At 42.2% G+C, this 1,153,433-nt stretch overlaps 6 protein-coding genes and 1 long non-coding RNA gene across 13 annotated transcripts; 4 read left to right on the forward strand and 3 right to left on the reverse strand.

Moving 5' to 3' along the window:
• Positions 1–11,613: 11,613 nt before the first annotated feature.
• Positions 11,614–31,612, forward strand: LOC134337148 (zinc finger protein 367-like). The gene is made up of 5 exons (XM_063031993.1): positions 11,614–11,907; positions 15,884–16,034; positions 21,827–21,946; positions 23,270–23,411; positions 27,949–31,612. The coding sequence occupies exons 1-5, from the start codon at positions 11,677–11,679 to the stop codon at positions 28,163–28,165; spliced, it is 861 nt and encodes a 286-aa protein (XP_062888063.1). The 5' UTR covers positions 11,614–11,676; the 3' UTR covers positions 28,166–31,612.
• Positions 31,613–68,835: 37,223 nt separating this feature from the next.
• Positions 68,836–77,026, forward strand: s1pr4 (sphingosine-1-phosphate receptor 4). The gene is made up of 2 exons (XM_063032599.1): positions 68,836–68,954; positions 75,797–77,026. The coding sequence occupies exon 2, from the start codon at positions 75,890–75,892 to the stop codon at positions 77,024–77,026; it is 1,137 nt and encodes a 378-aa protein (XP_062888669.1). The 5' UTR covers positions 68,836–68,954; positions 75,797–75,889.
• A 4,829-nt stretch (positions 77,027–81,855) lies between these two features.
• Positions 81,856–135,162, reverse strand: LOC134337514 (uncharacterized). 2 transcript variants are annotated; one of them, XR_010016013.1, is made up of 8 exons: positions 135,009–135,162; positions 111,592–111,864; positions 108,555–108,704; positions 96,911–96,970; positions 92,922–93,010; positions 88,324–88,474; positions 84,620–84,703; positions 81,856–81,993 (listed from the first exon to the last, which is right to left on the reverse strand). It is a non-coding gene; the product is annotated as an uncharacterized LOC134337514 (long non-coding RNA). The 2 variants fall into 2 exon arrangements; XR_010016012.1 differs by lacking the exons at positions 108,555–108,704; positions 111,592–111,864; positions 135,009–135,162 and adding an exon at positions 108,997–109,193.
• Positions 135,163–167,701: 32,539 nt separating this feature from the next.
• ncln (nicalin) lies at positions 167,702–219,249 on the reverse strand. 2 transcript variants are annotated; one of them, XM_063032212.1, is made up of 15 exons: positions 218,940–219,249; positions 206,996–207,186; positions 205,602–205,746; positions 195,487–195,581; positions 192,558–192,638; positions 189,642–189,745; positions 185,608–185,696; positions 183,216–183,358; positions 181,797–181,975; positions 177,504–177,591; positions 176,144–176,182; positions 174,567–174,730; positions 171,263–171,316; positions 169,931–170,009; positions 167,702–169,666 (listed from the first exon to the last, which is right to left on the reverse strand). In XM_063032212.1, exons 1-15 carry the CDS (start codon positions 219,112–219,114, stop codon positions 169,607–169,609), a joined length of 1,686 nt encoding a protein of 561 aa, XP_062888282.1. In that variant the 5' UTR covers positions 219,115–219,249; the 3' UTR covers positions 167,702–169,606. The 2 variants fall into 2 exon arrangements, with proteins under 2 accessions (XP_062888282.1, XP_062888281.1); XM_063032211.1 differs by having other exon boundaries at positions 205,602–205,749.
• A 462-nt stretch (positions 219,250–219,711) lies between these two features.
• On the forward strand, positions 219,712–294,452 carry haus8 (HAUS augmin like complex subunit 8). Its single transcript, XM_063032042.1, has 15 exons — positions 219,712–219,750; positions 227,406–227,593; positions 238,853–238,883; positions 239,753–239,937; positions 241,372–241,402; positions 249,996–250,033; positions 250,785–250,849; positions 252,356–252,389; positions 254,478–254,576; positions 255,303–255,358; positions 263,114–263,209; positions 266,280–266,438; positions 273,269–273,410; positions 285,905–286,046; positions 294,088–294,452. The coding sequence occupies exons 1-15, from the start codon at positions 219,731–219,733 to the stop codon at positions 294,206–294,208; spliced, it is 1,407 nt and encodes a 468-aa protein (XP_062888112.1). The 5' UTR covers positions 219,712–219,730; the 3' UTR covers positions 294,209–294,452.
• A 61,260-nt stretch (positions 294,453–355,712) lies between these two features.
• On the forward strand, positions 355,713–944,622 carry LOC134337532 (CUGBP Elav-like family member 4). Of its 5 annotated transcripts, XM_063032624.1 has the most exons (14): positions 355,713–356,013; positions 400,891–400,973; positions 671,115–671,163; positions 750,402–750,464; positions 869,441–869,566; positions 870,544–870,623; positions 881,625–881,771; positions 925,453–925,600; positions 926,489–926,638; positions 927,531–927,593; positions 931,751–931,828; positions 935,395–935,538; positions 938,047–938,212; positions 941,687–944,622. In XM_063032624.1, the coding sequence occupies exons 1-13, from the start codon at positions 355,737–355,739 to the stop codon at positions 938,172–938,174; spliced, it is 1,536 nt and encodes a 511-aa protein (XP_062888694.1). In that variant the 5' UTR covers positions 355,713–355,736; the 3' UTR covers positions 938,175–938,212; positions 941,687–944,622. The 5 variants fall into 5 exon arrangements, with proteins under 5 accessions (XP_062888694.1, XP_062888695.1, XP_062888696.1 ...); XM_063032625.1 differs by lacking the exon at positions 750,402–750,464 and having other exon boundaries at positions 671,115–671,166; positions 869,438–869,566; XM_063032626.1 differs by lacking the exon at positions 750,402–750,464 and having other exon boundaries at positions 869,438–869,566.
• A 48,648-nt stretch (positions 944,623–993,270) lies between these two features.
• Positions 993,271–1,141,610, reverse strand: rgmd (RGM domain family, member D). Its single transcript, XM_063032033.1, has 5 exons — positions 1,141,554–1,141,610; positions 1,065,361–1,065,401; positions 1,019,029–1,019,177; positions 1,018,242–1,018,771; positions 993,271–994,178 (listed from the first exon to the last, which is right to left on the reverse strand). Exons 2-5 carry the CDS (start codon positions 1,065,396–1,065,398, stop codon positions 993,519–993,521), a joined length of 1,377 nt encoding a protein of 458 aa, XP_062888103.1. The 5' UTR covers positions 1,065,399–1,065,401; positions 1,141,554–1,141,610; the 3' UTR covers positions 993,271–993,518.
• Positions 1,141,611–1,153,433: the final 11,823 nt, after the last annotated feature.

The following is a 1,153,433-nucleotide window of genomic DNA, read 5'->3' on the forward strand; positions in this document are numbered from 1 at the left end:
GTCTCCACACCTCTTTTCCTAAAATAAGTCTCATTCTTTTTTTCAGCAGAGCAAGGTTATATAATGATAAAGGGTATTTTCTGTCAATTTGTTCTTGTGTTGTACTGAATACTGCTTGGATTCTGGACATTTAACCCTAAGATTATTTGCAATATTTTCTTACTGGTTAGTAAGTACATCAATGTCAATCCAAGATCTGATGAGATCTTCCAGCTAATGTACTGCAGCTTAAACCCCTGAGCTGCTGGGGCTTCCAGTACAAAGGGGTATGAATAATCATTTGGCAGAATGGAGCACCAGTACTGTGAAAATTCATGAAAAGGGTTTCTTGTGTAAGGTGGAGATAAAGCAGGAATTTATTTTCGTCAATAAATTGACATGTGACTTTTATCAATGAAAGTCTGTCAATGTCAAACGGATTATTGCCTAATATTTGACAAAAATATAACATTGGACATAATTGCCCCTTGTTTTGAAAGTGGCGCAGCCTTCAGTTTCAACATTTGTAATTGCAAACACTGTCTTGGACCATCATGGCTATTGTTTGGTGGAGGAATTTAGATCTGATGCTCTGATTTTCTGTACTTTCAGTAGTATCTATGGTCAAAAGTTGATTTCTTTACTTCATGTCAAGGGTGCTCTTGAGTGACTTCACCACCCATTCTGGCCAAATCCTTATCTCAAAAGACCGTATCTTTTATTCTCTTACTTGCATTATCAAACTAAATTATAACATTATCCTTTAACCCTGCAATTTTTAAGCATTGCTAATGATATCAGTAAGAAAAGAGTTGGCAGTTAAGTATGATCACAACAAAATAATTGTTACAAAGGCATTTCTTAAATCTAGAAAATTTATACTAAATGAAGGGAGTTGCAGTGATATGGAGTTGATGTAATTTGTCATGTGTTAAAAGGTGAATTCATGACCTGTAAAGAAAGGAAGTTGTACAACTCAGTAATTTAAGCAAGCTTTCTCATAAAGAATATGTTTATATTGTTGATTGTGTGTTTTAAGCAGAGACCCATTAGCTCTTATGTGACACTGGTGCTGTTGGGAAATTGCCCATTTGGGTCCCACAATTTAGTATAGTTTACTTCAATACAGTGACATGATAGAACACTATGAATAGGAGTCTAATTATGTACTAAGGGAAGTACATGATGTAAAGAACGCTACCGTGTAATAAATACACTTGTGTCCCTTTATGATATGGCTGGAGTTGTGCAATTTTTTTTGAGAGAATAACCTTAAGTGAAATGCAATATGCTAAAGTTTTACTGCTAGTGTGTAGAATAATGTAATGACTACTCCCAGAAGTTATTAGTATATTTTTGGAATTTGGTTTGATAAACTTAGATAAGTCTTTGTTTCTGCAATTGCTTTTTTTTAACTTGTGCTCTGTGGAAGTCACTTGCGAGGCTAAATTTTATTGCCTTTGTCCTTGAAAATAAGGCAGTGAGCTGCCTTTCTGAACCACTCTTCATTTTGGTGAAAGTATGTACTCCCATTTCATTGCATTAAGATCTGGAATCCTTTAGCACAATAATTATGATACATTTCTAAGTTAGGATGTTGTGTGAAATAGACAATTTGTAGATAGCAGTATCTGTTGCTTTGTTCCTACATGATAGTGTTTATGTATTGAAGAGTTACCGTGGATGTATTTAGTGAGTTATATGTGTGGTATCTAGAAGTTAACCGGATTGGCGAATGAAATCCTGCCTCAGCAAGGATCTGGGCCCATTGCAATTTGCCTATCGCCGTAATAGGTCAACGGCAGACGCAATCTCAATGGCTCTCCACACGACTTTAGACCACCTAGACAACACAAACACCTCCGTCAGGATGCTGTTCATCGACTATAGCTCAGCATTTAATACCATCATTCCAACAATCCTGATTGAGAAGCTGCAGAACCTCGGCCTCCGTACCACTCTCTGCAAATGGATCCTCGACTTTCTAACCAGAAGACCACAGTCTGTGTGGATTGGTGATAACATATCCTCCTCACTGACAATCAACACTGGTGCACCTCAGGGGTGTGTGCTTCACCCACTGCTCTACACTCTGTGTATACACATGACTATGTGGCTAGGCATAGCTCAAATACCATCTATAAATTTGCTGACGATGCAACCATTGTTGGTAGAATCTCAGGTGGTGACGAGAGGGTGTATAGGAGTGAGATATGCCAACTAGTGAAATGATGCCACAGGAACAACCTGGCATTCAACATCAGTAAGACGAAAGAGCTGATTGTGGATTTCAGGAAGGGTAAGACGAAGGAACACATACCAATCCTCATAGAGAGATCAGAAGTGGAGGGAGTGAGCAGCTTCAAGTTCCTGGGCATGAAGATCTCTGAGGATCTAACCTGGTCCCAACATATTGATATAGTCATAAAGAAGGCAAGACAGCAGCTATGCTTTATTGGGAGTTTGAAGAGATTTGGCGTGTCAACAAATACACTCAAAAGCTTCTATAGTTGTACCGTGGAGAGCATTCTGACAGGCTGCATCACTACCTGGTATGGAGGGGCTACTGCACAGGACGGAAAGAAGCTGCAGAAGGTTGTAAATCTAGTCAGCTCCATCTTAGGCACCAGCCTACAAAGTACCCAGGACATCTTTAGGGAGCGGTGTCTCAGAAAGGAAGCGTCCATTATTAAGGACCTCCAGCACCCAAGGCATGCCCTTTTCTCACTGTTACCATCAAGAAGGAGGTACAGAAGCCTGAAGGCACATTCTCAGCGATTCAGGAACAGCTTCTTCCCCTCTGCCATATAATTCCTAAATGGACATTGAAGCTTTGGACATTACCTCACTTTTTTTCATATTGTTTTCGCACATTTTTAAAAAATCTATTCAATATACGTAATTGATTTACTTATTTATTTATTATGTTTTATTTTTTTTTCTTTCTCTGCTAGATTATATATTGCATTGAACTGCTGCTGCTGAGCTAACAAATTTCATGTCACATGCTGGTGATAGTAAACCTGATTCTGATCTGAATGTTCAGGGTGATGGATCATAGCCATTTAAATTGGTTGCTTTGTCATGGTGACAACTGGGATTGGGCTCTTCCAGGCAAGTGCTAAGCATTCTATCATCTGTCTGTGACTTCTGTGATACAAGATGCTGGAATGATTTGGGGAATCAGGAATACCCTGTCTCTGAGCTAACTTGTAGCCATGGTACTTGCATAGCTACAAGTTACTGCTCATCAGTACTTTCCAGAATATTCTCTATGGGTGGACTGACTATGGTAATGTAAAATTTCGTTACCTTGTATGGAGATTGAGGTTGAAGGAAAGAGAAATTACCTCTGAAAATGTTATTTGGTGGTATATAATAACTGTTGAGTACTATACTTGGCTTCTGAAATTTGGTTCTATTAAAGTACATAGAACTGAATTTCAGCAGCAATGTTACTTGTGTCAGTTTTTATTCTGAATTCACAACAGCTTCACTTTTTGTCTTTTATGCCAAATATAAATTAGTTATTTTGTATTTTTCGCTTGTTGCTGATTGCTCTGCACAACACTCCTCTGAACTCCATTGAATATACAGTTCTGTGGGTAGTGGCATCCTTTTTAACAACTTCACTGGACCAGCCATGTGAATGCAGGTTGGCATCAGCAGGTTATTCAAACACGGGTACCATCCCAATTGAGCTTTATTTCTTCCTTATCAGAGATGCATGCTTTGCAATAGAACTCAATAAATTGTACCCTCAAGAAGAAATTGGGTTCAATAGCTTCTTCCCATTCTGAGAGCCAATGGAAGTGTAACAACACAGTGCAGTCCTGCTGTTGCTGTGGCCTCATCTTTAGACCTTCAGATAGGAGAACTTGCGACAAACCCTCCTTGCTACCTTGTGCAGGTCAATGAGAACAGGCTGAATAACAATTTGGCATGGACTAGTTGGATTGAAGGGCCTGTTTCTGTGCTATACTGCTCTGACTTTTGGTGAGGTCCCCCTGTGCCAAAGTAATAAAAAGATTAAGGTAAGTTGACGAACTGATGTCCTGAGACTTCAGTTCTTTCAGAAATGGGACCCTCTCTCGGGGCCTCATGACCAGCCACTTTTTGATATGACAAGGATGCCGCCTGGAAGACTAGCGGGCCTTCAAGGTGTCGGATTTTCGTGGCTCTGGAGGTGGGCAGATTCGGGGCCGATGCTGCCACCTGATGCGTCGTTGGAGATGGAAAATCTGTGCCCAGGGAGATGAGTTCTTTGGACACAGAGCTCAAAAAAAGCGATGCCACAGACTTTTAACACCATAAATCAGCAAATTGCTTTATGTCTCCTCTCTCACTGTAAAACGGGGATACTTCTCCTTCACTGGGGGAGGGAGAGAGAGAGCCTATGGTATGTCAAATACCAGGTGAACGCGTAGACTGGGCTATTGCAAGTCTGTCTTTCTTGATGTTTTGCTTCACGTTTGAATTCTTAGTGGGCGGTTGCTGATGCTTGTTTTTGCTGGTGGGGGAGGGAGGTTGTTGCTTTGCTGCTGCTTATGTGTGGGAGGGGGTAGCTGGGGGGGCTTTTAGGTTCTTACATTTAACTGCCGTTCATTCTCTGGGGCAAACCTCTTCATGGATGTTTGCGAAGAAGAATAATTTTGGGATATGTATTGTATACATTTCTCTGATATTAAATGTACCGACAAAACTTCAATTTATTGATGTAATAGAGTGAGCTTTTTGGCCATAAAGGGGGAACAGAGAGCTCTTTGCTATGAGAACATGTCATTCTTCACACTGGATTGCAGGAAGATGCAATAATTGTCAAAAGTAATTGACTTTATTTTGCTGTTAAGGCTGAGTTAAAATGTTCACAACTTTAGTGTCCTATTTAACTCTACCTTGGCTCACATGTTTGAGCCATCACTAATACTACTTGCATCCCTTTGCTGAACTCCATCCAGCCTCAATTTATACGCTGCTGTGAACTCGTGTCAATCATTCCAATGGATTCCTGGCCAGTCGTCTTTGTTTAGGGTTCAGCAAACTTGGAAGTCATTGAAATCTCTGCCGATGTATCCTAACTTGCACCATCCCTTTCATACCACCTCCATAGTACCCACCCCCTTCCACCAAATTCTCATCTAATCCCAAAACTAGTCTCATCAGTGATGGTGCCTGATCATCCCCAAGGTCAACTTCTGACGTGAATATAAACCCCTATATAAAGACCTTAAGATATAGGAGCGGAATTAGACCATTTGGCCCATTGAGTCTGCTTCGCCATTCAATCATGGCTGATATGTTTTTTCCTCTCCTCAACCCCACTCCTCGGCCTTTTTCCCCATAACCTTTGATACAGTGCCTAATCAAGAACCTTTCAAGCTCTGCCTTAAACACACCAACGACATGGTCTCCACAGTTTCCCGTGGTAACACATTCCATAAATTCACCATCCTCTGGCTAAAGAAATTTCTTCGTATCTCTGTTTTAAATGGACAGGTCTCTATCCTGAGGCTGTGCCCTCTTGTCCTAGACTCCCCCATCATGGGACACATCCTTTCCACATCTACTCTGTCTAGGCCTTTCAACATTCGAAAGGTTTGAATGAGATCCTCCTCATCCTTCTAAATTCCAGTGAGTACAGGCCCAGAGCTATCAAACATTCCTCATGATGAGCCTTTCATTCCTGGAGCCTCATCCTTGTGAACCTCTGAACCCTCTCTAATGCCAGCACATATTTTAGATGAGAAGCCCTAAACTATTATTAATACTCAAGCCTCACCAGTGCCTTATAAAGCCTCAGCATCATGTTCCTGCCTTTGTACTCTAGACTTTTTGAAATGAGTATTAACATTACATTTACCTTCCTCGCCACTGACTCTACCTGCAAGTTAACCTTTAGAGTGTTCTACACAAGGATTCCCAAGTCCCTATGCATCTCAGATTTTTGTATTTTTCCCCACCCCATTTAGAAAATATTCTGCACATTTACTTCTACCAAGGTGCACGAGCATGCATTTTTCAACATTGTATTTCATTTGCCACTTTCTTGCCCATTCTCCTAATCTGTCTAAGTCCTTCTGCAGCCTACCTGTTTTCTCAACACTATCTTCCCCTCCACCAATCTTCGTTTCATCTGCAAACTTGGCAACAAAACCATCTATTCCATTATCTGAATCATTGATATACAGCATAAAAAGCAGTCCTAAAGCCAACCCCTGTGAAACAGCACGAGTCACTGGCAGCCAGACAGAAAATGATCCTTTTTTTCCCTGCCCCCTACTAATCAGCCAATGCTGTAATCTTGGCAGTAACTTTCCTGTAATACCATGGGCTCTTAACTTGGTAAGCAGCCTCATGTGGCACCTTGTCAAAGGCTTTCTGAAAGTCCAAATATACAACATACACTGCATCCCCTTTATCTATCCTACTTGTAATCTCAAAGAATTCCAACAGGTTCATCAGGAACGATTTTCCCTTAAGGAAACCATTTTGACTTTGTCCTATCTTGTCCTGCGTCACCAAGTACACCATAAGCTAATCCTTGCATTGACTCCAACATCTTCCTGACCACTGAAGTCAGGCTAGCTGGTCTATAATTTCCTATCTGTTGCTTCCTCCTTTCTTAAAGAGCAGTGTGACATTTGCAATTTTTCAGTCATCTGGCACTATGCCAGAGTCCAATAATTTTTGAAAGATCACTACTAATGCCTCCATAATCTCTACCTCTGCCTCTTTTAGAACCTTGTGGTGCAGTTCAACTGGTCCAGGTGACTTACATACCCTTAGGTCTTTCAACTTTTTGAGCATCTTCTCCCTTGTAAAAGCAACTGTATTCACTTATCTTCCCTAGCATCTTTCAACATATGGCATACTGTTATTGTCTTCTACAGTAAAGAGTGATACAAAATACATACCTACCGTCTCCTTGTGTAAAGTAATGTATGCCTTAGAAGAATAATGTGAGCTGCCTTAATGACTCACATCTACGGTGAACCAGTAGCACTCACATCTACAGTGATGAAATGTTTTGAGAGGTTGGACATGACTAGACTGAATCCTGCCTCGGAAAGGGCCTGGACCCACTGCAATTTACCTATTGCCACAATAGGTCAACGGCAGGTACACTATGTCAATGGCTCTTCACACGGCCTTAGACCACTTGGGCAATACAAATACCCATGTCAGGATGCTGTTCATAAACTATAGCTCACATTTAACACCATCATTCCCACAATCCTGATTGAGAAGTTGCAGAACCTGGCCCTCTGTACCTCCCTCTGCAGTTGGATCCTTGACTTCCTAACCAGAAGACCACAATCTGTGCAGATTGGTGATAACATATCCTCCTCGCTGACAATCAATGCTGGTATACCTCTGGTTTACTCATAGATCACTGCTCTACTCTCTATACCCGTGACTGCATAGCTAGGCATAGCTCAAATACCATCTATAAATTTGCTGATGCTACAACCATTGTTGGTAGAATCTCAGATGGAGATGAGGAGGCATACAGGAGTGAGATGTAGCAACTGGTGGAGTGGTGTCGCAGCAACAACCTTGCTCTCAATGTCAGTAAGACAAAAGAGCTGATTGTGGACTTCAGGAAGGGTAAGATGAAGAAACACATACCAATCCTCTTAGAGGGATCAGAACTGGAGAGAGTGAGTAGTTTCAAGTTCCTGGGTGTCAAGATCTCTGAGGGCCTAACCTGGTCCCAACATAGTGATGCAGCTATAAAGAAGGCAAGACAGTGACTATACTTCATTAGGAGTTTGAAGAGATTTGGTATGTCAACAGAAGCACTCAAAAACTTCTGTAGATGTACCATGGAGAGCATTCTAACAGGCTGCATCACTGTCTGGTATGAGGGTTGGTGGGGGCGGGGGGGAGTGGTGACTGCACAGGACTGAAAGAAGCTGCAGGAGTTCATAAATCTAGTCAGATCCATCTGGGTACTAGCCTGCAAAGTACCCAAGACATCTTCAAGGAACGGTATGCCAGAAAGGCAGCACTCAGGGCATGCCCTTTTCTCACTGTTACCATCAGGTAGGAGGTGCAGAAGTCTGAAGGCACACACTCAGCGATTCAGGAACAGCTTCTTCCCCTCTGCCATCCGATTCCTAAATTGACATTAAACCCGTGAACACTATCTCATTTTTTAAATATATATTATTTCTGTTTTTGTATGATATTTAATCTAATATATGTATACTGTAATTGATTACTTTATTCATTTATTTTTTTCTATGTATTGCATTGAACTGCTGCTGCTAAGTTAACAAATATCAAGTCACATGCTGGTGGTGATAAACCTGATTCTGATTCAACATCTCTTTAAATTCATCTTTTTGACCAAACATAATCATAATCATGTCACTTTCCCTGCCCCAGATTTTCCTTGTTTCAAATTACAACAGTGTGAAGAATCTAGGGGTAATTTTCTACATTAAATATGCCATATAAATGTAGATTATTGTTGATGTTCTATGTTGGTGTAATACCCGAGTCTTTTCAGCAGAGGGTGTCAAGTTATAAATTTAGATTAATGTTAAAGCCTATCACCTGTCTAGCTCTTGGCTCTATCCCTCCCCCTCCTGTCTTCTCCTATCATTTTGGATCTCCCCCTCCCCCTCCAACTTTCAAATCCCTTACTCACTCTTCCTTCAGTTAGTCCTGACGAAGGGTCTCAGCCTGAAACGTCGACTGCACCTCTTCCTAGAGATGCTGCCTGGCCTGCTGCGTTCACCAGCAACTTTTGTGTGTGTTGCTTGAATTTCCAGCATCTGCAGAACTCCTGTTGTTAGCGCAGCAGGTTAGCCCAGTTCTGTGGAAAGAGATTTAAAGGAACGAGGAGCAGTATTTTAGCCTGCACCTGCTGGGCAGGGTTGTCAGTGGTGGTTTGTGGAGGAAGTCTGGATACAGAAACATCCATAAATGGTTTGACAACCACCAAGACCATCACCCAGCTTTGCCAGCTGTCAATTGTTAGAATTATATTTAAATAATTTCAGTTAATAATTTTTAAAATTAGGTTTTTTTAAAATTTAAATCAATATGATTGGAACTTTGTTTTTGATATCTACAGCCTTATAATGTCCATCGAAATGAAAGCAACTTGGTTCCAGCATTAGATTAATAGTGCAGGATTTGAGAACGGCTTTCACAATGATCCTGTGGAATCTTGGCTATTAGATTCCATGTAGGGAGCATTGCCTGTTTCAGTATTCCATATCTCAGTAAATCCAAGATTTTCAGGATTGATAATATCGTGGAGAAATCATGGCCTTGTATCCATTTACTCACAAGATCCACACCAGCAGTTCAGGACAATGCTCTACTGTCAAAACTTGGGTGGCGGTGGTGGGGGGAGTATGTAACAATGTTTAAGATACAGAGAAACTGATGATTTGTTGCATTATTTCCTTCTACCTTGTGTAGTTGCCCCTGGCTCCCATTCCGTCAAAGAGCTTAAACGCAAACAACAGGAATTCTGCAGATGCTGGAAATTCAAGCAACACACATAAAAGTTGCTGGTGAACGCTTCAACCAGCAACTTTTATATGTGTTCCGTCAAAGAGCTTTTCACTTTTTCCTCTTCCTGTTGTCTGTATACATTTTTAAGTGTCTAATGAATAGTCATCAATATGAAATACTAACTCTATTTCACTCTGCAGGTGCTCTGCAATGTGTTGAGTGTTGTTAACATTTTTTAAAAAAAAATCATATTTACAGCATCCGCATTATTTTGCTTTCGAGGTGTGGTGTACTGCCATAACTTGTTATTCACCCCACTTCTATTAAAAAAAATGCCCCGAATCACTACATCTTATCTTGATTCACCTTGACAGGAAAAGAAGAACAGGAGTTTCTGTTTATTTTTTGGGTTCCGCGATCAACACCAAGAAATGCAAACTTACGGACACAGTCCAAGAATAGAGAACAATAAATATTTTTCCCTCCACGAATGTTGCTCGACTTGCTGAGTTCCTTCAGCATCTGCAGATTTTCGTTTCTCCAGTAGGACAATAAATTACATGCATTACACTCATGCAGAAAGAATGAATATTTTCTGGAGGGATTTAAGTAGCCAACATGAATCAGGGATGATTAGTGATAGCCGCCTTGTTACGTGAAAAAAATAGTAATGAGTCAGAAGAACAAGTTAGGCTGGACCTTTTATGGGCTGGTTGACTCACTCGCTCTGAATCAGGTTTACTGACGTGTGCTGTGAAATGAGTCGTTTTGCAGCAGCAGAACACTATTTTTTAAAAAATCTAAATTACGATAAGAAATGTTAAGTAGTGTAAAAAGAGCAAATAAAAACCAAAAATAGTGAGGTATTGTACAGGGGTTCATTGCACATTAAGAGATCTGATGGCGGTGTGGAACAAACAATGAGGAGAGGGCATGTCCACTGTGATGGGATCCTTAATGATGGATGCTGCCTTTTTGAGGCATCGCCTTTTGAAGATGTTATCGATGCTGGGGCGGCTGGTGTCCTTGATGGAACTGGCCGAGTTTGCAATTTCCTGCAGCTTTTTCCGATCCTGTACAATGGCCTCTCCATGCCAGGCGGTGATGCAACAAGATAGACTGCTTTCCACGGCATATCTATAAAAATATGCGACTGTCGTTGGTGCAATACCAAGTCTCCAATTTAGAATCCATATCACTAATCTGAGGAGACTGAATGCAGTGTATCCAGTTTGCAGGTAGGATAGTGAGCTGAGGATTCCAAAGCTGCGAGCGGGAATTCAGGAGTAATGCAAGGAGTCTGGACATAAAACTCTTTAGGAGTGATTGTAGTAGATGGGATAGAAACATTTTAGAAGAAACTGCACACTGCTGTGAGATAGAATTAATAAATCTAGGCTTAGGAAAAGGGAAAGTTAAGGTGCACCATAAACTAGTTAAATGAAATGCCCTCTTTCTGTACCAGAAATCCTTTGTAATCATCTGAAACTAAAATGTCACAAGTAGCAGATGGAGTATGGAGATTACTTACATTATTAGAAAAACAGTTTATTTAGAAGGTGAGTGAGTATATGGTTTTCAGAAGGGAAAGTGCGTCCTACGTGATCAGAAAGGTGCATCAAAGAATTCGGACGGCAAACAATTTGTTAGTTTTTATTACAAGGGGATTAAAGTGAAAGAAAATGTTTTATTGCAATTATAGATATTTTATCGTGCATATTAAAATCTAAAGTCAACACGCTTTTGGATGCTAACGGATTGATTTTAGTGAATGGGATAAGAGGGAAAAGCCATGTGACCTATTCCTGCCCCTAATTCTTAATATTGCTCTAGGTTACATAAGGATTATGTCGACAAAAGAATTGCCCCTTTAAACTTTAATTTGTTCGATGTTACTGTACGTTAACAGTAAAGGAAGCGCTTTTTAAAAGCATACTTTTCTTATTGCTAACACAGGATAATGCGCAGTCCCGCATTAGCCTTGCCAGCACTTGAGTCATTTGGAGAGTTTTTAAAGGCGCTCACAGCTTTAAAGATCAGTTTAAATGCCAGCTTTGACACACAACCTCAGCAGCTGATTGGGCGAAAAGCGCGGGTGCTCCCTCGTGTCTCTGGTCTGATTGGTCAATGAAATTTCCCAGAAGCCAAAAATACGCGGGAGAGACACGGAGGATAAGAGACTTTACAAGAACTATACTTTTCTGTTTTTGAAACGAAAAATCAATGTATATCATTATGTCTGGCGCTGCAGGTTGCGATTCACCCAAACGGATGATCGTCTCTGTAATTAAATCTACATGCAATGCAGAGGAGGTAAATCTGGGTCACTTGTCAATGTATTTACCATGCCAATGGCCGGAAAGCTCCAACAGCATGAGCCCCAGTCCGACTCCCAGCATCGGATCGGCAGGATCTATTTCACCCGGGCAGAGTCCTGACCTCCCCGCCTACAAGGTAAATGAAAGTTGCCTTTCTGGCAATAATTTCTGTCTATTGAATGAATCTCGAAGGGGAGTTCTGCAGAGATAAGGGGATGTCAAACAGGATTTTAATACCTTATCTGCGAAAAAGTGAGAACGACATTTAACAAAGACTTTCTTTGCATTTAACCAAAATCAGTTTGTATTTGTATTTTAAATCGTTATTAATGTTAAGTTACTTAAAAGTGTTTCTGTAGTTCAGTTGCAGATGTGCGTTTGGTCTATTGCCAAGCAAGTTTGCTGGAAATCTTAGTTTCATTTCCTCCCCTCAGAGCAATGTGCTTTTCATATGTTTTTAAATTTAAGAAAACACATAATTGTGGTTTCTAAACAGAACGGTACTTTTACAGATATTATATTTCAATTAAACGTAAGCAAACCCACAGCTTGCAAAGTCTCCTCTTTTCTGATCATCGTTGTGATTGTTAAACGTAGTTTACATAGATTTTAAAAATAAAATTAATATTGTTGCTGAATATGTTGGGGGGGGGGGGTCGTTTCGCTTTTGTTATTGAATGATCTTATGTTGCAAAATATCCGCATAGAACCCGCCAAAACTGTGCGGGCGCCAACATTCTATCGCCATGGAGACGCGTGGCCCCGTCCCGAACGGAAGCGTATTTGATTGGCTATCGTGGGAGCGCCAATTTAAAGTGACTGTCAACCAAGAGGAAATTCAGGGACTTTCTGCCGTGTTCATCTGAAACAAAACTGCTGCCTTTTGAATTTGATAATTTTGTTTCTTTTAAATTAAAACTTACTTTGTATTCATAATCTGATCCCTCTCAGTCACTCAGTGCTTTGAAATAACTTCTCAAAACTCCCTGAGATTTCCACCAGACACACAATCCCGACTGTAATGGCATTAGTTTAAAAAAAACTAGCATTTATTTAACATCCTCAGCCTGTATTTTTAATCAAAAGATATTCATTAGTTTGTGTCACAGAAATTTGGGCTTTTATTTCCCTTCCTATTCGCTTTTACACAGCAAATGATTTGGGGTCGTGGAGGCACGTTCATAATGCACTCTGAAGGGAGTGGGATAATCTGAGACGGAAGGGCTTACAAGTTTATTGGGAGCGAGCAGGGGAGTGAATTAGTTGGATTGCTCTTATTTAGACTTGGTACCTAGATGGTTAAATTGTCTCCTGGCATTCTGTGATCACAAGGAGGCGGTAGTGAGCCGCCTTTCAGTTCAGTATGTCGCCTTTTCAGGTTACTGTATCTGATTTATAATGTCTATCTAATGTTTGAATGCAACAAGGTTCTGCCTCTGGCATCGTTTTCCACCCTCTGAGAGGTCTTTTCTAATTTTGGACTCTTGTTCATCCCCATATGTAAGGGGTTCACTGCCACTGTTCACTGTTACATAAAAAAAACCCTGTCATTGTCCTTGCTTCATTAACAAATTCTTTAAAAGCCTACAAGTTTTTGATGATTTGCCCAAATAATCTTTTGGGAATTTGGGGTCAGTTTTTAAAGTCACTGGTGTGTCACGCCTGAGCATTCTGCTTCGTTTGAAAATATAGTCGAACCAAATAGAAGTGGTTATTTTCGTGACCTGATGCCTGTATGTTTCAGATAAATTTGTTAAGCAGAGTGAAAGGATTGGGACCCTGATGGGCAATTTGCATCTTTTTTTATCAGTGGTTCAGTGGTGTTCAAGCACATTGAAATATGCAATGCTATTCACCTAGTACATTATCTCTTTTGCCTCTTTCATATCTCCAATTTGCTTCAAAGATTTACACTTAGCATGGGCAACAGAAATATCCTCCATCTAAATACGGGGAAGTCTAAAGCTAGTGTCTGAGAACTTAGCAACAAATAATTTTGTTCCCTGGATATTGATACCATTCCTCTCTGGAAATTGTTTGAAACTGATCTGACTATTTACAACATACATAATGTGTTGACCTTGAATTAAGCTCTGGACCACCTGTGCCTTTTGCCAACTCCTGCTTTCCTGGTCAGTCTTCCTGATATCTACATACTTGTTACCCAATGTTCTGGCATCTTTTAAGCACAAGAGGTTCTGTGCATGCCGGAAATCCCGAGTGACACCTACAAAATGCCGGAGGAACTCAGCAGGTCAGTCGGCATCTATGGAGAGGAATAAAAAGCCAGTGTTTCGGATTGAGACCTGTCACTCAGGGATGAAGGGTCTTGGCCCAGAATGTTGACCATTTGTTCCTTTCCATTGACGCTGCCTGACCTGAGTTCCATCAGCATTTTGTGTGTGTCATTCTGGTGTCTCTGTTCTAATTCAAGGTAAGTCCTGTTCACCTATCTCTCCAATGTTCAAAACGTTTAAATTCTCCTTGATTCTGTGTTTTTCCACAGACTTGTCTCTCTGTATATAGAAACATAGAAACATAGAAAATAGGTGCAGGAGTAGGCCATTCGGCCCTTCGAGCCTGCACCGCCATTTATTATGATCATGGCTGATCAACCAACTCAGAACCCCGCCCCGACCTTCCCTCCATACCCCCTGATCCCCGTAGCCACAAGGGCCATATCTAACTCCCTCTTAAATATAGCCAATGAACTGGCCTCAACTGTTTCCTGTGGCAGAGAATTCCACAGATTCACCACTCTCTTTGTGAAGAAGCTTTTCCTAATCTCGGTCCTAAAAGGCTTCCCCTTTATCCTCAAACTGTGACCCCTTGTTCTGGACTTCCCCAACATCGGGAACAATCTTCCTGCATCTAGCCTGTCCAATCCCTTTAGGATTTTATACGTTTCAATCAGATCCCCCCTCAATCTTCTAAATTCCAACGAGTACAAGCCCAGTTCATCCAGTCTTTCTTCATATGAAAGTCCTGCCATCCCAGGAATCAATCTGGTGAACCTTCTTTGTACTCCCTCTATGGCAAGGATGTCTTTCCTCAGATGAGGGGACCAAATCTGCACACAATACTCCAGGTGTGGTCTCACCAAGGCCTTGTACAATTGCAGTAGTACCTCCCTGCTCCTGTACTTGAATCCTCTCGCTATAAATGCCAGCATACCATTCGCCTTTTTCACCGCCTGCTGTACCTGCATGCCCACTTTCAATGACTGGTGTATAATGACACCCAGGTCTCGTTGCACCTCCCCTTTTCCTAATCGGCCACCATTCAGATAATAATCTGTTTTCCTATTTTTGCCACCAAAGCGGATAACTTCACATTTATCCACATTAAATTGCATCTGCCATGAATTTGCCCACTCACCCAACCTATCCAAGTCACCCTGCATCCTCTTAGCATCCTCCTCACAGCTAACACTGCCACCCAGCTTCGTGTCATCCGCAAACTTGGAGATGCTGCATTTAATTCCCTCATTGAAGTCATTAATATATATTGTAAACAACTGGGGTCCCAGCACTGATCCTTGCGGTACCCCACTAGTCACCGCCTGCCATTCTGAAAAGGCCCCGTTTATTCCCACTCTTTGCTTCCTGTCTGCTAACCAATTCTCCACCCACACCAATACCTTACCCCCAATACCGTGTGCTTTAAGTTTGCACACTAATCTCCTGTGTGGGACCTTGTCAAAAGCCTTTTGAAAATCCAAATATACCACATCCACTGGTTCTCCCCTGTCCACTCTACTAGTTACATCCTCAAAAAATTCTATGTCTGTAACCTTTTCTAAACTTTTCAGCTTCCCAAGATATCTGTGCTCTTTACAGTCATGCCAGACTCAGAATTAGTGGCTTTGCCTTCAACCGTCGGAGTTCCCCAATTCCCTCTGTCTCTTGTACTCTGTCCCCTTTTGGTCATTTTCTTTAAACACCTATCTGTGTTGATTTTTGTTTAGTGTTTCTCTTGAGTATTACTTTGGGGCAGTAAAGTTTCTGCATAAATAGAGATTAGTGCGATAACCCTCACTTTTTATTCAGGGAGGTTTTCAACTTAACAATGTCAGGATTTCACTGCTGATGCCCTCGGCTTGTGTGTTTCAGGATGGCATGCGGCGTGGCCGTCCAAGAGCGGAGATCGTCCGTGATTTGATCACCGAAGGTAATTTGTCCACCAGCCGGATCCGCTGTCACGTCTGCAATCGAGTATTCCCACGGGAAAAATCACTACAAGCTCACAAAAGGACACACACTGGTAAGCAAGTGAGGAGAGCACAGACAACTGATTGGTCCCTTTTAATAAACTTTCAAAATGTCTATTATGACTGCAGTTACCCCAAAACATTGCCACCTTCTCAGCTTCCATTGCAAGGCCCGAGTTATGGATCTCTTTCAATGTTGATCTTGCCCTCTTTTTGTGATCTGAAAAGTCCCGACAATGTAATTGAATTTGTATCAGATTGTTCCCTATGAATTAGAAGCACTGATCTTTCCAGTGAATTTCATTCCAGTAGTTCCATGCTAAAAGAAGGGAGATATCTGGCTTACTCCCACATTTCAGCTCCTGTAGGTTATATTACTTCAGTTGCTTATCATTGGACTTAAGGTTAAATACGATAAAGGTTCCTGCCTCCACGACCACTTCCAAAAGCGGCTTCCAGCTCATCACCACCCTCAATGAAATGTATTTTTCTCACTTCCCATCTAATCCTTTTCCCACACATGGTAAATCTAAGTTCCCTAGTTATTGACCCATCTTTTCTAGCCACCATTGTTTAGACCACTCATTATTTTATACACGGTAGATACAATTTGCCCATCAGGGTCACATTCCGTTCACGCTGTTTCAGAACTTTATCTTGATAAAGTTCTAGCCTTTGTTCTGAAGAAACCAATGCCAGCATAGCCAATATTTCTTAAACCAGGCTGTTAATTACTTTTTGAGGTTAGTTTTTGTTTCATCTACAGACCTTAAAATTTGGTATCACTCAACACTGAAACCTCTCTTGGTGCCTAAGTCTTGAACTTTAGGCTCTCTTTCTCTCTCTCTCTCTCTCTCTCTCTCTCTCTCTCTCTACTTCCTCAAGACCCCATTCCTCCTAATTTGAAAGCAGGCAAGATCAGGCTGAAACTTCTCAGTGAGCCAGACAACTTCTGCAGTATAGAAACAAAGTTAATATTTCAGGTCATTTCTGCTGGGAAGTTACTGATCTGGAGGAATCAATTTCTGTCTCCATAGAATGATAACTTCCACTTCCGATTTCCAGAACTTTCTCGTTTAAAGTAAGTATAGTGGTTAAATTGCTGGGCCAGCAGCCAGAAATTCAGGCTGTTGATCTAGACAGGAGTTTAAGTTTCACCTTAGCAGAGGTGGATATTAATTAAATAATTAAATAAACCAGTATTTTAAAATCTAGTAACATTAAGCACAATACTGGATTTTAGTGAAGGGCTATCTAGGTCGCTGATGTTCTTTGCGGAAGGAAATTTGCTGTCCTTTGTCACGTGATCGGCAACAATCGAGTCAGGTTTTATAAAAACAATCAAACATTTATTAAAGCAACATACATCAAAGTTGCTGGTGAACGCAGCAGGCCAAGCAGCATCTATAGGAAGAGGCGCAGTCGACGTTTCAGGCCGAGACCCTTCGTCAGGACTAACTGAAGGAAGATTTATTAAATTCTGCTCAATATATAAAAAAACACACGGAAATCTTAACCGGAAGTAAACTGCTATGCGGCCATTTAACAAACTGTTACTCAATACTAGTTCTTAAAGCGATAAATGTGAAAACGGTTCTTAAAGTGGTAAATTCAAACACAGTTCTTAGAATGGTAAATTCTAAAGTCCAAGGAATTTATACAGTCAATTAGGAGAGACTTTCCTGAAGTAAAGAATTCCTTGAAGACATGACATCACTGCCGATCCCAGCCAGAACCTGCCTTGTCCGCAGGATTCACGATGACGGAAATAAAACAGTTCAAAGGCACTGACCTTTCTCTCTGGATACTAGATACTGCACAGCCTTTTCTGCTGCTTTTGGTAGAGGCTATCTCATGCAGATCACTCTTTCTTGAATGAATTCAATAATGGTCGATTCTATCCAAAACTGCCGAACGACTCCTTCAGGTTCCCGTCTTCACTCTCCAATACTACTGAAAAGGTGCATCAACAAACCTGGCAGCAATTGGTTAAACTGCCGGCCCAACACTTTTGTACCTTACAATAGAATGTAAAACTCCGTTTAAAATCAAAACTGCGTCATAAGGCAAATACGCAGCGGAGCGGAGTATCTGGCTGACGTTCTAACTGGAAAAACTAACTGCATCACCAGGGGTCTACACTTATATACCCGAGGTGAACATGTCATCACGTGACCTCACATCGGCAGGAAAATTACATCATGTGACCTCCGCAAGACCATTACATCATGGTCATAAGACTGTCACAAGATATCTATGGGGTATTTAACACCTTGCTCAGTATTGTTGATAGATTCTTAATTAGTAAGCGTATGAGATGGAAAATAAATCAGCAATAATGGAGCAGACTTGACAGGCTGAATGGCCTAATTCTGCTCCTATATTTTATGGTTTGGTTTGCATGTGTCTCCAGATGCACCATTGGGGTTGACTACTAACTACCTTCTCAAAAAATGCTGGAAATGAAAACTAAGTTCAAATCCAACTAGCGGATAAATGTAGGAAGTTGCCAAATTAGCAAATCATGCCCACCTTAGCCTGATCTGTGCTGTTAACAGATTTAACTAGGAATTGGCTTTGCTGATCTTGGAACAGCAGAGTTAAAAATATAAATCCATTCCTTCTGGTTGTGCAGCAATCTTCTCATAAGTATGTAGTCCTGATCTGCTCTTGAAGTTTCTGTTTTTGTCCAAACCTCTTGGGTACGAATGAAATGAGGATTGATTTTCACTGCTTCTGCCTGGTGTTGTGGGTAAGGGCTGAAGGACAGTTGCTTCATATGAGGGAGAGAGGGGTCAGTATTCATGGTCCCTTTAATATGGTTGATGAAACCAACAGTTTTATCTTTTAAAGGGATGGAGATTTACACTTGACCTTTCTACCAGGTCTCCTTGCCCATCTTTATTTGTGTACCATGACTTACGGTATTCTGGGATCCAGCAGGTTCTGGACAATCACTTCTGATCAGAACTACACCTGTGTTCAATCCAGAAGTTGAACACAGGAGGTTAAATCCAAGGGAGGTGCAGAATTGTCGGTTCCTTTAGATATAATATAAATAAGTGAATAACTCCTCCTGACTTCAATTCGCTGCTGTTGGCCTTGTATCTATATTTCCAGATCTTGGAGTAGAATCGTGGAATTCACAATGGAGCAGGAGGCAATCTGGCCAATCCCGATTGTGCTGCAGCTTGGGAAGAGCATCATCCTTGTTCTCCACTCTGCTCCGGACCCCCTTCTTCTCCCATTCCTTAAGATTCAGATTCATGTTTATTTATCACATGTACATTGAAACATGCAGCGAAAAGTGTCGTTTGCATTAACTACCAACCCACCTAAGGATGTGGTGGGAGCAGCCTATAAGTGGTTCCGGTGCCAATGTAGCACACTCACAGTGCTTGGCGGAACGCAACAAAGCAAACCTTCTTCCTCTCTTCCACCTTCACACCTGGACAGTCCTCCAACTCCAGCGCAGGCCTCTGGGCCTCCTGGCTTTGGCCATTGGGTTATGACTTCCAATCAGCCTTTGGTATCAACCCCCTTACTAGCCGAGGATGGGAGCCCATGGCTCTAACTCTGAGTGTGCTGACTGGCCAGCGCTCTTGCCTCCTGATCTCACAGATGTGTACTGATCCGGGACAGCCAACGACCACGGATGTCCTTTGTTTCTATGTCCATGTTTCTGGCCTTTCGAGCGTGGATTGGACGTCTGGATTCTGAATGTCCTTCACCCCGCATCCATGTTACTGACCTTTTGAGCGTGGCGTGGACGTCTGGACTCCAATGTCCTTTGTCCCAATTCCACATTGCTGCCCTTTCAAGCAGAGAGCAGAGGCCTTGACTAAGTTTTTGACTCACTGCCATTTTTATCATAATTTTGGATTGTTGCAGATTCTGCATATTTAAAAAAAAATCTCTGTAGATCTTTTTTCTCCCCCAGTGACTTTGATTATGGAAAACCATGGTCAGCAATGTCCACATCGGATATGGTACCTAGACAGACAGTGATTTTAACTGTTTGTAATTGGGATCTAGTTATTGACCAACTTGCACAGGGAGTGGGTTTTTATTTGCTTTTCTATTAATTAGACTACCCTTAAAAATATAAGCTACCTGTTATAGGTGTGATGAAATTCTCTCCTTTTGCTTGGATTGGAACAACCCAACAACAGTGAAGATCTTTGCAACCATACTGAACAAAGCTGCCCATCTGTCTGGCACTTCATCCACCACATTAACCACCCATTCCTTCTATCGCTGTGGCTACAATGTGCCTAATCTACTAAAAGTACTGCAGTAACCAAGGCTTCTTCCCTAGTGCTTCACAAGTCCATGACTGTTGTCTCCTCTAAAGAACAGAGGCAGGAAGCACGTTGGGGAAAGTCACAGTGAACAAATTCTCTAGAACTCTCACTCCATACTGATTGACTATACACCCAGTGGCCACTTTATTAGGTAACTCCTGTATCTAATAAAGAGGCCACTGACTGTGTGTTTGTAGCCCACCCATTTCGAGGTTCGATGTGTTGTGCGTTCCGAGATGCTCCTGCACACCACTGTTGTCACACTTGACTACTTGAATTACTGTCGCATTCCTGTCAGTTTAAACCAGTCTGGCCATTTCTCCTCTGACCGCTCTCATTAACAAGGCATTTTCGCCCACGGAACTGCCACCCTCTGGGTGTTTTTTGTTACTTGCATCATTCTCTGTAAACTCTGGAGGGAGGTTGGTAGTTTTTGAGTTACTCAAATCACCTCTCCTGGCACTAGCACTTATTCCACAGTCAAAGTCACCTGGGTCCCATTTTTTTCCCATTCTGATGTTGGGTCTGATCAACAACGAAGCCTCCTGACCATGTCTGCATGCTTTTATGCATTGAATTGCTGTCATATGATTGGCTGATTAGTTATTTTCATTAATGAGCAGGTGTACACAATAAAGTGGTCACTGAATATATATGCAAACAACAGGAATTCTGCAGATGCTGGAAATTCAAGCAACATACATCAAAATTGCTGGTGAACGCAGCAGGCCAAGCAGCATCTATAGGAAGAGGCGCAGTCGACGTTTCAGGCCGAGACCCTTCGTCAGGACTGAATATATATGACAGTTTCGTTATTGTTGCTGGAGTTTCTTCCCCACCACCACTGTCACACCTTCGCAACTGCCATGGACCAAGAAAGCACTTTCCACCGCCGTCTCAAATGCTATTAAGAATGGGCACTAAATGCCTCATCCCAGGAAAGAATTAATAAAAGCAAGTTGCTTTCAATTTGAGTATTTTTTTGCTTTCCATTTCCCAAGCAGAACTGTGGAGTGGTTTTTTAAAACCCCTCTAACTGATCTCTTGTTGCCCTGAAAACGTTATCCATCAGGAAGGGTAGGGACATGATTAATATAAGCAGGTGTTTTCCATGGAGGTTGGGTGAGACTAGAAATAAGGTAATAGGTTAAGAGTGAAAGGTGAAAGTTATAACAGAAACCTGAGAGGAAACTTCTTCACTCGGAGGGTGATGTGAGAGTGGAACGAGCTGCCAGCAGAAGCGGAGGATGCAGATTCAACTGCAACCTTTAATAGAAATATGGATGAGTGGGGCATGGAGGGCTATGATCCAGGTGAGGGCCGAGAAGACTAGGCAAAAGGGTAGTTTGGCATGGACTAGATGGGCTGAATGGCCTATTTCTGAGCTGTGGTTCTCCATGACTGTGTGATAGCTACAATACGTTTAGAATTTTGATGTTTGTGATGTCTGTATCATGTGCCGAAGTGATTTCTTTTTAAATTGTGTGATTTTACCTTGACATTCTTTCCCCTACCTTTGCTCCCTTTCTGTGTGGCATTAGGTGAGCGTCCGTACGTGTGTGACTACCCCAGCTGCGGGAAAGCATTCGTGCAGAGTGGGCAGCTCAAGACCCACCAGCGCCTACACACTGGTGAGAAGCCCTTCATCTGTTCCGAGCCAGGTGAGTGAGTGAGATGCCGAGGACTGGTGGGGTGGATGTGAATTACCTGGCAACCTGACAGTTAGGTGCAGGAGTAGATCACAGAGTTACTCGGCACTGCTCCACCATTCAGTTAGATCATATCGATCTGACCTTGGCCTTGGCTTCATTTTCCTCCCTGATCATGAAAACCCTTGAAGACAGACTTTTGGATTAAATGGATGTCTGTTCGTTGTAAGAAATGGAAGCAGGAATAGGATGTTTGTCTCTCTGTCATTTACGCAACAACCTCCTGTATTAATCTAACGTCTCTTCATTCATGTAAGATCTAAAAGATGATCGATCTGAAATACTTTAGCTAAGTGTTTACCCTTCAGTGTTGCTGGATTTATGAACTCTGTGGCATTTGGTGGGAACCACTTAGAATGAAGGCTTGAGAGAAGGACCACCTTATGTGATCGAATAGCCAGTGCATTCTCCAGGAATGTTCTGCCCTATTCTTGTATTTGTATCCAAAATTCGTCCTCAATCTTATTGCTCCTTTCTCTATAACCCTCTGCAGCGTGCAGATATCCAGAAACCCAGTCCCAACCATAGCTGGTCATCCATTGTACCCACAAAGCTTTTGCTCACCTATGCTAATATATCCATTTATTCATGGATGCATATATGGTGCCAGTGCTCGGGATGTTCCGGTGTTGTGCTTCCTTCTGCTGGCTGTGACAGTCTGAGAGGCTGCATAGGAAGAGAAGACAACGCTCTGTCTCTTTTGGGTCTGTGTAATACCCTGTATGTGTTTTGCTGTTGATCGGGATGGCCACTATTGGTGACTGTTGAGCTTAATACACTCAGTCACACACAGGATGTGGACGTCACTGGCAGTGTTTTCGTTTATTGTCCATCCTAACTGAGGACTCATAAAAGGTAGATCTGGATAGTCAGAAGGGTATGGATGACAGATTTCCTTCTCTGAGGGATGTTAGTGAACCAGATAGGGTTTATAAATAGCAGTCTTGTTCTCTTCTGTTATGTTGGGCGCCATGGTAGCATAGCCGTTACCACGGCGCTATTACAGCTCGGGGCATCGGAGTTCAAAGTTCAGTCCCAGGGTCTGTAAGGAGCCTCTGTACGTTCTCCCCTCGGAATGCGTGGTTTCTTCCCGGTTCTCTGGTTTCCTCCCACAGCCCAAAGATGTACTGGCAGGTTAACTGGCCATATCTCTAAATCAAAAAAATAAATAACGTACTTTCATTCATTCAGATCCAAGTACATTATTTATAATTTATTTATTTTAATTAAAATAAAATTAAGTGACATTGAAACTTTTCCTTCTACCATCGCCAGGCTGTGCCACGAAGTTTGCTCATGCCAATCGACACTGTGCCAAGCATCCATATGCCAGGCTAAGGCGGCAGGAGGGTGCATCGGACCAGGACCGTGTCGCGACCATTGAAGAGGACAAGGCAGTGGCAGCGTGGCTTGCAAGGTAAAGGGCTAAGTACCTGATCAAAACCTGGCATCGTACAGGTATCAAGGAGTGGGGGGCCACTCAGAACCTTGGTGCCTGCTCGTGCTGCCCTGTAGTTGCCTCCACCCCACCACCCCTAAAGTTCACCACAGTGATCCCCCTTCTGCTTATGAAAGTTGGTGAGTCTCATGATGGTGGAAGGGTCGGTGATAATCGGTCTGCCAACCAGATGCACCTGATGGGGACTGAATATGGAATCTTTGTGGGTGATTATTGAAATACCACCAACACATCACACGACCAGAGGAACAAAGTCCATGGTGAAGAGAAAGGAAATTATGTAAACGAAGTGATGTTTAAACCTCAGTGATTGTGCAAGCCCCAGTTCCTCAGAGCTGAACAAAGTCTACAGTGCAGTAATAGGCCACTCAGCCCATCTGGTTCTTGTTGTGCCTGTGCTTGTTTCTCCCTACTGTATCCATCTCCATTGGGAGAAACTTCTAATCCTTTCTGCTTTCTCCCTGCTTTTCTCCTTAAATATCTTCATGCTGCTTCCTCAACTCCTGACCACAATACATGAGAGTATTCCGTGTGCAGGGACAATATCCACTTGCGAGTAGTAATCATGTTAAAGGTGGGCAGGTGTGAGTAATATGCATAACCATTTCACCCCTCCGGAAAAGCTGATTTTACATTCCTCTACGTAGCCCTCTTGGAGTGAGTTCATGTTCTCAGGGGAACATGATTCCTTCGCAAACTTCTCTCCTTTTTGGAGGCCCAGTCATTGGGTAGATTTAAAGATGAGGTTTATAGATTCTTGATTTGTGAGGGTGTCAAAGGTTATGAGGGGAAGGTGGGTGAATGGGGTTGAGAGGGACAATAAATCAGCCACAATGAAATAGTGGAGCAAACTCAATGGGCCAAATGGCCTAATTCTGCTCCTGTGACTTACGGTCTTTTTATAGGATTCCTTAAAGCCCAGCCTTTTGCATTTGTCCATATGTTTTTGGGTGATTTTCCTCGTTAAAGTTGTTATATGACTTCAACTGTAGCAGAAATACGACCTGCTGGAATAGGCTGAGTCAGTGGGGAGCAGAGTGAAGTCCAGGAGTGATCCAGTTGAAAACAAGTGCTGTCAGACTTAACTTTGTAGAATATTTCCAATACAGAGGAAACCCTTTTGACCCATCACGTTATTGCCAGTTCTCTATTAATACTTCGTGGGTTATCATTTAAATACCACTTCCATGCCTCTCCCAACCAGAATGGAGTGAATTCCATGGATATTTATCCAATCAAGTGATGGGTTAAATGTCAGTGATTTTACCACCACATGCTTGGCCCTTCTATGCAGCTCAGCAAATTTTTAACCGGCATAACTTTTCCCTCTTGCCGTTCTTAATTCTGTTCCATTTTTATCTTATATCTGTGATTTCCAGTCCTTGAATCCTGTACCATTGGAAGCAGCCTTCCCTCCCCACCACCATCTACTCTGCCCAGACTCCTCATCATTGTATTTACTTTTATCAAATCTCCCTTCAACTGTTTAAGGCAGTCTTCACATCTACAGTTGCATAATTCCTTGAAAGTGGAATCACAGGAAGATAAGGTAGTAAAGAGAGCTTTTGAAAACTGTATTGAACAAATCACTGACTGGATGAGCCAAAATTTCCTCCAGTTAAACAAAGGGAAAACTGAAATAATTGTGTAACTCTCGGTTTGGCCAGCGGCTTAATCTAGGGGAAAAGAAGACAGCCCTTGGCCCAGCCAAACTTAAGAAATCTTGTTTGGGTGGGTGCTGCGTGATGTGTCCCCTGTTACAAATCAGTACTATGAAATAACAAACAGTCCATAATATGCGATTAAAATATTGAGCTTTATAATTCTTAATTTGACTATATGGCTAGTAGAGAAACAAAGAAAAGGGCCCATTTTCATGAAACAGTCTAATGTGCAATGTTGGAGCTCGTGGTTCCGTTCATTTGTTCCCCGACTACCTCCTCAGAGTGTAGCCGACCCTTGGACCCTTGCTCAAAGTTCATTGCGTCCAGCCGTCTACCAACTCTCTCCATTCACGTCTTCTCTCCTCATCTCTCCCCAACAAAAGACCGCAAAATTCCTGCTCCCAGACCCACAGGAAAGAACAGCATCCCTCTCATTGGCTAACATACATTCCAAAGCCCGTTATCTCTAGTCATAACCCAAACATTGCTGCTACAGTGAAACCATTACCTTAGCAGTGAAACATTACAGAGAGGCCATTACATTAGCAGTGAAACCTGACATGTGTTACAATTGTTTTTGGTGTCAAAAATGAACAATTAAAAGTCAGTGCTCACTTAGAATCCCTGTCGTTACAGACCACAAACCAAGCCAGAAGCTTTGGTGTTGTGATGGACTCCAACTTAAATTTTAACTGCCACATTAAGACAATTACAAAGCCAGCCTTACTACTGTCTTAAAAATATAGTGAGAGTTTAAGTGCTTATGTCTCAGCAAAATCTAGAATGACTCATCCGTGCATTTATTTTTAGTAAGCTTGATTACTGTAATAGTATTTTCACAAGTCTGTTAAAAAAAATCCCACCGGCAGCCGCAGTTCATTCAGAGCAGTGCTGCTGGAGTCCTCACTAAGACCAAGAAAGTAGAACACATCACCCCAGTTCTCAGAACGCTACACTGGCTTCATGTCCATCAGAGGATTGACTTTAAAATATTACTACTGAATGGTCTTGGCCCAAAATATATCTCTGATCTCTTGCTGCATTATGAACCTTCCCGATCTCTCAGGTCATCTGGGGCGGGTCTGCTTACCGTCCCCAGGGTCAAAACTAAACATGGTGAAGCAGCTCTTGGTTACTATGCTCCGCATATCTGGAATAACCTTCCAGAGCATCTGAAGTCTGCCCCAACTTTAAGTTCTTTTAAATTGAGGATTAAAACTTTTCTTTTCGCTCTATCTTTAATTAGAACCTCCTGCACTGTAACTTACATTTATTATATCTACTTTTGTGTGATTTTATTCTCCTATATATCTTCTGAAATTTGATGTTTGATTTTTATATCGTGTTCTATGTAAAGCAGTTTGAACTGCCTTGTGTTTGAAAAGTGCTAAACAAATAAACTTGCTTGCTTGCTTTTAGTACACTGGCCTTCATAAATCTAGATGTTGAGTTAAGGATGTTATGTTGATGATGTAGAAGACGTTGATCAGGCTAAATTTATAGTAATGTGTGCAATTCTGGTCACCTACCTACTTGAAAGATTAGATTAGATTATGAGGACACGCAGTCCTCTTTTATTGTCATTTAGTAATGCATGCCAATAAGCTTGAAAGAGTGCAGACAAAATTTGCAAGGATGTTGCTGGGACTTGAGGATCTGAGTTAGTTATAGGGAAAAGTTGAATAGGTTAGGACTTACTGGAATTTATAGCAGTGTAGGAGAATAAGAGGAGTTTTCATAAAGGTATAGAAAATTATGAGAGAGATAGTGTGAATGCATGTGGACTTGGGTTAGGTGAGACTAGATCTAGAGGTCCTAGGTCTAGGGTGAAAGGTGAAATATTTAAGGGGAATCCAAGGGTGGTGTGAGAGTATAATGAGCTGCCAGAGGAATTAGCAGATGTGGGTTCAATTATAACATTTACAAGAAGTTTGGATAAGTACTTGGATGGGAGGGGTTTGTAGGGATGTGGTCTGGGTGCAGGTAAATTTGATTAGGCTGAAGATCGGGTCTGCATAGATTGGATAGGGTGAAGATGGGGTCTGCATGGATTGGATAGGCTGAGGATCAGGTCTGCATGGATTGGATAGGGTGAAGATGAGGTCTGCATGGATTGGATAGGCTGAGGATCGGGTCTGCATGGATTGGATAGGCTGAGGATCGGGTCTGCATGGATTGGATAGGCTGAGGATCAGGTCTGCATGGATTGGATAGACTGAAGATGGGGTCTGCATGGATTGGATAGGCTGAGGATCGGGTCTGCATGGATTGGATAGGCTGAGGATCGGGTCTGCATGGATTGGATAGGCTGAGGATTGAGTCTGCATGGATTGGATAGGCTGAGGATCGGGTCTGCATGGATTGGATAGGCTGAGGATCGGGTCTGCATGGATTGGATAGGCTGAGGATTGAGTCTGCATGGATTGGATAGGCTGAGGATCGGGTCTGCATGGATTGGATAGGCTGAGGATCGGGTCTGCATGGATTGGATAGGCTGAGGATCGGGTCTGCATGGATTGGATAGGCTGAAGATGGGGTCTGCATGGATTGGATAGCTAAGCTAAGGATCGGGTCTGCATGGATTGAAGAAGCCAAAGGGCTTCTTTCTGTGCTGTAGTGCTCTACGACATGCAAATTTTTCTTTGCAAATGTGTTCTTTCATCCCAGAAAGCATTCTTGTAATTCTTTTGTGGACCCCTCTGATGTCTTCATATCTTTCTGGTTATAGGTGACAGAAATGAACACAGTTTAATAAAAGATCAGCCCAACTTCCTTTCTTTAATACTGTTTGCCTCAGCTTGACATTCTTCTTCAATTTGTGACTCTCTCAGGTATTGGCAGAGCCGGGAGCAGAGGCAGACCCCTACGAAGGAGGGGACAGGTTTCCAGAAATCTGACCAGGAGCAGAAGAACTCAACATACAGCCATCCGGAGAAGGAAGTGTTGGCCCCCTATTCTGGCCACCAACTGCAAGAGCAGAATGAGCGCTGGCACGGAGCCCTGGCACTTATCCAACTGGCAAACCTCTGCTCGGCTGAGCCGCTCTGAATCACATACTCCCTCCCTCCTATATTTGCTCGTCCGCCCTTTGCAATTCTGCCCTCAACTTTCCCCAGCTCTTCATACAGAACCACAATCCTTTTCTTGCCCACCTCATTCCCACTCTCCCTCCTGGCCATTCTTCTGCCTCTTCTGCCCCACTTTGCCTGAGAATCCGCAAGGAGAGAGAGTGGGGTAGGAGTCTATAGGGGAACCAGCACAAAACTCTGCACACTGTTTGATGTGGTTTTCCCGGTGGATCAGTCCCATAATTATTCTGAATTACCAAATCCCTTATAATCTGTAACTTTTCCTTGACCTGAACTGATTTTAGTCAATTTTGTGTTATCCTTTGTGTGACAAAAATGAGGGCTTTAACAGATCCCACTTTTTTGATCCTTTACTGAGTCTTAATTAAGGTTGCATTGACTCTGAATGCATGGCTATTTTAATTTTAAAATAGAACATTTAATAATATATATAATTATTAATTCTTTGTAACTACTCTCATTGATTCCTTAAACTGTGAAGCTCATGCTGAGTTACTATGTTATCTGTTCATCTCTCCTCTCCGCTGAGGCTTCCATTTATAAAGCACTTTCATGTCTTCAGGTCCTCCCAAAGCATTTTGCATCAAATTAATTCTTTTCGAGATGGACTCACTGAGAGTGATGAGAGAGTTTCAATGCAGCAGGGAGATAATCGCCAGATATTCCATCTTTGTTGTTTATGAGGGGTGAACATTAGCTGAAGCATATTTTTCAAAATAGTGCGGCAGATCATTTCCATTTTCCAGAAAGAACAAATGCACCTGAAAATGGGATCAGCATATGCTCACTTGGCCCCTCAAGCCTGTCCACCATTTAATATTATCATGGCTGACCTATACTAGTATTAGTAGCAAAAACATTTCACTCTCTACCATGTCAAGCCCCTTGTATGTTTGAATAAGGCTAATTTTGGCCTTGGATTTAAAACAACATTTTGTCTGCAATATCTGCACATTATTCAGGGCGCTAGAGTGTTAACTGGGGTTATTTGCTGGAGGGCTGCTTGAACACACAATCTTTGGCTTGAGATCAGAGAACAAACCATTGAAAGTTAATGGTTAAATCACTGATCTCTAATTCCAAGAAAATGGTTAAATGAAACTAGTTAATGTAGGGGTTGAAAAAGTTGGGCAGAGCCATCAGAGGTGGATATACTTAACATTGTCACTTCTGTGTGGTTCTGACCACAGTGACGATAACCGTCAGGGTATACTGCCACCATCTGCTGTGTTCAGAAACTGCAGCTCATAACCCCTTCCACATTACACTTATTTTTTACAACTTTTCTTGCTCTTCATTCGACTAACTGTCACCTTTATCGCTTTGCTCACGTGTTCAAGGTTTTAACCATAAAGTTTGACCTTGTGCTGTTGTGTTGTGGATCGAAGGTTTCGTGGTAGCTCAACCCTCTTGGACTACAGTGGTGGGAGGGTTTCGGATCTGTCCGGGATCTGGGGTGTTGCAAAATGACAGATTTTGTAACTGTTTGAAATTACAGAACGTTGGAGGAGTCTGGTACAATTTGTTGCACATTGCTTGCATGTTTTTTTTTGCTGACTGGTAAGGGCAAGCTGAGAAGGTAGTGTAGCAACAAGAAAATGGGGAAATGCCAGAGGAGGGAATAGAATTAAGGGGTAATGGAGCAATAATATTACAAGCCACGTCAAAATGCCCCAGGACTCTTCAAGCACTTCAAATAGTCTCTGCTACATTATTTGCTTGATCTGTACATTTCTCTGACAGAATATAGTGAAATTCTATATGACTGCTTTCTTATAACAGAAACAAGTAAGGTTTTAGTGATGGGATTAAATGCATGTTAAAAAGTATGCAAGGGGTTGTGGAAGAGATGATAGTGATGAGTCAATGAAAATTTTCATTCCAGTGATATCTAATGCAGCCAATGAAGTACTTTTGCAAGTGATAATCTGGCAAGCAAGATTCAAGGACAAGATAATGACTGTTTTAGTGATGTTAGTTGGTTGATAACCATTGCCCAGGGTACTGGAGAGACCTTTTGTATAGCATTATTAATCACCACTTGGAAAAAAATTTGGGATGAACTTTCAGCACTCCCCATCTCCCTGGCTTACCTTTTGTGCCTTTTAAACTAAAACTCAAATCTGAAATCAGACTTGGTCTTGAGAGAGCCATGAACTAGTTACAACTCTGAAGGATATGAGCTTATTACGGGTGGGTGAGAGCAGAGGTTGATAGACAGGGGGCTGAGGGGAAGTGAGGCAAGAAAAAGGAGTAGTAGAGGAGGGGAAGGGAGAATGGAGTTTGGATCTGAAATGTAAAGTGGGAGAGAGCAAGGGAGAAGGGCAGAAGCTGTGGAGTAACAAAGAGGAGGACAAGGGAATGTTCTGTAGAATTAAAACAGGTTTTGAGCATTGCAGGTCATACCCCTGCAGATTTGTTCACAATTATGGTGAGACCTATGTTTTTTTTATTTTTAGAACAGCAAAAATAGCACTTTTTAAATGAGAAATTAAGCTAGTACATCCTGATGAATTAGTGACAAACCCAGGAAGAGCAGTGGGGTTATTCACAATTTAATCGTAATTACATCCAAGCTCCTGTTTGTGATTTGCACAGAAAATCACACTTACTAGAACAGCAGTGGGATTTTTAAGTTCCAACTTTTGCACTACAGGGTAAAACCACTGCTGTCTGTGCAAGGTGGGGTGAAAGGTACTGAATAGGGTCCTGTGAGGAGAATGGAAAACAAAATGGTGGTTGTGGCAACTTTTTGAATGCACTCTACCGCTGCATTATTTTGTTTGCTGAGTGGTACATGTTAAAATGTATCCAAGGAGCAAGTTCCTTCTTCATTCGTTGAAACAGAGTGGAACCAAGATTTAAGTCCTTGTGTTCCGTGGGGAGCAAGAGGCCAGTGCAGTAGTTCAGTGTGACTGAAGGCTGCAGGTCTGGCAATTCAGATTTTGTGTACAAAACTTGGTTTTTGAGAAAGGTTGTTTTATAAATTAGGAGAAAGATTAAATTTATTCTGAATCCCTTTAAACTGTACATAAACATTCAGGAAGGGGAATACTGATCCACATAATGATTTTCTGAAATTAAGCTCTTTAAAATTTGTAGGGTTTAAAGAACCTTCAGTTCCATGACAATTTGAAAATCAAAGGGTTTAATTCTTGGACAGATTTTACTGCACCAGGTTCTGGAATAAAACATTTAGAGTGAGTGGAGCTGACAGTAATTGGGAGAAGCTTCCAAAGCATTAATATCCTGGATCTAACTCATTCCTTTATGTACTAAAGAGATGTGAGCTGGGGTGACTGAAACACCAGAGTTTGGGACTTGGCTTCTGTGAATGTGTAATTAGTTCGTTAAAGTTTTTTTGCAAAGACGACTGTAATTTGATTGCACTGTATATAAACTATTTAATGAATGGCGAAAGAAATTTAATAAAATATCTCTTTAGTTTAAGACACCTGGCCTGTTTTTTTTTTCCTTTTCAGAGATCCGGTTTTTTAGTATGTAAGCTCTTCCAGCAGTGTTCACCTTGTAGGAGCACAGAAAGGTTACAGCATGGCAAGAGACCATTTGGCCCTTCAAGACTGGACCAGACTGGCATACGAGCAATCCAGCTGATTCACTCCCAGTAGTCCTGGAGACTCCTTCTCCTCTTGAATATTACAATGGAATCTGCCTCCACTAAAATTCCTCGTCTTGTTCTTATCCTGAGACTATGCGCCTTAGTTTCAATCTTCCCTCACCCAAACACACTCTCAGTATTTACCTTTAAAGCTTCCGCAAAGTCTTGCATATGATAACCATCTCTTGTCCTTCCAAACCCTGGAGAGAAAAGAGCCAGCCTGCTTAATTTTTCCTCATAAGATAATCCTTTCTTGCTTGAAATTGACCAAGTGAACCTGTCTGTGTGTTTCCATCAAAGCTAGTATACCTTTTCCTGAAATAGAATAGAACTCCAGCTGTAGCCTCGCTAAAGTTTGTCATACAGTAACTAAGCTTCCTTCACGTGGATTCCAACAGAAATAATATTTTTATGTTTTGGATCCACCTATGATTACAACATTCTTAATGCAAGTTGTCTTCTATTAAGAATCATCAGTCTGAACTTTCCCTGTCCTTGAATGTTGTGTACCATCCCGCGCATATCTGGCATTTTCCATTTTGATTTTTGAATGTGCCTACATTAGAAAACTAGGCGTACCATTGTTAACGAATCTCACCGTATCCAAAATTCATTATTCTCCTGCCCCACAAATAGAATGCAGTAATGAAGGGATTATTATTTTCTCTGCTGGATTATGTATTGCATTGAACTGCTGCTGCTAAGTTAACAAATTTCACGCCACATGCTGGTGATAATAAACCTGATTCTGACCACTGAATGATCCATTCAAGTTCCATGTTGAGTGGTCTTTCTGTACGTCTCTGCATTTTTTCAAATTGTTAATCTCTGATGTCGTTCTGAAAGTTATTGAATTACCAGTTGACCTTTCAACCTTAGTAATCCATTGAATTTATAGAATTGTTTGAGTGTTGAGAGAAGCTCTTGCACCCAAGGAAGATGTGACTGCTTTATCCAGGGATATAACCTTAGTCCTACTTCCTGGTTCTTTGTAGTTATGAATTTTTATTCACTTTCAAGAACTTTACTGAATTATTTTTGGAATTTATGATTGAATCTACCTCTACCTGCATTAAGGTATCACAACTACTCATTTGTCAGAAGATTTTTTTCTTTGAAGATTTGTCAATGACCACTTTGTACCATCAGGTTCAATTCCCTTCTGCCAATGGTAAAAGTTTTATTATATTTAACCCTTCATCATGTTGAATACCTTTATTATAATTACAGTACTTTGACGTTTTTTTTTCTGCTCTGAGGAATATTCCCACTCTCCCCATTCCCTCATGTAACTGAAGTCCATCTCAGAAACCACTCCAGAACCATTCCATGGAATCTGTCGACTATCAAAAGAAGTGCAGGCGGAGGCTTGTGTGATAACATACGTGTCAACTTGGACCTTCAGGACTCAATGGCCTTTCAATTGCTCTAAATAATATGGAACTTCTCCAGGTCCTTGAAGCTCTCTGTAAATCATTATCAACGCTGATCAAAGGCCCAGGCTGAGTAATAGTTCAAGTTGTTGTCACTGATTTCAGCACCTCACCACTCTCTGTGCACCAGACAGAGGAGGCAGGGGGATATATTAAGTCCCATCTCTTTTCCCCTTTGCACAACGTAGATTTCCCTGGGTCATTAAGTCTTTATCCAAATGAAGTAGTCCCCAATCTGTGGATTCTGCCTCTATCCTCTTCTTTGTCAGCAAGGCAACTATTGCAAGTGTCCCCGACTGTTGCCTCATAGACCTAGTTGACAGGAATGCACACAAAATCCTGGAGGAACTCAGCAAAGAGACAAATGATTGTGCTTTTTTTTAAAAAAAAGGAGAAATAAAATACTGATTAAGTTTGCAGGTTATCACCCAAAACCTTGAACAATTGATCTGGAGAGAGGAGTTTGAATTTCATCATGGATTAAAAACTTAAGTAAACAGAAATTAAAAAAAAAACTAGTCCCAGCAACTGTTGCCATGAAACAGACTTAAAAATCACTAGTGCACTAATGCCTTTTAGAGAATATTCTTCGTCTGGCTGGTCTAGTTGCGACTTCAGTAGTGTAACTGATTCTTAATGGCCTCCTGTGATCAGTGATAATTAGGAACGAACATGGACATTGCTTTATCCTGCTGTGATCAGACTCTGAAACAGACCACCTTTACACTAAAAGGGTCCTGCTGAAGGGTCTCGGCCCAACACGTCAACTGTTCTCTTTACCATAGATGCTGCCCGGCCTGCTGAGTTCCTCCAGCATTTTGCCTGTGTTGCTTTACACAAACGATGAACTCTTGATCTCTGTCTACATTGTTGTGGCCTTTGCACTTTTTTCCATCTTCATGGTACTTCCTCTGTAACTGTAACGCTATATTCTGCAATTTATTGTATTACCTCGATGTCCTTATGAAAGGAAGTATCTGTCCGGATGGCACACAAACAAACACATTTCACTGTATCTCACTACATGTAACAATAATAAACCAATTACATTTATGTCTGGGTAAAGTATCATTAGTCCTCAGCGGACCATGATCTGGGCATTTTAAGTGTTCATCTGAATGCTTCATGCCTGTTCTTACCCCTTCCAAAAACTGCAAATCTGATCTGTATTGTGTTTGTAGCGATCCAACCAAAACAAAACAATTGCTGCCCCTGGCAACCCTACGGATTTGCTATAGTTGCAGCGCGTGCCCCCAGCTCCAATAATGATCGCTTCAAAAGTTGAATCCATTATTAGTCATCAGCAAACATACAATCGTGAAGCGATGAAACTTAAAGTGCACCCAAGTGTAAGCTAAGCGTTCTTGAGCAGACAGCCAGAGATATGACATCCATCGGCTCCTAGCTACTACAAACTCCGATGAACAAAACATGAAGTCGTAACTTATTCCCCCTGTTTTTAGCACGCCCCCCCCATGAGACGAGTTCCCATAATCAATGCACAATACAGAATGCAATGTCGATAGAGAGCAGATGCGTGGCTCCCTCAGCACTGTTGCCAACCATCCAGAACTCTCCACAAATTTAAGACCAGTCTCCAAGACAGAATGGAAAATGCATTTAGCAAACTGGATTTTTTTTTTATAAATTCCCCCTCCCCTCCTTTTCATTTCCTTTGGTTCACTTTTGTTTATTTGCAGTATGTTTTGCAGTTGGAAACTTCTGTTTCTGGGTGGGTAAGGCGGCTCGTGAATCTGATTTCCAGAATTAGTGTTATGTCACGTACCAAGATACAGCAAAAAACCTTGTGTGCCATCCAGATACATCATTCCATACCTGAGTACATTGAGGTAGTACCAAAAGGAAAGCATGCAGAATAACACACACAAAATCTAGCAGAATATAGTGTTACAATAACAGAGAAAGTGAGGTGCAGATAGACAGAAAAGAAAGACTCAGCATTACTAATTAACAGTGGAGCTGAGAAGCTTAGAAATAAGGGCTTACTGACACATCTCACAAGCCTGCTGCATAAGATTATCATTGATCACATGTTATCATCTCCCTGCAATAGATAGATAACTTCTGACTGAAGTGAGCGAATAAACAAATTTGGCTTCTCTAGATGCCTTCCACTTAAAGGGAGGGAACTTCATGACAAGACACCAGTATGATGTAACTGTCTGTAGCAGTGATCACCACCCTGATATCCAGGGAGTAGTTATCGCTAACACGAGGAATTCTGCAGATGCTGGAAATTCAAGCAACACACATCAAAGTTGCTGGTGAACGCAGCAGGCCAGGCAGCATCTCTAGGAAGAGGTACAGTCGATGTTTCAGGCTGAGATCCTTCGTCCAGGACTGTGTCCTGACGAAGGGTCTCGGTCTGAAACATCGACTGTACCTCTTCCTAGAGATTCTTCCTGATCTGATGTGTTCATCAGCAACTTTGATGTGTGTTGCAGTAGTCAATGCTGCCAGTTCAAGAGAGGCAGAATTGGGGAGAGTGGGGTGGGGGTGGAGGGTGGTTGTTGAGCTTTGTTGCTGGATAGTGAGGAACATTACATGTAAGGAAGACTGACTCAGCTATAACATGACACAAACTTTCAATTCACAAATGAGCGATGACAAAAATCCAGGTATTTATTGATTCCAATGTTTGTTTCTTTAAAAAAGACAGATTATTTAATTATATTTCAATTCTAAATCCCTTTGTTTGTGTGTGTGTGTGTGTGTGTGTGTGTTTTTTTTAAAAAGAGACACAACACAGTAACAGGCCATTCTGGCCCAAAGCTCCGTAACCAATTAACCTGCTAGCCCTTACGGCTTTGCAATGCGGGAGGAAACTGGAGCACCCAGATGAAACCCACATGGTCACAGGGAGAACATACAAGATCCTTACAGACAGCAGCAGTACTGAAACCTGGGTCGCTAGCTCCGTGACAACAACATGCTAACCACTAGGCTACTGTGCCATACATATTAAAAGTCTTTTCTGAGGATTGCTGGACCAGCCCTTTGGATCACTAGATGGGCAGTTTGACAACTGCACCACTGCCATAAGGAGTATAAGTTAAATATAAAGTTCTTTTATCTGGAATCATGAGAAGTGGTTGACATGTCTCTCTCAAAGGACAATGAGTGATGATCATCATCACAAGCCTGGGGAGAATGTATGGAGATCCTGAGATGCCCAGTCATCAAGATCTCCCTCTTGGACCCACCAGTGTTGTCCAAAGGAAAGCTTATGAAGCAATACGTTTGGTACCAGCTTGGCTGCAGGAGCTGCTGGGATAATGTTCAGTGACGTCTAGCCACCTCAGGGGCTCCACTCTGGATTTGCTGTCTGGGTTTACTCCTGTAGCTTTCGCCTCTCCTGAGACTGCCCACTGGGTAGTGGGCCTATTTACCCAAAGCTGGGGATCTGGTTCACGAGCAGCAGGGCGTGTCCACACACCGGTGGGCCTGCGTGCTACATGTGGAGGGGCCAGACCTCCTCCCCGTCCTCTGTAGCTCAGCCTGAGTCCAAAAGGAGTTCAATTTCTGTGAGGAGGCACTGTATGAGGCTTGCCTTTGGCGAGTCTATGTACTGGCAGGGAGAGACTTACACATTCAGCTCTCCTTTTTGCAAGACTGCTAGCCAGTGGTGGTAGCTGAAAGTGAGAGCGACAAGCACTCCCCACTACATTATCACACTAGACGCATCACAACAACCATTTTGACAGCATGAGCAGTAAAATGTTGGTAATGGGTGATGCTGTTCGGATTTTAAAAAATAAAAGCAAAAAGTCATGAACTTTCAGACCAGGTAAGGGATGACGAGATAGATGACAAGAGATTCTGCAGATGCTGGAAATTCAGCATAACATTCACTAAATTCTGCAGGAACTCAGCAGGTCAGGCAGCGTCTACAGAAAGGAATAAGGAGAAGACATTTAGGCCTGAGATCCTTCATCAGGACAGTCCAATCTCATTGAAATTTTGATTATGATGAAAGATTTCAACAGAGTAGATGTGGCAAAGATAACTTCTAGGTGGTAAGATAAGCGCAAATAAAACCAAGGGAAACATATAAACACGAAGAGTGGTTAAAATACGGACGTCACTATAGCGTGATGTAGTTGAAGCAATTACTACTGATGCACTCAAGGGGAAGTGAGACAAATACACAAGGGAGAAAGGAATAGCAAAGAATTTGGATACTAAATTGCTGTTAGGGTGGAGAGTCTAGAATTAGAAGCCACAGTATCCAAATGACGGGTAAATTCTAATTCACTGAGGACTGAGTTGTGGAATGACAAATAATTATCAATGGGCACAAGTGGTCTCTTCCTCCCATTCCTTATGTTCTTAAGGTATATCACTCGATGAAGGTACGTGGCAGTAAGCTTGGGCAGAGCTTAAACACCCAGATCAGTTGGACCATTCTACTGTAGTAATTCCTAAAAAAGCTGAACTACCAAATAAAACAAACTGTGTGCAGGAAGAACAGGGTCCTGATGTCCAACACTAGCAGATTCAGGAACAGATATTACTCTACAACCACCAGACTCCGAAACCAGCATGCCAGACTAAACTGACTCTTCAAACCCATAGACTCACTTTCAAGAACTCTCCAAATCATGTTCTCAGCATTATTTATTCACTTTTCTTTACTATTATTTGCTCAATTTGTTCTTTTGCAGATTGGTTTGTCAGTCTATTGTTTATGTATGTTTTTCATAAATTCTATTGTATTTCTTTGTTTTTTTGTGTAGATGCCTACAGTATAAATGGTAACTTAGACATACTTTAATAATAAATTTACTTAGACCTTGCCCGTGGGAGGAAACCCTAGATCACTTTTAGAAAAGAAAAGAAAGCCTTCTCCAACTCCTGCACGAGAGGAAGGAAATCCCAGTAACTCAGAGATAATTACCTTCCATTTCCCATTACATTTCCACAGTTAAAACAAGGTCAAAAAGTTATTGCAATTAGGTGGAACCTTTAGCAGAGCAGAATATTTATGGACATAAGACAATAAGACAAAGGAGCAGAAGCAGGCCATTCGGCCCATCGAAATCTGCTCCACCATTTTATCATGAGCTGATCCATTCTCCTATTTAGTCCCACTCCCCCGCCTTCTCACCATAACCTTTGATGCCCTGGCTACTCAGATACCTATCAATCTCTGCCTTAAATACACCCAATGACTTGGCCTCCACTGCTGCCCGTGGCAACAAATTCCATAGATCCACCACCCTCTGACTAAAAAAATTTCTTTGCATTTCTGTTCTGAATGGGCGCCCTTCAATCCTTAAGTCATGCCCTCTTGTACCAGACTCCCCCATCATGGGAAACAACTTTGCCACATCCACTCTGTCCATGCCTTTCAACATTCGAAATGTTTCTATGAGGTCTCCCCTCATTCTTCAAAACTCCAAGGAATACAGTCCAAGAGCGGACAAATGTTCCTCCTATGTTAACCCTCTCATTCCTGGAATCATTCTAGTGAATCTTCTCTGTACCCTCTCCTGGACACTGGACACTTTTACTTCACAAACCAAATTTGATGCTGTGTCAGAGAGAGAGGTGCTGGGACTCGGTGGTCCAGTTGGTAGGTTATAAGAAGGGAAAGGAAAGGTGGAGAGGTAAAAATTGCATTCTGAAGCTGTGACCTCTAGTCCTAGACTCCGCCCCTATAGAAAACATCCTCTCCATGTCCACTCTATCTGGGCCTTTCAATATTCAATTGGTTTCAATGAGATTACACCTCCCCCCCCCCCATTCTTATGTAGCTATCTATCCTCTCCATCCTCCTCACTCCCTAATGTAGCCATCTGTGGTAATGATCTCCACAGGTTCACCACCTTCTGCCTAAAGAAATTCCAAATATAATAAGGTAAGATTTAGGGAAGGAACTCCAGACCTTGGAAGGATGGCAGCTGAGGCCACAGTGGCCTATGGTGGAACATTTAAATCTAGGGAGGTGCAGGAGGTAGAACTGGACGTGCGCCAAGGTCCCAGAGGAGTAGTGACTTCACAAGGGTACGAACATCATGAGAACGTACGAATAACGAGCAGGAGTAGGCCGCTTGGTACTTTGACTGTTCTATATTTTGTAAGAACGTGCTAACCTGATCTTCAACTCTACCTATGTACCTACGGTGAGCTTTCAAAAATATTTAACTACCTCTGCCTTAAAGTTATTGAAGGATCTTGCTTCCACTTCCCTTTGAGAAAGAGATATCCAAAAATTTAAGAGCTTCTGAAAGAAAAAGAAAATCACCTCATAAGTGTCTTAAATGACAACCTGTTAATTTTTAAATGAGTCTCCTCTTCTGGGTCCATACATAGGAGGGAACATATCTTCCAAATCCACCTTCTCAAGACACTGAGGCCAAATGGCCAAAACTGCTTGCAATTCTTATGCTCTTATGTTTAGTCAACATCACAGAGCAAAGCTACCCATGCCTAGCCTTGCTTCCCAACCCCACCCTAACCGCCTCTTCCTGTGTGAGTAGCTGTGTTTCTGTTCAGAGTGAGCTATTTATATCACCAAGAGAATATTTCATTTACAAATCCTATTTTGAGAATTCTACTCCATCTAAGCTATTGAAAGTGAAGGAACGTCCTCTTCCAAATGTTTTTGTTAAGTGCTTTCTATGCCCTTTGCTCCATAAAGGAATTTAGTCTACAAGCACCCACTGGCCACTCAGAAAGCTGCAGCTGGAGTTGCAAAATCCCCCGATTGCCTGAACTCTCTTGAAATGAAACATTATTTTCCACATTTAGAACATAGAACAGTATAGCACAGGAACGTGCCCTTCTACAAGGACAAAACCCAGGAACATTAACAACATATTTTTCATTTAATGTTGTCTAAGAGTCATATAGTCATAGAGCACTCCAGAACAGAAAAAGTCCCTTTGACCTCTCCAGTCCCTGCCTAACTGTTATTCTGCCTGGACCTATCAAACCGCACCTTGACCATAGCCCTCCATACCCTTCCTATCCCCATATATGTATCCAAACTTCTCTTAAATAATGCAATCAAACCCAGATGCACCACTTCCTCTGGCAGCTCATTCCACACTCGCACTTTCCTCTGAGTAAAGAAGTTTTCCCTCAGGTTCCCTTTAAATATCTCACCTTTCATCTTTAACCTATGACCTCTGTTCTAGTCTCACCCAACCTCGGTTCTAGTCTCACCCAACCTCTGCTTGTATTTGTCGTATCTATACCCCCTCATCATTTTGTATACCTCTATCAAATTCCCCTTCCTACTGCTGCACTCCAGGGAGTAAAGTCCTAACTAATTCAACCTTTCCCTAGAACTAAGGTCCTCAGACCCCAGCAACAACCTTGCAAATTTTCTCTGAACTCTTTCAATCTTATTGCTATCTCTCCTGTAGGTGGGTGATCAGAAATGCACACAATACTCCAAATTTGGCCTCACCAACATCCTATACAACTTCAATATAACATCACAGCTGCTATACCTCAATGCTCTGATTTATGAAAGTCAATGTACATAAAGCTCTTTTACAACCTTATCTACCTGTGACTCATGACCCTATCTTTTTGTTTTCCTTAGCTGTCTTAATATTGAAGGTGTGGAAAAGAAAAAAGGTAATTTGACCAAAAGTCAATGGTTGTTCAATAAGATAAGACAGTGAGATTCTGTTTTCTGATTGGGAGTTAGTAGATGACATACCATGTACAACACTCATTGACCAACTGCTGGCATGCACAGTGGAGCTTGACACGTTGAGGTCAAAAAGACCTGTGATGAAACTTCTGGAATATTTCCTCCTTCTTAGGCAATTCCTTGAGATCAGGGATGATTTGATCCTACTCAGTTCCATGGGTTTTGATGTGCCTGAAACCTTAGGTGGGATCTTCAGACAGGTGGGGCAGTGGGTTCTTAAAAGGGTGAATAACATGAGAGCTGGTGTCTTCTCCCTCTGTTCTGCTTGCACTTCTCATAGTCGTCATGAAGAAATTCAAGATTCTCAGGGCTATCCTGGATGTTCCTTCTCTGTCTTGAGTGGTCCTGACTCATGATTTCCCATGAGTCAGTACAGATGCTACTATTTTTTTGAAAGAGACTCTGAAAACATCCTTAAATTATGCTGCTGTCCCCAATAACACTGGACAATAAAAATTTTGCTTCCTGAATACTTTTGGGCGTAGCTTATGGATTTGGGGCTGCTGGTTATGAAACTCACCATGATATTTCCCTATTACATAACAGTTTTTGGAATTTGCCTATATTTGTTATTTCAATTCATAATTCAAGTCAATTAAAATGTTGCCCACAACGTAAGCTGAGAGGTTTTCTATCTTATCCAGGCATACTTAGGCAGAGTAGATGCTGCACGGCAGGACAGGTTTTAGAAAGGCTGCTACTAGGAATCCTGCTCAGATACACCAAGTACTGCTTCATTTGTGAATGGGACAGCCATGCTACAGAATCTCATTACATCAAAAAGGATTGGCCACTCCACTCCATAAGCAGTTGGTCCCTGGGCAGAAAACTGTGGCACATAAGCCACTTGTAGACCCAACAAAGATAATTTTACTCCTCTTCCTAAAAATCTGGGGCTTATGTAAAATTTTGTGAAAGGTGAAGGATTTCGATATTTCATACAGATGTTTCCCAAAATAACTGATGCTAAGATGAAGGAAGACATTTTTCTTGGTCCACAAATCAAACAGGTCATCAATGACAGGCAATTTGAAGAACTTTAAGTGGGAACGGAGAAAATCACATGGAAGGCATTCAAGAATGTTGCTGAAAATTTTCTTGGCATCTACAAAGCACCAAACTACGTGCAGCTGGATGACAACATGCTTCAAGAATACAAAACCATGAAGTACAACATGTCACTAAAGATTCATTTTCTGCATTCCCCCCTGGAAATCCTGGCGTTGTCAGTGACGAGCATGGTGAAAGGTTTCACCAGGACATTGTAGTCATGAAGAGATAAAGAGATGGTATCAGGGAAACTGGAATCCATTAATGCTGGCTGATTATTTTTGGACACTTAGGTGAGAAGCCTCAGACACTGAGTAGGAACAAAAATCATCAACAAAACATTTTAAACTTAGTTAACTATTGCAAAGCATCAGCACCGTAAATACAATTAAATATGTTATATTCAATAAAAGTTAGTTTCTTGTTTCTTGTTACAAATAGTCTGAAATTAAATTTGCATTCAGCTTCAAGTAGCTTATCATAAACAAAAAATAATTCTGAAGTAACAACACTTCTGAAAAAATTAGCTATCCAGTGTAATTTATGAATCTGATGGAGTTCAGAAGAGTACCTGTTCTAGAAGTTTGGTTTTGAGCAGTGAACAATAGGTATAGAGTAAGGTGTAGGCCATTTGCTTCTTCATTCCTGTTCTCCCATCATGTTTAATCTTTCACCTCAGAGGAATATCCACATGAAACTATATGGTATTTAATGTCTGCATCAAATATTCATTACCACAGATGGCTTAGCAACTAAGTCCCCACAGCCTTCTTGGATCAAGAATGTCAAAGGTTCACCATCTTCTGGAGAAAGACATTTCTGTTAATTTTCTCTCTGGCCCTGGTTTCAGACAGACAACCAGCCAGCCAAATTATGGTCCCATCTCCATAATCATTTTGTAAGCTTCAATGACATCACCTCTTAATCTAAGCTAAATAAATTATTCTTTGACTGCTTGTGGATGGTCAGGGAAAACTAGTGGGTGTGTGTATTGGTATGTAGTTGTGTAAATACACATGCTTGTTAATTGAACCAATGAAGCTATTTTCCAGTTAATATAAATTCTCTCTGTGTCTAACTGATCATTATTGTTGCGGGTTGGTACCTGTAAAAAGAGAGCATCCACTTAGAACAGAGGTTCAGGGAATTTCTTTAGCCAGTGGAATTCATTACAACAGACAGCTGTAGAGGCTAAATCATTGGGTATATTTGAAGTGGAGGTGGATAGGTTCTTGATTAGTAAGGGCATCAAAAGTTACAGGGAGGAGGTAGGAGAATAGGATATGAAGGGGAAAATAAATCAGCCATGACTGAATGGCACGGCAGAGTTGATGAGCCAAATGGCCTAATTTTGCTCATATGTCATATGGTCTTATGGTAAGATAGTTTAAACATAATTGTCTTGTTTTTAACCTTTCCCAAATCTGATGGAAGAACATTGCCATGAAACTTTAACTCTCCCCAGATGTTGCGGCAGCTGCTGATTAACTTTCGGTCTCTTTAATTTCTCAGTGCTAATTATTTATTATTGCTAATTTATTTGAGCTCTTCACTAACTCTAAACCTCCATTATTTCTGGGAGTTTTTTTTTTGTATCTTCTATGAAGACAGACACAAAGTATTCGTTCAATTCTATCCTTGCCAACAAATGGGAGCATCTCCACACATACCTTATCTACTGTACCAAACTCTATTATCTAAAACAATCTATCGGGCAATCTCCTTGTCTTCTCTCTCCTGGAGAAAAGAGGCTGAATTCAATTCAATGTTTCATGACAGGTATAACCTCTGTATAAAAGTTTAGTTAGGCTACATCTGGAGTAATGTATGAAGTTCTGATTGCCACACAACAGGAGGATCTAGAGGCTTTGGGAGAGTATAGAAAAGGCTCAGCAGGATGTTGTCTGGACTAGAGAGTATTATCCATAAGAAAAGACTGTACAAAATTGTATTGCTTTCTCTAGTGTGGCTAAAGAGCAACTTAATGAAGTGTAACACACACACAAAATGCTGGAGGATCTCAGCAGGTCAGACAGCATCAGTGAAAATGAACAGAGCCTGGAAAGGAAAGGGGAAAACACCAGAATAAAAAGGTTTGGGGAAGGGAAGGAGGACAAGTTAGGTGATAGGTGATGCCAGGCAGGAGGAAAAAGTAAAGGGTTGAAGAGGAAGGAATCTGATATGAGAGGAGAGTGGACCAAGGGAGAAAAGTAATAAGGAAGGCACTAGGGGGAGGTGATAGGCAGGTGAAGAGAAGAGGTAAGAGGCCAAAGTGGGGAATAGAAGAAGAGGGAAGGGGGAGGGAAAAAGAAAAAAAGAGAAAAAAAATACCAGAAGGAGAAGAGTAGATGGTTGGGGAGTAGAAATGTCCAACATTAGAGGGCATCCTTTTAAGGTGAGAAGAGGACAATTTCAAGGAGATTTGTGAGAGAGCAAATAGGTACGTGAAATGAAACACCATTGCCAGGGAAGTGGTAGAAGCAGATACAATAATTGCATTTAGGAGACATTTAGCCAGACACCTGAAGAGGCAGGAAACAGAGGGATATGGACCATGTGCTGGCACAGAATTGACCAGTTGAAGGATCTGTCTCTGTGCTGTACTGCTCTCTGTTCTATGTATGTTCTGTTCTATAAGTTGTGTGTCGTTCAACAAAATCTTTTGGAAACTTTTGAAAGCATGTTTGTAGGAGCCATGCATCTGTTTTCTACCTGCATTGTATTCTGTGTTGTGAGTTTATTATACTTCTTATGGCAGTTAGTCACATGGGTAGTGGGGTGTGGTAAAAGTGAAGAGAAGTTATATATTCATGCTTGATTCTTGGCAGTTTTAGAGACAGGGCCAATGGATGTCATATCTTTTGTTGACCGCTTAGTTACACTTAACTTTGCTTAATTACGTTTGAAATCAATTAACTCTGCTTAACTTCGATTAAGTCCGCTAAAGTACGTTTTATATCGCTAGTTTAGTTTCATAAGCTTCATTGCTTCAAGATTGTATGTTTTGCTAGTTGCTGATAAAAGATAAAATGCATTTCTTTGACTATATGGAACATTATTATTGGATGGATCAGAGGACGTGTCATACAAGGATAACAATCCATTGGTTTGCTAGCAGTGGCACTGGTTTGTTCGAGTTGCCGCTACAATGTTTATAAAATGGCAGTGCTTCAATCATGGTCCAACTAGGTTTTTATCTGTTTAATATAATTTCTCTGCGATTCAGTTCAAATCGTCTGGGTACGAACACAGCATCTGTGAAAAGATGAACAGTTTTTAACATTTCTGGTTGAAAATCCTCCATCGAAACAACATGAGACAGTTTATCAGATATTGATCATGGGTAAGTGATACTGATGGAGCATCCAGTCATATTGCCTGAAAAATCCTGAACCAGTTCCACTGTCCATCTCTCATTCCCCCAGCCTGGTATCCTCCCTTGCAGTCAGCTTTCTGTTGTTGTCCTTCATTCTTACAAAAGAGGAAATACCTGTTTATCACAAAATACTGATAGAGCTGTACAAGAAGAGTTCGCTTTCCTTATTCTTAGAATTTTAACTTGTTACTAAGAAACATTTGACCACATCAAGATTAAATGCTCCACATTATTTGTTAAAGTGACCAATTCTAAGAAAAATGAAAAGCCTACTTTTATGTATTTATGTAACACACCAAAAAGTTATCTGTTTAACTTCTCTATTATTCAATTCTAATCCACTAAAACTGAATGCTCGAGTTCAAAGTGAGCTGCAGGCTTACAGTTCAACAACTTTAACATCAAGCCCCATGAAGATGTTAGGGCAGTGTATCTGCAGATGTTAAACAACCGCAAAAGTATTATCAGGAGCAAAGTCACTTCTTTAATAGAGGAAAATATGGCTGTCAATATTGGCACTGCAAGATCCCAACAAATAGCCAGGTCATCTGATTTTAAGTTATTAGTTTAGGGAGAGAATCAGTCAGGTTATTAGAGATAACATGCCTGCTTTTCACTTATCCATGAGTCCATGAGACATAGGAGCAGAATCAGGCCATTCAGTCCATCAAGTCTGCTCCACCATTCGATCATGTCTGATTTATAGTCCCTCTCAACCCCATTTTCCTGCTTTCTTCCCATAATCTTTGACACCCTTACTAATTAAGAACCTATCAACTTTTTAAAATATATCCAAGGACTTGGCCTGCACAGCCATCTGTGTTGATGAATTCTATAGATTCACTACTCTCTGGCTAAAGAAACTCATCCCCATCCCTGTTCCAAAAAGACGTCCTTCTATTCTGAAGCTGTGCTTTCTGCTCTTCATATTGAGTTACAGGATTGTCTTACATACTGTGATGGGATCCTGAATTACCCCTATGAACTGTGCTTAATTTGGAGGCTGTGCCCTCTAGTTCTGGATACTCCCACCATAAGAAACAGCCTCTCCACATCTACCCTATCTAGACCTTTTAACATTTGGTAGGTTTTTGATCGAAGATGGAATAAAAGGAGGAAAGAGAGAAGGATGGGAAAGGTTTAGATGCCAATTTAGGAGAAAATTGTCAGGGTAGATTCTTTGAGAAGCAGGCCTTGAGGTAATTCATCACAGTCTCCCACCACCCCCTCCCCCCAACAAACCCAGACCTATCTTCTGAGAATTCCCTGGGCACTCTTTACCATTTGGTCCTATACTTTGCTTTTTGAGTCTAAGGTCAGCATTTATTGGTGATTACAACTCTCCTTGAGAAAGTGGTGCTGAGATGCCTTCTTTGAACTACTGCAGTCCTTCTGGTGAAGGTGTCACTGGGTATTGAGCTTCAAGACTAAGAAGAGTGGAGATGAAGGACTTGAGATATATTTCAATGTCAGGATGATGTGTGACTTAGAAGAACTCCTTCCCCTCTCCCACTAACTTATTCAGGCTTCTTGCCCCTTCTGTTCCAGTCCTCATGAAGGGTCTCGACTCTTTATTCCTCTCCATTGACGTTGCCTGACCCTCTGAGTTCCTCCAGCATTTTGTGTGTGTTACTCTGGATTTCCAGCATCTGCAGAATTTCTTGTGCTTATGACGTATATTTAATGGTGGTCCCTTGTATCTGAAGCCATTGTGTAGAACTCAGGAGCTACTTTATTTGTGGTCTTCTGCTGCTGTAGCCCATCCACTTCAAGGTTCAATGTGTTGTGCGTTCAGAGATGCTCTTCTGCACACCACTGTTGTAATGTGTGGGTATTTGAGTTACTGTCGCCTTCCTGTCAGCTTGAACCAGACTGCCCATTGTCTTCTGATCTCTCTCATTAACAAGGCATTTTCACCCACAGAACTGCCGCTCACTGGATTTTAAAAAAATTTCATACCAAAAATCCCAGGAGGTCAGCAGTTTCTGAGATACTCAAACCACTCCATCTGGCTCCAACGATCAGTCCACAGTCAAAGCAAATTAGGTCACATTTCTTTCTCATTCTGATGTCTGATCTGAACAACAACTGAACCTCTTGATCGTGTCTGCATGCTTTTATGCGTTGACTTTCTGCCACATGATTGGCTGATTAGATATTTGTATTAGTTTATTGCAAACCGTGCCATCTTCTACTGCAGCCACCCAGGAAGAAAGCTATTGGAAGCAGAGTACAGTCCAACAACTGGTGTAAATGTTTGTCTTAGGAGTTTGCAGGACTCTGTTGGCAGCCTGAAAAGAACCTCTGGCCAATATCTGCAAGTATTGAGTTACTGCTGCATGATTCACTGATTAGATACTTGCATTGGCAAGCAGGTGTACAGCTGTACCTAATGAAGTGACCACTAGGTGTATTTTTCAATGTCAGGGTGATGTGTGCCCTAGAGGAGAATATGCTATTGATGTTGGTCCTTTGTATACAAGATTATGAGGTGCTTACTGTAGATACGATGTAGATCCCATGGTAAGGATATCAAAACAAGAGGGTAAGGGCTAAGACGAGAGGAAGTAATTTTTTAAAAGATGTAAGGGGCATGTTTTTTTACATGGTGTGTGGTTGATGTCAGGAATGGAAGGTTTGGGAGGGGTGGTCAGAGGAGAGTGGCAGTGTTACCACAGAGCCTTTTGCTGAGCGTGTTACAGTAGTCATTGTGCATTAGTAACGAAGGGGTCAATATTTAAGGCAAAGGGTAGAATTCCAGACCAGCTGCCTGCTTTGTCGTGGTTTTGACCTTCTTGAGAGTTGGTGCTGCGGTCATCCAGGCAAGTAGGAGTACAGAATCATATTTCTGATTTTTACCTTGGAGATAGTGGAAAGGCTTTGGGGGGGGGGCGCGGGTGTCAGGAGATGAGTTACTTTTCATGGGATCCTAGCCTCTGACTGTTCTTGTATTTAAATGACAGATCCACAGTTTCTCATCAATCTTCCAGAGTGTTGATAGTGGTGAACTTTATGACTGTGATTCCACTAGTAGGTTGTTAGACACTCTTTTTTGTTGGATGAAATCATTGCCCAACACTTTGTGGTGCAAATGTGACTTGCCACTTTATCAGCCCATGCTTAAATGTTGTCCAGTACTCATGAAATTAGGAGCGGAGGTAGGCCACTCAGCCTCTCAGTCCTGCACTCCATTCAAAATCAATATGAGGTCTAGGGCACTTGACCTGTCCTCCACCTTATCATCTCTTCTGTGCCTATTCCCCAGAGTCCACAATCCCCCAAACCTATGTTCTCCCTGTGACCGCGTGAGTTTCCTCCCACAGACCAAAGATGTCCGGGTTCATAGGTTAAACGGTCATTGTAAATTATCCAGTGATTAGGAGGTTTGCTGGGCTGTGTGGCTCATTGGGCTGGAAGGGTCTCTAAATAAATAAATACAAATAGATCACAAAGAAGAGAAAATCTGCAGATGCTAGAAATCCAAGCAACACACACAAAATGCTGGAGGAACTCAGCAGGCCAGGCAACATCTATGGAAAAGAGTAAAACAGTCGATTTTTCGGGCCGAGTCCCTTCATCAGAACTGAGAAGGAAGGGGGAATATGATGGAATAAAAAGGTGGGGGTGGGGAATGGCTAGCTGCAAAGTGATAGGCGAAGCTAGGTGGGCAAGATCAAGAGCTGCAGAGGACAGAATCTGATACTTCGCCTTAACCATCCTCAATGACTTAGCTTTTGCAACCCTCTAAGAAAGAGAATTCCAGAGATTTATTATTAGGTCTAGGTCTTCCTACATGCAGGCGTGGACTACTTAATTTTTTTCATGAGCTGTGAATGGAATTGACTCCTGTGTAATCAGTAGTGAATATCCCCAGCCCTCTCCTTATAATGAAGCAGCTGCAGAACCTCCTGAAGGGTTGTCCTGGGACTGGGTTGGTCGACCTTCAACAGCAGCAATCAGCCACCCCCACCCCTGTTTGTGTGGAGAAGGATGCCAATTACTGGAGTGCTTTCCCCTTGATGCTCATTCACTTTTTACTAAAGCATCTAGGTCAAATGTTATCCTAATATTCAGGGGAGTCACTTATCGCATCGCTGGACTTCAGCTATTTGGCCAATATTTGGACCTACACTTTGATGTAGCCCTGGTGAAACCCAGACTGAGCATCTGATGTCAAGCGAGGATTCCAAAAGGCGCCCAATATCTTAAAACCCGATTAGCACTATTCACTAACATACATGTTTCTGCCTTCCCATTTTTAATATAATGGGTTCATCTGCTCCAAGAGTTTTGGTTCAAGTAATGAAAATCTGCAGTATGTGAACTATTCAATATCCGATACATTTTATAGCCCAAGTCATGAAGGAAAACTAGCAACACACACAAAAAATGCCGGTGAACGCAGCAGGCTAGGCAGCATCTATAGGAAGAAGTACAGTCGACGTTTCGGGGTGAGACCCTTTGTCAGGACTCAGGGTCTCGGCCTGAAACGTCGACTGTACCTCTCCCTATAGATGCCGCCTGGCCTGCTGCGTTCACCAGCACTTTTTCTGTGCGTTGCTTGAAATTCCAGCATCCGCGGATTTCCTCGTCTTTGCGAAGGAAAACTAAATGTTTTGTGTATAGAAAGCTCCCCTGCAAAAATGCATTTGAAATAATCTTTGGGCAGTGGTTTTGACATTCTACAAAATAGTAAAATATGATCTAAGTATGCCTTATCTAAAAATAGCACCACAGATAGTGCAGTGCTCCTTCAGAATTTGAAAGTGTTTAATTTCCTGGAGATAGGATTCAAACCCACTATCATTTGACTCAGACACATAGACACCAACTAACGCTCAAAACTTGACTCAAATATTGGGTGGATCCTGACTATTCAGGTACTCCTGTGCATGGGAGTAGAGGGACAATAGAGTGTTCCCATTTCCCTGCTGCATAACAAGTGGATCATCTTGGAGCATTGACAACAAACAATAATTCTTGGAAGCATGTCCAGAATAAATTAATAGTTTTATCGAGAACCTTGGCAGATAAATGCTTGCAAGAAGGTAGTTAGTTGTTGCGATACTTACTTGTAAAACTGTGTGCAATCTGTTAAAGGGAAATTTATGTTGAAATGTTTCAGCCAAGTCGGCAATACTGTTTACCGACTAAAAGTGCAATTTCACCCATGGAGTTATTGTGAAAAGTTCTGGGCAAGTACATGAAAAGATAGAACATAGTACACATTATTACTCATAGTACTCTTGCTTTTCCAATTTTATTTCCTCTTCTATGTTGGATGAGCTGTTTGCCAGAAAACATTTCTTCTGCATTGACAGTAATTGATGAGAACAAGCACATTCATAGTCAGTGACAAATTATGCAATTTGTTTTCTATTAAGATTCATGCAGACTAAATAGAGAATAATGATTGCAATTATATAATACCTGCTCTAAATGGAAAGAAAGTTCAGGAAACAATTCTGAAGTGATCTAAGATTACGTTTTTGTCATCTGAGGGTAAAACAATAAGAACCAGGAACAGGAATAGAATATTTGGCCCCTCAAGCTTGATCCACCATTCAATGGTTGATTCATTTTTCCTCAGGTCCCTATCCCTTGACTCCCTTATTAATTAAAAATCAATTTAGCTTAGCTTTCAACGTATTCAACAATTAAGTCTCCATTATTTTCTGAAACATAAAGGTATGGGACAAGGTTGGTTAATGTTGTTTGGAAGCCATAGCCTCCAAAGATTACATTGCATGGAAAGACTAGCCAAGCCAGTGGTGTTATAAGGTAACCTAGTGGTTTGATATGATTTCATGATATGGAGTTGTGAAGATAAGGAGAAATTATTACTGGTGGCTGGGAAGTCTAGGGAAAAGGAACAAGGTCTAAAAATGAAAGGCAAGAGAAAATTGGGGATCATTCCTATGAATAGAATGTGGTGGAACTTCCAAAATTCTCTTCTGCAAACAGCTGTTGGTACTTGGTTAATTTTTGAGGATTTTTAAAGATTTAAATATCAACTTTATTTGCAACACATACATTGAAACATACAGTGAAATGTGCATTTGCACCAAGTCAAATCAACAAGGATTCTGCTGAACAGTCCGCCAAGTGTCACCACAATTTCAGTGCCAACGTAACGTGCCCATGGTTCGCTAACCTGAACTATACGTCTTTGGAATGTGGGAGGAAACTGGAGCTCCTGGAGGAAACCCACATGGTGACGGGGAGAAGATACAAACCCCTCACAGACAGCAGCGGGAACCAAACACATATCGGCGATTGCTGGCACTGTAAAGTGATTACACTAACCACTACGCTACCATACTGCCTATTCCTCAATGTGAATGTGGTGAATGTTGGTTAATACAGGGTAAAGCTGTATATGAACAGTTAGATCAGAGATAACTGAAATGGTGTAATGTGTAATTGCTCATTGATTCGTGTTCTATTACAGCTAACAACCTATTAACCTTTTACCCAGAAAGCAATAAGGACATGGAGAGGGCAGAGAGCATCTGGAGGACATGCTGAGTAGGCTGATCTCCATGGTAACAACTGGCCTTCCAGAAATTAGCTTCACTAGTCTGAGATTAGGAAGAAGAAAGAGAACTGTCTATGCATTAAGTTCTATAGATAGCAGATAAGTTCCACGACAGTGTTACACATACATAACCAGTAGCACTTACTGTCTGACCTCACATATAAACAAAAAGTGGATCATGACCAGGGAGTATCAACAGATATCTACAGTGAGGTTATAGGAACATCGGAAACAATTTAATGCATTCAGACTCTCAAACCTATTCTCCCAATCAATGAAAAAATAGGTACAGGAAGAAATCATTTACCTCCCCCACTCCTGCCTGGGGTGTTTAAGAACATAACCAATGAATTGGGATGTCAGGTCCTTCGAGCCTGTTCCTCCATTCATGGGGATGATAGTGCAGTGTAAAGAGCTTTTCAGGCTTGCGTGGGCAGCAAGAGAGTATTAGACTCTGAGGTTTTTAAGAGCACCTGAATTGGTTAATTATTATTTAATGATAGTTGTTAATTATTTAGAGTTACTTGTGTTTTTTCTCAAGCGAATTGCTCTTTGTAATGCAGTCTCCTGGTGCTTTCTGTTTAAACCTGCTCAGTTTATTTGGTAGGTTTGGGGACTCCATATTATTTGCATTATTTAAGTGGATGCCTGAGAAGTGCTAACCACTGGGACCTAGTTTTAAGAATGTTACGTCTCGTGATGTCACTCAGGCGAAGCACTAATGTTCTGTAGGAATTCTGATGAATAAACTCCGGCCGCCATCTGGGAATCTGTCTTTCCTCCGCACTTGGGCTCCGACATTACCAGCGTACACAGTGACAGCTTAGTGTAACACTCTTACAGCGACCTGGGTTCAATTCAACCACTATGTATAAAGAGTTTATTTATTCTCCTCATGACCAAATGGGTGTCCCCCAGGTGCTCCAGTTTCCTCCAAGTTCCAAACTTGTATGGGCTAGTAGGTTAAAATGGTCACCTAGGTATAATTGGGAGGCATGGCTGGAAGGGCCTGTTACCATCCTATATATCTAAATAAAATAAAGTAAAACTATCATGGGTGATTTTTTACTTCAGTGCCATTTTCCCAGCACAATCCTCACACCACCTGATTCTCTTAATGTCCAGAAGTCTCTGGATTTGTGCTTAATGGTGAATGGTGTCATGTTAGGAAAAGGGGAAGTACAACGGGATCTGGGTGTCCTTGTTCATCAGTCACTGAAAGTAAGCATACAGGTACAGCAAGCAGTGAAGAAAGCTAATGGCATGTTGGCCTTCATAACAAGGGGATTTGAGAACAGGAGCAAAGAGGTCCTTCTGCAGTTATACAAGGCCCTAGTGAGACCCCACCTGGAGTATTGTGTGCAGTTTTGGTCTCCAAATTTGAGGAAGGACATTCTTGCTTTGGAGGGAGTGCAGCGCAGGTTCACTGGGTTAATTCCCGGGATGGCAGGACTGTCATAAGTTGAAAGATTGGAGTGACTGGGCTTCTATACACTGGAATTTAGAAGGATGAGAGGGGATCTGATTGAAACATATAAGATTATTAAGGGATTGGACACACTAGAGGCATGAAACATGTTCCCGATGTTGGGGGAGTCCAGAACCAGAGGCCACAGTTTAAGAATAAGGGGTAGACCATTTAGAACGGAGTTGAGGAAAAACTTTTTCACCCAGAGAGTTGTGGATCTGTGGAATGCTCTGCCTCAGAAGGAAGTGGAGGCCAATTCTCTGGATTCTTTCAAAAAAGAGTTAGATAGAGCTCTTAAAGATAGCGGAGTCAAGGGATGTGGGGAGAAGGCAGGAAAAGGGTACTGATTGTGGATGTTCGGCCATGATCACAGTGAATGGCGGTGCTGGCTCGAAGGGCCAAGTGGCCTAATCCTGCACCTATTGTCTATTGTCTATTGATAAGCTCTGTGGCCGAGTCCCCACAGCCACCTGGACCAGAAACTCCCAAAGACTCAGCAGCCACTCAGAGAAGAAACTTGTCATCTCAGTCCTGTACGTTAGTCCTTGGTCCTTAATCTGAAACTGTGCTCTGATCCTGGACCTCAGGTGGGGGACATGTCTTTCCTCCATTGACCACTAGGCTCATTACGTATTTTGTATGTTTCAACAGGATCTTTGTTCCTCACTCCAAACTTAAAAGAATGCTGTAGTAATCTACTCAATCTGTGCTCACACGGCCAATCCGCCAATCTACACTGGCAAAATGTTAATACCGGGGGCATAACTTTAATATTTGGAAAAACAGCGGCCAGCACAATGCTTTACAGTCCCAGCAACCCGAGTTCAAGTCCCGCCACTACCTGAAAGGAGTTTGTATGTTCTCTCCGTGAACCTGTGGGTTTCCTCCGAGTGCTTTGGTTTCCTCTCACAGTCCAAGGATGTGCTGGTTGGTAGGCTAATTGGTCATTGTAAATTGCCCCATGATTAGGTGAGGATTAAATCGGTGATTGCAGGGCTGTGCAGCTCCAAGTGCTGGAAGGGCCTATTTTGTGCTGTACATCAATAAAAAAATAAAATAATAAACAATTGGACTGAGCAAATCCTACATGTATTTATGAAAGCACAAATATGGTCTAGAATAGATACGGAAGGGAACCAGTGAACGTGGGGTATTTTTGGAAGGTATTGTATAACAACCCGTATATGGAGTTATCAGCAATGTTAAAGGACTTGCAATTGGAGGTAACATATTAGCATAGATTTTGAATGAGTTATCAAGCAGAAAGCAATGGGTTTGGCCAGCTATGAGCAAGACGCACAAAATGCTGGAGGAACTCAACAAGTCAGGCAGCATCTATGGAGGGAATAAACGGTTGCCTTTTTTGGGCAAGACTCTTCATCAGGACTGGAAAGGGAGGGGGAAGAAGCCAGAATTAGAAGCTGGGATGAGGAAAAAGAGTTCAAACTAGCAGGTAATAGGTAAGACCAGGTGAAGGGGAAGATGGGTGGGTGGAGGAGGGGGGCTTGAAGTAAGAACCCGGGTAATGATAGGTGGATGAGGTTAAGGGCCACAGAGGAAGGAATCTACAAACATAGAAACATAGAAACATAGAAAATAGGTGCAGGAGTAGGCCATTCGGCCCTTTGAGCCTGCATCACCATTTATTATGATCATGGCTGATCATCCAACTCAGAACCCCGCCCCAGCCTTCCCTCCATACCCCCTGACCCCCGTAGCCACAAGGGCCATATCTAACTCCCTCTTAAATATAGCCAATGAACTGGCCTCAACTGTTTCCTGTGGCAGAGAATTCCACAGATTCACCACTCTCTGTGTGAAGAAGTTTTTCCTAATCTCGGTCCTAAAAGGCTTCCCCTCTATCCTCAAACTGTGGCCCCTCGTTTTGGACTTCCCCAACATCGGGAACAATCTTCCTGCATCTAGCCTGTCCAATCCCTTTAGGATCTTATACGTTTCAATCAGATCCCCCCTCAATCTTCTAAATTCCAACGAGTACAAGCCTAGTTCATCCAGTCTTTCTTCATATGAAAGTCCTGCCATCCCAGGAATCAATCTGGTGAACCTTCTTTGTACTCCTTCTATGGCAAGAATGTCTTTCCTCAGATTAGGGGACCAAAACTGCACACAATACTCCAGGTGTGGTCTCACCAAGGCCTTGTACAACTGCAGTAGTACCTCCCTGCTCCTGTACTCGAATCCTCTCGCTATAAATGCCAGCATACCATTCGCCTTTTTCACCGCCTGCTGTACCTGCATGCCCACTTTCAATGACTGGTGTATAATGACACCCAGGTCTCGTTGCACCTCCCCTTTTCCTAATCGGCCACCATTCAGATAATAATCTGTTTTCCTATTTTTGCCACCAAAGTGGATAACTTCACATTTATCCACATTAAATTGCATCTGCCATGAATTTGCCCACTCACCCAACCTATCCAAGTCACCCTGCATCCTCTTAGCATCCTCCTAACAGCTAACACTGCCACCCAGCTTCGTGTCATCCGCAAACTTGGAGATGCTGCATTTAATTCCCTCATCCAAGTCATTAATATATATTGTAAACAACTGGGGTCCCAGCACTGAGCCTTGCGGTACCCCACTAGTCACCGCCTGCCATTCTGAAAAGGTCCCGTTTATTCCCACTCTTTGCTTCCTGTCTGCTAACCAATTCTCCACCCACACCAATACCTTACCCCCAATACCGTGTGCTTTAAGTTTGCACACTAATCTCCTGTGTGGGACCTTGTCAAAAGCCTTTTGAAAATCCAAATATACCACATCCACTGGTTCTCCCCTATCCACTCTACTAGTTACATCCTCAAAAAATTCTATGAGATTCGTCAGACATGATTTTCCTTTCACAAATCCATGCTGACTTTGTCCGATCATTTCACCGCTTTCCAAATGTGCTGTTATCACATCTTTGATAACTGACTCCAGCAGTTTCCCCACCACCGACATTAGGCTAACCGGTCTATAATTCCCCGGTTTCTCTCTCCCTCCTTTTTTAAAAAGTGGAGTTACATTAGCCACCCTCCAATCCTCAGGAACTAGTCCAGAATCTAACGAGTTTTGAAAAATTATCACTAATGCATCCACTATTTCTTGGGCTACTTCCTTAAGCACTCTAGGATGCAGACCATCTGGCCCTGGGGATTTATCTGCCTTCAATCCCTTCAATTTACCTAACACCACTTCCCTACTAACATGTATTTCGCTCAGTTCCTCCATCTCACTGGACCCTCTGTCCCCTACTATTTCTGGAAGATTATTTATGTCCTCCTTAGTGAAGACAGAACCAAAGTAATTATTCAATTGTTCTGCCATGTCCTTGCTCCCCATAATCAATTCACCTGTTTCTGTCTGCAGGGGACCTACATTTGTCTTTACCAGTCTTTTCCTTTTTACCTATCTATAAAAGCTTTTACAGTCCATTTTTATGTTCCCTGCCAGTTTTCTCTCATAATCTTTTTTCCCCTTCCTAATTAAGCCCTTTGTCCTCCTCTGCTGAACTCTGAATTTCTCCCAATCCTCAGGTGAGCCACTTTCTCTGGCTAATTTGTATGCTTCTTCTTTGGAATTGATACTATCCCTAATTTCCCTTGTCAGCCACAGGTGCACTACCTTCCTTGATTTATTCTTTTGCCAAACTGGGATGAACAATTGTTGTAGTTCATCCATGCAACCTTTAAATGCTTGCCATTGCATATCCACTGTCAATCCTTTAAGTGTCATTTGCCAGTCTATCTTAGCTAATTCACGCCTCATACCTTCAAAGTTACCCCTCTTTAAGTTCAGAACCTTTGTTTCTGAATTAACTATGTCACTCTCCATCTTAATGAAGAATTCCACCATATTATGGTCACTCTTACCCAAGGGGCCTCTCACGACAAGATTGCTAATTAACCCTTCCTCATTGCTCAAATCCCAGTCCAGAATAGCCTGCTCTCTAGTTGGTTCCTCGACATGTTGGTTCAAAAAACCATCCCGCATACATTCCAAGAAATCCTCTTCCTCAGCACCTTTACCAATTTGGTTCACCCAATCTACATGTAGATTGAAGTCACCCATTATAACTGCTGTTCCTTTATTGCACACATTTCTAATTTCCTGTTTAATACCATCTCCAACCTCACTACTACTGTTAGGTGGCCTGTACACAACTCCCACCAGTGTCTTCTGCCCCTTAGTGTTACGCAGCTCTACCCATATCGATTCCACATCTTCCCGGCTTATGTCCTTCCTTTCTATTGCGTTAATCTCTTCTTTAACCAGCAACACCACCCCACCTCCCCTTCCTTCATGTCTATCCCTCCTGAATATTGAATATCCCTGAACGTTAAGCTCCCATCCCTGGTCAGCCTGGAGCCATGTCTCTGTGATCCCAACTATATCATAATCATTAATAACAATCTGCACTTTCAATTCATCCACCTTATTATGAATGCTCCTTGCATTGACACACTAAGCTTTCAGGCACTCTTTTACAACTCTCTTAGCCCTTATACAATTATGTTGAAAAGTGGCCCTTTTTAATGCTTGCCCTGGATTTGTCGGCCTGCCACTTTTACTTTTTTCCTTACTACTTTTTGCTTCTACCCTCACTTTACACCCCTCTGTCTCTCTGCACTGGTTCCCATCCCCCTGTTGTGAACTAACCTCCTCACGCCTAGCCTCTTTAATTTGATTCCCACCCTCCAACCATTCTAGTTTATGTTAGTCACCTCAGTAGCCCCCGCTAATCTCTCTGCCAGGATATTGGTTCCCCCTAGGATTCAAGTGTAACCCGTCCTTTTTGTACAGGTCACGCCTGTGCCAAAAGAGGTCCCAATGATCCAAAAACTCGAATCCCTGCCCCCTGCTCCAATCCCTCAGCCATGCATTTATCCTCCACCTCATCGCATTCCTACTCTCACTGTCGCGTGGCACAGGCAGTAATCCCGAGATTACTACCTTTGCGGTCCTTTTTCTCAACTCCCTTCCTAGCTCCCTATATTCTCCTTTCAGGACCTCATCCCTTTTCCTACCTATGTCATTGGTACCTATATGTACCACGACCTCTGGCTCCTCACCCTCCCACTTCAGGATATCTTGGACACGATCAGAAATATCCCGGACCCTGGCACCAGGGAGGCAAACTACCATCCGGGTCTCTGGACTGCGTCCACAGAATCGCCTATCTGACCCCCTTACTATTGAGGAGGATACTACAGACCCCCTTACTACAGAGGATAGTAGACCATGGAAGAAAAGGAAGGGGAAGGGGAACCAGAGGGAAGTGATGGACAGGTGAGGAGAAGAGAAGGGGTAACCAGAATGAGGAATGGAAAAAGAGAGAAGAGGAAGAAATTACTGGAAATTAGAGAAATTGATGGTCATGCCATCAGGTTGGAGGCTACCCAGATGGAAAATGAGGTGTTGCTCCTTCAACCTAAGTTTGGCCACTTCATGGCAGTAGAGGAGGCCATGGACAGACATGTCAGAATGGGAATGAAAAGTCAAATTGTAATGAGTAGTCACCAGAAGATCACCTGGTAAGCTATGAGCAGTTGAGTATTCCTTTGATCTTTGGCCACCAAAGATCAATGGTTTGGCCCAGGCGGAATATGTCAGATTCTCAAGTTTAGCAATGATACAAAGCTAGGTGGTAATGTGAGTAGGACAGAGGTTGTTTGGAGGCTTTCATGGATTATGGGCACTGAGTGAGGGGTGAGAACATGCTCAGTGAAATCTAATATAAACAAATGTGAGGTCATTCTCCTTGGCGCATGTAACAAAGTAGAGCATTTGTTAAATAGTGAGAGACTGGGAGGTGTTAAGGTTCAAAGAGACACGTGTACTTGTACGCATGTCACTAAAGACAAACATGCAAGTGTCATTTTAACGTTTATTATAAGAAGATTTGACTTCAAGATTAAAGAAATATAGGCTTTAGTGAGACCACTGCTGAAGTATTGCATTCAGTTTTGTGTTCCTTACCTAGGGATGAATACGTTTGGGAATTGTCAGATATGGGACACCTCTTAGTAGTTACAGAAAAGGGATAACAAACAAGAAACCACCAGTGATAATCATGAACCTTTTGAAATGTAAGAGCAGTAATCAGTTTTGAAATCAGAAGATGTTTACAGAGCACTGGCTGCTGGCTGCTCGAGATATGGTTTTTAAACGGACAAAAGCACAAGACATTCCTGTCTGACAAGCATAAGACAATGGATCTATGTTAATTGACCTATATCAAACAAGGCACTTACAGCATAAATTATTTTGCACCCTTTTTCCAGAGGTGAAGTGGGGATGCCAGACAAGACTAAATGTTGTAACTTAGCATATCAAACATGGTCATAGGTATGCATGTTCTACTAGGAGTTGGAACACAAAATTCAATGCCATTGTACCTATTGAAAGTGTATTGAATCACCTTCTGTTACTATTGTCCTTAAGAGTGTAATATTTTGATGTACTATGAGTTTGTGAGACTCTACCGACAGGGTCTCCAAGAGGATGTCTGCTTGTCATGATGAATAAAGAGTTCAGATCCACTGGTTTCATAGAACAGTGTAGCATGATAGGACCTTTCAACCCTCAATGTCCAAGACAAATCTAACCCTTCTTTACCACAGAGCCCTCCATTTTTCTTTTATCCATGTGCCTTGCTAGGAGTCTCTTATTGTCCCTAATGTATCTCCCTTGGCCACCACCCCAGTAGCACATTCCAGGTACCTGTCACTCTCTGTGTTAAAAAAATCATACCTCTGGCATCTCCTCTATACTTTCCTTCAAACACCTTTAAAACTATGCCTCACGTGCTTTCTTCTGTGAAGGTCTCAGAATGGCTCAGCCATTCAGGACCATGAAGACATTTCCTTACAAAGAAGCTAGTGGCTTTTTGGAATTCTGTGGAGGCTCAGTTGCTGAGTATATCCAAGGCAAAGATGGATGGAGTTTCGTATATTAAGAAAATGAAGGAATATGGAGTTAATTCAGAAAAATGGTGCCAAGGTTAAACGGCAGACTCCCTGTCCAACAGATTTTTCTCTTCATCTTTGCAAACAGCTCCCCTTAATATCTCAAGAAAATCTAAATTGCAGTGGATATTTCAGTTTATGTAACTTATCCTTGGGGGTGAATGCTAATGAATTCAGACCCCACAGGTTCTTAGCCATCAAAAGTCTATTACTCTGTCATTTGAAATTGCAGAGTGCCTTCTGACATTTAGATATACAAAAATAATTCCAGGCATTTTGCTCATGACCGATAACGCCATGACTGTTTAATAGCGAGTAACTTGGTGACACCGTAGTGTAGTAGTTATTGTAATGCTTTACAGCACCAGCTGTAAGATTGCGATACAATTCCCACTGCTGTTTGTAAGATGTTTGTGTGTGAGCACGTGGGTTTCCTCCGAATGCTCTGGTTTCCACCCCACATTCCAAAGACATGCAGGGTAAGGCTAATCAATTGCGGGCCTGCTACGTTAGCCCAGAAGCATGACAGTGCCTGTGAGCTGTCCCCAGCACACCCTTGATGCAAACGTTGCATTTTGCTGTGTGATTTGATGTTTCAATGGACAAGTGACAAAATAAACTTATCTTTGTTTCATGCCTGACACACTACTGGGTTTACAGCACACTGTCAATCATACTCCAAAGTTAATTTACTTAGAAAAAGGTATTGTCTAAAAAATTAATTGAAACGCATTTTCCTGTGCCACGGAAAGGAGAAGCTCTTTATTTTTCTAGAGTGAAGCATGATAATGACCATTTTTCGGGCATTTTCTTTCACTGTAAAAATTTAACAAGAATCACATATTATCCTAACATAATTTTTACAGCAGGCTTTTGTTCCCTATGCAATACTCTGATTTTACCAGGTGCTCTTCTGTAATTAGTGGAGCTCTTACTTTCCATCCTTCTGACATCCAGATTCAGATTCAGATTTACTGTATTTATCACATGTACATTGAAGCAAACAGTGAAATGTGTTGTTTGCGTTAACAACTAACACACCCAAGGATGTGCTGGGGGCAGCCCGCAAGTGTTGCCACATGTTCCTGTGCCAACATAGCCTGCCCTCAATTCTCAGCAGAACAACACAGGACACAACAAGCATCAAAACAGCAACAACAGCAAAGGAAGCCCTGTTCCTCCCCAGGACAGGCTGTCTTAGGCCTCCTCCAGACTCCAGTGGATTCATGGCTTTGACTTCTCCAGTGGCCTTGCGAAGATTTGCAGACTTGGTGTCCGGCGATCAGGCCTTCACTTCTGGATTTTAATTGACCTTCAGGCTTCAGTCTTTGGTACCGACCTGGGATTCACCGATGATGATGAATGAGGGCCCTGGATGCAGACCTGAACTCCAGGCCTCGAGCATCAGACTTGCCAGCGATGGGACTCGAAGCACTAGGCCTCAAACTCTGGTTTCATTGATTTGCATAGCCAGAGGCTCACCATTGCTCCTGCCTCTTGCCCGTAAGGAACTCTGATCCTGGAACCCGCCGGCAATTTGCTGCCCTGGTGGGGTTGGGGGCATGAGGTGAGGGCCCAAACCTCATTCATGCCGATAAAAAAAACAATTGTCTGAGCCATAGTCTCCCAGTACTAACTTGATCTGATGTCCCAATTCTTTGATCTACTATCAGCACACCTGTCTCTAAGCAAAAGGCATTGGTCCATGGCATAAAAAAGGTTTGTAATCCTTGCTCTAAGCCATCCATTAACATTGTCATCCTGATTCCGCCTGTACACAGACCTGTGATTGTCAACCTTTCTGAACCCAGCTTTGGGGTATCAGGCACTATAATTTCAAACTCAAAGTTGTGCAGTTCCTGGTTAGTGTCGTCCAAAACCCTTTGTTTATACAGTACTAGAATTTCTAGATCAGTTTGTTGTAGTGGTGGAAACAGAAGTTATGAAGACATTTCATAGCATGACCAAATCCAAGTCTGCTGGAGGTTGGAGGCTGAAGAAGTTGGCTTGCCTTGGGGTTAGAGGATTGTGTATGTGCATGCTTTGCTGTTGATATTTTTTATTTTGTTTGCCGTTGTTCTGTTTGGTTGTGTTCTGTGTTGCTCTGCCAAGCATCTTGGCCATGCTATGCTGACGATCGAATGTATGGTGACATATTTGGGCTGCCCCCAGCACACCTTCGAGTGCGTTGCATGTCAAGGCAAATGATGCATTTCACTGTATGCATGCATGCGTGATAAACTTGGATCTTGATCTTGATCTTGAATTTTGAAACTGCGCAACCTTCTTCCATTGGAAGTGTGGTAACTTCTACAGAAAAATGCAATGAATGAAGCATGGTTACATGTAGTATTTCTATCAAAGTATCCAGAGACCTTGACCAGCAGGGAACTATCTAATCATTCCTCTCTGACTGGGAATAGTATCATCATTGGCAACCTTAGAGTTACTAAATGAGCTGACATCTAATGTTGTTTGTGGCAATATGTTTTCTGAAGGGAGATGTGTTGGAGGAGGGGGTGCATGAGGGGGAAAGGTAGACCGAGGGAGTAGGGTAGTTCCCTAGACATTATGGATTAATATCCTGTACCTCATCACAGACAGACTATGAAGAGAGTAAACAGGAAGACCTTGTATGTTTTTTCTTTTTGCACAAGACGAGTGACGTTGGGAGCTGGTGCAATAAGGGTGTTGTTTGCTAGAAGCATTCTCAGAGTGTCAGCTGTTCCTCACACTCACTATTCAATACTATTCTTTAACACCCCCCCCACCCCCTCCCCTTCATTTTCTTCGGTTCCCCATCTCAGTTAAATTAATCTTTGCACAGGGCTGAGGTGCAGACTGAATATTTGTCTGGTTGCACTTTGTCTGTAACTCGCTGATGTAAACGAAAATCAGCCCACGAAATCGAATGACAGAGAGGCACAATGTGGAGCAGACCCTTCAGCCCATCAGGTCCACACTGACCTTCAAACAGCCACTTACATTAATCCTGCACTAATCCCACTTTACCCTCCCTACATTCCCGTCAGCTCCCCTCGGATTCTACCAGCCACCACAGACAATTTACAGTGGCCTATTAACCTAAATTCTCGTATGTCTTTGGCACGTTCAAGGAAATTGGAGCATTCAGGAAAAAACCTGCACGGTCACAGGGAGAATGTGCGAGCAGCGTGTATTCAGCACCAGAGATCAGGATCGAACCCAGCTCACTGGACTTCTGAGGCGGCAACTCAAGTGATGCCACTGCAAGTAAGGTTTTCATTACACCTGTGCATGCGTGTACTTGACAATGAACTCAATGCGATTTGACCTTTAACTCAGTGAACACTCTTTGCATAGACAGGTTACATGAGCACATTATACACAAATTGTAGTATCACATACAGACTATAATGTAGATTCTCATCACAGACACCCAAATATTTGCATTTCCCACATATACTTCATCTCATCCACTTTCACTGCTCTCTATCATGGTTTTGGGTTGCTGTACTTGCACCCAGAAACCCAGACTGTTCTGAGATTAAAGTTTAGTATTATTTGCCACAATGAAATGTACAGCAAAATGCGTCATTTGTGTCAGCAACCAACACAGTTCGAGTATGTTCTGGGGGCAGCCTGCAAGTTTTGCCATGCCTCTGGTGCCAATGTAGCATGCCCACAGCTTACTACCCATACGCTATTTGAATATGAGATGAAACCAGAGCATCTGGAGGAAACCCACGCGATCACAAGGAGAACATACAAAACTCCTTACAGACTGCGGTGTGAATTGAACCCCAGTTGCTTGCACTGTGAAGCGTTTTGCTAACTGCTACGCTACCATGCTACCATTTCATGATGTGCGCTGGCAACAGCTGAACCCAGGGGCAAAGGAACGACAGATTCACATGTAGTGTCACGGTATACGCTGGCAACGACTGAGCCCAGATGCAGAGGAATGACAGACTCCCACGTAGAGACCGAAACAAGAGTTTATTCACAGGAATTCCAACATCGGTGGAACGTTCCAATCCAGAACATTGGTGGCTCAACTGAGCAACACTGCAAGACAAATTATTCTAGAAACATAAGGACCCCATGATAAGCACTAATTGGGAGTCCACTTTAAATAATCATAATACATGGAAAACCTGTGCCAGTCAAAGTAAACTTGACAAGATTACAAAGAAAGCACATGGGCTTAATGACTCTACCAAAGGTAATAATTAACAAATATAGGCGTACAAGCCTTGCAGGGCTCAAGACACACCATCCTTGTTGATCCATGGACAATGAAATGAAGGACAATGGACAATGATCCAAGTTCAATGAAATTCATAGTGTCTCAGGAATCCATGAAACTTCTGAGTTGCTGTTAAAACCCACCAGTTTAGAGAATGAAATCTGCCATCCTCACCAGATATGTTCCGTGCAGACTCTAGATTCACTCCCATGACAGTGCCTCAATGTCAGGGGCAATTAGGGATGGACAATAAGTGCCAGCATTTTCAGCAACCGCCATATTAAATGAACAGATAAAGACAAGAATATGATGGCCAGAGTTTCTGCCTTAGCTTTGGGTCCCTGAAACAGAATAGATCAGCATTTAAAAATAGTCCATACTAAATCCCTATGACTGGGGTTGGAGTTTCCTGGACCAACAACTTTTGTTCTGCACATCTCTGTCCTATATCAACCCCTGACGAAGCTGAATCTCCCTAACCAAAGAGAAAAGTCTTTCTTCTCCATTCACAAACAAGAAAAAATTCTGCAGGTGCAAGAAACCCGAGCAACACACACAAAATGATGGAGGAACTCGGCAGGCCAGGCAGCACCTACGGAAAGGAGTATGGTCGACGTTCTGGGCCGAGACTCTTCATCAGAACTGGAGGAAAAAATACGAGGAGTCAGAGAAAGAAGGTGGTGGGATGGGAGGAAAAACACAAGGTGATAGGTGAAACCAGGAGGGGCGGAGTGGTGTAGGAAAGAGCTGGGAAGTTGATTGGTGAAAGAGATACAGGGCTGGAGAAGGGGGAATCTGATAAGAGAGGACAAGGCCATGGAAAAAAGAAAAAGGGGAGGAGAACCAGAGGGAGGTGATGGGCAGGTAAGGAGATAAGGTGAGAGAGTGAAATAGGAATGGGCAATGGTGAATAGAGTGGGCCATTACTGGAAGTTCGAGAAATCAATGTTCATGCCATCATTCCATGGCCTCCTCTACTGTCACAATGAGGCCATACTCAGGTTGGAGGAGCAATACCTTATATTCTGTCTGGGTAGCTTCCAACCTGATGACATGAACATCACCTCCCTCTGGCGCTCCTCCTCCTTCAGTAAATGTAGTTATGTTCTGGATCAGCAAACACAAAATGGAGGAACTCAGCAGATCAGGCAGCATCCGTGGAAAGGAATAAAGAGTTGACTTTTCAGGCTAAGGTCCTTCATCAGGACACAAGCAAGAGAAAATCTGCAGATGCTGTAAGTCCGAGCATCACACACTGAATGCTGGAGGAACTCAGCAGGCCAGGCAGCATCTATGGAAAAAGGCACAGTCAACCCTTTGGCAGAGCTGGAGAAAAAAAGCTGAGGAGTAGATTTGAAAGGTGGGGGGAGGGAGGGAGAAATGTCATCGGTGAAGCTTGGAGGGGGAGGGATGAAGCAAAGAAGTTGATTGGCGAAAGAGACAGAAGGCCATGGAAGAAAGAAGTGGGGAGGGAGGAGCACTAGAGGGAGGCGATGGGCGGGCAAGGAGATAACATGAGAGAGGGACAAGAGGATGGGAAATGGTGAAGGGTGAGGGATTGTGGAAGCATTACTGGAAGTTTGAGAAATCGACGTTCATGCCATCAGGTTGGAGGCTATCCAAACGGAATGTAAGGTGTTGTATCTCCAACCTAAGTGTGGCCTTATCCCGACAGTGGAGGAGGCCATGGATGGACATATTGGAATGGGAATGGGAAGTGAAATTAAAATAAGTGGCCACTGAGTGACCCCACTTGTTCTGGTGGACAGAGTGTAGATGCTCGGTGAAGCGGTCTCCCAATCTATGTCAGGTCTCACCAATATACAAGAGTCCACACCACTCATTCCATCAGGACCTCTTTTGTTTATTATTTCTTCCTCAGAGCACACTTGACAATTCTACAGCCAATGAAGTGCTTCAGAAATACAGTTATAAACTACAGCAACATACGCAAAATGTTGGAGGAACTTAACTTCAATGGTTGGGAAGTTGATGGAGAAGATCTTGAGAGGCAGGATTTATGAACATTTGGAGAGGCATAGTATGATTAGGAATTGTCAGTATGGCTTTGTCAAAGGCAGGTCGTGCATTACAAGCCTGATTGAATTTTTTGAGGATGTGGTTAAACACATTGATGAAGGTAGAGTAGTAGATGTAGTGTATATGGATTTCAGCAAGGCATTTGATAAGGTACCCCATGCAAGGCTTATTGAGAAAGTAAGGAGGCATGGGATCCAAGGGGACCTTGCTTTGTGGATCCAGAATTGGCTTGCACACAGAAGGCAAAGAGTGGTTGTAGATGGGTCGTATTCTGCATGGTGGTCAGTGACCAATGGTGTGCCTCAGAGATCTGTTCTGGGACCCTTTCTCTTTGTGACTTTTATAAATGACCTGGATGAGAAAGTGGAGGGATGGGTTAGTAAATTTGCTGATGACACAAAGATGGGGGGTGTTGTGGATAGTGAGGAGGGCTGTCAGAAGTTACAGCAGGACATTGATAGGATGCAAAACTGGGCTGAGAAGTGACAGATGGAGTTCAACCCAGATAAGTGTGAGGTGGTCCATTTTGATAGACCAAATATGATGGCAGAATATCCAGTTATTGGTAAGACTCTTGGCAGTCTGGAGGATCAGAGGGATCTTGGAGTCCGAGTCCATAGGACACTCAAAGCTGCTGCGTAGGTTGACGCTGTGGTTAAGAAGGCATACAGAGTATTAGTCTTCATCAACCATGGGACTGAGTTCAAGAGCCGAGAGGTAATGTTGCAGCTATATACAATCCTGGTCAGACCCCACTGTGCTCATTTCTGGTCACCTCACTACAGGAAGGATGTGGAAACTATAGAAAAGTTTCAGAGGAGATTTACAAGGATGTTGCTTGGATTGGGGAGCATACCTTATGAGAATAGGTTGAGCGAACTTGGCCTTTTCTCCTTGGAGCGGTGGAAGATGAGAAGTGACCTGATAGAGGTGTATAAGATGATGAAGGGCATTGATCATGTGGATAGTCAGAGGCTTTTCCCAGGGCTGAAATGGCTAGCCTGAGAGGGCACAGTGTTAAGGTGCTTGGAAGTAGGTATAGAGGATATGTCAGGGGTAAGTTTTTTACGCAGAGAGTGGTGAGTGCGTGGAGGCGGATACAATAGGGACTTTTAAGAGGCTCCTGGATAAGTACATGGAGCTTAGAAAAATAGAGGGCTATGGGTAACCCCAGGTAATTTCTAAGGTAGGGACATGTTCAGCACAGCATTGTGGGACAAAGGGCCTCTATTGTGCTGTAGGTTTTCTATGTTTCTATGTTTCTAATGGGTCAAGCAGCATCTAGGGAGAGGAATAAACAGTCAACATTTTGGCCTGGAAGAGCTTTACTGTTTATTCCTCTCTATAGATGCTGCCTGACTTGTTGACTTCCTCAAGCATTTTTTGTGTGTTGCTCAACATTTTCAGCATCTGAATATTGTGTTCTAGTATAAGAAGCAAAGATGTTAATATCTGTGCAGCAAGAACCCATTTACAGGAATGTGATGAAGTCCGGATAAACTAGTTTTGCATTTGGGGAATACATATTGACCAGATGATGATCAACAATTTTCTTCTATATAGTTGCATCTGATCTTTTACATTCATCCGAGAGCGCTGTCGACGGTTTCAGGTCGATATTGCTCTGAAAGGTGGCACCGCTGCCAGTTACGTCTTTCCACAGTACTGCCCTGAAGCACCAGGCCTGCGTTTCTGCCGAGCCCCGGGAGTGGGATTCGAACTCATTCCGGTTAGTCAATAGAGTGTTGAGCCTGGCATCCGGTGCAAAAGGCAAACCGCTGGAGGAACATCGCGAGTCAGGCAACATCTATGAAGGGAAATGGACAGCTGACATTTCAGGTCTCGACGGTTCTTGGGTTCCTTCCACAGATTCTGTCCGACCTTCTGAGCTCCCCCAGCAGTTAGTTTTTATTTTCACTTTTGAATTCATTTCCAACTCAGGTAGGAGTGCTAACATTAAGCCTCAAAGTGCAGCTGCAGTACCTAAGTGGATCACTGCACTGTATATTTAATGGCACCTTGGAAAAATCCCTTCAGGATAGAAATATCTTTCCAGAGAAATCCAGCAGCTAACAGGTTAAGCTGGACAGGGGGTTGTTTCTATCCTGAACCGTGCAGCTGCATGAAGTTCACATGCAAGGACCACGAGTCTTATCAGTCCTTTCGGTCTGTCTTGTCATCCTGGGTGGAGTAGACCGATCACAACAAGTCTGCTTGCAACTTCTGTAATTTGAAGAGACCATGTGTGCAGTCAGAGCAGCTGTGGTGAGTGGAGGCTGTTGAAGACTGCGTCGCAGCTCAAATAATGAACAAACAAGTTGTCAATATTACTGTGGTAAGTTCAACTTTCCCTATGATTGTACTAAATAACTACAAGTAAAACTATTGTTGCCTTAACTTCATAGCATTTCACTTGAAAGAAAGAACTTAAATTGATCTAAGCTCTGTTACCTGTGGATCCAAACTCTTTGTACTGATAGGCACCAGTGACATCATTAAGTCTGTATCCAAGTTTTAAGAAAAAAAGTATGTATAGTTTAGTTTTTTTTAAATTTTAGACTTTCAATGCATATACTGAAAAAAATCCATGTTAGTATCATGAATATACAGTATGAGCTGTAAAAACGTGGTTTTGCTATGTGGAAATATGTCAGAATGGAGAAATAGTGCTAAAAAGGAAAGGTCTTGCAGTTGCAAAGCATCTTTTACAGACCTGAGACAGCTCAAAGCACTTTACAGCCAATGAAGTATACACGGAGCTGGAACGGCTCCAGGTGATTAGTGCACACCGAGCCCCAGTAAAGTCTGCTGCAGCCAGTGCCATGTCATCTGTGTCAGAGATTTGATTGAGAGACATTTAATGCCCAGGGCATATTGGGGATAGCTTCCCTGGTCTACTTTTAAAATCTTGTCATGGATCTGACCCATCCATCTGAGAGTGCAGGCATGCTCTTAGCTTAGGGCAAGTTCTTTTGGCCACTGTGGGAATCTTTAGCACTGGACTGAAGCACTAATGTAAGATTTCGAGTGTGACAATGTCATTCAAAGGTAAGGGTTCTGCGTAGGTGCTCTTCTACTTTCCCCAGCATCTTATACTCTACCTCCTTTACTTTTCACCTCTGGATTCGCCATCATCCCTCCTTCATCCCTTCCTCACTTTTTCAAACTCTATTTTCCTCTCTTTCCCTTCTGTGCCTCTTCTTTCTTTTCTCTGCTTCTGTCCTATCCCTTTCATTTCTCCAGTCCATCTCTCTAGTTTTCTTGTTTCTCCGATCTCCTTCGACCACTCCCCCCACATCATTAACCCACTCTAGACACTCTCCCTTCTTCCGACCCATTCTCTCCACGTGTCTCTCTCTCACACACACACCCACACACAGACACACATATGAATGTACGTATCCTCCTATTCTGTGCATAATGTCCAGGGCAATCTCCCTGAACAGGGCATTTCAATATTCGTTACTGAGACCTAAAGGGCGTAGTGTGAAATGGAGGAGGGAGAATGAACTTGTCAACAAGTAGAGGTGCGATAAGTGATAAGTGCAGAGGTTAAGTAAGTGAGTCAGAGGTGAACATAAAACCGTTCACACCCAAGAGCATAGACAGTCTGAGAAAGAGTCATCTAGTCTAATCACTCTGCTGAACTGTAGGCTATATGGTTGTTTGCAACGTCGGCTAGATACGTTTTATTCCATTGCCATGATCTAAAATAAAATAAAACCAAAATAAAATAGGTATGTGGTCCTGGGGTTATGGCATTTCATGTGCTCATCCCACTTTTTTCAACTATGGTGCAAGCTCCTGTCTCCACCATCCTTTCAGACCGTGAGCACAAATCCCACCAGCTCTTGGAAGGGCCATTTTTGCTCAGCTACTCTCCAATCCTAATCCCTACTGTAAAGTGCTATCGCTGCTGTTAGTGGAATCAGGTAGCTCCACCACTATCTCTGTAAATGTAAGGATCCACTCTATCTGCTCACTCTGCTGACAGATTTCCGTACAGTACCACAAATGCTGGTGGCTCGCGAAGCAACTGCTGCTTTGGCTGTGAGTGCTTGGGAGTGCTCAGTGCTGCATTAGTACAGGGCCAGCGACTGAACAATGACAATTCTTGCGCTGGAATGTAAGACAAACAAGAGGGAGAAAGAAAGAAAGCTGAGAGGGGACCTCCCTTCCCTTGCCTGTTTTGTATAGGCCGACAAAGGATGCATATATGAGGGGGCAATGTGTTCCTCTGACACCCGGCACACAGCAGAAATTCTGATGCAAGAAGTGTAAAGCGTACAAATGAAGTGACCAAGCAAATTCACCAAGTTACAGCTATTGTTAAAGAGGAAGTTGAATTGTGCAAGGAAATCTGACTGGTTGTGCCTGCAATCTGCCAGCCATGAAGCAGCATACACAATAGAGTGCCGTCCTCGTTTTTGTCAGAGCTTATAGTTGAAAAGTGCAGAAATAGAGCCCTTAAAGCATTGCCAGTCAGTCACCCAGCCATTGCAACATTTTGATCCTGGCCGTTTTCGGATGGAACAATATCGGGATTATACCTAGATGCCTCAGTGGGAGACACACTAATCCGAAGGTAGTGGGTTCAAATCCCACTCCAGGAACAAGAGCGCAGATCTACACTGACAGTGATGGAGAGAGCTGTAGATGCTCAGATACTGTTAAGGGACTTCATACTTTGCACACAGAAGGAATTAGAGATAGAGGGATCAGAGAGACAAGTGGTATCTAAGTCAAAAGTCAAACATAATCGAACTGGATGTTTGATGTCTTTATTTATGTGTAGTTTTTCAGAAATATTTCTTTACTTTCCTCTAAATGCCTGCAAGAAAAACACCTTGATAATACATTTACTTTGACTTTGAATAATGGGGTGGTTTTGAGAGGCAAAGTAACTACTGCTCTTACTTTATTATATTGGCTGTATTATGTATTAGAACCAATGCTGGGAAACATATTGTATAAATTCAAATAATTTCTTTCTTTAAGTTTGCATGTCTCCCATGTATTTTGTTTTGTATCTTTCTCTGCTACAAGAATCAGCCTCAAGACACCACTTCACTGGGTCAAGATGATTCCCTTGAGTGCCATGCAGTAACCTATATTTACAATATCTTAAAACACACATGTGCTTGTTCCTTCATGTTCTTGTTGCTTTCGTGGTTTATATACAGCACAATGTATAACAGGGTTTGAAAGCAAATTCAGTTTTCTTGCAATAAGTCTGTGTTCAAAAGTATGGATGATATCGTCAACAAAAAGACCAAAGAGGCTTTGTTTAAAAGAGCAGTAAGTGATATTTTGAGCGGTCCAAACATAATGAGGTCACTCTAACAATGGTGCCACTGAGGAATAGGTATTGATTGCCTATGTAGGAAAGATTCTGCATTTCTGTAGCCACTTTTATAATATTCCAAAGCAGTTTGCAGCCAGAGATGTACAGTTGAACTATCATAACCGCTGCAATGCAGGAAGGTAGGCAGGCAGTTCGTGTATAGCTAGTTTCCACAAACAGCATCATAATAGTGACCAGGTTATCTGTGATGTTGAGTGGGGGGAGGGGAAAATATTGGCCAAGGGTCTGGGCAAAACTCTGAACCTGTGCGATGGGACTGATCAGTGGGCAGAAAGGCCTTGCGTTAGCACTTCGTACACGTGGATGGCATCTCTGTCGGTGCAGCATTCCCTCAGGACTGCCCTGGAGCTTCTTTGTCATCGTTGTTAGCGCTCAGCAGGTCAGGCAGTGTCTGTGGAGAGAGAGAACGACCAATTTATTCTTTCACTTCAATTAACTTATACCAGGTGTTGTTGCATGAATGAAGTCACTGGAGAAGTCTCGGGTCAGAGAACAACACCTTATATTCCGTCTGGGTAGCCTCCAACCTGATGGCATGAACATTGACTTCTCTAACTACCGCTAATGTCCCACCTCCCCCTCGTACCCCATCCGTTATTTATTTATATACACACATTCTTTTTCTCTCTCTCCTTTTTCTCCCTCTGACCCTCTTACTATACCCCTTGCCCATCCTCTGGGTTCCCCCCTCTCCCCCTTTTCCTTCTCCTTGGGCCTCCCGTCCCATGATCCTCTCATATCCCTTTTGCCAATCACCTGTCCAGCTCTTGGCTCCATCCCTCCCCCTCCTGTCTTCTCCTATCATTTTGGATCTCCCCCTCCCCCAACCACTGTCAAATCTCTTACTAACTCTTCCTTCAGTTAGTCCTGACGAAGGGTCTCGGCCCAAAACGTCGACTGTACCTCTTCCCAGAGACGCTGCCTGGCCTGCTGCGTTCACCGGCAACTTTGATGTGTGTTGCTTGAATTTCCAGCATCTACAGAATTCCTCGTGTTTGGAGAAGTCTAGTGTAGTTTTGTGTTTCAGGTAGTCTGGTGTAGTTTTGCGTTGTTTCATGTAGTCTAGTGTAGTTTTGTGTTGTTTCAGTTAGTCTAGTGTAGTTTTGTGTTGTTTCACATAGTCAAGTGTAGTTTTGTGTTGTTTCAGGTAGTCTAGTGTAGTTTTGTGTTGTTTCATGTAGCACCATGGTCCTGGAGGAATGTTGTTCTGTTTTTACTGTGTACTGTACCAGCAGTTATGGTTGAATGACAATAAAAGTGACTTGACTTGACTTGAAAAGTTCTGGTAGACATGACACAGCCTCTTTACTTGACAAAACAAGATACAGCAGGTATCATATGGAGATGTTTTCAAAGGGAAGGTCTGCCTGTGCCCAGCTCTACACACATCTTATGTGCTAAAGAATGAAGAAAATTCAGGACAACTCAAACAAATCCATGTTTACAATCTTCCCACCACCAAGCCCACAACAAGTGTTTATCACTCTCACATCCATGCGGTGGAATGTTGATTGGACTCATGCATATGTAGTCAATGAGCTATTTCCTCGTCTGCTTGGTCTGCGAATCTATTCAGAGTTGCATTAAAATCAAATCCACAATCCATATTCAGATGTGAAGATTGGGAGCTGAAGTCATTTGCTAAATGTAAATGTGCCGAACCCAAAAATCGCTCTAGAAGATCAGCCGTTTTACATCAGGTGTAACAACAGGAAATTGTGGGGTTGAAGAGGGTGGAGTACTGTGAAGTACTAGAGTGATGATAATGATAAGAAATGAAATGATATCCAGTGGCAGGCAGGTTGAGAGTGGCGCCACACGATTACAGTGCTAGTGCTTCGGGTTTAGTTTGTTCCAACATTCTCCCCATGATTGTATGGGTTTCCTCAGGGAGCTCTGCTTTCCTCACATATTCCAAAGACGTGTGCGTTAGTAGGCCACACGGGTGTAATTGTGCAGCATCTGCTCATTGGGCTAGAAGGGCCTCTTACTGTGCTGTAGCTCTAAAATAAGAAACAAAAGGGAGGAGGGAAAATTTTCCATTTATGTCTTAGAGAGTTTTTGTTAAAGTAAATTAAGTTAGGTTTCCTGGAACGCTCATGAATTTTAGAGTAATCCAGGACAAAGTAGGCTGCTTGATTGGCACCCATCCTCTCCATCACCTGCATGGACCAACTCCACGTATGCACAGCAGTTACTCATCCTGGCTACTCTGGAAGCACTTCCTAAACTTTCACTTGCTACCATCGAGGCCAAGGGCAGCAGGTGAACAGGAACACCATCACCTGGAGGGCTCTCAGACCACCCTGACTTGGGAACATATTGCTGGTCCTTCATTGCTGTTGTATCTAAATCCCAGAACTTCCCACTCAACAGCCCCGTGGGAGTACCTTCTCTAGAGGGGCTGCTGACTCGCTACCACCTTCTCAGGGTGATATATGCAGGTCTCTCCAGTGATGTCCAGATCACATAAATGGAAAAGTATAAAATGGAGGCTTGAATGTGAGTGAAAATTCACAATGATGGGAATCTTTCCACAGAATGATGGTAATCTCTCCATAAGACAGAAGGAGAATTGGGTCCATCGCGTTTGCTCCACCATTCAATCATGGTTTATTTATTTTCTCTCTCAATCTCATTCTCCTGGCTTCACCCCACAACCTTACTAATCAAGAATCTATCACTCTCCATAACCTTTGACACCCTTACTAATCAAGAACATATTAACCTTCACTTTAGATATACCCAATGTCTTGGCCTCCACAGCCACCTGTGACAATGAATTCCCCTGATTAACCACCCTCTGGCTAAAGAAATTCCTCCTCATCTTTGTTCTAAAAGGACATCCTTCTATTCTGAGGCTGTGTCCTCCAGGCCTAAATTTTCCCACTATTGGAAACAGCCTCTCCACATCCATTCTATCTTTCAAAATTCAATGGGTTTCAAAAAGATCTCCCTACCATTCTTCTAAACTCCTGCGAGTACAGTATCAGAGCCATCAACCATTACTCACATATTAACCCTTTCATTCCCAGGATCGTGCTTGTAAATTCCCTCTGGACCCTCTCCAATGCCAACACATCCTTTCTTAGATAAAGGGTCCAAAACTTCTCATAATACTCCAAATGTGGTCTGACCAATGCCTTATGACCAGCATTATCAACTGACCCCAGCCTCCCCTGAACCAACCATCCTCCATCAACTTGACACCTTTACAATTCCAACAACGTATGCAGGCCAAAATTGAATTGTTCTACTGTTGCCAGTTGTACTTTCACTCCCCGTGCCCCAGGCTGTACAGTCCCAACCCTAAATCCCCCCGCCCTACTTCCTTTTAACAGATTCTTAAAACTTGCATCTTTAACCCAATGTTTGGCCTCTGATGCCTTCTTATCGGACTCAGTTTGAAATGTCACCTTAGGAAATACCATGGACTGTTATATGCCATTAAATTTTATACATAAATAGCTGCCTCGCTGCAACAGTGTTTGCACTTTAAGAACTCTCCAGCCACAGGTTTCTTCTGTTATCGTTGGGTAACCAATCAATCATACATATATATAAAAAATCTATTAGGTGCTGTGTACCCTGAGACAGAGCATCAACATTCTGGATGGTGAGATTATCAACAGCTAAACAATGAATAGCACAACCAACATATCAGAACAAAAGTTCAATGTTAGACCACAATCATGTGAACACTTTAGTTTCTAGTACCAGCACTTGATAACAATTGCATTGACTTTATCTATACAGATATGAGATAATGTTCTCAATGAAGCTGGTGATAATATCCCTCACTTTGCTTGCAGGTTCTTTGAAGTTTGACGCCGTGGGTCAAAAGTCTACAGGCTCTGTTGATCAACTGCATTCACTGTTCCTCAGCACCATCGCCCTTCAACAAGATGAAGAACACCAGTGAATGCATGGCTTCATTTGTCAGGCAGGAAGCAAGCATCATTCTCCAGCATTATAACCACACCGGGAAGCTGGAGAAAAGGCGACTTTCCAGTGAGGGCATGGACGTCATCAGAATCATTTTCGTGATAGTCAGTTGCTTCGTTGTTATAGAGAACCTGCTGGTCTTCTTCGCCATCCTGAATAACAGACGCTTCCGGAGCTGGGTTTACTACTGCATTGCCAACATTACCCTCTGCGACCTGTTGACTGGCACCGCCTACATCGTGAACTTGTGCCTATCCGGCGAAAGGACCTTTTACCTCTCACCTACGCTCTGGTTCCTCAGGGAAGGGGTCCTGTTCTTCGCCCTGGCCGCCTCAACGTTCAGTCTGCTTATCACAGCCATAGAGAGATACGCGACCATGATCAGACCTGTACCCTACGCTTCGGCAAACAAAACGTACCGTGTCTACTGCCTGATTGGCTTGTGCTGGCTGCTGGCTTCCCTCATCGGTCTTCTGCCGCTGCTGGGCTGGAACTGCGTGTGCAACTTTGATGAGTGCTCCACCTTGCTGCCTCTGTACTCCAAGAGCTACATCCTCTTCTGTATTGTGATGTTCATCATCATCATCATCGGGATTGTGGCCCTCTACAGCGGCATCTACCACCTGGTCCGCAACAGCGCCAAGTCTGCGTGCAGTAGCAAGAGCAGGCAGAAGTCAGTGCGGTTGCTCAAGACCGTGTTCATGATCGTGGCTGCCTTCGTGGTCTGTTGGAGCCCTCTGTTTGTGCTCCTTCTTCTGGACGTCTTCTGCGACTCACCGATTTGCCTTAAGCTACACACCATGGAGTGGACTATTACCTTGGCGGTGGTCAACTCGGCCATCAACCCCATCATTTACTCCTTTGGCAGCAAGGACGTGAGGCGGGCCATCCTCAGGCTTCTGTGCTTCTGCTTTATCAAGGCCGGCACGCCCTTGCCCAACTTCCTGAGCCGCAGCGAGTCGATGCTTGGGGCCTCCACCGACAGTTCCTACAGACTGAGGGAGAGCTTCCGGAATTCAAAACTGATGAGCCCAAAGAAGACCTTGCCCAATTCAGAAGGGAAGCAAATGATTCCAAATGACGTTCCCCCGCATTAACTTCACCACTAGAATTGGTGACATTATGGCAGCAGAAGCCAATGAGAGGATTTTCCCAGCCTACCTAATGGCTGCACAGCCACAAACCATTGGATTCAAGCTTCATTCCTGAATTTTTGGCTTGTGGTCCTGGTGACATTATTGAAGGAGCTGTGCCTGAAGGGAGGAACTGTTTTTCAAATCAGGCATTGACTGGAAGGTTGGCTGCTCTTTCAGGTTACAGGTACTGAACTTTATCTGTTAGTACTCCTGTAAAGAGTCTCGAGATTTTCTTTTCATGACTCCAGTTTTGTTGTTGGGATAACCCTGTGAAGAATGAGACAGTTCTCTCTGTAAACAAATAAAAAGGTGGAAACAAAAACGGGAAATGCTGGAAGAACTCAGCTACTGAAGTGGCGTCAGGGAAGCTATGTCCGCATTCTTGTTGGCTACGTGGAACAGTTCATGCTCCAAGCCGACTCTGGTAACGATCCTCGATTCTCCTTACACTGGAGACTGCATTAGTGCTGCTTCCTACAACCATGCTGAGCTCATCAGTTTCATCAGCTTTGCCTCCAAATTTATGCCCTGCCCTCAAATTTACTTGGTTCATTTCTTGCATCTCTCTCCCCGTTCTCGATCTCTCTGTATCCTTCTCTGGAGGCAGACTATCCAGTGGCACCTTTTACTGACTCTCACAGTTATCTTGACCATAATTCTTCTCGCAGTGTTACTTGTGAAGACTTTACTGCCTTTTCTCAGCAACTCCATCCCCACTGTACCTGTTCTTAGGGTGAGGCTTTCCTAGAAGATCTGAGGTAAACTTTTTCAAAGAGTAAGGATTCCCTTCCACCACCATCAATGCTGCCCTCACTTCCATTACCCGAACATCGTCATAATGGGGAGAGAGTTCCACTTGACCTTGCCTCCCACCCCACGATCCTCTATATCCAGCACATCATTCGTCGCAACTTCCATCATCTACAATGGAATCTTACCACAAAGCACATCTCCTCCCCTCACCACGCTCTCCATTACTTTTTCCATATCCAGCACGCCATCTTTAATGAGATCTTACGTCTGAACGCTTCTTTACCTCCCCTGCCCCACTCTTCACTTTCTGTGGTGATTACTCTCTCTATGATCCCCTTGTCCATTTGTCCTTCCCCACTGATCTCCCTCTTAGCGCTTCTCCCTGCAAGTGGCAGCAGTGCTATACCTGCCCCAAGCTGCTCATCTCTCACCACCACTCCGGGCCCCAGTCCTTCCAGGTGTGGTGACACTTCACCTGCGGGATCGCTGGGGGGGGGGGTCTACCGTATCCAGTTCTCCCAGCGCGGCCTCCTCCACATCGATGAGACCCGATGTGGTTTGGGAGATCTGCTTCTTCAAGCACCTTTACTCCATTCGCCACAAAAGGCAGGATCTCACGGTGGCCACCCATTTCAAATCGACTTCTCATTCTCATGCTGACATGTCAGCTCATGGCCCCTTTACTGGCACGATGAGGCCACACTCAGGGTGTAGCAGCTATGCCTCATATACCGACTGGGTAGACTCCCACCTGATCACATGAATATCGGCTTCTCGAAGTTCCGGTAATTTCTCTCCCCTCCACATTCTTTCTTTTCCCATTCCTCATTCTGGCTTTCCTCTCACATCTTCGCTTCATCTCACCTGTCCATCACCACCCTTGGGTGCTTCTTCCCTTTTCTTCCATCTCCCACTATCCTCTAATAATTCAGCCCTTTATCCCCTACACCTGTCACCTCCCAGTACCTTGCTTCACTCCCCTTCCTCACCCACTCTTCCTCCACCTCACCTGCCAGCTTGTACTTCTTCCCCCCACCCCTGCATCTTATTCTGGCTTCTGACCTCTTCCTTTCCAGTCCTGATGAGGTGTCTCGGTCCAAAATGTCAGCTATTTATTCCTCTGCATAGATGCTACCTGACTTGTTCAATTCCTCCAGCATTTTGCGGGTTTTTTCCTGCAGAATCTTTTGTGCTTAGAAGCCCATTAATGTTTCAGTTGGGTACCCTTCCTCAGATCTCATGCTGAGGCTTTAATCTGTTAATCTCATTGCTTTGCAGAATTCTGCTGCATATCAATTAACCAACTTTTTCCCCAGCACGACAGCAACAATTTTACTTTAGTGGAGTGACTGAAGATCTGACTGGTGCTGCACACTCTTGGTACCTCAGAATGCACTGCTAATATAATTTTTTTGATAAAATTTTACCGCCAGTGTTCTCCATTTATCAAAACCAAAAGATGGGAATAAGTTTTAAACTGATTGTATCTAAAAAGATTATGGAAGAATAGTGCCTCTGTAAACCAACATAACCACAGTAGAGTATCCTCACTGGACATTGCAAATAATTGTACTGGGATACATTACAGCAGCATTAAAAAAGATTGGCAGTAGATATTGAGCAATCACATCATGGAAAACTCTTATTCTTGTAAACAAAAATCTTATTTGTATGTAATAGCAGTTGCTCTTGGAGATGAAAGGTGTACAGTGGACATATTCATTGTAATGGAGCAACACAAGAGGCTGTTCAGCCCTCGAGGCCCTTCTACCACCTACAGCTGAACCTTTTCCCTGACTTTGTACGATGACTCTCGCTACCCAGCCGATTGGTGTCTCAGAAGCTCTAACTGCGGAGCAGCACCCCTGGACTTTTCATCATCACTGCTGTGGATGTTGCAACTCTGCTCTTGTTTCAAAATGTGTTTTGACATGAAATGTATGACTGCACATGGCCACTTGGTAGAGAGTTGAGAAGCACTTTCAAAGGGGAATTGGTTAAGAAGCTAAATGGAAGAAATTTGCCTAGGTGGGAAGTAGGGGGGAATTACTGGAGGGCTTATTCAAAATAGTTAGCATTGAGGGCTAAGTGACTTCTTATACTTAATGATGCCCCTTTACCATATAACATCTAAAGGGGAAAATTAGTCTCTGCTCATGACTGCAAAGCAGGTGTAATATAATGTGTGGGTGGTTGTATCACTTCCCCCATTGAACCTTCACCCAGATTAAACACATGGGAGGTGAACACAACTGACAGCTGATACTGGAACATATACTTTGCATTCACCCTAAGACATTTTTTCAAACTCTTGCTTTATAGGTGGGATGCTGAAATGTCTGAACCACCTTCAGGCTCTTTACATAGGTGGTCTTTACAATAAATGATATATTGGTCATATAGGAGCCTGGGTTGTATTTATGGGAAAGCTAAACAACCCTTGGTAGTTTAAGGGTTTTAGCTCTTGAAAGAACCAGGCTGGAAACTTGAGTTCCATGTTCCCCAAGGCATAAAGATTTAACATCCATGGGGAAAACTCCTAAACCAAAATGGGAGGAATAGAAAGCCAAAGAGGGTGAGCTAAGGTGGGTGGGGTGATAGTGTGGAGCATGAAGCTCGGATAGGCTAAGAGCAAATTGCATATTATAAATTGAGTTATTATTGAGTCTCTAGATTTATTTTGCATTAAGACTGTCAACAGTCATTTTCCTAATTTTGGATGTACAAGTTTAAATGCCTTGATGTAGCATATTTATCTATAAGTGGCACAGATATTAAAATCCAGATTATGTATCATTCTGAGTAGCATGGTATGGATACGACTCCACCGCATAGGAAATTTTGCCAGGTTAAAATTTAGTTTAACAACACAGCATCAGCACACATAACAGTTCACGGGGGCAAGTGGTTGGACAGCAAAATTTCAGCTTTCTACGTCCAAAGTGCGAATCATTTTAAGAAGACTCTGATTTAAGATTTCATAATTTCCACATTGATCCATTCGCCTCAGGATGTGCCAATATTGTATTGTACACAGATACAGTAAAGTAGCCAAATGCTGCTGAAGGGTTCATTTATTATATGCAACAATGCAGTTTGATGTCACTTGACACTGGTGTGCAAACATCTCCCTCGTATGGACAGCTTCCTTCAAGTGCCAGAGTGATCGCTTGTGATATTAACAAGATGGATGGGTTGCTTATGGCTTAAGTGTGATGGTATGGTGTTAAAGGATTATGGCAATTCTGTATTTTCTCCATTAAATGCCATCAGATTGTATTAAAACATCTCAATTTTTGTCACAATTGTTATCTATGTAGTTTTTAAACTGTGAAAAATTATTTTTGAACAATAAAAAAAACACTATTGTGTATTCAACCTTGCTTTGTGTGGGTCACTGCAGACATAATCTGTATATTCTAATTGTTGGTTGAAATTCACAGACGATTGGAACATGTGTTGGGTTTCAGCGGGAAAGGATAGTGCACTAAGGAGAGCTGTATGGTGGATGATGCCATAATCGATCCCAAGTCTTACCTGAGCAGGAAAAGAGTCGTTATCAAGTCATGGTCAGCAGGAACTACATTTCTCTGTTCTCCTGCGAGCCATTGTTAATCAGGAACTAATTCTAAAATAAAGATATTCCAAACAACTCAGCATAAAAATCTACACCGACTCTGCATTCCGATACAGAGAGCATTGTAGCATTGTAGGTGTGACCTTTCGGGTGAGATGTTAAACAGAAGGATCATCTTACTATGCTTACTGGCTGGACACAGAAGATCCTGCAGCACCGTTACAAAGCAGAGCAGGGAAACCATTTCTAGCAATTTAAGCAATTGTTATCATTAAAATTAACATTTGAGAAACAGATTAGATTATCAGATTGCTCTTTGTGGGAAATTGCTGCGAATACATAGGCTGTATTGTTTCTCACGCTACCACAATGGGGATGTTGCAAAAACACTTCAAAACAACCTGGGGCTGTGGTAGACAATATATAGACGCAAGTCTTTTTCTCAGTAATGTCTGAAAGTGTATCTTATTTGTGCTGGAGAGTTCAGGAACTAATTTTTCAACTCCATTCATTATGAAAATATTGGAGAATCAAATTGTCCAATTATCAATGAAGAGTCTGTTCTCCATTTGCTGCTGGGTCTTATGGATGGTTGTGCCTAGGAACCAATGACAGGAGAGGGTGAGAGGTAGATGGTCAAGTAATGAAAGATTTTGATAACTCCAACCAGATTTAGAACTCTAGATCACTGGTTCTACAGAACTCACCTTTCAAAGACAGAAATTCATCCAAACCTTTGGACATAATGCCTCTAAACTCTTGTGACAGCTTTTACATAAATCTCCGTCAAAAAATAGTCATCTGTATAATGCATTCCCCAAGACATCCTAAGGAAGACCTTATAATATTAAGTTTAGATGCTGAGAAAGCATTCAACCAAGTAGAATGGCAATACCTCTATGAGGTTTTGAAAAAATTTGGAATGGGAGACAAATTTATAACTTGGATTAAGCTACTGTACGGTAACCCTAGAGCTAAAATACTAACTAATCAGACCCTCTCTGAACCATTCAGTTTGCACAGGGGCACAGGACAGGGCTGTGCATTAAGTCCCTTATTGTTTGCGTTGACCCTGGAACCACTGGTGGAGACTATACGTTCCCACCCCAAAACTTATGGGTACAGTCCAGAGTATACTATCAACAAAATTTCCTTTTATGCAGATGATGTTTTGTTGTTTGTAACAAAACCATACATTACTGTTCCAGTTTTGCTGGAAATAGTCAATTTATTTGGCACTTTCTCGGGGTATAACACTAATTTGGGGAAAAGTGAATTATTCCCGGTCTAAGTCGAAGAACAGGAGGGGCTTAAACAATTTCCATTCAAAATAACCCTTGAGAAGTTTACTTACCTTGGAACTACAATAACCAAAAGGTATAGTTCTCTATTTGAAGCAAATTTTATCCCTCTAATTGAAAAGATTAAAAAGAAAATAGAATTTTGGAAGACACTCCCAATTTCTTTAGTGGGTAGAGTAAATGCAGTCAAGATGATCTTTCTTCCCCAACTGCTCTATCTATTTCAGAATCTTCCCCTCTATCTTACCAAAACCTTTTTTAAAGGATTAGATTTGATAATTCTACCTTTTATATGGAATTATAAAGCCCATCGAATTAGGAAAGAACATCTCTGCAAGAATAAGACTAGTGGGGAGCTGGCACTACCCAACTTTATTTTTTATTACTGGGCTACTAACGTCAGCCATATAGCATACTGGATAGATGATACAGTTGTACTTCCCGGATGGTTGGAGATGGAGCGTGAGGATTGCCGACCATATTCCATAGGGGCAATCATTATGTCCCCTGTTCGGTTAAATAAAGCCTGTTATAGAGGCAATCTCATTATCCATAGCATCATACAGATGTGGAGACAAATGGGGAAGCATTTGAAACTCAGAGCTTTATCTTTTCTTGTACCTATATCAGCGAACCCCTCTTTTATCCCCTCATGTATAGATGGGGCCTTTGATGCATGGCGAGAATTAGGGATACGCAGCATTGGAGACTTTTACATGCAAGGGATTTTTGCATCATTTCAGCGGCTCTAGGACAAATTCGGATTGCAAAAGAGTCAGTTTTTCTGGTACCTCCAGCTAAGACACTATATAAGATCATATCTTTCTGGTTTTGAGATGGCAGAACCTGATAAATTAGATAATCATTTAAGATCATGTTTAGGGACGGAACACATCATCGCCTATCTGTAGGATGCCATACAAAACAAGTGTCATACAACAATGGATAATATTAAAAGAGAGTGGGAAAAGGAGTTGGGTACAGAGATAGAGGAGGTTATATGGAATGAGGCTTTTTAACTCCTGTTCCATCAATGCCAGGCATTGCTTCATACAATTTAAAATCCTACATAGACTACATTACTCAAAAGTAAAGATTCATAAAATATTCCCAGAGATGTCCCCAGTGTGTGAGAAATCCAACTCCTCGGAGGCAAATTTGTTACATAGTAATGCTTTATGTTCCGGGATACAAGAGTATTGGAAGCAAATATCTGAGGTCCTATCGAAGGTACTAAAGCTTCAGATAATATCAGACCCCATTTTAATAATTGTTGGAACTTCTGCTAGGTCAAATAAATTCCAGGCTACAACACCTGACCTATGACATACTTAATGGAAAGAAACTGATACTGATGTTCTGGAAAAAGAAGGAAACTCCATCACTCAGATAATGGCTGGCTGCATTAATGGATACTCTGCATCTAGAGGGGATAAGATACGTTATCAAGGAATTTGAAAAAATCTGGCAACCATTATTGTTGTATTTAGAAGAGACCGACAGCTGAACTAAGTGTGGGGGGCGGTAGGACCTAAACAGCACATACGGGAGGGGTGAGGGGAGGGTAGGACTGGGTAGGGGAAAGGAGACGGGGTGGTAGGGTTTCCCTTGCATTTTGCTTGTTTACTATACATACACTCATTTGATTTTCATTATGTTGTTATAAGAAAGAAAAGGGAAAAGAAGCATTGTACTTTAGGACATTGCCGGTTGTGGTTAAGCTGATGTTGCTTCACAATAAAAACATTTGAAACTCAAAGATAGTCATCTGTTTTACTTCAAGATTTTCCCTTCAGTTCTCTGAAATATCCAGGGATAACCAGTAGAGGGACCTAATCACAGCAGTGGGATTAATGGGTGCTTGGAGATTTATTCCACTTACTGTCCTTTTATTGCATAGAAGAATAGCTTCATCTGACTTACTTTCTTGATTAAGCATTTTATCCATGTGGTTCATCTTCACAACCAAGATTTAACAGAAACTTCAAATTTACGTCTCAGATAATCCTTTGGGATCAGAATGAAAATTGGGATTATTATCACTGAAATTATCACGTGAAATTTATTGTTTAGTAGTAGCGGGGCAGTGCAAAGACATAAATTACAAAATAAATATTATGAGAAAAGGAATAACGAGATAGCCTTCATGGCTTCAGGAACTGTTTCGAAATCTGATGATGGAGGAGAAGAAGCTGCTTCTGGATCGTTGAGTGTGGGTCATCAGGATACGGTATGACCTACTATCATTCCGGTCATGTGGGTAATGATGTGGCCAATGAAGCCAAAGTGGAAATGATGGGTTTTATTGTGACGAGTGGTGTCCCACAAGGATCTGTTCTGGGACCTCTACTTTTCGTGATTTTTATTAACGACCTGGATGTGGGGGTAGGGGGGTGGGTTGGCAAGTTTGCAGACGACACAAAGGTTGGTGGTGTTGTAGATAGTGTAGAGGATCGTCGAAGATTGCAGAGAGACATTGATAGGATGCAGAAGTGGGCTGAGAAGTGGCAGATAGAGTTCATCCCAGAGAAGTGTGAGGTGGTACAAGGCAGAGTACAAAGTAAATGGCAGGATACTTGGTAGTGTGGAGGAGCAGAGGGATCTGGGGGTACATGTCCAAAGATCCCTGAAAGTTGCCTCACAGGTAGATAGGGTAGTTAAGAAAGCTTATGGGGAGTTAGCTTTCATAAGTTGAGGGATAGAGTTTAAGAGTCGCGATGTAATGATGCAGCTCTATAAAACTCTGGTTAGGTCACACTTGGAGTACTGTGTCCAGTTCTGGTTGCCTCACTATAGGAAGGATGTGGAAGCATTGGAAAGGGTACAGAGGAGATTTTCCAGGATGCTGTCTGGTTTAGAGGGTATGCATTATGATCAGAGATTAAGGGAGCTAGGGCTTTACTCTTTGGAGAGAAGGAGGATGAGAGGAGACATGATAGCGGTGTATGAGATAATAAGAGGAATAGATAGAGTGGATAGCCAGCGCCTCCTCCCTAGGGCACCATTGCTCAATACAAGAGGACATGGCTTTAAGGTAAGGGGTGGGAAGTTCAAGGGGGATATTAGAGGAAGGTTTTTTACTCAGAGAGTGATTGGTGCGTAGAATGCACTGCCTAAGTCAGTGGTGGAGGCAGATACAGTAGTGAAGTTTAAGAGACCACTGGACAGGTATATGGAGGAATTTAAGTTGGGGGGTTATATGGGAGGCAGGGTTTGAGGGTTGGCACAACATTGTGGGCTGAAGGGCCTGTACTGTGCTGTACTATTCTATGTTCTATGTTTTTCCACTGTTGAGGCTGGTGTAGCTGATGGGGAAGGTAGGTAGGTAGATAGGTTGTGATTTTATACTAACGTGGGGCTTCTACAGTACTGTGCAAAAGTCTTAGGCACATGTAAAAAATTCTTTAAAGTGAAGATGCTTTAAAAATATTGAAAAGTTTCTAAATATCAAAAAAAGACTATGAAGAGCAGTAAACAGTAAAAAACTAAATGAAATCAATATTTAAACGCAAACAACAGGAATTCTGCAGATGCTGGAAATTCAAGCAACATACATCAAAGTTGCTGGTGAACGCAGCAGGCCAGGCAGCATCTATAGGAAGAGGCGCAGTCGACGTTTCAGGCCGAGACCCTTCGTCAGACGAAGGGTCTCGGCCTGAAACGTCGACTGTGCCTCTTCCTATAGATGCTGCCTGGCCTGCTGCGTTCACCAGCAACTTTGATGTATGTTGCTTGAAATCAATATTTGGTGTGACTGCCCTTTGCCTTTAAAACTCCATCAATTCTCTCAGGTACACTGTTGTGCAGTTTTATAAGAAAATTGGTTGGTAGGTTGCTCCAAGCATCTTGGAGAACTTGCCGCAGTTCTTCTGCAGACTTTGGCTGGCTGGCTTGCTTCTGTCTCTCCAGGCAATCGCAAGCAGCCTCGATGAGGTTGAGATCAGGGATCTGTGGAGGCCAGACCATCTGAAACCATATAAAAATGTGGTGTTTCTGAGATTTTCCCTCAGTACTGTTTATGTTCTTGAAGCATGGCCTCACTTTCTCAACAACTATCCACTTTGAGTTGACATGGGCTGGGGTTTCAGTGGGGCTGGGGCGTTCCTTAAGGGAGGCTTTGAGACATCCTGGAAGCCTTTCCTCTGACTACCTGTTTACCTCTGCTTATGAATGAGTTTGGAACAGGGTGCCTGTCTTAGAAGTCTGCTGTTGGGTCTGCAAAAGAGTGTGGCCCCCCAGTGTGGGCAAATAAGTGTAACCAGGAACTTAATACTGGGGATGTTAACTTGGGAGAGGTACTAATTAACACACACACACAAAAATACTGGAGAAACTCAACAAGTCAGGCAACATCTATGGAAGGGAATAAACAGTCATCATTACAGACCTTCATCAGGGACTGGAAAGGAAGGGGCAGAAGGTTGGGTGGGAGGAGAGAAACCCGGCAGATGAAAACTGAGACCAAGTGAAAGGGAAGCTGGGTGGGTAGAGGCTAGGATGGGTGGAAGAGGTAAAAGTCTGAAGAATAAGGAATCTAATAGGAGAGGACAGTGGATCATGGAAGATGGGAAGGAAGTGAACCAAAGGGAGGTGATGAACAGGTGGCAAGAAAGGAGGAGTGAGAAGGGTTTATTGGCCCTCCACAGATGCTGCCTGACCTGAAATTCCTCCAGCATTTGGTGTGTGTGGAATCTCTTGCATTCATGAGGGAATATTGATGTTGGTCTGCTTATCCCTCCAGTGAATTGAGAGGATTTTGCATCAACTACATTACTGATATTTTTCCAGCACCTTGAGGTGTCCGCGATGGGACTGCAGGTTCTGAACCCAGCAAAGCTTTGTGCCAAGTGTGAGGTTTGGATTTTCAAATGCTTTTTTTTTCCCCTCAGAGGGCCAGCAGTTGTGCTGGCACATCAAAGACAGTAGTATTAACATTTACCTTTGCCCCTAGCTAGGTCTTACCACATGGGAAGTGGTCTGCGTTTTTCAGGGTCTGTCTGCGAAGCTTTCTGTCAAAGGACATCATGACACTGACAGAGGACGTTTGTCTGCCTCAGTGAATTTGCCTGAGATGTCTCGGACAATAGACAATAGACAATAGGTGCAGGAGTAGGCCATTCAGCCCTTCGAGCCAGCACCACCATTCACTGTGATCATGGCTGATCATCCACAATCAGTACCCGGTTCCTGCCTTCTCCCCATATCCCTTCACTCCACTATCTTTAAGAGCTCTATCTATCTCTTTTTTGAAAGAATCCAGAGAATTGGCCTCCACTGCCTTCTGAGGCAGAGCATTCCACAGAACCACAGCCCTCTGTGTGAAGAAGTTTTTCCTTAACTCTGTTCTAAATTGTCTACTCCTTATTCTTAAGCTGTGAACACGAGCAAGCACACACATCATCTGTATACGAAGGCTCAGCTGCTTAGGTGAGTGTTGTAGAGGCCACAACATTGTCTGATAACCTGAGGCTGGGTATTAAGATGAGGTAAAATCCCACCACAACAACAGGAAAATTTAATTTCTGTAACCCAAACCAATTCTGAATCAGACTGTAAACTGTTTAAGGATTTGTGTTTCAAAAACTTTATATTCAAGTTGTAGTTTTTAAATATTCTTTATACTTAACTTTTTCTGTCATCTCAGCAACTCCAAAAAGTCACTCGGGCAAGTTGGTGTTCCAGTGGTATCGAGTATTTTGAAGTCCTACATTGCTCGAATTGTATGCTCTGAACATGAAAAATCTAGGAGAATATTAAACCGATGCCCGGAAATGACACCTGCAGTAAAAAAAAAGGATGAGCAAGAAGTGATGGCTGCATCTTCTAAAAGAATATTCAACACAGGGACAAAAATCACAGTTAAACAGACTGGGAGATGCAAGGTATTTGACTGGCTGCCATATTACAGCCTCATGATGCCTTTTAGACAAGCTTCAGATATTGACCATCATTTGTGCACGACAGGCTGGACTCCCGATTTCTCCCATAAATATCTTGGTAATGTTTTTTTTTCCATCAAAGAAAGGAATAATTCCTTTGTATGTGCTATGCACATCCTGACACAGGAATTTACTGGTGACTGGGCCAATGGAAATGTTCCCAGTGGTACCACAAGGGATCTCCTTCCATTGTCTTGGTTAAGTATGGTCCAGCAAACCAGGAGGGGGAGTTAAGTGTCCCAGCAGTGGTGCTCTTCCAGTGTCCCAGTAGGAAATTGTGTGTGTGTGTGTATCCTGGCAAGAAACTTTCTCAATCAACACTGCAGGTGCCAAAATATCTGACCATCTTTTTCTCGCTTATCATAAAAAACACTGCCGCATTTGTTATAATTGTTGATTCCACTTCACGGGTGTCAAAACAGTTAACTGGCTGGAGCAGATTTCTTATTGAAACGTAGGTCCTTCTGGTCACCTGCTTACCTCCATGGATATTGTTAGGCCCGACTCCAGTTCCTGCTGAACTGAGCCAGCACTTCACAGATTCACTGTTATCAGCTCAGTAGGCACAGGAGATCATGGCCTGTTTCAGTGACATCACCCGCCGCTATCACCTGGACCTGGTTCAGTCTGCAGGCCTCCGTGAAGAGTTTGCAATACCTGGAAAGTATCCTTGTAGTTCTTCAAAATGAGGCCATTCAGCCCCTTTAGTCTTAAGCTGCCTTACTTGAAAGCCTATATGTGGCACCCTCTCCATCGTTAGCATCCAACACATCAATCTAGTTAGGTTCAGTCAACCAACATCAATCCCCATCAGCTTCTAGGGTTTCTCAAACTAAAGTGTTGAAAGGAAGTTTAAAGAACAGGTATTGGACTCATCTTGGGACATTTCCCTTGAATGGATCTCTGTCATACCCAAGGGTTGAATTTCCAGTCCCCTAAACCTGCAAAATAATCCTGAGGGGTCAGCAACCCAAAATCCAATTTGAATATAATCTTTAGTACTCCGTAAATGTCTTGAGGAGAGCCCCAGGAGCATCACCAAACATATACTGTTCCTTCCTTCATTTGGTTATATCTTAGAAATATAATGGGTAGAAAGAGTATTTGTCAAATCAAGTCAATGTGAAGTTTCTACAGAAAAATTCATTCATTTCCCTTGTTCCCTTTGTTCCTTCTTCATAGCCCTGCAAAGTACTTAAATGTCCTTTGAAAGTCCAGATGTCCTCCTAAATATTCCTTCTGAAAGTTCCAGTTGTTCTCTTTGACTCTTATATGGCTTATTGTCATGCTTTTAAATGTTCCTGCAAAGAACTTTGGGAATTTTTTGCTGCATTTACGGATGCTGTTTCCCAATCTCTGCAAACAAACTCTGGTGTGGGAACAGTTAACGGAAGGGGAAAGGCTTTTTCTTCGACGGAACTGAACTTAGCCACTGTGAACAGGGTTTTAGACAAGGCTCTGCTCTCCAAATAGCTCAGTTCTGTGCCAGTCTGAAGAACACATTCTTTGGATATCAGAAGATGGAGGAACAGAGAGAGGAATCTCTGCTTCATGAAGTAATTGGGGGTCACCAACAATTGTTGCACCAGAAGACCACACATGTTAAGTAGAAACAGATGCAAATAAATCTATCCAATTCTGCCCAAAAAGCAGAAGGCCAGTTGCATGTCCATCATGGTACACAACACCATTTTGCTATCCCCAAGTCTCAATGCATTTGTCCAATGACTCAATAGAACAAAACTATGGTTTACAGCCTTCTAATGGAGGAGATTTAAATCTCATTATCCCAAGGCTTGATTTACAACCCCAATCTTTCTAACCATTAATGCAGAATACAGCATTAATGGCAAGACTCTTGGCAGTGTGGAGGATCAGAGGGATCTTGGTGTCCGAGTCCATAGGACACATAAAGCTGCTACGAGGTTGACTCTGTGGTTAAGAAGGCATATGGTGCATTGGCCTTCATCAACCGTAGGATTGAGTTCAAGAGCCGAGAGGTAATGTTGCAGCTATATAGGACCCTGGTCAGACCCCACTTGGAGTACTGTGCTCAATTCTGGTCTCCTCACTACAGGAAGGATGTGGAAACCATAGAAAGGGTGTGGAGGAGATTTACAAGGATGTTGCCTGGATTGGGGATCATGCCTTATGAGAGTAGGTTGAGTGAACTCGACCTTTTCTCCTTGGAGCAACGGAGGATGAGAGGTGACCTGATAGAGGTGTACAAATTAATGAGAGGGATTGATTGTGTGGATAGACAGGGGCTTTTTCCCAGGGCTGAAGTAGCAAGCACGAGAGGGCATAGTTTTAAGGTGCTTGGAAGTAGGTACAGAGGAGATGTCGGGGTAAGTATTTTACACAGAGAGTGGTGAGTGCGTTGAATGGGCTGCCGGCGGCGGTGGTGGAGGCGGAAATGATAGGGTCTTTTAAGAGACTCCTGGATAGGTACATGGAGCTTAGAAAAATAGAGGGCTATGGGTAAGCCCAGGTAGTTCTAAAGTAAGTACATATTTGGCACAGCTGTAGATTTTCTATGTGTCTCTGTTTTTATGCAACTAGACAGCCACTTGGTGGTCAACTATCCAGAAGTGGGCACAATTCAGATATGTTGGATGAATCTATATTCCAGCATATCCATAATACAGGTTTTAAACTCATAGATACAAGAGATTCTGCAGATGCTAGAAATACAGAATAACACACACAAAATGCTGGAGGAACTCAGGAATAAAGAGTCAACATTTTGGGCCAAGGCCCTTCATCAGGACTCAGGTCTTAAGCCCACACCTTTTATCACATAAAACTACTACATTCACATCTGTGCCCCACTTACTCATTACGTCAGCTATGGCTAAGTAGGGAGCAGCCTTAAGACCATCTCCTGCTGGAGTGCACCCATGCATGGAAGGTATTGCCTTCTACTGGTATGTGCATTCCGTCATCAGAAGCTTGACAGCATGGAATTGTGTGGACTGCTCCCAGGACAGATATTAATTACTGCTGCAAGATCATCAGCTCTGAGAAAGGGTCTTGAGGTCCAGCTGGACCCTAAGTTCCTCGGCCGCAGTGCGTTACTATCCAGCAGAGTCCACGGTCCAAGGGAATGTGCTCCAGAACACACTCAGACAGGTTCTACAGTAGGGGATAGTAAATTCACAGTGAATTTTTGGTTCTGTAGCACAGCACAGAGAGATGGGAGGGCGTGAGCATGTTGCAGAAAGATAAAAGGGCTAGTACTAGGCAATGAAACTCTGTAGCAGGCTCAACAGTCCTAAACTACAAACTGTAGTCTAAAGTGAACTATAGTGAACTCATGCTTGGTTAGTAGCCTAGCAAGAGCTTTATAAGACTCCAAAATGGGAGCTTGCAATTGTACACATACTGTAAGGCAAAAGAGGAACTGCTCACAGCTCACATAGGAGGTAGGTACTGAAATTTGACACTGCCTCACTGTGTGTATAAATAGCACATGCAGGGTAGAGATAGTGGGGATGCAGGCAGATAAGAAATAATATAAGATTAATCAAAACTTTGGATGGGGAGCTTTTACTCTAGGACGAGTAACTCCCCTGTTGATGTCAGCTTGTAATAAAGAGAATGTTCGTACTGACGGTAAAGCCCAGACTCTGTGTGAACATTTCTCATGTACTGGGTCCAGACAACACAACTAGCATAGTGGTTAACACAACACTTCACAGTGTTAGCGACCTGGGTTCAATTCTCGCCGCTGTCTGTAAGGAGTTTCTACGTTCTCCCTGCGACTGTGCGGGTTTCCTCCGGGTGCCCTAGTTTCCTCTCCAGTCCAATGACGTACCTGTTGAAAGGTTAATTAGTGGTTGTAAATTGTCCCATGATTAGGCCAGGGTTTTTTTTTATTTATTGAGATACAAAGTGGAATAAGCCTTTTGAATCACACCACCCAGCTATCACCCAATTTAATCCTAGTCTAGTCATGGGACAACTTGCAGTGTCCAATTAACCAACTGGTACATCTTTGGACTGTGGGAGGAAACCAGAGCACCCGGAGGAAATGCATGCAGTTACGGGGAGAGCATTACAGGCAGTGGGAGGAATTGAACCTGGGTCGCTGGAGCTGTAGAGCATCGTGCTTACCACTATGCTCCTGTGTTATATCAGGGTTTGCTGAGCAGCGCACCTCGAGAAGCTGGAAAGGCCTATTTTGCTCTGTATCCCAATAAATAAATTTGGGGTAAAGCCACTGTGCAATCCTTCTCTCACCAAACATTCTCTACATTCAATTGAAATGTTAAACTGAGACCTACCTGATCTCTACAGTGGACTTTGGGCTTTAATTCAAAAATGACTAGGAGTCTTTGTCCCAGTATCCAGGCCAGTGTTTCCATCTCACCCACTATCAGTGAAAAAAAATTTGAAGTCAAAAACAAACATCTACACATGCTGGACATCTGAAGCAAAATCAGAAAATGCTGGAAGTTTTTGCATCCCAGAAAGCACCCGTGGGAAGAGAAACAGTTAATGTTTCAGGCTGAAGACATCCTATCAGACCTGCAGACATGGCAAAAAGAGAAAAATAGTTATCTTGAAGTTGCAGGGAGCTTGGGGAAGGATGGATAGGACAAAGAAGGCCAGTGATGAGGACATGGGATAACGATGGCAGAGGGCGACCTTTTGAGTCGAGCATGATACTCAACCAAGGGGTTGTCTAATGGTGGATCTTCAGGGGGCAGTGCAGACTGAGACAGGATCTACATATTCTGAATTGAAGGACTTCTAGACCTCACAAAGCTGCCTCCTTTGCTACTTGCTGGTTGCCACAGTACTTAATCCGGGCTGCTAGGGTGGATTCTCTTAATGGAGTACGCCACTGCGTTCCTTTGTTTAACATGGGGAAGCTGATGTACAGGAAGTGACCACACTGTCCTTGACAGATTGAGGTCAGGGTCTTGTGGCATGGAATGAAAAATGACCGGGGACCCTTCACTGCTTTGGAATGTGTTGTCATCTTTTGCCAACTTCACCATTGAGGTCTTGGTTGGATTGCTCTTGGCCCGGAACCTCCCCCTTGACCTTTACTGTGATGGGTGACTCTACCAGGAGCTCAATGTCAGATGGCTGAGCTCCAGGTGGCGTCACTCTCTGGACCCCAGGAGCTCACAAGCATCTCCACCACGATAAGGTGGCGATCCTCGGAGAATGAAGGACATCCTTGGGGATACCCTTTAAACGACGTCATCTGGTTAATGGGTGAATGGAGCTAGTTAGAGATCTGCACAGAGGTCCATAAAAGTGTAAGAGCAAGGGCACAAATACTGCTGCACTAGCAGGGAGAGAAAATACAGATCAGTTATCATCGTGTTGGTGTGTGGTCAAGTGGTTAAGGCGTTCGTCTAGTGATCTGAAGGTCGCTAGTTCGAGCCTTGGCTGAGGCAGCGTGTTGTGTCCTTGAGCAAGGCACTTAACCACACATTGCTCTGTGATGACACTGGCGCCAAGCTGTGTGGGTCCTAATGCCCTTCCCTTGGACAACATCGGTGGTGTGGAGAGGGGAGACTTGCAGCATGGGCAACTGCTGGTTTTCCATACAACCTTGCCCAGGCCTGCGTCCTGGAAGCCTTCCAAGGCGCAAATCCATGGTCTCTCGAGACTAATGGATGCCTATTTTTTTTCAATCATTGATGGACTGGTCACTTCTGGATATAGATAAGAGGAAGTATGTTAAATAAAGCTGATGGTCGACTGAGTCCAGAGAGGCTGAAACTTGCCCAGATTGAAGCTGAGGGCTGTTCAAGTTCATGTTGGGACTCTTTATAACAATGCAAGAGGTTACAGGGTGGTACGGTAGTGTAGTGGTTAGCACGATGCTCTATGGTGCCAGTGACCCAGGTTCAATTCCCGTTGCTGCCTGTCAGTCCTGCCTGTGGCTATCAAACTTTACAACTCCTCCCTTTGAGGGTCAGACACCCTGAGCCAATAGGCTGGTCTTATTTCCATCTGGCATAATTTACATATTATTATTTAATTATTTATGGTTTTATATTGCCATATTTATACTCTATTCTTGGTTGGTGCAAATGTAACAAAACCCAATTTCCCTCGGGATCAATAAAGTATGTCTATCTATCTATCTATAAGGAGTTTGTACATTCTCCCCATGACTGCGAGGGTTTCCTCCCACATTCCAAAGGTGTACCAGTTGGTAGTTTAATTGGTCATTGTAAATTGTCCCGTGATTAGGCTAAGGTCAAATCAGGGGTTGCTGGGCAGCATGCCTCGAAGGACCAGTGTTCTGCACTGTATCTCAATAAATAAACGGATAACATGATAGGGTGGAGAATTAAAGTGACAGACAACAGGAAACTCAGCATTGCTTACTACAGACTGTACCCAGATGATCAGTTAACCTGCACTTGGGTTTGCCATTGTAGAGACACTCAGTGAGTGGAGGAAGTGCCAGTGAATCTTTGCTTCAGCAGGAGGCACTATTGAGTACCTGATGCAAGTAAGATTAGCTTTATTTGTCAAACGTACATCGAAGCATCGAAACATACAGTGAAATGCATTGACTGATATAGTCCAAGATGTGCTTGGTAGCCCACAAAAATCACTGCTTTCAGCACCAATATTGCATGCTCTGAACTTAATAATCGTAACTCGTAGGCCTTTAGAATGTAGGAGGAACCTGGGGAACCTGGATGAAACCCAGGCAGTCATGGAGAGAATGCACAAACTTCTTACAGACAGTGGCGGAAATTGAAGCCCGCTGTAAAGCGTTACGCTAGCAATCTCCTGCAGTTGCATGGAAAACTGCTACAAAAAGGGGAGAAGTTGGCAGAGAAGGAAGTAATATAGGGAATGTTTTCTTCGCAATGTAGAAAGGGGAGGAGAGAGGGAAGTCCACTTGGTGGCAGAATTTCATAGAAGGTGTGTGACATTGTGAAGAATGATCAGTTGATTTCAGAAGCTGGTACGAAGGAAGGTGATGACAGGAGATCTCTGTCTTTGCTCTATCCAGGAAAGAGGGCAAGAACAGTGGGTGGAAAATGGATGAGGTGCAGTCAAGGCCACTGTCAGTGATGGTGGTTCAAGAAGGAGGAAACTATCTTGTAGAAACACACTTGTACAGTGGGTTGACGTTTGTCCTGTGTGATAGTTTGCCAAACCATAACTGCACTGTCACTGATAGTTTGATGGTGTTATCAGGGGTGGTTGTGAGTGAACCAATTTATTTGGCCATTGCCTCAGTTTTCTGATTATAATCTACCATTCTATTTTGCACAATATGACAGTAAGTACACTTCCAAAGTACTTTTTTTGACAGTGAAGCCCTTTGGGAGCCAAGGAAGGAACTAAAGAAATGTGTGCATTTCCTAAACACAACAGATTCTGCAGGTACATGCACGAAAGGATCTTGGCCCAAAATGTCGGCTCTTTATTCCTCTCCATACATGCTGCCTGACATGCCGAGTTCCTCCAGCATTTTGTGCGTGTTACTCTGCAAGCATTTCTGTTCCTTCAGTGTTGTCAGAGCTCATCCATAGCCAGGAAATAAACTCCAACTCCAAACAGATTCCGCTCCAGTTGTGTGCGCTATAGAGCTACCCATTTAAGCACAGATCTCAGGCCTGACCAGTTGTGTGGGCTGTTTCTGTTCTGAGCTGATGAACATTTTACTACTCTCTGCAGAGCAATACAGTTGTGCGCACACATTTAAGAGCAAATTTAACTAAAATCTTTTCTAATTCAAAACCTCCTTCTTCATGAACCTAGGATGAAGATGACATGAAGGATAACGATCTCCTGCTTCCAGTCTAAGGGCAAAACTTTCATCTCAGTCACATTATTTATCTTGTTTCTTTTAAGAAAAAGTCATTGGGAGTTGGACTAAAAAAACAAGCTAATGACCTCACACCCTGTGACTCACTTTAACAGGAAAACATTACTTTGCAAGCTTTAAGTTTTGCTGCTAGGTCTGTTTGCTACAGCTGGTCATTTCTGCAACTGTGTGGTAATCCCTGGCAATGTGATTTCCCATATTCCTTTAATTACTAAATCACGATGCCAGGAACCCCCACAATCACAGCGAGTGAAGGAGTAGACACGTCTTCCACGCTGAGTAGCGAGAGCTTTTCAACTTCCATCCAAGATGAGCAAGTGGGCGAACTTGATCTTTGTGAGATTGAGAAAGGGAGAGCAAAAGACATCTTAATATAGATAATCACAGATCACTTTAAATAATCGTAACACAAGAAATAATAGTTTAACCTACAATTTCACTATGGATACCTCTTACCCAATCACGCACTGTTCTGCAGCAAGTTTCAGTCCTCACACCGCGTGAAGCATGCAGACACTAAAAAGAGAGTGAAACAAATATTCACTACGGTGAGATGATGGATTTCAGACACAGGGTGTGACTGGAGAAGCTGGATCAATCTGCCCTTGAAGCAAAGAAGGTTGAAAAGAGATTTGACACTGGTTACAGGCTCAAGGCTACTTAAGATGGAATGGCTAAAGCTGATCCCATGAATGAGGGTGCAAGCACCAGGGAACACAGACTCAGAATATGGGGCAAATAATACCAAATTGGATAGGACAACACACATAAAAGTTCCTGGTGAACGCAGCAGGCCAGGCAGCATCTCTAGGAAGAGGTGCAGTCGACGTTTCAGGCCGAGACCCTTCGTCAGGACTAACTGAAGGAAGAGTGAGTAAGGGATTTGAAAGTTGGAGGGGGAGGGGGAGATCCAAAATGATAGGAGAAGACAGGAGGGGGAGGGATGGAGCCAAGAGCTGGACAGGTGATTGGCAAAAGGGATACGAGAGGATCATGGGACAGGAGGTCCAGGAAGAAAGACAAGTGGGGGGGGAACCCAGAGGATGGGCAAGGGGTATATTCAGAGGGACAGAGGGAGAAAAAAGAGAGTGAGAGAAAGAATGTGTGTATAAAAATAAGTAACAGATGGGGTACGATGGGGAGGTGGGGCATTAGCGGAAGTTAGAGAAGTCGATGTTCATGCCATCAGGTTGGAGGCTACCCAGACGAAATATAAGGTGTTGTTCCTCCAACCTGAGTGTGGCTTCATCTTTACAGTAGAGGAGGCCGTGGATAGACATGTCAGAATGGGAATGGGGTATGGAATTAAAATGTGTGGCCACTGGGAGATCCTGCTTTCTCTGGCAGACAGAGCGTAGGTGTTCAGCAAAGCGGTCTCCCAGTCTGCGTCGGGTCTCGTCAATATATAAAAGGCCACATCAGGAGCACCGGATGCAGTATATCACCCCAGCTGACTCACAGGTGAAGTGTTGCCTCACCTGGAAGGACTGTTTGGGGCCCTGAATGGTTGTAAGGGAGGAAGTGTAAGGGCATGTGTAGCACTTGTTCCGCTTACACGGATAAGTGCCAGGAGGGAGATCAGTGGGGAGGGATGAGGGGGACGAATGGACAAGGGAGTTGCGTAGGGAGCAATCCCTGCAGAATGCAGAGGGGGGGGGAGGGAAAGACTTGCTTAGTGGTGGGATCCCGTTGGAGGTGGCGGAAGTTGGAGAGGACCTTCCCTTTGTTACGATCTGAAATTCACTGCCTATTGGGTTTGGGAAAACAGAATCATTCAGGGCTTTGAAGAGGAATTAGAGAAGGGTTTGAGAGAAAATAATTTGTAGGGCTATAGGGAACAGGATTGACTGGATTGCTAACACAGAATCAGTGGGCTGAGTGGCCTTTGTCACATAATGATTCCATGATTCTATAGGACATTGAAAACATATCTGCTTTAATTTATTCTGTTTACAATTCAATAGAATTCTTGTTACCTAAAGTGTCTCATTTCACATAGAGTTTCACTTCTGCGTATATCACTACCTTCTTCCAAGAGCAGTCATTTTGTACTACAGTGTGTCTCTAGACTAGGAGTTCCCAACCTTTTCTATGTCACGGACCCCTACCATTAACTGGGGGGTCTGTTGCCCCCGGTTTGGGAACCCCTGCTCTAGAGGGAAGTGCCAAGTCTGTCAGTCCAAGCTGCAGAACCACAAGAGAACAATGCACACCTGCACATGTTCCAGCAGGGTCATTCAACACAGAGATCAGGAACAGAAACCTTTTGGACCTACTTCCTCATCTCCAGCACACTGAGTTAAAATAATTGACAAAAGAGGCATCAGAGGAAGATAAATGAAGTGACTTTAATCTGTGGGCAACACATGTATTACCTGAGAGGATTATGGATACAAATTCAATTATAATGGATCTGTTTTTCCCAAGTTCACTAATATTGTTTCGAACCCTGAAAGCCAATCCATTTCTAAATAATGAGGTCCTGCATTGTGTTAGGGTTTCCTGGGGTACACAGGGAATCTTTGCAAAAGTTCCAGTGTCCCAGGTCTTCAGCTGCTACTTCAGTCACTTTCCTGCCATCCAGCATGTGGTCAGTAGTGGGGTGTTTTCCATTGATTGCAAAATTTTCAGTTGCGTTCACAAGCAATGGTAGCCGTGCGTGCTTGCAGTACGACCCAGGCAACATTCAGGCATGCGATGTGGCAAGCAACATTTGCTCTACAGAGGTGTCAGACAATAGTTATCTCCAGCAAGAGAGAGTGTATCTGCCTGTCTTTAGTATTCAATGCACTACCATTATTGGGTACTTATTCATTAACATCCTGTGACGTCCTTTGGCCAGAAGCTCAGTTGGACCCACCAATGGCAACAAGAGTGGTCAGTGGCTGGGTGTCCTGTGGTAAGTGAGTAATCTCCTGACATAAGACCATAAAACATAGGCCATTCAGCCCATCGAATCTACTCCACTTTCCCTTCATGGCTGATGTTTTTTCCCTCTCAACCCCATTCTCCTGCCTTCTCTCTTCTTTGAGTGCTTTACTAATCAAGAACCTATCAACCTTTGCTTTAGATATTCCTAATGGCTTGGCCTCCACAGACATCTGTGGCAATTAATTCTACAGATTCCCTACCTTCTGGCTAAATAAATTCCTCCTCATCTCTGTTCTAAGGGGACATCTTTGCATTCTGAGGCTGTGCCCTCATGGTTAAACTCTTCCGTTATTGGAAACATCCTTTCCATATCAACTCTGTCCAAGCCTTCCAATATTCAGTAGGTTTCAAGACATTCCCCCCCTCATTCTTATAAACACCAGAGAGTACAGGCCCAGAGCCATCAAATGCTCGTCATATGTTAACACTTTCATTGCCAGGATCATTCTTGTAAACCTCCTCTGGAACCTCTCCAATGCTGGCAATCCTTCCTTTAATACGGGGACATCGCAAGGCCTTTCTGCCATCTGCAAGGCACAAGTCATGACAGATTACTGCCCACTCTTCAGTGGTACTCCACCAACCACCTCAACTGTTCCTTCTCTTGGCTGTTAGCAAATAATGGTTGCCGTGTCGATGCTCCATAAAATGCATTGCGGTTGTTCAGGACATTTGAACGATTCCTCCCAAATTCATGACTTCTACCACCAAGAAGGAAAAGAGCAGCACATGCCTGGGAAAGCCACTGCCTACAGGTCACACATCACCCATACTTGGAAATATATTACAGTACTGATCCTTCACAGTCACTGGGTCTAAATCTTAGCAGCACCATGAGGCTCCTTTCATTGGAAAGATTCTAGTCATTAATTTTCTGGTTCACCATTACTTTTTCAAGGGCAATTAGAAACAGTAATAAAAAGATAGTAACATGTCCAGATCCCCAAAATGAATACAAAAACAAGAAACACACATCAAAGTTGCTGGTGAACGCAGCAGGCCAAGCAGCATCTCTAGGAAGAGGTACGGTCGACGTTTCAAGCTGAGACCCTTTGTCAGGACTAACTGAAGGGAGAGTTAGTAAGAGATTTGAAAGTGGGAGGGGGAGGGGGAGATCCAAAATGATAGGAGAAGACAGGAGGGGGAGGGATGGAGCCGAGAGCTGGACAGGTGATTGGCAAAAGGGATATGAGAGGATCATGGGACAGGAGACCCAGGGAGAAAGACAAGGGGGGGGGTACCAGAGGATGGGCAAGGGGTATAGTCAGAGGGACAGAGGGAGAAAAAGGAGAGTGAGAGAAAGAATGTGTGTATAAAAATAAATAACAGATGGGGTACGAGGGGGAGGTGGGGCATTAGCGGAAGTTAGAGAAGTCAATGTTCATGCCATCAGCTTGGAGGCTACCCAGACGGAATATAAGGTGTTGTTCCTCCAACCTGAGTGTGGCTTCATCTTTACAGTAGAGGAGGCCGTGGATAGACATGTCAGAATGGGAATGGGATGTGGAATTAAAATGTGTGACCACTGGGAGATCCTGCTTTCTCTGGCGGACAGAGCATAGATGTTCAGCAGAGCGGTCTCGCAGTCTGCGTCGGGTCTCGCCAATATATAGAAGGCCACATCGGGAGCACCGGATGCAGTATATCACCCCAGCCGACTCGCAGGTGAAGTGTCGCCTCACCTGGAAGGACTGTTTGGGGCCCTGAATGGTGGTAAAGGAGGAAGTGTAAGGGCATGTGTAGCACTTGTTCCGCTTACAAGGATAAGTGCCAGGAGGGAGATCAGTGGGGAGGGATGGGGGGGACGAATGGACAAGGGAGTTGTGTAGGAAGCAATCCCTGCGGAATGCAGAGAGAGGCGGGGGAGGGAAATATGTGCTTAGTGGTTGGATCTCGTTGGAGGTGGCGGAAGTTACGGAGAATAATATGTTGGACCCGGAGGCTGGTGGGGTGGTAGGTGAGGACCAGGGGAACCCTATTCCTAGTGGGGTGGCGGGAGGATGGAGTGAGAGCAGATGTGCGTGAAATGGGGGAGATGCGTTTGAGAGCAGAGTTGATGGTGGAGAAAGGGAAGCCCCTTTCTTTAAAAAAGGAGGACATCTCCCTCGTCTTGGAATGAAAAGCCTCATCCTGAGAGCAGATGCGGCGGAGACGGAGGAATTGCGAGAAGGGGATGGCATTTTTGCAAGAGACAGGGTGAGAAGAGGAATAGTCCAGATAGCTGTGAGAGTCAGTAGGCTTATAGTAGACATCAGTGCATAAGCCGTCTCCAGAGATAGAGACAGAAAGATCTAGAAAGTGGAGGGAGGTGTCGGAAATGGACCAGGTAAACTTGAGGGCAGGGTGAAAGTTGGAGGCAAAGTTAATAAAGTCAACGAGCTCAGCATGCGTGCAGGAAGTAGCGCCAATGCAGTCGTCGATGTAGTGAAGGAAAAGTGGGGGACTGATACCAGAAAAGGCATGGAACATAGATTGTTCCACAAAGCCGACAAAAAGGCAGGCATAGCTAGGACCCATATGGGTGCCCATAGCTACACCTTTAGTTTGGAGGAAATGGGAGGAGCAAAAGGAGAAATTATTAAGAGTAAGGACTAATTCCGCTAGACGGAGCAGAGTGGTGGTAGAGGGGAACTGATTAGGTCTAAAATCCAAAAAGAAGCGGAGAGCTTTGAGACCTTCCTGATGGGGGATGGAAGTATATAGGGACTGGACATCCATGGTGAAAATAAAGCGCTGGGGGACAGGGAACTTAAAATCATCGAAAAGTTTAAGAGCGTGAGAAGTGTCACGAACATAGGTAGGAAGGGATTGAACAAGGGGGGATAAAACCGTGTCGAGGTATGCAGAAACGAGTTCGGTGGGGCAGAAGCAAACTGAGACAATAGGTCTGAGAGCTGGGATCAGAGGGGGGAAGGGGGAGGCTGGGGGTGTCAGTGGAGAGGGGATGGTTGGGGTGAGAGGAAGATGGAGCCTCTGAGGGCCCAGGAGCTGACGGTGGGATCTGAGGGAGACGGAATTGCAGAGTATTGGTGGGGGAAGGGGAGACGGGAGTCACAATAGCAGCACATAAAGACCCGGCCTGGAGTTCAAGGCTGGAGTCGCAATTGGTGGTTGCGCAATCACTTCGAATGTGTCAATGGTCGTTGCTGCAGTCCAGGTTTTGAATATGCCCTGAGGTGTTGGAGCCGGTGAGATCAATGGCAGAGGCCGCAATCTGAAGTTCATGCCTGCTAGCGTCGGGACCGGCAGGCTCTGGAGTCCGCAGATGTAGGATCTTGCGATCTTTGCCTAACATGACAAAGTCAAAAAAATGGCGATTGCAAGCATGGATCCGACAGAGGATGAAATAACGGGAAGGACCATTACAGACGGCGAAAAAAGTGTCCCGAAGGTGTGGAAGGGTCTGGGATAGGGACACCAAGTACCTCCTCATGGCGGAGAGGGTCGTCTTCAGAGCTTGACGGGAGAAGCGGCGAGAGGCAGAGTCAATAAAATGTGAGTACCTGGGATCCTCAGAAGGTCCAAATTGAGAGGCTCGGAAACAAATCCTAAAGCCAACTGGAGTAAGTTGGTGACGGAGGCACGTTCCAAGAAAGGATATATGGCTGTGATAGCGAGTCTGAGTCAAAGTGTGGTCGAAAAGTTGAAGAGCCGGAGAAATTACAGATGGGGAGCAGTGAGAGATGGTTTTACTGAACTCCCGTCGAAGAGAGGATCTAAACATCTTCGGTGTAGGCATCACCGGAAGAGACTTCGCAGTAGTGAATTTTAAAACACAAACAACAGGAATTCTGCAGATGCTGGAAATTCAAGCAACACACATCAAAGTTGCTGGTGAACGCAGCAGGCCAGGCAGCATCTCTAGGAAGAGGTACAGTCGACGTTTCAGGCTGAGACCCTTCATCAGGACTAACTGAAGGAAGAGTTAGTAAGAGATTTGAAAGTGGGAGGGTCATGTGGACGACATTAGGACACTTCCAGCCCTCCAATGAAAGAAAAAGTTTCAAGCCCTTAATGGAACACTGGACTTTGTCAGTTTCTTATGAAATGAACTCAAAGTTTCTAAGAAGCATTCAAAAATTATTATCAAGCATATATACAATTAAAATGTGTTAAAATTAAATTAATAGATGGCTTTTAAAAATAATAAAGCAAATTCACTGATTCAAAGAAGTAAGTTACAGTATGCTTCCACTTGTACTGCACAGCCTCCTCTCAGAATCAGATTTAATATCACTGGCATATAGTACAGTGCAAAACTGTAAGCTACACACACACACACACACACACACACACACGCATATATAAGACCCTAAGACCATAAGACAAAGGAGCTGAAGTCGGCCATTCGGCCCATCGAGTCTGCTCCACCATTTTATCATGAGTTGATCCATTCTCCCATTTAGTCCCACTGCCCCGCCTTCTCACCATAACCTTTGATGCCCTGGCTACTCAGATACCTATCAATCTCTGCCTTAAATACACCCAATGACTTGGCCTCCACTGCTGCCTGTGGCAACAAATTCCATAGATTCACCACCCTCTGACTAAAAAAATTTCTTCGCATTTCTGTTCTGAATGGGCGCCCTTCAATCCTTAAGTCATGCCCTCTCGTACTAGACTCCCCCATCATCGGAAACAACTTTGCCACATCCACTCTGTCCATGCCTTTCAACATTCGAAATGTTTCTATAAGGTCTCCCCTCATTCTTCTAAACTCCGAGGAATACAGTCCAAGAGCGGACAAACATTCATCATATGTTAACCCTCTCATTCCCGGGGTCATTCTTGTGAATCTTCTCTATTACCTCTCCAACGTCAGCACATCCTTTTTTAAATAAGGAGACCAAAACTGCCCACAGTACTTCAAGTGCGGTCTCACCAGTGCCTTATAGAGCCTCAACATCACATCCCTGCTCCTATACTCTATTCCTCTAGAAATGAATGCCAACATTGCATTCGCCTTCTTCACTACCGACTTAACCTGGAGGTTAACCCTAAGGGTATCCTGTACGAGGACTCCCAAGTCCCGTTGCATCTCAGAACTTTGAATTTTTTCCCCATTTGAATAATAGTCTGCCAAAGTGCATAACCATACACTTTCCAACATTGTACTTCATTTGCTACTTCTTTGCCCATTCTTCCAATCTATCCAAGTCTCTCTGCAGACTCTTCATTTCCTCAGCACTACCGGCCCCTCCACCTATCTTCGTATCGTCAGCAAACTTAGCCACAAAGCCATCTGTTCCATAATCCAAATAGTTGATGTACAATGTAAAAAGAAGCGGCCCCAACACTGATCCCTGTGGAAGACCACTGGTAACCGGCAGCCAACCAGAACAGGATCCCCTTATTCCCACTCTCTGTTTCCTGCCAATCAGCCAACGCTCTATCCACATATGTAACTTTCCTGTAATTCCATGGGCTCTTATCTTGTTAAGTAGCCTCATGTGTGGCACCTTGTCAAATGCCTTCTGAAAATCCAAATATACAACATCCACTGCATCTCCCTTGTCTAGCTTACTGGTAATTTCCTCAAAAAATTGTAATAGGGTTGTCAGGCAGGATTTTCCTTTAAGGAATCCATGCTGAGTTCTGCCTATCTTGTCATATGCCTCCAGGTACTCTGTAACCTCATCTTTGACAATCGACTCCAACAACTTCCCAGCCACCGATGTCAAGCTAACAGGTCTATAATTTCCTTTTTTGCTTCCTTGCCCCCTTCTTAAATAGCGGAGTGACATTTGCTTATACAGCTATAAACGGTTTGACATATACGGCTAGGGTGCCTAAGAATTTTGCACAGTACTGTAGTAATTTTATATATTGCACTGTAAAAGGGAAGGGAGAGGGGAGGGAGCGGGAAGCACCAGAGAGATATTCTGTAATGATCAATAAACCAATTGTTTGGAATCAAATAACCTCGCCTGGTGCCTCAAGGCTGTGTGTGTCTGCAACCGTTTCCCCCCCCCCCACGACCTTTATACTCCTTCTCTGCTACCTGCCTCACACCCTTCTCGTGGCGCTCCACCTTTGCCATTCCCAACATACTTCGCTCCCATCAGATTTACAAGCTCGTTCTCCGGTCCACGTTGACAAATACAGAACTGTGCAAGTCTTAAACCCCGTAGCTACATACATGTGCCTAAGACTTTGCAAAGTACTGTACGCCATGAAATATGTTTTGTGGCAACAGTGCATTGCAATACATAACTTGAAAAACTATAAAGTACAATAAGAAATATACTATATACACACAAATTAAATAAGTAGTGTTCATTTGTGTGCACACATCTAACCTTGCATGGGTTCAGTAGATAGATTCCCTAAAATAAGCAATTAAGTTCATGCTTTGTGCCATGATGGAGCATGGTCAGGAAAATGCCAAGACATTTGGAAGGGAATCTTACGCTGGAAATTTCTACCAGTCCCCAATGGAACTACTACCTTTCCCCCAGAAGTTCTAGCAAGGCAATTTTCTCAAGGAACTGGATGTCTACTGAAAGGGAAATTTGTAGAACTATGGAACTAACACTTTTAAAAGACACAAAGTCCTAATGGGTCAATTATCTTTCTTGGCTAGCTGTATCAATTGATGATCACTCAACCTTTCAAGAATAGCTTCTTCCCCTCTGCCATCAGATTTCTGAATGGACAATGAACCCATGAACACTACCTCAGTAAGACTTCTCTCTTTTTGCACTACTTATCTAATTTTTATATATCCCTCCTATTGCAATTTATAGTTTTTATTATTATATATTGTAATGCACTGATGCCACAAAACATATTTCATGACATACAGTACTTTGCAAAAGTCTTAGGCACATATACATATGTAGCTAGGGTGCTTAAGACTTTTGTACAGTGCTGTGGATCAAAGAGCGAGGTTGTAAATCTGGTGGTAGTTTAATGTGTATCGTAGGTAAGATAATGGAAAAATCAATAAAGAATGAGTTGGAAAAACAGCTGATAAGAACAGGCACGTTAGCAGAAAGCCATCATGAGTTCAGAAAGGGGAAATCATGCTTTACTAGTATGCTGGAGCTCTGTGAAGAGGCGACTAATATTTATAACAACAACAGAGCAGTTGATACCATTTATTTGGACTTTCAGAAAGCTTTTGACAGGGTACCCCCATAAGAAGTTACTGGAGGTAGGGACTCAGGGTAAGGTGTGCGAACGGGTGCAGAACTGGCTCAAAAACAGAAAACGACGAGTTATAACCGTATAACCATATAACAATTACAGTATGGAAACAGGTCATCTTGGCCCTTCTAGTCCATGCCGAACTCTTACTCTCACCTAGTCCCACCGACCTGCACTCAGCCCATAATCCTCCATTCCTTTCCTGTCCATATATCTATCCAATTTAACTTTAAATGACAACATCGAATCTGCCTCAACCACTTCTGCTGGAAGCTCGTTCCACACAGCTACCACCCTCTGAATAAAGAAGTTCCCCCTCATCTTACCCCTAAACTTTTGCCCTTTAACTCTCAACTCATGTCCTCTTGTTTGAATCTCCCCCATTCTCAATGGAAAAAACCTATCCACGTCAACTCTATCTATCCCCCTTGTATTTTTAAACACCTCTATCAAGTCCCCCCTCAACCTTCTACGCCCCAAAGAATAAAGACCTAACTTGTTCAACGTTCCTCTGTAACTTAGGAGATGAAACCCAGGCAACATTTTAGTAAACCTCCTCTGTACTCTCTCAATTTTATTGACATCTTTCCCATAATTCGGTGACCAGAACTGCACACAATACTCCAGATTTGGCCTTACCAATGACTTATACAATTTCAACATTACATCCCAACTCCTATACTCAATGCTCTGATTTATAAAGGCCAGCATACCAAAAGCTTTTGTCACCACTCTATCCACATGAGACTCCACCTTCAGGGAACTATGCACCATTATTCTTAGACCCTTATGGTGAGAGGATCATTTTCATACCTAGAGATATTTAAAGCGGGGTTCTGCAGGCATCAGTTTTGGGGCCGCTGCTGTTTGTAAATTACATTAATGATTTAGATAAGCACATAATAAATAAACCAGTAAACTTTGCTGATGACGCAAAATTAGGGAGGTGGGCTGATAACATTCAGGCAGTAGAATCAATACAGTTAGATCTAAACAAATCCAGATGTGGACAGATAGATGGAAAATGTAATTTAATGGAAGTAAATGTAAAATGTCACATACAGGAAGTAGAAATATTAGATATAAATATACAATGGAGGGTCTCGAGTTAGAAGGTGCACTGAATGAGAAGGATTTGGGTAACCTGGTAGACTCGTCACTGTCAACTTCTAGACAATGCACAGAAGCAATTAGGAAGGCTAATAGAATATTGGGCTATATAATGCACTCAGTGGAGTTCAAGTCAAGAGACATTCTCCTTAAGCTGTGCAATGCAATTGCGAGGCCACACCTTGAGTACTGAGTGCAATTTTGGTCTCCATATTTTGTGAGGGATGTGAAGGCACTGGGGAGTTCAGAGAGAGGCGATCAGACTCATTCCTGGTCTGCAGGGAATGAACTATGAAGAAAGATTGAAAGAATTAAATTATTTTAGCCTAAGTAGGCGTAGAATGAGAGGAGACGTGATGGAAGTGTTCAAGATCATGAAGAGTATAAGCAAGGTGGATGCCAGCTGCTAATTCAAAATTAATCCATCATCAAGGACACAGGGCCATGGGTGGGGACTGGCTAAAGGGAGATTTCAGACTAACATCAGGAAGCATTTCTTTACACAGCAAGTTGAGGACACATGGAACAAACTACATAGTGTGTAGTTGAGAGTATTACCTTAGAGGCTTTCAAATCTAAACTCAATAGTTATTTCAACACACTATGTGAATAGGAATTTGACGAGCTTTGTTGGGCTGAATGGTCTGTTCTTGTCAAAAGCTTTCTATTGTTCTAATGTTCTCAAAACAACACATTTCATGACCTATGTCAGTGATATTAAACCTGATTTTGATTCTGTACAGAATGATTGGCAACGATTAATATTCAGGTTACAGCCAAGGTTTGGAAACCAGTACTTGCAGCTGGGACAAGCTGACACACATGATGTAGATAATATAAAATACATTAAAAGGCTCAACAAACTAATAAATCTATTTACTCCAGAAGTCAGCTCAAGGTTGCATCTTACCCAACCTCACGGAGCAGGCAACTAATCATAAGCAAACTGTCCATGAAGTTGAATAGCTGTGAAATTTGTTCCCGAACTTCAATCTTCAGGACTTGCTGCAACTTTTGCAAGCAGAATTTCAGCCCTTCTCTCTACAATTTCTCCACTTACCTGAAAGAAAAGTAAAATGTCTATGAGGCATTTGATTGTTCCTTGCACACAGTTCCACAGACTGCAAATAAACATTCAAAATATCTCTCATCCAGCTTAAATCAACACAGTTTAGCTTTTTGAAAAGTTGGTAACTTGTGAATCACAGTGACCAAAGTCAACAGATCATTCAGTTTCAAGGAAGTATGCAGCTTTGCATACCCTCCTGGGTTTAATATGACATTTTTTTGGTGTTAGCTATGGCTAGACTAGTCAGCTTCAGAAAGAACTTAACACCAAAATTTAGGCTGACCTTCCAAAGCAGTGGTGCGGGAGTTCTGCACAGTCAGAAGTGACATCTTCTAGATGAGATAATGAACTAAACTTTGACTGCAATGAGCCAAGTCTTTGACTGTCGTCGTGCCGATATTAAAGGTGCAACTGTGCCAATTCAGTAAGGAGCACGCAAAATTTTACTGGTTTGCTGAAGAAGGGGAGTGGTGAGAACAGAGTCTGAGGTGATCGGTGGACTGGTGGGTGGTGGGGGAGGGGGAATGACAAGAAGGGTGTATCAGGTAGGGAGTGGAAGCAGAGGTAGAGTTAGGAGACAGTGTCAGGTGAATAAAATTCAAAGTTCAAAATACGTTTATTATCAAAGTATGAAGTGAAAGCCAGCATATTCTTTTTTTATAAAGCAAATAATATCCAGTGAAGTATCAAAGTTCAAAGTTCTTTGATAGATGATTAAAGAGAAGGAGGGAGAGCAAAGAGGAAAATGGAAGAAGTACACAAGAACAAACCTTGCTTCGTCCATTTTGTTTCTAACCCCTCACCATCTTCTCTCTATCCTGGCCACCTTGCCTCAACACTGTCAGTTCGGATGCAGGTTTTTGACCCAATTAGAAGAAAGGAAACAATTCTTTTCTTCCCAGAGATGCTGCTAGACCTGCTGAATTCCTTCAGCAAATTGTTTGGGTTGGTGTGGGAGTGGGAAGGAGAGTTACACTGAGATACAACCAGAAGCTCAAGAAGGCCTTTGCAGACTACGCCACAGTGTTGCTTGGCTTCAAGTGTTTCACTATTGAAGAGGGGGCCACATTATGACCATGGAATGGAGTAGATAAGGATGGAAGAGGCACAAGTGAATTTGTGCCCTATCTAGAAGGGCTATTTGGCTCTTGTATGGAAGTGAGGAAGGGGACAAAGGAACAAGTGTTGCATCTTCGAAAGGTGCAGAAGAGCATGCCAGTGGAAAGGGAGGAGTAGGTGGGGAAGGATGAGCAGACCAAGGGGTCACGAAGACTCCTGAAAGAGGGCAAAGGGGAAAGATGTGATTGAAGGTGGGATCATGTTGGAGCTGTGGCAGGAATGATTGATGGTGGATGCAGAAGCTGGTGGATGAAAGGTGAGGAACAAGGAACTCTATTACTGGGCAAGATTGGATGAAAAGTGAGATGGCAGGAGGATAGTGAGGAGAAGGAAGGGCTGGGATAGTGTCTCTCCTCTCGTATAGTCCATCAGGACAGGGAACTGCAACACATATAAAAGTTGCTGGTGAACGCAGCAGGCCAGGCAGCATCTCTAGGAAGAAGTACAGTCGACATTTTGGGCTGTGACCCTTCGTCAGGACTAACTGAAAGAAGAGCTAGTAAGAGATTTGAAAGTGGAAGGGGGAGGGGGAGATCCGAAATGATAGGAGAAGACAGGAGGGGGAGGGATGGAGCCAAGAGCTGGACAGGTGATTGGCAAAAGGGATACGAGAGGATCATGGGACAGGAGGCCTAGGGAGAAAGGAAGGGGGAGGGGTGAAGCCCAGAGGGTGGGCAAGGAGTATAGTGAGAGGGACAGAGGGAGAAAAAGGAGAGAGAGAGAATATATATATAGTGTGTGTGTGTGTGTGTGTATATATAAAAGTAAATAAATAAATAAATATAAATATATATATATATATAAATAAATAAATAACGGATGGGGTATGAGGAGGAGGAGAGGCATTAACGGAAGTTAGAGAAGTTAATGTTCATGCCATCAGGTTGGAGGCTACCCAGACGGAATATAGGGCGTTGTTCCTCCAACCTGAGCGTGGCTTCATCTTGACAGTAGAGGAGGCCATGGATAGACATACCAGAATGGGAATGGGATGTGGAATTAAAATGTGTGGTCACTGGGAGATTCTGGTTTCTCTGGCGGACAGAGCGTTGGTGTTCAGTGAAACGGTCTCCCAGTCTGCGCCGGGTCTCGCTAATATATAGAAGGCCACATTGGGAGCACTGGACGCAGTATATCACCCCAGCCGACTCACAGGTGAAGTGTCGCCTCACCTGGAAGGACTGTCTGGGGCCTTGAATGGTAGTGAACGGGGAACTGTTCATTTCCACTCCATTTTTGTGAGTTATAAAGCGACCGATCCACAGATGGGGAGCCTATGTGGTGCTGTTTCTCCCACTGTTTACACGCTAATTCAGTGTGCCTTTGGTTCCCAATATTCTCGCTAATCCTCCTTATCCACTGAGGTTTTTAAAATGTGGCCACAACTGGACTGCAGTAATCAATTTACATGTAGTAAAACTAGCAATGTGATAAACTGTTCTCAGAGTTGACGACTGAGGGATTAAAAAAAAAGGGAAAATAACACCATTAGTGCACCAGCTTTAAGACCCTGGTTCGATTCCCACCACTGCCTGTTAGGCGTTTGTACATTCCTTGCACGACCACACGGTGGATTTCCTCTGGGTGTTCTAGTTTCATCTCACAGTCCAAAGATAAATGGTTGGTGTCAGTGAACATGCCATCCTGGTGCTAGAAGCATGGTGACACTTGTGGGATGCCCAGCACCTCACCGGTTCGAAGCAAGCGACGTTTTTCACTATATGTTTTGATGTTCATGCAACAAAAAAGTAAAGCTCACCTTACCTCATCTGAAGTATTGAGCAGGACACAAGAAGAACTCCTCTACCCTCTACTCTTCAAAGAAGAGTCTTGGGATCTTGAACATTAAATTCAAGAGGGCATATGGGCCAGACCTTAACATCCCATTCAAAAGGCTCTGATGCCAACAACACAGCACTGCCTGGGTACGAGTTACAGCCAAGATTTTTCTGCATTGATGTCTCTGAATTCATGCTTCTGGTTCCAAAGTGGGTACATTACTAACTGCGCCCCGGTTGATGCACAGGTGTGACTAAACAGGCAGAGAAACAGAGCTATGTTATCTTTACACTCCATACAATGCCAAAGCAAAAAGAAATCTTATATGACACAAACAGACAGGAAGCAAAATAATGCATTTATGGACTCCAATTCAATTACTGGGAAGGTGGTCTGAGTACTTGGTCGATTTGCTGAGCTGTAGTTTCATATTTAATGAGATTCTCTGGCTGAGAGGCATCAATTTATATGAATATTGTGAAGACGGTATTGATGGATTGGAAACAAAACCAGATTGCACTTACAATCCATTTCCTTACACAAAAGCAAAAAATGAAACAACCACAAATAATCAACAGGAATTGCCACGAGGCTGGTTTACTGCACTGTATAATATAGTGGATTTCATGTTTCCCTCCAATGTTTTCTTTCTCCTGCCATCAGAAGGTGCTAGCAGATGTCAAAGGATTTTCGAAAGGTATCTGGTCATCCAGATATGCACGCATGGTACATTTCTCACTTTGATTTCACTAAGTTCTCACAGACACATCCATATTTCATCACAGGACACTGGATTAGAAACAGGGACTATTTTATTGATTTTTCACTTTCCATTTCAACATTCCCATTAAATTGGGTTTATGGAAACAGAATTCAATCTCTCAGTGTTGACACAATTTGATTGGACCATTGGATCAAAGGCTAACATCATTTGAAGTCTATCTATTTGCCTTGGTTCAATCATCTCGATTACCCCTGGAATACCTTTCATCTGTTCACTGCATGAACAGAGTTTAGGGTTATAGAGATGCCAAATCAAAGCATGCAGTCGGCCTGCCATTGGGACAATGTACTATAATTTTGATGGACGGACAAACAGTAGTGGCTATGCTGTCATTCGCAGTTTTGAAAATTGTTTTGCTGACTGCTAGCATCAAGGTTTCATGGAGAAATTAGTTCCTAATTTCTGTTCTTTTGATGTGAAGCAGTGCTCTTGACATCATCCATGAAAGAATTTGCTCCCTTGTTCTGAAATGGCCTAGAAGATGAAAGGGCTTATCGTTACCAAACTTGTCAATTCTTCATTAGAAGTCCTGCAAGTCTCCTGTGTTGTTTGGACCAGTCTAAGCAACTTATCTTCACCTCTATCCAAACACAAGATGCAGGAAATCTAGAGTGACACACCCACACAAAAAAAGCTGTAGGAACTCGGCAGGTCTGGCAGTATCTATGTTTTGGGCCAAGACTCTTCATCCAATGTTGATCTGGCCGGCTCCTTGCACGCTTTCCATCCTGAAGCACCTACAATTACTCCAAAAGACTGAGGTTTGGTAAAATACTGAAAGGCTTTTATTCGCTGTACAATACGACCTCCACAGTGAGTGTCTGCCCCCGGACTGAGGGGGAGGGGCAAGGCGAACACCTTTATACAGGACTCTGTGGGAGGAGACACGGGGACAGTCAGCAGAGGGGTGTGTCCAGACAGGTAACCGAGTTACAACATATATACATGGTTTACCACACATTCGTGCTGGGTTGAGCGTCAAGCTTTCCATTACAGCAAACAAAAGCACACAAGCTCATTGAGGTGTACTATACACTCCCTCATTGGGAATGATTGCCTTGATATTTATCACAGCTCACTAGAGAAGAAGAAATGGAGGGAAATGCAAAAGGAGCAGTGGATGGGAAATCAAGCAGTTCTACAAACCACAGAGAAAATCTCTTTATAGAACTTCTCCCGTATTTAGATATAACAAACACTCAAAGAGACTGAACAACACAAGCAAAATGCTGATGTAAGGTCTCAGTCCAAAATGTCAACTGTTTATTCCCTTCTATAGATGCTGCTTGACGTGCTGAGTCCCTACAGCATTTTATCTGAGTTACTTAAGATTTCCAGCATCTGCAGAATCTCTTGTGGTTACTGAGAGGGACTGGCTCATGTATTCATGGACTTTCATACTAGTGCTCATTGTGTGGGTATAATTTTTAGGTGATTGGAGGAAAGAATAGGGGGCATGTTAAATTTAAATTCTTTTACATGGAGAGTAGTGAGTGTGTGGAATACCCTGGCAAGGATGACCATTAAGCCATAAGACAGAGAACAGATTTAGGCCATTCAACCCATCGAGTGTGGTCCATCATTCCATCATGGCTGATTTATTAACCCTCTCAGCTCCAGTCTCCTGCCTTCACCTGTAATCTTTGACACCCTTACTAATTAAGAATCTATCAACCTCCGCTTTAAATGTATCCAATGACATGGCTTCCACAGCTGCCTGTGGCAATGAATTCCACAGATTCACCACCCTCTGGCTAAAGAAATTCCTCCTCACCTCCGTTCAGAAGGTGGTGGTAGAGCCAAATACATTATGGCATTGAAGGCACATGGATGATAGAGAACTGGAGGGCAATGCAGGAGGGAAGGGGGCAGATTGATCTTATAGTAGGCTAAAAGGTCAGCTCAACATCGTGGTCCGAAGGGCCTCCACTGTTCTGCAGTGTTCTATAAAAGTCTGAAATGTAAATTAGCCCAATGCATTCTTGACTCTGACTGAGAAGATTGTTGGACTAAGGTTCAGGACAGAGGCAATATTAAGAGAGTGCCGTGTGCTTTCTTTCGGAGAAGATGTTAAACCGAGGCCCTGCCTGTTTTTCCTGGTGAGTGGACGCAGAATATCCCATTGCACTGATTCTGAAGTACCAGGCAGCATATCCAATAACTATCCTCCAAGCAGTGAGATTAAAATAGATTATTTGACCATTGTCACAATGGAGTTTGTTAAAGCTTGCTATGTACAAATTGGCTGCCAAGTTTTGTACAAGACAACAATGAGTACACGTCTACATTACTTCATTGGCTGAAAGGAGCTTTGAGAATTCAAAGCGATAGAAATCCAAATCATTCATCCCCCTTACACATCACAATATGATCACCCCATTTCCAAGAGATTCACAGAACAAAATAATCTTAGCTGATACAAATAATAAATGCCTTGCCGAAAGATAAGACAAGGAGTAGGAGGTTCTTTAAGGTATTTGATTTCCCCTGAAACAATGGTGCTGGCCTGCAGGTATCCTGGCTTAGATATCAGACTCAGTTGCCTTTTACAATCCTCACTTCTTTTTTGGCTTTTATCCCTAGGCTGCGACGTCGTGAGCCTTCTTTTGTTGTTGCAGTGGGCTTGGTATCAACACAAAGCCTCAGTCATCTACACTGCTCAGTCAGGATTTACTATTCACCACCCCCGCTCCACAATTATTCGCCCCCCACACCCCAATTTCTGTATTGGCCTCCATTCTTGCAATCGTCCAGAATTTGAGCTGCTCCCAATTTAGCTCCTGCCTCTTTCCCAAATTCTTAAAGAGTTTTAACATCAGTAGCAAATCACAAGAGGTTCTGCGGATGCTGGAAATCATGAGGAAGTGCAAGGGGAAATCAACAGGGCAAGCGGCATGCACAGAGAGGAATAAACGGTTGACATTTCAGGCTGAGACCCTTCATCGGGCCTGGAAAGGTAGAGGGAAGAAGCCAGAATAAAAAAGATGGGGGGGGGTGGAGGGTAGGAAGTACAATCTGGCAAGTGATAATTGAAACCAGGTGAGGGGGAAGGTGGGTGGCCTGGGGAGGGGCGGGGGAGGAGCTGGGATGTGCAGGTGGAAGAGGTGAAGGACTGAAGAAAAAGCAATCTCACAGGAGGGATAGAAAACCACAGAAGAAAGTGAAGGAGAAGGTGTACCGGACGGATTGTGGTGGGCAGGCAAGGAGAAGAGGTGAGAGAGGAACCAGATTGGGAATGGAAAAAAAGAGAAGGGGAGGGGGAGAAAGTCGCCATAATTTAGAGAAATCAATGTTTATGCCATCAGATTGGAGGTTACCCAGATGGAAAATGAGGTGTTTCCCCTCCAACATGAATATGGCCCCATTGTGTCATTAGAGGAGGTCAGGGACCAGCACATCGCAATGGGAATGGGAAGTCGAATTGAAATGGGTGGCCAGGAAATTAAGCCTATTGTAGCAGGCGAGCAAAGGTGCTGTGCCTTCAGGCGTCTAGGTCCCAAGCTCTGGAATTTCCTCTGTCCTCCTTTAAAACGCTCCCTAAAGTCTGTTTCAGAATATGTTTTTGCTTGCCTGTTTTTAATATATCCTTTTATGGCTGTAGGTGAAAATTTATATGATAGATAAAGCACTAGGCTGGGGGATATTTGGAAAGAAATTTGCTTTGTCCTTTGCAGAACATGCCTAAGTACTCTTCAAAATGACTGCACTTCATTACCTGTAATGCAGGAAATGCAATATCCATCTATTACATTGCAAGATCCCATAAACTGCAATCTTTTAAGCCTCTGCTACTGTCAGATTTGGTGTGCTATACAGTGTTTCCTGGTACCCAATGGCAGCATGTTACTTTCATGGTAACATAGACAAATGATTCAGGGTTATGGGTTCATATTCCGGAGAAAATAAATCATAAATAAAAACAAACTGCCATCAGTAATGCTGACCGGATACTGCAGAAATGTTGCGAAAATTTGGTTGACTAATGTCTTTCAGGAAGAGGTATTTATTTTCCATCCGCACCTGACCTATGGGGCAATGCTTATTTGTTAACTCAACATCAACAGGAAGGAAAATGCTGGCATCTATTACTAAGGAAGTGGTAGTTGTGAACTTAGAAAACAGTATCATCAGAGAGATTCAACATGGATTTATGAAATGGGAAATAATGTTTGACATATCAATTAAGTGGTTTTTTTAGATGATAATGAGCAGAAGATGGAGCTGATGATCTATTTAGACTAACATAGGGCGTTTAGTTTCAAATTAAACAAGAATTTAGTAAAGAAAATTAGACCATGTGGGATTGGGGATAACACATTGGTAAAGGTTAAGGAATGGATAGAAAAACAGCCAAAATAAACATTCGTTTTTAAAAAAAAGTAGGCTTTCACAATAGACAATGCGCAATTAGCACTGCTTGACAGCATTGGGTAACAGAGGAACGTTAATAGTAATGATGTCATCACTTGAGTCGGGTATGACGTCCTCCTAAGGGGTTGTCTATTGGTGGGTCCTCAGGTGGAGTAGAGGCCAATCTGGATGTCACATATCCTGATGCAGTGTGGGCACGTGTAAGTGGTGGCTGTGGTTAGTGGTTGGGTTTTTTGATTGCTCAGTCTTTCCTCTTGCAGCTGCCACTTGCCCTCTGAGGCACGGTACAGGCTGCTCTCCTATAGTGCTGCTCTCACATGAACAGATTTTCTCCAGCTGCATCCATTGTGCGCAATGTCTTCCCAGTTTTTTTGGTGTCATGTTCAATTTCTCCGGACTGAAGCATTTCCTTTGGCCTACGTGGGCTTGCTGATCTTCCTTCAACCAGGAGTAAAGGATCTGTTTGGGGAGACGCAAGCTCGGCATCCGAATGACATGACCTATCCATCAGAGTTGATGTTGCTTTATTGTAGTGGAGACGCTGTTCATGTTGGCCTCCTCCAGCATGCTGGTGTCAGTGTGTCTGTCCTTTCAGCTGATCCTCAAAATCTTTCCTTAGGTTCTTTGGTGGTATTGTTCCAGTGCTTTTAGTTGTCTACTGTAGGAATACTAACCTTAGACAACAGAACACCCTTCTCTTCTTGGACTAGTGCCAAGGGAGGGCCACCTGAAAGCACCAAAGCCTTTCTGCTCAAAGACTAATGTAAAACATAATATTGTACATCCTCAAATTATCATCGACTGGGTTATGATTGAATGCCTGTAAGTCAGAATCCCATCTAAATATAATAGGCTGCACAAAGCAAGACCCTAGGGTGACACAATGACAAAGCCACTGCCTCACATTTCCAGTATCCCAGGTTCGATTCTGACCTCAGGCGCAGTTCGTTTACACATTCTCCTTGTGACCACATGCTCTGGGTTCCTCCCACATCCCAAAGACATCAGCAATCACAACCAGGTGTAATATCACCAGTGGATGTTGCTGTCTTTGTGGCAGCAGTACATTGCAATACAGGACAATAGAAAAAAAAATCTGTAAGTTACAGTAAATATATATAACTTATTCAACTTGGCTCGTGCAAAGATAGAGAAAAAAAAAGTGGTGAGGTAGTGTTCATGGGTTCAATATCCATTCAGAAATTGGATGGCAGAGAGGAAGAAGCTGTTTCTGAATGGCTGAGTGTGTGCCTTCGAGCGTCAGTACCTTCTCCTTGATGGTAGCAAGAGAACAAGGCATGAACTGAGTCCTTGATGACGGATGTCACCTTTTTTTGAGGCATCGCTTCTCGAAGATATCCTGGATACAGTGGTTTACAACTCTCTGCAGCTTATTTTGATCCTGTGCAGTGGCAGTAGCCTCACGCCCCCACCACACCAGACGGTGATGCAGCCGGGCAGGATACTCTCCACAGTATAATTGTAGAAATTTGCGAGTGTCTTTGGTGACATATCAAATCTCCTCAATCTAAAATGAAATATAGCCACTGTTGTGCCTTCTTTGTGGCTGTATTGATATCTTGTGTCTAGGTTAGATCCTCAGAGATATTGACGCCCAGGAACTTGAAATTGTTAGCATTGGGTTAGGTAGATTAATGGGTCACTGTAAATTTGTCCATATTTATGGGCGAGTGTCAGAATCTGGGAGTCATATGCGGAGTTGATCGGAATGCGCAGATGATGAAATGAAATACACTCAGCGGCCACTTTATTCTGTCCATCCTGTACAAAAAGGCCATTGAGTGTACGTTCGAGATCTGCTGCTGGAGCCCACCCACTTCAAGGTTCAACATGTTGTGCATTCAGAGATGCTCTTCACTACTGTTGTAACGCATGGTTATTTGAGTTCATGTCACCTTGAAACAGTCTGGTCATTCTTCTCTGACCTCTCTCGTTAACAAGGTGTTCTCGTCTACAGAACTGCCATTCACTAGATGCTTTTTGTATATCGCATCATCCTCTGTAAACTCTACAGGCTGTTGTGCATGAAAATCCCAAAGAGATCAGCCATTTCTGAGATACTCAAACCACCCTGTCTGGCACCAGCAAACACTCCACGGACAAAGACTCTTAGATCACATTTCTTCCCTAGTCTGATGTTTGCTCTGAACAACGACTGAACCTCTTGACCATGCCTGCATGCTTTTATGCATTGAGTTGCTGCTACATGATTGGCTGTTTAGATAATTGCATTAACAAGCAGGTGTACAGGTTATTCAATAAAGTAGCCACTGAGTGTAGATTTTGTCCACTTTGTTTTCAAGGGGGTCAGACAGCAATAAAAATTATAACATTAGGAAATTAGCATTCTAGGATAAGTCATCTACCAATATTGCCAGGTAGTAAATTTAAAATGTGACTCAATTAACAAGATATATCTATGGACAGATCCCACCAAGGCTTTCACTGTCAGCAAGTTTTCCTATTCATATATAATTCATCATTTTTAATTGGGAGGCCATTTACCAAGCTGTGTGAATACTAATAGGCCAATGGGTAATGGCTGGCAGCCTAATGCTTAGTGCTGAGACATTGATGGAAAATACATCTCAACAGCACTTAACATCTATTGCCTTGTATAGTCAATGTCTGTGGTGACTGCTGGGCTGTATAAATAAACCATGATACATATTACTTCACTAATCCTGTAAAAGTTCTTCAGTGAGAAGCAAGAGACTGACACATGGGCAGCTTCTAGCTGAAAAATCGCCTCGAGATCACAAAGAACTGTGCATGCAAATGGAAGATTAAATATAAAACAAGATGTCATGCACTGGGTCTCAATGCTCGAATACAGACACCTCCCACCCCCCCAATAGAATTCAACGGGTACAAATGTGAAAGAAATTTGAAATGCCCTGAAAATCTGAAAATGTTATGAACAGGAATTTTATTGAAATATTTAAACTATTAGGCGAACTCCCATTGACGGGGCTGATAATAATGGAGAGGAGGTATTTCCACGGGTTCAGGGCTCATGGCTGCAGCTGGCTGTGGAGGTAGGTGAGGTCATTGGGTATATTCAAAGTGGATGTCACTTGGTTCTTGATTAGTAAGGATGTCAAATATTATGGGGAGATGGCAGCAGAATGAGGTTGAGGGGGAAAATAAATCAGACGATTGATTGGCAGAGCAGACTAATTTTGTTCCAGTGTCTCATGGTCTTGTGGTCTTTTTTAACAGGAGCTGCTGAACAGCAGTTGGATGGGGGGGGGGGGGGAGGGAATGGAAATTGAAGCGCAAAAACAGATGTTTTGGTATTTCCTATCCAGAATTTCATTATCACCAGGTACTGGCAAGATGTTGTTCGTTTAAAGCTGCGTGTGTGTCCTCTCCTCAGCCTCCTGTACCTCCTCTCTGTCAGTAGCAATAAGAAGAGAACACGTCCTGTGTGATGGAGGTCCTTGATGATGTCTATTGTGTACAGTTCTGGCTGCCCCACTATAAGAAGGATGTTGAAGCTTTGGAGAGGGTACAGAAGAGGTTTACCAGGATGCTGCCTGGTTTAGACGGCACGTGTTATCATGAGAGGCTGGATAAATTTGGGTTGTTTTCTCTGGAGTGTTGGGGGCTGAAGGGAGATCTGATAGAGTATTTACAAGATCATGAGAGGCATAGATAGAGTGGACAAAGAGTATCTGTTTCCCAGGGTTGAAATGTTTAATACCAGAGGGCTTGAAGGTGAGAGACAGTAGGTTCAAGGAGGATGTGAGGGGCAAGTTTTTACCCAGAGAGTTATGGATGCCTGGAATGTGCTGCCTGGTATGGTGGCTGAGGCAAATACATTAGAGGCTTTTACGAGATGTAAGGATGATGGACATGGCGTAGGTTGGAGGGATTAGCGTTTGGGTGTTTTTGATTTGCTTCTTAGCTGGTTCGGTACAACATTGTGGGGCGAATGGCCTGTTCCTGAGCTGTGCTGTTCTACGTTCTATGACAGATGCCACCTTTCTGAGGCATCGCCATTTGAAGATGTTCTCAATGCCTGGGAGGCTAGTGCCCATGGTGGAGTCCACTGCAGCCCTCTGCAGCTTTTACCAGTCACATGCAGTGGCTCTTGTATGTAGTTTCTCAGACCAGTATTTGTGGGAACTTTCTGTGTACAAGGTGGTTTCTGTATCTCTTGCATTTTAAACTGACTATGTTTCAAGAGAGCATGATTAAACGGCATTATGAAAGCACACACAAATTCAGTCTTAGACTGTGTAAGTGAATACCTCCGTGGCCCCTCTCGGAGATGTGTCCTTCACAAATTGGTACAGAACTACTACTACCACTACGTCGACTCAGGCCTAGGGGGCCAGCCTCGGGCACGATAACAGACTGTCCACTTCTCCCTCTCCCTCGTCAGTGTGTTCAGTTCATCTACATTAGCCACGCCGCCATCTTCTAGGAGCGTGTTGACCACAGTCTTGGGAGGGCGCCCAGGGTTCATCCTCCCATGCTTGGGCTCCCATATGATGACCAGGCTGGTAGGTAGCTCGGGGTGGTGTAGACAGTGCCCTGCTAGTTGCAGCCTTCTCGCCTCGATTTTAGTGGTGAGCATCGGTAGGTCGTTATAGAGCTCAACATTCGTCGTGTGCTGTTGCCAACTCACGTCAAGAGCCATCCGGAGCATTCATGTATAGCAACCATCTAGAGACTTTTGCATAGTCTTGGTGAGTGTCCACGTCTCGCATCCATACGTGAGAATGGACTCTATGACTGCTGTGAAGATCCTCTTTTTAAGCCCTCTGGTCAGGTTTGACTTCCAGATTTCCTTCATGTCATTCAGAAACCCGCTCAGAACTAATTGCAGTGCAATCTCCTCAAACAACAAGGAATCAGGTTTTGAAAATAATGGAAGAATAAAAAAAAATACTAAAGATCTGGGGCAGGACTTTGTTTCTTTAAGTTAAAAAAAACATCCTTATTCCTTCTTCAAAAACAAACAGAAAGCTTGCCAGTGTTCTAGGAGGAAACATCCGGAATAAGAATCAATGTTGTTTTTTTGCACCGTAATCCAAACAGGAACTCAAATTTCTGATTCAGAAATCCATTAAACCCAAACCCTTCCAGGCATTACTTAAAAAAAAAATTCCTTCCTGTTTTATTTAAACATTTAAATCTTGCAAGATATTGTCAATGCCAAGCAGTACCAAATGGATATCATTTAGAATAGGAAAGATAATCAGCCTCATAAACACAAGAGATTCTGGAGGTGCTGGGAATCCAGTGCAACATTTACAAAATGCTGGAGGAACTCAGCAGGTCAGGCAGCGTCTATGTAAAGGAAAAATGAATCAACATTTTTGGCCGAGACTCTTCATCAGGACTGGAAAGGAAGGGGGAAGAAGCCAGAATAAAAAGACAAGGGGAGGGGAAGAAGTACGAGCTAGAAGGTGATAGGGGAAGCGACATGAGGGGGAAGGTAGGTGAGCGGAGGAGGGTAGGTGAATGGAGGAAGGTAGGTGAGGGGGAGGGTTTGTGAGCAGAGGAAGGTAGGTGAGCGGGGAGGATAGGTGAGGGGGGAAGGTAGGTGAGTGGGAGAAGGTAGGTGAGTGGGGGAAGGTAGGTGAGTAGGGGAGGGTAGGTGAGCGGGGGAAGGGAGGAGAGCAGGGGAGGGTAGGTGAGGGGGAAGGTAGGTGAGTGGGGAAGGTAGGTGAGCGGGGAGCGTAGGTGAGGGGAGGAAGGTAGGTGAGCAGGGGAAGGTAGCTGAGTGGGGGAGGGTAGGTGAGCGGGGGAAGGGAGGAGAGCGGAGGGTAGGTGAGGGAGGGAAGGTAGGTGAGCGGGGGAGGGTAGGTGAGCGGGGGAAGGTAGCTGAGTGGGGGAAGGGAGAGAGCAGGGGAGGGTAGGTGAGGGGGGAAGATAGGTGAGGGGGGAAGGTAGGTGAGTGGGGGAAGGTAGGGGAGCGGGGAGGGTAGGTGAGCGGAGGGTGGGTGAGTGGGGGAAGGTAGGGGAGCGGGGGAGGTAGGTGAGGGTGGGAGAGTAGGTGAGGGTGCGGGGGGAGGGTAGGTGAGCAGGGGAAGGTAGGGGAGCGGGGGAGGGTAGGTGAGGGGAGGAAGGTAGGTGGGGGGAGATAGGTGAGGGGGAAGGTAGGTGAGGGAGAAGGTAGGGGAGCGGGGGAGTAGGTGAGGGGGGAGAGTAGGTGAGGGAGCGGGGGAGGGTAGGTGAGAGGGGGAGGGTAGGTGATCGGAGGAAGGTGGGGAGCGGGGGGAGGTAGGTGGGGAGGAGGGTAGGTGATCGGAGGAAGGTAGGTGAGCAGGGAGAGTAGGTGAGCGGGGGAAGATAGGTGAGCGGCGGAGGGTAGGTGAGCGTGGGAAGGTAGGTGAGGGGGGAGATAGGTGAGCGGGGGAAGGTAGGTGAGCGGGGGAAGGTCAGTGAGCAGAGGAAGGTAGGTGAGTGGGGGAGGGTAGATGAGGGGGGAATGTAGGCGAGCGGGGAGGGTAGGTGAGTGGGGGATGGTAGGTGAGCGTGGGAAGGTAGGTGAGTGGCGGAGGGTAGGCGAGCAGGGAGGGTAGGTGAGCGGGGGAGGGTAGGTGAGGGGGGAGATAGGTGAGCGGGGGAAGGTAGGTGAGCGGGGGAAGGTAGGTGAGCGGCGGAGGGTAGGTGAGCGTGGGAAGGTAGGTGAGCGGGGGAAGGTCAGTGAGCAGAGGAAGGTAGGTGAGTGGAGGAGGGTAGGTGAGGGGGGAAGGTAGGCGAGTGGGGGAGGGTAGGCGAGCGGGGAGGGTAGGTGAGCGGGGAAGGTGGGCGAGCGGGGGAGGGTAGGCGAGCGGGGAGGGTAGGTGAGTGGGGAAGGTGGGCGAGCGGGGGAGAGTAGGCGAGCATGGGAGGGGGATGAAGTGAGAATTGGGAGGTGATGTGTGGAGAAGTTAAAGGGTTGAAGAAGAAGGAATCTGATAGGAGAGGAGAGTGGACCATGGGAGAAAGGGTGGGAGGAGGGGCATAAGGGGGAGGTGATAGGCAGGTGAGGAGAGCCAGAATGGGGAATGGAAGAAGGGGAGGGGAACTAAAGGAAGTTAGAGAAAGTTAGATGCTACCTGACCTGCTGAGTTCCTCCAGCGTTTTGTATGCGTTACTTAAGATAATCAACCTCTTCTATTTTGTTGTGCTAGATCCAGGTTGAAAACAATGTCCTCCTCCTCCCACAGCTCCTGAATTTATCTCTTTGGTCCCCTGAAGATGCTCTCAGTCTGGCATGTGGACCTGCAAGTGTTCAAGTTGTTGGAGGCAATTATCTGGTTGGTCAGCGAGATGGCAGTACATTCTACAGAGAAAGGTCAGAGGAGATGTTTTGTTTATGCCAAGCCCTGTGACTGTGACAACAGCAAAAATGTCTAATCCCGTACGTGGACAGGAGTGAGATCCATGATAGGTTTAAAAGGGAAAGGTTAACATCTGAACATGGATGTATTTACAGTGCTGTGCAATAGTCTTAGGCACATATATATAGCTGGCGTGCCTAGGACTTTTAAACACCAGAAAATCTGCAGATGCTGGAAATCCAAGACAGCGCACAGAAAATGCCAGAGGAACTTAGCAGATCAGGCAGCGTCAATGGAAGTCAATAAACAGTTAATGTTTCAGGCTGAGACCCTTCATCAGGACTGTCCAGGAGACCTGACGAAGGCCCTCGGCCCAAAATGTCACCTATTTATCAATTTCCATAGATGCTGCCTGACCTGCTGAGTTCCTCCAGCATTTTGTGTGTGCAGCCCAAGAGGTTTGTGCAGTACTCCAGTAATTTTATGTACTGCACTGTAGTGCTGCCACAATAAAATACAAATTTCATGACATATGTGAGTGATGATAAAGCTGATTCTGATAAGGGTCTTCATAGGGACTGAAAATGGGAAGGGGGCAGGGAGAGGGGAATTATGGTAGGGAAAGGGGGAAGAGAGAGGGGAGGGAGTGGGAAGCACCAGATAGACATTCTGCAATGATCAATAAACCAGTTGTTTGGAATCAAATGTCATTGCCTGGTGTCTCAGGGCTGGGTGTGTCTGTACACATGCCACCCCGTGCCCCTGGCATTCCTCCTCTGCCATCTGTGTGTATGGTATATATAATTTATAATTTATTTATTTAGCAATACAGTGTGAAATAGGCCCTTCTGTCCCTTCGAGCAGCGCCAGCCCAGCAAATACAATTAACCCCAACCAATCACGGGACAATTTACAATGCCCAATTAACCTGCAAACTGGTACAGTATGTCTTTGGACTGTGGGAGTAAACTGGAGCACTTGGGGAAAACCCACGCATTCTATGGGGAGAATGTACGCACACCTTACAGAACGACGTCAGGACTGAACTCCAAAATACAGAACAAGCTGAGCAGTAATAGCATTGTAACACACATCAAAGTTGCTGGTGAACACAGCAGGCCGGGCAGCATCTCTAGGAAGCGGTACAGTCGATGTTTCGGGCCGAGACCCTTCGTCAGGACTAACTGGAGGAAGAGCTAGTAAGAGATTTGAAAGTGGGCGGGGGAGGGGGAGATCCGAATTGATAGGAGAAGACAGGAGGGGGAGGGATGGAGCCAAGAGCTGGACAGGTGATTGGCAAAAGGGATACGAGAGGATCATGGGACGGGAATCCTAGGGAGAAAAGCATCTTCCTAGAGATGCTGCCTGGCCTGCTGCGTTCACCAGCAACTTTTATGTGTGTTGCTTGGAATTCCAGCATCTGCAGATTTCCTCGTGTATGCGTAATAGCATTGTGCTAATCACTGGGTTACCATGGCACCCATTCAAACTTCTTTTGACCCTATATTGATCAGCTGGAGCAAATTTAATGGGTAAATATAATCTTTTTGTGCCATGATATCATTGGAGAGGCTGCAGATGAAATTTCCAAGAATTATTTGAGGGCTGGAGAGTTATATGTTTGTAGTTATGAGGAGTGATTGTTCAAACTGAAGAAGTTTAATTTGCAACAATGCAAACTAAGTGAATATTTAACTGAAGTGTATTAAATGATAAGAAGTGTAACAGAGGTAAACAGAAGGGATGTATTTACTTTAGTAGACAGATCAGTTACTGGGGGACATAAAAGTGTAGGACAGATATTGAGAAAAAGATCTTTCATTCAGTGAGTGGTGGGAATCTGTAATTTATCACCTAATGTGTTGTGGAGGCGGAGGTGTTGGTCACATTTAAAGATGAAAAGGGTAATGGCTTCCAAATGATCTGGCTGGGCACCAGAAGAGTCAACCAGGACTGTAGGAACTGGAAAGTGGAACCAATTTTATTGCTGGCTTCAACATAATTGACGGGCACTGTCGGGGGGGGGGGCGCGGCACAAAGGCTGGTGTAACACTTTTCAACACTTTACAATACCAGCGACCGGGGTTCAATTCCTGTTGCTCTCTGTAAGGAGTTTGCACGTTCTGCCCCTGAATGTGTGGGTTTCCTCCGGGTGTTCTGGTTTCCTCCTACATTCCAAAGACATACATGTTCGTGAATTCTGGGCATGTTTGGTTGGCGTCGGAAGCGTGGCGACACTTGCAGGCAGCCTCCAGCATGTCCACCGACTGTGTGTTTCAATGTACATGTGACAAATAATACTAATCCTTATAATCTGTTCAATGGACTGTTTCTGTTAGTTACTTATGATTTCAACATTAGATATTGTCCAGTATTGTTTCCTAAATTATGAACTTAGACAACAAGCTTTAGTGAAATATTTGAATGCAGAAAGCATCACACCAAGATAAATTCAAATGTCACCCAAATACAACGGTTTCTCTGTAGGGAATCATTAGATCATGATCTGAAGTTTCAGAAACCGCCGTTCTCAGTAATATTTGGATGTAGATCGATGGAATAGGTTTTATTTAGGATATTTTACAGCAGGAATTCCAGCGGGCTGTGTAGTCATGAATAGGTTCCCCAAGTTTTCGTAAGTATCTTAATTAGTAGACGTCAGCAAATGAGAACATCTCTCTGTGTTAACAGTATCAATGTCAATAGAAAACTTTCTCATTACATTTCCATTATTTTCATTGTAGAAACTGCGAGCTATTAAATTGGGCAGGACTCACAATAAGTAAAATTAGATCAGCTGCTTGTCGAAACTCCCACTGCATCTGACTCTCCTTTTCAACAAAGTCTCAGAAGCAAATAATTACACCAAAAATGTAGTGGGATAGGAATGCAGTGGAAGTTGATGTAAAGCATAATCTTCCTTCAGTCTGAGGAATGAAAGGGATTGAAAGGTTGAAGTGAAGGAAGAAATATATGGTGCAGATTTATTTCTCGAGCTTCCACAATAGATTCTTCTGCTGTTTTCACCCAGCTCCTTCTCCCCATGGTCGAAACATCTTGTTTCCTTTTGATGCCTTGCAAGTTATATGCCTACATCACTTTATGCTCAGGGTACCATTCCTAAATTAAAATGCAAAAGAAAACTACGGTGCTCTCTAATTACTCTCCACTACTATCAGATTCCTTCTTCGTCACCCTTTTGCCTTTTCTGCCATCACCTCCCGACTTCCACTGCATCCCCTCTCCCCCACTCACCAATCTGCCCCCCACCTGGTTTCACCCATCACCTGCCAGATTGCACCCCTTTCCCCTTCCCCACTTCCTTATTCTGAGTTCCCCCCTCTTCCTTTCAAGTTTGGTGAGGGTTCTTGGATTGAAACATCAACTCTTTATTCCTCTCCACAGATGCTGCCTGACTTGCTGAGTTCCTCCAGCTTTTTGTGTTTGTTACCAATGCCAGAAACCCAGAGTAAAAGACCAAAACTGCTGGAAACGCTCAGCAAGTCGAGGAACAAATGTGGAAATAGGAACCAAGGTAACTGAAAATTAATACTGTCCCTTTTTCCACAGATGCTGCCTGATCTTCTGAGCATTTCCAAAATTTTCTGTTAATAAACTGTTCTTGATTCACCCCTGGCTGAATGAAAGCATTGTACACCAAACAGGCACTACCAATCTTGCTAATCCTCTCACTCACGACATCTTAGCTCTGTAGAGACGTAATGGGAGCATCGAGTTGTGATCAGCTTTTGGGAACGCTACCAGTCAGTTCAGATTGGCAAAAACATCTCCTCCACAATCCCCATCAGCAAGGAGCACTGCAGGGATGTGTACTTAGCCCCTGCTCTACTCGCTTTACACCTATGACTCTGTGGCCGAGTACAGCTCCAACACCATATACAAGTTTGCTGATGACACCGTCGTTGTGGGCTGTATCAACGGGGGTTCTGAATCAGTGTACAGGAGGGAGACTGAAAAGTTGGCTGAGTGGTGTAATAACAACAACCTCTCCACCATGTCAATATGACCAAGGACTTTGTAGATTTCAGGGGAGGGAAACCAGTAATAATTGGAGGATCAAAAGTAGAGAGGGTCAGTAACTTTAAATTCTTGGGTGTTAGTGTCTCAGAGGACCTGTCCTGGACCTATCGTATAAATATTATTGCGAAGAAAGCACGACAGCTCCTCTACATTACTCAGGAGTCTGTGGAGATTCAGCATGTCATCAAAAACCTTGGCAAAATTCTATAGGTGTGTGGTGGAGAGTGTGCTGACTGGCTGCATTACAGCCTGGAATGGAAACACTAATGCCTTTGAGCGAAAAATCATACAAAAGGTACTGGATTCGGCCAGTACATCAGGGGTAAAACCCTCCCAGCCGCTGAAGACATTGATGTAAAAGGTTGCCATAGAAAAGCAGCATCCGTCATGAAAGATCCTCACCACCCAGGCCATGCTCTTTTCTCACTGCTGCCGTCAGGCAGAAGGTACAAGAGCCTCAGGACTCACACCACCAATCTCAAGAACAGCTACCACCCCTCAATCCTCAGGCTCTCGAACAAAAGGGAATATCTACACTCATTCTACTTCTGGTGTTCCCACAAACGATGGTCTCATTTTATGGAATCTATAACCCGTTATTTCATACTCATTATTTATTGCTATTTAATTATATTTGCAGTTGCACAGTTTGCGTCCATTGATCCTGTTTACAGTTACTGTTCTATAGAATTGCTAAGTATGCCTGCAGAAAAAGTATCTTGAGGTCGTATGTGAAGACATGTATGTAATCTGATAATAAATTTTACTTTGAACTTTGGTATTGGCACTGAAACTCCTAAATTAACTGTGTCAAAGCCTCTGTTGTGATGACTGTTTTTGTCAAATGCAAACGCTTAATAATTAAATTCTCACTTCTTCTCGCAAGGATCTGGTATGCAGATATAAAGGCATTTCTTATGACGACACACAGGGCAAAATCTCACTAATAACATTGAAATAAGTGAGCTGTTATTCAGTGTTTGATGTCTGTTCTCTGTTTTCCACAGTCTACTGCTATAACCTGCACTTTTGCCCTGCACTCACTGATCTCAGGGTCAACTATCCAGCAACATCATATTTTAAAAATTCTCAGCCTCCAGTTTGGATCTCCTCATAACCTTGTCCTTCCTATCTCTGTATTGTCCTCCAGTCCTACTCCTCTCCAGGGATTTCTGCTTTCAAATCATACAGAATATCTGTAAATCTCTGGAATCCTGCCAGTAAACTTCTCGCTTCTCCTCTCAGACTCTTCCTAGAAACCATTTTTGGACCAAACTCCTATAAAAACAAATGCTGATGAGGCATCGTGTCGGGTTTTGTTTAGATGAATCATAATGTTTTTCACAGGAGAGGAACAGCCTCTTTCAGCCCTTCTCATCCATGCTGAATGTGAAACCTATCTACACTAATCCCATTTGCCCACATTAGGCCCTGGATGCCTTCCCATTGGCATCTATCCAAACGCATTTTAAACATTGCGATTGTATCTGCCTCCACCACATCCTACGCAGCTTGTTCCAGACATTCACCACGCTCTGTGTACAAAGCCTGCTCCTCAGATCTACCCTCTCACCTTAACACTGTGCCGTTTAGTTCTAGATTCCCTTACCCTGGGAAAAAAAGGATTCTGATTATTTATCCTATCCATGTCCTCAGGAATTCTGTAAACATCAAATGGGCCACACTTCATATTCCTATGTTCGAGTTAGAGAAACCCCAGCCTATCCAATCTCCCCTTACAGCCCTCCATTCCGAGCCAACATCCTGCACTCTCTCTATTCCACCACATCCTTCCTGACGCCCTGACGAAGGGTCCCGGCCTGAAACGGCGACTGTACCTCTTCCTAGAGATGCTGCCTGACCTGCTGCGTTCACCAGCAACTTTGATGTGTGTTGCTTGAATTTTCAGCATCTGCAGAATTCCTTGTGTTTACATCCTTCCTGTAATGTGGCAACCAGAACTGCACATTCTGCTCAAAGTGCTATCTAAGCAATGAACTGGGCAGATGCAACATGACACCTCGACTCTTATACACAGTGACTTGACCTATGAAGGCAAGCACGCCAAATCTAAGCTATACTGCGAGGGTAGCCTACAGCCCAATGGGATGAACGTTGAATTTTCCAATCTTACACTGTGTTGCATTCTCACCGCATCAGTCCACCCAGGAAATGTCTACCTTTGTTCAACATTTCTACACCTCCTCTCTTGTTACCTGAACATCATCTTCCCCCTTCTGGCTCCATCTGTCCATCACTCACATACCCATCTAGCTGTTTTTCTTCTCCCTTGATTCACCTTTCCTAACCCCTCTCCCCACCTGGTTCCATCAGCACATCACTCCTCACGTATCTGGTTCCACATAACATCCTCTGTCTCAGCACCCCCTCTCTCTTTTATATACTGCCCATCATCCTTCTACACGCAGTCTGGATGCAGGGTCTCGGCCCCCAAAACATCAGCCATCCCTTCACCTCCACAGATGCTGCTTGCCCTGTTTAGTTTAGATTTGCCACTGATTCTAGCATCTGCAGCCTCTTGTGTATCCAAGAATACCAAATGCCTTTTTCATTATCTTATTTGCCTGTGTCGCCACTTTCAGGGTCCTCTTCACTTGCTCCCCAAAGTCTCTCAACATTCCTAAGGTCCCTGATATTTACTCTATATGTCCTTCCAGAAATTAGCTTTCCAGAGTGCATTACTCATTCTTTTCTGGATTAAATTCCTCCAGCGACTACTCCACCCAATCTTCCAGCTGTTCTATGTCCCACTCTGCTTCACTATCTACAACTCCACATCTGCAAACAAGCTAATCAGATCACCGACATTCTTAGCCAAGTCATTTACATATATTATAATAACAAGGATCCCAGCATCGATCTACTGGTCCTTCGTACACATTTCCAGTCTGAGAGGCTCAGAGCCAAAGTCAAAGAATTGTTCAGGATAGAAATGGGCCCTTCAGCCCTTCACATCAATTCCAATCCTTTTGCCCATCTACTGCAATCCATTTGCCTGTTTTAGGAAAGTATCTGTCCTTGTTTTGCCTGAAGTATCAGTCTGGATCAGCGGTTCCCAACCTTTTGTTTTACCATGGACACCCTACAATTAACCAAGGGGTCTGTGGACCACAGATTGGGAACTGCTGGTCTAGATGTTTCTTAAACATTATAATTGTATCTGATTTCACTATCTCCTCGAGCACCAAGTTCCAGATATAAACTTTCCCTCATATTTTCTTTAAAACTCGTCTTAAATCTATGCTTCTTGTCTTTGGTACTCATTTCATGGGAAAAAAAATTCTGACCATCTACTCTATCTATCGATCTTTTGATTTTATAATCCTCCATCAGGTCACCCCTCAGATTCTTTCACTCCAGGGAACCCACAACCTATCCAGTCTTTCCCCAAAAATATAGTCCTCCAGTCCACGCAACATCCTGGTAAATCTCCTCCGCTCTCCTTTCAGAGCAATCATGCACTTTGTATTGTGTGGTGACTTGAAATGCACACAATTCTTCAGTGGCAAGTTGCAACACAATGTTCCAGCTTTTATATTCTATTCCCAGGCCTATGATCATAAGCATGCCATATCCTATCTACTGTGCTGCTGGAAAGTTCGTGAACCTGTAGAATTTTCTCTATTTCTGCATAAATATGACCTCAAATGTGATCAGATCTTTACTCAAGTCCTAAAACTAGATAAAGAGCACCCAATTAAAGAAATAACCCAAAAAACGTTATATTTGTTCATTTATTTTGTGAGAAAAATTATCCAATATAGCATGTATTTGTTGGAAAATGTATGCGAACCTTTGCTTTCAATGGCCCCATTGTACAGCAATAACTTCAACAAAAAGTTCCCGGTACCTGTTGATCAGTCCTGCACATCAGCTTGGAGGTATTTTAGGCCATTCCTCTTTACAAAGCTGTTTCAACTCTGGGATGTTGGTGGGCTTCCTTGAATGAACTGCTTATTTCAGGTCCTTCAACAACATTTCTATACGATTAAGGTCAGGACTTTGACTCGGCCATTCCAAAACACAACTTTATTTTGTTTTTAAATCATTCTGTTGTTGATTTACTCGACTTTCAGATCATTGTCTTGTTGTATTATCCAACTTCTATTAAGCTTCAGGTGACAGACTGCTACCCTGAAATTCTCCTGTCAAATGTCTTGGTACACTTTTGAACCCATCGTTCCCTCAATGATTGCAAGCTGTCCCGGTCCTGTGGCAGCAAAGCAGCCCCAAACCATGATGCTCCTTCCACCAAGCTTCACAGTTGGGAGAGGTTTTGGTGTTGCTGTGCAGTGCCCTTTTCCCTCCAAACATAGCAATGTGCATTTCTGCCAAAAACTTCAACTTTTGCCTCATCTGTCCACAGAATATTGTCCCAGAAGCATTGTGGAACATCCAGGTGGTCTTCTGCAAACTTGAGAAATGCAGTAATGGTTTATTTGGAGAGCTGTGGTTTCTTCCCTGATGTCCTATGAACACAATTTTTGTTCAGTGTTTTTCTTATAGAGGACACATGAACAGAGACTTTAGCAAGTTCTAGAGATTTCTGCAGGTCTTTTGCTGTTACCCTTGGGTTCTTTCGCACCTCCTTCAGCATTGCATGTTGTGCTCTTGGTGTGATCTTTGCAGGATGCCTACTCCTAGGGAGAGTAGCTGTACTGAATTTCCTCCATTTGTAAACAATTTCACCTACTGTGGACTGATGAACACTCGGGTCTTTAGAAATGCTTTTGTAACCTTTTCCAGCTTCATTCATCCCTAAGGTCCTCTGAAAGCTGGTTTGATCAAGACATGGTGCACTTAAACAAATCTTTCTTAAGAGCAGGCTCTGTCAGTAACCTGAATTTGTGTGTCTTTCTTATGGGGCAGGGCACCTCTACAACCCACACCTCCAATCTCATCTTACTGATTGGAACACTTGACTCCAAATAGCTTTTGTAGAAGGCAGAGGTTCGCATACTTTTTCCAACAAATACATGTAATATTGGATCATTTTCTCAATAAATAAATGAACAAGCATAAGGTTTTTTTGTGTTATTTATTTCATTTGGTTCTCTTTATCTAGTTTTAGGACTTACATGAAGATCTGAGCACATTTTAGGTCATATTTATGAGAAAATTCTATGGGGTTCACGAACTTTCTAGCACTAGTGTATCAGTGTAACTGCTTTCAGAGAGCTATAGACGTGAAAGCAAAGTATCTCTGTTCATAAGCATTCCTTATCACCCCACCTTTTACTATACATGTCCTGCTCCTATCTGACTTCACCAAAAGCATCACCTTACACTTGTCAGCAGGTGGAACACAACCCCAACGCTCTGCCTAACCTTGTATCTGATGGAGGTCTTGCTGTAGCCTTGGTTGATCTTCCTCAACCTCGCCAATTTTTTGTGTCTTATGCAAACACTTTATTCTGCAAAAAGGTTAATCTGACGTTCACATCCAAGATACTTTACAACTTCTTTAAAGGCTGCCATATAAATGCAGGTCGTTATTGCATATGCTAAAAGATAGAATTTACTCTATTTTGAACAGTGCCATGAACTTTAAGGTCCGTGTGAACACCTTCCTCAAATTCCAGCAGGGCCTGACTGAGACTAGTTATGTTAACTCTGTTGTCCAGCTTGCTGTACATCCCGTTTCTGCTCGCTGTCTCTCCCAAGATGAATGATTTGAAGAGGGCAGTGTAAACTGGTTGGCTAATCTTTATTATAATGGATCAAATTACCTCATCCCTACCTACAATGTATCCGGCTGCTTAATACAGACTGAAACAGAAGCATCCTTAACGTTGCCTTACTTGGTCAAATAACCAGTTTACATTTACTACCAAGTTAAAAATTTTGGAATCAACATTAAGAGAAAGGAGAAGCGAGAGATGGGAGCGTCGGTCACGGTTAACAGCTCAAGGATTGAGCTACACAGATTTAAAGTTTGGGGCCAGATACGAAAGGGGCATTGAGGAATACATTTTCTTTTTAAAATTCGCAGGGTGGTTCTGTTATTGGACTCACTGTCTGTCACAGTGGCGGTAACGATTAATCAACGTTTCCCAAAAGTGGATGGGCGCGGGGAGATGAACTCGCCGAGATACGGCGAAAAGGAGCGGTGTTGGGGTGAGAGAAACGAGGGCACGATTTGCCCGCTTTAAGGAGCACTCTGTGATTGGCAGGAGTACCCCGGAGGGAGAACCATGAATTCATTTAGCCATCTAACAGTACATCCAGGCATCTGAATTTGAGCCATTTGAAGAAGCCAGTGAAATCCAGATATTCTCGAGAAGTAGAGGGGGGACGGTGCCGGGAATAAGTTCATTGGAAGCCGGAGACAAAATAAGCGCGTCAACAAACACGAGCTTTGCAAAGTTGACTTGCTTTCTTGAGAACGCAGGACCTGTTTAGTTGCAGTACTCGGACAAGTTTTATGACACAGTTTCAGCCTGACCCATAAAATGCAGGCGCACGTTACAGGCAATTATATCCGTTTATATCGCCAGCTTTATCACCAGAACGCACTTACGAGGCCTCTTTTGGGGAGGAGAAGAGTACAGACAACGTTTACAATTATCCATGCCCCATTTCTCCCATCCACTAAGATAACTCTCACACACATAGAGCAACTTTAACAACCAACTCAACATTCCCTCTGCAGCCGATAGATTTAATCCGAAATCTATTTACCTGCACAATTCCGAGATTAAAAACAACGAAAGTGCGGAGGAATGGACATTTTCGATCAAAATTGCAGTCAATTACTGACAACCTCTACTAGGAAGATGTTCCGTTCCCACGGAGCTGATACTCCGTGGCTTTTTAAATCGTTCATTTTTTCGCAAATTAGTATAAATTTCGTCTGAAGCGTGACATGCCACTTACTGACGACTCGATCTCGTTAATGCAACTTGTTATAGGTTGCCGATCCCCGCGGGAAAACAGAGGCTCCAACCCAGCGGTCCGGTGCGTCCGATCGACCCCTCTCTCAGCCCATTTAGCAGCGCAGCGCTCGGCTCCTCAGAGACTCGCGATCTCGTGGTTCGCTGCAATCAAATTAGCTTGCAATTTGAGAGACAGAGAGCGAGTCCAGCACGGTTATATGATGCACCCGGGACGCTGAATCATTGTGTTCTCTCTCTTTGAAAAGCCATTAGGATTTCTTTCAGGGAATAGGTCATAGTTGCGACAAATATTCATATTTATACAGCATCTAGAACGTGATAAAATATCCTAAAGAATGAACAAAAGGATGAAACCAATCTCGCTTTTCCCATTTCGGTTTATTACAGTCCCTGACCTATCCCCCTCTTGACGGTTGTTGGCACATACTGTCGTTGCCAATCTCTTGGTCATCGAGTGTCCAAAGATTCACCTCCCTTTAAGTGAGGAAAATTTCCCTCATTTCTGCCATAAATAGCCTTCCCCTTATTCTGATATGATGACCGGTGGATCGGGATTGGGCAATCAGAAGAGACAACCCTTCCTGATTCCACACAAAATGCTGGTGAACGCAGCAGGCCAGGCAGCATCTATAGGAAGAGGTACAGTCGACGTTTCGGCCTGAGACCCTTCGTCATGACTAACTGATACTATCTCTTCTTTCAGTTAGTCCTGACAAGGGGTCTCGGCCCGAAACGTCGACTGTACCTCTTCCTATAGATGCTGCCTGACCTGCTGCGTTCCACCAGCATTTTGTGTGTGTTGCTTGAATTTCCAGCATCTGCAGATTTCCTCGTGTTTGCCTTCCTGATTGCAGTTTGTCAAGCCCGGTCAGAATGTTTTGAGTTTCAATGGGATCTCCTCTCATTTTTCCAAAATCTAGTGCGGCACCGTTAGAGACCTGGGTTCGATCCCGATGCTGGCGCTGTAAGAGTTTTACGCTATTACATAGCATATGGAACTCATTGGAGAAGGAGGAGAGTGTGTACGTTCTCCCCGAGATCGTGAGGGTTTCCTCTGGGTGCAACCGTTCCTCTCGCATCCCAAAGATGAACGTTACGGACATGCTATATTGGCGCCGGAACAGTGGCGAAACTTGCAGGCTGTCCCCAGTACATTCTTGGACTGTGTTGATCGTTGACACAAACGACGCATTTCACAGGATGTTTCGATATACCTGTGACAAACAAAGCTGAACTATAATCTCTGTCACAGGCCCAGCCAGCTCAATCATTGCTGGTGTAGCAAACCTGAAAACAGTGTAGTGGAACTTTACCACATTTCCTTTAAGGCAACATATTCTTTGAAGACCAATATTACAAATATAGGCTCACCAGAGTCCTGTGCAATTGCATTAAAACATATTTATTCCTGTATTTTAATCCCCTTGTGATAAAGGTCAATATTGCATTTGGTCTCCTCAGTGTTCATTGGTTTCAAGGACATCTAGTTCAGTTGTAACCACACCAAAGTCTGCAGATGCTGCAAATTGAAAGCAGCACATACAAAATGCTGGTGGAACTCAGCATATCAAGCAGCATCTATGGAAATGAATCGATAGTCGACGTTTTGAGCCAAGACCCTTCTTCAGGACTGAGAAGGAGGAAGATGCCAGAATAATAAGGAGGGGGGAAGGGAAGGAAGCTAGCTGGAAGGTGACAGATGAAGCCAGATGGATGGGAAAAGGCAAGGGCTGGAGCAGAAGGAATCTGATAGGAGATCCAACCTAGTTCAGTTGGATGACATTACCTAATCTCCCACCATATAAAATATACTTTGCATTTCCGTTTCATGCACCGAAGTGGAGACATTACAGTGCCCCAGAATCAGACAGCCCAGTCCTTTAGCCCATCATGTTCATGTTGACCATTGTAATTCATCACATTTATTGCATCTGCCAAGTTCTTGCCATTTACTCAGCTTGTCTACGTCCTCCTACCTACTTATGATCCCAGATAGTTTTGTATCACCAGCAGCCTTGCAAATACTACATCTGGTCTTCCAAGGAAATCATTAATCAGGACTAGAAACTAACAATTTGGCTACAATAAGATTAGGAACATTGTGGTGAATATTCAACTCACCTCAACTCACCGAAATCTGCCCACCATCTACAAAGCTCCAGTCAGGAGCTTGTGGAATACTTTTCAATTGCTTGGGGGAATGCAGCTTCAACAGCACTCAAGAAGCTTGATGTCATAGTAGCCCTCTTGATAGGCAACCCATCCAGAACCATTCACTCACTCTACCAATGACATGGTTTATGCCATCTACAGGATATACTGCAGCAGCTTGATAAGATCCCTTAGACATCTCCTTCTAAACCCATGACCTCTGCCAGCCGGAAGGACAATGGCAGCAACACATGGGAACACCTCCAGCTCAAAGTTGGTGTCTAAACTGATCATGCTGACTTGGAAATACTGCATATTGCTGTTCTTTCACCATCACTGGGTCAAAATCCTGAAACTCTCTCCCTAACCGCGTTATGGGTATACTGTATTCACACCTCAAGGACTTAATGGTTGAAGAAATCTCACTACCATCTTCTCAAGAGCAATTAAGGGCGGGAAATTAAATGCTGGCCCAGCCTGTAAAGTCCACATCCATTTAATGAATGAAACAGAAGTGAGTTTCAAGCACTGATCCCTGTGGTACCCTATGTCAAATTAAGAAAATTCCACTTCTTTCCACTCTTTGCTTTCTGACTGATGAGCGTATGTATTTTTTTCTGACCACCTACACTGGATTTCATCTGAAGTTTTTGCAAACCCAACTACTGTATATCATATCCATAGGTTCCACTTTAATAGTCATGTCCACAGAATACTTGAATAGATTAATCCAACATGATTTTCCTTTCCATAGATCTGTGCTGACTCTGCTCAACCCTACTATCCTTTTCAGTTGAAAAGAAACCTGCAATTTAGCAGTATGAACCCCAATTTAGCATTATGAACCCAACATGGATGTGAGTTTTCTTGTGTAGATACTTACCCACCAACTTCTGTGACAAGTAGATACTTCCAGATGGCTGCAAGTCCAGAACGTGAGCCATCAAATGTGGGAGCATCAAAAAATCATGAGAACAGTGAAAGTCAAGCATTAGCAATTAGTTGGGGTGGCAGGGCAAAGTTCAGGCTTGAATTCTGAACAGACAAGGCAGGTCTACAAACTAATCAGAAGAGATGTCCATTCTGAGGAACTGATAAACCAGATCTGGAACCTTATTTTCCATCTTCATAAATGTTCATAGAGTCTTCCCATTATTTCTACAGTAGTTTTTTTTTCAGGAGTTTGGTTTAAATTACTATTCAAGGAAAAAAACAATACTTTGTGGAATCTTTTCCTCAATAGAAAGAAAATTAAGATAGGTTTATTTTTCTATAGTAACTTTTATTCATTCCTAAGTGCTTCACAGTCTTTGAGGTACTTTTGAAGTGCAGTCACTGATGTAAAGTGGCAAGGTTAAATGAGTGTGGATGGATCATACTATTAAATCTTTAAGTGCAGGGAATGGAACTATTGGGCTGAATGGTGGTTTAGTGTTCAGTTTGTTGTCTCCGTCTTCACAAGGCTATCCCAATGAGAACTACTTCTTGGACAAATATCTCATTGCTTTTACAATTAGCTCAAGAGAAGTACCAGCCTAAGTGGGTTCATCATTTCAAAGCACTGAGCAATAAAACGGTATTTACAACTGGGCAACGTAAATAAGACACTAACTTACTGTTGTTTCCTTCAGAAAGAGCATTGCCAGTTGACATACACAGAGCGAACTGTTCTCAGCGTAATTAATCTGGAACGAATGACTCAAATTTCTTACTCTTCATCTGGCTGAGTAAAAGAATGCATTCATGTTGTCTTTCTGATCAAGAGCTACTAGTGGGAGGTCAGCTGCTACCCATTATCAGAACCTTGCTTGTCCCATCAAGCATCCTGCTCTGGTTGGCCTGTGTGTTGGAACAGAGGACAACATTTAGAACTGTGCCATGCCTGCTTAGATTCTCTGGGACCTGTGGAGAATATGCATTTTCAGCAACAGTGGCTTCTCGGTGCTTTTCATATATTTATTCCATTTCCCTCCACAGAGTTTGCTGACATGTTCTGTTCATGATGTTGACAGACTGCCCACCTCATTCAGGTGCAGATGACGTATTAGTACAGCAGTGAGTTTCCCGGACCAGTATCTGCAGAGTGGGACTGCTGATCTGGAGATTCTCTCAGAGTGACCAGGGAATAAATTGCAATTTTATGATCAAAAATAATGATTATGAGCCTACCAGATTTTTATAAAGACATGCCTGGTTCATGAATGCACTTTTGGAAAGGTGACCTGACACTCTTACCTGCCATAGTCCAAGTGTGATCCCAGATTTAGCAACATCGTTGATCCGTATCTGATTCTTGAGGATTTTTAATGGCCCTCTGAAACTGCTCAGTGAGCCATTATATTGAGTGGGGAACTGGAGGGGGCAGTCAATTTAGTTATTTTTTTTATGTAGAGTTCCAGACCAATGAGCCCGCACTGACTACTCTCATGTGACTAATTAGCCTACTAACTTGTACATGTTTGGAATGTGGGAAGAAGCTGCAGCACCCAGAGAAAATCCATATGATCATGGGACGAATGCACAAACTCCTTACCAATAGCAGCAGAACGGAACCTGAGATATAAACACAATAAATTTCACAGATAGTGCAAATCCAGAGTAACACACACAAAATTCCGGTGGAATTCAACAGGTCAAGCAGCATCTACCTTTATTCCTTTCTACAAATGCTGCTTGGCCTATTGCGTTCCTCCAGCATTTGGACTGACCCTGTGTCGCTGGTGCTAATCATGCTAACTGTTACGTGACCGTGCCACCCACAAGTCTTGCCCTTGGTAGCAATATTCATGCTCTGTGAGGAAATGATTGAAAAAAAATCAGAGAACACAGTCGCAGAACTACTGGAATTGCTGCCTCACAATTTCAGTAACCCAGGTTCAATCCTCACCTCCGCTGCTGTTTGTGTGAAGGTTGCACATTCTTCCCATAACCATGTTGGTGTCCTTTAAAAGCTCTGGTTTTTTCCAGTATCCCACAGCAGATTGGTGAGGTAATTGGTTACTGTAAATTGACCCTGGTGTGTTGGTGTGTGCTGGAATCTGTGAGGAGTTGCTGTAACAGTGGGAAGAATAGGTTATAGGGAAAAATAGTGGTGAATAAGGTTACATGGAGCCAGAATTGACTCAGAGTCTTTGTATGGACAAAGAACTATATATGAGCATGTGAAAGCATAGTATTGTATTTGCTGGAAATATGAAATAACAAATTTTAAAACGCAGGAATTAAAGTAATTGCTGAACTGTTAACTCCATTCCTGTGCTGTTTGAATTGTTGAGTATTTAACAACATTTATTTGCAGTATATATATTTTATTTGAAAGAGAGAGCTTACTGTTGGACAGTGTGGAGCATTAGAGTACACTCTGCTCCAGGTTTTGGGAACATGAAGCCAATTTTTTCCCATAATGTTTACTGGATAACGAGCCCTAGCTGAATATATTTCTGCCTTGAGATATTGAACATAAAACATAGCATAGTACAGGCTATTCAGCCCACAATGTTGTGCTGACCCTTTAACCTACTCTAAGATCAATCTAACACTTCGCTCCTGCATAGTTCCCCATTTTTCTTTTATCCACGTGCATATTTAAAAGATTCTTAAATATCCCTAATGTGTCAGCCTCTACCACCAGCCCCAGCAGTGCAATCCGTGCACCTACCACACTCTGTGTAACAGATCTACTTCTGACACCACCCCACTCCCCCACACTTTCCTCCAATCACCTTAAGGTTTGACGTTAATTGTTTTACTCCTTATGGAAATATGGGACAGCATGGGTGAACAAGTATCATGTGAACTCGATAGCTCAACTAAATGACTTACACGGAATGTCACTTAGCACCTCTCTAAAGTAATAATGTTTTGTAGTTCGGGCTAGAAATCGTGTTGCAAAGATAGGAAATGAACCACATGACTCTAACTGTGGGTAACAACAGTGCCCACCCCCATATCCTCTGGGTATTATGGCCATAGACTGTGCCCCCATGTCAGGCTCTGTATGGTGGCGTAGGTGGCATGCTGGTTCAGTTAGTGACCAGCAGCAGAAGTTCTAACAATTGATCTAGAAAGATGAGCTTCAAATCCCAACACAGCAGCATGAAAGGTGAATACTTAAGTAAACAGATCTGAAATAAAGGTTGAATATTGTTAATGATGATTATGATATTACGCCTGTCTTTAAAACCCCTCTAGTCCAGTAATCTCTTTTTGGAAATGTGCAGGCCATTACCTGATTTGGCATTTGTGTTGGACTCCTAACTACCCTCTAAAATTGCCCGATAAACCAATTATAAATGCCACCCTTCCAAATGATAACCATCATCTATTACTGAATAGCAAAATCATCCTGGTGACCGCTGTCAGAGATGGTTACCCATCGAAGAAGCTCTGACTGAATTTGTATGCAAGTTGCTCTATAACTTTCCCAAGTGGGATGCATCCTAATCTGAGGTGTAACAACACGCGGCAAGAATAAACACACGAGCTTCAGCAGATGCTGGAAATCTTGAGCAACACACTCAAAATGATGGAGGAACTCAGTAAGTCAGGAGGCATCTATGGCGGACAATAACCAGGTGGCATTTCGGGCCGAGAATCGTCATTAGGGGGAATAATATAGAGGGTTTAAGGTAAAATAACTAGAGGCATCATGAAGAGAAAAAGTTAAACCAAAGCTGACTGTACCACTCACAACAGAAAGCTTCAAAGGACGAATGGATAATGCATGAAAGAGAAAGCATATTTTTTTCAGGGCTTGATAGAAGGAGTAATCATCTGCCAACTCTTTCAGAGAACTGGCACAGACATAATGGGCCAAATATCTTCCTCCCTGTTGTGTGGTTCTACAGTTATCCAAGATTCTATATTTGTTTCTGGTTAAACATGATCAAATAATTGAGAATTAGATCCCAAACTTTGCAGCCATTTAATGGTTCCCAGCCAAACTGATCCAAAAGTAGGGAGAAGAAAAGGCGTGAAATAGATGTGAATGGGACAGTGGAAAGCGGATGATAAACACAAAATGTAGGAGGAACTCAGCAGACCAGGCGGTATCTAGGGAGAGGAATAAACAGTCGATATTTCAGGCGGAGACCCTTCATCAGCACCAAAATGTCGACTGTTTATCCCTCTCCTTAGACGCTGACTGACCTGCTGAGTTCCTCCACTATTTTGTGTGTGTTCTGGATTTCCAGCATCTCTTGCATTAATAAAATTGACAGAGACGAATGTTCGCAATATGCATATTTATTTACTGAATATTAAACAACTTAATGGAAGTTGGGGTTATACTGAAGAAATCAAAGAGGAATTTTGCAGGTTTACAAGGTGAATGCACAATAGAATGTGTCAGCCTTGGAATATAATGGGGTTAATTCAGGAACAATCTCTGTTAAAAATACAAAGAAAACCCTGGAATATTACTTCATATCAGTAGTGATTGAGGACATAGGTTCAAAGTAAGACAAGGGAACTAATGCCATTCAATCATGAATAGCTTGGAAGGTTTCTGAATCTTTGGGATCCTTCAAACTCAGATAGGAACAAAGGAGATATTAAAGCAACAAAGGCTGGAATTTCTTAGCAGGTCATGCAGCATCCGTGGAGAGAGAAGTAGAGAATACTTTGGGCTGACTGATATCAGAACTGTAATTAACAGCTGGAACAGATTTTCTAAATGGTTGGACAGCCAAATACTCCAATGAATCATTTACAGTAAAAGACAGCAAATGTTTTGATGAGGTTGTTGTGGTTTATAGTCAATAGATAAACTTAAATACAATGCTTGCCAGTTACTCTCACAGGAATTAATTAAATAAGTAAATCTAGAGCATATGATTTCTACTTATCTTGTTTAGTGAGGCAACTGTGCCACTGTGATCAGATATGCCCTGTCCTTTTCCTGCATCTGCGCTCTATCAAGATGTTCTGACATAGTCAAGGATCACTTCAAAACTATATTGCGACATCCAGCCCCACTTTACAATCCAATATCTGTTCTCAGAGCCACTACTTTCCTGGGGGCATGATTCCACTCTGCAAATGCAACTCAATCTCTGCTTTTAGACTTAAGTGTTGATGAGAATTCAGTTCATTGGTTTGGACTCTTACCATACATGAGTATAGAACAACAACAACTGCACTTGAAACATTAATTACTGATAGTGAGTCATGGGAAAGTCACTACATAAGTGCAAGTTCTATCTTTTGTCTTGTAAACATAAGAAATAGCAGGAGTAGATTCTATTCCTATATGTCAAAATAACCTTCTTCCTTTTCGCTGACATCATGAAGAAGGTACAGGAGCCTCAGATTCAGGAACAGTTACTACCCCTCAACCATCAGGCTGTTCAACCAGATGGGATAACCTCTCTCAACTTCACTTGCCCCATCATTGAAATGTTCCCACAACTAATGGACTCATTTTCAAGACTCTTCATCTAATCTTCTCAATATTTATTTATATTATTGTTTCTTCTTTTTGCATTTGCACAGCTTGTTATCTTCTGCACTCTGATTCAATGCCCTAGTTGGGCACTCTTTTATTGATTCTGTTATAATTATTATTCTATAGATTTGTTGAGTACGCCCAGAAGGAAATGAATCTCAGGGTTGTATGTGGTGACATACATGTACTCAGATAAATAAAATTTACTTTGGACTTTGAACTTAAACTTTATCCATAATAAAATATATTTACATGAATAAACCTTTCATTCTTACATTCATAGTCAATGTTCAACTACATTCCTTAAAACCAGTAGGACTGCTGCCTCACATGTGGCTCTCTGGGATGGTACACTACTACTATAATTAAGGGGCTTTCCTCACTCAACCTAGTCCCTCCCTTTTCAGTGGCAGGAGAACTTTATACTGTGGTCCTCTCACTGAGACCTGCAGCAGGGGTAGATTCATTCAACCTCTGGTAAGGCATGAAAATGCCCGACGCAGGCCTCTCATGGTCTGAGTCGACGTTCCCTCCCCTCCCTCTGGTATGTTGGATCCAGATGTTCTTGCGATCCAAGGTTCTTCGGAATTCAGAAATGATGCATAAAATTTGTTGCTTATGATCATCTTATTAAGCTCTGCAAGAATGAAGGAAGGGAAGGCAGTGAAGATCAAAAGCAAAGCAGGGGGAAGAACAGAGACAAAAGAGAGAAGAAGAGACAAGGAGAACGAATTGAGGTGGTCTGGTCTTCGTATACCAGAACACACGGTCCATTCAAATTCCATTGCTTAAATTAACCAATAAAATGGCCCCTATTCAAGTAATGCAATACCCGCCACTAAAACTATGAAGTTTCCAAATAGATACAAAGGGAATTGCAACCACACTGAACAATTACGACTATATACTGTAGATAAATATATAAAAATACAGACAAGCTAAACTACACAGAAATGAGCAATTATTAAGTCCAGTCCCACAGGTGCCTACCTCAGCATTCAATAAGAAAATCACTAATTCTTTGCCTACTTGGCCTACTTGGCCTATCCCCCATTGTACAAGGCAGAGTAACAGTTTAGCATGGCTTAGACGGGCCAAAGTGCCTGTTTCAGTGCTTTGGTGTTTTATGATTCCATGATGTGGACTTTCATTTTCAGATTTATCTATACTCTCAACTGTTAGACCCCAGAAACACTCAAGTTTGGAAACACAAAACTTACAATTATTGAGAAAACATTGGATAGCCTAGCTTGCATGTCTTGGAACAATGAAAGACTTATTGGAGGTGTGAAAGTTTAGTAAAGATTTAGGAAGCACTGCCAAATGCTACAGGAGATCTTTCTACCCTGTGGCTATAAGAATCTACAACCCCTCCTCCTTTAAGTACATGAGTATATGGTTTCACTGCACATCTGTATTTTGCATTATTACTTTTTAATACACATTTTGTATTTATTTTTGTACCTCATTTTGTTTTTTTAAAGTACATATTTCTGCCTGAGCAACCTTGCAACAATAATTTCCTTCTGGATAAATAAAGTTTTATCTTATCTTACCGTGAGTCAAAAAATAATTGTTGGGAAGGTGAGGGTGGAGATAAGGAAATTTTTTTTATCGAGAAGGTGGAAGGCATTGGGGGTTCACTTCCTAAAAGAGTGGTTTTTGGCAGAAACTATCTCATCTTTAAACAGAACTTAAATGTGTGCTTGAGAAGCTATGATCGACAGGGCAGAGGACTGGAAGCTTGGGTTAGTTTGGACAGGTCCTTTTTGACCAACGGGGGATATGATAAGACAGATATCTTCTTTTTGGGTCAGAAATGTTCTCAGCTTCCCTGTGTTACTGAACCTTTTCACGTTGTGAGTGGATGCAAAATGAGGGGTGCCTGTTACTGATAACATGAGTGATAGTGGTGTGAGTGAAAGAGTGTTACAAATCAAAACTGTACAAATGAGCAATGCTCACTTTCGACCTTTGGTGGCTGATAGTGAATCCACAAGCATATAGAGAGTATTTCACATGATGGGAACTGTTCAGTGTCATTATCACTTGAGACTTTCCTAGTGTGACAAAATCACTTCTCAGTTCAACTGAAAGTGACGGCAAGAAAATTAAAGAACAAAGGATGGGTAAGGAGAAGGAGGGGGCTGCAGTATCATGAATCGTGAGCTGATGCTCCCAGTTTAAAAAAATCAAAAAGACTGAAATGCTCCCTGCATCTCCACTGGTGTCAACACAACTCTCTTTCACTGCTGCCAGTAGCTTCCGTCAGCACATTGTGGCTGGTTTCATGTGTTCAACTGGTAACTGATTTCAAAACTTACATCATTTGTTCTGAAAAGCAATAGGGATAAATATCAAGTTCTAGGATAACTTAGGCAGCATCAGTGGATGCAAATCAATAGGTGACATTTTGTGTTCATATCTTTCCATAGATGCTACCTCCTGACCGATTGATTTCCCCCAGCAGTTTGTTTTGTGCTCTGGATTCCAGCATCTGCAGTATATTATATCTCAATTTGCGGAATAATTATATTTCCAGTAGGATATTGTGAGATTATAGGCTTTTTATTGTGCTCTTTATGCTTATTTTTTTGAGCTCCCAAAATTTCTGGCTCTCAGGAGACCATCATCAAGGACCCCCACCACTCAGGACATGCTGCTGCCACCAGGAAGAAGGTATAGGAGCCTCAGGTCTCACAACACCAGGTTCAAGAGCAGCAACAACCCCTCAACCATCTTGCTCTGAACCGACTTCACTCAACTTCACTTGTCCAATCAATGAAATGTTCCCATAACCGATGAACTCCCTTTCAAGGACCCTTCATCTCATGTTCTCGATATTTATTGCTTATTTATTTATTTATTATTATTATTTCTTTCCTTTTGTATTTGCGCAGTTTGTTGTCTTTTGCACACTGGTTGAATACCCAAGTTGGTGCGGTCTGTCATTGATTCTATTATGGTAATTATTCTATAGATTTATTGAGTATGCCCGCAAAGGAATGAATTTCAAGGTTGTATATGGTCACATATATGTACTTAGGTAATAAATTCACTTTGAACTATTTTTTATGCTGCATCAGATCCGGAGTAACAATCGGTTTGTTTGTCTTTACACTTGTGTGCTGAAGAACGATAATAAACAATCTTGAATCTTGAATTCTTTTAGATAGAAACAACATTAAGCATCATTGGAATGACAATATTTAATCCTCAACCAATATCACTGAAGCAAATAATCTAGCTATTATCATAAAGATCTTTATGACATCTTCCTAAATGAACACCAGCAACAATGTTTTCTACATTATCGCAGTGACAATGCTCAATCCACTATGTTGGCTGTAAAGTGAGTTGCGATCTCTTGTAGAAAGAAGCAAAAGATTTAAGGAACATACATCAAAGTTGCTGGTGAACGCAGCAGGCCAAGCAGCATCTATAGGAAGAGGTGCAGTCGACGTTTCAGGCCGAGACCCTTCGTCAGGACTAACTGAAGGAAGAGTGAGTAAGGGATTTGAAAGCTGGAGGGGGAGGGGGAGATGCAAAATGATAGGAGAAGACAGGAGGGGGAGGGATAGAGCCGAGAGCTGGACAGGTGATAGGCAAAAGGGGATACGAGAGGATCATGGGACAGGAGGTCCGGGAAGAAAGACAGGGGGGGGGTGACCCAGAGGATGGGCAAGAGGTATATTCAGAGGGACAGAGGGAGAAAAAGGAGAGTGAGAGAAAGAATGTGTGCATAAAAATGAGTAACAGATGGGGAACGAGGGGAAGGTGGGGCCTAGCGGAAGTTAGAGAAGTCAATGTTCATGCCATCAGGTTGGAGGCTACCCAGACGGAATATAAAGTGTTGTTCCTCCAACCTGAGTGTGGCTTCATCTTTACAGTAGAGGAGGCCGTGGATAGACATGTCAGAATGGGAATGGGATGTGGAATTAAAATGTGTGGCCACTGGGAGATCCTGCTTTCTCTGGCGGACAGAGCGTAGATGTTCAGCAAAGCGGTCTCCCAGTCTGTGTCGGGTCTCACCAATATATAAAAGGCCACATCGGGAGCACCGGACGCAGTATATCACCCCAGTCGACTCACAGGTGAAGTGATGCCTCACCTGGAAGGATTGTTTGGGGCCCTGAATGGTGGTAAGGGAGGAAGTGTAAGGGCATGTGTAGCACTTGTTCCGCTTACACGGATAAGTGTAAAAAAAAGATTTAAGGACTTCTTTGTCTTATATTACTCTATATAACAATGTTACTTCTGACACTGGTAATGTAAGTAGTTCAAAGTTCAAAGTACATTTATTATCAAAGCATGTATGCAATATTCGACCTTGAGATTTGTCTCCTTACAGGGAATCACAGAACAAAAAAATCTAATAGAACCCATTAAAAAAAGAAGACATTCAAACGTCCAATGTGTAGGAAAAAAAAACAAATCGTGCAAACAATAAATGTAAGCAGATAACATTCGTAGCTGAAATTCACAAAAGTAAGTCCACAGCCATGAAGCCAATCACAACCGATCCAGGAACCAATTACTTGCAGGCCACAGGCTCAGTTCAGCACAGAGCTGAGTAAACCTTGCCAAGCAGTGAGCTGAACAACAGACCGTCCCTTGCATCTGGTCCCAACACCCTGATCTTTTCAATCTACCTTGGCACTTAAAATGGCCGAAGAGCAGGTTGTTCCTCAGTCTTGGACCTGGGCCCTGCCTCTTTGATACGCTCTCGGACCTGGGATCCACTGCCTTGATTTGGCTCATACCCGACCTTTCCAATCTGGCCTGGCACTTAATTCAGTCAAGCATCGGCTTGTTCCGCACTCTCAGGCTCGGGCCTCACCACCTCGATTCTGCTTCCACTTTGAATCGGCTCCAGGTCCATTCCAGCAATGGCCATACCTTGGCTCATTCCTCGCTCTCAGGACCCAGCCCTGCTGCCTTGATTCAGCCCATGCACACCACACCACAACAGCCCTGCACCTTTGAGACCTCAGCTCATCACAAAAATGCCAGGTTGTACAGGCAATTCAAAAGCTCAACTCAGAAAACAAAGTTAAAAGCTATTGATTGCAGCAATCATTTCTGAGAAAAAGTGAGAAGAATAAAGCAGATAGGAGTTTTGTTTGCTACCAGTATGTCATCGCTGTGTTTCACCAGCGCCATCTTAAACCATAATTTGATTGAAATCTGTGCCTTAGTGGATACGAAGACTGCCTGTGAATGAATTTATAAGTAGGTACGGCTGTCATTAATGGCCACTGTGAATAGTGGCGATCACCATTGCCTCACTGGATTTGGCAAGATAGGGGTTGAATGAAGATCCTCTGAAACTTAATGACCTAATCAACAAAATTACAGTGCAGTTGTGTTTCCAAATGCATTTCCTGAAAGTCACACCTACAGGCACAGAAAGAATGGACTTGTGAATATTTCACTGACGTGCGGAGCTGGTTGGAGATGAGTTTTGGAATGAAGAGTTAATCCTCTGCAGTGGAAATGCTCAATCTGTGGCAGTGAGGAAAAAAGTGTTCTCCACCATGTCCTGGACAAAACTTCTCCCTCCTTCACGCATAAGTGGGCTTTTTCACATTGCTGTTTAAAATTGGTTAATACACTTCCTGCTTTATTGCATGTTAAAAGTACAGTACATCATTGTCTGTAACATGCCTGGGGACATTGTGAAAGAAGCACAACTTTCATTTTCTTACTAATTGCTCTGCAGTGTGATTGGGATATTAATAGGAAAATAGCAAGTGAAATGATCCTTGAGCAACCTGGCAACCCGTAAGTTCCTCTCAGCCAGAACAGAACTGATTCAAGGACTAAGTATGTTTACTAAGTTAACTTTAGTGCTAGAGAGATTCTGCAATTATGCTCTAAAGTGCAGGACCCAAGATAAAATATCATTAAGAATAGGAACAGGATTAGACTGTGTGGCTCTCTGGACTGCTTCAGTATTTTTAAAGAAAATGATGACTGATCTTCTCTCAGTACTCTCTTGTTATCAGCCTGCATTTTAAATTTCCAATCTCTGCCCTGTTGTCCTCACCTCCCCATTTACTGACAAACATGACTTGGAGGATATTTCTTAGAAGTTACAAATTGAGGGTTTCAATCCAATACGAACTCAGACTGACACCTGGTTGTTTAGATTTTTATGTTTTGTTTCGAAATACAGCAAGATAACAGGCCCTTCTGACCCAATGAGCCCGCTGCTGCCCATTTACACCAGTGTGAACAATTAACCTACTAATTCCCTTTGTAATGTGGGAGGAAACCAGGGCACCCCGAGGAAACTTACACGGTCACGGGGAGAACGTACAAACTCCACGCAGACAGCGGCGGGAATTAAACCCGGGTAGCTGGCACTGCAAAAACGTTACACTAACACAAAATAATCTGCAGATGCTGGGGTCAAAGCAACACTCACAACACGCTGGAGGAACTCAGCAGGTCGGGCAGCATCCATGGAAACGATCAGTCAATGCTTCATGAAGGGTTCCGGCCCGAAACGTTGACTGATCGTTTCCACGGATGCTGCCCGACCTGCTGAGTTCCTCCAGCGTGTTGTGAAAAACGTTACGCTACAGTGCTGCCCTAGTGTTGTATAAGGAGGTGCTGGCTTTCAGTAAAAGAATAAACTGAAGCCTTGTTCACTCTCTCGGGTGGATGGCAATGGTGCAAACTGATCTCGAACACAGTAAGGTGGAGTATCTAGTCATTATTATGGTGCTGTTTGTGGGTCCTTGCATATTTCGGAACCTGGTGTTATTGCGACCCGAAAGTTCTTTGGAAGTCAAGAATGAGGCATAAAACCTGTTGCTTAGGGCCGTTTTATTAAGTGTTACAAGAACACATAAATGGACAAAGGAGAAAAGCGAACAGATTATAGAAACTGTGGTCGTCTTCGACAAAAATTAGCTTCCACTAAAAAATAACAACATTCTAGTGATAAGAATTAGCCTATAGATTCAAGTGGTGTGAAACCCACTGCAGAAAATCTGAGAAGCTTCTAGAAAAAATACAGAAGCAGCCATACCACAATTGCTAGAAAATTCACTGAACAATTACACGTATACAGATGATGAAGTAAAAATATAAGCAAGCATAGGAAAGTTAAGCTGCAAGAAAATACGAGAAAGATAACAATTCTTCACCCTAACCCAACACATAAAAAAAACTGTCTGACACATCTCTTGCATTACAACTTCAAGAAGTGTTTCATTAATTGTGAAGTGCGTCAGAACATGCTGAGGTTCTGAAAGATGCTGAAGAAATAGAAGTCTTTCTTTGCTGGAATACACATATCATTAGGATGGATATAAGCGGAGGGGTGTATCCTATTCCTTGTGCTTCAAAGTTTGGCTGACATCTCAAACCCAGATGATATAAGGGGCATGTTCCATGATGACGTGACTCATATCATAGTTTAGTGGCCTATCTTCAAGAGGTCCGTTATTATTTCTGCAGATGGTGGCGTTGGGAGGAAATCAGTCACTGGTTCTCACCCCTATTCCAGATCACAGACAGTGAATCACTGGACTCTGGGCACAGCAGAATCTATCCCGTAATTCCCATCAAAGTGGAATTGCCCCTCAGCTAAGACTGTGGAGGTGCATGGGTGAAGAAGCATTTCTTGCTTGGGGTAATGTTCTGGGAGGACCGAAGAGGAGAAAGGAGAAAAGAGGGGCTGGGGGTCATTTTTCACAAATTTGCATAGAGGCTTTGATAAGCACGAATCTTCTCAGCTTCTGTTTGAAATAGAATTCACTTTTTTATGTTTTCCATCAAGTGAATTCTTTTTTTTATGCACAAGACAAGACAAAGCATGGAAACAATTGAAGCCAAGTTCCATTAAGTCAGAATATCCAACATCACCCATCCATTATTCATCCATTTATATCATTATAAACAGTTCATTATTTTTCTTTCAGTATCACAGACCTTTCATTCCAGCAAGCCAGTCAAAGAGGCTCTTATTGTGTTTTTACAGCCAGAAAGCCCTTTTAAGCACATTAATTCCCTGTAGGTGTATTGCGTGACTGGTGGAGAGCTTTAGCTGTTGGAAAATAAGGTCTCCTTCATCCAGTTTGACTTGGCATTTGTACAGGACAAGCGAGCTAAAGAAGGAAATTGATCTTTGAATTGAGCAGCTGTCTGTGTACTGGCACAGTTATGGGAAGGATCTACTGTTTTCTACTGAATTAAAAAAAATCTACAGAAAGAAACTGCACTGAGTGGAATTTTAACCTCTGAACGGATGTAGCTAATCTTCTGTAACCTGCTTCCTCGTGTCTTTGAGAAGACGAGGTGCTATTTGATAGCCAGCTTTTGTTGAAAATTATGGAATCACATAATCTGACGTTGTTCGAAGTTCAAAGTTCAAAGTAACTTTATTATGTAGATGTCACCATATACTACCCTGAGATTGATTTTTGCAGCCATTCAGAGTAGAATATAAAAATACAACAATGTCAATGAAAAACTACACACAAAGACTGACAAACAATTAATATGCAAAGGAAGATAATTTGTGGAAATACAAAATAAAACGAACAAACAAATAAATAAATGAACAATACTGTACTGAGAAAATGAGTCATAGAGTCCGTGAAAGTGAGTTTGTAGGTTGTTGAATCGGCTTAGTGTTGAGTGAAGTTATCCACACTGGCTTAGGAGATGCTTTAATATGAAAACCTCAGTCTTTAGGTTTGATTGGTGTTAGTTGGTATGGACTGAGGCATAAACTTTGTCTTTGTTTTTTTTAATTTACAAACAACATCTTGCCTTAGCATTCAGCTGATTGATGCAGGAGCTGTCTAGTTCATTAATCTGAAATGTTAACTCTGTTTCTCTCTTCACAGATGTTGTTTGATCTGCTGATATTTTCTGGTCTCTGGGATGTTGCTAGAGAACAGGCCCCCGGATTGTATTGGTGTTTCCTTTCCAAATGTTATCTTTTCTGGATGATTGTGAGCTAATTAATTTTAACCACGGCAGGCATTATAACTGTACGGCCAATTTCAGTGACTGTTGATGTAATCCAGGGATCTCTTTCTGCTGCCAAGGCCACAAGCACTGGAAAAGAAAATACCGTAGGTATTAGCAGTTCAAAAAAAAGCAAGAAGTGCACAAGATCTTCAGCAGCCAGGCAGCATATGAGGAACAAAGAACATTCCACCTGAAACTGACATGAAATGTATTGTTTCTCTCTTCATAGACACGACCTGTTCTGCTGATCATTTCTCGCATTTCTTTTCTATGACCCAAGGTTTAAAAATCCTCTCCATCTCTCTTTCCTTAAAACACATCCCACAACTAACTCCTTTGGCCAAGTTTTTTACCGCCATGTGAGATTACTGTGAGATTTAATGTCAAATTTTGTTTAGTATGTATTTTGCAAAGTATCTTCAAATGTTTTGCTATATTAAAGGCTGTATTTAAATTCAGGCTTTTCTTTTTGCACTGCGAATATGGATATTGTGTTTGCTGTTAGGAAGGAGCTCATTTGTAAAATCTGATTTGTACAAGGGAGTACTGATGACTTGGATGAAGAAGGGGCACAGAAAGTGGGAAACTTATAGGTATCTTAACCTAATATCTGTCATTGAGAAAGTGCTGCAGTTTATTATTAAGGATAATTAGATAATTAAATAACTAGAAGATCAAAAGACACTCCAGCAGAGTTGATATGGTGACAAGAAAGTGAAATCCTGTTTGACAAATATATTTGAAGATGAAACTAAAGAGGGTGGATAAAGGAGGACCAGTAGATGCTGCATACTTGGCTTTCTAGAAGCTGTTTGGTAAGATGCAACATGAAAGATTACAGCACAGACTAAGAGCATACAGATTGGGGATATTTGAATGGATAACAGATTGACTAACTAAAAGAAAGTCAGAATAAATGGGTCACTTTCATATTGGCCATTAGTGCATATTGTGCTGCTACTATTCAAAATCTACATTAATGGCTTGGATGAAAGGATGAAATGTAATTCCACAGGTGCAAGGATAGGAGAGTCAGTATCAGTATAGATGGGCTAACTGAGTGGGTAGGAAGTTGACCAATAAAGTATATCCACTTTTGGAAGGAAGCTTGAGAAAGAAATTTGTTACTTAAATGAAGAGAATTATACCATGTTGTAACACCATTGTCTGAGTACATGATTTATAGAAAGGGTTGGCATGCAGGTACAGCAAGTAATTAGGAAGGCTATCAGAATGTTGACATTTATTGCAAGGGTGGGGTTAAGACAGGGACATTTTGATGCAATTTTAAAGGCTGCTGGTGTAATCTCATTTGGAAAGATGTACTTGCTTTTGCAGAAGGTTCAACAGGTTGGCTCCTGGGTTCAAGTTCAAGTTTATTGCCATCTGACTGTATGTATATATGCAACCAAATGAAACAATGTTCCTTCTGACCATGGTGCATCCACAAAACATATATCAGACACAGCACATAGAGCAAAATATTACCATAAATAAGTTAATACAGTATTATTCAAAATGTGTGTAGAGTGCAGCACAGATAAACAGTAAACGGCTTGCTGTCCTCGTGACGAGACCTCGCTGGTGGCAGGGTATTCATTACTCTCAACAGCTTGAGGAAATAAGCTGTTAACCAGTCTGCTTTCCTAGTCCTGACACTCCCGCACTTCCTTTCTGATGGTAGTGGGTCAAAGTGATTGTGGGACAGGTTGGAGGGATCCTCAACCTTCTTGCCTTTCATCTACAACACTCTCAGTAAATGTCACAAAGAGTTGGAGTGAAGCTCTCAGTGGTATTTATTATCTTCTATTGGGTCTTGTTGGTCCAGAGCCTTGCAGCTCCTGGAACACACAATGATGTAGCCAGCCAGGACACTCGATGGTGCTCCTGTAGCAAGTTGTTAGAATGGGGCCGTGGAGCCTTGCATGCCTTCATCTCCTCATAAAATGTAAATGCTGTTGTAGCTTCTTGACTAGTATGGAGTTGTGGGTCTAGATTAGATTGTCAATAATGTGGACATCAAGGAACTTTGTGCTCTTCTATGGAGAGCGGTCGACCTGCATCTTCTTGAAGTTCACAGTCATCTCTTCTGTCTTGTCCACTTTGAGACTCAGTTTGTTGTTCTGGCACCTTTTGACAAGCCTCTCTAGCTCCTCTCTGTATGCTGGCTCATCATTGTTACTGATGAGGCCAACCACTGTTGGTTCATCAGTGAACCTGATGATGTGGTTTGAGCTGGATCTGGCAGTGCAGTTGTGAGTCAGCAGCCTGAACCCCAGAGGCTGAGGGGACAGCCCTGGGGGTGGGAACCTGTGTTCATTGTGAAGGAGCTTGAGATACAGTATTGCTGCCAACTCAGGCTGGCTGGATCTTTTGGTCAAGAAGACAAAGATCGGGTTACTGATAGGAGTGTTGAGTCCCAATGATGACAGTTTACTCACCAGCCTCTGAGGGATGACCATGGTAAATATCAATGAAGTCGATGAACAACATCCTGGAGTATGAGGCCTTGTTTCCTAGGTGGGATAGGATAGAGAGGAGGGCCGAGGCTATGGCATCTTCAGTGTCTAATGTAGCTGGAAGCTGGAATTTTATATGAACCATTAGCAGCTACTCAAGGCACTTCATGATTGCTGAAGACAGTGCCACTGGCTGGCAATTGTTTAGGCCAGTCGTCATCACTCACTTGGGCACCACAATGATGAGTTGAAGCCTACAGGGAGAGTGGATATTTCAAAAAGATATTAAAGACTTCCATTAAGAACTCTTGTTAATTAGGCTGCACAGGCCTTCAGCTCATGACCAGGTATGTAATGACAACTTTACATCTGAAAGGTTGAGCAATTTTGGCCTGTATTCATTGGCGTACAGAAGAGGAGGAGAATCTATTTAAAAATTTAAATACTGTATCTGAAGGGATTGACATTTATGATGCAGAGAGTATGTTACCCCTGGCAGGAATATCTAGAATTATTTCAGAATAAAGGGTTTTACATCTCAGAAACAGATGAGGAGGTATTTCTTCTCTCAGAAGATTATGTGTCTTTGAAATTCTCTAGCCCAGGAAGCTGTGGAGGACGAGTCACTGAATATACTCAAGACAGAGACTGACAGACATTTGGACTGCAAGGGAGTGGAAAAATGATGTTGAAGCCATAACTGGATTAGCCATGGTTTTATTGAGGAGTATATTGGCTGATGCAACATTCCAAAGATCAGTATGGAGTCTCTAAGAATTGAAGGGAATTTCTTACTATGGATAAGCTGCAGGAGAAGCAAAATAATCATGGACCGTGTTTCTTATTTTTTGTGACAACATTTATCTTATTAAAAATAAACCAAAGAGTCCCGGACGCACAGTTGTTCTATATCCCTTTGCACATTTGTGATAGAGGAAGAACAGAACACTTCAGATATCTTTTGAAACTATTTCACTTATGCTTGTTGGTAGCAATTGATACCAATTGATAGTAACTGAAATTAATGTTTACTGTTATTATTATTTTCTTTTTTGTATGTTCACAGTTTGATGTCTTTTGCACACTGGTTATTTGTCTGTCTTTGTTGTGTGTGGTTTTTCATTGATTTAATTATGTTTCTTGTATTTACTGCAAATGCCCATAAGAAAATGAATCTCAGAGCAGTACAGTATATGGTGATATATATATATATGTACTTAGATAATAAACTTACTTTGAAATTTGAACTTTGAACTTATGCAACAGCTTTTGAAGGCTTAGCTGGTAGTATTCTTATCTCTTTGTCTGAAGATTAAAATTACAAGCCACTCTAGAGACTTGAGCACAAATGATAGTCTGTCGCACTCGAGCATTGTTCTGAAGAGGTTCTGTATATCTGAAGTCTTTCAGATAAGACATAAGCTGTGATTCATAAAAAGTCAAATAGACGTGTAGCTGCCTGTTATAGGAACACACCGGAGTTGGTGAGTAAAGGTGGTGCGCAGTCTAACTGCAAATGATTTTCTTGGATGTTTCTCTTGCAATTGCAAAACACTGTTGGACATTGATAATGCAAAATACTGCAAGTCTGTTTCCCTTGTTTATTGACAAGAAAGATGGCGAGGGTGCTGTGTCGCCTCGGTGGTAGCAAGGACTAGGCCTCAAGCCGTGGGTTTACCTGTTGCAGCAATCCAGGAGAGGACATGCCAAAGGCAGAGTAGTGTGACACCCATGCTGGGTTGGGGGCTGGCCCCTCCCATCAGTGCTGCCCTCCAGTGTTCTATCAGTGGAATGACAGGCTCTACCGTGTGCGTGCATGTGTGCATATGTTCATCTGTGGATTGCTGATAACAACCATGCTGTTTTGTTTGGCTGTATTTGCGGGTATTCATGTATAGTTGACTGTTAATTGAACTTGTCTTACTTATGGCACCATTTCTTGATAACTATTCCCAGCAAATCACAAACACTGGCAGCTCTTGAATTCCAGTACCCCTCCAAATCTTCTTTGCCTCCTTAATGTTCCTCTTATTCCATCCCCCTTGTTCGACCATATCATGCTTTCACCATCCCTTCTGACTTTCCCTTCTCTAATCCCAAATGGTTCCTCAGAGATGTCACTTCCATCCCCATCTAAATGAATTGCAATGATTTCCCTCTCAGTTACAAACTATCCCACGATATTTCTTCCTCACCAACGCTTCAAGATGAGCGGTCTACAACCTGAATGATTAACACTGTTTCTTTGCCCACGCTTGCTACCTGGCCTGCTGAGAGTTTCCAGACTTTTTGTTTATTTTTAAAATTTCCAGTCAGTTTTCAATTTTGTATTTCTTACCAAAATGTGAAGTAAAGTGAACTTGATTGACTATCTTTTTTGTTGCTTGTTGTGCATGAGGTAATTGTGGTGTTTGTTGCATTGCAACATTGACTATGTTACCCAGATTCTTCAATAGTTTGGGATATATTGAAGCCTTGAAAAATGAAATGGAAAAGCCTTTGTTTATAGTCTTACATCCATCAAATCCACTCCAACCATGCCACACTAATTTATTCCTCCTCACAATCCCCTTAACTTCCCTCAATCCTACCACTCACCTGCACACTAGGAACAGTTACTGGGCCAATTAACCTACGTTTAACCCACATGTGTTTGGGATGCGGGAGGAGGCCAGGACACCTATAGGGAGAACATGCAAACCCCGCACAGACATTCCACGAGGTCAAGATTGAACCTGGGTTGAGAGCTGAGAGATAGTAGCTCTGCTGACTGCATCACCGAGCTACTTGAGTTCTCCGATGTGATTTGTTTTCACTCTGAAAGGAATACTATTGGGTTGTGAACTACTAAGTATTGCACAGCCTACGATACTTTATAACAACTAAATAACTAAATTATTACTTTAATGATCAGTCACATCTAATACATTTATTCCAGAGATTTTTTTTTTCCCTGATAGCTGCCTCTCTTGTGGTTCTTTCACCGGTGCTGACTGAATTGTTTTTGATTCACTTGCAGAACAGAAGCAGGAAAATAACTGATGGGATTGCTTTAGTTGAAGATGGCACAGGTTCAATGGGCCTAATAGTCTCCCTTGTGCCATGACAGTTCAACGATACTTCTGTTCAGAGACGACATTTTCGAACTTAATTGGTGTAAAGTGCTTTGAGACACACTGAGGTGATATAAGGCACTATATAAATGTAAGATTAATCACTGCTCTGATATAACTGTTAGGATAACCTAATTACCATGATTTTATCTGCTCTGTAAAATATCTTTGTAGTGAAATACCATGTTAACATTAAGGTAGAAATGCATAACACCACAGATGCTGGAAATATTCAGAAGGTCAGGCAGAATTTGTGGAGTGGGAAACAGAGTCGACATTCCATACATTCGATTCCTAATGATCAAAGGGTCATTTTCTGCCAGAAGCATTAACTTTGTCTAAACTAACAGAGCTGAAACTACTTGGGTTAACACTTGGCTTATTAAACATCAGCAGTTGTAGAGAAATACAGTATGGAAAAAGGTCCTTTAGTCCAATACACCCATGCCAACCATGGTGTCCACTAAGGTAGTCCTATTCGCCTCATTAGATCCATGTTTCCGTAAACCTTTCCTATCAATGAACCTATCCAAATGCCTTTAAAAAGGAAAATGCCTTCAAAAACTTTAAAAAGGGAAAATACAGCTCAAAAGTGGGTCAGTTAACTTCATTTCAAGCTTTCAGAACAATCCCCTGACAAAAGAGAGATGAGGCCCAGGTAAGATCAGCCATGATCATATCGAATGGCAGTGCAGGTCTGACGGGCCGAACGGCCCACTTAGTCCTCTAATCATCTGGCACCAGTCTTCCAGCTGAAGAAGACTGAAAGTTCAGAGCCTTCACAGTTTCCTCTTTCGGTTCTTTAACAGCCTGGAAAATATTCCATTTGGGTTTGTTTATACATCTACTAAGAAGTTAAAACTCTGAATACTACTTTATTATATTTATGCAAGCCATTGATATAATATTTGTACTACACAGTTGGAGACACAATGCGGGGTATCGATCCCAACCTTCAACAATTACTTCCCCTCTGTCCGCCGTCCTCCAGCTGATGTTGCTAAGTCCGCTGAGTTACTCCAGCAGATGGTTTTTAGCTATAGTGTTTTACGGTTGTCTACCTAACTCCAACAATGACAAAACCTCTTCCTCTGAAGGCAGCCACAGAGTATTCATGAAGAATCTTGCCCACAACTTAAACCTCCCCACATAAGTTACCATTTTGATCTGTTATAGGGCCTACTGTTTCCTCAGTTATCATCTTGTCTGTTATGTACTTACAAAACGTCTTTAAATTTTCTTTGATTTTAATTGCTAATATTTTTCATACCCTCTTTTTACTTTTCCTTTGAAATGTTACTCTTTCTTTACTCTTCCATGTATTCTGCTGTATTAAGCTTTCAGTGTCTCACAAACGCTTTTCACTTTTGCCCCCTTGTATATAGTAGGCTCTAGTTTGGTAGACGCATCGTATCTGCTTGTTAGTAGAAAGTTTGATTTTGGACTTATCATTCATTGTACCTCTGGTATTTATGAGAGTGGCAGAGCCTTTGTATCTGTTACAGTGACTCTTTCAATGGATTCCCAACTATCTCCCAAGCTTCTCATGTCCACTCAACAATTTTCAAGCTCTTTCCAGTGTCCATCTTATTGATATCCCTGTGTTAGAATGACTGCCACCTGAAGTTCAAGTCCAATCCAACTCCAATGACTCTTTGTAATAATGGTAGTCATATCTTCCAGATTGCATTAAGTTGGTTATGGCTTGAAATTATCATGGGACAAACGATTCATAGAACTTTCTGAGGCAGGTTATATGAAGAGTTTGGATAGAGTCTGTCACTCCCCAGCACTTTGCACTACAGCACTGAGAATAGACAGCCCAGATACATCTTGCAAAGTTTAGCTTAGCGATGTATTTTGATTTCCAGCTTCCATGGAGGTTCCCAATGGTGTTGTTTGTTCCAGAGGGAAGAGCAATGAAGATGATTTTTATTCAGTACAGCTCAGCATCCCATACTATCATCTCCTTGAAACTTATCACTAAACACCAAGACCTGGGCCTCAATACCTTTCTGTGCAACTGCATCCTTGAGTTGCTAACTAGCAGACCTAGTTAGTAAGGATTAGCAACATTTCGTCCACACTCATCATCAGCCCAGGTGTGCTACAAGGCTGTTTGCTTAGCCCCCTGCTTTACTCACTTTATACCTATGATTGTGTGGCTAAGTACAACTCCAATGCTGTATTTTAGATTGCCGATGACACCACTGCTGTAGGCCAGATCGGAGGTGGTGAAGAATCTGCATATAGGAGGGAGATTGAAAATCTGCTTGAGTGGTGCCACAGCTAACTCTTACTCAATGTCAGCAAAACCAAGGAGATAATTATCGACTACTGGAGGAAGAACATGAAGGTCCATGAGCCTGTTATCATCAGGGGATCAGAGGTGGAGAGTCTCAGTAGCTTTAAATTCCTTAGAATTACCATATCAGATGATCTGTCCTGCATCCAGCACGTAACCATCACAAAGAATGCAGAATGTGTCTCTACTTCGAGAATTGCATAGATATGGCAAGACACCAAATTATCGATACAGAGTAAAGAGTATCCCAAACGGTTGCATCATGGCCTGGAAGGGAACAGAAAAAAGCTACAGAAAGTGGTGGATATTGCCTAGTCCATCACAGGCAAGTCTACTCCACCACTGAGTATATTTACATGAAGCATTGCCACAAAAAAGCAGCATCCACTGTCAAAGACTCCCATCATCCAGGCCACACTCTCTTCTCACTACCACTATTGAGATGGAGGTACAAAAATTAATCAAACTGGTTCTCACTTTCAAGGACTCTTTTACAACTCATGTTCTCAATATTTTTACAATTATTTCCATGGGTTTTCTTATTTTACACGTTCTTTTGTCAGTCTTTGTTTATGTATTTTTCATGGATTCTGTTGAATTTCTTTATTTTTCCTGTAAATGCCTGCAAGAAAATGGATCTCTAGGTCATATATGGTAACGTACACATACTCCAACTGAGAGTACATTTGTAGTATTCCACTACCGTACCCATCCACTTCGAGATGCTATGAGTTGATATTTAGAGATGATTTTCTGCACACCACTGTTGTAATGTGTGGCTATTTGGATTACTGTCACCTTCCTGTTAGCTCGAATCAGTCTGGCCACTCTCACCTGACCTGACTCATTAACCGGTATTTTCACCCACAGAACTGCCGCTCACTGGATTTCCTTTTTGTTTTTCGTACCATTCTCTAGAAACTCTAGAGACTGTTGTGTGTAAAAATCCCAGGAAATCAAACCACCCCACCTAGTACCAACAGCTTCAATACTTCCTTGTGCAATTGGATTGTTGATTTCCTCACTTGCAGACCCAAGTCAGTTTGGATTGGCAACAACATCTTCCTGCTCTGTTCGCCTTATACTTATGACTGTGAGGCCAAGTTCAGTTCCATTGTCACATCTTAAGTTTGCTGATGACACCACTGTCGTTGGCTGAATAAAAAGGTAATGATGAGTCAGCATATTGGAGGAAGAATGAAATCTGGTTGAGTGGTGCTACGATAACGTCTCACTCAATGTCACGTGGGCATGTGGCCAAGTGGTTAAGGCACTGGACTAGCGACCTGAAGGTCGTGAGTTTGAGCCCCAGCCGAGGGAACGTGTTGTGTCCTTGAGCAAGGCACTTAATCACACATTGCTCTGCGACGACACTGGTGCCAAGCTGTATGGGTCCTAATGCCCTTCCCTTGAACAACATTGGTGTCGTGGAGAGGGAAGACTTGCAGCATGGGCAACTGCTGCTCTTTCATACAACCTTGCCCAGGCCTGCGCCCTGGAGAGTGAAGACTTTCCAGGTGCAGATCCATGGTCTCGCAAGACTAACGGATGCCTTAAATAAATGTCAGCAGGACTAAGGAGCTGATTATTGATTACAGGAGGAGGAAACTGGAGGTCCCCGAGTCAGTCTTCATCGGGGATCAGAGGTGGAGAGGGTCAGTAATTTTAAATTTCTCAGTTTCTCATTTCAGAGGACCTGATCTGGGCCCAGTACATAAATGCAATTACAAAGAAAGCACAGCAGCACCTCTACTTCCTTAGAAGTTTGTAAAAATTTAGCATGATATATAAAACTTCCACAATCTTCTATAGATGTGTGGTGGAGAGTTTATAGACTGGTTGCATCACAGCCTGGTATGGGAACATCAATACCCTTGAATGGGAAATCCTACAAAAGGTAGTGGATATGGCTGAGTCCATCATGGGTAAAGCCACCCCACCAATGAGCACATCTTCAAGGAGTGCTGTCACAGGAAAGCAGCATCCATCATCAAGGACCCACCACACAGGCAGTTTTCTTCTCACACTGCTGCCATCAGGAAGACAAGTACAGGAGCCTCAGGAACCACACCACCAGGTTCAGGAAGTTATTAAACCTCAACCATCAAGTTCTTGAACAATTGGGGATAACTTCACTCACCCCATCACTGAACTCTTCCCACAACCTATGGAACACACATCAAATTTGCTGGTGAATGCAGCAGGCCAGGCAACATCTCTAGGAAGAGGTACAGTCGACGTTTTGGGCCGAGACCCTTCGTCGGGACTCCCCTCTCCACTGACTCCCCCTCCCCCCTCTGATCCCAGCTCTCATCCGTGCCGGGTCTTTACCATCCCCTCCGACCTTCAACTGTCTGAGGCAGAACGCTCTGTCCTCAGTAAGGGCCTCACCTTTGTCCCCCTTCGCCCACACCTCAGCGAGTTCCGCGTTTGCCATGATGCGGAACTCTTCTTCCGTCATCTCCGTCCCCGAGCCTACTTCTTCGGCAAGGACTCTTCCACCCCCACCGATAACCCCTTCTCCCACCTTCAACCCTCCTCCTCTTCATGGACACCCCGCTCTGGATCTCTTTATTTCTAACTGCTGACAGGACATCAACCATCTCGACTTCACCGCACCTTGTTCCCATTCCAAAAAAGTCCTGACGAAGGGTCTTGGCCCGAAACGTCGACTGTACCTCTTCTTAGTGATGCTGCCTGGCCTGCTGCATTCACCAGCAAATTTGATGTGTGTTGCTTGAATTTCCAGCATCTGCAGAATTCCTCGTGTTTACCCACAACCTATAGACTTACTTTCAAGACACTTCATCTCATGTTTTCTATTTATTTATTACTATTATTTTTTCTCTTTTGTATTTGCAGTTTGGCTGTCCTTTGCACATTGGTTGTTCATCCTTTTGGGTGTGGTCTTTCATTGACTCTATTGTTTCTTGGATTTACAGTGTATGCCCGCAAGAAAACAAATCTCAGTTTGTGAAATGTATTATCAAAGTGCACATTTGCTTTGAAGATTAAACAATCATTTCACGATCAAAATCACTTGGATCATATTTCTTCCCCATTCTGACATTTGTTCTGAACAACAACTGAACCTCTTGACCACGTCTGTATACTCTTATGCATTGAATTGCTGCCACATTATTGGCTGATTAGATATTTGCAGTAATGAGCGGGTGTACCCGATAAAATGACCTCTGAGTGATTTGGATAATAAATTTACTTTGAACTTTGGTGCTGCTGGAGTATGTAATTCTATATCTGTATTGGTAATGGAGACAGATTATTTGCTTTGTTAGTTAATTTTCAGCCTGTTGCTCTGGCTGTATTCTAAATGTATTGAGGCAGATCGTGGTGTTTGATCTGAAACAGGAGCATGAGATTATTTGCAAACGAAGGCCTTCAAAGGATCTTAAGGCTATCCATCTGATTTACCTGTTATGCCTTGTGCTTTACACAGCATTATCCAATTGTGTCAATACAGAGGAGAATTGCTGGTGTAGCATATCCCTGAAATGGTCCTATTTCAGTTCAGAGCTGAGCTTACCAAGACTAACAATGCGTATAAAATTGACGTACAAGACCATAAGATATAGGAGCAGAATTAGGCCATTCAGTCATGGCTGAATTATCTTCACTCTTCATAAACTTTGATATCTTTATTAATGAAGAAGCTATTAACTTCCGTTTAAATATACTCAATGGCTTGACCTCCATAGCTGTCAATGGCAATGAATTCCACAGATTCACCAACCTTTGGCTAAAGAAATTCCTCCTCATTTGTTCTAAAGGGACATCCTACTATTCTGATGCTGTATCCTCTGGTCCTAGACTACCCACAAAGGAAACATACTCTCCACATCCACTCTTTATCTAGGATTTTCAACATTTGATAGGTCTCAATGAGATTCTGCCCCCCACCCCCCCACCACTCATTCTTCGAAACTGCAGTGAGTACAGGCCCAGATCCATCAAATGCTCCTCAGATGTTAACCCTTTTATTCCAGGGATCATTCTGGCTAACCTTCTCTGCGCCCTCTCCAGTGCCAGCTCATGCTTTCTTTGATACGAGGCCCAAAAATGTGGAACCACCTCATGTTGATAATACCAGGGGGGATTCTGTTCACCTGTTGGATGTGCAACAGGCTGGTTCAATAATTAACAACAAATATTTTTTTCTAAATCTATCTATTTATATTTATTTAGAAATATAGTGCAGAACAAGCCCTCCTGGCCCTTTGAGCTACACCACTCAGCAACTGACAGATTTAATCCTAATCATAGACAATGACCTAATGACCAATTAACTTATTAAACAGTTCATCTTTGGACTGTAGGAAGAAACCAGAGCACCCAGATGAAATCCATGTGCACACATGAAGAAATGTATAAGTTTGCTTACAGAGGATGTCAAAAGTGAAATCAGAACACTAATGCCCCACAAGTGTTGCACTAACTGATATGCTACTGTGGCAACCATATTAAGCTAATTTGCCAGAAGAAAAATTGCTCTACTATGGAGAGAAATGGATAGTTGATATTTTGGGTCGAGACCCTTCATCAGGACCCAAAGATAGAGGGGAGATAGCCAGTATGAAAAGTTGAAGAGGTGAAACAAGAGTTATTGAGCAATAGGCAGATTCAGGTAAGAAGGAGTAATGAGCAAATGGAGAAGGGGAGAGTGGAATTAGCAACAGAAGCTGGGAAGTGATAGGTGGAGGTGACACAGGGTTAAAGATGTTGAATCTGATAACAGAGGACAGTGGAGCATGAAATCAAGTGAAGGAGACGGGGAGGGGAGGAAGTAGTAAAAGGTGGTAGGTGATAGGTGAAACCTGGGGAGGGGGAGGGGTGAAGTAAAGAGCTGGGAAGCAGATAGGTGAAGGAGATAAAGGGCTAGAGAAGGGAGGAATCTGATAGGAGAGGGTAGAAGACCATGGAAGAAAGGGAAGGAGAGGAGCACCAGAAAGAGGTGATGGGCAGGTAAGGAGATGAGGTGAGAGGGGTAAAATAGGAATGAGAATGGTGAAAGGGGAGCGCAATTGATGGAAGTTCAAGAAATCGATGTTCATGCCATCAGGTTGGAGGCTACCCAGACGGAGTATAAGGTGTTGCTTCTCCAGCTGTGTGTGGCCTCATCGCGGCAGTAGAGGCGGCTATGGATGAATAGTGTGGGTTTGAGTTGGTATTACTAAGAAGAGTATCCAATGTGACTAGAAAGAATGTTCAATCAAAAATCCATTGACTTTTGGACATTCAAGGGAGTCAGGGCCATATGGAGTTTGTACAAATTAATGGCATTGAGGCTGATGATTAGCCATGATTTTATTGAATGGTAAAGTAGATGACAGGTCTAATCCTGGGTCTGATTATCTTCTTATCTAATCCATATAATTAATTAGTGACTAATTAATCAGTAAATTCCAGTAAAAGTTTCAATTTACCACTCACTCTAAAATCTTCAAAGGAAAATGTAACTCTACACACAATTTGTGAAAACATGAAAGCAGATAATTCGGCACAAGTCTTATGTAGTTATTGCCACATAGTACATAGGTCAATGGATGGGAATACTGCACCCTCTCCTGGCTGTACTGTGGTACTTTAACTTTACAAGCTGAGAGTCAGAAATGATCAACATTCATTCACATTGAGCTTTTTATTCCTCAGCAGCCCCCAGATGTAGACTTCTGTAAGCATACAGCACCCGTACACTGCCCTGTCAACCGCCCATTCCACAGCAAAACTCCAATAATGTGTCAGGAGTTCAGTCATACTGGATCTGCAGATTACTAGATGCTATTAATACCCAACATTTTAAAAATTTACTTTACGGGCTAGCTGGTGGCTCAACGACATCGGTGCCGGACCCAGGGGTGGAGGTTCCCGGGTTCGAAACTGGTTGGGTCCGGCCCCTGAGTACGCCTTCCATCCGTGCCGGGTTGAGTGTCGAGACCGCAACTCGACCTCGTAAAACAAAGGGAAAATACTGTGAAATGTCTGTGTGAGGAGTGGCGCGTTACCTGTTAAACTTAAGGACCGCGTGGGAAGAAAGGAGGCACGATAGCGTAAAGGTTAACACGTTTTACAGCACCAGTGACCCGCGTTCAATTCCTGCCACTGTCTGTAAGTTCATGTGTTCCTCCTGTTAATGCATGGATTTCCTCCGGATGCTCTGGTTTCCTCCTACATTCCAGACGTTCACTTTGCAGGTTAATTGGCTACAGAGGTGCAATTGGGTGGCACATACTTGTTTGGCCAGAAAGGCCTGTAACCCTGCTGCATCTCTAAATAAAATTTTAAAAAATAAGGGCCCATGTGATTTAGGAGAGAGTATGGCATAGATTACCCAGTGAGCCAGACTTTGAACTGTCAGGAATTCCAAATGGTGGAATAACGGATTATCAGCATTTTACTCAACAATCATCATATAGACTGATTCTCTACGCACGCACATTCTTGTAGCCCCATGATATGTCTTGAGTTGTTTTTCCTCTCTTGCCAAGTCTTAAAGACACCCACTCTTATGGTGGTGATGGCTCTACCAATTAGTGCAGAAACACACAAACATGCTGTTGAGTAGAGGTCCACTTGGTATGATCAGGAGCGGACACTTTTCTTTGGGTCAGTTATGTCGGCTGGCTCAAGTCATTAAAGACTAAGCACTACTTTGGAGACTGGAAGTGAAGTTATCCCAAGTGATATGCTTATATTTACCCTTACACATAGAGTTTATTTTCATATTCAAACAAAATACCTAGCAGGAAAATTCTTATGGACATCTTATTGTGAGAAGGCAAGAGACTGGGGGTGAGAGGAAAATTGGATCAGCCATGATGGAATGGCCTAATTCTGCTCCTATATCTTATGAAGGTCGTAATATTCAAGATTGTTTAATGTCATATCCATTAAACAAGTGTAAAGAAAAACAAAAAATATCACAATAATTAAAAAAACACATTAGATATAAACACATAAGATAGCTTGTGCATTACTGCATGAAGGGGGATAGTAAGGTTTATTCAAGACAAGTTAGCAATGAGTGGGCTGGAATGGAAGAGGTGAGTGAGAGGTTTAGAGAGAACGTAGGGATGTCAGAGAATTCAATGGGCACAGACATCCTTACTGACTGTAGATGACAAAGACAGGTGGTAGAACTGGAGCGGAAAAAAACAGAATTCAATAAAAATGATCACACATCAAATGCTGAGTCCATTTTCCCATCAATTTATTGTTTCCCTTCTATGTATAGAAGTCATGATGAATGTCGGTGTTCAATACAACTCCACTGTTATCCCATAATTCTTTTCATTACAAATTAGAAAAAAACATCAATGCCAATAATTTTCAACAAATAACCAATGCAGACATAAATAACAGTTTAGAAGATGCAGCAATTCATATGGAAAGAAAAGGCCCATCAAGTTCCTACAAAATATGCTTTGCACTGACTGCAATATACAACTGAGAATGAAGTAATATACTGGACACTTGGGTTAAAAGCTGCCATTTCTTACAGGTTAAAAAAAGGTAGGTGGATACTTTAGAGGTTTTGTTCTTAATAGCACATTTATTATTCCATATCACTTCACAGAAACTGGGTCTGTATGAGGGGGGTCAGGACATGATCTCAGGCATGTCAATTGACCTAGCTGTCAATGGCCTGGCAGATGAATGCAGATTCAGATTCAAAACCTGGTCAGTGCAGAACTAACATGTGTAGCTAATGCTAACGACTTCATTCTGCCCATACGACACCTGTCCCATTGAGTTAACTTGAATTTCTAATATCCACAAGATTTTGGGTAATGTGGCTATTATATGTCGTGGGTGAGGCTGTAGAAGTCAGCTAGATTTTCCACCTGATTCTCAACTATTCAGACATGTTGTGTTACCAATGCACCTGGACCATTTTAAACCTTTGAACAGCTTTGCACAGTCACTTGTAATTCACTGAAGAATAAAACTTTATATTGCGCCCCAAGCGGTTGCAATCTGAGCATAGAAGGGCTTTTAAACAAATTTATTATTGAAATTAACTAATTTCAATGATCTTTATCAAGAAGTTAGAAGAAAAAATAATGCCAAAAGATTAAATCCTGAGTGTTTTGGTGTGCTCATAAAAAAGATGAGACCTGGAAATGCTGGGAAATGGAGCACTCTTCCCTTTGGGCAGCCGCCTATACCAGGCACATTTAGGTTAGGGTCAGCTTTACCCAATATAGAATAGTTTCCACTTTTGTACACAGCAGTAAGCTATAATGTACCCTCCAGTGCAAAGAGTGTAATTTGCATGCAAGGATTGCACACAGAGAAAAGGCAAACTGTCTCTCTTTAAACCCAAACAACTTCAGTAATCAGACTTCTTCCACCACTACTTTTTCCCATTGCAAGCTTTTGGTCTCGCATATTCTGTAAGAACACTTCCTCAAATAGGCTCACACCATAAACTTAGAAAACAAAAATTAACAAGAGTGTGGATTTATCTATTATGGAATTCCATGGCACTCAAAGTTCTTCATCCAAGTGCACATGGCAATGCAAATTTATACAGTTCAAGATGAAAAAAAGTTCCATATCATGAGACAACTTCTGTACAAGCATCTCTCCACTTGTACAGAAGTTGTCTCTCTGAAAGTTCTGTAGAGACTTCTCTGTACAGAACTTGTGCAGTACAAACTTCTACACAAGTTTTTTTAAATTAACAAGTGTACCAACGTTGTATAGCTTTGTGCTCACAATTCAATTTACTTGGGAGCTTTAAAAGTGGCAGCTGAACAGATTACAACCAAACATACCTTCATGCATTCAAGCCATGACTGCTTTCATTCTACAGGAAACCTTTAAATCTATGTATTATATCAGAGGGCAAGTGGCCCTGTTTGGGTAGTGCTTAATGTGGATTGTATCTGGATTAACATAGAAGAGAATTTTGTGGTACATCAAACAGTAACAGTGCTGTTATTTATGGAACATCTTCCAACACTTAAGTTGCTGATGCTGCATAATCAGAGTTTTGGCTCAGTGCTGTAGGTCAGACCCAGCCACATCAACAGAACGATGTTGCACTGGAAGAATCCAACCACTGCGTGAAGGTGCTAACACAGGGTAACGTCGTTAATGCTGCTTCTGCTTCAGAGTGATTCTTCGAACCATATTGTAAATGAAGCCAAAATTCTGCAAAAGAAGTACGTATCTGACATTAACCATGAGTGATATCTCCAGTCAGTGGGAACATCTGAATTAAACCAAATTCAGCCCTTGATGGATTCCCACTTTCTTGATTTTTGAGAGGTGCATAGCAATCTTATAATTATGTGGATAAATATATCAATAATTAGCAATACTTTTCCTACCCTGTTCTTATGCTGGACAGCTTCACCTCACTGAAGCTGAACACTATACCCCCCCATTTATTGTCTACTTGCAGATATTTCTTACCTGAGCAACTAAATAGGTAAGTCCAAGATATGCTGCTATACATAACGCCAACAGCAGATCAAAAATGGCAGGTTTAACCCTGTAAAAGAAAAAAAAATAGTGGTAGTATACAAGGAAAATCTAAGATAAAAGGAGACAAAATTGTTTTCTGGTGCTCATTATCAGTGTTTGAAGTGCGGTACAACAACCACCAGGACAGTATTCAGAGTAAGGATCTTATATGGACCCTTCAATGTAATAAAATAACTGAAACTGTGGCTAGAGGAGGGCAGGATTGGGGGAGAGCTTTGAGGACAAAACAAATGAAAGATCAGTCATGAAGGTGACTAGTCATCTTCATAGAAAATGTAGCAGTCTGATGCTTTATAAATGCAAAGACTAGTATGAAGTAAGATGACATAACTTGAGAAAGACAGCAAACTATCAATGCAAAGGGTGTGCCACAAAAATTAAAACAAAGTGAAAAGTACATAATCTGTGGTTATACCAGTAAGAATGAGGGAACTGGAACCCAGGGGTAAATAGAGGTTTGAGAAATTAGGGAACTTAATAACCATATATACCTTCTTTATAGGACAATATGTGGAGGCGTCTGTATATTTTATCTATAGCGAAAACCATACACCTGTTGTAACTGGTTAAATGTCTGGCTGTATTTAATAAATATTTAAAATCCTACAACCTGTTCATTGCCCTATGCTTAACAGGTGTGTACTGAAGCCATTCTATTGATCACCATATTTATCCTTTCCTTGAAATTATTACAGGGATTTTGGCATTGTTACCCTAGTTTGAATGTCCAATTTTGTCTTGATTATACTGCAAAATAAAAACTACACAAGGAAATGGTACTGGGAGAGAAAGAATGTAAGATCAGAAAATATGAAAACAATCACTGGCATCTGTGACCATCAATCAAGTACTATTGGTAAATAGTCTGTTTTTTTGTGGATGTGTCACAATATGCCATGTTCCTCTAATCGGGCAGCTGGTGGCACACTCCCAAGATAATGACATTTCCCATCTTCCAGTAACTCACCAATTTCTAGTTTTGGAAACCTATTCAACTGTGGATGACGTCATAGCTGAACCTGATTTAGTATTCACGTGATATCCACACAGATGCCTTTAGCAATAATTATTAGTTCTGACTTAATAATCAGCACTGATAATTCATACAGACTTTTCCAACCCAAACACACAAGCCCACTTCTTTCCACTAGTCATCCCAACTTGCTATGATGGGAGTTTCTAAACCTGGGTACCATGTTTTCAGTATGGTCATGCACTGGACCAAAGTAGAAACGGTCTCTTCTGGACTGTATTCTGTACCTGTATGCGTTCATGGTTTGCTTCAGTTGATCATAGAAGAGAAATTCTGGATCTCTGCAAATCAACATAAAATAATTTAATCAACCATTCCAACTGAACTTTAAAAAAACTTGGCTGACTTATAAGTTAACATCCAGCTTCAAAAGGAAAAAAAAAACACACACAGATTTTTAGACCCATTAGGATTGATCCAAACCATCTACATATACTGTTACCTGTATTTAGCTGAATTTTGTGGAACAATTTAATTTTGAGATGGAGGTAGGTGTAAGTAAATTCAGTCTGCTGCCATGGTTACCCCATTTGCTTGAAGGCATCTTTTAAAGAAAGTAGCTCAATTTATGTGGCAACTTCTTTCAACCATCTTAATCAACAGCATCCAGGACACAGAACAACAAGGTCTTTTAAGAGACATAGAGCTTAGAAAAATAGAGAGTTATGGGTAACCCTAGGTAATTTCTAAAGTAAGTACGTTTGGCACAGCATTGTGGGCCAAAGGGCCTGTATTGTGTTGTAGGTTTTCTATGTTTCTAACAGCTTTAGTAGTGCCGAGAAATCTTTAACACTCATGTTGAGGGAGCACATGACTACTTTACTGCATCAATGAAAAAAATATATCCATGTTTTTAGAATCTGGGCAGTTTTTTGCAAAAACTAATATTTATTACTCATTCTTAATAGGCTTTGAGAAACTGACAGTGAATCATTTTCTTGAATATTTATAATCCTTTTGGTGAAGATAAATGCACTGTGCTGCTGGGTAGCCAATTCCAAGATTTACTGTAGATCCTGCACCAGTGAAGCAATGAGATACATTTCTAAGTTACAATGGTGCGTGAATTAGAGAGGAGTCCGCAAGTGCTAGCATTCTCATATGTCCTGAGGAAGAGTCTCCTCCTGAAACGGCAACTGTTTATTCCCCTCCATAGATACTGAGATCCTCCAGCATTTTGTGTGTGAATCTCATCTGAAGTCTTTCCCCTTCCCAGTGATAGGGATCACAAGGCTGGGAAGCACTGCCAAAGTGAGAATCAGTAGTACATTTTGTAGATGGTCCAGACTTTAGTAACCTGGACTAGTGACAAGTCCAAAGGAAATTCACATGCTAATTCCTGTGATGAAAGAGCTGTCCTGTCAAGATAAGCTAAACCATTCGGGTCGGTATTTCTTGGGAGTTAAGAATGAGAGATTTTATTCAAACATACAAGATCCTAAGAGCAATGCAAGAGTCACAAACAAGGGGATGGGACCAGTCATATAAAAGTGAGATGAATAGAAATTTCTTCTCAGCAAGAAAAAATGAATCTGGGAATTATGCTCTTCAGAGGGTAGAGTCCAGATTATTAGACATAATTCATAGTACATTTATTATTAAATTATGTATACATTATACAACTGAGATTTGTCTCCTTATCGGTGACCACAAAACAAAGAAACTCAATAGAATCCATTATAAAAAGATTGTCAAACACCCAATGTACCAAAAAAAAGAACACATTGTGCAAACAATAAAAAGTAAGCAAATAACATTCAGTTCACGAAAGTGAGTTCACAGCTACAACGCCAATCATCACTGAAGCAGGTCCAGGAACCCGTTATTGCAGGCTACGGTCTCAGTTCAGCGCAGATACCATCCTGTCACTCGCTTCCAGCCCGGATACCCTGACCTTTCTGATCTGGCCCAGCGCTTAAATTGGCCAAACATCAGCTCATTCTTCGCTACTGGGCCCGGGACCTGCTGCCTTGACTCTGCCTTGTCTCCGATCTGCTGCTTCGAATTGGTATCAAGTCCACTCCAGCAATGGCCAAACATCGGCTTGTTCGTTGCTTTTGTGCCTGGGCACCACTGCCTCAATTCGACCCACATGTCATACTGCAATCGCCCTGCACCTTCAAAACCTCAGTTCACACCGCAAAAATGCCAGGTCATGCAGGCGGTTCAAAAGCTCAGCTCCAAAAGGAAAGTCATAGGCTATTGATTGCAGTGATCCCTGTTCAGAAAAACTATGATTAAGAGTAATTCGTAGTTTTGTATGCTGCCAGTAAGGTGTCGCTGTGTTTCACCAGTGCCACCTTAAAACTGTCATGTCACATTGTCTGTTAAGGTGGAGACAGATAAATCTTTGAAAGATCGAGGAGTTGAGGGTTATGGGGAACAGGCACAGAAGGTTTGTTGAGCCCAGCATAGATTAGCCATTCTATGATCATATTGACTGGTGGGACAACTTTGAAGAGTTTGAGGCAACCTACTCTATTCTCTCATGTTCCTGTGTAATGATTCAGAAGTGGTAGTTCAAATTTCACAACTGCTTGAGAATCTAAACTGCAAATGAAATATACCTGAAATTGCATAAGTAATGCTCATCAGAAACAAAGCTAGTGAATTGTTGCAAACAGTCATCTGATTATCCAATGCCCTTTAAAAAGGCAAACTGTTGTCCTTAATCAGATTGTTGTTAACCTTAGAGCCAGGTAGCAATACTGGAGAACTGTCCTTCATACTGGCATAATAAACTGCTCAGTCCCAGAGCAACAGGGGTTATGCAAGAGAAGTTTAAAATTCATCCACAACTGAGAGTAAAAAAAACTTCATCTGGCAGTTAAGGCCTTGGTGCATCAATAAAAGTGTGGTCACTTAGCAAAGTACTATTGTGCCAACCTTGGTGATACACTTGGGTCAAGGATTGTGGAGGACAAATCCAAACACACACACACACAAAATGTTGGAGGAACCTAGCAGGCAGCAGCTATGGTAATGAACAGATGGTCGATGTTTCAGGCTGAGAAGGAAAGGGGGAAAGATGCCATAATAAAGAGGTGTGGGGGCGGGGGGAGGGAAAGGAGGCTAGCTGAAAGGTGCTAGGTGAAGACAGGTGGGTGGGAAAGGTCAAGGGCTGGAGAAGAAGGAATCTGATAGGAGAGGAGAGTGGACCATAGAAGAAAGGAAAAAGGAGGGGACTGGAGGAAGTAATAGGCAGGTGAGAAGTGGTAAAAAGTCAGAGTGGGGGAAGGAATGGGGGGGGCGGCTAATTGCTTGCTGGAAGGAGAAATCGATATTTATGCCATCAGGTTGGAGGCTACCCAGGCAGAATATGAGGTGTTGTCCCTCCACCCTCAAGGTGGCCTCATCTTGGCACAAAATGAGGCCATGGACCAACATGTTGGAATGGGAATGGGAATCAGAATCAAAATGTTTGGCCACTGGGAAGTCCTGCTTGTGGTGGATGGTGCAGAGGTGCTCAACATCTCGACTACTTGGAACCTGTCCTACTGATATGGTAACTTAATAAAAACTAGAGAGTACCTTTTGTCTGCCTTCACATAATGACGCTTGACATCCTTCAAGTATCGATTCATGTAATACTCCAATGTGGAGATCAGGGTGCTATCCTTATCGATGAGCTGTGCTGCTCTGGGCTGTGCTGTTAGCCAGTCAAGTACTGATGATAGCTGGTCCTCTTGTAGTTGCTGAGTTAGGGAAAAAAAAACAATGAGTTGCAGGAACTTTTGGAGCATGTCCTTTCTTTTTTGTGTTTGGTTTTAAGTTGTTGAGCATGCTAGAATTTGAATTGTGAACTACTGCTTGTTAGGAGTAATATTTTTAAACAGGTCAAGGCTCGCAAACATCAGGAAAAGAGTTGGAAAACAGATTCAACTCAATCCCTTCATTTTAACTTCTAAAGATGAGCTAATTCTAACTCTGACAAAACAATATTCACACTTTACTCTTGTCCTGCACTGTTCAGACAAAGCCTCCATTTTAAAATGATCACTCTTTTCAGACTCAGTTCTGGCCTTGCCACCTTTCCTTCCAAAATCCCTTCCAGCGCTACAATCATTCCTCATGCTTCTCTAGTTTTGGCATTTGACTGCTCTGAAATGACTAACTTCAGCAATGTCATTTACTGTTTTGGTTTCTCCAGCTCAGAGCTCTGGTAGAGACAGAGGGTTTCAGAAATGTTTCCACTCTTTCTTCTTTGAGACTGCTCCTAAAAATGATCCCCTTTCAAGGAGGCTGCTTGGGTAGCTAGTTCAAACCTGACCACAGCCATTCTGAACCAGATCACTTTTTATGCCTGACTTTACATGAATCCAGCAAGTGTAGTGGGCTCCATTGAATCTAGAGGCAGCCAGGCTTTAATCCCATTGACCAAGGTTATCAAATTGATCTAGGTTATATCCTTCAGTGTCGATACCATTACATAACAAACCATGGTCAAATTAGTGGCAAATAAAATTTAATAGTGAGAAGTATAAAGCATTATATCTTAGGATAAATAAAAAGCCCTGATGGATTAAAAAATAATTTAGGGCTGTTCAGTGAGAGAGTTTAGAGAGCAGCTGCCTTGGCACCAGAGTGCCAGGTTCAATCCAGGAGCCTGCATATTCTCCAGGTTGCCTAGGTACTCCAGTTTCTACCCACATCCCCAATGCACACAGATTGGCAGATTAAATGGCTACTGTTAAAATGCCCCTAGAGTGCAGGCAAGTGATAGGATCTACAGGGGGTGGGGCAGAATTCGAACAGATGCGGATTTGGGAAAAATAAAAGTTGGGTTAGCGTAGATGGATGCTCGATGGTCATCACAGGATCAGGGGGCTGTTTGTGTGCCCTATGACTCAGTAAAAGCTCAAAGACAATGGGAGAAAGTTTCAAATAATATCTATGGTTGGTTACTTTTCACAAAAGCTGACACTAATGGTTTGGGACATCAACACCAACCTCATTCTCTTCTTGCACATTAATATAGAACATTATTTCTATTCCCTTGGTATAGACTCATTGTAGCTACCAAGCAATTCAACAGTGAGAAGCAGTAACTGGGATTTTTTTTCTGAAGAGAGAGAAATGTGAATGTTACAGAAATGCTTTCTGCTTACCATTTGTTCTGTGAAGATTTGCAGGTCCTCTGGGGCACCCTACAAAATGGAAACAAACAGAAAGCTCTGTACAAATTAATTAGGAAAACAAGACACCTCTGGAACTACACAAGCCTGCACTCTTCACTAATGATTATCTCCTCATTCAACTTGTGTCTTCAGTGGCTTAATCACTCAAGCTGCGAAGTGTATCTGGGGCTGAAAACCAGTACAAGTTCTTTGCACTTCAGAGTGAATGCATTTAAGAAAGCAGTTAATAGGTGCAGGAACAGGCTTTCTGGACCCTTGATCCTGCTTCACCGTTCAATGGCTGATTTTTAAAATTAACAGTTTCTCACTTTATCCTCATCTACATCGATTCCTCAAACATCCAAAAATCTATCCAATGCCTCCATTGCCTCCCAAAGGAAAAGACAGGGTAAAATTCAGTTAGAGCACTTCATGCTTTTCCCAATTATTTATTTATTTAGTGATAAAGTGCACAGTAAGCTCTTCCAGCCCTTTGAGTCATATTCCCCCAGCAACACCACAACCCTGAGTAACCTTAACTTCATCACAGGACAATTTACAACGACCAATTAACCTACCCTTATGTCTTTGGACTGTGGGAGGGAGCCCAAGCACCCGGGGAAAGCCCCAGAATTCTATGGGGAGGATGTAGAGACTTCTTACAGAACAGCATCGGAATAACTTTCAAATGGATAGGTACTGGTTGAATTTTGCCTCCTTTTCATTAAAAACGCTTCCACTTGTGCCCATACCATCTCCATGTTTACATGCTCTTTGGAGTTTTCAGAAACATCCCAGAGATGAGCCTGGAAATTATTCTGATTCTGAACACATGCATCAAGCCATTAAGTGGAGAGACAGAAGCAACAGCAGCAATTTGACTAATTTAAATCACAGACCTTCATCCAAGGGAGGTGAAACAGATAATAATCAAAAGATGAAAGCATTATTAAAAGGAACAAAGAAGAAAGAAGGGGGTGGGGTGGGTAGGAGGTCCAGTAAGTAGCTTTATAAGAGGGTTTGGAAGGAAACCTAGAGTAGCAGCAAAGCATTTCTGACACCTCTTTTCCCTTTAGGGGAATGCATTTCCCTGATGTTCGACTGAAGTAGGATACACATTGGGGTAAAATTATAGGTAGGAAGTTGTATACTAGTACATCACTGCAGAATATAGGGGAGCTTCATATCAAAGGACACCTTTTATTTCAAGCATCCATGAATGGGTGCATAACCCAATGGAAAAACAAAACCTCCCAACCAAGGAGTATGTCATGTCATTTCATTAAAAGAAATACATTTTTCTGCAATTAATTGCAAAAAATAAAAATTAAAGAAATTAAAACACCTGTACCTTCTCTGTTAAGTTGTAAATTACTCGTGCCAGTGCCTCAGCAATTACTTTGGTATTGCGACACAGCTTCTGAATATTGATTTGTGACCTAAATTCGAGAGGACAAAGAACACTTTACATTCGTTACAAGACACAGAGAGAATGCCTGCTGCCAGCATTTGAGGGGCAAATCCCTATTTATTTTTGGATAGGTCAGCACTGTGTTCTAATACCTTTTCTCTAGTCCTCTCTTTCATCCGTCTCAAATTCATTTAAGATATGTTTCAATAATCTTCCTCGAATTTTTCATTTTTCCCTCCCTCCAGTACCACACTTAACATTTGGGAGCAAAAGTCCACAAAGATGCACATAAATTGACTATTTTGTTCATACAAGGTATGATTTGAATCATTCACTTCCACTCAGTAATTTGTTTTCATTTCTTTCCCCCATTGCAATCTTATAAGTTTCAGTTTTATATCCCACTCTCCTCTCCGGCTTCTCCCCCAGTGCAACAATGCCATAATAGACAGGAAAGGGCATCCTTTCTAGATAAGAACAGGTTTCCTTATTTAAGGAAACTATGAACCGATTGCTTTCAAACAATTATACAAGCTTTTGGTTAGCAGGGTCTCCAGGATTTTGCTTGGATTTCCTTATTAAACCAGCAACCAATTCCAAAAAGGAAGTTCCATTAGTTTAGAATGGGAAATTTGCACATTCAGTTGGATATTCAAACAATTTGACAGTGATTAACCCTCTATGACCTTTCCCTGCTCCCTTGCAAGTTTGCTATTTGACTAATCAGCGAGTCACACTGCACAGCATTCCCCTAATTTACTCGGACAACCAGAGAAGCAGGGTCACTTTAAATTAAAACAAAATTCAAGCACAATTTGACAAATTGCAGAGAAATTAAAATTATATTAACTTGATGGCCAAACGTGGTGTGGCCACAGAGTGACTGCTGCACAGAAAGGCAGGGAAAGAACTGGAACAGGGGATTCTGTGATACGCAGGAGAGATGGTTGCTTCTGTGGCCACTCTGGTGCCAGGGTCAGGGATGTTTGGAGCAACTGCAGGCCTTTCTGAAGGAATAAGGTGCTGCATGTTAGTACTAATGATAAAGGTAGGGGAAGGGATGATATCTTACAACAAGAGTTCAGGAAGCTAAGTAATCATTTTAGGAACAGTTCCTTCCCTTCTGTCATCAGATTTCTGAACAATCCATGAACACCATCTTATAATTCCTCTTTGCACTAATTAATTTATTTCTTTTTGTAATTTAAAATAATTTTTGATGTCATGCACTGCAGCCACAAAACTAATTTCATGACATACGTCAAGGATAATAACGCTAATTCTGATTTTCTTTAAAGAGTTTAAAGATTGGAATTCCTGGATTGCCTCCAGTGCGAGGAACTCATGAGAACAGGAATAGGATAGGTGAAGTGAATGTATGGATGAAGGGATGGTGCAATAGGATAGGCTTTTGGTTACTGGATCACTGGGACCATTTCTGGGAAAGACGAAATCTGTACACGAGAGATGGGTTACACCTTAACTGGAATGTTGCAATATTTTTGCAGAGTGGTTTACAAGCAGTATTGTATAGCTTTAAGCAACACACATAAAAGTTGCTGGTGAACGCAGCAGGCCAGGCAGCATCTCTAGGAAGAGGTACAGTGGACATTTTTCAGGCCAAGAACCTTCGTTAGGACTAACTGAAAGAAGAGCTAGTAATTTTTGGTTTAATGACCATGAAGTCTTGCGCGGGTACCTGTGTGCGCATGTGCTTACGTGCCGATTTTTTTCCTACAAATTGGTTTTGCCGTATCTTCCCAACTATACTATACATACATTATTTCTACTAGGCTGTATATTTATCATATCATTCCTGCTTTTACTATATGTTAGTGTTATTTTCAGTTTTGTGTTATTTGGTATGACAGTAATCTTTCAGTTAATCCTGACGAAGGGTCTCGGCCCGAAATGTCGACTGTACCTCTTCCTAGAGATGCTGCCTAGCCTGCTGCGTTCACCAGCAACTTTTATATGTGTTGCTTGAAATTCTAGCATCTGCAGATTTCCTCATGTTTGTATAGCTTCAATCTAAGTTGGCAGGGTGTGAGGCTTAGAGCAAATGCTTGGATGGAGAAGTAGAATCACCTAGAAGTGAAACAATTTTAAGCTCAGTTGTCAGCAAGCAAATGCACAACAAGGGAATTGCAAGCTAAGTTACATCAACTTTAATGCAAGGAGTCTAACAAGTTAAAGAGTCATACAACATGGAAATAGGCTCTTTGGTCCAATTCAGGGGTCCCCAACCTTTTTTGCACCGCGGACCAGTTTAATATTGACAATATTCTTGCGGACCGGCCAACCGGGGGGCGGGGAGGGGGTGTTCAAGTAGGGTTAAACTCACCTCAACATGTCTCTTACAGTTAGGGTTGCCAACTTTCTCACTCCCAAATAAGGGACAAAAGTAGCAGTCAAATCCCGGGACACTTTACCCCATGAAGCCTTGTGCGGGTACCTGTGTGCGCATGTGTGAATTGTGCATGCGCGTACGTGCCGATTTTTTCCCCACAAATTGGTTTTGCCTTCATCTTCCCAACTATACTATACATACATTAAGGCTGTGTACTTATCATATCATTCCTGCTTTTACTATATGTTAGTGTTATTTTCGGTTTTATGTGTTATTTGGTATGATTTGGTATGTTATTTTTAGGGTCTAGGAACGCTCAAAAATTTTTCCCATATAAATTAATGGTAATTACTTCTTTGCTTCATGCCATTTCAGCACGAAAGGTTTCATACCTTAGCGGGGGAAATACGGGACAAGGGCAGTCCCATATGGGACAAACCAATTTAGCCCAATATACGGGATGTCCTGGCTAATATGGGACAGTTGGCAACCCTATGTTCAAGTTCAACAGTGCGTGAGAGGGAATGAGGAAAGGTGCAGCTGACTCATATCGTTTCCTCACGGCCCGGTAGCACATGCTTTGCGGCCTGGTGGTTGGTGATCGCTGGTCTAATTGGTCCAAGCCAACCACAATTCCCATCTAAGCTGGTCCCATTTGCCTGCATTTGACCCTTAATTTTCTGTACCTGCCCAAGTACCTTTTAAATGGATACTTATGATAGATTAACTTAAAGCTTCAATCAATGCAGGGAATTAATACTGTTGTATCACTAAGACCTGGTGGTGTGGAGTGGGGGAGGGAAGGACTGAAAACTCAACATTCCATGTGGGCATTGATTCACATTACAGTGATGTGCAAAAGCCTTACGTGCACATATATATAGCTAGGGTGCTGAAGACTTTTGAATTGTTGTGTGGTAATTTTATGTATTGCACTGTACTGCTGCAGGAAAAAGAACAGGTTTCATGACTTAAGTGAATGATGATAAACCTGATTCTGATATGGGTCTCTATTGTGGACTGAGAATGGGAAGGGGGCAGGGAGAGAGGAATCAAGGTTGGGAAAAGGGGAAGGGAGAGGGCAGGACGCAGGAAGCACCAGAGAGATATTCTGTAATAATCAATAAACCAATTGTTCGGAATCAAATGAACTTGCCCAGTATCTCAGGGCTGGGTGTGTGCCTGCACCTACGCTATCCCCCCGTTCCTGGCACTCCTCTGCCACATGTCCAATGCTCCACCCTTGCCATTTCCAACATCATAGTCATACTTCATTGATCCCGGGGGAAATTGGTTTTTGTTACAGTTGCACCATAAATAATAAATAGTAATAAAACCATAAATAGTTAAATAATCCTTTGCTCCTGCCAGATTTACAAGCTTGCTCTCTGTTCCATGTTGACAAATACAGTACTATGCAAAAGTCTTAGTCACACTAGATATACATATATACGACTGGTTGACCTTTGCTTCTTAATTATTTTTACTTCAGATTTCCAGCATCCACAGCAATTTGCTTCTGCCCCATTTATTTGCTGGCTTGAATTTTATGGGATTTGAGATAATATTGATTGATGAGGAATAAACTGGAAGTCGAAGTAATATTGAGATCTATTGAAGTGGCTTGGGACAAGTTCAGCACGAGGATGCTCTTGTAAAACTTCTTCGACAACTTGGCTAATTTAATTTTTTCAAATAATAGCAAGTTGTTGTAAGAAGCTGGGAGTGGAAAAATTAATCTACCTATTACTTTACAGCCAACAAGCGCAAATAGTTAGGACTTTGTTGTGTTTCTGGTTGTTTTGGAAACATACAATGGACCCTTAAACATTCTAATAAAACACACCAAGCAAAATAACCAAAGCAGCAGTTATGAATCTCACCTCATGTCCATAATACTGGTTCGCAAGCTGTTTCTATGGCTTTCTAGGCGGGATACTGTGAATGCTGGTAATCGGCGAATCCCAAATCGCTCATGCTCCCAGGCCAACATGTCCTCTGCCAAGTTGATTTTTTTATGGATCATAGAGAACTTGACTTCTGGAAACCTGTTGGAGGTCACCTGCATTTTAAGATTCAAAATGGTTCATATTTTCAACAAGTAATTAGGCTTATAGTTCAGATACTTAACTATGCAACCAAATCTCTTTCCTGGACACACAAGGGCTAGCTCCAACTTCCATGTTAACCCACATGCTCCATACACACCAACCCAACTTAGAATCACAATATCTTGTGGTTAGGTGGAGGTGAAGAACTAATAAATGGTAATCAAGAACATTAATTTAGGGTTCTGTAACCCAAAGATATAGAGATTGATTCATTTGGTACATGCCACACAGCAGTGCTCCTCAGTCTGAGTTTTAATAGGTGCAGATTTTTTTTTCCTTTTAATTATGGGCAATTAATTGTTGCTTCACCCGAAAGGTGTATTAGATTCCAGGATTCCAGGATGGTGTGAAGGATGAGTTAAAAGAGAAAATGCTGCAACTTGTGACCCAGCAATTCACTTGGACTTTTTTCAGAACACTGCATTATATCTGATGTGGTCTCCTCACTGCAGATACAAAATGTAATTTGGACAACTGCTTTGCAGAATTCCTTTGTACAGACCACTAGTAAGACCCTGAACTTCTAGACCCCTTTCATTTTAATTCTTCATCCTATTCTCACTCTGATCCATCCTTTTAAGGTCTTCTGAACTGTTTCAACAAATTCCAACACAAGCATGATTAACAGCACCTCACCTACTTTCTGGTTCACTGCAGCCTTTGTGACTCAATATCAAATTAAACTATTTCAGTTAACTGTCTTTGTTGTTTCAGAACTGGCCAGTTTTTCTACAAAGTTATCCCTTTGTAACATTATCCCAGGTTTCCTCTGTCTACAGATAATACTTAAATCTGCTGGGCATTTTAAATATTTTCTTTTTGGGTTTGATATCTGAAACAGTTTTGACCTACATTTGGCTACTTCTATGTTCCTCTGTTTTCACTCTTGCTAACTTTTTCATTAATCTATCAACTAGATGGCATTATAAATAGTGCATCACCATGACAATTCTGGCAGCCGATCAGATACTCTCTTTGTCCCACCCATCTCTCTCTAACCTATAATCAACTCACTTTATCACTTTTCCAGTTCTAGCAAAGAATGTTCAATCTGAAATGTTAGCTCCACTTTCTTTCGATAGATCTGTCAAGTGTTTCCAGCATTTTTAATTTGATCTTCTGCTACGTGTTACAATTTGTTAGAACTTCAAATTCTCTGGGAACCTTGACAATGAGGTAATATGTACTTACTGTTTCTAGCTCCTTCAAGAATGCATGTTGGGGCGTGGCTTCTTTAGGTGGCTTTGAAACATGGAGATAGAGGCTATCATCGCTGCCACCCAATGTATCAAGGCACAAGACAAAAGCAACATTATCCTGAAGAAGGCTCGAATCTGGAAAACATGGTGCCCAATCACAAGTTTACAGCCAAATTTAAATACCGGTAAACACCTTTATCGTCTCCCAAAAGGCAAATCCAAGTCATTTTAACTGGTACCTGGTATCACATAATTGTACAATGCAGAAAACATTGGGTTAGGTCCCCAGGTGTGCTTACAGACATTTTTAATCTCTCCCTCTCCCAGTGTAGAGTGTCCTCCTGCTTCAAAACATCCACCATTGTTCCTGTACCTAAAAAGACTAAGGTAATATGTCTGAACGACTGGTGTCCTGTCGCACTCACCTCAATAATAAGCAAATGCTTTGAGAGGCTGGTCAAGGACTACATTTGCAGCTTGCTATCACCCACACTGGACCCCCTACAATTCGCCTACCAACACAATTGATCGACAGATCACGCAATAGCCACAGGTCTACACAACGTCCTTACATATCTGGAGCTTATGTGAGAATGCTGTTCTTGGATTACAGTTCAGCATTCAACACTATAATTCGCTCCAGGCTCATTAAGCTCAGAGACCTCAGCCTTCACCTTGCCTTGTGTAGCTGGATCCTAGACTGCCTGTCAGATCACTGGCAGATGGTAAGAGTGGGCTCCCTCACCTCTGCCCCTCAACACAGGTGCCCCTCAGGGCTGTGTACTAAGCTCCCTCCTTTACTCTCTGTACACCCATGATTGTGTCGCCACCCACAAGTCCAATCTGCTAATTAAATTTACTGACAACACTACACTGATTGGTCTAATATCAAATAATGAGGCAGCCTACAGAGAGGAAGTCATCACCCTGACACGGTGGTGTCAAGAAAACAAACTCTCCCTCAATATCGCAAAAACAAAGGAGCTGGTTGTGGATTACAGGAGGAATGGAAACAGACTAGGTCCTATTCACATCTATGGATCTGGGGTTGAGAAGGTGAACAGCTTTAAGTTCCTCGGCATAAACATCACCGAGGATCTCATGTGGTCACGTGGTCTGTACATACTGGATGTATGGTGAAAAAGGCACAACAGCACCTCTATCACCTCAGATGGCTGAAGAAGTTTGGTGTGGGCCCCCAAATCCTAAGAACTTTCTACAGGGGGCACAACTGAGAGCATCCTAACTGGCTGCATCACTGCCTGGCGTGGGAACAGTACCTTCCTCAATCGCAAGACTCTGCAGAGAGTGGTGTGGACAGCCCAGTGCATCTGTAGATGTGAACTTCCCAACTATTCAGGACATTTACAAAGACAGGTATGTAAAAAGGGCCCAAAGGATCATTGGGGACCCAAATCACCCCAACCACAAACCGTTCCAGCTGCTACCATCCAGGAAACGGTACCGCAGCACAAAAGCCAGGACCAACAGACAGTTTCTTCCACCAGGCCACCAGACTGCTTATCTCATGCTGACACAAATGTATTTCTATGTTATACTGACTATCCTGTCGTACGTACTATTTATTATAAATTACTATAAATTGCACATTGCACATTTGGACAGAGACATAACATAAAGATTTTTACTCCTTGTGTGTATGAAGGATGTAAGTAATGAAGTCAGTTCAGTGGGTTTATGTAATCATTTTTCATCTAACCCCATTTTACATCTTATTCGAGTTTTTTTTAAAACTTCTTCAAGACACCCACGCTGCCTACCTCAAACTCCCCATGAGGATTGAACCCCACTTTCTCAGTACATCTGAAAAGTTTCTCAAGGAATTTTCTTTTTTTAAATATGGGGCTTTATTGCAAGTCCACATCATAAAAGGCACAACTATTTGCATTATTTAAATGACAGCCTGCATCACTAGCAGAATTAACAGGGTTCTGTTATAAGCAATGGAATTTGTTGATTACAGTATGCAAACCTCCCACATCCTTACCAATGCAGGAAGGTACTGACAGCTCAATTTAAAAAAATTCAATCCAAGCAATTCTCAGTTTGATATGAGATCACAACTAACCACAAGAAACTCAACAACACTTTGTAGTTATATAGTTTCTTTACAGCAGCTGAATGCCCCAAGGTCTATAATGTTGAACATCAGTTTATGGCCAAAACAACCCATGTTATAAGCAGCAATAGTGTTGATTGCAAACTGTTTGTAGTATTTGTTAGATTTAAGTGTGGATAACTAGTATGAGAAGGATTGTAATTTCACCTCTGAAACACAAACTCCATTTTCAGCGGGATTTGCAGCTTTTCTGGAGAACATTGACACCCCGCACAATTCACAAACGTACAGCCTTACACTTTACCTGTATGATCTAGGTTATCCTCCAGCCAGCGTTTTGTGCCCTGATAATTGAATTTTCCACCACCCGATACAAAGAACATTATATTATACCTATATTGAAGAGAAAGTAATATTTTAGCAAATATTTCACCAAATCACATTTATAAATACCCAAATGCTTGACCAAGAATAGAAATAAAAATTTTATCATAAATTCTATTTCCAGAAGTCCAAACGTTCTCTTAATGTTTTGCTGATGGACTGAAATTCAGCTCTATCTTCGTTCCCATCCCTTAATGGAAACAGCAAACAACACTTGTGTGCCTATTCACTTGTGGGCCAACAACATGATATTCTCTATAACCACGCATTGACAAAGAGAACATGATGCCAATTAGATATTTTCTTAGCATAAATGAATAGTAGAAGCATAAACCTACTCAGTAACTTGGTAACCGCAAGACCTAAGTGCTAATATAGCCCTACTACTGTCATGGATAAGATCAGCTCTGAATGGGAAGCAAAACACACAAAATGCCGGAGGAACCTAGCACATCAAGCAGCATCTATGGAAATAAATAAACAGTCGACATTTCGGCCCGAGACCCTTCTTCAGAACTGGAAAGGAAGGGGGAAGACATACGAATAAAAAGGTGTGTGAAGTCTAATCAGAGCAGCTGAATGTGGACAAAGGAAGCTTCAGGTAAAGATCTGCTAAACCTGAGACCATTCTCAAACAAGCAGTTATTTGTTATGCAAAGGGCATGGGCTCTGAGTTGATTCTTGACTCTGGAACAATCTAATCAGAGCAATAAATCTGAGACCATTCTCAGAGGAGTAGCTACTTGTTATGTAAAATGCCAGACCTACCATAGAAGCAATCTAATCTCGTTAGACTCTGTCTGGGTTGCCTCATTTAACTGATTTGGACCAATCTGAGTGTAAAAACACAATTATCAAACTGAACCATGAAACAATGTTGGTTGAAGCCCAGTACAATGACCAGTAAGAAGGTGACCCAGGTAGGTCAGGTGACCTTGAGCCAATGGGATGGAGATCCAATACCTTTTCTCTTTATTGACTGTTCATGGAATGTCAGAGAATTCTAGTAGGATGCACACAGGGAGATACTTTATGAACCTACATGCTTTTTAGTTGAAACGATAAAAGTTACTTGTTAACAGTAGCCTAACATCCAAGGATACACCTTGTATCGAAAGGACCGGCAATTATGCGGAGGAGCTGGTGTTGCTCCGCTGGTAAAAAAAATGAAATCAAATCCTTAGAAAGAGGAGACACAGGACTGGAAGATGTAGAATCCTTGTGGGTAGAGTTAAGAAAATGCAAGGGTAAAAAAAACCCCAACGGGAGTCTTATACGGGTCTCTGAACAGCAGCCGGGATGTGGGGTACAAACTTCAACAGGAAACAGAAAAGGCATGAAAAAAGGGCAATATTATGATAGTCATAGGGTATTTCAATATGCAGGTAGATTGGGAAAATCAGGTTGGTGCTGGATCCCAAAAGAGGGAATTTGTAGAATGCCTATGAGATGGCTTTTTAGAGCAGCTTTTAGTTCAGCCTACTAGGGGAAATGTAATTCTGGATTGGATGTTGTGTAATGAACTAAATTTGATTAGGGAGCTTAAGGTAAAGGACCCTTAGGTCGCAGTGATCATAATAAATAGAATTCACCCTGCAGCTTGAGGGGGAAAATCAGATGTATCAGTATTGCAGAGGAGTAAAGGGAATTACAGAGACACGAGAGAGAAGCTGGCCACAATTGATTGTAAGGGGACACTAGCAGGGATAATGGCAGAACAAAACGGCTGCAATTTCTGGGGGCAATTTGGAAGGTGTAGGATAAGATACATCCCAAAGAGGAAGAAGTATTCTCAAGGGAGGATGAGGCAACCGTGGCTGACAAGGGAAGTCAAAGACAGCATAAAACCAAAGGAGAGGGCATTACAATATAGCAAAATTTTTGGGAAGTTAGTGGATTGGGAATCTTTTAAAAATCAGCAGGTGGCAGCAGGAAAAAAAATATAAGGAGAGGGAAAAAAATGAAATACAAAGGGAAGCGTGCCAATAATATAAAAGAGGACATCAAAAGATTTTTCAAATATATAAAGAGGAGCGTGGATATCGGACTGCTGGAAATTGATACTGGAGAGGTAATGATGGAAAACAAAGAAATGGTGGAGAAACTTGATAAATATTTTGTGTCAGTTTTCGCTATGGAAGACACTAGCAGTATGCCAGAAATTTGAGTGTGTCAGGGAGCAGAAATGGATGTTTTTGTTATTACTCAGGAGAAGATGCTTGGGAAGATGAAAGGCCTGAAGATAGATAAATCACATGGACCAGCTGAACTACACCTCAGGGTTCTGAAAGAGATAGTGGAGGCATTTGTAATGATCTTTCAAGAATCACTAGATTCTAAGATGGTTCTGGAGGACTGGAAATTTGCAATGTCACTCCACTCTAAGAAGGGAGAGAGGCAGAAGAGAGGAATTTATAGGCCAGTTAGCCTGACATCAGTGATTGGGAAAATGTTAACGACTCCATTATTAAGGATGAAATTTCAGGGTACTTTGGAGGCACGTAACAAAATAGGCAAAAATCAGTATAGTTTCCCTAGGGAGAAATCTATCCCAAAAAACTCTGTTGGAATTCTTTGAGGAAACAACAGGCAGGATAGACAAAGGAGAACCAGTGGATGTTATTTACTTGGATTTTCAGAAGGCCTTTGAAAGGTGCCGCAAAGGAGCTGCTTAACAAGATCAGAGCCCTTACAGCCCATGGTATTACAGCATAGATAGAAGACTGGCTGACTGGCAGGAGGCAAAGAGTGAGAATAAAGGAGGCCTTTCCTGGTTGGCTGCGAATGACTAGTGGTGTTCCGCAAGGGTTGGTGTTAGAACTGCTTCTTTTCATGTTTTCGGTGAATGATTTGGATGACGGAATTGACAACTTTTTGGTCAAGTTTGCAGACAACACGAAAATAGGTGGAAGGGAAAGTAGTGTTGAGGAAGCAGGAGTTGTGCAGAAGGACTTAGATTGGGAGAATGGATAAAGAAGTGGCAGACGAATATAGTGCAGGGAAGTATAAAGTCATGCACTTTGGTAGAAGGAATAAAGGTGTATATTATTTTCTAAACATGAAGAAAATATAAAAATCAGAGGTGCAAAGGGATTTGGGATTCCCTAAAGGTTAACTTGCAAGTTTAGTCGGTTGTAAGGAAGGCAAATGAAATATTAGCATTCATTCCGAGAGGACTAGAGTACAAGAGCAAGGATGGAATGCTGAAGCTTTACAAGGCATTGGTCAGACCACACTCGGGAATATTGGAAGCAGTTTTCCGCCCCTTATCTAAGAAAAGACATGCTGGTATTGGAGAGGGTCTGGAGGTTCATGAGGAAGATTTCAGGAATGTTTAAGTGTGAGCACATCAGGAGCTTTTGATGGCTCTGGGCCTGTACTTGCTGGAGTTTGGAAGAATGGGGGGGGAGGGAATCTCATTGAAATCAAATATTGAAATGTCTGGATAGAGTGGATGTAGGGCATATGTTTCCTAAAGTGGGCGAGTCTATAGCTAGAGGGCTTCAGATTAGAGGGGCATCCAGTCAGGACAGAGGTGAGGATAGTCAAAGGATAGTGAATCTGTGGAACTCATTGCCACAGGCAGCTGTGGAGGCCAAGTCACTGAGTATATTTAAAGCAGAGGTTGACAGGTTCTTGTTAGTCAGAATGTTAAAGGATACAGGGAGAAGGCAGGATAAAAGTATTGAGAAGTACTGTATATAAAAAAAAAATCAGCCATGTTGGAATGGCTGAGCAGTCTTGATGGGCCAAATGGTCTAATCCTGCTCCTATGTTTTATGGTCTATACAGTAATTAATTTAAATAAATTGTACTTGGGTGGAGTAGAAGTAAAAAGAAAACCTGTCAGTTTTTGATTTCCATTCAGCTGAACATGACAAATTAATATAAATTGAGAACATAAATGAGTCAAAAATTTTAAAAAGTTAATTCTGTTGACATTTTTGCACTTACCCAGCATGTGTCCTCTTGTAAGTATAGAGTTTGGAAAATAGCCTAGCCAGTTCCAGTAAAGCTGCAACACCACTACCATTGGAATCAGCACCATAAGACAACCACTGTTAGGGTTAGAGCAAGGGATGGAGAAGAATGCAAAAAATAAATTCCATACCCTAGTTTTAAGATATACTGTAAAAAGCGAGAACAACAAATCCCAACCCCATCTACCCAATGACCCAACTTATCCAGTCTGGGTGTTAACTTGCCCTTAGGACGCCTCAATGCTAATGATTTAAATATCCTGAGTGATACATTGTTCTTATGTGTTATTAATTTTTGTCTGAGTAATAATTTACTCAGGCTGTCCACATGGAATAGAGTTGACTAAGGCTGAGACACACAGTGAAATTCAGTAGCTCTTTTCAATATACAATTGTCCTGCACATCTGATTTAGTATTTTGGCATTATCAGGCTTGCTGATTGAACAGATTCATTAATATTCACTTATACTGCAGTTTGCAGAGGCCTCCTCTAACTCTGACCCTGAGAATATTCTGTTAGTACAGTTATACTAATACAATTAGCATGTGTGAGAAGGTAGTCAATATTCCTACTGAAGTCCTGATGAAAAGCCTTGGCCTGAAAACTCAACCGTTTATTCATTTCCATAGATGCTGCCAGATCCGCCAAGTTCCTGAAACATATTGTGTGTGTTACACTGGATTCACAGCATCTGCAGAAACTGTTGTGTTTACTCAGAATTCCTGACTAATTTTACTTAATAGTTTATGCAGACAGTCTTAGGTGCAGTCTGCAGAAGTGACATGTCACTGATTCTCATTCCTATTCCCATTCTGTCTTCTTCCACTGCTCTAATGAAGCCCACTATCAGATTAAGGCATAGCATCTCACTTCCTGACCGGGCACATTTTAGTTCTCAGTGAACTTAACACGTCAGATATCGGACATCCCAGTCTGCATCAGAAATGGTTAGTTTTCATGAAAATTCATCAACCTGTACCATTCACCACCTTGAATCACTCTACAGATACTACCTGACCTGTTGAATGGTTCTAGCATTCTATTTAATTTCAGATTTTGTTTCCCTTCTCCTCTGTTTTCATTTAGATTCTGTTTAAATTCCCTGCAGACAGATCAGCTTTGGTGGTTGTGATTGAGATAGCAAAGTTCACAAGCAACACTGTGGCCTAGCGGTTAGTGTAATGCTTTACATCACCAGTGATTAGGGTTCAGCTCCTGCCACTGCCTGTCAGGAATCTGTTTGTTTGTGACATTGTGGGTTTCCCCAGATGCTCTGGTTTCCTCCCAAATTCAAAGGTGTACGGATTAGAGTTAGTAAATTGTGGTCATGCTATGTTGGTGCTGTAAGCATGGCAACACTTGCAGGCTGCACCCCCCCCCCTCCAAAAGCATGCCTTCAGACTGTGTTGGTCACTTACACTAATGACACATTTCACTGTACGTTTCGACGTACATGTGACAAACTAATCTTTAATTCTTAAAACAACACACATCAAAGTTGCTGGTGAACGCAGCAGGCCAGGCAGCATCTCTAGGAAGAGGTACAGGCAACGCTTCGGGCTGAGACCCTTCATCAGGACTAACTGAAAGAGCAAGTAAGAGATTTGAAAGTGGGAGGGAGAGGGTTTCTTAGCTATCTTAGTCATTACCACTACCTGGGTCTCTCTGTCTCGACCTTCTCATAGAAATTGCCTGTGTTTTCTTTCTTTCTAGGCAACATGAAATGTTTCATTTCTAACTTTTTCCACTACTAATTCTGATAAAAAGCCATTGATCTGAAATATTGTTTATCTCTCTACAAATGATGCATAACCTATTGTGAACTTCAACATTTTTCATTTTTATTTCAAAATTTTAGCCCCCATAGTTCATTGTTTTTCTGTTTTAGGAACTACTTATTTATTTACATACCGCATGGAGTAGGGCCTTCCAATCCTTTGAACTGTGCCACCCAGTAATCCTGGGATTTAATCCTGGCCTAATCATGGGACAATTTACAATGACCAATTAACCTACCAACCGGTACGTCTCTGGAATGCGGGAGAAATCCGGAGAGCCCAGAAGAAACCCATGCGTTCACAGGGAGAACATACAGACTCCTTACAGGCAACGATGGGAACTGTACCTCGGACGCTGGTACTGTAAAGCGTTGTGCTAACCACTATGCTAAAATGCTACCCCTTGTTTGAAGTGATCCACAATTAGACATGATTATATACAATACAGTTTAAACAGTAGAAATGCTCATCCTTCCCATGACTGAGAAGCTCAGCTGATTAAGCAATATACTTATTATAGAAGCAAAAGCTTAAAATAACAAGCAACATAGTAATGTCCAAGTCATGAGAGATAAAAAGCTAATGTTTTTTTTAAGCTCTCCACATGCTCTGCAGAGCTATTATACCTTGCTGGGTAATGGTTCTGTAGCAAATGTCTGGAAGTTTTCACATACAGATCTAGACTAACTGTCAACATGGTATTTGAGTATAGGAAAACATATAATTAAGTGCAAATGCAATCACGTTCATGTATTTTTCTGCCAATACATAATTTGGGACTGAAACAAACCTTAATCCCTCAACCCAAGATAATTAATGCCAGTTTAGTCATATTGCTATAGATGCACCAGTTCAGATCACAATCCACGTGACATGGCTTAATACTACAACATTTAGTTCCATTATCTGCCAGAGAGTTGTCTTGATACTCTAGGTACTTACAGTAAAGACCTCAGTGTTGGCTTTTGAATACAGGGTAAAGTTCACATACAATTAACTGTAGACTTCACGGAAACCCTTTTGTCAGTGAAAAGCTTCAGAAAACAGATTTAAAATACACTATTAACAGCAATAATTATCCACTGAAGTGATAAAGAGAGTGGTACTTACAGGAGCCACTCCAAAGGAGTCATAGTGTGCGACAATTACAATAGTGGGAAGGTCCTCTCCACCCAGACCAGTCAATCTGCCCTACATGAAGAACAGAGGTATAGATTATCAGGACATACACTGCTTATAGTTTTAGGAGTTACATTTGTTTAATTAGCTTAAAAAGGAATCACAAAGGGCAGAGCAAAAAAGACTAAAATAAGAGATGCTAAATTAATAACAAACAGCTGTATTTCTGTGAATATATTGTAAATGAGAACATAATTCTGTAACTGTAGAAGTCAAGTAAACATGAAGAAATATGAGCAAATGCCTACAGCATTAGTCAAGTGGAAGCCAACATAAGAAAGTAGAGAGAACCAAAAACAGAAATGTGAGACAATTTCATGCTGCAGTTTTAAAATCATTCAGACTCAGTTCATGCTATGGTATTCGACCCTTACTGTCACTATACATTTATATATCCCAAGTTCACTCAATAATGTTACTCTTTCAGCTGGTGCTACTTTAAAAGCTGCTCAATATCTAGCTCTTCACCACATTTAGCCACTCCTCCTACTCCCTCTGTACTCATCAGGATTTTTCCCTGTTTCAATGGAATTATAACAAAAGCTGGGCAATGTTGCAAGAAAATTAACTATTTTTGATTCTGACTCTCAAGATATTTTAAAAGAAGCACTTCATCTTACTGAAACAAATGTCCCTTCACTACACAGCCAATCTCCTCTCTGACATTTATTTATCCCAATAAATAAAACTAAATATTTACATTCTGATTATTGGACGTGGAAGGGTTGTAGAGAATGAAACCTTCATGTTGCTGATTTAGATTTCAACGTAAAATTTCTGATATTGTCCACCTGTCAGATCTTCCTGTCTTCCGGCAGGTGGTAAGAGTGGGCTCCCTCACCTCTGCCCCTCAACACAGGTTCCTCAGGGCCGTGTCCTAAGCCCTCTCCTTTACCCTCTGTATATCCATGACTGTGTTGCACCCACAGCTCCAATCTGCTAATTAAATTTGCTGACGATACTACATTGATTGGCTTAATCTCAAATAATAACGAGGCAAGCCTACACCCTGACACAGTGATGTCAAGAAAACAACCTCTCACACAATGTTGCAAAAATAAAGCAGCTGGTTGTGGACTACAGGAGGAATGGAGACAGGCTAACTCCTATAGACATAAATGGATCTGGAGTTGAGAGGGTGAACAGCTTTAAGTTCCTTGGCATACACATCACCGAGGATCTCACTTGGTCTGTACATACTGGCTGTGTGGTGAAAAAAGTACAACAGCATCTCTTTCACCTCAGACGGTTGAAGAAGTTTGGTATGGGCCCCCAGATCCTAAGGACTTTCTACAGGGGCACAATTGAGAGCATCCTGATTGGCTGTATCACTGCCTGGTATGGGAACTGTACTTCCCTCAATTGCAGGACTCTGCAGAGAGTGGTGCGGGCAGCCCAGCACATCTGTAGATGTGAACTTCCCACTATTCAGGATGTAAAAAGGGCCTGAGGGATCACTGGGGACCTGAGTCACCCCAATCACAAACTGTTCCAGCTACTAACATCTGGGAAACAGTACCACAGCATAAAAGCCAGGACCAACAGGCTCTGGGACAGCTTCTTCCACCAGGCCATCAGACTGATTAATTCAATTGTATTTCTGTGTTATATTGACTGCCCTGTTGTACGTACTATTTATTATAAATTACTATAAATTGCAAATTGCACATATAGATGCAGATGTAAAGATTTTTACTCATGTATATGAAAGATGTAAGTAATAAAGTCAGTTCAATTCAATCAAGTTTCAGCAATGGTGAGAAAGAGTTGATTCTTTCAGTTAGTCCTGACGAAGGGTCTCGGCCCGAAACGTCAACTGTACCTCTTCTTAGAGATGCTGCCTGACCTGCTGCGTTCACCAGCAACTTTTACGTGTGTGACTTCAGTTCTTTGCAGGAATGGGACCCGTTCTTGGGGTTTCAGGACTGGCTGTTGTTTGGCACACCAAGGGTTCGGCCCGAAAGTCTGGCTCGGATTTGGAAGCCTAAGATCTCGGGGCTCTGGAGACGGGCGGATTGAGGGTCGGGGTCATGGTAGGAGACCTATGTGTTGTCGGGGGAGTCGGAAAATCTACTGCTGTGTGCCCAAAGACCCTGGATCTTTGAGAACAGATGCTTTTTTTTTGCTGGTGGGGGAGGAGGGGATCATTGCTAGCTGCCACTTACGTACGTGAGGGAGGGGAGCTGGGGGGGACTTTGGGGTTTTTACATTTAACTGTCATTCATTCTTTGGGACTCTCCTCTGTTTATTGTGGATGTTTGCAAAGAAAAAGCATTTCAGGATGTACATTGTATACATTTCTCTGACATTAAATTGGACCTTTGAACTTTGCTGTGTTATGATGGAATGCCATTGGTCTGAAATATTAACTGCTTCTCCATAGATCCTGCCTGATTATTTCCAAAACTTGTTTTTATTTAGGATTTCCACCAATTTTAGTATTTTGCTGACCTATCATTAGATTCTTATTGGGCAAGTATATAAAAGGATTAGGGGAACATGTTAAGTAAAATGGAGCTGAAGAAATCAGTCATAACCGAATTTCAATGGCTGGACAGAATGCAGTTCAATCTCCATATTCTTGTGCCTAATAGTTATGGAAGGTGCCATATGTTCAGTGAGGGAAAACATCTTTGAACACCAGCTGAAGTCTGTGATGAGGAAAAATATCCAATTTAAGCCGTAAGAACACAACACTATGGGATTAGATTTCACAGCCTAGCTTTTTGGTCTGTTTTATTTTAAATAACTTCAGACCAGCCAAGTGCTTGGTGATGGTACTATTTGGCAGTATATATTTCACTTGTAGCATCATCACCAATTATTCAGAAATGCAATGAGTAGAGTAATTCCAATTTACCTCAAGGCTGGTTATTGACCAGTCGTTAATGGCTTTGCTCTGGGCTCCACTTGTAACCATCTGAAAGCCATTAGCTGTCGCTGTATGCAAGAGAACTGAGGGAGAAACAAATTGAATTTTATTCATTGTATCACGGTACTGGTAGAGTCAAGAAACACAAAATGCACAGAACAGTAAACCTTCAATATTTCACTTTCTGACTATTCAAAAGTTTCAATGATTCAGCATCTGCTCACAATGTGATGCCTCCCGTGCTCCCCAGAACTTGCTGGCGGCCTAGCTCCTGCACTCCACAGAAATTCACTGGGGTGACTGAAATGTTTATCATACTATTTAAAACAAAGTGCATTGGGATATTATCAAGAATAATATCCAATAGTCTGGAAAATCTGTGAATCCTGATCATGCCAAATTAACCTATTAGTATTAATGCATTATGGGCATAAAATTACTCAAACACTTCAAACTGTGCCACCACTAGCATCTGCAGAATGATGAACACAGCTCAGAATGCCTCAGACAGGAATAAAGTCTGCCAATACAGTGCTTTATTTTAATAAAATGGACAAGTTATGGCAATTTTGGAAGCAATTTATCCCAGGGGACAGGACATATAAGTATTTGTATAGGAGGGTCTGATAAGGGATAGTCAACATTGTTTTGTGTGTGACTAATCTTAACAGTTTTTCCAGGAGGTTACCAGGAAAGTCGATGAAGAAAAGGCAGTGGACATTGTCTACGTGAACTTTAGTAAGGCCTCTGACGAAATCCCACATGGGTGGCTGGTCCAAAAGGATCAGTCGCTTGGCATTCTGGATGAAGTAGTAAACTGGATTCAATATTGGCTCCGTGGGAGAAGCCAGAGGGTGGTTGTAGATGGTTGCTTATCTGACTAGAAGCCTGTGGCTAGTGGTGTGTTGCAGGGATCAATGCTGGTCTGATGTTGTTTCTTATCTATATTATGGTTGTGGATGATAATGTTATAAACTGGATCAACAAATCTGCAGATGACACCAAGGCTGGGGGCATAGCGGACAGCAAGGAAGGCTATCAAAGCTTGCAGCGTAATCTGGACTAGCTGGAAACAACATGCTGAAAAATGGCAGATGGAATTCAATGCAGACAAGTGTGAGGTGTTGCTCTTTGGAAGGACAAACCAGGGTAGGGTTTACACAGTGAATGATAGGGCACTGAGGAGTGTGGTAGAACAAAGGGACCTGGGAATACAGGTCCATAATCCCTTGAAAGCAACATTACAGGTAGATAGGCTAGTGAAGAGAGTTTTTGGCACATGGCATTCAAATATCGAAGTATTGAGTACAGGGGTTGAGATGTTATGTTGAGGTTGTTGAGGCTGAATTTGGAGTATTGTGTATAGTTCTGGTCACCTACTTACAGGAAAGATGTCAATAAGATTGAAAGAGTACAGAGAAAATTTACTGGGATGTGCTGAGACCTGAGGATCTGAGTTATAGGGAAAGGTATAATAGGTTAGGACTTTATTCCCTGGAATTTAAGAGAATAAGAGGGGATTTGATAGAGGCATACAACTTGATGAAGGGTATAGATAGGGTAAATGCAAGCAGGCTTTTCCCACTAATGTTGGGTGAGACTAGAACTGGTGGTCATAGGTTAAAGGGTGAAAAGTGAAGTATTTTAGACGGGACTTCTTCACTCAGAGGGAATGAGCTGCCACCAGAAGTAGCGGATGCAGGTTTCATTGCAACATTGAAGAAGAATTTGGATAAGCACATGGATAAGAGGGATATGGAGGACTATGGTCCAGGTGCAGACTATGCAGAATAACAGTTCAGCATGAACTAGATGGGCCAAAGGGCTTGCTTCTGTGCTTTAGTGCTCTATGACTCTAATTTATGCACGTTACAAACAATTGATATTATGGATTGCTATTAAAACCAAAATCACATCTAAGTATTCAGAATCCTATGAGCACCTAAAAGGTGGTACAGATTAATGTTTCAAGTAGAAATTAGTCCAACTTTGCAGCTACTTTCAGTCACTGCGAGAATTGGTTGACTATTGCCGGAAGCTTCTGATTTTATTTCAGGGTATTTTCTGCAGTCTTAGATGAACAGCTTGATGTGAAAAGCTGGTAAAGGCATGGCTCTGTGTATATAACTGATTAAGATAACAACATCATGTTCAATTCCGCTTTATGCCATTTTCAGTAACCTTGGCTGGCAAAAAAAAAGGAATTTACTTTGGGTGTAAAAAAGCGTGAAACAAAAGATCCTTGTGACTGACTGCCATCCAATGAACACTGCTATGCCTATGTGGACAGTGGACACAGAAAAAGAGTAGAATCGGCTATGGGCATTCCACAGTCAAATGTGAGACACCAGAACTCGTTATCTGTGAATTGTACCAAGATACAAAACAAAGCTTCTAGGAGAAAAGGAGAATGACAGCATGGCATTTTCACTAGATATGTACTTGATACATGTTTGCCCTTTTTAGGGTCATAGACCACTACGGCACAGAAATAGATCTTTTGGCCCATCTAGACAGTGCTGAACTGTTTTCTGCCTAATATTATCGACTTGCACCTGGACCATACCCCTCCAATCCATGTACATTTCCAAGCTTCTCTTAAATGTTGCAATCGAACCCGCAGCCACTACTTCCACTGGCAACTCGTTCTACACTTGCATCACCCTGAGTGAAGAAGTTCCCCTCCGGTTCCCCTTAAATTCTCTTTTGATAGTACTATACACAGCTCACAATGTTGTGTTGAACTAATTACATCATGATACTTTCTCTATGCACATGGTCCAAACCCCTCCATCTTAGGCATATTCAAGTTCCTATCTAGGAGCCCCTTACCACCACTAACTCTGGCAGTACAGACCAGGGATGATTTTACTCTATGTTAATAAAAATCTTGCCTGTATACTCTTTTGAGCTCCATCACTTCACCTAAAATGCATGTTTTCTGGTATGAGATATTTTGACCATGGAAAAAAAGGAGCTGGCTGTCTATAGGCTGGCATGCCTATGCTTCTCTTAAGAATACCAGCTGCCATTAGATCTCCCCCTTAGTCTCTGCCACTTAAACCACAGTTTAATCTAATCTACTCCTTACAGCACACGACCTCTAACACAGGCACTATTTTGGTCAACCTTTACTGAACCCTCTCCACTGCCTCCAAATCCTTCTTACAATGGGGAGGTCAGAATGCAGAGTAACCAGAGTTCTATACAGCTGCAACACAACTCCTTGATTCTTGAACTCAGAGCTTTGCTTAATAAAGGCAAACATGCTGTATACTTCCTCTATTACCCTGTTGAATTGTACAGCCACTTTCAGCAAGCTATGAACTTGAACTTCAAGAACCCTCTGAGCATCAATGTTGCTAAAGGTCCTGCCACTAACTGTGCACTTTCCTATTACATTTGATCTCCCAAAGTGCAACACCTCACCAGGATTAGACTCCTTCTGTGACCTCACTGTCTATATCTGCAACTCATCCATATCCTGCTGTACCTTTTGCAAATTGACAGAGTCACACCCACGAGGACATACGATGATTTGCCAAAAATTATTTTACATAGAAATTCATGACTCAGGCAGAATTATATCTAAAATGGTTACCAGTAAAGAAGGAAGACCTAACCCGGTAGTCAACAGTACAATTATTGTATGTTAAAATATTAACAGAACTTTTTCCAATTGTGCTGCAGCACATTTTCACTGATTTATTCAACAATTAAAAGTAGTAACATGAACAAAGTAATCATTTGGCATACACTTCAAAGTACCTTTTACTGTTAGCCTTTAAATGATACATTTCCTGTTGTGTTCTTTTCCCTGCAACAGTGCCACGTATTTCATTTAAGTATAATAAACTATCCCCCCAAATTGTACCATATTAATCCCAAACTCAAACAGCTGCATTTTCATCACATTTCCAACACCATCTACTGTCCTTTGTTGCTGGGGTTTCAGAAGAGATGCTATCGAAATGGCAGCGATTGTTATGTTCTACACATTTTTTGTGTCCTTTATACCCTTCCATTCAGGAGCCCTACAATAGACAGTTCAGCTGTCACAAGAACAGCCAAATACATTTGCTTGAACCAGAATTACACAAATAGCAAAAGAACAGTACAATCACAACCTGAATCACTCATTCCTCTTACTACCTCTTGCAAAGTGAAGGGCATAATTGGGTGGAAAGTGAAAATTCTGCCAATCACCAAATTTTACTCCTACCTTAACAGTGTTGTTGGGCTTTTTTTGTTGAAGTTTATATTTTAGGCCATAACATTGCAGTTTTCCCACTTTTAGAAGGCTAGAATAAGGGATATAGCAGCAGTTTAGTATTTACTGGAAGCAAGCATCCTTAAGTGCATGGATAATTAACAAGAAAAAAAACTGTCTATTATCCATATTCAATGTGTGATGAAAAACCAAGTTATCAGAAGATTGATGCTAATGAGAGAGATAAGTGAGACAATGGAGAAACATTCAAAAATGTTAGTGAGAGAGGAGAAAGAGATAACGGAAAGAGACACCAGTCCGAGTATTGACAGACCAATTGCTTTGAACCTGAACTGTTTTGAAGTTTGATGGACAGGCGATACCCCAGCAGGGGGATAAAAAGAACAGGTTCGCTAAGGCAAGACACACCACGAGATCACGAGATAACGAGACCCTGGAAAAGCGGTGTGCCCCCACAAGTTGGTGAGAGCTTGGAGGTCTGGTCGTGGGAACCGACCATAGACGCACAGGGTGAAAAGGTATGATCGGCGGTAACCTGGTGTGTTTGTCCGCCCTTGCCTGGGTGTCGGGTTCACCGCGGAAGAACGGTCGTATCCGGAACGGAGGGGTCACAGTCGGTGACCACAGAAGACATAAAAGGGTTCGCCCGAAAGCTAACTGCAAAGAACAAAGGTCTGTTTGAATCAGAATTTGCATATCTCCCTCTCTCTCTCTCCAACAGCGATTACCGCGAACTGTACTAAGCTGAACTGAACTCTGCGTCACTTGAGACTGACCATTTTACCCCTAGGCTGCGATAGAGCTTGTTTGATTCCTATTACCCTAGTTCTGTGTACATGTGTGTTTTATCATTGCTAACCTGTTGCATTTATATCCTTACGATTAGAGTACTGTGTTACTTATGTCTTTAATAAAACTTTCTTAGTTCCAGTAATCCAGACTCCAACTAAGTGGTCCACTTCTGCTGGTTTGGCCACCCAGTTATGGGGTACGTAACAAATGTTAATGATAATACTGAGCACATCATTCTTAGAGTGCAGTAAGATGGACTGAAGACTTTAGTCAGCAAGGTTATATTTTCAGTTTTACAATTTGCTTAATTTAGTTTTAAATTCTTAACTTTGTGGTTTTAAAATGGAGTGGAAGGTAAGAAAATCTCCCACCGACCTATGAACAATTAAGAGCAGAAGTGAACCCACAAAAAGCATCCAGCCTAGATGGGGTACCTGGCCAATTATTAAAGACCTGTGCTGATCAGCTGGCTGGACTGTTCACTGAGATCTTTAATCCCTCACTTTGGCAGTGTGTGGTACCTACCTGTTTCAAGGAGGCTTCAATTATATCCGAGAAGAACATAGTGACCAGTCTCAATGGCTATTGCTCAGTAGCAGTTACAGCCAAAATGATGAAGTGCTTTGAGAGGTTAGTGATGAAACTTCTGCCTGAGAAGCAACTTAGATCCATTCCAATTGGCCTACGCAGCAACAGGTCCACAGTAGACGTCATCTCATTGGCTCTTCTTTCAACCCTGGATCACCTGGACAGCAAAGAGCTCAGCATTCAAGGCCATCATCCCTTCAAGACTCATCAATAAGTTCCAAGACCTTGGCCTCAATACATCCTTGTGCAACTGGATTCTCGATTTCCTCTGTTGTAGACCACAGTCGGTTCAGATTGGCAACAAAATCTCCTCCACAATCACCATCAGCACAGGTGCTTAGTCCCCTATTTCACCCACTTTACACTTATGACTGTGTGGCTATGCACAGCACCAATGCCATACTCAAGTTTGCTGATGACACCACTGTCATAGGTCGAATCAATGGCGGTGATGAGTCAGCATTTAGGAGGGAGATTGTAAAATCTAGCTGAGTGGTATCATAACAACCACCTCTTACTCAATATCAGCAAGACCAAGTAGCCAATTATAGACTTCAGGAGGAGGAAACTTGAGGTCCATGAGCCAGTCCTCAACGGAGGATCAGAGGTAGAGATGGTTAGCAATTTTAAAATCTTCGGTGTTCTATAGATGCACTGTGGAGAGTGAATTGACTGACTGCATCACAGCCAGGTATGGAAACACCAATGCCCTTGCAAAAAAAATCCTATAAAAAGTAATGGTCTAGTCCATCACGGGTAGAGTCCTCCCAACCTCTCAGCACATCAATATGAAATGCTGTTGCAGGAAAGCAGCATCTATCAAGAGGGACCCCCACCACCCAGGACGTGCTGCCATCAGGCAGAAGGTACAGGAGCCTCAGGACTCATACCACGTCCAGGAACAGTTACCACCCCTCACCCATCAGGCTCTGGAACCAAATGGGAAAACTTCCCCCAACTTCAACTGCCCCATCGTTGAAATGTTCCCCACAATCAATGGACTCACTTTCAAGGACTCATCTCATTGCTTATTTATTTATTATTATTATTATTTCTTCTTTTTGTATTTGCCCAGTTTGTTGTCTTCTACACTCAGGTTGAATGGCCTAGTTCGGTGGTCTGTCATTGATTCTGCCATGGTTATTATTCTGTAAATTTATTGAATATGCCCACAAGAAAATGAATTTCAGGGTTGTATGTAGTGACATATATATATACATACACACACACACACACACACTTTGATAACAAATTTACTTTGAACTTTGAAGAAATGAATTGACAAAGTATGCCACTGTGTTTCTCAATATTCATGGAAGCATGATCGGCTCAGCTCTGAATATAAACTCAGAGCAGGAGTACAATTTGCTCTGCTGTTAAGATCCCAGTTAATCTGACTGTAACCACAACTCCACATTCCAGTCTACCCCAGTAACCTTTTAACCCCTCCCTTATCAAGTAGCTATCTACCTTTATTTTAAACATATCCAAAGAAATTTCCAATGAGGAAGGCAGCTCCAAAGATTGGATCTTCAGAAAAAAAAATGACTGTTTCATTCATCTTAAATAGCAGCCTCTTTTTGAAACAGTGAATTCCATTTATGAACTCCCCTTTAAGAGGAAGTTTCCTCTCTTCACAGCCTGTCAAGATACATTTCAATCTAGTCCTGCTGCACTTTTCTAAATACCAGACACAAGCTTAACCTGTCTATCCTTCCTAATAAGACAACCTGCCCATTCCAGATACTGCTGTAATAAATGTCTGGATTGCTTCCAATACATTAAAATAGAAAATGCTGGAAACACTCAAGGTCAAGCAGCACTTGTGGAAAAAGAAACAGAATTAATGATTCAGGCCTTAAGACCCATTGCCAGTTCCACAGTTAAGGATGTTGCTTCAGGGTGATCCTGGAGTGGGAGGGGAACTATCCATTTGTCAGTTCCCAGAGAGATCATCTGACAATTGCATCAGACAAAGGAAAGTCTGCTGCAAGAATACAAACACAAACCAGTCACATGCAAATTAACACTGCATGAATACGATCAGATAATTAAATGTATGGCTTAGAGGTTGGACCAGGAGAAAAGGGTTTTATTTTCTGGCACAAATATACTAATTCAGGGGAAATTCACCCATCTTATGACAGATACTGCATGCATTCAGAAAAAGGAACACTCAATTTTGTCTCTGTACTTTTTTTTTCCAAAACCATGAATCTAATTATAATTATATTTGTGTGTACTGCCCTTTCTTGACAGACTTCAGTTATTATTATCCATTTCAATATCATGCATAAGATAGAGCTTGTACTGGGTTGGAGCAGGTGTCCTTGTATTACAAGGCAAGGCATAAACCAAATGGGGTGACATGGTGGGTAACAGCTTCCGATAAGGGAAAATTTAGAACAGATAAAGATAAAACAAAGTGATAGTGGAGAACACAAATAGAAAAAGATATTTGAGACATATTCAGTGACTTTGTTTCCAAGTTTTCTATGGTACAGAATTATTTAAATTCATCACCTTCTAAGTGATGAAATTTCTCATCTCAGTTCCAGTCACTTCACCTTGAGACTGTGGTGCCCGATTCTAGACTTTCCAGCCAGCAGAAAGATTCCCCCAGCACCCAGCCAAGTCAGATTGTTGTTTTGTTTCTCTGAGGTGAATCTCATATTTTTTAGAACCCAAGTTTTTCCAAACTTTTTCTGAACCCAATACTGAGCAATTCCATCTCTCATCAAACAACAGCCCTAACAGTTTGCTGAACCTTCACTAATCAGTATATGTCTTAGGAAGAATATCAAAGTGGAGGTTTTAATGGGATATAGACTGGCTAAGTGAATGGGCAAGGGCACAGATAATGGCACATAATGTCGAAACAATACATGGCGGTCCACTTTTAAGATTGAAAAGTGTTGGTCAAATAGAGACAAAAGTCTTACTTTCTAGAGTTAAATTTATAACTTTACATAAGGAATCTAATGATGTTCGGGCATGACGAGATATTTTATTAAATGACAGCCCTGTGAATGATGGTCCTACAGTTAGTAATAGAAGAGCATTCATACAATAGACACCAGGACTACTGACGTATTTGGCACATCACAAGTCTAATTCTACTCCACCGGGTTCCCACTCAGTCACTCTCTTTTACCTCAATACCTTTTTGTGCAATTGGATCTTGGATTTCCTAACTTGTAGACCCCAGTCAGATTATATTGAAAACAACATCTCCTCCATGATCTCTAACCAGCACAGGTGCACCACAGGGCTGTGTGCTTAGCCCCTTGCTCTACTCACTTTACACCTAACTGTGTGGCTAAGCACAGCTGCAATGCCATATTCAAGTTTGCTGATGACACCACTGTTGTGGGCTGAATCAAAGGTGGTGATGAACAACCATACAGAAGGGAGACTGAAAATGTGGCTGCGTAGTGTCATAACAACACTCAATGTCAGCAAGACCAAGGAACTGATTATAAATTTCAGGAGAGGGAAACCAGAGGTCCATCAGCCAGTACTCATTAGAGGATTACAGGTGGAGAGGGTTAGCAGCTTTAAATTCCTGTGTGTCACTATTTCAGTAGACCTGTCCAGGACCCAGCATGTAAGTGCATTTGCGAAGAAAGCACGGCAGCACCTCTGCTTCCTAAGAGACTGCAGATATTTGGCACAACATCTAAGATGCTGATAAACTTTTATAGATATATAGTAGAGAGTGTATTGACTGGCTGCATCACAGACTGGTACGGAAACACTAAAGGTTTTGATGGGGAAAATCCTACGAAAGGTAGTGGATTTGGCCCAGTATGTCATGGGTAAAGCCCTCCCAACCATTGAGCATCTCTACATGAAACACTGTTGTAGGAAAGCAAGTATCCATCATCAGAGATCACCACCACCCAGATCATGCTCTTTTCTTGCTGCTGCCATTAGGTAGAAGGTACAAGAGCCTTAAGACTCACACCACCAGGTTCAAAAACAGTTACTACCCCTCATCCATTAAGCTCTTGAATAGAAGGGGATAACTACACTCAATGGTCCTATCATTGAAATGTTCCCACAACCAATGATCTCACTATTAAGGACTGCTTGTCTTCTGCCCTCTGGTTGATCTTTCTTTGATCCCGTTATAGTTACTATTCTATAGACTTGCTGAGTATGCCCACAAGAAAATTAATCTCATAGTTGTATATGACTTATATGTACTTTGACAATAAAATTTACTTTGAACTGTGGTACAACCAAGATATATTAATGGCAGCCAGTTCCAGAATGGAGGCAACTCACTTGCTGTCCATTCTCTCACAGTAAGACTAAAACAAAGACTTCAACAGAATCCACCCAATGAAGCAAAATTTGAACCTTTAAAAGGCAGCCTCAAAGCAGGATCTACTTGCAGAGGGAAAGCAATCAGGTAATAGAACACAGGTTGTTGAAACTCTGCCTGCCTTGTCTTACTTGAAACTCAGATGAAATAGGTTCAACTTACCTTCTGCAGCTGAAGCAGTACCCTGCGAGACAGAAGCCGAATGTGTTTGTTCATGTATAGATAAGAGCTCATCATCCTCCAAGGCGAAGTACACTGGTACAATTGTCTCTGTCGCCAGAAGTTCTGGCTCGATTTCCATAAACTGCTGCTAATTTAAAAAAATGTCAGTCTAGTAATTATTATTAAATTAGGGAAGTGCCAAATTCCATCAATTTAAAATTACCCAAAGTGCTGCTTTCCTGAAGATTATCACTAAATAAGGAATATGTAGGGAATCACTCAATAGTAACGTGCTTTAGTAAAATGTCTTTATTTTTAACTCCATTCAACTCAGGCAAAACCAAAGGTAACATTACATTGTACAACTCAGAAGAGGAGCTATCATAGAAGATGATGTCCACAACTTGTCACCATATCAAATTCTATTATTTACTTATTGAGCCAGAGGGCCCAGATGTCAAAGATTTTGAATTAAAAAATTAGGCCAAGTAAGATTTGACATTACAAATATTCAAGGTTCAAATCTTTTTATATATTTTAAAATATTTAATTGTGGAAAGTATGACATGCATTTAGCTTCATTTACTGTTATTCCTTAAGCTTCATTTCACAGTTTAAAAAAAAAAGAACTTTATGTTCAAAAGTGGGGAATGTCAGTACAGGTGAGAACAGAAAACACTTATTTTAGATGTTCACCATTAGAATCATGCCTAGCAGACACTTACAACATTGTTTCATTAGATACAGATTAAAATAACTTCTCTTCCTGCCACAGAAACTTCCTCACCTCCAACTTCAGAAGGACCAGTATAATATTTCTCCAATTCATACATTTACTTCTCTAAGTAAAATGCCAATTTTTGTAAAATGAGGGACCATTTTATGCCGTTGGACCCATTTTATATTGATTGGAAGCTGACAGTAGATGGACACTGCCTCACGATACATGTCTTATTGCCTCTCAAAAGTTCAACTTTATGTCCTTGTTGTGAGAGGTGGAAATGGGTAAGGCTGGCCAACAGGGCTCTGGTGAAACTGTATAGGCCAATCCCCTGTACAGTAGATATAATGGATTCCAGAAACATTGATGAACTCTAACCATACCATCAACTCTAGACAATGGAGATAGGAGGTCACCAATGGCCTTTGGTTCACTGGGAGCTACAAGGCCAAGAAGAAGACATATCCCATTAACAACACAAATTCACTGTGCTACCCACCATCTACTTACGTGTATATAAAACACAAATAAATTTACTGCTGTAATGCTAACCAAGCAAATCAACAAAAACTGTAAGACTTGTAATTACTCCAAGGTATCTCTTAATCCTTTCGTACTTCTATGTGATAGTTTTCTATAGAACAAATGATAAAATTAAAGAAAGCTGCATTACCTGAATAATATCCTGAGGCATCATTGACATGTTCTGGGGCAGAATTATCACCACTGCCCCAGCACTTTGTCGTATGGCTTCCTGAAATTTGTCAAATGAAAATTCTGCTAATCTCATGAGCACACACCTGCGGCTCAGCACGTCAGCTTCAATTGTTCGCGCTTCTGTATTCAGCACAGCATTCCTTGTACCTGAAAATGAACAGCTTTTTAAGTAGCCATCAACAAACATCATGTCTGCAGTTGTCCACCTAGCAACGTGAAAGTAATTAGAATAAATTGGATGTGGGGTCAGTCACCCAATTCCTTTATACAGGAGACGAAAAATATTCTGTACACAAAATGATCTCCCAGCAAGAGATCTTGATGCACATTGCTCTTTGCCCTACGGCGGTTGTGTGCACTTATGGTAAGTCATTTGCTGCTGCAAACAACAGTAAGCAAACGAAGGGCCTTTTAGGCAGTAGATTAGACCTCCTAACTTCTGCGACTGCAGTTATGCACTATTCAGGGCATCAAATTTACCATCAGTAATGGTTGTGAAGTGTTAATAACCAATGATTATGGAATTGTAGCAGAGTGGTTACGTTATGATACTGGCAGTTGGAATTCTGAAGCATCAATCCAGAGGCACTAACCAGGGCAGCTGTTGATGTTAATTTCAAACAACAAAATCAAGTTCGGAATTTTAAAAAGCTCCCCCACAATGACTGTGAAACTTCATTGTGAAAAAGGAGATCAGCCATTCTTTACCCAGTCCAGCCTGTATAAAAGTACAGATCCATCACTATGGCGGATCTTGAATCATCTCATGGGTAATGGGCAATAAACACTGGTATTATCAATAACGCTCACACTCAGTGAGTTAATAAATAAATAGTGTGAAGTATATGCAAGTTATAGATAACCCAAAGACAGGAAAAAAGTAACTAGCACAGACTGGAGTTGGGTTGCAACATTTACTGCATTTTAAGTTAGTTATTACTTTTTTGTAACTTGCTCTTTCTCTCAAGTTCCACTCTTTGTTTTGCACTTTTATCTTTTTTGTCATACATCTAGCAAGCCTCTGGCATTGAAATTAAAAATACACTCTAGATGCTGTAAATCTGAAATAAAACAGAAAATGTTGGAACCACTCAGCAGGTCAGGCCACATTTGTGAGAAGAGAAACAGATATTTCATGTCAAAGATTCTTCATTAGATCCGGATATTAGAGCCAAGCCTCTTACATTGCCTTTTATAGCAATTTATTAATCTTCAGGATCGCAAGAGAATGAAACTGTACCTGTCGCTGGCATCTCCTACCCACTAATTTCCACAACTTTGAACTAGTGGTTGGCATTATCTTCAAGATGACTTAATCAACATCTTTGACACTCTTTACAGCCCATTATGGTACTCTCATATAAAATACAGCTTAAAATTAAAAAGTCAGCCATTTTATTGTATTTGTTTCAGGTGTTCAGTCATTCATTTTTTATTCCCTTCACACTGATTGAGTGATCTATAATAATAACTATGATGAATTAGCAGAAATACAAATTAAGCAACTCACAAAGGGATTTTTTCACTCAATCACTTGGGATTACATTTCCAGGATTAATGTGTTTCATGATATCAAGACTGTTGAAACACTTGCTCACTTGCAAAGAGGAGTTAAGAATGATAGTCTATTACGTAGTTGCATTCAGGAAAATAGAACAATAGCAACTTGCAGTATCGTATGGCATCTGTTTAAATATTTGCTTTGATACTCAAGTGAGGAAAGTAATAACATTTAATGCACATTGACACTGAGTAGTACATTTCAAACTGCTGCCTATATCAACGACAGTGAGTGGTCTGTTGCAATACATTTTAAGTTTGGATCAGATTGTTCAAGACCTTATGCCCATTTCCCTTTGACTTAATTTAGTAATGGTTTTGTTGCATAGATGATACTTGGAAGTAATATAATGAAAAGGAAGTTATTTCTGTGGCTATTACTAATGATATTGTCATAATATTGTTGGAGTCTCTTACCAATAATAAAAATGATAGATATGGCTGCCATTAGGAGTAGCAGCCTGCTGCACCATTCAGTAAGATGACGATTGATCTGACTGCAACTTCACTGCAAACAAAGCTGATTGTAACTTTACATAAACACAAATGGAACAATGAAATGCCATTTCCTCCAGTTACCTCCGACTCCAACAAAAGTCTGAAGATCATATGGACCTGCATTCCTAAATCTGAATTGCGGACATTCAGATTTTTCAGCACACAGAAAACCTACGTACATTCAAACAATGAATGTCATTTGCGGTACTACATTCTGTGCTGTCTACATCCACACTACGCCGGATAATTTTGAAAACGAAGCTTTTTCTCTTCGTTTTGACCTCCCATCCACACTGAGCCGGTGTTTTCAGCCCCCGAAAACGGAGATTTTCAGCAACGGTCTCCAGAGTGAATAAATCTGAAAACGCCGAATATCTGTTGTAGTGTGTACGGGGTAACCAGCGAGATTTTAAAATGCTGTCATGACAACACCACAACAACAATGCTTTTCTGCTTCTGCTTGGTACTGCGCAAGCACTGCTGTACGGCTGTTATAACGCGCAGTCGGTGTGAACGGCGTGAGAGTTAAATTGTAAAGTGAGCTTTTTTGACTTAATACAACACAGTTAGTCAGTTTTTCCAATGTTCGTCATCAGCCGGGTCATACTGTCCGTGAACTCCCTGTCGGTTGCTTCCATACGCTCCAGTATTTGTTTTTTTTTAGTTTTAAGTCCTCCTGCGCGAGATCCAAGAGCAATTCCTTTTAAGTTTTTCTAGTCTGTAACTGGACAAACGCGCACCAAGTATATCATTTTCTCTTCGCTTGTTTTCTGTGTGTCCTGCGCAAGCCCAGTAGGAGGAGATTCGCCCAAATATCCGCCTAATGTGGACGGAGATATTTTGAAAAATGCTTAGTGTGGACGCCTGTCGTTTTAACTCGAAACCGGCGTTTTCAAAATTATCCGGCGTAGTGTGGACGTAGCCTAAATGACACGCTGCATTTCATTCCACTTTCTAATTATAGGGCCTATAGTTATATCACTGTCTGATAGAAATATCTAACATCTCTTTAACCGACACCTTCAGCCATGTAATTAGGACAAAAAAGGATATTGAATGAAAGGCACTAAATAAATGCATTTTAATATCCGTTGAACACTTTGTGTCCCCAACAGAGGTTCAATTAAATACAAATTGCAAGTTCAAGATTCACTGGCAATCCAACCAACCCACTACTGCAACATACTTCACAATTATGACCATTCAGGTATTAGTGTAAGGTAACAGTAGCATTGCAGCCTATATGTCAGATATCCTTACTCCAGAGAACTTGAATCGGAGTCAGTAATGTAATACTAGTGATATCACCCAAGGAATGTGACATGAAACCATGAGCCACTGCTTATACACTATACTGGCAAATCACCATTGCTAAACCTTGATTCTCTTTGCCTACCTTAGCTACCAGGTGTGCATCTATAATATGTTGCAAAATCTTGACTGGATTACTGTGACCTGTATGATGCAGTACAGAAGTATAATAATATATTTCCAAATCGGGGTGGGCCCATATTGGAAGGGAACTGTCTGCAAGTTTTCATCCAAAATGCACTCACCCCAATTTGTAAATATATTATTCCTTCACTGCCACTGGTCTAAATCCTGGAATTCCCTACCCAATAGCATTGCAGGAGTACTTTCATTAGAAAACAACAATGATTCAAAAAGGTTTCTCACCACTCTCTTTTCAAGGGGATTAGGGATGAGCAATGCTTCCCTTATATTAATGTTTGGATCCTAGAAAATGAATGAATTATTTGGAAGATCCAAATGGCTGCATTTAAAGAAAGCAATAGCATTCTCTCAATATCCCAGCCAACATTCATCCCTCACCAGTACTGAAGATAACTAAATTACTTCTAAGGGTACGTCCACACTACACCGGATAATTCTGAAAACGAAGCTTTTTCTCTTCGTTTTGACCCTCTGTCCACACTAAAATGGCGTTTTCATCCCCCGAAAACGGATATTTTCAGAAACGATCTCCAGAGTGAATAAATCTGAAAACACCTAATATCCATTGTAGTGTGTACGGAGTAACCGGAGAGATTTAAAAACGCTGTCAAAACAACACAACAACATTGCTTTTTCTGCTTCTGCTTGGTACTGTGCAAGCACTGCCGAGCGGCTGTTATAGCGCACAGTTGGTGTAAACGGTGTGAGAGTTAAATTGTAAAGTGAACTTTTTTGACTATTTAAAAACACTGTCGTGACGTGCCGGAACAGATCGCCGCAGCGTGGCATTTCGTTGTTTTCTTGAACGCAACCACTTAACAATTTCAGAACAGACGGCAATGAGACTGAAGGGTTAGAAATGTACTCACCAAATACTTTGACCCATAGCTTACTGAATAAATAAGTATACTCACTTTGCCCTGTTTTCTGTCCTTGCTTGTATGAAGGTGGTTCACCTGTTTATGCAAGTACTTCTCTGACAATAGATGTGTACAGCCTAATGTAACATTGTATGGAAATACAAGATAACACCGATGCAGACGTTTTATACATTTAACAAGGTGCTTTATTAATGCAACAGACTTAGTCAGTTTTTCAATATTCGTCGTCAGCTGGGTCATACTGTCCGTGAACTCCCTGTCAGTTGCCTCCATATGCTCCAGTATTTGTTTTTTTTAAGTTTTAAGTCCTCCTGCGCGACAGCCAAGAGCAGTTCCTTTTAAGTTTTTCTACTCTGTAACTGGACAAACGCGCACCAAGTATACCGTTTCCTCTTCGCTTGTTTTCTGTGTGTCCTGCGCATGCCCAGTGGGAGGAGATTCACCCAAATATCCGTCTAATGTGGACGGAGATACTTTGAAAAATGCTTAGTGTGGACGCCTGTCGTTTTTACTCGAAACCGGCGTTTTCAAAATTATCCAGCATAGTGTGGACGTAGCCTAAGATATACATGGGCATTGCAGAAAGTGTGCTGTTGCATTTACCCACAAGTCAGTGACAACATCTTGAATTCAACTAATTGTATATTTATTTCATGCCTTTCATTCAATCTTTTTTTTTGTCAGTTCTAATTATATAACTGAAGGTATCTGTTAAAAGGATGTACGACATTTCCAACAGACAGAAATTTAACTATAGGTCTTATAATTACAGGGCAGAATGAAGTGGAGTATGTCACTTCATTTACAAAAGAGAGCACAGAATGAACAGAAGAACTTCAGCAATATTCCATTTATAATACAGAACCCATGGTGCTTGATGCGAAATCCAGCAAAGTCAGACTTTGCAAAAGCAGGGTAATTTTGAAAGTGGAATGGCAAACAGATTTATTTTACCGAGACCAACTTTCAAGCTTTCCCTAAAGCATGACAGAATGGGTCTCACATTCAACATTTACAAGACAAAGTTCTTCTACCAAACTGCCCCTGCTGTATAATATTGTCCTTCAATAAAGATTCATAGTGACACCCTTGGAAATGCCAAGCCATTACGAAATCTCAAGAGCCATCACAATCTTGCAAAGGCAGACAGAGACAAGGACTTTTAATGCTGTATGCAAACTTGCCAGGACAGCCTTTAGCCAGTGGAGTTAGAAGGTCCTTGAGGATCCAAACCTTAAACCTGGCACAAATGTCATGGTCTACCAGGCAGCATTGATCCCTATCCACAGTGGGCATCTCATGGGGCTGGGAAAATGACAGTAACACCATTTCATCAAAATCCTCCAAAACACTGGAGGACCAAGAGAATCAACGTTAATGTCTCGTTCCAGGACAACATCCCCAGTAATGATGTTCTGGGCTTCTTTGGCAGTGAAATCCAGCTCCGAAGTGAATTGCTTGGCATTGTATTCTAGGCCTGGAGCGTTTTGCCACAGTGAGGGCTGGGTCCTAATGCGACGTACAACCTGCCTGGACAATCTAAACGCCAGCCTGTATAGACTGGAAGGGCAGGGTGTCGAGAGTTGGGGCGAGGTCAGATCACTTTGGGCACCGAGCTGAGTTGGAGAGGCCAAGAACGGTTTCTTTGGCAGTGAAATCTGTATCTAGAGCGATTCGCTGCTCCGGGTCCAAGTCCTAGTGAGAAGTGTGATCTGCTGTTCGGACAATTTAAACTTTGGTCCAAATACACTGGGGCTTCCTCTCTCTGCAATGCTAAGGCTGTGAGACTGCCTGTGGCTGCCAACTCTGCGGAGATTTGCCCCACTAATGTCATGAACTGAATACTGAGGCTTTGGGCCTACTCCAGGGATTTGGATCTAAGGACTCAATTTGATTCAGAATGCTGTTGTTGTTGCCCGCTTCTATCATTTACATGATTTACTTCCCTCCCCACCCCCCAGCACCAAGATTTGCAGGGAAGAAGTCTAAATGGGAATGCAGAAAATGAATCTTTAGTGACATGTTGCATTTTATGGTTTTATATGCTTGAAGCATGCTTTCAACCAGCTGCTTGTAGTTTGGTGCTCTGTAGATGCCGAGAAAAAATTACAACAACTTCCTTGAACGCCTTCCATGTCATTTTCTCTGGTCCCACTAGAAATTCTTCAAATTGCCTGTCATTGATGACTTGCTTGATTTGTGGACCAACAAAAATGCTTTCCTTAATCTTGGCATCAGTTATTCTAGGAAGCATCTGTCTCAAATATCAAAATCCTTCATAGAAATTTTTGTGCCTGCTGATAGCAAATTCCATCCTTACAGTCCTGAACCCAGTAATTATTACTAAAACCTGTCCTGCCATGCAGCAGCCACGCCACCTAAGCATGCCTGGACAAGATAGGGAACTTTCCAGCTTACATTGTAGGCAACATTTTAATTGACTTGAATTATGAATTGAAATAATAAACATATGTGATTTCAAAAAATGGTGCATGATAGGGATGACTTTCATGATCATACACCTAAAGGTATTCAGGAAGCAAAATCTTTGTTGTCTAGTGTAATCTTCTCAAAATTATCAAGCAAAAAAACTTATTCTTAGGAAAGTCAGTCTACTCTGGGTATCTATTGATTGACAACAAATGCAGTTTTATCAGTCAGCTACAACCTGATGATATTAAAATGGTTGTGCAAAATTTCACTTTTCTCTCTATTGGGGCCCAACCCACCCATGTCAGGAGTACTGAAACTCTTGCAGGCTTGCCAACAGAAGTAAGATGATGCCAGCAATATCCATTCCCTTTCAGCAGCACTAGCAAGATCACTAAAACCTGAAAATGGAATTCTAAATATCATTAATGCTAGGTGTAACATGTTGCTGGGCTGACACAGCAAATTCTGGGTATTTTTAATTCCAGGCTCAGCTAACTTTCCACAGATCAGCAGGCTGTGGATGGAGACCATGAGGCAAACAGCATAGAAGTGACAGTGAAAATGGCACCAATTCTAAATGCCTCTTCCTGCAAAGCCTTTTGTGGTCATCCAAATTTACTATTACTAGTTTTCCAGATGCACTGTTTCTGCCTTTCTTGCAACTTCTAGCTTTTCAAATTTAATTAAATTTCCTTTTAGTTGTTCTCCGAATAAAAGTTTTAATAGCTTTTCTTAATTATCTATAGGTAGATTTAAATTGTCAAAGTTTAAACACAAATTTTATTTTAAAAATCATTAGCCAGTATTATATAGTCAGCAAGTTACTCTTCACCCATCCCAGTCCAATACAGGTATCCCCCGCTTTTCGAACGTTCGCTTTACGAAACCTCGCTGTTACGAAAAACCTACATTAGTTACTTGTTTTCACTGTTATAAAAAAAGGCAGCGTGCGACCCGAGCAGCCAAGCTCCTCTCCTGGAACTGCATTCTAGCCGGCGTTGCTTAAACACGTGCCTGTGATCAGCCATTAGCAGGATGAGTTCTAAGGTATCAGAAAAGCCTAAAAGAGCTCATAAGGGTGTTACATTTAGCATAAAACTAGACATAATTAAGTATTTCGATTGTGGTGAACGAAATAAGGACAAACAACAGGAATTCTGCAGATGCTGGAAATTCAAGCAACACACTTAAAAGTTGCTGGTGAAGTAAGGACAAAGTGAGTTTGGCTTGTGGAAGTTGACGAAGATGATGTTGAAGAGGTTTTGGCATCCCATGACCAAGAACTGACAGATGAAGAGCTGATGCAATCGGAAGAGGAAAGGATAACAATCGAAACCAAATGCAGTAGTGAACGGACTGAAAGTGAAGTCGTCCAGGAACTGAACGTGAAGCAACTGCGTGAGATTTTCGCTGCAATTGACAACAATGATTGTAGAAAAGTACAACCTTAATTTTGAAAGGGTACGTAGCTTTAGGGCATATTTGCAGGATAGTTTGAGTGCTTACAAAGAACTGTATGATAGAAAAATGCATGAGGCTAAGCAGTCAAGCATACTGTCGTTTTTCAAGCCTTCCACATCAGCCACAGCAGACAACGAACCTCGACCTTCAACATCGACGCAGGCAGACATAGAAGAAGATGACCTGCCTGCCCTGATGGAAACAGACAACGATGAGATGACACCCCAGTGTCCCACCACCCCAACCCCTGGGCTGCGGATCGATACATTGCCGCAGAGAATGCAGCAGTAGCCGGGATGCACCCATCACATCTTGAAGAAAAAAGCCAAAACAAACAAGCTAATTAATTAGGTGCTGCCCGGCACGTACATGTTGGCCCAGATCAGAGGTGATTGCCGATTCCGTCGCCTCTGATCTGGGCCGACATTTACATGCTGGGCAGCACCTAATTAATTAGCTTGTTTATTTCGGCTTTTTTCTTAAACATGTGCTGGATATGTCCCAGCCACCACTGTACCACTGCATTCTTCATGGATCGGTATCGGTCGGCGACCTGGAGGTTGGGGACCACTGTGCCACCCCAACCTCCAACAACTCAGCCTAACACACCATCATCAGTGTGCTCAGCGCTGTCTTCCCGATTCCGGTAAGTGATACTACACTGTACATACATTATTTCTACTTTATATAGGCTGTGTATTTTTATGTGTTATTTGGTATGATTTGGCAGCTTCATAGCTTAAAGGTTACTGGAGAGAGTGTTTCTGCTGAGAGTGCTTGCACCGTGTTTCTGTCGAGAGCATTTGCGTGAGAGTTTTGCTACGGAGAACAGCGCGGCAATGATTGTAGTAAAGTATTTCTACTTTATATAGGCTGTGTATTTATCATATCATTCCTGCTTTTACTATATGTTACTGTTATTTTCGGTTTTATGTGTTATTTGGCATGATTTGGTAGGTTATTTTTTGGGTCTGCGAACACTCACAAATTTTCCCCATATAAATAAATGGTAATTGTTTCTTCACTTTACGACATTCCGGCTTACGAACCGTTTCGTAGGAACGCTCTACCTTCAGATGGCGGGGGAAACCTGTATTTGTATTAGAAGAAAAACCAACCCACTCAATGTGTCAATGCTCAGTCAAGCGTTTGAATGTGGTTACTTATTCTCTCCCTTCAACATAGTTTACATGGAAACCTGGAAAAAAAAAGTATTAAAACTGACAAAGTTTCACAACACTTGGCTAGCAGTCTAATAATCTAGACTGGCCTAGCCACTTAGGCTTGATTTCTTAGATTGTGGATTACCCATTAGATGTTTATTGTGGCCACCTGATATACTAGTACTCTACTATTTAGCCAAGGCATTAAGTTATGAAATACTTTGCGTTCCCCAATCTTTCTATTAACAAAATCCTGACAACTTGAGTTTCTTTAAATCTCTAATCTTTTACACATGAATCTCCTTATCTATTTAATAGTCTTCTCAAAGTAGCAAAATACTCATCTTCCCAACCCCAACCACCACTGATATAATTGTACAGACAGAATAGCTGAATTTACACTTAAATGACCCAAAGTTTCCTTAGACTAGAATAAATCACAATATTTGGTTTGATCGACCAATGTACACAGAAAATATCACCACTGCCATTTCTACTTGTTCCAGGTAGGAAAAGTGAAGTTTTACTATACTGTAAACCAACAACATGATTTTTAAAACCAACTTCTTTATATTTACTTACATGTCATAGGATTTGAAAGCATCAATTACTATAGCTGTTGGCACCATAAATAAATTTATTTTCAGCATGTCTGCCCTCTGCACTTGGTCAAAATGGACATTGACCATCCACTTATCACAGTGCCTATTTAGCACAAAGGAATAGAAAGAAACTTGCACCAAGACATTTTTAATGAAAAACTCAAATCTGTCATCTCATTTGCTTACTCTACTAGAAACAAATGTAGACCTGTATCAGATCCACAGTTACAACTAGTAGAATACTAGTAACAGATGACGAGGTAATATTTCACCTGAGTATTACACAAATCAGGACTCTGTCATAATATTTATTTGGGAAACCAAAAAAATTAATAACACTTAATTTATGTGTTATTTATTAGATTACAATATTGCAAGGCTGTACAAGATAAATTGCTGATGCACTGCAGTGATTGTTATGCAATCAGATGCAGCAGCCATCCTGTGCTAGAACTGCCCTATGAAAAAACAATGACATGTATTCCCATAGCTGTGGTGATACTGGTTCAGATTCTGTAACCTACCCCCTATTCTTTATCAAATAGTGCCAGTTTTTAAATATACAACCAGTCCAACTAAGAAATCAAAATTCAGTTTACATCTTGGCTTGGAGTTTTCATGGTCTGAACCTGAAATTCAAATACATTTCGCCAGTATTATATTCAAATTTCCTGCAAATCCCATGAGAAAAGATGGAATATGAAAGGAATATAAATGATTGCTGACCAAGCAAGTGCCAAATTCACTCCATAGTTCTTTGTGAACAAAAATTAAGTTTCAGCTCTTAACCATTATTCATGCACATTCAGGTACAGCACGTTTGAGAAATTGCAATCAGAAAAATGTCTCAATATTTAATATGACCTTCAACATTAATGTGACTAAAGGGTACTCACTGAAAGAGGAAATATGAATATCTGAGATGAAAATTTATTTTGAATGCTTATAACATTAAACAATAGAATAACTCACTTCAGAACAATTATTTCATAAAATTGCTTCATCTGATTATTTTCACATTGCTGATTGCTATGACAAACTGGTTGCCTATTTCCAACCTTACAAAATAACAGCTCCACTTCATAATAAGCAAATTGTCAGTAAAGTCCATTCACCATGTTAATGTCATATTGTAATTTTTCCCTGTCACACCACCTATATCTGACTGTATCTAAAACTTAAAATTTAATCTATGCTTCAGTTTTGCCCTAAACTATTCCAATACTAGCCTTTCAATTAACATCGTTTAAAGCGAGTTGATGCAAACTTTTGCGAGACATACCCTCACCCCAAATCCCATTCACCAATTTCTCATGCTGCTGACCAATACTGGCCCTGGTCTAGCAATGACTTGCAATTAATTGTTACCATGGGCTCAGATCCCTTTACTGCTTTACGTCCCTTGATCTCTATGACCAAGATCAGTCAACAAACTTAAAATTCTGTTATGCCTTCAGTTATGGTCTCTTATGCCGCTCCTACCCCTCCAATCTAAAACCCAACACATTCTCCACCGTCCAGCGAATACGGTAATTCTCTCTCTCGTGCCTATCCAATGCCTACTTCAGACTCCCGACGGATTCCATTCCACCACTCATGTAGGCAATGAGTTTGAGATTGCACCACTCCCTACGTGACAAGTTCTTCCTCACGCATCCCAAGACATCTCTACTCCTCCCACTCCTCCGCACCTACACAATGCACGCCTGGGAAGGGAAATAAGTAACCTTTCAGCCCGGTGATCAGAGGCTGCGTGAGGCGCTGAGCGTTTTCTGTGCGCGCCGCGGGGCTTGTGTTTTCGCTCTGAATTTTAAAACGGGGTGGAAGGAAGCGGGTGAGGTACTCACCGTAAGCCTGTCCCTGTAGATCGTACTGCTGCATTCTGTACACCGTAAACTCGTGGGCCGCCTCTATGGGCAGCGGTGAGACCAGGATCAACACGGCAGGGATGAAGACTATGAAAGTCAACGGGAATGAACCCTTGAACATGTTGTCAAACACTTCGCTTGCTTCCTCGAACATTCTCGGTCCCTTCTCTAACTAATCACTACTGTACCTAAGTATTTATATAATATTCCAAATACTATCATTTACAGAAACGTATCCCTCCGGTCCTAACCCACCCCTTCACACACACGTTGCCACACTACCTCAACGTCAGAGGACTTACAGGCGTGACACGGACAACCCACTCGTATGGGGGGCGGATCTGACATCAACCCCACCTCCTGCGGTTTGATAGGCTGGTCTGGATAAAATTAGCATAACAGGACCTCGGCATTCGTGCTTCCATTTGTCCGATGAAGTGCCAATCCCACACAACCCCGCCCAACCCTAAATAATCTTGTTTTATTTGTTTTGCGTTTATCGCAATAACAGCCCTGTTTTGACTGAGAAACAAATATAGCTTTTGAGGACAGAAATTTGCCCCAGCGGACTCGCATGCGTACAAAGAGTCGCTATTAGAAAGATTGACGTCTCGCCTGTCCAATAAAAATTGAAACGTCTGAGGGACGGCCTTGAATTGGCATGAACACCAGTCAATAGTAAGCAACAGCTCGGCGGAACCTGGCCCTCGCGGCGAACAGGAGGCGGGATTTCCGGCGTGAGGGGGAAGGCGGCAGTTTTGGAAGTAAAAATGGCGGAGCGGAATAATCTGTGAGTGGAATCATAGGTCGATGTCTGTCACCAGATACCTAATAATTCGAAGGGCCTTGCTGTAGAAATTAGGGGGTGCATTGTTTGGGAATGTATGTCCTAAAGTTGATGAGGAAGTTTCTTAGTCCGAAACGCGACTCTATTCTTGCTCTGTCCCTCAAGTATTTTGTATGTGCTACACAGGATTGCCAGCATTTACAGAATTTCTTGTGTTTGCCAGTGCCAGGATTGTATTATGGCATTAGACGAAATTCTAAACAGGAGCTTAGTGAATAAAGTTAGAAAGGGGATAGGATTTTTTGGCGAACTGAGTAGGGAGTAGATAACGGAAATGACCAGTCCTTTTTCGGAGTAGTAAGGCTTTGATTAGCATCGTACGGCTGAGATATGTACTTGGACTTCGGTGATTCGAAAGCTGTCATTGGTTTTGCTAATAATGGCCAAAACATTTGCAGTCTTACTGTTGAGCTAGCCGTGAAATGTAAGGAGCATATGGATAGAAAAAAAAAATAGCTTTAAGGGTATATAGTACAAAGTAGTCTGGGCAACAACCTGTCAGATGGAGTACAGTATCGGGTATTTCTAATGTGGTCTCTGCATTGGAGAGAGCCGACGTAGATTGGGGGACCGCTTGGTCGAGCACTTCTGTTCCATTCGCAAAAAATGGGATTTTCCGGCGGCCAACCATTTCAACCCTATCCCAATTCCCGTTCTGACATGCCAGTCTAAGGCCTCTTCTTCTGCCACAGGTTGGAGGAACACCTCATACTTCATCTTGGTAGCCTTCATTGCTTTCTTCAACTTTTGGTAATATTCCCCCTCTTTCCTCATCCTATGCCCACTCAGGTCTCTTGACTCTTCCTCACCTGCCTATCACCTAACCCTGGTGCCACTCCTCCTTCCCTTTCTCCAATGTCCACTCCCCTATCCGATCCCCCCCCCCCCCCCGTCTTCAGCCCTTTAACTTTTCCACCTATCACCTCCCAGCTTCTGACTTCACCCCCATCCCCCAGCCATCTGGCTTGACATCACTTTCTAACTTGTCCTCCTTCCCCTCCTCGCCCTTGATTCTGACATCGTCCCCCTTTCTTTCCAGCTCTGATGAAGGATTTCAGCCCAAAACATTGACTGTTTATTCATTCCCATAGATGCTGCCTCACTTGATTTCCTCCAGCACTTTGTGTTGCAGATGAAGTACAGTATTAAAAATTAGAAATACTGAGTATTTTAAATAGAAACAGAATGGAAAATTTAATTTTAGTGTGATATTAATTCAAATGTTTAAAGCTATCATGCAGATGCAGTAGTAAGTTAGGCAACTGATGTGTTAGAATCTTTTGGTACAAGAATAAAGCTATATCCTTGTATATGTTTTCAATGAGAGTATACCTGGAATGTTGTATAAAATTTTGGTGTCCTTGCCCAGAAAAGATATATTTACTTGTATGCAAAGATTCATCCATGAGGCTCTCCGTTGTTCGGGGTTGAAGATGGATATTGTGTGTAGCTGTCTTATGATGTGCAAGCCAGGGCAGTATGATATAGAGAGCAAGTTGTTGCCCGTGGAGAAGGCTCCCCTTCTCTATGCAGCTGATGTATCCAAAGGAACAGCAGTGTGGTAGCAGTGGCATTGCTGGAGTTGCCAGTCAACATTGAACTCAACTTGGGCTGCCTTAGGGACTCCAGCTCCAGATTTTTCCTCGGGGTTTACTTTCGAAGATTTTCCCCACGAGTGGGTATAGCCGCAAGTCAGTGGAGGTTTGAGAAGAGAGTTTCTCTTCTAGATGTGCTGCCAGCCGTGGCTAATCTTGAAGAAGGGTTTTGGTCTGAAATGTTGACTATCTGTTCATAGATTCAATAGATGCTGCCTGACCTGCTGAGTTCCTCCAGCAGTTTGTGTGTTGCTTTGGATTTCTAGCATCTGCAGACTTTCTCATGTTCATGGTTGATGAGCCCCATTTGCTTGAAGCAACTTGTTCTGAAGTGCCAGTAACCCACCTTTCCCCATTCTGCCAGGCTTAGTAGCTAAGCCACACATAAAGGCTAGGAGCTGGACCTGATTGTCAGAGGTCATTTGAGAGACACACCATTGGGAGCATTTAATAGGCAGTGGGAGCTTATCTCCACTACCTCCCCCGGCTATGACAACCTTAAGGAATCTTAACCACTCTTTCTTATAATGGAAGGTCTGTCATTTGAGTAGTTTAGGCCTCTATTCTTTGGCAGTTAGAAACATAAGCAGTAATCCAATTGGAAAAAAAGAAGGTTTGTTTTGACATTTTTGAGCCCTCCTCTGGCTGAGCAGTGTGAAGTTAAGAATCTGTGAATTAAAATTACAAGTCCAGCCTCTGCGTCAACGACAGCGGTGCCTCATTTCCTGATAAACCAAATGCTTTCTATGTGCGATTTGATACAATGAATGATGTGACATCAAAGAAAGCCCTGTCACCCCGTGGGAAACAAGTACCCTCTCTGGCCACAGCTGAGTTGAGGAGAACCCTAGCCAGGGTAAACTCATGCAAAGCTGCAAGGTTAGACAACATACCTGGTCAGGTGCTGACGGATTGTGTGGCCCAGCTAGTAGAGGTGTTAATGGACATCTGTCATATCTCTTTGAAACAGTCCACTGTCCCTGCTGTCCTCAAGACAGCCATCATCATTCCCGTGCTCAGAAAGCGACAGTAACTGGCCTCAACAATTACCACCCAATGGCACTGACTTCAACAATCATGAAGTGCTTTGAACGGCTTGTAATGGATTGCATAAAGTTCCACCTTCTGGCTGCACTGGACCTTTTATGGTTTGCCTACCACTCAAACTGATCCATTGATGATGCCATAGCCTCGGCCCTCCACCTTGTCGTATCCTACCTAGAAAACGATGCCTCATATGCCAGGATGTTGTTCACTGACTTTAGCTCACTGTTTAATGCGATCAGCCCTCAGATGTTGGTGGGTAAACTGGCCTTGTTGGGACTCAGCACCCCTCTCTGAAACTGGATCTTGGACTTCTTGACAGAAAGACCCCAGTTGGCAGCAACATCTCAGGCTCCAACAAACTGAGCATGGATGCCCCACCCCTGAGGCTGTGTGCTCACCCTGCTGCTGACTCACGACTGCAGATTCAACTGAAAGTGCATCTTTAGGTTCGCCGATGGTATAACAGTGCTTGGCCTCATTAGCGACCATGATGAATCGGCATATAGAGGATTGTCAAATGTGAGAATAATGACTTGAGTCTCAACGTGGACAAGGCGAAAGAGATGATTCACGAAGGCACAAACTGGCCACTCTGTTTCACATCAATGTCTCTGCCGTGGAGAGAATAAAGAGCACAGAGTTCCTTGGTGTGTACAGAACAGGCAATCTAATCTGGGCCCTCAACACCACCTCATTAGTCAAGAGGGCACAACAGCGCCTACACTTTCTAGGGAGATTAAGACATGCAAGGCTCCCTGCCCCGATTCTAACAAACATTATGCAGGAGCACCATTGAGAATGTCCTGTCTGGCTGCATCATTGTGCGATACAGAAGCTGCAAGGTATCCAAATACAGAGGATAGTAAAAACCATTGAGAGGACAACCAACGTCTCCATCCCACTATTTGTGACATTTACTCGGAGCATTATAGATGAAGAGACTGAAGCATTGTTGAGAATCCCTACCACCCATCCCACAATCTCTTTGACCCGCTACCATCAGGAAGGAGGTGCAGGAGCATCAGGACTAGGACTGCCGGACTGTGTAACAGCTTCTTCCCCCAGGCTGTGAGACTAATGAATATTCTGCCCCCACCGAGGTCTTGTCTCTAGGACAGTGAGCTGTTTAGCAGTGCTGCACACTAGATGCATTTTATTAACTTGTAATATTTTTATGTGCTGTGTGTGATATGATTTGTGGTCTGGAGGAACATTGTTTCATTTAGTTGTACATCTAGTCAGATGACAATGAACTTGAACTTGAAACTAAGTGTGTGCCATTTAGGACTATAATGAGCAAAATCTTTAGAATTCATCATTTTGGACTGCTTGGTCTTGGTTATTGATTGCATTCAAAGCTGACGTCAATAGATTTTTGGATTTTGAGGGAAATAAAGAAAAGGTATAGGTTAGGAGAATGGTGTAAAGGTAATAGAACTCATGATCATATTAAGGTAATAAATGGATGATTCCTCTTTCTGGCAAAAGTTTGCATTGAAATATTCAGGGCAAATCAAAAGTGCCCTTTGCCATACTGACAATTGTTCTAATCCATATTTCCTAACTAAGGCATTTATCTCTGTATTCATAATGTATAAAGTATCATGAGACAGGAAGATGAATTTTGTACTTTCGATATTTCAAGTCTCCAAAACTGAATTAATTTCAAACCTAATCAAGATTTCCCGTGTTTGTCTTGTTTGTCAAATTAATTTGAAGGCTTAATTAGTTAATTTATGTTGTTATAAATGTACAATATATTATGTAATTCATGTGTAACTATAATAATTACTGCAGAATAGAAGATGCAATTAATCTATGCCTATTTCCTCTGGACAAGAGTAATTCATTCTGCCCTGTTTTGCTGTCTTGTGTGAATTATTTTCCCTGGAGTTCATTCCAAATTCTGTTTTGAAAGAGAAATTATTTTCACTGGTTCAGTCAGTAATTCTAGGTGTTGAATTAAAGACAGGAGTGGTTTATATTAGTATATTCAGTCTCAAACCTTTCAGTGTATTTCATTGACCATCGTGCAGGAAATAAGTATGCCAATTGTCATAAGAATGGGGGGGCGGGGGAGATTAGATGACTAACTTGAGTGTTTCTGGGAAGAGGTGTGGATAGATTTCGAGGAAAATTTTAAAACATGCTAAAAAGGGTAGGATGAAATTTGGAAAGCAAGCATAGGTGATCCTTATCTCATTTAAAAAAATATTATTATCATTAAACTGCTACGTGTACTTAAATTTCATTGTAAAATTGAAGGATAAAATTTGGATCCATGGATGTTTCATTTTTAGTAGAACTAAATGAGCATATGTATATCGGACTTTTGAATTTGCCAGTATAATGGGAGCTAATTCATATCTAGGTCATGTCTGTAAGCCAGGGAAGGCCTGTATTGTTACAGAATGCAGTATTAATGGTAGAATTGATTCAAGAATGTTCATGGAGTATGTATGGATGTTTCTTGCTTGATAAATGTAAAAACTTGAAATTGAGTTCTGTGACATTGGAGGTAAATATCCAGTTATGCACTGATGCCTGGGCTACAGTATTTTTTTGTCAGTAGTCGAGTGTTGCATTGTGCTTCACAGTGCAATAATCAAACTTAACCATCAATGCTTCATGTATTAGAAGGTGACCTTAATTCTGCAGATGCTGGAAATCCAGAGCAAAACACATATAATACTGGAGGAACTCAGCAGGTCAGGCAGCCTCTATGGAAGTGATTAGACAGTTGACGTTTTGTGCCAAGCCCCTTCTACTGAAAAAAGGTCTTGGCCTGAAATGTTGACTGTTAAAGGTGATGACGAATGAGATTTAGTTCCAATTAAGGTATTGCCAGAGGAATTTTGAGTAAGCTCCACTTTACTATTTTAAGTAGGCATATTATCTACTAATGTGATCATGACAGATGTACAGTAAGTGTGATGGCAACTGTGAACATGAGGTTCAGCGGATGCCAGATATCTTGAGCAACACACTAAATACTGGAGATACTCTGCAAGTTGGGCAGCATTTATGCAGGGGTATAAACAGTTTACGTCAGGGGTCCCCAATCTTTTTTGCACCGCGGACCGGTTTAATATTGACAATATTCTTGCGGATCGGCCGACTGGGGGCCGGGGGGAGTGGGGGTGTTCAAGTAGGGTTAAACTGACCTCAACATGTCTTTTACAGTTAGGGTTGCCAACTTTCTCACTCCCAAATAAGGGACAAAAGTAGCAGTCAAATCCCGGGACACATGTTTACCCCAGGAAAGACTACCATGACAATGAAGCCTTGCATGGGCACCTGTGTGCACATGCCTGAGGTGCGCATGTGTGACGTGTGCATGCGAGTACGTGCCAATATTTTTTCCACAAATCGGTTTTGGCTTAATCTTTCCGACTATACTGTTACATACATTATTTCTACTTTATATAGGCTGTGTATTTATCATATTGTTTCTGCTTTTACTATATGTTAGTGTTATTTTCGGTTTAATGTATTATTTGGTATGATTTGGTAGGTTATTTTTTGGGTCTGGGGACGCTCACAAATTTTTCCCATATAAATTAATGGTAATTGCTTCTTCGCTTCATGCCATTTTGGCACGAAAGGTTTCATAGGAACTCTCTACTTTAGTGGGGGAAATACAGGACAAGGGCCGTCCCGTATAGGACAAACCAATTTAGCCCAATATACAGGATGTCCTGGCAAATATGGGACAGTTGGCAACCCTATGTTCAAGTTCAACAGTACGTGACACGGAATGGGGAAAGGTGCAGCTGACTCATCATTTCCTCGTGGCCCGGTAGTGTATGCTTTGCGGCCCGGTACCGGTCCACGACCCGGTGGTTGGGGACTGCTGGTTTACGTCACTGAACTTTGTTGCTAATATCTGTGGAAATGACAGTATTGCATCTTTTATCTAAACTGAGAGGTGATAGAACTCTGAGATGCAGAGGAACAGTAGAGGAAACTGTGTTCAAGTGCATGATTAGCAGAGGTTAGTATGCAGAGGCTGCAAGCAAACAGGAAAGCTGGCAGTGTTAGAAGGTGGAACTGAGCATATAATCTGATAAACCATGATTATTATCAGTGGTGGAGCATGCTTGTGGGTATGAGTGTCCTGCTCCTCGTTTGTATGTTCAATGCCCAGCATGCTTTGGGCATGTGAACTATTCAGTTGTGTACGTTACAGTGCTGCAGTTTGTAAATCTGTGGTGTAAACAGCAGTGCCTTTTTATAGTTTATATAGTTCGTGTTAGATTACTGGTGGCAACAAAGGTAATGAAGTAAGGTATTTGTCCTTTAACATCTCTTTGGTCAAATTCTTTTGTTTTTGCTATAGAATTTAAAATTTCTATCACTGGATATACTTAATAAATTGACACATGGCTTAAGCTTTGGAAATCTTTTTTTGGGAGTTTAGTATAGAAATTATTTTCTTTGCTGTAGGATTGTTAATTTTTTTTTAATGCCTGGTGACGTGTATCATGTGGCCAAATAAGGCACAACTGCTACAGAGCATGTCTAAAACCATGTTCAGTGTTCATTTGATCAACTGGAAAGCTTTTCAATAAACATGATATCATTAAAACTCAATATATTTTCATCATCTTTGGCTGGTAATCTCTCAAAACTGATGGTTGTTCACTGTAAATATGATTGCCCACTAATTGAATGTGAAATTTTAAATTTAAAGTCTTCTGTCACCATGTGGTGTCAACTGCTAATGAATGAGTTATTAGCTTGAGAGTAGCCTCTACCAGTCTTGCAGTATGCTATGTAATTGCAATCCTTCGCAGTACTCTGGGCAGATGTTGCACAGGTTATCTTCTGTACCTCCCCGCAAAAGTAAAACAAGTGTTTTAAGATTAGAGCAGTTGGGGTTCTTGTATAACTTTTATACTCTGCATGCAAAACTATGAAATCAAGTGTGTTTGAATTTTGTGACTTTATTTTAAGGAGAACGAACAGATCTGCAAACCTGACCGCAAGTAAACAGCTGAAGGCTGAGAATGAGCCGAAAACAGACCATAGATCTTCAAAACAATCTTCCCAAAAAATGACCATGCAGGCTGCTTCAAAGCAGTTGACCAACAAGCCTAGCACACCAAATCCAAGGCAGAAAAGCTCTTTGGGACAAGACAAGAGTAAGTAATGAAATACTCCTTCCAGGTTTTTTTTTCTCCTTTTGAGTCATTGATTTCTGCTTTGAAGCAAATGATTGAATTCCTGTAGTTTATTGTTGTGCAACCAAAGTAGGACATCTTGGAAGTCCGCCAGGAATGGCAATTATGTCAGTGACGCCTCTGACAGCGAAGCCAAACTGGGAAGCACAGATGTGCCTGCAGGTCGGGCTGGTTTTGGCCATTGAAGGGTCGGGTCATTTCTCTTGTGGTCCTGGCATTTTTGATTGAGGTCCTTCAGCCGCTGCTCTTCAAATGTGCAGGTGCCTTTGTAGACTGCCAGGCGCCAGGCACGGCGGTCTTTGGCCAAGGCCTCCCAATCAGACAAGGGGATTTTGCACGCCTTCAAGGATGCTTTCACGTAGACATTTGTTTTCTGGTGTCATGTGCCAGCTCGGAAAAAATACCATCTTTGGAAGCCGAGTGTCTTCCATCCAGACCACATGTCCAACCCATCGAAGATGAGCCTTCATGATTAGTGTCTCTGTGCCAGAGCTCTTGGCCTTTCATAGCATTTCTGTGGTGGGGACTCTGTCTTGCCATAAGATGCCCATGATCTTGCGAGGGCATTGCAGGTGGAACTGGTCAAGCATCTTGACGTGCCTGCGGTATGGGGTACATATTTCACAGCCATACAGCAGAGAAGTCAGGACGACTGCTCCGTAGACTGTCACCTTGGTCTTCCGACGGACGCTACTTTCTCCCCACATGTCCATAGCCTGCCAAAAGATGCCCGGGCTTTTGCAAGTCTGTTTGAGACCTCTCGATCGAGACTGCAGGAGTAGGTGAGGCAGCTTCCCAGGTGGGTGAAGGCATCAACATTGAGCTGTGTGCCTTCAATCTTATTCATATTCCACAGGGTTGGCATGGGGTGCGGACTGAAGTAGAACTTCTGTTTTCAGCAGGCTGATGGTTAAGCTGAATTTTCTTGCTGTCACAGCAAGGCAGTCAGTGAGCTCCTGCGGGTCCCCCTCACTGTACGCTGCAAGAGCACAGTCATCTACAAAGAGGAAGCCTCGTACTATTGCTTCCAGCACTTTGACTTTGGCCTTGAGGCGTCACAGATCAAAGAAGCGTCCATCAGTCCTGTAGTGAATTGTTATTCCCACATCAGTCTGTGAGAGCAGAGAACAGCATCGTGGCAAACAGCTGCTGAACAGAGTAGGTGCGAAGACACAGCCCTGCTTGGCACAGTTAGTTACTAGGAAGGGGTTAGAGGTGCAGCCGGTTTTGATGACCCTGGCCATTATGCTGTTGTGGAATGACCTGACCATACTGACCAGCTTTTGGGGGGGGGCAGCCTAACTTGGTAAGGATGCGCCACAGGCCTGTGCAACTGACGGTATCAGATGCTTTTGTCAGGTCCACAAAGAGGATGTAGAGATTCTGGTTCTGTTCCTGGCACTTCTCCAGGATCTGTCTGACAGCAAAGATCATGTCCACTGTCCCTCTGTTAGTTCTGAAACCACATTGACTCTCTGAGACAATGTCATCAAGGTGGTGAGGGGGTAATCCTGTTGAGTGTGATACAGGCCATGATCTTCCCGACTATGCTCAGGAGAGATGTGACTCGATGGTTGTCACAGGATGCCCTATCCCCCTTGTTCTTGTACAGTTGATGATGTTTGCATCCCTAAAGTCCAGTGGTACACAGGCTTTCTCCCAGAACTGCTGCATGAACTCTGTCAGCCTCTGAAGCAGGGTTTTGCCACCCTCCTTGGTGGGATCCCATCTGGGCCAGGGGCCTTGCCGGGCTGCAGCTGGTTGACTGCCTTCCTAGCTTCTACCAATGTGGGGGATCATCAAGGGCCTCCAACACTGGCACTGAGGCAAGTCTTCTATGACCTGGTTGTCTCTCTGGATGGCCTGTTCAGCAGCTGGTTGAAATGGTCTGCCCAGTGTTGTACAATGTCGCCTTTGTCAGTGAGGAGTGCTCCATTCAAGGAGCCGTCTGGTACCATGACGTTGGAGGAAGGTCCGTACACTGTCTTTAGACCATCAAAAAGCTTCTTTGTGTTGTTCTGGTCAGTGTAGTGCTGAAGCGCTGCCGCTTTGGCCTCCCGCCACTGATTTTTCACCTACCGCAGTTAAGCCTGGACCTTACAGCGGAGGTGCTTCAAGTGGTCACGTTTGGCGGTTGACTACTTGTCACTGAGCCAGCTTGCAAAGGCTTCCTGTTTCTGCCTGAGAAGGGTGACAATATCAGAGCTGTTCTCATCAAACCAATCCTGATGCTTCCTCTTAGGGTGCCCAAAAACAGCACTTGCAGCACTGTGCAAGGTGTCTCTGAAGACGGCCCATGCTGTTTCTGGGTCTGTTTTCTCAGGCAGTTGCTTATGTTGTTCCTCCAGTTTGCTGACCAGATCTTTTTTGATGCTGCTTAGTGTCAGCCTGCTGACGCCTGTGCACCCTGGCGATCTGAAATGACAGCTTGCTTCTCAGCAAGATATGGTCAGTCCAGTTGTCTGCGCCCCTCATCGCTCTGGTGATGATCACATCCCTGTTGTCCCGGGGCCTTGTGATCACGTAATCAATCAGGTGCCAGTTCTTGGTGTGCGGGTGCATCCAGGTTGCCTAGTGGGTGTCTGGAAGCTGAAAGAAAGTGTTGGTGATTGTCAGCCTAGTTTCTGCACAGAAGCTGAGTAGCAGCTGCCAATTTCAATTGTCCCTTCCAAGGCCAAGCTTGCCAGTGACTTCCGGCCAAGGCTGATGGTCAGTGCCTGCTCAGGCATTAAAGTCGCCAAGGAGCAGGATCTTGTCGTCTTTGCTGACAGAGCGTAGTAGCTGGCTGAGTTCCCAGTAGAACAGTTCCTTATTGTTCAGAGGTGTAGGTTATGGTAGGTGCATAGGCACTGATCAGAGTCAGATGAGTCTGGGCTTCCAGAGGCAGCCTCATTACCATGAGGTGATTGTAGATGCCTCTGGGGAGGGACTCCAGGCTCCTGACGATTGTGGTCCGGATGGCAAAGCCAACTCCGACTTCTCTAGCTTTGTCCTTGCCCGTGCCACTCCAGAAAAACATGTAGCCAACTCCTACTTCTGCGATTTCAGCGGTCTCGGCCAGGCGTGTCTCACTGAGTACCGCAATGTCGACGTTGCACTTCTGAAGCATGTTCTATAAGTTCAGTTCACCTCTGATCTGCTACAGTTCTTGTTGCCCGTGAGTGTCCTGGTGTTTCAGGCTCCACAACAGAATTTGTTCCGCTTTCTGCTGGTACATTCTTTTGTGGTTTTTGAGATAGTTTGACTGCATATAGATGTCCAGTCAGTTGCGGTATGCCTACAGGATAGGGTGAGGCAAGCTTTCTTTGGGTCACTTTTTCCAGGCCCTTTCCCATGAGGGGCGAGCAGTGCAGTCCCTGAAGAGGGCTGCTCCATTGCCAAGATGGCTGCCAAACACTGCCCTTGCCTTGTGAGAAGAGAGTGACCATCCTGCCTTGGCTGCCTGAGTGCAGGTCCTTGACTAGTGGCTCCCAGCACCATCTTGTGTCTGCCGCCATGCCACTTGCCCATCGCCCCAGGTCTTGAGTTGGTTGTGGAAATTGGCGTCACCAAATCCTGGGCAGGGGATGTATGAAGACCATGAGTTGCCCAAGTGTCACAGTCCCCCTCTCGGTCCATACGCTGATGTCAAAAGGGATGCCAGGCATAATATTTTGATGGTGGCTGAACTTCAGGAGCTGCCAGAATGATGTTGAATAAACATCAGACTGTCTTAGGGGCTCTGACTCCAGATTTCTTCCTCTGGTTTTACTCCTGAAGCCTTTCCCATGAACGGATATAGCCGCAAGGCAGCGGTAGTTTTAAATCAAGAGTTTTCTTCCAGGTGTGCTGCCTTCCCAGATTAACGAGCCCTATCTGCCCAAAGCAGCTTTTAAGGCGCCAGTGACCTGCCTTTGGCCCTTCTCCTGTCAGTGTAAACAGTTCTGCCACGTGATGGCCAGGAGTTAGACTTGGTTATCAGAGGTTAATTTGAGATGCACACCTTTGGGAGCACTTTATAGGTAGTGGGAGCTTATCCCCACTACCACCCTGGCTATGACAACTGTTTGGAACCCAGATTGGGTATTATTTATGTGTAAACTATAGAGCGAGTAATATCTGTTTTTTTTGTCAAGTACATTAGTCTTGGTTTAATTAAGGTTATTATAGCCAGGGATTAGCTCCCACTACCTAATTAAATACATTTAATGGCGTGCGCCTGAAAAGTAAATTGAGCTCAGGGCCTTCATGTGTGTCTTAGCTTTAAACCCAGCAGAACAGTTTCTACTGATAGAAGTGGTAAAGGTAGGTTACTGGTGCCTTAAAACAAGTCACTTTGGGGAGATGGGACTCATCAGCTGTGGTTGGCAGCTTATCTAGAAGGAAAACTATGATCTCAAACCTCAGCTGCCATGTAGCTATACCCACTTGTGGCGAAAGCTTTGGGTGTAAGCCCCGTGAGGGGGTGGAATCTGGAGCTGGAATTCTTAAGGCTGTCCTATGTTGAGTTCAACACTGGCAATTCCGGTGCTGCCAAACTGTATCGGTCTTTACCGTTTCTTTGGATTCATCAGCATCGTGGCGAGGGAGAGCCTGCTACATGGGCAACTCTTTGTTCTCTATATCATACTGCCTTGGCTTGCCTATCGCGTAGACAGCTGGGACACAACATACATGGTCGACCCTGACCAACAGAACACCTCAGCATTACAGTGAAAGTGCGAAATATCTTGAGACAATGTTTTCCTTTCTCAGAAAATAATATTTAGTGTTTTAATGCATCTCTGTATCTCTTGCATCTTAAGTTAAATTCTCTCCCATGAACGAGACTCACAAGGATGTTGCTTGGATAGGAGAACTCTCAAAAGTTCAAAGTATGTATACTATCCTGAGACTCATTTGCTTGCAGGCATTTACAGGATAATAAAAAATATGTATAGTTTTTCATAAATTCTAATATAACAGACTGACAAATATCCAATGTACAAAAAATTTAAAAAACTGAGAATACCTTGGTTGAATCAAGAGACTGGATAACTCAGCTTGTTTTCCCTGGAATGAAGGAGGCTGTGTAAGTATATAAGAATATGAGAGGTACAGATAAGGTAGATAGAATCTTTTCTTAAGGTAGTATCAGGAAAAAAAAGGATACATGCTTTGTGCTTGAAAATCTGGAATGTGCTGCCAGAGGAGGAGGTGCAATTAGATACATTACTATTAAAAATGCATTTAAACAAACACATGGGCAAGGCATAGAAGAATGCAGGCAAATGGTATTAGTGTAGATGGGCAGGGCTGCACAGTAGCGTAGTGGTTAACACAGCGCTATTACCGCTTGGGGCATTTTGGAGTTTTTTTTAATTAAATGCAATTATGAACAATAGCTAGGTCAGAAATGCTGATCAAGTCAACTAGTTCCCAAAGGGAACTCTGATAGGCCAATCAGAAGGTTCACTGCTGCTCAGTGAAAGAGCAACAGGCACAATAGTCGCTAGCCCCTGTACCCCAGAAACACACCTGAGCAGTGCGGCGGAGGTATGTGCTATGCATGACCTGATCTGAAAGCATCATGTTGACTCAGAACAGATGGTGTTCATGGTTGTACAGCTTAGTCAAAGATAGGGTGATCAGCACAGATGGTGAAATTATAGCTCCACTACCTCATGTTCAATTCTGATACACTGTAAGTATGTCTTCTCTGTGGAATGCTTGGGTTTCCCCGGGTGCTCAGGTTCCCTTCCACAGTCCAAAAGCCTGCTGGGTAGGCTAATTGGTTATTGTAAATTATCCTGTGATTAGGTTAGGGTTGATCAGGTTTCGGGGTTGCTGGGATGCTGTAGCTCAAAAGGCTGCAAGAGCCCACCTCGCACTATATTGCTAAAATAAAATATAAAAAATAAAAGGTCAGCATGAGCTTCGTTGGCTGAAGGGCTCATTTCTGTTGTGTATTACTCTACAGCTCTGTGTTAATTTCATAAAACCGAGCATGGTGCTTTAAGTGCTATAGTTGTGTAATATCACATTTGTCTATGTTTAGCTATGCACAGCTAGTCTAACTAATTTTTTTGTCTATAGGATACTGCTTTATGCTGTTGGTGCACTTGCTCATTAGTTTCCATCTACCTGTTTAGTGTTTTCTCTAATACCTGTTTGCCTCGTCTGCTCCTCTAATATCAGATATTTGTCATGTCTTAGCTGGGTATGTTAAATGGCTGCTGTCAGCCTGATGGGTGAGTGGATTTAATTCTCAGAATTTGTGCAATAAAGATTAGTGAGTGGTGTTTTAAAATTTTAAGCTTGGAATGTAATCTGTGTGGCTGCCTGGTCTGCTAACTTGATGCCAAAATTGAAAATTTAATCTTTAAGCAGCAGGCGGCATTGTGACTAATCATCGTTGCTTCAATCCTAAAAGATGTGCAGGGTAAATTGTGAGAATTTTCGTGGATTCGTTTATGAAAGATGCTTCATCTTGGTAGCAGCAATGTGGCTGACTACCATCCATTCAAGCTTTTCCTTTGCTCCAGTGCTATTTGAAAAGCATTTTGTTGGTTATATTTTGCCAGGGTAGTAATTGGATTTTAGTGGTCTTCTTGAGTTAGGAAAGATGGCTGATTTGCTTGATAGTTGTAGCTTGTCTTGTATGAGAAGATCAGCTACATTGACAAGTCACCAGTATACTCCCTGTATTGTAATTAGTTGACCACTAGATTCTTCAGTGAAGGATAGTTAGAAATTTGATGTCAAATTAAAGTCACACATCATAGATGCAGCCATTTGGCCAACTGAGTCCTCACTGACCATTAAGAACCTTCCTATGCTAATCTCATTTTAATTTTTTCACGTGCCAATCAGCTCCCCTCAGATCTTAATACTTGTCAATGCATTGAGTAACTTGTAATGACCAATCAAACTACCACTCAGCATGTCACTGAATGTGGGATGAAATTGGAGAACTTGCAGGATATCCATGTGGTCACAGGAAGCAAATGTGAACTGCACATGGACAGCACCAGAGTCTGGGTCGCTGGAGCGGCGAGGCATCAGCTCTACTTACTGTGCCGTTTCTAAAGTTGTGAGCTGAGAGTTACTATAGTATATTTTTAAATGTATTCTTACTTTCTTCTGTGTTGGCACTGGCGATGTTTTAAGTAATCTGTCCAATGGATGTAGTTCATTTGTTCCTGACAATTGAACTGCAACTGCGACTGATAATGACATACAAGGGGTGATTGATAAGGTAGAAGGAGCCAATTTTAGAAAACCTAGCACATTTATTTTTCAACATAGTCCCTTCCTGCATTTACACACTTAGTCCAGCAGTCGTGGAGCATACTAATCCCTTCTTTGTAGAAGTCGGCGTCTTGGACCTCCAGAAAGTGGTCCACAGCAGGGGTGATTGATAAGTTCGTGGCCTAAGGTAGCAGGAGGTGAGTTATACAGCTCTCGTTACATGCACGTGCAGTTCAACTCTTTGAGTGATTATGCAGAAAGTTTGAAGTTAATAACTCATCTCCTTCTACCTTAGGCCACGAACTTATCAATCACCCCTGCTGTGGACCACTTTCTGGAGGTCCAAGACGCCGACTTCTACAAAGAAGGGATCCGTATGCTCCACGACCACTGGACTAAGTGTGTAATTGTAGGAGGTGACTATGTCGAAAAATAAATGTGCTAGGATTTCTAAAATTGACTCCTGTTACCCCTCGTATTATTGGAAATCTGCAACAGAACTCTAATTTATAATTACAACAAGCTGTCGATACCAGATCATTCAGCTGGTAACTCAGCACTGAAGAAGAAAGTTGTGACTTCATGGAAATGTTGTTTGTAATGTAAGCAGTTTTTTGTTCTCCCTGTGACACTGTGGGTTTCCTCTTGGTGCTCTGGTCCCCTCCCACATTCCAAAGATATACAGGTTAATCGGTCACGTGGATGTAATTAGGCAGCATGAGCTCATTGGACCGAGGGACCTGTTACAGTGCTGAGTTTTTAAAAAAAAAACATAAAATAAAAACTAATTCTCTCTGTATGTTACACTCCAGCTGACTTGAGGCTAGAGAACATCAGTTGGGGAGATAAGCATGACTGTTCACTTTACAAATTATGTAGTTTGAAAATATATTTATCTTGCATTTACAGACATCCCACCTCTCCTGGAAGTTCCGGGAGTCTCCCGCATATTAATAGTGGCTCCCTGATGCCCGCAAATTATATACAATATCACGGAAATCAATTTTTTTGAGAGCGAGCGAGAGAAAGCAAGAGAGAGCGCGACAGAGAGCGCACGAGCGACAGCGCGCCATGGCAGAGTGTTCCAAAAAAAAATAAAACGTACGTCACCCCAGACTACACTAAAGTGTACCCCTGCCTAATAGGGGTCAACATAATGACAGTGTTGCTCGCTGCACTGTTTGCAACAGTGACTTTTCTATTGCCCATGGTGGGTTAAGACTGTAAAAGACATGTTGAGGTGAGTTTAACAGGTGTCATTCGTTCATTAGCATAGCTAACGTTATTTAAACTAGCTGGCTAGCTGCTAAGGAGCTACTCTATTGCAGGCATCCCACCTCTCCCGGAAGTCTCCCGCAAATTGATGGTGCTACCTCCCTGAAATGAGTTTTTGCGGAGTGGGATGTCTGCATTTAAAACAACTAAAAGATGTTAACTGTATCGTGGGTCTTTGGAAAATAACATTTTATTTTAGGCTGATGTTTACTTTCTGTCAATGGAATAATTGAGCAAGTGAGATTTTTACATCAAAAAGATACTCTGGGCTATTAATCCTGTCAGGTATCCATTTGATCATTTGTAGAGCCGCAAATTTGAACTGTCCAGCAAACCAATCCCAGTCTGCTGCTGCTTGACTTGCGACTGCAATCAGTGGAAGTGTCCCTATGTTTAGCGATATTGCAGACTGTTATGGAAATTGGTAGGGGAATTATCTGAAACTTGGTATGAAGTAACCATTGGATATGATTACTTGTCCGGCTGCATTGTTTAAACTCCCTAAGGCTTTTCATGACCTTTTTAAATGTCTCTTAGGATTTAAGTGATAGACTTCATAATTTGGAAAAAATGCAACTGTGTAAAACTCTGCTGTGTTATTCAGTGGTGATTTAAACTAAAATGGCTTTTGTTTTTCTTTAATCAAACCTGATCTCTGCAGTAACTTGTACAATAATACTTTGAACCGGTTCATTTTCTTGTATCAAGACAGGTAATGTTGGGAATTCTTAACAAGTGGGTGGGGTCCTAGATTTCGTTTTTTTTAAGGTTTTAAAGGAAGATCTGTCTGATAACTTTTTCATTTGCAAACATGTCCTTTTGGTACTTGAGTCTTGTTTAGAGATTACTGGTTATAGAGCTAAGTGAGCCTGTAGGCGATACATATTTTAATAAAGGCAAGGCTGGATTTATGTTGATTGAGTCCCTGGTCTTTAGAACTTTTTGATTTTTAAAAAAATGTAGCATATTGTGCCTCTTTACATTCTTGAGGATATAGATAGTGAGCTAGAAAGGAGCACCTGAGCATGTGGTCAATATAATTCCCCTGGCATGTTGAGTAACAAAACAGATGTTTGCAGGATATAAAACTTTAGTTTTAGTTACTGCTAGCAATCCCTTGAAATCTTTTAAACAAAATATCTGCATTTTATAGATCACACTCCCTCTCTTGAGGTTGCTTTTTTAACCTGTTTCTTTCAAGTAAGTAATTGTGATAAAGCAAAATCAAAAGTCACTGCTTGGGTCGATGCAGGTGGGCAGTTGGCATCTGAAAGAAAGTGGGTTAGTTTTGAACTGATTGTGTGGGGATATGAAACAGTAAGTGAGCATCTCTGCATTTATTTGACCAGTATCGGCTTGCAGTTAACTCATTTTATCATGGTTGTCATCAAAGATCAAAGTAAATTTATAATCAAAGTACATATGTTACTATAATAAAACCCTGAGATTCATTTTCTTGTAAGCATACTCAATAAATCCATAACAGATTAACAACCATAACTGCTTCAATGAAAGCCTGCACAAACTTGGGCGTTCAACCAATGTGCAAAAGACCACAAACTGCCAATACAAAGGAAGTAATAATAAATGTTGAGAACATGAGATGAAGAATCCTTGAAAGGGAGTCCATTGATTGTGGGAACAGTTCACTGACGGTGCAAGTGAAGTTGAGGGAAGTTATCCTGTTTGGTTCAAGAGCCTGATGGCTGAGGGGTAATAACTGTTCTTGAGCTTGGTGGTGTGAGTCCTGAGGCGCCTATATCTTCCTGATCGCAGCAGCAAGAAGCAAGCATGACCTGGGTGGTGGGGGCTGTTTTCCTGAGTGGTGGGGGCAGCATGATTAATGCTGCTTTCTTGTGACAGCGTTCTGTATAGATGTGCTCAATGGTGGGGAGGGCTTTGCCTGTGATGGACTGGGCTGTATCCACTACTTTTTGGAGGATTTTCTATTCAAGGGCATTGATGTTTCCAAACCAAGCTGTGATACAGCCAGTCAATGTACTCTCTACCACACATCTTTCGAAGTTTGTAACAGTCTTGGATGTCATGCCAAATCTTTGCAAGCTCCTAAGGAAGTAGCAATGCTGCTGTGCTGCTTTTTTTTTTTGAGATTGCACTTGCGTGCTGTGCTCAGGACAGATCCTCTGAAATGATAACACTGAAGAATTTAAAGTTGCTGATCCTCTCCACCTCTGTTGCCACGATGAGGACTGGCTCATGGACCTCTGATTTCTTCCTCCTCCTGAAGTCAATTATCAGCTCCTTGGTCTTGCTGACGTTGAGTGAAAGGTTGTTGTCATAGTGGCACCGCTCAGTCAGATTTTCAATGCTGATTCATCACTACCTTTGATTCTGCCTGTGATGGTGGTGTCATTAGCAAACTTGAATATGACATTTGCCTCACAGTCATAAGTGTAAAGCATCAGGAAGCTTGAGGCTCGTTCACTGATGTCAACTTTTTTGTTTGCTATTCTAACTCATTTAGTCTGTATTTTATGAAATGATGTTTGATAACTTAGTTTAAATGATTAAATTGTAAACTGGCATTAACTGGTTGCTTATTCAACAGTGACCAACAATGGCAATTTTCTAGTAATGCAGAAAAAGCTCTAATTCTGTATTGTTGAAATGTCTAGTTTTGTGTCCTTCTCAAATTTGTTTTTATCAAACTGTTTCTGTTCATAGTTGGCCAAAAATGCATGTGCCAGTGTAATTGTGGTTATCTTTGATTTGCAGCTTTAAAGGATGAATTAAGTGGGTCTGGCAGGTGAGTATACAGTTGTTTTCTTTGAATGGATATATGCACGAGCTTGCAAAAAATGTGTGTTTCTATTAAAAAGATAATGGTGGCATAATGTAAAGCTATCATTGCTGAGGAATAAAAGAAAAATCACTGCAGTTTATTTTATTAACTCTTCCATGTATTGTCTTGTAAAATATTTGACAGGTTGAGGTAATTTTTCAGTATTTGGATTTCAGACCACTGTGAATATATCATATTTGACAATGACCATATGTGCAATTATGTTCTCTTGTTCAAATAAGGACTTTGGTTATTCTGGAGCAAGCATTTAAGCTCTACATTGATGGTAGTTAGTGTGAGTATTGTGGTAGATTGAAATGTGCAGGTTTTCCATGGAAATTTTCTGTAACATGGGCCCCATTTTTTTAAATAGAACTTCCTGTAAGCCAAACAGTGTCTTCCAATGTGTTGCAAAGAGATACCCCATTTAACTACTTGAGAATTAATTGTAATCTGTTTGTAGTAGAAACATTTCTATAGTAGAGCACTTTATTTCAAAGACATTAAAACCAAACATAGTGAGGGGAAAAATCATCTAAGATTTTTCTTTTATGATATTATTTAAAATCTCTAGATTGAACTTGCTAGATCTTGCATCTCAGCATTAGGTGAGTGTACTCTAGGGCTCTTGAGGGTCACTAATATTGTGCAACAGAATTGCAAGAATAGTGCCAACTGGAGGATAGTGTGGGAGGAAAACGATACTTGTTGCTTCAGTTATGACCGATTTCTATTTTGCAACCTATTAAGCGTGCTGAATATTTGCAATATTTGGTAGAAGTAAGTTTTTTGGTACGCTCTTGCTGAGATCCATCTTTTTGATTCCCTCCTAGAAAGATTAGAAGTTCAGTAAGTGTGCCAGATTTAAGTGAATCAAAGAACTTGCCCACTGCACAAAGATCATCCTCGACAGCAATGAGGCCGACTACGATACCAACTCCAACAAGGCTAAGCTTGAGTCAGTGCAGTTCTACACAAAAAAAGCATGGCACTTCTCAAAACAAAACAATCAAAAAATGTAAGTGTTGTAGTTCTGCTCTAATCTAATCTTTTCTCATAGAGCTTCTGTGGATTGTGCTGTGAATGCTGAGTTTGTGTACAATTCCCCTCCTTAGTTGCAAGTTTAAGCTTTACCAGGAGACATAAATGTCTTTTGGAATGCTAATGAAATAGCATATTTGTTTGTGTCTTATTATTGCTGTACATAACAGGACTGCTATAGTTTCCTGCGATAAAGCAATATTTTAAGTACTTTAGCTTTGAGATTTGCTATGGACGGCATCAAAGAAGTGTAAGTTCATTGGTTTGATCTTTTAATCCTCATATCTCTCTCAAGATAGGGAAGTTTTGATTTTTCATTTTGTCTTTTCATCACTGGTCTATGTTGTCTTTATTTCTTCAGAAAAGATGCTGATACATGAGCAAAACTTGAACTAGTACAATGGCAAGGAGTCAAGATGCTGATCTTTATTTGTTCCTCTTGCAGCAAAATAAATTTAAATATAGCAGTAAAATGTAATGAATTAAAAAAATAGTTCTTGCATCTCATGAATCTCGTTATAACTATCAGGCAATCCTAGAATCATCATTGCTTTTGAGTCTCATTTCTCCTGATGCCCAGTTTTCCATTTTTCTCTTGGTTTATTGTATTGTTTCCTCTTTACACTGATGATAAAGATTTGAGTAATGTTCCTGCTGTTGCAACTGCTGGATAAGTAATGAGAAACTTCGAATATACTCAGAATTCCTAAAATGTTTTGCTGGTGCTTGGTAGCCTTGTATTCATGCAATATTGATTTATAGAACTAACTAGCATTGTAGCAATTGCCTTCAAAACCAATCATGGGAAGTTATGAAATAGAATTCAATACATTTATTGGTAAGTGCCAAAAAAATCTTGAACAGTAAATTCTTTTTTTTTCAAAAAGAAAATTCTCTGGTTCAAGGAAACTACCGATATTTTAATACTGCATCAAAATGCTTAACTAATAAACAACATTATTTTTTAATATTTGTTAATAATGTGCTTAATCATCTCCAAAGATTCTGGTGATAACACTAAGTCTGATAATGTTTATTGTATTATGAACAAATATTTAAAAAATGTGGGCCAGGAGATTCAGGATCTTTAAAGTCAAAGGAAGTATAGTTCTTCAGCCATTATGTAATTATGCTTGGCAAAGTCATTTGCCCTCTTCAGCATTTCAGAGTAGTTCCTTTCTAATACAGAAATTACTGTCTGAATTTTATTGAATGTTTGTCAGAATTTTATAATTTACTTAGAGGACAGCAGATTAAACTCCATATAATTGAAGTACTCAAATGTTTATATAAGTGTGACAATTTTATTGGAGTGGTCTGCATGTCATATTTCAGATATACTGATGCAATCTTTGTAGTTAGAATCTATTACTATGTTTTACAGTAATTTTTGGATTATTTTGTTTTGCAGCAACTAAAGAAGAAAATGAAGGGTCAGACTTGTAAGTGTTAAAAATGCTTATCTGGATTCTTTGCTGCTGTTGAAGTGGGATGTTAAGAATGCTCCTTGACTGCTTAATGAGTGTTTTACTTTACGAAACGATTGCATCAATATTTGATATTAAGGGTGTGTACCCCTCTCAGCGGGGCTTGCATACCAACTTGGCTCGTTGGCTAACTCCTAACAGCCACAGGACTTAGCGGTGAGAAGGCTGCCTTTCATAAGCAATATACGTCTAGGGTTGGTGTGTTTTGGGGTTCAACCAAAAAGGAATGATGTGAACCTCTATTGAATGAATGCTGTGTAAATACTGCTGATACAGTTATCGCTAGGCCAGAAATGACAGATCGTACACCAGCATAAAATTATAAAGTGTATTTGCCAATTTTACATTTACAGGAAAAAAGGACCTATTACAGTTAAACCAGTCCACTGTGCACATAAACATCAGAGCTTATTTCTGGAGTAGTTGGGGTGTATCTCTTTACTCGTGCACTGGACCCACGGTCTATGTGAAAGCATCTGCCATAGTCTTAATTTCCCTTGAAGACTATCTTGAACAAACTGGCTCTCTCAGGAGTATTGGCCCTTCCTCCCTAGAGCCATTCATTTGCACAAAGCTCTCCTTGCACTGGGGGCTTGACAGCTTTTTGCAGCATTTTCTCTTGTGCCCCACTCCATAACTCCTGCCAAAAGGACTCCAAACCAGACTGCTGTCCTTCAGAAACCTCTTTCTGCTCAGCTCTCTAGAAACTTCACTACATCCCAAATTCCTGATTGGTTGACACAACATTCTGAAGTTGGACAACATTGCTCCTTGTCTTTAGCTGAAGCCAAAACACTCTTATTAACAGGGCACACTGCTTTTACAGAAAACTGCCAAAATAAAATGCCTCACAGCACAGCAGTGGAAATCTTAACCAAGGTGTTACAGGTGTATTCAGTTGCAATAAGAATTTGGACTATGTAGGGTAGTAGGATGATAAAAAGTTGTCTGGAAGTACACTGATCAATGCATATCAAGTCAGCAGCTGATATTTTCAGTTATCAGATATAATAGATTTTTATTTTATAGCAGTTACATTTCTGTGGAGCTAGGCAGCATACTTGCTGAAAAAGGACAAGAGGCAAATGGATCCCATGATGTGATCCTAAGTGATAACACATCATGTAATATTGTTTGAGGATCGCGAACAGGAATTGTCAGACTAAATGTCCTCTTAATAAATATGGGGAAGGTCCAAGGGCATTCAGAGGCAGATCTAGGCAGCCTCCAAATGTCTAGTTGAATTAGCCTTGGAGAAAAGACTACATTGAGGTTAATGATGTTGAAAATTACTTTAACCTGATTGGCTCAGTGCTGATAGGAGGATAACTGCATTGGATGAAGATGCCATCACTCGACATAATGTATTTTAGAATGTTGTGAATCAAAATGTGTGGTACATACTTTGTAAGATGAATGGGCATATCTCCTTCTTGCAGGTGCAACAGCAGAGAAAATAAGTGTGTTTGTGCTTGGCTTAAGGATGGATTGTGTGAGTGATTAGTATCTCAGACTTAGCCAAAAAAAAAACTGTCTACTTGACAGCAGAGATTCCTGCTTTTCTGACCTTGACACTCTATTTATAAGCATCACAAGGCACTGGAAAAATGCACCTAATGCTGTTTCTGTAAAACACTCCAATTTATTTATTTTTTCGTTTGTCCTCTCCCAGACCAACAGTCTCCAACTGGAGGCTCCAGTTGCACATGGTTGGCTTTGTTTTGGTAGCTTGTATTTCTCTAACACCTGATTCCTGAAACAGGCAGTTTGTTTGGAGCTCTGTCATGGGAAGATATTACCAGATGGACAGGAAAGGATTCAAATGTGTTCCTAAAGCCTCAAAGACATCCCACATCCCCATATACTCGTGTGAAGCTATCTTCAGGATGGTATTGAGAACCTTGCATCCACGCATTTGGAACATAGCAAGGGCCGTGCCTAAGTGGCAGAAACCATTGCACTTTCCCAACTGGACAAGCAAGGACTTAGTTTGCCGTCTCTAGTTCCACCTGTGGAAGAGTCTGCTTCCACATTTGGTCTCATCAGCCATCTTGGTACCCACAAAATTAGATAATTTATTCTGAGGAACTACTAAATGAGGAAGATTCCTCCTTTAGTTTCCCCATGAATTTGGTGTTTGAAATTGAATTTGAGGGTGTAAATTAATTTGTGGATAGAACAGGATGAGCTTTTGGGAAATGAAATATTATAAAGAGAAGTGATAGCAAAATTTAGAAGTCCTCTTGAACTTTGGTTAGAGTATGAAAAACACTACCTGCAGATTTGGTGGAGTCAGATGCGGACTAGAGAGAGCTGGAGCGTGGGACTAGCTTGTTGCACTGCCAGAGAGTCAGCACTAACAGGATGGACTGAATGGTGGGCTTACAAGTTCAAATATATTGTCATTTCAACCGTATACATGTATACCACTACACAAAGCAACGTTTTTCTGGACCAATGTGCACAACACAGTACATGCTGTCACACAAAATATAAAGGAATATCGTCACAAATTAACAAGTAAGATGCCTTTGTGTCACAAGTTTAAAAAGTGAACAGTACGATGCTACTGAAACTTCATGTGTGGTGAGAGCTGGGTGGTGGCTGGGGATTCTTTTGTCTTTCTGCTTGGGAGAAGAGCTGTTTCCCATCCCAACAGTTCTTATCCTAATGCTGTGGTGCCTCCTGCCTGATGGTAGGGGTTCAAAGACTGTTGGATGGATGATATAGATTATTGACAATGCTAAGGGCTCTGCGTAGGCAATGCTTACTCATTCAATGATTCTATCAACTCATAAGTGCTTTAATTGGCTTTAAGTGTTGCAAAGGCAGCTTGCTGATGTGTGCAATAAAATTTGCAACTGTCCCATTAATTTCACACATGGGTATACAGGCTGGAAACTTGGAGGTCTTGACTTTATTTTAACATTGACTATAAACAGTTTAATCAACATGAGTTCCTCTTGTACAACTTTTTTTTTTGAAATTTCCACTTGGCTTTGTATTCTGCTACCTCTACGGTCCTCTGAATCCACACCAGACAGTCTTAAATGATATTTTGAGACCCCTAAGTAAGAAAAACAATTCATAAATCATTCTTTCAATGATAAATTTCGAACGTAAATGTTATCCCTTTCAAGCAGAGTTAATGTTACTGCGAATAGAACTTCCCATCCATTGTTTAATCCAGTATGACCACTGAATATTCAGAATCAGGTTTTAATATCATTGACATATGTTGTGAAATTTGTTGATTTTGTGGCATCAGTACATTACAATGCATTATAGAAAAAAGTTACAGTAAGTATGTATACAGGTTTCCCCCGCCATCCGAAGGTAGAGTGTTCCTATGAAACGGTTCATAAGCCGAAATGTCGTAAAGCAAAGAAGCAATTACCATTTATTTACATGGGAAAATTTTGTGAGCGTTCGCAGACCCAAAAATAACCTACCAAATCATGCCAAATAACACATAAAACCTAAAATAACTGTAACATATAGTAAAAGCAGGAATGATATGATAAATACACAGCCTATATAAAGTAGAAATACCTTTCCACAATCATTACTGCACTGTTCTCCGTAGCGAAAATCTCACGCAAGCGCCGTCGGCAGAAAATCTCACGCAAGCGTTGTTGGCAAAAACACAGCGCAAGTGCTCTCCAGTAACCTTTAAGCTATGAAGCTTCCAAATCATACCAAATAACACATAAAAATACACAGCCTATATAAAGTAGAAATAATGTATGTACAGTGTAGTATCACTTACTGGAATCGGGAAGACAGCGCCGAGCACACTGATGATGGTGTGTTAGGCTGAGTCGGAGTTTGGGTGGTGCAGTGACCCCCACCCTCCAGGCCGCAGAGCGATATATTGCCGTGAAGCATGCAGGGGTGTAGCGGTAGCTGGGAGGCACACAGCACATCTTTAAGAAAAAAGCCGAAGCAAACATGCTAATTAATTAGGTGCCGCCCGACACGTAATTGTCGGCCCAGATAAGTGCCGATTTCCGATTGCGTCGTCTCTGATCTGGTCCGACAATTATGTGTCGGCGGCACCTAATTAATTAGCATGTTTATTTCGGCTTTTTTCTTAAAGATGTGCTGTGTGCCTCCCGGCTACCGTTGCATTCTCCGCGAATCGGTATCTGGGGTGGTGGGACACTGGGGTGTCATCTCGTCATCGTCTGTTTCCATTAGGGCAGGCAGGTCATCTTCTATCTCTGCCCGCCTCGATGTCGAAGGTCGAGGTTCATCGTCTGCTGTGGCTGATGTGGAAGGCTTGCTTGACCGCTGAGCCTCATGCATTTTTCTATCACACAGTTCTTTGTAAGGACTCAAACCATCCTGCAAGTATCCCCTAAACCTACGTACCCTTTCAAAATTAAAGTCGTACTTTATCATTACCCATTCGGTTTCGATTGTTATCCTTTTTTCTTCCAATTGCATCAGCTCTTCATCTATCAGTTCTTGACCATGGGATGCCAAAACCTCTTCAACATCATGTTCTTCAGCTTCTACAAGCCAAATTCACGTTCTCCTTACTTCATTCACCACGATCGAAATGCTTAATTATGTCTAGTTTTATGCTAAGTGTAACACCCTTTTCCGATACCTTAGAGCTCATCTTGCAAATGACTGCTCACAGGCACGTGTTTAAGCAATGCCGCCGAGAATGCAGTTCCGAATCCGGGGGAGAGCAGCTGCTCGGGGCGCGCGCTGCCTTTTATCGCACGCTGATTTTTTTTGTAACAGTGAAAACACCTTCTGAAAGCGAAAACAGGGTACTAATGTAGGTATTTCGTAACAGTGAGGTTTTGTAAAGCGAACGTTCGAAAAGCGGGGGACACCTGTATATTAAATAGTGTAAAAATAGAAATAAAAAGTAATGAGGTGGTGTTCATGGGTTTAATTGGATAGCAGAGGAGAAGAAGCTGTTGCAGAACAGTGTGAACGTTTAGTGTGCCTTCAGGCTTCAGTGTTTCCGCCCTGATGGGAACAAAGGGAACCAGGAATGACATGGGTATTCAGGGTCCTTAGTGATGGGCGCTGCCTTTTGGCATCATTGCTCCCTGAAGATGTCCTGGATACTACAGAGGTTAGTGCTTATGATGGAAATGACTAAGTTTACAAATCTCTGCAGCTTACATCAATCCTGTGCAGTAGTGCCCCCCCCCCCCCATGCCTAACAGTGATGCAGCCACTTGGAATGCTCTCCATGGCTCATCTGTAGAAATTTTCAGGTGTTTTTGGTGACATACCAAATCTCCTCAAAATCCGAATGAAATCTAGTAGTTGTTGTGCCTTCTTTATAGCTGCATTGATATATGAGGTCCAGGTTACAGCCTCAGAGAAATGACACCCTGGAACTTGGAATTGCTCACTTTCTCTATTTCTGATCGCTCTGAGGACTGCCCGTTTTGAAGTCCACAATCAGTTCTTTGGTCTTACAAATGCTGAGTGCAATATTGTTGCTACGACGCCATTCAGCTAGCTGAGGTATTTTGCCTCTGTACGTCCTCTCATTACCATTTGAAATTCTGCCTATGATGCCATCGATGCCATCAGCAAAGGTATAGACTGCATTTGTGCTGTGCCTAGCCACACAATCATGAGTGAGAGGGAGAGAGTAGTGCAGTGGGCTCAGCACGCATCTCTGAGATCTGCTAGTGTTGATTGTCAGCAAGGTGGAGATGTTTCTGATCCACATAGATTGAAGTCTACTGTTTAGGTAGGCAAGGATCGAGTTGCAGAGGGAGGTACAGATGCCCAGGTTCTGGAGCTTCTCGATTAGAACTGTAGGAATGATTGTGTAGTCAATAAACAGCATCCTGACAAAGGTTTTGTATTCAACTGCTATGATGCAATGTCCAGATATTTTGGTAGATATCTTCCCACCCCACCCTTGGTGTAACTGTATGATATGTATCCTTCCATCAGTGGCTTACTTTGTTATTGATTAAGGTTCATAAGCAATCTTATTTGCTGTCAGTATTTGCACCTTATCTCTCCTGTTTTTAATGTTTTCTATTTAATTGTAACTAAGTTTTGACAGGTTGAGCTGATTAATAGAATTAGAATTTTGTTCAGTTGACTCCAAAAACCAGAAGTAAAAAGCATATTGTACAATTCTTTCAGGTAGTGTAATGGCTGAAATTAAATTTCAGATTTTCAGCATTGCTAGGAATGTCATAGTAGGGTCAGGCCAACAAGCCTCAATATTTTGCAATTCTGTTGGACTGTACCTTGCTTTTACCTCCATCGTATTCATCATTTCTTCATATACCTGTTCAGCTATGCTTGATAGTTTTAGATTTCCACTTGTTTTTGGTTTGGTGGGGGGGTGGACAGTTTTTGTTCCTAAATGGTCTGACTCTGATTTTAAAGTTATGTCCCATAATTTTTAATTTCACTGCATTGGAAAATTTTACTTATTCTTTTACATTGCTTAATTCACATCATCCAACATTTGGAGAGGCTGACTTGAATGTTTTTTAAAAAAAGAAAGAAAAGGCAAGTCTGGTGAGAAGAGCAGATAGAGATAGGGCAGGAAGCATGAAAGAGCCACTAAGTTTAACTGCATTTATTTTAATGCAAAGTTCCTTGTACAGTGGTGCTAGAAAATTTGTGAACCCTTTAGAATTTTCTCTATATCTGCATAAATATGACCTAAAATGTGATCAAATCTTCATGTGAGTCCTAAAACTAGATAGAGAACCCAATTAAATAAATAATGCAGTTATACTTGTTCATTTATTTATTGAGAGGAATGATCCAATATTACATGCCAGCATTTTGTGTTTGTGTTGCTTGAATTTCCAGCATCTGCAGATTGTCTCGTGTTTCCAATATTACATGTATTTGTTGGAAAAAGTATGTGAACCTTTGCTTCCAGTAGCTATTGATCTGTCCTGCACATCAGCTTGGAGGAATTTTAGACCATTCCTCCATACAAAACTGTTTTAGTTCATGATTATTTCTGGGATACCTTGCATGAACAGCTCTCTTCTGGTCATGCCATAGCATCTCAATTGAACTAAGATCTGGACTCTGACTTGGCCATTTCAAAACACAAATTTTCTTATTTTTAAACCATTCTGTTGTTGATTTACCCTTGTTTCGGTTCATTGTCTTCTTGCATCATCCAACTTCTATTAAGCTTCAGATGACGGACCACTACCCTAACATTCTCCTGTAAAATGCTTTGATGCAATTTTGAATTCATTGTTCCCTCAACGAATGCAAGCTGTCCAGGCCCTGAAGCAGCAAAGCATGATGCTTCTTCCACCATGTTTCATGGTTGTTATGAGGTGTTGGTGTGCAGTGCCCCTTTTCCTCCAAACATAGCAGTGTGCATTTCTGCCAAAAAGTTCAACTTGTGTCTCATCTGTCTACAGAATATTGTCCCACAAGTGTTGTGGAACATCCACGTGATGCAAACTTGAGATGTGTAGCAATGTTTGTTTGTTTGTTTTTATTTGGAGAGCAGTGGTTTCCACCATGGTGTCCTACCATGAACATCATTCTTGTTCAGTGCTTTTCTTGTTGTGGACACATAAACAGAAACTTCAAGTTTTAGAAATTTCTACACGTCTTTTGCTGTTCCCCTCTGGTTCTTTTTCACCTCCTTCAGCATTGCTTTTGGTGTGATCTTTGCAGGATGCCCTCTCTTGGGGAGAGTGGTAATAGTACTTAATTTCCTCCATTTGGAGACAATTTCTCTTACTGTGGACTGATGAACTCAGCTCTTTTGAAATATTTTAATAGTCTTTTCCAGCTTCATACATATCTACAATTCTTCTTCTAAGGTTCTCTAAAAGTTGATTTGATTGAGGCGTGGTGCACATAAACAGATCTTTCTTGAGAAGAGCAGAATGTCCGTAACCTGACTGTGTGTGCCTTCCTTTATGGGGCAGGGCACCTCTACAACCCGCACCTCCAATCTCATCTCAATGATTGGAACACCTGACCCCAAATATATTTCATAGAAGGCATTGCCCCAGAGGTTCACATTTTTTTTGAACCTAGATTGTAATTGTTTAAATGGTGTACTCGGTATTGACGAGAAGAAATACAATTCTTTGTGTGTTATTAGCTTAGGCAGATTGTGTTTGTCTATTGTTGTGACTTGGATGAAGATCAGACCACAGACCATGAGTAACCAATGCAGAAAACCAGGTAGCTGAAAATGGTTCTGAAACTTTTTATTGCAACTGTAGGTATGACATGTATAAGGTTTTTGAAAACTTGCTACTTGGATTGCTGCTAATAATGGAACAACTATTGTATTTACACTCTAACTTGGTGTAATGCCATTGCATATATTCAGGAGACAAATCTGAAGTTGAGAAGAGGAAAATATGTGATTTTATGGCTGGTTGTTTTTATAGCTGTAGTTGGGATAATATGATTTATCATGTACACTGGCATTAATTTTATTGTACAGTATTGCATTTCTTCACTAGGTTTTACTACTATTTGAACCATAAATGAATTTTTTCAGTCATCAGGTTAATGCTTTAATGCCTTATCTTATTTTCTTTTCCAGAGCATCCTCAATGGAAGTGTATAATAAAAAATTAAAAGGTGAGTGTTAGTTGTAATTGCGTTCCAAGGACATTTTTCAGTGATCATTAATAAAAAAAAGATGGTTATTAATAATTTCACCTATTATCAATGTTTGAGGCAATGTGTTGAAATTATATAGGTTAGTTGGGTAAAGTTAGCTACTTTTTATTGGAAGACAAAGAAATGAAGGCTAGACAGCTTGGGTCTATATTCCTTAAAGTTTAGAATAGTGAGGGGTGATTTGTTCAAATATAGTTGATCTTATTTGGAAGCCAGGGTAGAAGTTTGTTTTTAACTAATGGGCAAATTGCATACAAGGGCATATAGTTACAAAATGAGGTGCTGGTCATTTATAATTGAGTTCTGGAGCAATTTCTTGGAGAATGTTGAATCTCTAGAAATCTCTACTTCAAGGAGAGTTGGAGAACCGATCATTAAATGCTTTGAAAGCCACAATGGGGAAATATTAGAACACTTCAAGAATTGAGGGTTGTAGGAACTGGCGTAGAGAAGTTGAGGCTGATATATGATCATGCTTGATCATATTGAAGGGTGGAGCAGGCTTGAGGGGCCTGGTGGCCTACTGCTATTTTCTTGTGTGTAAGATTTGGTTTGAAGTTACTTATTGGTACTCAATTGCGTTCCACCCATTCAGGCTATATAGTTGTGACCTTCATCTGTTGCAACATTTGTATTTCTTTTTAGAAAAAAAATATATCTTTTCCTGCATCTTAATTTGTGAATCATTTCCCCACACATTTCCTTATAGGAGCCCGAGTTGTTTCATCTCGATTTCGAGAAGCTGCAGCCACAAGGAAGAAAGTGGTCAATAAGGTAAGAGGTGAACATGAATTTACATTATCTCCCAGCTTAAATCTATGTATTTGTATCAAATTGGATAAAGAAAAGGTTCCCAACCCAGGGTCCATGGACCCCTCAGTTAATGGTAAGGCTTCATGGCATTAAAAAAAGGTTGGGATCCCCTGGGATAAAGAATGAATAACAGGTTTAAAAAGGCATTTTCATAATTTTACTTTCTTCATGATGTGATGATTTGATTCAGCAGATGCTCCTTTCGGTGTTAATTTCGCTGAGCTTAAGAATGCTCAGTAGATTTTTCTTTTGTATTGTTTCCATGAGACTTGGCACGAAGGATCCCATGTTTATCCCCATCCTTGATATTTCTATTAATATTACGTATTTGTCAGATTATTTCTAAAGTTAATTTGTTGCAAGGTCTAGAGATGAAAAAGAATCTTAAGCAAAGTATATTTTGGGTTCGAGTTCTCATCCTTGGAGATTTTGGATCTTAACTGTGGCCTCTATACATAATGAGGATTGGTAGTAAAAATTTGTTTGGATTGATAACAGACCAAGATATATTTTCTTTGAAGTAGCCAATAGCAATCTCAGGTTCATTATTTAGAACTTATGATAAAGTTTTCCTCATTGAATTTGAGTATTGCTGGGCATTGTGTCAATAGTACTGTACAGAAATAATTTAAGGCATCCTGAACTCTTTGTTAATGCAGAAGTTAATTTGCAACCACCAAGTGATTAACATGGGTCGCAAATGTACCAGAAATTAATTTGGAAGCAAATAGATATGTTACTTAACAATTACCACATCTTAACTTCACAGTTGTATAAATGGAATTTGAGTAAAGCACAAATTAAATATGACCAGATATGTCAATGTTTAGCCAAAATGTATTGACATATACTTAAGATGGATGAGTTGCTTAGAACTGGATTGGGGAGAAATGTCATCACTCAGTGAACATTTGAAATTCTCTGCCTTGATGTCTTGGCCATTGTACTCAATTGATGGATTTCAGGACATTTAGATAATCAAGATTGGTGCTGAGGTAGATGATCAGCTATGATCTTAATTGTGGAACTGATTCAAAGGGATGAATGGCTTATTCCTCTTATGACTCTTGGAAATCCATGGCCCATAACTACTTGGCAGAAAGGGAGCATTTGGGATGGCACTGATAACCATCAAATATTGGTTGGGAGCATACAGAAAGAAGTCCTGTTGAAATGGCAGAAGGAGCACGTCATCTGAAAATATCCATCCACTCATCCTATCAAGCACATCTTCCCCATCTGCAAGTCCTACATTTTCCTTGGAACTTGCAGAGCTGGAGTCAAAGCATGTAACTTTCAAGCTTGAGGGACTGCCTAAAGAAGGAGCCTCAGCACTGAGTGAAACCATTTGGTAAAGAGGAATTATTGAGAAGGGGTTAAAGTTGATTTCAAATTTGTCATATTAGAATGCTAAAGACCTGATTGTTTTCCTGTTGGAAATCTGATTTTGTTGTGTGTATTTAATAGGGTCATGAGAAAAATTCTGGACCTGAATTGAAACGTAAGTAGCTATAACCATTGGATAATTTGACCAGTAATACAGCCAAAGGCTTTTGCAAGTCAGTGAAGCTGCTCAGAACTAGGTTTTCCTTTTTAACTTGTAGTGAATAATATTTATGGTTTCCATAAGAGATGAACAATGCTTGATCTTAATAAATTAAAAAAAAAAATGGCTGAAGCTTTTTCACTTGTACAGTGACTTAATTCTTTTAAAGTAGCTTTTAATGTGGTTGCTCTCCTGGCTTCAATTTGAGGTCAGTTATTCAAATGTTTTTTTCTTTTCCTTTCCTGAAGAGAGGCTTTACCAAGGCTTTGTTCATGGGTATTGCTTCACTTCACTCTAGTGTTCAACTGAGTTGATGGGTAGGGATGAGAAGCTTTAATGCTCTTGATGGATTTTTATTACTACTGTAACCAAGATATGTTGGCTGTGAGTCCCAGATCTGTGGCTCGATTACTTGTTGCCTTAATTCATGAATTATTTCAATAATACCAATTCATGAATCTTTTGTTATTTGTCTCTTCTGAGGTTTTTGGTAAACGTAGCTAATTCCTAACGTCAGTGCAATACTATTTGCCTGACATTCTTCATTTAAAGAAAAATTTATCAACAATTATTGCAATTTTTCCAAACTAGCATTTTAAATTATGCTATCAGCTGTGTTCTGTCTATTTAAATTTTTATAACATTGCACTTAAACAAACTAACCTTGCATTCTCCATTATCAGCTCTTCAGAAAAAGGTAGGGGAGGGATGGAATCAGTCTCTTTTCCCCATAAATATTCCCTTTAAATCAGGGATTCCCAACTTGGGTCTATGGACCCCTTGCTTAATGGTATTGGTCCATGGCACAAAGGTTGAGAACCCCTGCTTGTAAGTGGAAGACAGGTTAGTATCCATGAAGTCTACTCATCAGACCTCAGCTGACATGAGAGGGTGGTGTTCCAGAATTCTTTCTAAATACAACCATTTCATTGACATCTAAACTAGGACCTTCAGCCTATCATACAGTATATCGAATACCAGTAAATAATTACTGATTATTAGATGTTGTACAAACCTCTTAATGATGATTTGGTTCAAATGTTTAGTTATTGACATTTTGACATAGTGGCGTTGATAATTGCTTCCCAAATAACTCCCATCCTATGTAATCTTAAAGGAGGAAAAAGTAGCAAAGGCAATATTTTTTAAATGGAGCATGTTGAAATGATGGCAATATTGCTAACATGATTTGAGAGGAGAAAATAAATTGTCGTACTACATTTTATGTAATTTGGTTTGGGGGAATGAATGGTTTAATTGACTGTTTCTTTTAACGCACCATTTCTGCTTTAAAGTATTTTCCATAAAACGTTAGAAGCTTTGTACCTTTGTAACTACAGTAAAATTCTGTTAATCCAGTGTGCTTGGGACTCTGGTGCTGGATTGACAAATTTGCTGTCTACATTGTTTGTTGATGTGAACATTTTAATTCTCTGTTTAAAAATGTGTAACATTTCAGAAATTCAGTGAAGTTTAAAGTGAACACAGGAATCAAGACCCTGACTATGGGAACATTGCCTGATGAGCTAGTTACTGAATCATTCAGATTTCTGAATGATTACTTACTGCCCATTACGCCACTGACGTTTAGGTCAGCAGTGAAGGTCCTCCATCTCCTGCAGTGTTCAGTGTTTCCTTCATCGTGTCAGTAGCTTCCTCTCAGTTTTCACTATTGTCAGTCATGCAAAATCCCGGATAGAGACTCAGGAATACCATTGCACTCAGTTGTAGAAGGATTCTTCATTGCTGTTTCTGTAACAATTTTATCTTGCCAGTCAGTTGTTGGCCCTGAGTTGAACCCCCGAGCCTGGAGGACCAGTGGAGTACTCTTGGTTTGGCTTCTACCCTATGACTGGTTTGGCATGAGTGGTCGTACCAAGAGCCAAAGCATAAACCTCTGACTCCAGCCAACATGGGGTCAAACCCAATAACAAGATTGTGGGACTGAATGGACACTTGGTGAGCTATCAGAGTTTTGCTGGATGTGAGGTGTTGTGTTGAATAAATTTAACAATGGGGTGTTTGTGTGATTTATTTTAACAGGACTAAATGCAGCAAAAAAGAACATAGCCCTCCACTCTACAGGTATTGAAGAAAGCATGCTTATGCCTTCTCTAGACTGGGATTTATCAGTAATGAAACGTAAGTACCCCTCTGCAGAAAAGGAACTTTTCCAGATCATATTCCTTTCTCTTAAGCATCTTTGAGTTGAGTTTCATTTAAAAACAACTGATATAATAACCTTTTAAGATGTTAGGAATTGGTGCAGAAGTGCTTCTTGGGATGAGGGTGTGCTTGAAAGTTTGAGCGGAATGGAAATAAGCTTTTTAGAGTAGTTTACAATGAAGGAGAGGTAATGATTGAACTATAAAATTCAGTGACTCTTGTAGAGTAGATGCTGAGCAGATTTTACTTTATAAAAAAAACTAGAACCAGGGGTTATAGTATTGAGATGGAGGAGATGCATGCATTAGACTAAAAATGGAAAGAAATTTTTCTCTTAAACGTTGTAGATACTTAGAATTCACTATTCCAGAGCTGATGATGCTGAGTCATAAGTACATTGAGGTCTGAAAGAAGTTTTTGGACTGGAAGGGTATGCAGAATTATGGGCTTCAGGTAAAAAATCAGTTGAGACAAAAGTCCAGATGAGCCTGTCATTCAATGAAATAATAGCTCGTGTACAGCTTTCACATCAAAGAAAAGGAGCTAACATGAAGTTGTTGTGTTATATGTACATGTGTTTTTGGTGTGCCAATATGACCTGTGGGCTTTTACTGTTTATTGAAATGTAAATAATCTTTTTTGAAAATTTGTGATTTATGCTTGCTGAGGTGATGATGAAAATAATTACCCACTGTATTTCAGCTGAAATTTCTCCAGTTGAAGTCCCAGAATGTACAGGCAATATGGAATCTGCTTTGGTAAGGATCTGCTTATCTTATGTAACAGGAACAGTTCTGTTTTGGGACTTGCTTAGGCTATTATTGTCTCTATTTCGTCTGGGTTGGGCTCCTTAGTGCCTCCTTAGGTGAAGAACCCGGAAGGAAGACTTAAGACTTTGATTTCTACTGCAAGCTCAAGAATTTTCCCTATTTATGTGAGCTTCCATTCCCATTAAGCAGAATTTTGTTATTGGCCAAAGCTCTATGAAATACATTATGGATATTTTAGTAGCACACAACAAGCTGGAAAAATTTGACGTCAGATGGCATCTATGGTGGGGAGTAAAAGGTTGACATTTCAGGCCTAGACCCTTCATCAGGACTCATCTATGGAACAAGACCTTTTGTGAGGACCAGCATCTGAAGAATCTCTTGTGTTTATGGATATTTCAGTACAGTATATTCCTGGGTTTAATGAGGTGTGTGATCCATCAGAATGGAAAAATAACTTTATTGTATAAATTCTTAAATTAAATGATTGGATTGCAATGAGAGTATTTTAGTTCTCTGATTTACAATAACCCTCATTAACATGGCAGTATAACCCACATTAACATGGCAGTATATCGAGTCATAGTCAAAGAACATGGAAGCAGACTCTCCAGCCCACCTTGTCCATGCAGCCGTGCTGTCCAGAAAGCTAGTTCCATCAGCCTGTGTTTGGCCCATAAACCTCTAAACCTCTTCTACTTAGATGGCCTTTAAATGTTGATAATATGCCTACCTCAACCACTATTTCTGGCAGCTCATTATAAGTACTCACCATCCTTTGCTTGAGGGAGCTTCCCATGATGTTTCTTCTTAAATCTCTCAACTCTGATTCTAAAGCAATGTTTTGGTTTTGGGTCCCTTTCCATGCACCCAAGGAAAAGGTGTTCAAGCACCCTTTCCTTGGAGAAAAGAATGTATCTGATTTCACCCTGTCTATGCCATCTATCAGGTCACACCCAACCATTGTGCAAAGGAAGACAAATTGTTCAAATATGAATACTGAGAAGATGAGTTGTAAAGCGTCCTTGAAAGTGAGTCTATTGGTTGTAGAATCCGTTGAGTTGGTGGTGAATTAAGTTGTCCACACCAGTTCAGGAGCTTGATGGTTTTAGGGTAATAACTGTTCTTGATCTTGGTGGTGTGGGGCCTTTGGCTTCATGCCTCCTGCCCAGTAGTAGTGGGAAGAGCTATAGCAGTTATGTATTAATGGGCCTTCTTCAAGAGACCTTGATTAAGAATGTGCCTGGCAGTAGTGATGAGCAATCTGAGCAGCTCAGAGTTGTGTAATTGCAAGTTGTTGATCAAACTTTAATTTCATAGCTAAATTGTAAAGTAAATGTAAGCATGATGTTTTCAGCATTGGTTAAAATATGGATTTTCTATGAATATTCTCCCACCACTAGTTTTATTTTTCTTCTCTTCCTAGAGCTATATGATTAATTCTTGGGCTATTTTTTTATATAGGAAAGTATCGCGGTTGTGCTTTGCTATGGACAAGACAAGGTGCTGACATAGGCCTGCTGTTGAAATACAATGATCAGGTGCTTGGTTGAGTGACAGGGATGCAGTTCCTTGGGTGGTCAGATATTTCATCCGTGTGAACATTGATGCAGATGCCAGTAAAATCAACCTGCAATGGCAGAAATGATTTGCATATAACCGACCTAATGTTTGCATGTCAGTTTTCAAAGATTTATGCCTAAGCAGACAAACCTTTCCTGTTTTTCTTTTGTCCTTGTCAGTCAGCTTCAGCGATCAATTGTCCACGCCAGCAACTCCTTTCTTCTGTGGAAAGTGGGCTCGAAGGCAGTAGAGATGGACAGGGGCAGTTCATTTGTGTATAAAACTGGTAATTGGGCAATTGATTGGGGGAATTTATTGCCAATTTAGACGTGGGAGCTTGCAGTGACAATCTAGCCCTGCATCTTTCTGTACATTTTATGTTTGGGACTGAGATGTGGAAAACTGTGTGATGAATCGAATTTTGTGGAAGATGTACAGGTTTCCCCTGCTATCCGAAAGTAGAGCGTTCCTATGAAAGTAAGGCGAAATGGCGGAAAGCGCAGAAGCAATTACCATTAACTTATATGTGAAAAATTTTTGACCGTTCCCAGACCCAAAAAATAATCTACCAAATCATACCAAATAACACATAAAGCCTAAAATAACACTGGATGCCGACTGAAAGAGACCATATTGCTGCTAGCAGAACCAATAGTAACATCGGCAGCTTTCAAGATTCTTTCTCTCTGTGTGTAAATAGTACGAATGGTGGACGCATGCAAGTTCAATGCACGCACAATGTCTTTATTTCGTTCAACACGATCGAAACGCTTAATTACGTCCAGTTTTACACTAAGCATAACACCCTTACGAGCGCGCTCAGGCTTTTCTGATAACTTAGGCCACATCTTGCTAACAGATGCACAAAATGAATCGAGATAAAGCACAGATGCTCACAGACACAGTTCAAAGCTATGGCGGCTTGATGCTGAGTGTAGTTCCCGGGGAAGGAGCTTGGCGGTGCCACTCTCGCTGCTCAGGGTGCGTGCTGCCTCTATAACGGCTCGCTGCAAAACAAACACAACGCTATTTTCGCTTTTTGCCTTTTTTCATAAAAGCAAAAATCCTCTTGGGATTTCTTTCAGTTAGTGAAAATAGGTGATAATGTAGGTCTTTCGTAAAAGTGAAGTGGCGTAAAGCGAACTTTCGAAAAGCGGAGGATACCTGTATATCATTTAATTTATTTGAAGCAGACTTTAGCGTAATAACAAAGTCTGGGAATATTGGGATGGGGCAGGGAGTTATGATGCTGAGATAGAAGATCAGCTATCATCTTTATGAATGGTAGAACAGGCTCAAAGGGTGGTGTCCTTGTTGTGCTATTTCTTGTATCCTTCTATTAGTCTAGGATTGCTATTTACTAACCTCTGAGATGTTAATGTGTATCGTCCTTTTAAATCCCAATAGTTAAAATGCAACATCTGCCTTTTTAAATTGTTTAGCAATTCTGCTTTTCATTCGTGTGACCTTGATGAAATTATGGTTGACGGTAAGGCCCATTAAACAATTAATCTTAATTTGCATGATGTAGGAATGCAGGATCTGGTAGAAATAAATTTTGTTGGGCTGTGCATTTTTTAGTTTGCTCTTACACTTGACGATGCTGGAACTTGAACAAGTGCCAGTAACCCTCATGAGAAAATTAAGTTCTGTCTCAATTTACCTGATCCCTCAAAAGGACGTAGAAGTGAATTGGACGTTTTTCTTTATCCTCTTTTCAAGATCTTGGTATTGCTGGCTAGGTCAGCATGTATAACTATCCGTACTTAATTGCCCTTGAGAAGGAAGTAGTGAACTACAGTGTGAATTGTGGCAGTCTCCTGTTAAAGATACCCCTAGCAGTGCCACTGGGGAGGAAGCAATAAATGATTGGCAATACATTTCCAAGTCAGGAGAGTGGGCAGCTTGAAGGGGAACATGCAGGTCATGATTTTGTAAGATGGGAGATGCTATCAGAAGAGCTAATGCATAATTTCAGTGCATTTTGTAGATGGCACACACTGCTACCCTTGAGTATCAGTGGAGGAGAAAATGCATATGTGGTAGATGGAGAGTTTATCTTTTGTCCTTGATCATGTCAGCTTTATAAAGGTGTTGGAACTACATTCAAAGTAAATGCAATGTATTTGTTCATTCTCCTGACTTTTTCTTGCTGATACTGGAAAGGGTTTGGGCTGTCAGTATGAATCACTTGCTACAGGTTACCAAATCTCTCAACTGGTCTTGTTGTCATATTATTTATGTGGAAAGTCCATTTGAGGTTTTGTTCTCCAGTGATTCTCCATGCCATTGATAGTGGGATAGCTCGGTGTTAAAGGATATAGTGCTTTCCCAGCATATATGATGAATAAACTCTTCTTGGGCTTCCATCCAGGTACAGGTATTGATTATAACTGACGTTTTGATGACAAATTCTGCCATATTCATCAGGGATGATGCCTGATCATGTCTAGACCGGTGGTGTTTATACCCCCATAGTCCGTCCCTCCTGATTGGTTAGTCCTCACCCAATCAGGTTTCCACTCTCCCATCTTGTTTACAATCAAATTCCAGTTCTTTTTTTAGAGCGAGACCTTTGTCTTTGTTGAAATTCTTATTCTCTAGTCTTATTTCAATGGCTTCCTTCACCAGGCAGTCTGAAAAACCATGCTCATACATAATCCCTGATGAAGATGGCAGAGTTTGTGATCAAAACGTTGGTTATAATTGATATCTGTACCCAGATGGAAGATGGAAGCCAGAGAAGTGTTTATTTGTCACTCCTGATGTTTATACCACTGAGTGTCAAGGGCGGTGGTTAGACTCTCTTGGTGTGATCACTGCTTGGCACTTTAGTGTGAATGTTAATTGCTGCTTACAACCTGAATGCAGCAAGATCTGGACAGCCTGCTGCAATCATCTGCTGAGTAGCCAATGAAATAAACATCTGAAATGTTGTCAAACCTGAGTTGTGATACATATCTTGAATGTCTATCTTAACTGATCTTACATTTGGATGTCATCTGTGCACACTCTTCTAGGAGAAGCAGGCTTTGAGTACATCACACTTAAGTGTGGAATTCAGGCTAGCACTCTGTCATTTATATGAAACATTAGTGAAAATGAGTGTTGGATAGAAATAGCAATCCCAGGGGGTTGTTGCAAGTACAGATATATATGTAGATATTTTTTTTTGGTCTAACAAATCTTTCACCTAAACCACTGGATTTGGTGATGTGGTGGGAGGTGAGGATGGTGGGGGTTGGGGGGGGGGATAAAATCTTATCAGGTTGTCATCTGTTATTGTTTAGAACTACTGTGTATGGATTGGCTACCATGTTATCCAATATTGCAGCAATAAAATGTAATTGATTGGCTCTCATTAATTCAGTTCTTCCTTCAGTTAGTCCTGACGAAGGGCCTCGGCCTGAAACGTCGACTGTACCTCTTCCTAGAGATGCTGCCTGGCCTGCTGCATTCACCAGCAACTTTGATGTGTGTTGCTTGAATTTCCAGCATCTGCAGAATTCCTGTTGCAAACTGTACTCCCACTACTATTTGCTTTGACAGTGCAATCTGTATTCAGTACCCACCTCAAAGGTTAAAAACTTGTCCCTCAGGTCCCCCTTAAATATTTCTTTCTCACCTTGAACCTATGTTCTTTAGCTGTAGACTTTTCTACCCTAAAAAAAAATTTAATCATTACCTTATCAATGCTCTGTGTGATTTTTTTTTTGTGTACCTCTAAAGTCACCTCTTGGCTTCCTATGTTCCAACCTACCCAGGATTTCCTTGTAACTCAAGCCAAGCAGTTTTGGAAACATATGAGACTTTTATGTACCCTTTCCAGTTTGACAACATTCTTCCTTTATTTAGGCAACCAGAGCTATATACTATACTTGAAGTGTCTTGTACAGCTGTAACATGATATCACAACTTGTACTCAATTTCCTGACCAATGAAGGCATGTGTACCAAATGCTGCCTTCTCCACTGTCTGCCTGTACCACATTTAGTTAACTAGGTAGTTGTTCCCCTATATCTCTCTGTTTGACAACACTTTGCAGGAAGGCCCCTGTCATTTACTGTACAAGTCAGCTTTAGGTGTAATTTCCCAAGTGCAACACTTTGCATTTGTCTGAGCTGAATCCCATCTGCCACTCCTTGGCCTATTTGCTCAATTGATCTAGATTCGGCACTGATCTTGGGTAACCACCTTCACTGTTGAATATGCCATCAATTTTGGTATCATCAAACTTTCTAATCATATCATCTGCCTTCTCACCTAAATCATTAATATAGATGACAAACAGAGGACCCAACACAGATCATTGGTCACAGGCCTTCAATCTGGAAAATAAACTGGTAGGGGAGGAGAAGATGGCGGCGCAATGCAGCGCGCGCGGCCGCTCCGAAATGATATCGTATTTGTTAAATAGGGGCCGTGCACAATCCTGATTTGATGGAGATGGACGTGAGAGGCACGGAGGAACATCTGGAGAAACTTATGAAATGCCCGCTTCGCTGCTGCTGCTGCTGCTATTGTGTGATCGAGAATCTCCGGAGGGGAAGGCCCCAAATCCTTGGCTTTGCCTATTGCCTGTTGCCGGGGCTGGGGTCGAAGCACTCGGCAGAGATGGTGCTGGGTGTCGGAGGCTCGAAGTTTTCGGACGGACTCGAGTCGGCTGTGGTCGGCTGCTTCCAGGGTGCTGCATCGGCAAGTTTGCGGTGCTGGAAGCTCATGGCAGGGAGAGTTTCTCCCTTTTACCATCTGCATGAGATGATGGGACTTTCGAGAGATTTTGAGATTTATTTTTTACCGTGCCCATGGTCTGTTCTTATCAAATTACGGTATTGCTTTGCACTGTTGTAACTATATGTTATAATTATGTGGCTTTTGTCAGTTTTTTTAGTCTTGGTTTGTCTTGTGTTTCTGTGATATCATTCTGGAGGAACATTGTATCATTTCTTAATGCATGCATTACTAAATGACAATAAAAGAGGACTGCGTGTCCTCATAATCTAATCTAATCTAAACCTCCTCTACTACCGTCTGACTCCTACCATCACGCCAACTTTATATCCAGTTGGGTAGATTGGCCTGATCTAACCTCCAGGACCTGCCACCATGATGAATATTGACAAAGGTCTTGTTAAAGTCTATTTAGACAGCATCTGCCCTACCTGCCCTCGTAAGTCCTCTTGGTCATGTCTTTAAAAATCTCTGTCTGTGAGGCATGATTTCCCATATGCAAAGTCATGCTGACTATCGCTTATCAGTTCTTGTTTTTCCAAATGTAGATAGATCCTGTCTCTCAGAATCACCTCCAGTGACCTCTCATAATAAATCTTAGGTTCATTGACTTGTTTTTTTAACTTTTCCATGCAGCCTTTGTAAACAAAGGCACAGTATTAGCCATCCTCCAGTCCTTTGGGGGAGAGGGAGGAGGCGAAAGCATTTGTTTGTAACGATGATATGAATAGGTGTGCCAGGGCTCCTGCCTTTTCTTCCCTTGACTTCCACAATGTTCATGGATGCACTTGTTCAAGCCACGGATTTGTCCACCTCATGTGCCGGCACTTCTGATTTTAGGGAAGAGAATAATGATGTTACTGAAATGTACTCTGCAAGTGTATTTCAGGGCAGCATTATTCTCTGTGTAACCTTCATGGCCACCTCCATGGTAAATATAGATGAAATGTATTCATCTCAGACCTCACCTGTCTCCTGTTGCTCCACATGTAGATGACAATTTTGATCCCAAAGGAAATTTATTCTCTCCCAGTCACCTTTTTCTCCTAATATAGAGAATTTCTTAGGATTTATCTTTATCTTGCTGCCAAAGTTATCTCGTGTCCTCTTTTTGTCCTTCAATTTCTCAAAGTACATTTCTAAATTCCTTGTAATACTCAAGGAGTTCACTTGATCTCAGCTCCTATACCTGACATGTACCTTACTGTCTCTGACTAGAGCTTCAGTATCACTGGTTTCCCTGGTTCTGCCAGTCCTACCCGTTGCTCTAGCAGGAATGTGTTGGTCATGAAATGTGTAGGATTGTCTTGCAGATTTGCTGTTTTTGAACTTGTATTGAAACGTTTTAAAATCTGAAGCTTCAATGATCACATTTTTGAATAATGCTTTATTCATGAAAATTTTTATTTGTCTTAATCCTCCTTTTTCCACCCCACCCCCCTCCCAAAGAACATCACTTCTCAGATGGCTCCTCACTTGTCTGAAGAAGAAAACATTGAACAAATGGATTTTGATGAATTACTGTTCTCCTATATGACCATTAAGGTGAGATAAAATGCTTGACCTAATGTTTGTTTTCTCAGATGTCCCACACTCTTGCAAAAGAAAATGATTAGAAATGTGTAGGTATACCTGTTTGATAAAGAATGTTGAGTGTTTGAAAACAAGCCACATCAGAAAACCCAATGTAGCTTTTTCTTGCATGCCTTGAACTCTTTAGCACGTGCCTCATTCAGAATTTATAATTTTAAAAAAAACTTTATTTTTTTAACATGGGAGACCATGGCTATGATTCATCTTGTCCATTTCCTTCTGACTTCATATATTGTCTTCAGCACAGACCTCACTTTAATTTCCGTGCAACTGCAGCTAAATTAGCTTCGAGCTATTCTGTCATCTTCCTAACTGATGACTTGGTTGTCTTTCCACCTCACTGCACAGAAGAGTCTTTGATTTATTTATTTTATTTTAAGAATGAAAATCCTATCCCCAGTCCCACTCTCTCTGCAACTTTCAAACTTCTTTGTCCCCTTACCAGTTTTGATGAAAGGTCTTCAGCCCAAAATGTTACATCCGATTCTCTTCCAAAGGTATATTGTGACCTCGGGCTGTTTCCAGCATTTTCTGCTATTACTTCAATGCTTGTGGTGCTTGAGGCCATACCTGGCATATTTTCAAACCAAGTATTAACCTTATTACTTTTATTATTTAGTTTTTAACTATGCGCTAAAATTGGGAAAATCCTTTCTTTACTCTCCCCTTCCCTATTTTCATGATCTTGCATTAGCTTTTAAGCTACTTATTTATAATGTTTTTTTTCCAATTCTGATTAATTGGCATAGAGTTCAAATGAAAAGACCTAGCTTCCTCTTTATCTGACCTGAGCATTTCTATTTTTCATTATTTCCTCAAGTCCTCTCTTTAGCTACTAATTTATCTTTTACACTCACCCCTCGGGTTTTCTTGGAACTTTTGGTTTGTATATAGTTTTGGATGAGAACTGTAGGTAACTACAAATCTAAAATGTTCCATTTGTTATTGCCTTGGTCAGTGCGATTAGTAGTGTGAATGTTGGTCATTCCTCAGTGGTGCCAGTTTGTGAAGTGTTGGGCATTGTGTGTGAATAGTGGGGAGATGATGTTTCCATCCTCTATGTACAGTTTGTCCTTTGTGGAAGGGAAGCAGGTTAGTGGACCCTGGGGTAGCAAACATCTGGATGCAAATACTGCTATGAAGGCATTTGTTCTCTATCATAATATCCCCCCTAGCTTGTCTTCAGCTACTGGGTTTCCCAAAGATCTGCTATCTAACAAGCAGCTGTTAAAACTGAATAGCTTAAGTCAGTGACTTCAGGCCTTGCCAAAATATTCAAATCACAATTACCATATGGGAGCACATTGGATGTCTGCTCTAGTTGGTTCACTTAAGACTTGAAAATGAGCGGATTGGAGCTGGATATCTGATGTTTAAAAGTCTAATGACTTGGCTAATTCCAGTTCAGTGGTTTCTAAAGTTGTTGCCAAAAATCAGCGGTTCAATCAAGGCAAGGCTGAAATGCCACTGAAAATTTAGGCCAGTTTATGAATTGGTAATTTTTCAAGCAACTATTGTGGTAAATATGATTTGTATTATTTTCATAATCTATTACTAATGGCATTTCACAAGAAATATGTTGGCCCCTAGTGACTGGAAAAAGACTGATTTAGGTTTGTATGGTGAAGTGAATCTGCACTCTTGCCATATACTGGGTTTTATGTACATAACTACTGCTAGTCTTAATGAGGTGAGTTGTAGTAAAATGATTCCCTACAGATTGATGTCCTGAGAGAAATCTATCCAAAGCATTCCAGCAACTCTAGTCTGTTGCTTCTTTGATATTCCCACCAGGATATTACAGGATGATTGCATCAAAAAAGAGAAATTGCTGTTTTGATACAATATCCACAGTTTGAGCTGAATGTATAAAAATATTTATTTTGTAGCCAAATGTAGAGTCTTCTCTGATATTAGATCTGGAAATAAAAATGTTCCGTTGTTTAGACTTGACATCTTATCAGTTTCAGAAGCTCAATTTTATTGTGGTCTTTGAAATTGTAGTGGAGGAAGCAGATGTTTAGATGTAGAGAGTGTTCAGTGTCTGAGAATTCTGTTGGGAAATGGAAAAGAATAACATGGTTAACTTCATTTGTCCCTACCCTCAGTTAGCTTTGTTTTCTGTAGAATGTTAATTTGAATAAATAATACTCAATTAATATTCCAAGATTTGAAGGCTTCTTTGGGTGAATCAATTGTTGAGTTCTCAACTTCCTGAGTGGAAAGGTTAGTTTGAAATTTTATTCATATCCCTTGCCAAATTTCATTTCCCTCTCTCCTTGTTTCTGTTTCAATTCGAGACATTTGAAAATGGCAGTGAACTCCCTTGGGCACTGCTGCTGCTATCACAATGGTCTATAAATTGGTGCTGAGTATTCCTGTCTTAAGAACTTCCCTACATAGAACCTCATTTGTTGTTTTACACCAGTTTTTTTTTCTGTATGTAGTGTATAGTCTACTCAGTAGTCCATAGATGGATGAAGGTTAAATAAAAATGAATCATTTTTAGGAAGAATGCCAACTGGCAGCCTACTGTTTTTTTTTCATTTTACCGGCAGTTTATCTTAATTGTGGATTATGCTGTTCATACTGAGGAAGATTATATCTAAGCCTGATCATTGTCCTTGTCCAGTGATTTGGAGCAGGATATTCCATTATGTAGCCCAAAGGAAGTGAGACCAATTGTAGTACCCAATAAATCAGGGTTTTGAGCTTGGGATCTTCTGGCCTGTGGTTACTGATTAAGGCTGATCTGGTTGTTCCTTTTCTCAAAAATATTCTAAAAATATTTGAAGGCTTATATCAATCAGAAGTAGCTACTTGGAGCTATGAGCTAATAATCCAGTAACTTTATTGGCATATTTTCTTCTGTTCACCTTGTATCATTGTCAGTGAGTAACTGACCACTGCTCTTTGTTGATGCTATTTTTTTTAATCTTAAGCTCCTGAATATCTATTGTAGTGCACATTAGTATGATGAAGGTCACAGTAATGAACATTTTTTTTTCTCTCCATTTCCTAGAGGGAAAACTCTTTGGAAAAATACCAAGATGATGCAGAACGGAACTTGCTGCTGCTTGAAGAGCAAAACCAGCGTTTGCGCAGAGAGATATTTGAATACAAACAAGAGTATATTATGCGGGAAAAGAAAAAGCAGTTGAGTTTGATAATAGAGCAGCAGGTGAGTTAGCATTAACCGGCCGCAGTAAGATTGTGATAGGTTTTAGAGATCCTATCCACTGTGTAACATCTCTTCACTATTCTGCCATGATAGACTGACATTTAAAGGTGTCTTCAGTTCTGCTTGTACATAATTTGCAGCAGATTAAAAACTTTAAATACAGCAGAAGCTAAAAATCTAAACAAAAGGCTAGAGACATTCAGCAGATCAATCAGTGACTTTGCAGAACGTAATTGTTTGTATTCTAGACTTTGTTTAGAACTAGGGAGAAGTTAGTTTGAAACCAAACAGTGACTAATTTGCATATTGTTTTGTTCAGTCCTTGAAGGTGAACTTGAGCTTTCAGTTGCTTGTTACTTTAATTTTCTTCTCCATCCTTGCTCCAGTTTGTCCTCCTGTTCTATACCAGTGAAGCTCAAAATTAAAAGTGGAGTTCATTGTCATATGCACAAGTACATGTACAGTGGAAAATTTACACAGGTGTATAGCAATATTTACAAGAAAAACATGGATTAAACTTAAATTGTATATAATTTTTATAAGAAATTAAAACAAACTGTCTATTTTAGTGCAAAGTGATCAGTGGTCATAAAGTGATTGTAGTTGGAAAAACAATTGTACCATTTGTTGGTTCAAGAACCAGATGGTTGAAAAGCTGTTCTTCAACCTAGTGGTGTGGAATTTTCATCTTCTGAGCCTCTTGACTGATGGTAGCTGAGAGAATATTGCATAGCCTGCATGATGGAGATCTTTGGTGGACATTGTCTCCCGTAGATGGGAAGGGATGTTCTCAGTGTAAACTGAAAGAGCAAGTACTTTGAACATCTTGCATTAAAATGGACTTTTTGTTCTAATTGTTCCTTTTTGTAAAGACTATGTAATTTAATTTGTTTTTCTTGTGAATGCAGCTTATGATGGTATATGACTGATGCTGTTGTAAGTATTTCTGTGCATACGTGAGCTTATGTAATAAACTCAACTTTGACTACAATCTTTGAGAGGTGCATTACAACCTTCACTCTACTGTAATTAGCCACTCTCTAAACATCTTTTTTGTTTCGCCACCAGTTTTGTCGTTAAGATTCTTGATTTCACTCCTATCACCCTACCTTTAATTTTGTCTATATGTAAATGAAGAATTTGTTTTTTTTAATTTCTGGTAGAGGGTTATTGACTTAAAATGTTAGCTTCTTTGGCTGTGGATAGTATAACCTCTGCAGAATGCATCCAGCATTCTACTTTAGGGTGATATAATTTGCCATTCTTTGAAATGTATCCTTATCCACCACCTCACTTCTGTCTCCCAGAACTGCTTTGGGTATATGGGCTGTCTTTTATAATCCTAACGATCTGACTAGTTCTAAGTGCAAATGTGGATAAACTATCTTGACTAAATATTCTAATATCAATTATAAGCCCTCTGACTCTCGTTACTATTTGACTATATCCTCCCCCACATGCTCTTGTAAGAGCAGTATTCCATTTAGTTTCTCTAAATCCATTGTATGTTGATCTGGTGATGTGACTTTTCCAACTATTGAATTCTTCCTTAATCATTGGTTCTCCTTCTTCACATTTGACAGTGCTGTCATGCTTTTGCTCCATTTCTTGCACTTCTGCTGTCTCCTCCCATCCAGAGAAGGATTATGTTCCTTTTATCCTTGCTTTCTACCCAATTATCCAGTTTAATTTCTGCTACCTTCAGCAACATATTACCAACAGACAAATAATTTCTTTCTCTTCCCATTTCAGGGTTCCAAAGGCCATTATACTTCAAGCCTCTTCCATCTCTACTGTCCAAGGACCCAAACAGTCTTTCAGGGTGATGTAGGAAGGAGCAGTTCTCAGTTTAATGAATTGCATTTAGTGCCTAGGATGTAATTTCTATATATGAGGCAACAAAACTACCTTGTTTTGCTAGTCAGTAGAATACATTTTCAGTCTGCATGGGTGATGATATTCCAGTTGCCTTTTACTTAAATTGAACCATTTCAGTTAATTGGCCTTTCCTGTATGTCACACTTTGCCAGTTCTGAGTCAAGGCCCTCTACTTGTAGCATCAACTCAGGTCAGGTAGCATCTGTGGAGAAACTGCTAAATGTTTCTAGTGGTTTTTTGTTTTTTTTAAAATTTCCTTTATAACGTTGAAGGAAGCCAATTGCATTCGAGGTAATTTAAGGTAGCTGGTTAATTTACCAAATAGCAGGTCTTTGTGGGAAGAAAGCAGAGCACCCAGGGGAAATCTATACAGTCATAGGGAAGGTGTGCAACTTTAATACAGATGGCTCTGGAGCTGAGCCCAGGTCTCTGGAGTTGTGAGACAGCTGCACTATAATAGGTTGCCTGGTCTTCAGCAGCTGCTGTGTTCTACAATTTACAAACCCAGCATCATCTTTCCCTCTGCTCCTTTATCCATTTAAACAGATGGAATAGCTACAGTTGACAAGCATGCTGTTTCTCACTGACTTCTTGGCCTCCACCTTATCTGAAACTTTTTCTGTTTCCCATTTTGCTCTCTTCTCTGTAGTTTAAATATCTTCACTTTTTTGAATCTGATAAAGGGTCACCATCCTGAAACATTAATGGTTTTTCTTCGGTGTCTGATCTGAGCTTTTCCTTAATTTTCTATCATTTATTTGTTTTTAAATTTATAAATGGGGTGTGGGTGTCTCTGCGATTTTTGTCCATCCCTAATGGCTCCTAGACCAAAGAAGCAGTTTGGGAAGAACCACAATGGGTCTAGAGCTGAATATAGTCCAGACAGGGCAATTGAACAGACAAACCACAAGCCAGGTGAGGTTTTATGACAATAAAATAGCTTCTTGTTTACATGTTATATGTTGGCATTGGAATGTGATGACACTTGCTGGCTGCCCCAACACACCTTTAGGTGTGTTGGTTGTTAATGCAAATGACTCATTTCACTGTATGTTTAGATGTACAAGTGATGAATCTAATTCTGAAGCCAACACCATTTTTTCTTGTACTTTAGTTAAAACCTTAAAGTAGCTATTCTCTTTAATTGTGTGACTATAGAGAGATACAGCAATAATTTTATCTATAAAGTTTTACCAATTTCTGTCAAGGGAATCTTTCATTTTAATTCTATTTAAAACTACTGGCCATTCTATATCCAGAATCATTCATTCCATTTGTGCAACCTTTAGAGTGCAGAGATGGGTTATTCTAATATCAGAGCACAACTATACAATTTGAATATCTGTCTGATGTGGATAGAGAATTGGTTAGCAGACAGGAAGCAAACAGTGGGAATAAACGGGACCTTTTCAGAATGGCGGACAGTGACTAGTGGGGTACCGCAAGGCTCAGTGCTGGGATCCCAGTTGTTTACAATATATATTAATGACTTAGATGAGGGAATTAAATGCAGCATCTCCAAGTTTGCGGATGACACGAAGCTGGGCGGCAGTGTTAGCTGTGAGGAGGATGCAGGGTGACTTGGATAGGTTAGATGAGTGGGCAAATTCATGGCAGATGCAAATTAATGTGGATAAATGTGAGGTTATCCACTTTGGTGGCAAAAACAAGAAAACAGATTATTATCTGCATGGTGGCCGATTAGGAAAAGGGGAGGTGCAACAAGACCTGGGTGTCATTATACACCAGTCATTGAAAGTGGGCATGCAGGTACAGCAGGCGGTGAAAAAGGCGAATGGTATGCTGGCATTCATAGCAAGAGGATTCGAGTACAGGAGCAGGGAGGTAATACTTCAGTTGTACAAGGCCTTGGTGAGACCAAACCTGGAGTATTGTGTGCAGTTTTGGTCCCCTAATCTGAGGAAAGACATTCTTGCCACAGAGGGAGTACAAAGAAGGTTCACCAGATTGATTCCTGGGATGGTAGGACTTTCATATGATGAAAGACTGGATCGACTAGGCTTATACTCGTTGGAATTTAGAAGATTGAGGGGGGATCTTATTGAAACGTATAAAATCCTAAGGGGATTGGACAGGCTAGATGCAGGAAGATTGTTCCCGATGTTGGGGAAGTCCAGAACGAGGGGTCACAGTTTGAGGATAAAGGGGAAGCCTTTTAGGACCGAGATGAGGAAAAACTTCTTCACACAGAGAGTGGTGAATCTGTGGAATTCTCTGCTACAGGAAACAGTTGAGGCCAGTTCATTGGCTATATTTAAGAGGGAGTTAGATATAGGGATTGGAGGTATGGAGGGAAGGCTGGTACAGGGTTCTGAGTTGGATGATCAGCCATGATTATACTGAATGGCGGTGCAGGCTCGAAGGGCCGAATGGCCTACTCCTGCACCTATTTTCTATGTTTCCATGTTTCTAAACAACAAAATTGCTGTTTTTTTTAATCCAGTCTGCCACATGAGGCTTGCTGGTATATCATCGTTACCTAGCAGTTGGATGTCTTACTATTTATTTATGCAGAAATAGCTGAGACAGCATAGCAGGATATAATTCTGAAATGGGTGCACAGACTCAGTCTGGACTTTTTCAGAATGTGCATATCCAATCATTTTACAGTAAACCATTTAAATTTTACATTGATCAAGATTGTCTGCAGTGGAGACTTAGAACAGTCGTTCACAATGTCTTCAAGACTGGATTTTAGATGAACTATGCGACTTCTAGAAATTTTGCACGCTGGCCAATTATGAGAAAGCTGGACGATTTGGTTTCAATATTTAGTTTGTCAAAAACAAGAAATGAAAATGCTGATGACACCACCACTGACATGAAGGTGCCTGATGCAACAGTTTTGTGTTTATTTTTCTCAAGTTGACAAGAATTTTATTGTCTTTAGTGATTTTTCATTTCAGGCAGATTGAGGTTAAGCATGTGAGATCACACTGCAGCAGAGCATGCAGCTGAGGAGCCAAGATTGATTTTTGCCATACTGTAGATGAAAAGTTAGTTTTTGAAAACTTTGAAATTCAAGTGTTAAATGTTCATTTTCTTCTATACCATCTAGTCACTAATGATGAGGCCAAGAAGTTTGTTTGTTTTCTTGCGGTAGCCTTGAAGATGTGTGAGTTTCCCATGAATCATTTGTTAAATTTGCTATATAATTGTGCAGTACCATGTTCTACCACAACTTTCACCTGGTAATTTGTTGACGCTCTGAAGGTGCTGAAGTTTTATACAGCCTAGCCAGAGGGATTTGAGTGACAGCAGTTGAAATGAAGACAAAATCTCAATTCGTATCCTTACTTTGGAAGTAGACAAAGAAAAGCCATTCAGTCAATGAATGGGAGAAAGTATGAAGGCTGAGCAAATGTGACATGCAGAAGTGAGATATTGGTGAGTGTACTTCTGCAATGATAGACAATCTCTGATGAGCATTGTAGGTAAAGTGAAAAGTATCCATCACTGTATTAATGAAAATACCAAAATATGGACAAGGAATGTGAAGTTAATTTATACCATGGCTAGTTTTCAGGGAACCTATTTTTGAAGAAGAGGCACAAGCCAATGGTTAGCTGAGTCAGGATGTCATATGTTCTTCAGATCAAGAAATAATTACAATCCCAGAGTCCAAGCACTCAGTGAGATCTAAGTGCTTGAAAAAGCTAGTTAATAGACTGAAGATATAATTGCTAAGTTTAATTGAAACACTTTATGGAAAAGTTATCTGGTATTTGTATCCAAATACAAGTTGTGCAGATAATGTCATGTATGTTGTTGTCATGTATATAATGCTGCTGGTCTGCAATAAAGTACTTGCCCATGTTTTAAAATTTTCTGCTGTCTCCTGGAGATTATTATCATTAGAATTTACCAGCATGCAGGACCTGTTCAGACCATCTCCACATTTTCAATGCAACACTGTAAACAGGATGTCAAATCTTATTTATGACACACTTGTCACCTGGCAAAGGATTTGTTCTGCAATGTAATTGAAAAGGAACTTGTAAAGATAAATCATATTACCATTTCAGTGTACTTCACAAATTTCTGTTTTTGTTCCTTGCGTAGTAAACATTCAATTTGCGATCCTGCCAGTAATGGTAAACAGAATTACTGAACCATAGATCATAAGTGTGTAAATATTTATCATAAGGGACTTCCATTTTAATTGGATTTGTGAATGGTCATTGTGTGCTATGTGTGAACATAGAACATAGTACAGTACAGGCCTGTCAGCCCACGATGTTGTGCCAACCTTTAAAGTGCAGCATCTGCATTCCTTTGCTGCAAGGAAAGCATTTGAATTTAATGATTACCTGTTTGTTAAATATCAGTGTTCTACGCTGGCTGCAACTGTACTGATTAACTTCATCGTCAGCTCTTATTTGTTCCACCTTTCATCCTCCTACTTCTGATGAATAGACCCACTCTCCCCTCCACCTGCATCTCTGCTTTCCTCACGTGGATCCACCATTGCTCGCTAGCTATTGTTCCACCCCTACCCTCCACTTTTTTTATATACTGGTTATCTACTCCATAGCTTCCAATCCAGATGAAGGGGCTCGACTTGAACCATTGACTTTCTGTAGATGCTGCCTAATCTGCTGAGTTCCTCTAGTGTGTTGCCTATTGTAACAGAATTGACATTTACTGGTCCTGTGGAAACAAGGGTCCTATTTTGACTGTATCCGTGAGCTGAGATTGCAGATCACGACTTTGGCACTCCTGTCTATAGTCAAAATGAATTCTTAAAACAAAGCTGTGGCACCTGTATTTGTTCAGCTGTGCTGAATATCCATTTTTTTTGAGGAAGATGAATTATGGAGAACAATTAATTTTTATTTTGTAATTTCATAACTGGTATGCATTTTCACTTACTATATTTGATCTTATTGTAGTCAATGTTTTTGTAATAACTGAATTCATTTTACTTGCAGATGGAACTTTTAAAACAAGTGGTGCCATGTCTCAAACAATTCAAAGTTCAGTACAAATCTTTGGGTCAAGCTCTTGATGCAACAAGGCACAGTCTTCCGGTGGAGAACATATATATGTCAGAAGACCCAAGAGAGGACTTGGGTAGGTTAACCTACTTGGCCACATTCAGCTGGACGATGGGGAATATTCAATAGTTTTACATTTTGTTTTCCTGAAGGCCAAGCAGGTCAGAGCAAAGAGCAATAATACAGTGCAAAGCTGAAGATGTCAGTATCATTTCCAACTTGTGCTAAAAGGGCTGACCTTTGGTTGGCAGTTCAAGTTTATCACTCAACCATACATGTATATAGCCAAACGAAGCATCGTGCCTCTGGGGCCAAAGTGCAAAACAGTACATACAGTCAGATGGCACATATAATTATGGTATATACAGACACAAAATAATATTTAGTGGAAGTCCCTGCTTGAGTAGCATAGCCTGTAGATTGATGGTGCATGGGATGTTGTCCTGGAGCCACGTTTCTGCAAGAACAAGCATGCAGCAGTTCCCCATCTCATGCTGGTTCAGCCACAGACAAAGGCAATCCAGCTTGTCTTCCAAGGAGTGAACACTGGAGAGCAGTGCCGACGGGAGAGCTGGCCTGCAGGGCCAGCCCCCAACACAGCATGGATTCCAGAGCACCACTGCACCTGTCCTGTCCCCCACGGTCTCCTTTTGGTGGCTGCAACAGGCAGCGGTCTGGTCCACGCAGCGATTTGAGGCAGCGCAGTTCCTTTGTCATTAGTCTCACCAATGAAATAATGAAACAATTTTATAGTTTTTTTTATTATCTATGTCAAACAGGGTCTTGTGGTCACAAGAAAAACATTTAAGACAAATATTTGCATTACTATATTTGTTAGTGTGGTGAGGCCGCTGTGACTAAGCATGCTGCCATCTTACCAGAAGATACAAATTGATTGTAGAACATTTGCATCTTGCTCTCACTTTCCCCAACCTCTTATGCTAATCACTAATCGATAATCTTTAATAGAAAATGGATATTCAATGAAAGGAAATGAGATTTAGAAGTGATATCTTCCGTAGTAAAATCTTACTGGTCATTGGGTCTCAACATTTGTCTTTGTACTGGAAAATACCTGTGAATACTGATGATCAGTGATGAATCAGGAAGTCGTTTAAATGGAAAACATGTAAATTCCCTGTTCTGAAATGAACTTTAATTTGGATTTTTCAACGCCTGTCTCCTGTAAATTAAAAAAAAAATAATCATGGCTCTGTTCTGCTTGGCTGACTCGACCTTTGCTGAAATCACATCATTGCATTTCACAAAAGGGAAAACGAAGTCAGGCATGAGCATAAAATGTTAGAAACATAGACTGGCTTTGTAATGTGGATGTCCTTGCATTTTTCAGCATAATATTTCATTTGGCTTTTCTTTGGTAATTCACTTAGCTTCATTGTGTCTGCTGCAAGTCTCTCCATCTCATTCTCACAGCTCTCACTTTGGCTCTCTTTGTTGTCATAGCACATCTGGATATTATACTTGATTATTTGCATTCAAATCTCAATGCACATTTGGAACAGGTGGGTCCCCAGCACATCAATTTGGCATCCTAGTCGTCATGAAATCCCCAAATGATCTATTTATTACTCCCCTTTTTTTAAAAAAAAACACAAACCTGAATTTCAAAAAGATCAGTGGCTTGCAGGCCTGTAGAAAACTCTTGTCGTCGAACTCTCGTGATTACCCATGAAATATAACGGGAGGATTTGAGTGTGAGTTATGATTGTGCCAATGTCAAAAGGTGGTTCTGGATTCACCTGTGAGTTGTAACTCATGGCGTGAGATTTGCTGGTCTGAACTCCAAGATCTAAGTAACTTGTCTGAGTTACCTAGCTTCTGACATTAATGGGGCTATAGCTTAGCAAAAGAATGCATCATTAGGAAGAAGTAAGAGAATATGGAAATGGAAAATAAGATCCCTTGATAGCTTCATATAAATACATTATCTGGAAAATGTCATGCACCATGATTATTATTTGGAATATGGAAATCATTGACAAGGCAAGCATTTATTGCCCTTCCTTAATAGCTGTTGAGATGAGCTATCGCCCTGAACTAGTTTAAGCAGTTTTGGTGAAGCTTCTTTCACAATACTTTGGGATAGACAATTCAAGGGTTTAGACACAGTAGTGAAAGATGAACAACAGGTTTCCAAATCAGAATGATGTACAGCTTGAAGGCAGACCTGTAAGTGTAGTGCTACTGCTTTTTACTGTCTTGGTGGTGGAGATCATAGGTTTACGAGGGGCAATTGGACTTGCCTGGGTGAATGATCACAGTAGATATTGTCAATGTTGCCTGACTGTGTGGGTGGCATAAGAAAGCCAGAGGTACCATTCAGTTTGACTTCTGTTTTCTGGATGGTATTGAGCTGCTTGACTTGTTGGAGCTCTGGTTATCCATGTAAGTGGAGAGTATCTCTTTACATTCCTGATTTATACCTTGTAGGAGTGGTAACTCAGGGGGTGAGTTACTGAATGCAGGTAAGCCAGCCTCTGACCTGCTCTTCTAGCCATAGTATTTGCGACTGGTCCATTTTCTGGTCATTTAGTAACACCCTGTGATGCTGATGCCAAGGTACTTGGCAAGGGCAATGCCATTGAATTCAAGGGTAGGTGGTTAATCTCCCTTGCTGAAAGTTATTATTGCCTGACAGTTTAGTGGAGTCCATGTTACTTCCCACTTATCAGCCCATTCCAGAGTATGTTGAGATCTTACTATTTGTAGGCATCAACTATTTTGTATATTGTGTTAAGTTGTAACGGAGATTAAGCATTATGTATAATCAAGGAACATGCCTTTAGATGAAAGAAGGGTCATTGATGGAAACAGCTGAAGATGCGTTGGCCTAGCACACTGCCTTAAGGAACTTTTGCAGTAATTGTACTTTGGTTGAATGATTCACCTTCACCAACCATATCTTTTGTGCAAAGAATAGCTTCAATCAATTTCGTGGATGACATTGACTTCATTATGACCAGGGCTTTTTGATACTACACGTTGTCAAATGTTGGTTTGATATCAAAGGCAATCATGCTTCTGTTACCTCTAGAATTTAAGTCTAGCACAAGGCAGTGATGAAATGTGGAGTAAACGGGTCTTGGAAAATCACAAACCCAGGTATTAGTGAGTAATTTATTGGTCAATGAGTAATGGTTGATGGCAGTGTTGATATCACCTTCCATCACATTATGGTTGATTGAAAGTAGACTTGCTGTATATCATGATGGATTAATCCTGATTTTTTTTTTATACATAGAACATGTCTGAGCAATTTGCAACATTGTTTTAGTGGATGGTGTTGTAATTGTGCTGACATAACTTGGCTGGCTGCAATACTAGTTCTAGAGCAATAATGAGGGATCTTGTTTAGTCTCAAAGCTTTTGCTGTATTTGGTACTCCTGAGTGCATCATGACACTAGAAGGAGTTAATATTAAACCTTTGCAATTTATATCATTGTGTGTTGATAGCATTAACTTATCTGCATTTTATTCTTGGTTTCCTTAATCTCTATTACACCCATGTCTCTCAGTATTTTCGTGCATTGTATTCATCATGGTGATCCAATTATATAATAGTTGAATAATAGTCACATACTTGCTAGAATTTGCAAAAGCTACCTGATTACTGTGCTATGGTAGTACTTTGAATCTTCCCCTTTGGTTACTATTTGCTTAATTCTGGAATTCTGTTCAAGATCTTTCATTTGCTATTTGTGAATGCTGAGAAATTATTCAACTGATGGCATTACACCCTAAACGAGTATATTATACTTGTCCTAGAGACTGATTTTTTTTCCCTCTCTCTCCTCTTCCAGCCTGGAGAGTTAGACGGTCATTAGAGCAACTGGGCAATGATCTAGGGAAGGCTGCTGCCCAGTGATTGGCTGTATGGGTATTTTATTTAATCACCTCATTGAAAGAGTCTTGTAATTTGCAAATTTTCCATTAAATGTAGTTCCATACTTCTGCCATTTCAACAAATTAATGTGGTTGTCATGAATGGATTTGGCTTGGGGAAACATTGATTTAATTTCACACCGGTCGAAATTTATTTTGCAAAGCAATATTCCATTCCTGCAAGATCATCTTTTTTTTAATACTTTATTTTCAAAATTTTCAAAAAACAATGAAATCAACAAGAACATGTAAGCTCAGACATGTGTAAAAATAAAATAAGAAAAAAAAGGGACGTAACATTAGAGGGATGCCTATTGTGCAAAGTACTCAAAAGTGCTAAACGTTAAGTTTGAAATGAGGGCTGTGAGAAATCAGCTGGGGGGGAATTATTCATCTGTCCCCGGCCTCGTCTAGGTAGGCAAGAAATGGATCCCAGGTAGCCGAAAATTTTATAATTGAATTGGTTCTCAAGAACCTGAGTCTTTCCATCTGTGTGACTGAGATCATGTCAGCCATCCGTCTCCAAAAAGAAGGGGGAGAGGGTGATTTCCATTCCCTCAAGATAAGTCTTGGCAACAGTCGTCCCCAGCATCAGATACTGTCGTATGACTGTAGGGAAGCATAGAGTGGATTGCGAACAGCCAAAGATGGCGAGACCAGCTTCCAAGGGGAAGGATCTTTTATAGGCCTGTAAGTACCAGTCAAATATTTTGGACCAAAATCCAGTCAGTGATGGGCAAAACCAAAAGGTGTGTGACAACGTGCCCTCCGTCCCTTAGCATCTATCACACATTGGCGAGACAGAAGGGTAAACCCTGTGCAACGTGAGTTTAGAATAGTGAAGACAGTGGACAACTTTAAACTGGATCATTTGGTGTCTGCTGTTAACAGAGCAAGCCTGTATCATAGACAAACTCTTGTCCCAGGCAGCTTCAGGTAGTTCAATGCCCAATTCCTCTCTCCAGGCCTCCCTGATCTTCATAGTAGAGGCTACAGTACAACCATTGAACAAACGTACAAACTTAGAAACTAAATGCTTGGAGTCAGGAGGGCTCTTTAAGATATCAAAAAATATATGCTTCCCTGGAAAGATATCAAAATTACAAATCTTAGATTGAATGTAGTGTCTAATTTGTAAGTAACAAAAAAAGTGAATGAGGCAGCTCAAATTTCTCTTTCAGCAGACTAAATAGAAACATAGAAACATAGAAAATAGGTGCAGGAGTAGGCCATTCGGCCCTTCGAGCCTGCACCGCCATTTATTATGATCATGGCTGATCATCCAACTCAGAACCCAGCCTTCCCTCCATACCCCCTGACCCCTGTAGCCACAAGGGCCATATCTAACTTCCTTTTAAACATAGCTAATGAACTGGCCTCAACAGTTTGCTGTGGCAGAGAATTCCACAGATTCACCACTCTCTGTGTGAAGAAGTTTTTCCTAACCTCGGTCCTAAAAGGCTTCCCCTCCATCCTCAAACTGTGACCCCTCGTTCTAGACCTCCCCAACATCGGGAACAATCTTCCTGCATCTAGCCTGTCCAATCCCTTTAGGATCTTATACGTTTCAATCAGATCCCCCCTCAATCTTCTAAATTCCAACGAGTACAAGCCCAGTTCATCCAGTCTTTCTTCATATGAAAGACCTGCCATCCCAGGAATCAATCTGGTGAACCTTCTTTGTACTCCCTCTATGGCAAAGATGTCTTTCCTCAGATTAGGGGACCAAAACTGCACACAATACTCCAGGTGTGGTCTCACCAAGGCCTTGTACAACTGCAGTAGTACCTCCCTGCTCCTGTACTCGAATCCTCTCGCTATAAATGCCAGCATACCGTTCGCCTTTTTCACCGCCTGCTGTACCTGCATGCCCACTTTCAATGACTGGTGTATAATGACACCCAGGTCTCGTTGCACCTCCCCTTTTCCTAATCGGCCACCATTCAGATAATAATCTGTTTTCCTATTTTTGCCACCAAAGTGGATAACTTCACATTTATCCACATTAAATTGCATCTGCCATGAGTTTGCCCACTCACCCAACCTATCCAAGTCACCCTGCATCCTCTTAGCATCCTCCTCACTGCTAACACTGCCACCCAGCTTCGTGTCATCCGCAAACTTGGAGATGCTGCATTTAATTCCCTCATCCAAGTCATTAATATATATTGTAAACAACTGGGGTCCCAGCACTGAGCCTTGCGGTACCCCACTAGTCACCGCCTGCCATTCTGAAAAGGTCCCGTTTATTCCCACTCTTTGCTTCCTGTCTGCTAACCAATTCTCCACCCACACCAATACCTTACCCCCAATACCGTGTGCTTTAAGTTTGCACACTAATCTCCTATGTGGGACCTTGTCAAAAGCCTTTTGAAAATCCAAATATACCACATCCACTGGTTCTCCCCTATCCACTCTACTAGTTACATCCTCAAAAAATTCTATGAGATTCGTCAGACATGATTTTCCTTTCACAAATCCATGCTGACTTTGTCCGATCATTTCACCGCTTTCCAAATGTGCTGTTATCACATCCTTGATAACTGACTCCAGCAGTTTCCCCACCACCGACGTTAGGCTAACCGGCCTATAATTCCCCGGTTTCTCTCTCCCTCCTTTTTTAAAAAGTGGGGTTACATTAGCCACCCTCCAATCCTCAGGAACTAGTCCAGAATCTAACGAGTTTTGAAAAATTATCACTAATGCATCCACTATTTCTTGGGCCACTTCCTTAAGCACTCTGGGATGCAGACCATCTGGCCCTGGGGATTTATCTGCCTTCAATCCCTTCAATTTACCTAACACCACTTCCCTATTAACATGTATTTCGCTCAGTTCCTCCATCTCACTGGACCCTCTGTCCCTTACTATTTCTGGAAGATTATTTATGTCCTCCTTAGTGAAGACAGAACCAAAGTAATTATTCAATTGGTCTGCCATGTCCTTGCTCCCCATAATCAATTCACCTGTTTCTGTTTGCAGGGGACCTACATTTGTCTTTATCAGTCTTTTCCTTTTTACATATCTATAAAAGCTTTTACAGTCCGTTTTTATGTTCTCTGCCAGTTTTCTCTCATAATCTTTTCTCCCCTTCCTAATTAAGCCCTTTGTCCTCCTCTGCTGAACTCTGAATTTCTCCCAGTCCTCAGGTGAGCCACTTTCTCTGGCTAATTTGTATGCTACTTCTTTGGAATTGATACTATCCCTAATTTCTCTTGTCAGCCACGGGTGCACTACCTTCCTTGATTTATTCTTTTGCCAAACTGGGATGAACAATTGTTGTAGTTCATCCATGCAACCTTTAAATGCCTGCCATTGCATATCCACCGTCAATCCTTGAAGTGTCATTTGCCAGTCTATCTTAGCTAATTCATGTCTCATACCTTCAAAGTTACCCCTCTTTAAGTTCAGAACCTTTGTTTCTGAATTAACTACGTCACTCTCCATGTTAATGAAGAATTCCACCATATTATGGTCACTCTTACCCAAGGGGCCTCTCACGACAAGATTGCTAATTAACCCTTCCTCATTGCTCAAAACCCAGTCCAGAATAGCCTGCTCTCTAGTCGGTTCCTCGACATGTTGGTTCAAAAAAACCATCCCGCATACATTCCAAGAAATCCTCTTCCTCAGCACCTTTACCAATTTGGTTCACCCAGTCTACATGTAGATTGAAGTCACCCATTATAACTGCTGTTCCTTTATTGCACACATTTCTAATTTCCTGTTTAATACCATCTCCGACCTCACTACTACTGTTAGGTGGCCTGTACACAACTCCCACCAGCGTCTTCTGCCCCTTAGTGTTACGCAGCTCTACCCATATCGATTCCACATCTTCCCGGCTTATGTCCTTCCTTTCTATTGCGTTAATCTCTTTTTTAACCAGCAACGCCACCCCACCTCCCCTTCCTTCGTGTCTATCCCTCCTGAATATTGAATATCCCTGAACGTTGAGCTCCCATCCCTGGTCACCCTGGAGCCATGTCTCTGTGATCCCAACTATATCATAATCATTAATAACAATCTGCACTTTCAATTCATCCACCTTATTACGAATGCTCCTTGCATTGACACATAAAGCCTTCAGGCACTCTTTTACAACTCTCTTAGCCCTTTTTAATGCTTGCCCTGGATTTGTCGGCCTGCCACTTTTACTTTTCCCCTTTGTACTTTTTGCTTCTACGCTCACTTTACACCCCTCTGTCTCTCTGCACTGGTTCCCATCCCTCTGTTGTGAACTAACCTCCTCACACCTAGCCGCTTTAATTTGATTCCCCCCCCCCAACCATTCTAGTTTAAAGTCACCTCAGTAGCCCCCGCTAATCTCCCTGCCAGGATATTGGTCCCCCGAGGATTTAAGTGTAACCCGTCCTTTTTGTACAGGTCACACCTGCGCCAAAAGAGGTCCCAATGATCCAAAAACTTGAATCCCTGCCCCCTGCTCCAATCCCTCAGCCACGCATTTATCCTCCACCTCATCGCATTCCTACTCTCACTGTCGCGTGGCACAGGCAGTAATCCCGAGATTACTACCTTTGCGGTCCTTTTTCTCAACTCCCTTCCTAGCTCCCTATATTCTTCTTTCAGGACCTCATCCCTTTTCCTACCTATGTCATTGGTACCTATATGTACCAGGACCTCTGGCTCTTCACCCTCCCACTTCAGGATATCTTGGATAAATGTTGCAAACAGGTCTTCAATAGAAACCAAACCCTTCTCCCTCCAAGCATGGTAGGTTTTATCTGACCATGAGGGTAGAAAGGAGTGATTGAACAGATTGGTGTTTGTACAGAGGTTTCTGGTAAATTCAGAACACTCCTAATGTGATTTAGAATTCTGATGGAATTTTTCAAAACAAAACTTAAACTTTTTGAAATCCCAGGCTTTTTTAACTTAGAGAACGGCATGGCTGGCAAGGAGGAATTGACAACAGAGTTAGACTCCATATATAGCCACAAGGGGGCCCCAGGGACTAAGCTATCTGGAGCCCCCTGTTGCCAAAACATTAGAGCCCTAACATTGACAGCCCAATGATAATGTCTGAATACAGGTAATCCCAGCCATCCTTCAGACTAGTGCTTTTGCAAATGGATTTTTGAAATCCTGTGATTCTTATAATTCCAGATGTAAGACAAAATTATGGAGTCCTACTCTAAAAAGACTGATGTCAGAAAAATGGGTAGATTTTGACAAAGATAGAGAAACTTATTTTAATTGAATTTAAACGACCAATCATGAACAGAGGAGGTAGGGTTTTCCAACTTTCTATATTCTGTTTAAGTTTTGAAATAAACTCCGCAAAGTTTAATTTAAATATTAATTTAGGATCTTTGGGTATTGCCAAACCAAGATAAGTAAAGTGATCTTTAACTACTTTAAACGGGACTCATGCCAAAAAACCCAGTGTGTAGACATCAGAGAGGGGCATGAAGTCACTTTTTGTCCAATTAATTGAGTATCCTGATAATCACTTCTTTTGGCAGACTAAATCTAGAAGAAGGGGGACTGACTTTTCTGTGTTTTGTAAGTACAGTATCTCATCGTTGGCATATAAACTGATAAGTGTTTCATTACCTCCCACTTTCAAACCCACAACACTTGGATGACTTCTTATTTTTAGGGCGAGAGGCTGTACCGCGACGGCAAAGAGGGCCGGCGAGAGAGGACAACCCTGCTGAACTGAACAGTGTAGAAGAAACATAGTTGAATTGTCACCATTGGTTATAATAGAACACATTGAGCTGGCGTATATCAGTTTTACCCAGGGTATAAGTGACTCGCCAAACCTGTACAGTGATTCAAACATGTAAGGCCATTCAATCTGGTCAAAAGCCTTCTGTGCATCAAAGGATAAAATTGCCTGCCCCACTAGCTTTCCCATGATCAGCATACATAGTATTAAGGAGGCATCTGACATTGGAAAAAGAAAACCTGCCCAGGATGAATCCTGTTTAATTAGGATGAATGATAGATGACAAATACTTATTTAGCCAGTTAGCCAGCATTTTAGTGATTACCTTTCTATCGAAGTTCTGGAGTGCAATGGGCCTATAGCTGGCCAGGTCTGTTTCCTCTTTACCTTTCTTTAGAATGGGGGAAATGTTAGCCTAGTACAATGTTTTAGGCAAGGCTTTGTCTCTCTTAGATCGAGATATCATTCTGAGGAGAAGTGGGGCAAGGATATCACAAAATTTCTTATAAACTTTGAAACAAATCCATCTGGCCCGGCTGCCTTGCCCTGCAAGATAATCTTTGTTATCTTTTATTGTCCAACTGTTTTGATTATTGACCTTGGGCATTTCATCATAACCAGTTTTATTAAGTGTTTATTTTATTTTATGGGGTGTTTATTATACTTCAGTGCCAAACTGAAACTCTTGGGCTAGTTATGAGCCCTTGATAGTGATGCTGAAGGACAAGCACATGAAGGCTCACTTTCTAAGGCTTTCTCTTCATGATGGTTCATGGCGTGTTTTGGGAAATCTGCACTTCCTTTCATCCTCCTTCAGGTGCTGGCTTCTGTAGAGATATATCATGCATTAGTGGCTGATTTAGTGTCAACCATGTGTTGTAGCAAAACACTTAATACTGCTCTGGAGTTATACATTGCTAAGATTGCTAATTAAGTGCTCAGTGGGGATTGCTTTGAGCTGTGGGCTTGTTTCCAGTATTGTCTGGATCACAACTGCCCAAACTTTTATGTAGGATCTTCGCATTTAGAGGCCTTTTTTGTGTCACCTTATTATGATTTAAACACAAGAATTGTATATTTCAAACAAAAATCTAACCATACTGTAAAACCATAACAAATGCAATTCTGGTATTTTAATATGGAATTGATTTGAGGCTGTCTGGGGAGGCTGAATCAGTTGCTTATGGGAATGGCTGTGCATTGTACTTTTTGTTTATACAGGTGTCCCCCGCTTTTCGAATGTTCGCTTTACGAAACCTCACTGTTACGAAAGACCTACAATTAGTACCCTGTTTTTGCTTTCAGAAGGTGTTTTCACTGTTACGAAAAAAAAGCAGCGCTCGATAAAAAATCAGCACGCGATAAAAGGCAGTGTACGCCCCAAGCAGCAGCTCTCCCCTGGATTTGGAACGGCTTTGCTTAAACACGTGCCTGTGAGCAGCCGTTTGCAGGATGAGTTCTAAGGTATCGGAAAAGCCTGAAAGAGCTTGTAAGGGTGTTGCAGTTAGCATAAAATTAGACATAATTAAGCGTTTTGATCGTGGTGAACGAAGTAAGGACAACATGAGTTTGGCTTGTGGAAACTGACGAACATGATGTTGAAGAGGTTTTGGCATCCCATGACCAAGAACTGACAGATGAAGAGCTGATGCAATTGGAAGAAAAAAGGATAACAATGGAAACCGAATGAGTAATGATAAAGTACGACTTTAATTTCAAAAGGGTACGTCAGTTTAGGAGATATTTGCAGGATGGTTTGAGTCCTTACAAAGAACTGTGTGATAGAAAAATGCGCGAGGCTCAGCTGTCAAGCAAGCCTTCTACATCAGCCACAGCAGATGACAAACCTTGACCTTCGACATTGAGGCGAGCAGTCATAGGAGAAGGTGAGCTGCCTGCTCTTATGGAAACAGACGATGAGATGACACCCCAGTGTCCCACCACCCCAACCCCCAGGCCACGGACAGATACCGATTCGCGGAGAGTGCAACCATAGCCGGGAGGCACACAGCACATCTTTAAGAAAAGAGCCGAAATAAACAAGCTAATTAATTAGGTGCCGCCGACACGTAATTGTCGGCCCAGATCAGAGGCGATGCAATCGGAAATCGGCACTGATCTGGGCCGACAATTACGTGTCGGGCGGCACCTAATTAATTAGCTTGTTTATTTCGGCTTTTTTCTTAAAGATGTGCTGTGTGCCTCCTGGCTACCGCTGCATTCCTGCATGCTTCGTGGCAATGTGTCGCTCGGCGACCTGGAGGGTGGGGGCCACTGCACCATCCCAACCTGCGACGACTCAGTCTAACACACCATCATCAATGTGCTCGGCAAGCTATCTTCCCGATTCCCGTAAGTGATACGACACTGTACATACATTATTTCTACTTTATATTGGCTGTGTATTTTTACGTGTTATTTGGTATGATTTGGCAGCTTCATAGCTTAAAGGTTACTGGAGAGCGCTTGCGTGAGATTTTCTGCCAACAGTGCTTGCGTGAGATTTTCTGCCAACAGCATTTGCGTGAGATTTTCTGCCGACGGCACTTGCGTGAGATTTTCGCTGCAGGGAACAGTTCAGTAATGATTGTGGAAAAGTATTTCTACTTTATATAGGCTGTATATTTTTCACATCATTCCTGCTTTGTTACTGTTATTTTAGGTTTTATGTGTTATTTGGCATGATTTGGTAGGTTATTTTTGGGTCTGCGAACGCTCACAAAATTTTCCCATATAAATAAATGGTAATTGCTTCTTCGCTTTATGACATTTTGGCTTACAAACCGTTTCATAGGAACGCTCTACCTTCGGATGGCAGGGGAAACCTGTATGTGCGTAGTTTGCACAGGATGGCCAAGTGTGGCTTACATTCATCTAATTCCCATTTAGAAGGGAAAAAACTGATATTTTTTAGCTGTCCTATGGTAGTTGTATCATTGTAGAGACTTGTAATGTTGTTCTCCTTTTGTAGCAAAGTTGAAAATTGACCTGGAAACAACACAACAGCTTCTAAAGGGACTTAGACTTGGAGTGGACAAAGAAAATTCCAATGCTTTGGCTGTATTTAAGGAGCTCGGGGTGACTGCTGAAAATACAGTTAAAGAGATGAAAAGGTACTGGTTTCTGAAATTTGTTTTGAGTTAATCTGTATCATTGACTGATCTATTTTGCTGTAATCTGACTCAATTTGCTAACTGTAAAGCTGTTAAATTTAACTGATGAATTTTAAAATTATGGTTGTTTGTTCCTTTTCCATTTCAAATTACTCTGCCTCTTCAATGTTTCATCTAGTTTTATCTCTGTAACAAAACAACAGAGGGAATATACAACTACTGATCTAATTAATTGGAAAAGTTCAGCTTTGGATCATATTGCTAATGGATTAGCACAGCCCAGTTAAGTCAGCCAGGTTTCAGTTATGGTAATGCATAAAATGGGGTAAGTTTTGCCCATATTTGTTTTTGAGGCATAGGAGTGAATTGCAAAATGGATACTCCAACTTCTGACACTTCACTTCATAGGCAACATGATTTTGTGTTTTCTGTATAAATGATTTGCCACATGTAAGATGTTCACGGTTAAAGTCTAAGGTGGCAAATTCTATGCAATAGGAAAGTTAAGTGCAGCACACAAAATGCAGGAGCAACTCGGCAATTCAGGCAGCATTTTGGAAATGAATAAGTAGTCAACATTTCGGGCTGAGACCATTCTTCGGGACTGGCAGAAATTTACGTGACATTTTATGATGAGTAATTATACCTGATGGTACTTCACTTAAGTGGATGGTGGAGCAGAGGAGTTATATTTAGGAGAAAAGTTGGATTTCAGTCTCAAACACCTTGTTAAGTATAGAATAACATTAATGGGTTGAAACATCCAGGAAAATTGACATAATGAACATGACCACAGGGAAGTGAAGATTATTTATGGAGTTGTTAAAAGCTCTAAATTATTGTCAGCGATTATTGTTAAATGACCTCCATACAGAAATTCCTCTTTCTGGCAGGCAATCTAAGTAGATATTTCTCTTGATCACTATACCTCTTGTTTACAGAAAGCAAAGACCATTAATTTGAAACTCACTTTTCAATTTTGACAGGGAATGTGAACGATTACAACCTTTTTTTGTTTAAGTGGTTATATCAGAAGCTGAGTCAAAGCTATTTGTGCTACCTTTTTAAAGTAGTGAACAGGAGTGAAAGCAAAACCCTGAATGTGCTGGACTCAGTAAGTAATGAACAGAAGGTCATGTGTCTCCACTACAGCACAGTTAATTTGAGTGATCTAGACCACAAAGGAACAATTAAACTGGAGTGCTCTGGTTCTATCTCCAATACCTACTTCTGCTTTAGCAGTCAACACAACAAAATGCTGGAGGATCTTAGCAGGCCAGGCAGCATCTATGGAAAAGAGTATAGTCAACGTTTCAGGTGAAAACCCTTCAGTAGGACTGGATGAGGGGGGGAAAATCAGAATCAGGTTTATTATCATTGGCATGTGACGTGGAGTTTGTTAACTTGGCAGTAGCAGTTCAATGCAATACATAATATAGAAGAGAAAAAAATATAGTAAATAAATTACAGTATGCATGTATTGAATAGATTAAAAAATGTGCAAAACACAGAAATACTATATTAAAAAAAGTGAGGTAGTATCCAAGGGTTCAATGTCCATTTAGGAATTGGATGGTAGAGGGGAAGAAGCTGTTCCTGAATCGCTGAGTGTGTGCCTTTGGGCTTCTGTACCTCCTTCCTGATGGTAACAGTGAGAAAAGGGCATGCCCTGGGTGCTAGAGGCCCTTAATAATGGACACTGCCTTTCTGAGACAATGCTTCCTGAAGAAATCTTGGGTACTTTGTAGGCTAGTACCCAAGATGGAGCTGACTAAATTTACAACCCTCTGCAGCTGCTTTCAGTCCTGTACAGTAGCCCTCACCCCCCCCATACCAGACAGTGATGCAGCCTGTCAGAATGCTCTCCATGGTACATCTGTAGAAGTTTTTGAGTGTATTTGTTGACATGCCAAATTTCTTCAAACTCCTAATGAAGTATAGCTGCTGTCTTGCCTTCCTTATAATTACGTTGATATGTTGGGACCAGGTTAGATTCTCAGAGATCGTGACATCCAGGAACTTGAAGCTGCTCACTCTCTCCATTTCTGATTCCTGTATGAAGATTGGTATGTGTTTCTTCATCTTACCTTTCCGGACGTCCACAATCAGTTCTTTCGTCTTACTGATGTTGAGTGCCAGGTTGTTGCTGCGGCACCATTCCACTAGTTGGCATATCTCACTCCTGTACACCCGCTCATCACCACTTGAGACTCTACCAACAATGGTTGTATCGTCAGCAAATTTATAGATGGTATTTGAGCTATGCCTAGCTGCACAGTCATGTGTATATAGAGAGTAGAGCAGTGGGCTAAGCACACACCCCTGAGGTGCACCAGTGTTGATAGTCAGCGGGGAGGATATGTTATCACCAATCCACACGGATTGTGGTCTTCCAGTTAGGAAGTTGAGGATCCAGTTGCAGAGGGAGGTGCCGAGGCCCAGGTTCTGCAATTTCTCAATCAGGATTGTAGGAATGATGGTATTAAGTGCTGAGCTATTGTCAATGAACAGCATCCTGACACTGGTGTTTGTGTTGTCCAGGTGGTCTAAAGCTGTGTGGCGAGCGATTGAGATTGCGTCTGCCATTGACCAATTGTGGCGATAGGCAAATTGCAGTGGGTCCAGGTCCTTGCTGAGGCAGGAGATGAGGATTAGATTAAAAAGATTGGGGGTTGGGAGGGAAGAGAGAAACACAAGGTGAAAAGTTAAACTGGGAGGGGGAGGATGAAGTCAAGAGCTGGGAAGTTGATTGAAAGAGATACAGGGCTGGAGAAGGGGGAGTCTGATAGGAGAGGACAGAAGGCCATAGAAGAAAGAAAAAGGGGGAGGACACCAGAGGAGATGAGGTGAGAGAGGGAATAGTGAAGGGGGTGTGGGGGGGGGCATTGCCAGAAGTTTGAGAAATCAATGTTCGTGCCATCAGGTTGGAGGCTACCCTGACAGCATATAAGGTGTTGTTCCTCATCGTGACAGTAGAGGAGGCCATTAATTGACATATCAGAATGGGAAGTGGAATTAAAAAGTGTGACCACTGGGAGATCCTGCTTTTTCTGGCAGATGGAGTGTAGGTGCTCGTGAAATGGTCTCCCAATCTACATTGGGTCTCACTGATACATTGGAGGCCACACCGGGAGCATCTGACACAGTATTTGATCCCAACAGACTCACAGGTGAAGTTTTGCCTCATCTGGAAGGACTGTTTGGGGCCCTGAATGGTAGTGAGGGAGGAGGCAGGTTTGGCTCTTGTTCTGCTTGCAAGGATGAGTGCCAGGAGGGACATCAGTGGGGAGGAATGAATGGATAAGGGAGTCGCATAGGGAGCAATCCCTGCAGAAAGGGGGTGGGGTGGGGGAGGGGAAGATGTGCTTGGTGGGATCCTGTTGGAGATGGCGGAAGTTCTACAGAATCATGTGCTCAATGCAGAGGCTGGTAGGGTGGTAAGTGAGGATGAGAGGAACCCTAGCCTTGGTAGGGTGGTGGGAAGATGGGGTAAGAGCAGACCTGCATGAAATGGAAGAGATGAGCTTTGAAGGCAGCATTGATGGGGGCAGGGAAGCCCCTTTGAAAAAGGAGTTCTTGAATGAAAAGGTGGTGTTCCTGAGAGCAGATGCAGTGGAGACGAAGGAATTGAGAGAAGGGGATGGCATTTTAACAAGTAACAGGGTGGGAAGAGGTATAGTCCAGGTAGCTGTGAGAATCTGGGTTTGTAATAAACATCAGTGGATAAGCTGTCTCTGGAGATAGAGACAGAGAGATTGAGAATTGGGAGGGACATGTCTGAAATGGACAGGGCAGGGTGAAAGTTAGAGGCAAAGCTGATGACGTCGGTGAGCTGCATGTGGGTGCAGGAAGCAGCACCAATGCAGTTGTTGATGTGATGTAGGAAAAGTGGGGATGGACACCAGTGTAGGCTTGGAACATAGACTGTTCCACGTAGCTCTTTTAGCAATACCTTCCTGTACAACTGCAAGGAATGTAGCATCTTTCCTTTGCCTGCTCCAGGGCACTAAACACACATTTCAGGTGATGCAGTGATTTTGCCTGTAGTACTTACAAACTAGTATTTGGTGCTTATTGTGTGGCTTGGAAATCAAACAGAGATTGAGTGATTTATATTTTAGTTTGTCTTCCTTCAAAAGACACTTTAATTCTCTATGCCATTCCCAGTTTGACCTTTGTCATCTCTCTTTCATTGCTCAGATGAGTCCCAACATAAGCTTGAGGAAGAGAACCCCTTAATTTCGCATCACCCATTCTGCCTTGTATCACGTTTGTATTGTTTTCTGCCCCTCTCTTGTAATTTTGGATTTCACATGGTTTTCTATTTACCTCATTTGGCAGACATAACTTCTGCAATTTGCTTGCCCTTTACCACCCTCTTGGCTTGTACAATCACCACATGTATGGTGTAACTTAAAACCTTTTTCCTCAGCGTATCCCATTTCTGATTCAAGGTAATTGAATGAAATGTTTAAGTGCTCGAACCAAACCTCTGGCAGCATCTATAGAGTGAAATGGAAAGTTGACGTTTCAGATGGAGCTTTTCATCTGGTCAGACGGAAGGTCTGCATTTCCCACTACTGATGCTGCCTGACGTTGTTTTCCTCCAGCAATTTGCTTTTTGCTCTAGGTTCTAGTAGTCTTTTTGATCCCATAGCCATTGACTAGAATACTATTTCCAACACTTTCTCTTTCTATTCCATGAGCAGTTACACCTGTAATCACATTCAATACTGAGATCTGGAATTGTTCTGATATAAAAATGGAATATCTGAGTTTATTCTCAGATGCATATTAACTGCTCTACATTTATTGATAAATGTAAAGTAAGTTTTCACAAACTTGTGTCCTGAATAAGCGTGGTTTAAGCCTGCAATATCTGCAGTCTTTCCAAATTAAGTTTGTTGAAAACTGCATCTGATCTAAATACATTGAATTGCTTTCACTGTGGCCAAAGAAGCAATTGATTTTCAATCTAACTCTTGCAGTTTCATGACAGAGAGATAGCATGGTGATGCAATCAATGCATCCACACTATGAATTAAATAATTTTCCTTTAATAAGTAACTTTATACATGCTGCTCATCTTAAGTGAAGGGAAAAAATAAAACTCTTGACGTGGGAGTACTCAGTAATTGGGGCAGCACTTGTGGACTAAGATTAGAAACAAAAAGTACAACAGTAAGGCAACAGGTGGATGGAGAAAACAAAAGTTAATATTTTGGGTCTGATTAAAGTAGTTTGACCTGAAATATTAACTCTCGTTTCTTTATCCACAGATGTGGCCTGGCCTGTCAAGTATTTTAGGCAATTTCTCTTATTACAGAATTTCCAGTATCAAGTTTTTCAATTCTCCTTTTCTCTGGGGAAAGGGTTAGAGTTAATATTTTGCACTACGATTAAAAATCAACCATGTTTTAAGTTGCAGAGAAGTTTAAAAAATGGAATATCTGTGATGGGGTTCAGACCAAGAGACTGGTTAAAGTAATAGTGCTGGTTGAGGGAAGAAGTGGGATATTTGTTCATAATCTGCCTGAAGATGAGCGGAGGAATGTAAACAGGAGATAGAAAAACAACACTACTGGAGCTCTGTGACATAAAAGACTTCAGATGATACAAGTTTGAAATCGTACAATGAACAGGAGGTTCAGCAACATGTCTGAAGATACTGTTTTCATTGGAACAGGTAATTCTGAATGAACTGCTGGAGGAATTCAGCAGGTCAGTGAGCATCTCCGGAGAGAAGTTGTCTGATGAAGGGTCTTGTCCGGAAACAAACATAGGCTCATTATTCCTCTCCATGGATGCTGCCTGACTTGCTGAGTTCCTCCAGCATTTTGTGAGTTTCTCTGGTTTTCCAGCATCTGCAGAATCTCTTGTGTTTCCACAATTCTGATAAACTGGGATGGCAAATTTATATTAATCGATTGAATTCAGTAAGTTCAGATCTCTGTACAGTGGACTGATTGGAAAATTCCCAAGCTTGGGCTTCATTGGAGGAAAGCAAAGGTAGTTTAGAGTAGGACAGAGGATTAGTGACAGGCAACTAAAAGCTTGGAATTGTATCGCACCACACTGTGATATTTTACAAAGCAGTTGGCTAATCTGTTTAGGCACTATGTGTGGTCCATTACATCTAGCTAAGTACCTGTAGTTTGTTCCATGGGTGGGAAGGAGCGTTTTGGTACATGGATGGGAAGACATAGAGCGAAAGGACTGGTGTTGCTGTACCTGTGGCTGCGTGGGAAAAGTTGGTGCAGATAGGTGAGTGCACAAAGAGTTGCAGAGAAATGGTTCCTCAATGCTGAAAGAGGAGTGGAATTGTTTTTCAGTGTAATTTGCAGATGACCATCTGTTGAAGATGAGGTAAAAGGTGAAGTCAGTAGGAATATTATGCTGAGAGCAAGTGAAGAGGTTATAGGCAAAAGCATGGGAAGTAGAGCAGATCTGGTTGTAAGCTCTTTCAGTTATGGTAGAGGAGATCACACAACTAAGAAGAAGGGACAGCCACTTAGAAATGGTTCTGATGCAGAAGGAAGTGAAAGAATGGGATGGAATCCTAAGAGGATGCAGGTTCAAGGAGGCTTAATCAAGATAACTGTAAGTCCAATGGCATCTAGTGAATACTGATTCACTTCTCAAAGAACTTGCTAGTTCTGGTGAAAAATCATCAATCTTAAATGTGGCTTTTTTTTAATCTGTCAATTGCTGTTTGATCCTGATTTTTTTTTTTCTCTTATTCTGATACATAGTTTCTGCTGTGGTTTGCTTACAATGAACTGAGAAATGGACAACCTTTTCTCAAATCTGTCACCTGCAGAAGTATGCGTGCCATGTGCAGGAGTGGGCTGTAGTATTAGTTTGACATTCAGGCCTAGATTAGCTGTACTTCCTCTATTTAAGCACTGGGTGGGCTGATGACATTATCTTTAACTTCACAATCTCATTAGCTATGATCTCCCTCCTGGCCAATGATTTGTTTGTTTTTCTCAGATTTATTTATCAATGCCTTCTCTTTTTGTCCCTGCTGAGCTGTGAAACAAACCATCATAAAAAAAACAGCAAATTGCCTGTCTGTATATATCATTGCCTTTCTGCTACACCCTCCGACATGGTTATTCCCTTCAAGCTTGTGTAGTCCGGCATTGTCTTGGCCAGCCTCCTACCCTCCATGATTCAGAAACTACTGCTGTCTCAGAGCAGATTGCCATTATTCAATATAGCACATTTAGGATTTTCATTCAGTATAACTGTTATTGCCCTCTCTGAAATATTTGCGCAACCTCCGAGTTTCTGAGATTTTCTAAGTCTGGGCAACTATGCATCTCCATTCCCCTTGTCCCATCACAAGAGGCCATGTCTTCAAGCATTTGAGCCCACTCTCTGGAATTTCTTCCTAACATTGTACACCTATATTTTTCACTCTTCACCTTGAACATTTTTGTTTTCAATACGTTTTGACCAAACTGCACTCACATCTCTTAATAACCTACCCCTGTGGGATAGTGTGAGTTTTGCTCTGTGCCTAAATAACCTGTACTGTACATAATGTACAAGTGGCAATTGTCACTATCGTCATGCTCACAGCTGACTGGCTTGATGATGCTTGTTATCTTGAATTTCCACATAGAAACTAAATGCTTGGATAAATTGCTGAAAAATGGCCAGTATTTGTGAAACTGTATTGTTTGGATTGGTGTGTTCAGGAACAAATGAGAGAGCTTTTGAGATTGAGAAACTAAAATAGCAAATTCCCACAAAGTTCTCTCTGGTTGTATCCATATATGTATCTTGTTGATAATGGATATAAATTCCAATGATATTAAAATCATGCTATTTTGTTTCTTTCAGTGTTAAACCTGACTCTCATGTTTGTTTTCCTTTGGGGCATTGCACAGTTCTGCAGTAAACACTTATGAGTTGTCATCTCAATTGTTTGCTTGGTGTGAAAACATCAGTTTTTAGAAAAATGTATTTCTGATCCATTGACTAGGCTATCTCATTACATTTTGTGGGAAAAAAATCTTCTTTTATTTTGCAGTTTTTTCCGGAATATTGAAGAAATGGCCTCTTTCATTAGTCGAGAGACTGCTCTGATTCACCAAGAACTAGATGAAGAAGTTTTGGGGATGGATGTCTCGATGAAAGGAATTTTCAAATAGCCCATTCTTTTTCTATTAATTTAATTGCACACATGCTACATGTTAGATTTTATTGTGCACACCATTTGCTTTGTAAATAACATGAATAAAATGTAGCTTTGCATATCATAGTTTGTGTTTGTTATTGATGAAGAGTAGATGCTTCTCCATGGCGAGCAGGGCAAATCTCAGGTACAGGTAGTTGATGGGCAGCCTTTTTCTTTTGAAAAGGTGTTGCAGGCAGTTCCTTACTTTTGATTTTAGGGTAGCTGTCATGGGGCCAATCAAGTATGGTGGCGATGATTACATTTGTTAATTTGTAAAAAGCCATTCTGTTAATCATTATTTGTCCTCTCATGAATATTTTGAAATTGTCACTGTTTAACTTAAACTAAACTTCAGGATGTCCACAGTTAGGAAATCATTAGGTAAATAATCTCCAAAGCTGCCTATATCTAGTAATTCCTTTTTAAAGAACTGGCAATTACCAGAAAGCCAACACTGAATGCAAATATCTTCCATTTTAAAATTTATGGGAACTGGCACTTCAGAGACATGTTGCCACTTGAAGTTTCCTTGATGCAGCATTTGACTGCAGTTGGATCTATGAGCTGTTTTCTCTTAATATTTATACATTCAATCAGGTGAAAAGTTCATTGGTAATAAGCTCCAGTTTGAGATGGTTTTCAACTAAATATTTTAACAAGAGATTCTGTTTGGTATGCTTGTTAATTTTTTTTTGTATTTGGGTTTTGTGCAAAATAATGATTTGAAGTTGTATTGTTAAGGTAAATCGTGTTTTGGGTTTAAAAAAAATTATACTGCAATGCCAAATCTCCGTAGGCTTTTCTGACTAAGCCATAAACATCTGTTTTGCAATTCAGTTGGGCCCAGACAGAAATAATCAATCCCAGCAGTAGAGTGCTGTAAGGATTTTAGAAGAAATCGCTGTTGTCCATTAAAGCCAGTTCCCGAACTTGCAATAGTTTTATTCCTGTGTTGTGTATCATTAAAGATTACTAATAGTAATTACATCTTTGTTTACGGTTAAGTACAGTTTTGTGGATTGGTATGAATCCTGAAATTCATAAAGGATGTAAAAATAGTTGTCCATTTTTCCCAGGTTGACTTTTTTTTTAAACCAGGCATAAAGAGAATATTGGCAGAAGTCAACTGTCTTAATTTCTGCTTCTGCTTTCAGGAACAGGCTGTCTGACCAGGTGTAATGTATACTTTTTTTTTGTTTTCTTGCTTTTGGTGTCATGCCTGGCCTCTGGTGTGCCATCATGGGCAAAAGCAACACTGAAGTAAAGGTGGTTTTGTGAGCTTAATGCAGATGGAAAATTGCATTGCAACTGGTTATCTTCTCGCAAGCTGAATGGTGTGCATTGGCACAGTCTTCTGCAGAAGATTGAAATAGAAAATGATCTACTGCCAAATTTACTTGTTCACTTCCATTCCATTTCCAACAAATGTCAATAAGTAGTCAGCAGAATTCTTTCATTTTATACTTTTTAACCTTCTCAACTTGGGATTTCTAATTCATTGTCTAAAGAGTGGAACATTGGAAGTATGCTAATTAGTCACTTGAGGATGTCCCGTCATTTTTCATATTGGTTCCAGATCTTTGTTCACTTTTTGGGATATGAGCATCACTAGCAAGGACAGTCCATCCCTAAATGACTTTAAGAAGCAAGATACCCTAATCCAGGGGTTCCCAAACTTTCTCATGCCATGGACCCCTACCATTAATCGAGGGGTCTGTGGACCCCAGATTGGAAACTCCTGCCCCAAGCCTTTGCAGTTATTCTAGTGAAGGTATTTGGACAACGTTGTTGAGTAGTCACTTCTAGGATTTAGACTCCGATGAATAAAGAACAACGATATTGTTCCAAATCTAGATGGAATGTGATTTGGAGAAGAACCACTGAGTGGAGATGTACCCCTATCCCTACTGCTCTTCAAAGTAGTAGTATTTGCATGGGAGGATGCTGTTAGATTCCTCAGGGTAAGTAATTATGGTCACATTGTGCCAAAGCTGTGGGGAAGTAAGATTTAGAGTGATGTATGGGATGCCATTCAAGTAGTTTGCTTTGTCCTGGAATGTGCCAAGTTGTTAAAATTGCACTCGTCCAGGCAGATTATAAAACTAACAAGATGGTGGTTTGCACATTGTAGGTCCTGGTTTTCAGTATGTATATGACTAAAACAATTTTAAGTTTTGTTTTAATGATCATTGGGGTGAGGCAGAGACACTTCTCCATCAGAAATGGGAGCATAATTAGGCCATTTGGCCCATCGACTGTGCTCCATCATTTGATCATGGCACCAATTTCCCTCTCAATGCCATTCTCCTGCCTTCTCCCGGTAACCTTTCATGCTCTGACTAATCAAGAACCTATTAATCTCTGCTTTAAATATACCCAACGACCTGGTCTTTAGCCACCTGTGACAACAAATTCCACAGATTCATCACCTGGCTAAAGAAATTCATTGTCATCCCTGTTCTAGTGTGTATGGCCCAGTCCATCATGGGTAAAGCTTTACCTACGGTTAAGAACATCTACACAAAGCATTGTTGCAGGAAAGCAGCGTCCATCATCAAGGGACCCCCACCACTCAGGACATGCTCACCTCTCTGCTACCGCCCAGGGAAAAGGTACGGGAGCCAACAGATTCAGGAACAGTTATTACCTCTCAACCATCAGGTTTTGAACCAGAAGGGATATCTTCACTTAACTTCATTTGCCCCATCATTGAAGTATTCTCACACCCTATGGACTCACTTCCAAGGAATCCATCTCATGTTCTTGATATTTATTGCTTATTTGTTTATTATTATTTCTCTTTGTCAATTTGCACAATTTGTGTTATGCATACTGATTGGATGACCATGTTTGTGCGGTCTTTCATTAATTCTATTATGGTTGTTATTCTTTATGGGTTTATGGTGTATGCCTGTAAGAAAATGAATTTCAGGGTTGTATATGGTAACATATGTACTTTGATAATTTATTTTGAACTTCCAAATGGATGTCCCTCTTTTGAGACTCTGCCCTCAGGTCTTTGACTTTTCCTGTTAGAAGAAACATCCACTCCAAATAAACTCTGTCTAGTTTTTTTTCAACATTCGTTGGGTTTCATTGAGAACCCCACCATTCTTCTAAATTCCAGTGAGTACAGACCTAGAGTCATCAAACGCTCCTCAGACTATAACCCTTTCATTCCTAGAATCATTTTCATGAACCTCCTTGAACCCTCTCCAGTTTCAGCACATCCTTTCTTAGATAAGGGGCCTAAAATTACTTACAATACTCCAAGTGAGGCTTCAAAGTTCACTGGTCAGGTCACTCGTCTGAGTGCTACTGGTACCCAGTACTACCTGTCGCACGGTCGGCGACTAATCCAGCTCGCCCACCAGGCTTGCCTGGTGAGGAGAGTGGCTAGAAACCCTGCAGGACGAAAAACAAGACCGGTCAAAGGGCATATGAACCCTCTCGTAGAGTCAATGGCCATCTAGCAAACACATGCTGTGAAGCACGGAAAGGGCATCAAGGGATGCCCTTGCATCGAAGTTTGGTCTGGACATTCACTGCAACAGAACTTCCCCCAACTGTTTTGGACTCCACCATGCTGCTGGTTCCGGGAGGGGATATCGAGAGGCTGGGTCTGAACCTGTGCAACCCCCTACTCACCTAAAATCCACTCATGCACACGCTGTTCCTTTCTGAGGAGTGGGGTATCACCCCACCAACTGACTGAAAGGAACCATCATCATCCTATGGGATGGATAGCTAGAGAGAGAGATAAAGTTTCAGCATTACATCCTTGCCTTTGTATTCTAGCCCCCTTGAAATGAATGCTAACATTATTTTTGCCTTTCTCACCACAGGCTCAATCTGTAAGAACCTTTAGGGAACTCTGCATGAGGGCTCCCAAATACTTCTGCACTCTGAATTTTTGAATTTTCTGCCAGTTTAGAAAATAGTCCACACCTTTGTCTTCTACCAAAGTGCATGACCATACACTTCCAGACACTGTATTCCATTTACCACTTCTTTGCCCATTTTCCTGATCTTAGTCCTTATGCAGCTCCCACCTCAACATTATCTGCCCTCCATCTATCGACATATCATCCACAAACTCATCAATTCCATCATCCAAATCATTGACATAAACTTAAAAAGAAGTAGTCCCAACACCAACCTCTGTAGAACATTTCTTGTCACCAGCAGCCAACCAGAAAAGGCTCTTCTATTTCCCACTTTTTAACCCCCCTGCAAATCAGCCAATCCTCTATCCATGCTAACTTTCCTATAATGCCATGAGTTCTTGTTAAGCAGCCTCATGTGGCACATTGTCATAGGCCTTCTGAAAATCTAAGTAAACAATGTCTACTGACTCCATTGTCTATCCTGCCTGGTACTTCCTCAAAGAATTCCAACAGATTTGTCAGGCAAGATTTTCCCTTAAGGAAACCATGCTGACTTTGACTTGTTTTATAGTCATAGTCATACTTTATTGATCCCGAGGGAAATTGGTTTTCGTTACAGTTGCACCATAAATAATTAAATAGTAATAAAACTATAAATAATTAAATAGCAATAAAGCCATAATTAAATAATAATATGTAAATTATGCCAGGAAATAAGTTCAGGACCAGCCTATTGGCTCAGGGTGTCTGACCCTCCAGGGGAGGAGTTGTAAAGTTTGATGGCCACAGGCAGGAATGACTTCCTATGACGCTCAGTGTTGCATCTTGGTGGAATGAGTCTCTGGCTGGATGTACTCCTGTGCCCAGCCAGTCCATTATGTAGTGGATGGGAGACATTGTCCAAGATGACATGCAACTTGGACAGTATCCTCTTTTCAGACACCACCGTCAGAGAGTCCAGTTCCATCCCCACAACATCACTGGCCTTAGGAATGAGTTTGTTGATTCTGTTGGCATTTGCTACCCTCAACCTGCTGCCCCAGCACACAACAGCAAATGTGATATCATGTGCCTCCAAGTACCCTGAGACCTCATCCTTGCAATGGGAATGCTCAATTCTTTTTTATTCAGATGTGTCTCTAGTTTTGAACCTGTCCCATTGGGTGAAAGCATTCCAACATTCTGAACAGCCCACCTCCAAAACTTTTAAAAAGTTAATTGAAACAATGTAAGTCTACAGTAAGTCTACAATAGTATAACATGAGAAGAAATTGCAAAAGGCTGTCATATTATCCTGTATCATATAACTACAAAGTATGAAACATCCCAATAGCATTTATTCTTTAAGCTATCTTCCACAAATTTTATCATTCTGGTATTAGCCCCCATCTGTATAGGTTGGTTGGTTTTTTTTTTGCAAAGCTGTCTAGAGTTGCTTCTAGACTCCCCTTTTTAACAAAACAAAAAAAATCACATTCATGACGATTGATGCAAATCAATCACTGATTTTTTTTTACTCCTTTCCAAGCTAGCTCTGAGTTTATCCAAGATTGGAGAAGTTATTCATAATCTTAAAAAGCTTACCAAATACAGCCTGTTTGCAGAATCTTTGTGGAGAAAATGGATCATGTAATCACAATGACACGATTTTCTTTGGATATTTTCCTTGCAGAAAAGGACTCTTTCCTCTCAGCCCTTCTCAACTCTCCCTTTCAAAGGTTCATTTATTATCAATGCATGTATCCATATACAACGCTGAAATTTGTGTTGTATATGGATACATGCCTCGATAATAAATGTACCTTTGAAATGGTGAGTTGAATAGGGTTTTTTCTTTTCTAAAAAGCAGCATGTTGGGTAGAATTTTGTCTATGCTGGTCAATTGGATGTTGCCCTACAGGATCTAGATTTAACTCTGGTTATTAAACATGTGACCAGTGTCTCCTTCGTAATGTGTGGTTCCCAGAGCTGTATAGTATTTTAATTCCTGTCTAATAGGAGTCTTCTATTTTTTTGTAGTATTTTATGTCCCTTTTGAACCCAGACCTCTAGATATAAAGGCCAGCCTCCCTTTAATCTACATGATTATTTTTCTGTTCCTGTACCACTTTAATGACAAGTGTACATAGATCCTCCAACCTCTTGCATCTCCACTGCTACCTTTTCACCATTTAGTTAGCACTTCATTTTTGTCATTCTTATGTACAAAGGTGATGATCTTGCACTTGCCTAGTGAATGGCGGGAATTTCAAAGTTAACTTACAAGAATATCTGCAATAGTAATAATTATGACCTGTCATAATGAGAAAGTAAAACTAATGGAATTGCTTATTTAAAGAGTTGGTACTGGTATAATGAGTAAATGGTATTCTTCATACTGTTTCATTCTAATTTTGATTTGGCATGCCAAGTTATCACTATATTTCTTGGAAGTTGTGCTCAACCAACTGCAATCAACATCAAACTGGGAACCTTTAGTTCAGTTAATCCAGTTTCAATTGAAACTTGGCCATGTGAAAATTTCAGAGGCACATTCTTACCTTTAAACAAAAGTTTCTTGTAATGCTCTTTGAGGGCCTTTAGGTTCATTTAGTTTTTATAAATATGCCTTTGATGCCGTGAGCCAATAGCCTCATAATGGAATTTATAATGTAAAAGTCTAGCTGTTCTATTACATTTCATGATGTTCTATATTTACTTCCTTATTCAGAGGCTTAAATATAGGAATGTTTATGTAAGCTGTGCGTGAATGAATTAGAAACATTATGGTACATGTGAGATAAGTGCCTGAATTATAAAAGGAACCTGTATTCCAGATATTCAAGAAGTTTTTTTGGAAGAAATCTCAATTCTGCTTCTGCAGCGTTTGGGGATTTTATTCTTGTGGTCATTTTATTAAATAGCATTGCAATAGTTTATATCTCAGTTCTATCATTTTTGACATCAGCGCTTTCATCTGTAGAAATTGATCTTCTTCCTTTAGTGAAAGTCCCAGGGTCCCACATTGGCTTTAGCAATGCAGAATTGATGGCTGACCAATTGCTAAAGGCAGGACGAGGGGTCTTTAAATTGTCCTAGGAATGAGAACAGAAGCTAAGAGTAATATAGCCTGGAAACAGGCCCTTTGGCCCAACTCCTTAATGCTAATTACAGCATCCTCCCTGCTAGTCACAGTTGCTGGGGTTTGGCACATAACCCTTCAAGCCCCTTCCCTCCATGTAGCCATCCAAATGTGTCTTAATATCAGACAAAATTCTAGGGGCGTGTGTCTGGAGTGAACAGGCAATCGAATGTAGCCATTACAAAACCTATTAATGGTTGTTCTGGTACAGTAAACAGAAAAATTACATTTCCGTAGAATTTTCAGAATACCTGAATGACACCAAGAAAGCAAGGGTTACTCAATTTGTAATGAGTTAGTAGAACGGATTAGATTGATTTCTGGTAGGCTACTGGTTCCTTTCCTATGAGCAAAGCAGTTTCCATTTTTGTCCAATTAATGCAGATGAAGCAGAACTGATTATCTTAATTATATATCAGTTCAACTTAAATTTGAGTGTACATGAGTAGTTCTGCAACTGGACAAAACTTTCAGTGAGCCATTCCTCTCAGGAGCCTCTTGAGGGAGCTGTTTGTATGCCAAATGGTAAAAGCTACTCGCTATCATGCATTTAGATCTGATGTTCTTCTTGTCACTGTGTCAGGGCATATGTTGTGCCTGATTCTTGAGTGCAGGTAATTCATATGGCACCAGCCATTTTGCTGAATGAGACTACGTGCTTTTTCTCCCCTTAAAATCATTCCTGGCTTCTCCCACCTTGTTGCACATAACCACCCTCTCCAAATGTCCAGTTCCTTGCATGTGAGCTTGAGTAATTTAATTCATATAAGTTAAAGTATCCTTAATTCTAAAACTTCAAAGATATAAATTCTAGTGCCATTTCTAAAGAAATATTGTCCTGTACCAAATGTTGAGATATAAAAGCTGTAATAAACTTATTTACTATTTTTAAGATTGCTTAACTCCACCCTTTTCTAATGTAGTGTTTCCCAACTTGTTAAGATCTCCTTCATTTGCTTTTTTTTTGCTGTTTCATTTTCTTTATTCTCATATGTAAATATCACTATTTTAATTTGGCAACAATGCTTGAATTTGGTATTACCGTACAATCAGTAACTAGCTTCCTGGTTAGTTGCTTTTGGAAGTACTAAAGAAATGGCTATTTGAGTACTATTGAACAGATTTAATTATAAAACAGAATTTTAAAGAAGCAAGACTGCAATTCCAGGCTTTTTAATGTATTTACAATTCACTGAAGACTGGAGCACTCCTGTTTAAAATGTTGCATGATAATCTGTAATTTTATTTAAACCCTGAAGTTTGCTGGAATGTTTGGTCTATCTTAGTCCTGTAGTACAGAGCTCAAATTATCTACCAGTAAACTGCTGTAAATCAAGCAACTTTTAAGTGTTGTAGCCAAAATCTTAAGGAAAAATAGTGTATGTAGCTTGCTTTTATGGTTCAGCTGGTTAGAGCAGCATGTAGTTCAGTAATAAGAGGTGAGGATATGCCAAGTTTGGTTACTCGGTCTGTACAGGCAGCCCTTGTATATGACCGATGGGTTAGTAAAACTTGCTCCTGCAAATCTCTACCCAAAAAATTGAGATATGGAGTAAAATTTGTTTCATGCAATTTGTGTGGAAAGCTAAAAGTAAACGAATCATACCTTTTTTTTTAAAACTTGCATTTCTTGGCGATGTGGCTTCATATCATGAATGGTAAATACAGTTTTCTCAGAATTCAGTTTAGCATAGCATGGGGGTTGCCTGTACTGGGTTAACTAATTTGTGAAGAAGCAGTTGCTTGAGCAGGAAATGATAATCAGACTCTATTCCAGGGTGTTCTTTTCCCTCTGGGGGCATTGTGAGTAGTCATAAATAGATCAATGTGGAAAACCTAGTTATTGTTTCCAGATTCTTTCTTGGATGTGGAAATAGGACACCTTGCGCCTAATCAATTCCAGCTCATAAACCACTGAGGGAAGACGAAGAGAAAATGAGAGTTGCACGATGCTACTATCTGATAAGTTTACTTGCATCTTCAACAAATTTAGATGCTGAATAGAGCTTCGCTGAATCTTTTGGTACATTTCCTGAGTTATTTTTATTTAATTAAATTCCCAATATTTTCATATTAGTTTAAATATTAATGTTCCCTTTTAATGAATAAAAAAATATTTTGCATAAGCTGTACAGTCCTACTTCACCGGCTGAACTCGTTTGTAGGCCAAACTTGTGATCAGTGCAAAACTTAATGTGCTTATCTTCAAGAGCAAACTTGTGCTTTGCATATAGTCATTATCCACCCTCCTATTATTTGTATGATCTCAATTCAACGTTGAAATATTGAGCAAATTATTACTTCAGCCAAGTTCAACTTGGAAGACCTGTTCTTCATGACATGGCTCTAAATTGGCTCAAGGGCAGGCAATGCCCCACACTGAGGCTATTTCCAGCCATGCAATGCATGGTTGTTTGTTTTCATTTATAGGTTGCCTGGTTGTGCACTCTTGGCCAAATTGTCGTTGAGCTTCACTTCTTGCTCCTTTTAAGCAGATATCATTAAAATTAGGTTGCTGACAGTAATTTAGAGATTACTTGCATTAAACTAGATGAATGTATAGGTGGCAAGTTTTGCAGATAGAATTTTCCATGCTGCGTATTATTCCTAAGTGAACACTTTGGAAGGAAAGAGTTCTGCTCTTTTTGTGTTTATCCATGCTCTCTGATGACCTTTTGACAGCTCTGGATTTATGTAAAAAATGTTATTCAATTTCAACCGATTTTAGATACCCAGTGTGATTTATTTCATTCAAATTTAAGAAGCAGTTACTTTAAAACATTTCACTGTATATGTTTCTAGTTAATGAGAAACAAATCAAAACTCTTGAATGTTGCTGGCCCTTTTCAAATGTATGGTGCTGCACCAGGAAACCCAGCTATGTTTGATATAATGCTGAGGGGTGACATATAAAGTTAATGTGGCCCATGAACTCGGTAAAGTCCATGGAGTTGGTGGAAATTCGTATATGTTGACCATTACAAAATGCTGGAAGAACTCAGTGGTCCAGGTGGTTTTAATGGAGGGAATTGTTTTGGGCCAAGACCAATTACCCAAAACATTGATGTTGCCTGCCCTGCTGAGTTCCTCCAGCATTTTGTGTGCTGATTCAGATTTCAGTCTCTGCAGTCAATCTTGTGACTCATATGTGTTGATCTTTGACCTCCAGCATATTCCATATCTCTCATGTAGAATGCAGAAGTTCAGCGTGGTAAAGCTGAATTCTTGAGTGTGTTAACTGTTCTCCATATTATGATATTGATGGAGACCCTGCAGCCAAACCAATCAAATATGATGGATTTGGTTGATGCTGGATACCAAATGGGGAGGCACAACAAGAACAACTGATGTTGAAGATTTCCGCTGCTTTCTACTTGTAAGAGTATTTCTAGATTTCTGTCAACCACAATACAATGAGACTCCAGGACACTAAAATTTGCCCTTGTGCAACCTTGGGAGTTGCTGTGCATTAAAGGGAAAGTAGAGATGAGCTGTTTCATGTGAAATTGAAAATGGAATGAAGATAAAATAACAATTCGCACGTCTTTGAATCCTTGCCCTTTCATCCCTATTATCCTAGATCCATGTTTGATTGCCTTCGGATCTGCTGAAGGTCGCATGTTTAATTTGTTTTGGGAGACTCCAAAACAAGCCACAATGGGTGCTTGCTTTTTTTTTTCAGCAGTTTTGTTGTGAGTCAAAGTATGAGGCATGGAAATCTCAGATGCTCCATTTCAGGGCAACTTGAATGCATCTTGCATTATCAATATTGTCTTGCAGCTTGATAAGTTTGTGTTTGTAAATGAAGAAATTATAGATTCCAGTTTCATAAAGAAATGCAACGTGCCATATCGCCTTGTTAAGTTGCCAACGAGGTACTATTTACACATTGATTTATTATCAATCTAATGTATTAATCTCTCTATGTCATTACTTGTTAAATTTACGTGCAGTGCAGAGACTCATAATAAAATAGATGCAGAGTTAAATTGTGTTACATTGTTAATGCCTGTTCATAAACTAAATTAACTACCACAATTTAGGGAAGCTTAAAAGGTGCCTTCTGTATTTTCTTTGCATAAATGTACAATAAAACAAAAATGAATTGCTCTAGTTAGGTATTTAATGTTGTTTTATTACACTTTTTCATCTTTTTTTCACACCTAAGTGTCTGTCTTTTTTGCCATACGAACAGTGTGTTGGCTTTATTGTAAAATAGGTGGTAGTATGTAGTTGTCACATCCCATTCTTAAATGATAGGCTTATCTGCTGAGGTAATTACTCCATTAAATAATTATTTTGGATTCAATGGGTTTTAAAAGATATTTTTGAAAGGTAACCTTAATTTTTATAATGAAGCCTCACAGTGGTTACCTTGAATTGATTTGGCTTCCACTGGTTTGCTTAAAATATGCCAAGGGACACAAGAAATTAAAGTTTAGCTATAGATCGGAAAGATGTGAAGAGGCTCATTGAAAGATTGAAAATTGCAACAAGGCGAAGAGGACTGGAGAATTTGAAGGCTGTGCCATTGATGTGAGAGGAGGGCTCTAACACTCTGGCCTACAGAGCAGAGTATGTAAGCTTTGAGATAGGATGGACTAAGTCCATGCAATCTAAAGTAGGCTTACTAAGTGAGATGGGGAGAAATCAGAGATCCTGGTGAATGATGCAGGAAGTTTGGTACTGAATGACCAACTGCTTGTTTATGCTCCCTACTGTTCTGCCATTAAAATAGAATTTACGGCTTCATCATTGAGTAATTTACTTGGGCATACCTTGTAAGACTTTACCTTAAGTAACACACCTTTAAAAAGTTTTACTTTATTTTTTCAGTATTTTATTTTAATTTTTAATCATGGGTTAAATGCAGTTTTGTTTATTAGAAATCTAGCTAAGATGGTTAGGTGACCTGGCCCTTTCAAGTCATTCCACTAAATGAGCAAATCCAGGTAATCATAATTACCTCTAAACTGCAGAGATAAATTTTGATGTTTCTTTATTGCTACATTTATGTGAAGTGTAAATCCGAACAGTTGTAAATGTTGGTAAATTTCAGACTCTGGGTCAATAACTCGCTTTGTTTTTCAGAGGTTGGTCTGCAAAATCTAGTTGCAACTGAAGGTGGTAGCCACAAAGCTCCCCTTTTACAGATCTACATTATGGCAATTATGACAAGATTAAAAAATGATAGTAAACTCGTTCAAAGAAAACACATCACATTAAGTTTTATCATCGCCAAGGGTGAGTTCATTAGAACCATAAAGAATAAGTCTGTTTTCATATCTTCACTCTTGGAATTTCTGTGTTATTTTAATTCAATTATTTTTCTTGTCCCTGTAACAATTTTCCAAAATAAATTTATTTTTTGCCTACTTTTTTATTCTCTTGACAACTGCCTTCTAGATATAAGCAGTGCAAGGGGTTTTACAACCTTCAGGGACTGTCATTGCAAATAAGTGTTTTAAAACAACCATATCAAGCAAGACTTTTGAATATTATATAGACTGAATAGCTTTTGTACAGGGAGGTTTTTTCACATTCTCTTGTGTTAAATCTTCAATTCTTCCCATGTATCCCTTGGCAAAACTCCATTATGGCAATGGTGTAGATAATTTACTATCGATTTGTACTCCAAGGAGCGGGAAGCGCAGAATCAAATATCGCTGTGATGATTGTACGTTCTAGTATCAATTGTTTGGCGACAATAAAGTATAAAGTATGTATGAGTCCTGGCTCAGTGTTGTCCTCAGAGCATGAGATTGAGTTCAAACCTCATTCATTAGCACCTAATCTATCATAAGATCAGAATGAATTGAAGTATGAGGAGGCATTCACTTCCTTATATCTGGGTGATCTGTTATCTTTCTTTTGTGGAGCTATCCTGAACCAAACCCGTATCATAAATGTGAAGTGTTGAACCTTGTTAGAGCAGATGCAAGGAGACATTACACTGTTGAGGGCAAGACCCTTAACAGTGTGGCTAAGCAGAAAGGTTTTGGGGTCCAAGTTCATAGCTCCATGAAAGTGGTTACACAGGTTTATAGGGTGGTTAAGAAGGCTTATGGAATGCTTGCTTTTATTGGTCAAGGTATTGAGTTCAAAAGTCAGAGGTTATGTTGCAACTTAATGAAACTCTGCTTAGACCATACCTGGAGTCTTGTTGCCCCACTCTAGGAAGGATGTTGAGGCTTTGGTGAGGGTGCAGAATGGGTTAACCAGGATACTGCCTGGTTTAGAGGGCATGAGCTATCACGAGAGGCTGGACAAACATGGGTTGTTTTCTTTGGAGAGGGGAGATCTGATAGTGGTTTATAAGATTATGAGAGGAATAGATAGAGTAGACAGGGAGTATCTTTTTTTTTCTGCAGGGTAAAAATGTCTAATACCAGAGGGCATGTATTGAAGATGTGAGGGATAAGATTTTATTGTACTCAGAGAGTCATGGACGCCTGATGTGCGCTGCCTGGTATAGTGGTAGAGGTAAGTATATCAGTGTCTTTTAAGAAACAGTTAGATAGGCACATGAATGTGAGGAAGATGGGTGGATCTGGTAAGAGGGATTAGTTTTTTGGGTTTGTTTTGATTTACTTTTTAGATGGTTCAACGCAACACTGCAGTTGAAGGGCCTGTTCCTGTGCTGTACTCTTCCATGTTCTGAGATAGTGTCAGTATCTGGGATTCCTTTACAATATTTTGGAGGTGCTGACTTTAGCCTCGGAGGATGAATAGACTTCTCTGGAACATTTTATTCATTCTGAGCTATTTTGTAAAGGAACAGAGATGGTTTATTTGGTCCCGATGAAAGGTCTTTGACCTGAAGCTGCCTGGGCTGCTGAGTGTCTCCAGCATTTCCTAGTCTTGTTTCAAATATTTCACCAGCTGCGGCGTTCTGCTTTTCTATAACAGTACTTTTGTTCCTTTGCTATATTTAAATGTGGACACAAAGAGATCAAGTGATATGCAAATCAGGTGAAGTAGTTCACCCATGACTTCATTAAATGAAGCAAGCTTGAAGGGTATGGAGCCAATTGCTATTTGTTCTAATTTCTGTTGTCATAGCTCCCTCTGTACATGAGGCAAGCCTTCTGAGCTCCAGAAAGTGCAGCTTCCTGAATCTTGTATCTACAGCAACTCTTAATGTAAACTCCTGTAGTTTTGAGTGTTAGCATATAGAGTGGTGTACCAAGACATGGTCTCTAAATAACATTTACAAGGGAAGAACCAGGAAAATGTAAAATGGTCAGCAGGAAAAGCACTGAGTGAACAACCCACACAGACCAGCCTCCTGCCCTGCAGAAGTCTGTAAGTATTAATGAGGTACAGGTATATTGAAAATTTAGGACATCTTGCAGAATAGTATCAATTTTAATATGATTGATTAATTCCCATATCAGAGGTAGTGTTGCCAAGCTGTCAGCATGCATATGTCTTGAAAGAGTCAATAACTATAAATCTAGTGCATCTCATTTATCAGTGTTCATCAGAAAAGACACGTACATTCAAATGCTGTTCATAGACTTCAGTTCAATATTCAACACAATCATTCCTCAGAAACTGATTGGAAAGCTGAGCCTACTGGGCCTGAACACCTCCCTCTGCAACTGGATCCTAGACTTCCTGACTGGAAGACCTCAGTCAGTCCGGATTGGAAGCAGCATCTCCAACACCATCACACTGAGCACGGGCCCCCCTAGGACTGTGTGCTCAGTCCACTGCTGTTCACTCTGCTGACCCACGACTGTGCTGCAACACACAGCTCGAAACACATCATCAAGTTCGCCGATGACATGACCATGGTGGGTCTCATCAGCAAGAACGATGAGTCAGCGTACAGAGAGGAGGTGCAGCGGCTAACGGACTGGTGCAGAGCCAACAACCTGTCTCTGAATATGAACAAAACAAAAGAGATCGTTGTTGACTTCAGGAGGACACGGAGCAACCACTCTCCGCTGAACATCAACGACTCCTCCGTAGAGATCGGTAAGAGCACCAAATTTCTTGGTGTTCACCTGGCGGAGAATCTCACCTGGTCCCTCAACACCAGCTCCATAGCAAAGAAAGCCCAGCAGTGTCTGTACTTTCTGTGAAGGCTGAGAAAAGTCCATCTCCCACACCCCCCCCATCCTCACCACATTCTACAGAGGTTGTATTGAGAGCATCCTGAGCAGCTGCATCACCGTCTGGTTCGGAAATTGCACCATCTCAGATCGCAAGACCCTGCAGTGAATAGTGAAGTCAGCTGAGAAGATCTCTCTTCCCGCCATTACAGACATTTACACCACACGCTGCATCCGTAAAGCAAACAGCATTATGAAGGACCCCACGCACCCCTCATACAAACTCTTCTCCCTCCTGCCATCTGGCAAAGGGCACCGAAGTATTCGTGCTCTCACAACCAGACTATGTAACAGTTTCTTCCCCCAAGCCATCAGACTCCTCAATATCCAGAGCCTGGACTGACACCAACCTACTGCCCTCTACTGTGCCTATTGTCTTGTTTATTATTTATTGTAATGCCTGCTCTGTTTTGTGCACTTCATGCAGTCCTTGGTAGGTCTGTAGTCTAGTGTAGTTTTGTGTTGTTTTACGCAGTTCAGTGTAGTTTTTGTATTGTTTCATGTAGCACCATGGTCCTGAAAAACATTATCTCGTTTTTGCTGTGTACTGTACCAGCAGTTATGGTTGAAATGACAATAAAAAGTGACTTGACTTGAAGTAACTACAGTTCTATTAAGAATATACTACTACCACGTCGACTTAGGCCGAGGGGGCCGGCGTCGGGCATGATGACGGACTCTCCACTTCTCCCTCTCCCTCATCAGTGTGTTCAGTTCATCTACATTAGCCGCGCCGCTGTCTTCTAGGAGCGTGTTGACCATTGTCTTGGGAGGGCGCCCAGGGTTCATCCTCCCATGCTTGGGCTCCCATATGATGACTAGGCTGGCAGGTAGCTCGGGGTGGCGTAGACAGTGCCCTACTAATTGCAGACTTCTTGTCTCGATTTTAGTGGTGAGCATCAGTAGGTCGTTATAGAGCTCAACATTCGTCATGTGCTGTTGCCAACTCACGTCAAGAGCCATCCGGAGCATTTGTGTAAAGCAGCCATCCAGAGACTTATTAGGAATATGGTCTTGCTAATCCACATTCAACTTCAGTTCCTTCAAGGTGGGATAAATGTATAAAATGGTCGTGTGTTTCAATTATGCCGGCCGGTGGTGTAGTGGCATCCGCACCGGACTTCGAGGCAAGTGGTCCAGGGTTTGAATCCCGCCTGCTTTGCTGTGTTGAGCATCAATCTAGCAATTTGGCCTCATCTTAAAAAAAAAATAAAAATAAACAGACAAAATGCTAAAGAAATGCAAGTTGCCGCCCGATGCATCACAAGGCATGTAGAGGAATAACACAAGTGTGTTTCATTGGTGCATTTCGATATTGCCCATTATGTATGATGGTGAAAATTAGAAGGCTATATTTGACCAAATAATCTGAAATAGGAAAAGATGCAAGCTACAATAATGGAGTGAAAACTCCCTAATTCTTTCACTTTACCAAATTCAAAATATTTTTTTGCTTGCATTTAAGTTTATTTACTAGGAAACACATGAAGATCATGAAATTAAATACAGATTTTGGGAGGATCGATATCTATGCATTTGCACTCCTAAGATCCGGCAAGTATTTGTGGACCTCTTGGAACTATCTTGCATCAGATGTGTATATTTAATAGAGTCATGGAACACTACAGCCCCTAAACAGGCCCTTTGGCTTATAAAGTCTGTGCTCCACTACTTATCTGCCTAGTCTCATGGACCTGCATCTAGATTATAGCTTCCAGACCCTTCCCATCCATGTACCTATCCAAATTTCTCTTCAATGTTGAAATTGACCCTGCATTTACCGCTACCCTGTCAGTTCATTCCACACTTGAATCAGCCTCTGAGTGAAGACATCCCCTCTTGTGTTCCCCTTAAATATTTCTCCTTTCACCCTTAACCCATGACTTCTAGTTATAGTCTCACCCAAACTCAATGGAAAAAGCCTGCTTTCATTTACCCTATCTATATCCCTCCTGTTTTCTATACCTCTATTAAATCTCCCCCTAGTCTTCTACATTCTAGGGAATAAACCCCTAACCTATTCAATCTTTTCCTATAACATAGGGCCTCAAGTCCTGGCTGCATCTTTGTAAATTTTCTCTGCACTCTTTCAATCTTATTTACATCTTTCTTGTAGGAAGGTGACCAAAACTGCACACAGTACTCTTAATTAGGCTTCACCAACGTGCTATACAAATTCAACATAACATCTCAACTCCAGTACTCAATACATTGATCTATGAAGGCCAATTGGTCAAAGCTTTCTTTATGACCCTATCTATCTGTGATGCCACTTTCAATGAATTATGCATCTGCGTTCCCAGATCCCTTTGTTCCACCACAATCCTCCGTGCCCTAGTGCTTACCCTGTAAGACTATCCTGGTTGGTCCTCCCAAAGCTTATACTTGCCTGCATTAAATTCCATCTGCCATTTTACAGGCCATTTTCCCAGCTGGTCCAGATCCCAGTGCAAACTTCGATAACCTTCCTCAAAAAAATATTGACTTAATAAGTGTTAACCTTCTTTCTTCAAGGGAACTAAAGTGACCTAACTGCATGTATTGCTTCTATTTTCCCATATTGGAGATATCTTGCTACAAGTAAACATCAGGCAATGTGGGAATTCCTTCTGTGTTCATTGTCCATTGTTCCATGTAAATTTATTATCAAAATACACGTCACAATATAAAACCCTGAGATACATTTTCTTGTGGACATACTCAATATATCCATAATAAAATAACAACCACCATAGAATTGATAAAAAACCATTTGTCTTATTCAAACAGTCTGCAAAAGATGACACTGCAATTACAAAAAGAAAGAATAATAATAAATAAGCAATAAATATCAAAAACATGAGATGAAAAGTCCTTGAAAATGAGTTCATAAGTTGTGGGAATATTTCAATGATGGGGCAAGTGAAGCTGAGGGGTTACCCTGTTTTGGTTGAGGGGTAATAATTGTTCCTGAACCAGGTGGTGAGTCCTGAGGCTCCTCTATCACCTTCCTGATGGCAGCAGCAAGAAGACAGCATATCCTGGGTGTTGAGGGGGGTCCAAGATGATTGATGATGCTTTCCTGAAACGCTTCTGTGTAGATGTACTCGATGGTGAGGATAGCTTTACCTGTGATGGACTGGGCTGTATCCACTACCTTTTGTAGGATTTTCTATTCAAGGGCATTGGTGTTTCCATACTAGACTGTGGTGCAGCTAGTCAATATATTCACCACTACATGTCTATAGAAATGTTGTCAAGGTTATAGATGTCATACTGAATCCTCGCAAACTCTCAATAAATAGAGGCGCTGCAGTGCTTTGTAATTGCACTTGTGTGCTGGGCCCAGGATAAGTCCTCTGAAATAATAAGACTGAGGAATTTAAAGTTGCTCACCCTCTCCTCCTTTGATCCTCCAATGAAGACTGGGTCATGGACATCTTATTCTTCTTCCTGAAGTCAATAATCAGCTTCCTGGTCTTACTGACATTGAGTATGAGGTTGTTGCAATTGCACCACTCAGCCAGATCAGCTTAGTGGATTGCACCACTCAGCTGATACAATACATCACCACCTTTGATTCGGCCTTTGACAGTGATGTCATCAGCAAACTTGAATATGTCTTTGGAGCTGTGCTTTGCTACACAGTCATAAGGGTAAAGCAAGTAAAGCAGGTGACTAAGTCAGCCTTGTGGTGCAGTTGTGCTGATGGACATTGTGGAGGAGATGTTGCCAATCTGAACTAACTGCAAGTGAGGAAATTGAGGATCCAATTGTTATTATGTCTGTATATAATAAAGAACTTCAAAGGCCATTGTCGCAGTGACTGTCGTATGAGTGGACGTAGTCAGAGTGGTGATCTTAAGGCTTCAGCTCTTAGCGGCTCCAAAAAAGAGAGGCTTTATTCAGAGAAAGCAAAGCTCAAGTTTTTTTCCTTCTCTTTATATCTACTGAGCTAGGTAGAGGCGACAGGCAGAACAGTGCAATGCTCCTCTTGTGGGATGTGGAAAGGCAGGAAGACCTCTAGTATCCCTGAGGACTACAACTGGGAGAAGTGCATCCAGCTGCAGCTTCTAACAAGCTGCGCTACGGAGTTGGATCTGGAACTGGATCAATCGGGAGGTGGACATTGAACCCGTGAACACTACCTCACTTTTTAAAATTATATTATTTCTGCTTTTTTTTTTGCACAATTTTTAATCTATTCAATATAGTATATTGTAATTGATTTATTTATTATTTTTCCTCTTCTATATTAGGTATTGCATTGAACAAGGTGCAGGACCTGGAAACTAGGTGACAGGAAGGGGAAGAGGTTAAGGAGCCAGTGCAGGGTGCCCCTGTGACCATCCCCCTCAAGAACTTTGGATACTGTCGGGGATGACCTAACAGGAAAGTCACAGTGGTCGGGTTGCTGGCACGGAGTCTGCCTGTGTGACTTAGAAGGGAAGGGGAAAGGGGACACACTGTGGTGACAGGGAATTCATTAGCTAGGGGAATGGACAGGAGGTTCTGTGGGTGAGAATGAGATTCCCAGATGGTATGTTTCCTCCTGGGTACCAGGGTCTGGGATATCTTGGATCGAGCCCTCAACATTCTTAAGTGGGAGGGTGAACAGCCAGAAGTTGTGGTCCAGGTAGGTACCAATGACGTGAGGAGGATGAGTGACAAGGTTCTGCATAGGAAGTTCAGGAAGTTATGTGCTAAGTTAAAAAGCAGGATCCCCAGGGTGGTGATCTTGGGGTTGCTGCACATGCCACGTGTTAGTGAGGCCAGAGCTAAGAAGATTATACAGATTAATACGTGGCTAAGGAGTTGGTTAGATGGAAGAGTATAAGATTTTTGGATCATTGGTATTTCTTCCACTAATAGTGGGACCTGTACGGAAGGGACAGTTTGCATGAGAACTGGAGGGGGACTAATATCCTATCGGGAAGGTTTGTTAATGCTTCAGGGTGAGGTTTAAACTAGAGTTGCAGGGGGATGGGAACCAGAGTGCCAGAACAGTTAGTGGAGAGATTGTGGAAGCAGATGTTGATAAGACCTCAGGCAAAATTAGGAATCAAAAGGTTGAGCCTGGTGCAACAAAATCGAAAAAGTTGAATACAGGACAGAAGGTGTTGTATCTGAATGCGCGCAGTATACAGTAAGGTAGATGAACTTGCAGCACAGTTGCAGATTGGCAGGTATGGTGTTGTAGGCATCATGGAATCATTGCTGAAAGATTATAGCTGGGAGCTTAGTGTACAAGGATGCACATTCTATCGAAAGGATAAGCAGGAAGTCGAGGGGGAGTATTGCTCTGATGGTTAAAAAAAATGAAATCAAATAATTAGAGGTGACATAAGACCAGAAGGTGTTGAATCATTGTGTATAGAGCTAAGGAATTGCAAGGGTAAAAAGACCCTGATGGGTGTTGTATATAGACACCCCCCCACCCCCAAACAGTAGTCAGGATATTGCCTACAAATTACAATGAGAGATAGAAAATGCATGCTAAAAGGACAATGTTACAATAGTCATGGTGGATTTTAAATATGCAGGTATATTGGGGAAAATCAGGTTGGTGCTGGATTACAGGAGGAGGAATTTCTTAAGTGCCTACGAATGGCTTTTCGAGCAACTTGTGGTTGAGCCAACTAGAGGATCAGCTATTCAGGTTTGGGTGTTGTTCAATGAACCAGAATTGATTAGAGAGCTTAAGGTAAATGAACCCTCAGGGGAAAGTGATCATAATATGATCGAATCCACCCTGAAACTTGAGAAGGAGAAGCTAAAATCAGATGTATCAGTGTTACAGTGGAGTAAAGGGAATTACAGAGACATGAGAGAGGAGTTGGCCAGAATTGATTGGAAAAGAACACTGGCAGGGATGATGGCAGAGCAGCAATGTCTGGAATTTCTAGAAGCATTTCAGAAGGCACAGGATATATATATCCCAAAGAGGAAGAAGTATTCTAAAGGAAAGATGACATAACTATGGCTAACAAGAGAAGTCAAAGCCAACACAAAAGCCAAAGAGGGCATATAATAGAACAAAGATTAGTGGGAAGTTAGAGGATTGGGAAGCTTTTTAAAAACTAACAGAAGGCAACCAAATAAAGTCATTAAGAAGGTCAGGATGGAATTTGAAAGTAAGCTAGCTAGTAATATTAAAGAGGATTCCAAAAGTTTCTTCAGATGTATAAAGTGTAAAAGAAAGGTTAGAGTGGATATTGGACCGCTGGAAAACTATGCTGAAGAGGGAATAATGGGGGACAACAAAATGGCATATGAACTGAATAAGTATTTTGTATCAGTCTTCACTGTGGAAGACACTAATAGTATGGTGGAAGTTCCAGGTGCTGGGGCATGAAATATGTGAAGTTACCATAACTAAAGAGGAGGTTCTTGGGGAAACTGACAGGTTGGAAGGTAGATAAGTCACAGGGACCAGATGGTGTACACCCCACGGTTCTGAAAGTGGTTCTGGAAAATTGCAAATGTCACACCACTCTTCAAGAAGGGAGAGAGACAGAAAAAAGGAAACTATAGGCCAGTGGTTGGGAAGATGTTGTAGTCCATTATTAAGGATGATAATAATAGGTACTTATTTCCAGGGTACTTGGAGGCATATGATAAAATAGACTATAGTCAGCATGGTTTCCTCAAGGTAATATCCTGCCTGACAAATCTTTTGGAATTTTTTTAAAGAAGTAGCAAGCAAGATGGACAAAGGAGAATCGGTTGATGTGTACTTGGATTTTCAGAAGGCCTTTGACAAGGTCTTACACATGAGGCTGTTTAACAAGCTATGATCCCATGGTATTACAAGAAAGATTCTAGCATGGATAAAGCAGTGGCTGAGGCAAAGAGTTGGAATAAAGCATGCCTTTTCTGACTGGCTGCCGGTGACTAGTGGTGTACCACAGGGTCCTGTGTTGGGACTGATTCTGTTTATGTTGTATGTCAATGATTTGGGTGATTGGAGTTCATGCCTTTGTTGCAAAGATTGCAGATGACATGAAGATAGCTGGAGGGGCAGGTAGTTTTGAGGAAGCAGAGAAGCTGCAGAAGGACTTGGATTAGGATAATGGGCAAAGAAGTGGTAGATGGAATAAAGTGTTGGGAAGTGTATGGTCATACATTTTGGTAGAAGAAATGAAAGGATTGACTATTTTCTAAATGGAGAGAAAATACAAAAATATGAGATGCAAAGAGACTTGGGAGTTCTTGTGCAGGATTCCCTGAAGCTTAATTTTCAGGTTCTGTCTGTGGTGAGGAAGGCAACTGTGATGTTAGTATTCATTCCAGGAGGACTACTTTATACTTTACTTTTATTACAATAAAATAATAAAGTATAATTATTACTATAAGACTAGAATATAAGACTGGAATATGAGAGTAAGGATGTAATGCTGAAACTTTATAAAGCACTGGTGAGACCTCACTCGCAGTATTGTGAGCAGGTCTCGGCCCCTTATCTTAGAAAGGATGTGCTGAAATTGGAGAAAGTTCAAAGGAGGTTCACAAAAATATTTCCAGGATTGAATGGCTTGTCATATGAAGAGCATCTGATGGCTCTTGGCCTATATTCACTACAATTCAGAAGAATGAGGGGTGACCTCATTGAAACCTATCAAATGGTAAAAGGCCTTGATAGAGTGGATGTTAAAAGGATGTTTCCTATGGTGGGAGAGTCTTAAGACCAGAGGACAGGCCTCAGAATAGAGGGGTGTCGTTCTAGAACGGAGATGAAGAATTTCTTTAGCCAGAGGGATGAATCTGTGGATTTCTTTGCCACAGGCAGCTGTGGAGGCCAAGTCCTTATGTATGTTTAAGGCAGAGGTTGATGGATTCTTGATCTGTCAGGGCATGGTGGGATACAGGGAAAAGACAAGAGATTGCGGCAGAGAGGAAAATTGGATCAGCCATGATGAAATGGCGGGTAGACTGGAAAGGGTCAAATTGCCTAGTTTTGCTCCTGTATCTTTTGGTCTTAACTCTGTCTGCAGCTACGCATTTTACTGGCAATCTAGCTGATGATTGGAAACGCTTCATATAGTGTTTCAATATATATTTAGTGGTGAGCAGAGCTGGAGGCACAGACGAAAATTGAAAGCGTCTATCTTTCTACATGTACTTGGCGAAGATGCTTTGGACATCTATAAAAACTTTCAAATTGATAAGACAGGCTTTACATTGGACACTGATGACAAAATTTGAGGAGTATTTTGTCCCAAGTAAAAACATCATGTTTGAAAGATATAAATTCTTTTCCTGTGAACAGAAACAAGGTGTTATCTTTGACCAACACCTAGCTGAGCTTCACATACTGAATCAGTCCTGTGAGTTTGGAGACTTGAGAGACTCACAAGTCAGAGATGAAATAGTTGGTGGACCCCCAGATAATGGACTCAGTGAAGGCTTGCTCCAGGAAAAGATTTGATGCTAGAAAAGGCTATGTGTGGATATGTGTAGGGCAGTGGAGACCACTCAAGCATAAGCAGAAGAGCTGCACAGGGCAGAAACAACAGGTCATGCTGTGAAAACAGAGGGACAAAACACAAGGCGTCTCCCAAAGCCACTGCAAAGTGAAAAGAAAGGCTCAAACAGCAAATGTGGAGGTAGGTACATCCCAAAGAAGTGTCTTGCTCATGAAAAGTCCTCCAATAATTTGGAAAGAGGAATTATTTCATGAAGTACTGCAAAGCTACCAAGAAGAAGGTGCACACTATTGAGGAGGAAATTGAGGAAGCTTTTGTAGATTTCTTGCAGACTGCTGGTGCTGGTAAGACAGAATGGATTGTTTCAGTGTCTGTGAATGAGACAGTAATTCCATTCAAGTTTGACATTGGAGCTCAGATGAATCTGTTGTCTATGGATGATTACAATACTCTCAAAGTAAAGAGGAAGATCTACCCAGTGAAGTTGAAAGTGGCAGGTTGTACCGAAGAGAACATTTCAGTAAAGGTTGCTGTATGTGACTCTCAAGCATAAGAGTTAGCACCTTAAAGCACAGCTACTGATTGTTGAAAAGCAAGCCAATATTAGGTCTGAGTGTATGCGAAAAGCTCAACTAGGGAAAAGGGTTTTTGTAGTAGCTTCACAGAGCAAAGATGACCATATGGAAGAGTATGCAGATGTTTTTGAGGGGCTCAGATGCTTATCTGGTGTATACAAAATTCATGTAGGTGAGATAGTTGTTCATGTTGTCCATGCATGCAGGAAAGCCTGTTTGCACTTCGAGACAAACTCAAACAAGAACTAGTACGCATGGAATGGATCAATGTCATACAGAAAATGGAAGAACCTCCATATTGGGTGAGCCCACTGGTCATTGTGCAAAAGAAAAATGAAGCACTGCAGACGTATCTAGACCCAAGAGATCTCAGTAAAGCCATCAAGAGAGAACATTTTAAATTGCTGATAAGGGGAGGAGATGATATTCTGGCTTGCAGGTGCCAAGTGGTTTAGCAAACTTGACGCATCATGTGGGTTTTGGTAGATGAAGCTAGATGAGGCAAGTTCAAGACTGTGTATTTTAATAAACTCAGGGAAGATGTCGCTTTCTTTGGTTATCGTATGGGATCCTGTCCGCATCAGAAATCTACCATAAAACCATCCACGTGATCTTTGAGGGAATACCTGGTGAAAAGACTATGATGGAGGACATCATCATCTGGGAGTCCACCAAGGAAGAACATGAAGCAGGACTGAGACAGGTGCTAGATGTGACACGGAATGTCAATTTGAAATTAAATAAAGAGAAATGTGAGTTTGGTGTTAAAACAGTGATTGTCATAGATGTCATATCGGAAGAGGAAGTGAAGCCTGACCCAAGAAAGACACCATCCATTGAGAATATAGGGAGGGCCCAAAACAAAGTGGAGGTGAGATGTTTTCTATGGATGGTAACTTACTTAACTACGTTCATTCCTCGACTGTCTACTGTGTTAGCACCACTTGGGTCACACCTGGAACAGCAAACTGAGTGGATTTGGTCTCATGGGCAAGAAGAGTGTTTCCAGAGGCTGGAAAGAATCCTAACTGAAGAGCCCGTGCTGAAGTTTTATGAACTGGAGAGGTGTGCTATGCTCTCGGCTGATGCGTTCTGGTATGGCCTTGGAGCTGTACCACTGCAGCAGCATGATGACACATGGCAACCTCTGGCTTATGCATCATGGGCTTTAACAAGTGTGGAAGCCAACTATGCACAGATAGAGAAAGAGCTTCTTGTCAGCACATATGTATGTGAAAGGTTTCATCAGTATATCTATGGACAAACTTTCGAAGTAGAGACAGACCATAAACCACTGGTCTCAATTACGTCAAAACCACTGAATGACTGTCCCACGAGGATTCAGCGCAGGTTGATAAGGCTAAAGAAATATGATGTGAAGATGACCTATATACTGGGAAAATATGTTTGCTGCTGAGGCGTTGTCTCAACACAAGTTTGCCTTGGTTAAAGAACAAACATAAGCAGAAGGCGGTATTAGGGTCAAGGCTTTGGAGCTTATTGATTAGTTCTGAGGGGATGGTGGTTTTGAATGTTGAGCTGTAGTCAATAAAGAGCACCATAATGTATGCATCTGCTGTCCAGATGTTCCAGAGTTGAGTGAAGAGTCAATGAGAAGGCATCTGCTGTGATCTGTTGCTCCTGTAAGCAAATTGGAGCAAATCCAAGTCACTTCTTTGGCAGGAGTTGATAGGTTTCATCACCAACCTCTCAAAATACTTGATCACTTTGGATGTAAGTGCTACTGGATGATGGTTATTAAGGCAGATTGCTACGTTCTTCTTGGGCACCGGTATCATTGTAGCCTGCCAAAGTGAGGTTTAAGATCTCAGTGAACACTCCAGCCAGTTGATCAGCATAGGCTTTTAGTACTTGGCCTGGTACTCCATCTGGGTCAGATGGTTTTTGTGGATTCACCCTCCTGAAGCTGTTCATGCATTGGCCTCAGAAAGTGAAATCACAGGATCATTGGAGGGCTGTGGGAGTTCATGATGGTTCCTCCATTTTTTGACGCTCAAAATGAGCATAGAAGGCATTGAGCTCATCTGGAAGCAAAGCCCTGTTGTCACCTGTGTAAGACGTGATAGTATTCAAGTCCTGCCGCAACTACCAAGTGTCATTTGTTGATTCAAGTTTAGTCTAGAGTTGCCACTTCACCCATGAGATGTCTTTCCAGAGATCGTGCCTGGATCTCTTGTAACTTCCTTGATCACCATACTTGAATGCCTCTGATCTGGTCCTCAGCAGACTGTGGATCTCGTGGTTCAACTAAGGCTTCTGGTTGAGGAATACTCTGAATGATTTTGTGGGGACACACTTGTCAAGGACACTATTTCTATAAAGTGAGTGATAACCATGGTCCATTCATTCCAATCCACAGAGTCTTTGACTCGAAGCAATCCCGTAGCTGCTCCTCTGCCTCTTGTGACCAATTCTTCATTGTCCTAAATGCCACAGCTTTGCTCTAGCTTCTGCCAGAATGCAGGTGGGAAAAGGACAATCACGTAATCAGACTTACTGAAATGTGGTCTGGGCATGGAATGATGGGCATTCCTTAACTCAGTATAACAGTGATTATAGAGTCATTAAGAAGTGCAGCACAGAAATGTACCCTCTAGCCGATCCAGTTTATGCCGAAGCCATTTAAACAGCCTACTCCCATTGATCTGCACTGGGACCATAGCCCTCCATACCCCTACCATCCATGTATCTATTCAAACTTCTCTTAAACATTGGAATCACACTCGTATGCAGCACTGGTACTGGCAGCTCATTTCACACTCTCACCATCCTCTGTACTCTTTCAACCTTATTTACATCTTTCTTGTAGGTAAGCAACCAAAACTGTACACAGTACTCCAAATTGGGCCTCACCAACGTCTTATACAACTTCAACATAACATCATAGCTCCTGTACTCAACACTTTGATTTATGAAGGCCAATGTGCCAAGAGCTGTCTTTACGACCCTGCCTACCTGTGATGCCACTTTCAATGAATTATGGACCTGTATTCGCAGATCCCTTTGTTCTACCACACTCCTCAATGTCCTATCATTCACTGTGTAAGACCTACCCTACCAAAGTGCAACCCTTCGCACTTGTGTGCGTTAATTTCCATCCGCCATTTTTCAGCCCATTTTTCCAGCTGATGCAGATCCCTCTGCAAGCCATGATGGTCTTCCTCGGTGTCCACTCCACCTCCAATCTTGGTAGAATCTGCAAATTTGCTGATCCAGTTGACCATATTATCATCCAGATCATTGATACAGATGACAATCAACAATGGACGCAGCACTGATCCCCGATCTAGTGTGTTGGGACCTCTGGTGCTCCAGGTTATATGGTAATTGGGAGGGTTTTCTTCAAAGAAGCCTGGATGAAGTCCCTGGCTATGATTTGAAATGTGTTGGGATGGACTGTTTCTTGTCTGGAGATAACAATATTTCAAGTGCTTGATTATAGTCGACTGCTGGTGGTGTGTAAACTGCAGACAGGATTCTGGAGTTCAAATTTATTGATGTATCTTTACCATCTACAACCTTGAGATTCATCTCCTTACGGGCACTCGCAAAATGAAGCAACTCAGTAGAATTCATGAAAAAGCTAAAGTTCCCTATACCTGTTATCTTTGCATACAAACATACAAGGACAGGAGCATACAAACTCTCAAAATTTCACTTTTGAAGGCCTCCTATTTACGAAGGACACCTATGTCAGAAATCAGCCTGCCCCAATCCACAGTTGCCAGATCCATTCTGATACCATCAAAATTGGCCTTTCTTCAATTTAGTATCTAAACCCGAGGACCAGACCTATCCTTCCCCATAGTTATCTTGAAGCTAATGGTAATATGATCACTAGTGTTCCCCTACACTAACTTCTGATACCTACCCTGTCTCATTTCCTAATAAGAGATCTAGTATTGCACTCTCTGTAGTTGGAACCTCTATGTACTGATTAGGGAAACTTTCCTGAACACATTTGACAAACTCTATCCCTTCCAGCCCTTTTACTGTATGGGAGTCCCAGTCAATATGTGAAAAGTTAAAATCACCCATTATTCCAACCTTGTGTTTCTTGCAACAGTCTGCAATCTCTCTACAAATTTGCTCCTCTAACTATTGGGTGGTCAATAGTATCATCCCATTAACTTGGGCAAACCTTTCTTATTCTTCAATTCCACCCATATAGCCTCAGTAGAAAAGCTCTCCAACCTGTTCTGTCCGAGCACTGCCATAACGTTTCCCTGACCAGTAATACCATCCCTCCTGCTCTATCACATCTAAGTCAATGGAAACCTGGAACACTGAGCTGACAATTCTGCCCCTCCTGCACCCATTATGATAATGGCTGCAATATCATAATTCCATATGCTGATCCGTTCCTGAAGCTCATTAGCCCATCCTACAATACTTGCATTGAAATGTACATAATTACAAAGAAAACATGCTAGTGCCTCTACTTCCTTGGGCGTTTGTGGAGATTTGGAATGACATCTAACGCTTTGTCAAACTCTATAAGATTTGTAGTCGAGAGTGTGTTGACTGGCTGCATCACAACCTGGTACAGGAATACTAATACACTTGAATGGGAAGTCCCACAAAAAGTAGTGGATACGGCCGAGTCCATCACGGGTAAAGTTTTACCAACCATTGAGCACATCTATATGAAATGATGTTGCAGGAAAGCCTCTTCCATCATCGGGGACCCCCACCACGCAGGACATGCTCCCTTCACATTGCTGCCATCAGGCAGAAGATACAAGGTTCTCAGGCCTCACACCACCAGGTTAATAAACCGTTATTTACCCCTCGGCCATCCAGTTCTTGAACCAAACAGGATAATTTCACTTGCTCCATCATTGAAATGTTCCCATAACCAAAGGACTCAATTTCAAAGACTTTTCACCTCATGTTCTTGATATTTATTGTTTATTTATTTCAAGATTGGTAGTGGGTAGTGGCTCCATATGTCACTACTACAGGGCGTGACAACCCTGCCTTACCCGAGTCCTGGGCTCAGCTGGCTCCGGCTGACAGTACCCGGTATGGGCCCCTATCCAGGGTTACGGATCCCACTGCCTTGTGGGTATCTTCGGGAGAAGAGAAGGCTAAGGAGTAAACCCTACACAAATCCGGAGTGGAGCCCCTAAGGCGGTTGGATGACATATCACGTCACCTCCCGGCAGCCCCTGCCGCCAAGCTGATGCTAAATGTACTGCTTTACATTCCTTTGAACCACATCCACGAGGCCGAGACGGGGATCTTGATGTCTGGGCAGCCCAGGATCTCCATATTCATCGCCCAGGTCTGCGTCCTGGATGGGCACATCCATCGTCTACTTAGACAGACGGAGCCATGATTTATTTCAAGGTTTCAAAGGTACATTTTAATGTTAGAGAAATGTATGCAACATATATCCTGAAATACTTTTTCTTTGCAACCATCCAGAAAACAGAAGAGTGCCCCCAAATGAATGTTAGTTAAATATTAGAACCCCAAAGTCTCCCCCCACCCCCAGCTTCCCTCCCTCCTGCGCATAAGTGGCAGCAAGTAACGATCTCCCCCTCCCCCCACCGGCAAAAAAAAGCATTGGCACCAGCCATTGAGCACTCAAACGTGAGCAAAGCAACAGCAAAGACACAGACTTGCAGTACTCCAAAGACTACTTGTTCACCCAGTATTTGACATACTGCGGGCTCTCTCTGTCCCTAATAAGGGAGAAAGAGACATCTCCGTTTCACAGTGAGAGAGGAGACATAACAAACAACTCACTGGTTTATGATGTTAAAAGTCCATTGCATCACTTTTTCTGAGCTCTGTGCCCAAAGGAGGAGAAGATGGTGGCGTGCGTGGCCTCTCCGGTGAATGATATCTGTGTCAAGTAGGGGACCGTGCACAATTCTGATTTGATGGAGATTGAAGTGAGAGTGTGGAGGAACATCTGGAAAACTTCTGAAATCCCGCTTTGCTGCCGCTGCTACTGTGTGGTAACCGGAATCTCCAGAGCAGAAGGCCCCGAATCCTCGGCTTCGCTTGTTTCAGCGGCTGGGGCTAGGTTGAAGGCGCTCAGCAGAGGATGGCGCTCGGGAGGCTGTATCGGAGGGGCTGGTCAGAGGCTCGAAGTTTCGGATGGACGGTCTCAGTGTCGGCTGTGGTCGGCTGCTTCCAAGGCATCGGCAAGTTGACACTGCCTGGAGGTTTATGGCAGGGAGTTTCTCCCTTTTGCCGCCTGCTATCGGGGACTTGGGAGTCGATCGACTCAGGGACTTTGAGACTTTTTTTCACCGTGCGCCTGGTTTGTTCTTCATCAAATTATGGTATTGCTTTGCACTGCTGTAACTATATGTTATAATAATGTGGTTCTGTCAGTGTTAGTCTTTGGTTTGTGCTGTTTTCTTTGATATCGCTCCGGAGAAACATTGTATCATTTCTTAATGCATGTATGCATTTCTAAATGACAATAAAAGAGGACTGAGTGTTCTCATAATCTAAAAAGATCTCGGGCCTCTGGGCACACAGCCTTAGATCTTCCATCTCCCACGACATACCGATCTGCCCGGACGCCGACCTTTGATCTGCTCGTCTCCAGAGCCGCGAGATCTCAGCCATCCGAAGGCAAGCTGAGCCCTTGGTGTGCCGAATAATGGCCGGTCATGAAACCCCGAGAGTGGGTCCCATTCCTGCAAAGAACTGTAGTCAGTGTGTAACTCCAGGTCAGGGTCTTCAAAAGAACCCTGAAAGGGAAAAATAGAGATATTAAAGATGGAAATAGAGCTGTTTCCAAAGATGCAAGCAGAGGAGTTACTGTTAGGTGCCATTAATTCTCCTAAGCTCCTCCTTTATTATTGTTTATTTCTGTTTGCATTTGTATAGTTTGTTGTCTTCTGCACTCTGGTTAGATACCCACGTAGGTGAGGTCTTTAATTGCTTCTGTTATGGTTATTATTCTATAGATTTATTCAGCATGCCCACAACAAAATGAATCTTGGGGTTCTATACAGTGTCATATATGTATGTACTTTGATAATAAATTCACTTTGAACTCAGAACATTAGTCTCACCATACTCAACATTTTGATTCCTGACCTTGTATGTAGGTTTAATGACAGCTTTCCCCACAACCACTCCACTATCTGCTCTGATATCCATCCCCATGCAAATTGACATAAACCCACCCCTCTCACTCCCGGGGAGCGTGAGCGAACATACCCGCAAGGCTATTAGTCCTCCTGAAAACCATCCTACCTGTACAGGTCCCACCTTCCCTAGAAGAGAGAAAATTTTCCAAAAATCTCAAGCCCTCCAGCATTTTGTGTGTGTTAACGTAGTAAACCATGCTTGTTTACATCACCAGAGTAGTGTCATAGAAAATTTAATACTAAGCTTCCTATAAGTTATTCAAACACACAAACAAAATCTGAGTCACTGAGGTATGTATTCACTAGATATTAAGGGCAAGCGGCTGAAAATATCAATTGGAAAAGTTACGGATACCAGTTTGAGAAATGCCATTATCATGGAAGGTTGATTCGAGATGGGAAGATAGGCAGTTGACGAATTTGAAGAGTATGCTTAAAAAGCAAGAGTTTCTTGGATTTGGAGCCAATGGAGATTACTGTGAATCTGGGTCTTAGGGCATGGAAGTTAGAAACAAGTACCTTGTGCCTTTTAATGGCAACTGAAGGAAACTAACATGCCAATTGAATGCTTGGCTGAGATCAGTTTACACAAGTTATGCCAAAATCTCATTAGTCTAGTACATTCTTTCCATACTGATTCTATTCATTAAAAAAAACTATAACAGGATCCCTCTGCTTTCTGCTTTGTTTTAAATCCCTTTCCTAACCTGCTCTGCAACTTTCAACAAACTCCAGTTACTCTTGGAATTGTGACCTCCCATTTATACCGCTTTTCCTGCCAAACTCGACTACTTTACCATTCTCAGCATTAAAATTCATCTGCTCATTCCACCAGCCTGTCTATATCTTCTTGAAGTCCATTGCAATCCTTGCAGTTCACCACAATGCCAAACTTTATATCCTCCAAGTTTGGAAAGTGCATTCTGTACACCTAAGTTTGAATCCTGAATATGTTTCAAGCGAAGTAGTGGGGTTAATACGTATCACTGGGAAATTTTACTCTACTCCTCCCTCCAGCCTCAAAATAATAATTCATCTCTATCTCTGTTCCCTGTTACTTAGTTAATTTCCTAGCCTTTTGGTTTCATTGCCTTTAGTTTTGATGATAAGACCGATTTTTCTCATTAATTTCTATGTACCTTAAGGAGCATAAACTGGTACTGTGCTTTATAAACGTATGCACATGTATATCTATATCTGGGGACAACACAAGGAACTGGAGCTGAAACTGGATGTACAGTTAAAGTCAGAAGTTTACATACACCTTAGCCAAATACATTTAAACTCAGTTTTTCACAATTCCTGACATTTAATCCTAGAAAACTTTCCCTGTCTTAGGTCAGTTAGGATCACTACTTTATTTTAAGAATGTGAAATATCAGAATAATAGTAGAGAGAATGATTTATTTCAGCTTTTATTTCTTTCATCACTTTCCCAGTGGGTCAGAAGTTTACATACACTTTGTTAGTATTTGGTAGCATTACCTTTAAATTGTTTAACTTGGGTCAAACATTTTGGGTAGCCTTCCACAAGCTTCTCACAGTAAGTTGTTGGAATTTTGTTCCATTCCTCCAGACAGAACTGGTGTAACTGAGTCAGGTTTGTAGGCCTCCTTGCTTGCACATGCTTTTTCAGTTCTGCCCATAAATTTTCTATCGGATTGAGGTCAGAAAATGATGTCAAGTCTGGTTCATCCTTGGGAGCAATTTCCAAAAGACTGAGAATACCACGTTCATCTGTACAAACAATAGTATGCAAGTATAAATACCATGGGACCATGCAGCCGTCATACTGCTCAGGAAGGAGACGCGTTCTGTCTCCTAGAGATGACGTACTTTGGCACGAAAAGTGCAAATCAATCCCAGAACAACAGCAAATGACCTTGTGAAGATGCTGGAGGAAACAGGTAGACAAATATTTATATCCACAGTAAAATGAGTCCTATATCAACATAACCTGAAAGCCTGCTCAGCAAAGAAGAAGCCACTGCTCCAAAACCGCCATAAAAAAAGCCAGACTACAGTTTGCAAGTGCACATGGGGACAAAGATCTTACTTCCTGGAGAAATGTCCTCTGGTCTGATGAAGCAAAAATTGAACTGTTTGGTCATAATGACCATCGTTATGTTTGGAGGAAAAAGGGTGAGGCTTGCAAGCCGAAGAACACCAACCCAACCATGAAGCATGGGGTGGCAGCATCATGTTGTGGAGGTGTTTTGCTGCAGGAGGGACTGGTGCACTTCACAAAATAGATGGCAACATGATGAAGGAAAATTATGTGGATATATTGAAGCAACATCTTAAGACATCAGCCAGGAAGTTAAAGCTCAGTTACAAATGGGTCTTCCAAATGGACAATGACCACAAGCATACCTCCAAAGTTGTGGCAAAATTGCTTAAGGGCAACAAAGTGAAGGTATTGGAGTGGCCATCACAAAGCCCGGACCTCAATCCGATAGAAAATTTGTGGGCAGAACTAAAAAAGCGTGTGCAAGCAAGGAGGCCTACAAACCTGACACAATTACACCAGTTCTGTCTGGAGGAATGGAACAAAGTTCCAGCAACTTATTGTGAGAATCTTGTGGAAGGCTATCCAAAACATTTGACCCAAGTTAAACAATTTAAAGGCAACGCTGCCAAATACTAACAAAGTGTATGTAAACTTCTGACCCACTGGGAAAGTGATGAAAGAAATAAAAGCTGAAATAAATCATTCTCTATTATTCTGACATTTCACATTCTTAAAATAAAGTAGTGATCCTAACTGACTTGAGACAGGGAATGTTTTCTCGGATTAAATGTCAGGAATTGTGAAAAGCTGAGTTTAAATGTGTTTGGCTAAGGTGTATGTAAACTTCTGACTTCAGCTGTACGTGGGACCAGGCGGGAGGCTGAAAAACTCATAGGTGAAACTTTTACTCAGCTGGTCATACCCAGTGTACAAGCTTCAGACAGTAGATGGCTACCCAGCAGTAGAAGTAAGGGGAGTAAACAGTCAGTGCAGGGATTCCCTGTGATCATTCCCTTCAGCAACAAGTATGCCCATTTGAATACTGTTGGGGAGGGGGCTTGGCCTATCAGGGCACACTGCAGCCAGGCCAGTGGCACTGTGGCTGGCTCTGAGGCTCAGTATGGAAGGGCAAAGTCAGTCAGAGCGATAGTGATAAGAGACTCGATTGTTTGGGGGACAGACAGGGGATTCTGTGACCGCAAACGAGATGCCAGGGCGGTGTGTTGCCTCCCAGGTGCTCGGGTTTAGGGTGTCTCAGAGTGGCTGCAGAAGGGGGAGGGTGAGAAACCTGAAGCCGTGGTGCACTTTGGAACCAATGACATGGGTAGAAAGAGGGAAGAGGTCCTGCATAGTGAGTATAGGGAGTTAGGAAAGAGACTGAAGAGCAGGACATCCAAGGTAGTAATCTCTGGATTACTCCCAGTGCCACGTGCTAGTCAGGACAGGAATAGGATGATAGTACAGATGTATGAGTGGCTCAGGAACTGGTGCAGGGGGCAGGGTTTCAGGGTCTTGGATCATTGCAGCCTTTTCTGGGGGAGCATTGACCCGTACAAGAGGAATGGGTTGCATCTAAATGGAAGGGAAGCAATATCCTTACTGGGAGGTTTGTTGGAGCTACTTGGGAGGACTTAAAATAGTTTGGTAGGGGGATGGGAACCAAAGCACCAGGTCGAAAAGTGGAGGGATAGAGAGAGAGGTGGATGTCAGGGCCAGTAAAACCAGGCAGGATCACAATAATAGATATGATGGGATGGATAGTTTAATGAATGTGTATTTTAATGCTAGGGGTATATGGGTAAAGGTATTGAGCTTAGAGCATGGATCAGTTCATGGAGCTATAACATGGCTATCACAGAGACTTGGTTGAAAGAGGGACAGGAATGGGTGCTTAATGTCCCAGGGTTTCAATGTTTTAGAAAAGAGAGGGGGGCCAGGTAAAAAAGGTGGAGGAATTGCTATACTAATAAGGGACAATATCAGAGGTGCACTCAGGGGACATAACGAAGAATTCGTTCACTGCATCTGTCTGGGGAGCTCAAAAATAGGAAGGGTAGTATCACGGATGGGATAGTACTGCAGTCCCCCTCTTCCCCACCAATAGTCACTGGAACACTGAGGAACAGATATGCAAGCAGATTAAGGAAAGGTGTTTAAAAACAGTAAGGTACTTCAACTTCCCTCATATAAACTAGAGCCTTCTGAGCACAAGAGGTTTAGATGGGGCAGAATTTGTTAGGGGCATCTAGGAGGGTTTCTTAAATCAATATGGAGATAATCCAATAGGAGGAGAGACTGTACTGGACCAGATGTTGGGTAATGAGCCCGGCCAGGTGACCAAACTTTCTGTGAGTGGATAGTTGGGGAATAGTGACCAGAACTCCTTAATTTTTAAGACAGCTGTAGATAAGGGTAATTATGGACCTTGCAGGAGAATATTAAATTGGAGCAGGGCAAATTATGAGAGCATTAGGCAGGAACCAGGGAGAGTTAATTGGGGGCAGCTGTTTTGGGCACGTCCCCATCTGTCATGTGGAATGTGCTTAAACACCAACTGCACAGAGTACAGGATAGGTATGTTCTGGTCAAAAGAAAGAACAAGGATGGTAATGTAAGAGAACCTCAGATGTCAAAAGAGGTGATGAATTTAATCAACAAGAAAATAGAAAATTATGTAAAGATTAGGAAGCTAAAATCAAACAGAGTCTTTGAGGATTGTAAAGAAGCCAGAAAAGAACTTAAGAAGGGAATTTGTAAGGGGCCGTGAAAAGTCCTTGGCAAGTAGGATTAAAGAAATACCCAAGGCATTCTATATGTAGATCAAGAGCAAGAGGATAATGAGGAAGAAGGTAGGACCATGCAAGGATAAAAGAGAAGAACATTTGCTTAGATGTGGAAGATGCTGGTGAGGTCCTTATTGAGAATTTTGCATCAGTACTTACCAAGGAGGAAGACCTGGAGGGTGGGGAGATCAGTGTTGAACGTATTGATGTGCTAGGGCATTTTGAAGTAAAGGAGGAGGTAGTGTTGGGTCTCTTAAAAAGCATTGAAGTGGATATGTCCCCAGGACCTGATGGGATATACTTTAGTTTATTGAGCGAGGCAAGAGAAGAATTTACTGTGCCTTGACTAATATCTTTGAATTCTCTCTAGCCACAGGTAAAGTCTCAGAGAACTGGTGAGTAGCTAATATTCCATTACTCAAGAAGAGAACCAGGGATACTCCTGGAAACTATAGATCAGTGAATATCATGCCAGTGGTAGGGTGGTTATTGGACAGAATTCTTAAGGATAGGATTTGTGTATTTGGAAAACCATGGCTTCATTAGGGAGAGCCAGTATAGATTTGTGTGGGGCAAGTTGTGTCTTACTGATTTGATAGAGTTTTTTTGATGAGGTGATGAGGAGATGAGGACAATTGATGAAGGTAGAGCTGTGGATGTTGTTTACATGTATTTTAGTAAGACATTTGATGAGGTCCCTCATGGGAGGCACATCCTGAAGATTAAGATGCATGGGACCCATGGTGAATTGGCCATTTGCCCATAGAAGACAGAGGGTAGTGGTCGAAAGGACTTATTCTAGCTGGAGGCCTGTGATTAGTAGTGTTTCACTGGGGTCTGTACTGAGACCTTTGCTGTTTGTGAGGTATATAAATGAGCTGGATGAAAATGTAGATGGGTGGGTTAATAAGTTTGCAGATGATACGAAGATTTGTGGATAGCATAGAGGATTGGCATGGAATACAGTGGGATATATATCAGTTGCAGACATGGGGAGAGAAATGGCAGATTGCGCTTAACCCAGCCAAATGTGAAGTGTTGCACCTTGTTAGGTCAAATGTTGGTAGGTACACTTTTAAGGGCAAGATCCTTAACAGTGTTGAGCAGAGAGATCTTGGGGTTCAAGTTTGAAGCTCCCTGAAAGTGGCTGCACAGGTTGATAGTCAAGATGGTGTGTTTAAAAGTCAGGAAGTTATTTTGCAGTGTTTCAAAAATCCAGTTAGGCTGCCTCTGGAATATTGCATCTAGTTCTGGTTGCACCATTATAAGAAGGAAGGTGAGGCTTTGAAGAGGATGCAAAAGACACCTACCAAGATGTTGCCTGGATTAGAAGGCATGTGCTATAGTGAGAGGCTGGATAAACCTGGGTTGTTTTCTCTGGAGTGGCGGAGGCTGAGGAGAGATCTGATAGAGGTTTATAAGATTATGAGCGGCGTAGTCAGTATCTTTTTCCCAGGGTTGAAATGTGTAATACTAGCGGGCATGCGTTTAATATGAGAAGAGGTCACTTCAAGGGCAGTGTAATGGAGAAGATTTTTTTTTACAGTGAGTGGTGTGTACCTGGAATGTGCTGCCTGTGGTGGTGGTGGTAGAGGCAGAAACATTAGGGATTTTTAAGAAACATTTAGATAAGCACATGAAAGAAAATCGAAGGATATAGACATAGTGTAGGCAGAAGAGATTAGTTAGCCATTTGATTACTAATTTCATTGGTTCGGAACAACATTGTAGGCTGAAGGGGCCATTCTTGTGCTGTACAGTAAGTTCTATACAGTAAGTACAGTACTGTGCAAAAGTCTTGGGCATATGTGAAAAAATCTGAAAAGTGAAGATGCTTTCAAAATAATGATATTAAAAGTTTCTAAATGTCAAAAAAAATTACTATAAATGGCAGTAAACAGTTTAAAACAAAAACTAAATCAAATCAATATTTGGTATATCTACCTTTAAAACTGCATCAATTCTCTCGGGTACACTGTCATGCAGTTTTATAAGAAAGTCATCTAGTAGGTTTTTTCAAGCATCTTAGAGAAACATAGAAACATAGAAAATAGGTGCAGGAGTAGGCCATTCGGTCCTTCAAGCCTGCACCACCATTCAATATGATCATCCAACTCAGAACCCTGTACCTGCCTTATCTCCATACCCCCTGATCCCTTTAGCCACAAGGGCCATATCTATCTCCCTCTTAAATATAGCCAATGAACTGGCCTCAACTGTTTCCTGTGGCAGAGAATTCCACAGATTCACCACTCTCTGTGTGAAGAAGTTTTTCCTAATCTCGGTCCCAAAAGGCTTCCCCTTTATCATTAAACTGTGACCCCTCGTTCTGGACTTCCCCAACATCGGGAACAACCTTCCTGCATCTAGCCTGTCCAATTCCTTTAGAATTTTATACGTTTCAATAAGATCCCCCCTCAATCTTCTAATTCCAGCGAGTATAAGCCTAGTCGATCCAGTCTTTCATCATATGAAAGTCCTGCCATCCCAGGAATCAATCTGGTGAACCTTCTTTGACTCCCTCCATGGCAAGAATGTCTTTCCTCAGATTAGGGGACCAAAACTGCACACAATACTCCAGGTGTGGTCTCACTAAGGCCTTGTACAACTGCAGTAGTACCTCCCTGCTCCTTGTTACGAGAATACACATAAAATTAAGATGTTTGCTGGCCTGGGCTAGCATCAGTGGCATCAGCAGTTGGTCTGCCACCTGCCCTCAGGGGAAGGAGAGATAAGGAACAATGGAGCAGCGTCTGGAGATGTGTAATGAAGGGACGTGGGAGAGAGAGAGCTGTCTGGAGCGGCTCCCCCCTTTGAACCCTGAACTGTTTGAAGTGATGGACAGGCGATGCCCCAGCAGGGGGATAAAAAGGGACAGGTTCGCTAAGACAGGACACACGCCACCCGAGGTAACGAGACCCTGGAAGCGGTGCGCCTCTCACGAGTGGGTGAGAAGTACCAGACAACGACAAGGGTGGAAAGGTACGATCAGCGGGAACCCGGTGTGTGTCCGCCCTTGCCTGGGTGCCGGGTTCACTGCAGAGGATCGACCGCATCTGGAGGAGGGGTCACAGTCGGTGACCTCAGGTGACATCACCAAGGGCCCGCCCAAAAGCTGTTTGTGAGCCATCTCGCTGGTCTGTGAGCCATCTCGCTGGTCTGTGAGTGAAGCAGTGTTCTGAATGATCAGTTGTTCCTATTCTCTCTGTCTCTTCCCCCACGTTGTCCCTCGCCATGGCAACGATTACTGCGAACTGAACTGGACTGAACTTTGAGTCATTTTGAAATTTGGTCATTTATCCCCTAGACAACGATAGAGCTTGATTGATGCTGTTATCTTAATTCTGTGCACATGTGTGGTTATCATTGTTGAACTGTTGCATTTATTATCCTTTCGATTACTGTGTTGCTTGTTTCTTTAATAAAACTTTCTTAGTTCTAGTACTCCAGACTCCAACTGAGTGATCCATTTCTGCTGGTTTGGCAACCCAGTTTCGGGGTACGTAACATCCTGTACTCGAATCCTCTTGCTATGAATGCCAGCATACCATTCACCTTTTTCACCGCCTGCTGTACCTGCATGCCCACTTTCAATGACTGGTGTATAATGACACCCAGGTCTCGTTGCACCTCCCCTTTTCCTAATCGGCCACCATTCAGATAATAATCTGTTTTCCTGTTTTTGCCACCAAAGTGGATAACCTCACATTTATCCGCATTAAATTGCATCTGCCATGAATTTGCCAACTAACCTGACCTATCCAAGTCACCCTGCATCCTCTTAGCATCCTCCTCACAGCTAACACAGCCGCCCAGCTTCGTGTCATCCGCAAACTTGGAGATGCTGCATTTAATTCCCTCGTCTAAGTCATTAATATATATTGTAAACAACTGGGGTCCCAGCTCGGAGCCTTGCGGTACCCCACTAGTCACTGCAAACTTACCACAATTCTTCTGCAGACTTTGGCTGTCACTCCAGGTGATCCCAGTCAGGCTCGATGATGCTGAGATCAGGGCTCTGTGGAGGCTATATCATCTGCAGCAGAACTCCTTTTCCTTTTCGGTGTGTTTGGGGTTATTATCCTGCTGCAGAATGAGATTGGGACCAGACGGATGCCTCCCTGATGGTGTTGTGTGATGGATGAGACTCTGCTTGTACTTGGCATTGAGGATTCCATTAATTATGACCAGATCACCAACTCCCTTTGCAGGAATGTAACCCCAAAGCTGCAGGGAAGCTCCACTGTGTTTCATTGTTGGCTGCAGACACTCATCCATGTAGTGCTCTCCAGCCCTTCTACGACCAAGCTACCTCCTGCTTGAGCCAAAAATTTCAACTTTTGACACGTCAATCCAGAGCAGTTCCTGGCATTGTTCAGCACCCCAGTTCTTCTGCACAGGTGAGTCGCATGGCTTTCTTCCTGCTTTTCGGCAGCAACTCTTCCATGAAGACCACTTCTGACAGGACTTCTCCGGACTGTAGAGGGGTATAGTTGGGTTCCAGTGGTTTCTGTGAGTTCAGAGCTGATAGAAGTGCTGGACTTCTTCCGATTTAGATGGGACGTCAGTTTGATATATCTCTTGTCTGCTGCATTTCTTTGTGCCTCTTCAGAAGAGCTTGGCTAGCCCACATATTGGAACTCCTGTCTGCCTTGAAAGTTCAGCTTGGGAGAGACCTAGATGATACAGGATGACCAGTTTGTGACTTGTTGCCGTGTTCAATCTTGGCATAGTGTAAGAATTGATGATTTGAAGGTTAAACTGTCTCATCTGTCACAACCTCACCCTTTTAATTTGGTTGTCCTTCACCCAGTTTGCTTCCTTTTACACCCGTTTCTGTTTCAGTTAATCAGTTTATTTAATTTCTATCCTTTGTTTAATCATGCACAAGGCTATATAGCTATAAAACAATCAAGTTTTTATTTGACCCCATCTTTACCCAATCTTCCCGTCACCTTAACAGTGATAGAGTTTCCATTGTCCTTACCTACCACCACATGAGCCTCCGCAACATCCATCATCTGCAAAGGGATCCTACCACTAAACATATCTTTACCTCCCTCCCTCCCCCTCCACTTTCCACAGGGATCGCTCCCTCCATGATTTCCTTGTCCATTCGTCCCCACTAATCTCCCTCCTGGCTCTTATCCCCGCAAGTGGGTAAAGTGCTACACCTGCCCATTCACCGTCTCCTTCACCTCCATTCAGGGCCCCAGTCAGTCCTTCCAGGTGAGGCAACACTGCACCTGTAAATCTGCTGGAGGGTGTTCCCGATGCAGCCTGCTCTATATTGGTGAGACTCGTCGTAAGTTGGAAGACCACTTTGTCAAGCACCTTCACTCCATCTGCTGAAAGCAGAACTTCTCAGTGGCCAAACATTTAAAATCCGATTCCCATTTCTGTTCCAACATGTCGGTCCATGGCCGCCTGTTGGGCCACGATGAGGCCACACTCAGGGTGGAGGAGCAACACCTTATATTCCATCTGGACTGCCTCCAACATGATGGTGTAAATATTTATTTCACCTTCTGGTAAAAAAATAATTTCGCCCCACCTCCTCCCCTCTTCTTCTATTCCGGACTCTGACCTCTTCCCTCTTCTCACCTGCTTATCACTTCCCCTGGGTCCTCTTCTCCTTCACTTTCTCCGATGGTTCACTCTCCTCTCCTGTCAGATTCCTTCCTCTCCAGCTCTTCACCTTTCCTACCACCTGGCTTCATCTATCACCTTCTAGCTTTCCTCCTTCTCCTCTCACCATTTTGTTTTATTCTGGCATCTTCCCCGTGCTCCAGTCCTAAAGAAGGGTCGTGTCCCGAAAAGTTGACTATTCCCTTCCATGGATGCTGCCTGACCTGCCGAATTCCTCCAACGTTTTGTGTGTGTTGCTATTACTCTCTATATTACTTTCTTTAATGAAATAAAAAAAATCTCTAACATTTAATTTTTTTGGAAAATGAATGAAAATCTAAAATTTGCTCTTTTCTACTGACATGCTAATGCAGAAGACAAAAAAATAAACATCTAAAAAATAATATAAATAATCTAGGGTGCCTAAGACTTTTGCTCAGTATTGTATGCTAGAACCAGTTATCTCCAAACCTGTAGGCTCATTAAAATCAAAAAGCACAAACCAATGAACAAGTAATTGTAATACTAATGAGCTGCTGGTGTTTTGAGGATTAACTAAGTCAGTTTTGATGGCTACATAGGACCATTAATTGACTTACTAATATGTTAGTGCCTTTATCCACATGTTGGGGAGGAGGAAGATGGGGTAATTGAAACACTTAAAAAGAATAAGTCATAGCAATCTGTCTGGAAAACAGAAAATCAAATTTTCCAATAGGCACAGGTTATATTTTCGGGAGACATTCCAGAATGGGTAGTTTTGGTAATCAGATTTATTTATTTCAAAGCAGCCTGTTTAAAGTTCTACCAATACAGTATTATTTTCGAGAAAGTCTAAGAAATAAGTAGTTTCAGGAATGTTTTAAAAACTCTGTTTTTAAAGCTACATACACTCATTGAAAAAGTTTCTGGTACTTGTATACAGACAAATTTTTAGAAAACTTCCCTTTGGTGAGAGTTTAACCTTTGTACTCCTTTTCCCTTTTTTTAAAAGCATGTTCACTCATGAGACCAGCAGCAATCTGTGCTGCTGCCATTTTCAAAAAGTGGGCTGAGACTTGGAGTAGTTAGATTGGAGGGGATTTTGAATGAGGAGAGACATACTTGGATAGCATAGATTGCGGGATTGCTTTGTTAAGCACCTTTGCTCCATCCACAACAAGCAGGATTTCCAGATAGCCAATTATTTTGATTCCACTGCCCATTCCCATTCTGACATGTCAACCCATGGTCTCCTGTACTGCCACAAAGAGATCACTCTCAAGTTGCAGGAGCAACACGTCATATTCCATCTCAATAGCTTCCAACCTGATGACATGAACATCAATTTCATTAACTTTCGGTAATTTCTCCCCATTCCCCCTCCTTTCTTTTTCCATTCCCCATTCTGGTTCCCTTTTAACTCCTCTTCTCCTCACCTGCATATCACTCTACTCTCCCAACAGATTCCTCCTCCTTCAGCCTATCATCTTTTCCACCTCTCACCTTCCAGCTTCTCACCTCACACTCCCCCTTCCCTGGCCCACCCACATCGTCCTCATGTATTATCTTCTAGTATGTATTCCTTCCCCTAAACCCACCACCTTATTCTGGCTTCTTCCCCCTTCCTTTCCAGTCCTGATGAAAGTTCTCAGCCCAAATTGTCAACTCCTTATTCCTTTTCATAGATGCTGCCTGGCATGCACAGTTTCTCCACCTTTTTGTGGACGTTACTCTGGATTTCCAGCATCAATAGTCTCTAAACATGAATGGCAGTCTGATCCTGTTGTGAGTGGTCAAATGGAGAGAAAACTGTGCTTCTCTAGTGCAATAAAAGACATTAATGAGCAGAAGTTTACAAGGGCAGAGTGCAACTTCCAGCTGTGTACCAAATGTCCATTTATTCCCAAGAACACTGCTCCATTTTAAGTACTACAATAAATGTCGTCGTCATCATCTTCATCATCATCATCAGGTGCCATGTCCAGTTTGAGCTTTGACTGCCATGGCCCACACATTCCTGTTTCAGGTCAAGTGGTCTTGATCAATTCATTGGTATTCATTTCCAGTTCTCTGGCTGCTGTCTCCATCATCATTTGTCTTTGCCTTCCTCTTGCTTTCTTCCCTTCAATCTTTTCCATAATTACCGTGCATTCTAACTCCTCTTTCCTAATCAAATGTCCAATGAAGTCACGTTGCCTTTTCATGATCTCACACGTTATTTCTCTTTTTGGGCTTGCTCTGTTCATGACATCCTCATTAGTTATTCGTTTCGTTCATGATATTCTTTGCATCCTCCTCAAAAACCACATCTCTGCTGCTTCAATTCATTTCCTCATATTACTAGATATTGTCCAACATTCTGAGCAATATAACATAATTGGATAAACATAACATTTCAGTGCTCTGAGGCAGGTTGTTATGCCTAGTTTAGTGTTGGTCAGTATACTGTTCATTCTCGTAAAGGTGTCTTTTGCCATCCCTATTCTTCTTTTGATGTCCATGTTGCACCTGCCATCTGATCTCACCCAGCTTCCTAAGTAGCAAAAGTTCTGTACTTGTTTTATGTCTTCCCCGTTTATTCTCAGCCTGCAGATAGGATTCTCCTTTTTGGATATCACCATATATTCTGTCTTTATGCAATTGATAGACAGACCCATTTTTGCACTTTCTTCAACAACTATATCGATTAAGTTTTATAGTTCTTCCTCCGTACTTGCAATTAACACAGTGTCATCCACATATCTAAAATTATTGATGGTTTCACCACCAACTTTGATTCCCAAGATGTCTCTTATTTTTTGGAATATTGTTTCACTGTACACATTAAACAAATTAGGGGAGAAAACACACCCTTATCTAACGCCTCTCTTGATTTTCGTAAACTGACTCACTTTTCCATTTATTCTTACAGCGACAGTTTGTTCCCAGTACAGATTTCTGATTAGGTGGAGGTCTTTCGAATCTAGATCTAGAGTTTCCTGTAATATTTTGAATAACTTATTGTGCTTCACTTTATCAAATGCTTTTGTGTAGTCAATAAAACAAACAAACAAATCTTTCTGCACTTGAATAGCTCATTCTGATAGTATTCTTAACATCAATATCGTGTTTCTTGTACCTTTTGTCTTTCACAAAACAACACTGTTCTTTACCTATTTCAGCTTGTATCTTACTTCTAGCTCTTGTCATCAAAATTCTTATAAGTATCTTAGTGATATGACTCATTAAACTTATGGTCCTATGTAATTCACATTCTATTGCTCCAGGTTTCTTAGGAAGGGTGATAAATACTGATTTTTTTCATCTCTTCTGGTATTATTCCAGTCTCATAAGTGTCATTGATTAAATCAGTAAGATTTTCAATTCCATAATCTTCAAGGGTGATAATTTGTTCTACTACTAATTCATCAGGACCTGTTGCCTTTCCTTTCTTCATCTTATTTATTGTATTACGAACTTCAGATTTTAAAATACTTGGACCTTCAATGTTCTTCTTAATTTCTGGTTTTTCACCACGATCATCTTCAAACAATTCCTGAATATACTCAGTCCATCTGTTCATAATCTCATCTTTTTCTGTGATAATGGTACTGTCCTTTGTTTTCAAACATCCACCTGAAGAACAGAGGAGCTTTTTACCAGTGATATTCAGTGAATGTAGCCAGTAATATATTGTAGGTAATAGTTATATTCTGGACCTTATTTCATTATTTCAGGGGGTTGAAGAGGTGTTGCCTAGATTTTCCTTTAGTCAGATTCTCTTCTCTCTCTCACTTATTTTCCTCTACAAATGGAGGTGATGCACAGTAAGAAAATATTGGTATTGTGTATTTAATATTTCAGTAATATTGTAAATATATTGTTTTATTAAGTATTCTTTGTTTACATAATTCATTATGGATTATATGTAAAAGTATGTGAATGGCATACATCATTATGCTATCATGTCATGCGTGCGCGCCATGCTAATTTAAAACAAAACCAAGACACGCATTTCCTGGGTCTGTCTTTTTCTTTCAATTCATTTTATGCTTGGTAGTTACAAAACACAACGGTGGCATGAGTAAGATTTAAAACAAACCCACCACTACCACCTACCTGTTGAAGCGCAGCATGGATTTTTCTTCACAAAGGGAAAAAAGACATTTGAGTTGATAAAGAGATCACAGCACCTAGTTTCTTCAGAAAAGGAAAAATTATTGAGATTTTTAAAAATGACATAGAATGGATGAAGTCACAGATTCATAAGCAGTGAGTACTAAGTGATAATGCACCATGAGTTAAAAAGAGCAGAAATGGCTGGCCACATCAGAAGGATAGACGTGTTCAATTGCACAACAGAAAACTGAATATCGTATGCTGAGGGAAGTGAGCAGTACTTTGAAGCAAATGAAACAGCCATGAAGAAGCAAGTGCAGATTTGTTGAGTGCATTGTGTGGAAGAGCATATAGTTTGTTGAGAAGTTTGACCGGTCTAAGCAGACCAGTCGAAATGAGTTTTGCTGATATTCTGAAAGTAATGCAGGAACATTTAGAAACAAACCCGTTGTTGATTGTTGGATTTCATAAGTGGAATCAAAAGGAGGAGAGTCTATTTTTGCTTGCGTGGTTGAATCGAGCATTGTCAGTTCAATCATGGTCTTAATGATGCACTGAGAGATTATTTAATTTGTGAAATATTACAAGAAAACATTCAAAAAAGGCTCCTATCTACAACACAATTCACATTTAGAAAGAGCAGTTGAAATCACTGTATCAATGGAAAAGGCAGACAGGGGTACAATTGAGTTGCAGTCAGGAATGAAAGTGAATGTGAGCAAAATTGCAAGGTCTAAACAAACTGAGCTGGCTGAATAAATTGCTTTACCATTGTGGAAGGAGTTCATCTGCACCAGCTTTAAAGGCAAAAATTGCAGAAAATATAATAAAGTAGGACACATACATAGACCATGTTGGACAAGCGAAAATAAATGGTCTGTACAGAGAAGAGAGAATGATAAAAAAGTGAAGTAACAGTTTCAAAAAGAGCACTAATCTGCATGTTGTTGATAAAAAAATGATAATAAGACCATAAAATATTGGAACAGAATTAGGCCGTTCACCCCATTGAGTCTGCTCTGCCATTTGATCATTGCTGATCTATTTCCCTCTCAACTCCATTCTCCTGACTTAGAAGGAATCTATCAACCTCTGCCTTAAATACACTTAATAAACTGATCTCCACAACCACCAACAAGTTCCACAGATTCACCACCCTCTGGCTGGATTGTCTCATTTTGGAAAAGGAAATTCCTGAAAAATTTACAGAAGAGGTCTTTCCTCTTGACGTATTCTTCCTAATGCAAATCGAAAGTCTCCCTATTATGGCAGAGGTGATACAAAGGGAAACCAGAAAAGACACCACAGGGTCTCATATCTACATGGCCACCCATATTGGCTGGAATGTGCAATGGAAGCTCCAGTTCCTCCATCTTTACCAGTGCTGTGATTAACTTGCCCTTGATGGAGGTTGCCTTATGTGGGGATTGAGAGCTGTTGTACCATCCGAGCTGAGGGAGACCACATGCTGGTTATTTAGGCATGGTCAAAATAAGAGTGTTGGCTTGATGCCTGGTCAGTGGCCTGGGATAGATCAGCAGATCGAGCAGCTTGCCGTGCACTGTTTGGGCTGCCAGCATGTCCAGAAGAAAGGAGTCCAGAGCTGTCAGATCACTAATTGCTGTCCTAGAATCCACCCCTACAACCACCACAGAGGAGGCCCCAGAACTTAAGTTTGTTTCACAGTCACGTATCTCACCTGGCAAGCAGAATGACCCCCTGTCAGGAAAGATGTCATCCCACAAGAGTAAGAAATCCTCCACAGTGATTGCATCCTTTTGCCTGAATAAGACAATTTAAAATTTACTATGCTCTGGATGTCTATATAGTAGTTGTATTATATAAAATACTACATATACATATGTATATAAGTTGAGATGCATTTTATATTGAGCTGGAGTTTATGGCTAAGCAAGGAAGAGTGTTGTGTATTTAATATTTCAGTAATATTTGAGTAATATTGTATATATATTTGATTAAGCATTCTTTGTTTACATAATTCATTACAGGTTATATGTAAAAGTACGTGAATGGCATACGTTATTATGTCACCATCTCATTTGTGTGCGCCTTGCTAAAGTAAAACAAAACTAAGACACGTAATACCCGGCTCCATGTTTTTCTTTCGATTAGTTTTATGCTTTAGAGTTATGAAACATAGCAATTGGGAATAATTCTTATTTTGTTCTGTACATCAGAAAGTTACTGTGTGCTCTCTGCTTGGGTGGGAGAAATTTTCTCTACGCCAGAAGTTTGAAGATTATTGCATATTTTATAAAGAAAAGATGTATGATTTTATGTTGGCATAATTGCTCATGCTAATTGCGTGCCCTATCCAGTAGGGGCCAGTGTTTACCTAAAGTGGGAAAATATGGGTTTTGACTCTTTGGTAGCCCCTCCCTCTGTCCTTCCATCCCTCAAAAGATGACACATTGTCTAAATGCAGTTTTTCTTTTGCAATGTTGCCCCAGTCACAATTGGCTCACTCAGCACATGAATGTCACATTTCACTTAGCCTGCTCTCTGTTCTCCGCTGTACCATCCATTAAGCCATTGAGACACTTCATGGCTCAGCAAGGTACATTAACCAGAGGATATCAAACGAAAGTGAACTCTCAGCATTGAGCTTGCTCAATGTAATTTTCTTTGCCTTCCACTCATTAGGTTTAGGTGGAACAATAACAGTTCTCTAAGTTATGCTGCTGCGAGTAAATTTCAGATTCAGATTCAGATTTACTTACCACTTGTACATCAAAACATACAGTGAAATGCATTAGCAGCTAACACAACCTATGGAAGTGCTGGGAGCAGCCTGCAAATGTCACCACACATTCTGGCGCCAGCCCAGCATGCCCAGAACACTCAGCAGAATAACACAGAAGACAACTTCTCATTGCACCTGTGCATACATGCTGCCACGATAGCGTAGCAGTTAGAATGACACAATTGCAGCTTGGAGCATCTGAATTTGGAGTTCAATCCTGGCGTCCTCTGTAAGGAATTCATACATCCTCCTCCTGGAATGTGCAGGTTTCCTCTGGGTGCTCCAGGTTCCTCCCACAGTCCAAAGATGTGCCGGTTAGTAGGTTAATTGGTCATTGTAAAGCTGAAAAGGCCTGTTCTGTGCTGTATCTCTAAATAAAATAAAAAAAATAGTGCACGTGACAACAAACTCAACTTTGAAAGTTCAAAAAGTAGAGGGCAGGAGATGTGCTTACATGCATTAGTTGGCACGGGGCTGTTTTCCTTTATCAGCCAGGTAGCACCAGATAAATAAACTAAATATTTTTGGGAAGAAAAGTTCATTTTTAGTCCTCCAATCCAGCAAGACATTAACAAGCAATAATTTATTCATAATCTTCCTTTTCTCTTCCCCTGCTCTCAATGCCCCCAACCCTATAGCCATCATTAATCCCAAGTCCGATAATCCTATTTTTTCATATTAGTCCTGACCAAACACACACAACATTAAATCTCATAACAATAGCTCTGTTTATTCTCTTGACTTGTTGCCAGTCTTGTTCTGGTTCATGTGCCTCATCTGGACAATGAATATATCTCAGTTACAGTGGCAGCAAAGCTGACCCTGATAGCAAGATGACAACTTGGTCGATATTTCTCAATACTATCCTGGGGACCTTAATGCTAATAGAGGCACTGCCTGTTAACATTCTCACTCAATAAATACAACAAATCCAGGGTCCATACCCTGGAGATTATTGGCAGCTTAAAGACTTAATGTTGCAATAGTTCCTAGTAACTACATAGTGCTCATTCTGCCCAGACACTGATCCTTTGATATTGGTAAACTGAGCTATCTGATACCACCTGTACACCTCCAGGTAAACACTAAAGATCTATCCTGTTGTGTTATTTCAAAGAAGAGTACATATCTCTGGTGTGCTATCAGTCAAGATCACTAACGTTACTGAGTATTGTCATATTTTGGGGGGAGCTTGAAAATTGTGAGCAGAATTAACTCGATAAAATTCTTTGGGAGGTTTAGAAGCTGCAAAAGATGCTATAGAAATGCAATAATGAATCAGTGGGTTGAGTGGCATCTGTAGGAAGAAAGGAATGATCAATGTTTCAGGTTGGAGCTGTGCATCAGGGCACCATTAAAGGAGTCATCAAACTCTCAAGAAAGGGTTTCAACCTGAAATGTCAATGACTTCTTTCTTCCACAGATGCTGCCTGAGCTGCTGAGTTCCTCCTGCAGGTACTGGGAGCCGAAGCAACAGTTTATTGTGTCTCATCTGTTTTTGAAGAACAATTCTTCAATCAGCACTAGAGACTTCTGTGCATTGAAGTTCAAAATCATGTGTTAACTAAATATGAGTTAATAATTTTGGTATATTTTGGGATGAGCTGTCTTTCAGATGGTTCCAAGGATATGACTTCCAAAAGGGCCATTTTCTTGAATCCCTGAATCTGAACTTACGAGGGGTGATTGATAAGTTTGTGGCCTAAGGTAGAAGGAGTCAATTTCAGAAAACCTAGCACATTTATTTTCCCTACATTTACACACACAGTCCAGCGGTTGTGGAGCATATGGATCTCTTCTTTGTCGAAGTTGGTGTCTTGGACCTCCAGAAGTGGTCCACAGCGGGGGTGATTGATAAGTTCATGGCCTAAGGTAGAAGGAGATGAGTTATTAACTTCAAACTTTCTGCATTTTCACTCAAAGAGTTGAACTGCATGTGCATGTAACTAGAGCTGTATAACTCATCTCCTTCTACCTTAGGCCACGAACTTCACGAACTTATCAATCACCCCTGCTGTGGACCTCCTGGAGGTCCAAGACGCTCTCATTACATGCACGTGCAATTCAACTCTTTGAGTGAAAATGCAGAAAGTCTGAAGTTAATAGCTCATCTCCTTCTACCTTAGGCCACGAACTTATCGATCACCCCTGCTGTGGACCACTTCTACAAAGAAGGGATCCATATGCCTCACGACCGCTGGACTAAGTGTGAAAATATAGGAGAGGACTATGTTGAAAAATAAATATGCTAGGTTTTCTAAAATTGACTCCTACCTTAGGCCACGAACCTATCAATCACCCCTCGTATAATATAATAATGATGAACATAGAACAATACAGCCCATTACAGCCTCTTTGCCCTGCATTGTGCCAACTTTTTAATCTACTCTAAGATCAATCTAACCCTTCATTTTCCTAATATCCATGTGCCATAACTTGCATAGCTATACCAACTTCATTAACTGAAAAATTCCAAAGTAGAGTCAGAGAGGCAGAGGGGGTAAAAAGAAGACATGAAGACAAAGAAGGGGGACATGAAAACTGACAAATATTGGCTTAAAAATGGATTTTTTCAGGTAGTCTTGAATGAAGAAGGGTAGCGTGGTTAAGATTTGTTACATATATAAAAAGATTGAAGGTATCGGACCAGTGGGTGTAAACAATTGTAACTGTAAAGGGAGGGGTGAAAGGGGAGGGAGGAAGAGGCAAGGAAACACCAGCTGATCAAGGGAATGAAGAGTTTGAGGATGTTTTGGGCCCGGAAGAGGTCACAGAGAGCCAAACCAACAAACAGATCTACACACATTGCTGAAAGTTTTAATTAGGAGTCGTTGTGTGACTGAGAGCCAATATATTTCAAAAAGAACAAGAGAAGGATTGTTTGAGAGTCAACTTGGATTAACAGAATTACATTTTAAGCCTTATGTTAAATAAGTGGAGTTTGAAGTTGGGGTGATGGTTTGCAAGGGCAGAGAAGTTCAAAATAGACATTTTTCAGGTCTGGTGAATTTGGCAGATTTGAAAGGACTTAGAATCTATTATTGATAATGTCACTATTTATGTGGGTGTTGTAGGGAAATTGGATGGTTGTGGGTTCAAAAGGTCAGGCTGGGTCACAGAAAGTACAGGAGAAAATATAGAGTGTAACAGATTCTGACAGAGAATCACTAAAGTGATGAAACAGTTGAATGAATTGACTTTATTTCTTACATCCTTCACATACATAAGGAGTAAAGATCTTTACATTACGTCTCTGTCTAAATGTGCAATGTGCAATCATAGTAATTTATAATAATTTATAATAAATAGAACAGTCAATGTAACATAGAGTCCACTCAAATCAGCCTGAGTTCGTCAGTCTGATGGCCTGGTGGAAGAAGCTGTCCTGGAGCCTGTTGGTCCTGGCTTTTATGCTGCGGTACTGCTTCCCGTATGGTAGTAGCTGGAGTAGATTGTGGTTGGGGTGACTCAGGTCCCCAATGATCCTATGGACCCTTTTTACACACCTGTCCTTGTAAATGTCCGGAATCATGAGAAGTTCACAATTACAGATGCACCAGGCTGTCCGTACCACTCTCTGCAGAGTCCTGCGATTAAGGGGGGTATAGTTCCCATACCAGGCAGTGATGCAGCCAGTCAGAATGCTTTCAAATGTTCCCCTGTAGAAAATTCTTAGGATTTGGGGACCCATATCAAACTTCCTTAACTGTCTGAGGTGAACAAGGCACTGTTGTGCCTTTTTCACCACACAGCTGGTGTGTACAGACCATGTGAGGTCCTCGGTGATGTGGATGCCAAGGAACTTAAAGCTGTTTACCCTCTCAACCCCAGATCCATTGATGCCAATAGGGGTTAGTCCGTCTCCGTTCCTCCTGTAATTCATAATCAGCTCCTTTGTTTTTGCAACATTTGCAAAAGAGGTTGTTTTCTTGACACTACTATGTCAGGGGGATGACTTCTTCCCTGTAGGCCACCTCATTATTGTTGAGGGTTTAGCTGCAGGAATGAGAAGCACTGCTGCCTCCAGGTAAACAAATTGGCTGAATATGATAGCAGGGAAGTTCTGGCAGACTTGCAAGATGACACCAAGATGTATTTCTGATTTCCATTTCCGTTGGTACATAGTTGGTGTACATTGCAGAAACAACTACATGGAGATGGAAAAGCCATGCATCAGGAGGCTAAATTTTAATAGATTGACTAAGATATATATTCTCTCCCAAAGAAACTCTACAAATATTATGCAATCCGGAAGGCTCTGTAGACTTGAATATTTATGCTTCAGTCTGGAAACATTGGCATTGTAACCCAATCTAGTTGCTTATAGATGCATCATAATGACAAATACTTCATTGGGGGACTAAAACTTTGATGATGTTTAGCAGTGTTAGAGGACTGCACATCTTGATAATCCTGAGGGATGCACAGGATGGCATTCATGAACTGTAACCACCTGATATGGTGAATGTGGTCTAACTGGTCCATTTTCAATTAACATAAACAAAATGAAAAACTAAAAAAAATCTCTCATATAGCACCCACAAAAACCATTATGATATATAGCCTCTTTAATATAGCAAAAATATCCCAAAGCATTTTATTGCAGTATTATCAATCACAATGTGATATGAGGGCAGATGAACAATATGTTGGTTTAATAAACTCAGGAGATTCTGCAGATGCTAGAAATCCAGAGCAACACACACAAAATGCTGAAGAAACTTGGCAAGTCAGGCAGCATCTAAGGAGATAAATAAACAGTTGGCCTTTCAGCCTGAGACCCTTCCTCAGGACTGAAAAGGAAGGGGGAAGAAGGTGGGAGGAGGGGAAAGAGAAAGTGAGAGGTAAACCTGGGGGGGTGGGGGAGGGGGGAACGGATGGGGTAAGAATCTGAGAGGTGAAAGGTATAAAAAGTGTAAAAGGGCTGGAAAAGAAAGAATCTGATAAGAGAGGAGAGTGGACCACAGGAGAAGGGGGTGGAGGAGGGGCACTAGAGGGAGTTGATAGGTAGGTGAGGAGAAGAGGTAAAGGAGGGGTGTGCTGGAATAGGGAATTGGAAAAGAGGGAAGGAGAGACATTACCAGAAGTTGGAGAAATCGATGTTCATGCCATCAAGTTGGAAGGTAGCTAGACAGAGTATGAGGTTTTGTACCTCCAACTTGAGAGTGTTCTCGTATTGGTAGTAGAGGAGGCCATTAACCAACATGTTGGAATGGGATAGGGACTGGAATTAAGATGGTTGGCCACTGGGAGATTTGTTTTTGTAGATTGAGTGAAGGTGTTTGACAAGGCGGTCCCCCAGTCTATGTCAAACACTGCATTGGGAGCTCTGGATAAAGTTGGTGATCTCAGCAGATTTGCAGGTGAATTGTTGCCTCACCCTGGAATGGAGGTGAGAGTTTGTGTCCCTGAATGGAGATGAGAGAGGAAGTGAATGGGCAGGTGTAGCACTTAAACTGCTTGCAGGGATGAGTACCAGGAGAGAGATTGGTGGCGGGTGGATGAATGTCAATGGAATCACAGAGGGAGCAATCCCTGCAGAAAGCAGTGGCTGTACGGTTGGTGGAGGTAAAGATGTGTTTGGTGGTAGGGTCCTGTTGAAGGTGGTGGAGGTTCCACCATCTTCAATGGGATCCTACCACTAAACACATATTCACTTCCCTTTCCACCAGGATTGCTCCCTCCATAATTCCCTAATCCATTTGTACCTCTCCACTAATCTCCCTCTCGGCACTTACCTCTGCAACCAGAAGAAGTGCTACACCTGCCTGTTCACCTCCATTCAAGGCCCTAAACGGTCCATCCAGGTGAGGCAATACTTCACCTGCAAGTTTGTGGGGGTTGTCTATTGTATTCAGAGCTCCTGATATGACCTTCTCTACATTGGTGGACCCTTCCGCAAAAAAACAGGATTCCTGGTGGCCAAGCATTTTAATTCCAATCCTCATTCCCAATCCAACATGCCGGTCTATGGCCTCCTCTACTGCCACAATGAGGACACTCTCAGGTTCAAGGAGCACCACGTCATATTCCTTCTAGGTAGGTTCCAACCTGTTGGCACATCCATTTCTCCAGCTTTCAGTAATATTTCCCCCCTCCCCCTTCTCTCTTCACCAATTCCCCACTCTGGCTCCCTGCTTCCCTCTTCTCCTCGCCTGCTTATCACCTCCCCTTGATGCCCATCCTCCTTCCCTTTCTCCTATGGTCCACTCTCCTCTCCTATCAGATTCTTTCTTCTCCAGCCCTTCACCTTTTCCACCTATCACCTCCCAGCTTCTTACTTCATCCCCCACCCCATCCCAGCCACCTGGCTTCACTTCTTCACTTATCACCTCCTAGCTTGTACTCCATCCCCTCCCCCCCATCATCTTATTCTGGCATCCTCCCCCTTCCTTTCCAGTCCTGATGAAGGGTCTCGGCCCAAAATGCCGACTGTTTATTCACTTCCATAGATGCTGGCTGATCTGCTGATTTCCTCCAGCGTTATGTGTGTTGGTTAACAAGAGTTTTTAAATATAGTTAGAGAAGTGGACATGGGAGCATGCACAACAGCAACTAAAGTTCACTAGCCCCTGCATTGATCAAAACATTTCTGAAATTGAGTAATTTGGACATGAACAATTTTTTCCCATAACAAGGACAAATATATGTATCTTCTATAACTTCTCAGGTTAAAATTTCAGCATCCAAGCATGGGTGGAAAGGATTAGGAGAAATGCGTGTCTTGGATATTAAAGGCACAGAATTCAGTGGTGAAGCGGTCAAAGCCTGGGAAGTGCAGAAATCCAAATTTGGAGGAACTGGAGGAGTTTGCAGCAACAGGCAATGTTGAACCAGTAGAGCGATTTGAGAAGAATGACAAGAATTTTTAAATAGGGATGTTGCTTAATACTGCTGAATGTGACTAGGTATGAGCTAAGACACGGGCAGCAGAACATTTTATGACCTAAGGATTACAGAAAGTAGAATGGGAGGGGGTGTGGAATACCAGCCAGATACAATGGAACAATCAATACCAGAGACAAAATGTTTCGGCAGCCAGTGACCTGAGGCAAAAGCACCGAGGCTGAAAAGGGTTGGCATAGAGATGTCACATAGCTGCTTGGTCTGGAGTCAAAGTTGAGTTTATTGCCATATGCACAAATACGTGTATCCACAGGTGCAATGAAAAACTTAGTCGCAGCAGCATTGCAACCAGATAAGCATCAGATACCTAATATTCACATGAAAGGCAACTTAACATAAATTCTACAAAAAAGGATACAATTGGAGAAAACTATAAGAAAATAAAATCTATTGTAGTGCAAAGTGGCCATTATGTTGCTCCACTGAGGTAGTGACTAAGGTTGTCTGGGTTGATTAACAACCAAATGACTGAAGTAGTTGTCTTTGAACCTGGTGGTGTGGGACTTCAGGCTTCTGTATTTCATACCTGACAGTAGCTGTGAGAAGATGGCATGGCCCAGATGGTAGATGTTACCTTCTTGAGGCAGCATCTCCTGTAGATACTACTGATCGTGGGGATGGATGTGCCCATGATGTATCAGGCAGTTCCTGTGCATTTGATTTGCCATACTGTCCTATGGTACTAATTTGGAGAAGGGAAGCATAGTTGTCCACACTGTATTCTTATGTCTCAAATAATATAATTGACTATCACTGGTATGGTGTTATATTCTTGAGTCAGTGCCTCATAATGTCAGACGTGATAGTAAGGTTTCACACAGTCTGGTTCTGCTTCAGCTGGTTGCCAGGGAGACAGAAGAAATCAATGATGAGGAAACAGAGTTTGTGACAGAACAACGGCATTGACTTCCGGTTTTCCCCAGTGTTTAGTTGGATAAAACGTTTGGCCATCCATCTCTCTTTTTTTGTCAGATGGATACCTGTCAATATCCAGGTCCGTGGTGTCTGTCTGTTGTACAACACAATTTTGGAAGGAGAGATTGTAAAGCAAGAGGATTCTTTATCTTAATCTTCTTGAAGGTTTGCTCTGCCTGGCTGGTCAGCTGGCATTCCCTCACCCTTCTCACAATCACAGCCCTTTGGCAGCAATCATATATGGTACTCACTTCTATCTATTCTTCCCAGGAGTCTCCGCACTACTGGCTCAACTAAAATGGACCCACTATCCTGCTGAAGTCTCCTACTTGCAGCCGACTAATAGACTATTTTCCTCTTTTGATTGGCTGGACAGAATCTTGGGAATTATGGAATATTATGATGAAGAAAGGGGATGTTCAAGCTGTTGGTCTAAGCTGGACATAGATTGCATTTAGACACAATCGTTCAGTGTTCAGATCATGTTACTTCGATGCCGGCAAAAGAAAAGAAGTCATTCCCATTCACCTTTGAAACCCAGAGTGACTTCTAGGCTTAGTTCCAACCCAAGCCTTTACTTACTGAAACAATGGTAGGAGATTCAGTGGGCCAGTTAGCAGCTGTGAAGAGAAGAGATAATTGAACACATTTGCATAATATGCATTATTTGAGATGAGGAATGCAAGTGAAGCAAATGGGTCCTGAACCTATTGTATCAGTCTGTTTGAGACAATATTCACTAGGCTAATTCCTGAGGTGGAGGGATGTCCTAACGTGAATGGCTAAGAAAGTAAGTTCTCTGTTCAGAGAAAAAATGAGAGCTGATGTTATTGAAACATGTGTTATCATAAATGGCCATGATAAGATAAATGGCTAAATGTTTCTGAGGCGGGGACGGACATAACTACAGGACAAGGGGATGGGGGACGGAGAATCTCAGGGGTTCTCCGCTTCTTCAGAGGGCTTGGAGTGCTAAATCATAAGAGGTGTTTAAAGAGGAGGTATATATATTTTTAAAAGATCAGGGAATTAAGAACAATGGGGAGATGGCACAGAAGTCGTGCTGAGGCAGATCAGTCATGATCATATTGGATGGCAGGGCAAGCTCATAGGACCAAGTGTACTACTCCTCCCATTTTCCTGTATTCATGTGTTGACAGTCAGATTCATGCATATAATTTGCTAAAATGTTACCTTGATTGCTGGTATATAGAAACATAGAAACATAGAAAATAGGTGCAGAAGTAGGCCATTCGGCCCTTCGAGCCTGCACCACCATTCAGTATGATCATGGCTGATCATCCAACTCAGAACCCTGTACCAGCCTTTCCTCCATACCCCCTGATTCCTTTAGCCACAAGGGCCATATCTAACTCCCTCTTAAATATAGCCAATGAACTGGCCTCAACTGTTTCCTGTGGCAGAGAATTCCACAGATTCACCACTCTCTGTGTGAAGAAGATTTTCCTAATCTTGGTCCTAAAAGGCTTCCCCTTTATCCTCAAACTGTGACCCCTTGTTCTGGACTTCCCCAACATCGGGAACAATCTTCCTGCATCTAGCCTGTCCAATCCCTTTAGGATTTTATATGTTTCAATAAGATCCTCTCTCAATCTTCTAAATTCCAACCAGTATAAGCGTAGTCAATCCAGTCTTTCATCATATGAAAGTCCTGCCATCCCAGGAATATACTCTGGCTCTGTCAACATAATATCTGTTTCATGAACAAGGATCCCATTTGGGGTTAGGTGTCCTGCTGGGGGGAGTGTTGCTTCCATTTTAGCTGCTACATTCACTTTACTGTCAGAAAAAGAAATTAATATTATTGCCTTTGCTTGTTTGAGGTCAGGACCAGTATCTTGATTGCACTTGGGGATTGAGCGTCAAGTCAGTTACTTACCCTGCCAACACCTGCTTATCTCTCTGAATAGTCTTATGTTTAGTAAGGAATGGCAGCTATTAAACAGTGTCAACAGTGAAAGCAGCTGCAGTGTATAGAGAAAACAATGCTGAAGTGCCAAGTGCCTACCTGTGAAATTAACCCTTTCAGTTTATTGAAAATTGCTATTTCCCCTCTGGAGTGGAACTAGTCCATTGGGTGAAGGAGACACAGTTCAGACGCTGTCATCTCACCTCCAGACCCAAGACGGCTTTGACCTCAGTGGTTGAGATACGATATGCAGTCAACCTCACGTTTGTGAGCAAATTGTCATTGACCTGGTTGATAGGTTTGACACTCAATATCCACAAAGCAAAGGTCTTTATCCAACCTGCCCCCTTTAACCATGAAGTTCCATGATCAGAGGGTGAGAAGCGTGGACTATCCTATATCTTGGTAACAACCTCGCCCCACAGACATTAGGGATAAAATTTACCAACTGTTTTCAATACTCCAATGCAGTGATTGGAGGAAAAGGAGTTCTGAAGATCAGGATTCCAAAATGACATATGGTTTAACAGGTATATACATGGGCTACAACTGGTAAGCAAAGTATTGGAGACACTCTACTAATACTGGTTCCACAAAGCCGACCAAAACCACTGGTAAGGTAAGTGTACCAATGTCAGTGTCCTCTCACAGACCAACATCCCCGGCATTGAAGGTTTTGTTTATACAATTGATTCCCGTTGGAAAGCCACAATGGTTGCACGCCCAATACCAGTTTTCTGAACACAGCAGATTTTTCATATGTTGGAAATCTTGAGCAACACACACAATATGTTGGAGTAACTCAGCATATCTATGGAGGGGAATAAACAGTCAGTGCTGGGCCAAGACCTTTCATCAGGACTAGAAAGGAAGGGGGAAAATGCCAGAATAAGAAAGTTGGGGGGAGGGGAGGATTACAGGCTGGCAGGTGACAGGTGAAACCAGGTGAGGGGTAAGGTAACTGGTTCGGGGAGGGGGTATGAAATAAAAAGTTCAGAAGTGATAGGTGATAGGGCTGAAGAAGAAAGAATTTCTCAGGGGAGGATAGTTTATGATAGAAGAAAGGAAAGGAGATGGGCACCAGAGGGAGGTGATGTGAAGAGAAGGGTTGAAAGGGGAGCCAGAATAGGAAACAATTATCTGCATCAGACATCTGACTCTGAACTTGGTTATGGGAAGACATTAACAAGTCAGCAGACTAAAAGTTTCAAGGATTTTCTTTAAAGGATTTCCTTGAAAGAGACAACATCCCTATTGACGCATGGCAATCCCAACTCATGGCTGCTCAAAGTGGAGAAGGAACATTTGACAACCTCAAGCCTGTGTGTTGGCCGCACACAGAAACCCGTTGTAAACAGTAAAGAGAGCAGATGACCTCACCAACTACCCGCTCTGCTCTGCAGAGAACAGGCATGGATTCAACAGGCCAAATGGCCTTTGGCTGTGCCTTATTGTGTTGAATACCCTCACCTTTGTTCTAGGATCTTAGCAGATACTGTAGAGATGCAGAATTCCCCTTCCATAAAGGCACCACTTGATTAGAGAAGGCTAAATTATACACAGACTATCCTATGAAATATCATTCAGTGGATACATGTTTTTATGGCTGCAGATTCATTCCAGTTTGATCCATCTTAGCTGTGGCACTAAGTAAAGATGCTACCTTCTTTAAAAATTGAAAAAAGTGATGCATATCTATTACTAGTAGACTACCAAACTGGATTAGTCTGTCCCAGCTCCAATAATGCATGGACTAGAGTAGAAGGATTTACTGCTTCAAAAGGTTAGATACTGTCTTTTTATCCCTGGGGCTAGGGTTCAAATCTGGCAAAAACTGATAAAAGTCTGCTGTCTTTAAAGGTCTTGTGTGAAATAAATTTGTGTAATCTCAATTCAGAAGCTGGTAGGGGTGGGTGTTGGTATTAAATTGGTAATCTCTCATAGAGATTGCAAGGGTTTTGGAATGGGGCAATCATAGCGGTGCAGGAAATAATCCTTAAGAAAATGATCTAGAGGGATGTGGTTGGAGCAGAGAGTGGAAGCACTCGTCCCTGCCTCAGGGATTATCTGCTGCTGCTGCTGGGAAACTGAAATGGAAAGTGTGTTACTGCCAAGCTTTGTGATCCCTCAACCCAGTGAGTTTAAACTAAAGGACGAAGGAAATTATTCAATTATTACGAATGATAAATTATATTACTTTTTCTCTTGGAAGAAACTATTAGCAAGTGTTAATTGATTATTGTATACATTTTTAAAGCCAAAATTCACTGTTCAGTGTTCTGCCCTTTTTCTTCCTGTGGGGGTGAATGATCCTGGGTCCCGTGCTTGTCTCAATAGATTGTCATTATCTTGATGCTTGGATGAGAACATTATTTTAAATTTATCTTCTTCTTCCCTCTCCCTTACTCTATGGGGGATTTGGAGGCGGGGGTAGTGATTAGGTTGTGCAGTTCAAAGGTGAGCTCAAATAATAATTGCTGCTGGGTATAAAAAGGGCTCAGCTCGAGCAGACATCTGAAGATCTGCACGTCAGTGTTCTATTTTGTACAGACTGTAAAGCAGTGACAGCGAATGAAGCCCTGTGCCACCCGAACAACCACAGCAGCCCCTCTCAGCAACAACCCCCCCCCCCGCCCACTGACCCTGCAAAGAACAGCTCATCCAAACCAGAAGTCGGTGACCGGAAACTAATTTTAAATGGCAAATTTGAAATTTGGATCACCCGAGCATTCAGTATCCTGTGGCGTTCATAAGGCTTGCAGTGAACCGGATTTTACACTTCCATATTCCTTGGTCAGTGGGGTGTACACCAAATGACTAAAATGGGCAGGATTTAAGCAACACAGCTTGACTAGCTAACTGATGTATACACAAGCCCTCTTGTATGTCATAAGATGCATGTGAGAGATTTTATTTTGTTCAGGGTAACTCTCTCGCAGTGTCTTAATTTCTCTTTTGCATTTCATGTCTGATATTATGTACTTGCTTCCCCATGCATTGCGCAAAAGTTTCTGATGGAGGCTCAAAAACACATATTCCATCTTCCCTGGATTAATTAAAAGCGAGCTCTTTAAACCCCGCTTGTTGCTAAACTGAACGGGAATATACAAGCTGCTTTTCCAGACAGCCAGTCCTCAAGGGGTGTCACCACTGAGCGCGCAGGCTGAAACAGGAAGTCTTTCTTTTCTCTACAGCTGAGTGGTGCCTCCTGTGTTCTTCATTCTGTGGGTTAGCGATGGCCAGACTGAGAGAGGCAGACAGAGCTCAGCAACAACAGCAGCAGCAGCAGCAACAACAGCAGCAGCAGCCGCCCCAGCACCAGCTAAAGCCCATGAACGGAGCTGATCTCCAGCACAACCACAGCCAGATGAAGGACCACGACGCCATTAAGCTGTTCATTGGCCAGATCCCACGGAACCTGGAGGAGAATGATCTGAAGCCCCTCTTTGAGGAATTTGGGAAGATATACGAGTTAACTGTGTTGAAGGACCGATTCACAGGCATGCACAAAGGTTTGAACATCATCAGCACCACCTACAGCATAGGGCAGCATAGCAGTTAATGGGAAATCATAAAGAGAGTGATATTAATAGAATTTTAAGCATTAAATCTTTAGTATTATAAGATATTTCAATTCAGTTCTTTTTAGTTTTTTTTATATAAAATGGCAATACTAATCCGAATAAATTTATTTCTTGAACATAATAATGATGAAATTAAAAGACATGAATTAATCAAGGCATAAAAGTACTTGATTAAAATTACATTTAAAATGTCGCCACTCAATGTTTTTTTTCTCTTTAGACTAATTGGCAACATAGGGAATTGTCATTTATATCTGCTCTTATCTAGGTAATATTTCGGGGTTTCGTCAAGTTATCACGAAGCACAATTTCTCTTTTTTTTCCAAAAGAGGTGTAAGTGTTAAAGACTTAATTTAAAACTGATAATTATTTTACAATTTACTAAAAATTCAAAGGGAATGAACTAAATACATTCTATGTATTAATGCAAATGTTGCAGGTTAACAGTTAAAATAACCTTACACAATTTTAAGGTTTGCAAGTTACATTGATTCCAGAATCGTCGTTCACGTTTGCAAGCCGAGTTTAAAGAGGCATCGTGTTTAGTCCCGCTTAGCAGCGAGAACAGCCGTACATTATCCCTTTCTTTCACTGTAACATCCCATGAAAGTAACCCAACATCGAAAGATCATTTCTTTTACAAAGCAATCCCAAGATTTGCTGCGATTTACTTGCTGGCTCTGCAGATTTACTGTTCACTTTTACTACAAAGAGATGAAACCCTTTAAATGAATGTAGAGCCACATTGTTTTTTTCGTATTGTTCTCCACTTTCCATATCTCTTTAATGACAGACTATTGCTTTGGACTTCGGGAGATTTTCCATTTTAAACTTATTACAGTAAAGCCGGTGGGATAACCAGGAAACCCTATTTTAAAGTCGAGCTGTGCCAGAAGCCTGTCTGTGATGAGGGATATGTCAGAAATATTTATTTTCTGTTTTTACTTCGATTCTCGCTCAATAGGCAAAGCTGAACCATTCATTGCGTGTCACGTAAGCGAGCCAAGTGCAACCTGGAATGTGTGCGAGATAGATTTTTCTCTACAAATGCGAATGCCACTAAGAATGTAAGGTTGTGGTTTGTGAGTATTATGGCAAGGGATGTGCTACGGCAAGATGCGTTAGCTGGTTCCTGTGTTAATGGCTGATTATAAACAAAGCACACTACTTCCAAGGTTGTAGTTCATCACAGGGCATTTTGGAATAAATTCTCTGCGTATGAGTGATGTTAGCATAGAATCCTGGTGAAGTGTTCTGTGTTGAGATAGAATATTTACAGCTGAGATATTTTACATTTAACATTTATAGTGTGGTCCATGGTGGTGTAATTTTTAAACCAATTTTCTGCTTTACTGCTTAAAAGCCTTGTTTACCAAATGGTACAATATGTAGTAATGAGTTCCCTGCATGAAAACACTTGCACAAACACTATCCCAACTGTTTCTCTCATTATTTGCTTTATATAATGGTACGTACCATTTTAGGAGCTGCACCTGCCAGATGTTTGATATGGCTATTTCTTTTCTATATGGCATGGTCTTTAGTCGAGACGCAAGTGGTTCAATGCTTTGGTATCAAATTTATATTAAGCAGAGAAATAATGTTTGCATTGTATGTCAGTATTGGGGTGATTGGCATTCTTGGCTCAAGGAATGGCTTGTTAGTTAATCTGACAGTCCAAGGACCAGCCAGTCAAATCTATATATTCATTCCTGTCTTGCGATATGTTGTTGATGTGTACAACTCCAAGAATGGATTGTTTTGCAACGATACCTTCTTTCCTAAATATCTTGAAAGATTTCAGACTTTGGGATTGCATTTCTAGACAAATCCCCTTTGGGTGACAAACTTCTGCCAAATTTCTTTACATTCTCCTAACATTTGAAAGAAATCTTTTTTTTCCACAGTTTGAATCTATGTAATTGATCTGACTTTTCTGGTTTCTGCATGCCTGAATGAACCAATTCCTTACTTTTGATGTACTCATTTGTATCTATTTTGCATTTTCACGCAGTGGGGATTATGTCCTTGTCAGTACCCTCCTTGGGTTTAAGATTAACCCATTTTCTTTGCCTTTAGAAAAGTTTTAATTGCAACAAGTAAATTGTTGTGAATGCACCATATACACTGGCATTTTTTTCAGCTTTAAGATCAGTGTGGTCTAATGTCTGATTCTTTATCTTTTTCAGTCTTAGTGATGGTCTGAATTATCAGACATGGTCCTCTGCTCTCATTTTCTAAAGTACAATTGCAGAATTGGATCAGTGTAAAATTGATAGCAAAACAATGCCTTAACAGTGAATGAATATGATTAAAAGTCTTGTTCCCCCACTCTCACCCACAGGTCCGTTACCTTCCTTCGTTATTTCATTGTTATTTCCATTGTGAACCATTTTGTTAGAGAAATGATGTAGCTTGCTGTGGTAGTGACAACTGATGTAGCACTGCATCAGTAATTTACTATAGTTTCAGGTAAGGTTGCTGTGTTTTGAGGAAGGGGTTCCTAATGGAATTGACTCTGGTAAATGGTTTACAGTGCTGAAGGATTCAGAGAGAAGGACATCACATTTTAAAAAGACTAACAACATAAGCGTTCAAAATACTTCTGTTATTACAATTCAGGAGAGGAGCAGGGAGATCTGTTATGTTGCATTTTGATAGCAGGGGTCACAATAAGGTGTCTCCTTACATCCTTCAATCCTCTCTGTTAAAAACAGAGATAAGCATCCTTTTTATCGCACCTCTCATGTCCCCTTCAGGATGTCCTGAAGTATTTTAAAGAAAATAAAACATTTTAAAAGTTTAGTCATAAAAATGCACGAAGGACAAAACAATTGCATACTTGTCAAAATGTATTCCTCAAGCTTGTTACTCATTGGGTGGAAAGTTCTGTTGAATGCTCTTCATAAATCCAGTTTATGTTTTATTTTTTAAAATGCATTGTCCTTCTCCCTGCAACCCCCAGCACTGTAAACCATTTACTGGAGTCAACTTTCATTAGGAATTATGAAGACTCCATTGCATGTACCTCCAATCCCTTCCTCCAAAGAGAGCAATCTTAACCTGGAGTTGTTTTAGTTACCCAACCTCCTCAAAAGGATAGCCACTGAAATTGATCTTTGATTAGAAATGTGAAAAAGACACTGGCAACCCTTCTTGCACCATAGCTGGCTTCTTTTTTTTTCCCCCAATGAAGTCAGTAACATGAAACATGGTATAAAAACGTTAGATTTTGTTATTGCCTATTTTGTTCTTTCAAATACGTCCAATTTCGCCCATTTTGCCCTCACCGTGATTAGGAGGCCAACATAGCACACTAAATCTATTCAATATGTATAAACTATTGATTCAATAAAATATGAATGTCATTTATTAAAGTGTGTTTGATTTCTATAGTTATCAATATGGAGAATTAGATTCAGTTATATTTTAATATTAAATGCATGTTTTAGAGTCTTTAACCTGTTTTATTGGATTTAAACATAGGATCAGTCTCACAGATTAATTGATCAGGTTTCTAGTTGCCAATCTAAAATCTACATAGTGAGATTTTATTTAGATTGTTCACTCCTGGTTCCACACTGCTGTTTGGTTTGGAAAATGAATAGGTCTTAAATTTGGCAGCATATTCTGAACCCCTTCTTTCTGAATCTAGATAATCACTTGCCTCATTTCTGTGTATTTAAGGTAGTGCATCATAATGTTGGACCCTTAACTGGAGAGACTGTGCTGGAGATCAAAAAGTATTCACTTGTCTGAAACAGGGCTTTTGAGTTCAGGAGATTGCCGTTGCCTTCACGTATATTCTTATATAACAGGGTAGCCAGTTTAGTGGAGAATCCATTATCAGTAAGATGTGTTGAGAAGCCCATACTTGGAGAATGAGTGTTTACCGGCATGTTCATTCTCCCTCTTTAGGAATACATTTTACATATATAAATATAAGGAACTTGGGTCTCAGAATTAATAAGGTGCCCTCCTTCTTCAAAGAAAGGGACTTTCCTTCCTCCACCATAATCTCTTCCATTTCGCACAATTCTGCCCTCACCCCCTCCTGCCCACCAGGGATAGGGTTCCTCTTGTCCTCACCTACCATCCCAGTTGCTTCCCTGCCAGTACATCATTCTCTGTCATTTCCGCCACCTCCAATGAGATCCCCCCACCAAGCACATCTTTCCTTCCCCCCCCCCTTACTTCCCATTTTCAGCAGGGATCAATCCTTATGCGACTCCCTTGTCCATTCATCCCTCCCCACTGATCTCTCTCCTGGTACTTACACTTGCAAGTGGAATAAGTGCCACACCTGCCCCTACGCCCTCCTCCTCACCCCTATTCAGTGCCCCAGACAGTCCTTCCAGGTGAGGTAACACGCGAGTCTGTTGGGGTCATCTACTGTATCTGGTGCTCCCGGTGTGGCCTCCTGTAGATCAGTGAGGTCTGACGTAGACTTTGAGACCACTTCACCGAGCACCTATGCTCCATCCGCAGAAAAAGCAGGATCTCCTGGTGGCCACCCGTTTCAATTCTACTTCCCATTCCCATTCCGACATATCAGTCCTTGGCCTCCTTGACTGGTGCGATGAGGCCAGACTCAGGTTGGAGGAGCAACACCTTATATTCCTTCTGGATAGCCTCCAACCTGGTGGCATGAACATCAATTTCTTGAATTTCCAGTAATTGTCCTCTCCCCCCACCTTGAGCATTGCCATTCCTGTTTCTCTTTCTCACCTTATCTCCTTACCTGCCCATCTCCTCCCTCTGGTGCTGCTCCTTCCCTTTGTTCCATGATCTTCTACCCTCTCCTATCAGATTCCTTCTTCTCCAGCCCTTTATCTCTTTCACCTATCATCTTCCCAGCTCTTTACTGCACTCCTCCCCCTCTCCCGGTTTCACCTATCACCTATTACCTTGTACTTCTTCCTCCCCTACCCCCCAATTTCTTTCTCTGACATCTCATCTGTTTTTCCAGTCCTGATGAAGGGTCTCGGCCCGGAACGTCGGCTGTTTACTCTTTTCCATAGATGCTGCCTGGCCTGCTGAGTTCCTCCAGCATTTTGTGTGTGTTGCTTGGATTCCCAGCATCTGCAGACTTTCTTGTCGTAGGTTGTAGTTGCTGGCTTAGGTGAGGTCAGGGTTTAGTACCATTCAGATATTCTGGTTCCACCGTTTGATACTCGAGGTATGTATAAAAGAAAACGTCAGCAGACCAACCATTAATGCCAGTGGTAGGTTTGAGTCTTCCTTGCTCTCGAAATGAGCTGCCAATACCTGAGAAATATTGTGTATACTGATTATCAAAAGGGCGAAACAAATTAAAAACTTATCTCAGTGTAGAACTATGCCTGATCAACTTGTAGAGTTAGTGAATTGTACATGAATATTTGCCTATAACATGTGAGATGCAGGGATATGCATTTACCAGGTTGATAGTAGGGCAAAGTTCAGTGTGAACCGCCCTAATTCATTGAATCTATCCCAGTAAATATCGTACTGAAATGGCAAAATTCTTGGAGGTGAAGAGGTGTAGCTCTGCCCTAACCCTGCATTGGGTGGAAGATTGGTTTTGCCCCAAAGTACTTCCAAAGAGAGTACATTTTAAAGCTCTGGTGAATGACATTGTGTAATTAATTAATAGGGGGTGGAGAAAACTCTCAACGAAATGACTCAACACTTCTCCTGAAGCAGAGGTCAGAGGTTAGCCATGGTTCAGTAGCAGCATTGTACCTCTGAGTCAGAAGTCAAGGATATCTAATAAGCCTGGCACTTATTGCCATGCTGAGAAAGCCAAAGAGAAACAGAGATGCCATATTTTTAATATATGAAACATTGAACTAAATCTGCCCTCCCGAGTGGATTATTCAAAGATGGCATCAAATTTTACCCCTGCCCAATATGACTCTGATTTCAACAGAAAGGAAAGCCAGGTGGGGTGTAAAGGCAGCTGTCTCTCGGTGGCTGGGTTTATCACTAAACCATAATCACTAATGTTTGCAATTTAATCTGTCTACAGTTGAAAGGCACTTGATTGAAGTCTATATAAATGCAAGATCTTTTTCCTTTATCAGGACCAAATCATAGGTGTGACACTAAAATACCAGTGAAGCCACATTTCTAAATTTATGCTCCTGGTGCATTGCTCATGATGATGGGAGCATTGGATGGGAATACAAGTACAGAGGTTAACAAGCTACACAGAAAATTTTGTCCATTAACTTACGCGATGCAAGGACTTCCACTCCCTGGATTCATAATACATACTCCTAGTAGGTGCCCAGAAAACCAATTCATTAAATCTGCTCCAGTAAGTAGATGATCTTGGAGTGTAGGGCAATTCCAACTCAGCCTTTGGGAAAATGCTTTTCCATCACATCTGTCTTTCCTGTTTTTAAAATTTTTATTAATTAGAGATATAGCAAGGCCCAATGAGTCCACGCTGCCCAATTACATGCATGTGACCAATTAATCTACTAACCTGCAAGTCTTTGGAATGTGGGAGGAAACTGGAGCAACCAGAGGATGCCTCCTTCAGGTCCGTGGAAATCTGGAGAAAACCCACTTGGTCACAGAGAGAACATCCTTACAGACAGCGGCGGGAATTGAACCTGGCGCTGTAATGGCTACGCTACCATGCCACCCTATACCGCAGCCAATGGAGTGAAATGAACAATCCACTTCCTCTCATGGGTTTGCCACACGGCAAATCAGATTAACATTACCCCCTATATGACACAACATAAATAGAACAATGGAATGCAGTCACATCGTGTGTCATTATAAAACCATGCAACCCAATTAGCTTCACACAGAGCAGATTACTTTGTAGCGTAGATGATTTTGTTGCATATGCAAATACTTTGCGCATAACAAGACTCCACAATGAGCAATGTGCTGAATTTACTGCTGTGTCTTGCTGGGAAGATGTTGGCTAGGATGTTGGGAAAACACATTCCTCTTCTTCGAATAATAACACTGGCTCCTGATTTTGCTGAATGTTGGAGTAGGTGGTTGTGAAATGCAAATTTTCAAAAGGTGGTCCCAACCTGTGCAACCAACAGAAAGAGTTGCAAACAGCTCACTAGGTCTAAAATGTTCACTGCAATCTTAAAAATGCTTGGTAAAGATGTGTGTTGGTAAGTGCTAAGAAAAGAAGGAAGATTTGCACCCACAAGAGGTTCTGCAGATGCTAGTAAACTAGAGCAGTACACACAATGTGCTGGAGGAGCTCAGAAGGTCAGGCAGCATCTATGGATAGGAGTAAACAATCAACATTTTGGGCCGAGTCCCTTGACCTACTGAGCTCCTCAAGCACATTGAAGGAAAATTTGCATTGATATAGAACCTTACAGAACAGCAGGACCTTTTTGAAATCCTTTACAATTGAATTAAAATCACGGTGTTTTGGAGATGTAATGAAAGTTCATTTGCTGAGCTTTTTTTTAACTGAACCTTTTTCTTTTGTTCGGGCATCACTGGCAAGGCCAGATATCTTTACCAATCCTTAACTGCCCTTTAAGAACAAAGTGGCGAGGAACCTTCTTGAATTTTTGAAGTCTGTCTCATGAAGGTACTCCCATTGAGTGCTGGGGAAGGAGTTCCAGGATTTAGACCCAGGGACAACGAAGGAACAGCACAATTTCCAATTATCTGTGTGCAGCTTGGAGGGGAATCTGCAGGCGGTGGCGTTTCCAGGCGCCTGAAGCCTTTGCCTTTGGTGGTGTGGAAGGCTCTGTTGGAGTAATCTAGGCAAGTAACTGCTGTGCATTTTGCAGATGGTGCACTTTCCAACTGCTGAGGATGGTGGGCAGGCACCGGTCAAATGCATTGCTTTGTTCTGGATGGTGTCAAGCCTCTTGAGAGTTATTGGCACTCCACTGATCTGAGCAAGCGGCCAGTAGTCTATCAACTTCTGACTTGTGCCCTTGTAGAAGGCGGAAAGGTATTGGGGTGTCAGAAAGTGAGTCACTTACTGCAAGACATCCAACCTCTGACCTGCTATTGTTGCTGTCATATTTGTATGGCTGGTCAGAGCTTCTAGTCAATGGTGACTCCATATTGTTGATGGTGGGACATTTACTTAGCACAAAGAACAGTATAGCACAGCACAGTACAGGCCTTTCAGTCCACAGTGTTGTGCTGACCTTTTAAACTACTCTAAGATCAATCTAACTTTCCCTCCTACATAACTTTCCATTTTTCTTGTGCCTACCTAAAAGTCTCTTAACTGTCTCTAATATAGCTGCCTCTACTACCATTCCTGACAGTGTCTTCCACACACTTACCACACTCTTTGTTTATAAAAAACCTACCTCTGTCATTCACCCGATGCTTTCCTCCAATCATTTCAAAATTATGCCCCTTTGATTTAGTTGATTCTGTCCTGAGGAAAAAAATGCACTTGCCATCCACTCTGTTTATGCCTCTTGTCTTCTTATATACTGTATCTCTATCTAGTCACCTTTGATCTTCTTTCGCTCCAAAGAGACAAGCCATAGCTTGCTTAACTTTTCTTCAAAAGATATGCTCTCTAATCCAGGCAGTATCCTGGTAAATCTCCTCTGTGCTCTCTCTAGAGCTTCCACATCCTTCCTAGAATGAAGTGACCAGAACTGAACATAAAACTCCAAGTAGGCTCTAACCAGAGTTTTATGGAGCTGCTTTTACATTACCTCATGGCTCTTATACTCAGGCCCCTGACTAATGAAGGCCATACAACTTCTTTAACACCCCATCAATGTGTGCAGCAACTTAAGGTATCTGTGGGTGTAGACCCCAAGGTCCCACTGCTAAGAATCCTGCCATTAACATTGGACTCTGCCTTTAAGTTTGACCTTTACACTCTTCTGGATTGAATTCCATCTGCCACTTCTCAGCCGAGCTCTGCACCCTACCACTGTGTGTGAAAGGTAGTTGGTTAAATTGTCCTTTTATTGTGATGGTCATTTGTGGTGCAAATGTTACTTTTCACTCAGCAGCCCATGCTTGAATGTTGTCTTGGTTTTCTGTCGGAATGTTGTCTAGGTTTTCTGCTTGAATGTTGTTGGGGTTTTATTTTGCCTGAACGCTGGACTGGTCCATTTGCTGAAGAGTGCATTTAACTTTTCTACTTTTTCAAAAAAGATAAAGACTGGTTATTTCACTGGACTGGTGCACGACAAAATTTAAGGCTGCACTTAATGACAACACTGTAATCAATCAGACTGGAAATATTTGGACAATTTCTCTGTCAATCAAGATTAGTAAACACTTAATTATAAGATTAACTTTATTAACATTATTTAACTATCTTTCAATTGCTGCATTTTGTCCAGAGAAAATATTTGGCTTTTATCAGAAGTTGTTGCATTTAGAGCAACGTACACAAAATGCTGGAGGAACTCAGCAGGCCAGGCAGCATCTATGGGAAAAAGTACAGTCGATGTTTCGGGATGAAACCCTTCGGTAGATGTTCAGATTTCCAACATCTGCAGATTTTCTCTTGTTTGTTGTATTTAGATTTTATTTTCTGGATAAAATGACATTGCTTGGTGTACCATTGACTGCTTTCTGTGTGTAGCATACTCACTGCCACCACCCACTTCTATTTATATGGGTGAAGCAGTGTTGTCGATACACATTCTGTAAATTCTGGCCCAATATATTCTTCCTTCACATCTGGAAGCTCTGGCTCTGGGTTATTCAGCACAGGCCTGGAATCCTCCAGTTCCTCCAACAGTGGCAGTTATCAAGTAGCTTTAATGTGGGAGGTGGGAACACTATAGCCAGAGCTGGTCTCATTCTCTTTGTTTGCTGACTACACATTTAGAGGTTATTGCATAGTATTTGGGAGCAGGGACACCAGAGTAATCTTATTATCAAAGTACATATACATCACCATATACTACCTTGAGAATCATTTTCTCGCAGGCATTCACAGTAAGCACAAAGAAACACAGTAGAATTATTGAGAAACCACATACAACAAAGACCCACAACCAACCAACCAACCTGTAAAAGACAACAAACTGTGGAAATACAAAAAGAGAAATAAAAAATAATTAATAAACAATAAATATTGAGCATTTAGATGGTTCAAGTGCATGTTACTTAATTTAATTTATATAATTTATGTTAGTCATATTTGTAATGTACTATGCTGTCAATCGGGCCACACAGAGAAGATATAAGATTCACTGGTTGTCTTTAGAGCCTGTATAACAGGATGATAACAGCATCTGGGTGAGGAAATAAATTACTCATAATTAAATTCAAAGTGAGTTTATTATAAAAGTACATTTTGTATATGTCACCATATATGACCTTGAGATTATTTTCTTGCAGGCATTCACAGAAATACAATAGACTTAAACCAGCTTGATTTTAGCACTCCACACTCCTTGAAACTTTCCCCTTTGAATGTACCGACTGCCATTCTCTCTGCACCATTCCCAACCTTACCATCAAACCCGCAGACAAAGGGAGTGCTGTCGGCCAGGTGGCAACTCTCAGACACCTCATCATAATTACCCCTTGAAGAGGATCCCAGTCCGGACTATCAGAAAACTGTCTCCAACACCATCACTGAACTCATTCACTCTGGAGAACTCCTATCCACTGCCACCAAACTCATGGTTCCCTTAGCCCGCACTGTTCACTTCTACCTCCCACCCAAGATCCACAAACCTGACTGTCCAGGTAGACCCATTGTCTCTGCTTGTTCCTGCCCCACTGAACTCATGACTCCATTCTATCCCCATTCAGACTCTTCTCACCTACATCCACAACACTTCTCATACTCTCGATCTCCTCACTAACTTTCACACTAATTCCCTGGCCCTGACTGTCTGATTTTCAGCATTGATGTACAGTCCCTATACACTTCTATCCCACATCAAGAAGGCTTTAAAGCTTTCTGCTTCTTTCTCAATGAAAGACCCAACCTGTTTCCCTCCTCCACCACCACCCTTCTCCATCTGGCAGAACTCGTCCTCACCCTCAACAACTTTTCCTCGGCTCCTCCCACTTTCTCCAGACTTGAGGGGTAGCCACGGGCACCTGCATTGTTGTTCCTTTTCGTGCCTTGAGAGGTGCTCCCATTTGTATTAAAGAACTGCCACTTAATGCCTATGTTGTTGTAGTTGGCCATTTCAATTCCCTTTGGCTGGCCTTATCCAGTGTTTCGCCATGCAGATTGCATAGGGATGTGCTCTCTACTGTGTGTTTAGTTCTGTGCTTTGTTTAAATGTTTCCCCTTCCCAACCAGATTGGTCTGAAGAAAACTGAGGTGCAGCATGTTGGACCATGCAGTTGCTTAATGACCTAAGCAGCCACTCTCCTGCTGGGGCTGTAAACAGGGAAAATTGTGTTTCCTGTGTTCATTGAGTTGCTAATTGAACACACAATTTTAAGATAATCAAAATAAGAGAAATTGTTGTATCTTCGATTAAAATCACTGGAGACAGGCTGAAGCTAGTGAATATAGCAGTGGTTTATTCAGCAAAAATGAGTAACAGGCACAACTGTAGGTAGGTGAGACTAGAACTAGGGGACATGGCCTCAAGGTTTGGGGGAGTACATTTTGGATGGAGATGAGGAATTGCTTTTCCCAGAGAGTGGTGAATCTGTGGAAGTCTCTGCCTAATGAAGCAGTGGAGGCTGCCACAGTGAATTTAAGACAAGGTTGGATAGAATTTTTCATAGTAGGGAAATTGTGGGTTATGAGGAAAAAGGCAGGTAGGTGGAGATGATTCCTTGGCCAGATACTCTTGAGATACTCTTGTAAGAAGAGGCCTCTTTGACCCAATATTACATGACATTTTTATATGCTAAACATCAAAAGTAACAGCAAGACAATTCTATAGTTACAATGTATCTACAATGCTCCTTTGAATTACATACAGTTTTCAAACAAATCCTTCTTCATACCCACACTCCGGACACCCAAAATGAATGTTAATCCTCTCTCTATGGATTCACGTGTATACATATATCAAGTGAATGGGTGTTTCTTGGTTTGTAACCAACCCCAATCTGCGGCTCCAGGGAGGCTTTTGTTCGGAGCTGCATTTTAAATTTAATCTACAATCCACATTCAAATCTGATGATTGGATGCTGCTGAGATTAACATTTGCTATATCCCCTAACTCCAGAATACGTCCTAACAGAAACCTATTTATAAGAAAAGATCGTGAGTAAAGAGCAGGGAAGAATGGTTTGCACAAGGTCAGAAAGATTCAGTTGTTCTCTCTAATGCCGTAGAATGCTCTGATTTTATGTACAAGCCCATACAGTAGTTGTCAGGAAGCTGTTCATCTTTGTGGATCATTGCAGTTAAGGTGTACACTCTTTCCATGCAATGTATGTACACACACTCTCTACCGATAACCCTGAAGAATATCAGCTCTAGCAGAGTTCAACAAGCCTAGCCCAGACCAGTCCTCAGATCTGGAACCACACCACCCCCCACCCCCCCCATTGTTGCAAACTGGAAGCTGCATGTATTGAGATGGTTTAACATTTTAAGTCATCTTTCCAGAACTAAATACAGACAAATAACTGCCAGCTAACATTAGACCAGTAATTCATTGATTTTGAAAAGTATTCCTTTATTGAGTCTGTACACCAGATTGTTCACCATTGACTTATTCCACCACTGACTCACCAAAGCAGCTGTGCCCAGTTTAATAACTTGAGGGAATGTCTGGGCCGCTACCCCCTCTCATATTGTGTACAGGAGTCACTGAGGAGAGCACGGTTTAAGGAAGTATAGAAATATTTTACTGAAAATTCATGTTTCTTTTTGTGCTTTGCAGATGAATATTTCTATTTTGAGTACAAAGAGTTAATGATGTGAGGGTCAAGGGTCAGACAGCTGACATTCAGAAAGTTGCTACTATGCAGTGCTGAATTAGCGACTGCAAAATATGTAAACAGAAGTAGGGATTAGATTTGCTTTGACATTTCCTGAGTATGGCAGCATGAAGGTTCTGCTACTGGGCTGGTAACTGGAGTGGCCTGTGTGATTTTGAGACATGGTTTCAAATCCTACCATGGCAATTACAGAATTAAAATTCAGTTAATTAAATATTCTGGAATTTAAAAAATAGGATTAATGATGCTGACCTTATTGTTATTTACCTCACGGATGTTTTTGATGGAAGCAATTCTGAGAACCTCTTCTGGTCGGGCCTATGTTTCCAGATATAGATAAATATATTGATTCATACTTGCCCTTTGAAATAGCTCAGTTTGCCACTTGGCTCGATGCTAATTAGGTAACTGAACAATCAACAAATAGAAAAGGCTTCCTTACTCCTGAGGTAAACCAATGTAAAGCAGAAAGACAAGCAGATGTTCTAATTAATTTTTAAAACTCTTCCACGAGTAACTTCAAGTAGGAGGTGGCAGTTTGAAGGTCTGATTTGTGCTTGATGCAGGGTTACACCCCAAAACATCGACCATTCCTCCCCCCACAGATGCTGCTCAACCTGCTGAGTTCCTCCAGCATCTTGTTTCTTGCTCCAGATTCCAGTCTTTCTTCTGTTTACACAGATCTATGCTGAGTTGGATAAGCTTGGCAATAGAAAAGGTTTATACAGGGTTCATGCTGTAGACCACTAAGGTGTGTTTGCGTGGGAAATAGCATACATATGTTGAAAGCAAAGAAAATGAAAAGGCACGAAATTTGAAGGAAACCTTGGAAAATGCCAAACATCCTCAAATGCACAGTATCTGTGGAGAATGGAACTGATTTATCACCCCAGTAGATGATCTTTCATCGGGATTTGATAAATGAGGAAACTTGTAAGCCTTAAGCTGGAGAAAACTGGGAGGGGTGGCAAGAACGAGTAGGATGCCTATAGATAGGGTGGAGACGGTGATGCGGCTGGTGATGGTATCAGTTGGGAGAAGTGTTGAAGGCATCTTAATTACAGCTCATCTGTCTGGAGGAGGTGTAAGAAATGAATAAGAACAGAGGTGGGGAAAACATGCCGGAATTAATGAGATAAAAATATGTAGCTACTTGAAATTAAAATGTTAGAAATATCCAGCAGCTCAGGCAGCATCTGTGGAGGGAGAAAAAAAACTTGTGATGATGTAACAGGTTGCTGACCTTCCGGCAGATTAGTTAGATCAGATGGATATTGGCAAATCTGATTATGTGAAGTGGTTGAGTTCAACGTTGACTCCTTCAAGGGTGTTTACATGTTTATGTTTGTGGTGTGGCAAAGGCTTCCAATCTACTGAATTTGCTGTCAAGTTGCAGTAGAATTCAAAAGTAATTGTTCAGTGATTTCCCTAGGAATTTTATTTTGTGGGATAACATTGCGTATTGTGCAATAAAGCTGTAGAGAAAAATAAACTTAGGATTTGATGCTACAACCGTGACCTTGGGCAGTAGTTGGTGAGATACAATCAGCTTTTGTGTCTGAGACTAGGGAATCTGGCCTAGTTTCTATTCCTCTATCGTATTTACTATATTCTTTTGAGTTTTAAGTGATAGACAGGTTTAAGCCAATTTTGTTGATTAACCAGAGTATGTTGACAAAATGGCAATGAAAGTCAGTGGTCTTAATCATGGGAAACTTTTCCTAACAAAATGATGATCCAATTAATTCACTGTGTTGTCAAATTCTAATTCAGATCATGCAGTCATCAGATAAACCTGTTGGAGTGGACAATAATAAACCAATTCCGATTCCTAAGATTGCTTTTCAATATTTGGACTTTTTAAGGGACAAGTTTGTAATTTAATAGAAAATCAAGGGCACCATGTGCAGTTTCCTGTCATTTGTGTAGGATTGCCAGCTTTGATGGGATGTATCTCCCGGAGATTCACATCCCACGGCTTCTCACCTCTACCAAGCCCACACCCACTCTTATCATCAGTTTTATTTTAGATAAATAAGCTATTAACCTTTCAGTATCCAGGTGTCAATGGCACTTACTCTTGAACTTGCTAGCTGATTCATATCGTAAATGTTTAGGAGCCTATTTCGAGACATCAGAACATACCAACATTAGGAACAGAGGCCAGTTTGCCGTTCAAGCCCGTTCTATCATTCATCAAAATCAGGGCTGATCTTTACCCTCAATGTATTTCCCTGCTCTGACCCCGTATTGCTTGATTCCCTTGATATCTAGAAATCTCTTTACCTCTTTCTTGAATGGGCTTGGTGACCCATCCTCCACAGCTCTCAGGGGTAGATAATGCTGAACATTCAGCACTCTCGGTATGAGGAACTTCCTCATTGTCTCCTTTTATTCTCTGACTGTGACCCCTATTTCTAGACTTTTCACCCTGAGGAAACATCCTACATCTAGCCAGTCTCAGAAAAAATTTGTAGATATTTCTTTTTAAGCTCTAGAGAATATAGGTCCATTCTACACAATCTCTCATCATATGCCAAATGCACCATCCCAGGAATTAGTCTTGTGAACTCCCTCTGTGGCAAGTACACCCATTTTTAGGTAAGTAACCAAATCTACTGTTTATGCAGCACCCAGGGAACCATCTCACCAAGGCCCTTTTATTGATTTCAGTAAAGGGTTCTTAAACTCAAATATAGGAGTACATATTATTTGCCTTCCTCATGACTTTCTGGACTGGCATGTTGGCTTTCAGCATGCAAGAACTCCTAGGTCCCTTTGATCATCAACATTATGCAGTCTTTCACCATCTAAAAACACTGATTTTCTGACTGGTGCACCAAAGTTGCTAATGTCACATTTTCACACAATATATTGCATCGGCCAAGTTCCTGCCGGCTCACTCTATTTCCCTGTATCTCTTTAAAGTGTCACTTACTTACTTGCAGTCTCTCATTGGTAGGCCTGAAGTCACACAAAGGCCATGTAGAGTAAGAATGGCAAGCTGCTTCTTCTGAAGGACATCAATGAACCAGATGGGATCAACACACACACAAAATAGAGGGCTATGTGGTAGGGAAATTCTAGGCAGTCTCTAGAGTAGATTACATGGTCGGCACAACATTGTGGGCTGAAAGGCCTGTAATGTGCTGTGGATTTCTATGATTCTATGTTTCTAAGATGCTGGAGCAACTCAGCAGGTCAGACTGTGAATAAATGAGTCCTATCGAAGGGTTTCAGCCGGAAATGTCGACTGAACTCTTTTCCTAGATGCTGCCTAGCTTGCTGAGTTCCTTCAACATTTTGTGATCATTGCTTGGATTTCCAGCACCTGCAGATTTTCTCTTGCTAGTGAATAAGTGGTTGATGTTTTGGGGTGAGACCCTTCATAACAACTGGAAAGGAAGGGGGAAGATGCCAGAATAAAAAGGGGGTGGGGTGGAGAAGGAGAACAAGTTAGAATGAGATAGATTAAGCTGGGTGGGTGGGAAAGGTAAAGGGCTGGACCACGGGACAAAGGGAAGAAGGAGGGCACCTGGGGGACGTGATGGGCAGGTGAGGTAAAGCGGTAAGGGGCTAGAGAGGAGAATAGAAGCAGAGGGAAGTGGGAGAGGAAAAGAAAACAAAATACTGGAAGGAGAAATCGATGTTCATGCCATCACCCTGGAGGCTACCTAGACAGAGTATGAGATGTTGCTCCTTAACCCTGAGAGTAGCCTCATTTGGCAAAAGAGGCTATAGTCTGACATGTCTGAAAGGGAATGGAGATAGCAATTAAAATAGTTGGCCGCCACTATCGGTGGATGGAGTGGAGGTGCTTGATAAAGCGATCCCCCAATTTATGTCAGGTCTCACCAATGTAGAGGAGGCCACATCGGGAGCACTGGATACCATAGATAGCCCAAACAGGTATGCAGATGAAGTGTTCTCTCACCTATAAGCACTTTTTGGAGCTCTAAGTGGAGGTGAATGGGCAGGTGTAGCATTTCTGATGCTTGCAGGGATATGTCTCTGGAGGGAAGGACAAATGGACAATAGAATCACGGAGGAAGTGATTCCCGTGGAAAGCAGAGAGTGGGGGGAGAGGTAAAGATGTGTTTGGTGGTAGGATCCTGTTGAAGGTGGCGCAAGGTGTGGAGAAAGATCTGTTGGATGCAGAGGCTCCTGGGGTGGTAGGTGAGGACAAGAGGAATTCTATTCCTGTGAAGCCGGCGGGAAATTGGGGTGAACGCGGATGTCCAGGAAATGGAGGAGATGCAGGTGAGGGCATCATTATGTAGGATTTCACATATTTTGCACTCATTATTACTAATGAATAGTTTTTGTTTTGAACTCCAGGATTACTAACTGAATGTAAACTCCACAGCTGCTGTGGTGGCATTAATCTATGGATCGTCAGTCCAGGCCTCTGGATTACATGTCTGGTAATGTTACTGCTGTGTCACCATAGGCCCAAAATTTACACAATTTAGTATGCAAGGAACAAAGGAACAAAATTTCACGTCGTTGCACCTATTAGAGTCATTAGCCTCAAAACTGTGAGATTCCAAGGCAATCCTGGACACTCCATAAGACCATAATTTATTTATTTATTGAGATACAGTGCGAAATAGCTCCTTTCGACCCTTTGAGCCACGTTGCCCAGCAATCCCCCTAGCGTAATCATGGGACAATGAGCAAGGACCAATTAACCTACCAGCTGGTATGTGTTTGGACTGTGAGAGGAAACCAACTCAGTCACAGGGAGAATGTACAAACTCCTTACAGACAGCGTTGGGAAATAAACTGGGGTCGCTGGTGGTGTAAAGCAGTTTGCTAACCTCTACACTACCTGCCCGCTCATAAGACAAAGGAGTAGAATCAGGCTATTCGGCCTATCAAGTCCTCTTTGCCATTGCTTCATGGCTGATTTATTATCTTTCTCAACCCCGAGCTCCTGCCTTTTCCCTGTAACGTTTGACACCCTGACTAACCAAGAACCTACCAATCTTCGTTTTAAGTATACCCAATGACTAGGCTTCCAAAGCTGTCTGTAGCAATGAATTCCACAGATTCACCAGCCTCTGGCTAAAGAGATGACCTCATCTGATAAGATTCGCATTGGCTGTTGGAACTTGGAAATTTCCCATGTATAGTGAGTAAAAATTATAGTTTCTGATTTCTTTGTGTGAATGCAGGAAATTTTTTAGAGGTGTGAAAATCTTGCCAATCAGAAGCACCATGGGTTGCATTAATTAGGAATCTGTCTTGTGTGAAAAACGTCTTTAATGTACTGCTGCTAATGTGATATTCTTTTTGCAGTACAACCTTTCCTGAGCCCCAGGAAAGTAATTCACGTAGGATGTGGGATGTGAACAGGAGAGGTGTGAATTCAGGAACGTGGTTGTATTTTATTCATGTTATTTTGCAGCATATGTACACTGCTATATTGATTGCTCATTACTGACTGAGTGACACTTCAAAGGGAGTAGAGTCCTGTTTGGAACCAGACTTTTATATCAGCCAGAATAGGACAGCCGGCTCACTTCTTTTGAAGAACGTGAGCAAAATGAAATGTCTGACTATCCAGAAGCTTCCCCTAACTGCCAGCTTAATGTTGCAAATTCACAAATGATCATCTTTATTGCGTGTCAAAATTTCCTCTGCTGCTATTGAACATACACTCTTTAGGAACTTAACTGTGGTATCATGACCTCTACAGGCTGCCGTACGTGGTCAACAGTGCTCCAAATTCAATTTTGCCCTCCAGATTTTCTCCAATTTGCACCTTAGATGGAGTGTGTAAATTCCTCACATATTATTTTTGTCCTCCTGTGACTCAAGCGAGCAGACTAGAGGCCTAGAGGTAAATTATGCCCTTGCTCGTGACACTTGAACCGTCTAAGTTAGAGTGCCACACCAGGTTCATGCTCTGAGGGAATTCTGTGATGTTAGAGATGGTGGTAAATGTAATGGTTGCTGGTGGTGGGATAAAATGCACCGTGACAATCAGTAGTAGTAAACATCAGACTTGCTTTGCAATGGGCCACACTAATGAGAATATGAAGCTTAGTAAGCAATTAGAAAGGCAAAAGGTATGTTGGCCTTTACTGCAAGAGGATTTGAGTACAAGAGTTGAAATGTAATTTCCCAATTGTGTGGAGCTCTGGAAAGACAGCATTTGGAATATTGTGTACAGATCTGGCTTCCCTGCCTGAGCAGAGCCATACTTGCAATAGATGAAATTAAATGAAGGTCTGCCTGATTGATTCTTGGGTTTACCAAATTTCACAACATATGTCATTGATAATAAGTCTGATTCTGACTATCATTTCAATGTTCAAAGTAAATTTATTACCAAAGTACACCATATGCAATCCTGAGATTCATTTTCTTGTGGGCATACTCAATAAATCTGTAGAATAATAACCATAACAGAATCAATCAGAGATCGCACCAACATGGGCGTTCAGCCGGTGTGCAAAAGATAACAAGCTGCGCAAATATAAAAAGTAATGATAATTGTAAACATAACTTTGCTGGATCAAATAACGACAGCACAAAAAGATCGTTACTTATCTTTACACCCGTTTATTTCTTTGAGGTCAGCCAGCGAGTGAACTTGGACCCGACATCAGGGAGAGAATCTTTCTCATCTCCCTGGCCGTTCTACAAGTTCACTGCCTGATGTCAGAATTGTCAGAAGTTATAAGGCCACTGATACAAAAGTACAATCAGTTTGATAACTATTCTGGCCAAGTCAATGGACTATTGATACAAACGTACAATCAATTTGTTAGTCACTCCAGCCACCTTAATTAAAGAAAGGAATGTCCTACCTGGTTTGCTGGAGCCACAACTTAATGACAAAGATAAGAACATCCGTCAAATTTGTGCTTTAATTAAGGAAGGAATGTTCTGTCTAATTTCCATCAGGTACTGCTTTTTGTCAAAATCAAACGGTGTGAAAAGCCCAGAGACATCTTATGTGGATCTGGGCGAACTCTTATCCTTATCTTGCTCCAAAGAAAGCAGCTGTGAGACATTATTCAAATACACTGCAGTCACAGACATAGTCAGTACTGAATCCATTGTTTACAGGAATCTGAGAATCCCCCATTCCCTTAAACTTTATCATTCCCTCCTTTTTATCATTACATAATGATCAATAAATATTGAAAACATGAGATGAAGAGTCTTTGAAAGTGAGTCTTTAGTTTGTGAGAACATTTAATTTCAGTGGAGTTCAGTTAAGTTATCCCCTTTGGTTCAAGGGACTGATAGATGAGGGGTAAAGCTGTTCCTGGACCTGGTGGTATGAGCTCTGAGGCTCCTGTACCACCTTCCTGATCGGAGCAGTGAGAAGAAAGCATAACCTAGGTGGAAGGGGGTCCCTGAACAAGAGATTAAGCTTGTACTCTTTAGAGTTTAGAAGAATGATAAATGTAGAGAATTCTTATGAGCTTGGTAGGGTGGATATGGAGCTGATGGTCCCATGATTAGGACTGATAGTCCCCAAATTAGGGCCTCATGATTCAGGAGAAGAAATTTCTTCAGCAAGAGGGTAATGAATATTTGGAATTATTTATGCAATAGGACTGTGGAAGCTCAAAGTTGAGGGGTATAGATTAATGCCTTGGAAGTATGCAATCTATTGCAAGTATGGCTCTGCTCAGGCAGGGAAGCCACATCTGTACACAATATTCCAAATGCAGTCTTTCCAGAGCTCCAAGGCATAGATTAATATGATTTTAAATATTAAGGGAAATGGGGAGGTGTATGAGGTTAGTGCAAGGAAAAAGCGCTGACTCCTGGATGCATAAACAGAAAATAAAACTCCTCCAGTCTGTGAATGCCAGCACCCAAATCAAACATGGGGTACATACTGCACGGTCTGGTGCACGGATGTGAAGTGGATATCATGGCAACAAACTCTGCTGTTCGTGATCCAGTTGTCAGGATCACCCACCCAAATGTAACATCATATTTGATTTCTGTAACCGCATCCACAACGAGAAAGGAGCGAATAAAGAATAGAGAGGAGCTATGGCTGAATAATGCATTTTCTGTAGATATTCAGCATAAAATCAGGATTGCTTAGGTAGCTCGTGGAATTTGAGAAAGTTGCAATATTTTTGGCCCATTAAGTTTGCACTGATGATTATCTCTATTTCTGAAGCTGTAGCCGATGTAAAATGTGCAGGCAGCATGGTAGGTGACAACGTGTAGATCATGAGTAATTGATTTCCACGAATGCACCTTCAGGTTAAAGCATTAAATTTGCTGTATTTGCATTGAAAATGTCAATTAGGTTCATATTTTCTACAGTGAGAGTTGAATGCAATGGGCACCTTGAATGTGAATCGAAGAGGGAACTGTACAGTGCTGGGGCAGTGGTCTTTCTCAACAGATGCAGTGGGAGCTAGACATTGTATGAAGTAGATCTACCAAACATTCTATGATAGAACCATTAGAACGTGCAGCATGGGTAAAGGAGGCACTTTTTGTTTCATGTTAGTCGTACCTTTTTCTGTTTGTACAATTCAGACCTAATCCAAAACTCAAGAATTTCTGCAGATGCTGGAAATTCAGAGCAACACACACAAAATGCTGGAGGAACTCAGCAGGTCAGGCAGCATCTGTGGAGGGGAATAAACAGTTGATGTTTTGGGCTGAGCCCTTTCACCAGGACTTGTGAAGGGTCTCGGCCTGAAACACCGACATAGATGCTGCCTGACCTGCTCCAGGATTTTGCCTGTGTTGCTTTGAACTACTCCAACTGCATTGCTTTATCCCCCTGGTCAGCAACTTTCATTGCTTGAGCCACTTATCCAATCTTACATTGAATGATACAATGTTGTCCGGTCTTAACTGCACCCTTTGACAGGTATGTCATGCTCAAACAATACCCTGCTAAAGCGGATTTTCATTACCTCTTTCTTCAAGCATAGTGATCGTTTTAACTTGATGACTCATCATCACCATCTTCTTTGCCATTTAAAAAAGTACCTTATTCTATACTCTATTAAAATGTTCATAATTTTTAAAATCTCATTAAATCTCCTTTTAGTCATCTCAGTACAAATTGTTCTGATATATTAAGTTTGTCCTTAGAAGTGTAGCTTCCTATTCCTGGTATCATCTTGCTGAATCTACACTCTACCCTCTCTATATGGCTTTAATTCTCTCTCCGTATAGGTGCCAAAAAGAGAATACAGTGTTCAAACAGTGGCCCATTCAATATATAACGCAGCTTCATTATTTCTTTATTCTTTTAAGGAGCACCACTGTTTCTTGAAACTGGAGCCAAATATTGAAAACTACTTTTTTGCAACCGATGTGCCTTTGCAGGGAAATGCAAGGAACGAGGCATTTTTTTTTGTTGGGTGGTTCGAAGAGGCACCTGTTCAAAGAACATGAAAAATGTAACAGGAGGTGTCTAGAAGTTGGTAAACACATCTGATCTGAATATCAGATGGTGCAGGATGAGCTAATGATCTCTACCACAGTTGAAACATCTTTCATGGAGAATTGTTACATATATTATCCCAGTCTATTCTTTGGTATAGCAGTCTAGTCTAGAGTAGGGAGGAGAAGATGGCAGCGCGACGCAGCTTGCAGCGGCCACTCAGGTGAATGATATCTGTTATTTGTCAAGTAGCATGCCGTGCACAATCCTGATTTGATGGAGACAGACGTGAGAAATGGAGGAACATCTGGTGAAACTTCTGAAATGCCTGTTTTGCCGCTGCTGCTACTGTGTGATCCAGAATCTCTAGAGGGGAAGGCCCCAAGTCCTCGGCTTTGTTTGTTGCTCGGCGACCGGGTCAAGGTCGAAGCGCTTGGCAGAGATGGTGCTCGGTGCTCGGTGTCGGAGGGCTGGTCGGAAGTTCGAAGTTTTCGGACGGACACAGAGTCGGCTGCGGTCGGGTGCTCCAATGCATTGGCAAGTTTGCAGCGCTTCCGTCTGCGTGAGATGATGGGTCTGTCGGGAATTGAGACTTTTTTTCTTACCGTGCCCATGGTCTGCTCTTTATCAAATTATGGTATTGCTTTGCACTATTGTAACTATATGTTATAATTACATGGTTTTGTCAGTTAGTCTTGGTTTGTCCTGTGTTTCTGTGATATCTTTCTGGAGGAACATTGTATCATTTTTTAATGCATGCATTTCTAATTGACAATAAATGAGGACTAAGTGTCCTCATAATCTAATCCAGTGATGGAAATCCAGCTAAACTTGGCACCTGAAATCAAGGACCACTGAGCTGTGGCAATCCCTTCTGAGGTACTCTGGAATTTTTATGAACTACACTATACTTTTAAGCAATCCATTTTAAACTAAACAAAAATGCTGTTGAATAAAAAATGAATTATCAATTTGAGTTTCAGTATCTTGAAAGCATTTGCTTAATTGGCAAATAGATACAAGCAAAGGGTTCCATGATTATATTTTATGACTGAACTGTTCATTACAAAAGTAAACCTGTGTCAAAAGAAATTGAAGGACTGATTTCAAAAACAATACATACTAATGGTAGATACATATCTTTAGTACTTATAGAAGTTAGAACGGAGGGAATATGATAGGAAAACAGGAAACAACTAAAATACAGAGCATGGCTCAAGAGAAGATGAACTGTGTTGTTAGAAATGCTAATGTTTTCACTGGAATTAGTTCACTTGCCCCCTTTTTTCTTCAACTGAAATGTTATCCAGTATCCTGCAAGTACATTGTTGGAGGCTGTTTATGGGGTTAGACAAGTCTAAGAGGAGGGGTGGAAGCAAGTGAGTGTCACCAGCCATAGGTTCTTAGGAGATGCTGAGTCCTTCCTCTCTGAGGAACTTCTGGTCAAAGTTATAGCATTAGAGCAGGTGGAGAAACTAAAGGATCTCCTGGTCCAAAGACCTGGAGAATTGAAATTACTGGCTTGTTTTAAAAACTCATCCCATTCTGAGGGAAGGAAGTTAGCTGTTTCTGGTGACATACACAAAATACCGGAGGAACTCAGCAGGTCAGGCAGCATCTATGGAGGGGAACAAACAGTCGCCGTTTTGGGCTTATCAGGACAGTTGATTTGCAATCTGCTGTTAAAACCCACTTTGCTCTACATGTGGTTCCAGAGCCAACGAGATATGGCTGATTGTTAAAACTGGTCTTGCCATGAGTACCTTTTGAAAATCTGCTCAAAACAGAAAAATTTGAAGACATAGAAGCATGAATGGAGCCAATATGAAACAAAAACATGGCAAAAACGACAGCACTGACCAAGCAAAGACATCTGTGTTGGTAGTAAAATGGTAATGTGTTGTCATACTTTGACCTGATGTTCCTCTGAGAGGGAGAGATCAGCATCCCTGAGGAATTTACTGTAGACGACCTATCTTTGATCTCAGTCCCTCCTCTTTGCCCTGCCTAACTCTATAAGCAGCCTGCAGCATTTTTGCCATCTGATTACACCCACCAATGTGTTTTCCCTTTGTCTCCTCAGATACTGGTGATTTTGCAGCCGAAATAGGATGGGGTTGGGGAGGGCAGTGGGAGAGTGGGAAAGAATTAAAAAACATTAGCAGATTTAAAGCATCAGGTTTAGAGGGTGTGCAAAGAATTGTACTTAAATAGAATCTGCGCTTCTTCAATATGTTAATAAAGGATGCACTGGAAAAAGGACCTGGTACATATTGTTGAACACATTGAAGCTCCACCACCTAACTGAGTATGCAGGAGCCATTGAGTTAATTGCTCGTATTTTGTAGTCAGTGACAAGCCAGTAGCAATTGTCCCTGACCTTGAAGCAAGCTGCCTGCAAAGGCCATGCAAACCTAGTGTCCTAGACCAGCTTTGTCCATTGCTTTCAGGCATCAGTTCAAGGAGATCAATAATGTGCAGCAGTTATAATGTCCTTCAGTAGACTGAACAGTCAGTCACATTGAAGAATTCTCATAGAGCAAACCAGGGAGTAGAATTTTCAACTTGTATTTTACTTTAGAGATTACAAAGTAATGATTGAAACATTCTCATGAGATTAAGGCAGAAGGTGAAATATAAACATTATTTTAATTATTTTGAAATATCTGCTTGACAGGAACTATAATCTAAATAAACAAAATTAGTTTTCCCTTTTAGAGTGTTTTCTTGCATAATTATGACTTAACTGTTAAAAATTCAAAGAATTTATGTAACCCGGTGACTGTTGAATATCAGTTTTATAGCTAAAGGCACAGGTAGCTGTTTTAGCATTACCAGGCTGAATACATAAGTGCACTTTAAGAATAAAAAATTATATTCAACGGTCACCTGGTTACACTTATTTAAAAAAGTCTTATATTTTCAGGGTATTTTACAGAAACAGTAATATAAAACTAAAGTGGGGTCTGGAAACTATAGCCTGAAGTGAGTAGAGGAAGAAACCCTTATATAAATTACTTTGATGTGCACTTGAAGGCCTGTGACCTGCGTGGCTTATGAATTGAGTGTTGCACGGTGGGATTTATCTGAGCATTTTGTTTATGACTAGCACAGGCACAGTGGGCTGAATGGCCCCCTGTGACTTGCATTTCATGTGAACCTATGATTGGTGCCAGTTCCATGATACTTGGAGCTCTTTCAGCAGAGACAACGAAAGCAGGCCACCCTGTGTGGAGGAGCGGAGATCACCGACAGTGACTCTGGGACTGCCAAATTTAACTGCAGCCCTCCATATTCCAGAAGTTTCTGTCAGTGTCGTGGCATCATGGAAGCAAACTCTGTCACAGTTTCTCCGCCATTATGACTGCAAGGTCTGGTCCACTGCCATTTTCTTCATGTTGTCATTTGGAAGCTGCTCCAAAGCTTCATTACCTTTAGTCTTTGGGAAAAAAATTACAATCTGTGGGATCATACAGCATGAAATTGCCTTTCTCAGTCGGCTGTTTAACCTGTCCCTCCCTGGGGTGATGTGTGAGCCAACTAACTCCAAGCACTGGCTCATCTCCTCTCTCAACTCCCAGAGCCCTCTCCTGAGATTTCTCTAAATATATTTTAAATTTTATGGGTTTCTCTTACAGCACCATAGGTTAAAAGGTTGATACTGCGCTATCCCTATCAGTTAAATGACTCGATCTTTTTTTTAGTAAAAGCCACTTAGTCATTTAGAAATTGTTTAGGTATTTTGCAATAGATTGTAAAATCATTTCAGATTGCCTTGTCTTGTAAAAAGCTTTTAGCACCTTACTGTAAAAACAATTTTACATTCGCCTGTAGCCATTTTGTCTGTTTCTATTAGTTTACAGTTTAACCTTCGTTCTGCTGCGGAACTTCTTAAGGATGGTATTACACTGTGTGATTTTCCTTCAGCCTTTCTTAAACTCCTATTATTGACTTCATTTACATGTTTTCATTTGAATTTTCAATGCTTATAGTACTGTGTCCAGTCCTGCCTCTGTAGAGAGATGGTGCAGGCTTAGGCAGAAATGCGAGGAGTCCATTGACTCCATAGCACTGATTTACAAGGAACCACAGTAGTGTCTTGTTTTTGTTTTATAGAGACAATTGACAGTTACAATTATGAAAGAAATATACAACAGAACAAAAAAAAATCTGAACCCAGTATATCAATTGTAAGTAGGAGGGTAATCTATACATACGGAAACAGGGCATTTGGGCCCACAGGTCCATGCTGAATAAGATTCGCCAACAAAGCTTCTTCCATTTACTCAGTTTGACCCTTATACCATGTAGCTGTCAATGTGCCTATAAATGTTGTTGTATCTGCCTCAGCCACTTCCTCTGGCAGCTCATTCCTTACGCAGACCAGCCTCAGGTGAAAATGTTGCTCCTCAGGTTCCTCTTAAATCCCTCCCCTCTCTCCCTAAACCTATGTTGATTCCTCAGCTCTGGGAAAAGACTGTGTACATTATGATTTTACACACTTCCATCAGACAACTCCTCAGTCCTCTCCATTCTGCAGGCTGAAGTCCTAGTCTATCCGATCTCCTCCTGTAGCTTAGTGCCTCAATCCTGGCAGCATCTTTGTAAATCCTGTCTACAGTCTTTCCAGTTTACTAACATCTTTCCTAGTAGGTTGACCAAAGCTGAACACAATACTCCCAAGTGTGGCCTCACCAGCGTCCAGTACAGCTGCACCACGACCTCCCAACTTTTATACTCAGTGCCCTGACTGATGAAGGTCAGAAGGTCAGAAGGTCAGCATGCCAAAGGCTTTCTGCACCAATTTGTCACACAGTTGTATCCCTAGGTCCTTCTGTTCTCCAACATTCCCCAGGGTCCTACTGTGAACATTGTTACTTTCACTTTAAAAACAATTTATGACTGACTTGAAAAGATCTGTTCTGTGGTGACTGGATGTGCTTTGGATGAACTTCATGACAAACCTGTCCAGGAAAAGCTATTGCATTGATTAGACTCCATATTTCTAGAATCTAGAATACATTTTGAACACCCTGGAGTCCTCTAGAATCTGGAACGGCTCAAACCTGCTCATTGGTTTCTCTCTCTTGTGGTGCAATGAATTAACGATGAAAAGGTCAATTCCTCCTGGAAGATCCTTCTTGTTTCATGGGAGGTGGGTGTTGCCGATAAGACCAGTGTATTTTATCATCCCTGTTTGCCTTAAACTGTGAACTTAAGGCAACCATTTGATGGGTGTGGAGTTCCAAATACAACGGAATGGATAAGAGGACACATTTATTTCCCTAACAATGTACAATTATGAAATTTCCCTAACAATGTACAATTATGAATCAGATTTTTTTTATGATACTCCAGTTTTTAATTCCAGATATACTTAATTACTTGAACCCTTGTTTCCATGGTGGGATTTTCCCTTGGATGATGCAGGGTGCAAGAGTTTTGCATTCTCTTGTGAGCAGTTTATGCAATGTAACTATTTTGGCTTGAAGATATTGTGTATATCTTGGCTGGGGTGTACTAGATCTTTGACGATATTCCTCTGTGGATGCGTCCATCTTATACTGTCTTCATCCGGTATAGACTTGCCCCTGCTGATTGAATCGAGGGGAAAGGTGAAATCTGTTGAGAACTAATTAATTTCTCGTTTCTAACAAAGATCTCAGTTGTGGCCTAACATGGAAGAGCAGCATGTCACATTTAACCTGTGCCTTATTGTGCAATCTCACTAGGTGAGAGGAAGTGGAGGAGAAGAATTTGGGAATTTAACAGAACAATGAGACAGTTTTAAGAAGGATTTTAAAGGTGGCAAGGGAAACTGCATAATGGTAGAAAAGCAATTCTGTAGAACAGGATTGACAAGCCATGTTCTGGAAACTGGAATATTGGGTACTAAGATCATGGTAAAGAATTATAGGAAGGATGTAGAAGTTTTGAGAGGGTGCAGAGGAGATTTACCAGGTAAAAAGTGCATATCTTATGAGGATAGGTTAGGCGAGCTATGGTTTTCCTCTGTGGACTGAAGGAGAATGAGAAGTGACTTGATAGACCTATATAAGATGATAAGAGGCATAAATCAAGTGGATTCCCAGAGTTTTTTTTCCCCAGGGTAGAAACGGCAAATACCAGGGGGCATAACTTTAAGGTGATTGGAGGAATGCATAGGGGTTCTTTAAACAGAGAGTGGTGAATGCATGGAATGTCCTGCCAGGGGTTGTTGAAGAGGCAAATAAACTTGGAGTATTGAAAAAACTGTTAGATGGGCACATGGATGATTGAAGGCTATGTAGGAGGGAAGGGTTAGATTGAGCTTAGGGTAGGTTCAAAGGTCGGTATAACATCGTGGAGTGAAGTGCCTGCCCTGTGCTGTAGTGTTCTCTGTTCTCTGTTCTAGGGTGCATCTAAGATAGGATACAGGTGGGAAAATATGTCTGGAATGGTTTATTATTGTCAACTATACTGAGATACAGTGAAATGCCTTTTATTTGTACGCCATCCAGGCAGCCCATAACATCTGTAAATACATTGAGGTAGTAAAAAGAAACAGAATACTGTGTTGCAGTTAGAGAGTTCAAAGTTCGAAGTTCAAAATAAAGGAGGAAGTGTAGTGTGGGTGGTCAGCCAAAGTAAAATGGCCTCACCGAAGTAGATTAGGAACACAAAATTCTGCAGATGCTGGAAACCTAGAGCAAAGCACACATCATGCTTTTTGTGTATGTTGCTCCAGATTTCCAGCAAACAGCATTTTCCGCATGTTGAGGTAGATTAGGAGATCAGAGTTTAATTTTAACATACTGTAAGAGAGGTCCATTCAAGAGCTTGATAAATGGGAGTGGGGTGGGGTTATAGAAACTGTCCTTCAGTCTGGCGTATACATACGCCATATTGGCAATTGGCTGTTGTCTTCCCTGTTCTCATTCAGGGTACCAACATGATTGCCCCAAATTTTACCCACAATGCGAGAATTCTGATGGTTATCTACCCAAATTTCATGCACAATGTCAATTCTGTACTGCAAAATCTGCATGGGCAAATGTTGGATAAGGATTTGCTTATAGCCAAGTAACTTCTGCTTCTCCCCTAGGCTTCTGTGTGAAGGCTGGCCAATGGGCTGTATTCTTGGTTTAAGGGTTACTGGTCTCCATGGTACTGCTTTTCCATCATCAGAGGAGATAATGAATGGAGAATTGCCAACCAGATTAAGTCTACGTTACTTGTGTATGCCCTGCGTTACCATAAACCAGATCTTGAATTAACACTGAATGCATTTGACAATGTTTAAATGCCAGTAACCTTTGTCTAATAGCCTGGCTTCATTAGTGTTCAGTTTTCTAGCCAATGGTCATTACCTGTCTGCTATGATGAGGAATAGGGTTCAAAGGTCAGTACAACAGCACATTACTCGGTTGATGACAGTTGTTAATACTCCAGTCACTCCCCCATAAAGATAATCAATGTAGCTGTAATTTATCAATAATGGAAATTGCTTGGAGAACATGCTGCACAGTAGTGTATGTCACTATTTGTTGTAAATCCTTAAAATGTGCTTAAGGAAAGGAATGGTCCTTTGCGGGTTTGCTTTAAAGAAATCCATTGAATAGGCTTGACTTGCTCGTGCTTATATTAGCGTACATGATTATGCATGGGTCCTGTCAGAAAGTCTATAGCTGGGAGAGAAATACAGCTCTTGCTGTACTGCTGTCATGAAGCACAAAAACCCGATGGCCCCTCAGTACTTCAGGGTGCTGATACCGATGGCTTAGCTAGCTGCTGGGTTTCGAGGCAGGATGTGTGCGAGGGAGGAGCTTATTCCTGCAATTTCAGAATCTGCAGGACAAAGGCTCAGTCAGTGAAAGTACTTGCACTGATAGACTCTCATCACCATTTCAGTATTATGCAAAGGATATTGTGTACAATGAAGTGCGTTTGAAGTGTAGTCACCGTTTTAACATGGGAAATGTGGCAGCCAATTTGAGCGTAGCAAGATAAAACTGACAGCAGTACGATAATGATCTGGTCATTTAAATGAATGATAAATAATTGCCAGGACATCAGGGTATGTCACCTGCTCATTTTAGAGCCATAGAGGCATACAGTGCAGAATCAGACCCTCTGGCCCATTGAATCTGTGCTGATCATTAAGCATCATTTAAACTATTCCTATACTATTGCCACTCCATCCTTCCAACATTCCCTTTAACTCTACCCAGATTCTACCATGCATCTACACTAGCGGCAGTTCAAAGTTCAAAGTAAATTTATTATCAAAGAATATAATCTCACTATATACTATCCTGAGATTCACTTTTCTTGCAGGCATTCACAGCAGAACGAAGAAATACAATAGAATCTGCTGTGTCTGTGCACAACAACATATCAATTAAATAAAAGCACGCACGTGGGAGATGGCTATAACGGCTGTATTCACATTACAGCGAGAGAGAGAGAGAGAGAGGAATGTGTTTGCACAGACAACAGATCAATATGTAGTGGTGGGAGGGGGGGTCATTGCTCTGAAAGAAATAGATCCATACATTACACTTCCTCCCCCTTTAGATTAATACAACATAAAACTGTATATGCACAAAACAATCAATTTCCCTTTCATAAACCCATATTCCAAATAAACATGCTTTCACAATAATGGTCCATTACTAACTTCACAGTTCTAAAGGTTCAGTCTTTTGGGTGATGCTCTGTTTCTTTCAGGATAGCGCCTCTGGACCTGTGGAGTGACATCAGGTTTGGCAGGTGTCTTGTCTAAGACAACGTTCTCAGTTTCCGGTGTCACGTTGTTGTCAGTGGCATCATAACTGAGAGGTAAGTCCGGTGTCTGTAATGTGTCCGTCTTGTTGGATGAACTCAACTCAGGCGTGTTCTTCAGTTGAGCATCCAGTATCTGGTCCACATGACGTCTCCATATCTGATCTCCAACATCCTCTATGTACATCAGTGGTCCAGTTCTTGTAGCTATCCTGTTGGGTGTCCACTTGTCTTCTTGGTAATCGTGCACTAGGACTTCCTGTCCAATCTCAAAGCTCCTTGCTGCTTCACTTGGCAACTGACTGGACTGTTTATTCTGCACTTCCCTCCGTAGATCTGGTTTCAGGAGGTTTATGTGAGATCTCAGATTCCTGTTCATGAACAGCATTGCAGATGTTTGATTTGTCGTCGCATGAACAGAGTTCCGATACTCAAAAAAGAAGTTGTCCACTTTGTGCTGTAGAGAAATATCCTCTTTGTCCATTGCTTTAATGGACTTCTTGAAGGTTTGGATAAACCTTTCAGCTAATTCATTCGTTGCTGGGTGGTGAGGAAATGATTGAAATGTCTATGCCATTTTTCTTCATGAGCAGTCGGAATTTTTCTGACGTGTACTGTGGTGCGTTGTCACTCATAGTTTGTTCCGGTAAGCCATTTCTGGTGAAGGTGGTAGTCCTTAGAGCAAAGACAGTCTTTGCTGATGTGTTTGACTTCATTGGTATAACCTCTGGCTACTTCAAATGAGCATCCACAGCAATCAGAAACATGGCCCAACAAAGTCAATATGTACTCTTTGCCATGGTGATGACACAGTCACTCCCACAGGTGTAATGGTGCCTATGGGGGTGCACTTTGAACTTTTCGACATCCCAAACAACTTTTGGGTTTTATTGAGCATGATAGAAATTATGAAGGAAAATCCATTGAATATGGAGGTTGGTGGAGTAGAAGGCAAGGACAAAAGGGAGCAGGGACCCAAGTGCGAATGCATCACTCTTTCTCCTGAAAGGACACTAGGTCATGGTCTGTTTTCTTGTCAGAACAGTTCAACATTTTGTAGTATCAACTCATTTTTATTCACTCTGCAGATTATTGTGTAGGGTAATGTAATTGGTGGAAACATACATAATTCACAACCACTAACATTGAGTTGGGGTTCACTTGAAGAGGCTGATCAGATGTGATGATATATTACATTAAATTCTGTTACTGCGCTCTTTGTGTTCAGCGTTTGGAGTACAATAAATGAGTTGTTATGGTTTTTCTTAAACATAAAATGCCTCATGTTGTTTTATTTGTGAAAACCTATATTAGCAGCCTCTTTTATTGCAAATTTCCAACATGTGCTATGTTCTGAATCTGTCTCTTCGAGAACTGTTTGTTTATCCCCCTATTCTTTCTCATATATAATTTGAAAATCAAAAACTGCATCTGCTGGAGATCTGAAGTAAAATCAGAAAGTGCTGAAAATACTTATCAATCAGACAGCACTCGTAGGAAGAGAAATACAGTTAACATTTCAGGTCAAAGACATTTTATCACAGCATAAATAGCTCTTGAGTAATTGCTAAAAGTGCATTAAAATGCTTCTTCGTGGAAAAGAGAAGCTGGAAAAAATGTTACTAAACATGATCTGAAACATTGATAGAAAAAGACTATTTCCTGTATGATTGATTCAGTAACCAGAAGCTACAAATTAAAATCTACGTCAAAAATTCTTGAAAGAAGATGAGTAGAAATTTTATATGTTGTTCTTGATGCCATCGGGAACACTTAACCAGATCATGGAAATTGATTCCAAAAATAAAATGAAATTTGTCAGCTACACCGATGCTAGATAGTTTCTGAACCCTGAAGAATTTTCTCTATTCAGATCTTCACATAAGTATAATGTTTTCTGTGTTATTTATTTAGTTGGATTCCCTTTATCAAGTTTTAGGACTTACGTGAAGATCTGATCATATTTTAGGTCATATTTACGCAGAAAGAGAGAAAATTCTACAGGTTTCACAAACTTTCTAGCACCACTGAATACTATGCAGTTCTAGGCATGACAGTTCATCGTTGTCTGACTCTGTGTTGTCTGATTCTGTTTTACATTCAGTAAATTTATGCATTTGCTTTGTTTGTGTTTGAGGCCTTTCAGCCAGTTGGGCTTTTTGTCTGCATTGCACATTCTTTCTGTGTGACCTTGTCCGTAACACTTTCTGCAGACTTTTTCTTTGAACCAACAGTTATTTGCATCATGGGAGATTTGCCATATCGATAACATCTTTGGCTTTTTGCACCATTCAGTGACATTTTGCGCATTTCATATCCTAACCTCCTTTTTTGTAGTCTGCTGCAGTCTCTAACAATATTGCAATGGTTAATGCCTGTTCTAAGGTTAGGTCTCTTTCTGTAAGTAGCCTCATTTGAGTGCTTTGATTATGCATGCCACATACAAGCTTGTCCCTTAATGGATCAGAAAGTCTATCTCTGAAGTCACAGTACTGGGAAAGCTTGCACAGTTCTGCAATGTATTCAGTAATGCTTTTATCTTTTGACTGGTTCCTTTTGTAATATCTAAATTTCTCAGCTATTACCGGTGGTTTAGGGCTCAAGTGATTTTGTAAAATTGTAACAATTCATTGAATATCTTGCTTGCTGGCTTTATAGGGGTTACTATGTTGCATAAGAGACTGTTCGTTCTTGGGCCCATTAACTTAAGAAGTGCAGGGGCTTTCTTTTGCTCTTCCACGTTGTTTGTGTTACAAAACAGTTCCACCATCTCAATATACGACTCCCAGTCTTCAATAGTGCTATAATATTTGTCAACTTTCTGGACTGAAGCTATCGCCACGTTATGTTCACTTCAAATTCAACATGTCTTTCACTGTTACTATGCATAATACTCACCCATTTATTAGCGTCTGTGACGGCTTTCTCATGCTGTTTAACTCTTGTTGTTCTGTCCCATAACTTTCGGTGCTGTTCATGCTGTTTTCTGACAGTCAGGTTTGTACTCGTTGCACAACTACTTATCAATTAATTAAAAGCACGTGTGCAGGAGATGGTTTTAACTGGTGTATTCACATTGTAGTGAGAGAGGGAGAGGGAGAGAGCAATGTGCATGGGTAGCCAACAGCATATGTGCAGACAACGGATCAATACGTAGTGCTAAGTCGGGGGGTGGGTGGTATTGCTGTAAAAGAAATAGATCCATATATTTCAGAATCAATGAACAACTATACACAAAGACTGACAAGGAACCAATGTGCAAAATAAGACCAACAAATAATAATAATAAGGTAATAGATTTTGTAATTCTAAATCAAGCCCAGAGAGAAAGCAGAAATCTTTCATGTTGCTCTATTGACTACCAAAAAGCCTTAAAGTCTGTCCCACACTCATGGTTAATAGAAGTTCTTAATATATATGAACTACACCCAATACTTGTGAAACTCCTACAATATCTGATGAAGTATTGGCACGCTATAATCACCATATCTGTAAGCAACCAGAAAAGAACAACCATTGTTATCAAAATAAACCATGGCATTTTCCAGGATGACTATCTAAGCCCACTGTAGTTTTGTCTAGCTTTAAACCCACACTCTACTGAATTGGATGAAAATAGGGTACCAAACCAGACACAACTAATTGAATTGTACCTTGACACACCTTCTATACATGGACAATTTGAAATTCATCAGTAAAGTTACAGCAATTAATTCAAATAGTAGAACTATTTTCTTAATGTTGGTCCTGGCTTTTATGCTGCAGTACAGTTTCCTGGATGGTAGCAACTGGAACAGTTTGTGGTTGTGGTGACATGGGTCCCCAATGATCCTTTGGGGCCTTTTTGCACACCTGTCTTTGTAAATGTCCTGAATAGTTGGGAAGTTCACATCTACAGATTTGCTGGGCTGTCCGCACCACTCTCTGCAGAGTCCTGCATTTGAGGGAAGTGTAGTTCCCATACCATGCAGTGATGCAGCCAGTCAGGATGCTCTCAATTGTGTCCCTATAGAAAGTTCTTAGATTTGAGGGCACACACCAAACTTCTTCAACTTTCTGAGGTGAAAGAGGCGCTGTTGCACTTTTTTCACCACAGAGCCGGTGTGTACAGACCACTTGAGATCCTCGGTGATGTTTGTACTGAGGAACTTAAAGCTATTCACCCTCTCAACCCCAGATCCATTGATGTCAATAGGGGCTATCCTGTCTCCATTCCTCCTATAATCCACAACTAGCTCCTTTGTTTTTGCGATATTGAGGGAGAGGTTGTTTTCTTGACACTACTGTGTCAGGGTAGAATATAAAATAGAGCAGCTGGATACAATACAACCGATGCATGAATGTGATACATTTAAGTATTTGGGATGTCAACAAGCAAGGAAAATAGATCATACTGCGATAAAGGGAAAATGTTTGACAGAATTTATTTCAAGGCTTAAGAAAATTGCCAAACAGAACTCAATAGTAAAAATATAATAAAGGTGACAAACACTTTCACTATACCTATATTAACGTATTCTTTTGGCATAATATCTTGGTCCAAAACCGATCTGGAAAATTTACAAAGAAAAATAAGAGCTGAAAAGACAAATTTTAGAAAACACTATGTACACTCAAATGTACTTAGATTAACACTACCTAGGACAGGAGGAGGAAGAGGAATAAAAGACATAAAATATTTGCACAACAGTCAGATAAAACTTCTAAGAATATGCTTTCATCAATGAAAACAGGATTCAGCACTCCATGCGAGCATATGCAATTCTAATAAAAGTCCACACCACTAAACTTAAATGAAAGCAGAACCAAGAAAAATAAAGAAATTATCACTATAGAAGAAAAGGTTACCCAATGGAAGAACATGGCCCTCCATGGAAGACACTCCCATGATCTGAGCAGACTAGATGTTGACAAGGAAGCGTTGACTCAGAGTTGGAGACCTCTTCCCAGAAACAAAACGGTTCCTTGTGGCAATGCAGGACAAGGTGGTTAACACAAAAAATATCAAGACCAACAAATTCAAGATGATAAATGCAGAAAATATCAAGAGAATCCAGAAACAATCCAACACATTACAGGATCCTGCAACAGTTTAACTCAATCTGACTGATACAGGCACAATCAAGTGGCAAACATCATTCACCAAAATTTTGCTTGAAGGTACAAACTCATAGCAAACACCATAAGTTAGTATAAATACAAGCCTGGTCCAGTTTTAGAGTAGTCAGAATCCTCCAAATTATATTATGACCAATCTGTTATTACAGATAGGAGAATCCATAATACCCATCCGGATATAATAATACAGGATCAACAAGCAAGAACAACTTACTTGAAAAATATAGGCCATTCCAAACACACATAACATACAGAAATCAATATGTGAAAAACACCAGAAATATGTTGAATTAAAGAAGGAAATTGAAAGACTCTGGAACCTGAACAGGGTATACATTATAAAAATACATTAATAATAATAAATAAGTGAATAAATAATAATATTGTGGATGTGGGTTGCTGAGCCATTGAAAGTGAGTTCATATGATGTGTTTAGTGATCAGTTCAGCGTTGTGGTGTGTGAGGTTAGTGACTAACCAGGTTATTTCCTGAACCTGATGGTATAGTAGCAGCAAGAAGAGAACACGGCCTCTTCTCACCAACTACCAAACACTAAACAGGAAACACACGTGGTTACAGAGAGAGCATGCATAGTCCACACAAACAGTGCCAAAGGTCAGAATGAAACCTTGGTCGCTAGAACTGGGAGCCAGCATCTCTACCAGCTGTCCGAGGTGCTTATTATTTTCTAAGTAATCCCAAAGAATCTTTAACGGAAAGCTTAGAGGGTGGAGGAGGGCGTTGGTTTAACTCTTCATTTGAAAAATCTTAACTTCAGCACCACATCACCCTGCCAATACATGCACAGAAGAGTTAGACTGAATTTTTATGGCCACTTCTCTGGTGTTGGATTTAAACCCACAATATTGTGAGTCAGTGGCTAGCGAGTTACCCAGAGTCCCAGGTAGAAGAGTTGGTCTGGCCCATGTTGTTTCAGCTGGGTATATTTTGCAATGCTTCTAAATTTTGCCTGTTCATACCAATTTTATCAATGCGCCATCTGTATGGTTGCCTAATGAGTTGATATGGTAACTGCTCTGCATGTGACCGCAAGAAATTGTAGAGAGTGCGGACACAGCTCAGAAAATTACAAGAACCAACCTTCCCCCCACCCCCCCGTGGACTCCATCACTATTTCCTGCTGACTCCAGCATAATTAGAGGCCCACCCACCCCAGACTAAAAGCATGTATCAGCAAGCTCAAGAACATGTTCTGTTATACAGTTGTCAAACTCTTGATTGGACCTCTTGTAGGACAAAGTAGATTCTTGGCCTCACAATCTACCTTGTTATGATCTTGTAGTTCATCGTTCACCCGCACTGCACTTTTTTTGGTAGCTTTTATACTTTATTCTGCATTCTTATTGTTTTATCTTATGCTAACTCAATATGCTGTGTGATTATCTGATCTGCATAAACAGTAGGCAGCTTCTCACTGTATCTTGGTACTTGTGGCAATAATAAGTTAATACCAATAACAATATGAATGGCTTGGCTCTTTGGGCTTTGTTAGGGATGATGTTTTCCTCTGTAGGTGAGTGTGGCAATCAATGTGAATAGAAATTCAACATAAAAGTGGGAAGTACACAGCAAATCAGGCAGCGTCAATGGAGAAAGAGAAAGAGTTCATGTTTAATGTCAAGTACCCTTCATCAGAATCCAAAAGTCAGAAATCAAACTCAGAGAAGGGGGATGGTGAACTGAATAGAGGGGACATCTGTGAAAGGTTGCAGACCAAACCAGAACGCGGATGCTGGAATCTGGAGCAAAGAACAATCTGATGGAGGAACTCAGTCGGTCAAGCAGCATCAGTGAGAGGAAATGAATTGATGATGTTTTGGACTAGAACCCTGCATCAGGCCTGCATTGAGTCCTGATGGAGGATTTTAACTCCAAACATTGACAATTTACTTCCTCTCACAGATGCAGCCTAAATCTGCTGAGTTCCTCCTCAAGATTGTTTATTTATCCAGATTGCAACATCTGTCTCTCTTATGTCTTCATTGTATTTCTCCACTGCATTCTCTTCAAGATATACTGTATCGTCTCAAAGAACTTTTCTTCTTCTCCACTTCAGTCCCTTCAAGATATACTGTACCGACTCGAAGAATTTTTCTTCTTCTCTCAGACAGATCTGTAAGATCCTCTCTCACTGCTCCCTCTCCGTGATTTCCACAGTTACTTTAAAATTAAGTTATTGGAGACTAAAAAATAAGATAAGCACTTTCTACAGAGATCTACAGCCAGAACTGCGAAGGGAGATAGTAAGCCAATAGTATTTATCTGAAATTGTTCATTGCAATATTGATGTACAAGAGCTGCAGGTTCCCAGGTGACAATGGGTACAGCTCCTCAGAACCATCACTGCAGCAACACAGAGAGTCAATGACAGAGTTTTGAGGACTGAGCAAAGTTCTACAAAGCTATCACTTAATCAGTATTGGGTTTTGCCAGTGTGGAGAAGAGCATGCCTTTTCTGATCGCCTCCATTCGGCCTTCGATGACGACCTTCAGCTTTCAGTGTTACATTAAATGTTCATGATGTGGTCGTCTCTCCATTGTTGCTTTTCCCTTTTGCTCAGCTGACCTGGTGTAACTCATTACCAGACTGTAGGAAACTTTGTATAACGGTCTACCAAATATCTAAAGTACTGCATTCCAGTTAGTGGCAGCAGCTGGTGCCTTGTGTGTAATTCGCCAGTAGCCATCTGGCGTCTTGTGTATAACTGAATTGCCTTGTATGAGTCATTGCCAACCATCCAATGCCCTCTGTTTAACTCTGCCAACCATCTGTTGTTCCATGTATGATACCCTACCAGCCATCTAGTGCCCTTGGAACTGACTGCCTTGCATAAATCATTTCTTATTCCCTAATACCCTGTTTATAGTTCCTTGCCAGTTCTCTAATGCCCAGCGTACACCATGTGCCAGCTCCCTAATGCCATGCTGTGCATATAGCTCACTATCAGAGATCCGGTGCTTTCAATCAATCAATGAGCTTCTCTTCTATCGCGACAGTTGGTCTGCGACCACCTTGTATAATACTCAGTGTGCTCTCTGTTAATGTAAATTAAAGGTAGTAGTTTTGGAGTTACCAGAAAACAAATTCCCCATGCATACAGCGGAACCAATCTATAGCAAAGAGAAAGATTCCTGGCCAGTATAAGACCATAAAATATACAAGCAGAATTAGGCTATTTGACCAATCGAGTCTGCTCCGCCGTTTCATCATGGCTGATCCAATCTCCTGCCTTCTCCCTGTATCTCTTCATGCCCTGACTAATCAAGAATCTATCAACCTCTGCCTTAAACATACTCAATGACTTATCCTCCATGGTCGCTTGTGGCAACGAATTCCACAGATTCACCACTCTTTGTTTAAAGAAATTTCTGCTCATCTCCATTCTAAAAGTAAACCCCTCTGTTCTGAGGCTGTGTCCCCTGGTCTTTGACTACCCTACAAAGGGAAACATCCTCTCCACATCCACTCTGTCAAAAGCTTTCAACATCTTAGGGATATTTGTTGGCTTGAGGGACCCAGCGCTTGAAGGGGAAACTCAAATAGATTACTACTTCTCAATATGGCCTGCTTAGACATAATATATTAGTGGAAATCATGTTGGAACTAGGTTAGACTTTGCAATGCCACCTTTTGTGGTTGGGTAGACTCCAATACATGCTGCCCGAACATCAAGAAACAGAACAGAATATGGATGCCACAGTAGCGTAGTGATTAACACGATGCTATTACAGCTCAAGGTGTTCGAGAGTTCAGAGTTCAATTCCAGCTCTGTTCTGTAAGGAGTCTCTCTATGTTCTCCCCGTGGAATGGGTGCTTTGGTCCCTCACCGCAGTCCAAAAGATTATCGGTTAGGTTAATTAGTCATGGTAAATTGTTCTGCTATTATTTTAGGGTTAATTGGGTTTGTTGTTGGTTGCTGGGGTGGCATGGCTCAAGGGGCCGGAAGGGCCTTCTCTGTGCTGTGTTGTTGAATAAACGAGTAAACATTATATTATCAATTTAAAAATAATTAAATTAAACCAAAAACCATAGAATGAGAGAAGGCTGTAGGAAACAGAACATAAGTAATATATTTTCTCCACTTCCACGTATAGATCCATTTATTCAGATTTTACTCTCTAAATGACATACCATCTTGAGGAAAATTCTGAGTCGAGTTATCAACTGCATTTAATGAGTATCGTTTATAATCTCAGTCATTCTACTCCCTCCACCACCCACACCGCCCACACCACAGAGCATTGCAGGTATGGGAACACAGTGGTACCATTTCTGGATTAATAACACTTAAGTTTACCTCGCAATCTGGAGGCAGCAAAGCAAATCCCACTATGGTCATGGGAATAAATTATATTAATCTGGAGTGAATTGTTGTTAACAGCGATGGTGACTATTAAGTTACTGTAACACCTTATCTGACTCACCAACACCACTTACAAAGAAGGAAAATTGTTGTCCTTACCTGGTTAGTCAGATTTGCCTCCAAGGACTAACTATTAACTAGTCTCTGAAATGGACCACACATCACTCAGTTGTGATAAAATTGTTACATACTGTGGGACTGTTGCAGTTCTAAAATTGGCTCGACTGCTTTCTCTAGATCAATTGCAAATGGGCATCCCATAAATAAATTAAAATATAATCATGCTTGTAAATTAAGGTAGGAGCCAATTTATGCGCAATAAGATATCACAAGCAACAATAAATTAGTTGGATTATCTGCTTTAGTTGTCAATTGACTGATAGATATTGGCTGAGACACTTCTGTCCTTCCTTAACTACAGTGAACTCTTCGTCAGCAAGATGCCACACTACAGGGAAAACTTCCCTCAGTATTACACAAAGTGCCAATTGTGATTAGGTAAACTTAAATTCGTACCTGCTGATACAGAGATGAGAATACCACCTTTGAGCCAAGGCTTTACCTAATAGGCATGGGAATGAGTTAAATTATCCAGGAAATGAAGGATGGTTGAACAGACTGCTTTAAAATCCAGGAAGATGCAACATTCCAGATGACGCAAAATGTAATAAGGGTCTGAAATAGTTGTAATTATAAAAGATTAGAGCAGAACTATCTGCTTAAACACGTGTTTAATTCTTCAACTGAATGGAATGTCCATTCTTGGCAATTCTTTTGTGTTATTCCTGCCTTAGTCAAGGTTTGAATACATGGAGACAATTGTTTCTGATTCCGCATATCAAACTGTTCTGCATGAGAAAGGGGGAGGGAGTGGGAGAGGACGCTGGATTAGTTTGAAGTTTGCCAAGATTCACGATGAAGTTTATAGTCATGAGTATACATATCCAAAATAAAATATCATGAAAATGAGCTTTAGCAGCCAGAGCACAGTATTTGGCACACATGACAAACATAATTTGCAAACAAGTAAATTAATATAAATTATACATAACTTAAATGACAAAATAAACAATATAAACATAGTGACAACAGCAACACACACAAAAGTTGCTGGTGAACACAGCATCTCTAGGAAGAAGTACAGTCGACGTTTTGGGCTAAGACCTTTCGTCAGGACTAACTGAAGGAAGTTAGTAAGAGATTTGAAAGTGGGAGGGGGAGGGGGAGATCCAAAATGATAGGAGAAGACAGGAGGGGGAGGGATGGAGCCGAGAGCTGGACAGTTGATTGGCAAAAGGGATATGAGAGGATCATGGGACGGGAGGCCTAGGGAGAAAGAAAGGGGGAGGGGGGAAGCCCAGAGGATGGGCAAGAAGCATAGTGAGAGGGACAGAGGGAGAAAAAGAGAGAGAGAGAGAAAAAGAGAAATAAATAAATAAATAAATAAATAAATAACAGATGGGGAGGTGGGGCATAAACGGAAGTTAGAGAAGTCAATGTTCATGCCATCAGGTTGGAGGTTACCCAGACGGAATATAAGGCCTATCTCTGGGCTTCGCTCCTCCCCCTTTCTTTCTCCCTAGGCCTCCCGTCCCATGATCCTCTCATATCCCCTTTGCCAATCACCTGTCCAGCTCTTGGCTCCATCCCTCCCCCTCCTGTCTTCTCCTATCATTTCGGATCTCCCCCTCCCCCTCCCACTTTCAAATCTCTTACTAGCTCTTCTTTCAGTTAGTCCTGACGAAGGGTTTCGGCCCGAAACGTCGACCATACGTACCTCATCCTATAGATGCTGCCTGGCCTGCTGCGTTCACCAGCAATTTTTGTGTGTGTTGCTTGAAATTCCAGCATCTGCAGATTTCCTCGTGTTTGCATTTATAATGACAACAGTGCAAGTTGAGGGAAATATAGCCCAAGGAAGAATAAGGGGCTTTCAGTTGCATCCACGAATCTGATGGCAATGGGGCAGAAGCTGCTGTTGAATCTAGAGGTATGGCTCTTCAGACTCCAGTACCTCCTTTGTGTTGGCAGTAACAAGAGGAGTGCAGAACTCGATTGGTAGAGGTCCTAAATAATGGGAATTGCCTCCTGCAGATGTCCTTGATGGTGGGGAGAGAGCTGAAGCCATAATGGAATTGGCTGAGTCCATCTTTCTGTGCAGCCTCTTGCATTTTTGTGTATTGCAACTTCCGTACCAGTCTGTACTGTAATGCAAAATGATGCATCAAGGTTTCCTGTAACCTCTGGCTTTATAACTCCCGGATAATTTTTTTGAAAAAATACTTGTGATGTGCTTTGAGCTGTTTTGCTATATTGCAGATACTAATGTAAAAAAAACAAGAGCAGGAGTAGGAGTAACCATTTGGTTCTTAAACCAGCTGTACCATTCAATAATATAATGACTGATCCAATCTTGGCTTCAACACCACTATCCTGTCTTCTCTCTATATTCCTGGACAGTATAGAAATCTAAGCTGTTGCGCTTGTTAACTAGCTTAAAAAGTTAGAGATAGAGAAACATAGAAACATAGAAAACCTACAGCAAAATACAGGCCCTTCGGCCCACAAAATTGTGCGGAACATGTCCTTACCTTAGAAATTACTAGGCTTACCCATAGCCCTCTATTTTTCTAAGCTCCATGTACCTATCCAAAAGTCTCTTAAAAGACCTGATCATATCCACCTTCACCACCGTTGCCGGCAATCTATTCCACGCACTCACCACTCTCTGAATAAAAAAACTTACCCCTGACATCTCCTCTGTACCTACTTCCAAGCACCATAAAGCTGTGTCCTCTTGTGGCAACCATTTCAGCCCTGGGAAAAAGTTCTGACTATCCACACTATCAATGCCTCTCATCTTCTTATACACCTCTATCAAGTCACCTCTCATCCTCCATCGCTCCAAGGAGAAAAGGCCGAGTTCACTCAGCCTTTTCTCATAAGGCATGCTCCCCAGTCCAGGCAACATCCTTGTAAATCTCCTCTGCACCCTTTCTATGGCTTCCACATCCTTCCTGTAGTGAGGCGACCAGAACTGAGCACAGTACCCCAAGTGGGGTCTGACCAGGGTCATATATACTGCTGAACGGATCTTGACCCGGATCTGGGCCGTACCCTCCAAATATCCGGACCTGCCTCCAGGTTTTTTTTGCACAACCTTACTTTCCATTTTTCTATTTTCTATTTATGATTTATAATTTACATTTTTAATATTTACTATTTTTTTACTATTTTAAATACTTTAAATATTTAATATTTGTAATCCAGGGAGTGGGAAGCACAGAATCAAATATCACTGTGATGATTGTACGTTCTAGTATCAATTGTTTGGCGACAATAAAGTATAAAGTATATCTGCAATGTTACCTCTCAGTTCCTAAATTCAATTCCATGATTGATGAAGGCCAATACACTGTATGCCTTCTTAACCACAGAATGAAAGATTAGTTTTTTGAAATTCCCCAGAGATTGCTTTTAACTCTTATAGAAGTTGGGAATGAAGGTATTCAAGGTTGTGTATCAGGATAGGGTACCCTATCAACATCACCATGTGGGAGTCAACATCTGTGTGGATCTATCCTGGGTTCGACATATTGATACAGTTACAAAGAAGGCTATATTTCATTAGGAATTTGAGCAGAATTGGTAGGCCACCAAGGACACTTGCAAATTTCTACAGACATCCGGTGGAGAGCATTCTAACTGATTGCATCACCATCTGGTATGGAGGGTCCAAGACTGGAAAAAGCTGCAGAAAGTTTTCAGCTCGGCCGAAAACCATCAGGCACCATCTTTCCTAGCATTCAGGGTGCCTTCAAAAGACAATGCCGTAAGGACCCTCATCACTCAGGACATGCCCTCTTCTCATTGCTACCATCAATGAGGAGGTACAGGAGCCTAAGACATACACTCAGTGTTTCAGGAACAGCTTTTCCCCGACTGCTATCGGATTTCTGAATGGACAATGAACCCATGGACACTTCCTTAGTATTTTTCCCTTTCTTTTTGCACTACCTATTTAATTTATCTTTTTTAATATATACTTATGGTAATTTATAGTTTTTATTATTATGTATTACCTTGTACAGGCTGTCATAAAACAATAAATTTCATGATATATGCTGGCGATGTTAAATCTCATTCTGATTATCACAATTTTATGAGGTTTACACTGCCTAATCAATTAGCTTGGTTACATGTTCTCACCTCATTCCCCTTATATTTTAACCATTACTTGTCATGAAGTTTTTTTTTCAGTGAGATATTATTTCTTTTCACACTGTACATCTCTTTTTCCTCCAGGCTGTGCTTTCCTTACATACTGCGCAAGAGAATCTGCTATCAAGGCACAGAATGCATTACATGAACAGAAGACGCTGCCTGGGGTAAGCAAGGCTTTTAGTTTGCTGTTTGTTTTTCCAGTTCGAACTGGATTCTGACGCCTTTCGTTAATCAGCAAGAGCCTTGACAAACCTTAAGCAAAGCAGTGCTTGTTTACAGCTGAGAATGGCTCGGATATGTATTTTTGTGGCGCCTTTGTTGTAATTAATGTAAAACAGGTGCCCCTCAGGGATAATTTTTGTCTGGGTAACTGCAGGAGATTATGATTACAGGGCTGCTTTGGTGCCAACTACTTTTGCTTTCTATTAATGTTGCAGGTTTTCAATGTGACCAATTTGGGATCAATTTAGGCAATGCTTGCAAAACTGTAGGGACTGGCCTTTCCAATGGTTTATGGTTCCTTTACAACTGCAGCCCTTGATCCGTGGTTCACTGGATCTGTCTCTATGTGCTCTCGCACGGCTTTCCTGCAGCAAACCAGCAAATTGCAATTGTACCTTACAATCGACACCTGCCTTGACTTACTTATCCAAATATAATCCATTTTGTCTTGAAATGCTTGGAAAATTTGTGAGACTTTTTTTTGCATCTTAAAAAGGGAAAATGATCTTGGATAAAATATTAAACCAGGGAACTGTCTTTCCTTAAAGAATCATTGCAGGTAACATTCCTGGTGTTCAAGACAATAATTCATTCCTTCCCCCTTCCGGATACCCACCAAACAAATTAAAATGTCTGGATGGCATGAAGACAAAAGTTTTTCACTGTATCTCCAGTACATGGGATAACAACAAACCAGTTACCACCATTCAGGCATTCTCTCTGGAAGGAGGTACAACACCAGGTTCAGGAGCATTTATGGTTCCTCAACCATCAGGCTCTTGAACCAGAGTGGGTAACTTCACTCACTCCAACACTGAACTGCACCCATAACCTTTGGACTCACTTTTAAGAACTCTACAACTCACGCTCTTGAGGCAAACGTATTTATTGCTTATTAATTTATTATTATTATGTTTTCATTCTTTTTGTATTTGTTCATTTTGTTGTCTTTTGCACATTAGTTGTTGGTCCATCCTTATTCTGTGTGGATTTTCATTGATTCCATTGTGTTCCCTTATATTTACCGTGCACACCCGTAAGAAAATGCATCTCAGGATAGTATATGGTGATATATGTGTATTTAGATAATAAAGTTACTTTGAACTTTATAAACTTTGAGTTAACAATTGAACAGGTAAATAGGTTTTGGGCCTGTTCACTCACTGTTGTGGACTTTCACTATGTATGAAAATACCATGTATATACAACTGGCTAGCGCTTGGTCTTTCAGAATAGATGATTACTTGTGAACTGCTGTGTTTGTCTGCCTTTATGAGTTATCTATTGGACAGTTACATCAGGTTTAACCATCTTGGATTTCAAGAAGTCAATCTGTGTATGACTGGATTGGTTATTGGTGTACTGGGCCTAGACACAGTTTAATAACAGGGAGACAAATACATTCTATCCGCTTAGAAACTTTGTGCCATTGTTCATGTCTAGCCCCAGATATCAGTTGTCTGTTGAAAATGCAGCACAGGAATTGGAAAATCTAATGAGTGTTTGAATTTTTTCTGCTGTCTTGACTGTAAGTATTAGAATTCCCTCCTTAAATACTTTACTGAGCCACCCATTAAAACCTATCTCATTGACTATGCATTTTGTTCACCTTTCCCAGTATGTAACCTGGGCTCAGATTTTTTCCGGAGCACAGCTGTAAAGTGACCTGGGATTTTAGACCAAGTTAAGGATGCTACAGTATTGGATGCAAGTTATCGTTGATAATCTTGGTTGACAATTATTGATAGGTTTGCTTTGTGATTCTTTCCCATTTCTCAGCTACTCTTAAACTGCTTCATAGGTGGGAAAAAAATAGTTCTCTTATTGCAAGTTGTGTTTGCAGTCTATTGGTAGATGAAGAGTTAGAAAGTTAGGTTTCTTCTTTTAAAATCTTACCTTTATGTGGAACCAGAAGGAGTAGAAATGCTGCACCTGACGTGGGATAGGTGCTGGCCTGGGCTATCCCGTAGCATCCCATTCTCTTTCTCTTGCCTACGAGGTCCCAACTATTGACTGCTGCTGGCATTATGGTCCACTCAGACTTCTGGGAACCTTTAGATCAGGAATTCCCCACCTAGGGTCCATGGACTACTTACTTAATGGTATTGGTTCATGGCATAAAGAAGGCTCTAGATTATTTTAAATGCACCATTCCTTAGCCAATCTATAACCTGACACACATGGGTCAGGGGATGGACCTTGAGTTATCAGGCCCAAGATGGGAAGCAATTATACCTGATCAGTGAAGGCTGGCTAGATATTCAGAACCTTGCTTGGTATAATTTTGGAGAAAGTGACAGAGATATCATGTGATCAATGGAAGGAGCAAGTTCAATAGGTTAAAATATTTCTTGTTTTCTTCTGTACTTTAGTCAAATGAGACCTGTTTAGGTACGCAACAGGAAATACCTCAGATTTTGGAACCTGAAATAAAAATGGAAAATCTGGGGTCTTAAGCCTGTAATATCCTGTCCCTCAGAAGTAAGCTTGTGGAGAGTAGACAGACTTATTAGAACTGAAGCTGCCTGGTTGCTATGCCCCTGAGTTCTGGAAAATGAAGCTGCCCCCTGCCTCCTGACTTTAAAATAGGGTATTGATCCCACCTCTGAGGAAAGCATTGTCATTCTCCAAGCATATTTCCTAATGTTTAACCATTAATGATATTTTGAAACTAGATAGCGATTGATTTTAGGTTGTACAACTTCCTTCTACGTGGAAAGATCATCTTAGGTGTTTGAAGGAATCTTCAAATTGCCCTTTAATTATTTCTTGCAAGAATTCTAGGGCACTGGTAGATTTAAATGAAATGCCCATTGCAGAGTTTCGAAATCTACACCTTTTCTCCTCTAACAAGGAGTTGATGTCTGATGTTACAGTGTTGTATTTAATGGGAAATTTCAGGTGTCATAGGAACATCATCATCTCCAAGTTGCGTATCATCCGGACTTGGGCATAACTTGCTTTACTTTCAATGGTACTGGGTATAATTCCTGTCTAATGAAAGCCATTGTGGAAACTTTAGAGGTAGTTGATACCTTCTAATACTTTATCATGATGACAAAAGATGGGAATCAAATTTACCTTCCCAGTATTGTCTCACTTCCAGGAAAAAAAGCTGAAAACATTTACATTGCCAATAATGGGCTGAATTGAGCTGACTAAGATCAATTGGTTCCATAAGAATTGGCTGTTTGTCATTCAAGGTTGAGCTCATTCCAGACTTCTACAAATGTTTGGCCAAAGGTACGGGTCATTTCAGGCGTCTGAAATGACTTCAGGCAACAACCTCTAGCTCCCAATTGGAGGGGGTCTGTCGGCACTATGCACTCAGTTCCCATCTTTACAGCATGGAAGGCAAAAACTTACTGGAGAGATCGGTGGTAGCAGAACATTGCACTCACAATAGTCATAGGATTGACTTCAATGGCATAAAACTACTGTGCCTCGCCAATGACATTTGGGATCGCTTGGTGAAGGAAGCCATTGAAATAAAAGTAGAGGAAAAGAATTTTAACCAAGATGAGGGTCTCACAGAACTGGTATTTGGTAGTAAACAAGGTGGGACAGCAGAATCCTGATTGGATGAGGATTAACCAATCAGGGGACAGACTACGAGGGTATAAATACCACCATACCAGCCATGCTCAGGCATCATCCTTGATGAAGATGATAGAGTTTATCATTGAAATGTTGGTTAAAATAGATACCTGTACCTGGCAGGAAGCTTGAGAAGAGTTTATTTATTAAACCCTTAAATTTTTGGATGACCATTAACTGTCTATTCATAATGTCCTCGAATGCTTTACAGCCAATGAAATACTTTCAATTACTATTGTACCCTTGGATCACAACGGGCAATTTGCACACAGGAAGTTAGCACTAATTGCTAATTAGTAATGACCAGATGAACTGCTGATGGTGATTGAAGAATTGGTATTGGCCAAGTTACCAAGAAGACACCATAGTAGTGTAGTAGTAACCATGACGTTATTACAGCTCGGGACGTTCCGGAGTTTGGAGTTCAATTCCAGCACCATTCTATAAGGATTCTCTGTATGTTCTCCCTGTGGAATGTGTGGGGTTTCCCCAGGCACTTCAGATTCCTCCCGCAGTCCAAAGACTAGTGGATATGTTAATTGGTCATTGTAAATTGTCCCGTGATCAGGTTAGAGTTAGTCAGGGTTGTCAGGGCTTGCTGGGGTGGCATGGTTTGAAGGGCCAGAAGAGCCTACTCTGTGATGTGTCACTCAATAACTAAATAAGTCTCCCTGTTGTTCATTAGATTATTTTCTCACGAGAGAACAGGAACTTTAACAGCTCATTTAAAAAACAGTCAGTGGGCAATGCTGGCATCAAATCCAAGCCAGGTTTCAATGGTGGAGCTGGATGAAGATGATAACTCTTCACAGTAGCAGTGAAGCTGGAGGAAGGCTGCAACAGTGAAGAGTCCCTAGACATCTTGCACTCCAAGCCACTAGACCCTGACCCTGGTCTATCTAGGACCATGTGGTGGCTGCTCGTGCATCAGCTCCCCCACAATAAACAAAGCCACGCACAGGTATTCTCCATTAAAGGAATCCACCCTAACAAATGGATTAAGTCCCTTGATGATCATCAAGTGGCAAAATGTACAGAATTATGAGATCTGGAAGCCTCTCAAATTATGTGGATCCTGGATCAGCCTCTGCAGCCACCTGAAGACACACCAATAGAAATAGACTACCCCTTAGAGAACATCATACTTATCACAAGTGATTGCACTACCAGTGGGACGGGGTCTTGCAAACCTCCACTCAAAGGGGAGTGTGTCACCCACTGAGGATTGAGCATTCAAAGGCAAAAAGTTGTGGATGGTGGAAATCTGAATAACACAGAGCGTCTATGGAAAGTGAAACAGAGTTAATGCTTTTGGATGATGGCTGTTCATCGAAGAATTGACTATCTCTTGGTTTTCTTTTGGAGTCGAAGTAGAAAGTTGGAAGAGCCTCTCAAAGTTTGGAGGCAGAAAGAAAAGTTGCATAGCACACAAGTACACTGTACACTTACAATAAAGCAGGAAGTGAACAGTAGCAGAAATCTGGAGATAAGGATCACACAGGGAGCAATTCTAAAAAAGAATTAGCATCCACAGATTTGCCCGCTGGGATTGTGTCTTTAATGCTGACACAAAATTTATCATCTTCTTTGCCGGGCTGGAAAAAACTCAAGTTATTTCACATACTTGTTCTGTTCACAAAAACTCTTGATCCAAGCCCATTTCACACAAAATCTAACATGCAAGGGCATGGAAGCTCACCCACCCAAAAGTGACGGCTTTGGACTACCATTCCTTGTATTTGTGAATTGGACGCTATTTCCGGAAAAGAATATGGGATTCTGTTAAAGATGTCAGAAAATTGTGGCCTTCATAAGGCAAAACTATGCAATGGCATTCACAAGATTAAGTGGTCAACAACCTTTGCCATTGAGCAACAGAATTAGCTAACAGGACAGTTGGCCAAAAGGCCTGTCAAAGAGGTAGGACTTAAGATAGGTCTGTATTGAGGAAAGACAGTTATAGAAACGGGAAGGCACAGGGAGAAGAAGTGATGGCTGTCAGTAACAAAGAACTGAAAGCATGCAAGTTGCCAGGACTCTAGGCCTACAACAGAGGCTTTGTGTGGGGTATAATTCTGCTGTAGGGAATGAACAGGCAATGGAAAGGCTTAAAAGCGATGTTGATGACTTCAAAATCAGGAAATATCTTCCATGTTGCCTCAGTGCTTCAGGTATTAGAGGTTAGTTTTCCTCTAATCATTAAGGTGAACTGATTGCTTGTTGTACGTATAAAATGCGAAAAGTGCTTTGTATTCACAACCATTTAACTCACATCAGTGGCTTGAGGGAAAAGGATCAGATTGGCGTATCCTGCTCTAGACCCAATTCAGAATCAGAATCAGGCTAATAGTCACTGACATATGTCGTGAAATTTGTTGTTTTGCTGCATCAGTACTGTGCAATACATACAATTTACAATAAGAAATATTAAAATGGAGCAAAAATGTATAATAGTGTAATAGTGGTGACAAATCAGCATATAAGAGGGAGAATGAATATCTGGCTGAATGGTGCCACAACAATACCCTCTCACTCAATGTCAGCAAGACCAAGGAGCTGATTATTGTCTTCAGGCAGAGGAAACTGGGGGTCCATAAGCCAATCTACATCAGAGAGTCAGAAGTAGAGAGTGTCAGCAACTTTAAATTTATCAAAGTTATCATTTTAGAGGACCTGCCCTGGGTCCAGCACATAACTGCAATTATGAAGAAAGCACAGCAGCACCTCTACTTCCTTAGGAGCTTGCGAAGACTCAGTATGACATTTAAAACTCTGGAAAAACTTCTATAGATGTGTGGTGGAGAGTATAATGACTGGCTGCATCACAGTTTGGAATGGGAACAGCAAAGCACTTGCACAGAAAATCCTACAAAAAGTAATGGTTATGGCCCAGTCCATCACGGTAAAATCCTCCCCATCATTGAGCACACCTACAAGGAGCATTGTCGCAGGAAAGCAGCATCTATCATCAGGGACCCCCACCACCCAGGTAATGCTTTCTTCTCACTGCTTCCTTTAGGAAGAATGTACAGGAGCTTCAGGAACTCACACCCCCCAGCCATCAGGCTCTTGAACCAAAGGGGGTAACTTCACTCAACTTCACTTGCCCCACCATGAAATGTACCCACATTTGCGTGCAGCAAAGCATCGATAAAGACACAAACTTGCAGTACCCCAAAGACTACTTGTTCACCCGGTAATTTGACATATCACAGGCTCTCACTCTCCCTAATAAGGGAAAAAGAGGTGTCCCCGTTTCACAGCGAGAGGGGAGAAATAATAAAACAACTCGCTGATTTATGGTGTTATAAGTCTGTTGCGTAACTTCTTTCGAGCTCTGTGCCCAAACAACTCGGGTCTCTGGGCACACAGCCAGCAGCCAGCTCGCTGCTTACAATCTTCTGTCTCCCACGATGCCTTGAATCCACCTGCCTCCAGAGCCACAAAAATCCGGCATCCTGAAGGCGCGCTAGTCTTACTTCCACATCCTTGGCATATCGAAAAGCAGCCGGTCGTGAGGCCCCGACAGCGGGTCCCATTTCCGCAAAGAACTGAAGTCAGAGTGTAACTCCAGGTCAGGGTCTTCAAATGAACCCTGAAAAGGAAAAAAAAAAGGAGATATCAAAGATAGAAATAAAGGTGTTTCCGAAGATGCAAGCAAAGAAGCTGTTCCGAATGATATTTCCGATCTGCACTGACTGTGGTCTCCCAGTGAAGAAGTCAAGGATCTGGCTGCAGAGGGAGGCACAAAGGCCCAGTTTTTGAAGCTTGTTGATTAGTACTGAGGAGATGATGGGCGTTGAACACTAAACTGTAATCAATAATCAGTAGCTGATGTAGGTATTGCTTTATTGATGCAATTGTTACTTGCATCAGCAAAGTAAGGCCTTTACTCCTATCCTTAGCCTTTATAATGAATAAGCCTCAGACGAGTGAGAAAGCTCCCAAACTCTTCACAATTATTAGTGGAATTGGCTCTCTTCCTCGATACCACCCATTTTAGAAAAGTCTCTATGGGTTTTCACTTGCGTAATGTTGTTTCTTTCAGCTTCTTGTGAATGGAAAATGACATCAGAGTGAAACAGGATAATTTCCATTTCCGATTAATTAAATCATTCCAGAAATTTGGCAGGTGCTTCTGGCCATGAGTCGGCCTCAGAGCAGAGAATGATATTACCCCCATAAAAGTGCCGATGACATCATTCTTCATTGCCATTGGTACTGTTGAGCTGACACAGAGGTGCAGCTGTCTTTCACAGAGACCCAGGTTCAACCCCGATCTCAGGTGCCTAAGGTGTGACATTTGCAAGATGTGGAAGATCAGTGTGAAATTCGGTGTGCTTGATGAGTAGCACAGGCGCAGTGGGCTGAAGAGCTTTTCTTTCATGCCGTATCTCACTATGACTCAGTGAAAGCATTGTTAGATACCTGGGTAATAACCAAATAAAAAATGGCTGCAGTTGTTTAGCACTTTAGTGCTAGGGTGTTTATTAGGTGTGTCAAAAATCAAACTTACAAAAATCAGCAAAAATAGAGAAAAGAAAACTGCCAATATTTACAAGAAGATAATCTACTAGAAAACACAATAATATCTCTGTACTTACGTTTGTCCAGTGTGAGCTCCGGGTAGCCCTGATCTATCTCCCCTACTGCGGGCAATCAGCCCCTCTGTTTTACACGAGGACATGCCATCTTTAATTACTAACAAAGTTAACTTAAGACTACACCTGAATTAGAATATGATGCAGCCCATAATGTAGTTACAATCATATTACAAAATAAACAGAAGTATCCACATAAAATACAGAAATCAAACAGCAGAAACGTATTTATATATCCCCATTACTAAAGAAAAGGAATATTCTACCACGTATGACGGGAAAGGCACCATAATGCCAACTGGAGCGTATCAACTCAGTTTAGGACCCATTATGAGAATATACCAGGGAAGATGTTGAAGAGCATACACTTGGCGCAATGACAGCAGAATGAGAAGGCAATGACTGTGTGTGTGTGTGTGTGTGTGTGTGTGTGTGTGTGTGTGTGTGTGTGTAAGGAGTGCAATTACTGAGTGCTCTCCACCACATACATGTTGGTCACTTCTTGGATAACCTGGTCTTTCCAGTGCATTGCTGGACATTAATCCCTTAGTAACCACGCTTTCCTTGGGTATCCCATGTCAACCCAGCCTCACGACTCTACTAATACCTCCAATGCCCTTCAGTGTTACTGCTGCTCCTATGTTTCCCTCCAAGGTCATGGACCCCATCTCTGTCCTTAGTGCAGCCCCGCCCTTCTTTCACCACCCCTACCAGATCATCATTGCAGAAGTGCACTTTGCCTGCCTCCCCCTCCCAATCAACCATCAGAGCCAAAGCCCCTGATGTCACCACCGGGGCTGTCAAAGCACAGGGCATTGATGCCCTCTCCGTCAGGCACTGTACATAGGGCTTGTTGGCTCTCTGCTACTGCCTCAACGCCAGCTGATCAGGCTGTGGACCGTCCCAGCCATATCCGTACAGTGGCGCCCAAACCAGCCCCTGAGCCAACACACAGTCAGTACAACTTCAGTGAGGAAAATGGGCAAGATTAGCGGTGTTCTCATGGTCTAGGGCAGAACTGAAACGTGCACGAGGATAAGAAGGCAAATGAGCAAGGCGATTGCTGGTACCCTGCTACAGTGCCTATTGAAGGACATGGCGTATGGTGCCGCAGAATTTCTGGGTCCGTATCTTTGTGTGGTCAGACGTGGGAAGCCTCCTATTAGTTTATGAATGACACACCCAATTGAAAAACGTCTTTCACCTGAAACTGTATCTCTCTTTCTCTTCCCGTGGATGTGGTCTTGCCCACTGAGAACTTCCACCATTTTCTGTTTTTGTTTCAGATTTCCAGTATCTGCGATTTTATTTCTCATTTTGGCAAAGCGATGTCGCTTGATACAAATAACCCTCAATTGTCTGAACAAATTGTTGATGAAAGGAATCAAACTCTGAAAAGTACAAATTTACTGCTTTTAAGAAAGGAATGACTTTTTAGATGAGTATTCTGATCGAATCGGGATTTCCAAATAATAGAGATCGAGGCAGTTGATTGCTAAGCCAGCACATTTAATCAGTCGCCGAGCAGCTGAGCCTCACTGCCAGCAGAAGGCTCTCGATGAAAATATGTCTTGCCCAGCGGATGATGACGTGTCTCGAAGGTGTGGTTGCCTGGGTGAAACTGAGCATTTGACTGGCCTCGTTAAAGATCAGGCTGTTTAGAATTGGGACTGGTTTTTCACCAGAATTCGGCAGGAGGGAATTGGAAAGGGTGCGGGGTGGGAGTGGGCTTTCACTCTTCACTGTTCTGCCAGGATCGGATAAGCATGCTTAGCCTGCGCCCACTGTGCCCAAACAGCTGCCACTAGACTACGTGGGCATGACTGAGCCTGCAGGCTGTTGACAGATTGTGGTGCCCATGAGTCATACTCACGTGGATGACTTATTAGTCACAGATAAACAAGTACAGGAACCTTTACATCTCTTTATCCCAGCGGAATTAAAAGCTGATTTCCTTTTTAAAGTAGGTGCTATTTTGAGTCAGGTCTGAGTACCATTTCCCTTTAAGTAATGAAATATTCGGAAGATTTTAACCTTAATAATATGCTTTCCTCGTTTTTTTCTTCCTGTACAAGCACTGAGACCTTTAAATGATTCTAAGGAGTTGTTGAGCCCAGCAGCATGAGGCAGCTCAATAATCATTAATGGTATTTTCATTAAACCCAACTAAATTATGTTCTCGTATTGTTTATAAGGTTCTCATCAATGGGGTAATAAATGAAAAACAACTAGCCTACCTACATCTTATGAATGCAGCTTATTTCCTCCGGTTCTGACTATAGTTCAGATCTAAGCTGCATTTCCTAATTATATTATGGTCGTACTTACAGAATCATGGTGTAATATAGATGCTTACAATTCCCATTTTGTCGGCTGATTGTGTTCAGTATGGATTAAACAGATGCCTAATTACAACTGATGTAGTAGCTATTGGTATTCTTAGAGTTACACAAATTAAGGGCTTGTGCCATGATAGGTATCCAACTTACAAACAATTTTTCTGTCTTTTTCCAATCAGAGAATAATTCGAAACACTCAAATAGCCGTACGATAATAAATGGCAAGATAACATTTATCCTTGGACTTTAAATGATAATGGCCCGAAATTCTGCGCCATTAACATTAAAAGGATCAAACTGAAATTTGAAGACCGTAAGGCATAGGTGCAGAATTAGGCCATTTGGCCCATCAAGTCTGCTCTGCTATTCCATCATGGCGGATTTATTGAAGATTCAGAGTACATTATTATCAAAGTATGTATACAATATACAACCCTGAGGTTTGTCTTCCCACAGACAACCATGAAACCAAGAATACCATGGAACCTGTTCAAAGAAAAACATCAAATTCCCAATGTGCAAAACCAAAAAAGAGCAAAAAACATAGAGTATAAAACATCAAACCACAAACTCAACGAAACAGCCTAGGAATGTTCAGTTTCAGCTCAGTTCAGTTCAACCTGGTGCTGTGTTGTTCATTGACTGCAGGCCACAGTGCCAACATTGTAACAAAGAGAGGAGCACCCAGAAACAAGAAACACATCATAACATCAACTATAGAGTTCAGTCTGTGAACTGTCTGTAGGATGTCCCTCTCAATCCCATTATCCTGCCTTCTCCATTATCTTTGATGCATTTATTACTCAAGAACCTAACTACCCCCACTTTAAATATATCCAAACAATTGTCCTCCACAGCTAACTGTGGCAATGAATTCCACAGATTCACCATCTTCTGGCTAAAGAAATTCCACCTCATCTGTTCTAAAGGGATGTCCTTCTATTCTGTGGCTGTGGCCTCTCACTCTTCTAAACCCTAGTGAGTACAGACCCAGAGGCATCAAACTTTCCTCACATGTTAACCCTTTCACTCCCTGGGACATTCTCGTGAAGCTCTTCAATGCCAGCACAACCTTTCTTTGAAAAGGGGCCTGTACTGCTAACAATACTCCAAGTGCAGCCTGATCAGTACTTTATAAAGCCTCAGCCTTGTAGGGCATTGTAAATTAACGAAAGCAGAAAAGGACACAGAACTGCCACTATATTGTGTGTTCCGTATATGAGGCTGGGGTGATTGTCTCTTTCTGCTGTACACATCCAGTCGTTTCATTGAATTGTGATACTGCATTGATGGAGGCTATTTGATCCATTGTGCAAGTGCATCACCTCTTTGGTAGAGCTAGCCAACTTCCCTCTTCTGCTCCTACAAACCCTTTGTGTATTCAATTTTCTTTTGAGAGTTGCAATTGAATCTGTTACCATTGCCCATTGGCAGTGCATTCCAAGCCACAATGATTGACAGTGCAAAGAAAATTTCCCTCATGTCGATCTGGAGACTATGCCAATCACCTAAAATCTGTGTGCACTGCTTACTTACTTTTCTACTGTTTTCTGCTTATTTGTTGTATCAAAATGATTCAAGAGTTTAGACATCTCTATTGAACCTCTGTTTGAGAAATGCTGTTTTAAGTCCAGCCTTGCCATGTAACTGAGGCATCTGTCCTTGACACTATTCTAGTAAAAATATTTTGTGTCCTCTCCCAACACTCTTCTCAGTTTTCACTCTTCTCTTGGATGAGGTGCCCACAATTGATCACAAGATGTCAATGATTCTGATCTTCTTTTTGAAGTCAGCTCAGATCTCCTGCCACCTTCAAATGCTTCCAGGTTCCTTCGGAAATTACACCATGTGGTATGATCCTGCCTGTCCTCAGTCTTCCAACTGGGACGTACTTCACCAGCTGTGATTTCTATTTTATTTGTTTGCCCATTTCCTCTTTATGTGTTCTTCTTAACGGATGATGTCATCAGTGTTTGCTGTGCAAGCAAAAGCCTATTTACTTGTAAAAAATTCAGAGTTACAGCCTATTACTCAGTGAGCGTTTTTTCAAGCTTGACTGTAATAACTTCCAAGCAGATAAGTCAATCGATGATGTATTAAGATTGTTGCTTAACAACAGAGACCTGTTTTAATAGCCTTACCGCATCAGGTTAGCTTTATTTGTCACAAGTACATTGAAACTTTGAAACATACAGTGAAATGCATCATTTTGCCTCTGAGAGATGTGTTGGCGGCAGCCTGCAAGTGTTGCGATGCTTCCGGCACCATTATTGCATGCACAGAATTTACTAAATCAAAGCCGTATGTCTTTAGATTGTGGGAGGAAACCATAGCACCTGGAGAAGGCCACGTGAGAAGAACATGAAAACTCCTTACAGACAGTGGTGGGAAATGAACCCTGACTGGTGATTGCTGGTGGTGTAAAGCGATTGTGTTAACCGCTGTCTACTGCGCCAACCTTGTCAAAGTGTAAAGCCCATAGAGTTACAATTCTATTGCTTTCCTCTCTTCCCCCCTCATTTCCGAAGGCATTGGCAATCCCTTTATTACCTTGCCCAAATGCTCTGCTTGATGTGTGAGCCTGTCAGAAAGAGGTTGAAATAAAAGCAGACTACACTTGTGATATTCCACAGGTCAGGCAGCAGTTATATAGAGAGAAACCAACCTGATGTTATAATTCGATGGTTTTTCATCAGACCACGAAGAGTGGAGATAAAGAGTGCTTTATGTTGCAAAGAGTGGTAGGGAAGGAGAGGATAATAAATCTCCGTGATGGGTTGAGATCTGTGTAGTCCCAGGTGACTCAAGTGCCTTGATGCTCGGAGGGGGTGATGGATTTTGGAGCTGATCTGGCCAGTTCTGGCACCAGCAGGGGAAGTTTACCATTCAATATTCTTGCACTCACTAGTTAAATACTGTGGCTGTGACACCGAAGGTGGAAGGCCAGGTGCTGTTTTTGTGCCTCCATGGGGCACGTAACATCCGTCTCTCACTACAGCTGCCACCTGACCTGATGAGTGTTTCCAACATTCTTCTTTTTCAGTTTTCCAGCAGCTGCCAAGTTGCACATCTCACAGCTTGAGCACTGTACTTTTCTCTATATAGCGATTAGCATTATTTCTCACGTGTACCTCAAAACATTGAAGCGTACAGTGATATGTGTTGTCTGCATCAAATCAAACGGCTGAGGATTGTGCTGGGGGCAGCCCTCGTGTCACTACGTTTCTGACGCCAACATACAATGCCCACAGCTCACTAACCAGGACCTGTTTGTCTTTGGAATGTGGGAGGAAACCAGAGCACTCAGAGGAAACGCATGTGGTTATGGGGAGAGTGTGCTAACTCCTTACAGATAATGGCAGGAATTGAACCCTGATCAATGATTGCTCTATGGTGCCTGACTTATTCATGCCGTATGGCACTCCTTCATCTCCCTCTGTCTGCACATCTTCAGCAAATCTGCTGTTAGTAACAATCATTATCTTCCATCATTCAGCTGAACTGAACGTGCCTGGACTCTTTCGATTTTGTGTTTTACAGTATATTCTGCATTTTTCAATCATGTTATTTTGCTGTTTGCACAATTTGTTGTTTTTTTTGCATGCTGTAGGGTGGGTGGGGTTTGATGTTTATCTTTGAATGGTTCCTTGGTTTTCTTTGTTTCATGGCTGTCTGTGGGAAGGTGAGGCTCAGGGCTGTATACTGCATACATACTTTGATAATATTCTTTGAAACTTTGGAGTGGCACTAGTTACATTTGTGCCAGCTGGACAATGCTAGTCTCCACTGGCGTTCCTTTTGTTCTCCACATCTCTTCCCCTTTCTGTAACTTCAAACATTTTTTCTGTTCTGAGGCAAGATCATCAATCTGAAACATTAACTCGTTTTCTCCCTCTCCAGATCATGTGTGACATGCCAAGTATCTCCAGCGTTTACCATTTTTATTTCAGATTTCCAGCATTTGCAGGTATTTTTTTGTTTGTTTTTTTAAACACTGGAGTGTGATCTTGTCTTTTTTGATTTTATCTGAGGGAGAATAAGATGTGAAACAATAAAGTGGGATGGGTAAAGTGCCACTTTTAAGCAGCCCAACCATTATTACGCTCAGAAACTAATTAATGCTTTCCGTTTTTCTCTTAGCTCATAACAACTTTTCACTCCAATCCTCGCTTTCTGTTGGTGCTCTTACCATCTTCTATGTGATGCTTTATCTCAGTTGCTAGCTCTATCATCAAAAAGTCATACACTTAACTCATCCCTTATTCAAGAGTGCATACTTACTTACTGTGTTACGCCACTGGCATTTAGGGCAACAATCTCTGCTTGTCCTTGGCCAGTACAGGTATAGAAGGATTCTTCATGACTGTTTCTGTAACATATTTTTGATCAGTCAGGGTTGTTAGCCCTGAGCTGAACCCCCGAACCTGAAGGATTGGTGGACCGCTCTTAATCTGGCCTCCACCCGTTGACCTGTTTGGCATGGGTGACCCTACCAAGAGCCAAAGCACAAGGCCCTGAATCCAGCCAACGTAGCTCTCTGGGTCACTGAGGCATGCAAGCCTCCAAAGCCTATGGCAAGGTTATGGTCCTCTTGGAGGTGCCCAGAATGCATAATCTAAGCTTTTGCTAGGAAGTTGCACTAATGGAGTCTTTTCACTGGGACAATAAAGCAAGTCCCAATGGGTACTGGATGTCCCACAACACTCTTTAAAGAACAAGATGTTCCACCAGTATATTTGTTTCAATGAATAGCATCAAAAGTGGTTTAGAAAATCAACCCCCTTTCCCTGATGCACATTGGCTTCTCAGCTGGGAAACCCTTAGTTTTAAAATTCTCGTTCTTGTTAATAAGTAGAGAATAGACCACTAGAACTAGAAATCATGGGTTAAGGGTGGACTACTTAAGGGGAGTATGAGGGGAAATTTCTTTACTCAGAGGGTGTTGAAAGTGTGGAATGAGCTGCCACTGGAGGTGATGGATTCAGGTTCGATTCAAACAATTAAGAGAAATTTGGATAGATACCTGCGTGGGAGAGGTATGGAGGGCTATGGTCCTGCTGCAGGTTGATGGGACTGGGCAGATCACTAGTTTAGCATGCATTAGATGGGCTGAAGGGCCTGCTTCTGTGTTATAGTGTTCTATTACTCTAAATCCTTCAAGGTTTTTGTCTCTCCTTCACCGTAACCTCTTCCAGCACTACAACTGCTCCGCCAATGATGTGTTCAACAGCCTAGACCCTGAGTCCAGTTTCCTCTAAACCTCTCGGCATACACTTCTTCCTGTCTCTCTTTACAAGGCAAACAGGGCCAGCTGGGGAGATATGCTGTTACTTGGCAAATTTTGTCTGCTACCATCCTTGCGAATCACATTGAGATATTTGACCAGATCAGACGTGCTGAAGTGAATTAACAACTGAAAGTGCTGAGAACACTCCGGAGGTCAGACAGCGTGTGGGGAAAAGAGAAAAAGTTAACATTTCAGTTTGCAGACCTTTCACTAGAAACTGAACAAAAGTGGTCGCTGTTAATCATTACGTGGCTATGTGCCAGATTATTGACATATTCACTTTCATAATAAAAACACTCCAAAGCAATTCATTACTATGAAGGACTTTGAAATGACCTGAAAAATGTATGATAACGTAATGCTACCGGTCATTTTCTTGCTAGTTCCAGTGCTACTATGTACTGTTTTTTCCCCAATTATTTGGCTAGCTCCTTGATCTGCCACAGAGTCCACTTCATTATAGAGCATAATAAAGGTTCAAACTAAGAACCAAGTTTTCAGTTCCAGTTTCACTCTAAGCCAAACAATTGTGTTCCCGGAGGAAGCGAAACAGAGAAAGCAATTACAGGATTGATTTCATTTAGCGTCTTTTATAACTTAAAAATGAGATACTTATTCTTTAAAAACGCATGTTGGTGACTGCACGGGGAGCAGCAGGCCCGGGAAACTTAGTGATTGTGGGCTGTTTAACAGATATGATTTAATAGGTTAATATGCATGATGCAATTGCTGACACTCAGGGGGTTAATGACCATCTTTGCTGGTGATTAATTTTCTTCGATGTGCTGGACCTGGCAACTCCTTGTTAAGCCCTCAGGGAGGTCATCTTCACTGACTGTTTAAATAAAAATATTTCCTTCAAAAATTCAGTAGATGGAAATAAACAGAAATGTTGCTCAAATTCATGTAAATTACTAACATCCCTTTGGAAGAAAGCAGCCCGGTAGATGATGCTGTTTGTTTCAGGTTGTCCTTTCACTGAGGTCTTAACACATTTTCACATCGCGAAGTAAACATCCTTGTCCTCTGATTGCTGTTACTTCGGCCTGCAAGCCGCCCTTCGATATTTTATCAAAACTCCTCCCACACCTGAGCTTGTCTATCAACTCCCTTAACCCGTGTTGGTTGAAAGGATCTGTAAATGGAGCTTGAGTGGCTATTTGGATTAAAATGTAGGAAAGACATGGCTGACAAGGCAGTAAATGTAAAAAAAAGAAGCAGAGCTTGGTTTGAGATGGAGGCAAAGAAAGGTGGATAGAACAATAAGAAAAAAAGCAGTAAAGAGGGAAAAGATGAAATATTAAGGCAAGCTAGCCAATAATATAAAAGAGGATACCAAAAGTTTTTTTCAGGACCCTGGGGTGTAGTCCATCTGGTCCTGGTGATTTATCTACCGTCAGACCTTCAATGTCCCCAAGGCACCTTCTCCTTAGTAATAGCAACTACAGTCATCTGATCACTGGCACTCTCAGTGTTTTCAGATGTATAAAGAGTAAAAGTAAGAGAGGTGAGAGTGGATTTTGGACCGTTGCAGAGGTAGTAATGGGAGACAAAGAAATGGTGGGCAAACTCAGTAAGTATTTTGCATCGGTCTTTGCTGTGGAAGATACTAGCAGTATGCCAGAAATTCAAGAGCGACAGGGGGCAGAAGTGAGTATAGTTGCCATTACTAAGGAGAAGGGGCTTGTGAAGCTGAAAGGTCTGAAGGTAGATAGGTCACATGGACCAGATGGACTGCACCCCAGGGTTCTGAAAGAGGTAGCTGAAGAGAATGCGGGGGCATTAGTGGCAATCTTTGAAGAATCACAAGGTTCTGGAATGGTTCCAGAGGACTGGAAATTACTGAATGCCACTCCACTCTTTAAGAAGGGAGGAAGGCAAAAGACAGGAAATTATAGGCCAATTTGCCTGACGAAAATGCATGTCCCGGCTGGTGAGGGTCCTTAATGATGGATGCTGACTTCTTGAAACACCTCCTTTTGAAGATGTCCTCAATGGTGCGGGAGGGTTGTGCCCATGATAGAGCTGCCCAAGTCTACAACCCTCTGCAGCCTCTTGCAATCCTGAGTATTGGAGGCGCCATGCCAGAATGTGAGACCACCTGTCAGAATGCTCCCCACTGTACATCTGCAGAAATTTGCAAGTTTTTGGTGACATAGTAAATCTCCACAAACTCCTAGAAAAGTAAAGCTGCTGGCATGCCACCTTCTTGATTGAATCAATGTTTTAAGTACAGCTCAAGTGGATGTAACGGGATTCGTAAAATAAGAGACGGTGGCCTTACTGGCAATAAAGGAAAACAGCAAATACTAAAAAAAAACACTCTGCTTGTCAGGTAACATCTGTGGAAAGAGACACTGACCAGTTTCTCTTTCCATACACCCGATCTTTCTCGTTTTTTTGTGTGGGGGAGCGTGATTTGGTGGTTGATGTTCCTGTCCCATTTTTGTTTGTTATTTTGTTGGGGGGTGGATTTGGGAATTGATGATCATGTTACTGTTCTTTTCCTTCTTGGTTTCATGACAATCTGGAGGAGAAGAATTTCAGAGTTGTATGCTCTGATAATAAACAAACCTTTGAGTAAACAAGCATTTGAACGTGCTGCCTGGTCTCTTGAGAGTTTCCTGTATATTCAGTTTCCATTCAGATTTTCAGCATTGCTATTTTTTTTATTTTCATGCTTTCATCAAAATTTCCCACAGTCAACATCAATAAAAATGGTTATCCAGTCATTATATTACTGCTTCTTACAGCTTGCTTTGCAAAAACTGACTGTTACTTTACCTTCAATATGTTGGTGACTACACTTCAAAAGTACTTTCAAGGTTCAAAGGACATTGATTGTCGAAATATGTATACATTATACAACCTTGAGATTTGCCTCCTTACAGGCAAAGCCACAAAGCAAGAAACCCAAAAGAACGCATGAAAAAAAATCCAACGAGCGCCCAATGTGCACAGAGAGAGAGAAAAAAAACAAAACATGCAAATGATAAAAGCAAACAAAGCAGCATTCAGAACAAAAGTGAGTCCACAGAAATGAAGCCTGGAGCATCTGGAGCAGGCCACAGCTTCATCCTCAGTTCATCACACAGTGGAGCCAAACATCACGGAGCTTTGACTTTGAATTCAAGGTCAAATTCAAAGTAAACTTATTATCCAAGCCACCATGTACTACTTTAAGATTCAGTCTCCTGCAGGCATTTACAGGAAAATGAAGGAATACAAAAGAATTTATGAAAACTATACATAAACACAGTTTATATATAAAAAAGATACTGTATATAGTTTTCATAAATATATTATGTGTTTTACATAAACACAGAGTTTATGCATATTTTTCATAAATCCTATTTAATGTCTTATAAGTACTTAAACTTCATTAATTCCAAAATGTTTGTGAAGTTCAGACACTGCTGAGCTACTGGGTAAATGCAAAGCTACTTTCCTTTTGTTCTGCAATTGTTGGAGAAATTGTCATCATTGGAGCAGGAAGGGTTAAAGGGAGAGCTGATCAAAGTTACAAGGGTTTTTCATGCTCTTTCTATTGGCAAAGTGGCAGTAACCAGGTGGCACAGATAATTTGTGATAAAAGAAAGCCGAGATGAGGGGAGATTTTATTTGAATACCCTGTGTTGTTATGATCCACAATACTCTGGAAGAAGATTAGATTATGAATCTGTAAGGGGAAATGAGATAAATGTTCAAAAGGGGAAAAAAATTACAGCGATAGGACTAAAAGCTAGATGTGAGGGGAAGGGATGGATTAACTGAATAACTCTTTCATAGAACTGTTCGCTATGGTCAACCAAATAGCCCACCCCACTGTTATTGTGTGATTCTATATTCTGAGGAGCATAAGAAGTAAGGAAATAAATGTCAGGAAGAAGTTTTATTTATTGTTGGTTTCAGCAAGATAAACTGACAATATCTGCTGATATGCTGGAAAATAGAGATCTGTCCCAAGATTACAGTTCTTTCTTCTCCTCTCAAAAGGCATCCCCTGCACTGAGCAAGTTTTCAGTGATCTCTTTCTAAGGTTTCCTTCTACGTTCTGCCCAGTATCAATTCTTTCCATTTAAGTTACATTGTGATTATTTTGCATGGGAATAAAACGTTAAACAAATATATCATCGCACCACCAGGATGAAGAACAGTTACTACCCCTCAACCATCAGGCTCTTGAACAAAAGGGGATAACTATGCTCATTTAAGGACTGTTTTGTTATTTCATGCTCATTATTTATTGCTATTTATTTATATCTATGTTTGCACAGTTTGTTTACAGTTTACAGTTCCTGATGTTTACAGATCCTGTTTACAGTTACTGTTCTACAGATTTGCTAACTATGCCTGCAGAAGAGAATCTCAAGGTTGTACGTGGTGACATGTATGTATTTTACTTTGAGGGTTGAACATTTTGAAGGATGCAAAGGTTTTTTATTCATTGAAAAGGGATGTAGTCCTGATATTAGAGATGGTTTTCCAGTTGGTTCCTTCACCTCTCCCAGGGGACACATGACTCCAGGTGGATAGGGAATGTCTTTGTTACAATGCATGGGACTTTGTCGTCATATTGGTCAGGCTAGATGGACCAGTTGGTTTGCTCCCTTCTGTCACCATCATTTGTTTTTATGTAGCTAGGGCTGGGGTTAGGTGAACTCAGGGTGCTTGGGGCTCAGGCAGCAGAGCAGTGGAACACTCTACTGAACGGTCGTACTCCAGTAAATGGAGTAGCTATCAGCTTAGGACTACTCCCAGGTTTAGAACACACCTTGAAGTCAGTTAGCAGTGACCTTAATTCACACACATCCCTTTGTAAATTGATTCCTAATGAAGAGCTTTTAAACCCCCAGGTTCTGATTTTGCTGACCAGAGTCTCTTGCCTGCGCCACGAGGAGTTTGAATTTCAGACAAGACATACTGTGGATAAAGTACCACTACACAAAAATCCTGTTGTAACCTGTCAGTGTAGTAATTTTATTTTTGAGGAATAACTTTCTCCTTTTCTCTGTTCTCTTCCCGAGCTACAGCTTTCAACGTTTTCCCACTGGCTGCAGATTAGAGGGTGTTTATTATGTTGTCAGGCTCTGTGTTTTGACAGGCCATTGGTGATATCACAGCTGAACCCCTGTCTTGCAACCAGACTAGAAAGAGAACTAGAGAACTAAGGGGTGTAGTCTGATCATTTAACTCTGAGAAGAAAGCACACAAAATGATTTAGAGACTCAGCAAGCCAGGCAGCTTCTATGGAGAGAGTTGCTGTGTGAACAAAGTCTCTGGAAAGAAGTACTGGAAGATATGAAGCAGTTTCTTAATTTGACAAAATGAGACAGAGCAGGCATTATTCTGAGACCCCTTCCAGAGGGAAAAGGCCTGCCTAACCCAACATTACACCACATTTTATGTGCCAAATATCCCAGGGTAATTCCATATTTACAGTGCATCCACAATGATTTCTTTGAACTACACACAAACGTCACGCCTCTTACTTGGCACCCACACTACAGACATCTGAATGAATTTTAATCAGCATTGTCTGGTCTTCCAAAAAAAAAGTGGTGTTCATGGTTCTTAGGAACTCATTGTTCAGAGGTGCATTTTAGATTTAATCTCCAGTTCATATTCACATCTGAAAACTGGTGACTGGAGTCAGTTGCTGAAGTTATTTGCTCTGTGTGCTGACCAGGTCTGAAGAGCCAAATAGCCAATACCCATCCCCATGTCTCAAGCGCACTTTCCACATGATATGCAGCCGCAGGATCTCTGGCTGATATTCATCATCCTTGGCCTGATGTAATGTTATCATAGTATTATTGCTGACCCAACTGAGATCGGCTCACTGGCTCACATAAGATAGTGAGTGAATTTAATCTTGGATCTTGTGGTTTAGTTTAACAACAGGTGGATGCCAAAGTAGAAGAATCAAAGAGCTGCTTCGGGGAGTGAGGGCTGGCAGTGCAGCACATGAAGGGAATGCTGATTGTGTCTTGCTCTTTGCATGATGAGAAAAGCAAAGAAGAGGTTAAAATTTTGACAGTAAATCTAAATCTAAGCAAATTGACTGGCTTGGAAAATGGTGGTTTGGTGTTGGCTCTGCAAAGGGAGTTGTACTACATATGCAGAATAAAACAAATAAGAATGAACGTAAACACCTTGTTGTGCTGTCGATATTTATTATCTCCAGGTATGTTTTCTGACATTTTATGTAAATGATATCACTCTCTTCCAGGTCCTCTCAAGCTTTATTTCCTCCATTATCAGACCATAAGACCATAAGATTTAGGAGCAGAATTCGGCCATTTGGCCCATCGAGTCTGCTCTGCCATTTCATCATGGCTGATCCATTTTCCTCACAGCCCCAACATCCTGCCTTCTCCCCGTATCCTTCCATGCCCTGACCAATCAAGAATCTATCAAACTCTGCCATAAATATACCCAATAGCTTGGCCTCCACAGCTGCCTGTGGCAAAGAATTCCACAGATTCATCACTCTCTGGCTAAAGAAATTCCTTCTCATTTCCGTTCTAAATGGATGTCCCTCTATTCTGAGGTTGTCCTCTGGTCTTAGACTCCCCCACTACAGGAGACATCTTCTCCACATCCATCCTATCGAGGCTTTTCAACATTCAATAAGTTTCAAAGAGATTTCCTCTCATTCTTCTGAATTCCAGTGAGTTATGATGGGCAAGTAAGAGCATCAATTTACAGACTGTGTCCATGAGCTGCTATTAGACAGGGATCTTCTATCAATCTTTTTCCTTTCTGTTAATTAATAATAGTGTGGGCACCTGGCCAAGTGGTTAAGGCATTGGACTAGCGACCTGAAGGTCGTGAGTTCGAGCCCCAGCCGAGGGAACATGTTGTGTCCTTGAGCAAGGCACTTAATCACACATTGCTCTGCGATGACACTGGTGCCAAGCTGTATGGGTCCTAAATGCCCTTCCCTTGGACAACATCGGTGTCTTGGAGAGGATAGACTTGCAGCATGAGCAACTGCTGGTCTTCCATACAACCTTGCCCAGGCCTGTGCCCTGGAGAGTGCAGACTTTCCAGGCGCAGATCCATGGTCTCGCAAGACTAACGGATGGCTTAATTAATTAAATTAATAATAAATTACTTAACAATCACTGGGAATCAAATACCAGGTAGCACAACACAAACTGGAAATCAAATGAAAGCAGCTCAGCATTGTTTGGGAAGAGAAGCAATGACCATGCTCAATAAATCACATCTATAGCACCGTGAAGCCTGAAAGAGAGTCTGAAATAAAGTGCAAAGTATCTTCACATTCAGATTTATTTATTACATCTACATTGAATGATACAATGAAATGCGATATTTGCATTAACAAATAACTTTCCTAGGAATGTGCTCGGGCAGCCCGAAAGTGTCGCCACACATCTTGGCGCCAACATAGCATGCACACAATGCTCACCGGAACTACACAGATCACAGCAAGCAACAAAATAACAACAGCAAAGCAAGTTCCTTTCCTCCCTCCCATCCACCCACACACATGGACAGTCCTCCAATTCCAGGACAGGCCCCTGGACCTCCAGTCTTTAGCTATTGGACTTCAACTTCTGGACTTTTGATCGACCTTTGGGCTCAGATCTTTGGTATCAACCCCTCAGCTAGCCAAAAGCGGGGCCCCGAATTCCTGCGCAAAATGTGGCATGCTGACTGTCTGACCCTCATGCCTCCTGTTCACACAGACATCTGATTCTGGGGACCTGGTGCCCGACATCTACGGATATCTTTTGTTACCAGCTACGTCATAATGGAGACCACAGCTCGGTGCCATCTTGTTGTCAGTATAACTCTTGTTTGATTTCGTGGGATCATGATTGCTTAAAAGGTCAGGATAGAGGAATTTTGTCGGGTAACCAGCAATTTTAACAAAATAAAGTGAATGATTTATTTTTGTTTGAAGCTGCTTGAGCTTTTCATTTCTATTTTCTGATCTCTCATTTTTCCCTGACACTGTATACTCCTCCTGATGTGGCTTTCGGTAAAAAACTACGCGTGAATATGCTGCTGTGTAGCACCTTGGGATGCTTTTCCGTGTTATAGGCACTGAATAAATCCAAGCTGTTATTGCTGTTGAATTAACTAACTAGGTTATGAAATAATGTTAGATTGGTACTTGCAAAATCTGCCAATCAGTGGAAATTGACCATTGTTAGTATGCACAGTTCAGAACAGAATGCCCCTCAGCTTAAACAAATGCAGAAAAAGCCCTAGAACTTTGGCTTCAGCTTTCACCTCATTTAATAAGGAGATCAGAACAGACAATTAGACATATTGGCTTTGGAAAGTCTAAGACCTGTGTTGAAAACTCAACGGAGACCTGTACACATTATAAATCAAACAAGAAAGGCACAATGGTGACTGCCTAGCTACCATTTGCACCCCATCACCAACAACCTGGAGAGGAAATGTTGGGGTTCAGACCAGAATCATGACCTGAGCTGCAAGGAGAAAGGAGGAAAGAAAATTGTCAAATCTGATCATTTTTACCAAGGTGGGGCATGGCATTTTCCACCCTGGAGCTTGCACACTCCACTAGATTCTCCAGCCTGTGGGCAGCCAAGAATCTTGCTTCAGAATGCCAGCTTTCCGTTTGTAGGTTAGATGATTATCTCTAACCCTGCATATCCCACCGATAGAAGATGCAGAAGCATATTTGCAGCAATAATTTTCAGATCCATCAGAGAATTTTTTGGAGATATTTCTTGTATAAATGATAGGGATAGCATTTGATCAATTTCTAGCCCACAGGAGACTAAAGAACAGGAGTTTCTTGCTAGGCAGTGATTGGGGTTTTTTTTGATGAAGTGATTGCTAAGCACAACCTATAATCTTTTGCCCTACAGATGATGAAGGCAACCTCAAGCAGTGACATTAGAAGGAGCTAACCTTGGTGCTGAATTACCTAAGTAGGGTGAGGGTTAAATTTGCTAGGAAATGTTTCATAAGTCAGGCACAAAGGAAGGATACATTTTGCTGCAGTGCGTATTTTCAAGTATAATGTTATCCTTTTATGTTCATGAATATTTGTAATGATAGGGTACCAATTTATGGATCTGTGCTCTTTTCTGTAACTGCCTATTAATCTATTCAGACCTTTTATCCGAAAGCTTGTGTCTTGATATTAGTAATCTGACAGTTAAGCTGTCTTCCTTTTCGTAATACTAAAGGAATGACCCTGTATTTTGAGTAATAAGGCAGAGGTTTTTATATTGATGGGGAGTGATACTCACATTCAGAGGTAGGAAGAATGTAACAAACTGGGGAATGTGAGGTATGACTTGCTTTGCATTGTTCAGCTCTACCTCTTCTAGTTCAGTTTTCCCAATCTGCTGGATGGACCCTGCTGAAAAACCACACATACTCCTTTGCTTACATCTTAACTTAAAATAGCACTTAGAGCCTAGCTTCTATTGTTAATGAAGGATCAAGCTATAGCATTTTCATGCAGTTATCTCTCCTAACTGCTCAGATCAGAATCAGAATCAGAATCATAATCGGGTTTAATATCACCAGCATATATCATGAAATTTATTAACTTAGTGGCAGGAACTTAGCTGAATAGGGACGTGAGTCAGCAGCACTTGTTGACCATTTAGTGAAGGAGCTAGATGCTTGGATTAGTGAGAATCAGAATCAAGTTTAATATCACCAGAATATGTCATGAAATTTGTTTAACTTTGTGGCAGCAGACATAATAATAGAAAAAAATCTGTAAGTTACAGTAAGTATGTGTATATATATACATATACACAATACGTATACATGCACACAAAATAGTTAAATACGTAGTGCAAATATAGAAATATATCATCGGATGATTGCATTTCTTACATTAATGACTGGAAGATCCATTTTGCTGAATTGGAAAGAGATTAATCCTCCTACCACATTTCATTGGTTTTCTCAAACTATGCTGTGCTTAAATTTGGAAAAAAATAGAAGTGTTGTTTATGATCCTTCTACTAAATTCGAAAAGACTTGGAGGCCATTTATTCAACGTTTTCATATGACGTAATTTGACCTTTTCCAAACTTATTTTATTTTTTGTAATATTGGTTGAGAGGAACAGAGTCGTCAACACTAAGGTTTTCTCATTTCTCTTTTTTTTATGATGTTACAAAACAGCCCATGTCTTTTTTTAGTTTAGTTGATTAATTCTGTTTAGATTAGTTTTTTTGGGGGGTTATAATTTTTTTTCCTTTTTCATGATTTTTTTTTAGATATTTTTCTTTGTTTTATATTGTTCATCTGTATCCTATATGATTGGGAGTTTTATCACTTAAGTGTCAACTGGCTTTATAATTTCTTATGCTAATTATAACAATGTATTCCCAATAACTTTGTACCATTACCATGTTATGTTTATTTTTATGAAACTAATAAGAAGATTGAAAAAGAAAGAAAGAAAGAAAGAAAGAAAGGAAGGAAGAAAGAAATATAGAAATATAAAAAGTACTGAGGTAATGTTCATGGGTTCAATGTCCATTCTGAAATTGGATGGCAGAGGGGAAGAAGCTGTTCCTGAATGATTGAGTGTGTGCCTTCAGGCTTCTGTACCTCCTTCCTGATGGTAGCAATGAGAAGAAGGCATGTCCTGGATGATGTGGGTGCTTAATGATGGATGCTGCCTTTTTGAGGCATTGCTCCTTGAAGATGTCCTGGATGCTATGGAGGCTAGTGCCCATGATAGAGCTGACGCTGACTAATCTTACAACCCTCTGCAGCTTATTTCTATCCTGTGTAGTAGCGGCGCCCACCCCCGACCCCCATACCAGATGGTGATGACACTAGTCAAAATGCTCACCATGGTACATCTGTAGAAACTTGCGAGTGCTTAGATGATATAGCAAATCTCTTCAAAGTCCTGAAGAGATATCACTGCAGTCATGTCTTCTTGTGGCTGCATCAGTATATTGGGCCCAGGTTAGATCCTCTGAGATATTGACACCCAGGAATTTGAAATTCCTCACTCTCTCCACTTCTGATTCCTCAATGAGCATTTTCCAGTCTGAGCATTTTATTATGCAGGGTGTAAGTTAAATTTAAGTGAGTTATAAGTTACAATTAGTGGACAAGTAATAAAAGGGAAGAACATCTGACAGTTATTCTATCTAACAGTATATGAATAAGATGCTTGGTCACTGTATTCATGTATGTAACTCTGGCTGTGAACCGAAAGCTGGAAATAACAATATAAAGTACTGCAGATACAAATTATCAGAAACAAATAAGGAAGTTTTTTTTGCTGCAAACTTCCAGTAGTGATGTGATGAGGGAAACATCTCCATCTGATTCTGAGAGAAAAAAAGACAACTGTTGGAAGGTACAGTGCCAGCTACAACCCCTTCCACTTACCTATAATGTAAAAGGTGTGGGTCAGCAGTGTTGTAGTTAGTGCAATCACTTTACAGCATCAGTGATCACCAAAGTGGGTTCAATTCCCGCCACTGTTGTAAGGAGTTTGCACTTCCTCCCTGGGACTGCGTGGGTTATCTGCGGTTTTTCTCCCACATTCCAAAGATGTACGAAATGTGTAACAGTATGGCTAGCACTAGCAAGTTACGAGCATGCTAGTGTTGGTGCCAGAAATGTGCCGCCACTTGCAGGCTGCCGCAGCACATTCCTCACTGATAGGATTTGATGCAAATAATGCATTTCACTGTATGCTTCAAAGTTTGATATACCTGTGACAAATAAATTTAATAAAGCCAAACTTTATCTTTATAATGCAAGAGTGTTATCATTAAAAACAAAAGTGCCAGACTTTGTAAGGATTTGTTGGGGTATTTGATCAAAAGATGGTAGGGATGGAGATTTTAAGGAGTATGATTAGAGAGGAGCAAAGGAGTTGAGAAATTTGACTTTCACTGCCTTAGGACTTATTAGCTGGATACTCAGCTGCCAGTGTTGGAGTGGTTAGATTTATTATTGATCAAGGGGGCAGAATTAAAGAATCAGGAGATTAGTGAAAATCATCATGCTGGATGAGATAACAGAGATAAGGATGAGACAAGCTCTTGAGGAAATTGAAATCAAGGCGTTCCTTAACCAAGCTCTATGTGAGTCAGTGAAGTGAACTCATAAGAGATGGGTAAATGGATCTTACTGCAAGTCACGATAGGGACTGTAGAGTGGGATGGATTTGTTTTCAGAAGGTAGTATGAGGAAGATGGCCAGAAGGTTGTTGGAGTAGTGACGCCTGCAAATAGATGATTGAGTCAGGAGTGTTACTGTGGAGGGTAGGAAGCCTTGAAACCAGGATTTAGTATAACCCCGGTGTCAGGTATTGGTTTAGAAGTCCAACATCTGAACTTAGTAAAATTTCCGCATGAATATTGATCAAAAGTCATAAGACTGAACCAAGGATCCTGACAGGTCAAAGTTTAAAATAGCTTTGGCTGGAAAAGTGATGAAAAGTTTATGTGGCAAAAGAATCTGCAATTGCAACAGCTTTTATATGTGTATCTCTTTTACCAGTGTAAAGCAGAAAGAGTTTCACAGGAGCATCCTGAGGTAAAGGAAACCAAATTTTCGAGGGCATAGGTTTAAGGTGAGAGTGAAAAGATTTAAAATAGATCGTAATAGAAAATCTCTTCACACAGAAAGTGGTGCCAGAGAACGTGGTTCAGGCAGGTACAATAATGACACTTAGAAGAGATTTGGATGGGTAGATGGCTAAGAAACACTTGGAGGGGTATAGGCCAAATGCAGGCCAATCGGACTAGCTTAAATAAGCATCCTGGTCAGTATGGATGTTAGACTGAAGGACCTTTTTCTATGCTGTATAACTCTCTGACTCCTTGAAACTGCCCTCCACGATCACCTTCATTTATTGTGTCCATCTCTATGAGTGGGCCCATGTCATGTGTTCATCATTCAGGCTGGTCATAGTGTACCCTAACCCTAATACTGTGTGTGATTAAAGAACTTTGAGATCTAACAATAGTGGAATACGAATGTGTACCAAATAAAACAGATATGGGCACATGTAGACAGCAACACATAGATTCACAATTCTTCATGGATTCTGGAACTTGTTTTATTGGGAATTATAAATGAAAGTTGCGGGCTTCACATTATATGGGAGAAAAGGGGGAATGACCTTAGCACATCTTGATACACCAATGATGTATCAAGTACATGATCATTGATCATGTACACCAATGATTCCAGAGTAAACTAAGCCAAGCCCAGGTGAATGGTGCCTGCTCTAATTTCCCAATGGCCCAAGATGATTGCAGTTGCATCAAAAACATCTAAATGATTTTATGAGCACAAATGGATCCAATCACTAGGCAGTTAGATGTTAATGAGTGTTTAAGGAAGATGGAATTCTGGAGGTGGAGAGATATCTAAAACATTGACAAACTTATATAGATGTGTGGTGGAGAGTATGTTCACTGGTTTTGTAGCCTGGTATGGAAAAAACAATGCCACTGAATGGAAAATCCTACAAAAATTATTGGTTACGTGGATACATCCCCGTTCATCATGGGTAAAGCCCTCCCCAGCTTTGAGCACATTTACATGGAGCGCTATTGCAGAAAAGCTGCATCCAGCATCATATACGCCCACCACCCTGGCCGTGCACTCCTGTCATTGCCGCCACCAAGAAGAAGGTACAGAGGCCTCAGAACCCATATTACCAAGTTCGTGAACAGTTATAATTCCTCACCCATCAGGCACTTGAGAACCGATGGAGGTAACTTCCCTCAACTTCACTTGTCCCATCACGGAACTGCTCCTACAACTTATACACTCATTTTGAAGACCCTTCATCTCATGTTCTCAATATTTATTGCTTATCTTTTTATTATTATTTCTTTTTTTTTCCTTTGTGTTTGTACAGTTTGCTGTCTTTTGCACATTGGTTGTTTGTCCATCCTGTTGGGTGCAGTCTTTCATTGATTTTATTACGCTTCTTGGATTTTCTGAGTATACCCACAAGAAAATGAATCTCAGGATTGGATATGGTGACATATATATTCTTTGATAATTAATTTACTGTGAACTTTGAACGTTAGGAGTAATTCCCAGAACTTTGAGCTTGGACAGGTGATGATTAGACTGCCAAAGGAGAAACTGAAGATGGGAGATGCTGAAGTGGTCAGAATTTAAGGAGTGTGAAGATTGAGTGGCGTTGAAGGGAATTTCAGTGACAAGAAGGGGCGAGGCCGTGGACAGATTTGACAGCGAGAATGATAATTTTAAAAATGAGGCAAAGCTCAACCAAGAGCCAATGTAGGTCAGCAAACACGGCAAGATATTCTCTTCACAAGAGTAGAAGTCAGTGCAAATAAATTGTAATACTTGCAGTGAATACTTCTAGTCTGCTGTTACACAGTAGTTACCACTATTTATGAAGTGTAATGTATAGCCTACAGTAAAGTTTCAATTATTTTGTTAAGGTCAACTATAAAGCTCCAGTGTGTGTTCAATCTTAAACCTATGGTTCAGGCCTTCATTCTGAAACCCAATTTCATCTAATGCTAGGAGAGAACAGACTTGTACACAGTTTTGTGGAAAGTTTCACTGTTCTTAAGGGTAAATCGAATGCTGAATTGGAGTTGTGCAGGAGATAATTAGACATGATATATTGCAGGCTGTCTTTCCTGTGCTAGCCTCCTGGGACAACTTGTGCCACTCGATATACAAAACCTCCCACCAGCTTCCTGCTGAATTTTGTTTGCATGGGTTCCTACAGTGTATCAGGGACTATTTTTTCTATCATTACATTTCTTCCTTCCTGGGATTCCCTCATTTCCTAGGTTTTGTTTTATCCTCCTTGGATGCTAACAATTAATCATTTTGCTATTGCTTAGTGTCCGACCCCAGCTCACCAATACGTTTCATGATAGATTGCCACTTTTGAGGAAGGAGCAGTATAAATTCAGTTCCAGTGCATCAGTCCTTGGTTGTGAGTGCCCAGAACTTGTATGTGACCCTTGATATAAGATCCCTTCTCTTCTCCATGCCTGCCTATCACCTCCTTCTGGTGCTTCTCCCTCTTCCCTTCCTCTCATGGTCCACGCTCCTGCCCTATCAGATTCCCTCCTCTTCAGCCCTATACATTTTCCACCTTTCATCTACCAGCTTCTCACTGCAACTCCCTCACCTGGCTTCACCTATCACCTCTCACCTGCCAGCTCGTACTCTTCCCCCCATCCCTTTTTAATTTAGCTTCGTCCCCCTTCCATTCCATAGAACATAGAACATAGAATAGTACAGCACAGTACAGGCCCTTCGGCCCACAATGTTGTGCTGACCCTCAAACCCTGCCTCCCATATAAGCCCCCACCTTAAATTCCTCCATATACCTGACTAGTAGTCTCTTAAACTTCACTAGTGTATCTGCCTCCACCACTGACTCAGGCAGTGCATTCCACACACCAACCACTCTCTGAGTAAAAAAACCTTCCTCTAATATCCCCCTTGAACTTCCCACCCCTTACCTTAAAGCCATGTCCTCTGTATTGAGCAGTGGTGGCCTGGGGAAGAGGCGCTGGCTATCCACTCTATCTATTCCTCTTATTATCTTGTACACCTCTATCATGTCTCCTCTCATCCTCCTTCTCTCCAAAGAGTAAAGCCCTAGCTCCCTTAATCTCTGATCATAATGCATACCCTCTAAACCAGGCAGCATCCTGGTAAATCTCCTCTGTACCCTTTCCAATGCTTCCACATCCTTCATATAGTGAGGCGACCAGAACTGGACACAATACTCCAAGTGTGGCCTAATCAGAGTTTTATAGAGCTGCATCATTACATCACGACTCTTAAACTCTATCCCTGGACTTATGAAAGCTCCAGTCAATTCCAGTCCTGATAAAGGGACTTGCCTGAAGTGTCAACTGTTTATTCTGCTCCATAGCTGCTGCCTGATCTACAGAGTTCCTCCAGTGTTTTGTGTGTATAAATTTTGTTATTAGGTACTGTGACAGCAGTGCTGGCAGAATGATAACCGTGCCCATTTCTCCTCTTTTTACTGGTGTTGTGAAGCATTCAGGTGCTCTGTCTGAAAAAGGGTTTTGAGCTTGTGTCCTGCTCATCAGAGGAAATCGAATCTCAGTCGCTGGAAGTGAACTCATACTCCACGCTGTTGGACATTTTGCTTGTAACTTGTAGGCTGTGAATTAAAAATCAATAATTCAGATTCTGGCTCTTAAATTAAAATGTTACCATATCAATATAAATAGTTCCCTGTCCTTTATTTTAGTGCCTGTTTTTGTCTGAGATATATGCCTGATAAATGCCTGTGCTTGTTGTTGAAGGCCAGCACGTTATTCATGTTTACTGGGTGGCCAATGACATTTTAAATTGCCAGCATCACTTTAACTTTGTCAGTGAACCAAACTGAGTGGAAGGAACAAATGCAAATTTCTCCCACAAATCCAGCACCTCGAATGACAATAGGTGCACAAGAGACCGCGGATGCTAGAAACTGGAGCAACTGAGGAACCTCAGTGGGTTGAGCAGCATCTGTGAGAGGAAGGAAATAAGAATGCACGGTTTAGGCCCAAGATGAAAACTATTGCCGCCTGATCCGCGGAATTGCTCCACCTAACGCTGACTAACGGGTTTAGTTCCACGAGGATAAGGAGTAGGTGGTACAGTGGAACACTGAAGGGGTCTGAACTCCTGGCAATAGTGAGTGAACTGACCTCAGCTGGTAGGCAGCAAGTGATGTAATAATAATAATAATAATAACTTAATTTATAGAGCACCTTCCGTGCAGATGATATTTGTAGTTCAAAGTGCTTTCCAATGGGATAGAAGTACAAACATGAAGATAAAATAAAAATATAAATGAAAATAAACATGAAAATAAAAGACAAAGCATTGTAAGTTAAATCAGGGTTAAATAAATAGCTTTTGAGCTGGCGTACAAAAGTGTACACTGAGTCTACATCCGTTATAGTTTTAGATATTGAATTCTACAGTTTAAGACCGTACAAGCTGACCTGCCAATTATCTTTTGAGGGAGATGGTTTAAATTTAATAGACTGGCGGAAGTGGACCTAAGAGTTTGAGCCGGATTATAAAACGAAAACGATCCTGTGATGTACTCGAGTCCCAGACCATCAAGAAATTTAAAAAACAAGTTAGAGAACTTTAAAGTTAATTCTAAAAGACAGAGGAAGGCAATGTAGAGTAGCAAGTATGGGAGTGATATGCAGCCTCCCCCTGGTTTTGATTAAAAGTCTAACAGCAGCATTTTGAATGAGTTGAAGTTTGCTAATACATTGCTTTGGAAGGCTAGTAAAAAGTGCATTTCAGTAATCTAGTCTATTAGATATAAAGGTGTGAATCGGTTTTTCAACATCATTGACAGAAACTAATGTACCTTTGCAATATTTCTTAAGTGTAGTAATGCTGCTCTGGTCATTTTCTTTATGTGGAATTTAAAATTCAAATCTGAATCAAGAATAACACCCAGTCTGGTTACTTCTGATTTTACAAGGGAAGTCAGATTCCCAAGTTTATTAAGAAGTTTATCTCTTTTGGCTTTGGGACCAACCAAAAAGTATTTCATTTTTATCTTCATTTAGTTTTAGGAAATTATTTCTCATCCATTTGTTTATTGCCGCCAAACCAGAAGTCAGAGAAGATAGGGTGTTATCATTGTTCGGCTCAACCGAAACATGGAGTTGTTTGTCATCTACAAAACTGTGAAAATCAAGTTCATGCCCTCTAATGATGTCTTCTAAGGGGATCATGTATAAAGAGAAGAGTAGGGGACCAAGACAGCTTCCCTCAGCAACACCAAAAGGCACATTGTATCTCTTAGAAAATTGGTCTCCAACACAGACAAAAAATTTTCTCTCTAAGATACAGTATAAGAACAAACTCAATTAAGGGCATTACCAGAGAGGCCAACCCAGTTCTCTAGGCGATAAAGGAGATTGTTGTAGTCAATTGTGTCAAAGCCAGCACTTAAATCGGAGAATTAGAACTGAGACTCTGTTGGCATTAGTGCTGAGCCTAAAATTGCCGATGATTTTGGTAAGAGCCTTCTTGCTGTGATTTGCTCTAAAACCTGATTGCAAATTTTCTAGAATACAGTATTGTTCTCACTGAGAAAGTTGTTGAGTTAGTTGACAATGATTCTTGCCTAGGAAGGGAAGATTTGACGCAGATCTGTAGTTAGTTCGTACCTCACTATCAAGGTTTGGCTTTTTAAGTAGCAGTTTGACAGCTGCAGTTTTGGAGGCATCTGGAAAAATTACATTTTCAAGGGATGCATTAATAATTTTCCTAACAGGATTGAGAACACTATTAAAAGGATCCTTAAAAATATGTAGGGACAGGATCAAGACAGCAAGCAGATGGTTAACTCTTGATTACAATCTTACAGAATTCTGAATCAGAAATACTTGTAAATTCTGTCATGTCTTTTTAAGAGGTTGGCTGTAGAGGTTACTGGTATCTGTAGCTATACTTGCCCCAAAGGAAGTAATTTTGTTGATAAAAAATGTTGCAAATTCTTCACATTTCATGGCAGATGCTTGACTGAGGACATTATAGGTTGGGTCAGTTTATAGTTGAGATTGATATTCTTTAGTCGCTGCTGTTCTCTTTAATAATCTTGGGAAAATGGGCTCTTCTTACAGGGCGTTTGGCAGCAAAAAGGGTGCTTATTTTTTCCTTGAAAATATTATGATAGACTTCTAGTCCAGTTTTCTCTCATCATCTACTGAGTTCACAGACAGAATTGTTTAACCGTGGCAACATTTTACTGTGATTTTTGTTTAACCCTAAGTGGGACCACTGTGTTTAATATATTTGTCAATTTATTGTTGAAAGAATCAACCATTTCATTTACTGAGCGGTTTAAGTCACATGGATCAGATAAACTAGCCAACACGGAGAATTTAAGTTGTGATGCAGCATCAAGACACTGTTTTTCAACTGTAGTTTCGGTTCTGGATTTTGACTTCACTAGCCCTGGGCTGGAGGATGTTGGAAGGAGTCTGGGGGAGACCACCTAGAATCCCAAATCTAGACCACGATTCAGTGATTCCATTGGAGAGATTGCTTGTATTGACTATCTGCCATCATTTTCTATATGGTTAAATAACCCCTTGCTGGGGCCTATAGTAGCAGAAAAGCAGCCAGAAAGTTGGACATTGATCCAGAGACACAGCTGGATCCCAACATGGGGAATTCAGCTTCAAGTAATTAACTAAACATCTAGAATTAATTCAAGCTAGTCTCGTTTATGGTAACCATAAACCAACTGGGTTATCAGTAAATCGCACCTGGCCTTATGTTCGTCAGGGAAGAGAATCCCCAAATCTGAGCTGGTCTGGCTGATGTATAACTCCAGCCTCCATTTCTGTGGCTAATCTCTATCTGTCCTCGCGGTTCGGAGGCCTTTAGAGATGAATTGATAGTGACATCCACTTGCCATGAACAACTATTACAAGAAGCTTCCCAGTGAGGGTTTTTATCCTCCTGGTGGGGCATTAGCTTGCAGCTCCCTTCTCCCGCACAGAAACCTGGAAAATGTCAACTCACTCAGAGAAGTGAAACAGCAGGGGGAGAGAAAAGATTCAAGTTTAAAATCAGATGAGCTCCTTGCAAGAGGATGCTAGCATTTTAGAAGAATGAGGGGGGATTTTGTTGATACCTATTGAATATTGAAAGACCTAGATGGAGTGGATGTGGAGAGGATGTTTCCTATTGTGGGGGAGTCTTGGACCAGGGGGCACAATCTCAGAATAGAGGGACGCCCATTTAGAACAGAGGTGAGGGGGAATTTCTTTAGGCAGGGGTGGTGAATCTGTGGAATTCATTGCCAAGGCTGTGGAGGCCAAGAAGTTGATAGATCTTTGATTAGTCAGGGCATCAAAAGTTACAGGGAAACGGCAGGAGAATGAGGTTGAGACTGATAATAAATTAGCCATGATGGAATGGTGCAGCAGACTGAATAGGCGGAGTGGTCTCATTCTGCTCCTGTATCATATGGTCTTATTAAACTGAATATTATCGGTTGTAAAAACTCCTCAGACCTGAGCAGATTTCTTAAAAGTGCATCTGAGACATTACGCAAGGATCACAGGCTAAATTATACACTGTAGTATTCAAAATTCAAGCCTGGCTGAATAATGATCTGTACCGAAATATGAAAATTGAACAAGTTAGGACTTAGGGACTAACTTGAGATGGTTCACAGGTCAATAATCTCCACAATGTAGTGAAAATAACTTTAGAAGAATTGCTACAAATGCCAGATAGCAAATTAGACATATGGGGACTGGGAATATAGTATTTCCAAACCCCACTGCTCCCCACCCCTTTATATTGCATGCAGTTATGTTTGAATTAAATACATTAACGCGAAAGCACCATCTTTGCAATCTCTTGTCTCTTTCTCTGCCACTTCACTGGTTCAGTCAGTGCGAGCCCCGATTCGCAGTCTCTTTGCTTTAAAAAAAAGAGAGAAGCTAAGATTAGTCTTTGTTGCAGAGTCCTGGTGAGATTGAGTCTCTGTGGAAAAAATGATGACATCTGCTTCAGAGAGGATTGCATTGAATTGCCAGATAATCACAGCAGGAGAGACTGAAGATAATTAGCATTATTACGGGTGAGGGCTTTAACCCCAGCAGCTAGACCTTTGCCTGGATAGCTGGGCTGGCAGATGGGTTAGTTTAATAAATGTATTGTGTTCCTAGGTTCTGATGCATGAATAATTAGACTGCTGTGAATTCACCCACTGATTACTCATTAACTAAAGCTGGATACTAGAAACATACAAAGGAACATTGTGGTGAGGATGCAGTCAATCAAATCATCAGCTCTGTTAACATGAACTTTTTAATATTCTGATTGGATTTGAATTTATGCATATCCCTAAATAGAATTCAGCATACAAAATGTGATGCCTTCCTTTTATGAACATCAGAGGGTGTATTTTAAGTGCAGGCTTGGGGTGTTTTCCATCTCGCCACAGATTCGGCAGCTACTTTGATTGAGAGCTATTAGATCAGGCTCGATCTGCCCGTGCACTGAGCACGTCCCCTTGCCAAAGGGGCAGGAGAGCACCGCTAGAGGGATGAACCACATTATGATTGACGATCGCGATGGGAAGCACAGATTTTGGTGCAGGTCCGAGCTCAGTTGGTAACAGCGTTTCTCCTGTGCTAATGCTCAATCTCTGGTCCTCTGAGGCAACACCCCTATTAGAAGACATACTGCTTGGAAACAACATTAGGCTGAGTTGTCACTTACCCTCTGAGATGCACTTAGACTTCCCCAGCGCACATTTGAAGAGCTGCACTGTAGTGTCCCACCTAATGTTCATCCATCAGCACTTTGTGGGATTGGCTGCCAGGAACCTGTCTGATGAGAATGTTCTTCACAATCAGTGCTGAAGCGCTTTGCCACACCCTAAGATAGAAAGTGCCATAGAAGTATAAGTTGCATTTGTTTTCAGGGCTAGTTCCAGTTTAGCAGTGCACTCTGAACACCTTCGTTGCGATGGCAGCCAAGGACCATTGTCAAAGAGTTGAGGAAAGGAGATTATAAGCTCTTACTATCCCCATGGTGACCATGGTCAAAAGTCTGAGGCTGAATGCCTGCACGGAGGAGCAACACATGACTCTCACCAGGGTGGTGAGTTAACGAACCTCTGGTTAAAGCATGGTAGCTCCTGTTCTCTGACTGACTCTCACGATAACTCGTGTAGTGGGATTTATTTTGTAATTCTTGGAACAGCGTCAAAGCATCCACCTCTGAATCAATTGCACAATTCTGAAGCTAAACCCAGTCGACGGCACTGTAGCCTTAATTTTGATTACTTGAGTTGGTAATGTTTGGCCATGGACCTTACTTCCTGTGCTGTTCGTGTGGAGTTTGCATGTTCTCCCTGTTAATCTGAGTTTCCCCCAGATGCTCAGGTTTCCTTCTGTGTCCCAAAGGCACATGGAATGTGAGGTTGATTGGCCACAGTAAATTGCCCTACTCAGTGATAGGATTTGGGAGAGTGATAAGAACATGGAATTAATGTAGGATTAAATGGGTGTTCATTGACCAGCATTGACTTGGTGGGCTGAAGGACCTATTTTCATGTTGTGTTTTTCTCTGGTCCTTTGACTCTGTGACCACTTAACTGTCTAATATTTTTTAAACTTCGCCTTATCCAATGTTTTTAGAACAAAAAGAACGAAATAAGTAAAGAAATTGAAAAATGGAAGATTTATTTCTGAAATGCACTGATCAATTTTTATAGGATTACCACAGCAGTGACTCAGATACTAACCTTTAATTTCGCCTTCTTGTGACAGAGCAAATTATTACCTGCGCTATATAATTCAATGATTTTGTAATTTCACATTTGCCTAGATTATGAAACCCCCTCTGCTGCCTGTAAGGAGTTTGTACATTCTCCTCTTGACTGCTTGGGTTTCCTCCGGGTGCTCCGGTTTCCTCCCACAGTCTGAAGACGTACTGGTTGGGAGGTTAATTGGTCATTCTAAATTATCCCTTAATTAGACCAGGACTAAATCAGGAGATTGCTGGACAGCATGGCTCGTAGGGTCCAAAGGGCCTAATCTGTTCTATATGTCAATAAATAAATAAATAAAAGCAGAAATGTCTAAATTATCCCTTTATTAAACTCGGATTAAATTGGGGGATTGCTGGACAGCATGGCTCGAAGGGTCCAAAGGGCCTATTCTGTTCTATGTGTCAATCAATCAATCAATAAATAAATAATTTAAAAAAACTAGAAATGCTGGAAGAACTCAATCAGTCAAGCAGCATCTGCTGAAAGGAAAACCTGTTAATTTTTCAGGTCAGAGACCCATCAGAACTGAGAAGCAGGGGAAACAACACAAAAAGTGCTGGAGGAACTCAGCATGTCAGGCAGCATCTATGGAGGGAAATGAACAGGGAGGGAAGCAGGTCAGTCTAAATAACAGCAAAGTTGGAAGAGAGCCACAGGTGGAACAAGGAGAATGTCAGTAATAGGATAAAATGATGGACAGCCATCACGTTGACAGTTAACTCCTTTATTTATGTAAATATGAGCAACACATACAAAATGCTGGAGGAACTCAGCAGGGGGATAAACAGTCAATGTTTTCATCCTTCAGTAGATTTATTTATTTCTTTTTATTTAGAGATACAGCATGGTAACACGTCCTTCCAGCCCAATGAGCACGCGTGGTCCAATTACACCCGTGTGATCAATTAACCTACTAACCCGAATATTTCTGGAATGAGGGAAGAAACCAGAGCAGCTGAAGAAAATCCACACGATCGCGGGCAGAATGCTCAAACTCCTTGCATACAGCGGGTTGCTGGCGCCACAATAGCATTATGCTAACCGCCACACTAATGTGCAAGTAGTTGTTTCCCAACCTGCATTATGGGCTCAAATAAGCAAGCACTGGAAATTCTCAGTTGAGTAGGAAGTATCTGTGAGGATAAAAATGATTTATAATTTCAAGTCAATAACTTTGCATCAGAATTTCGAAAAGTCACTAAGCAGAAAGTTATTTCATTTTCTTTCTCCTCGGAGGCTGCCTGACCTGCCAAATATATGCGGTATTTTCTGCTTTTACTTTAAATTGCTAGCTATTTGTAGTTTTTTTGTATCATCATTACTTATGGGTTTAGTGCATAGAGTAGTGCTCAGGTCTATTGTTATCTGAATCAGGAGTAGAGGCTGTTGCCACAGAACCTTGGCTTATACCTTAGAGGGGATTATAAATACAACATCTTTGCACAAGGCAGGGTAACAGTGTGATCTTGGAGTGCATGCCTGCAGACCACTGAAGTTGCATCAGCAGGTTGACAAGATGATTAAGAAGGCACGGATTTGCTTGCCTCTTTTGTTTAATGCACAGAAGAGTGGGGCGATTATGTGAAGACAGTATAAAACATTAGCTGCTGTTCTATAACATCATACCAAAAGCTGGAGGAACTCAGTGAGTCAGGCAGCATCTACAGAAGGTCACACACAAAATGCTGTAGGTACTCGCAGTTCAGGTACATTCTGGGGAGAAAAAATAAACAGTCGAGGTTTTGGGTTGAGACCCTTCTTGGAAGAAAAGTCTCCCTGATCACATCCTTCTAGAAACATGCATAACGCTGCTGCCATCCAGGTAAAGGTTCCCGACCTGCAAGGTCAACTGTCCATTTCCCTCCATAGATACCACAGATTCTGCAGAGGTTTCTGTCTATAAAGGCTGCCCGGCCTGCTGAGTTCTACCCGCATTTTGTGTGTGTTGCCCTGGATTTACAGCTTCTGCGGAATCTGTTGTTTCTATGCAGGGAGATGGACAGTTGACATTTCAGGCGGAGGGATGGTGACAGTGCTGCATGTGTTTCTGGGAGGATGTGATAACATTGGGGGAACATGCAGAGGAGATTTTGGGGGTGATGTGGCCAAGGGCGGAGAATTACAGTTACGAGGAGAGACTGACTAAACTGAGACCTGGAATGAAAGAGACAATGGGGAGATGTATAACGTTATGAGAGAATGAGACACAAAGAACAGAAAGGAACTGTTACCCTTGTCAGAAGGTTAATAATGGTGGGACAAAGATTTAAGATAATTGGTGGAAGGTTTAGTACTGGGATCACTCGAGTCGAGTATGATGTTTTCCTAAGGCGTTATTCCCTCAATGGAGAATGCCTGTGTGTGACTTTGTTTAATATGGGGAGGCTGTTGTACGGGCAGCCACTACTCGGTCCTGGACAGATTGGTATCAGAGCCCAGTGACATGGAACACAAGATAACTGGGGACCCTTCACTGCTTTCACTGCCGTGGCGATATGTATTCATTTTCCACTATCGAGGTCTTGGTGGATCACTCTTTCTCTGTAACCTTTCTGCCATGGGTGACCCTACCAGGTGCCAAGCTCCAGGCACCATCGCTCCCAGGAACTCACAAACCTCTCCACCACGACAAGGTGACAATGCTCAGAGATGGAAAGTTTACAGGGGAGTTAAAGTGACTATTTCTGTGGTGTGGTTTGGAACTTGCTGTATGGAGTAGTCAAAAACCCTCACCACGTTTAAATACCTAGATAAGCACTTGAAGAGCTATAATCTGTAGCACTATGGACCAAGAGCTGTGATGTAGGATTGACCTAAATCCCATTTTTGTTCTGCATGATTGGCTGATTTGCCCGTTCTATGCCATAAATTTCGATGATTCTGATTTTGTGTCGTTTCTTGAGGGTTTGCAACTTCTTTTGCATAACTGCCCACTAACTCTCTGATTCCAAAGCTTGACTCTTGCATATGAGTATTGGTTGAATTGTACCCCAATAAAGGTCAATGGGGTAGAAATTTGTCCTCAGTCAACAGTGCTACGTTAATGGAATTGGGTTTCTGAACCAGAGTACAATTCATGCTTGCCATTTAGTGCAAATGACTGAGGTTGAATTTCTGAATGCCTTCAGTAGAGGTAGTAGAGATAGTCTCCTCCAGGGATGCCTACTCTGAAGAAGTTTAAATCTTCCCTTCAATGAGAGTTCAGTGAAACCCTCTCTCACTACTCCCCTCCGTGATAGTCTCTTGCAGGGATAAAAATCCCTCAGTAAAATGTGGAACAGTTTCTGAATTTGAGTTTAGGACAGCTGCAGTCTAAAAACAACACAAAACTTGTCCTAATGTGAGATATTGATTGCAGTAGTCTATCTACATCAACTCAGATGTGATACCTTGTGCAGAAAAACAGAGTTATTGGATTGATTTTTCTATATATCACAAACCCTTCATAATGGATAAGTTGCTTGAATAAGAATCTCAAGTTCATTGAATATTTCCCTGAATGTAAAACTATATAGAGACTAAAGTCTAATGTATTTCATGAATTGACATCTTTAAAAGTAAGCCTGTCCTCAAATATGGTGTTTGCACTTGCTTAATTGAATAGCTAGAACATGCCCACTCTAAGTGATGAAAGGGCAGAGAGAAACTGTTAAAAGAAATAAAAGGAGCAAAGAGGGAGTTGGGACAGATTAATGGGTAATGGAGAATAGATTCTGAAATAAAACTTTAATACACACTCTGTAGCCACTTTCTTAAGTACCTTCTATAGCTAACAAAATGGCCACTGAGTGTATGTTCATGGTCCTGATCTTGTGCTGCTGTGACCCATCCACTTTAAGATTCAGCACGTTGTGTGTTCAGAGATGCTCTTCTGCACACCACTGTTGAAACGCATGGTTATTTGAGTTGACTGTCGCCTTTCTGTCAGCTTGAACTAGTCGGGCCATTCCCCTCTGTCCTCTCTCATTAACAAGGCATTTTCACCCACAGAAATGTTAATTACTGGCTGTTTTCTGTTTCTCACACCATTCTCTGTAAACTCAAGAGACTCGTGTGTGAAAATCCCATTAGATCATCAGTTTCTGAGATACTCAAACCACCCAGTCTGGCACCAACAATCATTCCATAGTCAAAGCCACTTAGATCGCATTTCTTTCCCATTCTGATGTTTGTTCTGAACAACAGCTGAATCTCTTGTTTGCATGCTTTTATGCATTGAGTTGCTGCCACATGATTGGCAGATTACTTATTTGCATTAATGAGCAGGTGTACAGGTGTACCTAGTAAAGTAGTCACTGAACGTATAAACAATAAAATGGTTTTCAAATTATGGGTGCCCATGATGAAACAAGAAGAAAATCGGCTATGGTCCAAACACTTATTTTGCTTCTTTTATTGGAGAATTGTGGCAATATCACCAGAAAAGAGAATGGAGAATCTCGATAGGAGAAAACCAGATTAAGAATAATTCACTTGGTCCAAGGGAAGAAATGGTGAAGATTCTGGTCAAGATATGGTGCTAGTGACGGAAGACTCGAGGAGAGCAAATGTTTCATCTCATGTTCAAAGAAAATAGAGAAGCACAAAAGAGTAATCACTCTGGACAACAAATTTTTTCGGAGGTGTTGCTTCCACAGAATATTTTTTGTTTATGATAGACACCTTGAAGCTGAACACAAATATAATTTCAGACTACTTGTATCACATAGGAATTTGGAATTTGAATATAATGTGTTTAATTGCATAATGGTGCTGACACTTTACAATAGTACAACTAAGCTAAAATGTATTTGTATTTAGTGTCTAAGGCTTCTCGCTTAAGTGTCCACCAGTAATCATCCAGCATTGATGGATTCCAGTTGCCCGGATACTGTTTCACCACAACTGTAATGTCCTGGTGAAACCTTTAATCATGATCGCCAAGGCTTGTAGGGAAGAAGTGTAACCAGGAATCTTTAGTGACATGTTGCACCTCATGGTTTTGTATGATTGAAGTATGTTGTCAACCGGCTGCATGCGGTTTGGTGCTCTGTAGTTGCCAAGAAAATATTCAACAACATCCTTGAATGCCTTCCATGTGGACAAAAAAAACCTTCCTCAATGTTGACTTGAATTATGAATTGAAATAACAAATATAGGCGATTTTAAAAAAATGGTGTGTGATAGGTAAATATCATGGCGATTTTCATGATCAGCAGCCCAAAATCAATAAGATACACCCAAAGAAATGAAATCTTTGCTGTCCAGTGTTATAGTCTATCAACTTGCTGTGGGGACTGTTAGAGACAACGTTCTGAGATCTGGGTCAGAAATGAATCAGTATAGGTTTATTAATGTACCTTCATGTTTGACTAACTTCTTCGAGTTCTTTGATGAAATGTCTATATTCATAAGACTGTATGAACTTTCAAACAGTGTTCGGGGAAGTAACAAAGGAATAAACCTGTTCGAAAAATTGAAGCACACCAGGTGGAAGGGCAGTGCCCACGTCAGGAGGAAGTATGTTGAGGACAGAATGCAGAGACCATTGTTGATCGGTTATTTTCCAGATCCAGAAATGGTATTGTTCTTCAGTGGGCAGTATAAAGATTCCTGCTCTCTTTAATATCTGTAAGTATCTGAACCTGAGCCTTCAGAGACAATGCTTACAGCATTAGGCATGGTGAAATGGGCAGACATAAGGCAGACAAAACTTGGATAGCAAAATGTGAAGAGATTTATTTTGGCCTGAGATATGAGAAGGTGCAAGGTAGATTAAGTGGGGCAATTTAAAAGAACCAAGATGGAAATAATAACTATTGAATTTTTTTTCTCTCACATTGCTTCATTATCCAGATAAAGTATTTTAAATGTATATCCTCTGGTTACCAAACCTTTTGCCACTAGAAACTATTTCGTCACATTTATTCTATCAAAACCCTTCATAATATTAAGTGCATTATTAATTTTTTCTAAAACTTTATTTTTGCAAGGAGAACAATCCCATCTTTTGAGATTCCACGTCCTTGCTAGTGTTTCAGTAAATCTTCTCCCCAGGGCCTTGATATCCATCCTGAAGCTTAGTATTGGGAATAATATTTTATAAACATTATCTAACCTTTTTCCATGATTATTCCTCAGTTTACAGCTGGCTTTTTAGCAGCCTTCTCAAATGTGCTGTCATCTCTAAAGATTTGCAAACCAAACTGTAGGCATTATTACAACACAATGAACTTGCACTGATGTAACCCCTTAAACATTCCCAAGGCTGTCAAAAGCGATGTTGTGTCAAACTCACTGTAAGGGCTTAATGGCTAGAACAACAGTGTCAACAATCAGTGTTCAATTTCCTGCCTGTAAGGAGTTTGCACGTTCTCCCCATAACCACCTGGGTTTCCTCTGGGTGCACTGGTTTCCTCCTACATTTGAAAGGTGTACAGGTTAGTAAATTGTGGGCATCCTTTGTTGATACTGGAAGCATGGCGACACATCCTTGGGCTGTGTCGGTCATAGACCCAAATGATATATTTCACTCAACACACACAGGATGCTGGTGGAACGCAGCAGGCCAGGCAGCATCTATAGGGAGAAGTACAGTCGAGGTTTCGGGCCGAGACCCTTCGTCCTGTCCAGCATTCTGTGTGTGTTGCTTGGATTTCCAGCATCTGCAGATTTTCTCGTGTTTGCGTTGATATATTTCACTGTACGTTTCAATATTTTGGTGTACATGTGACAAATAAAGCAGAACTTTATTTAAAATTGGTGTTCCAGCTCTGACTCTACCCTTTCTCAACTCTTCACCACTACCTGGGAGTGACAGTGGTGCAGCTGATGGAGCTGCTGTCCCATGGCTCCAGTGATTCCGGTTCACTCCTGACTTCCGGTGCTGTTTGTGTGGGGTCTGTACATTATGTTGCAAAATGGATTTCCTCCTGGCGCTCCTTTTTCACTCCACATCCCCAATACACTACTCATTCTCCTAATACGTAGGTGAGTGACAGAATGTGAAAGGAATTGATGGGAATACGGGAAGAATAGAATGCATTGTTGTAACTGGGTCCGTGAAGGTCATCATAGGCCATTGGGCTGCGGGGTCAGTTCCTCATAGTCTCTCCTCTGAGACCATGATTCTTTGGGAAGTGGTTAATGACCAAGTGAAAGGTGGGAAGATTAATGATCCGAAAAATTAATTCTCTTTGTCACTCGGGAGGTGCTGCCTGACTAGCAGTGAATTCTTAGCATGTTCGGTTTTACTTTACGCTTTCAGCCTCTGCAGTTTCTGCTTGTTTTGGTTACTTAATAATTGAGTGGGTAACTAACATTCTGGTCAGAAACTGATTATTAAGGAGAATGTTAAAGGTAGGATATGACCACATCCAGAGGGCAAGGTTTTAAAGTAAGGAATAAGAGGGTCGGAAAGGATCAGAGGGAAAAATATTTCAGCCAGAATTTGGTTGCATTGTGGAAACTCTTGCCAAAGAAAGTAGTGGAGGCAAGTCATCATCATCTTTATGTGCCAAGTCATATGACGAGGGCAATCATGATCTATCCATGACCATGATTGAATTTGGCAAATTTTTCCACAGAAGTGGTTTGCCATTGCTTTCTTCTGAGCAGTAACTATACCAGACAGGTGACCCCAGCCATTATCAATACTCCCCAGAGATTGCCTGCCTGGCATCAGTGGTCACATAACCAGGACTTGTGATATGCTCCAGCTGCTCATATGACCATCTACCACCTGCTCCCAGGGCTTCACATGCCCTTGATTGAGGGTATAAGCAGGTGCTACACCTTGCCCAAGGGAGACCTGCAGGCTAGCGGAGGGAAGGAGCACCTTACCCTTCCTTTGGTAGAGATGTATTCACCCTGCCTCCCAGGAAACAAGTACTCCCACAAAATTTAAGAAATACCTTGCCAAGCACTTGAATCACCAAGACACAGAAGGCAATGGACCATGTGCTCTTAAATGGGATTCGTATAGATGATACTTAATTGTTGACCTGGAAATAATGGGTCATGGGGCCTGTTTCCATTCTGTATGACTATGATTCTGGGATAGGTCATGGCTGGTGCTGAGAGCTAGCAGATAGCCTGGATGAAAGGTTGCATTTAACTTGGAAAGAAGAGTTTGTTCCAACCTTCACCTAGCAATAACTTGCAAGCAACATCTTCTCCCACAGCTATACCAAATACTACAGTGTGACGAACATCATTGCCTCTCCTCTCGGTCATCAAGATTTTGGATAGTCTTCTAATATGATTTTAAATGTCTGTCCTTCCACCATAAATAACTTTATGCTAAGCTATAAATGGTGAATAAAGTTAACAAAATGCTGCTTCTCTCTCTCTCAATTCTCTATCTAAATTTCAACTCTGTTTTGATCTTAAATATTCACCCTCTGTCTGGTACACATGCAATGATGTTCAGGAAACAAGTAAGACTTTCACATTCCATGGGTGATTCTTTTCTCATTCCACGTTCTCTCTTCAATGCAGCCATTTTCATTCTTTATTAAATTGATACTTTGTTCATCACTGCTTGAAATTCTCCTTTCATGTCCTACCCCTTCTTTAAATTTTCAGAGAAGCCATTTTCAGTTTCAGTGTTGGATCTCAAAGCTCTGGGAGGTTCATGTTTCATTTCTCCTGAATCCAAGGGTCTTTGGCAAGAAGTCAGTACTTTATTTTCACCTCCCTCCCCCACATGTTAAGACACATCTTTCTCTCACCTGTTCTCCCATTTATTCTAAACTTCTCTATTTGGCTTGTCTCTTCATTTCATTTTCCCACAACGTACAAAGTATTTGTTTGGACAGTGTAGACAATTTTAATTGAATATTAGAAATTACCTACAAACGAAGGCAAATACATACAGTTAGCATGAATTGAATTACTTTGTACAATATGTATTTTGGAATAGAATTACATCAGATAAAAGTGAATTCTTGATTCTATTAATTACTGAGGACATAATCTCCACTGAATTTCTGTGTAATAATGTTGCATTTACTGTTGATGTTAAATGGTGTAATAGGCAGGTTGATATTCTTCAAGGCCGAGATCAAATGAGTTTTCGCTGACCAATCTGGGAAGGTAATAACTAACAACCTTATAAGAAGGAAAGAAACTGTGAAACAAGATTCCGTCCTGCATAAATTCTGGTAATCAAGGAGAAACGCTTAGAAATATGTATTCTATATTGTATCTTTATTATATAAAAGTGTTGTGACCTAGAAATTCCTAAGTACAACTCAAGCAAATGGTGTTGTGTAGATGAAAATAAACTTGAATTGGAGGCTTATTTCTAACTTCTCAGATCTCAGCCCTGGGTTTCCAGACGTTAAAAAAAATATTTTTCTGTATGTTTTCTTTTGTGTAAGCTCACCCTAAATAACAGGTACTACATACAAAGGCTCCTCTGCTTTTTAATTGCAGAAGACTCTGCTGCATGTTCCAAGGTTCACAGGTTTGTTACTATCAAAGCATGAATCCATATTAAACCCTGAAATTTGTCTCCTCTGGATAATCATGAAACAAAGAAAGAAAAGGAAGGTCATTCAGGGAGAAACATCAACATCAACCCCCCCCCCCCCACACACACAAAAAAAGAATGGTATCCCAATCATCACCCCCCAGAACACCTTTCCCTGCACAAAAATGGAACAAGGAAATCAACCCTTCCAAAAACAACCCCTCTCTCATACAAAAAAACTAACAGAGCATCAACTCCCAAGCACCCTCCCCTTCCACAACAAAATATTACAGCAACAGCATGTTAGCTTAATACTGCTTTTAAATGTCCCATGGAGGTTATGAATTTGAGTTGTGAGATTCCCCGAGGAACATTGTCAATAATTGGAGTCTGGACAATGGAGATTTCACTTTATAATGAAAGATTGGTACAATAAGACTATTGTGGTTGTTAATAGCCTCTGTTTAGATCAGCATGGTGAAGACAGACCTCACACAAGGTACTATTGTCCAAAATGTAAGTGATTTTAAATGGTGAGTCATGGAAAATTCCTTCCAGGTTGGTTTAGGATTGACAGGGATACAAGTTCTGTTAATTCCCATCTACATACTTGTACTTACAATTCCCTATGTGGGCTTTTTTTTTGCATGAGGCTGTCAGAATGTAGTAGGGCAATGATTCTGTCAAGGCTTGGAACATCTTCAAGCCATTAAATATGCAGCAATTTGCATTCACTGTTTTTAAAATGTGTTCCTTTCCACACAATATAAAAGGGAGGTAGAAAGCAGTAGGAAATGTTTATGTCAAGGCAACTGTTGCATCACGACATTGTTTCCTTGGCAACAGAAAATTAATTAAGACCTACATCAAGTACCATAATGATTGTGAGCGCTTTCGTGAGCTGCAACAATGGAAACAAATAATTAGCAACTTCTTTCCCTGATGGACGATCATGTTATCATTACCCACGACATTTCTGTACCATCAGAGTTCTCAAATTTTCATAAAAGAAAGTTTTAAAAAATACAGCAGTTAAATTTTAATGGGCATGCATTTGTGAATAGCTCCCTGAATAGATTTATGAGAAATATGAAACTTAATTCTACAGGAACGAATGATCTACAAGACGGCAGTTGTTTCTTTTAAGAGCCAAAGAGCATCTCCAAAGAGTCCCATGTACACATAAGGTAGAACATTGCAACAAAAGCACATGTCCTTCAGCCCACTGGGTCTGTGCAAAGCAAAATGTAATCTCATCTGCCTGCACATGATTTGTACCCCTTTATTTCCTGCCTGTTCATGTGCCTGTCCAAAATGCTTCTTAAACAATGCTCCCATCATCCCCCTTGGCAGGATAATCTATGTGCAGTACCTACTTGGTTGCACTTCTACTATAAACTTGCCCCTCTCACTTTAGACCTACAGTATTGTGCAGAAGTCTTAGGTACATACAGTATATCTTTGAGTATTTGGTATTTCCACTCTGGGAAAATGACTATCTAATCTACCCTTCAGAATCAAGCTTATTGTCACTGACATATGTCGTGAAATTTATTGCTTCGTTGCAGTGGTACAGAGCAAGACATAAAAAAAAAATCACTATAAATTGCCAATAAATAGTGCAAGAGCAGAATAGTGACGTAGTGTTCATGAGTTCATGGACCGTTTAGAGATCTGCTGGCGGAGGGGAAGAACCTGTTCTTAAAATGTTGACTGTGGTTCTTCAGGCTCCTGCCCCTCCTCCCCAGTGGTAGACACAAGAAGAGGGCGTGGGGAGAATACTTAATGATGGAAGCTGCCTTCTTTAGGCACCACCTTTTAAAGATGTCCTCAGTGGTGGGGAGGGTTGTGCTCATGATGGAACTGGTTAGGTCTGCAACCTAGCCTCTTTCGATCTTGTACAATGGAGCCGCCATACCAGATGATGATGCAACCATTAGAATGTTCTCCACGGTATATCTATAGTAATTTGCAAGAGTCATTAGTGACATGCCTTATCTCCTCAAACTCCTAATGAAGTATAGCCACTGGCATGCTATCTTCATGATTGCATTAATATGTTAGCTCCTCTAAGATGTTTACGCCCCAGAACTTGAAGCTGCTCACCCCTTCCACTGCCAATCCCTAAATGAGGACTGGTGCGTGCTCTCCCAACTTCCCCTTCCTGAAGCCCACAATCAATCCCTTGGTCTTACTGGCACTGAGTGCAAGATTGTGGTTGTGATACCACTCGGCCAGCTGATCTGTCTTGCTCACTGCCATCTGAGATTCTGCCAACAACTGTGGTGCCGTTGGTGAATTTCTAGATGGGATCTGACCTGTGTCTAGCCGCACAGCCGTGAGCGTAGAGTGAGTAGAGCATTGGGCTAAGCATGCGTCCTTGTGGTGTGTCTATGTCAATTATCAGTGAGGAGGAAGTGTTATTATTGATCCATACTGACTGTGTGCCTCTCTTACTTGTACGTATTTCTAATATTTATTCTCCCGGTGGTTTGTAGCTTGTATCTCCACCCTGGTCTCGGTAATTGTTTCTGAACTAAATAGTTGTTCTTGTTTATTCCTGGGGAACAGGGACAGTTTATCTATTACCCATTCTAAGTGATGCTGAGAACGTTGTGATGTGCTGCCTAAGCAGCTGGCACACCTTTCATGCAACTGAGTGACCGCTTCAGAGGGCAATCAGTGATCGGTCATAGTACCTAGCGATTAAGTTACTGGGCGAGCAGGGCATTAATCCAAGGTTGAATGAGTTTGATCCCACCATATCAGAGGTGGAATTTAAGTTCAAGAAATTAAATAAATATGGAATTAATACTACCTGGCGCCACAAAACAATTTTGCTATTATAAAAACCCATTCAAAGATTAAGATCTTAAAGGTTAGCTTAATTTGTCACGCGTGCATTGAAACATACAGTGAAATGCATCGTTTGCATCAACGACCGACACAGTCCAAGGATTGTGAATTGAGGGCAAGTGTCGCCATGCTTCTGGTGCCAGTCTAGCATTCCCACAACTTACTAAACCTCACTGCGTGCACGTCTTTGGAATAGGGGAGGAAACCGGAACATTCGGAGAGAACTCACGCAGTCACGGGAGAATGTATAAACTTCTTAAAGGCCGCGGCGGGAATTGAACCCCATTTGATGGCGGTGTGAAGCATTACACTTGTCACTACGCTTCCATGCCCTCCTCCTCTAATGCCCTTTAGGGAGACAGTCGATACCTGGACCCACCAATGTGACTGGCTGTGAAGTGGCTTTTCATTCACAGCAATTCGAAGTGGACCATAAATGCTGGCATTGTCAGCCGTGTCCACATTCCCTAAATTAACATAAGGAACTTTTGTACATGGGTCAGGAGCTTGGCATGGTAGCGAAGAGGTTAGCGCAGTGCTTTACGGTACCAGCAAACCGGATTCATTTCCTGCTGCTGCCTTGAGTTTGTATGAGTATACTCATACTCATACATGACTGCGTGGGTTTCCTCCGGGTGCTACTGTTTCCTCCCTACATCTAAAGCCGTACTGGTTGGTAGGTTAATTGGTCAGTGTAAATTGTCCTGCGATTAGGATGGGATTAAATCGGGTGATTGCTGGGCTGTAAGGCTCGAAGGGCCTGGAGGGCTTACTCTGCACTGTATCTCAATCAATCAATCAATCAATAAACAAACAAACAAGCAAACAAGCAATCCAGCCTTGGTAAGTAACACACATCAAAGTTCCTGATGAAGGGTCTCGGCCTGAAACGTCGACTGCACCACGTCCTAGAGATGCTGCCTGGCCTGCTGCGTTCACCAGCAACTTTGATGTGTGTTGCTTGAATTTCCAGCATCTGCAGAATTCCTGTTGTTTGCAGCCTTGGTAAGTGCCGGGTTTCTTACCCTAAAGGGTATTTAGTGAGCCTTGTGGATTTTCACAGTGGTTTTGCAGCTCTGTGGCTCCTTTCATGTTAACTGGATTTTTATTCATAACTTTTTTCAATCTATTTGCTTTGAATTCTTAAAGTATGTAGCAGTTTTACTCAGAGAGGCCACAACAACAGCACAATTCACTAAGATGTCACAAGGCATTTCACAGGGGTGTTGTCAAACAGAATTTAACACTGAGCTGAATAGTGAAGATAGGTTATTAAAAGAGTCATTAAACCTGGAAGTGTTAGGCAACACACAGAAGCTGGAGGAATTCAGCGGATCTGCCGGCACCTAGAGATGGAAATGGACAGTCGATGGTTTAGGTCAAGGTCCTGCATTTGGAGAGCCCAGGTGAAGGGTCTTGACCTGAAGCTTAACTGTCCATTTCCCTGCATAGATACTGCCTGACTCACTGAGTTCCTCCAGCAGCAACTTGTGAGTTGCTCTAGATTCCAGCATCTGCAGATTGTGTCTCCACGGGTGGTATTAAGGACTGCCTTAAAGTGCAGGGAGAGAGAGAGAGGCAGTTCAACAAAAGTCCAAGGTTTTAAGGTTTAAAAAGCTTTAAAAATTCTGGAGTCTAGGGTAAAAATCGATAATGGCACCAAATCATTTAGTGAGCAATGGGATTTGAGGTTTAACTAAACGCCTTACTGAAGGAGTGCTAAGTAATGTTGCATCAGGCTTCCAATTTGGAGAGAGATATGCTAATACAGGGTACATGCCTTTAGCATAGGAGAGGCTCACTCCATTGAGTGAGGAAGTAGACCCCTTGATGAACTTACAAACAGAAAAAAAGGATATACAGTAACGTCCTGCCAAAGGGGTTCGGCCGGAAACATCAACTGTACTTTTTTTCCAGAGATGCTGCCTGGCCTGCTGAGTTCCTCCAGCATCTTGTGTGTGTTGCTCAGATTTCCAGCATCTGCAGATTTTCTCTTGTAAGGATAGAAAGGATTTAATTTGGATGTGAAAAAACAGACAATGGGGCTTTTATGGAACAAATATTAAAAGAAAACCTAATAGAGTATTTGAAATAATGCAGCAAAGATAAGAAATGAATAATTTCCATTCATCAATGGGATAGCAGCTAAATTCCATAAATTTAATGTACACACTAACAAATGAAGGAAGATCTTAGGCTAATACATGTTCTACACCAGGAATCATTAAAACATAAAATTAGAATTTTCCTTAAAAAGGACTGAATGAGTATCTGAAAAATAAACAGTTTAATAGACTGTAGCCAGATGAATGAGGCTGAGCAGGTGAGACTGAATGAATTCCTCCTGCGCTGTAAAATTCTATGATCCAGTAAATAAAGAGATTTGGCCACATTATATAAAAAAACTGCATTAAATTCATGCAATGAAAGGAATTCATCACAAAGACTGGCTTTTTAACACTCCTGGTAGGAAATTGTGAGCCTTCATAATTGTTCTTGTTATTAGTAATGTAATTATTCTCTGTCCCATTGTAAGAATTCAATGCCTGAGCAGCATAGATTCAATCTGCATTGGAGTGCCTTAAATGGAGACCTGCCTTTGTCTATTTTGTCTCTTTGTGTAGCTCAGTGTTAAATTTTGTTTCTTGATGCTCCTGAGAGACACTTTGTCTTACTATATGTCTGATTATGTTGAACCTAACTATCACCAGCCAAGAGGCCCATCCTGACCTTTCCTGGATGTGAAAGGTCAGCTTGGCTGACTCTCCCACCCCAAGACGCATCCTGGGAGATGGAGAAGGGCTCAAGTGGTGAGGTGACCTCGGGTGAAATATCCCAAGTCCCTGCCCCAGCTGACAGCTGTTGAAGCATTTTAAACTATTTTGAATAGTTTTTAATAATTTAAAAAAGCATTTTAACAAATAAGCACATTAAATAAAGTTAAATAAAGGAAAATAACTCAAATTGCACTCATTACCCAACAGGTGGTGGGGTGGAGATATGTCTCTACCAAAGGAGGTGTAAGGTGCTCCTTCTATCTGCTAGCCTGCAGGCCACCCTTGGGCAAGGTGTAGCACCTGCTTTGACCCCCCGATCAGGGTCACATGAAGCCACGGGAGCAGGTGGTGAATGGTCGTATGAGCAGCCGGTGCACATCGCAAGTCCTGGCTATGTGGTTACTGACACCAGAGAGACAATCTCTGAAGAATATTGATAAAGGCTGGGGTCACCCAAGCCATTTACAATACATGGCCCAGAAGAAGGCAATGGCAAACCAGTTCTGTAGAAAAAATTTGCCGAGAACAATCGTGGTCATGGAAAGACCATGATCACCTGTGTCATATGACATGACACATAACGAATGAACGAACCCCACAGAGTTGCACACCTCCTGAGTGAAGAGAATTCTGCTCTCCTGTGGATCTCCCCTGTGTAAAGAGCTAGATGCCAAGCATCTATAGACCACCTCCTCAGCCATAGGCCCAATCCTGAGGACAATGACAAAGCAGGAAGTTGGACAAAATAGGATATGATCAGATGGGTCACAATGCACAAGTCCCTGGACAATGGGGGCAAAAACGTACCCAGTGTCACCCTCACCCTGATGACTACCTTCATGTGTGGCTGCATCAGGCTGTGCGTGAATCCTAAATACATGGGCACCAAGTGCCACTATGTGCCAATGTTCAGTCTATCGCCAGTGTTGCGAAGGATGAGTCTGGCTCCATTGCCACACAACTTCCCAGTTAGATGGATGTTCGTATCCTTCATGCAAAAGTTCTTCCTGCAAACATCCCAACCTGCAAAAACTCATTTCAGGGAGGTAGCACCATCAATTTGCGGGAGACTTCCGGGAGAAGTGGGATGTCTGCAATAGAGTAGCTCCTTAGCAGCTGGCTGGCTAGTTTAAATAACGTTAGCTACGCTAATGAACGAATGACACCTGTTAAACTCACCTCAACATGTCTTTTACATTTGAACCCACCATGGGCAATAGAAAAGTCACTGTTGCAAACAGTGCAGCGAGCAACAATGTCATTATTTTTTACCCCTGTTAGGCAGGGGTACACTTTAGTGTAGTCTGGGGTGATGTATATTTTATATTTTCTTTTTTTGGAACACTCTGCCACTCTGACTTTTTTTGGAACTCTCTCGCTCTTGCTCTCGCTCTCTCTCTATTGAGCGCGCGCTCTCTCGCTCATGGTCGCTCTCACTCGTGCTTGCTTTCTCGCTCTTGCTCTCGTTCTCTCTCTCTCTCTCGCGCTTGCTTTCTCGCTCTCTCTCTCGCGCTTGCTTTCTCGCTCTCTCTCTCGCGCTTGCTTTCTCGCTCTCTCGCTCTCGTGCTCTCTCGTGGTTGCTCTCACTCGCGCTCGCTTTCTCACGCTTGCTTTCTTGCTCTTGCACTCGCTCTCTCGCTCTCTCTCGCGCGTTCTCTCATGCTCGCTCTCAAAAAAACCAATTTCCGGGATATTGTATATAATTTGCGGGCATCAGGGAGCCACTATTAATTTGCGGGAGACTCCCGGAACTTCCGGGAGAGTTGGGATGTCTGTTCCTGACCAACGCATTTGACCATAAGTCCATCAGGCAGTGGTCACAGAATGTCCTTCAGACAGTGTAGAAGGACTCAATAGACACAGTGGGACAGCTTCCTGAGTAAACCGTCCAGGCCATCTGGCAATGCCTCATTGCCAGGCCTCATCTACAGGCACCAATGCCTTGCCTGGCTGGCAGTGAGAGAGGGGCCCAGTCAGATCCTTCTGGCGTGCCCGGAGCATTACTCCCACAGGACGATTGTAGTGGGAAAAGACAGTAGCCCACCTCTTTGAGGACTGTGGGTCTTGCGAAGAGGGTGTGGAGAAAGTTGAAAGGGCCTTGGTTGCGTTTCATCCCGAGCAGCTGCGTGACAGAGGACCCTCTGATCTATACGCGGAGACAAACATCAAGTGCTGCTAGTAGATCATCATCTCGGCGAAAGACGCTCTTTTGTTGGTCTGCCAGCATGTCGAGATGTTAGTGGAGGAATGCCGCCAACTGGCTTCTAGGCTGCAGGAATAGGTGCTGAGGGATGCACTGATGTTTGGTGCAGCCACCGGAAGGGCTCAGCGGGAGGGACCATAGGGTTGTGTTCTTCTCCCGCTGGGGGCAGGTTGGGGAGGAATTCTCTCAATTATTGTACCAGTATACCACCCCAGAGTGGCAGCAATGCTATTGACATGTAGGAATGTAATAGAACAGTACTGAAAGCATTGACCATGTAATGAATGAAAAGGCATTGAATGGCTTATTCTTGTATCTGAATAAAGTTTATTTTGTAAAGAAGTGATGCGATTTGATCTCCTGCTTGTCTGACTCTCTTGAGATGAGCTGAGCCATGTACTGTTGAGGCTCAGTGATTCTGTAGGGCTGTCATTTGGCCCTGATTTTGTTGCTTCCTTTGATGTTTGGTAGGAAGGTATTGCCACCCAATCAGAACAAGGGGTTCCTGAATGAGAGTAGCACGTGGTCCTGAAATGGCCTTCCCACAGCATTATTTTGTGAGGAAGACCTGTCCTTTCTTATTGACCATTTTGTTGTTTTAAAAGTTAATTATTGAAATTAACCAACAAAAAAATCTTGCTTTTACATAAAATGCCCCTGATTTAGGAAAATCAGCATGGCACGGTAGCATAGCGGTTTATATAATGCTATTAAAGCACCAGCCAGCCAGGTTCAATTCCTGCTGCTGTCTGTAAGGAGTTCGCATGTTCTTGCGATGACCACGTGGATTTCTTCCAGTTACTGTTGTTTTCTCCCAATTTCCAAAGATGTACTAGTTACGGTTAGTAAGTTGTGGGCATACTATGTTGGCGCAGGAAGCATGGCGAGGTCTGCAGGCTTCCCCACGCATCCGCAGACTGTATTGGTCATTGATATAAATGGCGTATTTTTAAATGATGCACATGTGACAAATAAAGCAAATAAAGCTAATCTTTATCTTTTAGATACTTCTTCAGCTCACTTCTGATCACCACTTCTACACTTGGTTGTGCATTCCACACTTAAACACTGGGTGTCAAAATAGTTCACCTCTCTGAAGGGTCTGTTTCTTTGCCGCTTGTCTTCATTGTGTCTGCCCTCGTTCTTGACCCCTCTGCCAGTGGGTGTTATCATTCACCCTCTCCCTTTCACTGTCGGATCCTCTCAAACCTGCTCTGTTCCAGGAACAACACCAGATTCTCCAGTCAAAGTTGAAAGTAAATTTATTATCAAAGTACATATATGTCACCATATACAACCCTGAGATTCATTTTCTTCAGGGCATAATCTATAACTATAACAGAATCAAGTAACCACCCAACTAGAGTGTTCAACCAATTTGCAGAAGGCAACAAACTATGCAAATACAAAAAGGAGAAACAATAATAATAACTAAATAAGGAATAAATATCAAGACCATGAGATGAAGAACAATCACATAACTAAAGTCCTTCATCCCTGGAATTATTTAATAATTTCATCTGCACTCACTGTAAAGATCTTGTAGCATTATTTTGAAGCAGTTTTCAGGCCAATTTTAATCCTTCAGTCAATATCACAAAATATATCATTTAGTCATTATAGCATACGTGTTGCTTTTAGGTAAGGTTAGGGTATTCCAATTAGCTGCTAAGTTTCCTACAATAGTGATCATAGCTGCAATGTTTTTCTTTGTCTGTGAAGTGCATAGGGTTGTAGAAGGTTATACAAATTCTAAGTGTGTTTTCGGTTTGTGTTTCACCTCATTCAGGGTCTATTGGCATGGTAGGGTGCTGTGCTGCTGGGAGACCATTTCTTCACAGCAGTTCTCCAATGTGTTTCTGATACTCACCTTTGCCACAATAGCCAAGGTGGTCTTATTCTCAAAGTTTGGATGGGATCAACGTCATCACCTGTTGGTGGCCATAAAATCCAGGGTGCTGACATATGGAACCTGGAACTCTGGAAATTTAGGAGTTACCTCCATGTTGAAGCCCTGAATATGAGATACACATTGAGGAGTTGAGGAAGGAGAAGAAGGTATGAGGCAAGCCAATTGTTCTGAAGCCTGTTCATTGTCATGCTTGCATTTCTTCCTCTTTGTTTGAATGCTCCCCTGGGGATATGCTGGGTTTATGTTTTGGAAATTCCCAGGCCAAGGAGAAGTTATCCACTGCTCAATCATCTTCAAAAGCAGCATCAGGTCAACTTATCACCACCAGATGTCTTCTGAATCATATCCTTTCCTTTGTGTCTTTGGATAAATCTTCTCTTTAACACCAGCAAGATGACCTGTGTTGGTAAAGAAGGCTTATAGCATAGTTTATTTATTTACTAATAAATAAGTGCAGAATAGGCCCTTCTGGCCCTTTAAACCACGCCGCCCAGCAATCCCCTGATTTAATCCTAGCCTAATCATGGGACGATTTACAATGACTGATTAACTTACCAATCGGTACGCCTTTGGACTGTGGAAGGAAACTGGAGCACTGAGAGGAAACCCATGAGGTCACGGGGAGAACGTACAAACTCCTTACAGGCAGTGGTGGGAATTGAACCCGGATTGCCTGTACTGCAAAGTGTTGTGCTAACCACTACACTACCGTGCTGCCCCCTATATCCATTAACATGGCTTGTCTTATGACAGGAATATGTATAGATCTTGACATATGCCTAATTTATTTTGCATAGATATAAGTTATCCAATTACAACTGAGTTTTAAACTGACCCTGCTGTTCGGTGGGAGAGAAGCTACTTAATGAACGAGAAAGATTATTCCTAAACTGTTAGCAGTGTACAATGAGTATTTTCATTTCTAAGTACCTGTGATTTGTTGGTAGCCTCAGTACTTTTTCCCTCAGGATCATGTGGATATTTTGGAGGCTTTTTTGTTTGCATTGCATACTGAGCAGAATAAAATCGTCTCCAGCTGACTTTAAAACATTACCACGTGTGGGAGGCTAATCTCTGCCTCTGCTCACTCCTCCCACCTCCTATCTCACTGCAGAAGTGCAGAGTAAACAATCATAGAAGGAGGTTGTCTAATGTTAGTGTTTATACAACGCCTTTAATGTAGAATGTTACTTCAGAGGAAGGTTAGCAAACAGAAATTGCCTCCGATCTCAACAGGGAGATTCTTAGGGCCCCGAGAGAAGTGATTAACTGAGCAGGCAGGTTTCAAGAAGCGAGCTATAGAGACAGATGAGGGAGTGCAGAGGTTTAGGGAGGGAACTGAAGTGTCTTAAGTCAAATAAGAGCACATGTATGCGGAGGGTGAGCTGCAGCAGTCAGCAGAGACTATCCACCTTTAATCATCACTATCCATGTTAAGTACTTACTCAAAAAGAAAGCTGGTTAAATTTAAATTTCCACACCCATCCCTAGACTCATGTGGTTGAAAACTCAATGACAACAATTAAAGTTGGGGAAGTGCAAGAGGCTAGAACTGGAAAAGAGTTGAAGGGATGAATTTTTTTTTGGGGGCACCCAGTTCTGCACTGACTTCTTTGTTTCATTTCAAAAACCTCACTTTTGAATGTCTACCAGTCCAACCAAATTCGGAGTACCTCATGCATCAAGTTGAAGTGATGTTCCGAGGTTTGAAATAATGACCTCAATGACAATTTGGGCCAGTGAGCATCTTACAGCTTTAGAGCATGACGCAACTACGTTGTGACTTGAAGTTGACTTTGTCAATGGAATGTCTAAGCCCAGGACTTCCATGAGGTATCAGAGAGTCACTACATTGCATGAGTCCTGTAGTTCTTTCCATTTGCATAATAATTTGTATATAACAGCAGAAAAGATGTTATTTACTATTTCCCAGAATAGCCAGCATGCTTTAAAAATGTTTCCTGGTTTTTCTGCCAAGTCTTTGCGAGCAGGACGTTTGGTACTGATCAGCTCTCGCTGAGGACATTGGAACTGCAGTTGGCAGGGGGCAAGTTGGAGTTGATTTAAGAGTCTCCATCAGCATTGTGTGGCACTACGTGGCTGAGCATCTAAAATCGCTGTGGGTCAACAGCAGGGCCAGGACACAGAGCAGTATCTCAAATTTCCTACCAGCATGCTATGGGTTCAATCTTGGGAATCAAGGCCCAAAAAATCACTGATATAATCTTTAAATCCCAGCAAGGATATGCACCGTAGGGATCAAAGAACTGGTGCTGGAGCGGTCTAACTCTCTAATTTAGAGCTCTGTTATGTACAGTTTTTCATAAGTTCTGGTGTATTTCTTGATTTTCCTGCAAGTGCCTGCAAGAAAATGAATCCCAGCATTGTATATGGTGACGTACCATATACATACAGTACTTTGATAATAAATTTACTTTGAACTGAACTTCAAGCATGCAATCCCTTGCTAGGATGGTTGGATTGGTGAATATAACCAAGAAGGAGAAAATTAGATGAATGATGCAGGTTAGAGGGTGGGAAGATTATTTGGTTACTTACTGGCCAAACAGTAAACATAAGACCATAAGACCATAAGACAAAGGAGCAGAAGTCGGTCATTCGGCCCATCGAGTTTGCTCCGCCATTTTATCATGAGCTGATCCATTCTCCCATTTAGTCCCACTCCCCTGCCTTCTCACCATAACCTTTGATGCCCTGGCTACTCATATACCTATGAATCTCTGCCTTAAATACACCCAATGACTTGGTCTCCACTGCTGCCCGTGGCAACAAATTCCATAGATTCACCACCGTCTGGCTAAAAAAATTTCTTCGCATTTCTGTTCTGAATGGGCGCCCTTCAATCCTTAAGTCATGCCCTCTCGTACTAGACTTCCCCATCATGGGAAACAACTTTGCCGCATCCACTCTGTCCATGCCTTTCAACATTCGAAATGTTTCTACGAGGTCTCCCCTCATTCTTCTAAATTCCAAGGAATACAGTCCAAGAGCGGACAAACGTTCCTCATATGTTAACCCTCTCATTCCCAGAATCATTCTAGTGAATCTTCTCTGTACTCTCTCCAACGTCAGCACATCCTTTCTTAAATAAGGAGACCAAAACTGCCCACAGTACTCCGTGAGGTCTTACCAGCGCCTTATAGAGCCTCAACATCACATCCCTGGTCCTATACTCTATTCCTCTAGAAATGAATGCCAACATTGCATTCGCCTTCTTCACCACCGACTCAACCTGGAGGTTAATCTTAAGGGTATCCTGTACGAGGACTCCCAAGACCCATTGCATCTTAGAACTTTGAATTCCTTCCCCATTTAAATAATAGTTTGCCCATTTATTTCTTCTGCCAAAGTGCATAACCATACACTTTCCAACATCGTTTGCCATTTCTTTGCCCATTCTCCCAATCTATCCAAGTCTCTCTGCAGACTCTTTGTTTCCTCAGCACTACCGGCCCCTCCACCTATCTTCGTAGCATCAGCAAACTTAGCCAGAAAGCCATCTATTCCATAATCCAAATCGTTGATGTACAACGTAAAAAGAAGCGGCCCCAACACGGACCCTTGTGAAACACCACTGGTAACCAGCAGCCAACCAGAATGGGATCCCTTTATTCCCACTCTCTGTTTCCTGCCAATCAGCCAACGCTCTATCCACGTATGTAACTTTCCCATAATTCCATGGGCTCTTATCTTGTTAAGTAGCCTCATGTGTGGCACCTTGTCAAAGGCCTTCTGAAAATCCAAATATACAACATCCAACATCTGCCATGTATGATTTCATCAGATCTGCATAAAGGTTACTCGGAGGCATTATTAACACGAGTCAAAAAAAAACCATTGAAATCCGGAAGAATTATCCATACACTCATTGCAAGCACAATATTGCAATGAATTATGACAGAAAGAATAAATTTATAGCCTTTGAACAGGCTCTTGAATCATTTAGCATTACATTATATAAAAAATACAAGTCATTGTTAACATTTTCATGAAGAAAGGGATAGAGTTACAGAATGCTGACTCTAAAGAGGGCAATAAAAACACTTGCATTCACTCTAACCCCTATAGACAACCAATCCAGCCAACAGAGAGAGCCATCTTTTATCCTATGGGCCGGCTGCTGTTCTTAAAATGTAAAGGCCCATGTCTAAAGCCAGTGTTTAACTGGTCTTGACACTAGTTCATTACAATGGAATATCTAACTGGATTATCTGGAAAAAGAGATCTAAATGTCTAACTGGCTGCATCCTATCTGAAACTGTGGCTGTACATTGCTAGGCTGAGGTGTTGCTGACTGTGTGTGGATCTGAGTCATGAGCATGCTTTGAATTTAAAGGAGGAGCAGATCCAGTTGTTAGGGACGAGGAGGCAGGCAGCAACTCTCCACAGGCTGTGCTAATGCACTGCATAAAAGGTTAGTTTTTATTTCATTTTGACTGCCATTTGCAGCTGAGAGGGTGTTCTTACAATTGTTCATTTCCTTACTGTAGTTTTAAGTCCAATGAAAGGACAGTGGCTAGGTATAAACAGGCCTTAAATAATGTAGTTCTTTGTGTGTGTATATATGTGTGTATGATGTGTGTGTGTGTATTAAAAAAGAGAAGGAGAGAAAGGGGACAGATGAAGATAAAACACAGGATTATAATGTGGCCTGTAGCAGCTCAAGTGCCCGCCTGTTAATGGAAATAGAGATTTGATTGGATTAACTTGCTGATTAAACTGACCTAATATTGTGTAAGCCATAATATCAACATTCGGATTTGGCTGAAAGCTCGACATGTCTCCAGTCATTATACAGACATTAAATGGGTCACTGATTGTAAACTCTTCCACCCTTAAGTGCAGCTCTAAGTAGGGTTGAATATGTTCCTGGTGGTGGCAGCACATGTCCTAGTGTTTCCAATCAAACCGGCTCCAGTCTCTTACTACTGGTCACCACTCGCTTCAGGGTCCCCCTGCTACCCTTCCTTTAACAGAATCCTGCAACCAACAGGAAGGTTCTTGGTTCTCCCTCAGAGATATCCCCTTCAACCGCTCTCACACCCTGCACTACATCCAGCCTTTTTCTTATATTATTGTAGTTGACAGACATTCAGACATCTGTTTTTTACCTCAGTTTTGCTTGTTCAGTGATTAGTCTTTAATAACTTGGAGGTTGACCAGCCAAGCTGTGACCACAAATGAACTCTTTTGTTGTTATTTTACAAACAGGCTAGCAATGTTTTGGATGGCATTGACTTGGTTTTCTCGTCTCCTAATAATTTAAATTTATTACGTTGAGCAGTTCTATGTGGGTTAGACCCGTGATAGGGTTTTTTAGCATTAGTCATTGGACTTTGGTGAGTCCCACCGTCCCAATCGTTTTCCATTAGACATAAGAGCAGAATTAGTCCATCTGGAATTCCATATCCAACATTCTGCACTGTGAAACACTAGGTCACTCTGCAGTCTCACTTTAGTGAAATTAATTGATATTAGTGGCTCTTCATAAGAGTAAAAAGAATCTAAAGGGGAAATAGTTCTACTTAATGGCTTTAATTTACAGAGATAACTCTGGTAGATAATGGAGATAATTTGTCATGTTTTGCATTTAAAAAATTCAAATATGGAATATGGATGTTACTGGTATGGGCACCAATTACCGACTACTTTTAATTGCCCCTGAGAAGTTGGGGGTTTTGCTGCTGTCTTGGACTGCTGTGATCCAAGTATCTCTAAGTTAAAGGTTTCCAGATTTTAACCCAGTGACAGCGAAGGAATGGCCGTGTGAATGCAAGTCATCGTGGAGCATGATTTGCAAGGGACAGTTCGAGGTGGCAGCATTCCTGGGCATCTGCCATTTTCATGCTTCTAAGTAATGAGCTGTTCGTGAGTTCTTGCACTGCTTCTTGTAGAACACCTTATCGAAAGGAGGTAAGGGAAACAGAGGTTCAATGGACTGAATGTAAAGCAATCTCTCTCTTCTGGAAGGGGAATACAGAGAAGACAATCTTAAGCACAAGCAATTCTACAGATGCCGGTTATCTGTAGCAGCGCACACAAAATACTGGAGGAACACACCAGGTCAGGAAGCTTCTGTGGAGAGGAATAAGAAGTCAACATTTTGGGCTGGGGCTCTTCATCAGGACTGGAAGGAAGGGGAAGAAGCCAAAATAAGAAGGTGGTGGGGGGGTGGTGTGAGTACAGGGTGGCAGGTATTACAGGAAAGTTACTAACATGGTTAGAGCATTGGCTGATTGGTAGGAGGCAGCGAGTGGGAATAAAAGGATCCTTTTCTTGTTGGCTGCCAGTGATCAGTGGTGTACCACAGGGCTCGGTGTTGGGACCACTTCTTTTTATGCTGTATATAAATGATTTAGATGATGGAGTAGATGGCTTTGTGGCCAAGTTTGCAGATGATACAAAGATTGGTGGAGGGGCAGGTAGTGTTGAAAAACAGGTAGGATGCTGAAGGACTTACACTGATTAGGAGAATGGGCAAGAAAGTGGCAAATGAAATACAATGTTGGAAAATGCATGGTCATGCACTTTGGTAGTAGAAATAAATGTGTGGACTGTTTTCCTGATGGGGAGAAAATCCAGGAATCTGAGATGCAGAGGGACTTGGGAGTCCTTGTGCAGAACACCCTGAAGGTTAACTTGCAGGTTGAGTTGGTGGTGAAGGCAAATGCCATGTTAGCATTCATTTCAAGTGGTCTAGGATACAAGAGCAAGGATGTGATGCTCAGGCTTAATAAGGCACTGGTGAGGCCTCACTTTGAATATTGTGAACAGTTTTGGGCCCCTCATCTTAGAAAAGATGTGCTGGTATTGGAGAGGGTCCAGAGGATGATTCCAGGAATGAAAGGGTTATCATACGAGGAACGTTTGATAGCTGTAGATCTGTGCTCACTGGAATTCAGAAGGATGAGGGGTGATCTCATTGAAACCTTTCGAATGTTGAATGACCTAGACAGCGTAAATGTAGAAAGGATGTTTCCCATGGTGGGAGAGTCTAGGACAAGAGGGCATAGCCTCAGGATAGAGCGGCGCCCTTTCAAAACAGAGATGCGGAGAAATTTCTTTAGCCAAAGGGTGGTGAATTTAGAAGAATTTGTTGCCACATGCAGCTGTGGAGGCCAGGTCGTTGGGTATATTTAAAGCAGAGATTGATCCGTTCTTGATTGGACATGGGATCAGAGGTTATGGGGAGAAGGCTGGGAACTAGGTTTGAGGAGGAGATAAAAGAAAGGATCAGCCATGATTGAATGGTGGAGCAGACTCGAATGGCCAGATGGCCTAATTCTGCTCCTATGTCCTATGGTCTTATGTAATAGGTGAGACGAGGTGAGAGGGAAGGTGGGTGAGTGGAGGACATTCAAGATTGTTTATTGTCATTCCTCAGTACAAGAGTGTAAGGGGGCACAAACTGATTAAAGATTAACTTTATGCAGATGTGGTCAGAGAGACCATGCTGTGGGTGTGGAGTGGCTTTGTAAGTGCTATGTCTGTTCATATAAACATGGTCCAGTCTGGGGAGTGGGGGGAGTGATAGGTGGAAGAGATGAGAGGCTGAAGAAGAAGGAATCCGATAGGAGAGGACAGTGGACCATGGAAGAAAGGGAAGGAGGAGGGGCACCAGTGGGAGGTGATGGTTATGTGAGGTCAACAGGTGAGAGGGGAACCAGAAAGGGAATGGGAGAAGAGAGAAGGGGGAGGGGGGAGGAATAACTAAGTTAGAGAAATCGATGTTCATGCTCTCAGGTTGGAAGCTACAACGATGGGATATAAGGTGTTGCTTCTCCAACCTGAGTGTGACCTCATTGTGGTAGTGGAGAAGGCTATGGAACGGGAAGTAGAATTGCAAAGTGTGATCACCAGGGAATCCTGCCTTTTGTGGTGGATGGAGTGAAAGTGCTTGAGATCTTTTAAGATGATTTTAAAAGCAGGGCTAGGTGTTTGAGTGAAATCATGAAACACTTTTTGCGCACCGAAGGGTTGAGAAATCTGGAACCCACTTTCTTGCCTCTCATGTTTGGGGGTCAGTCAAATCTTTCTAGACTAAGGTTGACAGGATACAAATCAGATGGGGCAAGGACAGATAAATGGAGCTGAATAGTGAAATTAGCTCTAGGGCTTGAGTGGTTTTCTTCATTTCCTGTGGTTCTACACTCCCTGCTGTTTGCAGCTTGATTAACAGGCTGTAGGTACTGTATGTCCAAAGGCTCCTGCACTGAGAAAGATGCCAAAGGTCAGGAGATATTGGAGAGATGTGGTTTCCAGACATCACTACGTTCAGCAGGCAGACCAAACACGCATTATAGCAAAATCATATCCATATTGTGGACTGCCAGTGCCTTCTTCCTTGGGCAGGAATGGTTAATATGAGGAGGGCATAATTTTAAGGTGGTAGGAGGAAGGTGTAGGGGGATGTCAAAGGTAGGTTTTTTACTCAGAGAGTGGTCAGTGGTTAGAACGCACAGCTAGGATAGCGGTAGAGACAGATACTTCAGGGACATTTAAAAGATCCTTAGATAGGCACATGGATGAAAGAAGCATGGAGGGCAAAGAGGGAAGGAGGTGGTAGATTGATCTTGGAGCAGGTTGAAAGGTTGGCCTAGCACTATGGACTGAAGGGCTATGTTCTATATGGATTACGTTTGCAATGAGGAAGGATTTTTTCAGTGAGCTTTTACTGAATAAGTTTATATCATGGAATGATATAAGAAGAATGATAAAGAGAAAGTTGCTATAGGTCCAACTGGAACTGGTTTCCCCAAGTGGCGTCTCTCAATTTTTGAAATATTCAAGGAAGTATTTGTAATTCATTTTGTATCATCACGTTCTAGCTCAGTAATCGAATATATGGTTTTTTTTAAAAATTGTAGAATTTGCTTTGGACACGTTCATGGTTTTTTCATGTTTTGATGTTTTGAGCATTGGTACCCAAACGTAGATGGTCAATGTCCAAAATAAAAGCTCTTGATCATATGTTCTATTTTTGGTAATGTTGCTGAACTTTTCATTAAGCTGCACCAAATACTAGTGACTTTTGATTATTTGGGATGGGTGTAATACGGTTTGGGATACTGCTGTAAAGGTAGGGGTTTTAATCCAGACACTTCGTCCAAAAATCCTTTCTTTTTTCACTGTGAATCTATGTTTCATTCTGTTTGCAGGGTCACGGGGGAAAGAATGACAGATGGAGACTAACTCTCCATATATCTTTGTCTTCAATGCTGCTCAGTGAAAGAATGAAAAAAAAATGCAGATCTCCAACACCTGCAAAATCTTGGAATGTCCCAGTGTTCATAGTCAATGAACTTCGTCTGAAGTATGGCTGGTGTTGAAGTACATGAAACATGGTACAGAATTTTCTGGAGGAACTCAGCAAATCAAGCAGCATCTGTGGAGGGGAATAAACACTTGACCCTCTTCCTCCCTTTCTTCCATGGTTTATGGTCCACTATTGGATTCTTTCTTCTTCAGCCCTTTGCCTCTTTCACCTGTCCCCTTCGAGCTTCTTACTCATCCTCCCTCCCCCACCCAACGACTTCACCCTCACCTGATCTCACTTATCACCTGCCAGCTTGTGCGCCTTCCCTCCTCCACCTTCTTATTCTGGCTTCTGCTCCCTCCTTTACAGTCCTGACAAAGAGTCTTGGCCCGAAAGTTTGACTGATTATTCCCATCCATAGATGCAGCCTAACCTGCTGAGCTCATCCAACATTTTAGAACATAGAGCACAGAAAACCTACAGCACAATACAGGCTCTTCAGCCCACAAAGCTGTGCCGAACATGTACTTACTTTAGAAGTTACCTAGGGTTACCCATAGCCCTCTGTTTTTCTAAGCTCCATGTACCTATCCAGGAGTCTCTTAAACGACCCTATCATATCTGCAATACCCTATTGTACCCTATTTTGTGTGTGTTGTTCCTACTGTTGCTGGTTTGGCAATTCAGAGACAGTTCAGTAAAGGAGTTTTAAACTAAAGTGTACCAATCAACACCATAGCCAGTGAATTGGAGGTGGGGTAATGGCATAACCACACCTGGTAAATTCAGTTTATGAAGAGCAGAACAAATAGAAACTATGGCAGCTTTTCCAAGTAAGAACTTGGTAACTTCTCCAGAAAAATGCAACGTGGACCATAGTTGCTCCTGGTGAAGAGTCTTGGCCCACAACGTTGACCGTTTATTCCCCTCCATAGCTGCTGTTTGACCTACTGAGTCCCTCCAACATTTTGTGTGTGTTGCTCAAGATTGCCAACATCTGCAGCATCTCTTGTGTTTATGGCAGGCACAGTAATTTGTACAGAGGAATCCGGGGTACCCTTGTATAAGTCACAGAATTTTAACATGCTGCTGCAGCAAATAGTTAAGTTGGCCTTCATTGTAAAAGGGATAAAATACCAAAGTAATGAATGTGATAGTGTAACTCTACAGAGATTTGGTGAGGCCACACCTGGAGCACTGTATAGAGTCTCAGTCTCCTTATTGATGGATCCACTGGCTTTGGAGATGGTGTAGGAAAGCTTTGCCATATTGGTTCCTAGGATGAGCTTGACAAGAAAAAAAATGTTAAGCTGAGTATGTGTAAGCTCTGTGAAATTCAGAATCGGAGGTGATCAGTGAAACAAAAACAGATTCTGAGGGTGACTGACAGGGGAGATATGACGAGGATGTGTCTGTCCTATGGTAGGGAAAAAAAACACAAAGTTAGAGGCCTCAATCACTTATGACTGAGATGAATTCTAAATTCCAAAAAAGATGTAGATGTTGAATCATTCATTATAGCCAGGGCTGGGATAGACGTAAGTTGGAAGATTTAGAGCAATTGAGGGTTATTGGATTGGGTTGCAAAGAAGAGCTGAGACCAAAGATGAGATCAGTCATGAAGTCAGCACATTGCCTACCTTTACTCCAGCAGAGCTACTAGGACTTGATGTTTCAATCCCTATGGTAAGTTGGCACCCTCGATGCTGGCAGTGGGTTTGGAGTGGTGACAAGGAGGGAGGGTAGGTACGTCATTGGGGTCATCGGGTGGGCACCCTCCTTCTTTGACGTTTCGTTAATAAGCCCACAATGTCTCCAGAGGGCTCAACTGTGCTACCTGGCGGCCCAGATACACCCCCCTCAGTTCCATACCCTCCTGTCTTCATCTTGCAGCCCAGTTGTTGTCTTTCCTTTTAATCCAAATCCAATTGCTGCTTTCTTCTGTTGCATTTGACAAGGACTTGATTGCTCGTTGGAGGGAGTGATCCCTCACCCCCATCTTCTTCAATAGACTGGTCGTAGATGTAGCAATGAATCCCCTGCATCTATTCTAAACAAACACTCAGAAGTGCTGCCTACTGGGATCCAGTGTTACGGGTAAATCTCCTAATCTCTGTAATGGTGGGAAGGAGAGGTTATGGTGACCTGAGTAGATTATATGAATGCAACAGGGATTGTGTACAGAAGTAGAGGAGTTCACTACAACTGTGTTGGATAATGGTGAGACCATACCTGGAACACTACATAAGATTAAATCTTCTTAGGAAGAATGTGCTTGCAATAGCTGTGGTTCTGAGACATTGCCGGTTTCAGACATCCCACCCTGCAAAAATTCATTTCAGGGAGGTAGCACCATCAATTTGCAGGAGACTCCCGGAACTTCCGGGAGAGGTGGGATGTCTGCAATAGAGTAGCTCCTTAGCAGCTAGCCAGCTAGTTTAAATAACGTTAGCTATGCTAATGAACGAATGACACCTGTTAAACTCACCTCAACATGTCTTTTACAGTCTTAACCCACCATGGGCAATAGAAAAGTCAATGTTGCAAACAGTGCAGCGAGCAACACCATCATTATTTTGACCCCTATTAGGCAGGGGTACACTTTAGGGTAGTCTGGGGTGATGTACGTTTTATATTTTCCTTATTTGGAGCACTCTGCCATGGCGCGCACTCTCTCGTGGTCGCTCTCGCACGCTCTCTCGCTCGCTCTCTCTCACACTCTCTCTCTCTTGCTCGCTTTCTCTCACGCTCTCTCTCTCTCGCTCGCTTTCTCTCACGCTCTCTCTCTCTCTCTCATGGTCACTCTCGCTCTCTCGTGCACTCTCAAAAAAATTGATTTCTGGGACATTGCATATAATTTGCGGGCATCAGGGAGCCACTATTAATATGCGGGAGACTCCCGGAACTTCCGGGACAGGTGGGATGTCTGTGTTTTTTGAAGAAGATTTCATATGAAGAAAGGTTGTAAGCATTTGGAATTCCCTTTGCTGGAGAGGTCTGGAGGCTACTCCATTGAAATAGTCGAAAGCTGAGAAAGAATTTTGATTTATGGAATTCAAAGGTTGTGAGAAACAGGAAAGTGAGATGCGGCCTAGATCGGATTCATGATCTCAGTGAATGGCAGAGTTGGCTTTAGGTCACATGGCCAACCCCACTCTTATTTCTCATATATGCTTACGAGCCCAACGGTTACCTTCGGTGCTCCATGATTTTATATTTTAGAGTGGTTCTCTTCTGGTTTTTGTATCTTTTAATGATTGTTCTCAGCAAAGTTTGTGGTGAAATGGATTGTAGAAAGTGGTGCAAATGGCGATGGTGAATTCTGGAATGAGGGCTAGGCTGTCCAATATCATTATGTTTTGTGCCAAAAACTTAGACAACTTCATCTCTCTTTGTGACCCCAGTACCTGAAGGACTCTTGATGTAACTGATTATTTGGATCTAGCCGTTAACCATCAATCGCTATCAATCTTAAAAGGGGCCTCACTGCCGATAACTGGTGGGAGCTTCATGGATTTGTCCCAGGGTCCCTCTCAACACATGTCCTCAGTTTATACTTACTGTTTGAGCACTGAGCGGGCACTGGTGTGCTCTACTTTCTGCTGGCTTGTCAGTGTGATGTGACCTTACACAATTAATTCTAAATTAGAAGAAATTCAGTGGATATCAGAATCAGAATCAGGTTTAATATCACCTGCATATTTCATGAAATTTGTTGTCTTTGTGGCAGCAGTACAGAAATACGTAAATAATGAAAAAATTTGTGAATTACTATGAGTTATTGTGAATTATTATAAAAATATATAAAGTAGTTAAATTAAAATAAGTAATGCAAAAACAGAAATAATGATAATGCCCAAAAAAAGTTTTGTGAAAGTAAAATTTGCTGACTTTAACCACTCTGATTTTATTGTAACGCAGAATAATTCCTATCTACACAGGTTGCTTATATAGGTCACAAAAGCTTTAATATATTCTTTTGCATAATTGTGCACTTTCAGGAATCTCAGTGGGGGTATTATAGCCCATTGGTCCCCCTTCTAATTTTCTGACTTGAAAGCATATTAAGATAAAACTTGAGTTTTTTGAAAATAATTTACTATATTTGCAGATCAAAGAACTGCTGAGATGAATAAATGGCGGCCAATATCTTTCTTGGGTCTTTTATGTTCAAGTCCACACACAATTGTTAAATCACTGCTTAGGATTGAGTGTGTTGTTTAATTAAATAAATACTGAATTTGCATTCAGGGCGTGTTAATAGATCTGGAAGTCGGGAGACTGGTCAATGAAGATCAGAGGGTTTTGGGTGGAATCCGTGCTGGACCATTCAACCAATTACTTCTAATCACTGTATGGTTCAGGAGTGAAATCATATCCATCATGGAAGAAATGTCCCCAGCATCGAGCCTCGAAAAGGTGGCATCCATCATTTATGACTCCCATCACCCAGGACATGCCCTCTTCCAATCAGGGATGAGGTACAGGAACCTGAAATCAGTGTTTTAGGAACTGCTTCTTCCCTTATGCCATCAGATTTCTAAGTGGATGATGAACCAACCCATGAACACCCCTCACTATTCTGGCCCTTTTTTTGCACTACTTACTTAATTTTGTAGTTACAGTTTTTTTTTGTATATTGCATTGTACTGTTGCCACAAAACAACACATTTTACGACATATGCCAGTGATACTAAAGCTGATTCTGAGATATGTCAGTATAAATGCTTAGAAAGTGGTTAGTAAAGCACGTGGGGTCTGGGCTTTGTAAGTAGATGTAAAATATGGGGGTTTGTGGTAAACCATATATATATGTTGTAACTGGGTTGCCTGTCTGGACATGACCCTCTGCTGACTGCTCCTGTGGCTCCTCCCTCAGACACCTGAATAAAGGCGATTGGGCTTTCGCTCCTCCTCTCAGTCCAGGGGCAGACACTCAGCATGCTGGAGGTCATATTTTACTGTGAATAAAAGCCTTTCAGTGTTTACTATACTTCTAGTCTTTTGGAGTTATTGATGGTGTATCAGGGTTTATGTAGAATCTATATAAAACATTGTGCTGCATATGGAAGATGGCTTTCATTTATGATCACTTCACTATAGGAAGGGTGTGAAAGTCTTAAAGAGGGCATGGGAAAGATTAGCTGGATAGAAGACATGTCCTCAAAGGTCTGAGGATGGAGAAGCTGGGTTTGTTTTCTTTGGAGCAGAGAAGCTTGAGAGGAGATTTAAAAGAGGTGAACAGAATTATAACTGATTTAAGGAGGGCAAATAGTGGTAAATCGTTTCCACTGGTAGGATGATTCAGTGATCAGAGGCACAGATTTAAAATGTGTGGAAATCTGTGGAAAAGCCCTTTTAACCCAGTAGCAGTTATACTATGGATTTCCCCCAGCCATGATGGAAATTGAGGCAGTCAGGGGTTTCTACTTTAAAGTTCAAAGTATATGTTTTATTAAAGTATGTAAATGTCATACAACCCAGAGATTAGTCTCCTTACAGGCAGCCACAGAACAAGAAACCCAGAAGAACTGATAATATTAAGAAGACCAACAAGCACCCAGTGTGGAGGGAGGGAGGGAGGGAGAGAGAGAGAGATAGAGAGGGGGAGAGAGAGAATATGCCTCGATCTCACCTCAACTTCTCCCCGAATGTGCCTTGACCTTGTCCCAACTTCGCCTCACACCAGCACACTTTGACCCTTGACTCAGCCTCGACTGCACTCGCCACTTCATCTTCTTCTTCTTATCCTGTCCACAGACAGTCTATACATGGCCCAGCCAGAACTGGACACATTTTTGCGCCTTGTTGTTGAATTCAGCAAGATCTACAACAGTACAGGGTTCCTCTAGCGATGGGCATTGCAGGAGATGTTGCATAGTTTGTGGCTCAGTTCCACATTCACAAGTTGTCGGGCTGGTTGTATATCCCCATTTGCTTAGTGACGCCTTTGAACGACCTACACCGGTCCTAAGTCTGTTAAGGCACCTCCAGGTTGCCCAGTTGCAATTAGCTCCTGGGGGAAGGCTTTCCTCTGGTGGAATTTCCATCGTTGGGGGTTGTTTGAGACTGGAGAGCCAGTCTTTCCACAAGGCAATGCGGGCTTTAGATGGGGTTGATTGTAAAGGAACAACACTGTTCATGAAGCTCTTCCTTGACTTTAGGTGGCTGGGTGTAGGTGTGTGACCATTTAGAGGGTGCCTCTCATCTGATGTTTGACTGAGTCGTTCTTTCTTGCTGGCTACCGTTCTTCTTATATCAGGGGGAGCAATACCTGCTGTTGGTGTTTGTTGGTTTTAAACAACCTGTGATAATTTGGCAGCGTGCATTCAGAACAGCATCCATCTTCTCAGCATGAGTAGATCTTTCCCATGCAGGGCAGGCATATTCGGCAGTGGAGTAGCAAAGAGCAAGTGTACTGTTTCGCAAGGTTTTCGAGCTTGCTCCCCATTTTGTGTTAGTGAGCTTATTCAGGATGTTGTTTCGTGTGCTCACTTTTGCCTTTGTCTTATTGATGTGGTTCTTGAAAGTGAGGCATCTATCAAGGGTGACTCCTAAGTAGATAGGGTGCTCGCAATGCGTCAGCGTTGCTCCACACCAGGTTACTTTAAACTGGCGCTTGGCTTCACGGTTCCTGAGGTGGAATGCACAAACTTGCGTCTTTGATGGTTTGCCCGGAGGTGGTTTTCTTCATAGTAGGGTGTTAGTCCCTCCAAAGCCTCAGAAAGCGTTTTCTCCACGGTGATAAAACCAGTGTTTTGGGCAGTGATGCATAAGTTATCAGCATATATAAAACGGTGTGTGACATCATCTATAGGTTGGTCATTCGTGTAGATGTTGTACAGTAGTTGTGCTTGCACACTTCCCTGAGGAAGACCATTCATCTGAATACGCGTGGTGATGGTAGAATTGGTTGAAACACGGTCGCGACGTGAACACTTCTGCCTTGGCCCCGCCACTTCATCATTTGAAATAACCCCGTTGCCATAGTATTTTTTTTACAAAGAAGGTGCTATTAATAAGGTATTTAGTTGTATTTCTTGTTTTGTTAACCACCGGTAAGTTGTCCCTCACCTTCAGCAGCACCATCTTAAACCGGAAGTTGATTAGACACTTAAGGGAAAATAACTTGTAGGGTAATGGGGAAAACCGATATTGAAATGTGAGACACTCACCAACTGGGATACGCCCTTTTCTTGCAAGTGCCATCAGAGAGGAGGTACAGGAGCCTGAAGACTCACACCGAACGATTCAGAAACAGCTTCTTTCCTTTCACCATCAGATTTCTGCATAGTCCTTGAAGGCTCATTATTTCTTTTATTTTCATTATTTACTTAATTTTATAATTTACAGTAATTTTGTGTGTTTGCACTGTATCACTGCCATAAAATAAATTCACATGATAATATATAATTGTGGTTCAGAATGACTGGATTACTCCACAAGGATTTAGCAACGACTCGGTTGTCTCCTTCTGAACCCTAACAATACCATGGCTTCATTTTATTTCTGTTTAGATTACAGATCCAAACGTTGCGAGACATTCTGCTCTTGTGAAGTGAATTTCAAAGACTGTCTACTAATTTTACCTTCCCAGTGCTGTCTGTATCATGTAGATTTTAGGTCCTTTATTTACACATGTGCGGGATATATTACTTCTTCTCCGCTTGGACCTTGGATGCCTCTTTTTCATTTCTTTGCCAATATGGCACTATGAGCATCAAGTGCACAGACACAGAGCTGCTAAATTTATAGACCACTAACTGTTTCTCCAACCCATTTACATAAGAAATAAGAGCATATGTAGGTCAAAGGGCCCCTTGAGCCTGCTCCACTATGCAATATGTTAGTTCATTTTTCCCCTCAATTCTAATTTCCCACTTTATTTCTATTCCCTTTCATTTCCACACACGGGCTCTTTATTTGGTCTTGATAAGTTATCCCAAATAGTGATAGTAGTGTTTGTGAAAACCATTCTGCTTGAATGTTCTTCCTATTCACCATTTTTCTAATTATAATTTGAATCCTCTGGTAATTGATGTGTGTAATGTTATCAATTCCGTTTCAAAATGGCACATGGAAGCTCATCAAGTAAAATCCTTCTCAGTCTCCAGTTAAGGACTATTCCTTATTTGTGGTACACACAATGATACCCCTGGGAGAAAATACCTTGAGCGTAAAGAAAGGAAGAGATATGGCGACAAAATGTTTGCAGATGGATTGCCCAGACAGGCGAACAACTCAACCACCCAAGTGACCCATTTTCCAAGTTTTTTCCAAGGGATGTGTTGTTCTGCTGTTTTGCTAATGAGTACAGCCAGGCAAAAATAAAGAATTTTATAATCTGGTATTGTTACCGGTTTAATATTGTCACATGTATCAAGATACAGTGAAAAGCTTATCTTGCATTCTGTTCACACGGGTTAAATCATTATACAGGGCATCGTGATAGAACAATCGAATAAAATGTGAAAATAACTGAAAATGTGCAGATTGTGAGGCCAGGAGTCTATCACATTGCACAAGAGGTCCGTCAAGAGTCTGATAACAGTGGGATGGAAGCTGACCTCGAGTTTATTCATTATAAAGTGGCCTTTGCCTTAGCAAAGAAAACTCACTTCCAATTTTGTTAAGTTATCTTTGGATATATCTCACGTACCCTAACCTTGACATTTGGTTGAAATTAGACCTGTAAATTTACAGCCTTGGTACTATATTAGATATTCAAAAGGGTCTTCTACTTCATGCACATGTTATCATTAAGACAGTCTATGTCCAAATTTGTGAAATTTCTGTTCTGTCTCAATTCAGCTTGGTAGCATAGTGGTTGGCACAACAGTTTAGAATATAGATTAGATTAGATTATGAGGATACGCAGTCCTCTTTTATTGTCATTTAGTAATGCATGCATTAAGAAATGATACAATATTCCTCCGGTGTGATATCACAGAAACACAGGACAGACCAAGACTGAAAAATTGACAAAAAACACATAATTATAACATAATAGTCCTGACGAAGGGTCTCGGCCTGAAACGTCGACTGCACCTCTTCCTACGGATGCTGCTTGGCCTACTGCGTTCACCAGCAGCTTTGATGTGTGTTGCGTTAATTATAACATATAGTTACAACCGTGCAAGCAATACCATAACTTGATGAAGAACAGGCCATGGGCACGGTAAAAAAAATTCAAAGTCTCTTGAAAGTCCCATATCTCATGCAGACGGGAGAAGGAAGAAAATTCTCTCTGCCATGCCCAACCACAGTCCGACTCTGAGTCGTCCGAAAACTTCGAGCCTCCGACCAGCCCTCCGACACCGAGCACCGAGCACCATCTCTGCCGAGCGCTTTGACCCCAACCCCGGCCGCCAGCAGCAGGCAAAGCCGGGGATTTTGGGGCCTTCCCTTCGGAGATTCACGATCTCACAGCAGCAGCGGCAGCGAACCGGGCATTTCAGAAGTTTCTCCAGATGTTCCTTCGTGCTTCTCATGGCTGTCTCCATCAATATAGGCGATCCGGGTTCAATTCCCACATTCTTCCCGTGAACATTTGGGTTTCCTCCCACAGTCCAAAGATGTACTGGTTGGTTGGTAGGTTATTGAGTCATTGCAAATTATTCCATGATTAGGCTGGGATTAGATCGGGGGATTGCTGGATGGTGTGGCTCGAAGGGCTGGGAGGGCCTATTCCACACTGTATCTAAATAAATAAATAGATAAATAAATAAGTAAGTGCATCCATTGCTGAAACACTAGTCAGGCTTCTGTTACCTTTATTTCAAAGTTTAAAGTACATTTATTATCAAAGTATGTATACAGTTTACAACCTTGAGATTCTCTTTCGTCTTATTTGAAAGCACTCTAAGTCATCCTCCCTTCTTTCGGCTCTCTGACTTCCTCAGTGGTGGCTCAGAAAGGAATAGGTTCTTTAATGAATGTTGGCACAGGGGCTTACACAGCAATAACATTCTGCTTCCACTTTTACAGTTCACACCCTTCACGAAGTGTGTCATTGGGCTAGAATATTGCAACTGACAACCATTATGCTTCCAGCACCTCCCATGCTGTAGGGATGGATATGTTTTCTCAGGAAATATATTTTCATCTCCAAACGCTTTAAAATAAACAAGAAAATTAGCTGTTCTGTTAGCTTCCAAGTTCAAGACATTCCCACTGAGACGTTGATAAGTTCATTGCTTGCACAGTGAACAGAAGAGATCCCGGAAGAAGATTCCCAGCTATTCCAATGTTGTTTTGTGTAGGCCCTCTCCAATACCAGCACATCCTTTCTTAGATAAGGAGCCCAAAACTGCTCACAATACTCCAAGTGCAGTCTGACCAATGCCTTATTAAGCCTCAGCATTACATCCTGTGGGGTCTCAAATGTCTAGTCTATTCACAAATAATAACCTAACTTGGTCCAGCTGTGGTGTAGATCATTGACTCATAAGGATATCATCCGGTTAGATGAAGTACTAATGTAATCAAAGACTTAAAAATTGATTTTTTTTCCCTAAATAAAACTATATAGATGGTGTGACATAATGACTTAAAAGAAAATAAGTGAACGGGGGCAGCTAGGAAGAAGTGAATTGTTTTGGGTGATTGAGAGACCCAGAAGGAGGGATTATAGTCCAAGATTAAAAGGGGAAAGAAATCTTAGATTCTTAACAAAATCTTTCACAGCCTTTTTAGGATGTCCCAAAGAGCTTTACCTCCAATGGAACACCATAAAATATTATCAGGATTATAACATACGAATCACACCAGCCAATTTGTGCATTTAAAGCTCTTTCAACTGTAATATAATAGATTAGCTGCTCTAGTGATTTTAACTGAAGGCTAAATATTGGGAGAGTCACTAAAGAGAGTTTCTGCTGCTCTTTACAATTGTACCTTGGGATCATTTACTTTTACTCAAGGGAACAGATGGATCTTATATTCAAAATATAAATTTGCCGTATTTAAGTTTGCTAATGGCACTGCTGCTGTTGGACAAATCAAAGGTGGTGATAAATCTGTATATAAGAGGGAGATTGAAAATTTGGCACACAGCAATTTCTCACTCAATGTCAGCAAGACCAAGGAGCTGATTATTAACTTCAGGAGGAGGAATCCAGAGGTCCATGAACCAGTCCTAATTGGGGAGGGGTGGTCAGTGGTGGAGAAGGTCAGCAACTTTAAATTTCTCAGTGTTACCATTTCAGAGGGGCCCAGCACATATGTGCAATTACGAAGAAAGCACAGAAGTACAGAAGTGCCTATACTGCTTTAGAAGTTTGTGAAGATTCGGCATGACATCTAAAGCTTTGACAAACTTCTATAGTGTATGGTGGAGACAATATTCCATTACAGCCTGGTATGGAAGCATCAATGCTCTTGAACAGAAAATCCTACAAAGAGTTGTGGATATGGCCCAGTTCATCACGGGTGAAGTCCTGCCCATCACGCAGCACATCTACATGGAGCATTGTCCTAGGAAAGTAGCATCCATCATCAGGGACCCCCACCAACCAGGCTATGCTGGCATCAGGAAGAAGGTACAGGAGCCTCAGGACTCACACCACCTGGTTCAGGAACGGTTATTACCGTTCAACATCAGACTCTTGAACCAGAGGGGATAACTTCACTCAACTTCACTCGCCTCAGTGAAAGGTTCCCACAACCTATGGACTCTCTTTCAAGGATTATTCATCTCATGCTGTTGATATTTATTACTTATTTATTTATTATTATCAATATTTACTTTTCTCTTTTGTATTTGGACAGATTGTTGTCCTTAGCGCATTAGTTGTTTGTCTGTCCTATTGGGTGTGGTCTTTCATTGATTCTATTGTACTTCTTGGATTTTTTGTGTATGTCCACAAGAAAACAAATCTCAAGGTTGTATATGATGACATATATGTAGTTTGATAATAAATTTAATTTGAATTTTGAAATCTTGCTTGAATGTTCAACAGTACTCCCTTAATATTGCACTGGACCATTAACATAGACCATGAGCTCAGTCATTGGAAAAGACATTGATCCCCCAAGAACCGGGTTCAAAGGGAGTAATCTAACCAAATGATCTGCAACCAACACTATAGATTCAAATGTTAGGGAAAAAAACGCTTTGTAGAGATTGATGTAAGGCTTTGTCCAGTGCAGCAGGATCTGTTTCAGTATTTGATTTGATTGGGTTGTCAGATGAAGTTAGGCACTAAGGAACAAAGTGGAAAATGGAGTTAGGATTGCTTTCTTTGTACGGCAGCTAAGAAGCAAATTTCAATGTTGGTGTTGTGACTTCTGTACACAGTGGCCACCTGCTTGTTAATGCAAATATTTCATCAACCAGTCATGTGGCAGCAACTCAATGCATAAGAGCACGCAGTCACGGTTAAGAAGCTCAGCGGTTGTTCAGATAAACATCAGCATGGGAGGAAAAATGACCTACATGACTTTGACCGTGGAATAGTTGTTGGTGCCAGATGGGGTGGTTTGAGTACCACAGAAACTGCTGACCTCCTGGGATTTTTATGCACTAGAGTTTCTAGAGTGTACAGAGAATGGTGCAAAAAAAACCCCCAAAACATCCAGTGAGCAGAAATTCTGTGGGTGAAAACGTCTTGATAATGAGAGTGGGCAGAGGAGAATGGTTCAAGCTGACAGGAGGGTGACAGTAAATCAAATAATCACACGTTACAACAGTGGTGTTCAGAAGAGCATCTCTGAATGCACAGCACATCGAAACTTGAAATTTTTGGACTACAGCAGCAGAGGACCATACCAGGCCCCATTCCTGTACCTGATAAAACGGCCACTGAGTGTACATTCCATGGATCTACTCCTGTACAGTACTTTGTTCTATTAATATCCTTCCCTTTTAATTCTCTGCTGAGTATCATGCTTGGTTCTGAATCAGTAGCCACTTACAAGTAAGTATTCTATATTGTAATGACCTTTTCATAGAAAATTCCTTCCTAACCCGCACTTTCAGGTTCTGACATTTCAGTTTAATATAAATCAAAGAAATAGGCAAGTGGTTTGCATTTAAATTGCTCAGCATCCTAGAATTTCTACAGCACTGGAGAAGGTTTATTGAATTGGTAATATGCTGAGGACCTTCACCTAGTTAATGTGATATCCGGGTGGTAATACTCCAGCAACCAGAAGGCCCAAGCTGTCATGCATGGTGGAACCTGCATGTCAGATCTGCACAAGGACCTTTCTTTTGCATGGTCCACAAATGTGGAGCCTATTCGTTCCTGATTTATCCCACATTATAAAAAGCAGTCAGCATTTTTAGTATTTCGTTGCTCATGGAGTCTTGAGAGATACTGTGCAGAGTCTGGGCGAGTCTTCATTTACTCATTACATCCTACATTAAACTTGTGATTTATTTCCCCCGCGTTCTCACTACTGCCCCCCAGATCCTGCGACTCACCTGTACACTCGGGGCAATTTACTGTAGCAACTTACGTTTTTAGGATGTGGGAGGAAACTGGAGCATCCAGGGGAAACCCACGCTGCTCGAAGAAGAACACACAGCACCCACAGATAGACTGAACCCGAGACTCTGGCTCTGAGCCAGTGGCTCGACTAGTTAAGCAACACACATCAAAGTTGCTGGTGAACGCAGCAGGCCAGGCAGCATCTCTAGGAAGAGGTACAGTCGACGTTTCAGGCCAAGACCCTTCGTCAGGTCCTGACGAAGGGTCTCGGCCTGAAACGTCGACTGTAGAGTCCTGACGAAGGGTCTCGACCTGAAACGTCGACCGTACCTCATCCTAGAGATGCTGCCTGGCCTGCTGCGTTCGCGAGCAACTTTGCTGTGTGTTGCTTGAATTTCCAGCATCTGCAGAATTCCTGTTGTTGGCTCAACTAGTTACTCTATTAGCTGTCAATGTTCCTTCTGAAACGTCTCTTTTGCCTAGGTTCAGTAACAGGATTGACAATTTAGCATCTAAGTAATTTTTTTATATGGTGCAATGTATTAACGTTTTAGCAAAAGAAGCTCAACTAAAACCTGGTCACAAAATATGACCAGGTGCTTTCTGAACAATTTTCAAGAGTTTGGTAAATTGGCTCTGCGTTTCCTGAATTTTAAATGCAGATGCATGAAGTCCAATGTGTGGAGTGAAGGAACTAGGCTATTTGGAGACAAAGAGAGAGAGAGAGAGAGAGGGAGGAATATTTGGAAATGTTTGTGGGCTTTGCGAGGCAGCATTGTCTAGAATATTACTGGATGGCTGTGGAAACTTTGAATAAGCTGTAGAAGAAGTTGGACAATCTTGGATTGTGTTCTGGGGGGGAACCTGCGGCTGTAGGATGACCTGTTAGAACGATATAAAGTTTTGCAATGGATAGATTGAGTAGACAGTGAGGGTCTTTTTCTCAGGGTGGAAATGCCAACTACTAGAGGCAAAGGGGGAAAGTTGGAAAGGGATTTATAAGGCAGGTTTTTTTTGTGCAGCAAGTGGTAGGTGCCTGAAATATGCCGCCAGTGAAGTGGTGGAAGCTGATAAGTTAATAGTGTTTAAGGGGTATATTTAAAAAGCATACAAGTGGATGCATAATGTCTTGGTACGGCAACTGTTCTGCATGTGACCCCAATAAACTGTGGAGAGTTGTGGACACAGCACATCACAGGAACCAGCCTCCCCTCTGTCGACTCCGTCTATACTTCTCACTGCCTCAGTAAAGCACCTGGTGAATCAAAGACTCCTCCCAGCCCGGACATTCTCTCTTTTCCCCTCTCCCAATGGGCAGAAGATACAAAAGCCTGAATGCCTGAAGCTCCAGGCTCAAGGACAGCTTCTACCTCACTATTGTCAGACTCTCGAATGGATCTCTTCTATGAAGAAATGGACTCTTGGTCTCACAATCTACCTTGTACTTTAACGTTTACCTGCATCGCACATTTTTTTGGTAGCTTTTGAACTTCATTCGGCACTTTTTAACCTTATTCTAACTCAATACCCTGTTAGTGATTTGACCTGTATGAACAGTGTGCAACACAAGCTTTTCATTGTATCTTGGTACATATGACAATAAAAAGCCAATACCGATACCATTGTAGACAGAAACCGGAGCAGACAGAGAATGGAGGGATAAAGACCTCATTCAGGCAGACAGGATTAATTACAATTAGTGTAATGCTCAGCACAGATATGGCAGGCTAAAGGTAAGAGGTGAAAAGTTTGAAGGGGATCTTTAAGGCAAGTTTTATTTTTATATACAGAAAGAGATAGATGCCTGGAATATAGTGCCAGGGAAGTAGTGGAAGCAGGTAACTATTCTACGTTCTATAAAGAGAGCCAGGGAAGCAGTCAGACTAAATTCTAGTGGTGAAGCACTGAAGAAGCTTGTAAGGTGGGTGACATGGTCAGTGAGGGAGAGGAGGATGGAAGAGAGGTGGGTGCAATGATCAACGAAACTATCTTCAGGATGCAAGACACACAAAATGCTGGAGGAACTCAGCAGGTCAGGCAGCATCTATGGAAATGAATAAACAGTTGATGTTTCAGACCAAGACCCTCCATCAGGACTGGAATAAAAGACGAGAAGCCAGAGCACAAAAGGTGGGGAGAGGGGCAAGAGTTCCTATTTGAGAGAAGAAAGACCTACCTTCAAGAGGAAATATTTGAGCGAAGAAGAAACATTAGACCAGGGGTCCCCAACCTTTTTTGCACTGCGGCCCGGTTTAATATTGACAATATTCTTGCGGACCGGCGGACCAGCCGACCTGTGGGGGGAAGGGTTGCCGACGGACCAGAGTAGCAGTCAAATACCTTGTGTTTACCCTGAGAAAGACTACAATGACCATGAGGCCATGCGCGGTCACCAGTGCGCATGCGCGTACATGTAACATGCCGAATTTTCTCTACAAATCGTTTTTGGCAATTCTGTTGGAGGGTGGGGAGGGGTGTTAATCTCGACTGGAATCTAGGTGATAAATTGCTAATACACTTAATTTCGTTTCTAAAAGGGTTTATCTAACGAATTTAATATTAAACACACAGCGCATATTTTCCTCACATGAATATAGTGATGTCAGGGGAGGACAGGGGAGCTTGAAGTAAGTGTTGAACGAACTTCCATTAGAAGTAGTAGAGGCAGGTTCGATATTATCATTTAATGAAAAATTGGATGGGTATATGGACAGGAAAGGAATGGGGAGTTATGGGCTGAGTGCAGGTCAGTGGGACTAGGTGAGAGTAGCGTTCGGCACGGACTAGAAGGGCAGAGATGGCCTGTTTCCGTGCTGTAATTGTTCTATGGTTATATAAGTAAGTCAATAGCATCGTAACATTTAAAGTAACGTTTGGATATTAAACACACAGCACATATTTTCCCCGTATGAACATATAATATCATTGCAACACACCAATATCGCTGAATCAGTGGGAGACCTGGGCTTGTTTTCCTGCAACAAGACGGTCCAATCGAGGGGTGATGGGAGACAGCGATACTCGAACGGGGTTCCTTATGTCCAGTCTATACTGCAATTTAGTTTTCGTTTCATTCATTGCAGAGATATGTTGGAAATGGAAGCAACGTTTTCATTACTTTCGTGGCTATCTCAGGATATTCAGCCTTGACTTTGATCCAGAATGCCAGCAGAGATGTTATGTCAAACATACTCTTCAGCCCGCCGTCATTTGCAAGCTCAAGGAGTTGATCTCCTTCCCGCACTGACATGGATGACGCGCGGGTAATAACCTCGCGTGCGTTCAAGCTTAACAGTGCGTGACAGGGAATGAGGAAAGGTGCAGCTGACTTATATCGCCAAATCATATCGTTTCCTCACGGCCCGGTAGCACATGCTTTGCGGCCCGGTAGTTGGGGACCGCTGCATTAGACTACACACCTTGGGATAGGTAGGTTTGGTCTCCTTTAAATAATTTGGATGCAAGCCTCAATTGCTTGTCAAGGCCCCAGACAAACAAATAAATGTTGCAGCTAACATCAAAATGTGAATTGCCTGCAGATTGGCAGCACTGTGGACTGTGCACATCCAGTAGTCCACGTCGTCTGTTTGAAATGTGTGGAAAATCCAGAAAAATTGTATTGAATCCTAGCATTGTATAGACATGGGCTGGTCAGAATTTGTGATCAGGTTTCAGGTTAAATTTGCTTGTTAATACATGCACAAGGTGAAAGAATTTGTTGGCGACTACCTATTGTTACTTCTTCCTCCTCAATTCCTCCCTTTTCTGCTGTGCCTTCAGCCAGTGTTTTGTGAACTGTTCTGTTGTGTTATTTGAACTTCACGAGAAGGTGGTTACTGCTTCCTATGCTAAACTTTATGCACTTGTTGAAGCTGCTACGTTGGTGCATTTTGGGAAGTTGCTCAGCATTATCATCCCTCACGTTGCTGAGCACAGGAATACAAAAATGAATGCTTGATAGTTTTCAGATATGGCTGATGTGCAGGCCTATAAAACCCGATATTGTCTTTTTAAAACACTTGGTTAGGACAGTACTTCATTCTACAGATTTACCCAGAACCAAGAATAACTGAACAGCTGCTGTATTATAAGATAAGTGCTCTGATGAACTGGATAAGTATTGATTATTCTGTGAAAACATCACCCCCTCAAAGTGGAAACCAATGCAGATTAAATAGGTTTTTCCATTTCATTCCTATCTGTTGTAATGTGCAGATGTCTATTATTTGATGAGATGGTTTACCACAGACAGGCATTTACTTACATGTAATTCTGTCAGCGATCAATAGACTAAGAAAATTTGTTGCTTGCATCTGCCTGGAGTTGTTGGGAAGTGAAAAGTGGTTTCTCGCTAGAAAGCACAGTTATTAGCTCCACTTGTCATTTGAGAAATCGTGTTATAGCCCATTCTGCTTTGGAGTAAATAAGCTTTCCTTGTAATATGTTTGGTCACAAGAAGCATTAACCTTTATCTGATTGAATGGGTGCTAGCTTCTCTCCACACACCATCCTTCTACTTCAGGAACTACTCCTTTTAGAACTTCCACGACACGAGGTGTGGACCTTGGTGTAAGGGTTCAGGACCTCCACTGGATTTGAACAGTATTGAACACAATGGTCACAAGCTCTGTGTGAGTAACAAGAAATCAGGATGTGGCTAACTAGATTTAAGTTGAGTTGGTTGCTAACTATAATTGAGTTAATGATGAATGGATAGTACAATTTCTGGCTGCAATCTCAATATTGATTCACACAGGAGTGTGTATGTACAGTTTAACCTTGTTGGCAAAACAGCAAGATGAAAAAGAAAATATGCACTCATCCTGAATGTCTTATTCAGTTTGTAAGTCGAGGAGTTGTAAATGTTAAGCAGGTAGAATTTAACAACAGAGGAGTATTGTAAAGGAGATTCAGAAGCCTGAATGCACACACTCAGCGATTCAGGGACAGTTTCTTCCCCTCCGCCACCTGATTCCTAAATGGATAGTGAACCCGTGAACACCACGTCACTTTTTTATTATTTCTGTTTTTGCAATATTTTTAATTTAACTATTTAATATACATATATGCTTACTGTAATTGATTTACTTATTTATTTTTCTGTATTATTATGTATTGCATTGTACTGCTGACACTAAATTAACAAATTTCATGACATATGCCGGTGATATTCAACCTGATTCTAATTTGGTGTGGAGACAACCAGCTGACTAATTTCTTCATGCTAGAAGGGAGCAAATCCCGTCAAAGCAAGAGTTTCAAAAAGGCCAAATCCTACTGCTTTCTTGATGGAGAGTGGGGCAGGGCTGGTCAGGACAGAAATGGAGTGGGGAGGGTTTTGATGGGGGGGTCAGGATGGTTCTGCATCAAGATGGAGGCTAAGTGTTAGGTGATTCTTGGAAACAGTAGGGGTGTATGTAGGTGAAGAATAGGATTGGGTCTGGATAGAGAATTAGGGTGGGTCTGCATGGAGAGGAGGCTTAAAAGAATGGTGTTGAGAAGAGATGGTTGGGGATGTAGAGGAAGGCGTCAGGGTGGGGAGTAGTTGCTGAGTCTGGATAGAAACTGGAGGTTGCTCTGGTTTGTCTCATTTTCTACAACAATGCTTTCAGTTGTTACACTTTTGATGCTGGAATGCTGATCTGCAATTTCTGAATTTAAAAAAAAACAGCTTCATGAAGATGTGCTGCATATGATAAATTCATGACAAGTCTCCAAACACTGGTTAATGAGAGAGACTGCGAGGTTTTGCATCAATGATGGAAGATTTTGATAAATGAAGTAAATATCTCGATAATGTGGAAAGGTTCTTCAATGAAAGCCAACTCTTGTCACTACCCACGTTTGACAAATCAGCTCATTTCCATCACCTCATCAAGCATGATAACTGGAATTCAAAAATACATTTTGGGAGTCTTGACTTATAAGTATGTCCTTTTTTTTGTCTTTTGGGAAAACTGCACTTCAACACTAATCTTTTGAACATCTCAAATTTTGAAAGTTATACCTTCAAACACTGAAGCCTTAAACTCTAGAACAGGGTTCCCAACCTGGAGTCCACAGACCCCTTGCTTAATGGTATTGGTTCATGGCATTAAAAAGTTTGGGAACCCCTACTCCAGAGCATTTTCTCTAAAAATCTCTTCATCTCTTTCTAATATTATTTTTAAAGCCTACTCCTTGGACTAAGTTTTGATGATCCATTGAACTATTTGCATTCTGCAGTTCTGTGTCACAAGTGTGTGGGAACATTTCAGTGAAGTGTTTTGGATGTCTTGCTACACCAAAGATGGTATATATTAATTCAAATCGTGGGTCAACAAGAGACGATTATACTTTCCATTGTTCACCATACTGGTCTCAATCCAGATATTGTTCAGAACATTCCAAAAATCTGTGATAAGGAAGTGAAAGTCCTGCCAGCTTTTCTGCATCTGGCCCATGATGAAAGCGGTGTCAGCTATAAAATGGCTGATAGATCATGTGGACAACTGCCATGTATGTGCAGGTCAGGCACTTCAGTGCAGGTGATGCCATATAACTAGAGCTAATGGCCTAATACAGATCCAACTGAATATTAGAATAAATTCAAAGGGATGGAAAATCTGTCCCACTTTCTTTGTCCATACGACCTCAGGAAAGAACTGAACAAAAGTGAATTAGGAGTGGGGATGATAAAGAAAGGTAGCAGTTTGTTTGAGGCAGCTGTATTCATCATCAATAATGAGTTTCCATGATGGCAAAACATATAGACCAGGTGAGATATTTGTAATTTATTCCATCTCATAGCATTTCAGCACATTCAGTTATATATTATTGTGCCACTGAGGTTCAATCTGATTTATATTTTTTTTCCCTTAACAAATCTCCTTGCATCCTCTTAAGGAACCAATGTCTTTTGACCTTACAAAACACCAGCATGCAAGGATTGGTTAAATATTTGACTTCACTCAAAGACAGAAATCATCAATTCTCATCTTAGCATTTGAGTCGATTTTTTTTTTGAAATGTCACCTCTCTTTTTATAGCTGCTCTGTTTTCATTGATCTGTGTGTGATGCTTGGGCAAAACCTAGCCTGATAAAAAGACGGAGGATCCCATTCCTGTAAGATGTGGATTCAGTTCCGTGAAAAAATATTAAGGATTTAGCTGGGCACAACCACAGAGGTTTTCTCCTTTTTAAGCAGTGGTGTGGAAAAGGAGGAAAGCCTCTCCTTGTTTCTCGTGTTTACATGTGGTTGTTTGACTTTGACAGTCAGCTAGGAATGGCTCAGAGGTTGAACGAAGAAAAATTAATGTGAGCACAAGCTATTGCGCAAACCTTTCCACCAAATTCCTCTACCTTGATAAAACTAACAATCTTTTCTGGTAAATTCTTCTATTAAGATAATGAAGGCAAAAAGTTGGAATGATTCTACTCAAAATATAAACAGAAGTCTGGATTTGTTATGCTAATCTTTCTGCTCAATTTGCATGTGTTGTGGTTTATTAGCATTCAGCAAAACTTATATTATTTTCCCACAATGGATTGATATTTAGTGCAGTATGATCACTGGAGGGTGTTTAGGAATGTTCTCGACAAAGTTATAATTATCTGGATGCTGTCCTTTTGGAGCTGGTTGTTTGACCATTGTAGAATACAACCAATTCTTTTTCTAATAAAATGCATGAGCAATTTCAGGCTCATTCTTTGCCAAAGAACACTCATCATTTTGGGAACAGCTTCTTTCCCTCTGCTGTCAGATTTCTGAATGGACAATGAGCCAGCCCATGAACAGTGGCTCACTATTATTGCCCTCTTTCTGCATTCCTTACTTAATTTTTAATATATACTTCTCGTTGTAATTTACGTTTTTCTTATGTATTGTGCTGCCGCAAAAATCAAATTTCATGACATATATCAATAGTATTAAACCAGATTCTGATTCTGACTCTGATCTGCTCCAGCATTTTAGTAGGGTACAATGTTAAAAATAATCCCTCACTTCCAAAATTTGATATTGCATATGTCAGAATTACAATCTAATCCTTTGAATTATTTGCAATTAAGTTTCATTCTTTTCAAACCGTAAGTCGATAAGGGTAGATGAAGGTTCATGTGAGCCATAAGTTATTATGACAAAGAGTCTATTCCAGTCCTTTAAGTTCTAAAGAGTTCTCTGTCAATTTAGTACCAAGCATCATATTCCTAAATTTCTCATTAAGGCTTAATGAAAAGAAAATTTTCACCAATCACTATATTAACATGTAGTTAGTAGTTACTAAATCTTAAACAGTAGGAAACACTTAGCAGATCGAGCAAGAACTACGGAAAGAGAAACTGAGCTTACATCTCAGGTTGAAACCCAATTTTCAGAACGGTTCTGACAAAATGTCTTCAACCTGAAATGTTCATGATTTTTCGTTCTTCACAGTCACTGTCCGATTTGATGGGTGTTTCCACCATTTTCTGCTTTTAATTCAGATTTATAGCACTTGCAGTTTTTTTCATATTTTCAGCCAGCCACTAATTCTTGGCTCTGTATTTGTCACTGTAACACGTAGGCTCTGGAAAACTGTGTTAAACGTTCCTAGTTCTCTCTGATTGATTTATATCGGGCTGGAGGACATAGTTATTAACAGGCGACACAATCTTATGCGTCTGTGTTCAGAGCCTACTCTGGAAGGTGTGTAATTGGAGGGTTGTAATGGAGATTTCACCGTTAGGAGCTGGGGTTAATCGGTTCTTTTAAAGTCAAGGCATACTCATGCTTTTGAGCAGGGAGACTGGATGTTGCAGTGGCATTAACTGCATTATTTGTTGCAAACAGGCAGAAAAGTAAATTGAAGGCAAACGTTTAGCCAGATGAGTCATGCAGTTCAGTGATTGCCGTTCTTGGCTGGTGCCGGAAATGCCAAAGTGGGAAATCTAATGACTGATATCTCCTGAAGTCAATGGTGCTGAGGGAGAGAATTCATGATGAAGGAGGTGACGTGGATGAAATACCCTCACTTTGTTTGATTTATTCATTCAAGGGATGTATATGTCATTGGCAAAGCCAGTATTTAATGCCTGTTCCTAACGGCCTTTGAGAAGCTGGTGATAGGCCATCTTCTTGAAGTAGAATGATAAGTCTGGCTCCTGCTGGCAATGATCTTCCTCTGTTTCTGTAAATGATGTTAATAATTTATACTAAACTTTCACCATGATATAAGGCACATAATTTTAAAAACATAAGCAGCACACACAAAATGCTAGAGGAACTCAGCAGGTTGGGCAGCATCTATGGAATTGAATAGATAGTCGATGTTTCAAGCTGATACCCTTCTTCAGGACTGAAGGATGGTCCTGGCCTGAAATGTCAGCTATCTATCCACTTACATAGATGCTGCCTGGCCTGCTGAGTTCCTCCAGCATTTTGTGTGTGCTTCTTTGGATTTCCAGCCTCTGCAGACTTTCTTGTGTTTATAATTTTAAGAGCATGTTTTTTTTTCCTTTCAAACTAATCAGGTAAACCTGATCATACCTTCATTTCCGTTGTCCCAACCGCTCTTTGAAAATGTGCTGTTTCATGCAACTGTGGCTACAGTCTGTGAAAGCACCTCTTTTGGTTGCTAAGGAACTGTTAGATTTTCACAGTCTGCACTTCAGACGTCTCAGGATTTTAAAACTTAGCCTCTGTCAAAGCTTGCCTTCACATCATTCCTTTCACCCTTTTTTTTAAGTTCTTTTTTTTTCAGGACGCAGCTGTTGTGAGCAATGCCACCATTTATTGCCCATCCCTGACTACTTGAGAAGGTAGTGTGGAACTACTGCAGCCCTCCTACTGAAGGGACTCACCATACTATCGGGTCAGGAGTTCCAGGAGTTCGATGAAGGGATACTGTGTAACTAGGAGGGTAGTCTGCGAGCTGTACTCCATGTGTCTGATGATGTATTTTCCTCATGTACTTGGGATATGCTACTGGACTAGTCTTGTTCAATAACTGCTCATGTTCTCATTTTAAAGTCTGCACCTTTGTGTATAGAGAATAGATCCTCAACACTTAGTTTAAAAAATATTTAGTGACACAGCATGGTAGTGACCTTCTGACCCAACGAGCCCCTGCCACCCAATTACACCCATGTGTCCAATTAACCTACTAACCCTGTACATCTTTGGAATGTGGGAGGAAACCAGAGCACTCAGAGGAAATCCAGGCAGTCACACAGAGAACGTACAAACTCCTTACAGACAGCGATTGGAATTGAACCTGGGTCGCCAGTGCTGTAATAGTGTTACGCCAACTGCTACACTACCATGCCACACCACTCATTATTTTGGTGGCTAGGGCTAGAGTGTATAGTTCAATTAGAATACTGTGTAGATTGACTGTTACTTTCTCTAGATTTTAGTGCTTTTGACAATGGAGTTCAATAGTTTATTGACATTTTTGATTGTTGTTCCGTATTAGGGGGAGTTTTGAGTCTGCAGAGACCTAGATCCTAAATTATTTCGACACATTCATGAAGTAGTGTTATCCGTTATCCCACCCACCCTGTAATACTTTTCTTGATTGCAGTTCAAGGGTCTGTTTTTGGCAATTTTCATATTTCAAGTCTGCTGGCTTCAATTCTAGCAGGGTTCAGATGCGTTCATTGTGTTCAAAGCCAGCGGTTCTGTCTAGCTGCAAGTCCCACACATGAGATTCTTCACCAATTAGAAAAAGAGACGTGGTAACCTCTTGCAACATCCACGCAGTTTTATCTCCTAGCATTTTCTCCTAAAGGTCTCAAGCCAAAAAGAAAGCCATTGAACTTTACAATGAAGAGTAGTTTATTGATGAAGATCCTGTCATGGGTTACTGACTGATGACTGCAAACTAGGCAAAGACTAGCAGAGTCAGTCTATTACAATCTGCCGGTTTGCGACCTTCTCCAAATGCATCAAGTTTGCATTGAGAAGCTAGGTCCAAATCCTCAGCATTGGAAGTAGTAGCTACTCAACAATCACCACCCTCCATGCTTCCCATCCTTCCCATCCTTCACATCCTTCCCATCCTTCCCATCCTTCCCATGCTTCCCATCCTTCCCATCCTTCCCATCCTTCCCATCCTTCCCATGCTTCCCATCCTTCCCATCCTTCCCATCCTTCCCATGCTTCCCATCCTTCCCATGCTTCCCATCCTTCCCATCCTTCCCATGCTTCCCATCCTTCCCATCCTTCCCATCCTTCCCATCCTTCCCATCCTTCACATCCTTCCCATCCTTCACATTACCCATCCTTCCCATCCTTCCCATCCTTCCCATCCTTCCCATGCTTCCCATGCTTCCCATCCTTCCCATCCTTCCCATCCTTCACATTACCCATCCTTCCCATGCTTCCCATCCTTCCCATCCTTCCCATCCTTCCCATCCTTCACATTACCCATCTAACCAGTGTCCTTAAACCAGTTTCTAATCCATGACAAAATTTTGCCCAAGACACTTTAATTAGTAGTTTCCAGCATGCAACCATGTCAAATGCCTGGAGGCATTTTGTTGCAGCCTTAAGTTGAAGTCATGGAGTTTAGTGGATGAATTGACCAGAAAGGGAATAAGTAAAGGGATGAAAATGAGGAAAGCCTCCAAGGCTTAAAAGGGCATCGTGCCACTGTCAGAAAATAACACGCTGTTGTGAAAATTCATCCTCCCTCCTACCTTCACAGTAGAAGATTTATTTTTGGTGACTGAATGATATAAAACGCTTACAACTAAACCGGAATTATAAACTTTAGGAGAATAAAGTGGTACAACAATAAACCCGAACATCATCTATTTGATTGGTCCATCAATAACCATTGCCTTAACCTTAACAGTATTCCTTACAGAAAATAATCCATTCTACAAAATGCCTTGGGCCTTTCTACTCTGATGAGGCCTCGTATGAGGGTAAGTGTGATAGTTGGCACGCTGCTGCTACATTAGTATATACTGATGACCCTTGAGACAAGACAATGAGCCTCCAAACATGATCAATAACCTACTGTTAACATAATCAATTCAGGGAAGTGTGTGCCAGGCACAAGTGAAACAGACTTTTTGGGAATTTCCTTAATTACCTTAAGCAGTGGTCGAAGATTTTCAGATCTTACCAATCCTTCCCACCTCAGCTCACTCCCCCTACGATAAGTTTTACTGATGTTATGGTGGCTTGTTGGAGAATTCCCAGTGGCTGTATAAAAAGGACAAAGACAGTCCTTTGTATTCATGCCAGGAGAAAATGTTAACAGAGAGGATGACAATGGGGGACCAGCACAATATTACCTTGACTGGAACGACATGGCTTTCGGGGTCAGTTCATTCTGTAAGTGTTTGTTTCTTTATTTTTAATGTTGAAAGTACTTATTGCATCTCACAGATGTCTACAAATTATTATTGATAAAATATTGACCTGATTGCACACAGCAAGACCTATCACAGCAAGGTTTGTAGGTGAATTAGCTATTGTAAAATGCCCCTTCAACAGAGGCAAGTGGTAGAATCTGGAGGGAGAATAGGATGGAAGTGTGGGGAGAATAAAATGTGTTTAGTATAGGGTTGATGTGTGCATGGATGTGTGGGTGGAGTGAGGAATGGGCTTGTTTTGCTGTTGTTGTTTTGTTATTTTTGTTGATTGTGTTGGTCTGTCCACATGGTGGGCAGGCTATCATGTGGAGCGTGTTGGACTGCGTTGGCCACTCTTGGGCTGCCCCCAGCACATCTTGTTGTTAACGCAAATGATGCATTTCACTGTATTTTTCAATGTACGTATGGTGAATAAATCTGAATCTGAGTCTACTGTGGATTGGTTCTTGATGACTAGGTGGTTCAGAATGCCCATTTCTCTGCTGTATGAAGATCATTAATTTGTTTTTGATGGTAGGAAGTGTCAGGTTGGAAGCAAAGCGCACTCCTGTTCTCCTAACTGTGCCTCCTGACAGCTAGGTCCAGGTACAATCACTGTTCTGTCCTCAATTTGCTATTCTCAATTAGGAAAATAACCAGGATTGCTTAATTGACCAAACCATCCTTTGGCAGAATATTTCTCACAGTTCATTCTTACAAAGGCAATCCTGGGACCTCTTTGACATAGCACGTTGGTTGGAAGTGGTGCTGGAATTAGTGAAGAGCAAAAATTGGCTGGCTGTGAAGTGACTCCAGAAGCTGATCCTATCAAGTTCCATCTGGACTGTGTTTATCTAGGATAACTCCCTCCCCTGCCAAAGCTGACTAGAGTGGAGAAGGAAGACTTGGAATGGTGGCAAGAATCTTGGAGCCTATGCGCAGATGTGCTCTAGCTAAGAAGAAGAAGAAGAAAGCGCCTCATGAATTATCCACCCGCCCCATCTGCTACCTCCTGTATGTGGTTGAGTTTGCTGTTCCAAAATCAGCCCTATTGACCACCAAACTAGAGAGGATCCTCAGGATTGGCTTCAGAAGAGGATGAAATTAGACTCATTATTCCCCTCCATCTCCCTCTCTAGTCCTCCTGCCACATTCAGGTCTATATGGTCCAGAGAAGTGCTGTTGGATGCAGCTATACTAGATCCATAGCATTCCAGAGACACAGAGCAGGGAAACAGACTCTTTGCCCTTCAGCTGGTCTGTCATCCATTTGCACTAATCCGACATTGATATTTAATGTTTGTGCTCCTGAAATCAACCCCCCCCCCCAAGATTCTGTTACTCACTGGGGTAATTTACAGTGATCAGTTAACCAAACAACCTGCACGCCTCTGGGATGTCGAAGAAAACTTGAGGAGGAATCCATGAATTCACAGGGAGGAGGTACAAGCACCATACAAGCCGCAGCTGAGGTCAGGATAGAACTTGGGTCCCTGGAAGTTGAAGTCAGCACCTGTACTCATTGCACCACAGTGCTGCCCTTCCTAGTTGGGTGATCCAGATTCATCCCTGAAACGTGATCACTTGAAACTCACAAGGGCTCTTGTTGCCAACTCAATAGTAGATTAAGGCTTTCAGTGCAGGAAGGAAGAAGATAAGTAGGGGATGAGGTTTGGAGAGGGAGAGCGGAGTAGAGGTAAAGACAGGGTGCTGAGGGACACAACCAATATGTTGGATTTTCGATCTGTCTGAGAATGCAGTGTCAATGAAACACAGATGTCAAGCCAATCTTATTCCTATTGTCAGAATGAACAATCTGCTTGTCTGGTATTCCATACATCAGAAGGGAAATGGTTCAAAAGGTCACATTAAAATATGTGTGAGAGAAAAGAAACATCCCAGCTGATCCCTATGTCCCACATACTATTTTTTCCCTACCAATTAGACCAGGAAGTGGGGCATGGAAGGTACAGGGTTGCCGGGGGCACCCTGGCACAAGTTGGTGTGACAATTTTTTTATGGCATCTCAGCTGGTTATTGGCTCCCTGGGGTACAGTGAATATAGCAGGTTAAAGACACCGCAGTAAACACATGCATTAAACTTCTATAGCAGCTGCGGGTTCTGTGGGAGGATTGTTTAGTACCATCTGTCTACCACACTGATTCCATGGGCCATTTGCTGGATTGCCTCCATTCCCAGAAAATGCAAGGGTGAGGCAGAATACTAGCCTGCCTTACTATCTTATTGAGTATCTCTGACTTTGCCTCCAAAGTGTGACATTGAATAGTAGATTGTTGACTGTTTTCTAAATTTAGGTGTTTTTTGTGTTCTTTTAAACGTTTGTTTTAAAAATGTATCATTACCTTTGAAGTCTGCAGATTTAACTAAATCAGAATTCAGAATCAGGTTTATTATCACTGAGATGTCATGGATCTTGTTTTGCAACAGCAGTGCAGTGCAATACACAAAAAGAATACTATAATTTACAACAAGTAATATATAAAAAACAAGTAGTGAAAAAAGATCAAAATAGTGAGGTAGCAAAATAATGAACAGATCAAATTTCTCTGGCATTTTGATTTGGAGTTTCAGTGGGTAAGTGCACCACCAGGCTTGTTATACAGATTCTAGAGGAAATAGGATTAACTAGGGGAGGGAGGTGGGGTGGAATTAAACAGTGATATTCAAAATCAAGAGGGTTTTTGATAAAATAAATCTGAAGGAAATTTGCTTCCACGTAGCAGAGTCAAAATCAAGGCATGAACGTAAGATAATTGGCCAATGAAATCGGCAATAAGAACTGGCAGAGGCAGAGGGAAGGAATTAAGGATGATGTTTTAACGATGTCTTTATTATCAAAGTCACAACAGTCAATGAGTTGGAATTGGCACAATATATATGAGTGACTATAACAAGTGTAATGCAGTGCAAAATGCAATATTTGGAAAATTGATATATTTACAGTACTGTGCAGAAGTTTTAGATATATATATATATATATATATATATATAAAAACTAGGGTGCCTAAGACATATGCATAGTAGTGTAGTGATTTTATTTAGTGCACTGTACTGCTGCCACAAAGATAATTATGACATACAGTGGCATGCAAAAGTGCTCTTTTGAGGTCTATCCACAGATTTTCGATGATGTTTAGGTCGGGGGACTGTGAGGGCCATGGCAAAACCTTCAGTTTGCACTTCTTGAGGTAGTCCATTGTGGATTTTGAGGTGTGTTTAGGATCATTATCCTGCTGTAGAAGCCATCCTCTTTTCATCTTTGGTTTTTTTTTACAGATGCTTCCAGAATTTGCTGGTATTTAATTGAATTCATTCTTCCCTCTACCAGTGAAATGTTCCCCGTGCCACTGGCTGCAACACAAGCCCAAAGCATGATCGATCCACCGCTGTGCTTAACAGTTGGAGAGGTGTTCTTTTCATGAATTTCTGCACCCTTTTTTCTCCAAACATACCTTTGCTCATTGCGGCCAGAAAGTTCTATTTTAATTTCATCAGCCCACAGGACTTGTTTCCAAAATGCATCAGGCTTGCTTAGATGTTCCTTTGCAAACTTCTGATGCTGAATTTTGTGGTGAGGATGCAGGAAAGGTTTTCTTCTGATGACTCTTCCATGAAGGTCATATTTGTGCAGGTGTCGCTGCACAGTAGAACAGTGCACCACCACTCCAGAGACTGCTAAATCTTCCTGAAGGTCTTTTGCAGTCAAACGGGGGTTTTGATTTGCCTTTCTAGCAATCCTACGAGCAGTTCTCTGGGAAAGTTTTCTTGGTCTTCCAGACCTCAACTTGACCTCCACCATTCCTGTTAACTGCCATTTCTTGATTACATTACGAACTGAGGAAACGGCTACCTGAAAACACTTTGCTATCTTCTTATAGCCTTCTCCTGCTTTGTGGGCATTGTTTATTTTAATTTTCAGAGTGCTAGGCAGCTGCTTAGAGGAGCCCATGGCTGCTGATTGTTGGGACAAGGTTTGAGGAGTCAGGGTATTTATAAAGCTTTGAAATTTGCATCACCTGTCCTTTCCTAACAATGACTGTGAACAAGCCATAGCCCTAACAAGCTAATTAAGGTCTGAGACCTTGGTAAAAGTTATTTGAAAGCTCAAATCTCTTGGGGTGTCCAAGCTTTTGCATGGTACTACTTTCCTTTTTTTCACTCTAAAATTGTACAAAACAAAAATAATGCAGTAATGTTGCTTAAAATGTTGAAAAGAATGTTTCATCTTTAACTCTATGACGTTTGGAGACCAGTTCATCTTCTACTCACTTTGCTGTTCACAGTAACAGAAATTTTGACCAGGAATGCACAAACTTTTGCATGCCACTGTGTGTGAGTGATGAAAAACCTGATTCTGATTTGGTTCTTTATTGTGGACTGATAGTGGGGAGGGGGCAGGGAGAGGGGAATTGTGGTTGGGAAAAGGGGATGGGAGAGGGGAGGGAACAGGAAACACCAGAGAGACATTCTATAACCCTTGATCAATGATCAACAAACCAATTGTCATAGGGTTGGGTGTGCCTGCACCTGCACAACCCCTTGCCCCAGTGCTCCTTCTCTACCTCTTATCCTACACCTCTCCTGTGTTGCTCCACCGTCACCGTTCCCAACATCCTTTCCTCCCACCAGATTTACAAACTTGTTCTCTGCTCCGCGTTGACAAATACAGTACTGTGCAAAAGTCTTAGTCACACTAGATATAGCTTGGGTGCTTAAAGCTTTTGCACAGTAGTGTACCTAGTGAAGGAATCAGAGACAACAGCAACTCCTGCTAATAAAAACAGGGTCACATCCTCATTGACATATTTGCATAAGGAGTTTTCTGCAAGATGGTGGTGATAAGCAGGGGTGTGGTATAACAATAGTATTTATAAAGTACCTTTCTTTCTTTTTCAATCTTTTTATTAATTTCATAAAATGAAAACATAACAAAACAAAAATACAAGTAGTAGGAGATACATTGTTACAGTTAAAATGAGTAATTGTAAAACCATATAGTATAAATTGATGAAACTCCCAATCATGTAAAATAACAATGAGTAATACAAAACAAAAAAAAAACTGAAGAGAAATCATGAAAAAGAAAAAAAATAGAAAAGAAAACAAGCCCCATCCCAAAAAAAAACTAAACTAAACAGAATTAGTCAACTAAACTAAAAGACTTGGGCAATACTAACAACTTGAAAATGGGAAAGAAGAAAACCTTAGTGTCGACGACTCCATTCCTCTCAACGAACAGTACAGAGAAATAAAACAAGTTGGGAAATAGTCAAATTACATCAAATGAAAATGCTGAATGAATGGCTTCCAAGTTTTTTCAAATCTAATAGAAGGGTCATAAAGTACCTTTAGTACAGGTAAATATCCCAACAAAACAATTGCACGTTGGTGATAGTGGAATGGCCCATCAAAATTTGGTCAAAGAAGTTGCTTTTAAAAATCTGTTTTAGAGGAGGAAAAGGAGGTAAAGAAGTTTTGAAGGCTTTTTATACATTTATAAGATGAGGGCACCGCAGGACAGGACAATAGTTATCGCTCATCTCTGCTTACTTTTGACAAGGCGGTGGAGAACTACCCTCTTGAACCTGGTGAAGGAACTCCATGCATTGGATTGGGAATTCCATGGTGACACTGAAGGGATAAATTCCAGAGTAAATAATCCTGGCAGTTTAGGCACAAGGGCCTGACATGGAAATATTTAATTTGGGGTGATGTAGTCAGTACTTACAGGGTTTGAGTTATATGGAGAGTTTGGGCAGACTAGGTCTTTATTTCTAGCATTGGAAAACGGTGGATAACCTTGCAAAGGGATAGATAAAATCAAAGGGGCATAGATCAAGTGAACGTATGCAGGTTTTGTTCCCCCTAGGGAAATGGAATCAAAAATTAGAGGGCACAGGTTTAATATGAGAGTGAAAAGATTTGAAAAGGACCTGAGAAACAACTTCTTCACACAGAGGCCAGTGCAAATGTAGAATGAACAGGAGTTCAATAATAAATTCAAAGGACATTTGGGTAAGTATATGGAGGGGAAAAGTTTAGAAGGATAGGGACCAGATGTAGGCAAGTGGGACCAGTTTGGTGGCACCTTGATCAGCATGGATGGGTTGGGCTGATGGGACTTGTTTCTATGTTGTATGACTCCTTTACTGTATAATACAAAAGGCTGAATTAGAGGAAGATGGATCTCTTAGATGGGACTATGAAAAAAGGACTGGTTAAAGCTGCGATGTGTGGTTGTAAACTGGGAGTCTTGGTGATGACTTGGAGATGTGGTCTATTCCTCATATTCGGTTCAGTTTCAAAAGCATAGTGTCTTTGTCCAGGTTTAGACAGTTGCCATGGAAAGAACAGAAACTTGTGACTGAGATACAGAGTTTGTGATGTTAACCATCATTTACTATGAGGGAATTTCTGCTCATCCAGCATTATATGTTGAACAAGCAGTCTGACAACTTAAACAAATGTGATCAGAGAGGTGATTGTGAGGTATAGCTGGCTGTCATCAATACTCTTGGAAGCTAATGCCATATTTTCAAGGGTTATAGATGAGAAACAACATGTAGTTTAGAAATAAAACCAGAAAAAAATAACTGGAACCACTCAGCTGGTCAGGCAGCATCGGTGAAAACAGAAATGGAGTTAATATTTCAAGTCTAAGATCTTTCCTCAGAACTGGAGCTTAGAAGTAAAAGGGGACAAGGGATACTTTCCTGTGTACCATTTTCGGTTCAAGCACATCCGTTGCATAGATCTATCAAAGAGCAAGCACAAGCATGGTGGGCCAAATAGTGAGGTTCTATCAAAGTGTCATGTTCAATTTCTCTTTGTTGTCTCACTGCCTGCTCCTCTGGAAGCACTGACTCAAGAAAGGATCCGGTGCACGTCCACAAGAAAACTTCACCATCATTGTAGTAAGTACTCTTCCTTCGTGCATGACCCTGGGTAAGGGAACGCTGGCACACGCTCTCTGATGATGTGGAGAAGTGGGAGATCAATCAACAGCTGTCTGTGCTCCTTTGGTCATGACACGAGATGTGTAACATAGCTTCATTCAACTGATCACTGAACACAACCTATGGACTTACTTTCAAGGACTCTACAACTCATCTTCTCAGTATTATCTATTTATTTATTTGTTTGTTTATTACTATTATAATTTTTTTTGTATTTTCACAATTTGACCTTTGCACAATGGTTGCTTGTCAATTTTTGTGTGTGTAATTTTTCATTGATTCTATTTCTTTTTTCTACTGTGAATGCCTGCAAAAAAATGAATCTCAGGTAGCATGTAGTGACGTACATGTACACTCGGTGGCTACATTATTGGCAATCTCCTGTACCTAGTTTAGTTACGGTCACCTCCCTGTCAGCTTGAACCAGTCTGGACACACTCCTCTGACCTCCCTGATCAACAAGGCCTTTACGCCCACAGAACTGCCACTCACTGGATGTTTTCCTGGTTTTCGCACCATTCTCTGTAAACTCTAGCGACTGTTGTGCGTGAAAATCCCAGGAGATCAGCAGTTTCTGAGATACTCAAACCTCACTCCCCCGCCCCCCCCCCGTCTGGAGCCAACAATCATTCCACGATCAAAGTCACTTAGATCACATTTCTTTCCGATTCTGATATTTGCTCTGAATAACAACTGAACCTCTTGACCATGCATGCATGCCCTTATGCATTGAGTAGCTACCGCATGACTGGCTGATTAGATGTTTTCATTAACGAGCAGGTGTACAGGTGTACCTAATAAAGTGATCGCTGAGTTGACAGTACTTTGATAATAAACTTACTTTGAACTTTGAAGTAAACCCTCAATAAATCTGGTCATTACCGAGCAGGCATTATAGTCCCTCAAAATCAAATTGATGGGGAATGTCTAACACCAGAAGAAAATGAAGCAAGACCTCTAATCTAATGTTGGAGGAACTCAGCAGGTCTGACAGCATCTATCGAAATGAATAAACAGTGGACATTTCGGCCGAGACCCTTCGTCAGGACTGGAGAGGAAAGGGAAGGTGTCAGAATAAAAAGGTGGTGGGAGGGGGAGGAGGATATGTAGAAGGTGGTAGGTAAAGGGCTAGAGAGGAAGGAGTCTGATAGGAGAGGAGAGTGGACCCTACGAGAAAGGGAAGGGGGGCACGAGGGGAAGGTGAGAAGAGGTAAGAAGCTGAAGTGGGGAATAGAAGAAGATGGGGGGGGAGGGAAAAACTTTATTAACAAATCGAGAACTCGATATTCATGCCATCAGATTAGAGGCAACCCAGATGGAATATAAGGTGTTGTCCTCCACCCTGAGGGTGGTCTGATCATAGTACAAGAGGAGGCCATGGACTGACTTGTCAGAACACAAAAGGGAATTGGAATTAAAATGTTCGACCACCGGGAAGTTCTGCTGTTGGTGGTTGGAGTGGAGGTGTTGGATGAAGCAGTCTCCTATTCATGATGGGTCTCACTAATATAGAGGAGGCCACACCTGGGGCAACGGATACAATAGATGGGCCCAACAGATTCACAGGTGAAGTGTTGCCTCATTTGGAAGGGCTATTTGGGGCCCTGAATGGAGGTGAAGGAGGAGGTGGATGGGCAGGTGTAGCACTTTGGCCGCTTGCAGGGTGATTAGTGGGGATTAGAGAGAGATTAGTGGGGAAGGATGAATGGACAGGGGAACCATGGAGGAGCTTTCCAGCAGAAAGTTGAGATTGAGGGGTTGTAAAGATGTGTTTGTTGGTAGGATTTCTTTGGAGATGGTGGAAGTTGTGGAGCATGATGTGTTGGTGGCCGCAGCAACAACCTTGCACTCAATGTTGGCAAGACCAAACGGCTAATTGTGGACTTCAGGAAGAGTAAGATGAGGGATCACAAACCAATCCTCAAGGAGGGATCCAAAGTGGAGAGAGTGAATAATTTCAAGTTCCTGGGTGTCAAAATCTCTGAGGACCTAACGTGGATGCAACATATTGATGCAGCTATAAAAAAGGCAAGACAGAGGCTATATTTCAGTAGGAGTTTGGGGAGATTTAGTTTGTTAACTAAAAGGCAATAAAAACTTCTACGTAAGTACTATGGAGAGCATTCTGACTGGCTGCCTCACCGTCTGCTATGAGGAGGGCTACTACACAAGATCAAAATAAGTTGCAGAAACTTGTTAGTTAGCTCTACCATGGTTACCAACTTCTGTAGTATCTAAGACATCTTCAAGAAGTAGTGTCCATCATTAAGGACCCCCCACCAGCTGGGCCATGCTCTCTGCATACTGTTACCACTGGGAAGGAGGTACAGAAGCCTGAAGGCACACACTCAGAGACTCAGGAACAGCTTCTTCCCCTCTGCCATCCAATTTCTAAATGGACATTGAACCCATGAACACTACCTCACTACCTTTTTATTTCTGTTATTTTTGCACCTACTTATTTTAACTTAACTACTTAATAGACACATATATATACACTTAATTTAACTCAGTTTTTTCTCTGTATTTATTTATCACGTACTTCATTTACTGCTGCCATAAAGTTAACAAATTTCATGACATATGCCGGTGATATTAAATCTGATTCTGGATGCGGAGGCTCATGGGGTGGTAGGTAAGAATAAGAAGAACTCTATCACTGTCAAGGCAGTGGAAAGGTGGGGTGGGCGTGGATGTCCGGGGGGAGATGCAGGTGAGGGCAGCATCAATGGTGTAAGCCTCTTCAGCTTGGACATGTCAGTCCTATGCCATGCCAAGGCCACCCTCAGGGTGGAGGAGCAATACCTTATATTTTGTCTGGATGGCCTCCAACCTGATGGCATGAACATCAGAATCAGGTTTATTATCACTGGCACGTGTTGTGAAATTTGTTAACTTAACAGCAGCAGTACAATGCAATACATGATAATATAGGGGAAAAAATAAATAAATCAATTAAAGTAAGTATATATGTATACTAAATAGTTAGACTGAAAATACTGCAAAACAGAAGTAATATATGTATAAAAAAAGAGAGGTAGACCTCATGGGTTCAATGTCCGTTAAGGAATTGTATGGCAGAGGGAAAGAAGCTGTTCCTGAATCATTGAGTGTGTGCCTTCAGGATTCTGTACCTCCTTCCTGATGGTAACAATGAGAAGAGGGCATGTCCTGGGTGATGGGGGTAGTTAATAATGGACGCCTCCTTGAAGATGTCTTGGATACTATGGAGACTAGTACCCAAGATGGAGCGGACTAATTTTACAACTTTCCGTTACTTCTTTCGATCCGGTGCCGTAGCCCCTCCCATCCCCATACCAGACTGCGATGCAGCCCGTCAGAGTACTCTCCACAGTAAATTTACAGTTTTCAAGTGTTTTATGTGACTAACCAAATCTCTTCAAACTGCTAATGAAATATTACCACTGTCTTGCCTTCTTTAAAGTTGCATTGACTTCTCCTTCCAGTTAAAAAAAATTGCTCCCTCCCCCCTTTTCTTCTATTCCCCATAGGAGAAGAGGTCTCTTACCTCCTGTCACCTACCTAACACCTCTCCACACTGCTCCTCTTCCGTCCTTTCTCCTATGGGGTCCAGTCTCCTTTCCTATCAGATCCATTCCTCTCTACCCCTTTACCTTTCCTACCCAAGGCTTCACCTATCACCTTCTGGCTATTCTCCTTCCCCTCTCCCCACCTTTTTATTCTGGTGTCTTATCCCTTCCTTTCCAGTCCCTGAAGAAAGGTCTCCACACAAAATGGTCGGCTGTTGATTCACTTCCATGGATGCTGCCTGACCTGCTGAGTTCCCCCAGCAATTTTTTTTGTGCTTTGCTTTGGATCTCCAGGATCTGCAGAATTTCTTGTGTTTAATAACTCATCTTTCAAGATTTCAAAGTTTACATCCAATAAAAAATATACTTCACTTATAGCAGGGCCACTGGTTTATTGTAGAAGATGCCGAACATTGGCAGATTCCCCTGCCCCCACTCTGAGAACTTCTAGTCTGTATGCCTCAGCGACAAACCAAATGGTGCATTTATTCACTGAGACATCAGGACGATGATTGATGTTGGACAGTATAAAAAAAGCACTGAGACAGATGAGCCTCCAAAGCTATGACTGGTCTATGATTACCACTGCCAGTCAGACTTTGCTACCTTAATAGAGGCACTAACCTGTTTATTTTAGAGTACAGGGAGAGGACAGCCCATCACTCCATTAAGATGTGATCACCAGCAGGTATTTCTGTGCTCCCTTGTTCTCTTTGAAAACAAAATGGTTTCGCAGCAGGTAATGTGGTGCTTGTTTTGAAGCTGTCAGAACTCAAAGCTGGTATGAAACTCAGCTGGTCAAATTGTTTGTCAATTCTCAGGATCAGGGTTTCTTCAGCCTGGCATCAGGGGGAAGATTGTGTCAGTACACAAATAAACCAGCTCTTCAGAAAGGGGTGGGAGACCACTGATAAAATTGTAAGAGATCATTTCAAAGTCTGCTGTTTAGCAATGTTACCAAATGTGGAAGAAAGGTGAAAAGTTGTCATATTCCTGGTTAATATTTTTTTTTGCTATGCCATATACCAGGACGTAAATTTCTCCTTGTGGCTGCACAGCTTATTTCTGTGAAGTAAAACTTAGGCCATGAAATTTAAAGGATAATATCGTGGTTATAGATTGCTTGGTCATATTGATTCAGGAGTGAAATGTTAGCGATAGCAATTGCATTTGTTGACTTGCTTCTTAGGTTGTCACCTCTGGTGAAGCAAAAAAGCCTAAATGGCACTTAGATCAGGAAAGGAGGAAAGGCTGGGAATGGGAATAGAGCAGAACTGTGATAGGGTAGTGAATGAAGTAGTGATGGAATTGTGATTGAGGAATGAGTAACACTGGGAATGAAGCATGAAGTATGAGATCTAGGACCAGTGATGGAAAAGGGTTGGAGTTTGAAATGAATGAGGTTTGGGGTTGCTTCTAGACCAAATGTTGATTTGGAGCAGTGTCTGGGACAAATCTGCACTCTTTAGTTTCAAAGTAATTAATTGTGTTTGAGGCATATTCAAGTATTCCCGCACTTGGTAGGTTGCAAGTGCAATAAATATGTAAATATGTCTTCCTTCTGGTAATTTCTTCCCCTTCCCAACCCTATTTTTTTCTATTCCCCCTTCTGGCTCACTTCTTACCCTTCTCCTCATCTGCTTATCACCCTCCTCCTTCCCAATCTTCTCTCCTACCAGATTCCTTCTTCTTCAGCCTTTTAGCATAAGACAATAAGATATAGAAGCTGAATTAGGCCATTTGGCCCATCGAGTCTGCGCCGCCATTTCATCATAGTGGATCCATTTTTCCTTTCAGCCCCAATCCCCTGCTTTCCCCCTTTTACCTGTTCCACCTATCACCTCCCAGTTTCTTACATCATCCCCACTCCCTTACCTGCTTACCCTTCCCCTCACCTGGCTTCACCTATCACCTCCAGTTTGTACTTCTTCCCCACCTCCTCCTTTCTTACTCTGGCTTCTTCCCCTTTCCTTTCCAGTCCCGATGAAGGGTCTCAGCCCAAAATATCAACCCTTAGTCCTTTTCATGGATGCTGCCTGACCTGCTGAGTTCCTCTAGCATTTTGTATGTGTTACTCTGGATTTACAACATTTGCAGAATCTCTTGTGTTTAATATATCTTTCTTTTTGCTTGTACTTCTGGTGTTAGCTTTGCTGCTGATGAAAATTCATTGAAATCTTTAATAATTAATGCATCCACTCAGGAGAAACAGAAGTAAAGAGAAATGAAGTTTTATTTCAAGGAATATGCTTTTGAATCTGATGTATCTTTACAATTCTAAAGAAAACCCGCTGAAGGACTGTCCAATTTCTTTCAGCCCTTGTCAGGCCTCCTTTTCGATTTTAATTGCTGTCAGCAATTGTCAGCCTTTCCTTATTCCCCTGGTCAACGCAGGGACTGCTTGATCATTTAGACTGTTTCAGTCCGTCTGACAAACCTTCACTTCCCACAAAAGAATTGTGTTGTTTGCGAAAGAATTGTGGTGTTAGTTTGTTCCAGTTCAATTAGAAACCTGTTCTTATTTGAGAAGGCAAGCCCCTCACCAATTCTGTGTGGGAGGCTGTAAAATTCTTTGTGCCACCATTGTGTCACAGGCCCACTGAGGCAATATCATGGCAAATTAATAACACAGGAGCAAGGAATGACCATCCTTCTTATCACCGGTCAGGAAATGGAATGTGTTGTTTTTCTCTCTCTAATTGAGCCTTACTGCAGTTACCCTTTACAGTAACCAGTTCAGTCTGGACACTGGGAGAACTTGACATACTAAATCAAGTAGGAAGCAATGTGTTCTTTAGTATATGAAATAATGATACATATGCAGTTGCAGTATGGGCATAAGACAATTTTCAGCTTTGAATCAGTGATCTGTCTGATATTAACACAGCCCCAGAAACACATAAAAGTATCACCCTAATTTAGGAAGTAGCAGTCTTGCAGATTCTTGGGAGGAATATTTGGAATTTACAGACATCTAATAATTTGTGCTGATGTGTTTGTATTTTGGAAGAGATGTTTTTCAGGCAGTACCTCAATTTTGTTTTAATCTATCAGACACTGAGTCCATTCCCCATGAGAAATAGGCAGTAAAATGGCCCTTCCATTTTCTCCCCCTTGGGCTGTAATCATGTTGGGGAAAGTGAAAAATTTATTGTCCCTTTTCTCCCCAGGGGCTGACAGATTTTACTAGTTTTGTCACTGGCTGCAGGCCTCCAAGGTGATTAAATGTCAACTTTTAATTGATGAACAAAGATACCCAGTTCAGAATTGTCTTGTTCCCCCTGAGTGTGCCTTAAAGCTGGTGTGTGTTTATAGCAAGCAATTTTCGGCAAACTTTTAGCGCGGACACTGTAATTTGCTTCATTTTTACAAGATGTATCAAGGCTTCCACAACAATAAACCAGCTGCAGGGAAAATATTAAAAAGTAATAAACATGACTGTTTAACTCTGTGTGCATGTGTGTGTGAGTGTGCTCACCTCTGGGTGTTTGTGCATTTATGTCTCTTTGCATGAGTGTGTCTGTGTGGTACAAGTATAGTGGGCAATGAAACTATTTCTAGCTGCCTACTTTCTTATGGAAACTCATGAGACTCAAGTTAGTCTCTACAAAACATATAAAATAGGCTTATCCAAATTTATTTTATACTCTTTGAAACGTCTTTCTGCTCTGAAGATGACAGCAGTGACTCAACACTTCATCCACATTTTTGCTGCATGTCTGCCTTTGACTAAGAGATCTAGAAGTAGGAAATCCATTTGATTTCTCTGCTGAGTGCTTACCTGCATCTCCCATCACCATTGACCCACCCGTGAATTTCATTGTGAACACAACCTCAATCCAAATGTTCCTATCAGATCTCTGTTGGTTTTTTGTTACTTTAGATGACCAGTTTTCCTAACCTTACACGACCATTCTTTGTTTCCTAACTCCTCACCAGAGCCATAGTCACTCAGTGGCCACTTTATTCTGTGGAACCTGGTGTGCGCTTCTGCTGCTGTACCCCATCCACTTCAAAGTTCGACATTTCATCCATTCAGAGATGCTCTTCCGTGCACTACTGATGTAATGTGCAGTTATTTGAGTTACTGTCACCTTTCTGTCAACTCGAACCAGTCTGGCCATTCTCCTCTGACCTCTCTCATTAACAAGGTGTTTTCACCCACAGAACTGCCACTGGATGTTTTTTTGTTTATTGCAGCATTTTCTGTAAATTCTAGAGACTGCTATGAGTGAAAATCCCAGGAAGTCATTATTTTCTGAGATACTCAATCCACCACATCTGACACCAACAATCATTACACAGTTGAAGTTACTTAGATTACATTTCTTGCTTGTTCTGATGTTTGGTCTGAGCAACATCTGAACCTCTTGACCATGTCTGCCTGCTTTTATGAATTGAGTTGCCGCCACATAATTGGCTGATGAAATATTTGCATTAACATGCAGGTGTACCTAATAAAGTGGCCACTGAATGTAATAAGATCGTTTTTTCATTGTGGTCCCTGCTTCAGCCCATTCACCCCTTTCAGAATTGTATTGAACAGCTCACTAATCTTCACTCATTCATTTGATATGTGCCATGTTGTACAACGTAGATGATCATGGTCTTTCCATGACTGTGAATGTTCATGGCAAATTTTTCTACAGATGTGGTTTGTCATTGCCTTCTTCTTGGCAGTGTCTTTACAAGGCAGGTGACCCCAGCCATTATCAATACTCTTCAGAGATTGTCTGCTGGGGTTACTGGTCGCATAACCAGGACTTGTGATATGCACCAGCTGCTCATATGGCCATCCACCACCTGCTCCCATGGCTTCACATGACCCTGATCAGGGGGCTAAGCAGGTGCTACGCCTTGCCCAAGGGTGACCTGTAGGCTAACAGGAGGAAGGAGTGCCTTACACCTCCTTTGGTAGAGACATATCTCCAATCCACCACCCAGTCACTAACCTTAAGGTAAATTAAAGCTTTCTCAGGCTGTCTACCCTAAATCTCTTCCACCTGATCTTATGCCTTTGTATCTCTCTTTGATTCAAATTAAGGAAGGAATTTACTGAATTAAAGATAAGCTTACATGAGGGAAAACATCATGCAGGTAGATCAGTTCTGCTTTGTTCTACAGGGAAACATCCATTTCATCAGAATGCCTTTGTTTTTTTGAGGCCTTACACACCAATATTACATAAGCTGCATATGCTACCAACACCTTCTGCCAATGCCCCTGTTGTGTGGAGCCCTCAGTCACTGGGAACAGTTCCATCCCATCCCTTTATAATTTTAGCTGCCTCACTTAAATGATCCAGCAGCGTCCTGAATCCTAAAGTCCCTCTAGTCTCTTAAAGAAAGGTTGATGATAATTTTATGAGTTTAAATTCATCAATTAATATCAATGAAAATCCAACATTTGAAGCTAAAGAGGGGTATTTACAGAACCCTGTTTTCCTGTTGTTATATTTATGTTAACATTTTACGGAGTGAGAAGTCATGGTTGCCATAGATTTTAAGATGAAGGTATTGGATATCAGTCCCCATTAATCCCCATTGTGCTTTGACGTAAAGTCCAGCAGATGATGGTGTTGATTAGTGAAAAGACTGCATTACAGCAGAGATACCCTTGGTGAGTCACTGCAGATGACACTCACGGCAGCTCCTATCCATTAGTGTGATTCATCCCACCTGGATCAAGCTGGCAGGAGCTGTTTGCCGCTCTATAACCCTGAGCTACTGATGCATCACGATGTGCTCGAAGAAATGATGGACAAAGAAGTAAGGAGGGCAGAGAAAGAGAAAGAGGGAAGAAAGAAAAACAGCGGGGAGAGACAAAGAGAAGGAATGCCTAGACCTGCTGAACCACTAAATTGCAAGTTAATTTTGTGCTTGCCTAACATAAGCAACGATCATGTTACCACTGTTTGTGGTTGACACCAGTGATACCAATCTATATTCTTGGTATTCTTGTTACCTGTTAACGGTTTTTCAAGCATTTCCCTGCCAGGTGTTTACACAAGGTTCAGACTGTGATGGGGAGCCTCCTAATAACTGTTATGCATCAGGTATAAAACTAGCCAGGATTCCTGCTGTCCGCTGACCTCTGCTGGACGGTGTGTGAAGGTGGCACATAGTGAGGATCATGTACAGTAGTCAAAAGGCCTGCTAACCAAGCGCAAAGAGGCATTAAAAATCCAAGGCAATTATAATGCTATATTAATTTAAATGAGAGTAGTTTATGAGCAAAGGTTTGGTAGGAATAAATTAGACATAATCCAGTCCAGATGAAGGGTCTTGACATGAAACATCGACTGTCCTTTTCTCTCCACAGATGCTGGAATCTGGAGCAAAAAACAAACAGCTGGTGGGACTCTGGGTCAGGGAGCTTCTGTAGAGGGAAATGGGCAATTGACTTTCTGGAACAAGAACATATCTGCAGATTTTCTGGAAATCCAAGCAACACGCAGAAAATGCTGGAGGAACTCAGCAAGCCAGGCAGCATCTATGGAAAAGAGTACAGTCAACGTTTTGGGCCTGAAATGTCGACTGTACTTTTTCCTTTAGAAATTGACTTTTTGGGTTGAAAGCCTCTTTTCTGGGCTGGAAGAAGTATGCTCTCTGTACATAAATCTGAACTCCTGGCTCAAAAGTACCCTTTCTAAACGGTTGCAGGGGTGAAACATTGAAGAGTTCTTTCTATCTGTGGCATTGTATCCTTGTACAGAAAGAACATCTTCACAGAACCTTTTTACTTTATTTAGAGATCACAGGTCCTTCTGGCCCAATGAGCCCTCGCTGCCAAATTACACCCATATGACCAATTAACCTGTACATCTTTGGAAAGTGGAAGGTAACCAGAGCGCCCAGAGAAAAGCCAGGTGGTCACGGGGAGAATGTAACAACTCCTTACAGACAGTGGCTGGAGATGTACCTAGGTTGCTGGCTCTGTAATAACATTATGCTGCCATGCCACCCTAAGGCCTCAGAGGCCATTCAAACTATTGTGACTGAACTAGTTGGGAGAAAAGAACTACCCAGTTTAATCTCTCCACCAGCGCCAAGTCCACAAACAGTGCAGATCACAGCTATTCAGGTATTCACACAATCCCTTTTTAGATGTAATGTAGAATCCTATTTCTACCTCTTCAGGCAATAAGTATACATGTTCGGCACAGCTTTGTGGGCCGAAGGGCCTGTATTGTGCTGTAGGTTTTCTATGTTTCTATAAGTTCTGGTCCCCTGCCCGTCTCCAGATGAAAGTCCAGCTCTTTGTGCTTGTTGCTCAAGATTTTCAGCATCTGCAGAATCTCTTGTGTTTAAGGCCTTTTATTCCTTTCTCTCTAATCCTCTCCTAATTACTATAAATCCATACCCCTGGTTTTTGACCCCTTCGCTAACGGAAGTAGGTGGTTCCTACTCACTTCATCAATTAAATCGTCACTGTACGTTTCCTATGGCAGAGGTGGGAGATGAAACTGAACAGGGAGAGAGGGAAAGAGAAATCATATGAGTGATGGTGAAAGCATGCTGTTCAATTAATTTAAGTGCACTTGGGGGGGGAGGGTGTGGGGGGAGGTTGGGAGATGCAAAAGGTGATGTAAGTGGTTTGGCAAAGTCAGCACTTTCATCTTCCTACTTTGAAGCTAACAGCATAATGGAGGCTACCACTACTGTAATATGAAAATGCAAATGAATGATACTGACAGAGAAAATCCAGCCCGAGAGGGGGAAAAGCAATCCGGACAATTCATTTCCTTCTGAAGATTGATGGCAACACAAAGGTGAGACATGGAACGCACCACAGATTCAGCAGCAGAGTGCTGGGGTGGAGGAGGCCTGACTAGGGTTTTGTTCAGCTTTAAAGGAAGGAAGCATTAAAAACCTTCTCAAAAAGCATTGGCCCTTAAAATATTTACACTCACAGAAAATGAATAGACCACTCAGCCCATCGCCATCTGTACCACTACTAAATGAGATCCTGGTTGTTGTATATCTCGGGTCCCTTGTTCCTCTCTCCTTGACACAGTTTTTAAACCTGTTTATCTTCTTAGTGGAGATTATTTCATATTTTTGTCAGATGAGGGAATCAAGAAGAGAAAAACACTAAGAGAAAAAAAACTTGAATTCGTGCAGTAGCTTCTCCTTCGTTCACAGAAATTGCCGGAGTAATTTACAGCTTGGGTATACTTTTATTTAAGTGTAATCACCTCCATCGGTAAAGTAGCATGTGACTCCCAGCGGGCAGGCTCCCTTGAACACTAATCTGAGAATGACCAGGAGACATAATGATTGATAGAGAAACACTGGCAAAGACACTGGTCCTTTTTGACATTGTGCCACAGCCATGGCATCTTAAGAAAGTAAGTACCATCCGAGCCTGAACACCTCATTCAAATGATGGCAGTGTAGCACTCCCCCTATACGTCATGGGCTTTTGAACTTAAATCTCAGTGGTGGACCTTGAACCCACAAAGCTTTGACACCAAGGCATCAGTGCTACCCAGTGAGGCAAGTGAGGGAGGGAGAGAGGGGGAGAAAGAGAGAGAGGAAAGGAGAAGGAGGGAGAGTGAAGGAGAGAGTGTGAGGGAGAGATTGAGAGTAATGATTAGTAAATGTACTTACGTAATGTCTTTCATCATCTCAAGACAGTCCAAAGTGTTCTACAGCCAACTGAATAATTTTGAAGTGCAATTACTATGTGGCAAGCTCTTACAAATGGTAATAACCAGACAGCGGTTATATGATGAATATTGACCTGACAATGGGGAAAATCTCTCCTGTTTTACAGAATAGCATCATTTATACTCACCTCAGAGGGAAGATGAAGTTTCAGGGTAGGATCTGATGGCACATCCAGCAGGGCAGTATTCTCCCTGGAACATTAGCCAAGGTTATGGCCCAGAATTTTAAAATATCCCAATTGTTGCATTTGATAGTCTCGGCATTGGCCTGTCAATAGGCAGCTGGCATGTGGCTCCAGGTGTGGGGTTCTTCTGGGGAGGCACCTGACAGTCATGACCCACCTCAGGGCCTGGGGTCGGGAAGGTGCTCGGGTCAGTCTAGCTTTGGGGGTGGGGGAGGGCCCAAGTTGGCGATGATGGTGGCTCCCAGGACCACTCGATCTAACTTCTGTCACAATGCTGCAAATAATCACTGCAAATAAATTCTCCCACGATTACTGGAAATGGTGTAATTTGATGGTTTTCTGCTGGGAAGTGTCCAGATGAATTTCTGCAACATTGTAAAATGATGTAGCTGTAACCATTAACACATCCCACTCAGTGGTTTGAATTGTGCATTGCTAAAGTGAATCACCTAACTTCCAGTGAGTGGAGGCACAAGAGACTGCAGATGTTGGAATCTGGAGTCCTAAGTTCCTAAAGGGAGCCCTGATGGAGTGTTTCAACTCAAAATATTCCAGTTCTTCCCCCCCTCCCCCTGCCCCTCAGATGCTGATGCTTTTCTTCTCCTTGTGCTTTATTTCCTTCCTTTCCCCCATGTTTCAATCAGCAATATTGCCAATTCCTCCCCCCCCCCCAGGTGCTGCTTGAACTGCTGAGGTTCGTTGCTCCAGATTCCAGCAATCTCTACACTCATTGAGCCATGGCTGATGCACTTAGTTCAAAATGTGGAACTTCATTGGTGGTAGGCATGATAGACAGAGAATGCATGCTACTGGCATGGTCAAAGAGGTAGGTTCTTAGAAGAGAAGAGAGTGTTACGCAGCAGAGATGGTTAAAGATGGAATTCTGGAACTTTGATTCTTGGAAACCAGTGGCTGTTCAACTTTGAGCAGGAGTAGGGGTCTCAAGAGACCAAAACTGAAAAGGGCTCAGATATTCAAAGTTCAAAATTCGAAGTAAATTTACACCCTATCCTTGTTATATGCAAGGGATACGTTCCCTGAAGTTGACGCATAATGTGAATAATTATTTAAATGGAGAAAATAGGGATGCGTTCCAGAGGGCTTCCTAAATATGTTTTATCTGTAATTTATTCACATTTTTATACCAATACGACACAAAAGCAGTACTACAAGACAACATTTATATTATATTTAATCAACTTAAGGTAATATTCAATGTAATAAATCATAGAAAGTTAACATCCTCTGGTGTACAGTACTCACCAACAGTGGCGGGTGTGTTCGCTCCGGGAGATGAGTGGTTGTTGTGGTATCGGGCAGCTTTACATGGATAAGGTGGATGGTTGTGGTCGTCAGGATAATATCAAGCACAGCAAGGGGGTGAAGGAAGACTCACAGAACTCCTAGAACTGTTGGCAGCAGAAGATTACAGCGATTTGCATAAAATGGTGAGGGTTGTTTGCTTGTAGGGAAGAAGGGTTGACGGCAGGGAACGACTGAAATGCTGACTGTTCTAAAAGTGGGTCCATGTCCATCGCCATTTGTGCCAAGTGTTTCGACTTCCACCATTCCCTCACCGTTGGTTAGCTCCCGGGATTTTCAACATCGTCTGTTGCTTGCAGCATCTGAGAGATAGTTCGCGGTAAAACAAAATACGTATGCCTTGAATGTGGATTACACCGGTCGAGTGGTTGAATCAGCGATGTTGTATTAAGCAGCAGGAAACACACTGTTATGTTAGGATGAATGCTGTCCAAATGTTTAGGATGGGCTGGCGCATTGTCAAGCAACAAAAGAACTTTAAAGGCAAGATTCTGTTCCTGGCAGTAACGTCCCAGAGCTGTGTTACTTTAAGCTAATGCTGCGCTGTTTATAATTTCCAACTTTTTTTCAAGTGTTAAAGCGGTACTCTACTGCTCGGCTGACGGCCCAAGACATGACACCGGATGCTTAGGAGGCATAGTTAAATATTTCAAGCGCAAAATCACTGCACCGTAGGTAAAACCAACAGAAGTTTAAGATTCAGCATCCACACCTTGCCAAAACCAATGCGAGAGTGGCGGGAGAGAGATTGTGATGCACGCACACCTGACTTGTATTGGCGGGAAAGCGGTGCTTCTCGTCCCAACAGTGAGACTGTAGAGCGTGCGCACGTGACTTGTATTGGCGGGAAGGCAGTGCTCCTCGCATAACTGTGAATTTTGGATGCATATAACAAGACGTTGGTAGAAATAGGTTCCTCGCATAACTGTGAATCCGCATAGTCTGAAGACGCATATAATGAGGATAGGGTGTATTATCAAAGTACATATACAACCCCAAGATTTATTTTCTTGCAGGCATACTCAAATCCATAATAGAATCAATGAAAAACCCCACAAACTTGGGCATTTAACCAGTGTGCAAAAGACAACAAGCTATGCAAATACAAAAAGAAAGAAATAATAATAACAAATAAATAAACAATAAATATTGAGAGCATGAGATGAAGAGTCCTTGAAAGTGAGTCCATAGGTCGTGGCAACGTGCCAATAATGGGGGCAAGTGAAGTTGAATGAAGTTATCCCCTTTGGTTGAAGAACCTGATGGTTGAGGGTTAATAACTGTTCCTGAACTTGGTGGTGTGAGCCCTGAGGCTCCTGTACTTTCTTCCTGATGCCAGCAGCAAGAAGAGAGCATAACCTGGATGCTGGACAGTTACCCTGCTGGAGGATAGAGATAAAGTTACACTGCTGGAGGACAGCTGGAAGATTTGCTGCCTCACATCGCCAGTAACTGAGGTCCTCAGAAGCTACCTGGCAGGGAAATCTTAATATAGATGGATGTGTGATTTAGTATGTGCTCTACTGGGTAAAGGATCTGTTTCCATACGATAATTCTATCGTATGGAAATACCTTACATTGAGTGTCATTGGGTGGGGAAAAGAGTAAATTTGGCAAGCTTTTGACAAACTGTGTGATTGCGTGGATGGGGTTCAGTGCCTTTGGCAGGGACCCCCACTCAGAGATAGAAGCAAGAGTTTGTGAATCAATCAGTTAAAATAAAAGAACTTCCCAGAAAATCTCAACAGAAATCTTAACCAGTTTACAGTTACACTGTTGGCAGGCACCAAGCCTCTCTGCTTGACCCATTCACTCAAATGCACAGTGTTTGAACCATATAGCAGAACCTCCTCCAAATGCACAGCTAAAACAAAAGCAAGCACTGTGCACTTGGTACTTAATTGCTCATCCCTGCCGTGTTTGAACAGCCTACTGACCCTGACTGCAGGCTTCTCATGAATAATGGCCCCTTTGATGCTGTACCTTACGGCAAGCAGCATCCGTGGAACTGGACCCCAGTGAGGTGCTGATGCCTTCAGGACAGTTGGGGAAGAAAATTGATGGAGGAAAGAAAAAAAAAAGAAGAGACTAATTAAAATGGAAAAATCTTTCAAGTTTTAATTGAATAACAATAATAGACTTCTTGTGAAGTGTCTTAATTGCCAGGCTGATAGACTGGATGATTGACAGCCTTGACCTTTTTGCTTGATCTTCAGTCATCGAACCTGTCCTTGCTTTAGCAACATGATGCACACGTACATCTGCAATTGCCTAATTAATACAACGGGGAGATCTCATGTGCGCAGAGAAGCATTATGTGGATCTAAGTGACAGTGATCTAAGCGCTTTTAGATATGGAACAGCGCATTGAGAAAGAAAGCTGTTAAAATTTACTGTAAGGTTCCCAGGCGGTTCGGGTGGTTAAGAGAGCAGCTTGCGGAGCTGGGTGGGGCATGAAGTTAACTGGACCGCATGTGTTAAGGTTATTTTTTTCCTTTTTGTGCCTTGTGGCGCATCGGGTGGCACTTTTGCCGTTTCTGTAGCATTTGACTATTTTTTTACGAGGCTGAGTTGCAAGCTCGACGCTCAACCCAACACGGATGGAAAGCGTGCAAGGAGCCGGCCGGATTCGAACTCGGGAACGTTCACCTCGAAGTCCAGTGCTGATGCCACTGCACCACCGGCCAGCAATGCATTAAGGTTGAAGGCTGAGATACAGTTCAGCCACATCTCCTGCCTCCGATTTCAATCCAGTGGCTGTCATTGAGTTCCAGATAATTAGCTCCAGTAGGTCGGCAGATTGGTGCAGCTAGTAAGCTGCTGCCTCGTGGTGTCAGAGAAGTATTGGGTTCAATCCTGACCTTGGGTGCTGTCTGTCAGGGGTTTGCACGCTGTCGCTGTGATGCATGAGTTTCTTCTGTTTCCTCCCATGTCCCAAAGGTGTGCAGGTGAGTAGATCAATAGGACACTGTAAATTGCCCCTTGGGTGCATGGAAACAGTAGAATATAGGGGGGAGTGGGATGAAGAGAATATAGTGAGATTAAGAAAATAGGATTAATGTATGATCAGCATAATGACTGGTGCTGGTGGTGTTTGATAGCTTGTGGGCCAAGAGGCCCATTTCTCTCTCTGACTGTATAAAGATCTTTCCCATTCCAAAGATCTGCTGTTATTCACTATTGCATCATCCTATATGATATCTCAGGCAAGGAAAGGAAAAATACACAGGTATTGGGGGTACAAGATGCAGTGTTATATTCAGAATTGGAATCAGGTTTGTTATCACTGACGTCATGAAATTTGTTGTTTTGTGGCATCAGAAGGGTGCAATGCATACTGTTGATTACATTAAGAATGTATATTAAACAATAGTGAAAAAAGGTAGCAAAATAATGAGGAAGTGTTCATGGGTTCATGGGCCGTTCAGAAATCTGACGGTGGTGGGGAAGAAGCTGTTCCTAAAACATTGAGTGTTTATCTTCAAGCTCCTGTGCCTCTTCCCTGATGGTAGTAATGAGAAGATGGCATGGCCTGGATGGTGAGATTCCTTCATGATGGATGCCGCCTTCTCGAACCATTGCCTTTTGAAGATGTCCTTGAGGAGGAGTGGGGACGGCTAGTGCCCATGATGGAGCTGGCTGGGTTTACAACTCTCTGCAGCTTTTTCTGATATCAGAGAGTGATGCAACCAGCCAAAATTCTCTTCATGGTACATCTGTAGTGATTTGCTAGAGTCTTTGGTGACACACCAAATCTCTCAAACTCCTAAGGATGAGTGGGAAGAATATCATCAAGAAATGTACAAGTTAACTGTTCAACATTTTATCTGCCACTCTGTGTATTATGGCCTATTTCCTCTCTGACTTGCACTTAAGGTTGTTCTGGTCAACTTCCAGTGCTACATATGGTTGACTAGCTTGGCAATATACATGCAACTAAACACATTCTTGGAGGATGCTGCCTATCCTTGCTTTCAGTTTCTAAGCCCCAAATTCCCTTGGAATTTCCGGGCAGCACATTGCAGCATTTTAACTGCTTCAGGTGATCAGGAGAATGGGGAGAGGGCAGGATAGAAATTAGAGGGTCAAGCTCCTGTGTTTTACCATTGGTTCACAAAGCCCTTTAGTGTGTTATCTACTAATGCTCACTTAAGCAGCTGCTTACAGCTTTGTGGCCTTAAAAAGGTCTTTGGCAGTCAGGCAATGAATTCAGCTCCTTTTGAAATAGCTCATCATTTAAGACCATAAGATATAGGAGAAGAATTAGCCATTTGGCCCATCAATTCTGCTTTGCCATTTAATCATGGCTGATTTATTTTCTCTCTTAATCCCATTCTGCCTTCTCCCCATATCCTTTGATGCCCTTGCTAATCAAAAACCTATCAACTTCTGCTTTATGTATACCCAATAATTTGGTCTCCATTGTCATCTGTGGAAATGAATTCCATAGATTCACCACTGTCTTGCTAAGGAAATTCCTCCTTATCTTTGTACTAAAAGAGCATCCTCCTATTCCGAAGCTGTGCCCTCTGGCCCTAGATTCTCTCGCTATCAGAAACATCCTCTACAATTCCATTCTGTCACGGCCTTTCAGTGTTCAGTAAGTTTCAATGCGATCCATTATTCTTTTAAACTGCAGTAAGTACAAGCCCAGAGCTATCATATGCTCCTCATACATTAACTCTTTCATTGCTGGGTTTATCCTCATGAACCTCCTCTGGAGCCTGTCCAGTGCCAGCACATCCTTTTATAGATATGCGGACCAAAAGTGCTCATAATACTCCAAATGCAGTCTGAACAATTTCTTTAGAAGTCTTAGCATTGAGCTGAGGTGAGGGCCTCCACTGGTCAGAGCTGACCATGGAGATTGTATCCTAGCTGTCTAGATATGCAAGCCTGGACAGTACAATATGAGGAGCAAGCTGTGTCTCTTGTAGTACGCTCCCCCTCTCCATGCATCTGATGAACCCAAAGGAATGGCATAGAACGATACAGTTTGGTACAAGCAGCGTTGCAGGAGTTTCCAGTCAGCATTGAACTCAATGCAGGACTGCCTTAGGGACCCCAGAACCGGATTTTTCCCTTGGGGTATACTCCTGAACCCTCCCCTGTGAGTAGGTATAGCTGCAAGGCAGCAGAGGTTTGAGATCAGAGTTTTCCTTCCCCTAGAGCTGCTAACCACAGCTGATGAGCCCCATCTGCCCAAAGTGGCTCGTTTTAAGGTGCCAGTAACCCAACTTTGCCCCTCCTCCTGTCAGTAAAAAGGGTTCCGCTGGGCTTAGTAGCTGAGACAAGTGCAGTCCGACCACTGTCTTTCAAAGTCTCAGCATTATATCCTTGTTTTATATTCTAGTCCTCTTGAAATGAATGCTAACATTGCATTAGCCTTCCTTACTACTGGCTCAGCCTGTAAGTTAACATTCAGGGAGTCCTGCACTGGGATTCCCAACTCCCTTTGCACCTCCGATTTCTGAATTTGCTCCCCATTTACAAAGTAGTTTATGCCTTTATTCCTTCAAAAATCATGACTATACACTTACCTATGTTATCTTTCATCAGCCACCTCTTTGCCCATTTTCCTAATCTGTCTAAGTCCTTCTACATACTCCTTGTTTCAATGGTACCTGCCTCTCCACCTGTTTTTTGTCTCTTCTGCAAACCTGGCTACAAAGCCGTCAATTCCATCATCCAGATCATTAATATATAACAGGAAAAAGTAGTGCACCCAACATTAACCCCTGTGGAACATCACTAGTTACTGGCAGTCAATCAGAAAGGCTCCCTTCATTCTCACTCTTTGCCTTCTGCAATCTTTTGACCATGCTGGTATAATTCTTGTAAAATGATGGGCTCTTGCCTTGTTTAGCAGCATCATGTGTGGTAACTTCTAACCTTAAGTGAGTATCAGCAGCTGAATCTGCAATTGTATCTACAAACCTAGAGTGAGTCCGAGTGACCGCACCGCCTTACGTTTTAAGATGGGATAGATAAGGATCTGTATAGACCTTGCAGGAGACTATTAAATTGGAGCAGGGAAAATGACAAGAGCATTGGGCAAGAATTAGGGAGTGTTATTTGGGAACAGCTGCTTTTAGGCAAGTCCACCTCTGACATGTGGAGGGTGTTTAAAGACCAACTGCACAGAGTACAGGACAGTTATTCCCGTCAAAAGGAAGGACAATGCTGGTAAGGTAAGAAAACCTTAGATGTCAAGGAGGTGATGAATTTAGTCAAGAAGGAAAAGGAAAAGTATGTAAAGCTTAGGAAACTAAAATCAAACAGAGCCCTTGAGGATTATAAAGAAGACAGAAAAGAACTCAAGAGAGAATTAAGAAAGCTAGGAAGGATCGTGAAATGTCCTTGGCAAGTAGGATTAAAGAGAATCCCAAAGCATTCTATACATACATCAGGAGCAAAAGGATAACTAGGAAGAGGGTAGGACCATCAAATGAAAAAGGGGGAAACATTTGCGGATGATAAGGACATGGGTGAGGTCCTTAATGAGTACTTTACATCAGTATTTACCAAGGAGAAGGATGTGGAGGATCGAGAGATCAGTGCTAGCATATTGATTTGCTAGGACATTTTGAGGTGAAGGAGGAGGTAGTGTTGGGTCTCTTAAAGGATATTAAGGTGGATAAGTCCCCAGGGTCTGATGGGATAGTCCCAGGTTATTGAGAGAAATTATTGCTAGGGCCTTGATCAATATCTTGTGTCCTCTCTAGACACGGGTGAGGTCCTGGAGTTACTGGAGAAAATTCTTAGGGATAGGATTTATAAGCACTTGGAAACTCATGGCCTAGTTAGGGAGAGCCAGCTTGGCTTTGTGCAGGGCAAGTCGTGTCTTAATAACTTGACTGGTTTTTTTGATAAGATGATGAAGGTGATTGATGAAGGATTCAGAACTGGCTTGCCTATAGAAGACAATAGACAACAGGTTCAGGAGTAGGCCATTCAGCCCTTCGAGCCAGCACCACCATTCACTGTGATCATAGCTGATCATCCACAATCAGTACCCTTTTCCTGCCTTCTCCCCATATCCCTTCACTCCGCTATCTTTAAGAGCTCTATCTATCTCTTTTTTGAAAGAATCCAGAGAATTGGCCTCCACTGCCTTCTGAGGCAGAGCATACCACAGAACCACAACCCTCTGTGTGAAAAAGTGTTTCCTCAACTCCGTTCTAAATTGTCTACCCCTTATTCTTAAACTGTGGCCTCTGGTTCTGGACTCCCCCAACATCGGGAACATATTTCCTGCCTCTAGCGTGTCCAATCCCTTAATAATCGTATATGTTTCAATCAGAAAGGACAGAGGTTAGTGGTCAACGGGACTTATTCTGGCTGGAGGTCTGTGATTATTGGTGTTCCATAGGAATCTGTACTGGGACCTCTGCTGTTTGTGATTATATATACAGTAAATGACTTGGAAGAAAATGTAGATTAGTAGGTTTGAAGATGATACGAAGATTGGTGGTGTTGTGGATAGTGTAGAAGACTGGTAAAGAATAGATCAGTTGCACATATGGCAGAGAAACTGCAGATGGAGTTTAACCCGGTCAAATGTGAAGTGATGCACCTTGGCAGATCAAATGCAAAGAGACAGTACACTGTTAAGGGCAAGATGCTTAACAATGTTGATGAGCAGAAGGATCTTGGGATCCAAGTTCATAGCTCCTTGAAAGTGGCTTGAAAGGTTGAAAGGGGGATTAAGAAAGGATATGACATGCTTGCCTTTATTAGTTGAGGCATTGAGTTCAAAAGTCAGGAAGTGATGTTGCAACTTTATAAAACTCTAGTTAGGCAGCATCTGGAATATCGCATACAGTTCGGGCCACCCCATTATACGAAGGATGCTGAGGCTTTGGAGAGGATGCAGAAGAGGTTTACCAGGATACTGCCTGCATTAGAGGGCATGTGCTTTTAAGGGAAGTTGGACAAACTTGGGTTGGTTTCTGTAGGACAGCAGAGGCTGAGGGGAGATCTGATAGAGGTTTATAAGATTATGAGAGGCATAGAAAGGGTAGATAGACAGTATCTTTTCCCAAGGGTTGAAATGTCTAATACCAGAAGGCATGCATTTAAAGTGAGAGAGGGTAATTTCAAAAAAGACGTGAGAGGCTTGTTTTTTTATACTGAATGGTGTGTGCCTGGAATGTGCTGCCCGGGTTGGTGGTAGAGGCAGAAGATTTAGAGACTTTCAAGAGACGTTTAGATAGATACAGGAATGTAAGGGAAATGGAAGGATTTGGACATTGTGTAGGCAGAAGCGATTAGTTTTATTCAGAATCAGAATTGGGTTTATTATCACCGGCATGTGTCGTGAAATTTGTTAACTTAGCAGCAGCAGATCAATGCAATACATAGTATAGAAGAAAAAAAGTAAACATAAATAAATAAGTAAATCAATTACAGTACATGTATATTGAATAGATTAAAAATCATGCAAAAAAAGAAAGAGTATGTATTAAGAAAGTGAGGTAGTGTCCAAGGGTTCAATGTCCATTTAGGAATCGGATGGCAGAGGGGAAGAAGCTGTTCCTGAACCGCTGAGTGTGTGCCTTCAGGCTTATGTACCTCCTACCTGACGGTAACAGTGAGAAAAGGGCATGCCCTGGGTGCTGGGGGTCCTTAATAATGGACACTGCCTTTCTGAGACACTGCTCCTTGAAGATGTCCTGGGTACTTTGTAGGCTAATACCCAAGATGGAGCTGACTAATTCTACGACCCTCTTCAGCTTCTTTCAGTCCTATGCAGTAGCCCCCCGCCCCCATACCAGACAGTGATACAGCCCGTCAGAATGCTGTCCACAGTACAGTATATCTATAGAAATTTTTGTGTTGGTTATTTGATTACTAATTTAATTAGTTCGGCACAACATGCAGGCGAAGGGCCTATTCCTGTGCTGTACTGTTCTATGTTTAACGTCCTACTTATAACCCAAAATCATACAAGTGTGTAATCCACTGCACAAGACCCGAACAAATCACACTCTGAAATCTTTCAAAAGTACACAGAAAGAGACAGTGCAATTTCCTGCTGTTTTATCTGACCTCGAGATAACCTGCATAAAGGTTGTTGAGATAACAAGATGAGGCAAGGAGCTGCCAATATAACAAAATATCCAACAGCAGCAATAATTAGCCTCTAATTCATCTCAGAATTTATTTAGACCGCATCTCCACAGGGAATGCTTGTGCAGTGGCTGTAGTGTGACAGGTCAGGCAACCAACTGAACACATCAAAGGCACTTCACTCCAGTGGTCAGCTGGTGTGTCAAATTAATATATAGCCTGAATCTGACATGATCACGGCCAATCTGATCCTAATCCATACTTGGCAACTTATAATTCTTTACTCTATGTGACCTGACCTGACTTGATCATCAATATAAAAATAAAATACTCATACATGGTATTACAGAAGACGCCTTTCATCCACACTCTATGATTTCATCATCGGGGGTAATCTCAGGAGGTGCTGACACAGACTGACCCGTCCAGGCATAAAACCGAATCTGTGACCCATCACATCCTGAATATAAATGTGATGAGACTCAGACCGGAGTGAAGGATGGACTGAGCTCATCTGACCCAAGCCCAAAGGTATCACACAGGATATGCATCAGATTTGACCTTAACTCAAGAGGGATGCATGACACACCATGTCCACCTGTCCTGACCCAAACCAGAGTGTAAAACAAAGAATATGTGCCCAACCTTCTCTAGGCGAATGACAAAGTATTCCTCTGACCCCACCAAAAACCTAATTGTATGATACAGGATATAGACATGAACTGGTCTATCCCAGTGGATGACACAGGGTAAACATTCAATCTGAGGGAAAAGTAAATATCTGGCACTGAGTATACATCAAACCCAAGTTAAGTCTAAAAGAATTGCACAGAATATAATAGCAGTTATAGTGTGATCGCTCCAGTTGAGTATGATGTTCTCCTAAGGGGTAGTCTATTGGTGGCTGTCCAGGTAGTTGTAGAGCTGATCCAGGATTCACAGAAATGGAGAATGCCTGTGCTTGATTTTATTTAACGTGGGGGTGGGGGGGTGGGTGGAGGCTGATGCACAAGCAGCCATAGCACGGTCCTTGATAGATCTGAGTCAGGGTCCATTTTGCATGGAATTCAAGATGACTGAGGACCCTTCGCTGCTACTGCCTTCATTGCCGTTGCGATGTGTCTTCACCTTCTGCCAACTCCACTGATGAGGTCTTGGTTGGATTGCTGTTCACCTGCAAACTCCCCCTTGACCGTACCGCCATGGGACACCCTACCAGGAGTAGAGTGCCAGATGGCTGAACTCCAGAGGGCATAGCTCTCAGGATTGCAAGAACTCACAAGCCTCTCCACCATGACAAGGATCCTTGGAGAGGGCATAGAATATATACAGGACCCTACCTATATCCAAATGTAAGATCCAGAATGCACATTGACCTGACTGGAACACATATGGCATCCGACTCATACAAAACTGAACGAACAACACACAGTATGTACCCAATCCCACCTGAAGGTGGACTTCTTACAGAGGATGTACAATTGAAATGACCACATATCAGAGACTGTACACTTTATCTGACCTGAGTCCATGTGACTGTCACAGAACAGGTACCGGAACCAACTCAACCTGACTTGTGCTGAAGACAGTGATAATGAACGTGCAACGGATGAGGTTCAAAGTTCAAAGTAAATTTGTTATCAAAGTACGTCTGTGTCACTATGTACAACCCTGAGGTTTATTTTCTTGCAGGCGTTCACAGTAAGTACAAAGAAACACCATAGAATCAATGAAAAACTGCAGACACCAATACAGATAAATAACCAATGTACACAAAACAACAAAGTGTGCAAAATACAAAAATAAGCCAAAATAATAATAATAAATAAACAATACATATTGAGGACATGAAATGAAGAGTGCTAGAAAGTGAGTCCATAGGTTGTGGGAACAGTTCAGTGTTGGGGGTGAGTGAAGTTATCCCGTCTGGTTTAGGAGCTTGATGGTTAAGGGGTAGTAACTGTTCCTGAACTTGGTGGTGTGGGCCCTGAGGCTTCTATGCCTCTTTCCTGATGGCAGCAGCAAGAAGAGAGCATGGCCTGGAAGCATGGGTTAAAACATGTGAAGCAAATTATACGTCTGAACTGAGCCAGACTGAAGGGGTGTGGATCAAATGTAACATTTCCCAGTGTACGAAGGGAAGCTAATGTGGGCCAAGGGGTTTGTACTCTACTGTCCGATTCTATGTTCTGTTACTAACTAGGAATGTGAGTGGTGATGGTGATGCAGGCAAGAGATTAGCAAGCTGAGGGAGGAGGCAGCAACACTGCTACTCCTGATTTAAACACCTGACACAGAACCAAAGCCAAATAATCACCTGACCCATCAGATAATGTATGTACATCCAAATGGACCCATCTTGAGCCAGAGTGAATGACACAGAGCAAAGGTAACACTTCCATATTTGCTGGTGACATGAAACTAGTGTGAATGTGAATGAAGCTGAGCCAGTCCAAACAAGCCAAAAAGACTCAATCTGACCCCTGTCTAAATTAATTGATATACCCAACCGGACCTTGAACTAAACCCATGACATAGAACACTACAGCACAGGAGCAGGCCCTTTGGCTGCACTATTGTGCCCATGGATAGAGTGGATGTGGCAAAGTCGTTTCCCATGGTGGGGGAGTCTAGTACGAGAGGGCATGACTTAAGGATTGAAGGGTGCCCATTCAGAATAGAAATGCGAAGAAATTTTTTTAGCCAGAGGGTGGTGAATCTATGGAATTTGTTGCCACGGGCGGCAGTGGAGGCCAAGTCATTGGATGTATTTAAGGCAGAGATTGATAGGTATCTGAGTAGCCAGGGCATCAAAGGTTATGGTGAGAAAGCAGGGGAGTGGGACTAAATGGGAGAATGGATCAGCTCATGATAAAATGGCGGAGCAGACTCGATGGGCCGAATGGTGAACTTCTGCTCCTTTGTCTTATGGTCTTATGGTCTAACTAATTAGTAATCAAATGCCCAACTAGGCTAATCCCTTGTGCCTATGCAACGTCTACATCCTTCCATTCCCTTCATATCCATGTGCCCATCTAAGAGTCTCTTTAACACATCTATTGTATTTGTTTCCATCACCTCCCCAGGCAGCGCATTCCAGGCAACCACCATTCTGTGTCAAGGTCTTTGTTCATTTCCTATGAACTTACCCAATCTCTCCTTAAATGCATGCTCTGGGGGCATTCGACATTTCAAAAGATGTCGGCTATCTCCTCTATCTGAGCCTCTCATAAGCTTATAAACCTCTATCAGATTTTCCCTCACCACTCGTGCAAAAACAACCCACATTTGTCCAACCTGTCCTTATAGCACATGACCTGTAATCCAGGCAACGCCTTTATAAACCTCTTCTGCACCCTTTCCAAAGTCTTGTCGTCCTTCCTATTATGGGGCACCCAGAAATGAATGCAATACTCTAGATGTGGGCTATCTAGAGTTTTATAAAGCTGCAACATTACTTCCTGGCTCTTGAACTCAGTTCCTTAACTAGCAAAGGCAAGTATGCCATATGCCTTCTTTACCACCCTAGTAACCTATGTAACAACTTTCATGGAGCAGGGGACTTGAACCCCAAGATCCTTTTGCACATCACTACTGTTAAGGGCCCTGCCATTGACCTCCTAAAGTGAACCACTTCATATTTGTCATTTCTATGCCCATATCTACAACTATATCTCACTGTATTATTTGCTAGTGTTCTACATTATCCACACCACCACTAATCTCTGTATTGTTAGAAATCTTACTAACCCCCTCATCTACATGTTCACGTAGGTCTATATATACGTCACAAACAGCTGAGATCCCAGTATGGATCCCTGTAGAACCTCATAAATTAAAGTCCTTCAGCCAGAATAAGTTCCATCAACCACTAGCCTCTGTCTTCTATGAGCAAACCAATTCTGAATCCAAATGGCCAATTTACTGTAGATCCCATGCATCCCAGGCTTCTGCATGAGGCTCCCATAAAAAACCTTGTCAAACGTCTCACAAAAATCCATGTAGGCAACATCCACAGCTTCACCTTCATCAGTTAGCTTTGTCACCTCCTTAAAAAAATCTATCAAATTTATAAGACAGAACTTTCCAAATGTTCATAAATCCTATCGCTAATAATCCTTTCCAGTAACTTTCTGACAACCGACGGGAGACTCTCCGGTCTAAAGTTTCCAGGATTATCCCCATTTCCCTTTTTAAATAATGGAACAACATTAGCTGCTCATCCATCCTTGGTGGCATGGAAGGTATATCTACCTGGAATGGAACCCTAATGTATGATGCAATGTCTGTATCTGATTTAAGACAAACCTGAATATATCGCATGGAATTTAAACTGACAGGCTCCATCATGATCATGTGCATCTAAATCACCATAAAGGTGAATAATTGATGCAAAATATACATTCATTATGTTCTAATCCAACATGGAATGGGATCCCCAAACAGGGATAAGCCCAAATATTTGCCACAGAGTAAACACCAGATTTAACCTGTGAGTTTCGTGGTCTAACGGTTAACGTAACACTATTATAGTGCCGGTGACCTGAGTTCAATTCTCACTGCTGTTTGTGAACATTCTCCCCATGATTGCCTCTGTAGGTTAATTGGTTTCATTGATGTAATTGGGCTCATTGGGCTAGAAGGGGCGGTTATTGAGCTCTCTTGTTAAATACAAATAAAATGTATGACTCAGAATATAAAAATGTGACCCAAACCAGGATGTGTGGTGAATGCTACACCAGACCAAAATTGGAATGTGTGCCCAGGTTGATCAAGACAGAAGTGGTCACACAATCCAAGCTTAAAGAGAAAGAATAGAACACGATATATAAGCGCTCCGACAGGAATTTAAATATATGTCACAGGATATATGCACGTACCAACTGTATGACAAATAACATACTGCATATGTGACCTGAACACAAGTGTGTGGCACAGAATAAGCATTTGGCAATTACCTGAATATGTGAGATGGGACATACATCTGACCTGACCTGTTAATGACACAGAACATATACCAGACCCAAATGACTGCTTTCAAATAGACACCTGACTGATGCAATTTTAAGTGTATGATAAATAATATATACCCTGCTGCACCTAGACTTGAATCAAATGCAAACATAGAATATGTACCAGGCTTATCCTGAAGCTAAGCTCTTGAATCAGAATGTACACCTCACCCTAATGGGAATAAATGACATAGGGGAGATATATGCCCAACCCAAGTCTCTTGAGTTTAGACCTTATTTTGAGTTTGAGTATTCACTCAACCCCACCCAAATCCAAATATATCATGTAGAATACATACCTGAGCTTATCCAAACACTTTGTTTTTGCCATTAAGTCATACTAAGTCCACACTGACTATTAGGTGCCCATTTACAGAAATTCAGAGCAAATTATGCAGAATATATCCCTGCTTTGACCTTTGTCCTAAAGTATAACTCAGAACATAAACCGTGAAGCCATATGTACAACACAGAACATGCTGACCCAAGGTCAGAATGTATATGTCCAACCTGAGCTAATCCTAAATAATGTGACCCGGAATGTAATTCCAATGCAATCTGAACCCAAGTGTACGCTCTGTGTGACTGAAACTCAAATATAGCACCTGATCTAACCGATAACACAAACGTATGTCGTAATATATGCACCTAGTTCAATCCTAGAATCCAACTTGTACAGTTGTGTCCCATCAGGCTTGGGTTGGCTAATCAAGCCCTGTTCACTCCCTGGGTATCTGCAAGCAACAGTGCAGGAGATGAGTTAATTTTATAATAAAACAAAATCTTTATGGCAGCAGATTTTATCTCGACTGGGTATATTGTCGTTTTTGATAAAGTAGTGGTACTTTGTAGTGTTTTCATTAACTGTTTTGATGGCTCTCATGAGATCTTTCAAAGCATTTAATGAAAATATTGGGAAGTGTCCGTATTTTATTAAGGGGCATGTCAAATCCAAACAACTGCTCATCCGTAATATTGAGACTAAAGAGCTAAAGTGAAATAATGGTCTTCCTGGAAGAGAATTACACGTTCAATTGCTGCATACTTGCTGTTCCTCCTGAATTTAACTTGATTGAAATTTCCATTCATCTTTGATATGCAAAATCAAATTTTCCAGGGCATCTATACTAATTCTCTGTTCGCCGGTTTAACCTCCTCATCTATAAACTGAAATCTGAAAGTTGGTGCTTTGTGGTTTCACTCAGAGGCTATTAAGTAGTCTTTGGATTTGTCTAGTACATAATTTGCACCATTTGTTTTGGTATCGTGAGGAATGTATAGATGCAATTATGAGGGGACGGGCCGCAGAGTTTTATTGAGTGGTTATAAAGATCAGCTGAATGGCCTCCCCCTCAGTAATTGCACTTAGTGGCCACTTTATTAGGTACACCTGCTCGTTAATGCAAGTATCTCATCAGCGAATTATGTGGCAGCAACTCAATGCATAAAAGCATGCTGATGTTGACAGGCGGTTCAGTTGTTGTTCGGATCAAGCATAGTAAGATAAACAAAAGAAACATTAAGTGAGCGACAGTCCTGTGGGTGAAAATGCCTCGTTAATGAGAGAGGCCAGACTGGTTCAAGCTGACAGGAAGGCGACAGTAACTCAAGTAACTACACGTTACAACAGTGGTGTGCAGAAGAGCATCTCTGAATGCACAACACATTGAATCTTGAAGTGGATGGGCTCAGGAGGCAAAAGACCACGAACATTCTGAAATACACACAGTGGCTACTTTTTTAGGTACCTTCTGTATCTAATAAAGTGGACATTAAGTGTATTTTGTAATTACGGTGAATCCTTGTCTGAATCTGGAATATTTTGTTATCCTCATGCAGTGTGTGATTTCAACAAACTGTGCTGAGGCCTGACAAATTGTTAAGAAGCTTCCAACAACCAAAAAAAAAGAAAAAAAACCGAATTGCAGTTCTCTTAAATCTTTCACCATATCGGGACATCCCAAAGTCTTTTACATCTAAAGATGCACGAGAGGTGAATTCACTAAGATTCAAGATGGAATGACTGAGTAAGTGCTGACACGGGTTCCTCAAGCTGAGGGATAAAGATCTAAGGAGCATATTCCCAGGTAAGGGATGAAATGAAGAGAGATCCCTTCAATGGAAAGTTATGCATCTTTGGAATTCTCCATGTTTCAGGCTGTGGATGCTGCCATTGAATAAATATAAGACTGATATCGATAGAATCACATGTCATGAGGATTGAATTGAAGGCCGGATCTGAAGCCTACGGTCAGCCATGATTTCATTGACTGATGGAGAAGTCAGAGGACTGAATGGACTTCTATTTATTTTGTTCTTCTCATGTATCGTCACTGGTATGATGCAATGAGCCATATAAATGCGTTCATAATGCATTCTGTGGCCACTGCTTTTGATCTCGATTTAGTGATTCAGGTTTTAACTGGGATGATTATTATTACTTTCTCTGAAAGATCAAACAATGTTCTAAAAAGAGTATTCTAAAAACAATGGAATGTAGATGTTGGAAATCGGATGGAAGCTCATCAATGCAAAATGCTAACTCTATTTTCAGATTATATTTTTGAACAGGTTGCATTCTGTATACATGTGCTGAAAATGTAAAGAGCATACTTAGGTTATCCTGTTGACCATACTGCCTTCTCACTGCTAAATTCCTAATGCAATTTGGGATTGTTAATGTAGAAAATCTCTCTGAAGTGACTATCCCCAGCCACGATAAGGTACATCTGGAGATCACGAATTTATTTTTTGTGTATAAGAGGTCTATTTTGACTCAATCTCATTCTAGCACTCAGTCTACTGAACCCTTGTTGCGACCTTTCCCTGCTAAGGACACTTAATGTGTGATCTCAAGAAAGCCCTTTATGATTGCAGAAGTACTTTGTTACTAGGCTATAAAACCTAGGAGCAGAATTAGACCATTTGGCCCATCAAGTCTGCTCTGCCATCACACATGGCTGATTTATTTATCCTTCTCAACTCCATTCTCCTGCCTTCTCCCTGTAACCTTTGATGCCCCGATTAATTAAGAATGTATCAACTTCTGCCTTAAATATACCCAATGATTTGGCCCGCACAGCCGTCTGTCGCAAAGAATTCCACAGATTCTCCACCCTCTGAATAAAGAAATGTTTCCTCATCTCTTTTCTAAATGGATATCCCTTAATTCTTAGGCTGTGCCCTCTGGTACTAGACTCCTTCACGGTAAGAAGCATCCTCTCCACATCCACTCTATCCAGACCATTCAATATTTGATAGGTTTCAATGAGATCCCCCACCCCTTTGTTCTTGTAATCTCCAGCGAGTACAGGCCCAGACATCAAACATTCCTCATATGTTAACCCTTTCATTCCTCGACTAATTCTCGTGAACCTCCTCTGGACTCTCTCCAATGCCAGTACATACTTTCTTAGATAAGGAGCCTAAAACTGCTCACAATATTCCAAGTGCAGTCTGACCATTGCTTTATAAAGCCTCAGCATTACATCCTTGCTTTTGTATTCTAGTCCTCTCAAAATGAATGCAAACATTGCATTTGCCTTCCTTGCCACCGACTCAACCTGCAAGATATCCTCTAGTGAATGCTGCACGAGGACTCTGAAAGTCCCTCTGCACCTCTGATTTCTGAATTTTCTCCCCACTTACAAAATAGTCTATGCCTTTATCCCTTCTGCAAAGTGCATGAACAAGCACCTACCGACATTATATTCCAACCACTAAGCACATCTTTCCCTCCCCCCCCCCCGCTTTCCGCAGGGATCGCTCCCTATGCGACTCCCTTGTCCATTCGTCCCCCCCATTCCTTCCCACTAATCTCCCTCCTGGCACTTATCCTTGTAAGCGGAACAAGTGCTACACATACCCCTACACTTCCTCCCTCACTACCATTCAGGGCCCCAGACAGTCCTTCCAGGTGAGGCGACACTTCACCTGTGAGTCGGTTGGGGTGATATACTGCTTCCAGTGCTCCCGATGTGGCCTTCTATATATTGGCAAGACTCGACGCAGACTGGGAGATCGTTTTGCTGAACACCTACGCTCTGTCCGCCAGAGAAAGCAGGATCTCCCAGTGGTCACACATTTTAATTCCACATCCCATTCCCATTCTGATATGTCTATCCACGGCCTCCTTTACTGTAAAGATGAAGCCACACTCAGGTTGGAGGAACAACGCCTTATATTCCGTCTGGGTAGCTTCCAACCTGATGGCATGAATATTGACTTCTCTAACTTCCGCTAATGCCCCACCTCCCCCTCGTACCCCATCCATTATTTATTTATATGCATACATTCTTTCTCTCTCTCTCCTTTTTCTCCCTCTGTCCCTCTCACTATAGCCCCTGCCCATCCTCTGGGTTTTGCCCCCCTCCCCCTTTTCCATCTCCCTGGGCCTCCTGTCCCATGATCCTCTCGTATCCCTTTTGCCAATCACCTGTCCACTCTTGGCTCCATCCCTCCCCCTCCTGTCTTCTCCTATCATTTTGGATCTCCCCCTCCCCCTCCCACTTTCAAATCTCTTACTAGCTCTTCCTTCAGTTAGTCCTGACAAAGGGTCTTGGCCTGAAACATCAACTGTACCTCTTCCTAGAGATGCTGCCTGGCCTGCTGCATTCACCAGCAAATTTGATGTGTGTTACATTATATTCCATCTGTCTCTTCTTTGCCCATTCCCTCAGTCTGCCTACGTTCTTCAGCAGACACACTGCTTCCTCAGCACTACCTGCCCTCACACCTTATCTGCATATCGTCTGCAAACTTGGTCACAAAGCCATCGATTCCTTTATTCAAATCATCGACATACAACATGAAAAGAAGAGGTCCCAACACTATGTGGCACACCACTAGTCACCAGTAGCCAAACAGAAAAGGCTCCCTGTATTCTTACTCTTTGCCTCCTGCCAGTCAGCCAATCTTCTGTCAGTTTTCGTTCCTTTCCCATAATACCACAGGCTCCTATTTTGTTAAGCAGCCTCATGTACCGCACCTTACCAAAGGCATTCTGAAAATCCAAATTATAAACAAGTTATTTTACTAAAATTCTCATGCAATGAACTATTGCTCTCCTTATTGAGTGTTACTCTTGTGCATTAATGTCATGGTTTATGGTAGCTTGCTGTGAGCAATTGGCTGCTGAATTTCCTTACACTGAAACAGCAACTACATTTCCGAAGATTTTCATTGGCTGCAAGGTATTTTTGTGGCATCATGAGCTTCCACACATACATTATCTTTTGATGTGTTGTCATTCATACAACTGTGTGTGGGGAGTGAGTATTAACACAGAGAAAATAAAATATAGAAGACTTAGCAACTATTAGTTGGCAGTTATTTCATTACGTTAGCATTAAAGATCTCCAAGGAGTCCAGGAATCTTTACATGTTTTAATCTATATTGTGTTTTGTCATTCTCTATTTGTTTATCTGCTGAGATATTCCATTAGGACCTCAAAGGATTAAAAGCATCCTGTGCACAGGATTCTGAGTGAGCTGATGTAGCCACAAGAAGCGTGGTTAGCAATAGGACAAGTTGCTTTAAGTGCATCGCATAATGAGTTCCTAGCATGTCACGGGAGCAAGAAGGGTCCACGGCTTTGTCCTTTGCCGGTGCTCTGAGTCCAGCCTTCAAAGGTTGCATTGAAGTGTCAGGGATCTAAAAATTAATTTCCTGGAGAGTGCTGTGAAAAAAAAATATCAGTGAGTGAAAAAACACCAGGATCCTTGAATAGAGGTGATTTTTGAGAAATAAAGAACAGGAACAGGTGAAGGAAGTCAGGCTCTTGAGTCGCAGCATTCAATAAGATTGTGGCTGACCCTGTATCTGAAATCCACTTTCCTGCCTAGTCTCCATGCAAATCGATACTTGTAGTGCTCAAAATCTATTGCTCTTAGCCTTAAATAAACTGTCTCCCCAATTTCAGAATTGGATATAAGGGAAAAGATTGTTTTACAGAACGTGGCAGCAAGAGACTAGCAGTACCATTGAAATTTACAGTGCAGAAACAGGCCATTTAGCCCATACTTCTTTTGGGAACCTTTGTAGTATTGGTCATGATCGGTGCTGGATGCCAATTTTTTGTCTGCAACCCTGATGCTCCTCATCCCTAAACATCACCTCAATTCCATATTTACACTCTTATGCATTCAGTTTTAACCACACTTCTTGGGTTCTGTTGAAATACAATGCAGATATGCAATAAACCAGGGACTTGGCTTTGATTCTGACTTCAGGTTACTGTCTATATGGATTTGCATGTCTTTCTTGGGCATGTGAATCCATATTTGTATGTTGCTCTGGTTTCTTCCCATGTTCCAAACATGTTCTGGTAACGTAATTCCTAGCTGTGAGTTGCCCCTTAGCATAAGTAAGTAGCAAAATAATCAACAAGGTTGGTAGGCATGTGAGGGGAAATACTTTGCAGAGTGAAAATGGAATAGCTAAACAGCAAATGGAACCAACAGAGCTGCTCTGCTGGGAGCTGGCATGGACTTGATGCCCAAGCGTCTTCCTCCTGTACGGTAATAAATATGGAGCCTTTTGGTCCAAGGGACCCATACTGGCAGTTTTGAAGAGAAATCCTGTTAATCTCAATTTGCTTTTTTTGTTTTTTTTTTGTTTATCCAAATTCCTATTGAAGCTTACTGTTGATTGTGTGGGCCAGATCATCCATAACTCTGAGATTGTTGCTCCTAAACCATGTCATTTATTCCAATAATCTTCTGCCCAGAGTCCAGGACTGACTTATCACTTCAGCCATATGAAACAGTTTTTTCAATTTATTCTATCTAAAAACTTTTATTAACATCACCTCCATCACGGCTCTCTGAGGACAGGGATTTCCAAACTGGGGTCCATGGACCTCGTGCTTCATAGCATTGGTCCATGACAGAAAAAAGGTTGTGAACCCCTGCACTAGATCTTCCTGCTCTAAGGAGAACCACCTGGTCTTGCAATATAACTCAAGTCTCTAATCCTTGAAGTTTGTTTGTTCTAACCACAAGAAGGTTACAGTCACAAAAGTGAGGTTCCACCATTGGCCTTGCCACATTTTAAGACTTCTTCAAAAGAAACAAATTGGAATATTTGAGTTAATGTGAAAAAGATCTTCTGGAACAACTCAGCAGGCCAGACAACATCCATGGAGGCAGAGGGATGTTTTGGGTCGTTCAGGATTGTTGAAATTAATGTTTGTTTTGAAGGGATTCGCTGCTCAGAAGTGGGGTATCTGGAGCAAGTCAGGTGGAAATACACTATCCAGAAGTTGTTGCCAGCAGTTTTCTTCTGAAGTACTTCACCGGGATTGAGGATAACTTGCTTTCACTCTGATACTGAAATATCTTCAGTGGCTAAGGAGGTAATGTGGTAATGTGGTCTCTGTCTATGAAGAGGAAGGAGATACTTGAATTGGGGGTGGGAGTGGAAGAGTGGGAAGGAATGGAATAAGAGAGGTGGTGTGCATTTTCTGGTGTTTTTGCTGGATTTCTGCATCTCCAAGTGAAGAGAGTTGACAGACCTACCCAAATGCTGCTTCTTCATTTTGATCAGGGATTTTCACGAGTCAATGATGATATTACATTTTCTCAAGGTATCTTTAGGAATCTCCTTGAAGTGGTCACACTGTGTTGTGACAGAGTTCAGAGATGAGTGCATGTATCAAAAATCTGGTGTTACTCATGCAGGTGATATGATCTGCCTATTGAATTATGGTTCTACAGGAGAATGTTAAAAATATCATGGACCACACACACATCAAATGAAGAAGTTCTCAGAAGAGCCCAAGCAGCTCGATCACTCATACCAACAATAAGAGAAAGACAACTCAGATTCCTAGGACACATCATGTGGAAAGGTGAACTAGAAAAACTCATACTCTCTGGAAAGATTGAGGGGAGCAAACCTAGAGGAAGACCTCGGCTTATGTACATCAAAAGCATAGCCAGGTGGCTACACATCGAGGAAATGGAAGTCATCCAAAAAACGAAGGATAGATCTATATGGAAAACCATGGTCACCAAAGTCCGTATCAGATATGGTACCTAGACAGACAGACATTGAGTATAGTTGGAGCTTGATCTCTATTGGTGATGAATAAGCATTTCTGTGCATTGGGGCAGACCCTCTCCTCAGGGAAATCTTGTTCTCTGTGAGGTGTGTGTGGAACAAACTGAGATAGGTGATTTTACTATAATGTCAGTGGAGAAACAAAATATGGCTTAAGATCAGAGGGGAAGTTTCTGTGCTGTTATTTCTGTCCTGTTGTGGTTTCGGGATCCATTCTAGAAATTTAAATCACAGAAATGATTTAATTACAGAAATGGGACCTGGGAATACAGATCCATAATTCCTTGAAAGTGGCATCACAGGTGGATAGGCTCCTAAGGAGAGCTTTTAGCATGTGGGCCTTCATAAATCAGAGCATTGAATGCAGGAGTTGGGATATTAAGTTGACTTTATTCCCTAGAGTCCAGGGGAATGAAGTGAGATTTAATAGAGATATACAGAATTATGATGGATATAGATAGGGTGAATGCATGAAGGCTCGCATCCCCCCCCCTCATTATTACAGAAATCCTAGATATGGGTGGGGTGCCTTGGTTTTAAAGTTGCAATCCTAATGATAAATCTATTCTGTAGTCTCAGCACTCTCTGTTTCTAAAACTGCTTCAGCCATATCTTTTTGAAAATAACTCTGGATTGCTGCAGTTCTGGCCCCATATGCCTTCTGCAGCCTGAGCAATGGACCTCAGCTTCAGCTCTAGAACTTTCTGCTGAAACCTCATTGGCATTATCTTACTTCAACAGAGATCTCATGTGTCCTTAAAATCCTTTGATTTTGTGTTTAGTTATTGTCTGATTGCTTTTCTGAGGTCACATTAGGCATCTCCCACATCTAAGATGCCATACATATTCAAATTGCTGTCGGTGAGAAAATGAGACAGCTACTGATTGACTTGATATCACTAACGCAGACATTGGCTGACAGCAGCCAACATTTATTCAAGTAAGGTCAGACCACGGTCTGCAACCATTGAATCTCAAAACTTGAGAAGGTGCCAGATCTGAATTTGTTTTAGATCAGAGAAACAAATCAGTTACCAGCAACTCCACCTGATTCCTGAAGTCAGTGAATTGGAACAATGACCTGAACTTGAACTTCAGAAGTAGAGTTTGATCTGCATTGTCAAATGTGCCAGAAAATCGTGGGTGGACACCCCGCAATTTCCAGTTGGCGTTCAAGGATGAATGAGACCTTCAAAAGCTATGAAGTTTCTCCCAGCTGACTGCACCAGCAAAAGGCCCTGTTCAGGATCTTGCATTAAGTTTCCACACAAGATGTCCAAGGCCCAACAAGGCATCTCTAACTGGTCAGGAATGAATACATTCAGGATAGATTGCAGTAGATCCTGAAGGTGGGAGGTGACATTGGAGAAGGCTGAGAGATTAAACATAAGGTTATTATCAGAAGTTAAAGGGGCAGATATATCTCTTCATTATGCAGTGTTTTCCCATAATAGAGCTGATACTGAGGACAGGGATGTAGTCATAAATGTATTTGTTAGGGTTCCTCTTTTCAAAATATGTCCACTGAACTTTGATCATAGTTTCCTTATGTGTGCACCTTTCACGCCTGGGAGTGCAAATAAACCACCATCTCTAAACACTGAATGTCATCTTCAGTAGGTGGCATTCTCACCCCAGCAGAAGTTTGTGGTTTTAGGATCCACTCCAAAAATTTAAATCACAGAAATGATTAAACACCGAGGTGGGACCTGGGAATACAGATCCATAATTCTTTGAAGGAGGCAGCACAGGTGTACAGGGTCATAAAGAAAGCTTATAGCGCTTTGGCCTTCATAAATCAGGGCATAGAGTACAGGAGGTGGGATGTCATGTTGAAGCTGTATGAGACGTTGATGAGAGAGAATTTTAAGAGTATCGTGTGCAGTTCTGGTCACCTACCTACAGGGAAGGTGTCAATAAGCACGAAAGAATGCAGAGAAAGTTAACAAGGGTGTTGCTAAAACTTTAGGATCTGGGTTATAGGGAAGGATTAAATATGGTTTGGATTTTATTCCCTGGAGCGCGGGGGAGATCTTATTATGTAGATGTGTACAAAATTATGACAGTTTTCAAAGAGTGGATGCTTGTGGACTTTTCCCTTTCAGGTTTGATGAGACTACAACTAGAAGTCCCAGCTTTAGGATGAAAGCTGAAAAATTTCTGGGGAATCTAAGGGGAAACATCTTCACTTAGAGGGTGGTGCAAGGGTGGAACCAGTTGCCAACAGAAGTGGTAAATGCAAAATCAGTTGTAAGATTTAAGAGAGGTTTGGATGAGAGGTGTTTTGGGTGATACGTTCCATGCGTAGGTAAATGGAACGAAACAGACAATCAGTGGCTAGGTGGGCTGTAATACTCTATGACTCCAAATCTAGGCTAATACACCAGTGCAACCGTCCCAGAGCTGCAGCCATTCAGCTATGTTAAATGGAAACCCTTCTGGTGGGTATAAAATATCACTTACGAAGTTATTGTAAAGAACGAGATGTTTCATGACATCTTGGTCAATATACAGTATATATTCCTTCAGGTTAAGGAATGTCGCAGATTGTTCCTGTGAGACTCCTCATGAGTTTTGGATCCAATGTAATTATTGAAGGCAATTAAATATAAACCAACCATGGATATGATCGTATTAGAAAGGATGCAAAAAGAGCATATTGACATATCTTGGATTTTTTTTTTGTCTCCAGGGAAAACTAGATAAGCTGAGGTTGATTTTTGATGCAATAAAAGAGCCATAGTAAAAATCTAAAATTATGGGGACCTGGACAGGTACTGATAAGAAGGATCCTTTCCCTTAACAAAAAAGGTCAATAGCCAGTGGATATTCACTCAGTGGATACTTTATTAAGTATCTCTCTGTAAACTCTGTGCATCCGAGGAGATCAGCAGTTTCTGAGATACTCAAACCACCCCATTTGGCATCAACGATAATTCCAAGGTCAAAATCACTTAGTAGATCACATTTCTTCCTCATTCAGGTGTTTTATCTGAACAACAACTGAACCTCTTGACCATGTCTGCATGCTTTTATGCATTGAGTTGCTGTCATATGATTGGCTGATTTGATAGTTGCTTTAATAAGCAGGTGTACTTACACCTAATAAAGTAACTACTGAGTGTAGGTTAGAGTAAAGACAGAGGGATCATCATTTTAGCTTGGAAATATATCTCCTTTGTTGTTGCTGGGTCTAAGTTTTGGAATTCATACCGAATAATACTTTAGAAACACTTTTGTTAGCAATAGTTCAAAAAACAGCTCACCACCACCTTATCAAGGATAATTGAGCTTGGAGTTAAATGCTGACCTTGCCAGCAGTTTAAAAAAATAGAATAAAATAATAATAAAAATGTTTGAGGCTTGATGAAAATGCTTTATTTACCAAGTATGTGGAGGAAAGGGTGAAGAAGAGATGGTGGATGCAACCATCTTCATTGGATTTTAAATGTATTTGGACATACCCTCAAAGTGTTGCAACCTTCTGGTCTATGAACTTAGGTTGAGAAAGTGTATTAGGATGATAATTCTCCAGGACTGGTATGGAATAAACTCCTTTTGTGCTGTGGATTTCCTGCATCCCAAATATCTGGAGATGTCAAGCAGGGATTCTCTAAGTCATGGTCAGTGTTTGCCCTTTGCTTCCAGCATTAGCTACACGTATGCATTCTATGTACTTACGTAGCGCTCTCCTTGCTTTAACAACCATTCTCAGTTTTTTTAAAATTCTGTGTCTGTATTCATCATCATCAGGGATTCTATACTAACCTGTCGATTGATAAGCATCCTTAAGCCTCTGGTGCTGAAAAAAATTTCATCACCCAGTCATGTTTCTCAAACCTCCAAGGAGCTGGTGGTGTTTCTGCAAATCCTAAAACCCCATCTTGCCAGACCCACTGTCCATACATTTGCAAAATCTGGCATTTTCCATTGGAAGATATGCTTCATGGCATAGGCATGTTTCTGACAGGTGCTTATTTAGGATGAATAGCACAGATTCAAAGCTGTTAACTTTACTGGTCACATTTGGTCTTTTGGTCCACTTGTATCTCTTGCTACCCAGCTTCATCGCAGCCCATCTGGATCAGTTGTATATGTACATTCTCCCTTCTGTAGAAAGTGATTCAAGTCACATTCTTTAAGTACAAAGATCAAGGCTGACACTCCACTAAACTGTCGCGGGAGTTCTTAACCAACGGAATTGTTTTTTTCCCCAAGTGAGCCTTTAAAAGAATGCCCTTTGTAGATACTCTGAGGCACTACTTCAAGGACCAATAGGGGGGCAATGGGTAGGGAATGGGGTACTTTCTCATCTCCCAAAAGAGATTATCTGTTCCACATTGTTCAGCATTTATATGAGTTTGTTATGTGCAAATTAACTGTGGCATTTCCTACATTAAACAGTGGTCACAAGTCAAAAGTACCTCACTGGCTGTAAATTCTTTGGGATGTATGTGCCTGAGGCAGAGAAAGGTGCCTTATAAATGAACAACTTACTTGCACATCTTTTTGTTCTTTGAATACTGAGAGGTGATTCCCCGGTTTGGAGAATTTAGGGCTAGCTGTCAGAATAAGGTACTAGCCATTGAGGACTAAAGAAAAGATAATATTATTTACTTAATAAATCATTTGCCTCATGTTGCATGTGTTCCTAGATTCTGGTTATTCTCTTTTTTTGCTGTTTTTGAGTGGTTTGATCGGGATGATCGATATTGACTGGTGCGTTTTGGCGAAGAATGGCCCTGTGGCCTACAATGTCCTAGCAGCACAGTGCTGATCTGAACAAAACTGAATACTACCCGTTTGATGTCTGATAGTCTATGTGTTGTTCACTTGCTTTCTGCTGTTTGCACAATTTGTTCCTTTTTTTCACTTTGGGTGTTTGATGTTTTCTTGAATAGTTCCCACAGTGTTTCTTTGTTTTGTAGCTGTGTGCAGGGCAGTGAATCTCAGAATTGTATTCTGTATACATACTTTGATAATAAATATACTTTGAATCTTTGAATCAAAGGTTTATGAATCCTGGGGAATCTCTACCTCAGAGAGACATAGATGGTCAGTTGCCATGTATATTTAATTTTTGATTTTTGATTTTTTTCTGGATATGAAGGGAAATGGGGGCCATCAAAGTGGGTAGAATGTGGTTGAAAATTGGGCATGGCTCTACTAATTAGCAGAACTGGAAGGGCCAAATCATATGGAAAGCCAACCCTCATTTTTTATCTTGCGAGGTTCGTGTCTTCACCATGCCTTCAGTTTTCTTTAAATGCCTTTTGCCTCAACTCTCCCTATGGTAGCAATTTCCAGTTCTCTGCGGGTAAGAATATAATCTGCACATGCAGTTAATGCGCCATACTCTTTTCCTTGAGCTTGTTTTAACATGAAGGCACAAACTCAGTGATTCAGAAGCAGCTTCTTCCCCTCTACCATTTGATTTCTAAATGGATGCTGAACCCATGAACACTACCTCACTACTTTGTTGCACTATTTATTTAATTTATCTATTTTATATATATGTATATATACGCATTTACTACAATTCAGTTTTTTCTCTATTATTATGTATTGCATTGTCCTGCTGTTGCAAAGTTACCAAATTTCACGACATATGCCAGTGATATTAAACCTGATTCTGATTCCGATTTTTCTTAACAATTCTGGAGTTAAGGAGCATTAAGGAACTTAACACGAGTTCAGTTGAATGGATTGGAAAAGTCAAATCTCTGTCAGCTTAGAGTCTTGATCTGAGGCAGATGCTGAGGTAAGTTGCTGGGATGTTGAGAGACAACCTGACTGACCGAGCTCTGGTTATCTGATGCCACTGTATTTAAATAAGGGTTTCACTCACCTCCTTTTGAAAATTCAACAGGGGAGCAGTGACAACACAGCCTCCCTGTTCCTTCCACGAGATCTCTGTCAAAGTTACAGCAGACAAGAAGGAGCAGCCTTCCGGAAACTTATTTCTTCATGTGTCTGAACAGGGAGAGGTTTTCTTTTACCTGCACTGCCATTCCTCAACATAATGAGTACAAAATTCACAAAAAGAAAGACTTAGACACTATATGAGTTCATTATTTTATATTTATTAAAAAAGTACTGTGTAGTGGGATTCTTAATTATTTAATAAATTTAAGGTTGTCAAATAAATTATAAAACAGATGATCACAATATCCATGAATATATGAATAAGTCATTAAATAAATAATGTAAAGATGAAATCATTAAATCAATAAATCATCAAATATGGCCTTATAAATAAATTAGCACAAATAAACGCCATCCTGGTCTGAAAGGAAATAAGAAAGAAACAGAAATTATCATTCAATGGCATTTTCCCATAAAACTTTCACTTTGAAATCGTGGCCCCAGTGAATTTTTGGGATTATCCAGGTTGATTGCTCCATAAATGCTAGTAAACTGTGTGGACAGTGCAGGAAAGAAAATGCTAAATGGATATTATTTTGCCCCATCCATTGGAATCCAGATTAACTTGTGTTGCTTGTTAGTCCTTCAGTGTCTCTTTCATTCATTCTTTCTGCATTTCCACGATGCACGAATCACTGAAAGGTAATTCATCACCTCCGGAGCATGTTTAGATGTTTTAATATTTGTGGCGACTCAGTGATGAATTCAGCAGTGCTGCTGCATCACAGCTCCGGTGATGTGTGCTAAAGCCCGATTCAGGTGCTGTCCATGCAGCATTTGCATGTTCTGCGTGTGTTTCCCTCTAGCTATCTGCTCTCCTCCAACATCAGGAAGATAGGCACGTAGGTAGGTTAATTGGCCATTGTTCATTGTACATAGAGTACAGGTGAGTGGAAGAATCTGAGTGCGATTGTTGGTAATAGGGGGAGAATATAATAGAATATAATGGTATATTGGAGCAGGCTCAACGAGCCGCAAGATTGTTCCTGCTCATATTTCTTGTGTTCTTACCTTGTGTGTATAGTGGTTTGGTGCAGAAGGTGAATTGAAGTCCCTTTTCTGCTCTGTACGATATTAACTGTAACCGATTCTATATAAATGGAAGATTTTCCTCTCTCCTTCCTTCCCCTCTTCTCATCTCTCTCCTTTAATTCCTTTTCTTCCTCTCTTTTTTCTCCTTCCCCCTCCCTTTTTCCCTCAAAGCCCATCTCCATCCTCTTATTCCCTTACCTCCTTACTTCTGCCTCCTCCTCGTCTTCCTCTCCACCCACCCCCCCCACTCTTTTCCTTGTTTCTGTTGTAGCTAGGCTGAGTGGGGATTGTTTGATTTAGTGATTGTGGTCCTGTCTGTAATAAACTCTCATTTAAAATATGGAGTAGCATCTAACCCAAAATGCATAGTATCAGTGTGCAATTGTTTCCATACGATTAATCTGGAGCCTTCACACCAGCCTTACTCGTCACCCTCTAATCCCATTAACCAGAGTCAACAGGAAATCCAAGATGATGGTAAGAATGTGAGAGTGATTGAGAATAACGAGCCATCAAATGACTGTCTCGGTCTAACATCTCCCAAGTACTTTGCTTGGATAGAAGTAAGCTGAGGAGAGGACTCTTCACCCTTTAGATGTAGCTCCACTGTTGACCTGCTGCCCCTTATGCTGCTGGCATTTAGGGCAGCAAGGAAGGTCCTCCATCTCTGGCGGCGTTCAGGACTTCTTTCATCGTGTCAATCGCTCGGTTTTCACTATTGTCAGTCATGCAAGTTTCGGGTGGAATACCATCGCACTCAGATGTAGAAGGATTCTGTTTTGCTGTTTCCGAAACAATTTTGTTTTACCAGTCAGGGTTGTTAGCCTTGAGCTGAACCCCCGAACCTGAAGGAGTGAATGACCACTCTTAGTCTGGCCTCTACCCTTTGACCTATTTGGCATGGGTGACCCTACCAAGAGCTAAAGCATAAAGCCCTGAGTCAAGCCAACATATTTCTCTAGGTCATTGAGGCACACAAGTCTCCAAACCTCGACATGGTTGTCATTCTCTTAGAGGTAACACAATTGAACAGAGAGATAATATCTGCCAGGTTGAGTTGGAGAAGTTGATCTGACAGTACAGCTCACTGTGTGGAGAATCCACCAGATGAAGGGTAACACGATCCAAATATTAGAAGAATGTAGTCTTGAGGTTCATGAGAAAGGAGATTTCTTGGGTGAAGTTGGGAATGATGCAAGGACTTGAACAAGGTCTTCCGAATGATAGTTGACCTGTGGTGTGATTGCTATCACTAAAGTGTTTTGCTTTTATACCACCTCTATGTACATATGTATGGAAAGATCTGTCTTGATCATAGTAGCATGAAAAAAAAATGACAGTAATTAGCTAATTACCGACTGTATCTGTGTGGGTTGAAGAATTGCCTTTGGAATTATTCTGAGCACCCACAGCCACGACCATCCTTTGAGTGAGAGGCTATAAACTGTAGTCCTGGCATAGATGTAACAGTCTCCTTCTCAGAATTAACTTTCTCTGGCTAAAAGGTGCCATCTCATTTGCTCTTTCATCCTCAATTCCATTAAAGCACAAATAGGAAGTTCCATAAATGGCCATTGGTCTGTGGTAAAGGGGAGCAATAAAATAAAATGGTGACTGTTGACAGATCAGGGTAAAGGGTCCGTGCTCCTGAACTAGACCCTCATCCTGGTCTGTCAAGGGCTCGGTGGTGGCTGCCTGCCTATCTGCCTCCACACGTTAAATGAAGTCACTCACAGGCGCTCTCCATTAAGAGAATCTACCCTAACATCCCGGATTAAGGCCCGTGGCGATCAGCAAGTGGTGAAGGAGACAGGACTGTGAGGTCTGGACACGCACAGGATCCTTAGTGCTGGGTTTCTAAGGGCAACTGAAGGAGGAGAAAGGTTAATCTTGCACTAGAATATGCGTATCCTGGATCAGTCTCTACAGCCATCTGAAGAATGACCAATGGACACTCCTTTTGGAGAACATCATACTCGACTCAAGTGATTGCTGTACTACTAAACAAAATGGATTGCTGACTGTCAAATAATCTCACCACACAGAAGTATTCTCTTTGGTTAGCTAACATTATCTTCTTGTTCCATGGACAAAGAGCTAATTTGGTGATGAAAAGTGTAATTATATATCATAGACTGACAGCCGTGTGGAGAAAACCATTGTACGCATAGTGCATTTGTGCACAATGCCTGCTTAATGGGTAGAGTAATAAGGCAATGCTGAATGTCTCTGTAAACCACAGCAACCCTACTGACCTGCAGAATGAATGAGGTTAGAGAGCTTTCATCTATATGCAAATAGATCTCTCCCTGTTCCAGAATCAGGGGATTTTATTTTACTTTGTCTTCTATTGCCGTGGAAGTGCCTTTCCACTGATTTTGTTTGGTGGCTTTAACTAATAACAGCTTTATTTACATTAAAAAATGCTCCTTCCTCTTGATGTTCCTAGCTTGGTAGGTATGTCGATCTTTGGCCACGTGCCAGTTCTGTGACGGCGTGTTGGTTGGCTGCTTGACTGCAAAAGATGCATCGCAGTCAAGGTTGAACCTGCCTCTTCACTTTCCATGCATAAAGACAGTCAAATGCACATTCAACTTATGAATACATATTCAGTTAGGCATTCTCAGTGGCCACTTTATTAGGTACATTTGTGCACTTGCTTGTTAATGCATGTATTTAATCAACCAATTCTGTAGCAGCAACTCCATGCATAAAAATAGGCGGACATGGTCACAAGGTTCAGTTGTTGTTAAGATCAAATATCAGAATGGGGAAGAAAAGTTCAGACTTCAAAGTCAATTTATTATTGAAGTACTTATATGTCATAATGTACAACCCTGAGATTCATTTCCTTGTGGGCATACTCAATAAATCAAATGCGACACCCTCAGAATGCTCGAGGAACAGTTGACTTTTTGGGCCAAGATCCTTCAAGACTGATGGAGGGTCTCAGCCTGAAACATCGATCGTTTACTCTTTTCCATAGATGCTGCCTGGCCTGCTGTGTCCCTCTGGCATTCTGAGGGTGTTGCTTTGTTTTTATTGCCAGATTTTCCCGTGTCAGTAAATCTAGCAAGCATAATAAAATCAATGAAAGACAGGGTGAACAACCAGCATGCAGAAGAAAACAAACTGTGCAAATTCAGAAAGAAATTATAATAATAATAAATAAATAAGCAATAAATATCGAGAACATGAGATGAAGAATCCTTGAATGTGAGTCCATAGGTTGTGGGAACAGTTCAGTGATGGGGCGAGTGAAGTTGAGTTAAGTTATCCCCTTTAGTTCAAGAGCCTGATGGTTGAGGGGTAATATCTGTTCCTGAAGCTGGTGGTGTGAGTCCTGAGGCTCCTGTACCTTCTTCCTGATGGCAGCAGTGAGAAGAGATCATGACTTGGATGATGGAGGCCTGTGATGATGGATGCTGCTTTTCTGTGACAATGCTCTTTGTAGATGTGCTCAGTGGTGGGGATGGCTTTACCCATGTTGGAGTGCATTGTATCCTCTACTTTTTGTAGGATTTTCCGTTCAAGGGTATTGGTGTTTCCATACCAGTTTGTGATGCAGCCAGTCGACATACTCTCCACCACACATCTATAGAGGTTAGTCAAAGTTTTAGATGTCATGCTGAGTCTTTGCAAATGCCTAAGAAAGTATCGGTGCTGCCGTGCTTTCTTTTTAATTGTACTCATGTGCTGGGCCCAGGACAGCTCCTCCAAATTGATAAAGTTGCTGACCCTCTTCTACTCTGATTCCCCGATGAAGACTGGTTCATGGCCCTCTATTTTCCTCCTCCTAAAGTCAATGATCAGCTTCTCGGTCTTGCCGACATTGAGCAAGAGGTGCTTGTTGTGGTACCACTCAGCCAGATTTTTAATTCCCTCCTATATGCTGATTCATCACCGCCTTAGATTCAGCCCATGACAGTGGTATTGTCAGCAAACTCAAATATGGCATTGGAGCTGTGCTTAGCCACACTGTCATAAGTGTAAAGCGGGGAGAGTAGGGGGCTAAGCACACAGCCTTGTGGTGCACTTAAGTGAAATGTAACCTAAGTGGCTCTGGAATAATTGTTGGTGGCAGACAGGGTTGTTTGAGTATCTCAGAAACTGCTGATCTCCTGGGATTTTAACACACAGTGCGAATAACAAAAAAAAAACATCCAGTGAGTGGTATTTCTGTGGGTGGAAACACCTTGTTAATGAGAGAGGTCAGAGGAGAATGGCCAGATTGGTTCAAGCTGACAGGAAGGTGACAGTAACTCAAGTAACCATGTGGTGTGCAGACGAGCATCTCTGAAAGCACAACACGTTGAAGCTCGAAGTGGATGGGCTACAGCAGTGGAAGACCACGACCATACACTAAGTGGCCACTTTGCAAGGTACAGAAGATACCTAACAAGGTGGTAACTGAATATATATTCACTTTCTCTCCAGGACTGGATGGCAATGAAAGTTGTTTCACTGCTATTTCACTATGGGATTCAGGTTTATTGCAATGCCTCTACTGCTGTCTAGCTGTGATAGACCACAGTTTAAACCTGGGAGCCTCTTGATTTTTCTGGCAAATTTACTATCTAAATATTGAAGAGAATTCATTGTCATTTCTTTATGCTGTCTCTTAGAAACCCTGACCAATTATTTCCTCTCCCCTCTCTGTTTGAATTTATAGCTGGTTCCCTTCTGGAAAAAGTCCTTATCTGCTTGCACCACCACTCTTATACATCGTAAAAACTCACTGCGTTAAAAAAAATCCTTGGCTTTATTCCAATTACCTTTAATCTGTGTCCTCTGATTATCATCCCTCCTACTAGTTGAAACTGTTTCTTCTGATCTACTCTGCCCATAAATTTGAGTGTCCCAATCAAATCTCTCTTAACTCTCTTTGCTCCAAGGAGATCCTTAGTGGTGTCTGCAATGTCTCCGCATAATAGCATTAACCCAGTCCTGAGTGGCCATGAAAGCATGTCCATTAGATTTGACTTATTCAGGCTTATTTAAGCTGTGAAGTACTGTGATGCAGGTTAAGAGAAACAAGCTGATGCTTGCTGAGGCCAGTGGGCTGAGCTTTGCTCTGTAGTTTGGTATTGGGGTGGACTAAAGTGAGTTTTACTCGGCATTCAGCTCAACCTGAAGCTCGGAGACTAAAACACAGAAACCCTGCTCCCCCTCCTTCCAGATCACCAGTTAGTGACAAGTCCCTATTTTCAATAACGTTGGTTCCAGTATAATCATTCCTTTTCAATTTATTTTTCTCTTTCCTGAGTGAAGTTTTGAAATCACGCAACTCTCACTTATTTCATTTAAGGAGATTGATTTCTGTTAGTGGATTTTTGACTCTGTCATTAAAGCAATGGGCTGTGATTGTTGTGCTTCTGCGGCCTGGTTTGTATTTAAAGCATTGCTTAGCAGAATGTCTTTCCACTTTCTGTGCAAATGTTTCTCAGATAGAAACAGGGAAGCAGAAGCAGGCCATTCAGCCCCTCAAGTCTGGTAATACTATATAATGAGATAATGCTAAACCCTCCATTCCTGTTGCCATTGTGTAAGCCTGGACAGTGACCGTCAATGGGCAATCCTAGTATTAGAGTCCTGTTCAGACCTCCCCTTTCACATGTCCATGAACTTACAGGGGTGCAGGAAGAAGATAAAGCTGACAAAGAAGTCACTGAATGGTGACCAAGGGAGGCAGATCTGTGTATATTGTTCCAGCTTTAATGTCCATTATAAGGGCTCACAAAATATCATACGTCTGTAAGGAGTTTGTACGTTTTCTCCGTGACCACGTGAGTTTCCTTGGGTGCTCCGCTTTCCTCCCACATCCCAAAGGTTTTTGGGTTAGTGAGTTGTAGGTATGTTATGTTGGCACATGGTGACACCTGCAGGTTCCACCAGCACATCCTCGGACTATATTAGTCGTTGACACAAATGGCTCATTTCACTATATGTATCGATGTGCATGTAACAAATAAAGCTAATCTTTATTCTTTATCTTTAAAAGTCATTCCAATCACCAATGCCAACTTTAATGTGCAGTAATATTCTATGTTATGTGTTCTAAACCTCTCGTAACCTCTCTTTTAAATGTTATAAATTGTACCTACCTCAACCACTTCCTGTGGCAGCTCATTCTGTAACCTGACTACTCTCTGTGTGGAAAAGATGCCCCTCAGGTTCCTATTAAATTTCCCTCCTCTCACCTTAAACCCATTCTCCCTAGTTCTTGATTCCTCAACTCAGGACACCAAGGAGAACTTCCCCAATCCTCTTTGCAAAATAGTGTGACAATATCAGTTATATCCACTAAAGAGGTCTCAGTTTAACATTATCTCCAAGGCAAATAGACAGAAGTCATCCTCTTTCTTGCCCATTAAGATGTGACTATTTATAATTCATCTGTGGCAATCAAAACTGAGATTAGCTAAGAATACGGGCTTGTGCTAGGGAGAGCTACACCATGGAAGGAGCATAATTCTAGAAGTACGACACTATCAGGGTCACAGTGCTGAGGGAGAACTACACACTTAGCCTGACTGTGCTGAGGGAGAACTACACTGTGATGGAGGTCATTCCGAGGAAGTGCTGCTCTGTCAAAGGGGAAATACCAAGGGAGAACTTCATTCTTCTCTGTGTGTTTATAATCATTGACCATTCCCTTTGTTTGTACAAGAGTTACCCCCTCCAGTTATGACAACCTTAAGAAACCGATGAAGTAGTAATATTGGTAAATATACTTGAAAAGGCAGCACTTTATTGTACAAATACCATGCTTGAGAAACTGGGTTGAGGCATACACTTCAACACACACACATTTCCACTCACTTACACATTCCTGGCAATAATTGGTCTAACTCAGGCCCTATGCATATGCAAATAATAAGGATCACTTTTAAACTTCCATCCGATTATCTTCACTTGAGAAATGGAGATAACAGATCAAATTCCAGGGGAGCAAAATGCCAATCAAAATAGAAATGCAAATCAAGTAGTAATGTTGAAGACTTGATTTTTAAAAAAAAAATGTGGAGTTTGTTAAAATAACGGAAAATAACAGTTTTCAAGAATGACTTGGAGTAGGAAATATTCCAATGTAGAAGTAGTGGTCTTATTCTAGAGCAGGGGTTCCCAACCTTTTTTATGCTATAGACCCCTATCATTAAATGTGAACCTTGGGTTACAAACCCCTGCTGCATGGTAAAAAACTTTTATTGATACACTATGCCAAGGCTGTTCATAAGAAAATAATCAAGTAAAAGTTGATACTGTTGGGGCATGTGACCCAAAGTTTGGACAAAGAGATTGGTAACAACTATATTAGCTGCAGCCCTTCCAAAAAGTCTCAGTACAGACAGCTTCTAGCAGAGAGACCTGAGATGTGATGATCAGAATGATGATTGAACAGAGGAATGATTATGGTTGAGACAAGCAAAAGGTGATAGGTGTGAATGTAAGCTGGTTTTCCATTTTGTCCCTTAGAGCTGGAGTTGTTCTGTTGAAGCAAAGGAGGCTGATAATGGTATGTGATCATGAGCAAATTGATGCATTTCTGGAAAAAAGATACAGGGGGAATGAGAAGAAAATGCTTCTTATCTAAGAGATAATTAATTGCTTATTGAGGTGGTAGAAATAGATCTTCAAGGTGGAAGGACACTTGAGTGAGAATAATTTGCAAGGCTACAGAAAAAGTTCCGGGAATAGGGATTGATGGGATTACCCTGCTAGGAGCCAGAATAGACAATTTTACAAATAGCTTCCTTCCTTGCTCTTCACTCTTTATTTCTATGGTACTTTGCGAGTAAGGGTTGTTCCAAGCCTTTCCGACGAGGAAGCATATTCATGTCTGTGATGATCTTTCCTGCAGTTTAAGCGTTGTGGCCAATCTATGAGGAACTTAAACAGCTGAGTAGTGAGGCTTTAGTGTGGGCAGCACAAAAGATTCAGATGCTGCTGTAAGACGATTACTGAGATAGAATTGAGGATCCCCGCTGGGTGCTTACACAATCGGAGGTAAGCAGACTACACCCATGCAGAAACATGGATGACCTGACCTTGGCATCCTATAGTTAAATAAGAATTGAAAAGGGGAGAACGAGTTGATTTGTGCTGTCCAGACAAATCATTGCACTCCGTGAGAACTCCCACAGGGAGAATGCTTACCGGTCAGCCCAGTCCTCATAATATATTGTTACATCTTGTGTGATATGCAGTAATTATTAGTGACATGGAGAAGTGGAAATGGAAGGAGCTGTAAACAGGTTGGGGTCACTGTAAGGTTGAAGCAGCATGGGCTTTATGTGGAATTTTTATCCACACATTCCACTACTTATTACATTTTCAGTCTTTTACAGAAGTGCACGGCCATTGATTCAGGATTTGCATAACCCACCATCACTAATTTATTAATTTCTGTTTCTTCATCCTCATCTAAGTAGCCTTTCAACACCGCCCAATTACCTCCACTTCATGAACCAGCATGAATAACTTCCCTCACCTCAACTCTGAATTGATTCTACAACCTATGGACTAACTTTCAAAGACTCTGCAGCTCATGTTGTCAGATTTCTTTATATATTTTTATTTACAGTTTGTCTTCTTTTGTTTGTCATTTTTGTTTCTGTGTAGTTTTTCATCGACTCTATTGTATTTCTTTGTTCTACTGTAATTACCTGCAAGTAAATGAATCTCAAGGTTGTAATTGGCAACATATATGTGCTTTGATAATAAATTTACCTTCAACTTCGAACTTTGATTTGTTTGCTGGGCATCATCTTTGACTGTGAGTCGAATCAACCAGAGTAGCCTCATGGTGTTGTCTAACTCAATTTAGAGCCGTTGTTTGTACGCTTTACTGAGCTGTAGTTGGGATTGGAATTATAGCTGATTCCTTCCCTGCTCCTCAATTTGGGAATATTGGATGTGTCAGAGCTGCACCCGAGTTGGGATCATATAACTCAAGGATAAAACCCGGGATCTTTCTGCCTATGCTCAGTGCTCACATGCTTAAACTCTCCATGGATTGGCCACAAATCTCAAGCACAATGAATCAAATATATTTAAACACTTGCGGAGCCTTTTTTGGTTTAAGTGAGCCAAAACAATTAAGGAAAAAAAAGACGCATTTTTAAAGTGACTTTTCACCCTCAGGTGAATAGGCGGCCAATTAATTATCTTTCAAGTGTAGTGAATGCTGTAATGTAGTCTACCACAGCAGGTTCCTATTTTCTTGCACTGCTTATTTAATTCAACTGTTTAATATATATATATATTCATACAGTAATTCACGGTTTTCCCTCTACTATTATGTATTGCATTGTACTGCTGCTGCAAAGTTAACGAAGTTCGCGACATATGCCGGGGATATTAAACCTGATTCTGATTCTGATTAGCTAACATAGACCAGTGAGGTTTTAATGCTGGCAAGGATATCAAGAGTATTCTCAGCTCTCTTCAGAATAGCGTACCAGACCTTTCATGTCAAATGCATGTGGAGTTTAATGCCAGTGTGATTGTCTCGAACACTGATAATGCACCGTTTCCAGAACAAGATGAGTCCACAACTTCATATTCAGAGTCCACGGTAAGATCTATTGTAGCTATTCTGCATAAAGACATCACTGCGAGTCCTGGTCCTGTCTACACCTGAGTTAAGGCCAAATTGTACAACATTAGTCAGAAAAAAAATGCCTCATATCTATTTCCTTTGTCTGCTCTCCATCGATCCCATTGCTCTACAGAGGTCAGTGAACTTCAATGTGAACTGTGATTTAGATATGGAGTTTTTTGATTTGTACTCCTCAGTACATCTAGTCATGGGAGGACTTAATGGTCAATACAAACTTGCAAAAGGTGTGGAGAATTGACAAATCTTTTACACTTGTTGACCCAGACTAAATAAGCCGCTTCAATAAGATCATGGAGGAACCTTCAGTTTAGTATTTTTATTCTGCACTAAGGTCATATTCATTAATTCCCTTTTTATCGAAAAGTCCAATGATTGAACTTATCCAATAACTGAACCTCCACTGCTCTCTAAGGTTTACTACCTTCTGGGTGGTAACATTTCTTCTCATGTCACCCTACATGGCCAATCCCTTATTTTAAAACCAATGATCCTTGGTTTTAGACACCTCAATCATGCAATCATTTATCTTTGCATTTACCCTGCCTAGCCCTGTATGAATGAAATCACCTCTCGTTTTTATAAATTCAGGGAGGATAAGTCCAGTCCAGAAACCCTCGACCCAGGAATTAATCAGACAAACCTCCACTTTTTCAATGCACTTTTTCCTCAGGCTGAAAGACTCTCTATACCTTATTTCAGGAGTTGTCTCATTTGGGCCCTATATAGTTGCATTAAGACATCTTTCCCTTTCCACTCCAGCTCTCTGCAATGGAGGCCAACATATCATATGCATTCTTTGGTGCTTTATGTTACTGTCCAGTAATTTGAGTATAAAACACCCCAATCCTTCTAAACACCAATACCTTTTAAACTCTTTACCATTTAAAAAATACCATCTTTCTATTTTTTCCACTACAGTGGAAGACATCACATTTCCCATTTTATGTTCCATCTGCCATTTCCACATCTATTTACTTATCTTGCCTTTATTGTCCCAAGGTCGCAAGGCATTCTTTTCACAATCTGCACTGGCAAACTTAGATATATTACAAACAGGAGAAAATCGCAGGTGCTGGAAATCCAAAGCAGCACACACTAAATGCTGGAGGAAGTCAGTAGATCAGGCAGCATCTATGGAAAAGAGTAAGCAGTCGACATTTCAGGCCGAGACCCTTCATCAGGACTGGAAAGGAAGGGGAGAAGTCAGAATAAGAAAGTAGGGGGCGGGGAGGAAAAAATACAAGGTGGCAGGTGATAGGTGAAACCAGGAGAGGGGGAGGGAGTGAAGTAAAGAGCTGGGAAGTTGATTGGTGAAAGAGATAAAGGGCTGGAGAAGGTGGGATCTGACAGGAGAGGCCAGAAGACCATGGAAATTCTACTTCCCATTCCCATTCCCATCCTCTACTGCCACGATTACGCCACACTCAGGTTGTAGGAGCAACACCTTATATTCCATCTGAGTAACCTCCAACCTGATGGGATAAGCATCAATTTCTTGAACTTCTGGTAATTTCACCCCCCACCATTCCTGTTCAACTCTCTCACCTTATCTCCTTACCTGCCCATCACCTCCCCCTGGTGCTTCTCCCCCTTTCCATTCTTCCATGGTCTTCCGTCCTCTCCTGTCAGATTCCCCCGCTACCAACACTTTACCTCTTTCACCAATCAGCTTCCCAGCCCTTTACTTCACCCCTGCCCTCTCCCAGTTTCACCTATCATCTACCATCTTGTACTTCTCCGTGTCCTCTCCCCACCTTCTTACTCTCACTTCCCCACTTCCTTTCCAGTCCTGAGGAAGGGTCTCGGCCCAAAATATCGCCTGATTACTATTTTCCATGGATACTGCTGGGCCTGCTGAGTTCCTGCAGCATTCTGTGCGTGTGTTGCCGTAGATATATGTGTTCCACCTTGTCCTCTTACCTAATTCATTAATGTACATTTTGAATGCCTAGTCCACATAACCCATCCATCGTGAAGCCTCTGCATCAACCTGAATTGTTTATTCTGTTTTCTGTCTGTTAACATCTCTTCAGTCCCTTGTTCTCTAATTTTGTTTGACATCTTCTTATGTGGAGTCTTATCAAGGATAAGGTTCAACTTTATTTACTTATGTACATTTACATCTATTAGGAATTTGCTGAGGTATGTTGGCATGACATTCAACAAAAACAAAACAGCAACATTCAACAGTTATAAAGAATAAAGAATTATATAAAATAAAGTTGATCTTCTTTAGGTTATGAATGGTTTTCTAAAAATCCAAATTAATCACACCTCCTGGATCCTCCTGATCTATTTTGCCAGGTACGATTAGAAAATCTCTTTCAATGTCCTTAGCAGATATCATCCATGATTTCTCTTTAATAACTCCATGTTGATTCTGTCCTGTTCTGTTATCATTTTATAAGTGACCTATAGCTACTGCCATACAATAACTTCCAGCAGTTTCCTTTCAATTTATGTTAGGCTGTGGTTTTCCCTGTTCACTCTCTTAGCTTTTTTTTAAATAATGAAGTTACATTTGCTACCTTCTGAGGGAATTGTTCCAGAATCTATAGAATTCTGGAATATGACAACCAGTGCATTCACTATCTCCACTGCCATCTCTTTGAAAGCCTTGAGATGCAGGTCATCAGGCCTTAAGGAGTTTATGAGCTTTCAATGTCATTAATTTCCCAGCAGTTATTTTATTACGATGCTCTCTTCAGCTACTTGTTTACTCCAGTCCTATTGTTCTCCACCATTTCTGGCAGGTTTACTGTATCTTCTGTCAAGGCAGACACAACATGTTTATTTAGTTTCTGTGTTTTCCTTACAATTCACCCTGTCTCAAATGAGCTGGAGGAGGCCACTTACTCAACTCTTTGGGTAATAAGTGAATCAAGGGAGATGGGGTTAGTGCAGGCAAGTTCAGTCATGATCTCCGTGAATAGCAAAGGCACTCTTATTTCAATTTCTTAAATTCTAATATGCCTATTTTAACCGTTACTCCAAGAGTTAACAATCTATATGCAAATTAACAGACACAAATGCTGGAGGAACATAGCAGGTCAGACAGCATCTATGGATAGGTATAAAGAAGTGATGATTTGGGCCAACACCCTTCATCAGGACTTTGTTAACCTTCTTTATTCTAAATTTCTTGGTGTTTTTATAGAACAATACAGCACAGGCTCTTCAGCCCACAATGTTGTGCCAACCTTTTAACCTACACCAAGATCAATCTAATGTTTCCCTCCCATACAGAGTCTTCCATTACTCCTTCATCAACGTGCCTATCCAAGAGTCTCTAAAATACCTCTACTGCCATTCCCAGCAGCCCATTCCACTCACCCACCACTCTCTGTATAAAAACAAACCTGCTCTGACATCCCCCTACACTTCTGTCCAATCACCTTAAAATTAAGCCCTCTTGAAGTTCAAAGTAAATTTATCACTGAACTACATGTACCTCTCCATATTAGGCCTTTTGTCGGTCAGGGCTAACCATGGTTGCTGCGGAATACTCGAGCTGTCTATGTGATACTCAAGTCAGGGCAGTATGATATGGAGAACAAGTTGTTGCCCATGTGGCATGCCCTCCTCCTCCATGCAGCTGATGGATTCAAAGGAACTGCAGACACCAATTTAGTATGGCACCAGTGGCATCCAGGAGTTGCCACTCAGCGTTGAACTCAACGTGGGTCTGTCTTAGGGACTTGGGCTCTGAACTTTTCCTCGAGGTTTACTCCTGAAGCCTTCCGCATGAGTGAGTATAGCTGCAAGGCAGTAGAAGTTTGAAATCAGAGTTTTTCTTCTCCTGGGTGAGCTGCCAACCATGGTTGATGATCCCCATCTGCCCCAGGCGACTGGTTTTAAGGTGCCAGTAACAGGCCTTTGTTCCTTCTCTTGTCACGAGAAACGGTTCAATTGTCAGAAGCTGTTTGAGGTGAACACTTTTGGGAACATTTAATGGATAGTAAGAACTTATCCCCACGAACTCTGTCATTATGACAACCTTAAGAAACCATATGTCCCCATACAACATCTTGAAATTAATTTTCTTGAACTGCTGGGTTGTGGGGCCAGTTCAGAGTTGAGGAGAGAGAAGTTACCTACGCTGTTTCAGGAGTCTGATAGTTGAAGGGTAATAATTGTTCCTGAACCTTGTGGTGTGGGACCTAAGGTTTCTGCACCTCCTTCTTGATGGCAGCAGTGAGAAGAGAGCATGGCCTTGACGGTGAGGGACCTGACGGTTGACCCCAACATCCAGGTCATCTCTGCCTTGGGAAGAAGATGCTGGCTTTACACTTTATCAATGCCTTTTATCATCTTATACCTCTTTGTTTTCTAGTTAACAAAAATCTCTCAGCCTCAGACTCTAAATCATCAATTCACCCGACATTGCCTTTGATTTGCGATCTTTGGCATTGTTCTTCACTATTGTGACATTAAGGTAGGAACCCATAAAGGAGTGGTGTTCAATAGCAAGCACTACTGAGATCAGACTGGGGACTGGTGCTGAGGTGAACTCAGGAACGGGCACCTATTGCTCTGACAATGACTTTAAGTCGTGATGGCAAAGTTAGTCATGGAAAGTAGATCAGAATGCTCAGCACCATCTGTAGCTTAACCTGAATAAATGCAAATATGATTTAATACTGCAGATAGTCGACTCCGTCAATCCCTGCTCTAATGGAATTCCCAGCAATAATTTTGGTTTATGGAACCCCTTTAAATGCTGCATAAACAAGTCCTTCTTTCTAGAGTGTGGCCCATGGTGTGAGTTTACAGCAGAGGCTTACGACCTTCATTGCTTGACAACTGATTTTGCAGTTGCACGTCAAGCACCTCTACACCACGCAAAGTGAAGCCTGTGATCCAACATTTCCACGTGCATTGTGTGCATGATCCGGTCCCGATCGTGTTTGGTCATCAATGTTACAGTGTGATTCAGTCCGCTGCACGTAAAAGAGATCCATGTGCAGCTTGATTTAAATTCCTTGCCCATTGGTTGTGGCCGAGTGGTCACCCTCAGGTATTTGAGTCTGGTGGTCATGAAATGAAGAACTGGTGTGAAGATTTAGCACTTGAGTGCAGGCTGACTGAAGGAGTCATATTCTTCCCCAGGTGCTATTCTTCTGATGAGATGGTTGACACTGCTGGTGAAAACCAATGATCTTGGGGCGCTGTTCAAGGAAGAACAACTAATATTTCAAACCAATAATTTAGACATTGACTATAGAGCTACTTGTGAGGGTTGCAGAGTATAAATTGCCTGCAATGCTAACCACTTACAAATGTAACTACATTCAAAAGTACTTTGGCTGAGAACTTCATTTCCTCTGCTTGGAATTGCCAAAAGTCCTATACATCTGAGTCAGCACATTGTACTCTGCTTCAGAAATTTACTCTCGTGAAATTGAAGAAATGAATTTTCCAGGCAGAATATAACATCCATTGCTATAATGGCACATGTCACTACCCAGAGGGGTGAATTTATGGAAATTGATTGACTCCTGAGAACATAGAACAGTGCAGCACAGGAATAGGCCCTTTGGCCCACAGTGTTGTGCCAAACCAGTTAAAATAGAAATCAAGTGGCCAACTAAGTTAATCCCTTTTGCCTACACGATGTTCCTATCCTTCCATTTCCCTCACATTCTAATGACTCTTAAAAATCCCTAATGTATGTAATTATTATATGGTTATATGGTATCTGCCTCTACCTCCACCCTAGGCGGTGCATTCCAGGTCTCCACCACACTCTGAAAAAACCTTTCCCCTCACATCTCCTTTGAACTTACCCCACCCCGCCCCCCCCCATTTTACCTTAAATGTATGCCCTTTGGTATTAGATACTTCATCCCTGGGAAAAAAAAGATAAACACAGGAAAGTCTGCGGATGCTGGAAATCCAAACCAACACACACAAAATGCTGGAGGAACTCAGCAGGTCATGCAGCATCTTCAGAAATGAATAGATAGTTGGCATTTCGGGCCGAGACCCTTCTTCAGGACTGGAAAAAGACTGTATCTATGCCTCTCATAATCTTATAAACTTTCAACTTTATTGAGTTTATTTTTGAGAGATGGGAGCTGATGGTTGAACTTATGATCACCGCATTGCTTGTGGAGATACAAGGGGATGTGAATCAGTAATCAGGACTGCCAGTGCTGAGGAGTGCACTGCTGTATCAGACCATCACATTAAGCAGTTCTCGGTCAGAGAAAAAATGCAGAGCTCATTCTACTCTTGTTTACTGGTTTTCTCTTGGTATATTTGCTTTCTACTCCCTACAATTCTTTACAAGTGTGTTTTCTTGAAATTAGTCCGGGTTATCTTTTTGTATGTATGGGATGTGGGCATTGCCAGCTAAGCCAGCATTTATTGCCCATCCCTAGTTGCCCTTGAGAAGGTGGTGATGAGCTGCCTTCTTGAACCGCTGCAGTCCCTGAGGTGTAGGTACACCCACAGTGCTGTTAGAGAGGAAATTCCATGATTTTGACCCAGCGACAATGAAGGAACGGCGATATGTTTCCAAGTCAGGATGGTGAACATAGAATATAGAACGTAAGAAGAACAGCATAGTACAGCCCTTTGGCCCACAATGTTGTGCCGACCCTCAGACCCTGCCTCCAATTTAACCCCCCACCTTAAATTCCTCCATATACCTGTCCAGTAGTCTCTTAAACTTCACTACTGTATCTGCCTCCACCACTGACTCAGGCAGTGCATTCCATGCACCAACCACTCTCTGAGTACAAAACCTTCCTCTAATATCCTCCTTGAACTTCCCACCCCTTACCTTAAAGCCATGTCCTCTTGTATTGAGCAGTGGTGCCCTGGGGAAGAGGCGCTGGCTATCCACTCTATCTATTCCTTTTATTACCTTGTACATCTCTATCATGTCTCCTCTCATCCTCCTTCTCTCCAAAGAGTAAAGCCCTAGCTCCTTTAATCTCTGATCATAATGCATACTCTCTAAACCAGGCAGCATCCTGGTAAATCTCCTCTGTACCCTTTCCAATGCTTCCACATCCTTCCTATAGTGAGGCGACCAGAACTGGACACAGTACTCCAAGTGTGGCCTAACCAGAGTTTTATAGAGCTGCATCATTACATCGCGACTCTTAAACTCTATCCCTCGACTTATGAAAGCTAACACCCCATAAGCTTTCTTAACTACCCTATCCACCTGTGAGGCAACTTTCAGGGATCTGTGGACATGTACCCCCAAATCCCTCTGCTCCTCCACACTACCAAGTATCCCGCCATTTACTTTGTACTCTGCCTTGGAGTTTGTCCTTCCAAAGTGTACCACCTCACACTTCTCCGGGTTGAACTCTATCTGCCACTTCTCAGCCCACTTCTGCATCCTATCAATGTCTCTCTGCAATCTTCGACAATCCTTTACACTATCTACAACACCACTAACCTTTCTGCCATCTGCAAACTTGCCAACCCACCCTTCTACCCCCACATCCGGGTCATTAATAAAAATCACGAAAAGTAGAGGTCCCAGAACAGATCCTTCTGGGACTTGAGTGACTTGGAGGGGGATTTCCAGGTGGTGGTGTTCCCAGGTATCTGCTGTTCTCGCCTTTCTAGATGGTAGTGGTCGTGGGTCTAGAAGGTGCTGCCTTAGGAACTTCGGTGTGTTGTTGCAGTGCATCTTGTAGATAGTACACACTGCTGCAACTGTTCGTCGATGGTGGAGGGATTGGATGCTTGTGGAGGGGGTACCAATCAAGAGGGCTGCCTTGTACTGGATGGTGTCTGGCTTCTTGAGTGTTTATGGAGCTGCAGTCATCCAGGCGAGTGGCAAGTATTCCATTACACTCCTGACCAGAGCCTTGTAGATGGTGGACAGGCTTTGGAGAGTCAGGGGGTGAGTTACATGCTGCAGGATTCCTAGCCTTTGACCTGAAAGATCCCAGCCCATGGTAATGAGATTTACTTTTCTGTTCTGAAATGTTGCTATGCAGAATGGAGTTAATGTTGCCCCTTGTGGCTTGGTATAAGGTTTTAGTTCACTCTCTGACAATCTGCTTAATATTGAAAGCTGTCATATAACTTGCTTCACTTCACTTAGGTAAGCAGCTGTAGTTCAGCAGTGTATTACAAGGAGCACAACGGTTCTGGGGCATAGATGCAAATCCATGGTTTGGGCATGATGGGAGGTTGGTGATGTAAATATGGATTTGTGCTAAGCAAATTTAGTTTCATTCTTAACCCCTAAGTATATTGCTCTCCTTCTGTTTATTTAGTAAATAATAAATGCATCTTCTGTGAATTTGATAATTAATGCTAAATTATGGGCAGGTTTATAGATACTTACATTTGCACGTACTGCAACTCCGATGTGGGGGGATGAATTAGCATGCACGTACTATGAATGAAAACTGCTGAAGCACCTAGGGTTAATCACTGAATCTGTTGATGATTTTGATACAGCTCACTTGCACTGTTGCGCTCAGTAATTCCTTGGAGCAATTCTCACCCAGTCATTATTAATCTGTGCATACCAGGGAGTGCGTTGAAGGCTAAGATCTAATGGAGGATATTTTGGATGTATGTGTGATTGTGGATCAGATAGTCAATTACAACCTGGCTATTCTGTCCATTCTCATCCATGCCTTTGTGTCTTCCAGACTTAATGGTTCCAGTGTACTCTGGCCAGAAGCTTCCACTAGCTTATTCTTTTTAAGCAAACTCATCCAAAACATTATACTATCTTTCACCATTCACCTATCACCTCTGTGCTTGGTATCCACGATTGGTTTAACATTCTCTGTTCAAATCCAATTATAAGTTCACACTTATCTATCTGTGCAACATTATCCATTGTGATCTTTCCCCAGTCTGTCCTCCCCTCACATTCCCTCTCCCTGCAAAAGACAATTTTTCTTTGATGGCAGTTCAGTGCACCCGCTCTCACTGCTCCCCCTCTGTGACCTCCGCTGCTCTCTGATTCTTTGACCTATCACCAGCCCGCTAGTCCACTTTCCACCCGCTAGTCCACTTTCCACCCCCTCCCACCTTTTCATTCTGGCACCTTCCCCCTTCCTTCTCAGCCCTGAAGAAGGGTCTCAGCCAGAAAGGCTGACTTCCACAGATGCTGCCTGACCTGCTCGGTTCCTCTAGCATTTTGTGTGTTTGGCAGTTGTGTTTTCTTTCATTCCCCTTCATTCACCCCTGCAATCTCTCCCACTTGAAGGATCTCTTTAAATCTTTCTCTTTCATGAAGTCTCTGCTCATCCATCCAATGTATTCATTGGCACTCCATTTTTGCCAATAACATTTGTGCAAAGTGCTGAGGGTTATTTCCTCAAACTAAAGTGTGATATACGGTATTTCAGCTGAATCCAACAAATTTATGCATAGAATAACAGACTCCAGAACCGCATTGCAAACTGGAACCAAATCAAGAGATTTGTGTAGTTGAAATATAAAATACAGGATATCTACAAGTGATTTGGAGGCTAGGGCTAAATAAAATCAAAAGTTTCAGACAGTTGAAATATAGAATAATAGATATCTGCGAATAAGTTACAGGCTAGAATCTAATCAAGGTCTTTGGATAGTTTTTATATGGGATAACAGAAACGAGAGTGAATTACAGGGTAGAATCTTGTTGGAAAATTATATTGGTTTTGTATGGTGCAGTGGATGACTGGGAGTGAGGTATGGAATAGGATTTACTCGAGGGTTTGAATGAAATCATGACCTGGGAAATTGAGTTGTGCGCAGGTTATAACCACCATGAAGAGTTCTTAATTAGATCATTGTTTTGAACCCCCTTCCAACCACCCCCCCCCCACCCCGTGGTTATTTTACACTGTAACTTTTGCAGGGCAGTTTAACTTGGCTTTTGGTTGGCAGCTATCTCAAGCTGCCACTAACTGAGCAGAGTAGGCTCCTTCACCCTTTAAGGATTAAAAGGGTCTTGGTTTCTCAAGTCAGTATTTTGAATTATTAAAATCATATATTATGTACAGTAAATATTGTTGTTTATGGAAAGTGCTGATTGACCGTGGCACATTCCTCAAAGCTGGAGAGGCCACATAACAGTAATGACAATATTCCACGAATCTTTTCAGCAACTTCATTTCTTCCAGGGTCAAGAGCTTCAGTTTATCTAATCTGGTTTGATGTGTTGTCTAATGTCACCCTGTGCATCCCTGGCACCATATGAAGTATTTGCTGAGATGCACCTTTCTGAACTTCATGAGGGCTGGATGTTTGGAGACAGCATTGTCACACTGATCTCCCCCTCTCCAGCAGACACCAGGCTGAGTCCCTGCTCGCTGTCAGGATTTATGGTCCTCAGGTAGGTGTCAGGTGAATGCTGGAAGGGTTCACATCCATGAACTTATGGGAAATGTCCAACAAAGGGATGTGAGGAATATAGGAATATAGGGGTGGTGAGGATAGGACAATTGCTGAAAGAAAGGGGCAAGAATTTTTAGTTTTCTTAGCTGGGTCTTGAATTCAATTCTCCAAAGAGATTAGTCCATGAGGCCAAAATGATATCATTGGACTGCCATGTTTAATTACAGCCGTGGCCATCCACAGACAAGGGTCACACACATAGTTTTGCTGAAACAGAACTGAATGTGGCATGGGCTGTGGGTGAGCCCTCATGTCTGATGGAGGTGGTGCTGGAGGCTGACACAAAAGGCAAGTTTAAAAGACTCTTATATATGGATGTTAAAAAATGGAGGGGGGTTGCTACTGTTCATGGACGGAAGGGAGGAGTTGGTGGGGGGCTTTGGGGTTCTAACATTTAACTTTCATTCATTCTTTGGGACACTCCTCTGTTTTCGTGGATGTTTGCAAAGAAAAGGAATTTCAGGATGTATATTGCATACTTTAAATGTACCTATTGAAACCTATTGAACTAAAGGGCCTGTATGGTACTGTACTGTTTGATGTTCTATGATCTATGTTTTGTTTTAAACTCCCTCATCATCAATTCTCTAGGTTAAATTCAGGACCAACAGCGTTATACTGATGCCATTGATTGTTGCGCAATCACCTTAGTACTTCATATTGTCAGAATTGAAAGCAACATTCTTTAGTGGAATAGCAGCACACTCTTCACTGTAGTTCAGTAGGAAGCACTCTGGGTCAGCATGTTCTACATCTGAGTCCAGCTACAGAGCTAAAAATCGTGATTTACCAGCGCAATCCTGAGGGAGTATTGTCCAAACTGCCGTCCTTCAGATGAGACATTGGTGTAAACATCTAATGGCACTAGTTTCAAGGGGAGCTGTGGGATTGTCCACAATGCCCAGGCAAATGTTTATTTCTGAACTGACATCAACAGAATAGATTATCAGGTTGTTATCACGTCACTGATTGTGGAACCTTGCTATGCACTAATTGAAACTACATTTCCCACATTATGACATTGACTTTGAAAGTAGCTCATTGGTTGTGAACTCATTAGGATGACAGATAAGACAATATATAAATGAAATTCTTCAACCAATGATATATTTATCATTGTCAATGTTTCCGAATATAAAGGCATTTTCTTTAATAAAACAGATGACCTTTATAGGTTTCACCTTCTGATTTTTATATATGAGTGGACCTCAATCCACGCTCTCAGTACCTTTCTCAAACGGGTTATCAGCTATGCGGTGAGGGACAACAGGCTCTTATTTACAGGGTGGCTTCAGTGGAATGAAAATAACCTGAAGTACTTTGAGATGTTTAATGAAAAGATGGAACTTAAGAAAAAGACCATTAAGAAACCTAGGCAAAGAGAGCAAATATGAGTTGAAAAAGTGGAGGGGATCACAGAGAAGGGGCTTTGGGGGATTACGAGTATGGCGGCTAATCACTGGATAAAGGGGATGACAAGTTGGAGCTTGTAGAATCAGAAGAGGCTACCAATAGGGGAGTGGCAAGTAAAAGAGAGAGAAAGATAATAGTTTGGGCAATGTAGATTACCAAGGACAAGAGAGATAGCCAGTTTTGTTATTATACTTTTGGAGGTCAAGGAGGGGTGGTGAAAGATTGTCCATGGGAACACTTAAATAGTCTCGATTTGATGAGAACGTTGTTCTGCTGTGCAAGTCATCACAGTTGAGCTTTTTTTTTTCAAAATCAAGTTTATTTTCATTATTTTACATGTCTGAAATTAGTTGCTTTACAACAGCAGTACATTGCAAGCACATAAATTTATTATAAATTATGAAATAAATAGCTTAAAATCAAGGATTCATGGACCATTCTGATGATGGTGGGGAAGGAAAGGAAGGAAATTGCCTTTTAAACTCACGAGAGAGCATAAGTCATCAACTTTTTGCTGTTGATGTTTCTGTAGCAGGCAATTTATTTTTTATGAGGTTGAGTTGCTAGCTCGACCCTCAACCCAGCACAGATGGAAAGTGTGCCAGGGGAGCCGGCTGGGTTTGAATACGGGAACCTTCGATCTGAAGTCCAGCGCTGATGCCACTACGCCACCAGCTGGCTAAGGTGGGGAAGAGCTGGTCCTGAATGGAATCTGATGACAGAGTGAAAGAAGCTGTTCTTCAATCTGTTACAGTGGATTTTGGTTAATTAGGCCAGTGGTTAATCAGGGCAACCACTTATTTGGGACAAATCTTAAAGAGCAAAAACTAATCGAGAAAATATCCTGGATTCTCTTTGTTTATTTGGACACTATGCCACTTAATTAGGACAGAAGACTGTTGCCAACCCGATTCTAACGAGCATCAGTTACATGCACTTGTGAGGCCTTCGACTACATCGTGCTCAAAGTGAACTGTTTTTAAATAGCGTCAGTTGCATGTGTTTGTATTGAAAAAGCAGTGATTTTTGTCACTGATCGTTGGTGAGAAATAAGCATTAAGACAATTAAGAATTGTTTTGCTCACTGCAGTTTCAGCCATTCAGGCTAGGAGATGCCAGAAACAACCGTTAGACATTACAGAGCGAACAGTTTTTAAATAGCGTCAGTTGCATGTGTTTGTGTTTAAAAAGCGGAGATTTTTGTCACTGATCACTGGTGAGAAATAAGCAGTAAGACAATGCGAAACTGTTTTGCTGACTGTAGTTTCAAATTCAGGCTTGGAAATGCCAGAAACGACCATTAGACGTTACAGAGCAAACGGTTTTTAAATAGCATCAAACACTTTTTAAATAGTGCTTATGTTATGTTATCCATTTGGGCTGATGGACACTGATTTAAAAAGCAGTGATTTTTGATAATTTTGAATTTTTTAATTAGCCTTTATGCAGGAAAGCAATAAAGGAATCCATTCATGAAGGCATCTGCACTGATTTTGTTCATTTACAGTCAATGAGAAGAATACAACAGTGGTGAATTCTTCTGTCAATAACTATTAGAAAGTAATACATAGTTTTATAGAACTGTAGAAGTATCGTAGCGTTCTAATTTGTTCTGTATTTCATTTATATACAGAACTTATTACTCAGTTAAATGGCAGTTTATCTTTTTATACATTTTAACCTATTTCCGTTAAACTTCAGCTAATTGGGGCAGCCGCTCAATTGGGCCAAAATGTACTGGTCCCAATGCGCCCAAATTTACTAAAATACACTGTATTATAAGTTTTTCTTCAATTGACTATGTAGGTAGCATTATTTACTCATGAGACAGCCAGCTTCTGTGAACCTATTTCTTCTGAGACCATAGGTTTAATGGATTCTTTTGATTTTGTATTTAATATTTTGCGTTTTCACTCTATTATTTCTTGTTGCCGTTTGCGTGATTTGTTTTTCTGTGAATGGGGTGGTGGGAGGGTGTTGATGTTTTTCTTTGAACGGATTCCATGGTTTTCTTTGTTTTGTGGCTGTCTGCGGAGAATATGAATCTCAGGATTGTGTACTGCATATGTACTTTGATAATAAATGTACTTTGAATCCTTTGAATGAATATGCAATCACATTATTTCTTCTTACTGAGATCTGTGTCCTCCTGCGGCCTTAAGTATGATCTCTTGTGTGTACCTGGACTTCTCTCTGTCCATAGAAACCAATGTACGATGTGCATTTATTATCGAAGTATGTTTACCATATACCAACTTGAGATTTGTCTCTTTATAGGCAGCCACAAAACAAAGAAACCCAATAGAACCCATTTGAAAAAAGACCGTCAAATACCCAATGTGTGGAAGAGAAAAATCGAGTTGTGCAGGCAATAAAAGTAAGCAAATAACATTCAGCACTGAAGTTCACTAAAGTAAGTCCACAGCCATGAAGCCAGACACAGCCAATATAGGAGTCCATTAGCTGTAGACCACAGCCTCAGCTCAGTACAGAGATGAAGAGCAGGGAGCTGAACACTGGCCCATCCTTTGCTTCTGGCTCCAACGCCCTGAACTCTTCAGTCTGGCCCAGCATGTAAATTGGCCAGACCTCGGGTGGTTGCTTGTTTTTGGACCTGGGCTTTGCCTCATCGATACGCTCTTGGGCCTGGGTCCACCGCCTTAATTCAGCCTGTACCCAACCTTTCCAATCTGGCCTGGTGCTTAAATCAGTCGAACCTTGGGTCATTCATCACTCTTGGACCTGGGCCCTCATTCATCGATCCAGCCCGTACCCGACCTTCCCAATTTGTAATTTTCTGCCAGGAATATGTGGCTGAGCCCCGTGAACATCTCTGTGCCCCCATAAATAACATGTCGCCCAAGGGCGTTGTTCTTCACCAGCCTGTACAGGCTCCTCTGACCTTTTGGAAGCAATCTCGGAACCCTTTCCATCATTGCAATGTCTCTTCATTCAGAAGCAACACTCCATTGTAACTGGAAGAGGATCCTCATATGGTGGCATTTCCCTGGATGTAAAGATGACACCTGTTGTGTTAATTGTAATGATTGCAAGAACATGTAGTGCATAGCAGAAAACCACGGGAAAATCACACCGTACTGATCTACGAGGTTTGCAGTTGAAGTCCTGTCTCCTTCCGCTGTCTTTACTGTGTTAGGGTGAACAACAAAACACTTGGTTCTAATGAAGCGCCTCACGCTGAAATGTTGACTCTTTGCTCCTCTCCATTGATGCTGACTGACCTGCTGAGTTCCTTTAGCATTTTGTGTGTGTTACTCTGGATTCCCAGCATCTACAGAATCTCTCGCGTTTAAAAATGTTTTAACACCCAAATAAATTGTATGAAATAATTTCCAGTATCGATCATTTATATTGTTGTGGGTCTGGGGTCACATATAGGACACCATAAGTCATTTTTTAAATCATTGTTTAGAGATACAGCATGGTTAAAGGCTCTTCCAGCCTAGTTACACCCATCTGACCAATTAACCTACTAACCTGTACATTTTTGGAACGCATGAGGAAACCGGAGCACCTGGAGAAACTCCTTACATAAAAGCATAGGTCACTGCTGCTGTAAAGCATTACAGTACCATGCTGCTACATGGCTCAGACTGGATAAGTAAGGAAGATTCCTTCTCCTATAGGACATTAGTGAACCAGATCTGCTTTATAGTTTCACAGTTAATGATCTTCTGATTATGTTTTAATTCCAGATTTATTTGATTACATAAATATAAGTCCTTCAATTGCTCTGGTCTTTGCTCAGATCTGTTGATTAATAATAGTTCATTAAGTCAACATCTACCATTCTGCATCCCTTAGGCATGATTACTCTTCTACCTTGAGTATTTGGATATTAAATGGCATGGACTACATTGGACTTTTCTCCTTCCTTAGCCTCAGGTTGAAGAGTGAAACAGAATGTGACCAAGGATGGGAAGGTAGGATAAGAGGCAAGATAATAGACCAGCGATATGCAGTGCTAGCTCTAGATGTTGATACCTCGTAGATTTTGAGATCTCGAGAAAGAATCAAGAAATAGTTTGATGAACTTTCATCCCGAAACAATGCAAAGAAGTTGAAGAATGTGAAAGAAGATCTGGAGTAAATAAGAGGACTCAGTCCGGAGGAAGAAGTATAATGGACAAGGAAAAGTACAGAGCAAAATTGTGGAGAGATAGGGGCGGATGAATCACAGCAAAATACTGTCAACTCATTCTATTCGGAATTGAAGAGGAATTTGGTGGGATGAATGCGCAGTTGGGCTCCCTGGAGAAAGGCGTTTTACTAGACCATCCTAGCACAGGCTTGAGGTATTCACCCAAGGAGCCAGAGTGTAGTGAATGAGAACGTTCAATGCAGTGAATGTTTGCAACATAAAAAACACACAAACAGTTTTAAATGCACTGTCAGAAAACAAGCTCATTTCAGAATGGAATTGGATATAAAGGACTGAATGTGGTGGGTGGTCTCAGAGTGTGCAGTCGTTCAAAAGGGCAAACATTTTCCTTCAAGTGTGCTCTGTGGATTCAGGACTTACTGCTGATTTGGGGAGATGGGGGTAGATGGGGGGTTGGAATTGACTTTTTACATTTAACTTCTCTGCTAGCCCCCAGAAAGGCTGCTGGGTTACACTGAGAATCAAAACTCGGATCCTGTGCCAAGTCAAACCAGGTGTGGGATTGGAGACCGCAGGATGAGGCAGTGACTCAGTCTCGTAAGACTAATTGTCTGATAGAATTATGTGAATCCTAAAATGCCCTCAGAACATAAAACTGGGCAGACGTTTGTCAAAGCTGTTGTTGATCATAGCGGCGTAAAATCCTTTGGCACTGGGAGTCCTTGAAATGCTATCATTGAATAATAAGATCAATTATTAAAATTTTTATCACTTAAACATTGAATAATGGAAATAAATTAAAACTTGAAACAGAGACTAAATATTTGTAAAAAGCAACTTACTTTCCACAGTACTTTGTAACTCTATACCCTACCAACTCCACTGAAAGCAGCTGGTCACCTGCCTTGAGAGGTAGAGTGCTTTCCTCATCCACCTGGGTTAAGTATAGAGCCCCCTGGTGGCAGTTCTGTTCAATGGGCCAGGTCCAGAATGATCTGTGGTGAGTCCCTCATCATCGCAAAAGGGTAATCTCAAGGGTTCACAATATGCCAACGATGCTACGTTTACTTTTTAATCTCTCTTTAAGGTTTACACTACGTAATGTACTGACCAAGAACGTTGAGGTTTTTCAACCGTTTCTTCCCTTTGTGTGTATATTTATATTCTTATCGCGAGTACAATCCATTTTTGAAGTAAGAAGGTCCAGCATGATCTGGGCTATTGAATTAAAGATCTGTACATTTAGAAAGAGGCCAATTACCCATTGAGTTCCTGCTTGGTTTTTGAAGAATCTCTCCAGAAGTGCCATACTCTACTTGTTCCCTTTTGCTTTGTATTATTTTTCTTATTTAATTTAATTAAATTTATTTATTTAGAGATACGTTGAGTAACAGTTTCTTTCAGCCCAACGAGTCTCACCACCCAGCAATCCACTTATTTAACACTGACCCAATCACACCACAATTTACAATGATCAATTAACCTACTAACTGGTACATCTTTGGACTGTGGGCAGAAACCAGAGCACAGATGAAACTCACGTGATGGCGGGAAGAACATACGGACTCCTTACACATGGCGCTGGAATCGAACTCTGAATTCTGACACCTGAGCTGTAATAGCATTGCACTAACCACTACGCTACCATGGCAACCAGTAATTCCCTTGAAAAATGACAGTGACCACCTTTCCCTTGAAATCTGTGTCCTAGATCATAGCAGATAGTGTGCTGAAAAAGGGAAATGTTTTGTCATATGGGAGAAAAGACAGGGTGCTGAACAAATGGGACACATGCTACCATGGGAATGAGGAGCTGAATGGTGTGCATTATTTCAACTCTCACTGGAGGCAGGTTTGATCTAAGGATGGATTCCTACCACAAAGTTTAAGTATCAATGGGTATAAAGCTAAAAAATTGATCAAATACAATATTTGTATCATGGGGACTCCATCGTCGAAAAGCAAGGTGAGCACAAATTACTTTGACCAGTTAGACCTCTCATGGGGCTGTGCCGTGGAACTAGAGAGCCACTGCTGGCAGTGCACCCATCCTTAGTCTATTGGACACCTTCCCCTACTTTTGCTGTTGCTGCAGAGAGAATGAACAGGCCCTGATCAGACAAGGAATAGTGTTACACAGGGGTGAGCATGAGCTTCAGCTCTCCCAAGAGGAAGCCTTGCTAGTAGGACACAATATAGACAGATGGTTGGGAGAAGAAAGAAGATCAAAATCATAGCCTTCCTTGCCAAAACAAAACAAAGAAACACTTTGAAATGCAGCATGTAAGATATTATTCAGAACAGAGAAATGCAAAAGTGCATCGATCAAACATTCGGATAAATCAGACATCCCACCCTGCAAAAACTGATTTCAGGGAGGTAGCACCATCAATTTGCAGGAGACTCCCGGAACTTCCAGGAGAGGTGGGATGTCTGCAACAGAGTAGCTCCTTAGCAGCTAGCCAGCTAGTTTAAATAACGTTAGCTATGCTGATGAACGAATGACACCTGTTAAACTCACCTCAACATGTCTTTTACATTTTAACCCATCATGGGCAATAGAAAAGTCACTGTTGCAAACAGTGCAGCGAGCAACACTGTCATTATTTTTGACCACTATTAGGCAGGGGTACACTTTAGTGTAGTCTGGGGTGACGTACGTTTTATATTTTCTTTTTTTTTGGAACACTCTACCATGGCGCGCTCTCGCTCTCTCTCTCGTGGTCTCTCGCGCTCTCTCTCGCTTGCTTTCTCTCTCGCGCTCTCGCGCACTCTCTCTCTCTCTCGCTCACGCGCTCTCTTGCTTGCTTTCTCTCGCTCGCTTGCTCTCAAAAAAATTGATTTCCGTGATATTGTATATAATTTGCGGGCATCAGTGAGCCACTATTAATATGCGGGAGGCTCCCGGAACTTCCAGGAGAGTTGGGATGTCTGGATAAATACAAGGCCTGGTGAATTTCATCTGTGAATTTTGGAATTCCCAGAAAGAGAGAGAGAGATTAGGAGAGATTAAGAGGGAGAGAGGCATACACCTTTTAGGAAAAAAGCTGAAGGCTGTGCCATCAGTCTGAGGGATTTCCATGAGTAGTTTTCTAATTTTGTTGAAAGATCAAGAAAAAATGGCCAAGTATGAATCAATGGTACCCAATTAATTTGTTGAGCTTCTGCTAGATGCTGGTACCCATTAAGTTACTTTCACTGTTAAATTCTTTTTGCTCCCTCAGCAGTCTGCTTTTGTTCCTTTAATCATCAGCCGGGCTCTTCTATAGACATGATTTAGAACCAGCCAGTTGCAAGTGCTCCAAGCACTTTGGCAGCCAAGCTGCAAAGGTGTAATGTTTTGAAGTGTGTCTCTCACACGTGCCCAATCACAGGTTTCTTCATTGGTCATCGTGTATGGGATAAATTCCCCATGTAGGATCTCGGTCCGAAACGTCGACTGTACTCTTTTCAATAGAGGCTGCCTGGCCCGCTGAGATCCTCCAGCACTTTGTGTGTGCTTCTTGGATTTCCAGCAACTGCAGATTTTCTCTTGTTTGTGATGGGATAAAATTGTTGCCTGTGGTTGCCATGAAGAACTGCTTGCTCTGATGACTTTGTGGATGCCGCATAATTCCTTCTCCAGCCTTGGTATCAGAATGTAAGGAATAAGAGGATTGTAGGCCTTGTGACCCTTCAAGCCTGCTCTGCCATTTGGTTAATCTTGTCAAGGCAGCTGGATATGGCCCGTGCGGAGAGAGAGAGACACTGGAGCGAGTTGTTAGTGCACAGTCTTTAATGTGAAAAGAAATTTAAGGGAAAGGGAAGCAATAAATGCTCGGTCAAACAGGGCTGTTAACTAAAACTCTCAAATAGAAAATGAGAGGCCAACACCACGACTGAAAGAAATACCTCAATATAAAATGAATACCGCGAGTCTCCAATGTCAGTTGCCTTGATAGTCCACTTCCTCAAACAAGGCCGAGTGCAAGCAGTAAATATAGCGTTGCTGTGCTTTGCTCAAGTCTCGACAAGCGCTACAATGAAAAGAAGGGAGTTAATTACTGACATAATGGAATAATAATTAGCCGCAATGTGCATATTCATGAGCGCGATTGCCAAATCTACTGCACGGCCCACCTGCGGGGTCATGTGGACCTTGCAGCAGAGTCTGTGGTTGTGACAAATCTTCTGCCTCAGCACCATTTTCCTGCCTGATCTCCACATCCCGTAATTCCTCTAATATCCACTGGTCTTGAACCCAGTCTTTCCCTTCACGCCATCTCATCCCGGAGGATGAATATAGATGGCCCTAGATGGATGGAGAAGGTTTTTTTTATTTCTAAGCTGGTTAAGTACCAGAGCAGAAAGTACAAAACTGGGCTGATTTCTCTTTGTACTTAGTGATTCAGGCTCTAATTACATCAAAGCCACAGTAAATGGCAAACCTCACAGGAAGTACAGAGAGAAATGGTCTTCTGTCTGGCCATTTTACAACGTATTCTTATTAATGTGTCCTGGTGTTTTGTTCTGGGTGCCTTGGTTCTCCACCCACACAGCAAATAAAATGTTCCATCATCTAGGGTGGTTTGTGCATTCACAGAAGATAAGTGCAGGTAATGACTGAAAATGAGTTGGCCCGCAGAGCGTGGGTAAGGCTGCCAAGGACTGAACTGGAACCTGCAAGAAACAGCGATGCATCACCAAAGCTCCATGGTAAGCAAGTCAGAGAACGGTCAAAAATGGCATTAACAAAAATTAAATGTAGAAGCGCATTTGAGGATTATTGCAGATGTTTGGGGGGGGTGGCGCGTGAGCAAACTGAGTGGGCAGGACTGCTGGAGGCAGGGCCATCTCTGCTGAATATGTGCAGAGAGTTGGCAACTTAACATACTAGTTCAAAATAAAGCTAGCCATAAAGTTAGTGTGTACCAGGCATCATTTTAACTACCACAGGGTAACCACACAGCTATTTAGAAGCTGCTACCCTTCAGCCTTAATGATTATAGAATTATTATCAAATGTCTCTGAATCTGTCTTCTTTATGCAGCTTCTAGGTTGACCACAGCTATCCTGTAAAAATATCAGTGATTCTTTCTCTATGTTGCTGGAGATGCAGCATGCTTGATGGATGAGTTAGGTACCTCAGCCAGGGACAGTGTGCGAGTGGAAGATAGCTGACTCACTCAATGAGAGTGTGATATCACAGGGCAGCCTGGAGTCGAGTCTGACATTTTCGTTTCTAGTTAATTGACAATTTTGTATCTCCAAGAGAGTCAGGCTCAGCACACATCAAAACTGCAGTAAATGGCAAATGTCGCAGGAGAATCAGAGGGAAGTGGTCCTGGTGCTTGGATGTTTGATAAAATATTTCAGAGTTGCCAGGTGACAAACGTGTGTGTGTGTGTGAAAAAAAAACTCAAATCAAGAAAAGAAAAGTCTATGTGTTCCAAGAGAAAACCGCAGATTGGATTTAGAATTGCTCAGAAAGCAAGGCTGACGGTGATTAAATGGCTGGATTAAGGGCGTACAGAGGGTTTGGCTCCTCTCTGTACTAGGTCTGGCTTTATTGTGCACCATCCAAGAACCATGAGTGAGAAATGCATGGACTACAGCAGGATTGTCGGAGAAGAAGGAAGTTCCATGCTACAGGACTGATTGGGTAAGCACAAAGCCGAGAAATATTTAACCTGGAGAAATATCATATAGAGTGATAGAGTCATACAGCAAGAATACAGGCTTTTTGGCCCATTGATTCTATACTGACCACAGTGCCTACCCAGCTAGCACCAAATTCCTGTGTTCAGGCCATATACTTCTCAACCCTGCCCCTCTATATAACTATACAAATGTTTCTTAAATTATACTGTTGTATCTGTCTTAGCCACTTCTTCTGGCAGCTCGTTCCATACTTTCTGCATGAAAAAAGTGGAGATCATGGGGAAAATCAACAAGGTAATTAGGAGATTATAAACTATAGAGGAACAGAAGGACCCCAGAATGTAAGTCCACATACACACGCAGACTACTGCAGCCATGACCTGAAATAACTTTGTGAAGAAGTAGTGTGGGACATTGGCCTGTGTTTGCTGAGGCATAGCAGGGAGGACATTCTAGTTCAGTGTACAATTCCGAGTGGATTTGGGCTTGGTACTGTGTATCTAGTCACCAGACGCAGAAAGGATGTGCTAGCCAAGGGAAATGTGACCGATCGAGGGACGTAGCCAGGGCTAGAGAATTTTACCTGCAAGAAGCCATTTTAAGCTATGGTCGTTTCCCGTGGAAGTCAGAAACTTTTGTGGGCTGGCGGGAGGGTGCGGGGTGTGTATAAACTGATGAGAGATCTCATCAGGATAAGCAAAGAAGCTGTATTATCTTAGAGGGGTCATTAAGCAAGGAAAGGAGATTTTAGTTAATTTAGTTGGTTGAGAGACATTAGTTGCGCCCCTGGATTTTAACTCTCCAGCTTGATGGAAAAGCTGCTCAACAACAACTCAACCCTTCTCAACACCATTATTTATTTCAGTAAGGTCACTCCACATTCCTCTTACCCCCAATCAATTTAGACTTGTTTAATTCCCTTCATTTAACCTAGTGAATAGGTACTAGCTTTCATTTTCTTCCCTTCATTTAATCTAGTAAATATATTTGTCCTAGACAAATATAGCCTTCCTAAGGGCTACAGTATACAGTACTAACCAAAGCCTATAAAACTGCTGCCAGGCTTTCTTACTTCTACATTCCAACCCCTTTCTAATAAAGGGGTCTGCTTTTCTGATTGCTAGGCTAACATGCTCACTTTCTTTATTTCCTCTATCAGGGTCACTGGATCTTCTGAACAACATTATTTAGTAGTGTCTCATAATGTTAAAAAAAAGTGTTAGAAATGGTAGCATGTCCAAATGGACCCAGGGACTGGTACCCTGGCAGCCCAGATAAATCTCTTGGTCATACGCTTCTCAATCCCGATTTCAGTTGTATCTGAAGCCCAAGTCTGGACTGATGGATTCTCTGGTGTGGTCAGAGGTGTGGAGGGGCAAAGGGTCAGGAACAATATTTGGATTGGGATATGGGAGTGCATTGTGACTGAGGATCATGTCCTGGAAGCCAGGCGAGGTGAGATGGGGTTAGGTAGTGAGTGGTTAGTTGGAGATCCAGGCCTCTGCTGGGCATGTTCGTCCATCTGCCACCTCTTTTCCCAGTTCACCAGCTTGTCTATATCTCTTGAATGTAGTTTGCATACTCCTTCACCGTGCATTGAACATCACACTCATCACCACTGCTGAAAAGTCTTCCTGAAACATAAACTGTTTTGGTAACCACAGATTCTGCCTGACCTCTTTAACATCGCCAACACAAAAATTGCTTTTCAAAAAATTACACTTCTTTTTCGTAAACCACTTATACAGACTGCAAAAGCTAAGGCTCCAGTTCTGACCTCTGTGAGTTCCCAAAGCTAACAGCCTGCCAACCTGAAATAAGCCACTTTTTTCCTATTCTCTGTTTTTTTTTTGCCCTTTCACTCATCATCCAAGCCAATATACTTGTAACCCTCGGGAAAGGTTTCACTGCTCATGTAATGGTCTTTCTGTAGAAGCAGTGTTTGGGTTATGGTTAGAGATAACGGGCACTTTGGAATGTGAGCCATCCAATCAGGGGAGCGCGTTTTTGTGTTGTGTGCCTGACACTGGTCTGGTGTGAGCTGGGGTCCTTTGCTGTGCGGGAGATGAAGAGAGAAGACACTGGAGAGAACCGGTCATAGGATTTGACCTGGTGGGGGACCTTGATTCAATGGAGCAAGGTGCCGAGGTCTACTGAGGATTGTTGGGTGTTACTTTGGGAAGAGTTGAACTCCAACTTGTGCACATTTGACTATTTAATTATAATGGGTTCTTTTTCTTTATTTCTTTCTTTTCTTTACTAATCCTTTAGTTAAGATTCATGAGTATAATTCCTTTAGTTGTACGCAGTGCGGTGTCTGTTATTTCTTGGCACTGAGTTGTAACAGGATAACAAAGTACACAGCATCCACACTAACCGGGATTTGGGGTGGGAGAGCCATCTCAATCTCATGAGTTTGGTGGGATCGGAGTGTGTATTCCCTAGACCTATGTAGCCAAGGAAACTGGGGGGGGGGGTTCATATTATCTCCAAAACTTTTGAGTTTTTTAAATTTTATCGACAACTTAAATGTGTGGCCCTTTGTCAAATGGCTTAAAAAAAAATCCAGATGTCCCAATTTCACTGCTTCCTCTGCTAGTAAGAAGAATCTTATTGCATTTCTCAAACATAACTTCCCTTTCAAACAGCCACTGGCTCTGCCTAATCAGATTACGGTTCTCTAGGTGCCTCATTACTTGTTCGTAATAATGAATTCAAGCATTTCCTCTGCAACTGATGTCAATTTAACTAATTTCTCTTATTCTCCTTTGTTCAGCAGCAGTGCTAGATTTGCAACGGGTATATTATATTTATGAAGGCACACTGCAGTTATGAAAGTCGGTATCCTGCACTTTTATTTTGCTTACTAATGGCTGATCTGATGGTCCAGTCGTTGCCGAGCACCAGTGACCCAAGTGGATCTGAGGACAGCACCAAGAAAAATCACCCCCCATGCTGTGTAGATCATCCCAGTGCCACAAACAACTGGCACTTAATTATGTATTTTATGCATCCCTTTCCTAATCCTTTGTGTTTCTTGATGAATCTTTAAGTGCCTAGGTGGTTTCACTCAAGTTTCCAGCCTGAAACATGAACATTTGACAAATGCTCTCTGACAAGTATTGGGAATAGACCCACTGTGTTATGTGTGTAGTGATGCAAATTTGGGATAATGTCTACACTGATTCATTGTGTCATTAGTTTAATACAAGACAGAAGGAGGCTATGTGGCCTATCAAGTCTCTGCCCCACATCTGGTAGAGCATTCATCCTCATTCCGTTCTCTGGCTTGTGTCCACATTGAACCTCATAAAATTATCATTGACCTCAAAGGCCAAAACTGTCTTTGCATTCCAGCCTCCACTGGAGAAGGTGGAATGTATAAATAATGACAGAATAATGAAAATAATATATGTTATATGGGAATAGCAGCATAGTAATCAGTCCAAACGCTCTGTGATAGTGCTTATGCTCTGCATTATGTAAGAAGTTGAAACAGGAGGAGGTGTTCTGGCTCTTTGTTCTACTCTTTTATTCAGAAAAATCACTGCTAATCTTATATCTCTACACAACTTCCCTGCACTACCCCTACATGCCTTGATTCCTTTACTGTCCAAAAATCTATTAATCTCTGTCTGGAATATATTCAGCAACTGAGTTTCCTTAACCCTCTTGGGTAGAAAATTCTAAAGATTCACTATCTCAGTCTACTTTGTACTAAATGGCTGATCCATTATTTTGAGTCTGTGACTTCTGGGTTTAGACTCCCCAATCAGGGGAAACATTAGATCTGAATCTATCATGTCAAAACCCTTAATAATTCTGTACATTTCATTGAGACTGTTGCTCTTTCTTTTAAACTCTAGAGAATTTAAGTCCAATCTGCTTAATCACTCTTCATGTAAAAACGATCGTCACAGAAAGCAAACTGTTGAATCTTTGCTGCATAGCTTCAATCTTAAGCATGTCCTACTTTAGGTAGGGAGACCAATCTATGCACAATATTCCAGATACAATCGCACTGGGCTTTATACAAACGGAAGAAAATGTGCCTATGCATGCACTCAAATCCTCTTGCAATAAAAGTTAATGTACCATTTGCATGCCTAATTGCTTGCTAAAGCTGTATGTGTACAAGGAATATCCAAGACCCTCTGAACATCAATACCTTTCAATCTTTCACTGCCTGAAACAATTTTTCTACTTTTTTCTACCAAAGTGAATGCCCTGACACTTTTCTATCTTTTATTCTTTTGCTACATCCTTGCCATTTCACATAGATTGCCTATATCCACTTCACATCCCAGACTAGTCTTTCATCTCTTGTTATGTCTGGCATTTTACCTTTATATCTTCTCCTTCCCTTTCCATTGTGTGTTGATCTAGATTCCCCTCAAATATACCTACTTTAGTCAATTCAACCATTCTGTGTGGTAGTAAGATCCACAGTTAATGGTGTGCACTAAGTTCTTATTTAGTTTATTCATTTAGTGAGATTTGGCACAGTAGGTGACCTTTCTGGCCCAAAGTCTGGAAGGGCCTATTACCATGACCAATTAGCCTACTAACCCATAAATGTTTGGAATGCAGAAGGAAACTAGAGCACCCAGAGGAAACCCATGTTGTCACAGGGAGAATGTACAAACTCCTTACAGACATTGGCAGAATTGAACCTCTGTCACTGGCGTGTAATAGCATTGTGCAAGATGCTGCGCTACTGTGGGTCCTAGCAAGTTATCAGGCAGAGGAAGTTAGTAATTAAGAAGGAAAGTAAGACATTAGTTGCAAGAGGAATGGAATACAAGAGCAGAGAAATCTTGCTGCATCTGCATGAGGCTCTGGTGCGATCACAACTGGAGTACTGCACTGTTTTTTTTAAGGGAACCCATGCTTGCCTTGGAGGTAGAAAAGAGTTGGTTGATTAAGTAGACTCCTTGGTTGAGTGAGTTGATTTATAAGGAAATATTAAGCAGAATAATTTCATAGTCTCTGTAATTTAGAAGGATTATAGATGACCAAAGTGAAGCACTTAAAATTATATGGAGATTTGACAGAGTAGGTGCTGTAACAGTATTTCTCTTGGTGGGATTATGGAATGAAATGGGGAAGATAGGGGTCTTAGATGAGACTTTGGCAGATTAAAATTTGAAATGAAAAGGAATTTCTTCTTTCACAGTGTTGAAAGTGTTTGGAGTTTTCTATCCCTGAAGACTATGAATGCCGAGTTAGTAAGGATATTAAAGACTGAAAGGTAACAATTTTGTACTTTAGAAGTATGAAGTGTTATGGGAATTGTCTGGTAAAATGGATCTGTGAAAAATGTCATGCCAGCTGTGATCTTAGTAAAACAGCAAAGCAGGCTAGAGGGACCATATAGCTGAATCCTGATCCTAATTCTTATGCTTTTGTTCTGTTATCTGAGCTGGGGGTGGGGGAATGCTTTCTCCTGAGTTAATCTCTCCTTGTATATTCTGTCCATTCTCTTCATAATTTGATAAAATCTCCCATTACAATCACAGATCTAATTGAAACCTAAAGATATTTGCAGGGTGTAAGTTTATGACAGTGGATCACTATCCCTCGTATTTGTTCTCTTTACTGGAGATTCAGTCTCACTGGATCCTCTACATTGCTAGGCCCCATGCCTTCATTACCCATGGCCATCTTCACTTGCCTTTATTGGTATCCATGCTTTATTGTTTGTTTTCATTAGGGGAGGAAAGAAATCTGGAGTACTGTGGTGTTTGTGGGTGGTGGGGAGGAGTTAGATCAAGGATCAATAAAGATTATTAGTCTTTGAACTTGAATCAGATATGATGGTTTAGCTGTGACCAGACTGGGGCTGGATTGGGAATATCTCTCTTAGGCCAGCAATGGTCTATTCACACTTGAACTTAAATCACATCATGTCATTCATACACATGAAAGAATTAGAGTGGAAGACAGCGAGTTTTGGCGAGCTGGTGGCAATAGAAGGCATTTTTGTAGCAGAAACAAGTTGTGTTCGATGCAGATTATGTGATGGAAATGTTAACCAGAGCACCTTGACAACTTGTACTTTCCTTTGAATTGTGTCATGGGGGAAGTGAATCACTAATAGGGGTTTCTCAACCACCCTTTTCAACATTGACGAAAAGCCACAGATATCCCAGACACGTACCATGTGATTTCTGTGGTTGTTTAACTGACTGGACAGTGAGCACATTTCCAGCATCTTCATCATTTGCCTTGCCTGGGATAGGGGAAGAAGTAAGAAGGATTGGTAGATTGTTGTCTTACATAATTATTTGACTGATACAAATTTCCCCCAGCATGTAGTTGACTGGTAGAAGTTGATGGGAATATGGAGAAAACAAAATAGGATTAACGTTGGATGACTATAGATGGTCACTTGATGGTCAGGATGGATGTGCTGGACGTCTGGGACTGTTTCCATTCTGGACAACTCTGTAACTGAGGCCTAAATGGGAGTACTGTGTGCAGTTCTGGTCACCTTCCGATAGGAAAGGTAATCAATAAGATTGAAAGAGTACAGAGAAAATTTACAAGCATGTTACCAGAACTGGAGGACCTGAGTTTTAGGAAAACGTTGAGTAGGTTAGGAACACACACAAAATGCTGCAGGAACCCAGCAGGCCAGGCAGCATCTATGGAAAAGAGTATAGTCGACGTTTTGGGCCGAGACCATTCAGCAGGACTGGAGAAAAATTATGCTGAAGGGTCTCGGCCTGAGACATCGACTGTTTACTCTTTTCCATAAGTGCTGCCTGGCCTGCTGAGTTCCTCCAGCACTTTGTGTGTGTTCTTAACCTATTTCCAGCATCTGCAGATTTTCTCTTGTTTGTGATTTAATAGGTTGGGACTTTATTCCCTAGAGAATAGGAAAAACGAGGGGAGATTTGATAAGAGCTATGCAGAATTATGAGGGGTTAGACAAAGTTAATGCAAGCAGGTTTTCTTCCACTGAGGGTGGGTGAGACTAGAACTAGAGGTCGTGGGTTAAGGGTGAAAGGTGAAATATTTAAAAGGATCATGAGGGGGAAATTCTTTACTCAGAGGGTGGTGAGAGTTTGACACACGTTATCAGTGGAAATGATGATACAGGTTCAATTAAAACAATTAAGGGAAACTTAGATAAGTACTTGGATGGGAGTGGTACGGAGTGTTATGGTCAATGGGATTAGCAGAATAACAGTTTGCACAAACTAGATGGGCCAAAGGGCCTGTTTCTGTGCTGTGGTGCTCTATGACTCTATGCAACACTAAACAATAAGTGCTCGCATTGCATCTTTTCACTCTTTGAATCTGACCCAATAAAACCCCCGACTTAAAATGGATGACATGCCCTCTGAAACAATCCAGATCATACAGTGTGAAAGGCTAAACATTAGTGTGGGTTTAAGGGGTATATTTAATGGAAGTATTGGAGATGTTTTCCTGAGAGTAGGACCATGGCGTCTGGAATATTCAGCCACCAAGGGAGATTAAAGCCATGTCTGTTGAAGTTTACAGAAGTGCTTGGGCCTGGATAAGGACAGCAGAGTTCCTTCCCTGGAATGAACTGTTTTTACAACGAATGTGTAACTCTTACCTTAATTTTCTGGCCCATTTAGGCCAAATGGTCTGAGTCCCTGGAGTAGTTACTGTATAAATCATTAGATCTACATGGAACAGCCAAAAGTTAATTGAATCTCAATGCAATGACTCTGGACTTTTCTCCATTTGCTGACTGTTAGTTTAGATCTATTTCTGTCAGTCCAAACCCCTCAAAACGTCATTAGCCCAAGTATTTGAATAAAATATTATTACTGGACTTCCACACCCACTATAACTTAATTCTTGTAATATTTTGATATTAGTTGACAGGCATTGATGCCCCTCCCCCAACAAGGATGTATGGGCACTATTCCATTTAAAACCCTCCTCCCTATTTCGTGGCTTATCTTCCTCTTCTTTTTTGGTTTATCCCATGAGTTCACCACATCTTGGCTGTTAACCATGAGGAAGATGTGAGCTGAATCGATCAAAAAGTTCAGATCTAATTCTCTTGAAACCTTCCTGAAGTGACTTAGTAATGCAGTGTGCTTTCAGTAGTGGAGCTATTGATGTTTAAATGTTCAGGAATGCGAGCAGTGGGAATGTATAAACATAACTTGGCCTCTTCGTATGATTCTGAAAGATGGTCCTATATGGTGGAAGCCCACTTTAAGAAGAGAGCATAGATTAAGTGAAGCTTTTCTTTTCACCACAGGGTGTTCCTATTGAACAGACTTCTGCAGAAGCACAGATGGCATAGTGGCAGTGCTGATAATACTCTTGACCATTCATGGCAGAGTTACAGGAGACATAAGGAATTGAGAGAAATGCCATAACTGGCAAACAACATGTGACTAAACTACAGGGATTTCTGGAGGCAATTTCAACAAGACATTAAGTAAAATTGAGATAATTAAACACTGAAAGTCTATTGACTGACACAGGTCTAGTGTGAAAGGACCAAAGGTTCTTTTACTGTTGTTGTTGTTGTTGTTGTTCGTCCATCGTTGACGTCGATGAGGACCTCGACACCATTATTGATGGTGTCGAGACTAGCGCGTGACTTGGATTTAAGTGAGGGAGAGTTGTGCAGCGTCAGCCTCACTCTCTCTTCCCAATTCCCATCTGGATCCAGTGGCAAGACAGAATCGAGACGACTGGAGATGGGACTAGGCGCAGTGGATGACCAGGACGTCTTCTGTGTCTTGTCCTGCTCTACACGTTCCACGACGCTTGCAGAGACTGCCTTCTTGACCGTTGGACCTTCCATTGGTCTCGTCCGCTCAATCCGCCGGAGTCTGTCTTCACATGCTGGGATAGACAACTCCCTACCTCACCGAGGGTTTGAGACCAGTCAGCTACTCTCACCTGGTTTAGCTGGCTTGTCGAAGCCGTTGCCCGGGGTGTGGCCGCTGTCGCATGCAAACAGCTACGGGGAGCCACAGGTGAGAGCTGAGTGCCAGGTGGGGACCAAAGGTGGACTAACCGCCCTGACAAGGACACGACATGTTACCCCACCAGAGGTGCTACCCCTCCCTGACACCCCATACACCTCTTTTACTGTATAGAACAGAAGCAATGCCATGAGAACATAAAAGGGAAAGGGAAGGACAGATTTACATGGGGTAGAGTGAAACTGAGAACATGGAAGAGAAAGTGACTGACAAGTCAGAATATGAATCAGAATCAGGTTTAATATCACCGGCATATGTTGTGAAATTTGTTAGCAGCAGTACAGTGAAATACATGATAAATAAATATAGAGAAAAAAACTGAATTGCATTATATATAAATGTCTACTAAATGGTTAAATTAAAATAAGTATAGCAAAAATAAACAGAAATTAAAACGTAGTGAGGTAGTGTTCATGGGTTCAATGTCCACTTAGAAATTGGATGGCAGAGGGGAAGAAGCTGTTCCTGAATCGTTGATTGTGTGCCTTCAGGTTTCTGTACCTCCTTCCCAATGGTAATGGTGCGAAGAGGGCATGTCCTGGGTGGCGGGGGTCCTTAATGATGGACGCTGCCTTCCGAAGGCACCGCTCCTTGAAGATACTATGGAGGCTGGTTCACATGATGGAGCTGACTGATTTTACAAGGTGAGTGGGGAATCAGAGAGAAAGCAAAAGAGAGAGGACACACAGCTAGATAGAAAACAAGAGATACATAGTGACAGGCAGAATGGAAACAAAGAAAGAGATAGAAATGACCAGAGTCAGGCAGAGAAAGAATGCAAGGAAGAGAACTGGTTGGGAGGAAGATGGAGGGAATGTATTTGTAAACCAAAGGCAAAATACTGCTGGTGCTGGGAAAACACAGACTCCTGGAAATACTTAGCAGCTTAGGAGGTAAATGTGGAGAGATTAAACTTTTCTGGTCAATGATTTTCGAAAGTCATCGATATCAAATTTCAGAGATAGATTGTAGAATGCAATCCCTGATGTATTGGTGGGAGAGTCTAAGACCAAAGGGCACAGCCTCAGAATAAAGGGACGTTGTTTTAGAATGGAAATGAGGAGGAATTTCTTTAGCCAGAGAGTAGTAAATCTGTGGAATTTGTTGCCACTGGCAGCTGTGGAGGCCAGGTCATTGGGTGTATTTAAGGCAGAGATTTATAGATTCTTGATTACTCAGGGCATTAAGGAATACAGGGAGAAGGCAGGGGATTGGGGCTGAGAGGGAAAATGGATCAGCCAAGATGAAATGGCAGAGCAGACGCGATGGTCCAAGTGGAATAATTCTGCTCCTATATCTTATGGTCTTATGATATTGTGCACTAAAACAGGCTTCTGACAATGAATTTCTTCCTTGTATGTTTCATCTGCACACATTGTGTATCTGCACACATGACAAAGGACAATGGCATTTGGGAAGAAAGCATTAAAAAGAAAGCATTAAAATGGATGGTGTCTTATGGAGTACTGACCATGACAGGGACAAATTGGATCAATTGATCTGATTCTTTGTTGTAGTTAGTTACCATTATAACTCATTAGATTAGCTATCAGTCAGTTGAATCTTAGTGCTATGACTATGGACTTCCCCTCTCTTCATTTTGCTGATGTTGGCATTTTGGTTGCATAGATTTTCATAATTTCCAGCAGATACTCCTGCAAATCTGGATGTGATTGTTGCTGCGCTTGAGGTGTTTTTGGCAATACCCTGGGAGGATGGTCACTGAACTTTCTTAAGACCTCAGGACAACCCATCAGTTCTGAATAAAAGTGGTTTGCCATTTTAACATGGATGTCACAATTCAAGATTTAAGATTGTTTATTGTCATTCTTTAGCACACACGTGTAGAGAAAAGTGTAATGATTGTTACTCCAGATCCTTAGAACAATGTGCTTAGAACAAGCCATTCAGCCCACAAAGTTATGCCAAACCAGCTGAAAAGCAAATCAAAAACATCCAATCACTAATCCCTCCTTGAATGCAGCATATATATATGACAAAAAATTGCAATAAGCATTAATAACACAATTTTAAAACCACAATAAATATAAATACATAAGATTAGCTTGTATACATAGACATAAAGTGACACTAGGCACAGGAGTATCTGTACATGAGGTGACTGTGACAGGTGATGTTAAAGTAGTGGTGCTGGGGTGGGTAAATGGGTGGGGGTGTTGATCTCCAATACAAATGTTTATACTGCTTAATCGTCCAGTGGAAGTTCAAGTCCCAAGCTGGAAGAGTCACATTCATCCTATAGATTTAAGGTCATCTGAAAAGCAGGACACTTCTTGGATTTCCAGGAGTTCTGTGTGTCAAATTAAAGTAAAATTTTCAGCAGGAATTTTGGCCTTTTAACATCTACTGAAAACATAGCTCTGTCATTCAGGAATGTAATATCTGATTAAACACAATCGGCCCTCACATGTCTGTGTTCTTCCCTACACAATGGGCACAAGTCATATGAAAGAGTCCTGACCATCTTCATCACTATAATATCCCAAACCAGATGATAAGGTGATGAATCTTTGTTCATTTTAATGTCAGATGACTCTGGTAAATTCCCATTCTAATCTGCCCCTGAGCATGCAGTTCTGGACAAAGAAAGATAAAGAAAGTGATGTGTAACTTTTACTGCTTCATTATATTTCTAAGCTGCTGTCAAAAGAAAGCCCCTGCACTTGAGTGATATCTCTCTCCCTCCCTCTCCCTCTCTCTCTCTCCTTCTCTCCCCCTCTCCCTCCTGAAAGTCTGCCCGTCCTCGAGTTAGGGAATTTGGACAAGTGACTGCAGCAGATTGCAACACTGAAACAGCGAGCTGTTGGTCTCCCCTTTCGGTATTACAGGAGCAATAGTTCTCATGCCCTTGAGAACGAGGAAGAGAGAGAGAGCCTGTCTGAGATGTCGAAGTGTTGGGATGGACAATAGTTTTTGATGGACTCTAGATCATACTCTCTGGGGGCTTGCATGGTGGGTGCTGAGGGGGTTTGATGTTTTTGCTGGAGCAAGTGGGGGGGAGTTCTAATGCTTTGGGATTCTAATGTGTTCTGTTATTCATCCTTTGGGTGTTTTCTGTTTTGTGGATGTCTGTGAAGAGTAAGAATTTGAGGTTGTATATGATATACACTCTCTGATATTAATTGGAACCATCGAACCTCTTTCCACCCAAGGAGGTATGCTGGAAGTGTGAATCTGTGCAGAACAAGCTTTTGCTGAAAGCAGTGAGACAATGCCCATATCACTGACATTGATGTTGGTTAGGGTACATTGTACCGATGATATTGTACTTAAATCTTCGTCTCCAGTGTGCGCTTATAACTTATTGTAACTAGAGTACTGATGGTAAGGAGATGAATTAAAAGGCTTGAAGTGGCATTTATGAGGCTGAGGGCCAAGAAAGTACAATTAGTCCGGATAGCTCTCTCCTGTGATATAAATAGTGGTGTCCATATACAGTTTGCAAGAAGCCATATTTATGGGATAAGAATTGACCTATTTGTCTGACACTCAGTTATTTTAGCAGAGACCTTAATTAACCTGGTTCACATTAACAGGCTTCATTGCAAAGGCAAGCAGAACACTGTGCTATGAATGTACTAATGTTAGTGTGCCACCTTCTCCCCTTACAATGTGGAGTTCTGTCTACTAATGGCTTCACCCATCGAATGCTCTTAAGTGTCCCAACTGTGGTTATGCAGGCTAAGCCTTATCAGCACTTTTTTGCTTTTGGAGCGTCCCATTATTCTTCTTCCTTCAACGTGGCAAGCAAATAGTCATGGATAAATTGAAATACATGAGAATGCAGATGCAGCAATCTGGAGCACAAGCAGCCTGCTATAAGAACACAGCAGGCCAAGCAGCACCTGTGGGAGGAAAGGAACTGTTGATGTCTTGGTTCGAATCCTTTTATCAGGACTGAGATTGGATAGGGGAGATGACCAGTGTCATCTGTCTCTCATTCTGGCTTTCTCCTCTCTCTATTCTCGGTCTGAACGTAAGGTTTTAACCCAAAACATCAACAGCTCCTTTCCGTCCTCAGATGCTGCTGGACCCTTTGAATTACTCTAGTGATGGATAAATGCGCTCTTATATTACTTGCATACTTACAAGTAAAATAGGTCACAGAGCCAGTTTGACTGTAACCACAGAGATCTTTCCTGACTCGAGTACTGATTTCAGTACAGAGGGGGATATTTTAAATTAAGTCTGGATCAGATGGCCATTAGCAGGAGCTTACAAGGTCTGACAGTGTGCGTGCCAGAGTCTGCAAGGGACCCTACGTCAGAAGAGCTTCATTCGCCTTTACTGTCAGCTGCATATTGAACCAAGTCTGCAGGAAGCATTTTGGAAGTAGTACAATCATGTTGCAGAGTTTCACTCTCTCACAACTGAGTCCTCAATACTTCTGCTGCTCCTTGCACTCATTTTACTCAATGCTTGGCCTAGCGGATTTAAACTGTCTTCACCCTTGTGGAAAATCACTCACTATAGGCGTAGTTTTGCGGGTCTAGCAACTATCAATTTTTTTATTGCTTCACACCTCAGTTACATGTGGGCAACCTGACTGTGGAACAACTGTCAAATTTTCCTTTCTTTTTCAAAGATTCAAGGTATGTTTGTTATCAAGGTATGTATGCAGTATACCAGGGATCCCCAGCCATTTTTGCACCGCGGACTGGTTTAATATTAACAATATTCTTGCGGACTGGGGGTGGGTTGTAGGGTTGCCAACTTTCTCACTCCCAAATAAGGGACAAGAGTAGCAGTCAAATCCCGGGACATTTGCGTTTACCCAGGGAAAGACTACCATGGCCATGAAGCCTTGTGCGGGCACCTGTGTGCGCATGCGTGACGTGCACATACATGGCATGTGCATGCGTGTACGTGCCAATTTTTTTCTACAAATCATTATTGGCAATTCTGTTCAGGAAAACTATACTGTACATACATTATCTCTACTTTATATAGGCTGTGTATTTATCATATCATTCCTGCTTTTACTATATGTTAGTGTTATTTTAGGTTTTATGTGTTATTTGGTGTGATTTGGTAGGTTATTTTTTGGGTGTGGGAACACTCAAAAATTTTTCCCATATAAATTAATGGTAATTTCTTCTTTGCTTTATGCCATTTTGGCACAAAAGGTTTCATAGGAACGCTTTACCTTACCGGGGGATATAAGGGACAAGGGCGGTCCCGTATAGGACAAACCAATTTAGCCCAATATACGGGATGACCCGGCTAATATGGGGCAGTTGGCAACCCTGGCGGCGGGGGGGGGGGGGGGGGGGGCTGCGGGAGCGGTGTTAATCACGACTGGAATATAGGTGGTAAGTCAACTATAAGTCACTTATAAGTGGCTAATACACTCAATTTCGTTTCTAAAAGGGTTTATCTAACAAATTTAATATTAAACACACAGCGCATATTTTCCTTGCATGAATATAGTGATAAGTCAATTATAAGTCACTTATAAGTCAATAGCATCATAACATTTTAAGTAACGTTTGGATATTAAACACAGCGCATATTTTCCTCGTATGAACATATAAAATCATTGCAACACACCAATATCGCTGAATCAGTGGGAGCCCTGGGCTTGTTTCCCTGCAACAACATGGTCCCATCGAGGGGTGATGGGAGACAGCGATACTCGAAGGGGGTTCCTTATGTCCAGTCTGTTCCGCAATTTTGTTTTCGTTGCATTCATTGCAGAAAACTACGCTTCGCAGAGATATGTTGGAAATGGAAGCAACGTTTTCAGTGCTTTCGTGGCTATCTCAGGATATTTAGCCTTGACTTTGATCCAGAATGCCGGCAGAGATGTTATGTCAAACATACTTTTCAGCCCACCATCATTTGCAAGCTCGAGGAGTTGATCTTTTTCCCACGCTGACATGGATGACGCGTGTGTAATGACCTCGCGTGCGTTCAAGTTCAACAGTGGGCGTGACAGGGAATGAGGAAAGGTGCAGCTGACTCATATCACTTCAGATCGCCAAATCATAACGTTTCCTCGTGGCCCGGTACCGGTCCGCGGCCCGGTAGTTGGGGACTGCTGCAGTATACAATCCTGAGATTTGGCTTCCTGTAGACAGCCACAAAACAAAGAAACATGTTCAAAGGAAACATCAAACACCCTATGTGCAAAAAAAAATGAACAAATCATGAAAATGGCTTAAAAAAGGAGCAAAAAAACACAAAATATAAAACATCAAACCACAGAATCATTGAAACAGTGAGGTGATGTTTAGTTTAGTTCAGTTTAGTTCAATTTAGCGCTCTGCCGTTCGTTGACTGGAGGCCACAGAGCCAGTGTGATATTGATTGGGGCGAAGACCCAAGTCTGGCACCGTCCTCTGGCAACGAGAGGGAGAGAGAAACCAGTCATATGCAGGCATCTTCCTCTGCGAGCAGAGAGTGGTGAGTAAAAGTGAGGGAGAGACCGGTCAAACACAGGCAGATGGTGCTGAACACCCGCTCGCCTTCCACTGCTGTCCTCATTGATTTTAATCTTGCTTGATGCTTTAATCGGCGAGATTGGTGTGAAATGGAGTCACTCATGGTCTCCAGGCTTCTCGGCCTCCAGGCTGCACGCTTCGCTTGAAACCTCACCTAACTCTCTCGCGGGCAGCAAAGCTCCAGGTCGCTCAATCAGCCTGAAGACGCAGCATCAAAATGTAGATCACAGGCTCCAATAGTAGCAGGGTCATATTGAAGAGAAGTAGAAGTGAAGGAAGTAAAAGTAGTAGTTTTGAAATCTGTCTGAAGGATGTCACCTTTGGTTATGTTGTTCACTGGTGCCATTTTACTCAATCCTTCAGCTCCGCTCCTTCCAGGTTGTCTCATCTCCTCTAACTCTGGTCTCTTCATCATCCCTGTTTTCAGTGTCCTCAGCATGGAGTGTTTTGTACATCAACTGTACTTTAGAAAGTCTAAAAGTGTGGCAAGAATTGCAATTGCATTGTGCTATTAATTTCACTGCTACTTGATTGCAAATGCACTTTTCCTGTAGTCATTGTATCACCATGGAGATTGACCGGGCACTTCCTGGCTTGAATCATCTTGAGTGTCTGATATCCACACTGGATGCCAAGGAGCTAATCCCAGATTTGTCCAGATTGTTCTAACACCATCCATTGGAGACTCCCAGAAGTACTATTTGCAATAATGCGAGAGACTCTGCAGATGCTACAAATCTTGAGGAACACACACACAAAATGCTGGGGGAACTCAGCAAGCTAGGCAGTATCTAGGGAGGGATTGAATAATCAATGCTTCGATATGCGATATAATCGATGCTTCGGTATGAGATTCTTCATCAGGACTGGAAAGGAAGGGGACAAAAGCCAGAATAAGAAGGCGTGCTGGGGTGGGTGGGAGAGGAAGTACAAGCTGGTAGGTGAAAGGGTGGAGAGCAGCAGAGATCACAGATGGGAGCAGTGAGGAAGCCCCTCACTGAAATCCTGTTGAAGAGAACATTTAAACTTCTTAAGGGTCAGCATACCTCGAGGAGACTTTGCAGTGGAGCAGCAGATCATAATCACAAGGGATTCTGCAAGCATTGACTGATTATTGTTCTCCATGGATGCTGACTGACTTGCTGAGGTCCTCCAGTATTTTGTATGCATCAAACAATATTCGTTAATCATTCACCAACTCTGTTTCTCAGTCCTTAGAATGGTGCTTGATCTGCCAGAGTATTTCCAGTACATTCATTTATGTTTTACTAGCGTTGTGTTGGACTGCAACCCCACATAGGTCAACATCATTATCTATCCAGGTGATGGCATTGATACTAGCATTCCCAATTCACCATCGGTGTTGTTATCTAACATCACTATAAGGATACCCTCAGTGGCCACTTTATTAGGTATTAGGTACACCTGTACACCTGCTCATTAATCCAATTATCAATCATGTGGCAACAACTCAGTGTATTAAAGCATCCAGACATGGTCAAGAGGTTCATTTGTTGTTCAGACCAAACATCAGAATAGGGACAAAATGTGATCTAAGTGACTTTGATGGTGGAATGAATGTTGGTGCCAGATGGGGTGATTTGAGTATCTCAGAAACAGCTGATCTCTTGGGATTTCCATGCACAACAAGTCTCAACAACATCCAGCGAGTGGTAGTTCCATGGGCTTACACGCCTTGTTAATGAGAGAGGTCGGAGGAGAATATCCAGGCTGGTTCAAGTTGACAGGAAGGCAGCAGTAACTCAAATAGCCAGTGTTACAACATTACTGCCCAAAAGGCATCTCTGAACACACAGCACATCAAACCTTAGAGTGAGATAGGTTACAACAGGAGAAAGCAGCAAGTCAGGAGGTGCTTAATAAGGTGGCCACCCAGCGTTTATTCCCATATTGGCTCCAATAGTTCTAGAAGGTGGCTCCCTACCACCTGCTCAAATAAAATGAAGGCTGGACTTTTAGTGATGGTCTTGCCAGCCATTGACATATCTCAGAAGAGAATTATGTTGAACGGCCTTGGACCTGCATCATTAATTCTGTTCCACTACCTGCTGAGTTTTTCCAGCATTGCTTGCTAGTATTTCAGATTTTCAATGTCTGTAGTATTGCTGAATTTTATTTGCAGAAAGAAAAGACTATATGGCTGGGGTGAAAATAAATGATATTGAAATTTTAAGCAAATCCACTGATAGAAAGGTTGTGAGTGGTGGTAAAAATTTTCTGAGGTGTATATATTTCAATGCTAGGAGTATTGCCGGGAAGGCGGATGAGTTGAGGGTGTGGATTGACACGTGGAATTATGATGTTGTAGCAATTAGTGAAACTTGGCTACAGGAGGGGCAGGACTGGCAGCTTAATATTCCAGGGTTCCGATGTTTCGGATGTGATCGAGGCAGAGGAATGAAAAGTGGGGGAGTAGCATTGCTTGTAAAATATAACAAGCAATGCTACTCAAGCAGGACAGATTAGAGGGCTTGTCTACTGTGTCCTTATGGGTGGAGCTGAGAAACAGGAAAGGTATGGCCACATTAGTGGGATTGTATTACAGACCACTCAATAGTCAACGAGACTTGGAAGAGCAAATCTGCAGAGAGATAGCAGGCAACTGCAGGAAACATAAAGTTGTGGTGGTAGGGGATTTTAATTTTCCATACATTGATTGGGACTCCCATACTGTTAGGGGTCTAGATGGTTTAGAGTTTGTAAAATGTGTTCAGGAAAGTTTTCTAAATCATTATATAGAGGGACCAACTAGAGGGGATGCAATATTGGATCTCCTGTTAGGAAACGAATTAGGGCAAGTGACAGAAGTCTGTGTAGGGGAGCACTTCGGTTCCAGTGATCATAACACCATTAGTTTCAATTTGATCATGGACAAGGATAGATCTGGTCCTAGGGTTGAGGTTCTGAACTGGAAGAAGGCCAAATTTGAAGAAATGAGAAAGGATCTAAAAAGCGTGGATTGGGACAGGTTGTTCTCTGGCAAAGATGTGATTGGTAGGTGGGAAGCCTTCAAAGGGGAAATTTTGAGAGTGCAGAGTTTGTATGTTCCTGTCAGGATTAAAGGCAAATTGAATAGGAATAAGGAACCTTGGTTCTCAAGGGATATTACAACTCTGATAAAGAAGAAGAGGGAGTTGTATGAAATGTATAGGAAACAGGGGGTAAATCAGGTGCTTGAGGAGTATAAGAAGTGCAAGAAAATACTTAAGAAAGAAATCAGGGGGGCTAAAAGAAGACACGAGGTTGCCTTGGCAGTCAAAGTGAAGGATAATCCAAAGAGCTTTTACAAGTATATTAAGAGCAAAAGGATTGTAAGGGATAAAATTGGTCCTCTTGAAGATCAGAGTGGTCGGCTTTGTGTGGAACCAAAGGAAATGGGGGAGATCTTAAATAGGTTTTTTGCATCTGTATTTACGAAGGAAGCTGGCATGAAATCTATGGAATTGAGGGAATCAAGTAGTGAGACCATGGAAACTGTACAGATTGAAAAGGAGGAGGTGCTTGCTGTCTTGAGGAAAATTAAAGTGGATAAATCCCCGGGACCTGACAGAGTGTTCCCTCGGACCTTGAAGGAGACTAGTGTTGAAATTGCGGGGGCCCTGGCAGAAATAGTTAAAATGTCGCTGTTTACAGGTGAAGTGCCGGAGGATTGGAGAGTGGCTCATGTTGTTCCGTTGTTTAAAAAAGGATCGAAAAGTAATCCGGGAAATTATAGGCCGGTGAGTTTAACGTCAGTAGTAGGTAAGTTATTGGAGGGAGTACTAAGAGACAGAATCTACAAGCATTTGGATAGACAGGGGCTTATTAGGGAGAGTCAACATGGCTTTGTGCGTGGTAGGTCATGTTTGACCAATCTGTTGGAGTTTTTCGAGGAGGTTACCAGGAAAGTGGATGAAGGGAAGGCAGTGGATATTGTCTACACGGACTTCAGTAAGGCCTTTGACAAGGTCCCGCATGGGAGATTAGTTAGGAAAATTCAGTCGCTAGGTATACATGGAGAGGTGGTAAATTGGATTAGACATTGGCTCGATGGAAGAAGCCAGAGAGTGCTGGTAGAGAATTGCTTCTCTGAGTGGAGGCCTGTGACTAGTGGTGTGCCACAGGGATCAGTGCTGGGTCCATTGTTATTTGTCATCTATATCAATGATATGGATGATAATGTGGTAAATTGGATCAGCAAGTTTGCTGATGATACAAAGATTGGAGGTGTAGTAGACAGTGAGGAAGGTTTTCAGAGCCTGTAGAGGGACTTGGACCAGCTGGAAAAATGGGCTGAAAAATGGCAGATGGAGTTTAATACTGACAAGTGTGAGGTATTGCACGTTGGAAGGACAAACCAACGTAGAACATACAGGGTTAATGGTAAGGCACTGAGGAGTGCAGTGGAACAGAGGGTCTGAGAATACAGATACAAAATTTCCTAAAAGTGTCGTCACAGGTAGATAGGGTCGTAAAGAGAGCTTTTGGTACATTGGCCTTTATTAATCGAAGTATTGAGTATAAGAGCTGGAATGTTATGATGAGGTTGTATAAGGCATTGGTGAGGCCGAATCTGGAGTATTGTGTTCAGTTTTGGTCACCAAATTACAGGAAGGATATAAATAAGGTTGAAAGAGTGCAGAGAAGGTTTACAAGGATGTTGCCGGGACTTGAGAAACTCAGTTACAGAGAAAGGTTGAATAGGTTAGGACTTTATTCCCTGGAGCGTAGAAGAATGAGGGGAAATTTGATAGAGGTATATAAAATTATGATGGGTATAGATAGGGTGAATGCAAGCAGGCTTTTTCCACTGAGGCAAGGGGAGAAAAAATCCAGAGGACATGGGTTAATGGTGAGGGGGGAAAAGTTTAAAGGGAACATTAGTGGGGGCTTCTTCACACAGAGAGTGGTGGGAGTATGGAATGAGCTGCCAGACGAGGTGGTAAATGCGGGTTCTTTTTTAACATTTAAGAATAAATTGGACAGATACATGGATGGGAGGTGTATGGAGGGATATGGTCCGTGTGCAGGTCAGTGGGACTAGGCAGAAAATGGTTCAGCACAGCCAAGAAGGGCCAAAGGGCCTGTTTCTGTGCTGTAGTTTCTATGGTTCTATGGTTCTATGGCCCTTCATGGCTATACCAGTTTTTGGAAGCATTTCAGAATCAGGTTTAATATCCTAGGCATATATCGTGAGATTTGCTAACTTTGCAGCAGCAGTACAATGCAATACATGATAAATATAAAAAAAACCAGAATTACAGAAAGCATATATCCGCATATTAAATAGTTAAATGAAGACGTGCAAAAAATTAATTAAAAAGTGTAGTCAGTGTCTATTTAGAAATCTGATGGCAGAGGGGCAGTTTCCAATTATTTGACTCAGTCCACTTTTCCCAAAGCACTGCAATGCTTTTCTTTTGAATTATCGATCAGTCTCACTTAAAAAGTCCCTTATTTGGCATAAATGCTCCTTAAAATTGACTAACACCACACGATAAATGCTAAAAGGCTTTTTTTTTTGAGTTTGGAACAAGCGGATTCCATAGTCAGATGACATTGCTAATATCCCTGGGTTAACAGATAGGTTACTTTTAAATAACATGGTGGAACTTACAAAAGTCCCAATTGCAGGGAATAAAGTAGAATCCGAAGCAGGTTTATTATCACTGTCATATGTTGTAAAATTTGTTGTAGTGGGGCAGCAGTTCAGTACAGGACATAAATGATTTAAGATAAGTTATAACAAAAATAAATAAATAGTGCAAGAGATTAATAATGAGGAGGTGTCCATGGGCCATTCAGAAATTGTTCCTAAAATGTTGAGTGTGTGTGTGTGTGTTCAGGCTCCTGTACCTCTTCCTTGATGGTAAAGGAACTTAATGATGGAAGTTGCCTTTGTGAGGCGCCGCACTTTGAAAATGTCTTTGATGGTGAGGGGGCGTGCCTGTGATGGGGCTGGCTATGTCAAGACCACAGTAAGTGTGCTTGCAACACTGTGTGTCTGACAGAGTGATCAGCAACACTGGGGCTCCACAGGGGACTGTCTTGTCTCCCTTTCTCTTCACCATTTACACCTCGGACTTCAACTACTGCACAGAGTCTTGTCATCTTCAGAAGTTTTCTGATGACTCTGCCATAGTTGGATGCATCAGCAAGGGAGATGAGGCTGAGTACAGGGCTACGGTAGGAAACTTTGTCACATGGTGTGAGCAGAATTATCTGCAGCTTAGTGTGAAAAAGACTAAGAAGCTGGTGGTAGACCTGAGGAGAGCTAAGGTACCGGTGACCCCTGCTTCCATCCAGGGGGTCAGTGTGGACATGGTGGAGGATTACAAATACCTGGGGATACGAATTGACAATAAACTGGACTGGTCAAAGAACACTGAGGCTGTCTACAAGAAGGGTCAGAGCCGTCTCTATTTCCTGAGGAGACTGAGGTCCTTTAACATCTGCCGGATGATGCTGAGGATGTTCTACGAGTCTGTGGTGGCCAGTGCTATCATGTTTGCTGTTGTGTGCTGGGGCAGCAGGCTGCGGGTAGCAAACACCAACAGAATCAACAAACTCATTCGTAAGGCCAGTGATGTTGTGGGGATGGAACTGGACTCTCTCACGGTGGTGTCTGAAAAGAGGATGCTGTCCAAGTTGAATGCCATCTTGGACAATGTCTCCCATCCACTACATAATGTACTGGATGGGCACAGGAGTACATTCAGCCAGAGACTCATTCCTCCGAGATGCAGCACAGAGCATCATAGGAAGTCATTCCTGCCTGTGGCCATCAAACTTTACAACTCCTCCCTTGGAGGGTCAGACACCCTGAGCCAATAGGCTGGTCCTGGACTTATTTCATAATTTACTGGCATAATTTACATAATACTATTTAACTATTTATGGTTCTATTACTATTTATTATTTATGGTGCAACTGTAACAAAAACCAGTTTCCCCCGGGATTAATAAAGTATGACTATGACTATGACTATACAACCCCTTTGATCCTGTGCATTGGATGTGACCAGTCAGAATGCTCTCCACTGTACATTGGTAGAAATTTTGCTTGAGTCTTTGGTGATATACCAAATTTTTTCAAGCTTCTAATGAAGATTTGGCACTGGCATACCTTCTTCATGCTTGCATCAATGCATTGGACCCAGGATAGATCCTCCTAGATGTTGATGCCTTGGAATTTGAATCTGCTCACCTTTTCCACCAACTGACCCCTCAACAAAGACTGATGAGGTTTCTCACAACTTCCACTTTCTGAAGTCCACAATCTTTTCAAGGTTGATGTTGAGTGCAAGATTCAAGGTTGTGACTCCACAGAAGCAAGCGATCTATCTCCCCTACCCTTCCTTGCCACCATCTGAGATTCTGCCAACAACTGTAGAGTCATTGGCAAATTTATAGACAGGGTTTGAGCTGTGCCTAGCCACATAGTCACGAATGTAGAGAAAGTAGAGCAGTGGGCTTAGCATGCATCCTTGAGGTGTGTCTGCTTTGGCAGTTCAAGTTTATTGTCACTCAACCATACACAAGTATATAATTAAGTGAAACATCGTTCCTCTGGGGCCAAGGTGTAAAACACAGCACATATATTTATGATCCATCACATACAGTCACAGAAGTATTAACACAAGTCATTGACAGTTTGATATAAAGTGTGAGGTGCATGGTTATGTAAGACTGTATAATGTTACTGGCACTATTATAAGAAAACAAGTAAATATGTGAAGCTTAGTGAGGAGAAGATGTTATTACTGACCTGGATTGACTGTGGTCTCTCAATGAGGAAGTCAAAGATCCAGGTGCAGAGGGAGGTTGTGAGGCTCAGGTTCTGAAGCTTTTTGAAGTATTGGGGAAATTCAGGGGTTAGAGGTGGGCAAATCACCAGAACTCAATGGGCTGCACACGGGGGCTGTGAAGGACGTCGCTGCAGAGACAGTGAACTCGTTGGTTGAAAGTGTTCATAAAATTACCAAGCTCTAGTTGTATACCAGACAATTGGAAAGCAGCCTATGTGACTCCTCTGTTCAACAAAGGAGAAGTGCAGAAAGCAGGGGACCAATTGCCTGTTATTTTAGCAGCTTTTTTTGGCAAGATGCTAGAGTCAATAATCAAAGAGGAAATGGCTAATCACTTAGAAAAGCTGAATATAATTAAATCTAGTCAGCGTGGTTTTATGAAAAATGAATCATGTTTGACAAATTTTCTCATTTTCTTTGAGGATGTAACATAAAGTGTTGAAGGAGGGGAACATATAGATGTAGTGTACTTAGATTTCACAAGGTGCCACATAAATTAGAAGCTCATGGTATCAGAGGAAGTGTATCAGAATGGATTGAAAACCGGCTGTCCCATATAAAAGAGAGAGTTAAAACAAATGGATCATGTTCAGACTGGAAGGAGTTCACTAGTTCTTGGCTCACAGTTGTCCACTGTGCACATTAATGACCTGCAGGAAAGAAACGCATGTAAGGTTTTCAAATTTGTCAATGAGTTGAAAATAGATAGAAGGGCATGCTGTGATAAGGATACTGAGATTCTGCAATGAGATATGGATAGCTTGAGTGAGTGCGTAAGAGACGGACAGACAGAGTTTTATGTAGGGAAGTGCGAGGTCTTGCACTTCAGTGATAGAAATCAAACTGCAGATTATTATCTAAATGGAGTGACTGAGAATGACTGAAGTAGAGGGGGATCTAGGTGCTCTAGTGTACTGCAGAAATCCCAAAAGGTTAGCAGGCATGTCTAACAAGTAGATAAGTAAGCAAAAGGCATTTTGGCCTTTATTGTGAAAGGGATTAGAGTTTAAAAAGAGAAAGATCTTGTTGCCATTGTACAATGTTAGTGAAGTGTCATCTGGAATACTGTGGACACTTTTGGCCCCTTTACCTAAATAAAAGATAAAGTACTTTTGGAGGCAGTACAAAGTAGATTCTTCAGACTAATTCCTGGGTTGAGAGGTTTATCTGAACAAGAGAGACTAAATAGCTCAGGACTTAGATTTTAGAAGAATGAGGGTGACTGTATTCAAACATATAAGATCCTAAGGGAGCTTGATCGCGTGTTGCTGGGATGTTTTCGCTAGTGGGAAAGGCTTGAACAAGGGGCCATATCTGCAAGATAAGGGGCCGATCATTAACTCTGAGGTGTAAAGAAATTTCTTCTCACAGAAGTTGGTAAATCTCTGGAATTCTCTGATCTGGCATGTGGTGGATGCTGGATCATTAAAAGATTTTAAAATGGAAGTGGACAGATAGATATTTGATAGATTGAGGAATAGAGGAGCATGGAGAGATGCCTCAGAAGATGAAATGAAGCCAGTGTGGATCAGCCATGATTATATTAAATGTAGGGACAGGCCTGATGGTTCTGATGTACTACTCCCTGCTCATATTTTCTCATGTCCTTGGGTTGTCCAAATATTGGAATCTCTATGGAATAAAAAGAACACTTCAGTGAGTGGATGAATAACAATGATACCTGTAGACAGGGCTGCTTTGAGTTGATGGATCTCCGTTGAGATGCATGTGTTGGTGAATCCACAAACCACTATTTGATCTTCTGAATTATAGAGGACACAACCTTAATCTCTTCATATAAATTAACCTTGAAATTCCAGGTATAACGTTAGTAAATCCACACAGCTGTCCATCCATTATCACTCCTTTCTTAAGTGTGGTGCCCAGGATAATAGACTGCACATCAGAATTGCTCTAACAATGGCTTTGTACATTCATAACATACATTATACACCCACTACATAGTGTATGATTTCAAAAAAAGGCCAGAAATATATAATGAGTTGGTGGGGGATATCTAGGATTAAGCAATGTGGTTAAATGTTTCCGGGACGAAATTGGTAAATAATTGTACACTCAGAGTGTGGTAGAATTTTGGAATCTTTTCAATAAAAACAATGGATACCAAGTGGATCTTTAATTTTGGGTCTAAGATTGAGAGACTTTGATGATCAAAGCATCACATGAACTGGGGAAGAAGCAGGGAGGGACGTGTGGTAGCTGAGCTGCCCACTGCATGGTGGAAAAGGATTGAAGATTTAAATTTGGCCAGTCCTTTTCTTCAGACTTGGGTTTTAATTGTGCTTCTATACAATGGATCATGGGATGTTTGTTGTGGGGCCACTATGCAGTCACAGGGTCTCTGCAAGGTCTCCTGAGCTTTTGAGGCTTCTGGATCCAATTGGTTAGTTTGCTTGTTAGTATTCATTGAGCTGCCATTACAGGACCTCTTGTCTCCAACTGCCCCTTCCTGCACCTTCCACAGTGCTTTCTAGCAAAGCCCATCTTTTGTCACCAGCTCCATAGCTTAACTATAAAGCAGCCTCAGTTCCACGTCTGATACATCCAGTGAACTGCAAGGTTTGAATAAAGGAAGATTAGCCTTATTTGTCACATGCACATTGAAACATCAAAACATACAGTGAAATGTGTCATTTGGCACCCACACTTACTAACCCTAACCATATGTCTTTGGAATGTACGAGGAAATTGGTGCACCCAGTGGAAACTCATGCAGTTGTAGGGAGAATATGCAAACTCCTTATAGACAATAGTGAGAATTGAACTCCAATCAGTGATCACTTTCTTAACAATCATTGCCCTTTTTCAGACCTTGATCATATTTTTCCCAATAATGTGTTTTTATAGCAGAGTTCGTAAAAATCCTTGGAAACTAGAATTAATAGGGAGCTGATGACCAGCCTTGGTAGTGTGTTGCACTCTGTTTGCTGTTGATGGTGTGGAGTTCCTTGCTAGGGGAAGTGGTCACACTGGCAGGTCGCTTGGAAAAGCACTAGCATCCCTTGTCATTGCAGATTCTCACTTGGCCAACAGGTGGCGCCAAGGATGAATGATTTCAGCTGGAGGGATGATCTGGAGGAGCTGGAGTTGCTCTCAGAGTAAAGAGAATTACAAGGAGATTTGACTGAGGTGGACAAGAAAATTATGTTAAACGGGGGTCGGGGGGTGTGGAATAGGAAATCCATTCCCAATTGTACACCGAAGTCAGGGGCCTAGGATTGAAGAAATGGATGAAAGATAGAGGAGAGATGTGAGGAAAAGTATGATTAAGATATGGATCTCACTACCTGGATGGTTATGGGAACAGAAACAATTAGGTATGAAAAGGAGAAAGGCGGAGGGGATGATGTTAGTGCACAGGGAAGCATATGGCATTAGTGGACAGAAAGGTATCCCTTAACGCTATAAGGATACTGATTCTGAATGTTCATGTAGCTTGGCAGAATTTCGCCTGCAGTCAAAGGAAGGCATTGCTTTGAATTTATTCCACCTGCTGAGTCCAGTGTTGTTATTTGAGGAATAAAATTTCAACAATAGAGCCCAAAGGCAACCAAAGATGCAATTATTCTTTATGTTCTTTTTTAAAAGTTTTATCTCAGAAAAAGTGAACACTGTTTGCAAAGCTGTAAATTTTATTCTTTTTAATAAAATTTGTTTGATAAATAAGAGTCGGGCATTATTGACTAGGCTAGCATTCATTATCCATCCCAAACTGACGCCGAATTGAGGCCTCCTGGGCGATTTCACAGGGTTGTTCAGAGTCAATCACCTTAGATTAAGTCTGGAGTCACTATAAGTACAGGCTCTGTATTTCCAACTCTTCATATACTACAGTACACTGGTTTCATTAGAATCTGCACATTAGATTCTCAGTTCTGAAGAATTTCATTTTTTAACTGCTTGAAATCAATCCCTCAACCTAACCCCAACAAACTCTCCACACCTCCCCAGATCGTGGTGGGATTTGAAATTCTGTTCTAAGATCATCTATTACTTCCATTGGCATTTCATTCCACACTTGCACCACCTTCTGAATGAAGAAGTTCCCCCTCAGGTTCCCCTTAAATATTTAACCTATCACCCTTAATTTATGACCTCTAGTTCTAGTCTCAGACATATCTCTATAAAACCTTCCCTCATTCTCCTCTACTCTTGGGGAAAAAAGTCCTGACCTATTCAACCTATAACTCAGGAGCTCAAGTCCTGACAACGTTCTTGTAAAATTACTCTGGACTCTTTCAATGATGACCAGAACTAAATAGGTAGGTGAATGATATCACTAGATATTATTAAGATCACCTTTTAATCAAGTCACTTGGCATCCCCACCACCACTCTTTCATGACCTTCCCATCACTCAGCCCTACCCAAATAAGCAGGAAGAGAATTTGCATCTGCTTTCTTAGTAAATATTCTTTTCTTAAATACCCAAAGCAAGTTAAACAGTACTCAAAGACCTTACAAACCGATAGAGTATTCAGAAGAAGGATGGGTAGAGAAAGGGTAAATGCAAGCAGGCTTTTTCTACTGAGGTTGGGTGAGGCTAAAATTAGAGGTCATGGGTTAAGATAAAATGTTTAAGAGGATCATGAGGGGGAACTTCTTCATTCAGAGGACTGTGGAGAGAGCTGCCAATGGAAGGGGTGGATGTGGGTTCAGTTTGAATATTTAAGAGAACATTAGGTAGGTACATGGATGGAGGGGTATGGATGGATATGGTCTGAGTGCAGGTCGATGGGACTTGGCAGAATAATAGTTTGGCATGGACAAGATGGGCCAAAGGGTCTGCTTCTGTGCTGTAGTGTTCTATGACTCTATACTTGGCATACATTGACAAATGAAAAGATACTAAGTACTTTTGTTCTGGACTCTCCAGGATATTACATATTGGTCTCCCAGGATCTCAGGATAGCAACAGATATAAAAATAAATCAGAATGTTTAAAGGTTGTTGGACTAACAGGATGATGTTTCCTCCTGTAGGAGAATCTGCAGTGGGGAGTCAATGTTTAAAAATGAAGGGTCACCCATTTAAGATACGTAAAACTGCTTTTATTTTCTCTCAGAAGGCCATCAGTCTTCACAACTCAAAATCTTAAGGAGCAATGGTATCTGAGTCTTTGCCAATTTTTTAAGTAAATGGACGTCTGAATGAAATGAAATGGGTAAAAGTTGACTGTAGGTCGACAGAAACACAAAACTGAGGTTGTAATCAGATCAACAACAATCATATTGAATGGCGGAACAAGCTTGAGGGGCTGAATGCCCTACTCCTGCTCCTAATTCGTATTCTGTAAATCGGAAAATAATCCGTGTTGTCGGAAATTTCAAAAAAAGTAATTTAGTGACAATGGACCGGACCTTTTGGGGAATCATCTCTTAGGAGACTTCTAAACGCCACTAATGGTGAGTGTAATTAGAGCCACCGCACTGGTGTTTTGTAATAATGTCTTGTGTTCTCCTGCTATTAGTCATTCTGAACCAGGACTTCTCAATAAGCTCGGAAGATAAATGATGGGAATTAGCAGGCTGCGACAGCGTTTGATGGCTCCTTCTTTGGGCTGCTATTTATTCACTGCGTCGTGTGAGCGTGCAGAGACCTAGAACTAGCTAATGCCCACACAATGCGGTTAATCCAGCCCGTACAGCAGCCATTTTATTTAGCTGAAGACCTGGAAGTCCCTTTTTATTCAATTCTTTGCTCTTGAAGGGTCTCACTACATGTTGGAATTATGGTTCCCACTATTGCTCCAGTTCCCCAGTCCCAGCGTCAGTAGGATTTTGGACTGCGGATTCCATTGCAGCTGAGATCTGATTCCATCCTTGCTTTTGTGGCATCCTTTGTGCACACGTATTAATTTGCATTTCTGCAGTGAAACATGTGTTAAATGCATGCCAGCTGCAGATGCCAACTGCACTCCCTCACAAACAGGAGGGGCCTGGAATTTACATGGCTCGTGGGCATATGCCAGGAATGATCCTGTTTTCTGCTGGAAGATGTAAATACCAGTTGTGGCTCAGTGGGTAGCATTCTTATCTCAGAGTCCGGTGGTTGTGGGTTCAAGTCCCCCTGGGCACAAACATCTGTGCTGGTGCCTTAGAGCTGAACTGTCGGAGGTGCTATCTCTCGGATGCGATGTTAATTGCAATACCCATGAGCCACATCCAAGCAGAGTGAGAGGTGATGTTATTGAAACATATGTAAGGTTCTGAGGGGGTTTGACAGGGTAGAAGCCGAGAAAGTGTTGTTTTTGTGAAGGGAGCAGTTTCAGAATGAAAATCATCCAGTTATGATGGAGATGGGAAGGATTCTTTTTTTTCTCAGACAATAGTGAGTCTTTGGAACTCTGCATCTCAGAGAACTACGATGGCTGAATTACTGAATATATACAAAGCTGAGATGCCTAGGTTTGAAGTGAGAAACAGTCTGCTGGAGGAACTTGGCAGTTTGAGGTGCATCCGTGGGAGGAAAGGAACTGTTGAGGTTACAGGACAAAACCCTGCATCGAGCTTTGATACTCCAAACACAGCTGCTGCTTGACCTGCTGCCTTCCCCCAACAGAATACTTGATACTCCAGATTCCAGCATCTGCACAGTGGGGTGGCGTTTTAGCGTAGCAGTTTTTCGTTGCACTTTAAAGCACCAACAGTTGCAATCAGGGTTCAATTCCCGTTGTAAGCAGGTTGTATATTCTTCATGTGACTGCTAGGGTTTCTGGAACAGTCGTGGACCTTTATTCAGACTGCTGGTGTTTCTACGTAAGGCTTCTGGGTTGGGATATGCAGCACTGAGCGCAGCAGCTTTACGTTGGAATATCAGTGCACTTTGCAAGATAGCGGTTATTACGAGAATAAATTAAGCTATAATGCTATGCTGGTGCTATGATGACTGATTCCACTGTTGGTGTGTTTGGGTCATCAATGTTGTCTTGTGATGGTAGGTTAGACCATGTGAGGGCCCGAATCAGGCAAGATTGGTCTCCATGGTGATGATGTCACATGGTGTACAGGCCCTTTACATGTGAAGTGCAGAGTTCATGATGGGCACTGAGAGGCTTGACCAATGGACGGTCAGTTATTGAGTATTTTCAGGATGCACTTTAATAACTATTGGGCAGTCAGGAAGCTGAGGAATGTAGAAAGAGAATGAGGTAGAAGTTCAGCAAAAAAAGCCAAGTGGGTGATTCCTCATATTGATTAAAATGCCTTCAACCAGACGCGACCTGCTCAAGAGAGGTAAAGATGGAGCTCTCAAAAAAATTAACTCAAGAGCCGGGTCAGGTAAAAAAGATATGTTTTTTTTTAGGCAAATCCTAATATGTTCGAGGCAAAACATTTATTTTATTTGATTTTGCATGGTTCAATGGACAATATTTGGGTTAGAACAAGAGATAAAGATAATTGCTCCAACAGCAGAGAACATTGAAAAATGGAAGTTAGTGATTGCATTAGCTGCTGTAGGCTTGCTGATTAGAACATGCATTTAGTCATTGGAGCTAAATGTGTGAAGGCATTGGCTGCCAGTTGTGCTCATCCCCCTTCCCCACACATCCTATTCCATTGATGTCACTTCATTGACTGCTGCAGATAATTGCTGGTGAAGGCTGCAAATCACAACACCCTGAGCAGGAGCAGGTAATCGCTAACATGAACACCTGGTTTTCTATACTTAACTCTATATGTCTAGAATTTGATGCCTTATTCTCTCATTCCAACAGTAAGTATCTATACCTCTATTATTCTCAGCAAAAATTTTGTATATACACATCACAATAATCCTTATCAGTACTTTAAGCATAACAGGCTGTTGGAAAAAAGGAAGCTGGACTGAAGGGAGTTGAATAAGACTTGAGGGAAAACGGACAAAGATGTGGGAGCTGATGACACGTTCAGCAATCTTGGACAGGAAATGAAAATAAGGTTACAGATAGTAGCAGGAAAGGGTAGGGAGGTTGTAAGTGGTTCTTCTGAGAAGAAGGCTAGCTAAAGATGAGGGAGTGATACCATGGCAACAAAAGGATTAGAAGCAAGGCAGGAGAATAGGGTGTCTCTCACCTGCTCCACCATTCAATGAGGTGATATCATTGGCCTTTGCTCCAGTTTGCTGTCTGTTCTTCATAACCCCTGACTTTATGGATCAAAAATCTCTCCATCTCACATTATCTCCCTATCTCAAATTTGAATATATGTAAAATCACAGCTCTTCAGGGAAATAAATATAAAGATCCATTCATCTCCGTGAAAAGAAATTTCTGTTCACTTTTTGGGTTCAAACTCAACTGCTCTATCTTTCTTCATATGTCTTCCTTGTCGACTAATCTGCCTTATGAACTTTCTTTAAACTGTCCTCAATTCAAGTATGCCCCTTATTAAGTAAGGAGATTAAAATTGCAAACTGTTATTTAGGTGTGTAGTGTACAGATGCAGCAAGATTTCCTCACTTTCACTCGACTCCCTTTGTGCACATATCAATGGTGCACTTGCCATGCTAATTACTTGCTGTTTCTGCAGGCCAACATTTGGTGTTCCATGTTGCAAGAGGACTCAGATTCTCCCCCCCCCCCAGTTTAGCAGAGCAGAATGCCATTTCCATTAGATGGAAGCATTGTAAGAGACTTGGATAGGGAAAGTGGCTGCACTTACTTCTCACTGAAGGTTGACCTAAGAAGGGCTAAGGGGGACATAATGCAATGCCAAGTGAGGAGGTTGAAACAAGGCCAAGGACAGGATGGGAAAATACTATGACAGAAGCAACTGTTTAATTAGTTGCAGCCTTAGAAATGAAAATGTTGTAAGGCTCCTCACTCGCACGATACTTGAAGTCAGTGGGAAGAGGGCTGAGAGTGTTGATTCATTACCTTAAAAGCTGATCCTGAAGGAGGAGGAGGACTGTCTATCACAACTGAGCATTTTCAGCATTGCTGGAGGTAATTAATCCAGAACTGGAGGTGGCAGACATACACCAGAAGCACTTGAGTTTGCACCCTGTGAATAGCTGGGCACAGGAGTGAAGTGACTTAGTATGTAAGAATGTCAAATGCAAGACCTCCTGAGTTGCTGAGTGATGTGGGATAATTATCTGGAGGATGATTGGTTGGACGTGTATACTGGACTGTGTGCCAACAAGGATAGAAATGAGAACTTGAGCTACCCATTTTTGTACAGTACTTATAGCTCTTGAACTCTCCTTTTCTCTCTCTTCCACCCCAGTCCATTATCTGTAGCAGTCAAGCAGGACAGTGTGTGTGTGTGTGTGTGTGTGTGTGTGTGGGCGGAGAGCGAAAAAATAAATAACATCTTCAGAAAATGGAATTACTTGGAAAAAAATGTATCCCATTAACATCAACATCTCAGAACTGCCTTTTATTGCTAAATGTTTGTATTATTGAGGTTGTAACATAATCCACTTGAATATATGTAGAGGCTTTGTCAGGTTTGTTGTGTGATCATATATCTTATTAATGAAGTTTAACAGGATGCCAGAACATCTGAGCTTTGTTGTATTATTAAAATACAACAGAAATGTTATTACAGTACTCATAGGATTATAAGTCGTATTGCATCTATCTCCATAAACATTAATCCTTCATTTTAATAAACTATGTTAAACAAATCAACTGCTGATATATGCATATGCTCACTCTGATATGTCACTGTACCTTGCTCATTATTTTTAAAGTATAGTTCTGCCATCTGAAACCTCTTCCTTCCCTCTTCTCTCTTGCACGTTGAAACCATCTCCTACTCATTGTTTTCCCGGATTTACTCCTCTTCGGGGATCTTGGGGATATGTTTTTTTTTACAAAGAAAGTGGTTGGTATCTGGAAACCCCTGACAGTGGAGGTGGTGGAATCAGATACAATGACTATGCACTGTATAAGAGGCATTTAAATAGGGAAGCCATCGAGGGATATGGTCCTCATGCGGGCAAATGGAATTAGTGTAGGTGGATCAAAAGGTGAGCATGAAGATGATGGGCCAAAGAGCCTGTTTCTGTGCTGTGCAACCCTGTGACTCTGGTTCTATGACTCGCAAGGATCCTCTAGAATTTACAAACAAGGTCTTGTATCATCGAATCTGTTGGGAACCATGATAATTGAATGGTGAGTTCGCCAGTGGTTGATTAGTCTTCTCCTGTTCCTATGCCATTTGTGTAATGCAGCATGGAAAGAGGCTCCTCAGCCCAATTTATCCATGCCAACCAGAGCATTTGCCCTCCTAATCCTGGTTACCTACCTTCAGCCCATAATTTTACAAACCCCTCCCCTCCATGTACCTATCTGAATGACTGAATTGAGTGTCCAACCTCACACTTAGCAAAGTTGAAATCCTTTTGCTATCCCTCAATTCCTAACTGATTGACATCTCTTTGTAAAAATTCATTGTAGCCTTATTCACAATCAGCAGGACCCCTAATTTAGTATCTTCAACACAACTGCTGATTGTGCCAGCCCCAAGACTCTGCAGGACTCTACTGAGGGTGAACACCTGTTGGAGTAGCAGAGTTTTACTTAAAAGAGTCTTGTTGTGATTCCGTGGAAAATTCAGACGGTTACCACACCCACTCCCACTATTTTCACACCCCTCTGCCAAAACACCACCCCATCCCATTTCCTCCACACAATCGTGGCATACCCAGGAGATGAAAACAAGAACCAAAGAAACAGATATGAGCCAATAAGGGAAAAAGAGTGATCCTCAAAGAATTCTTTCAGATGATAAACTGACAGTATATAGACCACATATCCATGATACATATCCAATTGGTATGTGCAGTTAAACTACAGAATTCTCTCTCTTTCTTCCCCCCCCCCCACCCTTTACTAGATCTTTGCTGCAAAGTGTTCTGGTAATCTGCTCTAGTACCTCCTTGTGTTGCTTGGTGTCAAATGCTGTTTGACAATGAATCTATCCACACCTTGTGTCACCTTGCCATGTTAATTCAACTTTGTTGATTCAGGTTGTAGTAGGGTGGGGAGCGGTGGTGCCAAAGGTAAGCTTTATACCCAGAGATTGGTGCATGAATGGAACATGCCTCCAGGGGTGGAGGGGTGGTGTTGGAAACAGATACATTAGGGACATTTAGGAGACTCTCAGATAGGCACTTGGATGATAGAAACATGGAGGGCTATGTGGGAGGGAGGATTTAAATTGATTTTAGAGTAGGTTAAAAGGTTGGCACAACATCTTGGGCCGAAGGGCCTGTACTGTGCTGTACTGTTCTAGGTTTTATGTCTTGAGGTGGAAATCCTAAAACTTCAGAATTCCCAAGTGACTACCAGAATATCCAAAGAACTGAGAGCACAGATGGTTTTGGTTCCTCGTTACCTGTTGGCAAATCACTTGCTTTGAACTGGTCCACAATTCAGCCATTCAGCCCATCATATCTGTGCAAACATTGAGGACCTTTTTCTGCAGCCTTGCAATTTTTTTTAATGTAAATTTATGTTTCCTCCTGAAAATTACAATGGCAATGCATCCACCACACCCATAGGCGGTCCATTCTAGATTCTAACCATCTCGCTACTTAAAAAAGTTTCTCATAGTTTATAGAAGGAGTTAAGTCAGGGTTTGGCAAGGAGTAGACCATAAGACATAGAAGCAGAATTAGAATTGAGTCTGCTCTGCCATTCCATCATGGCTGATTTATTATCCTTCTCAACCCAATTCTCCTGCCTTCTCTCGATAACCTTTGATGGCCTTTCTAATCAAGAACTGATCAACTTCTGCTTTAAATATACCCAGTGACTTGGCCCCCACAGCCATCTGTGGCAATAAATTCCATTGATTCACTGCTCTCTGGAGCAATTCTTCCTAATCTCTGTTCTAAAGGGATGTCCTTGTATTCTGAGGCTGTGCCCACGATCGGAAACGTCCTTTCCACGTCCACTATCATCTAAGCCTTTCAATACTGGATAGGTTTCAATGTGATTTCCTGCGTCCCCCTCCCCCCCCCCCCCATCATTCTAAGCTCCACCATGTACAGGCCCAGAGTTCACCAATTATTTTCTGCACAACTTGTCTGGAATGGGAAAAATCATGCTGAATTCTGACCTCTGATTGTTATTGACAGATCCAATTTGGTCTATTGTGGAAGGTGTGCATGGTTGGTTAATTTGGGCATTGCTTTGATGTGACACATTTGAGAACATAGCTGTAATTTACAAATAATGGCTACTAGACCGGAGGTACTGTACTCATGAAAGAAAGGAACTGTATCCAGATTGAATGAGGACGTAGTACTGAAGTCACACTATGGAAAAAGAGAAACATATTTAAAGCATCTTTTGCTGTCAGCATATCCCAATATTGAACAGGCAATAATTTGGTGAATGGAGCATTTTGTTGGGAAACAAGGTTTCTACCTTTGGAAGGAAAGAATAACAATGTTTGTTTCAGATAAGAAGAGTGAGTCTGAGTCATAGGGAGAGGTTGTGCAACCTGAGACTTCATTCATTGGAGTGCAGAGACGAAGGGCTGAATTAAATCATGAGTGGCATGGTTAGGATGAATGCACAAAGTCTCTTTTTCCCAGGGATTGGGAGCCACATTTGGATAAGTGCATGGATAGGAAAGATTAGATGGAATATGGGCCCAATGCAGGCAAATAGTGATAGCTGAGATGAGCTCCTTGTTCAGTGCGGGACAGATGGGCTGGAGGGCCTCCCTTTATTTTATATCACTGATTCCTAATTCTTCACTCCTCTACCATAGGAAAAAGCTGCCCACTATCCATTCTGCCCAGACCACTCATTATTTTTTATACTTCTAGCTGATTTCCCCCTCAGCTTTTTCTTTGAGCAAATCAGTTCCCAGACTCTCTAACCTATCTTGGCAATTGTAGCCTGTTATCCTAAGCACCATTCTGAAAAAAAAACCTGTGGACCCGCTCTAGTGATTCCATATCCTTCCAGTAACCTAGCAAACAGAATTGAACACAAATTCTAATTTGGACCAAGCTGCTTGGAGATTTAGAATAAGCAAAGCTGCCAAATGAAAGAAAAGGTTATACTACTTAAACATAGATTTGATTAAAAAAATTAGATTTTGTGTCTGTTGATTGTTGCAGTACATTCTTTTTGCCAGCTTGCTCGTCGTATGTGCATTGATGTTACAACTGGACTTGAGTATCCCACAATCAGGACCCATCACTATAGCCAGGAGGTTTTGAGAATAATTAATTCATAGTAAACAATTGTCCCCTAATTATGTTATTGACCACTAGACATCACATTGATGTTTTTCTGTCTTGCTAAGAAGCCATGACACGCCATCAGGCTGGTGTGTACTGGTTTAAAACTAATAGACTTACTAAAGGCAAGAATACAGTGAAATACAGGGAGTACCAATCTGGAGCAAAATAAGATAGCATCAATTCTTGAGGTTAGATCATTCCTTTAAAAGTTTTCCATGCACAGCGCAGAATGGAATGTAATGTTTGATTAATGCGTTCTGTATTGTTGAAATTTGATTGCATATGCGCATGCAGTAAATTTCCAGTCCACAGATTACAGCTGCTTACCAGGGGTCATCATACAATTATCATGGGACACAGCACACCATTTGCCAATTGAGTCTGTGCTAGATTCTGATAGGGTGATTGCACTAGTCCCATTTCCTAATTCCTTTCCCACAATCCCACAAATTATTATCCCATTAAGTTGTTGACCAATTCCCTTATGAATGTCCTGATTGGTCCTGTTTCCACCACTCTTACTGCCACTGGTACCCACATCCGAACTACTGCTTGTGGTACATCTTTTACCAAAAATATCAAAGTTATACTCTCCGGCCCTTGAACCATCCATTAATAGGAACAGCTTTTCCATCATTTTCCTCACCTTTTCCATCATTTTTCCCATCTCGTCATCTCATCATTATTCTTTTAACCTTCTTTTCTCCAAGGAGAATATCCCAACTTCTCCATTTTAACCATAGAGCTCAGTGTTTGCCAACTTGTTTAAGCCCAATGCCCCCGCTAAAGCACTTCCATACTTGCCAACGTCACTCTTAAACACAATATACTTTCTGGCTCCCCATAGTGTAAAAACATGCCTACCATATGCTAACGTGAGAAAAATGAAACTCTCACAACATGCTGGAGGAACTCAGCAGGTTGGGCAGCTGACCTGATGAAGGGTTCAGGCCCGAAACATTGACCGATCTTTTCTGTTGATGCTGCCGGACCTGCTGAGTTCCTCCAGCGTGTTGTGAGTGTTGCTTTGACCCCAGCATCTGCAGATTATTTTGTGTTTATGAGAAAAATGATTCTGATTTAAATTTTTATTTGTCCTTAAACCTAGTTTACACAGTACCCATGTGCTGTACAGCAGCTTCAACATCAATGTGATCCTTGCGCTTAATGGTTTTTAGCAAGTTGAAATATTTGGTTCAGGATGTGACAGCAAATGCCTTAAGTCCCCATGCATAACTATGTCCAAGTGGTTTCTGTTTTTTGTTAACATGAAAAACTGCACAGAAACCTCTTTCAACAAGGTAGGAGGATGGAAATGCAATGAAGAGCAGTTTTCTCTTATCCAAATACCAGTAAACTTCATATGACAGCGTAGCCACATACCACAAAAGCCGACATTTTTAAAAAGCATTTTTGCTTCTTTATCATTCTGACTTTTGATAATTTCTTCTTGCAAGTTCTCTTCCTGTTTTTTCACCTTGCAAAGAAATGGGTTAATTACCCCATCTGTAATTTCCAGATCATTCAAATCCTTGAATCGATTCTGAAAATCCTTCTTCAGTGACTGCAGGTGTAAGTAGTGCTCTTGCAAATCACTCTCTGTGAAAGAGAGCGCCAGACTTTCCATGCAGGGAAACTGTGGGAACATTCTTCTCTCAATGTTTTGCTTATATATTTCCAATTTTCCAATAAAAGTAGACATTGCACTTCTTGCATGGATTAAATTGAAATTCTCATCTTGTATTTCATATTTAAAATGTTCATTTTGACATACAGATTGGCTAGGTATGCCACATCTCCACATAGAAGTTCAATCTTGTTTCCCAAGCTCTTGTCGAATTTGAGCAAAAATTCAACCACAGTGTCAAAAAGATCAAATAAATGTTTTAATCAGCAATCTTTTGACAGACAATGCACTTCAGTGTGAAGAAGCAAGCATTCAACTCTTCATTGCTATTTTGCATAACTGGTGAAATATTTTGCTATTTAATGGATGAGCATTAATTTTGTTGCTAGCAGATATTACAAGAGTCAGGCTTGAGAAAAGTCACTGGCTGAGGTTTATGACTGCGAGATATTGATGATGAATTACACAATGGATTGCAAACAGACTTGGAATTTCTGTTTTTCATAAATGCCACTAAACCAGCATGGTGACCTGTCATATACGGTGCTTCATCTGTTGCAGAAGAAATCATGTTCCTATTGGAATACTTTTATATCAATATATATTTTGAGCTCATCATAGATTGATTCTCCATTGATACTTGTTTTCAACTTTTTACAAAAGGGAATCTCTTCATAAACTTTTCCGCTTTTGATAAACCATACATATGCTTTCAGCAATGTTTTGTTGTCTCAAACAGTTGACTCATCCAGCTGTATACCAAATTCTGCTTTTTGTAACTCTGTGCATAGTTGATATTCAATGTCTTCACTCCTTTTGTCAGTACAATGAGCTACAGAGTTATTACTCAGAGGAATTTATTTTAAAATACAGGTATCCATTTTGAGAACAATGGTGAGCAGGCATTATTAATCTTTCACCAATTGTATGAGATTTTCCACACTTTGCTATCATTTTGGAAATGCTATAAGAAGCAATGAGACCACTATCAGGGTCATTTTTAGCTTTCTTGACAAATGACTCAAGTGTGTAATGCTTTTCAAATGCTTCTTTCTTCTTCTGGAACTGAGTAATACCATAAGTAGCCTTTTCAGAGTGTCTTTTATGGAAGTGTTCCTGCAATCTTGATGGTTTCATGGCTTCATTAGACAGTACAGTATTACAAATAAGACACATGGGGTGCTGTTGATCTGACAGAAATGGAATAAAACCATACTCCAGGTATGTGACATTCTATCAACGTACATTCTGTTTCGTAGCAGGATTAAAATTCAAGGCTTCACCTTCTTCAAACTCAGAGATTGCGCTGTACGTATTTATCCATCATTAACGAGGATAAATTAAAATAAAAAGTTAACACAACCTGGGAATACCTATTGGATGTTGATGATGACTGAGAGTTGACATGGATGGAACGATAGGAACGGCACACAAAGGAAAGGCAAGGCAACGAAGAAGACGATCTCTAAAATGAAAATTACATTGATAGAGGTTCAGACTGGAATCTGAATGTTACTTCAGATAGACCTGGTGCTTGGCAAGTTGCCTTTGTGCTATTCCATTTAGCGCGATTGACCAATCACGTAAGGTCTCATAATCCTCAAAGATGGTTCTTGACGACATATATGAAGCCAAGGTCACTTTGAACACCTCAAGAGGAATCCTCAGGGTCAGCAGGTTCACTGATTGTCTCTATTTCACTGTCTGGTTCCAGCCAGCGCCGTATCGTTGCGTGACTTGTTTTCCGTAGGTCAGTAGAGAAAACTGAAAGAGTGTATTTGACTTACCAATTGTTAAATTGCATGAAGTCATTCCATGAGGCAAGTCATGGGAAACAGTTGGGCACCGTTGTTGCTAATTTATGCATCCCCAATGATGTCTATTTGGTTGCTAAGGTCGGATGGGATTGCCAGGTTTCAGAGGCGTTGTGACAATGAGTGCTCACTGCCTGCAGAGCTATGGGTCCTCCTGTGTTCCAGTGCCTCATCCTTTTGTTTTGGAAGTACTGGCTCTACTAACAGTCGGTCAGGTCTCATACCTCAAGTTAGGGTGCTGTTTACTGTCCCTCCTCCCTAAGAATCTTGAACGCTCTCCAATGACTTCTATTTCCCCTATTATGTAACCTTGCCCACTGATATAGCTAAGATCCCCCATACTCGCACCATTTTTGATAATTTCATGGCCTTTTGAACATGTGGTGGCCAGAATTGGGTATATATCAATGCAGCACTCTGATTGCAGTCTAATCAGTGTAAGAGACTTGAGAAAATTAGCCATACATGTGTAAGTAATGTAAGGACATCTAGTCTAAGTTTATTTAATCACTCTTGATGCCTAAGTGGATTTCTGCAAGTGAAGAGCAAATGATGCAGTTGTTTGCATTGGTTCCTTGGAGCACCTCTCAGGGTCACCTCACATACCAGTCAAAGCTTTTATATATTGGCGAGACCCGACGCAGACTGGGAGACCGCTTTGCTGAACATCTACGCTCTGTCCGCCAGAGAAAGCAGGATCTCCCAGTGGCCACACATTTTAATTCCACATCCCATTCCCATTCTGACATGTCTATCCACGGCCTCCTCTACTGTAATGATGAAGCCACACTCAGGTTGGAGGAACAACACCTTATATTCCGTTTGGGTAGCCTCCAACCTGATGGCATGAATATTGACTTCTCTAACTTCCACTAATGCCCCACCTCCCCCTCGTACCCCATCTGTTACTTATTTTTATACACACATTCTTTCTCTCACTCTCCTTTTTCTCCCTCTGTCCCTCTGAATATAACCCTTGCCCATCCTCTGGGTCCCTCCCCCCTTGTCTTTCTTCCCGGACCTCCTGTCCCATGATCCTCTCGTATCCCTTTTGCCTATCACCTGTCCAGCTCTTGGCTCCATCCCCCCCCTCCTGTCTTCTCCTATCATTTTGGATCTCCCCCTCCCCCTCCAACTTTCAAATCCCTTACTCACTCTTCCTTCAGTTAGTCCTGACGAAGGGTCTCGGCCTGAAACGTCGACTGCACCTCTTCCTAGAGATGCTGCCTGGCCTGCTGCGTTCACCAGCAACTTTTATGTGTGTTGCCAGTCAAAGCTTTACTGGAGTCAATTATGAGTACGTGATCAAAGATTTAGTCATGGTGATCGTTTTCAATGAGGTTCCCTTTAGTGTATTTCCATCAGTACCTGTTCATTTGGAGGTATTGATGGCAAAGTGGACATTTATTGCTCATGATATGACAATGAACCACTGATCGCCAACAGAACAGGTGACCTACTCTACTGACTTTATACTTATGATTGTGTGGTTAAATACAGCTGCAATGCTGTATTTTAAGTGTGCTGACGACACCATTATTGTTGGCCAAATTAAAGGTGGTGATAAATCAGCACATAGGAGGGAGACTGAAAATCTGGTCGATTGGTGCCACAGAACAACCTCTCATAACGTCAGTAAAGGCAAAGAGTTGATTGTTGACTACAGGAGGAGGAAGCTGGAGGTCCGTGAGCCAGTCCTTATAAGGGGATTAGAGGTGGAGAGGTTCAGTAACTTTTAATTTCTTTGGTGTCAACATATCTCCTGGGACCAGCACTTAAGTATCACCACAAAGAAAGTACCATGGTCCCTCTGCTTTCTTAGACCTTTGTGTAGACTCAACATCTCACCAAAAAGTGGAGAGTATCCCTACCTTGCATCACAGCCTGATATGGAAACACCAATGTGCTGGAACAGAAAAGGTTTCAGTAAGTGGTAGATACCACCCAGACCAACACAAGGAAAGTCCTCCCCACCATTAAGTACATTCACAGGGAGCACAGCCACAGGAAAGCAGCACCCATCATCGAGGATCCTCACCATCCAGGCCATGCCCTCTTCTCACTACTACCATCGAGCAGGAGGTATAGAAGCTGTAGGTCCCAGACCACCAGGTTCAGGAATGGTTATCACTCTACAAACATCAGGTTCCTGAACTAGCGTGGCTAACTTCATTCACCACTACTCAGAACCAACTCTGAAGCTACAGATTCACTTTCAAGCACTGTTTACAACTGATGTTCATGGTATTATTTTTATTTTCACATTTTATCTTCTTTTGCACATTGATTGTCAGTCCTTATCTGTTTACGTATACTTTGTCGTGAAATTCTATTGTATTTCTATTTTCCTGAAAATGCCTACAAGAAAATGAATCTCATGGTGGTAGTATATTCAAACAGTCAGGTGTACGTACTGTAGATCACAGTTGGCAGGATGCAGAGTTCTCCGTATTATAAAGCATCACTACTCTTCATCCTAATGAGTGTAAAATTCATTGAGCATTTTCATCCAAGTTCATGAGCACAGCAAAGTCCCTTTGGAAAAGATTGCAAACTATGAAAGGGTTGTATGTTTGTCAACAACTACACCCTTTGCCAGCCACATTTATTTTCAATTTGTTATGTTGAGTTTTCCTATTTTTTGTAACTTGTAACTGAAGTGTAAAGTAACTAAAGACTATGTGTGGTCTTCTTAAGATGGAAGAGTTAGTTGTAGAATACTGCCCAGTACATGTTCTAAGATGTTTTTCTGATCCATTTTGGGTTAATATTACTGGTCTGTGTCCTATATCACTATTTGATCAGTTAGAAATTAAGAATAAAGGTTTATACTGGAAAATTGTATTTGCTGAAACAGAGAAAGGGGATTTTATGAGTGAAAGATTTCTGCAGCTGAATGCTGAGATATTGGTTTCAAACCATGAAACTCCATCTAATCAGAATCTCCTATCTGATTAACTGTCATTCAATGGATATCAATAAATTCCCACTCTTTGACCTAGAAAATATTTTTAAAAACATTTTATTGCTAATATTATAAGAATCACCTTTCCTAACCCTCATACTATGCCATTACACTTCTTCCCCTTAATCTGTATCTCTGGAGTCTTGAGGAACAACAATTCATATTCCGCCTGGTTAGAAACAACCAAGTACAGTAGAGTGAATACTGAAGTTTCCAACTGCAAGTAAACCTTCACCCCCTGTATTCCCCTCTGTCTCCTTCCTCCCACTCTCTTTATAACATATCTTTCTCACCCACAGCACTTCCCCACTTCATCCTCATTTGTCCTCCTACTACCACAAAAACGTTCCAGCACCTAGCACCCACACACCTTTCTCCTTGTGTATCGGGTACACAACATCACCCCCCCCCCCCGGTTTATCTGGTTCTACTTGTCACTTTCCTTACACATCAGAGTCCTGCATTAACAACCCCTGTGCCTCTACTTATCACCCTCCAGCCCCTGTATCCAGTTTTACCCTCCTCTCTCCCCACTTATCCCCTCCTGCTCGACATCCCGCACTCTACTTGGGTCCCCATATTTCGTACTAGGCCTTGCTCAACACTCTTTGCTCTCTCAGCCTTGATGCAGCACCTCGACCAAAAGCATCAACCACTCCATTCTCTGCGCAGCTGCTGTCTGAGCCACTGGCCCTCTTCAGCAGTTAGTTTTTTTTCTCTGCTTCAGATTCTAGCACCTTCAGGCTCCTGTGTCTCTTGAGTCTATGATTTATTTTCTATCAAGGTGAGTGACAATTTGAATGATTGGATAAACTCTCCAAGAACAGTAAATCTCAGAGTCACAATGTCTGCAGTGTTCCTAATTGACTTTCCCACAAAGGAAACCAAATATCTGATATTTCCTCCAATTAGAAATTAATTTTTGATTGGACTTATCCGCTGATGCAAATTAAACTTGATAGGGCTCCCACCTCTCCATTTGCAGTAGTGTACCGCAGCATTCTCTACATAATATGGCACTTGACGGCAACAGGGAACCAGATATAATAGCAATTCTGTGACCACATTCATACTGGAAGCTGACTGTGAAGGAAATCGTTCCACGGCAACAGTACCCTTTCCTAGTTATGATGCAGCAACACTGCCAGTGACATTGTTTGTACAGACTTATCGATCCTTTGGCAATGTGGGTGTGGGGTTTTATAACGGGCACTTGAAGATGAGAGAGAAACTTGCATTTCTATAGCATTCTTAATGACTTTGAACTATCCCAGATGGAATATTACTAGTGTAACACCCTGGAAGAGGTTTCGCTGCTAACGTAATGGTTGTTCTGCAGAAGCAGTGCTTGGGTTATGGTTAGAGATAACGGATGCTTTGGAATGTGAGCTGGGTCCTTTGTTCGGTGGGAGATGAAGAGGGAAGACGCTGGAGCGAACTGGTCGTAGGATACTACTCGGTGGGATGATCGTAATTTGATGGAGCCAGGAGGCAAGGTTGACTGAGGATCGGTGAATTCAGCTCCAAATGGTGCACATTTGACTGTTTAATTATAATGGACCCTTTTTGTCTTTTCTTTCTTTTCCTTTCTAACCCTTTAGTTAAGATTCATAAATATGATTCCTTTAATTCTATGCAGTGTGATGTCTGTTGTTTCTTGGGACTGAGTTGTAACAGGGTTGTAGGTTACACAGTGTCCACACAAATTGGCGTTTGGGGTGGGAGAGCCGTCTCAGTCTCATGGGTTTGGCGGGACCGGAGTGGTTCTTCCCTAGACTTACGCAGCCAAGGAAACCAGCGGGGTGAAGTGCTAATGAAGTGCTGTGAAATGTGGGAAACATCATCATCAAATGCACAGCAGGCTCCCACAAACAGCTGATAATTGAGTCAGCAAACTCAGCAGGTCGAGCAGCATCCATTGGAGGAAAGGAATTGAAAAGATAAAGATTAAAGATTAACATGTAATTTTATTTGTTATACATATATACATATATCGAGACATACAGTGAAATGTGCCATTTATGTCAATGACCAATGCACTGCAAGGATGCGTTGGGGGCAGCCTGCTAGTAGTGCCACGCTTCCAGCACCAACATAACATCAGACATCCCACCTCTCCCGCAAGTTCCGGGAGTCTCCCGCATATTAATAGTGGCTCCCTGATGCCCGCAAGTTATATACAATATCCCGGAAATCAATTTTTTTTGAGAGAGCGCAACAGCGAGAGAATGAGAGCGTGAGAAAGAGCGAAGGAGCGCGCTAGAGAGAGTGAGAGTGCCCACGAGAGAGAGAGAGAGAGCGCGAGAGAGAGAGAGAGAGAGAACGTGAGAGAGCGTGAGAGAGAGCGAGACTGACCACGAACGAGAGAGAGATGGAGAGAGAGAGAGACAGAGAGAGAGAGAGAGAGAGACAGAGAGAGAGAGAGAGAGCGCCATGGCAGAGTGTTCCTAAAAAAGAAAATATAAAACGTGTGTCACTCCAGACTACACTAAACTGTACCCCTGCCTAATAGAGGTCAAAAATACTGACAGTGTTGCTCACTGCACTGTTTGCAACAGTGACTTTTCTATTGCCCATGGTGGGTTAAGACTGTAAAAGACATGCTGAGGTGAACTTATCAGATGTCATTCGTTCATTAGCATAGCTAACGTTATTTAAACTAGCTGGCTAGCTGCTAAGGAGCTACTCTATTGCAGACATCCCACCTCTCCCGGAAGTTCTGGGAGTCTCCCGCAGATTGATGGTGCTACCTCCCTGAAATGAGTTTTTGCAGCGTGGGATGTCTGTAACATATGCCCACAATTTACTAACCTTAGCCTGTACGTCTTTTGGAAAGTGGGAGGAAGCTGGAGCAGCCAGAGGAAATCCACACAGTTACGGGAGGAATGTACAAATTCCTTACAGCCAGCAGCTGGAATTGAAATCTGATCTTCTGATCTGGTACCATGCCAAAACATATTGTCACCGTTTTGGATTGAAACCCTGCTTTCCAAACTTCCTGTGAGATGAGTTGCACTACTGAAGGTTTGGAATGCGCATCAACAAGGGATGTATGACTGCAAATGGTGTTGAGGTATGTTATTGGGGTCCTATTGAATTTGAAGATGTCTTTTTGTCTAATTTGCTGAGTTTCCTATGAGGCAATGAATGGGTGGTGATGTATCACCGTGTGGGCTACCAGGCTATTGGAGTCTACCTGAAGGCCCCAGTGATGCTGCAGACACTAACAGGTCAAGCCTAGTTCAAAATACACAAGGGCAAAAATATAAATTTTCTTTGTAAAAATATACCCAAGAAATACATATCAGTACATCGAATTCTTTCCATTCTCAGTCCAGTTTATACATTTGCAATGCCATCAAGTTAATACTTGCTATGTTCATGTCACACTTTGGAGAATACACCATCTATGTGTTTATGGGACTGCTACACAAGACCCTGCCTCTCAGTGCCAAGAGGTAGCAAGACTTTGGACTGCAGTCCTTGCCCACAGAGATGTTGCATTGGCTGCACCGAGCCTCAGCAGGTACTCCTGCATCCTGGAATGTGCCAGTTGGCAGTATTCATTCCTGGACATTGTCCTACACCAGAGAACCAGCAAGCTTCAGGCAGATCACAGTGTGCCCCTCACTCAGTTGATGGTCTTCATGCAAAGGCTGACGTTTATCTCCGTATACGTTCCTATGTGCAGCCCATAGAACAGGGAACAATATGCATCTGTTCGTATGAGCCTATACAAAGATTGCAGATGCTAATTCATCTGCAGAATGTCTGTAGACTGAGCAGATGAGAGTGTCATTGTTCATGTAAAGGGAGAATTTGATCTGAATGTCACAGAGTTCAGCTGAAATTGGTTGTAGATTCCCGAGGAGACTGTCAAAACCATTTGGCAGAATGCCTCATCTCCAAAACTCACCGACAAGCACTGATGCCTTTCTTGATTGGCAGTGAGAGGACCCCTGAGAACTTTCCAGCACTATCAGAATCTCTCTGCAATTACCTACTGCCCTCCAGACAGATGCAGCAAGGATAAGGCAGTCATCCAACTCTTGATGGACTATATGTTCGCAAAAAGTCTAGGAAAGGATTCAAAGGTCCTTGTCCAAGTTTGTACTGAACAGTTGCATACCAGAAGACTCTTTGATCTCTGGTCTGTTCCCAGAAATGCATGCAGTGATGAATATCAAGAACTACTGGAAAATCATCAACTAAATGAAAGGTCCACTTTGGTCTGCTTAAAACTTGTCGGACTTCCAGTGGAAAGAGATAATGGTTGGCGAGTGCTGTTCAGGTTGCAGGAGTATGTGCTAAGGGACGTACTGGATCTTGGTGCAGTCAATGCAAAGCCTTTGTTGGGAAAGGCTGAAATCTAAATTCCTGACGTGACTGAACACTGAATCCTGTGCAACAGTCCCCCAGACACTTGAAGGATGTACTGCTTAAAGAGGCTACAGCTTTGGCATTAGTGCTTTGCACATTAGAATCTAATAGCTTGGTGACGTGTATTGACTTGACAATGCTGTGGATGTATAGACTGGATAGACTGTAAGGAAAGCTATGTACTGTTAAACTTCGTATTTTTAATATATTTTTAAGAATAAAATTTATTTTTGAGAATAAAAAAATACTCTACACTGAGATTTTTTTTTATTTTCAAAAAGAAATTTTACTTACTTTACTTTATTGTCACCAAACAATTGATACTAGAGCATACAATCATCACAGTGATATTTGATTCTGTGCTTCGTGCTCCCTGGAGTACACATCGATAGTAAGTATTAAAAATTTAAATTATAAATCATAAATAGAAAATAGAAAAGGGAAAATAAGGTAGTGCAAAAAAAATCGAGAGGCAGGTCCGGATATTTGGAGGGTACAGCCCAGATCCGGGTCAAGATTATAGATTGCTGACTCTATTTATGCATAGGATATGGATGCTGCTGGCAATTCTAACATCTTTTCTCTATCCCTAATTGCTCCTGAGCCAATGAGTAAAGTTGGAGTCAAGCACAATGGTGGTCTGGAGTCAGATGTTTGCCAGATTGTATAAGGATGCCAGGCATACCCTCCCAGATGGTTTCTCGATGAATATGGTGACTGTTACAGTGACCAGCTTCACTTCCAGATTTATTCGAATGCTGCCATGGTGGGTTTCAAACTCATGTCCTGGATCAAGGATCCAGAACTCCAGCTGATGTCCCTCCCACTAAATTGTAATGCTGGCAGTAGATAGTTCCCGAGAGCTTCAGCTTCAGAACTTTAGGGAGCCTGCACTGGTCTCGATTTACTTAGGAAAACAGCTTTCTTGTGTGGAGTTTGAGTGAAAATTTGTGAAATAATTTCAAGAGATAGGGAAGGAGCCTTTTCACACACTGCCTAGTAGTACAGTTGTGTAGTAACTGAACTAGTAGCTAAAGGAATCAATCATTGACCTGTGATGCGAATTTGAATATCAGCATTCAAAGTGTAAAACAAATCTGGATTTTCTTTTGAAGAAGGCTATTCTCAGTGTCAATGACCAACAAATTACTGGATTTTTATTTTTTAAAAAAGCTCGTTAATGTCTTAAAGGAAATGAATAAACAGTTAACGGTTTGGGCCGAGACCCTTCTTCAGGACGGAGAAGGAAGTGGGAAGATGCCAGAATAAAAAGGTGGAGGGAGGGGAAAGAGGATAGCCGGAAAGTGATAGATGAAGCCAGGTGGGTGGGAAAGGTAAAGTGCAGGTGAAGAGGGAATCTGGTAGGAGAGGAGAGTGGACCATAGGTGAAAGGGAAGGAGGAGGAGACCCAGGGGAAAGTAATAGGTAGGCGAGAAGAGGTGAATGGACAGAGTGGGGAGTAGAGGAAGCGGGGGGGGGGAAGTTCTTCTCCAACCCTTGACCTTTCCCATCCACCTGGCCTCACCTATCACCTTCCAGTTAACCTCTTTACCCTCCCCCACCTTTTTAGTCTGCCATCTTCCCCATCCTCGGTCCTGAAGAAGGGTCTGAGCTGGAAATAGCAGCTGCTTATTCATTTTCGTAGATCGTGCCTGACAAGCTGAGTTCCTCCAGCATTTTGTCTGGTGTTGCTTTGGATTTCCAACATCTCACGTTTATCATCAGTACCTTTGCTCATTCTCAGCTATAGCTGACCCCCCGGCTCAGCCATGTGGTTGACTTTTAACTGTCTCAGACTCAGGAGAAATTAGGGATGAACAGTAAATGCTGGCATTGCCAATCATATCCTGGGAATAAATAAATAAGGGAAAGGAGTACTTCACGGCTTTCCAAAGGAAACAGGGTAGGCACTTAAAGGAAAGTAATATTCAGAGCTGCAGAAAATGTGAAGAGAATGGAACAGGGTGAAACAAACTTGATAAACCAAATCCCATGTAGCTATGATCATATGATACCACGAAAACTTTGAAACAACAGAACATTGCCTGGTACACTGGTCTCAAATCACTTTGGATTAGTTATTCCACTGAAAATTTAAACTGAAATTCAGGTGGAGCCAATAAGTAGGATCTTGAGCTAGAAATTGATTCACATTTCTTTTGCCGTTGAGGCACTGATGTCTATATCATTGCTAGCATTCATTGTGAAACCTGTGTAAAGGATAATGCCTATTGCAAAGTTCAAAAGCAAGATAAGACATAGGAACAGCATTGGGCCATTCAGCCCATCAGGTCTGCTCATGGCTATTTATTACCCTTCTCAAAGCCATTCTTCTACCTTCTCCCTGTAACCTTTGACACCCTGACTAACCAAGAACATATCAACCTCTGATTAATATATACTTAATGGCTTGGCCTCCCAGCCTCCGTGACAATGAATTCCATAGATTCACCACCCTTTGGCTAAAGAAATTCCTTCTCACCTTGGTTCAAAATAGACATCTCTGTATTCAGAGGCTGTGCCCTCTGGTCCTAGACTCACCCGCTATAAGAAACATCTCTCCACATCCACACTGTGTAGGCCTTTCAGTATTCAATAGGATTCAGTGAGATTCTCCATCAATCTTCCAAACTCCAGCGAGTACAGACCCAAAGCCATCAAATGCTTCGCATATGGTATTAGATTAGATTATGAGGACACGCAGTTAGTGTTCATCCTAGAATCACTCTCGTGAACTTTCTCTGTACCCTCTCCAATGCCAACACGTCCTTTCTTAGATAAGAGGCCCAACACTGCTCACAATATTCCAAGTGTGGTCTGACTAATGCCTCATATCCTTGCTCTTACATTCTAGAAATGAATGCTAACATTTCACTTGCTTTCCATATCACCAACTCAACTTGCAAGTTAATATTAAGGGAATCCTGCATAAGGACTCCCAAGTCCCCTTGTATCTCTGATTTTTGAATTTTGTCTCTGTTTAGAAAATAGTCTACACTTTTATTCCTTTTACCAAAGTGCATGACTGCATACTTCCGTGCACAATATTCCATCTGTAACTTCTTTGCCAATTCTCCTAATCTTGTCTAAATCCTTCTGCAGATTCCTTGCTTCCTCAAAACTACAAACCTATGTTGGTATTGGCTGAAAACTTGGCCACAAAGCCATTAACTCCATCATCCAAATCGTTGAACAGAAGTGGTCCCAATACTGACCCCTGCGGAACCCCACTTGTCAGTGGCAGCCAACCATTGTAGGGTCCCTTTATTCCGACTCTTTATCTCCTGCCAATCAGCCAATCTGCTATCCATACTAGTATCTTCCCTGTAATATTATGGGCTCTTATCTTGTTAAGCAGCATCATATATGACATCTTGTCAAAGGGCTTCTGACAATCCATGTAAACAGCATCCGCTGACTCTCCTTTGTCTATCCTGCCTGTTATTTCCTTAAAGAATTGCAACCGGTTTACCAGCCAAGATTTCCACTTAAGGAAACCATGCTGACTTTGGCCTACTTTATTGTGTTCCTCCAAGTGCCCCAATACCTTATCCTTAATAATAGACTCCACCATCTTCCCAACCACTGCAGTCAGGCTAACTAGCATATAATTTCGTTACTTCTGCCTCCCTCCACAAATTACTCATTAAGTTTGTCCTCTCCAGTGTCATTTTCCAGCTGTCCAATATCCACTCACTTGTCTTTCACTTTTTATATATATGAAAAATCTTTTGGTATCCTCTTTATTTTTTCTGGCTAGCTTATCTTCCTATTTCATCTTTTCTTTGCTTATGCTGTCTTTTTAGTTGCCCTCTGTTAGTGTTTGAAATCTTCCCAAGCCTCTAAATTCCCACTATTTTTGCTATGTTTTATGCCCTCTCTTTTGCTTTCATGCTGTCATTATTGTATCATTTCTTAATGCATGCATTACTAAATGACAATAAAAGAGGACTACGTGTCTTCATAATCTCTTTGACTTTCCTTGTCACCAAACTCAAACTCAAGTTCCTTTTAGAATACTTCTTCATCCTTGGAATGTATCTATGCTGCACCTTCCAAATTTCCCCCATAAATTCCAGCCTTTGCTGTCCTGCCGTCATCCCTGCTCGTGTTCCCTTCCAATCACTTTGGTCAGTTACTCTCTCATGCCTCTGTAATTCCCTCTACTCCACTGTAATGATCCGAATGATCCAGAAATCTGAAACCCTGCTCTCTGCAACACTTCCTCAGCCAACTCATTCATCCATACCATCATCCTATTCCTGCGTTGACTAGCATGTGGCACTGCGGGTAATCCAGAGATCACAACCTTGGAGGTCCTGTTGTTCAGCCTTTTCTATAACTTCCTGTACTCATTACACAGGACTTCTTCACCCTTTCTTCATATGTCACTGGGGCCAATGTACACCACAATCTCTGGCTGCTCACCCTCCCTCTTTAGAATCTTCTGCAGCTGCCCTGAGACATCCTGGACCCTAGCACCTGGGAGGCAGCACACCACCCTGGCTTCTCTTTTATGGCCACAGAATCTCTTGTCCATCCCCCTAACTATTGAGTCTCCTTTCACTGTCGCTCTGCCTGACTTTACCCTTCCCTGCAGAGCCTCGGAGTCAGCCCCAGTGCCGCTGGCTTGGCTGATGCTGCTGTGCCCTGATAGGTCATTCCCCACCCCCCCGCCACCCCCCAGCAGTATCTAAAGGGGTATACTTGATGCTGAGGGGACTGGCCACATGGGAACCCTGCAATGACTGCTTACTGCCCTTACTACTCATGGAAGTCATCAACCGCTATCTGAAGCCTGCACTCTAAGTATGACCACCTCAGTAAGAGACTCATTAACCTAGGAAATGGGATGTTATGTTGAAGTTGTATATAACATTAGTGAGGCCTAATATGGAGTATTGTGTGTAGCTTTGGTCACCTGCCTACAGGAAAGATGTGAATAAGGTTGAAAGCATATAGAGAAAATTTACAAGGATGTTGCTGGGTCTGGAGTTAAAATTGAATAGGCTAGGGCCTTGTTCCTTGGAACATAGAAGATTGAGAGGAAATTTGATAGAAATATACAAAATTATAAGGGGTATAGATAGAGTAAATGCAAGCAGGCTTTTTCCACTGAAGCTGGGTGAGACTACAATCAGAGGTCATAGGTTAAGGGTGAAAGTTTTTTTTTACTGTGCCCATAGTCTGTTCTTTATCAAATTATGGTATTGCTTTGCACTTGCTGTAACTATATGTTATAATTATGTGGTTCTGTCAGTGTTAGTCTTTGGTCTGTCCTGTTTTCTGTGATATCACTCTGGAGAAACATTGTATCATTTCTTAATGCATGTATGCATTTCTAAATGACAATAAAAGAGAACTGAGTGTATAAAAAAAAGGGTGAAACTTTTAAAGGGGGCATGAAGGGAAACTTCACTCAAAGGGTCGTGAGAGTGTGGAATGAGCTGCCATCACAAGTGGTGCATGCGAGCTCGATTCCAATGTTTAAGAGTGGTTTGGATAGGTACATGGATGGTAGGGGTATGGGGGGCTATGGTCCCAGTGCAGACCGATGGGAGAAGGCAGTTTAAATGACTCGACATGGACTAGATAGGCCCAAGGACCTGTTTCTGTGCTGTACTTTTCTATCAGTCTATGACTCATCTATGAAGTTTTCAGCCTCCCGGATGGTGCTGAATGCATCCGGTTCCAGCTCCAGTTCCATGGCCTTGCCAGTCAGGAGCTGAAGTTGGGTGTAGTTGTCAAGGAGAAAGTTAGGTATCATGAAATCCCACATCTCGAAGGAAGTACATCCCTCTGCGTCTGTTCTCACCCAAGCCTGCTGAGCCAAAGCCTGACCACTATGATTCCCTGGACATTTGGGGAAGGCTACACCAAAGGCAAAAAAAAAAACATCTGTTTGCTGCTGGCTCTTTTGACTTGAAAGAAGAGTAGATGAAGTCTCCTCTTCGTGACTTCTCTCAAGCACGTGTGAGCAGTGGCATAGATTAGCAGAAGCTGCATGGAATAATCCCGAGTAGAAAACTATCTGCTAGATTTTTGGGAGGAAGGGAATTGTTGAAACTCAGCATCAGCACCTACATCTCTGGAAGAATTCTGAAGCTAGGAAGTTGACAGTGACCATGGCATCCATGAGCAAAGCTGCCCAGGCATGTATATAAAACTGCATTTGAGGTCATAGGAGGTGAGAGATCTTAGTGAGGACAAAGAACTTGGGTTGAGTATTGGTATTTTAAGAAGCACAGTTTCAGGGTAAGTACATTCTGTGAATACATTCAAATCATTGATTGAAAATCTAATTGCAGACAATGTTGCACAACCAGTGATAATACTTGGGAGGAGATTTACATTACAAAAAAAATTGTAAAGGAGGAGAAAAGTCTGGCCAAGAAACGAGGAACTGAATTACCCAACAGTTGCCAAGTCTGGCAGAAATATGTGTAAAATTACTATAGGTTAATTGAATTTTTGACTGCAAAATGCTTTTGGTGTTATTAGGAATAATTTTCAAACTTCTTGTATGTAAATAATTCCATTTGGGTCCTTGATATAAGGTGCTTCAGAACTAATTAATTACTTTAATAATAGACCATCTTTATTTTTAATGGGTAGCCAACCTGGACACAGTGTGGTCGACAATAATTTGGAGTTACGATCTGTAAAACGTTGGGTTGGGTTGGTAATTGGAGGAATGCTGCGCAGGGTCTTGAGGAGACCAGTCCCGACTAGAACCTGACATTGTTGATTCTGAGCCTTTGTTTCCAAGTGTTAACCTGGGGCATTATTCAGTGAGATTGTCCAGGTTCCATCTCAACATATTCCCATTTAAATTGTGGGACTGAATTTAAATTGTTCTGCCTGACAGCATTGGTGGTGGACATGATACTGTGAACTCAGGATTAATTCTGTTCTAATGTTCATTCAAGAAATGACAGAAGAATTTTTCTTCATTTCCATGTGCTATCCTTGGTATCCAGCCAATTTAATAACATTAGGATTGGACTCCGGTAACACAAATAAAAATAACTTGAAAGTCACATAGTAGTTTATTTGAATGCTTTTGAGAAACCGTGATTTAACCACACCCCTCACTATTTCATTTTAATTTTGTCATACATTTTGCTGTTCCATGGGAATATTGAAACATAGAAAAATGAGGAAGCAACTTAGCCTCACTAGATAAGAGATAATCCATTCCCCTATCATTATAACTTCTATTCACAATATAAGGTGAACCTGCGTTGTAGGGGAGCTATGTTCAAAGTATGTGGTCCATATTGCAATTTCCCACACGTTTGTCGAGAAATGCAAGTTGAAAAATGAGCTTTATTTATTTTTTCCATATAAATTTCATGAGCAAATTTTTATTCTGTACCCTGCCCTAGGTTTTTTTTTTGGCAGTGATTTGTGAATTCTGTAAGGGTGAATTTTCACTTCCCAAACTGCCATAATGCAGGGGTTGCCTGTAGCCTATCACTCTCTGATTTAAAATTAACAGCTGTTCCTGCATCAGTGGTTGTTTCTAGAAGAGATTGGTATCATTCCCTTTGTCTGGAAAGGCTCCTAACTCCATTCCTGAAAAGATTGTCTCTAATTTTCAGATTCTGTCCTTGTTTTTGATTTACCCGAAAGCTGCTTCTCTCTGTCCAGTCTATCAGTTCTCCAATACATCATGCTAAGATTTAATTGGAAATTCACCAGTAATGCTCTTGAATATTTCTTTGTCCCTCTGCAGCACTTATATGCTCTTTAATGTTGCTGATTGCTAGGTAAATAGCAAAGATAGAATCACCAACAAAATATTCTTCATTGAAAGCAGTCAACTCATATGTATAAAACAGTAGTGGCTGGTGAAAGAGTGTGTCAAAAACCTTATTACATGGGTTCACTCAGCTCTTAAAGGCACAGCAAGTGTAATACTGCTTCCTGCTAAAAATTGTAATCAACTATAGAGTCAACTATTTACATTGCTAAAATTATGTCTTTAGGTATTTATTTACATAGCTCTACATTTAACCAAACAAAATTCATCCAGTTTCTTGCTCTTCTAAATGATTACACTTGTTGCTAATTTAACACATCTGCGGTATCCTCTCCAGGTATAGACAACTCCTGTGGGTCACTTCCCAAATAGCTTTTGCTGATTCCATATCCTGTGATATAATTGTTACCTCAGCGTCATTATCTTCATAATTATGCATAACAGTAAGTATTCTGTATTCTGAAAATCCAGAGTAATACAAGCAAAATGCTGGAGGAACTCAGCAGGCCATGCAAGATCTATGAAGAGGAATAAATAGTTGATGTCTTGGGCCGAGACCCTTCATCAGGAATTGAAAGGAAGAGGGAGGAAGTTAGAATGAGCCAAAAATATATTGCATTATATATTTTCTAAACATCAACTACTGGCATCAAGAGCATGCTGCAAAGATCAAGGCTAATCGCATTTATCAGTTCTACAGTAGCTACAATTATATATTGTGTTCCATACATCATTAGATATCATGAACTCCATCATGACAAACTTTGCTTGTTTCTAAAGGCTTTCCATCTTTGTCTCTGTTTTCACATTGTCTTGCATCTTGATTTCCATTCAGACTCCCTGTAGACAGCAGATTTCTCTTCTTTCCCTCTCTGGGTTGTCTCCAAGGCTGACAATTCTGTCAGGACTATTTCCAGCCTTTCCTGATGCACTCTGGTGATGCTGTATTGAGTAGACATCAGTAAGCCCATGCATAATGAGACAGAGTTTTTGAACTGCAGTTGCAATGAAATCTTCTCATGCAACTCAATTAGGACACTGTGAAAGTTTGTGGACTTTGAGCTCTTCTCATTCTCAAGTTTCACAGCTGAATTGTCTGTGCCAGTCTCAGTCAGAGACACAAGAGATTCTGCAGGTGCTGGAAATCTTCAGCAACCACTCTAAAATGCCGGAGGAACTCAGCAGGTCAGGCAGCATCCGTGGAGGGGAATAAACAGGTCGACATTTCGAGCCAAGACCTTTCCAGCATTTTGTGTGTGCTGCACAACTGAGATTATTTTGCCCAGTCCACCTCACCTGAGCATTTGATTCCATCTTCCGTTCCATCATAAGGTGGCAGCTGTTGTCCTGAAATTTCAGTGAAGTGGCTCTTTTATTCTGTCCAATATAAACTCTGAAGTAATTGTTATTGAGGACGACAAATACTCCCATTGTTCTGAAAATGATGAATCACTGTCCAAGTGATGCTCTAGGCTCAAACTGCACCCTAATGGGTTGGCCTTCACCCTGGTAGAATTCTTTGGCCTGCTTATCACCGCTCATTGAAAACTTGACTCTCAACCATATGGTGCTCTTTGCAGATGGTTCTGTAATGGATGCCATCTGCCCTGGTAGCTCTCTGCCATCTGCCTTGGTAGCTCTTCGCCATCTGTCCTTGAACCTCACTTGCCATCATGATACTTACGTCACCTGCTGACCTGCGGTGAAGTAGTCACGTGCTCAGCCTTGCTGGCCAAAACTTGACAGTTCATCATTGCAAACCCCTGTTTTTTGAAACATGCTCGTAATATACTAGTTATGTCACTGAAGGTAAATTCCTTGTGGTTAGTAATGCCACCTCACATTACAAACCTGCCTCTGGGTATATCACATTCCCCTTCACTACCATGCGATTTCGTCACAGTTTGCCAGATCTGGGGACCTGAGATATAAGGGAAGATTGAATAGTTTAGGACTGTATTCCTTAGGATGTAGAAGACTGAGAGGAGATTTGATAGAGGTATACAAAATTATGAGGGGTATAGATAGGGTAAATGCAAGTAGGCTTTTTCCACTGATGTTGGGTGCGATTACAACCAGAGATTATAGCTTAAGGATGAAAGGTGGGAAGTTTAAGGGGAACATGAGGGGAAACTTCTTCAGTCAGAGGGTCGTGAGAGTGTGGAATGAGCTGCCAGCAGAACTGGTCCATGAGAGCTCGATTTCAACGTTTAAGAGAAGTTTGGATAGGTGCATGGATAGTAGGGAAATGGAGGGCAATGGTCCCGGAGCAGGTCATTGTGAATTGACAGTTTAAGTGGTTTTCAGCATGGACTAGGTGGGCCAAAGGGCCTGTTTTTGTGCTGTACTTCTCTAGGACTCTCTCTATATTATTCAATCTTTATCTTCATCTCTTGCATCCATTGACCTTTGGACTTGTTTCCTCCCTGGAAATTCTTGCATTTAGCTACTCTCCTTTCACATTCCTCTTCAGGGAGATTCTCATCAAATTCTAACTCCAGTGGTGCTGCTGGATCATTACCTATTCCTTGGTCACTACTCCTGGCCTTGTGGAGAAAGCTGCCTACACACCTTCTTGCCAAGTCTTTTATTGTCCCAGGCAGCGAGGCATCATAGTCATCATAGTCATCGATCTCTCCATCACCATGACCACTTCACAGCAGCCACGTCTAGTGACACTCGTCTGGTAGCACCTGTGAGTTTTATCCTCTCATGCCCATTTAAATAGGAATCTTTTTAGCCGGGGCGTCTCCACCCTGAAGCCTGAGAGCTTCACTGTCCAATGCTACGATTCTCTCAAACACATGGCCTTTCCATTCAAGTGACTTAGTTCCACCTCTTCTCATTATCATTAGTGTGAAATCTTGCTCCATGACAATAAGGAGTAATTATACCTATAGTGCCTATTGGCAACCCAACAGCATATTTCATTCATCACTTATGCTGTTCCTCCTGAGTAGGGGTCCAAAATGGTTTTGTTCTGCTCAAATTGAAATGGGTCGAGATATTTCCAATACACATTCTGGTCTACAAATAGATATTTTGAAGAACCTTCTCCATAATTGGTGGCTATTCATTAGGGTCCCTCAAATGTTAGGTTCAGGATGACAAGTAGGTTCACCGTATATGTCAACTTCTACATTAAGTGATCTTGCAGCAGACATAGTGGTGGTGGCATCCGTTAGTTTCGTGAGACCATGGATCTGCGCCTGGAAAGTCTACTGGAGTATCCTCTCCAGGGCGCAGGCCTGGGCAAGGTTGTATGGAAGACCGGCAGTTGCCAATGCTGCAAGTCTCCCCTCTCCATGACACCGATGTTGTCCAAGGGAAGGGCAAAGGCCGATGCAGCTTGGCACCAGTGTCGTCGCAGGAGTTACCAGAACAAGGTTGAAGGCAACATTGGACTGCCTTAGGGACTTCAGCTCCAGATATGTCCTCAGGGCTTACTCCCGAACATTTCCCATGAGTGGATATGGTTTGAAGTCAGAGTTTTACCTGTCTTAGTTGGACTGCCTTCCCAGGCTGACGAGCTCCATCTACCTGAAGCACTGGTTTTAAGGCTCCAGGACCCACCTTCGCCCTTTCTCCTGTCAGTAGAAACAGTTCCGCCGGGCTTAGAGGCTAAGCCACACGAGAAGGCCAGGAGTTGGACTTGGTTGTCAGAGGCTATTTGAGGCGCATGCTGTGGGGAGCACTTTTAGGTAGTGGGAGCTTGTCCCCACTACCACCCCTCGGCTTGACAACCTTGGAACCCAGCAGGTAACAGGTCCTGTAACTGCGTCTTGTTTTCTGGTGTCTTTAGCCTGGCCACATATGCTCTGCTTGTTGATAGCAGGTGCCAGTTTCTGAATTAGAGCACCCCCTAGCATCTTGTCCATAGCTTGTGGTTCTGAAGATGCACTGAAGTCTCATACACAGTTTGCCCTCAACCAGCAACTGTACGGCCAAACTCGTTTCACATATGAGTACATTGCTCTGTACTGTGTCCTCCTCTAGGACTTTGACAACACCCATCACTCTTAGGAATATTTCCACCGTTTTCATGCATAGGACAATGAATTCCTCATTTTTCTCATGCTCACTGACACGTCTACTTCCCTCTCATCATGCAGTTGTTGCTACCTCAACCATCAGACTCATTTTGTACTGCTGTGCTACTCCCTTAGATAGTAACACCTCAGAGCGGTTTCCAATGTGGCATCTGTCGGCTCTTTCTTACTGCTGCTTACTAAAGGCAAATAACTGAGATAATGCTACCAACAAATCCTCCTTACTGAAGGCGGTGGATTCTCTCTTAACAGCAGTGGCTGGTACAACAATGTGTTGAAAGTTATACCACTCCATTCTTAAAGATACACACACTGTATCATCCAACTTCAATCATTTACTTTCATGCTTTTGGATTTAAGAGTTGAGAGCATGGCTCAGCTAATCTTTGTTCAGAATTGTTGGGCTTAAGTACTGCACTGGGAACTTCAGCATCTATGTTTCGTGACTGAAATTCTGCTGTGGTGTTGAGGGATTCCTACGTTGTCAGAAGTGTCATTCTTTAGCTGATAGAACAAAATGAGAGCATGTCTATTGTTTAAGGAAGATGGTAAAGATCTCATGACACTATTAAAAGATCATAAGGGCTATTCTGATCAATATTTATCCCTCAGGCAGGTTAATTGGTCATTCATCTCATTGATGTCTGTGAGCGTAAAATGGCTGCGTCATTTGGCTGCATAACCACAGTAACACGTTGCCAAGAGACTTTGAGATATTTCTGTGACTGAGGGCTGTACAAAAACTAAACCTTCCTTTCACGATTGAACCTTTTTTGTGACTCTGCGTGTGACCCATTCTTATTGCTAATAAAATCAATTGTAGAACTCTGGCAAAATGGCTGATTCCAGAATGAAGCAGGGCTTGGTTGGAAGAATAAGGGAAAATTAAAGCTGTAGCGAATATTTATTTTAATTCCTGAGAGGAAGGTGGTTGGGGGAAAGTTCAGTGTTCCTTCCAGAATTCCTCTGTAAAGATAAATTACCGGATTAAATACAGCGTGATATACAACAGGGTTGCAGTCACTACATGAACATTCTGCTGAAATATTTTCGGTTGATTTTATTTTTGTTTGCATCCAGATATTCAAGAGCCTTTGGCATTCTCTGCTGTCAGGAGACAAGTCAGAGCCACATTGAAGCCTTTTGGCATGACTCCATAATTAGTCTTCTTTAGGTAAAAGCTTATAAGCAGATTTGGCTTTGAGAATGCTAAATGCATCGTCAAACTTTTATATTACCTTCACTCCCACCCCTTCTCTTTCTCTTAGCTGGAGTGCTTTGCTTCTGCCATCCTAAGCTCCTTTCCATGGATAGCTGAAGGCAACGCATGCAGAGATGGGACAATGACAAACCGTTTTCTTCCCTGCCCAGGGCTGGTCGATACCTTGGAGATAAGGATGGTTGTTTTAACCAGCCAGACATTGTCACCTAATGCAGCAGATGCTGCTTTAAGCAGTCTGTTAGGGAAGCAATTTTTGCCAAACATTTTTTTTAAATTGCAGTTTTTTGCTGGGTTGGGATTACAGCTGGTGTGAGGGAGGGAGCGAGGCAGGGAGAGTGCGATTTTTTCATAACAGTGAGAGATAGAAATCTGCGCGGGATTGTTAGGCTGATACAGATGCAGTAACAATGGTTGTAAAGGTCCTTACCAGCTTATAAACCTCCAACTGATATACAGGCATTGCACACAAACAAGCATTTGAGAGACTGGGGCAATGAGCTGCAGGCCTCCTCTACCTGGTGAGAATGTGGTTCATGCTGCCTTTCCATCTTGTGAACTGCTTGGGTTACTAACAGTTTACAGGAATGGAACCCTGATATAGCCCAGGAAGGACCTGCAGTTGTCTACCAATTTTGGCACCAGTTAGATTCTATGATGGGCAGAAATTACTATCAGCACTCAGTACTCAAGCACACATTTAGCCTCCATAGTTCAGATTTCAGATCTGTCTATTTATCATATGTAGATCAAGACACACAGTAAAATGTGTTATTTGCATTAACAGCCAATACAACCTGAGGATGTGCTGGTGGCAGCTAGCAAGTGTCACCACAGAATATAGCATGCCCGCAATGTTCAGCAAAACAACACAAACAACAACAACAAAACAATAACAGCAAAACAAGCCCCTTCTCAACCTCCAACCACTCCGACTCACACTCACAGGCAGGCCTCCAACCCCAGGACAGGCCGCCTCTGGGCCTTGACCTTAGTCCCTGGTGTGGCCTCTGACCTTTGGACAAGTCGACCCAGAGGTTTTGATCTTTGAATCTTGCCTTCTGGAATCCCTGACTTTGGTCTTCATCCTTCGGGCTTCGACCTCTAGATATTAACCCCAGACTCACCGATCATTGACTTTGACCTCTGGGCCATGACCTCCTGACTCACAAAGACCTCCAACCTCGGGACTTGCTGACTGGGTGGGGTGGGGGGGGGGAACATGTCACTGTCCCACCAACCTCGATTCTTGTGAACTGTTCATGGATCGCTGGTCTTCATCCTCAGCGCCTGCCAACTCGACCTCCGTCCTCGGGGATCACTGACCTTTGACTGTGGAGCACACTGACCTGGACTTAGACCTCTGTCTCATGCCCTTGGCTCCTCGTTTACTTTACCCCCAGAAAAGTCTATGGTTGCTCGGTGGGGATAGCCTTTTGGGGATTGGTCCAAATGGGAGCTCTCTTTTCCTCCTTTAGGCACTGAACAGTGTCTTTGTTTTCCAAGGAGGTGAATATTGCATCATTCTCACAAAATATAAAATCTTGAGGCTGAAATAAATCCAGGCAGACGAGGACGCCATTTTGCGATCCACTGAGTTCTTTGCTCTCTGTATCTTAATGCTATTTACATACTTTGGTTCTATGTCCGTTAATTCCTTTGGCTAGCAAAAATGTATTGATCTCCAATGTAAAACGATTAATTGAGCTGGCATCTAACATTTCTTCAAGGGGATACAAGAAGATACAGATACTAGAATATAAAGCAACCAACCGACAGCCGGAGAATGCCAGTGGTCAGCCAGTATCTGATGAGGGAAAGGAATGGCCAATGTTTAGGTCAAGAGTAACACAGACACAAAATGCTGGTGGAACTCAGCAGGTCACACAGCATCTATGGACAGGAATTAAGAGCCAACGTTTCGGGCTGAGACTCTTTATCAGGACTCCCTTCCGTCCAGTACATGATTAACATGTTATTGGTGACATCAGTTATGCAACAATTAATTCACTCTGAATTAGTTAGATTGTTTAGCTGTTCTAGTGCTTGGGTAGACGTTAAAGAAGAAGATCAGGAAATTTTCTTTACCTATATATCTCCCTAACTAATGGAACCTAGTGGAAGTTAACTAGTCATTCATCTGCTTATGGGATCTTGCCATATGCAAAGTTTCAGCCATGTTTGCTTATAGCAATTCATTTTTAAGTGTAGAAACTTAAGATATTTCTGATTGTTGGGATCAAGAGCTGTATAATAGTGTCCTTCAATGTGGAGTGCTAAAGGAGTACACTGTACATTGAGTGATGTACAGTGGAATTGATACTTGACTTCAGCCAAGCTGTTCCCTGGATATTTCAGGGCAGCAGTTTTATTTTAGCCCAAAAGTTTGGCTAAAATTTTATCAGGTTAATAAATCGTCTGTGGTTTACAGGTACAAATGTAGATCAATAAAGAGAGGACATACAGTTTATGCTCAAGCCTCTCTGGCTGTTTGTCTTTCACACTTAATCACTCTGCATGCTGGACATCTTATCTTACGTATTATGACGCAGACGGGGGCCATTTGTCCCTTTGGCTTATAAAGCAGCATGCATGCTCTTTTAGATTTGCATCCTTTATGTAACATGTAATGTAAATCAGGAAACAGTGCATGAACGTGGGATGCTGCTTATATAGCCTAACAAACAAAACATTTCTGGTTGATATATTTTAGCTATCAAAATTCATAGACTTATGCTGGTAACATAAAGGCACAGATTCGGTGGTGTCTTTGTATTGCTGATCTATCTGTCTGTCTATCTATCTATCTATATTCATCTCTCTGCCTCTCTGGCACTATGTTGGTCAATTTATCTATCTGTCTCTCTATCCATCCAATGACACATCCATCTCTGTCTCTTTATCAGTGCATCTATCTACTATCTCTCAGCTTCTATTCTAGTTCAGTGTTTCAATATCCCTACCGCCAGACCAGAGGATGGAGAAGGAGAGAGTTTCTAATTTTCTGAGTGACTTATTGCTTCTTTCCTGCTCAAACCCTTAACCCCCCCCCCCCCCCGGCCATGTTGCTACTTCCTTAGGCTCCTTCTCATGGAATGAAGTGAAGAATGCTGGAAATACTCAGTGGGTCAGGCAGATTCTAAGGAGAGGGCAGAACTTATAAGTCAGGTTGATGACAGACACCACAGAAGGGAAGGTCTGTCACTGGGTTGAGCACTGGTGTTGGGTCAAGGTCAGTGAATAACAAGTGGGGGAGGGGCTGGTTTGGAGAATGTGTTATTTACAAGAAGAGAAGTAAATTCTGAAATAACATGCAAAGGTAAAACAAAACAGGGCCGAAATGGCTAATACCGGGGGCATATTTGTAACATGATCGAAGGAAAGTATGGGTGGGGGCATAGGACTTTGATAGAGCCATAGAGTCGTATGGCAGGATTCAATTAAGATTACAAAAAAAAACAAGTCCCATTTTCCCAATGTAAGCTCATATCCCTCAAAACCTTTCCTATCCAAGTACCTTTTAAATGTTGTTAATGTCTCAGCTACTTACTCTGGCAGCTCATACTGACCACCCCCTATGTGTAAATGTTGCCCCTCAGGTTCCTTTTAAATCTCTTCCCTCTTTCTTTTGACTCCCCAACTCTGGGAGAAAGACTGAGTGTCTTTCATGATGTTATACTCCTCCATAAAATTCTCACTTTCCTATGCTCTGGTGAAGAAAATCCCAATCTGCTCAACCTTTCTCCTTTGTCTCTCAAGCCCCAATAATGTTCTCATAAGTCTCTCTTGCACTCATTCCAACTTAATGGCATCCTTCCTACAGTGGATAGCCAAAACTAAACACACTATTCCGAACGCAGCCTCACCAAAGTCTTATATTAACTGCAACATAACATCCCCATTTCTATACTCAGTGTATTGACTTATGCAAGCCAGTGTACCAAAGGCCTTCCTCACCACCCTGTCTATCTGCAACACCACCTTGAGAACCATAAACTAGTACACCTAGGTCCTTCGGTTAGAGAGGAGGAAATAGTCTCCATTGATAGGATATTGCAGGTTGGAGTTCATTTGCAAGAAAATCGGTGGAAGGACTAGGAGAGCGTTTATTTTAAATACATTTAAAGAAGATGAAATTGAGCAATCTGAATACCTTTAAAAGGAAAATAAATAAGTCTATAAAGGAGAAAAGTTGGAGGGGAGACAGAACTATGAAGAAGAGAAATGGGACTAATTGAATGCTTCATTCAAAGAGCTGGCACAGATGTAAGGGCCCAAATAGCCTCCTCCTGTGCTGTTAGTTTCTATCTCTCATGTCATTACTCAAGTTATAGACTGGGCGTGATATTTGGAGCTGGCGTATTCCTTCAGGATTACTGCTTAGGCAATTTCTTTATAGGCGTGTGGCTGCTTGTAAATTACTGAGATCAAACTGAAATTGTGTAAACTCCATGCAAATTTCAGACTGCAGGTTAGTAAAATCTGGAATTAATTGTCTGGTTTCATCCAATTTAAAATAAAGTTGTGACTGCAATGTAGTGGATCATGGCAGGTTTTATTAATTTTGTTTAAAAACATGATCCAATAGACATAAAGTGTGGTTTAAAATACGGTGCACAGTTTACATATTATTTGTGCAGTTTTAAATATTTGGTATACGAAGACGTAAATTTCACACTGTTTTTACATTATCTAGTTTGCTTAAGAATGAGGTATCATATAGTGGCAATTTATTAACCAAATTTTATGGTGCATGTAAATAGCAGGGTGTTTAAATCACTGGAGCCTGGACTACTGAACTAGGGGGGTAGGGGTTCAAATCCCATTGTAGTAGTAGGAAATTTAGGTTCATGTAATTAACTAAACTCAAAAGATGAAGTGTTAGTAATGACGACCATGGAACTAGCAGATGGTTGTCTACAGTAAATTCACCTGCCAGCGACACTCAGTCTGGCCAACACGTGACTCCAGACCCACTGATATGGCCCAGAAAAGCAGCGAGAGCTGGACAACAGTGCTGGTTTTCCTCTATCCCAGGAATGAATAATAGAGGGGTGCAATTCATGCAGCTGGATTGGGAACTTCCACAGTTTGGTCTCTTGCCTATGCTGACTTCAGCCAAGCTAATGGTTCACAAGGCAGAGAGCAAAGGGAAGGAAATAAATGGGGCTTGAGGTGATTAAACACACAGATTGCAGCTCAGTAAAATGGAGACATCATGCTGCTTCTTTATTACCTTGTCCTATCTACTGCACATGCTCTAACTTATATACAGTGTTCTTAAAAGGGAAACACATCCTGTCGTTAAAGGAGATGTAGCAACGCAACAAAGCCACATTGACTGATGAGATATCATAGCAAGCACTTTCTATGCCTAAATGTCTCTGACACAAGATGCCCAGTTGGATGCAGCACCATACACTGTGAACCATTAGCTGGGCAAATAAGGAAGTTGCTTTCAGAGGTATTCCTCACAATTTCTGTCTACCCGACCTCTGGAGGGGCACACTTGTGTGACGATATTATAGAGGCTGAAAATGCACACATGTAAAATCTATATTTAGGTGATTTTTGGACAGGGGCCTGCTCTAGTTCAAACCTCCTACTTTCCCAATCCTTTAAGGGAAAGTGAGGACATTTTATCAGGTGATTGTGGTCTGACAGCATCCAAGCCCCTAAGGCTTGTTGATGTGTTCTAACGTGAACAGAGTCACCAGAGAGACACTGAAATTAGTGGATATAGAAGTGTTTTATTCAACAAAAACAAGCAACAGACATCATATTAAGACCTCCTTGGAGGACGAGGCCTCCTGACACAATATTACATGACATTTTTATATTCGAAGGATCTAAGGTTACAGCAGGACAATTCTTTAGTTGCAATGTATCTACAATGCTTCCTTTGAATTACATATAGTTTTCACACACCTCCTTCACACCCATACTCCAGACACCCAAAATGGTTTGCAATCAATGCCAGTCTGCAGCTCCAGGAAAGCTATTCTTCAGGGTTACATTTTAAATTCAATCTACAACCTACAATTCACATTCATGTCTGAAGACTGGTTGCTGGTGAAATTAATATTTGCTATTTACCCTAACTCCAAGATACACCCTAACAGATGCATGTCTTGAAAGTGGTGACCAGGGTAAGCTGGAGAAGATGGTGCTGTCACTGAACGTGGGCAGCGTGGAACCCAAAGTACTGAGGGCTGCACTGCTAATTGGCCCATGCATCTGCCAGTGGAAGGTGGAGAGCTAGTTCTGCTGGTGTATTCCATTTGTAAAGATTAAAATGGGCTACCCATGCAGAATCCATACCTGTGATTCCCACCCACCTGCAGGACTAGAGGCACTGGGCTGATTTTGCTAGCTATCTGTTCACTGGAATTACACAGTGAGAATTAATTAATAGTTAATGTCTAACCCTTAGGAGGCACACCCTGTGAATCTGTGTCCTGGGTCTCTTTTTTTCCCCTAACCCACAATTTTCGGAGCGAAGGGAGTTTTGTTTACTACTCGAGGTAAAAGAGAGGCGAGACTGCGCAGGCGCGTGACGTCAGCCAGTAGAGCTGAAAGGTTTAAAAAGAAGACCACCATATCCAGTGGGCAGCGGAGTGAGAGGCAGCAGAGTGATAGGGCTTTGGCTCAATGGGCTTAGGCGGTAACGGGAAGAGGCGAGGTAGGTTTACCTGTGTTATTTGCGGAAAGGAAGTACTATGTGTGTGAGGCCGGTGTTCTGTGCTCAGTGTCAGATGTGGGAGATCCTGGAGTCTCCCAGCCTCCCGGACGGCCATATCTGCACCCGGTGCATTGAGCTGCAGCTCCTTAGGGACCGAGTTAGGGAACTGGAGATGCAGCTCGATGATCGTCGCTTGGGCAGGGAAAGTGAGGAGGTGATAGAAAGGAGTTATAGGCAGGTGGTCACACCGGGGCCACGAGAGGCAGACAAGTGGGTCACAGTCAGGAGGGGGAAAGGGAAGAGTCAGGTACTAGAGAGTACCCTTGTGGCTGTACCCCTTGACAATAAGTACTCCTGTTTGAATACTGTTGGGGGGACAGCCTACCTGGGGGAAGCAACAGTGGCCGTGCCTCTGGCACAGAGTCCGGCCCTGTGGTTCAGAAGGGTAGGGAAAGGAAGAGGATGGCAGCAGTGATAGGGGACTCTATAGTTAGGGGGTCAGACAGGCGATTCTGTGGACGCAGGAAAGAAACTCGGATGGTAGCTTGCCTCCTAGGTGCCAGGATCCGGGACGTTTCAGATCGCGTCCAAGACATCCTGCAGTGGGAGGGAGAACAGCAAGAGGTCGTGGTACATACTGGTACCAATGACATGGGTAGGAAAAGGGAAGAGGTCTTGAAGGAAGACTACAGGGAGTTAGGAAGGAAGTTGGGAAACAGATCCGCAAAGATAGTAATCTCGGGATTACTGCCTGTGCCATGTGACAGTGAGAATAGGAATAGAATGAGGTGGAGGATAACTGCGTGGCTGAGGGATTGGAGCAGGGGGCAGATATTCAGATTTCTGGACCTCTTTTGGGGCATGTGTGACCTGTACAAAAAGGACGGGTTGCACTTGAATCCCAGGGGACCAATATCCTGGCGGGGCTGGGGAGAGTTTAAATTAGAACTGTTGGGGGGGTGAACTGAACTGAAGAGACTGGGGAAGAGGAGATTGGCTCAGAAATAGAGAAAGCTTGTAGACAGTGCAAGAGGGAGGATAGGCAGGTGATAGAGAAGGGACGCGCTCAGACCAAAGGTTTGAGATGTGTCTATTTTAATGCAAGGAGTGTTGTGAACAAAGCGGATGAGCTTAGAGCGTGGATCAGTACTTGGAGATATGATGTGGTGGCCATTACAGAGACTTGGATGCCTCAGGGACAGGAATGGTTACTTCAAGTGCCGGGTTTTAGATGTTTCAGAAAGGACAGGGAGGGAGGCAAAAGAGGTGGGAGCATGGCACTTTGATCAGAGATAGTGTCACGGCTGCAGAAAATATTGACATCATGGAGGGATTGTCTACGGAGTCTCTGTGAGTGGAGGTCAGGAACAAGAAGGGGTCAATAACTTTACCGGGCCTATTTTTTTATAGGCCGCCCAATAGTAACAGCGATATCGAGAAGCAGATAGGGAAACAGATCCTGGAAAGGTGTAATAATAACAGAGTTGTCGTGATGGGAGATTTTAATTCCCCAAATATCGATTGGCATCTCCCTAGAGCAAGGGGTTTAGATGGGGTGGAGTTTACTAGGTGTGTTCAGGAAGGTTTCTTGACACAATATGCAGATAAACCTATAAAAGGAGAGGCTGTATTTGATTTGGTATTGGGAAATGAACCTGGTCAGGTGTCAGATCTCTCAGTGGGAGAGCATTTTGGAGATAGTGATTATAATTTTATCTCCTTTACAATAGCGTTGGAGAGAGATAGGAACAGACAAATTAGAAAAGCATTTAATTGGAGTAAGGGGAATTGTGAGGCTATCAGGCAGGAATTGGAGGCTTAAATCAGAAACAGATGTTCTCAGGGAAAAGTACAGAAGAAATGTGGCAAATATTCAGGGGATATTTGTATGGAGTTCTGCATAGGTACGTTCCAATGGGACAGGGAAGTTATGGTAGGGTACAGGAACCATTGGTGTACAAAGGCTGTAATAAATCTAGTCAAGAAGAAAAGAAAAGCTTACAAAAGGTTCAGAGAACTAGGTAATGATAGAGATCTAGAAGATTATAAGGCTAATAGGAAGAAGCTTAAGAAGGACATTCGGAGAGCCAGAAGGGGCCATGAGAAGGCCTTGGCGGGCAGGATTAAGGAAAACCCCAAGGCATTCTACAAGTACGTGAAGAGCAAGAGGATAAGGTGTGAAAGAATAAGACCTATCAAGTGTGACAGTGGGAAAGTATCTATGGAACCGGAGGAAATAGCAGAGGTACTTAATGAATACTTTACTTCAGTATTCACTATGGAAAAGGATCTTGGTGATTGTAGTGATGACTTGCAGCAGACTGAAAAGCTTAAGCATATAGATATTAAGAAAGAGGATGTGCTGGAGCTTTTGGAAAGCATCAAGTTGGATAAGTTGCCGGGACCGGATGACATGTCCCCCAGGCTACTATGGGAGGTGAGGAAGGAGATTTCTGAGCCTCTGGCGATGATCTTTGCATCATCATTGGAGATGGGAGAGGTCCTGGAGGATTGGAGGGTTGTGGATGTTGTTCCTTTATTCAAGAAAGGGAGTAGAGATAGCCTAGGAAATTATAGACCAGTGAGTCTTACCTCAATGGTTGGTAAGTTATTGGAGAAGATCCTGAGAGGCAGGATTTATGAACATTTGGAGAGGTATAATATGATTAGGAATAGTCAGCATGGCTTTGTCAAGGGCAGATCATGCCTTACGAGCCTGATCGAATTTTTTGAGGATGTGACTAAACACATTGATGAAGGAAGAGCAGTACATGTAATGTATATGGATTTCAGCAAGGCATTTGATAAGGTACCCCATGCAAGGCTTATTGAGAAAGTAAGGAGACATGGGATCCAAGGGGACATTGCTTTGCGGATCCAGAACTGGCTTGCTCACAGAACGCAAAGTGTGGTTGTAGACGGGTCATATTCTGCATGGAGGCCAGTGACCAGTGGTGTGCCTCAGGGATCTGTTCTGGGACTCTTACTCTTTGTGATTTTTATAAATGACCTGGATGAGGAAGTGGAGGGATGGGTTATTAAGTTTGCTGATGACACAAAGGTTGGGGGTGTTGTGGATAGTGTGGAGGGCTGTCAGAAGTTACAGAAACTGGGCTGAGAAGTCGCAGATGGAGTTCAACCCAGATAAGTGTGAAGTGGCTCATTTTGGTAGGTCAAATATGATGGCAGAATAATGTATTAATGGTAAGACTCCTGGCAGTGTGGAGGATCAGAGGGGTCTTGGAGTCCGAGTTCATAGGACACTCAAAGCAGCTGCGCAGGTTGACACTGTGGTTAAGAAGACATACGGTGTATTGGCCTTCATCAATCGTGGAATTGAATTTAAGAGCTGAGAGGTAATGATGCAGCTATATTGGACCCTGGTCAGACCACACTTGGAGTATTGTGCTCAGTTCTGGTCGCCGCACTACAGGAAGGATGTGGAAGCCATAGAAAGGGTGCAGAGGAAATTTACAAGGATGTTGTCTGGATTGGGGGGCATGCCTTATGAGAATAGGTTGAATAAACTCGGTCTTTTCTCCTTGGAGGGTCGGAGGATGAGAGGTGACCTGATAGAAGTGTATAAGATAATGAGAAGCATTGATCATGTGGATAGTCAGAGGCTTTTTCCCAGGGCTGAAATGGCTATCACGAGAGGACACAGTTTTAAGGCGCTTAGAAATAGGTACAGAGGAGATGTCAGGGGTAAATTTTTTACTCAGAGAGTGGTGAGTGTGTGGAATGGGCTGCCGGCAACGGTGGTGGAGGTGGATACGACAGGGTCTTTTAGGAAACTTTTAGATAGGTACATGGAGCTTAGTAAAATAGAGAGCTATGGGTAAGCCTAGTAATTTCTAAGGTAGGGACACGTTCGGCACAACTCTGTGGGCCGAAGGGCCTGTATTGTGCTGCAGGTTTTCTATGTTTCTATTTTTCCAATATGGAGGATGGGATATTTTGATGATTAATTTTGACCACTGTCAGCCTGTGGGAAGCTAAATGAGAGTCTCTTAACACAGTGTACCTGGTAGACACCTCATTTTCAAAATTTTTATCTTTGATTCCTGTTCACAGCCTACTTAAGCCCCTGTTTATCTCTGTAAACTGTAGTCTCACCACTCTTCAAATGCCTTATGAAGTTCTAATTCTGCTCCTCATATTTAGTTCTCCATTGCTGTTGACTGTACTTTCAGCTCCTGGGGCATTATGTATGGAATCATTGCGATCTTTTACCCCATAGAGTTGAGACGAATGAACCATTAAATATTTCCAAAGCTAAAATTGATCGATATTTGGTCCATCTCTTGGGAAGTCAAGGGTACTGGAGACCAGGAAGTGCAGCTGAGGCAAAGATCTTCATCTGTAAGCAGAGATGTTAATCTGGCTGACTCCTAATCTTTTTACTCATGTTCGAATTTTGTTTATTTATTTAGTGATACAGTGCAGAGTAGGCCCTTCCACCCCTTCAACGCGCACTGCCCCAACAACCCCTGACAAACTCGATTAATTTCAACCTAATTATGGGACGATTTACATTGACTAATTAACCTACCGGTATGTCTTTGGACTGTGGGAAGAAACTGGAGCACTTGGACAAAACCCAAACACGGAATCCTCTCAGAATGGCGCAGGGAGTTGAACTCTGAACAGAGCTCTTAGCCCATGTTGACTCCCCTAAGCAAGAGAAAGTTCGATGTGCAGAGCCCTCTAGTGAAGGTCACCCGATGTTGTGCCTCCTGTCTCCACGACACTCCAATCTCTCTGATCTCTGACATTTTGCAATAGGACCCTGAGGGAGATTCACTAGGGGAAAATACGTTCCCATGGCAACAGCCAGAATAACCACATCATGCATTCAAAGGAGGCCGTGACAACAGCGCAGAAGGGACAAACAAGCAGGTTCAGAGTGGTGAAAGGCAAATTCAGGACTGATGTCAGACAGTTCTTATTTACACAAGGGATTTATTGTCACTTGAGTTCTGGTTAAAGCATGAGCTTAGAATTATGTGCAAGACTAGTTAGACCACTGCTTCTCCATGTTCACATTTCTGGTCACTGCGTTATGGGAAGGATGTGATTACATCTGAGAGAGTGCCAAGGATATTTATAGGATATTCCCAGGGCAATGAGGAAAGATTGGACAGGTTAATCTTGTTTTAATTGGAATGGACAAAAATATCATTGGAGTGGAGAAAAATGTGGGTAAACTATTGATGCGTATAAAATAATGGGTGGACCATGCAGATTAAATAGGAAGGACCTATGTCATTAAGCTGGAAGGTATAGGTTTAAATTAACTAAAGGAAGAATAAAGTGAGGAATTGAGGATCTCGAATTTAGTGCCAGCAGGATGACAATGATGGAAAGTCTCATCAGATTTAAACAGTAGGTCAACATGCACATGAAACACGAGGGTGTGTAGAAGGTGGGATTAAGCTGGAGAGCTCATTTTGGGCATGTACAAACTTGAGGGGCTGACTAAGCTTTCCATGTTTATGCTTTGCATCTGGGCATTTTACCCCAGGTTTAAAGAAGAAAGTGTCGAGATACCTACATTACACAAGAAGAAGAGCAGGCACTGAGGCCTGAGACACAGGAATTTATTGTATTTCCATTTCTTCATGATTCTCGCTTGTAAAGATCCATAAGCTGATGGGCGTCCATGTTCTTGCCTGGCCCTGACCATCTTTGTGTTTATTTATTCAATGCAACAAACTGTTGGAAGATCTCAGCAGGTCGAGCAGCATTTGTGAGGTGAAGGAAAGTGTCAATGTTTTGGCTTGAAATGCTGCATCAGGCTCCTGCTAGGGAGCAGTCCATTCTTGATGGGTCAAGTGGCCTCCTTTTATGCCTGAACTGCCTTAAGATTCTATCTGCTTTAATATTAAGTGCTTGGACTTAAGTGTTTGATAAAATTTCTGTAAGTGCATTGGTACATTTTTGCATGTTGTTGGCATTTTAAGGAAACTTGGAGTTTCGGAGCTGAGTTGTATGTGCCTAGTTATACATGTAGAGTACGGTGCTGTCAGTGTGAAGTAGTTGGAGGCAGGGACAAGAGATGGAGTTCAACACTAGAGATATGCTAAATAGAAGCCCGATTATGTCTTTATAGATGCCAACTTCAACTGGCATGTTCAACGTGCAAAGTACTTCTATTTATCAAAGTATGTATGTGGTATACAACTCTGAAATTTGTCTTCCTCATAGACAATCATGAAACAAGAAGAATCATGGAACCAACCCACCCAAAGAAAAATGTCAAACATCAAAACCCCCACTCCCCTGCAAAAAATTGTGCAAACAGCAACAAAAAAAATGAGTGAAAACACAGAATATAATACAGAAAGTCAAAAGGCACATTTCAGTGCAGTTCAGCTCAGTGTTCATTATCTACAGGATGCCCCCATTCAAAAATTGCCCAAAAGTAGTATCAAAAAAGAGCGACCAGAACTAGAACACATCACTAACTTGAGAGTCCAAATTTACAATCCTCATGGATTACACCTTGCTCAAAAGCGGAGAATCAATGTTCGCAGGTTTGATTCCTGTTGTATTCTCTGGACTTTAAGATTGGTCCAGCAAAACCAAGCAGGATTTATGCATTTACCATAAAAATTCACGCCCTTCAGCCCCACCAGTCTGCACTGACCATCAACCACACATTTACATTATTTCTACAATAATCCTGTTTTATTCTTTCGACAGACTGTAAGCACATGTGGGTGACATGAAATAAGGAAATGCCGGTCTGAGATAATGTAGGGTGCATAGCATTCTGTGGGGTATGAGAAAAGATTGAGCTTTGTACTTTTTATTTTTCACTTTTGGTTCAGTTCTTCTGTGGATACCCAGCTTTTCTTGTCATTCAGCAAAATAAGGTGCATTGATTTTTTAAAAATGCAAAGAGTACATGGACTTTCACTTTCCATAAAGTGCAACAGAGGTAGACCTTGTAATGATAACAATTAAAGATTACTTTACCTTAGTTATTTCTTTAACAGAACCATCATTGTTTTACATTATCGTTGATCCAGAGAACATGATGGATGGATCACGAGTAAGCCATTCAGCCCCTCATGCCTGCTCTGCTATTCACTGAAATCCCGGCTGATTTTTTTTACCTAAGCACTTATTTCCTGCACTAACACCACATTCCTTGATGCATTTAGTATTAAAAAATTTATCCATCTTTGATTTAAATACATTCAGCAACTGAGCCTCCATGGCCACTTGATAAGATTCACTACCATGTTGGTGAAGAAATATCTTCTTATACCTTTTCTTAATGTCTGATCCCTTACTTTGACACTGCAACCTTTGATTCTAGATACACCAGCCAGGGGAAACGTCAACTCCACATCTACCTTGTTAGGTCTCAAAATAATTTTAGTTTTCCTTGACATCACCTTCCATTCTAAAGTTGGAATATTTTCCTCCGTTGATACCAGATTTGGAAAGACTTAAGAGAAAATTTTACATTTCCACAGTACCTCTTGCTCCTTTTAAGATTTGTCAAGGTATCTTACACCCAGTGAAATACTGTGTTAGTCAATCACTACTGTGATGCAGGATTGCTATTTGCATAGAAAGCTCCCACGGGATCGCAACCAGACCATGTGCTTCTTCTTTTGTCTGTGATTTTACATAGAAACATAGAAACATAGAAAATAGGTGCAGGAGTAGGCCATTCGGCCCTTCGAGCCTGCACCGCCATTTATTATGATCATGGCTGATCATCCAACTCAGAACCCCGCCCCAGCCTTCCCTCCATACCCCCTGACCCCTGTAGCCACAAGGGCCATATCTAACTCCCTCTTAAACATAGCCAATGAACTGGCCTCAACAGTTTCCTGTGGCAGAGAATTCCACAGATTCACCACTCTCTGTGTGATGAAATTTTTCCTAAGGTCCTAAAAGGCTTCCCCTCTATCCTCAAACTGTGACCCCTCGTTCTGGACTTCCCCAACATCGGGAACAATCTTCCTGCATCTAGCCTGTCCAATCCCTTTAGGATCTTATACGTTTCAATCAGATTCCCCCTCAATCTTCTAAATTCCAACGAGTACAAGCCCAGTTCATCCAGTCTTTCTTCATATGAAAGTCCTGCCATCCCAGGAATCAATCTGGTGAACCTTCTTTGTACTCCCTCTATGGCAAAGATGTCTTTCCTCAGATTAGGGGACCAAAACTGCACACAATACTCCAGGTGTGGTCTCACCAAGGCCTTGTAAAACTGCAGTAGTACCTCCCTGCTCCTGTACACGATTCCTCTCGCTATATATTTTCCTCATGGTTGCTATGTTGAGGATGGATTTAGGCTCAAGCAGATCTCAAATAACACATTCAAGGTATCATCCTACAAACTAGTCCTGAAATGTATCAGTTCCACCAGATGGTACCATTTAGTTCTTAAAGCATTCTAAGCATATATGCATGATGCTTTTTGTAATGTTGATTGTGGAAGAAATATAGGCTTGAGTGCTGGGGCGAAGTCCCCAACTCTTCTTTGAAATAGTTCATCTGGACTGAATCCAGATCCAAATGACCAAACCTAAAAGATCCAGTTCCTGATCTAACTATAACTTCTCATCCAAAGTTCAACTGTGGACAGTGTAACATTCTCTCGGTACTGCGGTGGAAAGTCAGCCTAATGTTTAATACTTAAGTCTCTGGAGTTTGTTTTAAACATTTAATTCAGAGAGGAGCTTACTGAGAAACATCTAAGGTGGGTCATATCCTTAATGACCTTTTCTCTTGCAATCCCTTAGGGTTCAGGATGACTTGCATCCACTCTATTTTTTTTGGTTCTGAGATGGTTAATGAGGCCCCTATGGGAACTACTGTGTACTCTGCATAGGGAGCAGAAGGTGTTTGATGGAATTTAGGAGGCTGATAGTTCTTGAAGTGGTACGTTCCTTCCACTTCAAAAAGGGGGCAATCATACCAGTGCCCAAGAAGAGCAGGGTGATCTGCCTCAATGACTGTCACCCAGTGACACTCACATTTCCTGTAAAGAAGTGATTTGAGAGGTTGGTTGTGGCTAGAATCAGCTCCTGGCTAAGGAATTTGCCTATCGCCACAATAGGTCTACAGTGGGTAGAATAATCTTCTCTCAGCCTTGGATCATTACATCAGGCTGCTGTTTATTGATTTACAGATCAGCGTTCATCCCAATCATACCCTCAGTTCTAATCAGCAAGCTCCAAAACCTGTGCTTCTGAACTTTCTTCTACAACTGGATCCTTGACTTCCTCACTGGGAGACAACAGTCTGTGCAATTGGATATAACATCCTCCTCGGGGACACTGGCACACCTCAGGGATGCGTGCTTAGCCCACTGCTCTGCTTTCTCTAGCCCATGACTGTGTGACTAGGTACAGCTCAAACACCATCTATAAATTTGCCAATGATATGACTGTTGCAGGCAGAATTTCAGATGGTGACAAGAAGGCATACAGGAGTGAGATAGGTCAGCTTTTGAGTGGTGTTGCAACAACCTTGCACTCAATGTCAGTAAGACCAAGGAATTGATTGTGGACTTCAGGAAAGGGAGGTCAGGGGAACACACACCGGTTCTCATCGAGGGATCAGCAGTGGAAAGGTGAGCAGTTTCAAATTCCTGGGTGTCAACATCTCTGAAGATCTCTCCTGGGCCCAACATATTGATGCAATTACAAATAAGGCACAACAATGGCTATATTTCATTTGGAGTTTGAGGAGAATTGGAAAGTCACCAAAGACACTCGCAAATCTCCAGACTCAAGGAGAGCATTCCAACTGGTTGTATCACCATCTGGTATGGGGGTGCCATTGCAAGGGACTGGAGAAAGCTGCAGAAAGTCGTAAACTCAGCCAACTCGATCATGGGCACTGGCCTCCCCAGCATCCAAGACATCTTCAGAAGGCAATGCTTCAAAAAGGTGAGGTCCATTATTAAGGACCCCCATCAACCCATCAAGGAGGAGGTACAGGAGCCTGAAGACACACAGTCAACATTTGAGGAGCAGCTTCTTTCCCTCCACCATCAGATTTCTGAAGGGACAATGAAGCCATGAACACTACTTTACTATTTTTTCCTTCTCTTTTCGCACTATTTATTTAATTATTTTTTTAATACACAGTATATTGTAATTTATACTTTTTTATCATTATGTATTGCAATGTACTGCAACTGCATAACAACAAATTTCATGAAATATGGCAGTGACATTAAACCTGAATCAGATTCTGGCCTGTGGAGAGGTTGTATTTCGTCAAGCGAACTTGGAGCACTCCATTGAATCTTTTTCTCTCTTCCTGTTGATATACTTCCACGACAGCTCAGAAAAGAGCATTTGTTTCAGCAGGCATCTCAGGGAGCTGGGAAAACACCATCATTGCTGCCTTCACTAAATCTTCCAAGTTCTCTGGAAGGACATGCAAGCAAATGTCAGCACCTTCATCAAAGCCAACATCCTTAACACTGAGGGCTTAGCAGGCCTTCAGCAGGTCTAATAAGCAAGCCTGTCCAGCAGGCCTTTTTGTTCACATCTCCTGTACCAAACTGCTGACATCAGAGTCCTGATGAAGGATGTCATCCCAAAACATTGACTCTTTGTTCTTTTCCACAGTTGCTGCCTGATCTGCTGAGTTCCTTTAGCATTTTGTGTGTACTACTCTGGATTTTCAGCATCTGCAGAATTGTGGCTCTCAAAGTGTAAGCTGCCTTGTGCAAACAGGCCAGCAGCATGTCAAAAATGGGTCACAGCTGTGGAATCATAGCCTTCGGCAGGTGGAAGGATATTAAGCTAATTGGTGGGCTTTGCCCTTTAAACCACTACTGAAAGGATAAACGTAAGGGACTTAGATTGGGTGAATGTGTACAATATTTTTCCCAGGGTTGAGGAATCAAGATCTAGAAGGCATAAGTTTAAGATTAAAGGAGAGAAGTTTAACAAGAAACTGAGAGCCAACCTTTTCACCAGAGGCTGGTCAGTATATGAAAAGAGCTGCCAGAGAAAGTGGTTGAGGCAAATATATTCACAGCATTTAAAAGATATTTGGGCAGGTACATGGATAGGAAAGGTTTAGATGGATAAGATAGGGTCCAAACCTGGGCAAATGGGTCTGCTCCGTCCGCCAAACCCGACGCAGATTGGGGGACCGCTTCGTCGAGCACCTCCGCTCCGTCTGCCACAACAGACAGGATCTCCTGGTTGCCACCCACTTCAACTCTGCTTCATATTCCCATTCGGATATATCCATACATGGCATCCTCTACTGCCATGATGAGGCTAAACTCAGGTTGGAGGCGCAACACCTCATATACCGTCTACCCTAGTCTCCAGCCCCTTGGTATGAACATAGAATTCTCCAACTTCCAGTAATTCCCTCCCCCTCCCTTCCCCTATCCCTATTTCACTTTGCCCCTCTCCCAGCTGCCTATCACCTCCCTCATGGTTCCGCCTCCTTCTACTACCCATTGTGTTTTCCCCTATTCCTTCTTCACCTTTCCTGCCTATCCCCTCCCTGCTTCCCCTCCCCCACCCCTTTATCTGTCCCCTTACTGGTTTTTCACCTGGAACCTACCAGCCTTTTCCTCCCCCCACCTTCTTTATAGGGCCTCTGCCCCTTCCCTCTTCCGTCCTGACGAAGGGTACCCGGCCCGAAACGTCGACCGATCTTTTCCACGGATGCTGCCCGACCTGCTGAGTTCCTCCAGCGTGTTGTGAGTGTTGCTTTGACCCCAGCATCTGCAGAGTATTTTGTGTGGGCCGAGCTTAGACAGGCATCTTGGTCAGCATGGATGGATCGAGCCCAAGGATCCATTTCTGTGCTCTGTGACTCCATGACTCTAAAAGTTGAGGCGTTTTTTGTTGTAAATGGAGCAAGTGGTTGGATGGGATTGAGCTCACTGACAGACAATGATTCCATGAGAAGACAATGCCTTTTGCCGCTTGTGGTAAAACTCATTTCCAGCCCTTGTGTGTGCTCAGCTGGACCTGCTGAAAGGTCTCGGCCCAAAACATCGACTGTTTACTCTTTTCCACAGGCGCTACCTGACCTGCTGAGTTCCTCCAGCGTGTTGTGAGTGTTGCTTTGACCCCAGCATCTGCAGAGTATTTTGTGTGGGCCGAGCTTAGACAGGCATCTTGGTCAGCATGGATGGATCGAGCCCAAGGATCCATTTCTGTGCTCTGTGACTCCATGACTCTAAAAGTTGAGGCGTTTTTTGTTGTAAATGGAGCAAGTGGTTGGATGGGATTGAGCTCACTGACAGACAATGATTCCATGAGAAGACAATGCCTTTTGCCGCTTGTGGTAAAACTCATTTCCAGCCCTTGTGTGTGCTCAGCTGGACCTGCTGAAAGGTCTCGGCCCAAAACATCGACTGTTTACTCTTTTCCACAGGCGCTACCTGACCTGCTGAGTTCCTCCAGCATTTTGTGTGTGCACTGCTTTGGGATTTCGAGCATCTGCAGATTTTCTTGTGTATGTGAACACAGCTGGAGACAGGTTCTGTTGTACATGATCTAGCTCAAGACTGCTGAACTTTCATTGGAGCGGGGGACAGCACACTGAATTGTTGGAGAGGCCCCAGAGGTGCCTCCCACTTTATGGCAGGGAAAGCTGATATATAGATGGTGACCGCAGATATTGAAATAGGTTGACAATCTATAGAAAAAAGATGACCTCAGATGAATGTTTCGCATTGTATTTTTTTTACACTTTAATATTTTTGCACTTTAGATTTTTAACACTTTACAGTTTTTAATAATTACTTAAAAGTATTTGAACTGCTGTTGAAAGTGTATGTAGAAGCCATTAAGCTCTCAAAGGCCGTGAGGGCTTATTCAATGTACTCCGCCTAAGGCCTGGTCACTGCTTGGAACATTTGCTGCCTCAGGAGGCTCCTCTCGGGAGCAGGGGGTCATCTCGGTCAGCCCTCCACCTCGGAAGAGTTCCGCATGGATGGCTGACGAACGCGGGAGGCAGCTGTGCCCATCAATACCTGGAACCGCAGCACTGCAAGCACGTTCAATAGTAACTTTCCCAAGGCTTTTCGCTGCAGGGTATAAATTTTCAGGACTATGGCAAAGAGCCGTTTGTTCTGGACTAATTACATGACGTGTGGGATTATGGGTTGAAGGGTCTCCTCTTGTACTGCAGCGTGCAATGTTTCCACGAAACAAATGTCAATAAATGCACACAGAATAAAGGACTGTGTAAACAAAGCACTTCCAGGGAGCGTAGCTGCCTCTGCCAGTATGTGGGTCATCGGGCTCTCAGTACCAGTGCTGTGCCAATAACGACGGTGCCAAGCCCTAGATTCAGACCAGCTCTTGTCAGCCTGTGCTGGGATGCAGCAGTACGATCAGGAAGGAGGTGACTGAGTCCTCACCAAGGCTTACGCTGCAGGTGCAGAATCTTTAGGCAGCAACGTCAGGTCTGCTGCGTTCGCAGGCAGTTCTAGTGAGTATTTACGGCGGCTGAATTTATGGGCTAATGTTCCAGTGCTGGGTTTAGACATTCTCAAGGTGAGGCTGGCTGGCCACAATCAGCATTAAACAAAATCATCCCTGCCTGCTCCCCATATATCAGATATATACTAGGAGGTTTTGAAAACCTATTATGGAGCTCTCCTTGAGGAAGTGTTTATGAGATTGTAATGCCAGTAAAACAGATCTTTCCCTCTTCTGTACTGCGACTCTTTGGAGGCTACAGCAGCAGGCAGGGTAGGTGGTGCTCCCTTCAGAGTTCTAAGATCCATATCTAAGTACTGTTTGAAGTGGAAATTTATGTTTTCAGCTACTGACAGTAGCTGAATACGATTAAAAATACACTCCTGGTTTTTATTTTCTTTCCAGTGTCCAACACAAAATTGAACGACTGTATAAACCTTGGTAAGATAGAGAATTGATGAAGATAATAGTGGCCACATGGTTAATGTATTTGTAGCGCACTTCTCTTTCACCGGCTATTTTAAGGGAGCGATTAACCCACTTATTTCTAACAAAGAACTCAAGCCTCATGCCAGGAACTGAGCGCATAATGTAGGCCGATGGTCTGATGCAATGCTGTGTTGTTGATGAAATGTTAAACTGAGGTTTTGCCTGCCATCTCAGCGGGGCATTAAAGATCCCATTGCCATTATTTTGAAATAAAGTGTTACCCTGGCCAGTACTTATCCTCAACCAATAGCACTATCATATTGTTTGTGGGAGTTTGTGCACAAATTGGATGCTATGTTTTCTTTAAACGCTACTACAGTCAGTAGTATTTCATTGATTATGGACTAGTTTATTGGGGTATTCTCTGAGCAATTCTATATATATGCAATTTCCTTTATTTAGGCAGTTCAGCATGAAAAATTAGATCTATTTTTGACGAAGGTTTAAACTGAGGCCCTGTTATTAAAGGTCTCAAGGGAAAGCTGAGTTTACTGTCAGTGACCTGACCAGTCAACAATCTTCCCTGATGGAGCTGAGCAAACAGATGAACTGGTCATTTATTTTAATTTGCTCATTCCGTTGCATCATGCCTTGTGCAATTAGCACGTGTCCTCACAGCAGCACTTCACCACGGTAGCGTAGCGGTTAGTGTGTCGCCACTACAGCTCGGGGTATTCCAGAGTTCAGAGTTCAATTCCAGTGTAAACAGTTTGTACGTTCTCCCTGCAAACCGTGTGGATTTTCTCCAGATGCACTGGGTTCCTCCCACAGTCCAAATGTGTAACAATTAGTAAATTAATTGGTCATTGTAAGTTATCCTGTGATTAGGTTTAGTATTAAATAGGTGGGTTATTGGGTGACGCAACTCATTGGACTTGTTCCATGCTGTGTCTCTAAATAAATAAGTAAATAAATAAATAAGTTCGTAAATAAATAAACAAACCTATGGCTACACGGTTTTTCAATTCCCTTGTGGGCACATGGCCAAGTGTTTAAGACATTCGACTAACAATCTGAAGGTCGTGAGTTCGAGACCCCAGCCAAGGCAGCGTGTTGTGTCCTTGAGCAAGGCACTTAACCACACATTGCTCTGCGACAACACTGGTGCCAAGCTGTATCGGCCCTTGCCCTTCCCTTGGACAAGATGGGTGTTGTGGTGAGGGGAGACTTGCAGCATGGGCAACTGCCAGTCTTCCATACAACCCTGCCCTGGCCTGCGCCGTGGAGAGTGAAGACTTTCCAGGCGCAGATCCATGGTCTCACAAGACTAATGGATGCCTTTTATGGGGTGTAAGGTGAAGCTCTTGCTATTAATGGATAAAACAAAATATTTCATGAGCTGTGTCACTAAGATTTGATCCTCATCATTATCTTCTTAAACTACAGTACAGAATGAGACCGTATGGCAAATCATGCATATGCTATTCCCTGTAAAGAAATTTCCATTCAGACCCATTCACCTGCTCTTACCCCTCAGGCCAGTTTGTTGTTTCTGCTAGAAAATGGTTTATACAAGTTTGACTATACATAAGCTTTTAAGGTTTGGGAGGATAGAGATCAAAATTACTGAACCAGAGTTCTGGACCATTGATACAGATATGAGAATCCAAATCCCATCAGCTCGGCTGGAGATTTCATTGCTGGAACAGGATAAGTAAAAGTCCAGCCATGTAACTATCAGGTTGTTATAAAAACTCACCTCAGGTTTACACATGGTCTTCAAGGAAGAAATTCTACTGTTTCTACCCGGTCTGGCCTAAATATGACTCTGCATCTCACCAATCATTGACACCTAACCGTCTCTTCAGTTAGAAATAGGTAATAAATAATAAACAAAGGGAAAAACTGTGCCTACTGTACCGTATAAAGCCCACAAAAAGATACTGGTTGTTCAATATCTTTTGATCTTTTGGAGGTTGTTTCTGTTGCTGTATGTAGCTGTGGTTTCTATTGGCCCTGTTAAACTGGAGAGTGCATTAATATCACCGGACAACAATTTTTTTCAAACGTGTTGCTTCCTCAGAATATTTTTTGTTTATGATAGACTGCTTGAAGATGAACACAAATATAATTTCAGACTACATGTATCACGTAGGAATTTGGAGAAACAACAAATGAACTTTTATTGAATATAATATGCTTACATGCATAATGGTGTTGATGCTTTGCAGTAGTTCAACTAAGTTAAAAATATTTTGTTAATGATTTTCATTTGTACTCAGTGTCTGAGGCTTCTCGCTTAAGTGTCCAACAATAATTCGCCAACATTGATGGGTTCCAGTTGCCCTGGTATCTTTTCTCCATGACCGCAATCTCCTGATGAAACCTTTCACAGTGCTCCTCACTTAACAGCACGAAGATTTGCAGGGAAGAAGTCTAAATGGGAATGCAGAAAATGAATCTTTAGTGACATGTTGCATTTCATGGTTTTATATGCTTGAATCATGCTTTCAACCAGCTGCATGTAGTTTGGTGCTCTGTAGATGCCGAGAAAAATTTCAACAACTTCCTTGAATGCCTTCCATGTGATTTTCTCCGTCCCACTAGAAATTCTTCAAATTGCCTGTCATTGATGACCTGTTTGATTTGTGGACCAACAAAAGTGCTTTCCTTAATCTTGGCATCAGTTATTCTGGGAAGCATCTGTCTCAAATATCAAAATTCTTCAAAGAATTTTTTGTGCCTGGTGATAGCAAATTCCATCCTTACAGTCCTGAACCCAATAATTGTTACTAAAACCTGTCCTACCATGCAGCAGCCACGCCACCTAAGCGTGCCCAAGCATGCCTGGACAAGATAGGAAACTTTCCAGCTTACATTGTAGGCAACATTTTAATTGACTTGAATTATGAATTGAAATAATAAACATAAGTTTATTTTAAAAATGGTGCGTGATAGGGAAATTTCATGGTGATTTTCATGATCAGCAGCCCAAAATTCATAAGATACACCTAAAGGTATTCAGGAAGCAAAATCTTTGTTGTCCAGTGTATTCACAGAAAGCTCCCAGGACAGTACTAATCTCTAGGAATGTGTCAAAATTTGGAAAGGGGTTCAAAAATATGTTTTACGATGGATAGATAGTTCCAAGGAATAATTATAGCAGGTGTCCTGGTCTGGAATGTCCTCAGGAAATGTTACGTGCATGTATGTTCCATGAACCCTTGTAAATGGCTACATTTAAGTATTGGATTAACACACACAAAATGCTGGAGGAACTCAACAGGCCAGGTAGTGTCCATGGAAAAGAGTAAACAGTTGATGTTTTGGGCTGAGACCCTTCATCGACCTGAAACCTTGACTGCTTACCCCTTTCTGTAGATGCTGCCTGGCCTGCCGAGTTCCTCCAGCATTTTGCGTGCATTGCTTTGATTTCCGGCACCTGCAGGTTTTCTCTTGTATGTGTGAGTATTTTCAAGGCTCCGTGGAACATGCTGTACATATATCTAACATTTTCTGAAGCATTTCTGTACTTACAGCACAGTCCAGTGAGTGAATCAGGAGTTGCAGGGGGCCTCAGAATAGTGTTTATTCAGAGATACAGTGCAGTGCCGAGCCACACAGCTCAGCAACCCACCAAATTAACCCCAGCCTAATTACTGGACAATTTACAATGACCAATTAACCTATTAACTGATACACTTCTGGTCTGTGGGAGGAAGCCAGAGCACCCGGAGGAAATCCACATGTACACGCTTGAAGAATATACAGATTTCCTTACAGAGGATGCTGGAATTGAACTCTGAACTCTGACTACCCGAGTTGTAATAGCGTCATGCTAACTACTACGCTACCATGGCGCCTCAGGGATTGTGTTAATGTATATATAGGATGTTCCCTGGAACATATCTGTACTTAGATGGCATTCCCCAGACAGTGTAAGCATTTACAGGTCACTTTTAGGAATTCATGAGAATTTAGAGCATTCCCACAGGAACGTGCTAGTATTTACAGAGATAGCCAGGAACATTTCATAATTTGTAGGACATTCCCATGATGCACTAGTCTTTACAATGTGTTCTCAAGAAAATGTTAATTTTCTAGATGATCCCCAGGAGTTTATAAATATTCACCAATAGAGTCATAAGCCCCATGTTCCATCAATCCGTGCCAAACTTTTATTGTGTCGAGATCGCATTGAGATGCACTTGCACCAGAGCCCTCCATGGCACTCAGCTTCCCCCTAAATATTTCACCTTTCACCCTTAACTTATGACCTCTAGTTCCTGTCTCAGCCTACCTTAGTGCATTACTTGCATTCACCCTACCTATACCCCTCATAATTTTCTAATCCGCTATTAAATCTCTCCTCATTCTCCTACCAACAGCAAATAAAGTCCTAAGCTATTCAACCATTCCCTATAGCTCAACAACCTACTCATAAATTTTCTCTGTACTCTTTCAATCTTATTTACATCTTTCCATTAGGTAGGTGGCCAGAACTGTACATCATTCTCCAAATTTGCCTTCACATCTTATACAAGCTTAACATATCATCCCAACTTCTGTACTCAGTACTGCAATGTATGAAGGCTAATACACCAAAAGCTCTTTTTATGACCTGATCTACCTGTGATGCCACTTTCAAGGACTTATGGATCTGTTTTCCCAAAATGGATTCAAGAACGTGATAATATACAGCTAATGTCCTGAGGATTTCCAGGAGAATATTAGATTTGCAGGATTATCCTGAATCTTATCATTGACTATAGAAGATTCCTGGGAAGGTGCAAACATTTATGGTGACTCTTCACGAGAGGTCCCCAGAAATGTGTCAATATTTACAGATGTCCCCAGTCCTTCTGGTGGAGTTAGTCTCATGGTACAATTAGAGAGATAGTTCCAGGACCTTCACAGAGTAACAGGACTGATTATATTCACTTTAAAGAGGGAGTGTAATTTACAGAGTATCAGTCAGGTGGAGGCTTTCTATATGCCTGCTGCCCTCATCTTCCCTTACGCCGGGGGTTATAGGTTTGGAAGGTGCTGTCAGAGCAGCCTTGACAACTACCCTGCAGTGTATTTTCAAGATTAGATACACTGCAGCCACTGTGTGTGCCAATGGTATAGGGACTGAATGCTTAAGGTGATGAATAGGGTGCCAATCAAACTGCTTACTTTGCCTGGACGGTGTCAAGTTTCTTCACGGTAGCTAGAACTATACTTCTCTAGGCAAGAGCAATGGATTCCATTATGTGCCTGATTTATGCCCGTTAGATGGGGGAAATGCATAAACCAGGCAAATGTGTATGGGGTTCCACGGTAGCAAGGTGGTTAGCATGATGCTATTACAGCTCGGCCATTCTGGAGTTCAGAGTTCAATTCCAGCACCATCTTTAAAGAGCCTGTTGTACGTTCTCCCCGTGGACTGTGTAGGTTTTCTCCAGGGTGCTCGGGTTTCCTCCCAGAATCCAAAGACATTAGTAGATTAATTGATCATTGTAAATTGTCCTGTGTTTGGGCTAGTGTTAAATAAGTGGGTTGCTGGGCAGTGCGACTCATGGGTCTGGAAGGGTCTGAGTCACTCAGCACAGGATACTCAGCTTCTAACATAGAAACCTACAGCACATTACAGGCCCTTCGGTTCACAATGTTGTGCCGACCATGTAGCCGTGCTAGAATTACCCTACTGCATAACCCTCTATTTTTCTAAGCTCCATGTACCTATCTAAGAGTCTCTTAAAAGACCCTGTTGTATCCGCCTCCACCACCATCACTGGCAGCCCATTCCATGCACCCTCCACTCTCTGCGTGAAAAAATTTCCCCTAACATCCCCCTTGTACCTACTTCCAAGCACCTTAAAACTATGTCCCCTTATGTTAGCCATTTCACCCTGGGAAAAAGCCTTCAGCTATCCATGCAATCAATGCCCCTCGTCATCTTATACACCTCTGTCAGGTCACCTTTCATCCTCCATCGCTCCAAGGAGAAAAGGCCGAGTTCACTCAATCTATTCTCCGAAGGCATGCTCTCCAATCCAGGCAACATCCTTGTAAATCTCCTCTGCACTCTATTTTTATAGTAGCCACATCCTTCCTGTAGTGAGGTGACCTGAACTGAACACAGTACTCCACGTGGGGCCTAACTAAGGTAACATTACCTCACAGCTCTTGAACTCAATCCCATGGTTGATGAATGCCAAAACAATATATGCCTTCTTAACAACACTGTCAATCTGTGCTGCAGCTTTGAATTTCCTATGGACACAGACGCCAAGATCTCTAAGATCCTCCACACCGTCAAGAATCTTACCATTATTACTTTATTCTGTCTTCAAATTTGATGTACCGAAATGAACCACTTCACACTTACCTGGGTTGAACTTCATCTGCCAATTCTCAGACCAGTTCTGCATCCTATCAATGTACTGCTGTAACCTCTGACAGCCCTCCAGACTATCCACAACACCCCCAACCTTTATGTCATCAGCAAACTTACTAATCCACAAACTGCAGTGATTCGAAGTTACCCTTGTAGCCATGATACTTGTGTGGGTTAGTCCAGCCTGGAACATTGATGGTGGGAAATTAATATTATGGTATTAACACTGAATGCCATAAATAAGTAATTGGACTCTCCTGTTGCTCATAACATGGCCCTTTGTGGCATTTATCTTACTTGCCACTTTTTAGCCCATGTTTGAAAGCTATCTAGTTCTTGCTCTGTGTAGATAGGCGCTGCTTGATTTGCTGAGAAGTTGTGAATGGAATTGAATGTTATGCAATCATCAGGAAGCAACCCTACATCTGATCTCATGAAGTTCATTGATGAAGCAGTTGGGCTGAGGACACTGAATCTAGGAGCTCCTGCAATGATCCCCTGGGATTGGGCTGATTGACCTCCAGTAACCACAACCAAGCAAGGTTTGACTCCAGCTACTGAACTGTTTTCTTCTTGCTGCCCACGGACTTCAATTTTACCAGGTTCCTTGAAACTACATTTAATAGGCATCTGTTAGTCTCATGAGACCATGGATTTGTGCCTTGGAAGGTGTCCAGGGTGCAGGCCTGAGCCAGGTTGTATGGAAGACCAGCAGTAGCCCATGCTGCAAGTCTACCCTCTCCACGCCACCGATGTTGTCCAAGGGAAGGGCATTAGGGCAATACAGCTTGGCACCAGTGTCATCGCAGAGCAACGTGTGGTTAAGTGCCTTGCTAAAGGACACAACACGCTGCCTCAGCTGAGGCTCGAACTAGCGACCTTCAGATCACTAGACCAACGCCTTAACCACTTGGCCACACGCCAACACATTTAATGCCTACAGTACTTACAGATGGTTCCTCAGATTGTGTCTGTATCCACAGATAATTTGACATTAAGAAGGAAATATATTAAATTGTAGAAATGGTAAACAAGGAGAGAGGAAATTTCAATGGCTCATACACTTTTAGAATGGATACATTGCTAGGCTTGGATAATAGGTATCCCAGTGAATAAATATCCCTTCTTTTACAAGAAGCAATTTATTGTCTGAGGCAAGGATTGCAAGTGCAAGGGAACTCACAGTGAACTGTGTCAAACAATAACTAAACCACAGCTGGAGTGCAATGTACAATTATCATCACCACACTACAGGAAGGATACAGGAACACTACAAATGGAAATTTACAAAGATTACTTTCAGGAGAATTATGGCTATGAAGAGACATTGGTAAGGCCGGGGTCATTTTTATGGAATCAATGGTGATAAAACATTTAATTGTGCAGTATAAAATGATAAGAGGTCTAAGCAGGATGAACAGAAAGGAAATAGAAAAAACAAAAATATTGGAAAAATCAGCAGGTCAGGCAGGATATATTATGTTTAATCATACTTCCCAGTGAAACAGAATTAACGCATCAGTCCGAAAGACCTCTCACTGGCAAGGATTTATTTTCCTTAGTAGAAAGAGCAATATCTAAGGGTGGAAATTTATGTTAATGGTTGAATAGGTTGAAGGACAGGTGAGGAAATACCTTTTCATCCAGCAAGTTTTGGAAATTGGGAACTTACTTCCTGAGAGGATTGAGGAAATCCCATGTAAGTTTGAAAAGAATCTGGATGTGCTTATTTAGGATCATAGACTTTATTGTGATGAATAAAGATGAAAGAAATATGATTAACTAAAATGGTCCATTTTTATCTGGAATGTACACAACTTTGTTTGAGTTGTAAATATCTATGACCCTCTAATATTTATCATTGGTCCTTTGGAGAGTGTCATCATTTACGGTTGGTCCCTGGAAGTTTATCACTGTCAGCAAAAATATCAGAGGGGTCTTTTGGTGTTTACAGAGGGTTTTGACAAGTGTGCACTTTTCATATTGGGTCCTGAAGTTCTGGGGTGCTGCCTGGAGTAAACGGCATGAGCTTTAAGAAGAGGCTGGACAGATTTGAGTTGTTTTTGCTGGAGGATCAGAGACAGAAGAGAGACCTCAAAATTATGAGAGGTGTACTGTAGATAGGGTAGATGGTCTTCAATCATTTTCCTGTGGTAGAAATATCAAGTATCTGAGTCAATGCAATTATGGACATCCCACCCTGCAAAAACTGATTTCAGGGAGGTAGCACCATCAATTTGTGGGAGACTCCCAGGAGAGGTGGGATGTCTGCAATAGAGTAGCTCCCTAGCAGCCAGCCAGCTAGTTTAAATAACGTTAGCTATGCTAATGAACAAATGCCACCTGTTAAACTCTCCTCAACATGGCTTTTACGGTCTTAACCCACCACGGGCAATAGAAAAGTCACTGTTGCAAACAGTGCAGCGAGCAACACTGTCATTATTTTTGACCCCTATTAGGCAGGGGTACACTTTAGTGTAGTCTGGGGTGATGTACGTTTTATATTTTCTTTTTTTTCTGGAACACTCTGCCATGGCGCGCTCTCGCTCTCTCTCTCGTGGTTGCTCGCGCGCTCTCTCGCGCTCTTGCTTGCTTTCTCTCGCTCTCTCGTTTGCTTTCTCTCTTGCTCTCTCGCTTGCTTTCTCACTCTCTCGCTTGCTTGCTCTCGCGCTCTCGCTTGCTTTCTCACTCTCTCGCTTGCTTGCTCTCGCGCTCTCTCTCGCTCTCGCTTGCTTTCTCTAGCTCGCTCGCTCTCAAAAAAAATTGATTTTCGTGATATTGTATATAATTTGCGGGCATCAGGGAGCCACTATTCATATGCGGGAGACTCCCAGAACTTCCGGGAGAGGTGGGATGTCTGCATTTAAGGCGAGAGAGGAAAAGTTTACGGAGATGTGCAGGACAGACTTCTTAGACAGAAGGTGGGAGATGTTTTGAACAGGCAGCCAAGTGTATTGGTGAAAGCAGATATGATAGTGGAAATTGGGAACTCACTTCCCTTCATACCTGCCTTCACTACTACACTTGACTGCCTGCTCAAAACATCTCCCGCTCTCTGCGTAAAAAAATCTGTCCTACGCATCTCCGTAAACTTTTCCCCTCTCACCTTAAATGCATAGTGTCTGAGAGGGTGTTAGACCCATGAATATGCAGGAAATGGAGGGATATGGATCATGAACAGACAGAAAAGATTTAGTTTAATTGGCATAGTATTTCGCACAGACATTATGGGCAGAAAGGCTTTTTCCTGTGCTGTACTGTACTATATTTTAGTTTTATATGACAGTTTTACATAAGGACTCCAGAAGCATGTCAGTGTTTCTAACTGGTTCCTGGAGAATACACTAGTATTACAATTGGTCTGCAAAGTCTTCCTTTTTGGAAATGTTTGGAGCAGCATTTATAATTGGATCAGAGGTGTCTAAGGCTTGTAGGCCACTGTGTGAACCTTTCAGCAAGGGAATTTATAGCCGAAGTTTCCAAAGTGGAATATTTATGAAGGGTGGGAAGTGATAATTTTGGGTGTTACTGATTCATTCAACACAAGGGGATAGTTTGATTAACTGCGTTTGCATAAAGTGACCATAATCCTCATGTGTTTTGAAGCTGGTGAGCCAGGGGGCCTTGCTTTTGGGTCCTGAATGAGTTCCTTGTCTCTGGCAAGTTTAGCAGTCCAAGGTTTATTGCATTCATCGTCGCTGCTGGTATTCACAAAGTGAGGTTCGTGAACCCAAACATTTCCTGAAACCATAAGGTGATTTGGAGGGGAGGCTACTGAAGGATGCTATTATGTGACTGTGAAGTTGCATTCATTATTGAAGTAATGTTGGTTAAAGAGATATAGATAGCTGGGAAATTCCTAACTGTGAGTGATATCTTGGGCATATCAGGAATGGAATTGGCATGGATAGGGTTAGTGATTTAAGAATGAGGCAGAATACCAGGAAGAAGTTCTGCTTTGGTACACACCCACTGCTTAGGGAGGGATAGGCTCTGGAAATAATGGAGACCCTGTGATAAGATGAAGAACAAGCTGCTGCCTTCTCTGTCCTGAATGCTCTGTGTTGCATGAAGACCAAGAACAAGACAGAGAATAAAAAAAAAACTAACTTTTGATTTGTAACTTTTCAATCTTCAATTTCTTTTGTAATTTTGTGGCTTGCAGCAATAAGCAATCATTAATGACACTAAAAACACATAATGAGAACGTTAGGGCATTGATATATTAAGCCTCAATGAACCTCTTTGCATCCTAACTGTCTGAAGTAGCTCACAGAATGGGCTACACAGAAGAAGTAACTTGGGCTTTCAACCTGGGAAAATATGTTGCCTAATCGCTGAAGGTGAATATTTAACGCAATGTCTTCTGCTAATGGGATTGCATGCAAAAATGGACAATTATAGAACACCTTTCACATTCAAAGATCATTTCAAAGTGGTTTCCAACCAATGAATCATTCTTGAACTGCAGACACTTCTGTTATTTGGCAAATGCAGCAGCTAATTAACATGCAACAAAGTCCTACACATGGCAAGGACAGCAAGATCCAAGATTTATACGGTGATTTAATGTAGGAAAATACCTCAAGGTGTTTCATGGCACCAATGTTAGACATTTGCTGAAGAATCGTTTATTTTAGCCTGATGAGCTGATGTTGATGAAATTGTGCACTTAGATTGATGTGACATGGTAGACTGAGAAAAGAGGGTGAGGGAATAGATCCTCTGTGTCTGATGGTTAAGGGAGCTCTCGTAATCCTATCATTAGGCAGCTTCTAGACCAATGCGGCATGCTCACATCCTTCTGTTGACCTGGATTATGCGTTGAAACCCTGCAGTGGGTTTGAGCCCTTGGTCAGAAACAAGCTTTCTCCATCTGATGTGACGCTGGACCCTTCCAACCCAACCCAAGCTTGAGAGGACCCAACTCTATCTGCGCTTCTGACAAAACCAGTCAGATTGGGTCAGGTGGTGGCCATGCTGTACTTTCCCCGCTCCATATTGTAAACGGGCCAAAAGGAATCGCCTGATATTATCGCATATGTCCTCTGCTGTTGATCAATCTTTAGTATTCTATCCTCAAAAAGCAATAGCAACAATTCACAATGACCAATTATCCTACTATCTGGCCACATCTTTGGACTGTGCGAGGAAACTGGAGCAGTAGCATGTTTGAGAGTGCTTATATTTATCGCAGTGCTTGGGTTATCTTTTTAAGAACATTTCTGTGCCTCAGACTCAGCGCAGCTTTTATTAGACCTCTTAGAGCTAGGCCCAATGGAAATGTTATTTTCCTGGGATGTGTGAGGCTTGCAGCTGTTCATCCCCAACAAAGAGAATGGGAGCCGGACTATATTTTGATTTCCCAGAGTAAACTGGGTTCAAACCTAATCAAAGCAAATAGGATGAATGCCTCATAAAATCATTGAGCCATGATAAAGGACAGGGGGCCGACCAGTCCTGTGCTCCCCCTTTAAATCTAGACAAGTAATCCCACTCCCCTACTTTGTCCACAGTCTGTAATTCCTTATTTTTCTTCAATTATGTATCAAATTCCCTTCCAGAACTTAATATTGAATCGGTTCCCTCCAGCAGTGTGATCCAAATCACAACAACTCATGTGAAAAGTTATTTCCTCGTGTCTAGTTATTTTGCCAATCAAATATGTGTCCTCCAGTTACCAGCCCTTCCACCGGTGGTAACTGTTTCGCTGACTTACTCAATCAAAACCCTTAATGATTTCAAACACTTTTATTAAACCTCCTCTACAGAGAACAACCCCACAGTCCTCATATAAATGAAGTCCCATATCCCTCGTATCATTCCAGCAAATTCTGTTTCTCAGTTGCCTTTAAGGGTTGAATTTAAAATGAGTTTGATCACACTGTTATCTACTGCCAAGATAACACAACAAGCCTAAATAGAAATTTCATTCAGGGATGTCACGGGGAATGAGAAAAGGAAAAGAAAAAAGGCTCTCACCACCTCATTTACGCTCGTCTCTTTAAAGCTGGAAGTGATGCATGTTGTTCAGTCAAAAGGGAGGGAATTTTCATCATGTAGGTGTTGGTCTGTAAGTATTCAATACTTGCACAGCCTGATGGAGGGGGTGAGAGGAAGGTTTAAGGAAATTTCTCTATGGAAGTAGGCAGAGCTATTATAGAGGAAAATACTGGTGGGGTAAAGGCCACTGATGCTTACCCATTTGTTCAGGACTTCTCTTTCTTTACTGGCTCCATATATTGAATTGACTTTATTACTTACATCCTTCATATACATGAGGAGTAAAAATCTTTATGTTACATCTCTGTCTAAATGTGCAATATGCAATTTATAATAAATATCAAATGACATAGAAATACAGTTGTGTCAGCATGAATTAAGCAGTCTGAAGCTGTCCTGGAGCCTTTTATGCTGCGGTACCGTGTCCTGGATGGTTGCAGCTGGAACAGTTTGTGGTTGGGGTGACTCGGGTTCCCAATGATCCTTCGGGCCCTTATACACATCTGTCTTTGTAAATGTCCTGAATAGTGGGAAGTTCACATCTACAGGTGTGCTGGGCTGTCCGCAGCACTCTCTGCAGAGTCCTGCGATTGAGGGAAGTACAGTTCCCGTACCAGGCAGTTAGGATGCTCTCAACTGTGCCCCTGTAGAAAGTTCTTAGGATTTGGGGGCCCATACCAAACTCCTTCAACCATCTGAAGTGAAAGAGGCGCTGTTGTGTTTTTTTCACCACACAGCCGGTACGTACAGACCACGTGAGCTCCTCAGTGATGTTTATGCCGAGGAACTTAAAGCTGTTCACCCTCTCAACCCCAGATCCATTGATATCAATACGGGCTAGCCTGTTTCCATTCCTCCTATAGTCTACAACCAGCTCCTTTGTTTTTGCGGCATTGAGGGAGAGGTTATTTTCTTGACACCACTGTGTCAGGGTGATGACTTCTTCTCTGTAGGCTGCCTCATTATCATTTGAGATTAGGCCAATCAGTGTAGTGTCGTCAGCAAATTTAATTAGCAGATTGGAGCTATGGGTGGCGACACAGTCATGGGTATACGGAGGGTAAAGGAGGGGGCTTAGTACACAGCCCTGAGGGTCAAGTTGAGTGTCAGAGGGGCAGAGGGATGGGAGCCCACTCTTACCACCTGCTGGCGATCTGACGGGAAGCGCAGGATGCAGCTACATAAAGCAGGGTCAAGTCCGAGGTCTCTGAGCTTCTTGTCGAGCCTGGAGGGAATTATGGTGTTGAATGCTGAACTGTAGTCCAAGAACAGCATATAGCTATGGATAGAGGTTTCCCATCTGAGCTTCATTTTAAAGTCACAAATGCTTCTTATTCCCAAACAGACACGTGGAAGTGGTGAAAACAGTCCTAAGATGATCCGAGTGGATGAGAGGAGTTTTGCCTTTGCTCCTTCTCCACTACCTTTGTTTTCCCACTTGCCAGTCCAAACTCATTAATGCCCCAGTCTTAGTTGGCGCTCAGAATGCTAGGAAAGGCGCTCTGAAATAAAAGCAGCAACTGCTGGGAACGCTCAGCAGGTCAGTCCGAGTTAAGCGGACAAAAGGAGTGTTAACACGTCAGGTCGCTGAGCAATGCATGTAAAATGTTGGAGGAACTCAGCAGGTCAGGCAGCGTCTATGGGGGGAGATTCCTTCTTCAGCCCCTTACCTCTTCAATCTATCATCTCCTAGCTTCTTGCTTCATTTACCTCCCCCCTCCACCCACTCTCCTCCCAATTCACCTGGTCTCACCTAATGCCTGCCTGCTTATACTCCCTCCTCTCCTCTGGCCTTTTAATACTGGTTTCACCTTTTCAGTCCTGATGAAGGATCGTGGCCCGAAACGTCGTCTATTTATTCCCCTCCATAGATGCTGCCTAACTTGCTGAGTTCCTTCAGCCTATTGTGTGTGTTCCTCAAGATTTACGGCATCTGCAGTATCTCTTGTGTGAATGAACAGTCGACATCTTGGGCTGAGATCAGGAATCTGAGTCAGAGCTGACAAATTAACAATGTTCCAAGTCTAAAGCAGAGAAATTATGATGAGGAGGAAGGAAGCGATGGGGAAGAACAGGGAAAAAGACGTCTGTTGATGAAGTAAATAAAATGATGATGGTTTCAAGGCAAAATGGTACAGTTTGTGATGGGGAAAAATAACTCATTTATTGACCATAGGAAGCGGAATAACAGAAACGTTACCTGGAATTTCTAAACTCTCTGTTGAGTCCAGAAAACTGCAGTGTCGAAATCTCTATGGTCTTGCCCTGATGAGCTTCTTCCACAATGTGTGAATGTCACTGGGATCCTGCTGTACATACTCATTGAACGCCATTGCTTGGGTAGATACAGTATGGAAGGGAGATCCTTGCTGGATCTCTATCCCACAGAAGCAAACCTCCCCTCCCATGTCCCCACTCCCCACATCTACCCCTCTGGTGTCCCGAATTAAGGAAGGTCAGTGCAGATGAAATGCCTTGGATTCTGTAACTTGGGGGAGTCACTGGCTACTCCCCAGTCAAACAGAGTACTCTGCCACAGGGAAAGCCCAGCCTGGGTGTTCCAAAGAGACAATTATTTTCATGTCAATTGCTAGTCTAACATAAGGTGACAGAACAATACACACAATGTGTTGGAGGAACTCAGCAGGTCAGGCAGCATCTACGGATGGGAATTCCTGTTCCACTCCCATCCGTAGATGTTGCCCGACCTGCAGAGCTCTCCAGCACATTGTGCGTATTGCTGTAGATGTCCAGCAACTGCAGTACCTCTTGTGTCTATAAGGGGATGGATGCTGGATTTATACAGCCCCAATTCTTGAGATTAGTTTTGTTCGTCACATGTACGTCGAAACATGCAGTAAAGTGTATCGTTTGCATCAAACCAAATGAATGAGGATTATGCTGGAGGCAGCCTGCATGCCCACAATTTACTAACCCTCACTGTACATGTTTGGACGGTGGGAGAGAACTGGAGCACCCAGAGGAAATCTGCACGGTCATGCGGAGAATGTATAAACTCCTCTCAGACTGTGGCAGGAATCGAACCCTGAAGGGCAGTTGCAGGCACCGTAAAGCCGTTGTATTAACTACTGTGCTACCACCCTTGGGAAGCGGTGACTAGGCTGCAGAGTGAGAATACTGCTGAGATGACCAAGAGTTGTGTAAGTCACCTGTTATTCCAGAAACAGCTTAGTAAAAGAACCCAGATAATAGGCTTTGAAGAAAACATTCATTAAGTCAAGGCAAATCTATTTTTTTCCCCCAACGTCTAACCCCTCCAGTAGGAGTGATAATGTCTGGGAAATAACTCTTCTGCAAGTACTGTGAATTCTAATTTTTTCTTTTGCAATGTAAGACATTGTCAAAGATTTCAAATGCGCAGCCAGTGCCTTGAAGTGACATTGTGATTTATGACTTGCTAAAGACACCGTTTTCAATAGACATTCTAATCCACAATTCCTCTTTCTCTTCTTTATCTTCCAGATGAATCGACCCATTCAGGTGAAGCCTGCGGACAGCGAGAGTCGTGGAGGTAGTTGTAACTGATATTTTATTGAGCTAGAGATATCAGCCATGGGACTTCCTTAATATTTTAATTAATGATGGCTGAATACATTTGGTTGAGTGGATTTAAATGCTCTCCCTATTGACAACTCTTTTCTATCTTCCTACTCCTTTACCCATTCTCTGGAGGTACTGCTGCTTGTTGAGGAATGAGAGTACAGAGGTGCCATAGGCAATTGGTCACTCCTCTTGGCTTCATTGATCGGGGGAGAGTATCACAGCTGAGCAGCTCCCAGAATCTCTCGGGTCCATCCTGTTTCTACTTGACATCCAACCCTTGGCATATAGCTCATCATTAGCAACAGGGAAGGGCAGCTGGAGTCTGTTCTTTCCATGAGAGCTCTGCATCATTAACTGGGACTAATTGTTGCATGCCAGACTTTACCCTGATTGAAGCTGGATAACCTAGCACTGGCTGGAGTTTGATCATAAACCATCCCATCAGGCATATTTCATTACTACAACAGGAAGTGCATCAGCTTATTGAGGCATGGAGAAAGAATAACTTCTCTTAATGAATACACAAGTAAGGGGCAATACTTTTGATGGCGGAGGTTATGGGACAAAGTGTACTTGTGGCATATAGCTTTGGTGACTGCATTTATGCTGCTCTTTAACTGTCATTGAAATGATACTCAAATGTATTTAATAATTAATTTGTATTAAACTTACATTAGGTTTCCCCTGTGCCTCTGTGGGGAGTTCTGGCATATGGTTCTCTTCAGAAAGTGGAAAATGAACACAGATTTTACTCTAGTCAGCAAGAAATCTTGCAGAATCATACTGCATGATGAGTCCATTTGTCCCATTATCCTTATGGTACATTTGTTGAAAGTGTAGTCAAGTTACTGTTCAGCATCATCTGCTCCAATCTACAATCTTTCCCCATAGTAGCAGCATGATCACTTGAGTCAAGTATGATGTTTCCTTAAGGGGTTGACTATTGGTGGGTCCTCAGGTGACTTTAGAGGCAGATACAGGATTCATGTATTCTGGTGCAGTGTGGGCACATGGAAGTGGTGGCTGAGATTAGTGATTGGGTCTTTTAGTCGGTCAGTCTCTCCTTTCGCAGATTGCCACTTGTTCTCTGTGGCGCAGCGGATGTTGCCCTCACGTGATGCAGCTCCCTCTCGAACAGATTTCCTCCAGCTTCATCTATTGAGTGCAATTTCTTCCCGGTTTTTAGCCGTAATGTTGAGTTTCTTCAGGCTGATTTTGAAGTTGTCTTTGAAATGTTTGCTTTCTCCATCAGGGGCTCACTGACCTTCCTTCAACTGGGAAGAAGGATCAGTTTGTGGAGATGTAAGTTAGGCATAGTTGCCCCAGAGATCACTCCATCTTGTGGATCCAGGGATTCTCTTTTTGAGGGCAAGTGCTGATTCTTCCTTCTATTGGCCAGTGGCAGTCTGATGTACACAGGGTTTTGCAGGTTTACCACAGGTTTCCTCTGAGCTCACAGATGGTTTGGAATTCAAGATTCATGATTGTTCAGTGTCATTTCCTGTACACAAGTGTAAACAAGAATGAAGTAATTGTTACTCTGGATCCAATGCAGCAAAAAAACCCACAAAAGTTAGAGAAAACAATAATAATAGTAAAAAAAAACACAGTAAATATTAATACGTAAAATTGCTTATATACATAGATTGATTGTATGTCCATAAAGTGACGCTGGGCACAGGAATGTCTGTGCATGAGGTGACTGACAGGAAATAATAAAGTTGTGGTGGTTAGGGGTATGGAGGGGTGGGTTAGTGGGTGGAGACGTTGTTCAGCCTTACTGCTTGGGGAAGTAACTGTTTTTGGGTGTGGTGGCCCTGGCGTAGATGCTACGTAACCTCCTCCCTGATGGGATTGCAGCAAACAGTCCCCGTGCAGGGTGGATGGGATCCTTCATGATGTCACTGGCCCTTTTCTTCCGATGATGCAACTTGTCTGGATGTTCTCCATTGCACATCAGTTGAATGATGTGAGTATGGATGTGCATAGTCCAACTCTCTTTGGCCTCCTCAGAAAGTAGAGGTTCTGGTGAGCACTCCTGACTGTGTAGAATATTTTCTGGGACCATGAGATGTTGTATGAGATGCACACCCTCAGGAATTCGAAACTGCTTGCAGTTTTCACTTCTGTGGCACCGAAGTAAAGTGGTGTGAGTAGTGCAAGTTCTCTGAAGTCAATAACCATCTCCTTTGTCCTGTTGACTTTGAGGAAGAGGTTACTTGCCTGACACCAGGCCTCGAGCTCTTCCAACTCCTCTTTGGAGGCTGTCTCATCGCTGTTGGTGATGAGCCCCACCACTGTTGTGTCATCAGTGAACTTGACAATGTGATTACTCCAGAAGTTTTATGGCAAAGAAAGAGACATTTAGCTCAGCATGGTGATATTTGGGAAGATCTACCAGATTTGCTGCCATTAAGTTCAGGTAAGGTATGGTTCTGAGGGATGATTCTCTTGAAACTGCCCAAATATGGAGCTAGGGTCTGAATGTAATTGAGCTTCTTCCTGATGGAGCCCCATCCCACCTTCCCATAATGATCACATGGATGCCCACACTCAAAATCGGATCTTATACGGGAAGGCAAGCTTTGTCTTCTGGAGTGTTGGGCTGATCGGCGAGAGGTATTACTGTATTGTGGATTTGATCTCATTAAATGAACAACAATATTGTTAAAACAACTTAAGCACAGGAAAGGGGAAAATACTTGTGTTTTGTTGTTGAAGCTAAACATGTGAGAATATCAGACCCAGTTAGAGTTACTTCTCATGCAGTCATTCCAGCTCAAGACAATGGAACTGAGTGCAGTGAGACAAGTACCTCTGTTGGCCAGTACTTCCTCACTATCCAGTACTGCTAACCAAAGGACAAATTTCTCCCCAAGTGTGTTTTATTTTGAGTGATGAACTGATCTGAAAATCAATAAGAGAATCTATGAACTGTTGCAGACAATGCAAAGTTTGTTTAGGATCTTGGTGGATTTAAACTTCTGATTTAACAATGCACAAGATTTTACTAATATGGAACTTCTTTGATAAAATGACAGCCTAAAAATTCCATATCCTTGAGGGTGCACTGTCGAAATTCTTTGGTTAGCTTGCTGTCATTTCCTTGCTGTGCTTTGAGATGAACCATGAGACAACACCTTGGGCAGAGGAGGGAGCAATGTTGTCTTGGAAAGAAGGTGCTAGGAGTACGAAATACAATCATGGTGTTAATTTTTACTAGCACGTTGTCTAAGGAGGATATGGTCACAAGAATGAGTGAGCTGAGTTCTCATGGTTAATTATCCTAATCAGAATCAAATTTGTACACAATTAGATCAGGAATTATAATCAGTTGGGTTTCAACTCTTGGCTGATGGTTGCCTTACCATTCATCCACCTAATGCCTACTTGGAGTTAAAATTGGTACTTAATGTTCCCAAGTTATTAGTTATTCTTTTATTTATCATGATTTTTGTTGATGTTCCTGTCCATCTTCCCAACAAATATGATTCCCGGGGCACTAAAAAGATTAGATTTTGATTTAAATTCTTATTATTATTTCACAAGTTCATCATGTGATCTTTTGGTTGCTAGCTTCACATTGAATAGCCTCACAATTGCATTACCACCTCATGCCCAGGCAGATGCCAAGCAGATTAGACTGGGACATGTGAGAGAGCCTCAGGCTGGTTCTTAGCCAGGGATGTTGAATGGTGTTAAAAAGCCAGTGGCCCACAGAACAGAAGTTTGCAATGTTGCCCACACTTCAGTCGTGAGGAGAATGCCAGCCGTACGTTGAGATGCGGATGCAGCCATTCAGACTTTTAACTCCTCTTCTCTGTTGGCTTGAACTATCCGCTCAGGATTCAGTCTGAGAGTTGTGAGAATTGGCTGCACCGTGATAGGAAATCGACTTAAAAAAATGTTACATCCATATTAACAAACATACATATATTTTGAAGAGCTGCCTAATAATTAAAGAGGAGAGGCATTACATACAGGAATGACTGGAAAAGTCAGGTTGCATAGTGGTTAGTGTAAGGCTTTACAGCCCCAGCGATCTGGGTTCAATTCCTATCACTATCGTTAGAAGTTTGTATGTTTTCCCTGTGATTGTCTGGGTATCCTCTAGGTGTGCTGGTTCCACATTCCAATGATGCACGGGTTAGGGTTAAGCCTGAGTTATACTTCTGCGTCAACTCGACACCGTAACCTGCGCGCGTTGTGAGCATTTATACTTGTGCGTTGATGTGTCTGCGTCGCTCTGCAATTTGGGCACGTCGCGCTTGCGCACACACCTGCCCGTGCAAGGCTTCATGGTCATGGTAGTCTTTCTCGGGGTAAACGAGAAGCGAGCATCTTTTCTCGTAAAAGCGAAATGTGTCCTTCATAATTTTGGAGGTCTATAAAGCTTTATGGAAAGCATTGCAGCCAGAGTTCCTTCCCTGCCCTTCAGTCGCCCAATGGGAAGCTATTGCAGTGTAGGATGAAATGCGATGCTACCAAGCGGACCAATCACAGCTGTTGTGTTCTGCGTTGCCACAACGCGTAGTTACATTTTGGGAGAGGTGCGCGTCAGGCTATGGCGTAGGGATCCAAGTCGGCTCTGCATGGTGTTTGCGGCGACGCAGTACTTATGGCGTCGAGTTGATGCAGAAGTATAAATCAGGCTTTAGTAAGCTGTGGGCATTCTGTCTTGGTACCGGAAGCATGGTGATTGCGGGGTGCCTCAACTACATTCTCAGACTGTGTCAGTTGTCGACGCAAACGATGCATTTCACTGCATGTTTCGATGCACAGGTTCAAAATAAATTTATTGTCAAAGTGTATATATCACCGTGCTATAACGAGATTCACTTTATTGCGGATATTCACAGTAGGTAAAAAGAAACAATAAAATCAATGAAAAATTGCATGCAACAAGGGCAGACAACCAAAAGACAACAAATTTTGCAAATGCAGAAAAATAAGAAAATAAATAAATATTGAAATTACAAGTTGTAGAGTCATTGAGAGCGAGTCCACAGGAATCAGTCATGTGCTGGGGTGATTTAAATTATCCCCTCTGGTACAAGAGCCTTATGGTTGAGGGCTAAAAACTCTTCCTGAACCAGGTGGTGTGGAACCTGAGGCCACTGTACCTTCTTCCTGATGGTAACGGCAAGAAGAGAGCAAGGCCTGAATGGTTTGGGTCCCTGATGATGGATACTGCTTTCCTGTGACAGCTCCCCTTGTAGGTATGCTCAGAGGTGGGGAGCACATTATCTGTACCAACTACGCTTTGTAGGTTTTACTGTTTAAAGGCATTGGTGTTCCCATATCAGACTATGATGCAACCAGTCAGGACACTCTCCCCTGTTCTTCTACAGAAGATTCTCAAAGTTTTAGATGACATGCCGAATCTGTGCAGACGTGTTGGTAATGGCAAGAAGAGAGCATGACCTGGATGGTTTGGGTAGGAAGTAGAGGCTTTGTGTCTTCTTTGCATGCTCAGCCCAGCACAAATCATCTGAAATGATAACACCAAGGAATTTAAAATTGCTGACCCTCTCCACCCCTAATCTCTTAATGAAGCCTGGCTCATGGTCCTCTGGTTTCCTCCTCCTGTAGTCAATAATCAGCTCTTTGGTTTTGCTGGCATTGAGTGAGAGGTTGTTGATGTGGCACCATTCTGCCAGATATTTAATCTCCCTCCACATTTGCTTTGCCTCCACAAAAGTGGTGCCATCAGCAAACTTAAACATGGGATTGGAACTGTACTTAGCCTCATAGTCATAAGTGTAAAGCGACTAGAGCAAGGTGTAAGCACGGTGCCTTACAGTGCATCTGTGCTGATGTAATTGTGGAGGAGATGTTGCCAATCTGAACAGAGTGGAGTCTGCAAGTGAGGAAATCGAGAATCCAGTTGCACAAGGGGGTATTAAGGCCTAGGACTTGGAGATTATTGATTGGTTTTGAGGGAATGATAGAATTGAATGCTGAGCTGTAGTCAATGAAGAGCATCCTGCTGTATGGATCTTCACTATCCAGATGTTCGAAAGCCAATGAAATGACACCTGCTGTTGACCTGTAGTGACGGTAGGCAAATTGGAGTGACAAATAAAACTAATCTTTGTTGTTTTCTCAGAATAGAGCAGGTTAAGAGGAAATTGGATGGATGTGCTTGAATAGATGAATGGGTTTGATAAAATTAACATGGCTGAATGAGCGATGAACAAAGGATACAGATTTAAGACTAGGAGAAATGGCTTAATGAAGCATCTTTTTTCAAAACCATTGAGCTGTTCCTCAAATGTCTGGTGGAAGCAGATTCAATAATAACTTCAAAATTGAACACTGGTAGAAAAATCAAATTACAGGGTGATGGAAAAAGCAGGATAAAGTAATTCTAAGCATTGCCACAAGCATGACAAGCTAAATAGCCTACTTCTATGCTGTGTTATAATATTATCTCCAAGGAAGGAAAGATTACATACAGTGGCCACTTTATTAGGTATCTCCCATACCTAATAAAGTGGCCACTGAGTGTATGTTTATGGTCTTCTGCTGCTGTAGCCCGTCCAGTTTAAGGTTCGAAATGCTATGCATTTGGAGATGCTCGTCTGCACACCACTGTTGTAACACATGGTTATTTGTGTTACTGCTGCCTTCCTGTCAGCTTGAACTAGTCCGGCCATTCTGCCCTGACCTCTCTCATTAACAAGGCATTTCACCCACGGAAATGCTGCTCACTGAATATTTTCTTATTTTCCGCACTATTCTCTGTAAACTCCAGAGACTGTTGTGCGTGAAAGTCCCAGGAGATTAGCAGTTACTCAAACCACCCCATCAGGCACCAACAATCATTCCACCGTCAAAGTCACTTAGATCATATTTCTTCCCCATTCTGATGTTTGGCCTGAACCTCTTGACCATGTCTGCATTGAATTTCTGCCACATGTTTGGCTGATTAGATACTTGCGTTATCAACCAGGTGTACAGATAGCCACTGCTAGTATATCTGTATAATAGTTTCATGGTTGCATAATGCCCCAAAGCCCCAGGCAGACAATGAAGTACTGCTGAAGTATAGTCACAGTTTGAGGAACAACAGCAGCCAATTAGCACATAGCAAGTCCCACAAACTACAATATCAACCACCTATTTTAGTAATTGAGAGTTCAGTACTGACTGGAACACTGGAAAGAACAGATGGGCAATTAGTCTAATGTTGCAACAGAACACTGGCATTTCTGATACTACAGATTGTAGAGGAATGGTTGGCCAGGTAGAATACTCGTGAGTGGTGTGAGGGTCAGTGCGGTGGGGTCAATTAAAGGAAAGTGGAAGACTGACCTGGGAGGGGCCCAGTCATCAATGCTTAGGGAAGACCTTGTGGTCCCCGGGGTGTGCAATGAAAAAGAGCATTGCAAGGAGAATAATATTCCAGACATAAAGAAAATTGAATTCTTGGATGTCATTCAGCTACATGGAAGTTACCATTACTACATTGTACTCTGGAGAAAGGAGAATTATAAAGAAAAGAGCAACACTGAAGGGTTGAGTTTCCAGTGATTTATCCTTAAGGCTTCAATCAAACTTCTTTGCATTGGTTTGTAGTCTAGGCCTTGTCAGACTTATCAGGAGAATTGAATAATAACCTTCATAAACATTTCTCTTTTCTGAAAATTTATGGAATTGCCTAATAAAAAGTTAGGTTATGCTTACCAAGAGGCTTGAAGATTAATGCCTCTTGAGAGCCGTCAATGTTGTTAGATTTCTTGGAGTGGAGTGCCTTTCAATTTAATGAACGATTATGTCTTTAGAAGGTCGTTTACAAAATGTGTTGCTTTGATTGTAACTTCCCCTACAATAGTAACATACTAACTAACTAAGTGGCCACCATTCTGCAATAACCTAGAGTCTGACTACTAAAACAAGCCCAACACAACTTGGATCTGTCTTGAATTTGGGCTTTGATCAAGCTTAGATTGGCCATAATTGAATTGGTTTTAATTTCATACTTGAGCAGATTTCTAAAACAGGAAACACCACACCCCACCTCAATGCAACCCAATAACGTCTGGGTACTAAAACATTTCCTTATTACAGAGGCAATTACCTCATTTCATTTGTTTTAGCAAAGGCATGGACAGGGCTTGCACAAATTTCCATACATTGACGATGGGAGTTCATAGGAAAGCCCTACCAACATTTTCAATAGAAACATATTAAGCCTTGGACTTAATTTTCAATAGAAACATTTTAAGCTTTAGACTTGTTGCATTTAATTGGACCAAATAAGCAGCCTTGCAAGTTTACAATATATCAAATATCACCTTTTTTTCCTCTCACTGAGGCTGTCCCACTTCCTAATGGGACAGGTGGAGGGAAAGAGGAGCAACTGAGTACAGAGTATTACAAAAGGGATCTAGTGCCCATGAAGTGTTACAAAAAGGAAGCAATTAATACAAAGGATGGAATAGATATTGTTGCATTACGAAAGTAACATTACAGAAATACTGGGCCACAGAAATACTGCCAATCACAGCTTGTGAATGGTCTCACTTCAATATTCTTTTCTGCATTAATAGTTGATTGCACTGCTCCTGAGAAACGTTATCTCATTCTGCCCTGCAGAGCTGATGTACGGTTAGAATGACAATAAAGTTTTTTGAATCATTGAATTTGAATCTTAAATCAATGCCCGTCTCCTCGGGTGACAGCTGAAAGTTGAAACGCTAGAAGGGTTGAAGTGTTTGGGGAGAGCTGGGAATTTTGCTGCTTCTGGGGAGGCACAGTAGCTTAGTGGTTAAGTCGACGCTTTACAGCAGCTAGCTGTAAGATTGGGGTTTGACTTGTGCCACTCTCTGTAGGGAGTTTTTAAGTTTTCCCTCTGACCACGTGGGTTTCCTCCACGTGCTCCCGTTTCCTTCCTCGTTCTAAAGACATACGGTTACGGTTAGTGAGCTTTGGGCACCAGAAACTTGGCAACTCTTATGGGCTGCCCAGCACAATCCTCACTGATTGGACACAAACGACACCATTCACTGTATGTTTCAATGTACATGTGACAAATAAAGCTGATCTTTAATTTTCATCAAAGCTGATTGAACAAGAAATATGTCATAGGCAACTCCCGTTCTTCCAGCACACTAAAAAGTTGCTGGTGAACGCAGCAGGCCAGGCAGCATCTCTAGGAAGAGGTACAGTCGATGTTTCGGGCCGAGACTCTACTGTCTTCTCCTATCATTTTGGATCTCCCCCTCCCCCTCTCAAATCTCTTACTATCTCTTCTTTTATTTAGTCCTGACGAAAGGTCTCGGCCCGAAACGTCGACTGTACCTCTCCCTAGACATGCTACCTGGCCTGTTGTATTCACCAGCAACTTTTTAGTGTGTTGCTTGAAATTCCAGCTTCTGCAGATTTCCTCATGTTTCCTGTTCTTCAATGCTAGTCTGGATTACATGTAGGCCCCAGTCCCTTTCCAGGACTGGGATAGTCCTTTCCACCTTCGTTATCATCTTTTGACTTTGTGGACCATGTAGGGTGAAACTTGCCTACTGTTAGGTGCCCAGGATGCTTGGTGATTCCACCCTCCTTATGCTGACCCGATACACACCCCTTATAAATGATCCTCCACCACCTTTCCCTCACTGCCAGGGATGGTAGATCAGATCTCAGAGAAAGTGCAAGGGCAATTGCTTAACCTTTGTTTATTCAATTTCAGTGAAAAAGTAATGTATGTTTATATCCAGCAAGGCCCCATTTTACGAATATCACATTAATTACTGGTTATGTGACTCAAATAGGTAGAGGGACAGCATTAGAAAATTGCATTGTATTTCCAAGTGAAAATAAAAAAGCAGATACTGGAAATTTAAAATATAAATAAAACCTGGAAAGATTCAGCATGCCAAGTGGCTTGGCCAAGCTGGGGGAAGATGAACAAATTAACATTTCAGGTTGAAGGTCCTTTTGCCAGGCCTGAGTAATCTGAAGCGTCATTTCTGTTTCTCAGACCACATGTGCAGTTTGGCCTGCGGAATATTTCCAGCACTTGCTGATTTTATTTTATTTCTAAGTAGGTTGGTTGCGGTAATATTAGGGTTTGCTTCCACTTCAACAGCTTGTGGTGCTGCAATCTTTTCCCAATAGGCATTTTCCAAAGCACTTTTCTGAACTGTCCAAGTATCAGATTTGCAAACTTTCCAAAGCACTTCAAAAAAGCTTGAGACTAAGCCTCATGAGGACAAGTAATCAGATTATTGCACACGATGTATTAAAAAACAAACTCACATCCCTTTGAGTGCACCTGTGTCCAGCGTATTTAATTTAATTTTTAAAATGTATATATACAATATTTCATATTGTAATTTATAGCTTTTTTAATGTATTGCACTGTACTGCTGCCACAAAACAACAAATTTCACAATGTATGTCAGTGATATTAAATCTGATTCTGATTGTGATTCTTACACCTGATTCTCAAACTGTTTGCTGGAGAGCCACGGCAAAAGGTCCGGCCAGTCCAGATTCATGTTGTTGAGGCACAGATGGATTGGTCATTGCAATAAGTTTCTGGTCCAGTACCTTACATCGGGGGTGGGTGGGGAGGGGGTATCCAATCCCAGAAATAGTCGTACAATGATTTTCCGAGGATGCGTTGATTGATTTACTTTTCTTCACACAAACTCCATGAGTTAAATTTCTGTGAATCTGCAAGGGTAAATTTCAACAGCCTGAATGGCCGTAATGCAGGGGTTGCACAAACTGAATGCAAGGATAAAAGAGGCATGTGAGGAGCCCAATACGGAAATTATTTTTTTCTCTTGTAGAAGTAGAGGTGACAATTTACACTTGCCTTGACAAGCAGCAGTATATTTGATTGTGTTGCTGTGCCAGGTGTTGTGTGGTCGCAGTTACTGGCTATAAATTAGGAAAGGGTAAAAGGAAGATATTGTTACTCGTCCACAGGGCAGCAAAAGATGGAATTAGGTGCAACCTTTTCAATTGACCCTCCAATGCCAGGGAGTGGTTCGTTTCATGAGGCTTACCTCTTTGCTGCTGTTTGAAAGGGAAGAACCAACGACATCAGCTTTGTTCAAGCTCTGGTACTGTGGGGTTCTGTTTCTCCACCTCTTTCTAATCCCGTAGCCTTTGAGCAGCTAGATGATTTATTGTTGTTGAAAGCCCGGGAGGAAAGTGTAAATTAGTTTTATTTTCCTTTGTGAGGTTGAAGCAGGCAAACACAGCTTGAGCATAGACAGCTTGGGGTCTACAGCAAAGGCTTTCTATCTTAAAACTCATAGAGATTTCCTTGTGTCTTGTTCCAGAGAGGCCTCTGCTACACATTAGTCTGCTTTTATATAGAAGCAAGCAGCCAGTCCAGTCTTTATGCATGCAAAGCAGGAATTACAGCATGAAGAACTTTTCCAGGCTATGCTCAGTCACCTTGGTCTTTTGTTTTGTGCTTGCTGGACTGTGGTTTTCTGAATAAGACCACAAGACCATAAATCATAGGAGCAGAATTAAGCCATTTAGACCATCATGTCTGCTCTACCATTCGATTATGACTGATATATTTTCCCTCTCAATACCATTCTGCTGCCTCCCCCCCCCTTATCTTTGCCACTCTTAGTAATCAAGAACCTATCAACCTCTGCATTAAGAATACCCAATGACTTGGCCTCCACAGCCATCTGTGGCAATGAAGTCTACAGATTCATCAACTTCTGGCTGATTCATTCTCACCTCTGTTCTAAAGGTATGCCCTTCTATTCTGAGGTTGTGCCCTCTGGTCCTAGGCTCTCCCACTATTTGAAACATCCTCTCCACATCCACTCTATTCAGGCCTTTCAATATCTTGTACATAATGCAATGAGATCCATCCCCCCCCCTCTCCACCCCCCCACCGTCACTTTTCTACATTCCAGCAAGTACAGGAAATATAGGCCCAAAGCTATCGAATGCTTCTCATAAATTAATCCTTCCACTTCTGGAATCATTCTTCTGAACCTCCTCAGGGCCCTCTCCAATACTAACACATCTTTTCTTAGATGAGAGGCCCAAGAATACTCACAATGCTTTATATGTGGTCTAACCAATGCCTTTAATCCTCTCTAAATGAATGCTATTGTTGCATATGCCTTCCTTTCTACTGAATCAACCTGCAACTTAACCTTTATGGAATCCTGCACTGGGACTTCCAAGTCCCTTTGGACTTCTGATTTCTGAATTTGCTCCCCAGTTGATACATCTCTACCAAAGTGCATGACCGTACATTTCCCTGCACTGTGTTCCATCTGCCAGTCCTTTGCCCATTCTCTTAATCTGTCCATGTCCTTCTGCTGAATCTCTGAATTCCCAATGTTCTACTTGATGCAATTACAGAGAACTTTGAGTCAACTGTGGAGGAAATAAATGGTGGAATCAGGCTGCAGAGAGAGGGTTAATATCGCAGAAGGCAAGAGGTGCAGACAGAGAATGACAGAGTGGATGGGGCAGATGAGACAGTGTGGTGCTTGGGGGAGAGAGGAAGAGGAATGTAGAGGGAAGAGAGCATGAAAGAGAGGAAGTGGCAAGAGTGAGGGATAGGGAGCAAGGAGGAATAGTAAATTGCAGACAAGAGAGTTGAGGAGATTGGACAGAACAATTGGAAAAAGAAGGCACAGAGATGGATGAAGCTTGGGATAATGAGCAGCTGACCCCACCATCCTCCCCCACCCAGATGAATTTTATAATTTTTGAAAATGATTTTAACAGTTTTAAAATATGTTTTTTTTTAAAGTTCATGTTAGTAATGATGACTCACAAAGGAGGAACCGTGTATAGCATAAACACCAGCATAGTTCGGATAGGATTAATAGACTCCTTCTGTGCTGTGACAGTGGCATGCGTATATATCTGCACATAACAAAGTGGCCACTGAGAGTATGCTAGTAGTCTTCAGCTGCTGTATCCCATCCACTTCAAGGTTCGACGTACTGTGCATTAAGAGATCCTCTTGTGCACACCACTGTTGTAGAGCATGGGTATTTGTGTTACTGTCACCATTCTGTCATCTTGAACCATTCTGGCCATTTTCCTCTGACTTCTTTCATTAACAAGGCATTTTAACCCACAGAACTGCCACTCCTGGTTGCATTTTGTTTTTTTGCACTATTCTTTGTGAATTCTAAAGACTGTTCATAAAAATCCCAGGCGATCAAAGGCTATTGTAAATCTAGTCAAGAAGAAAAGAAGGGTTTATGAAAGGTTCAAAAAACTAGGTAATGGTGAGATCTAGAAAATTATAAGGCTAGCAGGAAGGAGCTTAAGAAAGAAATTAGGAGAGCTAGAAGGGGCCTTGGCGGGCAGGATTAAGGAAAACCCCAAGGCATTCTACAAATATGTGAAGAGCAAGAGGATAAGGCGTGGGAGAATAGGACCAATCAAGTGTAACAGTGGAAAAGTGTGTATGGAACCGGAGGAGACAGCAGAGATACTTAATGAGAACTTTGCTTCAGTATTTACTACGGAAATGGATCTTGGCGATTGTAGGGATGACTTACAGCGGACTGAAAAGCGTGAGCATGTAGATATTAAGAAAGAGGATGTACTGGAGCTTTTGGAAAGCATCAAGTTGGATAAGTCACCAGGACCGGACGAGATGTACCCCAGGCTACTGTGGAAGGCAAGGAAGGAGATTGCTGAGCCTCTGGCGCTGATCTTTGCATCATCAGTGGGGAAAGGAGAGATTCCAGAGGATTAGAGGGTTGCGGATATTGTTCCATTACTCAAGAAAGGCAGTAGAGATAGCCCAGGAAATTATAGACCAGTGAGTCTTACTTCAGTAGTTGGTAAGTTGATGGTGAAGATCCTGAGATGCAGGATTTATAAACATTTGGAGAAGCATAATAAGATTAGGAATAGTCAGCATGGCTTTGTCAAAGGCAGGTCGTGCCTTACGAGCCTGATTGAATTTTTTGAGAATGTGACAAAACACATTGATGATGGTAGAGCAGTAGATGTAGTGTATATGGATTCCATCAAGGCATTTGACAAGATACTTCATGCAAGGCTTATTGAGAAAGTAAGGATGTATGGGATCCAAGGGGACATTGCTTTGTGGATCCAGAACTGGCTTGCCCATAGAAGGCAAACAGTGCTTGTAGATGGGTCATATTCTGCATGGAGGTCGGTGACCAGTGGTGTGCCTCAGGGATCTGTTCTGGGAACCCTTCTCTTTGTGATTTTTATAAATGATCTGGATGAGGAAGTGGAGGGATGGGTTATTACATTTGTTGATGACACAAAGGTTGTCGGTGTTGTGGATAGTGTGGAGGGCTGTCAGAGGTTACAGCAGGACATCAATAGGGTGCAAAACTGGGCTGAGAAGTGACAGATGGAGTTCAAGCCAGATAACTGAGAGGTGGATCATTTTGGTAGGTCAAATATGATGGCAGAATATAGTATTAATGGTAAGACTCTTGGCAGTGTGGAGGATCAGAGGGATCTTGGGGTCCGAGTCCATAAGACACTCAAAGTTCCTGCGCAGGTTGTTAAGAAAGCATATGGTGGTTAAGAAAGCATATGGTGCATTGGCCTTCATCAGTCATGGGAGGTAATGTTGCAGATATATAGGACCCTGGTCAGACACCACTTGGAGTACTGTGCTCAGTTCTGGTCACCTCACTACAGGAAGGATGTGGAAGCCATAGAAAGGGTGCAGAAGAGATTTACAAGGATGTTGCCTGGAATGGGGAGCATGCCTTATGAGAATAGGTTGAGTGAACTTGGCTTTTTTTCCTTGGAGCGATGGAGGATGAGAGGTGACCTGATAGAGGTGTATAAGATGATGAGAGGCATTGATCGTGTGGATAGTTTTTCCCAGGGCTGAAATGGCTAGCACAAGAGGGCACAGTTTTAAGGTGCTTGGAAGTAGGTACAGAGGAGATGTCAGGGGTAAGTTTTTTACGCAGAGAGTGTTGAGTGTGTGGAATGGCTGCCAGCGACGGCGGTGGAGGCGGATACAATAGGGTCTTGCAAGAGACTCCTGGATAGGTACATGGAGCTCAGAAAAATAGAGGGTATGGATAACCCTAGGTAATTTGTAAGGTAAGGACATTTTCGGCACTGCTTTGTGGGCCAAAGGGCCTGTATTGTGCTGTAGGTTTTCTATGTTTCTGGATCAACAGTTTCTGAGAACTCAAACCATCCCTTCAGGCACCAACAATCATTCCATGGTCAAAGTCACCTAGATCACAATTCTTCCCCATTCTGATGATTGGTCTGGACAACAACTGAACCTCTTGACCATGTCTGCATACTTTTATGCATTGAGTTGCTGCCACATGATGGGCTGATTAGATATTTGTATTGACATACAGCTGTACCTAATAAAGTGGCCACTGAGTGTAGTTTGTTCTCATCACTGGGATGTGGTACATGGATTATCCTCCCAATGACACCATTACCAGGAAGCTGCTTCAGTAATTGTCCTTCACCCACTAGCTCCTCCTTTGCCAACAATCTGTCCTCACCTCTTCTTCTATTCCCCATTCTGGCCTATTAGCTTTTCTCACCTGCCTATCACCTCCACCTGGGTCCCCTCCTCCTTCTCTTTCTCCCATGGTCCACTCTCCTCCCCCTTCACATTCCCTCCTCTCCAGCCCTTTACCAATCCTACCCACCTGGCCTCACCTATCACCTTCCAGCTAGCCTCCTCTGCCTCCCCCTCCCCATCTTTTTATTCTGGCATCAGTCCCCTTCCTTCTCAGTCCTGAAGAAGAGCTTTCGCTTGAAACATCAACTATTTATTCATTTCAATAGATGCTGCCTAACCTGCTGAGTTCTTCCAGCATTTTATGTGTGTTACCTTGGATTTTCAGCATCTGCAGAATTTTTAGCATTTATGATCTGACTTTTTGTTCAGTTCCCTCATCATCAATCTTGGGTCTCTGAGTGAGTCTCAGCCCAGCATTACAAGCTCCTATTAGAGACGCCGGCTTGCACACTCGGATACATAATACACTGCTGCCTCTCTGCCTCCCAGTGCTGGTTCTGACCTGTTTGAAAATATTTGTTATTTTGGGTAACAGTGGCAGCCTCTGCTTGGCATGACGGCACACAATATCATATGCAGAGCTGGATGCTCCCTGTAGAACCTGGTTGAAACCGACCCAACAAGCTGCAGATAACAGCTGGCACAGTGAGAAGGTATCATCAGCCTGTCAGGCTGAGCTGGATTCAAGCCTAGATCCAGTGACTAAAGGGCAGAACGCTAACCCACTGTGCAGTTCATCTTACATCATGATTTAACAAAAGCATCGAATAGTTGCAGACCAGTAAACAATTATTCGTGCCGTCAAATCCATGCTGGCTCTTTGTAGAATAAGTCTGTCGGTCTTATTCTCTATGCTAAGGCCTTGCCCTCTTCTCAGTTCTACCATCAGAGAGGAGGTACAAAAGCTTGAAAACAGACACTCAGCCTTTTTGGAAAAGTTTCTTCACCTCTTCCATTAGGATTTTGAATGGCCTATGAACCCATGAACAGTACATTACTATTTTGCTCTCTTTCTGCACTATTTTTTTAAAAAATACATCCTTATTGTAACTGGTAGTAATTTTTATGTATTGGCACCATATTGTTGCAGAAAATCAACAAAATTCATAACATAAGTCAGTGATATTAAACCTGATCTGTTTCTGAAGTTTTTACGTCCAGGTATTTATCCAATTCCCTTGTAGCAAAGAAGCACAAAACTTCAGGGCACTGTCTCAAGTGGTACATCGATGCAAATTTTGCCAGAAATCCCACCTCTCCTGGAAGTTCCGGGAGTCTCCCGCATATGAATAGTGGCTCCCTGATGCCCGCAAATTATATACAATATCACGAAAATCAATTTTTTTTTGAGAGCGAACGAGCAAGAGAAAGCAAGAGAGAGAGCGAGAGTGCGAGAGAGAAAGCAAGCGAGAGAGAGAGAGTGCGCGAACGAGAGAGAGAGCGCAAGAGAGAGAGAGAGAGAGAGAGAGAGACAGCACTATGGCAGAGTGTTCCAAAAAAAAGAAAATATAAAACGTACGTCACCCCAGACTACACTAAAGTGTACCCTTGCCTAATAGGGGTCAACATAATGACAGTGTTGCTCGCTGCACTGTTTGCAACAGCAACTTTTCTATTGCCCATGGTGGGTTAAGACTGTAAAAGACGTGTTGAGGTGAGTTTATCAGGTGTCATTCGTTCATTAGCATAGCTAACGTTATTTAAACTAGCTGGCTAGCTGCTAAGGAGCTACTCTATTGCAGACATCCCACCTCTCCTGGAAGTTCCGGGAGTCTTCCGGGATGGTGCTACCTCCCTGAAATGGGTTTTTGCAGGGTGGGATGTCTGCTTTGCTCAAATCCCATTTTGTTCTCTTCACGTCCCCACCAGCTCCCCCTGATGTTACTTTTCACCTAGGGGCAAAGGGCAGAGGGCAAAAAAACCTGCCAGCCCTCATACCTTTGGGACGCAGTATGAAACAAGAGCTCCTGAAGGAAGGCCGTGCAGTCGGAGGAAGAATGTGCGAACTCCACACACACAGCGCCAAAGGTCAGCATTGAACTGGGCTCATTGGAGCTGTGAATCAACAGCTCCCTTAGCTGCACCACCGTGCTGCAATGCCAGACTTATCTGCATCCACCAAACAGCAAATTCCAGTTCATACTTGTCCCTTTCATGTAACAGGATGACCTTATCTCACCCCTGGATCTTTTGTCGCGTACTGCAAGTCTCTCTCCTCTGGGCTAAATGGGAACAGCTCCATCTCCAAAAGATCCAGTTTATTTAAAATCAGGTTCCCTCACAGCCTTCTTTCTTCAACAGAGAAAAATATCAAATACTAAATCTATCCTCATAACTAAAATTCCTCATCCCAGATGCATTCCGGTGAAAATATTCTCCAAGTAGCAGGTGGTCAAGTAACAGGTTTTTAGTTTTCTGTGAATTGTATCAATTTGCTTCACTTCCTGCCCCTCACCACTCTACCCTGCCATTTCCTCTTCTTCCTGATTTCCAGTGCTTTACAATTGTTATCTGTACATTCCTAATCCTAATCCCTGGAATTCCCTCTTCCAGGCTCTCCATTAACTCCTCCTCCTTTGTCCATGATTTTAGCTACCTGTTCTGACATCTTTCTCAAATGCTTGATGTGACCATTTTCACATTAGGATTTGGAGACTGGCAAAGATGCCGAATAGATAGCACACTGATCCTACAGAGATGAGAGCCTTCAGGAAGATTTATCCATCTGGACTCAGTACTACAGAAGAGAGAGAGAAAGAAAGGATTGTCTATATAATGGTTTGATAATGTAGGTGCAGAGAATATATGTTTAATTTGAAATGAGAGGGCAAAAGTATAGGCTGCCGAGGGAATTCAAGAAAAGCTTCCTCCAAGAGGAGATGATAATATGAAACTCAGTCCACGAAGGGAGGGTGAGGAGAACATTGGAGACATGGTTCAGGAAAGCAATTCTTACAGTTTCTTCTCATCACTGTAAGTCTCCAGACTTGACAACGTAAACACCCTTTGTGCCCTCTCCAGCCTTTTTTAACTTTTAAAAAACTGCAGATGCTGAAAACCTGAAATAAAAACAACATGGCAGAGACACCCACCAGGTGAGGTAGAAACTCTGGAAAAAGAAGCAGCATTAGCCTTTCAGGTCCAAATTGTTAGAACTGAGGAAGAGCTTAAAACAAGATAGTTGTAATTCGGACAGTGAGTAAGACAAAAGGAATGGCTCCGAAAGGGTGAGTCCGGACTAATCATGAGGATGAGAAGGCAAGTGGTTGTCTTGTCTTGTCCATACTGCACCAATTGCCGCCGCTGGGCTATAATCATGCAGGAGCAATGTGTGGTTAAGTGCCTTGCTCAAGGACACAACACGCTGCCTTGGCTGAGGCTCAAATTCACGACCTTCAGATCACTAGTCCAACGTCTTAACCACTTGGCCACGCGCCAAGTGGTTGATGGAGACAGAAGAGTGAATTAGGGAGACGTGAAGGAAATGGTCCCTGTGAAATGGTGATCGGAGAGGGAAGTGGAAGGTGTGTCTGCTGGTGGAACCTTACTGAAACGCCGTGCTGTGGAAGCTGGTTTTAAAAAACTTGGCTGGTCTACTTCTTACATTAGAAATTACCTCTTACTACACAAGTACTTGAATGGCTGTCAAACACTGGGATATCCTGAAGCTGCAAGAGACACTACATAAATTCAAGACACGCGTTCTTTTTGATGAGACAGAGCACAAATGTTGATATAAACTTGTTGGGTCAGATGGCCTGCTTCTACTCTTGTGTATTTGACATAGTATGCTTTGTGGTCAGCTCAGAGCTGGTATATGAAGATATGGAAGATGCAGACACAACAGAATTGGTGCTCCGTTTTATCAAAGCTTGTAGTTAGAGGCTGATGATTTAATGATGGATCTTGGGGGAGACAAAGTATGTCCTTTCCATCTTTGGCAGCACCATAGTTGTTTACATTTTAGGAATGCCACAGATAGAATAAGAAACATGTAATGCCTCCAACTACTCTCCATAAAAGGCAAGCGTGCTTTCACTTGACAGGGCTGTTTCTCCTTCCCCTCTGAAATACTTCATACTCCGCCTTGTGGCCTGGAGGTGGAATTACTAGCCCTGTTATCACGTTGGGTTTGGGGGTTCACGTCCACCAAGTTGTTATGTGGCTCAGACCTTATCATTCATCATTATGAAAGATTGTTGCCATTAGGTTCCCTCAAACATGCGAAATAAAAATATGCTGTTTTGATAGAATTCTGATTTCTACTCAAATGAGACATAAACTTCAACATTATCAAAGTAATTTATTTCCCTTTCTCCAAATCCCATTCTTTCACTAATGTTCCCAGTGAATGTAGCTTCATCATATCCACAAATGCAAGCATCCTCCATAGAGTCCAATGGGATACTGCCTGTACCACGACCCCCCACTTGGTCACACCCCTGTCCTCACAGGATCTCAGTACCTCCAACTCAGCTAGTAGCTTGAATTTAGGTCTTGGAAAAAACTTGGATTCTTTGCATCGACTTCTGAACCCATCCACCTCTACTTTGCCTCTTCTAGGGCTAACCTCCTGTAGGATCACACCTCGGGAGTCAGTGCCTTCTGCGATAGCGACCCAACTTTTCCTAACTTTCGTGAGAGAAATATCCACCCAATTAACAGACATAAAGGGCCACTACTCCACTGAATCATTAAATCATTGAAATGTTACAGCACAGAAGGAGTCCATTTGGCCCATTGTGTCCATGCCAGTTCCTAGTCAGACGTACTTTCATACACTTTCCCAGTAGCCCTGTGGGTTATTGTTGCTGCTGCTGCATCTAATTCTTTGCACAATTTTCCTCTCATTGTCTCATCTGCTCTGTGAAAAACAAGTTTTAAAACGGGCTGTTTTTCTTACACATGACATTAATGCTCTGGGGAGATTACTAACCGATGCTCTTTGCCAGAAGATATTGCTCAGAGATTATGTGCTGCTGATAGACAGAAAAAAAGCTGGAAATGCTCATTTCCTTTTGTAAAAGGAAAATGGATCCCATTAAATCAGAATGCTGTTCTAGTTTCAATCCCTCCCTCCTTCCCCCTCCCAAATGTGCCAAACACACAAGATTATGGTTACATAAGTGCTGTTTAGTGTCTTGCCTATATAGTTATTATTCACAAGAAACATGAGTGTCGCCAGACTATTTAACTGATGAGGACATAACCAAGGGCAGAAATTATTGCGCTAACTTGCAATGTCTCTATTCCCACATCTGTACCCTTTTGCTCTGAAAACGTCCTCTTCCATCAACTCTTGGCCATTTATATAATGAACCCCCTTGCAGCTCGGTAGCCGATTTTGTCTTTCAATGCTGCTGGGGAGCATCTTGGGATGTTTGCTGCGAGAGAGACTATATTGCTCCAAGTTGTTAGCCCTCAGTGCGTTCTGCTAAGTCATCCCTAAGCTGTAATTAAACTTGGACTCATCATACAATAAAGATAGAAAAAAGAAACTGCAAGGGCTCTTTGAAATGGATTCCAAACAACTTTCTTTTATCCTTTTATGGGATGTGGGCATGCATGGCAAGGCTCTTAATTTATTATCCATCCCTTTATTGCTCTTGAGCTGCTTTCTTGAAATGCAGCAGCCAGTGTGCTGAAGATACAACAGTATTTGCAGTTTGACAGTTCCGGGAGTCTGAAGCAGTAATGATGTAAGGATGTGGTAGATTTCCAAGTCACGGTGGTGTGTGACTCAATGGGGAAAATGTAGGTGGTGGTGTTTCAATGCTCAGTTTCTCAGTGTGGCAGAGGCTTAAGAAGGGCTATTAAGGAAGCCTTGGTGAGTCGATGTAGTATATATCAGTGGTCCCCAACCACCGGCCCGTGGACTGGTACCGGACCGCAAAGCATGTGCTACCGGGCCGCGAGGAAACGATATAATTTGGCGATATGAAACGATATGAGTCAGCTGCACCTTTCCTCATTCCCTGTCACGCCCACTGTTGAACTTTTATGGGATGTCATTACACAGGCGTCATCCATGTCAGCGCAGGAAGAAGATCAGCTCCTCGAGCTTGCAAATGACGGCGGGCTGAAAAGTATGTTTGACATAACATCACTGCCGTCATTCTGGATCAAAGTCAAGGCTAAATGTCCTGAGATAGCCATGAAAGTACTGAAAACGTTGCTTCCATTTCCAACATATCTCTGTGAAGCGGGGTTTTCTGCAATGAATGCAGCGAAAACTAGATTGTGGAACAGACTGGACATAAGGAACCTCCTTCGAGTATCGCTGTCTCCCATCACCCCTCAATGGCACCGTCTTGTTGCAGGGAAACAAGCCCAGGGCTCCCACTGATTCAGCGATATTGGTGTGTTGTAATGATTTTATATGTTCATACAAGGAAAATATGTGCTGTGTGTTTAATATCCAAACGTCACTTAAAATGTTATGATGCTATTGACTTAAGTGACTTATAATTGACTTATCACTATATTCATGCGAGGAAAATATGCGCTGTGTGCTTAATATTAAATTCGATAGATAAACCCTTTTAGAAACGAAATTGAGTGTATTAGCCACCTATAGGTGACTTATAGTTGACTTATCACCTATATTCCAGTCGTGATTAACACCCCTCCACCCCCAGGGTTGCCAACTGTCCCATATTAGCCAGGACATCCCGTATATTGGGCTAAATTCGTTTGTCCCATACAGGACCGCCCTTGTCCCGTATTTCCCCCGCTAGGGTAGAGTGTCCTTATGAAACCCTCCGTGCCGAAATGGCGTAAAGCGCAGAAGCAATTACCATCAATTTATATGGGAAAAATTTTTGAGCGTTCCCAGACCCAAAAAATAACCTACCAAATCACACCAAATAACACATAAAACCTAAAATAACACTAACATATAGTAAAAGCAGGAATGATATGATAAATAAAGTAGAAATAATGTATGTACAGTGTAGTTTCACTGAGCAGAACCGCCAAAAACGATTTGTAGAAAAAAATCGGCACGTACACGCATGCGCACACAGGTTCCCGCGCAAGGCTTCGTGGTCGTGGTAGTCTTTCATATAAACACAGTGAGAAAGTTGGCAACCCTACCCCCCACCCCCCCGGTCGGCCGGTCCACAAGAATATTGTCAATATCAAACTGGTCCGCGGTGCAAAAAAGGTTGGGGACCCCTGGTATATATTATTGACATTCATTGCGATATATTCAATAATGTTGATGCCATTGTTAGTCGATAGGAGATATTTAGGCCATTTTTTATTGGAGATTCTTATTTTATAATGAGGCATGAATGTTTGCTCTCCCTTACCATCTCAGACCTTGACAAGACCCAGATGCACATGGGTATAGACAGCTTTGTTATCCAAAAGACTTTAATCTTCCCCAGTTGTAGTGTTGTAACTTTATGTTGTCATATTATTTTATCTTGTTTTACCCATTTTAAAGCCACCATCAAGTTCCCTTTAAGCAGGCAATGCTTAGGTTAAAATGTTCAGTAACTAGTGCAAATCAGTGAAAGAGTAGCACATATCCATGTAACCAAGTAGCAACCTGTGTATGAGTGAGCTAAGCTGCCAGTGTTTACACCAGCCTTCAACCATTTTCAACCTCCTTCCCCACCCTCACTCCATTTCAAAGCATTATCATTGTGAATACAGCTTTTCTCTTTAGAGTGACGGAGGATGAGAGGTGATTTGATAGAGGTGTATAAGGTGATAAGAAACATTGAAAGAACGGACAGATAAAGACCAGATCGAAGTGACTAACGTAAGGGGAAATGAAGAGACAGCGTTATGAACCGAGACCCTTTACTCATCATTCCCTTATCAGAGACCAGTTCTAATACTGTAAATGACTGTTCATTTCCCTCCATCGACCTGCTGTGCTCCTCCAGCCTTTTGTGTGCATTGCTCCAGGTGTTCAGGGACCAAGTGAACCGAGGTGCTGGTAAGAGGGCAAGGAACGTGGAAACCTTGGCCTCGGTGAGTAATCAAGGTCAAAGTAAACTGGGCTCAGAGGGAGCATATGAACCAGGGCCCCAGTGAATGGTCAGTGAGCACAGTGAACATTACCTGCTGAGCCGGATGCTGAATCATCAGACTTTCTGAATCATCAGATTGCATATTATCAGAGTTTCAGTGTATTGACCAAATCTTCCTGGCCTGGATCGAGTGCTGGCCCAGTATGGAATGGCCTGTCCCAAATTACATGCAGATATTTCAGCAGAATATGCTCCCAGCCTGAGTTTAACCAACTGGATACATTGCCAGATCCCGCCGGCTTGAGTTGGGTAGCCAGGCTTGATCCTATAACTCATTAATCATCTCATTTTCACTATAATTGAGTCTATGCTGTGGGTCCATGAGAGAGCAAATTGAGACACCTTTGTTTATCTCACTGAGAGGCTTCATCAAAAACACCTTTCCTACCATTCTAGATATGAAAGGTCAGTGTCAATCCCAGTTAATTTTAATGAAATTTCAAAAATAGATTTTAAGCTGTTGACTTTTTACATTTTGAATGCTATTTCAACAACAACTTGGATTTAATTGCCACTTTAATGTAGTAAAAGATCCTCGAGGAGCATAATCAGACAAGTTTCTGAATCGAAGAGAACACTGAGGAAAGTAACACAGAAGTTCAAAGTAAAACTAATTACCAGGAGTACATATAAGTCACCACATACAGCCCTGAGATTCTTTTTCCTGTGGGCATACTCAACAAATTTATAGAACAGTAACTGTAAACAGGATCAATGAAAAAGCAAGAACATCGAAGATAACAAACTGTGCAAATGTAAATACAAATAAATAGCAATAAATAGTGAGAGCATGAAATAACAAGATCATGAGTCCTTAAAGGGAGATCATTGGTTGTAGGAACACCAGAAATAGAAATGTTATCCTCTTTTGTTCAAGAGCCTGATGGTTGAGAGGTAACTGTTCTTGAACCTGGTGGTGCAAGTCCTGAGGCATTTGTACCTCCTACCTGGCGGCAGCAGTGAGAAAGAGCACGGCCTGTGTGGTGAGAATTTTTGATGATGTACACTGCTTTTCTACGACAATGTTTCATGTAGATGTGCTCAGTGGTTGTGAGGGCTTTGCTTGTGATGAACTGGGCCGAATCCACTACCTTTTGTGGGATTTTCCGTTCAAAGGTATTGGTGTTCCCACCAGGCCGTAATGCAGCCAGTCAATACACTTTCCACCACACATCTATGGATGTTTGTCAAGGCTTTTGATGACATGGTGAATCTCCACAGACTCCTGAGGAAGAAGAGGTACTGTCGTGCTTCCTTTGCAATTACATTTATATGATGGATCCATGACAGGTCCTCTGAGATAGTGACACCCAGGAATTTAAAGTTACTGACCCTCTCCACCTCCGATCCTCCGATGAGTCCTGACTCATGGACCTCTGGTTTCCCTCTCCTGAAGTCTACAGTCAGTTTGTTGGTCTTCCTGACATTGAGTGAGAGGCTGTTGTTATGACATCACTCAGCCAAATTTTCAAGGAAAGAGATAGATTTTAAGCTACTTAAAAGTTAAAAGAATTTACAAGGAGCATTGCCACAAGAAAGCAGGATCCATCATCAAGGTACCCCATCATCCAAGCCATGCTCTCTTGTTACTACTACCATCAGGCTGGAGGTGAAGGAGCCTTTGGTCCCACACGACCGAGTTCAGGAACCTTTATTACCTTACATCTATCAGAGTGGATAACTTCACTCTCCTCAATACTGAACAGATTCCCTAATCTATGGACTTACTTGTTAAGGACCACAACTCATGTTCTCAGTATTATTTATTTATCTGTCTGTCTATCTATTTATTATCATTTAACTATCTATCTATTTATTTACTATTTGCATGAATTGTCTTCTTTTGCACTTTGGTTGTTTGTCTGTCCTTATGTATAGTTTTTGTAAATTCTATTGTATTTCTTTATTTTCCTGTAAATGCCTGCAAGAAAATGAATCTCAAGGCAATATATGGTGATATATGCATACTTTGATATTAAATTTACTTTGAACTTTGAACTTTCAGAGAGAAGTGCTAGAGAGGTTTAGGAAGAGAACTTCAGAGTTCGAGGTCTTGAGGCTTGAAGGCACAGATAATAATACAGGAGTACATAAAACCAAAGATATATACAAAACTAGAGTTAGTGAAACTCAGAGAACTTGTGAGGTGGTAGCATGAAATGAAGGTTACAGAGGCAGTGAAAGTCAAGAATTAGGTGAATAAATGAGGGTATTGAAGATTTACATAAGGTCTTCCGCTGAACCTATGACTGGGAATCAGGAGGATTCCACCAAGTTTCAACCACTCAGGCTTCAGCTTCGGTTTCTTCCAGTTCTGAATCTGATGAGATTCTTCCAGAATCAAGCAAACTGAATAACCAAAATGAACACTGGAGCAAGGTGAGGGAATCTTATTAAAGAGCAACCTGCAGTTGACTAATTGCAAAAAGATTTTTTAAATGCAATTACTGGAAATCGATATGATGTTCCAATTGATCGGCACAGAGCTAATTTTAACAGTAAAGCACCCAAAAGATCTGTTATACTTGCTTCTCAGTAACTAGAGTACAGACATTTGCATTTGGGAATGGTTACATCTTCCCCCTCCTTCAGAAGGAACAAAATCAATTCCAAGAATCAATGATTGTCAGCTGCTTTAAGAAAGCTGGGGCATGAGGAAGAAAGTAGTTGCAACCCTGCAGGGGACTGTATCCAGTACCCCAGGAATAGCGCACGATGCAGATGTGCTTCTGCGCGCCTATCGTCCAGACAGGCTGAGCTAGTGCAGCAGATGGTCTGAGACGTGAGGGCATGTCACTGGGATTGAAAAGTCATTTCCAGAGCGCGTGCCTTTTGCTGCCTTCAAGATACTTCAAGCAGCAGCTCAATCCTGCAGTTAGGTCATTGTCAAGGTTGTTACTTGAAACTATTTGCTGTTTGATAAATTTCTTCTGTTCCTCTTGTCCCCTGAAAGTGCTGAGTCAGCACTGAGCTCACCTCCGTCTCCCCCCCCACCCCACCTAAAGAAGACCTCCCTGAGATGGTGCTCAGAGGCAATAGCAAACTTGTGTCCAGTTACTCCTGCGCAGAATTTCCTGCCCTTCGCGCATTTGATGGCCCCTCTTACATGAATGCGGAGTCAGGGTTGTTGGCCTGTTCTAACAAAGAGACGCCACAAATCTTGTCCTCACACGTGCACACTTTCCACCAAGTGTTCCTATATCGCTACTGGGAATGGGCCTCCCAGGTGGCGTGGAGCAGAGATTTAATTATGGGCTTCCCTGTGAACTTCAATTGATTGCACACTAGGTGTTATATTTACCCTCTGCGTCACTGGCAGATGCTGTTTCAGCAACCAGGAGAATATCAGAGACAATTAGAGCAGAGCAGTTTCCTTGAATGTCAGGTTTTGCAGCCTGGTTAGTATTCAATCTGATTGGCACGTCATCCATTGCAGTAAACTTTCAATCCACTTTCTCTGATACTCAACCTGTGTGGTTGCAATGTGCAAAGTGCAAGTTAGGCCTCAGACTAACCTCAAACCTTGCAGGTTCTCATTGCCAGTCACACACCTTCTTAATTTGGAAGTATGTCACCCTTTCTTTGTTGTTGCTGGGCCAATATCTTGAAAATCTTGACATATACCATCATGGGAGTACATTTACCTACACTGCAGACGTTTATCTCCGTTCTCTCAAGGGCTGTTTGGTATGACCAATAAACAGTGACATTGCCAGCAATGTACAGGTCCTGGAAGGAAAATAAATACAGTACTTCAGTTCTTTGCATTTTTATAACAACTTAATGTAGCTTACTGGAAAATGAAATACGCCTACCGAATATTGAAAGGCCTAGATAGAGTGGACATGTGGAGGATGTCTCCAATAGTGAGAGAGTATAGGACCAGAGGACCTGAGGACAGAATGGAAGGATGTCCTTTTAGAACAGAGATGACAAAGAATGTCTTTAACAAAAGGCTGGTGTATCTGTGGAATCCATGGGCACAGGTGGCTCTGGAGGCCAAGTCATTGGGTATATTTAAAGTGGAGGTTGATAGGTTCTTGATTAGTCAGGGCATCAATGGTTACGGGGAGAAGGCAGGGGAATAGGGTTAAGAGGGAAAATAAATCAGCCATGATTGCATGTTGGAGCAGACATGATGGTCCATATGGCCTAATTCTGCTCCTCTGTGTTATGGTCTCATGGTCTTTTTTTTAACATGTTTAGGCATGGGCTGGGGGTATAATGGTCTTACACCATTTATAGAATCCTGGTTTCACAGAGGAATGCATGCAGGACTCTAGTCCTGGAGCTTGCACACCCTAACCAATGGATTTTAAAAGGCTCCAATCATTTTGATTTTACATCTTTACAGGTTCCAGCTCAACTCACCACTTCCCCGCCCCAGTGAAATGCAACAGAGCCCTTGTTTGCCACCTGTTTCCCATTTGTGATCTCTCAATAAAACAAAGCCAATGCTGCACCTACTTTGGGCCCAACTTGGAAATCCACCCTCTGATTGCTAGGACCCGAAACATTCACCAAGAATAGAATTGGTAAATTGGTTTATTATTGTCGCATGTACAGTGAAAAATTTTGTCCTGCATAGCAACAAAACAGATCAGTTCATCGCAACAGTGCATTGAGGTAGTTCATGGGAAAACAATAACATTGCAGAATAAAGTGTTACACTGCAGAGGAAGTGCAGTGCGGGTGTAGAAAATGGGCAGTGGAGGTACGCTGCAGTGTTGGTGCATTACCGACGAGAAGCAGAATGACCTCTTGAAAGTCGCATTGGTGGCTGATTGAAACTGTGCTCCACAATGGGTCATTGTGACTAGAACGGTGGAGAAGATGAAAGCCCTGTTAACAGCAAGGAAGAACAATTCTGTAATGGAAATGGTCTCAAGAGCAAATTGAAGAGGATATTTTGTAGCTGCTTGGTTTGCTCTGAGGTTCGAAGACAAGCTAAACCATTGGACACTTCAGCTCAACTTTTGGACACCAATGTCCTTACAGTAATAGAAAAAGTAGCTATGTATAGTGCACTTCTTCGCTGCAACAGTATCTTTTTTGCATGCATGATGGCCTCTGAAACATAAACGTTTAACTCATATTGGCTATGCTGGGACCAGGCTTGTTCACTTCCATCCTTTGATCATGTTTGTGGTCATCGGGTGAGCTCCTCCTTATGCTTGCCACACACTTCCTCAGAAAAATGCAGTCTGAAGGTGTGACACATGGCTTTGATTCTTAGCAGCTTAAACTCCACTGACTGAAGGCTCCAAAGAATAATGTCTCTTTACGATAAATTTGATCACAGCAAATGTCAATAAAACTATAGGATTTGAGGCTGCCGAGGGGACTGTAAAATCACTATTGTGACATTTAAAATAAATCTCTTCAAGGGAAGAATTCCATATGGGCCAGCCCCCTGGAAAAATGTTTCCCTGGAGGTCTCTTCAATGAAGAATAATTGCAATGTGCAGTGTCAGTGTGGCTGCAACTCCACTGGGTGATGGAGCCCATCGTCCTCACAACCTGAAGAAAATACCACGGAGGAGTTTCAATGAGCGATTATAATATCAGCCACAATATATAAGTGAAGCAGGAATAAATTATTTAAATCTTTTCATTCTGCTCACATACTTTCCAAAATTAATGTCCATGAATTTTAGGATCCTATTTCTTATGTGATTTTCTTCAGCAGTTCTGGGAAATAAAATCCTTCACTGTTACGCATCCGGATCCAACATTTTCAGAACAAATTTGCAACCTTTGCTCATCTCCAACAGCAGCTGTTAACCCAACACAGCTGAAGAAAGAGTGTGCATTTCATCATTCACATTACCCAACATCCACACACCCTCTCAGACAGGCATTTTAACCCAAAGTTTCTGGGCTATTGGCAAAGCTTGCAACAAGGTGACATTTGGTAACATCCCTGGTTGTGGTCATGGTGGAAATGCAGCACTTCTTTTGTAGTCCCACAGACTCTTGAGGAGGTGGTCATCGGATGAGTTGTTAAGCCAATGCTTCAAGTACCTATGGTACTATTTTGAGGAAGAACAGGACTTCAATATACCAGAAAAATCACTGCCAATTTCTGTAAAAATAGATTACCCAGTTATTGAGAAGGTTACTTGACTCCATCAAAATCATGGAGGTTTTCAGTTGGATCCAAACTGGGAGTTTATTTTTAATTTATTATATTTTTGAGTACTAGCCATCACTGCCAAGGGCAGAATTTATTGCATATCCTTAATTGCCATTGAGGAGGTAGATGGTGTGCCACTTTCATGAACAACTGCAGCCCCTTTACTGAAGGCTTCTGCAGTGCTGTTGGGTAGGGAGTTTCACAATATAACTCAACAACAGTGAAGGAAAGGTGCATATCTTTTCAAGACAGCATGATATGGACCTGATGGACCTGGAGGGGATTTGGGAGGTTGGAGGGGGCGGGGGGGGGGTGGCGGTGGTGCTAGTTGGTGGTGTATCTAAATGTCTGAGACCCTTGTACTTCTTGGTGATAGAGTCCGCTGGTTAGGTAGGTGATGATGGTGCAGCATAGGTAAGAAACATGGTACACTTTGATTAGATGGTTTTGCTACAAGTGATGGAAAGAATAATCCTGAATTAAACCAGTCAAATGAATTGTTTGATCCTAGCTTCTTGACTGTTATAGGAGCTGCACTCATCCGGACAGGTGGATAGCATTCTATCTTTCTCCAGACATGTGCCTTGAGAAGATAAAAAGCTTTGGGGCTTCAGAAGTTCATCAGTAGCTGTAGGATACACAGTCTCTTATCAGATCTTATAGCTGTGGTATTAGTCTGGTGAGGGTGGAGTGCCGCAGAAGGGGTGTGGGACAGGTGGCAGGGAAGCAGTACCAGGGGTGGGAGATGGTGTGGATGCAGACACACCCAACCCGAGACACCAGGCAATGTAATTTGATTCCAAACAATTGGTTGGAACATCTCTCTGGTGCTTCCCGCTCACTCCGTCCTTTCCCTTTTCCCAACCATGATTTCCCTCTCCCGGCCTCTTTCCCACTCTCAGTCCACATTTGAGACCCATATCAGAATCGGGTTTTTCATCACTCTTTGTTTCTTTTTTGTGGCAACAGTTACAGTGCAATACATAAAATTATGATCGTACTGTGCAAAGATCTTAAGCACTGTAGCTATATATTTGTGCCTATGACTGTTGCCCAGTATTGTACGTATATGGCCCAGTTGAATTTCTGGTCAGTGGTGACTCTGTGATGTTGTTTTTGCAGACTTGGTGATGGCAATATTAATGAATGTCATGGGTAAGTGGCCAGACTGTCACTGTTGGAGATAGTTGTTCTCATTTTTTTTTGGTGCAAATGTTATTTGCTATATGTCAGCCCGTACTTGAATTCTTTCTAGTCCTTGCTGCAGGTGGACACGAGGCTGTTTCACTTTCCGAAAAATTGTGAATGGAATTGATCATCTCCACTACTGAACATAATGAAAGGACAATCATTGATGAGGCAGCTGGAGATGATTGGATCTGGGACAGTTCCCTGAGGAACTTCTTTTGTGATGTCCTGGGACTGGCATAATTGACCTTAATCTTCCTTAATGCAAAGCCATCTCCAAGTATTGGTATATTTTCCCTCTGAGCCCTTTGACTTCAATTATACAAGACTTCTCAATGCTGCACTAGATCTAGGACAAGGCTGTGATAACAACAGGTGCTTAATAGTGCTGACAAAATTTAAATTGGACTTCGGTGAGGTTATTGTGAACATGGGCTGCTTGATAGCACTGTACACAGCACATTTGATCACTGCCTAACTTGTTGTATCACAGTTCACCATGACCGTGCTAACTTTTTGAAAGACCCATCCAAATGTAAATCCTTGATGTTGTCACTTTCCCTCACTGCTTCATTCCTTCGTTCTTTAATTTGCAGACATTTAGTTTGCACAAAGTGATTGTTTTTAGTTGCACAATCTAAAGTTAGGAAGTTAATGGTCTAGTAAAGGACTTTATCTACAGGCCAGTACAATAGAAAATTTCTTGTTCAAATAGGACCAAGCAGTGTTCTAAGTGGGAATATATTCAGATTACATAGACTGATATTTGTTAGTCTTTATATTGTGCTTTTGTAATTCTTAAATGTCACTAGTATGTACTCTACCTTACATATAATAATACACTAGATAAAGCATGTAACAACATTAAAGTATTTTATTTACTTGAATGCATGAGATCATGTAGGACACAGAGCTTATGATCCAGCTTGGACTGGATTCCTGAGTGCAAAGACATTGAAGTTTCAGAGTATACTGTAACATTTTTAATAACTCACTGTAATAGGAAGATAACTCTAACTACCTACTCATAGGTATCAGTAACCCAAATCCATATTTCTACAAGAAGAGCATGTAAGTCAAAATAAACAAGTGTTTAGGATAGACCCAAGAGTTACTGCAGATCAAAGTTGCTGGTGAACGCAGCAGGCCAGGCAGCATCTCGAGGAAGAGGTACAATTGACGTTTCGGGCCGAGACCCTTCGTCAGAATTCCTCGTAGTTACTGCAGATGCTGGAAATCTAGAGCAATATGCAAACTGTGTGCTGGAGGAGCTCAGCAGGCCAGGTAGCATCTATGGATGGGAATAAACAGTTGATATTTCAAGCCAAGACCCTCCCTTAGGACACCTAATTGCTTAGGATGCCGTCTGGCCTGTGAGTACTCCCAACAGCTTCTCAGCTTCTGATTTTATTTCAGAGTTCCAGCATCTGCAGTATTTTACCTTGTGTGTGTGTGTGTGTGTGTGTGTGTGTGTGTGTGTGTTTATATATATCAGAAATAATGATAAATAAATCAAAAACTGGAGCCAATTATGGGATAATTATGACAATTATGAGGTATGTGTTTCTGCCTATGTCCAGTCCTGAAATGATGGCTTTAGACATCAACCCCTCACCTAATGTGAGCCAACTTCAGATTGGAATTAAAGAGAAGGGACGTCAGTTTAGTGAGGGCCACTAACCAAGCTGTATGTTAGATTGTCATGCTTCGGTATATGCAGTTTATGGGAGCATTGGTTAGTTCAACATTAAGGATTAAGTTGAAAAAGAAAATCAGTTTTCACAGATTTTTATGAGGAGTTTATTTGTTGTTACCGGAATTGAATTCCCAAGCTACTTGGTTCATTCACAATATTTGACACAGTACAACAACCTTTGACAAATTCCTTAGCCGACACCTTTCTTTGGAATTGCCTAATTTAAGACGTTCCAGATTTGTTAGGACTTTGGCATATCACATTTGCATTCTTGAGTTCTTGATCAAAACCTGAATGATTTTACAGATATCACTAGGTCTGTTGACCTAAGCACAAGTGAAAAAGGTGCATCATGATAAAGCCTTGCTTTCAGCTTTATCCTGCATTGTTCTGGTCCTTTATCAGAGTACCTGTATTACCATAGTCTAATATACAACTATGCCCTTTCACTCTTAATGGCAGAACTTGTGTGCTTTGTTTTCTGGTATTTGCTCTGTCATTAGAGGTAAGATTTCAATTGCCTGGGACGTGAGAATTATTTTACTAAATACTGTACCAACAACAGTCTAATTCCCTCTTTCTTCCTCAAAGATGTATCATAAAACCCACATCTTTGATCATTTGTCCTGATATCTCTTAGAAGTATTAAATTTTCGTCTGAAGTGCCTTGAGATATTTCACTATATTAACAGTATGACATAAATTCTGTTGTCTAAATTTCCATCTTTTGCGTCAGACCTTAAACTAAGGGGCTTATGTTCCATCCGCGTGAGCTAAATAGTTGCCAAGGCTCTCAAGTAGATAATTAATTATGTTTCCCATCCTAGCTGCTCAATCAAATGTACTAACCTTCCCAATTCGCCCAGTGCCAGGGTTATTCTGAAGGTTCCCACTTTGGCCATCCTTCAGCAGTCCCTTCTTTTCATCAGGTCATTGGAACATAAACTCCTACCCAGTGGAATGGCAATTTATACTGGAAAGGATCACATGGTAAGATAAGGGAATGGGGAGGAGAAAAAGTAGTCAAGAAAGCTGTGTCTCTAGTGACACCTCTGTGTGGTCACTGACTTAGGTACAAGATGCTGATCATATAAAGACTAATTTAAAAATGAAGAAAGACAGAATGCAAAAAATTATTGCCAGTACCTGTCATATACAAAATATTGAGATGGCCAGACCTGGGATATTGCAACCAGTTTTTTTCTTATTTACAGAGGGATATATTTGCATTAGAGGAAGTTCAAAGAAGGTTAATTAGGCTGAGTTACGTTGTCTGATGAGGAAAGTTGAGTAGGCTCATTCTCCACTCATTAGAGTAAGGTTGGGTTACAGCATAGCCCTGGACTCCTTATGAGCCACCTGCACCTCTGTATATCTGTATGTCTTCAGCTTATAGCAATGATCAGGTTGGGTCAGCTGTTGAAAATAATGTAAGTCCTCAGGCTCGAGCTGTGGTCAGGATTGGTTCCAGTAGGTTTGAATACTGTACACCAGCAAATCTTTGCCATGTGATCAACCTTTTGTTGGGATCTCTTCAGGCCACAAGCAGCAAAACTCTCCGTAGTGCTCAGGCCTCAAATAATATTAGTGGTAGCATTGTTGGGTCAAAATAAGTTAAATTCATTAAATTCCCTTAAAAGCCTTTGTAATAAACAATGAACCAATTTTTAAATTAAAAAAAAATTAAGACACATAAAAAAGATTAAAATAAGTACAAACATTCAAGTAAATGAAAATATTTAAAAGAAATGTGATTTAGATTTTTAAAAATTGTCCTTGTATGCCTACCATCATTTTTTTCAGGCAATTGGGTTCATAGGTCACCATGGAAACAGGCTCTTTGGCCCATCAAGTCCGCACTGATCGTCAATCATCCATTTACGCTAAGATCACATGAGTTGCAGTTAGCCTTCACACATTTTCGTTGATGCCCAATTCACAGCGGCTGATGAACCCACTGACCCCACATGTCACTGGAACGTGGGAGGCCCTTTGCTAGGTTTGACTGAGGGATACCAGATTTACCAGAATGAACTCTGGGGAATGCCAGCAACCTCTGCTTCACCAACTGACTCCATGCAGAGTAACCCCCTACCTATGCCGGAGAGTCCCAAAACCTGCAGACACTCATGTGGCTAAATACCAACCGTTCCATGGACAACTCGGGAAAATCTGGGCCATTGTGAGTTACCAAACAATGAGTACCACCACTGTGGAGGGTTTTTGCTTCTACATCATTACATCAGGGTTATTGGGTCACCTAGACCAATGACCAATGACGTGAATTCAAATCCCACTGTAATAACTAGCAAATTTAAATTCAGCTAATTGAATAGATATGGAAAAAATTAGTAACAGTGATCTTAAAATGACTTCTGTGTAAAATCTGTCTGGTTTATTCATGTACTTTAGGGAAGGAAATCTGCCATGCTTACTTAGCTTGGCTTATATTATGTGGAGTTCAGGCTGTAGATGACTCTTAACTACCCTTTGAAATGATCCAGCACATGCCTCATTTCAAGGCCAATTAGGGATCGTCAATTAATTCTAGCCTTGCTAATGCGGTTCATTTCCTATGAATGAATGGACAAAACTCATAATTTCATTTTGTTATTTTGGGATTTTGTGTACAAATTGACGGAAACATTTGGCAAGAAGGCTACAGTATTCAGCATCTTAAAACATGTTAGGAAGTCTAAAGATTATTATTGCTATGATTGAAATAGATCAGATACAGAGAGAGTATGTAAGCAGGTATTTATCAACATGGTCAACATCTAGGAAAGAAAGAACTGAGGACAATGAGATTGTGTATCATTAAAGCTGAGGGATTAAACTTCTCATCAGCATTCACCCAATTGATGAATATAACTTGGAAACAATTCTGTTGATTGCAGATAACAGAACTTAAGCAAAAGTTAAAAAAAATCAACTGCTGGAGGAACTCAATGGGTCAGCCTGCATCTGTAACAGGAAATGGACAGTCACCATTTTGGATTAAGACTCCTCATTTGGATTTTAATGAAGGGTCTTGACATGAAGTGTCAACTGGCCATTTCCCTCTAAAGGTGCTTTCTGATTGGCTAAGGTCCTCCAGTAATCTTTTTTTCTTCTTTCTGTTGAATATCGTTTCATTGGAAGGCCATGAAACCACAGTGTGGTATCCTTTCCCTGCCTCTCCATTGTTCTATCAACCAAGTTGGAAGGAAGTTGAGAACTCATGCAGAAAGACTCAGGCTGTGGCACTGATGACATTAGAAAAGGACTGTCAATTAGATAATGTAATAAAAATCATGAATTCAGACAAAATCATTATACAATGGGATTACGATGCAGAATCCCTTTGAGACATTGGTTGGAGAGAATGGAGGTACACAGTTTTGACAGTACAATTCTTGTTCTTAATATACTCTTCTAGTCAATGTATCAGGCTTGGGTCTTGAAAAGTAAAACCTATCATTATTTCCATATTGAGACCTCATCCATTTATGTAGATCCATGTACATCCTACAGAATATTTCTGCAAAGGAACTCCTTCACTACCCAAAAACAATAAAGCCTGAAGATGAGGGAAAATTGCAATTTATATAATCTCCCTAATCATCAACCCTACCTCCAAACTGAACATACTCTCTGAGCTTAAATACTACCTCCAAACTGAACATACCCTCTGAGCTTAAATACAGTCAAATATGTTGCAGAATATTCATCACAGTAACTAAACCTAAATCTATTTCCTTTGCTAATGGGCGCCTTTGCATTGCGTGCACATTTTCTGTTTCCTGTTCCTCTGTGCATTCCTTTGTATTTATTTTGCCACACTGATACCATGCATTAGGCCACATTTTTCATCAGGAAACAATCAAGGCATGTTGTAGCTCATCACGTTACTTGTCCTGCAGTTTATAAGCCTGGTCAGAGTGCTTCCAAAGGTCCAGTTTAGCAGGTAGACACCATGGTAGACTCATGGCTCAGCCACTACAAATTTTAGAAGGACTTACTTATCACTTTCAGAGGGATAGAACAAACCTGTTACTGGGCGCTGGATGCTTGCACGTGAGATATGGCCTCATGTCTGATGCTACCTGTTGAGCTAGAAATCTTGTTTTCTGATAATAATCATTTCCATTTATATAGTGCCTTTGATGCAGTGGAACATCCCAAGGTTCTTCACAGGCAGGTCATTAAATTAAATTAGATGTGAGGCCACTCAAGCAGCTGTCAGAGTAAATGGCTATCTAGGCTTTAGGAAGTACCTTAACGAGAGACAGAGAGATTTAATCAGGAAATTTTGGAACTTTGGAAGCTGGAAGATGTCACAGGAATTCTGAGGCCCTCCGTTGGTCAAGGTCAAACATGGATGTCTACATGCAAGCCAGGACAGTGTGATATAACCATAAAACCATATAACAATTACAGCACGGAAACAGGCCCTCTTGGCCCTTCTAGTCCATGCCGAACGCTTACTCTCACCTAGTCCCACCAACCTGCACTCAGCCCATAACCCTCAATCCTTTCCTGTCCATATAGCTATCCAATTTTACTTTAAATGACAATATCAAACCTGGCTCTACCACTTCTACTGGAAGCTCGTTCCACACAGCTACCACTCTCTGAGTAAAGAAGTTCCCCTCATGTTACCCCTAAACCTAAACTTTTGCCCCCTAACTCTCAACTCATGTCCTCTTGTTTGAATCTCCCCTACTCTCAATGGAAAAAGCCTATCCATGTCAACTCTATCTATCCCCCTCATAATTTTAAATATCTCTATTAAGTCCCCCCTCAATCTTCTACGCTCCAAAGAATAAAGACCCAACTTGTTCAACCTCAACCTTTCTCTGTAACTTAGGTGCTGAAATCCAGGTAACATTCTGGTAAATCTTCCCTGTACTCTGACTATTTTGTTGACATCTTTCCTATAATTCGGTGACCAGAACTGTTATGGAGTTATGATTCAGTGACCAGAACGGTTATGATATGGAGAGCAAGTTGTTGCCCAAGCAGCAAGCTCCACCTCTCCACGCAGCTGATGAATCCAAACGAACCAGCGGCAATGCCAGTCAGCGCTGAACTTAATATTGGACTGCCTTACGGACTCCAGCTCTGGATTTTTCTTCAGGGTTTACTCCCAAAGCCTTTCCCATGTGTGGGTATAGCCGTAAGGCAATGGAGTTTGAAATCAGAGTTTTCCTTCTCTTTAGATGAGCTGCCAAGCACGGCAGACGAACGCCATCTGTCTGAAGCGACTGGTTTTAAGACGCCAATAATCCACCTTTGCCCCTTCTCCTGTCAGTAGAAATGGTTCCGCTGGGCATAGTAGCTAAGCCACATGTGAAGGCCAGGAGTTGGACCTGGATGTGAGATGCATGCCACTGAGAACTTTTAATAGGTTTTAGAAACTTACCCCCACTACCACTCCTGGCTATAACAACCTTAAGGAACCTCATTGGAATAGTAATTAAATATATGAATAACCAAAGGGGCATTAAATTAGAATGCTCTGGAAGTCCTGGTGAATACAGTGCTGTGCAAAAGTCTTAGGCATATATAGCAGAGAAGCACTACCAGGGGCAGGAGATGGTGTGGGTGCAGACAGACCTAGCCCTGAGACACCAGGCAAAGTCATTTGATTCCAAACAATTTGTTTATTGATCATTACAGAATGTCTCCCTGGTGCTTCGTACTCCCTCCCCTCTCCCTTCCCCTTTTCCCAACCATGATTACCCTCTTTCTTCTCCCTTCCCAATCTCAGTCCACAAAAGAGACCCATATCAGAATCAGGCTTATCATCACTCACATATGTCATGAAGTTTGTGTTTTTTTTGCGGTAGCAATGCAGTGTAATATGTAAAATCAAGTATATGTATATGTGCCTAAGACTTTTGCACAGTACTGTAGGTCTGGAACAGATTATAAAGATTATGAGTGATGACAACTTTAAAACTGAAGCCTTGCTTGATCCTGAGCCAGTGCTGAATGATTAGCAGAGAGGTGAATGGGCTTTCTCTGATTCAGGAGAGAGAGTGGAGTTTTAGACATTCTCAGAGATAAAATGAGTAAGATCTAACAGCAGTGCGATGGGACAGACAAATCTAATCGATTTCTGTTGGAAAATAAACTGCATAGAATCAGAGTCTTTGTTTGCAAAACTAGTGTTGGAAACAATAAAATTATCAGAATCTTGGACTGAACCATTCTCCTCATGTATTGGGGCACTGCTGAGTGACTTTAGCATATGTTTGTAGCTACCTTACTTACTCACTGACATGTTACCTCTCTGAGGAGAATTTCAAACTAGGGAGCACTGTTGCAAAACAAAGGGTGGCCTATTTCTGACAGTGATAAGGGTGAGTTTCTTCTCTTAAAGTGTTGTGATTCTTTTGAATTTTCTGCCCCAGAGAGGAATGGAAGCTGAGACCAAATGCGCAGGGCTAAAGCAGAAAGAATTTTGAACCATAATGTGGGGTTAAGGCTAAGATTTTATTATCCATGACTTTTGGTCTACTCCAGTTCCTATTTCTGACGTTCTTCACGTCAAAAACAGCCATCACCCATTCATCAGGAAACAATTATTTTCTCAAGAGGGATAAAGGCATCCATTAGTCTTACGAGACCATGGATCTGCACCTGGAAAGTCTTCACTCTCCAGGGCGCAGGCCTGGGCAAGGTTGTATGGAAGACCAGCAGTTGCCCATGCTGCAAGTCTCCCCTCTCCACGACACTGATGTTGTTCAAGGGAAGGGCATCAGGACCCATATGGCACCAGTGTTGTCGCAGAGCAATGTGTGATTAAGTGCCTTGCTCAAGGACACAACACATTCCCTTGGCTGGGGCTCGAACTCACTACCTTCAGGTCGCTAGTCCAATGCCTTAACCACTTGGCCATGTGCCCACGCCTCCCAAGAGGGAGGTCACTTTTTAACTGATGCTGAAGTGATTGTCATTATTCTTATAAGACAGGGGTTCCCAAACTGGGTCTACGGATCCCTCAGTTAATGGTAAGGCTTCAGGGCATAAAAAAAGGTTGGGAACTCCTGTTCTAAGAGATTGATTTGAATTGCCTCCATTAATGAAGAGGAAACCCCTGGTGGTGCTCAGTTCCCATAGCATCACTGTCAGGTGTGGGGAACCCAGGGATGTGTACATAACAATTTTTACACTGGACCAATAGTCTTGTAAGTGGGTTTAACAGAGAAAAAAGTAGCAAAAACCCAGAGATGCTAAAACACCCAGCAAGTCAGAGAGCATCTGTGAAGAGGTAACCATGGTTAATGTTTCAGGTCAGTCAACCTTGGAAAGATGGGGAAAAAAAGTCTTAATTTGCAGAGAGGGTAGGAAATAGATGGGTAGGACAAAGTGAATATCTATAACAGGCTGAAGCCAATGTTGTGTTAGTGTGGTGGGCTGTTAATGGGAACAGTTAGAGGTGACAGAGAAGTGTGGTGTATTGCAAATAGCAGGTCAGGGTGTGCTAATAAAGAGGAAGGGGAAACTGAGCCAATATTACAGTTAGACAGCAAGCAACAACAAAGGCTAGTTGTAATGTAGACAGAGAAAATACGTTTTCAGAAGTTGGTGAATCTAACACTGTGTCCAAAAGGCTGTAACTTACCCAGACAGAAAAAGGAACACTGTTTCTCAAGCTTCCCTTGGACCTAATGGAGAATATATGTTAAAGAGGGCACATTTGAATACCAAGTAGTACCAAGTAGTAACAAATTTCACAACGTATGCCAGTGATTCTGATTCTAATATGGATTCATTAGATTTGACGAAGTGTAAATGAATTACTACTTTACCTAGGAGGACAGTTGGGTCCCTGGATGGTGGGTAGGGATGAGATGAAAAGATCCTGCTGTGGTTACATGGGGGGTGGTCAGTGGGGATAGGATACTTGACTAGGAGGTCCACAAAGGGAGTGGTCCTTTAAAATTTCTCAGAATCAGCTCTATTATTACTGACATATGTCATGAAATGTGCTATTGTGAGGTAGCAATACAGTGCAATATATAAAATACACTATAAACCACAATAAGAAATATATATAAAATTACTAAATAAACAGTGCAAAAACAGGGCAAAAGTAATGAGGTTGGTCATGAGTTTATTGTCCGTTCAGAAATCTGATGGCGGAGGGGAAAGCTGTTGCTAAAACGTTGAGAGGCGGTACAGGAGCCTGAAGACACACACTCAACAAGCTGAAAGGGGAAGTCTGGTAAACCATGTATATAGGTTGTAACTGGGTTACCTGTCTGGACACGCCCCTCTGCTGACTGCTCCTGTGGCTCCTCCCACAGACCCCTGGATAAAGGTGATTGTGCCACTGCTCCTCCTCTCAATCCAGGACAGATACTCAGCATGGACGTCGGTCCATTTTACTGTTAATAAAAGCCTTTCAGTATTTACTCTACCTCCAGTCTTTTGGAGTAATTGATAGTGCATCAGGAGGTGAGGAATAGATGTTGTCTGATGCTGGAATCTAGTTATTACTGGCAGAAATTATGAAGGATGATCCATTGAATCCTGATGCCGGTGGGAAGGAAGGAGTGGACCAGAGGAGGTCTGACTTTACTTTGTGCGCGGGGAGATGAGGTGGGAGCAGCGAGGTGGGGAATAGATGAGGTGTGAACACAAGGATTTGGCTGTTGCTGGGAGTCCAGAGTAGCACACACACACACACACACACACACACACACACACACACAAAATGCTGGAGGAACTCAGCAGGTCAGGCAGCATCTATGGAGAGGAATAAGCAGTCAACGTTTCGGGCAGAGACTCTTCATCAGGGTGAGATGTGATCAAGGGCTCTGACCAAAGTGACAGAGGGGAGTCCAGGTTCAAAAAGAAGGAAAACTTTTCAGAGACACCTTTGTGGAAAGTCTCATTGGAACAAATCCAATAGAGATGAACAAGGAGGCAGGGTGGGGAGGTAGCATAGTCAGGATAGTGGTGGGAGGTCATGGGTTTGTAATGATGCTTGCAAACGCATCTCCTGAACTGCAAGTTAGAAACAGTACCAGCTTTAACAAATATGGGTGCGGGTAAATTTGCTCTGTTGCTCTCACCATGAAGCATTCCAATTTCTGATGCAGTGGCGTTTTACCTCTCAGATTTTCCTTAAAGCTCCTAGACTAAGTTGCAGAGTATTTATAAGCTGTCAGCCTGCTGTGCTTTTGATTGACGGACTTGAAGTTTTAAACCTTCTGAAGGACAAGCAGAGTTTTTTTTGAAAAAAAACAATCTTTGAATTATCTGTGTGAAACAGGTCTGTTTTTTTAACAAAATCCAATTTTGTCTGGATTGTGGCTGAAATCCTCGGCTGTATTTCGAGCCGGTGCTTGATGGGAAAGCAGTGCCTGTCTGCTCTGAGAGCTGAGCGGTGAAGGGCCCATTAATCTCTGCTGAGACAGTTCTGGCACTTGGCTCAAGCCGCTGTGAATTCGCCAGCAGCTGCTGATCTCAAACTTTGCAGTGTTTCAGCTAGTTGAAGGGATGGTCAATTTTCCCCGCTCAGGTGCACTCTCAGAAGTTCCACAGTGAACGAAAAAACCAAGGTTCTTCATAAAAACCAAAGGAAAGGCGAAGATTACTTTTGAGTATCTTGGGAAATATTAGTTTGCTAATCCCATGCACTGATCCACTGAGCATCGATATTGATGCCCATTGTAGATTGCCCTTTGCCTCGAGCTTCAAAACAGACTCTCTAGGCCACAGAACATAGAGCATACATAATTGAACATTGAAAATGTAACTCTGAAGATAGAACTTAGAGCACTGAACTTAGAACATAGGACACTGAATTTAGGACATAGAAAAGTAAACATTGAAAATAGTACATAGAAAACAGTACAGCACAAGAACGGGACCTTCAGCTCACCGTGTCTGTGATGTCAATGCCATCTAATCCCATCTGCTTGCACATGGTCATTATCCCTCCATTCAATGCTTGCTCATGAGTCTAAATGCCTTTGAAACATTGCTATTGGATCTGCTTCCACCATGCACAGACTTCCAGGTACCTACCACTCATTAGGGGTTTGAGATGTGGGTATGTCACCAAAGATACTTACAAATTTCCGTAGATGTGTGGTGGAGAGTTTTCTCATTTGTTGCATCACAGCCTGGTATGGACCCACCAATGCACAAGGTTGCCAGAGGCTGCAGATGGTTATAGACTCAACTCTCTCCATCATGGGCACAACCCTTCCCTCCAGAGGACATCTTCAATTGGTGGTGCCTCAAGAAGATGGCATCTATCACAAGGGACTCTCATCATATAGGCTGTAAGACCATAAGACATAGGAGCGGAATTAGGCCATTCGGCCCATTGGGTCTGTTCCTCCATTCCATCATGGCTGATTTATTATCCCTGTCAACCCTATTCTCCTGCCTATTCCCAGTAACCTTTGAAGCCCTGACTAATCAAGAACCTATCAAACTCTGCTTTAAATATACTTAATGACTTGTACTCCACCATTGTCTGTGGCAATGAATTACACAGATTCACTACCCTCTGGCGAAAAAAATTTCTCCTTATCTCTGATTTAAATGGACATCCTTCTAGTCTGTGACTGTGCCCGCTGGTCCTAGACACCCACTATTGGAAACATCCTCTCCACATCCGGTCTATCCAGACCTTTCAATATTTAAAAACGCAAACAGGAGGAAATCTGTAGATGCTGGAATTTCAAGCAACACACATAAAAATTGCTGGTGAACGCAGCAGGCCAGGCAGCATCTATAGGAAGAGGTACAGTCGACATTTCGGGCCAAGAACCTTCGTCAGGACTGTCCGACTTCGTCCTAATGAAGGGTCTTGGCCCGAAACGTTGACTGTACCTCTTCCTATAGATGCTGCCTGGCCTGCTGTGTTCACCAGCAATTTTTACGTGTGTTCCTTTCAATATTTAATAGTTTTCAATGTGATCGCCCTCATTTTTCTAAGCTTCAGAAGTACAGGCCCAGAGCCATGAAATGATCCTTCGAGCCTGCACCGTCATTCAGTATGATCATGGCTGATCATCCAACTCAGAACCCTGTACCTGCCTTCTCTCCATACCCCCTGATCCCTTTAGCCACAAGGGCCATATCTAACTCCCTCTTAAATATAGCCAATGAACAGACCTCAACTGTTTCCTGTGGCAGAGAATTCCACAGATATGGCTAAAGGATGCTTATCTCTTGGAGCTGAACATCCAAGGATACACGGTGCATCGGAAGGATAGGCAGGTAGGCAGAGGGGGTGGCATGGCTTTATTGGTAAGAAATGATATTAAATCGTTAGAAAGAGGTGACAGGATCAGAAGGCACAGAATCTTTATGGGTTGAGCTAAGAAATCGCAGGGGTAAAAGGACCCTGATGACAGTTATATACAGGCCTTCTAACAGCTGCAGTGATGTGGACTATAAATTACAACAGGAAATAGAAAAGGCTTGTCAGAAGGGCAGTATTATGATAATTGTGGGGGATTTTAACATGTGAGTGGATTGGGAAAATCAGCTCGGCACTGGATCTCGAGAGAGAATTTGTAGAATGTCTATGAGATGGCTTTTTAGAACAGCTTGTTGTTGAGCCCGCAAGGGGATCGGCTGTACTGGATTGGGTATTGTGTAATGAACCGGAGGTGATTAGCGAGATTGAGGTGAAGGAACCCTTAGGAGGCAGTGATCATAACATGATTGAGTTCACTGTGGAATTTGAGAAAGAGAAGCCAAAATCCGATGTGTCGGTATTTCAGTGGAGTAAAGGAAATTACAGTGGCATGAGAGAGGAATTGGCCAAAGTCGACTGGAAAGGGACACCAGCGGGAAGGACAGCAGAGCAGCAGTGGCTGGAGTCTATGCGAGAAGTGAGGAAGGTGCAAGACAGATATATTCCAAAAAAGAAGAAATTTTCGAATGGAAAAAGGATGCAACCGTGGCTGACAAAAGAAGTCAAAGCTAAATTTAAAGCAAAGGAGAGGGCATACAAGGAAGCAAAAATTAGTGTGAAGACAGAGGACTGGGAAGTTTTTAAAAGCTTACAAAAGGAAACTAAGAAGGTCATTAAGAGGGAAAAGATGAACTATGAAAGGAAGCTAGCAAATAATATCAAAGAGGATACTAAAAGTCTTTCAAGTATATAAAGAGTAAAAGACAGGTGGGAGTAGATATAGGACCGATAGAAAATGATGCTGGAGAAATTGTAATGGGAGATAAGGAGATGGCGGAGGAACTGAATGAGTATTTTGCATCTGCAAAATAATCTGCAGATGCTGGAAAAGATCAAAGCAACACTTTCAGTAAACTGGATGAACTCAGCAGGTCAGGCAGCATCAGTCAGAAACGATGAGCCGATGTTTCGGGCCTGAATCCTTCGTCAGGACTGAAGAATGAAAGATGGGGAAGGCCTGACGAAGGGTTCCGGCCCGAAACATCAACTCATCATTTCTGACTGATGCTGCCTGACCTGCTGAGTTCATCCAGTGTACTGAAAGTGTTGCTTTGAGTATTTTGCATCAGGCTTCAGTGAGGAAGACATCAGCAGTATACCGGACACTCAAGGGTGTCAGGGAAGAGAAGTGTGTTCAGTCACAATTACAACAGATAAAGTACTCAGGAAGCTGAATAGTCTAAGGGTAGATAAATCTCCCGGACCAGATGGAATGCACCCTCGTGTTCTGAAGGAAGTAGCTGTGGAGATTGCAGAGGCATTAACAATGATCTTTCAAAAGTTTTTAGATTCTGGCATGGTTCCAGAGGACTGGAAGATTGCAAATGTCACTGCGCTATTTAAGAAGGGGGCAAGGAAGCAAAAAGGAAATTATAGACCTGTTAGCTTGACATCTGTGGTTGGGAAGTTGTTGGAGTCGATTGTCAAGGATGAGGTTACGGAGTACCTGGAGGCATATGACAAGATAGGCAGAACTCAGCATGGATTCCTTAAAGAAAAATCCTGCCTGACAAACCTATTGCAATTTTTTGAGGAAATTACAAGTAGGCTAGACAAGGGAGATGCAGTGGATGTTGTATATTTGGATTTTCAGAAGGCCTTTGACAAGGTGCTGCACATGAGGCTGCTTAACAAGATAAGAGCCCATGGAATTATGGGAAAGTTACATACGTGGATAGAGCGTTGGCTGATTGGCAGGAAACAAAGAGTGGGAATAAAGGGATCCTGTTCTGGTTGGCTGCTGGTCACCAGTGGTTTTCCACAGGGGTCCGTGTTGGGGCCGCTTCTTTTTACGTTGTACATCAACGATTTGGATTATGGAATAGATGGCTTTGTGGCTAAGTTTGCTGATGATACAAAGTTAGGTGGAGGGGGCGGTAGTGCTGAGGAAACAGAGAGTCTGCAGAGAGACTTGGATAGATTGGGAGAATGGGCAAAGAAGTGGCAAATGAAATACAATGTTGGAAAGTGTATGGTTATGCACTTTGGTAGAAGAAATAAATGGGCAGACTATTATTTAGATGGGGAGAGAATTCAAAGTTCTGAGTTGCAACAGGATTTGGGAGTTAAAGTTAACCTCCAGGTTGAGTCGGTGGTGAAGAAGGCGAATGCAATTTTGGCATTCATTTCGAAAGGAATAGAATATAGGAGCAGGGATGTGATGTTGAGGCTCTATAAGACACTGGTAAGACCTCACTTGGAGTACTGTGTGCAGTTTTGGGCTCCTTATTTAGGAAAGGATGTGCTGATGTTGGAGAGGGTTCAGAGAAGATTCACTAGAATGATTCCGGGAATGAGAGGGTTAACATATGAGAAATGTTTGACTGCTCTTGGACTGTATTCCTTGGAGTTTAGAAGAATGAGGGGTACCTCATGGAAACATTTGGATGTTGAAAGGCATGGACAGAGTGGATGTGGCAAAGTTGTTTCCCATGGTGGGGGAGTCCAGTATGAGAGGGCATGATTTAAGGATTGAAGGGAGAAATTTTTTTAGCCAGAGGGTGGTGAATCTGTGGAATTTGTTGCCACGGGCGGCAATGGAGGTCGAGTCATTGGGTGTATTTAAGGCAGAGATTGATAGGTATCTGAGTAGCCAGGGCATCAAAGGTTATGGTGAGAACATGGGGGAGTGGGACTAAATGGGAGAATGGATCAGCTCATGATAAAATGGCGGAGCAGACTCGATGGGCCGAATGGCCGACTTCTGCTCCTTTGTCTTATGGTCTATACCTATTTATAAGTACATAATTTTATATATAGGTTACATACCCCTTTTCCAAAAATCCAAAATCTGAAAACCTCCAAAATCCAAGATTGTTTTGAGCGCTGAGAGGGAGTCAGAAATGGAAAGATTCACAAGGTGCTGGGAAGGCTCCCAGGCAGTGTACAGGTCTCTGCGCACCGCAGATATTTCTGAGAAATGACTTCACATATGTAATGAACAGAAGTTAACGAAAAATCGAAAAACACTGCATAAAGCGAAAACTGAAGATCGCGATTCTGTACTTAAAGAGTGGATTCCTCAGTGTTGGAGAGAGCATATGCCACTTAACGGTATGCTGATCGTGAAACAAGCAAAGATCTATCACCACAAACTGAAAATTGAAGGTAGTTCTGAATATTCATCAGGATGGTTGCAGAAATTTAAGAAAAGGCATGCTATTACATTTCTAAAGAAAAAAAATTAAAGATAAATCACCTTCTGATCATGAAGCAGCAGAGAAATTCCTTGATGAGTATGCCGAGATTGTCACTGATAAACATCTAACACCAGAACAAGTCTATAATGCTGATTGTTTTTATACCTTACATAAGTCCTTAAAAAAGTACAAATACAATGTATTTTAATCAAAATACGGCATGGTAGGTGGAGACTGAAATCCCGCCGTTGTTTGTTGGTTCAACAGCTGATTCAGGTATTCCCCCAATGCTGCTGTGCTGGTTTTGTTACCCTGCACTCTATTTTCATTATATTAATAGTATATAATATTTTTTACTGTTAAGTACATATGCATGATGAACAAATGTAAGTCAAAGACTGGTTACCAGTAGCACATAAATTTAGAGTGGGAAATAATGGTGGTCCCAAGCTATCTAATTACATATTCCAAAATCTGAAAAAATTCCCAGATCTGAAACACTTCTGGGCCCCAAGCATTTCAGATAAGGGGTACTCAGCCTATACGTCTACCAGGCTTTCCTCAGTCTCCTTACACTCCAGAGAAAACAATGTAAGTTTGTTCATCTTTTCCTTATTTATTTATCTATCTTTCTTTTTATCTATCTATCTATCATCTATCTATCTAGTTAGTTAGATAGTGATACAGCATAGGCCCCTCTACCCCTTTGAGTGAATCCAGGCAACATCCTGATAAACCACTTCTGCATTCTTTCCAACATCTCCTCATCCTTCCGATAATGTGGCCACCCCGACTTCACGAAATGCCTCAAATACTTCAACACTGACCCACCATGATCCTCAATCCCTTCATTAGAAACCCTAACTCGCTATGAAACCTTTAATCCTTTTCATTAGAAACACTGACCCACCCCAACCCCTCCCCTTATTACCAACACTGGCCCGTTGATCACTTCTAACCACACTCTTCATCAGAAACTTGAGCCCCCGTGAGCCTCTCCCTCCCTCTTTCTCCCTTCACCAGCTACCAAAGGGGTGACTGTGACATGTTCCTCTGTGCGCACCCTGCAGTTGTTGCCACGGTTGCGATGGGCTGCTTTTTGTAGGCATATTGAGGCAGTGAGAGATTACAAATGTCAAGATGGCATGCCGTAACATCCAAATGTTAGCAGGCAGCCTCCACTTGGTGTGATAACATGTACATGCATAATTCCGTTAATTAGATGTGAGAATTCTCTTGGACTGAAAGCACTCAAGGATGAAAATGAAGGAACATCTCCAGCTGAAGACAGTTTTAAAAGACAACCTAAGTCACATGCCACTGTACAATAGTGAGCGGAGAGTAATATTTAGTATTATGTATACTTAAGTAGGATGTAATTAAGGTATGTTATAGTATGCAGAGCAGACTTGATGGGCCAAATAGCCTAATTCTGTTCCTATGTCTTATGGTTTAGTAGTTATCTTACCTTAAATAACCCAGTCAAATCACTCAACCTCCTCCACTGCTTCTTTCACTTTCATTGTCCTTGATGACATGTCGCACTCGCTATTGGAGCGAAAGGATTGGAGAAAACAAACTGTCATTAGAACTGTTTCATACTTTTCTGAAAATGTATTTTTACATGGTTTTTTAAGTTATAGCATGCTTAAAAAAAATCTAATCCCGCACAAGACTTTAAATCCTGCAGCATTAAATGTTTTCCCACTCTCTACCATGGCCAGCTTCCCTGCTGTAGACAGCTCCCACACCCAGAGGAAAGCGAAATGCTGACAAAATTGACACTGAACTATGTGCCATTTATACAGAAAGTGTGGTTTGCCCAATTCTAGCAGTCGTTTCTAGTGTGGAGTGTGCCCATCAGAAAATGGGAGTGTTATTTAAAAAATTGAAATACAAACGTTTGTAGATTTTTTTGACTCATTTGTGAGTGTGTATGTATTGGTACTGGTATTGGTTTATTGTTGTCACAGGTACCAAGACACAATGAAAAACTTGTCTTGCATACTGTTTCTACAGATCAAATCATTACACAGTGCATTGAGCTAGAATAAGGTAAAACATTCACTGGCAGAATAAAATGCAAAAGCTGCTGAAAAAGTGCAGGTGCAGGTAGATGAAAAAGTGCAAGGTCATAACGAGGTATATCATGAGGCCAAGAATCCATCTTATTATACAAGAGGTCCATTCAAGAGCCTTATAACAGTGGAATAGAAGCTGACCTTGAGCCTGGTGGTACGTGGTTTCAGGCTTTTCTAGCTGCCAGCCGATGGGAAAGGGGAAAAGAGCGCATGTCCGAGGTGGGTAGGGTCTTTGATTATGCTGGTTGCGTTATTAAGGCAGTGAGAAGTTTAGATGGAGTCCATAGAGGGCAGGCTGGTTCCTGTGAAGTGCCGAGCTGTGCCCGGAACTCTCCGCAGTTTCTTACAGTCACATGCAGAGCAGTTACCATACTCAGCTGTTATGCATGCAGACAGATTGTCATCTGTGGTGCATTGATGACAATTGGTAAGAGTCAATGAGTACATGCCAAATTTCTTTAGCCACCTGAAGAAGTACAAGCATTGGCGAGTTTTCTTGACCGTGGCATCTACATGATTGATCTAGGTCAGGCTATTGGTGATGTTAATACCAAGGAATTTGAAGCTATCAACTCTCTCAACCTCGGCACTGTTGATATAGGCAGGAGCATGGGCTCTGCCTGCCTTTCTGAAGTCAATAACCAGCTCTTTTGTTGACATTGGGGAAAGGTTGTTGTAACGGCATCATGTCACTAGGCTCTCAATCTCTTTCCTCTATTCTGATGCATCGTTATCTGGGATGCCACTCACTACAGTCGTATCACCTACAAAATTGTATATGGGGTTAAATAGATGCACCGGGAACACCAAATATGTATCAAATCCTTATTTGCTCTTGAAGAGTTATAACAACTGAGTGGCTTGCAAGGTGTTTCAGAGGGAAGTTAAAAGTCAATCTTTTGGTGGAGGATTGAAATCACATTAGACCTTAAGACATAAGAGTAGAATCAGGCCGTTAGGCCCATCGAGTCTGTTCTGCAATTTCACCATGGCTGTTTATTATCCTTCTCATCCCCATTCTCCTGCCTTCTCCCCATAATCTTTGCCTCCCTTACTAATCAAGAAACTATCAGCCTCCGCTTTAAATATATTCAATGACTTGGCCTTTATAGCCATCTATCACAATGAATTCCACAGATTCACCATCCTCTGGCAAAAGAAATTCCTTCTCATCTCTGTCCTCTAGGGAAATGTTTGCATTCTGACGCTGTGTCCTTTGGTCTTATTCCCACTATTGGAAACATCCCCTTCATGTCTGCTCTGTCTAGGCCTTTCAATATTTGATAGCTTTCATTGAGATCCCGCTCATTCTTCTAAACTCCAGTGACTAGAGTCATCAATCACTGTTCATACATTAACCCAAGTAACACTCTCAAAATGCTGGAGGAACTCAGCAAACCAGGCAGCACCTATGAAAAAGAGTAAACAATTGACATTTCGGGCTGAGACCCTTCATCAGAACCGAACCAAAAAAGTTATGAGTGTTTCTAGGTTTTGTCTCTTTGGTGATTTTCACTTTTACTCATTTTGTGGATATCACCAACAAGGTCCATCTCTAATTGCTTTTGAGAGGTGAAGGTGTGTTGTCTTCTTAGTTGCTCCAGTCCATGTGGTGAACATGGTTGTCACAAATGTTGTTGGGTAAGGAGCTCCAGGAGTTTTTTTTTATCTATTTGACAATAAATGAAGGTCTATTTCAAAATCAGCTTGTGCGTAACTTGAAAGTTGTAGATGTAAAGAATTCATATGAAGTAAAGAGATTACCCTAAGAACAAACTTCTAAAAGCTAATGTTAACAGGAGAGTTAGTTGTCCTGGAATGATTGCTCCCTGATCCAACATTTTCATTATTCTTATACATTATACTATTTCTATTTTATTTTTCCCTTCTTATCTTTATCCCATATATGATGTGTATACATAGAGTGAGGGAAGTCATTTGCAGCATTAAGATTCAGTGCTTATGTGCTATTTAGAGCAGAGATGAGGAGGAATTTCTTTAGCCGGAGGATGGTGAATCTGTGGAATTCATTGCCACAGGTGGCTGTGGATGCCAAGACTTTGGGTGCACCTAAAGAGGAGGTTGATGGGTTCTTGATTATTAAGGGTGTCAAATGTTACGGGAAGAAGGTTGGAAGGGTTTATAAATCAGACACGGTGAAATGACAGAGCAGACTCAATGGGCCAAATGACCTAATTCTGCTCCTGTGTCTCATGGTGTTATGTGAGCAATCAAGCTTGAACAACTCAAGTTGTGCTCGTAAACTGTGTGCAGTTCTGTCTTTACCTTATATATACAATGGCAATCTTCCATCCTGGAGTTGATGCGATGGTTGTTAGGTTGGTAACCAGGTTATCTGAGCTTGCCACCATTCACTTTAGCCTGCAGTTTATAGTTCAGGTTGGTTTGAACCAGTTCCAGACTCTCTTTCTGGTATCAATCCTGTAGATTCCCTCTTTATTTTTCTGCTAAGAGCACCCCCTTGTTTTCTATCACATTGCTACAGAGACATTTTACTATTCCTTACTACAATGGTGAACCTGCAGAAGGAGATTTTCCCTTTTGATTGTTGCCTTTGTCCTCTTTGGTGTGAGAGATTGTGGTCTGAAAGGTGGTGTAAAAGATATCTTGGCAAATAGGTTGTTTTGTGCAGCAGCAGATGGCAGATACTACAGTCACCAACATCAGTAACACAACCAACGGTGAAGGGAGAAAATGTTTTTGATGATGGTAGAATGGATGTCAAGTAACTAAAGTGTGTTGCCCTGGATGAGAATCAGCTCCGTTTGGGGATTAGGACTGCCTAACACAGCATTGTTATCATCACATATTCCTGTATCATCAGCGAGGAAGACCCTCCATCCAAGTATGTGGTCAGCTATTGATACCACAAGGACAATCAATAACTGTGCCAACAACTCATGTCTGCCTTTGTGAGTGAGATTGTCAGTTCACTGCCAACTGAGCAAATTGGTCCCAACCCATTTCGTTTTGGACTCTTATTGGTAACTCACAGAAAGAGGCATTAATACAATCAGACAGAGATGGATTTTTTTGTGCAGTGCATTTGACTTCAATTGATATTCATAAACAGTTTGCAAAGATTTCTTCTGATGCACAAGTTTGCTGAGTGCGTAAAATATCTACCAAATAAATCAGTACAAACACTTCAAATCCTTGCTACTTAGTATAAACTAATGTTGTTGTTCAGTCCATACTCCTGTGCAAAGCACTGCCAAAAATTCGTGATATATTACATCAGCAATGGGCCGCAAATGTTTTCAACTTTCCTTCCTCCTAAACTGAAATGTACCACTTCAAAAACTCTTCCTTTCCCTGCCCAATGCACCATGTCATGTCTTCTGAAATTATTTTTCTTTGATTCTTCTTTTTCCATCTCTTATCATCCCAGAATTCTACAAATCTCTGTCTACCCTGTAACCCCATAACCTTGGTGCATAGAGCCCTCGTTGCCAATATTTTATTTATTAATTTTTTAATAAAGAGGTACGGCACAGGAACAGGGTCCTTCCAGCCCAAAGAGTCCTCGCTGCCCATTTACACCCATGTGATGAAGTAACCTACTAAACCATAGATCTGTGGAATGTGGGAGGAAACCAGAGCACTGGGAACCCACACAGTCATGGGAAGAACATGCTGTACAAACTCCTTACAGGCAGTGGTGGGAATTGAACTCTGGTTGCTGGCACTGTAATAGCATTGTGCTAACCATTTTACTACCATACCGCCACATCTACTTGCTCTTTTTGTTCTTTAGCTTTTTATTTTCCACCTGAGCTGCCTTCTCCCCAGTTTCAGACCTGGAGTTTCAATATGGGCCATTTTGAAGTGTTAATTATGCATTCATTATTTATCATCTCTCTCAATGCTCATTTCCAAAGAACATTTCTCCATCTTCATAGTGTCAGACTTTATTCGCTTTTTGTGAGTATAATTTATTGTTTCTATGATGTATTTATTTTGTAAAGGGGTAAGTTCCTAACTTTCCTCTTTTTCAATCCTGAATCTTTAGTCTGTCTTTATTTGTCACGTCACAATTTTCTTTGGGATGATTCTCTTCAGTCTCCCTCCCCTTTTTCTTTTCCTTTCTTTCCATCTGCCTTTCGAACACTCCCTAACCTGTCAGAGTTTCTGTGATAATTTTAAATTCCAGCACTGGGGTAAACCAAACAGTGCTGATTTTTACTTTCACTGACCTCATTAGAAAGCCCTTTTGGATTGGTTGTAAAATTGAGTAAAAGCTATTTTCAACAACATTGTTCATAGTTAAATTTATCTCCTCTCTCTTGCACACAGTTGCTTTCTGTGTGGTTACTGCTTTTCATGTTTTTTTTCCTGCTACTTGTTTATGGCTTTCACTGTCACATCCCCCAAACGTGTATCTCACTGTTCCCTCTTTGTTACTTGTGCTTTCTGGGTTACTTCCTCACTTGTCCTTACTATCTGTCTGCCCCTGTCATCGCTCATTTTCTCCTCTTGACGTTGATATAATTTTCACTTTTCTATTTCAATGTGCAATGGGTCATTTTGCCCATTATGGAACTTGATACGAACTGTACTTTATTTATTGAACTCGAGGGCTTGACAATGGGCGAGAACACATTGGAGCAATAACTGTAGGTTTGTCTCATGTTGAGTGTTATATTCATCCATGTGTCAGCTACGACATTCCATAGCATTTTTACAACTCAGACTACCTGTGGGTTCAAATCCGACTGTAGAAACTTAACCCACAAAATCCAGGCACATACCTGTCAGTATGAGGCAGCTCATGGCAATAGGATGAGAAATTAAACTGAGCCCTCACTTACCTTCTCAAATGAATCTCCCATGTCACGATACTTTATAGAACTGCCTTCTTGTGAAACCCATCTCCTCTATACGCCACCACCATTTTAACCCTTCTACCTCCCACATCCTCCCTGAAACAATCCTTTTTTCTACCAGGCTTATTCATCATGACTAATTCCTTTTACTTGATTGTGCCTCTGCAAACAGCTTATTATACTTTCCAACCTTAAGCGCCCCATTTAAATGTGTTTTCATGGTGTTACTGCTTTGATCATGGACAGAGGAACTAATTGATTGCTGTTACTCGAAATTTATCTCTCGTCCCCACAGTCAATGCAGCAAAGTCATCTTTTCACCAGGCCGTGTTGGCAAGTGGGAATTTCTAATGTCAGATTCTAATTAGCAGCAAACTTATTGACAAAGTTCACCTCTCTCTGTGTTCACATGTCAATGCTTCATTCGCTGTTTCATCAATACCATCATTGGCCTTAATTCTGATCATTTTTCTTTTTGCTGGAAGAGAAGGAAATGTTGCTGGCGGCAACCCAGTCCCAGCTGTCAAGAAGGAGACTCAGACTGCCTATATGCATCACTTTGCCTAAGTTATGTAGCTATTTATCTATTCCATCTGTTTTGGCTGAGATTGGGAGCAAATTGATTGGACTTCTCAGAAAAAAAGACTTTATCTAGGTCGGGAGCAGGAATACTGTGTCTTTAAGTTAAATCTTTCTCTCCTGTGCCCCGTGCTAATGACATTGGTTGAACTGAGAAGACAATAAATGCGAAGCTATTGGTGTAAATTCTCGTGCATCCATCTGTCATGTCAATCTTATTTCCATCTACGAGCTTGCAGGAGATAATTGTCTTCTCCCCAGGTCCTGTGTGGAAGGGGTTCATTAGCTAGATTAGTGCAGATATAAAGGATTCTTGTATGCACTGGCTTAATGGTGGATCTGAATTCGAGTTCTCTACTGCCTCAGTCTCCTTTTATTTTTTTCTTTCGTTCCACTGGGACACTGATGAAAATGGTGCTAATGACTGCTGAGGAAAATAAAACCTTGACAGAATGAAAGGGGGCAGAATTATCTCTGCACAGTGTGAAGAGCTGGAGCCCGCCCAAGTGTGAGCAATGCCAGCGCAAAACTTTGAAGCAACATTTCTTCAAAAGCAAAATGCTATGGATGCTGTAAGTCTCAAATAAAAAGGGGAAAATCAAAGTTCCAAGTATTTATTATCTAAGTACGTCTATGCCACTATATATAACCCTGGGATTTCATTTTCTTGCGGGCATACTCAATAAATCCAATAACCATAATAGAATCGATGAAAGGCCGCACCAACCACACAACCGGTGTGTGAAAGGCAACAAACTGTGTGTAAATACAAAAAGAAAAAAATAATAATCATAAATAAATAAGCAATAAATATTGAGAATGTGAGTTGAAGAGTCCTTGAAATTCAGTCCATAGGTTGTGGGAATATTTCAGTGATGGGGCAAGTGGAGTTATCTAACTGGTTCAAGAGCTTGATGTTTGAAGAGCGATAACTGTTCCTGAACTCAGTATTGTGAGACCTGAGGCTGCTGTAGCTTCTTCCTGATGGCAACACTGAGAAGAGAACATGTCCTGGGTGGTGGGAGTCCCTGATGATGGATGCTGCTTTCCAGCAACAATGTTCTGCTTAGATATGCTCAGTGATGGGGAGGGATTTACCTGTGATTTTTGGGCCATATTCATCACTTTTTGTAGGGTTTTTCATTCAAGGGCATTTGTGTTTCCATACCAGTCAATATACTCTCCACCTCACATCTATAGAAGTTTATCAAAGTTTTAGATGTCAGTCCAAATCTTTGCAAACTCCTAAGGAAGTATAGGAGCTGCCATGCTTACTTCATAATTGCACTTACATGCTGGGTCCATGATAGGTCCTCTGTAAAGATAACACCGAGGAATTTAAAGCAACACACATAAAAGTTGCTGGTGAACGCAGCAGGCCAGGCAGCATCTCTAGGAAGAGGTACAGTCGATGTTTCAGGCCGAGGTCCTGACGAAGGGTCTCGGCCCGAAACGTCGACTGTACCTCTTCCTAGAGATGCTGCCTAGCCTGCTGTGTTCACCAGCAACTTTTATGTGTGTTGCTTGAAATTCCAGCATCTGCAGATTTCCTCGTGTTACCGAGGAATTTAAAGTTGCCTATCCTCTCCGTCTCTGATCCCCAATCAAGACTGGCTCATGAATCTCTGCTTCCTCCTCTTGAAGCCAATAATCAGCTTCATAGCCTTGCTGACGTTGAGTAAGCGGTTGGTGTTGTGGCACCACTCAGCCAGATTTTCAATCTCCCTCTTCTATGCTGGTTCGTCTTCACCTGAGATTTGGCCTACAACAGTGGTATCGTCAGCAAACTTGAATATTGCATTGGAGCTGTGCTCAGTCACACACTCACAGGTACTGCAGGGCTTACACAGTCGTAAATGCACTGCAGGGCAGGCAGCATCTGTGGAAAGAGGAGTAGGTTTACTGGGAGTAAGCATCCTGAATCCACCCCGCTCCCTGCAGTTGCCACTCACAGTTGTTTGTGAAATGGAAGGCTTGAAGAGCAGCCAACTCCACACCCAAGTAGTGGGGCAACCATTATCAGGGACTGGACACCAGAGGCTCCACCCCAAGAATATATAGATTGCCTGTCAAAAGTCTTTTAGTTGGATGTAATTTTCCCTGATACAAAATACTTAGATAAATATAAATAAACGGGAAAGTAATTAACAGTATTTTAAAATATCAATTAAATAATTAAGTTAAAATGAATTAAATTAAGTTGTTTTTTTTTTACAAGATCAGCAACAGCTTTCAGGAATTTGTTAATCAGTCCCAGTGTAAAGGTGAGGACCGGATGTTATCTTTTCAAAGCTGTCGGCCACCCACAAAATCTGATTGAAAAATGTGGATCAATGGCCTTTCATCAGAACAGTTCTAATTAAAGGTCATTGACCAGAAATGTCGACTTTACTTCGCTAGGGAGCATTTCTTTACGGCTTTTGAGTCTCTAATGAAACAAAATGCTTTGCCGTGTTCCGTAATCCCAACATAGGGCACAATGCTGCCTCTCCCATAATGCACTGGTGAATCTTTATCTACATTCCAGGCTATCATCATGCCCTTACCAATAACTCTGGCTTTTGTGATGGATCTCTTCTTTGTCTCCACTTATTTCTCATCTGAACGCTGCCTCTCACTAAATTTTCATATCTGCACTGACAGCACTCATGCTTTCCTCACTTCTGCCCTCCAAAAACACACTTCTCCACCACACCTGTGTGGCAAAAAGCGTCTCCAGATTGCTGACTGCATGCCTTTCAGAGCCGGATGACTGGAAATTTCCACTCACTAAATATTGGAAACATTGAAGCCTTTATCTTCAGTCATCACCATAAAGTGAATGCCTTTCCAGGCGATTTCAGAAGTTAATGACGTTCCTGTGACTCGGAGCTCACATAAAGACCAGACAGGAGAAGATGGCATTTTTCTACCCTTCAGACATAGTAGTGAACTAAATATATTTTAATGATGGTCCAGTAGTTTCACAGACACCCATGGTTTATTGTCCTTCTGTCTGTTCATTCTTCTGTCCACTTTCGTCATCATTCCTGGCTTAGTGACAGGGCCCTTCCTCCCAGTTTTAGGCTGTGGATTCACAGTGCCTCTTGGAACAAATTCTTCGGCAATTGGACAGAGGAGCTGCTGCAGAATTGGAGGCACCGTTCTAAATGCTTCCCCTGAGTTGTAGACTAAATAATTCCGGAAGCTTTTCACTTCATCCCTCCTCTGCCACTCACCTACTTTCCCCCTCACCTGGCTTCACCTACCACCTCCTAGCTTGTACTCCTTCCCCTCCCCCACCTTCTTATTCTGACTTCGTTCCCCTTCCTTTCGAGTCCTGATGAAGGGTCTCGGCCCAAAATGTCAACTCGTTGTTCCTTTCCATGGATGCTGCCTGACCTGCTGAGTTCCTCCAGCAGTTTCTGTGCATACTCTGCTTTTTGGCATCAGTATACTTTACTTCACCTTTCCCCGTCAACACTGTCAAGTTAGTTTGGTGTTACTAACTATGAATGAATTTCTTCACAATTTCTTGTTTGTAAGTCTCTCCTGGCAGGGTTTATACTCCTTTACCAATATTAATACCTAATCACTCTCAGTGAAAATGGACTACGATTGTTGTTCATGAGGGTTTGCTCTACGCAAATTGTCTGCATAATTTTTCATTACAACAATATTCAGTAGCTGTGAAGCGTATGAGTTTGTCCTGGAGTCGTGAAAGTTCCTGTAAAGATTCAAAATTATTGTTTGAAATATTAAAACATAGTCCAGTTTTGATAAAATACTTTATAGTAGTGTTATGTTGCATAATAATTCTCTGGTTAATGTACAATACATAGTATTCCAAAATATCTATAGCAAAACCACTAGCCAGAATATATTTATAGCAAAAGTACTAACCAGCATATCAATGCTGGAGTTTATGACTTACACTAGCCTCCTCTTTGCCCTTCTTTCACACCCATCAACACATCTTCCTCTTGTTCTATTCATCAATCTCTCGCTGGCTGCTTCTGGCACTGATTTCCACATTCTCGCTGCTCTTTGATAACAGAAGTTCCTCCTCAATTCCCTTCTGAATTAGTGACTGTGATCAAACTAAATCAGTTGGCCCAGATTGACAGAAATATCTTTGAAACAGTTGGCTATCCAAGTACTTAAAGCCTAAAAGGTTCAAAATCAATGTTTGGCACACTGCTAAGTTATAATTAAGAAATCTGAAGTAAGGCTTGCCCTTCCCCAGTGCAGATGCTCAGGGAATTGGAAGGCCCCACACTTGCTGCCATGTTAACCTCAGAACTTGTCTATCTATTCGAATGGATGGTGCTGCTTCAAAAAGAATAGGTAGTACTCCTCTTGTCCTTCCCTGGTGTCCCAGTCTCGCTGTAGCTTCCAAGACAATCATAGTTATAAAATCATGTACATTTAAAGGACAAGAAGAAGCCATTCTTTCCATGTTATATTCTGGCTAAAAAGAAATTGGGCAATTTAGGTTTATCTCACTTCCCGTATCTTGGTCTGTAGGTTATGGTTCCATACTCTTTAAGGGTTCTGCCAAAACTACTCATGGGCGGAGGTCCACCACCCTTTAAGGTCTTTTTTTGTCCTTCACTGATGAATTCAAACCTGTGTCATGAATTTCTCTGGCAAGGACATAGGTCCTATCTGTTTACCCTACCTGATCCTTTTATATTGTTATAAACTTCAATTAAATCTTTATCCAGTCTCCTCTTCTTCAATCAATCGCAGCATGGTGATTTTATTCTGTCGTGTACCATTCAGCTAGGTCTCCTAAATAGGCAGTAACAGACTACAACAAAACTCAGAGTGGATCAAATTATAAGCACGTTTATTACCTGCAAGGGAAGACTACTTCTGTACGTTGTCATTGGTAGAAAGCTTCAATCATAAAGCTCAAAACAGATCATTTTTATATGTTTACAGAATCCAGTAATTCATCAACTTCGTGCCTTTGAGGTCATTCCATCCCTTAATTGCATTCCTGACTTCTGTCGTATTTGTCTTGAATGATCCCATTTCATTTTGAGGCCTCTTCCCCCCCCCCACCCCCACAATAGCTGTGTCCCATTTTTCTGCTTTTAGTCATGCACTGACAAAACACTTCCTGCTCTAAATCACATACTCTTGCAAGCTTCTTATCCAGATACATCAGGAAATTAGCAAAGCACTCTGGGATTATACAGGTTCCATTTTGTCATATTGCAATTTACAAAAGTTATAAATCCATAAAGACTTAAGGGTTACAGATATATTTCCACAACCCTCATAACTATAATACTCCAGCCCTGGCAACATCCTGGCCAATTTCTTCTGCACTGTTTCTAATGCTATAATATCCTCTGTGCAATGTGCTGACTGAACTGAATGCTGTGCTGTGGTCCAACCAGTGTTTTCCATATTCTAGTCTGACTCCTGTTCTTACATTCTCTTTATTTGTCAATATTCCTTTATCGTAATTGTCTTATCTATTAGACCTGTTAACTTGCAGACATACATTCCAAGGATTCTGTGCGCCTCTATATTTCTTATACCTTAACTGTCCTGGTTGGTTGGCAGTTTCACCTAAGAGGTTTCACTTATGTAATTCCTGTAATAACCCTTGTATAATTACATAGGAAGGAACCCATAAAGTGCAGATTTGTATGTTGGATAATAATTTAGAACAATGTTCCTGTTCAAAGGAAATGTGAAATATCCTTTAACACTATCTAAGAAGTGCAAGGAATTCTCCTGAAGTTTGACCCAATACACTTATCCCCAAACCAGTACCTGCAGTGTCATTTATCACATTGCTACTTGGATATCTGTGATGCAGAAATTTGTTACTTTGCTCTGCTCTCAAGACAATGATGTTTGGCTATCAAAAGTAACTTATCCGTAATGACGAAACTTGTGAGTGCTTTAGGGAAGTTAAAAAAATGAATAAATATCAGCTTTTTCTGTCATGAGTTGGAGAAGATATAGATGGAATATTGGGGTGATGAGTTTGTCTGTTTTCCAGCCTCACATTTTCCTTAAGTTACATAATCTGTTCTCAGTCATAAAGATCCACACCATTGTTTTCTGCTATACCATATGTGGTGTAGTAATATTGAGTATGTTTGCTCTTTAAGGAGTGTACATTGTGATCATTTTTTTCCACGCATATATTGGTTCATTTTTTTGTATTGGATGAGCTTGAAATTATTGCCTGCCTGTAAGTCAATGCAAGAAAAGAAGTGATGTCCCCCCTTCTCTGTGTTTTAGCACTTTGTCAATTTAACCTACCAGTTGCCCTCCAGTCGCTTTGTACTTGATAGTGACCCAAACAGTTTCAGAACCCTGAGCTGTTCTTTTGCAGTAGAAGGTAACAACAAACTAGATAGTCTTAATGCAAAAGGTCATCCGGATGGCTGGTGAGGACATGGTCACTAGAAGGGTGGCTAGTGAATTGAGTGTGGGTACAGTATGCAAGATGTTTCAACACTGAGGTTGCAACATGATGATTCCAACCTGGCTTGTTGCCTTGATTTCTGCAGGGTCAGAGGTTCAGGAGAAGCCATGAGCTTCCCATCTGATCGATAAGTTATTGTGATCAATACAGCAACATAATGAATAAGCCCAACTGTTTCCCCAATCGATTCCTGTTTCCTTTCTGTGGAGAAATAGATTGCAGGGAGAGGGAGATAAAATCACTTCCTCTTCTATATGAAGTGGAAGATCCACTCCAGATTAATATTTTGCGTGTCAGGGTAGAGGCTGGAATTTAAATAATTTTTTAAGAAGCTGGGTACTGTTGGATGTTTCAGGGCTACTTTTCATTTAAAGGGGAAGAGGAACTACAGGGGTACCACAGGATCATGGAATTGTCACAGCATGATTTGATCCATTTAATCTAGTGCTAGATACTCACATTCACTCACTCTTTCTCCACAGCCCTGGAAGTTATTTTTCTTAAATGCTGATTTGTTATGTTCCTGACAGCCCCGATGGCCTTTGGTTTCTCCATATACTATATACTTGTAATGGATTTCAAATCCTTACTATTCTTGTGAGAGCAAAAGAATTTCCCCTAATCTCCCTCTGCCCATCCTATCTCCCATCATTTTCAGTCTTTGTGTTCAGACTTACTGTATTTATGGCATGTACATCAAAACATACAGTGAAATGTGTCATTTGCATTAACAGCGACCACACCCAAGGATGTCCTGGGGCAGATCACAAGTGTTGCCATACATTCTGGTGCCAACGCAGCTCGACAGAACAAAGCAGAACACAACATACCAAGTGACAAAGCAAAATCAGTGAAATAAGCCCCATTCCTCCCTGCCTATATTCTATACACATAGAAAAATCTCTATCCTCTGGTCCTTGAAACATCCTCTGAAGGGAAGAGGTTGCCTCTTCTTATTCTTTCTAATCCAGAACCTCTATTCCTTCTGACAGTCTCTTTTTCTCAGAGGATGATAGCCCTGGTTTTTCTAGTCTAGACTTTGCAGCAGAAATCCCCCTCCCTGGAGCCATACTATTACAGAATGGATCAAAGAGAAGGTGAATGTCAAACACCAGAGAACTCCTCCATATGGCTCACTTCACCATTACGAAGAACATCTAGGTCACTCATGATAGATCACTGCAAAAGACTTAGTTAACAAAAGCACATCTGAAGCTGTTAAATTACTTTTCAAGAGTGCTACAATCTGAGATTAATGGTGTGATCAAGCTGTATGCCTCCTATTTTACACAGTGTGAGAAAAATTAATATCATTCCACTGAAGTGAGATTGGAAAAATATTCCGCTCCCATAGGATTTTATGTCTGGGAAACATATGGTTGCGATCAAAGGGTACAAGGCAAGGGAGCTGGAATGAGACGTTTTAAAGGTGAAATCCAAAACTCCAGGGGTTCAGCCAGGAGGAGATGCATGGGGTGGGACGGACTGCAATTTGCAATCTTATCAATGGCTCCCAGGGCTAATTTGCATATATAAATTGGCCACTATCCAACTACAGATCAAAGCCTCAGAAGTGTCTGGAAACTGGAGAGAGGCATCCATTGGCTGCTGGCCTTTCCCCCACCCCGATGTGGAATGGGAAGCTCTCAAACATTTACCGGTTCGCAAACTTCTCTTTTGAAACAGTAATTATCATCTAATGGGTGTGTGAGTTCCCTGTGTGCTTCCCCATTAGACACTGAGGCCTCGAGGGAATTGGTTAGGTTAAACACAGCTGCATCCTGGCAGTACTGGGCTACAGTACACGCTTCATGCCTGAGGTTATCAGACAGGGCAGCACTGGCAAGCAATGTGACAAGATATCCATTTTTTGACAGGTCAATAACAATGGATGAAAGTTAAAGTATATCTTCTTTCCACAGGGATTGTCCTCTCCGTGATTCCCTTGTCCATTTGTCCCTCCTCATAAATCTCCATCCTTACAAGCAGCCGAAGTGCTACACCTGCCCATTCACTTCCTCACTCACCTCTATTCAGGGGCCCTGACCAGTCCATCCAGGTGAGGCAACACTTCACCTGCAAATCTGCTGGGTTCATCTATTATGTCCGGTGCCCTTGATGCGGTCTCCTCAATGATGGTGAGACCCATCGTAAGTTGGGAGACTGCTCTGTTGAGCGCCTCTCCTCCATCCGCCAAAAGTGGAATTTCCAGTTTTTAATTCCAATTTCCATTCCTGTTCTGACATGTCGGTCCACGGCCTCCTCTTGTGCCAAGATGAGGCCACCCACAGGATGTTCCATCTGGGTCACCTTCAACCTGGTGACATGAATATTGATTTCTCCTTCGGATATAAAAAACAGTCCTTTACCCTCCCCTCTTCCTCTATTCCCCACTCTGGCCTCTTATCTCTTCTCTCCTGCTTGTCTCCTCTCCCTAGGTCCCTTCATCCTTCCCTTTCTCCTATGGTCCACTCTCCTCTCCTATCAGATTCCTTCATCTCCAGCCCTTTATCTTCCCTTCCCACCTGGCTTCACCTATCACCTATCCTCCTTCCTCCCTCACCTTATTATTCTGGCATCTTCCCCACTTTCGTTCCAGTCTTGAAAAAGGTTCTCAGCTTGAAACGTTGACTATTCATTCATTTCCATGGATGCTGCCTGACCTGCTGAGATCCTCCAGCACTTTGTGTGTGTCACTATAAATTCTTTGGTGTGGGTTTGGATGTTTTACCAATAGAATAATGAACATTTGGGTGTGAATACAGAACAGAATCTAAACCATGGATTGGATGACTTAATGTGTAAATTATTGGATTCCCAACTACGAGGTGACAATTGGTACTTAATTAAAGAGTTTAGATGGCTTGTTTGAAGGCATAATGGCTGGCCAGAAATGAATTGCTATCTGGAATTTAACTGAAAGACTCACATAGATTAAATATGGAATAATGGAAGGCTCAGCAGTGTTTACAAGCTGAAATCTAAGCAAGGGGTTTGAACAATTGCTACAGAGAATAACATCTGTAAGTGATAATGTGCTGGAGTCTGACTGAGAGGTTAGATGATTCATATATTGCGTAGTGCAAATCTGCAAATGGGTCTCAGACTAGAATCTAATTCAGATCATTTATGTCCAAAATAATGTATAGCTAAGAATGAGCTAGTGGGTGAAGCTGTAGGTAGAATTGTAGCTACTCAGGAATGAGTTACAGGGATTCAGTTCATTTTTATATAACGTATGGCCATGATTGAATTGCAGGCTTGAATTGAATCCAGGGATTGAATACCATGTTTGCGGAATATTGAATATCCAGACTAAGTAATTTGAGATTCAGAACATTTATATGGTTACCTAGGAATGAGTTATGGTCTGAGATCTAATTGAAGACCTCAGAAATTGTGTGGCCATGATGAACCTTGATAAGATTACTGTTCTGAAGTCACCATATGCCACGTTTCTAATTCAGGGATAATACTTCTTTTTCCCATTTTCATTGCATTTTGTTTGGTCTATGTTTTATGCTTTTTGTCTACGTTTTATGCTTTATGCTTTTTGTCCTTTTTGTTATGATAAATCACATGCAAAGATTAATGGGTGTCCAATTGGTAATTTGCTGTTAGCTAATGAGCTATTTGAAGATCAGTACAAATTTTGGCCAGTGCATAGAATAATCCCATTCATTATTCCAGCAATAAACTATCCTCGATCCTCAACTGGACCAGCCTACAATTCGCACACTGCACTCTATCTAAGCTTCTTGATAAGATTCCAGCGCAATCACTAATGGATGTCAACTATTCTGTGCAAAATTTATCTGAAACCTGACAAAAACATTTTCCTTCTCACTGGCTAGATATTCCAAGAATACACTGATTCCAATCTTTCATATCACCACACCATCACTGGGAAGCCTTTATGACATATTAACGTGCTTTGATCCAAATGAGTTCAAAGCTCAAAGTATACCAAAATATGTATACATTATATAACCTTGAGATTCATCTCCTTACAGGCAGCCGCAAAACAAGAAACCTAAAAGAACCCATAAAAAAGTGACTAACACCCAATGTGGAGGGAGAGAGAGAGTGAGAGTGAGAGCGAGAGGGATGAAGGGAGAGAGAGAGAGGGAGTGTGAGAGAGAGGGAGGGAGAGGGAAAGTGAGAGTGAGAGGGAGAGAGGGAGAGGGAGGAAGGGAGAGAAAGAGGGAGTGTGAGAGAGAGAAGGAGAGGGAGTGAGGGAGAGGGAAAAGGAGAGGGAGAGTGAGAGGGAGAGGGAGGAAGGGAGAGAGAGGAAGAGTGAGAGGAAGAGAGAGAGGGAGGGAGGGAGGGAGGGAGAGAGAAAGGGAGAGGGAGAGTGAGAAGGAGAGGGAGGGAGGGAGAGGGAAAGGGAGAGGGAGAGTGAGAGGGAGAGGGAGGGAGGGAGAGGGAAAGTGAGAGTGAGAGTGAGAAGGAGAGGGAGGGAGAGAGAGGAAGAGTGAGAGGAAGAGAGGGAGGGAGGGAGGGAGAGGGAGAGGGAGAGAGAGAGGATGAGGGAGGGAGGGAGAGAGAGGGTGAGAGGAAGAGTGAGAGGGAGAGAGAGAGGATGAGGGAGGGAGAGAGAGGAAGAGTGAGAGGAAGAGTGAGAGGGAGAGAGAGAAGGAGAGGGAGGGAGAGGGAAAGTGAAAGTCAGAAGAAGAGAGAGGGAGACAGAGGGCGAGGGAGGGAGGGAGAGAGAGGGAAAGTGAGAGGGAGAGAGAGAGAGAAAAGAAAAAAAAAACAAATTGCTCAAACAGTAAAAGGAGGAAAATAGCATTTAGAGTGAAAATGAGTCTTCAGATACCGAGCCTGGATAAGCTGCAGCAGGCCACAGCCTCAGGCTCAGTTCACCACATAGCAGAGCAAACATCATGGGGCCCACAGACGCAGAGCCTGGAGCAGCTGGAGGAGGTCCACAACTTCAGCCTCTATTAGTAGGATGCTCTGGGTTTAATTCCAAGACTTGCCCTGTTTGCTAGCAATGATTGGCTCAACAAACGGCCTGGCTTAGGGAAAGTAAATTCAATCTAATCGCTATCCACCCACTGTATTATTGTTATTGTCAATGTTATGTCTTTCCTCTTTAACAAGCGTGTATTTTCTTTTGAAGACTTGGTACAGTTTTGAGCACATCCAGTAGTTGGGTGCAAAATTAAAGTCACATGATGGTCAGCATGAGAGTCTGGACAATAATCACAAACTGTATAGAAAGGCCAAAACGGCTTACAGTTTGTAGTGACCTCCATGTGTTTGCATGCAGATATTTGATGAAGGTAGGGCTAATGCCATCCATGAACAAAAGTTGGCATTCCTAGTCTAGGATCATATCTAAAGAAACCATCCCTCTTTCAAGAGACGGTGCGCTCTGGGATAGAAGGGAGAGCAAATGTGGGTGGAACTGTAACACAGCAGGTAAGAGCTGTCGCCCCACAGCTCAGAGAGTTTTATGTTCAGTCTTAACTATTGTCTCTGTGGAGTTTTCTCTTCTCACTGTAACAACATGAGTTTTCTTCAGATTCCTCCCACATCCCAAAGACATGGGGTCAGCAGGTTAATTAGCCACCGTAAATTACCCCCCGTGTAATTGGATGGAGGAGAATCGGGAAAAAAATGATGGAGGTACCTGAGAGACAATGGAATACTGGGAGAGTAAGACTGAAGGAATTGCTCTGAGATTCAGCATAGACTGGATGGGCTGAATGGTCTTCTATGTTGTAAGGAAATACTAAACAAATATATAAAGGGGCAGGGGATTCAGATGGTGCCAACTACTTTCTACATCACCAGTCCATTGCCATTCAGACACTTGGGGCGTAGGAGAATGGGGGGGGGAAGATTTAATCAAGGCATACTAAAGTTTGAGGGGTATAGATAAGATAAATGCATGCAGGCATTTTCCACTGAGGTTGGGTGAGACTAGAACTCGAGGTGATGGGCTAAGGGTGAAAAGTGAATTGTTTGAGGGCAACATGAAGAGGAACATGAGAGTGTTGAACAATCAGCTGGTCGAAGTTGTGAATGGAGGTTCAGTTTCAACATTTAAGAGAAGTTTGGGTAAGTACATGGATGGAACGAGTATAGAGGGCTTTGGTTCAGTTGCAGGTGGATGAGACTAGACAGAATAATAGATTATCACACAATAGGTAGACTGAAGGAACTGTTTCTATGCTGTCATACTCTATGACTTTGTGGCTATCTAACAACTGCGGCTTTTGAATATAAATGTTCTGGGTTCAAGTCCCACTCCAGAGACTTGGACGTAAGAATTTAGGAATATATTCCAAAGCAGGGCTGAGGGAGTGGTGTTCTGTTCGAGATGCCATACTATGGATGAGTTGCTAAACAGGGGGCCCACTTGTACCATTGGGTCCCAACTAGCTGAATCCCAAGGCACTGTTAGAAAAAAGGACATGGGAGATCTCTCCAGTGTCTTGGCCAATATTTATCTCTCATTCAACATCGTAAAAAAAGAGATTAACCAGTTACCGTTGTTAATCAATATTTTGGTAGCCTGCTGTGCACAACTGGCTGCCAAGCTTGCTCCTGACAATTGTGACCACTCTTTTTAAAAGCAGTTCATTGGCTGAGAAGCAAATAGTGCATTCCGCATTCATAAAAGTTGCTATATAAATGTAATCTTTCTACTGTGGTGAATCTGTGGAATTTGTTGCAATGGGCTGCAATGGAGGCCAAGTCTTTACAGATATTTAAGGTGGAGGTTGATTGATTCTTGATTGGTCAAGGTATGAAGGGGTACGGGGAGAAGGCAGGAGATTGGGGCTGTGAGGGAAAGTGGATCAGCCATGATGAAATGTCGGAGAAGATTTGATGGGCCAAATGGCCTAATTCTGTTCCTATATCTTATGGTCCTACTGGTGATGAATCTGTGGAACTCCTTGCAACAGACAGCTGTGGAGGCCAAATCACTGGGTATATTTAAAGCAGAGGTTGACAGTTTCTTGATTAGTAAGGGTGTCAAATGTTACAAGAGGAAGGCAGGAGAAAAGGGTTGAGAGGGAAAATAAATCAGCCATGATCAAATGTTGGCACAGACTCAATGAGCCAACTGGCATAATTCTACTCCACCATGTCTTATGTTCATATTTTATAGATAGGACCAGAGCTTACTTGTTAATACACAGCAGAATAAATATCTTTGGAATTTGGGATTCAGTAGAAATGGCAGAAAGAAAACTAACAGGAGCAACATATTCCTGCCAGTAATGGTTGGTCAGATGTCTGAGCACCCCAGCATGAAGTAGGAACAGATGGCAGCACTGGGAGCTCACAAACAAGTGGTTTGATCAGGAGAGCTGAGGGAGAACTGGGTACACCAGTGAACAAAATGACTCCGCAGAGATTAACAGATGGCTTGGAGTTTGCTGCTGCTTCTAAAACTATCCCAGCTGAGAATGTTTCCCTGATTTCTTCTGTTACTTTTCCCACAACTGCTGATTGTTACACTATTCCACTCCATTTTGTCCTCACTGTTGCTCACCATCCATTCTAGGAAAGGCTGTATGCCATTGGCCAATGTTTTCATCTGGCTTTCTTCGATTGTCATAGCTGGAGTTGCAGGAACAGTTGGATGAGTTCCAATCCATTTTCTTCTCAAATAAGGACTCAGTTTAGGTAGATTTTACAAGCGTTGAAGAGGAGAGACAAGAGACTGGAGACTTGAGGCCTGGAGGCCTGCGGTTGGAGGGTTGTCCTTGTATGTGGCTGGATGGGTGTGAGGGAGGAAAGGTGGTTGTTTTGCGGTTGTAGTGCTGTAATGTTCTATGTTCTTTGGTATGGAGTTTGAAAAAGGCTGTGAGGAGAGAAAATGAAAATGGTCCTAGATCCATGGTAAAGCCATATTATACTATCTCCTCCACAGCCATCTTAGGATACAATGATACAGTTTGAAGCAAAGCAGGTGAGTTATCCCTGGTACATTGCCAATACTTATCCTTCAATTAACCTTCCTAAAGTAGGTAATTCCAAACTTCCTCTTTCTGGAATCTTGCTGTACAATAAATTCTATCTACTTTTACAACAGTGGACAAATCTTCAATAAAGTATTTTATTGGCTTCAAAGGGCTCTGGGATATTCTATGGTGGCAAAAGGCACTATGCAATTTCTTACAAAGTTAGTAGCTCACGGCTGAGAAAGTCATGTTTCAGACAAAATGGTGGAGGAACTCAGCAGGCCAGGCAGAACCTATGGAAAAGAGTAACAGTCGATCTTTTGGGCCTTTTGTGCTGGGCACGTGGCCAAGTGGTAAGGCATTTGTCTAGTGATCTCAAGGTCGCTAGTTCGAGCCTCAGCTGTGGCGGCGTGTTTGTGCCCTTGAGCAAGGCACTTAATCACACATTGCTCTAGCCTGTGTGAGGAGTGGCGCCCCACACAGACTTCCAATTTGCGCCTGTAAGGCATGAAAATGCCCAACGCAGGCCTCTTACGGTCTGAGTTGATGTTCCCACCCCCTCCCTCCCTCCCCCTTTTGGGCTGAGACCCTTCATCAGGACCGGTGAAGGGGTTTGGCTCAAAATGTTGACTGTTCACTCTTTTCCATAGATGCTGCCTGGCCTGCTGAATTCCTCCCAGCATTTTCTGTGTATTACTTTGATTTCCAGCATCTGCAGATTTTCTCTTGTAAGTCGTGTTTCAGATTTGTTCAGGGTTGAGCACTTCATTTAGGACCAAAATGCAGGGTGTGGCGCAGGGATAGAGTAGGAATGGGGGCAGACCCTGCACCTGGTGAGGCACAGCCCTTCAAGGAACAGCAAATCCAACCGAGCAGACTGGCTGTTGTTTGATTTTGCCACTCAAAGGGTTAAATGATGAAATGAGGAAACAAGTGAGGTAGTTGGTGGAGTTCACTCTGAAAGGTCTTATCCAAACATATCATGCAGCTAATGTACTGGACCATTGGCAGATGGATGAACAGTATGAGCCCTCATTAGCCGACCATGCAGCTCCACGTAATTGAGAAACCTTCATTAAAGCTTCATCTGCAGAAACAGGGGAAGGACCATTACAAGCTCAAAGTGCATTTTATAACACTCATATCATAATTAGCTTCAATTTGTATGACAAAATAGCACAGAGTGCAGACAGTGATATAAATCTGCAAAGTGACTCACCACTACCCTGAACTAGCTTACATATTCACCGTAAAATGGGCCACATGTTAGCAGTTCTTAATAGAGGGGAAAAATAAATGAGCCATTTACTATTTAACTAAACACTTAATTCTGTGGTAGTCTTTTCAATTGCCCACATCCTTTCGCAGGAATATTTTTGCCTTAGAATGTTAACCTAATAAAAAAAACACCTCAATGCGCCTGGTTGTAAAATGGTTGAGTAAGAAACGAGAAGCCACTCCAACATCATTCGATGGAGAGGGAAGGTGTGTTAGTGTTTCTGCTTTGACAGAATTATATCTCTGCTTCTGGGAGCATGCAGCCAAAGTGAAAGGAAAAAGGATTCAGCTATACTTTTCCACTCATTCCCGGGATGGGATGCTCACAAGTGCGTCATACGAGTGAAGCAAGTTTCCTAATCTACTGTTTGGAAAGGGAGGCTGGCCGGTGTGTGCACAGGAAGAACCCACAAAGAGCTAGGCATTAATCTGTTCTGCTGGAGGGTTGGCTAAGAGAGGAGCCTCGGCTAAAATGGTGGCCGGGATCTTTGACAAAGCAGGATTGGACTCACTCTTGGGCAGCATTACCTGTCTGGGCAGTTTGCAACAAAGTGTATGCCAGTTTTTGAAGTATGTTGTACAGTTTCTTTGCAGGCAAGGTACACAATAACAAGAAAGGAAAAAAGATTAGTTTTATTTATTACATGTACATCAAATCTCCAAGCCTCCAACGCTTCATGACCTGGCTTTCCCGGGAAACACGGACAAATAACTTCAATACAAATAAGATGAAGTGGGAAAGAAAAGCAGGAAATTCTTACGACAAAGCTACAGGAACAATGCTTTTTTTGTTTTGGTGGGATTTTCATGAGATTTATACGCTTAGGACTATAATAATACAGAAAGAAAGTGCTGGAAAAACACTTCCGCGGAGCATCTCTGGAAAGAGAAATAGTTAATGCTTCCAGTATGGGATCTTTCATCACATCTGAAGTTTTCAACGCCTGCAATTTTTTTTCAATTGTAATTGCTGAGACCACACTTGGAATACTGCATAAATTTTGGTTTCTAATTTTTAAAAAAAGATCTGCTTGTGATGGCAGCAGCTCAGGGGAGATTCATTAGGTTGACTCCTGGAATGAGGGGGTTGCCCAAAGGGGAGATAAGTAGGTTAGAACAATAGTCTCTGGAACTTAGATAAACGGGTGGTGATATTGCTGAAATATTTTTGATCCTGAGGGGCTTGACAGGTGAGGGGAAGACCTGTGGAGGAATCTAGAACTAGGGAACTTCAGTTTCAGATTAAGAGTTCACATATTTAAGAGTGATGAGGGGAAATTTCTTCCCTCAGAAGACAGTGAATCTTTGGGATTCTACCCCAGTGGAGTAGAGAATCTAATGAGGTTGACTCGTTAGATATGTTGAAGGCTTAACTCGGTAGAATTTGGAATTTAGAGGGTCAAGGATTATTTGGATGAGGTAGGATAATGGAGAAAGGGACAGCTTCTTCCACCAGGCCATCAGACTGATTAATTCTTGCTGATATAACTGTTATATTGATTGTCCTGTTGTACATACTACTTATTATAACTTACTATAAATTGCATATTTAGATGGAGACGTAACGTAAAGATGTTTACTCCTCATGTATATGAAGGATGTAAGTAAAAAATCAATTCAATTCAATTCAATCAACTATAATCTTATCATTTTGTGAAGCAGGCTTCAGGAACTGAATGGCCTATTTTACGTGTAAACGGTGTGGGGAAACAGGTGTAGTGGAAGGAGGTGAAGTGGGTTGTAGATCATGGAAAAGAGTGGATGCATGGTCAATCTCTTCTTTTTGAAAAATAAGCCATGGTGTGAGAATGGATGGTGTCGATAGGTGCATTGTAACAGTAGCAAAAATATATTCAGAATTCTGCTCAGTGCCACACTGTGAAGGTTAAGACCCAAAACAATAAGAAGCAAAAGGATTTTTCCCATTCTTGAACTTTCTGAGCAATGCCTGCCAAGTCTACAGAAGTAAGGGAGGTGGCTGATCTAATCGGTCCAAGTAAATTAATAGAAAATTGGTAATTCTGAAAGATGAATGAGGGGACAGATTAATACATAACACACTAGAGTGCATCTCCTTGGTTGGTTGAAGGAGCTAATAACAGGAGATGCTTTGGAAACATTTTGATCCCACATGTCCCAGCTGAGTGGACTTAATGACCTGACTTTGTCAACAATACTTTATCCTGTTACATTTTCTGTTTGCACAGTGAGTGGGTTACATTCTGCTGAACTATGATGCCTAGAAATTGGATCCAGTGCACAGTGTCACCCTTAAAGAATGCTTCCTTTTAATTTATTTTACAATAAGTTGCAAAATGTTACTGAAAAATAATCAATATCACATGAGCCAAATTCGGTCTTACCCACTATAGATCCTGTTAGTAAACTTTTTTTTTGAGAGGAACCCCAAAATTGTTTGGGGAATTCCTGCCTGCAGATCCAAGTTTTTCCCAATGTCCACTGTTGTAATGGGAAACTAAACTGATGAGAAGCCATGATGCAGGATGCATTCCTCGTGATCCCGGATCTGTCACCATGGCAGTGCTTGGCGCTGAAAATATCCGTGCATCGGAGACTCCCTCAGGAATCATGTGTTTGCCAGGACTACAGCCTTCACCTTTGATATGGCTGCAACTAAATTGCCGACTGAACTTCATAAAAAAAAAATTGTAGTTGAGTTGGTGACAATGGTCAACTTCATAAAAAAACTGATTTGTCTTCTTCAGCAATAATTTGCAAAACACTGTAGGGATATTCATTTTTGAGAGAAAAGAAACAGGATTTCACTCCTTGCTTCATCGTAGACAGAGGGGGCAACCTTACTGCGGCATACAAAATTGTGAGGGGCATAGACAAGTTGAGTGCACACAGTCTTTTTCCCAAGGGGGAGAGGATCACAGACTAGAGGGCATCAGTTTAAGGTGAGTGGAAAAAGACTTAAGAGGGAGGTGAGGGGCAACGTTCATTCTGGGGGTGGTGCGTATATGGAAAGAGCTGCCAGAGGACATATGGCAAGTACAATAACAGCATTGGTACATGGGTAGTAAAGATTTAGAAGGGCTTGGGCCAAATTTGGGTAAATGGGACTAGCTTGGTTAGACAACATGGTTGGAAGGGAAGAGATGGGCTAAAGGGCCTTTTCTGTGCTGCATTACTCTAAGGCTTTATGACATCTGGCAGCATCTGGAAAGAGAAACACAATTAACTTTTCATGTTCCCTCTCAGATGCTGTCTGACCAGCTGAGTGTTTCCAGCATTTTTGGATTTCCAGTGTCTGTAGTACTTCTCACTCTCACTGACCTTGGCCCATTTGCAAAGATTTTGACAGAAAGTCAATTTGAAATTTTCACTGAATATAATGCTGTTTTAGCTCGTCAGAAAAGTTCCAATTGTGTTTCTAGTCATGAGATTTTAAAGTAGACTGATCTTCCATCACGCATATCCTTAAATCTGTATCCCAAACCTCAACCACGGACAAATCTGGGGAAGATCATTACTATTTCCGTGACAATGCTTTGGTCTTGATTCCCTTCCTTTTGTGTCTTGAAGTGCCAGCTAATTATTTCCATTACTGGATGATAATTAAAAATAAGTTGCAAAGTCAGTGATTTTCCTCAGGGTTGCTGACAATTGTCCTTTCATAATTAGTACAGGGATTTCTTGGGACCGTGTCAGTATTTTGCAAAAAGAGCTAGGATTGAGTCAGTACTTTGCACGAGGTCTCTGGGAGTGTGCCATTGCTTACATACAGGAAGACAAATATATGAATTAGAAGAAGGAGCAGGCCATTTGAGCCCTCCGGCTACTCTGCTACTTATTAAAATCGCAGTTGATTGATGATAACCTCAAATCCACACTCCCAACAACCTTTGATAACCCTTCATCCCTCTTTTATTGATATCTAGCATTCTTTTTTTCAAGGACTCTGCTTCCACCACCTTTTGAGAAAGAGGGTTCCAAAGACTCCTTATAGGGAGCCACAAAACAATGAAACACATTAGAACCCATTTAAAAAAAGACAAGTCACACACTCAATGCGCAGAGAGAGAAAAATCAAATTGTGCAAACAATAGAAGCAAGCAAGTAGTATTCAGAACTGAAGTTCAGTAAAGGGAGTCACAGACACGAAGCCAATCACTGCAGCCGATTCATTAGCCCAGTAGTTGCAGATCACAGCCTCAGATTGAGCTGAACCAGCCTGTCCTTTGCCTTTAGCCTGACACCCTGACCTTTTCAATCTGGCCGGCACTTAAATTGTCCAAACCAAGTTGTTCGTTGCTCTCAGACCTGGGCCCAGCCGCTTTCATCCTCTCTCGGGCCCGACCAGCGTCGCCTCGACTCGGTCCGTACCCAACCTTTCCAATTCGGCCTGGCACTGTACGAAAAATATTTTCACCCCATCGCTGTCTGTAACAGGTGACCCTAATTTTTAAACAGCAAACTTTGTTTTTTGTTTGTGTTTTAATTATGTTCTTCCTTGCATAATTTGTTCAATTTAAGTTATTTTCTTGTGAACATGTGTCTTAATACTATGCACCGGCGATACTGCTACAAGTAAGTTTTTCATTGCACTTCTGCCTACAGGTAATTGTGCATATGACAAGAAACTAGTCTTTCTCTTTGAGACTCCACATCCATTCTGCGAAGAACCACAAAAAACCCTTCCCCAGCGTCCTACAAGCTTCAATCAATACCCTTTTCACATTTGCAAATGCCAGCAAGTACTGTATAAACTTATCTTTGTCAAGCCTCTCCTCACAAGACGCCTCATTCATTCTAAGTTTTGCTCCAATAAATCTCTGAACTGTGTCCAGTGCTTTAACATCGTCCCTTCAATGAAGAGACCTGTAAGCGAGTACCAAAAAGTACTGCAAGCAAGATTAGGTCTCAACACTGCCCTATATAACTGAAGAAAATTCTCCCAACTTTTGTGTTCAATTCGCTGCACAATAAGCAATCACTTACTGTTAGCTTTCTTAATTATATGTTAGCACCACATTCTAGCTTATTCTGAATCATACACTAGAAAAACCAAGATTCCTCTGCATCTCAGAGCTCTGTAATTTGTCACCATTTATATATTTCGATACTTTTGAAATTTTCCTGTCAAAATGGACAATTTTTCCACTTCATATTCCATTTGCCAGTCTTTGCCCAAACATTTAACCCAGCTCTTTTTAGACTCCAAATGTTTGTTTCATAATTTACCTTCCCATCTTCAGAATAAGAATCAGGTTTATTATCACTGTTTTATTTTAGACGATGACAAATATGTTGTTTTGTGGCAGCAGCACAGTGCGCTGACATAAAATTACTATCAATTGCAAAATAAATGAATAGTGCAAAAAACAAAGAAATCATGAAGTAGTGAACACAAGGAATTCTGTAGATGCTGGAAATCCAGAGCAACACACACAAACTATTGGAGGAGCTCAGCACATCAGGCAATATCTGTGGAAGGGAATAAACAGTTGACTTTTCAGGCCGAGAACCTTCATCAGTCCTGATGAAGGTAGAACATAGACATTTATAGCACATTACAGGCCCTTCGGCCCACAACCTTGTGCCGACCATGTAACCTACTCTAGAAACTGACTAGAATTTCCCTAGCGTATAGCCCTCTATTTTTCTAAGCTCCATGTAGCTCTCTAAGTGGCTCTTAAAAGAAGTGTCTTGACCCGAACATTGACTGTTTATTGCCTTCCATGTGTAATGCCCTGTTAAGATTTTTACTGCTCTCCTGTAGGTTTTTCATTTTAACGGTTCTGTAAGAGCAGTCTGTTCTGTTTTCAGCCTGTTTGGGTTTGAAAGGTAAGGAGCATTGTTGTTCAACTTTGGAATGTGGTGCCAGCCAATTAGGATGGTGGAATTGGGAGAAGGTTCTCGAGAATGCTCGGTGGGGAGAGTTTTGTGAAGGACACTGGTGTGGGTTGAGGTTTTTTTGACGGGAGCTGGGGGAAGATGGATGAGAATGCCGCCCTGTTGCACTGGGTGCTTTGTGCAGATGGATGCCTTCAAGGAGGAAGGACTAATACTCCCATGGGATACCCTGTTTGTTTGGAATGGATTTCGAGTGATATTTGGGGGGTGGTGTGTGCTTTCATGCAGACTGAGGGTCCAGCGTGTGAGTTAAAGACAACTACAAGAGGAGCTCCAACATGTGCACATTTCACTGTTTTTTCTTTAATAACTCTTTGGTTAAGTTAACATTCATAAATATACTTTCTTTATAACTGTATGCAGTGTATGATCTGTAATTTCTTGCCAATGTGCGATTGCATGGGGCAGTAAAGAGCACAGTATTCATACAAACTGGGGTTTGGGTGTGCAAGACATCCCAACCTCATGGGTTTGACGGGACCCAAGTCATATCTACTCCAGACGCACGGAGTCTGATAAAGGTGAGTCCGATGGCTGTTAGCGAAGGGCTAATGAGCCGCATCTTTAGAGACACCCAGTAAAAGTGGGTTTCACATGAATTATGAATCCCAATGATGGGTTCATCGAAAATACTGAAATCTGATGGTGGAGCGGAGGAAGTTGTTCCTGATTCATTGAATGTGAGTCTTCAGGTTGCTCATTGGTGGTAACAAGAAGTGGTCATGTCCTGGATGGTGAAGGACCTTAATGATGGATGCCATCTTTTTTTTTTGCGTGTGCCTGCATGCGTGTGAGTCTGTGTGTGTGCGTTTGCGTGTGCGTGCGTGTGTGTCTGTGTGTGTCCGTGATTCCATGCGTGCATCCGTGATGATGTCTTTTTCATGGCTTTTACAAGGCGCGGAGTGAGAGAGAGAGAGAGACTGTGTGGCGGGCCACTCCTCACACAGACACTTTTGCAGTATTTTTTCCTTTATTTTACGAGGTCGAGTTGCGATCTCGACATTCAACCCGGCACGGATGGAAAGCGTACTTGGGAGCGGACCCGACTGGTTTCGAACCCGGGAACCTCCGCTTCCGGGTCTGGCGCCGATGTCGTTGCGCCACCAGCCGGCCAGGATGCCATCTTCTTGAGGCATTGCCTCTTGGAGACGTCCTCAGTGGTGGGGTGGGTTGTGCGCTTGATGGAGCTGGCTGAATCTGCAACTCTCTACAACATCTTGTGATCTTGTATATTGGAGCCTCATGCCAAGCTGTGATGTAACTGACTGAATGCTCTTCACTGTATATCTTTAGAAATTTGCAAGATCCTTTAGTGTCCTACCAATTCTCTTCAAACCCCGAATCAAGTACTGGTGTACTTGCTTGATTGCAATTATTTTCTTTATGCCATCGTAAATTTAACAATAATACCTTCAGTTCCTTCATCCACTTCACTTAAATGTAGATGCCCCAGCACCAATCTCTGTGGCACACCATCCCTCTTGTCTCCTCATCCGAGCCTGTCAATATTCTGTCCAAATTAATAGGTTATGTCCTATACTATGAGCTTTTCCTATCTGCAACAATCTTTGATGTTGCACCTTATAAATGCAACTGGAAAAATAAATATTGTACATCGACCAGCTTCCCTCTATCTCTCAGCATTTTATTGCTTTGAAGAACTCAAAATCAAACATTATTTCCCTTTTAAAAACTGTTGACTTTCCCTGAATTCACCAAGTACCCTGCTATAGCATCTTTAGTAATAGTTTCTAATATTTGCCTATGACAATAGTTAATCACACTGGCCTGTAGTCTGCTACTTTCTGATATCTTGCCTTTATGATCAAAGGAGTTACATTCATAATTTTCCAGTCTAATAGAACCTTCTCTGAAGATAGGAATTTTGAAAAATTAAAATCAATGTACCAATATCTCACTAGTTACTTCTTTTAAGACATAGTCTGAAGCCCATTGGGACCAGGGGATTTATCAGCCCACATCTCCAGCAATGTGAGGGTGCCACTTCACTGATGCCTGTAAATGTCCTGATTTCCTCATTCCCAATTCCCAATGTACAGCTATTTCTGGGATTTTTCTTATATCTCTATAGTACTCAGATGTAAAATACTGGTTTAATACGGGTGGCGTAGTGGCATCAGCGCCGGACTTCGGAGCGAAGGCTCCCGAGTTCAAATCCAGCTGGCTCCCTTGCACACTTTCCATCTGTGCTGGGTTGAATGTCGAGCTAGCAACTTGGCCTTGTAAAAACAAGAAAGTCTGCTTAAAAACACTGTCAATGACGGCGTCGTGATGATTCCACTCAGAGTTAAGGGCTTTCTTCACTTCACATCTGCCATCAGTTTGCATTAATCCCCCAGATTTACTTTCTATAGGACCAATGCTCACTCTGTTAACCTTTTTACATTTCTGTAGAAGCATTTGATACGCTTTTACTTTCCTAGCCAGCTTTGTGTCCTGCTCTATTTTTTGTTCCCTTGTTTTTGTTTTGTCTCTTTTTAAATTTTTTTCTCTGTTTTGTCCAATCTCCCTCTAGCTATGTCCAACAAAACACTTTTGCATTAAGTTTGATATATTTGGGGTGGCAAGGGTAGCATTAGGGTTAATGTAATGCTATTTCAGCGCCTGCGAACGGGGTTCAATCCCACCCCGTCTGTAAGCAGTTTGGACATTCTTCCCGCGACTGTGTGGGTTTCCTCCACATGCTCTGGTTTCCTCCCATATTCCAAAGATGTACTGGTTAGCAGCTTGATTGGTCACATGGGTGTAATTTGGCAGCATGAACTCATTGGGAGGGAAGGGTCTGTTACTATCCTGTATCTCCAAACAGATAATAAATAAATATTTTTTTATAGTCAATTCTAGATGGTAAGTCCTCACCTTGGATTTTATTTTCTTTTTCTTGGGAACATATCTATTTCATATTACCTGAAAGATCTCCTTATGTATTTGCTGCTGCATCATAACTGACCAATCCCTTAACCTAATTTGCAGCTCACTCAGCTTTTTGCCTTCATGGTTATTCTTCCTTAGGTTCAAACCACAGGTCCATTTGGCAGGAGATTATTGGGAGCACCAGCGTGTTACAGGACATAGGTAAGCACTTGCTGATATACAAGAGAAAATGCTGCATATACATGCTCACAAAATGGCCATTAACCATTGTAATAGTATCTGCCTCTACCTTCTCCTCTACCAGCTTCTTCAGATAGCCAACATTTTCTGTGGCAAGATACATCCCCCACCCATCAGTCTCCTGTGTAATAAATCCAGCCTACCTAATCTCTATTTCCAACTACAGATTTCCATTCCAGGAAACCTCTTGTCAATCTCGTCTGCCCTCTCTTTATTGCCACTAGGATCCTCCATAGTGTGATGACCAGAACCGTACACAATGCTCTGATGTTCCTAATCTTATATTCAATACCTGTCTATGAAGCTAGCAAGTTAAATGCCTTCCTCACAACCCTATCCACCTGTGTTGTCATTTTCAGGAGTTTAGTTTTTTGCACAGAGGCTGATGGTTATCTGGAATGAGCTGCCAGAGGATATGGTAGAGGTAGATGCAATTACAACGTTGAAAGGCATTTGAACAGGTACTTAGATAGGAAAGATATAGAGGGATATAGCTCTAATGCAGTCAAATGGGATTAACGTGGTCGATTCTGTGATTTTATGATTCACTATGAAGTCTTTCTTTTCATAATTCAGAATGTTAATAGCTTTTTGAATACTCAACCCGAATCTTGTTCCAGGTCAGATCCCAAGGCAATGTAATTAAATGTTGCAACATTTACCATGTTGATATCAAAGATTAATTCATGTGTAAAAAGGTGTTCAGGAATGGGAAGCTGGTGCCTTAGCGGTGCACTTCTCAGCTTGTGTTCTGTAAAAGAGCCCCTGGTTTCTTGTTCTAAAACTTGCCCACTATTTGTCAAGTCTTTAACAAGCCTTTCCACTTTAGGTTGCCTTTTCATTTAACTCTGTGCAGTACACAATTCATCTTCTGTGCTTCAAATGCCTGTTAGTAAAATGAGGGGGTGGGGGAGGAGGGAGCTCTTCTCTCTGAGGCATTAGACTTCACATTCTACTCAAGCGAACAATCTGGCTGGCAAGTTGCATTAAAAAGGGGTGAATCTAAAGTGGGGAATCTTAGTCTTACTCAGAATCCTTCTCCAGCTGGAAAAATAGTCTGGTCGCAGGTTTAATTAAGGATGTAATGCTGAGGCTTTATAAGGCATTGGTCAGACAGCACATAGAGTATTGTGGGCAGTTTTGGGTTCCTTATCTAAGAAAGAGTATGTTGACGCAGGAGAAGGTCCAGAGGAGGTTCACGAGAACGATCTCAGGAATGAATGGGTTAATGTATGAGGAGCGTTTGATGGCTCTGAGCCTGTACCTGCTGGAGTTCAGAAGAATGAGGGATATCTCATTGAAGCCTATCAAATCTTGAAAAGCATTTAACGGAGTGGACATGGAGAGGATATTCCCTACAGTGGAGGAGTCTAAGACTAGAGGGCACAGTCTCAGAGTACAAGGGCGTTCCAAAGTTTGGAACGAAGATGAGGAAAAATTTCTTTAGCCAGCGGATGGTGAATCTGTGGAATTCATTGCCCCAGACAGCGATGGGTGCAAATCATTGGGTATATTTAAAGCGGAGGTTGAAGGATCCTGATTAGTAAGGATGTCAAACATTATGGGAAAATGCGGTGGAGAGGGACAATAAATTATCCATGATGGGATAGCAGAGCAGACTCAATGGGCCTGATTCTGCTCTTATATCCTATGATTTTTTCTGCTTTTTAACTTTGTCCACTTTTGGCTTGGCAATCAAGTGCATCTGGAGGATCAAAATTTCCAGAGTAAGGTTGCAGGTTTGTTCTTTGCACCAAGCGTGCAGATGGTTATGTATAAGCATTGAGATTTGCTTCTGAAATTTGGTTCCCTTGAAGTTTGTGGAATTCAATGCAGATATGTTTTTACATTGGGCATATAGCCTGGGAGCTTGAATTACAAGTGTAAATTTCTACCTCTGGCATTCCAACATGTGTTCCGACTGCTGATTCCCTGCTGGTTTCACCATCACCTGCTCAGAGTTGAGGATTTATATTGTGCTCTCTTCATCCTTGTTCTTTCGAAGGTGTTGCTAAGGTGATGAGAACCAAAAGAAAACTGCAGATGCTGGAAATATAAGCTAAAAAATGGAAAATGCTTGAAAAAAATCAGCTAGTTAAACAGCATCCATGGAAAGCAAAAAAAAAGTTAATCTTTTAGGACCGAGATGCCTCATTTCCTACCAACAAGAATGTTAGTGCAAGGTTAGCACAACAGTGTTCTACCTCTGAGGCAGGAGTTCCAACTACAGTCCTGGTCTTGAGTCCATAACCAAAGCTGAGACTTTTTAAAATCCCTTTTCACGAAGTGGGTTTAGAGACAAGCCCATCTTCCCTTGTGTGAGGTGTGACTCCATTGACTGCAGTAGTCTCCCTTTCATGCCCGTTGACTGCAGCTCTGTCACACTTGATCAAATACTGCTTTGAACTTAAGGGCGTTACTCAAGCATCATTTCAGCATTTCAGCCTTTTGGCTTATGTTAAGACTGTAGGAGTGATGTGTTATGGAGCTGAGTGTTCCTGGTGAAGCTCAAACTGAGCATTGGCGAGTAAGTACTGCTTCATAGTACATTGACAATCTTATTTTGCTGCTGATTGAATGAGCACTGATCAGTTGGTAATTAGTTGGACTGGATTTGATCTGCTTTTTCTCGACATACCTGGGCAATTTTCCACATTGTCGGGTAGGTGCCAATGTATTAACTGTACTGGAGTAGCTTGGCTAGACATGTTTCTAGGTCTGGGGCACATCATCCAGTGCTGCAGCTGGGCTATTGCCTTTTGCTGCATCCAGTTTTTCAAGTCATTTCTTGATATCATGCAGAGTGAATCACATTGGCTGAAGAATGGCTTCTGAGATGGTGGGTGCCTCAGGAGGAAGCTGAGAGGCATCGTCTAATCAGCACTTCTGCCTGAATGCGATTCCAAATGCTTCAGCCTTGTCTTTACAATGCTTCAGCCTCTGTCTCATACCCTGGGCCCTGCCGTCACTGAAGAAGAAAATGTTCTCGGATCCGTAAATTGCTCCTGTTAGCTGCTTAATAAGTAACACCATTCATGATTAGATGTGGTTGATGAGCAGGGCCTTGATGTGATTCATTGATTGTGAGGTTGCTGTTTATATTAGGTTGTTTCTGCTCATTAATAGTCATATGGTCCCATATACTGCATCTTCACAGGCCCTGAACCTTATCTTTTTTAGCTGTGTCTGTTGTTCCTTCTTTCTGTACTCTGCATTGAATCAGGGCTGATTTCTCGGCTTGATAGCAATAGTAGGGTAGGGATATGCTGAGCCAGAAGGTTATAGATTGGGTGGTACACATTTCAGCTTCTTCAGTCATCCGCAGTGCCTTACTGGTGCCCAGTTCTCAACTGAAGTTGGAAATTCCATAATATTTTGTTGCGATATATGTCGGTTCAGAGTGACTTGAGAGGTTGCGTGCCAATATCCACAAATCATGGAGGTCTCTTGGTGCTGCACAAGATATAGTCTAATTAACCACACATTTATCGCATTTGCCCATACTGAGTTCTTGCAGAGCACGTTTTTTATCATATTCAATTTATAACTGGCATTGGAGAGAGTCCAGAAGAGTTTCATGAGAATGACCCTGGGAATGGAAGGGTTAATATATGATGAGCTTTTGGGCTCTGGGCCTGTAATTGCTGAAGTTGAGAAGATTGAGGGAGGAAGCTCATTGAAATATTGAAAGGCCTAGATAGAGTGGATGTGGAATGGATGATTCCTAGAGTGGAGGAGGTTATCCTCAGAACAGAAGGAAGGCCCTTTAGAACAGAGATGAAGAGGAATTTCTTTTGCCAGAGGTTGGTGATTCTGTGGAATTCATTGCCATTGATGGCTGTGGAGGCCAAGTCATTGGGTATATTTAAAGTGGAGATTGATGGGTTTTCAATCAGTAAGGTATTTATAGGTTACGGGGAGAAGATAGGGGAATGAGGTTATGAGGGTTAATAAGTCAGCCATGATGGAATGATGAAGCAGACTTGATTTTGTTTTGCTTCTATGCCTTGTAATCATATGGTCCAACAATATTGGCAGCACTTTGAAAGGATACCATTGCTTAAGAAGATTTTTGATCTATCCTCAGGAAGTGTTAAAGTGCTATGTGAGTATAAGCCATTTCTCAGTTATGGAATTAAGCTTGCTGATGACATTACACATATTAGCGAATGCTCAAATTTGAACAATGGCTGACCATTCTTATAGGACTGTCTACTAGGGTATCACTGGGTTCATTCAATAGAGAAACTTTGGTTAAGCTGGAATGGTTTTAAAATTTCTCCACTTAAGTGAAAGCTGAATAAGCATACGAGAAAGAAAGTGGAAGGCTTTTGTTGTTGGGCTTAGAGAAGGTAGAGTAGGAGGAATTTATGCATAGCATGATGTATGCAGACCTGTTCGGCTGAATGACTTGTTCTAGCGCTCAGTGTAACTGGATGCTTAGTTATTCGAGTGTGTTTTATTCTGGGCTTTCTGACCAGCTCTTTGGAAGGAATATGTCACCCAGGTTCATGGGCTTTGGTGTCTCTGAGATTTTGTCCGCTCAGTCTTTCTTCCCTTGGGGGTTTAGGGGGAGAGTAGTGACAGTTTACTTAGCTTGAAGAGATTTGTAACCTGGGCTTTTCAGGGATGTTGGTAAGTGAGAGGGGAATTGTTTCTGATTTATTGCCTACTTCCTGTGTTAGCTTGAGAATGGTGAGGTTATATCCAGCTCCCTAAACAACAGGGGTATCCGATAACTTGGCACAGAGAAGTTCAAAGTAAATTTATTATCAAAGTACAAATGTAGATGTCACTATAGGCTACCTTGAGATTCATTCTCTTTCAGGCATTCACAGTAGAATAAAAAATACAATAGAATCAATGAAAAACTATACACAAACCAATAAACAACTAATGTGCAACAGAAGACAAATCGTGCAAATACAAAATAATAGTAATAATGAATAAATACGCATAGTATTATGCCCAAGTTTTGGGTACATGTAGTATATATAGCTAGGGTGCCTAAGACTTCTGCACAGTACTATATAAAAACAGATAAATTGTGACTGTCAGGTACTGGAGAGCACCCTGTCGCTGTCCCCTTCAACAATAAATACTCCATTTTGATTACTGTTGGGGGGGATCCTACCCGGGGGAAGCAAAAGTGGCTTTAAGTTCCTCGGGGTCAATATCACAAATGACCTGACTTGGTCCAACCAAGCGGAGTCCACTGCCAAGAAGGCCCCTCAGCGCCTTGTACTTCCTGAGAAAGCTAAAGAAATTTGGCCTGTCCCCTAAAACCCTCACTAATTTTTATAGGTGTACTGTAGAAAGCATTCTTCTAGGGTGTATCACAACCTGGTATGGAAGTTGTCCTGTGTAAGACCGGAAGAAGCTGCAGAAGATCATGAACACGGTGCAGCACATCACACGAACCAATCTTCCATCCTTAGACTCACTTTACATCGCACGTTGTCGGAGCAGTGCTGTCAGGATAATCAAAGACAAGACCCACCCAGCCAACACACTTTTCGTCCCTCTTCCCTCCAGGAGAGGGCTCAGGATCTTGAAGACTCGTACGGCCAGATTTGGGAACAGCTTCTTTCCAACTGTGATAAGACTGCTGAACAGATCCTGACCCGGATCTGGGCCGTACCCTCCAAATATCCGGATCTGCCTCTCGGTTTTTTCTGCACTACCTTACTTTCCCTTTTCTATTTTCTATTTATGATTTATAATTTAAATTTTTAATATTTACTATCAATTTGTACTCCAGGGAGTGTGAAGCACAGAATCGAATATCACTGTGGTGATTATACACTCTAGTATCAATTGTTTGGCGACATTAAAGTATAAAGTGGTTGTGCCTCTTGCACTGAGTCTGGCCCTGTGGCTCAGAAGGGTAGGGAATGGAAGAGGATGGCAGCAGTAAGAGGGGACTCTATAGTTAGGGGGACGGATAGACGATTCTGTGGATGCCAAAAAGAAACATGGATGGTAGTTTGTCTCCCAGCTGCCTGGGTCCATGATGTTTCTGAACGCATCCACAATATCCTGAAAAGGGAGAGTGAGCAGCCAAAAGTCGTGGTACATATTGGTACCAACGACGTAGATAGAAAAAGGAGGAGGTCCTGAAAACAGAATACAGGGTGTTAGGAAAGAAGCTGAGAAGCAGGACCTCAAGGGTAGTAATCTCAGGATTGCTGCCTATGCCACGTGACAGTGAGAATAGGAATAGACTGAGGTGACAGGTAAGTGTGTGTGGCTGAAGAATTGGAGCAGAGGGCAGGGACTCAGATTCCTGGATAATTGGGACCTCTTCTGGGGCAGGTCTGTAAGAAAGGGACGGGTTGCATTAGAAGCCGAGAGGGACCAATATTAGAAACCATAGAACCATAGAAAAACTACAGCACAGAAACAGGCCTTTTGGCCCTTCTTGGCTGTGCTGAACCATTTTCTGCCTAGTCCCACTGACCTGCAAATGGACCATATCCCTCCATACACCTCCCATCCATGTATCTGTCCAATTTATTCTTAAATGTTAAAAAAGAACCCGCATTTACCACCTCGTCTGGCAGCTCATTCCATATTCCCACCACTCTCTGTGTGAAGAAGCCCCCACTAATGTTCCCTTTAAACTTTTCCCCCCTCACCCTTAACCCATGTCCTCTGGTTTTTTTCTCCCCTTGCCTCAGTGGAAAAAGCCTGCTTGCATTCACTCTATCTATACCTAACATAATTCTATCAAATCTCCCCTCATTCTTCTACGCTCCAGGGAATAAAGTCCTAACCTATTCAACCTTTCTCTGTAACTGAGTTTTTCAAGTCCCGGCAACATCCTTGTAAACCTTCTCTGCACTCTTTCAACCTTATTTATATCCTTCCTGTAATTTGGTGACCAAAACTGAACACAATACTCCAGATTCAGCCTCACCAATGCCTTATACAACCTCATTCCAGCTCTTATACTCAAAACTTCGATTAATAAAGGCCAATGTACCAAAAGCTCTCTTTACGACCCTATCTACCTGAGATGACACTTTTAGGGAATTTTGTATCTGTATTCCCAGATCCCTCTGTTCCACTGCACTCTTCAGTGCCTTACCATTAACCCTGTATGTTCTACGTTGGTTTGTCCTTCCAACGTGCAATACCTCACACTTGTCAGTATTAAACTCCATCTGCCATTTTTCAGCCCATTTTTCCAGCTGGTCCAAGTCCCTCTGCAGGCTCTGAAAACCTTCCTCACTGTCTACTACACCTCCAATCTTTGTATCATCAGCAAACTTGCTGATCCAATTTACCACATAATCATCCAGATCATTGATATAGATGACAAATAACAATGGACCCAGCACTGATCCCTGTGGCACACCACTAGTCACAGGCCTCCACTCAGAGAAGCAATTTTCTACCACCACTCTCTGGCTTCTTCCATCGAGCCAATGTCCAATCCAATTTACCACCTCTCCATGTATACCTAGTGACTGAATTTTCCTCACTAACCTCCCATGCGGGACCCTGTCAAAGGCCTTACTGAAGTCCATGTAGACAATATCCACTGCCTTCCCTTCATCCACTTTCCTGGTAACCTCCTCGAAAAACTCCAACAGATTGGTCAAACATGACCTACCATGCACAAAGCCATGTTGACTCTCCCTAATAAGCCCCTGTCTATCCAAATGCTTGTAAATTCTGTCTCTTAGTACTCCCTCCAATAACTTACCTACTACTGACGTTAAACTCACCGGCCTATAATTTCCCGGATTACTTTTTGATCCTTTTTTAAACAACGGAACAACATGAGCCACTCTCCAATCCTCCGGCACTTCACCCGTAGACAGCGACATTTTAAATATTTCTGCCAGGGCCCCCGCAATTTCAACACTAGTCTCCTTCAAGGTCCGAGGGAACACCCTGTCAGGTCCCGGGGATTTATCCACTTTAATTTCCCTCAAGACAGCAAGCACCTCCTCGTTTTCAATCTGTACAGTTTCCATGGTCTCACTACTTGATTCCCTCAATTCCATAGATTTCATGCCAGCTTCCATATTCTTGTGGGCAGGTTCACTAGAGCTGTTGGGAGTGGTTAAAACTAATATGGAGGGGGGATGGTAACCAGTATGGTACAGCTGAGGCTGAGCCAGCAGGCTTACAAGCAGCTGTTGGTGTAACTTGAACGTAAGGAAGGACGAGCCAATGATTTGGTACAAATGCAGACAGAGCAAAGAGTTAAATTATATCACAAAGGTCAAATTCAAAAGGGCAAAGAATGCAGGACTGAAGGTGCTGTAGTTTAATGCATGTAGCATTCAGAATAAGGTGGACAAACTCATGGCACAATTAGTGATTGGTTGGTATGACATTGTGGGCATCACAGAGTCGCGGCTGAAAGAAGGCCATAGTTGGGAGCTTACCATCAAAGGATATACTTTGTAACGAAAGGACAGGCAGGAAGGAGTAGGCAGTGGCGTGGCTCTGTCGGTAAGAGATGTAATTACAACTTTGTGGGTGGAACTAAGGAACTGCAAGCGTAAAAAAAAACATTATGGGAATCATATATAGGCCTCCAAATAGTAGCCACGTGTCACGGTCCCGACCGTTAATTCCTCATATTCTCCTAATTCCCTTTTCACCGTGTTCTCCCGGGCTCCTTGATTGCAGCACCTGATTCTCATCTAAACCTGCAGCATAAATACCCTGGCTTTGCATCCGCTCATCGCCAGATCGTTGCTTCAGCCTGTGTAGTGGTTCACGTTCTCGGCCGCTTAGAATTGTGAGCATTGCATGTCGCCTGTCTTCCCGTGCATCCTCCAGCCACGCTCACAACCTGGTCTGCATCCCTGCGCTGCCTTGTTCCGCCACCCACCTACACTCTCCATTGGCTCAGTGGTTAAACACCGCGTTCCCACTGTAGCAACCCAAGTTCGATCCCCGGTCAAGCCTCGCTCACTCCTTGGCTTTCCTCTGCCTAATCCTCGCTCTCCGGCCTTCCCTGAAACCGTTAATAAACACTCTTTAGATTACTCTACCTCTGAGTCAGTGTCTTGCGTTTGGGTTCACCCGTTCCACTCACCACCAAGAAGTGGGGCTGAAATTGCAAAAGGAGCTGGAAAATGCATGTAATAGGAGTAATGTCACAATTGTAATGGGGGACTCCAATATGCAAGGGGATTGGGAAAATCAGGTTGGTGTTGGTTTGCAAGAGAGGGAATTTATTGAATGCCTACGAGATAGCTTTTAGAGCAGCTTGTCTTTGAGCCTGCTAGGGGAAAGGCTATCTTAGACTGGGTGTTGTGTAATAACCCAGATCTTCTTAGGGAGCTTAACGTAAAGGAACCCTTAGGAGGCAGTGATCATAATAGGATTGCAATCATACTGCAGTTTACAATGGAGAAGCACAAGTCACATGTATTGCAATAGAATGAAGGGAATTACAGAGATATGAGAGAGGAGCTTGTCTAGGTGGATTGGAGGAAGACACTGGCAGGGATGACAGCAGAGCAGAAATGGCTGAAGTTTCTGGGAATAGTAACAAGGCACAGGATAGATATGTCTCACAGAAGAAGAAGTTCTCATATGGTAGTGATAGACAACCGTGGCTGACAAGAGAAGGTAAGGTGTGTATAAAAGCCAAAGAAAGGGCATATAAGGTAGCAAAAGTCTATGGGAAGTTGGATGATTGGGAAACTTTTAATGTCCAATAAAAGGCAACTAAAAAAGCTATGAGGGAAAAAATGAAATATGAGTGCAGACTAGCCAGTAATATAAAGCAGGATACCAAAAGATTTTTCAGTTATGTAAAGAGTAAAAGGGAGGTGGGATAGTGAATATTGGATCACTGGAAAATGATGCTGGTGAAGTAGTAATGAGGGACAAAGAAATGGCAGATGAATTTAATAAGTACTTTGCATCAGTCTTTACTGTGGAAGACTGTAGCTGCCAGAGGTCTGTGAGTGTCAGGGAGCAGAAGTGAGTGCCATTCCTATTACAAGGCGAAAAGGTGCCAGGCAAACTCAAAGGCTTTAAGGTGGATAAGTCACCTGGACCAGATGGACTACATCCCAGAGTCCTGCGAGAGGTTGCTGAAGAGATAACTGATGCGTTGGTCATGATCTTTCAAGAATCACTTGATTCTGACATGGTCTCGGAGGACTGAAAAATTGCAAATGTCACTCCAGTCTGTAAGAAGAGAGGAAGGCAAAAGAAAGGCTAGTTAACCTCACCTCCGTGGTTGGGAAAGTGTTGAAGTCTATTATTAAGTATAAGGCCAAAGTCGGCATTGTTTCTGTCAAGGAAAATCTTACCTGACAAATCTGATAGAGTCTTTGAGGGAGTACCAAGCAGGGTGGACAAAGGAGAGGCAGTGGATGTTATTAACCTGGATTTTCAGAAGGCATTTGATAAGGAAAGATAAAATTCTATGGCATCAGAAGAAAGGTACTGGCATGGATAGAGGAATAGCTGACAGGAAGGAGGCTACGAGTGGGAATAATGGGGCCTTTTCTGGTTGGCTGCCATTGACCAGTGGTGTATCTCAGGGGTCAGTATTGGGACTGCTACTTTAACATTGTTTGTCAATAGACTAGATAATGGAATTGATGGCTTTGTGGTAAAGTTTGTGAATGATACAAAGAAGGTGGAGGGGTAGGTAGTGCTGAGGAAGCAGTTTGATTGCAGTTGGACTTAGTTTGAAAGAAAGGGCAAAAACATGCTGGGAAATGTATGGTGATACATTTTGGTAAAAGGAACAATTGAGCAGAGTAATATCTAAATGGGGAGAAAATTCAAGCATCAGAGTTGTAGAGGGACATAGGAGTCCTCTTGCAAGACTCCCAAAAGGTTAATTTACAGGTTGAGTCTGTGATAAAGAAGGCAAATGCAATGTTGGCATTTATTTCAAGGGGAACAGGATATGAAAGCAAGGAGATAATGCTAAACCTTTATAAGATACTGGTCAGGCCGCACATGGAGTATTGTCAACAGCTTTGGACCCCGTATGTCATAAAGGATATGCTGTCATTAGAGAGAGTCCAGAGGAGGTTCACAAAGATGATTCCAGGAATGAAGGGGTTAACATATGAGGAGCTTTTGGCAGGGTTGGGTCTCTACTCTCCGCAATTTAGAAGAATGCGGGGGGATCACATTAAAACCTATGGAATGTTGAAAGGACTAGATAAAGGGGGATGTGGAAAGGATGTTTCCTATGGTGGGGGTATCCAGAACTAGGGGGCACAGCCTCAAAATTGAGGGGATGACCTTTTAGAGCAGAGGTAAGGAGGGTTTTTTTTAGCCGGAACGTAGTGAATCTGTGGAATGCTCTGCCACAGACTGTGGTGGACGCCAAATCCGTGGATATATTTAAAGGGGAGGTTGACTGATGCCCTGACCAATCAGGAAACTAAGGATACGACAAGAAGGTAGGTGTATGGGGTTGAGTGGGATCCAGGATCAGCCACGATGGAATGGTAGAGCAGACGATGGTCTGAATGGCCTAATTCTGCTTCTGTGTCTTATGTTCTCATGGACATAAATAATATTGGGAACATGGGTTGCAGAGTCCTTGAAAGTGAGTCCATAGTTTATGGAATAAGTGTCGTGTTGTGTTGAGTGAGGTTATCCACACTGGTTCAGGAGCGTGATGACTGAAGGATATTACTGTTTCTGAACCTGGAGTGGGATCCAAGGCTCCTGTACCTCTTTCTCAGTGGTAGTAGCGAGGAGAGAGCATGGCCGGGATGATAGGTGTCCTCAGTGATAGATGCTGTTTTCACGTGGCAGCACTTCTTGTAGCTGTGTTCAGTGATGGGGAGGGGTTTCCTGTGATGGACTGGAATGGTGAATGGGTTCTTCTTGGGCTCTGCATTCCACTGACAGTGCTGCCATACCTCAGGAAGCAAAGCAGAGTGGAGCAGTTTAATGAGTGGGGATGCTGGGGGAAAAGCTTACATCTCCAAGCTGATGTTTGCTTGGTTGATAATGTGATTCCATTGAGAATCTTAACAAAACCTGCATTCCTTTGAGATCCACCCGAGCTCTTTGGATCTAACAAATACATTTTTAATCACAGTCCACATGTAATGTAGGAAATGAGGCAGGGAACTTGTGCATAGCAAGATCCTGCAAAAGTAGTGTGAAAAGATCAGATACTCTGTTTTAAGATATTAATTGTGGTATAGATATTGGTCACACATTCAGGGGAAACTCCAGACTTCTTCATTATAGTATCATAGGATTTATTACATTCATTTGAGCCAGCAGATAGACTCTCATTTAACATCTCATCCAAAACATGTGTCATCAGCACAGGACTTTTTCAGAGCTGAGTTTAACCACACAGGATTAGCATTCGCGATAATTATTAGTATATCTTCAAATCACAAGAGATGGTACAGAGCAGAAGACTTCAGATATTCATAAGAAATAAAATTGCTTCTGGTGTCACTGTACCTTGGGAATTTTCAGGCACTCTACCACTAAACTGATCTCATTTTATCAAATACCAGCTGGGGGAACATTAAAGAAATACTTTTAATTGGAAAATGAGGACTGTACAGAGCAATTCTGCATCCAGCAGGGAACAGCAGTAACAGAGAATACATCTGGAAAGTTCCGGAGAATGCGGCTTCTGAAGCACATGAGCTACTGTGGTATTGTCCTCAGCTGCCCAGTTTTACATATCCCTGCATGACGTGTGTAGTCGGAGAGGGTTACTCTGCTCTCAGGGAGTGTCAACCATAAGTTCTTCAATGAGTTTACAATTTCCTATTAACAACCTTCTCAGATCCCAGTGCTCTCTCCAAACTGAGTCACTCCAGCAGTCATAGTGTAGGTTCCATTCACCCTCTAAACCTGCTTGCCCCCACACTTCCCCTGAAATTGGTCATCTGCTCTTATTCAATGTTGGGACTTGAAGTCTATTTTTTTGTTGGTAACCTTTTGTGAAGTATCTTGTACCAGTGTTCAAATGGGCTAAGTACATGGTGTCTCCAAAAATTGCAAATGTTACCCTCCTTTGCATGGTGAAATCTCTGCTTTGGATTCTGTTGCTAACGTTCAATATTACAACCTCTGTTTCATCTGCCCTCCGCTCATTATTTAAGTATTCCTAATGCATTCCAGTCTTCGTACAGTGGGAAATGAGCAGAGAAATAACTGCTCTCTGCTAACTTTCTGCCAGGTATGTTTTGTTTGATCATTCCAAGACCATATTCTCCTGCTTAGTTCCCATAAAATGTTCTGCTTATGTATGCTAGAAATCGCTAGTCTAAAATAGGTACCAAGGCACTACCACTGATTAATTTTCAGCCTGGCAGGGGTCCTCTACTGCAGTGGCAAACTCTGATGGCTCAGTCAGGGTGCACTGAGTGGAAATGAGTAGCTCGGCAGATCCACCAAATGATAAACACAGGCTTCCTGCAGAGACCTTTAAAAAGAATCAAAGGGAGCGAGCCCCGTGACTTCAGCTGTTTACTGATTTTTGTCAAGGAAAGTGAGATTAGCATCTTACTGTGTGTCAGAACCCACTGAACTAAACTGTTCACTGAAATCACTCCACCCTGCAAATTTGCAAAAGGTCAAAGAGTGTGGACTAGCAATTCATTACAGACTGCTAAATCTTCTCAGATTCGATCTATTCTTTGAATGGTGTTATTTCTCCATGAGTCCTCAAAATGTTCATTATTCCATAAGTTAGGGCTTAATACTGTCCTTGCTTTGGAAGCTGAGTTAGAACCAGATATCCCTGTATTTGTCCGTGATTAGAAACAGGTGAATGAAACAAGTGGTCCGGTCCTGAACCAATTTTCTATATTCTTGTGACCAAGAGCATTCACGGGCTCTTCAGAGTTTGCAAACGTTTGGTGTGTTCAAAAGGTCTTTGCACTGTTCTATAGATGAAAATATGGTTCCCAGCATTAAGGCTGGGCCTGCCGTTCCAGGGTGGAGAAAGAGAGTAGCTGTCATTGGCTAGAGAATCAGATTTGAGGTCAGGCTGGCCAGCCAATTATGTAGTCCATGGTGGGGTCTGGTGTCAGACAGATAGATGAAGATCATGTGGGAAAGATCAAAGCTACTATTAGGTATGTGACCAGTGATTGGCATCTGTTGGGACAAGGTGGTGGGTGGAGGAGATGGTATAGTCTGTGACAAGGGGGAGTGGAGTATGACCTAATGGATTAAAGGAATTTAATAATCAACTTTCAGAGGTCCCAATCCAGTGTTGTGCATTTAAAACCTAGTTATCTTGGTAGTCAAGGACAGTTTGATCGAATTTCTAGCACATCGCTCCATAGAAGCATGGAACAGTGAATGACATCATCCCATAGACAAATGTCCCAAAATTACGTTAGTTGCACAAAAGGGAATCACTGGGAACATCTGGATTCATGCAAAGTGACCTAAAAAATATTCTCACATTTAACTTCAAGTAGTCTTTAAAACACCATGATATTGATTAAAACAATATTATGAATTGCATTTCCAGGCCCTAGTGTCTTCTTTGATGTTTGTATATGGAAGTGTTTTACATTTAACAAGGTACTTCTGAATCATGGGCTCTGTTGTAATATGGGATTCATTAAATGCTTGTGATTGTCACTGGAGTGAGTCATCTCGCCTTCACTTACTTCATCCTTGTAGTGGGTAGACAGCCCTACAATGGTATGATATTCACTCAGTACTTCAGGGCTGCAATGCACTGTACTGTCTGTGACATCTTCACTTAAGTGACTGGTTTTGAAATTTTTCTATTACTGTCACTGAAGCAGACACAAAAAGGAGAGAGACTCACAACGGGCCATCTTGGCACATTTTAGGAGTGAAGCCTATGGCTTTCAACCCACTAAAATGAAAGAAGCACGTTTTCCAAAAGATGTTGGTTCAAGACAGAGAGACCTTGTGGTCCCTGAAAGTGGCAACTCAAGTGAAGAAGGCATATGGGATGCTTGCTTTCATCAGTGGTGGAACAGAATACGAGAGCAGAGATGTCACATTAAAACTTCATAAAATATTGGTTCAGATACATATAACATATTCTGTGCAGTTTGGGTTGCCGTGCATTAGGATAGACTTCATTGTGCTGAAGGAGGTGCAGAGGGGATTCACCAAGATGTTGCATTTTGGTTATGCAAGTTTGTTTAGGCTGGATTTGTTTCCTTTGGATCGGAGGAGGCTGAGAAATGATTTGATAAAGGTATATTAATAAAAATCTTGAGGGTAATCTGAATGGTAGATAGAAAGAATATTTTTCCATATTGGGGATAACTAAAACAAGATTGTAGAATCATAATCAGGCTTATCATTACTGACATATATTATGAAATTTGTGGTTTTGCAGCTGAACAGTGCAATGCATAAAATATCACTAAGTTACAATAAGAAAAAATATCAAAAATAAATAGTGCAAAAAGAAAGCAAAATAGTGGGTAGTGTTCATGGATCATTCAGAAATTTGATGCTGGAGGGGAAGAAGCTGTTCCTAAAGCATTCACTGTGCATCTTCATGTTCTTGAACCTCCTCCCTGATTATAGTAGTGAGCAGTGGACATGTGCTGGATGATAAGGGTCTTTATTGATGGATGCCACCTTCTTGAAGCACCTGCCTTTCGAACTTGCCCCCAATGGTGGGCAGATGTGCGCCCATGATGGAGTTGTGGCCGAGTCTACTACCCTCCGTATCTTCTTGTGATCCTGTGCATGGGGGCATCCATATCAGGCGGTGATACAGCCAGTCTGAATGCTCTCCACCATACTTGCTCTGCGTGGTAAGATAGATGGAATGATTCGAGTGAGAATTTATCAACAAGGTGGTTGGAATCTGTAACATTCAGCCTGAGGAGAAGGTGGAGGTAGATACTTTCACAGTGCTTTATCGAATACAACTCGGCATTGAATGCCATTATCCCCTCAAAGCTAATCAATAAGCTTCACGACCTTGGCCTCAATACCGCCCTGTGCAATTGGATCCTTGATTTCCTCACTTCCACATCCTAGTCAGTTTGGATTGGCAACAACATCTTCTGCACAATCTCCATCAGCACAACTGCACCACAAGGCTGTGTGCTTAGCCCCGCTCTACTTGCTTTACACTTATGACTGTGTGGCTAAGTAGCTCCAATGCCATTTTAAAGTTTGCTGATAATACCTGTGACATAGGCAGAATCTAAGGTGGTGACAAATCAGCATATAGGAGGGAGATTGAAAATCCGACTGAGTGGTACCACAACAACAACCTCTCACTCAATATCAGCAAGACCAAGGAGCTGATTTTTGACTTCTAGAGGGAACCAGAGGTCCATGAGCTAGTCCTCATCGGAGGATCAGAGGTGGAGAGGGTCAGTGACTTCAAATTCCTCAGTGTTATCATTTTGGAGGACCTGTCCTGGGCCCAATACCTAAGTGCAGTTATGAAGAAAGCACATCTCCACTTCCTTAAGAGTTTGCAAAGATTTGGCATGACATCTAAAACTTTGATGAACTTCTAGACGTGGTGGAGAGTATATTAACTAGCTACTTCACAGCCTGGTGTGGAAGCACAAATGTCCTTGAATGGAAATTCCTATAGAAAGTAGTGGATACAGCCCAATCCATCACAGGTAAAGCCCTCACACCTTTAAGTGCATCTACATGGAGCGTTGTTGCAGGAAAGCAGCATCCATCATCAGGGACCCCCATGCTCCCTTCTCACTGATGCCATCAGGAAGAAGGTACAGGAGCCTCAAGACTCATACCACCAGGTTCAGGAATGGTTATTACCCTTCAACCATCAGGCTCTTGAACCAAAGGGGATAACTTCACTCAACTTCACTGAAATGAAATGTTTCTACAACCTATGGACTCACTTTCAAGGACTCTTCACTTCATGTTCTTGATATTTATTGGTCATTTATTATTTTTATTTTTGTATTTGCCCAGTTTGATGTCTTTTGCCCAATGGTTGAACATCCAAGTTGGTGTGGCCTTTTGTTGATTCCATTACAGTATGGTTATTATTCTACTACGGATTTTTGAGCATGCCTGCAAGAAAAAGATTCACAGGTTTGTACTTTGATAATAAATTTCCTTTGACCATTTTGAACTTTGAACACCTCTTAAGAAACATCCAGATAAGCCATTTCCCATTTCTTAAGCCTCCCCTCCCTCATGCTGCCAGTCCCCTCCTGAAACTGCCACCCTACAGAAGTGCCACTGCCCTAGACTGCCACTTGAAAGGGCTGCCATTCTTTACTCCCCTCCTTGCTTTCCACCCGCAGAATCCTCACTCCTGCGTGGAGCACAAGCTCAGAGGAGGGAGGATCTGGTGGGGAGACAGGGAGAGGCAGCACTGTGGAGGGGGATGAAAACGAGGGTGAGAGTTCAAAGACTGAAACAATGGTTAACGAGGAACTACTATAGGCCAGCAAACATGGGGGCTGTGGATAAATGGTAGGCAGTTCAAGTTAGGATCCAGATAGCAGTTTTAGAACAAGGGTGGCCTAGACTTTAAAGTCAGAAGTTGGGAGGTAAGTGGGTGAATATTTGAACAACAGAAGAATTTTAGAGGGAAAAGAATAGGGCAATGTTTTGGAGATGGAAATAAGGTAATTTCAAGGATATCACAGAAGTGTGGTTTATGGCCTGTCTTGGGGTTAAATGTCACATCAAGTTTGCAGACAGGGAGGGAGAAGGAGTCAGAGGCCAGGGAATGAATACTTTGACAGGGAGGAAAGACAATGGCCTCTCTGTCCTCAAAATTCAGTAGGACGAGGTTTCTATTTCAGTACTGGATGTCACTCAAACATTCTGGCTATTTAGGGGCAGAAGTGTGGGGGAAGGGTGGTGGTGCTGTGATAGTGGGAGGACTTGTCAAGTTGTAAGTGGAGCAAAGTTGTTAACTGAGGAGCAGTTTGTCAAGGTGTAGGAGAATCAAAGGATTAACTAGAATTTCAGATGGAAGACAGCTGTGTGTATTTAATGCTGACTCACAGCCCTCCACTCTAACACAATAACCAATTAAATATACTTTTTCAAATCTCTTGCTTTTTTTTTGCTTCTGTCAGTATTGGTAGGCACCTTTAACTAAGGGTAAAAGAACCTTCATTCTTATAATATTATTATGAAACTCAGGAAAGCTCCATTTGATAAGATTAGGGTAGATTGGGAACAGGAATTGGGGCTTACCATTTCTGTGGATGATTGGGGGCAGATTTTACAATTAGTTAATACTTCCTCTATTTGTGCTAAACATTCCCTAATTCAATTTAAAGTGGTGCATAGAGCACATATGTCCAAAGATAAGTTAGCGCGTTTTTACTCGCATATTAATCCTTTCTGTGATAGATGTTCGGGGCAGATAGCCTCTTTAACTCATATGTTTTGGTCTTGCCCTACTTTGGAAACTTTTTGGAGAGATATTTTCAATATTATTTCTAAGGTATTAAATATAGATATCTCTCCTCACCCTATTACTGCTATCTTTGGACTACCTAAAATTTCTAGTAATCTTTCCCCTTCAGCCCGTAGAATGATTGCATTTCTTACTTTAATGGCGAAAAGATGTATTTTACAACATTGGAAAGAGCTTAATGCTCCAACTACCTTTTTTTGGTTTTCTCAGACGATTTTATGTTTGAATCTGGAGAAAATTAGAAGTAACCTTTATGATTTTTCATTTAAATTTGAACAGATTTGGGGACCTTTTATTCGATATTTTCATTTAATGTAATATTTACCCTTCTTGTTTTTTTTTCACTGTTTTAATGGAGGTCGGGATTGAGGACGTGATTTTAAGTTTAACTCTGTTTGGTTTCAAGTTAGCCCATTGCTTTGCTTTGCTTTTAGTTAGTTGCACGGTGGGTTTTTTTTGGGGGTTTTTTTTTTCTTTTTTTCCATTGATATATATAAAATCTAGTATACTATTATGTTATCTTGGTTTCTTATGCTTAAATTACATTGTTTGTAGTATTTTCTTTTTGGTATTGTTATCTTTTGGAATTTTATTATACTTTAACATTGTATTAATGTTTATATGGCTTACCTTTTTTGTATACTTACTCAATAAAAAGATTTAAAAAGAAAGAAAGAAAGAACCTTCATTCTTAAAGGTTCTGTCACCATTTAAATCAAGAAATGGCTCAGAAGAAACAGTAAAATGCCAGAACTGGTCAGATTAATCTCCAGGTTCCTTAATTTGTTCTGATCACTAGAATTAGGAAGGTCAAGGTTTTAATAAATGGGTCATGACCATAGCATAGTGTAGTTGTTGATCAGTCTGAGTTTCCTCACTGTCACCTGGAGAAGTTCATCAAAATCTTATTTCAGATAATGCTTTGGTGGCAGAACCATGATAAGGACATCTCACTGCTTAAATCCAGCAAAATGCGGTGAACTGAGCTCTTATGGGTGGTTTGCATGTATTCCCCACGCCTCTCTGCCCATTCCTATCCTGTCTCCAAAAGACCTTTCTTTTGGAGACAAGATCTGAAGGTCGCATCACTTCAGTATGTCCCTCAGGTGTTGAAGGAGGGAAACAAAGAACGAGGCATGAAAGAACTATGCTCACAACATTTCATACAGTAAATTATAGTGAACTAATACACAATTACATTGAATTTATGGGTGCGAACAGAATCATTTGGACTTCTGATGATGCTGAAAGTTCTATTCCTCACAAAAATTCTGCGCTTGCTCCTCACCTAACTCAATTATTTCCTTCCCCCTTCACTTATTATTTAGTTGCCTATTCAGTATAACATCTCTTTCCCACAAACAGGCCACATTTGCAACAATTCAAATGTGGTTATTAGTTTGGTTAATGCAGTGAGCATTTTGGACATTGGACAATTGTGGCCTTTTTCACAACCAGCAGTCAGGCGAAACAGACCAGTGCAATCTATAAGTGGCGGTGGCATGTGTATGAAGAATATCGAAGCTAACTTGGATCACCAGGGGAGCGTCCTACCTTCTTGTATGAATTCTTAATACACCTGATATTTGTAGAAGGACTTTGTGTCGAGCATCTCAGTTTATGATTATAATGACACAAAAGACAGCTATTTACCCTAATAGCTCTATGCTGGTTCCCAGAGGAGCAATCCCATTTGTCCATTTCCTCTCTCCTTATTTCTCTGTATCTTTACAACTCTGAGAGAGTGCAGTATTCCTTCAAAACTGCATTGATGCATTAACCTGAATTATCCTTCCAAGTGCTAGAATGGGCTTGTAATTTACTGACTTGGAAGTGATTGAGGGTTTTGCATACAATGGGCAATGCATTTGTCATTTTAATACAAAGTTAACTCCTTGGAATTGAACGGATCTAGAACCAGACAATGTAGTAGTGAGTGGCAGAGACCTGGTCTCAGGTTTGGGGGCTGACCTAGTCTGTGCTGAGTTAATTGATCCCAACAGTGCTGGTTAGCTTCATGGATGGGGTTCAGCTACACTATCCTGCACAAGTTGCCCAGTGGTTAACAAGGCATGGATATTTGATTCAAAAATCAGATGGTGGCTTTGTTTTTCTTTTCTTTTTGTATTTGCACTGCCTATTGTAAAGATATGGAAGGTGCGGGCGTGGAGGGCTATGAACGACATGAAGGAAATCTGGAAGTCGAACCTGACCAGAGGGCTTAAAAAGAGGGTTTTCATAGCAGTCATAGGGTCCATTCTCACGTACAGATGTGAGACGTAAACACTCACCAAGACTATGCGAAAGTCGCTAGATGCTCACCACTAAAATCGAGGCGAGAAGACTGCAACTAGCGGGATACTGTATACGCCACCCCAAGCTACTTGCCAGCCTAGTCATCATGGGAGCCCAAGCACGGGAGGATGAACCCTGGGCGCCCTCCCAAGACTATGGTCAACATGCTCGTAGAAGACAGCGGCGTGGCTAATGTAGATGAACTGAACACACTGATGAGGGAGAGGGAGAAGTGGAGAGTCTGTCATCGTGCCCAATGCTGGCCCCCTAGGTCTGAGTCGACGTAGTAGTAGTAATGTCTTTTGCACATTGGTTGTTTGTCCATCGTCGTTTGTCTGTAGTTTTTTCTTTTATTCGATTGTGTTTCTTTGTATCTACTGTTAAGGCCCACAAGAAAACTAATCTCAGGGTAGCATATGGTGATATTATGTACTTCGAAAAATTACTTTGAACTTTAAACTTTGTACTAATGTACATATGGCACCATTCACAGATTGCAGGGCTGAGAAAGGGGATATTAGAAAAATAAAGATACATAATTCTTAACGGCCACGTAAATGATCACAAACACAAATAAAAAGTAAGTAAAGTTTTTTTTATGTCTCCCTTAGTTTCATCACATTAGGCTGAATATGCAAGTATAGGAGAGAGGGAGCTTTCACATGCTTCCCAACTAGAATCAGTTCAGTTTGTGAACTGCACTGCCATTGTAATGTTAAGGTTGGCTCTGTGACAGATTTGAGTTTAAGTACAAATTATAACAGAGCAATGATTATGGCTGAACACAATTGAACAGGAAATTAGCTTGTGCTCAGTCCTGCACATTGCTGATCCCCATGGTTACTGAAAGGTGTGTGGAAAATAACTGGAATGCTTTGTTGTTTGACGGAAGGAAGGAGGAAGATTTCCTCCCTGTAGTAAAACTGGAAGTGGTCTTACAGGCAACATTTCATAATTGCATTTATCCGAAGCACTGTGCCTGTCATTGCAATAATATGTTTAACAGGACATGGGAAAGGAAGGAAAGCATTGCGATGCTGACTCTCAAATCTTTTCTTAAATGTCAGGATAAAGGTGCAAAGCAGACATCCCACCTCTCCCTGAAGTTCTGGGAGTCTCCGGCATATTAATAGTGGCTCCCTGATGCCCGCAAATTATATACAATGTCCCAGAAATCATTTTTTTCGAGAGGGAGCATGAGAGAGCGAGAGAGCGTGCGAGAGAGACGACAAGAGAGAGAACGTGAGAGCGCGTGAGGGAGAGCGTGAGAGCGTGCGAGGGTGAGAGAGAGAACGACCATGAGAGAAAGAGAGCACCATGGGAGAGTGTTCCAAAAAAAGAAAATATAAAACGTACGTCACCCCAGACTAAAGTGTACCCCTGCCTAATAGGGGTCAAAAATAATGACAGTATTGCTCGTTGCGCTGTTTGCAACAGTGACTTTTCTATTGCCCATGGTGGGTTAAGACTGTAAAAGACATACTGAGGTGAACTTACCAGATGTCATTCGTTCATTAGCATAGCTAACGTTATTTAAACTAGCTAGCTAGCTGCTAAGGAGCTACTCTATTGCAGACATCCCACCTCTCCCGGAAGTTCCGGGAGTCTCCCGCAAATTGATGGTGCTACCTCCCTGAACTGAGTTTTTGCAGGGTGGAATGTCTGGCAAAGTGAAAAGAGAGAGCAACTGACATCTGAAACAGGTAAGGGGGAAAGACGTGGATGTGAAAGGCAGAATAAAAAGACAGGCGACAGGAAAGATAGAGAAAGTGAAAACTGAAGAAGGGAGACAGAGGAAGGTGGATGGAGCCAGAGGAAGACCAGGAGGAAGCAAGAGAATCAAAGGGGAAAACAGTGAAGATGGGGGGGGGCAGGGGAATGCTAAACTCAGAAAGTTCTAAGTACAATGCAAATTTATTATCAAAGTACATATATGTCACCATATACAACCCTGAGATTCATTTTCTTGTGGGTGTTTATAGTAAATCCAAGAAACATGATAGAATCAATGAAAGACCGCACCCAACGGGATGGGCAAACAACCAATGTGCAAAAGACAGCAAACTGTGTAAATGTAAAAGAAAAAAAAAATAAATGAATGAGCAATGACTATCAAGAACATGAGATGAAGAGTCCTTGAAAGTGAGTCCATAGATTGTGAGAACAGTTCAGTGATGGGGCGAGTGAAGTTATCCTTGCTGGTTCAAGAGCCTGGCCGTTGAGGGGTAACATTAATTATCAAGGTATGTAAACCATATACAGTCTTGAGATTCATCTCTTTACAGGCAGCCACAACACAAAGAAACCCAATAGAACCCATTAAAAGAAGAAGACTGTCAAATGCTTAATGTGCAGAAAAATAATAAATTGTGTAAACAATAAAAGTAAGCAAATAACATTCAGGATTAAATTCATCAAAGTAAGTCCACAGTCATGAAGCCAGTCTTCACTGCAGCCGTTTCAGCAGCCCGGAAGTTGCACGCCATAGCCTCAGTTCAGTGCAGAGATGAGTAAAACTCGTGACGCATCCTGATGTATGCATGAGTAATTGAGAGAAATGCAGACAGAAAGAGAAAGAAGAAAGTTGAGAGAACGAGGAAGCATCAAAAGAAAGAAAGAGAATTGACAAAAGGAGCCACAGAGAGAGAGAATGTTGGCCATTATAGTAGAGAGAGATAAAATCAACATAGGTACAATTAATAGCATGAGAAATCAGCAAGGTAAGTGTTAGATTCTCTCACTCCCCATTAGTCTCCAATGATGCCATTGTATTTTTGTGCCCTATATTTATTGTGCTATCAATCTTGGAGGCATTGCTGCTCTTGGGGAAGTGGTGGAGAACCTTATTCTTGACCGGTTGCAGTGTGAGAGGTGGAGATGTTTCCATGGTGGTGTTACGTGCATAATACAATATGGTGTATATTGTATAATGGGTTGGAGATTCCCTGATTCATGCCTGCTCGAGATGGTGAAGGAGTAATTGGTTTGTGATTGAAAATCTCAAGTTTCTTCACTGAAAGCATATAGGAGCTCAGCATCAACGGCAGGATGAGTTGTCATCAACCAGACTATTCTCCTTTCCACAGATAGCCACAATCATCTCCTGCCCCACCTGTGGCAGATTTTATAAGCCCCACATTGGCCTCAATAATCATAGTAGAAAAGTGGAAGCAAGATGTTCTTGACCTCAAGAGACTATCTAAGAAGAACATAATTTGTTTTCATATCCTCCTTCATCCGACTCTTCAGAGTTAAAAATTTTACTTTGCACTTCAGCTATTGTTGCCTAACTTGCTCGTGTACTTTGTGTGCAACTCCTTACAGTATTGAGGTCTATGCAGTACTGAGATGCACACTTGAAGGGACATGCCCTGCTGGAACATGAACCAAGAGCTGGGAAGTGAGAATTTCCTATTTTTGGCCAGAATAGGCTTGGTAGGTTGAATGGCCTGCTTTAGTGCTACAAATTTCTACAATTACGTGACATCCTGCAGTAATCTCTACAACATTTTCAGCCCCATTAATAAAATATTTTTCAGGAGAAAATTAGAAGGTGATGGAGAGAGGGAGAGTCAGGGTGATGATAACCTTTCTGCCATTTTATTTTGGGCTCCTTTAAGTTCTCAATGTAGAAACCTGTGCTTTTCAATTTTGAACAAATTATTCCCTTACCATTTTGCCAATGTATAAACCAAAACAGCAATTTTAATGCTTTATATTACTTTTGAACCTCTAACCCACTCTACAGTGGAGTCTGTCCAAGATATTCTGCATCCTTGAGGTATTTGTTGTTGTTTGGCTCTCCTGCCAAGTACCTGTTCCCAGTAAGATTGGCTAGGACTGACTTTGGGTGCTGATCCAGATTGTTTATAGTTAGAGTTGGACCTTTCTCCTCAAATACTGCATACTCCATAGTTAATAGAAGTTCTTTATGACATTTATTTCTATTGAAGCTCTTTGACAGATGCCATTTTTCCACTATTTCCAATAAAACGTGACTTTTCAAAAGTATGTGGCTGTTAGTTTTGTGGTAATTTGTTAATTAACATGAGAAAATTGATATTTCAGTAGAAAGCTTGGGTTGTTCACCTTTCGGGGCAGGCTGATACACAGAAACAAAAAGTGTAATGATTGGAGGTAAATCTAATATGGTGTGGACAATTGCAATTTACGAAGATACCATCCTGTTCTTGCACTGAATGAAACTGGAATAGAACTTGTTCTACTGACATCAGGTTCTGACAGATACTTCCGTCTGGTCACTTATCAGTCCTGTCTGCTGCTCCAGTCAAAGTGGTCTTTCCTAACTCTAGCTCCCAACAGATTTCCCACTTTGTTCAGGCTGACATCTTAAATTCTTAGAGAAGGCCACACCTCCACCTCAACTTATAACTGACACTATTGGTCAGGAATTAAGACCTGCCCAACAGTGGGAGATAAAGCTGGGATGGTGATAGTAATGGGGGGAGGGGGGAAGGTACGGAGACCTTGGGGAAGGAGAGGCAGCAGGCATGGGGGAGAGTGAGGTGGGTAGCAGTTGCCAGGGGCGATTGCCACCATCTCTGTGGGACGTTATACCCAGCCCGGTCACTATATGATTGAAGTGTACAAAAATGTGGTTGATGTTAAACCCCTTTCTGGATCAACTGAGTAAGCAATCCTGTTGTATTAGAATAGCTATATCAACGGACTACTGTGGCTTAAGAAGGTGACCCACCAGCTCTTTAGGGGTGGGTATTAATTAATTTATTTATTGAAATACAGCGCAGATTAGGCTCTTTAGGCACTTTGAGCCACACCACCCAGCAACACACAATTTAATCCTAGCCTAATCAGGGGACAATTTGCAATGACTAATTAACATACCAACCGGTATGTCTTTGGACTGTGAGAGAAAACCAGAGCACCTGGAGGAAACCCACGTGGTCATGGGGAGAACACAGAAATGCCTTACAGGCAGTGGCGGCAATTAAACCTGGGTTCACCTTTACTGTAAAGCTTTGTGCTACCATGGGGCTACTAGGCTACCATGCTGTCCTGTTTCTGACCTTGCAAAACATCCTGTACATAAATACAAAATGCATCGTGCAAAATACTTTCAAAGCAGATGGAATCATTACAAAGCTTACTCAGTGTCTGCTGTTATGTAGGAAGCTATGCCCAACCAACAAGAAACAATTATGAGGCACATTTACTGTAAACTTTCTTGAACTGCACAGCAAAATAGAAGTCAAAGTCCATTATTAGCCTCTTTCATCCTGGAGACTAATTATTATACTTTGACTCTGGCTAATAGCTGCAGATGACCTTGTTGGGAGTTTATCTCCATGATCACACTGGTTTTACCCACAAAAACATTCCTCCTCCCCTGCCATCACTGCAGCTTAACAAGCTTCTTTGTCTTTTTCCCAATTTTACCAAAGATTCTTCAACTTGAAACATTAGCTTTATTTTTCTTTCCACAGATGTGGCCTGACTGCTAACTACTCCGTCAGGTGACCTGGTTGGGTTAGCACAAGTCAGAACTGAATGGTGCCAGTGTATAAACTTGCCTTTCCATGAACCTGCTCCACGAGTTGCTAGAGATGTTGGTTTAACAGCTGTTCTCCAAGTAACTTTATTAACAGTAGCAATGATGCAGTCATTTACTCTGATAAAGAAATCAAATTATCCACTAATTTGAACAAAGCATTGTTAATGGCACAACGCTGTGAGATTTTCATGCCCAGTGGATGGAACTGCACCAGATTTGAATTGAGAGAACTGGAATTTAGACAGATTACATTTGTGAGATGTATCACCATAGTCATATATATTTCAAATGAACCAGACTAGAAGCTCCTCAGTGTAGTCAACATTAATGAGTTCCTGTAAAGTTTGGGAAATTAAAACCTGAAAATTTATTTGGTATGAACAAATTACTGATGGCTCCTAGTTTGTGCTACTCAGAGACATAATGTTAGAGACATTAACTATCCTAGTGTTGAAGCATTCATCAATACTTGAGGTAGGATCAGCAGTGCATCCTTTCCCGTCCTAGGTACTTCCTTCTGCTGGCTCTCTCTATCCATTACTGTCCTCAATTATGTCTTTTCCTCATTCTCTTCCTAAGACCCCCTTATCCTACCCCCCCAAACTTTCCCAGCCACTGGAAAGTTGGAAATAATTCCTAAGATGTGTAGCTTGTGTGGTTGATGATTGGGTTGAGTTGTTTCTCCAATCTTGGCAATTTACTTACAAATGTTTCGTCACCATGCGAGCGACAGCACACTGACTGTGTCTCCTCGCCTGGTGATGAAACGTTTGCAAGTAAATTGCCGAAGATAGCAACACATTGCCTTACAGTGGCAGAGACCTGATTTTGGGTGTTGTGTGTGGGGTTTGCATGTTCACCTTGGCACCATGCGTGTTACATTCAGATGCTCCAGTTTTCTCCCAGATTCCAAAGGTGTTCAGGGTAGTAGGTTGTTTGGTACTTTAAATTGCCACTCATGTCTAGGTAGAAGTTGGGGAAGATATTGAGAACATGGTGAGAATAAATAAAATGGGATTTGTGTAGGATTAGTGTGGATGTTGATTGTTGGCACAGACTCAGTTGGACAAAGGGCATGAATCAATGGTATATCTTTCCAAGATGGGCTGAAGGGCCTGTATTGTGCTGTAGGTTTTCTATGTTTCTATTTATGTAATCTCTTTGGTCAATACTTGTCTTGCTGTCTCACTATTTTGGTTCAGAAATCCTTTTTATCTGACTATACTCCTGCAAGACCCCTTGATGTATTTTACAATGTCAAAGTCTCTATATCAATGCAATCACCACATCGATCTTCACTGAGGGGGCAGTGGGGGAGCAGTTTCAAGTGCCTGGGCATCAGCATCTTAGAGGATCTATCCTGGGTCCACTATATTGATGCCATCATGTCAGCGACTATACTTCATTAGGTGTTTGAGTAGATTTGTTGTGTCACCAAAGACCCTATCGAATTTCTGTAGGTGTGCCATGGAGAGCATTCTGACTGGTTTGGGGGCGCCAAGGTAAAGGATCGTAAGAGGCTTCAGAGGGTTGTTGACTCAGCCAGCTCCATTACAGCAACAAGACGTTGAGGACAACTTCAAAAGGTGATGCCTCAAGAAGATGGCCCCTCTCCTGATGGACCCTCACTGCCCAGGACGTGCCCTCATCTGATTACTACCAAAAGAGAGGAGATACAGGAGCCTGAAGAAACCACGCTCAATGTTTCAGCAACAGCTTCTTCCCCCTCGGAATCAGACCTCTGAACGGTCCCTGAACTCATGAACACTACCTCGCTATTCCTTGTCTGCACGACTTATTTTTTTTACATTGTAATTTATTATGGCTGCACGGTACTGCTGCCACAAAAACAACAAACAGTGGCTTATGTTAGTCACAATAAACTTGATGCTGATTCTGACGTAGTGACTGTTTCTTTACCCATCTTGAGTTACATGCACATCAGGTTTTTGATATGATTAGATTAGATTGTGAGGACACTCAGCCCTTGTTTATTGTCATTTAGAAATGCATGCATTAAAAAATGATACAATGTTCCTCCAGAAAGATATCACAGATACACAGGACAAACCAAAACTAAAACTGAAAAAAACACATAATTATAACATATAGTTACAACAGTGCAAAGCAATACCGTAATTTGATAAGAGCAGACCATGGGCACGGTAAAAAAAAGTCTCAAGTCCCGATAGCCCCATCATCTCATGAAGGCAGTAGAAGGGAGAAACTCTTCCTGCCATGAAACCCCAAGCACCGCAAACTTGCCGATGCATTGTCGACCGCAGCCGACTCTGAGTCCGTCCGAAAACTTTGAGCCTCTGACCAGCCCTCTGATACCGAGCACCGAGCACCATCTCTGCCGAGCACTTCAACCCCGTCCCGGCTGCCGAGCAACAAGCAAAGCCGAGGACTCGGGGCCTTCCCCTCCAGAGATTCTGGATCACACAGTAGCAGCGGCAGCGAAACAGGCATTTCAGAAGTTTCACCAGATGTTCCTCTGTGCTCTCACGTCTGTCTCCATCAAATCAGGATTGGGCACGGTATCCTACTTGACAGATAACAGATATCATTCACCGGAGTGGCTGCTACAAGCTGTGTCGCGTCACCATTTTCTCCTCCTCCTCCTTGAAGGCTGAACTCGCATTTTTGCTACAGGATTAGAAACCAGATCATTGAGAAGGTAATGACTTTACCTTAGACCTGACTCATGCACTGGCATAGAACTGGAAGACCTCGAATCGTGTGGTACATAAGCCCAAATTTTGAATATCCTATCGTAGAGGTGTATGGTACTCTCAGTGCCGTCTTGAACACTTCTTCTCCATGTTCAATGGTGGCAAGCCAAAGATACTCAAGGATTGATAAAGATGATACAGCTTTAGGGGAATTTTGTGAACATTCTTCAAGTGTTTTCTTGGAATCTTATTTGTGTGATTGAGCTCAGAGAAGAATGCTTGCTGTTGTTGGACATATGGGTGATCTGGCACATTCCCTTGAAAAGGTCAAGTGTGGCCTGGGACAAGACGCTGATATTTATTTACCTATCCTGCCAGTGGATTGGATGACTTCATCCTCACAGTGTTTACGGTATTTTTCGAGTGCATTGAAGTGCCTTGAATCACTAACCTTCAAGGTAAAAGGTTTCTGACCAAGCCACAGTTGGCACTATACCACTGGAACAAAGTTTGCTTTATACTAAAAGGTTAACTCAAAACAGCCACTGTTTAAGAATTTAAGCAAAGAAGATTAGTCCTGGTTGAGGAGTAAATCATTTGCCCCTTGTGCCTGCTCCACTATTCAGTAAGATTACCTCAGTGCCACTTACATCCTATCCCTATACCCCATCATTCCCTTAAAGGGAACTCTTAAAGGAAGTTAATAGAATGGCACCAGGAGTGGTTAGGGAGGGAGAAGAAATTCATCGTCAATCATTTGCACTGAATATGAAATATAGAATCATTTAGCTGGGCAGAATGGCCAATTTTGGCACTATACCCTCCACGTAATCCTGTGACTTCAGTGGAACTGAATTTAATAAACCGAGTATAAGGTGTCTCTGTTACCATATTGCCTTTTTTGTGAATGTGTCTGAGAAGGAACTCTATTCCCTGGACTCTTGTCTGAACAACCAGAAACTAGAGTAATCTTTCCTACAATCTTGAAGGTCATGGGATGGCCTGATCGAAATTCTCAAGATACCAAGGAGAAGCAACAAATTATTTCTTCTCATGTAAGACTGAAAGGAAAGGTCAAAATTTTAAAGCCAAGCCTATCAGGAATGAAGTTAGAAATCACATCTACATACAAAAGATGGAAGATATTCCTTTGAAAATAGCATTCAATGGTTCTCTATTTTTTACTGTCAAAGTTGTGATTACTAGATTTGCTACCCAAAATATTGAAGAGATGTAAGACAAAGCTAGGGCATTAGGTTAGGTCACGGAAAACCTCATTCAATAGTGTGAAGGAATGGATGGGTTAAATGGTGCCTTGTGGCGCTTTGGGTGGCAATCTCGCATTTCTTTAGCATTTGTCCGTTGTTTACGAGGCTGAGTTAGCAGCTCAGTGCTCAGCCCTGCACGGGTGGAAAGCATGCGAGGAGCTGGCTGGATTTGAACCTGGGACCACTCACCTCGCAGTCCAATGTGGATGTCACTACACCAGCGGCCAGCTTATCACAGTATTGGGGAAGGGAGAAAATAATCATGATGATCACCAGTGTACGGACACAATTTAGTCTGGATAAGCAGGAACTATGATAAAGCCACTACACAGCACTCTTGGTACAGATAGCATTTGAAGTAAAATTGCATTGTAGCCAAACAACCTTAAATCATAAAAATGAAATAAATCAATAGTGCCTTCTCCTCTCATTCTGACTTTGACTGATTCCGACTTTGATGAATTCCCTGAAGAATTCGTAAATGCCTGTGAGCATGTTCTGTGCACCAGAAGATAATTCACACTCAAGTACCTTTATTGCCTTTCTGCAAATCTGCCCTGCAATTTTTTATTCTTCCTTCACGCAGTTGCTAGCTCACTCCTTTCTGGGTCAGGAGGTTGGAGTTCCATTTCCACACCAGAATCTGAGTTTGCAGTCCAGGCTGACAGCCTGTTCCAACATTGAGGGAGAGTGAGATATCAAAATGCCACCCTGCTGAAAGGCCATTAAACCTTGCATCCTGTCTGCCTGTCCCAATGATTCAGGTACAGACTAAAGCTCCAGGGGCACTACATGAAGAACAAGAGTTCTCCTGCACACTGCTCAACATGTCTCCTCAAGGCAACAACACAAAGTAAATGGGTTAACGTGTGTCGCCTTCTTGTGGATGTTCTTTAGATTAGATTAGATTATGAGGGCACGCAGTCCTCTTTTATTGTCATTTAGTAATGCATGCATTAAGAAATGATACAATATTCCTCCAGAATGATATCACAGAAACACAAGACAAACCAAGACTAAAAAAGACTGACAAAAGCCACATAATTATAACATATGGTTACAACAGTGCAAAGCAATGCTGTAATTTGATAAGGAACAGACCATGGGCACGGTAAAATAAAGTTTCGAAGTCTCTCGAAAGTCCCATCATCTCACGCAGATGGTAGAAGGGAGAACCTCTCCCTGCCATGAGCTTCCAGCGCCGCAAACTTGCCGATGCAGCACCCTGGAAGCACCCGATCACAGCCGACTCTTGAGTCCGTCCGAAAACTCCAAGCCTCCGACCAGCTCTCCGACACTGAGCACCGAGCACCATCTCTGCCGAGCGCTTCAACCCCGGCCCTGGCAACAGGCAATAGGCAAAGCCGAGGATTCGGGGCCTTCCCCTCCGGAGATTCTCGATCGCACAGTAGCAGCGGCAGCAAAGTTTCTCCAGATGTTCCTCTGTGCTTCTCACGTCTGTCTCCATCAAATCAGGATTGTGCACAGCCCCTAGGCATTTTCCTGGTGCAAAAATGACTTCTGCACTTTCTCTCACTGTCCTCAGCAATTAGGCCTCAGGTATCCAATGGAGCAGATATGACAGCAAGCATGGAACCACCTGGGGGGAGGCTAGAATGGTAAATGGAGGAGAATTTGCCCTCAGTTAGTTAACTAAGCATAAACATAGCATCTTTATAAGCAGTAGGGAATACAGCGTAAATACAGGTTAGGCAGCATCTTTGGAGAGGAATAAGCAATTGATGTTTCAGGCTGAGATTCTTCATCAGGATTTGGATAACTTACACAAAATACTGGCGGAACACAGCAGGTCAGGCAGTATCTGTGGAGGGAAGAAAACAGTTGACGTTTTGGGCCAAGGCATTTCATCAGGACTGGAAAGGAGAAGGCAAAATGATAAGGTGGGAGGAGGGGAAGGATTACAAACTGGCAGGTGATAGATGAGACCAGCTGAAGGAGGAGGACAAGGATGGGTGGGCAAAACCCTTCATCAGGAATAGCTACTGAAATGTTGGTTGTTTATTCCCCTCCATCGATCCTGCCTGACCTGTTGAGTTCCTCCAGCATATTGTGTGTTACTATAAATACAGCAGAGACCAGCTGCCGTCAGTGCCGTCCTTTCAATATATGTTACAAAGAAAAGCCCAGAGAGTTTTTGAGAGATCTGATACGCACAGTGTAAATGGAAGTGATACTTATGGGATGCCACAGTGGTACAGCTGGCAGAGCTGCTGTCTTGCAGTGCCAGAGACATGGGTTCAACTCTGAACTCAGTTGCTTTCTCTGTGGAGTTTGCAGGTCCTTCCTCTGATTATGTGGGTTTCCTCTGGGCTCCCCATTTCCTCTCACATCCTAAAGACTGTAAATTACTCCTAGAGTCTCAGGAAATAGTAGAATCCGGGGGAATTGATAATGTGTGTTGACTACAGGATTAATGTGGGATTACTGTAATTGGATGGCTGTTGATCAGCATGACCTCGACAGGCTGAAGGGCCTGTTTATGTGCTGTATCTCTCTATGACTCCATGGCTCAATGATAGGTTCTAATGGCAGACATTAGTAGGTTAACTGGTCTTTGTAAACTGTCCCATGATTAGGCTAGGATTAAATCAGGGGATTGTTGGGCAGCCTGACTCAAAGGGCTGGGAGGGCCCATTTCATGCTGTATCTCAATAAATAAAAATAAATGAACATCACCCTGAAACATTAATTCTGTTTTACCATGTTGTAGTGCAAATCCTTCATCTGCGATATCGAGGAATGCAAATATCAACATTATTGCTGGAGAGCACTGCAGAAACTGCTAAAATGGGGCAATTAATGATTACACGAGGAATTCTGCAGATACTGGAAATTCAAGATGCTGCCTGGCGTGCTGCGTTCACCAGCAACTTTGATGTGTGTCAATTAATGATTTAAGTATCTAACCACACCAGTTAGACAGGGATTGGTAACATACTTTGAGATAGAATGCATAAACACGTAGTTAAGTCTACACATCTATATCTCGACCAGGCTCTGGATACAGAGCCACTAAGCTACCAGAAAATTTAGTATGTGGCTATTAGACCATTAGATTGTGGGTTTGCATTTTATAGACACGTACACACACACTGGGTAAGCTGTATGTCATGGAGACAAGCTTATAGGTGATAAAATTAATGGGTCAGAAGAATCTATGGCAGAAACTTAGGTGAGTTGCTTCTGCGTATCTTGTAGATGGTACATAATGGTGCATTTACTGTATGTTCTTCATGCACTGAAGCAAGTTCCTACACAAAACAATCTGGGACGGGGGTGGGTTTGAGTACAGATTGGTAGGTAAGATCAGGCTGAGGATGAGTGGCTTAAAATAAAGCAGAACATTCTGGAAGATCTGAACAGATCAGACAACATTCATGGAGATTAAAAACAGAATCAATGTTGGAATTGTACAAGGCATTGGTGAGGCCAAATTTGGAGTATTGTGCCCAGTTTTGGTTACCAAATTACAGGAAAGATGTCAACAAAATAGAGAGAGTACAGAGATGGTTTACTAGAATGTTACCTGGGTTTCATCACCTAAGTTACAGAGAAAGGTTGAACAAGTTGGGTCTTTATTCTTTGCAGCGTAGGAGGTTGAGGGGGGACGATAGAGGTATTTAAAATTATGAGAGGGATAGATAGAGTTGATGTGGATAGGCTTTTTCCATTGAGAGTGGGGGTGATTCAAACAAGAGGACATGAGTTGAGAGTTAAAGGGCAAAAGTTTAGGGGTAACATGAGGGGGAACTTCTTTACTCAGAGAGTGGTAGCTGTGTGGAACGAGCTTCCAGCAGAAGTGGTTGAGGCAGGTTCGATGTTGTCATTTAAGGTTAAACTGGACAGCTATATGGACGGGAAAGGAATGAAAGGTTATGGGCTGAGTGCGGGTCGGTGGGACTGGGTGAGAGTAAGAGTTCGGCACGGACTAGATGGGCCGAGATGGCCTGTTTCTGTGCTGTAATTGTTATATGGTTTTATATGGTTATATGGTTATATGTTTTAAGATTACTTTTTTCAATGAGACATTTGAAGATTAAAAAAATCAGGAGATGAATCAGGGTAGAGAGAGTATCAAGGAAAGGACAATGATGGGGTGGGCAGTAAGACAGAATGATAATTTTCTGGAACTGTATCTGTTGCTCAGCCATGTTAAGAAGAGTTGCTTCGCAATTCTGAGGAGGCCGTTGTCAAAACCTCCTCATCTCGGGCTATCTCTGGAGATGGGCACAGCTCCAACCTTCCTCTCCCTTCACTAGTTTATGCACGACCACAGGTCTCAGGCAAGTGTGTGGGAAATGATTGCTTTGATTTTCAACAAGTGAACAGAATATGATGACTTCAACATTTTCTTATTGAGCGTGTTTCCAGTCTTGGTTATTCTCTTATTAAAATAACTTGTGCTGCAAGATGGAGTGACAACACTTTTGACTTTGTGCAACTTTTTGAAGAAGTGCACCATTGGTGGCATGTCTCTGATTTTCATCCAACATGAAGGTGCAGTTGCTTCTGAAGTTGCCTCACTGTCAGACTCCAACCAGGTTTGCCATCATTCCTGCAGATCTGCTTGTGCCCGTGGACGCACTTTCTGCTAGATTACACACTGCTACTTTCTGCGAGATTATATACTGATTATAGGGCTTGGTTAGCAGAGCCCGCAGGAAGAAAAAATGATGGGCACAGAGCCTGCAAAATGGTGATGGGGAGAAAAGTGAAACTTTCAGGGTTCAAGTCCTACTCCAGAGACTTAAGCATAATAACTATGACTGAGTCTTCAGAATAGTACTGATGAAGGCTTGTGTTCTCAGGGGGGCACTAAACTAGGGTCTCACCAACTCACTAGGGAGGGCGCAGAAATCCCAGTGCACTGTTCAAAAGTGAGCGAGGGAACAAGAGAGTTGTTCTGACTAATATTTATCCATTAACTAATATTACAGAGTTATGTTACTGAGCTTCATCACATTGCTGTAGACAAAAGTGGCTGCACATGCTGAAATCTGGAGCAACACACTTAAGTGCTGGAGGAACTCAATGAATCAGACAGCATCTATAGAGGGAAATAGACAGTTTTGTTTTAGCTCGAGACCCTTCATTAGGACTCTGGACTCTTCACCTGGTCCCTTCAATCAGATCAGAATCAGATTAATAACACTGGCATACATCGTGAAATTTGTTGTTTTGTGGCAGCAGTACATTGCAGTACATAATAATAAAATACAATAAGAAATATATACATATAAATTAGGTAAATAGTGTAAAAAGAAAGTAAAACAGAAATAGTGAGGTAGTAATCACTGAAGATGTGTCCAGAAGCATCAATAGATGTATGTACACAGATAGGTTCATTGTCCATTCAGAAATTTGATGGTGGAGAAGAACTAGCTGTTCCTGAAACGCTGAATATGTATCTTCAGGCTCCTGTAACTCTTTCTTGATAGTAGCAATGAGAAGGGGGCATGTCCTGGGTGACTGGAGTCCTTAATGATGGATATCACCTTTTCGAGGCATTGCTTTTTGAAGGTGTTCTTGATGCTGGGGAGGCTCGTGCCCATGATGGAGCTGGCTGAGTTTACAAATTTCTGCAGCTTTTTCTGATCCTGTGTAGTGGCCCCTCCGTACCAGACAGTGATGCAATCGGTTAGAAAGCTCTCAATCTGTAGTAGTTTGTAAGAACCTTTGGTGGCATACCAAGTTTCCTCAAACTCTTAATGAATGTTAGCCCTGTTGTGCCCTCTTTGTAATTGTATGAATTTATTGGACCCAGGATAGACCTTCAGAGATGTTGACGCCCAGGAACTTGAAGCTGCTCACCCTTTTCACTGCCGATCCCTCGATGTGGACTGCTGTGTGTTCTGCTGACTTCCCTTTCCTGAAGCCCATGATCAATTGCTTGGTCTGTCTGACACTGAGTGCGAGGTGGTTGTTGAAACACCACTCAACTAGCTGATCTATCTCACTCCTCGTCACATTCTGAAATTCTGCCAACAATAGTTGTGTCGTTGGCAAATTTGGAGATGGTGTTTGAGCTGTGCCTAGCCACACGGTTGTGGGTGTAGAGTAAAGCAGAGCAGTGGGCTAAGCACGCATCCTTGAAGTACACCAGTCTTGATTGCCAGCGAGGAGGTGAGGTTATTTCCAACTGCACAGACTCTGGTCTCCCAGTTAGGAAGTCAAGGATCCAGTTGCAAAGGATGGTACAGAGGCCCAAGTTTTTGGAGCTTTTTGATTAAAATTGAGGGTATGATTGTGTAGATATGAGCTGCAGTCAATTAACAGCAGCCTGATGTAAGCATTACTACTGTCCAGCTGATCTAAAGTCGAGTGCAGAGCCAGTAAGATTGCATCCGCTGTAGACCTATTGTGGCAATAGAGAAATTGGAGCAGGTCCAGATTCTTGCTTTGGCAGAAGTTGATTCTAGCCGTGACCAATCTGTAAAAGTACTTCATCACAGTAGATGTGAGTCCCACTGGGCGACAGTCATTGAGTCAGCTCACTCTGCTCTTCTTGGGCACTGGTGTGATTGTCGCCCTTTTGAAGCAGTTGGGAATTTCTGATTGCAGCAGTGAGAGATTGAATATGTCCTTGAACAGTCCCGCTAGTTGATTGGCACAGGTTTTGAGAGCTCTACCAGGTACCTTACACCTGACGCCTTGCAAGAGTTTACCCTCTTGAAAGATGCTCTGACATTGGCCTTTGAGAGAGAGATCATAGGGTTACCAGATGCAGCTGGGATGCATATGGGTGTCGTTTTATTTTCGCTTTCAAACTGATCATAAAAGACATTAAGTTAATTTGGGAATGAAGCATTATAGCCATTCATGATGTTAGGTTTTGCCTCGTAGGAAGTAATGGCCTGCAAACTCTGTCAGAGCTACGTACATCCAATTTAATCTATAATCAGAATTGTTTTTTTGCTCTTAAAATAACCTTCTGTAGCTCGTACCTGGATTTCTTGTATAGTTCCAGATCACCGGTCTTGAAGATCACAGACCTAGCCATCAGCAGACTGTTAATATCCCAGTTGGGTATGTCCAATACGTTCTTGAAGACACACACTCATCCATACAGGTCTTGATGAAGTCGATGACAACCGTTGCATATTCATTCCGATTCGAAGATGAATCTCTGAAAATTGTCCAGACCACCAACTCAAAGCAGTCTTATAAACACTCCACCACCTCCATTGACCATACCTTCTTGGTCCTCACCCCTGGTGCTGTGGTCTTTGGTCTCTGGCTATACACTGGGAGTAGAAAGACAGCTAGATGATCCAACTTTCCAAAATGTGGGTGTGAGCTACATGCAAAGAATCTTGACGACACTATCATGATGAAAGATGGAGGGTCTCGACCCAGAACCTTGACTGCTCATTTCCCTTGATTGATGCTGCCTGACCTGCTGAGTTCCTTCAGCACTTTGAGTGTGTTAACACACTGTTACTTGCAGGAGTTGGCTGTGCAGGATTTGACTGAGAATTTTATACATTTCGTCAGTAATTGCACTTCATTGGCTGTAAAGTTGCTTTGTAAAGTTGTGAATGATGCTGTAGAAATGCTTTCCAACACACAGCAAGTCAGGCAGCATCTATGGATGGTTGACAATTCAGGCCGAGACCCTTCTTTAGGACTTGCTCTTCCTTTATCCTTCCTGCAAGAATCTGCCGGTATATTACAATATCACTGAAAGCGTTGTAGAGGAGTTTGACTTACATGTTGCCTGGGAAATAATGAGAAGATACCCCTTGGAGCAAATCTCCTGAGTGGAGATTTGACAGAAGTTTAAAAACTCACGATGGGCATCGACTATATAGATAATAGAAAATTTGTTCCCACGGAAGAGGTGTCCAAAATTAAAAGGCACAGTTGAGAAAAGGGGCTCCCAATCTTTTTAATGCCATGGAGTCCTACCATTAACCAAGGGGACCATGAAACCCAGGTTGGGAACCTCTGGTCTAGGACAAGAGTAAGAAATTCAGAGAGGACGTGAGATGAATTTCTTCACCTAGAGGCTGGTTGGAATCCGAAATACGTTACCTGATTGGGCGACGAAGGCATGTACTCTCCAAGCATTTAGGAAATATTTGAATGTGAAAATATGAACGCATAGCAGGCAAATGGGATGATCATGGATAGTTATAGATGATCATAATGACATGATAGGCCAAATGGCATGTTTCTCTGCTGTAGCACTCTACGACTCAAACATCTAGTATAAAAATTAATCAAAAAAGCTCTACTACTCAGAATTAAAATGTTGCTGTGGTGAGTAGTCAGGTTGTATTGATCCACACAATGAATGGTTCTGTGGGGAACCTCTCTTTTTATGCACAGTTAGTATATTTTTTCATCATTGTTATTATCAACTTTTTGGGCATGCATCACACCAACAAATACATCATTTTGTTTTGGTGTTATTACTTTCAGATTATCAGTCAGAGGACACTGGCAAGTCAATACTGTGCTGGGCACTCTTTCACAATGATATATTTACTGATACTGCATGACTATCAGTCTATACATCAGAGTGCAGAACAGTTTTGTTATTTCTAGGCTGTGGTTTTTCATGGATCTTTTTTTTCATTCTTCCTTTTGACCCTTGAATGGAAAGCAAAAGTAAATTTGCAAAGTTTGGAGCAGTTTTAGGCCTTTGCCATATTTTGTATTCCTTGTTCAATGCTTCCTGGATCAAAATCCTCCCAAGAGTCATCTGAAGGCAAAACACTGACATAGTATCCCATTATATTGAAGCAACTATTGACAGTCAGAACTTTAAAGTAGAGGTGAAGGAGGTTATTGGTCCAACTGAATTAGTTCTGCAATTTTCCCATCAGACTTAATCCCTTAATGTCTGGTATTTTTTTCTGGAAGTATTCCTGGTGTTAATCCCTTTCTGAAGGTACGTTGCTTTGTTACATACATTCTCTTGCTTTGAAGGTGTCCTTTAACTTGCGATGGTGTTCTAGATTAATCCTTAATATCTTATTCCTTACTATGACTGCTGCAATATCTGAGGGCTTCTGTAACAGAATTACAGAGACTGCATAAATCAAGGTTCTATTCCCTTCAATAGAGAGAGTTAAGGAGTGATTTGACTTTTTATTAGGATGGAAAGGGAATTGATTAGGTAACTAGCAAAAAGAGTCCGAGAGTTCGATGTGTGTGGAGTAAAGTTAGCAAGCACTTTACAGACATAGTCTTAAGATATGGAAACAACCAACCATTGAGCATCCATTTACACTATTCGTATTTTATTCTCCCCACATTCCACTCAAGCTACCCCCAGATTCACCACTCACCTGTACAACAGGGACAATGTTCATTACCACTTTTCCCTCTCTCACCATATCTCCTTATCTGCTTATCACCTCCCTCTGGTGCTCCTTTCCCTTTTCTTTTTCCATGCCTTTCTGTCCTCTCCTATCAGATTCCCCTTCTCCAGCCCTGTTTCTCTTTCACCAATCAACTTCCTAACTCTTTATTCACCTCTTCCCCACCCCCAACTCCCTACCTCCCAGTTTCACCTTGTGGTTCTTCCTCCCCTCCCCCCACTTTCTTACTCTTGACTCCTCACCTTTTTTTCCAGTACTGATGAAGGGCCTCAGCCCAAAACGGCGACTGTATAATTTTCCATAGATGCTGCCTGGCCTGCTGACTTCCTCCAGCATTTTGTGTGTGCTGCTTACTATTCCAGCATCTGCAGATTTTCCTCTTGTCTGCCGCTTATCCTACCAACTTGCCTGCCTTTGAGGTACGGAAAGAAATCAGACCACCCTAAGAAGCCCATGAGATCAAAAGAACTGTATTCTTTATGTGGGCATTACCAGAGACCAGCATTGAACCTGGGTCAATGAAATTATAAGGCTCTACGAAAAGCACCTCACTAGCCCCAAATTCATGAAGGGAGAGGTTGATGTTTGAAGATGTTCTGCAAGTAACAATTGATGCCAGGCAGCAGGTAATTTTAAATTTTAAACTAACACATTTTCTAATGTGAATTTAGAAGGGATTTGGGGAAAATGTGATAGTCGGATATAAGCACGAAAGATTCTGCAGGTGCTGGAAATCTAAAGCAACACACAGAAAGTTTCAGAGGTTCTCAACCTGGTGTTTGCAGACCGCTTGCTTATTGGTATTGGTCCATGGCATAAAAAAGGCTCCCCTGGCCTAGACGAATTCAGCAAGTCAGGCAGCATCCATGACCCCATGAACTTTTTCCCTCTTTTACACTATTTATTTATTTTGTTTTTATTATTGTAACTGATAGTAACCTTTTATGTTATATATCGTACTGCTGCTACAAGACAACAAATTTCACAATATACGTCAGTGATATAAACCTGATTTTGATTCCTTTACAAGCAGTGAGCTCCAGCGCCTTGCACCCTCTGAATGAAAGTAACTTTCCTCAACTCTCCTCTAATGCTCATACCAATTCTCTGTCCCTTTGACATTTTACCTCTCTGCTGTGGGGTAATAGGTCCTGGCTGGTATTGAATTTCTTGAGTACTGTGCAACTACTCTCCTCCAGGCAAATCGACTGAATAAGAAATAAAATAACAGCATAATGCAAAAATGGAATAGTGAGGTAGCATTCTTCAGAAATCTGAAGGCAGAGGGGAAGAAGCTGTTCCTAACATGTTGAGTGTGCATCTTCAGGCTCCTATACATCCTCCCTGATGAGAATAGGGCATGTCCCGGATGGTAAGCATCCACATGATGGGTACCCCTGCTTGAGAACCTTCCTTTTGAAAGGGTCTTCAATGCTGGCTTGTGCCATTGTAGATGGAAGCTAGGCTCTGGGGTATCTAGAGCTGAATCACTTGCGGTAGAGTACTTAGACGACTTACTCCTTATCCGATCTTCATGTGGTAGTCTGTGCTTTACTGGACTATTCAGCAGAGAGGTGGCATCGGCTCATGTGAGAATAGAAACTTTGATGAGTTCTTTAGTTCTTAAACTTTTGACAGCCTCTGGTGAACTTCTTTGAAAATTCTAACTTTGAGGAAAGAAGCACCTTCTGCCTGACGTAGCAAGATTGTGTTTCAGAGAAGTAGTCATGCTACCTGACATGTAACATTTGCTGCAAAAGACAGTCTTTTTTGTTAGATGAAGCTGTCCTGTCCCCTCACCTCAGGCATTTGTCTAATTCTGAGCAATTAATAATTGGTACGAGAGAACAGCTAATACCAATGTATGCCTGTGGCTCAGTCCAATACTCTACAACTGCTTAGAACATAATAAGATCACATATATAATTCAGCAATCATTTATCTGTGCCACATACCATTTGGGTTGGCAGCTGAGGTCCTGAGTATTACACAGCACTTACAGACACCATTTGTTTGCATCAAAAATGACATTGTGCTGATGAAGTCAGGATTTTCTCTTGGAGTAACTTGGGTGTCGTGCAGTGAAAGGGTGGTCTCAGAATGAATCAGTATGTGTGGACCTGATAACCATCAAAGAAATCCTCTCTGATTAACATCCCCTATCATCCTGGACATGCTCTCTTCTTATTACCGCCATCAGAGAGGATATACAAGAGCCTGAAGACAGACAGACAGACAGACACACACACACACACACACACACACACAATGCTTTAAGAACAGCTTCTTCCTTTCTCTCCACCAGATTTCTGAACGGACAATGGATCAACCCATGAACAGTACCGCACTATTTTTGCTCTCTTTATTAGATTATGAGGACCCTCGGTCCTCGTTTATTGTCATTTAGAAATGCATGCATTAAAAAATGATACCATGTTCCTCCAGTATGATATCACAGAAACACAGGACAAACCAAGACTAAAACTGACAAAAACCACATAATTATAACATATAGTTACAACAGTGCAAAGCAATACCGTAATTTGATAAGGGCAGACCATGGGCACAGTAAAAAAAAGTCTCAAAGTCCCGATAGCCCCAACATCTCACGCAGATGGTTGAAGGGAGAAACTCTCCCTGCCATGAGCTTCCAGCGCCGCAAACTTGCCGATGCAGCATCCTGGAAGTACCCAACCACAGTCCGACTCTGAGTCCGTCCGAAAACTTCGAGCCTCCGACCAGCCCTCCGACACCGAGCACCAAACACCATCTCTGCCAAGCGCTTCGACCCCGGCCCCGGCCGCCAAGCAACAGGCAAAGCCGATGATTCGGGGCCTTCCCCTCCGGAGATTTCGGATCACACAGCAATAGCGGCAGCGAAACAGGCATTTCAGAAGTTTCACCAGATGTTCCTCTGTGCTCTCACGTCTGGCTCCATCAAATCAGAATTATGCACAGCATCCTACTTGACAGATAACAGATATTCATCACCGGAGAGGCCGTGTGTGCTGTGTCGCGCCGCCATCTTGCAGTACTTGTTTAATTTAATTATATATATTATTGTAATTTATTGTATTTTTATGTATTGCTGCCACAAAACAACAAGATTTACATGTGTCAGCGATATTAAACCTGATTCTGATTTTGATCCCTTGTCCTTACTCCTGACTTACTGGTCTCCATCTTCACTCATTGCCTTCCTTAATGTCCTGGGTACCATGTAGGGGGTTATTGTGAAGCAAGAATCTGTAGATACTAGAACACCAGTCAGGCAGCATCTGTATGGAGAGAAACAGAGCTAGCATTTCAGGCTGATGCCACTGTATAAGATTGTCACAGGAGAGCCGCTAGAATGGATGGGATATCAGCTTTGCACTCAGCCCAAGATACATCATGGATTAGGTGTTGAAGTATTGTTATTGCTGTTTTCAAAGTCTGTTATTGTGTTTATATATTCCTCTTTATGTAGTCTTTCCAGGTATTGAAGCACTGAACAACCGTTTGCATGATCTGTATTTTTTCTTTCTCTTTGCACCGAATATTGGTCTTTTATTTTTATTCTTTTTTTTCTTTAATTGGGTTCTTTCGGATTTCTTGCTTTGTGGCTACCTGTGAACAAGCAAAGCTCGAGGCTGTATAATTTATATATTCTGTGATAATAAATATTGCATCCATCCATCCAGCTCAGTTGCAAAAGCATCCAACTTCAAATAGATGTTCAAGGCCTATAACCAAAGCAAGACAAGAAAGGAGCAGAATTCTCTTTCTCTTTTCCTCAGCAGCAATGTGTACACTTAATTACGAGTATTGGAGATAAATTGCCCAAATTCACAGGTGTCGAGCAAAGTGCTAATTTAGAAATTCCTGTGTGTGGCCAGTCCTTGTATCCATGTAATCATCACAATCTTGATGAATGTACATTTCTCTAAAATAGTCACCCTTGTGATATGAGAGCTTAAAGCCTGGTTTGATTTTCTCCTGCTGAGCATTTGGGGAAGAGATTATTTACAATACCTTTGCTGTCTTGGTGTGAGGTTAGTCAATATCTTATCTCCACCAACACAGACCTCCCAGAGCTTTAGCAAGCATGCAACCTGCCCAAGAGGACGTTGCCATATCGAGATGATATGCTTCTGGTTTCAAATTCCACTTGAGCATCCAACTTCATATACTGTAGGTGTTCAAGTCCTATAACCAAAGTAATTTTATGTTGTGAAGGTTGCTGTTCCTTGGACAAGAGGGTAAGATAAAGAAGTATCAGCCCATTCAACTGGGCATCAAAGGCTTTCTTCTCACTGCTGCCATCAGGAAGAAGGTACAGGAGCCTCAGGACCTACACGTGAAGGTTCAGGAATATCAAGCTCTTAAACCAGACGGAATAACTTCACTCATCTTTACTCACTATATCACAGAACTGTTCCCACAACCTATGGACTTATTTTCAAGGACTCTTCCTCTCATGTTCTGAATATTTATTGCTTATTTATGTGTTTATTTATTATTTCTTTTTTCTTTATTTTTGTGTCTGCACAGTTTATTGTCTTTAGCACATTGGTTGTTTTTCCATTAGTTTGGGTGCAGTCCTTCATTGATTCCATTGTGTTTCTTGTATTTACTGTAAATGCCTACAAGAAAATAAATCTCAGGGTGACACATATATACTTTGAACTTAGCCTGTGGTCTGTCAAGACCAGTGAGATGTCCCATTGTAAACAAGAAAATTAGAAATGAACCAAAATTATATGGATCTGATAATCTTCAAAATAATCCCAACCTTTCTAATTTTCTTCTTTCCTTTTCTCAAACGCAGTGATTCCACCAACAGAGGTGCTGCTGACTGAAGAGCTAATCTTGCTGGGTGACTATGTAGAGTATATGGGTGCAGCTTGAAAGAAATTTCATAGTTCTTTAGATATCCTGCTTCAGTCCTTCCTAACTAATGCTTTTAGAATCAAATTAACTTTTCTCTCTTTTTTTATTTGATGGTCTTCGTTCCCACTGTAGGGAACTAAAAAGAAAGAATCTTCAAAGGGGAGTAAGTTTTTATTTATCATGCCTGCAGCATTATTTACACGCCCTTTGCCTGGAAGGGAAGTATTTTGTGCCCTCTGAAGCCTACATACCATGGTTCACGGACTGACTAGACTCAACCAGTGTTTTAGTTGCTTATGTTAGACCATAAGACCATAAGACATAGGAACAGAATTAGGTTATTCGACTCATCAAGTCTGCTCTGCCATTCCATCATGGCTGATTTATTATTCTGTCAAACCCATTCTCCTGTCGTCACCCCATAACCTATGATGCCTTGACTAATCAAGAACTTATCAACCTTCACTTTAAAAGTACCCTAAAACTTGGCACTGACAGGTGTCAGTGGCAATGAATTCCACAGATTCACCACCCTCTGGCTAAAGCAACTCCTCCTCAACTCTGTTTTAAAGAGACGTCCTTATATTCTGAGGCAGTGTCCTTTGGTCCCATATTCCCCCACCATAGGAAACATCCTCTCCACATTTACTCTATCTAGACCTTTCAATATTCAATAGATTTCAATGAGACCCCCCCCAACATTCTTCTAAGCTCCAGGGAGTACAGACCCCGGGCATTCAAATGGTCCTCGTATATTAACCCTTTACTTCCTGGGATCATTCTTATAAACCTCCTTTGGATCCTCTCCAATGCCATCACATGGGCCAAAACTGCTCACAATCCTCCACGTGCAGTCTGACTAATGCCCTTTTAACACCTCAGCATTATATCTTCACTTTTATATTCTAGTCCTCTTGAAATGAGTGCTAACATTGCACCTGCCTTTGTTACCACCGACTCAACCTGCAAGGTAACCCTTAGAGAATCCTGCTCAAGACTCCTAAATTGCTTTGCACCTCTGATTTCAGAATTTTTTCCCTGTTTAGAATAGTCTATGCCTTTATTCCTTCTACAATAGTGTATGACCATTCACTTCCCTATACTATATTCCATGTGCAACTTCTTCACCGATTCTCCTAATCTATCTAAGTCCTTCTGCAAACTCCCTGCTTCCTCAATATTACCTGCCCCTCCACCTATCTTTGTCTGATCCACAGACTTGGCCACAAAGGATCAATCAATTCCATCATCTAAATCATTGACATATAACATGAAAAGAAGCAGACCCAACACTGACCACTACGGAACACCACTGGTCACCAGCAGCCAACCAGAGAAGGCTCCCTTTATTGCCACTCTTTGCCTCCTGCCAATCAGCTAATCTCCTATCCGTGCTAGTATCTTTCCTGTAATACCATGGGCTCTTGTTTACCAGCCTCCTGTGCAACACCTTGCAAAAAGCCTTCTGAAAATCCAAGTAAACAACATCCACTGACTCTCCTTTGTCTACCCTGCCCATTATTTCCTCAAAGGATTCCAACCAATTTGTAAGACAAGATTTTCCCTTAAGGAATCCATGCTGACTTTCACCTATTTTCTCATGTGCCTCCAAGTACTCCAAAACCCAATAAGACTAAAAGATATAGGACCAGAATTAGGCCATTTGACCCGTTGAGTTTGCTCTGCCATTTCATCATGGCAGAACTGAACGAATTTTCCTCAGCCCCAATCTCTTGCCTTCTTCAATATTCCTTCATGTCCTGATCAACCAAGAATCTGTCAACCTCTGCTTTAAATATACATAAAGCCTTGGCCTCCAGAACTGCCTGTGGCAAAGAATTCCACAGATTCACCCCTCCCTGGCTAAAGAAGTTCCTCCTCATCTCTGTTCTGAAAGGACACCTCTCTATTCTGAGGCTTTGTCCTCTGGTCTTAGACTCTCCCATCATAGGAAACATCCTCTCCACATCCACTCTATCAAGGCCTTACACCATTCGATAAGTTTCAATGAGATCACCTCTCATTCTTCTGAATCCTAGTGAATACAGGCCCAGAGCCATCAAATGCTCTTCATTCGACAAGACATTCACTTCTGAAATCATTTTCATGAACCTCCTTTGAACCCCGTCCAGTTTCAGCACATCCTTTCTACGATAAAGGGCCAAAACTGCTCACAATACTCCGTGTGAGGCCTCACCAGTGCATTATAAAGCTTCAACATTACATCCTTGCTTTTATATTCTAGTCCTCTTGAAATGAATGTTAACATCACATTTGCCTTCCTCAATGCAGAGTGAACCTGCAAATTAATCTTTAAGGAATCCTGCACAAGGATTCTCAAATCCCTTTGTGCCTCCGATTTTTGTATTTTCTCTCCATTTAGAAAACAGTCAACCCCTTCACTTCTTCTACCAAAATGCATAACCATACACTTCCCGACACTGTACTCCATTTGCCATTCCTTTGCCCTTCTCCTAATCTCTCTAAGTTCTTCAGTAGCCTCAAAACTACCTGTCCCTCCACCTTTCTTCATATCATCTGCAAACCTTGCAAAAGGCTCCCTTCATTCCCACTCTTTGCCTCCTGCCAATCAGCCACTGCTTTATTCATGATGGAATCTTTCCTGTAATAGCATGGGCTCATAGCTTGTTAAGCAGCCTCATCTGTGGCACCTTGTCAATGGCCTTCTGAAAATCCAAGTACACAACATCAACTGATTCTCCTTTGTCTATCCTGCTTGTTATATCTTCAAAGAATTCCAACAGATTTGTCAGGAAAGATTTTCCTTTGAGGAAACCATGCTGACTACTGCCTAAGTTATCATGTGCCTCCAAGTACCCTGAGACCTCATCCTTAATAATTGACTCCAACATCTTCCCAACCACTGACATCAGACTAACTGGCCTATAGTTTCCTTCTGCCTCTCTCCCTTCTTGAAGAGTGGAGTGATATTTGCAATTTTCCAGTCTTCCGTAACCATTCCAGAATGTAGTGATTCTTGAAAGATCATTAATAATGCCTCCACAATCTCTTCAGCCACCTTTCTCAGAACACTGGGGTGGACACCATCTGGTCCAGGTTGCTTATCTAACTTCAGACCTTTCAGTTTCCCAAGAACCTTCTCACTAGTAATGATAACTTCACACACTTCATGACCCCTGACACTTCGAACTTCAGCCATACTGCTAATGTCTTCTATGATGCAAAATACTTAATCAGTTTGTCTGCCGTTGCCTTGTCCCTATCTTCAATAATGGATTTGCGTGAGTTGAGCTTAGCAGGGAAGCAGTGAGGAATGTTACTATTGGTTGAAACAATTCAAAGATGAAGGAAGTGAGGTTCAACAAGTGCTGCTTCTTGGTTGTTATTCAGTGACCTTTACTAGAGTTGCTAGAATTCCTTGTGGTATTCTCCAGTTACCAAGGTGCCACTTTATAGATGAGTTGGTGGAGTTCCTCCTTCTAAGTCAGAAGGGTTTATGGCTCAGTACAGTAACTTGGACACAAAATCTGGGCTATGTCTTTAATCCAGTCATGAGGGAACAGTGGTCCTCATTCTGGTACATTGTTAAACTGAAGAACCCCCACCTCTCCTCAGTTAGATTAGAAATCTCACAAGATTCTGTCTCAGAGAAGTATAGGGGAAGATATTCTTGAACTAGATACAAAATACTGAACAGGAAATGCTCATTAGGTCAGACAGCAATTTGTGGCAAGAGGAAAGAGAGTTAATATTTCAGGACAATGACCTTTCACCAGATCTCCTCTCTCTGTAGATGCTGTCAGACCTGCTGAGCACTAACAGCGTTCTGTATTTTATTAAAGTTAGCCCCGCTGTCCAGTACTTATCCTTAATCAACATTATGGAAAGAGATTGTCACATTGCTGAGAGTAGCAGCGATTTAACTGCTGCCTGTCCTATATTACAACCATGAGCGCAGTTCAACAACTGTTTCACTGTTGGTGTAAAGGTTTGGGGCTCTGTGAAAGGCTGCTGTAGAGAACAAACTTGACAGATTCAATTTTACAATACAAAAGATTGTTGGAAGCAGCATCTGTGTAAGGAGAAGCTGGTCGACATTTCAGGTCAGCGGCTGCTTCTCTGAGCATTGCCTCAAAACCTTGATTATCAGCCATTTGATATTGATCAGATATTGGCTGAATTAGACTCATAGAGTCATACAGCAAGGAAACAAGTCCTTTGGCCCATCTGGTCCATGCCAATTGCAAAATCATCCCTGCTTGTCTCAGTTCCCACATTCAGCCCATGACCCTCCAAACCCAAATCTGACGGCAGAAGGGAAGAAGTTGTTCCTAAAATATTGAGTGTGTGTTTTTAGGAGGCATTGGATAGCTACCTGAGGGAAGGGGTTTGGATGGTGAACAATGGACACTACCTCACTATTTTTGCTCTCCTTTTGCACTAGTTACAGTATTTAATTTTTTCTATATATTTATTTTAATATAGAGTATTTTTTATGTATTGCACTGTACTGCTGCCACAAAACAAAGTTTCACGATGTATGTCAGTAAAATTAAACCTGATTCTGGTTCTGATTCCGAATGTGACAATCATACCCAACTCAGCCTCTTCTCTTGGTGGCTTATTCCAGGTTCTTACCACCCTCTTTCGAAAGGAGTTACCTCTCGGCTAAGTTACCTTTAAATCTCTTCCTCCCCTCTTATTTTGTATCTGTGCTCTCTAGTTTTGGACTCCTCAGTCCTGGGGAGAAGACTATGACCATCCACCTTTATCCATAAACTTCTATAAACTTTTATAAACTTCTCTGATATCATCCTGCATTCTGTGCACCAGAGAATAAGGATCCAGTGTGGCCAACCTCTCCCTATATCTCAGGCCCTCTAGTCCAGGCAGCATCATTGTTAACGTCTCCTGCACCTTCTCCATTTTGACAATGCCTTTCCTGCGGCAGGGTGGCTAAAGCTGTACACAATACTTCTTCTAGCATTTCTGGTTTTGTTTCAGCTTCCAATACCTGCAGTTTTATTTGTTTCCTGTTGTACTTCAGCCTCTCTCTGGGGGACTGGTGCAATCCGCAGAGTCGAGAGCGAGGGAGTGTCCGACTTGGCACCTGGCTGTTGACCTTCAGCTCAATATGCCTCCCTTCCCACCGCACATCCAAGGTTATCAGCAGACTTCAGGAAAGTGCGGTGTCTGGATCACCTTAATCTAGCCTTTGTGGAGAGGCAGTGTGTTACTCACATTTGTCACACCTTCCAGCTTTCACCTGCTAAGGCTGAGACCAATGAATTAGTGGCACATTGGGTACAATTTACAATGGCAAACTCACAGCGCTGATTTCCATCTGGAACTGGATTGAGAGCGTCACAAATCATTTCACCTGTGAATCTTAATAGCTGCCAGGAAGTTGGGACATCCATCCTCGCTGTCTGGTACAGATTTAAACCCCCGTCCCCGGGGAAAGGCAACCAATAGTAATGGGCTGTGGAAGATTTTCTACTTTAACATCTAGTGACAATATTAAAGGTTCTTAAATCAGATATGGCAACGTGACTATTATAACGATCCCTGAGGCATGGCTACCAGGCAGTTTCATGTATGGCAGAATTACATAGATCTCTGTCCGAAGTCTCAGATGGAATTCCGTAATATCTCCAAAGAACTAAGTGGATTACTCAATGTCCGTACTGTCTGGCTGTTAAAAGGGCAATGCTTCCTGCTAAAATGTCTTGCTTCTCTTCTCTTTCTGGTGCTTGCTCCTGTTTAAATTACTGTGAGCCTACACTGGCTCACCTAAGTGGCCATTCTCGATGTGTGAGGTCATACAACACAGTGAAGGTCATTATAACCACACTTTCTAAATCTACCAGATAACAATTAAAAGCAAAAAAATACAGCTAGTGTTGCTTCCTGCTACCTCAACCCCACCATTCACATACCCCAAATCGGCCAGCCTCCCAACTTTTAAGAGACTACTAGACAGGTATATGGAGGAATTTAAGGTGGGGGGTTATATGGGAGGCAGGGTTTGAGGGTCGGCACAACAATGTGGGCTGAAGGGCCTGTACTGTGCTGTACTATTCTATGTTCTATGTTCCTGAAACAACTATATCAGATTTTTCTGCTCCACCATCAAAGATCAGCAAATGCCAGCCTAAAAATACAAGAGCAGGGACATTATGTAAGAACTGTATAAAATGCAGTTCATCCACAGCTTAATTATTTAGTACAGTTCTGGCTGCCTCATAGAGGAAAGTTGTGATAACACTGGAGAGGGTGCAGACAAGATAAAGAATGTTTGCAGAGCTGGAGGGTTGTACTTATAAGAAGAATCTTGAGTTGCCCTCTTTGAAACAAAGGCGAATGGGCAAAGATTTAGTGGAAGAATATAAAATTGTAGTACAAACAGGATGAAGATAAAAAGAATTTGTTTCTCATTATCAATAGCTCAGTAATAAAGGCCTCCAAACTTAAAAGAATTAGGTAAAGGGTTAGACAGGATTTGACGAAAAAACATTTGGTCAACAAGTGAGACCATAATAAGGCCATTCGGCCTATTGAGTATCCTCTGCTATTCCATCATGGCTGATTTATTATCTCTCTCAACCCCATTCTCCTTCCTTCTCCCCCATAACCTTTATTGCTCTTATTAATCAAAAATCTGTCAAACTCTACTTTAAATATACCCAATAATTTGGCCTCCACTGCCATCTGTTGCAATGAATTCCACAGATTCACCACCCTCTGGCTAAAGAAATTATTCCTCATCTCTGTTCTAAATGAACATCCCTCTATTCTGAGGCTGTGCCCTCTGGTTCTAGACTCCCCCAATGTAGGAAACATGTCTCCATTTCTACTCTATCTGGGCCTTTTAATATTTTACAGCCTTCAATGAGATACCGCCTCATTCTTCTAAACTTCAGTGAATACAGGCCGAGAGCCATCAAATGCTCCTGATTCATTAACTCTTTCATTCCAGGGATCATTCTTGTGAATCTCAAGTACATGGGATCCACAGTGAAGTAGTAATTTGGATATAAAATTGACTTGGTAATAGGAGACAGAAGGTAGTAATGGAGTTTTGCTTTTCAGATTGGAGATCTGTACCAGAGGAATGTCACAGAGGTCAGTCTGTGTCCTTTTTTAATTATCAAATACTGTATATGGATGAATTAGTAAAGAGTATAAGTGGAAAAATTAGTAGGTTTACAGGTGACACCAAAACTGAAAAGGTAGGAGTGTAGTGGGGGCAGAACACACCACATCTAAAAAGTGTCAGGATGAGAACCTGCAGACAGTGTCATTAACTCAAAGTTCATTTGTGGCTGAAAAGGGACAAATTGCCTCTTCCTGGTCCATGAATTGCTCAGATTCTTGATAACATGGAACCTTTCTGTGTTCAAATCATAAGAATGTTAAAGCACAGGAGAAGACTGTTCAGTCCATCAAGGCAGTGCTTGTATTCTGTAAGGGAAAACCAGTTAGCCATCAGACTGTATATTTCCCCAACAGTTCCGCATTTTCTTAAATTGTTCAGTCACTTTTGAAAATCATGATCAAACTTAGTTCTACTGCTTTTTCAGGTACACAGCTCCAAGTAACGGAATCATAGAAAAGCTTCAGCATAGAAAGTCATTCAGCCCGTCGAGTCTGTACTGGGTCCTTAATGGACACTTTGCTCCTTCATCTGGTTCCACCTACTACCCATCTGCCTCTGCCTCACCTCATTTCTACCTTCTGGCTGTCTTCCCTCTACGCACTCAGTGGTGATGCAGGATCTTCATCCCGAACATCAGCCATCTATTTGCTGCTTGACCACTGGAACTGGAACCGGAATTGGCTTATTATTGTCATGTGTATCTTGAGTTCCTTCAGCAGTTCATTCTTTGCTTTATACTTTGCTTGACTTCCTTCTGCCAGTCAGCTTCAGTCTGCAAGCTTTGGATCTGGGGCAGCATGATAGTGCAGTGGTTATGTTGTTCCTTTCTGTGGCTTGTGGTCCATCGGGCACCTTGCTGTTTCTTTAGCATCTTTGTCTGTTTTTTATGAGTCCGAGTGGCTAGCTCGACAGTCAACCCAGCACGACTGGAAAGCATACAAGGAACCGGCCGATTTGAACTTGGGACCACTCGCCTCAAAGTCCAGGGTGGATGCCACTACACCCCCGGCCAGCTAAGTGTAGCGCCTAGCATAATGCCTTTCAGAACCAGTGACCGGGGCTCAGCTCCTTCCGCAGTTTATAAGGAATTTGTACATTCTCACTGTGACCGTATGTGTTGCCCCCGGGTGCTCTGGTGTCCTGTTACATTCCATTGATGCACAGGTTAGGGTTCATAAGTTGTGGACATGCTATGTTAGCATGAGAAGCATGGCGACATGCCTCTAGCATATCCTCAGACTGTGCTGGTGTTTGTACAAATGGCTCTTTTCAATTTTTTTGACATGCATGTGACAAATAATGCTAATGTTTGAAATATTTGTTTTTTATGTTAATTCACTCTCTCTGGACCTTTAGTGAATTTGATCCTTTTAATTGAATTTCCTCTTAATCTTTTCTGGCATAAGAAGAACAATATTCCACAGTCTATATCTATACATTCTTCTCCAGTCTATACAGCATCAAATGTGCTGTTGTATAGACGCTCCACAACATTACTTAATGCCAATCATCACACGTGCATGAACAAGTAGGGATGGGCAATAAATGCTGGCTTAGATGGTGACACACACATCCCATAAATGAATAAATTAAAAAAAAACAGGTGGTCCGATGCATTGGTATTAATTGTAACTCTAGGTGATCTCAGCCATTACAGAGGAATGAATGGTGAAATTAGCCTTTGTCGCAGTCTAAGGAGGCAGAAAATTAGTTGACATCATGTCCTGGTGTGTGAGCTGGAGAATGTGCTTAGATATCATGACTCTGGAGGTTGATTTTCCATTCAATATCAGGTCTCTGGAGCCCCGTGGTTCACATTTGAAGGACAGAAAGTGCTGAGGGAAAGACCGTACCTTTGTTTGCAGCGTAAGTTGTGGTTCAATTGCTGTGCATCTGACTTTTAGTTGACTCCTAATCTTGTAACTCTATCCCCTTGTTTGACATTCTTCCTCCCAGTGGAAAATCTTGGTATTTACTCTGTTGTGCCCCCTTATGGATTTTGTATGTTCCGGTAGGATAACCCCCTCATTCTCCGAAACTCCAAAGAGCATCAATCTCATTGCAGGAATTTGCTTAGTGGATTTTTTTGGACTGCCTGTAACGTTGCTTTGTTCTTTCTTAAATAAGGGGGCCAAATATGTGCACAGTACTCCAGTTGTAGCCTCACCCATATACTCAACAATGGTAATAATACTTCCCTATATCAAATCTCCAATGAATCAAGGCTAACACACCTTTTGCCTTCTTAACCACTTGCTAACCTGCCTGTTATTTGTGCACAATTAGACCCAGATCACAATGCATGTCACTTTATCTATAATCTTTCTCCATTTAGTTAATCGCCTGCCTTCAGCTTCCACTCACTGAAATATAACCATGCTCTTTTCCACACTGGTTGAATGCCCAAGTTGGTGTGGTCTTTCATTGATTCTGTTATGGTTATTATTCTATCATAGGTTTATTGAGTATGCACATGGGCACGTGGCCAAGTGGTTAAGGCATTCGACTTGTGATCTGAAGGTCGTGAGTTCGAGCCCCAGCCGAGGCAGCGTGTTGTGTCCTTGAGCAAGGCACTTAATCACACATTGCTCTGCGACGACACTGGTGCCAAGCTGTATGGGTCCTAATGCCCTTCCCTTGGACAACATTGGTGTCGTGGAGAGGGGAGACTTGCAGCATGGGCAACTGCTGGTCTTCCATACAACCTTGCCCAGGCCTGCGCCCTGGAGAGTGAAGACTTTCCAGGCGCAGATCCATGGTCTCGCAAGACTAACGGATGCCTTTACTTCACAAGAAAATTCATCTCAGGATTGTATCTGGTGACGTTATATGTACTTTGATAATAAATTTTTGAACTTTGAACTTTCCCAATTTATGCTATGTTACTGCAGTATCTGATTGCCCGGAAAACAATTTGGAACATACTCGGGTTCTGTACAGTACCCAGGAAATGCCAGTCTGTTTTCTCCTTGAGAAATAGAGACACTTCTGTCCCTGAAATTGTGCACATCTTTTAAGAATAATAAGAAACATTTGAAAAATAAAAGGAACATGTCTATAACCCACCGGTAGTGAACTGTTTGTACTGTGAGTTAAATTTAAGTGCAGTGCCTGCAGCTGTGAAAATAAGTGCAGGAGCCATTTTGTGCACAGGGAAGACATTTCATTGAGTTTCTTTCCAAACTGTTCCTGGACAAACAGTTAATCATTCTGTTTCTGGGGCTGCTGGTTTAAGGAGGATGGGGAATGCTGAGGTCCTGCAGTCAGTCACAGTGTTTAACCTGGGTGAAGAGTCCCTTTTACCAAGAGAATCCTATTCAGTTGCGACCACCCATTTAATGCTTGCCGAACCCTTCAGTTGAACCTTCAGCACTTAACTCTGGCACTAGCAGCCCAAATGGCAAACAACAAGCCTTTAGTCAGGATACTGTTAAATAATGAATTAAGTGGTAATCACAAAATATTAATCAACAGAGCAGCCACTGGCCAATTTTTGCTGCTGTTTTGAGCTTCAATGTAAATAGCTCCCCTCTGACAATTAACAAGTAAATTACTTGAGTTACTGACATAATATTGGCAGAGTATCATGGCCCAAACGAACAGTAGCTCATGACAACATTAGCAAAGCATGCAGAAAGCCAGAACTCCATTTCTTTTCATATAGGGTTGATTTAAGCGCTTTGCCAATATTTATCCTTCAATTATTTAAAATTAGGGGGTCACCATTTAAAATATAGATGAGGTGATTTTTTTTTTCTCTTGTGAGTGTTCTGGAATTATTTCCTGTAAAAAGCAGCAGAATGGGAATTTTTAAGGCAGAATTAGATCGATCCTTTAAAAACAAGGAGGAATGAAAGGTTTCCGAGTCATACGACATAGAAACAGGCCCTTCAGCCCAACTTGTCCATGCTGGCCAAGATGCCTATTTCAGCTGGTGCAATTTGTCTGTATTGGGGCCAAATCCCTCTAATCCAGGGGGGGCCCAACCTGGTGTCCACTAACCTCTCAGTTAATGGTAGGGGTCCATGGCATAAAAAAGGATGGGAACTCCTGCTCTAAATCTTTCCTATCCATGTATCTGTCCAAATGTGTTTTAACGTTCATTATTGTAATGAACTGGAGTAAGGTGGGAATGCAGAGTTCAGTTTATGGTCAGTTTAATTGAGATCAATATTGGATGACAGGAGAGTTTGGTGGGACCAAGTGGCTTGCTCATGCTCTTGCTTGTACTCATCTTCGAATATTTCTTTCTGTAACTTATCGTAATTTTTTATATATCACACTGTACTGCTGCCACAAAACATCAAATTTCATGGCGTTTGTCAGGTCAGCGATAATAAACATATGATAATAATAATGATAATCAAATATCAAAGAAATCCCCCCCCCCCACAAACAATGCTCTCTCCATGCCATTCTCTCTCCTCGCTTCTACCATTGGTCAGGAGGTACAGGGGCCTTAGAGCAACACTCACAACACGCTGGAGGAACTCAGCAGGTCGGGCAGCATCCATGGAAACGATCAGTCAATGTTTCGGGCCAGAACCTTTCGTCAGGGGCCTTAGATCCCACACCACCAGGTTCAGCAACTGCTATTATCCAACAAATATATGGCTCCTGAGCCAGTGTGGATAACTTCACTCGCCTGAACTCTGAACTGATAAAACAACCTACAGACTCTCAAATTCATGTTCTCAGTATATATTTTTTAAATTTGCACTATTTGTCTTCTTTTGCACATTGGTTGTTTGTTTGTCTTTGTTTACCTTTAGATTTTCATAAATTCTATTGTATGTGTTTATTTTGCTGTAATGCCTGCAAGGAAGTGAATCTCAGTGTAATATATGGTATGTACTTTGATTCTGATTGTGATTCAATCCGCTCCATTCTGATTTCCTACTGCTCACCAATACTGGAAATAATTTATAACAGCCAGCTAACCCATTGATTTTACAAAAGAAATAGTGGCCTGTCTTAATAATGACACGGAACCATAAAATTGTTGTAACATCCATTCAATTTAATAATGGTAGAATATCCATCTCATATACTGTATGTGATACCATATGTGACTCCAGACCCAAAACAATATTGTTGACTCTGAACGTCCACTGAAGTGGACTGAAGCCATTATATTCTGGACATTGAACACTGGCGTAGCTAATGAGGCCACAGAGGTCCAGAGCTGGTAAACCAAAGACAAAAGAATTACTTTTGGAGATCCCACTAACACACATCACACAAGCTCCCCCTTTGGAAGTTTTCATATTTTATTGTTTTACACCATTGAATCACAGTGGATTTAATTTGTTTTTTTTTTGGACACTGATCAACAGAAAAAGCAACACGCACAACACACTGGAGGAACTCAGCAGGTCGGGCAGCATCCGTGGAAACGAACAGTCAACGTTTCGTTCCGAGGCCCTTCGTCAGGACTGAAGAGGGAGGGGGTAGGGGCCCTATAAAGAAGGTGGGGGGAGGATGGGAAGGAGAAGGCTTGTAGGTACCAGGTGAAAAACCAGTAAGGAGAAAGATTGAGGAGTGGGGGAGGGGATAGGCAGGAAAGGTGAAGAAGGAAAAGGGGAAAACACAATGGGTAGTAGAAGGAGGCGGAACCATGAGGGAAGTGATAGGCAGCTGGGGGAGGGGGCAGAGTGAAACTGGGATGGGGGAAGGGAGGGGGAGGGAATTACCGGAAGTTGGAAAATTCAATGTTCATGCCAAGGGGCTGGAGATTACCCAGACAGTATATGAGGTGGTGCTCCTCCAACCTGAGTTTGGCCTCGTCATGGCAGTAGAGGAGGCCATGTATGGACATATCCAAATGGGAATGTGAAGCAGAATTGAAGTGGGTGGCAACCGGGACATCCTGTCTGTTGCGGCAGATGGAGCGGAGGTGCTCGATGAAGCAGTCCCCCAATCTGCGTCGGGTCTCACCGGTGTAGAGGAGGCCGCACCGGGAGCACCGGATGCAGTAGATGACCCAAACAGACTCACAAGTGAAGTGTTGCCTCACCTGGAAGGACTGTTTGGGGCCCTGAATGGTGGCAAGAGAGGAGGTGTAGGGACAGGTGTAGCACTTACGCTTACAGGGATAAGTGCCCGGTGGGAGATCAGTGGGGAGGGACGTGTGGATCGGGGAGTCGCGGAGGGACCGATCCCTGTCGAAAGCAGAGAGGGAAAGATGTGCTTAGTGGTGGGGTCCTGTTGAAGGTGGTGGAAGATGCGGAGGATAATGTGCTGGATCCTGAGGCTGGTGGGGTGGTAGGTGAAGACAAGGGGAACTCAGTCCCCGTTGTAGTGACGGGAGGATGGGGTGAGGGCCGAAGTGCGGGAAATGGAGGAGATGCGGGGGAGGGCATCATTGATGATGGCAGAAGGGAAACCACGATCCTTAAAGAAAGAGAACATTTGGGATGTCCTGGAATGGAAAGCCTCATGGGGCGGAGATGGAGGAACTGGGAATAGGGAATAGTATTTTTGCATGTGGCAGGGTGTGAAGAGGTATAGTCGAGGTAGTTATGAGAGTCAGCGGGCTTATAGAAGATGTCAGTGGACAGTCTATCTCCAGAGATGGAGACCAAGAGATTGAGAAAGGGGAGAGAAGTGTCCGAGATGGACCAAGTGAATTTGAGGGCTGGGTGGAAGTTAGAAGCAAAGTCAATGAAATTGATGAGCTCAGCATGGGTGCGGGAAGCAGCGTGTTGTGTTCCTCCAGTGTGCTGTGCTTGTTGCTTTGACGCCAGCATCTGCAGAGTATTTTGTGTTTACAATCAACCGAAAAAGACACTTTCGTGTCAAAGTAAAAACAGATCTCTACAAAGTGAACTAAATTTATTACAATTATTGAACACAAAATAATTGAGTGCAAAATTACTCATCGCCTACAAGTCAATATTTGGTAGATGCACTTTCATCAGTAACTACAGCCTTGAGTCTGTGTGGATAGGTCTCTATCAGCTTTGCACATCTGAACACTGCAATTTTTCCCCATTCTTCTTTACAAAACTGCTCAAGCTCTGTCAGATTGCATGGGATCATGAGAGAACAGCCCTTTTCAAGTCCAGCAACAAATTCTCAATTGGATTGAGGTTTGGATTCTGACTTGGCCACTCCAGGACATTAACTTTGTTGTTTTTAAGCCTTCCTATGTAGCTTTAGCTTTATGCTTGGTGTCATTGTCTTGCTGGAAAAGAAATCTTCTCCCAAGTCGCAGTTCTTTTGCAGACCGCATCAGGTTTTCCTCCAGAATTTTTTTGTATTTTGCTGTATTTTCTTTACCCTCCATGGGCTTCCAGGACCTGCTGCAGTGAAGCATCCCCATAGCATGATGCAGCCACCACCATGCTTCATGGCAGGGATGGTGTATTTTTGATGATGTGTGGTGTTTGGTTCATGCCAAACATAGCGTTTAGTCTGATGGCCAAAAAGCTTGATTTTGGTTTCATCAGACCATTGAACCTTTTTCTTGTATCCATCTCCTGACTTGTGCTTTTTAGTAACTTTTTCACAGAGTTGCTTAGAGTGATCTTTTGGCTTCATGATGTAATTTTTGCCAGGATACTGACTCACCAGCAGTTGGTCCTTCTAGATACAGGTGCATTTTTACTACAATCAATTGAAACACCTTGACTCTGCATTTGGAGATGTGGAGGTGATCTCAATTTAACTAATATGTGACTTCTAAAAACAATTGGGTGCACCATTGTTGATTTGGTGTGTCATACTAAAGGGTGGTGAATAGTTATGCAATCAATTATTTTGTGTTTTGTATTTGTAATTAATTAAATCACTTTGTAGAGTTCGGTTTTCACTGGACATGAAAGAGTCTTTTTCTGTTGATCAGTGTCAAAAAAGCCAAATTAAATCCACTGTGATTCAATGTTGTAAAATAATAAAACTTGAAAACTTCCAAGGGGGTGAATACATTTTATAGGCACTGTATATTTTGTGGGTGCACCATGGTCGGGAGGAACATTGTTGCATTTGTTTGAGTGTGTGTGTGTGTGTGTGTGTGTTTGTGTATACAAACAGATGACAATGAACTTGAACAACAGGAATTCTGCAGATGCTGGAAATTCAAGCAACACACATCAAAGTTGCTGGTGAACGCAGCAGGCCAGGCAGCATCTCTAGGAAGAGGTACAGTCGACGTTTCAGGCCGAGACCCTTTGTCAGGACTTGTACTTGAACTTGAGAAGAATAAAAGCCCAGAACTATTTGAGCCATCAATCTTTGAAAGGATTTAAGGAATGGCTTGAATGAATAGGGAAGTTGGCAGAAAGGAAGAGTAATTGGGCACCGGACCTTTCAAAAGTTAGGAAACATCTTAAGCAATATGAAATGTTTAGATGTTGTCTCTGGAATACTAGCTCAATTGTTAATTTTAAATGCAGTATTTGACTGATAGATATTTAGCTATTAAGAAAAGCAGAGCTGCATTGATCAGTAAATGAGCCACAGAAGGCTAAAGGAATTAAAAAAAAACAGGAGGGAACTATTTTTCGTCAGACACACAAAGTGGACTGGGAGAAGGATAGTAATCTTACTGAAGACTTAAGGGTCTATTCCTGTTACTGTGCTCCTTTGAGAAGCTGTTTTCTACTCAAACAAGGCATGGGATGTCACTTCAGGGAACCAATCACACTTGGCACTGATCATTACCACCAGATGTCTGCAGGACTGTTATGGAATGAAAGCAAACAAAATAAGTACTACTTGAATTAATAAAGTGTATGACTTTAGCTTTCTCCAGTGAGCTCACCTGTCCAACTTGTTGAGCACTCATGTGCCAACAGTGAGGAACACAGGTGACCGTAACTGGTGCATGGTCAGATGGGAATTACTGGGGGAGGGGATCATTTTAAATTGGTAATAACAAGATTTTTCTTCTCCTTTCTTCCAACACTTCACACAATGAAAGGTTGCCCTAAGGCGAAAGCCACATTAGTCAATGAAGACAAATCTAAAATTAGGTTCAGTTCTGTGCATCACTCCAGAGGCACCTTTAATATTGACCTGAAGAAGGAAAGTCCTCTGAGGGGGCTTTCAGTATCACAGTTGCAGAAAGCCCCAGTCACCTATCACTTCCACAGTCTCCACGTTAGGCAGTGTTGCAGTTTTAAAATTCTCTCCGTGTTTTAAAATCCTTCTGTGGTCTGGCCCCTCACTGTGATCCTTTCCAACACTAAACCTTCTGCATTCTCTGGATTTTTATACATCTTCAAAAGTAATCGCTTCAACCTTCAGCTGCCAGGGTTTGCGCTCTAGACCTCTTCAATTTTTCAGTTTTGTTTTAGCGATGTGGCTCTATCGGCAATGTGAGTATTTTTAGCCTAGAATAGAATGGGTTGCTACTCCACTTCAGAGGCCATTTAAGACCCAACCGCATTGTTGGTGTGGAGTCACATTTAGGCCACTCTGGGTAAAGATGATAGACATCTTTCACAAACAGCATTGGATTTTAAACTATTTTATGGTATTTTGTCATTAACTACATTTAAATTCCACAGTAGCGTAGCAGTTAGTATGACGCTGTTACAGCTTGGGGTGCTCCGGAGTTCAGAGCTCAATTCTGGAACTGTCTATAATTCCTCTTCATGGAATGCATGGATGTTCGCCGGGTGCTCCAATTTCCTTCCATAGTTCAAGGGCATACTAGGTAGGGTCATTGGTTATTGTAAATTGTCCCATGTCCAGGTTAGGGTCAACTGGGTTTTTTTGGGGGGTTGCTGGTGGTGGCATGGTTTGAATGGCCAGAAGAGCCTGCTCCACAGTGTTCACTCGTTATGTGTCGTGCGTGCGATGTGGGCGGTCATACTATGACCTCGTGCTTGGCAAACTTTTCTCTCGAAATGGTTTGCCATTGCCCTCTTCTGAGCAGTGTCCTTACAAGGCAGGTGACCCCAGACATTATCAATATAGGTGTCCCCCGCTTTCTGAACGTTCTCTCTACGACATTTTGCTTTTACGAAAGACCTACATTAGTACCTGTTTTCGTTAACCGAAAGAGGATTTTCGCTTTTACGAAAAGAGACGCTTGCTTTAAACTTGTGTTTACCCCGAGAAAGACTACCATGACCATGAAGCCTTGAGCGGGCAGGTGTGTGTGCATGCGTGACGAGTGAAAGTGTGTATGTGTGCATGCGTGACGTGCGTGTACGTGCGAATGTGTGACATGCACACGTGTGTATGTGCCGATTTTTTTTCGACAAATCGATTTTGGCTCAAACTTCCCGATTCTGTTAAGTGAAACTACACTGTACATACATTATTTTTACTTTATATAGGCTGTGTATTTATCATATCATTCCTGCTTTTACACGTTTGTACTATATGTTAGTGTTATTTTAGGTTTTATGTTTTATGATTTGGTAGGTTATTTTTTGGGTCTGGGAACACTCAAAAAATTTTCCCATATAAATTAATGGTAATTGCTTCTTCGCTTTACGTCATTTCGTCTTACATTTGGATAGCGGGGGAAACCTGTACTCTTCAGGGATTGCCCACCTGGAGTCAGTGGTCACATAACCAGGACGTGATGTGCACCAGCTGCTCATACGACTATCCACCTGCTCCCGTGGCTTCACGTGACCCTGATTGGGGCGTTGAGGGAGGGCTCAATGCATGTTCTAAACCCTTGACCAAGGGTGGCCTGCAGCCTAGCGGAGGGAAGATAGAGTCTTAGATCTCCTTTGATAGAGATGTATAGGTGTATAAGATGATGAGAGGCATTGATCGTGTGGATGGTCAGAGGGTTTTTCCCAGGGCTGAAATGGCTAGCACGGGAGGTCACAGTTTTAAGGTGCTTGGAAGTAGGTACAGAGGAGATGTCAGGGGTAAGTTTTTTACGCAAAGAGTGGTGAGTGCTTGGAATGGGCTGCTGGCAAAGGTGGTGGAGGCGGAAACGATAGGGTCCTTTAAGAGACTCCTGGACAGGTACATGGAGCTCAGAAAAATAGAGGGCTATTGGTAACCCTGGGTAATTTCTAAGGTAAGGACATGTTTGGCACAGCTTTGTGGGCCGAAGGGCCTGTATTGTGCTGTATGTTTTCTATGTTTCTATGTTTCAATGTATCTCCACCCCGCCACCCTACTCCACATTGTATTGCTAAATAAAATTAATAGAACTTGGATTGACTGGAACGCTAATTTCAGGGTATCTGATAGATAGATAGATAGATATACTTTATTAATCCCGAGGGAAATTTGGTTTCATTACAGCCGCACCAACCAAGAATAGAGAGTAAATATAGCAATACAGAAAACCCCAGCAATCAAACAACAAAATGCAAACTATGCCAGATGAAAAATAAGTCCAGGGCCAGTCTATTGGCTCAGGGTGTCTGACCCTCCACGGGAGGAGCTGATCCCATGTTTTGCCACAGGCAGGAACGACCTCCCGTGCCGCCAGTGTTGTATCACGGTGGATTGTGGCCGAAGTCCAACAGTAAAAAGTTCAATATCCAGTCTGCAAACACGTTCCTCGATCGTAATATACCCCGGATTGCACCATCCATTGTTAACCAGATCAGTAAGCACGAAACTCCTTTACGCTTACCACTCTCGGTGTGCTTCCGGTCAATCAGAACGGTATTACCCACCGAACTCCTCTTCTCCAAAAGTCTCTGTTGTCTCGACCCGGTCCTCTTTCCTCGGCTTTGTGATCCCCCTCTGTGCGTTTTCCTCTGGATTTCAGCAGGGGTGTCCACCACTCTGTCAGCTAAGCCAGCCGGGAGTTGCTGGTCCGTGGAATACACAATGCGACCTTGCTTCTGTCCCGCATGTCGGGATGTAACCATTTCCAGTGCTAAAGAAAACCCAAATAAAACTCTCTCTACCAGCATGTTAGAGGGGGTGCAGCTTTGATGTGTTGCCGTGAGAAAGAAAGTACAAAAATAACGTAAATTAAAAAGTAAGAAGAAGAAAGTAAAAGAATAGATCGGAACGGCTGTACCAGGCTGCATGCACGACCGGCGCATGCGCACTAGTGAGGGTGGGTGACCAGTTCAGTAAGTTAGTCACTACCATGACCTTTCTAGATCTCCACACCCTTTCTCCATCTAAATCACTCCTTAAAACTACCTCTAAGGCTAAGCTTTTGGCAATCTGGCCCAATATGCTGGACGGTGCAGTGTTGATTTAAAAATTTTAGAATATTCCTTTCATGTTTCTCGAGGTGTCGGGCTGCATTACAGGTGCCGTGGTATCAAAACACGGGATCAATTCATTGACAAAAACCAACCGGAAACATCCATTGCTGTCCTTAGAGAAAGCTCTGGGATATTAAACATACATTTCTTTTCAGAGAAAAGAAGAATTATTGAAATAATATTAATTATTTAAGAAAAGAACCTGAAGGAATGGATTCAAATCATTGCACCTTCAGAGTGGCTGCAATTTCTTAAAAATGCTAATATCAGTTGTTGAGAATATTGAATGGTGATCTCAATGAAGTGTGAACGATTCTGGGGGCGGGGGTGTTGATGGGGTAGATACAGATGGACTTTTACCACTGGTTGCAGTGCCTACAGCCAGATTGTATCGTCTCAGAGTAAGTGGTCAGTTCATTAAGAAAGAGATGAGAAGGAATTCCCTCTCTAATTCAAAGTGGCATGGATGCTTGAAGTCTATATTTCAGGAGGAGGGGCATATAAGGTATGATCATATTCCTTGACTTTGGAGATTGGGTCTGGAAATTGGGACCTTAGTCAATAAGGAGATGTGAACCTGAAGAGTAGAATTGGATGTGGGGCACGGCTCCAGATCTTCGCAGAGAACGTTATGATATGATAGACAACATATCCCAATGTTGCCACTAACACTGACATCTGTGAACAAATAAAGAAAAATACCATTTTTAAAGAAATGTAGCATTTTTATGGCACTGAAGGTCTGAGGATAATGCAAAGAGCTTGAGAACCCTTTACAGGCTTTGTTTCAATTTGCCTTTCTGCTTTGTCTTTCTAGCTCATTCACTGCTGTGCTGAACGGCTTTTCCCTAATTTCATGTAAACTGTACCAGTTTATTCTTCCCTAACCATTTTGTACTTGCATTGAGATGTGAGTTGCAGTAGTTAAGATCAAGAGGTTAGTGCATGGTTCGAACCACTGGAACCACCAATACTCTTTCCCAAATGTTATTCCTGACAATGAAGGAAAGCTTCCATTTCTGAAGCAGCTTTTAAAGCCCAAGAATGTCCCAAGTGCTTAACACTCAATGAGATACTTTGATACTTGGGCTGAGATGCACTTCTCTAGAGTTAAGAGAGCCTAAAATGAGCATAAAGAGCTATACCAACAAACTTCAGCACTTAGAAACAATTTCCTGTTCTCCAGAATCAGTCCTTAGGACCATAACACATAGGAGCAGAATTAGGCCATTCGGTCAGCCGAACCACTCCATCATGGCTGATCCCGGATCCCACTCAACCCCATACACCTGCCTTCTCGCCATAACCTTTGATGTCCTGACCAATCGGGAAACTATCAATTTTTGCAATATACCCATAGTCTGTGGCAGAGCATTCCACAGATTCACCACTATTTGGCTAAAAAAAACATTCCTTCTTACCTCTGTTCTAAAGGATTGCCCGTCAATTTTGAGGCGTGCCCTCTAGTTCTAGACACTCCGACCATGGGAAGCATCCTATCCATATCCACCTTATCTAGTCCTTTCAACATTCGGTAGGTTTCAGTGAGATTTCCCCGCATTCTTCTAAATTCCAGTAAATGCAGGTCCAAAGCTGCCAAATGTTCCTCATATGTTAACTCGTTAATTCCCAGAATCATCCTTGTGAACTTGCTCTGGACTCTATCCAATGACAACACATCCTTTCTGAGATATAGGGCCTGAAATTGCTGACAATATTCCAAGTACGGCCTGACCACAGTCTTATAAAGCCTCAGCATCATCTCCTTGTTTTTATATTCTATTCCCCTTGAAATAAATGCCAACATTGCATTGCCTTCTTTACCACAAACTCAACCTGTGAATTAACCTTCTGGGAGTTTTGCACAAGGGCTAAATCCCTTTGCACCTCAGATGTTTGAATTTTCTTCCCATTTAGATAATAATCTGCACTTTTGTTCCTTTTACCAAAATGCGTTATCACACATTTCCCAACACAATATTTCATCCGCCACTTTTTGCCCATTCTTCCAATTTGTCTAAGACATTCTGCAATCGTATTGCTTCCTCAGCACTACCCACCCCTCTGCCTATTTTCATATCATTTGCAAACTTTGCCACAAAACCATCAATTCCAGTATCTAAATCACAGACAATGTAAAAAGCAGTGGTCCCAATACTAACCCCTGAGGAACACCACTAGTCACTGGAAACCTACCAGAACAGACCCCCTTTATTCCCACTCACTGCTTCCTGCCTGTCAGCCATTCCTCTATCCAGTATCTTCCCTGTAATGCCATTGGATCATATCTTGTTAAGCAGCCTAACGTTTGACACCTTATCAAATGCCTTCTGAAAATCCAAGTAAATGACATCCACTGCCTCGCCTTTATTCATCCTCCTCGGTAGTTCCTTAAAGAACTCTAACAGGTTAGGCAAGAAAGATCTCCCTTTACAGAAATCATGCTGACTTTGACTTATTTTATCATTAGTCTCCAATTACCCAAAAAACTCATCCTTAATGATGGATTCTGACTCTTTACCAACCACTGAAGTCAGGCTAACTGGGCTATAGTTTCCTTTCCTTTGCATTCCTCCCTTCTTAACGAGAGGAGTGACATTTGCAATATTCCAGTACTTGAAAGATCATAACCCATGTATTGGCTATCTCTTCAGCAACCTCTTTCAGACTTTGGGATGTAGTCCATCTGGTCCAGGTGACTTATCCACCTTAAGACCTTTTAGTTTGCCTAGCACTTTTTCCTTTGTATCAGTAATGGCACTCACTCCTGCTCCCTAATATTCACGGACTTCTGGCTCATTGCTAGTGTCTTCCACAGAGAAGACTAAGGCAAAATACTTATTAAGTTCATCCATCATTTCTTTGTCCCTCATTACCACCTCATCAGCACCATTTTCCAGTGGTCCATTATCAACTCTCACCTCCATTTTACTTTCTTATATAATTAAAAAAAATTTTAGTATCCTGTTTTATATTATTAGGTAGTTTGACCTCATTTTTCATCTTCTCATTTCTTATGGCTTTTTAAGTTGCCTTTTGTTGGATTTTAAAAACTTACCAATCATCCAACTTCCCACTCACTTTTGCTGCATTATATGCCCTTTCCTAGGCTTTTATGCAGTATTTAACTTCCCTTGTCAGCCACGGTTGCCTACCCCTGCCATTTGAGAACTTTTTCTTCTGTGGGACATATCTTGTGCACCTTGTGAACTACTCCCAGAAAGTTCAGGCACATCTGCTCTGCTATCATCCCCGCCAGTATCCCCCTCCAATCCACCTGGGCAATCTCCTCTCTCATGCCTCTATAATTTCCTTTATTCAATTACAATACTGGTACATGTGACTTCTGCTTCTCCCTCACAAACTGCACTATGAATTCATTCATATTATGATTACTGCCTCCTACAGGTTCCTTTATGTTGAGCTCCGTAATAAGATCTGGGTTATTATTAAACCATTTCCCCTAGAAGGCTCAAGCACATGGTGTGCTAAAAAGCAATCTCATGGGTATTCAACAAATTCCCTCTCTTCCATCTGACACCAATCTAATTTTCCCAATCCTCTTGCATATTGAAGTCCCCCATTACAATTCTGACATTACCCTTGCTACATTCCTTTTCCAGCTCCCTCTGCAATCTCAGCCCCACATCTTGGCTACTATTTGGAGGCATATGTATGATTCACAATGGTTTATTCACCCTTGCATTTTCTTAACTCCACCCACAAAGATTCAACATTCTCTGACCATATGTCACCTCTCTCTAAAGAAGTAATTCCATCTTTTACCAACACCACTGCCTATGCCTTCCTGCCTGCCATTTTGATACAAAGTATGTCCTTTCATGTTACGCTTCCAACTCTGGCCTTCTTTCAGCCATGACTCACTGATGCCCACAACATCATACCAACCAATCTCTAACTGCGGCACGAGTTCATCAACCTTATTCTGAATGCTGCTTGTATTTAAATACAGCACCTTCAGTCCTGCATTCTTCACCCATTTGAATTTTGCTTCTGTGGTACAATTTAACTCCTTGCTCTGTCTGCATTTGTACCCAATCTTTGGCTTGTCCTTCCTTACACTCATGTTACACCCATCACCTACTTGTAAACCTGCTGGCTTATCCTCAGCTCTATCATACTGGTTCTCATCTCCCTGCCGTATTAGTTTAAATCACTCCCAACAGTTCTAGCAAACCTGCCCTCAAGGATATTGGTCCCCTTCGGATTCAAGCGCAACCTGTCACATTTTGCTTAGGTCACACTTACCTCAGAAGAGGTGCCAATTTTCCAGAAATCTGAATCCCTGCCCTCTGCTCCAATTCTTCAGCCATGCATTTGTCTGGCACCTCATTCTATTCCTATCCCCACTGTTTGTGGCACAGGCTGCAATCCTGAGATTCTGTTTCTCAATTTCCTTCCTAACTCCCAGCATTCTGTTTTCAGGACCTCCTCCCTCTTTTTACCTATATCTTCGGTACCAGTTTGTGCCGTGACTTCTGGCTGCTCTCCCACCCTTTTCAAGGTAATGTGGATGCGTTCAGAATCACCTATCTGCCCCTTAACTATAGAGTCCTCTATTACTGCTGCCATCCTCTATTGAGCCACAGGGCCAGACTGCGTGCCAGACGCACAGCCGCTGTTGCTTCCTCCGGGTAGGTCATTCCTCGCAACCCCCCACAAACAATACTCAAAATTGAGAACTTATTGTTGATGGAGATTGCCACAGGGATTCTCTCCACTATCTGACGTTTTCCATTTCCTCTCCTGACAGTCAATCATTTATCTGTCTTCTGTAGCTTTAGGGTGACTACCTCCCTGTAGCTCCTGTCCATCACCTCCTCACTTTCCCTCACAAGCCAAAGGTCATTGGGCTGCAGCACCAGTTCCCTAATATGGTCTCTGAGGAGCTGCATCTCAATGCACCCGGTGCAAATGTGGCCATCGTAGAGGGTGGAAGTCTCCTGGAAATTCCACACCTGACACCCAGAATACAACACAGGCCCTGCAGAAATTCCCCCAGTTATTTCGTGAGTTCAAAAAAAAAGTAAGAAATAAACTTACCTACTTACCTCACCTCCACCTGTTCTCACCTAAGTCTGCTGAGACAATAGACAATAGACAATAGGTGCAGGAGTAGGCCATTTGGCCCTTCGAGCCAGCACCACCATTCACTGTGATCATGACTGATCATCCACAATCAGTATCCAGTTCCTGCCTTATCCCCATAACCTTTGATTCCGCTATCTTTGAGAGCTCTATCCATCTCTTTCTTGAAAGCATCCAGAGACTTGGCCTCCACTGCCTTCTGGGGCAGAGCATTCCATATATCCACCACTCTCTGGGTGAAAATGTTTTTCCTCAACTCCGTTCTAAATGGCCTACCCCTTATTCTTAAACTGTGGCCTCTGGTTCTGGACTCCCCCATCAAAGTATTACTACTCTGACTCAGACTATTCTGATGATGATCGCTCCACTAGACAGTTCCTCTCTTGTATGGAGATTAGGATTTTCAAGCTCCTGCTCTAGACCTGCTTGGGAACATTTCTACTGCATCTGTGCCATTGTCCGATCAAAGGAAAAGTGCTGACAAAGGAAAATCCAGCAGGTTTTGGATAAGGATCAGATCTGGAGAACTTGGGAACAGGGAAAATTAACAGGATTTTGGGTGCCTCACTTGGGTCCTGAGGGTGGGGTAGTATCCAGAGATCAGGATGCTGTCCTGAAGATTTCCAAAGCTCGGAGCCTGTGACCATAGCGTTGACCCGAGTCACTGAGGATAGAAGGGGTGCAGTTGCTCAAGGAGTTGAGGGGAGTGGTGGTTTGTGGAGGGAAGGGTTTGGGTGAGCTTCTGGAAAGTCAGTTTATGATGCACAGAAGTCCAGTGATTGGAACCTGGATCCATGGTGTGATGTGAGTGTCACCATCAACTAATGATCAGTGTCTGATTCTGTAAATCAGTTGCTGGACCTCTGGTAAAGCTGACAGTGGTCAGAACCCATTGCCCGGTCTGAAGATCAAGGCCTGATTCTGTAGGCTGGGACCAAGGTCCATAATATGTGGAGGGAAGATGGTTGTATCACAGTACTTGGGCCTGGAGGATAAGGTGTTGATGCAGGATATTGTGGCCAAGGAGTGTGCTTTTGCAGGGCTTTCTCCCTCTGTGCTCTTTTCCCCCCATCTTCAGATAATGAGATTGCAGGGAGCTTGGAGTTATTTATACCAGGAGCTCCCGAGCGATGTTTATTGATCAGTCGCTGGATTATTTAGTGAGCTTTACTCTCCTCCATTGCTCATCATACTGCAAAAACTCACCCTAGTTTTAACACATGGTAGATCAGATGAGGGGCTGAGTGGCCTGTATTCACCGATTTTCAATGTATCTGGTGTAACTTAATGGAAGATTTACATCTGTTTCCAGATACCACCAGCTATCTTATGATTTTATTTCAGATATTTGCATCTGCCATGTTCTCCTGTATTTCTGTCTACTTACATCTGCTTCAGTCAGATCATCATTGGTTAAAGACTACTCTTAGCCACTCAGAATGGTCATAGTCACTACGCTTTCATAGCCCTCTCTCAGCCGACACCAAGAACATCTGTATCATTTTTCTTCACCCCACTGCAGACACCTTCTTTGTTCCCTTCGGCCTTCCCCTTCCTTGAAGCATAGCACACGTTTGGTTTCTAACTTTTCTCAATTCTGATGAAACATTCTTCACCCGAAACATTAGCCAACATAGCAACCAGAGGCAAATTTTACAATATAAGGCAGCAAGGCAGCTTAGTACAGGTGTTGTGGTAGTGTACAACTCCAGCAACCCAGGTTCAATTTCCCCCACTAACTCCGTTACAGCGCGGGTTTCCTCCAGGTACTCTGGTTTCCTCCAACATACGGGTTAGTACAGGGACGGCCAACCTATGGCGCATGCACCAAAAGTATAGAAAAAAAAATCTGTAACAGGAACTCAAGTAGCTTAGAGCTAGAAATGGGTTTTACTGAGAATAAACCTAAAACTTAGCAATTATTTTTAGCGATTTTATTATTTCGTGCACATCTTTTGGCGAATATTATCTCCTTTCACATTAATCTGTTTTCAATTAAAAGAAATGTTCAATGAGTCAAAGTAGGAAAGAAGGACTTTTGTTCTGCAGTTGTTCCAGAACTGTTCAATACACATTTGATTCTTGTTTGATCCTGAGGCGCCAGGCGTCTGCACCAGCGGTGCGTCACAGGTTTTTGCCAGTCAGTTTACAATTGACACTCATGCACTATGGAGTTGTGCCTTGTTCGTCCCTTGTGAACATTTGCAATGTTGTACTTTTTCGAAAACTAAGCCTTGTTTTTACATTCAGTTACCCATCACAGTGCAAAAGAAAAGCAGAAAATGATAGTAAGTGTGAATTCAATGAACAGTGCGAAAATGAGTTCTTATTTATAGCAGGTCCGTCAGGAAAACCGTTGTGCATTGTTTATGAAAACACTTTCTCACATATTAGAAGACATGATCTTAATAGACACTCTAAAACACAACAGACTGAAATAGAAGGAAAACTGAAGCTAGTGCTTGGGTCTGAGTTATGGAAAGAATATGCGATTAAGAAAAAGGAAGAAATCAAAAGAAGACAAAATATATTTGTTAAACATTACTTACCTTAATGAGACTTCTATCTTGTTTTTATATTAAATCAATACATCATGTAAAAATGCTAAGTATGTCTATATTAACATATTTTTACAAGTATGGAATGAGGGTACAAGGGTTTGTATGGCGCATCTGAACTCGTGCGTGTAAAAATTGATGCATGGAATGTAAAAGGTTGGCCACTCCTGGGTTAGTAGGTTACGGACATGGCATGTTGGCATGGGTAGCAGGGTGACACTAATGGGCTGCCCTCACCATATCCTCAATGTGTTGGTCGTTGATGCAAATGACCTATTGCACTGCATGTTTTGATGCTTCAGTGTATGTGTGACAAATAAAGCTAATCTTTAATTTATCTCTTTTTATTTAACAGCTGATCTGAGTTTTAATGTAAATAGCTCCACTCTGATCATTAAAGAGTAAATTACTCCACAGCCGTGACCTGACTTGCTGAGTATCTCTGTTGTTTTCTGGTTTACTTCAGATTTCCAGAATCTGCAGATTTTTATCCTTTGCTGCCGTAGGGTACAGTTCCATGTTTATACCGGCAGTGGGTCTGAAGTGTGGGACGTGATGGTACAACATTAGGCATGGCTGACCGTGGGCTGCCAGAAACAAAGCAACCTTAATCCCAGAAGATGCCCACAAGCTGTTATTTGCTTGTAAGAGTTACTGGCAGACCTACCTAGAGAACACCTGAGATCAGCAAAAAGCCAGCAGTGAGCTTCTGAGCCACTCTGTGATGGAATTGAAACTCAAACCATCTAATTTCCATCCATTCCACCCCAGCCTTACACATACCATTCCTGCAGTAACGCATTCTCAATCATCAGGTTTCAGTGACATCCTATCAAGTTATAACAGATATGTCCACAATGAAGATAATAAGGCGGGAGGAGAAGATGGCGACGCGATGCAGCTTGCAGCGGCCACTCCGGTGAATGATATCTGATATCTGTCAAGTCGGGTGCCGTGCACAGTCCTGATTTGATGGAGACGGACTTGAGAGCACGGAGGAACGTCTGTGAAACTTCTGAAATACCTACTTCGCTGCCGCTGCTACTGTGTGATCCAGAATCTCTGGAGGGGAAGGCCCTGAGTCCTCGGCTTTGCTTGTTGCTAATCTAATAATTATTTTGATGCTATTACTCTACATTATGATTATGATTATGAGGACATGCAGTCCCCTTTTATTGTCATTTAGTAATGCATGCATTAAGAAATGATAAAAATGTTTTTCCAGAATGATATCAGGAAAACACATGACAAACCGACTTAAAAACTAACAAAAACCACATAATTATAACATATAGTTACAACAGTGCAAAGCAATACCATAATTTGATAAGAACAGACCATGGCACAGTAAATGTCTCAGAGTCTCTCGAAAGTCCCATCATCTCAAGCAGACGGTAAACCTCCTGCGCCGCCAACTTGCCGATATAGCATCCCGGAAGCATCCGACCACAGTCTGACTCCGAGTCCGTCCGAACAACTCCGAGCCTCCAACCACCTATTTGACACCGAGCACTGAGCACCATCTCTGCTGAGCGTTTCAACCCCAGCCCCGGCAACAGGCGATACGCAAAGCCAAGGATTTGGGGCCTTCGTCTCCGGAGATTCTCGATCGCACAGTAGCAGCGGCAGCGAAGTGGGCATTTCAGAAGTTTCTCCAGATGTTCCTCTATGCTTTCAGGGCTGTCCCCATCAAATCCGGATTGTGCATGGCACCCCTAGTTACACATATTGATATACATTAGGAACGGTCGCGCACGCTGCGTCACGCCACCATCTTCTCCTCCCTATATCTTATTTTGACTATGTTAAAATTATGCACCTACAAAGCAGGAAGGTTTTACTATGACAATGTCCTCATTGCACAGTGAGTCAGGACATATCAACTGTACAAAAGTATATATATTGTGCTGGCAGCTAGTTGCCTGCCTTCTGTAGCAGGAAATAGCTGAGATATGCAAGGTAACAGTGTCAATATTGGTTAATAACCAAAGAACCAAGGGCATAGAGTTTGTAGAAGGAGAAGGTGGGAGTTAAAGAAGAAAGCTTTTTTTTATTCAGTTGGTGGGACTGATGGGGTTTAGTCTGGAACTCGCTGTCAGAAAATCTGAGAATGGCAGACACTAGCGTTATGTTCACAGAAGAACGAGAGTACAATCAGAATCAGAGTCAGGTTTATTATCAGTGATGTATGTTGTGAAAGTTGTTTTGTGGCAGCAGTACAGTGCGATATATAAAACATACTATAAATTACGATAAGAAATACTATATATACAGGTATATAGAAATACAAAATAAGTAGTGATAAAAAAGAGCAAAACATCTTATTTTTAAACAATCACTGCTTTAATATATAAGACTATGGCGGAAGAATTTAGAAATAAGATTTGATGGGATATCACTATATTGGCTGAAATTGACTTGATAGGCTCAATGGCCTCTTTCTGTACCATAACTTTAATTAGATTAGATTAGATTAGGTTAGATTCAACTTTATTGTCATTGTGCCGAGTACAGATACAAAGCCAATGAAATGCAGTTAGCATCTGACCAGAAATGCAAAGAATAGCGTTTATTTACAAAATAACTGCGAATAAAAAGTAAGTGCTACAGCACACAAATATAGAAGTGCTGAGACAGTACAATATGGGTGCAATACTGCTTAGCGCTGTGATGTGAGGTTCAGCAGGGTCACGGCCTCAGGGAAGAAGCTCTTCCTGTGCCTGCTGGTGCAGGAGCGGAGGCTCCTGTAGTGCCTTCTGGATGGGAGGAGAGTAAAAAGTCCATGGTTAGGGTGAGATGCATCCTTGATAATGCTTTTTGCCCTGCCCAGGCAGCGTTTATGGTAGATGTTCTCAATGGTGGGCAATTGGGTGCCAATTAATAATGCGATGACTATGGGTTCATGTGGGTGTAGTATTTTGGGAGCGGTTTACAGTCATTGGGCATATTTTTGACTTCCCTGTCATAAAAGTGACCTTCCAATATTCATTTTTATCACTGTCGTGCCTGAAAATGAGTAGAGAAGTGAGACATGAGCCTTTGAGAAACTCGACCAATGGAACTGAATATTCAGAGCCGAGTCCATTAAAACAATACATGACTTAATGAAGACATTAAATGTATTAATAATCTAGTATTGGAGTGCTCTATTATACCCAAAAGAAAATGCATTGAAGTTCCATGTATACCAATGTAATTATAAAGTGATAATTTAATAATTACATTTGTTGTTGGTAATCCCTTCACACAATTAACAATGCATTAGATAAACTGTAATGAATAGTTGTTGAAATGGAAATAGATTCAGCTGGGTTGAGTATGTAATCGTGCTCCATAGGCCCATTTAGTTGTCAAAGGGTTAGGTGCCTGGGTTCTTCATCCTTTTCCTATTCCAGATATTCACATCAACGTCCCTGGACCTGCCCAGATGGTAATCTCCATTAACTTTATGTCCATTCACTTGAATTTATTAAGTACCATTCACGTTCCTTTCAGGCAATCCCAAAGCACTTTCCGGCTAATGAAGCAGTTCTTGAAATGCAATCATAGTCACGTAGCCAATAGTCACGTAGCTCCCAAATCACCAGAATAACCAAGCGGGATGTAAATTCAAAGTGACCAAAAAATTTGGCAGAATTCCACTTCTATTCGTCAAAATAGTGCAGATGTACAGATTTTGCACCCATCTTAGCCAACAACATTTCATCTCGTGTGCTGCACTAGAGCACCACTCTCAATTTTGTGCTGTGGAGTGAGACTTCAGCCACGGTTCTCTCACTAGAATGCAAGACTGCTAACACTGCATCACAGCTGACACGAAGAGTGACAAAGTTAAAGGTGATGCCCATTCATCAGAACAAGCAGAAGACAGGGATTTAAAAAAATTATGCACAAGGGCAGATCCAGGGGAAAGATAAAGCTGAGTAGCAACAGCACTGGGGAAGAGTTCATGGGCCCACAGTCATGTTGCTTTTATCACTGAGTTAATGAGAAAATGTGCAAATTTTTCTTCGTCTTCTTTTCTATTGGTTATGCATATACCAGAAAAAGAGATGTAAAAGCAAAGAATGTTTGACTGAAGCTCCACTCAGTTGGATGGTGGCAAGTTCATTTGCTTTCCCATTGGATGAAGGAAAACATTGAACCATGACAACGAGAAGTCAGCCAACCAATAGTATGGGGATGGCAAGGCTAGGAAGTCACATGACCAAACCGCTGATGATGCATCCAATTTAAAATGGCAGCCTTATGTTGTAGGTGCTGATGTGAGATCAAATTGGATAGAATGGGGATACAAGACCATCAGACACAAAGATTTACCTAATAGGGTCCTTCCTTTGCTCTCTGGAAGCTGGATAACCTGAATGAAATTCTTTCTCTTTGCTTTTGCAGGGAAGAATAAGAGGTTGGGAGGACAACTGAACTGGTGAATAGTCCATTGGCTGCCAGCCCAACATGCAGTAGATATATGAGGGAGTTGATGAGGGAACATGAGGAGATTAGGAAAAAATAGTGTGAACGTGGGATTCCTCTGTGAGCTGGCAAAAACTCAATGAATAAATGGCTTCTTTGTATTATCATAAGGAAGTATGGAAAACTGCATTGACAACTTCAAATGGGACCAAGCTATGTAACTATCCAGCTGATGTGATTTCAATCCTTAGTTCCTACCCAGATACCCAATAGTTTCTACAAGTTAATCTTTGCTTATAGATTGGATTATAGAATATAAATTCGAAAGATTATAAATATCTTATACTTAGATGTTACATCAGTGTGAATCTGACTTGTATTAATCTTATATAATCTTTATATCACATCTCTTTTATTCAACTATTGGGTAATAGCTTAGCATTTCATTTTGTGCTTCGGTGACAATTTTTTTCCTGATCACACTCTTAATCTTAAACTTTCCAAATTTTCCCATAAAAATATGTGTTTTAGATACACAAGGGTGCTAATGCCTGGCAGTGCTTAACGTCATAAGGGTGCTAGATAAATATAAGCTGTTGCCATGATTAAGGGAGTGCTTGTATGTATGTATACATGATATACCTGTACACAGTGCAACAGTGATTGATGAACAGTATTTATCACACAAATATTTAGTTGCTTGATCTGCATCTTAACACTGTGTCTGGTTACACTGATGAATTTTTAATTTGATCTTAAGTGGAGAATTTCTATGGTTGTGTAGTAGGTGATGAACTAACTCGAGGAGCGCTGGTAGGGAAATTACAGGGAATGCTTACTTCAGGAAGCAAAGTCATCAATTATTGGCCACAGCTGAGAGTGAGTTGACTTCAGTTGCAGTGGATCACCTTACAGTAAGAGCTGTGAGACAATTATCCTCATGAAAAGCACAGCAAACTGCTCCAATCCTTCCTGCATGTTCTGGTCACTCTCCTTAAAGTTATTCTATAAATCTAAGTTAATTGTTGGTGGTATAGATTGAATTCAGGTCCTAAACCCCGAAGCTAAACTCATTTGTCTTGAAAAGCTGTAACTAATACTAAGAATGTTGCTAACTAGGCCTTTCTGCCCTTGACGGAGAGACTTCCTAGTTAATGGAATGATGGAATGGTGGAGCTGAATCGATGGGCTGAATGGCCTAATTCTACTCCTATGTCTAATGGTTTTTAGAGGGTAGTTTAGACTCCACACCTGAAGTGATGTGAAGGACAGACCAGGATGCAAAAGAACAGGAAATGTAGATGGAGAAGGCCATTTGGCCTTCCATTCTGTTCCATCATTCAAAGAGGTCATGACTGATGTTTTCTTTCAGTGCCACTTCCCTGCCCTAACCCCTTATACCTTGATTTCCTTACTATCTAAAAATCTATTGATCTTGCTCTCTTGAATTTACTCAACACCTGAGCCTTCAAGACTGACTTGAAGAAGAAAATTCCAATGATTCACTGTCACTGGGTGAAGATATTGCTTCTCATCACTGTCCTGAATGAATGACCCTTTACTTTGAAACCATGACTCTTGATACTAGTCACTCCGACCAAAGGAAACATCTATTTTGCAGAATCCCTGTCTAAAATCTGTAAGGATTTTAACATTTCAATGAGCTCGCTTCTTGTTTCCTCAGTGTAAGACAATATACAGTACTGTGTAAAAGTCTTAGGCACGCATATATCTGTAGTAATTTTATGCGTTGCACTATACCACTATCACAAAAAAACAAAATTTCATGACATATGTGTGTAATGATCCTGCTTCTGATATGAGTCGTGAATGTGGACTGAGAGAGGGAAGGGGGCAGGAAGAAGGGAATCATGGTTGGGAAAAGGGGAAGGGAGAGTGGAGGGAGAGAGAAGTGCCAGAGAGACATTCTGTAATGATCAATAATCTAATTGTTTGGAATCAAGTGACCTTGCCTGGTGTCTCAGGGCTGAGTGTGTCTGCACCTGCACAACACTCCACCCCCAGCCCCAGCATTCCTTCTCTGCCGCTCTCCGGCATCTCTCCTGTGGTGCTCCACCCTCTGCCATTGCCAGCATCCTTTGCTCCCGCCAGATTTACAAACTTGCTCTCCCCTCCATGTTGAAAAATACAGCACTGTGCAAAAGTCTTAAGCACTAGAGCTACATAGTATGTTTTCATCAAAGTTGCTGGTGAACGCAGCAGGCCAGGCAGCATCTATAGGAAGAGGCGCAGTCGACGTTTCAGGCCGAGACCCTTCGTCAGGACTAACTGAAGGAAGAGTGAGTAAGGGATTTGACCTCCCCCTCCCCCTCCAGCTTTCAAATCCCTTACTCACTCTTCCTTCAGTTAGTCCTGACGAAGGGTCTCTGCCTGAAACGTCGACTGCGCCTCTTCCTATAGATGCTGCCTGGCCTGCTGCGTTCACCAGCAACTTTGATGTGTGTTGCTTGAATTTCCAGCATCTGCAGAATTCCTGTTGTTTGTTGTTAGTATGTTTTCATGTCTTCTCATATGACAAATCAACCATCCCACGAAGGAGTCTGGTGATCTATTCACTCTTTGAACTGCAGTAACAGATTTTCTTCTCTGGAGGACGTCACTGAGCCAGCTGGAATTTTACAACAGTACCAAAACTACATTATATTCCAATTGTTTTACACTGATCTCTTATTTCCCGTATGTCATGTTGAAATACAATTTTGCATCTGGACTTGTTAGACCTGCCTCTAGATGTTTTTAGACTGCTCAATAAAAGTTCAATGGTACCATTTCCCAGGCAGTCGTTGTAGCATACTCAAAAATTTCAGTTCAGCTGGAAGATCACCTTGAAGATGGAGTAAAAGTAAAAAAGGCTGAAGTCTCAGTAAGTTGGGCAGCATCTATGGAGAAAGAGAGTGCACATCTGAGATTTAATTCTTCAGCTCAGTGACTTTTCCACAGAAGGTGGTGTGGATGTATGAAACCCACAATTCATTTATTATAGCTATGTGACTGAATATCATCAGATAACATAAGAGCATAAGACCATAAAACACAGGAGCAGAATTAGGCCATTTGGCTCTTCATCATGGCTTATCTATTTTCTTTCTCAGCCCCAGTCTCCCGACTTCTCCCCGTATCCCTTCATGCCCTGACTAATCAACTACCAACCCAATGACCTGGCCTCCACAGCTGCACGCGGCAATGTATTCCACAGATTCACTGCTCCCTGGCTAAAGAAATTTCTCCTCATCTCCATTCTGAAAGAACACCCTTGTATTCTCTGGCTGTGTCCTCTAGTCTTAGACTCCCCACCATAGGAACCATCCCCTCCACATCCACTCTATTGAGACCTTTCAACATTCGACAGGTTTCAATTCGGTCACCCTTCATTTGTGTGAGGTCCAGAGCCATCAAACCCTTTTCCTATGATAAGCCTTTCAATCTCGGAATTGTGAACCTTCTTTGAATCCTCTCCAATGTCTGCACATTCTTTCTTTGATAAGAGACCCAAAATTGCTCACAATACTCCAAATGAGGCCTCACCAGTGCTTTATGAAGCCTCAACATTACATCCTTGTTTTTATATTCTAGTAACTTGGCTTGAAATCCAAGGAATCCTAGTTGCTCATGCTTGCCCCATGTAAGAATTCAATTTATTACCTCATTCAAAAGACAGCACCACCTGGCAAGACAGCTTTGTCTCTTTGCTGTTCTGGAGTCGCAGCTTAATTTTTTTGTGCTCAGGTCTACAGAGGAAGCTTCAACCCAATCCTTTCTGATTCAGAAGCACATGTTTCACAGACTGAGTATAGGAGATCAATGCTGTGTGGTTGAGGTTGGTGTAGGAGTGAGACAGAAGTAAAGTTCAAAAAAGGTTCAAAAGTTCAAAAAGCAAATTTATTATCAAAGTCCATTTGTGTCACCATATACTAAACAGAGATACATTTTCCTACAGACATTCACAGTAAATACAGGGAGACACAACAGAATCAATGAAAATCTGCACACTCACGAAGACAGATGAACAATCAATGTACAAAAGACAACACATTATGCAATTACAAAGAAGAAAACAAAGAAATAAAAATAAATTGATAAGTATTGAGAACTTGAGTTGTAGAGTCCTTGAAAGTGGGTCCATAGGTTGTGGTATCAGTTCTGTGTTGGAGTGAGTGAAGTTATCCACTTTGGTTTAGGAGCCTGATGGTTGAGGGATAACTAACTGTTCCTGAACCTCGTGGTGTGGGAACTTAGGCTCCTGTACATTCTACCTGATGGTAGCAGCGAAAAGAGAGCAAGTCCTTGGGGGTTGGGGGGGGGGAATGCGGGAGGTTCCTTGATGATGGACAGACTTCGTACCTTTGTTATTTAAAAATCTCTTGGTCACATCCTTAAGTATACTCTGGGCTTGTATTGGAAGTCAGTGGCTGAATTTTTCCCTGACATGAGGGAGAGATTCAGGCAGGGAGGAGTCAAAGAATGACCATTTGGTAAGAGTTGGGTGGAAACTGATGAAATTTGCGAGTCAAATATGAGTGCAGGAAGCAGCTTCCATGCATTGTCAATGTGGCAGATAAAGAGAAGAGGGAGAGGGCACGAGTAAGGTTGAAGCAACAGCTATTTCACTATCCCTCTAAAAGAATGGTGTTGCTTCGACGAGTGCCTATAACTAACCTTTGATCTGGAGAAAGTGCGTATAGTTGAAGAAGAGATTGTTCAACTTGAGGGCAGTTCGGCCAAAATAAATGAGTGTGTTAATGCAGGGGAAGTAGTTGGGCCTCTGTACAAGGAAGGAGTATGGGGCTCTCAGGCCCTTCTGATGTTGGATTGATGTATAGAGGACTTCTACATCCATGTTGAAGATGAACTGATCATCAGCAAGGAATTGGAAAATGTTACATTGGGGAGGCATCTGAAGTGTCACAGATGTCTGTGAGGAGAGACTGGACCTGGAGAAAAAGGATTGAATCAAGATAGGAAGAAATATTCAGTGAGACAAGAGCAGGCTGAAATAATACTGGGACCATGACTCCTGTGCCTAAACTCCAGCCTGAGGAAATAATCTCTACCCCGGGGGTCCATGGACCCCTACCCATTAAACAAGGGGTGTCCATGGACCTGAGGTTGGGAAGTTCTGCTCTAGCCTATCGGTCCCTCTTAAATTGTTTATGACTTAGTGAGGTCACACCTCTTATTCTACTGTACATCACAGATTGAGGAAAAATTGTGTGCATTTTGCGTGAAATATGTGCATTACAAATTTATAACCAATCAGACTCACTGGTATAGATGTTTTTCAAAGTCATTTTACTTTGAACTTCATTTTCATTATATAATGTTCACGGTTTCAGACCGTCCTGGCCAGGCATTTCCTCATAATTGCACCATCATATCTTTGCTCATAGAGCAAGTGTTTCAGATTCACTTCTGCTCCCAGGGTCACTGCTTTGCCAAGGGTGGAGTTATACTGTTGGAGTTGCAAACTACTAGTTTAAGTACTGTACTCTATTCTCTCTACACAGATGGTAATTGAAGAGGGATTCTAAACAATGGGATCAAGTGCTAAAGGCATACAGCTTTGTGGTTAGGTCACTGGTCTATCAATCTACTCATCCTGATGGTTCAGAAGTATGAGTTAAAATCCCAAAAGGGGAATTTCAATAGAATAAATCTGCAATAAAAAGATGGTGTTAGTTAAAATGTTGCCTCCTAAATGCTTTCTGAAATCTTCCAACCAGCCTCTTAGTTTAGGGGCAATTAAATTCTATCCTTGCCAGTGACTGGGTTTTATCTAATATGATAATTAATGACTTTGAAATGGTATGAGGGATAATATTTCAAGATTTCCAAATGACACCAGGCTTGGGAATTTGGAGAAGATAGTTATAGACTGCAAGCAGACATGGATGAGCAGACGAACGAGGTGAAGTTTAATATGGAGAAGTGTTAGAGCTTGGCAGAAAGAACAAGAGTAGACGTTACAAATGGTGCTGTTTTGAAGGCTGGGGAGGATCAAAGGGACCTGAGTGGATAAAACCTTGGAAACGGCAGTTGAAGTGGTAAGTGAAGTGCAAGAAAAGCCCACTAATCCAAGGCTCTGGTGATGCTTGGCAAGCAGGTTTTTTGGATTGTTGGAAACTACTCCTATATATACCCTACCACTCATTTGTTTCACTTTTCCTACATGCTATACAATGACATTGTAATTTTCTCAGTGAATCTGTGCAGGAAACACAACCTGCTGAGCTTTAGCCAAATTACTCCTGAAATATACCCTGCATCCAGATAAAAACTACAGGTTTCCCCCGCTATCTGAAGGTAGAGCGTTCCTATGAAACTGTTCGTAAGCCGAAATGGCATAAAGCGAAGAAGCAATTACCATTAGTTTACATGGGAAATATTTTTGAGCGTTCCCAGACCCAAAAAATAACCTACCAAATCATACCAAATAGCACATAAAACCTAAAATAACACTAACTTATAGTAAAAGTGGGAATGATACAATTACACAGCCTATATAAAATAGAAATAATCTATGTACAGCGTAGTTTCACTTAACAGAATCGGGAAGATATAGCCAAAACTGATTTGTAGAAAAAAATTGGCACGTACACGCATGCGCACACACCTGCCCGTGCAAGGCATCACGGTCATGGTAGTCCTTCTCAGGGTAAACACAAGTTTAAAGTGGGCATCTTTTTTCGTAAAAGCTAAAATCCTCTTTCGGTTAGCAAAAACAGGTACTAATGTCGGTCTTTTGTAAAAGCGAAGTGGCGTAAAGTGAACGTTCGTAAAGCAGGGAACACCTGTATTCCATCTTCCAGATCTGGGGGTGCAAGGGGGTGTTCCTGATCTTAGCTCCAGCCACACTCCCTGCTGTCACACCAAATTACCGAGTCTGAATGCTGAAACTTTGGGACATCTGGTCAGTAAGACAGTTGATTATCAGAGTTTTATTCTGCTGTATGGGGTAATAAGAATCATATACTGTCATAGAGGATAAAGGAGGGAAGCTATATTGAAAAGTTATATAACACTATTACGTCTAATACCATGTTATATTACCATGTAATATTGATGTGACTCGGACACCGCCGTAGATTGAACAACCACGTTTATTCAGCTATTCAACAGACTTCCATTTTTACCTCTCTACGTCCTGATGTCATACGCACTCTGACGCTATGAATACTCACACAATACATAGAAACATAGAAACATAGAAAATAGGTGCAGGAGTAGGCCATTCGGCCCTTTGAGCCTGCACCGCCATTCAGTATGATCATGGCTGATCATCCAACTCAGAACCCTGTACTTGCCTTCCCTCCATACCCCCCGATCCCTTTAGCCACAAGGGCCATAACTAACTCCCTCTTAAATATAGCCAATGAACTGGCCTCAACTGTTTCCTGTGGCAGAGAATTCCACAGATTCACCACTCTCTGTGTGAAGAAGTTTTTTCTAATCTCGGTCCTAAAAGGCTTCCCCTCTATCCTCAAACTGTGATCCCTCGTTCTGGACTTCCCCAACATCGGGAACAATCTTCCTGCATCTAGCCTGTCCAATCCCTTCAGAATTTTATACGTTTCAATAAGATCCGCCCTCAATCTTCTAAATTCCAGTGAGTACATTACATCCCCCTTCTCAAGATTTTTTTTACAACACTGTGAATTACCAAAACAATGCCTCTAGGTATGCCCTTCTTACAGTGCAACAACCATGACATAAACTAAAGAAAAAAATCTTAACTTCTTGTACTGTATTCTGCATTGTATCTTACAATACTAACAGCAGTGTATTTTCTTTTACTAACATCTAATTCTGGTCACCATATTTTAAGGAGGGTGTGAAATACTTGAGAAAATGTGGAAAAGGCTTACTGGAATGGTTCAGACATGAAGAACTTCAGCTGCAGTGTTACACTGGAGAAGCTGTGGTTATTCTTTTGAAGGCAAAGAAAGTTGAGCGATGATTTTATAAAGCAGGAAACCACTATAGAGGGAATAGATAGGGTAGGTAAAAGGAAGCCTTTCTCATTATTTGATGATGAGGGGACTCAGATTTAAACCAATGGACAAAGGAGGAGGATGTGAAGAAAGACAGGGAGTGATCGGGAACTCTCTGCCTATGGCGGAAGCAGAGTCAATTGGCCATTCCCAGTGGTTGGGGCAGCATGGTAGCATAATGGTTAGCACAACACTTTAGCACAGGTGACCCGGTTCAATTCCCACCACTGCCTGTAAGGAGTTTGTTAGCTCTCCCTGTTACCGTGTGGGTCTCCTCCCACAATCCAAAGATGTGCCAGTCGGTAAGTTAGTTGGTTGTTATAAATTGTCCTGTGATTAGGCTAGGACTAAATCAGGGGATTGGTGAGCAGCATGGCTCGAAGAGCCAGAAGGGCCTATTCTGCGTTTCATCTCAATAAATAAATAAATAATTTGATGGAAAGGCCCTTGAGAGGAAAATAACTTTTATATCTATGGGGAAAGATCAGGAGAACCAATGTGGATAATTTCACTCACCTCAACTGTGAACTGATTCCACAAATTGTGAACTCAACTTTCAAGGACTCTACAACTCATGTTCTCAGTATTATTTATTTACTTATTTATTAATAATTTATTAACATTGATTGTTTGTCAGTCTTTGTTTGAGTGTAGTTTTTCAATGATTCTCTTGTATTTCTTTGTTCTACTATGAATAACCTGCAAGAAAATGAATCTCAAGGTAGTACATATGTGGTGACATATATGTACTTTGATAGTCAATTTACTCTGAACTTTCAGCATTGTCAGGATTGCTCTACCGGGTGCTGGTATGGCATCAAAGGGCTGAATGGCCTCTTGCTTTCCTCTTCTATAATTCATGAATGCTAGGCCTCACTGCCTCACTGCGCCATAGACCTGGATGCAATCCTGACCTCTGCTGATCTCTGTGTGGAGTTTACAAGTTCTCTATGTGACTCCTTGGGCTTCTTTTGTGTGCCCCAGTTTCCTTCCACATCCCAGAGACATACAGTTGAGTGGGTTCATTGACCACTATAAATTGTGCCTAGGGTGTAGGTAAATGATAAAATCTGGGAGAGCTGATGGGAATGTAGGGAGAACAAAAAAAATGGGATTAACTCAGGATTAATGTAAAGACTTGTTGATGACTGGTGTGAATTGGCTGGCCATGCCCTATCTCTTTATGGCCCTATATCTCAACACAATAAATTGCCCCGTCTGTTTTTTGTCCGGTCCTTAAACGTAGGATTGTCTGTTCCAATGAGGTCTCCTCCTAACATGCTCATGCAGGAAATTAATGATGTATTCTTGCCAGCTCAGGTTTTGTTAAACACCAGAGCAGTCTCTGTGTCCCTTGGGGTACGTTGGCACGGTGCAAGTTAAATCCTTTAGCTCAGCTTCGGTGGAGCTCTGTTCCTTCGACTGTGACAAGTGACAAGCTCAATTAGGAAAACAAAACAGAGGCAAATGAAAGTATTAGGCCTCCAAATTCAAAAACTCGCCCGGATCTGCACGGAAAACATTAATATTTCATCTTGGCACTGTAGCTTTTCCAGGAAATCTGTGAATTAAATGAAAACAGCTCGGAATCCTGGCCCTACTCAAAAACCCTTCATCTTGGAAATCATCTCACACCTCTGTTTTAAATGAGTAGTTTTCAAAGTTCAAAGTAAATTTATTATCAAAGTACATATATGTCACTACATACAACATTGAGATTTAATTTCTTGCGGGCATTCTCAATAACTCCATAAAAGAATAATAATCATAATAGAATTAATGAAAGACTGCACCAACTTGGGTGTCCAACCAATGTACAAAAGACAACTAACAGTGCAAATACAAAAAGAAAGAAATAATAATAATAAATTAATAGGCAATAAATATTGAGACCATGAGATGAAGAGTGCTTGAAGTGAGATCATAGGTTGTGGGAACAATTCAATGGTGGGGCAAGGGAAGTTGAGCAAAGTTATCCCCTTTGGTTCAAGAGCCTGATGGTTGAGGGATAGTAACTGTCAGGAACCTACTTCCTTCCTGATGACAGCAGTGAGAAGAGAGCATGACCTGGGTAATGGGGGTCCCTGATGAACTAAATTTAACTTGGTTAATATTTTTGTTAAATTACATGTTGACAAGAAGATTGATTACATTTTAAATTATTCATTCAGGGGATGTGAATGTCACTAGCAATGTCGTATTATTGCCCATCCCTAATTGTCCCGGAACTGGAGGGAATTAAGAGTCAGCCACATCGGTGGGTCTGGAATCACTCAAGAAAAACTAAGGAAGATGGCATATCTCCAAATCTGAAGGACATTAGTGCAGTAGATGTGTTTGTTACAACCACCCACTGGTCTCATGGTAACACAACTAAAATTAGCTTTAATTCCATATTTACGTTATTACTGCTAGGGTGGGATGGGACACCATAATAGCGTAGTGGTTAATGCAACTCTATTACAGCTCAGGGCATCGGAGTTTGGAGTTCAGTCCTGGTGTCCTCTGTAAGGAGTTTGAATGTCCTCCCCATCAAATGCGTGAGCTTCCTCCGAGTGCTCCGGTTTCCTCCCACAGTCATGAGCCGTACCGTGTTAGAACATAGAACATAGAAATCTACAGCAAATTACAGGCTCTTCGGCCCACAATGTTGTGCCAACCATGTAACCTACTCTAGAAACTGGCTAGAATTTCCCTGTCACATAGACCACTATTTTTCTAAGCTCCATGTACCCATCTAAGAAGTTCTTAAAAGACCCTATTGTATCTACTTCCACCACCACCGCCGACATTCCAGGCACCCATCACCCACAGTGTGAAAAACTTACCCCTGACACCTCCTCTGTACCTTCTTCCAAGCACCTTAAAACTGTGCCCTCTCAAGTTAGCTGTTTCAGCCCCGGGAAGCCTCTGGCTATCCACATGATCAATGTCTTTCATTATGTTACACACCTCTATCAGGCCACCTCTCATCCTCCGATACTCCAAGGAGAAAAGGCCAAGTTCATTCAACCTATTCCCGTAAGGCATGCTCTCCAATCCAGGCAACAACTTTGTAAATCTCCTCTGCACTGTAGGTTAATTGGTCACTGTAAATTGTTCTGTGATGAGGCTAGGATTAAATCCGGTTTGGTGGTGGTGCAGCTCAAAGGCCCAGAAGGGTCTATTTTGCACTATTTCTCGAATTAAAAGTAAAATAAATTTGAATATACCTCTCACTCAAACCTCGGGCTGCCTATGCAGTAGTATAATCAGCATCCCATCCTATGACAACAAACAACAGGGATGTCCATTTCGTACCACTTGGGCCCATCCAGGCATTCAACTAGACCATGCCTGATCTTGTGTTAATCAGAATCAGGTTTAATATCACCAGCATATGTCATGAAATTCATTAATTTTATGGCAGTAGTACAATGAAATACATGAAAAGTCAATATAGGGGGAAAACTGAATTATATTAAGTGTGTGTGTATATATATATATATATGTCTATTAAATAGTTAAGTTAAAATGAATAGTGTAAACAAAAACAGAAATAAAAAATAGTGAGGGTCCAATGCCCATTTAGAAATTGGATGGCAGAGGGGAAGAAGCTGTTTCTGAATCGCTGGGCAATTCCCAGTCCCTGCACTGTCCTTTGTCCTTGCCTCACAGAAATCTATCCAGCTTTTGAAATTTTCGATTGACTCTGTGGTTCCTTCTTTCATAGATAGGGGAATATTCTAGAAATTCATCCTAACATCACTGGTTCCCATGTTAAGATTTTGTCCTTATCTTCTGAACTCACATTACAAGATGTAATGATTTCTTTTAATACAGCCCACAAAGCCCTTCAGTCCACTTAATCACCCATGGAATAATGCCTTCATCATTAATTAATCATTAAAATTTGAGTGTGCATTTTTTCTGAGTCTTCGATGTCCAATATACAATGAAAGGAGGAGGCTATATTTATTAAAGTTCTTTCTTCTCTAGAAATAGTTCAGTGCATGCAGGAATGATTCTCGGTTTGTTTGGGCTAAATATAGTACAGCAGATATCCCAGGCAACCATCCCCATTTCCTCCCCCACCATTCATCCTACTGCTTTAGAAATTATGTTCCAAAGATTGCAGCAGAGAAGTCGCCGTGTTGGTGGTTCCATGCTGCTATGGCAAATTGGAATAATCTCCACCTGTGCGTTTCAGCTCTGACTCCAGGCCCGCCATGTCTGTTGGCTACTGGGGTCTCACTTAATGCCCTCTCTCAGTTCAGCTGATTGGTTATCCCACATTTCATATTCAGCAACAAAGGGACAGAAGATTTTGTATGGAGACCTCTAAAATGAGTTGTATTCACATCAGAATCAAATGGTGGTTTGAAGGTCTTCCAAGATGGCGCTGAAGTGTGGCAACTCATTGCAAACTGCTCACTCCAGATCCAGTCATTACTTATACAATAATGGTTCTACTCTTTTAAATCTGATTTCTCTGTCTGAGAGAATTACTATGGCATCGCTCTTTAGTGCATTGCACTTCTTGGTAATATTACGCTTTATTCTGCATTGTTATTGTTTTACCCCATTTGAGCCAAATTCACTGTGTAGTGATTTGATCTCTATGAACAGTATGCAAGTATCATGGCATATGTGACAACAATAAACTGATACCAATAAATCTCGCTGCTAACGCGTGTATTATTGAGCGACAGCTGCACTCTCAGAGGTGTTGAACCTATCTGCACTCTCATGTGGATGTAAAATTACACGGAGCTCATCTGAAGACTGAGGTTGGTTCACCCACAACCAACTTTGCCAAACAAAATGTACCAAATGGCCTTGCCACTCTTTGTGGGATCTTGCTGTGCACCCATTACCCACCATGCTGCCTGCATTACAACAGTTCCTATGCTTAAAATGTACTTCATCAGAATGTCTTGATATTGTTGAAGGCTCTGCATAAATACAAAATGATTCTTCATTAGTGCCCAAAGGCACTCAGGAAGAAATACTGCCTTATTTATAATAGCTGTTATCACATTCTCCCAGAAAGCTGCTCTACTCTTTTCCTCACATTATTATTCAGATATTGACCACAATTAAGAACTTACTCCAAGTAGGTTTTCTACAAGCAATGATGTTTAATGCTGACATCGAAAGCAAAGGATAGTTATCGCACTGTCAAGCTTCCTTCAATAAACCAATGCCAGTGGTTTACTAACTGTAGCTCAAACTGCATTCAGTATTCAAATTGATTTTACCCCTGCATTAAACAAACATCTTCACCAATTTGTGCTTAGTTTGATAAGATGAATTTTGTCTTAAATGTGTTATTGAAGACTATGAATCAATTTTCCTATTGGGTTACCCCAAGAGTTAAGACCTACTCTGTTGGCTCACATTCCTGGACCCCAACTGTCCGTGTAAAACAGGAACTTTCCCAAACCAATTTCCAAAAGCAAAATATCACAGATTCTGGAAATCCAATATATATATATATAAAATGCTGGAAATATTGTATCTTCTGCTTCAGATATATCCATGTGCACATTGTTGTAGCAGTTTCCTACTTGTAACCTGCCAAGAAGATACGTAAGTTTAGTAGTTGGTAAGTGCAATTTCTGTTAATAAAGATCCAACTCAAATGATATGTTTTTTAAAAAGTGTTCTTTTGAGATAAGGTACTTGATAATTAATTAGGCCTGTTCCAAGAGGCTGATGGTGTTCAAATGCAATGAATTTCACAATAAGTCTCTGCTACAGAATTCTTATTTTGGGTAGGATATTTCATGATTGGATGGTGGTGGGAGAAATGGCCAGAGCATTTAAGGGAACAGGCCGTAATCTGAATACTGTGCATTGCACAGAAACATGAAGGCACTGGAGAAGATACGTGTATATGTACCAAGACAGAGGTTATTACAGTCTTCATTGAAGAGGCTGGTGGGAGGTGGCTGCTTTAGAAAAGGGAAAAGATGGAAATCAGACTACAGAGGTACTTACATGCAACGGGTGTGTTTCACTTGTATGAAAGTCCATAGCAAATAGTCATAAACCTAGAATATTTATTTATAGATTATTAGAATGCGGAACTAAATACCATTTGGAGTGCTCAGCAAGTCAGGCAGCATCTGTGGTAAGGAAAATATTTAATGTTTCAGACTGGTGCTCTGAAGAAAGGTCATTAATCTGAAACATTATCTCTTTTCCTCTCTCCTGCTGTTTTTCTTTCAAATCTCTGGCATCTAGAGTGTTTTATTTATGGACCACATGGAACAGTGAGGTGAACAGAAGAATTGCATTCGAGGGCAAGGTAGTCAAATGTGACGGAGAAAGTGGCAGGGTTAGCGAAAGCAACGTAGGAGGTGGGTAACTTGGAGCATAAACACCAACCTGAATAGGTTGGGCAAATTTGGCCAATTTTGTGTCATTCTATGCCTTGATATATCCTGAGTGACACGCAATTCCCATCATCTTAAGTAATTTTGCATGGATTTTTAGCAGTGGTTTTAGTGAGGCACTTGACAACCATCCTAATGATGCATTGTTACATAAAGCACTGCAATGAACTTTTGAAGTGATGTTATGTCATTGCTACAAACCATTGATAAGGTAATACATAGTTTACTCTGACATCAAATGGAGGCTCAAGATTTGTGTCCAAATGTCCCTTTGTCTCTCTTCATCCCAATTTCCCTCCATCTTTTGACAACTGTACTGGAAATAAGTATCAATTGACCTTTCAATTAACACAAATAGAGTGGAGGAAACCAATTAATTTCTGCTCCTTTTGTTTCTCTTGTTTGTAGTTTGCTCTTCAAATCTGCAGAAAAGAATTGTGCAGAGAATTGTCCTCCAATGAATAACTCAGCTTGCTAAAGCAGAGATGAAATCACAATGCATCCCTGGCTGCAATTCGCATTAGACGCAGATAGGTGTGTTAACACAGGAGAATCTGCAGATGCTGGAAAATCCAGAGTAACACACACAAAATGCTGGAGGAATCAGAATCAGGTTTAATATTACTGACATATGTCATGAAATTTGTTAACTCAGAGGCTGCAGTGAAATGTAATACATGATAATATAGAAAAAATTACTTAATCAATTACATTAAGTAGACATCTGGATATTAAATAGTGCAAAACAGAAGTAATAAAAGTGAGGTGGTGTTCTTGGCTTCAAAGTCCATTTAAGAATCAGATGCAGAGGGGAAGAAGCTGTTCCTGAATTGCTGAGTGTGTGCCTTTAGGCTTCTGTGCTCCTGTTGCCTGGACTTCAGAAGGCCAGGCAGCATTGATGGAGAGGAATAAAAAGTTGATGTTTCAGGAAAATGTGGCAACAAGGTTATGATTACAACAAGATTCAGATTATGCTCATGGCTATTTGAACCACTTTGACTAATTCGACCATATGGGCTACACATTCTGAAAAATTCTCTCCCTCTCCCATCCCTTCCCCTCCTGGCATCACAGCAACCAACATTACCTGAAAAGATGTGTTTTTTTCATTTCCTCAACTGTTCCAAATCAAACACACTTCTCTTTGACTAAGACTTTCTGGCATCACTCCAAATTCCACCCTTCAGCAGGACAGGCACTGTGCTTTCAGCACATTGTCTCTGTCGGATGGAGTTTCAAACTGTGATACTCGCCTGATGCGCGTATGGGAATTGATTGATTTTCTTTGCTTGAGTTTAACTAAAGTGAAAATCAGGTGCTTTTCGATCTTGTCAGATATACAGTGGAACTCGCAAGTGGAATTTGAAAAAGGTATCACGCTCACTCACCCACCCCTCACGCTCTAGCTTCTTTTCCCTCCCTCCTTCGCCCTCTGCTTTGCTCTCTTACAGTGTCTTAAGCCTTTTTAATTGTTTCTATTTCCCTGCTGTTTTTACTTTACGGTAATAGACCGAAATACTTCATCAGTTAGTTTTTCTCTCCGTTCTTTCCTGTGTCACTCTAACCTCTCTCTATTATCAACAATAATTGCATTTCTCAAAGAGCAAAAAACAAGAGATGACAATGACAACAAAATTAGGAAGGGTGACCATAAATTGGTCAAGAAGTGGTGTTTAAAGAGAGTTTTTAGGTATTTGTTTTTTAAAAGCAGCAAGATAGAGTTTTAGGGGGTTGCAAACAGAATAAAAGGCAGCTTTGTGGTGCTCTAATAAAAGATTATTAACTTAAAACATCGGCTCTATTTCATTCTTCACAGATGCTGCCTGACCTGCAGACTATTTCTAGCAGTTTTAGTTTTCATTTTCTCCAGCTTCTGCAATACTTCGTTACTAGACACAATCAACCTTTCAATAAGAATGGGGAATGGATATCAATGATTTACAAGGATGGTATCAGAATAAAGTTTCACAAAAGTCTGTGCAGTCTCTTTTCTCCAGAAAAGAGAAGTCTGACCTGTTACCCAGCAGGCCTTTAAAAATATGGAGCAAAGAAGCAAAGACATTTGAACTTGTAGACTCCATGATTCAGGGCCACAAACAAGAAATGGTTACTAATAAATCAAACAAGGTATTAGAAGAGAAACTTTTACACAGAGAATGTTTAGAATTTGGAATTTACAAGCATGTGAAATACATTCAGTGGCCACTTTATTAGGTACCTCCTATATCTAATAAACTGCCCACTGATTGGACAGCATGTTCATGGTCTTCTGCTGCTGTAGCCCATCCACTTCAATATTTCAGGTGTTATGCATTCAGAGATGCTCTTCTGCACACTACTGATTATTTAGAGTTGCTGTCACCTTCTTGTCAGTTTGAACCAGTCTGGCCATTCTCTTCTGACTTCTCTCATTAACAAGGCATTTTCACCCACAGAACTGCCCTTACTGGATGTAAAAACTCAAACAGGAGGAAATCTGCAGATGCTGGAATTCCAAGCAACACACATAAAAGTTGCTGGTGAACGCAGCAGGCCAGTCAGCATCTCTAGGAAGAGGTACTGTCGATTCTCTTACTAGCTCTTCTTTCAGTTGGTCCTGACGAAGGGTCTCGGTCCAAAACATCAACTGTACCTCTTCCTATAGATGCTGCCTGGCCTGCTGCGCTCACCAGTAACTTTTATGTGTGTTACTGGATGTCTTTTTTTGTTTTTCACACCATTCTCTGTAAACTCTAGAGACTGTTGTGCATGAAAATCCCAGGAGATCAGCAGTTTCTGAGGTACTCAAGCTACCTGTCTGACATCATTCATCATTGCATGGTTAAAGTCACTTAGATCACATCTCTTCCCCCATTCTGATGTTTGATCTGAACAATTGAAACACTTGACCTTTTATACATTCAGTTGTTGTCACATGATTGGCTGATTAGATATTTTCATTAACGATTAGCTGTACAGGTGTACCCAATAAAGTAGCCACCGAGTGCAGTTGAAGCAAATAACGAAGATATATTTATGATGATACTCAATTAACACATGAGGAGAAAGGAACAGAAAAAAAGATTTTGTATTTATGAGCACTACTCTATATGCTTTTCAGGATGTCCTAAACTCCTTTACATCCAGTGTGGAGTATAGTCATTGTTGCTTTGGAAGTTTTAGCTGATGGTTCTATCATCACCTGCTCCCAATTAATTGCTCATTTTGGGTTCCATCAGTAAATCTTGACCACAGATCTCACTGCAGCTTTGGTGCTTGTGTGTACCTCAAAAAACCTTAGCAAAAAGTAAGTCTGTGGAGATCAAACTTTCTGCTGGCTTGAGACCTTCCTTACACAAAGAAAGATGGGCATCAGAACATTGCTGTTGGACTTCCTGAGAATTGTGCCTTCCTGCTAATTATCTTCAGCACCATATATAGATCTATAGTAGTGAAAAGATTATCAAGTTCCTTACCCAGAATGGGGACATTATGAGATAATGAGGAAATGGCAGAGAAAATAAACCAATATTCTCTGTCAAAGTCTCCTCAAAATAATGTGCTCTAGAGTAACTGAGCAGCACAGAGATATTAGCATTAATTAAGAACTAGTGCTGAAGAAATGAATGAGCTGAAGGCTGATAGCTGACCTGCATCCAAATAAAGAACCATCAACTGTCAGTAGAAGGGAGATGCTGAAATTTGTTATGAAGGGAATGGAAAACATTTAACAGAGCTGTTTATGGAGTTTATTGATGTTTAACAAGCAAAATAACACAACAGTGAACCAGTTAATATGGTGCATTTAGATTTTCAGAAGATTTCCATGTAAGGGAATATTAAACAAACCTTGAGCGCACGGTACTAGAACTAATACAATGTTGTGGACAGAGGGTTGTTGAATGGAAAGGAAATAGAGAGTGGGAGTAAGCAGATCATTTTTGGGTTGGGAGGCTCTGCCACAGGGTCGAGTGCCTGGGCCCCAGCTGGTCATGCTTGGTTATCAGAAACTTGGATAAGAGAATTATGCATTCTAAAATTGAGTTTCTCATTTTGCTCTTCTCATGGTATAGAAGGAGACACAATTAGTGTTTCCTCTGGTGGAGTCACAGCCAGAGAACCAGAGGTTACTGTGTCAAAATGAAGACCCATCAGGACACAGACAAGAAGTAATCTCATTATCCAGATGGGGCAAAGCTCTGGAGCTCAACAATCGAGTGAGCAGTTGAGGTTGCGTTACAGGATCATATGAAGACGGTGTATGATGATAGGTTTTGAAGGAATGATGGGATGTGGAGTCAGTGCAGGAAAGTGGTGCTGAGGTAAAAGATCAGTCATAATGTAATTGGAACAGACACAAGGCTAAATGGCCCACTTCTGATTCTATATTTTTTACCCCACATGGTAGTGTAAGGCTATTACATTGCCAGCAATTGGGGTTCAGTTTCCACTGCTGTCTGTAAGGAGTTTGTACGTTCTCTCTGTGACCACATGAGTTTCCTCGCACAGTCCAAAAACTTATGGGATGGAGTTTGTAAGTTGTGAACATGCACAAGAAGCAAGGTGACACTTGTGGGCTGCCCCCCACATACTCTCAGACTGTGTTGGCTGTTTACACTAACAAATAATATCACTGTACGTTTCAATAGTCCAATGTACATATGGCAAATAAAGTTAATCTTTATCTTTTCTGCGATCTTTCTCGGTTCAATAGTCTATCATCTGTTAGACAAGCAACATTCATAACAGACAAACTTCAGAAAATGACCATGTCCATTAAGGGTCAGTCTAAGCACAATCAATGAAATTACCATCGCCAAGTCTCTCACCGTCAACATCAGGACAGGGATGATTGGAGGTAAAGACGAAATAAAATTAGGTGGGAAGGTGATGAAATGTGGAGCAGAACTCCACCAAGAATGGCTTATTTTTGTCCTGCAAATTTAGTAACCTTGAAACTAGATTAGAAAATAAAACATTCGTAAATATCCTGTGTACAAAAGTATCTTGTACATCTTTTGAAACATATGGCAGATATTCCACTTTCACCACAAAAACTGAATTGGGATTTTAAGCTAAAATTTAACCTAATGCAGATCTCGTTTCCCTTTCATGTTCTGAGCATGTCATTACATCATCAGCGACACAACTTTCCTACTGATCAACATTAATTGTATAAAAGGGTTGTAACCTTCATAGCTGACTTACAATTAAATGAAGAAGCAAATTAAACAGCAAGTCATGCGGCAAGAATTTGAGCTGCCCTGAGGACACAGTTTTTACTCTGCTGAACGCTTCACATGTTTCCATAGCAACACACACAAAATGCTGGAGGAACTCGGCAGGCCAGGCAGCATCTATGGAAAAGAGTAAACAGTCGACGTTTCGGGCCAAGACCCTTCTTCTCAGCCCGAATCTCGGCTCAAATCATCGACTATTTACTCTTTTCCATGGATACTGCTTGGCCTGCTGAGTTCCTCCAGCATTTTGTATGTGTTGCTTTGGATTTCCGGCATCCGCAGATTTTCTCTCATGTTTTCATATCCTGCCCTTTTGCAAATAGGAAGCACTGAGAAAGATCACCAATCATTGCACAGGATGCTCCAAACTCCGTTCTCACTGATCGCCATGACAAACGCCGATTACACCATACCATTGTGGAATGGTAATCCATTCTAAAGCACTGTGCTACTTAATGCTATGCCCTCAGTTTTCCCCTGCCCCCATTATTTCTCCCTCTCTCGCCATTCATCTTCACACTCTCCCACCATCTATTAACCTGCATAAACTCTAATGTTTTTAAATTAAACAATAGCAATTTATTAAGTGTGGATATCCTAATTTAGCCATTTTTTTGGCAACTACCATTTTGGTTTTAAGGCTTTGGGGCCTATTTAGCACACCATAAATGTCTGAATTTCAATTTCGAGGTGCTTGTCATTAATTCAATAAAAAAAACTATCTGAATCTTAAGCTCACTTCTATGAGCTCACTTCTTAGTGCCTTGTGGGAATGGTTTTAATTCTCATTTCCCAACTGATTTCAAAAATTCATGCCATGTGCTTGATGATGAAAAGTTTAAAGTACTGGACTAGTAATCCACAGAACAAAATTCAAATCCCAACATGGCAGCTCTGAAAGCATCAGTAGAAGTTTTTATGTTTGAGATGATGGCCACAAAGTTCCTAGATTGTTTTAAAAAAGTAAACCACCAGATTGGAATCACAAGGGACTGCAGATGCTGGAATCCAAAGATTAAAATTCAAAGTTCAAAGTGAATTTTATTATCAAAGTACATATATGTCACCATATACAACCCTGAGATTCATTTTCTCTGGGCATATTCTACAAATCTGGAATAATAACTATAACAGAATCAATGAAAGACCAGCTAACTAGGGTGTTCAACCAATGTGCAGAAGGTAACAAACTGTGCAAATGAAAAATGAAGCAACAATAATAATAAATAAATAAGCAATAAATATCAAGAACATGAGATGAAGAGTCTTAGAAAGTGAGTCCATTGGTTGTAGGAACAGTTCAGCGATGGGCAAGTGAAGTTGAGAGAAGTTATCCCCTTTGTTTCAAGAGCCTAATGGTTAAGGGGTAATAACTGTTCCTGAATCTAATGGTATGAGTCTTGATACTCCCGTACATTCTGCTTGATGGAAGAAATAGGAAGAAATAAGAAGAAAGGCATGTCCTGGGTGGTGGGGGTCCCTGATGATGGATGCTGTTTTTCTGTGACAATGTTTCACGTAGATGTGCTCAATGGTTGGATATATTGAGCCGTCACGAGGAAATCTGCAGATGCTGGAATTTCAAGCAACACACATAAAAGTTGCTGGTGAACGCAACAGGCCAGGCAGCAACTTTTATGTATACTGGGCTGTATCCACTACTTTTTGTAGGATTTTCCATTCAAGGGCATTGGTGTTTCCGAACCAGGCTGTGATGCAGCCAGTCTATATACAATCCGACTAAAATAGTAAAATGCTAGAGGAACTCAAGTGGGTTAAACAGCAGCTGAGGGCAAGGCAGGGGGAAGGAAGTGTCAAATTTTCGGCTTGAGAATCTGTGGCAGGACGATCAGATCACTAATGTCCATTTGGCAGAGCAGATCTGCTGTCCTTAAATATCTGACTCCAGAACTACCAGATGTGCTCTTATATAGCAGACATCCCACCCTGCAAAAACTCATTTCAGGGAGGTAGCACCCCCGTCCCCCGCAACCCCATATCCCCCTGCCACCACCCCCCCCCCCCGGTCGACCTCCAAGGGTGTATGTAATACTTTGTTTAGTGATTTTGTCTAATCTGTAAACCAAGTTGGGTATATGCAGACAATGTGACATTAAAATATGTACATATATTATATTATTATGTTTATTCTATTACAACTTTAAGCAAGTCTACAGGGAGTTTGGCCTCATCACGGAGGACATCAATAGAGTAGCTCCTTAGCAGCTAGCCAGCTAGTTTAAATAATGTTAGCTATGCTAATGAATGAATGACACCTGTTAAACTCACCTCAACATGTCTTTTACATTTTAACCCACCATGGGCAATAGAAAAGTCACTGTTGCAAACCATGTAGCAAGCAACACTGTCACTATTTTTGAGGTCGACTGTAAAGCCCGCCCACAGAGAAAACTGATAGGTCTACTTAGCACGAAGAGAGACCAATCAGGATGCTCGCTCTCCCTCTCCCTCTCACTCTCCCTCTCCCCCTCAAAAAAAAATCGATTTCCGGGATATTGTATATGATTTCCGGGCATCAGGGAGCCGCTATCAATATGCAGGAGAATCCCGGAACTTCCGGAAGAGGTGGAATGTCTGATATAGCCTATTTGGCCACACCCAAGGGTAATAGGGGTTGGGTTATTGATAGTAAGATGCTAGAGCTTTCCTGTGATTCTTATTTCTTAAAAAAAAATTTTAAAATACTTGTAACATGCAAGAGATGGGAGGAAAAGAGCTTCATTGAAGGCTGTGGCATTTTTGTGCCAAGGGCCTTGATTGCTTTGTACGTGCTGTAGCAGCTCAAATCCATGTGATTGTGTAATCTTTCATCATGTCAATTAATGCTGGTAATTCTTTTGCTACATGTGTATCTGTCTGAGAGAAAAAAAAGATCAATTTTCTTAACAATGAGTCAGCAATAGACGGATGGTGCTATTTCGCACATTGTACCTGGTGAATGACAGGCTCAAAGTAGTGAGTTACCATGGCAACTGGCACTGACAAATGGGAGGCCCAAGCCTGGCTCACGTGTCAACTCCACTTGAAGGCTCCAAGATGATGAAGGCTGCATAACCCTTAGAATCACCAATTTAGTGTTGCCGAACAAGAATTAAATCAGTTTTAGCAAGGATACATTGGCTTAAACATACCCTGGTTTTAATTCCATCACAAGCTCAGGTCAAGATTATACGAGTTTGCTCAATTCTGCATCATGCTTCACTGCTGGGAAAGTGCGATAACTAATTATACCTTACCCATACTCCACTTTTGAGCACAGCAGGTGTGACTTACTTACTTACTGCCTGTTATGTTACTGGCGTTTAGGGAAACAATGGAGATCCTCCATCTCTGGTGGTGTTCAGGGCTTCCTTCACCATGTCAGTAGCCACCTCTTGGTTTTCACTACTGTCAGACATGCAAGTCCTGGGTGGAGACTCAAGAATACTGTCGAACTCAGATATAGAAGGATTTTGCATTGCTGTTTCGGTAACAGTTTTGTTTTATCAGTCAGGGTTGTTAGCCCTGAGCTATACCCCTGAAGCTGGAGGACCAGTGGACCACTCTTAGTCTGTCCTCTACCCTTCGACCTGTGCGGCATGGATGATCCTACCAAGTGCCAGAACATGAAGTGCTGACTCCAGCCGACGTAGCTGTCTGGGTCATTGAGGCATGTAGGCCTGCAAACCACAAGATTGTGGTCCTCTTGAAGGGCGGCCTGCATGAGTTAGCAGAAGATTTGTTGTGTTCTTCACAGCTGAACCTCGTCTCTCCCTCATTTTTCCCCTAGATTTACAGACACAGGGACAGTCACCCTAAGTTGTAAGATTTTGCCCCTATGCCAATGGTTCTGCAGCTAGTCTGAGTATATAAGTACTTTCCGGTCTGAGGCAGCTCGCTGGAATGCACTGCCAGGGGAGGTGGTCGAGGCTAATACGGTAGGGACACTTAAAGCTGTTGGATCTCCTTGCCCGTGAATCAGTGGTTCTGCAACTGAAGTCTGAGTGCATGTCCTGTCTGAGGTAGGTTTCTTACACAGAGATTGGTAGGTGCACTGCCAGGAATACAATAAGGAAATGTAAGAGTCGCATAGATAGGCATATGATGTAAGAAAAATGGCGGGGAGGGCATTGGACTATGTAGGAGGGAAGGGTTATATTGATCATGGAGTAGATTTGTACATCATGGGCCAAAAGGGTTATGTTGTATTGTGTTGTACTGGTCTATATTTTATGTATAGAATCTCAGTGTAGATGGGGAATGTATCTCTCTCTGCTCTGTGAGACTTGATGGCATATTGTACATTGCCTCTTACTAAGAACTCACCCAAATGTTTCTGCAAGTCTAAAGATCAAGTGCACTTATGTTACATTAATTGTACTTTAAGTGTCTAAAAGTGAAGAGAGAAATAATAAAAGAGAAATAAAAGCAAATGGGAAACATCATTCTCAGTAAAAACTCCGATAATCCATTATCTGATGATTGGGGAAACTTGATGGTTCAGCATTTGATTCAGTGGTAGTGCTTCCTGAACTCCACAGAAATTCTGAAGGATCCCAGTTCATTCACCCCCTTTACCAGGGTCACTGGAAAATTTATGACAATACTGTGTAACATTTTAAAAAAGTGAATTTAATAGGTTTTTAGGAGTAACATCCAATGGCCCAGAAAACTTGTCAACCCAGCCCCAAGTACTGAGTGTATTGTCTACCAGCAACGTAGATAACACCCTTTCCTTCATTCTCCTACCACAAGAGTAATCCTAAAGAAAAATGCTGTGTAGCATATTAGATCTACCCCTTATCACAGAATCCATTCATTTTTGTGTCATCTGCATATGCCAAGGTCATCTAATCTTTTTGATGAAAGATTTTTTAAATACTTTATTTTCAAAATTTTCAAAAAACAATAAAATCAACAAGAACATATCAGCTCAGACATGTGTAAAAATAAAAAAAGAAAAAAGAGACATAACATTAGAGGGATGCCTGTTGATGAAAGATACATGAAATATTAACTGTTTCTCTCTCCACATGTACTGTCTGAAATACTGTGTATTTCTAGTATGCTTTCTTATGTCTAATGTGAGTTTATGCATGTGTGTGTGTGCTTGGTTTGTACATAGATCTTCCATAGCTTTGAGGATACCTGTGTCTAGCCGCCAGAATTTGCTCCGTTTGATATTCCTGCACACAGCGTTGCCTTCCACTCTAATGCTGCTTTCGATTGGTTTTTACTACTGACTGTCAAGTTAAGTTTTAAATTAAAGATTAGCTTTATTTGTCACATGTACATCAAAACATACAGTAAAATAGATCATTTGTGTCACAGAATTGAGCATGTATCAAGTAAAGTTAGCTGCCTGTTTCATCAGCCAACTTGAGTACTTGAGTTGTAGGACAATGAGAAAGGAATATTGGTTGATGGCGGTGAGAGGTTAAAAATGAATCTGTTGATGTCATCTGTTGTATTGGATGCTCCTGAAACAGCCTTCTCTACATTGGTGAGTCTGTCCTAATTTGGGGTACTACTTTGTCAAGCGCCTCTGCTCCATCCACTAAAAGCGGAATTTCTCGGTGGCCAATCATTTTATTTCCTATTCCTACTCATGTTCTAACATGTCGGTTCATGGCCACCTCTTGTGGCATGGTGAGGCCACTATCAGGGTGGAGGAGCAACACCTTAGGTTCCGTCTTGGTAGCCTCCAACCTGATTCCATAAACATTTATTTCTCCTTATTGTAAAAAAAATCTCTTCCCTTTCCCTTTTCTTCTATTCCATAATCTGGCCTCTTACCCCTTCTCACCTGCCTATCGCCTCCTTCTTCCCCCTTCTCCTATAATCCACTCTTCTCTCCTATCAGATTCTATCCTCTCCAGCCCTTTACCTTTCCATCCTATCTGGCATCATCTGTCACTTTCTAGCTTTCCTCATTTTCCCTCCCTCCCCTTCCTTCCCCTTCCTTCCCCTTCCTTTCTAGTCCTGAGGGAGCACCTCATTCCAGAACATTACCTGTTTATTCATCTCCACAGATGCTGCCTGACCTGCTTTGTTTCTCCAGCATTTTGTGTGTGTTGCATAACGAGTTGTTCATCTAACGTTTGAGAATATGGATATGGAGACAATATGCATTACTTTAAAGCAAGATCTTTATTAATCAGAGCATTGAGTATAGGAGTTGGGATGTAATGTTGAAATTGTATAAGGCATTGGTGAGGCCAAATTTGGAGTATTGTGTACAGTTCTGGTCACCGAATTATAGGAAAGATGTCAATAAAATTGAGAGAGTACAGAGGAAATTTACTAAAATGTTGCCTGGGTTTCATCTCCTAAGTTACAGAGAAAGGTTGAACAAGTTAGGTCTTTATTCTTTGCAGCGTAGAAGGTTGATGGGGGACTTGATAGAGGTATTTAAAATTATGAGAGGGATAGAGAGAGTTGACATGGATAGGCTTTTTCCATTGAGAGTGGGGGAGATTCAAACAAGAGGACATGAGCTGAGAGTTAAAGGGCAAAAGTTTAGGGGTAACATGAGGGGGAACATCTTTACTCAGAGAGTGGTGGCTGTGTGGAATGAGCTTCCAGCAGAAGTGGCTGAGGCAGGTTCGATGTTGTTGTTTAAAGTTAAATTGGATAGCTATATGGACAGGAAAGGAATGGAGGGTTATGAGCTGAGTGCAGGTCGGTGGGAATAGGTAAGAGTAAGAGTTCGACACGGACTAGAAGGGCCAAGATAGCCAGTTTCCGTGCTGTAATTGTTATATAGTTATCTTTCTGGGTAATCTCCCACCATACCACGAGAACTTAAAGCAATGGTTCATACAGCAAAAAATTTAAGGACAGATTTTCCTCTAGGTAATGTATGGGTGACAGGAGAGGGCAACACACTCCTCACAGCTGGGAATCAGAGATATAGAATGCACCCCTTCCATCAAAGGGCTGCAGAACTTCATTCATAATGATATTATTGAGGTTGGCTGCTGATGTAGTGACAGAACTTCAGAACCAGAATTAGAATCAGGCTTATAATCATAAATCTGTGTCAGAATCAGAATCAGGTTTAATATTACTGGTACATGTCATGAAATTTGTTGTCTTTGCAGCAGCAGTATAGTGTATTACATAATAATAGTGAAAAAACATGAATTGCAGTAAGAATATATGTATAAAATAGTTAATTAAGTGGTGCACAAATAGAAATTAAAAAGTAGTGATGTTGTGTTCATGGGTTTAATATCTATTCAGAAATCAGATGGCAGAGGGGAAGAAGCTGTTCCTGAATCATTGAGTGTGTGGCTTCGGGCTTCTGTGCCTACTTCCTGATGGTAACAGTGAGAACAAGGCATGACCTGGGTCCTTAATGATGAATGCCGCCTTTTTGAGGCATTGCTTCTAGAAAATGTCCTGGATACTACGGCGGCTAATGCCCATGATGGAGCTGATTAATTTTACAAGTTTCTACAGCTAATTTCAATATTTTGCAGTAGCACCACCCTGCCTCAGTACTGGATGGTGATGCAGCCGGTTAGAATGATGTACTCCATCTCATGTCATCTGCTGTTTTGCAGCAACAGTGCAGTGCTATTACTGTGCTGTATTGTACAGTACAATACAATTAATTACTATATATTACAATAGGAACATATCGAGAGATTAATAGTGTAAAAGGGGAGCAAAATAGTGATGTAGTGTTCATGGGTACATGGACTGTTCAGAAATTTGATGGTGGAGGAGATGAAACAGTTCCTAATATGTTAGCTGTACCTCCTGGCTGATGGTAGGGATGAGAGAGGGGTCTTGTGGATGGTGAGGATCCTTTATGATGGATGCTGCCTCCTTGACGCATCGCCTTTTGATGATGTCATCAATGACACGGAGGCTGGTGGTGAGCCTACAGCTCTCTGCTGCTTTTTCTGATCCTGTTCACTGACGCCTCTGTATCAGACAGTGATGCAACCAGTCAGAAAGCTCTCCACGGTACATCTGTGGAAATTTGCTAATCCTTGGCGACCTGCTAAATCGCCTCAATACCCTAATGAAGCCTCTGGCATGCCTTCTTCATAATTGCATAAATATGTTGGGCCCAGAATAGACCTTCTAAGACATTGACACTCAGGAACTTGAAGCTGCTCACCCTTTGCACTTCTGATCCTCGATAAGGACTGAGTGTGTTCTCCCAAATTCTCCTGCCTCCGGGCCTCTAGTCCTTGGCCCTGGACTCTCAGACTTCCAGACATCAGGCCTTCAACCTCCTGTCCCTGGCCAGACTCACAGACTCGATCTTCGGGCCTCTGCCTCCGGACTTGCTGTCTTTAGTTTTCAACCTTTGGGCTTCCACCTCTGGACTTGCTGAGCTCTGGACTTTGACCTTTGGCTTTTCCTCCGGACTTCACTGACCTCGGGGTGGCGACCCCCTCAACTTGCCAGGCATAGTTTTGACCTTCAAGCTTAAAAGTTCTTTACAAAAACACATGGAAGAATTGAAAAAGAGAACACTTTTGATATTGGATAACAGGCCAGATTTATTATGAATGGCCTTTGCTATTTCTGGGCCATATATATTAATTTAATTTAATTTTATTTTATTTAGCGATACAACGCAAAGCCTTCTGGCCCTTTCAGCCATGCCACGCAGCCTCTGACAAACTCGATTAACCCTAACCTAATCACAGGACAATTTACAATGGCCAGTTTACTCAGCCAGTACATCTTGGGACTGGGGGAGGAAACAGAAGCACCAGAGGAAAATTCACGTGTTCCATGGGGCGGACACAGAGAGACTCCATGCCGAGCAGCACCAGAATTGAACTCGGAAACGTCCCGAGCTGTAATAGCATCACGCTTACCGCAACACCACTGTGTTGCAATTATGTTCTTCAAAGCTCCTGCTTTCAGCAAGGTCTTCCTGATTTAACTGTCCCCTGATCATTTGCCTTCATTAAACATTATCTTTCTCTGCTAGAGTTATTAGATCCTTCCAGCCATGTGTATTAACTCAGCCACCAACGTTCCACCTTCTTCATTCATGCTTGATGTCATTATCGCCACTTATTTCCTTGCACAAGTAGTTCTTGTACATAACACCCAGGCACTAAAACCAGAAGATAAGCCTGTTTTCTCTCTGTACGCTTCAAAGGCATTCTATAATCTTAGAAAGCTCGTTGCTTCAGGATTTTGAAATTCAGCCATTAACTCTTGACTGCCTAGCATGCCTCACACCCAGCTCCCCAGATGATCCAGCGAACAATAATCATCAGGTTATTGAATGTGAAGTGTTTACAATCATTCTGAGATATGAGAAAGGACTGAGTGAATACTGACCTTGTTTTATATCGATATTTATCCTCAGCTGCCTTTATTTCCTTTTGTCCTCATGCCTGCCCTTTCCATCATTCTTCATGGTCTCTTCAGACTGACAGCCGTAATCCTGATCGGGATACCAAAAATATTTGTCGCATTATTTTTTCATCTGAAGCATGTTTACCACTGCCTCGGACTAATATGCTGACTGGGGTGGGGGAGAGGGGGGAGGGAGAGGTGGAATCATTAACCAGCAGTGGTGAGCAGATAAGGGAAGGAAGGTGGAAGGAGTCTTCTACCTGTCCCTCCAGACCAATCTGCCTTCCACGTAGGAGCCATGAAAGCTACGTGACATTTCTATCATTGCACAGATTGGGCTTTAGATTCAAGAGTTTTATTGTCATTCTTCAGTACATGTGTGTAAAAAGAACAAACTTTTACTCGGTCAGAGGGTGGTAAATCCGTGGAATTTGTTGCCACGAGCAGCTGTGGAGGCCAAATCACTGGGTGTATTTAAGGCAGAGATAGATAGGCTCTTGATTAGCCAGGGCATCAAAGGGTATGGGGAGAAAGCAGGGGAGTGGGGATGACTAGAAGAATTGGATCAGCCCATGATTGAATGGCAGTGCAGACTCGATGGGCTGAATGGTCTATTTTTGCTCCTATATCTTATGGTCTCATGGTCTTAAAATGATTGTTACTCTAGATCCAATGCAGCAGAAAAACATAATAAGCATAAAGAAAACAATAAAAAAGCAAAAACAAATAAAAGCAATCCTATAAAACACAATATATTAGAAACTGTTATATGGATAGACTGATTGTATGTACATAAAATGACGCTAGGTGATGTGTATTTAGTGGTGAGGGTAGGGTGGTGTTAGTTTAATAAGTGGAGGTGTTGATCAGTCTGACGGCTTGGGGGAAGTGACTGATTTTTGAGGTTACGTACACACTAGACCAGATAAATCCATAACTGAAGCTTTTTCTCCTCGTTTTGACCTTCTGTCCACACTGAAACGGCATTTTACTCCCTCAAAAACAGCTTTTCTAAAACGCTCTCCAGAGTGTTGAAGTCTGAAAATGCCGGTTGGGTGTTGTAGTGTGTACGGGGTAACCGGAGGTTTTAAAAACCTGTCGTCCCTTTCATTGGTGAAGAGACTATGGCTGTAGGAAATGTTTCCAGGGTGACCCCTCTGTGGGAGTGGGGAAGATGTTGGTGGGGCCACCCGGGGGTCTGTGTGTCCGTACGTGTAGCTATTGTAGTGGCTGTGAGGCTGGTATTGTGGTGGTGAAAAGTACTGGGTACTGGGGGGGAGACATCATACTCCTCATCATTGCAAATCCCTCTGCAACAGAGTTAGTTAGCTTTTCAATGTTCGTCGTCAGCTGGGTCATACTGTCCGTGAACTCCCTGTCGGTTGCCTCCGTACACTCCAGTATTTGTTTTTTCAGTTTTAAGTCCTCCTGTGCGAGAGCCAACAGCTGTCCGTCTTTTGGCAATTTCCTTTTAACTTTTTCTAGTCTGTAACTGGACAAACGCACACCAAGTATACTGTTTCCCCTTCGCTTCTTTTCTGTAGATATGTCCTGCACATGCCCAGTAGGAGGAGGTTCGCCCAAATACCCGTTTTAATGTGGACGGAGGTACTTTCAAAAAGGCCTGGTGTGGACGCCTATCATTTTTACGTGAAACCGGAATTTTCAAAATTATCCGGTCTAGTATGGACATAGCCTCAGTCTAGTGGTCCTGGTGTGGACCACTAGCCTCCTCCCCAGTGGGAGTGGGACAAACAGTCTGTAAGCAGGGTGTGTGGGATCCTTCATGATATTGCTGGCTTTTTGCCATCACCTTTGTGTGTATATATCCTTGATGGTGGGTAGGCATTGGGCAGTGTTAACTACCTGTTCTAGGGCCCTCATGATAACCTCTGAGCCCAATTGTAAACGTTGCCTTTGCCCTGCCAGTCCACACTATATTGGGGTGGGGTCCAATGAGTCAGGAGAAGCCATGCAAGTTATTTTGAAACAGAAATTTGTTCTTTGCTGTTGGTATCTAAGGAACAAGGTGATGATAATGCCTGCACATTGCACTCCACTACTGAAATCTGGTCTCAATGAAGCCAATAAATGAATTCCAGGAGATGGAATTTGATGCCCATTCAGCACATGCAACAAAGTATGAATATCTGCCTCTGCGTTTCATTCAATGTTTCTTGATGGTTTTGAAGGGAACAAGGAGAAAAGCTCCTTCAGCTCCACGAACATAAGAACATAAGGAATTGAAGTGAGAGCTGGCCATTTGGTCCCTGTAGCTGCTCTGTCATTGAATAAGAAAATGAATGACCTTTCCACACCAATGACACCTTCCCAGACCAACCACATGAGCCTCAATTCCCTTAATTTCTAAATATTAATCTCTGTCAAATATACAGAATGACTAAGCTTCTCCTACCCTTTTAGTTTGGGTCTTGGCCCAAAACATCGACTATTTATTCCCTCCATAGATACTGCCTGACATGCTGAGTTCCTCCAGCATTTTGTATGTTGATCCAAGAATCGTTATCTTCCCTCCATGCAGACTTCTCCTAATTTGACCTGACGGAGATCTCTCCCCAACTCAATTCCAATGCTCCCTCCCACCCCACCTTCCCCCACACGTAAAGACTCTGGTCACTTGCTGAGAAACTGGCTACCTTTCCTGCAGCTGATCTTACTGTCCTGTCTGCCTTATGGTCTGGAGGTTAGGGAGTGGCTTGTAAATAAATCCCTGCTGCTAGCAATTGTCTGGACTTCTCAGACAGGCTGGCCCATTCAGCTAAGGTCTTGTCTGTGAGTTACTTACTCCCTGCTGCAGCTTGCATGAGGTTGGTGTTCAATATCCAGGATATTCCTGGTGTTTCCTAGGATTCCAGCAGAGAAAAAAAAGGTCCTTTCAAATTTGTTTTTTTTTTACACGTTTTATTTAAACTTTTGTATCTGCTAATTATTGAAATATTGGAGAAGAAGTTGTTTACTAAATAGAATCACCCAATCAAGTAATGAAATTTGTTCTCCTTCCACTTGGTTTGCTGGAAGGTTGTGGTTGGTATTAGTATTACTTGTTATGCGTCCAATGGTGTCAGCTTGTAGTCAAAGTGTATGAAGGTCTTGTATAACTTTATTAGAGCAATCAAAGGTGTGAAGTATGTGGAGCTTGGCCTGAGATCAAATGAGCCTGATCAGGGCTGAGTTGGTTAATTTGGGAAAAGGAGGCTTTGGAGAGAATTAATTGAAGATTTTACAGATATGAGAACCTAGGCAGTTTCCCTTCATGGAGAGGCCAGTATCAAGGGGATATTGATTTAAGGTACACTGCAGTAGGATCAGAAGGGAGATGAGGAAAGAAAGGTTCCCCAGAGACTGGTAAGGATCTGGAAATCTCTACATGAAAGGACAGTGGAGGCAAATGCACTAATTCACTGAAAAAGCACCTTGTGAGTGCTTGAGGAACAAACCCCTCAAGGAAATGAACCAGGAGGGTTCAATAGCTGAACAGCCTCGTCCTATACCATAAATTAGAATGATTTCTATGATTTAACCTTCAGAAATATATCTGACCAGAGATGCCAACTCTATACGTTGGCTATCCTGTTCATTTGTACTGGAAATCTCTGACTAGTGGTGAACCAGTGCTGGAACCCTGGTCATTTGTGATATACATTAATATCTTGGACGTGAGTGTAGGAGGAATGTTTGGTAATTTGCTGGATGATATGAAAATTATTTCATTTTGTTTATTTAATTACTTAGAGATACAGCACAGTAACAGGCTTTACTGGCCCATGATCCCGTGCCACCCAATTACACCCATGTGACCAATTAACCTATTAACCCATTCTTTGAAATATGGGAGGAAACTGGACCATCTGGAGGAAACCCATGTAGTTATAGGGAAAACGTATAAACTTATTGACAGTGGTGGGAATTGATTCCAGGTCACTAGCACTGTAATAGTGTTGTACTAACCAGAATGCTACCATGCCACTCCAAACTGGAGTTGGGGATAGTAAGGAAAGTTGTCTCAGGCTACTGTAGAATAAAGTTAGGTAAGGCATTGGATAATGGTATTTAATCTCAACATGCGTGAGGTGATTCATTTTGAGAAGTCAAATAGAGGTAGGACATATTAAGAGAATGGTAGGACAATAGCATATTGATGAACAGGGAGATCTAAGGATTCAAGTGCAGAGTTCCTTGAAAATAGCAACACAGGGCAATACAGTGGTGCAGGCAGATGGTATGCTTCACATGATGGAGCATACAATCTTAAAGGTGGTATGTGTTGTGCAACTTTACAAAAGACGGGTTAGATGGCATTTGGAGTATTATGAGCAATTTTAGTCTCTACACAGTAGGAAATAGGTGGCTGCACTGGAAAGAGTGCAGAGGAGATTCACCAGGATGTTGCCTGGACTGGTGGGTTTTAGTTATGGGGAAAGATTGGATATGATGGGCTTGTTTTCCTGGAGTGTAGGAGGCTGAGGGGTGACCTAATAGATGTGTATGAGATAAATAAGGTAAATAAGATTATTTTCTGCGATTTGGTTAGCAAAAACAAAAGGACACAAATTTAAGGAGTTTTAAAAGGGATAAGGGGGAGGTTTTTAACACACTGAGTTGTTGAAATCAGTTTCCTGCTGCCAAAGAAGGTAGTGGGGTCAGATATAGATCTACATTTAAGAGACATTAAGAAAGGCACTTGACTGGCAAGGCAAAGGACTTAATTGGATCAAATGGTTTTGGTGTAGATGGTCTAAAGTTCGGCATAGACACGTTTGGCCAAATGGTCTATTTCTGTGCGGTACAACTCTTTGTCTATTGTGGATTCTGGTGGAGAGGCAAAACTAGACCCTATAAAAAATACACCCTGTGTTACAGTGAGTCCCACAACCTCAAGTTGCTCTAGCAATAATGATGGCTTGCACTTATTTGCATTCATTTAATGTAACAAAGTTTCCCCACAGCTTTTACAATAGTGTTGGTTGGCATCCATCTGTCTCAAAGGACAATGGGTAATGATGATCATCATCACAAGCCTGGGTGGAAGGTACAGAGCTCCAGAGTTGCCAAGCTGTCAAGATCTCCTTCTCGGCCTCATCAGTGTAATCCAAAGGAAAGCTTATAAAGCAATATGTTTGGCACTAGTTTGGCTGCAGGAGCTGTCAGAAGGATGTTCACTGACATCCAGCCGCCTTAGGGGGTCCACTCCAGATTTATTGTCCCGTAACCTTCGTCTCTCCTGAGGCTGCCCACAAAACAGTGGGGTTATTTATCCATAATTGGAAACTTGGGTCCACGAGCACCAGGGCATGTCCACACACCGGCGGGCCTGCGTGCTACATGTGCAGGGGCCAAACCTCCTCCCCGTCCTCTGTCGTTCAGCCTGAGTTCAGTTTCCGTGTGTCGCCAGCGAGGAGGCGCTTCATGGGGCTTGCTGTCGGAGAGGCTGTGTACTGGCAGGGAGACATCCAGCTGTCCTTTTCGCAAGACTGCTAGCCAGCAGTGGATGCTGAAAGTGAGAGTGACAAGCACAACCCACTACACTACCACGCTAGACACATCACAACAACCATTTTGACAATAGTGTAACCAAATGAAAATTACCCTGGACCATTCAAAGATGCATTTAAGCAGCTGACCAAAGCTTCTGATGTAGAGGGTGGTTTGAAGGAGACACAGGAAACTTAGATGCTGGAATCTGAAGCAAAAGCTCAGAACATCAAGCAGCATCTGTAGAGTCAAAGAGATCATCAATGTTTTGGGTCAAAACATACCTTTGGGATTAAAGAGCATCTAATTAGAAAAAGAGTTTAGGGAATTCCAAAGTACATGGCCTTTGTAATTGATGGCAGGGTTGCTAATGGTAGGAATTTCATTCGGGAATAATTGGATGAGCGCAGTGGGTGGGATTACAGAAAAACAGATGTGGAGAGAACCACGTAATCAAAACAATAAAGTCTTCTTGAAATAGGAAGGTAGAAACTTAGGCCTTCAGATGAAAGAAAAAAAGAACTGAACAGACAGAACAATATTATTTTTAAGCAAGCATGACAAGATCAAAAGCCAATTGAAAAGCGATGCTCTTTGGTAGAATAAAACCTTCTGCTCCTCTTCCCCCTTTGACAATGATGAGCTTTGTCTTGCTAAACGTTCATAAAACCACCCAAGTCTAATTCTGTAGGGTGACCTATGGTTTCCAAGCTTAGCTCCTGTTGCTGATACATAAATACTTGATTATCTTGTGCGACAGTACCCGGCATTGCTGACGTGCATTGTGACACTTCCACTTGGATGCTGTCACAAACAATAAGCAATTTTTTTTTTTTTACTTTTTAGCACCTTCAAGAAGCTCTTAGTAACATTTATTTTCAGCAAAGCCTCAGTGTATTCCTGTGAGCTGTTAAGCAGCCACTGCTATGATGGTTGACAAGACGTTAAAGGACTTGAGCAGTCCTGGGTGGGAAGTTGTGTGTCATGTTTACTTCACTCACCAAATTCCTATCGTCTTTATTCAGTTGGACATAGCTTACAGTATATCCCTGCCACATGCACAGAGAGTTGGTTTTCTAAATTTCTGAGCTATGGATATTTCACTGCAGTAACAGCTTCAGCCAGTCAGAATTAGTGCTACAACTATTGTCACAAACTAGTCTTGGACTAGCCATTTCAAGCATCCCTAACCAGCTCAGTTAGGGAGAGACAGAGGACAGCAATGAATTCTATTCAGAGGCATGGTATTAGCTTGAGCAGTATTATGGCTCAATGGGAAGCAGCCCTAGTTCTGTTCCAGGAGGCTATGGTTTTGTGTTATGCTTCTGAGAAACAAACACGTAGTTAGGCTGATGCTGCGCTTCAACATTGATGAAGATGTTGTTTTTCAGACAAGCCCTTCTTTCTTCGTTTAAGAGCATTTAAAAAATCAACTGCCACTACGTGAGCTGCCTGGTGCTATTTCTCTCAGTGTTAAGTATTAGTAATGCTGTGAACCATCCACAAATATCGCCATGTATTCCCTGAACATTTTGGTGGATACAGCTCAGTCCATCACAGAAAAAGCCCTCTCCACCGTGGAGCCTATCTACAGGGAGCACTGCCACAAGAAAGCACCATCCATCATCAACAATCCCCACCATCCAGGCTATACTCTCTTTGTGCCACTGCCATTTGGAAGGAAATACATGAGTATTATGTCCCACACCAGTACAGGAACCGTTATTATACTTCTACCATCAGGACCCTGAACTAGTGTGGAAAACTTCACTCACCTCAACGCTGAACTGGTTCTACAAACTACAGACTTGCTTTCAAGGGCACTACAACTCATATACTCAGCGTCATTTGTTTATTTATTATTATCATTTGATTTTGTTTGTATTTGCACTATTTGTCTTATTTTGCACATTGGTTGTTTGTATATAGTTTTACATTGATTCGAGTATATTTCTTTGTTCTACTGTGAAGACATGCAAGAAAATGAATTGTAAGGTAGTATATGGCGACATGTACATTGTGGCCACTTTATTAGGTACACGTGTACACCTGCCCATTAATGCAAATATCCAATCAGCCAATCATGTAGTAGCAATTCAAGGTAGCATGAGGTTCAGTCCAAACATCAGAATGTGGAAAAAATGTGATCCAAATGAGTTTGACTGGAATGATTGTTGGTGCCAGATGGGGTGATTTGAATATCTCAGAAATTCCTGATCTCTTGGGAGTTTTGTGCACAACGGTCTTTAGAGTTTACAAAGAATGGTGTGAGAAACAAAAACACTTCCAGTGAGTGGTACTTATCTGGGTGAAAAAGTCTTATGAATGAGAGAAGTCAGAGGAGATTGGCCAGACTAGTTCAAGCTGAAAAGCAACAAAAAACTCAAATAACCACCTGTTATAACAGTGTGTGCTGAAGAGCATATCTGAATACATAACGTGTTGAACTTTGAAGTGGATGGGTACAGCAGCAGAAGATCACAAACATCCATCCAGTAGGTACTGGAGGTACCTAATAATGTGGCCACTGAGTGGAGGTTCTTTGACATTAAAGTTACTTTGAACATTGATCTATGATGCACTTGAACATCAGTTTAAGCTGAAGTAAGCCGTCTTTATGTTTCAAGTTGACAAACACTTCTTATTGTGAGTCATCTTCATGATTCTGTTATAACTCTGCATTGGGAATGCATGTGACGACTCCACTCCTTGAACGCACCGCTTGGGCTTTGTGGGGAAACTTGGATCACTTCATCCTGGGAAATATGTAGCTGAGCAGTCCCTATATAGCCGAACCACAAGAGGTTCTGCAGATGCTGGAAATTCAAAGTAGCACATATAAAATTCTGGAGGAACTTAGCAGGTAAAGTAGCATCTTTGGAGAGGAATACACAGTTGACGTTTCAGGCCAAGACTCTTAATCAGGAATTCGCCAGTCCTGATGAAGGGTCCCAGCTTGAAACTTTGTCTGATTATTCCTCTCTATGGATTCTGCTCACCTGCTGAGTTCCTTCAGCATTTTGTGTTCGTCACCCTATATAACCTTGTCTTAAAATGTCAGAACTTCCCTGGAAGCCACCCAGTAAGTGAAAGACTCATCTAAACTGTCAGGCCATCTCCAAATCCTCCAATCTAGCAGTCCAACCTCACACAACACCACCTCCCATCTCCACCCTCCAGCTCCCCATCACAGTGCTATTGATAGCTCCACTCCCTTCAGCTTCCATCTCTCATCTTCCTGCCAGTTCAGCGTTAATGCCAGCTTCCTCGACATCCTCCCTCTCATTGTGACTGGCTATTTCCCCAGTCTCAACCCCAGCATGGCCAATCATCCAGACAATCTCCTCTCCTGTCAGCATGAAATCTCCCTCCCTCCACCTACCCCCCCCATCCGTTCATCACCAACAGTGCTCTCCCCAAGAAACAAACACGCACCCATCTCAGTAAGTACAGCAAAGGAGCCCATCACTGGCCTAAAACCCCAGTCAGATCAGTGGCCATGCCCTGAACTAGATGTTGTAGAAGTGGGACCAGACATATTATGCAATGAGAACTTGTGGTGGAGGCAGGGAAACTATCATTGAGCCCTGGATCTCCGTCACACCATGATACAGTTGGACACTGGCTGCTCCTCCTTTGTATCAATATCATTCCAACACGTTGTGGGAAAGCAGCTTGGCCCAATGTGTGAAATAAAATCAAACAGTTGCAGATGCCAGAAGTCTGAAATAAAATTTGAAACTGCTGGAAACACTCAGTAGGTCGGGTAGCATCAGTGGAGACAGAAACAGAGTTGAAGTTTCAGGTCAATGACCTTTTATCAGAGCATCAATATGAAGCGTTAATTCTGTTTTTCTCACCACAGATGCTGCCTGACCTGCTGGGTGTCCAAGTGGCAGTAAGTTCTATATTCTAACCATCTCTGGGTTTATATCCTAAATTATGACCCCTTGTTGTGGACTCCCATGCAAATGAAACACATCTCCATGTCCATTTTGTAAAACCCTTGAAAAAATAACCTTTATCAAGATGGCTCTCCAACTTTTTCTCATCTTTTTGCATCTTCATATTCCTTTGATGTGCAGATAGTTGACTACAACAAGACTATTTTTTTATATAGTCAAAAGGGAATACACTTTGCTCATTGCCTGCAAGTAATGGCTCTTCAAGCACTCTTCAAATTATCTTCTAAGTGCAGAGGAAATTTCTGGTTCCACCACACTATTAGTCAGTGAGTTCCAGACTTCTAATATTTGGTGAGCCCTGGAGGGACGACTTGTTCTCTGGCTTGGGGCTTCACAAGCTCAGTAACCTTCAGTGGGCTTTGCCCCAGAATGAAATGGCTTATCTATATTCAGTGGCCACTTTGTTAGGTTCTTCCTGGTCTTCTGCTGCCGTAGCCCATTATCTTCAAGGTTTGACATGCTGTACATTCAGAGATGCTCTTCTGCACACCACTGTTGTAACGCATGGTTATTTGAGTTAATGGTCAATGCCTTTTGGAAAGTCAAATACATTACACATACAGGTTCCCCTCTGTCAGCTCTCCCTGTTACATATTTAAAGAAGTTAAGCAAATTTGTCAAGCATGATTTATCTTCCATAAGACTTTATTGGCTATGTTTAATTATGTATCAGGTTTTCTAAATTATTTGTTAATTCGTCTTTGATTATTGAGTGTAGCACCTTGCCAATAATAGCTGTTAAACTAATGGGCATGTGGCTTCCTACTTTCTGCCTTTACTCTTGAACAATGGAATCACATTGGTTATTTTCCTGTCTTCTGATACCCTTCCAGTGTTTAATAAGTTATGAAAATTTTTGTCCAATACCTTTGCATCTACTTTCTTTACGATCCAAATGTGTGGTCTATTGCATCCTGGTGACTTGCCTGCCTTTAGTTCAGTGAGTTTCTCCAGTATTTTATCTCTTATAATTAGGGTTTTCGTAAATTCTACCAGATAATTTGAAATTAACCTGAGTGACATCTTGGAGGTTTTAACATTTTCCACAAACATACTTAACAAAGAGCAAAGAAAACAAATTATAGGAACTTCTTTGAGTAAAAGCACTGTAATTTCTCCAGAGAAATGCAGGGAGTGGAGAATTATTATTCATAAACTCCCCGAATAGAATTGATTGCAGTCAGTGCAGGGTCTAAAGTTAGATGGAGAGGGAAATTACCCAATCATCTCTTTGCTGCTTAATTGGAGAGTTTCCACCAAAGACAGCCTAACAGAGAAAGCTGTAAACATTCAGTAGGTCAAGAAATGAGGAGAGAAAATCGCAGTTGGCATTTCAAGTCAATGACTTCTCATCCAGTCAATGAAGAGTTAACAACCAGACTCAATAATTATTCCTCTTCTGTTAAAATCACAATGGTTGGAGTTCTGTCCGTAGAGCGCACTGCCTTTGTCTTTTCCTCCAAGTCGGTACTCAAAGCCTATTTCACTCCTTTCTCTCAATTCTATTTTTTGTTTGATTGAAGTCCTATGGAGTACTTTGCTGTGTTTCACAGAGCAATATGAATAAATGTAAGTTACATAGTGCCTTTTCGCTGGTATACAATTCAAAGGGACTTCATAGTAGCCTTATCAACAAGTCCAGCACCATGCCACATAATGTCTGAATCTTGCTGCCTGCGGTCAGCCATGGCAAGTGCAATGAACTATTCCAAAAGAAGTTTGAACTGGACTTAACATGCGCATGCTGTGAGTCTCAGATTTACAGATGGAATTAGAAGGATAAATTTATAAATTTTCTTCATAGCCAGTCTTCCCACAAAGTCCAGTGTCACTTGTCTTTAAAATCACGCAGTCTCATATCCAATGTCAATTCTATGCATGACATTTAAATCAGGTTCCACTGTCTTTAACTTGGGATTACTCATCACCAAATTAGTTGCCAGCACCAGTCTATTTAGCTCCACTATTTGCCACACTTATTAATTATCTCAGGCAAATTCTTTACATTTCCTCAATAGCCTGCAATATACTCCCAGTTGTTACATGTCAGGACAATCCTAATCGATGTGATGAGGTCATGAGAGCTCTTGATATTTCCATCCTCTATATCACCAGTCCCACTTGGGTTACTGCCTTCCTAATATCTTTCAGGTTTCCTCAACGTAAGGCTGATGTTGCCTGGTTATGTCTCCCTAATCTTCTTCTTTAGCGTATTTTACGTTGTTCCACCTGAGTTTCAAAGTTGATATTTTTAGTTTATTACTTTTCTGGAGATACAGCACAGTAACAGGCCCTTCTAGCCCAACAAGCACGCATGGCCCAATTAAACCCATGTGACCAATTGACCTACTAACCTGTACATCTTTGGAATGTGGGAGGAAACCAGAGCACCCGGAGGAAACCCCCGTAGTCCTGGGGAGAACATACAAACTCCTTATAGATGTCAGGGAGTGAGCCCGGGGTTGCTGGTGCTGTATTAGCATTACGCTAACCACCACACGACCGCGCCACCTGTCATCCTCTTGGGTGAAATTCCGACAGTCTTCTTCATTAATAGCCGGGTGATCTGTTTTGGGGTGAAGATTCTGTATTTAAGTGAAATGCCCCTGTGACATTAGGCCAGAAATAACGTGGATTTTTTTTTATATGTCAGAGAAGCCTTAGTTCATTGTAACTGGGCTCTGTGATGTTTTTCTTCTTTCCTTTCACCAATGACACAGATCCTTCCACTGACACGCACAGTGCTATTAGTTTGCTTGGTGAATGATGATCGCAGAAGCTGCAGTCGGAAAGATTCCCAGAGCTATGATGTGAACACTCTTGTGGCCCCAGGCTTGGCTTGATGCAGCGTGACAGAAAGGGAATGAAAAACCATATTGTCACACTTGCCGCATCGTATTATTTGTGAATATATTGGGATGTCATTAGAGAAAGGTTTATTGTTGTCAGTGTTTTGTTTTGATGATTCACTCTTTTGAGCAGTTCACAAGATCACAAGTTAAAGTAAATGAAAAAGACTATGCTGTCTATCCAAATAAATCTGACTGACCATCCAGCTGTCTAACTTCTGTGTTCCCTGAAATACTATGAGCAAGCAATAGGTCTATGAAAATGTGATGGTCTTGTAGGCATTTCTAGCTTTTCTCCGTGATAGACAATTCATGTATTCAGTACATATTAGAATAATTCCTGAATTATACACTCAGTGGCCACTTTATTAGGTACGCCTGTTTGCTATTGCAAATATTTAATCAGCCAATCATGTGGCAGCAGCTCAATGCATAAAAGCATGCAGACGTGGTCAAGAGGTTCAGTTGTCATTGAGACCAAGCATCAGAATGGGGAAGAAATGTGATCTAAGTGACTTTGACCTTGGAATGATTGTTGATGCTTGACGGGGTGGTTTGCGTATCTCAGAAGCTGCTGATCTCCTGGGATTTTCATGCACAACCTCTAGCATTTATAGAGAATGATGCAGGAAACAGAAATCATCCAGCGAACGACTGTTCTGTGGGCGAAAACACCTTATTAATGAGAGAGGTCAGAGGAGAATGGCCAGACTGGCTTGAAGTTGACAGGAAGGTGGCAGTAACTCACATAACCATGTATTACAGCAGTGATGTACGGAAGAGCATCTCTGAATGCACACTATGTCGAACCTTGAAGATAATGGGACAGTAGCAGAGGACCATGGAAATACACTCAGTGGCCACTTTATTAGGTACAAGAGGTAGCTAACAAAGTGGCCACACAGTGCATGTGGTTGAATTCAAAGGATCAGAGCAGTTAAAGCTTCCCTCAAAACCTTTCGTTCCTTTTCCATCTGCCTTCAGTGGTTGGCACCAGAACATCATAAATTCCAGGCAACTGGGAATTCCCTTAAGCATTTTTGCAGACCTGCCTTCTAAACGAGCAAAAGTTTAATTAAAGGGAGTTACTCCAACCTCACAATAGCTGGGTTGGACAAGCACTGCTGAGGATTTCTTGCAAATGTAGAGCCCGCTACCTAACTTGAGCCCTGACAAGATGTGACTTACATGCGCTAAGTTCAGGGTCAAGTCTGTTTTGTGCCCTATGAGGATAGAAACATAGAAAACCTACAGCACAATACAGGCCCTTCGGCCCACAATACTGTGCCGAACATGTGCTTACTTTAGAAATTACCTAGGGTTACCCGTAGCCCTCTATTTTTCTAAGCTCAATAGAAAATAGAAGATAGGTTGAGCAAGCCAGGGCTTTTCTGTCTGGAGGGAAGGAAGGTGAGAGATAACTTGATAGAGATATATAAGATGATAAGAGGCATAGATCTAGTGGATAGCCAAGACTTTTTCCCAGGATGGAAATGGCTAATACCAGGGGGGATAATTTTAAGGTATTTGGACTAGATGGGCCAAAAGGCCTGTTTCTGTGCTGTACTCTTCTATGACTCTATGACAACTTCTTTTTTAAGACTATACTATATGATCAATGGAGCAGACAGAAAATGTAACACTGAAACAGGAAACTATGCCTTGCAGAGGATGGACATTTGTTTGAATAGACAGGTGGAGTTGAACTCTACTCTAACTAGGTCTTGAATATTTCTCATTTCCAGATTATAAAAACACTAGGTGTTTTTGTTATTTGGAGGTGAGAAATATTCAACTTCCACCCCACTTCACACCACCTTCCTCCTGACAGTCAATGTTTACGGAGCAAAACTTGAACAAAACAGTAATCGTAGACGCACTTCAACAACCTTACCCCAGTTGTGAACCCTGTGCTTTACTAAACAATATGTCTTTTTGTTTCAGAAGACAGAAAATTATTTGTAGGCATGTTAAACAAGCAGCAAACAGAAGATGACGTGTACAGGCTCTTTGAATCTTTTGGCGTCATAGAGGAATGCACAGTTCTACGAGGACCAGACGGGAACAGTAAAGGTGAGTCCACTCTTTGTGGGTGTGGGAAATCATCAGTTTAAAATGACACCAGAGCTGAGAAGTCAGAAGAGCTTGATCAGACCAGGGCTGTCTTATCTGGAAGCGGCTTGTTTAGAAAAAAAGTGGATGTGGTATGCTAATGTAGCAGTTGGTGTAACACTATCACAGTGCCAGTGACACAAGTTTATTTTCCGTCACTGTCTGTAGGGGGTTTGTACGTTCCCTCCTTGACCCGTGGGATGTGCTTCCATTTCTTCCCACATTCTAAAGGCGTACAGGTAGCAAGTTAATTGGTCACAAGGGCGTAATTGGGCAGTGTGAGCTGGAAGGACCTGTTACTGCGCTGTATCGCTAAATAAGTGAAACAATGTCCTTTCTTGCAATGGGGTGAGAAGATCCTTTGGGACCATTAATATAATATGGACACTACTAGATCCAATGGGAATATCAGAATAAATGCCTTTTCTGAGGTATTGCTAGAGCCAGATTTGGGAACAGCTTCTTTCCGACTGTGATAAGACTGCTGAACGGATCCTGACCCGGATCTGGGCCGTACCCTCCAAATATCTGGACCTACCTCTCAGTCTTTTTGCACTACCTTACTTTCCATTTTTCTATTTTCTATTTATGATTTATAATTTAAATTTTTAATATTTACTAACTTTTAATATTTTTAATATTTAATATTTGTAATCCAGGGAGCGGGAAGCGCAGAATCAAATATCGCTGTGGTGATCGTACATTCTAGTATCAATTGTTTGGCGACAATAAAGTATAAAATATAAAGTCCTGGGACCAATTACCAAAGGGGATAGCTGGGACAAATAGAATAAGAATATTTAAAGAGAAGTTAGGCTTGTGCAGGAGGTGCTGAAGGGTGAAGTAAAGCATGAAGAGGCTCTTGTGGACCATTGGGTTTATTGCTGCACAATTAATGCTCTTTTCTGTGCTCCCCACCCCTCTTCATTTCTGCGTAGGTTGCGCATTTGTGAAGTTCTCCACACACACTGAAGCCCAGGCAGCCATTAACGCACTACACGGCAGTCAGACAATGGCGGTAAGTTTTGTCGTGTCAGGGAGAGAGTGTAAACTCCCCGTGTTTCTGAGAACTGCTGCAGTCTGTGTCTGGATTACATGGACCGATGGTAGATTAAAAAAGACTGACACAGTTCTTGCTAACTGCAAATCACAGTAAATGTCCTTAAATTAACAAGAGAGTGTTATGTTCTACAGGCAAGAAACAAAATCATATTTTGATTTAAAATAAAGTAAATATGAGCAGCCTGGTAGAGCAGTAGCTAGCATAATGCTTTACAGCATCAGCAACCTGGGTTCAGTTTTACTGCTGACTGTAAGGAGTTGCACATTCTCCCTGACCACATGGATTTCCTCTAAATGCTCCACTTTCCTCTCACATTCCAAATATATACGGGTTGCCAAGGGTTAATAATTTTGGGTATGCTGTGCTGGCATTGGAAGTATGGTGTCACCTGCCTCCAGCATATTCTCAGACATCAGGTGACTGATGCAAATGGCACGTTGCACCGCATGTTTCCATGTTTCAATACATACTGTACATGCGACAAGTAAATCTAATCTTTGATCTTTATGAACATAAAATCTTGGAAATGCACAGTAGGTAGGTCAGCTTCTGTGGGGAGAGATAGAGAGATACCATTTGAGGTTCATGACATACCATCAGAACTGGGAAAAGTTGGGGATTAAAAAAACAAACTTTAAAAGGCAAAGTAAATGGGCGAGGGGAGGAGGCAATTTTCTTTTAGTGACTTTTACTTTGCTTTCATAAATTCATAAGGTGCTTGAAGAACCCTCCCACACAGAGACTCTGGCTGGTGACTGTGATGTGATGGCAAGTTTAGGGCGCAGCACAGTACGGGAAAGTATTTTGCAGCCTGGATGCTGATTGTTAGCGTGGACCACTTTACAGAGAGAAAACCGGGAACAGGCAAAGCTCGCGAATGGTGTTCAGAACCCAAAGTAGAAATATTCCAGACTCTGGTACTAATGTCTCTTGATAATTGGCAGGGGTTGGGGGTATGATAAAGCCTACAATGAGTGGAAAACTGATAATCTGAAAGCTGTAATGAACTCATTTTGCACGGTCTAATCACAGTTGTACCTGGAACCTTGCTGTGCAAAAACCAATTATAAACCTTTCCTTTTGTTTGTAATTATTCACACGGTGCGCATTTCAGCAGATTCCTCATTCACAGAGGCATGAGCATTAATCGACAAAACCGTGAATAATATTTTGAAATAAGTGCATTCAGCTTAATGGCTCAAGTATTAGGAAGCAATTGGCTGTTAAAGATACCAAGACACAGACCGGCAGGCAGCCCATTAAGTAATTAAGTTGGCTGCTAGCTACCTGGCCTGGATCATTGCTTTTAGTGCTCCCCAGACCTCAGTCAGATTGCGTTGGTGATTTGTACCTTAGACAGAGGGCAGCCTGCCGCTTCTCAGGTCAGGACACTCTCTCTTTATGAGAATCTCCGATAGCACTGGCTGAGGAAAAAATGCTCACACCTGTGAAGTCAACAATGGGTAGGCAGTCCCGCCATATTGTGCAGTAGAATAGTGTCTTGTTTCAATGCAAGACATTTCACATCCTCCACGTGGCCACACTGCAGTCTTTAGCAAAATCTTCTTCAACAGCACCTCTCAACCTTACAGACTCTGATCCCAGAAGGACAAGAGCAGTAAGAAATGGGACCGCCATCTCCTCCAACCTCTCTCCCAGCCAGTACATCAGCCTGCCTTAGAAATATATCACCGCTGGATCTAAGCCCTGAAATTTCCTCTAGTACAGCACTGTTGGAGTCTCTTCATCGCATAGGTTGCATTGGTTAAAGAAATCAGTTTGTCACATCTTAGAGGAAAGAAGCAAGCTCTTTGGCCCATCAAGCCAATCATCAGACACCCGATTACACAAATCCTACACTATTCCCATTTTGTTCTTCCCACATTCCCATTAACTCACCCCCCTCCCCAACTCACCCACACGTTAAGCACAATTTACAATCGGTAAATAGCTTACCAGCCTGCACATTTTTGGGATGTGGGAGGAATCCGGAGCACCCAGGGGAAACCTACAAAAATTCCAAACAATCGATTGTCCGGAAAGGATAAATGTTTCAGGGTGATTGGAGATGGGCAACAAATACTTGCAATCTCAAGACATCCACCTCCCAACGGAAAGTCCTCTTGCAAAGGAAGGCAGTGCAGTAGTTTCATATACAAAATGCAGGAGGAGATTAGCAGTCAGGCAGCGTCTATAGAAATGAATGAACGGTTGATGTTTCAGGCTGAGACCCTTCATGAGGAGTTTCATTAGTTGATAGAAATTTTTGTCACCTCAACCTCCTCAAATTAGGAAATCGGTCTTTCGTATTCCCAGTCATTAGCCACTCACGTCTGCAGCTTTTGTGCAAAACCAGAAAGGAAGTTTACTTTGATTCCTCTTGTGATCAAGTATTGTGTTCATGTCTGTAGTTTGGATGTAGATTTCTTGATTTAATGTGGACATGATGGTCTGAATAGCCTCTTCCTATGCTGTAATACTTTATTGTTTTATGAGGAAAAATGATACTTTGAGGTAATGAAACGGATATTACCTCAGCAAAAGGGCAAGAAAAAACTGAGGAAGTCCCTATTAGTTCCTTGCAAATCCTTTAATTTCCTCTGGGATCTGAATCCAATTTTCCATGAACAGAAGGATTTGACTGCATTTCTCTGTCTTCTAATCATTGCCTGTCAAGAGAAACAGCTGATTTGTATTTATGATCACCAAAAAAATAAAGCACTGAGACTCTTACATTTACCCCACGACAACCTTCTGCACCACTGCTGTGTGACTCCCGTGGCAGCATTAATCTTTGGTAGCCCAGCAGACAGCACTGTATTGGAGACATCATCCTACATTCCCATTATAAAGCAAAGCAGGCTACAAGCAACAACCAGGCCCCAGATGGCAGAACCCAAGGACCTGTCATCTCCAGGACTGCACCTTTGACCTTGGACAACTCACTGTCATCAAAGGCAGGCTTCACTGGTTATAAATAACATCAATTTTGGAAATTGTGGCAATTAAAAGAAATTAAGAACATTTAAAAAAATAATGGAAAATGTAATACAATAAATTTAATTAAAAATACATCAAGTATTACAAAAACATAAAGTGAAATAAAACAAAATTAACCCAGCCTTACGATGACGATTGGTTGTTAAAACGGCATTCCTCCTTGGAGTGAACATAAAAACAAATGAAGACATTTGAACAGATGGGACATTTGGATGTTCTTCTACCTTGCAACATTTTCTTGCCTATCTCCATATCCTTCAGCTCCTCTAATACCCAGGATATTCAGACTCAGTTGTGAATAAAATCAATAACTGAGCTCCCCTAAAGTGATCCAGGATTGAGACTTCAAAGATTCACCACCCTCTGAGTAAAGAAATTTCTCCTCACTTCAGTCTTAAGTGGCCATCCCCAGTTTGTGTCTCTAATGTCCAATACAAGACTTCAGCCAAGGGAAACATCATCCCTGTTTCTTAGCCCTTTAAGAATATTGTACCTTTCAATGAAGTCATGCGCGATCCTTCTGAATTCTAAAGGAGTAACTAACTCTGCATTTAACACACCTGCCTTCCGTGGAACTGGTTTTGTGAATGTTTGCTGCAATTCTGCTACAGTGGGTCTATCCTTTCCCTAAGTTAGTAGAGCAAAGTTATACGCAGTGCACCAGGTGAGGCTGACCATGCCAGTGCAGAAATTCTCCAGAGTTCTGTTCTTGAGAATTGTCGGTAATTCAAATGGTTCTTAGATTGGAAATGAACAAGGACTGTGTGCGGGAGAGGATCACAGGGACAGCGGTTACAGGAGAGCGAGCAGGCATGGGAAGAGTAGCTGACAGCCGGCTTCACTGATTCAGTGAATGGGTGAGTCTGATCAGAGCCCCTGGCTCTGCTCGGCTTAAAGGAGCTCCCAATTGTTGTGGCTCAGGTTGGGTAGGGGTGGGGTGGGAAGACACATAGAAATGCCCCATTCCCACCCAGCAGAAATACCTGCAGCCCCTCAACAGCCAGCCAATCCATCCGCATTCATCCCACCTGTCTCCCAAATGCTAATTCGTATGTATGCAGTGTTTATACATCAGCTGCTTGTAAACTGGGGTGGATCTGTTTATAATTGTAGTAAGTCCTCTTTACTCTTATACTGAAGTCTTGTAGCAATGAAAGTGAAGCCGAAGGACTGGATGAGAGGAACGTTCAGCCCCCAACTCTGTACAGTTCCAAACTACCACGGGAGGCTCTGGTGAATCCAGTGGGAAGTCAGGAGGGTGGATGCGCTGGCACTGATCCACGCACATTTCTAACTTTGATGTGGCAGTGTGTACGTGTGGAAGTCAAACGTCCTGGATATCAAAGGACAAGGAACCGTCACGCATGTCAGATTTTGAACTGCCCCATTCCTTCCCTGTGCTCAAACTATCCACCTTAGATAAAACACAGTCCTTGAGTTCAAACACTATTCACTGAGCTAGAACTCTTCCGCTGAGCCAGAATGGCAACCATCCACAAATATATTCTCACCGTTTCCATGACAGCGGAGCCCGTCCCACAACTCAGTTGGCACCCTATTGCCCATGGACTATTTGAGTCTTGTCATGCAAAGAAATATGACAGGTGTATTGACCAAGTTCTGTGTTGGGCCTGAGTCCAGCTGTACAGGTGTGTGGGTGTGTGTGCACACACAAATTCATCAATTTTTTCAATGGTATGTACAGTACATATACATACTTATATATATATACCCACAGACTCACACACACAGGCATTTACACACACTTAGATATAAACAATATCTTTCCCTCTTTCTCTCTCATACACACAAAACACACACACACTCTCTTTCAAGGTGAGATTTGTGTTTGAATTTCTTCCAAAGTTAATGAGGCACATTTTAACCACTAACTTTTACCCTGATTGGAATAGCCTCACTCAGTGTGGACCAGAACGATGGAGCCTTGCACTATGTTTGCCAAACAATCTACCTGTGTAATTGGATTCAACCCCTGTGGTGGATCTGAAGTTCGAAGAGTGTCATATTCCCAGAAGACTGGTGACCTATCAACTGTTTTCTTTTACATTGGGTCTCGATCCTTTGGTACCAAGCAGTCTTTTACCTTATGAATAATGGGTGTGGTGACAGCATTAATAGAAAAGAATCTGTTTGGGAGCTACAGGCTAAGCCATAAGCTATAAGTCACCTGAGTTAGATACCAGTGCTTTTTCTCCCCCAGAAAACTGAGGTGATCATGTTAATCTGAAAGGCACCCATCCACTCATTAACTTGGGTATTATGTGTAGAGCAGCCTTATTTATAACACTATAACTAGTTGTTGTAGTGTAATCGATTGATCTGTGAGGAGGTTAATGTGAATAAGATGTGCACTGGGATTTTAATTTTCTTCCTGCCCAGAGGAAAGACTTGCTTGGTTAGCTGGAAAACAATTTGGCTCTTTGAAGCTATCCTTCAGCTGTTAAAGCATCGGTTTTTCCAGAGTGTGTCTCTATTGGATAGTGAGTCTGGGGAAGATGTCCTGTTTAAAGAGACACAAGTGACAGCCAACAGCTTAGGAAGATCTTGTAGAGTTTAAGGTAAGACATTATTTCCAGTGGCTGAAGGACACAGCTGAAAAGTAATTGCAATGAAGAAAGGGCAGAATGTGGGAAGATGTTATGATTCAGTGGATGGTAGTTGTCTGTTGTTTCTGACAATGACAGGAAACCTGCGCGGGGGAGTTTTTAAAGTGGAAAAGCCATTGCACTGGGAAAATTCCACTCTCTTGACCTCCAAAATCTGGTCCAGTGGTACGAATAAGTGTCACAAACTGGGGTCTTCAGTGATTGCAACAGATGACCATGACATCTTCTGTGCCTTGTCACATCCTTTGCTCTCCACAGAGTGTTGCAGTGCTGCCTTCCTGACTATTGGATCTCACTGTAGCTCTTATCCAGCCAGTCCACTGGAGCTGACATTGCAGGCTAGGACAGGCATGTCCCTGTCTCACTGGGGTGTGAGGCCACCCGCTACCCTCACCTAGGTTGGCCCATCTGCTGAAACGGTGTACTGAGGTGTGGCCACAGTCAGATGCAAACAGCAACTTGGAGCCACAGGTGAGAGCTGAGTGCCTGGTCTGAACCAAAAACGAGTGAGCTGCCTCAGAATGGGCATGACAAGCCCCTTCACCAGAGGTGCTACCCCTCCCTGGACACCCTACACACCTCAATTCAGTAGATTATTGGGTGAATAATTAGTCTTACCTTTACGTTCTTCAATGGGGAATTGGATAAATATTTGAAGAGGAAATTTGCTGGTCATTCAGAAGATGGTAAGAGAACTTGATTGCTGAGATTCTCTTCACCAGTGTTGCCATGAGTGGTTTTGATGTTCAAGGAGGTAATAATAGCAATGTGATCAGTTGAGCTGAGTATGATGTTGTCCAGAGGGGTTGTCTATTCATGGATGCTCAGGTGGACGTAGAGACCAATCTGGAATCTACATATTTAGGGTGGATTCCCTTAATAGAGAATGCTTTTGCTGTTTTTGTTTAACTTGGGTAAGATGATGCACTGGCAGCCACCACACAGTCCTTGACAGATCAGGGTCAGGGTCCAGTGGCGTGGAATAAAAGACAACTGAGGCCCCTTCATTGCTGCAGCCTTCCTCTGCCCTCACTGCAACTCTGAAGCGTCATCATTTTCCGCGGCTCCACCTTTGAGGTCTTAGTTGGATCACTCTTTGCCTTAAACCTCCTCCTTGACCTTATCAGCATGGATGACCCTGTCAGGAGCTTACCACCAGGTGACGAAACTGTGCATGGAGTTAGGACCCAGACTGGCCTTGGTCTCATTGCATAGAAGAACATCTGACTGGTTTGCATGGCTTCTTCCTATTCCCATTCTAGAAGTACTGTTTCCAGGCTAAAAAAAAATAACTATGAGGGGAAAAAAAGGCCTGGGATTATTTTCCTTCACTCAGTGGGTGGTTTTCATTGAGATATGTGAGGGCTTTGACAGAGGGAAAAAATCAAACCCAAGAGCATAGATTTAAAGTGATTTGTAAAAGGCTTAAAGGGAGTGTGAAGAGTGGCTGGATGAGGTCTGGAACTTATTGTCTGAAAGGATGGTAAAGGCAGAAATCTTCAGCGTCAAAATGGGGCCTTTTTTGTATATTGGAAGAGCCATGACCTTCAGGGCCATTGATATAGTGCTAGGAGGAGGGTCATGCTTCAAAAAGGCAACAATTCTACCAGTGCCAAAGAAGAATAATGTGGGCTGCCTTAATGACTATCACCTGGTAGCACTCACATCGACAGTGATGAAATGCTTTGAGAGGTTGGTTATGACTAGACTGAACTTCTGCCTCAGCAAGGACCTGGGCCCATTGCAACTTGCCTATTGCCACAATAGGTCAATGGCAGACGTAATCTTAATGGCTCTCCACATGGCTTTAGACCTCCTACACAACACAAACACCTACGTCAGGATGCTGTTCATGGACTATAGCTCAGCATTTAATACCATCATTCCCACAATCCTGATTGAGAAGTTGCAGAACCTGGGCCTCTGTACCTCCCTCTGAAATTGGATCCTCGACTTCCTAACTGGAAGACCACAGTCTGTGCAGATTGGTGATAACATATCCTCCTCGCTGACGATCAACACTGGCGCACCTCAGGGGTGTGTGCTTAGCCCACTGCTCTACTCTCTGTATACACATAACTGTGTGGCTAGGCATAGCTCAAATACCATCTACAAATTTGCTGACGATACAATCATTGTTGGTCGAATCTCAGGTGGTGACGAGAGGGTGTACAGGAGTGAGATATGCCAGCCAGTGGAGTGGTGCTGCAGCAACAACCTGGCACTCAACGTCAGTAAGACGAAAGAGCTGATTGTGGACTTCAGGAAGGGTAACACGAAGGAGCACATACCAATCCTCAGAGAGGGATCAGAACTGGAGAGAGTGAGCGGCTTCAAGTTCCTGGGCATCAAGATCTCTGGGGATCTAACCCGGTCCTAACATATTGATGTAGTCATAAAGAAAGCAAGACAGCAGCTATACTTTATCAGGAGTTTGAAGAGATTTGACATGTCAACAAATACACTCAAAAACTTCTATGGTTGTACCGTGGAAAGCATTCTGACAGGCTGCATCACTGTCTGGTATGGAGGGGCTACTGCACAGGCCGGAAAGAAGCTGCAGAAGGTGTAAATCTAGTCAGCTCCATCTTGGGTACTAGCCTACAAAGTACCCAGGACATCTTTAGGGAGCCGTGTCTGATGCTGCCTGGCCTGCTGCATTCACCAGCAATTTTTATGTGTGTTGCTTGAAATTCCAGCATCTGCAGATTTCCTCGTGTTTGCATCCATTATTAAGGATCCCCAGCACCCAGGGGATGCCCTTTTCTCACTGTTACCATCAGGTAGGAGGTACAGAAGCCTGAAGGCAAACAGTCAGCGATTCAGGAACAGCTTCTCCCCCTCTGCCATCCGATTCCTGAATGGACATTGAAGCTTTTTCTACCTCACTTTTTTTTAATATACAGTATTTCTGTTTTTGCACATTTTTAAAAATCTATTCAATATATGTAATTGATTTACGTGTTTATTTATCATTATTATCATTATTTCTCTCTGCTAGATTATGTATTGCATTGCACTGCTGCTGCTAAGGTAACAAATTTCACGTCACACTCCGGTGATAATAAACCTGATTCTGATTCTGATGGCTAGGAGCTCATTATTGACTAACATTGACTTGATGAGCAGAATGTTTACCTCTATGTTATTAATTTTATATGATTCCTCAAACCCATGATAACAATGACTGATTCTGTGATGCCTCTTCCTTGATCAGTCGTCTGAGCTAACTGACTTGCAATGAAACATGCTGAAGAGGGCCTCTAGCCTCTTGTATGTTGAACTGGACACCTTCACTTGATCTCAGTATCATTGGGTATGAATGGATCAAGTGTATAGAACCCTTGATGAATTTTGTGTGACCCAGAAATCGTCAGGGTGTGTGATAGCATGTGGAGGAACCAGAGAGAATGGATTTAACAATAATAGTGTTAGAATTTATTTATTTGATTTTCTGCCTACCATTTGTTCGCAATGATAGGCTGATGGATAGGGGACCAGCAGCAAGGGGTTTGGGTGGTCATGCACTTTGGTAGAAGAAAAAAATGTGCAGGCTATTTTCTAAATGGGGAGAAAATCCAAAAATCTAAGATGCAAAGGAACTTGCGAGTCCTTGCGCAGAACATCCTAAAGGTTAATTTGCAGGTTGAATTGAAGGTGAGGAAGGCAAATGCAATGTTAGCGTTCATTTCAAGAGGTCTAGGGTACAAGAGCAGGGATGTGATGCTGAGGTTTAATAAGGCACTGGTGAGGCCTCACCTTGAGTGTTGTGAACAGTTTTAGGCTCCTCATCTAAGAAAGGATGTGTTGGCATTGGAGAGGGTTCAAAGGATGTTCACAAGGATGATTCCGGGAATTAAAGTATTATCAAATGAGGGAGGTTTGATAGCTCTGGGTCTGTGCTCGCTGGAATTTAGAATGATGAGGGGGATCTCACTGAAATCTTTCAAATGTTGGAAGGCCTAGACAGAGTAGATGTGGAAAGGATGTTTCCCATGGTGGGGGAGTCTAGGACAAGAGGGCACAGCCTCAGGATAGAGGGACATCCATTTAAAAAAGAGATGTAGAGAAATTTCTTTAGCCAGAGGGTGGTGAATTTGTGGAATTTATTACCAGAGGCAGCTGTAGAGGCCAGGCCTTTGGGTGTATTTAAGGCAGAGCTTGATAGGTTCTTGATTTGACACAGCATCAAGGTTATTGGGAAAAGGCTGGGGAGTAGGGCTGAGGAGGGAGAAAAAAGGATCAGCCATGATTGAATGGTAGAGCAGACTCAATGGTCCAAATGGCCTAATTCTGCTCCTATGAATTATGGTCTTATAGTCTATGGAGGATGAAACCAGTTCCTCTTAGCCAATAAACATCCATTTCTTGGAGTCAGCAGTTCTCACTTTTAATTCCATGTGGGAATCCTGACCCTGGGTGGGTGTAGCTGCCTTGAGGTGCATAACAACCACACTCCTCACTGGTAACATCAGCAGTGCGCTGTGCCTCTCCAGGTTACACAGTATGCCACCCATTATCACAAAAATGCCGACAGTGGCTTGAGATTCACCAGCTCAGTTATTGGGTTTGAACAACTCTCCAGTCACCTTTGACTGTATTGTGTGACGAGGCCAGCATGCTAATGTCAAGGACTTTGAGGCTGGATGGCATGGGGTGATGACGCTGTTGCCCTGGACAGTGATGCCTTTGACAGGTTTGCAACCTGTTGTCAAAGATTCATAAGCAAAGGGTATTGGCAAGTTAACCTGTCTAGCAACCTGTTGAGAGCTTTGGCTCTTTTATTCAAAGTGTGAGCCCGCCATTGGGCACATCTACAAGGAGTGCTGCCATAAGAAAGCACCATCTGTCCTCGAGGACCTCCACCATCAAAGCCCTGCTCTCTTCTTGCTGGTGGGAGTCTTAGGTCAGGTTCAGGAAGAGTTATTACCCTTCAACCATAGGGATCCTGAATCAGAGTGGATAACTTTATGTGCCTTAACACTAAACTGATCTCACAACCTATGAACTACTTTCAAGGACTCTACAACTCGTTTTTTCAATATTCATTCACTTACTTATTTATTAACTATTGGTTTTCCTTTTTGTATTTGCAGTTTGTCTCCTTTGCACATTAATTGTTTGTCTTTGTGTGTAGCTTTTCGTTGATTCAATTGTGTTTCTTTGTATCTACTGTGAATGCCTGTAAGAAAACGAATCCCATGGTAGTATATAGTTACATATACATACTTCGATAATACATTTACTTTGAGCGTTGAACTTTGAATTTTGCGATGGGACGTGAAGCTCTACTCCCCATGGTTGTCAGCAGTTCTCTGTGTATTTTCAGGGTGCGTCCTCCAGCCTCGTGGTGAAGTTTGCGGACACAGACAAGGAACGCACATTGCGACGCATGCAGCACATGGTGGGCCAGTTCGGGATGTTCAACCCGATACCCCTCCACTTTAACAACACCTACAGCTCTTACGCTCACGCGGTACGTATCTATGTCAACCTTACAGCAGCGTACAATCTCCCCTGTCGTAAACTGTAATTCCCACAGTTCCCCATTCACATCCTTCCTACAATTTGAAGGAAAGAGTTTGCATTTCCATTTTGTCTGTCAGCACATCCCAAGCATTGGAATTAAAGTTCTTTGGAAGGCTAACCACCTTTCACTATGGGGAAACATGATAACTAATTATTGTGCAATGTTGGCTGGTAATCCAGAGGCTGAGATGGGCAAACCAGAGACCTGAATTTACATCCCACTATCACAGTTATAGGATTTAAATTCTGTTAATATTCTGGAATTTAAACAGAGTATTGCATAGAACATTACAGGACAGTGCAGGTTTTTCATTCCACAATATTGTGCTGACCTTTTAACCGTCTCTAAGATTAATCTAACCCTTTCCTCCTACATATTCTTCCACTCTTCTATCATCTATGTGCTTACCTAAGAGCTTTTTAGAAGTTCCTAATGCATTGGCCTTTACTATAACCCTGGCAGGGCATTTCACACACCTACTATTTCAAGTTCAAGTTTAATTGTCATTCAACCATACATGAATACCCATGAATACAGCCAAACAGAACAGTATCACTCTGGGACCAAGATGCAAAACAACATACCAAAGGTCACACACAGCACAAGGCACATAAAGCACATAAAAGATATCAGTAAAATACAGTCACACACAAAAAAAATGGTCCAAGAACCCAAGTCCATGAAGGTTGCAGCAGTCTGCAGTCAGACATAATATAGCTTGTCTTCTGATGAGCGAACACTGGGGGGCAGCACTGACTCCAGCTTGGACGCCACACCACACTGCTTCTCCAACGTCTCTCTCCTGGGCGACTGTAAACAGGCGACACTGTGGCTTGAGGCCTAGTCCTTGCTACGACCAAGACCACACAGCTCCCCCACCATCCGTCCCTCTCTGTGTGTACCAACATAACTATGACATTCCCCCTATATTTTAATTGAATCACCTTAAAATTATGCCTGGTCATGTTAGCCATTTCCACCCTGGGAAAAAGTCTCTGTCTATCCATTTGATTTACGTCCCTTATCTTGGGCACTTCTATCAAGACACCTCTCATCCGTCTTTCAAAAGAGAAAAGCCCTAGCTTGTTCAACCAGTCTTCATGACATCCTCTGTAATCCATGCAGCATCCTGATAAATCTCCTCTGCACCCTTTCTAAAGCTTCTACACCCAGAAGCCAAAACTGAACACAATACTCCAAGAGTGGTCTAACAAGGGTTTTATAGAGCTGGAACATTACCATGCAGCTCTTGAACTCAGTCCCCCGACTAATGAAGGCCAACACACCATGCACCTTCTTAACAAAACCACTGAATTGTCATAAATACCTCCCTAGTTCTCTCTGGGAAAGGTGGGCACTGGAGGAAAAGCATGTCCATGTTTTCATTTACCATTGAAGGAGGCCCTTTGGGCCATGAAGTTTACAGTGGTTATCAGGACCGCCATATCATTCCCATTCCCCACATTTTTTTCCCTGTAACCTATTTTCCTACTCTATCTCACATGTCCATTAACACTTCCAAGTTATAACACCCACTCCTCTACCCCCACCCTGAATTCTTCCACCAGCCACCTACACCAAATGTAATATACAGTAACCAATTGACTTAGCAGCCACTCACACCAAAATGTAATGTACAATAATCAATTGACTTAGCAACAAAGTTTTGGGATATGGGAGAAACATGTGCACTTGGAGAAAACCCACCCCACCATCACAGACTCCACATAGCCATGCAAACACCACAGAGGCAGCACTGGAAGTCAGAATTAAACCCATGTCATTGAAGCTGCGGTCCAGTTGCACTCCCTGCAGTATCACAGCCCTGCACCAGGTTTGCAGAGAACAGGGTCAGTGGCCGTAGATACACAAAATCAAGTAGGTAATTATAAAGAGAAGGTCAAGAATACGGTATTTACTAGCACAGAGCAGAACCCTGACAAACTGCGGAAGTGCATTTGAGGGAAAGTGCGTGCACTATGTACACAGAGGGAAATGCAGTGGAATGAATTCATATCCTAAGGCGGAAGGATGGGAAGAAGTTAATGTGTTTGCATAGACTGGGTATTGGTTAGGATTGCCCCTGTCTCCTCTGTGGCAGAATGCATCAGAGAACACAGAATTGCATCAACTCAGCAGAGCCCTGTGGATTCATTGACTGATGTTTGAAGAAACGAACACTGTGTTATAAACCATATTCTGCTCCCTCTGAAAACAGATTTGAGATTATGATCATTAAATTTGTTTTTGAGTGGTAAACCATTTGTTTTTTTTAAAGCTCTTTAGTTATCATTAAAGCCTTGGGCTGCGGCTTTAAGAACCTCATGGATGTTGTTCTGTTTTTGTTGGCAACCATCATTTAATCCCTGTGCAAACATTTGTTTCTAAACTCTGGGCATCTGAAGCCTGCTTATTATCATGTCCACTTCTCAAATACTGGTAGGGAACCGGCAATCTCGTGCCTGGAGGTTGTAGCCTTTACGACCAAAATACAGCATTACAAAAATAAAATTCCGCAGCCAATCAAGCCATTGCAATAATTGGCGAAAGGTGAAAGTGCAATAACACCTCTATGACAATCACGGCGGGGTAGGGACAGAGCAGATCTAACCCACGTCAAACCATCCTTGCATAACGCTGCAACAGAATGTGTGCTGATTTAGTCGGTTTCTTAGAAATGGTCCCTAAACACCATATGGTGAAGTGAATTAATTCCAAAGGGCAGTCACTGCTAAGGCAGATGGGGAGTGGCTGGAGCATATTGTGCACAGCAAGATCCCATCGACAGCTCTGCTTTGAGTGGCTAGGGTCATATTTTCTTGGTGCTGTTGACTGTGGGGCAAAGACCAGACAGGAAACTAGGGATTGCTCCTGGCTCCACTAGTGGTTAGAATCAGGAGATTTCCTGAACCAAGAGGTTGACCGGGACTTACTGTAAGTGCAGAATATTGAGAAATGCAGAAATCACCTGGTGACGCAGTAAAGCTCCTTGGTCCTAAGCTCTGGTGATTGACAAGTTATGGCTCTTTTAGTCAGCTCTCTGGATGGCCATCCCACCTCTGAAGCAGTAGGTTGTGGGTTCAAGAATCACTCCAGACACTTGGGAGCACAAATCTAGGCTGGTCTCTTGTGGTAAAACTTTGTTGCTAAGTACTACTGCTCAACTGGAGGTGCTGTCTTTCAGACATAAAGATCTCTCTGCTGTCATATGTAATAGAATGGCATGGCATCATTTTTTTTTAGATTATGAGGACACGCAGTCCTCTTTTATTGTCATTTAGTAATGCATGCATTAAGAAATGATGTAATGTTTTTCCAGAATGATATCACAGAAACACATGACAAACCGACTTAAAAACTAACAAAAACCACATAATTATAACATATAGTTACAACAGTGCAAAGCAATACTGTAATTTGATAAGAACAGACCATGGCACGGTAAAAGTCTCAAAGTCTCTCGAAAGTCCCATCATCTCACGCAGACGGTGAACCTCCAGCGCCGCCAACTTGCTGATGCAGCGTCCTGGAAGCATCCGACCGCAGTCCGACTCCGAGTTCGTCTGAAAACTCCGAGCCTCCGACCAGCTCTCCGACACCGAGCACCGAGAACCATCTCTGCCGAGCGCCTCCATCCCAGCCCCGGCAACAGGCAATAGGCAAAGCCGAGGATTTGGGGCCTTCCCCTCCGGAGATTCTCGATCTCACAGTGAAGTTCCTTCATAAAATAATTAAGCACAAATGGAATAACAGTCTGCTGGAGCAACTCTGTGGGTCGGGCAGGATCTGAGGGAGGAAAGAAATTGCTGACGTTATGCATGAGGATTTCGACCCAAACCATCGGCAATTTATTTCCTCCCTCAGGTGCTGCCCCACCTGCTGAGTTCCTTCAGCAGATTGTTGGTTGCTCCAGATTCCAGCCTCTGTAGTCTCTTACATCAGCAAGCACAGATAAGAACAATTTACCCTGTCTAGTTCCTTTCTTGATTTCTGTAGAGTAGTTGGTCAGTCCCATTCTCCCACTAAGATGTGGCAGCCTTGCCATTTATTTTCCTCAAGTAATATCAACTTTTTTTCACTCATTAATCATTTCTCCTTCCACCACTCTTGTTGGCTGAAAGATCCAGGTCATTACCAACAGTGCGTAACCATTTTCTTCCTCATACAGCTCTGCATATCTTATGGCAAACCATAAGTCTGTGTTCTAAGTTCACCATAAGTTTATCATCAATGTACACATACTGTATGTCACTATATGCTAACCTGACATTCATCTTCTTGCAGGCATTCACATACTTGCATTAGAATAAAGAAATACAATAGAATCAATGAAAAACTACACAGAAAGTCCGACAAACAACAAATGTGAAAAAGAAGAAACACTGTGCAAATAAAAAAATGAATGAATAAATAAATACATAAATAAATAGATAGCTAGATTATTAATGAATTAATTTATACTGAAAACATCAGTTGTAGAGAACTTAGGTTGTGGAATAAGTTCAGTGTCAAGGTGAATGAAGTTATCCATGTCAGTTCAGGATCTTGAAGGTTGAGGCATAATAATTATTTCTGAATCCGGTGGTGTGGGACCTAAGGCTCCTGTACCTCCTTCCTGATGGCAGCAGCGAAAAGAGAGCGTGGTCTGGAATGTGAGCGTCCTTACTGATGGATACTACATTCTTATGGTAGCATTCCTCGTAAATGTGCTTCATGTTGGGGTGTTCCCTGTGACGGACTGGGCTGTATCCACCAATTTTTGTAGGCTTTTCCATCCTTGGGCATTGATGTTTCCATACCAGGCTGAGATGCAATCAGTCAGGATACACACCACTGTGCATCTATAGAAGCTTGTCAGAGTTTTAGATGTCATGCCAAATCTGCACAAACTTTGAAGAAAGTTTGCTGTTGTACCTTCTTTGTCATGGCACTTACCCACTGGTACTGGGACTGATCTTCTGAAAGGATAATGCCCGGGAATTTAAAGTAACTGGCCATCTCCACCTCCAATCCCCTAATATCCCAAATCATTGTACTTTAGCTAAAAGGGGGTGCTTTAGTTTGTCTGTCTTAGCTGAAGCTGTCATAACCTTGAAGAAAAAGTTTAAAGTCCTTCCTAAAAGAGAAGATGTGGCAGTGTTTAGTGAGGGAGTTGCAGAGCCTATGATCCTGTAATGCACCACTTCCGGCAATATATCAATTAATTCCAAAGAAGAGAAAGGCTGGAATTAGATGAGCAATGACATTTTAGAGGTTTGGAGGTCAGAGCATTAACAAAGTCAAATACCGTGGCGACACAGAGCAGTTAGTGTTAAGCTGTTGTAGCGCTAGCAAACGGGGTTCAATTTCCACCGGTCTGTAAGAAGTTAGTCATTTCTCTCCATGTGACCGTGTGGGTTTCCTCCCACAGGCCAAAGACATACGGGTTAGTAGTTTAATTGGTCACATGGGTGCGATTCTGTGGTGCGCGCTCATTGAACTAGGAGGGCCTGTTACCGTTCTTGTTTCTCTAAATAAAATAAAAGTCAGATAGAGACAAAATCATGGAAAGAATTGGAAATGAGGGTGAAAACTTTCAGATCTTAAGCCCAAGGTCATGCATTCTGCTGGGTCCTGTATTCCAAATACCAGTCTGAGGCATTTCAGGATGTGCAATCTGGCATTGAGTAATTAATAATGATAAATGGATTATGATTTGGAGCAATATTATAACAAGTAGGGCTTCACTGTTTTCTTTTGTAACAGATTATCTTGTCAGATTTGTTAATTCAGTGTCAACCATTTGACACCCATCTGTTGGATACAATTGATAAACAACACACTGCAGCCTGTCTGAAAGAAGCTGCACAACACAGAACAGAACAGTGTCTTTCACAGGTGACTTTGCACAGGGCTCCGTGGTGGGAGGGTGGCCTATTATGGAGCCTGAACTGTGTGCTCAACAAGTATAAGCTCGGTGATTCTGTTACGTATTTATTTATTGAGATACAGAATGGAACAGGCCCTTCTGGCCCTTCGAGCCACGCCGCCCAGCAAACCCCCAGCTTAACCCTAGCCTGATCACGGGCCAATTTACAATGACCAATTAACCTACCAACCAGTACGTCTTTGGACTGTGGGAGGAAACCGAAGCACCCGGAGCAAACCTGCGCGGTCATGGGGAGAACGTACAAACTCCTTACAGGCAGCAGCGGGAATTGCACCCGGATCTCTGATACTGCAAAGCGTTGTGCTAACCACAACACTGCCATGCTCGTGGAGGCACATCTGTCTCTAAGTTGGAAATTAGGGCTTCAGGTTCCTTCCAGGGGCTTTAGCAGAAATTCTAGACTGGCATTTGATGGTTAAATCTCAGAATTGCTGCCGTTTGAATCAGACATGAACCCATTTTTGATCTGCAGCATCCCATATTACTATTCAAAGAAGGGCAGGGCAGGGCAGTTCCTCCTGATGCCCTGGCTACCCAGCAAACATGATAAAAAGCAGACTACTTGGTTACTTAAAACCAAAATAAAGATTAGCTTTATCTGTCATATGTCCATCAAAATATACAGTGAATTGAGTCATTTGGTCAATGAGGAGTGCAGTCCGAATATGTGCTGGGGGCTGCCCGCAAATGTTGCCACATTCCCAGTGCCAATGTAGCCCAGTCACAATTTACTAATCCTTGCTAATCTGTACATCTTTGGAAATTAGGAGGAAGCTCGAGCACCCAGAGCACAAGGTCATGGGCAGAACATACTAACTCCTTACAGATAGCACCAGGAATTGACCGCTGATCGCTGGCACCGTAAAGCATTAGTGCATTCCCCCCTCTTACAGCGTGGGATTCATTTTTGTTCATGCGAGTCTGCTCTGTGGTGTTTTTTAAGTTACAAGAAGGGCTACACTTCAGAATTCACTGGGCATCATGGTGTAGCAGTTAGTGCAACAATCTACAGTGACAGCAGTCACCAAGAAGGGTTCAATTCCCCGCTGCTATTTGTTAGAAGTTTGTATTTTCTCCATGTGGCTGCTTGGGTTTCTTCTGGGTGCTCTGGTTTCCTCTCAAATTCCAAAGCCATACTGTTATTAGTGAGTAGTGGGCATGCTATCTTGGGGCTGGAAACGTGTGACACTAAGGGAATCCTTGGACTGCGTTCGTCACTGATGAAAACAATGCATTTCACTGTACTGTTTCGCTGTTTCAATGTACATGTGTGATACGATACGTAGGTTATGACTGAAGAAAATCGATGGCTAGAATTGCTTAGCACTTTCATGTCAGGGTGTTTATTAGGTGCATCAAAAATCAAACTTACAAAAATTTATGAAAATAGTGAAAAAACTGCCAATATTTATGAAAAGATATCTACCAGAAAACAAAATTACTGTATAGCTATATGCTATGTCCAATGTGAACTCCTGGCAGCTCAATCTCCCTCGCCTTGCTAGTGAAAGCGATCTGCTTCACTTTTTTTTAGGCACCAGGACATACCATCTTTAATTACCCTCAAAGTTAACTTAAGATTACACATGACTCAGAATATGATGCACCCCACAATGTAGTTACAGTCATACTAGAAAATAAATAGAAGTGTCTACCCTAAATACAGTATACAAACAACATATACACATTGACATATATCCCCATTACTAAAGAAATGGAATATTCTGAAGTGTATGGCCAAAAAGGCACCATAAAGCCAACTCATTATGAGAACTTACTGGGGGAAGACATTGAAATGCACACACTCAGCGCAATGACAGCAGAATGATAGGGCTACGTGTGTGTGTGTGTGTGTGTGTGTGTGTGTGTGTGTGTGTGTGTGTGTGTAAAGGCGCATGTGTACTGAATGCGTTTACTAAGTGCTTTCTGTCACAATGTGTCAAATAAAGGTAATTGTTAATCCGTCTGTAAACACACTGAGATTGTGAAACATGTGTGGAGGCCAAATGATTGGGTGTATTTAAAGTGGAAGCTCATAGGCTCTTGATTAGTAAGGGCATCAAAGGTTACAGGGACAAGGCAGGAAAATGGTTTTCAAAAGGAAAATCAATCAGCCATGATTGAATGGTGTAGTAGACTCGATGGGCTGAATGGTCTAATTCTGCTCTTATGCCTTGTGTTCTTCTGTTACATACATTTTTTAGTATGCTTACAGGTTTAAATCTCGGTCAGTATCTGTTGGACTTGTCTGGGCCCCTGTCACTCGCTGTTACGCAGTGATAACTTATCCATGGAAATAAACGTTGCCCACAATGCCAGCATTTATTGTCCATCCCTAGTTACATCTGAACTGATGAAGCAGTTAGCGGTCCACTGCATTGGAGTCATGTAAAGGCCAGATCAGATTAATGATCCGCACAAGTTTTTATGCGTCTGGTATTTTTATGGTTATGGTTACTGAGCCAAGATTTTCATTGTAGTTAAAACTTTTATTTTTCTTACTTGAATTTAAATTCCTCAGCTGCTATGGTGGTCATCTGAATTCACATCTCTAGATAGTACTCCATAACTCTTGATACAAGTCTAGTACCTTAACCATCATAATACCTTAGACCAGTATTTCCCTTCTGATGGCAAACCCTGCATGAAGTCTGCAGTAGATTCATGTGTAGAAGATTTTATGGTGATTCTCTTTGAATCAGTACTCTGTTGGCTCAGAACATTCCCTCACAACACATCGTACCAGAATGATGGCTGGGCTCTTCAAATAGCATGGTGCAGTGAGGTCAGATATTTACCTCTCCTGGTAGTCTTACTAATTCCAATTACTGATGGTATATCTAGATTAAAAGAGCTTTGCTCAAGCAGTATATAGACCAGCACCAAAATTGGAGCTTCAACTGAGGGTTCGGCGAAGATTAGTACTGGAAAGGTATATTGATTATGCCGGTATTAGATCTTCCTCTGATCCAAGACTGTTAAAAAAGATAATATGACAAGACTGGGAATCACGCTATCAGAATTATTGATTTAGGGACATGAGTTCAAATGTCATCAGAGGAACTTGGGAATTTAAAATGCTAATTAAGTAATCAGGAATAACGAAGTTAGTCGTCCTTGGACTCACTTCACACCGCACGCTGTCGGAGCAGTGCTGCCAGGATAATCAAGGACACGACCCACCCAGCCAACACTTTTCATCCTTCTTCCCTCCGGGAGAAGGCTCAGGAGCTTGAAGACTTGCATGGCCAGATTTGGGAACAGCTTCTTTCCAACTGTGATAAGACTGCTGAACGGATCCTGACCCAGATCTGGGCCGTACCCTCCAAATATCTGGATCTGCCTCTCGGTTTTTTGCACTACCTTACTTTCCCTTTTCTTTTTTCTATTTATGATTTGTAATTTAAATTTTTACTATTTACTATTGATTTGTACTCCAGGGAGCGCGAAGCGCAGGATCAAATATCGCTGTGATGATTGTACGCTCTAGTAGCAATTGTTTGGCGACAATAAAGTAAAGTAGTGTCAGAAATGGTGACCATGAAACTAGCTCATCTGGTTTGTTAATTTTCCTTTTGGGATGGATATCTGCCATTTTATGTGTGGCTCCAGCACAAGAATGTGTTTGATTTTCAACTATCCTGTTGGAATGGCTCAACAAGCAGAGGCAATTAGCAACAAGCCACATTCACAAAGCACAGAAGAATTATTTTTGATGCTGGAACAGGGCATCAGAGATAGAAAACGAGGTAATAAAAATACCTGGACTTTTATTTGAACCAGCTGCCTGCTGGTAAAGCTGGCAGCCTGAAACACCAAGTTTATGGCCTTAAAAAGCAACAAGGGAATCTGCGCAATCAGAACATGGCCACAGTGTTGTACAAATCCAACGTGCTGGGTAGTGGTCAGAGTCAGAATCTGCCTTGTCACCCTAAGCCTAATCTGAACCAGGTGCAGCTCCAGTCCTGTGTTATAGAACATAGAATAGTACAGCACAGTACAGGCCCTTCAGCCCACAATGTTGTGCCGACCCTCAAACCCTGCCTCCCATATAACCCCCCACCTTAAATTCCTCCATATACCTGTCCAGTAGTCTCTTAGATTTCACTAGTGTATCTGCCTCCACCACAGGCACCACTATGAGTCTTAGCATTCAGAAGGCAAAATCTGCCCGTGTCCTGAGCACATGTTATTAAACTAGAAAGAATGTGGAAAAGATTTACCAGGATGTTGCCTGGACTTGGGGGCCTGAGTTACAAGGAGAGATTGCATAGAGTAGGACTTGCAAATGTAAGAGTTTGTGGGCGGGGGAGTGGTGACCTGACAGAGGTTTGTCAGATCATGAGATCGGGGTGAAAGCACACATAGCCTTTCTTCCAGGGAGGGGTGTACAAAATAAGAGGGAATAGTTTTAAGATCAAAGGCAAAGAGTAAATGATGCACGACCAAACACAATCTTAATGTGGACAAATTTGATATCTAACTTAAAAGATCTTTTGTTAAAATAGGAATGCTTTGTCTGTGTAGGCACTACTACTCAGATGGTTGGTAGAGGGGAGAGGGATGGCGGGGGAGAGAGGGGTGGAGGGGGGATGGTGATGAAGGTTGGGGGGTGGCTAGGTTAAACAGCCAAAATGTAATTGGCTGTTGGTTGTATTGAATGTAATTTGCTGGTGTTGCAATAAAAAATTAGTAATAAAAAAAAATCAAAGGCAGAATTACAGTATTGTGCAAAAATCTTAGGCGCATATATGTAGGTAGGGTACCTAAGACTTTTGCACTGTACTGTATTTTTCAATGTGGAACGGAGAGTGAGTTTGTAAATCTGGCGGGAACAAAGGGAGGGTAGTGGGACAGGTGACAGAGAAGGAGGGCCAAGTTTGTGGGGAGGGGGGAGGGTGCAGTGGTGTGAGTGCAGACACATCCAGCCATGAGACAGCAGGCAAGGTCATTTGATTCCAAACAATGGGTTTATTGATCATTAAAGAATGCCTTCTCTGGTGCTTCCCGCTCCCTCCCCGCTCCCTTCCCCTGTTTCCAACCATGATTCCCCTCTCCCTTCCTCCTTCCCACCCTCAGTCCACAATAGAGACCCAGATCAGAATCAGTTTTATCATCACTCACATATGTCATGATTTTTTTTTGCAGCAGTAGCAGTACAATGCAATACATAAAATTTCTTAAGTACAATAGTCTTTAGACACCCTAGCTATATACGCATATGTGTCTAAGACTTTTGCACAGTCCTATATATGGGACATCAAGGGTAACTTCTTCTCACAGAGGGTGATGCGAACTTGGAATGATATTTGAGTGGGCACGTTAGCAAAATTTAAAATCTTTCGAGATAAGTACATGGATAGTAGTAATAAGAGGGCTAAAGGACAAATGCAGACTTACTGGACATCGCTGTTGGCATGGGTGATATGGGCCAAAGGGCTTGTTTCTATGCTATAACACTATAACTTCTCACACAAAGTGAATTTATGAGGGGCCATAATAAGATAGACTTTGCAATGAGCAGTAGAAGGGGAACTTACGGAAGATTGAATGTACAGTGAAGAGAAATGAGCTTTCAACATATCATCGCCATCTCAATGTATGTATCCCACAAAGGCACAGGAACTTGCATGGATATAATATGCCCGACAAAAGTGCTCAAATTTAAATCTGTGGTGGGGCCTGGGAAAGCAATGTTCCAACATGTGGAATTAGAAAATGAGTTCATTTATTCATAAAATGCATTTCAAACCATGAACCCATACAATGTAATGGTGGCGAGGCCTCAAATCCCTCCTTGGGATACAGATTATGTGACCTCAAGATGATCATTCTAGCAAATTCAGCATAGATTTTAACCCTTTATGTAGGTTAATATCTCTGCTAGCATAGTAGGCAGGCAGAAGTTACAGTCACACATATTACACCAAGGTGAAATTTCAGTGCAGAAAGGGTTAATTGATCTTTTCCTTTTGAACAATAGAGAGCTGCCTATTGTCAGCTTGAAGCAACATTATTTATGCATATTAAAAATGACAAATATCCATACTTCATAATGATCCACAGAGTGGTGCTGACATCATCGAGATAAGCCAAGGAATATTCACCCCAATAAGCAATTAAAATGCATATCAGCAAGGATCCATCAGTTTCCATTTCCACAGTAATTTATCTTGGTAAATAGACAACGGATGTCCCTCATTCATCAAGATGATAAAATTATGCAAATGATAAATGAGTTTATAGAAAGCTTTGCTGTGTCTTATTTTAATGGATGATACAATGCAGATGATGTTTCCATCAGGCACAACCCAAGCAGCTTTTCCCCTTTTCTTACTTATGTGACAGTCTTACCAAACATAAATAATTGTTTACTGAAGACAACGCTCTATAATTTGGGCATTGGTTTTGTGTGTTTATAATTTTCATCTAGCACACTGTGGACAGAAGAAGAAAATTGTCACTCAAGTTAAGCACCACGATAGGGGGAGGGAAGAATCCTCTAATCCCTGTGCCTGCTCTGCACGGTTTCTGTTTGGTAAAGATGACGTAACATTGAACAGGGCGTACTTCTCCAGACTGTATCCTGTCAGGTCGTGGGGGTTGTTAAGGTGTGGAGGCAGGCATTATAACTAAGCAACATGACAGTATCAAGCCCCTCTCATTGGTGGTTTGATGATATGAGCTTTATCAGTACATCACTGAAAGATCTATCTCTCCTCAGCCCATACCACTACCACTTCTGCCATGTCTCACCCCAGAAGGGTAGGTCTTTTGTATCTGAACCAGAGATAAATACAGACAGAAGAGGGTGTAGCATCCAGGCAACAGGTGAACAAATCTCACCTCAGTGACTATGGCTACATTCCAAGATAAGTAATTGGCCATATGATACTCTTGGACATCCCGAAGGCAAAAGAATTCTCCTTCCGTTTTTTTATCTATTTATCTAGACCATAAATCTAAATTTTCTAAAAGCCTGGTTTTAATCAGGTTGCTCTGTTCGTGCACAGTTTCTGGATTACAACATGGAGAACCATTATCACCTGCATCTTGAGGTTCCTTCCATGGAACGTTGAGCAGAATTGTGCAATGTCACTGGAATTCAGCTGTTCCTCTGGGTGAAGAAATGTTGGGAGCACTTTGCCAGTCAGGCAATATCTGTGCAAAGAGAAACTGTTAAAGTTACAGGTCTAGCATCCTTTGAGAGAACTCAGTTTCTTGCTCTACAGATGCTGTCCGACCTGTTCGGTGTTTCAGTACTTTCTGTTTTAATTTAAATTTTCAGTAAGTGCAATTTTTTTGGTTTTTCTCATCTTTGTTCTACACACTCATGCCAGTGAAACTTTAACTCTGCATCTACTCTGCAAAATTCTGTAATAAAATTGTATGTTGACCTCCTCCCTCACTCATCTAAACTTAATTGATTACGGTCCATTTTATTTAGAATAGAGATGAGGAGGAATTTCCTTAGCCAGCAGGTGGTGAATCTGTAGAATTTGTTGCCTCAAATGGCTGTGGAGGCCAAGTCATTCGGTAGATTTAAAGTGAAGATTGATAGGTTCTTGATTAGTAAGGGTGTCAAAGGTTAAGGGGAGAAGGCAGGATAATGTAGAACATCTAGTGGTCAAGTATCATCCATTTTATCTACCAAGGGAGTTTTCCATTATAATTAAGTAGAAGTGTACGTTCCACACCAGGCCATCATCAGGCAGGCACTGGAGGAGCTGAGTACTGTGATCAGCAATCAAGAAACAGCGAAACCTGATGTCTTCCCTATCATCGTGGGGAATTTCAACTAGGCCAATTTGAAAAAGTCTTTGAACAACTACTGCCAACATATCACCTGTGGAACCAGGGGAGCCAATACACCTGACCACTGTTATACCACCATCTAGAATGTTTACCATGCCATCCCACACCTGCATTTTGGAAAGTCCAATCACCTGGTTTTACTTCTACTCCTGACATACAGGCAGAGATGAAAGACTGCATACGGGTGGTGAGGACAAGGATGGTATGGTCAAGCGAGACACAGGAGCACTTACTGGACTGCTTTGAGTCGATAGACTGGACGATATTCAGGCATTCATCCTCGAATCTGAATGAATGCACCACAGCTGTCACCGACTTCATCAAGACCTGTGCAGATGAGAGTGTGCCTTCGAGAACGTACCAAACCAAAAGCCGTGGATAAACCAGGAGATTTATAGTCTGCTGAGAGCTAGATCTGTGGCATTCAAGATCAGTGACCTAGAACTATACAAGAAGTCCAGGTACGACCAAAAGAAAGCTAACTTAGGAGTCAAAAAACAATTCCGAATGAGATGGCATCGGATGCGCATCAGGTCTCGTAGGGCTTGCAGGCTATTACTTCCTACAAAGTGAAACCTAACATGAATGACTGTGATGCTGCACTCGCAGATGAGCTCGTCGCCATTTATGCACACTTTGAAACAGAGAATAAGACTACAGCTGTGTGAATCCCTGTAGCATCCAATGATACTGGGATCTCTGTCTCAGAGGCCGATGTCAGAACATCTTTCATGAGGGTAAATTCTCGGGTGGCGTCAGGCCCTAATAGTATATGGTAGGGCACTGAAATCCTGTGCCAACCAATTGGCATGAGTGTTCAAGGATACCTTCAATTTCTTATTGCTGCAGTCGGAGGTTCCCACCTGCTTCAAAAGGGCAACAATCCTACCACTGCCCAAGAAGATCAGGGTGAGCTGCCTCAATGACTTACACTCAGTTTTGCTCACGTCCACCATGATGAAGTGCTTTGAGAGGTTGGTTCATGATTGGAATCAACTCCTGCCTAAGCAACGACCTGGTCCCGCTGCTATTTGCCTATCGTCACAATGGGTCAACAGTGGATGCAATCTGACTAGCTCTCCACTCGGCCTTGAACCTCCTGGAAATTACCTTCTTTAGGCTGCTGTTTATTGATTACAGCTCAGTGTTCAACACCATCATACCCTCAGTGCCAATCAAGAAGCCTCAAAACCTGGGCCCGTGTACCTCCCTCTGCAACTAGATCCTTGACCTCCTACTCTGCTCACTTTACATCCACGAGTGCGTGACTAGGCACAGCTCAAACGCCATCTATAAATTTGCTGGTGACTCAACTATTGTTGGCAGAATTTCAGATGATGATAAGGTGGTGTACAGGAACGAGATAGACCATCTGGTTGAGCAGGGTTTCAACAGCAACCTTGCACTCAGCATTAGTAAGACCAAGTATTTGATTGTGGACTTTGGGAAGGGGAAGTCAAGGCAGCAGTCCTCACCAAGGGATTGGAATTGGAAAGGGTGAATAGTTTCAAGTTCCTGCGAGGCAACATCTCTGAAGCTCAAGGCTTGGCCCAACATATTGATGCAATCACAAAACAAAGGCACAACAGTGGCTATATTTCATTAGGAGTTTGAGGACAATTGATAACGTCACAACAACTCTCGCAAATTTCTACAGATGTACGGTGGAGAGTATTCTAACTGGTTGCATCGTCATCTGTTATGGAAGGACCACTGCACAGGATCGGAAAAAAGTTGAAAGCTGAAGTTTGCAAACTCAGCCAGCTCCATCATGGGCGTGAGCTTCCCTGGCATTGAGGACGTCTTCAAAAGGCTTTGTCGTAAAAAGGCGGCATCCATCATTAAGGACTGCCGTAACCCAGGACATGCCCTCTTCTTATTGCTACAATCAAAGAGGAGGTACAGGAGCCTAAAGACACACATTTAATGTTTTAGGTATAGCTTCTTCTCCACCACCATCAGATTTCTGAATTGACAACCCAACGTACACTACCTCACTTTTTTCTTTTCTTTTTTGCAGTCTTTTTGCACTACATATTCCTAGCTATCAACTTCCTAGCCCTTTGCTTCATCCCTCCCCTTTCAAGTTTCACCTATCGCCTGGCATTTCTCTCTCCCCTCCCCCCATCTTTCAAATCTACTCCTCAGCCTTTTTTCTCCAGTCCTGCTGAAGGGTTTCAGCAAGAAACATTGACTGTACTTTTTTCCATAAATGCTGCCTGGCCTGCTGGGTACCTCCAGCATTTTGTGTGTGTTGCTCGGATTTCCAGGATCTGCATATTTTTTCTTGTTTGTGAGCAAAGAAGCATACTCACTCGGGGGGTAAAAAACATATTTATCCAAGATCCTGAGCGACAATGTCCAGCGATTGATGGTGCAGTCTCCCGGCAGCGTACAGACTCATGCAATCCAGACTGTCATTCCACCAGCTGAACAAGGGAGGGCAGCACTGATGGGAGAGGCCAGGCCCCAGCCAAGCTCAACAACGCTGTGGCACTTCCGCGTCTCTCAGCTGGTCTGCAGCAGCAGGTAAGCCTGAAGCTTGAGGCCTAGTTCTCGCTATAGATGAGGCTACACAGCTGCTTCGTCGACTGTCCCTCCACCAGACAAGGGCAACAAGCCTGTGGCAACTTACATTATCATTGTCCAACAGAGTCTTGCAATCGCAAATGTAATGTCCAAGACAATCTATCACGGTATACTGCACCAACGCCGATGCTAAGAAGTTTTACATTGTTAATTATTCTGGCCAAGTACAACTATGGAGGGAGGAGAAGATGGCAGCGCGACACAGCGCGCGCGGCTGTTCCAAATTGATATTGATATGTGTTAACTAGGGGGCTGTGCGCAATCCGAATTTGATGGAGACAGCCGTGAGAAGCGCAGAGGAACATCTGGAGTAACTTCTGAAATGCCTGCTTTGCTGCTGCTGCTACTGTGCGATCGAGAATCTCCAGAGATGTAGGGCCCCAAATCCTTGGCTTTGCGTATCACCTGGGGTCAAAACGCTCGGCAGAGATGGTGCTCGGTGTCGAAGAGGTGGCTGGAGGCTCGGAGTTTTCGGACGGACTCGGAGTCGGACTGTGGTCGGATGCTTCCGGGATGCTGCATTGGCAAGTTGGCGGCGCTGGAGGTTCACCGTCTGTGTGAGACGATGGGACTTTCGAGAGACTTTGAGACTTTTACTGTGCCATGGTCTGTTCTCATCAAATTACAGTATTGCTTTGCACTGTTGTAACTATATGCTATAATTATGTGGTTTTTGTTAGTTTTTAAGTTGGTTTGTCATGTGTTTTTGTGATATCATTCTGGAAAAACATTTTTATCATTTCTTAATGCATGCATTACTAAATGACAATAAAAGGGGACTGCGTGTCCTCATAATCATTATGAGTATTACAAAGACTCACAGGTATAAAAATGGAGAATACTCTTCCCTCACCTTGCCTCGTGTTGTAGATTGTCAAAAAGCTCCAGGAGCCTAGTGCTCACCACAATGCTGTTAGTGGATTAGTTGAAGATGAGGCGGAGGCCTTCCTTTGCCTTTCCTCCCAACTCTAAGATGAGTCCAGATCAGGTAAGTGTGGGTGGGCAGGACCAAGGCTATTAATTCAAATTCAGTTAGAAGTAGTTCTGAATATCTTAAACTTTAAAACTTCACAAAGAATCAGAGTCAGAATCAGGTTTAATATCACAGATAAATGTCATGAAGTTTGTTGACTTTACAGCAGCAGTAGAATGCAATACATAATAATAATAAAAAAATGTGAATTACAGTAAGTATATTATATATATTAAATAGTTAAATTAAATAAGTAGTGCAAAAATAACAGAAATAAAAAAGTAGTGAGGTAGTGTTCATGAGTTCAATGTCCATTCAGAAATCTGATGGCAGAGGGGGAAAAGCTGTTCCTCAATCATTGAGTGTGTGCCTTCACACTTCTGTATCTCCTTCCCGATTGTAGCAATGAGAACAAGGCATGCCATGGGTGACGGGAGTCCTTAATGATAGACACTGCCTTTTTGAGGCATCGCTCCTTGAAGATGTTTAGTTGAGTTTATTGTCATTTGCATAGGTGTAATGAAAAGGTTACTTCCTGTTACATTACAAGTACCATGGTACTATTCACAAGAAAAAACATAAATTACATATAAATTATATACAATTTTTATAAGAAAGAATTTGAACCAAGAAGTCTATTTTAGTGCAAAGTGATCAGAATGGCAACAGTGTTGGCAAGCTTTAGTAATTAGGCTTTTGCTGGTTTGTTAACAATCTTGGAAAAGGATTCCAAGTGCCATTCCAGATTCCAGAAGTTTAATGTCACCTTCCTAACCATGAAAAGGGGAAAAGATCTTTATCTATTTTGAAGCAGTCAGAAGGAATGAGATAATCATGCAAGGTGGAAATGTAAAATTAAAGGAGATAGATACAAGGTGGGAGGAAGCTTCTGTGGACTATAAGCACTGGCATAAATTAACTGAACAGTTTTTGTGTTGTAAATGTTGAATTTTAGTCGGAAATAAATGGCTTACAGCAATAAAGAGTGAACATTCTCTGGAAGCTAAATGATTCCTTTGTGCTGTTGAAATGTGATTACCAAAGAATTCTTTCTATTCCTATGAGCTATGAAATAATCCCTTCATTAACCAGCACAAATATTTCCCTATTTGTAGTTGCCTTGTTTCATTATTGGGTGTTTGATCTATCTTCAACATTTTTTTCACTAAACCTTTGTTCTTGCCTTCATTTTCTTGTGCTTTTTGTTTTGTGTTGCGGGATTAATCTGCTATTCATTTCTTCCGGTTACTTTCTCCTGGTGTTGATCTGAACTTCAAGAGGTGAAGCAAGCACCTCCTCCAGAATCTGAATTCCACACACCCAAATCTGAAGCGTACCACATTATGAAAAGGTAGATCCTTGGAGGATGTTTCCCTTGAGAGGGGTTTCTGGAATCAGAGGGCATTGTTTCAGAAGAAAATGGTGTCCATTTAAAAAGAGGGTTAACCTTTGGAATTTTCTAGCTCCAAAATGTTGTAGGCTGAGTCACTGAATATACTGTGATTACTGAGTCGAATATAACGTTCTCGTAAGTGGTTGACTATCGGTGGGTCCTCAGGTGGCTGTAGAGGCTGATCCTAGAACCACATAGTGTACTGTGCAAAAAGTCTTGGGCACATATATATAGCTAGGGTGCCTATGACTTTTGCACAGTGCTGTATCTACTAAATCTTGAACAATATTTAAAAAACAGGACTCACAGTTATTGCTGTTTCAGGGGTAAATAAAGAAAGGATGAGGATGGATGTCTTTCCACAGCTGGGCTTCAAATCAAATCAAAATTAATCCACCCTAACTACAGTATATGTGGCTGAGACGTTTTCACAGTAGTGTAATCTGGTGCAGTGTGAGCAAGAGTAGGTGGTGTCTGTGATTAGTGGTTGGGCCTTTTGGTTGCTCGGTCTCTCCCTTCACAGCTGCTGCTTGTTCTCTCTGTGGGACAGCAGAGATCATTCTCATGTAGCATAGATCCTCTTCAACCGATTCCCTCAGATCCAATTTATATATTCAAGATGTATGTTGAATATACATTCAAGAACAAGTAGATTTTATACTATAGAAGAATCAATAGTTGGGGGAGGGGATCAGACAGGAAAGTGGATCTGATGTGATCAAATCTGATGGCAGAACAGACTTAAGGGATCCCGTAACCTACACTTGTTCTTATTTCTTACGTTTTAATGTATTATAAAAGATAATTTGCTAAAAGTACGAAAAAACTACTCCCCAAGTTAAAACTCTCTCTCTTCTCTTCCCCATGAGTGGTCTAGATGGAGAAAATATTCTACATGGCATGGTTCTGAGCTCTGCCATTTTGGAAGTTTCCACAATTGGAGTGTGCTGAATTAGATCAGTGGAACTGGCTTCAAAGGAGCACCATTTGATTTTGATATCTATTGAATTGGGATAAATAGAAACTGTTTAAGTTTGCTGCTTCTAACAACTCTCCAGTGACCTCTGGAAAGGAAAAGATGCATTTAGATCGACCTTTTACAGTCCCAGGTATTCTTAAGAACTTTAGAGTCAATTAACTGTAATTATTATATTAAATACAATAGCCAATTTAAACCAAGCAAGCTCCCACAAAGAGCAGTCAGATAAATTATAGATAGCCTAGGGTTCTTACAAGGTAATAGGAACATCCACACTAGGAGTAGAAGTAAGCCACTCAACTTTTTGTCAGTTCCATTATCCAATGTGTTCATGGCTGATCATTTTTCTCAAACCATATTCCCATTCTCTCGCCGGAATCTTCGATGCCTTTTACATCTAGATGTTCATCTGTCTGCTTCTCAAAAAGAGACTTTGTTTCTATTACCTTTGTGGTAGTGAATTCCATAGGCTCATCACCCACTGAGTGAAGAAAGTTCTCCTCATCTCAGTTCTAAATTCCTTGCCCTTTGTTCTGAGACTATAGTGGCTGATTCCACAGGCTCTAGATAGGGGAAACACCCCTCCTGCATCCGGTTTGCTTGGGCCTGTTAGAATTTTCCAATTAGATCCACTATTATTCTTCTAAACTCTCGTGAATAAAACAGGGTTCTTGAAGAAGGGTCTTGGCCTGAAACGTTGGCTGTTAATTCATTTCCATAGATGCTGCCTGACCTGTTAAGTTACTCCAGTATTTTGTGTGTGTGCTATGGATTTCCAGCATCTGCAGACTTTCTTGTGTTCTTGACTTAATCTCACCTTGTGCAACAGTCATCCCATAATTAGTCTGGTGAATGTTTGCTGCACTCTCGCAATGACAAGTATATCCTTTCTTGGATGAGGAGACCAAATCTACACCCAGCACTCTCAATATGGTCTTGCTAAATTCCCTGTACAGTTGTAGCAAGATAGGCTTGCTCCTGTGTTTCATATTTCTTCTGATAAAGGCCAAAATGCCACTTGTCTTTTTAATTGCTTGCTCCATCTGCATGCATATTTTGTACTAAGGTTTTCTACTATGGCCTCCAGATAAGAATTAAATCCGGAACCCTCTAAATCAGAGGCAAAAGAGCCAGAAAGAAGTCACTAGTAGCTGGCTGAGGGTAAGATCAAGCTTAGCTTTGAAGCAGCCTAGGATCCAATTCCCCACCAAGGGTAAAGGTCAGTTTTCAGAAGTGAAGAGGGCAACTTAACTAGCACAGCAGAAAGTTTGGCGTCTATTAAACAAAATTTGGCATTATACTAGAAACAAAGATAAATTATAGGTGGCAGCATTTTTTCCAAAGATAAGGAACTCTAAAGCTAGAGGGCGTAGTTTTAAAGTGAAAGGGGAAAATTGAAAGGGGATGTGAGGGGAGACTTTCCACATATTGGGTGGTTGGTCTGTGGAATGAGTCACCTGAAAAAGTGGTAGCAATTACAATGTTTTTACGGATACATAGACAGGAAAGCTTAGGGATACAGTATAACGGACAAAATACAGGCAAATGGGATTAGCTCAGGTGGACATCTTGGTCAGGATGGACGAGTTGCACCGAAGGCAATAAATGCAATATTGAAGGCTTTTCATCGAATCATGAACATGGACTCTCTGACTATAAAAAGCCTTCAATACAGTATTTATTGACAACACTGAGTTGGAATCAGGGAGGAGCACTCTATGGATAACAATATCAGTTCACCTGAAAAGCAACAGTCTGTTCAAAGAGTTCTGTAAAGAGAAACAACAGTATCTTAACCTAGTATATTTTCCAGCAAAAGTACGTGGAGAATAGCTACATAAAACATATTTGGATAAAATCACCCTCAGCCACTTTTTGACTGTGGTAACCAAGCTTAATTGACAGAGGAATTGCTCAATCATTTCTACTCGGCTAGCTGCAGCATTGTAGGCTAAGTTTAAATGATAAAGTATTCCAGTTGCCAAATAAGGAAGTATTCTGCCTACACTCCAAATAGTGTTGTTGCCAAAGTCAATGTCGAAGTTCACACAGTATCAGCTTCTTACTTCATTAACTTTGACAACAATTGAACAGGGACTTTAAATAACTGGAAAAACTGATGATAAAAGAAACGAGGGCTGTTTTGTGGAAAATTAGATCAGCTGAATTCCTTTCTGCACAATACAGGTACACCTGATCACTACTCATTTCTTATATGATATTGTCCTCACACAGGAAGTAAATGTTGTTGCCAGGGGACCTTGCTGTAACTAATTTGGAAAATCCAGGAATAGGTAATTGCACAAGATTGGTGGGTTGTAAGACGAAGGTGCATTGTGAACCGTGAGTGTCAAAAGACTGCACAAATATAATGCCAGTGAGATGATGAAATGTCCCAAGACAATATTTGATGATCCTGCATAAGGTTCCAAACATTCAGTCAAAGAGATTTAGTGTTGAAGGAGTGGAGACTGAGATGAATTCTAGAGCTTAGGAGTGGGACAGTTAATGATACAGCTGCCACTGATAAAGGAATTGGTCATTGGAGATGTGTAAGGGATTAAAACTGAAAGAATTCAGAGCTCTTTGAAGATGAAGAGAGGTGAGACCATGAAGTGATTGGAACATAGAAAATAATATTAAAGTTGATGTATTTGCTGATTGAGGAATAAATATAAGCTACAGAATATAGAGCTGTCATGGTGTCGTACAGATAGAATTAGGCTATTTGGCCCATCCTGTGCACACTGGCCTATGGGCATTCATCCATAGTAATTTCAGCTTCTGGCACCTGGACCTATGTCTTCAATAACTAGGTGATTCAAAATTTATTCACCTATGATATGAGGAAAATCATTCTTGCACTTTACCCCATCTATACCCCTCATAAGTTTATATACCTCAATCGTGCCTCCTCTTAATGTCCTCTATATTTGTGCTTTCACCTTCAAGAATGTATGGATTCACATTTCCAAGTCCCTCTGTTACTCAGTACCAGATAGGACCTGAAAAATCACATCTACACTGTCCTCATCAAAACATTTTGTTATGTCCTCAAAAAATTCAGGCAAGATCTGCCCTTCACAAAACCCATACCAGTTATCCCATTAATCATGACCCTCAGAATGTTTTTTCCAATAATTTCTCTAATATCGATGTTAGACTCATAGGTCTTTAATTACCAGGCTTTTCTCTGTGCTGCCCTTCTGAAAAAAATTGAACCACATTTGTCATCCTGCAGTCATCTGTTCCTATATTTTGGCCAGCAAAGATGTAAAATTTCAGCTAAAGCATCAGCAATCACTTCTTGCAGCTGGAGAAGAAAATCTGCAGATGCTGGAAATCCAAGCGACACACACAAAATGCTGGAGGAACTCAGCAGGCTAGGCAGCATCTATGGAAAAGAGTAGCAGTCGATGTTTCAGGCTGAGACTTCATCAGGACCCTGATGAAAAGTTTCGGCCCGAAATGTTGACTGTTTACTCTTTTCCATATTTTGTTGCCTGGGGAAAAATACACACGCAGGACAACAAATACTTTTTCGGGTCTGAAATTCCTTTATCCGTTTTATTGCAGAAACAGGCTATCAAAATAAAAATGACAAATAAATTTTAAAAAACAGTTCCCGCTATTACAATCTCTGTTTAACTTCAGACCCACCCTTGTTACGTATGCAGTATGAAAATAACTAAAATAAAATATACAAAACCAATATGGTAGTGGCAATTATTTGGCACACACGTGCTTAACTTCCAAATACATATAGGCTAGACCTTGAAATGAGTTTTTCTCACTCACGCTAGTTGGCCGATTAAGGAACTTCACAATCACGCTATTCCAGCGTCAATCAATTTTACTCGCAAAAATCTTTCCTCACCAAACCTGGGAAAAGCATTTGAACATCGTACCTTCTAGAACATGGCAACTCTTCGTTCTGCTCCACCCATGCAAAATGACATCACTGTTTTCTCTTAAAGGCCCAGGTAGCTATTTTAGCATTACCAAGGTGAATACCTAAGTGCACTTTAACAATAAAAAATGGCACTCAGCGGTCACCTGGTTGCACATAGATGGTGTCTGGCCTTCTGAGTTCCTCCAGCATTTTGTGTGAGTTACTTTTCACAGCTGCCTGGGAGAAGTCTCATCCCACCTGACATTTTATCCACAATCAAAACTGTGAAGGCATTGAGTATCCCCTCTTTAATTATGGAGACTTGCTTTAGAATTTCACCTTCCCTTTCAATGAGTTCTCCAGCCCCTAAAGTCCGATTCTTTGAGAACACCAATGAAAAGCCTTCTGTATCTAATAAAGTGCCACTGTGTGTATGTTCATGGTCTTCTTCTGCTGTAGCCCATCCACTTCAAGGCTCGATGTGTTGTGCATTCAGAGATGCTCTTCTGCACACCACTGTTGTAATGCATGTTTGTATGAGTTACTGTTGCCTTCCTGTAAGCTTGAAACTCCTGGCTTTCCCCTCTGATTTTTCTTCATTAAAAAGACATTTTCACGCACAGAACTGCCACTCATTGGATGTTGTTTTTGTTTTTCACAACATTCTCCATTATCTCTGGAAACTCTTGTGCATGAGAATCCCAGGAGATCGTCAGCTTCTGAGACACTCAGACCACCCTGTCTGGCACCAACAATCGTTCCACAGTCAAATACACTTAGATCACATTTCTTCCCCATTCTGATGTTTGCTCTGAACAACAACTGAACCTGTTCTCCTTGTGACTTGTAATGATGGTTGGCAGGCCAACAATGGTGTATTACCACCACCAAATGGACTGGAGTGTGGTGTAGCGAACTGGGGAAAAATACTCTTACTCCTTTTTTCAAATGTAAGCTAAATTACCCCCAAAAGATCTATAAATTGTAAGTAGCGAAAGATGATATTACGAATTAATTAAAGTCAGTTCGCATAACTTAATTTTTTTAATGAAAACTATCAATCCCCAAAGATCGTAATGAAGCCTGAGTTTGATTTTTTTCAACGTTATATGCTTCACCCTGTAATAGTATATGCTCAACTGCTTCATAATGACAACAAAACCTACACAACCCAGAACAATGCTCCCCAATAAGATAACAGGAATAATTTAGCGTATTATGCCCAATCCTAAATTGTATCAAAATAATTCCTTCCCTTCTTATTGTACCCCTTTTCTCCCATAAACCCAACAGGTTTATGTATTCTGTAAAGGTGTCTCCCTTTATGCCCATTATCCCACAAGTCCTGATGCAGGAAGATTGTTCCCGATGTCGGGGAAGTCCAGAACGAGGGATCACAGTTTGAGGATAAAGGGGAAGCCTTTTAGGACCGAGATGAGGAAAAACTTCTTCACACAGAGAGTGGTGAATCTGTGGAATTCTCTGCCACAGGAAACAGTTGAGGCCAGTTCATTGGCTATATTTAAGAGGGAGTTAGATATGGCCCTTGTGGCTAAAGGGATCAGGGGGTATGGAGGGAAGGCAGGTAGAGGGTTCTGAGTTGGATGATCAGCCATGATCGTACTGAATGGCAGTGCAGGCTCGAAGGGCCGAATGGCCTACTCCTGCACCTATTTTCTATGTTTCTATGTTTGACATAATACTTTAATTCTTAACCCTACCAACCCCCTTTGCTTCTGATTTGCTAAGTGGAAGGTAGAGACGCACTGTTGAACAGATTTTTAGCTGAACAATCAATCTGGTCATTCCCCTCAACACCTCTATGTGCAGGGACCCATAAGAAGAAAACATGTACCTTGTATGTGAAAAGATGTTTGATGAGCTTCCAACAGTAGTCTACTGCTAGAATGACCTGTTTTAAGACTGATGAAAACTGAAAAGGAATCTGAACAAATTACAATTCTGTAAGATCAGATTTCCTCCTCCCACTGTAAGTCTAAAAGATGGCAACCAATTTCTGCTGTATATACTGATAAATGGGTAGTAAGCCACTTTTTTAAAAACCATTACTTGTAATTCAGGCACAAAAACAGCCACACCAACACTCCCAGTTAAAATATCTTTTGATCCATCCATAGAAGTGGTTAACATATCATAATAATTTTTGTTAATGCATTGATGAACCAACAGACTCTCAGGCGTAATAGAATCCTTGGGCCTTGCTAAATCATGTAAACTAAAACCAACTAAAGTAATCGGAAAAAAACCAAGGTGGGGGTACCAAGAAAACTACAGCAGGACACATAGCATAACACAACAAACCCATATTCCTAGCACGATAAGAACCCAGCCACCCAAAGTTAAAAACACTCTTCTTGTGAAGTTCCCAGCAGTCCTCCAAGACTCTTTTAACAGGATGATCATTTCTTTACCCCCTCAAGTTAATCCAGTATGTTAACATCAACTTCGTCCTCCGCAGTTATGAGGGTAATTGTCCGATTTCAACCAGTAACACTGAAAGAGGGGATGACTTTACTATACCAAAACACAATCTTAAAGCATGTGTATGTATCACATCCAAACATTTTAGAGTTAACATGGCCTGTTGACCATGTCTGCATGCTTTTATGCATTCATTGGCTGATTAGATGTTTGCATTAACAAGTAGATGTACAAGTGTACATAATAAAATGGCCACTGAGTGGACTTATCCAATCATAAACAAGAGAAAATCTGCCATCGCTGGAAATCCAAGCAACACACACAAAATGCTGGAGGAACTCAGCAGGCCAGGCAGTATCTATGGAAAAGAATACAGTCAACATTTCGGGCTGAGAAGGTCTCGGCTCAAAACGTTGACTGTAGTCATTTCCATAGATGCTGCCTGGCCTGCTGAGTTCCTCCAGCATACTGAGTATACTTAAATTAAATGGTTCTGTATTGGTGCAGGTAGGAATTTGGGCAGCAGAATTCAACTCAAAGTTTATGGGAAGTTTAAAGATAAGAGGCCAACTAGGGGCATCCTTAAGCAGAAGGAACTGAATTAGGTTACATGGCCCATCAAATCTGCTCTGCCATTTTATCACCTCTCTCAACCCCATTCTCCTGCCTTCTTCCCATAACCTTTGACATCCTTACCAATCAAAAACCTAACAACCTCTGCTTTAACGTAGGAATCATTGTGGTAGTTGAGAATGAATATGTAAGAGTTTCAGTGGTTGAGGTGGTGGAACAGATGTAGAGGTGCACAATGGTGGAGAGATGTAAGTAGGTACTTTAAACATAGTTCTCCAGCTATGCACAGATAAGGTCACAAATTTTCCCCCCTAGAGCAGGGATGTCCAAAACTAGAGGGCCTAGGTTTAAAGGGAACCTGAGGGGAATGTTTTTTTACACAAAAGATAGCAAATGTATGGAATGAGATACCAGAGGAAGTGGTAGAGGCAGGTACAATTACAATGTTTAAAAGACAATTGGTCAGATTGGATGGTAGAAAATGCTTAGTGGGATATGAGCCAAATGCAGGCAAATGGGACTCAGCTCAGGAAGATACACGAGTCAGCAGGGATGAGTTGGGCAGCAGGGTCTGCTCCATCTGTATAACTAGCTCCATATATCCCAGACTTCATTTGCCCAAAAATCAATGCACTGACTGATGACTAAGTAAAAAGAGAACAAAGGACAAACAAAAATTGACTATTTGTACAAATCCCAAATTTGTGCTCCTGAAGATACTAATTAGAAAGTATGTTTTTTTTCCCAGAAAAAGCATTATTAGAATGGGGAACACAATGTCACAAGAGATTATTGGTCAATTGCAATTACTTGAATACTTAAGGAAAACTATTTAAACCCTCAGCAAGGAAACAAAGATGTTGCATTGAAGTGGACATCTGGCTCATGGGATTGTTACTGATGTGAATTCAAAACTGTGCCACTTAATGTGCTGGAATTCTTATGTGGAAGCCGTGCAGTTAGGGACAGAGCTTGAGTGCAGAGAGCCTTTGAGATCAAGGGATTTGAAAGTGGAGTGGATAGTTAAAAAAGGGACTTTCACCATTGTCATGAAGCCATTCATCAAAAGCAGTGTACACTCCAGCTAGCCACTACCTAACAAGCCTTGACAAATCCAGTGTTGTATATAATAGTGCGAAGTATTTGAAAAGCACTTGGAAGTAAGATCCTTTGTAAAAAGCAGAACAAGTTCAGCCTATCAAAGAAAAGCCAAACGCCATGAAACAGTAAGATTGTATTTCTGCTGGAATCTGGGCAAAGCTTCCCACTTTACATTGGCTGGATTCTGCCAATAATAATGCCATCTGCCAACCATCTGTGCAGGAGCTGCATTGGTGTCAATTATGTGTGATGTGAGCAGATGCATGTTGGCTGCTGTGGGCATGTGCATTATTCATGCTGTGCACATGCAGAAATGTCAATGCATGTAGCTAGGGGCATTGGATTTAAATCTAATTTTTACCTAGGGTATTTCAAAATGTAAGGTTGTCACAAGAAGCAGTATTTCAAACTGAAATGCACTGAGGGGCAGTGGATCTCTTAAATGAAACTAATGAACCATTGCTATACAGTCAAGACTTTTATGGAGATTAGATCAGGGAATGAATCAACCAAAGAACTAGTACAGGCAGGATGGACTGAATGACCTCTGGTGTGTGTGAGATTTTTTTTGGTTATTTGAGTATACTTTTGGCAGTTAGTCAGAAGTTTAAGGGTTCAAGACCAACTCTGGATAGGTCCCTTACCCTTTCCCAGGTGGATATAAGTTGGCGCAAACATGAAAAAATCTGCGGATTCTGGAAATCTAAAGCAACACACACAAAATGCTAGAGGAACTCAGCAGGTCAGGCAGCATCTATGGAAACGAGTCCTGAAGAAGGATCTCAGTCTGAAACATCAACTATATTTCATCAAAAAAATTAGGACAGTTTATGGTGGTAAAAGGCAACTAAAAGCAAAAAAAAAACAATTATTACTAACAGGTATGTTTTATGACGAAGTGCAAGGTTATAGTATATTTTTCTTATTTGTTATGTCAGTATCTAGAGAAGGGATATATTCTGGGAATGTTCCCAATCTTTATCAACATCCAGTTGGAACTAGGGTGGAGATTTCATCAGTCCTGAATGTGAAATGCCATCTTGACCACCAGAAGGACCAATTCAGCAAAGTTTTAATCCCCCACCCTTCCACCCATCACTCTCCTCCCTGCTCAATTCTATCATCCAGCAGTCCCTTATTGCCTATATATTATTTATAATCCTGAAACACAAGAGAGCACAAATGCTATAATCTGGAATAGCAGGATTTTGTCCTACCTGCTGGGTTCCTCGAGAACAGGACTTCTTAACCTCTTCTATGCTGTGGACTCCTCCCATCAACTGAGGAGTCTATGTTCCCTGGGTTGGGAACCTCTGCTCTAGAAAATTGTTGCTTTTATTGAGTTCTGCTTGTAGGAAGAGAAGTTTCTGAATATTCATCCTAAAATCATTTCTTTATGAGTTGTTCAAATCACTATTTCCTACACTTTTAATAGCTGATATGCCTCAATAAGTTTATTCCCAACCAGCATAGGAATGATGATATGAAAGATTTCCTTTTGTGTCCAATATTTTAATGCTTCTGTGAGGTTAGCATTATCCTCAAAAGATTTTCCTTCCATAAAGGGAAAATAAGGTAGAGAACTGGCTAAAGCATCTTAGCACTTGGTGAATTCTCTGCCATTCAATAACTGCTGATCTCAATGCTTCTGAGTTTCACCTTAGTATCCAAGAATCTATCAACATGCTATTCAACTGAAACTCTAGTGACTTCTTAGTAGAGAATTTCAAAGGTTCACTCACCTCAGCGTGAAGAAATCTCTTCTCACCTTCATCCGCAATAGTTGATCCTTTACCCTCATAGTCCGTGAGCCAGTAGGGTTGGTCGGTACCATCTGAGGGGAATAATGCTCATAGTAATTTTTGGCAAGGTATACATCTCTAGAGTTAGAAAATGTGCGATAGTATTGCACCAATGGTAGCTTTATTCAAATAAGTAATGACTTTTTGTATATATTCCATATTAACATCAATATACCAGAAAATGTTACCCCACCCCCCAAAAGGTAAAAAACCTCATCTGAAGAGATTTCTGGAGTTTTTTTCAATGTCATGATATGTTCCATATTGCTGTATCAAATCAAAACAATCTTAAGCTTTTGTCATAGCATATAGAATTACAGTACAATAATTCAAATGTAGGGTTCCACACAGCCATAACCTAGGCCCCATTTGGTTGTAAAATGAATATATTTAATCAAAGACTGCTTTCCATACTTTGTTTTCCATACTTTCATAACCTATTAATAATCATAATAATTTTCCACATCTTCCACATCTTCATCTGAACTTTCCATGCTCTCTGAGGTGGATGCCTGGTTCTCACACTCCGCCAGTCTACACATGTCAGGACACCTGAGGCCATTTGCAACACACATACATCTTGGGAGTGAACATTTTTTTGGACAGTTACAGGCCAGTAGCTCCAGGATGGCATCGGGTGCTGACTGGCCTTTCATCCAGTGCACCACCAACTGTTCAGCTTCCTCTTCTCTCTCCATCTTCCATCCTCTGCCAACAGGGCTTGGCACATGTGGGTCCTTCTCCAAACATCTGCTCCGTATACCAGCCTGGTAGTTGGCTCGCTGTGCATATTTTGTTAATCAGTCCTTGCATGGTGGGAGTTGATGACTTTCAATTTCACCTTTTTTCCCACAGAAAAGGTGATACCTGAGCTCATTGACCTCTGTGATCGATGCTTTTAGGGCGTACAGGACACATGTAAATGCCTCCAATTTGTCCATCTGTTCTGGGGTGAGGTCCCACTCCTGACCCAACTCTAAGAATGTGTTCTGAGTTTCCCTGTTGCTGGTCAGAAGTTTTAGGGCACTTGTCTTCCCTTTGCCTGCAAAATCGCTTACAGTCTCACATCCTGTATATGCGTGCAACCCAATGAGAGCCCTACAAACCTCTATGCCAACAGTGGCAGCAACCTTCCTGATGTCTACAAGCCTTGTACAGGTTCTAGTGCCACACTTCTGGAACAATGGGGCCTCAATCTTGTCACAAAATGCTAAAGACATGATAAAGACATCTGTATCTTCTGAGCAGATCACTACAGACTGGTATCCCTCTCTTGTGGCATGGGCAGCGTGGAGAAATAGGCGGCCATCTGCTTCTTCTTGTTGACACTGAAGAGCTGACACCTCCTCACTGTCTTGAGATGTGATTCTGTAACATTTATCATTCACAGTTGAATACAGAATCTTCTCCTGTAGCTTTGCTCTGTACTCCGCCTTCCTCCATTCATGGACTATGAAGCTAATGAGACTATTTTTGTTACTGACTTTGGTCAGGAAGCTCCTCCACTGCCTCACCATCTGTGTGCCTGTGATACCTTGCAACTCATGACCAGTCTCTTCACCCCATAGAGATCTTTCAATATTCTTGATAGAATTCTCCTTGTATGTGTCGAGCACAACATCTATTCTGCTACTCTGACTGCCTTCCCTCAGAGTCATACCCAGAATTGTTGTGGCAACATCGCTGAAAGTAAATTGATCACCTTTCACTCTTTGGACCAAGTTCATTCCATCAACCACTGTAGCACAGTTTCCTGGGAGTTGCTCTTCTACCGTGTCTACGCCCACCTGGACAAGCCAGCGAGCACTGAGGGTCATGTTTTTTGACTTCTCCAGTGCGTTCAACACCATCCACCCTGCTCTGCTGGGGGAGAAGATGACAGCGATGCAGGTTGATGTTTTCCTGGTGTAACGGATTCTTGATGTCCTGACTGGCAGACCACAGTACGTGTACTTGCAACACTGTGTGTCCGACAGAGTGATCAGCAGCTCTGGGGCTCCACAGGGGACTGTCTTGTCTCCCTTTCTCTTCACCATTTACACCTCGGACTTCAACTACTGCACAGAGTCTTGTCATCTTCAGAAGTTTTCTGATGACTCTGCCATAGTTGGATGCATCAGCAAGGGAGATAAGGCTGAGTACAGGGCTACGGTAGGAAACTTTGTCACATGGTGTGAGCAGAATTCTCTGCAGCTTAATGTGAAAAAGACTAAGGAGCTGGTGGTAGACCTGAAGAGAGCTAAGGCACCGGTAACCCCTGTTTCCATCCAGGGGGTCAGTGTGGACATGGTGGAGGATTACAAATACCTGGGGATACATATTGACAATAAACTGGACTGGTCAAAGAACACTGAGACTGTCAACAAGAAGGGTCAGAGCCGTCTCTATTTCCTGAGGAGACTGAGGTCCTTTAACACCTGTCGGACGACGCTGAGTATGTTCTACGAGTCTGTGGTGGTCAGTGCGATCATGTTTGCTGTTGTGTGCTGGGGCAGCAGGCTAAGGGTAGCAGACACCAACAGAATCAACAAACTCATTCGTAAGGCCAGTGATGTTGTGGGGATGGAACTGGACTCTGTGACGGGGTGTCTGAAAAGAGGATGCTGTCCAAGTTGCATGCCATCTTGGACAATGTCTCCCATCCACTACATAATGTACTGGTTGGGCACAGGAGTACATTCAGCCAGAGACTCATTCCACCGAGATGCAACACAGAGCGTCATAGGAAGTCATTCCTGCCTGTGGCCATCAAACTTTACAACTCCTCCCTTGGAGGGTCAGACACCCTGAGCCAATAGGCTGGTCCTGGACTTATTTTCTGGCATAATTTACATATTACTATTTAATTATTTATGGTTTTATTACTATTTATTATTTATGATGCAACTGTAACGAAAACCAATTTCCCCCGGGATCAATAAAGTATGACTATGACTATGACTACATTTTTCTGCAAGGTTGTGGCTAAAGTAGCTTTATTTGTCTTTCCCAGCAATCCTTCTGGTGTGGACAGGGCTCAGGACAATGGTCCAGGGGGATGAGAAAGGACATCCTCCATACCCAGACTGCGCTCTTGTGCCATCACTATGAAACATCTAGACAAAGACCAGTCTGCTTTCAAGATGATCGCCCTCCCATTTGATTTCACTTCTCTGTTCTTACACGTATCACTGAATGTTTTCAGCTTGTTGGTTTTCACTGAGTCACGGAATTTCTTTGCTGGTGGGTCTTCCTCTAGTCTCTCATCCTTGAAGGTTGCATAGCATTGCTCACCAATCTCATATGCCTTCATCAGGTCGGAGGCAATGTCCTTGGGGGCTGCCTTTGCCATAGAGATGCTAATGAGGTCCCGCTTCTCTGCAAATGGGTTGACCCATTCATGTATGAGGCTAACCGCTGCTGAAACTGCTTCCTCATCTTTCTGGATTCTTGGCCGCCGTAGCTCCACATGACAAAGCTCTGATTTGTTGCCTTGCACCATCTCCCTTAACTGTCGCAGGAACGCACTGCAGTGCCCAGCTGTTATGTAGTAATGCTTGATAGCTCCAGCATTCAGGCTGAACCGTGATCTGCCTCCAGGAGTCTGTGTGTCTTTGTTCACTGTGGCTTCAATAGCCTGGTCCACAGGGATCTGCCCAAAGGGGTTGTTACTTGACAGCTGCACTGAGAATTGGCCTGTCTTGAAGGCCTCATACACAGAAGGGTTCTTCTCTGGGAGGTTCATCATCTGAGCAAAGTAAGGGGACAGGTACCTGGCATAATTCATCCTATCATAGTCAAAGCACCATGGGATCATGGTTCTTATAGCATGGAGGTTACCATGCAAGCTTACCACCGCTGCAATGCTATCACATACTTTCTAGCACTAGGGGTGTATACCTTGCCAAAAAATCACTATAAGAATTATTCCCCCCGATGGTACTGGTGGCCCAAATTTGGGGTCCTGGCTCACGGACTATCAGGGATAGTTCTTCACAAAAAGAATCCAGGACACATCATACCTGTGCCTTCCTGTCAAGCCCTGTAAGATTTTTATGTTTCCATGACATTGATAACATTTAATCACTCAAGGTTATTTTTAGACTTCTTTTGTAGAATTATGAAAATTAGCACTCGCACTGCGGCTGTTCACTTGAGCCTCATTCACTTGTACCTTGGCAACCAGAATTCAAGGTGTGGGCCTGACCATTTTCCCTGCTGCTTTGTTCCCTGGCCACACCTGCCAATGGTGCAGAAACGTATGGTCCAGAGGGCCAGATAGCTCCTAACCCAGGTAAAAGAGCAAAGTTCAACAGAGGGGCTTTATGCATTGGGCAGTGGCAAATAGGAATATTATACTGGTGTAGAAATGGTTTTATTAATTAGCCCTGTGTGTGGTTGAATATGTTGGGTCTGGAATCTGCCCAGATCTTTCAGCTACATCCTTTCCCATATCAATGCTTTTTGATCAATCGGCATCCTGTTTTCCTAACTTACCTGCTTTAAACTTCTTGAGATGGTATCTGGTTTGAAAAGCCTGACAGGGTAAATGTGAAGTTGCTACTTCCCTGCATATAGATCAGAATCAGAATCAGATTTAATATCACCCACATAAGTATTGAAATTTGTTAACTTTATAGCAGCAGTACAATGAAATACATGATAAACAAATATAGAGAAAAATCTGAATTACATTAAGTATATATTTGTCTATTAGTGCAAAAAAAAACATAAAAAAGTAGCGAGGTAATGTTCATGGGTTCAATGTCCATTTAGAAATCAGATGGCAGAGGGGAAGAAGCTGTTCCTGAATCGCTGAGTGTGTGCCTTCAGGTCTCTGTACAGTACCTGCTTCCTGACAGTAACAATCAGTCGAGGTCATGTCCTGTGTGGTGGGGGTCTTTAAATCAAAATAAGGGATCAGCCATTCAGAACTGAAATGAAGGGAAATTTCTTCACCTGGATGGCAGTGAATCTATGGAGTTTACTCCCTAATACTCTTTGTAGGTTTAGTCTTTGAGTATCAAGTTAATAATCAATAGCTATCTAGTTATGAAAGAAATCAAGAGTCATTGTTAAGGGCTGAGATCCTGGATGGTCTCAGCCTGAAGTGGAGACTCTTTATTCCTCTCCATGGATGCTGCCTGACCTGCTGAGTTCCTCCACCATTTTGTGTGTGTTACTTTAGTACAGAAAAGTAGGCTGAGGTAGATCAACCGTGATCTCATTGAATGGTAGAGCAGACACATGGGCCAAAATTGCTAACACCTCTTTTATTCCTAGTGGCCTTATCTTTTCACTCCTTGCCTGATTCTTCCTCTAATTTCTGATCTCCTTCCTTCAATTCCACTGCCCTTCTCACTTGTGTATCATTTTGGATGAAAGGATGTAGAGAATGAGAGTGGTGTGGCAGGAGAGTGGTTACTATCCAAGGTTTGGTTTCCAAATATCCTGTGATCTGGATTTGTAACGCTTCCTAATCCTACCAAGGTAGTTCAAATCCTACCTTGGCAATGGGCGGGTGGGGGGGGCGGCGGTAAATAATTTCAATTAATTAAAAACATATGAAATTTGGTCATGATTAGTATTCAAAATGGTGGCCTGAAACTATTGGATTGTCATTAAAAGTCTAATTGGTTCATGTTGTCATGGACAGTTTGGGAACTTTTTAATGTGTTTCAAAGTGCTCAAAGTCAATGCAATGTTTTCCAAAAGTAGTCACTGCTGTACTAAAATAAGCTCATCATTTTTTTTGCACAGCAAGTTCCCCCAAATAGTGGTTAACAACCAGATGTTTGTGTGATGTTGTTTGAGTGATAAATGTTAATCAGGATACCATGAGTAGCTCTTCTGTTCCTTGTCAAAATGTTGCGGGATTTTTCTTTGCTGTCTATCCATGGTGGTCTTATATCTCAGTCAAAAGAAGGCACACCCAACACTACAGTCCTGTCTCAATCCTTCAGTGGAGTGTTAGTTCTTTTGTTTTTAAAACAATTTTATTTTTATTTGGGTAAGGTATTCACAAATAATACACAAACTTTTTTTTACGTATATAATCTTTTCCATTTTTTATGTGAGTAAATCTATATTAATTTGTACATTCACAAGTGTACATTGAGATAATATAGAAAATAATTAGGCGCTCAAATAGATGTTTATGTGCAATTGTAATTCCACTCTATTAAACTAAATAATGATAATAGTTGTTATAAAAATATTAATAATAGTGGTTGAATACTAATTTCCATGTATCTCTTCTGGTCCATTTCTTTCTGGTCCAAAATTTCCCCAGATCTTTTCTTTATTTGTGTTAATTCCACATTTTCCAAAAAAAGAACAGTAAACATTCGAGCCAAGGGTGCTTATGTTAACACTATTACTATGTTGGTGAGACAAACAGTATAAACTATTAGGGGAGTCATCTAAAGTCTGCTGGCTCTGGGGTTATAAATTCAATCCATTTATTCCAAATTTGATAAAATTTTTCCTTTTGATTTCTCAGAGAGTAGGTCATCTTTTCCATTTTAAATATTTCCAAAATAATTTCATGCCAATCTTCTAATGTAGATGATCTTGGATTTAACCACTTTCTGGCGATTGATTTCTTACTTGCCACTAAAAGGGCCTGCGGCAGCTTTATATCTTTCTTCTGTTCCAAAAACAATACATGCCCCAAATAGAGAGTCTCAAAGTTCAGAAGTATCTGAGTCTTAAATACCTTAACTAACGTTCTGTGAATACCTTTCCAACAATGTATAATATTTTTCCAACAATGTTTTCTCCAATTCAAAGAGTTAGTCGAAGACCACTGGAAGCTGCATATTTTCCCCAAGCCTCCTCTGAAAGTACCAACCCCGCTTCTTTCTCCCACTTCTCTTTAATATACAATGTATTTTCATTTCTGGCATGAGAGATTTACTTGGTATTGAACTGTAAGCCGAATTCAGAATCTTGAAAAATTCTAATTCTACTGTTGATAAGTCTGTATATCTACAACTCTGGTTAACACGATGTCGTAATTGAAGGTACCTAAAAAAGTCATTGTGTTCTAGGCCATGCTTGTCCTGCAGGGATTGAAAACTTTGTAATACACTTTTATGTGTGAATGAGAGGTAGGTTGTAAGACCTTTCTTTATCCACAGTTCAAATCCTTTATCTCCTATGCTGGGAAGAAATTCGGTATCATAAACACACCATCTGAAAAGTTTTAACATGTTATTGATTCCACATGAATTAGCCACCTTCTGCCATACTTTTAATGTGAGATTTATGCAGCTGTTTTTAATCTTTTCCAATTAGGCCATCAATCCTTTGTCCACTATTGAGGCCTGTAGAGGAAAACTGCCAATCAATCCAAATTTTATTTCCTTCCATCTAGCCTTATATTCCCTATTGCATCAATATAACAGAGAGGTTATCTGTGAAGCATAAAAATAATTTCTCAAACAAGGAAGTGCCATACCTCCTCCTTCCTTTCCTAACTGTAAGGTGTTAAATCGGATTCTAGGTTTCTTTCCTTGCCAGATAAAGCAAGAAATCCATTTGTCCCATTCCCTGAATTGATTATCGTCCACCTCCACAGGGAAAGTCTGGAAAAGGTAAAATAACCGAGGGAGAATATGCATTTTTATGGTATTTATCCTTGAATTTAAGCTTAAAAGGGGGATAAGATTCCACCTATGTATATCTGCTTTTGTCTCTGAAATTAATGGCCCATAATTTTCCTGTGACAATCTTTTGGCAGGGTTATTCCTAAATATTTTAATGATTTAGCTTCCCACTTAAGATACTTTATACTTTACACTTTATTGTCGCCAAACAATTGATACTAGAATGTACAATCATCACAGCGATATTTGATTCTGCGCTTCCTGCTCCCTGGGTTACAAGTCGATAGTAAATATTAAAAATTTAAATTATAAATCATAAATAGAAAATAGAAAAATGGAAAATAAGGTAGTGCAAAAAAACCGAGAGGCAGGTCCGGATATTTGGAGGGTACAGCCCAGATCCGTGTCAGGATCCATTCAGCAGTCTTATCACAGTTAGAAAGAAGCTGTTCCCAATCTGGCCGTACGAGTCTTCAAACTCCTGAGCCTTCTCCTGGAGGGAAGAGGGACAAAAAGTGTGTTGGCTGGGTGGGTCATGTCCTTGATTATCCTGGCAGCACTGCTCCGACAGCGTGCGGTGTAAAGTGAGTCCAAGGACGGAAGATTGCTTTGTGTGATGTGCTGCACCATGTTCAAGATCTTCTGCAGCTTCTTTCAGTCTTGGACAGGACAACTTCCACACCAGGTTGTGATGCACCCTAGAATAATGCTTTCTATGGTGCATCTATAAAAATTAGTGAGTGTTTTAGGGGACAGGCCGAATTTCTTTAGTTTTCCCAGGAAGTAAAGGTGCTGGTGGGCCTTCTTGGCAGTGGACTCTGCTTGGTTGGACCAAGTCAGGTCATTTGTGATATTGACCCCGAGAAAGTTAAAACTTTTTGACCTGTTCCACTTGCGCACCACCGATGTAAATTGGGTCGTGCGGTCCACTACTCCTTCTGAAGTCAACAACCAATTCCTTCGTCTTGCTGACTTTGAGGGATAGGTTATTGTCTTTGCACCATGCCAGCAGGTTTTTAATTTCTTCTCTGTACTCAAACTCATCATTACCCGAGATACGGCCTACAATTGTTGTGTCATCAGCAAACTTATATATTGAGTTCGATGGAAACCTGGCTACACAATCATGTGTGTACAGTGAGTACAGCAGGGGGCTGAGTACACAGCCTTGTGGGGCACCGGTGGTCAGAGTGATTGGAGAGGAGAGCTTGTCCCCTACTTTTACAACCTGGGTCCTGTCTGTGAGGAAGTTGAAGATCCAGCTGCAGATCTGAGTGCTATCATATGTATCCTGCAGTTTTTTGGATGCTGTATAATTTAAGGACAAAACCTGCATTTTCTTTACATTAATTTTATAACCTGATATTTTCCCAAACTTATCCAACAGTGTAAACAATCCTATAAATGATTTTTCTGGTTCACTCTGTGATGTACCCCGTAACTGGGTTGCCAAACCAGCAGAAATGGATCACATGTTGGAGTCTGGTTTAACAGAAACTAATAAAGTTTTATTAAAGAAATAAGTAACACAGTACTCTAATCGTAAGGATATAAATGCAACACGTTAGCAATGACAAAACACACGTGTACACAGAACTAGGGCAATAGGAATCAACCAAGCTCTATCGCAGTCTAGGGGTAAAATGATCAGTCTCAAGTGACGCAGAATTCAGTTCAGCTTAGTACAGTTCGCAGTAATCGCTGTTGTGCCGTTGGAGAGAGAGAGAGAGAGAGAGAGAGAGAGAATGCAAATTTTGATTCAAACAGACCTTTGATGTTCTTCGCAGTTAGCTTTTGGGCAAACTCTTTCATGTCTTCTGTGGTCATCGACTGTGACCCCTCCGTTCTGGATACGACCGTTCTTCCGCAGTGAACCCGGCACCCAGGCAAGGGCAGACACACACACCAGGTTCCCACCGATCGTCCCTTTTCAGCCCGTCAGTCTATGGTCGGTTCCGTTGAACCAGACCTCCAACTGCCACCAACTTGTGGGGGCACACCGCTCTTCCAGGGTCTCGTTATCTCGTGATCTCATCGTGTGTGTCGTGCCTTAGCGAACCTGTTCTTTTTATTCCCCTGCTGGGGTATCACCTGTCCATCAAACTTCAAACAGTTCAGGTTCAAAACAACCGGTCTGTCAATATTCTGAAACGTGTTTTTTTCTAATTAATCTCTCTCTTCTCTCTTATTAGCATTTTGAATGTTTCTCCATTGTCTCACTTATCTCTCTCTCATTAGCATCAATCTTCTGATAACTTGGTTTTTCATCACAGCTCAAATAGACTAAAACACCATCTGTGAATAGCGCCACCTTCTGTTCAATCCCTGCCACCTTGATACCTTTTACAATTTTGCTCTGTCTTATTAGTTGGGCAAGAGGTTCAATATATAGTGCAAAAATGAGAGGAGAAATTGGGCATCCCTGTCTAGTTCCTCTCTCTAAAATAAAAGAGTCAGAGAGGTCTCCATTTATCTTAATTCGAGCTGCAGGGCTATCATATAAAGTCTGGATTACTTTAATAAACTTTTCTTGAAAGCCGAGTCTTCTTAACACTCTGTGTAGGAATACCCAACTAACTGAATCAAAAGCTTTCTCAGCGTCTAATCCCACTACCATTGTCTCTGTTCCATTCTTAATAACCTGTTCTAGTATGTGTAAAGTTCTCCTTATGTTGTTCTGAGTTTGTCTTTGCTGAATGAATCCAGTCTGGTCTAAGTGGATGAGGCCAGGTAGAAGCTTTTCCAGCCTATGAGCTAATATAGATGTAAATAATTTGTAGTCCAAATTAAGAACACTGATTGGCCGGTAATTACCACATTCTAGTTTATCTTTACCCTCTTTCGGAATAACTGAGATAATCGCCTGGAGTTTAAAAACGCAAACACAAGGAACTCTGCAGATGCTGGAAATTCAAGCGACTCACATCAAAGTTGCTGGTGAACGCAGTAGGCCAGGCAGCATCTCTAGGAAGAGGTACAGTCGACGTTTCAGGCCGAGATCCTTCGTCAGGACTAACTGAAGGAAGAGCTAGTAAGAAATTTGAAAGTGGGAGGGAGAGGGGGAGATCCAAAATGATAGGAGAAGACAGGAGGGGGAGGGATGGAGCCAGGAGCTGGACAGTTGATTGGCAAAAGGGATATGAGAGGATCATGGGACAGGAGGCCCAGGGAGGAAAAGGGAGAGGGGGGCAAAACCCAGAGGATGGGCAAGGGGTGTAGTCAGAGGGACAGAGGGAGAAAAAGGAGAGAGAGAGAGAAAGAATGTGTGTATATAAATAAATAACAGATGGGGTATGAGGGGGAGGTGGAGCATTAGCGGAAGTTTGAGAAGTCAATGTTCATGCCATCAGGTTGGAGGCTACCCAGACGGAATATAAAGTGTTGTTCCTCCAACCTGAGTGTGGCTGCATCTTTACAATAGAGGAGGCCGTGGATAGACATATCAGAATGGGAATGGGATGTGGAATTAAAATGTGTGGCCACTGGGAGATCCTGCTTTCTCTGGCAGACAGAGCGTAGGGGTTCACCTGGAGTGTAGGTGATTGCCTGGAGTGTTAGTTCTTTCATGTCCTTCTGTGAATGAAATCTGTCAACTTTAACCGGATGGGAAGGTTGGGAAGTGTCTTATGTTCAGAGAGATCTGAAAGTCCTTGTACACAAGTCACTGAAAGTTAACATGTACAAGTAGCTAGGAATGCATTGATATAGGACATAGAACACAAAACAGTGCAGCATAAAAATAGGCTTTCAGTGCACCCATGTCTGTGCCAACTGTGATACCAATCTAGATAATTCCATCTCCCAGCACATCATCTACAGTATATTCCTCTATTCCATGCCTGTTCATATGTTTGTCTAAATGCTTCTTAAATGTTACTATTGTATCTATCTCCACCACAAGTAATATTTTGCACTCTTATTTCTAGACTATTTGAGTATAAGAATAATTAACTCTCAGTACAATTACAAGGACCTTGGTGAGACCACATCTTAAGTGTCAAGTAAATTTTAAGATGTGGTCTTATCATGTACAACTTTGACTTAATTGCTTATAAGAGGAGCTATAATAGTGGGAATGTAGCAAAGGTTTCACCAAAAAGGTTTGAGGGGCGGTATGTTTGTCAGATGAGGAGGAATTGAGAAAGTTACTTGGAATTCGGAAGAATGAGAAGTGACCATATGAAACAAGCAAATTTTTGAAGAGGAATCAGGATCATAAAATCAACAATGATGTTTCTTCTGGTTGACAAGTCAAGAACCAGAGACCTGCTGAAGGGTCTCGGCCTGAAACGTCAACCATACTCTTTCCATAGATGCTGCCTGGCCTGCTGAGTTCCTTCAGCATTTTGTGTGTGTTACCATAGTAAGCACTAGGCCATTTTGAACTGAAACAAGAAAAATTTCATCATCAAAGATAGGTAAACCATTGGAATTCTCTGTTGCAGGGGATAAATTAATGCATTCAGAAATAAGATCATTAAGTTTCTTGGAGGAAACAAAATATATGGAGATAGAATAGATTGGTGTTGAGGTGGAAGATCAGCCGTTCTTATGTTCAAAGGCAAAGCACGTTCAAGAGGCAAAATGTTGTCCTGTTCTTTTGTCTTGGGGTGTTTCATTCCAGTCCATATTGAAGCAAGACCTACAGCAGTATGGTTGATATGTATTTATTATTTCAGTAATGTTGAAAATATATTGTTTGATTAAGCATTCTTTGTTTAAATAATACATTACCGGTTATATGTAAAGGTATGTAAATGGCAACTGTTATCACGCCACTGCATCTCGCTAAAAGTAAAAACAAAGTTAGACTCACACTCACAGCTCTGCATTTTTGTTTTTAATTAATTTTAGGTTTTGGAGTTACAAAACATAACAGTCAGCTCTGAATTGTTGATCAAAATGGCCGATCAGGCTACACTATTCATGGGCATTTAAGGATAGGCAGTAAACCCCAATATCAATATGAATGTCCACCAGCTTTCTTATGTGGGTGTACTGTGATTTTCAAATGTCACTGACCAATAATTTCAGCAAGAAGAGTGAAGGTTACTGCCTAATGACACCTTAAGGTGCTCAAAGGTGAGGCACAGACTATTATTTGGGTGGATTCAATGTCCGTGTACCATCAATCACAAAGGTAAGGATATATCAAGCAATGGGCCAGTTCTGAAGCCCAAAACCAATGTAATTGTTGTTAAAATACATTTACATCACATGAAAATCAAAAACTTACAGATGCTGGAAATCTGAAATAAAAATGGGAGAAGCTGGAGACTTCATAGTTTAGGCAGCATCTGTAGAAAGCAAAACCAAGAATTAGAGTTAACATTTCAGGTCAAGGACCCTTCATAAGAATGTTCCTCTGCCAAAAAGTCAGTGGTTTTGAAAAGTTAATTCTGCTTCCAGTGGAAAGTGTTGTGATTCAGTTAAGATAAGAAGGTACAGGAGAGTTTATGGGCAATGTTCTGGGAAGCATTTATTGCTCAACTTGCGTCTTTAAAGTGGTGATTGAGTCATTGGCACGTTTTTGCTTGTGGGATCTTCCTGGGCACAGATTACCTGTCATATTTCCTATGTTTCAACAGGATTTAATTCCAGAATTGGCTGTTGTATTGACTATAGACTTTGGGAAGTCCTGAGCTTATGATAGCTGCTATTGTATTGCGAGTCCTTTATTTTCCAACCAGGATCAAATTCCCTAACCCACTGTACAACAGGGGAATAGCTGCTGTTATGTGGAGTTGATATTCTGATGCTGGAAAGGTTATGGGTGTGTGAGAGAATTAGGGTTATGTGAATAAATACTCAGCAGCTCCAATATAGGGTGATAGTGATGGAGCAAGGCTGTATTATCTCCAGAGCTCTACAGCTCTGGTAGCTCTCTGAAGAGGAGCTCGGAGGAAGGGGCAGCAGTAAATGAGAATGTTACACTGGTATGGAAAGGGGACAGCTATTAGAGCAGAGTTAATGTCACAGATCAACAACTCCCATTGAACAAGGGGATAGTGGAACTGAGGAAAAGAAAGAGCAAGAGAGAAGGCCTAGATTGGAGGAAAGCAGGAGGAGTTATGGTGTCAGGCAAAGTGGGAGGGTGAGCAATGGGTCAGAAATAAAGTTGGGCCTGAAAGGTTTTGATGATGAACTATTGTTAAATTGAACTCTGGGACACTGTGTGTGTGTGTGTGTGTGTGAGAGAGTGTGCTTGATTTTTTGTGCGTGTGTGTGTGCGTGCGTGCGCACGTAGATTGGCAAACATCTTCTAAATCTTCAGCTGTGCTGTAACGTCATATCCCTTGTATAAATACTGTTTTGGACTTTACAAACTGAAAAATAAGTGCTTAAAGGCAGGTTAAATATTTGCAGAACCAGTGTGAAAAAGCAAGGTGTAAGGGGGTGGTGGGACTAATTTGTGGACTGATTCATACCACAGCTCCGCTGCAGTGGCTGGAGTGGTCTCGTGCTGTGATTCTGCACGTGGTCTGATTCCAGTGAATGTCAACCTGGAGGAGAAGTCTGATTAACTTGTGCTTTACTTTTGCCTGCGCAGCTGATGCAGCAACAAGCAGCCATCATGGCAGCCAGCACGCACACCGGATACTTAAACCCAACCGCCGCCTTTCCAGCGGCACAGATGCACCACATGGCAGCCATCAACCTGAATGGACTGGCAGCGGCACCTCTGACGCCCACATCAGGTGAGGCCTCTCTCCTTCGCCCACTCAAGTGTGCTCCCTTCATGGTCAACCTGGTCCACCCCCTACTTTGGCCCTCCTCCAAATCCAGATGAACGTGGAAGGAACAGCCAAGAAACCAGTTGAAGGTAGCCAGCTTCCGTAAGGCATAAGAGCAGAATTATGCCATTTGGCTCATCGTGTTTGCTGTGCCATTCCATAATGGCACAGGGACAAAACAAAAGTATTTTAACTGGACACTAAACATCCAAGCCGATGGTCTTGGAAAGAATCATCGCAGCTTAAAGTGATGCAGGGTTTTACCATGATGGAATGGCAGAGCAGACTTGATAGGCCGAATGCCCTAACTCTATTCCCATGCCTTATGGTCTTGGGTTGTGGATACCCCTGGGAAGGCTAGCATATATTACCCAACCCTTGGCAACTTTAATGATGGCGGTGAACCACTGACTTTGCCAACAGGCCTAATCCTTGCGGTGAAGATACTCCTACAAGCATATTGATTGTTTCAGGATACCAGCCAAATGGTGAGCTACATCAATTATACTGAGGAAGGGGAACTTGGGCAGGGTCAGTGGGGCAAAGTTCCTCAGGATGTTGGCTCTCTTCTCTTGGCTAATTCTGTGATTGGAGGCTCTGGACAACAAAGCCTGGAACTGAAATCACATGGGTCAAATTAAAAAGGGATTATGTGTTCTTGTCTCATTTTGTTTGAGCATTTAGATTAGAGATTGTGGGAGTTGGCTAAGACAGGATGTTTTAACAAGCAAAGTGGTTGGTGATGGAAAATAATGTGTCTTAATTTCTCAAGAGTATGCCAATTAGAGATGAGAGTTGGAGGATAATGTTGATTTAAAACCATGAAGTTTTCATACATTTTGTACCTTACAGGGTTGTCCTCTCCCCCAGGAATTGCAGCTCCTGCTGTGCCTAGTATTGTGTCTCCGATCGGGGTGAATGGCTACACTGGACTATCTGCCCAGCCCAATGGACACCCTGCGGTGGAGGCCGTCTACACCAATGGAATTCACCCGTACCCAGGTATGTGCAATCTACACTGCAAATCCTTCCTTTCTGACCTCATTCTTGTCATAATGTAACTCCTCTCCACGGTACCACGTGGTATAAATGCATCTAACAGCTGTGTAGCATAACCTATAAGTGAATTTATAATAACAGATACGTCAATGAAAAGGTTGTAATATCTTCATTAACTGAGTATGTCAAAACACTACTGATGGCAGGTAAATCAGTGTTAGAGTCAGGTTCATACACTAACTTGCTTCTTTATCTTTTTCCTCCAATTTCTTTCCCTTCCTCTTCAACTTATATTTCATTCCCTCCCCTCCCTTCCTTACACTTGCTTGACACACTTGTCATTTTACTGGTGCTTCTGTCTTCCTCAAATGTCTTCTGTCAAAATTGATAACTTATTTTGCTTTCTATTGGTTTAAAATGTCCTTCTTATTCTTTCTCCATTGTTTTTTCCTCTGTCGTTCTTGTTTTTAATTCAATTATTGTTCTGCCCCTTTTCTTTTTTTCATCCTATTACCTATTTCAACATTCTCCCTCTAATATCTATCCTTTCTTCATTATTTCTTACTTATTTTTATTTGTTCCCTTTATTACACTTCCATTACCATTTTCTTCAATCTAACTTGCTGCCCTCTCTCCTCTCTTGCCATCTTCTCTCCATTGCTCTCATCTCTCACCTACTCTCCATCCCTTCTGCCTCCCACTCTTGCTTTATTGCTTCTGTCTCTCTAACGCTGCTGTCTTTCATTCCTTGTAAGTTGTTCCTGCCTCTCAACTTCTCACACTTCACCTCCTCCCTTTGGATTCTGCTTACCATCCCAACATCAATAACCTTTCCCACCTTACCTCCATCTCTCCTTTCTCCTGCCTTCTTTCCATCCTTTCCATCCCTCTTTAGCTCAAAGTCCTTCTGCAGCTGATGCCTTGCAGCAGGCTTTCACAGGGGTGCAACAATACACAGGTATTTGGAATATATTTCTTTTTCAATGCCTTTTCTGTAAACCTGCTCTGCTTTTGTAATATTGTTTGCCTACAAGAGACATGGAACCTTGAATACACAAGAGATACTGTTAATCAATGCATGAGCATTCAGAAAACAGCCAAATTGCAAAACAGGTAGGAATACTTGACATTTAAATTCTGTTTCTGAGATATTTTTAAATCTGCTGTTGTTTATCAGATCTGAATGATTTGATGTAGTGGAAAAGTGAGGGTAAGATAGCTGTAAAAAAAGAAGTTTGACTTCCTAAAGGTGCATGTACCTTGAAATAGACAATAGTGGTTTGTTACAAAATATAGATAGAATGAGGAAGGTTCCTAAGTACCATAGACATTATCGTAGGAATTACACCAATAACACACACTGGCTTTTTGGGAAATTCAGTTTTAAGAAAAGCACATAAGAAACGAAGGCATGATTTAGCCATTTGGCCCCTCAACCCTGTTTGACCATTGAGTAAGTTCACAACTAACCTTTTACCTCAGTACCATTTTCCTCCAGAAAACTCACCATGTATTCAATCTTTTGTCTGGAGATCTGTTAAACAGATAGATCCTCTACATTCTAGATGAAGAAATCTGTTCTTATTCGAGACCTGAATGGCCACTTCCTTTTTTTTGAGACGGTGACACTTACTTCCAATCTCCCCTGTGATTACAAACACCAACTCCACCACCATCATGGCAAACTGCTTAAGAATTTTATACATTTCAATTAGATCATCTTACATTTTGTGCTGACCCCATCTGCTCTACCTCTCCACCCACACACACACAAAAATCCCAGGAGTCATTTTAGTGAGCCTCAGGTTGTACTCGTTCAGATTCTTGAAGTGGACTCTTGACTTTTCTGTCTGTGTCAGTTATTCATCTGTGATATTGACTCAACTTGTTTCTTTCTCCATTTTTAAAAATCATAGCCATACAGTTATATGGCATAGAAGCAGGTCCTTCAGCCCAAATTATCCATGCTGACCAAGGTGTCTTCCTGGGCAGGTCTCCTTTGCCTGCATTTACCTCTAAGTCTTCCCTGTTCATGAACTAGTCTTTTTCCTTTACTTTGGGAGTGGTGGATGTGCCCAGCCTGAGCTGCCAGGCATGACTCCCTTCTCTGTATTTTAAAATTCCTATATTCTTTCACTCTTTCACTACTGCCATTTACTCAATAACCAGATAAGCTTGTTTGTAGGATATCCGCATGGTTACCCTGCCTGTCAGAGACATTCCCCCTTCTCCCACACTCCCCGCACTTCTTTCTCCTTCCCAAATATTTCTACCGGTGGTATAGTGGCATCTGCACCAGACTTCGGGGTGAGTGGTCCCGGGTTCGAATCCGGCTGGCTCCTCGCACACTTTCCATCTGTGCATCAAACTAGCAACCTGGCCTCATTAAAAAAAGAAAGACAACTGCTAAAGAAATGGCAAGGTTTCTGTCCAATGCACCATAAGGCACGGAGAGGAGCAATAAAAACAATTCCTTCCACAGATGCTAACTGACCTGCTGAGTATTTCCAGCATTTTCTGTACATTTGCCAGAAGCAATGACAGACATCCCACCCTGTAAAAACTCATTTCAGGGAGGTAGCACCATCAATTTGCAGGAGACTCCCAGAACTTCTGGGAGAGGTGGGATGTCTGCAATAGAGTAGCTCCTTAGCAGCTAGCCAGCTAGTTTAAATAACGTTAGCTATGCTAATGAACGAATGATACCTGTTAAACTCACCTCAACATGTCTTTTACAGTCTTAACCCACCATGGGCAATAGAAAAGTCACTGTTGCAAACAGTGCAGCGAGCAACACTGTCATTATGTTGACCCCTATTAGGCAGGGGTACACTTTAGGGTAGTCTGGGGTGACATACGTTTTATATTTTCTTTTTTTGGAACACTCTCCCATGGTGCTCACTCGCTGTCGCGCGCGCTCGCTCTCTCTCTCTCGCTCGCTCTCTCTCTCTCGCTGTCAAAAAAATTGATTTCTGTGATATCGTATATAATTTGTGGGCATCAGGGAGCCTCCATTAATATGCAGGAGACTCCCGGAACTTCCGGAAGAGGTGGGATGTCTGCAATGATCTCATATTATTCCATATTGGGTTTCATTCGCTACATTCTTACCCAATCACTGCGACTGTCTTGCATCCTCCGCCAACGGAAGTCAGTGATACAATGAGTTTGTATCATTGGCAAACTCAAATACACTGTGCTTTGTTGTCTCATTGACGTAGATTGTGAATGGTTGAGGTCCCAGTGCTGATCCCAACAACATCCCACTTGTCATAGCCTCCCAGATGGAAACATATCCTTCTATTCATTTCAATCCATTAACCAATTTTCAATCCATGAAAGAATATTTGCACAATCCTTTGTACTCTAATTTCATTGTGTGGTATCTAATTGAAGGTTTACTGCAAGACAAAATACACCATAATTTACTGATGATGTGATGAGGCACAACCTCTGGTGACTGACTAGGTCATCTTTCCATAACTTCAGAAACCCTTCAAGGCTGAGGTTTCTTATTTATATGGTCAAACTCCAATGGCTAATGTCATAATTGCAAATCCATCTTTGATCTCCGCACCCCCACCCCCCACCACACCTTTATCTTCATTGGAGAAAGTAGCATTTCAGCTTGGACCCACTCTTTCCTGGCCGGTATCTGGGTCAACTTTTAGATAGTATTTTCTGACAAAATCACCATTTACAGGTGATAAAATACAATCTTAATATTGTTAAGATGGTTACACTTATTATGAGGCTTCACTTTAAGTTACAAGACTATCACAACAGAACTGTATTTGGGGTTACATTTCCAGTGGGAAAACACAAATTAGACCACTTGCTTTCCCAACTTCACTGGGACTGCAAAGGAAAGAGCCATCAGGATCATCTCAGAGACTGCTAAATGTCCCTCCAGATGGCTAAAGATCAAGAGCTGTGACCTGTGGACCATTGCTGCTAGGACACAAACCCAGGGCCTAATCAACCCTGGCTGCATCGCCTGGGTGAGAGTGTCTGATGTTGAAAGAGCCAAAACACCTGCTAACCCCAGGTTACATCACTAATGATGTGTCCTAGCACATTCTAGGATGTATCTCAGCATCTCCCTATTTGTTTGTTGAAATAACTGCATTACTGAAATGTCCTATATAAACAAAGCTACCATTAAAAACACATTGGAGTTTTGATTGTAGAAGCTTTATTTGGATAGCTGGAGTGCTCCTTAATAAATAAAAAAAATAAACTCTACTTGGGCTTTCTGCTGGGTGCTGGTATCAATCTTAACTGATGTTTCAGTGACAAACTTTGCCATCTTTATCAGGGAGGATGCCCGGGCATATCTAGTCCGGTGGTATATATACTTCCGTCATCTGTCCCTTCTGATTGGTTAGTTCTCATCCAATCAGAATTTCGCGGTCCAACTTTGTTTACAATCGAATTCCAGTTCTTACTTAGAGTGAGACCTTCATCTTTGTTAAAGCAGCCGATGTTGTCATTGAAAAGTCAGTTAAAATCGATACCTGTACCCTGCTAGAAGCCTGAGAAGAGTTTATTCTTCATAGATGCAGGGAAACACTAGATCATTTTTCTGCTCTTTAATAGATTTTAACTGGACAATCCTGGACTCTTTAACATTTCCAAAGCTTTAGAACACAAGAAGAGACATTTTGGTACACTGCTTATAACTTTATTTAGCACTGGGAGTCAGAGAAGAAAACACATGGGTACTCTTAGCAGAAATGTTTCCATGTCTCTATCTCTTTCTGCCTTTTATTACATCTTGCCTGTAGCAGAGCCCTTAAATCATTAATTGCATGCTGAGATATTAAATTTTGGTCATTTTCTAATTATATGGGCTTGAGCCCATCTGAATAGTACACTGGACACTGTTAATGTAGTTAGTCACAGTCTAATATAGAAATGACTACAATGGACTTCAGTTTTTATGGTATGTCTTCCCGCAGGGATAAGGTTCTAAAGTTCTGCTTTGAGTGTCTTTTGGCCATATCTCTGAATGGTAAGGTAATGGCTGTTGGGGATAAACATGAATGAGCCAATCACAGTCTGAGATTCAACGGCCTAATTGAAAATTTCATTCTCTTGTGATTTTATGGGCAGCCATGTATCCGACAGCGATTGCCCAGATCAGCCAAGCGTTTCCTCAGCCACCGCCTGTCGTAACACAGCAAAGGGAAGGTGAGTTAAATCTACAAATGTCCATAGTCGCAACTCCTTCCCTGGAACTTGCCTTCTTCAGCACCGGCTCGGCATTTCCTAAACGTGTGGCCACACCCGCCAAGTACGGCAAGGGCTCCTGGTGCGTGGCAACACTGTAGGTTGCCCTCCAAGTGCCGTGCCATCCTAACTCAAACCTACCTCACTGCTTCTTCACTACTGATATGCCCAAGCCCTGGGGAGACATGGTGGCAGTTAGCGCAATGCTTTACAATGGAAGCAATCACCAATCAGGATTCAATTTGCGCTGTAAGGAGTTTCTATCTTCTCCCCGTAACCGAGTAGGTTTCTTCCAGGTACATTCCAAAGGCATATAGTTAGAATTAGAGTTAGTTAGTTGTGGGCATGCTGTATTAGTGCTGGAAGCATAGCAACAATGCAGGCTGCCCCCAGCATATCCTCGAACTGCGTTGGTGATTGACACAAACAATGCATTTCACTGTATGTGCCGTGTCAGATGACGTAGGCGATCTTTCCATGACCATGGTGGGTCTTGGTAAACTTTTCTATAGAAGTAGTTTCCCATTACCTTCTTCGGGGCAGTGTCTTTACAAGACAAGTGACCCCAGCCATTATCAATACTCTTGAGAGATTGTATGCCTGGCGTCAGTGGTCACATAACCAGGACATGTGATGTGCACCAGCTACTCGTGCGACCGTCCACCATCTGCTCCCAGGGCTTCACATGACTCTGATCGGAGGGCTGAGCAGGTGCTGCACCTTGCCCAAGAGTGACCTGCAAGCTAGTGGATGGAGGTAGCACCTTACACTACCTTTGGTAGACATATCTCCACCCCGCCACCCTATGGACAGATAAAGCTCATCTTTAGAACATCCTCCCAACAGCGCGATGGGAAGGCCTTCAGCAGAGAGACTGGAATGGTTCCAAAAATGTGATTCGTCATCACTTTCTCCTGGGTGGGTAATAAAATCTGGGCCTGAGAAAGAGGACGAATGAGCAACGAGAAGCTGGGTGAAATGGCTTGGGTACAGAAGCTCAAGGTGCAGGAGGAATGGGATTCAGTGGTGGAGTTCAGGAACTGGAGGGATGAGTTTCTCTAAGGGAGCTATAGTAGTGAAATCTAGTTTACAAATTATTTAGCAACTTGTCTTTTCACAGGAGTGTTCTAGACCAAAATCAGATTCAGATTTACAGTATTTATCACAAGTACATCAAACCATACATTAAAATGCAGATATGATCCAAGGACCCAAAATATAAAGACTTACCGCATGTGCCTTCAACCGGTCTCGCATCAGACAGGGCCTCCTGAAGGAGTGGGTAAAACATTTCTTTCACCTGTCACAATGCAACACAACACTGTTGCCAAACACAATTGGTTGCTCTGCGATTAAGGCATATTTGGGCAAGAGGAGAGGAGGAAAGGAGGACGAAGGGCTAGAGAAGGCAGAAAGTTTTAAGGAAGGAATTCCAGGGCTTGGCACCTTCTCTGCTGAAGTCTTGAGTTTGCTTAATATTTGCTTGAACTTCCTTGACGGGTTGTCACTGTATTTTCAGTTCTTTGCATTTTGGCTTCAGCTGGATGGAGACAGTACAGTCGACTTAATTGGGATGCATGACTTCTTTCCTCTGTGTCCTGACAGTCCAGCACAATCACACAGAAAGTATAAAGGACAGATCCAATACGCCACATTTACCAGCACCATCAGAACCAGAATGAAACTCATTCCCTCAGAGTGGAGGATGTTATCTCTCCCAGTCAACTTCAGTTTTATGAAAGATTGGTGATAAATGTTTGGCACAATGACCCAAAAGGCTTGAGGTGTTTAGGACGTGGTGGAATGTGGAATGAGGGAGATGTGTTTTTGACACATGAGATTCAATGCATCTGAACCATTCCACTATAATGCAAACTAATCCTGATTTTGCCTGATTTTAACAGCTCCGCAAATGGCAATCATACTTTTGCCTTTCAAGATCTTAATATAGCTTTCTGTACCTCCCTATACCTCCACCAGTGCCTTGCTTTTATCCTCTGAAATATCTTCTGAAAGCCGATTCTTCCCCCAAGCTTTTGGTCAGGTATCTTACACCCTTCCTTTGCTTAGTTTATTTTTCCTGATAACACGATTGTGAATGTTGAAGAAATTTTAATAATCAAGTACACCTCAACCCAGGAGTGGTCTTACTTCCCAGTGAGAGCCCCTCTAATGTACTAACTCCCCCAGTGAACCCCATTCCTCTGGTATCAGTACTCCTTTAATGAAGCCAGGACTCCATAACTGAACCCATTCCTCTGGTGCCTAAGCCCATCCCGAAGCCCTTTATTTCAGTTCCCTAACCATCCCACTGAAACCCATCCCTCCATTACTGAACCCTCCCTCTGGTACCTAACTTCCCTACTGAAATGCAGACCACTAATCCAAAACATCTTCACTGAAAAAACTTCCATCCAGTACCCTAACTTGCTACGTATGCGCGGAGCACGAACGACAATGGTGCAGTAGGATTAAATGTTCTCAGTGAGTCAAGTTGGCCACTGTACGTGCTGGGCAGCTTACAGCGCGGGAGCTACGAACCAAACGTGTGCACTCGAAAGCCCATGCAGGAAGAGAGAGCCCTCCTCGCGTAGGCGGTCAATCGATACACTGCACGATCAATTGGCCACATGCACACTGACACATTTTCACAAATAATCTGATACAGTTCATCACTCACTCCCTGGCACTCATCTCTCTGGTACCCCACCGCATGATGAAGTGACACCAAGACTCCCTCTTTCAAGCCCATATGTTTATCCTGTATCTGAAGTTTGTCTTTGCATGTCAACTCTCTTAGCTGAGCTGAACCCTTTACCTTCCTATTCCCCCCCACTGAAGCCCCTCTGTCTAGTCCCTCTCCAGCCTAGTCCTCATTGCACTGCTGGTGTTTAGGGCAGCAATGAAGGTCCTCCACCTTTGGTGGTGTTCAGGGCTTCCTTCATCATGTCAGTAGCTTCCCCTTGGTTTTCACTACTGTCAGTCATGCAAGTCCCAGGTGGAGACTTTGGAATACCATCTCACTCAAATGTAGAAGGATTCTTCATTGCGATTTCTGTAACAATTTTGTTTTACCAGTCACTGTTAGCCCCGAGCTGAACCTGTGAACCTGGAGGGCCAGTGGACCACTATTAGTCTGGCCTATACCCTTTGACCTGCTTGGCATGGGTGACCCTCCCAAAACCCAATGCATAAAGCTTTGACTCAAGCTAACATAGCTCTCTGGGTCATTGAAGCACGCAAGCATCCAAACTCTTGAATGCTATTTCATTTGTGCTGTCTATCTCTCTCAGGTTATAAGTTGGGTTATTTGATAACGCAAAGGAATATATTTTTAAATCTCATTGACTTCCTGCCCCAACCTCTCCATTCGCAGTTGCAGAGTTAGAATTCCTTTAAGCTATCCTCACTGCTCTTGACCTTTACTCTGGCATCAAGTTTGCCCTTCACTTCCGCTTCTTCTTCACTCTGTAGGTACCCTTCCCTGCTGATTTCTCTTTGCTTTGTTGTAATTTCTCCACATGCAGGACCAGAAGGCTGCAATCTTTTCATTTACCACCTCCCGCAGGAGTTTGGAGACAGTGAGCTCATGCAGATGTTTCTGCCCTTTGGGTCCGTGATCTCATCAAAGGTTTTCATGGACCGCGCCACCAATCAGAGTAAATGTTTTGGTGAGTGTTGCCAACAGGTCCAAGGCACCCCTCACCCTGAGAGCTTACATTCAATTTCTTAAGGAATGAAAGGTACATATATCCATGGAAGGTTTGGTGCCTTGGAAAGGTTGAGTTTCACAAGTTAATGCTGCACCAGACAGGAGTGAAACTGGGGTAACCTTCACATGCAAAACTGGGGGTGCTGGAGTGGGGGCAGAAATCTGGAAGAATGGGATCAATGGAGTTTTTTTTGTGCATCAAGATTTGAGTCGAACTGAACAGTAGAACCTTGGGGGTCCTAAAGACTCCCCCACTCCCTGCCTTCCTTGTGGACCTGGAGAATGAGACAGTGGATGGACTGAACAAGCGAGGAAGCTCCAGGGAAGTCAGAATCAGGTTTAATATCTGTTGTTTTGCATCAGCAGTACAACACAATGAATATAAAATTATATATTACAATATATATAATTATAAGTAAGTAATGCAAAAAGAGAGCAAAAAAATAGTGAGGTAGTGTTCATGAGTTGGTTGAATGTCTGTTCAGAAATCCGCTGGTGGAGGGGGAAAAGGGAAGTGCTAAAATCTCCAGGGATATATCCAACTGGAGTCAACAAGTTTGCATGAGCTACTGGAGTATTCAACCTTGCACGATGTAACTGGACAAAGTTCGTTATTCACTATAACATTTTACAGTTAAAATAGAGTGGCTTATTTTCTCAGCTACACTGACTTCCTTAACAATGCACCAAACACTCCTCTCCTCCCCCTACCCAACCCAGTCCCACAAAATCCTATTTGGGTCCTTCCAAAAGTAAAATCTGATGCTAGCAGGTAGTTTGTTTTATCAACGTTGCCTTACATGTTGATAAGGTTGTTAAAGAAGGCGTTAGATGTTGGCCTTCATTAGTTGGGGGATTGAGTTTAAGAGCCACAAGGTAATGTTGTAGCTCTATAAAGCCCTGGTTAGACCGCACTTGGAATATTGTGTTCAGTTCTGGTCACCTCATTATTGGAAGGATGTGGAAGCTTTGGAGAGGGTGCAGAGGAGATATACCAGGATTCTTTCTGGTCCAGATAGCGTGTCTTATGAAGATTGGTTGATTGAGCGAAGAAGGATGAGAGGTGACCTGATAGAGGTGTACAAGATGATGAGGAGTTGTATTCACAGAGTGAATTGCCAGAAATGTTGTCCCAGGACTGAAATTGCTAATACAAGAGGTCATCATTTTAATGAGGAAAGTATAGGGGTGTTGTCAGAGATAAGTTTTTACACGGAGTTGTGAGTGTGTGGAATGTCTTGCCAGAGGTGATAATAGAAGTAGGTGTATTAGGAGCATTTAAGAAATTCTGAGATAGACACATGCATAGTAGAAAAATGATTATGTCGAAAGGAAAGCTTAGATTGATCTTAGAGTAGGTTAAAAGGTCGGCACTACATCGTGGGCTGAAGGGCCTGTATTGTACTGTAATGGTCTATGTTTGATGATATACCCAGTTGCCTACCTGCAGTTAACAGGAATCCAGTTTGTCAGCTAAGTCAACTCCTGGGCACTGTTTTGCCTGTTCAGTAAATGGAAGGAAAGTTGCTTTGAAGTGGATGGCAAGAAAGTTGTTAAGCAAGTGCAAGATATGCTCTTTGTGGGATCTCCGGAAAAGATGCTGAGAGGTTATTTCCTCAGGCAGAAGCATAAAGAGTTGGGTACTGATGACTGAAATGAGAACAAATACCTTCCCTCAGCAGGTTCTAATTCGCTATCTCAGATGATGTGAATGCTGAGTATATTCAACAGGCACTGGGATTTTTGGATTTTTGGATTCCAAACAAATCCAGGGGTACAGCAACTGGATGAATAAGTATATCTGAGAAACAGAGTCAGCCATGTTTTTGAGTGGTGAAGTAGAGTCAAGAGGTCACATGGTGCTACTTCTTATTTTTTAAGATAGGGAGCAAACATTTAATCTCAAATTTCAAGGTCTGGACTTTCAAAATCTCCTTCAGTAATTCAGTTAAGCTGATGTCACGGTATCCAGGCTTTGATGGGGGTCCCAATCTTGGTGATCCCACCACAAGGTGTTCACCCCTTCTCCATCTTCTCACCCACTGTGGCTTTGCTATATAGTGGGCAACAGCACCACCAAGTGGCCCAGTCGTGGAATATTCTAACAGGGTGATTGGCAGGTGTGAGTATCTAATGAGTGGAACTCTGCCTTCACGCAGAGTTTCCTCCCCCAATGCATAAGGATCTGTTGTTTCTCATTTTTTACCCTGAGGGCAACCCTACAGACAGCCAAGTTGAAAGGAACCAGCTCAGTACCTGCCTGTGAGGACCTCCTGGTGGATAACTACCTTCATTCTGCCAGTGTAACTGTGCATGGGGGAAGAGACCAATCAAGTCCTTGCAGCTGCAGAGGTGCTTTGGATAGAATTGGGTTGGGAGAGTGAATGGGACTGGGACCTTCCTATATGTTGGGAAATGTGGCCTTGTATGCAAATTGTCAACCTTGTTCTCTTTCTGTTTCCTGAAGGTTTTGTGAGTTTTGATAACCCCACTAGTGCCCAGGCCGCCATCCAGGCCATGAACGGTTTTCAGATTGGCATGAAGAGGTTAAAAGTCCAGCTAAAACGGCCAAAGGACACCAGTCGCCCATACTGACCGACTGTGATTCAGGGCATGAATTTCTGATTTTCTAGGTAAGCCAAGAATTGCTAAATTCTGACCTCTTGGGTCTTATAAAATCATGGAACTGTTATGGTGCAGAGATTGGCCATTCATCCCACCGATACTGATACAACGATTCCTCAAATTCCTCTGCTGTTCCCCTCAGAAGCCCTCATTAATTCTATTTCCACCACAGGTCTTCTCAGGTGCCTTAGCTCCCACATCACTAGGTTCGGGAGCAACTATTTTGCAGCTGCATCTACTGAACCAGCGTGGACACATTCACTTAGATCAACACTAAACTGATTGCACCACACAAGGGCTCACTTTCAAGGACTCTGCAACTCATGTTCAGTATTATTTTATCACTTATTGTTAGTATGTTTTTTGTATTTGCACAGTTTGTCTTCATTTGGTTGTTTGTAGCTTTTCATCGATTCTGTTGTATTTCTTTGTATCTACCATGAATGCCTGCAAGAAAATGAATTTCAGGGGAGTATATGGTGACACATACACACTTTGATATAAATTTACTTTGAACTTTGAGTTACCAATGCCTGACTTACGGATGCCCTGCATCTAGGATCAAGTGTTTGGGAGACCAGCAGGGTGGGGATGGATTTGCTGTCTGCTGTGGGACTGTAGGCATCTTCTGCTCGGTGGGGAAGGGCATTGGTGAGTGCCTTCCCTCCCCACTCCCCAACCTTATGCCTGAACAATCGGGCTGGGTAACACCGAGCAGAGCCGGATGTATGGAGGAGACCCATTCACTGACCAAATCAGTGGGTCTGGCTGGCGGCCGCTCCACCCATGCTTGTCCATTCTCTCGTCGCCGCTGTTTGTGATCTGCTCCCGGGTGCTGTTTTCATGCATTTCTATCTTATGAACAGTTCAGGTTACTGACCAATCTTGGGAATGGAGCCCTGTTGTAATTTGGGGACCGTGAGTTTCCCAAGCCCACGATGATGTTAAGCAGGTTTGTGTCCAAGAAAGAATTTGTGCTTTCACATGAAGGGTAACATAAATGGGGAATTCCTCTCTTTTAAGGCATGAGCAGTGGGAGGTGGGGGGACGGGCAGGCCCACCAAATTTCAAAACCAAGGTGGATGGAATTTTTTTATTGAGGTGCTTAACCAAGACAAGTTATAGGGTTAAGATGAAGGTCAGCCATGGTCTGATGAACTGAGGGGTTGAGCAGCCTCCTGCCACATGCAGTCCGATGTACTGGTCAAGTAAACCGATGATTCAGTGGAAGTGTCTTGCTCTACATGTGTCCTGAGAAATGATCAGTCCATAATAGCTCTTTATGAACTAAATCACCATTGAAGGAATTTTGAGATTCTGATGGCCATGTAGATATTGTGCTAGATAATTAGAAGATCTTCGATTGACAGTCTTAATGAGAAAATATCTCCTGTATAGACAAGGGAAAATCTGCGGATGCTGGAAATCCAAAGCAACACACATGGAATGCTGGGGGATCTCGGCAGGTCGGGCAGCATCTATGGAAATGAATAACCAATCAACGGCTTGGGCCAAGACCCTTCTTCAGGACTGAGAAGGAAGGGGGAAGATGCCAGAACAAAAATGTGGAGGGAGGGGAAGGAGGCTAGCTAGAAGGTGATAGGTGAAGCCAAGTGGGTGGGAAAGGTCAAGGGCTGGAGAAGAAGGAATCTGATAGGAGAGGAGAGTGGACAATAGGAGAAAGGGAAGGAGGAGGGAATCAGGGGAAATGGTAGGCAGGTAACTCTTTTATAGAAAGAAATTCGCTGTCATCACAACATATGTGTGGGAGAAGCAAGATACAAAGACAGTTATATTGCTGACTAGAATGATTAAGAGCAGCTAAGTTCCAGGGTGGAAAACAGGTAGAATGGAGCCCAACTGTTAGGAAAGGAAGGATCCAGCCTATTGGCTGCTACGTTTTTGCACTGGGAAAAACAAATGGCTGGTAATCCCATTTCTAAAGCAAACACCCATAGGACAGGTGTATGTGTGACCATGAGTGAGGACGTGATCCCAAATGGAGGGAGTGTCCACCACTGATGATTCTATTTGAAGTTTCCTGTTTGAACTACTTCACTTAGCCAGAACTTGGAGCCCTCTACCAAATTCCCCAGTAATCAGTGGTCCCAACATATCAGTGTAAGTACCCTGTGACAAATGTCTAAACCTGATCATGTTCACTCAGCAGCCACCTTAGTAGTACCTCCGGCAACTAATAAAGTGGCTATTTAGTGTATATTCGTGGTATTCTACTACCATCACCCATCTACTTCAAGGTTTGACATGTTATGCATTCAGAAATGCTCTTCTGCCCACCACTGTTGTAACACGTGAGTTACTGTCGCTTTCCTGTCAGCTTGAGCCAGTCTGGCCATTCTCCACTGACCTCTCTGTTAACAAGGCATTTTCACCCACAGAACAGGATGTTTTCTGTTTCTCGCACCATTCTCTGTAAACGCTAGTGACTGTTGTGCATGAAAATCCCAGGAGATCAGCAGTTTCTGAGATACTCAAACCAGCCCATCTGGCACCAACAGTCATTCCATGGCCAAAGTCAATTAGGTCACATTTTTTTCCCCATTTTGATGTTTGGTCTGAACAACAACTGAACCTCTTCACCATGCCTGCATACTTTTCTATGCATTGAGTTGCTGCCATGTGATTAGATATTTGCATTAATAAACAGGTTAGATTATTAGATTAGCTTAGATTATGATTAGATTAAATTATCTTTTATTGTCATTTAGTAATGCATGCATTAAGAAATGATACAATATTCCTCCGGTGTGATATCACAGAAACACAGGACAGACCAAGACTGAAAAACTAACAAAAACCACATAATTATAACATATAGTTACGACAGTGCAACAATACCATAACTTGATGAAGAACAGTCCATGGCACAGCAAAAAAGTTCAAAGTCTCTCGAAGGTCCCATATCTCACGCAGACAGGAGAAGGAAGAAAACTCTCCCTGCCATGCTCGACCACAATCCAACTCTGAGTCGTCCGAAAACTTCAAGCTCTGATCAACCCTCCGACACCGAGTACCAAGCACCATCTCTGCCAAACGCTTTGACCCCAGCCTCGGTAGCCAGCAGCAGGCAAAGCCGGGGATTTTGCGGCCTTCCCTCCGGAGATTCTCGATTGCACAGCAGCAGCGGCAGCGAACCGAGCATTTCAGAAATTTCTCCAGATGTTCCTTTGTGCTTCTCACGTCTGTCTCCATCAAATCAGAATTGTCCATGGCCCCTATCTAACAGATATGATATCATTTCACCAGAGAGCTGCGCATGCCGTGTCACGCCGCCATCTTCTCCTCCCGCCTGGTTACAGATATACCTAATAAAGTGGCCACTGGGAGTACTGTATTTATCTTAGAAAAAATTCATTTAAATAAATGAAAGTTGTCTTCACCTTTAGCAGCAGGGGAGCTTTGAGTAGGATGTTCTGTAATTTTTATGCATTCAACACCTGTTATGTTTCCTCTTTCACCAGGGCAGAGATGGTGAGGAATATGAGCGCGTACCTTTTGAGATGGCTGTTTCTGAGTTACCAGTGCAGAGAGGGAGAGATAACAGAAATACAAACTTCAAGAAAACATTTAAAGAACCCTGAAAATGTGAAAATTCATTGCAGCTATTCAAGAAGGCTCAATCGATCTTACAATAGCAACAACACATGATGAAGATGTGACGTAATACGACGTAGGGAAGGACAGCTGTCTTAAAGGTTGCAGAGGAAGCTGCTTTGGCGCAGTTCTGTGTCATCGAGCACACAGCCAGATCTCCTAGGTGATAGTTGCCATGGCTGAGGGTTTCTGTGTGCGTGTTAGTGTGTGTGCGTGCATGTGAGAGTGCGTGAGCAAACAAACGTTTGTGTGTGTGTGTGTGTGTGTGTGTCTGAGTGTGTGGCTTGTGTGAATCCATATGATTGACATGGTACCGCAGAACGTATTGAAACTTTAGCTCTTAGACATTCAGGGACCAAATGGACCAAACAGATTTTTTAAAGTTTATTATTGCGGCCTGTATATGTAATATACAAGTTCAGCTTTCCTTATCTAATCTTGAGAGTTGAAACATGGGTGAAAAATAAGAGCTAAACTGTTTTAAACAAAAACAAATCAATGCTTCAGTGGTCTTAGAATAGTATTATACACTGGGAAATTTAAACAAGGAGCAAAATATAGTGGAAGCTTTCCAGGGGTTAGTTTTAAGAAGAAAACAAAGACTAAAATGTACCTTACACCTCATGTCCTTCTTAGGAGATGTGATAGTACTGCATGCAAATGTGACCGAAAATATTATACATATAGATATTCTGCTCCTTATATTTCTGAAGAGGTTGCTTTAAAAGGGAGAGAAAGAAATTGAAGCCTGCTTGCTTTTTCACAGTGAAGGTGGGCTTTGTTTGACCATTTGAGGACTTTTTAATTGCCGCATTGATGAATTGAGTTGCCTCGTCTGACAGCTTTGTTCAACGGGTAAGCCTGGAAGAATGTTGCTCTGAAATCTGTGTTTTAAAGGGGAAAAAAAGTGTCAAAAAAGCAAAAATCCTTGTAGTGTAGCTTTCCTTAAAAATTACATTGTAAATAATCCCTGGAATAACAGCACATTGTTTCTGATAACTGGCGAGGGTCTTTATATAAATCCTCAGGCGTTAAGATGTTTATATATTACCAAAAGGCGGAGGAGGATTTGGTCAGGGAACATTGGCACAGTGTCACATTGCCAGGAGCTCATTGCGTGAGGTGGGATTCACAGCTGCCCAAGTGTTGACTGCAGAGCCTCATAAGGTCAATCTCTGGCCCATGTTTGGCACTGCTGAGGGTTCTACCCTTGTCTGACCTGTGGAAAATTCCTTTCCCTCCTGCCCTTCATCTCTAAGTTCCCTATTATAAGTTTGTTTGTGGCTTTTGTGTCCCTTCTCCACAACTCTACCCCAGCCCAGTTAATCAGCTAATAGCACAAAGTCACCCTTAATTTCAAACTAATTATTAGTGAAAGACAAGACAATGTTCTTTTTGTACATTTCACAAATCTGGGATTCCCAAGTTGTTTTTGTACTTAATCGTACTGAATCCCCTTCAAAATGCAGCAGCCAGATTGTTTGGCAGACTCCCACAGAAATAGTTCATCTGCTTGAGCTGTTGACAGAGGGGTTAATTTTGGCTTGAGCAACAGAACTGCCTTCCCACCTCCTTCAGAATGGTGCGCAGGTTTCAGTTCAACAAGTCATTCATGTTAACCACTCTCTCAGTATGGCACTGGGCATTTTGTTGTCTCATCCCCAAAGCTGGACTTCAACCCTGAGCCCCTCTGGAGGTGGGAGTGCAGCTCACAAATCCATATCTGATATCTCCTTCCAGTAAATTATTTTCCCTCTCTTCCTTTTTTTTTCTCTTCCTCTCCCCCTTTCCTGTTTTTCTGTTCCCCACTCTGGCCCCTTACCTCTTCTCCTCCCCTGCCTAACTCCTCTCCCTGGTGCCCCTCCTTCTTTCCTTTCTCCCATGGTCCACTCTCCTTTACTATCAGATGCCTTCTTCTCCAGCCGTTTATCTTTCTCTCCCACCTGGCTTCTCCTCCTTCCCCTCCCCCCATCTTTTTATTCCGGCATCTTCTACCTTCTGTTCCAGTCCCGGTGAAGGGTCTCGGCCCAAGACCTCGAATGTTTATTCACTTCCATAGATGCTGCCTAACCTGCTGAGTTCCTTCAGGATTTTATGTGTGTTGTTCCCACTGTTGCCAGTTTGATAATTCAGAGGCAGTTCGGTACGAGAGCTGTTCTGAATCCTTTTAAACTAAAATGCACCGATCAATACCATAGCCAGTGAGTAGGAGGTGGGGCAAGGGCACATAACCACAGCTGGCAAAGCCAGTTTATTCGGAAAACACTCTGAAGTGCAGAATGAGCAGAACCTGCGGCAGCTTCTCCAAGTAAAAACTTGGTAATTTCTCCAGAAAAATGCCATTTGGTGGATAATTACCGATAAAGTATTTGCATTGTTAATCTCAGTCACCTACTGCAGAGTGATCACGATGTTTAATTCATAGGGAAATTACCCCGTTTTCTCCACTCTGCTTGACTGTAGTGTTTTCACCATTTTTTATTTTCCCATATTCTTGCATCTCCACTTACTACATGCTAAGGGTGTTGCCATCACTGGCAAAGACAGCAATTCATGCCGACCTCTAACTGCCCTTGGAGGATCGCCCCAGTCCTTGTCCTAAAGGTACTCCTATAATGTATCAGATTCTTCACAAACAACCCCAGTCACTGAATATGTGAGACATGGCCTGCAAATTCAATTTACAATTTTTATCCTTGTTTTGATTCACCCATGACAACGCCTCTCTCTCAAACCTCCCCCCTCCGCTTAATTTTATTTAGATACAGCACGGTAACAAACCCTTCCAGACCAACCAGCTCACACTGCCCAATTACACCCATGTCACCATAACCTACGAACCCGTACGTCTTTGGGATGTGGGAGGAAACCAGAGCCCCCGGAGGAAACCCACGTGGTTGCAAAAGCATAAAAACTCCTCGCAGTTCTCCCCGTGACCGCGTGGGTTTTCCTCTGGGGGCTCTGGTTTCCTCCCACATCCCAAAGTTGTACAGGTTCATAGGTCAGTATGTCACGTGGGTGTAATTGGGTGGCACGGGCTCATTGGGCGGGAGGAGCCTGATAGCGTGCTGAATCACTAAATAAACAAATCCTCCCGTTGCACACCTCTGTATTTGGCCACTGGTACAATCTTGATTCTACTTGCTCCACTGAAGTCCTTGCCCTCGGCCACCTGGGTTCTAAGCTGTGACATTCCTGACTAAGCCTGACCACTTCTCTCTCTCTCTCTTTCTCCTTTCTAACACTTCCAGCCTTCTTGCTAGCTCCATATTGCACATTGATTCCGCTCCTGCAAAGCACCTTGGGATGTTTTGTTACGTAGAAGGTGCTATGTAAATGCAAGGGCTTGTTGGGCTTACGGCAGGCTTCTAAGACCACCTTACGCCGGCGGGCTGTTGTTAATTTTAATAAATGAATCTGCAATTTTTGTTTTGATTGCCTGTTATCTAGTTTGGGGCATCCTTGAGCAGAAGTGTGTAAGTGACCAGAGGCTTGTAAGTTATACAGAATTAGCATTGAAAGGGTAAGTTCCATCTTGGCTGTTTTACATACTTGTGTGTATAAAAGGACTGACGCTGGTTGGGATGTATTGACAACAAAGGCATCAGCATTGCAGTGTTCTGGTCCCTTGTTTTTGAGAATTAAACCTGAAACCTCAAACATTGTTGGGTTCTCAGTGTGGAAGGACATTGTTCCCAGGAGGGAGCCTTACTTTCCCAAGGTATACATTTCTCTCACTACTTTGACCCAGGCCGACCTCTCTACAAATAAAGGGACGATGCTTTTTTTGTGTGTGTGAACGATTTGTACCCATGACACGAGAGATTCTGCAGATGCTGGAAATCTTGAGCAACACACACAAAATGCTGGAGGAGTTCAGCAGGTCGGGCGGATGCTGCCTGACCTGCTGAGCTCCTCCAGCATTTTGTGCTTGTGTCCATGTTCTGATCGGCAGAAAGCAAACAGCAGGGGGTGACCGTGACATTTGTGCCGTCTCCCTCATCATGTCGCAAATCGGGCGCCTTTTTGTGCCATGCTTGCTTGAACATGAGCTTGGGTGTGCAGGCAGCAGATAAGAATCCTACTTACTTACTTGGGCTCTTTGCTCCCGGTGGAGCATGGGCCATCGATGACCTCCCATCTCCATCGTCCTCTGAAGTTGACAGTATGGTTCATCAACACTTCTGCAATCCATTGCATCCACTGTACAGGGGATTGGTCTATACAGCTTCACCAGAGCCCTGTTGGCCAGCCTTAACTGTTTCCACCTCTCGCAATGGGGACATCGGGTTGGACTTTAAGAGGCTTGGGAAACCTACTGATGAACAATTAGGAACTTGGAAACATTGACAACCACTTCCATCATGTCTGTCAGCCTCACTGGGAATCGTCAAACAGACACTGTTAGATTTTAAGCACAATTATACTGCTCTAATTAGGCACTTGGTGACCTGGAGCTGTCCCTTACTGCTGTAGTCATGACCTGTACAAGCAAAGGGCACGTCAGGGGTTAGCACAGCTCCACAATGCCTTCCACTCATCACCCTGCACTCTTGTTGTTGAAAAAGAGCAGCTGTGAGATTTCTTTCTGCAACTGCTCCCGCTACATTGCTAGATAGATGCCTAGAAACCTGACAGCTCCCTGCCTCCTTCTCCCAAAACTACCGCCGCTAAGGGAAGGAGCATTTCAGAGGACCTTCATATGAGTAATGACGAGACATTTGCAACAATGCACTCCACTTTAAAAAGACAAAAAAAAAGTCAGACTATTAAAAGCAATGTTTGATATTCAAATTAATGTTGTAGAGCCACTCAGTGACATCCCGGGCAACAGGAATGCCTGGCCTGCCTTTAAGTTCATACCTGACCTTGGTTAGAGCTTTAAAATGCAGTGAGAGGGTACTCCACTTGGGTGGAGGCAGAATAAAAGGCGAGAAGGAATATATGTCACTTCTGAGTGGAAATTTATTCTCTTTCGCTGGTGCTGAATAAGTTCACAGCTGTCTATTGAAATCCATTTCCGAAAACAGGTTCCATTGAAGCCAGTAGAGGCAAGTTTCAGAAGCGGAGTTGAAGGACAGGAGACGATGTTTAACGTGCTTGGTGCCCCTGACTGAGGACGAGTTTCTAGGCCTTAATCTTGGTGGAACTAGGAATGTTTGTCAGAGCAGACTGTTACATGATGAGGAGCAAGCCATTTACATTGAGTTGCATGGAAATCTCTTTTCTCAGAGGTAGTGAATCTCTGGAATTCATTGCCCCAGAGGGTCTTGGAGATGAGAAAATTAGATATATTTAACGTGGAGATGGATAATTATTTCAATGATCAAGGAATTGAGGGCTACGGGGAACTTGCACAGGAGAGTAGTTGAGGCAAACATAGATCAGCCATGGCTGTATCAAACGATGGGACAGGCTTGAGAGGGGCTGATGACCTACTCCTCCTCCGAGTTATTTGTGCTCACACAATATTGTGTGGAGGGAGGTGATATGTAGAGGGCCACTGGAATAATTTTTAAGGTTATGCACAGCTGAAAACAGCAGTTGCAAGTTGACTCATCCATAATTGCCAGAAGCAGGGCATTTCTCTGATAGACCCATAGCTTGCATTGCCAGGTTTGAACTTGAAAATGCAGCATGCCACACTAACGAAGAATAATCAGGGGTCAAGCAAACACAGCCCTGGTACAGCATGGGTGAAGACCCCCTTCTGCTCTGTGTAGCCTTACGCCACAGCGCAAGAAGTGAATGCCAGCCCGCCCCATGCCAAGCTACATGTGGAATTTCTGATTCCTCCTCCCATCCCTGCCAAATTGTTTTCTACGTAGCCTTGCGTAGTGGGATTTCCAATCCTAGTGCTAAAAAAGACCTGCGGGGAACCAGGCTGTGTTTGATTTGATGGTTGGCTCCTTCCATCTTGCAAAGTGAGAAAGTGGAGAGTTTCATACCATCTGCCTGGGCTACGTTTGAGCTCAGCCGTTGGCCAACTCAACAACGGCGCCAACTCAATGATGGCGCCCACTCTCTGTGAAACTGCCCAGATATTTTACATAGAGATTAAACAAGGGCAGGCTGATGCTCCTGCTGGTGTTCTTGCCTACTCGGAGTTCTCTGAAGACAGCGCTGGAAAATTCTGCTTTTCTGACATTGTTTATTGTTTACAATTTAAAATTGCTCGAATACCATTCCTGCAGATGGAAGATTGGTGGAGATTTCACTTGTTCCATTGATCAACGAACTCGAAACTGCGTCATTCAATTTGTAATTATCTGGATATTTTAACCTGAGTGATGAAAGGTTCTGGTTATTTCTGTACATATTTTGACTTCTCTTTATAATTTATATATTTATTGTAATGTTTTAGTTGCTGGAGAGCTTTATTTAATTGGTACTTCTTGGCTGACCTTGACAATGGTACAGTACTTTTTTTATATATAAATATATTTGAATTATTTGTATAATGTGTTATCATTTCCGTGTCACATATTCATGACAGATGAGGTTCTGATATAAAAAAATAAGCAAAACAATGCTCTATTCACTCAGGCGGACAAGAAATACTGTATCATACATTAAAGAAATTTAAATAACAATAAGTGTTGAGTCTGAGTGTCTTCAGTGCTATTGTGAGGAGCCTCCAGGTGAGAATCTTAATTAGGGTTCACGGCAGTAATCAGAGTCTATAATGCTGTCCCAGAATGGCTCTAATACTTTTCCCCTTAGAGTCGTAGAATAATACACCATGGAAACCAGCCCCTTGGCCCAACTCATCCATACTGGCCTAGGTGCCCACCTAAGCTGGTCCAGCTTGTCTGTGTTTTGCCCCATCTCTCTAAACCTTTCCAAGTCGTTTACGTACCTTATGTCTTTTAAATGTTGTTATTGTACCCACCTCAACCACTTCCGTTTTTAAAATTTATTGCACCCCAACCCAATTTAACCCTAGCCTAGTCACGGGACAATTTACAATGACCAATTAACCTACCAACCAGTACATCATTAGAGGAAACCAGTGCACCAGGAGGAAATCCACGCGGTCACAGGGAGAATGCATAGATTCCTTACAGACAGCGGCAGTAATTGAGCCCGGATTGTTGGTACGGTAAAGCGTTGTGCCAACCTCTGTACTACTGTACCTTCATTTGGCAGCTCGTTCCATTTATACATTGCCTGCATGAAGAAGCTGCCCTTCAGATCCCATATAAATCTTTCCCCTCTCACCTTAATCCTAAACACTCTTGATTTTTGATTATCTTTCCCTGGGAAGAGAACTGTGTACAGTAACCATATCAGAATCACGTTTATTATCATGGAAATTTCTTATATTGTGACGGCAGTACAGAACAAGAATTTTAAAAAGTTACAGTAAGTTACAATAATGAATGAATAGTGCAAATGAGGAATAGCAAATAGTGCTCATGGGTTCATTGATCATTCAGGAATCTTGACAGTGGGGAAGAAGCTGTTCCTAAGACATTCAGTGGGGGTATTCGGGCTCCAGTACCTCTTCCTCGATTGCAGTAATAAGAAGAGGGCATATCCCTGACAGCCCTCAATGATGGATGCTGCCTTCTGGAGGCATTGCTTCTTGAGAATGCCCTCAGTGGTGAGGAGGCTTGTGCCCGTGATGGAGCTGGCTGAGCTTACAATGCTCTACAGCTGGGGTGCCCAACCCGGTGTCCACAGACTCCTTGCATAATAGTATTGGTCCATGGCATAAGAAAGGTTGGGAACTCCTGCTCTACAGCCTCTGTGCTTTGGAGCCCCCATACTAGGTGGTGGTGCAACCAATCAGAATTCTCTCCATTGTCTTCACCCGTCATGATTTTATACACTTCTATAAAATCACTCCTCGGTCTCCTGTGTTCCGACTTAGCATGCCCAATCTCTCCATGTAACCCAGGTCCTTCGAGTCCAGGCAACTTCTCGCAAACCTTCGTTGCATTCTCCGCAGCTCAAGAGAGATGGGCTTTATCTGTCACACATACATCAAAACAGTGGGACACAGAGGCCCTTCTGTCAGTCTGAGGATATGCTGGGAGCAGCCTGCAAATGTACCCACGTTCCCAATTCCAACACAGCATGCTCACAACTTACTAACTCCCATGTCTTTAGGATGTGGGAGGACACCAGAGCACCCAGAGGAAACCCACGCAGTGGAGGGGGGAGAAGGCACAAGCTCCTTACAAAGAGTGCCGGGAATTGAACCGCAATCATAGACACTGTAAAGCGTTACGCTAGTCACTACGCATCTGTGCCGCCTGTACTGTGCCAAGCATAATGACACCTTCCCCACAATGGGTGACCAAAGATTTACACAACACTCCAGGTTCAGTGTCACCAACATCTTGTACAACTGCAACATGATATCCCATAAGGTGCCCTTCTCTGCCTGTGTTCATCCCCATTCATAGGCTTGTGCTTCCCTTGCCCTCTTATAGAGAAGAGAAAACATTTCCATCAGAATAACCAAAGCCAAATCCATTGTTAGTCATTTAGGAGACTAATGTCCACACTAGACCAGATAATTTTGAAAATGCCAGTTTCGTGTAAAAACGATAGGCGTCCACACCAGGTGTTTTTGAAAGTACCGCTGTCCACATTAGAACGGGTATTTGGGCGAATCTCCTCCTACTGGGTCTCGTTGCCATCCGTTCTGAAATTGTTAGGTTGTGTGGGGGGTTTGTAATTCTCTGTCATACTGCAAAGCTGCAGTAACATTCTGCTCAGGGACAGTCTCCTTGTTAGTCTCACAGAAATTGTGCAGCACAAAGCATGCATAAATAACAAAGGGAAGGTCCTCCATATTTATGTCCATTGCCCTGCGCAGAGCACCAAATCTTGCCTTCAAACGTTCAAAAGAGCATTCAGTTACCATTCTTGACTTGCAGAGGGACATGCCAAAGTACTGTTCCTGTGGGGTCACACCACCGTTAGTGTACTCTTTCATAACATAAGGCATCAGGAGGTATGCAGGGTCTCCCAGCAAAAAAAGACAGGAATGGCATCTTCACCCTCCACCACAACTCGTCTGTAAGAGTGGATCCTCTCGTTTTTTCAAGTGGTCATTAATTTTTGAATTTGCAAATATAGGAGCATCATGGACACTGCCTGGCCATTTCACGACAATGTCCATAAAGCAGTATTTGTAATCACATGTAGCCTGTACGTTCAAAGAAAATCTGCCCTTTCTGTTCGGGTGATCTGTGGAGTTTGTTGTAGGCTGTTTAACTTCGATGTGTGTGCAATCAACTGCCCCCAAACACCGTGGCATGCCGTGAGCATGGTGGAAGTTGGTTACAAGTTATCTCACTTCAGACTCTGTGCGTGGGACCTTGATATATGCAGGGCCCAGATGTGCAGTTATAGCCTTGCATACTTCTCTAATTATCTTGGACACCACCTGCCTTGACAATCCAAATGTGTTAGCCGTTTTCCTGAGCCTTCCTTCGTCGCTTAGGTAGTACAAAGTGCAAGCGACCTTTTTAACCACATCCAGCGGTGATCTCATTCGTGTTGTCTGGCCTTCGATGTGAGGACGTAATAGTTCGCTTAGACGAAGCAAGGAGCTCCTAGACATTCTAAAGTTATCACACCATCCTTCAGGAACCACAACTTCATTTGTAAAATTGTCCCACCACGCACTGGTTCGGCCGGGTCGTCTCCAAAACGGCCGGTCTTTTTATGGTTGATTACGGCGTTGACGTTGTGCAGATCCATTACACAACGACTGCGAGTACAAAAGACACCTTTTTGAACGTAGATATGCTGCCTGTACGTGGTAGATAGCTATGTTTAACTCCAAACAAGCTATTAACGTAGACGATAAAGTAAACAACACACGCATGAAGCTGTCCGCCACTGTTGTTGTGGTGTTGGAGGTTGCGTTCGAGAAAACAATGAAATCCCGCGCTGCCGCCAATATCTCTTCCGGCACATCATGACAGCGTTTTTAAAAAGCTCCGGTTACCCCGTACCCACTACACCGCCCAACCGGAGTTTTCAGATTTACACACTCTGGAAAGCGTTTCAGAAAAGCTCCGTTTTGGGGGGAGGAAAACACTGTTTCAGTGTGGACGGAAGGTCAAAATGAAGAGAAAAAGCTTCGGTTACGGATTTATCCGATCTAGTGTGGAAATAGCCTAAGTGGTCCTTCATAAGTATTGCAAATAAAGCTCGTGTAACACTCTCAAATCAGAGTTAAAAAGAGGGGTTTGCATTTCAATGGCGCCTTTCAAAGGGTCTCAAGGCAGCTTAGTTTTGAATGCAGTGGCTGTCATAATTTAGGAACCATGGCAACCAATGTGTGCACAGTAAGATCTCACAGTGAGAGAACTGGGCCACAGGTGCTGATTTAGGAGAGAAAACAGGCCTGGAGCTGGGGAACATACCCCTAATCTGCTTTCGAATGGGACTGGGGGAGCTATGCATGCCCATTGGAGAGAGCAGAAGAGTCTTGCTCTGCTGTCTCCTCCACCAAGGGTGGAACGTTTAACGTAATGCTGTAACAGCAACAGCAATCAGGGTTCAATTCCTGTCGATGCTCTCCCCATGACATGGTTCCCTCCAGGTGCTCACGTTTCCACCCACATTCCAAAGGAGCACAGGTGAGTTAGCATTACTAAGTCGTGGCCATGCTATTTTGGCACCAGACAGGTGGCAACAATTTCAGGCTGCACCTGCACATTTGTGGTCCTGATGAAGGGTCTTGGTTTGAAATGTCAATTCTTTATTCTTTCCCATAGATGCTGTGTGACCTGCTGAGCTCCTCCAGCATTTGGTATGTGTTACCTGGGAGTGTGTTGGTTGTTGACACAATCCTGATTTTACCTTTCAATGTTTCAGTGTACATGTGACAAATGACACTAACCTTTATACAAAAGATGAACCAGGAGGTACGTCGTCTGCTGAAGGCTCGATCTGTGGCATTCAAGCCTGGCGACCCAGGCCTGTGCCAGAAAACCAGGTATGATTTGCGGAGGGCTATTTCAAGGGCAGAGAGACAATTCCAAACGAGGTTGGAAGCGACATTGAATGCACGGCAACTCTGGCAGGGTTTGCAAGACATTACTTCCTACCAAGCGAAACCCAATGGCGTGAATGGCAGTGATGCTTCACTACCAGAAGAACTCAATGGCTTCTATGCCCGCTTTGAAAGGGAGAATATAACTACAGCTGAGAATATACCCTGCTGCACCTGTGATCTCCGTCTCAGAGGCTGATGATAGGCTGTCTTTAAAGAGAGTGAACCCTCGCAAGACGGAAGGTCCCGATGGAGTACCTGGTAAGGCTCTGAAAACCTGTGCCAGCCAACTAGTGGGAGTATTCAAGGACATTTTCAACCTCTCGCTGCTACGGGCAGAAGTTCCCACTTGGTTCAAAAAGGCAACAATCATATCAGTGCCTAAGAAGAATAATGTGAGCTGCCTTAATGACTATCGCCCAGTAGCACTCACATCTACAGTGAAGAAATGCTTTGAGAGGTTGGTCATGACTAGACTGAACTCCTGCCTCAGCAAGGACCTGGACCCATTGCAATTTGCCTATTGCCACAATAGATCAATGGCAGACACAATCTCAATGGCTCTTCACACGGCTTTAAACTACCTGGACAGCACAAACACCTATGTCAGGATGCTGTTCATTGTCTACAGCTCAGCATTTAATACCATCATTCCCACGATTCTGATTGACAGAACCTGGGCCTCTGTACTTCCCTCTGCAAATGGATCTTCGACTTCCTAACCGTCAATCTGTGCGGATCGGTGATAACATATCCTCCTCGCTCATGATCAACACTGGCGCACCTCAGGGGTGTGTGCTTAGCCCACTGCTCTACTCTCTGTATACACATGTCAGTGTGGCTAGTCAGAGCTCAAATACCATCTATAAATTTGCTGACAATACAACTGTTGTTGGTAGAATCTCAGGTGGTGACGAGAGGGTGTACAGGAGTAAGATATGCCAACTAGTGGAATGGTGCTGCAGCAACAACCTGGCACTCAACGTCAGTAAGACGAAAGAGCTGATTGTGGACTTCAGGAAGGGTAAGATGAAGGAGCACATACCAATCCTCATAGAGGGATCAGAAGTGGAGAGAGTGAGCAATTTCAAGTTCCTGGGTGTCAAGATCTCTGAGGATCTAACCTGGTCCCAACATATCGATGTAGTTATAAAGAAGGCAAGACAGCAGCTATGCTTCATTAGGAGTTTGAGGAAATTTAGTATGTCAACAAATACACTCAAAAACCCTATAGATGTACTGTGAAGAGCATTCTGACACCCTGCATCACTGTCTGGTATGGAGGGGCAACTGCACAGGACTGAAAGAAGCTGCAGAGGGTTGTAAATCTAGTCAGCTCCATCTTGGGTACTAGCCTACAAGGTACTCAGGACATCTTCAAGGAGCAGGGTCTCAGAAAGACAGCGTCCATTATTAAGGACCTCCAGCATCCAGAGCATGCCCTTTTCTCACTGTTACCGTCACGTAGGAAATACAGAAGCCTGAAGGCACACACTCAGTGATTCAGGAACAGCTTCTTCCCCTCTGCCATCCAATTCCTAAATGGACATTGAATCTTTGGATACTACCTCACTTTTTTTTATTATACAGTATTTCGGTTTTTGCACATTTTTTAAAAAATCTATATAATATATGTAATTGATTTACTTGTTTAGTTATCATTATTATTGTTTTTTCTCTCTGCTAGATTATGTATTGCATTGAACTGGGGCTGCTATGTTAACAAATTTCACATCACATGCTGGTGATAGTAAACCTGATTCCGACTCTGAAAGCAAATCAGTTTCCACTGGAATAGAGAACTGTGCCACTTTGAATGAGCAGTAGTGTAGTAGGATCGTGAAGATTGGGAGGAGAGAAAATCCAAACCAGTGCCTCAGGGCAGCCCTGCACATTTGCTGCATTGCTGTTGGGGAATGGTGAGACAAGTGGAGTTCGCCTCCCAGCGCAGGACTCTGCGCATCGCCTGAATAAAGAGAAGAAGCTCTTCCAGTGCACCCACTCCAGCCTTCCGTCACACAGCAGCACCCCGAAGCAGGGGTACCTGTGGAGTAAGGCTGCTATGTACAGGAGGTCTGCCTAGCAAAAATCATTTCAGCACATGTTGGTACCTTTGTGATGGATGGTACAACTGCTGGCGTTGTTGATCCCCAGCTCCAGTGGCTTGGGTTCAATCCTGACCTCTTGTTCTGTCCGTACTAAGTTTGCACATTTTCCATGTGACCACGTCTGTTTCAGTCATCCAGTAAGATAGAGCACAGAATCTGGCTCTTAGGCCAAACTCACCCAAAGATCAATCTCTTTGCTTGCATTTAGCCCATTTCCTTTCAAACCTTTCCTATCTATGAACCTGTCCAAATGCTATTTGAATATTGTAATTGTACCCTGCTCCATTTATCCCATTTCCTCTGGCAGTTCATTTCAAATACCCACCACACTCTGTGTGACAGTTTTACCCCTCAGTTTCCCTTTAAATCTATGCCCTCTTGCTTTAGACTCCCCTTTCCTGGGGGGGAACCAAGGCAGCATTAACTATGCTCCCTACGATTTTATTATCCTTTTCCTCAGGGAAAACAGTCCCTGCTAATCCAGGCTCTCTTTATAAATCAAACCCTGGCAATACTCATGTGAATCTTTTCTGAACTCTTGCTAGCTCAGTCACATGTTTTCGACAGTATAGTGACCAGAACTGCATACAATGTTCCAGGTGCAGTCTCACAAACAGCTTGAACTGTACAGCAGGAATAAGACAGCCCAACGCTTGTACTCTTGATGAAGGCATGCATGCCTCATGCCGTCTTTGCCAGCTTTCTTTCTGGGTTACTTATTTATTCCTTCATTCATCTATTTTACTTAGAGACACAGTACACAACAGGCACTTCCAGCCTAACAAGCCACACAGCCCAAAACCCACCTACTTAACCCAAGCCTAATCACAGGACAATTTACATTTTCATTTCATTTTAAAATCTTTTTATTGATATATAATCTTCTACAGCTATAAAATACAGAAGTTCAACAAATTACTTGATATATAATTAATAAAGCTGAAAAAAACTTATATATGCTAATAAAAAAAAATTTATAAAAGAAAAAGAAGAAAAAAAGAGAACCCCAACTAACTAAAAAAAACCCCACTAACTACAAAACAAAAAAAAGAGAAAAAATAACCATTAGGAACCAACTCCCAGAGCAATACGTCTTACAATCATTTATATATATAAAAGAAGAAAAAGAAAACAACAACTGCCAAATCACATTTATATAACAATTTACAATGACAAATTAGCCTACTAGCCGATATGCCTTGGGACTGTGGGAAACCAGAGACCCAGGCGGTCATGGGGAGAAAGTACAAACTTCTCGCAGGTGGTGGCAGAATTAAACTCTAAACTCTGTAATAGCTCAAGCTAAGATAGCACCACATTAATCGCCAGGCAGTGGTGTAGAGGCACCTGCACCAGAACGAGAGATCCTGGGTTCAAATCTGGCCGGCTCCTTGCACGACTTCCATCCATGCTAGGCTGAGCATCGAGCTGGCAACCAGGCCTCATAAAGCAGACAAAACGGTAAAGGAATGACAAGGTTGCCACCTGATGCACCAAACGAGGACCTTTATTTAATCGCTATGCTACCGTGGTGCCGGGCTTTCTGGTTTCCAGATACACCTCAAAGGTTTGCAGGTTGCTAAGCTAATTGTCCATTGTAAATTGATCCTAACGTGCAGGCTGAGTGGCAGAATCTATATGGAGTTGACAGGAATGATGCACTGCTCCCGCTGAGCTGCACGGGTGCACGGCTGCGCTGTAACTGAAACGCTCCCTTGCGCATAGCCTTTGTTGCCGCACAGGTGGAATTGGATGCAGCTGGAAAAAGTTCATGAAGCGAGAAAGATTTTCTTTGTTGTACTCCATTTTAAATTAATAAATAAAATCAAAAGAATGTGATTTTACAATTTTCATTCTAAATACTCATAGTATACATATTACAAAAAAAAAATTTAAAGTGCAGCGCAGTTTCAGGCTGTGTAAATATTTCCTGCTCAGAACAATGGTTGCTTCAGTCAGCTGTAAGAACATTAGAGTCGATGCTAGAATAGGGGTAAAAATCAAGGCTTAGAGTATCATTAGTGTAAGTGGTCTTTGCACACTTGGTGAGCCAAAGCATCTGTTTCTGTACTGCACAACTCTGTAACAGCGACAGCAAGCTTTAGAGAAGTATTTTTAAACTGCAAAACAGTAGAAGTTCTCACTGTGCAGCACAAGAGTGTATGCTGGTTAAATCCTCCCTCTTTCAACCATTGGACTCCATCAAAGTCAATGGAATTTTGGAGGCAGAATACAACATATGGCTGCTACTGTGTGCTGAATTTAGTCAATTCCAAAATTCTACTCTGATGACTTACCGTGCTGATTATTCAGTGCACCTGGGGCGTGTAATTCCTCGATGTAGTGCACAGATAATTCTGCTTTGCATCCAACTCCACCATTGATAGCAGATTCCTCACACGTGTAAACTTGCTCATGAGAATCCTCTCCTGGTTAAAAGGTGAAAGTACAGCTGATGAGAATCTTAATTTCTTGGAACTAAGGGCACAATCAAACTCAGAATCAGAATCGGGCTCAATATCACTAGCATATGTTGTGAAATTTGTTGAATTAGCAGCAGCAATACAATGCAATGCATGATATTAAAGAAGAAAAACTGAATTATAGTAAGTATACACGCTATAAAATCTTTTCTCAGTCTTGTGTTTTTTCTCGCTAATCTTCTTAGGGTATTTTGTACAGGGGGGGGGATTTGGGGATTGATGTGCCTGATCTGTTTTGTTTGTTTTTTGTGTGGGAGGAGGGATTTGGAGGTCAATGTGCCTGATCAATTTTGATGGTTTTTTTGTGTGGGAGGAGGGATTTGGGGGTCGATGTACCTGATCTATTTGGTTTGTTTTTTGTGTGGGAGGTGGGATCTGGAGTCGAGTTTCCTGATCCATTTTGATTGTTTTTTTTTGTGTGGGAGGAGGGATTTGGAGGTCGATGATCTTTTCTTTCTTGGTTTCATGGCTACCCAGAGAATTGAAGAATTTCTGAGATGTATGTTTTGATAGCAAAATGAAGCTTTGAACCTTTGTGTGTGTGTATATATATATATATATATATATATATATATATATATTTATTTATATATATATATGTGTGTGTGTGTGTAATAGGAATAAAAAAAGTAGTGGGACAGTTGTCAGGGGTTCAATGTCCTTTCAGAAATCGGATGGCACAGGGGAAGAAGCTATTCCTGAATCATTGAGTGTGTGTCTTCAGACTCCTGTACCCCCTCCCTGATGGTAGCAGTGAGAAGAGGTCATGTACTAGGTGATGGGGGTCCTTAACAATGGGTGGGACTAAGAATGAATCCACTATCTGGGTGATGTGGGTTCTGAATGATGGATGCCGCTTTTTTGAGGCATCACTCCTTGAAGATGTCCTGGATACTACAGAGGCTAGTACCCATGATGGAGCTGACAAAGTTTACAAGTCTCTGCAGCTTACTTCAATCCTCTGCAGTAGCCCACTCCCTTATACCAGATGGTGATGCAGCCAGTTAAAATATTCTCCACAGTGCATCTGTGGACATTTGAGTGTTTTTGGAGACATGCCAAATCTTCTCAAACTCTTAATGAAGTATAGCCACTGTAGTTGCATCAATATGGAGGATCCAGGTTAGATCCTCAGAGATCTTGACACCCAGGAATTTGAAATTGCTTACTCTTTGCACCTCTGATCCCTTTTGAGGACTGGTGCGTGTTCCCTTATCTTACCCTTTCTGAAGTCCACATTCGGTTCTTTGGTCTTACTGACACTGAGTGCAAGATTGATGCTGCGACACCATTCTACTAGTTGATATATCTCACTCCTGTATGGCCTCTCGTCACCATCTGAAATTCTGCCAACAACGGTTGTGTCATCGGCAAATTTATAGGCGGCATTTGAGCTGTTCCTAGCCACACCATCATGGGTGTAGAGGATAGAAAGTCTTGCAGTCCCTGGGTGCAGCTATTCCTCTGCCACTCAGTGAGGCCTTAGCTGGGAAGATGCCTCACCTCCACGCTCCTTCCTGATCTTGTTTCATTGATCTGTCGATCTCAGTCATGAAAATGCTCGAGGTTAATGGTGCATGGTTACGCTCTTTGGTAGAAGGAATAAATAAATAAATCTATTTATTTATTTATTGAGATACAGCGCAGAATAGGCCCTTCCTTCCCTTCGATCCGCGTTGCCTAACAACCCCTAATTTAACTCTAGCCAAATCCCAGGACCATTGACAATGACCAATTAACCTGCCACTGGTATGTCTTTGGATGGTAGGAAGAAACCGGAGCACCCAGAGAAAGCCCACTTGTTCATGGGGAGAAGGTACAAACTCCTTACAGTGGGAAATGAATCTGGGTCACTGGTACCGTAAAGCATTGTGCTAACCACCATGCTACCACAGTGTGGACTATTTTCTAAATGGGGAACAAATTCAAAGGTCAGAGGTGCGAAGGGGCTTGGGAGTCCTTGCGCAGGATTGCTTAAAGGTTAACTTGCCATATGAGTCAGTGTTAAGGAAGGCAAATGCAATGTTAGCATTCATTTTGAGAGGACTAGAATGTAAGAGCAAGGATGCAATGCATTATAAGGCATCAGTCAGACCACACTAGGAGTACTGTAAGCAATTTTTGGGCCTCTTATCTAAGGAAAGATGTGCTGGCATTGGAAAGGATCCAAAAGTGGTTCATAATTGTTGAATCATTGTGGATAGAGAGGAGGAACTGCCAGTGTTGAGTCATTGTGCATAAAGCTAAGGAACTGCAAGGGTATAAAGACCCTGATGGGAGTTGTGTACAGACCCCAAACTGTAGTAAGGATGTGGCCTACAAATTACAACAGGAGATAGAAAATGTATGCCAAAAGGGCAATGTTACAACAGTCATGGGGGACTTCAATATGCAGGTAGATTGGGAAAATCAGCTTGGTGCTGGATTACAGGAGAGGGAATTTCTAGAATGCCTATGAGATGGCTTTTTAGAACAGCTCGTGGTTGAGTCCACTAGGGGATCAGCTATTCTGGATTGGGTGTTGTGCAATGAACCAGAATTGATTAAAGAGCTTAAAGTAAATGAACCTTTAGGGGAAATTGGTCATAATATGATCAAATTCACCCTGAAACTTGAGAAGGAGAAGCTAAAGTCAGATATGTCAGTATTACAGTGGAGTAACGGCAATTGCAGAGGCATAAGAGAGGAGCTGGCCAGAAATTATTGGAAAAGAACACTGGCAGGAACAACAGCAGATCAGCAACAGCTGGAATTTCTGGAAACAATTTAAAAGGCACAGGATATATGTAACCCAGGTTAACTAAACCCAAAGGTATAATGTTAGAAAGCTCCACCTGCAGAGTGATGAAAACGAGGTTTACTGATTTTCTAAAAAGAGAATTTGAAAAAACAGCTATGCGAAAAGAGGCGTGGCTGACTCAAGGTGGACAAAGAGAAACGCAGCAACGATTAGAAGCTAAAGACATGAACTGTTAAGAGTGGAGTTAGTAGTATCCTTACCCTACTAACTTGAAAACCTCAGGGTGAAAACCCTGGAGGAGAGACAATAGCGATAAAAGATTTATTGAAGCTATGGCTATAACACAAAGCAGCTATAACGAGACAATATTGGCAGAGACCAGTGTCCAAAATCCCTACCGTGTAGTCGGGAATTAGTTCTGTAAAATCATACCAAGGGATTTGGTCAAGTTTGTACAAGTTTGTGAATTGACTTGCTGTGAAAGATCAACTATTTCATCCAACGAACCAAGAAACAAGATGGCAAGCCACCCATTATGAAGAACCAGCACGAGAACGAAATGCGTAATGATGCAGAGGATTTAATACGGTTGGATGTATAAGTTTATTTTCATTTGAAGAATCCGAACTTAATTTTCTGCAAGAACTGATTATTTTTGCAAAGACTTTGATAAGTTACTGAATGAGATTTGCTTGGTTTAAAAGTTTTGATGTTGGAGAATTGTGAAAGGTGTTAAACTGTATATAATTTTTGAATTTGAATTTAAACTTGTAGATATACTCCCTGGAACTGAAACTGAAGTTAACTATAATACTTAAGAATAGGAATTATATTTAGTTTTCTAACTAACTAGGGATAAGTAAAAAGGAAAGTTTAGTCTGTAAACTTTTAAAAAGGGAATAACACGAGATCTGATTAGTTAGAGAAATTGGAGTAACAAAGGTTTTTCTAATTAATCTCACTGATTCTAGTTATAAAGGAAGTTGTTTTGGTTTGATATCTAAGATTTGGAAAGGAAACAGAATGTTGGAATTTTGAATTTTTCTTGCTCGTAAATATTTTGTACATATTTTTTTCTTATAAACAAAACCTATTTCTAGAAGTGCGTGGTTTCTATTCACTACCTCCTTCTGATACCTAGAATCTTCTGATGGCCTATTAGCACCTAGTGTAATTTGATTTTTCTCAAAGAGTGCGGCGACTAGTCACACGTGATAAGACCGGTGCTATATATACACACACAGGCCAAAGAGGAAGAAATACTCTAGAGGAAAGGAGACAAGGAGACAAAACCATGTCTAGCAAGACAAGTCAAAGAGAGGGCTTTTATGGAGCAAACATTAGTAGGAAGTTAGAGGATAAGGAAGCTTTTAAAAAACAACAGAAGGGAAGTAAAAATGTCATTCAGAAGGTAAAGATAGAGTATGAAAGTGAGCTAGCCAATGATATTAAAGAGGATACTAAAAGTTTCTTCAGATATATGAAGTGTAAAAGAGAGGTGAGAGTGGATATTGGACTGCTGGAAAGTAGTGCTGGAGAAATAGTAATGGGAGACAATGACATAGTGGATGAACTGAACGAGTATTCTGTATGGCCTTTACTGTGGAAGACACTAGCAGTATGGTGGAAGCTCCAGGTGTCAGAGGGCATGAAATGTGTGAAGTTACCATAACTAGAGAGAAGGTTCATGGGAAATTGAAAGGTCTGAAGGTAGATTAGTCACCTAGATCAGATGGTGTACACCCCAGAGTTCTGAAGAGGTGGCTGAATAGATTGTGGAGGCATTAGTAATAATCTTTTACGAATCACTAGATTCTGGAATGGTTCCAGAAGATTAAAAAATTGCAATGTCACTCTATTCTTCAAAAAGCGGGAGAGGCAGAAGAAAGGAAACTATAGGCCAGTTAGTCTGACATCAGTGGTTGGGAAGATGTTGGAGTCAATTATTAAGGATAAAGTCTCAGGGTACTTGGAGGCACAAGACAAAGTAGGACATGTTTTCCTCAAGGGAAGTTAGTTTTGAGGAAGTAGAGAAACTACAGAAGGACTTAGATAGATTCGGAGAATGGGCAAAGAAATAGCAGATGGAATAAAGTGCCAGGAAGAGTGTGGCCATGCATTTTGATGGAAGAAATGAAAGGGTTGACTATTTTCTAAATGAAGCGAAAATACAAAAAAACTGAAATACAAAGGGACTTGGAAGTCCTTGCGCAGGATTCCCTAAAGGTTAATTTGCAGGTTGAGTCTGTGGTGAGGAAGACAAATGCAATGTTAGCATTCATTTCAAGAGGACCAGAATATAAAAGTAAGGATGTAATGTTGAGACTTTATAAAGGACTGGTGAGGCCTCACTTGGAGTATTGTAAGTAGGTTTGTGCCCCTAATCTTAGAAAGGATGTGCTGAAACTGGAGAGGGTTCAAAGGAGATTCACAAACATGATTCCAGGATCGAACGGCTGTCATATGAAGAGCGACTGATGGTTCTGGACCTGTATTCACTAGAATTCAGAAGAATGAGGGGTGACCTCATTGAAACTTATCGAATGGTGAAAGGCCTTGATAGAATGAATGTGGAAGGGATGTTTCCTATAGTGGGAGAGTCTAAGACCAGAGGACACAGCCTCAGAATAGGGGGGTGTCCTTTTAAAATGGAGATGAGAACGAATTTCTTTAGCCAGGGAGTGATGAATCTGTGGAATTCTTTGCCACAGGTTGCTATGGAGGCTAAGTCCTTATGTATATTTAAGGCAGAGGTTGATAGATTCTTGATCGGTCAGGGAATGAAGGGATACAGGAAGAAGGCAGGAGATTGGGACTGAGAGGACAATTGGATCAGCCATGATGAAATGGCACAGCAGACACGATGGGCCAAATGGCCTAATTCTGCTCCTATATCTTATGGTTTTATGGCCTTACAAGGATGATGCCAGGAATGAAAGGGTAAATGCATGATGAAGTGTTTGATGGTTCTGGGCCTATATTCGCTGGAGTTTAGAAGAATGAGGGGGAATTCATCAAAAACTATTGAATATTGAAAGGCCTAGATAAGGCTGGACATGGAGAGGAATATTTCAGTGAGTGAGTTTAGCACCAGAGGGCAGAGCTTCAAAATAAAGGGACATCAATTTAGAAAAGAGATGAGGAGGAATTTCTTTAGCTGGAGGGTGGTGAATCTGTGAAATTCAGTGCTACAGATGGCTGTGGAGGCCAATTCATTGAGTATATTTAAAGCAGAAGTCGATAGATTTTTGATTATTCAGGGTCTCAGGGATAATAAGTCAGCCATGATAGAGTGGCAAAGCAGACTTGCTGGGCCAAATGGCCTAATTCTGCTCCTATGTCTTGTGGTTTTATGGAGGGCTGGCTGTCATTTGGTATAGGTATTTAGGGTGTTACTGTAACTGAGCTGAGGAACAGTACCATGCAGACACATCACGCCTGACGTCATTTACAGTGAAAGTGCAATGCACATGGCCCTTGGAAGTAGAGAATTCCAAAGGTTTACAAGCTTCTGCATTGACAACTTATCCACTCCGCACACACACGACTGTGCTACTTTGACATGTGAGAGTGTGCAGAGTGGCTCTAATGCAGCTAAATCTGTTGGTCATCTGCTGTGTAGGTAGGTCCCAATGCACCCCTTGCGCTCTCATACTCTTGTCAGTAGAGTCCCTGTATCTGAAGATGTTGTTTGATCTGATACAACAGCCCACACCCACAGTTGATGTGTGCAAGTGAATTATAGTGTAGGTGGTAGCATACTGCAGATGTAGTCGTTGACCAGCCTCTCAAAGCATTTGCTTATTATTGAGGTGAGTGTGACAGGACGCCAGTCATTCAGACATGTTACCTTGGTCTTTTTTGGTACAGGGACAATGGTGGATAATCTGAAGCAGGAGGGCACTCTACACTGGGAGAGGGAGAGATTAAAAATTTCTGTAAACACACCTTCCATTTGTGCTGCGCAGATCCTGAGTACTCACCCTGGGATGTGGAGAGATATGGACAGTCAGCATTTAAGGTCTCAGGATTCGATCGCCATGCCTAGTTCTTGGACAAGGCTCTTCCACCCCCAGTGATAACACCTTCTTTCTCAAGCCTTCCTCCTCCTTTTGGGCGTCACCTCATTCTGGCTTTCTGCCCTAATGGTTCTAATGGCTGATAGTACAGCAACAGCTCCCCCCCCCATCCCAATGAAGCGTCTCAACCCCAAATGTCAACTCTTCCAGGTCAACATACCTAAAATACTGGACGAACACAACAGGTCAGGCTGTATCTATGGAGGGGAATAAAAAGAAAATGTTTCAAGCCAAAATCCTTCACTAGGAAAGGAAAGGAAGGGGAAAGAGTGACTGTTCCTGGTGTTGTCTAACCCGCTGAATTCCTCCAGTGCTTTGTGAGTGGATTCAGATTCCAGTATCTGTGGTCTGTTGTGTTAGCTTTTGACTGAATGCCTCATGAGATCCTACCCACAGGGATTTAGCTGGGCCAGTTACAAACAAGAGAAAATCTGCACTTGCTGGAAATCCAAGCGACACACTCAAAATGCTGGGGGAACTCAGCAGGCCAGGCAACGTCTATGGAAAAGAGTACAGTTGATGTTTCGGTTCACAAGGTTAATTCCCGGGATGGTGGGACTGTCATATGTCGAAAGATTGGAGCGAATGGGCTTGTATACTCTGGAATTTAGAAGGCTGAGAGGGGATCTTATTGAAACATAGAAGATTATTAAGGGATTGGACACGCTGCAGGCAGGAAGCATATTCCCTCTGATGGGTGAGTCCAGAACCAGAGGCCACAGTTTAAGAATTAGGGGTAGGCCATTTAGAATGGAGTTGAGGAAAAACTTTTTCACCTGGAGAGTGGTGGATATATGGAATGCTCTGCCCCAGAAGGCTGTGGAGGCCAAGTCTCTGGATGCTTTCAAAAAAGAGATGGATAGAGCTCTCAAAGATAGTGGAATCAAAGGTTATGGGGATAAGGCAGGAACTGGATACTGATTGTGGATGATCAGCCATGATCACAGTGAATGGCGGTGCTGGCTCGAACGGCCGAATGGCCTACTCCTGCACCTATTGTCTATTGTCTACTGAACCTACAAGAAAAGATATCAATAGGCTTGAAAGAGCGCAGAGACAATTTATAAGGATGTTGCCAGGACTTGAAGACCTAAGTTATAAGAGAAAGTTCAATAGGTTAGGACTTTATTCACCAGAGCAAAAAAGTATGAGGGGAGATCAAAGTTCATAGTAAATTTATTATCAAACTACATATATGCTAGCATATAAAACCCTGAGATTCATTGTCCTGCAGGCATACTCAATGAATCCATAACAGAATAAATGAAAGACCGCACCAACTTGAACATTCAATCAAAGTGCAAAAGACAACAAACTGTGCAAATACAAAATGAAAGAAATAATAATAATAAATAAATAAGCAATAAACAATGAGAACATGATATGAAGAGTCCTTGAAAGTGAGACTATAGGCTGTGGGAACATTTCAGTGATGGGGCAAGTGATGTTGAGTGAAGTTATCCACTTTGATTCAAGAACCTGATGGTTGAGGGGTAGTAACTGTTCTTGAACCTGGTGGTGCGAGTCCTGAGGCTCCCGACCTTCTCCCTGATGGCAGCAGCGAGAAGAGAGTGTGACTTGGCTGGTGGGATTCCCTGATGATCGATGCAACTTTCCTGTGACAATGCTTTGTGTAGATGTGCTCAAAGATGGGGAGGGCTTCACCCTCAATAACTGGACCATATCCATTACATTTTGTAGAATGTTCCGTTCAAGGGCATTGGTGTTTCCATACCAGGCTGTGATTCAGCCAGTCAATATACTCTCCATCACACATCTATAGAAGTTTTTCAAAGTTTTTGATGTCATGCCAAACTTCGCAAACACCTGAGAAAGTAAAGGTGCTGCTGTGCTTTCTTTGTAATTACACTTACGTGCTGGGTCCAGGACTGGTCTTCTGAAATGATAACACCGAAGAATTTAAATTCACTGACACTCTCAACCTCTGATCTTTCAAAGAAAATTGGCTCATGGACCTCTAATTTTCTTCTGTTGAAGTCAATAATAAGCTCGTTGGTCTTGCTGACATTGAATGAGAGTTTGTTGTTGTCACGTTACTCAGCTAAGTTTTCTATCTCCCTCCTATATGCTGATTCATCGCCACATTTGATTTGCCATTAGCAAACTTGACCTTGGCCTTGGAGCTGTGTTTAGCCCACAGTCATGAGCATAAAGCACGTAGAGCAGGGGGCTAAGCACTCAGTCTTAGGGTGCAGCTATGCTGAGATTGTGGAGGAGATGTTGCTGCCAATCCGAACTGTCTGCGGTCTGCAAGTGAGGAAATTAAGGATCTAATTGCACAGGGAGGTATTGAGGCCGAGCTCTGAAGCTTATTAATTAGTTTTGAGGGGATGATGATAGAATGCAGAGCTGTGTTCGATAAAGAGCATCCTGATGTATATATCTTTGCTGTCCAGATGTTCCAGGAGTTGAGTGAAGTGCCAGTGAGATGGCACCTGCTGTGGACCTGTTGCACTGTTGGAACAGATCAAAGACGCTTCTCAGGCAGGAGTTGATATGTTACATCATCAACCTCTGAAAACACATCATCTCTGTGAACGTAATTGCTACTGGATGATAGTCACTGAGGCAGGTTACCATGTTCTTCAGAGGCACGGTATAATTGAAGCCTGCTTGAAGCAGGTGGGTGCGTCAGACTGCTGAAACGAGAGGTTAAAGATCTGTGACCACTCCGGCCAGTTGATCAGCAGGTGTCTTCAGTGTTCGGCCAGGTACCCCTTCTGGGCTGGGTGCTTTTCGTGGGTTCATCCTCCTGAAGACTGCTCACACGTCAGCCTCAGGGATTGAAATAACATGGTCACTGGGGGGCTGTGGGAGTTTGTGATGGTTCCTCCATGTTTTGATGGTCAAAGCGAGCACAGAAGGCATTGATCTCATCTGGAAGTGAAGCCCTGTTGTCACCTATGTCGCTCGAGTTAGATTTATAAGAGGTGATAACATTCGTAGGTAGTGACCGCTATCGTGTTGTCTTGAGCAATGACAATAAAGTTCTATTCTATTCAAGCCCTGCCATAAGTGTTGAGAACCCTTCGTTGATTGAAGTTTAGTCCGGAATTGACACTTTGCCTGAGAGATGGCTTTCCGGAGATGATACCTGGACCTCTTGTAACTTGCTTAGTCACCAGACTTGAATACCCCAATCTGGCCCTCAGCAATTGCGGACCTTAAGGTTCATCCAGGGCTTCTGGTTGAGGAAGACACTGAATGATATTGTGGGAACACACTCATCTACAACTATTCTTATGAAGTCCGTGACAACTGTGGTGAATTCATTCAGATCCACACACGAGTCCTTGAACACGGCCCAGTCCACTGACTTGAAGCAATCCCATAGCTGCTCTCCTGCCTCCCATGACCACCTCTGTGTGGCCCTAATCTCTGAAGCCTTGCTCTTTAGCCTCTCCCTGTATGCAAATAGGAGACGGACAGTCAAATGATCAGATTTCCTGAAATGCAGTCTGGGCACGGAACGGTAGGCATTCATTATCTTAGTATAACAGAGGTCTAGTGTGTTGGGACCTCTGGTGTTACAGGTTATATGCTGATGGTAATTGGGCAGGGATTTTTTCAAACAAGCCTGGCTGAAATCCCTGACTATGATTTGAAATGCGTCAGGATGGACTATTTCTTGTTTGGAGACGACATCATGCTGTATCTCAAGCCCTTGATTATAGTCGGCCACTGATGGCATGTAATCTCCGTTGAGGATCATGGATGAGAACTCCCCTAGGTAAATAGGACGGATGGCATTTGATCATTATGTGTTCAAGGCTGGGGAAACAGGAGAGGATCTCATATGAGGGGTATGGATAGGGTGAATATTTGCAGGCTTTTTCCTTTTAAGCTGGGTGAGTCTAGAATTAGAGATGATTGGCTTAGATGAAAGGTGAAATATTTACCCTGAATCTGAGGGGGGACATCTTCACTCAGAGGGTGGTGCAAATGTGGAATGAGCTACCAGCAGAAGTGGTAGATGCAGATTCAATTTTAACATTTAAGGGAAGTTTGGATAGTTAGAGAGAAGTATGGAAGGCTATGGTCCAGGTGCAGGTAGATGGGACTAGGCAGAAGACCAAGTTGGCATAGACTAGATGGACCGAAGAGCCTGTTTCAGTGCTGTAGAGCTCTATGACCATGTGATGCAGACCTTATACTTTCCTTGCCTGCTATCAAATCTTATAATGGGACTTTGCTCTCCTATGCCAGGGAGGGAAACATCATCCAGAAGTTCCCTCAGCTCATCTGCTATCTCTGAGGAACACTTAATAGGAGTGCACTTATGGGAAAGGTATAAAAGGGTCATAAAAGCAAGGTCATGGTGATCGGGTGAGATAGGGCAAATGGAAAAGGCATGAACACAATTTGAGCAGAGTGGTCTAATTTATTTCTTTGCATTCAGAGATATATACATATATATATTCCCATTCTATATGTAGGTTAAAGAAAGCTTGATTCCATTGGCAAGAGGGTCAAAACTGGGGACACTTGACAAAACAACCAGAGTGGGGGGAAAAAGAAATGAGTTATTGAGCAATTTTGTTTTGGCTCGGAATGATCAGTTGCAAGTGCAGGATAACAGATCAATAATAGGTTTCAAAATGAAAAAGAATTAGAAAGGAAAAATATGCAAGATCATGCCTAGAATTAATTAGGCAGTTTATTCAAAGGTCAAGTGTGGCTGTGATGGGCAAAATGGCCTCTTCAGGTGTTATGTGATTCTGTCATCTTGCTGGGAAGAAGCCAGGTGAGTATCCCAGGAGAGATCGCTGAGACTAGAGTCTGGACTATATCCAAATTTATGGTGCTGATTCGTTGCGTGGGAAACAGCAGGAGGTCCATGTCAGAGAATCTCCTCCAAGGAAGCACACCGTGGGTAATATCCCAATATCCTGGCATGCAGACATCAGCCATCAATCATGCCCAGGTGAAACAGGACTAAAGGAGTGGCAGGTGGTGGTGGAAAAGGCACAGGGATATTGTGATAACTGGATTTCTGCCATCTTACAGCCTGCCTGCTTTCTTCCCTGGCACAGGAGAGCAAGACCCAATGGTAAGAATTGATTTCAGGCAAGGAAAGTATAAGGTCATGGTGACAGAGCACTAAAGCACAGAAATAGGCTCTTCAGCCTATTCATCCATGCCAGCATAATCTTCTGCCCAGTCCCATCTACTGTACCTGCACCAGGACCATACGTCCATATCTCCATACCTCTCTCATCCACATACCTATCCAAACTTGTCTTAAATGTTACAATTGAATCTGCATCTACCACTTCTGCTGGAAGCTCATTCCACACTTGCACTGTCCTCTGAGTAAAGAAGTTCTTCCTCAGATTCCCGTTAAATATTTTCCTTCCGGACTTTGTTTCAACTGTTTTAAATTAAAAATGCATATATTCTGTTTGGAGGTGGAGATGTGATGAATAAAGAGGCCTTTCCTTCTTCCTTGTTTCTGGCATCATTTGATACGTTTATCTGTACTCATCAGAAGGCCGATGCTTATGAGAAATCTTCCAAAGGGTCAATTTGCCTCATACCCGCACACTGCAATGGGGAACTCACAGGCAAGCGGGACCACAGCTACCAATGCATCTGACTTCCTGCTCCAACACAGAATGGGCCATTGAATACAGGGGTGGAGCACATATCTTCTGAACCAAGGGGCCCCTCAGCTTTAGGCCAGAAATGGTTGGCTGGTATGGTTCAACTGCACTCATTTGCAAGAAGGGCAGAACGTCCTCAAAATACCCTGTGTATCAGACAGCATCTGTGGAGAGAGAAATGGCGTTGAAGTCTCAGGCTGATCCAGACTGGAGTCTACTTGAATAAGGTCATTGAAAGTCTAAGTGCAGATGAGTGATTTCTTCCTTTTTTTTTACTTTAGAATTAACTTCCAGCACCGTGAGATGTTTTTAATAAATCTACTGTTTCCAATTATCACTGATTGTCAGAGACAATTTAAAATAATTCATACACACTGCTCCAGTCCACCTAGCTGAAAATAGGTACCGGCAAATGCTGGGGGTTAACCTCGCGATAGACTGGCGTCCTATCCGGGGGGGGGGGGGGGAATCTCGTACTCTCAGTCGCTTCACGCCACGGAAACCGGCATAAGCACCGGCCTGATGGGCCACAAGGCTCGTGAAAGACTTTAATCTTTGAAGTACAGGAGGGTGCATATCGTCCTGTTATGAATTGCTGGTTAGACTAGGGCGTTGGGCTCACGATCCGAAGGTCGTGGGTTCGAGCCTCGGAACCAAGCCAAGGCAGCATGTTGTGTCCTTGAGCAAGGCACTTAACCACACACTGCTCCAGTCCACCCAGATGAAAATGGGTACCGGCAAATGCTGGGGGTTAACCTCGCGAAAGACTGGCGTCCTATTGGGGGGGGGTGGGGGGATGTCTCATACTCTCAGTCGCTTCACGCCACGGAAACCGGGATAAGCACCGGCCTGATGGGCCACAAGGCTCAGGACCGACTTTTAAAAAAATTCTTTTCACAGTGGTGAGCTATCAAAAGGCCATTGAGCCTTACTGAGGGCCGGGCCAAGATCCACTGACTGAGCCTTGCTAACTACTGTGGTCAGCTCTGCCGCAGGGCGGCCACAGCAGCGGGGACTCAGATTGGTACTGGAATTTGTTCGTTATTGTCACAACTACCAAGATACAGTGAAAAGCTTGTCATGCATACTATTTATAAGGATCAAATCATTACATAGTGCATTGAGCTAAAATAAGATACAACAGCAATAAAGCAGAATAAAGTGTAAAACCTACTGATAAAATACAGCTCAGGTAAACAATAAGGTGCCAGATCATAACAAGATAGATTATGAGGTCAGGCTTCAATCTTGTCGTACAAGAGTTCCATTGAAAAGTCTGTTAACAGTAGAACAGAAGCTCTCCTTGAGCCTCATGGTACGTGCTTTCAGGATGTTGTATCTTCAGCCCATTGGGAGAGTGGAGAAGAGGGAATGTCTGGGGCTGGCAGGGCCTTTCATTATCCTGGCTGCTTTACTGATGCGGCAAGAATCATAGATAGAGTCTATAGAGGGTAGGCTGGTTCCTGAGCGGTGTCAAAACCCTCCAGTTTCTTGCTGTCATGTGCAGAGCAATCGCCATACCAAACCATTATTGATCAGACCCACAGGGTCATGGGACAAGGCTGTGGAAGGTGAAGGAGGAGGGAGCGAGGCTGTTGTGATATTCAAGTTGCCCAATACTGTAAGAAGAAAAATTCTTGGATAAAATGAATATTGCAGGGAGTTTTAGGTCCCTGAGCTCATTTCACCAGTCAGGCTGTAAAGAAGGAATTAATTGAAGAAAGAATAAGTCCCGAGCTGCTTCAACAATCTCTTATGTCTTTACAGTTCCCCAAGATCATTGTGTTGTTCCACTCTGTTTTTGTGCCATGACTGATTACAATTACAGAGTCAGAGAGACAGAGCTCAGAAACTGGCCGGAGGCCCACCGAGTTCACACTGACTAACAGGCACTCATTTTACACCAGTCCTGCATTAATCTTATTGCTTATAGTGTCCACAATTGAATCAACTCCTCTGTAGTCTACTACTCACAGCACTCTGGATGGACAAGCAGCCTGCTGGAGGAATTCAGCAGATCAGGTAGCCTCAGTGGAGGAAAAAGGGATTATCGACAACGAGAGTTGAAATCTTGCACCAGTTCTGATATAGGATTCCGACCTGAAACAATTCCTTTCTACCCCGCAGATGCTATCTTGACTTCCAGGTTCCTCCAACAGATTGTCTGTTACTCCAGGTTCCAGCATCTGCACTCTCAAGTGTCTCCCCACTGAACAAGTTGGAGGGAGGACCTGCTTCCCTGCAGTATAATTTTATGATTCTGTGATGAGAGACAATTTATAAGCTGTCAAATAACCAACCAGTCCTCATATCTTTGGGATGTGGGAGGAAATCCATGCAGTCACAGCAAGTACGTGCACTCAGAGGCACTCACTTACACTAAATTTCTTCCCCATTCTGATGTTTGGTCTGAGCAAGAACTGAACCTCTTGACCATGTCTGCAAGCTTTTATGCATTGAGTTGCTGCCACATGGTTGGTTGATTAGATATTTGCAATAACGAGGAGGTGTACGGGTGTACCTAATAAAGTGGCCACTGAGAGTATAAACCAGACAATCAGCACCAGAGATCAGATTGTACCCTGGTAACAGGTGCTGTAAGGCTGTGACTCTACCAGATGTGCCTCTTTGTAGTTCACCATTCATTACTTTGCCTTTGATTGGCCTCAGTCAAGCACTTCATAGTGCAAAAATGCAGCAACTTATTTGTGCACAGAAGATTATATAACTTTACCTGGATTATTGATTTAAACCTCATTAGTTGGGACAAAAAGAATGGCCAGAATTTGTGGAGAACTCCTCTGCTCTTCAGTAAGATCATCTTTGTTAATCCAAGGGAATCCTCAATCATATCTCATCGAATTAACTTTTCAGCAAATTTTTCCTCTCCCACTTCCCTCTTCTTCCATTCCCAATTTTGGTTCCTATCTTACTTCTCTTTTCCTCACCTGGCAATCACCTCCCTCTGGTGTCCCTCCTCCTCCCCTGTCTCCCATGGTCCACTCTCCTCTCCTATCAGATTCCTTCTTCTCCAGTTCTTTACCTTTTCCATCTATCACCTCCCTGCTTCTAACTTCATACCCCACGCAAACCCCCACCATATCCACTTGGCTTCCCCTATCACCGTCTTTTCAAATCTTTTTATTATTATTATCCAAAATTAACACGAGTAAATTGAAGTAAGCAATAGTTACAATCTTTATTTTAAAGATTGCATAAATTTTGGTGATAAAAAAACCCTACTAAACAAGAAAAAGTGGGAAAAGAACCCCATTAGGTGTTCAACCCCAGAGCCAAACGTCATACAAAAAGCTTCTAAAGATAAACATCAAGTTGCCAGCAAGAAAAAAAATGTACCAAAAATTTACATTTAGATCGGGAAGGAAATCTATCAATTAACTCAAATGATAATAACGAGCAAATGAACCCCATCTTTTCTCAAAATCAAACATAGGTTCAAAGGTTCGACTTCTAATTTTCTCCAAACTAAGACATAGCATCACTTGAGAGAACCATTGTGACAAAGTGAGAGCTGATGTATCCTTCCACTTCAACAAAGTGGCCCTCCTAGCTATCAACGTAACAAATGCAATAACATGTTGGTCAGGCACAGAGATACCACCTATCACCTTCTATCTTGTATTAATTCCCCTCCCCCACCTTCTTATTCCGGCTTCTTCTCCCCTTCCTTTCCAGTCTTGACGAAAGTCTTGGCCCAAAATGTTGACTTCTTATTCATTTCCGTAGATGTTGCCTGACCTGCTAAGATCCTCCACCATTTTTTATGTGCTGCTCTGGATTTCCAGCATCTGCAGAATCTCTTGTATTCATCAAGAGTACTCTGCCGACAGTGTGACAAGCCCTTGGCACTGCTTGGTGGGTGTCAGCCTTATTTTTGAACTTGGGTCTCTTGTATCCACAACCTGTGTCCTTGGAAGCAAGAGTGAGCCTTGCTTGTTAAATTCAATTTCACCCTGTAATTCCACTCACATACCATTATTTTGCAATACTTGTGGTGGTATTTGAGCAAAAACTGAGTGGACAAAATGTAAACAGCCAAAGGTCACCTTGCATTGGAACCATTTCAGTTCTTCAACCAATGTACACAACTACTACCTCAGAACAGCACATCATGACCACTTTGATCATTGTACACGACAGTAGACTTTAGATTTTTTTTTGTTCTGATTGTGTCCTTCTTTGTAAGAATCGTGTATAACACTGGACAACAAAAATTTTGCTTCCTAAATACTTTTGGATGTATCTTATGGATTTTGGACTGCTGATCATGAAAAACACCATGAAGTTTCCCTATCATGCACCATTTTTAAAAGTTGCCTATATTTGTTATGTCAATTCATAATTCAAGTTAGAATAATTGATGCCAAGGTTAATAAAGGCATTTTTGTTGGTCCATCAATCAAGCAGGCCATCAATAACAGGCAATTTGAAGAACTTCTAGTGGGACCGGAGAAAATCGCACAGAAGGCATTCAAGGATGTTGTTGAAAATTTTCTTGGCAAGTACAAGCACCAAGCTATGTGCAGCTGGTTGACAAAATGCTTCAAGCATACAAAACCATGGATGGCAATATGTCACTAAAGATTCATTTTCTGCCTTCCCACTTAGACTTCTTCCCTGCAAATCTCACTAGGGTCAGTGACGAGCACAGTGAAAGGCTTCATCAGGACACTGTTGTCATGGAGAGATGGCATCAGGAAAACTGGAATCCATTAATGCTGGCTGATTATTGTTGGACACTTAAATGATAAGCCTCAGACACTTAGTACAAATGGAAATCATCAACAAAACGTTTTAGCTTAGTTGAACTATTGCAAAGTGTCATTAGAGCTACGCAGTTAAATGCATTATATTCAATAAAGTTACTTTCTCATTTATCCAAATTCCTACGTGATATAAGTAGTATGAAATTATATTTGTGTTCAGCTTCAAGCAGTCGATCGTTAACAAAAAAGAATTCAGAGGAAGCAACAATTTCAAAAAAATTTGTGGTTCCTTGATACCTACAGTATGTTTAATTTATGGTTTTCACGTGAACGTTGCTTATATGATGCTATGTGCCTGTGATACTGTTGCAAGTAAGTTTCTCATTTCCACTATGCATACATGTACTTGGGTGTATGACATAACTCAACTTTGAAGAGCCTCAGGCCACTTTTCCTGACAGGAATGGCAGAAGTTCCTTGCCTGGCCTCTGCTGGAAAGGAAATGTCCAAGGTGTGAAGAAAATTTCCACCTGGGCTTTCAGGAATTTTCAGGGTAAAGCAAGTCCCTAAGAAATATTTAAATTCCTCTGCATGTCCCCAACCCAGAGTGCAATGGTCTCAAGAAGAACTATTCAAGAACCACTTGAAACAATGGCCAGACTTCGACTTCTCACGGGAAGTATCAGGAATGGATGGGAATGGGGAAGATACAAGACCAGCCACTAGTTTATTGGTTGATACAGCAACATTGAGGGCAGTGTTACTGCTGCTGTTTCTTACATCTGGAGGCTCAATGCCTTGGCTGGGTCCACTATACCACAGTACTTTTCCTAGTTTGCACAAACAGAGCTCAGGTGTTTTGTTCTGAACTGCTGACAAATTCTAGGGCTTTTATTGCTGTTTTAACTGAGTGGAGTATTGACTAAATCACCTGAATTTTTAGCTGACTATTTACCTAAAGATTATCCACTAGTTTAGATGCTATAGATCTGTGACTGGCTGTGTAATCTTTCAGTTACTGACTAATAGATCCTCCAGATAGATAGGCTAACTAAACTTCTCCATTTCAGGCCCCTTGATGACCCAAGAACATCATCGCTGCTTCAGTAAAACAGCCAGTACGATCAAAGACACACCCACCCCACACATTCTCACTTCTCCCCTCTTCCATCAGACGGAAAAATACAAAAGCTTGATAGCACATACCAACAGAATATAAGGTGTTGCTCCTCCAACTTGAGTGTGGCCATATCACGACACCTTATATTTTGTCTGGGTAGACTCCAACCTAATAGCATAAACATTGATTTCTAGAACTTCCGGTAATTACGCCCCCTACCTCTTGTCCTTTACCATTCCCCATTCATGTTTCCCTCTTACACCTTCTCTTCTAACCTGCCTATCACCACCCTCTGGTGTTCCTCTCCCTTCCCTTTCTTCTATGGCTTTCTGCCCTCTCCTATCAGATTTCCCCTTCTCCAGCCCTTATCTCTTCCACAAATCAACTTCCTAGCTCTTTATTTCACCCCCCCCATTTCACCTATCACCTACCACTTTGTACTTCTTCCTCCCCTCCACCCACCTCCTTACTCTGACTTCTTCCCCCTATCCTTTCCAGTCCTGATAAGGATCTCAGGCCAAAATATCGACTGTTTGCTCTTTTCCATAGATTATGCCTGGCCTGCTGAGTCCCTCCAGCATTTTGTGCATGATGCTTTGGACTTCCAGCATCTGCAGATTTTCTTGTCTTTAAAATCATTAGCTGTTGCTTAATCTGTGGTGATTATCAAGCAGCCTGCTGCATCCTCTGCTGTGAATGATTTACAAGCCCTACAATTCTCCAGGAATAGGGCACTCTGAGTTTTAGTTCAATTCATCCCCATAGAATTTTCACAATAGGTTAACGGAAAGTTTTAATATTTATATTTTTAAAGGCCAGTTTTAAAGCCATAATATATTAGCATTGAACACATGAAGGTGGACCCAGTTTTATGTCAAAACCAGTAAAAACTAGTGAGGAAAGGGTAGGCAGAAGACAGTCTACAGGCGAGCCAATTATTCACTGCATCAGCCTAAGAACAAATTCTCAATTCCTGCATTTAAACCAGATCACACTGCGCACCTGTGTAATGTTGATATTAGCTGTGCTTTGTAAGTACATTATGTTCTTACAATACAGGATCACGCACCAGTAGCTTGGATACATTGCTAAGGGCATCAGCACATTGGGTAAAGCCCTCCGCACCATTGAGCATATCTACACAGAGTGTTGTCGTAGGAAAGCAGCATCGATCGTCAGGGCATCCTGCCACCCGAGACATGCTCTCTTCGTGCTACTGCTATCAGGAAGAAGATATAAGAGCCTCAGGACCTGCACTACCAGGTTCAGGTACAATTATTACTCCTCAACCATCAGGCTCTGGAACCGAAGGAGATAACTTCACTCAACTTCACTTGTCCCATCACTGAAATGCTCTCACAGCCAATGGACTCACTTTCAAGGACTCCTCATCTCATGTTCTCAATTTTTATTGCTTATTTATTTATTGTTATTTTTCTTTTTTTATTTGTATTTGCACAAGTTATTGCCTGTTGCACACTGGCTGTTTGTCTTCTCTTTGGGTGCATTCATTCATTGACTCGATTAAGGTTCTTGGATTTACTGAGTATGCCTGCAAGAAATCTCAGGGTTGTATACGGCGACATATACGCACAATGATAATAAATTTACTTTGATCTTTTAAGTTCTTTTTACCTAGTATTTTGCAATGCAGTGAAAGGTAGTATGGTTCTCCATGAGAAAGTTCAAAGTTCAGAGTAATTTCCTTGCAGGCAAGAAAGTAATAACTAAAAGAACCAGTGAAAGACTGCACCTACTTGGGCATTCAACCAGTGTGCAAAAGACAACAAACTGTTCAAGTACGAAAATAAAGAGATAATAATAAATAAGTAAGCGATAAATATCGAGAATGTGAGATGACGAGTCCTTGAAAGTGAGTCCATTGGTTGTGGGAGCATTTCAATGATGGAACAAGTGAAGTCGAATGAAGTTATCTCCTTTGGTTCAAGGGCCTGATGGTTGAGGAGTAATAATTGTCCCTGAACCTGGTGGTGAGAGTCCTGAGGCTCTAGTATCTTCTATCTGATGGCAGCAGTGAAAAGAACTGTGTAACACCATGTAAGGAGATACAAGGACAGAGGAGTGAAAGCTTAGACAAAGAGCTGGGTACTAAGATGTGTTTTAAAGGTAATGAAGAGATTTAGGGAGGGATTCAGGTCTATAGCTCTAACCAGCTGCAGGTGTACCCAGCAACACTGAAGCAATTGTAATTTGGACACATCCAACCCAAGTTGGAGAAGCACTTATTGGTACAAATAAAATGATTGAGGAAGGCAGGATTGTCTGACCGGTCTCTTGACTGAAGGGTGGGTTGGTGCGCTTGTGGCTCCAGGGCTTTTGGAGATAATGTCCTTTTAAAGCAAAAGCATTCGTGAAAGCAGGAATTGGCGAGTTTGGCTGTTTTGGCTGAAGGAGGCGCTGGAACTGCTGGGGTGTTGTCGGGGCCATTCTGTAGGAATATTGACCAATGGCCTGTATAGGTCCGGAATGATATTCGTACACGGTTCCTTGCAAACTCTGATAGGATGGCAGGGAGGGAGACTGATGGTAACAGCAACAGCACGGAGTTTGAGTGGGAAGAGGTGGGGAGAGGGACTAAGAACAGGAAGGTGAGGGGTCGGAAGAGAAAGAAAGGAGGTGGGTCTAGTGTAGGTGGATCGGAAAGTGAGGGAAGAGAAGTTGAGGAGAAGGGCCCGAGGGCAAAATTGCTAAATGTAGTGGTAAGATTTGAGGGGGAAAGGGGAGTAAAGAAAATCCATCCGCCTAAGCTAACAAAAATTATCAGAGGGAAAGTAGGGGAAGTGAACCATGCAAGAATTTTAGGAGATGGAAACCTGCTGATAGGATGTAAAACTGAAGAGCAGCTGGAGAAGACAACGAAGATGACTAATGTTGGGAAAGTCAAAGTGTTCAGGGTTGTAAGAGTTGGAGCACAAAGAGTCAATGGTTGCAAGGGGGTGATCTCCGGGGTTCCCGTCAGTGTTAATATGAAGGAGTTAGTGGAGAACTTGAGGGTGAGGAATAGTTCAGTGAAGAGTGTGAAAAGAATGACAAGGGGAGCAGAGAAAAGGGAGACTGAAACTGTTCTGGTAGAATTTGAGGATAAGGTGCTTCCAAAGGAATTATATTTTGGATTTCTAAGATACAATGTAAGAGAATATATACCAAAACCTGTGAGATGTTTCAATTGCCAGGAGTTTGAGCATGTGGCCAAAATGTGCAAAGGAAAGAGAAGATGTGCAAGATGTGGTGGGGAGCATGAATACAGAAAATGTGGAGAGGGAGTGAGACCAAAGTGCTGTAACTGTGGAGGTAACCATAGTGTAGTGGACTGGGGATGTGAAGTGTTGAAAAAAGAGGTGGAGGTGTAGCAGATAAAGGTGAAGGAAAAAAGTCTCATATGCTGAGGCAGTCAAGTTGGCAGGACAGAAGAAAATGAATGAGGGAGGATGTAGCAAAGAGCAAGCGGCAGCTAAAGAAAAGCAAGATAAGAAGAATGCATGGATAGAGAAGAAGAAATTGGTAACCTTTATGGCAGGAGTGGTAAACGCAACGTATGAGATCAAATCTCAAACTGAAAGGATTCAGATCATTGTGAAAGCTGCAGAAACCCATTTGGGTTTGATAGGATTAAAATGGGAAGGAGTAAACGATGAACTCAGGGTACAGTCAGGTCAAGAGACAATATGTGTGGGTTGATATTACTAATAATGCTACTTCTTCAATGGAATGTAAGAAGCCTGATTGCTAATGGACAAGATTTCAAGCAGTTTGTAGCGAGGAGGTGAGAAAAGCCAGATGTTGTGTGTATCCAGGAGACCTGGTTAAAACCTAATTTGGATTTTGTTTTATACAGTTATGTGGCAGTAAGGTGAGCCAGGACAGGGGGGGAGGAGGAGGATGTGCAACTTTTGTAAAGCAAGGTATTCCTTATAGAATACTAGGTGTAGGAAGTGAACAAGAGTATGTGGTAGTATAAGTATGGGCTGAAAGGAAAGAGTTGGTGATTGTAAATTATTATAATCCATGCAAAAGACTAGAGTTAAACAAGCTTGAGGAGGTAGAAGGGCAGAATAGTAGTAATGTTGTTTGGTGTGGTGATTTTAATGGACATAATGAATTATGGGGGAGTGACAGAACAGACATCAATGGTCAGGTAATAGAGGAGTTGCTAGATGAGAAGCATTTAGTGTGCCTAAATGATGGTAGTAGTACTAGAATTGATGTTAATACAGGTAAAGAATCTGTGCTTGAACTTACATTAGTATCAAGCATTAAGGCAGGTACAGCTAGTGGTCACCAGGAAACACACATCAAAGTTGCTGGTGAACACAGCAGGCCAGGCAGCATCTCTAGGAAGAGGTACGGTCGACGTTTCGAGCCGAGACCCTTCATCAGGACTAACTGAAAGAAGAGCTAGTAAGAGAATTGAAAGTGGGAGGGGGAGGGGGAGATCCAAAATGATAGGAGAAGACAGGAGGGGGAGGGATGGAGCCAAGAGCTGGACAGGTGATTAGTAAAGGGGATATGAGAGGATCATGGGACAGGAGGCCCAGGGAGGAGGGAAAAACCCAGAGGATGGGCAAGGGGTATAGTGAGAGGGATAGAGGGAGAAAAAGGAGAGAGAGAGAAAGAATGTGTGTATATAAATAAATAACGAATGGGGTACGAGGGGGAGGTGAGGCATTAGTGGAAGTTTGAGAAGTCAATGTTCATGCCATCAGGTTGGAGGCTACCCAGACAGAATATAAGGTGTTGTTTCTCCAACCTGAGCGTGGCTTCATCTTGATAGTAGAGGAGGCCGTGGATAGACATATCAGAATGGGAATGGGACGTGGAGTTAAAATGTGTGGCCACTGGGAGATCTTGCTTTCTCTGGCAGACAGAGCATAGGTGTTCAGCGAAACGATCTCCCAATCTGCGTCGGGTCTCGCCAATATATAGAAGGCCACATCAGGAGTCACCAGGATTTGCTTTATGAAATCCTGTTTGCAAATTCAAGACTGGCTAGACAAGGCAAAAATATCACATTCATGTGGGTTCCAGCACATTCGGGTATTATGGGAAATGAGACAGCAGATAAGCTGGCAAAATCAGCAGTCGAAAAAGGATCTGTAGAGGTCAATATTAAACTATCAAAGTCAGAGGGGAAGAGCATAGTGTGGAGAATGATAAATCAACAGCGGCAGCAGCATTGGGATAGAGCAATAAAAGGAAGACATTTACATTCAATTCAGAACAGAGTAGATATGGGAAGAAGTAGGGGAGTAAAGTGGAAGGAGCAAGTAATTATAAGTAGACTGAGAATTGGGCACAGCAACCTTATAACCTGGCCATCATAAATAAGCATCCAACAGGTTTTTGCGATCTATTGCCAGGAGACTGAAACAGTAGAGGACATCCTTATTTCATGCAGGAAATTTGCACGAGAAAGACAACAAATGTTACAACAATTACGCAAAATAGGACTAGTAGAGAACAGTGTTAAAGGTTTATTGGAATGTGGGGAGAGTGATCAGGGGAGGAAATGGTTGTTTAGATTTTTAAGGGTGACGGGACTGGAAGGACGGCTTTAAAGTGAATGGACAATGAAGGACAATAAATCCTGAAGATGGCAGTAATGCAACAGTGTGGATGCCAACTGCTGTAAAAGCTCAAGGAAGAAGAAGAAGAAGGAGAGGACAGGATTGTCTGGAGTCCTTGATGCTGGTATAATACGCTGTTTGTGGGGTCTTTTGAGGGCTGATATAATCCCCTCTTTATTCATCTCGTGCTTTGGTCAGCTAATCTTTCTTCCAGGATGAGCAGTTGACCAAATGCAGGATGTTTGAGTGTAGACTTCAGGAGAACTCTAGTGTGTTCTGACTGTATGTACCACAATAATTCCTGGGAGAAGAGGGATCATATGGAAGCAGGCTCAAGTGCCTGCCTCAGGGACGTGTCACATCTTGAGCCAAACTTCATTCACTGTATCAAAACCACATAACCTCAGTTTCCTAAAGACTATAAGATCATAAGACATGGGAGCAGAATTGGGCCATTCAGACTCTGCCATTTGATCATGGCTGATACATTGTCCTCTCAACCCCATTCTCCTGCCTTCTCCCCATAACCTTTGACACCCTTACTAATTAAGAACCTAGCAACCTCACCACTTTAAAAATACCCTGATGATTGGCCTCCACTGTCACCTGTGGTAATGAATTCCACAGATTCACCACCCTTTGGCTGAAGAAATTCTTCCTCATCTCTGTTCTAAAGGGACGCCCTTCTGTTCTGAGGCTGTGCCATCCAATCCTGGACCTGTCAATGATTCTTAATCATCTCCCCATATGCTGAGATCTTTATATCAGCTGCTTGATTGGTGTTCCAATTGACTGGGTCAAACCTCCCCAGGAAAAGCACAGGTTTAGCACCTGGTATCATAGGAAGGAAGTAGTGCTTTGGACCACTAGTCCACAAGCATAAACTCCCGTCCCAACCACCCACTTGCTCTATCCCACACTAGTCCCATTTTACTTTCCCAAAATTCTCATCCTCTCCCCCAATATTCTATCACTCACCTACACAGTAGAGACAACATACAGTAGCCAATTAGCCTCCCAGCCCCATGCCTTTGGGATGTGGGAGAAAACATATACAGTTAGCTGGAGAATGTACAGAGACAGCTCAGAGGTTAGGATTTGACCCAAGTCGCAGTTAGCTGTAAGGCAGCAACTCCACCAACTGCGCCACATGCCAGTCCAATGGTAAGTGTAGAAAAGGCTACCATCAGTTGTGGCAGTGAGAGGGGCATGACATGGACCCTTGGCACACGGGGAAGAACTTGCACCAGTACTATGCATTACCTCTGGGTGTTCAACACTCTCAGCAGGCAATTCAATATTTTTGAAGTGTAATGAACCCTTTGTGTACTTGTGGGCAAACATAGCACTCAATGCAAGACCCTCTGACAGGAAATGAACTAAAGAGGTACAAATCTGATCTCAGTTACGAGCTAAGGCTTTCAAGTGCCTACATACGCAGAGTATAAATGCCATGATAATTAGCCTTTTGCATCAGCAGCACGATACATTAAAAGAAAAGGACAAACATAAGTTAACATATATTAACATAACTTATACATAAGAGTACAATATGATTATACTATTGCATTGTACATCCCTTCAGAAGTTCATATCCTTTCAAGTTAAGGGACCAAATCTTGTGGGGGGGGCAAAGTTCCTGCCAGGCCACGTTCACTGAGGATGTATTTAAATATCAAAATATTACATTTTCATTCACCTGGCACCTACCAGCCTTCTCCTTCCCACCCTCCCCCCACCGTCCTTATAGGGCATCTGCTCCCTCCCTCTTCAGTCCTGATGAAGGGTTCCGGCCTGAAACATTGACTGATCATTTCCATGGATGCTGCCCGACCTGCTGAGTTCCTCCAGCGTGTTGTGAATGTTGTTTTGACCCCAGCATCTGCAGAGTATCTTGTGTTTACATTTTAATTTGAGGGGCAACTATCAGTCTGGAGGTGGGACTGTTCCTTTCCTTTGTAAATAGTGTCACATCCACCATTGTGTTTCCCTGAGCTCACCAGTGACCATAAAACCATAGGAGCAGAATTAGGCCATTCAGCCCATCAAGACTGCTCCACCATGGACACATGGATCATGGGTGATTTATTTTCACTTTCAATCCCACTTTCCTGCCTTCTCCCAGTAACCTTTGATGCCCTTACTAATCAAGAAATTATCTGCCTCTGCTGTAACTATAGGACAGGTTCACCCTCTGGCTAAAGAAATTCATCCTCATCTCTGCAGCTAAAGATCCAGCACCAACAGCTGATTGTTTTGTCATTGGTGTCTATGGGAGCTTGCTGTGCACAGTCCGGCTGCTGAGTGACTATGCTCAACCGACGATTCATTAAGAACGTAAGCCATAGGAGAAGATTTAAGCCATTCTGCTTAGCCAGTCTGCTCTGCCATTCGATCCAGGCTTATGTATTTATTATCTCTCTTGACCCCATTCTGCCTTCTCCCCATAACCTCTGACTGGAAAATACTTTTGCAATTACCAGGGTTTGAAAAATAACTATATTATGTCACTATATATATGCAAGTGTTTCAATTTTTGCAGTGTATTCCCTCTGTGCGCTCCTGGGGGCCAGGTACACCAAGAACAGTTGCTGAATTGCGGCCGACCCTGTCTGCTGGAGTGGAAGCAAGGTGTGACAGCACCATTCATTTGCAAGCCAAGTGGCAGATACATTAAATCATAGCTGGCTTTTAAATCAAGATAGGTGATAGACACATCCAAATAGCAGCACTTGGCAGCTCTGAATTATCTCAGCTGTTGCAAGGAGTGTTCTGATGGCCTGTCATAAAGTTTGTTAGAGCAGGATTATTGGGACAAGGTTGCAAGGTAGTTCTGAACCAGTTATCAGATTATATGCTGCAGAGCTATCAACGCTGATGTGCTACAGAGGGATTGTCGTGTGGCAATATTTGACAGCCTTCGTCTTTTATAATATTCTATCCTCTACTGTATTCTTGGCAATTGATCCCATTTATTAAATTTTTATTTAAATTTCGTCCCTATTTCTTCTCTTCAGGTTAAGTTATTATTGTGTGCACACAAGGCTGACCTCTTTAGTTTAGTGAATCAGGATCAGGATTAATATCACTGGCACTAGTCGAGAATTTTGTTAACTTTGCAGCAGCAGTACAATGCAATACATGATAATATAGAAAAAAATCTGAATTACAAGTAGTATCTATATGTATATTAAATAGTTAAGTTAAGTAAGTAATGGAAAAACAGGCATAAAAAAAAGGTGAGGTAGTGTTTATGGGTTCAATGTCCATTTAGAAATTGGACGGGAGAGGGGAAGAAGCTGTTCCTGAACCACTGAGTGTGTGCTTTCAGGCTTCTGTATCTCAGTCCTGATGGTAACAGTGAGAAGATGGCGTGCCCTGGGTGATGGGGGCCCTTAATGCTGGACACTGCCCTCCTGAGGCACCGCTCCTTGAAGCCATAGATCCTCGACCAACAACCCACACAAACACACTATGAAATCATGGCCATATTGGAATTTACTGGCCATTGGGTTATCTCAAACATAAGGTATACTGCAGCTGCTGGAAATCAAGACCCACTGTCCTGGCCCAAAACGTCGACTGTTTATTCCTCTCCACAAATGTGGTCTGACTTCATAAGTTCCTCCAGCATTTTGTGTGTGCTGAATTTGGGTATTTCCCTACCATTAGAGACCTGGATTGGTGTTGAAGTCAGCCCCAGACCATTATTCATGAGGAAGAAAGAGTTGGCCTTTGGGCCGTTTGAGCCTGTTCCACTGAGATCTTGGCCTTTGTTCTAATTCTACTCCTACTTTCTGCTCCTACTTCTAATTTGTTAGGAATTTGAGGGGGTTTGGTATGTCACCAAAAGCTCTTACAAATTTCTATAGATGGACGGTGGAGAGCATTCTGACTGGTTGCTATACTACCTAGTGTGGAAGCTGCAATGCCCAGGATCGTAAGATGCTGAAGAGGGTTGTAGACTCAGCCAGCTCCATCATGGGCATAACCTTCCCCATCATCGAGGACATCTTCAAGAGGTGATACCTCCTTACGGTTCTTTACCCCCTGTTATTACTACCATCAGAGTAGAGGATATGGATCATGTGTGTTGTAGCGTGGATGAAATTACCGGAGAGACAGAGTCACTGGTAGATACAAAGCAGCTTCTTTATTCGACACAACAAGGTACAGCAGGCATCTACGTACCGAGACGCTTTCCGCAGAAAGGTCTGCTAGCTAAATGTGGGCTCGATATTTATATGCTAAACACAAAGGCAATCACTACTTAAAAAGTTACAGACAATGCATAGACAATGCTTCCTTTTGAAGCTACATACAAAATATCACACCATCCTTTCCTTCTGACGCCAACATGTCTGGGTTGGTATCTACAGCCTTTAGGAATGTAAGTTAAATCTACAATACATTTATTTGGCATTTCCCGTGCTAACATAGAAGACAATTAATACAATTAATATTTATAATGTATAGGTGATACTGCCTTCGAAACTACAGTATCAGGTCAAATTACCAGAAGTATCTGGTAGTCACACCTTTTAGGAAGCCGATTGTGGTGGACTCAATCCACAGTCCTTTGTCAAACAGTTAAAATAGAAGTCTGGTGGCCAAAGTCATTTAAGTGTAAACAAATCATCTACCCAAAAGAAATCCACTCTAGCAATGTGCAATTTCTTCCCCTCTGCCATCAGATATCTGAACAGTGCATGAATCTTTGAACACTATTTAGTCATTCCTTTTTGTTGCATTATTTGTTTATTTTTGTAGTTTATGGAAATCTTATCTTTGCGCTGAATTGGTGCGACAAAACAGCACGTCATGATTTAGAGTATTAGAGTAGTTTTGGGCCCTTTATTTGAGAAAGAATATGCTGGCATTGGAGAGGGTCCAGAACAGGTTCACGAGAATGATCCCGGGAATGAGTGGTTAACATATAGAGAGCATTTGATGCCTCCGGGCCTTTATTTGCTAAAGTTTAGAAGAATGTGGGGGGATTTCATTGAAACTTATTGATTATTGAAAGGCCGAGATAAAGTGGACGTGGAGAGGATGTTTCCTATAGTGGGGGAATATAGGACCCGAAAGCATAGCCTCAGATTACAAGGACGTCCCTTTAGAACAGAGATGGAGAGGAATTTCTTTATCCAGAGGGTGGTGAATCTGAGTCATATGGCTGTGAGGACCAAGTTATTGGGTATACAGTGTTTAAAGTGGAGATTAATAGGTTCTTGATTAGTAATGAATGGTGTCAAAGGTTACAGGGAGAAGATAGGAGAATGAGGTTGAGACGGATAATAAATCAACTATGATAGAATGGTCGTGTAGCCTGGATGGGCTGTAAGGCCTAATTTTCTCCTATGTCTTATAGTCTAATGGTCAGCGATAATCAATCTGACCTTGATTCTGATTCTCTAAACTGAAAGCAAGGCCACTCGTTCCAGATTCCCCAACGTGGGGAAGTATTGTCTCAGCATCCATTGTGTCACATACACACTCAGAACATTCTGTGCTTTTATGAGATCATCCCCTGTCCTGCTAAACCCCAAAGAACCCCAATCGTTGAGCGTCTTCTCTTTATGTTTGCTCTAGGATTCAAAGGCAGTGTTCATTTGACGGTCTCTCTCTCTCCCTCTCGTCCATTGTTCCTGGAGGAAGGTTCCTGCATTCGAGTGGTCTCTCTGTCTCCCTCTCATTCGATGCTGCTGGAGTCCTGGGTCTTGGACAAGATTTAATTGATGCGCTTTGTGGACTGGAGTCAGTAGGTCATCTTATGATGTGTTTCTGGATTCCGGTCAGTCCTTTTTTGTTGCTATCTTGTACGATTTTGATCAGGACAGACTGCATTTGGAATGGAAACACCAATGTCTTTGAAAGGAAAACTGTACAAAAGGCAGTGGATTTGGCTCAGTACAACACGGGTAAAGCCCTTCCAACCATTAAGCACATCTACACGAAACACTGTCGTAGGAAAATAGCATCCATCGTCAGAGATCCTCACTACCCAGGCCATGCTCTTGCTGTTGCCATCAGGTAGAAGGTACAAGAGCCTCAGGACTCATGCCATCAGGTTCAAGAACAGTTACTACCCAACGATCATCAGGCTCTTGAACCAAAGGGGAGAACTACACTCACTTGCCCATTCATTGAGGTGTTCCCACAGCCAGTGATCTCACTTTAAGGACTCCTTATCTTGTTATTTCATGTTCTCGTTATTTATTGCTATTTATTTATATTTGCATTTACACAGTTTGTTGCACTCTAGTTGACCTTTCATTCATTCTGTTATAGTTACTCGTCTATAGATTAACTGAGAATGCTCCCAGGAAAATGAATCTCAGGGTTGTATGTGGTGACATGTATGTACTTTGATAATAAAATTTACTTTGAACTTTGAATCTTGATCTAGGAGTCTTTTAAATATCCCTGTTGCATCAGCCTTCACTACCACCCCGGGCAATGTGTTCCAGACACTCTCTGTAAAAAAAAACTACCCATAAACTTCCCTCCATTCATCTTAAACCAGGGGCTCCCACCTTTTATATGCCATGGACCCCTACCATTGACTGAGGGGTCCGTGGATCCCACGAGTCCTCTAGCATTAGCCACCTCTGCTCTGGGAAAAAGACATTGGCTGTCCATTCTATCATGATCTTACACACCTCTGTCTAGTCACATCTCATCCTTCATTGCAAAGAGAAAAGCACCAGCTCTCGCAACCTTTCCTCACGAGGTACGTTCTTTAGTCCAGACATTATCCTGGTAAATCTCCTCTGCACCCTCCCTAAAGCTTCCACATCCTTCCTATATTAAGGGGACCAGGTGTGAACATAATACTCCAAGTATGGTCTGAAATAGATTTTGCCAAAAGATCCGACCATCCAAGCAATATTCCATCTGATTCTTTCCTGGGACAAAGATCATTCAGTATTGGTTAGGGAGCCACCAACCCGATCCTCTCCTATCAAATTCCATTTTCTTCAGCCTTTTACCTTTTTTACCTCTCACCTTCCAGCTTTTCACATCATTCCCTTTCATCCCCCCCCTTCCCCCAACCCCCACCATCAACCTTCTCCCTCACTTGGTCTCACCTATCTCTTTCCAGCTTGTACTCCTCTCTTCCACTACCTTCTTATTATTTTGGGTTTTTTACCCTTCCTTTCCAGTCCTGATAAAGGGTCTTGGCACAAACTGCCAACTGTTTATTCCCCTGCCTGACCTGCTGAATTCCTCCAGCAGTTTGTGTGTGTCGCTCAAGATTTCCAGCATCTGCAGAATCCCTGGTGTTTCCTGATCACTCTCAGCAATTATCTCTTCCAACAACTCCGCTAAGCATTATGGAATTATTTTCAGTTTTGTTATTCTCCCATAACCGTTCCTGACACAACAGTGGGAAAGCCCAGGGTGTGCTGTGAAAATTAGAATTAAACAGCGGTGGAAATGATTAACAGTATCACTGAGCGGCTCTCCAAGTGATTGCTCATCTCTCTCCCAATCTGTTCCTTCAGCTCTGAACTATTTCTTTCAACGGGGACATCAGCATCCCCATGTTAAACATAAATCAGTCAGGCAGAGGAATTTTACTCAGTAGGTCAATCACAAACAAGAGAAAATCTGCAGATACTGGAAATCCACAAAAGGCTGGAGGAACTCAGTATGTCAGGCAGCATCTGTAGAAAAGAGAACGGCTTCGGGCCAAGACCCTTCATCAGGACCCGTGGAGACTCCGGGCCCGAAACGTCGACTGCCTTCTTTTCGATAGATGCTGCCTGGCCTGCTGAGTTCCTCCAGCTTTTGTGTGTGTGTTACCCACTAGGTAGCTGTTCCCAATATGAGGGGGGAAAAAATAGATGGAAATGCTAACCAGTGAGATGAACCGGGGTGGGAGGATGCGCTTCAAGTATGTACTAGAGATACAGTATGTCAATAGTAGCATTATTGTCCCATTCAGTGACTGCTTGTGTTTCTTCCGAGTGTTCCGGTTTCTTCTAAAACACAGTTAGGAAGTTAATCGGACGCGTGGGTGTAATTGGATGGCGCGGGCTCTTTGGGTCGGACGGGCCCGTAACTGTGCTAAATATATAATAAAAATACTGAAAGATGTACATTATCTGACTCCCCGTGCTGCAGTACCAGCAGCCGCCCGCAGATACCGCTGCTGTTGAGCGAATGTTTCCCCTTTGTGTCTCAGCAGCGCCATCGGCAGGAACGTAGAGGTACCGCAGCTATATACGAAGGGGTTCAAACTTGGTATCTGTACTCTTGTGAATTTAAAAACGCAAACACGAGGAAATCTGCAGATGCTGGAAATTTTTTATGTGTGCCCTCTAGGCATTGCCATCAGAAAGAGGTGAGCTGTCCTCTTGCAATGTTTTTAACAGCCTTTACCGTATATTTGCCACATTCCACCGTGATACAACACTTGGCGGCACGGGAGGTCGTTCCTGCCTGTGGCCATCGAACGTGCAGCTCCTCCCGTGGAGGGTCAGACACCCTGAGCCAATAGACTGGTCCTGGACTTATTTTCCATCTGGCATAGTTTGCATTTTGGTGTTTGATTGTTGGGGTTTTTTGTATTGCTATATTTACGCTCTATTCTTGGTGCGGATGTAACGAAACCAACTTTCCCTCGGGATTAATAAAGTATATCTATCTATCTATCTATCTATATTTAACCCAAGCACAATTTGCCATGGGAGTGTTTGTGGGGCAGTTGATGTTGTGATTAGTTTTTTGTTCAAAATTATTTTATTTCACGAGAAATGCAAGTTGCTGTGCTGCCGTATGTGAAATTCCTACTGGTGTTGCTGGAGTGGCAGTTCCTGCATTTTAATCAGGGATCAATGAAGGAAAGACAAGTCTGGACTGCAGGTGTTTTGAGGTGAAGGTGTCACTGTGCACCCCTCCTACTGATGGAGTGGGGGCCATGGGCTTGGGGGGTGCTTTTGAAGAATGGGTTGTATGTTGCTGGTGTAAGTTATAGATGCCATATCCTTCAGTGGGTCAGAGAACGGTAACGTAAGCAGTTAAAGTAACAGTGCCGGCGATCGGAAGATCGGGGTTCAATTCCCGCCGCTGTATGGAATGTGTGTGTTCTCCTCACACACTCCAAAGACGAACTGGTCAGGGTTGGTAAATTGTGGGCATGATATGTCGGCGCCGGAAGCACAGCCACACTTGCTGGGATGCCCCCGGCCCATCCTCCCTGTTTCACTGTGACAAAAAGGCTTTAGTTCCGTGATCTCAAGACTACATCTGAATTTCCTTGAGGAGCAGCCGAATAGCAGTTTAGTAGAATGATGGTGGTTGGGGAGGGGTTATGTTTCCATTACTGGAGAAGGGATTTAGCAGGGGCTATCGAGACAGGATTGTCACCAAAAGACAATTCAATAGCGAATTCAGACGAAAAGTCTTCACCTCCAAACCGGTGGGAATGACTAGCACCAGGGCACACGTAAAGGTAGGGTGACTATCCGTTACTATGGAGAGCCAGGCAAATATATTCAAGGCAATCTAATTTTCTCCAGTCCTGATGAAGGGTCTCGGCCATACTCTTTTCCCTAGATGCTGCTGAATTACTCCGGCATTGTGTGCGTGTGTTGCCTGGATTTCCATCACCTGCAGATTTTCCCTTGTTTATAGATTCAAGGGAGCTGAGGCGAGACTGCCCAGCATAGCATGGTTGGGCCGAACAGCCTGTTCCTCTGCCTCATCCCCTGTGCAATCGGCACGACTAATCTGGAGTAATCGTGAAGCAAACGGAATGCATTCAAATCCGCCAGAGGCTTCTTCATACGTGTGTCAGCGGCGGAGAACCGTTAGCTTGGTATCGTGAGCTTCACGGGAAAGCGCCCTGTGCAATTATTGTCGGAATTACAGAAGACAGATAGTTAGTTTTATCTGTCCGGTACCGACTCCATACTGGAGCCATCTAAATGGTCGCACTCCCTTGCACGGCCACACAATTCTTTCATGTGTTTCTGTGATACTTAACCTCCCCCTACCCCAACACCGCTATCAAATCTGTCTATCGCCTTTGATGACCACACATCCCACTCGGTGCTTGAAAGAACTTTTCCTCACCTCACTCTCGATCCCTTTGCCAGTCACTTTCGTTCTAGGCCCCCCCCCCCCCCGGAACTGGGGTCGCTGTCAGTGCCCACACATTTCATGGTTGTAATCACAGAACAGAGAATAACGCAGTGCGGGAACAGCCCTTTGGCACACTATGTCTATGCCGCAAGACGATGACGACTTAAACTAAATCCCTTCTGCTTCCATACCCCTCAGTTCGCGGCATATTCACGTCTGTCTAAAAGGCTCTTAAAAAACCAGCATGGTATCTGCTTCCTTCACTACCCATTCCAAACGCATCTCTTTTAAATGTTCTCCCTCTCACTTCAAATGCACATGGAAATAACACTGCCAAGCTTATTTAAGGCATGCGGTGTACTCTTACCACAAGCCTGGCTTGTCATTGCTGGGTTTTAATTCGTACCTCACAGCCCTGGAACAACTACACCAGATGAAGAAAGCTGCTCACCGCCAGCTAACAGAGGTGGGCCTTACATGTTAGATATCCCAGTGATGGCCCCACCCTGAACAAGTGCTAGCCCAACATCCTCAAACACCAGTGATCATCAAGTTGGTCTGGTTTTACTGGATTAATCTTCGAGCAAGGATATGCCCAAGATATTGAGTGGCTCCAGCATTTTTTGTTCTGTTGCAATCATTCTGACCTTGCCCAGCATTCATTGTCCAAGTTGTTGGGGAAAGGCAGATTATGTTCAAACTAATACGGGCAGGGTCCAGAAAACTATCCAAAGCAATTACTCGCAAAATGCTGGAGGGTGTGCGTGTCTGCAGGGTTCCTCCAGATCTTGTGTGTGTCTACTCTGGATTAACAGCATCTGCTTGTTACATACCTTAGGGTGCATCTGAATTTCTGGTCTTCACGAGAGCAGTTACTGCCACTCAAACTCTTCCGTAAATGGTAATTGAGATGAGGCCAGGTGTTAAGATGAAAACTAAGACTAGCAGACAATTATGAGAAAAAGCAGGCACATGATGTCAGCCAGAGGTGAACAAGAGTGTCAAGAAATGGCAAAATAAAACTAGCAGAGACGTGCTCAGAAAACGTTAACTCACCATTACATGGAAGGCGATGGACCAAGTATAACAAATGAATTAGATGAGGATTTGATTGTCAGCACGGATTCTGTGCTGCTTGGCTCTGTTACAAATGCAGGCAGAGTGATGTCCTCAGCCCGAGTTAGTAGCTCTGTTTTACCATCTCTCCACAGATGCTGTCTGACCAGCTGAGTGTTTGCAGCATATTCTGTTTTTATTTCAAACTTCCAGCATCATCAGCAGCTTCATTTTTAAAACAGCAATTTTCTACTTCAAAGAATACTTTGAGTTTGCCAGTCGTTATAACTAGAGTCTGGGATTTCATAAGACCCGTTGCACAATTTAACACCCCAACTTTCATTGGCTGGAAAGCATAAGGGTTGTGACTCAAGGACTCACAAGCCACTAATGTGCTTCCAAGTCGTCTATAAGGGAACTGTGAGGACATTTTAGTGCTAATAGGCAGGAGGTTACAGGACAACACCTCTGTCTGCTAAACAAATAGTGGAGTGTTGAGCCCACCCAACCTGGAGCATATTTAGATACATAAAGAGATTCTGCAGATGCTGAAAATCCAGACTAACACACACAAAATGCTGGAGGAACTCAGCAGGACAGGCAGCATCTAAGGAAAGAAATAAAGAGTCGACATTTTAGCCCAAAATGTTGATTCTGTATTCCTTTCCATAGATGCCACCTGACCTGCTGAGTTCCTAAAGGATTTTCTGTGGGACATATTGAGGGGTAGGCGGACTGTTGGTGGTGGGAGAACTTGCAGATAAATGAAGCATCATATCTCACAGAAATAAAGCTGTAGACGGTTCTTCAGGTCTATAGCTGGAGACATTTAATAGGCAAAGTTTAGATGCCGCTTGGAACCACATCCCCAAAAATAGCAAGGTTCTTAAAATCAAGAGTACACAAAAGAAAACACAAGTCGCTAACAGAAAGCCTCTCAACATACAATAATTCATACAATACAACTATATATACAGGCACTTTACACTTCATTTTCACATATGTACATTTCTCAATATATTATTATATAGACAATTTGCAATCTGAAGGTATACACATTCACTACATGAAAGTTATGAGGAAGGCAAGACATGCCAGGTAAATGGGGTATGGTGGGCGATGGGTTGGAGCGCCATTCTTCCCTGCACCTGTCCTGGGAGAACTGTGCTGCTTGAGAACATTGAGATGCAGTGCTTTGAGGTCCTCCAAGGCTCCATGGGCAGCCATGGAGAAAGCCGGGTCCCCTGTCGTAAGGAGATCGAAGACGCAGGACTGGAAGTAGACGTCCTCCACTTGGAGGATCTCCCGGCACTTGGAGGTGGCGCTCTCCACCGTGTAGACCTGCTTGGGACCCTGCATCCTGGCACCAGACAGCTGCCTGGACAAGGTGTGCTCCTGGATGAGCTCACTCCGAGGGCAGCCGTGGACGCACAGCTGCAGGCACACGCTCTCGTCCGCAAAGTTCAATGTCTCTTCGGGGACCCTGATGGCGAACGTCAGATACTTGCCGACCTGACGCACAATGATGGTGGTCCCAATGTATCGGGCTTGGATCTCCACCTGATCGCTGCCCACCTTCTCCAAGATCCTCAGGCTATTCCCTCCGTTCCGTTCGCTGCCAACTTTTGTGCCGTCTACAAATGCTGACGGGAGGCCGTCTGTGGTCGCCTGGTAGACCTTCTGCTCCGTGCAGCCATGAAAGCTCTTGAAAATTATCGTGATCTGTAAGGAAGGATAAGACAAACTTGATTAGTGCCTTCACAATGCCAACTCGCCCATCTCCAGAAGCCAGTCACAAAAGGCATTCATGTTTGGGGAATGTGAGTAATTAGATTTTTTTAGTTGACAACTAGTATGTCATCATAGACCAAAGGGTCTACTTTCAGGCTGAATTAGTAGGTAGGTTTGTAGGTTACTTAGCTATTGTAAATGGTGTCTGATGTGAATCTCAGGCCTCCAAGAGGACCACAAACTTGTCATAAGGTATGGAGGCTTGTGTGCCTCAATGATCTGCAAAGCTACGTTAGCTAGAGTCGGGGCCTTGTGCTTTGGCTCTTGGTACAGTCACCCATGCCAAAAAGGTCCAGGACTAGAGGCCAGACTAGGAGTGGTCCACTGGTCCTCCAGGTTCGGGAGTTCAGCTCAGGACTAACCACCCTGAGTGGTTAAAAAAAAACAAATTGCTACGGATACAGCAATGAAGAATGCTTCTATATCTGCGTGCAACTGAGGAACCTGAGCCATACCTGGAGTGAAATAGGGGAAGAAAAACGACAGACAGACAGAGGCTCTTCATTGCTGCCCTACAAACACCAGTGGCGTAATGGGCAGTAAGTAGTAAATAACTGAATCTCAGGAAAGCAAATAGAAATGGGATTAATGTAGAACTAGTGTAATTGGTTGCTTGAAGGTCAGCCCAGACTCAGTAGGCTGAAAGGCCTGTTTCTGTGCTTTTTTTTATATATGACTGACTGTCACCCACACACCTTGCCCACCCAACAAGGTGTATGATTGTGGAACCAAATGAGATAGGTGGGGGGGGGGGATGAAAGGTGCAATCTAAAGAGAGCAAAGTGGCTTGAGCAACAGCTCCATGGTAGCCAACCCCGCCCCCCAGTTTCAATCCTGATTCAATGAAATAAAAGGAGTAGGTCAGCTGGCCGGTCGAGCCTGCTCCACCACAAAGATCAAGGCTGATTTGGCTCCACCTACCCACCTCCCCCCCACATCCCACCACTGTGCAAAAACCTTATTTATATTTCATTTATTTATTTATGAGATACAGCTTGGAACAGGCCCTTCCGGCCCCTTGAGCCACACCGCCCAGTAACCCCTGGTTTAATCCTAGCCTAATCACGGGTCAATTTGCAATGACTAATTAACCTATCAACCGATACGTCTTTAGACTGTGGGAAGAAACCGGAGCACCCGGAGGAAACCCATGTGGTCATGAGGGGAGGGGGGAACGTACAAACTCCTTACGGACAACAGCAGGAATTGAACCCGGGTCGCTGACACTGCGAAGTGTTGTGCTAACCGCTAAGCTGTTCTCTCTGTGTCTCATATATATTTAATGAGGTAGCATCCACTGCTTCTCTGGGCAAAGAATTCCACATTCACTTTTCTCTGAGAAATGCAGTTCCTCCTCATCTCTGTCCTAAATCTACCACCACGAATCTTGAGGCTATGTCCCCTAGTTCTAGTCTCACCTAGAGGTGGAAAACTTTCTTCCCTCTAGCTTATCTATCCCCTTCTTAATTTTGTTTCTATAAGATCCCCTCTCATTCTTCTGAATTCCAGCGAGTATAGTCCTAGGCAACTCGACCTCTCCTCACAGGTTAATCCCCTCATCCCTGGAATCAAGCTGGTGAATCTCCCCTGCACTGCCTCAAAGCCAGTATATCTTTTTTCTCAAGTATGGAGACTAGAACTGCACACAGTACTCCTGGTACGCCCTTACCAATACCCTGTACTGTTGCAGCATAACCTCCCCGCTCTTAAATTCAACCCTTCTAGCAATGAAGACCTACATTCCATTTGCTTTCTTGATAGCCCTCCGTATCTGAAAACCTCATGCAATCCATGTACAAGCAGTCCCAAGTCCTTCTGCACAATAGCACGATGCTGCTGTATTTCACCACTTAAATATTTTTTTCCCTCCCAAAATGGTTGACCTCACATTTACCAACATTGTACTCCATCTGCCAGACACTTGCCCACTCACTTAACCTATCGATATATCTCTGCATCTGCTGCACTAATTACTTTTACACTCAGATTAGTGTCATCAGCAAACTTGGATATGCTACACACTCTGTCCCCTTTTCTAAATCATAAATGGACAGCAACCCAGTAGCACTCCGTTCAGTACTTATTGCCTATCTTGGGTGCTATCTGTCTGGAGTTTGCAGGTTTTCCATCGATTGTGTGGGTATCACCTGGCTTCCTTCCACATTGAAAAGCTATCTGGGTAGGTAGGTTAAATGAAATGTGTAACAAATGTAAAGGTAAATTGCAGTTTGAAAGGGTAACAGCTTGAAGCACAAGACCACCCTCTGGCTGGTAAGCAATAAATTGCCCGTGGAAGTGAATGTCTGATGGATAAAAAAAAAATCGATTGGTTCACAAGGATGCTCAATGGATTGAGCCCATGACTCAAAAGACATTGCACTGAAACATTAATTCTGCATCACTCTCCATACATGCTGCCCGACCTGCTGAATGCTTCAACATTCTTTGTAATTCCAACATTACCAGCAGTAAACCAAGTGACCTCTCTTAAAACAAAAACAGCTTCCTTCCCCCAGCCCGCTCTTTATGCGGAACATGAAGACATTGATCAGCAAGCTAGCGGTGTAGCACTTCTGAACTCTTACAGATCATCGTCCAGAACGCATTTGGTTCTCAATGCCGGGCTGTTTTACTCAAGGGCTTCCACTATTTAGCTGGCAAACGTCACTGGCTGAACTGGATGTCCGCAGGACAAAATGGATTCGGCAAAGAAAGGCATCGCCCTGCCCTCACAGACCAACAAACAATCCACCGCTACACTCCAGTAGAAAGCAAAACAAGAGTTAACTTTTCAGGTAATAGATACCTAGTCAGGACCTGATCAAGGATCCTTAGCCTCAAATGTTGACCTTTTCATTTTCCACAGATACCACTCGCAGTGTTGAGTGTTTCCAGATTTCTGTTTTCATTTCAGATTTCCAGCACATATAGTTTTTTTTAGATTTTCATTCCTGGCACTTCACTGGAAATTATTGCATATATCTGACCCCAGAGTGCTTCTACATAAGTACACACAGTAAACTGAGAGGAGCTCATTGTTTGTCCCACTCCCAGCAGGGAGGAGGCCACGCCAGGACCACCACACTCAAAAACAGTTACTTTCTCCAAGCAGTAAGGCTGATCGACACCACCACCCACTAACCAAGCCCACCACACCCCTCATCACCACTACTTTATCACATGTTGTCAAATCCTGTCACTTTATGTATATGTAATTAATCTATTTATTTTTTTTTGTTTACGTTATCATATTCCTTATCTTATTGTGTGTTTTTGTTGTGCTGCATCAGATCCGGAGTAACAATGATGTCATTTTTTTTTACAATTGCATACTGGAGATTACATTCAACAATTTTGAGTCCTGAATCTTTAATTATTTGCCCCTGGGGAATCTAAATACAGAACACCTCTATTCAGTCTCTAATAGATGCACAAGTTTAATTTCCCATTCCACTCCTATCCTGTTCACTGACGTTCACCCTTGCATTGTTCCAATGAAGCTCACCACAGGGTTCAAGAACAACACAACAAAAACATGTCTTCTGACTGACCATATGACAGCCCTCCTAGACCTAGAGCTGAGTTTAACAATTCTAGATAAAACAGCAACTGATGTCTTAGATTCCCACATTTACGATATTCACAATGTTATTCCCACAGTCACTCAGATAATCTATCCTATCTACCCCCCCCGAATCATTTGTTAATTCCTTCCCCACTCTCACTTCTCTGCACCATCACCATTTAACCTCCCATCTTCTAATCCATGACATTGCCTTTCTCTTTCCATCCCACTCAACATTCCCTGCATTTTAAAATATCTCCCAACTTTCCTAATTCTTGGAGGCCATCAACCTGAACGTCGTTTCTCTCTCCATGGACGCTGCCAGTGACCCATTTTATATGTGCGGTGTTCAATTTGCAAACTGATAAAGCAACTTCACTTCCATTCACTCCAATGTAAATCACTGCAGGCCCTTGGTTTCCCATCTGGTGCTGAATATTGCTGCAGGCTACAAGGCTGTAACAACTCAATGCCGTAACAAGTCAACCTGTGTGCACTGATTTCAAAGACAAAGATCTTTTATTTATTGGGATACAGCGTGGCATCTAGCTGTGCCACACAGAATTCCGACTTAATCCTAGCCGAATCATGGGACAATTTACAATGACTACCAACCAGTACACCTTTGGACTGTGGGAGGAAATCGGAGCACCCGGAGGAAACCCACACAATCACAGGGAGAAGGTACAAACTCCTTACAGGCAGTGGTGGGAATTGAACCTGGGTCGTTGGCACGGTAAAGTGGTGTGCTAACCACTATGCTACACTACCGTGCCGCCTAGCCCCTGTATGGAACTAAAATTGCCCATTTACTGCATAGAGGGCAATTTTCTAACTTGCTTTAAAAAGAATGACATAACCTAACTTTAAAAAGACCCACTTGATTAAAAGACCTTTAGGTGACAAGAGCAGTCCATGTTGTTAATTTAACAATGTCTCCCATTCTTCCAAACTAATTTCAGACCAACGTCAGTTCACCGTTGCCAAGAGCGGCTGCCACTCCTAACTTCTATTTACTGACCGATAAAACAACCTTACTTTATTAATACAAGTACCTCTGGGAAATTGTGCGCCCACGCGCGTATGCATGACTAAGCTTTTGCGTGTGTGGGCCTAGACTTCATCCCATAGGATTCAATACAGTAGCAGCATGAAAGCACGTCCAGCATGCCATCAATTGAAGCCTTCACGTTGCCTGGATTAATGGGTTCTTTTGATGCCTTCAGCTTGTATGGAGAGAGGGGATGGAGAGAAGGGAAAGGTCCACGTGGACCCGGTGAATGTAACAGGACAAGCTCAAATCCATCAAATCTGGGGATGGATATGGTAAATGACTTCAATAATTTACTTTGCTTAGAGATACAGCATGGTAACAGGACCTTCTGACCCAGCAAGTCCAAACACACACGTGACCAATTAACCTACTAACCTGTACGTCTTGGGAATGTGGGAAGAAACCAAAGGACCCGGAGGAAACCCACGTGGTCACAGGGAGAGTGTGCAAACTCCTTACAAACAGCAGCAGAAGGAACTCGGATCGCTGAAGCCGTAATATTGACGGGCTAACCTCTACGCTGTGCCGCCTCTTCGAGAGGAACATGAGGAGGATGACAGGTGAGACGACCGACTCCTCCACTCCTTCGCAGATGATCACACACACAGATAATGACCTAGAACTCACTGCTTGCGAGAGTATAGGAGGCAGAGATCGCCAGCAATTTCAAAAGGAAATTAGAATGGCACTGGAAGGAAGTAAACATGAAGGACTATGGGACAGAGCCAGGGAATGAGACAGATTGGATTGCTTCCCACTTTCTCACCACACTCAGGGGTAAAGAAGTCTCCCTCGAACTCCCTCCCAGTGACTCTAGAATTTACAAGTGTACTGTTTTCTTTAATAACTTATAAGTTGTTAGCTTTGGTAGCAAAGCCAGCAGTATATTCCTTATCCAAAATTGTCTTCAGCAAGTTGGTGGTGGGTGTGAGCCAACTTCTTGAACTTCTGTAGTGCTTCCGACGAAGAAGCTTCTACAGAGGTACTGGGTAGGGTATTCCAGGACTTGGACCCAGAGTTGATAAACAGTGTCCACATCTACAAGGAGCACTGCCACACGGAGCAATATCCATCATCAAGAACCCTGACCATCCAGGCTATGCTCTCCTCTCGTTGCTGCCATTGGGAAGGAGGTAAGAGGACCCTTGAGTCCCATGTCACCAGGTTCAGGAATAGTTGTTACCCTTCAACCATCTGGCTCCTGATGAGCATGGATAACTTCACTCACCTCAACTCTGAACTGATTCCACGACCTATGGACTCACTTTTGATTACAATTCATGTTCTCAGTATTCTCTACCTGTTCACCCATCCATCTACCCACCTACTGTATCTGTGTATTTGCATACTTTTGTGTTCTTTTGCACATCGGCTCTTTGTCAATCATTGCTTGTGTGTAGCTTTTAAATTGATTCTAGATTTCTTTGTTCTATTGTGAATGCCTGCAAGAAATTGAATCTCAAGGTAGTATATTGTGACATATACATATTTTGATAATACATTTAATTTAAAACTTTAACATTTCTAAGGAGGTGAAGGGGAAGCTACAGGCAGTGGTGTTTGCATGTACCCAAGCTCTTTACTTTACATGATGAGAAAGACTGCAGACTTGCGAGGTGTGGACAAAGCAAACTTTGTGAGCAACTACAGTGTACTCCAAATGATGCACACACTAGCCTCATCGTACAGTGAGTGAAAGTTTAATTCTGGGCACAATTTGCAATCTTGACAAGTTGATTCTCATTTATCTACTGTGAACCAGAAAAGGCCTTCTCCAAATGTAATTGCTGTTTACCTTGGAAATGAGCGGACAGAGAAAACCTTGTGAGTGATCTTGGTTGAGGAGATTCTGCTGGGGTTGAAGAGTTGCAGACTGGATAATCGGAGGCAGCAATTGTCCAAGTGGTGAGAAGCTGAGTAGCTCCTTCATGATGAACCTCAATTCACTGACATCTGTACAACACAATGATATGGGGTGCAAGGGGCAGACTGAATAAGGGACCCTTTCTCACACAGCAGAATACATGCACTAAACTTCTAGTGGGAGAGCAGGGAGAAGAGGTGATCACAAATGACGCATCCAAAAATATTTACATTGTATCCCAAAGAGCATTTCAGCCAATAAAGTATTCTTGAAGAAGAGTCTGTGTTGTAATGAAGAAAGTTCAATATCCAATCACAGTAAGCTTCATCACTGATGATGGTGACGCTAGTATCCGTCTGTCTTGAAGAACAATGGATAGTGATGCTGGACTGACCCCTCCAGGGCAGAAGGTATGGAGATCCTGGGATGCCCAGTCGTCAAGACCCCCTTCTCATCCTCACCGGTATCGTCCAAAGGAAGGCGAAGCAATACGATACGTTTGGCACCAGCCTGGCTGCAGGAGCTGCCGGAAGGATGTTCAGTGATGTCCAGGAGCTCCACTCTGGGATTTCCTGTTTGGATTTACTCCCGAAGCCTTCGTCAAGCATTTAATAATAATGAGAGGGTGGCACAAAGGTAAGGCTAGCAAATCAACAACAGAAGTCTAGGTTCGATCTTGACCTTTGGTGTTGTCTGTGTGGAGCGTGCATGTCCTTCCTGTGACCATATGGGTTTCTCCCAGGTTCTCCTGCCTCCTCCCACATCCCCAAACCATGTGGGTCAGGGGGTTAACTGGCTACTGTAAATTGCCACAAGGGTACCGATGAATGGTAGAATCAAGGAGTCATTGATGGAAATGTGAGAAAAATAATATAGATAAGCTTAGGATTAATGAAAAGTGGGTTCTTAATGGTAGGTGGAATGGTGGCGGAAAGGTCAGTCTCTGTGTTGTGACTCTCTATGAGATCATCATTTTGGGATTTAAACGATAAGTCAATGTAACTCAGAGTTTCCCAACCTGAAGTCCACAGACCCCTCAGTCAACGGTACAGGTCCATGACACAAAAAGGTTGGGAAACCCTGATCTAGTTTAAAACAGATCTGAGCTCCACCCCCACACAGAGAGTGGTGAACATTTGTAATGAACTGCCAGAGGAAGCAGTGGAGACAAATACAATTGCCATTTTGAAAAGGTACTTAGAAGGGCAGGAAAGGTGTAGAGGGATAGGGGCCCCAAGTGAATTTCGCAGTCTTTTTGGTCAGTGTGGATAAGCTGGGCCAGAAGGGTCCTTTCCTGTGCTCTACACAGTATTTCTATGATTCCACAGTGCGTCTCGAAGGATGCACTGGATTGAGTGCTTTATCGGAAAGGTGGCATCTCCTATGGTCAGTGTGAACAGATTGACAAACAGGCTGAAGTCGCTACAGTGCGACTCCAAACACACAGAATCCTGGCTCAGTGGTGAGAGTTCCATGTTTTACGAGCTGCTTATGAGTTACATACCCACAAAGACCTGAACAGGGCAAATTAAACCCAGATTCTCTAACTTACATGCAGCAACAGATCTGAGGCATTTGGATTTCACCAGTGGTGAACTAAACATGCCCCTTCCAAACCTCCAGACCTGTTATGGGACTTTGTTAAGTTGCTTCTTTTTGGACAGTGTCAACACCTGGCATTTCATCCAGGGACAGACTCTCACAGGAAAAGCAGCTGAGAACCGGGCCGAGAACTGGATGCACGCCAATCCATCTCAACAGCATTTACAGTGACCACAACCCTGATCAATACCTAGCTACCATCCTACCATTCGAAAGCACAAGGCAATTAACAGTACTGGCTAACATCAGCTACTTTAAAGATCACACATCAACTTTTGAACTTTCTGTCCCATAAGACTACTAACTGCATTTTAAACAATACAAATGTGTTGATGTCCCCTACACCTTGTGAAGTATTTTTGGAATGATGCTGCAGCTTTAGTGCAGGAAAATACCATAGCCAACAAGCTCCAAGAAAGAATATGATAATGACAAGATAACCTGTTTGCAGGATGTTGGTGGAAGACCCTTTCTCTCCACCACCTGTTTTCTGAATAGTCTGTGTACCGCTGAACACCACCAGCTCATTATTCCTCTTTTGCACTATTTGCTTTTGTAAGTTATAGTAATTTTCATGTCCTGCACTGTACTGCTGCTGCAAAACAACGAACTTCACAACATACGCCAGTGCTAATAAACGCAACTCTGATTTAAACATGAGAGTTTACTCATTAACATCACCTTGCATATTTCACACTTAGAAATGAGATAATTAAGGTATGTGAAAGAACAAAATTAAACTGTACATTTAGTTACTGTCAGAGCTAAGCAAAAGGATATTGAAGAGTTGTGTGATGACGGGTGTCTTTCAAAAGCTGATGCAGTGGAAGAAACAAGATTTGAATGAATTGAATAAAAAATGATGCCTTGCTCACGGCAAAGTGTGGATGCAATACGATACACAAGATCCTTCGAGACGATCTGTGAACGGGTTAAATCTGCAATTTGAAAAGTGCGTAGCAACAGAGTCTAGAACTGAAGCATTGAAGAATGAGGGGAGACCTCACAGAAGTTGATAAAATCATGAGAGGTATGGGTAAGAACAATCAGTCTTTTCCCCAGTGTTGAGAGTCCAAAACTAGAGGGCACAGATACAACATAAAGGAGAAGAGCTATGAAGGAGCCCTGAGGGGTAGCTTCTTTACACAGAACATAGCGAATACCTGGAACGACTTGCCAGAGTTGCCCAGCTCTGTTTCCCACCTGATGACATCTGCTCCTGGCTGAAGGCTACGGCTACCTTATAAGGTAACTGGAGAATGCACCCTAACAGGTGCACGTAACAAGCTTCAGGGAAGGAAATTTGTTTCCTCATCTAGATTGTCACTTGAGAAGCACAGAAAACGGTTGACCTAAAATTATCTCCTTAGTTCAAGGACAGTTAGGAGTTGGCAACAAATGCTAGCTTTGTGTGGGAAGTCTACATCCCATGGAGATTCCACCTAATGAAGGCTGGACAATAAATCTTTCCTCACTGACCACTAGTGAAGTTCTGGAGAAGAACCCACTGATGTAGAATCTGAACTGGACAACCATTTCTCACTATGCATAAGTAGTTGGAAGTGTTTTACAGTTGTAAATTTATTGGAATATCTGGAATCAATATAAACTAAGGCATCTCCATTTTCCAAAATGTAAGGAAACTACTACTCCCACCCCATAACACTCCCAGCTGCAGTTACATCAACCAACCTACAAATGGACTAGTGCAATTTGCCTTTTGATTTTTTTTCAATAATGCTGTAATTGAAAGGAGGGAGACAACAAAAGAAAAAGTTCCACCAATATTCCCAGTCAACACTTCTGGCATGGCATCCCAGACCACGGAGAGCAAGGGAGGAACTGGGGGCAGATGCCTGCCACAATCTCCCCACAGAAATACTGAAGTGAGAAGTCATGTTGGATGGGAAGGGGGTCCCAAATAAGGGAGAAAGGAATAGATGAGGTTGCAAACAGTTACTGAGGACCTGCTGCACAAGTTGTGTGTGTATGTGTATGTGGTTTGTTTGCAAACACAACCACAAACACGAGTGCATATTTTTTCCCCACAGCCTACAAAGTTAAATCTGGTGAGCAGCCACAGTGTAACTCATGAGCACCGGGCCCAGCTCCTGGTCATTGTCACTGCAGTCTAGACCAGCAATGATCATCTATACAGAGATGGCCAAAAGGAGAAGTTCATTGCTTTAGAAATTTCTGCAGCATTTCAATTCTCTCTTGGCTCCCATGAAAATCTGTGCCTCCCACTGGAGAGATAAAAATTTTATTAAAAATTTGAGATGGGTGTTGAAGAAAAATTTTCACTTGAATTCAATTCAACATAACCACAGTGGTTCCAAATACAGAATCCTTGTGAATTTGAAGTATGACTCATCCAATAGCTTAACAGAATTCCTGATCCACTAACACTTCAGTGGTCTTGACTAAAGCCTGATTTATACTTCTGCGTCAAACGTATGCCGTAGGTATCACGTACCCTACGCTGTCGGGTGATGTGCACCTCCCCAAAAAAGTAACTCACGTGTCGTGGCGACACAGACCGCAACAACTGTGATGGGTCCGCTCGGTAGCGTTGCATTTCCTCCTACGCATTTCCGGTTGCTTTTCTCCGCCATGTCTGTACACTGATGCGAAATAAGTGGTTGGAGATGATGAACCAAATCATCAAATCTATCTGCCGACATCTGAAGATATCTGAAATGCATTTCCTCGACCATGTCTCTCACGAAGAAACTCAACACAGTGGCATAGAAACCCCACCACCAACTAGCGTTTTGGCAGTGAACTGCAGAGCAATGCAGACACAACAATGCAGACTCGCTACGGCATAGGGCTATGCAGAAGCATAAATCAGGCCTATGGCATAGCCCGGGCGCACAAGTATAAATCAGACCCAAGCCTGAGTTGCTTATGTGCAATCAATTCCCAAACGGAGTGAGACAGTGGCAATGACAGAGGTGGGTGGGGACTACTGCTGCATCATCACCGCTGGAAGGCAGCTTCCCTGAAGCTAAACCAGTGACACAAGGTACTGCAGTCACCAACGCCGAGAGAAAACTCCACAGCACCGTGAAGTTTGGAGGCATTACTTGCAAAGTAAGTCTTGTACATAAGTTACATTTTTTGCACTATCAGTTCCCACAAACAGTACTTCTGACTAGATAATCGACTTCAGTGCATCTACTTTTTATTCACCTTGACCAGGGCAGTAGAAAGAATTCCCTTGTTTTCATTGAAAATAGTAATATGGGATCACTCAAAGGACATCTCATACCAGAAGATGGTTCTGTCCACAGTGCAGCACACTCTCATTGCTGCACAGGAGGGAACAGCTTCTTCCTCTCCACCACCGGATTTCTGCTCAGTGCATGAACCCATGAACAGAACCTCGCTTTTCCTTTTGTTTTAAACCATAGAACACTACAGCACAGAAACAGGACTTTTGGCCCCTCTTGGCTGTGCCGAACCATTTTTCTGCCTAGTCCCACTCACCTGGACCCGGACCATATCCCTTTATACACCTCTCATCCATGTACGTCCAAGTTTTTCTTAAATGTTGAAAGTGAGCCCGCATTTACCACTTCATCTGGCAGCTCACTCCACACTCCCACCACTCTCTGTGTGAAGATGCCCCCCCCCAATGTTCCCTTTAAATTTTTCCCCCTTCACCCTTAACCCATGTCCTCTGGTTTTTTTTCTCCCCTATCCTCAGTGGAAAAAGCCTGCTTGCATTCACTCTACCTGTACCCATCATAATTTGCAACATCTATTTTTTGTAATTTACAGATTTTTGTGTGTTTGCAGAGCACTGCTGCCACAAAGCATATTTCATGCCCTAATATCAGTTATATAAATCTGATTCTAAGGAGCCTCAAGTGCAGGTTTGTGTGTTTAAGAGTGAAACTTGAACCACCTGTACTGGGGAGAAGAGTACAACCAACCAAGGTAAAACTAGCACTTCAAATTACACTGCACAATAGTACTTACAGCATCAGAAACATGATAGCCGAATCAAATGTGATCTATTCCAAATTTAAAATTTTAGTCTGATCTAATGCAAGCCACATCACCTCTGGTGTAAAGGCATTAAACAGAAGAGCATCCAGTGGATATCATTGATTTATGAGGGGGTGGTCACTTATGATGAAGAGGCATGGGCATCCCAACTTACAGATGGTGATAAATTGTTGGAATTATGCGCTTCAGAGGCTGGGTCACTGGGGGTAGCTAGAGAGATGGCTAATACATTTTTGAATGTGGGTGATTCAAGGTTATGGGGGACTAGCCAAGAAGCCTGGAGATCAAACCATGTTCACATTGAGCAGGGAAGGTTTGAGGGACCAACTGGTCTACTCCTCCTGATTTCTCAAGTTCTATCAGGATGGCATTTAATGGAATTACTCTGTTGGTGCTTCAGCTAATATTCAAAATTGATTCAATATTACTTCAAATCTCAATTATTTACTTGTTACAGTGCCTATAAAAGGTATTCACCAACCTCAGAAGTGTTCATATTTTATTGTTTTACAACATTGAATCACAGTGGATTTAATTTGGCTTTTTTTGACACTGTTCAACAGAAAACGATTATTTCATGTCAAAGTGAAAATTGACCTCTACAAAGTGATCTAAATTAATTATAAATATAAAACACAAAGTAATTGATTGCATAAGTATTCACCCCCTTTAATATGACACACCAAATCATCAGTGGTGCAGCGAATTGGTTTTAAAAGTCACATAAATGGTTAAATGGAGATGTTTTTGGAAACCTGTGTGCAGTCAAGGTGTTTCAATTGATTGTAGTAAAAATCCACATGTATCTGGAAGGTCCAACTTCTGGTAAGTCAGTATCCTATCAAAAGCTACACCATGAAGACAAAATAACACTCCAAGCAACTCCATGAAAAGGTTATTAAAAAGCAAAAGACAGGAGATGGATACAAGAACATTTCCAAGTCACCGAATATCCCTTGGAGTACAGTTAAGTCAATCATTAAGAAAATGGAAAGAATATAGCATAGCTGTATATCTGCCTAGAGCAGGCCATCCTCAAAAACTGAGTGACTGTGAAAGAAGAGGCTAGTGAGGGAGGCCACCAAGAGACCTATGACAACTCTGGAGGAGTTACAAGCTTCAGTGGCTGAGATGGGAGAGACTGCGTATACAACTGTTGCCCGGGTGCTTCACTAGTCTCAGCCTTATGGGAGAGTGACAAAGAGAAAGTCACTGTTGATCACAAATAAAATCTCGGCTAGAATTTGCCAGAAGGCATGTGGGAGACTCCAAAGTCAGCTGGAAAAAGGATCCATGGTCTTATGAAACAAAAATTGAGCTTTTTGGTCATCAGACTAAACACAATGTTTGGCGTAAGCTCATTAACAAAAATACACCATCCCTACCATGATGCATGGTGATGGCTGCATCATGCTGTGGGGATGCTTCACTGTAGTAGGCCCTGGAAGACTTGTGAAGGTAGAGGGTGTAATGAATGCAGCAAAATACAGGGAAATCCTGGTGGAAAACATGATGCAGTCTGCAAGAGAACTGCAACTTGGGAGAAGATTTGTTTTCCGGCAAAATGACGACCCCACGCATAAAGCCAAAGCTACACAGGAATGGCTTAAAAACAACAAAGTTATGTCCTGGAGTGGCCAGTCAGAATCCAGATCTCAATCCAATTGAGAATTTGTTACTGGACGTGAAAAGGGCTGTTCTCTCACGATCCCCATGCAATCTGACAGAGCTTGAGCAGTTTTGTAAAGAAGAATGGAGGGGGGGGGGGGAATACAGTGTCCAGATATGCAAATCTGATAGAGACCTATCCACACAGACCTAAGGCTGTAATTGCTGCCAAAGATGCATCGACTAAATACTGACTTGAAGGGGGTGAATACTTATGCAATCAATTATTTTGCTTTAAATTCGTAATTAACTTTGTAGAGATCTGTTTGCACTTTGATGAGAGAGTCTTTTTCTGTTGATCAGTGTCAAAAAAGCCAAATTAAATCCACTATGTCAATGTTGTAAAACAATAAAACATGAAAACTTTCGGGGGGGGGGGAATACTTTTATAAACACTGTATTATACTGCTCAATGTGGTATCCTGTTGTTTTCAAACATAAAATATTACCGTAAGATATAGGAGTAGAAATAGGTCATTTGGCCCATTGCGTCTGCTCCGCAACAGAGAAATTACAACAGAGAACACAGTTCAAACATACTCGTCCAGCTGCAAGGGGCTTTGGTACATCTGGAAAGATACATGAACCATCCAGAGAAATGCACGTCCTCCAATTTATGGATTCCAATGTTGATGTTATTTTTAAAGCAGCCAAAAACTTTAGTCCTCTCAGTTTCAACTCAAGCAATTCTCGCAGTATTAATTCCAGTTTGTTGTGAAGCTAGAGCTGCTTAATTCAATCAATCAGATCAATCTGTATTAGCAGTAACTGCCCATTGAGACAGCATCTTCCAAGCCCTTAAAAAAGTCTTTAAAAAGGTGCCTGATATTTGTTTGTAAAGGAACAAGACGAAAAGCAGCATTTTCTCCCCCAAATGAAAAGCAAAATTAAAATGAAAGTTTTGTTAAGGACCAGAAACATCTGGGAAGGACTGGGAGTTCAACTGCACTGCCATTTTGTACCTGAGACCCCAAAGATGAATACAGCTAGGATCGAGGGCAATGAAACAGAAGGACTCTTAGTGGAATGAGTGCAGGGCCAGCTCCCAGAGGATTAGAATCCGGAGCACAACACTGCTTATTCACCACTAATTGGAAGTCCGTTTGTGTTACCAATTTAGCTCCGCAGGGACGCCTGTCCCAATGGCAAGAAAGAAAAAAAAACTGGCAAATATCCAGCTTCTGGCTGGACACCACCGTTAAAAAAAAAAGCTGCTTCTGTTCACGCAACAAGAGAGTGGTTTAAATATACTGCAGAAACTGCACTCTTCTCTTGTTTTCTCGTCATAGACAGATTAGGGGTTTGTTTTAGTGACTGCAGATCTCCCAATCCCACCTCTGTGTTACTCCAGACTATTAGCAGGCTTTCTTTGTTACTCCAATTTTCCATTTACATTTAATCAATTAACTAAATTTACAGTACTTTTTATACGCTGCTGAGTTTCTCCTGCAAATTCCCTTTTCAACACTGCTGCAACAATTTGCCTGTATTTTCCAGTTCTCTTAATTATCAGTGCTGCAATTAATGATTGAATTGTCCTGTGGATTGAACTGAATACCACGGAACTATCTGGTTACAGACAGGTAGAATGAAACCCCTCATACAATGAAATGTCCCTAATAAAACAAACAACAATTTAAAGAGCTTTACAAGGCAACAAAAATAAATAATTTTATTATAGCAACATCAAGTATATGACTTAGGGTCACAGTTAAGACTCTTCCTTAATAAAATACCTGCATTCAAGAGGTCACCTTCTTTACACTGGGAGGCCAGTCTCCGAGCATAGAAATCCCACAGGAGATTGGCCTATAGTCAGAACCTGGCCTCTATTGTTTAGGTTCGTTCCTTGTGGGCCTCTTAAAGGGGCCAACTCGAAATTTACCAAACAACGCAGAGTTTTGCACAGAGCTAATGCCACCAGCAGTTCATTCTCAAGGAGTCAGCCATGGTTGCTGCCTTGATCAGGAAGATTTGAATTCCCGCTCCTGGGAGCTGAGCACACAACAAAAAGAATCCAGCGCAGCAGTCCGGTCCAGTACATAGGGAGTGCCGTGTCCCTGGAGTTTCAGCTTCTTGGATGAGCAAGAGATCCCATGGTACTACTTCAAGGAAAAGGAGAGCAACTCTTCTCACTGTGCCAACCAATCCCTTGATTTAAAAAAAATCAGTGGAGGCAAAAGCTATATATTGACACCTTGGGTCAAAATATCTGCATCGGGGTCTCAACCTGAAATATCAATGTACACCTTTCGCCTCCACAGATCCTGCTTGACCGGCTCAGCTCTTGCAACATTCTGCTAAAAAACCGTAAGGCATACGTGCAGAATTAGGCCATTCAGCCCATTGAATCCACTCTGCCATTCAATCATCCCTCTCAATCCCATTCTCCGGCCTTCTCCTCATAACCTTTAATGTCCCTACTAATCAAGAATCATATCAACCTCAGTTGTAAACCTATGACTTGGCCTCCAAATATCTGCAGTCTATCTTACCTTTACCCCTTGGCCAACGCCACCAAAAGATTATTTGATTATTACCTTGTGTGTGTGTGAGCTTGCTGAGTGCAAACTGGCAGCTCATTTCTAACAGTGACGGCACCTCAAAGAATGAGCTGTAAAGAACTGTGGGATCCTGGACAATTGTGACAGATGCCATAAAGAGTTAGTACTCTTCTTTCTCAATCAGATCACTCAGTGCCAAATGGCCTATTCCTGATCACGTACTCTGTGGAATAAATCTCATGAATTTGGCACTTGAGGGGTGTAACAAAATAGGCAAGAAGCAAATGGAGATCTGAACCATTGCTGTGGGACCTGAAGCAATTAACTGCCAGATATCTTGGTCAATCTAGACGTTAATTGCCCCGTGATTTTAGCTTGTTTGCACCATACAGCCACAAGCCTGCAACCCACTCCACTCCGAGACTGCTTTCGTCAGATAAACAGCTGGGAGCTTCAACACTCACAACTTTTGACCCATTTTGTCAAGCACCAAGATGAAGACAGAGGTGTTGTCCTCCTTGGCACAGTCTGATCGGCTTCATGTAAATGGAAAATACTTGTACATCGTCTCCTCCCACGCCAAGTATTTCCTACCCCAGACCTTGGAACTCAACACACAGGATGTGATTCCAGCAGAAGCCCACAGTTCGTTGAGAAGATGCAGTTCAGCTGCTTGTGTTGCTGGGATACTAAGTGAGAGAAGAAAATTATTTATGATAATTCCCCTTCTCTAAAATGCTGCCTTTCACATTAGTCAGGTTGAGACTATGCGGATTCTGTTTAGCTCCTCATCTGAAGGACTCACCCCAGACTGTGCAGCACTCCCTCAGCACCTCTGGGTTTTGAGATTCCTCTTAAAAAAAAGATTTTGGGGAAATCTCAAAAAACAGTAAACAGCAATGGGAATTTCCATTGATTTCGTGGTCAAATACATCAATGCTAAAGAGTTCCAGTGCTTGAAGTTAAAGCTCATTTGGCTGACCTTCTTCATCGCACACACTGCTGGACCACACAGGCTGATAGAGCACATCTCTGTCACCAATCATCCCCGTGGTAAAAATCCACCCATTTTCAGTCATTCTGCTGCGGCACACTTAACTTTGCTCTGTAAACGGAAACTTAACCAACTAATGTTTAGGAAGGTAAACTTGCATTCAGTAAGTGATAAGGTGTACAATTTAAGAGAATGCATGCACTAAATTAACATTTGATATCACATACTTAAAACCAACCGTAAGCCCCGAAATGATTTTTATACATTTCTTGACCTTTCCCCATTTAACAAGCTTGCAACCTTAGGATTCAATCTGGTGAATCTTCAGACTAACCTGGATCAATAAGGTCCTGGTGAAGGATCTCCGAAATGTCAACTGTTTATTCATTTCCATAGATGCTGCCTGACCTGCTGAGTTCCTCCAGCATTTTGGTTGTGTTAACGAACAAATAAAATCTCTCAAACAACAGGAATTCTGCAGATGCTGGAAATTCAAGCAACACACATCAAAGTTGCTGGTGAACGCAGCAGGCCAAGCAGCATCTATAGGAAGAGGCGCAGTCGATGTTTCAGGCCGAGACCCTTCGTCAGGACTAACTGAAGGAAGAGTGAGTAAGGGATTTGAAAGCTGGAGGGGGAGGGGGAGATGCAAAATGATAGGAGAAGACAGGAGGGGGAGGAATAGAGCCGAGAGCTGGACAGGTGATAGGCAAAAGGGGATACGAGAGGATCATGGGACAGAAGGTCCGGGAAGAAAGACGGGGGGGGGGGGTGACCCAGAGGATGGGCAAGAGGTATATTCAGAGGGACAGAGGGAGAAAAAGGAGAGTGAGAGAAAGAATGTGTGCATAAAAATGAGTAACAGATGGGGTACGAGGGGGAGGTGGGGCCTAGCAGAAGTTAGAGAAGTCAATGTTCATGCCATCAGGTTGGAGGCTACCCAGACGGAATATAAGGTGTTGTTCCTCCAACCTGAGTGTGGCTTCATCTCCACAGTAGAGGAGAAATCTCTCTACCTCTCACACTCTTCCTACAGATGCTGTCTGATCCATTGAGCGTTGTTCAACACCCACAATTTTCAAACCTAGGCTTCAACCAAATAACCCCGCCCTGGCAATAGTTCTGTCTTGAGGGACCTGGGAGTAATTGTTCCGAATCTGCTTTCAGCTGCTGATGGAAGATCAGCACATGTCCGCTCGCCCTTTGAACCCACAGAGCTGGGCACACAAACTTAATGCAAGCCAAGACCAATTGGGTCTTGTAGCAGTCCAAAGTCTTGGCATTTCCTGGAATCTGCACATAGACACACTGATCCTTGGCGCTCTCAGCACAATACATAGTGTAAACGAAACCACATTCATATAACATGCCAGGATATAGTGGTACATACCTTAATGTTTAAATAAATGGTTCTTTGGTTCCAGTGCAGATTAAACCAAAAGAATTTGGATCAGCCACAACCAAGCTAATGTACCGCAAAACTGCCAAAGGAAGCCACTCGGTCCATCGAGACTATGCCAGCTTCCAGCATTGTAAACCTATCAGTTCCATCATATCCTCAGAACCTTGCAAATGATCCTCTTTCAAGTGCCTACACTGCTATTTGAAAGGTGACCAATTATGCTTCCACTTTCTCGACAAGCAATAACTGCCATTCAGGACTACTCTTTGCATTAGAAACTTTTCACTCACATTCCCTTGTAAGATTTGGCAAAATTTGTAAATCTGCATCCTTCCGCTAATGAGGACTACTTGCTTGCTTCATGTATAGAATAGGTAATGGGCTGAATGGCCAGCCCATTCTATATAAGGTTTACACCCTTCACTTCAAACTCCACCCGCTTCAGCCTCAAGCATTTTCAGCTGGAAAATGGGACTGAAAATATCAGCTGTTTCATCTACTGGGCAGCACTCTGTGGAAGTTGCAAATCTACACCCGGAGTTGGGGAGACTGCTTCCTCTGAAAAGCAGTGCAAAAAAATACTGAAGCTAGAATCACAGGCCTGGTACAAAATAATCGACACTTCTACCATAAGTGTACTCTCACAGGTTTCTACTTATTACCATCTTGGATTATTCTCTATGTTAAGCACCTGGGGGAAGTCATCAGTCCTCCCATAACAACAAGCCCTGAATAAAATCTTCCCTTCATACTTTAGGTAAAAGTGCATTCAAAGTATGAAGTTTTGAGCAACTGAAGATCACTGCATCAGAGTCAATCACACTGTAGCCAGGTCAAAGGCAAAGCCCAGCTTTTCTAGCTGTGACACAACTGCATCAGAGCAGAATTAGGCCATTCAGCCCATTCCATCATGGTTGATTTATTTTCTCTCTCCATCCTATTCTCTTGCCTTCTCTGCATAATCTTTGACGCCCTTACTAATCATGAATCTATCAACCTTCACTTTAAATATACTCAATGACTTGGCCTCCACAGCTGTCTGTGGCAATGAATTCCACAGATTCACCACCCTCAGGCTAAAGAAATTTTACCTCATCTGTTCTAAAGGGGTGTCATTCTATTCTGAGGCTGTGCCCTCAGGTCCTAGACTGCTCTACCATAGGAAACATCCCCTGCATATCCAAACAACAGGAATTCTGCAGATGCTGGAAATTCAAGTAACACACATCAAAGTTGCTGGTGAATGCAGCAGGCCAGGCAGCATCTCTAGGAAGAGGTACAGTCGATGTTTCAGGCCGAGACCCTTCGTGGCCCTGCATATCCACTCTGTCTAGGCCTTTCATTACTCACTAGGTTTCAATTAAATTCCACTCCCCGCCATTCCCCCATTCTCCAGCATGTACAGGCCCAGAGCCATCAAACAATCTTCATATGTTAACCTCTTCATTCCCAGCATCATTCACACGGACCTCCTCTGGCCTATCTCCAATGACAGTGGTTCCTTTCTTAGATAAAGATTTGGGTTTGGGTTGGGTGCATTTTCCGAAAATAAAATTGGGTTTGGGTTGCGTGCATTTTCTGACAAAACAATTAAGCTAATGCCGAGCCAGATAGCCAGTTCAGTATCACATCTTCTTGGTACTGTAGATGCCATGACAAATAACGGCCACAAACCTGTGGGTATGTATTTGCATCTTCCTTGTCTTTCAATTGAGGAGATCAGCCAACCTTCCCTCCTCTAATATGAAACTAGGCCAGTCAACATGGTGACAGTTGAGTGGCCAACTATGCCACTTGCTTTAAGCAGTATTAATGTTGGCCTAGCAATGACATCAGGATTCCCAAGTGTCCCTGGGTCAAACAAAGTAAGGAAGATATTATAACAAGACTTGGCGCTCAGATTGGTTGCATCTAATTTCACACCCAAGCAGACTAGAGATCCCAGATATTTTGAATGGCAATGCCTAGGGGAAAAAATGGCCTCCTGACAAATTCCCCTTGCATTTTCTGATCACCCTTCTTCAGACTCTGTGTTGGCTTGCTGGCAAACTCAAGGCTCAGAGTCTGAAAGGTGTGATTTCTGAGATCCCATGATGATTAAGGGAAATAAAACTTAGTCCAAGCTTTGCATTTTTCCAAACCTCTATTCTTCTCTTTTAGATTTAAAAAAAAATTACTTATTCACTTGCAATGTTGTCATTTTATTTTCTATCTCTACCTGCCATCTAACTGAGCAGCCCAAATACATTGATAGAAGTGGTAGGCTGGATCAGGACAGAAGGGAAAGGACAGGGGAATATCTCTCACCTTCCCAGCCAAAACTTTCTTCAGCTATCACCAAGTTCTCATCAAATAGGCTGTCATCTGATTGCTGAGCACGCCACCTTCCTTTGTACAAATAGTGTTTTGGAGGCACAATAAAAATAGTGAAAGCACTTCGAAAGTGATCTGCTAATTAAAAAAACTATTAAAAAGCTATTTTAAACTTGCTGGTAAGCCAACGTGACATGTACAGCACTGCAATTTATACACCATTGAATTGTCCAATAAAATTAAGCTTGATTGAATACAAACTCTTCCGCCCCAATTTCTCTTTGTTAATGCTTATACTTCTATACATTACTAGTATTTTTCTAAACCTTACAAATAAAATCGGTAAGCAGTACTTACTGAATGAAATTAATTGTTACAAAAACCTTTTTAAAGTTTATATGAAAAAGTTAAATATACTAGGAAGTCCCAGAGAGGTGTGTTCTCAAAATAGGAAGTCCCCAAAGAAAAGCTTGAGGGAGCAGAGGGGCATTAATACTTTGACCTTTTACGGTAATTAATTGTTGCGCAAATGTAATTCCCACTTGTGCATATAACAGCTTGCAAACCACAAAAATAACATTACACAAACTTAATGTTAAGAGCTTTGGGATATTAAGAAAGTTACTGGATAAAATCAAAGCAGAAAAGAGCAAATATTGAAAGTTCAAAAATTTATAAAAATTTCATTACAAGGGAATACACATTAAAGTACACATGAAGTTAGCAAAGAAGCCTTTGCCACTAAAGGGTTAACAGAGCTGTGCTAACTGAACACTCAGAAGCCCGGAAGGATTGGTGTGAAAAGCGCTTTAAGGCTTTCCAGGTAGAGCGGGAGGGATCTGATTACAGTGCAAGACTCCACTCTTCCAATCTGTCATGACTATTGCTGTTTTATGAGACTAAAAGACAGCGAAAGCACAACAAACCACAACCACTCTAATCACCATTAAAATTAGGAATGCTGCTTGGAGTTCAACACTGGTTCAAAACTGATGAGGGGGCCAGTTCCAATTGTTACAGACTTTTACAATAAATTACTAAATGTGAATTCTTTTAGGAAAGGTTTAAATTACCAACCCCTTCTGGAAGCAAACAAAACCCTTTGTGTAATCAAGGCTTTTGTTATACAACGTAAGACTTTTCTGCATATTAATTTTAGATGAAGTAAAAGCACTATTGTTAAAAGTTTATAAATAGTCACATTGGCACTGAAGTATTTTTAATTAAAGATTTTTCCTGAAGTATTTTTTTAAATTATAGTTCCCCCTCCCCACTGTTTCTTATGACAAAACCTAATTCAAAATAATATCTGCCCTACCATAAACTATATCTCAGCACCTTCCATAACACATGGTGGCCACAGAAAGGATGCATTTATTGAGCATCATCATAAAGCTCCCTCCACCAACAGCCTTCCAGCACAAGATGCAGCACCAGGGCTGCCCCACTACGCCAATGGGAATAAATGACGAAGAACTCCACTGTAGCAGCCCCTCAAAAGGGTAAAGGACACCGGCCACAAATCTCACCAGATCTTCGGCACTTGCAAGGAAACTGCAAGGAGAACAATCACCTCTCGAAACTGTACAAGCGATTTTTGATGGAAAGGGAACAGAACCATGCCAACTCAGTGTCATCCCCCCCCCAAGTACAAAAATGTTGACATACAAAGAAAATCTTCAGTCATCACACTTAAGAGAACACAATTATAACATAAAGGGTGCATCCTTCAAAGTGTAGTAATCCGTCAACATCAATTAAACTTGGAATTATAATCCTCATTATGTTTGAAATGCTTATTCTTTTCAAGACCTGATTTACATGAACACTTTTTAAGCAATGTCCATGGTAAAATTTGTTCAATGAAGGGCGGGCAGGGAGGAGGTAAATAAAATTCAAGCTTTTCAAACCTCAAAAGAAAATCTAACTCAATGGATCCTCAGCATTCCTCTACACTGTGCGTGAAGATAAGTAGCAGTTGTATTTTTCACGTTTCATTGCCATGGCTACCGAGCATTGTAGGATACAAGCCACCCGATGTCATTTGAAAGTCACAAAGTGTGCCTGTGCTGGCAGTCGACTGCCGTCTTTGGACAAGGATGCTGTGTTCTTAATGTTCACTGCAGTCTCTCCTTTATACAACTTCTGTTTTGTTACCGCTTCAAATTTAACAAGCTCAAGCAGCAAACTTAGTCCGTTAACAGAAATTAATTGTAGAAATTTAGTCATTTAACCCATTATGTCCAACCAGGAGAAATAAATGACTGTGGATTTTATATATATACACACACATTTAAATGAAGTTAAATCTTTATTTAAGAGTCAGAATAATATTTTCTTCAAGTGCATCCGTAACTGATTCGAGTTAAATCTATATATTGGGGGAAATTAAGTAAACAAGCCAACCACAAAAAGGCAGCATTTAAGATGAACTATGGCTCAGAGGGATTCTTTTGGAGGAGTGAGGTTGTTTGACAAAATAAATAATTATGAGCCAGTGATTAATCAAGTCTGTGGCAGAGTAAAAGGTAATTTAAAAAAAAACACTCCTACACCTTCCAAAAACTATTTTTTCAACAATCCACTCCAGCTGCTTTAAGGGATAAAACACATCCATACATTAAGCAAGAGAGGCAACCATTCACACGTTAACTCTTTACAAGTTTTGAAAGTGTAGTCCAATTAATCCCACTACCCCCGATGTGTCCCAAAACTATTTTCCCTCCTCCTCAACCATGAATTCCTTTTGTAAATTATTATGACCGGCTTCCATTGCAATTCATTGCCGGACCACAACCCTCTGTGCACAGTAAACAGAAATCTAACTCGTCCTTCGTTCGGGATCTTTCAACAATTAAAAAAATCAGTATATTGTTTGGATAGGCTCCTAAATCCCAATTTAATTCGGCAGAGGGCACTCGCATTTCAGTCCCTTGGAAACAAAAGCATAGGAGATTAAATGTGTGAGCAATGTGGAAGGGCTTCGCTTGACTTTGTAAAAGCACATTTACCTTACTGGTGGCTGTGGCGCTAGAGTCCTGCACCACAGGTACATTGGTGACCTGAACAGACAGGTAGTCGCTGTCGATCAAGGGCCAAGCCCCTTCCACTTTGCACGTTTGGAACTCGTCCCGGAATGTCCTGAGATGGGGGTCGCCGAACAAGCCACAGTGTGCAAACTTCGGGGGCTTCTGCCCACCGTCTCTTAGCGAGTTGACCCTGCCCTGGTAGCTACACAGCTCCGGCAGCCGGCTCCGCTCCGTGCCCGCCGGCTTCACAGGGGCCGTGGGTCCCGTTTTGGAGCAGTTGTGCTGTGCCATGAGATCGTTGATGCCCAGCACCGCCGAGTGATAGACCAGGTCCCCTCGGCAGTACTTGGCCGTCTTCTTGGTGCATTGCGAGTAAGCTCGCAGCGCGATGCAGAAATCGCCGCCGTTTCCACCTCCTCCTCCCTCCGATTCCTCTTGCAACCCAATCCCTGGAGAGGTAGCAGCCACAAATTCGGCGTTACATCGCTGGATCCTACACTGCTGGCAACGTACTGCAAGCAACAAGAGTAGGGCATTAGCAAAAGAGCGAAGAAACAGTTTTACAACTTTAAAACTTTTTCCAAACTACCAAAAGTTTTTGCAAACTCAGAGTAAACTTCAGATTCTCCAAGATACTTTTGCATGCTACTTTTAAAAGGGCTTCCAAATTCCGTGATACTTGAATATATTCTCCTGAAGCACAGCAAGTTAAAGTTGCTTACTTTCAAAATATTTAATGTTTCTTTCACAAATACACGATCTTTTTTACCTGAATTCAGACACATTGAGAAAACAAGCATAGCAAAGACGGACGAGTAAAGCTTTTTAGCCAAAGGGTAACGGCTTCCTTTCCCCATGCCAATCCATCCAGCGCGGCTTGAGTCTGTCGACTGCTCGGCGAAGTGGACGGCCCTCCTTCTGTGGGAAGAAAAACTCAAGAATTTCAGCCGCAGCCTGTCGCTCAAAACGTCTGAGACAACCCAACTGCTGGGCGAACCTGGTTGACAGCCGCTCTGGCCAATCACGAACGACTAGATCCTTTACAATTAAAGGGGAGAGTCGTCCGTTTTAAAAAGCGGGAAAATAAAAGGCCACATATCCCACCACATTTCTCTTAAACCACTGTTTATTGCGAATTCTAGCTATTCTGCGGCATTGAAGCGCCTACACTAAGAGCGTTCATTTAACTCCCCAATGCTTTTAGAGATACAAGATACTGTAAATGCTGGAATCTATAGCAACAATCTGCTGAAGAAATTCAGCGGGTCTGTGGAGGAAGTCGACCCTTCATCTGTACTGGAATGTCGACTGTCCATTTCCCTCCACGGATGCTGCCTGACCATTTTGTTCGTCGCCCTTTAATGGGTGATCTCCGTAGAAATCGGAGAGAACGAGAGGAATGAAACTTATCAATTACCAATAAAATATGATGGTATTTATTAACACTTACAGAAAATGGGAAGACGGTATAGGTTGGTGTTTTCTTTTGAAGGCTCAATGAAAAGGTAGGTAAGGTGAAGAAAATCACGAGTACAGTAGCTATATAGGGCGAACAGCAAGGTCCTGGATCCTATCGGTAACCGGTAACTTAAATGTTCATTGGTGAAAGAAATGTCATTCAGAAAGAGGTGAGGAATAAAAATTCAGTACCTGTGAGGTGGTGGAGGTAGAAACCCGCGCTGAAAAAAAAAGATGAGCACTTGGAAAGTGTGGACTGGTGGAAACGCACAACTTTGTGAAAACCCACAGGACCTTCAAGATTGTGGACTGAAAGCCAGAGAATTGAGACTGACCATTTTTGTTTGCCTCGCATGGTCAAAGTGAACCGAAAGTGTGTCATAAATGTCTATGGCAATAAAAGGAGTGTAAATTACAATTGACATGAGATGTAAAATGCAATTATTCGTCGAAAAACTTTTTAAGAACCTAGCTATACATGTGTTAAATATTGTTGGCTATGGGTAGTATCTGAGCTGCTGCCATGTCTCACTGTCCAGTAGATTTACGGGGGTTGTGCTGCATCGTCAAAAGTCCCGAATTTCGGTTAAAGCTCAGACGAAGTTAAACAGCGTGCACTATTTCGAAGAAAGGCGGGGGAGTTCTCATCGATGTTCTGGCCAGTGTAAATAGAAAAGAACATTTATCTCGCCATTGCCGTTGGCTGTGGGATTTAGCAATCTCCACATTGTGTGTAAATTTCGTGTCAAGGAGCCAACAAAAAAAACGTTATTCTCCAAAAAAAAGAGGTGAAAGGTGTTCTAAATTTTTTTTGCCATTTTCGTGGGTTTCATTCTCCACCTCCCCTTTAAATGCCTGGCTAGCCTCGTCCATGTGAAATAGGCGGGGATGCAACATGTTAGTTTGAGGTTGCAAGATTTGGGAAGCCAGTGCTTCGCTTTGCCTCTTATAGTCTCCGCCTTGCGGTCAGCACTATTGGCGCACAGCAGCCTATAATAAGTGCAATCAACAGTACTGACGAGTATTTACAAGCGCATAATCTGCAATCCCTTTATCAGGGTTGAGATCAGTGAAGGAAGGTTGTTAGTTAGAGGCAATCATCAAGCCAATCTTGTCTTCAAAGGCATTGGTGGCCTCCGAGGTGTAAAGTTTGCCTGGCGATGAAATATTGTTCTTTGTTCTCATTGCAGACTTCCCACATTTTAAATGAGAGGTTTTTGTTAGCATAATTGAATGGAAAGATATATTTTCCCTGGATTCGTATAATAGTGGTCGCAGAACTGTTTTCAGCAATCGGTTTAAAGCTCTTTATTCCCCCCCCCCTTCGTTATTTTGCAATGGTGTAACTTCTTGGCATTAACAATGTGGAAATTTCTCCCGGCTGGTTTTGCTTGCGTTGTTTATTTGCTTGATGATGCCTGGTCTTGGGATTCACGCACACAGACAAAAATTAGCAGCAAGTGTAGTTACATTCGAAAATAAAAACAGGAAATGTCATGAATTCTCAGCACGTTAGAGAGCAACTATGAGGAGAGTAGTAGTTACCAGTACATCATCTTGGATAAATTCTGATGGAGTAATCTCCAGAACTGCCCCTCTCTCTGTATATGCAGTCCGACCTGCTGAGTAGTTTCAGCATTCTCTTTTATTTTAGGTTCCCAGCAACTAATATTTGATTGGTGTTATCTTGTTGAATTTTCTGTTGCTAAACAGTTGCTAGGGCAATGGCAATTTTTTTTGGACCAGCTCAGTTTGAAGTAGGTGGGAATCATGTGCTCGGGAAAGAATGCAACAAACACGAGAAAATCTGCAGATGCTGGAAATCCAAAGCAACACACACACACGTACACAAAATGCTGGAGGAACTCAGCAGGCCAGGCAGCATGTATGGAAAAGAGTAAACAGTCGACATTTCGGGCGGACACCCTTCATTAGAATGCAATGAGGTCTCTAGACAGGGCTGTAGAGAACTCTGAATTCTGTTTAATTGCAGCAACTGCCCCAATACTTCCTTATGTAGCTTGGCATCAGTTTTATTTGATTAAACTTCGAAAAGGCACCATGGAAAGCATTTGCTATGTTACAGGCACTATACAAACTGGAGTTCACCATCATTTTTGTACTTAACAGTGTCCAGTGATGGACTGCTGGGCTCTGGAGGGCAAGTCATTGGGTATACTTAAAGAGAAGGTTGATGGGTTCTTCACACAAACAACAGGAATTCTGCAGATGCTGGAAATTCAAGCAACACACATCAAAGTTGCTGGTGAACGCAGCAGGCCAGGCAGCATCTCTAGGAAGAGGTACAGTCAACGTTTCAGGCCGAGACCCTTCGTCAGGACCTTCATCGAGTCTGCTCCACCAGTCAGTTGTGGTTAATTTATTCTCCCTGTCAACCCCATTCTCCTGCCTTCTCCTTGTAACCTTTGATGTTCTTGCTAATGAAGGACCTGATGAGATATTAAGCTGACACTCCATCTACTTGGAAGACGAAATGGAGGAGTTCCCTCGGCACAACTCCCACCAAGATCATGACAGCTCTTTCCAGTAGCCCAGCCTACACAGTAAGACCTTAGCAACACACAAAATGCTAGAGGGACGCAGCAGGCCAGGCAGCATCCATGGAGGGAAGCAAGTAGTCAACTTCGTGAGCCAAAATTCTTCCTCATAACCTTCACCAGTGTTTTGTCCCGAATCACCGACCACCCACCTCCCTCCAAGCTCCTCCATCTTGTGTGCATGGCTCAAGATTACCAGCAGAAGGGGAGGAGCACCAGAGGAAGGTAAGGAGATTAGGTGAGAGAGGGAAGTGGGAATGGGGAATAGTGAAGGATGGGGAATAGTGAAGGAGAATTGGGGGGGGGGAATTACTGGAAGTTTAAGAAATCAATGTTCATGTCATCAGGTTGGAGGCTACCCAGAGGGAATAGAAGATGCTGCTCCTCCAACTTGAGAGTGGCCTCATCGTGGCAGTAGAGAGGCCATGGACTGATAGGTCGGAATGAAAATGGGAAGTAGAATTGAAATGGGTGGCCACCGGGAGATCCCACATTTTCCAGTTTAGATGCTCGGCAAAGCAGTCTCCCAATCTATGTCGCGTCTCACCGACATACAGGAGCCTCACTGGGAGCACAAGATACAATATGACTCCAACAGACTCACAGGTGAAGTGTTGCCTCACCTGGAAGGACTGTTTGGGGCCCTGAATGGCAAAGGAGGAGGAGGTAGAAGGGCAAGTGTGGCATGTGCTCTGCTTGCAAGGATAAGTTCTGGGAGAGAGATCAGTGGGGAGGGATGAATGGACAAGGGAGTCGCATAGGGAGCGATCCCTGTGGAAAGCAGAGAGTGAGGGGGAGGGAAAAATGTTCATGGTGATGGGATCCCGTTGGGGACAGTGGAAGTTATAGAGAATTATGTGCCGGACATGGAGGCTGATGGGATGGTACGACAAGAAGAACCTTAACCCTGCTGGGGTGGTGGGTGGATGGGGTGAGGGCAGATGTGCAAAAATGTTAGCGATGCGGGTCAGGGCAGTATTGATGGTGGAGGAAGAAAAAAACCCTTTCTTTGAAGAAGGAGGACATTTCTTTAGTTCTGGAATGAAAAGCCTCATCCTAGAGCAGATGCAGTGGATTTGGAGGAATTGGGAGAAGGTGGTGGCAGTTTTACAAGTGACAGGGTGGGAAGAGGAATAGTCCAGATATCTGTGAGAATCAGTAGGTTTCTAAAAGATATCAGTGGATAAACTGTCTCCAGAGATACAGAAAGAGGAAGGAGGAGGCGGAAATGGACCTGGAAAAATTTGAGGGCGGGGTAGAAATTGGAGGCCAAGTTGACGAGCTCGGCATTGATGTAGGAAGCAGCACCAGTGCAGCCATCGATGTAGCGTTGGAAAACGATGTAGCGTTGGGGAATGACTGTTTTGTAGCTGACAAAATAGCAGGCATAGGTGGGACCTATGTGAGTTTGAAGGAAGCGGGTGGAGCCAACGGAGAAATTTTGAGAACGAGGGCCAGTTCCACCAAACGGTGGAGAGTGGTGGTGGAGGAGAACTGGTTGGTGCTGGTCTCCAGAAAGAAGCAGACAGCTTTTAGGCCTTCCTGATGGGGGATGGAAGAGTATAGGGACTGGACATCCATAGTGAAAATGAGGCGACTAGGGCCAGGGTACTTGAAGTCATTGAAAAGATCAAGAGTGTGTGAAGTGTCACGGATGTAGGTAAGAAGGGACCGAATCAGTGGGGGCTTAAAACAGAGTCAAAGTATGCAGATACAAGTCTGGTGGGGCAGAACAAGCAGAAACCATGGGTCTACCTGCACAGGTAGGATTATAGATCTTGGGAAGGAGGTAGAAATGGGAGGTGTGGGGTAAGGGATCTATGAGCTTGGTGGCAATGGATGGGAGGTCCCCAGAGTTAATAAGATCAGTAATGATCATATGACAATGGCTTGGTGCTCCTTAGTGAGGTACTTTTGAAGGGGGTAAATAAGAGGAGGTGTCTGAGAGTTGTTGCTTGACCTCAGTGAGGTAAAGGTCAGTCTACTAGACTCCACACCACACTTTGTTATCTGCGGGTTTGGTGGTCAGGTTAGGATTAGTGCAGAGAGAATGGAGAGCAGCCCATTCAGAAGGAGTGAGGTTAGAATTGGAGAGAGGAGTAGCAAATTCAAGACGGTTCTGATGTCCCGTTGGCAGTTGCAATGAAAAGATCCAGAGCAGGCAGAAGACCAGAGCTGGGTGTCCAGGAAAAGGAGGAGGGTTGGAGACAGGAGAAAGGGTCATCATTACGGAGTGGAGAGTCCTTGTCAAAGAAGAAGTCACGGAGACGGAGGAAGAAGAGATCAGTGTCGTGATGGGCGCGGAACTCACTGAGGTGTGGGCGCAGGAGGACAAAGGTGAGTCCAATACTGAGGATAGAACATTCCACCTCAGAGAGGGGAAGGTCACAGGGAATTGTGAAGACCGGGCATGAATGAGAGCTGGGATCGGTGGGGTGTTGGTGAAGTGGGATGGTAGTGTCTGAGGAGAGGGGTGGATTGGGGTATTCAGGGAAGGTGGGTTGAGAGGAAAGTGGAGTCTCCGAGGACTCAAGAGCTGGCTGTGGAACCTGAGAGAAACGAGATGGCACAGTGATGGGGGATGGAGGGGAGACTGGGGTTTCTGCGGCAGCATGTAAGGTACCGGCCTGGAGGTGCTGTCAGTCAAGGTCCAGGCTGGGATCGGAGATGGAAATTGTGCAGTAGGCTCTTTGAAGATGTCCAGGGTCTTTGGTACTCGCATTGATAGCGATGATCAATTTGGGCTGATCTTTCCTGGCCAGATCCTGACCATTGTTGGCAGCATCTTTTATCGATCTGGTTATAGTTACCATTCTATAGCTTTGCTGAGTATGCCTGCAGGAAAATGAATCGCACAGCTGTATGTGGTGACATTTATGTATTCTGATAATATAAAATTGACTTTGAATTTTGGAGTGTTTCAATCAAAGACTGTACTACAACAGAAAATGGAAGATTACTGAAGGGAATAGATTAGGGAAAAATAGTTTGTATCATGCAATCTGCATCTAAGAAACAACCCAAGGATATCCAAACTCTGCAATGAAATATTTTTGAAGTATCCCTGTTGTAACATGGACAACTTCTACAGATCAAATTCTTTCATGATTTCAACCACTAGTTTAGTCTGAGGGTCGAATTTTTGATTCTCTTAGCCAATAATTCAGGTCAAAGGTGGCTTCTTTCCATTCCATTTCTGTGAGGGCCAGGTGTCAGGTCCACATGCAGTACCACAGCTGGGAAAGAAGGTGCTTAATGGGGCAAATAATCTGTTTTTCTACCTGTTATAGGTGCTCCCAGTAGAAAGACTAGAGAACCTTAATATCTACTCAAGCAACTTCTCAGTGTATCACCACAGTTTCAGCATAGGTTTCATGCTCAAGTCTCTGGAGTGGACTTGAACTTCAGTGAAGCTTGAACGTGTCCCAGCTGACACTCTTTGGTCAACAAGCAACACCTAGAGTGAATGAGGGGCAAAAGACAAACAATTGAGAGTCAGGTCCTACAAGCAACTCGATTAAGTTTGATGGCCATTGTGCCAACCTGGTGTGCTGAGGAAATTAACCTGGGAATTGCTGCTTCCTGATGCCCGTCTCAGGGCTGCCCTAGCTCTTGGTGGTGTGACTGATTTACTACACAGACTTGAGCCTGACATCTAGACTGATACTGTAGTGATAGACTGAGGGAGTGTTTTCTGGTACTTGGTGGACATAAAGAACCTCCTGTCTCTCTTTTGGGAGTGTCAGAAAGACACCCCGCCAACTGTTCCATCATGCACGCTCAGACCTGATGTGTGATAATGTCTCTGGAACCCACATTGCCCTTATCAGCTACCAGTGGGAGTAGGAGTTAGCAGTCTTGATCCTGAAGACAGGATCAAGATCCCAGTGCATTACCTCTTTTGAGGTGGCAGTGAAAATTCCTGCTCTTTCAATAGCTTAGGAATTCCAACTTCTTGTCTATCACCCGGTTGCACTCACATAAACAGTGATGAAATGCATTGAGAGCTTGGTCATTACTAGACTGAACTCCTGTCTCAGCAAGGAACTGGACCCATTGCAAATTGCTTATTGCTACAATAGGTCAACAGCAAACACAATCTCAATGGCTCACCACACAGTGTTAGACCACCTGGACAATACAAACACCTACATCAGGATGTTGTTCATTGACTATAGTTTAGTATTTAATACCATCATTCCCCCACAATCCTGATTGAGAAGTTGTAGAACCTGGGGCTCTGTACCTCCCTCTATAATTGGATCCTCAACTTCCTAATCAGAAGACCACAATCTGTACAGATTGGTGATAACATATCCTCCTTGTTGACAATTAACACTGGCGTACCTCAGGGGCATGTGCTTAGGCCTCTACTCTACTTTCTATAGGCACATGACTGTGTGGCTACACATCGCTCAAATATCATCTTGTCAGGGCACTGGAGCAGGGATCCAATCACAGACCCAGTGCTGTGCACACAGTGATATTAATTGAGTAACAAATCCCAAGGTACGAACAAAGTCAGCATCAAAGTTCAGGCAGAAATCAAAACGTCTAGAGAAATCCAGAAACCAGAATCAGGAAACAGGCAGACTCAATATTCAGATGGACAGAGTACAAATACAAAGGCTCAGGAAAATTCACTGGCACAATCTGGCAACAAGCAGGTGCAAACACAGGACTGAAATACACTGAGCAATAAACAGAGAGGCAGATGATAGGTGGAGCACAATGAGACTCAGGTAGCAGCAATACAGGTAATAATGAGAAACAGGTGAGAGACGGAGTACTCAGTAATACAGGGGTTGGAGTAGAGCAGGAGCGGGGACAGGAGCACATGGCAATACAAAAGCACAGACTGACAGCTAGGGGGAAACACACAAAAAGACAGAGTTCAACTGGAGGTACTGACACATCTATAAATTTGCTGACGATACGTTGGTAGAATCTCAGGTGATGACGAGAGGGCGTACAGGAGTGAGATATGCCAAATAGTGGAATGGTGCCACAGCAACAACCTGGCATTCAACATCAGTGAGATGAAAGAGCTGATTGTGGATGAAGGAATACATACCAATCCTCATGGGGGGGTCAGAAATGGAGAGAGTTAGCAGCTTCAAGTTCCTGGGTGCCGAGTCTCTGAGGATCTAACCCGGTTCCAACATATCGATGCAGTTATAAAGAAGGCAAGACAGTGGGTATACTTCATCAGGAGTTTGAAGAGATTTGGCATGTCAACAAATACACTCAAAAACTTCTATGGTTGTACTGTGGAGAGCATTCTGACAGGCTGCATCACTGTCTGGTATGGAGGGGCTACTGCACAGGACCGAAAGAAGCTGCAGAAGGTTGTAAATCTAGTCAGCTCCATCCTGGGTATTAGCCTACAAAGTACCCAGGGCATCTTTAGGGAGCAGTGTCTCAGAAAGGCAGCATCCATTATTAAGGACCTCCAGCACCCAGAGCATGCCCTTTTCTCACTGTTACCATCAGGTAGGAGGTACAGAAGCCTGAAGGCACACACTCAGCGATTCAGGAACAGCTTCTTCCCCTCTGCCATCCGATTCCTAAATAGACATTGAGTCTTTGGACACTACCTCACTTTTTTCTAATATACAGTATTTCTGTTTTTGCACATTTAAAAAAAAATCTATTCAATATACGTCATTAATTTACTTGTTTATTTATTATTATTTCTTTTAATTTTATTTAATTTTTTTCTCTGCTAGATTATGTATTGCATTGTACTGCTTCTGCTAAGTTAACGAGTTTCACGTCACATGCCAGTGATAATAAACCTGATTCTGATTCTGAAATAAAACAAAGAGCATCAGGATACAATTGCAGCCGAGAGGGAGAGAGAGGGAGAAGATTACCAAAAATGAATTGCGTTTTGGAACTGAGGGGCTGTAGATCGATAAAAAATTCCACTAACAACTAAAGCAGACTGAAAGTCTTTGTGACTTACTGGATGAGGTTGTAAAGGTTATTTCCTGAAGGAAGAAGATGCTTGTGCTGTTCTGTTGGATTATGGCTAGCTGAACCCTACTACCTGCCTTGGTTTTATCACAAGACTTGCAGTTATACTCCACTCACATCTCTTTTTCTGAATCTTCCCAAAATGTTTTACAGCAACCTAAGTTATTTTGAAGGATTGTTGCTGCATAGCAAGATCCCACAAAAACAGTGATTTAATGTCTGGCAACCCACATCAAAGTTGCTGGTGAACGCAGCAGGCCAGGTAGCATCTCTAGGAAGAGGTACAGTCGACGTTTCAGGCCGAGACCCTTCGTCAGGACTAACTGAAGGAAGAGTTAGTAAGAGATTTGAAAATGGGAGGAGGAGGGGGAGATCCAAAATGATAGGAGAAGACAGGAGGGGGAGGGATGGAGCCAAGAGCTGGACCGGTGATTGGCAAAGGGGATATGAGAGGATCATGGGACAGGAGGTCCGGGGAGAAAGACAAGGGGGGGGGGAACCCAGAGGATGGGCAAGGGGTATAGTCAGAGGGACAGAGGGAGAAAAAGGACAGTGAGAGAAAGAATGTGTGTATAAAAATAAATAACAGATGGGGTACGAGGGGGAGGTGGGGCATTAGCGGAAGTTAGAGAAGTCGATGTTTCGACCATGATTTAATGTCTAGATTGTGTTTCTTGCAGAAATGTTGGTTTGATGTCAAATATTGGCTTCAGGATAGCCATGTTTCCAAATGCGGAAGGTTGATATAGCTAGGGTATCTAAGGCTTTTGCACAGTACTGTATTTGTCAACATGGAGGTGGGTGGCGTGAGTCCAGACACACCCAGCCCTGAGACACCAGGCAAGGTCATTTAATTCCAAACAATTGGTTTATTGATCATTACAGAACGTCTCTCTGGTGCTTCCCACTCCCTCCCCTCTCCCTCCCCTCTCCCTGTCCCCTTCCCACTCTCAGTCCATAATACAGACCCATATCAGAATCAGGTTTATCATCACTCACATGTCATTTTTTTTTTGCGGCAGCAGTACAGTGCAATACTTAAAATTACTAGAGTACTGTGCAAAAGTCTTAGGCAGCCTAGCTATATACAGTATATATGCCTAAGTCTTTAACACAGTACTGTAAATGCATCTTACACTTCCTATCAATTACATTCTTGAAGAATAAAATTCATTTGCAATGCTTAAAGGAAGTCATTAACTTTAGGCATAGTATTGCAAATCTAGTGTAAAAGCTTATCTTTTTGATTGCACAGGTCTGGTGATTCCTCTGTCACCCTCTACACAGGAATGCATGCAAACACTGCAGAACATGGAAGAATTGTGCAGATTTTAAAACGCCCTCTGCAGGTGGGTCCTAGTATCATGAGACATTAATAGGGAAGCGAGAGTAAACTTTTTAAGCAACACACATAAAAGTTGCTGGTGAATGCAGCAGGCCAGGCAGCATCTCTAGGAAGAGGTACAGTCGACGTTTTGGGCCGAGACCCTTCGTCAGGACTAACTGAAATAAGAGCTAGTAAGAGATTTGAAAGTGGGAGGGAGAGGGGGAGATCTGAAATGATAAGAGAAGACAGGAGGAGGAGGGATGGAGCCAAGAGCTGGACAGTTGATTGGCAAAAGGGATATGAGAGGATCGTGGGACAGGAGGCCTAGGGAGAAAGAAAAGGGGGAGGGGGCAAAAACCAGAGGGTGGGCAAGGGGTATAGTGAGGGGGACAGAAAGGAGAGAGAGAGAAAGGACGTGTGTATATAAATAAATAATGGATGGGGTACGAAGGGGAGGTGGGGCATTAGCGGAAGTTAGAGAAGTCGATGTTCATGCCGTCAGGGTGGAGGCTACCCAGACGGAATATAAGGTGTTGTGACTCCAACCTGAGTGTGGCTTCATCTTGAGAGTAGAGGAGGCCATAGACAGACATATCAGAATGGGAATGGGACGTGGAATTGAAATGTGTGGCCACTGGGAGATCTTGCTTTCTCTGGCGGACAGAGCATAGGGCCATCTATACCCCTTGCCCATCCTCTGGGCTTTCCCCCCCACCGCCTTTTCTTTCTCCCTAGACCTCCCGTCCCATGATCCTCTCATATCCCTTTTGCCAATCAACTGTCCAGCTCTTGGCTCCATCCCTCCCCCTCCTGTCTTCTCCTATCATTTTGGATCTCCCCCTCCCCCTCCCACCTTCAAATCTCTTACTAGCTCTTCCTTCAGTTAGTCCTGACGAAGGGTCTAGGCCCGAAACGTCGACTGTACCTCTTCCTAGAGATGCTGCCTGGCCTGCTGCGTTCACCAGCAACTTTTATGTGTGTTGCTTGAAATTCCAGCATCTGGAGATTTCCTCGTGTTTGCGTAAACTTTCTTCATCCTGATGAAGGGTCTCAGCCCGAAACGTCGACTGTACTTTTTTTTTCATAGAATGCTACCTGGCCTGCTGAGTTCCTCCAGCATTGTGTGTGTGTGCTGCTTGGATTTCCAGCATCTGCAGATTTTCTCTTGTTTGTGATTGGACTACTTACTCTGCGAAGTCTCTTCCAGCGATGCCTACCCTGAAGAAGCTTAAATCTGCCCTTTGACAGGAGGTCAGTGAAACCCTGTCTCACTGCTCCCCCTCTGTGATCTCTGCTGCCCTCTAACATGCTCACCCAGACTCGCTACCATAGCCGCGTATCCTAAGGGTCCTGATGAAGGGTCTTGGCTCGAAACGTCGACTGTACTCTTTTCCCTAGATGCTGCCTGGCCTGCTGAGATCCTCCAGCATTTTGTGTGTGAAACTTCCTTCTATAAGTGGGGGGTGGGAGAAAGAAGTGCTAATTCTTGCACAGCTGGAATGCACCTGATGTGGATCAATTTAATTTTATACAGTGTGGTTATCTTCACTCTAGCTGAATCCACAGTCTGCGTGACTATCTGCAAATTATTCACAGCTATGTTGGCTCATTATTCCGAGGGGCTGTGGGAAAGGAAGGACTGATGCTGAAAGTTTTAGGTACGGATTGTGGATGGATAAGCAGATCTACGCTCAGTGGCCACTTCATTAGGTACACCTGCATACCTGGTCATTTATGCAAATATCTAATCAGCCAATCATATGAAAGCAGCTCAATGCATAAAAGCATGCAGATGTGCTCAAGAGGTTTAGTTTATGTTCAGACCAAATGTCAGAACGGGGAAGAAATGTGATCAAAGTGACTTTGACTGTGGAATAATTGTTGGAGCCAGATGGGGTGGCTAAAGTATCTCAGAAATTGCTGATCTTCTGGGATTTTCACATCCAACCGTCTCTAGTATTTACAGAGAATGGGTGAAAAACCAATGAAAACATCCAATGAGTGGCAGTTCTGTGGGTGAAAATGCCTTATTAAAGAGAGAGGTCAGAGGAGAATGACCAAGCTGGTTCAAGCTTACAGGAAGGTGATAGTAACTGAAATAATCGTGTTAGAACAGTGGTGTATAGAAGGGCAACTCTGAATGCACAACACATTGAACCTTGATGGGCTACAGCAGCAGAAGACCATGAACATACACTCAGAAGCCATTTTATTAGGTACCTTTCAATAGCCTTTGCGTGAAAAAATATCGTCCTGCTCTCTTGCAGTTTGTTAAATCTGTAACTGTGGTAAATCTGCTCCTTCAGGAAAAGGATGCTAATTAAAGGCACAGTATCCTTAGGATTGTCCTATTAATCCCATTACACTTTTTTCACATTAATGCTCACTGATGAGAACTGGCCTTCACCACAAATAAAACTGTGTTACTTTTAATGGGACACAATTTTCAAATTGAAGATTTAAATATTCAATTACTTTCCTTTAAAATATAAAATAAAGCATATGATTATGCTAAGGGGAGGGGCTGTCACAGAGATTGTTTTTTATGAGATGGAACAAACAGCCACTGTAGGCCAAACAAAAGCGATACTGTCTCTTTAAACTTCTCGACAGCCATCTGCTAAAGGCTGTAAAGCACAGATGTTCTAGTACTGCAAGAAAGTCACTGGCCTCTGAAAAGTGGTCAATTTCACCTCTTTAACCCTTTGGTTGGCTGGCTGCCTGTGGTTCATTGATTCTCTCTCTCTCTGTTTCTTTCTGACTCTCTCTCGCTCTCTAACTATCTATCTATCTATCTATCTATCTATATATATATATATATATATATATATATATATATATTTCTCTCTAACTCTTTATCTATCTCTATCTCTCTTTATCTCTGTCTCTCTATCTATTCTATCTCTTTCTCACTCTATCTATCTCTCTATCAATCTATCCACCTCTCTCTCAAACAAGAGAAAATCTGCAGATGCTGAAAATCCAAGCAACACACACAAAATACTGAGGGAACTCAGCAGGCCAGGCAGCATCTATGAAAAAGAGTACAGTCGATATTTCAGGCCAAAACCTTTTGGCAGGACGCATTTCTCTCTCACTATCTATCTATCTCTACTCCTTGCTGGCCGCGTTTCGGGTCTACTCCTTTGGCTCCCGCCTTTTTCTTCATTCGCTTTCTTCCCTACATCGCCATATCATGTGAATTATATCAGATGTCAATGAAAGCAATATTAATTTCTCAAAGACATTTTGAACATAGTGAAGTTCATGATCTTGGTATTTCTCAGAATGATATGTAACCTAAAGAGTGCTAATGAATTTGTAGAATGATTATGGCACAGGAAGAGGCCAGGTGTCTGCTGGAATCTGTGCCAGCTCTCAGCAGTAATCCAGTCAGTTCCTTTTCCTATAACCCTGCAGGTTCTTTCCACTCAAGCACTATTCCAATTTCCTTTGGAAGGCTCGGATTGATTTTGTTCCATCACTGCTCTACACAGTTAATTTCAGACCAGAATCATGGAAAGACAAACAGAGTTAATGTCTCAGGTCAAAGTCTCTTGGTAAGGGAACTTCATGCCAAAATATTAACTCCGTTTCTGTTTCCACAGATGCTGCCTGATTTACTGAATGCTTTCGTGTTTTTCTTTTTATAAAGTCCCAGCATCGGCAATTTTTTTTTGCTTTCCAGATCATTATTCCGCATGCTGTAAGGTCTCATCTCTCCTTTTTATCCCCCACCCCCCCCAAGTGTTTGTTTCTTCCTCCGGTCTTTGAACTACTGCTAACAGGAGCATCTTCCCTCTACTTAACCATCATGATCTTACAAACCTTTATGAAAAGCTCAGTGCGTCAGAGTTCAGAGTTCAATTCGGCTGCTCTCTGCAGGTCCTTCCCATGAGTGCATGGATTTCCTCTGGGTGCTCAGGTATCCTCCCACATTCCAAAAATGTATGGGGCAGTAGATTAATTGGTCATTGTGAATTGTCCTGTCATTAGGCTAGGGTTCAATAGGTGGGTTGCTGAGCAGAGTGGCTTGTTGGACTGGAAAGGGCTGTTCAGCACTGTATCCCAAAAAAAATGAATAGATAGATAGATAGTTAAATGATAAATATGTATTCAATGTTTTTTGTCCAGACAGAGCAACCCCTGCATTCTCCAGAGTACGGCTAAAACCCTGCAACCATTATAGTAACCACCATTTCTGGTCTCTTCTATAGAACTTTGCATCCTTCCTAAAGTGAAGGAACATGGATGCATTTTTAGCCTCACCAATGTTTACATACATGTTCAATATAACCTTCTTGTTCTTGTAGTCTTTGCTTCCATTTATGAATCCTAAAACCCTGTGTGGACCACTAATCAATCTCCCAAGGTGCTCCGCCACGCTCAAAGATTTATCCGCAAGTGCATCCAGGCCCTTCTCTCACTGCATAGCTTTCAGACGCGTGCCATTTAGTGTACATAATTTCCTTAATTTTACACAATTTTTTATTAAAAATTTATCTCCCACTTGTTTGCCCATTCTGCCAACCCATCTAAGTCAATTTACAGTTTATTACTACTGTGGTTGAATGTTGGATGTCAGACTGGCAGAGAGTGGATGAGGCCCCCCTCCCTCCAGGTAGGTGAATTGTCAATGGATTCTGGAGTCAGACTTCTGTACGGGCAGGAGGAATGAATTCTCGCCATGACCCCCTGGAATCATGAATCGTTGAGACTGGGTGTTTGAGGCCTAGTGTTGTGGGATCGATGCCGAGGATCAAGGCCTGAGGGTCAAATCAGAAGTTGGCCGGAGCCAAGTATCCGAATCTCAGCGAGTCTGCTGGGAAAATCAAAGCCCAGTGTCTGTAGGCCCGAGTCTGCTTTTGGAGACGGGTGGCTGGAAGCCCGTCTTGGGGTTAATGAACTGTTCGTATGCATGAGGAGGGACGAATGGAGCTTGTTTTGCTGTTGCTTTTTGTGCTCTATGTTGTTCTGCCAAGCATTATGGGCATGCTAATTTATTTATTTACTTATTGAGATACAGCACAGAATAGGCCCTTCCGGCCCTGTGATCCACGCCATCCTTAACCCCCCCCCCCAATTTAATCCTAGCCCAATAATAATTTACAATGACCAATTAACCTATCAACTGGACTGTGGGAGGAAACCGGAGCACCTTGAAGAAACCCTTGGAGGAGAATATGGAGAGAACGTACAAAATCCTTACAGGCAGCAGCAGGAATTGAACCCAGGTTGCTAGTACTGAAAAGCATTGCGCTAACCACTACGCTACCATGCTGCGCTTGGTACCAGAATGCGCGGCGACACATGCAGACTGCTCCCAGTGCACCCTCAGGTGTGTTGGTTATTAACGCCAATGACACATTTCACTGTAATTTTTTATGTACATGTGACAAATAAACTTGAAGATTGAATCTTGGATATTACTGTTCTTCTGAATGTTAATTGCACATCCAAGCTTTATGTAATTTATAAACTTTTAAATTTGTAAATTTTATTCTTTGCATCTGTGTCTGTGCTAGTGATTTCAGTCAACATTAACAGTGGGCTCGGGTGTTGGAATGTTCTCCGTGAAAGAGAGACAGGTGCAGATGCAATAACATCTTCCAAAAGGAAACTGGATAAATTACCTGTGGTGGAGAAGTTTATGCTGCGATGATGATTGGGGATTGAGGAATGGATTGATAGCTCTTTTAAAGAGCCAGCCCAGCTATAGTGGACTGAATAGACACCTTCTGTAGTAAATCATTCTGTGTTTCATTGAAATCTGGATTCCTAAATGGTAATGCAGGGAGTTAATGTATTCTCTGTTTGAAGCATCACAGCCCTTTTTAAATCAAGCTGATTGTTTCTTTTATACTGCAAAGAAACTGGCCTTTCAACCCTCAAGTTACCCCGTTTCTACACTAATTTTACTTTATTCCCCTTTTCTGTGTATGCTTTGTGTTGTGTGTGACTGTTGGTATTGTGTTGTGCGCATTGATTCCAGAGTAACGCTGTCTCGTTTGGCTGTATTCATGAGTATTTAAGTGCGGGTGAATGATGATTAAACTTTAATAGAGTTGAATTACATTCTCCTCAAACTTTTCCTAGATCCTACTTACAATGACTCATTTCCTTATTAAAATGTGCATCTTTGGGACGTGGGAAGAAAATGGAAAATCTAGGGCAGGGGTTCCCAGCCTCTTTTATGCCATGGAGCCTTCCAATAAACCGAAGGGTCCATGGACCCCAGGTTGGGAACCTCTGATCTAAAAGAATCCCACATGGTCACAGTGAAAATGTGCCAACTCCACATGGAAAGCTTCAGAGGATGAGAGCTGAACCTGGGTGGCCAGAGATAAGAGTCTGCCACTCTGCTAGCCTTGCCACTGTGTCACCACAGGAAACGCTTGGGTGATCTGTAATATTTATGAATGGTGCTATTCCAGTGTAAGATCTGGCCACCACTATAAAAGCCAGCAACTTGTTCCTGCCCCAGATATTTCTGTTATCTCTCATCCCACAGTTTTTATGCCTTTATTCTAACACCCAGCCTTGAACTCACATTGACCTTTCTTAATACAATAAAATTGAATAAAAGAAACCTGTACCATTCCTTCATACCATTCGTTCACCCAGCTCTCTAGAGAACATATCGCGGTACACTGCTGAACACATCAGCATAAGATGGTAACAGAATTAAAGGATTCTCATGAAGACAGGAGCTTCATTTGCATCTGGATGTAACCAAAGGAACAGGGTCCCAGGGAACGAAGGAAACCCAAGTGGAACAGATGCAGCTTTTGTATTCCTCAGCACCAGCTGTTCCTCTCGGAATTCTCCTCTGCTCTAGGAAATGAAACCTTAGACTTCACGGTACAAATCCTAAGCTAATCACTTATAGCAAGCTGGATGGTATTAACCCCTCTTCCTCTGATAGAGTGAGGGAGGAAACGTAACTGAAAGGCGGTTAGAAACACCAGGTTTGTTAATCACATTTGGAAAGTTAGCAACGCATCATTTACAGCCAATAGGACACTAGATAGAAGAAAACAAAGACTTGCAGCAATTGAGCAACTTTGAAAAAATTCCAAATCTCTTTCCAGTGATGAATTATTTCTAAAGTTTTTCTGGGGCAGTAGGGAATTGACAGGGAAGTGGAGATGAGAATGAAGCAGGACAGCTCTATTGATACTGAGTGCAAGGCGTGCTCAACACTATGACCTCTCCTCCTCCTCCTCCTCCTATTCTCCAAGTCGTTATGTTTATGGGTTCTTAAGTACTTGGAAGAATATGAAATGTAGCGATCAGTGAACTCAAGCTCTCTGAGCAACCCCCACCACCCCGCCACAAAAATCATGAACAAATTATCTATTTTAATTATCTTGAGTGAGGCGTAAATATTCGCCAGGATAGTGAGAACTCCCTAGCCTTTTCAGTGCTAGAGGACCATAAGCCCACCTTAGATAATAAAATTTCAAAGACTTTTCCAATCAACATTTCATAGATTTGTTCTTACACTTGAACTGGAGTCAATTAGACATTCGTTGCTGCTAAGATGTTCCTGAATCAGATAGAAAAAAAGTGTTTTGGTTTGATGATTAACATGCTCAGATCAACGTCAGGTGGTTGTGAAATTAAGTCCACTTTGATTCTAATTCTGATTCTCAAGAAAATGAAGCACAAGGCATGGTCCCAGAACATATTCTACACAATCAGGAAAGCTCATAATCCCTCTACTTTCTGAGGAGGCTGAATAGAGCTGGTCTATGCACATGTAGTAGTCATGTCATTCTTCAGATGCGCAGTAGAGAGCATCCTAACAAGTTGCATCACTGCATGGTATGGAAAAAGCAATGAGTGAGACAGGAAGACTCTACGATGGGTAGTCAAAAGTGCCCAATGCATCACCGGCAGCAGTCTTCACGCCATCTAGGACATATACACAGAAAGGTGCAGGAAAAGGGCCAGTAATTGCCAGAGAAGGATTCTGTGAGTGGCCTATCACTGCGTGGCTCACAGTGGCCGGCAGGTAGGCCTCTCTGCTTCATGTGGTGTCCCTGTCTTTCAACAAGAGTTGGTAATATTGTAGGATGGTATCATGTTTCTTCGTTTATGGATTGGACTATTGGACTGTGGACTTTTTCAGACTCATGGTTTTTATATTCCGTGTTTTTTATGCCCGTTCCTTTTCCACTTTATTAAGGGGAGGGGCTTTGGGGGGGTTGATGTTCTGTTGGGATCTGTTAGGTTTTTTAGGCATGGGGGGGTTGTTTTTTGGGGGGATTCGATGTTCCTGTTCCGTTTTGAGCGGAGGGAGAAGTTCTGGGGGTTGATTGGTTTGATATTACCTGTGAATGATTTTCATGTTCTTTCTTGTTTCATGGCTATCTAGAGAAGACAAATTTCAGAGCTGTATATGGATGCATGCCTTGCTAATAAATGAACCCTTGGACCTCCAAAAGATCTCACCCACCCTGACCATGGACTATTTGTCCCACTCCCACTTCCATCAGGGAGGAGGCTACATAGCGTCTACACTAGGACCAGCAGACTCAAAAACAAGATACTTTCCCCAAACTGTAAAGCTAATCAACACCACAACCCACTAACCCACACAATGACATCCCCAACCACCATTACTTTATCATTTCCTGTCAGTCACTTTATGTATAATCATTCCTGTGCCTAGTGTCACCTTATGGACATACAATCAATCTATGCTTGTAAGCTATCTTGGGTATTTCAAAGGTTCAAGATTCAAAGATTCAAAAAACTTTATTGTCATTCTAACCGTACATCAGCTCTGCAGGGCAGAATGAGACAGCGTTTCTCAGGGGCAGTGCAATCATAACATAACAAACGCAACACTAAATAATAAATGTAACAATAAATAGTAAAACACAACAGCCACATGTCAGTTAAAATCAGTTATAAGTGTCCAGTGCAAGTTAAAACTGTCCAAGGCAGAGTCAGGTGGAGCAGCTATTTAGCAGTCTGACTGCCTGTGGGAGGAAGCTGTTTAGTAGCCTTGTGGTTTTAGTTTTGATGCTCCTGTAACGTTTGCCTGATGGCAGAAGAACAAATAGTTCATGGAGAGGGTGTGAGGGGTCTTTACTGATGTACCGTGTCTTCTGGAGGCATCGACTCTGAAAGAGGTCTTGGACAGAAGGTAGGGAGACCCCAATAACCTTCTCTGCTCCCCTACCCACCCTCTGCAAGGCTTTTTTGTCGACAGCACTGCAGCTGGAGTACCAGGTTGTGATGCAAAAGGTCAGCACACTCTCAACCACGCCTCTGTAGAATGTAGTTAAGATGTTAGTGGGGAGTGATGCTTGTTTAAGCTTCCTCAGAAAGTGCAATCTCTGCTGGGCCCGTTTCACAATCCCATTGGTGTTCCTGGACCAGGTGAGATTGTCTGAGATCTGCACCCCAAGGAACTTGATGTTTTCCACTCTCTCCACTGTGGAGCCGCTGATGCTGAGGGGTGTGTGCTCAGGCTGAGACCGTCTGAAATTGACAATCATCTCCTTGGTTTTGGTGACACTAAGCATCAAGCTGTTATCCTTGCACCAGCTCTCTAGGTGTTTGACCTCCTCCCTGTACATAGTTTCATCATTTTTGCTGATGAACCCCACCACTGTGGTATCATCTGCAAATTTAATGATCAGGTATTTATTGTGTTTTTAAAATTATTATTGTGTTCTAATCTTACTGTGTTTCTTTTGTGCTGCAATCTTATTGGAGTCGGGGTGACAATTATTTCATTCTCCTTTGCACTTGTGTACTGGAAATGACATTAAACAATCTTGAATCTTCTCCTGCTCAGCACTGGCAGAGGATTGTTGGAGATGCAATCTTTTGAATAACAGTTCAGTCTGAAGGTATGTTGCTACAAAGGATCCCATGGCAACACATAGAAATGCTGGAGGAATCATGAATAAAAAGGTGTGAGAAATCTAGGAATCCTGTCACATCTTTCACTTCTTCAGGAAGCCCATAAATTACAGTGATTGTGTAGACCACATTATAATGTAAACAACACACACAAAATGTCAGAGGGACTCAACAAAGCTGGCAGCATCTGTGCAGGGAAATAAACAGTTGACGCTTCAGGCTGAGACCTTTCATCAGGCCTAGAAAGGAAGGGGAGCCAGAATAAAGTGAGGGAGGGTGGGGTACAAGGTGATAGGTGAGACCAAGTGAGGGGAAAGATGGGTGAGAGTGGGATGATGTTAGAAGCTAGAAGGTGATCAATAGTCGAGGTAAAGGGCTGAAAAAGGAGGAATTTGATCGGAGGGGACAGTGGATTAAAGGGAAGGAGGTGGTGAAGCAGAGGGAGGTAATAGGCAGGTCAGTCATGCAGGCAGGAGGGGAGAAGAGAATGGGTGTGAGGCCACCAGAATTGGGTGTGTAGGGGGGTCAGGATTGAGCAAGTGGTTACTGGAAGTTCGAGGAATCGATGTTCATAGCATTAATTTGGAGACTACCCAGACAGAATATGAGGCATTACTCCTCCACCCAGCATTTGGTCTCAATGTGGCAGAAGAGGAGGCCATGGACAGACATGTCAGTATGGGAATGGGAAGTCCCATGGCAATAATTTTGATGATCAAGAGAGTTATCGTCAGTGTCCTACCCAACATTTCTCCTCCAATAAATATAACGGAAACAGAATATCTGGTCTTAGTTGTTTGTGGAAACTTTCTGCGAACAAATTATTTTCCATGTTTCCTACACTCAGTGGCCACTTTATTAGGTTCCTCCTATACCTAATAAAGTGGACACAGAGTGCATTTCTGTACGTTCATGGTGCTTACCTGCTGTAGCCCATTCACTTCAAGGTCCAATGTGCTGTGTGTTCAGAGATGCTCTTCTGAACACCACTGTTTTACCACGTGGCTATTTGAAGTACTTTTGCCTTCTGGTTAGCGTGAACCATTACCTCCCTCATTCTCCGATCTCCCTCATTAACAAGGCATTTTCACCCTCAGAACTGTAGCTCACTGGACGTTTTTGTTTGTTTCTCATTGCATTGTCTGTAAACACTAGAGACTGCTGTGTGTGTGAAAATCCCAGGAGACCAGTAGTTTCTGAGATAATCAAACTACCCCATATTGAACCAACAATCAATCTACAGCCAAAGTCACTTGGCTCACATTTCTTCCCATTCTGATGTTTAGTCTGAACAACATCTGTACCTCTTGACCATGTCTGCATGCTCTTATGCATTGAGTTGCTGCAATATGATTGGCTGATTAAATATTTGCGTTAACAAGCAGGTGTATTGGTGTACCTAATAAAGTGGCCACAGTGTTTAGGTGCAAAAGTGGCTGTAATTCAAAAGTGCTTTGGTTGCAAGTTTACTGCATTTAAATTCATAGCAGTAGAGTAATATATTAGCATGAATAGAGGATAGTCAAACTAACAGAAAACAGAGTGATGTAATAAATGGGTCATTTTCAATTGGCAAGCTGTAACTAATGTGGTGCCACAGGGATCTGTGCTATGAGCCTCAATTGCATTAATGGCTTAAGTAAAGGAATTGAATGCATTGTAGTCAAATATGTCAATACCATATGTGAAGAAATACAGAAAACACACTAGCATTGGAATATACACTTAGCCTAAATCAGTGATATGATATGTACTTGGCAGATGGAGTATTATGAAAAAACCTTAATTCATCTACTTCAGTGGAAAACATTGAATCAAAGAATGTTGAACAAAGTAAAGAAAGCACAATGTTGTTGAAATTACAAGTGACAACAGATTGTACTATACGCTGGATGCCTTCATAAAGGGACTGCAGAACGTTAGCACACGGTACACCGATACTCAAGAAAGCGAATGGAATGCTGAACCAGAAAATTGTATTGTGATTGGTACTCATATATGCAAATGAGGACTCAGAATGTGCAAAATGTTTGACCCAATATTTGAATAAAAATTGTGAATTCTCAGCTGTAGTTTCAGAATGTCCTGGTGACAGGGGCTGAACTACTCTGCTTGTGCACAAGTAAATAAAGTATGATCGAGAAACGAGTGCCTGTGGTCAGAGTCCAGTTGATCGGTGATGACAGACGGAATGTTGGGCTTTATTGGATTTATTGGATGGATTATAAAAGTAAGGGTTTCTGAGCTGCCATGCAAGATGCTGGTGAATGTAGTTTCACCCATTCTTAAGGGAACTGGGAACGGACAATAAATATAGCTTTTCCCGGGGAACTTGAATCCTCAGAGCAAATGTAAAGACAACCCTCAACTACTGATCATCTGCTGTTGCTTAGGAGAATAAGAAGTGATTGGAGCTTGACAGACTACATTTTGAGCAGATATGGGAAATCTGGAACTAGGGAGCGTTGTTTTAGGATAAGGACTCTCATATTTAAGATAGGGATGAGGAGGAATTTCTTCTCTCAGTGGTTACATTTCATTAGGAGTTTGAGGAGTCTTAGGACGTCACCAAAGACACTTGCAAATTTCTACAGATATACTGTGGAGAGCTTTCTAACTGGCTGCATCATCATCTGGTATGGGTTGGGGGGGGGGCGGGTGGTGGCACTTCACAGGATCGAAATAAGCTGCAGAAAATTGTAAACTCAGTTAGCTCCATCATGGGCAACAGCGTCCCCAGCATCCAGGACATCTTCAAGGAGTGATGCCTCAGTAAGGCGGCATCCATCATTAAGGACCCCCATCACTGAGGACATTCCCTCTTCTTATTGATATCCTCAGGGAGGAGGTACAGGAACTTGAAGGCAAACACTCAATGATTCAGGAATGGCTTCTTTCCCTCTGCCATCAGATTTCTGAATGAACATTGAACCCATGAACCTTAGGATGTCACCAAAGGCACTTGAAAATTTCTACAGATATACTTTCTTGCACTATAAGCAGTGTGCATGTGGTAAAATCTGCAAGAACGATCGCGACTTGAAGATCCGCCAAGCAAGGATGAAGTGTTTGGTGGGAGCAGGAGCAGCACAACACGCAGGTGTCCAACCTGGTGAGACGAAGGAGGGGCCAGGCCCGGAGTCACCTCATAGTGCCCAGAACCTCCAAGTGTTGCAAACTAATCCCTCGGACATGAAATCTAACAGGAGGCGGATCAAATGGCCTACAGCTAACATGACTTCACTGTGGAAGCAGTTTGATGTAGATGTTAACCAAATTCTGGAGGCAATGGCGAAGGGAGGGGTTGATAGGAAGCTGCAAGCCATGACAACAATTATTGTCAGCCTCCCAGTGGAGGTTGGTTGTAGGGGATTCGTAGCCCATTCTTTAGTTAGAGCCTTCAGCATTTTGGGCGTCGAGGGAGAGAGGAAGAGGAGAGCCATCCGCACGCAGTACCACCGATGCGGCAGAGAGGACCTCAAGGTGGCTGTGGCTCAAAAGAGGGGAGCCATGGAGTCATAAGTAGCTAGCCATCTGGACTCAAGCTGGGGTCTGATCAGCCCCGGCTGGGTCACCTGGAGGAGGTTGTACGATGTTGAAAGACCCGAAACACCCAATGATTCCAGGAACATCACTGAAGATGTGTCCAGAAGCATCAGTAGATGTATGTACACAGCTAATTTAACATCATATATTTTGTAATATATATATAGATACACTTCTTACTGTACACAGTTTTTATTATTACGTATTACAATGTACTGCTGCCACATAACAACAAATTTCACAACATATACCAGTGATATTAAACTGGATTCTGATTCTCAACAGAGAATCTTTGGCTTTCTCAATCCTAGAGAGCTGTAGAGGATGAATCACTGAAAATATTTAAGGTAGAGATGGAAAGTATTTATTCCACTGAGGAATTAAGGTTTATGGAGATCTGGCAGGAAAGTGGAACTGAGGCATAGATCTGATCAGCCATGCATTCAGTGAAAACTCCTGGTCTTATTTATTATGTTCTTTCATAACCAGAATGTCCTGAAGTTTTGAAAATGCTACACGAGCTCTTTTGAAAAACTGCTGTTTGTTTACCTTTCTTTTGTTTGCAGGATTTATTCTTTTTTCGCACATTGGATGTTTGATGGTCTTTGTTGTGTGGGATTTTCTCATGCATTCTGTTGTGTTTCTTTGTTTTGTGGGTGCCTGCAAGAAGATAAATCTCAAGATTGTATACTTTGATAATAACTGTACTTTGAACTTTATGCACTCTTCAACTAAGATGGCATCAGGCAGACTCTCAGTTAATTAATATGTGATCCAGGATATCAATTACAAAATATTTTTTGCTGTTGGAGAAGGCCTTGATAGAGTGGATGTTTACAATAATGGGGGTGTCTAGGCAAGAGGCAGCCTTAGAATAGAAGGACATCCCTTTAGAACAGAGATGAGGAAGGATTTCTTTAGCTAGAGGACGGTGAATCTGTGTGATTGTTGCCACGGATGGTTGTTGAAGCCAACTCATTGCGTATATTTACAGTGGAGGTTGATAGGTTCTTGATGAGAAGGGCATCAAAGGTTATGGGGAGAAGGCACAACCTGGTAAAGATGAGATAGAGGTCTTTGAAATCATGAATGAATTGGACAGGGTAGACATAGAGATAAATTTTCCATATAAGGGGCAAATGGGAACTACAGCTCATGAATAAAAGATTATTACTAAAATTCAAAAGCTCAAAGTTCAAAAGTAAATTTTATTTTCAAAGTACACATATGTCACCATATATAGGCCTGAGATTCGTTTATTGCAGGCATTCTCAATAAATCTATAGACTAATAACGATAACAGAATCAATGAAAGACCACCCATCTAGGGTGTTCAAACAGAATGCAGAAAACAAACTCTGCAAATATAAAAATATCTAATAATAATAATAATAATAAAATAAGTAAACAAGCTATAAATATTGAGAACATGAGATGAAGAGTACTTAAAAGTGAGTCCATTGCTTGTGGGAACATTTCAATGATGGGGCAAGTGAAATTGAATGAAGTTATCCCCTTTGGTTCAAGAGCCTGATGGTTGAGGGGCAGTAGGTGTTTGTGAACCTGGTGGCGTGAGTTCTGAGGCTCCTGTACCTTCTTCCTGATGGCAGCAGGAGGAAGAGAGCATGTCCTACTGTAGGTGGTGGGGTTCCCTGATGATGGATGGAATTAATCCTGTTGAGTGTGGAGCGAATACTTGGATTACAGAACTCAAGGAATGATTAGGACACCACTGCATGAATATCAGGAATAAAACTGAAGAGTCATTGAGAGAAAAAGGGATAAAAATGAGGGAATACACAAGTGAGAAAGCACACTGGACTTGTGCTCAGTTAGAAGACTAACCCCTGCAAGTATGGCTCTGCCATTAACATTGCTCTCCAGTGTTGGCTCTCTGGGAAACTAACAAGATTACTTCCATCTGCAACTGACCCAACATGACATGAGGAACTGCTGCATACTATTCTTACAGAAAGGTGGCTCCAGGACAACATCTCATGCACCATCAATCTTCGGGCCATGCCATTCTGGGACTTGCGCTAATATTATATTGTGAAAGTATTTTGTTGTATCTCAACTATATATGCTGTAAATGTGACGTTATGTACTGTATTTTGCATCTTGGCCCCAGATGAATAATGCTTTGTTTGGCTGTAGAGATCGATATGGCTGAATGACAATAAACTTGAACTTGAAGATGATGGGGGGATCTCAGCAGGTCGGGCATCATCTATGGAGGGAAATGGACAGTTGATGTTTCAGGCTGAGACCCTTCACCCAGATGGACAGATAGGGAGGAGATAGCCAGAATTATTTTAAAAGATAGAGGGAGGGTTTGGGCAAGAGCTGGCAGACGGAAGGTGGATCCAGATAGAAGGTGAGTGGTTTTGTAGTTTGGAAAATGGGGGAAAGGAGAGTGGATATTGTGCCAGAAGTTGGGAAGTGATAGTTGGAAGATGATGGAATGTGCTAGGAGAGGAAAGTGGGGAGCATGGAATAAAGGGAGGGAGGTGGGGAGGTCAAAGGTGAGTAGAGGGAGGAGTGTGTGGGTGATGAGCTGATGGAGAGGGCACGGGGGAAAGATGCAATGTGATAAAGGGGCAGGTAGATCAGGAGGGGAGAGTGAAAAGACTGAGGGGGACCAGTAATCAGAAAATGGAACCTTCGTTGTTTATACTGCCAGGTTGTAGGATGCACGGGCAGGATACGAGCTGCTGTTCCTATAGTTTGTGCACCATATGTTCCTATAGTATTGCACCATATGCAATAAATAATGCAGGGAGATCTCTTTTTCTTTCTTTTTAAATCTTTTTATTGAGTAAGTATACAAAAAAGGTAAGCCATATAAACATTAATACAATGTTAAAGTATAATAAAATTCCAAAAGATAACAATACCAAAAAGAAAATACTACAAACAATGTAATTTAAGCATAAGAAACCAAGATAACATAATAGTATACTAGATTTTATATATATCAATGGAAAAAAAGAAAAAAAAACCCCAAAAAAAAACCCACCGTGCAACTAACTAAAAGCAAAGCAAAGCAATGGGCTAACTTGAAACCAAACAGAGTTAAACTTAAAATCACGTCCTCAATCCCGACCTCCATTAAAACAGTGAAAAAAAAAACAAGAAGGGTAAATATTACATTAAATGAAAATATCGAATAAAAGGTCCCCAAATCTGTTCAAATTTAAATGAAGAATCATAAAGGTTACTTCTAATTTTCTCCAGATTCAAACATAAAATCGTCTGAGAAAACCAAAAAAAGGTAGTTGGAGCATTAAGCTCTTTCCAATGTTGTAAAATACATCTTTTCGCCATCAAAGTAAGAAATGCAATCATTCTACGGGCTGAAGGGGAAAGATTACTAGAAATTTTAGGTAGTCCAAAGATAGCAGTAATAGGGTGAGGAGAGATATCTATATTTAATACCTTAGAAATAATATTGAAAATATCTCTCCAAAAAGTTTCCAAAGTAGGGCAAGACCAAAACATATGAGTTAAAGAGGCTATCTGCCCTGAACATCTATCACAGAAAGGATTAATATGCGTGTAAAAACGCGCTAACTTATCTTTGGACATATGTGCTCTATGAACCACTTTAAATTGAATTAGGGAATGTTTAGCACAAATAGAGGAAGTATTAACTAATTGTAAAATCTGCCCCCAATCATCCACAGAAATGGTAAGCCCCAATTCCTGTTCCCAATCTACCCTAATCTTATCAAATGGAGCTTTCCTAAGTTTCATAATAATATTATAAATCATAGCCGATGCACCTTTCTGACATGGATTAAGGTTAATTATCGAATCTAAAATATATATAGGAGGAAGCATTGGAAAGGAAGAAAGTATAGTACTTAGGAAATTTCTAACTTGTAAATATCTAAAAAAATGTATTCTTGATAAGTTATATTTATTAGATAATTGTTCAAAAGACATAAGGGAACCATCTAAAAATAAATCCAAAAACCGTAAAATACCCTTAGTCTTCCAAGTTTGAAAAGCGCGATCCGTAAAAGAGGGAGGAAAAAATATGTTACCTAAAATAGGAATCGCTAACCCGAATTGATTAAGATCAAAAAATTTTCTGAATTGAAACCAAATACGCAAAGCATATTTAACGATCGGGTTAGAGACCTGCTTAAGGCGTTTCGAATCAAAAGGAAGAGATGAACCTAAAATAGAACCAAGTGTATAACCCTGAACAGATTGTAATTCCAATGCTACCCATTTAGGAATAGATAGTATGTCCCGGTCAAGTAACCAAAATTTCATATGTCGAATATTAATAGCCCAATAATAAAATCTAAAGTTAGGTAATGCTAAACCTCCATCTCTCTTAGCTTTCTGTAAATGTATTTTACCCAGTCTCGGATTCTTATTCTGCCAAATAAATGAAGAAATTTTAGAGTCGACTTTATCAAAAAAAGATTTAGGAACGAAAATTGGTAATGCCTGAAACACATATAAAAATTTTGGCAAAAAAAACATCTTAACTGCATTAATACGACCAATCAAAGTTAAATATAAGGGAAACCATTTAGATGAAAGTTGAGTAATATGGTCTATTAATGGTAAAAAGTTAGTCTTAAATAAATCTTTATGTTTACAAGTAATTTTAATCCCAAGATATGAAAGGTAATTATTAATCAATTTAAATGGAAATTTATAATATAAGGGAAGATGTTTATTAATCGGAAAAAGTTCACTCTTACTAAGATTTAATTTATAACCTGAGAAAAGACCAAATTGTGCTAATAACTCTAAAACAGCAGGAATAGATCTCTCAGGATTAGAAATATATAAAAGTAAATCATCAGCATAGAGTGATAATTTATGGGACTTTAATCCCCGAGTTATCCCAGTAATATTTGAAGATTCTCGAATAGCAATTGCAAGAGGTTCTAATGCAATATCAAATAATAGGGGACTAAGAGGACAGCCTTGTCGAGTACCACGAAAGAGAGGAAAAAAAGGTGAGTTTAAAGAGTTAGTACGAACCGAGGCTACAGGGGAGTGATATAACAGTTTAATCCAGGATATAAATTTCAAGCTAAAATTAAACATTTCAAGCACCTTAAATAAATAAGGCCATTCTACTCTATCAAAAGCTTTCTCGGCATCTAAAGAAATAACACACTCAGGAACATTTTGTGAGGGAGTATAAACGATATTTAACAATGTACGAATATTATAAAAAGAGTAACGACCTTTAATAAAACCCGTTTGGTCTTCCGAAATAATAGAAGGAAGTACTTTTTCTAGTCTATTTGCTAATAACTTAGAAAAAACTTTAGAATCAACATTTAATAAAGATATTGGTCTATAAGATGCACATTGAGCAGGGTCTTTATCCTTCTTTAGTATTAAAGAAATTGATGCTCTATTAAAAGATTCCGGAAGTTTACCAAGTTTCAAAGAAGCCTCAAAAACCTTATAGAGCCAAGGAATCAATAAAGAAGCAAAACATTTATAAAATTCAACGGTAAACCCATCAGGGCCAGGAGCTTTCCCCAGATTCATAGAAAAAATAACATTCTTAATCTCATCCATTGTAATGGAAGTATCTAATAAAGAAGACATATCCTGTGAAATCTGAGGGAAGTCTAACTTATCTAAAAAATCATTCATATATTTAGAATCTCGAGGAGACTCTGATTGATATAAAGAAGAATAAAAATCACAGAAGGTTTGATTAATCCCCACATGATCCAATATCAATCGATCATTTTGGTTATAAATCTGATTGATTTGAGATTTAACATAATTAGATTTCAATTGATTAGCCAGCAGCTTGCCAATTTTATCACTGTGAACATAAAAATCACTTCTTGTTTTCTTTAATTGGTTTACAATCGAGGACGAGAGTAGTAAACTGTGTTCCATTTGAAGTTCAGTTCTTTGTTTGTATAGCTCCTCAGAAGGAGCCATAACATATTTCTTATCAATTTCTTTAATCTTGTCCACAATTGCCATCTCCTCCTGCTTCTGTTTCTTCCTCAAAGCAACGGAATACGAAATAATCTGACCCCGAATATAGGCTTTAAAAGTGTCCCAAAGAGTGTTAACCGAAATATCTTCTGTATGGTTAATTGTAAAAAAAAGCTCAATCTGTTCATTCATAAAATTAACAAAGTCCGAGTCCTGAAGCAACAGCGAATTAAAACGCCATTGTCTATTGTTTGGTATATTGGCCATAATTTTAATAGAAAGCTTAAGTGGAGCATGATCCGAAATGGTTATAGAATCATAATCACATTTAATCACTGAAGGAATGAGACGAGAATCAATAAAAAAATAATCAATTCTTGAATAGGAATGATGAACATGTGAAAAAAAGGAAAAATCTTTTTCCTGAGGATGCAGAAAACGCCAAATGTCCGTCGACCCAGAATCAGAAAGGAAAAAATTAATCAAATTTGCAGATTTATTAGGTAAAGTCCGTAAAGGAGCCGAACGGTCCAAAGCTGGAGATAAACAGGTATTAAGATCTCCGCCCCAAATCAATGAAAACTCGTTCAAATTCGGAAACTGATCAAACAATGATTCATAAAATTCCGGACAATCCATATTAGGAGCATAAACATTAACCAAAACTACTTTTTTATTAAATAGTAAACCACTAACCAATAAAAATCTACCATTCGGATCAGAGATAATATCCTGTTGTATAAAAGTAACTGAGGAATCTATAAAAATAGAGACGCCTCGAATCTTAGCATTGGAGTTCGAATGAAATTGTTGTCCCTTCCAGAATTTGAAAAAACGTAGTCTGTCCCCCCTCCGTACATGGGTCTCTTGTAAAAATAAAATTTGTGCTTTAAGTCTCCGGAACACTTTAAAAACTTTTTTTCTTTTAATAGGATGATTAAGACCATTAGTATTCCAGGAGACAAAATTAATAATAGACTCCATAAATCCTAAAGTCAACCCACAACAAGGAGGATTGACAATAGGCGCGACCCACAAACCCGGAGAGGAAACAGAACATACAAAAGATACCGGGGAAAAGGACGCAACCAGTACTTCAATAATGTATATAGCCCAAAGAAAAACAAACTAAAACGTGAAGCCCCTCCCCCCCCCCCCCACCCCAAGACCCCAAGGCAAAATCTAAAGCAGACCCGCCAGAAAGAAGCAAGCGCTAAAACTACCCCCATGACTTCCGGTATACGCTCCCTAAAAAAAAGGTATAAATATGAAAAGGATCAGCTAATTGTAAAACAGTAAAAAAATAAGTAAAAAAAAGTTAGCTCAATTAGAATACACACAGAACAGAACAAAAGCCGGAAAATATATATTAAAAAAAACCACAATAAACCTCAAACTCATGAATAGACACAGCAACAAAAAAAAATAGGATTATTAACATAAAATGATTATAAAAAGCAAAACAGATTAAAATTTAAAAAAAAACTACAAAATTTAAGGCCGCACAGGAAATACGTAAGATGACAAAAGGGAAGTAACCACCCAGAATCCCCTGGGAAAAGAAAGAAATGACGCAGTTAAAAAGAAAGTTTAGCAGCCATATTAAGAAATCAAAAGTAAACTTTTCTGCCCAAATAGGGCACAGAAAAGTTAAAACCAACCAATTCACAGCCTCCGATCAACGGAGAAAATTAAAAAAAAGGCAATTAAGATGTTGAAGATGAAAGTTGATCCAGATAACTCTGGGCATCCGATGGAGAATCAAAAAAACGAAGGGCTCCATCTAACATGCGAATCCTTAGACGTGCAGGGTACAGCAGCGCTGGTCTTAAATCCATCTTATAGAATTCCGACATCACGGATCTGTAACGGACCCGTTGGTCCCAGATTGGTTTACTGAAATCTTCCACGAATCGGAACTTAAGATCCGAAAAATCAATGAAACCTTTAGATCGAGCGAATCGAAACAGTCTCTCCTTGTCTTGAAAGTAATGAAAACGTAAGATAACATGCCTAGGTCTATCTGACCTAGACGAGTATGATGGGATTCTGTGAACACGATCCAGTAGCGGTGGTTGGTCAGGAAATACAGTAGGGAATGCATCTTTTAAAAGTTGAGAGAAATATTTCATGGGGTTGTTAGCTTCAACGGCTTCCCTCACGCCAATCATTCGTAAATTCTGCCGTCGCATTCTAGATTCCAAGTCAGAGTTTTTAAAAGTCAAAAAGTCAAGTTTCTTCTTCATTACATTAATTGTTTCTTCGATTTTCCCCATCTTAAGCTCACTTTGTTGCGCGAATTTTTGAAGATCAGATATAGCCGACTGATGTTCCGCAATACATGTTTGCATCTTATCAATTAAATCGGCAATTTTCTGGAAATTAGTTGAGATTTCCGTATGAATCAGGTCTTTAACAAAGCCTGCAATTTCCGTACGAATCATCTCCCTAACAGAGGTTGAAATTTCCCTCTGAATTAACTCCGATATCGTTTTCAAAGTCACCGGTGATTCAGTCGGAGGGAGATCCGTAGCTTTCGGTTTAACCGGAGGTTTACCATCCTTGCCGTTTTTCCCGTTCTTAGACATAGCAGATCTAAGTATCATCCAATTGTCAGAGAATTCAGTTTAATTCAAAGTATTGTAAAAATTGATGCCTTAATGGTTAATTAAAGTATAGCTGACCATAGAGAAAAAAAAACTCAGAGGTAATGGAGCGAGTCAAGAACGCGACTTCACTCCATGAGCGCTACCGGAAGTCTCTCAGGGAGATCTCTTTAGGGCCCTGAATGATGGCGATGGAGGAGATGAAGAGGATTATACCTCTTGCAGTTACAGGGGAGTGCACCCAGGGAGGGAGGGAAACAGGAAGGAGGGACGAACATACCAGAGGGTCGTGATAAATAGGAACGCTGGATAGCTGCTGTGAAGCATATAGATTGGGAGGAGACTTGTACGAAGTTTAAGCACCATCAGAGACCAGTGGAGCTAAATGGCCCACCTCTGTCTTTATACTCCTTGCAGTTCTGTGTAACAAATCATTATTAATCTCTCCCTGCACTGATGTATCAACTCCTTGGCACTTCTTCACGTATAGAACATAGAACAGTACAGAACAATACAGGTCCTTTGACCGATGTTGTTGTGCTGACTTTCTAACCTACTCCAACCCTCACCTCCGCATAGCCCTTCATTTTTTCTTTCATGCATATGCTTATCTTGGAATCTCTTAAATGTCCCTAAAGTATCTTCATCTACCACCTACCATGCACTTACTCTGCGTAGAAAGCCTACCTTTGACATCCCCCGTACACTTTCCTCCAGTCACCTTAAAAGTATGTCCTCTTATATTAGCTATTACAGCCCTGGGGAAAACGGCGGCTGCTGTTCACTTTATCTATGCCTCATCATCTTATAGACCTCTATCAAGTCACTTCTCATCCTCCTTTGCTTCAAAGAGAAAATTGCCGACTTACTCAACCTTTCCTCATAAAACATTTTTTTCTTATGCAGGCAGCATCCTGGTAAATGAGCTACAAGCCTGTGTTCCAACAGTGGCCCACCCAGGTTAAATTCACCCCACGTTATTGTTAAAGATGCCCTCGACTACGCCAGCTTCCAGGATTTAGACGCTCAAAATCCCTGGAGTATGATTAGCTGATGCGTCCCCTTTAAGGGTTCAGGACGGTCCTGTTAATTGATAATCATATTTTGAGCACCAAGGATTGAGTATTTAAGGAACACCTGAACTATGGTTCGGTGCTCAAACATAAGTCTGCTTGTGATATCATCTGGTGTTTGTTTTGAGATCAGATCCGGTGTAATATCGTGTCTCGAACCTTGCTTTGGATATCTCAGCACTTGGGTCCAATTCATCTTTGTCAAGAACTCTCATCGCGGTATGATTGAGCCAGCATGGACCCAAAGGGGTATCAGAGTCTTTCGTCCACTGTGACCAGCCACAGAGAAGATATTTCCTCACAGAGCCTGGAGATACATGACCTCCAGGTAGCCATGGGTCATCATTTGCAAGGAGGAGGCCAGAGCTGCCTGGGGGAAGCAGCTGGTACTGCTCCGGAGCCAGTACATCTCTAACCCCAGAGAGATTCGACGGTGACATGAGTTTTTGCCAGTGTTTCCTCATCCAGTGCTCATTAGTGTTTGACCTCCAGCCATCTCGGTTCCCTTCGGTGTGCGGAAAGGTAGTCTTTATTATCTCTCTTCGGACTGGGAGAGCCCTGGCCTGGGCCACCGCACATTGGGAACAAAGTTCGGAGATTTGCTCAGACTTGGAGGAATTCATGGCCGCCATGAGGGAGGTGTTTCATCACACCTCCGGAGGGGCTGAGCCTTAGACTGTCTGATGAAGATTCGACAGGGTGGATAGTCAACCGCCAATACACAGTCGAATTTTGGACCTTGGCCAGGAGAGTCATTGGAATGGGGAGGCCTTGGCCATTCTATATCATCACGGACTCCAAAGCGAAATGAAGGATGCCCTTGCATTGGGAGACCCAGCAGAGAATTTAGAGATTCTCATCGACCAGTCCATCTGTCTCGATAATCATCTGGCAAAGCGTAAATGGAACATCATGAGGTCGAGGAAGGTTAGCTTGAGCCCAGATTCAATGCATCGTTGTTCCACTCCCCAAACTTGGACCATGAACAGCCCGTCACCTGCTCAAAATCCATCTGAACCTGTGTAGACTGGTTGCACTAGACTCTCCGCCGATGAAAGGTCCTGACAACAGAGTCCAGGTTGCAGCTTTTACTGTGGGGAAGCAGGTCACCTGCGGGCCGAATGTCTGAAGCTGCAGCCACCTGGTGAGGACTATCCAGCATCGGGAGGACTGCGATGGTTAGGAGCAGCACCTCATATTCTGCCTGTGCATCCTACAACCTGGCAGTACAAACTACAAGGCTTTAAGACGGAGATCCTTGAAACCTCGTCCCAGGAACATAAGGACCATTTGTCGACCTCGCTATTGACGTCTGAGACTGATGAGGATTTGAACCGTGATTTGGCTTCTGTTTTCACTAAGGACTCTCGTGGACCTATGGAGGAAACTCTGGGGTTTGCTGAAGCAACCCTGCTACTGACAGAGTCTCAGAAGTCATCCTCAGAGGAAGATTTGTAGGTAATTGCAGCACCCAAGCTGGCTGAAATTCCTTCCATTTACAGGGATTTGGACGAGGTCTTTAGTAAAGGAAAGGCCTCGACTCTTTCACCACACCGGCCCTACAACTGTGCAATAGGTCTACTGCCAGGTACGTGTTCCCTGTGGGGTCATTTGTACACACTCTCAGGCCCAGAAAGAAGAAGAGCAATGGAGGAATATATAAAGGAAACTCTTGCCACAGGCTTCATTCATCCCTCCACCTCACCTGCCAGTGCAGACTTCTTCTTCATACAAAAGAAAGATAGGAGCCTGTGGCCGTGCATGGATTATAAAGGATTAAACTGCATAACGGCCAAGAATCACTACTCCCTTCCACATCTGAATATGGCTTTTGACATACTCCAAGAAGCAAGGGTATTCACAAAAGTAGACCTATGGAGTGTGTACAATCAGGGCCGTATTGAGGAAGGCAATGAGTGGAAAACTGCATCCAATGCACCAACAGGGCAGTACAAGTACCAGGTTGTGCCCTCTGGCCTTGCAAACACTCCAGCCACTTTCCAAGACTTTATAAATGATGTGCTCCGGGATACTCTTCATGGGTATGCTTTTGTCTGTCTGGATGATATCCTAATCTTCTCAAGGTCCACGGAGGAGCATGTCGCTCATGTCAGGGACATTTTAAAGAAACTTCTAGACCATGGGCTTCAAGTTGTTTCATTTTTGGGTTTCATCATCTCCCATGGCAATCTCAAGATGGACCCTACCAAGACCCAGGCAGTCAGAGACTGGTCACCACCATCCAGTATCAAACAAGACCAGCAATTCCTGGGGTTTGCTAACTTCGACCAGAAGTTCACCAGGAACTTCAGCTCAGCTGACAGCACTAACTAAGAAATCCAAGGGCCCTTTTGCCTGAATGATTGAAGCAGAGGCTGCTTTTGCAAAGCTAAGCAACGGTTCACAACAGCTCCTGTCTTGGTTTCTCCTAACCCGGACCTTCCCTTCACTGTGGAAATAGATGCTTCAGACATCAGAGTGGGTGCCACCTATCCTAGCAACCACCTTCAGATGGTAGACTGCATTCTTCTCCAGGTGGCTATCCCTGGCAGAGAGGAGCTATGACATTGGAAACTGGGAGCTTCTTGCAGTTAACTTAGCCTTGGAGTAATGGTGTCACTGTCTAGGTGGGACCAAGAACCCTTTTAGCATTTGTACTGACCAAAGAACCTGGCCTATATTCAGGAGGCCAAGAGGCTGAATTCCAGGTAGGCCAGGTGGGCTTTGTTCATAACTGTTTTGAAGTCATCCTGACCTACTGACCGGGGTTGAAAAACCAGAAGCCAGGTGCCCTGCTCCATCAGTTTGATGAACTGGAATGAGAAGAGCAGCCTCAGCCATTTTGCCCCGGGCCAGGGTGGTAGCGCCAATTCGTTGGGGTATTGACTCTCTTGTCCATCAGTCCCAAGTGCAAAGGGCGATTCCTAAGAACGGTCCTCCGGGTCGGCTGTTCGCTCCAAGTTCCGTCCAGTCCAGATACTCCAATAGGAACATTCGTCAAGAATGACCACACACCCTGGGATTGCCAGGACCCTCGAGTTGACCAAGAGGAGGTATTCATGGCCCAGAATGATGAAAGAAGTTCGGCGGTACCTGCAGGCACGCAATGTGTGCACACGGAACAAGGAAGCCCATACCCAACCTCAAGGGCTCCTCTATTCCCTACCTGTTCCGGAATGATCTTGGGCACACATCTCCATGGATTTTATCATGGCTCTCCCACCATCCAAGGGGAAGTCAATCTTCATGGTAGTTGTTGATCGGTTTTCGAAAGCCTGCAAGTTCATTGCCTTGGAGAAGCTATCGTCTGTGGTGGAGACGGCTGAGTTTGTCCTGGACCAGGTCTTTAGGAACCATGGATTTCCGCTGGACATTGTGTGGGATCGTGGTCCACAATTCTCACCACATTTCTGGAGAGCGTTCTGCAAAATGATAGGGGCAACAACAAGCCTTTCCTCTGGGTTTCACCCACAGTCCAACAGCTAGAGGGAGTGGATCAACCGGGATTAAGAATGTACCCTAAGGTGCCTGATCTTGGAAAGACCAGTCGAGTGGTGTGACCATCTGATGTGGGCAGAGGTCGCACACAACACCTTGCAGCATTCAGCGCACAGGATGTCACTGTTTGAGTGCCAATTGGTTATGCTCTGCCTCTCTTTCCGGAACATGAGGCTGAGGTTGCGGTCCTTGCACCGTGGATCTCGTCCAAAGCTGCAATCAAAGATGGGTTAGGGCAAGAGAGATTTTGCTGGACCCTACCCGGAAAGTGAAGACCAAGGCGAACTGAAAGAGAAGTCTGGGACCTGCTTTACAGCCCGGGCAACAGGTCTGGCTGTCCACTCGTGATTTGTCTCTCGGAGTGGAATCTAGAAAGTTGGCACCCAAGTTCATTGGACCCTTTAAGATCCTGACGAAAATAACCAGGTGGCTTACAGCTTGCAGTTCCCCAAGACCCTAAAGATCAACCCCACCTTCTACATCTCTAAATTAAAACCTGTCTGCACCAGCCCCTCAGCCCCACCACAATCAGCCATGCCGCCACCTTAGTTTATCAAGGGGGAAACAGGTCTTCAGGGTGAAAAGACTCTTGGACTCGTCTATTGTTCGAGGGGCTCAGCAATACCTTGTGGACTGGGAAGGATTCAGACCAGAGGAGGAGTTCTGGGTGCCCGAAAGAGACAACCTGGATCCAGCTCTCATCCATGATTACCATCACTGCCTGTCGCAGCAGCCGGGGCCGTCAGGAGTCGACCGTTGGGGAGAGGGTCCTGTTACGAGACACTCCCAATTGTGCTGGCTTCTGGGATTTAGACGCTCAAACTCCCGGAGTATGGATAGCTGACGTGGCCCCGTTAAGGGTTCTGAACAGTCCCGCTAATTGTTAATCATGTTACGAGCGCCAAGAACTGAGTATTTAAACAACATCTGAACTGTGGTTCGGTGCTCAATCGTAAGCCTACTCAAGATATCGCCTGGTGTTTGCTTTGAGCTCAGATCCAGTGTAATACCATATCTTGGTCCTTGCTTCAGATATCCCAGCATTTGGGTCCAATTCATCCTCATCAAGGACTCTTGGCACAGATACCCTATCCTTCTCTCCTGCTTTCTCTGTTCATTTGACCTCAACATCACATTACTCTGGTTAAATTCTCTGCAAATCAATCTTCAGGTCCAGGGTAGATGAGTACATGAAAAAAACGTCAACATTTTAGGAATAGCTTCTTCCCCTCCAGCATCAGATTTCTAAATGTTTCATGAAAACTATCTCACTTATTTTCTCACCTTCTACACTGCTTATTTACAGTCAGTGGCCAATTTATTAGTTACACCAACATACTTGCTCATTAATGCAAATATCTAAATAGCCAATCGTGTGGCAGCAACTCAATGCATAAAAGCATGCAAGCATGATTAGGAGGTTTAGTTGTTGTTCAGACCAAACATCAAAGTGAGGAAGAAATGTGATCTAAGTGACTTTGACTGTGGAATATTTGTTGGTGCTAGACAAGATGATTTGAGTATCTCAGGAACTTCTGATCTCCTGGGATTTTCACGCACAACTGTCTCTAAAGATTATAGAGAATGGTGCAAGAAACCAAAAAAAATCCATTGAGCAGTAGTTTTGTGGGTGAAAGCACCTTATTAACGAGAGAGGTCAGAGGAGAATGGCCAGACTGGTCCAAGCTGACAGAAAGGCAACAGTAAAGGCTGATTTATACTTGTGCGTCAACTCCACGCCGTAGGTACGGCATCGCTGTGAACCCTACGCAGAGCCTACGCAGATCCCTACACCATAGCCTGACATGCACCTCTCCCAGAATGTAATTACGCGTCGCAGCAACGCAGACCACAACAACTGTGATTGGTCCGCCTGGTAGCATCGCATTTCCTCCTACGCTGCAATAGCTTCCCATTGGGTGACTGAAGGGCAGGGAAGGAACTCTGGCTGCAATGCTTTCCATAAAGCTTTACAGACCCCCGAAATTATGGAGGACACATTACGCTTTTACAAAAAAAGACGCTCGCTTTAAACTTGTTTACCCCAAGAAAGACTACCGTGACCGTGAAGCCTTGCACAGGCAGGTGTGTGCGCATGCGCGACGTGCCCGAATTGCAGAGCGACGCAGACACACCAATGCACAAGTATAAATGCTCACAATGCACGTAGGCCTCTTGCTTAAGTTACAGCGTCGAGTTGACGCACAAGTACAAATCAGCCTTAACTCAAAGAATCATGTGTTACAGCAGTGGTGTGCAGAAGAGCATCTCTGAAAGCTCAACACATTGAACCTTGAAGGAGATGGGCTACAGCAGCAGAAGACCATGAACACACACCCAGTGGCCATTTTATTAGGTACATGAGGTACCTAATAAAGTGGCCACTGTATGTATTTTTTATATTTCTTGTAATTTATAGTATAAATTATATATTGCACAGTACTGCTGCCATGAAAGAACTAGTTTTGCGACATATCAGTGATAATAAATCTGATTCTGATTCCGATAAAAGGAAAAAGAAAGATAGATCAGATGCTTGGGGTGAGACAGATAGGGCAGGAATAACTTTCCCACGCAGTATTAACCCATCCCATACAGATGCAGACTTCTTAACAGGGAGTGGAAACCCTGGTCTCTGCAACATTTCCTTCCTCTATTTTTGCAGGAATACCGAGAAATGCTAACTCTAACTTGGTCTTTAAAGTTTGGCCACTCCTTGGGTAAACTTGCTGGGGGAGCTGCAGGCACAGCTGAAAGGACTAACTCAGATAAACCAAATTTCATTTCTGATCATACACCGTATTGGCTCCATTGAAAGACAACTGATGGGGATGGTCAGTTCCCAAGCACTGGATACTAGAGGATCACAAAAATCCAGATGAAGGAGTTACTTCAACAATATTAATGTGTGAGTTACTTCAGACACACATGCTTGAAATGAGAAGGGGCGTGCAGGATGGTGATTGTGTGGTCTCATCAGCATAACCGGCATTAAATGTAGAGGTCTAACTCTCTCAAAGGGAATGAGAGGCCCCTTTAAGCAGTCACTTCCTAGCATAGAGCACGAAAAAGCCCATTTATACTGATAAAGCTGCTTCCCTCGGCTTCACAATGAGATCTCAGGATACTGCCATATGGAAACACTTCACAGGAAGTCGGACTTTTTTGAAACTTAATAAGGAAGTGATTGTTAAGAAAAAACAGGTGCAGAGAAGATTGCGCATAGTTTCTTTAATCGCAGTGCAACCTCCATTCTCCCTCCTCCTATTATCACCATCCCCTTTTCCATGTGTGTGGGACATTTGGTTTATTCACAGCCTCCTTTGTCATTTGGATTCTGTCTGCTTTTCATGCTGAAGACACCCGCACATTTGCTGCTTGTTTGCTGCCTGTATTCAGTGTGCCAGCTGTGTCTCAGTTGGTGGCTCTCCTGCCTCGGAGTCACAGAGGAGCCAGACCCTACTCCTGACTCATCCAGATCACCAGTGTAAAGCCGAGGGAGCACCAGCCTCTCAGAGGTACTGGCTTTCAGATCTGACAAGCCGAGGTCCCTCTGAGGTCGATCCCACAATCTCACAATTTTAAGAGTAGATACTCCCCTCTTGTCCCAAAATGTCGACTGCTTATTTCCCTCCATGGATTGCTGCCTGACCTGGTGAGCTCCTCCAGCATCAGAATCAGAATCGGGTTTAATATCACCGGCACATGTCGTGAAATTTGTTGTGTGTTGCTTTCTTTCTTTTCCTTTTCACTCTTTTCTCTCTGTCTCTCTGAGTTTCATTTTTACACCACCTGAGTGCACTCTTCTAAATGGAAGCATTTCTCCTGTTGGTACTGTTACTGAGGGTATTAGTGCACAATAAATGGAATGATGAAATTTGGGGACCTTGCTCACCCTCTAGTTTCGGTTCTCTATTGGACAGAGGTCTGCTTCAACATTTTAAGTGTTCTGCCATACATATCAAAAGCAAAGATTGTAGTTATTGGGTCATACAGAACAGAAATCAGCCCTACAGCACATTGGCTTCCTGCTGACCATCAAACACCATTTTACATCAATATAATAATTTTCACATTAATATAATAATATATGTACAATAATTTAAAATTGCATGATTTGTCTTCTTTTGCACATTTCTTGTTTGACTGTCTTTGTTTATGTATAGTTTGCAAAAATTCTATGGTAGTTCTTTATTTTCCTGTAAATGCCTGCAAGAAAATTAATCCCCAACCATATCGCAGCCACTGCCCTGCGACCAGACATTGTCCTAGTGTCTGAGTCTACTAAGCAAGTGGTGCTGCTGGAGCTGACAGTCCCATGGGAAGATAGCTTGGAAGAGGCCTTTGAAAGGAAGCTCTCCAAGTACGCAGGACTGGTCAGCAACTGTCAGCAGGCTGGATGGAGAGCGAGGTGTCTCCCAGTGGAGGTTGGTTGTAGGGGATTTGCAGCCCGTTCCTCAGCTAGAGCCTTCAGCAATTTGGTCATGGAGGGAGAGAGGAAGAGGAGAGCCATCCGCAGTACTACCGATGCGGCAGAGAGGGCCTCAAGATGGCTGTGGCTCAAAAGAGGGGAGCCATGGAGTCATAAGTAGCTAGCCATCTGGACACAAGCTGGGGTCTGATCAGCCCCGGCTGGGTCACCTGGAGGAGGTTGTATGATGTTGAAAGACCCGAAACACCCGATGATTCCAGGAACATCACTGAAGATGTGTCCAGGAGCATCAGTAGATGTATGTACACAGCAGTTTATTTTCCTGTAAATGCCTGCAAGAAAATTAATCTCAAGATAGTATATGATGACATATACTGTATGTACATTGACAATATCTTTACTTTGACTTTGAACAGAATGGTATCTGGTCTCCTAGGCACATCTGTGGGTGTGGCATAGCTAAGATCGTTGGACTGATGTTTAAATTGAATTATGCACGTGAGATGCAAGGAAGCACTTGTGCAGCAGTGGCTCACTGGGAGTTCAGATGTGATTTTGAAAGCAGTAGGCTAATGCAGATTCAATAAGTTTAATTTCAATGTGTGTACTTCGAGTGATGAAAGGCACGGTGGGTTAGGGATGTGAAATGGAAAATACAAGTCTCTCTGGAGTAGGTTGTATTGAAAGAAAATGTTTGGGAACCTCCGCTTAGTCACATCCTGAGATCAGTGATTGCTGAGGGAAGTTTTGGTAACTGACAGCTGTTGTAAGGTCTGCCCTTAGGGGGGAGATCCACATTACTGAGACCAGGAAATCAGAGGGAAATGGCAGGTCTGCTGTTTTGTATATGTGTGGAGAGAGTGTGTGTGAGTTTATCTATCTTGTGTGAGTGTGTACATGAATGGAGAATGCATGATGATACACATGTACCCGTGTTGGCTGTGTGAGTACGTAGGTTTAATATAAACTCTGATGGCATCTGAGTTCATGAATATAAATTACATGTGAGTGGAGGAAGGGCACTTAGGTATGCTTGGTGTGATTTTATATATTGTTATTTCAATGCTGCGGTGGCATAATAATCATGTTATTGTGCTAGCAATTCAAAGGTGGAGACTGATGATAGTGAGATAGCATTTAAACTCCACTTTGGATTTAAATTCAGTGAAATAAATAAATCGGGAATTAAACAACAGCATCAGCATGCCAAGAAACTGATATACACCCATATGATTCACAAACATTCTTAGTGCCAGGCAAATAACCTTTTCCTTGATGCCAATAAGACAAAGGAGATGGCTATTGACTTCACCACTCACGTCCCTCTTTACATCGGTGGCACAGCGGTGGAAACTGCGAGCAGTTTCTCGCGCAACCTCTCACGGTCCCAGAACACATCCTAAGCATTTAGGAAAGCTCACCAATGCCTTCCTTTAATTTCTGAGGAGGCTGACGAGAGGTGGACTGTGCACATCAATACTCAAGACCTTCATTAGATACATAGTAAGAGAGCATTCTAACATGCTGCATCACTGCATTGTAAAGAAAGTACAGTGCACCAGACATGTAGTCAAAACTGCCCAATGCATCACTGGCATCAGACTACCCGTCATCAAGGATTACAGTGCTGTGCAAAAGTCCTAGGCGCGCGCACACACACACACACACACACACACACACACACACACACGCACACACACACGCACACACGCACACACGGGGGGGGGGGGGGTGATTGATAAGTTGATAGGTTCGTGACCTAAGGTAGAAGGAGTCAATTTTAGAAAACCTAGCACATTTATTTTCAACATAGTCCCCTCCTACATTTACACACTTAGTCCAGTGGTTGTGGAGCATACGGATCCCTTCTTTGTAGAAGTCGGCGTCTTGGACCTCCAGAAAGTGGTCCACAGCAGGATGATTGATAAGTTCGTGGCCTAAGGTAGGAGGCAATGAGTTATTAACTTCAAACTTTCTGCATAATCACTCAAAGAGTTGAGCTGCACGTGCATGTAACGAGAGCTGTATAACTCAACTCCTTCTACCTTAGGCCACAAACTTATCAATCACCCCTGCTGTGCACAGTTTTGTATTTGTCAAGCAACACACATCAAAGTTGCTGGTGAACACAGCAGGCCAGGCAGCATCTCTAGGAAGAGGTACAGTCGACACTTCAGGCCGAGACCCTTCATCAGGACTAACTGAAGGAAGAGTTAGTAAGAGATTTGAAAATGGGAGGGGGAGGAGGAGATCCGAAATGATAGGAGAAGACAGGAGGGGGAGGGATGGAGCCAAGAGCTGCAGTTGATTGGCAAAAGGGATATGAGAGGATCATGGGACAGGAGGCATAGGGTGAAAGAAAAGGGAGAGGGGGGAAAAAGCCAGAGGATGGGCAAGGGGTATAGTGAGAGGGACAGAGTGAGAAAAAGGAGAGAGAGAGAAAGAATGTGTGTATATAGATAAATAACGGATGGGGTACAAGGGGGAGGTGAGGCATTAGCAGAAGTTAGAGAAGTCAATGTTCATGCATCATATACACACATTCTTTTTCTCTCTCTCCTTTTTCTCCCTCTGTCCCTCTCACTATACCCCTTGCCCATCCTCTGGGCTCCCCCCTCCCCCTTTTCTTTCTCCCTAGGCCTCCTGTCCCATGATCCTCTCATATCCCTTTTGCCAATCGACTGTCCAGCTCTTAGCTCCATCCCTCCCCCTCCTGTCTTTTCCTATCATTTGGGATCTCCCCCCTCCCACTTTCAAATCTCTTACTAGCTCTTCTTTCAGTTAGTCCTGACGAAGGGTCTCGGCCTGAAATGTCGACTGTACCTCTTCCTAGAGATGCTGCCTGGCCTGCTACGTTCACCAGCAACTTTGATGTGTGTTACTTGAATTTCCAGCATTTGCAGAATTCCTCATGTTTACTGTATTTGTCAACGTGAAATGGAGCGTTTGTTTGTAAATCTGGTGGGAGCAAAGGATGTTGGGAATGGAGAGGGTGGAGTTCCACGGAGGGACATGGGACAGGTGGCAGAGCAGGGCAGGTGAGGGGGGTGTGGTATGGGTGCAGATACATCCAGTCCTGGTCACTTGATTCCAAGCACTTGGCTTAATGATCATTGCAGGATGTCTCTCTGGTGCTTCCTGCTCTCTCCCCTCTTCCCACTCTCAGTCCACAATAGAGACCCACATCAGAATCAGGTTTATCATCACTCACATATGTCATGAAATTTGTTTTTTTCTGCAGTAGCAGTATAGTGCAATACATAAAGTTGCTACAGTACTGTGCAAAGCTCTAAGGTACCCTAGCTCTATATATGTGCCTAAGACTTTTTTGCAGTACTGTATGTACAGAAAAGTGCCAGAAAAAGGCTAGCAATATAATGAAAGATCCCACCCACCTTGCTTATGGACTGTTTGACCCATTCCCATCAGGGAGGAATCTATGTAGCATCCACGCCAGGATCATCAGACTGAAAAACAGTTACTTTCCCTTAACGGAAAGGCTGATCAACACCTCCACCCACTAACCCACCCCACCACCACTAATTTATTGTTTCCAATCAGAATCACCTTATGTACAGAAATTCCTATGCCTTGTGTCACATTATGGACATACAATCAATCAATGTACATAAGCTATCTTATGTATTAATATTTCTTTGGTGGCAAGAACAGGAAGGCAGATTACTATCTGAATGGTGTTAAGTTAGGAAAAGGGGAAGTACAACGAGATCTAGGTGTCCCTGTTCATCAGTCACTGAAAGTAAGCATGCAGGTACAGCAGGCAATGAAGAAAGCTAATGGCATGTTGGCCTTCATAACAAGGGGGGTTGAGTATAGGAGCAAAGAGGTCCTTCTGCAGTTGTACAGGGCCCTGGTGAGACCACACCTGGAGTATTGTGTACAGTTTTGGTCTCCAAATTTGAGGAAGGACATTCTAGCTGCTGAGGGAGTGCATCGTAGGTTCACGAGGTTAATTCCCGGGATGGCGGGACTGTCATATGTTGAAAGATTGGAGCAACTGGGGTTGCATACACTGGAATTTAGAAGGATGAGAGGGGATCTGATTGAAACATATAAGATTATTAAGGGATTGGACAGGCTAGAGGCAGAAAATATGTTCCGTATGTTGGGGGAGTCCAGAACCAGAGGCCACAGTTTAAGAATAAGGAGTAGAAAATTTAGAACGGAGTTGAGGAAAAACTTTTTCACACAGAGGGTTGTGGTTCTGTGGAATGCTCTGCCTCAGAAGGCAGTAGAGGCCAATTCTCTGGATTCTTTCAAGAAAGAGTTAGATAGAGCTCTTAAAGATAGCGGAGTGAAGGGATATGGGGAGAAGGCAGGAAAAGGGTACTGATTGTGGATGATCAGCCATGATCACAGTGAATGGTGGTGCTGGCTCGAAGGACTGAATGGCCTACTCCTGCACCTATTGTCTATTGTCTATTGTCTATTATTGTAGATTTTTTGTGCTGCATCAGATCCAGATTTACAATTACTTTGTTCCCCTTATATTTGTGTACTGGAAGTAACATTAAGCAGTCTTGAACATTGAATCTTGAATCTTCAGGTGAAGTGAGTCCATACATACACTTGCCCATGTGTACTCCAGACTTACAGATATGTGGTTGATATCTAATTGTTCTCTGAAATAGTCAATAAGACAATAAGTTCAAAGGCAATTAATGCTGGTCTGGCAACTCCAATTCTAGTAAATGAATCAATCAAACTTGCTTCAACCCTCTGAAGATCTCATGTTGACACCTAGAGTAAAGCAGAACTTCAAGGAGATAAAGAGAACTTACCCCAGTGAACACCTCTGGGTCCTTGCCAAGCTCTTCATTGCCTGAATGGGAAAGAGAAAAGGCTTTGGTGAAAATGTCACTTGGACATATTTTAAACTCTTCTCCATTTGAGTTCACCGAAAAAAATCATTTCTGGTTCCAGCAGCGTTGTGTTTTCTTAATGCTGCCCGGCCTGCTGAGTTCCTCCAGCATTTTCTGTGTGTTGCTAGGAGTTTTCTTTTACCTCTTTTCTATTTTCATACATGTTGGTACTTTATTTAATTTTTGTGGAATTGTGATTAGCAAAGAAAATAAAAACGTCAAAACATTGTATCAAGAACAGAGGATGTTTTCTCTAGCACCCTGTCCAAAGTTTGTCCCTTGACCAACTATACTAAAGAAGATTATTTGGCCTTCATATTGTTACAACACCAATTCATAACTTACCTTGACACGGCAGCAATGTGAACGAAGCTTGCCAGGAGCATTTTCAAACAAAGGATTGACACAACCGAATTTCTTCATGATTTTCTAGCTTTGAATAATGAACCAAATTATTGGTTCTTTGCTTCGTTCAGCTGGTATCATCTATGTAACAGAAAACTGGGGGCTTAAATGCCATAGACAGCTGCTCATAAACTCAGCCCTAAGGTCAAGACCATATTAACATGTCCAGGAAATAAGAAGGAAATAACAGACTTACTGTTTGGTGTGAGGAGAGTGTGTGTCTTTTTTTGTGAGCATGTTGGGTGACGCAGCCACATAGCCATGTTGAGAAGGAGATGTACATCAGTTCTACTGTCCTCAGTGACACATGATACCAACACTCTCTCTACCCATACACATTTCAGAGGATAATTAAAGTGCCTGTGGCAATATTCATCGGGGGTCAATTCTCCAGGTGTACTGCTTCGTGTTTGTCCCTCAAAGTAATCTTAAAGTTGGATGAGACTAAAAGGTCTAAGGTTTCTGGGATCTTGCTGAGCAAATGAGCGCTACCTCTAAGTAATTGCATAGCAAATTAGTGTGGAAGCAAATTGCGTTGATGAACACAGATGAACTAGTGGTAGGATATCTGAGATTATGTAAAATTTACAGAGAATAGAACAAGATAGAGGAATGTACAACTCATGGCGGTTCAGCAGCTATGTTACCAGGTTAGTAATCAGTTCAAAGTTCAAAGTAAGTTTATTATCAAAGTACATATATGTTACCATATACAATCCTGAGATTAACTTTTTTTAATGGGTTGCCTCAATAAATCCATAATAGAATAATATCCACAACAGAATCATTGAAAGACCGCACCAACAGTGTGCAAAAGACAACAAACAGTACCAATACAAAAGAGAAAGAATAATAATAATAAATAAACAAGCAATAAATACCAAGAATGTGAAATGAAGGGTCATTGAAAGTGAGTCCATAGATTGTAAGAACATTTCAATGATGGACTCATGATCTAAAATTCCATGGCATCTGTGACTTTAAATTCATTCAATAATCTAAAATTCCAAGGAAAACACCAACTAGTTATAGATAGATAGATAGATACTTTATTGATCCTGAGGGAAATTGGGTTTCATTACAGCCGCACCAACCAAGAATAGAGCATAAATATAGCAATACAAAAACCACAAACAATCAAACAACAAAATGCAAACTATACCAGATGGAAAATAAGTCCAGGACCAGTCTATTGGCTCAGGGTGTCTGACCCTCCAATGGAGGAGCTGCAAGTTCGATGGCCACAGGCAGGAACGACCTCTCGTGCCGCCCAGTGTTGTATCTCGGTGGAGTATGGCCGAAGTCCAACAGTAAAAAGTGAAGATGAGCAGAACAGTATAGATCATTAAAAAAAACATTTGTTTTTGTTGTTCAGAGGACAAAACTGCCCTCTTTACTTCACCTAGTCAATGAGTGACCGCCGATAAAACAGTGTGGCTGACTGATCACTCAGTTGTATGCTAACTGCAGTGCTGAGATAGCAAAAGGGATTAAAATGAAAAGATTGCTTGGCACAAAATTAGGACCAATACTAAAGTGTTTATATTTCAGCTAACTTTACAAATGTCCTCTTCACAGACGCCTAGAGATTGGTGTCTAAAGTAGGAGAGACTGACTGGTCAAGAAGCAACCTAACAAGGTTGACCATACAGACAGTATTCTGCTCCAGAGTTTGGTGGTATGTCCTGTTCTCAGAGAGGACAGCAGTGGGAAAGGGTAGTCAGCAGTGTTGACTCCATTTCCCATGAGATCATATGACATCTATCATCTTCACTAGACTGATGACTCAGGACTCCTTGATGTTGAAGAATACTTGGAAGAAGCAGCAGAGAACAAGGCTACAGAATGTACTCTGAGTGGGAGAATTCAATGTCCATCACAATGTACCACTAATGGCTGAATTCTTAAGGGCAGCCAGATAGGTCTGTGGAGATGCTTTTCTCATTCAGGAGGCGATGTATCATTTGAATTCTTTACTATGGAAGTTTTCGGTGTTCAGTCATTTGATTTAATTTAAAACGGAGGTTGGTAGATTTTTGGACAATCAAATGATATGGAATAGAGAAGGATGAGGTAGAAGAGAGTCCTGTTAAAGGTTCACAGCCCACTACGTTGACTGTTTATGTTCCTCTGTGGATGTTAGCCTGACCTGCTGAGTTCCTCCAGCATGTTGTGTGCGTGTTTCTCTGGTTTTCAGCATGTGCAGAATCTCTTGGGTTTAAGGTAAAAGAGTAGCCATCACCTTGTTGAATGGCAGAACAGGCTTGAGGGCCTGAATGGCCTCTTTCCATTCCCATTCCCTATGCCCCTACATTTATTGCTCCTGGTCTGTCATGAAGCTCTGCTTCCAACAGCACATTTGGCATATTTTCACCAGAAGGACTGCAGTATTCACCAAACTAGCCCCATTACAACATTCTCAAGGGTACTTATGCTTAGGGAATGGGTTCTGGTGCTTACCAATGAAACTTGGATCCTTAGAAAAAGTGAATAAATGGAAAACAAGGAAAAAGGTAATGTTATTCAAGGTAGAAAGTACAAATGAAATTTATTATCGAAGTATACTACCCTAAGATTCATTTTCTTGTAGGCATTCACAGTAGAACAAAGAATTACAACAGAATCAATGAAAAATGGCTCAAAAACAAAACTGTTAAACAATCAATGTGTAAGAGAAGACAAACTTTACAAATACAATAATAATAATAAGTAAATAAGTAAAGAAAATAAATGTGAATTGTAGAGTCCTCGAAAGTGAGTCCATACGTTGTGGAATCAGTTCAGAGTTGAGGTGAATGATGTGATCCATGCTGAATCAGGAGCCCCGATGGTTGAAGGGTAGTTATTCAATCTGGAGATAACAAAGGCACGGATGAGGGTCAGCGGCAAGTAGACTGAGGCAGGGGTTAAGAAGAAGGCAGGGACTCTCCTTGGAAGATGGGCATAAGAGCCCTTGACAACCACCATCAGTGACGCTGAAGACAGATGACTAATTCTGTCCCTGCTTTAGTCCATTTATCCACGTCACGCCAGGCCACACAGCATCCGCAGGTGCGGGTAAGAGACTAAACATTCCACACATCTTTTGCATTCTAATTAAATGCTTTGCTATACCTACTCGTTGTGCAACCTGAGATTGCGCAGCAAGAAGATTGTGTATAATGCAGAAGAAATCAAAGGCAGCACAGTCTTACAATATCAGAATCAGAATCAAAATTGGGTTCAATTTCTCTGACATTAAGTTGGACCTTTGAACCTTTGAATCTTTGAACACACTGTGAAATTTGTTAACTTAGCAGCAGCAGTACAATGCAACAAAAGATAAATATAGAAAAATTAAATAAATGAATTTCAGTAATTAAATATATGTATATTAAATAGTTCAATTGAAAATAGTGCAAAAACAGAAATAATTAAAAAGGTGAGGTAGTGTTCAAGCTCATTTAGAAATCTGATGGTAGAGGGGAAGCAGCTGTTCCTGAATCATGAGTGTGTGCCTTCAGGCTTCTGTACCTCCTTCCTGATAGTAACAGAGAGAAGAGGGCATGACCTGAGTGACTGGGGTCCTTAATAATGAACATCACCTTTCTGAGGCACCGCTCCTTGACGATGTCCTGGATACTACGGAGGCTAGTACGCATGATGGAGCTGACTAATGTTACAACTCTCTGTAGCTTCTTTCGATCTTATGCTGTAGGCGGCCCCCCCCCCCATTCTAGACAGTGATGCAGCCTGTCAAAATGCTCTCCACTGTACATCTGTAGAAGTTTTCAAGTGTCCTAATCAAATACAGCCACTGTTTTGCTTCAAGTAGTAAAAGTTTATCCCAAAAGGAAAATTTATCCTAAGCTGGGGGTTCTGGGGGAAGGGGACAACGCAGGGGAAAAGTGGTATTCTTTTGGAACCACGCACTGGGGTTTGACCTTGGCTACCTCATTTCAGACTTGATTTATTTCTGACTGAAGATTGAGCTGATTGTCAGGAGCACTGGAGCAAGATTGACGACAGGCAGTGTGTCGACAAGGTGGAGACATTTTAAGCAGCAAGTTGTGATACTGCGGAAGCAGTATCTGAAGGTTGTGGTAACAGGCGCAGAGGATCACTGCAATGTCACAACGTGAAAGAAGGCTGCTTCAGATTCCGATTCAGAGTCATGACATGCACATTGAAACATACAGTGAAAAGGGTCATCGAGTTAGCAACGAACACGCCCAAGAGTTTACTGGGGGTAGCTGCAATTGGTGCCACACATTCCAACATCAACATAGGATGCCCATAATGTTCAACACAACAACAGAACAACATGCACAACATAGAACAACACAGGCAGTAACTACTACAGAAAAAACTCCTACTCTCCCCCTCCCCCACCTCCACACCCACGGGCCCCCAACCCCAGGATGCGATATTTGACCCAATGACTCCCCACCAGCTTCATCGCAAGAGCTATCCAGCTAACCCTACCTCTCTGCCTTTTCGCCCTGCAATGTAAAAGAAAATTTTGAAGTACTTTTCCAGTTCCTTGGAGAACGTTATAATTCTCTCTGCCTTCACTATTTCAACAGTACACTCAAGATTCAAACCACTCCCTGCATTAAAAAAATTCTTAACAGCTTTGATTTATTTGCCAATAACCTTCATTCCGGTTCTCTGGTTTTGAGCTCTCCCCTATTGTGAGCAATTCTTCTTCATCCAGATCGTTCATGACTTTAAATGCCTCTATTAGATCTGCTCCTAACTATTCCAAGGAGAAAAGTACTCCAGTCTATGTGTAATACCGAAGTTCCTCATCATTGGAAATATTACACCCTCTTTATTCTTTCCAAAAAACTAAATAATGGTAATCACTTGAGTTTAAGCAATACTATGACCATGATGATCAGTTTGCATTAACATAGACTTTGATTTTTTTTTCTCTCTTTCTATCTTGTAAAAATTGTTTATCGTTAATTTGGTTATTCTTATGAATGCTGCTTATTTGATGCCACGATGTTGCTGCGTGTTTTTAGCGCACCGGTGCATGCAAGTACTTGTGCATATGACAGTAAACTAGACCTTGAATTTGAAGTAGATTCGGCAGCAATTTTAGAGCTGAAACACCTGAAATATCTGCTCGTCTCTGGAAAGAACAGGTTAGAGGGACTAATGGGTGAGTTTGTTCATAGAAGCAGTAGAGGCATGATAGGCAAAGTGGCAACCTCCCTGAACTGTGTGGATGCTATGAAGATAAGGAAAGGGAATTGAAATCCAGGGAGACAATTGTTCCTTTGGTGAAGGCACGAAAGAAAGCGAGTAATCAGTGCTGCTTATGAAGGAAAAAAGACATGCAGTGAAATAATCTTTATTCATGAACTCAGGACATCTCAAAGAACCTCAAGGACAATTAAATTCTTTTTGATAGCATCTTGCATTTACATGGTATCATTACTGTGACAAAGATTTCAAAGATACTTCACAGAAGTGTTATCAAACCAAAATTGACACCGAGCCACAGATTAGGGAAATGAGTAAAAGCTTTGTAAAAGAATTTTAAGCAGCTTTTTAGGGATGGTTCAGCAGGGTGCTTGATTGTTTGATTGTGTACAGAATTATACAAAGTGGTGTAAACTAAGATACATTATTCCAATTGGTAGAGGCTCAAGGAGCAGAGGACGTAGATTTACAGCGGCCAACAATGAATCTAGGGGATGACGTGATCAAAATCTTTTTAACATTTTTAACACTGTTTGATTTGATTGCAACGCTTCAAAGAGTGGCGGCTGCTCATTCAAAGTGTATCTTTCAGAATCAGAATCGGGTTCAATATCACAGACATATGTCTTGAAAATTATTGTTTTGTGGCAGCAATACATTGCAATACATAATAATACAACTATAGATTACAATAAGAAGTATATAAAAATGAAAATTAAATTAAATATGTAGTGTAAAAAGAGAGGGGAAAATGTTGAGATAATGTTCATGGGTTCATTATCCATTCAGAAGTCTGATGATGGAGTGGAAGAAGCTGTTCCTGAATTGTTGATTGTGGGTCTTCAGGCACTTGTACCTCCTCCTTGATGGTAGCAATGAGAAGAGGGCATGTCCTGCGTGATGGGGGTCCTTAATGATGGATGTTAGCTTTTTGAGGCATCACCTTTTGAACGTGTCCTGGATGCTGGGGAGGCTAGTGCCCGTGAGGGAGCTGACTGAGTTTACAACTTTCTGCAGGTTTTTCTGATCCTGTGCAGTGGCCCCTCCATACCAGATAGTGATGCAACCAGTTAGAATGCTTACCGCGGTACATCTGTAAGTGCCTTTGGTGACATTCCAATTCTCCTCAAACTCCTAATGAATTATAGCCACTGTCGTGCATCAATGGGTTGGGCCCAAGATAGATCCCAGAGACATTGACACACAGGGACTTGAATCTGCTCACCCTTTCCACTTCTGGTCCCTCACTGAGGACAGGCGTGTGTTCCCATCAACTCCCAATTTCAGAAGTCCACAATCAATTGTTGAGTGCAGGGTTGTTGTTGTGACACCACTCAAATAGCTGATCTATCTTTATGCCCCATCATCACCATCTGAGATTCTGCCAACAATAGTTGTGCCATCAAAAAATTTATAGATGGTGTTTGAGCTGTGCCCATCCACAGAGTCATGGATGTAGGGAGAGTGGAGCAGTGGGCTAAGCACACATCCTTGAGGTGTGCCAATGTTGATTGTCAATGAAGAGGAGATGTTACTTCTGACCGTGGTCTCCCAGTGAGAAAGTCTAGGATCCAGTTGCAGGGGGAGGTACAGGGCCCAGGTTTTGGATTAGAACTGAGGGTACGATTGTGTTGAATGCTGAGCTAAGTTCAATAACCAGTAGCCTGAGTGGAGTGCCGGTGGGACTGCACTGCTGTAGACCTGTTGTAGCGAAAGGAAAATTATAGCGGGTCTTAAATAAATAAAATAGGACAAACGGGGAATGGATAAATACATGAAGGCAAAAAGTTGCAGAGCTAAGAAGAACAAACAGGGAAATGGGACTGATTGGGTTGGTTGACAAAATTCTAGACAGAATCAATGGGCTGAAAGGTCACTTACTGTTCACTAACAATTCCGTGACTCTATGAAAGACACGTTAGAGAGGGAAAGAAGTTAAGGGAAGGCACTTCAGAGTTTGACAGCTGAATCCACCACCACTGGTGAAGTGCTTATATCAGAGATATCAAAGATTCAAATTGGAGGAACACAAAGTGCTCAGAGGACTTTTACGTTGAGGGAGATTATTGAAGCTGAAGTCATATGCACAGTTGCTTATGTGTAACTTATGTAACTCATGTGTTAAGATCCCCTCCAGTTTGCCTACCAGCCCCGACTAGGAGTTGAGGATGCCATTGTCTACCTGCTGAACCGTGTCTACGCCCACCTGGACAAGCCAGCGAGCACTGTGAGGGTCACGTATTTTGACTTCTCTAGTGCATTCAACACCATCCGCCCTGCTCTGCTGGGGGAGAAGCTGACAGCGATGCAGGTGGATGCTTCCCTGGTATCATGGATTCTTGACTACCTGACTGGCAGACCACAGTACGTGTGCTTGCAACACTGTGTGTCCGACAGAGTGATCAGCAGCACTGGGGCTCCACAGGGGACTGTCTTGTCTCCCTTTCTCTTCACCATTTACACCTCGGACTTCAACTACTGCACAGAGTCTTATCATCTTCAGAAGTTTTCGGATGACTCTGCCATAGTTGGATGCATCAGCAAGGGAGATGAGGCTGAGTACAGGGCTACGGTAGGAAACTTTGTCACATGGTGTGAGCAGAATCATCTGCAGCTTAATGTGAAAAAGACTAAGGAGCTGGTGGTAGACCTGAGGAGAGCTAAGGTACCGGTGACCCCTGTTTCCATCCGGGGGTCAGTGTGGACATGGTGGAGGATTACAAATACCTGGGGATACGAATTGACAATAAACTGGACTGGTCAAAGAACACTGATGCTGTCTACAAGAAGGGCCAGAGCCGTCTCTATTTCCTGAGGAGACTGAGGTCCTTTAACATCTGCCGGACGATGCTGAGGATGTTCTACGAGTCTGTGGTGGCCAGTACTATCATGTTTGCTGTTGTGTGCTGGGGCAGGAGGCTGAGGGTAGCAGACACCAACAGAATCAACAAACTCATTTGTAAGGCCAATGATGTTGTGGGGATGGAACTGGACTCTCTGACGGTGGTGTCTGAAAAGAGGGTGCTGTCTAAGTTGCATGCCATCTTGGACAATGTCTCCCATCCACTACATAATGTATTGGGTGGGCACAGGAGTACATTCAGCCAGAGACTCATTCCACCGAGATGCAGCACAAAGCGTCATAGGAAGTCATTCCTGCCTGTGGCCATCAAACTTTACAACTCCGCCCTTGGAGGGTCAGACACCCTGAGCCAATAGGCTGGTCCTGGATTTATTTCATAATTTACTGGCATAATTTACATATTACTATTTAACTATTCATGGTTCTATTACTATTTATTATTTATGGTGCAACTGTAACGAAAACCAATTTCCCCCGGGATCAATAAAGTATGACTATGACTATGTATGCATAGGTGCAATGAAAAGCTTACTTGCAGAAGCATCAGAGGCACACAGAATCAGACACAGCTTTCACATGAAAAACATAAATTAAGCATTGATTGTACAAAATTATATAAGAAATAACCCAATTAGAACAAAGAAACAAAGACCATTTTGTATAAAGTGGTCAAAATGATCTGAAGACACTTTCTCCAACTCTCTTTCTGATACTACTAACTTTTTAGTGTCTACCTCTATGGCTAAAGACTTGATCATCTATCCTATCTCTATGCATGGCACACCATTAAATATTTCATAGAATGCTTCTTGGGATTTTTTTGTTAAATAAATGAAGATTGCTATTAATATTATTATTAATCAGAGACAGAGAAGTGGAAAGGATCGGTAACCTTAAATTCCATGGCATTATCATATCGGAAGATCTGTCCTGGGACCAGCATGTAAGTGCCATTACAAAGAAGGTACGATAATGGGTAGAAGGTTTCACAGATTTCGCACGTCATCTAAAATTTTGGCAAATTTCTATAGATGCACAGTGACTGGATGCATCATGGCCTGGTATGGAAACACCAATGCCAATGCATGGAAAAAAAAACACAAAAGGTGTTGGACACAGCCCAGTCCATCACAGGCAAAGCCTTCCCCATCATTGTGCACATCTACAAGGAGCGCTGCCAGAAGACAGTAACATCCACCATCGAGGACCCCCACCATCCAGACCTTCAGGATGGAGGTACAGTACAGGAAGGTTAAGTTCCACACCACCAGGTTCAAGAGCAGTTAGGTGACGTATACCTACTTCGATAATAAATTTACTTTGAACTTTGAATAGCCTGTTGAAAGGCTATTGAGTGATTTGTATTTAAGAGTAGTGTAATTAACATCTTCTTGCATTGTAAATCCTCGGCTATCAGCAAAATTCTTCTCTGGGTAGCGGAACTGAAATCAGAATCAGGTTTAATATCACTGGCATATGTTGTGAAATTTATTAACTTAGTGGCAGCAGTGCAATGCAATACATGATAACAGAGAGTAAAATAAATAAGTGAATCAATTTCAGAAAGTATATATATGTAAATTAAGTAGTTAAATTAAAAATAATGTAAAACCAGAAATGATAAAAGTGAGTTAGTGTTCATGGTTCAAAGTCCATTTAGGAATCGGATGGCAGAGGGAAAGAAGCTGTTCCTGAATCGCTGAGTGTGTGCCTTCAGGCTTCTGTACCTCCTCCCTGATGGTAACAATGAGAAGAGGGCATGTCCTGGGTGATGGGACTCTTTAATGATGAACGCTGCCTTTCTGAGGCACCAATACTTGCAGATGTCATGGATACTATGGAGGCTTGTACCCAAGATGGAGCTGACTAATTTTACAACTTTCTGTAGCTTCTTTGATCCTGTGAAGAAGGCCCCCCACCCCCGATACCAGACAGTGATGCAGCCTATCAGAATCTGTTGATGTTTTTGAGTGTCTTAGATGACAAACCAAATCGCCTCAAACTCCTAATGCAATATAACTGCTGTCTTCTCTTCTTCATAGCTGCATCAATGTGTTGGGGCCAGGTCAAATCCTCAAAGATCTTGACATCCAAGAACTTGAAATTGCTCACTCTCTTTACTTCTGATCCTTCTACAAGGATTGGCTTGTGTTCCCTCGTCCTACCCTTTCACAAAGTCCACGATCAGCTCTTTGGTCTTTCTGAAATTGAACCACAAAGTTATGGGTATAGAGAGAGTAGAGCAGTGGGCTAAGCACACACCCCTGAGGTGCACCAGTGTTGATCATCAACAAGGAGGAGATATCAATAACAATCAGCACAGATTGTGGTCCTCTGGTTAGGAAGTCGAGGATCCAATCCTAGAGGGAGGTACAGAGGCCCAGGTTCTGTAGCTTATAAATCAATGATGGTGTTAAATGCTAAATTATAGTCAACAAACATCAGGGTGACTTTATTCACTGTAACACATTCACAGGCCAAGCCCAAGTGTCAGTGGTTGACATTGAAGTATCCTATCTGGTGAGTCAGGTTATCATTATTCCACCTGCTTTTTACCTCTTGGAGTCCCTTTAGTAAAACTAACAAACTCATTTCAACTGACAAGACAACTGCTTATCTACATTAATACCCATCAAATTCAGGGCTGTTTGTCGCTTGCAATGATCTGACCTGAAGCTGCTCTCTTCATGGCTTAACTCCCCATGGCTTGACGTGATTACACGGAGATGAAATCACTTTGTTTGTACTTGAGTATCGTGTTTATTCTTTGATCTCATGATGTCAGTTCTATGCATATATGTTTAACTTGCTAGCTGACACCACTGAAGAAAGTCTACTGAACTCTGGCTAATGACAATCTTCTATCAGGCCAATCAGTAATTCCTGTTACTTCCCTACTCCCCATCAAAATTTTCTCTCCTCTTCTCCTGATGGGGCTTAGGCACAATCCCATAAGCCCACATGCAATCCCATAGGCTCAGGCTCACTCATTTCAGATCAAAACTGATAAGATTAGTTTAATTTATATACATGAGAGTGTAATGAATTCCTTGCTCGCTCGCATGAAGCTCACATTATATATATATATGATTGAAGATTTAAGAGTTAGATGTATTATCACTGACATATGACATGAAAACATATAAATTACAAAAATAAATGAATTGTGCAAAAAGAACAAATAATGAGGTAACACACATAAAAGTTGCTGGTGAACGCAGCAGACCAGGCAGCATCTCTAGGAAGAGGTACAGTTGACGTTTCAAGCCAAGACCCTTCGTCAGGACGAAGTCAGTCAGTCCTGATGAAGGGTCTCGGCCCAAAACGTTGACTGTACCTCTTCCTAGAAATGCTGCCTGGCCTGCTGCGTTCACCAGCAACTTTTATGTGTGTTGCTTGAAATTCCAGCAGGTATCCTCATGTTTGCATTTTTAAATAATGAGGTAGTTGTATTTTCCATTTCAGTAATATTTGAGTCATATTGTAAATATATTGTTTGATAAAGCATTCTTTGTTTTTTAAATAATTCATTATGGGTTATATGTAAAAGTATACGAATGGCATACGTCATCACACCACTACATCATTAGTGCGTGTCTCGTTTAAAGTAAAACTAAAAACGTGCATGAGTTATCCTGGCTGTGTGTTTTTCTTTCCATTAGTTTTTATGTTTGGACATAACAACTGTGACAAGGAAGTTTTAGAGACAACTACCTACTTGTTGAAGGAAGGCGAGACATTTGAATAAAAAAAAGGCAGAAGATGGACAAAGTCACAGGTTCATAAACAGTGAGCACCAGGAGATAATAATAAATTTAAAAATCAGAGAAATGGCTGGCTTCATCGGAAAGATGGATGTGTTCAATTGCACAAACCATAACTGGCTGCTGTATATGGAATGTTTAGGCAATATTTTGAAGTAAATTAAATCGCCAATGAGAAGAAAGTGCTAGTTTTGTTAAATGCATTGGGTGAAAGCGTATGCAGTTTGCTTAGAAGTTTGACTGCTCCAAACGAACCAGCCGAAATGGACTTTGCGAATATTGTGAAAATAATGCAGGAACACTTAGAATCAAAACCATTGTTGAATGCAGAATGCTTTAGGTTTCATACGGCGAATCAAAAGAAAGGGGAGTCTGTTTCAGCTTATTGGCTGAATTGAAAAATAAATGTCTGAGCATTGTCAGTTCAGTGGTGGGCTTAATGATGCACCGAGAAATTGTTTGGTTTGCAGAATCTTACAAGAAAGTATTCAAAACAGCACCTAACCGAAGCATAACTTACATGTAAAAGTGGAATAGAAATTGTTGTATCAATGGAAACAGCAGACAGAGATGCAATTGAGTAGCAGTCGAAAATTGAAGTGAGCGTGAAAAAATTGCAATGTCTAAAAAGAAAACAGGCAGGCTGACTAAATTGTGTTTCTGTTGTGACAGGGGTTCACATACAACAAACCAATACAAACTTAAAGGCAAATTGCAGAAAATGCCACAAAGTAGGACAGATACAAAGAGCACGTGGGGCAGACAAAAATAAATGGACTGCCAGGGGAAGAGTAAAGATAAAATGTCAAGCTGCACTTTCAAAAAGAGCATTAATCTGCATGCTGTTGATGAAAAATCTGATAAGGGTGAGAGTGACACAGGACTGCATAGCCTTGAGATTTACAATGTGAAAACTGACAATAGACAAGCAATATGGCTTACACCAGAAGTGAAACGGCAAATTAATTAAAATGGAATTGGACACTTGGTTTGGCTGTTTCATTATTTCACAAAATGAGTTTGAATGGCATTTCAAATATACTGAACTGAAGCCTGCCCGTATCCAACAAAGACCTTTTACTGGAGAAAAGATAACTCCTGCGGGAAAGACATTTGAAGCAGCGAAATTAACAACCAACAAGCCACATTGAGGAAAAAAAAACAGGAGGGTCAGCATTGTGGGGCCATGACTGGCTGAGACAACTACAATTTGATTGGAGATCTATCCACCATATACATGCCACATTCCCTGAAATAGAGTCAACTGAATGTGAATTAAGAACGGTACAGGAAGATGCCACTGCAGTGTTCAAGGATGGCGTTGGAAAACACAAACATATCAAGGACAAATTAGTCATAAATGAAAATGCCGCACCCAAGTTCTACTAAGCTTGTCTGGTTCTTTATACCATCTGTGATAAAATAGCCAGTGAGCTAGATCGCATGGAGACTGAAGGAATTCTTTCCAAGGTTGAGTGCAGCCCATGAGCAATGCCAGTGATTCCAGTAGCCTTGAAGAATAGGCCTGTCAGGATTTGTGGGGTTTGAAGGTCACCATCAACCCAGTGCCGAAAGTAGATCAATACCCTCTACGCAGGATAGAGAATATCTTTGCAAGCCTTTCTGGAGGAAAACACTTCAACATAGTGGATGGTGAGGCTGGCCTATAGATGGAGATGGGATGTGAGTCCAAAGTGTTTCTCACCATCAACACTCACAAAGGGCTTTATCATTATAACAGGCTTATTTTTTGAGTGTTATCTGTACCTGCACTTTGGTAGAAAGCTATGGACCAGGTGATGCAAAGTTACCCAGACACTTAGTGTTACCTGGATGACATAATTTCTACCAATAAGTAAGACAAGGCACAACTCCAAAATTTCAAGACAGCGTTAAAAAGATTCCAAGTTACTGGGCTCAGAGTACATTGCAACAAATGTGAATTCTTTAAACCAACCATCATTTGCTGTGGTCATCTCATTTAGGTTCAACTTCATGTTTTTGTGCCATCTGCCTGGTGATAAGTGCAACAAGAAGGCATGGCCCAAAATATGAGTTTCTTTGATGATAGCTGTTGTCTTCCTGAGGTAGCACCTTTTGTAAATACTACCGAAGGTGGGGGGGGGGGGGCAACGTGCCTGTGATGTATTGGGCTCTGTCCATGACTCTTTGCAGATTCCAACATTCCTGAACATTTTATTTGCCATAGTAAATCATGATGTGACCTGTCAGAACCAGTGGAGAAGGTTGCAAGGGTTCTCGTCACAGTTCATCCCAAACTATTACATAACAGCGGATTGTTCTTCGTGATACATGACATGCATAGGTGGATGTCAAGTGCTGCAGGAAGAGTATCAACTAGGTGAAAGAAGCTCTTTGGTCGGCCTGAACCTTACTGATCTTCCAGTACAGTGACCTTTCTACAAGGGAATGCTGCTGACTAGCTGTAGATTACATGCTGAGGGATGCACTGAAGCTCGATGAAGCTAACGCAAGGACCCGGTGGGACAGATCACTGTCTAAGCTCCTTTGCTACTGGATGTGGAGGAACTGAGTCTGGTGGGAAAGCCCCTCAAACATCATAAACGTGTACCACTCCAGGGGGCCACAAGTGCTATGGAGAACAAACTCCTCAAGCACTACTGAATGTATTGACCAAATGACACTAAGAATGTTCAGAGATTTGCACTCTGTTTATTCATTTGTACAGATTTTTGTGGCTGCCTGGCAATTTTCCAAAGTCCTGGTGAAATCAGTTTCCTCTGCTCATTTATAAGATTCTAGATAATTTCTGAAGAGTATTCTACTGGATTCAGCTACTCAACAATCCTCAGCCAACTCACTCATTCTGGGAATCACCAACATCCGCTGAACCCCTTGAAGCTAGAAAACTCCAAGATCAATGCCTGTTCCATATACAAGCATAGAGACGAGAAAGTCTACAGACACTGGAAATCTGAGCAGCACACGCAAAATGCTGGAGGAACTCAGAAGGCTAGGCAGCATCTATGGAAAAAAACTACAGTCGACGTTTGTGTGTTACAAGCATAGAGTTAATCTTTATTATTTCCAAGAATTATTGACACTTGTAAAGACAAAGAACTATCTTAATATTACTGAGTTGTGTTTGTGCATAAGTGTGTGAATATGTGTGTGTCTGGCAGTGCGGGTGTGTGTTTGGGGTTATCTACTGTATGCATGGGAATCTCTGTGTGTGTATTTGAGCCTGATTGTACTTGTGTGTATGTGTGCTTGCAAATACATGTGTTTGAGTGTGACCATGAACGCGTGTGCATGAGTGTGTTGGTGTGTGTATAACTGTGTGTGTTTGAGTGTGCATGTGTGTGTGTCTATATGCATATCTGTGAGTATGGATCCAGATCAGTGAGTGTCTAAATCAGCATTTATTCCCTTTCCCTAAATTACTTCTGAGAAGATGGTGTTGAGCCCCTTTCTTAACCTGCTGCAGTCCCTTTATTTATTTGTTGAGATGCAGCGCAGAAGGCAGATACTTTATAGATCCCAAAGGAAATTACAGTGTCACAGTAGTATTACAAGTGCACAGATATAGAGATATTAGAAGAGAAGTAAGAAAGAATAAAAAATAAGTTAGCTCAAACGGTCTAACAGGAGGGGGGTGGTTCATTGAAGAGCCCATTGACCCATGGTAAGAGTGGCCTCAAATAGTGCCCTTTGGAGCAGTACAGTTGTCCTCGTCTATTACTAAAGGTGCTCCTCTGTTCAGTCAAGGTAGCATGCAGAGGGTGAGAAATGTTGTTCAGAACAGGACCATCCAACTCAGTAACCACGATTTAACCGACAGTGCAATTTACAATGAACAATTAAACTACCAACCAGTATGTCCTTGGATTGTGGAAACTGGAGCACCTGGAGGAAACACGTGCGGTCACGGGAAGAACGTACAAACTCCTTATAGACAGTGGCAGGAATTGAATGCGGTTTGCTAGTACTGTAAAGTGTTGGGCTAACCACTACACTAGCATTCCACCCCACAGGTGCTCCCAGAGTGCTACTGGAAAGGGAATTGCAGGATTTACACCGGGCAGTAGTGAAGGATTGGTGAGCAATACTGTGTGATTGGGGTGGCATGGTGATGTAGCGTTTTGTACTAGCAACCCGGGTTCAATTCCCACCATTGCCGGTAAGGAGTTTGTACGTTCGCCGTGTGCGTTTCCTCAGATTACTCTGATTTCCTCTCACAGTCCAAAGATGTACCTGTTGGGAGGTTAATTAGTCACTGTAAATTGTCTGGTGATTAGGCTAGGGTTAAATTAGGGGATTGACAAAGGGCCGTGTGGGCCTATTCTACGCTGTATCTCAATAAATAAATAAATAGTCCTCTGGAACAGGTCCTCCCAGAGTGCTACTGGATATGGAACTCAAAGATTTAAACCAGGTGATAGTGAGGGAATGGTGAGCATTTCGAAGTCAAGATGCTGTGTGATTTTTTTGAGGGAAAACTACTAGTATTTTCATATGCTCATTGCTCCTGTTTTCCCTCGTGATAGGAAAGTGTTATTAGGACATGTTGTCAGAGTGGCCTTGGAGAATTACTGCAGCACACCTCATGCATACCCGAGGAAATCTGCAGATGCGTGAAATTCAGGCAACACACACAAAATGCTGGTGGAACGCAGCAGGCCAGGCAGCATCCATAGGAAGAAGCACAGTCGACGTTTCAGGCCGAGGCTCTTCGTCAGGACTAACTGAAAGAAGAGATATTAAGAGAGTTGAAAGTGAGGGGGGAGGGGGAGATCCGAAATGATAGGAGAAGACAGGAGTGAGAGGGATAGAGCAAAGAGCTGGAAAGTTGATTGGCAAAAGGGATACAAGGCTGGAGAAGGGAGAGGATCATGGGACGGGAGGCCTAGGGAGAAAGAATGGGGGAGGGGAGCACCAGGGGAAGATGGAGAGCAGGCAAGGAGTTACTGTGGAGAGGGACAGAGAGAGGAAACAAAGGAACGAATACATAAATAAATAAATAAATAGGTAGATAGATAGATAAGGGATGGGGGTGAGAACGGGAGGAGGGGCATTAACAGAAGTTAGAGAAGTCAATGTTCATACTATCAGGTTGAAGGCTACCCAGACAGAATATAAGGTGTTGTTCCTCCAACCTGAGTGTGGTTTCATCTTGACAGTAGAGGAGGCTGTGGATAGACATATCAGAATGGGAATGGGACGTGGAATTAAAATGTGTGGCCACTGGGAGATCCTGCTTTCTCTGGCGGACAGAGCGCAGGTGTCCAGCGAAACGGTCTCCCAGTCTGCGTCGGGTCTCACCAATATATAGAAGGCCACATCGGGAGCACCGGACGCAGTATATCACCCCAGCCGACTCTCAGGTGAAGTATCTTCTCACCTGGAAGGACTGTCTGGGGCCCTGAATGGTGGTGAGGGAGGAAGTGTAAGGGCATATGTAGCACTTGTTCCGCTTACAAGGATACAAGGATAAGTGACGGGAGGGAGATAGGTGGGAAGGGATGGGGGGGAACGAATGGACAAGGGAGTCTGTTGCACACTGCAGCCATAGTGTGACTGTGGTGGGTTGGATCGTGATCAAATATGCTCTTTGGTATTGAGATTTTCTGTGGAGCTACATTCGCTCAGGAGAAGGGTATTAGCAAGACACCAGAGGTACTGCAGATGCTGGAAATCTAGAGCAATGCACATAATGTGCGAGAGGAGCTCAGCAGGTCAGGCAGCATCCGTGAATGGGAGTAAACAGTCAACGTTTCGGGCTGAGACCCTTCATCAGGATTGAATATTTGCAAGTTTTTGGGGAGTCAGAGGCTAGTGTGGAATATGCTAATACTAATCTTCTGTGATGCTGGTGCAGGTAAGTTTCTGGGTAATGAATACCTTTGGGACTTTGATGGAATCTTAAGGGTTAAAGAAGCCACATACTGCTACAGAGAAGGGGCTACTGTCATTCTGCCAATTTACAAATGATTAGATAGGTAGATGTGGGATCAGTCAGGATTAAATCTTGATCAAATACTGTATTGTGCCCAACAAATAAAATGTAACTCTGACAGGGTTTCGTGATCATTAAGACCACAATAATTGTATTGTCTGGTGCACCTTAATAAGTGAGGCATTCCGCTGCTGTGTCTTATCTGAGGTACAGCATATCTGCTTATCTATATTGCAGAGATAAGGGGCCTGTTTTGCTCGAAGTTCATGCGGGCGTACAATAAAGCAGATCTATCTCACTGATAACTCCCCAGAGGAGTGAACATTCCCACCAGCAAATAGGGCAGGGGGGTAGTTTAGAATGAGATAACGTTTACTTTTAGTCATCTGCAGAAACATAAGTTCAGAGGAAAACTATATCATTACCTAATAACTCTATGTGATTTCATCTTTCTGTATTAGTTCTCAAGGATTAAAACAGAAACTTGCAAACACATAGTAAATGAGGATAATGGTACAATAATCCAGCCTTTTTTTTATCTTGCACTATAAACTTTGCTCACTTTCTCACTCCTGTTCCCACCGATGTAGATTGGTAGACTGCTTAGAAACATAGAAACATAGAAAACTACAGCACAATACAGGCCCTTTGGCCCACAATGCTGTGCTGAACGTGTACTTACTTTAGAAATTACCTGGGGTTACCCATAGCCCTCTATTTTTCTAAGCTCCACGTACCTATCCAGGAGTCTATTAAAAGACCCTATTGTATCTGCCTCCACCACTGTCGCCGGCAGCCCATTCCACACACTCACCACTATATGTACAAAAATTTACCCCAAACATCTCCTCTGTACCTGCTTCCAAGCACCTTAAAACTGTGGCCTCTTGTGTTAGCCATTTCAACCCTGGGAAAAAGCCTCTGACCATCCACACGATCAATGCCTTTCATCATCTTATACACCTCTATCAGGTCACCTCTCATCCTCCACCACTCCAAGGAGAAAAGGCAAGTTCACTCAACCTATTCTCATAAGGCATGCTCCCCAATCCAGGCAACATCCTTGTAAATCTCCTCTGCACCCTTTCTATAGTTTCCACTATAATTGCCTTCTTAACCACAGAGTCAACCTGCACAGCAGCTTTGAGTGTCTTATGGACTCAGACCCCAAGATCCCTCTGATCCTCCACACTGCCAAGAGTCTTACCATTAATACTATACTCTGCCATCATCTTTAACCTACCAAAATAAACCATCTCACACTTATCTGGGTTGAACTCCATCTGTCACTTCTCAGTCCCGTTTTGCATCCTATAAATGTCCCACTGTAACCTCTGACAGCCCTCCACACTATCCACAACACCCCCAACCTTTGCGTCATCAGCACATTTACTAGCCCATCCCTCCACTTCCTCATCCAGGTCATTTATAAAAAACACAAACAGGAAGGGTCCCAGAACAGATCCCTGAGGCACACCACTCATCACCAACCTCCACGCAGAATATGACCCATCTACAACCACCCTGCCTTCTGTGGTCAAGCCAATTCTGGATCCACAAAGAAAGATCCCCTTTGATCCCATGCCTCCTTGCTTTCTCAATAAACCTTGCATGGGATACCTTTATCAAAAGACTTGCCGAAATTCATATACACTACATCTACTGCTCTTCCTTCATCAATCTGTTTAGTCACATCCTCAAAAAATTCAATCAGGCTCGTAAGGCATGACCTGCCTTTGACAAAGCCATACTGACTATTCCTAGTCATATTATACCTCTCCAAATGTTCATAAATCATGCCTCTCAGGATCTTCTCCATTAAATTACCAACCACTGAAGTAAGCCTCACTGGTCTATAATTTTGTGGGCTATCTCCACTCCTTTTCTTGAATAAGGGAACAACAATTGAAGGAGCGGTCATCAACAGAGCTTCGTTGAGCACTTATGCTCCATCCGCCAGAAGAAGTGGGATCTCCCAGTGACCACCCCGTTTTATTCCACTTTCAATTCCCATTCCGATATGGCCTGCTCCACTGTCGTGACGAGGTCACACTCAGGTTGGAGGAACAACACCTTATGTTCTGTCTGGGTAGCCTCCAACCTGATGGCATGAACATTGATTACTCAAACTTCTGGCAATGACCCCGCCCCCGTCACCATTCCCTATCCCCTTTTCCCTCTCTCACCTCATCTCCTTGCCTGCCCATCGCTTCCCTTTGGTACTCCTTCCCCTTTTCTTTCTTCCATGGTCTTCTGCCCTCTCCCATGAGATTCCTCCTTCTCCAGCCGTTTATCTCTTTCACCAATCAACTTCTCAGCTCTTACTTCATCCCCCCCACCCTCCCAGTTTCGCCTATCACCTTGTGTTTCTCCCTCCCCTCCCCCCACCTTGTAAATCTACTCCTTATCTTTTTTTTCTCCAGTCCCGCTGAAGGGTCTCAGCCCAAAATATTGACTGTACTCTTTTCCCACAGATGTTGTCTGGCCTGCTGAGTTCCTCCAGCATTTTGTGTATATTTGGGTTTTCCTCCTTTTCCTATTCTCGTTTCCGGGATCATCACTACCTTCAGGCATTTTTGTAACTGTGAGGTTTGCTTTGCTGGTATTTGCCAGCATTTTTTTTGCCCTTCCTTAACAGTGTTTGAAATGGTTGTGGTTATTTCCCTTCTTACGCTGAAGATTTTCCCACAATGCAATGGGGTAGGGAATCAATGACGATGAAGGAGGAGGTTGGAATGGTGAGACCCGCTGGGTAAAATGCAGGCAGCTGTGAAGTACCATCGGGTCGGTTTAGGTGAACAACTACATTATAATTTGTAGATGGTATACACTCTTGTATAATGGTGGTGGGAAAAATGAAGGCTGACGCTGCTAGAATGCCAATCAAGCAAGCTGCTTTATCAGGTCTCAACCTTTATTATGCCGTGGACTAATAGCATTAAGCAAGGGATCCATGGACCTCAGGCTGTTGAGTTTCTTGCAGAGTGCGTGCTGCATTTATCCAGGGAAATGGCCTGTTGTGATGTCACCACAATGCTCCTGGCAATGGATATTGATGGCTGTCATCCAGTCCTGTTATCTCTCTAAGTTCCTTCTGGAACTGAGAGGTGGTTATCGCCATGTATCATTGCCCCTATTCTATTTATTGACTTCTCCTTGAAATCATGAATCATAAATAGGTGGACAACACTAAGTGGCATCTGACCTGGACTTTGAGGAGAATGATTCCAGGTTGGAATCCACCCGGCTCCTTGTACTCTTTCTGTCAGTGCTGGGTTGAACGTCACGCTAGCAACTCAGACTCGTAAAAAAACCAGAGAAATGCTAAAGAAACAGCAAGGCTGCTGTCTGATGTGCCACACGGCGCGGAAAGAAACAACAGCTAAAAGAACTGGTGTCACTGACAGTGAAGGTGGTCATCTGGAATTACAGAGAGATCTTGATCAGCTGGGCAAGTGGGCCAACGATTGGCAAATGGAGTTTAATTCGGATAAGTGTGAGGAGTTAGGATGACAAATCAGGGTAGGACTTTCACAGTGAATGTTAGGCACTGTGTAAGAACAGACGGATTTAGAAATACAAGTACATGGCTTTTTGAAAGGAGTGTCATATGTAGACAAGGAGGTGAAGAAGGCTTTTGGCACACCGACCTGCGTCAGTCTGGGCACTGAATATAGAAGTTAGGGTGGTGTGTTTCAGTCATACTAGATGTTGGTGGAACCATATTTGGAATATTGTGTTCATTTTTGGTTATCCTGAGATAAATGCTATTAAGATGGAAAGAGTACAGGTGAGATTTATAAGAATGTTGCTGAGATTTGAGGAGTTAGAGAAAGGATGAGTGGGTTTGATTTATATTCATTGGAGCCTAGGAAAGTGTGGGGTGATGTTATAGAAGTGTATAACATCATGAGAGACATAAATAGGGGTGAATGTGAACAGTCTTTTCCCACGGTTGGGGAATTAAGAAGTAGAGAACATAGGTTTAGGATGAGAGGAAAGGGACTTAATAGGAACCCAAGGGGAATTATTGTCACCAAGGGAATGGTCAGTATATGGAATTCACTGCCAGACAGAGTGTTTGAGACAGATATATTAACAACATTTAAAATAGAAGGACTGGTACATAGATAGGATAGGTTTAGAGGGACATGGACCAAATGTGGACAAATGAGACTATCTGAAATTGGTATCTTGGTTGGCATGGACCAGTTGGTCTGAAGGACCAAGTTCTATGCTGTATGATTCAATGAATCTATAAGTTGAGAGGGAATCAGGACATTGCTTAGAACCATCAATAACCTGGTATAGGGAGTTTGAATATGGCATTAGAGGGACAGTAAACTTTGAGGATGAGGTGTAAGAGGGGGAAAATGGAAAGGACCTGGGTCTACCATCATGGGTGTTGAGCAGATATTGTCAGGGTTACTTTTGAGTAAACACCACTGCCTTCACTGGCCAATGTGTTACTTCTTGAATCTGTCCCTTCTCATCTCTATATGCCCCATTTCCCACCACAACAGATTCAGGGAGACACACCCAACTTCATTATAAGAATTCACTTGCTGCACCAATATCCCAAGAGTTAATTGATTTTTCTGTCTTGATAGCAATTGGCCTTCATAGCCTGCTTCCTGAAGAGCTCCAGTCTACCACTAGTGACCTGGTTCATTGCTCTGACTAACATCCTGAGAAGATTATGGCATGAGCCCCTCGGGTTTCTGTGGCAAGCCGTAGAGCGTTGGACTTCGGGGTTTCTCAAGCACCTGTATTTATTAATTGTTAGCTTAACTAGAGTCATTAGGCCCAGGTGCTTTCTGCTTAATCTGGTCAAGTTAACTGTGACTGGCATGGGTTTTCCACTCTCTATGAATATTTAAAGGGGACTCTGGTTCAGCACTGGTGCAGAGTCCTTGTGTTTGTGGAGAATGATTTGTCTCGTGGTATTGCTTGGTTGTGCCTCCAATGCTCTGTTGGTCTTCCTAGGTCTAACCTCCTGTTTTCTTCTCTGCATGGGAGTCTGTTGTTCACTGTCTGTCTATCTGTCACTCATGGTTCAAACGGTTGTTGGCGGTCACCATGACAGAATCTGCTGTCCCTCCGCTCCTGGGTTGAGTCATTGCCAGCGCTTACAGTGACAGAGTCTGCTATTCCTCCACACCTGGGTCTAGTCCTGCCAGCGACCACTGTGACACTAACCCATACCCTTAAACAGATTTGTTGCTCTGGTCCTCATCCTAAGAGTAACTGGTTGCTCCAAAATACCTCTGGAGAAGGAGTGTTTCAAGAAGCAAGTTTATAGGTTTGGTAATTGAGATAGAAGACACTGATTACAAAAAGCACATTGATTATTTATTTACAGAGAAACAGTGAAACACTCAACCAAACTTCTAAGCCACCATAAGTACACAAATTATAGTACTAAATATTCATTTCAAACTCAACAGGTACCTCATTAAGTCTTCCCATGTTTCACGACTACAAAACTAAATGTTTAACAGATACTTAGCTAAGAGTATGCAGTGGCCCTCCAGCACACTTTCTTAATGGTTCTTCAGCACTGGTTGCGATCATTGTGAAGATGAGTGGCCTAGACAAGGAAAACCCCGAGGTGCCAAAAGCCGGACACTGGTGACGTGGCACACAAAACATAGAAACATAGAAACATAGAAAATAGGTGCAGGAGTAGGCCATTTGGCCCTTCGAGCCTGCACCGCCATTTATTATGATCATGGCTGATTATCCAACTCAGAACCCTGCACCAGCCTTCCCTCCATACCCCCTGATCCTCGTAGCCACAAGGGCCATATCTAACTCCCTCTTAAATATAGCCAATGAACTGGCCTCAACTGTTTCCTGTGGCAGAGAATTCCACAGATTCACCACTCTCTGTGTGAAGAAGTTTTTCCTAATCTCGGTCCTAAAAGGCTTCCCCTTTATCCTCAAACTGTGACCCCTCATTCTGACAAGGCAACCAATGGGAAAGAGCTGCTGCGTCCTTTGAATGGGCCCATCGATGATTGGCACGGTAGAAGCAGATTTTCACTGACAATGGACTAATCCTTCACATTATAGTGGGAACACGAGAGAGTGCGGATGCTGGAATCTGGAGAAGCAAGCTGTCAGCTGCAGGAACCCAGCAGGTCGGGGAGCATTTGTGTGAGGAAGTCAATGCGGGTTGAGGCTCTTCATCTGGACTGAAAGCCAGGTGGGAGATAACCAGCGTATAAAGGGTGGTGGGAAGGGATGGAATGAGAGCCGGCAGGTGATAGGTGGTTAAAGGTAAGGGGTGGAAAAATGACAGGCAGGTGGGAAGGGGAGAACGGAAATAGCGTCAGATGCTGGGAGTTGATGGGTGGAAGTGAGAAAGGACTGAAAAGGTTTGGTATCAGAGGTAGGCAGTGGGTTAGGGGGCCCAGGAAGTTGAGGTGGTCAGAAGAGGATGGTTCTGAGGAGTGGAGGGAGGCCGAGGGGTCGGTGGTAGTGTGACGGTCCAGGGAAGGGTGAGTAATGGCAGTGTGATGAGTGTGAGAATGATAAGCCACCCCTGCCTGCTTCTGTAACTGGGATAATTAGAGCCAGGTTTGGGAATTTTAAAATCCTTATCTTCTCACATGCAGCCCACCTGTCCTTGGGGCTTAAGTTGCACCCACTCCTCCCCCTCTCCCCATCAACTCTTGAGTCTTTTCTGCCATTAAATGAGATCACGGCTGATTTGTATCCTAATTCCATCCACCTGCTTTTGCTTCATATGCCTTAATTCCCTGGGCCAGCAAAATTCCATCGGTCTCAGATTTAAAATGATTAATTGAGTTAGCATCCACAGCTTTGTGTGGGAGAGAGTTTCACATTTTTTCCGTCAATTGAGTGAAGAAGTGTTTCCTGAAAGCCTCGGTCCCTGATTTTAATTTTACATCTTGCTGGCTGAGGCTTCCTTCAATAGGAAAGTTTCTGTGAATGGAACCCAAGAGGATGCTAATAACCTCAATCAAATCATGACCTCTATCCTTCTAAACAATGGAGAGATAGTTTGTTATATTTATTTTGCGGTCACTATTACTGAAATTCTTTTAAACTCCAGCTTCATTAAATTCCTTGTATATAAGTTCTTCCACCGCTGTATGGGATTCAATCTGTGTCACTGGATCAATGGCTCAGGCCTCTGCATGTGTCTCTGATGAGTTAACCACACTGCCACTTTATCATCTCCATCCCAGCTCAATCTGACATTTTGAAAAGCACTGTTTTACTAAATAGTCTCATAATCCTTCAACCCCAACTGTTAGGACGGAGGAAAAAGGGACTGTTTTCCTCCCTAGGCTTCTGTTCTTTGCAAAAAGCAAGACCTGCATTTCCATAGAGCCTGCCATAACTTCTGGCAATGCCAAAACTTTCAACTACCAATGAGGTTCTGGTTGTGCTGTAGCCACTAATGCAACACAGAAAACACCAGACTAACATTGTGCATGACAAGCTTCCATAAATATATCGAATCAACCAACAAAACCCCAATCATTATAGTTCAGCTACACTGTGAACACTTGATCACTTTGCACTAAAATTATATTTACTTGTAAAAATTGTGTATGATTTATGTTTATATTCTTGTGAATGCCACTTATATGATACGAGCTCGTGAAGCTGCTGCAAGTAAGCTTCTTTTTACACCTATGCATACAGGTACTTGTGCAACAAATTTGACTATGACTTCTGATCATATTGGTTGAAGGATAAATATTGTTGGCGCGTGGCCAAGTGGTTAAGGCTTCTGAAGGTCGCTAGTTAGAGCCTCAGCTAAGGCAGCATGTTATATCCTTGAGCAAGGCACTTAACCACACATTGCTCTGTGACAACACTGGTGCCAAGCTGTATCGGCCCTAGTGCCCTTCCCTTGGACAACATCGGTGGCGTGGAGAGAGGAGACTTGCAGCATGGGCAACTGTCGGTCTTCCATACAACCTTGTCCAGGCCTATGCCCTGGAAACCTTGCAAGGTGCAAATCCATGGTCTTGCGAGACTAACGGATGTCTATTAAATATTGTACTTGGAATATTGTTAGCAATTCTGGGATCCTTATCTAGGAAAGGACGTACCAGAGGAGTGTACCCAGAGGAGTTTCAGGAGAATGATCCTGGAACGAACAGGTTAAAATATGCCCTGGGTCTGTACTCGCTGGAGTTTAGAAGACTGAGGTAGGATCTCATTGAAACCTACCGAATATTGAAAAGTCTAGATAGAGCGGATCTGGAGAAGATGTTTCCTATAATGGAGAAGTCTAGGGCCAGAGGGCACAGCCTCAGAGTCCCTTTACGAGGAGTAATTTCTCTAGCCCAGGGTGGTGTATCTGTGGAATTCATTGCCACAGATGGCTGTGGAGGCCAAGTCATTGGCTATATTTAAAGTGGAGGTTGATTGGTTCTTGATTAGTAAGTGCATCAAAGGTTACAGTGAGAAGATAGCAGAATGGAGTTGAGAAGGATAATAAATCAGCCATGATGGAATGGTGGAGCAAACTCGATGGGCTGAATGGCCTAATTCTGCTCCTATGTCTTAAGGCCTTTTACTCTTACTGTCTGGAATGGATTTGCTCTCTTTTAAAAAAAAAGGTTTTTGCATTCATTAAGAAAGCACTTAAGGGATGAAGTGGCAAGATAGCACCTCCATCCAAATAGCATTTTCTGAGCCAGATTTCTTTCGCAAATCTGTAGAGCAGAACTTGAACCGGCAGCCTCTGCAAGTGAGTCTGGCTGTGCGTGTTGGGGGCACAGGGCTGTGCTACCTTCCGTGCACCAAGAGCACAGGCTGCAATTAAACTACAGCATTCAACACCACACATACTTTAATCCCCAATTTCACTGAGGGAAAATTCCTGGTCTCCATTTGGGAATTGGCCGCCACTGCAAAGCAAGTCATCTCAATCTGCTTGCTCTGATCTGCGACCCTTGCACTATGCTTGCCTGTGACGGACCAACAAGTAAGGTGCTCACTGGGACTGTGGAGCTTGGCAGAATGTCTATAAACGCACTATTCTCTCCCAAGGGTCAGGGCTAAGCCAGATTTCCCTGGAAAATAAGAGGAGCCAAAAAATCTTCACACTGTTTGGCGGCGGGACCACAGATTGTTTTGCACGTGTTGGAATAGATTTTTGAGTGGAGCATAGTTATTTCATCGAGAAATTAATCCTTTCTTGTTCTAAATGAAAAAAAACACAACATTCTGGTGTGTCTGCAGTCTGTCTCTCTGTGTAAGTTAAACCTCAGCAGCACCCTTCACTTTGACTGAGTTTGCAATCTGTCAGGCTGCACTTCGTCTCTGTGCTGGCACTCGGCTTCTCTTGGCATGTGTCCGTAATTTTTAGACCAAAGGTATTGTTCAACGAAGATTTCAGCATCCGGAAACTTGGATTTTTTTTTGTTAAATTCTGAAAAACATTTTCTTTTTGGCTTAATTTTTACTTCTTCTTTTCAAAGAGTCAGTTAAAAATGTAAAACTTATGTCGAAGTGTCAGTCAGCAGTTTTGTAACAGCAGAAAGTCTCTGATTTTCAAAGCATAACAAACAGGCTTTACATTTGCTCTCCAGATGTAACTAAAGCTTCAAAAGCTGACTTGCATTCAACAAAGCCAAAATAAAGCCTCTTGCTCCAAGCTTTACTAAGGCTGAGAAGGCCAACCTCAATGACCTGCACCTGAGCTCAGGTACAGAGCGTTCCTTCGGGTATTGGTGGGCTTGAAAAGATAAGATAAGGATTGGTTTACAAGGAGTGTAAAAATGACAACTAGGTCAGAGTTCAAGCTCCCTCTACAAAGAGGTCCTCCTTAATCCTGGCATTCAAAACTTACTTTCCTGCCATCTTTTTAAACTCACCAAATGCTTGGAGATCAGTAGGTCACTAGGAATTTTATTAAGGAGCTATAGGAAAATAAACAAGTGCCTTTCTAACAAACTTTGAAATGCTTGTGAATGTGTGGTTGGAGCAAAAAGAGGCTATTCAACCCCAGATTCTATCCTAACATTAAATGAAATTAAGATGGTTCCATATTCCAACTCTCTCTATCTACCTTTGGCTAGTAAAGGATATTTGACTCAGTTTTAGCATTATTCATTGAGTTCGCATCCTCCGTTTTATTTTGAGGGAGAATCCTTTGTCACGAGGGTGTTCTCCCTACACTTCCTGTCAAGTAATCGCCATCAAATCACTCGTCAATCCTCTATAATCCAATGAATCTAGACTCAGCTTTCTGGACGGTTTTGTTTAGAAATTCATCTCTGGTCAGTATAGTCACATCAATACACTTACGCTGCTCCTGAAAATCATTCTGTCAAGTTCAATGAATGATTGAATTTTTGAGACAGCCTGCAACACACTAAAGCCATCATACATTATATGTCATGTTATTGAACAGAATGAATTACTTGGCACTTTTCTTTTTCCACCAGGATTAGAATGATGAAGATGAGGCGCTCCCACATTATGCTGGGCATTTTTATTTATTGAGATGGAGTAGGCCCTTCCGGCCCTTGGAGGCATACTGCCCAGCAACACCCGATTTAACCCTAGCCTAATCACGGGACATTTTACAATGACCAATTAATCTATCAACCGGTACGTCTTTGGACTGTGGGAGGAAAACAGAGCACCTTGAGGAAACCCACGCGATCACGGGGAGAACGTACAAACCCCTTCCAGTTAGCAGTGGGAATTGAACCTGTGTCACTGGGACTGTAAAGCGTTGTGCTAACCACTATGCTACTGTGCAGGCTGATAGAAAGTGAGAAAATTTCATCAACTATTATCCCAGTGAAGTCCAGCTTATTGCATTCCATAATGAACTGAAGTTAGAATCAAAACTCTTGAGTATCATTTTGCCATTATTTCCTAGTTGTGCATCCTCCTGATTTTGCAATCCACTTTTGTCCCTGGTGTAACAGTGCCACAGTGTCTCAGGTTATTAACAGTTGAGCTTAAATCCTGCTGTTGTTCCAAGCCTTCATAACCTTCGCCATCACTACAGGTTCCTGTCTCTTCAGCCCTTGCCAAACTCTCCTGTTAATGCCTTCACCACCAGCAACTCTCCCTTTAAGTAGTCTCAAAGTACCCGTCATGGGTAAATGGGTAACATGCTTGCCTCGGGGTCAGAATGTTGTGGGTATAAGTTCCTCTCTGTGGACTTAATTACTTATTAAAACTGGAACTTAAGTGCCATACTGCCCTGCCAGGGTGCCACATTGTTGGAGTCTTATCTTTGGGGTGAGATAACCTTTACTCAATTATATAGCAACTTAAACAAACAGACGAGTGTATTAGCATGTAATTACAAATAATCAGCCACATAAAGAGATAATAGAGTATGTGACCAAAACTTTGGCGGGCTTTAAGAGGTGTCTTGAAAGAGGGAAATACTCTTGCAGACATTAAGGGAGGGAATTCCATAGCTTAAGGCCTTGGCAGTGGTCCATATATCAGTCCATGATGGGGAATTACATTTGAGGCCTGAATTAAAGGGTAAAGATTTGGAAGTTGTTTGGCTGTTGGGGGCAGAAGGTCAAATTGGGGTTGAAGATACCTGTAAGGATAAGGACAACGTTGTATTTAATGGAATCAGCTGACCTTTACATCGTCCATCGAACCTGCACTCCAATGGAAGAACTGTAACCAAGCTCCCCTGTCAGTATTGGCAGAATTAATTTGAACGTGTTCTGCAGAGGCTGACATGTGTTTTGAGTTGGCCACAGCTGGAACTCCCATTTGGTGGTGTAAGCAAGTTGTAGCATGGTCACTAGTGACTTATAAATACCAGGGTGAAGGTTTCACAGGGCTTAGTCCTGAATGTAGATGTCCTGTTCGACATGCTTGGAATTAAAAAAAAGTATTCCATACTAAAACTCAGTCCACTTGGATTTATCTACATCCTTATGGATTTGTTGGTTACAAATGAAATCAGACAATTGGAATCTGATGGGGCTAAAATTGGGATTTTCCTAACCAGGAGGTTTGGATTTGAAGGGTTCCGGCCATATGCATTAAATCAAAATTCTTCCCCAATGGCTCATTTGTTACGTCTCACTTCCCAGGTGGACCTGAGTCAGGCATGGATCCGAGTTTCGATTCCTGCTCTGTGCTGGATGAAAAGATCCCAGCTGAAGGAGCAACACACACACAAAATGCTGGAGGAACTCAGCAGGTCAGGCAGCATCTATGGAGGGAAATGAACAGTTGAAGTTTTGGGCTGAACCCCTTCATCAGCACTGGAAAGTAAGGAAGAAGCCAGAATAAGAAGGTTGGGGTGGCGGGGGGGGGGGGGTAGGGGAAGTAGCACAATCTGGCAAGTGATAGATGAAGCCAGATGAGGGGAAAGTAGGTTGATGGGGGAGGAGGGAATGAAGCAAAAAGCTGGGGAGTGATAGGTGGAAAAGGTAAATGGCTGAAGAAGAAGGAATTTGATAGGAGAGGAAAGTGGACCCTGGGAGGAAGGGAAGGAGAGAGGGCAAGAGGAAAGTGTTGGGCAGGTAGAATGGGGACGAGAAAAAGAGAGAACGGGGAGGTGCGAAAATTTACCAGAAGTTACTGGAAGTTAGAGAAGTCGATACTGGAGGCCACCCAGATGGAATATAAGGTGTTGCTCCTCCAACCTAAGGATGCCTCTTCATGGCAGTAGAGGAGACAATGGTCTGACATGTCAGGATGGGAATGGGACGTGGGGTTAAAATGAGTGGCCACCGGGAAAGCTCACCTTTTGTGATTATTCAACTCCTTGTTTTTTTGTGAAAGCTTGCTATATGCAAACAGATGTGGGGCCTACTACATCAAAATAACGAGAGAGCTCGAAAAAAAATTACCTCACTGGCTTGGGTGCCTTCAGCTCTTGAGAGGGACAATAGAATTGCAGATTTTATCCTATGAGACAGAAAATTATTCACACAGAAGATAAGGTAAGGCATGATCATTGCAGGTTAATTTTGAAAAGTTGAGTAACTTTCTTGATGTGTTATATTTTATTTGGTTAGAGATCAGCATGTAATAGGCCCCTCCAGTCACACCATGCAGTAACCCTGAAAACTGTGATTTAGCGCTAACCTAATCAAGGGACAATTTACAATGACCAATTAATCTACCCGGTACATCTTTAGACTGTGTGAAGAAACTGCAGGACCCAGAGACAAACCCACACACTCCACGGGAGGACGTACAGAGACTCCTTACAGAGATTGCCGGAACTGCACTCCGAACTTCGACATCCTGGCAGCAATAGCACTGTGCTATCCACTACGCTACCAATTACAATTGAATTGCTTGACTGATGTGTCACAGCCATGCTTTGGAACCACTGACTGGCCTATTGGGCTAGTTCCAGAGGGTGTTAAAGAAACAGTCACAGTTGTGGGCCTGGCATCACATCTACGAGGCGTGTTGCCACAGGAAACCAGCATCCATTATCAAGGACCCCAACCATCCAGGCCATGCTCTCTTTTCGTGGTTGCCATCAGGAAAGAGGTACAGGAGCTTTAGGCCCCACACCACCAGATTCAGGAACCGTTATTACCCTTCAACCATCAGGCTCATGAACCAGTGTGGATGACTTCACTCAACACTGAACTGATTCCACAACCTATGGACTCACTTTCAAGGACTCTGTGACTCGCTTTCAGTATTATTTATTTACTTATTTATTATTACTAGTCCTACTTGCACAGTTTGTCTTCTTTTACACATTCATTGTTTGACAGTCTTTGTAGTTTTTCAATGATTCTGTTGCATTTCTTTGTTCTACTGAGAATGCCTGCAAGAAAATGAATCTTAGGGTAGTCTATGGTGACATACACTATATGCACTTTGATAATAAATTTATTTTGAACTTGGGTTTGAAGAAAAGGTTTAAGATGTTCTTAAAGCCTCCCTGTAAAAGTTCAGTATCCACACTGATTCCTAGTAATCAAGACTATACAAAATGGAGGAAGAAATTAGGACATGAAGCCCTTGTGAAGGATTTACATGGAGGCCAAGCAAAAACAATGGAAGGGCTGCACTTCTGTCAAAATACTCGTCTTCCCAACCCATCAAGCACCTCCTGCCCCATCTGTGGAAAAGTCAGCAGATTACAGATTGGCCTCAAGAGTCACCTCAGGACCCACAGAACTGGAGTGGAATAAAGTCATTCTTGACTCCGAGGGATAGTTTAAGAAGAAGGAAGAGAAATAATTAGAAACAAAGGCAATTCACTTACAAAAAGCGCTGGCCTGGATTGGGCAGGGTGCAAACAGACCAAAAGTCCTGAAGAAATAGATACAAAATGCTGGAGCAACTCAGCAGGCCAGACAGCATCAATGGGAAAGAGTACAGTTGACATTTCGGGCCGAGACCCTACATCAGCATTTTGTGTGTGTTGTTTGGATTTCCAGCATCTGCAGATTTTCTCTTGCTTTAGAAATCCTGAAGAATTGTGCCCATTGCCTTGAATAAAGGTATATAAGTCAACTGTTCACCAAACACTTCCCCAACACACAACTCCTAATCCTAACACACCCCTACTTGCACAACCCTATCCCACAACTTTGAACCTTAAATCTATTGCTGGTCTATGTTAATAAGACCATAAGACCATAAGATATAGGAGCAGAAGTAGGTCATTCGGCCCATCGAGCCTGCTCTGCCATTCAATCGTGGGCTGATCCAATTCTTCCAGTCATCCCCACTCCCCTGCCTTCACCCCATACCCTTTGATGCCCTGACTAATCAAGAATCTATTTATCTCTGCCTTAAATGCACCCAATGACTTGGCCTCCATAGCCGCTCGTGGCAACAAATTCCACAGATTTACCACCTTCTGACTAAAGTAACTTCTCTGCATCTCAGTTCTAAATGGACATCCTTCAATCCTGAAATCGTACCCTCTTGTTCTAGAATCCTCTACCATGGGAAATAACTTTTCCATATCTAATCTGTTCAGGCCTTTTAACATTCGGAATGTTTCTATGAGATCCCCCTTCATTCTCCTGAACTTCAGGGAATACAGCCCAAGAGCTGCCAGATGTTTCTCATACGGTAACCCTTTCATTCCCGGAATCATTTTCGTGAATCTTCTCTCTAACCTCTCCAATGTCAGTATATCCTTTCTGAAATGAGGAGCCCAAAACTGCACACAATACTCCAAGTGTGGTCTCACGAGTGCCTTATACAGCTTTGACATCACATCCCTGCTCTTACATTCTATACCTCTAGAAATGAATGCCAACATTGCATTAGCCTTCTTCACAACCGACTCAACCTGGAGGTTAACCTTTAGGGTATCCTACACAAGGACTCCCAAGTCCCTTTGCATCTCTGCATTTTGAATTCTCTCCCCATCTAAATAATAGTCTGCCCATTTATTTCTTCCACCAAAGTGCATGACAATACATTTTCCAAAATTGTATTTCATTTGCCACTTCTTTGCCCATTCCCCTAAACTATCCAAGTCTCTCTGCAGGCTCTGTTTCCTCAACACTACTTGCTCCTTCACCTATCTTTGTATCATCGGCAAATTTAGCCAAAAATCCATTAATCCCATCGTCCACATCATTGATATACATTGTAAAAAGCAGCAGTCCCAACACCACTGGTAGCTGGCAGCCAGCCAGAATAGGATCCCTTCATTCCCAGTCTCTGTTTTTGGCTGACTAGCCAATGCTCCACCCACGCTAGTAACTCCCCTGTAATTCCATGGGCTCTTATCTTGCTAAGCAGCTTCATGTGCGGCACCTGTCAAAGGCCTTCTGAAAATCCAAGTACACCACGTCTTCTGCATCTCCTTTAGCTACCCTGCTTGTAATTTCCTCAAAGAATTGCAGTAGGTTTGTCAGGGAGGATTTTCCTTTCAGGAAACCATGCTGGCTTTGGCTTATCTTGTGATGTGCCTCCAGGTACTGCATAATCTCATCCCTAACAATCGTTTCCACCAACTTCCCAACCACTGATGTCAGGCTAACAGGTCTATAGTTTCCTTTCCGCTGTCTCCCACCCTTCTTAAATAACGGAGTAACATTTGCAATTTTCCAGTCATCCGGTTCAATGCCAGAATCTATCGATTCTTGAAAGATCATCGTTAATGACCCCACAATCTCTCCAGCTACTTCCTTCACAGCCCGAGGGTGCATTCCATCAGGTCCAGAAGATTTATCCATCCTCAGACTATTAAGCTTCCTGAGCACCTTCTCAGTTGAAATTTTCACTGCACAAACTTCACTTCCCTGACACTCTTGAAAGTCTGGTATACTGCAGACGTTTTCCACTGTGAAGACTGGTGCAACATACGCATTCAGTTCCTCTGCCATCCCTGCATCTCTCATTACAATATCTCCAGCATCATTTTGTATTCGTCCTATATCTACCCTCGATTCTCTTTCACCCTTTATATACTTAGGAGATTACACTCCTAATTTCTCCGCTGTGATCACCCTTATCATCTGAGGATCAGGTGCAATTGGAAACAATGTCCTCCATTTTACAACAGCCAGAAAAAACTCCCTATCCATGTTTATACATGAATAATAATACTCATTATATCATGGAACTCTTCAGCACAGTGGGAGGCCAATAAGCCACCATGCTTTGTAAGAACTGTTCTTCTATCCTCATTTCCTATACCCTTTCCAGTTATACATCCAATTTTCTTTCGAATGCAGAACTTAGAACATTACAGCACAGTACAGGCCCTTTGGCCCGTAATGCTGTGCTGACCTCTTTGCCTTCTCTAATATCAATCTAACCCTTCCCTTCTACATAGCCCTTCATTTTTCTAGCATCCCTGTGCCTTTTTATGAGTTTCTTAAAGTTTCTTTGTAAAGTTATTATTGAATCTGCTCCTAACACCTCAGACAGCATCAGATCGTCATAATTCATTGCATAATAGGCGGCGTGGTAGTGTAGTAGTTAGCTCAACTCTTTACAGTATCAGTGATCCGGGTTCAATTCCCATCACTGCCTGTAAGGAGTTTGTATATTCTCACCATGACTGTGTGGGTTTCCTCTGAGTGCTCTGGTTTCCTCCCACAGTCCAAAGACATACTGGTTGCTAGGTTAATTGGTCATTGTAAGTTATCCCGTGATTAGGCCAGAAATAAATTTGGGGATTACGGGGCGGCGCGGCTTGAAATTCCGGAAGTGCCTACTCCACATTGTATATCAATAAGTAAACAAATAAGCAAGCAAGTAAATAAATAAATGAAAGATAAACTCATCACCTCCCCTTACCCTCCTTCCCCCAGTGTTTTTAGTGTAATGTCCCTCATTCGACCACGAGGAGTTAGGGAGAGGAAAAAATGTAGAGGAAGAAAATGCACAGTAACTTAAGACTGGTTTTGTTTTACTTTTGGGACCCTTTTCTGAAGTCAAACCTCTGGCCAGAGTTACAAGTATCCCTTTCTCCCGACAATAACACTACAGCTGGAGTGAGGATAGGGAAATTAAGCAAAATAAGGGCATGAGTCACCCACTCTTAAAAAGTTAAATTTACTTTATGAAAGAAAGAAAGCCAAAAATAGGTTAGTCATAACAGACTGATTGCAAAAACTATAAATAACTAGCGTTAGTTGGTGGGTTGGGGTTGATGCAGTACTTGGCTCTCATGTTAAATTGCACCTCAGTAATGGGTCCCTTTATGGAGCTTTAGCCTTCAGTCTCGAAATCTATGAGGATTTAACAAACCAGAGAGGTCTCTGGATTATAGCACAGAAACTTCAGTTAAGTGTCGAATCTATCACACTCCATATAGAATTTTCCTATTGGTAATTTTAGAAATTCCCATTTGACGCCTGTTCTTTATAACCGAAGCTGGAACAGCTGGGCCTTCCGGGGCTGTGTCTGTGCTAATTATGCAGTTACAGTGGAAAATGAAAATGGCTGTGTGTTTTATTTACTGACTTACACTGGGCAACCTGGACAGAGCAGACAGGAGGTGCAAATCAACAGCTTTTAGTGCGTCTCATTAAACAACTATTAGAGCTAAATTTCCAGCACCATTTTCTGCACAAAGCAAAACACACCCACTTCTTTTGATGACTTCCTAATTTCTTTTCTCTCCAATTTCACCCCGTTACATGAGCTCGATGTTTCCAAACACAACTCAGACTGTGGTCCTTTGCTGTATTTTGCAGTCGCAGACTCTCACACTTACAGTTGTACACATACACACTCACTCACACACACATGCACACACAGACAATGTCTCTCACACACACACATCTCCTTCAGACACGAACAGAGACACACACACACACACACACGCACAGAGACATGCGCGTGCACGCAAAGACCGTCCCACACACAGACACACATGCCCACACACACTCATCTCTTCCAGACACAGAGACAGAAACACACACAGACACACACACACGCACACACACACAGACAGACATGCATGTGCACGCATAGACAGTCTCTCACACACAGACACGCATATGCTTGCATAGACAGTCTCTCTGTCTCTCTCACACACACACACACATATATATCCAGGCACACAGAAAAACACACAGAATCACACACACACACACACACACACACACAGAGGCACAGTCTTACACACACAGACATGCACATGCATAGACAGACAGACAGACAGACACACACACACACACACTACAGATTCTCACAGACGTGAGTCCACAAGGCGCATGCTCACATGCTCATATACCGCTGGCCTGAGTTGAGTTGCTTGCCACCTGTTAAAAGGCCTCATTTTAACTTGCCCACTGAGACTGGTTTATGGGAAATATTTCACTGGGTCCCCTCCCACCTTGGCTGCAATGAATAGCTTCATTCTGCTGCTGGCTTTCAATAGATACATTATTGCCTCGCTCGCTGTACAGTGGTGCCCATCCATCATCGGAGCATCTCCGTGTAAGGGCTCTCTGTGCAGAAACATTTCAACTTAAACGCTTGGGTGCTTGCAAAGAGCCACTGTAAGCTTTCTGAAAATTTCCCTCACTGCACGAAACTGAACATTAGGATCTATGGGTAATTTTGTCTGAGGGGCATTTAGTTTAGTGCTGAAGCAATTTCCTAACTTCATCTTCCTCCTCTGTAGGAATAAGTAGGACTTGAGCTTTCACATTAGACATAGATGATAGGTCCAAATGGAAAAAAGCCACACCTGTGGATGCTGCTGGACTATTCACCTTCTGGAGGCATCACACATCTCAACATGTTCTCTTCTTGGCATATCTCCAGTCCGAAACTACCACACAAACATACATGAGAGGCCACATACACACGTTGAAAATACGCATTCATATGGATGACTGGATACAGGCGCGCGCGCGTGCGCGCGCACACACACACACACACACACACACACACACGCACACACACACACACACACACACACACGCACACACACACACACACACAGACAACATATACATTAGTGCTCCGTCTCACCACACAGGCACACTGACAACCCATGCATAACTGCTTTGTCTCACCACACACACAAACACATACACACACACACTCACACGCACACACACGTGCGCGTGCGTGCGCACACTCACATTCACATACACACACTGATGCACTATCAATTACTCCAAAAGACTGGAAGTAGAGTAAATACTGAAAGGCTTTTATTAGCAGTAAAATGTGACCTCAACCATGCTGAGTATCTGCCCCTGGACTGAGGGAGGAGCAGGGGCACAATCGCCTTTATCCAGGGGTCTGTGGGAAGAGCCACATGAGCAATCAGCAGAGGGTCATGTCCAGACAGGTAACCCAGTTACAACCTATATACATGGTTTACCACAAACACGCACACTCACATGTGCACGCAGAATGACAACCCATGCATAAGTGCTTTCTCTCACCAGATACACACACACACACACACACACACACACAGAAACATCTGTAAACAGGAGCAAGTGCTACAACCTCCAGACCTCCAGCCATGTCCTGTGTCCTGGCAATGACAATTATCTCTCATGGTAATACTGATCTAGTTGGTGAGATTCAATCAGATGCCTGTTTGTGGGCCTGGTATTTTCTTTGGTTTCTGCTCCGTCTTTGATGCCAGTTTGACAGAAGACATGAAACACCCTTGCTCCACCATGTACTAAGAAATAGTTTATCGTGATTGATCACTGGAACTCAGTTCCAATGATTTAATGAACATGGGGACCAGACAAGCTCATTCAATGAGATTATGGCTGATCACTACCTCAGATCTAATTAGCTCCCATTGCTGAGTTTCTCTCAGTACTCCACCATCTGTTGGTTTGATCTGATAACACTTCTCTCTCAAAGAGAAAAGACTGAGCAATCACTTCATGGGAAATTTCAACTTGTGAAGGTTTTGACTTTACAATCATAAATCCTTTTGTGTGTGCCTGGTGAGAGAAGGCTCGGGTGATGTATGAGCCTTGACTATTGGGCCAATAGCCTGCTTCTCGTTGTAATTCGCAATGTTGTGCAGGTCCCCCTTCTCTATTTGGAGTTCTCTCTTGCCCTTACCCAGCTGCAAAGACTGGAACTATTTTTACTGCTAACATCTACTCATAATTTAGCAGCGTGGGTTGCCCACTCTGGAAAACCCTTCCCATTGCTTCAGCTTCAGCTGAATTGCCCGGATGATAAAGGTTGAGTCCATTGAGCTAGCACACAAACTGAGTCCCCTCAAGACAGCCAGTAGCAAGATCCTCTATTCCATCTCCACCAATCTAACCCAAGTGTCAAAATCTGTTCTGTTTATGCCAATGACGATGCACCATGGTTTTCAACATTCTGCCATCTTCTTCTCATGATGTCTGTCCAAGCTCCAATCACATGACAGGATATTTTCCTTACTTCTGGAATTTAAATAGACAAAAAAAAATGCCTGGACTCTCAGCTTCCTGTGCTTCTTCAACCACAACTCCACAGGGTCTTTCCTCAATTGGCAAACTGCCAAGAAAAGTTCAGAGTAGTCAGTTCGAATGAAGAGAAGGCATTTATCCCATCAGACTCACGCTGTCCTTCAATGAGATGGCAATGGATGTGTACCCTGACTCCAGTTACCATATTCCTAAATGCTGGAATGTAACAGTAAGGGTATCAAAAGCAACATTGCCAAAAAATGCCTTGTCGGAATGGTAAGATCGTTTGTTAGTAGATGATGACAGACAGGCGAATGTTGGTTAGGACTGCTGGGAGAATTTGCTTGCTTTTCTTTGAGTTGTGGCTGAGGGATTTCTCTCAGTACTGCACTTGGGGGTTGACGCCAATCCTGAACAAAATGCTCAGGACTCTGACTTAGAAGGAAAGATGCTTGAGACACAAATAACTTCAAACCACCCATGAAGTACTATGTAGGTGAGAATGTGGGCAGTCCCCATCACACCCTCTCAGATTGGTGCTAGTAGGACCAAACCAATCATCATGTCCCATGTCGATCTCAGCCAATTGCCTGTGCTGTAGTCTGACCTCGCGAGGTAAATCTTTCACTTACAGCCTTCCAGTTACGGTTCTTTTTTCCTCTCTCTATCTCTTACACGGCCTTTGAAAGAATCAGTTACTCCGACAAGCCTGGTTCAGAGGCTCACCGTGCGTCCGCTGATCGTTACTATCATCTGTCTTTCAAGACCTGCAGAAGCTGCAATTATGGTCTCGTTTGTCAGGGGATGCTGTGACAGCTCAGGCCTGTTGGCAAGGACTGCAGCCTGAAGGCAAGTAGGAAACAACAGACAGCAAACAAATTGTTCTGTAATGACTATTGAGTTATTGCTCAACTCAGCTGCCAAATCTGACTGTGAATCTTTAAAGTCTTTATTACACAATAATGGATAATTATAGGGATGGCAGATTTCACTAAAGCAAGCTGATTTTTCTCCGATATTTACTTTACACCGAGCAGCCATAATTCTGACAGCCTATCTGTGGTGATGCTTTTTAAGCATCTGTGGTGAAGCATCCAGATAGAGATTTTGTCTTACTCCCAACTGTCAGCCCACAACCACCCTTGGTCTGTTTTAAGGGTCTCTTACTTCCAACCTGATGGTATATTTTCCATATAAAGTGAAGGGGTTTGAAGAAAGGAATACTCAGAACTTAGCCAAAAATGGTGATTGTGACTGCACCAATCCCTCAATATTAATGAAGTACAGCGAGAGATTCTCAGGTGACTCTCACTGTCAAACATAAACATACCTTTCTGTATCAGCTAAAGCAAGTCATTCACTCATTGAGCCTAATTCCAGTGATCGCTGCAGCTAGCGGGCCCTGTGTGGTTTCTGAATTACTACACCCTCTTTAACCTCCTAAGTGTTCCATGGTTTATGTGGCTCTCAGTATATTAGTGGGGATTTCAGCACAATGACAAATAATACCGAAGTAAGCTGCAGAGGGTTGTAAACTTATTCAGCTCCACCATGGGCACTATCCTCCGTAATATCCAGAACATCTTCAAGGAGCGATGCCTCAGAAAGGCGGCATCCATCATGAAGGACCCCCACCACCCAGGACATGTCCTCTTCTCATTGCTACCATCAGGAAGGAGGTACAGAACCCCAAAGATACACACTCAGTGATTCAGGAACAGCTTCTTCCCCTCTGCCATCTGATTCCTAAATGGACATTGAACCCTTGAACACTACCTCACTATCTTATACTTCTATTTTTGCACTATTTGTTTAATTTAACTATGTAATTTATATATATATATACACACACACACACACACACACACACACACACATATATAAATATATATACTGTGCATATACACACACACACACACACATTTGCTGAAATTCACAGTTTTTTCTCTAATATTTTGTATTGTATTGTACTGCTACTGCAAAGTCAACAAATTTCATGAAATATGCCGATGATATTAAACCTGATTCTGAACTTTTCTGTAAACTGCCCCATTTATGGTTTACATGTCTCCGCTGTTAGTTTACTCGGGGCTTATTGACATACTTGTAAGTTATTGCTTGCCTGATTAACTGTAGGAGAAAGAGTTTTCAGCGTACATTTCATAAGCTCATTTTGTACCAGCCTACCCTTCAAAAGGTCAACAATGTTTCAGACGAGCAGGGTGAGCTGCGTTGATGGCCATTGCCCAGTTGCACTCACATCTACTGTGATGAAGTGCTTTGAGAGGTTCATTATGGTCAGAATCAACTCTTGCCTGAGAAAGGACCTGGGCCCACTGCAATTTGCCTATCACAACAGATCTACCGCAGATGGAATCTCACTGGCTCTCCTCTCAGGCTTCGATCACTTGCACAATCGCAATACCTACGTCAGGCTGCTGTTTATTGATGACAGCCCAGCGTTTGACACAATCATGCCCCCAGTTCTAATCAACAAATTCCAAAATCTGGGCCTCCCTCTACAACTAGATCCTTGACTTCCTCCCCAGGAGAGCACAGTCTGTGCAGATCAGAAATAACATCTCCTCACGGACAACCAACACTGGCTCACCTCAAGGATGTGTGCTTGGCCCACTGCTTTACTCTCTCTACACCCACGATTGTGTGGCTAGGCACAGCTCAGACACCATCTATAAATTTTCTGTTGACACAACTATTGTTGGTAGGATTTCAGATGGCAATGAGGAGGCATACAGGAGTGACGTAGATCAGCTGTTGGAGAGGTGTTGCCACAACAACCTTGCACTCAACATCAGTCAGACCAAGGAATTGTTTGTGCGTTTAGGACGTGGAAGTTGGAGGAGCACCTACCAGTCCTCATCGAGGGATCAGGAGTGGAAGGGGTGAGCAGTTTCAAGTACCTGGGTGTCAACATCTCTGAAGATCTATCCTGGGCCCATCATATTAATGCAATTACAAAGAAGGCATGACAGTGGCTACATTTCATTAGGAGGTTGAAGAGACTTGGTACTACTCCAAAGACTCTAGTAAACTTCTATAGATGGACTGTTGCATCACAGCCTGGAGGGACACTGCACAAGATCAAAACATGCTGCAGAAAGTTATAAATCAGGCAGCTCCACAATGGGCACTAGCCTCCCCAGCACTGAGGACTACTTCAAAAGGCGATGCCTCAATAAGGCGACACCCACCATTAAGGACCCCCATCACCCAGGAGACGCCCACTTCTCATTGCAACCATCAAGGAGGAGGTACTGGAGCCTTAAGATGCACGCTCGATGTTTCAGAAACAGCTCCTTCCCCTCTGCTATCAGATTTCTGAATAGACAATGAACCCATAAACACTACATCATTTTTTTCTGCTCTCATTTTGCTCTACTTACTTAATTTATAGTTTAAAAATTATTATGCATTACAACGTACTACTGTTGTAAAACAATAAACCTTATGACATATACCGGTGATATTAAACTTGATTCAGATTCAGATTCTGGGACAAACTGTAGCCACTATTATAAGGTAAGAAATACAGGAGCTAATTTACTCATAGTGAGCTCCCACAAACAGGAATATGATATTGTTACAAGATGAATCCAACCGCACCAGCTTCCTGGGCTTAGTCACACTCACTCTCTGGAATATGGCTAGCTGGCACCCGTCTTTAAAGATTGCCCACTAATTGCCAATCATGTTTTGTGTGACAAGAATTGAGTATTTAAAGAGCGCGTGAACGGAGACTCAGTGCTCAGTCGTATACCCAACCAGAGAAATTGTCTAGCAACACACATAAAAGTTGCTGGTGAACGCAGCAGGCCAGGCAGCATCTCTAGGAAGAGGTACAGTCGACGTTTCGGGCCGAGACCCTTCGTCGGGACTAACTGAAGGAAGAGTGAGTAAGGGATTTGAAAGTGGGAGAGGGAGGAGGAGATCTGAAATGATAGGAGAAGACAGGAGGGGGAGGGATGGAGCCTCCTCTCAATTGGAAGTTTGAGAAGTCAATGTTCATGCCATCAGGTTGGAGACTACTCAGACCTCCAGTAATTTCCACATCCTCTGCAATACATAATATAGAAGAAAAATAATAATAAGTAAATCTATTACAGTATACATTTATTGAATAGATTAAAAATCATACAAAAACAGGAAGGATTCGAATCCACGGAATGGTGCTGGGTTCATGGAGGGGACATCTTAGATCTGGCTCTCATCTGTGACTACCATCATTGTCTCTTGGAGCAGCCAAGGACTTCAGGAGTCAGCTGTAGGGGAGAATGCCCTGTTACGACACGAACCCAACCACGCTAGCTTCTGGGGTTTAGATGCTCTAATTCTCTGGAGTATGGATAGCTGGCACAGTCCCTTTAGAGATTCAGGATGGTCTCACTAATCGGCAATCGTGTTTTGGGAGCCAAGAACTGAGTATTTAAAGAGCACCTGAACAGAGCCTCAGGGCTCAATCCTAAATCCACCGAGAGATATCCTCTTGCGTTTTGTTCTGTGCTCAGTTCTCAATCCAGTTTTATTCCGTATCTCAATCCTAGCTTTAGATACTCCAGCGCTTGGATCCAAACAATTCTCATCAATGACTCTCATCACAGATATCTAATTCTGAGGCATTGGTTAAAGATAAATACTCACCAGGACTTCAAAGATAAATTACCCACTCTTTAAAATGGGGATCTTAATTGTCTATCAGGACGTAATTTACTCTTTTCCATTGACCCACACTGGTTCCTGGCTAAACAATGCCTTACTTTTAACATTCTCCTCTAATCTTGAAGGTTTTGATTCTAGTTATTAATTATCCAAGGTCTGGGTATCACTATAATGCCTACCCTTAAATGTTCTTGAACTGATTAGTTTGCTGGGCTATATTAATATCAATTTTGTTGAGTCAAGAGTCACATGTTGTCAAATCAAGTAAGCAGAACCGATGTTTGCCCATAAGGACATTAGTGACCAGTCAAGTCATGGTCATCATTGCTAAAGACATTTTTTTCCCTGAAGTTGAAGATAATCAGCTAAATTTAAATTCCTCAATTTGAACTTACATCGCTTGAGTGTTGGCTCAAACCCCTAGATTACCAGTCTGGTGACTTACTCATAGTATCACTACCATATCCATCAACTAACTGACTTGCCCTTCCTTGCCACTGTGAATTCCTGTAGTCCAGTGTTTCTCTGAGACATTCAACTCTGCACAATTGATCATATCTGATTTCATTTCACTGCCAGTTGTGCCTACAGCTGCCAGAAATCTCAGATCTGAAATTCCCTCCCCTGATACCTCTGTCTTTTGATCTTGCTCTTTTCCTTTCATCTGATCCTCAAGACCAATAGTCTTCGCCAAGTGTTTGGTCAACTCTCCGGCCTTGAAAGGGAGAATATAACTACAGCTGTGAAGATCCCTGCTGCACCCGGTGACCCTGTGATCTCTGTCTCGGAGGCTGATATTAGGCTGTCTTTAAAGAGGGTGAACCCTTGCAAGGTGAAAGGTCCTGATGGAGTACCTGGGAAGGCTTTGAAACTTGTGCCACCCAACTGGAGGAGTATTCAAGGACATTTTCAACCTCTCATTGCTACGGGTGGAAGTTTCCACTTGCTTCAAAAAGGCAACAATTATACGAGTGCCTAGGAATCATGTGGGCTTCCTTAATGACTATTGCCTGGTGGCACTCACATCTACAGTGATGAAATGCTTTGAGAGGTTGGTCATGACTAGACTGAACTCCTGCCTTAGCAAGGATCTGGACACATTGCAATTTGCCTATCATCACAATAAGTCAATGGCAGACACAATCTCAACGGCTCTTCACACGGCCTTAGACCACTCAGACAATAAAAACACCTATGTCAGGATGCTGTTCATCGACTATAGCTCAGCATTTAACACCATCATTCTCACAATCCTGATTGAGAAGTTATAGAACCTGGGCCTCTATATCTCCCTCTGCAACTGGATCCTTTACTTCCTAACCGGAAGACAACAGTCTGTGTGGATTGGTGATAATATCTCCTCCTCGCTGACGATCAACACTGGTGACCCTCAGGGGTGTGTGTTTAGCCCACTGCTCTACTCTCTCTATACCCATGACTGTGTGGTTCGGCATAACTCAAGTATCATCTATAAATTTGCTGACGATACAACCATTGTTGGTAGAATCTCAGATGGAGACGAGAGGGTGTACAGGAGTGAGATATGCCAACTAGTGGAGTGGTGTCGCAGCAACAACATTGCACTCAACGTCAGTAAGATGAAAGAGCTGATTGTGGACTTCAGGAAGGGTGAGATGAAGGAACACATACCAATCCTCATAGAGGGATCAGAAGTGGAGAGAGTGAGCAGTTTCAAGTTCCTGGGTGTCAAGATCTCTAAGGAACTAACCTGGTCCCAACACATCGATACAGCTATAAAGAAGGCAAGACAGCGACTATACTTCATTAGGAGTTTGAAGAGATTTGGTATGTCAACAAAAACACTCAAACTTCTATTGATGTACCGTGGAGAGCATTCTAACAGGCTGCATCACTGTCTGGTATGGAGGGGCTACTGCACAGGACCGAAAGAAGCTGCAGAGGGTTGTAACTTTAGTCTGCTCCATCTTGGATACTAGCCTACAAAGTACCCAGGACATCTCCAAGGAGCAGTGTCTCAGAAAGACAGCGTCCATAATTAAGGATCTCCAGCACCCATGGCATGCCTTTTTCTCACTGTTACCATTAGGTAGGAGGTACAGAAACCTGAAGGCACACACTCAGTGATTCAGGAACAGCTTCTTCCCTTCTCCCATCCGATACCTAAATGGACATAGAACCCGTGAACTACCTCACTTTTTAAATGTATATTATTTCTGTTTTTGTATGATTTTTAATCTAGTCAATAAAAGTATACTGTAATAGATTTACTTATTATTATTTTTCTTCTATATTATGTATTTCATTGAACTGCTGCTGCTAAGCTAACAAATTTCATCACACATGCTGGTGATAATAAACCGGATTTTGACTCTGATAGTTCCCAGTGCATTCTGAAGGCACTTCCACTTTGCTATACCAAAGGTGAGAAATAAAGAACATCTCTGAATGACTTTTCTAATATAGTGACCAAAATTTTGCACTGTACTGTTAAATGTGGTCTAACCTCAGTTTAATACAAGTTTAACATGACTTCCCTACTTTCCAGTTCAAGGACTGGCAATAAAGCAAGCAACAAGGTTTTCTTCTTTGTGGCCTTGTTGTGGTACAACCTCCTTTTGTTTGTGGTGCTTCTACTCCAAGGTCCCTTTTTGTCTTCTTCCCATCTAGATTAACACCTTCTAAGCACTAGGTAACCTCCCTGTTCTTCCCGAGATACCACATCTCATTAATATGCTGAACTTCTAGCAATTAAGTACCATTCACTAAGTTTATTAATGCTGCTCTATAACTTTTTGCCTTCCACCTCAGTACTAAAAAATACCCCATTTGGGTGCTATCTGCAAATTTAGAAATGGTGTTTTGATTCCATTGTTAATGTAAGTAGTTAGCAGCAGAACACTAGTCCCAGCCCTGATCTCTATAGAACACTACTTTCCAACTTCTTTCATTGTGAACAGCTACCTTTTACACTCATGTAATGGTTTGTCTCGGAGAGAGTTAGCTTTTCATTCTGTTACATGGTCCCTGATTCTACAGTACATTCTCAGACCTTGTTCAATAGTCTGTAATCTGATACCTGGGGTAACCTGCAATTGAGTCTGTTGGGATCACTTTTGCCTTTGAGGTAGAAAATTAATAGGAGGGGAGGAGACGATGGCGGTGCAACACAGCGCGCGCGCGGCCACTCTGAAATGATATTGTATTTGTTAAGTAGGTACCGTGCACAATCCTCATTTGATGGAGACAGACGTGAGAAGCATGGAGGAACATCTGGAGAAACTTCTGAAATGCCTGCTTCGCTGCCGCTGCGACTGTGCGATCGAGAATCTCCGGAAGAGAAGGCCCCAAATCCTTGGCTTTGCCTGTTGCCTGTTGCCGGGGCCAGGGTTGAAGTGCTCGGCAGAGATGGTGCTTGGTGCTTGGTGTTGGAGGGCTGGTCGGAGGTTCAAAGTTTTCAACGGTCTCAGGAGTCGGCTGTGGTCGGGCGCTTCCAGGGTACTGCATTGGCAAGTTTGCGGCACTGGAGGTTCATGGCAGGGAGAATTTTACTTCCTTCTACCGTCTGTGTGAGATGATGAGACTTTCAAGAGACTTTGAGACTTTTATTTACCCTGCCCATGGTCTGTTCTTTATCAAATTACGGTATTGCTTTGCACTGTTGTAACTATATGTTATAATTATGTGGTTTTTGTCAGTTTTTTTAGTCTTGATTTGTCTTGTGTTTCTATGATATCATACTGGAGGAACATTGTATCATTTGTGTCATGCATTACTAAGTGACAATAAAAGAGGACTGCGTGTCCTCATAACCTAATCTAATCTAATATAATAATGCATAGAAGTTTCATTTTAAAGTTGAGCCACAGTGGAGAGTATCCTGACTGGTTGTATCCCAGCCTAGTTTGGGAATACCGATGCCCATGAATGGAAAAACCGACAAAGTGTTGTGGATACAACCCTACCAATTACAGGAAAAGCTCTCCCCACCATTGAGCACATCTACAAGGAGTGCTGCCACAGGAAAGCAGCATCCATCACCAAGGAGCCCCTCATCATTCAGACCATTCTTCCTGTTAGACTGTTTGTGGTAACTTAGTTTTTATTCTTTCTACTTCTCTTCTAATATTTATATCTGTGCACTTGTAATGCTACTGTAACACTGTAGTTTCCCTTGGGATCTATAAAGTATCTAAACCCTCTTCTCACTACTGCAATAAGGCAAGTGGTATAGGAGCTTTAGGTCCCACCCTTCATGTGCTGTTCTGGTTTCTGTACCGTCAGCACTGATGGGTGTCTTCTCATGGGGAAAATGTCAAGCAAATCCTGTTCACTTTCTCAATGTCAGAGTACGAGAGAAACAGAATCAGAATACACCACTTTGTCCACTGTTGTTCTGCCATTCAATAAAATCATGACCGATTGTAGTAAGCACATCACTTTTGAATTCGCAAACACGAGAAAATCTGCAGATGCTGGAATTTCAAGCAACACACATAAAAGTTGCTGGTGAACACAGCAGGCCAGGCAGCATCTCTAGGAAGAGGTACAGTCACGTTTGGGGCTGAGACCCTTCGTCGGGACTAACTGAAAGAAGAGCTAGTAAGAGATTTGAAAGTGCGAGGGGGAGGGGGAGATCTGAAATGAGCCCCCCCTGTCTTCTCCTGTCATTTTGGATCTTCCCCTCCTCCCTCAAATCTCTTACTAGCTCTTCCTTCAGTTAGTCCTGACAAAGGGTCTTGGCCTGAAACGTCGACTGTACCTCTTCCTGGAGATGCTGCCTGGCCTGCTGCGTTCACCAGCAACTTTTATGTGTGTTGCTTGAAATTCCTTATTTCTTTTCTGAAGGAATATAAAATACGTCTTTGAATTATCAATTGAGGCATTTATGAGTTTCTTAAACAGACTCGTGAATATAGAGGGATATGGATATGTGCAGGCAGAAGTTTCTAGCTTAATTAGGTGTCATCGGCTTAATCAGTTCAGCACAACATTGTGGACTGAATGGCCTGTGCTGCTCTGTGTTCTATCTCTTAACTTGAGGAAAAGTAAGACAGTGTTCCGGACAATACCAATCTGAATTTCAACATAAATCAACATATTTGATCTTTATTTGTCATTTGTGAGATCTGGCAGTAGCAGACTGGTTTGCCATATTACATGGCTGGCTATACTTCAGAAGAATTTCATTGGCTGGAGATCACTTGTGCTGAAAGGCCAGCGAAAGGTACTATGGAAATTAAAGCCCGCTCTTTGAACTTTTTACAGCTTCACATCATTGGTTATCCAGCTGAGACACAAAGGACGGCAGATACGGGGATCCAGAACAAAAAATACGAGCTGCTGAAAGAATGCAGCTGGTCGGGCAGCATCTGTGGGAGGAAAGAAATTGTCGATACTTCAGATGCAGTTGCGAGGTTTCCACCAGAGACGTTGGCCACTCCTTTCCTACCGCAGATGCTGCTTGACCTGCTGAGTTCCAGCAGTGGCCCATTTTTTTCAATGATTGTCAGGTGTCCATCCGTTTTGAGCAACAGAGAGGAGTAAGAGAGCTCAAAGTAACAGCCCATAGTCTGAATAGTTTTGTTCAGCATGGCCCAAGAGAGATGTGACTGCATTGAAGAGGATGCAGAATTTCATGAAAATATTGGATAGGCAGGGATTGTAACTGAGGAGACTGGAAGAAGATTTAGAGATGCTAGACAGACAATCTCTGAAGAGTATTTATAATGACTGGGGTCACCCATCTTGCAAAGACACTGCCCAGAAGAAGGCAATGGCAAGCGACATCTATAGAAAAATTTGCCAAGAGCAGTCATGGTGAAGACCACGATTGCTCATGTTGTGCGACATAATATAACAAAATCTCTGTTGATCTTGGCCGGCTGGTGGCATAGTGGCATCAGTGCCGGACTTCGGAGCGAAGGCTCCCGAGTTTGAATCCAGCCGGCTCCCCAGGCACGCTTTCCATCTGTGCTGGGTTGAGCATCGAGCTAGCAACTCAACCTCGTAAAAAAGAAATTGCCTGCTACAGAAACATCAACAGCAAAAAGTTGATGACCTATGCTCTCTCGTGAGTTTAAAAGGCAATTGCCTTCCTGTTGATCTAACCTGGTCCCAACATATCAAAGCTGCTATAAAGAAGGTAAGACAGTGGTTATATTTCATTAGGAGTTTGAAGAGATTTGATTTGTCAACTAAAACACTTGAAAACTTCTACAGATGGACCATGGAGAGCATTCTGACAATGGACAGGCTGCATCACTGTCCGGTATGGGGGCAGGGGAGACTACCGCACAGGACAGAAAGAAGCTGTAGAAAATTGTAAAATTAGTCAGCTCCGTTTTGGGTACTAGCCCCCATAGTACCCAAGACACCTTCAAGGAGCAGTGCCTCAGAAAGGTGACGTCCATTATTAAGGACCCCCATCACCCAGGGCATGCCTTCTTCTTATTGTTACCATCAAGAAGGAGGTACAGAAGCCCAAAGGCACAAATTCAGTGATTCAGGAACAGCTTCTTCCCCTCTGCTATCCGAGTCCTAAATGGACATTGAACCCCTGAACACTACATCACTTTTTAAAAATATATATTATTTCTGTTTTGCACTATTTTTAATTTATTCTATATACACATATATACTTAGCTCAATTGATTCACTTATTTATTTATTTTTCTTGCTATATTATCATTTAATGCTTTGAATTGCTGCTCCTAAGATAACAAATTTCACGACACATGCCAGTGATAATAAACCTGATTCTGATTCTGGTTTTGATGGTGATGATGAGGCAATATAAAATCCAGTTGAGAGATCTGATGAGACTGCGGTTTAATGGAGGAATATGGAGGTATATGGAGGAAGTTAAGGTGGGGGGTTATATGGGAGGCAGGGTTTAAGGGTCGGCACAACATTGTGGGCCGAAGGGCCTGTACTGTGCTGTACTATTCTATGTTCTATGTTAATACCCCATCTGAAAGATGACACCTCCCACAGCATGAAATGGAATTCTCAGAGAAGGTACTTGGGGTAAAACCAAAAAGAGGAATTGTAGCTGCTATGCTAAAGATATTAAAAGGTTGGACTTGGAAAATAGACTGAAGAGAATATCCCAAAATGCAAAAGAAAATGATCCAAATACATTCAAAGTAAATTGTTAAAAATTGCCAAGAAGGAGATGTGCTTATTATGTGTGTGTTCATAATATATTTGCACATTATTACTACCACGATTATACAAAATATAAGAAGACTGCAATTTACACAGTAGCACAGATTCTGGCACAATTCCTACTATGTCAAATTTACTTTCCAATTTGAGTTTTTTACAACTAAATTTACCAAGGAAGCTTCAACATGCGCCAGGTGCTTGTAAAGAAGATAAACATGCTGGATTCAATACCTCATTGGGGGATGGACTTACAGACAATGATCATGTGGGCATGTGACTGGTTAAAATGGAGACTGAGCATTATTAAAATAGGGACTGACACAGACTAAAGTGATGTAGAGGATGTTACTAGTTTACAGATTGATTTTCTGTATGATGAGTTTGATGAAATTAAGTCTGGGCCTATGCTTTTTTGAGTTTTGGAGAGTGATAGGTGATCCATTAAAATGTACAAAATCTTCATCTAGGCCTTGACAGGATGCAAGCCTAATGTTTCCCCTGGCTGATGAATCTTTTGAATTCTTTACCTGTTGAGGTTCAGTATATTTATAGTAGAGACTGATGTATTTTTGAATATTCAGGAAATCAGGAAATATGGAGATGGTGCAAGATAGTGGTGGTGAAACAAACATTCAGGCACAATCTTGTTGGATATCAGAGCATTTATGAGGGGGATGAATGTCTACTCCAGTTTTCATTGAACTGAGTGGGAGATTGAAGCTGAAAACTGATCACCTTTTACCCACTGATACCAATCGGAACTCAGTGATGACTGGATTAGATTCTTGCTGTATATAGTGACGGGGCAATTTGCCACTCCTTTGCATATGCAACACCTGTCTTCTACTCTCTCCAACAATATTTTTGCTTGGGTGGAAGATTGAGCCTGTCATATCTCTGGCAATCTCACAGCTGATTAATTCATGGGGAAAAATTCACTTAACAATTCCGAGTACAAACTGGATCTTTGAAACACTTAGTACTGCAATGATTTACAGTGGTTTTAAGCAGCACTTCTAGTGAACAAGCAAGCCAGTGATGACTTAATCTCAACTCAAATAAACATTCTAGTTTTTTGCGAAATGCTTTTAGCTCATCACATCAAATGAGGAATGTGCAAAGTTATATTTAAATACATATAAATAAAGGTTGTCTCCTGTAGCCCATGAGCAGCTGAGGGGAGAAAAAAAAACACAGGGCAAATAAGTTGCAGTCCATTTCTACACTGCAGCTAAACCACACCATTTAGGCATAAACTTTTCTTTGCAATTTGCAAGGCTTTTCTTCTTTCCAGAGTCTAAAACAATTCAAGTGTTTGCTAATTGCAAAAGATAAATTTTAGTTTTATTGAGAAGTAATTTTCAATAGCAGTAACAACTAGTGCCCTGCGTATAACATGCAAAGTGACTGCAATTTCCAGGAATCAGGACACTGGACAAGTTATGCATTTATTACTTTGCATTTGCATTTTGATTTACTTATTTCTATCTGTTTCCTCTATCCAGAATTAAAAATACCATTGACCTTACATTTATTTTGTTTCTGATCCCATTCACCAGATTGCTAAACTCTCTGCAGCCCAAGAATTATTTTCTGAAATTCAATAATTTCTTATTCACAATAGAAGAGTCCACAAGGTGACTTCAGCTGTTGTTGGCTGAACACCTTGGTTTTCTATTGGATTGTTTTTGGGATCTTTAACTTGAAATTTTGAGGACATTTGCCAGAAGATTTGAGAGTTTTGATGAAAACCTTCGAGAAGTACCTTACAGTGATCTTAGTTGAGTATCTACTCTAAAGAACAGCTCTTCTGAGTATTTCCCATTTTGATTTGCCATCTGCCTCGAGTGGGTGCCCAGAAATTATATGGGACTTCTAGCTTCGAGGTAGAAAATAAAGGGGTACATCAAATTATAATGTTGCCCATGATCTGCCTCACAGTCTTAAATGCAATGGAAATTTCATATCCTTTAATGACTAGGAGCTGAGCAACACAAGTTAGTTTCTGATGGTATTGAAAAGGATTCTAAATGTGGCTTAGATCATGATGTTATAAAAGACGAAGAGAGACAGGGTAAAGCAGCCTTACCTTGACTGAAATCTGAGTTGTTTCGTTGTGTTGGCGGAGCAGTATCTCTCTTCGTGACATGGACTGGAGTGAGCAGGGGATATCTTTTAATTCAACGAAGATCAGAAAGCAAGATAGATTTTAAAGAGAGCAAATGACAACTGTTGACTTTTGAAGACGCAAGGGTCGACTACTGAGAGGAAGGGTGCGCATTGGGAACGGGCGGGGGGGATGTGGGAGGAGCTGAGGGAGATCTTACAAATTACAGCAGTCGCCGAAGCCTGGGCAAAAGGGGTGGTAATTAAAAGTGAACATGTGTCACTTTGGGAGTTATCCTGTTGCATGAGGGCTCTTGCAGGCAGGACACACTGATGGGAACAAGGACTGCTCCGAGCCTCTGCTGACTGGATTTATTCAGCCGAGCCCACACCTGCCAATAGGCCGATAGTACAAGGACAACTGGAGGGACTTTCCCTGAGGTCGTCACTGAGGGGCTGCTGTGGCTTTGGTGGAATTCTCCCCTGTGACCAGTCCTCTGCTTGCACTGTTCACATCACCATCTACATTCCTTCAATCGTTCAGATCTTCAACCAGACCGAATCACTACCTCAGTGCAGCAACACTGGCCACTTTGCACGCCAATGGACTTGGATTTGTTTTTGTTCTAATTGTGTTCTTTCTTGTAAAAACTGTGTATAATTTTATTTAACTTATGTTCTTGTCAATGCTTCTTACCTGACACTGAGTCCCTGCAATGCTGCTGCAAGTAAATTTATCACTGCACCAGTGAATATATGTATATGTACTGGTGCATATCACAGTAAACCTGACTTTGACTTTGGCTAATGAGGCAAAATAAAACTGGAGTGTTTTAATTGTATAGATGCATGTCTAAATCTCTGTGAATGCCCCTCTGTCAATCCTCCACCATCTACTTGTTGGAAGCTTCAGTTTGTCGTTGCATGTCATTACTGTGTTAAAATATTTTACATAATTCACTCAAAAAAATTGGTTGTTTACATTATAATCCCATTCCCATTCCGACATGTTGATCTATGGCCTCCTCTACCATCATGATGAGGCCACTCTCAGGTTAGAGAGAAACAACACCCCATACTCTGTTTGGGTAGCCTCCAACCTGATGGAATGGACATCAATTTCTCTAACTTCTGGTAATTTCTTCCCCTCTCCTTTTCCATTCCCCATTCTGTTTCCCCTCTCACCCCTTCTCTTCTTGTCACTTCCCTCTGGTTCCCCTCCTCCTTCCCTTTCTCCCATGGTCCACTGTTCTCTTCTGTCAGATTCCTTATTTTCCAACCTCTCACCTCTTCCACCTATCATCTCCCAGTTTCTTCATCTCTCTTCTCCCAACCACACACATGGTTTCACCTATCACCTGTCAGCTTGCACTCCTTCTGCTCCTCCCACCTTCTTATTCTGGCTTCTTCCCCCTCCTTTCCAGTCCTGATGAAGAGCTCAGCCCATAACTTCGACTTTATATTCCCTCCATAGATGTTGACTGACTTGCTGAGTTTTTCCTGCATTTTGATGTGTGCAATTTACATTATAATGGGTCTACACAATCAATGTACTTTGTGGATTTCCAGAAGAAGAAGAAGCTGTAACAGGTTGAGGGGTAGTAACCGTTCTTGAATCTGGTGGTGTGAATCCTGAGGCACTGGTACCTTCTACCTGACGGCAGCAGCGAGAAGAGAGCATGACCTGGATGGTGGGGATCTCACCTGTGGTGTACTGGACTGAATCCATCACCTTTTGTAGGGTTTTTTGTCCAGAGGCCATGATGCAGCCAGTCAATATACTCTCCTACTCATCTATAGACATTTGTCAGACTTTCAGATGGCATGCCAAATCTCTGCAAACTCCTAAGGAGGTAGAGGTGCTGCCGTGCTTTCTTTGCAATTGCACATACATGCTGAATTCTCTGAAATAGTAACACCCAGAAATTTAAAGTTGGAGCCCTCTCCACCTCTGATCCGCCAATAAAGACTGGCTCATGGACCTCTGATTTCCCTCTTCCGGTGTCTCCAATTAGATGCTTAGTCTTGCTGACATTGAGTGACAGGTTTTTGTTATGACACCACTCAGCCAGATTTCAATCTCCCTCTCGTATATTGGTTCATCACCACTTTTAATTTGGCTCACAACTGCGGTGTGGTCAACAAACTTGAACATGGCATTAGAGCTGTGCTTAGCCACAAGGTCATAGGGGTAAAGCGAGTAGAGCAGGGAACTAAACACGCAGGCCTGTTGTGCATCTGTTCTGATGGACATCGTGGAGGAGACTTTGTGGCCAATCCAAACAGACTGGGGTCTACAGATAAGAAAATCCAGGATCTAATTGCACAAGGATGTATCGAGGCCAAAGCCTTGGAACTAACTTATTGTTTAGTTTAAAGGGAATGATGGTATTGAATGCCAAGCTATCAAGAGCATCCTGATGTATGCACCTTTGCTGTCCAGATGTTCCAGGATTCAGTGAAGAGCCAATGAGATGGCATCTGCTGTGGACCTGTTGTTCCGGTAGGCAAATTGGAGTGGATCCGAGTAGCAGATCAGGCAGAAGCTGATTTGTTTGGTCTTCAGTGGGACAACTGGGATATTTAATGATCCTATAGTCCTTCCTATATCCAATAATCTCAGCTTTTTCTTGAATTGAATTGATTTGACTGTAGATTTGCTTCTGAAATGGTGGAACATGAGCAAGCTGAGATGGAGCATACAAAATTCAGTCAGAAGTATTGAAGAAATGACCCATCTCTTTTATACTTCTGACATTTCCTCAGCAATAACATATCACAGTTGAGAGTAGGGATATTCTGGGATCATCCTCCTCCCTTCAGTATAAGTCATGATTTGTGAGAAATAGAAAGTTAATGCCTTTAACTAGTTGAGGGAGGATGGAACTTCTGGTATCTACTTAGTCTGAGCCAACTAAGGCTTCAGTGTTTGAGGCCCTTTACATTCATGGGGCATCTATGCAGAGTGGAAGTTTGCAAAGTGAGAGAGAAAAAAAGCATTGCATGCCATTTGACATCAATGACCACACTTCAGAAGAAGACAGTGCTCTCTGAGAGAGTTCCTATGCTTCAGGTTTCCCTGGCTTCTAGTAAGATCCAAGCTTCACTAAATCCTTTACTTCCTTAAAAATTTGTGCAGGTTCAACACGTCACCAAAAGCTTTGACAAACCTCTACAGATGTACAATGGAGAGAGTATCCTATCCAGCTGCAACACGGCCCAGCACGGAAACACTGCTGCTCAGGAATGGAAAAGGCTACAGAGAGTAGTGGACACAATTCAGTCCATCACAGGCAAAGCCAAACCCACCGTCGCTTACATGAAGCGCTGCCACAAGAAAGCAAGATAATCATCAAGGCCCCCCACCAGCCAGGCCATGTCCTCTTCTCTTCACTACCATTGGGCAAGACGTACAGAATCCTTAGGTGCCACACCATGAGATTCAAGAATAGTTATCACCCTAGAACCATCGTTCCTAAACTGCTGTGGATAAATTCAATTATTGTTCCTCTGAACTGATTCTATGACCGACAGACTCACTTTCAAGGACTCCTTACAACTCATGTTCACGGTATTATTTTGTATTTGCCCAGTTTGTTTTCTTTTGCACATTGGTTGTCAGTCTTTATCTGTTTATGTATTGTTTTTTTTTCATCAATTCTATTGTAGTTCTTCTTTCCTGTAAATGCCTACAAGAAAAGGAACCTTAAGGTTGTATATGGTAACAAATATTTACTTTGGAAACAAATTCAGCTTGAACTTTGAACTTCAAACTCAATGTCTGTTAACCCTATTCTAGGACTTGGCATGTAGGCTATTTTATTATAATGGTTATGCAATTTGACACCAGTCCAGATGCCTTGACCAATGATTTTTAGATATTGAGGGGATTGAGATTAATGCAGGAAAGTGATACTGGTGTAAGTATAAGTTGTGATTCTATTATACCTACAGGAAAGATGTCAATAAGATTGAAAGGGTGCAGAGCAAATGTACAAGGATTTTATCAGGACTTGTGTTACAGGGAAAGGATGAATAAATTAAATTCTCTGCCACAGGAAACAGTTGAGGCCAGTTCATTGGCTATATTTAAGAGGGAGTTAGATATGGCGCTTGTGGCTAAAGGGATCGGGGGTATGGAGGGAAGGCAGGTACAGGGTTCTGAGTTGGATGATCAGCCATGATTGTACGGAATGGTGGTGCAGGCTCGAAGGGCCGAATGGCCTACTCCTGCACCTATTTTCTATGTTTCTATGTTTCTAAATTAGGACTTTATTCATTAGGGCTTAGAAGACTGAGAGGACATTTTGATAGAGTTATACTAAATAACGAGGTTATAAACGGAAGCAGGCTTTTTCCACCGAGGTTGGGCAAGACTAGAACTAGAGATCATGGGTTAAGAGTGAATGGTGAAATGTCTAAGGGGACCATGAGGGGAAACTTCTTCACTCAGAGGGTGGTGAGAGTGAGGAATGAGTTGCAGGCAGAAGCGGTGGACGCTGGTTTGATGTAAACACAAGAGAAAGTTGGATAGGTACACGGATGGGAGAGGTATGGAGGGCTGTGGTCCGAGTGCAGATCAATAGGAGTAGGCAGATGAAATGTTTGCCATGGACTAGATGGGCTGAAGTGCCAGTTTCAGAGCTATATGACTCTACTACTCTATGAATGCCAAAGAAAGCATGAGGGGAACAATGTCCTATTCCTGATTTTATTTTAATGTAAGATCATGGGTGATATTCAACCTCAACATTGTTTTTTGCCTTAACATGAGTTTGAATCCCACGATGCAACAAGTAGAATGGAATTCAGTCATTTAAGTTGGCTGCCATGGTAGCACAGCATTCAGTGTGACGCTAGTACAGGTCCCAGGGTTCAGAGCTCAATTCCGGCACTGTTTTGTAAGGAGTCTCTGTACGTCCCGCCTGTGGAAAGCGTGGGTTTCTCTGGGTGCTCCAGTTTCCTCCCACAGTCTAAAGATGTACCGGGTAGGGCAATAGGTCACTGTGACTGTGATTAGGTTGGGGTTAATCGGGTTTGTCGGGGGTTTCTGGGGAAGAATGGCTCAAAGGGCCGGAAGGGCCTACTCCGTGCAGTATCACTAAATAAATAGTTAATTAATTGAATCTAAAATTGAAATCTGCTAGTCTCAGTAATGTAACTGTGAAACAAACATTTTGTTATAAACTCCCCTGTCCATTGAGAAAGGAAATCTGCTCTCTTTACTTGGTCTGACTTGATTGGAACACCAAACTTCAGCAATGTGGCTGTCACCAATATGCCTCTGAGGTACTGTAGCCTGTGCAGGGCATTGAGTCAATCAGCTATTCACTCTGGGAGAATCTTCACCAGATAGAATGCAGCTGGACATGTGGCTGGTTCACTGCTCAAGGGAGATAGGGATAAGTTTTAAATACTAAACACAAAAGATTCCGCAGATACTGGAAATCCAGAGTGACGCACACAAAGATGCTGGAGGAACTCAACAGTCAGGCGTCATCTATGGAGCGGAATGAACAGCCAACATTTTGGGCCAAGACCCTTCATCAGACATCTTGGCAATGCTGACATCTCATAAATGAATTTTAAAAATCTGTGTCTGAAGAGGTGCACTAAAACTGGGAAAAACAAAAAAACTTATCTTATGACAACTTATAAATTGGAACAAAATGACGGGCAGAATCAACAAAAATTACAGAAGAAGGGATAGATTAATGAATGTGTTTTCAGGAAGAGATAGAAACATAGAAACATAGAAAACCTACAGCACAATACAGGCCCTTCGGCCCACAAAGCTGTGCCAAACATGTCCCTACCTTAGAAATTACCTAGGGTTACCCATACACCCTATTTTTCTAAGCTCCATGTACCTACCCAGGAGTCTCTTAAAAGACCAGTTTGTTTCCACCTCCACCATCACTGCCAGCAGCCCATTCCACGCACTCACCACTCTCTGTGTAAAAAAAACTTACCCCTGACATCTCCTCTGTACCTACTTCCAAGTACCTTAAAACTATGCCCTCTTGTGCTAGCCAATTCAGCCCTGGGGAAAAGCCTCTGACTATCCACACAATCAATGCCTCTCATTATCTTGTACACCTCTATCAGCCACCTCTCATCCTCCGTCGCTCCAAGGAGAAAAGGCTGAGTTCACTCAATCTATTCTCATAAGGCATGCTTGCTGGACCGAGAGTTTTAGACTGTACAGCACATGCAAACACTGTTAGAAAGGATTATGGACACTGCAAATTGATAAGTCATTCCAGCTGGAAATATTCAATGAAAGCAACTTCCATCAGTGCCAAGCTCACAGCTACTTAACACCACAAAAATTACATTTCACATAAGCAATCTCCGAAACCTTACACTTTTTGAAATTAAGATGAGAATAACAAAAATGCCGATGGAGTTGGAGTCAATTGCTCACTCTCCAGGAATGCTGAGTTCATAGTAATAAGGCTTTGTTAGAGGCAGAGGTTGAGAGTTTTTCTCACCTGACTGGACTGTTTCTTAGGGATTTCATTTTGAAAGTGTTAACTTCAGATTATCGGGTAGAGGAAGGCTGATTTCCTTTCCTATGCTATTTCTGTTGAAAGCTGCTTTGTTGCTGTGTTGTCAGCGGGGTTAGGACTTGCTGGGGAGTGGGGAAGAGCCAGCTATGCATAGGGGGCTCCACCAAAACTTATCTCTGAGCTGCAAGCATGAAAACTTTTTTTTAAATATTTACCATGGTAAAATGTATCAAGTGCGTACTTCACACGAGCTCCTTTTGAATGTGTTTGGCATTGAACCATATGGAGGGATATTTGGTCAGGTATCTAAAAGTTTAGTTCCCACTACTGTCTGTAGGAAGTTTGTACGTTCTCCCGTGACTGTGTGGGTTTCTTCCAGGTGGTCCGGTTTTCTCCCACAGTCCGAAGACATACCAGTTAGGAGGTCAATTGGACATTACAAGTTGTCCCATGATTAGACTTGAATTAAATCAGGGGTTTGCTGGGTAGCATGGCTCAAAGGGCCGGAATGGCCTATTCTGCACTGTATCTCAATAAATAAATAAATAGTACATCTATAAACACAGGCTGACTTCTAACGACATTTGCATTCAGTTTTAGAACTTTTACGGTAGAATTGTAGGGACAACATGGAGACAGAATCCTCAGCCCAACAGATCTGCACTGACCATCAACCTGGTGAAGGGTCTCGGCCTAAAAGTTTGACGTTTTATGCCCCTCCATGGATGCTGCCTGACCTGCTGAGTCCCTCCAGCATTTTGTGTGTGTTGCCCTGACCACCAAACCAGCCATTTACACTAATCCTACATTAATCATTTTTCTTTATTCTCCCCAGATTCTACCATCCACTGACACAATGGGGGAAATTTACCACAGTTAATTAACCTACCAACCCGCATAAGACCGTGAGACATGGGAGCAGAATTTGGCTAGTCCACCCACCGAATTTGCTGCATCATTCCATCATGGCTGCTTTATTATCTCTTTCAATTTCATTCTCCTACTTTCTCTCCGTAACCTTTGACCCCTTTACTAATCAAGAACTTATCAATCTCCACTTTAAATACTGTATACCCAAAGACTTGGCCTTCACAGTTTTCTGTGGCAATGAATCCCACAGATTCACCACACTCTGGCTAAAGAATCTCCTCCTTATCTCTGTTCTAAATTGGTATTCCTCTATTCAGAGGCCATTTGATAGTGGGCAGGACCTTCTATTCTGGTCCTAGACTCCTCTGCTATAGGAAACATCTGCTCCACAACCACTCTGTCTGGGCCTTTCATCCAGCGAGTACAGGTCCAGAACAATCAACTGCTCCTCATATGTTAACCCTTTCATTCTCAGAATTATTCTCATGAACCTCCTCAGAACCTCTTCCAATCCCAGCACATGGTTTCTTAGATGAGGGACAAAAAGCTGCTCATTTGGGATTTCTTTGGGATGTGGGAGTAAACTGGAGCACCTGGAGAAAACCCATGTGATTACCGGGAGAGCTTGTAAAATTCACACAGGTGACACCCCATGTCAGGACTGAACCTGTGTCACCGGGGCTGCTGGTACTCAGTAAAAGGGGATAAAGCTTCCACAGATATGTCAATGACTACATAACTGCTTTTGTTGGTAATGCTAGCAGAGAAATAAAATATTGGCCAGACACTTAGGAGAACATTCTAATCTTTGAATGCCCAGGGGGGTGTTGTAGAACAGAGAGATCCGGAAACACAAAACACATATTTCCCTGAAAGTGGTGATGCTGATGGAAAAAAATGGTAAAGAAGGCCGATGGCATCCTTGCCTTCATCAGGCAGGGCAATGAGTACAAGAGCTGAGATGTCACGACACAGTTGTACAAGATGTTTTTGAGACAGCATCTGGAATATTGTGTGCAATTCTTATTGCCATGCTATAGAAAGGATGTGATTGAGCTAGAGAAGGTAGAGAAAAAATCCACAAGGATGTTACTGGGACTGGAGGGCTTGAATTTTGAGGAGAGACAATTTACAATGACCAGTTAACCAGTATGACTTTGACTGTGGGAGGAAACTGGAGCACCTGGAGGAAACCCATGCACACAGGGGAAGAACGTTTAATCTTTCTTGCCGAGGATGCTGGATTTTAATTCCAAACTCCAATGCCTGAGTTGTAATATTGCCATGTTAATCGCTACACTACCATGGCGCCCCATGATCAGCCATCCTCGAATGGTGGAACAGACTTGATGGGCTGAATGTCCTAAATTTTGCTCCTATGTCTTAAACTCTTATCGTTCCACCACAAATGCACAGTAGCAGAAGTCTGTACTATCTACAGGATGCACTGTAGAAACTCACCAAGACACCATAGCTAGCTCCTTCCAAAACCACGATCCCTGTCAGCTAGAAGGAAAAAGGCAACAAAAATATGGGCACATCAGCAACTGGAAATTTTCTTTCAAAGCCAGACACCATCTTGACTTGGAATTATTGTATATCACCGTTCCTTTACTGTGACTGAGTCTAAGATTCTAGGACTCCCTCCTAACAGGATTGTGGATATATCTACACCTCAAGGACTGCAGTAGTTCATGAAGGTAGCTCAGCACTACCTTCTCAAAGACAATTAAGAATGAGCAGTTGAATTCTAGCTCAACTTGCAAGGCCCTCATGCTTTGAATGAATAAAAAAAGTGAATGCAATTTAGGATTAAAATTAGGATAAAATTATCTTTCAGTTTCAGGAAGTTAAAATGAGTCTATTCTAGCCAATGACTGTTCTCTTTAATTAGCAGAAGGGATAGAGGCCTTGGGAAAAGTCAAAAGATCAAAGAGCAGCAGGAATCCAAAGGTTTTTTTCCCTGTAATTCCCCTGTCAGCTGCACTGTCCTCATGAAAGACATTGTTGGTATCAACCAGTCTTTCGACAGGACTCCAAGCTCTTTTGTGTTTTGTCCAGGTTGCTAATGTTACATGCCATACTAGGACACAGGACTAGGAGCATCTGTCTCTGGAATTCCTCTGAGCAATTTTATTTGATCTGAAAAATCCATTGTAATAAACTTTTATTTCCATTACAGATTCTGGTGCAAGCATTAAAACCCAAACAATGCAACTAGCCTCCCTAAAGCCTTTCTGTTTGTAGCCTGTTTTTGGCCAAATGTGAAGCTTCAGTGTGTGAAGGCAGCCACGAGGGAATTTCTTTTGTCTCTTTGGTTTGATGCTTGAGGTACTTGGGCTTCTAAACTGGGAATGAACTGCCAGCAAATTTGATTTATTGCATTATGTAGAAGATGGAGTGGCTCTTTCTTGTCCGCCTGCCTCTTTCTAAAACACAACAGGCAAAGAGCAGGCTCCAAATTGTCAGGCAGGCCTCTTGATAGTCTCAACAATCATAAGTGAAATGCAGGACAGGGTAGTATAACATTTAACTTCTGCTCAAATAAATTAAAATTAGCTGATAAATAATCTTGGCTTTTACTTTGATTATCATTTAATTTCTTTATTTGAAATGTATTTTCAGCAATTAGAGCACATTTTAGGCAAATAAATCAGCCCTTGCTTTCTATTATTGCAGCTTAATTGGCCTTGACGAGAAATGCCCCTTCAAAGTCATCCAAAGTCACCTGCAATTTTATTAATCTGGGTTTATCTCCCTGAAGTTACCCAAATGTGTCACTGATCAGTGTGCTTCATTACATCTACCAACAAATGAACAATACAACCAGTTTAAAAGTCACTTTCTTAAAGTCAAAATGCAAGGTTGACCTTGCAAAATGTATCACCAGCACAATGTAAAACAATAAAAACTGAGCTATTTGCTTGGACTTTGGGGTCCTTTTATAGTATAATTGATAAAAACCTCCAAAAATCCGTTTTAGTTTTGAGACGTTCATGCTTCAGGTGTCTGGTCGAAGGGAGGTGGTCAGAGCACATTTCATCAAAGTGAAAGGTTTCCCAGAGATCAGATGCAGGTGCAACCAACCCCATGGTGGAATAGTCTGTCAGCACTCACTAGTGCAGCTCACACCTGAGAAATGAATGGGAATGTGTCAATGTCAGGAATCAGTGCATTCGAGAAACTGGGGGAAAGAGAATGGCAGGGGTGCAGGGCGGAGGAGGGGGAGGGGTGCGTGAGTGAGGGCGAATATGTTAGAGTGTTAGAGGATGAAGTGGGTGGGCGGAGGCACGGTGGGATGTGGGGATGGGGAGTGAAAGGATAAAGCCCAAAAAATGACTTAATTCAAGATTCAAGGTAGTTTATTGTTACTCTTCAGCACACTAGTGTAAAAGAGAACAAAATGATTGTTACTCCGGATCTAATGTGGTATAAAAAAGACAATAATCATAAAGAACACAATAAAAACAAAAAAACCCCACACACTATTAATAGAAATACAAAAGCCACCCTGTAAAACACAATGTATATTCATAAGCCCCATTATTAGGTACACTTGTACACCTCCTCGTTACTGCAAATATCTAATCAGTTAGTCATGTTCCGGATTGTTTAATGTCATTTCCAGTACACAAGTGTAAAGGAGAATGAAATAATTATTACTCCCGATCGGATGCAGCACAAAACCACAATAATAATAAACTCACAAAAAATATAAATATATAAAATAGCTTATATACATAGATTGGTCTATGTACATTAAGTGATGCTAGGTGCAGGAGTGTTGCACATTAGGTGACTGATAGAAAATGATAAAGTAATGATGGTGGGGTGGGTTAGTAGGTGAAGGTGTTGATCAGCCTCACTGCCTGGGGAAAGTGACTGTTTTTGAGTTTGACGGTCCTGCCGTGGATGTTATGCAGAATCCTCCCTAATGGGAGTGGGACAAACAGTTCATGAGCTGGGTGGGTGGGATCTTTCATGCTATTGCTGGCTCCTTTCTGTATATGTGTTCTTGATGACAAGTAGGCTGGTGCCAGCGTTGCGTTGGGCAGGTCGGACTACCTGTTGTAGAGATTTCCTGTCTGCCACAATGCAGTTTTTGCACCATGCAGCAATGCAGCATGGCTGCATGTTCTCTACTGCAACTGGTAGAAGGTTATGAGTATCAATGTGTGTAGTCCAGTCTTTTTCGTCCTCCTCAGAAAACACAGGCATCGGGGAGCTTTCTTGATTGTGTAAGATGTATTCTAGCAGCAACTCAATACTTAAAACAATGCAGACATGGTCAAGAGGTTCAGTTGTTGTTCACACCAAACATCAGAATGGGGAGGAAATGTGATCTAAGTGACACTGGCTGTGGAATGATTGTTGGTGCCAAGTGGGGTGGTTTGAGTCTCAGAAACTGGTGACCTCTTGGGATTTTCACACACAACGGTCTTTAGAGTTTATAGAAAATGGTGCAAAAAAATCAAAAAACTAGCGAGCGACTGTTCAGTAGAGAAGACACAAGTGCCTTGTTAATGAGGGAGGTCGGAGGAGAATGGCCAGACTGGTTCAAGCTGACGGGAAGGTGGCAGTAGCACAAATAACCATGCATTACAACAGTGGTGTTCAGAAGAGCATCTCTGAACACACTGCATGTTGAACCTCATATACAAGATGGTACTGGGCCTTTATTGCTTGTACATAGCGACAGAGACGCAACATCAAGAATTTTACTCCTTTGTGCTGTGAGGTGGATGTAAGAAATAAAATTCTAATTCTAATTCTAGTTCTTGAAGTGGACGGGCTACAGCAGCAGAAGACCACAAACGTACACCCAGTGGCACTTTACTGGTACAAGAGGTACACAATAAAGTGGCCACTGAGTGTTCAAGAAACTGTTGTACACATGAATTTCATGCAGATAAAGTGACGCTAGGTGATGTGTGGAGGTGTTGATCGGTCTGACGGCTTGGGGGAAGTAACTGATTTTTGAGCCTAGTGGACCTGGTGCAGATGCTATGTAGCCTGTTCCCTGATGGGGGTGGGACAAACAGTCCATGAGCAGGGTGGGTTGGATCCTTTGTGATATTGCTGGCTTTTTTCTGGCACCGTTCTGTATATATATCCTTGATGGTAGGTCGGTTTGTGGAGTGATGCATGGGCAGTTTCAACTGCCTGTTACAGAGCCCTCCTGTTCGCTGCAGTGCACTTTCCATATCACACTGTGATGCAGCATGTTAGGATGCTCTCCACCGTGCATAGCTCTCGCAGAGCTAGGAATAAGTTACAGAATAATGATAGTTGGTAGTTCAGTTCCCACTGTATTTTACTTTCAGCCAAGTCCCACACTAGATTGTGAGGCATCTCTCAGAGAAGAAACTTACTTTCCCATCTGTAAAACAGTGGTTGTAGGTAAGATGTCTCACTCTCTCAAAGGGCCAATCTGTCTTGTGACTGAAGACATGGCTAGCATCCAGGGACCGTTCCCATGGAAACAGTGGAGGGCGACTGGCGGCTTGTAAACATTTTGCAAAGTCTGTTTTAAAGGGGAAGATCTGGGTGAACTAATTGATTCTTTCAAACGGTGCTGTGGCTTTCTTGCAGCTTTAAAAAAAAATTCAGGACATCTGTCTGATGGAGCAACTCACTTATAAACCCACAGCCTCCCTCCACACTTGCAAGACAGTGGCTACTTTAATGCTCTAAGTTTAAGCTACTGGTGACTCTACTCAGAAGCCTGTGGATTTAATACCCTGTTCAAAGTTCAAAGTAAATTTATTATCGAAATATGTATATGTCACCAAAGACTATCCCGACATTTATTTTCTTGCAGGTGTTCCTAGTAGAACAAAGAAATACAACAGATTCAATGAAAGGCTAGACAAAGGCTGGCAAACAATCAATGTGCCAAAGAAGACAAACAGTGCAAATGCAAATAAGTATGTAAATATGCAAATAAATAAGTACATAGATAAATACATGAATAAATAAATAATGTTGAGAACATGAGTCACAGAGCCCTTGAAAGTAAGGCCGTAGCTCCAGGGTTGAGGTGAGTGAAGTTATCCATGCTGATTCAGGAGCCTGATGGAAATAATTGTTCCTGAACCTGGTGGTGTGGGACCTGAGGCTTCTGTACCTCCTTCCTGATGGCAGCAGTTTTCTTTTGACTGTGCTCCTTGCAGGTGTGCTCAATAGCGGGGAGGGTTTTTCCTGTGACGAATTGGGCTGCATCCACTACATAAATAAATAAGTAATAAAGATTGAGAACATGTGTTGTAGAGAACTTGAAAGTGAGTCCATAGGTTGTGCAATCAGTTCCAAGTTGAGGTGAGTGAAGTCATCCACTGTGGTTCAGGAACCTAATGTTTGAAGGGTAAGTGGTTCATTTCGGTAGGTCAAATTTGAAGACAGAATATAATATCAGTGGTAAGACTCTTGATAGTGTGGAGGATTAGAGAGATCTTGGGGTCCTTGTCCATAGGACACTCAAAGCTGCTGTGCAGGTTGACCGTGCTGTTAAGAAGGCATATGGCGTGTTGACCTTCGTCAACTGTGGGATTGAGTTCAAGAGTTATGAGGTAATGTTACAGCTATATAATACATTAGATACAGTCCACTTGGAGTACTGTGTTCAATTCTGGTCACCTCATTACAGGAAGGATGTGGATACTATAGAGAGAGTGCAGGGGAGATTTACAAGAATGATGCCTGGATTGGGGAGCATGCCTTATGAGAACAGGTTGAGTGAACTTGGCCTTTTCTCCTTGGAGCGACGGAGGATGAGAGGTGACCTGATAGAGGTGTATAAGATGATGAGAGGCTTTGATGGTGTGAATATCCAGGGCTGAAATGGCTAACACAAGGGGGCATAGCTTTAAAGTGCTTGGAAATAGGTACAAGAGGGACGTCAGAGGTAAAATTTTCACACAGAGAGTGGTGGATGGGTGGAATACACTGCCAGCAAAGGTGGTAGAGGCAGATACAATAGGGTCTTTTAAGAGACTCTTAGATAGGTACATGGAGCTTAGAAAAATAGAGGGCAGTGTGGTAGGGAAATTCTAGGCAGCTTCTGGAGTAGGTTACATAGCCAGTACAACATTGTGGGCTTAAAGGCCTGTAATATGCTATAGGTTTCTCTTTTTCTATGTTCCTATAACTGTTCCTGAACATGGTGATGTAGGGCCTAAGGTTCCAATACCTCCTTCCCAATGCCAGTAATGAGAAGAGAGCATGGCCTAGAAGCTGGTTCTGTATCAGAACTCCACTTTATAATCCAGACTTAAATTTAACAACATCAATAAATTATATAGAGCGGTACAAAGTCAAAAAATGCTTCACAATCTTTATCAGAGAGACAATTACAGCTGTAGTATCAACAACATCATGTGGCCTCTCTCATAACTTCACGCTCAAGCCTTTGACTCCATCAGCTGAGAGAGACTGCAAAGCACACTCAGTTCAGCTGCCTACCTACCTACCTACCTATCTCTCTCTTACTTTGGCTTCATGATGGCAACCAAGCCATGATCCTTGTTACTGGATCTACAACAGAACCAATCACAATGAAGACTGATGTTAAACGGGGCATGTTTCTGTGCTGTAATTGTTAGATGGTTATATGGTTAAACAAGGCTGTGACTTTGCCCTGACACTTTCTCGGTCTTGCTCACCTCAGTGGTGCACCTCACCTCTGGAAGCTTCCTGAGGGAGTGGAGCTAATGTTTGGAACTCCTGAAAACCAAGGCGAATCAAACCTCAGTAGTTGAAAGGCAATACAAAGACTCAAAGCCCAAGCACAATGCCACTCATTCATTGAGAGACAAGAGAGAATGCAGATGCTGGAAATCTGGAGCAATACATACAAACTAAGTGGGTCAGGATCATCTATAGAGTGAAATGAACGGTTAACATTTTGAGCCAAGATCCTTCATCAGGACTGAGTGGTGAAGGGTTGACGTTCCCAGGAGTCAATGGGGGTGGCACATTTTTTTCAAGGAGGTCTGAGCACAACTTTGGCTACTTCTTCTGTCTACTTGGCATTTATTTCCCCACACAACACTGGGAATAGGGTATTGACTAGGAAAACACTTGGCCTGAAACGTTGACTGTTTACTCGTTTTCACAGATGCTGTCTGGCCTGCTGAGGTCCTCCAGCATTTTATGTGTGTTACTGGGAATAGAGTCTGGTGTCAGGCACAGCATAGTCTTGGCCCATACCATTGACTGTTCATTTCCCTCCACAGATGCTGCCTGACCCACTGAGTACCTCCTGCATTCTGTGTGTAGCACTCATTCATTGAAGTTTATGAGAAGGTGGTCCTTGCACTTTAATCCTGTATGTAAAAGGTCTTCTTCCAACATACCCTTCATTAAGGTGAGACTCTGGAAAACATTGGCCACTTTCTTTGTCTTGGGAAGCTTCACTCATGGTGATAAAAGTCACTATTACCTTCAATGTATCAGCTTTTGGTCAACTGACATGGTTTGAAGTTCAAAATGTCAAATCCGGCACAAAACTGAAGGACTACCAGGGAGCAGTGGCCCCTGCCCTCCTTCTATGGTTCTGACACCTGGATTATGTCTGGCAGATGCCCACTGGAAGGATAAGAAGATCAATGTCTGTGTTTTGTCTGAGGCCAATATTCCCAGCAGCCTGACTGACACAGACCATGTTGTTTGTCTGTCTGGTTCCAGACACTATTCCCACTGATGTCCAGGGAAAGACTGAGGAAATAATCAAAGCTCAGAACCTCCTCAAAAAATTGCACCACCTCCATTAACTCCTGGTAATCTCAAGCCTCTGATCACTCAAGATGCAGAGGATCATTCAGGATGATATTGGGAAACTCGAGTTCATTCATGGAAAGCACACAGAGACCTCGGATAAGCAACAGGAAGAGCAGATCACCTACCTCCCTGCCATTCTAATCAGGCACCTCTTACAGTATCTGTGCAACAGTTTGCAGTTCCCAGACTGGCCCCATAAGTCATATCTAAACTTACTGAAATGAAGGGGAAGCAAGGACTGGATCAAAGGAGAATGATGGGTAATCTGAGTATATAAAATCATGAGGAGAATAGGTAGGGTTAAGACAGGCAGTCTTTTACCCAGGACTGGGGAATCAAGAGTTAGAGGGCATAGATTAAATGTGTGAGAGACGAGATTTAATAGGAACCTGAAGGGCAATTTTTTTCATCCAGAGAGCAGTTGGTAAACATAGTGAACACCCAGAGGAAGTTTCTAAGGCAAGTTTCATAACAAGGTATAAAAGGACAATATTTAATAACATTTAAAAGGACAGTTACGTGGAAAAGAGTGGTTTAGATGGACATAGGCCAAAAACAAACAAACGGGACTAGCTTGGATGGGAACCTTGGTCAGCAAGGACCAGCTGGGCTAAGGATCTGATTTTTCTCTCTATCACTTTATAACTCTGACAATCGTTGATCCCAAGGGACTGGCCAACATAAGAAAATTAGCTAAGATTTAATTGACTTTCCTCGAAGGAACCTCTGGGTCAGTTTAATTTAGGATGTCCTAGGTTAGGTCATGGATGTTTTAAGGAGAATGTCTAAAGAGGAATCACAGAATAGTAATAGCTCAGAAAGACACCATCAAAATTATTGAGTTTATACCAGCTCTAAGTTAAAACAATCCAGCTTGTTCCACTCCCCTGGCCTCCTCCCCTATCCATGCCAATTCTTTATTTTCAGGTACTTTTCCAGGGCCTTTTTGAATGCTGTAATGAACCTGCATTCACTGTGGCCTCCAGCACCATTCCACACGCTCGGTAAAATGAGTGAGAAATGTTAAGGCTTAGAGAGAGAATTCCAGAGTTTACATTCTGGAATCTGAAGGTGCAACCATCAACGATAGAGTGAGAAATCCTGTGGATGTGCAATACCCAGATCTGGAGATCGATCAGACTGGAGTAAGCTATAAGAATAAGGAGGAGGTAAAACTGAGCTCTATTTCTCAAATCAAATCAACAAGGATTGTGCTGGACTGCTCACAAGTTTTGCCACACCTCTCGGGGCGAATAGAACTAGAATGGTTGGGGGGTGGGAATCAAATTAAAGCGGCTAGGTGTGAGGAGGTTAGTTCACAACAGAGGGATGGGAACCAGTGCAGAGAGACAGAGGGGTGTAAAGTGAGCGTAGAAGCAAAAAGTACAAAGGGGAAAAGTAAAAGTGGCAGGCCGACAAATCCAGGGCAAGCATTAAAAAGGGCTAAGAGAGTTGTAAAAGAGTGCCTGAAGGCTTTATGTGTCAATGCAAGGAGCATTCGTAATAAGGTGGATGAATTGAAAGTGCAGATTGTTATTAATGATTATGATATAGTTGGGATCACAGAGACATGGCTCCAGGGTGACCAGGGATGGGAGCTCAACGTTCAGGGATATTCAATATTCAGGAGGGATAGACACGAAGGAAGGGGAGGTGGGGTGGCGTTGCTGGTTAAAAAAGAGATTAACGCAATAGAAAGGAAGGACATAAGCCGGGAAGATGTGGAATCGATATGGGTAGAGCTGCGTAACACTAAGGGGCAGAAGACGCTGGTGGGAGTTGTGTACAGGTCACCTAACAGTAGTAGTGAGGTCGGAGATGGTATTAAACAGGAAATTAGAAATGTGTGCAATAAAGGAACAGCAGTTATAATGGGTGACTTCAATCTACATGTAGACTGGGTGAACCAAATTGGTAAAGGTGCTGAGGAAGAGGATTTCTTGGAATGTATGCGGGATGGTTTTTTGAACCAACATGTCGAGGAACCGACTAGAGAGCAGGCTATTCTGGACTGGGTTTTGAGCAATGAGGAAGGGTTAATTAGCGATCTTGTCGTGAGAGGCCCCTTGGGTAAGAGTGACCATAATATGGTGGAATTCTTCATTAACATGGAGAGTGACGTAGTTAATTCAGAAACAAAGGTTCTGAACTTAAAGAGGGGTAACTTTGAAGGTATGAGACATGAATTAGCTAAGATAGACTGGCAAATGACACTTCAAGGATTGACGGTGGATATGCAATGGCAGGCATTTAAAGGTTGCATGGATGAACTACAACAATTGTTCATCCCAGTTTGGCAAAAGAATAAATCAAGGAAGGTAGTGCACCCGTGGCTGACAAGAGAAATTAGGGATAGTATCAATTCCAAAGAAGTAGCATACAAATTAGCCAGAGAAAGTGGCTCACCTGAGGACTGGGAGAAATTCAGAGTTCAGCAGAGGAGGACAAAGGGCTTAATTAGGAAGGGGAAAAAAGATTATGAGAGAAAACTGGCAGAGAACATAAAAACGGACTGTAAAAGCTTTTATAGATATGTAAAAAGGAAAAGACTGATAAAGACAAATGTAGGTCCCCTGCAAACAGAAACAGGTGAATTGATTATGGGGAGCAAGGACATGGCAGACCAATTGAATAATTACTTTGGTTCTGTCTTCACTAAGGAGGACATAAATAATCTTCCAGAAATAGTAAGGGACAGAGGGTCCAGTGAGATGGAGGAACTGAGCGAAATACATGTTAGTAGGGAAGTGGTGTTAGGTAAATTGAAGGGATTGAAGGCAGATAAATCCCCAGGGCCAGATGGTCTGCATCCCAGAGTGCTTAAGGAAGTGGCCCAAGAAATAGTGGATGCATTAGTGATAATTTTTCAAAACTCGTTAGATTCTGGACTAGTTCCTGAGGATTGGAGGGTGGCTAATGTAACCCCACTTTTTAAAAAAGGAGGGAGAGAGAAACCGGGGAATTATAGGCCGGTTAGCCTAACGTCGGTGGTGGGGAAACTGCTGGAGTCAGTTATCAAGGATGTGATAACAGCACATTTGGAAAGCGGTGAAATGATCGGACAAAGTCAGCATGGATTTGTGAAAGGAAAATCATGTCTGACGAATCTCATAGAATTTTTTGAGGATGTAACTAGTAGAGTGGATAGGGGAGAACCAGTGGATGTGGTATATTTGGATTTTCAAAAGGCTTTTGACAAGGTCCCACATAGGAGATTAGTGTGCAAACTTAAAGCACACGGTATTGGGGGTAAGGTATTGGTGTGGGTGGAGAATTGGTTAGCAGACAGGAAGCAAAGAGTGGGAATAAACGGGACCTTTTCAGAATGGCAGGCGGTGACTAGTGGGGTACCGCAAGGCTCAGTGCTGGGACCCCAGTTGTTTACAATATATATTAATGACTTGGATGAGGGAATTAAATGCAGCATCTCCAAGTTTGCGGATGACACGAAGCTGGGTGGCAGTGTTAGCAGTGAGGAGGATGCTAAGAGGATGCAGGGTGACTTGGATAGGTTGGGTGAGTGGGCAAACTCATGGCAGATGCAATTTAATGTGGATAAATGTGAAGTTATCCACTTTGGTGGCAAAAATAGGAAAACAGATTATTATCTGAATGGTGGCCGATTAGGAAAAGGGGAGGTGCAACGAGACCTGGGTGTCATTATACACCAGTCATTGAAAGTGGGCATGCAGGTACAGCAGGCGGTGAAAAAGGCGAACGGTATGCTGGCATTTATAGCGAGAGGATTCGAGTACAGGAGCAGGGAGGTACTACTGCAGTTGTACAAGGCCTTGGTGAGACCACACCTGGAGTATTGTGTGCAGTTTTGGTCCCCTAATCTGAGGAAAGACATCTTTGCCATAGAGGGAGTACAAAGAAGGTTCACCAGATTGATTCCTGGGATGGCAGGTCTTTCATATGAAGAAAGACTGGATGAACTGGGCTTGTACTCGTTGGAATTTAGAAGATTGAGGGGGGATCTGATTGAAACGTATAAGATCCTAAAGGGATTGGACAGGCTAGATGCAGGAAGATTGTTCCCGATGTTGGGGAGGTCTAGAACGAGGGGTCACAGTTTGAGGATAGAGGGGAAGCCTTTTAGGACCGAGGTTAGGAAAAACTTCTTCACACAGAGAGTGGTGAATCTGTGGAATTCTCTGCCACAGCAAACTGTTGAGGCCAGTTCATTAGCTATGTTTAAAAGGAAGTTAGATATGGCCCTTGTGGCTACAGGGGTCAGGGGGTATGGAGGGAAGGCTGGGTTCTGAGTTGGATGATCAGCCATGATCATAATAAATGGCGGTGCAGGCTCGAAGGGCCGAATGGCCTACTCCTGCACCTATTTTCTATGTTTCTATGAATACAGCATTCTCACAACTCACTGAACCTAACTGTACATCTTTGGAATGTAGGAGGAAACCAGAGCATTGAGGAAACCCATGTGGTCATGGGGAGAGTGTGCTAACTCCATAGAAACTATGTCAGGAATTGAACACTGACCTTACAGCTGGTGCTGTAAAGCATGCGCTAACTGCTACGTTTCCGTGCCACACTTAATGCAGTACCATGCTAGTGTACTGCTGAGGTGGACCTTTGGAGCTGCTGTACTTTGGCTGATCTAAAGCACTGTCTTCTCATTCAAGCTTACCTGAAGATGAGGAACATACATCAAAGTTGCTGGTGAACGCAGCAGGCCAAGCAGCATCTATAGGAAGAGGCGCAGTCGACGTTTCAGGCCGAGGCGTTCACCAGCAACTTTGATGTATGTTGCTTGAATTTCCAGCATCTGCAGAATTCCTGTTGTTTGCCTGAAGATGAGGAGCAGGTTTCACTGGGAGTTCTGGTCAATACTGCTCCTTCAACCAACCAAAGTAAACAATTATCCCACTAGTACTTGTAGAACCTTGCTATATGAGGTTGACTGTAAAATTTGCCTACAAACCAGTGATGACTGCATTTGAAATGCAAATTTTTAATAGTAAAACCTGGGGACATGGAGAACACCTTCAAAACACATCTTCCTTCTTAAAGGGGTAGCAAGTCCTCAGCCATATAAAGAATTTTGATGAAGTTATACTTGGATTCATGTTAAAATATCTATGTAGAGGCACAGTTTTGTTGGGTTGGACCACACTAAGAGCTTGCCTTTAGCTCCATAGAGAACCATAACCTGCAGCTAGCCTCTGTGTGGGGACCACTCCACATCATGATGATGCCAGGGGCCTGGTAAGCTGCACAAGGTCAGTATAAATGCAAACTACGACTGCATTTGAAACATAAACTTCAACTTTCTTAGAAATTGGTGAAGCCAAACTTCTATAAATGCAAAGTAGGGAGTATCCTGACTGGTTGCATCATGGCTTGGCATGGAAACACCAATGCTCTTGAATGGAAAAGAACTTACAAAAAGTAATGGATACAGCCCAGTCCATCACCTCCGCACCTTTGAGCACATCCGCAAGGAGCGCTGTTGCTGGAAAGCAGCATCCATAAGCAAGGACCCCAGCTACCTAGGCCATGCTCTCTTCTTGTTGTTGCGTCAGGAAGGAGGTACAGAAGCCTCAGGACCCACACCTCCAGGATCTGGAACAGTTATTACCCTATCAGGCTCCTGAGCCAGACTGGATAATTTCACTCACCCAACACTGAAATGATTCCACAACCTGTGGATTCACTTTCAAGGACTCTAAAACTCATGCTCTTGATATTATTTATTTATTATTTCTTATTTCTCTTTTCTGTATTTGCTCAATTTGTTGTCTTTTGCACAGTTGTCGTTTGTTTGTCTTTGTTTTGAACGTAGTTTTTCATTGTTTCTGTAGTGTTTCTTTGTATCTACTGTGAATGCCTGGAAGAAAATGAATCCCAGGATAGTTGATGGCGACATACATGCCTTTTGATGGTAAATTTTAGTTTGAACTTTGGACGTCCCATGAGAGGTGAATTTGAAAGAGGGCCCCATTGAGGATAATCTGGCCCAGTATTCTTTACACTTAATTCTAGGTAAGTATCTTCACAGACATTTTTATGTGGAAGAGAATTTAGAAAAAGGAGTTAGAAATGTTAATATTTAGAGAGAGAATTCCAGAGTTTGCAATCTGGACAACTTTAGGCATGACCTTCAAGGATAAAGTGATAAAATCCGTGGATGTGCAAGAGTCCAGACTTGGAGATCGGTCAGACTGGAGTAAGTTATACGAATAAGGAGAAGATAAAAATATAGCATTATTTGCCACATGTACATTAAAACATACCGTAAAATGGCACGAACATAGCATGCCAACAACTGACTAGCACACTCCCTGATTGACTTCCTTAATTTTGTTCCCCCATAAACAAGTGCATATAAAACTTCATTGACCATGTTCACCTGCCCAGTTATGCAATGCCTTGATTTTGAAGTCTGCAGCCTTGCATTCCAATCTATCTGCACTCTTACCCTTCCCTTCCTTTACTGTAGAGCTCCTTTGGCCTTAAAATACCTCCAGGATGTCTGTGTTCTTCCAACTCTTCATCATTTCCAATTCTAATTGTTCCACCACTGGCAGCTGTTACTTAACTGCCGTTCCCTAGCCTCTGGAGTTCTTTGTTTCAATCTCCTGTCTTTCTCCCCTGCTTTAAAATGCACGTTGAAGTTACTTCTCTGATCAAACTTGTGTTTATCTGCCCTAACATCTCCTTATATGGATTGATGCCAAATTTTATTTTATTATCCTTGTGGGGAGTGCCTCAGGATATTTGGATTAAAGGTGCTATATAACGATCCGTTGGGTTTTTTTGAACCAGATCAAGATTAGAGTGTGAAATCTTCCCAAAATCGGGCATCCTTATTTCAAGTATTCTGAAGATAAGACACTTGGGCAGAAAAAAATGGCTAAATCTCTTTCCAAATACTAATTAGCATTGTTTAACAACTAAATATGACAGAGAGAATAGCTAACAACTAACTAGCATCTTTTCACAGTTAAATACGTCAAAGAGAATAGCATAATTCTATAACAATTTTTAGAAGTAATTTCAATACATTACCTCTTGGATTGATTGAAGGCAAATTATAGAGTGACTAGCTTGACTGTGGTGACAATGGCTTGCAAATTACCTGCTCTACTTGAGCAACACTTGAGATAAAACTAGCTTATCCAGGCAGATTCATCATGTGCTGATTTGAATCTTACTCTATATTCAAATAAGGCAGTTGTAAAAACAGCTTTTTTTCTTGGCAATGGGACAGAACTTCAGACAGTAAATTAATTCATGGAGTCACTGTTCACCAAGGTTTAACTCTTGGGTTTACCTGATCGTCCTGCAGTTTTTTTTGGGAGACTTTGTTAACCTGTAGTATGCCAGATGGACAGAGCAACTGGGGGTACAGTTACAAGCCGTGACTTTCCTCTTCTCCCACATATTGGCTGGCCCCTAACGATTCTAATTGTGCGTTGATGCAACTGAGAGAGACTTGCATGTTGTTGGAGGTCAGATGCTGGGAGGTGGGATGGCCAGTGTTTGGCTCTAAGCACTGGTGGTTGACAGAGAGCTGGATGGTGGTGATAGAGCCCGGTACTGATTAACAGTTGTCTGGGGAATAGCACTGGTGGATGGAATCAGGGAGCCCGGTCCTGATGGAAAGCCAGAATTGGGAAAGGGAAGCAGGGAGATTCTGGAAATAATGGAAGAGGCCTGGAATTACATATAGACCTGGAGTCACATACCAGGAGATATTGGTTTGCAGTAATTGGTAGAATGATTAGAGGAGAGAAGAAGAATTCTTTTTCATCCATTGTGATAAGGATTTAGATCTCACTGTGTGAAACATTGATTAAAGTAGAAACCTTCGCCACATTCAAAAGACTTGATGTGTTTCTGAAGAGTTCAACTTGCAGGGATAAGCACCTATTGTTTACAGGCAGGAGTGGGCTGGGAATCGCTTTTTGATGGAAAACTAATGGCCTCCTTCTATATTATATAGAGGTATTTCCTATGATCCTATGATGCAGAGACATGAGTCCAATTTCCACCCTGGTAGCTGGGCAATTTAAAATAAGTTAATAAATAAGTTTGAATGAAAATCTGGTATTAGATACAGGGTCCAAGAAGCTACTAATTGGTAAAAAAAAAGAAATGTGGTTCACTAATCTCTCTTAGTGAAGGAGAGCCACCATCCTTACCCAGTCTGGCCTATATGTGACTGGAGACACAAACAATGCAATTGACTGTTAAATGGATGGATAATAAATGCTGTCCTTAGATCATAGAATCATGGAAGCCTATGATACAGAAGGGCAAATAAAAACGGTCTTTGAATTAACCCTGCTTTTCAGGTATTGGTCTGTTGGTGCAGAATTCTCAATTGCTTGTCCAGGTAATTTGTAAAAATGGTGAGAGTTACTGTCCCTCAGATAGTGTGTTCCAGATCACCAACACTCAACCAATTACGGAACGGTTAAAGCACAGAATGAGCCACTCAGCCATGAAAAAGCTGGTCCCACTCCCTCCCTTTCCCCAGAGTGACACAATATCTTCCCTTTCATATACTTCCCTATTTTTTGAGGTGGCACGATAGCGCTGTGGTTAGCACAACGCTTTATAGTACCAGCGACCCAGGTTCAATTCCTGCCACTGTCTATAAGGAGTTTGTATGTTCTCCCTGTGTTTCCTCCAGGTGCTCCAGTTTCCTCCCACCGTCCAAAGTTATACCAGTTGATAAGTTTATTGGTCACTGTAAGTTGTCTGTGATTAGACTAGGGGTAAATAGGCTGGGCAGTGAGGCTCAGAGGGCCTGTTCCATGGTATATCTCAATAAATAAAACAAATAAAAAAACACCACAATTATTTCTTCCTCACTTCTATCGCTAGTAGATGTGAGTCTGTGGTGGCCAGTGCTATCATGTTTGCTTTGTGTGCTGGGGCAGCAGGCTGAGGGTAGCAGACACCAACAGAATCAACAAACTCATTCGTAATGCCAGTGATGTTGTGGGGATGGAACTGGACTCTCTGACGGTGGTGTCTGAAAAGAGGATGCTGTCTAAGTTGCATGCCATCTTGGTCAATGTCTCCCATCCACTACATAATGTACTGGGTGGGCACAGGAGTACATTCAGCCAGAGGCTCATTCCACCGAGATGCAGCACAGAGCGTCATAGGAAGTCATTCCTGCCTGTGGCCATCAAACTTTACAACTCCTCCCTTGGAGGGTCAAACACCCTGAGCCAATAGGCTGGTCCTGGACTTATTTCATAATTTACTGGCATATTTTACATATTAATATTGAACTATTTATTACTATTTTCTATTATTATTCTATTATTATTTATTATTTCTATTACTATTCCTATTTACTAATAGTAATATTACTATTACTATTTCTATTACTATTTATTATTTATGGTGCAACTGTAACGAAAACCAGTTTCCCCCGGGATCAATAAAGTATGACTATGACTATGACTATGACTAGGACTAGTAACACATTCCACACTTGCTGCATTAAAAAAAGACTATCCCTGTTTTATTTCTGGTTCTTTAGCCAATCACTTTCATTATATGCCTTCTAGTTTTTCGCTCCCTACCAAGTGAAATAATTTTTCTTCAGCTCCCCACTTACTCTTCTACTAACTAATTAAATCCATGTCTCCTGGTGTTTGAACCCTCTAGTCACTGACTTCTGGCGCTTTGTCAATGATGTGTATATCCTGTGAATGCATTAAAAAAACTTAAAAAAATAAAATCAGGAGAACATTCCAGATGAATCTAATCATCTCCTTAGCCAAATTCCTAATACATGCAAATGTATATGGTGAATAAAATTGATCCTCGTCATCTGATGATCGCAGGCAGATTAGGTGGGGAGCTACTAAATGTCAAGAAGGAGCTTGAATCATACCTTGTTAATTCAGAAGCCACTTGATAGAACATCCTCAAAGTTCAAAGTACATTTATTATCGAAGTATGTATGCAGTATACAACCCTGAGATTTGTCTTCCCACAGACAGCCGTGAAGCAAAGAAAAAACATGGAACTCATTCAGAGAAAAATATCAGACCGCCCCCGCCCCGTGCAAAAAAAAAGACAAATCATGCAAAGAGCAAAATTAACAAAAAAAAAACCAAGTAACTATCTTCCCCTCTTCTCCAAGATACATTAGTTCACTTGGGTTTTCACGTATGCTTTCAGACTCTTGTGTTTCTTCATACCTGTACAAGTGAAAGCTGATGCAGGTACCAATAACTTTTGGTCTGGGAGATACGCTAAAGGGATTTGGCATCAGTTCAGTTAGTCACACGCTGGCATTAAGCTGCTGAAGGAGACTTTTGGATGAGTTAGTAAGGTTTTAAGCGCTGTCTGTAAATAGGAAAGAAGCAGGGAATGGTGTTGGAAGGGAATTCCTGAGCTGCAGGTCCCAGGCAGCTGAAGATGCAGTCATCAGTGGCGGAGGTAATGAAACATAATGTGGTGCACAGGTGCAAGGTCTAGCAAAAATACGTTCTCAACTTAATGTTGTGTGGACTCTTTGAGGTTCTTCCCAACACGCCTCAATGACCCTCAACATTTGTTTCAGATTCCTCGGCTAGTTTAACAGGCGTTGGAACCTGTCCATAGTCTTCACTGAAAGACAGGTGTGAAGAATTAATTTAGCACATCTGAATTCACTTAGCACACTTCGCCAACATGAGTGATGCTCCCTTCACTAAGCCTGCAGTACTTTTCAAACTGAGCAGTCTTTGAACGGTGGGCAAAGACCCAAAGACAGCAAAGTGTCTCCTTGTTATGTCATTGGAAATCCATATATAGGATAGTGAGGCTTTTCCAAGGTTTGTGGGGGGGGGGTGTGGGGTGGGGGGGGCGGGATCATGAGATGATCCACTCAGCAAAGTGAGAGCCTGTGCACAACTTCAGAAGATTAAAGAGGGGATGCTGCATGGATGGGATGTTAAAATAAGGCCTTGAGTGCTGAAGTCAGCTGGACATACAAGATTCCCAGACACTTTTTCACACAAAAAAATCAAGTTATTCCCAGTGTCACCACTTCTTACTATGTGACAATTGTCGGTTGAGTTCTGTATGTAGCTGCATTTCAATAAACTCCTGATTGGCTGAGACCTACCAAAATCTGTACAGGAGAACGTCTTTCTTTTTCTCTCTAAGCACAGCAATATTCTTCACACTCTCTTGGAGCCAATGCTTATCCTTTAATCAACTGTTGATCCAATCATTATCACACTGATATTTGTGGAATCTTGCTATGTGCAAATTGACCTGCCACTTCTCCTACAATGGAACAGTGATTATACTTCAAAAGGATTCCATTTGCTGTAAGACAGTCTGATACATTGCACAAAGCCAAATCGTTTTTTTCTTCACATGTGTTATTAATCATGTCTATAAAACCGGTTTCTATCTTTGTCTATAAAACAGCAGTGGTACAAATTGTATTGCCTGTGCAGCATTTTGAGGTGCTCTGAGGATGCAGCAGTCCCTAGAGAAATGCAAGTTTCTTACTCAGCGAAGATCAGGAAGATGAATAGATTGACAGTTCTCCAGAAGCCAGCAAACCTGATTATGTTGAGGTCAAGATATTTTTGTCTGCCAAAAAATGGTTATTCATCACAAGAAATGTGATGTATGTTAGCCAATAGAAAGATGTATTTCTACTCAGAGTATTGAGTTATGTGATAGCAAACACAACCTGGAAGGAGGAGCCATCAACAGGACTACTCAGCAGTTTAGGAATAAACATAGAACATAGAATAGTACAGCACATTACAGGCCCTTTGGCCCACAATGTTGTGCCGACCCTCAAACCCTGCCTCCCATATAACCCCCCACCTTAAATTCCTCCATATACCTGTCTAGTAGTCTCTTAAACTTCACTAGTGTATCTGCCTCCACCACTGACTCAGGCAGTGCATTCCACGCACCAAACATTCTCTGAGTAAAAACCCTTTCTCTAATATCCCCCTTGAACTTCCCGCCCCTTACCTTAAAGCCATATCCTCTTGTATTGAGCAGTGGTGCCCTGGGGAAGAGGCGCTGGCTATCCACTCTATCTATTCCTCTTAATATCTTGTACACCTCTATCATGTCTCCTCTCACCCTCCTTCTCTCCAAAGAGTAAAGCCCTAGCTCCCTTAATCTCTGATCATAATCCATACTCTCTAAGCCAGGCGGCATCCTGGTAAATCTCCTCTGTACCCTTTCCAATGCTTCCACATCCTTCCTATAGTGAGGTGACCAGAACTGGACACAGCACTCCAAGTGTGGCCTAACCAGAGTTTTATAGAGCTGCATCATTACATCACGACTCTTAAACTCTATCCCTCGACTTATGAAAGCTAACACACCATAAGCTTTCTTAACTACCCTATCTACCTGAGAGGCAACTTTCAGGGATCTGTGGACATGTACCCCGAGATCCCTCTGCTCCTCCACACTACCAAGTATCCTGCCATTTACTTTGGAGTAAAATTGTAGGAATGGCTTCTTCCTTTCCACCATCAGAGTTCTGAACGGACAATGAACCAACCTATAACTGCTTTCGTTTAACTTAAGCCCATTGGGACCTAGGCCACTGACAGCAGCTGGGCAGAATCCTCTTTCCTGGGCCAGTCTTTCAAGTTATCCGGGTGTAGCCCATGTTTTCCTTCCTCCCCCGGAGATGGAGCTTCTATTGCTGTTTCTGCACAACTGTGTTTTCACAGGCTGGGGCTGATAGCAGAATGTCCAACCCTCTTTCTTTTGCAGCCAGGCTTGGAATGTCCATGGTGGAGTTCCGCGAACACTACCTCACTATTTTCGGTTTCATTTTGCACTGCTTATTTATTTTTATTTTAGAACTATATACTTTTCATTGTAATTAATAATTTTTCTTATTTCACTGTACTGCTGTTGCAAACCAACATATTTCACAGCATACATCACTGATATTAAACCTATTTCTGGGGATTGTTAGAGGCTCTGCCCTCTGACACTTTATTCATCGTTTTTTTAAATACATATTTCTTGTCGTAGTTCATAATATATTTTATGTATTGTACTGTACTGTTGCCACAACACCATAAATTTCACAACACTTGCCAGTGATATTAAACGATTATGATCCTGAATAAACAAATCACGTCTCCTAAAGGTCTCCAAGCTGTGAACTACAGATACATCATTTGCAACCTCTCATTCATTTGCCCATTTGTTTCCGTATTTAATTTTCTTGCTTTTTTCCCTTAATTTGTAGTTTTCCAATACAATCAAATTGCACACTGGTCATAAAGGCAGAAGTGTTGGGTGGTAACTGAACTTAACAAAACCTGGTTATTTTCTGCAGTAAAGTGAGGAATTCTCCTTGTTGGCTTTCCATCATTTGTTCAACAGGATATGGTTAACGTATTCACGTTATGTGTTAGAAAGGTCTTTGTTTGTAAGCTGCAAAGGACGTGCCTATTACAAGCAGCTAAATGTTATGTTTGGAGTAGTTGTGAGAATCCTTTCTATGTTTCCCAGATGTGAGTGGAGACACTGGGTGAAGTTGGTCTTGTATGGAAGGGAGAGGAGGAAGTGTTTGAGTCCATTGAGCCTGACTGTCTGCAGTGGCTGCGGTTAGTTCCGGAAAGAGACAAGATTGTCTGCTTAGCTTCATGGAGGCTGGATGACATAACAAAGGATGTTTGGTCCTTATGTCAACTGGTGTGCCATGGTAGCTGAGCATTCAATACCCACCCTGGAGACTTGGAGCCTGGAATGTCACCTGAAGTTAGTGCCATGGGAGTATTCCTTTTTTTTTATTGACAAAATCATAAACGGAGTCTCTGTCTGACCATGTAACAATATTACAAACTATGAATGGGATAGATAGGGCAGATAGAAACCTTCTTTTCCCCAGGGTGAGGTGTGGGATCTTAAACAAGATGGTGCAGTGATAAGAGGGTTAGAGGGGATTTTTTTCTCCCATAGAAGGAGGGAGTCTAAAATGACTGCCTGAAAAGTTGGTAACATCAAAGACACATCTAGGCACTTGAGTTGCTAAGGCATAGAAGGCCACAGATTAAATGGGATCAGTGTGGATTGGAACACCTGGCAGTTTGAATATAATGGGTCAGAGGGTCTGCTTCTGAGCTGTAAGACTTGACAGTACTGTGCAAAAGTCTTAGGCACATGTATATGTATGACTCCAGAAATCTCATGCATGGTTATGCTCAGGGCCTTGCCCAATATTCATCAGCATTAGGAAGCATTCTGACTGTTGATTATCACACTGCAGATGTGGGACCTTGCTGGCCTGCAAAATGGAATCCCCTACAATAAAATGGTGAGAATGTATTGGTAATACATCATTGGGTGCAGAATGCCTCCGGACATCCTGACCTTGTAGAACATGCAAACGTCTCCTTTTCAGGATACATGGCCAGCCTGTTTCTGCTCACTAGTCTTGGCCAGGACTCTTTGAAAATGATGCCAAGTTGTGGTTAGTGTCCGCGTATTTTTAACCCTCAGCCTCAGCTATTGCTTGGGAGTAAAAAATGACAAGTGTCTAAGAAAACTGTGAGAACAATGAAAAGGAGGATTTAGATTTATATCTTCTCCCTACTTATTCCTCCTAGTCACTCCCTTGAGATAGAGAGTGACTAGTTTCCATTCCTTGGTTGACAAGGCCAATGTAGGAATTTCAGATTCTACCACAGGTGAGGCAGAAGGTTCTAGATTATATGGGCCATTAGGATGTTTCATATATAACTTACTTACTTATGAGGTCTTCCACAGTAATGCTCCCCAACTCTTCCTCTGCTACATTGACGATGTTGGTGCTGCTTCGTGCACCCATGCTGAGCTCATCAATTTCATCAACCTTGCCTCTAACTTCCACCTTGCCGTTAAATTCACTTGGTCAATTTCTGACACCTCGCTCCCCTTTCTCGAACTCTTTGTCTCCACCCCTGGAGACAAGCTGCCAATGAACATCTTTTATAAACCTACTAATTCCCATAGTTATCTTGACCCATACCTCTTCCCACCGTGAAAAATGTTATTCCCTATTCTCAGTTCCTTCACCTCCACCACATCTCTTCCCAGGATGCGGCTTTCCTTTCCTGGACATCAGAGATGTCCTCCTTCTTCAAAGAATAGGGTTCCCCTTCCACCACTGTTGATGCTGCCTTCACCCGCATCTCCTCCATTTCCTGGACATCCGCGCTCATCCCATCTTCCCATTGCCTCAACAGTGATAGAGTCCCTCTTGTCCTTACCTACCACCCCATGATCTCCGCATCGAGCACATCATCTTTCGCAAAGTCCGCAATCTCCAAAGTGAACCTACCACTAAGCACATCTTTACCTTCCCCCCTCCCCCTCGCTTTCCACAGAGGTCGCTCTCTCCACAATTCCCTTGTCCATTCGTCCCTCCCAGCACTTATCTCTGCAAGCTGAGCAAGTGCTACACCTGCCCATTCACCTCCTCCCTCACCTCTATTCAGGGCCCAAAACAGTCCTTCCAGATGAAGCATCACTACACCTGCCTCTTCCACAAACAGCCCACTCAAGGACTGACAAGTCTAAGTTTTGATGTTGAATGGGGGATAGAAATTGGTCGTGACACTTGGACTATCTCTCTGCTCTGTCCTAATACTGTGAAGAGATATTTCATGTCCTCCTGAGAGAACAGATTAAAATTTGATTTAATGCAGGGGTTCCCAACCTGGGGTCCATGGCATAAAAATGATGGGAGACCCTTTATTTAATGTCTCATTTGAACATTGGCATCTTCACTGATGAGAACCTGAGTGTGGGCTTTGAACTTTTGCCTCGGGCATACCTCAATTACAGAGCTTCTGGCTTGTTATTGTAACAGACTTGAGAGTGACTGTGGCTTTAATAATTTTGGCAGTCGCTTTTCTTCTATCCCCTGCGCTACACTCCACTGCGCCACCCCGTCCTGCCCCCATCACCCTCAAGCCCCAGCTCCACTGCAGGGAGAAGCAAGGATTCTACAAATAGCCCGAAGAGAGAGGGCAGGGAAGGTTTGCTTTTTCAGCTGTTGTCGTTGCTCAGTTCAGTGGAATCATCTCCACCTGTCTTTACTTTAGCAGTCAGACAGATAGCACGCTGATGCGGCATGCCTAGATATATCCTCCGTGGGAACATTCAGAGCCCTGCCTCCAGTCACAAGGCTGCTTTGATACCTCCTGCCTGTAGAAATTGTTAGCATTTCTCTCTTTGGCTTATTATAGATAGAATAGTGGGGTAGGGATGCAGGAGGAGGGGGTAGGGTGAGATTCAAATAGTCTCATTGACCTTGCAAATTGACATCAGTGACAAATGTCAGAAATCTGGAAACGATGATTCATATCACATTGAATGTCTCTCAAGCTCCACATGTTCCAAATTAAGTTCCTTCATTTTCAAAGGTGGGGATTGTGGGGTCAGGAATTTTTGGCTTCAGTAAAGCAATATGTCTTGTGTGACTTGTGCTACCCATTACAATGTTTTCCCTATACTCCCTTCCTCTGCCTAGTCCTTTCTTACCCTTCCTCCCTAAGCAGCTACTCAATCCTGGACATCACCGTTTCCTTTTGTGAAGCTGCTGGATTTTAAACAGCAGTGCGCAGGGAGCAGCTGAACACCGGGACTGAAGCATCGGCAGGTGAACTGGTCCTGTCACTGGAGTGAGCAAGAAGTCACGAGGCACTTTTCGGAACCTTGGGATGTTCCTGAATGGGTCATAGCTAATGGACGTGTTTCTGAGGAGAGGTCACCATTGTCGTGCAGGAAACGCAGAAGTTAATTTACACTCAGTGTCCTCTTTATTAGGTACAGGAGTGGAACCCCGTGTGATCTTCTGTTACTGTAGTCCATCCACTCCAAGTTTTGATGTGTTGTTTGTTCAGAGATGCTCTTCTGCTCACCACTGTTGTAACACGTTGTTATTTCCGTTACTGTTGCCTTCCTGTCAGCTTGAACCAGTCCGGCCATTCTCCTCTGACCTCCCTCATTAACAAGGCGATTTCCACCCACAGAACAACCGCTCACTGGATGTTTTTTGTTTTTCACACCATTCTCTGTATACTCTAGAGATCAGTAGTTTCTGACATACTCAAACCACCCCATCTGGTACCAACAATCAGCCCATAGTCAAAGTCACTTAGAAAACATTACTTCCCCATTCTGAGGTTTGGTCTGAAAAGCAACTGACCTCTAGACCATGTTGGCATGTTTTTATGCATTGAATTTCTGTCACCTGATTGGCTGATTAGATATTTGCATTGACAAGCAAATGTTCAATGGTACCTTATAAAGTGCCCACTGAGTGTATAAGCTTAACACAGTTCAGGTTGACCCATGCAATGGGCACTGCAACTCTACTAGGTGCGCCCCTGTGCTTCCCTTTTTAGTTCATCATTCATCGCTTTGCCTTCAATTAGCCTCAGCCAAGTGCTTCATAGTGCAGAAATACAGCACCTACTTGTGCATAGGAGAGACATATAACTTTAACCATATTATTGATTTGAACCTCATTGGTTGGGACAAAAAAAATAGCCAGCATTTGTGGAGAACTCATCTGTTCTTCAGTAAGATCATCTTTGTTAATCCAAGAGAATCCTCAATCAAAATATCCTCAATCAATTCTCTCATCAAAAAAGTTTTCTTCTAGTAATTTTCCCCTTGTCCTTCCCTCTTCTTCCATTTTGGCTTCCATCTTCTTTCTCCTCTCTTCACGTGCTTATTAACCTCCCCCCGGTGCCCCTCCTCCTTCCCTTTCACCCATGATTCACTCTCCTTTCCTATCAGATTCTTTCTTTCCCTGCCTGCTCTTTGCCTTTTCCACCTATTATCTCCCACCTTCTGACTTCACCCTCCTCCCCCATCCACCTGGCTTCACCTATCACCTGTTAGCTTGTCCTCCTTCCCTCCCCCCACTTCCCACCTTCTTATTCAGGTATTTTCTCCATTCCCTTTCCGTTCTGATGACGAGTCTCAGCTCAAAGTGTCGTTTTATTCATTACCATAGAGGCTAACTGACCTCCTGAGTTCCTTCAGCATTTTGTATGTGTTACTCTGAATTTCCAGCATTTTGCAGAAATCTTTTGTGTTTATAATATACTCCAGGTAATCTTTTAAACTGACTTCTGCTTCAGTAAGAAATATTGCCCAGAACACCAGGGATAATTCTTATAATTTAATGAAGTAGGAGGCCTAACAATGAGATGAGGCTGGCAATCAGTGACTCTCTTACTTCTCTGTTTGACCGAATTTCCCCCATAATGCAACTCCACAAAGCCACTAAATCCCTCTTCTAATTTGCTGTGAATAATTTCAATATTCAAAAAGGGTCAACAATGGCCAATTAGGATTTCTATTCTTAGACCAAACCCTCTTTTTTGGATTTATGAAATAAAGAAAGAGATCAGAGTGTATAAGAAATACACAGAAAATCTGAACCTTATCTGGAAGCATTTTATTCAGAGGCTTTCAGATGGAGTTGGGAGGCGGGATAAGAGCAAGCTCATACAAAGCTGTAGGAAAAAGCAAGGAGATGAGAAGCAAGGGAGACCACAAGTAGGTCTACTGCCTTCTGTCACAGAGATACAACAGCCCCAGTACGTCTAATAGTCCCAATATGGACCTATGCAAGATTTCAGTCTTTAGGTAAACTGTCCCAGAACAATATAATCATTTATTAGCAAGTGAGCTTGAATGCATTCCAGAGGCTTGTTGAGTTTGTGAATCATGGGTAGGAGTTAGAAACAGGCAGTGTGGGGTCAGGGAATAATCAAGTTGGGGGCTGTGGAGGGAAGATCTCCAGAAGCAATGGACTCTGTGACGATGTAGAAAACAGTGGCCTGATAATCAAGGTTCAGGGGCAGGTAAGAGCAGTTGTCTGAGAGCTGCCACTTGAATGAATCTAAGGAAGTCTCACAATGCATCTCA

This window comes from Mobula hypostoma, chromosome 24, assembly GCF_963921235.1.
Source record: "Mobula hypostoma chromosome 24, sMobHyp1.1, whole genome shotgun sequence".
Classification (NCBI taxonomy): Eukaryota; Metazoa; Chordata; class Chondrichthyes; order Myliobatiformes; family Myliobatidae; genus Mobula; species Mobula hypostoma.

Bases quoted from the DNA above. Each gene is read 5' to 3' on its own strand.
- LOC134337148 (XM_063031993.1), top strand. From the start codon at position 11,677: ATGTATATCATTATGTCTGGCGCTGCAGGTTGCGATTCACCCAAACGG. The intron at 16,035-21,826 runs GTAAGCAAGTGA...GTGTGGCATTAG, and splicing joins TCACAAAAGGACACACACTG to GTGAGCGTCCGTACGTGTGT. The intron at 21,947-23,269 runs GTGAGTGAGTGA...TACCATCGCCAG, and splicing joins CTTCATCTGTTCCGAGCCAG to GCTGTGCCACGAAGTTTGCT.
- s1pr4 (XM_063032599.1), top strand. From the start codon at position 75,890: ATGAAGAACACCAGTGAATGCATGGCTTCATTTGTCAGGCAGGAAGCA.
- ncln (XM_063032211.1), bottom strand. From the start codon at position 219,114: ATGTTCGAGGAAGCAAGCGAAGTGTTTGACAACATGTTCAAGGGTTCA. The intron at 195,582-205,601 runs GTAAGTTGAACC...TTTCTCCCTCAG, and splicing joins TACTGCTTCAGCTGCAGAAG to TTCTCTTGCATACAGCGACA. The intron at 176,183-177,503 runs GTACAGGTGTTT...TCCATTTTGTAG, and splicing joins TTTACAACTTAACAGAGAAG to GGTGCCCCAGAGGACCTGCA.
- haus8 (XM_063032042.1), top strand. From the start codon at position 219,731: ATGGCGGAGCGGAATAATCT. The intron at 250,034-250,784 runs GTGAGTGTTAGT...ATTTCCTTATAG, and splicing joins GTATAATAAAAAATTAAAAG to GAGCCCGAGTTGTTTCATCT. The intron at 266,439-273,268 runs GTGAGTTAGCAT...TTTTACTTGCAG, and splicing joins GTTTGATAATAGAGCAGCAG to ATGGAACTTTTAAAACAAGT.
- LOC134337532 (XM_063032624.1), top strand. From the start codon at position 355,737: ATGGCCAGACTGAGAGAGGCAGACAGAGCTCAGCAACAACAGCAGCAG. The intron at 671,164-750,401 runs GTAGTTGTAACT...ATTCTTCCTTAG, and splicing joins GGACAGCGAGAGTCGTGGAG to GTTCAAACCACAGGTCCATT. The intron at 926,639-927,530 runs GTATGTGCAATC...ATCCCTCTTTAG, and splicing joins TGGAATTCACCCGTACCCAG to CTCAAAGTCCTTCTGCAGCT.
- rgmd (XM_063032033.1), bottom strand. From the start codon at position 1,065,398: ATGAAGAGCTTGGCAAGGACCCAGAGGTGTTCACTGGG. The intron at 1,019,178-1,065,360 runs GTAAGTTCTCTT...TTCTTCCCACAG, and splicing joins ACCCAGAGGTGTTCACTGGG to AAGGAGGGCCGTCCACTTCG. The intron at 994,179-1,018,241 runs GTAAATGTGCTT...CCTTCCTTACAG, and splicing joins GCGCCACAGCCACCAGTAAG to ATCACGATAATTTTCAAGAG.